The following is a 1,153,433-nucleotide window of genomic DNA, read 5'->3' as shown; positions in this document are numbered from 1 at the left end:
GTAATTTAGATGTATGTAGAGAAAAAATTAGAACATTTTCTATGCTATTAGTGGGACTAAAAGTCTCCCTCAATATTAGTTCAATTTGCAGGGAGCTAACATCTGAACTAGTTGCCATCCAAATAGTAAATGGGACTCCCCATTATTTAAAGTAGGTCATTTCTTGTAGAAATATGTTCTGAGACAGTCCTGCATTTAGACTGCAGTAATGTTGAACTTTTTTTGTCTTAGGAAGCTTTGTGATTGCTGTGTTCACTCCAAACACCACTGAATCTTAAATAATTATGCTTTATGTAAACCGTGACAATAAAAACAAACTTAAGAGTAATAAAAAATATTGGAAAAATAGTAGTTTAGAGTGGGTGATATAATGTGAAATGCATTTCACTTTTACCATGTAGAGAGAAGTAAAATGTTATCAGCATAAGAAACATCCAAACCTGTAGAGAATTTGTATGAGTCTATTTGAGCCAAACTGACGACAATTTCTGGGAAGCAAAATCTCAACGGATTGAGAAAATGCCCCAGAGAATGGCAGTTTTGCAACTTATTTTACACATTAGAATCAAAGAAGGAGATGTGAGGAGGGTTACATGAAAACCATTGGTGATAGATTAGATCCTCTACCTCCTCCCATTGGGAGGAAGAACCCCCCCACCCCGCCCCGGGAGAGAGCCATCCAGCTGCACACTTGCCTGGACTATGGTGACATAAACAGGCGAAGTCTAATGTGGGAAAAGAATCAGATTGGATAAGGGCATGAAACCCCAGAAGTTCCAGGAAAGCCATTGTTTAAGGGTAGGGCCCAGCACAAGCCCTGGAAAACCCAGGAAGTGAGGTGGATAGTTTAAAAGCAAGGCTGCTCATTCCTGAAGACCAAAGAAATATAAGGAGGACTATTAAGGATCTCGGAGCAGTTGCTGCTACAGCCTCCCTGCCCTCTGCATCTGCATTCCAAAGGGTCTGTTGTCTCCCTTCACTAAATAAATCTTGCTACTGTGCTTAACTTCTCTCACCCATGTGCCCTTTGAAATTCCTTCATCCTGACACCACAAGAACCAATTTTCACTGGTATTATTTTTCTTAACATTTTTTTTATTTTATGTACTGCCATGACAATTTAAAAAAAAAAAAACGCTTTTAAGATTATGCATCTGGCCCTAGATGGCTGGTTCAGTTGGTTGGAATGTTTTTACACCAAAAAGTTGCAGGTTCGATCCCCAGTGCAGTACGTATGGGAGGCAAAGATTGGCATTTCTCTCTCACTTTGATGTTTCTCTTTCTCTCTTCCTCTCTTCCTAAAATCAATACACATATCCTCAGTGAAAATTTAAAAAATTAGGAAAAAAAGATCATGCATGTGATAAATGTACAAAACTAAACATTTATGGACCTAACCAAAAATTGATTTAATTTTATAATTCTTGAGTTCTGATTTTCTTTTGACCTTCATTTCAAATCTATTCTACATGTTTGCATTGCTAATCTGTTTCCAATACTATTAAAGTTGGAAGAAAGGTGTTAAACATCTGCTTTCTATGGCAGGTGCTGAGATAAATGTTCTATTGTTACTGGGCGAATGCAAATTTGGTATAATCTAAATTCCATTTTATCACTTATTTTAGTTCTTTAGCTTGAGGAATTTTGCAACAACAAGACCAAATATTGAAAATGTATGTGATTAGATGCTTTGTAAGGAGAAGGTTCACCCTGAAAGGGCTCTTACTACAAAGAAGTAGAGGTAGGGTTTTGCTCTCTAATCACTGTGATCTTCTCTTGGAATTTAAGAAGCAATGGCAAAAAGAGAGCTGGGGAAGGGCAGGAGGAAGAAATGTGACACTGGTTTGCAGAAAGTTGAATCAGAGATGAATCTTGAAATCTCTTTCAGTAGTATTACAGGTGATGCTCTAAGATTCAATAGGAACATAGCAGCAAAATATCAAGTGGTGTTTCCTTTGATATACTAATGTTACACTACCTGTTGACTTAAGCTTTTGAGACTCCATAAATATGTCAGCATTGGTGTTTCTTGAAAAAAACAAACAAACAAACAAAAATATAACCTGCCAAGGAAGTAACTGCTTCTGCCTGCCACCTCAGGAATTTATGCCACCAAAGCTGCCATTATTAATGTGGAGAGTAGTATTTGAAGAACGAAAGCTAGTGCTGGCATTTTGCATATATCTACATATATAACATATATAAAAGACATAAATTAATAATATAATATATAATGTTATAATATGTAATGTATGTTAGTAGTAGGAAATGTTAATACTATAGGTGCTGAAAAATGTATATAAGTTCTGGTTCTTCTTTTTCCTTTTCAACACTTATATGGTCAATGTTTATAATATTAAACATTTACACAGAAAAGAAATTGAATCTCATTGGGATTTAAATTTTCACCTCCCTAAGTATTAATAATGTTGAACATCAACATCAGCTTGAGCATGTCATCAGTTTTGTTCAAATTCTGCACATGTTTGGATGTCTCTCATGTCAACACTTGTTTTAGTATTCTTTCCAAGTCCACCTGAGTTGTAATCATATATTCTAGAAGGAAAACTAGAAATTATATAGTCCATTCATGTGTGTGGTATGTCATTCCCTTTTATTAAATGCAAAACAAACTCTAAGAAGTGAAATAACATGACATGCAAGTCTGTGTTTAATCTGGGTCATCCTACTATTACACTACTTATTAAGAACTGCCAAATTTTAGAAACTTCAAACATTTATTTAAATATAATGAAAAGAATGGAAATCTGGAATTTTTTTCATTTCATCTGTATAAATGAAATTTTTAAGAGTTTGAAGGCAAAGACACAGAAACTTTCATATAGAATTTGGAAAGACTGAGAAAAATAAACAAAGGTGTATTTCTAACAGTTTGTCAACATGCATACCAAAAGGTAGCTATAGAATACCTACAAAATAACTCAAAAAGATTGAATCAAGATGTCTAGTTCCACAGGATTGGATTGGGTGAATTTTTTTACTTCTTGTATGACTCATAACATATTCACCTTTGAACCAAAAGGACTAACTCATAGTGTTATGGGAGAAACTCCCAGAAACTTGGTTCTTTTCACTGAGGCAATAGAAAAAATACAGCTCAGCAGATCTGTAAGTGTGCAAGCAGGGTTTATTGTGATCCATTCCCATGGAAGAGAACACCCTAGCTAAGGTTGTTGTGGGGACAGTGAAAGACATAGACAAAGCAGGGTAAGGGCAGTGGAAGTAAGGGTGGCAAGCGCTTGTGTTACCAGAGACTGGGTGGCCTGCAGCCAAGTGGCCAGAGAGCCAAGAGAGTCCTTTGGTCTGGGTACTTACACAGTTGACCGGATGGGGTGAAGAAGTTACATATTGATTGATAGGTAAAGATGGTGCCAGCTTTCCCAGGGGCATATGAGTACCCAAAAGCAGGCATGTGTTGGGGGGGTCTGTTAGCCCAAATATTTTTCTTGCTCCAGATTCCATTTGTTCATTTTGTTGTGAGACAGATAGGTGACAGGAGGCAGTTAATTATAGTTGAGGCAGTTACCCAAAGTTATTTATGGGCTCTTTCTCTAAGCATTAGGGACTCCCTCATAAAACAGATAGTGACCAGAGGTAGGCAATTAACCAAAGTTGTTTTATGGGCTTCTTTGGGGCTCTGTGGACACTTTCTTCTTCCCCCTTCCAGGCCTTGGGATGAATACACAGTTTCAAAGGCTTTCTTCCCCAGAGAGTGAAAACGATACGTAGAATTTCAAGGGCTTCCTTCCTCTTGTGTTGGCATGGTTTTTCTTGTGATGTTGTAACATCTGGCAATATTATTGGACCAGGCTTAGGACTAAGTTAGTGGGGGAGACATGTCTCCTTCCTCCTCTCTGCCTTGGTATGCTATCTAACTTACCTAACAATAGTACCTACCCCAATTCAGGCTACTAACTATCGCTGATTATTAAATTTAGTTCGGTCATCATAGAACCTATTTTATGTCTAAAGTCAAGTCTGAATCATAAATAATACTACAAGAAAATGTTACAATCATGGACTTGTTTTTTTTTCCCCCTCTGGATTTTAAGTATGATTAGAATAAGGTTGGAAAAATCAATCATATTGATGATATTTATTGCTTACATAATGTCGAATCTATTATAAATCAATTCCTTCTATGACACCAAGAAACATTTGAGTGAAACATTGAATAACTTAAATCCAAAATAATATATCTGTTCATAAGTTTGTAATAAAAGAAAGATGTATAAATAAGAGTTAAAATACAAGACAAACATACAAATAAATATAGACAGAGGAAAGAGGTATACCAACTATATAATATTGTTATGAGTCAAAGGAAAATGGGAAACAAAAAGTTATACAACTCTCATTTTATAATAAAATGTATCTCAGTTTTATAAAAGATATCTTCCTGAAATTATGTGTCTAAGGTATTTGGTTGCTGAATATGTATACAAAGCCTTTAAACAAATTATGAATATTGCTTTCGGCAAAAATTTGGTGCTGCTAAACTATTATGTTCTTCACCATTTTAGGACAAGAAATTTTACTGACTCTGAGGCCTGGTAAGAACTGCATATTAGTAGTGTGATTGTTTATAACTAAAGACCCATTTATTTTTATTCAGATTTTCTTTTTCCAACAATATACTTAGTTAATAATTATTTGTTCCGTTGTTGTTTTAAGACGTACATCATGCTAAATATTATACTTAAAATTACCTTTGTTTTATGGCATAGAGTAAAAAGCTTTCCTGATCTTGGCAAGGGAAGATGAATTATCTAAAACTTTTATCTGATATTGTTTATAACTGTTTTCATCAGTTTTTAAGCTAAATCTATTGAAAGAATATTTCTCTTTTAATTTATCCAAAATAGCGTTCAGAAACAGCTGGAAAACCCCAGTCTCTTGGATGAGTTTTCATTTTTCCTTCTACAATTTTAAATAATTGGCATTAATACAAATGTTTACTGCTGAGTGTAATGTGCTGCTGGGCAAATTAGTGAGCCATGGCTGCATATGACAGCATCTCTAAAAGGAAATCAATAATTATTTCTCTGATAAATCAATAGTGTTTATGATGATTATATTTCTTTTTAGTAGCAATGACACATAAATATACTCTATTGGCTGCACACAGACGCTCAAAACACATAATACTTGTATAGAAGTTGAAGCTTTCACTGTTGAAAGGCAATTGGTAGCAAACAAAACAAGGCTAAGTTGTAGGAGGATGTATACTTATCAGAAATAAATCAACGTCCTGTGTATTAGCGGTGCCTTCCACATGCTGGTTTCAGGGCACTAGAGCAAAATTAAAGCTTTTAAACTCACACAAAAGAGAACAACAACAAGAAAAAGCATGTCTTCCCTATAAAAAGCTTTGTTTATCAAAGGCAAATTTTCTGGTATTGCCTTAAACCAAATAATTTAGAACCTTTAGGGAATGACCTCTGAGAAGCAATAATGGAGTCACAGAGGCAACTCTATTAAAAATACCAATTGGGCTAATAGCTTGTTCTGTGTATGTGAAGTAGTGCTTTGTGAATTCAATTTCCCTGCTGATATTTTTAGCTCCGTGTCCATCACTTGAAAAGGATTTCCATCTCTTAAGCCAATGCAGTTTTAATTTTCTATCTTAGACTAGAAATCAATCGAAAGTCATTGAAGGAACAGGGAATTACATTTGTGCCTATAAAAGACTCTCAGCAGTATTGCAGAACCATAGAGAAGACCTTCGCTTATCTGATCTTGTTCTACCTAGCCAACATTTCCCAAAATGTCCAAACTGCAGTCATCTATTATAGTCAGAGCGATCTTTTTGCTGTCTTCCTAATGTAGCAAATAAATTCTCATCCTGTACTTTTGTTTAGAATGTCCCATTATCCTTGGCTGATATTCAGTCCAGTGAGGCAATAGGATGAATTACTTAAGAGAATTAACCCTAAAGTTGGACATCTGGATTTGCATCCTAATGTCGCCATTACTTTGGCCCTCACATATTTTGAGACTGTTTTGACATACATAAAGTGAAGATAATATTACTTTCTCAGAAAGTTGGTGTAAAATTTAACCATATAAAATGCGTAAAAATTTAAAACTAAGACCTGGCACACAGTAATTGCTATATGAGTATTTACTCAATTACTTGTTCAATTTTTTTCTTCTTGCAAGTGTGAATTTTACCAAATAATGTTGTCTAACTACTATAGTCAATTCACACTTTGACTTCTGAATTTATAAAGCACTGACAACATCACATGTATGTATGTGCTTAGTAATTTGCTAGTTGTGTCATATATTTCATCACCATTTATGCGAATATATTAACACTTTAAGCAGGTAAATTATATTTTATCTCTAGAATTAGCCCACTATTAGGAAAATAATAGACCCAAATTATTATTTTCAAGTATATGTTATTGATTATGCCATTCCAGTTGTCCCATTTTTCTCTCCCCTTTATCCTCCTCCTCCCTGTTCTCCCCTCCTTCCAGATTCCCCCCCTTAGTTCATGTCCGTGGGTCATACATGTAAGTCCTTTGGCTCCTCCATTTCCTATACTATTCTTAACCTCCTCCTGTATATTTTGTACCTACCGATTATGTTTCTTATTCCTTGTACCTTTTCCCCCATTCTTCCCCTCCCCCCCACAGTGGTAACCCTCCATGTGATCTCCATTTCTGTGATTCTGTTCCTGTTCTAGTTGTTTGCTTAGTTTGTTTTTGTTTTTTTAGGTTTAGTTGTTGATAGTTGGAGTTTATTGTCGTTTTACTGTTGATAATTTTGATCTTTTTCTTGGATAAGTCCCTTTAACATTTCATATAATAAGAGCTTGGTGATGATGAACTCCTTTAACTTCGCCTTATCTGGGAAGTACTTTATCTGCCCTTCCATTCTAAATGAGAGTTTTGCTGGATAGAGTCATCTTGGATGAAGGTCCCTGCCAAATTATTTTTTATTGGTTGATTAATTTATAAAACTCATTTATAAAATTGAAGACTGTATTTCAATGCTGGTGACTAGAAAATATCAGACTCACTAACTTTATTTTGAAGATCTAATTTACTGTCATTCAGGAAAGTTTTATTGCAAAAACTGTTTTGAAATCAAGAATTTCATTTCTTTAAAGTATATTTCTGGGCTTCTATTCTTTGTTTTTTTTTTAATGTGTTCATTATGTACATTATTTTCTTTAATTAAAGTTAATTATAGATCTTTCAATATTCTTTTATGCTAATATCCATATTTTGTCATTTCTGAACTTATTTTTATTGATTGCTAATATAACTACTTATGGGTTATGTCATTATTCTTCCTGAAATGTTAGTAAGAAATTGTGGATATTATCTTAATTATTACACTCATGTTTATTCTCTTCATTTAAAGAGTGCTGTGACTTCTGCTTTCTTAGCATACAGGAAGCTGGTAAAAACATTGCTTGCATTCTTAAATAAACCAACCAACCAACAAACTGGGACAATGTGCACTTTCACAAATATTCTACAACTGATCATAGATTGGAGATCACAGGGAAAATCTAAGAAATCTAAGAAAGACGAGTACCTGCAATGAAAGAGAAGGCGTAAGTATTTATATACCTGAGGTAGATGTAACTAGACAGTAGTAAGAAGACATCAGGTAAAAATGTTAATTAGTTGCTAAATGCAGTGTGTGGACCAACAGGAGAATATAGTCTTACACCTGGAAGTCACAGGTGTAAGAATACACATCCACCCATAAGTTCTACTCCAAAAACCTCAAAAGAGCTCACAAAAAAAATATTGTCACAGTAGTGACATAGAGTCATTTGTGGTTTGTGCTTTTGGAGAGGAATTGCAGCTGTTATGGAAAAGACAATAACTCTTCCCACACTGTTTCTCCCTTTTCTTCTCTAGAAACAAGATTAGTAAGAGATGTACATTGCAAGTTATAGGATGATAACTTAAAGTAATTTTTAAAAAGAAGTATGAGTTACTATTCAGTGATGGGGTTAAAATGAAATTATTTGAAAAATCTTAATGAGGGCAGATTTTTTTTTAAAAGAAAAATATTTTAAAATAGGAAATAACAATATGGAAAACTTTAATTAAACTACACAAATAACCACATTAGGAGTAAAAGGTCTAAATATACAAATTATAAGATAAGATTGTCATATTGGGAATAAAAACAGTGTAACTCAAATAAAGAATAAATAAAAAGAAACATTTTAAATATAAAAGTGGGTATGGCAAAACATGTATTGTACATATACACTAATCACATGAAAGCAGGAGTAGTTATATTAATATTAAAAAGTAGACCTTAGCAATACTACCAGGAATAAAGAAGGGCTTTACATAATGATAAATAGACCAGAAATCCAAGAAGACAAAATAAATCAGAATGTATACATATTTTATAAAAGAGCATAAATATCTATGAAATAAAAACTGCTTGGACTGATAGAAGAATAAAAAAAATTCATTTTTTTTTTTTTTTTTGTTTCTAAAACATTTATTTTTTTTTTTTTATTAATTTATTTACTTTTTAAATACATTTGTCTCTGCCTTCCCCCCCCTTTCCCTTGCCCCCTCCCACCTTCCCTCCCTCAGCTCTTCCCCTTTGGTTTTGTCCATGAGTCCTTGCTATATGTTCCTTGACTTTCCCCTTCCCTTCCCTTTCCCTGCCCCCCCCTTCCCTCTTGTCTCTGGAAAAGAAATCAACAGAATAAAAAAAATTCAAAAATATATATGGAGATTCCAATACTCTTCTCTCTGTAAAGAACAGAGTAAGTATATAAAGAATTAGTAAGATTATAATATACTAGAACAACTTTATCAACTGTTATGACCTAAATAAAATTTATTGAACACAGCATCAAATTTTGTTTTTCTGGTAAAGCCGATGAACATTCACCAAGAAAGAACACATCCTGGACCATAAAATAAACCTTAACACATCTAAAAGAAAGGAAATCATTCAGTGATATGTTCTCTAATCAAAATAATATGAAACTAGGAATCAATAACAAAAACATAACAGAAAATCTGTTTGTTATTGAATAGTATCACATTTATTGATTTGAATATATAGTATCATCCTTGCATCCTAGAGATAAATTCCTTTGATTGTGGCTTGTGACCCTTTTAAAGTGCTGTTGAATTTTTAAATTAGGTTTACCAACACTCTATTGAGAAATTTGGAATCTGTATTCATCAGAGATATTGATCTGTAATTTTCTTATTTGTAGTGTCTTTAACTTGCTAGATAAAAAATGTCAATTTACAAAAAATGATTGATATTATTCCCTCTTTAAATGTTTGGTAGAATTCACCAGTGAAACTGTCTGGTCCGGAGCACCTTGCTTTAAGACTTATGACTTCAGGTCTTACTAGGTTTCAGTAACTGTACCACCTTTCTTTATTCCAATTATCTCAGGGAGGTAACAACCTTCCCACTTTTGCTTGCTTCTGAGTGTGTCCATATTCTACTCCCCTGTAAATAGTCTCTTTATTGATGTCTCTATTGAAGTCATCTTAGTAAAATTTTCTTTACTTCCAGAATCTTAATTGATAGACTCTTCACATTCTTCTGTGCCTCAAGAATTTTGTCCTTGTTACTCCCTTTGTCCAAATTATTTATCCCCAGATCTTCAATTAACTGAATCTTTTCTATTTGTCACACCCCAAAATCACCTTCTCAAAAAACCTTTTACTATTACAAATTACCTTCCATTATTATTTCTTAGAAATATAATTGTTACTTTTTCATAACTTATTTTTATCATAAATTATTTCATTTGCTTGTTTACTTGTCTGTCATTTGTCTTCCTCCCTCACTCTTTACTAGTATATCATTTTCCTGAAAATGGAAATTTTATTTCTCTTATTTCTGGCTCTGGATTTTCATAACTTAGAACAGTAACTGACACCAAGTTAACACTCAGTAATAGTGAATAAATGAATAAATATTTTGCGAAATATACTCTTTACAGTGATCTGTATCTTACTGTTTCAGCATCTTATTGTTTATTATTTTTATTTTATTTGAATTTCTCAGAAAATTTTTAATTGTGGCAACTATTTCTTTCTTCTTATTTTCACTTGTTAATTAACAAGTCAACAATTTTCACTTGTTGAATATTTAGAACTTTAGAAGTTTTTCTTTCTCTCAAAATCAATATATATGGAATGTGTATATACTCCATATATAGAAATTTAAGAAAAGCACTCTTTGAGATATCTATAATAACATGGATCTCTTCATGGGGTTGTATCAATTTTCTTTCACAAAGAATTTCTTGGGATTTTAAATAGTTCTAATTCTATAAAAATATTTCCTCATTAAATAAAAATTGCATTTATTGTGAACAACGCAGTCTTTGTTGTTGACTAGACCGAGGATATAAGTAATACTTTTTTTTAATCTATTTAAAGGAAGGGAAGGGGAAAGCCAAGGAACATATAGCAAGATCTCATGGACAAAACCAAAGGGGAAGGGTTGCGGGGGAAGGGGCAAGGGAAAGTGGAGGGGGGAAGGCAGAGACAAATGTATTTGAAAAAATAAAAAAATAAAAAAAGGAAGTACAAATAAGTAGTTACAGAATAGCCATGGGGATGTATAGTACAGTACAAGAAATGGAGTATCCAATGAACTTATATGCATGAAACAGGGGCATGAACAAAGGTGTGGAGATTGCCTGAGGGAGTGGGGGTTGCTGGGTGGAGGGGGCAAAGGGGAAAAAATCAGGACAACTGTAATAGCATAATCAATAAAAAAATAAAGCCTTTTTTATTTTTAAAGACTTTATATTTAAATAATTTTAAAGTTACAGAACAGTTGTAAAGACAGTACAGAAGAGTTACTATAGTATTTCATTTTCAACAGCTTCTTTTAATGTTAACATCTTACATACCATGGTACATTTATTCAAACTAAAATAAAAAAGAACATTGGTTTATTACAACTACTAAATAATCAGATTTGCAGATAACAGTTTTTTAAAGACAATTATTTAGAGCAGTTTCAGTTTATAGCAAAATGGAGAAGAAGGTACAGAGATTTTCCAATACCTTCTGTTTCATACATCCATAGTTTCCCTCATTATTAACATCCCCCACAAAAGTAGTACATTTGTTATAATCAATGAACCTCTATTGACCCATTACAATAACACAGAGTCCATAATTTAAGTTGGGGCTCACTCTTGATGTACATTCTATGGGTCTAAACAAATGTATAATGACATATGGGTAGGATAAAGTAGGTTTAAAATTGTGAGTATACAAAACAGAATTTATTCCTGTATTATTATTTATTATTACATTATTTTCCATACAAATAACTGTAAACCTGTTTTTGCTCACTCCTGTATTGACCATAAAGTATTATACAGAGTTTTGTCACTGCTCTAAAAATCCTCCGTACTCTCTATTCATCCTTCATTCTGCCATAAATACCAATGATATTTGTAGCATCTCCTTCCATAGCTTTGCCTTTTCTGGAATATCATACAGTTGGAATCATACAGTCCATAGTTTTTTCAGATTGGCATCTTTCATTTAGTAATATACACTCTAGTTTCCTTCAAGTCTTTCCTTGGCTTGATAGTTCATTTATTTTTAATGCTGAACAATAATCTATTGTCTGGATGTACTGCAGTTTATTCATTCACATACTGAAAGACATTTTGGTTGCTTCCAAATTTTAGTAATTCCAAATAAAATTGCTATATAAACATCTGTGTGCAGGTTTCATGTGGACATAAATTTTTAACCCCTTTAGATAAACACCAAAGAGAATGATTCCTAAACTGTTTCATAAGAGTATGTCTAGTTTTCTAAAAAAAACTACCAAACTCTTTTTTTTAAGATTATATTTATTTATTTTTTAGAAAGAGGGGAAGAGAAGGAGAAACAGAGGGAGAAAAACATTGATCAGTTGCCTCTCCAGGGATTATGCCCAGCAAACTGAGGCACACCAGTCAGGGAGACCAAATTATCTTTATTTATTTATTTACTTAGTTTGGTAGTTAAATTCTTTAAATCTTTGATGTTTTTATTATTCTTTCACTTGATCTGTCCTATTTGAGACCTGTATTCATTACTATGGCTGCCATAACAAATTACCACTAACTTAAAAAACAGGCATTTATTGTCTCACAGTTCTGGAGGTCAAAAGTCCAAAATCAAAGTGTCAGCAGGTCTACGCTCCTTTCTGAGACCCTGGGGGAGATGTCTCTTCTACCTCCCACTGGCTGCGCCACTCCTTGGCTTGAGACCACATCACTCCAATCTCTCTCTTTTTTTTAAGTTTTTTTTATTGTTCAGTTAAAGTTGTCCCCATTTTCCCTTGAACTATCTTTAGAAGTGGCTGTATCATTTGCAATTCTAGCAGAAATAAATGTGAGTCACATTACCAGTGTGTGTACTATTTTTTTTCCTGTTTCAAAAACCAATGCAAAATACTACATTGTTTCCTGTCATCCTGTCGGTGTGACATTTTCTCAGTTATTCTTTGTCTTTCATAGCCTGCACATTTTTGAAGAATACTGGTCAGGTATTTAATGGAAATAAATACCTCAGTTCAGTTTGTCTGATTGTTTTTAGTGATTGGACTGGGGTTATAGATTAAGGAAGAGAATATGATAGAGATGAAGTGCCCATTTTAACACATCACATCAGGGGATAAATGCTACAAACATGACTTATTGTTAGTGATTTTAACCTTAATCTCTGCTTAAGTTATAACTCCAGATTTGTTTATTATAATTAGTATAAATACCACTTTTAACCATAGTGGGTGCTCACATCTTGATCTACAATATGACATGTATAACAAATACAATGAATTTTTATTTTTGAGCCAATCATGTTGTTTTTTTTTTAATTTTTCATAACCATGAGTTACTTATAAACTATATTGTAATCTCTCATATATTCCTCTGGAGTAATTTACAGGCTGATCCATTAAAATGCAGGAAAATAGATTAGAGGAACCCAAAGTTTTACTGCTTTTATTTAATTTTACACTGGGGAGATGGAGGAAAGGGGAGGAGTGAGCACAACTCACCATTCTATTTAGTTTTCAATAAAGTAGAAGTCAATTAAATCCACAAGCTAATTTAGCATGATGTTTAGTTAATATTATTAACATTAATGCATTTTGTTGCCTTTGTATTACTTGAACAATTTGAGCCAAGAAAATGTTTTCTTTCATGTGTTTAACCCTCATTCAGTTTCTCTTTCAAAGTATTTCATGCCACTGAGATGTTATTAGCTTGGCCAAGAACACTCATTCTTTGTGGTGTATACTTCCTAATACCTTTCTTTACCCAATAACCTCCTTCAATAGTTACAGAAACATTTTTCTACATAACCAGGTTAAACCCACAGGTGCACATGAAAATTAAATAATGGTGATGAATATTTCCTAAGAATTTACAATCTAACTGGGAAGACAATGATTATTCAGGAAACAGTCAATTGTACCATGATAAAAACATGGAAATTAAAATATTGCTTTTACCAAAGTAAAAAAATAATATTTAGGAAACTTGATTAACGTGATAGGATATGAGGCGGGATAGGGAATGAACATTGGAAAGCCAAAAGAAGTAATTGGGACTTGTTACATTATGTAACAGGACATAAATAAGAGCATTTTCTGAATCATTAATTAATCAGCATTATTTGAAGTAAAAATTAGGGGCTCAGTGATTTTGTTTCCAAAGGATTCTCATTTTTTTGGCAGTAGCTAGTTAATATGACAATAAGTCTTGTTAATGGGTGCTGATGGCTAATCCATGCTGTGTTTGTGTTTATAGACAGTGATCTATAAGTGGATGTGATGAATGAAATTGGCTATTAGAAAAAATACTTGGGACTTCGTCATATTCATAAAGGATATCTATTTTAGTCAGTAAATTGAAAAGTCTCATCCATTAAATATAATCAATGTCTAATAATTATTAGGCACCCTCAAATACCTAAAAATATGATACTGCTCATATAGATCTAATATTTTTAACTTGCTTCATATTAAAACTTTCAGTCCAATACAGAATCTAGAACCTACCATGCTGGAAACTTATAAATATATGTTAAAAATGAAAACTGACATTTCAGTGTGAGATACATGATTATAGTATTTTATTAAATTTGGAGGTTCTTATTTTTTCTCCAAACTAGAAACTAATTACATTATTTTATCAACTCTCTTTTTGAAGCCAAGAGTTCAATCACTATATTGCCAATAATAAATGTACTAGGCATAAAAGTTTTATGTTCAAAGTCCAAAGTGAACAAGTAAGAAAGTTACTGATTAATATAAAATCTTCTGATTTACAAGATTTATTTCTCTGATGTCTACGAATCTGCCCACATTAGCCTCTAAAACTCTTAAATATTTCAAATGATACACTTAAATTACTCTACAAAACTAACTTAGGCTGTGACATACAAAGATCCAGCAATTTTTAGTGTAAAAATCTTTCAAGATTCATAACAAAATTCATTTAAAAATCCCCTTCATAGTATTATCAAAATGCTTTCAATAAAAATTATTTAGCTATTGAATAATTGCAGATAGCCTTTCACATCAGACATTTTGAATGTGATTTTCAATGCCTTTCTAATTATTCTAAATTCTGGGGCTTAGTAATTTTTCACCTATTTTTTTTTTAAACATTCATTCACTCATCCATTTTGTGTCTATGACAGAACTGATCTTGGAGCTAAGTGACTAATAGGGAAATCAGTCCACAACCACACAATTGCACAAATAAAATGCTACCAAAGAAAGATATGGGCTCTTATAAGAACAAAGCCAGGCCACAAGTTTGGTTGGAGGTTGAGCTAACAAAAGAAGTGATCCCTGAATAAGGAAATTAAATGGCTAAGCATTATTTTGAGAACAACCTTTTATTCTCAGGATGCAAAGCAAGATGGTCGTAATATACACTTTCTAAAATTTAACTATTATTTCTAAATGTTCAAATCTTAACAATTTGTTTTTAACTAATTTCATATTCTATAGAGGTAGAAATATTCTGTATGAGATATCTTCATATAAAATATAATGATTCTTAAAAACTAACAGATACAGAGAAAAGACTAATGGTTGACAGAAGAGAGGGTGGGAGACAGAATGAAAATGATGAAGAAATTAAGAAGTACAAGTTGGTAGTTAAAAAATAGTCAAGAGATGTAAAGTACAGTATAGGAAATACAGTCAATATTATGGTAATAACTATGTGTAGTGCTAGGAAGCTACTTATCAGGGGAATCACTTTGTATAACATATGCTTATCTAATCACTATGCTGTTCTCCTAAAACTAAAACAAAATAGTATTGAAAACTAAAAAATATACAATTTTTACATGACATCTAATGGTATACTCTTTTTGATAGTTTATATAGATTAAAACTTTACAAATTATTTTGTCTTCAAATAAAATTAAGCCTTGACATTCTCTAAGATGGAAAATATTTTATAAAAAGAGAAACTAAGGCTTATAGAGTATAAATGATTTTTCAAAATTCACAAACCTCAAAAAAGCAGATAGAGAAATGAAAATCAGGTCAGTTGAGTGGAGGAAATATGATGGTGTTGTAGCTTCCTATTTCAACTAACACAAGTAAAGTATGTAAGGGTTACATTTAAGACTTCAAAGAAACCAGATGTTTCTTTGAAGATGATCACATCTAGCTTTTTACTTAAGCCCAAATTTAAAAATAGAAAGGAATGGGGGAAATATTTCTTTTGGAGCAAACTTTTACTGGATATACAGCAATAAATGTTTGATTCCAATGTAGGGATCCATTGTGACAATTTACTGGCAAATATTAATAAATAAATACATAAAATGTAAATAAACACATAAATAAAATGGTAATTGGCAGAACCTGAAATTGACCTCTGGTGGTGTGCTATGCAGAGTGATGGAGGCAAGACCAAAAGTGTTGCCAGAATTAACCAGCATGCCCAACGTGAGTCAGAGAAGTATTCTTGGGATCAGAGGATTATTTATGAAGGAAGTCAGGTGTATTGCTGAATAAATAAAGAATCCATTGACATGGGGATGTTTTATCATGTCTTTTGTTGATATCCTAAAAAGGGCTCTGGAGAATGGGGCAAACTGCTTTTGGGTGGCACTTAGAGACTTAGACAATTTTATGCCCAACACACAACAAAGTGGAAATGTCTGAGTTGCTTGGCAGATGGCAGAGGAAGGGAGGCTGAGGGAAACGGGCTTTCTGGATTGGCTGTAGTATGTAAAGCCAGAGAAACCACCAGAGGATTATGTTTTATGGGAAGGCACAAGTGACACTTCATCCACTAATACACTAGAAATGTGTTGGAGAGAAACTGATGTCACTTAAAACTTAGTGCTTTCTCTCTTCTGTCAGCCTGGGTGAAGACTGAAAGGGAGTCACAAGTCTCTGTGTGTGTTTTAATACATATGGGATGATGGAGCCCAAAGAGATAGCAGGTGTCACCACTGAGTGAGGAGCCATGAACTCCAATTGCCTTTATGACCAGAAAATGCAAAAGGGCACCAAGAGGGTTTGATCTGCAAATAGTTATGCAAGATGGTAAATAGATATGGTGTCCCTTGAAACAAAGTAGATGGGCAGCTAAATAAATGAGTGCAGGTTGCCATATACAATCTAATGAAAGAAAAAATATAAAAACTGGAGACTCTGTGTGGCCACTCCATTAACAATGTCATGATTACTTGGTTAGTTCCTGGATATGAGTTAATCTTCAGAACCAGTTATTTACCATGATCATTTTCATTTTGCTTCCCCAGAGGAACCTATAGCCATTTACTTTGTTGACTGTACACTTAGGAGAATATGTATATTCCTAGGAATAATCCTTCAGCTCATATATCAGATAACATAGAAAATCCGAGTTTTTGGTGTACCTAGAATTCTAGAATGAAACACTTTAAAGATGCCCTCCATTGTTTTCTCACTTGCTTTTTTCAAAAAGAAATCTGCTGTCACCATTATCTTTACTTGCATGTAACATATTTTTCCTCTTGCTGCTATTAAAATTTTCTCTTTATGAGTGATTTTAAGCAATTTACTTATTATGTACTTTCAGCAAGTTTTTTCATGTTTATTATGCTTGAGTTTCATTGAGTTCATCAAATTCTGAAATTTTTGGCCATCATTCCTTTTAGGATATATTTTTGCTTCCCTTCTCTTTTGGAGACTCAGTTTTACACATATATGAGGCTGCTTAAAACTGGCCAACAGATCTAGAGTACTCCGTTTTAGGATTAGGATTTTACTGTGTCATTTTACTTTAGGTACTTCATTTTGAATATTTTGAGTATATCTTGAAGGTCATTCTTCTGCAACATTTAATGTGCTTTTAATCCCATCTATTGTATTTTTTATCTTAGCCATTGTAGTATTACCTCTAAAGTTTGAGCTGGGCCATATTTATACATTCTGGAGTTCTACTTAAATTTTTAACTTATAGAATATATTTATAAAGTTTCTCTTATTCTTGTCTGTTAACTCTAACTAATCTGTTAATCTTGATAAATCCTCTTGATTATTTATCCTCCTTGTGGTCAAATAATATTTTCCTACTTCTTTACATGCCTGGTCAGTTTTGGTTGAAAAATTGTGACTTCTATATGGTTCTGGATAATTTTGTATTTTTATAAATGTTATTTAACTTCCTTTTTAGATGTAGTTAGCTTATTAGTTAGCTTTTTAGATGTAGTTAGATTATAAATGTTCTTGACCTTTCTTTTTAGATGTAGTTAGCTTATTTTGGAAGCTACCATTATGCTTGATTGATTTTTCATTGTCTATAGAATGCTGGGGTGACTTTATTTTTTCCCTCTTATTTATTTATTTACTTATTTAATTTATTTTCTTTATTTTTTCAAATGCATTTGTCTCTGCCTTCCTCCCACCACCTTCTGCTGCCCCCTCCCTCCAGTCCTCTCTCAATCCTTCCCCTTTGATTTTGTCCATGAGACGTTGCTACACGTTCCCTGACCCTCCCATTCCCTTCCTTTTCCCCTGTCCCCCCCTCCCTCCATCCCACTTGTCTCTGTTCGCTTCTTTTCCTTTCAGTGTTGTTGGGCTTATTTACCTTGCATCTTTGTATTGTTGGTTAGGTTCCGCTTATAGGTGAGATCATATGGTATTTGTCTTTTTTCCCATGGCTTATTTTGCTTAGCATAATGCTCTCTAGTTCCATCCATCCTGTTGCGAAGTTTAGTAGTTCTCTTTTTCTTTCGGCTGCATAGTATTCCATTGTGTAAATGTACCATAATTTTTGATCCAATCATCTACTGATGGGCATTTAGGTTGCTTCCAATACTTGGCTATTGTAAATTGTGATGCTATGAATGTTGGGGTGCATAGGTTCTTTTGAATTGGCGTTTTGGGATTCTTAGGGTATAGTCCCAGCAGGGGAATCGCTGGATCAAAAGGCAGTTCCATTTTCAGCTTTTTGAGGACATTCCACGCTGCTTTCCACAATGGCTGCACCAGTCTGCATTCCCACCAACAGTGGACTAGGGTTCCCTTTTCTCCACAGCCTCGCTAGCACCTGCTGTTTGTTGATCTGTTTAGAATGGCCATTCTGACCGGTGTGAGGTGGTACCTCATGGTAGTTTTGATCTGTATTTCTCTGATGGTTAGTGATGCCGAGCATCCTTTCAAATGTCTCTGGGCCCTCTGTATCTCTTCCTTGGAAAAGTGTAAGCCCAGGTCCTTTGCCCATTTTTTGATTGGATCATTTGTTTTCTTGGAGTGGAGTCAAGTGAGTACTTTTTACAGCTTGGAGATCAAACCTCTATCTGATGTATCATTAGTGAATATATTTTCCCATAGAGTTGGCTCTCTTTTCATTTTGCTGATGTATTCTTTAGCTTTGCAGAAGCTTCTTATTTTGATGAGGTCCCACATGTTTATTCTTTCCCTTATATCCCTTCCTTTAGGAGACATATCGGTGAAAAAATTGCTGCGTGGGATATCTGAGAGTTTCCTGCCAATATTCTCCTCTAGGACTTTTTTGGTATTGAAACTTATATTTAAGTCTTTTATCCATCTTGAGTTTATTTTTGTGTATGGTATCAGCTGATGATCCAGTTTCAATTTTTTGCATGTAGCCGTCCAGCTCTCCCAACACCATTTGTTGAAGAGGCTATTATTGCTCCATTTTAAGCTTCTGCCCCTTTTGTCAAATATTAGTTACACATATAGACCTGGGTTTATTTCTGGGCTTTCTATTCTGTTCCACCCTTCTATGGGTCTGTTCTTGTGCCGGTACCAGATTGTTTTGAGTATGGTGGCTTTGCAGTAGAGTTTGATGTCCAGTATTGTGATCCCTCCTACTTTGTTTTTCTTTCTCAAAATTGCTGTGGCTATTCGGGGTCTTTTATGGTTCCATATAAATTTTTGAAATGTCTATTCTACTTCTGTGAAATACATCATTGGTCTCTTAATAGGGATTGTGTTGAATCTATAAATTGCTTTGAGGAGTATGGACATTTTGATGATATTAATTCTTCCAATTCATGAGCATGGTATATGCTTCCATTTATTTGAGTCTTCCTTAATTTCTTTCTTCAACAGTGTATAGTTTTCTGCGTACAGGTCTTTTACCTCCTTGGTTAAATTTATTCCTAGGTACTTTATTTTTCTTGTTGCTATATTGAATGGTATTTTTTTTTCTGATTTATTCTTCTTCTATTTCATTGCTGGTGTACAAAAACGCCTTTGATTTCTGAATATTGACTTTGCATCCTGCTGTTTTGCCAAATTCCCTTATTAGGTAGAGGAGTTTTTTGGTAGAGTCTACAGGGTTCTCTATGTACACTATCATGTCATCTGCAAACAATGATAGCTTTACTTCCTCCTTTCCTATTTGGATGCCTTTTATTTCTTTTTCTTGTCTGACTGCTGTGGCTAGGACTTCTTACACGATGTTGAAAAGAAGTGGTGAAAGCGGACATCCTTGTCATGTTCCCGATCTTAGTGGGAAAGCTTTTAGTTTTTGCCCGTTGAGTATGATGTTGGCTGTAGGTTTTTCATATATGGCCTTTATTACATTGAGGAATGCCCCGTTTATTCCCATTTTGCTGAGTGTTTTGATCATAAATGGGTGCTGTACCTTAGCAAATGCTTTTTCTGTATCTATCGAGATGATCGTGTGGTTTTTGTCTTTCCTTTCATTTATGTGATATATTACATTTATTGACTTGCGTATATGGAACCCTCCCTGCATCCCTGGGATGAATCTCACTTGATCATGGTGGATAATCTTTCGAATGTATTGCTGGATGCAGTTTGCCAATATTTTGTTGAGGATTTTAGCATTTATGTTCATCAGTGAAATTGGCCTGTAGTTTTCTTTCTTTGTAGGGTCTTTATCTGGTTTTGGGATCAGGGTGATGCTGGCCTCATGAAAAGAGTCTGGGAGTCTTCCCTCCTCTTGGATTTTTTGGAATAGTCTGAGAAGGACAGGGGTTAGCTCTTCCTTAAATGTTTTGTAAAATTCTCCTGTGAAACTGTCTGGTCCTGGGCTTTTGTGTGCCGGGAGTTTCTTGATGACTGCTTCAATTTCCCCAACTGTTATCGGTCTGTTCAAGCTTTCTGTTTCTTCCTCCTTCAGTGTTGGAAGATTATACTGTTCTAAAAATTTGTCCATTTCATCAAGGTTTTCAAATTTCTTGGCATACAATTGTTCATAGTAGTTTCTGACAATCCTTTGTATTTCTGTGGTATCAGTTGTTATTTCTCCTCTTTCATTTCTGATATTATTAATTTGGGTCCTCTCCCTTTTTTTCTTGATGAGTCTGCTTAAAGGCTTGTCAATTTTATTTGTCTTTTCAAGGACCAGCTTCTGGATTGGTTGATCCTCTGAATTGTTCTTTTCATCTCTATGTCATTCAGTTCTGCTCTAATCTTGACTGTCATTTCCTTGCTCTGGGATTTATTTGTTTTTGTTTCTCCAGTTCTTGAAGTTGTACTGTGAGGTCTTTTGTTTGAAATGTTTCTGTCTTTTTAAGGTAGGCCTGTATTGCTATGAACTTCCCTCTCAGGACTGCCTTTGCTGTGTCCCATAGGTTTTGGACTGTTGTCTGTTCATTTTCATTTGTTTCCAGAAATATTTTGATTTCTTCTCTTAGCTCATTATTGACCCATTCATTGTTCAATAGTCTACTGTTGAGTCTCCATGAGTTTGCAAGTCTTTGAAGTTTCTCTTTGAGGTTGATTTCCAGTCTCAAGCTCTTGTGGTCCAAGAAAAAGTTTGGTATTATTTCAATTTTCCTGAATTTGCTGAGGTTTGCTTTGTGTCCTGTCATGTGGTCTATCTTTGAGAAACTGCCATGAGCATTTGAAAAGAATGTGTATTTTTCTTCTTTGAGATGTAAGGTTCTATATATGTCAGTTAAGACTATTTGATTCAGTGCATCATTCAGCTCCACAATATCCTATTGATGTTTTGTTTGGAAGTTCTGTCCATTTTTGACAGGGGGGTGTTGAAATCCTCTATGATCAGTGTGTTGCTGTCTATATCTTTTTTGAAGTCATCCAAGATTTTCCTTATAAACTTGGGAGCCCCTCTGTTGGGTGCATATAAGTTTATAATGTTTATGTCTTCTTGATAGATTCTTTGTTTAAGTATTATGAAGTGCCCCTCTGGGTCTCTCTTTATGGCCTTTGTTTTGAAATCTACTTTGTCTGATACAAGTATGGCAACCCTGGCCTTTTTCTCTTGCCCTTTTGCTTGGATTATTTTTTTCCATCCCTTTCCTTTCAATCTGTGTAGGTCTTTGGCTCTGAGGTGGGTCTCTTGTAGGCAGCATATGTGTGGGTCATGTTTTCTTATCCATTCAGCTATGCTGTGTCTTTTGATTGAGGCATTTAGTCCATTTACATTGAGAATTATTACTGATAGAAACCTATTCATTTTTTCTCTTTGTACCTGTGTTTTTCTCTTGCTCACTCTTTTCCTTCATCTTCTTAAACCAGTCCCTTGAGCATATCTTGGAGTGCTGGTTTGGTAGAGATGTATTCTTTTAGCCTTCTTTTGTCTAGGAAACTCCATATTTCCCCTTCTATTTTAATTGAGAGCCTAGCTGTGTAGAGCAGCCTTGGCTGTAGGCCCTTGCTTTTCATGACTTGGAATATTTGTTGCTATTCCCTTCTGGCTTGTAGTTTTTCTGTTGAGAAGTCAGCTCCTAGGCGTATCGGGGCCCCCTTGTATGTTACTTTCTCCTTCTCTCTTGCCGCCTTGAGGATTCTCTCTTTGTCTTTGATCGTTGCCATTTTAATGATAATGTGTCTTGGAGTGGACCTCCTCGGGTCCCTCTTGAGAGGGGCCCTCGGTGCCTCCTGGATCCATGAGACCTTTTCTTTTCTCAACTTGGGGAAATTTTCCATCATTACTTTTTCAAAGAGGTTCTCTATCCCTTGCTCCTCTTCTTCTCCTTCTGGTATCCCTATTATGCGGATATTATTACATTTCAGGTTGTCCTGCATTTCCCTAAAAGCCTCTTAATTCTTATTGAATCTTTTTTCCATTTCTTGTTCTTTCTGGGAGCTTTTTTTACCTTATCCTCCTTCTCACTAATTCGCTCCTCGGTTTCATCCAGCCTTCTTTGGATTCCTTCTACTGTGTTCTTCAATTCAGAAATGGCATTCTTCATATCCTCTTCTGTCTTCTTGATACTTTCTATGTCCTTTTCCAGGTTGATAGTTTGTTATAAGATCCTGATAATTTTCTCTGCAGTTTCTCATAGTTATCTTTGAGCTGGCTGAGCTCATTGAGCTTCCTTAGAGCCATTGTTTTGAATTCAATATCTGATAGTTCCCTTGCCTCCATTTCATTTAGCTCTCTCTGTGGGGAGTCCACTTTTCCACTCATTTGGCGGGAACTTCTTTTTCTTCCCATTTTTGTGAGAGTCTGTTAAGTAATTTATTTTTTTATTTATTTATTTTTGCTTCTGCTTCAATTGGGCTGTCCAGATTTCCTGACCTTGTGGATTAAACTTCTATGGTAGTAGGTGGGTCTTTTATTTATTTATTTATTTATTTATTTATTTATTTATTTATCTATTAGTTTTTTCCTTTACTTTTCTTTCTGGGTCTGTCTCTGATGATATCAGTTGTTGACCCTATATGATCTTGGGTTGTTTGTTTGAACCTTCCAGGAGTCTACTGTCTGTGTCTGAGTCCTGCTTTGGGCAGCTCTGTGACCCCTGCAGCCAGGGATCCACTATTTCTGAGGATCGCTCTGCATTCTCCTGCTGGCTCCTTGATCGTGCTCCCTGGCCTGGCAGGATCCCCCACCAGCCTGAGCTCGAGCATGCTTTCCCCAGCCCAGGGGGCTTATTCAGGTACTTGCATACTCTTCTGGCTCCCCAGGCCGGTGGACATCCAGCTCTGTTCAGTTTAGGGTCTTCTATTGTGTGTTTTCCCCACTTTTGGCTCTTTGGGTGTGTTGCTTGCCCTCGTCAAATGGAGATTATGGAAGTGGGAGAAAGTCATCTCCAGGACTCTCTGGATAATCCTGTCTCCAGTCTCTCCTCCAGGGACTCTGGGCAGCTCTGTGACCCCTTCGGTCTGGGATCCACTATTTCTGCGGACCACTCTACACTCGGGGGTCCCGCGCGGGTCGGTTTACACCTGCCCCCACGGATATGTGCACTCCCTCGCAGGCCCCGTCAGCGCCAAACTGTGGGAGTCCTCGCCAGCCCACGCGGGTCACACACACACTGGCCAACCCTCACCAGCCACTCGGCGCTAATGTGTGCGCCTGCACTGGGTGGTTTTGGGCTGTCTATTGTGTGCTTTTCAGCTTTTGGCTCTTTGGGGATGTGGTTGGTTCCCACACAGTGGAGACTAAGGAAAGGAGAACAAGTCCGGACTCCCTGGTTCTTCCTCCTGTTCTTTCCCCAACGCCTCCATCTCCAGTCTCTTCTCAAGGTTCTCAATGCAGCTGTGTGACCCCTTTGGCCAGGGATCCTCTATTTCTTCCAGCTTATCTGCACTTAGCCACCCAGCTCACACACGCACAAGCTGTGTGTGGAGCACACAAAAGGCAGGTTAACTGATTCCCTTATGCCTGAGCCAGATGGTAGCTGCAGAGTGGGAGGTGCGTTATCACTGGTGCTCCGCCAGCCACCGTCTCGGTTCTCTTCACAAAGTTTTCCTCACCAATCTTTTCCCAGGCACCAGCCCACTCTGCTGCTGCCTCTACCCCGAGATCAAGGAGGGCGGCTGCCACTGCAAATTTTTGCTTTGACCCTTTAAATGTCTCTTTGCATCCCCAGCCGCCTGTCTCTGGCAGAGAGCGCTCCTAAGCTTTTTGGGGTTGCGTTTTATCTATGTGTTTTCCTGGTTTCAGCTGCTATAGTCTAGGGGGTCCCTGTTTATGGTTCAGACCCTGTTCTTCTCAGGGGGATCCAACTGGCCATTTTAATGTCACTCCGGTGCTAGTGCCCATGGGCACCCAGCCCACCCTCTCAAGCCTCCACCGCACTTCTCACCCATTGGGATGTGTGGGAGTTGAATCCACTGTCTGCCCCCAGCTCCAAGGCACTTCTCCCTCTATTGTTCCATTGCTTTCCAGGTGACTTCTCCATTATTTAGTCACAATTCCAGTTTGGTCTTGGGAGGAGGTCAGTGTGACTTCCATTCACTCCTCCGCCATCTTAGCTCCCTCTCCTGGGGTGACTTCTTTTTATCCTTTTCACTGCTTAAACACATTCTTCCATTCTATTCTTATCTACATGGTTTCTGGTGGGAAGTCAGCCTTAGCTGAATTACTGCATGCTTATAAATAATTTCATTTTTTTCATGGTGCTTTAAGATTTACTTTTCATATTAGGTTTTAGAAAGTTTAATTATGATGTACTTTGGTGTGGTCTTCACTACGTTTTGAATGCTTGTGTTCCTCCCAAATTCATGTTGCCCCTTAATGACCAAAAATGATGGTATTATATGGTGGGGACTTTAGGAGGTGCTTACATCATGAGAGTGGAGATATCATAAATGGGATTAGTACTCATAAAATAGACCTTGCAAGACTCCTTAGTCGTCTTTTACACATTTATAATTTTACAATAACCTTCTGGGATATAATCACAATCCTTCTAATTCTCATTAATTAACATAATGTGGTAAAGATTGCTTTAGAAGGGTGGTGGGCCAGATAGTTTTCCAAATTTTATTTTTCTATCCCATCCTCTATTGCTTTCAACATTGACCAAACATGATTGCCTACTTTTTGAGAGCAACTACTTTTGCTTCAAAATCCTGAATATTAGATGCATAATTTTTTGTTCTTTGCTTCCAATGATTTTCCTTTTTGATTTGGACTTTATTCTCCAAAGTTGATATTTTCTGTGACTTTTGGGAGAAAGTTAACTTTAATATGTTGGTTTGAGAGTTTATAGAACCATAAGACACTTAATGGCATTTCAGTTCCTTTTGTTCACCCTGGAATTGTGTTTCTCCCAGAACAACTGTCAAGCTACTCCTCAGTCATTGGGGCATCTCCTTTTCCCCATGCTCTCACAAGTCCAGTGCCTCCTCCCTCTTTTCTCTCCTTTCCCTCTACCATGCAGATGATGATATGATAAGGGCCTCACAGCTGTAAGAATTTGATGTCCACATTATGGAGTTCCTAGATCTACTCTGTCACCTAGTTTTAGGATTAGGGTTGTTTGTGAGTTTTGCTTTGCTAGTTTATTTACTATATTTTTTTATTGTAGAATTACTTGATTAAAAAAAAGAAAACTATTCTGTCCCCGCTGTTTTTCCAAAAATCCCACTAAATATTTTAAAATCATAAATCAGATTATGCCACTCTCATGTTTATAATGCTTCAATATATTTTACAATCAAAATAATTAATATTTATCATGTCCTAAATGAACTTTATGATGTCATTTTTTTCTAGGTAATCCAACTTCATTTTGCACCAGTTCATTCTTCTGCCATTCATTCTCCATTGTCCATATTTTAGTTCTTCATACACAACATTGCCTGGCTTAACGTCTTCACACATGCTATTGTATTCTTTCTTATCTCCTGTTCTGAACCTTGTCTACATACACATGTGCACAATCATATATTCTTTGTATAGATGTGACTCCTTTTTTGTCATTCCTACCTAAGAAGCCTATATAATCTTACACCCTATTATTTCTATCACTGTGCCCTGTTTTTCTGCACATTTTAATCACATTTGTTACATTTGCCTTTAAATTTGTGTTCTGACAGCCATAGCTGGATACTTTTTCTACTATGCTTGTGTGCATTCTTAGAAATTAGAATAGATTTTATCTATATTTTTACAATTGTCTTAAGTTTGTTTTGTTCTGTTTTGGTTCTTCTTTTCAATCTTAATACTAGTATACTCTAGGCCATGTGAAATTGCCAAAATCCCTCATTTCCCCCAGAAGAACGTAAGATCTCAAATAAGTCTTTATTTGTATCATTAATGTTGGACTTTCCTCATGTGCCTTAACTTTCAGTGGAAGATTTATATTTTGGTCACATATAACAAAACAGAGTCTCAGCACATCCTTGTTGTATGAACATTGTTTTCTGTTGGATTTTAATCTGTATATGGTTTATCTTTGTAGTTGTATACATATGCTTTCAGATGAAAGGTTATACTGCAATATGTTTCTTTTTTCCTTTGTTTCCAGAAAACTAAGAATAAATTTCAGTGCCATGTGGTAGCTATTAATATATCTGAAGTGTTTAGCAACATTTACTCCTTCTGTTTTCTATAATTGTATTCTACAATGGTCAACCAACTTTTTTTTCCTCTCAATGTGTTTTCATGCATGGGGTTCTCAAAGTCTTCTCTCAGATGGATCAGTCATAAACTACAGACACACAGACATACATGCAAACACCCCCTTCCCACGCAAAGATACATAAGAAATTAAGTCACTGGCTATATGATAACGGCAGCATTAAATGGAATAAACACATACTTTCTTGAATAGGAAAAGAGACTTTATATCTTTATCACACATAAAAATAGCATTAGCTAATAATTAAATTTCATATAGAAATTATAAATACAGAGAAAATGACCAAGTTAATTGTTGGATAATATAACAATTAATCTCAGTACACTAGTCAGGACACCAGCATTAGAAAAACAAAAGAAAAAGTAAGAAAAATATAGATTGGTTTACAAAAGAAAAAGAATGATAATAAGGAAGGGTTATTTTTGCAATTTTTTTCTTTTTTTGTTTTATTGTTGTTCAAGTACAGTTGTCTCCATTTTCCTGCCACTGCCTTAACTAGACAAATCTTATTAGAAGAAAACAACTTAAAAGAATTTTAAAACCACAATTATTTTTTCTGCAATTTTTAATTCATATTTGTTTTCTCTATGAAGAATAGTACCAATGTAGCTGCATGATAAAACTGAAAAAAAACAAACAAATCTTTAAAGCAAGAAATAGGACAGAAAAATTTTGTGAACCCAGACATGAAAGCTATCAAAGGAAACTCTAGTGGAGAAACACAAGATACCAGTTTCTTAATTCTCTTTGAGACTCAATTTTTATAGGCTTCATGACCTACAGGGATCAAAGAAGGTTTAGGTGTTTTAATATTCACCCTAATATTCCTATTTAAATCAATGAAAATAAATATAACTGTGCACACCAAAGTGTGAATAAATTAAATTTTCAGGTGCATATATTTGTATATGTGTGTAAGTGTTTTAGTAAGGAAGTAGGGGGATAACAAAAAAATCCATAATTACATGATATATGAATCGAGATGAGCAGAATATGGTTATTCAGGGACAAAAATGCATAGCTGTTTTCTTCTTTATTAATCCCCTGAAAGAATTTAGAGTTTAATCCTCTCCCTGGGCTCACAATTAACTGAAAATTTCTATTCCCCCACTCCTTTACTTTCCCTTCCCACCAGAATGGCACATTGATGAGTTCTGTTCTTAGTCCCCAGAAACTCATATGATAAACATCCTTTGCTCACATCATGGATCAAAATGTCAGGAGCCAGAGACAGATCAATCAGCTTACTAATTTTTGTTAGTTTCTCTGAAGCAAAATCATGCCAGCTTTATTCAAATTGTTCCTACGTGAAACATCACTAGAGATATGTGTCTCTTAGACAATAGTATGGTGATAGCCAGAGGGAAAGGGGAGTAGGGGAGGTGAAGAGAAGAAAAGAGGAAAAAAGTGATGGTGAAAGGCGACTTGACTTTGGGTGGTGAGCACATGATGCAGTATGCAGATAGAGTCATACAATCGAAATCTGTATTTTTTTAAAAAATATTTTATGTATTTATTGTTAGAGAGGGGAAGGGAGGGAGAGAAGCATCCACATGCAAGAGAAATGTGGATCAATTGGCTCTCACAAGACTGCAGCTGGGAATGTGGCTCACAACACAGACGTGTGCCCTGACTGGGGATTGAACCAGTGACCTTTCGGTCTGCAGGCTGGCACTCAATCCACTGAGCCACACCAGCCAGGGCGAAACCTGTATGGTTTTATTAACCAATGTCACCCTTATAAATTCAATTAAAGATATGAGTCTGTTTTTTCTCTCAGTGTTGCTGGTTATATTTTCCTTGCTTGTTTGTTTTGTTGGTTAGGGAAAAAGAAACCAACAGAATCAAGAGGGAAGGGGGTTTGGGGAAAGGGAAGGGAAGGGTCAAGTCAAGGAAGATGTATAAAGGACCCAGGGACAAAGCCAAAGTGGGGAAGGATTGAGGGAGAGAAGTGGGGGTGGGGGGCAGGGGAAAGTGGTGGGGGGAAGGTGGAGACAAATGTATTTGAATAATAAATAAATAAATAAATAAATAAATTTTTTTAAAAAGAAAAAAGTCTGTTATCATTACTAGAGGTACCTTAAACATTACTTACATTTGGGACACACATGCAGATTAGAAGGGTACAGAATTTAAAATATTCATAGTTGCAAATTGGAATTAAAAATGGAAATGTGCCTAATTATATTGTCCTTCTGGCATAGTAGTGGTATAATTCCACAAAGATTAAATCTTGTTTGTGGGTGAAATATGATAAGCCAGTGTTATTATTTTGAACCAAACAGTAACATATGGGCTGTAGGCCAATAACATCACTCTAAATCAACCTTAGGATTTCATAATCCTTTGCATGTCACCGATGGAAGTTGTTGTTCGTTCACCTTGTTGACGTGAAGAGATACAATGATAAAAGTTCGGAAGTAAAATTAAAATGAAGACAGGTAAGCCTGTCTCTACCATACTGGCTATAATTATAAACGTGGTGGTTGCAGAGGCCAGAGGTTGACATTGACCATCTGGCTATGACAAGATGACAGAACATTAGTTCTAGTGAAAACGTCACATGATCTGCTTTACTTGAGTAAACAAAATGCTCATATAATTCTCTTTATAAGGAAGATCACTTAAAAAGGGGACACATGTAAAATTATATATATTATAGATATATAAAATATATATAATATGTATATAGTATCTATGTATAAGTTAAGATGAAACCAAGTGGAAGAAAGGACTAACAATTTCTTGCTACTTACGTGTTGTTTTTTATTTTAATTGTTATACTATGAATCCATGTTAATTATAAAATATTCTAATAATACAAAAATTTACAAAGAGGAAAATTAAAAGTCCATCTCTTTCTCTTTCATATACACACCTAAGTGTCACCCCTATCATTCAGTGACCTATATATACATATAAATATATACTATATATTTACTTTGCTTATGTACGCATGTATTATTCCTATGCACAGAAAGGGAATTACACATTATATGTAAATTAGTAAACAAATATAATTATATGTATAAAAGTAATGTATTATTCTTTTTGACTTGATCTTTTTATTCAAAAATACAAACACAATGATTTATGATTTTTAAGAAAAGTTCTGTGTAGTATTTCTTATAAAAAAGAACATTTATTTAACTATTACTTTATTGAATAACTTCTTAATTTTTTTAATATTACAAACAAGCCTGTAAAAATTATATAGATATATAGACATAGATGTAGATACAGATGGAAATACATAATGAAGACATCCATGTGTGTATATGCACAACACGTACAAGTCAGAATGTTTCCCCGCTTACTTGAACAACACAGAAAACTCCCATTGATATGTCTTGTTTTTCCCCATTTCCCTTCTAGTCCAATGTTCTTTATGCATATTTATGTACTAGTATATTTATGTTTAATATATGAGAAAACCTATTATTTTTTATAATTGTGGGTATTCTTGTATTTTTATTCCTCCAGATGAACTTTGAAGTTTTGCTGGAGATGACTTCTTTAGATTACATTAATAACCACTAATGTTTGTCATCCAGCTCTCTTATGTCTTTCAATAATATTTTAATCATTTTCACAAAATATTTGTTACATGCTTTCACATTTATTCTTATATGTTTACAGATTTTTGTGAATTCATAAAAATAATTCTTTTTCTTCTTATAATTTTTTACCTAAGCTTTGTTGTTCAATAAGATTACTTTTTATTTTTATTAACCTAAAAACTAACCAAAACCCCAAATTCTCTTGTTTTTAAGTGAATATGAATCAAGTGACTCAGTGTGTTAACGCTCTTCTCAAAAAGATTCAATTCTTTTCAAAATGGTCTATGAATTTATCACAATTATAATCATCTTACTCCCAACAGGATTTTAGATATAGTCAAGTTTACTTAAAAATTTTTATGTTAAGACAATAAACTAAAATAAGAAACAGATTGGCCCAAACACTTTTAATAAAGGAAGGTTGATTATTTAAAGGTATCATGCGACCTGAGTTTAGAAGTAGTGTAAATATATAGTGAATGTGAACATATAAAATTGGTAAAGGTATAGACACACAGATGAAGAGAGAAGAACAAAATCTAGAAACAGACCTAGACAAAGATAACCAATAATTTGTTTTTTAAGTACAAAGACAAATAAATGGAAAAAAATTATCTTTTCAACATATGATGTTGCAGCAGTTGGATATATCCAAAAGAAAAAAAAAGAGAGAGAAATCTCATACTTTATTTAAAAAATAATTCAAAATCAATTATAAACAATAGTTTAAAATGTAAAACTAAAGAAAGAAAATATGTAGAGGAAACCTTTATACCTTGGGGTTAGACAAGAACTTCTTAGATTAGATCAAGGTAACAAAATAAAAATTGCTCTGCTAAAGGTACTATTAGTAGAATAAAAAAGAATATCTCATAATGAATTTGCATCTAGCATATATTTTTAAAAAGCATTCAAAATGCCAGTGAGAAAATAAACAGATTAATTAAAGCCTTAAACAGACACTTGGCCAAAGAGTATAAATTTATGTAAAGTAGGACTTAAAATAATACTTATCATCAATAGATAGTCAAGAATTACAAGTTCAGCCCTGACCCCTGACCAATGTGGTTTAGTTGGTTGGGTATTGTCCTGCAAAAGCAAGAGTTACCAGGTTCGATTCCTGGGTCAGGGCAAATGCCTGGGCTGTGTGTTCAGTCCCTGGTCAGGGTGCATATGAGAGGCAACTGATAGAGGTTTCTCTCCCTTCTTTCTCTCTCCCTTACCTCTCTGTAAAAATAAATAAATAAAATCTTTAAAAAAAGAAATACAAATTCAAATTATGATGAGATAATCCTATTTACCTAATAGAATCATTATAACTAAATATATATATTTAATTACTGACAATAGGAAGTGCTGAGTAGGATTGAGAATAATGAGAACTCCCCTACATTCCAGTGAGAATGCAAAATGATACAGCCACCCTGGAAAGAAGATTGGATGTTTTAGGGATTTAAATGTAAGCTTACCCAATGACACAGCAGTCTCACTCTAGGAATTTACTCAAAAGGAATGAAAAATTATGTTCACACAAAAACTGGTGCATTATAGTCCATAACAGCTCTATTCACGATTCTCAAAAACTGTACTAATATCTTTTCAGGTGAGTGATAAACTGAGGTACACTCATACACCAGACTAGTATTCTGCCATAAAAACTAATGAACGCACAACTTGCATAGATTTAAGGAAATTATGGTGAGTGAAAGAAAGCCAATCTCAAAATGTTTTGTATTATATATTTCCATTTATTTGACATTCTGAAAAAGGCAAAACTCTTGTTATAGAAAAGTAATTAAGTGTTGCCAAGTTTAAATGAGAAATGGTGTAATTACAAAAGGCTAGCAGGAGAGAGTTTTGGGGGAGGCCATAGAATTATTCTGAAGTCTGATTCTGGTAGTCAGGACCACATGAACCTATGCAGAAGTTAAAATTCATAAAACTCTACACCAAAAAAAAAGTGTTAATTTAAAATAAAATTAAGTTAAAATAACCTCTAAGGAAAAAGAAGAACATTTTCTTCCATTCCAAAAGATTTTCTCCTGCATAAGTTTTCACGAGGTACTTGTTTCAAAGAGCAGTTTCTCCTTACCTGCAGTTTCATTTTTGACAGTTTCAGTTACCCAAAGTCAATCATGGTCTGAAAATATGAAATGGAAAATTCTAGAAACAATTTATAAGTTTAAATTCTGAGTTGTGTGATGAAACCTCACGCCATCCTGCTTCGACCCACATGGCATGTGAATCATTTGGTTGTCCAGCATATCCGTGCTCTATGCGCTCACCATTACTTCGTCACTTCATAGACTCTCAATGATATCAGCCTGACTGTTATGGCATCACAGTGCTTGTGGTCAAGTGACCTTTCTTTTAGTAATGTCCCCAAAGTGCAAGAGTAGCGATGTTGGTAATTTGGATATGTTAAAGAGAAGTCATAAAGTTCTTTATTTACATGAAAAGATACACATTGTTGACTCAGAAGGGAAAGAAAAACATATGCAGAGGTTGCCAAGTTCTATGGTAAGAACAAATAATCTACTTGGGAAATTGTGAAGAAGGAAAAAAAATTGTGCTAGTTTTTTTGTTGCACCTCAAACTGAAAAAGTTAAGGCCACAGTGCTTAAGACAGGAAAGGTATTAAACTTAATCATGGGTGTGCATATATAAGGCGAACACATCATGTGAATGGTTTTCTAGTCTCTGCGGTTTCAGGCATCCTCTGAGGACTTGGAACCTATCTCCTTCAGATAAGAGGGGGCAGCAACTTTGTTGCAAACAATTTTATTTCCATTCTTTGATATACCTCTAAATTTGGTAATTAAGGGGATGAACAAATTGTTTTCACAATAACAATTGTGAAAAAAGTGAAGAGTGTGTGTGGTGGAAGAACAGGTAGCTGCCATCTTCTGGATGTTTACATACCAGGAACTTAAAATGAAAATGCTTCTCAGTTTCAAATAACACTCCAAGAATGTAGGCAGCAAGTACTTTATAGCAGATAGTGTTTTCAAAAAATGGCTATAAAAATACCTCCCCTGTCATGTGCAATTTACCAACATCACCTTGCCATCCTCACATCAAAAGAAGGCATCCATTTCTCCACCCCCTTAATCAAGTGTGAACGGGCCCTGTTACTGTTATAGCCAATAGAATAATCACCTGCTCTTCTTGCCAGTCCCGAACATGAACTCTAATAGCCCTGGCAGCTCCTGCCTCTTGTCTTGAGGAACCTTCTGATATTCTAACCCAACCTGCTACTTGATGAAAACCCATGAAAAACCCCCAAACAAGATCCTTCAGCTGAACCAAATAAACCATAGAACCCTGAGAGACAATAATAAATTGTTGCTGTCCCTAGGTTTTGTTAGACTGTAATAGGAAATTAGAATATACTCCCTTTCTCCAAAGTCAAACAGGTGATTTATTCAAGTATGTAAAGTAATTGTGTGACCTACAGCCAACTACCCAGTTCTAGCCTTTGAAAGAATCTGGGAAGATCAAGAGAGAGATATTATAAACAAGGGAATTTCAATGGAGCTTTGCCAATGTGCTTCCTCCTAAGCTCAGGCCTAATAATGGGAGCACCAAAGGGGCCATGTAGAGGACTTTATAAGTATTCTCAGAAATTTGGGGGTGGGGGCCAAGAACAAGTGAATTATAGCAGATATGTGTCTACATCAATCCTAAGCATTAACTCTAAAGGGCAAGAAGCTTGATGAAGTGGCTTGTAGCAGAAGAAGAAGGAAGGGAAATTACTGCTGTCCCACCAACAGGAAGAGAAATATTTGTTTTGTGTGGACGAGGTGTCTGAATATCTGGAGAGAGAAAGGGAGAGAGAGAAACAGACAGTTCCAAAGCATAAAACATGTCCCATAAATGCCTGCCAAATCTACAGTGTATCTCAGCTAACTGTAGCAAACAAGACCTTTTATGATTCTTTACCCTTGCCCTTCACTTTGGTCACAAAGGAGTAATAATAATTAATGGAAAGTGAGGGATGAGCTGGCAGATTAGAGAGAGAAGAAGCCTATCGTACTCTTCCTCTAACCTCCACCCCATTTCAATGTTTCCATTTTAATCTGAACTAGGAGAGGAAGGAGATTCTAATTTTAAATAAACTGCAAATTTGACTGTAATGTGGAACACATATTTTAATTATGCAAACAAGAGTAGTTTTGCACCTTGAAACTCTGAGGGGGATTTTTCTTTTCACTGTCTGAGAATGACCAGAAAAGATACAGGCCTTTCCTGGATTTCACCCAAGGGTCAGAATCGACTATGATGACATGCAAAGAGAATGAAGTTGTTTTCTGCTCATCTTATGAGTCCCATTTGCTTATGAGTTTGATGACAGTATGTTCTAGTGAGAGTGATAAGTTGTTTACTTGCTTCTCAGAAGCACCCAATAACATGGCCATTAAAATCTTCACGAGGAAAACTGAAAATTGAGAAGCTCAATGGCCAAAGTTTTACAGTTAGCATAAAGCAACAGCGAGTCCAAGGCTGGACTTTTGAGTCATGTTGTAGGGCTGTTCCTCAGCTGTGGCTGCTGGCACATCCTCTGTGAGCATGACAAAGGGAAAGGACAGTTGGTGAGAATGGCCTCTTGTTTAAATTAAGCCTGTTTGTTTTTAAGATCCTTTGTAAAATAAATACTATTGCTCTCAACTTGAAAATCTTTTTCTTCTAGCCTTGCATTTATTTATAAGAATGGTGACTCTTTCTTGAAATTTAGTCATTGTGTATTTTTTAAAAATAACACATTAAAAATAAAGTTAATGAAAAATAAAAATAAATCCAGTACTTTTCTTAACCATGATTATTAGGTTTGCAATATTATACTTTCTCCTCATCTATATTGACCTAGTTAATGTTGCCTTTTTGAACTATACTCATTCTATTTTTAGAAATCTCTTTCTGCCTTGTGTAATATACATATAATAATTTCATATTTTAAAATGACCTCCCTCATTTATAACTTGACTTTAAATATGTTTTATTAAAGATCATATATAAGAGATATGATTCCCATAAAAAAATGTCAACATACTTTCTAGCCAGAGTAACTTTAATGGTGCAACTTCTTGTCAGCAGGTAAAGCCTTTAAACTTTAAATCTCCTTTTCAAATTGGAAAGATTATTTTAGTAAAAGACATTTATTCAAAAATTAGCTACAAAAGACAAAATGCAGGTTTTCCTGAGCATTTGCATTTGCCCTTATTCACTCAAGGTATACTTGACTTCTAAAAAATTCTTTTTGAGAGCAGAGATTTGGAAATGGACACCTAAGTAAAATGTGAAGCTCTGAGTACTAATCAATAAGATGCTTTCTAGAAATCAACAAAACCCCAAAATGGTGGGGGGAGCTAGCTTTTGAAAACTTAATTCAATCCAAAATTTTGCTGGAAGTTTAAAAATTTTTGATGACTATCATAACATTTCTTTAAAGAATCTTCTCCCTCTTCTTTATCTTCCTTCATTTTCCTATCGTTCTCTCATGTTTTCCATCTTCTTAACATATATCTGTTTCTTATCTATTCTTTAAGCAAGTCACTAATATTAAGTAGTTCCCAGTCACTGAATTTCAGTAACTGCATTAAACACATTACTAAAGATGCCTTACATGTTTTAATTTAATTTCTTTTTATTTTCATAGAAACTGGGCACTTGAAATTGATTTTGAAATATTTTTAAAGTAGCATTACAGAATAACCATCTTAGTTTCTCAGTTATAAAAATTATCCTTCTGCTTAATTCACCCAGTAACTGTATGTAGATGGTTTATCTGTGATAACAGAAGAAAAATAAATTATGTTTGTGTCATCTTTTGTTCTGTCAACTAATCCTGATGTTTACTTTAAAAAGCTTCATGTTCTCTCTGAGGGATAAATTTTACAAAATCATCTTCATTGACTTAATTTGATTTTCTCTTAAATGTCACATAGATTTTTTTTCCTAACACAGAATAAATACATTTTGCCTCTTAAGCAAATGTTAAAAAAAAATTCTAATCTCATTTTACATAAACTAATATATGTGACTAATTTAATTTTGTTAAACACAAAACACAAAAATAAAGAGTACTTTTACAATTAAAAGTTTTTAAGAACAAATGTCAAAAAGCTCTTAATCACCACCATCTAAAAAGAGAATAAGTTCTCTTTAAATATCTTACACATTCCTAAATTAAACTGGTAGAATACTTAGTGTTAGGGTGGTTGGTGATGTGGGATGTGGAAGAATTTACAAAGAGATGAAAGTGCGGAGAGTAACGGTTTTATTTCTGCTCTCCCAAGGGAGGGAAAGCGCTAGGTATGGAGATGTGCACCAGCACCAGCACTCAAGGGTGAGGGCTTTGAGTTTTTATCAGGTAATGGGGTAGTGGCAGAGCAGGATGTTTCAGTTAGGCTGAAACTTGTTTCAACGTTATCTTTGGGTGCAGGGTCCTGTCCTCTGGTCATTGAGATCTGGTATGTCCTGTTTCGTGGGTTCCCAGAGCCACTGCGCCTTCAGAGCACTTCTAGTAATTTTCGAGTCCTGAAGATAAAGTCTCATAAAACAACTAGGGTCAGTCATGCTTGGGGGTCTGGCCAGCTCTGGGAACACAGGCCTTAGAAAGTGGCTCTTGTTCTATGATTTAGCATTAACATGAAACAAAAAAGATGTGAAAAGGTACTATATGTCATTCTTCAAGCAACTGGGTAAAAATATTATCATATATGCTCTATTTAAGTATAAGTAAATACTGGGGAAAAAAACAGGGAAAAAGTTTTTTGTTTTATGTTGTTTTTTTTTTTTTAAACATGAGAAAGCTACACTAAAGTTGCAGAACTGAAAAAAAAATAAATAAAAGTCATGACTGCAGTGGAGCTATTAGTTCCTGGGCAACAAGGTAACAAACAAATTTAGCCAAGAGGAAAGCTTAAAAATCTTTACACTATAGCAAAACAGTTGGAAAAACAACAGCTTAGATCAATTGAAGGCTTACAAAATCTCTACTGAGACTGTAGTTCTAGAAGCGTTAGGCTTCTTGCTACTCTTCACAAGATATTCAGAAAGCAATGAGGTAAGTGATTAAACTACCTGCTTTGCACACAATTGAGGACAATATGGAGAATCCAGAGTTTCAACACTTCCCACTTTGGGAAAAGCCAATTCCCACTTTGGGTATCTGTTCCTGAAGTCCAAATACCAGAAAATGAGATGGAAATAACTTAAAAATTAAAGGCTCTTATGGGACAGTGCAATGAAGCCCTCCCCATCCCCCATAAAAGATTTTGAGCAACAACAACAAATAAGAAACGCCCATGAGGAAACAGTCAAAGACAGACCTACAGCTTTGTGGCAAAATAGAATACAATAGAGTAGAGCAAAACAAAACAAAAAGCATGGCCTTACCAGTCAATCCTATGATTTCAGATTTCTTCAGGGTAGCTGAAGAGATCTGCTGGCAAGAAGAGATAAGATGGCAGAGAGAGTGAGACATTGGCGTAAAATAAGCAAAGAAATAAAACAGCCTTAATAAATATCTCCAGAAAATAATTTGAGGCATGGTTATAATTATACAGAAATGGGTAGAAGCAGAGAAGTAAAACATCAAAATTTTTAAATTAAACTATTTATCAAAGTATACATACATATTGAAAAGGGCACAAATTTGTAATTGTAAGCTAGATGGATTTTAACAAAATTTTTAAAATTCTTGTGTAAACAGCATCGAGAGGAAGAAAAAAGATGTTACCTCTATCACTGTAGTCTCTGTGCCCATATTTATACAAATAAAACAAATACATATTATCTAATATATTTTGGGATATATTTTTAATGGATAGTTTACTATGGAGTTAAAAGACTTATAACTGCCCTTTAAAAATGATTTTCTAATAGGTATGTTTTAAAGGGAAAACTTCAAAGGTTTTTTCTGGTTTGCCTTTTTCTATATAAAGACAATGATATTTTGTTTAAAATACATTTATTTCTTTGATAGAATGATTAGATCATTTAGACAGAATTTGTATGTATGTATCCTTTCCAATAGAGCATACAGAGCATGAGTTCATTTTATTTAATATGAAGCGGTTGTCTTTGCTGGTTCTTCCTTGTTTCTTAAAAAAAATTAAGCAAAAGTAAAAAGCAAGCCCATTAATTTTAGGGAACTGCAGTGAATGACCACAGCAGAATCATCGCCCTTCTGATCTTATCATGAGATCTTGGGCATTAGCTTATCATATCCCTAAAATGTAGAAGTTTGTTCCCAAAGAATGCCATAGATTGGCCTAGGATGAATTCTAAACTTGAATTGAGAATTGAATAAAACACCCTCTAAGATCTCACAAGTATACTTAGATTCCTTATCTATTTGAAGTATTCTGTATTTTTAAATTTTGTTTAAAAGTTTTGCATATATTTCATATTACTTATTAAAGTAACAACAAAAATCAAAGGAAAATAATGTTTCAAAGTATTTATTTAGTTAATCCCTTGTTTTTCGATCTTTGAGCTGTGTTAGTTTTTATGACAAAATATTCAAATATATGTTTCCATATATCTAAACTTAAAAGTTAGATCCAATCAAGAAATTTTATTTTAACATAATATTAAAATAAAAATTATATCCATCTTATTTCTAAAATTTTGCTTCTTCATTGACCCAGTGAATATTATAATAAATTAGAGAATCAAATATTGCCTCAGTGAAAGCAATTAACACTGGAACAGGCTACCATAAAAGTTCCTAAAGATTTTAGAGAGCAAAATAGCCACCTGTCCTTCATAGTTTAAATTCTTCATTGAAATCAGGGAATTTGATTAGATGATAACTAGTTACAAGTCATTTGATGTTTACTGCAGGAGAAAATAATTTTGATGTGATATATAATATTGGAGGGTAAAGCTTTAATTCTATATTCAGTTGATATTTATATTCTGCTCATTCTCAATTTTTCTAAATGTAAAATTCTCAATATGAAAGAAGAGTGGCAAACCTTTTATAAACACAAGTCTGAATATTTAAAACAGCTACCACATACTAAAATGATAACAATTAGCAGCTGTCACATTCAGTGTTGGAGAAAATTAAGAAGTAAGTGTATTCTTTTGGGGCACTTTGATGAAACTCATATCAAATACTATCAATAGGATTTTTCACCCCTTCAAACTACAAAGAATATTTGTCGCCAGACATTTTTCACAGCTCTAATTACAGTACTGCATTTGCAGCTCTATAATTAAGAGTGAACTACAATTTTGCTTCCTACTCTTAGCTGTAAAAATATAAAACACAAATAAAAGAGATTAAAAAAACTTGTTCTGAATTTAACATGGTATTTTATTTCCTTAGTTTTCAGTATATTTGCCTCCAAAATTTTGTCGAAATCAAATTTAATTCATTCCTATATACCTCTAGATGTCAGTCTTTAAAAATGTACATCTATCTCAAAATGTCTTTTGATAATGAGTATTATTTTTTTTAATTTCTATGTAATCATTTTCAGTAGTTCATCTACATGACTCAACAGGCCTGAAAATATACTGCCTTTTTAGAAAATATCCTACCTAAACATTAAGAAAAATTTTGGGCTATACGAAGCTATAAAAATTGGTACCTCCTGATATCAAATGATTAGGATTAACAAATATTTGCCTTAACAAGAACACTGAACATATTTGGCACTTCTCAGTAAGTGAATTTATTATCGTTCCTTCTAGCAACTCTTATTATTCTGTTTATTGTGATTTATTATGTTTATCTCTTTATTGCTAGATGTAAACTGCTTTGCTAGTCACCTTACTTGTCTATCACTTGTAAAATTTACTTTAAGTGACTTTCAGTTTTACTCTTCATTATGATTAGGATGGAGCCACAGTGATACAGCTGGAACCAATAACCAGGAGCAGACAGTGAGCTGGCCTGCGCTCCTCACTACCCAGGCATGTGTCTCTCTCCTTTCTCTCGGTGTCAGTTTTCTGCTGCCAAGGGCGCTGTAGATAATATCTCACTTTATTTTCTCATCTAATAGTCTGATTTTTTCTCTATTGGGGACTTAAAAAGTAAGTAAATCTGTGTACTTCTCTGAGAATAGTCTGCTTTTCCTGTTGCATTCATTAGTGTTTGCCTCTCCTTGTTACAAGAGATGAATGGTACTTAAATAAAGGTATCCATCTTGGCCCAGCGAGGGGTTCATTCTTGCTCAATGCTGGTTATTCTAAGTTTATTCTATGTTATTTGAAATATTATCAAACATGTTCACATTTTTTAACTTGAATAAATTATTTTATTTTTATATATATAGAGGCAGAGTATCTGGAAAAAATAGAGTAAATTTTCTACTCAACACCATTACTTTACCTAAAATGAAGACCCTAGCTAAAATCCTCTTTATTTCACTGATTCCTTCTGTGCTATCAATGCTGATTGCATCACTGTTCCCAAAGACGAAAGGATTGGAATAATTGCTGGCATAGCCTTATCCTTATAGAGGAAAAACTGTTTATATAAAAAGGGATCAACTGTAATAGTAAAAAATTATCAATATTTCTGTTTACAACAAATATTGTTGTAATACTTTCGCTAATTTGACCATTCAACAAATATTTATTGAGCACACATTTTCTCTTGAACTGGTATTATAGTACAAAACAAAATAGACAAAGACTCTGCTTTTAGCCAAAGGCCCTGCTTTCAAATAATTCTTAAGTTTTAACTTGCATACCACTTCGAATAACATGATAAAACTTCCCACTGTCCCTCTCTGTCCCTCCTGGAACATCTATCATCCCTTTGACGAATCACTCACCCTTTAGTCACTTAGTAGCCTGCTGGGTTATCCTATCAGTTATCTGAGATAGAAAGAGAGATCACATCCACATAACTTTTATTACAGCACATTATTATAATTGTTATATTTTATTATTGCTTATTGTTGTTAATATCTTACTGTGACTAATTTATAAACTTTATCAGGTATGAATGTATAAGAAAAACATTATATGTGTATGTGTGCATGCGTGTGTTTGTATATATATAATGGATTTCTGTATTATCTGTGCTATTATCTGTGGTTTCAGGCATCCACTGGATGTCTTGGCATGTTATCCCTGTGGATGGGCAGGAACTGCTATATTAATAAGGCTGCTACAAACATCTCTGTACAAGTTTTTGGGTGGACAAAAGTTTTCAACTCATTTGTGTAAATACTGAAGAGCCATATTGTCAAATCATATGGTAAGAGTATGTTTACTTTTGTAAGAAACTGCCAAAATGTCTTCTGAAGTGCTTGTACCATTTTGCTCTCCCATCAAAAGTCAGTGAGAGTTCTTGGTGCTCTTACATCCTAGCCAGCATTTGTGCTTGTCAGGATTCCTTATTTAAACCAGTCTGGTAGATTTTCTGTGGTACCTCTTTGTTGTTTTCATTTGCACTTTCCTGATGACATGTGATGAGGATTATCTTTTCATATACTTATTTGTTATTTGGATATCTTTGATGAGATGTCTCTTTAAGGGCTTTGGCCCATTTTTCAACTATGTTGTTTTTTTTAACTGTTGAGTTTTAATTTTTTTTTATTTTTTTATTTTACAAGGGGGAACCCCCCCAAAACCCAGAATTTATTTATAAAAACTGTGAATTTATTCTTACATGTTTACAGTTACCTCCCAAGAACTTTTAGTACATTTTGGATAGCAGTCCTTTATCAGCTATGTTGTTTGTAAATATTGCTTTCCAGTGTGTAGCTTGTCTTCTCATTTTCTTGACGTATTCTTGTGCAGAGTAGAAATTTTCCATTTTAATGAAGTCCGGTTTATCAATTATTTCTTTCATAGATAGTATCTTTGAACATTGCATCTAAAATGGCATCACCATACCCAAGTTCATCCAGATTTTCTCCTATGTTATCTTTTAAGAGTTTTATAGTTTTGTATTTTAAATTTAGGTCTATGATCCATTTTGAGTTAATTTTTGTGAGGGGTGTAAAGTCTACATGTAGATTTATTTTCTTTTTCATAAGTATGTCCAGTTGTTCCAACATAATGTATGTATGTATTTATGTATGTATGTATTTATTTACTTATTTTAGAGAGAGGGGAAGGGAGGGATAAAGTAAGGGAAACATCAATGTGCGGCTGCTTCTCCAGTGCCCCCTATTTAAGCCCACAACCCAGGCCTGTGCCCTGAATGGGAATTGAACCAGTGACCCTTTGGTTTGCAGGCCAGCAGTCAATCCACTGAGCCACACCAGCCCTAGCTAATAATGTATTTTTCATGGTGTTTTGTTTAGTCATGGTTTCTACTCAGATCTACTCATATAGTTGGCAATATTTTAGGTATACCAATATGAATTGTCATTTTCAATAGAGAATAATTTGCTATGGACTATATGAACTAAAACATATTTATGGCCAGCTGATGATATATATGTTTTAAAATAACTATAAGTAATACTATATATTTTTTATATATTTGCACACATACAGCATATAATGCATTGGTATACAGACTTGCACATCACTTAGAAATATTTAAATATGTGTTATACTAAGTCTCTGTTGAAAGATTTGTAGAATGATTTAAAACCTATTTCTTCATGAAATCGTTTTTTTTCTTTAAAAACCTTACATAAAGCTCTAAATACAGTGTAGCCTCAATGAAGGTTAATGATTAGCATCTAATCACATGCTTCTGAATATTTGGATGATGTTTCTTTCTTAACATTGTTCAAATGAGAAATATTTTACTGAATAATTTACCTACAAATGATTCATATGCCACTCAGAATGTTTTTAACCTCATCTCAGATTTTTTTCTTTCACAATTAATAATAGAATCTAAGTTAAAAAGAGGATAGCAAATTTTCTACCTATCAATCATTTCCCAAGTTTTCTACTTCATAGTGTGATTATTAAAGTACACACATGAACGCACTTTCAAAAGAACTACACAAATGCTATTATTTTCAGACATTTCTGCTAAATTTCAGCTCTGCTATCGAACTAGATGCATGGCTTTGAAACATCCCTAAAGTGATTGTCAACATCTGGAAACTATTTTCCAAACTTTTCATTTCCTTGGGTTCTCCTTGTCCTTTATGTTTCATTTTATTATCACCTCCTCAGGGAGGGTTTCCATGAATTAATCCCCTCCTATTATTCTCTCTCCTGGAACACTCTTTCTTTCCTTACATGACTTTCCAGTTTATAGGTATGTAATTTCTTAGTTTTCTTATGTGACTATGGTATCCATAAGGCTGGTGATTGTGTCATTTGTTTACCACACAACACTAATCACCAGGCCTGGCTCAGACATTTGCCAAGTAGGGATAATTTACTTATTTGCATGAAAAATTATATCAAAAAAGAGATTACTTTTGTTACAGTGATTCACAAGCTAAAATAAATACACAAATCAAAAGTGAAAAAATTATTTTCAGAAATTAAAATTTAAGGTGTTAATTCCCTCCTTCCTGCACTCCACCAACCACCTTCAAAAAATGTGAAGTATAAAGCACACATACAATGCAGACCAATAAATGAATGTTTTATCATTCTGGCTTTTGGCTTAAAGTTCCAGTGTGCAATCATGAGAAAATACCAGGATTATATATAGAAAACCTTTGCAGAGATGAGAGGTAGACATATGAGAGATGAGACCTAGAATCAGGGCAAGACCAGTGGCCACCACTTTGAGCTGTCATGACTCAGGGAGGAAAACAAAATGCCCAGAGAACAAATACCAGTTAATTGGAGCTATTTCATCTACAAATGAAACACATTCTGGTTTCCTATAATCTCTTCTAGTTTGTAAATAGCTTACTATGCTCTCACTCAGATGCACATAATATATATGTATCCATCCTGATTCTGGTCTGGATCACCCTCTTGGGTGGGCTGCTTCTGATACTTTTGTGTGTTTTATGCTTGTGAAGAGATATAAAAATTGAAAAGTTTTGATATCTATAATTTCTATAGCCTTTGAATTTATTATTGAGTCTTTCTCAAATATATATACACCTAGTGGTGTTTTTCCCGTTAATTATCATAGAGTTCTATATCAACGTTGGAAGTTCAGAAATCTCAAGTCCTGATACGGATTTCCTCTATTTTACATTCTGTAGCAGAAAGAGTGAAAATAAGGGTAATTACATCAACTATTCTCGTTTGGGGAGGCCAGAGAACAATTTATGAGATCAAAACTACACGATTAGTGAAGACTGAGCCCTTTTAGGATAAATTCCTCTCTCACAATCACATGCACTATTCACTATCTCTAGCTGAACATACAAAAAGTTGTGTTTAAATTTTTTATTCCTATTTATATGTTAGCAGATGTAGATATTTTAGTCAAAATGAAATGCATAATCTCAGGCAAGGAAATATAATTATGTCCAAGAAAAGAAGATATCACTTGAAGTTTGTATAAAGACATACTTGTTAGAGGTGGTGGATGGTGATATTTAATCTAGAATGTCAAGACTTGTGAGACCTCAAGAAATATATATTAAAGTAAAAGATATTCTAAACAAATAAAATAAATGTCTTTTAAGGTGCTTTCCTTTGGGGGAAATACAAGCATCCAATTTAATACATAAAAAAGAATAGGAAGAAAGAAGGCCATAAATGTAATTTGACTTTGAACAAAAAAGTCCTTTAATATCAAGTGGAAATTTGATATTTAAAATAAGAAACACAATGGATCCCTGAAATGTTCTGAGCAATAGATTGGAACAATTAAGGCTTTAGCAAAATCCTTCCAATACCTATGGACTAAAGTGAGAAACAACCAGAAACAGAAAAATGGGATTTTTTTGAACAGTCAAGAGTACAATAAGGTCAGGTTAGAATGACCAAAAAAGAAATGTGGCTGTCCGAACAGTTTAGACAGAAAAATTCCAAAAAGACTTTTTATTAAGAATGTGAAACTCAAGGTCAATAACTATAGAAATAAAATTTTACAAATTTCTTGAAATTTTGATGTTATCCCCAAATTAAGCATTTAAATTTTCTGCCTGCTCACAAATGATAGTGATTCAACAATTTTTATTAACTGAGACAAAATCAATGCCAATACATGCTGTTATGTTCCGAGGAAAACATAATGCAAATGCACAAGAGAATGGTACACACATTAATTGAGATAATAAAACTGGAAACAACTCTAGACTGAGACTTAAAAGACATTTTTCTCACAAATCAGTAGCTCTCATGGATTTCAGTTCCTTATTTATATAAGTATGGATATGTTGTCCTACATACCCCTACCAGCTTTCTTAAATTCTGTAATCTGTAAATGAGGAATTGGGGGTTTTAAACCAGGTACTCTCTAAAATTTTTACCAGCCATGATTTTATATTATTCTGTATAATTATTGGTACTTGGGGGAGTTAGCTGGCACAATTATGAGGCTCAACTCATTTATTCCCATCACTTAGAGAACACTATCCTTCATTGTCTAATGTTTAGTCCCTGGAAACCATCATATAGTGTGTGTGTGTGTGTGTGTGTGTGTGTGTGTGTGTGTGTGTTCCAGAATGCAGGGTGAGGGTAAATTATGTCCATGTTTTACTCCATGATGGTCAAAGGTTCAATTTACTTTTTCAGTTTGAGTCTCAAGATTTCAAAAAAGTTGCAAGGGTATTTTAAAACTTTCTTGTTTGTGTAATTGAACATATTGATATGAACCTTTCATTTGCTTGAGAGTTAACAACTTCTTGTGGAAGTATTTATATAAGACTTTCAATTATGTTTCTTCTGTGAGGTCTGTGCAGAAGGTATCCAGCCATGTAATATGAAAATAGAGATATTAAAAAAGATACAAGATACATGAAACATTGTATAAGACAATGGCATCTCAGTCCCCTTCAAAGTAGGCACCTTGGGACCTCACACAGTTCGCCCAGTTGCCATCAGCTGCCCTATTGTATTTTCCTGAACGTCATTGATGGTCTGAAATCTCTTCCCTTTCAAAAGTGATTTTAGTTTTGGGAAAATCCACAAGTTGCAGGGCACCAAATCTGGGCTGTAGGGTGTCTGGGTCACCTGGGTGATTTGATGTTTTGCCAAAAAACTCTGCGGGAGACATAGTTGATGCCTGGGCAGGCACGTTGTCATGATGAAGCTGCCAATCACCAGCTGCCCATAGCTGCAGCCTTCTGAATCATCCAAATGGTTTCCATGGAGGAATGTTCAAGCTTAATGCAAAGTTTGATGTAAATTCGTTGCTCTGTTAGCTCAGTCATTTTGAATGGGATGGCCACACAGTATACATGCTCACTGAGTGGCTTCTACCGCCCCCACTGACTAGAACAGTAAAGCCATAATTGTTCATACATGTGCATTCCAGTCTGATCTCCTTGGCTGCCAGGTTACATTGATGTCCTGCAAAACATTCTGGTTACATTAACAATGACTGGACTTTTTTCCAAGAAGACCTTATATCTCTGTGTCAAGGTGTCCTTGTCACCATGAAAAAAATGGGTGGTATCACCTGTGAATAAATAACTGACAACCAGGAAATACCTCCGTGAGATGACATTTAACTTGAACTCTGCACTGCTTAAGGTCAGTCCCTTTACTTTGGCAACAAAGAAAATGAGTTGTGTCAGTATGCCAGGATATGAGATACTTGAGATTCTCAGTTTAAGCTAAAGAATTACATTTTACACAAAAAGAAGCAAATAAATTTTTAAAAATGAATAAAATAAACAAATATATATTGAACACCTATTATACAGCAGGCACTGTTTTAGATATTGACTAATATGTAAAAAAAAAATCCCCATTTATAAATTTACAATGACTTATATAATTGTTATGGAGACCAGACCTTTTTTCTGACATATTTGTTCTCTTTCTATGTGCAAGCAATATGAAAAGTCAGCATGCTGAGTGACTGAAAATTTATATGCACAATATCATAAAATCAGTTCAATATAAATGCATCTATCAGAGTATGTTCATTGTGAAGAACATATTTCCAAATAGAATTAGTGAAGAATATAAATTATAGTTTATAAAACTTGATAGAAAAGCTATCTGGAGTGGTTAAACCTTTCAGTGTTTCTTAAACGTGTTGTGATTTGAAAACCTCTCTATATTAGATTCTGAGAGGAATTTGCTTTTTTAAGATGAAGGTCATTGTATCTACTGTGGGCTTTGAAATAATATTACATTCCAGCTACTAAACAGATTTCTTCAGCACGTTTCTAAATGTTTTACAAACCATTTTAAGGAATCTCAAACACTCTAGTTTGAGTCTCTGCACTTAGGATTTTCATGGCAAAAAGAGAACACTGAATTTGGATGACAAATATTATTATCATGTTCTGTTCAGTGTAAAGTTCATTTATGCTTTTCTGTATTTAATCCTACAACATGAAGAAACTCTGTAATTGTCTTAGAGGGGCTGCATACACCTGCAGTCCACAGTCTTTTCGTGGTACCAGATTGTCTTTGTGTTTAGAAATAATGTTACTGGATACTAAAACACAAGAATTTAAGTGTTCAGAAGCTCCCTTCATACCATCTAGAACTCTCTAATGTTTTGGTAATAAAAGCACAACATTAACAAACTAGATGTTTTTGTCTGGGGTATCTGCCTTTATGCTTTATAGAGAAAATTGTTCCTATCTATTTATTTTTTAAACCAATCTCCAAATTGTTATGTTATATAAAGATTGTCTCTGAAATTTGAAATTGGTTTTAAAAGTTTAAATATTTACTTAATAAAGGAGAAATATAAAATGCTCAATGTTTGGGGGAATTGAGTTAGCAAATCTTACAGATAATTTGTTAAGTGTTGGAATTCTTATAAATAATTAGTTCCCCCTGTTATTGGCAGTGGTGATGCTATTGCGTGATTGTTATTAGATATTATTTCTATATTATTTCTATATTTATTTTTGAAGAAATAAAGTTTCCACACTTACATAAACAAATAGCACAGTAATTTCTATTAATGTATATTAACATTTGGTTTTTAATTACATATTTTACAAGGATGTCTATAAATGTAAAAGTCTGTATAAAATATACTTATTCCATTTGACTTGATCATATTGTCATCTATAACTTGTTTTCTTGTACTTTCATTTTAAATGATTGAGTTTTAGAATTTATATCACTCAAATCTAATTATCTAGGGTTACATAATAGAAGCCATAATGTTCTTTACAAAAGGTAAACAAATGAATCCCTAGAAACTGTTTTTTTTCAAGCTGAACAGATATGAATAGAATTAGATGATTTATTTTTAATATATATTGGATCATTTCTTTAAATGTTGTGTTTCAGTTGGGAACTGATCGCTGCCTTTCCCTGAGACATAAAAAATTGCCTAATTCCATTGTGAAAACTGCTATGGTTGTCCAGGGCAGCAGGGTTTTGGTTTTTTTTTCCCTTTAATCATATTTTAAAATAATTGATGACATTGAGATAATTGAAGAAATAATACAAACATAGAGACAAGCTTTTGGTTTTACCCTGTGAGCTGGACCTGAGGAGGCATTAAAAGTATATAGGGTTATTACGGAAGTAGCAGAGGAAGAACAATATTAATCAAATGCTCACCTTTTAAGAGTCTCATTAGAAAAACACCAATATTGGAGTAAATAGGGAAGTACTGACTGGAAAGCATCCATGATGAAATATCTCACAACTATCCCTGAAAAACCTCTAAGTAAATTGAAAAACAATACTCATTGAAATTCAGAACTGATAATAAAAGCAAGATTTCTCAATTAACTACAAAGATATCAGACTCAGTTAAGAAAAATCAAGCTATCTATCAGATATGAAGAGCGCTATTCTTTTATGTTATGGATTATCACTCCCAGGTGATGGGAACATTGGTTTCCAGATTCCAAACCCAAGTCAGTACTTGTGTTAGTAGAATGACTAAGTTATTGTAACGCGTAGGGTGGAGACAAGGCCTGTGTGTATTTCTGTGTACACGAGTGGATGCTGGAGGTAGAATTCTGATACAGCAAAGATTTTCATCTTCAAGCACTCCAGTATTTCAGAGTGGTGGAGTATACCAAACAGTAGGTACTGGAGAAAACTTCAGAGCAACAGAGGGGAATCGGATAAACATCTACCGAGGCTTAAACATTCTGCTAGGGGATCTGCACATCAACCCCCTCTCTATTACCCCCAGCTATAATTCTAAGGGAATTTAACTAGCACACATGTAAATAGTAATAAGACCATAAATAGTCAGTCAATAAGAAATGCTGGAAGATACAGAGATACTGGTTGAAGTATTTGTTTGACGTACATAAAATTTGATATTCTTCCAAGTGGTTGTTCTTGTGTGAAAGCAATACTTGGATATTTCCAGAACTATAAGGACGTAGAGAATACATATTCTCTAAGAGAATAAAATAAATCTCTCAGGGTGGGGGAAAGAGGAAACTCAAGATTTGTATTTCATCAAAGCAAAAGAACTCTGAAACTTAAAATTAAAAAATACCAATAGCTGTTAAATATTTCTCTTGAAAATAAATAGCAAAAGCTCTGAAATATTTTTAAATAAACTTTTAAATATGGTTAAAAATGGAAAGCAAAACGAAATAATTATTTTCAAAGAGAAGAAATATAATGGAAAAAGTTATGATTTGATCACAACAATTTGAATATCCATCCCATAGTATGTTAACATGTATGGGCCTAAAATATAAATAATATCAAAATTAATACATCTTATATACCTTTAAACTTACAGGGGAAGGTAAATAGCAGGCAGAATAAGTGAGGGTAAAGAAAGAGGGGGAAAAAATATATCAGAAAGTAAGAAAGAGATAAGTTCTGGTAACTTATCCTCCCTCCTCAAATCCATGGGAAATCACACAGTAAATATTTTAAAGCAGTTCTCAAGAGAAGTACGCAATATCATCAGCAAAGTAAGAATGAAGATATTCTAGAGGGTTTGCAGCAGATGACTATAGTCTGAGAGTAAAATCTACATACAAAAGGAGAGAACATATTACCCTAAACAGAAACTAGAAGCCAGGGGCATTAAAAAAAGAAAAGAAAAGAAAATATGAACAATGACAAAACAACAATACACATTTTTTTCCCAAAGAGAACACTCAAGAAAATCAGCAACAGGGAAAATGAATGATGGCAAACATGATGTGTGGTTAAATAAAATTACTTAAATTCTCCCTGCTCGCTGAGCAGCACACTCAAGAACATGGACCCAGCTAAAGATGTTAGCACAACTTTTTGAAACGGAAATGCTGGGAGGACACTCCCAAGAGTGAGCATGGATGCCAGGGCCTGAGAATCAGAGAAGTGGCCATGGTAAGTCGCCCAATGTACTCTGCCTCAGATGCAGGCCCTCCCTCAAAAACCATCTAAGAACATTACTATAATCAAACGCTATGGCAGAAAAAGAACATGACTCCTTACAACTTGTGAAGTAGACGTCATTTTCCAAAATCTATGATTTGCCTCCTTCTCCACAGCATATATGGAGACAAAAGCAATCACTGGTCTTTTGAGAGAATGTTGCAACTGAATCAAAAAGACTAAATATCAACAAACTGAAACACTAAATTCACAAGAGAAGACTATGTTAAAATTGATAACATGGATATCCCTGGACTGATTCAAGAAAAAATCACATTCTGAAATGAAAGCCAAATCCCAAAACCAAAAAGAGCAAAACAAAACAACAAATCCTCAACACATACAATTGAAACATTTCATTTAAAGATGTTAGGTCTCCATCTCCTACTTTACACCGCTACCACAACAGATTAGAATGTTGATCAAAATGTTTTTAAAAATGTGAACTGTCTAAGCAATAGAGAACTTTCAGTTAAAGATGTGCCCATTTTTTTAATTGCCATTGCCAGAATCTAGAAAAGTGCCTGAGAAAAAGTAGTCGATCAATGCTTATTTGTTAAATGAATGAGTTATTGAATCGATTATGAGCCTTCATTTCAGTTGGTTAAACAACCCCCTACCTCCCGCCAGCCTCCTTTTCCTCACCATAAAACGGGAAAACTTACAATAGAGAGTCTCTATACTTGGGACATTCAAAATGATTAAAGTTAGCACTAGACAGAAAACAAATAAAAAACTGAAAGATAACACAATGATTGTTACCAGAGGAGAAAGTGGGTAAGAAGAAGGCAAAGTGGGAAAGCAGGATCAGAAATACGGCGATGGAAGGAAACTAGACTTTGGGTGGTGAGCACGCATTAGAGTACACAGATGTCAAATTATAATTTTGTATACCTGAAAATAATATACAGTTATTAACCAATGTCACTCCAAAAATACAAAAAAAAAAAAATAATATGAAAGGCTATGAGACCATGGCATCTTTCCCTCATTTTCTTTCTGGAATGCCGGTATCCAAATCTTTCCCTCACCACTACCATCAAGTAGGATATTGAACTATTATTCTTTCCAAATAATGAATGTCCCATGAATAAAAACTTTTATGCATTGAAATTTGGAAATCTTTCAAGGGAAAAACTGGCTTTTCTCCTCCATAAACTGCCAGTACAAAGCCCCACTGTTTACCCCAGAGCTGCAATGTCTCTTTCTTAAAATGAAAAGTTTTGGTTCACCTGACTTTGGGAGAAATCTGTGTGAGAGATTCCCACGACTACGCACACACACAATCAATGAATGCAAAGACAATGCAGACAGCAAAAGAAAACTTCCAAATCCACTCTGACACCACACCCATCCATGAAATAAAGCAAGGGTGCTATAAAAAAGTAGAAGAGAGGACAAAAAGAAATGTAGAATAGAGATAAAACTGAAGGCTAATAAACTGGCACTGGGGAAATCTTTATAAAAATTTTAAGATGAGACACAGTAGTTGAAACAAAAGCAGGAATGAATTAGAGGGTCAGTCCAGAAGAACAATGTCAGGGTAGCTGAGGCATCATCAAACCAGCCATCCTGCCTGGCATTGAAACCTAGATCCTCAAGTTACCAGGAAACTTACTTTATTATTTTCATTACACTGGGTGTCAGTTACTTTATCTGCTATATATCAGGGATAATAATAGGATCTTCCTCATATGATTGTAAGAGATTAAATATTACTATTAGTAAAACTCCTGGGAAAGAAACTGATATGTTTTAAAATAGTATATGGTGCTAATTACCGGCTGGTGTCCCTTCACACCTTCACTAACCTTCTTAATTTTCCTTAAACAGCTTAAGGTTTATTGTATCTACTATTCCTTCTGTGTGGGAGCTCATTCCCCCACATTTTTACCTAGGTACCTTTCTGGCATTATTCATTTCTGTTCAGATAACGTCTTTATAGAGAGGCAGCTTTAATCACTCTGTCTAAAATATTCTTCAACATCTTCTCTAACTCTTTATCCAAATTTATTTTTATTTATAGCATTTATTTCAACCTAGAATTGATTATAAGTAGATTAACTTACTGGATTATTGTTTTTTTTTCCACAACTGGAAATATGTTCCACGAGGCAGAAACTTTGCCAATTGTATTTATATCTGTATCTTCAATGTCTAAAAAGTCCTTGGCACATAGTAGCTGCTCAATAAATATGTGTATCACAACAAAGCATGTGGAATAAGAACTAAAGCTTTGAAATAAATCTGTTTGTATTCAAATTCTACTTTTATCATTTAGCAGCCATTAGCAATTCACTTAAATTTCATGCCCCTCCTTCAGCAAAATTTGGATAATAGTAGCACCTATTTTTTACATTGTGATGATAAAATACATTTTAAAAAAAGCCTTTGAAGTCTGTCACATATTACTTATAGAAGTCATTGTTGTTGCTAAAATGTGTTGAGAGGATGAAAACATAAATGAATTTATGAATGAATAAATGAATGAAGAACTTAGATGAAAGGAACTTTCATTTATCCATTACCTTGCTTAATTCTTTTATGGCAATCATGTTATTCTTTGTTACCTTCATTACACTCAGAAATTAGTTTCATCATTACTGGAAATAAGGCATATCTGCATTTTTTTTCCCAGCAGAGAAGAAAACATATATCTTATTAAAGTGCCTTTCCCATTTTCAGTTTTCCCTGCCACTAAATATCCTGCCCTTGACCTTGAACTTTATTTCAGGTTACTCAAAATGAGAAGAACAGTGTAAAAATGCCAGTAATAGCTCTATTTTCTCACAAACCCACTAGCCAAGGTTCTCCCTTCGGTGCCCTGCTGTACAATTTCAGAGGCTGGCCTCTGCTGACTGTGTTGCTTTACTATTTTGCTTTCAGTCTTTCAGCTGGATTCAATCAATATGAGACACTGATGAGAAACCAGAGAAGGGAGAGCATGACAGAGGGGAACTCTAGTCCCCTCATCTCTGGTTCACAGCATCAGCAGTGTTGGTGGTTACATCCCTCTGACAACAGTCTTGGTGGGGCTGCCCCTCTTTGGTAAACACTAATTTCACCAGACTCTACTCTGCTTGTCCCTTCGAGCATAGAGATGGCTAACGGCCCCGTGTTATTGTTCAGCTCTGGGTGTCTCCTCATCCTATATTGGTGTCTGTAACTCTGCCCACACTTCTGTAAACAGTACCTTCATTAAATTATTTTCAGTCAAAGTCTTTTAAACACACCATGTATTTCTTGTTCAATAGTCAAAAAATTATATTCCACAAGATGTCTGGCACATGTGACAAATCTGAACATTATGCTGTATCTACTGTCAGCCCTTATAACATCAAGATAGTGACCCCCCAGTGAAGAAAGCCATTCAGGTTCGGCTGCATCTATAGCCTCTTTATTTGCTTGGGGTTTCTCGCTCCTCCATTGCTGGAGGTTTCTAATAATCAGTTATTATAAGGGGAGTGAGAGTGGGAGGAAGAGAATCTTTCCCACTGAGCCATTTTACAAATAAGGCCTCTCCTTGGTTTAGTCTACAGAATGTTCTGCTAACGATCACTGGGAAGAAATTAAGTTTTGCTAAACTCTCAGGAGTCATTTCTTTGGAATTTTGGGTAACAATTTAGGATTGAAAATCATAGGGGAAAATAACTTGGCATAGAAACGTTCAAAACTCCTCTATCTAGACAAATTAAGTTAGGTCTCCTGGGCATGCATTTTTAAGATGAAAATAACTACTCAAACTATTCTAACTTCAGCTTCGAAGAGGGCAAATGAGGATACTTTGTGTTTGGATTGACCTGGCCCAGCTCTTCCTCTTCGCCATGTGCCCGTCCTCTGTGTGTATCACATTTTAAGGGAAAAAAATGGCTTTAGGGAGGAATGACTAGTGAAGAATCAAAACTTTGTCACTAATAGTTAATTTATTTTATATAAATGCCTATCATTTCTGTATTTTTAAGATGTCCACATGAATTGATTTTGTAGTGTAAAAAATCTTTGCTTTAGGAACTAAAAAGTGAGTACAATTATTAATCTGTTTAATCACTGCTTATATTATTTTTGATTGGTATTATCTATTTATCCATATTCATGTTTCATCTGATGGTGTCTTTGTAAAATATTTAGACTCTTGAGTAGAGATACTTAATTTAATCAACCAGTAAAACTAAACTGATTTATTAAATGAAGGTATAAAAGAAAATATATTAATTTTGTTAATTTATGGAGATTTTAATTACTTCCTCTTTTAAAAAATGGATCATTTAAAACATGTTTATTTTACTTTTTTCTGTTTTCCAATTTTGCTTAAAAAAATAATAATTTTGCTTTTTCCACATACAACTTTCAGTACATTTGAGACCTTTATTACTGAATCAGGGAAAAGAGCACTATATGGTTTTGTACGTAGGTGTATGGAACATTGGGGAAGCCCTTTACGAGGCTACATCAGGGTTATTCTTTGGAACTTACCCTTGTTGGTTATTATTGCTATCAGTTCTATGATGACCCACATTAAAGTACATTAAAAACATTTTTTTTTTAGATGAAGGGACCCTGGAGTACACGGGTAGGGGAAGAGAAAACAGAATTAGAAGGAAAAAGAATCCCAACTGATAGAATATGGTAGAATACATACAGAAGAAAAAAGAACATATTCACTTGTTAGGCCTGCTGCAGAAAGAAATACAAAACAAAACAGGGAGGGCAACTGAATTAACAGTAGAAAAATCTCCTGGAATATCCCCCTAGGTCACTGGTAAATAGCACAAAGTAAGGAAGCCAGTTTGGACATCCGAACCACTTTTAGCATTTATTCCTTTTTTTCGAGGTGCAAAATCAGAAAGATGAAGAGAGCATCCGTCTTGCAAAATGGGCAGTTAATACGGGCACCGTGATGGTAGGCAGACCCAAGAGAGTTGATTAGAGGGGGTCTCCCCGGCACCCACTTCGTTTGCTGGCTCCTGGCAGTTCTACTCTTGTGAATATTTCATGTCTACATCTGGAAAGAAAACAGATGAAAATAATAATAATAACAACAACAGCAGCAGCACATTAAGATTCATAAAAAAATGTAAACTCTACTGTGGAGTTTATCCACTGCCTTCTTGAAAATAATTTTTGACAGACTGAGGATAAAGATAAAAGAAGAGTAGAATCCTGAGTGTCTAGAGGGGTTGGCGTGGGAAGGCAGCCAGTATGGATGGTGAGGAAGGCAGAAGAAGGTATGAATTTGGATGCAAAAGATAAACTTGGTTTATTTTTAATCTTGCCTAAAGTGACATGATAAAATTTTGTCCCCTGGCACAGGCAACATCTGACCATCTTGAGAGGAGAAATTGCCTGAAAAAGACAGATGGATTTATGAACTAAACAGAGTGTTAGAATAGCTTTATCATTCTACAATTGTTCAGTCTTTCTATCTAGGGAACCATGGGATCCTTAATTCAACTGCCTCTAGCCCCTCATAAAAAATACATACCACATAATTTGCTTACAGTATCAAAATTGCATCATAAAAATTCTCTGACCCTGACTCTCTATAGAGATTTGAAGATTACCATATGAATGTAAATTAATAAAATTTACTCACCTGCTCAGATGAACATAAGGCAACGGCATTAATTCATTTTCCATTCTTGAAAGAAGGAAGAACTATAGAGAAAATCTTCGAAATCAACTGGACCCAATTACTACGTTACTTTTTTTTCAATGGTTTTATCAGTATCTGATAGAGTTGTTGTGTCCGTAGTTTTAAAATCTAGTTAGTACTTTGTAATAGATTCTGGCAGTCCATGTAGGGTCTCCAGAATGAAGTACTACCACACTCATTGTTCCACCAACCTTAGATAATTCTGTCAAATCACCTTCCAGACTCCAATTTTCTGTTTCTTCAGTCAGTGAGAGATCTGACATCAGTTCAACTGTTCTAATGTTTTGAAATTCCAACAAAAAGAATTCGAACCTGCAATATATCACTGGAGGTTAGCAGAGGAAGAAAAAAATCTGCAGCCTTGAACCAAGATAGCTGTGGTATATGCTCAGCAATGCTGTGGAACAATGCAGGAGAATTTACTATAAAAGGAACAGACTGGAACATAAACCAGAAGTCTTTAGTCCTAGAACTTCTTTTGAACTCCTAAAAGTGCATAAATCAGTTACTTCCTGAAATAACACTCATACACAAAGTATAACTTAAACCATGGCAACCACCCCAAGTCTTAAATTTGCTTCTATTCCTATGCACTGTTTTTGGTTTGGGAAACAAACATCCATCCAGTTACCCAATCTTCAAGTACAGTAAGCACTTTTAATTATTTGTTTCATTTTAATTTCCATGTCTGTTTACACCAGATTCAGCAGTTCTGATTCCCACGTATCACCGGAATCCATCCCCTTTTCCATTTTCATTTCTACTTCTTCAGCTTGTGCCTACCTCATCTCTTACCTATAATGTACTAATATAGTTATTGCTAACTGGACCCCTCCATATCTCATTCTAGGTCTATACAATGTTCACACTGCTTACCAGAGTGTATTTTCAAAGAAAAAAGTCAATTATAATAATCTATTTTAAATAAAACTCAAAGATAAAATTGTAAAATATAGCAAGCAAATCTAGGTCCTTTCAGGATCGATCTTGTATCTATTTCTTATAAATATCCTTATATACTTCCATATATTGCTGAATATACCACATTTTGCTAAATGAGTCATGTGTTCTTTTTTGGTTCTTTTGCCTAGAATACTTTTCTTTTTCTTATCCATTTAGCAGACATCTACTCATTCTTTAAGATTCACCTCAGCTATCATTTCTTCAGTCAAATCTTCTCCTGAAAACTCCTTCCCCAAAGAAAAATGGCCCTACTTCTTAGCTTTACAAAAATTATGATCACAGTTCTATTAAATTTTATATATATATATATGAGAGAGACTAAAATTTTCCACATGTAAATTTCTCCCCACCAGCCTTGAGCTGTATGAAATTTAGGGATTACATCTTACTCTTCTTAGATTTTAACACTGTGCTTTATGCATAGTAAAGATGTCGTACAATTTGTTGAGAGTAATAGCTGAACTCTATACCAACATACATTTTTGCTGATGCTATGGCTTTTTAGGCTCAGTTTTCTTACTCATGTACGTTGTTTCAATTTTTTTGAATATTCCTTATGAATTTCTACATTTTATTTTATTATTGTTGTAAGTTTCATAGAGGTGGTAGTTTTAACGTGAAATGTTTTATTTACACAAACTGCCTCATAGCACCAAACCCTTATTGACTCTCAGAAGATGCTTGCTGAAGTAGCTGGATGGGATGGTGTTAACAATTAACACTTCCAACCTCTTAAATTAGAACTAGCTCACAAGAGAGAAGTGAACTTTAAAAAGATGTGTGCCAGAGAATCATCTGGTAAGAAGTTATTTCTGGAAAATAATGTGTGTTAATAAGAAAAAGAAGTGAAGTGGGACGTGGTCTTTGCTATTTTCAGCTCTTTGTTTTGCTTTCAACAAGGTGTCTGTAATCTTTGCTGGGGATACTGTATAAGCTGTCTGGGTCTCATATTCTGAGAAGTGCAAATGAAATCATGCCACACCATGGCACATGCCATGTGTGAGAAGAATAACCTAAATCATTAACTTAAACGTTATTACCTATGGAGGTCTGCTGAAAACAAAAGACACAATTAGTTTAACTACTTTGGGCACACAAAGCTTAAAAGCAACACTACTGATTGAGTAAACAAGTGAAAATATGGCAAGCCATGGACACATCATTTTAATTGTTAGCCGTTATCTGTGTTCAGATCCTAGAAAGACAGGGTTAGAGAGCTCAAGTTCTTGACTGTCTCTGAAAAAAATTAAAAACTTTCAGACTACTTTAATTAATAAAATAATAGGGGAATTTTTCAGCCAAAAATGCCATGAATTTTAGTAGACCGAGTATTAAAAAATGTCATTTGTAACTTTAGCCTCAAAATTTTCCCTGATCAAAGTAAGAAAACCCAAGCCATTCAATATCTTTACATTCATCTGTTTCTTTACAGTTCACAAATAACTAAATAGTTATTACATCTGGTTTAATATTTCATTTTGTACAATTTTGTTTCATTGCACATATTCCATACAAATAAATAAAACACATTAGAATCTGTCCTCTCTTTACATGAAAAACTAAATGAAAGGTACTGTGCTTTTGCCATTTCATTTTGTGACAAAAATTTTGCTATAAGTGAATATAACCCCAGAATTCATTGAAGTATAACTAATACTTTTGTATTCAGAAACATCTTCATCTTTTAAAGCAAAGAAATGGAATTTTCTCAGATACATCTTTTAGCATGCCAACTCTTTCAATGCCTTGCAGAATTCTAAAATAATTTAATGAACTTCTTCAGTGTAATGTAGCAAAATATTAGACACTTTAGGTAATACTTTTTTTCAGGTGAGGTGATCATTTAAAATATAAATCTTACTAGAGATCAGGGGTATTTATCAATAACTGATCTGCTCAATAAGTCAATAAAAATCAGTTTATTCTTGACTACTCTTATCTTCCCTTGAGTACAAAAGCACAGGTGGAGGAGGGTGTGTTGGTGTGCAACAAATACTGTTGTTCTATCCTTATATCTCATGGTCCTGTTTTTGGATTCATAACTGTTATCTCTGTACTTGGCAAAGAGCATTTCTGTTCCATTAACTCTTGGACATCATTAACTTAGAGTCATCTTTTTATTAAACTTGGAGGTAACAGAAATTTCCTTTTTTAGTCATTTCTAATAAATAGCATACCAGCATATTAAGAGTGGGGCAAAATTACATTTGTATGGAAAATAATAAAATAATAAATAGCAATACAAGAATAAACTGTATTTCATATACTCACAGTTGTAAACTTACTTTTGACTCATGCTGTATATGTATACATATAATTGGCACCTTGCAGATTATAGGGTAACTGACATAGCAGTCTTGTAAGGTATAGATTGTATGTTATTGCTGATTTGCATTTGCTCAGATGAGAAAACACTACAGCTCAAAATTTATGTAAATTGGCAGATATCACCAGGCACAAGAGCAGTAAGCCCAAGAATTGAACAAAACTTGTCTGTTTCTACTAGATCAGCACAGTCCAATATGATAGCCACTGGCCACATGTAACTACTAAACACTTGATATATGTCTGGTTAAGATTGATATATTTCAGGTTTTGAAAACTTGAATTGAAATAAAAGATGTAAACTGTCTAATTAATAATTTGTACATTGCTTGCATGTTGAAATGTTAATATTTTATATTAGGCTAAATAAGTCTATTAAAATTTACATCATCTGTTTACTTATTTTTAATAATGTGGGCTACTAGAAAATTTGAAATTTTATATGTGCTTCATATTTTGGCTCATGTTATATTTGTATTAGACAGCATTGTCTTAGACTATACTGTCTACATCTGTACAGGAAAATTGTGTTGATCACCTAGTGTCTTTTTAAAAGAAATAGAATACTCTCCTTAAATGTGGATTGTGATTTCAGACTCAAACTTAAATATGTGGTTCTTTTTACACCTATCAGTGAGACTGATAACACTTGAAAGAAATTCACTCTTACTAAGATTGTGCTTCCCAGGTTCATTCTGGAGAAACATCACATTCTATGCGCTGTGTGGATTTCTTTATTCTCTGAAATGATGGTATTGTGCTATCTTATCAACTATCATCTGTTCTTGTGTGGATTATTTGTTCTGCATAATTCTCAACACCTGGATACTCTGCATGACTGGACAGTTTCTCCAGATAATCAAAAGTGGCTGGGATTGCATTCTCATATTGAAAGAGTGGCACAGAAGTTTAGCAGCTGTTCTCACACTGTCATGTACAGAACAATGTTGAAGGAAGCTTGTTAAAATTATGAATTCCCAGGTTTCTGTTTCCAATGAGCTTTATTTGAGCAGTTTGGACAGTAGAAAAATGTTCATTTTGTCAGACTTCCCAGGTGGTTCTAATGTGCATAGTCTGTAGATTACTCTCTGGGAAGCACTTTGGTAGAGATAATGCTGTGTGTGCACTTGGAAGCAGAGAACATAAATATCTCAACAAATGGTAAAGATGTCCATCATCAGAATCCAGGTCTTATTTTTATGTATTAACTGCAAAACAACATTTTTGTATAGCTCCAATGTGAACCAGAGTCACATTAGGAAACAGAAACTAATCAAAAATAAAATGTTTATGGGTAGATTCATGGATTTCCAATCCCTGGTTTTGTAAAATGAAACTATTTTTTAATTCTTTAAAATGAAATGTTTTTATCTGTAAAATAAAGTGCAATTACTTAAATCACTAGAAAATGCTGAAAAATCTGTTTAATTATTTAAACTTTATACACCAAAAATAGTTTAATTACATGAATATCTGGTAAGATCCAGTATGTAGCCTTCAATACAGCTAGAAAAAAAATGTACAACCTAAGTTAGAAATCCATCAATATTCTTTTTTTTTTTAATGTATTTCTTTTTTTTTTTTTAATTAATTTATTTACTTTTTAAATACATTCGTCTCTGCCTTCCCCCCCTCTTTCCCTTGCCCCCTCCCACCTTCCCTCCCTCAGCTCTTCCCCTTTGGTTTTGTCCATGAGTCCTTGCTATATGTTCCTTGACTTTCCCCTTCCCTTCCCTTTCCCTGCCCCCCCTTCCCTCTTGTCTCTGTTGATTTCTTTTCCTTTCAGTGTTGCTGGTCATATTTGCCTTGCTTCTTTGCATTGTTGGTTAGGTTCCGCTTATAGGTGAGATCATATGGTATTTGTCTTTCGCCCCCTGGCTTATTTCGCTTAGCATGATGTTCTCCAGTTCCATCCATGCTGTTGCGAAGTTTAGTACTTCTTTTTTTCTTTCTGCTGCGTAGTATTCCATTGTGTATATGTACCATAATTTTTTGATCCAATCATCTACTGATGGGCATTTAGGTTGCTTCCAACACTTGGCTATTGTAAATTGTGCTGCTATGAACATTGGGGTGCATAGGTTCTTTTGTATTGGCGTTTTGGTGTTCTCAGGGTATAGTCCCAGCAGGGGAATCGCTGGATCAAAAGGCAGTTCCATTTTCAGCTTTCTGAGGAAATTCCACACTGCTTTCCATAGTGGCTGCACCAGTCTGCATTCCCACCAACAGTGGACTAGAGTTCCCTTTTCTCCACAGCCTCGCCAGCACCTGTTGTTTGTGGATCTGTTTATGATGGCCATTCTGACCGGTGTGAGGTGGTACCTCATGGTGGTTTTGATCTGCATTTCTCTAATGGCTAGTGATGCAGAGCATCCTTTCAAATGCCTCTGGGCCCTCTGTATCTCCTCCTTAGAAAAGCGTCTGCCCAGGTCCTTTGCCCATTTTTTGATTGGATCGTTTGTCTTCTTGGAGTCAAGTCGAGTGAGTTCTTTGTATATCTTGGAGATCAAACCTCTATCTGATGTATCATTAGCAAATATATTTTCCCAAATGGTTGGCTCCCTTTTCATTTTGCTGATGTTTTCTTTAGCCGTGCAGAAGCTTCTTATTTTGATGAGGTCCCACTTGTTTATTCTTTCCTTTATGTCCCTTGCTTTAGGAGACATATCAGTGAAAAAATTGCTGCGTGGGATATCTGAGAGTTTCCTGCCAATGTTCTCCTCTAGGACTTTGATGGTGTTGCGACTTATATTTAAGTCTTTTATCCATCTTGAGTTTATTTTTGTGTATGGTGTCAGCTGATGATCCAATTTCAATTTTTTGCATGTAGCCATCCAGCTCTCCCAACACCATTTGTTGAAGAGGCTGTTATTGCTCCATTTTCTGCTTCTGCCCCCTTTGTCAAATATTAGATGTCCATAGAGACCTGGGCTTAAGAAATCCATCAATATTCTAATATTTATTCTCTAATTCATACCATACATAGGATAACTTTCAAAAAATTAAAATGAAATTGATATTTTTAAAAAAATATTGCTGGACAGTGAAATACCTCCTTTCTTTCTCAATAAATAGATGAGAGAGAGAGAGAGTTGAGAATCATTATATATATTATATTGTATTTTATGTTATTTTATAATGGTCAATTATTAATCTTCTTGACCTTTGTCTTTTACTGATATTATTTCCAAAATTCATATGAGGGCACTTCTGAAGTCCAAAGTCATCTGATTTTGCATTCTACAGTCAATTATTAAAATTGGCTGTTATTAAAAGGTTTCATTGAAATATGGAATTAGCAAAGATGTGGCATGAGTATGATGTAATACATGTGATTGATTTTTAATAGTAAAAGATCAGTACACTTAACATAAAAAATAAAGTTATTATCTTTATGTTAATAAAATTCACCAAAATATCTCCTTTTCCCTACTTATCAATCACATCATAAGGAACAAGCAAATGCTAAAGTAAATGTATTACAGTAATTCTTTCCCAAGAGTTATTATTAATAGAATTGACTGACCATAATGCACAAGGCATCTTACTAAGTACATTATTATGGGAAAGCAAAAGTCATGGTCAATTCCTTGCAATGTAATGGCTGAAAAACACAATATATTCTATTTGGAATATAATCAGCATTCATTAAACAATTGGTGATAAGTAATAAATGAGTTAATGAATAAACAAATGAACAAATACAAGTGGACCTAAGCAACTCTGTCAAAATTCAGGAAACTACGTATCCCTAACTGCCCATGTTCTCTTATCAGTGGAAATGAAGCAGTTTTTCTTAGATTTCAACAGCCTCTGACAATGTTGCAGGAAGAAAAGTTTTGATGGTTAGGTTTAATTTTCATACACAGATACGTGTATATGTATGGCATAGGCTGAAGATTTATGTAAATTAAAAAAAAGAAAAGAAGAAAACAATGGCCAGCTATGGGAGTGGAACCTGAGAAATTAGGAGAATACATTCAGTGTATCAAAGCCACAATAAAAAGACCTCTAGATCATATAGAAAGACAGGATGCAAATCTTTCAGCAGGTAGTTTTTCACTGGTGTAGAGGTGCAACAATGCTCAATGCTTAAAGTCACAAGTTAACATTAATTAATAGCTATACCCAAACAAAAAAAAAGTGCTATGAAGAATTACGACTGAAAGCATCAGGACAAAGCAACTAGGGAGACTAAAGAATGGAGATTCATCATTTGTTGAGGGCTTGTTATGTGCTAGACCTTTTAAATTTGCTTATTTAAACTAATTCTGACACCAAAACTGAGAGATAGGTATTATTATAATTTTTCAGGAATGGAAATTGGGCTCCAATATCCTCAACCACCTAACCAAGCCATATGGTAAGTAAATGATGTCCATTTTGATTATTTAATTTCCTCTTCTGTTTTTTCTCACTCTGCTATCCATCAAGGAAGAATATTGCAGCCACCTGAAACATTTCTGGTGTCCTGGTCTTGGTTTTAACTTTCATAGTACGCAGAGAGCCTCTAGTGCTTTCTAATATTATATGCCATACAGTAAGAAAAAAAAATCATAAATAGGATAATGTCCTAATGTTCAATTCAAGTGAACTTTGCATTCCTAAATAATGTGAAAGGTGTAACTACAAGCAGGGTGAATCTGTGAAACAAATAGAGACTTTTACTTACATAGCATTTGGAACCGTCTATTGAGGAGCCACTTACCTACAATGAATCATCATACGAAAGACATTCATTTCACCAAAACAAATTAGGTGAGAGAGAGAAATAAGTAATTAGCACTTTGGTCAGTTTCTGTAGGTTTTCCAGTCTAATTATATGTATTATTTAACTCCACAGCAAGTTTGAATTTTTGAAAACAATCGCAGAACCAAAATAAACACTTTGGTGCCTCTAAATAATTCACATTCTATGACACTTTTGTGCAGTTACTATAGGTCTTTAAAGAGAGAGTCTACTCTATTGAAACAAAAGAGAACTTTATAAAAGAATACAGAATTTTATGTTAGAGAGGGAGAAAGGCAAATATTCTAAGAAGGCAAGTCCTAAACCATTCCCATTTGGATGGGTTGGAAAATGTACATAATTGATAGTAGCTGATAGAAATCTAGGAACCTTGGGAAGCCGTGACTTCGGAAAGCAGATGCTTCTGTTAAGCCGATAGTGAATCTCTGTGGGAACATTCCTGGGACTCTTGCACCTGCATGCCGAATTAAACTATTCTGGAACTTATCCATGAGAGATAACAAGACATGTAATTGGCACTCCAAAAATATTGCTGGCTAAGTAAATATTTTAAATGTAGGAGACCTTGCCAGGACCAAAGGTGATATCATAAAAGAAACACAAATTAAGATTGATCCATTTTGTGCACCTGGCATCCATAAAGAAATAAAAAGCTTAACTTAGAATTTTAAAGTTACTTAAAAATAATTAGAAAATATATGGGTCTTCTTTAATACAGTAATTTCAGAGAGGAATCCAAAACACACACGAGACAAGACAACAAAATGTTCTCATTTTTGAAGATTCTTCTGCTTAAACACAAGGAATTATGATATGAGTTAAAATACAAATTAGTTGTAATTTGCATGGGTTTACAAATCCTCATATGCAATTGCCAGACCAGAATACAGGAGTATTCCCAATATGGGTACATCAAACTGACTTGGTTTCTAGGGTGTCCCAGTGCTTGTTCTGGATTTATTCACTCACAGATTCAGATGCATTTTAACTTCCAGCTCAGCCCATATGGTCACCCCATGAGCATTCAGAATAATTCTCAGGTAGCTAGTCACTCAGCTCTAAAACAAAAGTGTGAGCATATCAGTAGTGTAACTTATTCATGGTATTCAATATACTAATTCATGAACCTCAAGGAAAATGGTAAAAACTCTTCTGAAGCCTATTACTTTCCAATTCTCTTTAACAGCAGGATCAAAAGCAGCCTCTGCTCCCGATTGAGGAGCATGCATGGTGAGAGAATGGATACTCAGACAGAAAGGCTTTCACCACCAAGCCAGGGTACAAAGCTTCCATGTGAGTAGGAGTTCAGGATCTGTTCTGTGATTTCTGTTGCTAGGCAACCGCTTCCTTTGTCTGCTTTGTTCAGAACAGTTGCTTTATTTATACTTGCTTTAAATGATGCAGATCATAATGTGAAATCATAAAAGAAAACAGGAAAAATATATTAAAATTGTTTCAGGGAATTTTAATTCTGTATGAAAACTAATGAATGTTGATGCAAATAGAGTTCCAAAAAAAACCCCGAAAAACCCAAAGAACTAAAAATCCCACCAATCCTACCTACCTAATACTTTTTGGATAAACTATATAATAACCTAGAGTTAACTTCTGATATCATCTATGACAGAGCAAAACAAATCCAAGTATCTAGACAACAACTTTGATAAAAGATATATCTTGAGGGCAGTTTGCAGAAAAAATACAATTTTGTTCAGTGTGAGATATTGAGATAATTTGTGGGAGGTTAAAATGTGTTAAAAATAAATAAACTGAAAAACAAAGAAGACAAAGTAAGAAGGTTAAGAAATACAGGAGAAGAAACGTATATTCATAAAACTTCCAAAATTTGAGAAACCTTGAAATGTGTTATGTAATAAATTTTCCTGCAACTGTAATCTTCACATAGTATAAGAATTAAACTAAATTTAATCTTCTTGGGTGACAAAAATCTCACCTTTAATCTATCATCTAACTTTTTAAAATGCTTCTGAATTTATTATTTTAAAGGCTATTATTAAATGAAGCAAAAACAATGGCTTTCCTCTGATCCTGCTGTCACTTAAATTTTGCCATATTCACTGATTTTCTTATTTGCTAGTTCTTCTTTTTTCTTTGCCCATTAAAAACTATAAACCATCAAGTCCCAAGAGGCCTAGATATTTTTGCACTTTACAGATCTTAATGCAATTGATCTTCAAATGGCCCTATGAAGAACGTACTTGTTATTATTACTATCCCCATTGAATAGATGAGAAAAATGAAGCGCAGAGGTGTGAAATAATTTTCCCAAGGGCATCCAACTACTAAGTAGCAGAATAGGGATTAAAACCCTCGTACTCTGGTGTGGATCCCACCTCCTGAGCCACTGATTTATGAACTGTGAATTTTTTCCCTGTGATACGATTTTGCTATTGACTATTCTCTCTTTAAATATACTCCTTGATTTGGGTTTTCATAAAATAACTAATAAAAATTAAATCAATATCTTCTATTTCCAACTATCTTTATTCTTAAGTCTATACTGTGGGCTATACAACATTTAAACTGCCGCATTCAAGTTACAACTAGTCCCATTTAGCATGCCGCATTTGTGTCATTAATTTTTATGCTTTCGCACTGTTGACTACAATATTAAATTCTCATATTGTTGTTGTAGACTAGCTTTTTTGTATACTTATGAATGTCTTCAATCCCTTGGTTTCTCCATTATGTAGAAAATTGTTAAGTAAACATTAATAATTAAGAACCAAATACAAGAACAGACTATATGTTAAGCCTGGCTATTGATATTGTGGAAATGAAATTTTGACTTTTATGAACCTAAAAAGAGTTCTTAGAATGATTTTTCAAATGTCCTCATAATTACAAAACCTTTATTTTTTCTGACTCATTATTATTTATAAAGAAATAATATGACAATTTTTTGAGGCAATAGGGAAGTCTGGAGTCATAGAAGTATTTGTTAAGCTTATGTCTAAATTAAATTTGAGCCCTGGCTTGTGTGACTCAGTTGGTAGAGGCATCCTCCCATAACCAATGGTATGAGTGTTCAGTTCCCAGTCAGGGCACATACCCAGGTTGTGGTTTAATCCCAGGTCCCAGCAGTATGATCCCAAGTCTGGGAGCATACAGGAGGCAACCAGTCAATGTTTCTTTCACACATCAATGTTTCCCTCTCTCTCCCTTCCTCTCTCCTTCGTTTCTCTTTGAAAGCAATAAAAAAAAGATGTCCTCAGGTGAGGATAAAATAATACAATTAATTAATCTTGAATTTGAGGAGATAATCTTATGCAGAGGCAGTACTGAAAGCAAAAATAAAAATGGGAAGTACAGAGAGATTTTGATGCATTAGGGTTTGTTGTTTTAAAGATTACCTTCAATAGAGGTCCAATTAGCTTTCTTCCACAAGCAATTGGCTCCTGATGAAATATTTATCTCCAAGTCAATACTTCTCAAACTTTGGGATCCAGACAAATAGAGAAGAGAGTCTCATGAGCACATTGTGACCACGTACTACTTCATTGAATAGAAAAAGGAGAGCAGGACAAATCAAACCAAGAATTACTGACCATGATGAGGGGGCATTAAATTTCCTTAAGACTCGTAGTTTTTATGTGATTCCACCCAATGGTGTTTTGATCAAATAAACATCATTTCAATTCATTTACAAAATTATAATTTTTAGAGTATAAACTATTTTCTCTATTAATGCTATACCCCAAATAAAAGTATTTATACTGAAATTATTATCATTAATAACTTAATTAATGATAATGATAATAATTATTAATTATCATTAATAAAGTTATAAGAAATTGTTATTGTTCTTTAAGACAGATCTTTAAATAATGCGTTAAGACAATAGACTGTGCTGTATACAAGGTAATCTTAGTGGTTTTCATAGTTTCTAAAATAATAATATTTAGAAATATTACTAAATTCTCATACATTTGAATATCTTTTTGAATAATAATTTATGTTACAATATACACAAATAAAATAGATAAAAAGTAAATAAAATAAAATGTCAGGTCTATAACAAGAACCCTATCTGAATGTGTATAGAAATAAAAATTAATTAACAACTTCAACAATAAAGATTTTTTTTTTAGGTCACTGTGATACAGAGAATACGAAGGGTTCAGCCAAAGAATAGAGAGGTATTGCACAAAAGCCTACCACCAGATGTCACAAAGACTCAATATTCACTTTAAAAGGAGGGAGATAGGTAAATTAGGGGGCTTGCAAGAAAGGAGGAATGAGATTTTAAACTTCTCATTTTTTATGAATATTTTAAAGTTCTGATTCTTGTTACTTTAGAAATTTTTAGTTCAAGTTTATCTCCATATCACCACATCATAAAATTGAATGACCGCAAGTATTTCCCAGGTGTCAAAAGCATTTTGATCAGAATAGGTATTATAATAGGGAGTGCTAATTCTTTGAAAAAAGATTTTTACATTTGTTATCTGTAGTTAGATCATAGTCAGCCAACTGAACATGAACTGGTTGGGGAGGTCATTTTTAAAAGCAATATGGGAAAATTTTTTATTTAAATAAATAATAGTAACAAAAACAAGTTATACATATATTAACTTATACCAAAACCTACTTTAAGAATTTTTGTATACTGGACCCGGGAGAAGTAAGGCCTACTTGAATGTAGTTGGTAGGGTAGTAATATGGGTGTAATAATTTATAGTTTTAATTTGAATGTTTCACCTAAAATGTCATATGGTGTACTTGAATGTGATATTGTTAAATTACAGAATTATGTGTTTATGATTTTGTAATAAAAATTTTTGTAATAAAAATAAGCATTATTTGTGTCAGATTCTGTGTATTAATTAAATTAATATAATAACTCACAAAATAAACAGTATTCTACACCCATTTTAGAAATGAGGCACAGAGCAGAAAAACAATTAGTTCAAGTTCACATAGCTATTAACAAAGTATAGCTAGGATTAGAACTCATACAATCTGGATCAAGAATCTCAGTGTTTACACTGACCTCTACTTATTAATTTTAACTTTGTATTGCTTTCTCTTCAAAGAGTTAATGAGAATGTCTTTTTTTGGAATATTTAATTTAAATATAATTTTCTCTATGTCAGGGACTTGTCAAATTTATCTTAGTCACTCAAAATAGAACCAAATATGATAGGTGAGACCCATATTTTCTAAGTATAACTTGATATTACAAACTCCACTAAGATTGTAGACTGCCACCTCTGTTCAAGAGATAGATCCACTGAAATTTGACAAAATATGTCTCTATTATTATATATCTTCTTGTTAAATATCAAATTATCTTTAATTTCGTAAAACCAATTGTGGGTAAATAATTGCTGAAGTTCAGATAACAATGTTAGCAAAAAAAGCACACGATTATGATACAGATATTTCAAAACATATAGCAAAACAAACTATATAATACTTCTCAACCATGTGCCTTTTATGCTGTGTGTGATGGCACGTTTGAGCCCTGGACAATGACAGTGAAATGCAATGCTTCTTCATATCTGACAGACTATAATCATGGAAGATTTATAGGCAATATCTGAGTTTGTATCATTGTTTTATATTAAGTTTTTGCTATTTTCACTTGACTTATACATATTTTCCTTCTTACCCTTAGTACAAAACTCTAATGAGAACTCAGAGCACCCTGAGCAACTGTGATGAAATAGCTCAAGTTTTCTGATCTCTGATTAATATAGGATCCCAGGATTGGGAATTAAAATAAATTAGCTTTAGACTATAATAAATCGTATCTTAGGTAATTAAAAACACACACTATACCATAATATTACAACCTATCTATACCTCAGGAAAAAAAATAGAAAAACATCCCAAATGGCCAATAGAATATGAATCCACTATTTGTTAGTTAAAATTACCAATAGATAGAGAGCAGGCTGGGAGGGTGGGGGTTGGGGTGGAGAGATTGACCTAAAAAGTAAAAGGACTCTTGGGCACAGGACAGTGGTGTGGTGATTACGGGGGGTAGGGAGGGGAGTGTGTGGAAATGGAAGAGGGTACAGGGGGATACATGGTAACAGAAAAATACAATTAAAGAATAAAAAGGTAGATGCCCACAGAAAAATAATTACCAAAGAATTATACTTTTATACTCAAGATCCTTACATGCTAAATAACTAAATACTGAGTGAAGTAAAGATGCATTGCTTAGTTGTGTTTGGAGCCATCAAAGGGCACAGGACTATGTAACATTCATCATCATTAAAAATCATTTTAAGTGCTAGATATTTAATAGCATTATACCCGTGTTAAAATGAAACATCTGTCTAATTCTAGTAAAGGGCACTCAAATACGTGTATGTATTTAAATTGATAGTGTTTATTGGTCCATAATGAGGCTGTACAAACAGGAAAAATGTCACTTGTGACAGATATTAAATTCATATTAGTTGAGGTATAAGAAAAAAATCTTATGCTGGTGAGAATGATTACATTAGAGTTATTGGGATGACTAATGAAATGTGAGATTCCTATCCACTTTGGTCAACTTACATTATTCTTTAATTATGACGTTTCCCCCTAACTATAAAAATTAGAGTATCTGTGGGTTCATTTAAAAATATTTGGCAGTTTGCTGTGGGCCAAGTCTGAGAATTTTATGTTAATTTAAGTATGTACCAAAAATGTTTATAAAAATGAAAAGTTAAAACTCAATTTGTAAACATCTCTTTTTAAATACTCTTTGATAGAAGCAAAGCTTTTGTTTTTGTCCACAGGCCAGCGAATTAGACATAATTATATGGAGACCTTAGAGATAACTGGATTCACATTTGGAGCACAGCAATTCTTCTGTTGTATTCCTTGGTTATAAGCTCTGTGCCTCCAGGATTTTAAAAACTCAGTGATTAAATGATTGTGGATTAAAACCAAAGACATTTGGCACACAGAGAAGGTTTACTGCATTGCAGGAGGTACCATCGGCAAGAACAGCAGGGGTGAGCTTTATTAAAGTAGTTTTGGCACAATTTGCCTATAAAACTCAAGCTGTTCTTAAACATTAGTCCTGATGTAGGTTGCCTCCAAAAAATAGAATTCTTTGCAAAATTTCACAATGCAAGTTCTTGCCGTGGGCATATCAATAGTTTTCTTTTTTCTCCCCTTTCTTTTTTTCTTTTAAGGAACAACAACAAGAACAACAACAAAAAATCCTCGTATTTGTTCTAAATATTCTTTCTTTTTATATTTTCTCATAAACATATGCTCCTATACTTAAATGGAAACAATCACATTATATATTTAAAATATGTTATTGTATTACATGTTTTTGTCCTGTAGGATATGTTGTATGCAAATTCCATGCAAATTTTTCAGTTTTAGTTTCCATTTGATAACCCCATTTTGCCACAGTTAAGACTGCTTTTAGGAGATGCTTAAAAAGTTGAATGATAGCACCAGATAAAACGTCTAGTCAAACAGTGTCTGGGACCCAAGTGATTCTTGGTAAATGTTTAGATTGATATGGTTCTTGTCTCAGTGTCTTATGTGTTCATCAGCCTGAAATTACCTTGAATTTCTAACTTTAGCATTCTGTAACTTACAGATTCTGGAAATAATTTTGAATTTCACTTAATGTAATATGTGAAAAAGTAAGAAAATACATGATCAGATAAAGGATTGTTTGTGACTAATTAACCTTTATATCTATGTTATGTTCATGGAGTATGAAGCAAAGATGTTTCTGATTTGGCCTGTGGATTTCTGCTGAAAAGCATTGCACAGTTAAACACAGATTTCTGAATTTGCAATAGAGAGGTTAAAACAAAAGAATTTGAATAAAATTATAACATAAGGTACTTAGATAAAATGTTACAATCACATGTTTTTAACTTTAAAAAAGATGAAAGGCAAATTATCAATTCACATCTTTCCCAGCCTACCCCCATAAATCAAAAGAAGATAGGACAGCAGAGTATTCAGAAATCCATTGCTAAGAACAAATGGGATTTGGAAGCAGTCCATCATCTTAGGAACTTTAAAAAAAAAGCACCAACAGTTTAACAAAAATGAGATACCTTGGAAAACACTGGCTTTGGGTTACCAGATTCTTCCCAGAGTTTTCCTAGTTCCATGGATCAAAATATTTTAATCTGTATGCTGATCAAATAAAAAAAAAGTTCTTCTACCATTTTTTCTTTATGCCTTTACATTTCCTAGTGCTGAACCATAGTCTGATTTTCTTCATCTTTATTAAAACATCCCTGTGATCCACACTGACTTAAATGTGGTTCTACATAATGCACATCATTTTTCCTTTGCTCACCCCTGAACTCTTGCCTATCAAAATGGACTTTCTAAATGCCTGAAACCATTCTGTTTAGAGTTTTGTTTTGTTTTTAGTTTATCTTACTTTCGTTGATCTTAGTTTTCCTCCAGAACAGAAAAGATAATTTCTTTTTTTTTTCTTCTTTTTACTTATTTTTTCATCAAGCCACCATTACCCCATAGTAATTACCCCATGGGTTTTAGTACCCTCTGTGGCTGGCATCATGCTTACCTACTGTGGGAAAACTAATTATGGAATCAGTCTGTGATTCTTCCCCTTCCCCCACCGGGGGGTTAAAAAAGGATAATGATCTTTAATGTTCATGCCATGTCATTAATAAAAACGTAACAAACCTCTTCTTATCAATTATATCTGAAAAATTAATTAGTGTAAGTCTTTTATTATTTGCCTCCTTAAGCAATATAAAATAGTAAACTAACAATAATTGGAAACACAAACTTACTTTTAGGTGTAATTATGATAGTGAGAATTAAGCCCCCTACCTTGGAGATATAAATCCATGGTGATCAGGTTAGAAGAAGTAAATGGAAGATATAATGCATGATTATTAATTCACCATATGATTTTTTTCTACACCATCACAGGACTTACTATGGTACATATCCAACCCTTTCACATGATACCGCAATATTTGACCAAACTTCCTTAACTTTTCCTAGAAGTATGGCCTTAAAAAAATCTAGTGCCATTAAGACATGATTTTAAAAATGCAGATGTTGAATCCATCATTGCCATATTCATTTAAAGAGAAGAAGGCTACACTACAGAGACAGCTGAGGAGGTATACAATTTTCATGAATTCCCTTTGAAGATGACAGACTGCACAAATGCATTATCATCCTTTCAGCCACAAAACCCTCATCAAATAAAAGTCTAATTACACAAAAGAAATAAATCTATAATGGCAGAGAGAATATAAAAATAGTGGTTACAATAGAATGAGATTTTTATAAATTCTAGAAGATTTAAACAGGACATTCGTCGAGAAAGAGGTCGGGTCATGTGACTGTGAGAAGACAGGAGAGGATCAAGGCTTTAAATGAACAGATATATGAAATTTGAAGTGAGAGATGAGGGATGCTGTAAATCGAAGGTCTGCCTATGGATTGACTCCAGTAGTCAGGCACAGTGTCATGGACCAGAATGAAACTGAGGTTCAGCATGCTAGGGTAAACAATAATTGCCTCAAAATGAAAATAAAACTACTCTCGAATTTCAGAGCCATGATATAGGCAAAGATTTAGCTGTGATTGAGGATGTAATGTCATACTTATCACCCTGACAGTGTAAAATTTAAATAAATAGAGATAGGATATGGGAAAAGGGAAGAAAAGAAAATTTTACAAGTTCTATTATTGGCATAGTCAAAAACAGGGAGTCAATAAATACTGCAAAAAGTGGCTGAAACAAGAAATAAAAATATAATTATAATATTTAAAGTTATGTAAATCATCAGCATCAATAAAATAACAATATTACTATCAACCATTGAGAAGGTGAGAGGACAAGAAGGGAGAAGATCAAGTGAGCTAAAACCTTAGTTTTTAAAGATACAGTCAATGTATTTCCAGCCAGGCAGAGTCCCCTTCCCCAGCAGAGGTCAAACCTCCAGGGAGGGAAGAACATGCCCAGCCCCTACCTTCTGCAAAATTGCAATCACCGCATCCAGCAGAGAAGCTCTGGAAAACAGGCAGAACAGGCTCAAGACACCCCTGCAGGGTGCATGTTCCCAGGAGAAAGAGAGGAAGAGAAATACCAAAAGTGTCCATTTTGTACCTCTCTCAGGGAGACAAAATACATTGGTTTCTAGGGCCCTATTCCAATGAAGCCATCAAGGCAGGGAATAGGAGATTGGTGCAACAAGGGGGAATCAGGGTCTGGCTTGGCCTTAACTAGCACACAGAGCTGCCATCAGCACCAAGCAGGAAAGAGCTGACCCCCTTACACAGATTGACCCTTCCCTGAAATGGACAGCTACTTATCAGAAACTATACATTTATTGGAAATAAGGTAGGACAGACCAAGATGGGTGGTGCAGGGGCGGGGGAACATGCCCATAATTTTCCCAGAAGACAGAACAGTGCTCCTCAGGGGAAATATAGGGGTGCCACCTCACGACCACAATAGAATCTCCCACTAGAGGCAGGTGAAGGTGATATAGATGGTGCTGTCAGAAGTTGGATAACCCAGCACCGGACTTTGAGCTGATAAAAAGCCAGAGGCAGATCTGGACAGAGAAGACAGAAGGCAAATGCTGAAATCTGCAGAGACAAATTCCACCTTGCTCTTCAGTATTTGCACTATTTTTTCTCTCACATAGCCTTTTAATATTTCTTCTTTTTCTTCATATGTTTTCTGACTAATTAACTATGTTTTATGTTTTGTTTTTATTCTTTAGATTTTTATATTTTTTAATTTTATTTTTATTTCTAATCTTATGTTGTACCCTTCTTTTGTTATACTACATTTTGCCTTCTTCCTGCCCTTTCTTATTTTCATATTTAATTTTAATTTCCCTCTTTCTATGCTTTTTTTCTATTTATTACTTACTAGTTCTCTTCCATCTATCCTCTGGAAATCATTTTTCTTTTCTTTAAACAGCTCACATTCTTTTTCCTTTTTTAATGATATTCTTACTTTCTTTCCACTTTATTAATCATTGCTTGTTTTATGTGGATATTGCAGTTATTGTTGTTTTTCTTCAATTTTACTCCTATTTGTTTACTATTTTTTTATTTCAAATCTCATAGGTTACTCTCCTCCTGTCTTACTACATTTTGCCTTCCTCACACCCTTGTTTATTTGAGTTTGGAATTTTATTTTTTGCCTCTTTAGCTCAATTCCATTCCTTATTATTTCTCCTTTCAAAATCATTTTTCTCTCCTTTAGTCATCTCACATTCTTTTTTACTATCTTATAATATTCTCAATCTCTTTCCACCTTTATTAATCTTTGCTCAGTTGCTTTTGATATTGCTGACATAGTAGGGGACATTTTTGCTGGCATAGATTTGGTTTTCTGGGTAATTTTACTTTGTTCTGGCAGTACCTGTACAATAACATATAAGACATAGTGGGGGTTTTAACACTGAGTCGGCCAGATGTCAGGGAGAACCCACCAATGAAAGAGCCATCAATGATCAAAGCCCAAGACAACAAGAGAGCCCAAATAAACTGAATATAGAGCATCCCTAGGGCATCCAGATTAGGAGAGGAAAGAGACTGCACTATTGAGTCCCACAGAACACCTACCACAGAAGGCCACTCCATGAAGACAGGCAGTCAAAGCAGAATAATCTGAGAAACAGAAACAAAAAGAGTCACCTAAAATGGGGAGACAAGGAAACAACCCCCAATTGGAAGGAAAGGAGGAATCACCAGAGAAAGAGCTAAATGAATTTGAGGCAAGCAATCAATCAGACATCAAATTCAAAAATAATGGTTATAAGGATGCTCAAGGAACTCAGTAAGAACTAAAAGGAACTTTATGGGAGCTACAAGAAACTTAGTGGGAACTACATCAGCTGAAAAAGGACATAGAAACTATGAATAAGAATCAGGAGAAAATGAAGACTACAATGTTGGAAATGAAGAATACACTAGAAGGAATTAAAATCAGGCTAGATGAAGCAGAGGACCAAATCAGTGAGCTGGAAGACAGGGTAGAAAAAAAATACACCCAATCAAAGAAAAAAAAAAAAAAGAATAAAAGACTCTAAAAGAAGGACGATAGTTTAAGGGAGCTCCAGGACAACATGAAACATAACAACATTCGCATAATAGGACTATCAGAAGGCGATAAAAAGGAGGAGGGGCTAGAAAGCCTGTTTGAAAAATTAATGGCAGAAATATTCCCTAATATGGTGAGAGAAAAAGTGAAGGAGGCCCATGCCAAGGCACATCATAATTAAAATGGCAAAATAATGACAAAGAGAGAATCTTAAAGGCAGTGAGGGATAAACAGCAAGTAACATAGAAGGGAGCTCCAATAAATCTATCAGCTGATTTCTCAACAGAAACACTACTAGCCAGAAGGGAGTGGCATGAAATATTCCAAGTAATGAAAAACAAGGACCTACAGCCAACATCATTCAGCCCTACAAGACTCTCATTTAAAATGAATGGAGAAATAAGGATCATTCCAGACAAAAAATAGCTGAAAGAGTAAAGTTCCACCAAATCAGCAATGCAAGAGATGCTAAAGGGACTGCTTTAAGAAGAATAAATAGAGAGGGGGAAACACAGGTACAAAAGGAAAAAATAACAATGAACAAGTACCTATCAATAATAATCTTAAATGTAAATGGGTTAGAAGCTTGAATCAAAAGGCATAAGGTAGCTGAGTGGATAGGAAAACATGATCTGCAATATGTTGTCTGTAAAAGACCTATCTCAGAATAAAAGATGGAAAAAATTTTCCAAGCAAATGGACATTAAAAAAAGGTGGCATAGCAATACATATATCAGGCAAAACAGACCTCAAAACAAAGGCCATAACAAGAGACAAAGAAGGTCAGTACATAATATTTAAGGGAGTGGCCCAACAAGAGGATATACCCTTATAAATATATATCCACCTAACATAGAAGCATGTAAATACATAACAAAAATTTTGGAGGACTTTCAGAAGGAGATCAACAGCAATACAGTCATTGTAGGGGATTTTAACACCTTACTATCTACAGTGTATACATCTTCTAAATACAGAATCAACAAGAATATTGTGGCATCGAAGGACAACATAGATTAAATGAATTTAATTGATATTTACAGAACATTTCACTCCCAAAATCAAAATACACAGTAATTTTAAGTGCACATAGAATATTTTCAAAGATAGACCACATGATAGGACACAAAACAAGCCTCAACACATTCAATAAAATTGAAATCATATCCAGCACTATCTTGGATCACAATGGCTTGAAACTAGAAACCAACCTCAAGGAAAAAACTCAAAAACATTCAAATTCATGGAGTCTGAATAATGTGTTATTAAATAATGAATGGGTTAACAATGAGATCATGGAAGAAATCAAAAATTACCTGTAAACAAATGAAAATGAACACACAACAACCCAAAACCAACAAGACACAGCAAACGCAGTCCTGAGAGAGAAGTTCATAGCAATACAGATTTACTTTAAGAAGATAGAGAAATCTCAAATGAAACATCTAACTTTACATTTGAAAGAACTAGGGGAAAAACAACAAAGAAAGCCCAGAGCGAATAGAAGAAAGGAAATAATCAAGATCAGAGCAGAACTAAAAGACATAGAGACTAAAATAAAAACCCAAAGAATCAATGTATCCAGGAGCTGGGTCTTTGAAAAAATAAACAAACTGACAAACTTTTAACCAGACTCAATGAGAAAAAAAAGGGAGGGGACCCAAATAAATTAAATCAGAAATGGAAGAGAAGCTATTATTGATACCACAGAAATACAAAGGTTTATAAGAAATTACTATGAACAATTATATGCTAGGAAACTGAATAACCTAGATGAAATGGTCCAATTTCTGGAAACATACAGCTCCCAAAACTGAATGAAGAAGAAGCAGAAAGCCTGAACAGACTGATAACAACCAGTGAAACTGAAACAGTAATAAAAAAATTCCTGGCACACGAAAACCCTAAACTGGATGGCTTCACAGTGAATTTTACCAAACATTCAAAGGAGAAATAACACCTATCCTTCTCAAACTATTCCAAAAATATCCAAGAAGCGAGAATACTCCCAAACTCTTTTTATGAGGCCAGTATTATCCTAATCCCAAAACCAGGTAAAGATACAACACAGAAAGAAAATTACAGGCCAATATCTCTGATGAATATAGATGCTAAAATCCTCAACAAAATATTGGCAATCAGGATGCAGCAATACATTAAACAGATAATATACCATGATCAAGTGGGATTTATCCCAGAGCTGCAAGGATGGTAAAACATTCACAAATCAATAAATGTATAGGTCATATAAACAAAATGAAAGACAAAAATCATATGATCTTGTTGGTAGATGCTGAAGAAGAATTTGACAGAATCCAGCACCAATTTATGATAAAAACAATCCATAAAATTGAAATAGAGGGAGCATACCTCATCATAATAAAGGTCATGTACTAGAAACCTACTGCCAACATCATACTCAATGGGCAAAAATTAAAATCTTTACCTTAAGGTCAGGAACTAGATGAAGGTTCCCACTTTCACTACTGTTTGTTATTCAACATAATACTGGAAGTTCTAGCCACAGTGATTATACAGGAAAAAGAAATAAAAAGCATCCAAATTGGAAAGGATGAAGTAAAACTGTCATTATTCACAGACAACATGATAACATACATAGAAAACCCTATAGCCTCCACCAAAAAACCATTCAACCTAATAAGTGAATTTGACAAAATAGTGGGATACAAAGTCATTATTTATAAATCTATGCAATTTTTGTACACTCACAATGAAGTATCAGAAAGAGAAACTGAGAAAAAAATCCCATTTACTATAGCAACAAGAAAAATAAAATACCTAGGAATAAATTTAACCAAGGATGTAAAAGACCTGTACCCAGAAAACAACAAAACACTGAAAAAAGAAATTGTGGAAGATACAAATAAATGGAAGCATATATCATGGTCATGGACTGGAAGAATTAACATCATTAAAATGTCTATACTACCCAAAGCAATCTATACATTCAACACAATTTCTATTAACATACCAATTGGCATTATTTCGCAGAGCTAGGACAAATATTTCAAAAAATTATATGGCACCAAAAAATCCTGAATAACCTCAGCAGTCTTAAGAGAACAAAGTTGGCATGATCACAATACCTGATATTAAACTATATTACAAGGCCACTGTAATCAAGACAGTCTGGTACTGTAATAAGAATAGACAGAGATCAATGGAACAGAATAGAGAGCTCAGAAATAAACCTATGTCTCTGCGGTCAATTAATATTTAAAAAAAAGGCAGCAAGAACATGAAATGAAGTAAGAAGAGTCTTCAATACATGGTGTTGGGCGAACTGGACTGGTACATGCCAAAAAAAAAGAATGAAACTAGACTACCACCTTACATCATACACCAGAATAAATACAAAATGGATAAAAGTCTGAAATATAAGCTGTGATACCATAAAAGCCCTAGTGGAAAACATAGGCAGTAAAATTTCAGACATCCCATGTAGTAATATTTTTGCTGATATATCTCCTAAGTCAAGGGAAATAAAGGAAAAACTATACAAATGGGGCTACATCAAATTAAAAAGCTTCAGCATGGCTAAAAAGAGCACCATCAAAATGAAAATGGAATTGACTATATGGGAGAACATCTATGCCAATGATACATCAGACAAAAGTTTAATCTCAAGAATATATAAATAACTCATATGACAACATAAGGAAGACAAAAAAATCCAATTAAAAAATGGTCAAAGGACCTGAATAGACACTTCTCCAAGAAGGACACACAGATGGCCCATAAGCATATGAAAAAATGCTCAACATTACCAACAACAAGAGAGATGCAAATTAAAATCACAATGAGATATCATCCCTACACCTATCAGAATGGCCATCATCAACGAATCAACAAATAATAAGTGCTGGCAAGGTTGTGGAGAAAAGGGTACCCTGGTGCACTGTTGATGGCAATGAAGACTGATGCAGCCACTGTGGAAAACAGTATGGAATTTCCTCAGAAAAACTAAAAATAGAGCTCCCTTATGACCTGGTGATTCCTTTTCTGGGAATATACTCTAAGAATCCTGAATTCAAAAGAACTTATGCACCCCTGTGTTCACAGCAGCATTATTTACAATAACCATGTTTTGGAAACAGCCCAAGTGTCCATCAGTAGATGAGTATATTAAAAAACTGGGATGTATTTACACAATGGAATACTATGGAGCAGAAAGAAAGAAAGAAGACCTATCTTTTGTGACAGCATGGATGGAACTGGAGACTATTATGCTAAGTGAAATAAACTAGTTGGTGAAAGACAAATACCATATAGCCTCATTCATAACTGGATCTAGTGAACAAAATAAACTAGTGTCAAAAATAAAACCAGAGACATGGAAACATGGAACAGGCTGATAGCTGTATGAAGAAAGACGGAAGGGGGAAATGGTGAAAGGAAGGAGAAGGGACTAGTCAAATAACATGTATGAATGACTCGTGGACATGGACAATGGAGAGGGGGTTGTGGGCGAGAGCACCTGGCTGGATGGAGGGGAACAAAAGGGAAAAAAGGCATTGGGACAACTGTAATAGAATAAACAATAAAATGTAAAAAAGAGATACAGTCAATACATATTGTCTGAAGTTAATGAATTAAGAAATTGAGGTGATAATGGCATCTATAGTTACGGAAGAACTTAGTGGGAGAAACTAAAACAAACAACTGTTAGAATGTTGCCTCAAGATAGGGACACTAGTGTTGGAAAGGGCAATCTTGAAGACATGATTTTAACAATAAACTTTTTCTTTAGTACTATTTTGTTGCTAGCATTTAGTACATTTTTTATGAGAGGCTAACATAGTCAGGTTTATTTAACTCCTACATTTAGATATGGCTTTAACATTTATTTTTCCTAAGCTACAGTTTCCTCAGGTCAAAATGAGATAATGAGATGACAAGTGTAAACTCTTGAGTATAATACGTCTTATACAATGAGAGCTCAGTAAACTATTTGTCATTAATATTTTTGTTCCCTTTGCTAGCATTATTTTTATTTCCTTGTATTATGGAATGGCTGGTATAGAAGATGATAAATAATACATCTTGTGGTTTTGTATCCATGTTGTTCTAATGAATAAACTGGAACTCACTGCAAGAAAGTAAATTCCAGAAATCAACAACCTTAGAACAGAAAAGTCATATTCCCACTATCCTGTGTAAAACATAAAAATGAATCTAAAAACCTGTATTTGGACTTCTCTCCCTACCATTAACATCATCACAGAGTTTTGGGTTGCTCTGAGCGGAGATGTGAGCTGGAAGCTAGCAGTAACACAGTGGTTGTAAAGAGTTATTGCTTCTCTATTAATGTCTAATCCCTTAAGCATGGTGAGAATTCAATTCATTCTGATTCATTTCATACAATTTTTATGCAACCTACTAGGAGGAAATGAAGTTTTGCATACTGCTCCAAAGTGTAACTTGAAATGTTTACCACTTATTAAAAAAATAAATTGTTTTTTAATATTTTTTTCTATTTAAGTGTAGGAGGTTTTGATTAGAGATGACATTAATTATAAGTACAGCTAATTGAACAGATGGATGATAGTGAGATTCATTGACTCACCAGTTGAGAGAAAAATACACACTTAGAGGAGAATGACTACTCATTGGTCGTTTGTAGGCTATGTATTAAATATTTTGAGCAATCACATTTAGAATAATATTACTTTTTTAGGTAGGATATATGTATCAGAAATGTCAGTTATGCTTTTACCAGGTTACATAATTTCAATGATGCTAAAATAATATGTCTATCTAAGGACATTGCTTCCGTGTTTTTGATGTAACAAAAGTTGAGGCAACAATTATTTCTCCAGCATATTCTTTTAAGCTCTGTATTAATTTTGGAATTTAACACAGTAAATTAATGTTTTTTTAAAGTATAGTAAAGTGGCTGCATAAATTTATTTAAACATTCTATAAACATATGATATATAATTAAAATGCTAAGCTACTTAATATTTTTTAAAAAATTATACTTAATGGCATTAAATAATTTTTAAGGAAGTTAAAGACTTAAGGAAGATAAAACATTCATTTAGGAGACTTGTATGATTGTGTATATATGCTAATAGATTAGGAGATTGGTGAATGTACTAAGATACCAATACTTCCTCCTAGTGTATTTGAAAGATAAAGAATATATCTGCTGCATTACTCACATTCTCTGAGCACAGAAGGGTTTCCTCTATGGAAGGGACCATAATGAATATATTTCAAAGCCTTTTGTTTAACTCCATCAGTTTTCATATATGCCAACTAACTGTTTTATGGAATTCCTTTACATTTAATTAGTCAACTAGAATAAATATTTAAACATGAACATTAAAAAACATACTCCTGAGAGCTATTTCTCCATTAACATTTTTAAAAACTTTGTCTCTACATTTTGATGATTTAAACACACACATAAAACACACATTTTGTATTTCCTTGATAATCACCAGAATTCTAATCAGGCACCACAATCAAATGTAATACCTGCATCTCAGTTTACGATAGGTTTAAGAACAGACTGTACAGTTTTATTTGTCCATGACTGTTGAGAAAAGGATTCAGAGAGAGTTAACTCCTTAATTTTATATTCATGCCAAGTGAAATTCAACTGTTTTCCACAGTTTTCCTAAGAATATATAGTTTTCAATTCAATTAGAATGTCTTATATATGACACCAAAAGCACAGACAAGAAAATAAAAAGCTAGCAAAGTTGGGTTTCATCAAAATGAAAATTTTTTCATTAAAGGACACAATCAACAGGGTAAAAAGGCAATCCACAAAATGTGAAGAAATATTTTCAAATCATATATGTAATAAGATTAATATCAAGAATATATTAAAAACTCCTTCAGGTTGACAACAAGCAACCAGATTTAAAAAATGTGAAAAGGGCTTGAATATACATCATTGCAAATAAAAATGCATATATGCAAAAATGCAAAAATTGTTGCATATAAAAATGGTTAATTGGTACATGAAAAGGTGCTCAATATCACTAATCATTACCAAAATGCAAATCAAAACCACAATTAGATAACACACAATGACTGATGCCCACAAGAATGGCTAGTATAAAAAATTAAAAAATAAACAGAATTTTTTGTCTGTATGTTTATTTGTCTCCATGGCTGGAGAGGCAAAGAGCCATTTAAAGGGCCACACATAAATTTTTATTTGCAGCCGCTTACCTTGGTCTCCGACAAAGGTGGAGGCAGAGTGGCCTAGAGATGCCTGAGGAGAGAATGCGGAAGGAGGCTTTGGGGAAAGAACTGAGAGACTAGCAGATGGGATCCCAGTGCTGACTCATCCCCCATATGGAGGCAGCCATGTTGCACAGGCAGATCACTCCCCTGAGCAGCAACAACTGAGAGGACCCAATAGCCCTACCCCCAGGAGGGACTCTGCCCTGCCTTGTGGTGTGCAAGCAGCCTGCTGAGTGCAGAGTAATTAGATTAACAGCTGAAGGAGATAGCCACAGATAGTAAATTCCTAGGAGTCTCAAATAGACTGCCTAAGGTTAGACAGGGTAAACATCCAGCATCATCAGAGGCAGATCCAGAAAGAAAAAACAGTGGTCCCCTACCATAAAATTTCACACCACAAACAGGAAATCAAGATGGATCAATTTAAGAAGTAGGAGAAAAAGGAAGAGTCTCACAAATAATGGGAAGACAAAGAAACACCCCCCTCCCAGTAGAAGGGAAAGGAGGAATCCCCAGAAAGAGAACTAAATGAAATAGAGATAAGTAAACTGTCAGATATTGAGTTCAAAACAATGCTCTAGGGAAGCTCAATAAGCTCCATGAGCTTAGAGAGAATTACAAAAAACTAAGGGAAACTACAAGTAACTTACTGAAAACTTTATCAGCTTGAAAAAGGACATAGAAACTATCAAGAAGACACAAGAGGAAATGAAGAATACAGTTTCTGAATTGAAGAACACAGTAGAAGGATTCAAAAACAGGCTAGATGAATCCAAAGACTGAATCAGAGAGCTGGAGGACAAGGTAGAAAAAAACTCCCAGAAAGAGCAAGACAATGAAAAAAGACTCAGCATGAAGAGGCATTGAGGGAAATGCAGGACAACCTGAAACATAATAATATCCATATAATAGGGATACCAGAAGGAGAAGAAGAGGAGGAAGTGATAGAGAATGACAGAGGAAGTGTTTTAAAAAATAATGATGGAAAACTTCCCTAATTGGAGGAGAGAAAAAGTCACACAAGACCAGGAAGCACAGAGGGTCCCATTCAATGAGACCCACTCCAAGACACATCATCATTAAAATGGCAAATATCAAAGACAAACAGAGAACCCTAAAGGCAGCAAGGGAGAAACAGGTAGTATCATACAAGGGAGCCCCGATATGGCTAGCAGCTGACTTCTGAACAGAAACACTACAAGCCAGAAGGGAATGGCAACAAATATTCCAAGTCATGAAAAGCAAAGGCCTGCAACCAAGATGGATCTACCGAGGAAGGCTCTCAGTTAAAATGGAAGGTGCGATAAGGAGTTTCCGAGACAAAAGACAGCCAAAAGAATATACCTCCACCAAAGCAGCATTGCAAGATATGCTAAAGGGACTGCTTTAAGAAGATGAAGAAAAAGAGTCTATGAATACCCAGTTCCTTTCACAGCCACCAATACTTGATATTACCAATATTTTTAATACTTATTAATCTGATTGTGACAATGATGCATTATTTTAATGGTTACTTTATTGTTTGGTGAAACTAAACCTGTTTTTGTATATTTCTCATCTATTTCTATTATTTTTAAAAAGCTTTAAATGACTTTTTGGTGTTTATCCATTTTTTGATTAAATGTTTGTAGAATTTTTCCCTAAAAAACAAACAAAAAACCTTTTAACCCTTTTTTTAGATGTTTGCAAATACTTTCCTATTCTATTACTTGTCCTTTAAATTTTTTATATAAATAAATTTTAAAAATCCGCACTTAAGAAAGAAAGAAGGAAGGAACTCCTACCTTTTGCAACAACATGGATGGAACTGGAGAATATTATGGTAAGTGAAATAAACCAGTCGGTGAAAGACAAATACCATATGGTCTCCCCTATAAGTGGAATCTATTCAACAAAATAAACACAGGCATGGAAACAGTGAGCAGACTGAAAGTGACCAGAGGGGTTGGGGAAGGAGGACAATGGTGGAAAGGAGAAGGGACTAGACAAAGAATATGTATGAATGACCCATGGACATGGACAACAGAGTGGGAACTGACTGTGGGAGAGGGGGGTGGGATGGATGGAGTAGGGCAAAAGGGGAAAAATTGAAAAACTGTAATAGAATAAACATAACTTAAAAAAATTAATGCACAATTAAATTTCCATGAAAAGGGGAAATAAACTTTGACCATTATTTTAAATAATTCATAAAAATTAATTTGAGATGGAACTTAGGTCTAAATGTTAAAGATACAAACAAATGGCTGCTAGAGTAAAATCTAGAGCAATACATTCTTCACCTTGGGATAGTAGCATAGATATATTTTAGACAAGACATAGGAGGTACTACCATGAAAAAATACCGTGCATTAAATGACAATAATAAAAAAGTGAAATAAAAAGTCAGAGACTTGCAATAAATATATCTAACAAGCTATGTAGCATTCATATAAAAATACGTGCATCATTAGTCATCAGGGAAATTAAAAGTAAAATCAGAAGACAATTATATACCACAAGAATGTCTATAATTAAAGGGACAAATAATACTAAGAGTATACCAAGGAGGTAGGCATCTAGAACTTTCAAACATTTCTGGCAAGAGTTTAAATCGATTCAACTACTTGGGAAATTGGGAGTATTTATATGTAAAAATTAATTAAATCATACATACATGATTGGTATATATGTCATATTTTCACTAAATTGTAAAAAGAGTAAAGTAGAAATAAAAAAGATATGACTAGGCATTCTTCCTATAAGTAGTGCTAGGACAACTGGCTCTCCATATGGAGAATGAAAAATTAGGTGCCTATTTCACACCACACTCAAAAATAAATTCCAGATGGGCTAAATACCTATATGTAAAACACCAAAACATTGCAATATTTATAAGAAAATATATAAAAGTATTTTATGGTATCAGTGCAGAAATATTTTTTAAAAAGAAACAAAATTATGCATATAGGGTTAAGAGGAAATCCATAGTCTGAGAAAAATATTTATAATACATGTAAAAAATATAATTTTTGTAGTCATTCTCCTTCTGGAAACACATGTACACAAGAAGAGCTGTGAAGGATGTTAGGTGAAGCTTTGTTTGAAATAGTGAAAAAAAGTGAAATTTGATGATACAAACACATATATAGACATACATATGTGTGTCTACACTATATGATGCCAATTATACTGTTTTAAGACATTGTATTTTCTACTTACAACACAGTGCTTCTAAAGTGCAATGATATTCCTTTTCCCTGTGCACCTGTTCCATATTTGAATATCAAGAATGTCCAGTTATTTAGCAGTCATGATGTTTGCTACAAATTTGGGTCCTTCAATGTTTTATCATGTGCAACAGTGCTAAATCTATGCTAAGGCTGGGTTAATCATTTTCCTCATTGGTGGACCCAGAGGAGACAATGACAGATGTAAGGGTTCCACCAGTGGGAAGCTTCCAAGCCTTTTTCCTGACATGCCTCCTGTATTCTGGAGCTTGGTAATGTCAAGGTTGGAGGCTTCCAAGCTCTTGCTGCTCTTTGATGTTCAGAACTTTCCTTCTCTGCAGGCCGATTCATATCAAGTGGTTGATTTCATTACAATTGTCAAAAATCTTTTGTTTGCCCTCATTGTTGATCTAGCCTGAAAGTTTTACATCTTCAAAAGTTGCTTTCATGTCGAATGTATAGGATTCAAGTGAATTCTTGGATAACACCTGTGCCACTGATCACATCTTCAGGTTTATATTTCTCAGCTTCCATATACTTGATGTCTTCCTTGCTCTTTTTTGTATACATATATATATGAATTGTATATATTCTCTTTGTTGAAGTAAATATAAGATTAACATACATGTATACAAATGTATATATTCATTTACATATGTATCTGTGATAAAGTCTTAAGTAGAATGCTATGGGAGTTAACTAATCTGATTTTTATAATACTCATGATTTAAAAGGATACTTACTAAATACATAAAAGAAAAGCAACAGAATGATACAGAGAGAAAATAGATTTCTTTTTCTTTGTTTCATTATTTTTATTTTTATATTTTTTATATTTTTTCCATTACCATTTAACCCCCTTATACCTCCCTCCCTCCTGCAGTCACCACACTGTTGTCCATGTCCATGAGTCCTTTTCCCTTGATCCTTCCACCCCTAACTCACCCTTCCAGAGTTGTCATCCTGCTCTCTATCTATGAGACTGTCTCTATGCCTTTTAGTTCTGTTTGTTCATTAGATCCCACATATAAGTGAAACCATATGGTATTTGTCTTTCTCTCACTGGCTTATTTCACATACCGTAATGTTTTCCAGGTCCATCCATGGTGTTGCAAAGGGTAAAATTTTCCTCTTTTTTTCTACCAAGTAGTATTTCATTATACAAATGTCCCATAGTTTTTTAATCCACTCATCTACTGATGGACACTTTGTTTCCATATTGCGGTGGTTGTGAATATTGCTGCATTGAACATGGGGTGCTTATGTTCTTTTGAATTAGTGTTTTGTGTTTCTTCAGATACATTCCTAGAAGTGAGATCACTGGGTCAAAAGAAAGATCCATTTTTAATTTTTTGAGGTAACTCCATACTGCTTTCCACAGTGATTGCACCATTCTGCATTCCCACCAACTGTGCAAATGGGTTCCCTTTTCTCCATATCCTCACCAGCACCTGTTGTTTATTGATTTATTGATGATAGCCATTTTGGCAGGTATGAGATGGTATCTAGTTGTGGTTTTAATTTGCACTTCTCTGATGATTAGTGATATTGAGCATCTATTCATATATATATTGACCATCTATATGTCCTCTTTGGAGAAGTATCTATTAAGGTCCTTTGCCCATTTTTTATTTGTGTTGTTCATTGTTTTTGGTTTTGAGTTTGTAAGTTCTTTAAAATTTTGGATATTAACCCCTTATAGAGGAATCATACTACCTAACATCAAACTATACTATAAAGCCATAGTAATCAAAGCAGCATGCTATTGATGTAAAAAAAAGACACATAGGTCAATGGACCAGAATACAGAGCCCAGGAATAATCCACACCTTTATAGTCAATTAATATTAGACAGAGGAAGCAAGCACATACAGTGGGCTAAAAATAGTTTATTCAATAAATGGTGTTGGGAAAATCGGACAGATAAATGAAGAAAAATGACATTAGACCACCTTCTTACACTACACACTTATTCCATTAAGAATAAATTCAAAATAGATTAAAGACTTACATATTAGACCTAAAATCATAAATATCCTGGAAGAAAACATAGACAGTAAAATTTTGCTCATAGCAATATTTTATCTAATATATCTCTGCAGGCAAGGAAAACAAAAGAAAAATAAACAAATAGGACTACATCAAACTAAACAGTTTTTGCACAGCAAAGGAGACCATCAACAAAATAAAAATAATAGATTTCAAATGCATGGTAAATATTCTACTTTCATAAAAACTTTAGTAAAATTATACGTTAGCATTTGACAAATCTTCTATCCTGTATTTTTTATGGTCGTTAGTACTAATTCCCAAAATGTTCAAATGAAATATTTTGAGAGACATGCTGCATCACAATATTGTCTCTGTATGTTTTAAAATTTATAGTTTCTGTTTTAATTACAACTATAAGTACAAGGTCCATTTGTGCAACTTTATTTAAAAAGAGTAAAAAATACATATAAAACACTATCTCCATTCTCAAGTGAAACCACATCATTATAAGTGATGAATGTAAATGGACAAAAAAAATAGACATAAGAAAAGATAACATAAATGTAAAAGAATTTATAAATTCAAATGGGCCTCAAAAATCATAGAATTGGAAAGAAGAAGTAAGTACAAGAAAAGGAAACAGATCAGGAAAGTGACTATTACTAGGATCTATTGAAGGGTGAATGATCTAAATGGACCAGATTTTATATTCTTGAGCAAAGTGAGAAATAACTAGGGATTTAGAAAATGGTATTAAATTACAATGGGCCTTGAAACTAGTCAGAGACATTAGTAGTGTGTATATTTCCTACATGCAAATGTAACCTTTATGATTAAAGTTTATTTGGTTGATCCTACAATGGATATGTCTGGTTATTTCCCAGGGAGTATGATCTTGTTATCAACTTACTGCTCCATAGCAGGTTCAGACTGTTGAAGAATGACGTCGGGTTGGTCCAGAATGACAGTGATGCTTCCACCCTTTAATGATAAAGTTAGTCTGCCTAACTTTCCACTCCCCAAACCTCTTTTTGTAAGAAATAAACTCTGTGTCTCAATGGAAGTTTAATAATATCTTTATTAAAGGAGCTGGAGATTATTCCAAAACAGATGCATGTGGTTGAGTTGGTAAAATTGGGGTCATCTACTGTGCTTGATTTTCTGATCTTTTTTTCCCCTAGACTTTCTGAGTTTATATTTGATTCGGACACCCCTTGGGTTTTCAGTAGCTCTCCCACATAGTTTCCTCACTTCCCACCATCTTTATAGTTTACATTAGAAATGAATATTTTCTTCTTTTTATATAACTTTGACTTCATACTTTCCAAAGCAAGTTATAGAAACTTTTTCTCTGAAACCATATTCTCTGTTCTGGAATATGAGTTCTGTTCCTCTGGAAAGTTATTACATTATTCGATTGTCCATTTCTTCAACATGGTAAAAGGTCTGTATCATAGGGTTTTTTCTGAATATCAAGTAAATTAATACCTATTTAGCAGTTATAATAGGGCCTGGAAAATGGTAAGTGTTCAGAGTATTTAACTGTTTGCTGTTTTGCTATCTGATATTTACTTCACATTTCTTCTGGTTACCTCCCACTGATACTCTCCAGGAGCACCATCAGTCTTTGTGCTTCCAGAGTGTTAGATTGCTGCTATTCATTGCTATTCTTGCTAATGATAACAACAAGCAGGGCTTTTTACTAAAGAGCAGGCTAGCTATCTCAAAGAATATATCCAATCCAGAAGAAGAAGTAGGCATTTTCTCACCATTCAGAGGTAGCTGATACATTAGGCATTGATCTTGTTTTAAACTATAAGAAATCTTTTATGTCTCATTGTAGTTAATAAGATAAAATTCAGGACTTTCGTAAAAGGTATTCTGTTACCATAGGCATGAATAATAAAGCAGTGAGACCATACTTAGTTATTAAATTTCATATTAGAAAACAAGAGAGAAGAAATCTTTGTAGTATAAAGAGCTAGAAGAGGGAAAATGTCTATGGAAAATCTATCCAAACTATGGAGAATCAGTAGATTCAGCAAACTCATATGTACAGAAAAGATTCAACAGAAAGTTGATCTTAAATATGTGTCTGATTACTCTCTCAATAATCAGATTGCCTTCCTTAACACTTACAGTTTGGAAACATCTTTAACTCTTAATAGCCCTTAAGTGTTTAATATTAATAAAATGCATTTCAGATTTTCAAAGAAAATAATTGAAGAGTCTTTTGATTACACAACGTGACGATTTTTTGGCTTTAACATCACCTCAGCATTTTCCAAATGTGCTTGCAGAGAGAAATATTCTGACTTTGTTTTGAATGTTGGTATATATAGTGGAGTTAATGTTGAGAGTTCAAAAAGAACCACATTTCACCTTTTGCTTATAATGCAAAATGGAAAAAATAATTCCAAATTAAATTTGGTCTTATAATACCCAATTCTTAGATAAGCTTTTTTATAATTTAAATTTTTTGAAAAGGAAAACTAAAATTATAAAACATTACATAATTAATTTTAAGAATCTTAATAAAATGCAAATAATTATTTAAAATTTAAATAACAAAAATATGTATAGCATTACCACTGAAAAGCATTTATTACATCACTGATTGTTTATGATATTGCATTAAGCCTCAATAATAATCAAGTATCTTTAGTTATAATGGCATGTGCTATATTGTGAGTTCCCAAAGGAAAAAAATATATGCTACCTATTTTTAGAATTCTAAGTAGTCTGAAATATCATTGGTGATTGACTCTCATCATAAATAAGTGACAAGAAATGTTATACATAATCCAGTGATCAGGAACACTTTTCTCAATATTATAGGAACTATGGTTATTTTAATTTAATACATTTAAATCATATTGTTGGAATTTAACTTACACACAATAACAAATACATTTTCTAAGCCTGTGGTTCAATAAGTTTTGCCAAATGAATACAGTAAGTGAAATCACATCATAATCAAGATATATTTTTAATGCCTCAAGAGTCCCATCATGCATTTTGTAGTCAATTCCTACCACCCACCTGAGGCCCAGAAATTACTAATCTAATTTCTGTCTTTATAGTTTTTTTCTTTTCCATAGTGTCATATAAATTCCAGCATAATATATGTAGCTTAATAAATCTGTTTTTTTTCCATATAGCATAATGCTTTATTTATCTTGTATACATCAATAGGTCATTTCTTTCAGTTACCTAGAAGTATTCCACTGTATAGAAATGCCATTGTTTTTTTCCATTTTCATGTTGATAATCATATGAATTGTTGCCAGTTTGGAGCAATTATGAATGAAACTTCCATAACTACTTGTGTACACTTATTTTTGTAGACATATGTTTTCATTTCTCTTGGGTAAATATCCAGAAGTGGAGTTGTTGGTTCATATGTTCAGTGTATAGTTAACTTTATAAGATATTGCCAAACTGTTTTCCAAAATGCTGTCTCATACTGCATTCTCAAAACAATGTAGGAGAGTTCCAGTTGCTCAGCATCTTCAGTAGAGTTTGGAATAATTAGTATTTCTAAATTTAAGCATTATAGCAGGTGTGTAGAGGTACCTCTTTAAGAGTTTGATTTACATCTCCTTCATGAGTAATGTGCATTTTTATGAGTTTTTTTCATAAGTTTATTTGCTCTCAACATATGATTTTTGGTTCATTTAGCCTTATAATTTATTTCTGTATTCAGAGCTCTTCATATAATTTGGATATAAGTCCTTATTCAGATATGTGTTGCATAATATTTTCTTCCAGTCCATAGTTTTATTTTTTATTTTTTACAGTATGCTCTGAGGACATCTTCAATTCAGATGAAGTTTAATTAATTTTTTTCTTAATTGCACTTGTTTTTGTTGTTGTTGTCCTAAGAAATCTTTGCCTAATCCAAGGTTCAAATATTTCCTCTTACATTTTAACTGAAATTCTTATAGTTTATGTTTACCTTTAGATCTATCTCTTCAAGTTAATTTTGTATATAATAAGACACAATATTAAAGGTATATTTGTTTTTACATGTGAAAGTCCAATTATTGCAGCACCTATTGTTCAAAAGATTGTTCTTTGACATTTTAAATTAATTTGACCCCATTCTCAAAAATAATAAATTTATATAGGTCAGTGTATTTCTGGCATCTGTATTATGTTTCATTGATAATTATGTTTTTCCTTTTCCAAAAACACACTGCCTTGAATTCTCTCAGCTTTATTTTGCTGAAAATGTCTTTATTTACAGCAAATCTTGAAATCTGATAGTCTGCATTCTCCAATTTATTATTATTTTAAGTTGCTTTTTCTATTCTGGGGCTTTCCCATATTAATTTTATAATGAGTGACCAATTTCTGCAAAAAAATCAGGAAATTCATTGAGATTGCATTGATTTTATTGCATTGATTCATTTTGGAGAGAATCCAATATCTAAATATATTTTTCTCTTTCAATCACCAAACATCATATGTGTTTTCATTTACTTAGATGTGATATACATATGAAAAACAAACAAACACACAAACTCAATCTACAGATTGCACCATATGAAAAACTGACTTAAAATAGATCATGGATGTAAATATAAAATGAACTTTACAACCTCTAGATAAACATATAGGACAAAATCTTCAGGATCTAATGTAAGGCAGTGTTTTTAGACTTAACATTAAAAAAATCCATAAAAAAATACTCATAAATTAGACTTACTCAAAGTTTAGTTTTTTGTTATGCAAAGGTCCATGGAAAAAGGATTAAAAACTACAAAGAAAATGGGAGAAAATATTTTCAAGCCTCTTCTTGAAAAAGGATTACTAACTAGTATATAAAAAATACCCCAAGCTCAGCTGTCAAAAAACCAAATAATTCTATTTGAAAATGAAAAATGTGAAAAAACATTTAATAAAGAGGATTAACAAATGGCAAATAAGTACATGAAAATATATTTAACATCATTAGCCATTAGGAAAATACAAATTGAAGACCCAATGAGACATCACCGCACACCTATCAGTATGACTAAAAATTTTTTAAAGTTAAAAGTACAAATGCTGATGAGAAACTCTAGATAACTTATACATTGCTGATGGGAATATAAAACACTACAGCCACTCTGTAATTGTTTAGCAGTTTCTTAGAAAACTAAACATGCAACTCTCACATGACTCAAAATTTGTAATCTTTAAATAAAAAATAAAAAAACTATGTTCACACAGAAATGTGTACACAGATGTTCATAGCGATTGTATTTATAATAGCTCAAAACTTGGAATAACTCAGAAGTGCTTCAAGGAACAAATAATTAAAGTATGTTACGTTCATTCATGGAATACCAATTAGAAATAAAAGGAACAGACTTTTGATACATGCAACAATGAATAAATTTCCAGAGAATTCTGGATTTAAAAAAAAGAAAAACAATCCCTCAAGGTACATACTCTATATTTTCACTTATATAGCATTTGAGGATGAGGAAGTTATGCGAGTGAACAGATTAGTAGTTACCAGTGGTGAAGCACAGGGTGAGCAGAGGCAAATGACTGTGGCTCCAAAAGGACAACATGAAGGACCTCATGCTCATAAAAATGTTCTGCATCTTGAATATATTAACAAAATTTATCTTAAGCATTTAAAAATATACTATTAACATCTGTTTATTGAAGAAATATATATTAATACACATTTATTTTTAATATATATTTCAAGTATAGCCTGAACAAGCATAAGTTTTATTGAACTGCAGAGATATTTGCTTCATGTTTTTGTAAGGCTGGATGTTTAAATTGCTAGTCTTTTGAGTGGCATTGTTAATATTATCAATAGTATCATTTATAGTAAAGATAACTATTCAGTTTTAATAAGCATTTCCTTCTCCAAATTACTGTTATTAATATTAACTTTTATTTGATGAATACCCTTCTCCATATTTTTCTCATGTTTTCTCCTCCTTTTTCATTAGATGTATTCCTTCAGAAGATATTGCTTAGGCAACATGTTTTAACTTTTGAAATTTATTGCAAAATTTCTCTTTAGAAACCTTCCTATCCAAACTGTGTGAGTGTTCACATTTGTATAATATTAACTAAATCTCGAGAAATGGCTACTGGCCAGAAAACCCTCACTTTGAGAAGCCCAGTGTAAAATTGCTAGCTATTATTGTGATAGAGGCTAGGGGGTATTCAAGTAGTAAAATCTTGTTCAAGTTTGAATAGCAGGGAGTGAAACATAAAGATGAGAAGGGGAAATTTACACTCTTTAAACACCTAAGAAGGAGTTCAAGCCAAAATGGATTAAAATCAATTTAGTTTATGATAAGTTGCTTTTGCAAACAACCAATGATTAGATTGTTTCACTTATATGAAAATGATAAAAAATAATCTGTGTTATTGTCTCAAATTAGCAATGTATTACACATTTTCAGCCACAGTTTTGGGAACATAATTCTGATTAATTTAATTTTAGTGCTAAATGATTTAGCTACCAATTTTCATTGGCCATGCTCATCTTCATTCCTCCTAAGCTGTCTACACATAGCTGTAGGACTTATGTCCTGCCTTGTTTCACGTTACATAAGAGACATTTTCTGAAAACGAAGAGATTTTGAATGGGACAGACTTATTGTAGCTCATCAAGTCCCAGGGAAGACAGAAGACTACAGAAGAATTTCCTTAGCTTTCAAAAAATGTCATCAAGAGAAAGTCTTTGATTCCTCAAATATAACAGATAATTTTTGATAAACAATCTAAAGTTTATGTTATCCTTTATTTTGGATACTATGGCTATTTTAATGAATTATATAGAAATAATTTAGATAATTCTAGACAATACATTTAAAACATCTAAGTTACCTTTATATCATTACACTTCAAAAAACTGACTCATGAAAGAGATAGTGACATTTAGCTCATGAAGCTGCAAGCACAGTCAGCTAGCTCTGGAATGCAGTCCTCACTCCACCTATCCTCTTGCAGCATATGACATTAACAAGCTATTACCTCTTTAATCTTCCCTTTCCTTATCTATCACAGGCAAAAGGAAACCTGCCTTACAGGGTTTTGTAATAATTGGAGATAATGTAATATACAGTGCCTGACACCAAAGGGCTGATTAATAACTAATATTTATGGTAACTTTCATAAATTTAGGTTATTTCACCTAATACGCTGAATTATAATTATGTACTGCATTATCTGTATCTGCCAAGTAGACTGAGTTCACTGTACACAGAGACCATGTCTTATCTCAGTACCCAACTATTTAACACAGGGTTGTTGCTCCATACTTATTTGCTGGGATCAACTGAAAAAAAGTCCCTGAAATTACCTTATAACAGATGTAGGAATTACCATATCAATTTTAAAGATATGAATAAAATGTTTATACAAGTAATTAAAGTAGCCCACAGGAATGTTATATAATTTGACTCACTACTGAGGGTAATATTTTTATAAATCTAATCAATGCATCTGAAGGGTTCATTTTTTATCATCTCTTCTTATTATATAGTTATTATATAGTTATTAATATCCGGGAGCCTTATAAGCCATGGTTTGATAAATGTTTATAAATTTAATTAATTGTATATTTGTGGCCAAATTTATTCAAAATTTCCTGAAATACCTTTTGTATATCAAGAAGAAGCTAAACTGCATATTAAAAGTGATAAAAAGAAAAATATTTAAAACTCTATATGTTACAGGACAGTGGAAAAATGATTTGAGTATTGATACTCACAGAAAAGAAATCAGCCTTGACTTTGTGTTTCCCATTGGTGATAACCTAGTACACATACAATAATCTTGGCTAACAATCAGTTGTAGCCAGTTCTTTTTTAAAAGATTTATTTATTTATTTATTTTTAGAGAAGAGAAGGAAGGGATAAATAAAGGGAGAGAAACATCAATATGTGGCTGCATCCTGTGTGCTCCTTACTAGAGACCTGGCCTGCAACCCAGGCATGTGCCCTACACTGGGAATCGAATCACCAACCTTTTGCTTCACAAGCCAGCGCTCAATCCACTGAGCCACACCAGTTAGGGCAATTATAGCTAGTTTTTATGAATATATCTACATTCTGAGTCTCTTAGCTTACCATGATTTATCATATATTTATTATATAGTATATATTATAATATAACATATATGTTTTATTAATATTATATAATGTTAATCTAATTTATGTTTATTGAGTATATATTATTTCTTATTGTTATTATACATTGCCTATTATTCACTTGGCTAAATAACCAACACACACCCATAATCAAAGTATGAAAATTTTAAGATATTTCTGACCCTCATTTGCTTTCTTATGAGTTTTAATTTACTAATTATTTTTATCATTTTATCCCTAAATTTTCAGTGTGAGTGTATCTCTTATATAGTCTCTTATCTATCTGACCCCTTCTCAACCATCCATTAGAGCCTTTGCTTTTCATAAAACAAGACTCACACTTCTGTCTTCCAGACCTAAATAGGCCGATACAGTTTGTATTACCAAGGTCATGCTATCAAGATTATTTCAGTGTGTTCTGACATAGAAATGGCAGGTAATAATCTTCCTTATATAGTTAATTTCTGTGCATTTTTGAAGTGATCTTTAAGAGTGAAGATAATTCACAATGCTGAATATTTTAGGCTAGAAGGGAAGTTAGTGCTTTAAGTCAGTGCCACCATCGATAGAGCACCAGCCAGCCAGAAAAAACACAATAGTGGTTTTCTCTTCATGTGTCCTCATTCATAGCATCCAGGTAACCATGAGGTTGAGACAATTCTTCCATGTGCATATTTCTTAAATTCTTTCCTTCTATCCCACTAGCTTCCTTTTAACCGAGGAACTCAACATCCCTTTCCTGAAAACGTGATAGCTGCTTCAGTGAATCCTACTACCTGAGTCCTTCTAGTCGTCACTTCTGTCAGAGACCTCATCATGCACATCACATTGTGTCATGTCCTTGTTCAGTATTCTTCAGTGGTTCTCATCCCCTAAAATAAATTTTAATGACCTGCAGAGCCTTTGACATTTGGTCCCCTTTCTCACCAGTGCCATCTCCATTTTATAGAAATTTATAGTTATTTGCAGTCTCCATGGCACATTTCAGATTTGCAATACCATCTTTTCTCCAAAATAGATAACCTGACTTATTTATCAAGAAAATTTTACTCTTCTTTCAAGTCTTAGATTAATGTTGCTTATTCTGTGACACTCTATGTCACTCATGCAAATCAACCTAGTATTTTCAAACATCTTGCATCATTTTGTTCACCATACTTATTATCATTAGTGTCTTTTCCATTTGCATGCCTATCTTCCTGCTAAACTATGCACTTTTTTGAGGATGGGGATTAATTATTGTCTTTATTGTGTTACTAGATGTTGGCATAGTCATAGCACATATTAGGAGCTTGATGAAAATTTGTTGAGTATATGAATGCACAAAGGCCCTAGGCTACCATACATCATGATTGGGTATACTAATTGCTAGCTCATTGCTTAAAAAACAGATGTTACTGTTTTCACTATCCAGAGATCTGGGGAAAAAAACACAATATATATTACCTGGTGCCACCAGCTCCTATTTCATTAGTATGAAGGACCATAGAGAGTTTAAGTGAAAAGTAGAAACAGTACAGGGTACAAATGACGTGTTGTAGAATTGTGCACCTGAAACCTATATAATTTTGTTAACCAGTGTCACCCCAATAAAATCAATAAAAAGGGGAAAAAAGGAAACATGGTCACTGTTAGTGACTAAATTATATTGTTGTGTGAGAGAAATATCAATATTATCTATTATATATCATTTAATATTATCTAATACATAGTATTTCTAATACTTAACATTATCTAGTGCCCTGTGGTTTTGAAAATTTTGTAAAAACTTTGGGTCAGTTAAATCTAATTAACCTATAGGTGCTATAATTATCTTCCTTTTTTAAATGAGGAAATTGATACACAGATGTTTTGTAGATTGCCAAAGATGTTATAGGAAGTAAGTGAATGAGCAGGGATTCAAACCCAGGGAGTGAAACTTTAAAGGTCTGGTTTCAACCACGGCACTATAGCACTGTAAAATTGACTGTAGTATCAAGAGATTTTGGCTTATCTTTTTTCTAGTCTTGCCTGATGAACAGTTGGTGAGTCCACTAGGAGTTATTTGCAAGAGGAGTTTTATTAACCTGAAAAAAATTAGGAAAAACATTTCTGTGTACGTGCCTGAGAGAATTAGAAGGGACTGTAGAACATAGCATGGTGCCTGTCTTGGGTTAATTCCCCAGCAGGAGCAATGAATCTGTGCTTGAGGCACAAGGAGAGAGGAATCCTAGGCTGAATACAAAAAGCTGTTTTTATAAGAGACACTGGCATAAACAGCTCTCAGATCCCCAGAAGACAAACAGTGGGGAGATAAGCATTTATCTCACTTCTACACAGCAACATGGACTTGGCCTCTCACTACTATAAGGCTTTTCTTCCAAAACAAACATAATATAGGATATACCTGTAGCGTTGTCAACCTGCAGATTCTGATTAAGTAGGTCTGAGGTGGGTCTTGGATTTTGTGACTTTATCCCCAAGTAATCAGCAAAAGCAATCAATAAACTTTAAATTATTTCATAAACACAAACATCTAAATCACTAAGGTAATGAAAGAATTGTGTCTTAAAGATCTCATTATACTTTGAGGTGTAACAACCGAGAATTAAAGTTATTGGTTATTGTTGAATTCAGTAATAGAATGCAATCATTATTTCTCTTGGGCAGAGGCATTGATATAGAGATCATATTATTTACAACTGTATTACAAAACCTACATTTGGAAGACTCATCATGCTGCTCTCTTTTTTATTGACATAATGAGATGAGGCAATATTTTTTCTTTTGCTAAACAAAGATTATAAATACCTTTCCTACGGTAACAACTTCATTACCAGTCATAATGAGCCATAGGCATCATGTATTGAATGAAGTATGGCTTAATAAAGGAAGAAAAAAATCTGGATATTAGCTACTATTCAGAGTTCAGTAGGCACAATGACAATTGACTCCCATGACCTAAATGGAAAAGAAGTACAGGTTTCATTAAACTGCTAGAAAAATACAAAAATACAAAAAAGACTATGCCAGGATTTCAGGCCATAAGATGGTTGCAGGAGGGAAAAAAGAAGATAATAAAAAGAAAAGAAAACACATCATAATCACCAGATTCAAATGACAACATAAAATGTGTGTGTACAATTCTGTTTAAATAATAGTCTTCTCATAAGCAGTAAATATATGTTTGTGCTCCTTCCTTCCAATCAGTAATTCATTATTATGAGAGCATTACAGATATTTACCTTGGTCAGTAAAAGATTGCCTGACATATCTCAATACCTAACTTCTGAAAATTCCTGACATCAGACTGCTGGATTTTTGCAATGAAGCAGGTCAGAATATGCCATGTTGGGATGCATAAAATCCATGGCTACAGAAGTCTTTATCTAAAAATCTCCTGTTCCATGTCTCTCTCACCTTGGCCCTTGGTCTTTCTTTTCACAGTAGGAGAAAATATGAACATTGTTATCTTTGCCTTAGAGAACAGATAAGACACACCATTCATTTCTTACTTATTCCTTGGGTTTCTTGAAAATAGATGCTCTTTAGTGTTGAGACTCTAATGTATGGTTACATCATACACTTCAAAAACAAAAGCTTCCGGGAAGAGCAAGAAATTGAAAAAAGACTCAAAAAGAATGAAGAGGCATTGAGGGAAATACAGGACAACCTGAAACGTAATAATATCTGTAAAATAGGGATATCAGAAGAAGAAAAGGAGGAAGGGATAGAGAATCTGTTCGAAAAAGTAATGATGGAAAACTTCCCTAATTGGAGGAGAGAAAAAGTCACACAAGTCCAGGAAGCACAGAGGGTCCCATTAAGAGGAATCCACTTCAAGACACATCATCTTAAAACGGGAAATATCAAAGACAAACAGAGAATCCTAAAAGCAGCAAGGGAGAAACAAGTAGTAACATACAAGGGAGCCCCGAGATGGCTAGCAGCTGACTTCTCAACAGAAACACTGCAAGCCAGAAGGGCAGGGCAAGAAATATTCCAAGAAATGAAATGCAAAGGCCTGCAACCAAGACTGCTCTACCCAGCAAGGCTCTCAATTAAAATGTAAGGCACAATAAGGAGTTTCCCAGACAAAAGAAGGCTAAAAGAATATGCCTCCAACAAATCTGCACTACAAGATATGCTAAAGGGACTGGTTTAAGAAGATGAAGAAGAAGAGTGAGAAAGAGAACACAGGTACAAAAAGAAAAAATAAGTACCTATCAATAATAACTTTAAATGTTAATGGACAAAATATCCCAATCAAAAGACACAGGATAGGTGAATGGATAAGAAAACATGACCCACAACTTATGCTGCCTATAAGAGACCCACCTCAGAACAAAGGACCTACACAAACTGAAAGTAAAGGGATGGAAAAAAAATATTTCAAGCAAAGGGACAGGAAAAAAATTCAAGGGTAGCTATCCTTATATCAGACAGAATAGATTTCAAAACAAAGGCCATAGAAGAGACCAAGAAGGACACTTTATAATACTCAAAGGAAGACTCCATCAAGAAGATATAAACATTGTAAACATATATGCACCCAACATAGGACCACCCAAATGTATAAGGAAAATCTTGCAGGGCTTCAAGAAAGATATAGACAGCAACATTCTTATAGTAGGAGATTTTAACACCCCACTGTCAAAAATGGATAGGTCTTCTGAACAAAAGACCAACAAGGATATTGCAGAACTGATATTAGATCCACAATAATCCACACATTAGATCAAATGAACTTAACTGACATATATAGAACCTTTCATTCCAAAGATGACAAATACACATTCTTTTCCAATGCACAAGGAATATTTTCAACTTTAGACATGATAGGACACAAAACAAACCTCAACTAATTCAGGAAAATTGAAATCATAACAAGTTTTTTCTCAGACCATAGGGCTTGAAACTGGAAACCAACCTCAAGGAAAAAATTCAGAAACATTCAAACTCATGGAGACTGAATAGCACACTATTAAACAATGAATGGGTCAATAATGAGATAAAAAAAGAAATCAAAAAGTTTCTAGAAACAAATGAAAATTAACACACAACAGTCCAAAACCTCTGGGACAGGGCAAAGGCAGCCCTGAGAGGGAAGTTCATAGCAATACAGGCTTACTTAAAAAAGATAGAAACATTTCAAATAAATGACCTAACCAAATAGCTTCCGGAACCTGGAGAAACAACAATAAACAAATCCCAGAGCAAGTAGAAGGAAAGAAATAATCAAGATCAGAGAAGAACTGAATGACATAGAGACTAAAACAACAATTCAAAGGATCAACAAAGCCAGGGCTGGTTTTTTTAAAAGATAAACAAAATCAACAAGCCTTTAAGCAGACTTATCAAGAAAAAAAGGGATAGGGCCCAAATAAATAATATCAGATATGAAAGAGGAGAAATACCAACTGATACCACAGAAATACAAAGGATTGTAAGAAATTTCTATGAGCAATTATATGCCAAGAAATTTGAAAACCTTGATGAAATGAACAAATTTCTAGAAAAGTACTTTCCAACACTGAATGAAGAAGAAGCAGAAAGCCTGAACAGACCAATAGCACCTTGGGAAATTGAAGTTAGGGTTACAAGATATGTATTGACACTTGGATTTGTCATGTGTTGTATTAAAATTATAAGGGCGATTGCATTCTATTATGCTGGGAAATCCTGTCAGTTATCCTTGAGCATATTCAGGAGACAACCTCTTCTTGCTAAATCCACAGCTGTCTCCCTGGTTCTTTTGTCAGCATGTCTTGTTTGGATTACTGCAAACATGTCCTGAATGGGGGCCTGAGTTGTTCATGATCCATAACAATCTATTTTCAACACAGTAACCAGAATGATCATGTGAAAATGAATAGGAGATTAATGTCATTTCTTTGCTCAAAATTTTCTAACTCCTTACTCCATGGCAGTGAAGTCCAAAATCATTAAAATGTATGGATGTATTCCACACATCTTTACATACCTTCTCTCACCACCACCTCCTGTTTCTTCGCTGACTTCAGTTCACCCTTCTCAACTATTCCTAGCTACATTGTCCTTATTTTTTGAAATCAAATTTTTAAACATGTTCATATCTTTTTTGGGGGGCAATATTTTTATTCTTTTTTTTTTATTTTAATTTCAAATTAAAATAAAATTTTATTTTATTCAAATACATTTGTCTCTGCCTCCCCCGCACCACTTTCCCTTGCCCCCTCCCTCCTTCCCTTCCTCAGCTCTTCCCCTTTGGTTTTGTCCATGAGTCCTTGCTATATGTTCCTTGAATTTCCCCTTCCCTTCCTTTTCCCCTGCCCCCGCCTCCCTCCTTCCCTCTTGTCTCTGTTGGTTTCTTTTCCTTTCAGTGTTGCTGGTCTTATTTTCCTTGCATCTTTGTATTGTTGGTTAGGTTCCACTTATAGGTGAGATCATATGGTATTTGTCTTTCGCCCCCTGGCTTATTTCGCTTAGCATGATGCTCTCCAGTTCCATCCACGCTGTCGCGAAGTTTAGTAGTTCTTTTTTTTCTTTCTGCTGCGTAGTATTCCATTGTGTATATGTACCATCACTTTTTGATCCAGTCATCTACTGATGGGCATTTAGGTTGCTTCCAACACTTGGCTATTGTCAATTGTGCTGCTATGAACATTGGGGTGCATAGGTTCTTTTGTATTGGTGTTTTGGTGTTCTTAGGGCATAGTCCCAGCAGGGGAATCACTGGATCAAAAGGCAGTTCCATTTTCAGCTTTTTGAGGACATTCCACGCTGCTTTCCACAGTGGCTGCACCAGTCTGCAGTCCCACCAACAGTGTACTAGGGTTCCCTTTTCTCCACAGCCTCGCCAGCTCCTGTTGTTTGTTGATCTGTTTATGATGGCTATTCTGACCGGTGTGAGGTGGTACCGCATGGTGGTTTTGATCTGCATTTCTCTGATGGCTAATGATGTTGAGCATGCTTTCAAATGCCTCTGGGCCCTTTGCATCTCTTCCTTGGAAAAGCATCTGCCCAGGTCCTTTGCCCATTTTTTGATTGGATCGTTTGTTTTCTTGGAGTGGAGTCGAGTGAGTTCATTATGTATCTTGGAGATCAAACCTCTATCTGATGTATCATTAGCGAATATATTTTCCCATAGGGTTGGCTCCCTTTTCATTTTGCTGATGTTTTCTTTTGCCTGCAGAAGCTTCTTATTTTGATGAGGTCCCACTTGTTTATTCTTTCCTTTATGTCCCTTGCTTTAGGAGACATATCAGTGAAAAAATTGCTGCGTGTGATATCTGAGAGTTTCCTGCCAATGTTCTCCTCTAGGACTTTTATGGTCTTATGACTTATATTTAAGTCTTTTATCCATCTTGAGTTTATTTTTGTGTATGGTATCAGCGGATGATCCAATTTCAATTTTTTGCATGTAGCCGTCCAGCTCTCCCAACACCATTTGTTGAAGAGGCTATTATTGCTCCATTTTCTGCTTCTGCCCCCTTTGTCAAATATTAGATGCCCATAGAGACCTGGGCTTATTTCTGGGCTTTCTATTCTGTTCCACTGGTCTATGGGTCTGTTCTTGTGCCAGTACCAGATTGTTTTGAGTATAATGGCTTTGTAGTAGAGTTTGATGTCCAGTATTGTGATCCCTCCTACTTTGTGTTTCTTTTTCAAAATTGCTGAGGCTATTCGGGGTCGTTAAACATGTTCATATCTTGAGAATATACCCACTCTCTGGAATTCGCTCCTGTCAGAGAGCTTCTGGGAGCTCCTTCAGGTCATTATTCAAGTGTCACTATCTGAGTGAAGCCTTTCCATGTCTTTATCCAAGCTCTTATATCATGTTTCCTGCATGTAGTAGTGTCACTCTCTACACATCATAAATTTTACTTACTTGTTTTGTTTATTTCTTATATTTCCAACACTATAATATCAACTCCTTGAGATCATACTTTTTGTTTGTTTTGGGTGTTTTGTCTTCTCATGTAGTTATATTTGTTTAGGAAACATACTCATTTCACTCATTGAGCATGTACTTTCTATATTAAAAGAATATTGGTCAAACTACTTACTGCTTCAATACATCAGTATCTTCATTTTTAATATGAGGGTGATTGTCATGTTTGTTCCACTAAATGTTTACAAAGGTTAAAAAAGAAAATGCACACTAAATAATTATGTCGATGCTGGGCACTTAGTAAGGGCTGCATAAAAAACAACTACAATTATGATATGGTGAATGATGATTTGTGAGGGAGCCGTGAGAGCAGGGTCAAGGCTGAGGATAAGGGAGGAACAAATACCAAGAAAAACATATCAGGGTCCGGCCCCATGCAGCTGGGCCAGAGTCGACAAGAATGAGGAGGAGGCATGGGGCAACGGTTGAGCCTTGCCTCAGATAAACATCCTGACCAGAGAAAGACAGAGTAGGGGGGCCCAGTAACAGCCTTGAACCCAATCAGCAGAAAAGAAGCTGCCTAAAGTAGCCTATCGCTAACTGCCACTTCTCGCCCTTGTATCCTGCTTGCTTGCTCCGCTTATGTATAAAAACCCTAGTGCCTTAGCAGCGGGCGGCCCTTCGTAGGTGGAGGGTCTGCCCCTGCGCAGGTTCATTTGGCCAACTAATAAAGCGCTTGCGAGAAGTCCTGTGTCCTGGAGTAATTCGAACAGCGGGGAACGTAACAATTTGCTATGTGATTCACACAATATTTGGTTTGATTTGGTTTCTTAAAATACGCAAATCAAAACAAAATCTTACTGCTTAGTTTTTAAAGAGCTTGGACAACTAAAAATCGATTAACAGGAGAAGACTCATATTTTCAGAAGTATTTTCCTGCCATTTTATGTTCACCAGGTCAGTCTATTTCAAATCTATAATTTAATCTCCTTCTCTATCTTACTTATTTGTTATAACTCTCCTTCCTTTATACACTGCCAAAGCAAAGAAACAATTCTTGAAACAAAGGATTCTCCTCTTACCTGTTCCATTTGTCAAGCTCTGCAGTTCAAAACAGACAGGCAAATATTTGATCTTCCCAAGGCTTTAGTTCTCAGTGGCAATTGTAAGTTTCTGCTTCAGTTACTGAATTATTTCACTTCGTAATACAATTTCTACTTACATGTTTTCCATCTCAACAATAACAAACTTCTGTCCCTTCTACACTATTGGACAGTTACTTAATATATACCTACTCATTTGTGTTGTTATCTTCAATTGTATGCTTTTACTCTTTTGTCTAAAACATCATTCCCTAGAGAACTGGATACAATAGCACCAGCAATTTAGAGATATTATTATTTCTATATCAACTAAGAATGCCAATGTCAAAGTGATTAAGTATTATTACTATACTGCAAGCAGCTTAATCTAAAGATCATACTGATTTTGAGGTACACCGTAAAAGACATCGTCTTACATATAGTTCATTATAAATTTTTCTGTTGAATTTTGTAAATTACATTTTCTATGTCAGATTTAAAAACTGATCTCAGAAGTTGAAATCTATAGATATAATTTACTTTTTTCAAAAATTTTACTCAACACAATTTGAATATATACCCCCAAATAAGTTACCTTGTTTTCACCCAGAGAAATAAAGTTTTATAGGCCACAAAATTGTTTTGCTTTACAAAAAATTAGTGAATTAAACATTGACCCTTTTGTACTTTGAATGTTTAATTGTGCTTTGACCTTACCATGAGAAGATATATTTGTAGGTAACTTTGTTTTAAAAGTGTTTGCTGTCTGAAAATAATTATTGAATTTAATGACTGAGTGGATTCAACATTCATAGGATTATAATCATACTAGAATGACTTCTGTAGGAAAGTTTTTAAGGGGAAATGAAAAATCTAAAATATTGAAGAAATAATTCTTTGATACATTATTCCTTTCTCACAGAGGCATTATTATAATCTAAATATTTACATAGAAAATACCTCAAAAATTAAAAACATAAGGGATAAGTAACATTTTGCTTTTGGAAAGAGGATAATATTTAGTTTACAAATGCATGCAAAAATTGCCATCTTATAGACTATTTTCATGAGAAATACAGTGTCACATTTTTTTGCTGAGTTTTCGTAAGTTGTTATCCAAATAAGTGTGGAAATTTTCAAATTTTAGCTTGTGCAGTGTTGCTACAGTGGTGGTGGTTATGTTTTCTTACTTCCAGAGAGAGACTACAGTATGAAGCTCCACAAGCCTGGTTGTTCCAGTAACCAGCTGCAGACAGAATTTGTGAAACCATCTACGGTTCTGTCATGCTGTCCTTTGTGAAAATGTATGTGAGAAGTTAATTTTTTAAATTTTCCTTTTCTATAGAACATTATACTTAAAATATTAATCCACATTGTCATTTGTACGCTAGTTACTTTATTTTCATTACTTTATGAAATTCAACTACATAGATTTGCTACAATTTATTTTTCCTTTCTACTGTTGAAGGACGCTTGGGTCTTTTTGTTTTTTCAACATTGTGAGAATGCTATTGTGAATATTCTTTTACACGTATGATGGTGTAAATGTATCTGAATTTCTCTCATACATACAGAAGACAGAAAATGCTGTCTATAGATATAGAGGTCTTTATCTTTAACACATAAGCCCATAATCTCCTATGACTTTTTCCATATAAAAACAAATAATTGCTCTTCATATCACTTTGCTTACACCATGAACCTATATTCTCAGCCCAATTAAAACACAACTTAAAACCATTTAAGTCACGTAATTCTGTTTAATTTTTCTTTCTTTTTAGGTTTGGCTATGTTTATATGTTTGATTTTTAAAAAATAATTTATTTAAATTTGATAATTTTATTGTATTTAAGAAGATACTTCAGATTTTTGTGGATGAGGTTCTAAAAAAGCAAAAAAGAAAAAATGGGTAAAATAAAAAGTGAATAAATGCATAAAGAAGCAGAAGAGGTACATTTTTTATAATTGATATTAGGAAGAAAAATAAGCAAAAGCAGAAAACCACCTCTTCTAATTACTGCTACATAGATTTTTTTTTTTCCCCTCCATAAAACTCTCACTTAGCATCACAGGTAAAATCTATCTTAAAGGTATACTCTTTTCTTCAAATCATTTTAGAAATCTTAAAACTTTTGTAGACCTAAAACAAAATAATTGGTGAGTTACTTGGGGGTTGGTGTGGAATCCTACACATTCAGTGATAGTATCACAGGACACATTTTGACAATGTCTTGTTGAACTAGAATTTTGGAAATATTTCTGTCTGTTCCAATTGTTAAATTCCATTTAGAATTATCATAGGCTCCAAGACAGACAGGAAAAACGAAATCTCTCATATGATCTCCTTCTCCTGGTCTTACTGCTTGCATGTAATCCTACCCTTGAGCATCCACAGGGCATGTGGCCTACTTAAATGGAATGAATGCAGCAAAGATGGTGGGATGTAGGTAATTTCATATATGTGATATATAAAAATGTGTCACTTGTCTCTTTCTCTCTACTTCTGGCTTTGGGAAAAAAAAAAAAAAGCTGCCATGAATCCTACAGCCACAAGGAAAGGAATTTTTCTTACTTATTTCAATCATATTACTTCTGAGCAGTAACTTATTATAATGCATAACTTAATTATTATTCAAACATAAGCAGGCCCATATATTTCTCACCCAGGTGTCAAAAGAGTCAGTTTAATTAGACTTCATAAGGAAATAGCACTTAGCTATTAATTGCATATTTAATGTTAGAAGCTACCATTGTGCTGGATTTGAAAAGAATGCAGATTAAGTAAAGATTTAAGGGACTTGTATCTAAAACCTTCTGCAGGATGATTGGAATGGCAACTGCACAACATCATTTCCTAAGGAATGTGTTTTCTTGTACCATAGTTCTAGAAGAGAATCTAGTATAATTCAATACCAAATATATCCTCACTGGCATGGGATTATTTGGTGGATGACTATGGAAAAGATTTGGTAAATAAGGTGTTAGTTGTTTACTGAAAAGAATTACTGACAAACAAGCCACAGTGTGAAGCAAAATGTTTGACCCATTCAGATTAATTTACATGCTTGTCATAGAGTCCCTGAATTTTCTCCATCGTAGTACGTTTTCTTCTATAGACTCAACTGAAGTTATTCTATGAACCAAGTGCCTAGATTATAGAAAAATATAAAAGTAGTCCTCCTAATGCATTAAAAATAATCAGAGTACTTCATCTATTTTGCATATCTTCTTACCACTTACATATTATTTTGAAATTACATATATATGTGAGTGTAAGCATCTAAAATAGTAAGCGTCTTCTCTTTCTTCCCTCTTAAAACAAGAGCATAATTTCACATTTCAAACTTTCTGGGAATATATATAAACCTAAGTATATAAAAATAAGGTCACTGATTATTTTGAAACTATGATGTACTTTTTTTTATGCATTGAATAAGCATGAATTCTAACACTAATTAAAGGAAATACTTGGCTTAGTGGTCTGACAATTTAGATTTCTTAAAAAACTACCTTGAGACTGAATTGGGCTGACTTTTTATTTTTCTTCTTAGTGTCAGGCTTCTTAGTATTGTTTATCCTTTTTGTTTTTTTGCCAAGTCAGCTGCCAATATGAATACAAAGAACACAGGAGTGAATTTCTTCCAAGAGAGCCCTAAAATTAAGAATTTTTTTTCTGAGAAAAAATTGAAAATAAACTTGATAATGAGACTAAAATATCTGCCATGTTTATTTATTTTTTTCATTAGATATTAATTAGAGTGATATGGTGAGATTGAATGGAGTTTAGTAGTATATATTTTAAGCTAACCAACCTGCTCAGAGAATATACTGTATTTGTACCTACCCGTTTTTCCAGATATTGATTAGGGTAGTCAATTCAATTCATTTCAATATCTGATATTCTAAATGATCTGGATAACTTTGGAGACAACAAGATATAGACCACTGATTGACTATGCCTTCATTTCTCTTTCCATAGATGTGGGAAATTAACTGTAAATTAAAATTGTAAGAAGCAGCTCAGATTTTTTTTTATCTCATCAAAGCTCACACAGTCCCAGCGAGAAAAATGTATGGGGATTATCTATTGAGAATATCAGTTTACATGTGTTCCACATTGATGGGTCACTGTGTTGTACTCCTAGGTTGAAGGCAAGGGTCAAAGTATAAACATTTATTTCTTAGAATAATGTTTAACAACAATTTTGTACTTGTACACAAGTTATTATTGGTAAAATACATTTTGCTGCATACATTTAAAAGTCTAATGATTTAAATAGTAAATCTTTAATAATTAAATGTCAAATAATAGAAAGTCTATAATATTATTTCAGATGACTCTAACTTATGTGCCAGCACTGGGTATTGTTTTTAAAAAATTCAATCTTAGATTAAAGATGAATAGGAATTATTACTTTAAAACATGTACCTGACTGCTGTGTCTAGGACTTCCAGTACTATGTTGAATAAGGGAAATGAAAGTGAACACCCTTGTCTTGTTCTCCATCTTAATGGGAATAATTATAGTTCTTGCTTGTTGAATGTGATGCTAGCAGTGGGTTTGTCATATATGACCTTTATTATGTCTAGGTATGTTCCCTCTATTCCCACTTTTTATCAAAATGGTGCTGGATTTTATCAAGTGCTTTTTCTGCATCTGTTGATATGATCATGTGGTTTTTATCCTTCATTTTGTTTATGTGGTGAATCACGTCTTTTGTTTTATGAATTTTGTACCAACTTTGCATTCTTGGAATAAATCCCACTTAATCATGGTGTATTATCTTTTTGATGCATTGTTGTGTTTGGTTTGCTAATATTTTGTTGAGGATTTTATTGGAAAAAAGAAGTAAAACTGTCTCTATTTGCAAATGATATGATATCATACATAGAGAACCTCACAGGTTTCACTAGGAAACTACTAGAACTGATAAACAAATTCAGTAAAACAGCAGGATACAAAATTAATATCCAGAAATCAGTTGCATTTTGTATGCTATCAATGAACTAACAGAAAGGGAAATTAAGAAAACAACCCCATTCACAATTGCTTCAAAATGAATAAAATACCTAGGAATAAATCTAACCAAGGATATAAAAGCCCTGTACTCTGAAAATTATAAGCTACAGAATAAAGAAATGGAACAAGATACAAATAAGTGGAAGCATATACGGTGTTCATGAATAGGAAACATTAACATCATTAAAATGCCCATACTACCCAAAGAAATTTATATTTTCAAGGCAATTCTTAAAATGATACCAAAGGCATATTTCACAGAAGTAGAACAAATATTTCAAAAATGTATATGGAGCCACAAAAAACAAAAACAAAACAAAATTAAAAAAAAAAACAAATAGCAAAAGCATTATTGAGAAAGAAGAAGAAAGTTGGAGGGATCATACTACCTGATATCAAACTACACTCCAAGGCCACAGCAATCAAGAGCATGGTACTAGCATAAGAATAGACAATAAATCAATGGAATGGAATAGAGAGCACAGAAATAAGCCTGCATCTTTATAGTCAATTAATATTTGACAAAGGAGGCAAAAATGTACAATGGGATAAAGATAGTTTATTCAATAAATGGTGGCTGGGAAGATTAGACTGATGTGTACAAAAATTACTTAGACCCCCTTCTTACATCATACACAAGAATAAATTCCAAATGGATTAAAGACTTAAATGTTAGACTTGAAACCATAAAAATCCTAGAAGAAAACAGAGTCAGTAAAACCTTGGACATTTCATGTAGCAATATTTCTTCTAAAACAGAACCTCAGGCAAGGGAAATAAGAGAAAAAATAAATTAATGGGACAACATCATACTAAAAAGTTTTTGCACAGTAAAGGAAAACATCAACAAAATGAAAAGACAACCCACTGAATGGGAGAACATATTCACCAATGATATATCTGATAAGGGGTTAATATCAAAAATTTATAAAGAACTTACAGAACTCAACACCAAAAAACCCCAAACAATTCAATTTTAAAAATGATCAAATAGCATTTGATCAGAAATGCCACTGAATAGGCACTTGTCCAAAGAGGACATACAGATGGCCCATAGACATAAGAAAATTTGCTCAAAGTCACTAATCATCAAAGAAATGCAAATTAGAACTACAATGAAATATCATCTCACAGCTGTTAGAATTCCTATCATAAATAAATCAACAAACAAGTTGGCAAAGATGGGAAGTTGTTGTTGGGAACTGGTGTTGGGAATGCAGGTTGGTGTAGCCACTGTAAAAGGCAGAATGGATTTACCTCAAAAAATTAAAAATGGAACTGCCTTAATGATCCAGTGATTCCAGTTATGGCAATATATCTGAAGATATCCAAAACACTAATATAAAAGAATATACGTGTCCCTATGTTCATTGCAGCATTATTTACAATAACACTTGGAAGCATTCCAAGTGTGGATTGAAAAAACAAGCCATAAATCTCATTAAACTTCCTAAGTCCATTTTATAACAATAGGATCCTAAGTAGAAGACATGCTATCAACTTTCATTTACAAAAGTAAACCTGCATCTGAGTGACATTTTTCAATTTACCCTTCCCATTCAGCCAGCCACCGAAACAAAGCCAGATCACATTACCAGCCCCCATGGTCCCATCCATGGTGTCTTCATACAGTTCATTGATTAGTTGGTCAAAATACAACAGAATTTATTTCTAAAGGTAATTTTCAGATAACAAGCATTCATATATTTTAAGTATCTATGTGGCTCAGTGATATTTTTCTGCCAACAAATACGGGCACAAAATTAAGGCTTATTTACTGAAACCTAAACCCACCATTGGTATAGTTTTAAGCCCCAAGGTAGTGTGGCTAATGAATAAAAGTGGACTTGATGTACAACATTAGGTTTGGGACATGAAATTAAAGATGTTATTTTCAATCTATTTCTTAAAACATTGTTTTGTTTTATTTTGTTTTGTTTGTTTTTTTTTCTCTTCTATTAAGAATTGTAAAATAAAACCTGGTCAGACATTTGTTCACAGACTATGACAAAAATAGATTCGTAAGAGAATAGTTAAATAAAGTCTTGTTAAATATGTTTCTTCACAAGCTAGGATGTAATTAATTTTTTTAAAATGCCTGATTTTATATTTAAATTCACATAAAAATATACTTAGATTTTGGAAAGAAATGCCTGGTTCAAATTAAAAAATATTTATATAAAAGAGGATAAGTAAGAAAGCCTGGGGAGGTAGTCAGAATAACGACCCCCAAAGAACTTCATATCTTCATCCCTGGAACCAATTAATAGGTTACTTTACTTGGTAAAAGGGACTGGTATATGTTAGATTAAGGAGTTTGGGATGGGGGAATTATTTGGATTATCTCAATGGGTCCAATGTATTCACAATGCTCTTTAACAGTGGAGAAATCTAGGGAAGTCGGAACCAGATGTGACTATGGAAGGAAGACACAGAGAGATTAAGTTTAGTGGCTTTGATGATGAAAGAAGGGGTAATGAGCCACAGACCGTGGCTGGCCTCTGGACACTGGAAAGATCAATGATAGGAATTCCCTTCCAAAGCCTCCAGGAAGAAACAAATACAACGCAGTCCAGGTGACATACTGATTTTAGCCCAGTGAGACCTGTTGGATTTCTAGCTACAGGTTGTAAAATAATAAATTTGTATTATTTATGCTGCTAATTTGTGGTAATTTGTGATAACAGTTATAGAAAGCTAAAGCAGTTAAGCTAGCCTTTCTTCTCAAAGTGACACATTAAATATGAATATTTATTTCTGCTGCTTCCTAAAACACTGAAATAATAAATTTTAAAGGCTTTGCAGAACAAAGAGGTCAGAAAATGAGACAGCAGCAAAAAAAAAAACAAACAAAAAACTAAAAAGAAAGCCTCCTTGAGAGTCTATTTTAAAGGTACCCTTTTGCTCTGATTGGTGTGGTTCAGTGGGTTGAGCATCACCCTGTGAACCAAAGGATCACCAGTTCAATTTCCAGTGAGGGCACATGCCTGGGTTGCTGGCTGGGCCCCAGTAGGGAGCGCATGAGAGGCATTAGCCACACTTTAATGTTTCTCTCTCTCTTTTTCTCCCTTCTTTCACCTTTTTCAAAAAATAAATAAATAAAACCTTTAAAAAAATAAAGGCACACTTTTTTTTTTTTAAAATTTAACTCATATTGTTAATTGTTTCACATGCTGGCAGAAAATGATGACAGTTTAGTTTTGGATGTAGATAAAACATTTTTTACAATAAAGGATCCTAGGCACACTTGCGGATGGGGATCCTGTTCTACCATGGTGAAGGTGATTATGAGGGCTTTAGCTAGGTAATGTTATTGACCTTAAATAAGAAGCCTAAAGATACTAATTTCAGGTAAATAGTCCAACCATGTCACTTAACATTGAAGACCAAGTTTGGACTTTCTCTATATGTTTGCACAGAGTAGCAGTGATTGACCCATTAGAAAATAGACTCAAAATTGTATATATTAAAAGATACTAAAATATATATATAATGCAGGGAGAAGACACATTTAAAAGAATAGATTTCTGTATACTCTGCTTGCCACCAAAAGTCTAGTTTCTTTCCATTACCATATATTTGACCCCCTTTACCCAATTTACCCTTCCCCCACTGCATTCCCTTCCAGGGACTACGATTTTGTTGTCGGCATCTATGTTTGTTTTTGTTTTGTTAGTTTATTACTCTTTTGTTTTATATTCCACATGTGAGGGGAATAATAAAGTTTTTGTCCTTTTAAAAAAAAGACACTATGGTTAATGATTTTAAAGAGTTAAGATTCTTCATCCATGGTATAAGAAAAAGACCCTTTTAAAAATGTTTGGATTTTAAAAAGTTATTGAAAATTAAAACTATTATAGAAGAAATTAAAATCTTGGCAGATAAATGAAATCGAATAAATGGACATAAACTGAAAGTCATAAAACTTAAAATTAAGAATGTCTTCCTTTTTTTTTTTTTTGAAACATAATGGGTTTATATTTGATATAGTATTTCTCACCACGGGGGAGTTACTCAGTTAATACAAAGTTTTTAACATTAAATTTCTTCTCTATTTCAACATCAATATTTTTTTTACATTATTTTTTTCTACATTTCAATGTTAGATACATTGAATACATATTCAAAACCTTTTACTTCCTAAGAAATAAAAGTTTTATGTTTTGACTGGCTATATTTTATATTCAAAATCTAGGTACAGTATTAATTTGGAAGATAACAAAACAAAAATCTAATTCAAAAGAACCTATGCACCCCAATGTTCATAGCAGCACAATTGACAATAGCCAAGTGTTGGAAGCAACCTAAATACCCATCAGTAGATGATTGGATCAAAAAGTTATGGTACATATACACAATGGACTACTACGCAGTAGAAAGAAAAAAAGAACTACTAAACTTCGCAACAGCATGGATGGAACTCGAGAGTATTATGCTAAGCGAAATAAGCCAGGGGGCGAAAGACAAATACCATATGATCTCACCTATAAGTGGAACCTAACCAACAATGCAAAGATGCAAGGCAAATATGACCAGCAACACTGAAAGGAAAAGAAATCAACAGAGACAAGAGGGAAGGGGGGGCGGGGGAAAAGGAAGCGAAGGGGAAAGTCAAGGAACATATAGCAAGGACTCATGGACAAAACCAAAGGGGAAGAGCTGAGGGAGGGAAGGTGGGAGGGGGCAAAAAGAAAAAATGAGAAAAAAAAAAAAAAAAAGAAAAAGAAAAAAACATGACATAACAACATTGGAAATTTAGGGTGAGGTGTATGCAGTAGAGGTGTAGTGGGTTGCAAGAGTTGGAGAAAGAAGACCTGGATCTTCATCTACCTCACGTAAAAGCAAATAATGTCCCCAAATGAAAACTCAAGAAGCAGTTTCAGAATGGTTAGGGATTTGCATGTACATAAGAAGAGAACCACCCAAGAGGGCAGGGACTTCTCATGTTCTTAGATTTAATTTAATTAAAAAGACTAAACGGCCTATTTGAGAATTAGCTTTTTCCAAGGTAAAACCTGGGATAGTCTCTACCATGTAGAGTTATGAAGATTCAAATAATGTGTGCAAATCACATGAAGGTGATTGACACTTGAAGCTAGGAACGGATACGCAGGATTTAGAGATGAGTCCTTAGTAAGCGAGGGGAAGATAATGGGCCCTACCATCTGCGTCTATAGCGCCCGTAGATCCAATATAGCCAAGATTTCTGAGACACTCATGATTTCTAGACAACTTTTCAGGTAAGAAAATCAGAATTGGAGAAACATGCATTCTACTAAATGATGAATACTTTCTTCTTTGAGCTCCTCTAGGCCAGAAGCTGCAGTCATTTAGCTTTTTAAATTAATTCTGAGAATTGCCAGGGACGTTACATTTCACAGATCTGCTGGTCTGATCCGAAATTAGGAATACAGTTTTTCTTTTTTTAAATTATTTCTGTTAGATTTATTTTTATTTATTAATTTTTAGAGAGAGGGGAAGGGAAGGAGAAAGAGAGGGAGAAAAACATCAGTGTGTGGTTGCCTCTTGCACATCCCAGCTGGGGACCTGGCTCACAACCCGAGCATGTGCCCTGACTGGGAATTGACCCAGCAACTCTTTGGTTTGCAGGCTGACACTCAATCTATTGAGCAACATGAGCCAGGGCAGGAATGCACTTTTTCTATGAAACTCTTTCAAAAAAAGTAACTGAACACATTTTGAAAATGTGACTTAATATTTAAGCAAAAATAGGAAAACTATGTATTTGCTGTACTTACTGTCACTTTTAAAACACTGGCTCAGCAAAGGAAAAGATGTTCATGAAACTTCCTCCAAGAAATGCAGATTGCAAATATTATGCATTAAGTTCAGATTCCATGTTGCTTAAGTGTCTCACAAATATGGAGCTAAAATAAAAATTAACTTCAAGGACTGAATTGTGATGAATTAAATCATTACCTTTTAAGAGTTAAAAGTTTTATGACAAACACACTGAATCAAGAAATATGAATAATTAACTGTTGGAGAGTAGAAAAATAATGAGCACACTTTAAAAATCAAACCCAATCATGTTTTGAAAGTTTAATATAGTTTTTATAAAACTGAAGGTTCTGTATTGAATACATGAGTTTATATTTTTGTAACCTAAATGACCTGTACATTTAAATAATTGTAAATTGCATGCCAGACAATGCAATTAGTTTGATGCTAATTTGAATATATATGTAATTCAGGCACAACTACTAAAGTAGAGATCACAGATGTGCTGTGCAGTCAAGGTAAACTCTCTTCATAGTATGGATTGGTAGAAAATTTCATAATACAAATACAATGTAAAATACCTTCTCCGTAATCTAACTCTTCCTCCCATAGAAATACTCCATATGGTTCCATTTTTTTTGGACAAAGTGGCTCTTGAGAAATAAGACAACTAAATAATTTTACAATATTTTAAGCCATATATAAGTGAATTTAAAATGGCCTCAGAATTTCTTCTGAAATGGTTAATGATAAAATATCATTATTTTTCATATTGTAAATATTCACATACATGTATTCACATATTGCTAAAAAGGATGAATATTTAAAATTGAAGATAGGTATTATCAAAATAATTATATATCTTTTATTTACACCATTTTGATAAAGAGAATGAAATATTTTATTGTAACAGGAGCTATACTATGAAAGTCCAATTAAAAGGAATTATTTTGTATTTGTTTAAATAGATAATGAGTTCAAGAGTCACCATATTGGCAGGCTGTAATTTTTGTTGGCTCATGCTGACTTTTACTCTCTTTGATTTGAGCTCTTTCAGCCTCCTGAAATGGAAATACCAGAGGTTTATTTTTTATTCAGTCACTAAAATGCAGAACTGTTCACTGAAAACATGTCATGTGCAGATTGAATAAATGTTACACAAAATCACTTTGATAAGAGTCCTCTAGGCCGAAATATATGAAACTGGGATGATTTTGTTTGGAATGATCAGCGTCAAAAAAATATCAGCAAAAGGAGAATAAAAGCAATTCTTTATTTTTATCCAAATATATTAGACTTTATAATTTAGTTAGTTTCAACAAAAACATAGAGTCACCATATAATGTACAAACCAAGACACTCTAAGAGTGAAAGGGAGTGCTGTTAATAATTACACAGTTACAACAGGAAAAACTGGAACTCTCTTGGGTAAACTGGAACCTATGATCAACTTTGCAATAGGGGTTACACTGCAATTACATGCAGAAATCATACCTTTCTGATACATATGTGCTGAAAATAAAGGAATAGCATTCACTAAGAAACGTTAATTTTGCAACAGTGGTGTTTCTCATTATCCAGGTCTCTGTTTAAGTATCACCCACTCCTTAAACCAGACACCTCTTCTAAAATAGTCAATTTTTAATTCACCCAGTCATTTTTTTCATGTTACTCTGTTTTCCTTCCTTTAACTATTATCTTGACTGTCTGAAGTCAACGCACTTGGTTTTTGTCTATCTCACAGCATCCCCTCCCATTCTCCTACTGATACGCATTGTTCAAATAGGCAGTGACCTCCTCTGACTTAGTCATACATAAATCCCCCAGGAGCTAGAAATGCCTGGGCCATAAAAGACATGCAAAAAAAAAAAATCATTAAATGAATTAATTAATACATTTGGAGAGTTTACTTTTGGGTCCATATTCTCCTTGGTACCAAAGACAAAATAACTCTCCAAGTTAAATTATGGCTCTATTTAGTTTTAAGTGTTTGGACTAAATAATCTATGTGGTTTCTTCCACTGATAATAAATATAATATGACCCCTGGACTCCCTTCTCTTTCTGCTACTATTTCATTTCTTATATCTAGCAAAAAGGAAAGTTTGGAGATTAAGGGGTATGGCAACCAGCTCTATTCACAGTGGATGGATGCTCATTTTGCCAGTAACAATTCCCTGGTATATGTTTGCACCTACAGAATTTGGTTGATACAGAGGTAGCCAGAAGGTATTATTGTAGTCAATAAGAGAATTGTTGATGTAATAATTTTCCAATAAGGAAATTATCACAAGATTGCTAAAAATGGGAAATGATGAGTGCCCATACCAACCATTAAAGATTTACTCATTAATGAGGAGAGAGAGATTAATTATGGGCAGACTTAGATCGCAATGATCAAAACAGTTTTATATGAAAATCCATGATATTTTGATAAGGAGCACTTGTAAATTTTCATAAAAATCTCTGCATTCCAAATATTTATTTTGTAGGTGTTTTACCGAGCAATAGTTTTGATTTCTTAATGAATCATAAATATAAAACCTTAGCATTAAAAAAATAGTACTGCTAAAATTATTTTGGTAGGCCAGGGATCCAACACACTAATAAAGTCAGTGTTTAACCAACCAAATAACGGCAGAAACAACACAAAAACAGAAAAAACTCCACAGATGACTAAACTATCTTCAATTCATCTACTTTTAAATTCTCTCCAGTATATACCGAACATTCCTTCTGAACTGAGTGACAGGTGCGGGATGGGGCAGATTCCCCAGGTGAGAAAATAAAGTCTGTCCTATTACAACAAATAAAAGAAAGGCATAAGAAGAAGGACTTGGAGAAAACACTTTGTAACCTGTATGAATGTCTATCTGCTGTCCTGTACACCTGAAACTAATATCCAAAAAAAGGTGTTGAATGAAAATTGTAGATGAAAAATAAAATTTTTAAAAAAGCTCTGGGAAAAAAGCTTGATTAGACATACATATTTAAAGCATAAACATTTATCATCTGTTTCATTGTATTGTCATGTCTCCTCAAGATAAGTGATTGGTTTTTAAAATGACAGAAGTTTTAGAAACAAAGTAAAAATTGACTGAGTTTGAAACAGGGCTCGTTAATTATGTAATTTCACACAGATTCTTGTATATGCAACATAACTTGGTTACTGACTCACAATGACTCAGCATTTGTTCAGAGCTCATATTTGTGTTAGATCATATACAAAACAGATATCCAGATTTTAATTAGTCCAGGAGAGGACCAATTCCCAAATTAATCTATGTTTATTTCTTCCCAGTACTAGCAGGTTTCAAAAATTATAAAAATTTTCAACATATTGGTATGCTCTAAAATTTATGAGTTAAGTATATTTTTGCAGGGCCATAAATAGCACACACTTGTGGGGCTCCCTCATATAAAGTACAATTGAAAATCTTCCAGGACCTTAAACAGCAGAAAACATTAAATCAGATTTTAAAATAACAAATAATTTAAGGCTAAAATATTTGGTATTAATAATTAATGCCAGTAGCCTTCCTAGCATAATAAATTAAACATGCACAAGAACTACAACTTTGAACAAAACATCACAATTTTATCAGATATATATGTATGTATGTGTGTGTGTGTTCATACGTGTGTATAAGTATACTTATACACATATATGTATGTATATACTTATACACACATATATACAGTTTTATCGCCCTGAAAGGTATCCACTCATGTTTGGCTTAATACATATATATGTTAGAAATGTCATGGAGAGTACCACTCCTTTAAATATATATATATATATATTTTCCAGAATATACAATATAAATATACCATATATAAATCATGCCATAAAACTAAATGCAAAATTTGCACATTATTGCATGCATGATGTGATAATACATGCCCATTAATAAGAATTTCCTTATGATGTCCTCCCTTCACAACTTTTGCTTTCTGCACAGTAGCAATACTTGAGAAGAAAGGGCTGTCAGATAAGCATATTTGACTTGGGGGGTGGAATTTAATTTTCAGATTCCTTAGACAGGATTACCTCATCAGCCAAATATTAGATTATTACTAAATCAAACAGTAAATAATGCCTAAGGCAGTGTTTGTTATGTGAATCGATCAGAGTTCATTTTTCTTAATTTGGCTGGAAGATTCCCTTCCATCCGGGCTGTTCCCCCAGCCATCTTTTGAAGCTTTGGTGGCAAATCAGCCACTGACTGGCTCATGGGATCAGACAACATCTTGGTGGTTTTAGATACCAGTTTTTCTTCTGAGTTGCCAGGAACTGAACTTATTCGTTGAAGTTTCATGGGCAAGTCTCCCAAGCTGTAGGCTTTTTCTGAAGTTGTAGAACTCATCCTCAAGAGTTTTTTGGGAAAGTCTTCTCTTCCAGTAATTTTCTGCAGCTTAGATGGAAGTTTTGTACTAATGTCTTCCAGTCCATCTAAGCAATCCACAGAATTGTGTCTCTCTTTGCTGTTAGTTATGGCAGGCGCTATTAACGGGGACGACATGAGAAGCATTTCCTCCTGTTCTTTCACACTGTAAGGTGGGGTGGGGACTTCAAATGTTGCGTGAAACTGGGAGTAATCAACTTTAAAGAATCCTTCTTCTAAGGAAATTACAGGAAAAAACCGATGACCCCAAAGAACTTCATCTTCAGTGTATGATGTTCGAGCTTGACAAGTCATCCCTACAAGCAGAAAGAAAATTCTTGAAAAATGATGCATAGTGGAAGCACAAGTAAAGCTAACTAGAACTAAAGAATTTATCTTGTTTCCTTATTTAAGTTTTGCATTGTTGATCTGAGTAGAATGAGTAATAGTATATGTTAAAAGTTTTCATATAAATTGATAGCTTAGAGGCACATATTTTCTTCCAATGAAAAACACAGGGCACTGGTACTTTCATATTTAGAGGGTAATACATCAAAAGCATAATTAATTGTTTATTTATCTATAAACTAAAATAAAAGGGCACTGAATATCAACATATATGTCTCTAAGAGGAGATAAGAGAAATCACAATCATTTCCCATCTTTCAAAAAGCAATGTGACATATGAAACAAACCTGCCTTTGAATCCAAACATTACCATTATATAAAATTAAGGAAGATACTCCACTGAGCATCACTTCCTTATTCTGTGGAGTAAAGCAAGGAAAATAACACCTGTGCCGCAGACTGTGGTGAGCATAAAATATAACAGCATGTACAGTTTGCTCTTAATAAATGACAGCAAAGATAACTAACACAAGTACTTGTTAAATAAATAGAAGGTGGAAATATTTCTATGTTGGATAATGGGAAGTCATTGTGGTGGTTCCATTCTTCTGGATCTTTAAGGCCAGAATGAATTTTTGATCACGTTTTTGTAATCTATATGCTAAAATCAGTAACCTGGGCCACATGATATTTCTTTTTATAAACATATTTTTTAGTTAACTTCATTTTCATTGTTTACCACAGTTTTCGCCACTTCTCCCCCTTGCCCTCCCAACCCAACCCCTACCCCCATCCCTCAGGCCACCGCCACACTGCCGTCCATGTCCATGGGCCGTAACTGTTCTTTGGCTGATCTCCCCACCTTCTTTCATCCAGTCCCTGCACCCCTCCCCTTTGACGGCTCTCAGTCCGCTCCCTGCACGGTTAGTTCTGTTTCTATTTTGTTGATGAGTTTATTCTGTTGTTAGATTCCACAAGTTCTATTCCTGCTATAAGAATCTCTGAAACTGATTCTGGATATCAAATGTCGAATTTTGCTATTTATTTATTTATTTATTTATTTATTTATTTATTTATTATATTGCTGAGATATTTACCTCATGCTATTCTGACTTAATTGTATCTGCTTCATAAATCATATCTATAGACTGCATCACTATTAAGTCAAAGTTTGAATATTCATTGTGTGAAGACTGGAAGTCCATGAATAAATTAAAACCATATATCAAATTTCAGTCTTATGTTAGTCAAAAGACAATTTCTCTAAGTTGCAAAATTCACTACTTTTCTCTACATTTACTCTCAGACTTCTCTTAGATGCTATTACAATGTAAGATGATAGATGAGTTTTAAAAATTCACCTCTTCCATAATTAAGTGTAATTTAAACAATGATAGTATTTTTTCTTTCATTTCTATTCTCTATCACTTTACAAAACAATTTTTATTGGGTTTAAACCTGGAATTATTTGGATAAAGGGACATTCTGTCTTTTTTCCTACTGCCTACTAATTACACATATAATACTTAGAATAAAATGCATAATTAAAAAGCCATATTAAACATAAATCTTTTACTGATTCTTTCCAAAATCTTGCCTTATATTATTATCAGTTATCTACACCAGGGAATATGCTATTACCCACTTATAATAGTCTTTTTTAAAAGGAAAGTTTTTAAAGAAACATATAGAAAACAAATGCCATATCTCAAGCACTATTAGGAGTTTGCTCTACATTATTTCTAATCCTCAATGTCATCATGATATGAAAAGATTTTTATGTTCATTTTTAAAATAAGGAATATACTGCTAAAAGACAGTAAATCTTTTGACTTTCCTTGGCAACATATCTAGGGAACTATAGGGAAAAAAGAAGGTACATTATTTTAATTTCTGGGTGATTGTTTCTGTTTTTATTTTGCCATGCTGTCTTTATTTATTTTTGTTAGAAACCCAATTCTAAATAATCTATCAATTTAACTATCATAGTGGAGATCTGATAGTGGCCAAATATTAGTGTCGATAATATTATATCAGGAATAGGCACCAGAAATACTTATATGTGATGATAATATTACTTTAAAAAGTGCTTTGTTGTTTTTTAGACATACACACTCTAACATTATATATTTTTAGATACTTTCTAGTTTGAGATTAAATATTTCATGAGAAAAAAGTAAATATTGTCACTTATTCATAAAATATTAAAAAATATATTCTTGATCTATTTACTTGGTTTTATTTTGAGAATTTTAAAGATTCAGCAAAACATCTGGAATAAAAAACAAATAGTCCTGTCTATTAAGATAAGTTAATAAACATAAAAATAATAAACATAATTAAGAATTGTTTTAAATTTAATCTTTATTGTAATTTTTCCCCATTACCATTTAGTCCCCTTACACCTCCCTTCCTCCAGCAATCACACCATTGTTCATGTCCATGAGTCCTTTTCCCTCCTTTAATTTATCTTCAAAAGCAATCACTAAGTATATACTGGGTCTGGCAGAAGTAAGACCTGCTTGAATGTGATTGGTAAGGTAATAATATGGGTGTAACAATTTAGTTTTAATTTGAACATTTCACTTAAAATATCATATAGTGTACTTGAGTCTGATATTGTTGTGTTATAGAATTACATGCTTATGATTTTGTACCAAAAGATTTTGTAATAAAAAGGGGCATTATTTGCCAGAACCTGTATAAATATATTAATACAGAACCTGTATAAATATTTATTAAAATTTATTTATATGCGTATAATATATGTATACCTATATATAAACAGTGAAGTTCAGATCATGAGTTTGTTGAATTATTTCTTACAATAAACACTGAAACAAAATTAAATCCCATTGCCACCTTAGTCCATTTCATTTTAGAGATCTTTATTCACATTAAGAAAAAATATGAAATTAAAAAACATAATTCTGTTCCTATTATTTAACATTATAATATAACACGTATGGAGCAGAAAATGGAGAACATAAAAGCTTATAAAATTATGATGGTATTAAGGCGCAGTGACATCTACAGTGGAAACAAATTATTCCAAATGTTTACTTACATAAAAATATCTGTAGGCACTGTTACTAAAATGCTAGTGAATGTTTTTGACTAAAAGTAAGGTGGCGATTTTATTCTACTATATGAAATTACCTTCACTCCCTTCCATACCAAACTAATACTTGTAAAGCAATATTTTATATAATTAAAAAGTATATGAATTTGGCTATCAATTTCACTACTAAATAGCTTATCAAAATTACCTAAAACTCTCTGAACTTCAGTTGTCTCTTTTACAATACCCTTACAACACTGTTGAGAATTTAAGGTAAGTATAGTGCATAGAACAGTGCTTGGTATTTAGGCAGTGCTCGGTAAGTAATGACGGCTGTTTTTATCATTCTGTAGAGATCACTTGCAATTCCTACTCTTCCTGGAAATTAGCAATATTAAATTAATATAAGGAAAAAATTCTGACATACTAGTCATTTGTCGTCTCATATGAGAAATATAGAAAATTGGATTTAAAAATCACTAGATATCAGATAGCAATTCTCTTTTGGCAAATGGTGAATTAAACATTCAAAGCATTTTTACAATATAGAAAAAATACTTATATTCCCAATATTTAGGGCTACTCAATGTATTCCACTAAAGTTAGCATTAATAGCAGGAAAGACTAAGTGTGGAACCTTGGGTGCAGGAGAAAGGCCTGCAGCAAGATGAGTGATTACATCTATTATAATACTTTGGTAACTTCACCAAAAATATTTGAGATACTTTAACCTTTGTTTTTCTGCTGTTCTTTTCACTATCTTAGTAGATGTAGGTACAGAAATATCAGACATTTCCACTTTAACAACATTATATACTTTTTATACATGGTTTCACTGCAGAATACTAATGTGCAATGAACCTATATATACCGATGTGAAAGTATTAGAAGTTGGGTAACAGGAAAATGTCTCTGATGGTCTATGTGCAGTTTAGACAATGTGCTACTATAACATGTAATTGACAGGCTACTTCTTTTTACAAAGGTGATCCCAAAATGGTATTGAAAAAAAAAATAAAATACAGATTTCAATTGAGAAGATTTAAAGTAAATGTAACTGTTTTCTAAGAACATGCATGCATCATAGTGTTCTTCTACGGTGTGCTATTTTATATTTCTTATTCTCATCCAAATTATTTTAAAGCAATCTATGCTTTGATTCATAATTGCAAATGTCATTGGAATCAAAATAAATGGAGGGGAATAGCACTATTCAAAGGTTACTATATGATTGCATCTCTTAACTGGCATTGCAACTATTTGCATGTTTTAACCAGATTCCAGACTTGAACAAATGTGATGAAAATCAACAGGAGCTCATCTCTGTGGAAACTGGCAAAGCAACAGATGTTGCTACTGAAAATAGCTGGGACTTTTGAATCCTTAGATGAAAAACATTTTGTGAAAAAAAAATTATTCTGTACACTGATTCATGGATAAAACAGCTATATATTATTGTTTAATCTAATTTATTCCAATGTCAATTTGTGAATCTAAAATGACAGAAGCCATGTAGTCTAACCTGTTTATTTTTGACTTGTCCCTTTCCTGCTTCTGCCTTTACAACATGCTATTCTGTCCATCTCTTTCACTGAATTGAATATCAATTCAAATAAGAAGCCTGAAATCTTTTTAAATGAACAGGACAAAATGAGTTTCATAAGACAAGTCTTTAATTAACCTTTCAGAATACTTCTAACTCATTATATCATGGTCAGGGATGGTACATAGCTCACCTACATGAGGTGAGTAGGAGATGGTTAAAGGAGATGGCTAGACACAATATAACCAGGGGAAGGGGAATGTCTGAATGCTGTGACACAAAAACTATCAAACAATCAGTAACTTCTGCACAGAGGAGGCTTTATCTTAACTTTACTATAGAAGTTGCGAAGTGATACAGAGAGATTGGGAGTGGGCAGCAAGGTGGAGGTGGTTGCGGGGGAGAGAGAGAGTATTCTCTTATAATGGTGATTGTGTTTTATGATGTGTGCATTAAATAAACAAAAAGTGGGAAAAAAGCCAATCTCCTACAATTAAGTCATGTAATAATAATAATAATAGATAATATTGCTATAGGGCTTATCATGTGCTTTCTAAGCACTTTTTTATATGTTATCTTGAATCCTCACAACTGAGTAAACTAAAGCCTGGTTTCACTAGTATCACATGGATATTGTGAGGATTAAAGTAATTAACATATAGAAATTGCATGCACAATAATTATCGGTCACTTTCCTCCAGAAGAGTCCTGAAATACAGGCTACATGACTAGTCTATAAATTTTATTTATACACACAGTTACAGCCACATATACAACTGCAAAATTCAGCCAAATCATACATTGTTTTTATTCTTTAAATCTATTCTCTTTGTCTATTTTTTCTCCAAATGAGTGGTGGTTTCTATTACTAAATTGACTAATAGCCTATCATGCATAGCACGTGCTATATTATAAAATAATTTTCCAGGCCCCTCTATGAATTGCTCTGAGGATTACTGAATAAGGTATGTAGCTATTTTTTCCCTAGTGTACTTCCAAAATTTCACCCACTCCCCAAGATATAATAACTGTAAGGCTTACTTGACATTCTCTGCATAGTCGGCACTGCATTGCACTGAGCTGAACCCAAATTTTAAGTATAAACTTTTTGAGAAAGTATATGATGTTTATATATTTTTAAAATCCTGTTTATAAAACAGAAAGACACTATGTACACCACTGTTTAATAACACTAAGGTATGGCAACAGGCTCCTCTGGGGTATAGGTTGCAAAACTATTAAGAATATATAAACTGCTTCCAGGAACTTCAGTTTTAAAATAGATGGAATCCCTTTAAAGTGCAACATATTCTGCTCAGGTAGACTTTTAGAGAGGAATAGAAATTACTGTCAGGTAGTCAAGCCAGGGTTATCCTCTATTGTTTCAAGCACTTGCTCTTACAATGTGCTCTCATATACCAGTTTGCCATTATTATTTAAGCTAGGTCAAATAGTTCCAAAAATAAATAAACAAACAAACAAATAAATAAAAACAAGGAGGAAAACCTGATTTTATTTGTGAGAAAATAAAGTGTCAAGAAATTTAGCAATAAATATTTCAAGTGGACTACTTTAGGTTTCTAAGTTCTCAGAAGAGCAAAAGAAAGTTTATTTTTAACTATGACCCTTAGAACAATTAGACTCCCAAAAAAGAATATAAATGTAGGTGCTATAAGGGTCAGTAGCTGGTAGAAAATCTGACAGGGAATTCATGATCATACTGCTAAAAGTACAGATCTGTCCAGAAAAAGTCTAGCCATTGTTAACATAATGAGAACGGTTTGTGTGACACTGATGTAACCTGGCAGCCAAGGAGAGTGAGCCAAAATGGGTATGTGTTAACAATGACAATTTCACTGTTCTAGTCAATGGGCACCGTTGAGTGAGCATGTGTACTGCGTGGCCATCACATTCAAAACGACTGAGCAAATAGAGCAACAAATCTGCATCAGATTTTGCATTAAGCTTGAACATTCCTCCATGGAAACTATTCGGATGATTCAAAAGGCTGCAACTATGGGCTACTGGTGATTGGTAGCTTTAACACAACAACGTGCTTGCTCAGACATCATGTCTCATGCAGAGTTTTTTGGTGAAACATCAAATAACCCAGCTGACTCCACCCCCTACGGCCCCGATTTGGTGCCCTGCAACTTCTGGCTTTTCCCAAAACTAAAGTCACCTCTGAAAGGGAAGAGATTTCAGACCTTCAGTGAGATTCAGGAAAATAGGGTGGGGCAGCTGATGGCATTTGGGAGAACTGTGTAAGGTCCCAAGTGCCTACTACATTGAAGGAAGATGAGGCACCATTGTCCTATGTACAATGTTTCTTGTATCCTTCTGTCTTCTTTAATAAATGTGTCTATTTTTCATATTACATGGCTGGATACCTTCTGGACAGACGTAATATACTTGAAAGACTCAGGGTAATATTAAGCAAAAGAACATGGACTTTGAATGTAAATGAGATTGTTACTGTTTTAATCATATTTTTAGTAAGACCTTGGTCATATTATTTAAGTTCTCTTAATTCTGACTGAGATAAACTATGGATAGTAACAAGGGATAATATGTAATGTATAGGTTAATATAGTTATAAATGATATATTCTACTTATTGAGTCTACCATATTTTACTTGGTCAAAAAAAAAAGGTTCAGCAATTGGTAACTATTTTCAATCATTATTATTACTGGGGTTCCAATAAATAAAAAGGTCGTCTTAGCTATATGTCAGTTCTTTAGTGACCACCTCATTTCTTAGAATCAACTCAAAGCAAATGAAATAATGTTCATCTTGCTAAGTTCTATTAATTTGATATAGACCATGTTATTTATATTTATCTGGATGAAGAAAGCTCTCTTAACACATAAATTATTAACTGAGTCAAGTCTAGCATTGTCAATCTGATGTGCCCTGCACAAATGTGACTAACTGCACAGTTGCAACTACTTTTCTCAAAATACAACTAACTTATGATACCCTACCTTCCACTCTCCACTCTCATTTCATATAAGCACGGCAGAATTTTCTTAGTGCACTTTCAACTGATTATCATTCATTTAACCTAACAATGAAAAGGTTCCATTCTTAGCACATCTTTTTTTCTTTTCCTTCATAGTATCTATTAAAACATGTTTCCTTGCATTGTCAATTATAGAACCAAAACAATAGCAATCTAAATTCATTCATGCTATTGTTTTCTCCTGTAAAGATATGACTTTTAGCTTCCAAAACATCTTAATGGTTTAGGTATAATGTAACTCAGTTACTGCTGAAGAATACCCCATATTATAAGACTGACATCAGAAAAGATAGTTTTCAGAGGGAAAATGTAATAAATTTCTAGCCTCAAAGAAAACAGAACATCTTTCAGATAACACTGAAGAACATGGTTCCTAATCATAGAGTAGAAAGCCTTTTTAAATATTGTCTGAAGCAATAACACTGTAACTGTCAACTTTGTTAAAATATTACATATAATTTACAATAATTAAATGCTTAGATTAATCCCTGTTTTTAAAAGATACTCCTAAAATTTTGCTTTATAATATAAATTTATAACCACTTTATGTGGTGTTATGGTTAAAATAGGTTGATATTCACAGGTTGAAATTCTAACCCCTGATATGATGGTATTAGATGAGGCCAAGTAACTTTTGAACTATAGATAAGAAACAAAATAAATAAATTTAAACAAGAAATAATGAACCCCTGAATTACTAGCACAGTTTCTTAGTTCCTTCAAAATCTAGTTATAAGTTACCATTACAATTTTATCCCTTCAAAAACCCTTTACAATAATAAACACAACATATAGTAAAAAAACACATGCTAGATCCTGAGTGTTTTCTACTATGGGTATTACTGTATAATTCTCTCCAGCACTCTATAAAGTAGGTACTATTCTTTTCCTCATACAAGAGATAACAATACTGACATATCACGAAAGGAAATATCTTGTCTAATGTATAACAAGAGATGGTTGTAGATAAGATATAAACTCAAGCCCCCCAATTCCAGAATCAGCTGTGTTTTTTTTTAACCTCTATGCTCTTCTGTTCCTATATTCTTGAGTGGCCAACTTTCTCATTATTAACTATTGTTTTCCACACACATTGCTTGGTCCATGCTATTTCAACTGCTTGGAATGTACCCTTCCATTTCTCCACCTGTTGACAAAGATCCTCTTATTCAAAGCTCAGATCACATGCCATTAATACTATGAAGTCTTTCCTGACTTTTGTATTTTAATTTATTGACTTCTAAATACATCACGGGCACACACACCCACATCCCTCACCTTCTGGATACTGTACATATCTCAATGACATACATAATTAGTTAAATTCAATCAGTAATAATACTTAACATGTATCAATTTAACAAACACCTTCATTCTGCCAAGCACTCTTTTAGGTGCTGAATTATTAGGTGCTTTAGCAGGGGAAAAAAGGATGAACCCTCTCAAACTCCAGGTTTGAACCTCATCTTGAAAATGTGTAATACTTAACCACATAGTCCATAGCCACAATGTGAGAAAAACACATTCTGAGGTGGGGAAATATATTTACACATATTCTGTTGTATAAAGGTACAACCAGTTGTACCTTTTTTTACTGAATTTAGGACAGTTCCTATTTGTTCATTCATTGCAGTGAAGGAAGCATATTGCATTAGAATAAGCCTCTTGAAAGAGCTCTTATTCTCCTTGACATCTCTAGTATACAACATTGTGCCAGGCATTAGACACTTAAAGAATTCTTAGGGACAGAGAGTTGGAGGAATGGAGGAAGAGGAAGAATGGGAAGGTGAAAAATGTCTGTTCAGGGGAAGTCAATGTCTGTACACATTAGTAGTCTACTCACCACCAGGAGTGATTGTCACTGAAAAGGGATATAATTATTAATGAAATAGATATCTGTCACATTTATTCTTTCCTATGCTTTCAAGGTGATGCTCTGTTCATCAGTTCAACTCATGAACTCCAAAATTGTCTTTGAAACATCTATATTAAAAGCTTATTTTGATTAGTGAAATAGGGTAGAAATTATAAAAATAAATTATATATAATCACTATAAAATATGAATGACTTACACAAAGAACCAAAACACATTTGCTGATAAATTGCATTAAAAGATAACCAATTAGTTTATAATGTAACTTTGCAAAATTATATACCAATAGATGTATTGTCTACAAACATTTACTGGAGCAGTTCGATTTATCTACACTTAACTATTAAATCACACAAAAATTAATTGGATATTATGATACACTTGCATATTTGACTTCTAGTTAAATCTAAACTTCTGGAAAAATTTCTATGCCTCATGCAATTATAACTGATCACCTTATAAAATGTAGTAGATCCATTTTCACCTGACAATTTAAAACTTGTTTTCACTTAACTAATGAGGCTTACTTTTTATATAGGTTACTACAGCTTTTTCAATCACAAGCTATAGTTATTTTTTAACATCTTCCTTGGCAGATTTTCAAATACATTTTGTTTGCTTTCAGGCTTAGAACAGAGCTTGAATAAATATTTGCAATTCAGCAGTTGTTCTGGTTCTATGACTTGCAGTAAAAGGCCAGAGAATATTTCTTCTAATTTTGTTATTAATGTTATTTATAGAGCTTAAATGAAAACTAAAGTCCCTATAAATTTTATGGGAACTATTACTGAGTGTCATTTTTTTTAGGTGTGAAAATGCCACATAATAGCAATAATCACAGATATATGATATTTTAGCACATCTAATTTAACAGAAAAAAGTATTGGTTTGAACATGTATGTACAAGTGTTATGAAAGAATTTAATTTTCTGCCATCATAAACAGATATTTAAAGGTCAAAGCATTAAGAGTTTCCCAAATTACATAGTTTATCCTCTCCATAGATAGTATTTTAATTTACTTCAATAAAAATAAGTCACTTAAAGAAAAAAAGTCAAAGATATAAAAATGCTGAGGAAAACAGTGTAAGAAATGCAAACAGTAATTTCCTTAAATTTGACATTTGCAGAGAGTAAATGATAATGAAACTCTAAGTTTATGCTAAAATATAGTTCAAAACCTAAGACATTCTAGATTTTCTCCCAGGTTTTAAATGATAAATGGTCAAGAAGCATTCTGCTAATGAAGAGAGCCAAGGTCTAAGGGTAAAATTCTCAACTGGCCTGGCAAACTTCTGGAGAAATTTTAACATACAAATAGTTGCAGAATGTTTCATAATCTGCAAGGATAATTATTTATACCATGTAGATGATACCAAGATATGCAATATATAAAATTTCTTAATATTCAAAGATTTCATAATATTACAAAAACAATACAACCAAGATCTAAACATGGAAGGGAAAAAGAAAGGAGAAAAGGCAATTAAGTTAATCCATTTGGAAAATTAGAAATCAAACTTTCTGGCCAGAGGTCCATTTGGGAATTATAAAATAGAATTAATAACTGGTAACATACAGACTCATTTCCCAACCATATATATCTAGAGGTATCAATTTTTGGTTTTTTTCATTACCATATACTACATTGTATCTATTCTACCATTTTTAATAGATGTTTTGAAAAACAAATGCAAATAAGGACTAAAAATAGCTTTATATCATTCAGTTATTTTACTCAAGTAATATTTTACTCTGCCTAATAAATATTCCAGAAGTTAACAAAGAAATATTTCATTTGATTGACCTAAATGTATCCAAAATTATTCTGAGGATAATTCACATCTTTATTTAATGAAATTCTACAGGAAAAAACAATGACTTAATTTGCATTTAAGGGATAAGTAAAAACTAATGGAAATATTTCAAGTGAAATAAAAAGAAATATTTGAGGTAATATTTTCTTAAATGGGAATGAAAGCTGATTGGCAGAATAATTGAGTAATAATCTTTGTTTCAACATGTTATTATAATGTAGATAATCCATAACAGTAATATAATTTATATCTAGACATACATTCTAGAGTTTATGCAAAAATATTTAAATAAATTATTTTGTTTTCAAAATCCCTATGGAATAGGGATTTTCAGATGATAAGTTTTTCAGATGATAAACTTCTCCCTAAAAAAATGGGAAAAAGACCCAAATGGACACTTTATCAAAGAGGATGTACAAATTGCCATTAATCATATGGAAAGATGCTTAACATCATATGTCATCAGAATATCAAAAATGAAAACAGTATGATACCACTAATTTGGAACACTGCCAACAATAAATGCTGGTAAAGATGTGGAACAACAGAAATTCTCATTTATTATTGGTACAAATGCCAATAGTACAACCATTTGGTGGTTTCTTACAAAACTAAACATTCTATAGCCATACAATCCAGTAATTAGGTTCTTTGGAATGTACCCAGATTAGTTGAAAATTTATGCCTACACAAAAATCTAAACACAAATGTTTATAGCAACTTTATGCATAATTTCCAAAACTAGAAGCAACCAAAATGCCCTTCAATAGGTCAACGGATAAACACATTAGTGTATACCAATTCCATTGGTGAAACAATGGAATGGTATTCAATGATAAAAAGAAATGAGCTATGAAGCCATGAAAATACATGACATATACCTTTTATGCATATTACTAACTTGAAGGAAGCAAATTTGAAAAGGCTACAGACTGCGCAATTTCAACTATGTGACATTCTGAAAAAAAGGCAATGATGGAGACTAATAAGATCAGTGATAACCAAAGTTTTGGGATGAATAAGAGGCACATGGATTTTTTAGGGCAGTGAAAGTACTCCTTATGATATTGTAAAGTGGATACATGTCATTGCACATTTGTCAAAACTCAGAATGTAAACTCAAAAAGTGAACCTAATGTAGTCCATGGACTTTTGTTGATAACAACGTGCACTTGGTATTTCTTTGATTGTAACGAATGACACCGGGGCTTGACATGATGGCGAGGGAGGCTGTGTGTATGTGTGTTCGGTGGTTACAGGAACTCGATACTTCCTGCTTGGTTTTACTGTAAGCTTAAAACAGCACTAAAAAATAAAGATTATTGCTAAACACTATAAATTAAAAAGTCTAAAAAAATAAAAACAAAAAAAGCAAGTCCCCAAGAAAAGTTAAATAATGTGCTCCAGGCTTCATAGCTTGTAAGTGATAGAGCAGGTTGCTTCTGTTTTTGGAGTTAACGATTCAGCGTCTCAAGAACCCTTATATATACTTATAAATTACATTTCAACCATTTCATTATGCTATAAGAGTAGACCTAGGAACATTGACTTATATCATATGGTGAAAGAAAACTCTTGATAAATAGGTTTACCACCAAACTATTTTCTTCTCTAATAATTCCTAAATTTTGATTATGATTCATACCCATAAAAAAGATTTTAACTTTTTAAAAAGTTATTTTTAAGAAAATTACTTTTAAGAGTAGAATGAGAAGTCACTGTATTTTGTTTTTCTTAAATACCCTCTTTTGTTGTTCTTAAATTTTTATCCTAAACACCCTGCTCATCACATTAAGCGATGTATAGCCTTTAACATAAGTGCCAATAGGCACACCTGTTGGCTGTGACTTTATAGCCACTAAATAAATGAAGGCAAGAAATAGGTATATTTTCTATGTAGTCTAAGCTAATTTCCAAAACCTAAGTCTGATTTCAAAGTTTATATTTACACAAATACAAAAGTATACAATCATTTTTTAAAAATATAAATAAAATTTCTCCTCTGTAATTTGAAACCATCATTACTGCTTATACCACCTGGCAAGGCTCCATTCCTTCTCATGTTGACATCTCCTGGTTATACATAGGCCATCAAGCTCTTTTTAATTTGTCTGCTTCTTCTGTCAAGTAATACATTTTTTTCTAAGTTTTTCTTTGAACATCAATTTTTTAAGTGCATATAATATCTAATAAGTGATGGAAAAGTAGATCTTACATTAAATACTATTATGTAAGATTTAAGCCCAGGTCATTATGAGCATATGCTAGGATCTTAATAGAGAAATGTTCCTATCATCATAAAAGAAAGGGAAAAGTACATTTATTACTGCTCAGGAGAAACAGAAAGTAAACATTCAAAACTTCAATCTTCCAGAGGTCGGTTTAACATGATATTTATGAAGTTTAAGCTTCAAGGACCCTCACTAGCAGAGGGCTTTTCCATTTTCATACATTAGATTTCATAATGTTGTATTCTTTATTTTTTCCTTAAAGAGAACTATAAATTATGAAAGCATTCATCCCTACCTAGATGTGCTCCTGCAGAGTGCCATAGCCTGTGATCAAGGCAAGGTTCAAAACTGCAGGCACAATTTAAAAGATTTGCCGTTATCTTGGCAAGATTGTTTTGTAATTCATCTGTTCTTGATGTTGATTAACTTTGGAAGGTGATTATAATCTGTGTACCTTTTACAGACATTCACTATTTCACCTCAAGTCCACGTCTCATCCGTAGAAACTGACCACTGAGCACTGATTCTTACCCTGATGTCATGCTCCACCATCCCAAAGCTAGGACAGAACACAGCCTCTCACAGCTCCTGGAAATTATCTGGACTAAGGAAACTTTCTCACCATTACCATTCTTCTCTTTCATAGAAGACTCAGTGAATGTTGGCTATTATTACTGCTACTATTAAAATTTTAATATTTACATTCAGGGACCCAAGATCTCATTATATAAAATTATTTCTATTAGTGAAAGTTTGCCTTTTTCCACTTCCTTTTGAGTGCTAAAATACTCTAGCAGACAAGGAGTATTTGGTGCTGTACATTGAGAAAAAAATTGTACTTATCACATGAAAAAGAAATGTGTTACTCCACTCAGTCGGGGGTAACTGCTCTGTTCTACTCACAGGCTGTGAGACTGCCTGATGGTGTTCTGCAGAAATTGCCTTGGCTGCCCTGTGGAGAAAAGTATCTGATCAGGGCAAGGCTGAAGTGAGTACCGCAGTCGGGAAGCTGGAAGCTGCGGTAAAAGACAATGACCACACAAGTGGCTGTGAAGATGCATCAAAAAGATATTTATTTAAGAGGCAAATGTAACAGGAATTGACCACTGATTGAATTTAGAAAAGGAGAAAGACTGACAACCAACAATTTCTTATTGTGAGAATGAGGAAGATGGTCATGCCATGAAATTGTGCTTGTACTTCTTGTAAGAAAGGGAAGATAAAAATAGTAAATTAAATGATCCCCTTTTGTTTTCTGAACTTTTAAATAAATGTGTCAGACAGTTTTGTACCCTCATGCCTGTCAGTTTATAGTCCTAGCAGCCAGTAGCATGAGAAAAATCGCCATCTTCATGTAACCATGAAACTAAGAACAATTACTTCATCCTACGCTGTCTCTCCATTCTGCTGAGCTCAAAGGAATTGTTATGACCAAAATGTCACCTCAAGTCTCGTTTCTATATCTGGCATTCATTTCATTAATTATAGCTTCTTTGTTTTATTCCTGATCTGCTGACAGTGCACTCACTGGCTGGGTCTCAGCCAACTAATCAGATTAAAGAAATACATGATGTGCATCTTAATGCAATTGTTTCTCCAAGGCTCCTTTCTGAACACATAGGTATCAGTAATCTTACAGTGGTTTTATGATGTTAAAATATAGTTTTAATGGAACCCATTAACTTTCCATAATTAATAGGAATCTGTTGGAATGCAGCCATAATTCACTATTCTTTTCCAGGAATATGAGTGCAAAATAGGCAAAGAAAGTGTGTTTTATTAAGGATTCTAATGAAATAAAGAATCATGTTTATAGTAGGCTGAATAACCTTATGATCTGAATACTTGCAATTAAAGAAACTAAGAATAGTTTGAGCTGGAGGGGCCTTAGGAAATATAATCTAAGACACTAACTTGTATCAAAGAAGGAAACTGAGGTGCAGAGGAGTAATATCCTGTACACGTGCCAGTGTTACCTATTTTTACTTATAACACAATTTTGTTTATAGATGATGTCTACACCAGAAAAGTAATTTGGAAACATGGGCTCAATGACCAAGTAATTTGAGTACAATCTAAATCTCTGCTTTGAAATGAAGAGTTGTGATCTTGTCAAGTTATCTCGATTAATTAGATTAATTTAATTATCAGTGTAAATTTAGTTACATTCTGGATAACCCTGTATTTTAATTAATAGCTCAGGCTGTTGTTAGAATATGTGAAGGGAAGAGCCATCTGTCTCTTTCTCTACTGCCATTTAAAAATAGTATTTGTATTTCAGTCCTTTAGTTTTAGTTTACAACCTATTCTGAGATCCTATCACCTACTATCAACCTCTACTTAACTAGGGCAAGAAGGCAAGTAACAGAGCTCATATGGTGAATGAAGGGATACTATTATAGACAGGGTTTACAGTTTATTAATGTTGACCAAATATTATATAAAATCTATTATACATGCAAGCATACCTGGCCTAACACATTTTTAATATAGTGAATTGGTTAAGGAAATTTTATTTTTCCACTGTCTTTTGTTTAAAAAAAAAACCTAAATATTTTACCCCTAAATCTATCTAGCAATATAGAGCAAGAGTTCTTGGCTTTGAAAGGATATAAGATTTTACATGTCCAAAAGCATGGACAAGAACAGGGAGTATTAAGAGATTTCCCACTTCTGTCCAAGGGAGCAGCTTGGATGTCAAGCATATGCCTACATTTGTGCCTCACATTAGTACAGGACAGCCCTCTTTTACCTGAGCTAAGAGCCAATACTAACTGCTACTCTCATCGCCCATCCACGTTTACATCTCTCATCCCTGATGGTACTAAAATCCATGGATTTCTTCACATCCCCTGACCAGTCTTGACTAATCTTCACCCAGAAATGCCAATACTCTTCCCCAATCCGATAAAATGATGACCTTATACATATTGGAAGTTTCCTAATCAGCTTTCCCCGCTCCAAGCATTTGGGAACTACCCTTTCCTGCCCGACTGTCCTTGCCTGTGGGAGGCTGGCAAGGCTGGGACCACTACAGGTCCCAATAGTCTATCTAAAGCATTTAGTATGTATGTAAAACATTTGGGCAGGTTTTCCAAGGTGCAGGTGCAGAAGGTTGTGATATGATGGTTCTTGTACATGAAACCTATGTATCCTGTGATCTTGTGGAAACCATGCTTTATAATTTTAAATGTAGATGATAACAGGTTAGTAGTTAGTAGTGATTTTTAAGATTTAAGTAACCGTAGCCTGGCTACTTGTTTAAGGTTCTAAGACTAACTTTCAGCGATCCACAATACAAATGTCAAAATTATGTTACCTACTTAATACAGAGATAATAAAGTATAGAAATGCATTAAAAATCATGTTTATGAATCTCACATACTATTATGCTATACTAATATACAATATTTCAGAATATGTTATATATAAAATGTATCATACTATTAGACTTCTGACAGAATCTGCTTATATTTGATAAAATCTGAATTAGTCATAGAAAATATATTGCTCTCTTCAGAATCTGATCATTAGCTCATTCGATTCATTAAGAGAACATTGGAGAACAAAATTACTTATGTTTACAATGAACTATATGTCTATAAGATCATATTTATAAATGTCTATTAATATGTACCAGATTAGAATATATTACTCTAAATATAGCTAATATACTGTAGAGTTATACAGTTGGTCATCCCTCAGTACCTGTGAAGGCCTTGGTTCTAGGATCCCTGTGGAAACCCAAATCCTTGGATGCTTAGTCCCTTACATAAAATGGTGAGGTATTTGCATATGGCCTACCACATCCCCTGTATACTGTAAATCATCTCTAGACTACTTATAATACCTAATACAATTTAAATGTTATGTAAATGGTTGTTATAATGTATTATTTAATGAATAATGACAAGAAAAGGTCAAGAGATCTGCATACCAGAGCGGAAAGCAAGAAAGCACCTCAAGTATATATTGAAGAAGACCAGTTACAGACAAAGAAAGCATAAGCTACAAAAAAGAAGGAAGGCTTGAGACACCAAAAAAGTAGACAGTGACCAGGTCACAGGAAACCATGAAACTTTTAGAAAAATATATAGGCATAGAAGGATTTTAATATATCACATATTTAGCAATGGATCATTTCCATTTTGGATTTATTTTATTGGGCTGGCCAAAAAGTTCATATGGTTTTCTTCCGTAAACCAAAAGATACATTTTTCATTTTCACCAATAACTTTATTGATTTGGATATTTTGAGTATGTCAGCTGTCACTCATGTGGTATAACATTAATTGTTCTCATTTAATGCCTTGCTTTGATTGCTATCAACATCACCTGGTCTACCTGACCATGGAGCATTGTTCAGCAAGAAATTTCCAGCAAGAAACTTCACAAACCACTTATGACACATTCGATCAGTCACAGCACCTTCTCCATTCACTGCAAAAAAATTTTTTTTCATTTTGGTACATTTCTTGAAATAACGAAGCATAATATGCCAAAAATGTTGCATATTCTCGTTCATCTTCAATATTAAAACAGCTACACAAAAGTTCACCAATTTATATATTTTTTAAATTCATGCTGATATGACAGCTGTCACAATACAATCTAACAAAATTATTTCAAATAAAGTTAAAGACAACTAAGTGCTAGAAGAGCCATCTTTCTGGAAACAAACAAACTTTTAGCTAGCTGATTTCTTTTCAAAGTTCTTCCTTTATATAGCCTCTGAGCAGGGCCGTTTTCCCATAAAGGGATTTCTTATGTGCTTCACAGGATCCCTTTTCTGAAGACTGTTGTTACAGTAGTTGTTTTGGCCTGCATCCCCTGATGTTAGCTAGAAATGTGTTTCTTATATAAGCTATCTTCTAGTTACACAATCTTTCATATGGTTCTTTCAACATCCTTTTCTTGTGGCCATATTTGACTTTTTGGTTTACATGCATGAAAATTTATATTTATGGTTGATTTCATATGGTTTAAAAATACACACTGTTTTCCCGTTTTGTAAATGTATTTACATTTTTCTCAATAGAAAAAGTATCATTGCAAGCAAGAGGTATATCTTAAGCTTCTTATAGATTACTCACTGGTTTTATTTCAGTAGTAGACCCTGATGAACACTTGACTTTTAAATTACTTTGCAAGGAATAAAATTTTGTGCATTGTGACTTTGAAATGTTAAGCACTCAAATCTTTGTTCAATGAAAAGCTCATGATTAATATTTAAGGAGACTAGCATAAGTATATTGATAAATAAACATTAATAAAAATAATATTAGCATAATATAACCTCAAGTATATAATAATTTAAAGCCAAGTAGATTTTTCTCAAATTCAGAACTCTTTAAAACCAAAGCAAATAAGCCAGGTACTGCTCACCAATAGCTTTTACTTTCAGAAGGTGGCAGCTCTTCAAATAATCCACTCATTCATTCAATAATTATATGATGAGTACTTCCTTAATGCCAACATTAACAAGTAATGAGAGCAGAGAAAAATAAATGACATAAAACCCATGACTCCATAGAGATAATAGCCTTATACAGAAGACAAAATTATAAATACATCACAAAAAAGTAATATGAAAAAAACAAAAATATATCTATAAATATTGAGAAAACAGAAAATAATCTAATCCATATTGGGCATTGTGGGTGAGATGAGGAACACCATTCAAGGGGACTAAATGATAATAGGAAAAAATACAATAAAGGTTAAATTAAAAAAGAGGAAACAATATATTCAGTAAGCTTGAAATACACATGTAATTTATATGATTGAGAAGGGCAATATGAGACAAGGAATGGATATATTCAGGGGCTAAAGAAGGCAGTGAGATTTCAGACAAGAGATTACATGGGAGGATGTATGCATTAGGATCGATGAGATTACCACATTAAATGTTTGAAAACTATTTGCTGATTAAGAGAAAAAGACTGAATAAATAAAACCATGTGTTATCACTGGACTTTGGTCATTGACAAGATACAGGAAGAGAAAATATTGAAAGTTTCTGTGGCATATCACTCCTCTTTATTTTACCTTGAGCTTTACCCACTTCTGTGTACTAATTCTGCATCAGTGGTAACTGTTCCTGGTTGTATCATTGTCTTTTTATCTTTCAATTATTAATCATATACTTACATTAACATGTTGTATATAAAAGTCAACTCAATGTTGGACATGTATGATTCATATACTATACTTTTTGTTACTAATCAATAGTATTTTGCAATATAAATTATTAGAAATGTTTGTTAAAGTCCAAGATGTTTAAAACAATAAATATCATGGTCTTATGTACTCATTAAAATAACATCTTTCATATTAGAAAAAAATTCAAACTTTAATATCTCCAAAAAATACCCAATTCCAAATTTAACTTAAAGACTCAACTACCACTTAGTCAAGCTAAAAGCAACTATAATTATAGTATAACAAACTGTTTTTCTATTATACCAGATTTTTAATTTTACTCTCCATTGGTATCCTGTATACTAAAATGTGGAAATTTTTAGAAAATAGATTTCATTTTAATAATTTGATCCACTATATATATATTTAAAAGTATCTTATTAACATAATAATTAAAATAATGATTCATTTACTTGGAGAAATTAGGACTTTACTCTTGTAATCTGATAGGTATGTACTGTTTCTATTCAAGCATAGTGTCCAATATTACAGTGAAATCCTCAGAATTTGTGCTACATAAGGTATCAGTTACACTGGCTAAATTGGTTACAGTTCAGCTTGTCAATGAAACAAAGGCAAAGGGAAAGATAGCTATTTGGCATGGTATGGACACATTATCATAGATTCAATTCTTTAGTATATTCTAAAGTCACTTATTTATGACAGAAACTGAATAAAACATACGTAATTGTCCTAGGTCAATTAGAGCTGCCGATGCTCCAAAGGTTCAAGATAATTATGAGGCATATGGAATGGAAATGAAAGCACTATGAATGCCTCCTTTAGTATGGTAGTTTATATTTCACACACTAAAAATATGTGATCATTTATAAATGACAATGTTATCTCTCATATTTGAAAACGTGTTCAGTTTCATTTGTAATGATCTGCAGATACCATACTCCAAACCTGAATACTGGAGTCAGAAAAATATTACTGCGCGCGCGCATGTGTGTGTGTGTGTGTGTGTGTAGAACACCATTATTAAGTTTTACAAGGATACTGTAGGTAGTGAACAGTAACAGTGGCATCTGAGGTCTTCTAAGTCCAAAAATAAGAAAGCAGCACAACTGCAGTCTTTGGTGTAGTTCTGTTGTCAGACGTGCATTTCTCTCTTTCTTTTTTGAAACAGTTTTGATACTAGCATTTTCATTCAGTCATTATAGGCCTCTGACTCAGGTTTTGCTTTCTTTAAGTGGTAAAGTTATCCTTAGGAAGCTGTAATATACAACTAATAAAGTCTTATTTATATTACCCTGCAGAAAATGATTCATAGATAATTTGATTTTGAAGAGGTACTGGAAAAACATTTTTAAACAAAATTTCCAACTTCTAAAGCTTTGCAGTACATGATTTTAATAGAAATTGCCTACTAATCTATCCATAAAAATGATGTAATTCAAGGAAATAGACAGTGTCTGTGTTTTTCACTCTCGTGTCCAGGCTATGATTTCTCAATACCATTCTCTCTCTCTCTCTCTCTCTCTCTCTCACACACACACACACACACACACACACACACACACACACATGCACACACATAATTTTAGGCTTTTTTGAAGAATGGGCACATTCCAGATCTTGGATAAGAAAGCACAAGATGAGATTCTAAAATAGTGTGTTGAAAAACTGTCAGAGTCTAATGGGATTATATAAAAGGATGGAGGAACCAGGATAATCTGGTTAGTATTGATGAAACATGAAGAATTTCATCATGAAAAATAATAATGAGTACAATTAATAGAAACACTGAATGTATAAAAAAACCATGAGCTCATAATAACACTTAAAACATATCTCCTAATAGAGATATAGATACAGAAATATATATAGAGAGAGATAATGTGGTGAAGCAAAATAAAAGAAAAATAAAATCTCTGATTTTCATTGGAGGTAGATGGAGAATCAAATATTTACTATATATATTAATAGTTAAAGGGAGAAAGTTAAATTTCAGTGTGTTACAGACTAAAATTTGACCCTCCAAATGTATATATAGAAACCCTAAACTGCTGTGCCTTAGAATGTGACTGTATTTGATGATAGGGCTTTTAAAGAAGGAATTAACATTAAATAATGTCATAAGCATGGGACTCTAAGCCAATATGACTGCTATCCTTATAAGAGAAAAAGAAACCAGGAATTTATGAGCACAGACAAAAGGCCATATGAGGACACAGTGAGGAAATTGCCATCTGCAAGCCAAGGAAAGATATCTCAGGAGAAAACAAACCTGCAGACATCTCAATCTTGGACTTCCAGCTTCCAGAACTGTTTAAGAGTGCTTTTAAGCCATCTGGAGGGCGGTAATTATTTGTAGTACTCCACCATTTTGCAATCCAAAATGAGATAAATAATTCAGGCAATAATTAATGAATACTAAAATCATAAGAAAAAATTGATGGGAAAATATAAGAATCTAGCCATAGCCCATGATTCAAGAGGTTTTTAAATTAAACTTATTGAAGTGGCTTTGGTTAATAAGATTATATAGGTTTCAAGTGTACATTTCTATGATACAATCTGTATATTTCATTGTGTGCCCACCACCCAAAGTCAAATCATCTTCTGTCACTACATACTTGGTTCCCTTTACCTTTACCACCCCCACCCCTCTTCCCTCTGGTATCCACCATATTGTAGCCTGTGTCAAAGAGTTTCAGATCTATATCCCACATAGGAGTGAAATCATTCAGTACTGAGCTTTTACTGACTGACTCATTTTGCTTAGCATAATTTCTCAAAGTCCATCCATATTGTCGCAGATGGCAATATTCCATCTTTCCTTATGGCTGAGTAGTATTCTGTTGTATATACGTACCATCTTTTCTTTATCCAGCCCCCTACTGAAAGACACTTTGGTGGTTTCTGTTTTGGCCACCTTCAATAGCACTGCATATATCTTTGTAAATGAATGTTTTCAAATTTTTCAGGTACATACCCAGAAGAAGTATTGTTGGGTCATAGAGTAATTCTGTTCTTAATTTTTTGAGGAACCACCGTACTATTTTTCCATGGAGGCTGTACCAGTTTACATTCCCACCAGGGATTTCTAAGATTGAGGAAGAACAAGTTGTTCCCTCATAAATTAGAACCCAAAGTCATGTATGGTATGGTAAAAGCACACTCTATTTTTGTATCTTAGTCTGCTCAAGCTGCCACAACAAAATATCACAGACTGAGTGGCTTAAACAACAGAAATTTATTTTCTCAATTCTGGAGGCTGGAAGTCCTAGATCAGCCAGTTCAGTTCCTGAGGAGCATTTTCCTCCTGGCTTGCTGACAGTCAACCTTCTTGAAAAGGCCTCCCCTGGCCTTTCCTCTAAGAGCCACCAATCCTATTGGACTAGGGCCCTACCCTTATGACCTCATTAAACCTTAATTACCTTCTAAAAGCCCTCTCTCCAAATAGTCACATTAAGGGTCTAGACTTCAACACATGAATTTAGGGGAAGGGACAAAATTCAGTCAATAGCATATGACAATGGAATATTTGTTCTAAGCCTCTCTCCGCCACAAATGGGCTACAATCATCTCTGAATGATCAAGAGTGGCTCAGTATTTTAATAGAAATTCTGCACAGGGATTTCCATTAGAACATGAGGAATGGACAAGTACACAAAAATGACAACCTCAGTTTCTGACATAAAGTACAGGAATTTCTTAGATGATTAATAAATATGACTTTGTTTGACCAAGTTTTTTACCTTTCCTAAGTTATCTCGTTTCTCACATGTTGACTCTCAATTGGATCAAGGTAAAACTTGTAAGAGATGTGGGCTGTTTATTATGTGTAGAAATAAATGGAGAGTAAAACAAAGGTTAAAATAAGATAAAAGTATAAAATTAAAGGGGAAAAGGTTTAGCAATTAAAAAGCAATTTCCAGTGATGAAATATATTACAGGAGGGTAAGTTCTCCTGGGGGAAGTATAGAAGTCTTATGGACCAAATCATTTCAAATAAACTAGATAAAATAATCAAAAATGGCATTAAGAAAAGATTCCCTCATGAGAAAGATAGGGGTAGGAAGTTGATTAGATAACCTAATAGAGCTCTCCTTTAAATTTCCATGGTTCTAAAATTCTATGAGATTTTTAGACAGTTTGATCACCCAGTAGAGATCATTTAATTTCACTTTTATGACATATCTAATAGGTGAACAGCCGTGATCATGAAAGCTTGGCCTAGCTTGCTCTCTAGGGCTCGAATTTATGGCACAGCACTAACTACAGCTCTCACACAAATCTCAATGAAACCAATAATTACTAAGTAATCCCTGCGCAGAATTTCCATCATACATCTAAAGCTCACATCAGCACTGTTAATGTAGAATTATTGAAATTGAAATCAGAAGTGTTTATTCAACACTGTGATGAGATAAAGTGACTTGAGACTGCTTATCATGATTAAGGTTGCAGATTGCAGGTTATTATTAGAATGAAAAAGGAATATAAAATTGATGGGAAGAAAATCAAACATTAGTTCTTATTATGAAAGGAAAAGATTGTATTTTGAATTCGTGAATGCACTAAAATGGTTGTTACTCTCTTGTTTCCTCAGATTAATCACTTTTATTAACTGAGAATTGGTATGTGTATGACAAAAGACATACTGCCTCAGGGACACTTCACTCAGGAGAATAAAAGCAAAGTCCTGAGCTATTTAAAATTTCTCACAACACTTTATCTTTTAAATGTGAAACTATTATTATTGACTAAAGGCCAAGAAATTGCAATTAAGAGAGAGAACTTTGAAATATACTTTAAATGTATATTTTATAACATCTCTATGAAATAATAATGCACACTTATTTGAAAATATCATCCCAGGGAAATTTTTTCCCCAAGACTTACATAAATTGAAAGTTTAATGGTAAAGTTATTTACTATGACATTTGCTGATATAATCACAACTTCTTTTTTTTTTTACTTTATCACCCAATGTTATAAAGCATATTGCTGATATTAAATATAATGTGTATAATTCATTACAGTCAACTGTTAGTGTTTTCATTCTTTCAACAGTTCACATATCTTTAATAATATTTGTGGATGTGCTTTAATTTCCAACTAGAAACATATCTCTTTTTACTTAAGGATCTCATTCCTTCTAATACCATAGTGGATGATAACACAGGCTTGATGTATCAAGCACTCCAAAATATGTATTATAAAGGAAATAATTAAAAGGAAAAAATTAAAAACAAGTCAAACCAAAATAATGATTTTTTAAACATTAGTGATAACCATACTGTAGTGTGAAACTATTTTTTAAATGTAATAATTTTCAAAACTTTAAGACTGAACAGTCAACATTCTCTGTCACATAGTATCATGTCTCACAATTTTTACTCACTGTAGCTACTTTTATAAGAAAATTTTTGTTTGATTATGTTAACTAACTCTTTACATTAAAACATTCTGAATTTCTCATAAAGGATTCCTCCATTATTTTAAATATAAATAATATTAAGAATCTATTTCATGCCCACCTTCAAGAAACTCATGTTTCTCATATTGGGCATCAAGAAACACCTCCCACATGGGCCGATGTGTAAATTAAGTGAACAAAGGAAATTCTGAAAATATCTGGCAGAACAGGGTTTCAGCAAAAGGGCAATACATACAAATCAAAGGCTCTGAGGTGGATGCAAACTTGGTAAGTACGAGCAACAGTAGGGACTAAGAAGCAGGGAATGAGGCAATGAACACTGAGCATTGAGTCAGGAATTCTACTCACATAGGCCTTGTAGACTGAAGGAAAGAGTACAGGGTATAAGGAAGACAGGAAGGGGATCTCTCCCTAGTCAAAATGTATGAGCTTCATGCATAAGCCTCTGCAGAAGTACACATAAGGTCAATACTGGGATGACTCATACGTTTCCATCTGTCCAGCATTGATTCTTTCTGGTGAATGTGGGCATGTGTAATAAACCTATAAATAAATTACAAAGGACACTGTTGAAAGTTGACTTTACAATCAATATAAATGTCTACTGTAGTTTAAAAAAAGGAGATAAAATAAAGAACTGAATGAATATAGTAAAATGTATTTGCTATTACCAATTATTAACATAGATATCTGGGACAAAGTCAGCTGGCGAGGCTTTTTAAATCCCTGTGTATTCTCTACAGAAGAATTAGTGACTATGTATATTCACCTTTTTAGGACTGAGTTAAATTCAAAACATACATTGAAGGAGCTGAGAAGCAAAAAAAATAAAAATTTATTTACATAGAAATATGGCTTAAAGGGTATGTTTATATTGAATAGACGTAAAACAAATCAGGCAATTCATACTTTCATATCTGTCTAACTCTTTGGGGTAGGAGCAACTATTCCTGCACATTCCACAAACCATAAATAGAAAGCCTTGCTTCTGCGAAAGTCACGGTGTCTGCTTTAACTGTCTTACCTATTTATGGCTATGATCTTTTCCAGAACTGCTCTCTGGCTCTAAAAGTATTTTGTTAAATTACCCATCTTACAATAAATCCTTTTTGTTCCATTATTCTTAGGATTTAAGAATGATCCTAAAATGTTCCTGAAGGCCCTGGATAGCATTTCTACTGAGATAATTACAAAAGAAAAGGATTGAAAAGTGAGCAGAAGTAATTTTATCAACTTAATAGATTGAGAGATTTCCACTTAACATATTTTATTTTCATACTCTATGAAAACACTGTGAGTTACACTATTATTATACCTATACTTTTTATTAGGCACTAGGTATTTGAAAGCTTTGCTGGTAATTCATAGCATTACATTGATCCCTTGGGAATGGAATGGTATCATCTTCTGTTGAAAGTCACACAAGTGAAAAACAGGAGAAATCACTACATATAGTTGAAAAAGAAATCTACATCTTTTTAAAAATGTGTTTAGGAAATAATCTTGACAGCAATTTTAAGGAAGTGAAGAGAGGATAGGAGAGAATGTGATAAAACTAGAATTGATAACATTGTTTAATTAAAAGGACAGGCAGTAATTGTCCGGTTGCCCAGTGAGTGGAAAAAATGAAGGCAACATACCCAGTTGATTAACATACCCATTTGAAAAAGCTACAAGTTGTGAATATTTATCTAGGGCATATGAACCCAACTTTGGAACACAGTTTTACAGAGACAGTGCATTTATCTCTGACACAGTAGGAGTGTAATTCATTGTTCTTTTTATGTCAGGGAATACCAGTTGACACTATCAGAGTTTGTAAATCAAGCTCTCCCTCACCCTTTTCATTTTATGCCTAGGGCAAAATGGCTGAATTTACAAGATCAATAACAGAGTTACACGTTTTAATTTCTATGTTAAATTTGACTCAGCTTATTGCATGTTAACATCAAGAACATTATTTCATATTTTGATGAGCATATTAAAAAACTGATCTTGAATAATAACAAACTAGTATATCTATCTAAGCCTATGCTCTATCAAAATTCACTAATGTGGGCAAAAATATAAGAAAAAGAAAAAAATATGAATTAAACTTTGGATCTTAATAAAACTAGTTTCTGCCAAATAGAATGTGGAAAGAACCAGACAATGGAAAGAACCAGACAATGGAAAGGTGACTCGGATCCATGATTCCTTGTATGATGAAAAAGCTTGCTCAGGAAAAAAGTGGAGCACATCTCAGAGAATCATGAATACATGCTCTATCTTGAGGAGTCCGTGGGCACTGAGCTCCTATCAGCTCCTCTTCAGGTAGAGGCTTCAGAGGGCTTCTTGTTGTTTGCATTTGGAAAAGATCTCTATGCCAGTCAGAAAGAGGAGCACAGCTGCACGCTGGTTAACAATGAGGGAAACAGGTTGGAGGCGGGGGGGGGGGGGGGGGGCGGGGGTATGACTGCCCCTACTGACTACTAAATAAATAAAAGAAACTCTTTAGCCATTCAGTATGGTGCTTAAGAGTATGAGTTCCAGCTTCTTACTAGCGATGTGATCTGGGTTAATAAGTTAACATCAATTCCTGCATCTGCAAAACTGGAATCATAATAATAATACTTTGTGGGTGCTAACTGGATTAGTGGAGACACTAAATGTAAAACACTAACACATAAAACACTCAGGAAGTGCTCAATAAAAGTTACTTCATTGGCAGAGGCTCCAAAAGCATATGGAGTCAGTTTAAAGCCACCACCCTCTCATTTCTATTACATTTAACACAACCTGTCATTTAACACCTACCACATCTCCAATCTCTCTTTTGACCATGCATTCCAGAAGATTTGGAAGGAGTGGGGGAGCAGATGTCCACAAACCACACTTCTTCTGCACACAACTCTGAGTGACTACACCACGGCCTTTTCCCACTCAGGCCCCTCCCTGAAACCAGCCGTCAATCAGACTAAGACTACGTTTAGAGGAGCTATTATTTAAGGTAGTGCTTGGTATATATTAAGTATACAATAAATGTAATAAACATATAAAGATGGAGAAAGTTATCCAGGCTTATGCCACACAGGAATAAATCTAGGCATCTTATTTCCACTCTGAATAAGAGAACTCAGGAGATACATTTACAATATGCTCTAAGCTACCTTCTTACTTAGAATAGTGAAAGGAACATCCATGAGCAATGGCAAATCAATTGTCTTTATGCTGACAAAATTTCATAAGCATTTGAGACCAAGCACTTGCTAGGAAAAAAAGGTTAAGCATTTAGATATCAGTCTTTATCTATTGTAGTTTCTTTGACTAATTTTATAAATAACTTAGTCATGTGGAACTCAAACATTTAAATTATATTTTCTTCTAATTAATTTGGGTTTAATTTTTATGTTTCAATTCATATGGGCTTTAGCATATTTTAAAATATTTTTCAAGTGGTAAACAAGTGTCCTAATACCATTTTATGATTACTTTAAAAATAGCAATTGATTTGCAAAGCCAGTTTTAAGAAAGGCTGAATCTACTTCTAGGTCTTTTGCTTTGATTAATTATTCTGTCTACTTTTATGATAGTATTAAGCACATGATCTCTTAATTTCATAAACTATTTAATTGTCCCTTATAGTATCTTATCTAGTAGAATGTTTTTCAATGTTCTACTACCTTGCCTGTTTTTCTTACTCCCTTACCTTAATGTACAGAACAAGTATCAATCATCATTAAAACCATTATTTAGTGCTCTGCATATATAAATCCTCCATTTATGCAATACTGAAGCAAACATTTGAAAAATATAAGTAAATTTAGTGTGTGTATGCATGTATGTGCATATATCCAGATACATACATTTTTCAATGGTGTGGAATTTTATATGCATTATGTGAAATAGGTAATATTATTTCTTTATAAAGATTCATAAAAATCCCTGACTGGTGTGGCTCAGTGGGTTGGACATTGTCCTGCAAATGGAAAGTCTACAGGTTCAATCCCCAGTCAGGGCACATGCCTGGGTTTCAGGCCAAGTACTTGGCTGGGATTGTACGAGAAGCAATCAATAAATGTTTCTCTCACACATTGATGTTTCTCTCCCTCTCTTTCTTCCTCCCTTCCATTTTCTCTAAAAATAAATAAATAAAATCTTATTAAAAATTCAGACAAAGGTATAAAAACTTGTATAAACTAGGTGTGCAAGTCTGGCTCTTTGAGTGCTGAACAAAAAATAAAATATAGTTATGAATAAGACACTACTCTACAAAATGTTATAGCTCTAAGTGAGTACATAGCCAAAATGTCTTTGGGTTTCAGTTTAAAGTTCATAAATGAACATACACAATTGACCCCTCTGTTTCTGATGAAAACTGGTAAAAAAAATCTCAATGTTTTCTGTGGTGGAAATTGCTGATACACCTCCTCCTCCCTCCCCTCCAAAAAACCTGACTACTTTTTGTCAATCCAACATCACTTATTCTCAGCCTTGTATGAGTGTTTCTGATAAATGCTTTTGTAGACAATTCATTTTGCCTCTCAATATGGTAATTGACCTGATTATCTCAATTAATTAGCTAACTCTCTAGCCTAGTCATTTTCACAGCAGTGTTGTAGGGGAGATCATTCCCTCCTCCTCCTGGTATTCTGTCTATTGAAATGAAGTTTTCATCTCTCAGAGGTATTGGGGAATCCCTCTCACTTGGTCTTACTTATCTGACTTGTGAGATCAGGAAAAAGAACTGAGTGATTTATCAAGAGTTGCAGGTTTTCTTCCTGCTATCCCTTCTCTGACATGTGGCAAGGTGTCCACCGTGGGACAGGGCTACCTCCTGTCCAACAGGGCTGCTTATATCTAGGGAAATAAGCTGGCCAGGTAGCATGAAGCTATTGCTATTCCAATCTGCTCAGCCAACTGCACTGGCTGATAATTTACCCATTTACCCTCTGACAATGATGCACAAAGTCCACCCAAGATTCAGCCAACTGTCAAGATATTCAATAGGCTTTTCATGCCCCTTTTCATCCTTAAATGATCATGTATTAAGAAGTGAACTGACCTTAGGAACAACAAAGATGAAAATAATTTTCTGACTCTACCTTTCTTACCTTGCCCTGATCCACTTCAATAAAGGCAGTTTGGTCACTAAATATAGCTGTTTCCCAAAACAGTTCATCTTTTCTTGGCCATGTCCTGAGTAATGATCAGGATCACAGGGTTGAGGAGTTAAATAGACCTATTTTGAAACTTGGTGTCCCATTGCTCCATTCTGGCCATGATGCTTCCTTTTTTCCCCCCAACCACAGCCCCTGCCAGCCTGGCAGGTGCTCTTTGTTTGGCAGCACAGCCAAAAGGTAGCCTTTGGAATCCAAACTTCATTCAGCAATCTGAATCTCATGTTGGGTTGATATGGTCCTGATATCATAAAGATAATAATCACTTGGTTGAGTACACTGACTCCTGAGTCCATGACAGAGATCACTGTGAGGCAAGGCAATGGGTATAATGTATCACAATAAATTTTATTCAAATGTCCTTATCCTTCTTGTATCTTTCATTCTCAAAATGAAAGTTCTGGATGCATGAAGATGCTGGTTGGAGAGCACTGATTTTGTAGGAGTATAGGGAGATTAACAACTCCAACATCTGGCAAAGGAGGCACAGAGCAGAGAGGGAAATTAGTGATCTTTTGTCTTTCAAGACATGATGGAAAAAAACATTCTATCGGATATGTTCAAAAGGTAGTAAGCTATTTAAATTTAAATGACTTCTAAATCTGTCATTCTATACTAAATGGTGGAGACCTGATCATCAGTCTCAATAATTTTATCCAGAAGTCGATCAGAAACTTTAGGGGGTGGCTTCAGCTTCTGTGGCTCCCACACAAAATGCCTGTCAGCACTTCTATGTATCTTCCTACTTCCATTCCTATCTCTATTGCTAGGTCATTCCATGGGATGGATGAGTGCCACCTGGCAGGTGTGTAGACAAACACTGTAGGTCAGACAAGCTGCTCTCAGGCAATTGCTCTCAATACACAGGCTGAGCTAGAATTGGGGAATGTAAGGTTTACCAGCTGGCCTGGAGGTCATATGGGACATACTGTTAACCTGTGTCCCCTGACTGATGTAGGTCATACCTGGAGTGAACAACAATTTGTGGGACTGTTATGGAAGATAGTATTGTACTACATATCTCTGTTTCAGACCAAGGTGGAACTTGTGCAGTCCTTAAAGTATCGCTGTTTCTGAATTAATTCCTCTTAAAAAGTGGGGACTGATCAGGTGGCTGAGTCGAGGACCCTGGGGATCACGGTTGAAGTCAATTCTGAAGGTTGGCTCCATCTGCTGCTCCATCCAGTGGAATCTTGTTTATGGTAGTCTTCATTAAATGTTATATCAGGCAAATTGAACTTCTGTAGGTCTAGTCTCTATTGATAGGATTAATAAGAGTAGCCCACAGAGTAGCACACTCATGTGAAAATTTGAATTCTTTTAACGTGTAGAGAGCTAAGGGGTGGTTGTTTTGTGATACAATCTGCCAGGGCTCTGAGCATCCCTGCATATTCTTACTGAGTGTGCTAGACTACAAAGTTCATTCATCTCCTGATACTGAGCAGTTTTTCTAGCTAGTCACATAAGCAAGGAAGTAGGCCAAGTCCACCAGAGTGTAACAACCATGTACTGCTTGCTCTCCAGTGTAAGAGGGATCTGCTTTTCTGCCACTTGCTATGTTTGCTGCTTGCTCAAAAAGCAATTAGCCCCAGGTTCCTCAGCTGTGAACCAAACCCACTGCCTGTGCAGCCTCTACCTAGACCCACTGCATGGCCTGAGTGGGACTTGGGACGCAAGGATGGCCAAGAAAGATGCTGATGCTTATGCTTCTGGCTGTGCTATGAGGAATAAAATCCTTTGTCTCCGACCAAAGTCTTGTGTCTTCTACCAGCACGCATGTAATGATGGCCAGCTGACTTGTTGGCCTGCAAGTAGGGTAAAATCAAATCTCAGAACCTTCACAATTCTTTAGAAAACCTACATGCAAATTGAATGAGATGTAATTTTATTCTATTTATGCATCTCTTAACCATCTTCCAAAAATTTTTTTGAATGTATCCTTGTAATTCATAGAAGGCACACTAGCTGGAAAGTAGCTGGACTAAGATTTGAAGTAGGCAGTATGAACGCAGAGAGTGTTTTTAACTACTCTCCTATACTTTTCTATATGTTGATATAGTTTTAGAAAATTGGAACATATTGCATTTTCACATATTTCTGAAGTCTATTTCATGTAAGTCTGTTTATAACTCATGAGACATCAAATTTTTCAAAGTTCTATTTTCTAAATTGGTAATTACTTAACCTTAATTTGACAAATCTGATCGTCTTTCTTTTTAATTTGCATTTGAATATAAATGTTTTTTTAAAAAAACTATTTAATTCTAACATGCCAATGTTTCACATCATAATCTGTTTTTTGAATGTTAACATTAGTACATTAGTTCCACAAATCTAGAGGCAAGAGTTTACAAAGTAAAAATATAATCTTTAATTTACTTTGTTCCAAATTGTAATTCATAGGATATGCTGGCTTTAAAATCATCCCTATACAACCATTTACAAATTAACCTGCAAGAGAAAAAGACAAATTTATAAATCATTTCAAAGTGTTATTGAAATGTCTTCTGAAATATAAGAGGAAAAAAAAATACGACTTACAGATTCTATGTATGAGTACAAAGTAAGTCAAATTCACAAGACTTCTACATCATCTCAACCAAAGCTTGTTCTACTCCTTCTCAAGTTTTTGCTCCTACCCAGTCATTTACACCATTTTAAATAAGATTTTATTTATTTTTAGAAAGAGAGGAAGGGAGGGAGAAAGAGAGAGAGAGAAACACTGATGTGAGAGAGAAACATCGGCTGGTTGCCTCTCCAATCCACCCTGACTGGATTTGAGGGCACCCTGACTGGGAATGAAACCTGCGCCCTTTTGATTCACCCAACGATGCCCAAACAACTGAGGCACACTGGTCAGGGCCGTTTACACCATCATCTTAGCGACTGAGCCACTCCAGACTGTGGGCACCAGTTCATGAACACAGGAAGGATATCTGTCCCAAATTCCCATTATTTCCTTCCTTTTAGCCCTCTCGTTAGTTGTTAGGTAAGGGTTTGTATAAAATACAATCCATCTATTCCCACTTTTAAAATTTTTCTCCAGTTATTAAATCCACCCCCTTTGCACAAACACCTATAGATTGTGACCTTTCCCTTACACACAAATTCCCATTACTAAATGGACTTTTTAAGAAAATTGTACTTCTCAGGATACCATTTGTTAGCTTTTCAAAATACTTAGTAGGCCCCCCTCTAGAGTTGACTACATCTTGATCCACCTCTTTATTTCTTCTAATTATACTTGCTTTTTGTCAACTTTAAAGATAATTTTAAATTGTGTTTCTTATCCTCATGTTCTGAAATATGATTTGGAAATAAACTTCCAGAATATAATTCATCTGTACCTTGGGGGATTTCTAGAATTTTACATTAAAATATAGAAAAACTCAAATGATATAATAATGAAAAGTTGATAATATATATATTTCATATTACAGATTAAGTCTAATTTTTAAAGTGATTAGGAACATGTCAAATATTGCCAAGCATTTTTCCAGTTGGGGACATGGCTTTGAGTCAAACTGACCCATATTTCAACATCAATGCCAATAATTTTTAGTATATGACAATGGATAAACTTCTTAACTCCCTCTGTCTTGAGTTATTCATCAATAAAATGTGGAAAACATCTACTTCATAGGGCTGGATACTCTATAAATGGCACTTTGCCTGGTACCTGGCTATTACATGTCACAGTGGGTTGAGTAAATCTGAACTATTATCATGATGAAAAATTAGCAGAAAACTTATCATGAGGATATGATGGAATATGGTTTCTTCATTCTTATTCACTTAACCACTTCTCCACATTACAAGAATGGGAAAAATTGCTAGACATTAGGAGATACAGAATTTTTATAGATGTAGACAATAGAGAAAGATAAAGTTTGTGTGACTAACAAACAAGTGACAGTGTCAGAAACTGCTCTACAATAAATTTACTCCATTAGATTTTTAGCAAAAACTGACATTTTTCAGTTATGTTGAAACCCTTATGATTATTTCCTCAGGGATATCTCACATTCATGTGTCCTAGATTAAACATTTACTCACTTTCACTGGGGACGTCTTCTGTGCCACACACTGTACTGTGCTGTTTTTCACGTAGTTCCTTTTACTGTGTCTGAATCTAGTAGGTATTATTTTCATTATTTTAAAGAATTAAACCAATACTAAAAATAAAACATCTTAAAAAGAGGCATAGCTAAAAATATTCTAGGCCTCCTAATTTTGAAATAGACTTCAGAACATTGAAATCTTTCCTAGAAATATAAAGAGTTTTTAAAAATAAACCTGAATCCTTAGAATTATATAGAATGCATTGAAATAGAAAGATACTATCACAACATTTATATTTTATAACCTTTATTATGCTCCTTTTGATTTTTTTCCTTCAGTTCAAAAAACACAACATATTTCTGTACCAAGGACATCATTATTATTCATCTGCCATCTAGTTGGCACTATTTATTCATTTTATATTACACTTCAGCTCAAATTCAGTTTTAATCTTAGCTACATTTCATAAGATATCTTTATTTCTATATGCATCTTGTCAACAAAAAGTTCTACTTAACTTTTTTTATTGTGATTTCAAATCCATGAGAGAGGAAAAAAAGGGTTAACATACCTCCATGTAAAATTATGTTAGTAGTCAGAATTTAAGTCCTAGGTTTTTAAAGTTATGATTAGAGACTAATTTAATTCAGGGATGAAGGATAAAATCATGATTAAGAACATGCAATCAAGATTTCCTCAGTACTTCTCTGAAGCTCTCCATTTGCTCAAAAACACTATGGAAATATACAACTGCAAAATGGGCAATTTTAACCCAAACTGTAAAGTGAGATGACAGAATATCATAGAGGAAACCAGTACACTAGGCAGCCATAACTCTGCTTAAGATCCCTCACCCCAACCACACTGAATCCTGCCTTCTCATGTAACCACCTCTCTTCTGTCTCCACCAGCACTTTGTACTTCACTGTGGACAACTGAAAGACAAGAAGGCTAGAGGCACAGTGCAACAAGCGAGCTACCGTCCAAAACACCCTTTAAACCATGGACGCCTCACATAATGGGTACCAGGTTCTTTCATCAAAGACCCATATCAATAGCTGTATATTACTCCTGACTCTAAACTACAGTCAGAATCGAATAGTCAGACCAGGAGAATATCTCAAAGAAGCAGTTCTACAGATCCAAACTACACTAATACATACTAAGAAAACAGAGCAAGGTATTTTTTTGTTGCTGTTGTTTTAATTCTAAACATAATGTGAAAGGGGGAATATTCCAGCAGCCTGGCACAAATGTCACTTTCTCATTGACTCTGTACTAACCAGTCTATTTAAAATTACAGCCTACTCCAAACTTGATCCCAGTGTGCTCTTTTATAAATTCTTAGCACTTAGCACCTGCTAAAGTACTATATAATTTTTTAAATATATATTGTGACTAGAATGCTATTCAGTGATAATTCCCAAGAGCAGAGGACAGTGCCTGACACATATTAGGTATCTATTAAGTGTTAGTTTTGTTAAGTAGTGAAGTACCCAGGACAGGAACAGAATATAGGTCAAAAACACAGGAGGAAATATCAGGCCCCAAGAAGATACACTTGGAGAAGCAGCAGGTATGTGGTTGGATTGACGGACTGGGGACAAATAATGACTGTTTTCAGTACAACAGACAGAGGTATGAACAGCTCAAAATCTAAATCCTATTGTCTCTAGACTGAGAATAAAAGCTCCTTCTTATTATTTGACTCCAGTTTACCATTCTGACCACACTTCTGGTTCTTTTCCAAGGGACAGGAAAGAAGAATTCAATAGTCTAGCTTTTCAGCTGCCCAAGGTAAGAGAGGGTATTTGACTCCATTCAACCGTCAGCTTTTCCTTTCCTTCTTCCTTCCCCACCACCCTCACACAAATTCATAGAATTATATATAGAATCCTCAAACACCCACCATCGTATGTATTCAACCCTGTTTTCTCCCAACCCAACACACATACATGTACAAACATGCAGACACCACACAGTCGGTTCTTTGGCCTCAACAATCCTGCTCACCATTATAACGTCAAGTGGAGGATACATGGTTAAACTCCATAGGTTAAATATTTTAACCATATCAACTCTTCCCAAATTCATCTACAAATCAGTGCAATCACAATCAAAATCTTAAGACTTTTTTTAAAGAACTTGTTGAGTTTATTTTAAAATCTACCTGGAGGAAAAACACTCAAGAACAGCCAAGATATTTCAAAGAAAATAGAATAATAAGGAAGAACTAGCCTTTATTGCTATCAAGAATACAAAAGTTTTCAGTAATTAAGGTAGTGTAGTTTCAGTATAGAAATAAATCAATTAAAAGGATTAAGTCTGTAAATACTGAAACCTGATCATTTGTTACAACTCCATTTAATTTTTTTTTAAAGTAGAGACAACTTAAATGTTCAGTCTAAAGGGGATGGTTAAATAAATCATTGTATATGCTATAAAATATTATAGATAGGAAAGAAATTCTATATTCAGAAAAAAAGCAAGTTATAGTAAAATATGTCTATATATAATATGTATGTATATGTGTATAAGCATACATATATAAAATATGCATGTATGTATTTAATATATATGTAATATGCTGCCATTTTATGAAATAACACTACAAACAACAACAATAAAAAAACCAAATGTGTTTGCTAAAAACATCAGAGAGTACACTAAATTGTGAGCGGTGAGATTTGGGAAGAAGGGATTTCACTTTTTATTATATATAGTTCTGTGTTACTGAACATTTTATTCAAGGGACATATTTCATGGTTTACTTTTGTAATTAAATGTATATTTATACATGTATCGTGGTATCAAATTTAAGGCTAGTAGAAAATATCCACTATCTAAGTCTCCCATCAACTTTGTCAAATATATGAATATTCAATTTATAAATGAGAAAAGAAGTCAAAAGGCGATCCATAAAATGTGATTGGAATGCTTAAACATCAGAAAAGTGACAGCTGCCTTTATATGACAAGCAACTAGAACACTAGGTGATACATTTTGTACATCTCAGTAAATGCTCAATGACTTCAGTAACAAAAAGATTGTTTCTAGAGGCCAGAAACCCAAACCTCTAGTTTGAAGCTCTTTCTCCCCACCACCTATACATGTGAGTCCTTTGCTAGACACTAGTCAACTGCTCTGTGCCACTGCTTTTTGGTCAGCAAATCTACAACAGAATGGGTTTGAGAAAGGATGTAAAACAGAGTAGACTTAGAGAGCTATAATCACAAATTTTGAAGCAAGCTTTTTGAAAACAAATCTACTTTTAAAAGAATGGTTTACACAACTGAATGTATAGCTCCTCCTAATAAATATGTTCTGTGACTCAGGTTCCCATGAAAATTGAAAAAAATAAAAAGCATTAAAACTAACAAGGTAATCACTCAGTAAACCTACTTTACAACCTACTTGATGGTGTCTGTATCAAGCCATTCAACTCTGTTGTATAGCATCTTTTAAATAATTATTATCACAATGAAACTTTAAAACATAATTTGAATTCAGTGGCTCAAAAATTAATGAGCAACAGACTTCTGTATTAGCTTTTCAAATGATGAATGCTTTGCCTTCATTGATGGAAAAACATACCCCATAATCCTCAACTCAGTAATGACTAAAAGGTTTCACTTTACTGAATATGGTGATTAGCATTTAAAGGATGCAAAACAAATAATTATGTCAATATATCAGCAAGATCACTAGAAGAAAATGATAAAAATAGATAACTGGGATACTTATACATTGTCTAGACAACATAATTGCAAAAAACTGCATTTTCACTTTTGTATGAAGATACTTTTTAAAATTTTTCAGAAACTTTAAATGCTAAAACTCTTTCCTTTTTTTTTACTATTTTCATACATAACTATTTTTCATTGAGTGTCTACCTGACTTGGCATCTCTTCTTTTCTGACTGTATCTGCTGCGTGCCATTTCTAGAATGAGTTCCTCTACTATCGATTTTGTACTTTATCTAGACTTCAATTCCATAAGATAGTTTCAAACAATTATATAACTTAGCACTGCATCAGAATCTTTATTGACTCTTGCTGTAGTTTGGTATTTAATTTATCGTCCATGTTATACAAGCAATAGTAGGAGAATGGCCAATGGTGGGGGGAAGATGTAATTTGATAACAAGTTATGATAGTCTAGGGCAGAAATTTTTGACCAGTGTGCTGCGACACACTGGTACACTCAAGAATTTTTAAAACATTCAATACTTGACTGTTTAGCCAGGGGCACCAACCTTCTTTCCCTTCGATTGTCACGTACAAAAAATGATAACAGACAATAAAACAATAGTTGTCTGGTATGAGTGAATCAAAATTATACCTATTTTTGTGTGTCTGAGATCGGCAAAAAATACATTTTTTGGTATGCTGCAGAACTTTAGTAATTAGTTTATGTGTGCCATGAGATGAAAAAGGTTGAAAATAGTTGGTCTAGGGTTTTGTAAATTAGTCTGCAAGGACATTTTAAAGGATGTCTTTCTCTTAGAGTTTGAGTTACTGTCATTTACACTCCACTGGGGAAATCAAATTCTTCAAAATCCAATTTCCCAGGTAGAGATCCAATTCTCTAAGTCTTTCCTTACTCTGTAATGATGCTTTGGGCTCCACACTGATTTAAGAAGGAAGATAAAAAGAAAAGCACCTCTCAAAGAAATACAAAAATAAAACACCGTATCTTCTTTTATGACTCCAAAAAGGCCCGCTTTTCAAGTGTATATAAGACAAAAATACCACTTACAATTTACTTCATCTAGAGAGTTAGATAGCAAATCAATATGAAACATTAAAAAGAAAGACTTTTAACCTAGTAGATTGGCTATGGAATACTAAGTTAAAATATACTTAATAAGCTAAAATACTTGAAAATTTTAAATATGAAAAAGTTATGCATAAAGATAGTCAAATATGAGTTTTAGCATTTGACGTTTTTGAAACATTTATAAAAATTATAATGAATATTTTATATTAGGATAGTGAGATAGCCATAAGAAATTAAATTTTAAGTACTGATTGTCCACTAAATGTGAAGCACTAGATACACAACATATATGTACAAATATATACATATATATGTAAATACATATTTGCATGTCTATGCACAAACACATATGTAATATAGATACATTTTTACTACAGGCAATAAAGCATAATTTCAGCTTCAAAGTAATGACTTTACTTGGTTTCTAATTTTCTAGGTGAAGGATTAAGGATTTATGATCTCTAATTTTATAAAACACTCTCTTTCCTTTGAAACTCTGATTATAGATTATAGTTGTACACCAAATCCATTTAAAGGTGGAATGAGAAAGCCAACATAACAAGTTTCCCTGGCATAGAACAAAAAGGAAAAAATAAACAAAATTGAAACAGGTTCTGTACAGAGGAAATCAACACTTTTAAGATATTGTAAGTCTGAATATAATCTAGCAAAGGTTCATGAAGTCAAAGCTATTTACTGAAGGGCATTCGTTTGTGACAAGGGAGATGCACGATGATGTTCAGCAATGCATTCTCATTTCCTAAAACTAAAATATAGGCTTCATGGAGAAGATGAAAGGAAATTATGGTTGTTTCAAAAGGTGAATTCTTCAACATGGCAGTTTCAATCAGATTATTCTAAGATACTTGTACATATTACTAAATATAGCTATCCTTCAGGAAGGATAGCTTTCCTTCATGAAGCTTTTTTAGTGTCCTTAGTATTTCTCCCTTAGTATTACAGAAGCGTGTCCCTCACCTACTATACATTTCCTGATGGCTGCAACACTGTTTATATCCATTTAATACTCATTACACAGTTGCTGCTATATACAAGGATCTGGTAGACTTGCTTTAGTGTGGTCAGTAGGGTAGTAATATGGTTGTAATAATTTACAGTTTTAATTTGAACGTTTCACCAAAATGTCATATGGTGTGTTTGAGTGTGATATTGTTATGTTACAGAATTACATGCTTATGATTTTGTAATAAGAAAGGGGTGTATTTGTGCCAGACTATAGTTTGGGTGTAATCATACCTTACTAAGAAAGCACCAGGTGACTTTTTATTACTTACATTTTTACTGAATACCTAGCATGTGTTGAGCATTGTACACATATCAATAAAGTGAGGTACTAAATTACCTTTGACTGAAAAGAATGAAGTTTAGGATTTGACTTATTATTCAACAATATTTAGTGATTCACATAAATGGAAATATTCAACAAAAGTAATGATTCCACTTGTTCATAAATGAAATTCAGTATGAATTTGAGGGCAAGATGCCATTTGGTGGATTAATCCCTTTTGCTGGGGGAATGGAAAGAAAGAATTTAGCTGTGAGTGCTCCTCTCCATATATTTATTCCTGGATTTTTATTTCTCCCCTCAGTCATACTGCAACATATTTCACACTGCTTTAACTTGGAACAAACACCAACTTCAAAATTCAATTTGCAGAACATTAAAAATAGACTGAACATATCATGACAAATCAAATGTTTTGAAATAACACTTCTGGCAAGGTGGCTTTTACTTAAAATTAAAAATGTTAACATTTTGCAAGAAGGTGAACTGGTTTCTTTGGCAGATATGTTTTAAAGAACATTAAAAGGAAATACTATATAAGAACAAAAAGAAAACAAAGATATGAAAGAGAAATGACAACAAAATATATATTGTTTCCTCTCTGACATAAACAGCTCAATCTGAACAATAGCTTCCTAGCATTAAGGGTAATAGAAATTCTTACTCAATAGCCCAAAATGTGAAATTAGAGCATGTATTAATCTGATTTTTCCAGTTAGATTTCAAATGGCAGCTACCAATTCAGCCAAACCAAACTTCCCTCATAGGCTGGCTTTGAGAAGATGCCGGACACCCCCACATTGCATTGCTGAAAGTGAACACGTAACAGTCCTTGAGAATAGCATGGCATTTGTTTCATGGGGAAAAAAACTACCATAACAATTGTGCTCAGAATCGACAATATGAGTGCCTAGAGACATTAAATCTAATTATCTATGTTTAATCCATAGCCATTTCTTGTAGTACTATTCACTCATTTATTCAGTCAACCAACCAGTATGTGTTAAATGCCAGGTCCCTTGTATGAGTTGCTGCGCCATGAGTATTAGAGGTTAGTCACCAGTCTCTGGAAACTTAAATCCCAGCCCAGCGCCCGCGCGCGCGCGTGTGTGTGTGTGTGTGTGTGTGTGTTTAAAATAACTATCAAGTGGCCAATACCTCACAAAGCTAAACTTTGATAAATATGAAAGTTATAGATGATAAATATTATATAATACAATGCTCTCATTCAGAAGCTGTGTGTTTATAGGTTTTGAAACCACAGGTACTACTATATGAAATCACTTTAGAATACATCACATGCGTAAAAAATATTTAAAAAAAATTGAAGACCTCAGAGTCATGGTAAGTCATGTCATGAGATCACATTTTCTTGGATTTTTGTGGTATATTCCTAGAAACTATGTGTTTAAAAAGACATTAAAAAGCAGAGTACTCAAATATTGCTGGGTTCCTGGTTTTCCTCTGTTGAGATATGTGCCTGCATTTTCCAGCTTTCATCATAAATTAATAATAAGCATGTGTTTAGAAGGTACTATCCTGATAAAAGTCTACGCAGTTGTCTTTGATTATTCAAAATTATTCCAAGTTGTCAGGGGATATTTCCCAGGAATCAAAAAGAGGTGGTAAAAATTAGACTACAAGTATTAGACTTCCTCAGAAAGAGAAAAAAATACAGCCCAACCTCAGCAATATAATTCATATGACTTGAACTTGAATTTTTCATTAACTCTTTTATTTACTCCAAAACTTGAAGTCTATTACTTTCCAGTACCATATGAATCCTTAGAAACTATACTCTATTCTGAAGAAAAAAAAATCTTGAATCAGCCTGATGCCTAAGTCTATTCTGTTCCCATGAAACATTATTTAAAGAAGTAACTTCTAATGCTCTATTTACTACAACTCTAGGTTTTCATTTCAAATAAAAGTATTTATTTTTAATTTCCTTCTGAAGATTTATGCTAGGGGTTTGTGGTAAAGATTTCCTTTTCCCTTTTCCTAAATCCATAATCTTTACTTACAATCACAAAGACTATTTTATTCAGGAGACATTTTCCCATTCAGTTGGGTTGAAGTGTGGTTAACATCGTAATAAACTAAGCTAATATTTTTTGGTAAGATAGTCATGTCTCTAGAAACAAAAATAACTAAAAGTTAAAGAACTCAACAAGGACAACCATTCTGTGAAGTCACAAGATCTCTGTCTTTGGCCTTGGCTATGATCAAAATACAGAATGATTCTCCGGGACAACACAACCCTTATTAGTGATCGGCTGATTCAAACAAAATCTGCATTCCTCCTAACAGGACTTTGTTGGAGTCTTACATACACTACCTAAACCCATGAGATATGGGAAAGAGATCTAGCAGCAGGAGGATTCACATTGAAATAACCACATCAGCTAACACATTAGACTGTCACAGCTTCCTGCAGCCTCACAGAAGACACAGAACTCCTATATCAGGGGTAATAAACTTTATTAAAGCAAAATCAAAAGCAGAAGTATCAGTATTGTTGTTGAACCAGCATGGCTGCTTCCTAAGCCCCCAGTCCCGGAGGGTGACCCAAAGGTCTACGTGGGACTTACAAGTGCAGTAAGATGTGTCACCAGAAAGCCTGAGTTCAGAGAATCCCTCCTTTTACAGCAAGTAGTAAGCAAGCCTCTGTTCTACCCAGGGCAAGACCAAAACTAGCTCATGATTAAATGATGCATTGCTGAGATGCATTTCCTCACTTTACTGAATCACTTGCCGCAAAAATAATCCTGCAAAAGAACATAGGTGACAGAATGGTTTGACACAGTCTGCCAGACATGTAGGAGCACAAGTGAACCATGGGGGGCTGTCTTGCAACATATCTGAAAATTGTTTGGTATGTACCCAAAGTTGGGAAGTTCCTAATGATAAATAAAAAAAAGGACTTAAAGAGAAAACTATGCATTTTACACTTACTTTGCCTTTGAAGGAGCTGCAGAAGGACTGGGATTTTATTTGCTTTTTGAGCGAATGTAATATCAGGGCTTAATACAGAACCTGGACCACAATAGGGGCTTAATATATATTTTTCTTGAATGCATAAATGAACTGTTTGCCAGTGCACTTGTCCCACTGTATTAGACATCTTGCTGATTAACCACTTGGATCTGGTGTATTTTGTGCTTGAATTGCCATTCTTGGCTCTGAGTGTATGTATACATATATTTACATACATACACACATCTATATACACACATACACACACAGATATATCATGTTTCTGTAAACTTATTAAAGGTTTTCTAGTCTCTATTTTGGCAGCCTGGTTCCCAGACCCTTTCACTACCTGCCCTTTATCTACCTCAAAACAATTATATCAAGAGGCTAATCCTGCTTTCCGCAGTTTGGCCTCCTTATCTCCTTTCCTAGTAGTTCTGATACTTGTCCATATGGGTTAAAAGGCCAGATTTCTTGGTCACAGTCTAGTTTAAAAATCTAGTTGGGCCATCTACTAGATCCGTGAGCTCAGACAGGTTTCATAATCTTTTTTGAATTCACATTCTTTAAAATGGTTATAATAATAGAATACACCTCATAAGAATTATCTCTGGGCAGTGTGGCTCAGTTGGTTGGAGCACTGTCCTGTGACTAAAAGGTTGCCGGTTTGATCCCCAGTCTGGGTGCATACAATCCCCAGTCTGGGATTGTATGAGAGGCAGACAACCGATGTTTCTCTCTCATATCAATCTCTCTCTCCATTCTTCTCTTCCTTCCTTTTTCTCTAAAAACTATGAAAAAAAATGTGTTTGGGTGAGGATTAAAAGAAGAAAAGAATCCTCCTCACAAGAGTGAAATGAGATAATGAATATGTAACCAGTTTGCAGAACTGGCTGGACTCTGAATCATTTGACAAGGAATTAAAAACTGTATTACTATTAGATTTTAACATTATAGCCTCCAAGTCAACTTTCAAGTAACCCTTCTATCCTTAGAAATTAGTTAACAAGTGGTTCTTATAGTATGTATTAAGTTACTAAAACTTTAATTTTAAGCAATTAAAATTTCAATACTTTTCTAGCTCCAGCACAACCAATAAATTCCAAAGGTGGACAACAGTGGTGAGACATTCCTTTTTATTCCGGTATTCGTCCCCTGCTCCTTAGTCTAAGCCAGACCTTCTCCCCTAAGCAGCCCCTTCTCCCCCTAGTCTCTGTCACTAAATATGTTCTGCCTCCCAGATTGTAGGGGAGGAGATGGAATGTGAGGATAAGATAAAGTCTTATTTAACTACGGCCATTGAGATCCAAATACTAGTTATCTCTACTGGGATGACTTCTTGAGTTAATCAAAGATCACTCTCCACTCACTGAGGTCTCACAGTCCCCATTCCTCTGCAGAAAGGTCAAAGCCTCTCTGGCCGACCCCCCAGGATGCACACTGACCTCCTGCAGAACACTACATACAGCTTCTTTCTTCTATGATCACCGCAACTATTAGAGGTACATGAATGTGAAAACATGTCTTTTTATTGGAAACTCATTTAAAAACCTCCAAAATCTTAGTCATCAAAATAAGGAAACGTTCTTACATCTTATGATAAATTTTAAAAATCGGTTTGATTTTATTAAGGACACGGGCAGCTTCCTTCAAAGCATTTAACCTCAAACCAAAACCACAGTATAAATAAGACACAAGCCGAACAGTTAAGTATTAGTATCTGTATCATCATACCTTACTAATCATTCATTTGGGGAACCTCAGAGCAATTTAAGAGTGTCAGATTCAGGACAATATGTAAAAGGAATAATGAAAGCAAGTGGAGGAGATAATTGAAGTTCATGTAACAATATAATTAGGAAATCATCAAAAATGTCAGAGGAGGGTAGATGTTCTGTTTGCTGTCTGCTGCTCTATTTCCATAGTAATGTAGTTGTCAGAGCAAGATTTACTCAAGTTAAAGTCTGCTGTACACATGATTGAATTACCTGTGACGGCAAAATAGATATCCTAGAACATCTTTTTATTTTCCTGTATTATTTTGAATAATTTGGTCAACGTGTGTTGATAGTTGATTTTTTTTTTTTTGGCTTCTGTGCAAGTAATATTTAATACATGTCTGTCACAAAGTTGGGAGCAAGATCATGCACCTATCCCTCCCCCCAACCCAGTGACACTGATACTTTATGAAACGTATCGGATCAGCTGTCATTCCCCTTTCCTAATGTAATGAAATAGCAGCTTGTTATCAATCACACTTGATAGTACTTGATTTCTGTGAATTTCTCAATTATTATAAAGTATTACTAACAATATTCCTATTAGAGATCCCTGATCACATTAGTGTTTTGTATATCTTTATTTTTCTCCAAATGACTTCTGTTGCAACTCCTTATTCTCTCCATCACACCTTCTTTAAACTTTCCTCTTCTAACTATATACTTACTTTTGAATATCCAAAGCTTTTCTTATTTGGGTGTTTTAGTATCTAAATTACACATTTCTCCACAGAATCTCAATAAAAATCTTAGATGTTAGATGACAATTTGAAATACATGGGTGAAAACACATATCTATAAATGTGGAAGACAAAGGAAATTTATATATATATATATATTAATTTCCTTTGTCTTATTTATATATATATATATATATATATATATATATATATATATATATATATAAAAAATCTTTCATGGCTACATTTTTGCCTGTCTAGGAAGAGTTTATGTTTTAATAAATTAATAATATGTAACATTTGAAATAGACAACCATATGCTTTGTATATCTTAAAGTACTTTTGAATGCATTATTTCTGTAGAGTGGACTTCCATACCTATTCCTTTATGTACATTAAGGGTATAAAATGTAGTCACTATTTTTCAAAGAAACTAACTGGGTTCCAGCTTCCTTAGATCCTCTAGCTAGCTCCTATTAAAGCCTTAGAGGAAGTAAATTTACACAATTCAGATTCCTAAAGTAAATATCCTTAGTATTTTCCTCCTATAAAAGCCCCATGATATTCCAACAAACAAAGTAAATTCAAAGAGATAGTGAGTTTAATTTCCCCTGAGGGCACTGTCTTCACTTGATGTTTAGCCTGATTACTATTAGGCCCTAGGTACATGGTAACTTCCTGGGCTTTTTGTTGGGAAAAAAAAAAAATCTAATTCTCAAATATCCTTGTGCTTTTTCTTATTGCAACATTATACAGCTAAGAAAAATTTCAGTCATCAAATATCTGAACTTTAAGCAAATTAAGGAGTATGAAATCAATCTAACACAGGGTAACCAATACTACCCAAAGTTACCATTAATAGCAACAAATTCTTGACCACCTATTAAAGGTTTCTCAAACCTTAAAACTGAACTTCAGGGTAAAATTACAATAATTCTGCATCAATCATAGACAATACAGTTTCCTTTAAAACTCTCATATCCACACCAAGCAAATTTTTGGTAATGTCTTTTTCTTCCATATCTTTCTTTTTTTGTGAAGTGTGCTACCTTACTTATTAAATATTATCCTTTCAAACATCACTAGTAGGTCTCACTTGAGTTGAAACACACCTCAAACTCACATAGTGACATTCTTTTACTTATTTAAAAAATTATAGTAATATTAATAGCAGAAACATAAATACATTTGAAGTCAATATTTTCAACATAGAACATGTGACCATGAAAAACACATGCAAGATAAATGTTACTAGTCGTTGCAAATTTTTCTATCAATATTTATTTAAGTACTACTTTTATAGCAGACAAGCAGCAGTAGCAAAGGAATAAGAAAAAATGACAAAACATCCATTTAGACGCAAGAAGACTCTATCCAATAAATCACTTCTTTGGAAAAATAAAAATATTGCCATTTTTCTCAATTATAGTAGTACAGAACATCAATTCAAGTTCTAGAACACCTGGTCTGTGGTATACACCAGGGCCACTTTTTAGCTTATGAGTTTGTATTTAAGCAACCCCTTTTTACCAAAAAGCAACTGGATACAATAATTTGCAATGATTTTTGCTAGGATCTTTATTGTATCTTCCCCATATTTCCACTTTTCAGGTGTGTAAAATAGATGAGATTCATGGAGATTATACTTACCTCATATACCAGTAAAGATATATGTGTGTGCCGTTCTTTTCTTACTCTCTCTGATTGGCCTCCTTTTCTCTACCTTAGATATTGGTTATCATTAAGGCCCTGTTCAAGCACCAGTTCGCCCCTCACTTTTCATCAATTCTATGGCAATATCAGCCACTCTATATTTCTCGAGTTTCTAAACTGATGGAATGTGTGTGGATGAATGCTTAGTCTCTTCCTGAACAATTCTCTCTCTCCTCAAGGAGTTTTTGGACAAATAACGCAAGTGAAAGTTAGATTATATTACAAGAAAGAGTAATGTTATTGTCAAAAAAGCAAAGAGTCTCATTTAATTGGAAAACACCAGGGAATGATAGTTAGAATGCTTGAGATGACTACCAAAGGCTGTATAGCTTTTCAATAGCCAGAGATGAAAAAATTTGTGTTCCACCTAGAGATATGGATAAAAATTTTATCCATATCTTTATTATGAATAAAATGCATAAATATAGAAGGATACAGGGTAGGTTCCAGGAACCTCAGCAGAACAGCTTGAATAGTGGGTGAAGTATGCCACACTTAACTACATCTAAATACACCTATACATGGCTGTTCCATCAATTAACTGCTACTTGTTATGAGCATTGGACTTGGGGAAGTTTGAGAAAACAGACAGAATAAGAAGGGGTAAATAAGGACCTTTGTAATGACAGCAGCAGCGCCATTCACACAAGCTCTGGGTTCCCTAGGGCTGCAAAGGCTTAATAGTTGCTGAGGGGGAGGGAGGAGGGCTGAGGAGGGAAGAGTGCACCGCGTCGACTCAATCCCTGGTGCAGAGCAGCTCCACAAAAGTGTGTAAAATTCTACCAAAGTTTTTGTTCATAAAAGAGGGTAAACAATAGCAAAAGATTTTAAAATATATATATAGGAAATCAACTTTTTAGAAAGAACTTTAAGAGAAAGAACCATTAGAGCAATGAGTGGAAGATAATGTAGTTTCAGAAATACCTAATGTTACAGAAAACACAAGGGGAAGGAAATGGGAACATTAATACCATAACCAAATACAAAAAATTGTTTTCCTTCATTTCCTAATTATAAAAAAATCTTTTCCATTTCAATACACTTTAAAACTGTTTCTAAATTGACATACACTCTTTCTAATGACAGAAGAAAAAATATTTATTGGATGATTCAAAAACAAATGCCAACCAATGTTATCCATTAATATCTCCTTAATCAAAGATTCTTCTAAGTTGCATAGTAAACTAAATTTGAAAATAAGTCAGTATTCTCTGGTTTCTATCTGGAAACACAATTGTTAAATGTTCTGAGTTCCTTGTAGAACTCAGACATTATCCTTGTAATGGACATTATCCTTGTAATAATGTAATAATGTAATGTAATAATGTAATAGACATTATCCTTGTAATGGGGGAGTCTGCTAAGAGGGACCCCCAGACCCCTTCATAGACCTGGATGGGGAAGGGAGAGCTATTTGCATGTCAATATTAGCAGGAAAGTTTCCTATCTGATATGCGAAAACGGTTATTTTGAATATCAACAGGCTAGCCAGAAATGCTTGCATACCTTTTAACCCAGGATGCAACTGGGAGGCAGCTTTCCCGTGACCGTGCGGGCTCTAGAGCTTGGGGACGGTTCCCTCCAGGCCACAAGGCCACTGCCAAACTATGGCAGCCAAGAAAGGCAGAGACTAGGGTAGTGATAGCAGGTGTAGCCAATTGTGGGAAAGGTCAGAGGTGAGGTCACAGAGGAGGCTCCAGGCTGGGATTTAAACTAAAGGCACACCACCACAAGGAACACAGGGAACTATGTGAGACCATGCGAGAAGAAAAGTGGTGAAAGGAATCTTGCTAGTGGGCCATGAGAAGGTGCCACGTGGTTTTGGATTAAGAGCTGGAGATCTCGGGACACAGCTGAGGGTGCTGCGAACCGCAGGAGGCCTGCCCAACCAGGCACGGATTACTGGGAGGAACTGGGATTCTAGCCCAGGTACAAACTTCTATTTCTTTCCTGAGATATGGTACCCCTGACTGGCCTGACTGGGCAAAGCAGGGAAGGCAGGACTGGGTGTTTTAAAGGAAATTTAAAATTTAATGGTGACATTCCGCCATTCTGAGCCTGTGTAACTTTTGAATAAGTAGTTCCTTTCCTTTTCACCAAACTCTGGCATTGAGAGCCATAATTCCCTAAGGGCAGTTGGCAAAGAACCATCGAACAGAAGGACTGCAGAACGGGGTGGGGGGCGTTGTGCTGATAATAGTATCTGGACCCCCACCGTGGCCCACAAACAGCACAAAGAGGTACATATTCTGAAACATCCTCTTAATTCATTCTTGCTTAGCTCTTCAACTAAAAAGAATGAATGCCATCATTCAGCTTTGGCAAATACTCTCCTAAAGAAAAGAATATACACATACACACACACACTTTCTCGTTTTTGTCAGGTGGCTAAAATAAATTTTTTTGTATGATAATACCTTTCATTAATGATGTACAGCAATCCTGATGTCACCAGAAAATTATTTGATTTGTTTTGTTTGGCCAAGGATAATAGGTAATAGAGGAGTACCGAAAAAGAAATATATTTTTCATTTTATCATAATGAAAAATAGAATAGCATTTAGAACTAAGAATTTAACTGACTGAAAGTAACACGGAATGGCATTTCATTCCTCACATTAAAGGTGTCCAATAACCAATTGTTAACTATAGACCTTTGCTGGATAAAAATATTGATCCTGAAAAACATTTCTCATGTTCATTGCCTAATAATCCAGGAATGAGTGAAATATTTATAAATTTGAGTAATTTTTTCAAGAAATTCTTGGCCTTTGAGGTCTCCTTTGTTCCCAGGGTCTATGAAGGGAAATTTTTACAATCTTTTCTCCTTCGTTCTCAAAGAGGGGATTAAAAGTTCATCAGAAATTAATTGAGGTAAAAATTGATGAAACACTGAATTTTCTAACTGGTGGTAATTTCAGTTCTAAAGATATGGAGTAAAAACTATTTCAAAAGTTTCCATCATATTTGAAATCCTTAAAATAGCTTCACTCTGAGTGAACACAGTGATTTTTATAATTAATTCATTTCCTTAAGTGATGACATTCATATCACAAAATAGATAATCATAAATGATAGATACCCATCAACAGATAGTCTTAAAAGATACTAATCAATTTTTAAAAGACATGATTACATTTCATGGTTGGTCTAGAGATTTAGTCACTGGTCTTAAATTCATTTGCCATAAATGTGGCTGTTTCAGGCTGAATTGTGTTCTCCCATAATTCGTATGTTTAAGTCCTAATCCCAGAACCTGAGAATATAACTATATATTAAAATAAGGACTTTAAACAATTAATTACATTAAGATGAGGTATTTAGAGTTGGCTCTAACCCAATCTAACTCATTTTGGACACAGACACCAGGGATGAGCACAGACAGAGGAAATACTATGTGAGGACACTGAGAGAACAGCCACCTGCAAGCCAAGGAGAAAGACCTCAGGAGACACTAAACCTCATCAGACATTGATCTTAGACTTCTAATCTCCAGAAGAAAACAAATCACTGTGGATTAATGCTGTCCAGACAGTGTCATTTTGTTATGGCAGCCCTAGCAAATTAATATAGGTATTTCATCATACTCATGTTATCATTTATGTAAAATTTTATATATATATTATATATAATATGTATATAGTCACCCGATAGTCTCTATGAGAGAACAGCTGATAGCAGCAACATTTAATGTCTCATTTATATAACTGTTGCCCTGTCTTACACACATTCTCTATTTAGCACATTCAGGTCACAAGGTAGTAAATCACCCCTCCTCCTTATCCTTGTCCCCCTCATTGGATGTTGTAGGCACTAGTATAAAGGACTTACATATTAAATAATTTAATTCATGATTCTACAAGGTAGATACTATTCCTGTGCTCATTTTATCAATTGGGAAACAGACACAGACAGGTAGGTAACTTGGCCAAAGATACAGCACACAAACCCTGGTAACCTCAACCTGGGACCATTCATTAACCATAATGTTACAGTGTTTAACATACCTCCTTGACTTTTATGGCTTGACACTGTCTTCCATTTTGGCTCAGTTGCTTTCTTTAGTTAACCCGAATCTTCATTACAAAAGTCCTGTCCACTTTCTGCTCACCTGGTTTCTTCTTTTATATAATGTCAATGAGCTTTTTGACTCAGAAAAACTTAACCTACATTTTTTCCAGTTTTGAAATAGTCATAAGGAATATTTCTGTGATAAACAAGAACTTTTAAATATTAAACAGTGTTTCAACATCCTTGGTAACATTACCAATTGGAAAACAAAATTTATCCTTAGTGTAATTATTGCTATATCATCTAAGTAATACCTCCAAATCTAAATGAGGGATATGGATATAATAAACATCAACTTTTATTTCTCAGTAAGAAAAAATTAAAAATTAGATTTTTATTAAAACTTTATTAAATGTAAGATTACCATACTCTTCCATAATTCTCTCATCAATCAATGTTGAATTACACTTTCATATGTGTTTGAGAAATTGTTTTTTGTATCTAACCCGAAGAGCAAGTAATCCAAATAACAATCTAAAATCCAGCATACACAAAATTTAAATGAGCCCCCTTTTTTAAGAAAATAGAATAATAGACATAGACACTATTTAGTTTCTTGCATAGAGAAGAAACACTTGTCTCTCATAATTCAGTAAGGTGGAGCATAAGGTTACTTGGGTTCAAATCTGACTCTACCACTTTATAGTTGTGAGCTCTTGGGCAAGTTATATGACTTCTGGCTGCCTCAGTCTTCTCAGTATGGGATAGTTGTAATGTCTACCTTACAGAGTTTTTATGAAGATTTAACAAGTTAATATTTATAAGTCACTTAAAAACTGTGATTTGGTCATAGTATCCTCTATATACATATTTTAAAAACATGAAAAAATGCGCAGTGTGTGGTTAATCCAGGATGTTAGTATGTTAGTGGTGGCAGAAATACCTATACTTAAGGAGACTTCTCCTACCATGTCATGTGAAACTCTATCACCATGTGTCCTTGTCTCTGTCTCATTCCAAGCGAAACAAGGAATAGAACTGTGAGCATTAGCTTAAAGCTCAGAGAAAAAATCTGAATCATGCAAAATGCTGTGGGTGATGCAGATAAGAATCTTTAAACATCCTTGATTATTCCAACACTATAAAATCTAAGCCACATTTTGTTGCTCTGATGTCTCCTCTGGGTGTTTCCTCACCAAAACATACTAAATATGTTCTGTCATGATTTAAATGCAGAACTCTTCATTCCAAGGAAATATTAAATTTTGTCTCAAGTAATGTAATTTAACCCTCATTCTTCCTTTGTGTCCTTACACATCTTGTTCATCTAAGAACGGAATGAAATCGGGACAGGATTCTCTGTGCTCTGATCTGCCTAGAGCACTCCCAAGAAATCCTGTCTCCCTCGCAAATCTTTTCACCCATGCAGACTGCAAGGGAACTCTTCGTTCGTTTTCAGCGTGACACTGAACAAGCAGTTGAGGACCTACTTTTATAAGCTGTTATTTTATCATCATTTTGTCTCTATTTTCTGATCTATAAAATGCATGTTGGAGGTGAGTGTGTGTGTGTGTGTGAATGTGGGCATGTTTGTGTGCATTTGTGCTTTGTAGAAATACCAATATCTATGCTATTATGTATGCCGTGTTGTATAACAGTTTAAAGTGTATGTTTCACCTGTTCCCAATTATGTTAAGTATTTATAGCTAACATTTATTTAGCACCTACTATGAACCTGTCACTGTTCTAAGTACCTTAAATATATTAACTTATTTATTATCTCAGCATTCCTATAAGGTAGGCACTGTTATTATTACCCCCATTTTACACACAGGGAAGCAGAGACATATAAAGATAAGGAATTTTGCTCAGAATTACATGGTGAGCAGGTAGCAGAATTAAATTTAACCAGGTACTTTGGTTCCACAGTTCTTCTAAAGCACTATAATGTGTCTCTAAGTGACTTCATCAAAGAACGTTTCTCAATAATCACAATGCATGAGAGCAAGATAGAGCTCTTAAAATAGTACAAAACCGCAAATATTTTATATACTTCAATAACATTGACAGGTCAAATGAACACAAGAAGAGCTTAGAAGGCACAAGGAATTATGCACCCATTTCAGAACATTTGTCAGCATGTAAAGGGACTACACATTTTGTCCAGCAGTATATACCAGTTCATCATTTGTTGACTGACTTAATAAAAGCATTGAATAAAAACAATCGACATCAGTAAGTTTTCACTGAGTTCCTACCAAGCATAGGGGAGGCATAGCAGGAGAAATGAAGTCACAGGCATACTCCACATTTACGTCATTAATGTAGCATGCATTAGGTGTAGCTATAGTTAATAAATTAAACAGCTCAAGCAGGTAAGAAATATCCAAATGCTGATTTTTCTCCATAAGATCTTTTTTTATCTTACTATGTCATCAGTAGCCAAGAAGCAAGGCACTCATAAGCCAACTTCTTGGATGATAATGAATTCTACTATCATTTCAGTAATTAAAATGCACTTTACTTGAGTACAGATTACTACTCTTCATGGGTAATTCTTGCATCTGTACTTTTCTTTCAATATGTGTTGCTCCTTTTTTGCTTTTTAGGCTTTTTTTCTTCTTTCTTTTTTTTTTTTGGTTTTACTCTTTTTAAGATTTTATTTATTTATTTTTAGAGAGAGGGGAAAGGAGGGAGAAAGAGAGAGAAACACCAACGTGTGGATGCCTCTCACGCAACCCCCACTAGGGCCTGGCCCGCAACCCAGAACCCAGGCATATGCCCTACACTGGGAATCGAACCAGTGACTCCTTGATTCACAGGCCAGTACTCAATCCATTGAGCCACACCAGCCAGGGCTGTTTTATACTTTTTTAGTGTTGTTCAATTACAGTTGTCCCCATTTTCCCCCATTATTTTTCTACCAGCAAAAGACTAAAATTCTAAGCTCAGACTTCTTTGGAAAGATTGTGGATGGTTTGGTGCTAACGTATCACTTGTAATCTTCATATAAATAATTACGTACAAGATGGTAGAGAAAAAGTTATAGCTAAGGCTCATTCATATTCTAGGGGTGAATTAATGTCTTAGTGCTGCTGTAACAAAATACCATACATTTAGTTGTTTAAAATAAACGTATTACCTTACAGTTCTGTAGATTAAAAACCCAAAATGGGCTTCTCTGGGCTAAAATCAAGGTGCTGGCTAGACTCCATTCCTTTCTGGCAGCTCTAAAGGAGATTCCATTTCCTGGTTTTTTCTTCCTTCTAAAGACTGCCTTCATTCTGTGGCTCACAGCCCCCTGCCATCCTCAAAACCAACACTGGCCTGTTAAGTCTTTCTTACAGCTCATCCCTCTGACACTGATTCTTCTGCTTCCTCCTGCACATTTAAGGACCTCTGTGATCACACTGGGCCCACCTAGATACGAGAATACTCTAATTTTAATGTCAGCTCACTAGAAACCTTGATTCTATCTATTTTCGTAACCTCCCTTTTGCCATAATTAGAGCTTCTGGGAGTCATATATGTCCACCTTTTTTTTGGCGGGGGAGATTATTCTGTCTACCACAAGAGGCCATTCTTTTTTTAATATTTAGAAATAATTCAAATTAATCTTTCTGCTCAATTAAAAAAAAAACCCCAAGGGATAGTTTTTAAATAAATGTATATTTTATGGCACATATATTAAAAAACAAGAATATCATAACCACAGACTTGCTGTACCCCATGCCTGAGAGAATGGAACCCAGATACCCTTCACTGCGCCCTTCCCCTCACCGCAGCTAACACACTTCACCAACAATCAGGTTCCTTTGCTTCAGACCCACCACTGCTGCCTTGATATGAACTTCACCCACTTTTCACCCTCCCTATTCCTATTGACTATTAACAATATTTCCCTCTTCTAACATCCTTCATACTGAGGATGGTCAATTATTAATTCTATGATTGTTATCTTTGATTAAAACTGCTGCACGGTTCTTTATCACCTACACGATAAAATTAAGTCATTTAAGAAAGGCACCAATCTCAGTATCTAGCAGTCATATCATCTGAAACACATAATCCTCTCTCACAACATGCACACGCACAACACATTCACACACACACTCCCCTCCCCACCCCCCGCTTCCCCTCTCATCTCCTCTCCTCTCTGCCTGGGATTTGATCCTTTCAGGGCAAGGAGGCTATAATTATCTTATCTGAATCTATTCAATATGTAACTAAAGCTTATTGGTGGCACTTAAGTGTTTGTGAAATAAAAGTTATTATTTTATTACATATTATATATAGTTTACTATTATTGTTATCAGTTTGCCTATCACAAGAAAATTGACTTTTTCTCATAAGACAACAGTGCTGGAGCATGTTTTGAAATCATAGAAAATAAAATTCCAACACCTCATCCTAAAAGAGTCATACTCTTTGGAAGTTTGATTTGGGGAGCTAATTTGGTATATCCTAACAAGTACATTATTCAGCTGTGACACATTATATCAGCCCTAAGAACTGACCTGAAGTCACAAGTAGTTAAAAGTCCATTGAGTTGCTAGTGGGAGCTCCCATGTTAGAGAAGCAAGTATCTTGAGCAACTTTAGGTTCCCAAGCATCACATAGTCTTGTGTCTTACCAATAATTACTTTGCAAAAGTCTGCAGAAACCACTTACAGGCTAGAGTTAAGTAATTTCAAACCAACATAGTTAAATGTCTAAAATCATTCTGCTTTCACTCAATCCCCAAGCTATACAATACAACGAATGGTCAGTATATGAGGGGGACCCCCCCAGAAAACAAATTACCTTCTGGAGGGTGGGCCCCTTATAGTACAGGCTTCCCGCAGTGAGTGTTCTAGGGACGCATTGGTATCTGTGTACCAGTTGGCATTTTAGTGAGAGGCTGTGTTCATCTTCTGTGAATTTTTTGAACACTTTTTCAAAGCATTTGCCATTTCATAATGGGTGATTTATGAATGCACCTGCCCATACTGCACTGAGTGTTCAGCAGTTTTTGACCCAAATCAGCAAGACCCCCATGCTCTATATTTCCTATTCATCCAATCTCACTCCAAGCAACTTTTTCTTTCCCCCTGGATGAAAAAAGTCCTCAAAGGAAAACGTTTTGCCATGTGGAAGAGGTGAATAAAAAACAGCGGAAGCACTAGAAGACATCAAAATCAATGAGTTCAAACACTGTTTGAGCAGTGCACAAAACGTCTCTATAGGTGGACTGCATCAAATGGAGAATACATTGAAGGTGACTGAAGTTTAAACATGTAAGAATAAATACACAATTTTTTTATAAATAAATTCCGCTTTTTGCCCCCCATACTGTGGTTTTTCCTTGTACTGCATAAGAATAAAATAAGCCATTAATGAATTAGTAATATTTTTCTTTCATTCAGAAGTAATGCTATGTTTCATTGGGCACCTGTTGTTTGTCATGCATGCTTTTATGGGATTTATACATATTTAACCCTTATGACACCTCATTGAGAGGAATATTATTATCTCTTTCACCCAAAAAGAAACTAAAGTTTAAGGTGTTATATTAGCCCCTTATTGCTAGGATTACAAAGCTTTAAACCCCTCCAGTGGCTACATCCAACCTCTTAAACTGTTAACTTTTCGACTTACTCATGATCCTAAGGAAAAAAAAATAAATAAACCTCTCCCGGACCACAGAAAAGGAAGTGAAAGGAAAATATTCCCCAATCTCAAATACATAGGCAGATTATTGCTCTCTGAAATAGGCCTATGTATACATATTATGATGATTAAGTGAATCAATGTAATAATTAAATGAAATTATCTCAGTTCCTGAAGCTATTATATTGTTTACATGTTTTCACTGTACTTAATTGTCTTAAGGAAAAACTAAGTCTAACTCTATGGTAAATGTCATTATAATGTAATAGGCTAGCAGTTTGGAAGAAACAATGTTTTTAATCAACAACACGAAAGTAATACTGCAGAAAATGCTTCCTATTTTAGAGATTTCAGTGTAGTAGGAAAAAGTTACCAAAAACAATCTGTCATTTATTCCTGAAAGAGTTTCAAAGGATAATTTAATTTGTTGCTTTATTTTGGCCTTTATGTGTCTCAGTTCTATATAGTAATCTTGGAAACAAAATCCTAACCAGATCCTAAGACTGATCATTAACTATTTTAATAAAAAACAAAGTGAGTTATTACTTAATATATTTATCAGAAATTTATTTCTTTCAAAATATGGTTCCTTCAGGGAAAATACAAAATAAATTTTTAGTTTTGATAATTTTGAAGAAACCTTTAAAGTTTAAGTAATCAAATTGAGTAAGCAGACATGAAGTTTCTTCAATAAAGATTTAGGAGACAGCACAATTTTACTGGTATTGAACCTCACATCTTTCTTTTATAATATCTGTTTATACCTCTTCTTTGTGAAGAATAATTGAGAGAGAATAAATCAATGAACAAATGGGGAATATCCACTACTTGGCATGCAAAAAACAGAGTTCATAGATGAAATGGTCCATTGAGTTAGTTCTGTTTTTTCATCACTGAAAGCCCATCATTAAAGCTCCATATTTATGTTCATATTTTATCTCCTAATGGCTACCGTAAAGCCCCTCTCTTTTCTCTCTTCAGTTTTTGCTTGTCAGCTTGGTCTGTAAATGAACTTCAGTCAATTGACTAAGAGTAACTAAAGTTGAAAAACTTACCAGGTTATTAAAATATCTTTTAAGTCTTTGAAAAAAAATCACTGAAAAATGAACTTCAAAGGAGATAAATATTTAAAAAGTTAGGACACTCCCAAAGTCCCACATATTTAAACAGAATATATCAAACAGTGAGCATGGCGGTGTGTTATTACTGATTCAACCTTCCAAAATCCTACACCATGAAAAGTTATAAAAAGTATCAGTTTACAGGGAAGGTATGGGAGAGGGAGGAAACTTTAAATAAAAATGAAAAATTAGAATTTGACAAAGTGATAGAAAACAAGATCAGTTATGATTTCACATGATTGTTTCTGGTTATTCAGTTTGCACTGGGGTCAGTGAATTTTGACAGCAAAGTCAATCTGGCTAAACCAAGATAGGCACATGATGGCCACTAAAAAAGAAATAAAGAAAAATAATTTTCTTAAGTTTGACACACACACACACATTCAAAAACCAAGCCCAGGAATATGATGTTGTCATAAGGCCTATTGCAAGTCAATCCACACATTCTCAATGAAAACTGTTTGAAAATACTTATATAAAATATTTTTATCCAATGTGTACTATGTATAAAGAGGTATTTTCAGGCTGAGTGTACTATTTTTATCCATCAGACAAATTTAGTTCATTCTCCAAATGCATCTTTCCAATTCATGACTTTTTTTGAGTGTGTGTATGTGAAAACTAGTTGAAGAGACTTCTGGAGAAAAAATTTTGGAACATTTATTAACTGAGTGATGATATGTGTGATGTCATTTTAAAATAGAACACTATAACATAATTCCACTTTTCAGAAATTCTTAGTTTCAAATATGTAGGGTTTTTTTCCTATTTATTGACAATATATTTTAAGAAAATGAAAATGCAAGACAACAGGTTGTACATTTTCAATAATCTTGTGGAACATTGCTAACTATTTAGTACAGTCATCTTGCACTTGGTTTAACATCATTTAACTATTTTATTTTTTACTGACATTGTAGATATATAGATATATATATTATATATATATTATATATATATATAATATATATACACCTTATCTTCAGTGGAACTAAGATATATAAATCTATATACTTTATCCTCATGGAACTAAGATATTAATTCAACATAATCAAGAATAAATTCTTTAAAGTACTTATCTACCCTTACAAAATCATACTATATGCGTATGATCATGTTTTGAGATAATATTTCTTTTATTAGGTATGAGACAATTTAAAGAATGGAACAGACCTGTTACATCAAATATTGTGTTTTGAAAATTACCTTTGTCTGAAACCTTCAGCTTTAAATACACTAAATGTACTTAAATAGTTTATAAATTACTTCATTGTATGTATATCAATAAATTATTGTACTTTTAGGTCTTTAACATGACCAGTAGGGAACAACTACTTTAGTTTAAGCTCATTTGCCATCTGTTCTCCAAGTTTCCAGGCAGAGAGGGAAGATGAGAACGGAAACCATGAGAGGGGAAGAGCAGAAGCATCAAAAACCCCTTCTCCTGAGCTCCTATTAAAAATGCTCATGGTGTGAAAAATACAGGTGATACTGTGAACTGCAAAATAAAATAAGAAAAAAGCAAGCTCTGTATGTTGGAAGGAATTTTTGTCTGCCCCATAGACAAATCAAGTTTACCTTAATTTTGCTGTCTCCTTCCCTCCTGTTACTTTTTCCATCTCTCAAGGTTGCCCTGTTCTAAGGTCTTGTACTTTCAATCGTCTATGCAATTACTTATGCCCAAATCATTTAGAAGAGTTCTGTAAGATTCCAAATGGCGATATATTGAATTTCCTTGATTTTAAAATGAATGCTGTGTTACATAATGACATTTATAAAAATGTTTTCTGAAATCAATTAGTATATTTAAGGGAATAACATTATCTGACTGTTGTTGATTTTTACTTAGCTCATCAAATGTGCTGTAAATTCAATCTTTTATATTTTAGCAGTCTGTGACATTTAGGAAAGGAAAAAATAAAGACATTGATACCTCAAGGAAACAGCAAATACAGAAAAAGATAGATACTAAATTCTGTGAAGTAAAAACACTAATACAGAAATATGATACAGATAACATAGATAAGTAGTTTAGCAAACACTCTTCTGCAAAAGATGGGGTTCCTGTGTAGTCAAGTAAAGGGTCAACCTTCTTGGAAATAATTTTTAAAAATTTTTAACCATTGAAAAGATATATAAACCTCTGTGACACTCAAAAAATATTATAAGGAAGACAATTGTTTTATTATACAAGAAATAAAAGTTAGCAATAATAAAGTTCAATAAGAGAAGTGAATAAAAAGAATGGCTGCATAGGGTTTATCTGAATATTTTGTTTGACTTTATTTTTCATATACCATTGACATACAATATTATAGGTTTCGGGTGTACAATATAGGATCAGACATCTGTGTTACTTACAGAGCAATCACCACCAGCACCCTCCGCCATGCCTAGTAGGCATCTGATACCATTGCAATATTATTGACTATATTCCTTATGTTGTACTTTATGTTCCCATGACTGTTTTTATAACTGGCAGTTTGTACATCTTAATACCTTCGCTATTTTTACACATCTTCCTGATATCTTCTTCCTGCTGACAACCATCAATTTATTCTCTGTATTATGAGTTTGATTCTGTTTTGTTTGTTAATTTATTTTGTTTTTTTATTCCATATATAAGTGAAATCATGTGGTATTTATATTTCTGTGTCTAAATTTAAAATTAAAGTGTGCTATTATATTGTCATTATAAAAGCTAAAAACAGGTGACATCCTAAAAGGTTGATCATTTAAAAAATAACTTTGAATTACCTTTTCCCCTTTCCTTACATTTTCAGAATCAAAGTTTTTCCACATATTACAGAATTACTTCTGCATAGTACTTATAATACTGCTAATTTTAGGTGGAGTGCTTCATTTCCATCAACTTCATAATACCGTTCCTTCCTGATTTAGCCATTTAATCAAAATACTTACCCTCTTATTACTGCAGTTAATTTCTAAACCAATAAAAACAAATAACTTCTCCAAAGAAATAAATATTTTCCCCATAATGTTTAATTTAAATAATTAAATCCTAAAAGTAGTCAAAGATGTAAGAAATTATAACATCAGTTCTGAATATAAAATACTAAGCCAATCAACTATCTTACTTTGTATGTTTATTTTATTAGGATATAATAAAGACACAGACAGACACACACACACACACACACACATACACATACACACATATTTGATACAAATTGTTAAACTTACCCTCATGACTGTAAATTACTACATTAAAACACTGAAGTAATGCAAGTGAACAAGAGGTATCTGTAAGTGCAGCCTTCTTTATCCAAATGCTGTTAAACCAGTCTTGTAGATGAAATGAATCAGAGTTTACAGGCATGGAAATTAGTTTCTATTTAAGAAACTAGTTCTACTCTATAAAATCCTTTAAAGCATTTGTCCTGGATTAGTGAGGTGTATTTTTTTTTCATTTTGAAAATATGTGTCAATTCAAAAATTAATGTGCTGGCAGCAAATTATGATTGACAAATGATAACTGGTCTACTTGGAAATTAGAATTTTAAGGTATTGCTGACTAAATTTTCTAAATTTAATAAAATAAGAGACCAATATCCATCCTTGGCCAATTTAACTTGTCAAAACTACATTTGATGACTCTTTTTGCAGCTCACAGGGATCCCATAAATGGAAATGTGAACTCTTAGGGAAAGAGATAATTAAAGGAAAATACTCTAGCAATTGCACATTGGTAGTATTAATAGTTGTATAGTAAGTCTAAGAATAACTGAAAATTAATGAATTTGTATATAAAAAATCATTCTCTGAAAGTGTTAAAGTAACATTTCATAATGATTACACAAATATTTTTATCAGATATAATTTATATATTAAGACATGCTCTCAAGTATGAAGATTAGATAGTCAATCATTTTAATAACCTTTCAAAACTTCTAAAATTGCAGAAAGGAAAAATGTGCAACCAAAAACAGTTGGCCTGAATTATTAATATAACATTGACATGCAGAATACTGGTGATATCCAAGTCAGAAATAAAGGCATTACTCAAAATGTGACTTCATATGACTATAGCACGGTGGTTCTTGATGCGTGGAAGAGAAAGTGAACTTGGCAGCACAATGACTCTGTTCAAAGCTGAAAAGTATGCCAATGGTGAAGTTCATCTCTGGACCATAAAATCTCTCCAAGCCCTGGTTACCTAATATCCTAAGGCTGCCTTTAAACTACCTCCAAATTCCTGTTTTCACAATTGCACTTAAGCCAACCAATTAGTAAAATAGCTCATGATTAAAGATATGCCAGGTTCATCAACTACCCCTCAAGTACACACTCTTAAAATTCATATTTAGGTGCTAATTTTGACAGTTATCAAAAGAAAGCAATCCTATGGTGTCATGGTTAGGGGAAATAGAGTAAGGCATTCAAGAAGGTGTTTATGTTAGAAGCAAAGACTAACTACATTAAAATAAATAAAGCAATTAATGTCAGTTATAAATTAATTTCTATACTTAAAATATGTTATTACCCTCATATTAAACGTGATACCTTTTAATTGAAGGACTCCTCTAAGGCTCCATATTTAATTCAATTAACTGCTTTGTCTCAATGTCTTCACTGGAATTTGCCTACTTAAGGATTTTCACAGATTAATAATAAGGTATATTTAAACTTGAAATTTAAAATTAAAATGTTATTGTAATGTAATATTGAGTTAGTACAAGTATTTTTAAGGAAAAAAATGATTATTCTTGGTTAACTGTTCAGCTTGAGTGATTAAAAGTGTTCTAAGTTTTTTAACACTGACATTGGCAAAGACAAGAAGGGTTGAAAAGACTCACTGACAACAGAATCAGGCTTACAAGATATAACCTCTGAAAACAGGAAGTTAAGGGTAATAGTTCAGAATAATTCTCAGCTTTCAGATTTTTCTGATTGGATGTTTAAAATCAAAAGTTTAAGACATGATTTTACTTGCTGCAGTACATTTTTTTTCCCGTACCAATCAGGGAAAGTAACAAGGAAAGTAAAAAACTAAGGTGGCCATCATTCTGTCAAAAATCATATATCAAGAACAAAACCAACCATTAATGCAAATTTTTACATTATTTGCATTTCAATCCTTTCAAATTCCATGATACACATTTATTATCCACCAATTGCACGCTAGAATTTTTATTCCAGAAGTATGCAACAAATTTAAAAAATGAACTGAGATGAAGAAATTATTATCTATAATTATTCTCAGCCTTTATCTCTTGTTCTCTCTCTTTTTTTTCAATGTACTATTCCCAAGGAAAACTTAAATATAAGAATATGAGGATATTTTGTACCTAAAATTTTTTTAAAAAACCAGCATCTTTGCAAACAATTAGAAAAACATTTATATATGTCTAGATTTCTCCATAAATTCAAATGTTCATTACAGATGACTGGTAATGTCAATGTTGGCTTCAGGTCTCGCTCAAAACCAGTCCTCTTTCTCAGTATCAATTTACATATTTTCAGCATCTTGAAACACCAGATCTTTCATGTCCATCTCTGCATCTCTTTCTAGCATATGTGGGCTTAGTATTCAAAATCCCATGTGATTTCTCTGGTCAATCCAAAACCTAAACCAGAATAATTCAACCTAGTGTATTACTTCAGTATTTAGTAACAAGTCACCATTTGTGTGAAGATACCTCTGATGTTGTCCTTCAAGTTCCTTATCTAGTTAATTGTATAGCCCATTTTGCTAGGAGCCAACCCCTAACATCAACGTAAGGCTATGGTCCTGTCATCTATTAACAAGTCTAGAACCTAGATTCTACTTGCTTTTTGGACAGTGTCTGCTCCTTTTCCAGAACATTATAACCAAGCTGGAAATATCTAATATCAGCTGTAATAAAAACCAGCTGTTTGATTATTGCCTAAAGATATAATGAGTTCCACCTTTTGGAACATATTACCTCCCAACTCCCATGGCTGGGTCTCTCTTATTCTGTCTCCCCACCTTTGTCTTTTCGGCTGTCTCTCCCTAGTAGCTCCAAACTTCCCTATAGATTCCTTTTCAATGACACTAGGTTTACTCAGTAACACTTCACATTTACAAAGTAATGTCCCAATATTTTTGTCTAATATTTTCATTTTAATATCTACATATTAGATATATATGTTTGCACTTCATCTTATGCATGTGAGACATAGATCCAAATTTATTTTCTTTTTCATGTATAACTGTTTATTCTAACATCATTTATAGAAAAGCTCTATTTTGTGAGGAATAAAATCACTTACTATTATTTTTTTCTTTTTTTCACTTTCTCAACAATTTACTTTTAACAACAAACTTTAAAATTATCTTTCTGAGACTTACAGTTTATAAAAGAGAATTTAATATTTTACCTGTCACAATTTTATAACATAAACCAAACTTTATTGGCATGTTGGCATCTTCAAAATGATAGTTTCAGCCTTTTGCTCTAAGACAGCTGTCATGCAGAAACTAGAGCAGGGATGATAAAGCTGCTTCTGATAAACAAGCTAATGAAAATCATAGCATCTTTATGGATCCTTATGATTCCTAGCCTATGTCTCATTAACCACCCTTCCCAATAAGCCTTACTAACAACAAGGAAAACAATAGTTTAAAAATAATCAATAATAGCATACATAAAATAGACAAAAGACAACTTCCTTAAATCAGAAAATCATCTAATTAGCAATGGCACAAAATGATCAAAATACTGTGCAATGATATGTTTTTAAAATACTGTAATCAAGAAAGAAAGATAAAAAGGAAAAAAAATAGAGCCAAGAAATCCTATATCCCAGTTCCTTAAATCCTACAAATAGGTTGCTTTCAGTTTCCAAGAGCTGTACTAGATCAGAATTTAGGACTAGGAAGACTTCCACCAACATGAATTCATTCATCTTTCCAAGAAGTCTCTGGTACAAATTCGTAATAAATTAGAATGTGCAGTATGTGCACAATTCTGGAATTTCAAAGAGTTTGTTGAGAGGGCAGTGAAACACATCGATACGAACTGAGGGAAGAACATGAGAAAGCAAAAGAAGCTTTTTCTTTTTTGGGTTTTTTTTTTTTTTTTGGTAAATATGTTTAATACTGAGAATTGCAGATTGTTCAATTTCCTCTCGATGACATACTTACCTTCTAACATGTGAAATTCATTTAGAAATTTAACCTATCTCTGTAGTACTTTTCCAGAACTAGTAATAATACAAGTCTGATGACATAATCACCTTATTGGAAAATTCTTTTAAAAATCTTGAATTTATTACTGAAAATTTCTGCATTGATACTATCAATGGTAAATTATACTAATGAGCAAAGTTTATTAATAATTGCAGGAGCCATAGTTTCCCTTTTACACATCTCTGCAGTGAATACCTATAACCACAGAATTCTGGGATTCGTATGTAGAGCTCATTACAAATGTAAAAAATATCCCAACAATTAAATAGGATTTGGATTGTAAGCTAAAATAAATTTCATTTAATTATAATGGCATTTATGCAATCTATGGCACAATTCAGTGAAAATTATTGAAAAAGCAAACACAAAGAGATTTGAAGTTTAATGAATGAAAGTGATATTTATTTAAAGCATATTCCAAATAAATTATTTTAAGAGTTTTTTTCTAGTATAGCCAAGGTATTAATAATCTATGAGGAGTTTAGTAACCCTCTGGTAGATACAATGATAAGGTCTAACATATACTGAAGATAATAGCTTAGTTTCAGCTTGAACAGGGAAACAGTTCCTATGAAAATAAAAAATATAAATGATAATGGATATCTTTAAATAAAATTTCTTCTTTTTATTTTGAAACCTAAAGAGTCGTCTAACATCAGTCCCAATTTCTTTGAGAGCTGAGCTTCAAAGGAGCAGGAGAAAACTGCAACCTGTATCAGTCTAAATTCTTATCATATATCCTTTTATACATCATAATAATGTATCATGTTATAAATATATGGCACACCTCTTAAAATGTTACTGCTTCTATAAGGAACTAGAAATTAGTGTCTACTAAAAGCAAGGGTCTAGAATGGAAATGGTTAAATTGGCTAAATGCAGAGATCCCAGGCTCGCTCTCTTCATTGCTTCCTTACTGCCTCAGTAAAGCTTGTCATTAGTCTCTTAGCCAAAAAAAAAAACAAAAACTTGTTCTGTTCATTAAGTAGTTAGGTTCAAACTACTTACTAATCATTTATTTCCTTAACAATTTGTTAGTAGTTTTAAAACTATTAGCATAAATCAAAACAAAAGTAGTACTTTATTTCATTTTAAAATAAGCAGTTACTCTCTAATAACATGTGCGCTCCTGTTTGGCCCATACCATTTCTCAAATCCTGGAATCAGTTTGAACATCACCACTCCCGTTTTCTGTTCCACATTAATTTTCCTAATAGTAGTTGCATTGTATTACAGCAACTGTCAAAAACCTAGCTATACGAGATAGGACATCAACAAAATATCAGAATGCAATCTAGTTTTGAAATTGAAATAACTAGAGCTAGTCCTTTACAGGGTTGTTACTTTGTTTTTCATTTTTCTTTTTTTACTGTTGCTCAATTACAGTTGTCCACATTTTCCCAATTTCAAAATTTATTTCAATTACCATACAAAACAATTTTGGGACTCTAATGATCACAAAGTATCACTAATTTCAAAAATATTAATTTTATATAGCATGATATAAACGGGACCATGTAACAGGTCGTTAATTTTACAAATGCATATTGAGTACCAGCAATATGTAAAATTATATGCATTTGTAAAATTAATGACCTGTTACATGGTCCCGTTTATATCATGCTATATAAAATTTGAGAAGCCTAGCAAGGTGCTAGGATTACAATGCAAAATCAGGCACTGGACTGGCCAAAAATATTGAGTCCAATAATACTGAGTACCATTTAGGACATGTTTTTATAGAGTTCATGAATATAGTTGCTAAGGTATAAATTGAAGTACTGCTTTGGAGAAGAATGTGGTAATGCGTTACAGTACTTAGAAAATCTGTTGATGTGCATTCACTACCACCCAGCACTGCTTTTAACATTTTTGTACCCTTGCAAAACTATGCCTTATCTAAAAAACTTAGAAAATAATATCATGTTTAGCAAGGGCATGTAGTAATTAACACTGGAAACAAGCAACGCATCAGTAATATACTGATGACTGAATACTCTATTTCCTACCATCAAAGACTTTGGAGCTATTAAATGATTAAACAAAATCTAAGGTTTCAAACCATACAATAAAGTTAAAAACAAGTTGAAAATTATTTCATCTACATTTTAAAAACAGAAAATTCAACATTTATTTTTATGAATGCATACAAATATGAAAATAACTGTGCAAGGTATTAATACATTTCTTTTCAGAATAAAATTTTCCTTGGGGAAGGGAGGAAATGAAAAGAAAATTAGATTTTAGTGATTTGTGATTTTTAAAACAAAAAATCTGAAACACGTAGTCCCAAATGTAAACAACTGTTAAATCTTAGATAATGGAAACACAAATGTTTCTTCTTACCCATATAAGCGAGATATTTTACAATAAAATTAATTTGAATTGAAACCAAAACAAAGTCCTTTAGGTATATTGCAAAAAGAACTAGCTCAAATGGTGAGTAAGTAGAGATCCAGAACTACATTGATATCAAAAGTTCAACATCCTTCTAGTGTAGCTGAGATAATCCTCAGTCCAAACACTAGACTGATGTGCCCATTCAACTGTACAAAGGACTAAGAGTTGGCATTAGTCTAAGTCCCAGTATTGTGGGTTTGTCCCAAGATTCAATTCAATTCCACATAAACCTGTACTTTGCAGCTGTGAAACTCACTCTGGGTTGGCTACAGACATGAACATTATAAAAGGGCATTTAATGAAAGGATTAGAAGCACCATCTGTTCATGAGTCAGCAAAACCAGAAAATTTCCACTTTCAATTTTAATTCTTTGCTTATGAAACTTGTTTTTACTGTTGTCAGAATTTTCTAGGGCAAACCCAGGAGTCCAATCAACAGTGGAAGCTGCAAATTTGAAGTCACTAAGCATAATGCCCTAAAGGGAAAGCTAAAAAATGAGCTGTCAAGACAAATACTTGAAAAGCACCCTTTTCTTTAAATTGGACTCCTGAGTAGTGAAACTGTCTGCCTGTATATTCTGTTTATTATTTAATGCAATAAAAGGATCAGCATTTGTTTCACGTTGGGAAAGAAGCTTTCTCCCTTAACACATTTTATCTGTTGTCCAAGATAGCAATTCACCCAGAGACATCCAACATTAGTACACAAATGTACTTGGGTTAGGCACAGCTCTAACATGAAAGCGTTGTGTGCTTATGTCTTTGATTTGCATAGAGTTGCATTTAATCTGTCATTTCTCTAGAAGTCAACCTTTGGTATAAATTCTGAATAAATTCTGATCAAGTGTCATTCTCATCACACTAAAAATAATTTTTGTTCTGGAATTCTGAGGAAATTGCACCAAAAGTCCAACAAATGTACTGAGCCTAAACGTAGAAAATAATTGTTAAGAAGTTCTCTATTGCCAAGAGATGAAGAAATTTTACTTAGTCAATGTTCAACAAGATTGAAGCATGACCCTTACTTAGATTATGTTCAATAAGATTGAAATGCTGAGCATTTTTCTAATTTTAAGGGCAGAATGTTTAAAGATGATATCAAGATCAGAGATGAAAATTAAGCTTACAAATAGAGTGAAGTACCTGAATCTGTCTTCTACTTCACATTACATAATAAGATCTCATGTGGAGGAGAAAAAAGCCAAATTTGCACATTAGTAAAATTGGAAGGTATAGAGAAGAACATAAGAGAGAAAAACCACAGTTTACTTGGTTGAGTGAAAATTGTATTTTAAGCTCTATTCCCACTTTTGATAGTCTAGAAGCACTATTTCTGATAAGGCAACAACCTGAACCAGATGTTGCAATACTAAGCCATCTTTCCCAAAATATTCACTTCACTTATCATGCTGCTCTACTGCTCACGAATACAAAATCAGCAGCTTTTCTTAGTTGTTCATCTAAAAAGAGCCAAAAAAGAGAGATGGAAAGAACATTCTGTAGCTTTCAAATATGTCTTGATTTATAATTTTGATTTATAATTTTATTCATTAAAGTCATATTTCACTATGAAATCCCATACTTACTGTGAAAATATTTATATAATGCTTTGACATTTAAAGTGTTTTTTAAATTTATTATTAATGTATTTCTAATGGCCTGTGAAGTTATTGTCATCATTTTTCTTTTTACATATTTAACTTGAAAAAATACAGAAGCATAGAGATATTAAGCTCTGTCATTTTTCTAAGATCATATAGTTTCTCAGAGTGTATCTGAGTCAAAATTCTCTCCCATGTATCTCATGCTCTTTTTACTCTAAATTTCTTGGATGTTAAAATTCACAAATTTACTTTTGTCCTAAATATTAAAATAGACTGAAAAAAATCTTTACAACACATTTAAGGAAAATGTAACTATGAAAATATAACTACCTATATAACGATTTTATAGAACCTTTAATATATAGATTTCTATGTATAAAAATATGAATTTTTGATATTCACTGAATTATCAAATATGAGTTATTACATAATTAGGTTAGAGGGTATCAGGGCTTATAAACATAAAACTGATGTTTTGAAAGTAAAATAACATGCAAAAGTGGTTAAGATAGAACTCTGCATATAACAGTTAATTGATCTATGATAATTCCTACTATCACTATATGTACATATACATATAAATACATATACATGTATATGATATATATGATAGCTCTCTTTGGTAATGGAATCCAGTTCTACTGTATGTATACAGAATGAAAAATGTATGAAACTTGTAGCATCTATATCCAATCACAAAATTCTTATTGCTATGGCATGAGGAAGACAACATTTAGATCTTAGCATTGGGAAAATATTAATAAAAAAGCATGTAACAAGCATGCTGTTTACATAAAAATATAAACCTGCCTGGAAACCTAGAAACCATAATGTAAAAATGCTGAAGACCATCAAAATGAAAACAAAATAGAATGTCCTCTTTTGGGGCAAATGGTATGGAAAGACAATAGTATACGTAAAACACAGAAGAATTTGTGGTAGAAACCTCCATCCAGATCTCTATAGCTCTATTATTTATCCCTAATTTATGGATAAAGAAACACCAGGTAAGTTTAATTAACTTAATATTAGAGAGCTAGTAAAACCCAGAGCCAAACTTCAAATCCAAACTGTCCATGTTATAGCATCAACCTTTAGATGGATTTGTTAGAAGTTTTACATTCTTGTTGTGTAACTTTATTTCTATGTAAACTTAAGAAATAATAAAAACCATGTTAGTCTATATTCAATATAAATAATCAGAAAAGGCAGGCCTGTGAGAAAAATGCAAATCAGAACCTTGGAACAAATGTCTATCTTTGTTTTCAAAGATTTTAGGAACCTAAAACGCTAATCATGATGAAAAACAATGTAGTACACGTTGGTAAAAATTATTCAAATTTATGTATCTTCTGCAGCCACATATATTCATAGAGATTCTTAACCTTATTTGGAATGGATATTTTAGGCACAATAAAATTTGTAAATTCATAAAATGTCATATCAAATACTCAAATAATTACAAAATTTAGCAGCAAAACTCAAACTTATGCAACAAAACTTCTCAAAATTAAAACTAGGTAATATTTTGAATTTAATGAAATAAGAATTAGTATTTTAAGCTTTCATCTCAAGAAACTAAAAAAATATGATAAATCAACCATAAGAAATAGTAGAAGAAAAAAATATTTAAAAATCAATGACAAAAGTGATAGGCACAAAATAGAAAATTTCAATGAAATTAAAAGCTTATAGTTTGAAAAATTTTTAAATGTAGAAAAATCCCTAGCAAGATTGATGAACAGAAATGGTAGAAATATACATTACCATTTATAGAAACGAATAAAGAGACATCACGATAAGACTTAAACAATAAATTCCTTGAAAACACAGCTGACCAAAATTGATAGAAGTAAAAATAGAAAATCTGAATAGGGCTATGCCTGATAACAAAAAATTAGACTTGCAGCTAAAATCTGATACAACCTATATCCTTCAAAAGATAAGTGGATAAAGAAAATTGGTGTACTACACACACACACACAAACACACAGGTGGGATAGGTTTACAGTTGTTCACCTGGAACATAATACAATAATTAATAAGTAATTCAAAAATAAACTTTCATGTACTCAGAATATAAATCTACTTTTGCACCACCGTGTGTGTGTGTGTGTGTGTGTGTGTGTGTGTGTGTGTGTGTGTGTGATGGAATATTATTTAGCCATAAAAAATAAGGAAATCCTGCCACTTACAACAACACAGATGAACATAGAGGGAATTACACTAAGTGCTGAAATAAGCCTACTACCCAGAAACAGACAATAAAATGGTGGTTGCCAGGGACGGGGGGCGCAGGGAAGAAAATAAGCGGATGTAAATCAAAAGGGACAAACTTTCAGTTCTGAGGATCTAATCTATAGCATGATGAGTACAGTTCATAATGTGGTATTGTATACTTTAGAGTTGCTGAGAGTAGATGGTAAGCATTTTCAACATGGAAAAAATATCAAAGTGTAGAATATAATTTATAAAATTAAATTAAAAGTCTGAAGTAAATTCCAAACCAAATGAACCATTATATAAAAGGATATATACCACATATTAAAGTACTTATTGAAAGTAAATTTATCCAGGTTTATTGAAGGAATTGTAGGTTGATTAAGCCCTAAAAATCAATGGGACTTAGTACATTAATGGAAAAAAGAAAAAATGACTCTCCAATGAATGCAGAAATAATATTTGATAAAAGTCAACACATTCATAATACAAACTAGGAATAGAAGGAAATTTTGCTAATGGTTGCAATTTCTCTAGAAGTCCAACACTTTTAAAATAAAAGTTTATGTTTAAAAAAATACTTTTGGATCAGTTCTCATTAATAGCAGCATAGGTAAATGTGATAACGTCCATTCTCCCAAAGCCACATCAAAAGTAAAACTAAACTGAAGAACCACCACCATTCAGAATAGCCTGAAATATAGCTGAACAGGAGTCCTGCAACTAGAATACAAAGAAGCCAGAAGGGGCAGAGATGAAGAAGGGCTGATCCAACATCCATGCATGGTGGAAAAAAAATCAAGAGGAATATCTCAGCTGTGGAGGTCCCCCCTGAGGAGCAATGGGTCCCCGCCCCACGCCAGTGTTCCAGTGCTGGGAAGAGAAGTTCCCTTAACTTTTGGATATAAAACCCAGAAGGGATTATGGCTAAGTGTGATGGAGGGCTTCTGGAGTCCCAGACATTCCTCTTACAAGGCCCCTTAAAGGTCCCACACAGGGTCTTACTCAGACTCATTCATAGTGCTGTGGTGGCAGCTCAAAAGGCAGCAGGGATGTGCGGGGAGGAACTGAATTACTTGATATTGAGATGAGAGTTGGGGAGGGTAGCTGTGTCCAGAGAGAAATGCTAGCAGAGGCCATTGTTCCTTTTCTGAATAATAAAATATCAATAAATACATATTTATCAACAATTACTTTAAATGAAATGCTCCAATTGAAAGACATGGAGGATGACTAGATAACAAGACTCTTACATATGCTATCTGTAAGAGACTCACTTCAGATCAAAAGACACACAGACTAAAAGTAAAGTGAAGAAAAAGATTTTTCTAGAAAATGGAAACAAGTATACAAAAATAAGCTGGGGCAGCAATACAAATAACAGACGAAATAGACTTTTAAAACAATGACTATACAACAAGAGACAAAGAGGGATCTAGCAATGCCACTTCTGGGTATTTATCTGAAGAAACCCAAAACATGAAATCAAAAAGACATATATATCCATTTGTTCATAGAAGTATTATTAACAATAGCAAAGACATGGAAGCAACCTAAGTGTCTATCAATAAATGAATGGATAAAGACATGGTGCATATATACAATGGAATATGACTCAGCCATAAAAAAAGTATGGACTCTTGCCATTGGCAACAGCATGGATGGAGCTAGAGGGTATTGTGCTGAATGAAATAAGTCAGACTGAGAAAAACAAGTGCAAGATGATTTCACTTATATGTGGGATCCAAAAAATAAAATAAAATAAAATAAAATAAATGAACAAGCAGAATAGAAACATTCATAGATACAGAGAATATTTTGATGGTTGCCAGATGGGAGGAGGGGTAAAAAAGGTAATGGGATTAAGAAGTACACATTGGTAGTTAAAGAATAGCCATGGTGACGTAAAGCACAGAATAGACAATATACTCAATAATATTTTAATAGCTATGTATGTTGTCAGATGGTACTAGATTTACTGGGGTGATCACTTAGTAAGTTATACAATGTCTAATCCCTGGGTTATACCCTTGAAATTAATATAATAAATATAATATAATTATAAAAATTATTTAAAGTCAAAAAGAATTACTGAGTTAATGCTAATTTCCCAGTTCTGACAATTACACTATAGTTATGAAAGTTATTAATATCAAGAGAGTCTAGGTGATGTGTAAATGGGAATTTTCTATATTATGTATGTAATTTTTCTATAAATGTAAGTTTATTGAAAATAAGTTTTTTAATTGAAAGGATAAGGTAAATTTTATGGCTAAATGAGCATCTATGTATCACATGATTAAATATATAATTTTTTTGAAATGTTATCTGAATGATGTTTAAAATACCATATTATTATTGCCAAAAGCCTTTCCTCTCCCAGACCCCTGCAGTGGCTTTTGGAAATCTTTTTCTCCCCTGCTCTTCCAGAGCTGTCTGTTACACTGCATTTTCAAAATGCAATTTTAAAACTTTGAGTAAAAGTCATCCACATGGTGTAAACAATCCAAAAAATAGCTACACTCTGGAATGTTGTTTGCTAAATCAGAATAAGAATTTAAAAAATTCCAGCTGGAACCTAAAACTTGGGTGAAGGACAGGCATGTATGCTTTAGTGCTAAGAGCTGGAACAAATTCCAAAACTAAGATGAGTTCTTACTGTCTTAAATCTAGGTAAAGAATACAATAAATAAACAACAAATAAAATACAGGATACATTTTTCCTAATGATAGTGTCAGCAATTTTAATAAGCAATGTGCCATGCTATTTCTAAATGGCTTTGAATCAGAAATGCTGCCATAAATAAACATTATTACAATTCATTTATGGAGGAGCATAGTTGGTCGACCTGCATTGAAGCTAATAGGAGATGTCATATTGGTGTCCTTTGACCTCATAATTATGGTTTTAGCAATCTGTTACAAAGAAATATTTCAATAGCTCAAAAAAGCTTACTACAAAAACAATGGTCATTACATTATAACTCATTAGACAAAATTTGTGCCCAATAAGAGAGCCTTAAGGGTCGTCATCGGAGGTCAATAATAATACCAACCAAATAGGATTGCTCTCTTAAGAAAATAACCAGTACTTAAAAAATGCTTAAACTTACTTCTACTAAAATGATTGGTTATGTCTATTAAATGTTTTAGACATTACAATTTGTTATAAATCATGTATGTTTTCTTTCTGACTTCCTTTCATCTTTTAACTCTAGCCATGATGTTTTTCTGTTACATGTGTTTTAATTTGCAGCTAGTCATATTATCAATAACCTCCTTTACTTACTTTCAGTTCTATATCTTAACATTCAATACATTCAATAGTTTAATAGAATCCCAAACTTCCTAACACTTCATGTCTTACTGGAATAGTTATTATCACAATTATACAGTGGAGGATCCCAAGGTTTAGAGAAGTTTGAAGGTTACATAGGATCTTAGAAAAAGTAAATATTTGAGAAATGTTTGGACCTAACAAATAATACATACAGAGTCCAGCACAAATAACACCCTTTTTTATTACAAAATATTTTATTACAAAATCATAAACATGTAATTCTGTAACTACAATATCACACTCAAGCACACTATATGACATTTTAGATGAAATGTTCATATTAAAACTATAAATTACATCCATATTATTACCCTGCCAGCATTACTTCTGCCAGACCCTGTATTTATTTGATAAACTCTAGGAACTTACAAATAGTAAGTATTCAAGAAAGGCTAGTGATTGACTATTACTGTGTTCATTGTTCATCATTATCAAATAAGTTTAATAACATTTCCTATTACTATAGTTAAGGATGTACCAAATAGATTATTTTTAGTAAACTACTATTTTAGATCATAGAATTCAGCTTTTTTTCAATTTCAGTTGGCACACTATTATGTTTGTTTCAGGTATACAACATAGTAGACATTTATGAAACTTGCAAAATGATTATCCATACGCCATCACACACAGTTATGATATTATTGATTATGCTCTCTATACTGTATTTTACATCCCTGTGACTGTTTTTATTGCTGCCAATTTGTACTTAATTCCCTTCACCTTTTCCACCAGTTCCTCTTCCCACAGAGTTTAGTTTTAACTAGAAATATTTCTACATTTCTTCACATTTACATCCTTTTATTCAGCTTCATACTTTTTGTGTATCTTCTACGTTCCTTTATATATTTATTCATATGTATTTTGTAGTTTATTTGTTAACTTATGTTGTTATGAATGAATCTGATTTTTTTCCACCACAGTTCCTAATCAGCTATTGCTGTTGCAAAGGAAAAATACTGATTTTTGTTGTAATACTTTTATAATGACATAGCACATTTTAAAAGAAAAGTAACCTCAATTTAAGAACACCAAAATGTTTTTTCGGTATTCAAAAATATTTTTTCCTGCATTCAAGATAACATCAAGATACTTCATTTGCATGGGTAGTTATAAGAAGAAATTAGTTGAAATAAAAGTTAAAGAAGTTACATTTCTTTAAATAAGTAAAAATTAATTTTAATAGATGTTATGTACTGACTTGTGTACCCCCCAAAATCATATATTGAAGCCCCAACTGATCCCCACCACCTCAGAATGTGGCTGTGTTTAGAGACAGGCTCTTTAAAGGAGTAAGTTAAAATGAGATGGTGGGTAGGTCGTGCTCCTCCCATGACTGACGCCACACAAAGAGAAAATAGGGCAGGCACACACAGAAGGAAGACCATGTGAAGCGATGGAGAGAAAATTCCCATCTACAAGCTGAGATAAGACAAGTCAGAAGAAACCAACCTGGCAGACACCTTGATCTTGACCTTCTAGCCACCAGAACTGTGTGAAAATAAATTTCTGTTGCTTCAGCCACTACGGCTGTGGTATTTTGTTAAGGCAGCCTTAGCAAAAAGATACAATACAAGCACACAAGTGTCTTTTTTTGGAAGCAATAACTCTATAATTTTATTACTTATTATAAGAAATAACTTTAGTTTTTCAACCCTTTACAGTGAAATGTAATAAATAAACAGAAAGGAGCACATAATAAAGATGTATATTATAGCTCAATGGATGCAAATCATATAGGACTTGTTCTTTGCCTAAAAATCATTTAAGGTAAATATTCATAATAAGGCTCAAATTGAAATATCACATATTTGGGAAAATTATAAAGTTCTAAATAACTTAGCTTAAAGTAGTAATTAGGAAATAGTCTTATATTTAATGAAAAATATGTATTTTCCAAATTTGTGAGACAGTTATAGGTTTCCTTAGGAAGCAGTCTGTACCTTATGGAAATGTATAGCATATATCTGAAAAGAAAAAAATACTGAGTGTCAACAGACTATACCAGCGATTTTCAACTGCTTTGTCACAAGAATTTTTAAAATATGAAATATCTGACTTCTTTTCCCTTAGAATGGGAAATAAAAACAACAACAAAATAATACAACAGCCAACACAACAATAATCTGTGTGAATGAGTCAAAACTACCTACTTTTTGTCAGATCAGCAAAAAGTATATTTTTTTGGTGTGCTGCAGAATTTTAGTCATTAGTTTATGTGTGGCATAAGATGAAAAATGTTGAAAATCACTAAGCTAAACTTTTATTGCAAAAAACTAGAAAAGTCCATTCAAATGTTATAGTTTAAAAACAATATGAATAAAAAAAGTGTTTTCTAGTATTATGATCATATACAAAGCTGAATTTGCCATGTCACTAATACAGACTTTCAAAGTTATTTGAAGGAAAATAATTCCTTCTCATTAAAGGTAAAAGTGAAAAATAGTTCACCTGGCTGGTGTGGCTCAGTGGGTTGGGCATTGTCCCATACACCAAAAGGTCAATGGTTCAATTCCTGGTCAGGTACATGCATGGGTTTCGAGCCAGGTCCCCAGGTGAGGGTGTTCGAGAGGCATCTGATCAATGTTTTGCACATCAATCTTTCTCACCCTGTTTTCCCCTCCCTTCACTTCTCTCTAAAAATAAGCAAATAAAACCTTTTAAAAAAGTTAAATTAGTGAATTTTATGACTAGAAAATATATATAATTATGAAGGTTTCTGTTATCACTCTACATACCCAACTTACACATTTTTTCATTCTATTCATGATCTTTCAAGAAAAGTGTTGCAATGAAGGGGAGGCTAGCTAAAGCTTCTGGCCTTTAATAACAAGTTCACAAGGGTAACTCAAAGCCAAGTCTTAAGTTTTGTCTTATGATAATGTTGTATAAGAGGCACACGTAGCTATGAGATTGAAGATAAATCGGTGATAGTGCTTTTGTTGTTGCTTATGTGCTTGTCTACTTGTTTATGCTAGGCTGATATGAAACAAGGAATTATGCCACAATTCAGAACTTATTTCAATAAATGGTATAATTTCATGATAGAAATTTATAAAGTCATATATAAAGAATTCTAATCTGTTTTGGAATGACTTACCACTGTATTAAGTAAGAACAAACATTAAACTTGTAAAAGTTCCATAATTTACATAAATTTGTTTTACCCAAAAGTTTAGTATAGATATTATAATTATATTAGCAATAGTTAGTACTACAATATTATTATGAATAGCGGAGCTTATGACCAAACCCTATAGATATTGAAACTAAAATGAAGGTTTTACTAATTAATCACCTGATTAATCATAGCAGCAAAATATGTGTGTGCAAATAAATATAAAGAATTTTTTACATGGGCCTACTTAGTTTATATGTTCCTTATGATATTTATATAGTTATACAGTTTAATATTTTTTAAAGAAAACATGAGTAAAATTTCCACAATTTGGAGTCTATACAAAAGTAGGTAAGTGAATGTTTATTTAATGGTTAATATATCTGCATCCCCACTTCCTCAGAAATAACCTGTTCTCATTTTACAGAAGAGAAATAAGTATCAGAGAGGTCATGTTACTTTTCCAAGATCATAAACCTAAGTGATAAAACCAGTAATTCAAGCACAGTTTAAAATACAGAAGAGCAAAGACAAAATATCTTGGATTACCACACTGTGAGATGAATGCATTTGTACTAAATTCAGTGATTAGAAGTTCTGTCTATGCAACATAATGACAATCAGATGCACCCCAAAATTTTTCTGCTTATTTGTCACAGCAAACCTATGGAATTTGAGATTAACAGAGAACTGGCTTACCATCCTAGGCACTGGCAAGTTAACTACCTTTGTGAATCATGATAAACAGATCTCCTGAGACTTTTGAGCAAATCCAACTTTTCCACAAAGATACCTGAGAAAACTCATTTTGCGGGGGTCACTTGGTATCAGCTACATAGATTTGTAAGGTCTCTTACATGTCAGTGAATTTATCATTTAGTGTTCAGTGGTTAAATTTCTAAATGATAATTTATACAAAGGTAATATCTTCTACAAGAACTGCTTGACTTCCGTATTGACATAATTCACACCACCATACCCCATCCCAATGAAAAATAAAGGCACTGATTCTAATTATTCAGTGTATCTAGTGACTTTTAAAAATGAAATGAGAATGATCCCTGCTAACATTAAATAATGAAAATATTGAAAACTCTTTATTGCAATGAGTTTGGTCAGCTGAATTTTGAGACGTGCACAAGCCTGTTGGGAACCGTCCTGCCAGGTTTCAGGGACTGTAGCCTTGCCGACAGGCAAGAGGGCCCCAAGGTTGGAGCTGAGCAAGGAGACCTTGGGAAAATAGGCCACTGAGAAGACAAAACCTTTCCCCCTGCCTCCCTCACATCACCCTGCTTGGCCCGGGAGGATGGCTGGTTAGTCAATGATGGGTAAGGCCCCTCAATGGCAGGGGCAACCAAAGGCAGGTACAGTCACATGGGACCATCCTGAGAAGGACTTGAGGGACGTGGAGGAAGGGAAAAAGACCCCACCCTTTGGCTTTGATATGGCCAGAGTCCTCATTCGGAAAGAAGTCTCCTTATCTCTTGGTGGCTCTTCCCCGCCCACCTGGCTCAGGCTTGAAACAATACTAAACACAGGTACAGCTCTAAACTGGCTCAAGCAGTTCTGGGGGTGGGGAGAGGGGAAATCAGGACCAGAAGTTCCTTGAGGCATTCTTTGTTCTTCCCTCAAAAGCTATGATAATTGGCTCAAGCTGGGAAGGAAATTTACATTATTCACAGACTCTGACCTGAGGCAAATCTCTTGTGTTCCTTCAAATGTAATCTATGATCTCTATTTGTTTTCTCTAAACATAGGCTTTTGACATTGACTGATGAGCTTTGCATCCATACCCCTGCGCATAAGATTCTCAAAAAAAGCCACTTCAAGAGAAGGGTTCAATGCATTCTCCACTAGAGGGAATAGCCACCGCTTCCCCTGGCGGTTGGAGAGAAAAGTGTCTGAGTTGACTTATTTTATTTCCTGATCCGTGACAACCAGGAGCGTACTCTGCAGGACCAGAGTCCACCCTCCACCTCAGCGGGCTCTTGAACAGGGACCCTCAGATCCAGAGGCCCCTGCCACCTCACAAGCCTCTTCATTTCTCACCATCACGCTAAGGAAAAGTCAAGTAGCTAACAGATAATAGTTAATATATGCAGATCTGTAGTACATTTACCGAATGTCTAATTTCCTATCCCATGAAACAATGTATGATTCCTAGTATGTCTATCTTCCCCCTGACAGTTAAAATAAAAAAGAAATCTGGATTTTATCAGTTTCTTGAGCATGTAAGCTATTACCTAATTTCCTAATACACCTGAACGAAGAGCACTTTAGGTTTCTGAACAATTTGTCAATCACTGTATGACTGATGATTTTCAATTCATTCACATTTATTCTAAACTAGATCTTTCAGTTGGATGAGTTTGGTTCCAAGGCATAGGACAAAGGGCACCACACCAGTCATTCTAGAAATGCCACATAGAATTGCTTCCTCACTCACTGTCACTAGACAGTATCACATTCCATAACAATTTTAAAGAAAAAAACCCAGCCTGTAACAGAGAACCACAGGTAACTTTCTTCTTTTCTTTTTTGTACTTTCATTTGTAATGGGGATACTCAAGGTGATCTGTCTTACTCTAAGATACCAATCAATATATTTTGGTTTTTTACAGAAATTTTATTTGAAAGGTCACTATACCTCTAACACATGAAAGAGCAAGAGCAAAAATTAGGGAGCCAAACTATTTTAAGTCGATTTTAAAATAGGAATCACATTAATTTTAAAGAAACATTGCTTCATAGATACATAGGTAATAAGTATGAGTTTGGTTCATGAGTGGTATTCAAATAGAAGACAAGTCATATTTCATAACTTTTTCAAAAATCAAAACAATCTCACATGGTTTATTTCTTGTCACATTGGAATGACAGAAAATTCTTAGTCATGCATTGTATTTTTGAGTTGAATGTGGTAGAGAAGAGGACCCTCAATGATCTCTAAGGTTTCACTAGAGTCTCAGAAAGGCATATTTGACTAAAAAGCTTGAGGAAGAACTTTGGGTTTAATGAGAACTGGTTACTATGGAGATGGTTCCTGACCAATTCCTATAGTTTATTCAAAGACAACCTGTTCTGCCTTGGGCACTGGGATCTTTCCCAAAACCATGGTCCTTGGTGTTTGGTTCCCAGTAGTCACACTTCACTCCATCAAATGTCCAGCCTTCCTCTGAAGCTTTGTAGGGTTCTGGCCTCAAAGTGTTACCATTTCTGAAACAGACAGCTTTATGCCCATTTGTCTTGAGAAATTACTTTATGTTGGGCTATTTGTCCTTTTGAAGTTAAAGCAGTAACCTCTTTTCTCTTTTCTGGAACAGACATGAAATTGTGAAGCTGTGTACTTGTACTGCAAGTATATGGGGAGGGACAGTGTAAGGACACCTCAGACTTTTTTAAACATTAACGTTGTGTCCCACCATCCCTCTCCATCCCACTTCCCAGGATAGGGGTAGAAAACAGATTAGATTCATTCCTCTCTAATGGGTCCACAGCAACAACAACAAAATACTGGATACCAGTTTTTTCCTTAAAAATATGTTATTACATAGAAGTCTTATAAATAAATAAATATGTGTGTGTGTGTGTGTGTGTGTATAGCATATGTATATGCAAAAAGGTAAAAAGTGAAGTAGAATACTAATTGAATTTTCTCAATTTCCCCTTCAATAGTTCTTTTTATCTCTTACAACTTTTTTATTTTGCAAATACTACTACAAGAAAGAGAGACTGTTACCCTCATCACAGTGATAAATGATAAAAGGGATAATTGCTAACAGCTCAGAAGGTATACATTTTATGACAAGTAAAATACTGACTTCTCAAAAAAGGCAATAATTACAATTCATTCCTTACCTAACAGACTACATAAAGCACAACTCCGAAAGTGGTTTAGACAATCAAAAAGTACTGCAGGTTCAGTATGCACCACCTATTGTACAAAAGTAAAGACCTAGGGCTTCCCTGTTCTTTCAATAGCAACAGCAGGAAGCAGTTCCCTTGTTAGAAGTTAGCATTTTCATTTTATAACAGGCAGCCTAGACTAGATTATACTGCTAAGATCTAAGCAACATGCTGTTCTGCTCATTTAGATAAAAGCATTGTCCATTTCATTGTGGTACAATAACTTAGGGAATATATTTCACAAATGATTTTCCAGGAAGTTATAGCAAAAAAAAAAAAAAATCAAGAAAAGAGTTTAAGACCTGTCTGTTCATGCTTATGTACCTTTAGGGGTCTTTATGAACTTTCTTGTGCTTACTGTGATTCTTTTTTCAAAATAAATAAATTTCAAATACATATATATGTATATTGTATGTGCATATATATGTGTCTATATATGTATATAGCTCTATAGGTATGGATATATATCTTCACCACCAGCAATGATAATGGGAATAATACTATTATGTCATTATTATTTTAGCATATATATGTCTAAGAATCAAAATGTCATAAGTTTCTCTGGGAGGTAACCAGCTAATAGATTATATTTATTTTTTATATAAAATAAAGTCAAGAGGGACTTCTACTTCTGGGGAGTTGGAGTAGACATACCTGTTTCTTCAGTTAAATAAAACTAAAATCTCTAGACATTATATATAAAGCAAACATAAGATTGAAAGCTGAAGAGACAAAGGCAAAATGGCAGGGAATCTCAGTCCACCAGGAAAGATGGTAATTAATTTACTGGGTTTTTCTCTTGGCCTTACCTTTCCCAGACTTGAAGCAAAGAACTGAAAACCAAGAAATGCCAGTGGGCACAGGTCAAAAAATAAGCCTCACAAAAAGCCTGTTCTCTCTAGACAAAGAAAAGGAAAAAATGGCAGTCCAGCAAGATTGAAAACTTTTAAGCTATGATTGCTCTGATCTACTCAAATACGACAGAAAGTCTTTGGTCCTACCCATCCACACCGGCAAACATCAAGTAATTCACCTTCATCTGGGGTATTCCAACTGTCCCACTGCAGTGGTCTCAGAGAAGACTGAGTAGCCGTCACCGACCCCCGCCCCTCCTGTGTCAATGAAGACCAGGTGGGAAGCCTGGATTTCCATTCCCAACTGGTAGTAACAAAGTGCCTTCCTCACTCCTGCTCGATATTGTCAGAGGGAACTTAAATATCATTAAAATTTTAAAAATTTGTTTTACAAAAGACCCTGTGAAAAAGATAAAAATTGAGCTAGAGGCTGAGTGAGAATATCTGAAAACTACATATCTAACAAGACCGCGTAGAATATATTAAAAAAACTTTCAAAACTCAATAGTTATTTATTTTTTATTTATTAAAGACAAATGTATTTAAAAAGTAAATAAAATAAATAAAACAAAAACAAAAACAAAAAAAACAAAAAAACTCAATAGTTAAAAAATACAATTACAATATGGATAGATATTTCATGGAAAATATACAGATGACAAATAAGACCCCCCAAAATAAGTTAATTATCATTAGCTATTAGGGAAATGCAAATTAAAACCACCATGAGACACCTATAGAAATGATTAAATTTAAAATTGTGTAAACATCAATACTGTAACAAGGAGGCAGAGGCTGGATCACTCATACATTGTTGGTGGGAATGTAAATGTACATTCTGGAAAATATGTTGGTTCTCTTTAAAAACTAAACACACAAGTACATCCCAACAACTGCACTCTTGTCCTTCCAAAGAAATGAAAACTTAAATTCACACATAAACTTATACATGATATTTATAGAAGCTTAATTTTAACAGATAAAAAGTAGAAATAATTCAGATATTATTGAAAGTGTAATTACTCATACATACTGTGCTAAATTAAAACCACAGAATTTTACTCAGCAATACAAAGGAACACACTATTGAACAATGCAACAATCTGAGTGAATATCCGGAGAACTATGCTAAGTGAAAAGAAATCCCCAAATGTCACATACTGTGTGATTTTTTTTTTTGGTCAAACCAAAAATTTCAGATTTTCTGCCTGGACTACAGTAAAGCTAGAAAGCATGAGAAAATTTTACTCTGTCTTGAAGCGTTTTAAAATTTCTTCAGAACACAATTACAAAAGAAAGTTTACTATAAACAATACCATTATGAAAAAGTATGTTCAAAAGTCAAGAAGTCTGCAATATGTGACTTGTTCCACCACTTACTAGCTATGTGTCTTTGGACAAGTTTCTTAATTTCTTTGAGGTTCTCAGCATCTCCACTGATAAAAATAGAATATTTTAAACAGATATTGATTTCTTAAAAAATGAATTAAAATCAAATATAAATTGAAATTGAGTAAATGTAGAAGGGAAATATTATTAGGCTATAAACTATTTGAGTAAAGCTTATCTTTTTTAAAAAAGATTTATTTATTTATTTATTTATTTATTTTTCAGAGGGGAAAGGAGGGACAAAGTGAGAGAGAGAAACATTGATGTGTGAGAGAAACACCGAGAAGGTGCCTCTCACACGTGCCCCAATGGGGGACAGAACTCTCAACGTATGCATGTGCCCTGACCAGAATCGAACCCGCAACCCTTAGCTTTGCAGGATGTGCTCAACTAACTGAGCCACGCAGGTCAGGCTGAAGGCTAATCTGTTTTATTCTACAAATTCAATTGCCTTATAAATTAAAATATTAACAACTACACTCATCAATTTCCATTCTATAATTTTATAAATAGCATATGTATTTTTTTCCCTTCTTGCTCTAAATAATGCATTTGAAATTCATGAGTTTGCCCAGACTCAGTTCTTTCAGACTCAGCATAAACTTGAAATGTATATTGAACTTCCTAATGAAAATATCAAATATAGTCCCGTTTTACATATTTGAATAAGGAGTTTATAAGAAATTTAACTGTCCTTTGGAGCCATCATCATAGTTGTAGGGCAGTTAACTAAATTTGTGATTTTCTTAACTCTAAGCTCAATACTAAAAACAACAAAAGAGGTATTCATGTTAAATTTCAAGCTGTTTTATAAATATACATATACTATTTATAAATAAATACATAACAGGCATACTTACATTATATATATATTTATGATATTTAGGTTCATTGTTATTAAAAAGGACACTTTTATCATCATATGCATACACCTATGTTTGCATATAATACATTTATAGATCACTTTAGCAAAAATAAAACTGTTCTAAAAATATATAGTAACAAATAACCATAAAGTATAGTCATAAATAATTAAATGCATTCAGAAACTTTGTTTCATGGCAAAATCAGTGAATGCATTCAAGTGTTTTTCATGAAAGCAATGTTATTTTAGAAAAACATAAGTCATCTAAAGAGACTATTATGCAACATATTTATGTATTTTTCTTAGGGACCTATATAATCTGAATCAATAATTCAAATTTAGCCCATTGTGATTTTAATTTTACAAGTTTAAAGTAAGTTAAATAGAACCAACAGGTGACCTATATGCATTGTGTCTTGTGAGTAGCAAACTTCAATTTTGCAAACATAGTATTATTGTTGATACCAGAATTGATGTTCATTTTTATCTTCCAAGACACATTTGCAGTGTTCTCTCCCTTCTCTATCTTTCTATCAATCCATTCATATCTGTATTTCTCTTTATCTAATTAAACTCCCCAATAATTTGTCAATTTTCTTGTCCATTTGAACCAATAAGATATCAAATTTGGGATTCAGGGTGCAATTCTACTTTGGGGATAAGGGACTGTATAAATTTCTGTTTTACTCTTAAACAGTTTCCTTTTTCTTCTGTAGCTTCATTTAATTGTCCTTTTTTATTTTAAGTTTAGTTCATTTTGTCTTTTTTACTTGCTAATAGATAATCATTAAGGGTCTAAATTTAATTGTCATTTTGAATCAGTGCTTAAATTAAGTTTGAATTATTTTTAACTCAAAATTTCTTTAAATTGTTACTTGTTTAAATTTTTAGATTTCCTAATTAAAAAAAAAAAATCCTGAGATCCAGATTGCCGCTAGGCCTATGAAGAACATATCCTTACAAAGGAAAAAATATATATACACACACATATATACATATATATCCTTTTTCGGTAAATTTCTATTTTTATTTCATGGTGGCAAGAAATATGACCAATATGAGCATGTATTTGGGAAATATTTTGGGATATTTTCCATGACCTCGTATGGATAAAAGGTATGTTTAACCACGTGTATTTAACACTCACAAATATCCTATAAATTTATAAAAAGTTATTCTCAGTACTGCAGTCACTGTACAGTATATTTAATAAACCAAATTTACCAATCTTTGTGAATTATATCCCACTTCCATTTTGTTGTTGTTGATGTATTCCTTTCAACAGAAATATGGTAGCATTGCAGATTTGCCAAATTGCCATTGTATTTATACACATTTTTAAAATTGTTTGCTTTTGAGTCTAGTGAGTAAAAGATTTCAGCACTAACTACCAGCAGACTGCACATTTTAACAATTGTTTTGTTTTTATTTAATGCATTAGTCTCTAAATTTCATATTACCTGACTTTAAAAAAAAAATTGTCCCTTTCCTTTAGTCTGGTATATCTCTGCCTACCCATTTACTTTATTCCCATGTTACCTTTCTTTGTCATTTTGAGCATTATAGAGCTGGGTTTGAAAGAGCCTCTTTCAAGCAGAACATTTACCTCAGATTTATGAATGTGAAGTCCTAAAGTTTCAGTGGGCTTTTTTTACTCATATCTAATTTTTACTAATATCGTCTTTCCCCCAATGCCATACCAGCAAATTCTCACCTGTGCTAAACTACTGTTCTCCCAGGTTTCTCCGGGTTACAACCACTGAAGCCAGCAGAGGGGCAGAGGGCTCCAAGAGGACCAGCGCCATACCCAGTTGTCTTCAAGTTATCTCTGTATGTCTCTTTCTCTAAGGGGAATACATTTATGTGACTTCATAATGAGCAATGTCTCCTTGCGCTAAAGCAAATTTCAGTTTCAATTTTTGTATTTCAGATTTCTCTGCTCTGATGTCTCCCTTACTGCATTTTATTGGTTTAACATATTCTGGAAATTCAGCAAAATGCCTTATCTACTGATGATATCCAGGGTTCTTATGGACTCATTTCTTTGCACATACATTTCTCCTGTCATTTCAATGAAATTTGGGGAAGGAAAAGAGATAACTCTTATGTTTCACTTGTCATCTTAAACCTCAGGTCAATATGCTAAATTCTATTTTCAGCTATGATTGTCCACATAGATATTGGAATATTTTTTTACTCAAATTTTCATTCAAATCTATCTACAACCACAAGCAGAAGATTTGAATGAAGAAATGACCATGACCCAGTATCAATAAAATAGTCCAATTCTGATAACTTTTAATACAAATGTTTCCTTGTTTCCCATTTCAGGAAATTCTTCTCCTGTGCCACATTCACCCCCCGTACCCCACCCCCCCAAAAAAGACTAAGGGCTAAAGAAAAGAAAAACTTTCATTGAAATATAGCACTGGGAAATCATACAGCGGAGCTAAACAAAATATTTTTTTCTATGTAACAGAATTTAAATTAAATGTATCAGGGACATGTGGCAGAAAAGGGCTTTATAATATGAGTATATCCTGGAGATAATCAAAGAGTACATCAAGGTGGCCTGAAATCACAGTGAAAGAGTTCCTCTCTCAGATGCAACATGAGCTAGCTGTGTGGCTTTGCAATGGTTACTTAACCTCTCTGAAAATCAGGTGTATTACCTGTAACATGTGATGACAGTGGCTTCCTCATAAGGTAATGAGTGGTTTAAATAATATGAAAGCACTTAACAAAAAAACTAATACACAATAATTACTCAAAAAGATATACTGAGATTATTAAAAGCTGTTTCTCAGAAAGTATGGATGTAGTACTGCCCGCAGGCACAGACTAAATAGGCTCTTATCATTAATATCAGCTACAAGAATCCCTAGAAAGCTACAATACAGTGAGTAAAATAGAAAGCTATTTGCTACTTAACACAAATGCTCAAGGAAAATGACTAAAGTGCTTTGTCTTGAACTATTTGCAATTTGTATTATTTTCTGTCTGGCACAATGCGGAACCAGAACTTATCAATTCTGCCAATACAAAACTTGTGGTTTAGATTTCATATCATGTGCCACAGTAAAATGATTTTATATAGATTTTATTTGAGAGAAATGTGATGTTTTTATTTATATAAAAACTTTCACTAAAAAAATATAGGAAAAAGATTTTAAAAAGTCAATGTTAAACCTGACTCTTTAAAAGCAAAAACTCACCATCTGTAGCAGGTGGACTTTATAAAAGCCAGGGGTGTCTTCTTACCCAACTGTCAACACCAGGAAATGTGCCAAGACACCAGATGCTGAAATTGGAAAGTCTCATCTAGGGTCTGACATAAGAGTTTTATAATTTCTCTCAAAAAAAGCACCAGTCACCACAATGGCAACAAAATATTAAGGAAAAAACAAAAGTATCCTCCTTAATGAAAAATGGCTTTCATTAGATAATTATGCAACTAAAATTCTATTAACAAAAATGAACATATTGGTTTGTGGGATGGGAAGTAAAATCTGTCCTGCACTGGTTTCCAAGAGACCAGGCAGTATTTTTTTCAATCACTGGCAACAATAGGGAACATATGATCAATCAGTAAAGTAATAACAGAAGCCAGTACTGAAAATAATTTCCAATAACAGTGCAGAACTGAAGGAAAACAATAAGAAAATCTCTCCCCGGTTTTAACAATACCCTGACAAAGATCTGATTGTGGAAACTAATAACTCAAAAATAACATTCAGCATTAAAAATGAAAAAACGATCTATAATTAATACCATTCCATGGGGAGTCTGTTGCCCAGAAACAGATATCCTTCAGTAGAGTGCATTTCATGCTCATTCAGAATTGTTGAATTTGGATGTTTACTCCCATTAGATCTTCACATGTATGAGAAAAGAAATTTGGCTTTCAAGATTTCAGAGTCTTCAGCTGTTTCACAACCAGGCTGAATCGGAAATATGTACTTGCTGACTACAGCTTTAGGTCTTAAAGGAGGGTTTGCAAACTCAAGTGAGCTGAACAGGTAACAAGAATGAGTGAAAGTGGCTGTGTGAGGGGGACCTGGGAACCTGGAGGGAGAACACCCCGGGGACAGGGCACGCATCCTGTTCGGCTACAAGGTGAGTCGAGTATTGTCAAATCTCATTTTTCAAAAGAAATTAAAAAAAATCCATACTTCTATCTGAAATACTCAAGTTATATTGTGTTGGTTTAAAAATCAAGCATTATTTATAAACTGTGGGTACCATATATATCACTAAACTAAATCCTACACACAGGCTACGAAAATGGCATTCTCTGAAGGGTCTCCATTACAATTAAACTTCATAATAGTAAGAATGGTTGTTTTGACATGCCCCCAAAATCATAAAACATTTTATTTAAAAAAAGTCGATGATTTGCTAATTCTGCTCGGTTTTTATATACAAGAAATCTAAAGCAGCTACGAAAAACTGGACTATAAAGCTTTATCCAGCAATCCCCCAATATCAAAAGTAATAGACCACTCAAGAAATGAAAACTAAAATGGGAATAAAACTAGCAGTGGTTTCCTTTATTTCTAAAAGGTAAAAGAATAATATAAACTTTAATTTGTGTTTCAGGTGACTTATTCAGTGTTTCAAAGGAAAATATAATCAGTAATAAGGACTGTGTTTTAATGAGATATGGGCTACTGAAGACAACAACTCGAATGAAAGAGACTCAAATAAATATATCCTCCTTTCTCTTACTCTACAAGTAGAAACAAATGATAACATATCCAAATAGAAAAATTTATAAAATGACTACAATAGGTGAATATTTTATCATATTTAACTTCTATATCACTCCAGTAAACCTTTATTATCCACTTTTATTTCATTTTATTCTAAGGCAAATTGATTAGATTTTTCTTCCCATCAGCCTGTCTTTTCCATTTCTACACCTCACTGCTTCTCATTTCTATTTACAGAGAAGAAATCTGTTTATAACACAATACCATATATTAGGCTGTTGCCGAACATGAACAAAAATACTGAATCATTTTCCAAATAGCAAAATAAAGGTAGAAATATCATATTTGTCAAAACATACATGGCAGATTACATCTTCAAGTTTTAGCCTGATCACTCTTCTGTGTACTTTTTTGTATATTCTTTCCAATACTAAATCTTTATTTATTTTTAGAGAAAGGGAAAAGATGGAGAAAGTGAGCGAGAGAAAAATTGACATCAGAGAGAAACATCAGTTGGTTGCCTCTCACCCGTGCCTCGACCAGGACTGAACCAGCAACCTAGGCACGTGCCCAGTCCTGAAATCCAACCAGTGACCTTTCACTTTGCGTGCTGATGCCCAACAATCCAAGCCAACCAATCAGGATACCAATACTTAATCTTATAAACCAGCGATTTTCAACCAGTGTGCCACGAAAATTTTGTAACTATGCAGTACCTGACAATTTAGTCAGGGGCACTGACCTCTTTTCTCTTAGACTGTCAAGTAAAAATATGACAATAGCCAACACAATAGCCATCCAGTACGAATGCATCAAAATCATATCATTTTGGGGGTTTTGGGGTTTTTTTTTGTCAGATGGGCCAAAATTACATCTTTTGCTGTCCTACAGAATTTTAATAAAGTTTATGTGTGCCATGAGATGAATAATGTTGAAAATCACTGTTCTAATCAATGACCCATGAATCATGAGGTTTTATATTTTGGCAGGTGAGAATAAGAATTTTTGCTGGCCCTGGGTGATTTCCAGCTACTGTTCCCTCTAGTCCTTTGGACGGGATCTTTTTCCCGCCTTGCACGTGAACCGAGGACTGTAGACCTCTGCAGATTTCCAAAGTTCTTCCTCAGTGCAGCTCTGTCTTCTCGTGTATTCTGCCCTGTGAACTCCAGCCACTTAGACCTCTCTGGGCTTCCAGGCCTGCTCCTCAATTCCAGAAAAACTCCCGATTCCACCACAAGTCCCCCACTCTGCACCACAGTCTGGAAACTGTTCAGGCTAAGAACAGGTAGTTACAGGGTTCACCTTATTTATTTCAAGTCCCTCAGGGATCATTCTCCTTCCTTGTCCGATAGCCAATGTCCTGAAAATTATTGTTTCATATAGTGTGTCGTGTTTCTGAAACATTTTTTATTTTTTCAGGCGTATACCTTGTTCTGGTTACTCCAGCTTCACAGGCCTGGAAGTTTTTTTTTGTTTTTGTTTTTTTCTCTCACATATATAATTTCAAGAGTAGGAATCTGTTCTTTTCACCCACGCACATTACTCTTTACAATTTCTATTGCTTTATTAAACCTACACATTGTTAACTCTCAAGGTTGTAAATGGCATTAGAGTAAGTTAGCCCAGGATAGCCACAGAATTCAATGTTAGATCTTTTTGTTTTGATTTGTTGATTTTCACTTGGGACTAGTGACTCTTGTCACTTCCTTCCACTCTGAAAGAGCAAGATGACAGGAATCTTTGAGTGTCCATTTGTTTGAAATAGGCTCAGGCTCTAGCCATTAAAATTACCTGCATCAAGAGCTGCAATAATTATATTTTTAATATATTATAGCAGCCAATATGTGATCAACTCAGGAGCACTATATATATAGTATACAGCAGCAAGACAGAAAGGGGAAGGAGCATAGGAAACAAAAACTCTAAAAATGATTCAAAAGACACAGTAGGTTTCCAAAAATAAGGAATGGCACAAAGAATTACAACTATGTCCTAGGACATTAATAGAAACATGGTGGCCTTTTACTAACAGTCAAGAATTATAACTTAAACTTTGTAATTGAATTTACTACATATTTTATTGCATCAAATTAGAGAAATAAAACTTAAATTGCTTAGCCAAGCCATAATAGCTTTCTATAAAACAGTCCAAAATTAAAATTTCTCAGTTCTCTTTTGTTCTTCTAAAAGGTATTATGGGGGAGTGGGGAATAAAAAAATATGCAAACCATGACTTCAGAATCTTTTACTATTCTGGAGGAAATAAATATTAAAATGGTAATTAAAGCCATCTATGTTAACAGTAGGGAAAAATTAAGTTTTCAGAATGATCGTCAATGTCTCTATGTACTCCTGGTTTCATTTTTTAACTTGGACTTCTTAATATTCAAGAACACTTTGTATTAACATTTATAATTCAAGCAAATTTAATTAACTACATCCCAGACGAAAACAGATATGGAATTTTACTAAGCGCATATCCAGTTTTCCTTCATGTTTGGAAAAAGGCTGCCACAATTAAACCTATTGCTACCGTATAAAGCTGACTGGCTTGCAGTCAGGTGGTTTGTGTCAACAGACACACGGATTAAGATATTCATTCCAGTGACCTGGAGACAGACCAACAACAGGGGCTCAAAGTCCAGCAAGCTAAAGCCCTCGCTATTACTTGACTGAACATAAATGAAATTTGTTTATTGAGCAGCCTGAACTTGATGTGCACAGAAAAACTGGCTTCACTTTTCTTTGTTTTTGCCTTTTAATTCACTTCATTGGATCTTTATTCTTCAATGAATGACAACATCTCAACTCACAGATAAACTTTCTGGTATAGAACAATTCCTTAACTGGTCATTGCAATTTACTTTTACAACTAAATGGTTCAATCTTGTGTAAAATCAAACTGCAATCTGAAGTTTTTTTTTGTTTTTTCAATACATATCAATGGCCAGATCTCCAAGTCTCCTCATGTCTTCCCTCACCCTTCTTCTCATTAACTGTTCTGCAAAATTAGAAAAGGCAGTGGAAGTATAGAGTAAAGGTAGAGGGGTGAAACACTGGTACCTCTCTAGTTCTGCCTTGTTTAACACAAGCAGGTTGCATTGTTCTCCATTCTAACAATCATTAATTGTCAGTTCTTTATACGACAGGTGTGTGTGTGTATGTGTTTTGAGGCAGTTCACAATTTCTTATCCTTAGTAGTTCACTAATTCATTTCCTGGGTTGTGGGGCCTGTAATGAATTCTTTCTCAGATCCTTACCATAAGATATCATCCCAGATTTTCTTAATGTAATGAGCAAGCAGCGTTCTTGGGCAGGATTCCCCTCGGGACAGACAAAGCCCAGCTACTTGCTCTGGCATGCCATTAGCTTATGGCAACGCAAGCATCCTTGCCATGCCAAACCTTAGATTCGTTAGCTGCTTTCAGTCCCATAGAATTCTGCCATCTCAAGTATCTCTAGTAAATTTCCATGAATTCAGCAAGTAGGGAGCAAATTTGAGTTTATATTAGAGATGGATTAATTGTAAAGATAAGGAGTCTAAGCTCAGGATGAACTCCTTCCAAATAGGTCCTTTAGCAATGTATTCATACAGTCAAATAGTTTGTAAAATTTACAAAAGTAACAAAGTTTAATGTAATCAAACACCATATTATATAAGCGTTACACCCCATAAAACTTGTATCTTCTTTATATGCACTAATATTCACCAGACTTCAAGAGGAACAAACGCGTCAGCTTCTCACAGGATTCTCACTAGGACTTCTTCTCTTCAGCCTTCTGTTAAGATAGGACAGAGAAGTGCCCCAGGACAATAAACTCTCCAATATGCTGACACACTGTACACTAATGAATCTCAACAATACCCTTCCAAATGGAAGTTGGCAATGCTGGTTAATAGTCACTGAACCAGTTTGGTGGTCCTATCTTTTTTACAGTCCTTCATAAACATACATAGCATTTCTTTATAACGTGAGGCCCTTATTACTTGGTAATTTTGGCTCTAATGCTTCAACCTTAAAATTCAAGATAAAAAGGAATTTACATGTAACTTCCTACAATAAAATAAAAGCATCCACCCGAGACAACACAGGTGGATATCACCGACTCAGGCTTCTTCCTTCATCAAAAAGCCTCAACTTAAAATAAAAGTGATTAAGATATTCAGGAGGATAAATTTATTTTATATTTTATTTTCCTAGGAAAAAACATTGTTTCCCTTCAAGGACACATGAAAATAAAGTTGACCATTCACTAAAATACTTATTGTATCTCAAAGAAAAACAAAATTTCTGGAGATCAAATGTGCAGAGGGTAAAAATTTGTGTCTTTTAAATTTAAATTTATAATTTATATAGAGTAAGAAAAATAATTTCTTATGAATTAAGTTTAAGGGTAGGTAGCCAATTCAAACATAGCAATTAAAAAAGTAACAATTTATTTTTGTAATTTAAAAAAAGGTAAAATAGAACCTGCTAGGGATAGAATCTCTTTCAATGTTCTAAATTGGGTTTTTTTTTGCCATTAGTAAACTGGCTGGTTCAATCTCTAAATCTGCATAAAGCAAGGTGGATTTTGAAAAACAAAACGTATACATAACAATAGGTTAAATCATAAATCAATACTAAAGTTTTTATTTGTTTGCATTTTCTTATGCTGTGCTGGGCTGACTTTCTTTTTCCTAGAAGCCAATAAATATCTAATTTATATATTTTCCACTTTTAAAATAAATCAGTGATAAAAGCTAAATAAGGTTTTGTACTTCGTTACCTTGATTAATCCCTAGTGTTTTCAAGTGATCTGCAAATAACGCATGCTTTTGAATGATGTCTTGCCAGATTGTTTTTAGCAGGCCCAGGGCTACATGTTGAATTTTGACAGGAAGCAAGATATGCAAAGAAAGCAGAAATGAAGAACTAAAGAGCTTCTTGGGATGCCGGCCTGGCAGTTTGTCCAGGAAAAACTTTAAACCAAGTAGCTATACAAAGGAAAAAATAAATAATTAAAGTCATGTCTTTTGAATCTTGTTCCAAAATATGACTCTGTAAAATGTTGATATGTTTCTAAAGAGTCCATTGAAGTCTGCAATTGTGTTTTATTTATCTAAACACCAGTGGACAAGAAAAATATGGACTGCCATTAAAGAAAAGGAAGCGAGAGTTGTAAAATACAAAAACCCATAAATGCTATGCTAATTAGTTAATAATCACAAATTCCATAGCACCAAATAGTCCTAGGACATTGAAGACACTTAGAAATTTAAAATACAAAGATATGCACAATCGGAAATGACACAAAATTCACATTTTACAGTTCAATAATGGCAAGAAAAATGAATAAATTGTGCTACTATCACTATTCTACCTATTGAATAGGTATCTTGGCTTATCTCACAAGATTTAAGTGAAAACTCTGACATATAAAAGGCAAGTTATTCTCAGACTGTTTCCTAATCTACAAATACGAGAAAATAATTTCTACTTTATGGGAAGGTTGTGACTAACAAAAGGCGTATTTTAACATGTTTAGCCTCTTTCCCACACATTATAATCAATGTATAGTAACTACTAACATTATATGTCAGTAGAGCATTATAATAATTTTTTGCTACACAATGACCCACTAAAATGAATCAGCATTTTCATCTTGACAAATTCTCTTAGGGGGAAAAAAAATGCCTGGGCAACCCAGGAATTCCCTCTATTAAAAAAAAATGAATTGAATTATTTTATTTGAAAAAGTACTGACAGACAAAACCTTACTTTTTTCTTTTTTTCCAAAGCAAAATTTGTTCTCCTATCACCTATTTCAAAAGGTAATTTCAGTGAAAACAATTATATAAAGTACTAAAATATAAATATGATAATTAATCTTATAAACAAAAAAATTACCATTTACCTATATAGAAAAGAAACCCAAAGAATTATATGGCTTATTCAGAACTCAGTATGTATATAACATATATATTTTAGAGAATGATTTCTTTTTAATTCACTAGGTAAATACCAGTAAACTAGCATAGTTACTTTGACAAAAAGAAAAAAAAGAAGGCAACTTTAACATAAATATATTTACTTTATAATTTTAAATTTTTAAAACTGTTTAGAATTCTACTAACCCCAAATGAGCTATCTAAACATCTTCATGATCCAGTAACCCCACTTCTTACTTTGTATCCCATACAGAAGGGCACATACATAGCTTTCCCCAAATCACACCTCTTCTTCATTGCATACATACACTGCATCATTTCTTCAAGCCTTTGCTCCTCGTGCCGGCTAAAATTCTCTTCAACTTTTAAAATCTTTGTAGAGTAACATTTCATATGAATATGCTGCCTTGACCTCGAACTCAGGAAGAGTATTTAATCATTCCTTCCTCTAAAGAGTACTTTTTTATTCTACATCCTTCTGCTATATAAACACAACGAGTTGAAATAAATTACACGCTTTTTTCTTTTTAGAAAAAGAATTTGCTATATTACTTCTAAATTCAATTTCAAGTTTTGGTAAGCTCATTGTACCATAGCTTAAGTGGGGAATAATTGTAGCTTATTGGAGGGTGTGGTTTATAATATATTATAGATAAAAAACCATCTACTAGGAGAACATTTTTAATCTGTGATGAGATTCAAACAGAGTATGTTTAAGAGAAAAGAGCTCTTTGTATGAATGCACAATTAAGGAAAGAATAAAATTGAGTATTTGTATATTTTATGTGGATTTTAACATATATAGGTGCAGAATTAATGAGGCAGTGAAAAAAGCTTATGCTGTTTTTCTTTATTTATACCTCAACCTTATTTCATATCAAAAAGTAAAGGAGGTTTGGTTATTTGGGTAAAAACCCAAATGCTAGATTGAACAACTTTAATACCTCTCTGCCACTAAGTTTTCCTACTTTATATTAGCCTTTATAGGAAAAATATGAAACTCTTCCATTTGATTATTTACATTTTAAAGTTGACTAGGTGAAATTTCATTTAAAAATAATACTTTTCATTATATTGCTTTATTAAAATAATTTTTAGAACTTGGCTAAACAAAGGCTTCCCTTTTTTTTCTGACATTTTCTATTCCCCATCCCATTATTCTTACAAAAAAGAAATCTTTATTTAATCCCAGCTATTATGCACAGCTAAAAATACTCAATTCCTAAAACTCTTCCAGAAGGGCATAGGGAGGAAGTTCTGACCAGTACAATAGAGAATTTCCTAGGAAATGTCCTTTCCTGAATGCAACACAAAAGCCTCCCTAGGAGAAAGCTCCATTGGGCTTCTTTCCCCTACTTTCTGCTTGAAACTCTGAAATGATGCCTAAAGGTACAGCAGCATCAATGACAACCAGCCGGAAAGACAAATGTTAAAGAGAGCAAAGCAGGAAGTCAGAGTAGTCTAGCCTTTGATGACATCCTTGAGCAGCTGGACCCACCTGACTGCCTGTTTAGGAACATCTTATTACAGATGAAAAATAAACCTCTAGGTGTAAAAGCCGCTAGTTAGATTTTCTACTATAGGCAACCAGATGCATGCCTAATTCATATGATATTATTTGGGAGAAAACATACTGCAAATTTAAATCAAGTTTTCTGACTTAAAAATATTTCATTACAATTTGTTTAATAATAAAATATTAATAATTCTTATTCATTTAGCTTTTTAAAACTTATTTATACAGTGTGTTTTGCTGTAGAGATGCAGTGTATGTCTCCAGTCCTTGCTTCTCATTGACGGTGAGAAGTCACAATAATTAACTTTGTCAGTCATTGTAGGCCAGCGTAACGCGTTACTGGTGATGGTTTGTGACATTATTAAGGTACTGAAAGAAAAGCTTTAAAAACATAGCACAACAAAATGAAAAAAGAAAGCCTTCACTCAGTTAGGAGCTAAACATATAGCTAGGGGTAAAATAAGATCTAAGAGGAATATCCTGAACAGTGAATATTACATTTGGGCAGTGGACCAGTTCAAAAGGGACTTAGTTAAATTACCATGGCTTACTCAGTTAAATTACTCTTGTTAGTACTTTATAACATTTTATAGCATTAAAAATGAAAGAATAAGTGAATTATCTGTGCCTGGCAAAGCTAACTGTAAAAACTATAAATTTTGAATGTCCAATTTTTATGTCAGTTATGTTCAAACTGACAAATAAATATAATTTTTAAGTTAATCATGCTTATTAAGGAAAAACATGCTGACACAGAGGAAGACTTCTTTTCTGGTACTCATTAATAAAACTACATTATGATTTCACATCAGGGTCCATCCTTCATCAATGGTTTTAAAGAACTAGTCTAAGGAACTCTGGTTGTGGCTCAGTGGATTGAGTGCCAGCCTGCAAACCCAAGGGTTGCCAGTTTGATTCCCAGTTGGAGCACATGCCTGGGTTGTGGCCTAGGCTCCCAATAGGGGGCACACAGGATGCAACAGCACCTTGATGTTTCTCTCTCTCTCTCTCTCCCTTCCCTTCTCTAAAAATAAATAAATAATAAAAAAGAATTAGTCTAAGGAATATGGTGTATATTACATATGATAATACATTAGTCTTCAAAAATGAGTTAAACTAAGAGTTCTGGAATATTGATGTTTTTGATTATAGCAATAACAGTAATATTTATTGACTGGAACTTCAATACTAGATAATATACTCATTCTACTATCTTATTTTGATGTTGTTCATTTAATTCCCCCTCCTCAAAAAAAGAAAGGTAAAACTTCTACCTCCCTCCATTTTCCATATGAGGATACCAAGACAAACAGAAGTTAATCAGCTTGTCCAGAATTCTGCAAATAATACATGGTCTACAGAATCTAAAACCAGGCAATCTGATCTTGAAGTCTGTAAACACTGTGTGTGCTAATTCCTTTAAATTCTACAGCCCAATCTTCTGTAACACCCAACATGTTTTTAAATTGGTGAGTTGAAATGTCATGTAACACATTCTTCTACAGGTAGGTCAAGTCTGCAAAAACTGGCTGTTTTTACTAAAGGTGGCAGATTTGCTCTAGTGGTTTTAGGAACCAACCACATAAATTTCCAGAAAGTGAAGCCAAATCTGCAATAAATTACTAAGGAATGATTTATTATAACATCATTAAAGTTTTGAAAACACATGATATTTTAGATATGACCCTTACAAAATGACATCGATAAAAAGTAGTCCAGACATTTATATAACTACCCCAGCACTAGAACAGAGTATTTTAAAATACAAGATTAGCACATAACATGGTAGATAAAAGTAAGCTATTTCTATAAAAATAAAAAAGTCAAGTGGTTTTACTGCCTAAAATACACTATCATAAAAAAATGAGGACACAATGAATAACCAAGGATGTATCTTTACTGAAAGTATTTTCAAAACGACACAAAATACGATTAGACTTTTGACATAACCTTAAGAGTTAAAGAAACATATTGAGCAATAATGACCTAAATAAATAACAAATAAGATGGGAAAATAATGCTTAAACCATTCTTATTCATCAAAATTATTGTATTTTACATATTATGACACTTAATAATTTAATAAAGTACAAGCTTTCTTTGCCTTAAGAAAAACTAGGACAAGAAATACTACTCATGTATCATAAATAAGAAGATTTTACTTCAGCATACTATTTGACTTGGCAAAGATAACATGGGCAGTTCGGGGCAGAACTGGATTCTAACTTGGCATTCTTTCTACCACAGTAGCGAGCCATGCAGGTATAGACTACTTTAAATGTTAGTTAAAAAGTTAATATCATGTATAACCTCTGAGCTCTAGACATTTTCAGTATAATCAAACTGTTAATGTGAGAAAGCATATAAACCCTGTGAGCACTGAAAGATACTGCTTTTAAATAAATTTAATTTCTTTGCATAAATTATTTTTCAGGTTATTGGTAGATCTGTGGTTACACCAAGTAGTTAATAAAAATGTTAAGAGTACTGTCAAGAACTAGTGACATAAAATTTGACAAAGAAAAATCAATCAAATATTTTTTAAGAATACTGGAAGTAAACCTTGAAAATTCATATTTTAAAATAGGTGATGTGGGAGTGGGGGGTGGGGGTTAGGTGGGTGAAAAATGAAAGACAATGCACTTGAAAACATTTTCTTATACAGTTACTTCTATTCTGCAACACATATTTGAATTCTCAGGATAACTTTGAGAGCTAAGTGGAGAAAATATATTACCATTTTCCAAAAAAGGAAACTTTCAAAGAAAACTATATTGCCAAAACACCCAGATAGTTGGTGGAGGATGCAAGGTGTAAAAAGTAGAAAGTAACAGAAGACGAATCTCCAAAACAGAATTTTTAGGAGAGGAAAAAATACCAGAAAATAAACATTTATTACTTGACTAGTAAATAACAGTGGGGGAATGTGATCAAACCAGTAACAATTTGAAGGATTTGATTTTCAAAAAACCAAAAGCCTGTAGTTGATAGTATTACCAATGAAGTTAATATTTCTTGGAAGACTTTTGAATGTCTAAGAAAAAAATTTTTTTAAATGGACCATTAACCAACAGAATAATACCCCAAAGGAAACATTAAATTTTCACGTGGGTCATTAAAAAGTCTTCAAATAACACTGCATGTCTCAGCTCTGCATTAAAAGTATATGTGCAGCTTAAAAATAAAATGTATCATTAAAAACAAAATGCAACTTATATTTATAATAATGTAAAGTAAAACACTGCATGTAAAATGTAACAATAATACAGAATTTACTTTTCTCCACCACATATTTTATTCTCCCAGCTTCCTAAGATCCTCATTTTCCAATGTAAGACCTTATTATATTGGGGCATGGTAAAGTTAATGAGAAAGGCCATAAACCCATTCCTATGGTACGTAACTGTTGTGGCGATTCCTAAAATGAAGTTCATACAGGGAGATCTGGAGTGGATTGCTCGGGAGAGAGAAAGGGCTCTGAGACAGCACAGAGAGGCTGTGTCCCAGAGGGAGGGAGGGGCCAAAGGAAATGCAGGAGGCAAGGGACTGATGCCCCAGGCAGCTAGTGTGGCCGTGTTAGACTGCTCTATTTTCAGGTAAAGGGCAAACAAGCCTAAAGTGGCCGTGACACGTTGCCTCGGCAATGGAGCTAGTCTGGTGCCTGGTGGCTGGAGACTGCAAGGAGTCTGCTCGCGGGTGGCCAGGGCGACTGATGGAGGACATAAAAACCGTCCCACTGCCTTCCGGAACATGGTAGCATGGGGAGGTGCAGACCTGACAGACTAGCTTGACCAAAGGATGGATTGGCTCAAGGAAACCAGACACTTCCAGAACACACAGGATTTTGGGCCCAGGATTTTTAAAGACAGGAAGGGCAGAGACGTCTTCCCTTCTCCTTCTCCTTCTCCTCCCCCGGGCTCGCCCCATCAGGCCCTTCAGAGCCCAGTCCCGCATGCTGGTCCACACCCTGGGAGTGTGCCCTGGCAGCGGCCTGCAGGATGCAGGGGCATCTTCCACGCTGCACAGACAGGCCAGGACTCCAAGCCTCTCTTCCTCTGAGATCCATGCACTGATGGACACGGAGGCGGGGGCACTCACCAGCTCCAGGGTCTGGGGCAACCTCAGGGGAAGGCACGCAAAGGGAGCCCCCGCATGACCAGCCGCAGCGTGTGGCAGCGGCCCTAGGCCCCTGGCATGGGAAGCAGCCACAGCTTGGCGAGGGTGACACTGGCTTCACATACAGGCTCACTGCAGGGAGGGGGCCTGAAGCTGGAGAGCAGTCTGCTTAGCAGCGTCATGCCCCAGGAGGATGGATAAGGATGGAGCAGAGTTTCTGGTTCTGGGAGGGGAGCAGGGTTTTGTCTGTGTGGGATCCACATGGAGCTGTGGCGCCCCCCATTCCCGCAAATTGTGCAACATTTTAATAAAGCTCTTTTTCCCCTTCTCACCAACCTTTGTTTTATGCTTTTGTTCGGCCTTGGGCAGCCGAACGCCGCTTTTGTTAGGTAACAAAATGTGTTAGAGAAGGCATCTTCAACAGCTTATGCTCTACTCTAATGCTTGCAGAGTAAATCCCATTGCATAAGCAGGAAATGTGTAACAACTTGGACTGACCTTGGTGACACATAGAAAGAAAATCCTTGAGCTATAAAAAAGAAAATAATTTATATACACTTTTTTTAACCGAATCAGTTTGAAAGTACCCTAACAAAAATGGGGCAGAATTTATCAGCATTTACTGAGGTAAGTTATTCTTATAACAGCACAAATCACAATAATAATGGTAGTAGCTTTTCATTAACCTTAAGTATGCTCAGCGGAAGACACACACACACACACACACACACACACACGTGCATGCACGTGCACACACATATTGACATTTTGTAATTTCAGGTACTCCTAGCATCTTATTAAATGGATAGTGTCACTAACAACATGATCTCCATAACCATAAAATGTGTCATTTAATTTAACATATCAAATGTCTGAGATTTTATTTTTATTTTTTTAGTCATAATTGTATTCCTTAAAGAACGCTAAAAGACAAGTGGGGCATGATTCAAAAGTGTTCTCTAGAACTTAATTTTAAATTATGAAGTACACGTATACAATTGAATGATTTTAAATACCCTCACAGATTTCTTCTAAAATAGGTTTAAAATTATATTTTAATTGGACACTTTATGTTCATATCGCTGTTTCTTTAAAAGGTTGTGTTCTGAAGACAAACACTCTAAATATGTAATACACTTTAAAAATTAATTATAGCAACAAATTCTGATTTAAAATAATAATTTAGGACCACTTACTTTTACTGAAGCACTGATCATGTCTTATCTGATTTACAAATGTACTTACCACACTGAGGTAAAGCATGTTTCAAAAGCTAAATAAATTTAAAATATATCCATTTAACTTATGTTTCCTCTTGCAGGAGAGACAAATGAACACAGAACACAATAAAATGAGAAAACAATGTAATATACACTATTGTTATTTCACACAATACTGTCCAGAGACCTTAAGTAGAAATCAGATCACAATGCTCTCCTCTCCAAAGACCTGTGATAGCTTCTTTCTGGAGTAATAACTGAAGTTCTGGCACTCTAGCCTGTCCAGTACCTTTCAAGTCTTACCTCTCTGCCTTCTCCACATTATACATCACACTCGTCAGCCCAGGTCCGAATTTAGAATCTCTTCTACTATCTATTCCTTTCATTTCTTTGCACCCCTAAGCCTGCACCTTTGCCATCTTAAATGTCTCTTCTTCATCTTCAGGCATCAAACTTCATTAAGAGCAAAATCAAATTTTATTTAATTCAAGTTTTCAATACGTTTTCCCAACAGCCGAGCCAAAAGTGGTGGCTGCTTCCTCAAACTTCTACTAGCAACCTCTCATCTAAATTCCTGCCATAACACCTTATTGATTGACCCACTTCCAGTTTTGCGTCATTTAATACTTTCTCCAAGGTCAGCCAGAGTAATTTTTTATCGTAAAATGTAATTGTAATCATATCATTCTCATGTTAAAAATCTGTGACTCTCTTTATGTGTAACAAGTGCAAACACTTACTAAAACATGCTACATTCTCTCATCTTTACTCTTCTTCCACTATTATCTGTTGCAATTCCTTCTTTTCCCTATTAACTCATGCCTACTCTATCTCTAACCCTATGACTGTCATTCAATACCTTAAAGGTAGCAAGTTTCCTCTTTCCCCTACACTTCAAGTCTTCTCTGTTCACTGTTCCAATAATACTCTTTCTACCTCCCTTTGCCTGGCTAACTCCCACTTACATTCCTAAGCCTAGGCTGGGCCTTCACACATCCTTCCATCTCACGGTATACATCCTAACATACACTGTTCATCTCTGCTTATGGAAGTGTTTTTATCTGTCACTGGATTATGAATTTTGTTAACTAGGAACCATTGAGTTTCTTATTCACCTTTGTGTATCCAGTGCCTGGCATAGTGCTTTATATAGAGAGGTTGCTTAATTCATAGTTATTGAAAATATGGATATCTCAGTAACCACCACTCTTATTATATTTGCTTGGAAAAGGACTTTTTGACGTAGTTCAAGACCGGCCTATTTATAAGGCATTGATCTATTGACTGGCCTTCCCCTTTGCTCAGTTAGACAACTGGCTGATGTGACATTCAACTTAGACCCAAGTAGCAGAGAAAAAAGTCATCACCATTTCTTAACAAAATAGAGTCTCCATGACCATAAATTGTGTTAATGTAAGTAAACAAGGAATGTATTTAAATAAGTGAAAAATTGTTGGTGACAAGCAGAGTGCCAGATTAACACTCAAAGCACCAAAACATATTCCGGACTATTTTGCCAACTAGTTTTGAAACAATGAGCAAGTTGTTTTATCTCACAGATTATAGTTTCCATTTCTAGCAAATAGAAGCTTTGATTCAATTATCATTAAGGAGCATTTTATCTTTATGTTTCTATCATTCCAATTCTATTACTGAATCAGGTGACAACTAAGATTCAAACTCATAAATGTGATGTTTTTCTCCCTCTCAACTCTTTCTGCTTCTGATAATATTATGGCTTCTACTGCAAAGAAAATAAAGAAACATGCTCCTTCAAAGGTAAAGTAGAATATGAGATTTTACCAAGGATATCCAAGACAGGAGAGACATCATAAGTAAATGATCAATTCAAATAAGATGTAATATTTTAACTGGCATCCGTACCACCAGTCTAATAGTACCTGAAACATAAGAGGGCGCTCTGGAAAGGTTAGGTCCCTTCCTTCACTAACTATTAAGACAAGCTACATTTTACATTTTAAAGATAAGCTACATGCAGCTTGTTAGACTGAATTAAAACAATATTCAATAACTCAATTAAAAACATTGGATAGACATAAAGAGTTCAAAATCAAAATATGTCCTCAATTTTAGCAAATAAGCCTTAAAAACTTAAGACGTGAACTTTTTCATAAAGAATGATTGAAAGGCATGGTTATTCTACAATTTACAGGTTATAAAATATTAAAACCTTAACTAAATGAAGAGACTAAGCCATATAACTTTAATAAACCTTTTCATTTTGCATTTAATACATAAAAATGAAAATAGATGGTAATTGAAGCAAATTTGAAATAAAAAAGGCCACTGGGAGAAATTGTAGAGCAAAGCAAAACCAGAATGAAATAGATAACACATGTTAAAACATTTTTGGAACTGATAATGCTAATCTGAATAAATACACATATAAAGAGGCTGCATCATTTTCTCTCTACATTCTCTAAGTAGTGCTGCCAAGTACGGAAGGATTGGAGCCATTTCTGGGAAACTGCTGAATCAGGAACATGAGTCAGAAAGTAAACCCTTAGCACAGAAAAAGTACTAAAAAAATTGCTGATAGCTCATACACGAACACACATACATTCAGTTCATAAGGTCCACACCTTCTCTAGTCAACAAGGTGCCATGTACTCTTCCCTTCCCAAACACACCTCCTCATATTATGTATATTTGGAAGAAAGTTTCCTTCCAAGGGATTAAATTTTACCTGCATCTCAATGTTGAAATAAAGTTCTCACTTGGTACTCCCTGGGAATAAAAATGTCTCTAAAACTAATGACACAACATTTACTAAATTCAATGACTAAAAAAAAAATCTAAAATAAAAATAAAACAAAACAAAATAAAATAAAGGGCTTCAATTATATTAAAAATTAACAGAGACATGAGAAAAAACTGCTTGACCGTCATTTAAGGGAGACTAAGAAATCCTTTCTCAAAAGGCTTTAATGTCTAATCATCCCTTTGACATGGACTACACACAGCTCTTCTCTGAAGTTAGCAGCAGAAACGGATCATACCTAGATCTACCCTCAGGCTTATGAGAATATTTTGGGCACAAGAGGTGCAGCAAATGCACCCCATATACAATTAAAACAAGGCGATGCTCAAGGTTAAGTCACCCCTGAACAACAAGGAATTGATTATTCTCCTTCCTCCCATACCCCAAGAAAAGATCTTCCCAAAGTTGTGGCACTCCTTTGGCATCATTACAATGCCAGGTTATAAAATAACTTCATATTTATCTCATTCGACATTTATTTTCAAAAGCAACAATAACAACAGCAACAATAATTTCCCACTTCAATTTCCCACTTCAAGAGTTCTAAGCACTCTTGTACGAGCTGAATGGGTTAATGACCTTAGTTCTTCTTCAGACAGTGTCTAAGACACGGAAATAACAAAATAATAGTTAATCAAAGCAAAGCGCTGTTAAATGGGGCCTACTATCTTGATTTGTCAAGATCAACTCACTCTATCTGGATCTCAAATCATACTCATCATCATCTCCTATTAAAAGCACATTTCTATGTAATCTCATAAACCACCACAAACTTTATCAAAGAAAAAAAGCCCTAAATGAGTTTAGTTGTATTGACTAATAGACTTAGTTAGTCTTAGTGTAAAATGATGAAAATTTTCTTTTTGAACTTTTCAGTAAGCATAAAGGTGTCCCTTCCTATGAAACAGTAAATAACCACACAAAGTGTTCTGGTCTAATGCATGTGCAGCAATTTCAATGAACAGAATTTTCTGCATCAATGAATGGTACTAACATCCTTGTTTGGCATTTATATTACATCTTCACACAATGTTCCACAATAGCTGTCACATCTTGTTCTTGGTAATGATGATGAATAGCAGTGCATTTTAATTCATACTCCTGATTTTCACTCTTTTTTACCCGCGTTAATTTGCATTTGGCTACATTGATCAGCACAGTCTGAATTGAAATAAAACTTCATCTCTGAAGACTTCAGAAATTTAAAGAACTATGTTGTCTTTCATTTTTATCGCAAATCAGCATGGTAGATTAGGCCAAAATATTGCATTTCCGTAATTAATTCAATAAATATTGGTGGCTTTTCCAGTTGCTGAATTGAGATGTTCTCAAACTTTAATGGTCTTAATAAGAATCACCTGGGTGTTTTTTTAAACTGCAAATTTCTTGGGCCATAAACACCAGACACTTTAACACTGTAATTCTAAGCAAGGACGCAGAAGTCAGATTTTTAATAAGCATTCCATGGGATCTTAGTGCAGGTAGTCCGGGGTCTCACCTTGAAAATTTCTGAAAATGAGTTAGTTAATGTCTAAACTGTGAAGTTCCTTGTCATTGAACTATGCCATATTTTAATCAAAACTGCTTCTCCAATTACAATTCCCTTATGCCTACATTTAACAATTATCCAGATTATTCACACGATTTGTTGACATCTTTTAGTCATATCAGCCATAGGCAAGATTTTGACAAATACAGTGTCAGTGTTCTCCACCCTACCTCACTCCGGTTATTTACCCATACCAACCAACCTCCTACACAAAGAAATGAGAAACTTCCATCCTAAAATGCTAAGGATTGTATTAATTAAATATTCTACAAGACAGCAATGAAAATAATGTCAGTGAAAATATTCTTGTACCAATTTTTGAGACAGTGTTTGCAAAGTAGGACATTGGTAGAGCAACACCCATCGTGAGTTTGAAAGACTTATTCCACTATTAATAATGCAAACTTATCAATGATCCTGAAACAGGCATGTAGGAAGGTTTCGCTGACAATCTTGGACTGCTAAGTAGGGAGACCAGCCATCCCAGTTTTCCCAGGGCTCTTGATTTTAACACCGAAAACCCTGAGCCTCAGAAAAGCATTCAGTCACAGGGCAACCAAGATGATCGGCCACCCTATTTCATGCTTCAATATTTAGGCATTAATTTTTTGAATCCATTGAAATCTTCAACGATCTATTGAAAGAAAATGATAGCATAGGATTTTATTTAGGAATTGCTCATAAAAAGTTGTCTTAGATTTAAAAGATCAACAACTTTCCAAAAAAACTGTTTTGTTTTGACTTAAAAAATAATTGAAAAGATATCTCTAAAAGAGAAAAAAAATCACAATTAGGAAGCAATAAATATTTAACAAATATATAATAATAAAAATTACTGGGAGGAGGGTACTTTGAGGTTTTCAATATATGTATGTCCGTATGTCATGGACTTCTATCTGATAAGGCATAAAGTCTTCTGAATCAGCAATTACTTTAAAAGGTAACATCAATGTGGGAAAAAACAGGGAAATCGGAGAGATAAGATGCCCCTGATTTAGGCCCTGGCTACAAGTATGAGGAGCTCACCGCTAATGACTCAGAACTGCAATGAGGAAGGATGAACAATATTTCTAATGGGAGGGAGAGTGCAATCTCATTTATGGTAACAGTAGGGGATTTGCTGATCACTACCTTCTGATGGGTCACTAACTGATCAATTACAGTTAATAAAGCTAAATATGATGGAATCATTCATGGAGGAAAACAATAAACACATCTCAATTATTCACAAGTTGAGCTTCTGCTCTGCTTTACTCATTAGAAAATTCCAGTGTTTTTTCACTAGTAAGAAGAGTCAATGGCTTGTTCGTGCTTTCTTATTTGTCTCAATTTATCTTTTGATTCTTTGGGTGTCCTGGCTTCTTTAAGACAGCCTGTGGAACTTCACAGGAAAGAATCCCCAGGCCCCTTTTCCTATTCTTATTTAACCATAAATTAACAGCTTCAAACCAGAGGCCTTTTTCATTATTTTCAACAATCACATAGTTGCCTGAGCCAGACAGTTTCATGCAGGACCCAGTTACCTGTGATCTGGCCTATTGAAACAGCCTAATAACTGGTCTGTCTCCGGTCTCAGCCCCACTCAAACCATCCTCCACCTGCAGCCAGAGGGATCTTTCTATCAAGCAAATATGATGATGCCCTTCTGCTTTAAATCATTGAAGGCCTTTATTGCTTGAAGAATTGGGTGCAAATTATAACTCAGGGATAGACTGGCTCCTCTACAGCCAGTTCTTCTCCACCTCTTCTGTGCTCGGACCGTACCAAATTATGTGACTCCTCTAACAAAATAAATTCTCACTTTGCTGTCTCTCTGGCCAGAATATCCAGCTCCTCTGACCCTACTGCTCCTTCACCTTCTTCTCTCAGCTCCTGCCATGCCCTTCAGGGGGCCCTTCTCAGCCCCTTTAAGAACAAATGCATTGGGCACCACTATTTTAGGCCCTTACGCTAGCCTGACATGCCTTTCTGAGTACATATTGCTAATGCTTGTTTTAGTTCAACTTTTTGCTCCCTCTGGACTGTGGACTTCCTCCTTAATCATCTCTGTACCATCTCACATCTAGTATAACATAGATAGTCAACGCACATTTATTGTTTTACTTCCTATAAGATACAACTGGTGACTCTGAAAGCAAACTAATAAAATGGAGAACTCCATTAAAAATCAATTTAAAATAACAACAAACAGATCAAAAGCATTTACTAGGATCTACCACTTTCTGAGATCTATGACATACAAAATAAGCAACCATAAAACAAAGTCCTGAATCAATCTTGAAAATTTCAAGTTTACCGGAACCTGTCATAAAGCACATACAAAAAAAATGTGATAAAATTATACATGTATATCTACATAAAATATTTTGATAGCGCATACCAACTATTAGCAAAATGGTTTATCTTAACTGTGTTTATTGTACAAGCAATTTATGGGTAAAAAGGAATTGCAAGCAAAATAAGCAATATTAACTGAGAATTCATGAAATAAAACCCATGGACAATAGAAACAATAATTTCAATCTCACTAATTGAAAAGAAAAAGAAAATAATGTCAAATTGACCAAAACAAAAATAACTATAATATCCATTGTTGGCAAGGGGTAAGGAAATGGGCACCTTCATATATAACTGTAAATTGGTACAATTTTCTAGATAGCAACTCTGAAATATATATCAAAAGTGAACAGATTCATGTGCATATTTATCCAGGAATTCCATCTCTAAGAATTTATATAAAATACTAAAGTTGTACAGGTGATACATAAATTAAAACTATAAACTATAAGACTATTTACCTTACTTAAAAAGGAAATGACTAAAAATCTCAGACTTGGAGATAGGTAATAAAAATTAAGATAGAGTCATAAATTAGCAAACAATAAAGCCATTAAAACTAATGATGCAGAATTATAATTTGACATGAAAGATGTTAACAATATATTCTACAATAAAGCAAGTTATAAAACAGCACATGTGGCACAATAACAATATATCAATACAGTTGCCAAAAGATTAATGATCAATATTTTAAAAGTAGAGTCGTTGAAATTAAGAGTAAAATTTTTATTTTGCATATTTCTCTTTTTCCAATTATGAGCATGTATTTAATAGTCTTTTCATTGTAAAAACAGCTTTGTAAAGTGGGTTTTTAAGAAAAGCACATGGAATAAAGTGTCCAGGGAAGACCAAATAAAATGTGGCAGCTAATGTGCCCTGTGAGAGAAGACAAATGCTATCGTAGGCAGTGAAAATGTATTTATTGCAGACGTAGGAGTCAAGAGTGAGCATCATTGAATGGACGTTACATGAGAAAGAGCAGCCTAATCTTAGGAAGAAATACAAGCCCTTTGATATGGCAGTTATTAGGGGTTTCTGAGCATAAGTATATCATGAAAATAGTGTTGTAAGCAATTTACCAAGCAGTAGTGTGCAACCTGCACGTAAGCAGGCATCTAGAGACAGGATCCACTCCTGAGACAACTGTTGTGATTTAAAAGTACATTATGTGCGCTGAAAGAGGAAGAGTTAATTGAGAGACCTTGCAAACTAAGAGAGAGGAATAGCCAGGTACACTGCTCCTTGGGAGTATTTACTGATACCTTATTTGGAATGCCCTTTTCCTAGGCGTTTTCTTTTCTGTGTTTGGATCAAGTGTTACTTTCCCACTGTAGCTCTCCCTGATTTCCCCACATTTCTAGTCCCTCTTGATTTGCTTTCTTTATTTCCGCAGCATTCATCACTTTCTCACGTTCTGGATGATGCAGTCTTCATTTTGTTGTTCGTTTCGTACATAAGGAATATGTGCACCCAGAGGGCAAAGAAGGTAGACGGAGAGGGAGTGGATAAAAGGGAGTCAAATATATGGTAACTGAAGGAAACTAGAGTTTGGGTGGGGAACATGAAATAGAGGACACAGATGTCGAATCTTATACACCTAAAAATTATACTGTGTTATTAACCAATGTTACCCCAATAAATGTAACTTTAAAAAATTTTTAAAAATATACGTACCCCTATGGGCAGCAATTTTATTTTGTTAATTAATGTATCCCTTATGGTCTAGAATAGTGTGTATCCTGTAATAGATGCTTAATAGGTATTTGTGAAGAGGACACATTGATAGGATATAGAAGAAGTGGTGGTGGAAGGGAAGTCTGGGATAAAATCGCAATCTCATAGAGTCAAACTTTCAAAATGAGGATATAATTTAAAAGTTAGATGACCACTTGGTGTTTGGACAAATTGACTCTGAATTAAAATGTTCTGAAAATGAACAGCAACTATTAATAGAAGACCACAACTGGTGGGAGGGTCCATAGGTAGAGATAAGAAGAAGAGCGGACTTGTGAGTACTTTGTGAATTCATTTTGTTTTTAAAAAGGCAAGTATCTAGATTCTAAGGAAAAGAAGGCAAGGGCACAGATGCAGGAAACACCAGAAAGAGGGGTAGGAAGGAGCAGCAATGCCGTATATAAATTAAAGAGGGAGGGACAACGTGGTGTCTCGGAATCCCAGAACAACCTTGAAAGTAAAGTGACCAATGATGAGATTGCGTATTTTTTTTTCATGCAGAAAGGCCTAGAAATGTGTGAAAGCAAATAGAATCAAGAGGATTTTAAGTATTAGGTATGGTAGGCTTTGGAGCTTGAGTCACAACATAACTAGCTTTAAAAGAGATGGTTGTGGAGAAGAATAAAGATACTCTCCCCCTCAGACACCAAGAAAGAAAAAGAAAACTATGAGAAAAGGATTAATGAGAGTAAAAAAATGTATAAAAATTAAAGTGCTACATTCTTTTGAGAGAATAGGTGGAGAGATGATATGCCAAGTAAGGGGTAGGACAGCTGGGACTAGGGGCACAGAAAGAGAAAAGGTCTAAAATAGCTCCCTTGGTGAAAGAGCCTGGGAGTACAGAAAAGACAATTAAAAAGACTGCCAAATGGCAGCAGAGAGCAGATTGAAGTTTGAAAGCATCCAGTTCTAATGAGCCAAATCTGCAATGCTGTTTGCCTCTAGCAGTGCTCTCTCTTGAGAGAAGAAGCAAAGAGAGCAAGAGTTAGAGGTAACCTGTATTTAGTAATTGGCTGGATGAGCAAATAAGTAAAGGTTATTAATAAAGAGGCAAATCTTGTGTTCCTTGTTGGCAGTGAAAATCCACTCATTTTAAGCAAGGAGGGTAATAATGGATGAGTGTGATCACTGAGGAGTATTTCCAAGGGAGGCGGGAAAGTAATTATTGTGACTCCCGAGCTGAAGACTGAAACTTTCAAGAAAACTAGAAAGCTTCCAATTCCTCAACTCCCCTTGCCCCAGCCCCAACCATTCCTGCTGAGACCACAGGAATGAAAAGAACCAAAAACTAAATGAAATCAGAAGATTCTTGTCAGAGGTGAAGTGAGGAATTATGTGTGTGCATCGTGTACGTTTGTGCACGGGTTTATGAGTGTGTCGGGGATAAGCAGGGATGATGTAGGTATTAGATCAATGCAATAAAAAAGTGGCACTGTCTAAAGTTTTATTCACTTCCAGAACACTGGGGTCATTCATTTTTAAATAAACAGCTTACAAAAACAAAAACAAAACAAACCCAAAACTAATTCTGTGTTGTTGTTTTTTTTTGTTATACAGAGTTTAAGTTTACTAAATTATTACTTTCATATAAATGCAGGCTTTGCTTTCTAATCAAATCTTAACACTTCTTGTTGGTGTGATGCAAACATCATAGTGCAGAGGGGGCACCCCCACCTCTCTGACTTCTCACCCAACTCTGCAAACTTTTCATCTGCCCTCACCACCTCTGCCTTGTTTTAGTTCTTGGAATCAGTCAAGCTAATTCTCGACTCAGGGCCCTTGCACCTGCTTTCACCAGACCTGCCACGTTCTCCCTGAAGATGGGCCCAGGATTTCCTTCTAGACACTCCAGTCTCTGCTTAGGTGTCACCTCCTCAGAGGTAATGTCCCTAATTCTATCAACTTGAAGTAGCCTAGGATGTATTCTTTTTTCCCATCATGTTGTTTTGTTTTGTTTTTTATTCTTAACACATTTTATCTGATAATATCTTGATTTTTTTATGTTGTTATGTAGTCTGCCTCCTCCAATGACAATATAACCTCCAGGAGGAAAGGGATTCTGCCTGTCTTGGTTGCCACTATATCACCAGCATTTCAAATGCGTCTGAGCACACAGTACACATCCAAGTACTTGTCTAAATGAATAAGTAAATCATTAAAAAAGTTTAGTAATTTAATGCTAAATATGATGGACAGTTACACCGAGTAAATATTTATTCACAAGACTGTGTTACAAAAACAAAAGGGGTAAAAATGGTATTATTGCTGTATCAAAATATTCCAAAATATCTTATCTGTCTTTTTCTAAGCAATAAATATTAGGAGAAAGTAAAATTTATTGAAAGGGAACAAACAGAGGAGGAAACATCCTTAAAAATGAGTCTACATAAATTTCAGTAAGATGATAAATGATCAAATGGACATAAAAATGTTTATGTTACTTTTACCAAGCTCAGGGGGGTCTGAAGATATAGACATTTTATAACATTTGAACAGTGTGGGATTTGATTAGCTAGAACAAATATAAAAACAAAATGTCAGATAAATTTTTCATGAAATAATTTATATAAATTGTTTATAAAGTTTTTGCTGTTTGTCTTGCTATACTAGACCTAGAAAACAATTTAGAGGTTATGAGGAAGCAGATTTTAATTTCTTCATAGAAAGGCAATCTCTAAATAAGAAATTCGGTCTCCATTCAAGTTTTCATATTTTCTATGAAAAATATTCTCTGCAAGTTCATTACATTGTTGTTGTTCTGTTTTAAAAGGGAGGCAGAAGGAAATATTAAAATAAAACCTACAGTCTTAACAAATAATTTAATATTACAAAACTTATAATACCTCATGTAAGACATTATACACTAACCGTGATCCTTTGAAATATGAAGACATGTAAGTTACATCAGGAATACATAGGTAACTGTGAAATACAGCCTGCTTCAATATTCCCTTAAGATGTCTATGTACAGGTCAAAAACCAAAATAATTAATAAGGTAACCTCAGACAAATCCAATTTGAGAGGCATTCTACAAAATAACTGGCCTGTACTCTTCGCATATATCAAGGTCAAGAACACAGAGTAAGACTGCAAAACTATTCCATCTTGAGACTAAAAAGACAAGCAAACAAATGATCAGTGTACTCCTTAAATTGATGTTAAACCAGTTATTATTCAAATTACTAGAACAACTAATGACATCTGAATATGGACTGAGAGCTAAGTGGTTAGTAATTGCACCATTGTTAAACTGCATTGTCATTTTTTAGGAGGATGTTCTCATTCTTAAGGAAAAAACAGAAACTAGAGATAAATAGGAAAAATGAATGAATAGATTGGTGGATGGAAATAATAAAGATTTTTGAGGCTGTCAAGTGAAACAAAAACTTTACTCATGTCAGTGACTAGAATAATAAAGAAGCAATTGGTAAGTTATAAGCAGTTGAATCAAGATAGAAGCATATGCTATAAAAAATAAACCAATTAAAATTGTAGCATCTGTTGTTTAAATTCTAACAATATATTATTACATCAATAAATAAGATGACTAAAAATTGTAATTGAAATAAAATATTTTTTTAACTAAAATCCTTTGTAAATTGATTGTATTTTTATCACTATATGGCATTTTAGAAATTCACTATGGTATCATTTAAATTTTAAGTTTAAAAAACTAAATCAAATTTCAGATATAGATTGATGAGTTAAAAATGTACTCACTATTCTTAAAATCTTAATTTTTATTTTTTTAAGATTTTATTTACTTATTTTTAGAGAGAGAAAAAGGGAGAAAGAAAGAGACGGGGAGAAATAGCAATGTGTGAGAGAAACATTGATTGGTTGCCTCTTGCATGCGCCACCCCAACCTGGGACCACACTTGCAACTCAGGCATGTGCCCTAACTGGGAATCAAACCAGCAACCTTTCACTTTACAGGAGGACACTCAACCAACTGAGCCATGCTGGTCAGGGAAAAAATCTTAATTTTTATAATTATCATTATAATTATTATAATAAAATGCTAGAATATGACAAACAGTTTCACAGTGGTTACCATATGATTCTTATTTAAAAAAAGAAAAAAGAAAAGAAGCTTATAGAGATTAAGTATCTGCCCCAAATTTCAAACAGGTGTTATGTTACAGGTGTGGAAAAATTACAATGCCTTCTACCCCTTGCTCCTCAGACAAAGCCATCTACCAAGGTGAGAGATGCTTGATTATGTAAAGTTTCCCACCTAGGTGTGAAGCTTGAATGTTTCCATGTTACTGCCAATGTTACTCTTAATAATACTATAGTTTATATATAATAACTAGCATTTTAAGATTGTTAAAATAATATTGGTTAAAAAGTAGAGAGATAAAATATGACTTGCTTTCTCATTACTTGTAAAAAGGGTAAAACTCCATTGAGATACACATATATACATACATATATGTATATTATTACATTGATATTGTATTATTTGTCTCAGACACCTGTCAGGTTCCAAACTAACTGGACAATGCCTAGACTCCAAACCATATACTCTGATTTATTGCTGCTTCCCTTTTGACAAGAGTAGCAAATTACATTTGAGGCATACCAATGTTATTTTTCATCTTAGCAAATTAACATACGACATGCAGCTATCCCAAAACAGAAAAAGAAGAAAAATAGCCTTTAAATTTTTTTTGGTCAAGGTTCAGCTGGGGAAATCTACTGACCCACTTTGAAATTAAAATGCTGCTTTAGCACATATGCCCACACAGGCATGTGCACGCGCACACACACACACAGGAAATTTTCCACTGAGGTTGCACATAGTAGCATATCAAAGCTCTATCAGCGACAGCCTGAATCACCATCCCCTAGGCAAAAACGTGCATGCTGAGTTCAGGCTGCTCACTAATTATGCTGAATTTACTTTAACCTTAAATCTTTAAAGAAAAATTGTCATTATTGAAAATCCAAGATTGTAATAAAAACATCATAATCATTTTTAAGGAGACATCTCAGTTGCTTTTTTGCAGTTAGTAACCCTTGTTAATATTACATCTGTAATCATCACCACAGCAAATCTTCATATTAAAAATAGTATCAATTTAATATTACAAAGAAATAAGAGGCAAGTCATTGCTTTCATCATTGTGAACTGAGAAATTTAACCCAATTCATGACAAGTATGGTATATATAATATCATGTCATTATGAAATAAACTTGATGGCATATCTATGTTTTTACTCACCAGTTGTTTCCACAATGCCTTCTAGGATGACGACAATCTCGAACTGTTCACTTTGCATGCTTCGCTGGGATAGGTCATAAAAGGGGCTTTTGGCATCGATCACGTGGCAAATCGTGAGGGGGGAAACAAGAAAAAGTTGATCTGCCCCTGTACTAAAACCTACATCCAGTTCAAGTTGATCAAGGGGAAGGAACTCACCCTCAGGTGTCTGCCGAGACTAGACAAGCACACAGAAAAAGAGAAGAAATCACCACTTGTACTGAAAGTTTCAAGGCACTCCAACAGTAATTTACATCATTGCCAACATTCTGCACTATCAATCATCTGAAACAAACTCCAAACAAATCATTATGCAGCTATGTTCTGGCAAATGGGCCGAAATCCCACATAGCTCATGTGAAACATCCATGCATTATTTATAAATATACAACTTACTATAATTACCATTTCCTAACTCATAAGCTTTGGAGAAATGCCTGGTCCAACAATGGCTGTTAGTACAAACTGTGCAACTGAATGTACATGTGCTACTGCTTGACATAAATCTCTGCATGATAACTCATTTCAGGCCAGATTTTTTTCTCACAAAGCAAATAAGCAGGTAATTCTTATGGAGTTTGTTAAAGCTGAAAAAGGTTGGTCATAATTTAAAAAAAAAAACAAGATTTACTTCATTATCACAAAGCAAAACTTAACAAATTATTTTCCAGGACTTTTGAAAAGTAAAAAATATACATAAACTAGAATAGAAAAGTATAGATGCTATCACATTAAATTATGTTATGTATACAACAGTTCACATTAAAAATAAAAAGCACATGCTGTTAGCTTTCAAACTCCTAATAATAAACTGCATTAAAGTTGTTCACTTCTCTATTTTATTAATTTTAAAATAGAGTGCAAAATTAGGCTAAACTGAGGTTTTTAAAATCAAAATGCAATTTCATAATCTACATTGGATAGACTTATGGTTTACTAAAACTTTCATAATGCAGTAGCATTAAGTATCAGTATAAATTACTGTAAACTTAATTGAATATATTGCTTGCATGTTAAACTCTGAAAGAAAATAAATTTAGCTATTTAAAATTAGGAAACCATGAAAGTAAACCTATATTTCTTTTCTATTCATTTTCACTCTCTTTTCTATATCGTTACTTATATGGATCATGTATAAATAAATATTAAAGTTTAATTTATATAATGACGCTGATAAAATAAAGGCTGTGTTAAAAAAGTTGCACACTGAAAAATTTATTTGGTGGGGTAGGGGGGTTGAATAGGGCTTGCAAACATCCAATATGTTTTAACAGGCTCTCTGTAAAGCTAATTCAATATACTAAACAGAATCTGTAACAGGTTTGTCCAATGAAGTGGTAGTTTGAAGACAAAATCCTTACTCTCAGAATTCCAAAAACATACATTGGCTTTTAATGTGGAGTAAATGAGTGTGAAAACACCAAGAAATGTGGTTTTAGCAAGATGTCCTCCATGGCAAAACAGAACCAAGATTTTCAAATGGGTGGGGGACTGATAAGACAGCAATCGCTACAAAGAGTCTCAACAGCAGAATTATTCAATTACAGAGACTACTTTGTAATTAATGATACTCAGAAATTTTAATTGTGTAGAAAGAGATCCAATAAAAACATTGAGACTATTTTTTTCTCTATCCTGTGAATAGTTCATTTTTTTAAAAAAAAGACAAAAAAAATTACTGATAAGAAAGAAAAATCCATAGAAAACCCTAAAAGTTAAAAAGTAAAAACAGCACCTCTACCAATCAATGTTAGATAAAACTAGGTATTTCTAAGCCAATAGAAGTCACCTATGTTTCTAAACCTATCCTCAAATCATTACAATATGGATGAGATCAGTATCTTTCAAACTACACAGTTGCATAATAAGTACTGATTACTGTAACACAGTAATAAGCCAAAATTCAAACAAATATAAATAAAAACAAAAACCTGTGTCATTGTTCTCTCACCGACTAAGAAACAGGTGCTATATGAACACAAGGTGGTATTCTGATGTTTATAGTTAATGAACAATGGACCATTTACTATTTTAAGCTCATCTTTTTCAGTACTTAAATGAAGGTATTCACAAAAATAATCCTTTAAAAATTCAATTTCCCATTTATTTAAAAATCATTTTCCCTAAAGGAGAAATATTTTTCTAATGATTATATATGTACCTCAAAATTAAAGTTCATCTTCCTTTTATATGTACTTGTTATTTACATCTGTGCCTCATTCTAAAAGCTTTCAAGTAAGCAATTAACCTTTCCACTCCTTGATCGTTCAACAACCTATGTAAAGAAGTGCCCTAGAAACAGGCAGCCTATAAGAAGAATGCCAACCTAGAGTATAAAATACTTTGTTTTTAGCAAAGCAGTTCATTCATAGATAGGTAATTTAGACTTAAATATGCATGAACATACTCTGTTCAAACTCCATGTACTTTCTGATATTAAAAAATCTGTGCTATATTCTCAAAATTATACTTAACCCCATCCCCTTCAAAGCTGTATGTGCTTATCCAAGTATTGGTAACTTGACAGCTATACATATTATACACCACTTTGGATAAAGTATAACACTATATCTCTTTGAAATATATTTTTCATGTGTATATATTTTTTAGGTAAGTGAAATTCCCTGCATACTCATTGTAATTATTTCCCAATGGACACTATATAGTTTACCCTTCCTTTAAGTGACTCTGAAATACTACATATATCCACAATTTTATCTCTCAGGTCTTCTTTATTTAGGCCCTCAAATATTTCAACTGCAAATATGCTTACCTCCCTGATTTTTGTTTGCTTCTTTTTCTCTGTAATAGGCTGAGAGCTTATAAATCACTGTAAATTAAATGGGACACTTTTCTATTTATAAGAGCAAAGAATGTGGTTTTAGTGTGGAAGATACTTGAAGTCATGTTATTGTTTCAAGTCTGAGCTCCCGGTTAGAGCAAGATTATGTCATCAATGCTCAACCAAATTCTTATGATGTTCCGGAAACCTACATGTGCCTACACAGTCACAATACATTTTCAGGAGTATACACTTCTACTCTAGGCTTACAAAAAATTTTAATCGAAGTTTCTTTTTTAATTCTGATATAATTTCAGAGTTTTCTGGGGCAAAGGGGTAAAAATGCTCAGTTAGTTTTAAGTCTCTTGATTTTTATAAGGAGAGAGAACGTTTGTTCAAGAAACTGTGATATACATATGTGTAAGGAAAGAGAAAAAGAGGAGTCATGTATGTGCCTTTATAAAATTAAACCATGATCTTTACCTTGAGTTTATAATAAATCAGTAACATTGATATTGTATCAGTTTCTGATACTCTTTAACTATCAATTACCATATTTGCCCAGAAATTTTTATAATAGGCAGAAGAAATTTTAGAAAAAAAATCTAATTTGACCTTTATTATGTTATCTAAAGAATTTTGGTGTAAGATGAAATATTCCATTTATAGAACAATTTGTAGATGGTCCAAATTATCTCTGTTAGCTCTATAAATCTCCTAATTTCAAAGAGAACACAAAACCATACTCATTTTCTAGATAAAAATCTGTAGACAGTCAACAATCATTCAAAACAATTGCTAAAGAAGGAGACTGATGCAGTAAATTATTGAATTTCTAAAGAGTGAATAACTCAAGTTGAGTTCCATTGATGAAATAATCACTTAGAATCATAAAATCACTGAGTGAACAAGAAAGTGTAAAGAGGTGGAAGGAAATTCATGGGAAATTGGTAATTCTTAAAAATTTAGAGCATAATTTGAAAACACTAGAACTGGCAGTGGATTTCATACAACTTTTATTTTCAATTGTATGGAATTTGGGGAAGGCAATAAATATCTTCCCACTACTTGAAAGGCTTTCTGGTTGACTGAATTATAACAAATGCTGGGTGCTAAGAGAAAAATCATAGAAATCTAAAACTTGTTTATCCTCACTGTACAAAATATTCTAATTAGGACATCATGGATTTTTGAAATGATTTTGTACAATTTAGGTTGTGAAAATCATTTCTAAGTTATATTTTCTAAGGAAAATATTGCTATTTAAAAGTAGCTCTTCTATTTATACCCATTTTAAATTGTATGCAAATAAATGTATGTGTAGAATTTAAGACTTGTTCCTCACGTTATAGTCATAGGTAGATGCTAATTTCAAAGAAGCAGTTAATGTCAAATGACTTTGAACTGAGAGTCCAAAAAAGGTCTACAAGATAATTATTTACAATTCTGACTGCAGGTGGAAAGAATTCAAGTCACAGATGCCTAGAAGGGACTATCATGACAGTCCCCTATCATGTACTTTACTTTCATATTTCAAATGGAAAACTATCGAGTACTTGTTCAAAAACACATGCGCACACACACACAGAACTAGGCTGCACATTTAGCACTGCCCTGACATAAGCAGATCTACATTTCTCCAATCTCCTTCTGGGAGGTTTATGAGCAGTTGTCCACACTCATTTAGCAAGAACACACTTCTAGACAATCAATAGCTTTGCTACCTTTCTCTCATCCCTCTAACTTACACTCTGTTCTAATTATAACCACTGTGCTTTTTCCCAGCTCCAAAGGAGGCTCAGGGAATTATGAATAAAGCATTTAATCACTAACATCTGAATCAGGAGATCTACCTCTGTCATATTCTAAGGCTTGATCCACACCCCATCACCTCCCACAAGTCTCCACTGCAAAAAGGCACTGAGGGCCAGTGGTTAGGAAAGGGGAAGAAAGAAAAGGAAATGAGGCACCGTTGGAAAGGGCAACCATTCTTGCCTACCACTTCCCCATGGTTTTCTCAGTGATAATTTCACTCCTCTTCTTTAAGTGTGTGTGTGTGTGTGTGTGTGTGTGTGTGTGTGTTGAATATGTGGTGAAATCATGAGGAAAACACATGGAATGAGGTCAGAGTACTCTCTGGAAGCTCAACTTAGGAAATGAGCCAAAAGGCCGGCACCAGAAAAAGGACGCAAAAATGCCTTGCAATTCAAAGTGGCTCTGATAATGGTTTGGGGTATCAGATCAAAATTAAAGTCTGGTAGAAAAGTGTGTCTATGATAATTTTATTTGGACCATCTACAGTTAAGTTGTACATTTCTTTTGACTCCTTCAGCTTACCGTTCCATCAATATTCAGGTAGAAACAAACTATGACCAACATTAAGTCTAAAATAAAGAATTTTAATGTTAAGCTTCCTATCCCATCAAAATATGTCCACTTTATAGAAAGTACCTCATGAAATGGAATGTAGTTTATGTTGTAATAAATTAAGTGAAACTTTTACAACATTCAAATGAAAGAATAACTTTATAATTCCTTGGAAGTCTTTTACAGAATTTATAATAACTGTGGACAGAATTTGTATCTTACATGCACATTTCCCTCCCACTCACAAACACTTTCAAGTCCATCAAATGCTTTTTCCTGCTTCTCTTTATCATTTCTCTTTACCTACTGCTGTTTATTTCTGGGTCTTTATGTCCCTTATTTCTATTTACACTGCATTCTCCTCAGTACGAACCACCCTGTGCTTTTCAATATTATATTAAAAATAAAGAACAAAAACAAACAAAATGACATATCACTACTATTTTTTAAAGTAATAACAATTATAGATTTTAAAAAGAACACAAGTTCTATATCTATTGGAATTATTGTACTTGGGTCAGAAAGAGCAAAGCTAGACTAAATAGGATTATGCTTTTTTTAATAAAGTTATAACCTATGTAAAAAATTCACCTACAGTATAGGAAATAGCCCCAAGAATTTGGAGCGGCTTAGCTCTAGACTCCTTGAGATTTTTATTAACAGCTCATATGATGTTCAGAAAAATTGTTTTTGTGACAGATATTTATTCGTGGGTTTAATTTTTTTAAGAAGTTAACTAATTATCTCAAGATTAAAACTAAAGTGCAAATTGCCCTAGCTCAGTGAAAAGAGCCAATCATACAAAATAAGGTCGTATAAAGTCAAAAGCATAATTGCATTTAAGTGCAAGTATGGAATGAAGACAAACTAATAAATATATTTTTAAAAATGTAGGAATCATGTGTCCAAATATCAATGTGGTTAAAAGTTTAGCAAAATATTAGGACATATGAAGAGGATGAAGAGTTTATTGGCTTATCAGACAATAATTTTGTTTTATATTGCACCTTTACTTGAGCACATTTATATGAGAAAACCAGATAGCACCCAATTTTGAGTATTCATATAGATTAAGAATTTAAAAAATGAGTACAGAAATAATGCATGTGATACACTAGAAGATGACTGTATACCACTGCTTTTCAATAAGTCAAAGTTAGGGGTTGCACAGCTATTCTCCTAGGAATGAAAGACAAAGACTATCTGCACTAAATAAAAAATATAAAGAAATAAAATTACACTGTCATGAGACAAAATTTATCTTTATCTCTTTGTTTCAAAATAAAGATCCAACAATAGTTGATTTTATGTTTATGTAAAGAAGTATTAACTGAGTGCCTATATGTCATATATATGATGGCTACTGAATGATGTTTGTAAACTCTTGAATACTATATCCAAGAATATTATTTAAATTTTCCCTTAACAAGATGTAAACCTAGGGCAATCAACCTTTAGCATTAGATTTGTAAAAAGTAGTAAGTGAAATTTCCAAATCCTTTATACCCAACAGTAAATTATAAAGTCCAATGTTTCAGCCATTAACTTCAACTTCCTGATCCATGCATTTTTATTAAAACTTTTGACTAGATGATATATTAACTTAACATGACTACCTTGTTAATTAGTCCCTATATTTTAGGTTAAAAAGAAAAAGAAGACAAATAAAGTGAATTTAAAATTCTAGTAAAAAATCAATACGGAGATAAAAGAGGAAAAGTAGACTATTCATCTCAAAAGAGCTGATAAACTTATACATCTTAACGTAAAAAATATCTTCATATTATATTAATTTTTCCTTTTTTTATTTTCTGAAGAGAAATAAGACCAACTACTCCAAACATAATATTGGAAAATCTATATTTGAATATAGAAATAAATTTCAGTATTTGCAAGCTTAGAAGACAGGAGTAGAGTTGAAGTAAAATTTGCTTTCATATGAATGAATAACAATTAAAAACTGTGCAGAAAAGTTATTTTAAAAAACTTCCACCAAAACTTCAAGAATTCAAAAGAAATATGCATGGAAAATTTTATAGTAGCAAGGATTAGAACGTCACATCCATGATCTTAAATCTTCCAAAGAATAGAAAGTGCCTTATACTCATTAAAAAGATATTTTATATTAATATTGAAAAATAAAATTTTATTCAAATGAGGAAACAGCAACATAAAAATGCAGAGTAGGCCAAAAGTAGGTTTACAGTTGTTTGTATTGAAAATGATACAATAATTAATTAATAATACAAGAATAAATTCTGTTTCACATACTGACAGCAGTAAACCTACTTTTGCCCAACCCTGTATAAATTAAATTAAATTAACAGAAATAACATACATAAACTACAATTAGTCCTATTAAATATAATGGCTTTAGGCTCCTTAAAATTCTGAATATTTCTCTGTATTAAGGATACCTGAATCTTATATTTAAAATGTCAAAGAGGGATTTTAGAAGGAAGCCGAATATGTGTAGTGATATTTAATAAGACTGTATAAGACTGATATCAATATAGTATTACTATATGATTTTGGTATAGCTTCTCTTAAAAAATAAAGTTGGCTGTTTTAGGTCACTTCATGTCATTTCCTAACAAAAATAAATGAGAGAAATTTATTAAAAGGAAATCTCCCGCCTAATTTTGCTGAATGTTATCAGTTCCCTAATAAAACATGACTCCTTTCTAATGAAGTCTAAGGAAATGACGTAGGAACTATGAGAATTCATTTTAATTACCAAGGGTACAAGAAAAATGAACTTCAAACAAACTATACTAACCAGCTGGATGCAGAGCTGCAACTAATCAACTCCTTGCTTCACAAAATGTAACATAAGAGAGAATTTCACCATAATTTTATTTAAGCATAAATTAATGCAACATGTCCATCATTTTAACTTCTAGCAATGATAGTTTCCTAAAAATCAAAAGCAAAGTATTTAATAGGAATATTTTACATATTATTTTAATTAGATGTTGTTTTTATCACCTTGTGTTGATATAGCACCTTGATCAAAATTTGCCAACACTATAAATCTTCTATTTTTATTTTTTAATCAGCATATTCCCTCAGGTGTATGTGGTACATGGTCTTATGCATAGAAATCATTATCAATGTTCTAAACCACTGTAGAGACTAAATAATTCAGATTCATTGTACCTGAGGTGGGGACACAGAACAAAAAACAAACAAAAAAACCTGATGCGTAGATTAATTCTGATTATTTCTGGCTTTGTTAAAATAAAACTTAATAAATTCTAAAAACATCTAAACCTATGTTGGCTCAAAAGAATATCTGCTTTCACAAATGAGTTATGTTTGAAAAACCTGAGAATAGTATGTAAAATGATCTTTAAGGTCTAATTTTAAATTTCTAATAGACCAATCAATACGGTAATCTACTCCTTCAATAAGAATCTAAAAGTGACACAGAAACAAGGATTCCTTGACAGAGACTTTTCACTGTATTAATAAAGTGCTTCTATCTTCACAGTAGGCCTAATATAAAGAGAGAGATTACACATCTTGTTCTATTCATAGAAACAAGCACATAAAACAAATACCACTGCAATGAGCATGTCTACAATACAACTGCTTAGCCTGATCCAAACAACTCCTTTAGTTCAAACACTGGGCAAGGACACAATATATGCTAAGTTAAATTCAAAAACTGTATGCAGCTCATTGAAGTTAATTATACAAAATATGATCTATTCAAATTACTTATTTATAGCTACCTTAATGAACATATTCATCAGAATCAGATTGAAAATTTTTCCACTCTGCCATACAAACTTTAGTTTATACAGTGTCTACAGCATAATAAATATGCATATGATGTGGAATGGTAGGACAGCTGAACTGCTTTAATTCTAACAATTTACTAAGCAACATGGTCAAGGGTAATTAGAGTAAGAGCTTATATGTGAATAATGAAAATGACACAAGGGCCAAACTTTTTAAAAGCACATTGGATCACTTTTAACTACAACATAAGTTGAGGCTGTGTAAAACAATATATACTTACAGAGTGGAAACTGACATTTCAAAGGCAAAAACCTCAGCTTATATATTTATCACATTTTCATTTTATTAATGCTCAATTCTGAAACTGGTTCTTTATGAAACATGAGATAAATTTTCAATATTTTCTTTGAAGTTACCTTTTTAAAAATGTATGAACACTTGAAAAATACCTAAGGTAAATCCCTCAAAATCATGAATTGTAAACAACACATAGACAACTGGTCTTATATCTTGTTTCCAGACTCTAGTGGAATGAGGAATTAGGGCGGGCTTCTCTTCTTGTTTGTAGTAGTGCCCTCTAACGACTAGATGAACCTTGCTTTAATAACCACTCTATGTGCAATTTGTTTTAGCATGCACACTGCTGATGGTAGGGAAGCAATCTTCTTTAATGGATGCTGAAAAGCTTCAAGTGAAATCTGTAATTGACAAAGGCTTCATAGAAATAGGCAATTGAGAATAAAATTAAAGAGAGGCTCTACAGGAAAAGCACTCATGCTTTCACAAAATACTTCTCTAGGAAAATATTTAGTAAAAATAAAAAATTTAAAGAACCAGGTGTTGTTTCTCCACTTTATTAACTGTTTCTCAGGTCTGTGTGCTAATTAAAAATATGACAATAGACAGACTTAATGTTATTGGGTGTAAAGGAATAATCCATCTGCTGATATTATTTGGGGGAGAGGGCAATAAACAAAGAAAGAAAAGCCTTACATAAAAGTTGGGGTAGGTTCAGCACCTATTTCTTCAAAATCAAAGGTGCTCAGTTTTAGTATCCCAAATTTATTGAAGTAAAGTACTGACAACAAATCAAAAGAGTTCTAAAGAGCAAAGCAGCAAGGGTAGGGCAGAAAACAGGGCGGACTCATACCCCTCTGGCCTCCAGGAAACACCACCACGCCTTAAGTGTCACTAGTCCAGAAAGTGATACAAGCACAACGGAATGATGCATATAAATCAGAGCTCCAGAGAGAGTGGGAAAATAACAGTACAGTCCACTGTACTTTCTTTGCCCAAGCGCCCAGCTTCGCCCTCCCCAAAGGAAGTTTACCTGTGGCGAAAGGTAAGACTAGGGGGCTGGGGTGGTTCTCAGGCTGGGGGTTTGGCGGTTGCCAGGTGGGGAAGGGGGCGGGTCGCACTTACTTTGAGCAGCTTGCAGCGGATCTGCGCGGAGACCATGTGGCTGTTGCGCAGGTTGCCCACCCGGAACATAAGCGTGAGTTTTCCGTCCCTCATGGAAATCACCGCGTGCTCACTAAACATAAGGGTCTCCGCGCGCTTCTTGGGCTGGGACATCTTGATGAACATGCAGCCAATGAGGAAGGCGTCCACGATGGAGCCGAGGATGGACTGGAAGAGGAAGAGGATAATGCCCTCGGGGCACTTGTCGGTGATGTAGCGGTAGCCATAGCCGATGGTGGCCTCGGTCTCGATGAAGAAGAGGAAGGCAGAGGGGAAGTTATAGACATTGGCCACGCAGGGTGTGTAGTTGCCGACATGGGCTTTGTTTAGGTCGCCCCGAGTGTAGGCGATCACCCACCACATTGACGCCATGAAGAGCCAGGCCACGGTGTAGGTGAGGATGAAGATGAAGAGGTTCCAGCGCCACTTGAGGTCCACCAGGGTGGTGAAGAGGTCCGAGAGGTAGCGACTCGTCTCGCTGCCCAGGTTGCCGTGCTGTACATTGCACCGACCGTTCTTGTCCACGAACCGCTGCCGCTTCTTCTTGGGCACAAGCTGCTGCGGGCCCTGGCCCGGCCCCTGGGGCTGTAAGCCCGAGCCGCTGGACGAGGTGGTTACTACCTGGTAATCGTCCCCAAATTTCCTTCGGAGTGCAGACATAATACGGAGGGGCGAGCCAGATTCAAACGCGAAGTGAAGGCGCAGGAGCCGAGCGCTGCAAACCAGCACCAATAAGAAGGTGGGGGCGGGGGAGAAAGGGGGGACAAAAGCGAGCGCGCCTGGGTTGGGGGGCGCACCCGGCAGGTAGCGGCGGTCTCTGCAGACGCCTCTCCTCCCCTGGGACGGAGGCTTTCCTCCAAGCTGAGTCTTAAAAAGTGTTCTCCCGCGCTCAAGGCTGAAGGGATGCAAAGACCACAAGCGCAATTTTGCCTCCAAGCTTTTCGAGGCTTCTCTTTTCTCCCCCCACCACAGGCATCCCGGGCCACCTCTTGCCTTCCCCCAGACCTACTGACTATCCTGCAGCACTCCCAAACTGACTCTTTTAAAATTAATAGTTGACAAGCGAGTTCCACGCCACCTGCCAACTCGCCGGGCTGCCGAAGCTTCGCTACCTGCTCGGACCAGACCCTCCCCCCTCCCCGCTGCTCCCGGATCGCCCGCCCCCCTCCCCACCCCGGGACGGCTCCTGGCTGCCCCCGGCACTCCCGCCTCCTATCTTTTGGCCAAAATCCCGCCCAAAGGCATGTCTGCCGAGGATTAGTGCAACACCCCCTACCCACGCCCGCTTCAGACTCCAGAGACCTGTCCGCCTGGCGTCCGCCGGCCGCCGAATTTCCGTGGGCGCCACCAGGTCCCTCCAGCGGACCCTCAAGGGCCCCAGGCCGCCCCCGCGCTCAGCGGAGACGCGGCGGTGCAAGAAACCAGAGCACTCACCCCGCGGGAGACGGCGCAGAGGGCTGCAGCGGCAGCTTGGCCTCGCACCCAACGCTCAGGGCTGTTTTCCTCGCCCCCACTTTTCCTGCTGTACCACGATGGGGGCGCCAACGCAGGTCCCTCGAGGTCCGAAATTTCCAGGGGGCACGACGCTGCCCCCACCCGAAGGATCCTGGAGCCCCGGGCACAAATTGATTTGGGCGCGGGAGTTGGGGGGTTCCTTGGCGCCGTGCTTTCCTAGCAAGTGACAGTGGCACTACTGTAAGGGGTTCGAGCCTCTGCCCCTGGTCACTTTCAGGTTTAATAGTAGTGCCACTCCAGTTTTTCCTCTGCTTCACGGTGCTTTCCCTTGCCTCTTTCTTCCTCTGGTTTCTTACTCCCAGTCCGCGCCTCGGTGGCCCAGGTGGAAGACGCCAGGCGGCCGCGGGAGCAACAGAGAGCGGTGTTTGTGCTGGTGCGTGTGATCAGCTGCAGAGCCGCGCTAGCCCCGCCTGTCCCTGCCTTCGCCCGCTGTTCCACCAGCCTGAATTGCACCTCCGCGCCTCAGTTGAGCCTGCAGTGTCTGGCAGCTCAGGAAAAAGAGAGCCCCTCCAGTCACAAGCGACTTTCAGTGGTCTCCCAAAAGCCAACCAACACTTCTTCGCCCTTTTCTGCATTAGGTAGAAAACCCCCAGCAAACAGCAAATGCTGCTCTCTGAAAGCAAAGGAGTACAATGAGTCTCTTTAACTAGGGCTCTCATTTAAATGGATGCCTGGATTTGGGGTACGTCACAGAGACCCCAACTAGCTCCAAGATAAGCATGTTCAGAACTCAAAGCTGCAAGTAGCAAAGGGGGCCTTAGGATGGGAACAGAAAGGAGGGGAGCTTATAGGAAAGCTCATAATCTTTCCTGAAAATGGCTCTATTTAAAAAGGATCAGGATGTCCAGAGTTAACGTATGACTGTAATTGAGGGAAGAAGTCTGGATTTTAATGGCCCAGGCTTGGCGGTTAACTTAATGGAGGGGCAAAGTGCAGAAATAGCTAATATGGTGCCCATGTGTAAATACCAGCTTATTTACCACGCATCATGTTTGTTTTAAAAATGCCATGGTGTCTTGTGGCATATTCATTACATTCATTCCATTCAGTACACTTGTATAAAATTGATTTTGTTGGAAAAATCATCAGATTCTGAGATTATTAAACCAAAAGGCTGCTCTAAGACTCCTAAGCAAAGAAAAATAAGTACATAATCAGTCCACTAATTCTGTTTGCAGGCACTCCCCTCTGCCTCTCTACCCCTAAACTTAGTGCAGGCAAGCCTGTGTCACCTTCTCAGACATAAACCCCAGACTCTTCACTGTCGTTTTAGTTAAAGCAGCTACTCTGAGTTACAGACTCTCCTCCTGCAGGCTGCCTGATAAGAGGTCAGTAACTCTCTGTTATTCCTTAGGATTACATAACAAGGGAAAGTAACACTGGAAAGTGGAAACTGTTCTGGGCCTGGAGTCTAAGACCTGATTTGTGTTCTGGCCCTGCCACTTACAAACTGTGTCACCTTGGGCAAGTAGCTAAGAACTGTGGGCCCCAGTTCTCTTCTCTGAAAAATTGGGAGTTTCAACATATTCCCAAAGTTGGTATGGAAAAAGAGAATGAAGGTGGTTTTGTTAACTACTTTTGCTGCAAGGGATGTTAACTACTGGATTGTAAAAATGAAATAAAGCCAAGAAGGTATTCGAAATGAGTTTTTGGAGCTGGCCCCATCTGGTGAATGCATTGTACGGGTATTGTCCTCTCATCTCTGACTGCTCTCTCCCTAACTCACTATTTCTTTGCCAGGCTGACTTCTTTCAATTTCTGAAACACACGGAAGCATAACCCCCATCTTTTTACCTTTGTGTTATGTTTCCTCTTTCTGGAATGTGCTTTCCCTGCTAATCCATGTTGCTGGCTCCGTCTATCATTCAACCTAAATGCATCCTCTTAGGGAGAGCTTCACGAGCCCAGATACCTCCTATTACATCAGCTTGGTTCACATTCTTCACAGCACTTTTCCCTCCCTAGATAATATTGTATTCATTTTTTTTTTAAATATTCTTCTCTCCCTATATCACAATCCTGGAATTCAGTCTCTACAAGAGCAAGAACCTTGTCTCTCCTGTTCACTGCTCTGTCCCCAACATCTAGAACATTGTCATACACTAGGTCCACAATAAATATTTGATGGATCAATAACATGTACCAATCCACACCACTTGAAACTCTTTTGAAACTTTCTCTAAGTAATACAGAATTAAAAGTTGTCACTAAATCAGGTCACTTAAATGATTTAATATAAAAGAATACATAAATAAAAAGATAATACTTCTGTGCTTCTTAGGTGTAAAATTGATATTCAGTCAGGTGCCAAATTCTTTGATTTTACCATTGCAGTATCTTTCATATGACTTCTCTCCCTTAAAAAAAAATGCTACTAACTTTCTTCAAATCCCCACTTCATTTTAGGCCAAATATGAAATGATTTTCTTGCCTACAGTCTTTTACTCCTGCAAGCTGTCTTAGATGGTATTACTAGATCTATTTCCTTAGAATCCTAAAGGTTTAACAGAGATGGAAGCCTAGAAGTTCTCTGATTATTTCATTTGATTAATTCAGTTACAAGCTTTTAAACATTCCAACTTTAAAAAACACTTTTCTATGAAAAACCTTTGCCATTTTTCAACAACCAAGAGACACAGTCTAATGTAACCCTTTCATTTAACAAATAATCAAATTGAGGTTAGAGAACATTATTTGCTCAGTGTTAGAGTTGATAAGTGGAAACTTTGACGTTTGTACCCAGAGCAGTGTACCTCCAGAATCTGGATGCTCTGCCATCCCTTGCCAGGTGCCTGGAAAAGAATCTAGCATTTCTCATGCACAACCAGAGTTTTCCTCTGCTGCATGCTTCTCGTGTAGGTTGAGATCTCAGGTTGTCCAAAATATGCCTAACCTATATTTCCCAAATCATCTGCTACCCTCTCTTTAATGTGGGCAATACTACAGCCAACTTTGTTACCAATTTCCCAAACATGCCCTACATTAACTTCATTTGTTCAACTTCTTTCCTGTCACTTAAGTTCCGTTTTTCTATTCTATCTTTGCAAAATCCAAATCAGTATCACTAGTGAAGGAAATAATTTCTTCAGCTTCTTTTTAAGTGCCACCTCTCTCATGAAACTTTACCTTACTCTTTCACTAATAAAAATGTCATTTTCCTAGATTCGTAATGTGGCTTTTTTTTTTTTTAACTTTCTAGCCTCTAATTGAGCTCAGAATTCAACAAGATTCCCTCTAAAAACATCCTGAGCATCGCCATCATAATATTTTGATATCATTTAGTACTTCAGTTATCCAAGCTTGCTTCGCACATGGTAAATATTTAATATTTTTTTACAGATAACTAAAATTTATGGAACCTACTTTAAGGTACCAGGCAGAGTGCTTGGTGCTTGGAACTTTAGAATTAGTATTTCCAGTGCATAGTTGGAAAGACAATTGAACAGGCCTTCTAAAACATATCTCCCCATTTTCAAGGTCCTTATTCTTTTAAAGAAACAGCACTGTCTGATATGTTAAATATTTTTTCAAGATGCCATCATGTCACACTTTAAATGTGACTGAGCGTTGACCTATCTGTGACATTAAGTCTAACTCCTTGAAAATATTTAAAGATGAACCAAACTCATCTTCCCTTGTCAGGACAGCTGCTTTCATGATGAGGTCTGGAGGGCAGCCAGCCCCTCGGTGCCAAAGCCAGACGGGATGTGTGGGGAATGGATGACAGAAGGCCACCTAATCAGGTGCTGTCTGATAAACTGAAGTGAAATACTGTGAACAGCATGGGTCAAAGGAAGGAGAGGCACACAACTTCAGCCAAAAACACAAGGCCAGAAAAATCTGGGAAACATAACTACAGAATACGCAATCATTTGGAGTCTAACATATAAAGATAGGGTGGTAGGTTATAAACAAGCTACCGTACAGATCTTAGAGAGAAGAGGGGAGGAAATCACAGCTCTATTTAGCAACAAACTCCGTTAAGAACAAGCTGCATTTGTATTGTGTCATAAATTAATAATATGAAAAACTATGGCTTTGAAAATAAAGGATATAATCCTGTGTTTTAACAGTAAAAAGGCATGATTTTGCACATGCACTCATCCTCTTATATAACTGAACAGTGTGAAGAAGAGTACATTTAATGTAAAAGAAGAAAAACTTCTGCCCTTGAGAAGTCCAAATTTTAAAAATCACTTAATCGGCCAACTGTGAAAAAAGCAAGGCTTTGAACGTCTCAGTATACCTGGAGTCCATCTTCTCATCATTCGCTATTGTCACTGAGATTCCTGTCATGTGACAGTCTACATGACCAGAAATATTAATTACTTTCAGGGGAAAACTGTATTATATTTAATACTCCTTTACTCCTAATCCTCCCATTCTCCAAAGTACAATAAAGAGATGGGAAGGCCTGGGGATCTGAAGCTCTTTGCTTCAAAAGCTAATACATTCCCATTTTCACCATAAGTTCTGCTAAAACCCGGAAGAGGTCACTCTTTGAAATTCTATATGCAATTTTAGGCAATAGAATGGTGTTTCTTTTTTTTAACCCTCCTAAAAAAAGAATACTGAATTTATTTTCTCTCTTGCTAAAAAAAAAAAAAAAGAAGAAAAAGAAAAAAGAAAGAAAAGAAAAAGAAAAGAAGGAGAAGAGAAATGAAAAGGAGAAATCAGCTTGAGACTTGATTGCGCAGGCCAGAGAACAGAGCCAGTGCCACACTGTGGCTGATGACTCATCCAGACCTTAATCCTCCCTCCAAATCTGGGCCTCTGCCTGGGAATTCAAAGAAAAGCAAAATGCCATTGTCACTTGGAGGCCATTTATTTAGCAAGGTTTTCCTGACTTCAACCTTCTCTTTACTCCAATGCTATGTATGGAAGTACCCTGATTAATGAAAGAACAGGGCTTTTAAAAAGTCTTCCAGAGCTCAACATATAAATAATTTTTTTTATCAGACCCAAGGGTTTATTGGCAAAGCATCAAGGAAAATTTGCAATTTCCTGTCCTTTTTCATAGCAATTAAAGTTATACTTGTGAGGATTTCTCCCCTGGGAACACCAATGAAATACCAGATGTCAAAATATGGACAAAAATATTCAGTTCAATTAAACAGACACCTAATGTACACAAACCATGTGCTTTACATTAGATCAAGGATTGTGCAGATCAGAAATGATGATAACATCATATTGCCAAAATATATTAAAAACAACAGTAATAACTACAATGTGGTAAGCACCTAAAGGACGAGATTGCTTTATTAACATTTAGAAGAACAAGTCTCTTTAAGAAATACTCCTCCAGCTAATGTAAGTTTTTCATACTAGTTATCAAACTGGAATCACATATTGTTAAATATTGTTGCCTCTGTCCAAATGAATTCATTTTGGAAATCTGAAGATAGAGTTTTAATGACAAGATTTCTAAGAGGTAAGATTTCTACACAATTAAAAATAAAAGATAAGATATAATTTGTGCTCATAGAACATCACAAACATGTATTAAAATTCTAGAAGAAAAATATAAACAGCATTTTTGGAAGTGGTAGAGTAAATTTGCCACTCTAATTTTCTGTTGCAGTGTATAGAAAAAGACTGGAATCATTTTCCACTGTTGAAATACAATAATGCAAACTTTGTAATTTAAAAGATGTTTAAAAAGATTGACAGGTTATGTGAGTACAGTTTATCTGGGAAGAAGATACTAAGACAAAGCTAGGGAGACAAAGGGCTTGTTGGGGGTAATAAGCATTAAAGATAATAAGGGAAGGAACAGTATGAAGCAGAAAGAAATTTAGTCAGTGATGCTGACCTGACACCAACTAAAAGAAAGTTAGGAGGAGGCAGAATTCAGTATCTAGACACCTGGATTAGGATGCAAATTTGATAGTCTTGGCCAACTCGACTGGGAGCTCCAGAGCCAAAGTTGCCCTTTAGAATATTGCCACACTGGGCTGGGAAGGCTCTGTCCTAAGGTGCCTGCTGAGTTGTCATTGGCAGTGGGTAGTTCTTAGAGAAGAAAATAACTTTAGCTGAATGCTGCATCAGATTGGGAAAGATGTTCTTGCTGGACACTGTGAGTGAAATGCACTCTTTCAAGGAAAAAGGCAAGTTCTTCTAGAAGGGAGATCAAGTGGTACACCTCCCTTGCTGCCAGACAGAGCAGGATTCTGAGTGGAAGTAGAATTTATCAGAGTCTCAACAGAAGTTTTGTTACAAATATATGGAAATACCAGTTATTCTAACCTACTGATTATAGAAATGTACTTAGTAACTTCAGTTTTGTTCTGGTATTATTAAACATTTCTCTCTCTCTCTCTTTCTCCCCGCCCCCTCGATGGGACGGGTAACAGCTCATGGCCATCTTGATCTTGCCTTTGATTACAGTCTGCTAGAGAAAAGGAATATATTTATACATTCAATTTATTTTAGCACCTTCCAATACTGAGGCTGAATTAAGACTGCATGGAGGGGAGGGAGACATGGGAACCATGGAGCAGTTGGGCTGTAGAACTGGGGAGGGGGCTAACGGAGAAGCCATAAAGCACAAAAGGCCCTGGATGACAAAAGGATGGAGAGCAGAACTGAAATGACATTTTGTGGTAGGTAATCCAGACGACAAAGGAAAGGAGAACAATGAATAGGATTTTCTGAAATCTTACTGCTCTGTTCATAGTTCCTAGCTATGCAATAGAATCAGCCTAGGACTCTACCCCAGATATCGAAATAATTATGGATTCTGAGGGCACAACTAGGATTGAGAAACATGGATCCATGGGAACTTCAGGCCTATCAGCAGAGGAGCTTCCCCTGGAATAGTCACATAAAAGTGCCATTTATCTCCCTCCCCCGTTCCAGAGAGCCCTCACCCATTGGCATCAAAGAGAGATGGTTGGTATTAGTACAACTTGGTGCCCTCTACTCTTACAAATCACCAGAGTCCAACATGTGTGCTCACAAACTTAAGGTGACAGGAGGATCTTCCTCATAGGAAAAGAACCTGGGCAAAACAGGAGCCACTGTAGGTTGACTGCAGTTTAATCCAGCCCTGCTGCCCACAGTCATAAAAAATGAATGTGAATGGAGGAATCTGGGGCCACTGAATTGTAAAACCCATAAATGTTCTAAGTGCTTTTTTTATTAATAATTTTTTTCTGCTTTCTGTGCATGTGAAACTGAGTGTAAAAATTTCCTCTATAATCTCTCTTTACTATTACCTATCATACTTTCCTGACTTAGAAAAGAACAACAGGAAGAGAAGGAGGAAGGAAGGAAGAAAGGAAAGAAGAAAAAAACACTAAAAATAAGATTCTCACAAAGAGTACCAATGCAGCAGTGGAAGAGCACGTCACTGGTGAAACTGCGTGGCCGCATTGGCAAAGAGCCAGACTGGGATTGGCCGTTTGCTTTATAATACGCGGTTGTTTGGAGACGGAGAGGTAAAGAATTACAGAACTAAACACAAGAGCCATTAGAAACTAAGATGTCATTTTTATACAGTTACTTATAGAATTCTTCCCAGTTTTTATATTGTACACAGAACATTCTCAGTAATTTTTTCTTAGATTTTTTCCACTCCTAAGAAGGTAATTGCTTTGAGTTCACCCACTTTACTGATTACCCAGTAGTCCACAGCTCATCTTCATATCCCCAGTGACATAATGGTTAGTTCAGAGGTGGAGTGGGGATGCACTACAACTCCCCGCTTTTTAGTTGTGTGGTTCCAATTTACAAAGTGAGTGCTTAGGCAATTCAATTGAATCAGTAGCAATTATTCAAAACTGATCTGAGAATAAAAATTCTTTCACGGAGAGCTTCTACCTATTTATTGTGACCCCACAGATAATATTGTGGCTCTAGAAACATGTTGGTATTAACTTAATAATTAAATGTAATGATTCTCTAAAGCACTCTTTTTCGCTCTCTCATCTCTGTCTACTAATTGGAAAGTCTGTTCTCCACACAGAGCTTAGATGATTGACAGGTTTTTAAGAAACAAGAGAATTTCTCTTTACAGAAAGTAGATGGATGTTAGTACTCTAGTAGGCATATAATATAAGGAAATTGTCTGCTGTTTAACATTTAAATTTATGTATTGTTTTTGTTTTGAATCAAGCTGACAGATTAAAAAAATGTACCATGATATGACCAAATAATGAATTACTTTCCTATATATGTAAAAAGTTCTTTCAATGAGGTTTTTTATTTTTGTTTTTGTTTTTTTAGCAAATCAAGAATAAGGGTGTAATCATTAGTGAAGGGGGAGGAGAAAGTTGAAAGAGGGAGGTCAAGGCCCAGTTTTAGCTCTCGGTTCACTGCAAATTCTTTTTCGCATTCTGCGAAGCTGCAGTTGCTGCTGATGAAATGTCCTCACATTGTCTGTCAATGTCAGAATGTAAACATCACCGAATAAACCCTTGTGTCAAAATGTCTCCTAGTAATTATTTATGCTTCTTGACAACACCAATGAATGACAAGTCTGCCTCTATGCCCGGAAAAGGTTGCATAACAATTGTTAGAGATAACATAGATGAAGGACAATGTAGTCATCAGAATTCATTGAAATGATTCCATTAAATTAGATATATTACCAGTAGTCAACACTGGCAAATACCACTGTAATTCTCCTGAAAAAGAAAATATTGAGTAAAAAATTTAAGGCAGAGCATTTAATAATTAACATTCATTCCTGAATATCGGCTATCAAAAAGATAGTTGGACTGAAAGGGAAATGCATTTAATTTTCACCTTTGTTTGTCCATTGTTTCACAATATCTCTCCTGGAATTGAATTTAGAGTCCATATTTTTAGAGGAGACTACAATTACTAATGAAAGTTGGACACCACAAACAACTCCAATGGAATAGTAATAAAGTCTTGGTAATATTATACTGAGTGACTAAGTTAGTCATCACCTTAGGTGTTCTTGAATTCCATACTGTCTCCTGTTCCAAATCTGCAGAGAGGAATAAAAAGTATAGATAGCATTGATCAATGGAACAAGAATATGAATTGCAAAATTACTTATCAAATCAATCAGTAAAATCTGTAAGGTAATTATCAATCTATTATTGCAAATTTTAAATATTAAACAATAACCAAGATGTATTGTTTTATTAGGAATAACATTCTACTCTGTTAATCATACTAACACATACTAACATGTGTGATGCTCAAAACACAATTCAAAGTTACCTAAATCATTATGACTTTTAGGATCTTGGTTAAGATCTCTGATGCTACCCAGGATTGTTAAAGTGAGATTTCTTGCTTTGAACACTCTGGCTATATGATGTTAGGCAACTTACTAACTAATGTCTCTGTGCTTGAATTTTCTTATTAAAATGAGACAGAAATAACATCTTATTCTGTGAGGTAGTTTAATGTAAGTATTAAATGAGAGTATCTACATAAAGCATAGAGCCTAATATTTGGCACAAAAGATGTTCAAGGTCAGTGAAAAACAAAATCAAAATCTATTATTTATTTATTTATTTATTTTAATCTTCACATGGGATGTTTATTGATTTTAGAGAGAAGAAGGGAGAAAAGGAGAGAGAGGGGGAGAAAGAGAAACATCTGTGTGGGAGAGAAATATGGATTGGCTGCCTCCTATATGCACTCCCACCGAGGATAGAACCCACAGGTTAAGTAGATGCCCTGACCAGGGATCAAACCCATGACCTTTGAGTGTATGGGCAAACACCCCAACCTACTGAGCCACCTGCCAGGTTAAAAATTATTTTTAAATTAAGATAAAATCATAGAGAACTGCTAATTTGCTGTTAACATACAGATGATTTTATATCCACAGAAGTATACTGAAATTAATGCAATAACTAAATTTAAAAGATATCTAATATTTTCATCCTTCTTTATAACACTGTGGGTTATAATCTACAAACTCTGTTTTCTAAATTCAGCAGAAATAAGAATGCGCTTGCTTTTATTCACTTGACTCTTCCATTTTCCTGCTTCTTTCTTAGTGTTGACTGTATCTGAAGTCATCCTACACAAGTTCTGCTGTTTGTGGTCTAATAGAGGCTTTCATTCACTCTTATTTATGACACTTTGCCCATGAATGGGAGGAAAAATCCACTTACCGTCCCATTTCACCCTCCACCTACCACCCAGTCCACATACATGACCTAGAAGAGCTTGCCTTTTGTAATAAAAAGAATGGCATCTTAGTTGTCTAACAAAAATATACACCTATCCGCTCAACAACAAAACTACTACTAGAAGAAAAATAAAAAATTTTCCTTATTTTTTTCTGTAATAAAATGGTGAATGCTATATTTGCCAAAATACTTCTTGTTGAAGTGCCGGTGTTTGGACAAAGTCTAGGACACCTAGAAATGGATGAACCATTTAAAATGAGACCTCAAGAATTGTTTGCTACTCATGCGAGGGAGGAAGGATGACAAGAGGAAGAGAAAAAAAACTTGAGAGTGGCATCAGCTCTGGGATGAGAAATCAGTCACCCTGGCAGAGGACTTCTCTGCTGTCTTCAAAATTCACAAAATTCCTCAGTCTGATGATTGCTTTTGGAGGCAATGAAGTACCTGAGATTCACACTCACCATAATATAAGGTAACACAGTACTTGCAAGTGCTGAAATGTAGAGATGCAGAGAGAAATAATTCCTTGAAACAGAAAAGTCAGACCTGGATTGGGTAAAGTCATATGTTTCAGATCAAATTTTAATAGTTCTGTGAGGGACAGTGAAGCTCCAGAATAACACTTAGTTCATGAATCCTATTTTTTCTTTTTAGGTTCATTTGAAAACATTTTCCTCATTGTTGACAAAAGAATGTCCAGCCTAAGGTAGTCTTAAAGAGCTTATTTAAGCCAAAATAATGACAATTATCAGAAGCTAAATCTCAATGTGTTGAGAAAATGCTCCAGAGAAAGGCAATTTTGCAGCTTATGCAGCTTATTTTATATATTAGATCCAAAGGAAGAGAATCAAGGAGGCGTACATGGAATCCACTGGTGGAAATTAAGGGGCTGGGGGGAAGCAAAGCAGGGAAATCTTTGGGAATAAAGAGCAAAACTGAGAGACACATTCTTCTTTTACATTAGTGCACGCAAAATAGTTTAGTATGTGACCCCTTTTTTTGTCCACAGTTTCCTCTGTTTGGTCATAAATTAGTCTTAAGGGTGCATTCCAGACCAGCCTTTTGATTAGGTAATGTGTCCCCACAACGCTAGGGAGGATCATTCCTAGGAACTCTTAGTGTCATCACTATCTTGCTGAATTGTGGACCACCGGGGATGGGGCAAGACCGGACCTTGAATGGAAGTCAAAGGCTGAATTTTTCTCAAAAGGGAAAAGGCAGGTAAATGGGAGACAATCAGGTTTTATGTACCTTCATGAAGGAAGGAGGGAAGGAAGGAAGGAAGGAAGGAAGGAAGGAAGGAAGGAAGGAAGGAAGGAAGGAAGGAGGGAGGGAGGGAGGAAGTGGGGAGGCAGGAAGAAAGAGAGAGAGAGAGAAAAAAATCTTCTGGGTGGTTTCTATCCTGTGAGCTATCATGACTCAAGTTTTGCTGTCTCTATTTTGCATCTAGCATAATATTTACTTATAGTGTGGGTGTACAACATACAGCTGTTTGATTTTCACAATCTGATCATGAGATGGGTTCCCATTTATCGGTAGTATCTTTGAGATGGCAGCCTTTGGATAAAATCCAATTACCACACTTCAAATGGATCTAAAGGAAGTGGAAAAGCCCTTGGAACCTGTGGAGTGAATTTCCAGGGTAATGTTTAGGACAGATAGGTCACCAGCGATATACTTTATAAGCTACAGTAGGAGCTTTCCAGTAATATTGTTTATACTATAAAATCATCTCTTTAGGACTCCAGTGCATTAGCTCATGTACATGTTGAAGTACAGGTAATAGGTAATTAGCTTCTGATTAGGTATAAACCATATCTATTTGTCTAGGATAAAGATTCCCCATTTTGGTTATAGTCTCTTTCCTTCTTCAGTAGCTGTCTGTCGGAACTGCAAAAGAGACTCTTTATTTACTTAGTAGGAAACAAGGAGCTGTCTGGGGCCTGGATAATTCGGCTGTTTAATGCTGCCTGTCTAGCTGCAGAGTCAGCTAAATGATTTCCTTTTGCTTCCATGGTGGCAGCATTAGAATGTTACGGAATTTTGATAATTACCTCCCTTTTCTTTTTCGGTCACTGTATAGCACCTAATAATTCTGCAGCTTGTTTTCCATCTTTTTCTGGGATGCCTGAGAAAGAAGACTTGCTGTGTCTACAACATTCCAAAGTCTTTCAGGATTAATTAGTAGTCCATCTTTAGATATTAGATCACCACGGTATTTACTTGGGATAAACTGAAATAGAGGTTGTCCTTTGAACCCTGTGTCCCTTTATGGTTACTTGTTGTAATAGGTACATTTGTGTCCTCTTGAGAGTCTAATATATCCTAGAGCATAAAATTAAACCATCCACATATTGTGTTAGAGTAGAATTTCTGGAAAATTTAGCATCATGTATTCCTGGGGCATTACTGTCCAAGTAGACTCCCAATCTTTCCACGTGAAAGCAAAGAAGTATTTACTGTTTTGTTTTGTTTTTTTCTGGAAATGCTGAAAAAGACACTATGTAAATCTCTCACTGAAAAATATTAGCAGTCCACAGAAATAGCTGATAATAGGGTATGTGGATTTGGAACCACAGGATGTCTGAGAATAACTTTTACTTATAGCTATGAGATCCTGTACAAATTTCCATCCTTTCCCATTGGAATTCTGGTTTCTTTACTGGAAGAACAGGAGGATTACAGGGGTTTATGACTGGGATTATAAACTTCTTTTTACACTAATTTTCTATAATGGGCTTAATTCCATATAGTGCATCAGGTTTTAAAGGGTAGTGATGAATATTGGGTAGAGGAGTAGTGTCAGTAGTTATTTTAATAGGAGTGGCCGACATAGTCTTGCAAATTCAGTACTGGAAAAGACCCAAAGTTTCACTGGAACATCATATAACAAATATAACATTTAATCAGCCTCAAGATTAATTTCCTTCTGTGGAGTTTTTTAATTATTATTTTCCCAATTGGTTCAATATGATTCATTTAGTTGTAAATACATTTCACTCTTCTGGGAAAAGGATGTGGACATCATTGATTTTAAGAAAATCTCGCTCTATCATATCAATTGGAGCAAATTTGACTAGTAAGAAAAATTGCCACATAACATTCCCTGGTTAGAAAGAAACAAGGTCTGATTTAAAAACAGACTGGTTGATTAGGTTTACTTGTCCTACCATTTATACAGAAGATTTATTTTGAGGAAGAGGACAACTTAGTTGGGTAGGGTTAAGAACAAGTAGCTCCAGTATTTACAAGGGCCTTAATAATTTCCTTCTTGATGGCAATTTTGACTTTTCATAAAGTGTTAATAAGGGGAAGGGGAGATGCCTCTCACAATCCTCATAGCAGTTATGTGCATGCTTGTTTCTTTTCCTTTTCTACATCTTATTTTAGTTTTATACAATCTTGCTTAAGGTGACCTGGCTTTTTATATTAAGAACAGACTCCTCTCTTCCCTAGGAGACCTTGAGAGAGGTCTGACCTGATTGCTTAATTGCTGAAGCTGTAAGTGCATGATTGTGACAGCTTTGTCTCTTATTTGAATAGTTTTAGGTAGTTGATCAGCCAGAATTACTAGTTCATTAGTTACATGTGTTTGGCCAGTTTAATGTATGTTGTTTAATTAGGGTTATATGCTCTTTAGTCTTTCTAAAAATGTCAAATTTAGTAAGAGATAATTTTGATGATCCTTAAAACTATGTGGAGACAGACCTGAGTACTGTTTGAAAGTTTTTTAAACATTCAGAGAAATCAAGCACTGGTTTATCAGCTCTCTTTTAGATTGCTGGAGTTTGGCCCAGTTCATTGTCCAGGGACAATCTCAAGTATTGCTTGCTGAAGCCTGTGGGCTAATTCCCTGCATTTCCTCAGTCAGTCTGTCTCTTTCTGTTTTCTTTTCCTTTTTCTGGGAACGGGGAGGGGTTGCGTTTTTTTTTTTTTAATTTTTGGATTACAGTTAACTTTCAATATTATTTTTTATTGGTTTCAGGTGTACAGCGTAGTAGTTAGACAATCATATACTTCACATAGTGATCCCCCAATACTTGCCATACCCACCTGAACCATATATAGTTATCACAATATTATTGATATATTCCCTATACCGTACTTTACATCCCCATGACTGTTTCGTAACTATCAATCTGTAACTTCTAAAACCCTTTACCTCTTTCACCCAGTTCCTCAACCCATGCTCTGTCTCTATAAGCTATTTCAGTTTTTTGTTTGTTTATTTTGTTCTTTAGATTCCACATGTGAGTGAAATCATATGGTATTTGTCTTTCTCTGACTGACAATTCACTGAGCATAACATACCCCCTAGGTCCATCCATGCTGCTGCAAATGATAAGATATAAATTTTCATGGCTGAGTAATATTCCATTGCATATATGTATCACAACTTTTTTATGTCTCTTTTTTATAATATCCTCTATAAAAGTTTTGCAGTGAACCTTAACTTATTGTTTCTGTTGCTTTCCTCTTCGAAACCAGTAGCTGTTAATTGGAATAGATCAGAATAGTCAGGGTTATTCATATGTCCTAACAGTTAAATCACATTCCTTTGGGAACCTCTCAGGGTCCTGGAAAGGGCTGGGGAAAACTTTTGGTAGATTCCTTAATTCTGTTCTAGTTCAAAGAACACATATATCTGCTGGTTCCCCTCTGCCTGAGATCAGCTTTTCTCCAAAAGGAGCTGCCAGAATTTATGGGGTTTTTTTTTTCCTAGTCTATTCTGGTCCAGTTTTCTATTCTGAGAGTCCCTAGGTCATCAGGGAACTGTGGTGGAGGAGGTAGAAAGAGAGAGAAGGGGAGGAAAAGCAGAGAGTAAGTCCAGACAACAAAGCAAAGGGTACAGCAGGGAGAGCAGAGGAGAGGAGAAAATGGGGTGTTGGCACTGCGCAGCTTTGGAAACCTTCTTTAGTCCAGACACAATCTCTAAAATTTTCTTATTAACTTCACGGAGAGAAGAAAGTCTTTCTGTTCCCCATTTCAGAGGCTTCTATTGGCCAATTGAGGTAAGCCTCTCATTCAGTTTGACTTCAAGCTGGCTTTTCTTTTTTTCCTATAGTGCACGCAAAAAAATAAAATAAATTTAGCTGTCAAAAGATCTCATTTTGGCCATCTTAAGTGGATATTATTTATAGTTAAACCGCCATTTCTATAAGTAGTTACAAATAAAGGCTTCCCATGCATCGTACATCTGAGGAGTATTAACAGGGGCTGGAGCCTGGGAGTCTGTCAACCTTGGAGGCATGGTTTAATTTTAGTTTTCTTTTGTGATCTCCGGGGTCTCAACAAATTTCTATGGGTATCGTATAGGGTTGAAGTGTGCTCTAAGGGGCTCTCACCTCCTGAGTCACTTCAGCCTTCTTACATGTCTCAGATTGTCACCCCAACTATCTAACACAACCATGAGGACTCAAGAGTACTAGGTAACACATTTTTATGTGCACGTCCCCAGATAAGTCACTTATTTAATTGCAGTTGCATTGGAATTCCCTTTAGGGCCCTGCTCATTTTGAAGAGTACCCTCAAACACCTCCAGATACATCTTAGTCACCTAAAAACACTCAAAATTCAAGCTGGCAGGAGTAAATGCCCTTATCTTCAGAGCTGATTGAGTTCAGAATCTCATTTGTCTAATGCAAAAGGTTTTGTTCAGGCTTGCAGTACGTAATTCCAATTGAAAAGCCAAAATTAAAAACCAGTCTTTTTTTTTCTTCTGTCCCTTAGTAGTTATCTCAACCCTTACCTTTAGGCTGGGTTATCTCAACATTTAACCTTAAGTGACATCTCTAAGTTTTTTTGTTTTGTTTTGTCTTTTTTGCTTTTGTTTTTGTTTTTAGTACAATTCCAATAAAGTCAGGGCCTCCTACCTTCAAACAGAGAGATCTGGAATTCCAAGGAAAATTCATCAAGTTCATGCAATGCAAAGCCAGGAGCTGGTGGGGCACAATGGGCCTCCATTGGTACCTAGCGCACAATCTGGGTCTGCAGGGTGGTCCTGAGTAAGCTTCCCTGGAATCCTGCCCACCGCACCAAGTATATGCCAGTGAAGGAGTGTCCAGCCTAGAGAAAATTCTTACAAGAGTTTAGTTGAGCCAAAATGATGACAATTGTGGAGGGAAAAAAATTGACAAATTGAGAGAATGCTCAAAAGAATGGCAGTTTTGCAGCTTATTTTATACATTATAATCAAAGGTAGACACATAAGGATGGTTACATGAAATCTGTTGGTGGCAGGTTAAGGAGAAAGTAAAGTGGACGAATCTGTGGGACTAGATAATAAGCAAAACTGAGAGACATACTTCTTTTACAGTGGCAGGTACAGAATAGTTAACAATTAACATTTACAGCACATAGAGATGGTATTCTGGGAACAAGATAATAATGAGGGATTCTGTGGTCTGCTCTGGTGAGAGGTTGTGCCCAGAGGGGCCTGGTAAAGTAGATTACTCTGGCATTTCAAAGGTACGTCATCCAAGATGCAAAATGATATTAGACAGTCTCACTTAAGGCAAAGAAAGATTGAAGGTACAGGCCTAGGATGGGACTGCCCACGATGACACACTTTTAGTTAGAAATGTTTATGTCCAGACTGTCCTTTGTGGTTACTTTTGGCCCCTGCATGCAGGCAGGCCGCCCCTCAGCCTGTCATGTTCAGCATGAGTCAGAGAGCCCAGGGGCGGCACCGAGTCAGCGTTTTCAGCGTTCACCCTTCATTGTGCTGTGTGGGTTACAAAATGACACACCAAGAAAAGAGCATCTGAGACTCAGAGATAGGGGTGGGCCAGGCTAGTAAAATAATGTGCAAGGAATCCAGAAACACCAGCAGAGTGTTTCAAATAATGACTTTAATAGCTAAATTTATCTAACATATTAATGCACATTTCAATTAGTGCTATTTAAAGGCAAACAGCTGTACTATAAAAACTGTCACTGATACTTCAATTCTACATGTCTTTCAAACAGTATGAAAGAAAGGCTGTAACTTCAAGGTATGATTCAAATAAAGGCAAAACACTGTGTATATATACATATCCTGAGATGCATCTTTTTACCCACATTCTAGAGCAAGAGAATTTCATTTTTCTAAAGAAATAATGTATTAATGTAAAGTAATACATTAGTGTCATGCAACTATTTAGATGACAGGGTGGGGAGAAGGAAAAAAAGTTGTATTGAAGGTATGTTTTCCAGAATTGCATATTTTTTCACCATCTATTTGCAAAAAGTTAGGATTGACTGCATCTATACCAGGTTTACTATTCATAGTTACTAATGCTAATACTCATAACCTTAAGCACTTTTTAGAACTGTAATTGGAGGTAGGGGAGAATAAAATTCTTAAACTCATTTTTAAAAAGAAAACTTGTGAGAGAAGAAAAAAAATAATATAGATAAAGCAGAGCTGTCGCTGCGAAAGCTGGGTTGGGCAGAGAATCCTGCCAGCTCAGACCTTACCTTCTCTCTCATGGTGTACCCAGAAAAGCTGAGGAAAGTAAATGGCTCTGAGAGGCAGAGTCCATCCTTCATGACTTTCTGTAATTTAAAAGGTAGAGCAGAAGATGTGGGGTGAGGGAGAGATGCCCACTTTATCTCAAATTGTATACACTCCTGTGATTCTCTCACATTTGGATAAATGATGAACATGATAAAAAGAGTTCCTTGAAAGACATGAAATCTTCATGAAAGACAATGCATTCCTTAGCAGGGCAGAGAGAATGGGGCCAAGATATTAGTAACAAAGTCTTAGTCAAGAAGGATGAGCAATTCTGCAATAGGTTACCTATCATACAAATGTTTCTCATCCGGGTACTAATCATCTAATATAATGCATGAATCTTACCAATGTACAGGTGCGACAAAGGGTTTATAGGATTCTAAATTTAAAAAGAATAGACTGCTTAATTAAAAATTCTGTGGAAAAAAATGTTGGTATAAGTAGTCTTGTAGAAAAGTATTAACACTGCAGGGGAGAATTATCTTGAAAAAGCTTGGTTTCTGAACACTGGAGTATGCAAAGAACATGTAGCCTAGTTGCTACAGGATGAAGTGGACTTGATCCCAGCCTCAGAATAGAGGGAGAAGGGAATGTCACAGCTGGAGAGTGAAATGCCCAGAGCTGACCACACATAGAAGATTCTTCTCTTTGTGGCACCTTCTATGCCCTGAGAGGCCAAGCAGGAAAAATTAAAAAAAAAAAAAGTCCATGTTACTTGACCAAAACTAGACTGATATATCAAAATAATGAGTGACCACTAGAAAGCCCCCCCAAAATGAGTAAGATAGTAGAAGTTGCATTAATTGAAAGAGCAAATGTTGGGAACAAGTGGTAATGAAAAAGAGGTTAAACACACAGAACAAGATTGTATAATCTTTACTTTTTTGAGTTTTAAGGAAATAGTTGATAAAATTCTTCCTCTACTCATTTCCGCACTCAGTACTTGCCCTTTCCTGAAATAGTCAAGTCATTCTACATTGTTCTAAATAAAGATCCATGGCACTTTGGGGCTCACATGCACACTTCCAGTCTGGATGCCTTACAAGAGACTGGATGTGTGGGTTGCCCACTTTTCTACTTTTGTGTTAAAAGCTGGTGTTATAGTATAAGACAAATAATGATGGGAAGTTACTGTGGAATCACTGGGAATTGCATTGCTTAGAAGGGTAATCCATCTTGGAATCACTGGAAGTTACTTTCCTTAGGAACAGCAAATGGCCATAGCCTTAGTACGGTAAAGGGTGTAGCTCTCTGTGGCTGAGAAGTAAGGAAATGGAAGCCATGTGTTCTGGGTTCATGAGGAGGCAGAGAGCTGGCTTCTGCCATGAACCCAGTGTTCATGGTACTGGAGTTATGTTCCTGGGGTGTTAACCAAATGAGAAGAAAATCTTAGTCACCAGAACTGGAATTTAGGGGTAGGAAAAGCGGTCTCTCTCAGGTATGCTCCTGAGGCAAACAACAGGTCGCTGATTCCCCCTCAGCAACTCCAATGTGCCCTGCTGCTGGTATTCGCCTTAGCCTGACTCTCATTGTCTCATATTTGTGAAGTGACAAAGAACTGAAAAACTTGAACCTCAAGGGCAGGGCAGTAGCCTTTTAATTGAAGATTTTCCCTTTGAAAGATGTTTTGAGTGTCCTTTTGGATAAATCTCCGAGTTCCCTTACTGGTGTGCTCCAAATGCTCACAGGACCATGCTGGCTGCCTATAACTAAATCCTCCAGCCTTTGGGTGTATATCTTCTGCCTCCTTTGCTTCCTTAGCAGGAGCACCCCATGGTCTTTTCCAAAGTGATCTGCAGGCAGCTCCACTCTGCACAGGTACTTTGTCCTACCAAGTGCAGCTCGCTCCCAATGAAAGACCCCTTATCCAGCTGCCTTGACTGTCCTATCTACATGCAGCTCCTCTTTACACCTTCCAGGTATGATCCAGATTTTGTCGCAGTGTCCCTTAAGCTCCAGGAATTCATGTCAAGCTTTCCAAACTAATTCCTTGAAATTCCTACCATTTGACTTTCTCTTTCTTATTTCCTAAAGGGCAGATGTGAGAAAAACACAGTATTCTGTTATCTTTTTACAAAAAAATTCTTACTACAGCCTTTTTAAACCTCAAATAAACCTTTGTTTTCTTATTATCGAGCTGAACATGGCTAATGGAACAATGTTGGCTGAACCAATTTCACAGTCTCTAAGCATGTCTCCAAAGAGGTCTGGCACTATATGTTAGAAATGTAAGAACTTGGTAACTGCTGCCTTGTCCATGACTTTTAAGATCTGTGACAAATGAAACACAACTATGAATTTGATAACATTAGAGGTGAATCACATTACACAGTAACCACATTATACGTTGATAACATTATGCATTAACAGAAGGAAGTAATAGTTTAAAATACTGTGGAAAGAACTCATATTAAAATGTGTTGTATAATTGTAATAAGTGTTATATAACTCTAAAGAGAAATCAAAAGAACATATTATACACCCAGAAACCCATTTGACAACCTATTATATCATAAGAGAACTCCAAACCAGTGAGATGAGAATAGGTTCTTAATAGATGTTATTGTCATTGATATGGAATAACATCTTAACTTTGGATTTATGGAAAGCAGGTCGTGAGGCAATGGCTTATGGAATACTCCTTAATTAGGGAGTATAACCCCAGACAGCAAGAGTGAAGGGAAGTAAAATGAGACAAGGAAGGAGGACGTCAATGAAGGATGCAGGGATTGAGCTGTCTGCTCTCCCTCAGGAGACCATTTCTAAGAGGCAGTATTTGTTTCTCATGGCCACCATCTTAAGCCAAAAGGCATAAAAATGGATCTTTAACCAGCCTCCTCCCACCCATCTATTATTGGTTGGTCAAAAACATTCCCCAAGCAAATTAATTGCTCCAGTTTTCCCAACACACACACACACACACACACACACACACACACACACACACACACTCTCTCTCTCTCTCTCTCTCACACACACTGCCATTGAACCAGAACTCTGGCCTTTCACTCCTCTGCATCAATATGGAAACCTTCAGACAGAGGACACAAGGCTAGTGTAGTGAAGTTGGTCACAGTATACCCTCAGTTAGTCTTGGAAAGAGAAATGTGGGTTGGAGCAAGTGAAGCAGATCAGAGGGAAGAGTTGGTGCAAAACCTTTTTGAAGTGTTATATCTGAGACAGAAAAAAAAAAAAACTTTTAGAAGAAGGGCATCAACTTGAACTTATATGTTACATCTTACCCCCTCATTTTGGGGTAAAGGTAATAAATAACTAAATATAGAAAATAAAACTATCAAATAGAAGGTGATGATGATGCATATTTAACATGTCTAAAGAACTTCTAAGCGCACGAGCAATGAAAGAGACTGCAAAGGAAAAGAATGATAATGGAAGTCCAAATTCTGCAGTATTGAATGAAACATTCATGCATTTATTGAAACGCCTTCCTTTCTTATCACCTAGAACAAGACCTTCCCCTTGTTCCTGAATGTTTTTGAAGTGATTCTCTTGGTCTTCTCCAAGAAGTCTCTCGTGTTACTTTGTCTCAGCCAAACCCCTTTCTTGATTCTGGTTCCTTCTGACTCTATGTGCTCTTTGAATGTTTTTTTCCACACTATCTATAGGTGATGACTTCCAAATTTATTTGCCAGCTGTGATTTCTATACTATGTTTTGGACTACAATTGGATATGTCCGTGTTGTTCCTGTACAGACATATCAAACTTTCAAATGGGTTCAAATCTGAAATCAATACCCACTTTCCCAAGTGTTATTGGAATTACTGTCCATGCCATGTCTTAAGGTAGAAATGTTAGAGTAATCTTTGACTCTCCCTTCTTTCTTCCTTCCCCATATTCAACATCTTAGCTTTTCTTGGCAGTTCTTTCTTAGAATGTTTCTCAAATCTGCTGTCTTCTCCAATTCCACTATATCTACCTTAGTTCAGAAACTCAGATTACTCATCAAAAATATTGCAATAGCTTCCCATCTGTTCTTTTTCTCACCAGGCTCTCCTCACCGTAGTCCCTACACCATGTTCCTGCCAAGTGATATTCCTGAAAGCATTTTAATTGATCATGCCCCTGTCCTGCTTTAAAACCTCTTCTTGTGCCCACTTATCACAGCAGGATTGTAGTGTTTTTTAAGAATAATTGTTTTAACCTTGAGTTTACTAGAAGACAAATATATAAATCTCAGTTCTTTGCACCATAATCTTTGGGTTGCTTTTTAACATGTAGATCATAGTTTTGCAATTTATTTATTTATATGTTTGGAAATTCCAAATTGTGCCATCTCTCAGAATTATTTATATTTGTATGTTCCAGAACATATTTCCTAGAACAGAGAAGGAACTCAGAAATGGTTGTTATTGAATGAATAATTAAAGACAGCAACTGCTAAATTAACATCTTCTAAAATATGTTCCAGAAGTATGTTAAATAATGTTATATAAAAAATCTTGTGTAGAAAAACTAGTTTGAAACATTTTAGAAATACAAACAATTTTCTTAACTGGAGTACTTCTCAGCATCTTTAATGTTTTTTATGGCATATTATGAATCTTAAGAAAAGCAATCTAGTATAAAAGATTCATTGAACTTTTTTGTTGGGGACCACTTTGTGTGGTATTGGAAATTTTAGTCCTATGCGAGCTAGACCTTGAAAAAGGGCCTCTAAGTCTCCACCAGACAGACATAGCATTGACAGTTCCCATAGGAAATCTGGCCTAAAAAGTGCATTATATTTACTGAAGCTTGCTCTGTTTTGCACTGCCCTGATAAGGAAAAATCAAATGTTTAGTCCCAAAATAGAAGAAAAGATTCCTGAGCCCCTGAATCTTGGCTTAATGACCATCTAACATTAGTATGTCTAACAGTCCCTAAACCAAGGCTGATCTACGTGTTCCTTTTATTGTTATCTATAGCTCTCTGATGTACACTCATAAGCTTTGTACATATGCTGTATACCTCCACATATATCATTCTCAATAAAAGTCATTTTGGAAAAGGGCTCAGGGCATTCCCCACTAGAGGGAATCACCACCCCCTTTTCTTGACAGGCAGTTGGTGTCTGGAACAACTCATTATTTCATCTGCGGCAAACTGGGGGGCTTTGTGGGATGGGGTTCCCCACACTTTTTAAACTACTCAACCAAATCTGAAATGAGTAGCATCCTAAGGAAATGATTTTGAAAATGCTTTTATATACGTATTCACTAATACATATATACATACATACACTATACATACACTATATACATATTCACTAATTCACTGTAATAAAATAATAAAGACAACTTTCTCATGAAAATTTTTATTCTTTAGGCAGACATATAATATGACCCAAAACTATATTTTTTTATCATTAAATTTAGAATATTTTGTAAGGCAGGTAAAAGAAACTTAGAATGAGTTTACTTTTTTTCAGCGCTAATCCAAGCAAACATCATGGAGGATGTCCAATTCCATACAACAACAACAATAATAAATAATAGGTCACTTCTTTTTTTTCTGGATTGTATTCATACCTTTCATGAAACTGCTGGCTGAAGCCTTTGAAACTCAGGGCAATGCTGATAATGAAAAGTGGGCAAATTGATCATTAGTGTGTATCAGAAAAACAAGCAATCCAAGGACATAATAATAACTACTATATTAGATTATTTCAGAAGAAACAAAATTTAATTAGCCTCAAATATTATTAAGTAGAAAAATGATTTGTTGTATTTATTAAGAGACAAGTTCTAATTCCATTAATCTGTATTGGGACCCAGGAGACTTTATGAAGTTTTCCTTGTATTTATTATGCAAATGATCCAGAAGTTAACAGATAACATTTTACATACCTGCCTTCAATTATAACAGTCTATTAAAAGGCTACATGAAGGAAAATGAACAAAGAAGGTGTGATGGCTAATCGTATGTGTTGACTGGACCATGTGTCCAGATATTTGGTCCAAAATTATTTTGGACGTTCTTGTTTTTGGACGACATTTTCATTTAATTGGTGAACTTTGAGTAAAGCAGATAGTCCACTATCTTCTGAGTGGACCTTGTTAAATCAGTTGAAATCTTGACAATAAGAAAAGACTGAATTCTGACCTTCCACCTGAGCAAGCAGGAATTCTCCAGCAGATGGCTTTCTACCTTCATATGCAAAAGTGGTTCTTTGCTTCTTGCCGGAAGACTGCTTTTAGGATTAAACTACAACTCTCATTGGTCTCCAATCTGCCAGCCTCCTCCATCAGATTTTGGCCTTGCCAAGCCTCCATAAGAGTGTAAGCCTAGTCCTTAGAATAAATGAATGAGTAAATGACTTACTAATTGAATAAATGAATGCATATCCTGTTGGCTCTTTTCTCAGGAGATCCTTGATTCATATACAGGGAGAAACCATGACAGTAATTACACAATCACTGTAGTCCCAATTTTTCTTAAGTCAGGTTATAGAATTCCAACTGATAGATTCACCAGCACTGTATAATATTTTGGGAATCCACATTCCATTTACTCCTCTACCTATCATTCCACCCTCTATATCTAGTTAAAGCAACCAGATTGTGTTCCTCAAACAACAGAAATAAAATTTAGAAAGTAAAATCAACTCCCCTTAAGGTATTTGAATTAAAAAACCTCAAGTACTTATTATAATTTGAAGTCAAGGTTGAGAACAACCACTCTAGGACCTTATGTGCCATATCAAGACTAATGGTCTGTTCGTTGGTGTCCTTTTGTTTTTAATTCTAGGAGTCACAGGAAGCCACTAAAAATGCTTAAATAAAAGAGTGCCTTATCAGATCTGAGTTTTTTTATATGCTTATTCTGGCAGCTAGGACAGAATGAACTGGGTGAAGAGGGATAAGTACAGTTATATACAATTAAGTGACTTGGGCGAGGAAAGTAGCAGTGAAGATTGAAATGCTGATTGATTCAAAGTACATAAGGAGATGAAACTGACAGGAAATTATCAATTAGTTGTCTGGGTGTAGACATTAGAAAGAGTAAGGGGGTCAGAGTTGACTCTTTGATTTCTACAGGCAACAGATGATGGCGACAAGATGTTTGCATTTTACTAAACAGGAAACAATGCAAGGGGATCAAGTTTTGAATTTCGTCTTGTGTATTTGAGTTTGAAATGCAAGCTGAGTGTGTATATATATATGTATATATATGTATGTGTGTATATATGTGTATATATATGTGTATATATGTGTATGTGTGTGTGTGTGTATAAAACAGATATAAATTTGGGGGTAAGCATCACTCTGGCAACCTCTGTATGTTCTCCTCTCTGCTGGTAACACTCTGGTTTCAGGCACTATGAATTATTACAGAAATGAGAAAAGGGCTGAATTAGAAGAAACATGAAATATTGCAGTAGAAATATTTTTTAGACTTATTTTATGTCTGGTCAAGGCATGCTTCTAACTATGACTAAGATATTGTGTTGTTGGGTCTAAGAAGAGAAATAACAGAGAAATAAAGTTCCTAAGTGATACTTCAAAGAATTTCTAAAATTTTCTGTTTTGCTCAGAACTTAAGAGATTTCACAATTAATAAACAGCCCCTGGTTGCATGTAAAGTCAACATTAATTCAGCCCTAGTCATTCACTAAAAGTTTCTTTGATTTCTAAGATATTAATAAATTTACATATACCAATATGATTTATTCTTATGTTAGAAAAATGTCTGAATGCTGTCTGACGTCTCAAGGGGACTGTTTGTGGGTTTTTTGTTTTTGTTTTTTTTTCCCTCCAGGTTTTACTTTCATGGTGAATCTGAAATCAGTGCCTATGACATCAGAAAACTATGGGTGACAAGTACACAGTAGTCACCAAAATTGACCCAGCAGTTACCAGTAGTGCCTCTGTGAGAAAACCTGAGTTTCCCAACAAAATATTCATTCTCTCAGGGCTTGGCATATCTTAGGTGTGGGCCCTGTAACCACTCACCTCTAAAGCTGACAGTGCTGTGAATTCAGGCAAACAATTGGTGAATCGAAGTTGAAGACATGGTGGCTTTCTTTCAGCAAACACATTCTCACCAAAAGATTAAATAAAATGTATTTGGCAGCTTATTGACATATCAGCAACAGATGAAAAACAAGGCAAAACAAAAAAAATTACCTAATTATAACTATAAAGGAAATAATTTATAATTAGGAGGTTTACTTATTTGTTCTTCTAGGTCAAAGAGCTTAAGTATGTTTAATTAGTATCTATGTAAAAGACAGAAACTGACACTTATTATAATAGGAAAGTTCAGACCAATAGTGAAAGATCCGCAATAGTGAAAGAGACTGAAGGCCTCATTCTCACAAAGATCAAGTCATTTGACCTCTATTTTTACCACTGGAATTGCCTTATAAACAACCACTCAAGGGTTCCCTGTGGAAGGAACTAATCAGGCTGTCATATAACGAAGACTTATAGGTTAGGAATATTAGCTGGCAACTCATCTCCTTGGCTTAGGGCACTGTGATTGGCAGAAGCCCATAACATTGCAGTTGTTAAATATTTGAGTATCTCTCCTGGGCCTCCCTAAGCCATATTGGCTCAAACCTACAGGAATAGTTATACCTTATCAAAGAGATGTAGTTAATCCAAAATGATACATGGTATGAAAAGCATTCATATTTGGCTTTGAAATGTATTTTCACACTAACATTTGAATGTGTGTCTGATGTTCTCAGAAATTACTTCAGAGAGATTAATGAAGCCATACTGTGAAGACCTGACTTAGGAGAGCTGGGAAATGGTCCAGCTTTCTCTTCATTCTGCTTCCCTGCTGAACTCCTTTTGGCACCCACTCTCTCAGAGCACAAAGAATAGCTAAAATGTCTTTTAGAATAATGTCAGTCCTCAAAGTGAGAGATAAGAGTTTGAGTACCACAAAATTTTTTTGCAACAAGAAATGCAGGGTTTTTTAAAAAAATTATAGTGTATTCATTGATTATATCTTCAGCATGCATTTTTTTCCCCAACTATCCTTTTCCAATTGTCCCTGGTTTTTATTTAGAGATTCTAGTGCTTCCAAGAAAATTGGTTCCTCTCCCAGCTTCAGGTACAGATAATGTGCCCTGGGCATTCTCCAAGCTTCAGGTGTGGGAATGTGACCTTGACTCAGTACAATCCCATTCTTTTCATTGCAGTCATGGGGTTCAGACCTGAATATTTATTCTAAGCTGGCCCAGTAACAATCAAACTTAGGATCTTTGAAGTGCTGCAACTGGGCTCCCTTCCCTTAGATCAGCGATTTCCAACCAGTGTGCTGCAAGAATTTTTAAAACATTCAAGAACTGAATATTTAGTAAGGGGCACTGACCTCTTTTCCCTTCAATTGTCAAATAAAAAAAAAATGACAACAGTCTTCCTGGCCAGTGTGGCTCAGTTCATTGGGTGTCATCCTTCAGGCTGAGGGTTCAATTCCCATTCAGTGAATATGCTTGGTATATGGGTTTGGTCCCAGTTGAAGAGTGTGCAGGAGGCAACCAATCAGTGTTTCTCACATCAATGTTTCTCCCCTTCTCTTTCTCCCTCCCTTCCCCTATCTCCTAGAATCAATTAAAGAAAAAAAAATTTAAATGACAACAGTCAACACAACAATAGCCATCTGGTGCGAATGCACTGTTTTGTACCATAAGTATATTGGTCATGTTGTATAATAGAGTCGCATCTTATTGGTCAAATTGCATAATAAGGTTGCATCTGTTTGGTTAATTCTTGGTACCAGAAATCCTTATATTCAAGCATATGCACCTGATTTTTTTTAAAAAGTCACTTTGGAGCAAAAAGGGCTGGTAATTACTATTATTATATCTGTTTGTAAATCAATCAAAATTATACCTATTTTTTTTGTCAGGTCAACAAAAAATATAATTTTTTTTGGTGCACTACAGAATTTTATTTTACTTTATTTTTTAAATCCTCACATGGGGATATGTCTATTGATTTGTAGAGAGGAAGGGAGAGAGAAATATCTATGTCAATCAGTTGCCTCCCATATACTTCTCAAGCAGGGGTTGAACCCACAACCCTTTGGTATGCAGGAGGACACTCTAACCAACTGAACTGCTCTGCCAGGGCTGTGACGCAGAATCTTAGTAATTAGTTTATGTGTTCCATGAGATTAAAATGGTTAAAAATCATTGTCTTTCATGGTTTCTTACATAGTAATATGAGCCTTACATCTGCTGCAATCATTTTAATAAAGACATTGAGAGGAAAAGCCAATATATGCATGAATATGGAGAGACCCAGAGCTAGATTCCATATGATATTATAAACCCCTGAAAAAATCATGTCTGAGCCCTGAACTTCCTCTTTCACTAATATAAACACTCAACCCAAAATTTCCTTTATTTTTTAAGCCAATTAAATTGAGGCTTTATGTTATTTGCAATTTAAGGCCTCCTAATTAAAATAATAAATCAACAAACAGGTAATTAAATTGATTAGGAAGCATCAATTATGTTAAAATATAAATGCTGCCAATTCATATAGAATGATGTCATCACAGATAATCACAAATTGATACACACAGTCACTTTTCTCTCTCTCTACACACACACGCAACATACTCACACAACATCAATCTACATTGCCTGCTATATTTCAATTCAGTTGAGTTGTATATTTTCAAAGAATATGACAAGAAGATATAAAAGTAAGCTCTATGCTATAAGTTAAGGTTTACTTGACCCTGGGAGAGCAGACTGTGAGAAAGCCAAGGTACATAGCAAATATCGGGATGTCCAGACTCAAAATTTCTAGTAGAATAAGCTTCTGTGCTTTAATCAGAAGTAAATTGAATCATTTTGTATAAAGAAGTATATAAATTTGGATTAGAAGAAGAATAATCAGAAATGGCATTAGTAATAAATGAAAATAAATTAAATGCTACGAATTCGACTTACCTTTACGTAATCATCATCTTCGCATGGACATGCCGTCATTGTCAACATTCTAAAATAGTCAAAAGAGACATATGTCCTTTATAAGTATTTATTTTATTTTGTTTACACAAGTAATATCAATTTTTTATATATGTTAGAACCAAAGGCAAAAATAAAAACGTCAATATTCAACAAGGTTAATGGAATAAAAATAATGATTTGCCATTTTTTTGGAATATGATGGTAAGTATAAATATATAATGAGTTTTTCCTCTCATAATTTGCTACAACAGTTTCTTTGACCTACAATGCAGGGGTTGCACAAAAGCAAATTTATCAGATACAATCCTGTCAATATTACCAAGTATTTGCATTGCAGTGATCAGAAAATTCATAAAGAGAGTGTTATGATCAAAGATCAGATTGCTGTTGTTCAAGCCCCATAACTAGGTAATTGCTTTCTCTAAGAAAATTTATTGGAGACGCTTCATTACCCTTGTCCTGTAGTCAAAGATACTGCAGTAAGGCCGTTTCTAAGAGTGCTCACTGACACATGCTTCCAGGGTAATGGCTTACATTGCACTGTGCTTTCTGCCGCAGAGATGTGTGGGAACAGTTGATGGGATCATAATCAACAACAGCTGGGAAACAGGCATTATGACACAGTGGAAAGGTAAATCCATTGCAGCCACAGCAGCCAGAGAAGGACAGAAAGGGTAAGTTCAGTCAGTGATGGACGAGCCAGTAACAGTGGCTACCTTGCAGACATTTAAGACTGAGTTAGCAACTAAATGTGAAATTCAGCAGAGTCTGAGAGATTTCAAATGTTCAGAATGAGTCATCCCAAGATATGTTTGTGGTATGTGCATTGTTTTGAGCTAAAGGCAACCCAAATCCTACAAATGCAAGAGAATATTCTGCCCTACCCCACTTAACTACCTAGAAGAATTTGAATTAGGGGGTCTTACCCATAATAGGAGATTATCAGAGATATCATTTTTGACTTATTTATATGGCAGGGCAAACTACTAATTACCGAATATGTGATTTCCCTGCAATGACCTTCTCAAGCCCAAAGGTGCCTTACATCCTCCCCAGCTCAGAATACCATATATACCAACTCTTCCCTTTCTATCTTTGAACCTCTCATGCAGGTGAATTTCCCATACATATGCATGTATTAAATTTGGTCTTTTTCTCTTTCTAATTTTTCTCATGTCTATTTGATTATTAGACCAACTGAAGGAAACTTGAGGGTAGAGGAAAGCTGCTTTCTACCCTACACAAGGAAAGTCACTAACAAATCAAAATTTGGTGTTTTATATGAAGGAGTTCTAAAGAGAGAAGCTGTGCTTACTTCATAACTAAGCAAAGGAATAAATGGGCATACCTGTAGAGTCCTGACTTCCTGCCATTCAAAAAAATTTATTAGAGTATGTAATATAATATCAATTGCATATTGATAATCAAAGATATTATATAATATTCATGAACTCTTTTCTTAAGTACATGAGAACATGTGAGGTGCCTCCTTCTTCATCCTAGGGATGAACTTTGTACATAAAAAAACAAGATTGTGATTATTGTCTTAAATTATAAATACCATTTATAGAGAATTAAAGCAAAAAAAAGTCCTCAAGGCAATTTTACATCATAATCATTTTAACCGCAACATCATCATATTATGATCATCATCATTTTCATCATAAGAGAAAATGACTGTCAGGCAGATGAACTATATTCTCTAACTTATAAATATTAACATAGCTAATGTGAGACAGTGTTATCGAGAGGTTGATTTTTGTGCTGTCAACATAGAGGAAAAATAAGCCCAACTGGGCAATTGTTGAAATGTCAACAATGCTCCATAAATAAGATAACAGTGTTTATGTAACAGATTGTAGGGAAGGCTGCATTCTATTCATGGCTCAGTAACCCTGGTCACAGAAATAATGTCCTGTAGCAGTGAATATAATTATCATTTTCATTGATTATTAGTCATTTGGCTTTCAGATTTTTGTGCATCAGTTCCTTGATAGTGTATTTAACAGGAGGCTGTCCCCCACAATCCTATGATCCTAAATTTAATTTACTTTAATTTCTAATCCTGATAAAAGGAGAGAGAGACCTTGGAAAAAAAAAACAAACAAAAACCATCTATACAACAACACATTTTTCCCAGGAAACATCCCATTCTCTTTCTCTGTGCCTTTGGCTTTTCTTTACTTTTCTTTCTCATTTACAAAAAAAGAAAAAGATTATTAATCATAGCTCTAATAATCATCATTTTTTATAATTAACAATAACTATCCTAAGACTTGACATATAAGAAAATTATTCTTTATTAGAAAGATGTGAGTAAACATCAAAGGAAACTAGGAAGTGAAAGTGCAGATACTGATTCAAAGGAAAGTATGTATTTGATAAGTAAAAACATCCTTAGTTATAATTGTAATTTGAAATACTAGAAAAATTTACAAAACAATAAGAAGAGGGGCTAAAGTAGGAAAAAAAAGAAAGCAATGATTTTTCTCACATTTGTCAAATTTAAAGATTTGTGATTAACACGTTCAGTTCTCAGCAGACATCTTTTGAAAGAGTGCTTTCCTGGTACTTATTTACGAATATTTCATTAGAGACAAGGTTTGTGACCTACAGAAAATATTAGAGCTGCTTTTACATAAATAAAAGGCACACAAACCAAAAGAATAATGAAAATAATAATCATTTTTGATTTGGAAATGAGTGCCAAGTACCTATTTTCCAAAATTCTAATACTGTGCCTGCCCTAGTTTTTTTTGTTTATTTGTTTATTTGTTTTTGATAAAAAAGAAAAGATAAAAGAGTAGAAGGATACAAAGCCCTTCCTTTTATTCAGTTTAGGCATTTAGCTAAGCACTTAATATCTATTATTTTATTTAAGCCCTTTATAATTTCTTAGTTAAAAATTGGCACTACTTTTATTCCAATTTAAGAGAAACTTGGCCTGGATCACTAGGTATTTCACCTGTGATCAACATCAGTTTTGGTTCCAAAGACTTCTTTTTCTTTTCTTATTTTCACAAGAAAATGATACTTTAAATGATACTTTAAAAGAAAATGGCATTATGTGAGTTAACTAACCTACTCTCTTCTATTCATATTTTTTGTGGGAATGTGAACAGCAACAAAAATAAATTCTGTATATGTGAATAAACTCAAAACTGAAATATCTATTACTTTAGATATAAAAAAATCATTATTTTTTTCAACTAACCTGGTGATCAATTGTTACACTTTTTCCAATGGTCACTGCATCATATATTTTGGTTTAATGGATGATGCCAAAAGTCTTTTCCTGCAAAAATTGTAAAACCAATCCTGTCCCATACTTTAGGTTTTCGGGTTATTACAAATTTAAATTCTATTAAATTGCTATTAACCTATTTTCCAATCTTCCAATTAGTTGCTAAGAAATAAGAATCTTTGGCTCTACTTTTTTTAGAAATAGTGTTTTTTTGTGGGGGAAAGTTCGTATTTTTTTCTTTTTCTTTTTTTCTTTTTTTTCTTTTTGGCCTTCATGAAATGTTATCATTATTTGGTACTGTATGACAGATTTCTCCCTCATCTTAAATCTGATAAATTTATTTTGATTATTATTTTAAAATAAAGTTTCTACATGTAGGTGGCCATCCACAAGCTAAGGATAGAGGCCTTAGAAGAAACCAACCTGCTAACGTCTGAATCTTGGAATTCCTGACTCTAAAATTGTGAGAGAAAAAAAGATTCTATTTTTTAATATTCCCAGTCTGGCAATTTGTTATGGAAGGCCTGGTAAACTAATACAGCTAGAGAGGGTTTAAAAATTCTTGTTTGTATAGATAAGTCTGGATATAGGAGAAGAACAAACTGCATTTGGACAGAGCAAACTGATAGCTTATCTCTCTATTTTTTATTGGTCAGTGACTTACCAGACATATTTTAATCAATGTGGAAACAGTGACCTGAATCTATCAAATTAATATCTTATTTTATTATTTTTCTGTCCAGTTTTAGATATGGTAATCATAATTATTACATTCAATTACTGATTGTCTATATGGCATTGTATTAGAATCCAAGTTCTAATCATGTAAAATCATCAAACATTACGAAAAAAATACCTGATAATAATACAAGTAATTTGGGTCATAAAATCTTCCATTTCAACTTCTCTCTGCATCTACATTTCTTCCAATCCATTCTTCTCACTTGAAAGAGTGAATTAAAAAAAAAAATTGATCATGCCACTCTTTGGAAAATGCTTATCAGTCATTCCCCCATCAATTCAAGATAAATTTCAATCTCTTGAGCATGGCGCAAAGGTCTATGGTCACTTAATGTCCGACATTTTTGCAGCTTCCCTCTCAGCACCACCTACTTTGTCCCCCCCGACCCCACCACTCCCCAGGCCTCTGTAGTCTAGCTCTCCAAACTGCTCTGTTCGTGGTGGTCTCACCTGTTTTCATTTCACCTGCTAATCTCTTTGTTTGGAGTTAGTTAATCTTTATCCACCACAGCATACTTGACAAAGGAATGCAGTGGCTCAGGTTAGGGACTCAGGCTAGATTTTGTGGGCTGAAATCCCAGTTCTATCACTTATTACCTGTATGACCTCTTTCAGCTTCATTTTTCTCATCTGTATATATCAATGCAATAAAATTCATGTCAAACTTCTCCTAGGATTGCTATACTTCATAAATAAGTACATACATGTAAAGAGAACATCATTTGACCCATTATAAGCACTCAATTAAGTGTTCGTTATCAAGATCCAGCACAGGGGTCTTCTCCTTTGGGGAATTATCCCCAATTCCCTCCCCAGCCTGGGTTAGCTGCCTTCCATGTGCTTCCATGTTCCCAATTTTAATTGCATAGGACAATAGCATTTGTGATACAACTAGAAAAATCTTAAGAATGAGGTCTTCATTGTCATTCAATTCCCAGAGCATATCATTGCACTGGATGTACACTGAGTGCTCTATAAGTATTTGTTGGATAAGTGAATAAATCTTTGGAAGACTGGTGCTTCATTCAAAGATTGAAAGTGCTTTAAAATATATCTGAAAGAGATATTATGTTTGCATACAACAATTTATCTAGACTGATGGTTTTCATTTCTGCTACCAACTGGTGTTTTTAAATATTGACTATACAGGAAGCAATTTTCCATTTTAAAATCAATGTAGGTCTATGAATAATAACTTTGAAGATACAAAAAAGGAAAAAAAATGGTAAAAATACCCATAATCATATCATCTAAAGATCACTATTAATATTTAATATAATTATTTTATTTTTTCTTATATATGAGTTTATGTGATGTGTATAACTTCAATTGTACATATCAACCTTTTGTTCTTTTACTCATTAAAAAAAACTAATGTAAATATTTTTTGATATTCCAATATCTTAGTAAACATTATTTTTATAGTCCAGCCAGTAGATTACCACTAAATATTTTCTTTTTGTAGGTTATTAAGTTTGACAAATTATGGTAGGTTACAATACATTTAGTATGGGCCTGTTGTATAATTTTCCTGAAATTTCACATTGAATGATTTACATGCTGATGTCAAGTATCAATCTGTCTTCTCTACAACAGAAATATCCTTAAATGTTTAGGTCTCAAACCTTTCTGTTTGGCAGCACAATGCCTTATCAAAACAAGCACTAATGGCATTTGAAAAAAACAAAATTAGCAAAAACAGAGCTACTCTGATTGATTCAGACTCAGAAAGCTAGGAGCCCAGAACATTAGGATAAAATAACAAATTTGGAATAGCATTATCTTAAGAATGTCATGTTTCCCAGTGAATAAGTTTAGCGATTCATTTTCTGCAAATGCCGCAAAAGTGGTGAATGTAACTAAATTAGAAAGACGACAGAATATGAGGTGTCCTTGGAACTGAGGCTTGTACTAATTGGCACTTTCTAAATCATTTTTCCCTCCTGGGGACACTTACTTTCTCCCTGTGGCTACATAGCTATAGTAAGTATATGAACAGAATTTACTAATTTTCCCACTAGTCTGGTTTCCCTAGAATCATTTGATTAGTATTCCCAATTACTGACCAAACCACATAGCTGCCTATCTCCAAGAAGTACATTTCCATACAGAAACTTATTTAGAATTATATAATATTATACCTAGCACAAATAAAGTTTTCAACTGGGGCTAGTGCTTTTTAAATGCCTAGGTGGTACTAGGGTACTTAACACTAACAAATTAACAGCCACCACTTCACTGATTTGGAAATTATCTACTCAATTATAAGTCATGCTACCATTTCCAGATGTTCATTAGTTATTGCTTATTCAGAGGATTGGCTATATTGGTCTCTATATATTTTTAGGTTTATTAGAGTGTGAACATATACTGTAATTATGAGACGCAGATGAGCAACCATCTGCAGATATTTCTCCCCCTCTCAAGGACTTTCAGATCAAACTGAGTCATATTTCACTGATGAGTTTCCCCTGGATTAAAGCTTTACAGCACTGTAAATGACAATAATTATGGTGCTGAAAATATAATGTTTCTCTGGACTGGAAACTTCCTTTTTTGTCCTTTCATGCTTTAAAATAACTTCTAAAATAAATATCTTGTGTGATACATTAATAAGAGATTTAGGTCAACATTATTAGTTATGTTTTAAGTAAACAATTATTGATAAATGAGCTATTTATTTTTAGATCACAACTTTGGGACTAAGAAAGCAACCCAATGTTTGATGATAATTCTTAAAGATATATCTTCATCCAATCAGTCACCTCATGCGCCTCCCTTCTTAGTGCAAATATTTATCTTACCTCAGTATATCTCTACTTACTGGAAATATCTACAATAGAAAGGCCTTGTGGAAGTTCCCCAGGTATTCCTGCCATAGCCTGACATCATAAATGGAATATTCAAATTCTACCAGCAAATTTTGCACATAAAAAATTAATTCACAGAGATTATTTGAAATGGGTGTTTTTTAAAGTTGTGTTTTCTCTTGTCTTCTGGATTACACACTCAGAAATATATCATTTTAATAATATGAAGCAAAAGAGCATGACTTGGTGTGGTCTCTTGGAGAACACTAGCTTTGTTTTTTTGAATTATAACTAATTAATAGGCTTTGGGAAGTTAATTCAGAGACCTAAAAAAACAGTATATCCAGTTTGAAAGATTTTTTTTCCCCAAATCTCAATGTCACATTATTCAATACATATTTATGGCAATCTAAAATGGGCAGAGATCTATTGTATAGTTGGTGAATCTGGGGAAAAATAATACAACATAGTTATTGATGCTCTGCTTACTAACTAGTGGGAACAGATACACTTAAAACTGTCTAATTGTAGTAAGAAGAATTAAGTTGGTATTAGAGGAAGATAAATAGAAATAATTAATTCTGGTTGGAATTTCTAGACCTCTTGTCTCCCAAACATTCTCCTTCCTGTCTTCTAAGTGAGCAGGGTTGAAGGTTACGGCTTAGACTCAGCCCAGAAATCAGAAGGCCAACAAACAAATGACAAACTATGCATCTTGCCCATAGAAATGTAAATTAAAGCAACAATTATATTTTTAAAAAGTGTCATGAGTATATGTTTGTGATATAGTCTTTCCTATAAGTCAGCAGGGCAACTGCTCAGCTAGCTGCCTGCTGAGCAGCACGGCACCAAGGAATGAACAAGAATCACACACAGTAAATATGCTATTTACTCAACTTTTATTGAATGTGCTTTACTCAAAGTAGAACATCAACATACATTAATATCCTACTCACACTCTAACAACCTAAGAGAAATATAACATACACACATAGCAATCAATGGGGAATAACGAATGTGAGTCCCAGAGTCTCAGTCTGCAAGTCCAGGAGACAGCACAGTGGGCAGGGAGTTAGTGTCTTACAAAAAAGGATCTGAGGAACCAGGTGGATAGCAGGGCAGACAAAGTTCTCAGTCCAGCAGGGCAGAGCCTCTGGTAGCTGATGCCAAGGGAGATCAGCATGGCATGGAACAGCACCCTGCTGTGTGAGGCCCAGCTGTTGAAGCAGTGGCCTGAAGCCTGCCTCAGTTATACCTTGAGAGTGGTATACTCCACCCTTCTGAGTCTCTTGATAAGTGTCTTGACTCCCCGATGGCCAGTGAGGGATTCCCCCATGAACCTATCTGTATGAGGTCCCGCTCTGCAGACATAGTTGTTCTGATCATATGTGCAGATATCTTAGGTGTGCCTCCTTGTCAGATGTGTCTAGCATGACCTAGGTAGTTTCCCTCTTGAACACAAGTGTCATGGCTGGCTGACAGCCATCTTGGTTGACATGGGTGAGGCCATCTTGTTTTATATACTTTATGCTATTTTGACTGGACCAATGCCATTTTATTGGTCTTGCTCTCCATAAAAATGAATAGAAAAATCTTGATCAGTTTTGAGGAAAGTGTGGAAAAACTGGTACTCTCAAATACTGCTGATCTGAGTGTAAGTGGGGGTGATCAACCTGACAATATCTCATTAAAGATCAAATAATCTCATATAGCAGTTCAGTTTCTATGTTTAACTTGGAAAAACAGTTATGCCTGACTACAAAAAAGAATGTAAAAGGGTGTCCAGTACAGGTTTTTTGAAAGAGCAAATATTAAAATCAAATTTACTTACTAGATACCTATCAGAATCTGAAAGACTAAATTATCCAAGAATTAGATAGATCTCTGTATATTAAAACAGATTTCTAAAATATAAAATTAACTATGTTTGGTATCATTTAATATGTCTTGTAATGTTTTCTAGGGATACATTCATGTGTATGTAAATACAAAGAAATTGTTCTGCTAAAATAGTTATCCCAGAGAAAGGAAGAGAAGATATTATTACTAGCGGTAGTGATAAAAGGGGATTTTAGTTTTGTTCCTGATATCTAACATATTAGTGAAATATAATACACACAGGTAAAATGGCAGGCCATAAGTGCACATCTTGATAAATTTTCATTAACTCAACACAACTATGTAATTAAAGTCACAGAAATTCTTCTTATGTCCCATTCCAGTCACAAAATGTCCCTCAACAGCAACTGTTATATGGTCTTCTAAAGGCATAGATGACATATCAATTTACTTACATGAGGAATCTAAAAAGAAACCAAAACAAATGAATAAACAAAACAAAAGAGAAACAGACCCATAGATAAAGGGAACAAGCTGATGATTGGCAAAGGGGAGAAGGAAGCTGGGAATGGCGGGGGGTTCAAATAAAAATTAATAAGTTAACATTTAAGTAGTTTAAAAAATAAAATAAAAGTCTTTTGGACTATGTGATTTAAAAAACAATTTTTATGCATTTACCTTTGTAACAAAAAGAAAGAAATTAAATAAGTTAAGTCCTGCCTTCATAAAAAGTATAAACAATAAATAAGTAAAAAATAAATATGTGGTTTTAGGAAATGAGAAGTGTCATGAAAACACATTTTTATTTAAATTTATTGGAGTAAGTTTATTCCAATAACTATAAATATAAATAAAGATATATTTTATTTTGCTTACTATATAGTCTAGTTTCCTTTGTGACAATATTTGACCCCCTTTACCCTCTTCATCTTCCACTTACCCTCTTTTCCCTCTAGTAACCACCATACTGTCATTTGTTTCTGTGGGTTTGTTTGTTTTATTTGTTTGTTTCTTTCAGTTTCATATCCACCATAAGAGTGAAATCATATGGTTTTTGTTCTTTTCCATCTGACTTATTTCACTTAACATGATACTCTCAAGATCCATCGATGTTTTTGCAAATGGCACTATCTCATCTTATTTTTATGGCTGACGAGTATACAAGAGGTAAAAGAGGTAAAGGGGGTCAAGTATATGGTGGCAGAAAGATACTAGACCTGGGTGGTGAACACACAATGCAATATATACATGATGATTATAAAGTGTACACCTGAAACGTATAATGTAATTAATTGATGTTACCACAAAAAAATTTAATTTTTAAAAAAAGTATTCAAACATTCTAAAAAACTAAACAAAAAAATGTATTGTAGGATGAGGAGAGCATCAGGTCTTCTCATTCACCCTGACTCTTTGCTTCCATGTTCCTATGAGGAATTATCTTTTTGTTTGAATGTCTCTAGTTACAGGGAACTCACTGTCCACTAGGACGTTTCAAACATCTCACTTGCTAATTCCTCTGATGGCTAGAAGCTCTTCCTGATCCAAAAGCTTAAGTTTAGGACTATATAATTTATACCATTAGTCCTAGTTAGGTCCTTTGAAATTGCATGCAACAACAAAAACAAAACAATCCTTTTTCCCCCAAGACAGCCCTCTCATGAGTTTCCTTTCTATGCTGACATTTCCATGCCCTCACCAGTCTGCCTACTGCTTTCTAGACAAAACCCAATTTGTCAATAACATCTTTTAAATAAGGTTCCCATACTGAAAGACAAAAAAATCTCTATCAAAGCTGTTACCAATGTAAAAACACGCAGGCATGTGCACACACAAACACACACAAGCGCTTGTACATAGAAATAATGTTCCTCTAACTATATTTTCTTCCATTCCACATTTCAGATCATATCATCAAATGCCTTGCTGAAATCCAATTGTATAATGTCCATAGTATGTTTTTGATCTATCACTCTATTGATTATACAAAGGAAAAAGAAACTAAAAAAGAGAGATAGGTACTCTGAAATGGACCGACAACAGAGAGATGGGTACGATTCCTAAGGATCCTTGTTTGGATCCTTAGCCTCCTATTTATTCCACCACGAATCACATTAACGTTTATGGAAGTGAAGCTTACTACTGACTCAAACTGAGCTTCCAGCCAGGTCATGGGCTCAGATTTTTGTTTGTTTGTTTGAGTACGTAAGTAACAGAAGAGTTAGTAATATAACATGTAATGTACTTTGCCACTGTATGTTAGGGTAGGCCAGTATGGAGCTTCTAAAGGCCCCCTGTGTGGAATTTTGAGCAAAGATTGTCCAAGGAGTGAGGAAGGAGGGGGATGCTTTGAATAGGGGGTATTGACAAGGTAGATCATAGAGAGAATGGGAGCTTCTTGATGACTCGGCAGAAATGGGCATGAGGTGGCAAGGACAAGTGCCCTGCAGGCCCATGGTGCTCCTCAGCAAAGAGGGTTGCTGTCAAGGGTACCTTCGACCCTTCTAGAGGAGAATGTCTAAGAAACAAGGGTGGACTCTAGGGCTGAACTTCAGCATGAAGTAGCGGAAAAATTACCTTAGAGGCAGCAGCAAATGCTTCCTCTCTGGGGAGGGGTCCTGGGTGGTCCTAGAAGGATGGGAGTGGGACCAAGAGGTGACCAAATTTCATTTATTCTGACTCATAAAAATAAAGACCTGTGATAAAAAAATGAAATAAAATAAAATAATAATGAAAATGAACTACAATTGCAATAAAAAATTCCTATGCATCAAATGTGAAATTAGGTTGAATATGAAAATCTGCCAAGTATGTACTTTGCAAAAGCAGTTTGGGGATTATACATAAATAATTCTCTTCTGTCAAAAAAAGAGAAACAAAATAGATAGGTGGAATAAAATATAAAAACTGTTGCAGTGTTCAAATTGTTTAGATTAGTCTCTTGGATTCTTCAGTCTCATTATTAGTCTGATTCCTAATCACTTCAAACATCATCTAATGTGATGCCCTGGTCTCCCATGTAAATGTAGTCCCTGCCAAATGTCCCTGAAATATATGCACACATATATATCTGGAAATATTTACGCTACTCTGCAGAACTTTCCCTGCTACCTCAGAGAACCTTAGAGAGGATGGGCCAAATGCAGAGGGGTATCTGGTTAACAAGTCCATATTCCTACCCTACTCCCACAACTTATATTCTTTTTCTGTTTAAAAAGACATCTGCCATTGGTTTTCTCCCAATTATCCTGCTAGACCTTCGACTCTAAATGCTCCAGTGAAACTTCTGATGTATCATTGCACTATAAAAAAATGTTTAGACCATCACCACTGTCTCTTCTTCCATAGGTTGATGAAATTGAAACCTTAAAGTTTTACTCACAGATCAAAATGTGATATAATCCTTGATATGATTCATTCTATTAGTAGATCTAAGATTTATTTAGGCCAGTAACTTCTTTTATCCTACTATTGCTCATCAGGGCAATTTTTTAGCAATATTCACATTAATATTCATGAAAAGAGCATAAAATTTGAAATTCAGACCTACTATATGTGTTGCATGATAGCAGAGCTAGTAGAAGTTTAGGTGAAATGGAAGATCTGTACATGACTAAAATAAAGATATTGGGTTTTCAGGATTTATTTTTTCATTTATTATAATTTTTTGATTTTGCCAAAGATGTTCAAGATTACTCATTTGTAAAACTGATGACATTAATATTTGCTAAGTTTTTCTCTTAAATCTTTAGTAATATTTGCTTTCTCATTTTAATGAATGCAATGTATTAGAAACCTCTCTGATATTTGTTAATCCAATGAGGGACAAATAAATGTTCATTCAGAATTAATCTGCTCAAAACAAGAACATAAATCTCCCAACATTCTAAAATACTAACTGGTTAATTCACTTAGGATGACTACTTGCAATAAAAATAATTGCATCTGAGTTAATGCGTTTTATCCTTTCTGACAAACTTTACAGTTACATTTTTATCCAAGACCAGTCTTAGTCCACTTTGGCTTCTATACAAAGATACCATAAACTGTGTAGTTTATGAATAACAAGAATTTATTTCTTACAGTTCTAGAGGCTGGGAAGTTCAATGTCAAGGCACCTGCTGATGGGTGGCTGATGGAGCCTGTTTCTTAGTAGTCTTGTCACTGTGTCCTCACATGACAAAGGCATGTGGGAGCACTCTTGGGCTTCTGGTAAAACAATACTCCCAATCATGAGCACTCTACACTCATGAGCTAATCGCATCCCAAAGACATCACCTCCTAATATCATCACCTTGAAGGGTAGGATTTCAACATAAGAATTGGGAGGTAGGGGCTGCAAATATTCAATCTATGTGTGTAACAACCACCCTGTTACGCTCATCTTAAATTTAATATGTAACATGTGATGGGAAATACTATACATTCCTATACATAAAGAGTTTTTGTGTGGAAAACCAGTGGTCTGACAGAATCTTAATTCTGTGGCAATCAGAACGCAAAACCTTTGTGGGATTCTCAAAATCTCTAAATGAAATACAAAAATATTAAACACCCAGTGTTCTTCTAGAAATGTCTCAGAAATAAGGTACTCAGAAATAATTGAACAAATGTTGTCATTAATTTCTTCCACTCTTTTCTTTATCCTGGGAACTGGAGCAAACCATGTTAACCAGAGTAATGGGAATATAAAACATTGTTTACCCAAGTTTATATTTGAATGATTAATTTTATAGGCTCTGGAGTGTGGCAGAGAGAAATTTGGAGTCCTAAATCTGCTACTTCCTAGAATATAACTTGTCTTAGCTCAGACTGCCATAACAAAATACCACAGACTGGTTGAATTAAACAAGAGAAATATCTATTTCTCACAGTTCTGGAAACTGAAAAATCTAAGATCAAGGTACCAACAGATGTGAGAGCTCTTTATCCAGATTGCTGACGGCTGCCTTCTCTCTGTGTCATCACATGGTCTGTTCCTGGAAAAAGCTTTCTTGCCTCTTCCTTTTCTTATAATAGCATTTAATATAATATCATCCTGAGCGCTCCACCCACATGACTCATCTAAACCTAATTAACTCCCAAAGGCCCCACCTCCAAATGCCATCACATTAAGGACTAGGGTACTAATTTATGAATTTTGAGAGGACACAATCATTTAGTTTATAACAAAATAACTTTCAGTTGTCTTATCTAAAAATCAGGACAATAGTAGGACCTATTATATGATTTTTACATTAAATAAGGTAGCACAGGTAAGTTGTATTATCTCCATATATTTTGATACAATATATAGGTTAACTATTCAATTTATTTTTTATGAATTATTTGCTAGATTTTCTTCTATGAGACCACTGTCCAGCTAGAAGCCTTTAAATGTTAACTTCGTCTGCAGTGAATGGTTTTATTTTACTTATCTGGGAAAATAGAAAAATATCTCTACATACTTAGGCTTATTCATTTTGATGGATAGAATTTCTCTATTGAAAAAACTATATTTAATATGGGATTTAAAATCCACATGTAGAATGTGATTCTTTTATTTTTACTCTAATAGACAAAAAGCACCAAGTACCAAAACAAATTTAAATGCAATATTGTGGTTTGAACATTGTCTCCAGCCAGTCTTTTTCTCTGCATTTCTTGACACACTAAAAAATAGCTCCTACCTTACCTTTCAATCTCAAAATAATGTTCTGCTCCCAAAATATTAAGAGTGTATGAAGGAACAATGATGAGCTATAAAGTGCTTTCTTGAGTATAATTTTTAAAGTCAATAAAGCAATCTGTATCTTTCTAATGTCTTTTGTAAGTACATTGTGGTCTCAATGTATCAGAATATACTAAAATCCTGGATGAAAACCTGAGGTTTGTCAACCCAGAGATAAGCCACACTGAAACTTACATTTGGAATATAGAGTATTTTAAAGAATTACTGAGAAAGTAGGAGGCTGGATTGCTCACACATGCCTACAAGGGCACGGTATTTGCTGGGAATGCATATTCAGAAAAATAGTTCTTAGAGGAAGAAAGATAAATTTCAAAAACTATGCCTAAGGCACAGTTGTCATCTTTTTTATTCCACAGTTTTCTTGTGAAGGTGAAGGAGGGAAAATGTTTTAGGTGTAATACAGTTTTATTTCAGGATCCTTGGATCTGTTGACCTAAATGTCCTTCACCGTCAAACATTATGGCATCACGTTGAGGCCAAATTCAGAACTATACTGAAAAAGAGATTGATTAAGTAATGGTGTATTTACTCAAGCTACAATATCTCCTGGCACTTATTTTTTTTATTTTGTATTCAAAATTAATCATTGGTGAATTACTTCTTCTTTCACTTTATATTACTTTAGGAAAATCATGATGAATTTTTCAAGGTGTGTGTGGTCACAAAAAGTGATGGTTAAAATATCAAACAAAAGAACATATTAAATTTGTTTATAATTTGTCTTAGTTTAAATAACTTCTGAGGAAGAAATTCTACAGATCCACTGATCTTTACCACAAAGTTTACAGAGCCTGGCATCATGTCCAAATTCAAGTTATAAGGTCAAAAAAACTTGTGTGTGTGTTTGAGAGAGAGAGAGAGAGAGAGAGAGAGAGAGAGAAGAAAATGTGTAGAAAGTTATGTTCTTTATTTGTGAAGGTGAACAGTGGTTATGCAAAATTGTCCAGAGTCTTTAAAAAGGTTTAAACCAGAAAGGATGATGGGGGAAGCTCTGAGGGTTTAACACTCTTATACTTTTCTTTCTTTGCTCATAATTTTAAGCCTCCTTTGTATCTATTCTTTTGTCCATTAATTAGGTGGTCAGTATATAATCATTCTACATAATTCAAAGAATTATTTTAGGAACCAATTTTAATTTTATGAGCAAAGGTATTTTGTGCCAGTATAATGTAGTAAATATTATGTCATATTGTTTAGAAGAACATCAAACAGGTTCAGTATGTGCAATTTCCAAAGTTGTTTTATGAGGACCGTCTCATATGTACTCTGCTTTTGTACATACCTAATTTGATTATCTGGTACCTTGTTATTGGAGCAGCAGTGTGGTAAAGTGGGAAATGCAACAACTACAGAATTAAGGCTCTCTTATATTACCGTTACAGCTCCCATGCATCATGACTTCAGGAAAATTACACAATTCTTTAGCCTTAGTTTATTTATTTGAATTATGCACACAATCACATGCTCAATAAATACTGGTTATAGCTAATGATCTATTAAATAAATCATTAGTTGTTTTGTGAAAATACATAAAATTATCTTTATTGGTTAATTTGATCACTCTTCTTCCAAATTCTAATTAGGGGAGCAAATTTGAAAAGAAAAAAGTACTTAGAGAAAAACAAACATTTTACACCTGATAATTTTCTAGCAGAAGGCTGACAATAATGGCCTTTCCATTGTGTCACTTCACTTGTGAAATAAAGTATTTTACTTTGTAGAGATCTATCTTTTCTCCATTGTTTCATCTTTGTATGTTTGAGGAAGGAAAAATAATCTTAAATCTCTAATTATAAATTAAAGTTCATAGAATCTTTGAAAGAAGTAAAATTACCATGCTGGAATACCATTTTATACATACTTCAGCTATTTAAATTTTAAAAATTATTAAAATAGATACCTAAATAAAATGGCTTCTTTTAAAATAGTTTTATATATTTAGGATAGTTCAAAATGTAAATCAAGTTAAACTACCAAAAATTGAGTGTAGATATTTTAAATTCACATACATAACTGTTTTTTACAGTTTAGTAATCTTTGGAATTGTGTAGAAGAGTGTTTGCAAAAGAAAACCCTATCTGTAAGATAACTATGATTAGTAAGTATGCTGTCTATTATTCAGAGCACTCTAAAATTCTCCTGCTGGGATGACATTTGCAAGTTACTGTAACAAAAAGTATTTCTTCTTTCAAAAAAATTAAATATATTTTTTACAGATCCAAAAATGAAAGTAATCCAAAACCTCACTTTTATAAATTGGAAGCTTGTAACACATTATAATACGAGCATCATACATAATAATAGGAAATGCTTTTCAAATATTTCAACTTTATTATCTGCATCTAGTTTAGATTTTAAATCCAATTTAAAAACAGAACAATGTATTTACCCATAGCACTCACTGAAATAATTTATGTAATTAATATTGTAAATAACATAAAAATTAGAATTCTAAAATGAAGAAAAAGTAGCCATAGCATTTTATATAAATGCTTTACTATTTACACAAAATTAAAGTTCAGAATAAAACAGACATATACATCCCTAGACATGTTTATTGATTAGGCTTGTTTTAAATCCTTTATTACAAGAGTGAAGGGATATTCTCCTGAAAACATGTTGAATTACAGGTACAGCTTCAGAAGGCAGAACTGGATCTAATCGATACCCATAACTAGGAGGCAGATTTAAGCTCAGTATGAAGAGACAGTTTCTAACCGTCAGAACACTCTGTCCTAAACATAGTGACTTGGGAGCATTCACCAGAAGATCAAACCATCTTTCAAGGATGATCAATAGAGGATCAGTGCAGTAATAGTGATCTAGATATCCTGTAAGAGGAATTTCACTGCACACTTTCACTGACCAAACTGACAATAAAGTTGGCTTAGACTATTTTCAGGGGAGGAAAATTACTTTAAAAGCAAGGAGAAACTTTATTTTTTTTTTAATTAAAACAGTAATGTATCAAAAAGAACAATATTATATTAGAAAAAATTCACGGTAATACAACTATCTTTGCTATTGCAAATAACTATGTAATTCTTTCCCAACTGCTAACACATCTTATGAAGTTACACTAAATATACCATATTTTGATTTCTCTCCCAGTTGATAAATTATGAAATTTTTTGTAAGATGTTTATCTACTCATTACAACAGTTGATGATAACACAATGGAAATAAAAAATGATCATGAAGAGGGAGATTATGGTTGATTACATCAATTAAATGCTTCTTACATGCCAGACAGAAGCATTTTGGGATAACCACCTTATTTAATCCTCCCAACCTATTTACAGATGGAGTTATTTAGGCAAAGAAAGTTTACATATTTGCTCGATCATAGAGCTGTTATGATGGGGTTAACAGAAGTGGTTTTAAATATAATTGTATTTAATATGCCTGAGGAAACAGAAGACAGGATTTAGAGTTCTGGCACAAGCTGGACCATAATACGTAACTCCATAACTAAACTCCATAGTTTCAAACTCCATAACTAAAAAAGACAGTAACATATTAAGAACTCGAAGTATTGTTTTCACAGGGAATTAGATAACAGATGAAAGAGATTTAGTGAACTAGAATATAGGTCAGAAAAAAGACATTCATATTAATACTTAATGTGACAAAAGGATGAAGAACACAGAAAAAAATATATAATGTGAAAAAGTCCTAGATAACTGTAACTAGAGACCCAGAAATAGAGGAGACAGAGTGCAAGACAAGAAAAATACAAAAATAATTAACTAGCATTAATTATGGTGATTTGCTAGAAATTGGTACTTAGTTTGAAGAGCACACCATTGGGATGAGTGCCATTTTAAGACTGATATAATCAAGGCTTAAGAAAGCACTTAATAAATATAAATGATTCTGCCAAGCACAAGGAAAAGAAATTGTTTCTGGGTCCCAAATGAATCAAAAAGGCAGTTAATGTTATCTTCCCTCTATTATAACCACTTTTTCATGTTCTTTTACCTTTGTCTTTTATTCTTTGCTCTCCATTGCAAACACAACATTCTCCTTTAATATAAACACTTAAAATAAAAGTGACTAAAATTCAGGGAAAAAAATGTAATGAGATATCATCATTTAGTGATGAAATATTAAAGTCAGAGAGAATTTCCATGGCTTAACAAACTTTTTGAGAGTTCAAAAATACACTGAATTCTTATACCTTTTGAATAGCAATGCCATGTCTAGGAATTTACAGAAATGTATACATATATATATGTGAAATGACATAAGTGCAATGACTCTGATGCATTCTTTATAATAGTAAAATATTGTAAATAATCTAAATTGGTAAAGTAAGTTACGTGCCATTGCTAACAGCATACTATGTAATACTGTGCGGCAACAAGACAAAGTAGTATTAGGAAACCATATAGTAACTTTAGGAAACTTCTACAGAGCAGCTCTAAATGTTACTATTATTCTTGTTACAAAGGGGAGGAAACCAGCATATAAAGAATAAGTAACATGTCCAAAGAGGTTATAGCACTGCTAAAAGTGGAGTGGAATGTTAGCCTAGGCATTTATTAAAAATATCTTTGCACCTTGAGTGAGTATATGTCCCAACAACCCATAGTAATTATTGCTAATACTCCTATTCAAGCTCCAATGTATCTTGGTTTGCATGATAATTTTATGCTTACTACATATACAACATATCTTTGGTTGAAATCTATCCTTAGGGGAGAAGAAATGACAGGCAATGAGCATTCTGCAAGTTTGTAGTACTGGTTTTCATGTCAATAACTCCAACTTTTTACAGTGTCATCTTTCCACCATACTGAAATTATATTTTTATTTTCCAACTTTGCAATTCAATAACCCTCTATTTATTCTGATCTCCCAGACAGCATGATTTCACCTATAAGTGGAACCTAACCAACAAAACAAACAAGCAAGGAAAATATAACCAGCTACACTGAAATGGAAAAGAAACCAGCAGAAATGAGAGGGAAAGAGGGAGAGGCTGGTGGGGAAGGGACGGGGGAGTGGGGTCAAAAAATGTGTGTGAAAGACCCATGGACAAAGCCAAAGTGGGGAAGGATTGAGGGAGGGAGGTGGGGTAGGTGGGGCAAGGGAAAGTTGTGGAAGTTAAATGGAGACAAATGTATTTGAACAATAAAAAAAAAAAATTAGATTTTCCAAGCTTTACAAGGTTAGTAGCTTTGGCTCACAATAATTACCTCATGTGTGTTTAAAATACATTTCTAAGTATGAATGTGTTCCTTTGCTTTGCTCTCTAACAGACACGCTGAATTTCATATCCCAGAAAAGAACCTTTAGAAATGTGCATCTTCCATGGAACATTATGAAAAAGCTAAGTTCATTCATTTAGTTTTTAGAGACTACTCTGACATCTAGAGTTTATCTCTTCTAATTTATATGTTATGATTTTGAAACAAAGGAATTAGAAATACTGAAATTAAACAGAAACTAACCATAATTTATAACCACATGTATGTTATTACATGAATGTAAACCTTAGGAAAAAATAATTTAAAGATATGGGGGAAGGCAGAGACAAGTGTATTTAAAAAGTAAATAAATTAATTAAAAAAAAAAGATATTCAATGGTTAGGCATTAGGGTCATTCAAAGACTAAATCTGGATACCAGATTTTTTTAAAAGGAAATCATTAAAGAAAGAATAAAGCATATATGATACCTAGAGTTGTATTGTGAAGTTGAAGTTGATTCAAAGACATCTTCTCTCTTGGTTCTGATACACTAATCCTTGTGTTTTATCCATATACCTAAACACCTAAACACTAACTTATAAAATACAGCATATCACTTAGATATATGAAATTAGTTTCTATAAAAATTAGTATGTTTGAAGCATTTCAATTTATCAGTATTTCCTTAAAAATTATGGTACCTTAGATATACTTCTACATTCTAATAACCAATATAATTTCCTCCCAGATATCCGCATTGCTAACTTCCAAGTTTATTTTTCATCTACATTGTGTGTGGGTAATAAATTAATGACCTATATGCTATAAAATAATGCAACACTTGAAGAGAGGATGCCCAGATCCCCAGATAGCAAACCACAAGGCTCTGAGAGGAACAAATTATTAACAAAGAATTATTAACACTTCTTTTTCATAGCTTTAAGTAAAGGAAAGAAAACAGGGTAGAACCCATTTAAATCATGGGAGGCAATGTGCAAAAAATGAGGTCTGGTTAGAATTAGACTACAAACTGAGGTGTGCTCTGTGAAATGTAAGGCACATGTTGAACATGTGTAAGGATATTCATGTTTGTTCTTTCCAAATTGATTTTGACATATAGTCGTATATATATCCAACTTACTAAGTAATATATAATGATAAGCTAGGAAAGAAAAATCATTAAAAGGATTCAGCTTCAGACATTTACTTGGATAAAAGACAGGAACATAAATCAACTACAATGTTCCCATTTTATGTAAGTATTATTTCTTTAAAATATTTCACAAAAATTGGCCTCCTGACAGTATCAGAATCTCAGAAGAGCTGGTTATTGCAACTTGAGTTCCTGTCAAGCCAGAAGTAATGCAAATGAATCTTTAACCAAATTAGTGACATCAGTTCAGACTGACAGATTGTAAATGTCAAGGGAGTTTGGGGAAAATGTATTTTTTCTTTATATCCTATAGATGAGGTCTAGAGTTTATAAATTGCCTTGGTTTTAAAATTACATAACTGGCAGATATCAATAATCACAAATCTTTGATAATACCAGCTGGAAATTTGTATTGGCTCTGCAAATTGCTTAAATATTCCACTTTCAACCACTTAAATTATAGGCTGAGTTCAAGTAAGATCTGAATATATTCTGTCTTCCATTAAAAAGTTGATTTAATTCTATGCAAAGAAGTAGAAAAATATTATCATTAATAGTTGTTAAATAATATGTTTTCTTTAAAATCAGTGATATATAATCTTTCTGGGTTACAGAAATATTTGAAAATCTGTTTCAAGCTACAGAAGCAGTGGAGTTGACAGTGATACATGTTCTCTTCAGTGTTCATCTATGAAGCAGGACAGTTTATTGTCAGATATCTCAGGTATAGGAAAGAGCCCAGGCTTAGCCTTTTAAACTGCCCACTGGGGTAGCATGGATACCTAGAATATCCAACACAGCAGGTGAGTTGCTTGGTAACTCCATTCACTCTTCAGACCCACAGCAAGTTGAAATAGTAAGAGTTAGGATTCAACTTCCTAGGGCAACTAATTAATGAGAGCAAGGAAAATTCTAGTGCTGAAAGTCAAACTGAGGAATGCTACAAGTTTTTGGAACAGAATCTTAAAACAGGATCTAAGCCATGAACTAGAGGACATGGGACAATGCAGGCCTGGGAACATGAGCAGCGTCCAAAATATCAGAAGAAGCTCTTTCTGACAGCAACTGAGTTGCAGTTCACAGAACAAAGTGAGACTCAGTGGATAGCATTAGGATACAAAGTTCTTGTTCTTTGAAAGCCAACCTGGTGCTATGATGTTATGGTCCACAGACAGACACTTATTTTCTTTTTACCCTAAATAAACAATGAAATCACTCCTTAAGAAAAAATACTTGATCATATAAATAAAGTACACATCAACATTCTTGAATTTTAGTAAATGTCAGTAAGCATAAATTATCACATTTTATCTCCTTAAATACCAATGTGGTAGAGAAGGTTGTTTGCTTATCTAGGTATCTGTTTTTGTTCAGATATCTACCCCTCCCTGTTCAGCTCATGTAACTCAAGTAAAGCTGACATCATTTTCAGCCCCAAAGTTTGTCATTTTCAGTAGGTCCTAAATATTCCAGTCGATGATTGCAATTCCATACCATATGTCAATGATGGGAAACCTATGCCACACAGCCTTTTCCTAATGATTGATATTTGACGAGGAATGAGCACATGCTTTAGTCCTATCATTCTGAAGGGAACAGCTTTTATTTTCATGTTTAAGAGAGTAAGAAACATGAGAAAGAAACATCTCTCTCTCTTTCCAAGCATATAACCTCAATTACTTCCAGAAGTCATTTGGTGTTGAGGAGGAAAGCCAGACCAAGGAAGAGTTTAAAGCTGAAACATCAGTGAGTTTGGAAAGTTCAGCTATGGACTTCCTCCCACTTGAGGTAATTCCTCTCCTTATTAAACTAGTTTGGATCGGGTTTTTTGTTCATTGAATCCAAAAGCTTCTCAATTGACAAAATCATTCTATGAATTTCTTTGTCTATTTTTCTATTCATCTCTTTAGATCAGATCATTCTGATTACAGTCATTTTTCTTTTCTTGATCTTCATATTTCTTGGTTGATTTTCTCCATTCTTATAGTTCTAATAACTCCTCTGTGTGTTGACATATTCCTGTCAGACCTGAATATTGAGCCTCAAAATCATATTTATAAATACCATTAGTCATCTCCTCCTGTGTCACCAACAAGTTTCTGAAAATTAGTATTCTAATATTGAAATTCTCATTTGTGGTTTATGTTGGAGCCACCTCTTGCTCCACTTATATTTTCATTATTTGTTGTATTGTCATCCACTTAACTTCAGAGTTCAAGATTTCATTCTCATTTTCTCTTTCTAGCTTTTATCCAATCAGCAATGCACATTTATTGTTCCTATTTCCTAAAGTATTCCTATATTAATTTCTTCTTTGCCCTTATTATGTAACTCTGTAAGCCAAGTTCTTCATCATCTCTCCCATGGTTGCAATCTCCTCCTGTTTGAACATTCGGCCATGAATTTCTCTCCCTTCCATCTATCTTCGAGACACAAATTCCAGTCATCTTTGTAAATCAAAAAGTAATTCACCCATTTTTGTATAGGAAAATCAAACTGCTCAATACATCTTCCGCAGCATTTCATGGCCAGACCCCATCTATCTCCTGGGTCTTATTTTCTTCTACTATGATTCTTTCACACATTTCTGTGCCCCAACAGCCTATGTTTGGTTTGGATGTCTGTTGGTTCAAAGACTCAGGAGATTCCCTGTGAAGTGAGAAACTGGTAATGTACACAGGGGGCAAGGAGAGACTGAAGAAAGTGGCAGAACACTTCAGATTGGTAGGTACAGGTTTAATAAGAGAATTGACAAGCAAGAGACTTGACAAGCAAGAGAACTGACTTCAGTGGCCTCAAGATTACTATATCTCTGCCCTGCACTTGCCCACCAAAATCTCAAAAGTTTATACAGAGGCCTTAACTGGATTCAATCATGTATATTATCCAGATGGTCTCAAGAACACCTTATTCTCTCATGGCCGCGTCCTTGAATATGGCTCCAACTGTGGGAACAATGGGAAGAATATACATTTCAAGGGACAGGGAAAGGGGTAAAGAGCTTCCAATCGTTTGAATCCACTCTTGGTTTAATGATTAGTCACACCCTCAATGACCTTCTCCAACAATGTCTCACTTTTCCGAAGCATGCCTTATTTCCTCTTGAATTCATGTAGGTATAGATGTTTATTCTTCTACTTCAAAGTCCTGACCCTATGTCTCTGCCTAAAAGGCTACTATTTATTCTCCAACATTCAGCTCAGTAAATTCACTGAAAACCTATTCTTAGCAGCAACTTCAGCTCTTAGACAGAAGTAATCTCTTTTTGCCCTATACTCAAATCACATTATACATAACTTCTTATATAGCAATTCCCACATCATGCTGTCATTTATATTTTGTGAGTCTAGACCTGCTTTTAAACCACCAGCACTTTAAAAAAGAAAGACATGATTCATCTGGGAATCTCTCAGACCAGTTAACACAGTGTCTGGTCTATAATAATGTTTCAATAAATGTCTGCGAAAGGAAAAATCTAAAGGATTTCTCAGGGTTCCACACAATGGCAAAATATATGCTTTGTCAGGAAAGGTTAAAATTTTAAGCTTGTGCTAACTACACTCACACCCTGTCATCACTCTATCATCTGGTGATCCCATTTCACCTTCTAGGTTGTCCTCAAGGACAAATAACTTGGAAATTTCTCTCCCAGCCAAAAGCTGAAAAAGAATGTAACAATGTCCTAGATTTAAATAGAAGAATAAAGATGTTCATGAATTTATTTCTGCTAAATAACCCACCACATCCTAAAGCTGTTAGAGGTAAAAATATATATATATCATGATATGCATATATACACAGTTTAATGAGGTTTGAATGAAATCAATAGAGAAACATAAATTGGCATAACACTTTTTATGTCCCTATGTTACAGCTGTATTGAATGTGGTTTTTTTCCCCAAACCAAAATCCTTCAAGGTAAAGGGAGATGTTATGCCAGAACAGGGCAGGAGATGAAGGGCCAAACTTATCTCGACCAAAACCAGACCTCCTCTCTGGAGCCTTCATAAAGAGCCGCTCACCAAGTGTGCTCTATCACCTGGTGTGACACAGTAATATTCTGTTTTCAAGCTTTCTCAGAGAGATGATAATCCGCAGCCCAATATTATGTGCTATATTTCTCAGCAGCTTAGCAGTGGTGCTAAATTCTTTTAAAGTGTTGTTTTGCCCTTTCTTGCGTGAAGGTCCTGGCACATAGATCAGGAAGTTTTGTATTGTTTATGAGGATGTAATTTTTGTGTTTCATGTAGGCCTGGCATATTCATGAAAATGATAAAATAAACTAGATTGAAATGGAACCCAAATCATGAGATTTTTCTGAATGAAAGATATGTTCCCTGATGACTCAATGCGAGAATAAAGCTGCAAAACTCCATAGTTCATGTGTGGCATATTTATATACTGTAACCACATTCTAAACTTTTTTAGTAAAAAAAAATTGGGAAAGTATAGAATAAATAGTTCTGGCATCACAATAATAATAGGAATAGTAAGTATAATGATCATAATTCTTGAGTGTTTTCTATGTGTCAAGCACTTTTTAAGCACTTTGAATCTATTAATGTGTTTAAATGTTACAAGAATCATATTAAGACACTGCTATTATACCCATTTTAAAGAAATTGAATTATGGGGTATAAAAGTAACTTGTCCAAGGGCACATGCTAGGATGTGGCAGAACTAGTAAGAGAATTCAGTCTAGATTTACAGCCTACATATTTTATAACCATGTAAACTCCCTCTGTATTTTAGTTATCCAAGAAGAACTATTGACTTTCTGGAAAAGGTGCAAAAGCTTATTGCACATTGTTGATTTATGGTGCCAATGATGAATTTCATTCTATTTTAGCCTTTTATACTTGTACATAACCAAGTCTTAAATATTCAGGAGTCATTTACATGTAAATTATTCTTCCTAACTTCTGTAAATTTAACAGGATTTAATTGTTGAATTGTATAATTGAAAGTTATTCAGAAAATATTCAATAGCAAACAAATGCCTGGATGTTTTAAACAGCCAATTTGAGTATTTCAAAAAAGTAGGAAGCACATTACTCAAGGTTATTTTGGATTCCAGTGAAACCCAACTTAATCAGTGAGCCATAGTCAAGTAGTGGATAACATCACATGGTGCACGTGAGACTGTGAGGAGCAGTTTCCAAAGAAGAGAGAAGTGGCTTATAAGTCAAACCAGAAGGAAGTCTATCATCAGTTCTATGCAATTAAATAATCTAATTAAAATTATAATTAATGGATTTCAATGACCAGCTTGTTCTTATTATTATGTGCAATGAAAAAGAACTCTAAAAAAATAAGGCTTCAGTTTAGGAGATATAAAATAAAAAATGCCAGGATAGTTCCATATCAAGTTGAGACTCTTGTCAACTCACTATGAGAGGAAATGCTATCCAGTTTTTAACTTCCTGCAAGAGCTGAGAAGTAAAATATGTTCAGAAAGCAGAAAGAAATTGATCTCCTAGCAGCCAAATTAATCTTTCATTAGCAAATAAAAACCATATAATCACATCCAATCTCAAAAGCTAAATAGTAAAAATCCCAGGAGCTTAAGATAGAAAATACACCATGAAAGCTTGAAAATTCTATTTATCAGTAAAAACAGGTTCAGAAATCCAACCTTTGATGCTGTTCTTTCATAATTTATTGAATTCAACCTCCCCCTTCAGTTAAGGTATTGGATAGGGAAAGCTCTTTCTATGAGCCATGCTGAGGAAGAGAATGAAATAGTTACACAATGGAGAGCATGAAGCAACAAAGGAAGGGGGGCTAGAAAGGCAAATTCCACATCAATGCTGTGAGAAGGGGGAAGGCACTCTGACAGAGAAATGGAACTAGTTCCAAAGCACATTAAAGGAAACAGACACAAATTTCAGACCTGTTGAATCCATTGTAATCCTCTCGCTTTGAGTTGACTAACCCACCGAAAGAGACAATCTAGACTTTTTCAGAAGGAGAAGAAAGGGAAAGAATAGACACACACACAGACAAACATACATACACACACACACATACACTGTTTTTATTGTTTAAAACAATTTTAAAAATCAGGGAGAAATATGGAGGAGGAGTGAATGGGAGTCATGCTGACCAAACTGGAATTGCGACTATATAGTGGAGAAATCACCTGGAAAATAATGGAAAGATAGTGGGAAAGGAGCCTTGGAGCCACGGACAGAGAGTGGATTCAACTTTCACACATCCCAATGGATGAGAAGTGTGATGGAGGCTCGAGAGGGTGGGCTGGGTGCCCACGGGCACTAGCTCCAGAGGGACATTGGAATGGCCAGTTAGCTCCCCTCAAGAAGAATGGGTTCTGAATTATAAACAGGGACCTCTAAACTACAGCTAAGACCAGGAAAATACAGACAAAACACAACCCTGAAAAGCTTACGGGTGCTCTCTGCCAGAGACAGGTGCCTGGGGATGCAAAGAGACATTTAAAGGGCCAAAGCAAAAATTGCAGTGGCAGCCACCCTCCTTGATCTCTGGGTAGAGGCAGCAGCAGGGTGGGCTGGTGCCTGGGAAAAGATTGGTGAGGAAAACTTTGTGAAGAGAACTGAGACGGCGGCCGGTGGAGCCCTGGTGATAACGCACTTCTCACTCTGCAGCTACTATCTGGCTCAGGCATAAGGGAATCAATTAACCTGCCTTTTGTGCGCTCCACACACAGCTTGTGCACGTGTGAGCTGGGGGGCTAAGTGCAGACTGGCTGGGAGAGCCCTGAGGAAAGACTGGAGACGGAGGCATTGGGGAAAGAATGGGAGGAGAAACCGGGGAGTCCTGACTTCCTCCTTATTCACAATATACACAAGTCAATAAACGTAATCCATCACATAAATAAAAGAAAAGACAAAAACCACATGATCATCTCTATAGATGCAGAAAAAGCATTCGATAAGGTACAGCATTTATGATCAAAACACTCAGCAAAATGGGAATAAATGGGGCATTCCTCAATGTAATAAAGGCCATATGTGAAAAACCTACAGCCAACATCTTATTCAATGGGCAAAAACTAAAAGCTTTCCCACTGAGATCGGGAACACAACAAGGATGTCTGCTTTCACCGCTTCTTATCAACATCGTATTGGAAATCCTAGCCACAGCGATCAGACAAGAAAAAGAAATAAAAGGCATCCAAATAGGAAAGGAGGAAGTAAAGCATTGTTTGCAGATGACATGATAATGTATATAGAAAACCGTATAGACTCTACCAAAAAACTCCTCAACCTAATAAGTGAATTTGGCAAAACATCAGGATACAACATCAATATTCAGAAATCAGGGGGGGGGGGGGGAAAAAAAAAAAAAAAAAAAAAAAAAAAAAAAAAAAAAAAAAAAAGAAATCAGAAGCATTTTTGTACACCAGCAATGCAACAGAAGAAGAAGAAATCAGAAAAAAAATACCATTCTATATAGCAACAAGAAAAATAAAGTACCTAGGAATAAACTTAACCAAGGAGGTAAAAGACCTGTATGCAGAAAACTATACAACATTGAAGAAAGAAATGAAGGAAGACACAAATAAATGGAAGCATATACAGTGCTCATGGATTGGAAGAATTAATATCATCAAAATGTTCATACTACCCAAAACAATTTATAGATTCAATGCAATCCCTATTGAGATACCAATGACATATTTCACAGAAATAGAACAGACATTTCAAAAATTTATATGGAACCATAAATGACCCCAAATAACCGCAGCAATTTTGAGAAAGAAAAACAAAGTAGGAGGGATCACAACACTGGACATCAAACTGTATTACAAAGCCAGTATACTCAAAACAATCTGGTACCGGCACAAGAACAGACCTATGGACAAGTGGAACAGAATAGAAAGCCCAGAAATAAGCCCAGGTCTCTATGGGCATCTAATATTTGACAAAGGGGGCAGAAGCAGAAAATGGAGCAATAATAGCCTCCTCAACAAATGGTGTTGGGAGTGCTGGATGGCTACATGCAAAAAATTGAAACTGGATCATCAGCTGACACCATACACAAAAATAAACTCAAGATGGATAAAAGACTTAAATATAAGGTGCAACACCATCAAAGTCCTAGAGGAGAACATTGGCAGGAAACTCTCAGATATCCCATGCAGCAATTTTTTCACTGATATGTTTCCTAAAGCAAGGGACATAAAGGAAAGAATAACAAGTAGGACCTCATCCAAGTAAGAAGCTTCTGCACAGCTAAAGAAAACATCAGCAAAATGAAAAGAGAGCCAACTCTATGGGAAAATATATTTGCTAATGATACATCAGATAGAGGTTTGATCTCCGAGATATATAAAGAACTCACTCGACTCCACTCCAAGAAGACAAACGATCCAATCAAAAAATGGGCAAAGGACCTGGGCAGACGCTTTCCAAGGAGGAGATACCGAGGGCCCGGAGACATTTGAAAGGATGCTCAGCATCAGTAGCCATCAGAGAAATGCAGATCAAAACCACCATGAGGTACCACCTCACACCGGTCAGAATGGCCATCATAAACAGATCAACAAGCAATAGGTGCTGGCGAGGCTGTGGAGAAAAGGGAACCCTCGTACACTGTTGGTGGGACTGCAGACTGGTGCAGCCATTGTGGAAAGCAGTGTGGAATGTCCTCAAAAAGCTGAAAATGGAACTGCCTTTTGATCCAGTGATTCCCCTGCTGGGACTAGACCCTAAGAATCCCAAAATGCCAATACAAAAGAACCTATGCACCCCAATGTTCATAGCAGCACCATTTACAATAGCCAAGTGTTGGAAGCAACCGAAACGCCCATCAGTAAAGGATTGGATCAAAAAACTATGGTACATTTACACAATGGAATACTACGCAGCAGAAAGAAAAAAAGGACTACTCAACTTTGCGACAGTGTGGATGGAACTGAAGAGCATTATGCTAAGCGAAATAAGCCAGGGGGCGAAAGACAAATACCATATGATCTCACCTATAAGTGGAACCTAACCAACAATACAAAGATGCAAGGAAAATAAGAAAAAAATTACATATAATTCACGTAAATAGCTACACTAAAAGGAAAAGAAACCAACAGAGACAAGAGGGAAAGGGGGTGGGGCAGGGGAAAAGGAACGGAAGGAGAAAGTCAAGGAACATATAGCAAGGACTCATGGACAAAACCAAAGGGGAAGAGCTGAGGGAGGGAGGGGGGGCAAGGGAAAATGTTGGGGGGTAGGCAGAGACAAATATATTTTTAAAAAATTAATTAATTAATTAAAAAATCATGAGGAATTCCTAGTGTTACACTGTAAGATGAAAATAGTAGGATTTTAATTTATACATACCATACAACATATAAAGGGCAAAGAGGGAAAGAAAGAACAAGTAAGGAAAATAACACACACAAATACATATATATAGACACACACACACACACACATATTTTTACACACATATGCGCATATATACACATATAATTTTATATGTATTAATATATATGCATGTAAAATAAAAGTATGTATGCATATTAAATATGTGTACACACACACACACACATATATATATAGCATACACACACATATACATAGCTTAATTGGCATTTTCAATGTCATGTAAAGAATGCCAAAATGTTCAGAAATAATTTTCAATTTTATAGTGCCCATCACCATAAAGCCAAGTTCAATGTTAAATTGGTTTATACAATAAGAGAAGAGAGTAAGAGACTCTCTGTTGTGACAGCTTATAGGGGATAGGAGTCAAAGTGATGCAGTAAATAAAAGTTCTGCACCCACTATTTTACAGGTTACTGTATTTTGTTAATTAACTTTTCAGTTATATTATTCACCCAGTCTTTCTAACACAGTACCTGTTCTGTGGTTGAAAGAGCCCCAGAATTGCAATCAGATAACAAGGGCATAAACTTGGCTTTGTCATGTGCTATAATTGAGCAAAAGTAATTTCACTTCTAAAGTGCAGCAATAAAATCAATATGACATATTTGTGATGAGAATTAAGTAAGATTGCATGTGTAAGAACAACTTGTGACCATAGTTATTACTATACTGTAAACTGTAAAGTACTAGGCAAATAATAACAGTAAATATTACTTTGGATATCATTTGTCAAGTTATAATACATATTACTTTAATCTAGGCACAGATTTTGTAACATTAAACTTATAATCAAAAAAGACAAATTAACTTTCTACCCAAGGTAAAATTTCATGCAGAAATGGAGGATTCCCTGGTTAATACTGTAATAAGATTTTCAGTTTTAATAACTGTCCTTTATACTTCCTATTAAAATATCTATAAATATATCCAAAAGTCAAAAGCAAATAGTTGCACTGGAACTAAAGATAAAATTAAAATCATATATCAACAGGCAAAGGGGAAGTTCATGAACTTTATTATTGGTGATAATTTACTGAGAAGCAGAGGCTTGAATTATGTACCATGTGCTTTATTTGGGGAAACCACACAATGAAACAAAGATAAAAGCATACTGCAGAGGTTCTCAGAGGATGGTCCTGGAACCATGGGGACCAGACATTAAAATCACATGGAAATTTGTTAGAAATGAAAATACAGCAAATTCCCAGTCTTCAACCTCAAACCTGCTAAGTCAAAAATTCTGCAGGTAAGGCCCAGCAATCTGTGGTCTACCAAGCTCTCCATGATCCTTATACCCACTGAGGTTTGAGAACCACGGGTACAAACACAAAGAAGATGTAGAAAAATATACAGATTCATTCACAACCTATGAACTAACTCCAGTAGGAGAATTTGTGATGGGCTAAAACAAGTATTATTATTCTTACTTTCAGGCGAGAAGATTAAGAACCAGGAAATAAGAGACTGATCCATTTCAGCCCAATTAGGTAGAGTCATTGTTTTAATTACTTGACCCTAAAGACTCTCTCTTTCCTAACATTTAAATATAGTGTTTCCCTAGAGTTGAGACTAGTAGTCTGGGAATTACTTATGTAAGTAAACAAAAAAATTTTGAACAATTTCTGTTTCATGTCTTCAAAAACATTGTAAAGGACATGGTCTAGATATTTGTAAACTGTAAACAAAATTAAATGGGAGTAGAGAAACAAAAAGAATGGGTGAAGAAATGAAAGAGTCTGAGATAGTACAAAAGAGAGTGGTAGAATAAAATTTATGTTGAGTAGGTTAAAAGCAACCTGGGAAGAAAACAGAATAGAATATGAAAGTAAAAGGCATATTGTTGAAACCATGACAGAGAAGATAAAATATATGGAAATCTGAGAACTGAGACCTAAACAAGAATGGCATTTGCTTCCAAGTGAGGAATATAAAAACAGAAAAAGAAGCAACACTATATGATATAATATGGAAAAAATGGTGACAATGAGGAAAGGACTGAGTATATGTATTGATAATAATCACAGAATTCCACACAAAAATAAGGATAAAAGACCAATTACCACTGGGCATATCATGATAATTTCATATTATTCTAAGTTTAAAGGTAGAAAAAAATTCACAAATTATCCGGGTTTAAAACACATCTCACATTGGAAATAAATAAAGAACATTAAAATGAGAATAAACAGAGGCTATTTATTCAGAGCTTGCTATATGTAGCAAAGGGTCAGCTACTACTACCTTACATTTGCCAGAGACCTAAAGGCAGGCAAGGATATGAGAAAGCTTTATAGTAAAAGGAGGAAAAAAAAACCGAAAAGTATGTTCTGACTGGAAGTTGTTGGCATGAGGAAGTGGTGTAACTACAAGCAGGGCATCTTGTATACTTTGATTAGGGGGACATATTTGGCTACCTCCAGTCAGTCCTGTATCAAAAACAGGAGGCAAAAATTAGAGAAACTTACTCATTGACCAAGTTTGACTATTCTAAGCTGAAGTTTACAGAGGTTGTGGTTTGGCTTCCCAGGCAGGCTGCTGCAGAGGTTGTACAGAGGTCAGAGCTCTATTGCCATATGTAGTCTTACCATTCATCCCAGATAAATTAAATAGTTAATTTCTCCTACTTCTGTGTGTAGTAGCTTGCATGCAATAAAAACCCACTTGGTCATAATTACTTCTGTACTTATTAGACTTATACAGATTAAACGCATTAAAAGACATCTGTAGTATTTTGAACATAAAAATCCACTTTATTAATAACTCAAAAATTAAAACCAATAAAGTGTAGAAAAATATGAGACTGTTAACTGACACTCAGATAAATAAAGTTTTACTGAGCTTACTAGCAGTAGAGGTTATCACCAATATCACCAAGGAAAAGATGAATAAATTTTACTGCACAAAAACTAAATATTTATGTAAATTGAACTGTAAAATGTGATACAAAAAATATGCAAATATGAAAATAAAAGTGTTTTATGTTTGCATATCTTTTCAGTTAGTCATTTTCTCTTTTTTAACTTTAAATTTCACATATCAAATATAACCAGCAACATTGAAAGAAAAAAGAAACCGACAGTAACGAGAGGGAAGGAGGGAAGGGGTAATGGCGCAAAGAAGGGTAAGGGTCAAATCAAAGAACATGTGTAAAGGACCCATGGACAAAGCCAAAGTGGAGAAGGATTAAGGGTAGGAGGAGGTAGTGGGTGGGGAAGGGGAAAGTGGTGGCGGGAAAATGGAGACAAATGTATTTGAACAATAAAAATAAAAATAAATAAATTTCACATATGCAGTCTATGAACTTTCAAGTGTTGAAATATTATGCTGTCACTTTTTATTGTTTAAAACAATTTAAAGATCATGAGAAATTCCTAGTGTTACACTGTAAGGTGAAAATAGTAGGATTTTAAGTTATACATACCATACAATGTATAAAGGGAGAAGAGGAAAAGAAAAAACAAGCAAGGAAAATACACACACAAAGAATTATGACTGCTTTGTTGTATGATATTTTAAATTTTAAAATTGTATTTAATAAAACTGCTTTCAAAATAAAAAAATTCTAAAGATAGTTTTTGGAAATATATATATAGATATGTACTATCATATATATAGAACAAATAATATGGGAATAAAAAATAATTTCATGTTCTGTGACAATTTTAGGACTATGTTATTTCTGTAACTTAAAAAATATTTAATTTTAATCTGAATATTTTTCCAGTTCAATGGCAAACATCCTGCTTTAAGAAATAAGACCTAGAACCTGATTCCAAAATTAATATGGTTAATATTCTCAACCACTGTTCAGTCATAACACCAATTAGTGACTTTGATTTTAATTTCAATATTTCATAATGCTTAACTAGTTCTTTTTTATTTGATGCTATATTCACATTTGACTCTTTCATTATTATTATTAATTTTAGCATGAGATATTCATTCTATACAGTGTTATATTGAATCTATGTAAACTTAAATGCTGATGAAAGGGGAGAAAATTAATAAGACTTAAGGATTGAATCTTTAAACATTCCAGAAACAATTTTAAACAATAGTTGCCAGGAAAATAAATGCCAAATATGTTTCTACTTATGAAAGTTTCCATTTGCCAGGAATTTTACTTCTGAAATGTCATTTTCTTTTATGCAATATAACACTATGAAGATCTTTAGAAGCTGTTATCTATCCAGCCACTTAATAGAAGATGAAGTTGTAGAGTAAGTCTAATTAAAACCTGAAATACAGAGAAATGAGATTTAAATGAATAAAGACATCTTGTTTTCTTTTAACATAAAATATAACCTTAGGAATACTTACAAGGTGAAAATAAATGACACTAGATCTATCCTAATTCAGAAAATCTATCAACCTAATATTCAAGATATTTAAGGTCTTATTATCCTTTTACTTAGGTAAAATATCTGACATTAAGAATTTTTAAAAATATGGGCACTTAAATATATATTTTTGCTTTTCTGGTTTTGTTACTGTTAATTTTAACTATCTCTTTAGACATTTTCCCCAAACTGTAATTCCTTGACCTGGAGGGGGAAAAAAACCCCATTTTTTGTTTCTCTTTGACTGGAGTGAAATTTTGTAAATTAACTTTGTTATGTTCAGGACCATACAGACAATTCTATTTAGAAAAAAATCTATTAAAATTCATTGTCTGTGTATTCTAAATTTTGAGAGTCATTGGCAAATGAAATAAACAGGCAAAATATGCTTCTGTTTTCAAAATTTACCATTTTTTTCATGATATGGACAAGATACTAGTTTTAAACTCAATATAACATGCTCCAGTCCATCTATCATTCAATCTATACACTAACCCCTTTATTTTTTAATGCATCTATCCCAATTTTAATTACACACTTTACGGCATGTAGTATGACAGGCTGTAGAGGTACAGGGGAGCAGAAAAAAACATGTACTATGACCTCAACCCTTGTGGAGTTCCCTGGGCATGTGAATATGTGGAGTTTACTGTTTTTGTATAGAAGAAATAACTCCTTCATTCCAGAATAAATTAATATAATGACAGCAAGACTTTGTATACTGATTTTTGACAATTTTTGATGGTTTAATCATGGAGACAATTGTTGAAAAGGACTAGGACCTTCACTCTTACCATGGTTCTCACATTAAAGTTACATTTATCTAATTGCAATCCTTTTATGTTTTTATCTATAAGCCTGTCCTTCGTAATTTAAGATTGCTTTTCCCATAAAAATCTCTCCCCAATCAAAAAATAAAAAAATAGAAGGTTTTGAACAGTAGGAGCATCCACTGATACTGGCAAAGGAAAGAAAACAGGTACTCATATTACCAGTGGACATGGAATATTATAATGTGTCTACCAGGCAATTTGACAAAATAATTCAAATATTTAGTGGAAAGCACTCTTTAACCCAATGATTAGAGCCACTTCTAAAAATTTATCTTAAAAGTTTTTATTTTTCTATAAATTGGATTTTTCTATGTTTATGCAGGATATCAAATGGTATCCCCAGAGTTATTGGAAGCTATGGGCCAAATGTGGTCCATTTTTCGGGCTCATATTTTGAGAAGTGAACAAAAGAAAGTTCTTTTTTCTTGAACAATGTCATCACATACATATATTCAAATTATCAGTATCCTGATGACTTTGGAGAATTTTTTTCCAAACATCAAAAAAATAGCACATCTATGAAGATACATAGAAGAATGTGGAACTTATAAGTCACTGAATTCTGTATAATGCAGTTAATGTGAGTTGGCCTAATGGCTCACTTGAGCTACTCTGGCTCATCTGAACAATTAGGCTGGATTGTGTGATTTCTTGGAGAGTCCTAAGAGTTCACTAAGATTCATATTTTAAAATGCACTTGTCATTTATACTTTTTCTCTGTGTTTATTTCTTTTTCACAAAAGAAATACATATTCTCATAAATCAGTTCAACTCCATGTGAATGTTGTAATTAATTATACTAACATTTCTCTTTGAATTATTTATCAACCACAAATATTAAAAATGGGAAGCTAGTAATTTTAATATCCATTTATATGTCCTTTTAAAAAGTATAATTTCAATTGAGAACATGGAAATGTTAATAAAAACAGAAATTTGATGCATAATTTAAAACTCTGATAAAAGATATTGGGTAAAATTCAATACATAAAATCATTTAAATCTTGAGTGTGAACCATGAAACTTATAGTTCTTATCAAAAGATTTATGCATCAAAATCCAGTTCATCATTATTCATCAAATATATGTTGCATCTAAGATTTTGTTTTCATTGATTTTTTAAAATTGTACTTAATGAAGGAGGTAAAGGACCTGTATACAGAAAACTATACATTGAAGAAAGAAATTAAGGAAGACACAAATAAATGGAAGCATATACAGTGCTCATGGACTGGAAGAATTAATATCATCAAAATGTCCATACTACCCAAAACAATTTATAGATTCAATGCAATCCCTATTGAGATACCAATGACATATTTCACAGAAATAGAACAGACATTTCAAAAATTTATATGGAACCATAAATGACCCCAAATAACCGCAGCAATTTTGAGAAAGAAAAACAAAGTAGGAGGGATCACAACACTGGACATCAAACTGTATTACAAAGCCAGTATACTCAAAACAATCTGGTACTGGCACAAGAACAGACCCATGGACAAGTGGAACAGAATAGAAAGCCCAGAAATAAGCCCAGGTCTCTATGGGCATCTAATATTTGACAAAGGGGGCAGAAGCAGAAAATGGAGCAATAATAGCCTCTTCAACAAATGGTGTTGGGAGTGCTGGACGGCTACATGCAAAAAATTGAAACTGGATCATCAGCTGACACCATACACAAAAATAAACTCAAGAAGGATAAAAGACTTAAATATAAGGTGCAACACCATCAAAGTCCTAGAGGAGAACATTGGCAGGAAACTCAGATATCCCACGCAGCAATTTTTTCACTGATAATTCTCCTAAAGCAAGGGACATAAAGGAAAGAATAAACAAGTGGGACCTCATCAAAGTAAGAAGCTTCTGCACAGCTAAAGAAAACATCAGCAAAATGAAAGAGAGCCAACTCTATGGGAAAATATATTTGCTAATGATACATCAGATAGAGGTTTGATCTCCGAGATATATAAAGAACTCACTCGACTCCACTCCAAGAAGACAAACGATCCAATCAAAAAATGGGCAAAGGACCTGGGCAGACGCTTTCCAAGGAGGAGATACCGAGGGCCCAGAGACATTTGAAAGGATGCTCAGCATCAGTAGCCATCAGAGAAATGCAGATCAAAACCACCATGAGGTACCACCTCACACCGGTCAGAATGGCCATCATAAACAGATCAACAAGCAATAGGTGCTGGCGAGGCTGTGGAGAAAAGGGAACCCTAGTACACTGTTGGTGGGACTGCAGACTGGTGCAGCCATTGTGGAAAGCAGCGTGGAATGTCCTCAGAAAGCTGAAAATGGAACTGCCTTTTGATCCAGTGATTCCCCTGCTGGGACTAGACCCTAAGAATCCCAAAACACCAATTCAAAAGAACCTATGCACCCCAATGTTCATAGCAGCACCATTTACAATAGCCAAGTGTTGGGAGCAACCTAAATGCCCATCAGTAGAGGATTGGATCAAAAAACTATGGTACATTTACACAATGGAATACTACGCAGCAGAAAGAAAAAAAGGACTACTAAACTTTGCGACAGTGTGGATGGAACTGAAGAGCATTATGCTAAGCGAAATAAGCCAGGGGGCGAAAGACAAATACCATATGATCTTACCTATAAGCGGAACCTAACCAAAAATACAAAGATGCAAGGAAGGTAAGACCAGCAACACTGAAAGGAAAAGAAACCAACAGAGACAAGAGGGAAGGAGGGAGGGGTAGTTGGGGGAAAAGGCGGGGAAAGGGAAAGTTAAGGAACATATAGCGAGGACTCATGGACAAAACCAAAGGGGAGAAGGACTGAGGGAGGGAGAGTGGGGAAGGGGCAAGGGAAAGTGTTGGGGGGAAGGCAGAGACAAATGTATTTGGAAAAATAAATTAATTAAAAAAAAAAGGCAGATCCATTAAAAAAAAAGTGCTTAATGAAATTAAAACTGAAAAAAAAGTAAATGGTTTAAATATTTTTTAGAAATATTTAGAATGGAGACAACTGTATTTGAACAAGAATTAAAAAATAAATTAAAGTAATTTTAAAAAATAAATATTTAATGAAACGGAGAAAACTTTTAAGAACTATTTCTCTTAGGGAAATACATGTTGACTTAGAAAAAAATGCTCTGATAGAGTTTTTAAACTCTGTTGTATTTACATATTGTTGTTGTTGTTATGGAAGAATAAAAGCATAAAACAAGAATATACCAGCTGAGGTCAATGAAATTTTTATTAACATTAACAATAAATTATAATAATTAACTTGTTTTATTTCACTGATTAATTTGAAAATATTTTGTTAAAATTCTGAATGTTAAAAGTGAGAAATGGGTGGCTTTTATTACACATGACAACATATATGAGAGTGGACTTGAGTATTAGATGAAGGCGCTGTTGATCAGTCTCATGAATTAGTGACTCTTGAGTCATTTGCACATGATGAAAATTATAGTTCCTGTAGTAAAATAAACCATAATATTATCACTCATCGTTTTTCCCAAAGAAAAGAAAGAGAGGAGAGGGGAGCTTTGAAACAGTGAAATGACAGATGAGTAAATGTGACTCAACCAACCACAAGACCGAGGTGCCTTCATATCAAACCAATATGAGGCTCATCAACATTTCCACGAAGTGGTCTGAAAGGATTGCAAGTTTTTGTTTTTGAGCAGCAATCTGCCATTTGTCTTCATGAACTATCATAAATAATAGAACATTATTGTCATTTTCACCTACATGTATATGTAAGTTTACATTTCTTAAAATATCATGATGCAAACAAGGGGACAAAAATAGCAGGATATATATAAAATATTCCATTATTACAAGAGCCACTTCAAGCTTGGTTCCTGCTCTATTCTCTGCCTTAGGGATACTCCAAATAAGGAACCTGAAGCACACTGCCCAGAAAATGATCATATAAATTTTTCAGAATGATTATAAAATTATTATTTTACAAAAAACAAAAAGTAAAGAAAACAAAACCAGTAATATAGTGGTAAATGAGTATTATAATGTATTTCTATGATGTTTATAAAAAAATTGTTGCAGTAGATTTTTGTAATAACATGAAACGAATGACAATATGTTGAATTTGTGACTATATCAGGGTATAAACAGTATATACTGCACTATCCAATTTTTATAAAATGTGTTTCATGGGGCTGATTAGTGAAAATCAAATACAGAATCTCATTCTGACACTGGCTGAATTACATACAAGTTAAACTCTCAGTCTTGCATGGTGTTTACTGTTAAAGTGAAGCCACTGGTTGGCGAAGAATGGGATCCTGTAAACTGAAATGGGGATGCGTGGAGAGACTGTGATAAAGCTGGGGACACTGAGCCCCTGAGTTCTGGTAAGTCTTTCGAGGGTGGAAGTGGCTCCCCAGTCCAGCTGAAGCCGCTTCTCCCCTCTTCCCTGTAGTTGCACCACCCCCACCCCAAGTAGTAGCAGCCTCCACACCCACAATGGTAATTGCCTTTCTCCTCTCAGATGTAGGAGGATTAAACCTGCCTCACGTGAGGAAACTTAATGGCTCCCTGAGGCAACTGCCATTCAAGACTAAAATAATGATTCTCCTCAGGTTCCAAACTCACAATCCCTAAAATAAAATGTATTCATGGCATTTAAGAATTGTTCATTTTATATCATAGTATTTAAGTTAAAGAGAAAAGTAAATGTCACTCAAGAACTTTACCTCCTCTTCTTGTGAAGCAGTATGTTTATAGCTCTGTGTAGGATAACAGTATCACATTAGACAGAGTTATTACCTTATGAAAGTCTTCATTTGCAGATCAAGCGTGGTTTTAGGAAATGAATATGGGTGCCAAGTTGACAAGGGGTAGACTTGTGATGGTCAAACTGACTGGGCCACAGGATGCCCAGATATCTAATTAAACATACCTGGGTGATTCTGCAAGTAAAGCAGATGGCCCTCCCCAGTGTGGGTGGGCATCATCCAATCATCTAATCCTTTGAAGACCTGAATAGGACAACAACAACAACAAGTAGATAAAATTGGAAATTTCTCTCTACTGGACTCCTGGGCTACATGGAACTTCTCCTGTCCTCAGCACTCCTGATTCTCAGGCCTTCAGACACAGATGGCACCATTGTCTCTCTTCTTCAGCTTTCAAAACAAGTCACTGGCTTTCCTGGGTTTCTAGCTTGCAGATGGCAGATCATGTGACTCCTCAGGCTCCGTAATCATGAACCAATATTTTACAGTAAATCTCTTGGTTCTACTTCTCTTGGGGAACCCTGACTGGTATATCATATCTTCCCAAAATAATAATTGTATGATCCTGATATTGATAAATTTTATAGGAAAATAGTTAAATCTAGACTTTAAAAATGACTACTTAAAATTAAAACATCAATATGAAAGTGTTATTTTTAATATTTGGGATATTTTAAAGTCATATTTACATTAAGCTCAGAGTTGGGAAAATGAAGTTGCTAAAATAACTATGTACTATGATAAACTTTAACAATCAGCCAATTTTTTGAAGACTAAAAAAATTTATATGAAATATTTCAGATAAGGTAATAGCATTTCTCCTCAGAATTTATAAAATATTTCTTGAAGATCCAGACTGCTGTACCATATTTCAGTAGTTGGGAGGCATTTTTATACGAATGCTAGTGAATAATAAATTGATACAAAAACAAATGACAAGATATCCAATTAATCACTTCCAAAATGTGGAACAAGTATTAAGGCGAATTGAATTAATTTTTATGTATTTGATGCCACTTGCATGTAGAGCACACATTATACATCGTTATACATCATATACAATGTATAATGATGCATTATACATCATTAATTCCTATAGATATAATGCAGTGATTATGATTCTTAAAGATGTATATTTGTATTGTAGGGTATACATAATGTCTGTATGTCATTTTTGTAGTACTCAACACATCATTTAATAAGTCTCATTTAAATGTGCCAGACCTTTGCTGGAGAACAGAAAAATGAGCAAGCTATAACTACTCTCAGGAATTCTCTGTCTAATGAGCCTAAAAATAACAAGAATTAAAAGACATGGACTTAAGAAATGTGTAGTGGGAAGGGTGAAAGAGAATTATGGAAAAAGAAACTACAAGAAAGAGATGTGTTAAATTTTTCCCTCTGAATGCAGTACCTAAATGCCTTAGTGGGCCTTCCAGTCCCCGGATGAAGGGTGTGTGTGTATGTGCACATGCATGCACATACCTATGATCACAAGCACAGCTGGTGCAACAAAAATAACGCCTGTTCCTGAGTAGAAGCTGGAGAAGCAAAACAAAAGGAGAGCACAACAGAAGATTAGACTTTACTTCCAATATTTCTTATTTCTTGATAGCCATTTGAAAATCACATTTAGAAATCAAAGCCTTTCCATAATGCACTGAGTTCCTGATGCTCTCAAACATGAAGAGATTCATCTTACAAAGGAGCCCATTCATCTTCTGTAGATGGGAGTTTATTTCACAAAGAGTAACTCAAAAGGGGAAGAGAAAAATTATGAGCTAATGTTTATTGAAAACTAAAGAGAATAAAGGGAGAGGCATTTTTCTATAGGACATATTGAGAAATATACCTCAAGAACAATTATACCAGATATCGATTTGCCATGTGTTCTTGGGTGAAAAGGGAAAAAAATGGAAATGGTTTTCCAAACCCAAGGTAAAAATTAATACAAAGAGTAACAACAGTAATAATACTTGTGAATGATGAACCCTATTACAGAATACTTTTACATTCTGAGCCCTGGTGTTTTTTTAATTTTTAGATATAAATTTGATTAATTTTTTCTATTTAGAAAATGATTCCCTCTGCTATAATCTTCTTTAATATATAGTAATAGAACAGCTCGAAAGCTTTTTCACAGAAGGTTGCCACAGCAACATCCTTTCCACAGAACTGGGGGGAGAACAGGTGGGAGAGGGAGAAATACAGGTGAAATGCAGTGGACTATGGAATGTAATATTGTTGATTTTCAAAGGAGATATAAGAAATTCAAGAGAAACTGAGGAAAGGAAAAGGACCAGACTGCGAAACGTGCAAATTACTTTAGAATTCTTTATGTCTGGTCTCGTATAGCTCACAATAACCTCCAGGAAACCTAAAACAGAGAAATGTTGCTCCTGAAAGTCAGGCAAGGAAAATGAACACAAAGAAGATTTTTAAGGTAGGAGCAAGGGAACAAATTATGCCCCAAGGCAGCCCATAGCCAAACAGAGCTAAGACGAGATTGCCACTCAAAAATGGAAGCTTAGCCTACCATTACCCTCAGCTGCCTTTGATGCCAGGTATTCATATGCCTTTGCCAATATTTTTTGTGCTCTGTACACTCTAAAGAAAAATTGACTTGAACAAAGTTCGACATTGAGTTTAGCTATTTCACTCTCTTCATGAACACTTTGGACCTAGAGAAAAAAAAAATTCCTGGCTGAAGCAAGCTAGTTAACTATATGAAGCAAAGAATGTTTGACTTAAATACCACTTTCTTGCCTCTTTTGGTAACCTCTCATACTTTAATACCTCAGTTTTCAGGTGCCTAATATCTACCAGTGGACATAATGAACAACCTCCAAAATACCAAATACTCATCATTTCATTTCCTCCCTAGAATCCCTTCCTATGTAATTTAATCTTGTTCTTTCTTTATGCTGAAATTTACATTAACCTGTCCCTTTTCCTCAGGGCCATGGCAAATCATTTCACTAATAAGAACTAACAGGTACTGAATTACTGTTTATGTTAAGCCTTTTGTAGGCACCATCTTATTTAATACTTATAATTGTACTGTGAAGTAGATATTACTTTGTTTTAAGGTGAGGAATCTGATTGTTAAAAGTGCAACATCACTTGAATAAAGTCACGCAACTACTATGTGAACGTGCCAGAAATGGAGCCTGGCTCAGGGGGAGTGTGATCTCAAGGTCAGACTCTCAGCCATCCCACTCACTGCTCCCTACAACCAACCCTTATGAAGATGTCTACGAGGCGTTATAATGCCTCAGAATCTCTCTTTCTTTTCTTGTGGAAACCATTGCCTTTTTTTCCCAGGGAAATCTTTGGTGCATATGTAGAAAGGAATGATTATGAAAGAGAAGTCAGATTGAGATACGTTTGGCTCGATCTCTCAAATTCTACTACGTAAGTGACTGTCCTTTCCATTTTCACTAGCAGTTTTGTTTGACTCTCTGCCTGCTTCTGTAATGGGAAACCTCACATTGAAATTCGAGCATCTGTCTACTTCACAGTTTCAATACTTAGGTGTGTAGGTCGCTGAGGTTTTTCTGGGCGACACACTACTCCCTCTGCTGGACCCTGGAGGACAGAGAGAAAAGCATCTTGAAATCTTAGTTTACATGGTACCTTACTCTTTACTATTATCGAGAAAATATGAGAGACAAACAATGACTGCAAAGAATTCAAGGACATGGAGATCCAATGTGGCTTACAAATAATAAGGAATTCCAATGACAAATGTCTGCCACAAATGTGCTTTCTATGACCAGGCTTTATTTCTTTTTTAGAAGGCACAGAAAGTACATGTTTTTCTCACCAACAGGAGAGGCTTACAATTGTCATACATTGTAAGCTTACATTGTGATCTGTTTGAAAGATAGACCTGGCACCGTTATCTTAAATTTTTTCTGTCAGCCATATCTGACTGTAAATTGCACATACTTTATATTTCTGGGAACCTTTTACAATCTAGAAAAACATCAATGTAAAAGAATGTGTGCTGTCAAGGTGAAGCAATTTATAGTAAAGATAATCTAAGTTTACTACAATGTAGACATAATTCTGAAATGTGTGTAGTGCAAAAATATGGCAAGTGTAGTGGTTGAGTCATTTTAAACCTTAAAAGACAAGCTAAGCTTATATAAATTCGAGTAACTTGACAAGATTTATGGTTTGTTAACTTCTTTATTCATCCCTTCTTTCAACAGACATTGAAAGTTCTAACTATGTGGAATACTCAGAGTTGGGAGCAGGAATTTTTTTTTATGTTCCCCAAAATACAAACTCTGAGACAAGGATTTTGCTGTAAGTTGTTTCTCAGGAAAGTGATGTTAGGAAGTTCCTGGGTAGGGAAGGAAGGAAGTGAGACAGGGAGGGAATGACGCCCAATGGAGTGTGGGTGCATTATTAACCCAGTTATTACTATAGGTCACTAGAATTTATTCATGCTGGTGAACTGTGGGTAGTAGTATAGAGCAAATGCTCATAGGTATCCCACCAGAGGTGTTGGGCTATTTATAGACCAGCTTTTTAAAGTCATCAGTTGAGAATTGGATTCAGGTTAGAGTAAAGGAGTGCTTAATTCTCTAGGACTTCCCAATGAGGTCATGTGAGCAAAGCAGCACTGTCACTAGGGAAAATGTAGGCAAAGAGGAGTAAGGGTCTGTGCATTAAAATAGTAGAGCTGGGGGGTATAAGTAAACCACGCACACATCTCCTGTAGAACACCAAAGTGGAAGAACATAGCAACTGACCTAGAATTGCTCACAGCTTAGTGAGAAAGGGAGGTCAAGGATTGTAGGATTCGTTTGGCTTGATCTGGATTGATCTAAAAAAAGATAAATATCTTGCATCGTTTCTGATTAGAGGCAAGGAGATAGAGATGGTTGAGAAATATAAGTCTGGTATTAGATATATGGAGTTGATGATTTTAAAAATGGATGCCTTATCTTCTAATGAAGTAGAACCTAGATAACTCCTGAACGTTGGAGGAGAGAGTTCAATGAAATATGTTCAGGGTATTGGAAAGAAAGAAATTTTCAACATTTTCTTTTAAATCACACATAATGTTAAAAGATAGAAGAGTATAGAAAAGCAATTTATAAAAAACTTAATTACCAAACATAATTTGGGGAGTCTCTTGGACCACATGTGTAGGCAGACATAGGGAGATAATAATATTTAATAAAGAGAAAACAATGAATGTACTTCTTGACTTTTCTAATATATCAGTCTTGTCACATGATCAGCTGATCTCTGAAGAATCTGATTTTACTATCAGTACTGAGGACACTAACTTTACTAACCCACATCAAATCATCCACTCTTAAAATCTCAGCTTATGGAAATAATATTCATGGAAAGTTGTTTAAGCAAAACGCTTTCTACCTTTCACCCACTTCTCTAAGTGTTTTCTTATTTGGATCCAACTCTTATTTGGAATACCAGAAAGCTGTATGCCTGAATCATATTTTCTTAGTGCCTATAAAGATTACTTTCCCTGAATTACGAATACTTATTATATCTTGATATTATTAAAGATCGATGTAATCATATTAAATTTGCTTCTACATTTGTCATGAATTTATCAATTATATTATCCATTATGACACCTAATGTCTGTTTTGAAGGCCCATGTACACATTTTCTTACTGCAACTGAATGATAACATTTTGTTTTAATTTGTTTTGTCAATATTACACTAGCTAAAATGAGCTTAAAAAAACGATTTTTCTTATTTATTATACTGAGAAATTGCTAAATTATTCAGTTACAATCCTCTAACTTTATTTTTATTGTCACTATTATTTTGAATTTTGTTGTATGTGAATCAAAGTCTCATTATAGAAAAATAAGTTATGACTCAACAATTTTCAACCAGTGTGCTGCAAGAATTTTTAAAACATGCAATACCTCACTATTTAGTCAGGACACTGACTTCTTTTCCCTTAGATTGTCAAATAAAAAAAAAATGATGACACCCAACACAATAATAGCTGTCCAATGTGAATGAATCAAAATTATACCTAGTTTTGTCAGCTCAACTTTTTGGTGTGCCTCAAAATTTTAGTAATTAATTTATATGTGCCATGAGATGAAACAGTTGAAAATCACCAGTATAAATAAATCTAAAGTGAAAATAATTTGTAGAGCAATGTAGTTTTTTAAGAATCACAAAATACACCCAAAGGCATGTGGGTATATATAGAACAGAGCCACTTAGCTTATTTATGCTAACCCTAGGGCATCAAAACCCTTGTTCTGTCTTTGCCACCATGTGTCTTTTTATGGCCATGTGATTTACAGTCTACAAGAGTCTATGTAGCATAAATATATCTTCATTAGAGCATCAGAAAGCAGCTCTTTTTTTTCACTTCTACACACCTAAGAAGGGGATTGAGATTCGGTGAGATTCAACTTGTCACTTTAAGCTTATCAATGTATCACATCCTCAGAATAATCCCATAACACAGAAACCCATTTCATACAGGATAAGTAACGTGCTAGTGACAGGGGTCAGAATTCACACAGGTGTTCCAAATTTGGAATGTTCTTTTTCCTGGGACATTTTACTATGGTTTTTACCTTCTTTCTTTACAGATAATAGTATATGAAGAAGAAAAGATGTGATCTATTAATACATACTCAGCTCTGGCTGGTGTGGTTCAGTGGATTGAGCTCCAGCCTGAAAATCAAAGGGTAGCTGGTTCAATTCCCAGACAGGGCACATGCCTGGGTTGCAGGCCAGGTCCCCAATAGGGGGCATGTGAGATGCAACCACACATTGATGTTTTTCTCCCTCGCTTTCTCCCTCCCTTCCCTTCTCTAAAAATAAATAAAATAAAAATATTAAAAAAATTATTAAAAAATACATATTCAATGCCTAGTGACATAAAAATATGAAAAACTTCACTATGGCAGTTTCAACACAGACCATTAATATATCACATCAACTCTTTTTGCTTGTAATGTAACATTTTATTCTTCTGTGTTTTTAAAGAATAGTGTTTACATGTCTACAAGACTTTTTTTAAAAAAAGTCATAACATCAGGAATCTGTAAAAGTTTATTATCTGTAAAAGTTTATGCATGTCTATTTTCTATGGAAATAGAGATTAAATCAGGTGGGTGGGTGGCTCCAATAGCAAGGCCAAAGCTCATGAGGTAGGGAGTAACTGAACTGACTCCATGCTGACATAATTTTAAAAAGAAAGGTGGATGACAGTTTAAAACAACAAACCAACCAGCATTAGTATTATTAAATGGTCTCAGTAAAGTAGCCATATCAGAAATAGAGTCAATGAATCTCTCCTCCTCCGCAGCTTGTGGTGTGAAAGAATACGAGCTCGTGGTCTTCTCTAATTTGTACATCTGGTATAAGTGATTGCCATTTACTCTGCGATAACAAGTACAGCTACTGACATTTATCTCATCATAAGAAAATGCTGATGGCTAAAGGTAAAGGGTTTCTCACTCCCAGAGTCACTTCATTTCCTCCCTCCTTTCACTGACAGTAACGGCATTTTCATAGGTCATGGCTAGTGCCAAGAGGCATCACAAAGCATTTGTTGTCACTGTTTGGGCAAAGATGCCTGAGGAGAATGCTACCTGTTATTATAGTCAAAACCCTGTTAACAAGATGGGTTTTTGCAAAGAGTGAGTCTGAAGTTAAAGCTATATCTCAGGTAATGAGTCACCCACCCAGTTACAATTACCAATGGCGTGGGGGAAAAAACCAAGGAAAATGTCAGAGGTGGGCTCCCTCTTCACTGTGACACTGTTCTCCAGTGTGGTCATTGAGATTCCCATCCAGCATCCCCTCCCAGTGGTTTTTAAAATCTCCAAATCAGAAACTCTGGAAGTGCTAACCCAAAATCTGCATTTTTAGCAAGGCAATCAAACATACTGACATTGTAGTTGACAACTACGCTCTCTCATTATGTCATCATATACCCCAGTTTGAGGGGGAAAAAAAGATGACTTTTCTCTTATTCTTTATCATCAAGTGAAATTATCATAAGAATAAGGATTGCATACCATTAATGCTTTTTTATTGTAAACAATCAAACAAAAATTATGAAGCCCAGATCTCATACAATAAGCTAATTCTCTTATTTTCATACTTAAATATAAGAATTCAAATAGTTCACACCAATGTGATAATTGTTGAATGATTTCCAAAATTATTTATCACATATTAGAAAATGTAATGTTTAAACCTCTCTCCATCCCTCGAGCTGAGCTATCATTTTAACATATTATTGTTTCCCTTTATACCAAAAAGGATTTTGACAATTTCTGTGACTGGTTTATCAGAGGACTAGCCAGAGAAGTCTGCCAATCTGATTAACATGGTTATGAATCAACCATATCCTGTAGTTGTAGGTTCTTGGACAGTTATTTCTGCCACGTGTTATTTGTAAAGCTCACATGAAAGGAAATGACCACTTACTGTACAACCTCATTTTCCTATGAGATTTTGAGTAAATGTGTGTGGCCAAAACTAAGATGGTTATAGGTAGAACAGGTGATAATTAGAGACTGGCAATTAACTAAAGGGAAAAAGCAAAACAGAAACAAATAAACAAAAAGTTGGGGAAGTCTTTGCAACCATGTTAAGGGTGAGATAATTTTATCATCAAATTGTTTTAACATCTACATCTTTTGAATAGAGTTGATTTAATAGGGTTATATGAAGATTTCAATGTAATTCTCTCACTTGAGAGCTATAATTATGGATTAATTTTTTGAAAGAACAAGGCTAAATTAAATGAACAGATCCTCTTAGAATTTCTAGTCTTTCACTAGCTAAGGACCAATTTAAGTTCTTTGCATTCTCATCAAAAAAAGCATTTCATAGAGTACATATTAGTAGTTGGTGTCAAATAACATTAATATAAGAACATCAGCCTCAAAATTGTATTATATTTACAACATATTCTATCCTAAGCAATTGCAATGGAAATATAATACAAAAAATCAAATTTAGAAATCCAATTTTTAATTTATGTACGTATCTATTGACTTTAAAAAAATTTTTTTTTTACTTATTTACTTAAGAAGAAGGCGGGAAGAAAGAAAGGGAGAGAAATATCAGTGTGAGAGAGAAATATCAATTGGTTTCTTTTTGTACATGCCCTGACCAGGGACTGAACCTGCAACCCAGGCATGTGCCCTGACCAGCCTTTTGCTTTGCAGGATGATGTCCAACCAACTGAACCATACTGGTCAGGGCCCCTGTTAACTTTTTATGTTTATTAATTAAGGACCTAACAAATGTATAGTTTTGTATAGATATGGAGAAATTAAAGAAACAATTATTTGATAAATGTCACTTATGCGAATTCATGAGAGTCTGCATTTTGAAGAATAATATTTAAGTCTATTTCAGTTTTCATTTGTATTGTGCTTATAAATACTAATTCATGTAATCCTAATAACAGCCCTATGAGGTATGCATGCCTATTGTCATCTCCATTAAGGAACCTGCTCAGGGTCACACAGATAGTAGGCCATGATGTAAGATGATTTAAACCTAGCCTAAACTCCGTGTGCCTAAAATCGATCCTATGTTGACTTTGACATGCAACACCATTAAAAGGTAAGAATAGACTCATATATATATATATATATATATATATAAATAATTTTCTTGTTATCCTTTTTTTGGTCTGTATTTATTTTTTAATCTGGGAAAATTACAGACCTTTTGGGAAACCTCCCGAACTACTACAATGACCTTATGACACTGTATAAACCATTAAAAAGCTCTTCATTCTTTTAAGGTTAGTTTTTATTCCATAGTTTATATTCTATACTTTTTCTATGAAATACGCTCATTGGTGAGTATAGATAGTAATGACTATAATTTATAGAAACCAAAGTAGTACCTATATAACTCTAGAACTGAAAAAATAAAATGTGGTGATTATTCTGAATAACAAATTTTGACTTCTTTAAGTAGTTGCAGGATTCTTCTCCCTCGTTGAGGAGTGATCCCTGCCCATTTTGGTCATTTTGGCGGAAGTAAACTAGGGGCTACATTTTTCCTTTTCTTGGCAAACTACACCTGGGCCCCACATATGTCATAATCCTGGTCAATTCTCCCTTCAAGGGAATTGAATCTTGGGCACCCGAGGCCAGGGTGGGAGTATATTTATAGGTGATTTATCCCAGTAGTATATGGTGGCAGTAGCTGTTTCTATCATGTGTCTTATACCTTTAGCGGCCCCAACTTTGAAACAGTTTTTTGTTTGTTTTTGCTTTGTGTTTTCTAGCCCTTCAAAACAGTCATTGGTTTTTCTATTCAACATAGTCTCCCAGCCTTACATAAATCCTTCCAATAACTTATTTCACTTAATTAGCTAAAGTTGGTTTCTCTTACAGCTATAAATTCTGGCATATGTATGTATCTTGTCAGCTCCTTTCTTCCTGGTCACCTAAACAGTAAATGGCAGGAAAAGGATATGAATAAATCTAGTTCTCCTTACTTTATTCGCATACCATTTTCACTAAGTAATTCTAATTCCCCAATATACATAGTAACCTCTCCCTTCTTCACATTCAAACTCTTGCTGTCTGAACTTTTGATATCCCAAATCACAAAACTCAATAGAGCTAGTGATACTCCTTTCTATGCAAATTATGTATCCAAATGGTAGTTATTCAAAATGAAGGGAAAATCAATTTGGATGGAAAGGGATGCATTATAAAAAATGAAACTGTTATACAATATTATCCAGGTTGGGTAGCAAACAGACAGTTACTCAATGCACTTTATGTATGAGGAGCATATATTAAGTCTGAGTCAGCAATTATAAAACTAAAGACTTCTGAAAAATGGAGTGGGAGGGCAGGACAATATTTTTTCAAATGGATTTCATTTCTTTAAAATGTATACAATATTTTCTTTAAAATATTCTATGTAACTATTCCCATCCTAAGCTCTCCTGGGAAATTTCTCACTCATTACAGAAAACTGCCTAAAAATCTGTACACCATGATAAGACTCTTCTGAACTGTAATTACAAATTGGTACTTTAGATGTTGTTTGCATATAAGAGCATTACATTTTCATTTTCTACAGATTATGACAAAATAAAATAATCTAAAAGGGAAATCTATTATGTTAACAATCATAAATTATTTGACCTAGAAGGGATTGTAGTGACATTTAGCTCAAAATTAATATATGTATAAATGTGGAAACAGATGGCCAGGCTGATAGCATGGCTTGTATAAGATCATATAGTTTTTAGTGGTCTTTCCTGTCCGTAGGGCTAGTGTTGGTCCTATTACCCTATGTATATGGTTGACAAAGAAATGAAAGTTCTATTTTGTTTTTGGTCCTTGTAAGGTTGATTTCTCAACTACATTATTAAATTTTGTAAGACTTCATAACTTACAATCATATTTTATTAAGCTTTCTATACCATCCTCTATAAATTATCTTGTTTTCAGACACTTAGATCTTTGGAATGTTTAATTCCACTGAACATCAAGGCCAGGTCACAAAGCAGTAATATGGGCATACTGAGTTATGGAGCAAAGAAGCCTGATATAAGAAGTAGTACAGAAGCAAAGTAAAATAGAAAAATACTCCAAGCAAAAACAAAATACATCAGGCTTAATTCTAAAAGAAATAATGTTGGTTTCTATTTGACAGGGATAAAAAATGCTCAATGAAAAACATTGAGAAGGAAATGATTCATAGCACTTTACTTTATTTAGTCTTTATACATAAAAGATGTCACTTGTGTTCAGACAAGTGGAGAAGGCCTCACTGTGGGGAGGAGGGCAGGAAGTCATTCTGAAATAATGAGGAATAAAACGGCATGGGTGAACTCTTCATACTTACAGGAGCTACATTTTAATAATTTAAATTATTTTTTCAATACCCCATCAAGTTAACATAAATTATTTTTGACACTCAGAGAAGAAGGTCAGATGCAAAATCTGGAAAAACTGAAAGAGAAAGAAAGATTTTAAAAGTGGGAACTTTAACTCTCCTCTTCTATTATCAAAACCTTTCAAATAAAGTTGTCTTGTTATTAAACTCAGAACACTGCAGACCCATTTGAAATTCTGCTGAATTTCAGAAACTAGATAGATTGCTAAATTATACATTTATTAACTAGTATGAGATTTCATAAGAATTTCCTTCTGCCTCTACATATATACAAAGCCAACAATCTCTAATTGTTCTAATGCTATGTTTCTGTATGAAGAGATGACATTTGGCATAATCATTACAGTATTCATTTTGTGACTAGTGTCACTATATCACAGCAGCTCATCAGTTACAGACATAAGAACATTCTTAGGTAGTTGGGCATCAAATATTAATAGTTTACAAAATAGTTTACAAAATTAATGGTTTACAAAATAGTCGAACCATAACTTCCCAGAGATGAGAGGAAAGTAATCACTCCATAATTTAGAGATTTTTGACAACCATGATTTACCAGAGTTTCTGCATTCTGTTTTTATTAAAAACTAAAACTTGCTAGTGCCTAAACAATCATCACTGTGGTCCTATGTTCCTAAACTTTACTCTGTGCCCCAAGTCTCAAGAAGTTCTTATTGGCAGACCATGTAGGACCTCATAATGACAGTGTCCTCTTAAACACATTTCACCTGGTACTGACACAGAAAGAGGTAGGTAGTGTTTAATTTTGAGATATAATATAACCATAGCATGGTCAAATGTAAATGATTATGAAAAATAGAAAATTCTTTAGAAACTTTACACCTTTGTCAAAAATATGCAAGCTATGTCCAGAAAGTATCCAGCCATGTACTATGAAAAATAGAAACATATCTTGAAGAAGATACAGATACAAAAACATTGTACATAGGAAAATGACACCTCATTCCCCTAGAAAGTTATAACCTTCCTGAGGAAATCTGGTTCATTGGTAGCAGTTTGAATAAGGTCATTAACAACTGCAGCACAATGATCCTTCTTGTTTGGTAGCAGAAACCATGGAACAAATTTTGCAACAATACATTTCATATTTCATGTCAAGATTTTGAGTCAAAATCTGACACAGTATTTTTTGGAATCCCCAGATCAGCTTCTAGTTCTCATATTGTCCATCTTTGTAGATGGCAGCCCGTGCACATTTAACATTGTCAGGTGTTTTACTTGTTGCAGGCCTTCACTTTCAACAGGTTCTGGACTATTTTGGAAGCATTTGTGCCACACTTTTATTTGTGCTGTATTCATTGCTTCATCCCCAAAAGTCCTCTGAATCATCTGAATATTTTCTGTTAAGGGATATTCAAACTTAATGCAAAATTTGATGCAGATTCATAGCACTACTCAGTCATTGTGAATGCAATGGCCAAATAGTACACATGTCCACTCAGCGGCATCTACTGCCTCCACTGACTAGTATAGTGAAGTCATCATTGTTCACACATGTGCATTCCAGTCCACAGCCCTTGGCTGCCAGGTTACATTGATGTCATGCAAACCATTCTCGTTATATTGACAATGGCTGGACTTTTTCCAGACAGACCTTGTACATCTATTGCGTGAGAGATGCTGTTTGTTTTAATTCACTAGTCTCGGTGACTACAAAGAAAGAGTTTACTTTATTAGGGTATTCAGAAATAGTTCAGAAGGTAGAAGACAGGTATACTTTGATAAAAGAGAGAAATTTGAAAAACAAAGCTACTAATTAGAGCAGATGTGTAAATGGGAGTCTCTGTGCAGTCACAGAACAGCATGAATGCATTGGATTCTAACAGTAAAATGATCAGTGCTGAAACAGTCAGTGTTGAGCAAGGATTAATGCTGAAATTTAAAATGTTTACTTCAAATTCCGGAGACTATGTCCCAATAGGTAGCACCATTAATATCTGGTCCTTTCTACTTCCTCCATATGAGCTACCTATAGATACTGGAAGCTAAGTTTAAAACCGGCTTGAAGGTAGGGTTATCTACCCAGAGACCATGCTATATAACTAACAAATGTCGAAGTTTTCCAGAAGAAACACTATTTCAGGGATACTGTTGTGGTGAATACTTTTAGTTGTCTACCTGTAAGACAATCTCCTCTATCCTTGCAGACAGAACTCTGATTTTGTGCAAGTATTAAATGGTCAGGTGTTTCAGAGGAAGACAAGTCTAAAACAATGATGGTAGGTTCATTACTCTTGCCGTTATATTTGATTGGCTTAGACAGAGCAAGTGTTTTAATTCTGGTCAATGAGATATGTGGAGAAGTCTAGTTGACCTCACATAATTTTGTAAAGAGACACAGTATGTTTTACTGTGGTGCCTGGAACTAAGAATTATCTTGGGACTATGAAGGTAGCCATTCTAAAAAGGCAAGTCAGTATAATAAAAATGGCTATGTAAAAAAATTGAAATAAATAGTATTCTTGATATTTAGCCTCTTGATTAATCAGCCTAGTAGTTGCTTTTTTTAATTTTTGAGATAAAAATATCTTATTTTAAAAAATACTGGTGTTTTTATTCCTATACATAGCTGAGCACATTTTAACTCTACATAGTAACCAATTTATATCACTGATGTGAAATTGCAACTCCATATCTTCTTTAAATTGGAGTAATTGAGGTGGATGGAATATAACTAAATTTGTGAGTAGGAAATATGAATCAGTGGTAAGTAAAAAATATGGCTGTTTTATGAAGCAAAACCTAAAGCAATACATAAATCTATTGCCTGTTAGGAGCAATGACTCAATCAAAATTAATTCATTTATGAAAGAGACAACAAACATTAAATACACTGACAAAACTAAAAGGAGGGAAACACCTTGCCAACTTAAAATACAAAGCACAATTTTTGCACCTTGTTTGAAAAGAGTTTATATTTATTATGCAAATGAAAAACACTGTGTAAGAAAATAAGAGTGTTAAAGACAGGATGATAATGGGGAGATTTGGAGGAAGTTCTAGGCTATTAAGAGACTAATTTCAGCAAGACCTCTCCTGGGTGGGTCAGGTACTAAGTTACTTCATCACGAGTACCCCCATCCAGCAAGCAGTCTAACCTGAAACTTTATAAACCTCCTTAGTTTCCCTTCTCTTCACAGATAAACCTGAGTCAGTCATTACCTTGCTGTTTTTAAATCAATGTTTCTTGAAGCCATTCCTATTTCCTATGTCTATGCCCACTCCCATAGTCCAGGTCCTTAGTAGACCTGACCTGTATTATTTTAAAGACCTCTACTTGGTCTTCCTACTGCTAATCTCCATACTCTTTCTCAGCTTTTTTTTTAACCACAAATATGGTAAAATAAAAAATTATTCACTAACTCTCCATTAAGGGTCTAAGAATTAATGCCCAAACTCTTTCTCATGGTTTCAAATACCAAGCTTCAGTTTCATTTCCTACCATTGCCAGTAACATTAAAATGGTCACTTTTCCTGACAAAGTCATATGCTTTTGTTTTATTCTTTTAAATCAGATATGTTTACACATGTATGCTTTACTTCATTCTGCTGCTTGTAGTAACTTAGAGATAATTTTATATTCAAATTGTCTCTACCTAGAACATCTTTCAGTCATCTTTAAATCTTGTTCAAATACCACATCCTCTATGAAATCTCCCCTAACATCTCCAAGTCAGGAATATTTTATCTTTCTGCCCTCATAGTAAATTGTTTACACTATGGTGTAACTTTTTTTAGAGTATTTCCTGTAATATTTTTTGTTATGAATGTGATGGTGAGCTCTCAGGCGCCTATATATTCCTACCTTGTTGGACGGGATTGGTGATGGGGAAAGAGAAGATTTTACCAGAGACATGAACCAGCTCATTTCTGTCATTGAGTGGAAGTTCCCCCCTGCACAGGCTTGAAAAGCCAGAGAGAGATGAAAGGGTACCTTACTAACATGTAGGTATAAGGAACAAACCTACAGGCTTCTGACTGAAACATTTTGCTTACCTCTAATATGAAAAACTCTACAAATAATCATGCTACTGCTGCACGTTGTCTTTTAAATAGAAACAATGTTAGGATAAATTCACCTGTGTGTGAGCCTGTCGCTCTTTATATAGTTTAATTAGAGGTCATTCTCCATTTGTTATCTTTTAAAATTCTATGCTAGATCTTATCCTACCTATAATAAAAGTTCTTACTGTAATATGATTAAGGGGAAAAAAAAAACCTCCTTCTGAAACCAGAAAAGCCAGCGTTTGGTCTGCCTGTTACCTACCAGACCCAATAAGCAGAGACAGGGATTGGATCTTTATGTGTGCTTTATTCCAATGGCCAACGATCTAAAAGGGCTGCAGGTTTGTACCCCAACAGGCCGTCCTGCATTTCCTTGCAAGCTAGCCTTTTTATAACAGAGAACAAAGTATGGTGAGGCGTTTGGAATTCAGGGAAAATTAGATTTAAAAAAAAGTGCAGCATTCTCATCCTGGGTAGTTGCCTATCCCTGGCACACAAACTTGCGGATATCTCCAGCTGTGGCCCAGGCTGGTGGTCATCTTTATTTGCCTTAGCTTTACCCCAGGTGGCCATCTGTCTCTCCCTGGAGCACAATGTCCGAACATCACCTTGATTGCTTATGGTCTCTTGAGAAGCGCAAAGATCAATCGCTGTGATTTCCTGGCTCAGGGTGGGCTGTATGTGCAGCTCCTGAAATAACAGCTTTTTCATATACATTTACTACTTAAGCTTATCAATTTCCTAAAACTAAAATTTTCTAACTTTTGAGTCTCACGTCACTTCCATGACTTATGTAATCACTTTCATCTGGCCACTGTTGCCTACTTCTGTCTCTTAACTCTTCATTTACCACACTTCAAAGTCCAGCCTTTTTCAGGCCTCTCATCAAGCTCATGCCAGCCTCAGAGACTGACTTCTTGCAGTGTCCTTTGTCTGGAATCTTTTTACACCAGAAAGGTGCACGCATGGCAGGCTTCATTTGTTCACACACGTCTCAGCTCAAAAGTGTCCTTGGCTAGCGTGGCCTTGCCAAATCACTATGGCTAATTAGCACCTAGAATCTCTTTTGTTTACTGTCTAAAATTATTTTGATTTTAACATTTTTATGATTGCTCTGTGTTGCCCTGAGGAAAATATAAACTTCTTGAGGGCAAGATAAAGTTTGTCTCTGTTTTACTCTTCTATCCTCAACACACAATATAGAAAATAACTGGAGATCAATAGATATTGGTTGAATGAATAAAGGATGAATAAATAAATGAATGATATCCTCAGAAAGATTTTTGGGAAGTAATTGTAAAGAATGAACCTCAGCATTCTAGTGCAAGTGGGAAGAGTAGGACACAGAAATTGTGTTGTACTTGTCTTTCCAAACAAAATCCTGCATTAGCAAAATATTAATTTAAAGCAGCTTAGAAATGAAGGGGAAATATGTTAAATAGATTTTTTCTTACAGTTTTCAACACAATAAAGTGAACTCTTTTAGGCTGTTGAAAAATAAGTTTTATTTAGTTGTTGTATCATAATCCAAGATATCTCAGGACAAGATTATTAAAATTCTCCAAAAAATACCAATTTTTGTTTCTTACCTGCAATAATTAGCCTTGAGATACATTATATGTATGCTTTGCTTTAAATGTCTTTCTTTAGATTTTTAACTTGGAAATAAGTAGAATAAAAACACATAAGAAATAAAAATGTTTTATTAAAAACTTTTCCATGTTTTTACAGCAATTAGGAGCTAGATACACATAGAATGATAATCCTTTATTCTTAAAACTAAGGCTGATATAGTCATTGGTTTTGCTTATATTCTACACCACTGCTTTCTATATGTTCGATGTTTTATGTGTTTCACAAATTTATTACATCTAATGAGTTCCCAGACAAACCTGATTTTAGTAGTAACCAGCTGTTCAAATTATGTTTTTACTGCAAGGAACAATTTCTGTAAGGAAGTTAGGCAAGTGAGGAGTCAAAGGTTTGGCTTTCTGAGCCCTCCAATTCTTTTAAACAGTTTCATGTGGCTCATTAAGACAGATCCTGGATTTTACTAAAAAACATATTGGACTCACAGCAGAGGTAAAGGTTAAAAATAATAACATTGTTTCCATACAGACAGTCAAACTAATATACTTCCCCTCTTTAAACATGTTGATATACATGACATAAACACATAATTGGGTTGTTGAATTTTTTGAATAGTCAAGGCTATCATTGCTATGTTTTGTGCCACGCCAGGTGCATCTAAGAATTTAAAAGCTGATTTGTCTTTCTTAGAACGAGGAGAGTAGCTATTCTTTTAGGTAATTCAAATGCCAACACAATGTAGAGCCGTGTCTTGTGGCAATAGTCAAGAAACTGCTTAAACTCACAGTGTCAGGACCTGGGCAAATATAAATTCAAGGGGACAAAAGTGTGGTGCTGAAGATTAAATATTCAATAACCTTGCCACTGAAACAAAGTAATTTGTTGATTTATTTTTTAAGAATCATTTGGATTACCAAATGCTTATTTTGACATCAGGTTAGTTAATGACGCAAGAATGAATTTTTATAGTCATACAAGCATTTCTGGGTAAGTGGTAGAGTTGTTAAAATGTCCACATGAAACAAGAATTGATTGCCCCACTAATAATATTTGACAATCATAATTCATAAAGATAGCAGAAGATACAATTCACTTGAGAAAGATGAGGAAATAAATTACCTATGTTAAATTAAACAAGGAAGCTATTTGATTGTTGGTTCGCAGGCCAGCAGTCAATCCACTAAGACACACCAGCCAGTGCTACGAGGGAGCTATTTAAAAGAGGCTTTAATGCTTTGGTGGCCTATGTAAGCCAACAAAGACTTAAGCCTGTAAATGCTTCAAGTTAAAAAAAAAAAGAAAATCAAAACCTAAGGACAATCAATTACAAACAGCCAACTAGAGTTTGCCAAATAATACAACTGCTTAAGCTATAGACAATCAAATAACGTTCTTGCTTTGCTTCTGCCTTTTCTCCATAACAGTTCCCCCCAGTTCCTGTCAGTGGAATGTTCCTGACCACTTTGAGCTTTGCTTGCTTAATTTGCATCAATTTTTTTGCTCCAATGAATTCTTTAAAATTTTAATATGCCTCAGTTTATCTTTTAATGCCTGTATTTTAAAAAGAAACTGGAGAGGATTCTAATATTCCTGAGGAGTGGATGAAGAGGAAAAAGAAAATCAAAGGAAAGAGGTAGGGCTGCCAAAATTTAGTTTCATTAAATTTAAAAAATAATGTGAAGAAGGAATTTGATTCAACTTATTTTATTTCCAACCAGAATGTTTTGAAAAGAATAAATGAACTGTTGATGAAAATAACTACTGAAGTTTTTAACTGAAGTTAAAATCAAATATCAAGTAATTATTTGACATAGAATAATAGCCTAGAAAATAAACAAAGAAATATATATGTTATAAAATCCCTATCTTTCCTGAAGTCATATTGGCTGTTGGTGTTGTTTTTTAATTTCTCTAGAGCCATCAGTGAAACCATTTTTGGGAACAGTGTTGTTCCTTTTCTAAATGATTCATATTAATAAGTGAGGTAGCAGTTAAGTCTTTAATTAGAACTACTTATTTATGTATGTTAGACTCATAGAATTTGGGCAGCAGGGATCTCTACTTACTCGTCTGAATGCAAAGTGAATTAATTATACTGGGGAAATCTGACAAGACTTGGAGGAGATATAAAGAAGAAATACATTGACTTAAAAAATGCCAAAATGCTCTAAAATATTATTATAATAAAGATAAAATAAGAGATGAAAAGATTTTGAAGAGACACACCTATATGGTCTTCTGAAAAAGCACCATTCAGCTTCAAAGAGTCTTATGGATGTCCATGACATCAGGGAAAGGAAATGAAAGTCCAATGTACTGTACTACATGTAGCGTTTTATGTATAGGCCCCCATGCCTCTGGGGACCTCAGCATGGATGATGTCATTTGGTGCTTAATGTGTTCTAAGCATAAAATACATGCAATCTCTTTTTAAATAGAATTTAGAAGATGGTAAAATTTTAAGACGGTAAAACTAATCAAGGTCTGAGGAAAAGCAATTTACAGACAGTTGGCAGATTTCAAGTTATCTTCTTTTATGTAAATATTATATGATTCCTACCAATCTAGATGCTAGCAGCCTGATGCAATTTTTTACCAGTAATCCACTTTTAAATCTAGGTCCAGGAATTGGTATCTATATCCTTATTAATGAATAGAGTAAAAAAAATGAATAATTACATAATACTGTGAGTAAATACTGAGTAAATACTAAATCCTTCATCTTTTTAGCCATACAAACAATATTATTTTAGTTTATAGTACTCTCTAGGAGTTGTCTAATAAAGCCTAATAATTTGTTTATCTAGATCCCAATACACTTTCAAAAGTGATGGCTTTAGTTTTCTGGTGGCTGCTGTTATTATTTTTGGAACAAACATTCCATGTCTGTAGTTTGTAAGCCCTAAGTTTCTTCTTTGCTTTCTCTCTCTTTCTTACATGATAATTGGTTAAAAGATAAGTCTCTTAGCTTTGTATGGTAATATCTGATGTACCACAGCCTACTGAATTTTAAAATTGCAATCTGCTCAAGCTCACAAAGGAAATTGTGCAATCGAAATTCATTTCAGTTTAAGCAAGCTTAGTTAAATATCAGATTGCCAGTCATTAGGGAAACAGCAGAGGCATCTATGGATAATGATCATTTGCTTCTTTAGAAAAGATCCCAAATCACCATTTCATACATACTAATAAGTGTCATATTGACACTGAGAGGGAGAAGAGTTTGCCACCCTAAAATATGCCTTTATTGGGATATTAATTAAGTTGGTTATTTTTAAGACCAACTTAAACTTTTACCTCCCTCTCACTTGTCTAAAGGAATTTAGATAGAAAAATCTGCTTCAAGGGAGGGAGCTATTACTTTAGCATCATAATATAAACTGGCAGAGAAGGAGGAACCTAGCAGTCTGTTCATTAGATTCTTCTCAGTGTCCCATTGTTTCTGGGTGGCCCAGCAAGAATGTGTTTGCTCTTTCTCATTTACCTGTGAATTTTCCAACATTTTCTTTTAAGTCCAAACTACTACCCCCTTCCCTCTTTAGTTCACAATGATATATAAGCTTTACCTGCCAGATTTATCCTAAGGTCCCATATTTTTAGGGAGACCTTGTAGATACATACGTAATAAATGTGGTTACTTCTCTCTTATTTTCTCCCATTAATCTGGCTCATGTCAATTTAATTATTAACATGATTTCTCTTCTACAGCATCTACATAATGAATAAATATATAGATTTCTGTTATGGTTCAGCTTTGCAAGATTTACTTAATTGTATATACTATGTCCTAGTAAAGCATTTCCATTTTGATATATTCTGGTACCATGTCTTTCCATTAAGAACTACGTAACTTGTTTAATCTTCTGGGGCTTAATTTATAATCTCTGCAAGTGGATGTGAGATTGAAAGACAACTAGTCTGCTGAAGGAATGGAAATGCACTTTCATATAGATCCACACCACTTTTGCTATAAATACCACAGTTAGTTACGAAAAGACAGGATGTAAGTCTTAGTGCAAGTTATAACCCTGCCCTTGACAGAGAAACAAGTAGTGAGACAGAACATGAATGAGGACATTGCCTGGGCTTATTTGTTTGAAAATCTACCCCTATGCTGACAGCTGTGATATTAACAGATTTAGAGTGCATCAAAAATAATTTATAGGGCTACATGAACAATTTTCTACTGTAATCAATAGTTTTGATACTTCCACAGCAAAAGTTTCTGTTCTTTTTTTTAAATTAAAAACTATGAATTTTGCCCCTGCTTAAGTGTAACTTCCTCTTCTCTTTTTATGCGGATGTCACTTGGAAGATAGACTGCAGAAATATCAATCCCACCTTTCTGTGGATAGCTTTTCTTATTACATAGAATGCAATCACTAGTTTTTTTAGATACTTTATTTGTTTTGGATTTTCCACTTAAAATGTGAAGTGCTCAGCTAAGAAATGGTAAAAATAAATAGCATAAGAGAAAGTTTTTACTCTCTCTGATAAAGATGGTAATCAATATTTAAAACATTTTTTTAAAGATTTTATTTATTTATTTTTAGAGAGAGGGGAAGGGAGAGATACAGAGAGGAAAGAACTGATATGCAAGAGAGACATCAATCAGTTGCCTCTCTCATGCTCTCAACCGGTGACTTGGCCCACAACCCAGGCATATGCCCTAACTAGGAATCAAACCGGCAGGACCCTTCAGTTCTCAGGCCAGCACTCAGTCCACTGAGTCACAACACCAGCCAGTGCATATGATGGTAATCAATACTAAATCTTACCTCTTGAATTCTGTGAATACCATTGCTGTCCCCAAACCGTGACTATGATTCTATAAGCAACCAGGATGAGGAAAATAATTTTTTAGGGGAGGAAAAATATATTTTTTTCCTCAGGTGGTTAACAGTTCCACAAAGAAATAAGCAGGTCTTAATTGATTTCAGAATTTTTACAACTATTTGTCCCAAATGATTTACTCCCTCTCACTTTAGCGCCTTATACAGGGCAAGGAAAGGTCAGGAAGGAAGGTCTGGAAGTGCTCAGAGAGGTATGTGCTTTGTCTCAAGGAGAAGGCTCAAAGTATGGCTCTTGGAAGACACTAACTAAGGAAGTAGGTACGATCTTCCTCCTTAGTAATATAGCCCTTTGGAATTCTTGTATCCGTACTTCTCTCACTGGTGACACTAGAAGACTTCTGTGCACAATAGGGAAAATAATGTCTAATTCACAGGGCTGTTATGACAATTCAGTAAAATGTTGCACATGAAGTATACCTGGTGTAAATTTTGGCAAATATTATTGGCTAAATATATGCACATTTTTTTCTTCACCTCTAAATATTCTAAGCTCCCTCCATATCTTGACTTACATCCCTAAATCCAAATTATATTTAAATAAACACATGGATTTAGGAGACTAAATAAATCTCTATGGCCTTCCTCCCAATTATCCAGTTACTCAGGATGAAATCTTTAAATTAGTATAAACCACACCAAATCTTATACCCACTTATGAAAGAATACAAGATCTTCATATCTGATTGGAAAAAGTGTTATTTTATTTAAGTAAACATAAAATTTGAACAATCTATTATTTTTAATTTCAATTTCATTATTTGCTAAGAATTTTGATAACCTTGAGAATTTTTAGAAACTGAAATGAACAGAAATAGACTCTGTGACTCTCATGATATGAATAATTATTATAGATAAACTTTTGTTTTATTTTTTACACTGTCAAATAATGATGCTACAAAGAGACATGAAAAACTGGTGTCAGATGGATTTTCTAGGTGTCTGGAAATCATGTACAGATTACTCCCACATAGTTCATTTGCAAGAGCAATAAAGCCAATTACTACTTTCCCAAGCAAAAACATTTAAATTCTCCACAAGTTAGTTAGATCTTTAGAAATCTTTCATCGAAGGAAGGAATGTGCCCTATTTTATGATTCAAGAACTCAGACTGATTAAAGCTCTGCCATCTTGAATATATGTCCCCTAAAGTCACGTTGGGCGCTGAAATTCAGCCAGTACACAGAGAAAGAGCCTGAAGGATTAGAAGAGGAGTTCTTATAGGCCAATCTTAGTAATTACATACATCGCTTCCAGGCACAGTTTGTTAGTGATAACTCAGTCATATAATCCTTCCAACAGAGGTACACTGGGAAAAAGTTTTAGAAGTAAAGAAAAAAACAGAAATACAGTTTTGATAAACAGCTAGCCAATATCTCTTGTAGTCTCATTTCTTAAGTACATTAATATCCTTTTAATTCACATTATTATTTCAATACATGTTCCTTCAAAACTTTCTGATCCCCAGATATAATTTTTAAGCCCATGTAAGAAGCCAAATTACATTCCTGTAAAATAATGTATACCTTCAGATTATAAATCATTCTATTACAATAAAAGAACCTTATGTACTGTAAGAAATCATGATTTATAATGAGGTAGGTATTTGTTATAAGCATCAATTCATTTAAAGAGAGCACTGATGTGAATTCAATGATGGCACCTAACCACATACACTTGAATACTGTTCAAGTGTGCCTGTCCCTCAACAGCCACAATTGTTGTTCACACCACACACCTGTAACTTCTTCAGAGTCTTGCCCTTGGGCAATCAGAGCCACTTCTCCCAGAATTGCCTTGGGATTACAAAGTCAGGTGTATATTCAGTAGAAGACTGGTGGGGGTTACAAAAGTCTAGCTTCCTTGCCTAATATTGAGATAGAATCTGCACTGCATTCATTGTAAGCTCCAGAGTTCTTGAGGAATGAGTAGGTGAAGACTGGATTTCACTTGACACTAGTGACTTCTGTTGGTACTTCCACTGTCCTACCTAGCTGCCCTTACTTTCTAACAGGTGTTGCCTAATATCACTTCCTTAGAAAATCACTTTCATGCACACAAATTTTCATTTCAATACCTGTTTCTAATGAACTTCACTCAATACAAAAGATAAGTCATTTAAAATATGTTTTTAAGTCCCAGGCGTCTGTAACCATACTTAGTTCAGGTAATGAAGCTGCAAAAACTCTGCATTTACATTCTGAAAAATATGTCTGCATCATCTCTTTACAAATCAGGCTTTTCTTGTTTTGTAACTATGCTGAGAGTCTTTGGTTTTCTTTATACTCATTGGGAACACATATAAAGAAAGAATAAATTTAGAAAACCAAGATCCAAGAAAGAATGTTGACCTCAGCCAATTGGTGAATAGAAAAGATGACAATGCAAGTAAACTGGTTACCAGCAGGAACTATTTCATGTTAGCCTTGAATCAGTGAGTGCATGAATAACTGGAGTCAGGTGTATTTAATGTTTTAAAACAAGTTGGGAATACACTGAGTGATTCTGATCTACACAAGGCTCGTCTACTCTAACAAATTTTTTTTAAAAATTAGGTATAGTTATGTAGAAAACTTAAACATACCTTCTAAATTCTACAGAATTTCTTCAGAATGATTGAGAATATTGGCAAAATGTGGGAGAATACCTCCCCTGGTCACTTGTTTATGTTTTCATAAATTGGCATAGGCCTTTTTGGAGGGAAATAAACTATGTGGGAGTAATCTGTACATGATTTCCAGACATCTAGTAAAACAATTATTGAAGAAAAACAGCTATTGAAGATAAAGATAAAAAGGTATTACATTTTGTCAAATTAATGTATAGGTGTGTTGCAATCAATAGAAAAATCTCAGTAGGTGTGCATATGTGTGAAAATTAACGAGGTGGTAAACATAATATATGTAAATATAGAGGGCAAAATATAACAATATTAAAAGAAAAATTCTTACTCTTTACCGAATATCAAGATCTCTTATAAAGACAGTATGATAGAGAAATACATGAATGAAACCAAATGGAGCTCATATACTAAATAATGCCTTCTCCAATACTGTCACATCCTAATCCCTGTGACGGTTACCTTAATGACAAAAGGGCCTTTGCAGATGTGATTAAAAAATAAACCATCAAAGTGATAAATAACAAAATATATGTTTACCTCAAGAATAGGGAGAGTTAAAGTTTCTTTGAGCTCAATGGAATTAAACTAGAAAACAGTAAAGAAAATATGACTTGAAAATCCCATGTTAAGTTTTAAATACAAATTAAAAATGGAACAATTAATAAATCATAAGACTTTAGAATATTTTTAACTGAATCATATGAAAATGCAAAGGATGCAGCTAATTTTGAAGGAAATTTAGCAACCTGATGTATTAAAAGAATAAAATATTTTTAATTAATAAATTATTCAAAGAGCAAGAAAAAAATTTGGAAATAAAACCAAAAAAAGTAGAAAGAAGGAAATAACAGAGATTGAAGTAGAAAATAATGAAATGGAAACCAACATAAAAAGAAGGATCCATAAAGTTAAAAGTTAAGTATTTGACAATATAAATTTACATACCTGTGTTGAAACTGATTAAGAATGTAAGACAGTCAGAGAAACAAGTACCATACGATTTAACTTATATGTGGTATCTAATGACCAAAATAAACTATCCAACAAAATAGAAAAAGACTCAGAGAACAGACTGACAGCTATTGGAGGGAAGGAGGTTGAGGGGCTGGGAGAAAAAGGTGATTAAACAAAAAAAAAAAAAAAGAGAGAGAGAGAAAAAGAAAGAAACAAACAAACAAAAAACTGATAGACACAGACAAAAGTATAGTGATTACCAGAGGCGAAAAGAGGACGGGGGAAGTTAGAAGAAGATATAGGGGGATAAATGGTGATGGAAGGGGACTTTACTATGGGTGGTGAACACACAATACAATATATAGATGATATATTATAGAATTGTACACCTGAAACCTATATAATTTTATTAACCAATGTTACCCCAATAAATTTAACAAAAAAATTAAAAAAGGAAAGAAAAGAAGACACCATAAAACAATTTCAGGAATGGGAAATTTTGCGTTATGACATACCTTTCAACACACAAATAAATCAAAATACTATTATAGACAACATTATACTAAGGAAATTGAAAATTTATATAGATGAAATGGAAAAATTCCTAGAAATATCTAACTTCTAAAAACTGACTCAAGAAGAAATAGATACACTGATGGAAGCCAGAATTCACAGAACCATGTATAATCAGTATTCTAGTTATTGAACACAATATAGACTCTGTGGTATCAGAAAAAGATTGGTTGGATTTTGTTTTGTTTTGTTTTGTGTGGGGGTTTTGGTTAAAAGTGATTCTTATGAGCCTGCTTTGACAGTTCAATCTTTTATGTAAACACAGTTTTATTTCTTCTAAAATGAAGTACTAGTTTAAATATCACCTAAAATTAACAATAGTATTGTTTATGGGTTTTTATTTAGTATTTAAGACTACAAAATAATTCTTTTAAATAATGTAACACACTGAATACACTCCCATTTTTAGAACAAACATATTTTATTTAAATTTTATTTAATAGAAGTAGTACTAAATAAAATTATTTAGCAACTCATGCAATGTTTAGCAATGTGCAATTGTGACAACTTTTTATGCAACGAGTTGTTATGTATAAACAATTTAAAAAATCTGAATGTGAGAGTATACTATAGAAACATTTATTCATCATTAGTACTTCTAAAATATAGTGTTTTTTAAGGGAAATCAGGGATGTATTTAGAAAGACACTATCACATGTATTGACTATGCAGTGTCAACTGGCCTTCAGTGCTGTAACTTTAATGAAGAACCATAGTTAGAGAATCATCTCTTACACAAATGATTAAATTTTCTAAAGTCAGAAGTTATTCTGGACTTTAAAAATCATTTTAGTGTTCTAAAAAACCTGCTATTACTACCTCTTTTTATATAACTGTTGTTTCATCATCTACATCCATGAAATTAGAAAGTCTTTATGTAATAGTGCATGCACATATAAAAATATAAGTATAGAAATCAGATTAATTTTTATTTTTTATTTTAAAAAATTCATTGGGGTGACATTGGCTAATAAGATCACATAGCTTTCAAGTGCACAGTTTTATGAAAAATTGATCTCTGTGTTTCATTGTGTGCTCACAATTTTTAAATTGTCATTTTAATGAATAGCGATAATTTTAAAACTAACACATTTTATTTATTATACAAAGTTTGTTTCTCATAATTGATTTTTTCCTGAAAAACACAAACTTGGCATTTTGCACAAAACCAGTGCTGTGCTCATCCCCTGAAAGAAACTGCCTATCCATAATGACATTCCAATTCTACATTGGATAATGGAATTACCCAATGTTAACTGTAAAAATGTCAAGTAAAAGAAGGGGCTCCACAAATGAAAAAGAAATATAACCACAGTTTTTAAAAATTCTTAAGAATGATTGAGAATATTGGCCAAATGTGGGGAGAAAGCCTCCCTTGGTCACTTGTTTATGTTTTCATAAATTGGCATTAGCCTTTTTGGAGGGAAAGTTAGAAATATCTGTGCAATTTAATATGACATCACCTTTCTCCCAGAAACTTTGTTATTTAGGAATATATACACATATTCATGTGTGCACAGTAATAGTAGCGTTGTCACATTGCGTCTAGTAGCAAATTTATAAAGGTAACTTAAATGTTTATTAATAGGAAAATGACATGTTACTGTGAAATATGTGGCCATTTAAGGGTAAAAAAAAGTAACTATCTTTGTACAGGATGAAAATATATCTTAACTACATTGTTATGCTTAAAACCCCTCTTAAGATTTTATAATCATATATATTAGGGAAATAATTTATTCATACATTGGAATGATAAAGAGAATACAGAATTTTAAGAAAATGCAAACAAAACAACAGAGTGTCAAATTTTCAGTTTCTATTTTCCTATCTTTGAAGAAATTGATTTGAAGAAAAACATTTCTCTTTCTTAAGTGTTTCTGAGTCACAAGAAAAGAACAGTGCCCTCATAAACTGCTTGATTTACCATTCCCCATAAATCATATTACGGATTAACCTCATAGCATTCCACAGAATGCTACCACTTGTATTCACCATTGCTTCATCATAGTTAAGTGTCTTATCAATCTTCTATGGATCCACTGAAGCTAAACACTTTTATAATTGATCTGTTAATACAAACTGAAGATTTGAAATGAAATCTACATTTTGCAGGTGGGTTTATCAAAACAAGGTTTGTCATCATTTTAAAATGAAAAAAATATAGAAAGGAATTAGAAACCACACATTGTCAGTTATAAAAATAATCATGACAATGTCAAGTATAGCATAGGGAATATAATTAATAATATTTTAATAATGTGTGGTGTCAGATGGGTACTAGACTTATCAGGGGAATCACTTCATTAGGTATGTAAATGTCTAATCGCCATGCTGTATGCCTGAAACTAATATAATATTGTGTATCCACTGTAATTTAAAAATAAATTTTCTAAAAGGAGAAAAAACATAACACATAGTAGAGAGCTTAATCTGGAACATCTGAATAAAAAGTATAATATTCATCTCAATTTGAAAGTCATTTGCATTTATGGTCTTAAGAACATTTCTGTTCAAATAATATCTGAAGTTATTTCTCTCTATTAGCTATCTGTGACACATGAAAAAATGTACCTCCCCAAACTCCTTTGTGGTACAAGGATCTGTACATACAGATACTTATTTAATGGAGAGTTGAAAGGACTAGAATGAAAGTCTAGGCAGATAAGATATATATTCAAAAGAGTATGCAAGGCTGGTTAAGCATTTGAAAATCATTCAACTACTGTAATTCATTATACCAAAAGCGTAAGGAGGAAAATTATATCATCATGTCAATTGAGACAAAAAATTGGACAAAATTCAACACCTATTTATAATTAAAAACTGCCAGCAAACCAGAAATAGAGGGGAATTGGCTCAATTTGATAAAAAACACCTAGAAAAATTCCTATAGTCATGTTGATAATATGTATCTTTGATACGATGTAATGTTAATTAAACTTTATTTCTGTGTTTTTCCTCTCAAAATTTATAACTTTAGACGAGTCATGAGTAAAACACCAGACAAATGCCAAGTGAGGGACATTCTATAAAACACCTTGTCAATATTCCTCAAAACTGTCAAGTCACCAAAAACATAGAAAGTCTGAAAAACTCTCACAGCCTAGAGGAGCATAAGGAGGCAGAATGAGTACAGGGCATGTGCTGTCCTGGAAGGGATCTTGGAGCTGAAATAAAATTAGGTAAAAACTAAGAAAATCTAATAAGCTATGTATTGACTTTATTTGATAATAGGTATTAATATTGTTTCTTTAATTATAGCAAATCTATATTCTAAGATAATAATAGGGAAGTTAGTATAGATGTATGTAAACTCGATTAGTGTTGTAATTTCTCTGTAAATCTAAAACTACTCTAAAAATAGCATTTATTTTAGAAAAGATATGAACAGTATCTGATGTCAACCTCAACATTTTCCACCCAGCTGTGTGTGTACGTTTCTGTTGTAGGCTATGCCTTAGCTTGTTTTTAAATTGATAAGCTTTACTCCATACTCAGAGGTTTTCTCTATCTTTATTGCGCTGTGTATTTTTGTTTGCCACTTGGGTAGAGAGAACTGAACAACATGGTAAACCTTGTTAGTACTTGTTTCCCATCAAAAGCATGTCTTCTTTTGTAAGATAACTTTTGGATTGTATAATTCCCATCCTTTTTTCAAAAGCAAAGAGATTCATTAAATAATGAAAAAGCATATTTTTAAAATTATTGAAATGAAATATTTCTGTCATTTTCCTTCATATTATGCCTTGCCTTACCTAACCATTTGCAGCAACAGGCACCGAGACTACGTGCCAGATTCAGTTCTGCCTTGTTTCTGAGCCAACTTTTACTTACTAGGCTTTTGATTTTGACAAGTGAAGGGTAGGCTATCTACCTTGGGCCTAGCTACACAGAGAGTCAGGTCCTCTAGATTTGATTCCTGTGTACACTGACTTCTTCCTCTGTTCCAACTGGCCTATGTAACCAAAGTGCCATAGTGCCTTCAGGCTAAGCCTGAAGTGGAAGTAATACTACTAATACAGTGCAGAATATTCTGTCACAAATAATAACTCAATCCCAGTCTTCCAGGAGGGTGATTCAATATTTGAAAACTTACCAAGTTACTAAGAAATGTCTTTCTCCAGATCAAGTATACACAATTCTGGATCCTCTGACATCTTCATTGTCTTTCCAAAAAGGATCTTCCATTTGGATATCATCCCCAAAGGCAGAGCATTATCTCAGTGCTGAACCTAGTAATTACTATTTTACCCCCAAGTGCTTATGAAAATACTGAAATGACTAAAATATGGAATGGTTTGCCAATTACACAGAAATACCAGGGGATGTCTTGCCTTTTAGGCACTAAAAACTTTATATGACAGTTAGAAAATAATGAAGCATATGATCAATCCCCACTTTGTGTCTCTCCATGAAGTCCTGTGGAAATGAAAGATAACTAGGGGTGATTCCTCAACTTGATATAAATAGGAAAAGCTTTATAGAGAAATCAGTTTAAAGATGGACTTTAAAGACATGAGAAATATATTTTTTCAGAAGAAAAAATTATTTTCGGTAGGGGAGAAGGGATGCTCAAGTAATTATCAGGGACTCATCTTCTGTGCAGACTTTAATATGTGATATGAGTCAGTATATTCAAATATGGAAAGCTTGAGTAAAAGTAAGATAATACTGAACTCAGAAATTTCCTATCAGTCCAGTGACTTTTATATCAGGCCATGTAGAACCTTCAGGAGATTCAGGAAAAATCACCCCTTCTTGTCATTCTTAGACAAGAAGGCTTGTCTATCCCTTAGCCTTCAAAATCTTCCTTCTCAGTATAGCAGATATGTGCATTGAATAACAAGCGTGGTCACCAAAGAGTTCTAAAGGTTATTGATGGCCTAAAATAATAAATCTTGAATCCTTTAAACTCTAGAGTTACCTCTCCAGAATGTGGGGCTAACTTGGCATAAAAGGATATGGAAAATGAGACCCTTAATCATAACAACATCAATGTCTTTTAAAGTTCTGATCTGACCTATGACATTCACTCTGACCATTGACTTTGTGATTAGACAGTTTTAAATCTTGGTCCTTCTTGGCTATGTTTCTGATAATAATAATTACTAATTGTATTAGTCAAGGTTCTCCAGAGACACAGAACCAATAGAGGGTGGGTGTGTGGGTGTGTGTGTGTGTGTGTGTGTGTGTGTGTGTGTGTGTGTGTGATAAGGAATTGACCTACATGATTATAGAGGGTGAAAGAACCCAGATCTGCAGTTGGGAAGGTGGAGACCCAGGAGAACTGATGGTATATTTCCAACCAAGTCTGAAGGCCTGAGAACCAGGGGAACCAGTGATGTAAGTCACAGTGTTAAGTACAAGCCTGAGGACAGGAGAAAATGGATGTCTCAGCAAAGAGAAAAATTCTCCCTTATTCAACCTTTTATTTTATTCAGGCCTTCAAGGGACTGAATGAAACCTACACACACTGGGAAGAGCAATCTGCCTCACTGATTCAAATGTTAATCTCATTCAGAAATATACTTGTAGATACACAGAGAATAATGTTTAACCAAATATCTGGGTTCTTCATGGCCCAGCCAACTTGATATATAAAATTAACCATTATACTATATTCATTGAGAACCGAGTACATTCCTGTCATTTGAACTTAATCTTATTTTAATTTAAGATTAAGATTAAAATTTTAATATTATATTTAACTTAATCTACTTCTCAGACACTCTAAGTCAGGTCTAATTATCATCACTACTTACCAAAGAGGAGTTGAAGATAAAGAACTGTACATTCTATTCCCATATATCGTACCTCATAGTGTTGGGACATTTGTCTGGCCCCCCAGCTGTCTAAACTACTATGTCACACTCGCTTACTCTCCTGTCACTGTGTTTTGAGTCTTGCTTAGCCAGTCAAAAGGACCACAATTCCAGGTTTGGTAGCTGGAAAGTGAATTTAATGAAAGTGAACTTAAGTCATAACCTTACTTATATATTGTGCTCATTAAACTTAACTAAGGACCTGATATTCCTAATTTTATAAGATGACTATGGAGAAAGAAAAAAGGCTTTTTAGGAGGTAGTCAAGAAAATTTAACCCCTCGAATGTGGAGCACATGAAGGGAAACGATACTAAATAATGGCTAAAATTCAATGACATCTATGAGAGTTGAGATGTAGTGTTTGCCTGATTCAACCCCTTGATTTCTCCAAGAGTAAACTGAGACTTAAAGAATTTGGTTTTGTGACTCTTCCAAGGCTCTGTAGATTGGAGATCTAAAGTCAGGTTGTGGGGATTTTTTTAAAAAATTTAATTGTATTTTCTCCATTATTATTTTGAGTAGCAGTAGCCAATATATACTCCATATTCTGGTAACAACATACTGCTTATAGTTCCCTGCTCACACTTCCACATTGCTGCAGAGCTCTGTTAAGTGATGTATTGCAGTTGGCTCTTGTAAAAGAGCAAATTATGCACATCTTTTCCCCACAACCCATTGTTAAACATTTAGTAGCCCACCACTGACTTTTTACTTTTGTTCTGGCCACTTTTGTTCCAACCACTTTTGTTCCATGCCTTCCCTACCATTTTCACCTGGATTTATTTTCAGATCTACTCATTCATCCCTTATAAATCAGCTAATGTGTAATCTATACAAATAGTTTTTATTCCCCTTCTTGACACTTTTATAACAACTCATACATAGGCCCACTTTTATCATTTTAAGAATTTTTATTGATGTTTGAGCTTTACAAAGATAGAGTCTGTGATTTTTATACTTGTATCCCTAGTATATAACAGAGTCCCTATCCTTGGATGATACACAGTAAATGTACCTTAGTTAGAGGATCTACTGAAAGTTTTTGATTACAAGCGGAATATGTTCAAAACACTGTTTGGAAAAGATGACTTTGGCAGTGGTAACACATATGAGTTGCAGTGAGAAAGACTAAAAGTCAAAAGCACAGTTAAGGGCCTGAATGAGGAAGGTTACATAATAAATGTTCAAGAGTCCATGAAGAAAGAATCAACATAATTTATTAAAATAGGTGTGATAGAAATCATTGCTATGTATTGGCATCTCTTGGAAGTTTCTTCGAAACATGGAGTCTCAGGCCCCACTGGAGAGCCAGCAAATCAAAATCTGCTTTTGAACAAGGTCCCCAGGTGATTTGTATGAACATTTAGGTTTGAGAAGCACTGATCAAAAAGGAGGAAAGAGTAAAAGATAACAGGCTTCGTTCTTTTTTCCTAGTCCCTGGATTTCTCAATATTTTCTCCTTGTGAAGATTCCTTTACAGATTCCTATTAAATGACAGTAATCCAGGGACAGGTGAAACACTGATTCTCTCAAAGAACCATGGAAACAACTGAAAAAAAAATTTGGAGAAAATAAAGCCCTGGTTTCCATAGAAGGTCTGCATATTTTTATAAAGCTCATAATAAAATGTGAAGCAATAAAGCTTATTTTCTATTGCGTTTTTGTGGCAAGTGCCTCTTTACTATACGTACAGAGCCCTAGGTCCATAGGAAGCCATGATTATCAGGCACCTCAGTGAGGCCCTCAACACAGGCTGTCTTCTCCACAGGAATTTTAAAAAATATTTTTATTCATTATTTCTAATAGCCTTATTCTTCAAAGCCATTCTTGAAGGTAAATTTCAATCAGTTAATCCAGTAAACAAGTTGCAGTGTGATAATATGTTAATAATAAGAGTATTCAATGTGCATAATGCTTGTAACAGGTCAGGCACTGTTCTAAGTGCTTTGCAAGTATCAACTCATTACATCTTCATAATACACTATGAAATAAGTGCCATTAATGTTGCTTTCTTCATTTCACACAAGAAGAAACTAAAGATTAAAGTAACTCACCTGAGGTCACACCTCAGCAATGGGCTGGGATTCAAACCCAGTGACTGACTTCAGAGACAGTGTTCTTAAGAATGCTGCCAATGGTTCTCCAACTTCAATGTGTGTCAGCATGTCACCAAGCCTTGAATGCCAGGTTCTTGAGTCTCAATGTCAAAGAAATAAGCACTAAACTCAATACAATAGCAATCAGATAGAATTAAAAAAAAAAAAAAAAAGCCTGTGCACAAGGGAGTTGACCAGAAAAAAAAGAAGTCAAGCTTCCTCGGGGCTTCTTGTGGATGGCTTCTCTAGGGGTTTTGGGGTCGTGTAGGGCTTAGCAATAAGGATGAGGTCAGTTGTACCATGATCATCATCTGATGGTGATTGATCCCAAGCTAGTCACAAGATGGTTTCCATGGTCAGTGGACCACCCAAAAGAATGTAAAATAACGCTTGCGCAAACATTCTGGTTACTGTTTAATTGACAAAATAACTATTTTGCAGAACATGATGTTAAGAAATATGTTATCATCCTATATTCTTTCCTTTAAAGATGTGTCTGGGCTAATTTTAACTATGGAATTCTACTGAAAGTAAAGGGTCATAGTCAGTCCTCTAGGATGGAAATCTTTCAAAATGAAGTCCAGATGTTACCCCTATACTTTTTCAAAATCACCTGGAGAGCTTGTTAAAACACAGATTTCTGACTTTCCAAGAATTTTTGATTTGGTAGATCTGGCACGTGGCCTGAGACTTTGTGTTTCTTGAGGCTGCTGGTCCAGGCTCCACATCTGGAGAATCATTTCATCATGCAATACATACCTGTCTGTGTTTCTAAGTTTTAGCTTATTTAATTTCGTTTTTATATATATGTCCTTTTTGTAAAAAATAATCTAGACACAAATGAATGATTGAAATGAGAATCCTCAGGTGATTGGAAAACAACATTATGAAATAATTAAGTGAAAAGTCTTTTGGAATGTCTTGAACCAGGCACACATGGCCTTTACAACTAACCCTTTTCTAATAACTCAGTTCAGGTAATTCTATTAATACATTTTCCTATCTCTTCAAAAAGAACAATTTTCTAAATATTCTACTTCTGCAAAATGTTAATGCCAGTCCTAAAATAATAGAGGATATAAGAATTTCAGTGTGATGAGTTAGAAGCAACACAAGACCTGTATACATACATTGTCATTAATTACCTGCCTGCCTTCTGACAGGTCCCACGACTCTATTTCTTTATCTGTGGCGTGAATCTTGGACTAAGCCGAATTGCTTCTTTTGTCCTAATCCTGTGGATAGATAATTCAAGATGGGGGCAAAAATCTCCCATCAGAGACCAGAACAGAGGCCCTGCGGAGCCACTTTCTGATGTTGTAATGATACCCCTGGCTTTCTTGTTACTGAAAAGGAGGAAGTAACAAAGAACTCTGCCAGCAGTCTACTAATCATGAATCTATGTCACAGTGACAGTTAATCTTCTCTTCCTATTAATAGATGCAGATGCTTAGGGGCTTAACATTTTCCTACTAGCTTAATAAGGGGAAAAAGACTGAACGGAAGGCAGACAGACTTGCCTAATTGCATAGCCTGCAGCTATTGTGGTGTTGCTCAAAGGGACAAAACCAAAAAGAAGAGCAGAGCAAGATGGCAATTCAGCATAGCATAACCCATGCCAGCACACTGTCCTCAAAAGAAATGAAAAGCAAGTCATTTTGATCAGTTCTGTTATATCTTCAGGAGCACATTCAATTAGAAACCCAAATGAACTTTCAGTCACCATCCTGCCTACAAAGCTATAAAAAACAAAGGTGAAGCTCTATTGATCTCTCTGAATATGCCATGGAATATTTACTACAAGAATACAAAAGGAAAATAAAGCAGAGTCTACCTGGTTTTACAAAATCAATACGATTTCTAATTCGGGAAGTTATCAGGTCTTACTATATTCAGATGTTCCATGGACATTTGAACACAGGAATCTCATGAGAGACAAATGGCCATATATGTTTTTAAAGTAAAAAAGCATTTCATATATGCTATGTGAGTTTTACATTTTTTCTAGTTTCATTTCTAAATTAAGTGGATTTCTAACACCTCTGAATTACAACATTCTAATAATTACTTCAAGTTTTTCAAATAACTTTTCCAAGTAAAGAAAACTAGTACTTTAAAAATAGCATATAAATTGTGAAGCAAGAGAAGGTTATATAAAATAGGCTAAATCTTCATATTGAATATATTTATCTTTGAACAATTTTCTTACTAAAGAATATTCATTAAACAGAATATTAGAATGATGTCTATGAAGCTTCTATTCTGATATTTTAAGTAATGTCTTAATGAATCACATAGCATAGAATCTAATTTGTACCCAGGAACAACTCAATAATTTTAAATTAAAGTCATGTTTACACTACTGGCCAGTTAGCTCAGTTGGTTAGAGCTTGGTGCTAAACTAAGTCATGTTTGAGTGCTTACAAAGAGCTAGATATTTTGCTAGATAGGCTATCTTAACATTCCTTTGTTTGGAGTTTCCTAGACTACACAGTATAAATCTGCACAACAAATCACACTGAATGTCAATTCAGTGATTGAGTTCTCAAAGACTGTTCTCCTACTTTGATCTCTGGCCAGGAGAGATGTAGTCCCAATCGATTCCCTTTGTAGGCCAGTAAATGCTTCCTTAGTCCATGCTTTAGTGACCTGGTATTTTGTGGGGCATGCTGACTCCCCACTTTGCTTGAATCCAAAGTCTTGCCTCCTGTTTACTATGTGCCTGTTAAGTAACACACCTCTCAGCCTTTGAGACTGGCATACCCCTCATATCTGATTAAAACTCATTTTCACTGCCTTGACATTTTTGAGCCCTGGGCATACCGTTTAATCTGGGGGAATGCTTATTGTATTTGCTACAGTGCTTTATAGATAGCTGGTAGTAGAAAACATATTTAGGCAAACTTGACTTCTAGGTTATCAGAATAGATAACAGTTGTACATGTTGTTTATAAAAGAATCACTTTAAGAACTGCGTCTAAATATGAAGATACTCAGAGGCAACAGAATGTAGAGTTCTGTACCAAACTGTCCAGACTGTCACTTTGATCCCATCGTTTAGCTTTATGATCTTAGATAAGTTGCCCAAACTTTCTCTACCTTGATATCTTCATCCATAAAATGACGATAAGACCTTATGGAATGCTTTGAGAAATAAATGATTCAGGAAACAAAACAGGGTTTATGTGTGTGCATTAAACTTTTAATAAATATTATTAGTCTATCATATGCGAGTAGGGGTATACAAATTATCATCCACTGTACTATTTGTCAATAGCAGGTACGATGAAGCTTCTGTATTGACAAATATAGTTAATCCTCACAAGTCTGTTACATGTACATGTATTTCTTATCCCCATTCTATCTATGAAGAAAATTACTCACCCAAAACTCACACAGCTTTTGCATGATGGAGTAAGAAAGGAATGAAGGCCTGTCTTGCTCTAAAGTCAAAACTTGGCATCAAAAGATTTAAGCTTGATATAGACTCCATCAGTGACCAGTTTTATAATAATAATATACAACGCTTGACTCATACTCTCTGTGTGTTAAGAACTGTTTAGGAGCATTTAAACTCATTGATTTATCACAATAAACCTTTGAGAAATGTACTATCATTTCCATTACCTTGTTCCATAGATAAGGAAAGTAAGGCAGAGAGAGTTTCAGTAACTTGTCCAAAGTTACCCCAAAAATAAGAAGTATAAAGGATTTGAACCTAATCTGTCTAGTGCTTAAGTTTATACTTTATCCATCTATGCTATAGAACTATAAGTTCCCTGCTCTTTCTAAACTTTAGATTCCTCATTTCTAGAATAAAGATTACATAATAAGGGTTAACATCATATAGATAAAAGTCTTTTTAAAACTGTAAATCACCCTAAAATGATGGTTTTTATATGGAAACATTTTATACTATGGGCAATGACTTAAGCTCATAAAGTGAATAAATTACAATCTTGACAGTTTCATATTTACTTTTAATTGTGTTATATGCAAAACAGATTGTCAACATTGGTTTGATCATTTCATCACCTTTTGTGGAAAAAAGAATTTCATCTTCTTTCTAAAAAGAGTGATCACATCTTGACTAACATTTATAAATATTTACTTATATCCCTCTATTTCATTATAGGAATGATTAATCATATATCATCTAATCTTGATTATATGAGTGATTTAAGGAACATTGAATTATTTTACATGATTGAATATTTGGATATTCAAGAGAATTGAAAATTGTCAAAAGAGGCACATGTGAATAGGAGAGATTAGAAATTGTATTTTCATGTTTGAAATCTTGGGACTTTGAAGAGTTTTTGCATCTATGTTCATGAGATTATTGTTTTGTAGTTCTCTGCTAATAATGTGTTTCTCTAGTTTTGGAATTAGGGTAATACTAGTCTTCTGAAATGACTTAGAATACTGTTCCCTCTACTTCTATTTTCTGGAACAGGTGTTAGAAATTTGGTATCATTTATTCCTTAAATATACTGGTGGAATTCATCAGTGAAACAATCCGAGGCTCTTGCAGTCTAATTTGACTCAATTTCCTTAAGAGATATAAGAACCAAATAAAGGAAGTGATTGGAGTATGGGCTCTGGATTGGTTGGTTTGCGTTTGAAAAGCACAATTGCTGGCTTGTGGCTTACTACCTCCTGGACTTGGCTAATCTTGGAAGGGACAGAGCATCTGGAGTAGAAAGACCCCAAGGGTCAAAACATCAGAATACAGAAAGTAAAAGACATTTCTGCTTCAGGAAAGCAAATGTCAGTTGTAACAGTACAAATTCACCTGTGTCTCCTGATTTCAGGGTGGCCGTTTTCCCTGCAAACACAGTTCTCTGATAGGCCCAGCAAACCTTACTGATTTTCAATTTGTTCTGCTTTTGCTCATTGTTAATACAAGGAGGGATGACTTCTAACCTCATTACGTGAAAGAACTGAAACCAGAAGTCTCCAAACCATTTTTAATTTTTCTGTTCACTTTAGTTTTATACCACGATCAAAATATTTGCAGTAGTTTCCAGGTTCAATGGAATTACTCAGAGAGGTTTTTTTTTATGGAAATTTTTGCTCAGCCTGGGAGTGGGGTGGTAGACAGTTTGTATATGAGCTTTCATTTTGCTTTAAAGTATTATATCCCAGTTATCTTTTATAGGAAATTTCCAGGAAACTATTTTTATAAATTAGTTATTCAAACATTACTTATAGCAGCTAAAAATAAATGACACAAAAGTACAGTAATTTCTGCCATCAAGTGCTAACAAAAACACTAGAATGGAAATTCTCGGACTCAGTTTTGAGTACTGGTTATTAATTACCAGCAAGATAGCTTCACAAATAGCTCATTCCCAAATTTCTCAGTATATGGATTTGGGTAATAGTACTTGCCGTCCTATCTTGCAGTGTAGTTAGGGCCATGTGAGGACATGTGGAAGGTTCAGATTTATATTGCAAAGCACTACAGAAATGTAGGTAAGTAATATCCTTATTAAAAACTTCCATGCACCATCTCCCCAGTGTATTTGCCTCCTTCCAAACAGAACGCTGACGATAGGGGACATAGAAGTTTCTGTATTCTTGAATTCTTCCCTCACCTCAGTTAGGCAGCCTAAAAGACTGAAATGAGAAGAATAAGTGAAGCATGAGCAAATGACGGATAACAAATGAGTCTTCAAAATAAACCACCATATGCATGGTTTCTCGGAAAAGTTAACTAGTTAGGAAGTTAAAATTGCCTCTGTGACAGAGATTACTCCTGCTGGTGGCTGATGAAGTTAAGTGGGTATCCCAACACATGTTACCATGTTTGCTGGCTAGAGCAACAGAGGAATTACATTCCTGGTTTGACAATATGTCTTTTTCTTAGCAGTAAAGTCAACCCAAATAACAAAATACAGAGAGAAAATGATCATAGACTGTGCCTGGGGTAATAACACTGGGCAGAGAACTTGATTGCCCAATAAACATTTGTCCCAGTTGTATCATAAAGCATATACGGGAGAGCAAAAATTCCCCCTAAATTGCCTGTTTTTCAGTCCACAATTGTGTTTCTATTTCTTAACTTTGAAAGTGGTGGAGTTTTATATCACTTACTGTTTATGTCTTAGTTCCATAACAAATACAAACATGTCTTATGTCTTGCTGATGTCCAAACGAATTCACTCCCCTAGGACATTTAATGTTAGGAAAGAGTGAGGAAGCAACCCAGCATTTCTTGAGCACTGACTGTATACCTAGCTCTGTGGGAGCTGATGCATGGTAGAAGTAGATGGTAAATCAAGCTAATTTGGATTTAGAACCTTGGTTACATAAGGTATGTGACTTTGGGCCATGTGTTTGCTCTCACAGTACCTCAGTCATTTTATTTTTTTTCCGTCATACGATCTGCCTTTAAAGCTTTTGGAGAGTTGGTACATGTAAAGCCCTTATTGCCCTTCTATCATGGAGCATCTAAAGAATTCTATAAATTAGGTATCTTTATCCTCCATTTTATAGAAAACAAATGTGAAATTGAGAAAAGTTAAGAAAACATGCCCAAGTGAGGAATATGGCAGGATTTGAACCAGGATTTGTCTGGTTTCCATGTCTTAGCTCTTTCCATTCTGTTATAGAATTATGAAATAACAAATTATATTTAAATATGTAATATTAACATACTATATGTGCTATATGCCATAAATATTATACAATACATATGTTAAATATTCATTCCAACCCTTTCCATATTCTCTTTATCCTAAAATATTAACTTGCTTATGCCTTCCTTAAGTCTAAGGTTTTAAATTTGAAGTTAAATGGTAATTTATCTCTCAATAACATTTTTTTCTTTGTGAGAAAAACTTAGATGACTATTACACTGTGAAAAAGGGTGAAAAGTTCAACTCCCAGTTTGGTTTATGTGTTCAGACCTTATATGGATTATTGTATTATATGAATTGAAAAGTGAATATTTGAAAGAAAATTGTGAACTAAGAGCAAATGAATAGGAGAGTCATATGAATATTATGCTTTTAAATTTATGAGAAATTAATATGAGTTATATAAAATTTAATTATTAGTATTAAATTTATTATTTTTTTCATTATTTCCTGCATGGAAAAATGTAACTAGTTCTGAAGAGCAATCAATTTTCAAAGAAGAAAAATGTGGACTAGGTAAATTAAATTCAATATAGAAATACCCTTCATACAAAATTTTATAAAATAAAAATAGGAAGTGTTAGAAAATATACTATTATACCTGGGTCTTTGTGCTTCACTAACTGATAAAATAAAATGTGATTTATTTAAAGACAATTTCAAAAATTGACAAATTTTTTTCATTTTTAAAATTATATTGCAAATAAAGTGGAGTATAATCATATCAATTTTATTTAATTCCCATAAGGTGCTTGAGAGAGAAAAATGAAAATGAATAGTCCATGAAATGCTGCCATATTTTGATTATGCAAATTAAAACTCTAATGTAGAGTTTTAAAGCAATTTTCTCAGATGTTAATATTTAACAGAATAAGGTTAATTTTCCTTTTCTTGTTTTGACTAATCAATGCTACATTTATAGAATTTTAAAAAGACTCTTACTTAAATTTTAATGAAGCTAGTTAGTTCCCAGAAGAGAGTAATAAGACATCAGTTGTTGAGAGGTAAATATAATGATTTTCTACAGCAGTGCATTTCTCATATTCATGCTCTAAATAAAGGAAAACCACCTTTTGAGGGTGGTGTGGGAAGACACGTTCAAGTGTGAAAAGCATTTTTAAGGTAGTGATTAAGATAAAAAGTCAAAATCATAGACATAAACTTTCTAACTCTGTGTTAATGCAATAAAAACAATAGCAATAATAAATACGTTTATTTTTTTATTTTGTTTTCTAGAAAATAACTTCTAGCAAACTCCAAGCTTTCAGAAATAACTTACTCAAATTATGAAGTTGGTTGAAAAAGGAAATTAGGGGAGGATTTATAGAATCTACTCTGGATCCTGAAATTGCCTATTAAAAGAAGCTCCTAAAATAAGCACCATGCCTAAAAGAATTGGTAGATGCTATCATTGAATTATGGCCTATATTCTACTTTATTTGATAATTGCAAATGGAAAAACTTCTATGAAATTTCTTAATAGAGTCATACTTTTAGTTCATTGCAATCTAATACCCAACTGATTGGCAAAACACATTTGGTATAAAAGACATAAGATTTTCACTATGTAAGTTAAACACTTGGGACATTTAATACATTTTCATAGATTATGAAGTACTCTTTTAAAAGTTATATCTATATTTTTAAAAAGTAATTATATCCTTCTTTCACTTTACTTTTCTGTAAACCATGAAACTTCTCATGAGTTATCTGCCCACACTGTTTCTGTTAGTGGATTTACAAATTACATTATTTTATATAAATTAAAGTTACAGGTAATTTAAAAATTAATTACTATTATTTTTAATCCTTACCTGAGGATATGTTTTCATAGATATTAGAGAGAGAGGAGAGAGGGGGGGTGAGAGAGAGAGAAAGAGAGAGTAAAATATCCATTGGTTGCCTCCCGTATGCAACTATCCCCCGGCCCCCCACCCCAATTAGGGATTGAACTCACAACCTTTTGGTGTACAGGATGAGGCTCCAATCAATCCACCCAGCCAGGGTTAAAAATTAATATTTAAAAAATTAATATGCCCTGAGTCTAACAAAATTATAGATGAATTTTCCCTTTGATGTCTACTTAAGCATAAAACAACGGATGTGTATGATCATTCATTGTTATAGCAAAAAAAATTTGAATGAAATATCTGTCAACAGGGTACTAATTGAAAACAATTATTTTATCACCTACATAATGGAATAATATGCAGCCAAAGAAAAACAGAGTATTTCTATAGGAAAAAAGAAATTACATAAAATAAGTACATGAGACATGAATATTTGCTTATTTTTTCATAAAGAAACACTGGGAATATAAGCCAGAAGCTACAATAAACAGCTAAAGGAGACAGCAGGAAAATAGGATAGAGATAAGAATAGCAAAGAGACTCCTCTGAATAAAAGATTTTATAATTTTTACTTTGAGCTATATGTATGTTTTATTTATCCAAAAATAAGCACTAACTATAAAAAGAAAACACTACAACATAAAATAAATAGACATGATTCCAGCTATTTATCAGTTTGGAAATATTAACCACAGAGAAGGTAATATTATATCAAGAGACATTAAAGTAGAGTGTTCTGTATATCATTGGTGGTATATATATATTAAGGAAAAAAGAAACCAACAAAGAAATCTTAAATCTAACTCAATAGATATTATAGGATTATTACCACTGATATTTTGACCCATTCAAAGCATAATATACAATAAAGCAAATAAGAAATCATGTTAGTATGTTAGTATTATTAAGAACTAATATTCTCAATGAAAGAGAAAATAAATATAAATGTTGAATATAGCAAAGTAAAAAAATATCAGTATAAACTCATGGTGTCTATTTTTAAAAATCTCTCTGTTCACTCAAAGTTAGGAGAAACAATGTCACCTCAATAGCAATTAGTTCAGTAACACCCTTAGTTCCTAAATCTTGATTTCAAAAAATATCTCCCACTGAAAAAATCAGGAATTTGTGGAGAAAATGCTACTCCAAATTAGAGGCAGGACAAATACAGGTTAATTGTCATCTTATATAGGAAAGCAAGGAAGAGTGCCAAGACTACTGATGCTATATCAAGTGGACCCTGGAGCCAATTTGAAGGAGTTATTATGAACCAAATTTGATACAATATAAACATCAAAATATATAATGTCTGCAATAGATGATTACATACCAAATACATAAAAACCCAATAAAAATTTTTAAAGGAAAAAAACCTTCATATATCACTAATAAAGCTGAATATTGTGTAGGAACTCCTTAACCCAATATTGGAAATTAAAGATAAAAAAAATTAACCTTTTACTCTGCATTCTTGTCATTCTATAAGAAATGACAAAATTTGAGAATCACAATTTTGCAATGCCAATGAAATAATTCATTCATATAAGTATCATTAATAGGTGATAAAACTATAAGGTGAAATCATATTTGCACAATATGACCTTATAGATTACTTTTTAAATGCAAAGCAAATGCCTTTCCCCTCCCCCCTCAAAAAATCTGATTGTTACCATCATAACAAAGTGATCAAACCTAACACCACTAATAGTGGTACTATCTAACATCATATGTTTTCTGATATGATGCAATCCAGAATTATGCATAAAATATTCTTGCCAAAATTGTATTAAAAAAAACTAATAAAGCCTTTAATACTAATTCAAAATGTTCACAAGTAATTTTATTATGACATGTACATCAGTAATCTATAAATATTTCCATTTCTCCACATTCTCTCTAATAATCAAGGGTCTTATTTTTTCCTACTACGATTATCTGAATATAGAACAATATTCAACAATATTTTCATTTTTATTTCTCTGATTACTTGTTTTGTTTTGGTGGAGCCACTGATTTTTTGTACTATTATAATATGGATGATTATTCATAAATGGTAGGTTAACATGAGATAAATATATCCTCTTTTTGTGTGTATTTATGTTATACCACTATGCAAAACTAGCCTTTTGGTAGGTTTGTTAGCATCCAAGATTTCTCAATTGTCACTATAGTTATTTTCATTAACAGCAGTCTGTTTCCATCATTGAGGATCTAACCGCAAGAAATAAGATTGATTAAATATGTAATACTGGATAATTCTTCCATGGTTTGTATGGGATTTTACTGATTGTATCACCCATATCTCCTTCTGAATTAAAGTTCTTATTACCCCAGCTGCTGGGAATGTTGCCAGCAAACATCCCTCACCTATTGCTCCCCTTTGGGGATTGTCTTAGCCAATGAAAACTGCCTCACTCAAGGCCATTCTTCCTTCTGAATATAGACCTTAACAGTGCAGAATTGACATGAGCTAACAGCCTGGCCCTCTAGACCCTACTCAAGACAGCCCCAAAGATTTATCCCATCTTGAAACTCCTAGTAAAGTCAGTTAATACTTTAAGATTGCATTATCTAATTGAAAAAAAAAAATCTTGCTCCCTTTCCTTACCTTGCGTAGGTGTTTCCCCCAAAAGTACTCCATAAAGAGCCTCCTATATAGGGTCATTCAGTATCTTTATTCTCCTCCTTTTATATTTTTAACCTTCAGGGACAAGAAAGCTAAATATTATCCTGCCAGAATTGTTATGGCTAGAGTTCTGTATTTGCTTAAGTTTTATCAGGGATTGGAAAGCCAAGCAAGAGACCTTTCTCCCACTGAGAAAGAGGCCATTCTCCAAAGGCTATTTCTGCTGTTGAATAGGCCAGAGACATTTCAAGCCAGAAGGAAATAGAGCTCTGAAGATTTTATTTGCTCATGACCAGAGTAGAGGTGAACTATTAGCACATGTTTCTTGTTGCCTATGCCTCATGTCATCCCAAATAAAAGCCCTGAACGGCTTAAGAAAGCACCCCTATTTTTGAACTGTTTGGCGGGTTGTACACTTAGATTTCTCATATTTTAATCTTAAGAGTTTTATTTTGTAGTGTTACTTGCATGTATTTTTATCAATTTAAAAACAGACATAAAATATTAATGAAAGTATTTGTTTTATTTTTCAAATTCACTTACAGAATATAGAAGGCTGATTGCCCCTCTCATTGCCTAAATAAACACAGGGAGTAACATAATTGGTTTGGTCCACATGAAGCACTGTAAGACATCTTTAGACTATAAATTCCCAGTTCCTGTGCCAAGTCCTCACCATTAAACTTGGCAAAAATTTCCAGCAGACTTGTTATATGAAATTGTAAGAACTAAACTAAACTTGTTTCTATTTTCTGTATTAGACATTCTATTTAGAGGAACAGCATACATGTTTTTTATATATAATATTAGGTTTTAAAGTATATATTTCTTGAAGAGCTTTGTGATACATCCAACCATTTTAAAAATAGCTGATATAACATTATTTCATCTGCCAGGAATTATTTTCTCAGTAGAAAATTTCTAACACTTCAGGTTGAAGTATGTGGTTCTTTGGATAATATGTATTGTATTATGTTTCTGTACTTAACTTACAAACACTATGGATCTGAAACAGGCCTGTATATAGAGAGCACACATTTTAGAAAAATAATATATAATTTCAAATAATAAATAAGTTTTCCACTTGCAAAAACCTAAGAATTTCATCACCTTTATGGCATCTACTCACCTAAAACTCCATGTTGTAATTCTTCTATTTAACCTCTTGTATAAAAATCTTTCCCACCTCATTTCATGCTCTCAACCTCCTTCCTCAGTAATCATGGCATCTTTTGGTTTCTGATGTAACCTACAAATGATCAAGACAGAGTTGGGAAAAATTAATTTGGGGAGAAGTTAAAACTCAGAATTAATAAGGTGATGTCTGAAGTTTTCCAAGACATATGTTTTGATCCAAGTTGATTATCAATTACAAAATACTTTACAAAATACTATCACTGAGATGAATGTTTATCTTGACTAATGTATTTTTGGTAAATAGGTTTCCAAAAACATTTTCCTTTTAAGGGCTAATTTTAGGATTGTGCTTTTAAAAATCTAATTTGCAAAAAATTTACATGCCAAAGGCAAACTTAGTTTCCTGTTAGATCCTGAGGCTGTAGACAAGAAGAATGTGGTAGATTACCAGAGCTGTCTTAAACCAATTAGTTAGATAATGACAAAAACAGAAAAGCCCCTATACAGGAAGACATTTCAATTATTATTCCTCCTCAGACTAACAAACCCTGTAGTTAATCCTGGTTGAGGTAATTCTAAAATGTTACTATTGTCCAGCAAATAAGGAAAATAAATAATGCTGCTACTATCCTTTCAGCACTAATATGACCAAGCTCTGACTACAACACTCTAATTCACAGTTTATTCAGATTTGATGTCTGTCTTCTGTAGTGCTCTCAGGCCTTCAAAATTTTTTTTATCTTATATTTTATCTGTCCAGGCCAAAAAACAAAACACAAAACCCAAAGCAGAAGCCAGCTTAAGTATTTTTAACAGAGGGTAGTTAATAGTAGAACTGGTTACAAAAGTGTTAGGTTAGGGAGTGAGAAAGGAATGTTACCCAAAGCCTATCTCTGTCTGAGGCTGTTTGTTGCTATGCCAGCAGAGAGTGCTGTGGAAATGCCACCAAATTAGATAAGTGGGCAGCCAGGAAGCCACATTCAGATACTGCAGGAGTCTGAAGTCTTCTCTCTGATGGAGCTGCTTGCCTTCCCCTCGTACCACTAGACCCAGCAGTCACCTCCAATAGCCTATTCTGCAGAAGACAGAGAAGAAATAATATGGCTCCCTCTTTCTTTTACTTCTATATTCAATCATAGATAAGCACTTCATTTTGTCAGAACCTAATTAGTAAATAACTGACAAAGGAATCCAAGATATATAATTTTAAGTTTTCAGCCCATAACACCTGACGGAGTGAGTGTGAGACTGAATTCAGATAAATACTTGGCACATTGATTTACACAATATACCTGGAGAGATGTTGAGCAATTATATTTTAGGGACTATTTTAAAGGAACTATTAGTACATATAAGCCTATTACATAATACAGGAAAAGTATGCTATACTGGTGTGGTAGTCATAAGCAGAGTAACTATAGGGTTGGTTTGTTATTGATAGACCTTATCACCAGCTTTTATTTCACACAGGAATAATTTTACTTCTTAAAAACTGTATATGAAGCCATGAGCAAAGTGCGTACAATAATAAACATTGAACTGATCTTTTAATATCTTACCGCTATTTTACTTCTAAAGCTACTAGTGGCACAAATAGAATGTCTGATACAAACTCTCAGTGGTCAATTCCATTCAGGTGTTCTGTTAAAACAAGGTCTTAATTGAAAATAGCTTTTTTAAATATCCCAGCCTACGCTTTATTTGGTAATATATACTCATTTCCAAAACACATAAATACTTGCTTATGGTGCACTATGCTCTAGAGTCATGAATTTCCAGATAAATTATTTAACATGTAAATTAAAGAGACAATGTAAGTGTGTGTATATGTTTAGAAAGAAGGAGAAATATGTTGGAAGAATGTTTATGTGTATGTTTATATACATATAAATATATATACTATACACACACACATATATATCTGAATACTTAAAGGTAAGGCTACAAAGTGAAAACAATCATACCTTCTAAAAAGAACTACTAAACTTCGCGACAGCATGGATGGAACTGGAAAGCATTATGCTAAGCGAAATAAGCCAGGGGGCGAAAGACAAATACCATACGATCTCACCTATAAGCGGAACCTAACCAACAATACAAAGATGCAAGGAAAATAAGACCAGCAACACTGAAAGGAAAAGAAATCAACAGAGACAAGAGGGAAGGAGGGAGGGGCGGGCAGGGAAAGGGAAGGGAAGGAGAAAGTCAAGGAACATATAGCAAGAACTCATGGACAAAACCCAGAAAATCTAGGGAAGAGATTGGATAGAGGGAGGGCCCAGCACAATTCCCTCAAGCATTAAGAAAGAGACTGGTTAATTTAAAAGAAAGTCACCTCTTTCCCAGGCCTGAGGTAATATAATCAAAGCTTAACAAAGGTCCCTCTGTATTTATTTGTTTGCCTGTTCCTCAGCGCATTCTCTGCTGCAGCCTTTCAGCCCCAGCAGGCACATGTGCCCAAGCTCAGGTGAGCTCCAAGCGTGGGCCTGAGTGAAGCAGCTCATCTGGGAATAGAAACTAAGCTAGATGGATGGGGACCGAGATTTAGCTGGACTAAGACTTGGCATGAACTGAACTAAACTACAGAAGCTTTGGATGCCCTACCTATGTCAGGCCAACACCACAACATTTCTGGACCCTGGCCCTTCTTCTGAGCCTGGTGAAGACAAGGCTGGACTTCTTTCACAGAGGGACCAAGCTGAGCCATCTGGTCTCTCCCCACAGTGGGATGGAGCTGAGCCATCTGGTTGTGAATGAGACACGGCCCTCGGGTGCAGTCCTTTGCGTTTACTCCAGCTCTAATAAATCTTACCACTACAATGGTAATAAATCTCATCCTCCTTTATGTGGATCCCCAAAATGCTTTTCTTGAAACTCCACAGGAGAACCCTATTTCCATCTGCAACACTGAGAATGATGGTCAAAGAAAAATCTGCTCTGTGTATTTTCCCTGGCAATACTGAAATAAATAGTTATACTGAATATGCTTGTATATTTTCAGAATCGTTAATTGACTTTAACGGAAACACTTCTAATGTTGGAACTTTAAACATAATATGTCTCACATATTTTCAGTCTATCAAGTTTGGACATGTACCCTGGCTGATGTGGCTCAGTGGATTGAGCAGCAGCCTGTGAACCAAAGAGTCGCTGGTTCTATTCCCAATCTGGGCACATACCTGGGTTGTGTGCCAGGTCCCCAGTAGGAGGCATGTGAGAGGCAATCACACATTGATGTTTGTCTTCCTTTCTCCCTCTCTCTCTAAAAATAAATAAATAATCTTATATTTAAAAAAAATTGGACATGTTCTGTTTTATCTATTTATCTGTTCTTACATGAGAAACATCTAATAAATTGTATCAAATGCATTTTATCTTTGTTGATTTTTCTGTATTAAAATTATGCTAAGTGAAATAAGCCAGGGGATGAAAAACCAATATAATCTCACCTATAAGTGAAACTTAATCAACTAAACAAACAAGCAAGAAAAATATAACCAGCAACACTGAAAGAAAAAAACAAATGGGCAGTAATGAGAGGGAAGAAGGGAGAGGGTAATGGGGAAAAGAAGGGGAAGGGTCAAATCAAGGAGCATGTATAAAGGACCCATCAAAGTGGGGAAGGATTGAGGATGGGAGGAGGGGGTGGGTGGAGCATGGGAAAACGGTGGCAGAAAAATGGAGACAAATGTATTTTAACAATAAAATATATTAAAAACATAATTTACAAAATAGTTAAGTTCATATATTGCTCAATGCTAAATCATGTTTGCATTTCTACAACAACTACAGGAGCAGGTTGTAGTTATACAGAATTGAATAAATGCATTTGCAGTTATTTTGTATTAAGTTGGGATATAGTTATTTTTAACATATATATTTTTTTGCTGTAGAACGAAGGATATTACTGTGACAAAGTGAGATGGGAAACTACATTTTTCTATGTTCTAGGAAAAATTTATATACACAGAAAGTATGTTACCTGAAGTTGGGTAGGTCTTGTGACTTTAGGAATAAAAATAAAATGACTACAATTTACAATTTTTTTAATTAAGAAGAGGATTCAAGTTTTATAATAGAAATTTTCAATTTCTGAGTTACATTGAATCTATTCATAAAATTTCACATTTTATTGGAAAATGTTTTAATGTAATTTTATAAAAATGTTTAAATAATTTTCACGCATATGGTTCTAATCCTTCCCTCATGACTAATTTAGTTTTTTAAATATTTGTTGCCTTGTGTTAGGAACCAAACTGTGGTCCCCCCCAATTCATATGTTGAATCCTTACACCCCAGTAACTTAGCATGTGGCTGTATCTGAGGTAGAACTTTTGAAGAAGTAATTAGGTGATAGTAAGGTCCTTTAGGCTGAGGCTTAATCTAATCTGAATGGTGTTCTTAAGAGAATAGGACATACAGGGAGAAACTTGAGGAATGTGGGCATAGAGAGGAAAGGTTATGTGACGACAGTGAGGAGGCAAGTCATCTAAAATGCAAAGAGAAAGACCTCAGGAGAAGCCAAACCTAACTTGACCATGGGCTTATAAAACTGTGAGAAAATACGTTTCTGTTGTTTCATCCACTTATTTTGTGCTCGTTAGTTATGGCAGCCTGAGAAAACTAATTGATCCTGTATTGATCAGACTTACAAAGACTTGTTATTTTATTATTCCTGTTCCTAGAACTTTTAGGTTTATTGATGAAATCTGTAGTTTTTAAAGTATTTTATCCCTAAGTTGTTTCTATTTTTGCTTTTATTAAGTATACTATATTTTGAAATGTAACTTCTTTCAGCTTATTTTTATTTTCCCAAACTTTCATATTTTAAAAAATATATACTAAAGGCTCATTTCATCAGTTTATTGATTTAGTCCTTCCTTTCCATCTATTTCTAAAATCTATAATTTCAGTCATATTTTTAAAAAATTTTACTTCAAGAGTTACTTATAAAAGGTTTGGTTAGATAAAGATGAATTTTTGTTCTTTTTATTTCTCTTTTGTGACTAATTTCTAAAGTATTCCATTGTTTTCAAGCAACCCCTCCTATGTTATTTCTAAGTAAATATATTTTCCTTGTAACTAAAAACATGGCTTATTTGTAAATGTACCCTGGGCACTTTACTAATTCACCAAATTTTTACTGAGCAATATTTTCAGTGTGTGCCAAACTCTGAACAGGTGGAGAGTTCATGAAGGTAGCACCATGAACAAGAAACAGAGGCACAGGGATAGAGCATACATTTGAATTGAGGGAATGAGACAAATAAAAGCAAGCAGTCCAATAAAATAATTTCAAGTTGTAATAAGTGCTCTAATGAAAAAAATTGAGGGCTGAGATAGAGACTAACAAAGGAGGGGGTCTACTCTTGGTAGGGTGGCTGTGGAAGTCTTCCCTAAAAAGGGGATGCTATATGAAACATCAAATCAGAGAGGGCACCATGAGAAGCGTTGGTTGTATGTGGACAAAGATGGAGCCTCACAGAAAGCCCAAAGGCAGGGGCTATGCAGGGGAAAGGCAGGTTTGCCACTGGGAGCCTTTCCTCTAGTGTTGGGGGCAATCATCATTTTTCTCTAGGTAGGATGACTCACCTTCTGGTGGCCAAAGTTACCTGTAGCACCGTTCTGCCTCTCTGGCCCCAGTGCCAACTCTCCAAGTCTTCTTGGTGATAACAGATTCCTGATCTGAAGAATTATATGCACAGCTTTATTCTGAAAATTTCTTCCATAATGACCTTCTCTTTTAGACAGCTTGCCCCACCCTGATAATGAAATGATTATGGTTCTTCCTGGGAAATTCAGATTTGGGGGGAGATTTTCACCTTGAGGTTGTAGAATCCTCAATGCTCTTGTGCTTCTCTCTCAAATAAACCGTATTTGCTGTACAGCTTCTGAGTTCCCATCTATTCTTCCTTGTTGATAGCACCTTTCCAACTTGCTGGTACTGGTATGGATTTATTTCCATAATCATATTTTTGATTCTGTAATTTCAATGAGGTTCAGGATTAGTAAATATATAGGATTAGACAATTTTTTATAACTGGAGTCCCAGTATTTGTTTCAAAAGTATCATCGTATTTTTTTTTAATATTTATGGAGTTCACAACCAATTGCAAATATGTCAGTTTATGAAAAACTTTATGAATGCATGTTAACCTGCTTTGAGACTTTGTTTTCTATTTCTTCCCATTTACCCTCATTTTTCTTATTTTAGCTGATTTAGGACTTTAATGTCCTTCACATATTCAACATAAAATACTGACAACAGGTAAACCAGAGGGTTTACCTTTTTTTACTGAAAGACTCTTCAGCAAGGATCTTCAGTACTTATAGCATCACTCTGGTCAAATACTAAAACAAGGACAGTCAAGTAAACAAATGATAAGGGAGTTTAACAGATTTTTTTTTTTAGTTTAATGACATAACTCAGCCAGCTAAACTTTTCGTCTACCCACTGAGAGTAAAATGAATAAGGAAACTTCTAAATTTTATGTATCAGCTTCAAAAGGGAGGGGGAAAGGGAAAGACATAGCTGGTACTAATGTAATGCAATAATGTACAAGGTCAAGGATTCTAGCAAATTCCCAAAATTTCCACATGTATCACTGAAAGCCACATTATTATAAATATAAATGCATAGAGATAAAAGCTATTTGGTATTAAATACAGATCTTGCTATACAAACATGTGGTCACTTTTATCTCATTATGAGAATAAAAGCCCAAAGAAAAGATCTTTAGTTTGCCTGTTAGCCTAGAATTCCTAAATGCCGTATGGTCAACGTTACCCTGAATTAACATCTATGGAACCCAGGAGTCTCCACTGCTGTTATTTGGGGAAGGATCAATATTCAGCACCCAGAGGACCCTATCCATCCTCTATGCTGCATGTTTGTGTGTCTCCAGAAACATTAATGGCACTTTGCATGATTAAGTCCACAGGTAGGTTTAAATACAGAGATCTAGTTATAAAAAGTAGTAACAAAGACAACATAAGCTGAAATCATAAAAAAGCTAAAGAAAATACCTAAAATTTCTTTCAGTTCAAGTCAAAGTTAAGGTGTTTGTTAAGATCCACCAGTTTTGCAGACCTGTGGATGTTTTGTTGTTTTTGGAAAAGAAGGAGGAGAATGTATAATAGGTATGTTCTTTTGAGAAAAAATACTATGTTATAGTTTTTGAAGTCATTGTTAAGTTACTTTAAATTTTGGACATTGTTCAAAGGGAGAGTATAGACTGATTAGGAAGTATTCACAGTTGATGCATCTCCAAAAAATTCTTCATGAAGTCTGCCCATTCCTGAGCATCTTCAATGTGATGGCATTATACAAAGAGGTCTGGATGACTCCCACAGACCTATGTCCTTTCAAGGAGACCATACTGGAGCTCAAAATCTTTATCAAGCAATCTTTGTCTAAGACATTGTCTCCTTTGGTGTTGCCAGTGAAGAATGGAATATTCATCTTGCTTCTCTTCTGGGGCTCCCCTGGACATACATAGAGTCCTGGAGAATTATCCATGATATCATAAATCATTTGAAATTTGATGAATCTTCTCCATGGCTGCTGCACATCTGGTTGTTCTTAATCCACTCCAGAACCACGACCATGCTTATGCCATAGATGCTGAAACAGGAAGGTTATGTTGCACAAGGAGTTGTACCTGGTCACACTCTGTACTCCAGGGTGGAGGGGCACTCTCTCCTGACCAGGTCATAGTGTGTGATCACCACCATGACTCCCAGAGAGCCAGTGTTCTTCTGCACATCAGTAAAAAATCACACCAAATTTGGAAACACCTTCTTTCTTGGATAGGGACTTAGAAGACTTGTCGCATACCAGTGGTGCTCTTGATGTCAGGAATAAAGTCACAGTCCACACCATTCACAGTTTCGCTGGTGCAGTAATACACAAGAGAAGTGTCCAAACCGAGGGTCTAGAATTTTTGTATAACTCCCAAGTTTAGAGTAGACGATATTCACAGTCCCAAACGTCTTGGCTTCTTCAACTGCTTTAGCTGGCCAAGCTCCTATCATCTGATAGCCAGCTCACCTTTCTGCTTTCAGTCCAGTCAGGTTTAAGGGAAACAGGACTGACTTGGCCAGACCCACCTCCTTGTACAAAACGCACCTGGTAGTTTTCTGGAAGGGTTAATTCCTGCACAAGATTGTCTGTGTTGTTAAAAATCTTAGCGAAATCTAATGATCTTTGGCTTATTTCAAGACTCCTAACTCCAATGCTTTTGTAGTCTAATAATTCTTTTTGTATCGCTAACAATATTGATCACAGAAGCTTAGTGGGGAGGGCCCAAAGTTGACCACCTGCCTTGGGTGTCCAAGGTGCTGTGACGTGGGCAGCAGACAAGTCAGGAAAAGAGAACTGAACTTTTCCCTCATTTTTCTATACTATTCTATATCACTATTACACTTTTTGCAGCACTGAACAGGTGTGATAATTCACATTTTAGTGAATTATTTAAGTCAATAAATGAATAATGCAGAATGATTTGGTACTTCATACATATGTATATAAACAAAGTAAAAGTTAATCAACAATTATTGTGCTCCCACTGAAACTAAGTCAATCTACATACACAGTATATAATTGCACATTAAAACAACAAGGTCTTATAATGTTAGGATACCCATTCATTTACTTAAAATCCCAGATTTAACAGCTGGGTTAGCTAAGATTGGAACACACGTTTATTAACTCCAAGTCCGTGCTCCTCCTAATCCCCTACAAAGTCCAAAATCCATAGCAAATGAGACTGAACATTAATGACTAGAATTATCAGTGTTAATAAATGGGTCTTAAAACTCCTAAATACACTGACATGGAAAGAATACATTATATTCAGACAAGGATGAAAGAGGGAGAGAATGGTTAACTACAGAAGGGTATTTCTAACTATACAAGGGTAGTACCACTTACTGCCACTAATATTACTCCAGAGCCCCAATCCCACCCTGTGACAATTTATGGGAGAACACAATGGCCCCAGCATTTGTTTCCATGAGAACAAGGATTACATTTGTTTGCTATCTATTTCAAGCAGCAGATTTCTCACTTCAGTACTTTTAATAGTCACAAAAGAATAATCAGTCCTGCTCATCCCTCATCTTTTCCTTAATATACTGTAAAAAACTTGGTTTGGATAATATTTTATAAGCTTGGTAAGTCATTTAATTTTCAGCAATAAATTTTGTCCCAAATATTAAGTAATATAGCAAGTAAAACAACAGTAAATTTAACATGTATTTTTGACGGAGATAAAATTTATATAGAATAAAGAGCACAAATCCTAAGTAAGCATTTCAATGACTTTTGATTGATGGAATCATTCCTAACTACCAGCTCACCATACTATAGAACATTTCCATCACCCCACAAGTTTCTCCATCCCCCAATCCAACACTACCACATATAGGCAACCACTATTCTGACTTCTATTTGCTTGTTTTTTATCTTCATAGAAATAGAATCATGAATAAGCTCTTTCTTGTGTTGGTCTTTTACTCAAGGCAATGTTATACTTTTGGGGTTTATCCATGTTGATTTTCTGTCAGTTGTGCATTCTTTTTTAATCACTGGTTAGTATTTTGTTATATAACAATAGGATGCTTTGTTATCACAATCCCCTGTTGATGGCATATGGGCTGCTCTGAGCTTGGAATCATTATGAACAAAGCTGCTATAATTGGTTTTGTTCAAGTCTCTTTGTAGGCATAGAGTTTCATCTTTCTTAGGTAAATATCCAAGAAGAATTACTAGATTTAAGATAGATGCAAGTTTAACTTTATTAGAAAGTGTCTAAGAGTTTCAAAGTAGCTGCCCTATTTTCTAATCCCACTGACAATGTAAAGAGCTCAGTTATATCACATGCTCAACAAATGTTGATGTTTTCAGTACTTCTAGATTTAGCTATTCTAATGAGTATATAATGGTATCCCATTGTGAGCTTAATTTGCGTTCTCTGATCATTAATGAAATGGAGAAATTTTTCTGGTTATAATTGGTCATACTTATATCTTCTTTTGTAAAGTATCCATTCAAGTCTTTTGCTCATTTTTTAATACAGTTGACTTTATTTTAAAAATTGATTTGAATGAGTTGATTATATATTTTGGATAAAAGTTATTTGTCAAGTATATATTAATGAAACTAATTTTCCCCTTATGTAGCATGTTCGTGTACTTTTTTGACAGTGCATTTTGATAAAAAGAATATTTAATTGAGGCATTTACACACAGTGACATATTCAGATCAAAATATAAAAGATTTCCATCACCCCAGAAAGTTTTCTCATGCCCCAATATCCACTTTTTTAGTTAATCTCACACACCTTCCAACAGGACCAACAACCAATCTGATTTCTAACATTACAAATTAATTTTGCAGAGTGAAGAATTTCTCAATGACTAGATTATACATTTTATTTCATTTAGCATACTTCTAAAATTTACCTATATTTTTTAATATATTAGGATTTTATTTTTATTGCATATATCATTCACTTATCATATTGCTGTATAACATTCTACTATATAATATTCTTTTGTTTATCCATTGATAGAAATCTGTTTTTTTCATATTTTTCTATTATATTGATATGATAATAATACTACTACAAATGTTTTAACATGAGGCTTTCTGTAGGTACATTACTATGATAATACCTAGAAATGGAATTGATAGATTATAAGATGGATGTATTTTATATATTTCATGTTTTCCAGTGTATTGATTTTGCACATGTTGCATTACAGTTATCTAGAAGCTTTAGGTGCTATTTTAAGTAGTTTTTAGTTCATTTTCTAATTGTTGTTTATTGCTGAAAAAAATATAATTTTTTTCTGTATATCAAATTTGACAATGTTAAATTTCCTTTCTTTTTTTTTTTTAATGCTTTGATTGGTCTTGGTACTGGCCTATACTGGCCTCTTACCATAAACGAGAAAGCATTTCTTTGTCCTCCATTTCTGAGTTTGTATAGGCCAGTATTATTTCTTCCTTAAATAGTTTTAAAAATTCACCAGTGATGCCATATTGTGTTTGTAACTTTTTTTGTAAGTAGTTTAATTAGGAATTTAATTTTTTAAATATATATAGAACTATTTAGTTAAAAATTTTTAGTAACTTCTTATAATTTCTGTCATTTAAGGAAATTTGTTATTGAATGGATTGACCTAAAATATCTCATTAGTTACTTATGTTGCTAAATTGTATATTTCCTCCTTTCTCTTGATAAATCTCCTTAAATATTTAGCAGTTTTGGTTATCTTTTCAAAGAATTAAATTATTTGTTTGTTGACAGCCTATTGTTTGTTATTGCATTTATTTATGCTCTTATTTTTGTTATTTTGTTTCTTTATAAATTTTGGTTTAATTTAAATTTTCATATGCTTAAAGCACAGGACATTCATTTTAAGTCTTGTTTCTTTTATGCATTCAAAATTCATACTTCATTTAGGTACTGCTTTGATTAAATCCCACATACTTTTATATGTTATGTTCTCATTGCATTCATTGTAAAATAATTTCTTCTCATTTACCTTATGACTTTTTTTGGCCTATCAATTGTTTAGTAGTGCATTTTAAATTAACCATATGTTTTGAAAATTCTAAATATCTTCTTGTTATTGATTTCTAAACTATTCCACTCTGGCCCAGGATTTGATCTATCTTTTTGAATGACCTAATTGTATGAGGTACATATTGGGTGTAGGAATCTACAAATATCAATTAAATCAAGTTGGTTGATAGCAAGTTAGTTAAATGTTCATATATATATATATCTGGATATATACATATATCCTTTTATTTTCTAACTGTTCTGAGAATAGAATGAATTCTCTGATATTAATGTGGATTTGTAAATACTTTATTTTTGTTCTATTTTTGTTTCATAAATTGGAATCTTTTGTTATTAGTTCCATATACATTTAATATTTATATTTTACAGATTAATTTACTCTTACTTATGAAAGAATCTTTTTTAGGCATTCATTTTGAAATCTTTTTCTGATATTACTATAGTTACACCAGTTTTCTTAATCCTTTCCATCCTTTTATTTTCAAACTGTTTGTCTTTGTGTTTTAAAATGTGGGGGTTTTTTAGGTAGAAAAAAATTAAGTCTGGCTTTTGTTTTTTATTTTTTTATTCTTTTTCCTTTTTGCTTTTTAAAAATCTAGTTTGAACAACTTTTCTTTGAGTTGACATGTTTAGTCTATTTATATTCATTGATAAGTTTATAATTCTAGCATCTAGTCATTTGACATCTGTTTATACCAAATGATTTTTGTTCCTTTATTCTCCTTTTCCTTTATATGCATATGTCATATTATACATGAAAATTTACTCATGTTGCATTAAAGATGTAAAGTTTAAAATAGCGCAGTAAAACATTGAGAATAAAACATAAAAACAGAGAAGCTGCCAAGATCAGACAGATTTAACAGCACAAAAATGTAAAACTTTTGTGTAATGAAGGATACTGTATAAAAGTTATTTAAAAAGTCACATTAGGGAAAAAATCTGATTCCACATATTTATGGAATTGTATATAATAAAATATATGAAATATACTTGCACTATATATTAGTATATTAATTAAATATATAAATATATAGTATATTGAATTTTATCTAATAAAATAGTAAAATAAGATACGTGACAAACCTGTTCAAGTGTTAGCATAACTATTTATAAAGAAGTCTTAACTCCCCAATTTTCCCACAAATAAAGACATCCATATAATACCATTTTTTGCCTGTCAGATTGGCAACATATTTTTCAAAGAGAAATAATATCTGTTATTAATGATGATGTAAAGAATTTGGGATGTTTGGGATTCTATTATCATTAATAGAATTGTAAATTGTAACATCATTCTGTATGGCAGTTTAGCAATACTTATAAAATGTCAGATGTCCCTATCCCCTAGTGCAGCAATTTCTCTTCTTTCAATACTTGCTCCGTGGATGAGAGCCCTCCTCACATTGCTGCTCAATCCAGGAAATAAGTTGGAAAGCACCTAACTGTTCTATGATAAGCACTACTTACATAAATCATGGCGAAACAAACTGTGCGCTCTTTTACTTCAATAAGGCATATCTTCATGTATTAACATGGAAAGAATTCCATTAGCATGTTTAATAAATAAAAGTAACTCTAATACCCTATGATAAAATGTAAATATTTTTAAATCTCATATATGTGTGTGGGCATTGAATTTAGCAGGACATAAGTATGTATACTGATATTCTTGTAATTGTACAAAAATAGATTTGTTAATGGCACTACTTCTAGGAAAAAAATGAGAATGAATAAAGAATAATGAATTATCTGTGTTAACCCAACAGTTGATACTTTTGCAATAAAGGATAAATAAAACAAATAAACTAAATAAAAGAAGCAAAAGAAGGAAGTGCTCATTGAGAATCTAGTTCTTCGCAAATTGCGTGCTGTGACTGGCCTTGTCATACAACTCTGACTTTGTAGCTTTATGTAATTTGCTCATTTTTCTGGGTAACTCAGATACTATTGTCTGACATATCTGGATGTGCATTAGATGTCTAACTATATAAACAAATTAAAGTGCCCAGTGGAGACTATTTATCCAGGTTAACTCAAAGAAACTGGTAAATAGCACCTGCATCTATTTTGTCCTTTACTTAAAAATAGAGACTTTAACAGATAGCAAATGTTCTGGAATCATCTATTAATGAAATATGAAATTTAGGAACATTCTCTTCTATTAAATCTTGAGCATTGTCAAATGTCCATACTCCTTCCGCTGCTGGAGAATTGGTTACTATAACAACCACTGCAGCAGTATTACCAACACACACATAAAACCAAAACCCACAACTTCAAAATGACGAATGTTTTTGTGTTCACAGTATCATCAGGTGATTTAGGAATGGGCAGAAATGTGATAAGAAAGGGAAAAAAATGAAAGGTATTTGAAATTACATATATTTCCAGTATGCAAGTTTAAACAAATTAGAGGACAGAGGAAACTGACTAAAGAGGATAGCTCCTACTTCAGGCTTCGAGATGAAAGTGCCCCAGTTATTCAGAGAAGATTACAGCCTCATTCTCCAACTAATTTGGGGACTGTGGGTGAAACAGGGAGAGCTAACTACTGATGCTAGATAAAGCAATGAATATACATTTCAGAAAATGCAACCTGATTTCACAATAAAAGCTACCAGGGAAGGTGTGAATAATTGAATCAAAGAAAGCACAAATTTTTAAGATTTTATTGTTACTTGCTATAAAATAGAGATAACATTTCTCTTCTCTTCCTTTTCACTGTGATTATAAAGTTACATACTCTTCTTAAAAAGTGATTTAAAAGCTATTAAGCTTTGTAAAATATAAGTAATGTTTCTTATTGATAAAATTAGAATGACCAAATATCAGCAAATTTATTGACCAGCTCCTTTTGTTATGATATTTTAAATAGTGTCACTTCTCCTTTAACAACAAAAATGTTTACTCTATATCTGAAACTCAAACAATATTAAAAGGTGTATCCAAGTATGGATAGCTATGGTGAATTTTGAAAAAGGGTCTGAGTCTGAGATTGTCAAAATAATATTCTCTACATCTAAAAAGACATAACCTTTCTTTAAACACCCTCTATTATATGTGTATTTGGTAGTCAATCACCAGCCTATTACTTTTCAGAATTTAACTACATTTAAAATGTCAGACTCTTGTTATGCTGCTAAATATATTTCCCTCCACATAAGAGTGTAATGGCCTGAAACAGTTTTACTCACATAATGGAGCCATTTTTATAGCTGTGAGAGAGTAAGTATAAAACTGACAGTCTCATTTTTAACCCAGCTTTTCTAAAACTAAAAAGTAGTCACAACAGCTTGTTTTAAAGAGACATAAAAAGATGTGTGACCATGACCAAATTCTAAACTCTAACAGTATTTTTACATAACTGATACCCTCTAAAAATAGAGATTTATAAATAGAAATGTTGGTAAGCTTTAACTACTAAGCTAGATTATGTTTCTATAAACATTTACCAGACTGTTTTAAAATCCTAGATGACTGTCCTATTTGTTAAAATTGAGAACACTAGACAAGAATGATAGAACATGGTAAACAGGGTATGAGTGTGTAGGTTTAGAAGTAGTATTTGATTTTGTTTGATTATGTGATGCCTATGATTAGTTTTATGAATCACCTACCATGTCAATAAAGACAAACTTTATAGAAAACTAAGAGAAAAGCCCACAATGCCCTCCCACAGACTACAGAATTCAACATCAGTAAGACAGCACCCTCTGTAGCTATGAAAACAGTAGCATATTTTTAGGCTTTAGATTTGATGTAGCCTTATCTTCATAATGATATTAAAAATAACAGACATAATAATTTTAATTATTCTATAAATAAGGTTTTTCTACTGAAATTTTTTGTCAAAAATCTTTTTGTTCATACACTTCGTTGTTTTAATGATGACAAGAGCTACAGTCTGCATTTTTTAATTTAAATTTTTTAATTTATTTTTTATTGTTCAGATACACTTGTCTCCATTTTCCTGCCACCACTTTCCCCTTCTCTACCCAACCCCACCACCCACCCTCAATCCTTCCCCACTTTGGCTTTGTCCATGGGTCCTTTATACATGTAAATCTGCATTTTGATCTTTGCTCTCATTGTAAAAAAAAGATGAAGAGATAGATTCTACTAAACTGAAAAACACTGAGATGCTATACTTAATGAAATTTTGGGCAATCTCATCTAATTAATGAGATTTTAGACAATGTTTCTTGAAAACATGGTATAATTTTAGGTGCTACTTTTAAGCAAATTTTAACAGAAGATAAAATCTGTAAGCAAAGGTCCTAAGCCCTTGATCAATTTACCAATTGTCTATGGGAGGTCCAACTTCTAGCTTGGCATTCAAGGTACTCTACTATTCATCCCTGCTTCTCTTTCTCAATGCATTTCTTACTCTGCAAACCTGATTATCCCCCATCCATGTCAACTTCTCTGTTTTTCTTCATTTAATTCCTGTTTGGAATATTCTTCCTTTTTTGTTCTTTCTATTCATATGACTATTCCTCAAATTCTAGCTCATGTACATTCTTCATGACGTTTGCCTGTTCTCATCAGCCTTAAGTAATCTCTCTTTCAAAACAATTTTTAAAATTTTTATTGAATTTATTGGGGTGACATTGGTTAATAAAATTATATCGGTTTCAAGTGCACAGTTCTATACTACATCATCTGTATATTACACTGTGTTTCACCATCCGATGTCAAGTCTTCTTCCATTACCAATTACCCTCCCTTTAACCTCTTTTACCTCCCCTCACTACCCCTTCCCTCTGGTGATCACCATACTGTTGTCTTTGTCTAGGAGATTTTTTTTTTCTTAATTCCTTCACCTTTTACACTCAGCTCCTAATGCTTACTGCTCATTTGGCACATACTATGGGCTGGTGAATAGTATTTGTCACTTATGAATGCCTCTCTCTAAGGCAGTAGAGAACAGAGAAAAAGGGTCTAATAACTTTTGTACTTCAATAGTAACTAGCAGATTTTCCTGCACACAGTAATAATAGTGATGACAACTACATATTTTTATGTACATGCCATTATGCTTACTATGAAGGAAATATAGAACCCAGTTTAAGTCAACTCCACCATTTATTACCTTTGAAGCTTTGATCAAGTCACTTAGTAACCTAAGACAGTATGTTAAGGACTTCATAGGTGTTGTCTAATGTAATATTCAATTACATGACATGTAATACCACATAACAAGTTCTATTATTAGCTCAACTTTAAAACCAAACAAAATGAAGCCTAAAAGGCTTATTTAAGAACAGAAGCCAGTAAATATAATGCCTGGGATTTTTCTGTTTGAGAACAAGAGTTATGGTGTTAACCACAGAAAACAGCAAACTTTTGGGGTGTATATCTACCTGTTATTATACCAACCTGTTGTTATACCTACCTGTTGGGTGTATACCCACTTTCTAGTAAAATGGATTGTAGGGTAAGAAGGTGAACCTTTCTAATTACAATAAGTATCAAATGCATGAGCTCAAAGGCATTTCTAACACTAACAGAGGGACCGTTAAAAGGACTACTTCCTACTTGCCCTACTGAGAGCAAAGCTAAAGGCCCTGCTGTTCTCCTTTACACTGGTAGACTAGGCACTATTGTTTAAATCAGTTCTGAAGTCTCCCCAAATGAGTAGTGACATGACCTAATAGAGGAGGTCTGACAGTCAGCTAGCCACAATTACAAGTATAATTGTCTTTAACTACAACTAGGCATTCAAAGTTGAAGCTGGTTTTCAATTTACCATCAAAATTAAGGCAGAGTGTTTAAAGAAAGAACAGGGAAATATCTCAAGCATTTTGGCTTTTTAATAGGTTTGACCTTTTTAAAGTTGAATTTTGTGACAGGCTATGCTGCAAGAAAAGCTGGAAGAAAGAAAACTGCAAAGCTCTAAAAATATGAAGTACAAATGGTAATTATTTTTAAAAAAGCTTAAGCCTCAATTCAGCTGAGATGTCCTAAGTACAAAAGTCTCTCAATTTCCACCCCAATGCTCTCTAAGCAAATAGATGGTCTTTATCTCCTGCCTCTCTCTCTCCTCAGCAATTCCACACTTCATGTATGCACTATCAGATATGTTTTGTCACAATTTAATTGTACGTGTTAGGTTGATAGTCATGAGTTACTTTCCTCCAGGGCAAAGCTGTCACTCTTTTCTAAATGCTTATACACGTTGCTGTCCCATTTGTATGAAAGGCCAACGACCAGCCCACATATTATAGAGGCCAACCACGAATTAGGAAGACCTGTTCTGCAGGAAACTGGTTGTAAGATGTTACCTAAGTTACAACTTTCTTGATTTCTGTTCTCTCATTTGTGAAGTTAAATGATCGTGCCAGATTATAGCTATGCATTAAAGTCTTTAATTTTATACTGTAAATCTACTTATTATGCATACTTTCTGTAAGAGTAATTTCCTCCCCATCTTCTTTCTCTTTCTGGCATTAGTATATGTTTCTTTATTGCTTATTAGCTACTATCATCCCCTGAGCTGATTTCCAAAAAGTCTCTACTCTTTCACTATTTTCACTCTTACTCATTTTCTTTCTATGTTTACTAATTCATGGAATTTCAACTGTCAATTATTGGGCACTAAATATTAAATTTTCAATTTTCTATTCTATAACCTGAGGGAGTCCCCCATTCCACGGTATCTACCCAGCCATCACAGATGAATAAATAAGTCATTCCAGACACTCTTGGTCTGCCAGGAGAAAGGGGTGGTGATTCCCTCTAATAGGGAATACCCCAGGCCCCTCTCTAAAGCACCTTTTATCAAGGAGATTTGTGCAGGTGTATTCAGCATACATGCATATCTTATCAATTAGAGTCCGAGAGATACAGTTGATGAAAAACAGACATTGATCACAGATAACAATAGAAGAAACAGAAAGGTTAGCCTTAGGTTAAGGTCTGCTAGGCACATTGATGCCAGATGGTCATTAAGGCATGGTCCAAGGACTCAGGAATTCTCTCCTGCCTTGAAGTTATGCACCTGGTTTTTCCTTATCAGGGCAGTGCAAAATAGAGCAACCCCTAGTGAATACAATGTATTTCTTAGGCCAGATTTCCCATGGGAACTCTCTGTGCCAGCATCAGGTCATGCCTGCCTTGCAGCATTCCCAGCTTTCCAGTTGAGGCTTACAGACCCCTCTCAGGGCCTGGCCCCTGTGGGGCTACAATTCCTGATACCACACAAAGTGGTTCCCAACAATAACCACCATTCCATATCATTTTCCCAGGTCACCTATATGAGCAATAGGAATCATAGACCCTTACAATAAGGCTTTTTTTTCCTCCCAAGTTCCAGATTTTCTCAGTTTTGAAGTCAATTTAGATTCCTTCTACAATACCTCTGTAGTTAATTTACAACTAAGTCTTATATTTCTCTTCACAAACTTTCCTCATGAGATCTGAAACAATCTGCAATCACATAGCTCCACTATTGGAGCTGAAAACTAAGATTACCTCTATCAACATGATTTGGTTGTGTGAGGAAGTATTTGCCTAGGGAATATAGACTATAAACCCAATAGACAATTTCATAGTTTGTTTCAAGAAGAAACAATATTTTGGGTGCCAGATATGAAATTTTAAAATCCAGTAAGGACATATCGATATCTATGACTTCAACTTTTTTCTAATCTACTCATCACATGGCTGCTAGACTAAACTTATTTTTTTGTTTTTTCTGTGTTTTTCTGTGGTTTTACTCAAAGATAAAGGGAGAAACACATCTTATACTAAAACATACAGTTGCATTATGGAATAGCTGCAACTGTAAAGAGTTTTGTTTTTATGATGGGTAACTTGGTATTATATTTCTTTTTTTAAGTTTGTTTTTATTGATTATGCTGTTACAATTGTCCCAGTTTTTCCCTCTTTGCTCTCCTCCGTCCAGCAGCTCCAACTCCTTCCAGTGATCTCCACTTCTTTGTTCATGTCCATGGGTCATTTTAGTTCTTTGGCAACTCCATATCCTGTACCTGCTCTTAACATCCCCCAGCCTATTCTGTAACTACCAATTTTTGCCTCTTAATCTCTTCACCTTTCCCCCATTTCTCCTTTACCTTCCCAACTGATAATCCTCCAAATGATCTTGATATCTATGATTCTGTTTCTTTTCTGCTTGTTTGTTTAGTTTTTTATATTCAATTTTTTATAAGTTTATACTTTATTTTCATAGTAAAGTTTATTTTCATAGATAAGTTTGTTTATTATTCATAGTTTTGATCTTCTTTTTTTAAAATAAGTCCCTTTAACATTTCATATAAAATAGTTTCATGGTGATGAACTCCTTTAGCTTTACCCTGTCTGGGGAGCACTTTATCTGCACTTCAATTCTAAATGATAGCTTTGCTGGATAAAATAATCTAGGTTGTTGGTCCTTGCTTTTCATCACTTTGAATACTTCTTGCCAATCTCTTCTAGACTGCAAAGTTCCTATTAAGAAATCAGCTGACACTCTTATGGGAACTCCTTTGTAGGTAATTATCTGTTTTTCTCTTGCTGCTTTTAAGATTTTCTCTTTATCTTTAACCTTTGACATTTTAATTATGCTGTGTTTTGATATGGTCCTCTTTGGGTCCATCTTGTTTAGGCCTCTCTGTGCTCTCTGGACTTGTGTGACTATTTCCTTTATGAAATTAGGAAAATTTTATTTTATTATTTTTTCAAATAGATTTCCAATTTCTTGTTCTTTCTCCTTTCCTTCTGACACCTCTGTGATGTGAATGTTGAAATGCTTGAAGTTGTCCCAGATGCTGCTTACACTATCCTCAATTTTTTGGAGGCTTTTTCTTCTTGCTGCACTGTACTCTACTGTCTTTTTCTTCCTTATGTTCTAAATCATTGCTTTGATTCTCAGCTTTATCCACTCCACTCGTGATTTTCTGTAAATTGTTCTTTATTTCAATTAGTGTCGCTTTCATTTTTGATTGGATCATTTTTATGCTATTGAAGTACCCACCGAGTTTCTTGAACATCCTTGTAACCAGTGTTTTCAATTCTGCATCTAATAGATTGCTTATCTCCATTTTGTTTAGTTTTTTATGTTTCTGGAGTTTTGTTCTGTTCTTTCACTTGGGCCATATTTCTTTGTCTCCTCACTTTGGCAGCCTCTCTGTGTTCGTTTCTAAATATTAGGTAGAGCTGCTTTGATTCCATGTCTTGGTAGTGTGGCTTAATGTAGTAGGTGTCCTATAGGGTCTAGTGGCACAGCCTCTTCTATCCCCCAAGCTGGGTACCTGAGGCATTCCCTCCATGTAGGCTTACTCCCTCCTCTTGTAGTTGAGCCTTGATTGCTATAACAGGTCAATGGGACAGATTTACCCAGTCCAGTCAGTTGGTAGGAATGACTATGACCACTGCTCAGCAACCACTTTCGTTTGTGGTTTGTGAAGGTGGTTGGGTAGTGGTGCTCTGACATGGTCTGTAGCTGTCTGTGGGTGCATGGGCTCTGGAGTTTTTCAGGTGGTGTAGGCCAAGGTCAGCCTCTACCTGTGTTCTCTCTGGGGCCTGTTGGTGTAAGTTATAAAGTGATCTGCTGATAGCTGCTCCTATTGGTAGGCTTGGGGCCACTCAAGGAGAAGTATAGGGGAGTGGGCTCAGTTGTTTCTTGTTTGAGTATATTTAGGAAGGTCTGAAACATGCACCTTGCCCAGTCACTGTTACCAGCTTGGGTTGGATGGGGCAGAGCCTTAAGTAACTGTCAGGGGTGGGCTTACAGTGTGAGCCATGTTGATGGTGGCTCTGTGTGACAAAGGACTCAGAAAAGGAACAGTGCCACTGTCTGTAGTTATGTCTGGGAGGAAGCTGTCTCCTAGCTCTTGCCCTGATGCAAGACACTTCAGTTCCTTCACATACACTACTAGCACTCTTCAAAGTACTGCCCAGGTGCTGGAGCTCAAAGGTAGTAAGTCTGAGTAAATCTAAGGAGATGCCTGAGAATACCACAGTTTCTTATGCTGACCCAAACCCCACTGGTTTTTACAGCCAGAAGTTATGGGGACTTATGTTCCTGGCACTTGAACTCTGTGCTGGGTGGTCTTGTATGGGGCTGGGCTTCCTCATTCCCGACTTATCCCTTCATTTTATATCGACTGCATGTAGGTTTGGGATCAGCTTGTTCCACATCTCTGCCCCTCTGACCCTCCTATCCATCTGTATGGATGTGGTTTCTTTAATTCCTTAGTTGTCAGTCTTTCATACAGCTCAATTTTCTGATAGTTCTGAGTGATATTTGTGCTATAATTTTGCTGTGGTTGTGTGAGTAGGTGAGCTGCATTTACCTACCCCTCCATCTTTACCAGTGGTCTCTACACTCTTTTTTAAAAATATTTTTTCAAAAGTACACACACTCTAAAATCTACAGGGAAAATTAAACTTGCAGAGCCAACTTCCTAATATATACTTTTGATGCTCTTCTCATCAAACATTCTTTCTTAATTCTCTATTAAATAATTAAATTTAGGGAACTTTTCTCATTTTTTTTTTAACCTGCATGAGATTCTTTCCCTATGGGCTCTTAACTGACAACACCATCATCAGAACTGAAACATCAATCTCTAACTTTCTTCTTTCACCAGGAAGTCTAACCTATCTATTACCACTCATCTATGCTCAACATATCCCTTGAGACTAGCATCAATATTCCTTATTTTGGAGAGGCTTCAAAGCATATTGACCAACTAATTCAAGTCACTCCTCTCATCTGAATCTTCCCAAAATTTACTTTATTCTTTATTTACGGCACTTGCTTTAATATGTTTTGTTAATGTCTCCCAGGTTTTAATGTACGTTCCTTCTCAGCAGCAGAATGAATGGTCCTCATCAAATAGTCCATTTTACCTCACTTTTACCAGCCTCACTGCAGTTAGTAGAGCCATGTAACTGGCTCTGACTACTGGGCTATGTAATAAATGATACGTGTCACTTCTGAAAAAAACATAGGACAGTTGGACCTAAACCTCTCACATGTGTCTTCCACTAGAAGGCTGCATGTCCCAGATAGCACAGCTACAAGATCAAAGAGTCTCTGTGGGCCTGATCCCTGAGTCATGTTACAGGGCAAATCTCTCAAGTAACCTAAGCTGGACATATAGGGAGAGCAAAAATGTACCATTGTGTGTTAAGCCACTCAGACTTTATAGTTTGTACCTAAACAGTTTTCAAAGTTAGCCAGATGACTTTTGCTTAATAAGAGGCTATTTCTTCAATTGATTTTATGGTTCTCTTCACAGTATACTGCATAGATTTTTACAGAAATATTATAGGATAGGCAATAAATACTTTTGACTATGTGTCTTTTTTTCATAGTATTTACTTTTCCCTAAAAATAATTGATTCCAGAAATCATGTTTCAATAGAAATGAAATCCATGATAATGATCTGGAATCCTTTTTCATGTCATTCTAAGTATTGCATGTTATATTTGAAAAAGAAATATAAAAGTTTTGTGAAAAAGAAAGTTATCTGAGTGTATCTGTCAGAGATTAATCAGGAAAGCCAACTCCTAGGAGTTATGCAATAAGGAATTTATTATATAACTTAGAGCTTACATCATTGGAGGAGGAACTGGATAAGGGCCAGTTTAAAAGGGGAGTGAGAGGATGGGAAGAGACACCTACCAGTCAACCTGAGAAGGCAAACAAGTGCAGTCAGTGAGGTGGAACTGCGAAGGGTGAGCTGGTGAAAAAGTCTATGGAAAACTGTTGCCTCTTCAAACTACTGGGTCCTCAGTCAGTTGTCTGGCAATGGGCTACACACAGCTGTTGGTCAACAAGATCTGTAGCTGGGTGGAAGCTGAACCTGGAGTGGAAGAAAATGAGGAGTAGCTGGAATCTCTTACCATTGGTGCATCTTTTTTGTAATTGCGCCTAACAATAGAGATCTTCAGAGAGTAAGGGTTACTATTGCACTTCCACTTCCCAAATCTCAAGTAAATTGCACTTTCAGGTAATGTAATCCAGAACCATAAAAGGGAGAGGATTTGAGGAGCAGACAGCTTGGCTTTTCAAATCAAGAGAAGTTTAAGTAAAAGTATCCAGTCTCTGGGCCAAGAGTAATGGGGTAAAGATGGCCATAATTCTGTATTGCTTATCTGCCTATGTATGGAGAATAGCTACATCCCCCTCAAAGTCGGGATGGGCTTTGAGACAAGTTTTGATTTGCAGCTGAAGTGATGCTCTGCCTGTTCCTGGCCTAACCCATAAGAAACCTTGCAGGAAGCCTAATTACTGGAGCCTCAGCTGTTTTCTTTCTGGATATACCCTTGGTCAGTGCTGAAGCCACAGTTTCCTCCAGCTGCTCCTAGATTCCAGACCCATTCCTATGAGGCATGAGAATGCTTTAATTTTCACTTTGAGGACTCCTTCTTGGCCTGGCAGAAACATTCTCAGAACCATACTACAATCTAAAATTTCTTTTACCTAACCCTTCTTCCCGCCCTCTCCTTAGCTTCCTTTCTGTTCATAGATGTTTCTCCCAAGAGATGTCTTTCTCATCTCACTCCATCTTCGTATCTTCTTCTTGGAATATCTGAATTAACACAGGTAGTTTGTGTACCGGCTGGTATGTCTCAGTGTGTTGAGTACTGGCCTAAGAACCACAGGGACACTGGTTCGATTCCCAGCCTAGGGCACATGCCTGAGTTGCAGACCACATCACCAACAGGGGGCATACAAGAGGCAACCACACATTGATGTTTCTCTCCCTTTGTCCCTCTCTTTTCCTCTCTAAAAATAAATAAAATCTTTTTTAAAAAGGTGGTTTGTTGTGCAGCAACAAATAACTGAAACAAAGTTGATTATTCTTCTACTTTGCCTAAGACAGACCTCATATCATGTAATTAGATTCTATTCAATAAAGATATTTTCATAAAATGTTTAATGATTATTCCTGTGTGAATCTTTTATATAAATCACAAATTAAGAGAAAATATCTTTTGTTTAGGCCAGACATTCTTTTGTTAATGAAATAATATCATATATATTTTGAAAAGAAATATCAAATTCCCATAAAAATATAGTCTCCAGATTCACCTGCTTACAATGAGCAATCAACAAATCCTTTCTGGATGCTTGCCATCTGAGAGGAAAAATGCTCAGCCATGAAGAAAAGAAATTGATAAGACGATGATTGTATCTTCAAGAAGTGTTGATTGTACTTGGAGAAAATGAATGTACAAATATAATCAACAGTATCATGAGGTTAACTCCTGGTTGGTCTACTCTTTTCATCTGTTTATTTATGGAATAGAACAGCCAGGAGTTAACCTTGGGAATATCTGAATTTGGCTAAGGTTTGTAGAAAGAGTGGCATGTAAAGAATGATAAAGAACTAGCAAAAGAAGACCAAGATAAAAACAGAAAAGAACTAATTACAGATTTAGTGAAAATCAGAATGATTCATGGAAAGGACATGCAACATTTAATGTAAGACAGGCTTTTTGACACTGGGAGCCTAATCTGATCCTCAGATACTAGCAGAGTACATAACTCTATCTACAGGAAATTTGATGATCAGAGAGCTTGGGAATCTAAAGCATCAAACATGTTCATGTAGCAAAGCAAGGATTCCATTACCATTTATGTCTGATTTGTTTAAACATGGTAACTTGCTGGAATTCAAGGAATGAGAATAAAAATTTGAAGCCATAGAGGCTTGAAAGAAAGAAAACATAGAAAGTAATTACATTTAGCAAGTACGAGGTCATTTCATACTTTCAAGATTGCAAATTCATAGAGTGAGAAACCTCATTTCAGGTAGTATGTAACTGAGAAACTATAAGAAAACTCTTTAAAAGAAATAGACTTTGCAATTTAACACAAGTATTTATTTCTTTATTTTCCATTCTTCTTCTAATTCTTAGCTGGTGGGAAGTGGGAAATTCTTTTAATTCCCCAGTCAGAACTCTGGGTCACTTTTGAGAAGGAAATGATTATTTGAATAAGACAAATGAGTCCAATAAGGTGTTATAGCTCAGTAATAACAATAATGACATCATTTATTGACTGATATACATCTGAAACTGTTTTCCATGTATGACTTCATTTAATCTTTCCCTAATGATGGAGAGTAGGCATTATTTAACCCCAGTTTGTAGGCAATGATTCTGATCCACAAAGTTAAGTAAAATTATTCAGATTTGCACAGCCTGCAAGTAATGGAACCAAGCTTCAAACCCAGGTAAAAACTGGTGTCCATATCCTATTATTTATATATTAACTTGTGTTTTGAAACAGTATTTGCTTATTTTTTGAAAAAAAAAAGTATAATCACATGGTTCAATTCCAAACAGTAGCATGCAATGTTAGCAATTTCTGATATGCCCTCAAAGAAGAATTATAAGGTCAAATAAGAGGAAATTTGCATATATAATCTCTCTTTTTAAAAATATAACCATACTCTTTTATAACTTGGTTTTTTGAAAAAGTTACTAATTTTCAATGTCAGTTTAGAAGAGTTCCTTTTTCAATGGCTAACTAGTCTTCCTTTGTATGGCTATATCATAATTTGTCAACAAGTCCACCACTGATGGACATTTAGATTATTTCCAATCATTTGCTATTACAACCCATGTTACAATTAATAAACTTGTACTTTACTTCATTTGACATTTCTCTTGAATCTCTCAGTCCTATTCCCAAACCATACTGCCTCTCTGAGGGACCCGTATCATCATTCTTGGAAAGTCTAACTCAGAGATAAATGTTTTTTAATTAAGAACATTTTGAGCTAGGCCAGTCTCTCACTGTAGCATTTCCCATTAGGTAAGGAGGTCTAAGCATGAATGTTCAGCTCAGAGCATTTATTAAACCAATAGAATGAGAGGGGAACAATGTTAGAAAAAAGAGTGAACAGGTTTGAGGATAATTAGGGGTGACAATCAAAAACAACCATCAAGGGTCTTTTAAAAAACAATGAATCTCCTGATGTTTTAGGGGGAAAAAAAAAAAAACCTCAAGTTTTCCTACTGACAAACTAAAATACCTCAAATCTATAAACCAGCTAATATCCCACATCTGTATTGCCAACGAATTGTTTCACCAAACATTTGCTTGATGCTTAGACATACTTTAAAAAGCTCTAGAAGCTTGAATAATTAAACCTACTGGTTATTTATTTTTCTCACTCATATTGATTACTTATTTGGAGAGCCAACTCATAAAACTGAATAACTGTCTATAGGAAATCTATTTTATTTTGAGCTTTTTAGAAGTACTTGTTTTATAAACCCTCAGTAATATATGAATGGTACAGTTCTTGTTAATAGCAAGGACTTTGGAAAATCTAATGCTTTTTTGAAGATATTTATTAATCATATCTGCTCTGCTCAGAACACTTGTTCTTCTTGGCTCCTTCTTTCTAATTATGCCAATTCTGTTCCAATGCAATCTTATCTCATCCCATTAAGAAGAATAAGTTCTATTAAAGCACTTTAAGGGCAGGTCAGTAGAGTGAAACCCTTATATATTAAAGTCAGAAGCTTAGAGGATATTCAATAAATGCTATTGCTGTGATGATGATAAAATGGTGTTTGCCCAAGATAAGTAGGAATTAAGACAGAGGAGATTTTAGCCTTAGATTTCTACCTCTGATAATTCCTGAAGGTCAGAGGTTAAGCTGTCTTCAATTCTTTACACAAAGCATATGTAAGAAAATAATTCATTGTTACATGTCTTGGTTTAGAGATCTTCATAACATACAAATAACACAATGAAAATATTTCTCTGAGAGATTAATTTACCTCTAGTTTTTACCCTCACTTGAATGATTATGAGGCATTTATTGAGTAAAGCTACAGTCTAAGGGATAAAGGAACAGAAGCTATTTTGAAAGTATAAGTGAACACAGAAAAATATGTAATATCTTTCTTGAGAAAGTAGTGTAATTCAGTTATGCATTCATTGATCAAACATTTAGTATGGGCTTAATAGTGCCAGGTACTATGACAGGAGCTGATGAATAAAGCATGATCCCTGGTTTCTGTGTAGTAGGAGACACACATGTGTTAAAAAATAACTGTCATAGGACATTATAGCATGACTTTAGAATCAGACTTTTCAGGAAACTTCATGCTGAGCAGTCAACTCATGTTCTTCACAAATATTTCTCCCTAGAATGAGGCAGGCTGGTGCTCAGCACCCACAGCCAAAGCCTCTAGCTTCCCCATCATAGGCCAAGCAGCAGCGTATTTCCAGCTCATTAACTTTGGTGAGTAAGAAGCTTTAATGTGGTGGGCAAATTATAACCATAAAGTTTAATTATAACTGGGAATATAGTTTAATTTGAGCATCTTTCAGTAAATTGGAGCAAAAGGAGATATGTCATCCTAGTCAGAGATATATTTTCATCGGTAGAAATAAAATGCATTAGCAAGAGGATAATTTGCTGCCAACAGGATGATCCAGGTTAGAGCTAGGGTTGCAAGTCATCAGACTTTTTCTGGCTCATTATAGAAAACAAAGAAAAGAAGCAATGAAATGAACATTCCCTAGTAATTAAATAGCCCACAATTGAGATTAGTTTTATAGTTGCATGTAAATATAGTACACTCTCCAGCAGGTCTTCTCTATTTTTCTCTCTTTGAATGCAGGTTTATAAAATGCAACCTGAGGCTTTGGATAGAGAAAATAAAATTCTGAGGGTTAGGATTTGATTATTCTATAAAGATTATTATTGTTATTGTAGATAATAGTTACTTACTTCATAAAATTTATCAACACTAGATCATTCATTCACTTTTTTATTCAAAGAATATTTATTGTCAGATTACTGGATATTTGTGACAATATGGTGGGCAATTAACAAACAGGTTTTCTGCTTTCATTAAACTCGGGGTCCAGTGAAGGCAAGAGCTATTAATCAAATAATCAACCAAATATGAGTTTAGTTTCACCTATAATAAATGCCATGAAGAACAATCACATAATGCCACAGGGGTGTAAAACAGAGGAAATAGAACACATTTTTAGGGTTAGGGAAAAATTCTCTAGAGAGTGACACTTGATTTTGCATTGTGAACTAAGGAGAATTAATTATAAATTTGGGGCATGGGAGTAGATCCTAGGTAAAGGGCGCTTTATATTAGCAGGCTAGAAGGATGACAAGTTTAAGAAACAATTATTTTGTAGGCGGAAGGGGGAAGGCTTGTATAAGTTAAGGATGAAGAGTTATGGAAAGACTAGGCAATGCAAAGCCTTAGAGTCATGCAAAGTATTTAGGTCTTTTATTCAAGCCCTTTATAAGATCAGTTAGTACTTCTTCTAGTCTACACTCTATGCGAGGTTCTGTGAGTTTGTTTTCCAGGAACGGCTGTAAAATACGTGGTGGCATTGCCCAGAACACCACCCCCTTCAGGACTAAGATGTTTTTTCCTCTGCCACTTCATCTTCCCTCCTTGCTGCTGGGAGTGTAACCTGCTGACACACAGCCCAGTCCCTCCCCCTGAATTTTTGTTAGCCAGAGCGGCTGCCTTCTCCAGGGTTACACCCATTCCCTATGACAACCCTCATCCAATGACTGCCTTATATTGGTATACGAAGCCTTCCCTCTGTTCATATTGCCAAGTGAAAACATATCCATGAAAAATAACGGTGTGTTATTATATAAAATCTCTCACTGAATGAATTCTTAACATTCATTTTTAGCTATTGAACTATCAGAGTAAACAATCTGAGAAATCAATATGTATACTGCTTCGACTCTTTACATAAAATGAAAATATGATAGCCATAAGATTAACAAATTATTTTTTAATGTAAATGGTCAAGTCTGTTGAAAGAGAGAGGCAAATTTGTGGAGGTTGTCTTATTGATCAGTAAACAATTCATAAAACGTCAAATTAAAAAAGCATGGTTTTTTTTTCTATTCTTATTCTACATCTTTACATCATTTGACATTGTTGAACCTTCCCTTCTTAAACTCTTTTCCTTGCTTTCATGACATTTTATCATCTGGTTTCTCCCCAGACTATTCTGATCATTTTTTTTTTCTGTCTCTTTTAAGGAATCCTTCTAATGTGTCCGCTCTTGAAACTTAAGAAGATACACAGTTCAAGGCTCAGATCTTAACCTATTACTGTTTTCACTCTTAGTGTAACAGGGCACAGCCAGGGCCTCCCCAAAGTGTATTTGTAATGGGGTAGAGATTGGGGTGTCCAAGAAAAATATATTCTCTCCACCCCAGGGCGGGCTGCCATGGGGGATGGGAGCCTTGAGCAGGGCCATTGAGAGTTATTTTGCATGTCAATAACAGGACAGCTTCATTCCTGATTTGCAAAAAGGGTTATTTTGCATATCACAAAAGCTAATCAGGAAGGCTAGAAAAGACTTAATACAGAAAGTAACTTGGAGAGAGAAAGAGGAGAGACAGGGGCCTGCAGGAGAGAAAAAGGGTCACAGACTCATGGAAACAGTGTGAAGGACATAGGAGAAGAAAGAGGAGAGAAAGGACTCTTGCTAGTGGGCCAGGAGAAGGTGCCACATGGTTATGGATTAAGAGCTGGAGATGGCGGCGACGCAGTGGAGGGTGCTGAGAACCGCGAGAGGCCTGCCTAGCTGAGGCCCGGACTTCTGTTCTTTTTCTTCTGAAGGACGGTACCCCTGACTGGCCTGAATGGCCTGGCTGGGTAAAGGGGAGAAGGCAAGACGGTGTGTGTGCTGGTGATTGTTTTGAAGGGATCTTGAGGTTTAAGGGTGACATTTAGCCATTAATCAAACCTGTATAACTTTTGAATAAATAGTTCCTTTGCTTTTCACCAAACTCATTCAGAGCCATAATTCCAAGGGTGGCGGGCAAAGGACCCACAACTGAGGTACCCCAGGGAAGCGGGGTGTTGTTTTGGTAATAGCATCTGGGCACCCGCCCCCCCACCACAGGTCCATTTGTTTGGTAACATGAGTAGTCTCATAATTTCATTAATTTTTATGATTTAGCTTCTACATAAGTAATGATTTTTCAACTTTCAGTTTTAATCCCAAACTGCTTCACCAGGCTTAGAATTTGCATTTTCATAAGTCTGCTCTACAATTTCAAACCTGGCTGTAAAACCAAAAACAAAACAAAAACCAAAACCCTAAACAGTAATCTTAGTTGTTTTTTTTCCAACATTGTTTCATCTTGTTTTATTTATGTCAATTTATGACTAAATGGATTTATGTACTGTGAATTTTACTTCGTATTTTTAAAATTAGTCCATTATTTTAGAGTCCAGTCTCCACTAAGGCAAAAGCAGGTTTTCTCTATTTCTTACATATTCTTTTACCTCTGACCTTTTCTTCCTTAAATTCATCTTTCATCCTACTGCCAGAATGATCCATGAAAAGTTGGAGTTCAATGTGTCATTTCTCAGCTAAAAACCCTCCAATACTTTCTTACTTTCTACAAATAAATTCCAAAAACCTCAGGCTGGCACATATATTTTCAGAGTTATGGGCCCTGATTACCTTTCTAGTAGTAGATCTTATCTTCATTTAAATTCATGGAACGCTTTGTATGGTATTAACAGTGCTCAAAAATGTTCAGAACTGAATGAATGAATGAATGCTAGAAATGTAATAGATTATCCTGCATGACTGGACAAAATTGACAGACAACAAAGGGAGACTGTGAAGTAAAGCAGCAACATTTTTATTAGCTAAGCAGTACTGGTGGTTAATAAAAAAAAGTCAGCTGCTATAGCAATCTGAACACAAATGACATTATTAATGTATCCACTGATTCATATCTGTATACTCTAAGATCATATGCCAAAAAAAAAAAAAACCCCTCTTTAGAACAATTACGCAATATTTTTAAAAATAATGTATTTCAGTAGTCCTTACCTGATTTGAATTTACAGACCCCTTTCATGGCAATTAAATGAATGTTAAAATCATTCTTAAAAGAAAAGCAAGTATGAACTTGCATTCGTAAATTTTTACATAAAATTTCAGTGACTTTACTAAGCTTGGCTTAAATTTGCTGCTACAACCAATCTTTAATTTCTCTATGCTTGATTAGGTGAGTTTTGAAAGTTGCATCAAAAATTTTAATAGTATTATATATTTTATTACAGTAGAAGCTAGAAGATGATTGGTTAAAGAATAGTAGGTGACCGTAAAACTCACCCACCCTCACCTTCATCTGAACCCTATTTTTTACCACTATCCATCCACACACTTGACTTTATTAAGACCCTCACATAATAAACCCTGCACTTGACTCTGACTCTTACATTTAGCTTGACCTTTTACCTGTATTAATCCATGTCCGTGACCTTCACCCTGATCTTTTGCCATGTTTCTAACCCTGAAGCTAAACCTGAACATCACCCTCACTATGACACTAACTCCCTTTTAATGATGAGTCTGCTGACTGATTTTGACTTTGAATTTCACTGTCACTCTCACACTTTTTCTGACCTATTACCCCATGCCTCATTTTTTTTATAATCCTTGTCTTACTCTTTAAACATTTTTTAAATTTATTTTTAGAGAGAGGGGGTGGGAGGTAGAAAAAGAGGGAGAGAAGCATTGGTCTATTGCCTCTCACACATGCCAAACCGGGGACTGGGGCCACAACCCAAGCATGTGCCCTGATGGGAAATCAAACCAGTGACCTTTTGGTTCACGCGCTGGTTCTCAGGCTACTAAGCGACACCAGACAGGACTCCTCATCTTCCTCTTTGATAACCCTCATGCTGACTCTCATCGTGACCATGACACCCAACAGATATTATTCACTCTAACTGTAAATCTGACTCTGATCCTCAACTGACCCTGTCACTAAGTCTGAGTTAGACCCTAATCCTCACACTCACATAGTAGAGAACCTGAATGTTAACCCTATCCCTACTGCAACCCTGACTCCGACTCCAGTTCTGACACACTGACTCTGTCCCTAATGCTCACACTTATCTTGACTCTGATTTTTACTCTCACACTGACCCTGTTCATGAAATAAACCTTAAAGCCAAATGAAAAGTCAGGATGAATGTTATAGCAAACTTAAAGGTTAGGGTCAAGGACAAGGTGATGGTGAGGGTTACTGTGAAGGTTGAGTGCACAGTGTCAAAATCAGTTTTAGGACCAGGATCATGATAGAGGTCAGGCTCAGTGTTAGGCTCCGGTCAAGGTCAGGGTATTGATCATGATCAGAACCAAGTTTTGTGTCAGGGAGAGGGTAATGGACAGGCTGAGAGTGAGTATGAGAGTCAATATCATGGTAAGAATGAACTTCAGGGTCACAGCCAGGGTCAAAGTGTGTGTCAGGGTCAAAGTGCATGTCAGGGTCAAAAAGCAGTCAGAGTCAGTGAGGAGTTTATTTTCAGAGTAAGGTCAAGGGATGGTCAATTACAGTGTCAGGGTGAGTATCAGAGAGAAGTTAGAGGTCAGAGTCATTATGAGGGCGAATGTACTATTACGGTCAGTGTGAGGGTGATAGGCAAGACCAGGTTGAGAATTGAGGTTACTCTTAGGGTCATTGTGAGAGTCAGGGTCAGAGTAAGCATGAAGTAGGGGTAAAATTATATAGTAGGCTTAATGTCAGTTCTAGAAACAGGGTGAAGGTTAACATCAAGGGAAGGTGAGAATGTGGGATCATTTGCCTAGGGGACAGCCAGATGAGGGTCAGAGTCTGGGTGAGGTTCAGGTTCAGTAGCAGTGTGAGAATAGTCAAGGTAAGATAAGGAAAAATTTATCGTGGGTGAAGTAAAAATTAGTTTTATTAATGCAATATACTAAAGATGTTCTTTATTAAATTATGTAAAATATATGTCCATATGTTCAATGTCTCAATGAGGTATATTGCTGAAGTAGATGTACACATAATATTTGAACATAGGTCTACTAGGTCTATCTAGAAGTTACTCAGCCATGTAATATGAAAAATAGAAACATTTATTGAAGAAGATACAAGATAGAGGAAACATTGTACTTAGGATAATGCCCCATTATCCTAATGCCCCATTCTGCTTCAAAGTAAACACCTTGGAACCTCACACAGTTCTCACAATCACCATCGGCTGCCTCATTGTATTTTCCTGAATCTTATAGACAGTCTGAAATCTCTTCCCTTTCAAAGGCGATTTTATTTTGGGGAAATGCCAGAAGTCACAGGTTGCCCACTATAGGCTGTAGTGGGGCTGATCAAATCATCTGTGTGATTTGATATTCTGCCAAAAAACTTTGCACAAATGTGATGCATGAGAGGGTGCATTGTTGTTGATGAAGCTGGCAGTCACCTGTTGCTCATAGTTGTGATCTTCTGTATCATCAAATTGCACAGAGGAAAGTTCAAGATTAACTCAAAATTTGATGCAGATTCATTGCTCTGCTGACTCACCATTTTGAAAGACATGGCCACACATATTCATTCAACAGCATCTATTGCCACCCCCCACTGCCTATTATGATGACAGTGAAGTCATCATTGTTCACGCATGTACATTGCAGTCCACTCTTCTTGGCTGCCAGGTTACATTGATGTCATGCAAACCAGTCTCATTATATTAAGAACAGCTGGATTTTTTCCAGACAGACCTTGTATATCAACAGAAACAAATGTGACAGTCAATACAAAACAAAACAGAACAAACAAACAAAAAAAACCTTAGCTATTCACATTTAATCTAAAATATCCAGGTTGTTGTGGCATTCATGTTTTAATTTTTCAGACTTATAGATCTGGCCATTTAGTTTTATTTTTCTGTCTGCATTTCAAACTTTAGAACACATACAGATATATACATGCAGAGGCAAAAACACCAAAATGTGTTGGCATTACTCAAAGTATTAAATTACTTAAAGCATTAGCATAGTCATTCACTTTTCTCAGTCCCATAGGCAAAGATTGCATTATTTAAGGGAAAGAGAATGAAGAGCTGAGCAATAAGTGGGTGATTCAGAGCTGTATAAATACCCCTCCTGCAGTATTCAGTCAAACTCTTATCCTTTATCAAATTTAGGGTTGAGAGTAAGAATTATATGGATGATTTCTCCATCTTGCCACTTTGCCATCTGTCCTAAGTAATCATTATTTTTCTACGACAATTGGTTTGTGGAATCTTCATTAAGGAACAAGCCATTACTTGGAACAATTAAGCTGGCATTGAAACTGTTGGCCCAGCAAAGCACATTATTCACAAATCCCACATGTTCCACATATGTTGGTCCCATTGCAGACAAAACCAGAATTCTATAGTTTTACTCTAATATGAGAGCTTAGATTCAAAGACTGTAAATCAAGCCAGATATCAACATAAGTTAAAGAGCAAAAGTCAAGACCATTTTAAGTTTTCTTAATTGTGGGCAGCAATTGGAGAATTGGATACTTTCACTTTACTGCTGTGTTCATTGATCACAGTTCTGTTTGAAAATTCCCATTTGACTTTTATTCCTTTCCTTTGTAATCTGCTGTCAGCAGCTACCAATGTCTGTTAAAATGGTTCACAACCACCGAAATGAGGGATTTTGTGTGTTTGACAATCTAATAATGTCACACCCTACAAACTCTGCCTAAGAATTAAAACAATTTTAAATGATATGTGTACTAGGTAAAAATATCAGATCAGTGCTCTCTTTATTCCTTTGTTCAGTAGCATGCAATCAATATCTGCAACTAATGTGTATGACCATTATGAAGAGCTTTGAAAAGGATTATTTAAGCAATTGGAAGATAACTGTGCTTATGTGTTATTATTCAATAATAGAATAAAAATAGTAGATTTTGTCAAGCTATTGTTAAATTTCCTGGTATGCCATTTACTCATATTGTTTATATTCTGTTTGCTCCTGTTTGGCCATGAATAAAAATTAAAGGTACAAGACAAGCAAAGGTTATTTCCTATATCTAAAATCTCCTGTGATCCTATGAATATCTTTTTCCTAAAAAACATTGAACATTTAATCATTAATTTTAAAGCTCTTAATGGCCACCAGAAATATTTTGGATAGTTTTGGCAGACTTAATGCTGGAGAACACCTGATCAGTATGGAAGCAATGGTGAGTCGGCATATGTCACATTTGCAATACTTTTTCATCTAGCAATTCATTTTTGTCTATGGAGAAAGATAATGCTCTAAGTCAAATATTATATTTTAATAGGCAGTATAAAGTACTATAAAGAAAGCTTCCTATAATGTATTTCTAGGAAAAATGGAAGTCTACTTCTGTCTTTGAAAGACAATAGTTAGAAACTTCATTTAAAAATAATCCACCAAATTATTATTTTATTAATGATAATTGTCCTTCCCAGAAATGGAAGCAAAAGCTAACATCTTTCCTAATAACCTAAGCCTAAGTTAAAAATATTGACAGATGTAGGTGAAACAAACTTTACACCCAATAGGAAGACTATTATAAAAACATAAAAAATGAGTTTTGGCAAAGCTGTAGAGAAATTAGAACCCTTGTGTTCTGACCGTATGAATGTACAATGGTGCATCCACCTCAGAAAACAGCATTACAGATCCTCAAAAATTAAAGATAGAGTCACCACATGATCCAGCAATTCCACTTCTGGGCATATATTCAGAAGAATTGGAAAAAGATACTATACAGCATTATTCACAGTAGCCAAAAGGCCGAAGCCCAAGTATGCAGTGATGGATGAGCAGATAAACAAACTATGATATATACATACATGGAATATTATTCAGCCTTATAAAGGGAGGAATTTATGACAAATGCTACAACATGGATGGAACTTGAAGACATCCATGTCTTCAAATAAAACAGTTAGAAAAGGACAATAATATATGTTAGTAGTAGCTATATTCATTTTTGTTCTTTTAAATTATGTCTACTTTAAATTTTGTTTCTAATGAGATTGTCTAATAAATAATTAAAAGAAGGAAGAAAGCAACAGGAGAAAGAAAAACATATTTTTAATTACAAAATGCTGATATCCTTATAAATATGGACTGTTTTGAAATCACATCTTTCTTAGGCATTTTATGACCTTATTTCCCGACTCACAATCTCTTTTCCGAAAATAAGATCCTCTATTAAAATTAACAATGAGCTTTATGTATGCTTTATCTGAAGATTTACTGAATATATCTTTACTTTTTTTCCCCAGTGATTAATGTGAGAGATGTTAAATGTGAGGTCTCACACCATTTCTTTAGCATTCTTCCTTAATGTTCCCCTTTATTCTTTCTGTAGGAGTGTTTATTATCCTCCTTTTCTTCATCCCTTATCTTGATTTTAATCTAAGCTCAGTTTCGAAGACATATTGACAGACATTCCCTAAGAGATAATGATTCTGTTTCACATCTTTGTAATCAGCATGTAATGACCTCTTAAAAATGCACTGTGTACATCACACAATACCACAGGCACATTGACTCTTACTATGTCATGTTTTAATGTAGGACTTATGCCCAGCTGGACCTAATTACAACTACAGTTCTCTCCTGATGGGAAGGTGAAAGAATTTCAAAGCTGTTCTGAGGGAATGAATATTGCTCTACTCTAACTTTCCTGGGGAAGACACTACCAGACCCTGAGCAGACTGCCCTTGAGAGGGGCTGATGCTGAACATCTCAGAGACTCACAGCATCTGTTAAACTGGCTTCGTTGAGGGCAATCATAAACAATGGTTTTAAACTTGGTTTTGAGAATCTGGATTAGGCTGTATATGAGAAATAAAGCAGTTAAACAACTAGAACAGTGCTTTTAATTACTTGCAGTTTTTAGTTTTCATTAATAAAGGCAATTAGATAGGTTTTTCTAGCTTGAAAATAAATCAATCAACAATTCTATTACATTTGGTATTTTTAAACCAACAATGAATTCATATTCCAAACCTTATCTTTTTAAAGCAAAACAGGAGTTGTTATTGTCTTTATGGCCAAATACCACAAGAATGTTTTATATTATTTTCTTAACACAATTTATATCGTAGTTATATTTTTCAGGACTCTGTGCTGAATTGTTAGGGATGAAAATTCATCTCCAACACGCTTCCATTTTCTAAAAGTGCTAGGCCCTGGCTGGCCCCTCCATGCAGAAATCTAGTTTTCTGTGTTCTAAATTTTGCTTCTTTTTTCAAACTCCAGTGTCAACATAATTTTTCTGTGTCTCATTCTGTTATCTCATGTTTTAGTGAAAACCAGCTAATCTGATGTACTCAAATGCTACTTAGTTGATGAAACTCCATGGTAAAATGTCATTTGCCTATGCTAAAACCTAATCTAGACCTCTCTGAGATAATAAATTAACCTAAAGAAATGTCTATTATATTTGGGATTTAAGACAGTTTTCAGACTTAAGGAAGGATTATTTTTCTTTAGTTGGCTGGTTGTTAGTGTCCTTTCATGCTTTACTACTCAGTGTGTGGGCCTCAGACCATCAATATCAACATCATCCAGAAGTTTGTTTAAAAAATATAGGCTCTTGGCCTGGCCAGGTACCTCAGTTGTTTAGAGTACTGTCCCCATATATTAAGGGTGTGGGTTTATTCTCTGGCCAGAGCACAAACAAGAAGCCACCAACGAATGCATCCGTAAGTGAAACAACAAATTGATATTTTTCTCACTCCTTTCCTCTCTCTCTAAAATCAATCAATGAATAAAAATAAAAAATATGGGCTCTCAATTTTGTCTAACCACTAAGTTGTACACTGGAAAACCAGTCAAAATAAAAATGAAAAGAACATTAATTTAAAAAACAACAACAACAAAAAAAAACCCAAAACAGGCTCTCTGGCCTCTCACTAAACCTCGTGAGTAATAACCTGAATTTTAGCAAGATTTCTAGGGATTTATGTCTGCATTAAAATTTGATAAGCACACCTTAAACCTTACCATACTAATATTTATATATGACTATTGTACATGCTATAAATAATAATAAGACCCAATATTTTTAGTGTTTCTCTCTGTAGTTACTGTGGTAAGTACCTCACCATAACTCTGTCAGATAGGTACTATTATCCCAATTTTGCACATGGGGTGCTGAGCCTGAGAGGGTCCATAGCTTGTTTCAATTCCCAGAGCTAATTTGTGAAAGAGTCAAGAATTAAATTTAGGCTTGTTAGATGTCAGACCATGAGAACTCAACCATCTTCTATATAAGTAGAAGGGTTTATGTTGTTTGCTTGCTTGGTAAAACATGGAAGCTATATGCATATTACCCTGGTGGGGTCATTGTATCTCATACTAGTGGGGTTGTATCCCCAGGTGGAAATTGCCAGGAACAGCATTTTATCCACCTAAATTTAGTGAAAAGGCTCACAGTCTCATAAAGGTAAGAAAGAATGATAAGCATCCATCACCTTCTCTGATAAACTATTGCCTTTTTGTCCAGGGTCAGTTCAGAACTGTTGTTCATGCAAAATAGATTTTTGAAGAGTTGCTCTTCCCTGTTTCTACCTTCTACATTACTATCCTAGGATATTCACAATCAAAGATTCAGATATTAAAGATTTCCACATTTATCCTGGCTGGTGTGGCTCAGTGGATTAAGTGCTGGCCTGCAAACCCAAAGGTCACTCGTTTCAGTTCCAGTCTGGGCACATGCCTGGGCTGCAGGCCAAATGGCAACCAATCACTGTATCTTTCACACATTGATGTTTCTCTCCCTCTCTTTCTCCTTTCTCTCCCTTATCTCTAAAAATTAGTAAAATTTAAAAAAAAAGATTTCCACATATAATGATAAGTAATTCTACCTGCCTTTTCAAATCAGGACTGGAAAAATATTTGAATGACTGGGATAGGTAGGAATGACAGAGTTTCAAAAAATAACTGAAGAAGCATATAGAGACAACAGTATAAAATGGAAAATACCCAGAGAGCAATTCCAGAATTAGATTACTCAATATAAAAATTTCTCTTTCAATATAAATTAGTATGGCTCACTTAAAAGAAATTGAAAGTACTCTTATCCCTGTCCTTATAATCTCATTTTCCAGAAATAAGAAACCATTGTTAAGCCAGGTGCTTATTCTTCAGAAGCGTCCCTAGCTCCATATCTGTCCATCTCTTGACTTACACACAATATTAGTTTTCACAAATTGAGATTACACTAAGCATTTTGTTTTCTATCATTTGTTCTTCTATTAATAACAAACTATAAACATACAATATCATAGTGTCAGGATATGTAGACCCTGTGTCATTATTTTAATGACTGCAGACAGTACATTGTGTGGATAAGTCATGTTTTAAAATATATTTTTATGGATATTTATTTTGTATTATTTTATTTTGTCATTACTGTACTGCAAAAGAGTATCCTGAATCTATATCAATGCATACTTATGTGCTAATGTGAATATTTTTAAGGATAAATTATATAAATAAAACTGTTAGATGATATACAATGCTAAACTGTTCCTTTTTAAAAAGTGGCATCAGTTGACACTCCCACCAGCAACACAGGAGCCTTCACATTGACTACAGTCAGACTTTAAAATTTTATCAATATGACAGTAGAAAAGTATCTTATTCGTCTTTTAATTTTTACTTATTTGCCTGTAGCAAAATTAAGTATTTTCATGTAATAATTGACCATTATATTTCAATTCCTATAGCTTCCCAATATATTTATGAGGCTTGTTTTATATACAAGTGACCTTATTATTATCCATAAGATACATTATAGAGATTCTTTTCCCTAAAATAAGTTATACAGGCTTTCATAACTTGTAATTTAATTGTATAAAAAATGTGTCTTTTGCACACTTTTTAATTGGGTTGTTTGTTTGTTTTTTTGGTGTCGAGTTTTGTAGTTCTTTATACATTTTGGATATTAAGCCCTTATCAGATGTATCAGCAAATACGTCCTCCCATTCTGTGGGTTGTCTTTTATTTTGCTGATGTTTTCTTTGCTATGCAAAAAACTTTTCACTTTGATATAGTCTGATTTGTGTATTTTTTCCTTTGTTTCGTTTGCCTGGTGAGATATATCTGAAAAAATGCTGCTACAAGCAATGTCCAAGATTTTACTGCCTATATCTTCTTTTATGATTTTTTATGGTTTGGGGTCTAAATTTAAGTCTTTAACCATTTTGAATTTATTCTTGTTGTGGTGTAAGAAGGTGGTCTATTTTCATTTTTCTGCATGTATCTGTCCAATTTTCCCAGCATCATTTTTTGAGTAAACTATCATTAGCCCATTGTACATGCTTGCTTCCTCTGTTGAATGTTAATTGACTATAAAGGTGTGGGTTTATTTCTGGGCTCTCTATTCTGTTCCATTGATCTATGTGTCTGTTTTTATACAAGTACAATGCTCTTTTGATTATTATGGCCTTATAGTGTAGTTTGATATTAGGTAGTATGATTCTTCCAACTTTTTTCTTCTTACTCAGGATCGCTGTTGTTAGGTGGGGACTTTTGTGGTTCCATTTATATTTTTGAAATATTTTTTCTAGTTCTGGAAATATGTTGTTGGAATCTTGATAGAAAATGTGTTGAATCTATTGATTGCTTTGGGTAACATGAACATTTTAATGATGTGAATTCTTCCTATCCATGAACACAGCATGTGCTTCCACTTATTTGTATCTTCTTTAATTTTTTTCTTTTTTTTATTTTTTAAAATTTATTTTATTGTTCAAATACATTTGTCTCAATTTTCTGGCCACCACCTTCCCCTGCCCCCTGCCCCCTGCCCTGCCTCCCTCCCTCAATCCTGCCCCACTTTGGCTTTGTCCATGGGTCCTTTATACAAGTATCTTGACTTGACCCTTCCCCTTCCTTTCCCCGCCACCACCCTCCCTCCTTCCCTCTTGTTTCTGTTGGTGTCTTTTTTCTTTCAATGTTGCTGGTTATAATTTTCCAAATACAAGTCTTTTACATCCTCAGTTAGGTTTATTCCTAGGTATTTTATTCTTTTTGAAGCAATTGTCTTCAAAGAGAGCATACAGATAGCCCATAGACATATGAAAAGAAGCTCAATATCACTAATCATTAGGGAAATCAAATTAAAACCACACAGAGATATTATCTCACACCCGTCAGAATGGTTATCACCAATAAATAAACAAACAACATGCTGGAAAGGATGTGGAGGAAGAGGGACCCTTTGGCACTGTTGGTGGGAATGCAGACCGGTGCAGCCACTGTGGAAAGCAGTGTGGAGACACCTCAAAAAATTAACAATAGATCTGCCTTCTGACCCAGCAATCCCACTTTTGAAAATATATCTGAAGGAACCCAAAACATTAATTTGAAAGAACATAATCCCCCTATAATCAATGCAGTATTATTTACAATCATTGAGATATGGAAGCAGCCCAAATGTTCACCAATAGATGAGTGCATAAAACAACTGTGGGACATTTACACAATGGGATACTACCCAGCCGTAGAAAGGAAGAAAAATTTACCCTTTGTGACAGTATGGATGAACCAGAAGGACATTGTTCTCAGTGAAATAAGCCAGTTAGAGAAAGACAAATACTGTATGATTTCACTCATATGTGGAATCTAATGAACGAACTGAACTAACAAGCAAAATAGAGACATATTCATCAGAGTGCTAGATGACAGCTAAGGTTGGAGGGGAGGGTGGGAGGATCGAGGATGGACAACAGCGTGGTAATTGTGTGAGGGGGTATAAGAGGACTAAATGGTAATGGGAAAATACAATTAATTTTTTTTTTAAAAAAGAGTGTGCCTTATACACATACTTTATGTTTTACGAAATAAAAGCTGTTAATATTTTTCTATATTGTCTTAAAACTCAAGTACCCATATGCTGCAATCCATATTTGTTACAGGATTTCATTTAATTTTCATCATCCTGCATAAGGCTAGAAAACTTTTGTTTATGTCTATTCATTCCTTGCTGATTTTAGGTTATGTTCATAATGATAAGTTTCTAAATTATTTTTCTTGGAAGTGTTTTTTAACTGTAAATTTCCCAGTCATAGTCTTCCTTAGACCACAAAGAGTGTGAAGTAAATAAATAAATGCATTGTATTTACAGATCTCTAATATGGACTTCATGCTCCCACTGTACTGCTCTTTAAACTCTGATAAATGTTAGATCACTCCTAAAGAACGTCATTCTTTCAAACTAATTCTGAGATTCAGGAAGATTCCTTGTTATCTTTGTAAGAAAAAAAAAGGAGGAATTATACCAGGCAAGGCAGCTAAATCAACTCTGATGATCACTGGAGTGGCAGATATCATAGTCCTATTATCTATTCATAAAGAGAGCACAATCCTAGAACAAGCTACAGTCAGAGAACTTTGAAATATTTGCATTTAAAGAGACTTCAGTTGAAATCTATTCTCTAAATCTTTTGCGAGAAATGAGTATTTAAATTACCTAATTTAGACAACTCAATCAGAAATTAGAGATAAGAAAATTGTTCTATGACAGTGGAAATTATAATTTATGGTTAGGGTATGTTTTAGAAACAGAGTATTTCCCTAGTGATGCTGGCAAAGAAGAGAACCATAGCATGCTGCTGAAGACAGGGAGGATAGCAGGGGTGAGAGTGGAGAGTGCGTAATCTGTTGGGTTATCTGGGCTATTACAAGTTAGCTTCTGAAAAAAAAAACAACAGGAACACAACAACGATCCCTATCAGAAAGAGGACTCAAGCTTTGTCAACTGCCTTCTCTCCCTAAAAGACCATCAGAAAAACCTGTTGTTAAAGCAAAGTTTATGAAAATTATTTCAGAAAGGAGGAATAACATCTTGACAGTCTTAATAGTACCTCAGAAAGGAAGATCAGATAAAGGTATTTATAGGTTTTTGGGTTTTGTCCCAGTGGTTTAATTAAAATTTGTTTATATTAGATGTTTGCTCAGAAGAGTAAATTATTTGATTTGAAATATTGGTTTTCAGGAATTCCCTAAAGTTATTTATTATTTAGAGCAGTGTTTTTCTGGCTAAGAAATTCCTGAAAGAAGAGAGTATGTCAATTGAAACAGGTGTTCTAAATCCTGATAAACTATGGGGATGCAATCAGCCTCAATTCTAAGACTTCTGAAGAGATTATCTGGAAAACAAGGCTTTCTGCCTTCTAGCTCCTTGACAATTCTCAAGTACAGTTATCTAAATCCGTTAATTGCTATAGTATAATTTCAGGGGCCTACCACTGCCCTCAAAATACCTTGCATTTTGCTTGGAGATGTCCACATTTCTAATTAGAAAGGCTTAAAAGACAAACGGTTGTTTGAGTTAAGACACTGACTAAAATTCCTTGAAATGAATGCCTGATTAGGATATCAATCAGCGGGTTTTAAAAGATGAGGTGAGTGCCACCTCGGGTGTGAATCCCAATTCTGCTCCATAGGGAATGTGAAATTTAAATTGGCACATGAATAATCTAATTATTTTAAAATACAGGTTTAATTACTGTTAACTATCTCCCCCCAAATAAAACAAATGCTCAAGCTTGTAATTTTTTTACTTTTTTAGAAAGCATTTTAAGAGACCAAATGTTACATAACCGCTTATTGGTCAAGTCAATCAAAATACTGTATAACATACTGATACACTTTTATGGTGTGGGGACTAAGTGAGCCCCATATTTGATCCAATACTGGATCCAGATATAAAATATTTACTGTTATATGTAACATGTTTTGCAATTTCCTGCTTGCCTTTGTATATGAAAAGACATTAAAACACTTCCTATATGGAGTAAGAACTACTAGATGTTAATACCTTGTAACTTAATTGTGAAATGTATAAAACAAATATGCTATTTGGGTATCATTTTTTAAGCATATGTTTTATCTTCCTAGCATTACTTGTCTGACAACAGGTGGCTTCCTAATAATATGGAATGACAGTCTCTCAGTACTCAAGCTGTAAATATTTTTTCCTAGATTAGTCACAGCTTTCACATTAATGGGCTTGAAGAATAGCAATCAAACTCTAATTATATATAAAGAGATCTTAAGGTATGATTTTTATCATGCATAATTAAGGCACAGAGAACTCTTATGGTTTGAAGTTTTAAAAAATAAATATTTAAACATGATCATTCTCTATTTTGTTAATTAAATTTATTAAATGTTATGAATATGCATTAATGATTTTGAGACATTGAATATATATTATATTATTCAATCATAGGTGTATATAACCCTCTGATATATTAAATTCATATAGAAACTTTCTGGTCATAACACAGAAAAAGAATAAGAAAGATGAATATTCTTATTTACAATACTGATTATTGATGTTGACATCACCCCCCATTATTTCATGTTTTTGCAAAAGAGTAAGAAAAATTACTTTTTCTTACTAGAGTAAGAAAAATTATTATTATAATTTTAGCTTTCAAGATATGACCTCAACTTCTCAGGATTATTCTGAAAATTAAAACAATGAATTCATTCTCCTTTTTGTTAAAAGGAAATATGTCAGTGATATTAGCAACCATTGGAGTACTCTCCATGGTCATTGCTTTTCTTCCATCTTATATTAAATAGAAAACAATTACTTACTTAGTAGTCCTTATGTGGTATGCAGTTACGTAGGCTTGGGCAGACCAGGAACGAAGGGGCCAGATGCAGAGGGTAGCCAGGATGGAGTGCCCTGGGTGCCTATAAGCCCTTGTATGACCACTCCCTTAAACATGAACCCTTACAGATGACATCTAGACCTCAGTTGTGTTTCAGCTCCAGGCCCAGAAAAGCAGTAAAGCCAGGCAGAGAGAGTGACCGTGACTGATATCAGAACTAGCTGCAATGACTAATGACCCTCCCCTGGCACCAACCAATCACTGGAGACCATGACCCTGAGGAGGCACACCTGGAAAAGCTGATGAATATTCTATTGAGATTTTCCCCTGAGACCTCAGACAAAAGCCCTCAGGACGGCAGACCGAGCTTGGCTCTCTCTATGGAGCACCTCTTTCTTTCCCCAGGACTCTCTTTCTGCCCCCCCCCCCCCGGACCCCCAGCATGTTCAAACTTCTCCTCTGTCTTTCATCTCTTAAGGCACCTCTCTCTCTCTCTCTCTCACTCTCTCTCTTCCCTCCCTGTTTCTCTCCCCACTAAGCTCCAAGAGCCCTTCTTTTGCTATAATTTGTTTCCTGAAGCCACTTCTTCTGAAGCTCACTTCTTGTACCTCTGTGACTTGCTAAATAAACTTTATCTTATAATTTGAATCTTGGTTCCAAATTCTTCCCTTAGCCAGAACTGAAGAACTGAGGTTGCTCACCTGAAGTTACCTCTGGTGCCATTTTTCCACCACTAACACTTATATAAACTTTGGCTCATAAATTATTAGAGTATGCACGGAGATTTTTTAACTGACCTAATAAAAGGAGATATAGCTTTCTTGTTTCATTACCAGGACCTAAAATCTACATCAACACATTTCCAACAAATCATTTCTCACATCTTTCTTTGCTGCAATCTTTGATTAGATTTTAATTTAGCCTTTTCACCAGGAGGTAAAAAATAATCTTCTTCATTTTTGTGGGATCTGGCTAAGGTAAATTAGGAACAGCATGTACCAAAGAATGCTCACTTTCTACTGCAATGTGAAAAACCAGCCTTTCTCCACCTCCAGGCTATAGAAAGGAAAGCTGAGAAACAAGAGTAAAAATGCCTGTGGAAACTTCTTTATGAAGTTTGTCAAAGGGCTGTCTTCTTTTTCCTGCCTTCTGTTCAAGGACGAGAAGGATTTCTGTCTCCCTCAATCTAGTTGGGTGGGACTCATGAACTTGACATGTGTCCCTAGAAGTTGGGTGGGCACAACATCTAGTTTCTGCCTCAAATGTAAACAGTTTCAAAGCCTGGCTGAGACAGCCCCTGTAAAACAAGAGACAGGAAGTCTGCAATAAGGCCAAGCCACTCTTCCTCTGACTTCTTGGGCAGAAGTGCTTATTATTCAAGAGCCAGCTATGACACCTGCAGAACTGAGCTAGAACTGAGTTATCCTGAAAGAAATTTCACATGTAAGCCCTGACTGAATGTCCAAAATCAACAGAGAGAACCTTCTCATAATGGAAGCCAGGAGCTGCGGAAGAAGTTATAAGTAATCAGGTAGCTGGAGGAAGATGTTACCTATGATGACAACGGTGTTGTGGGAGGTCATGAGTGGGTAGGTCTTTTGAGAATTTACAAAATTATCCCACCAGATGGTAACATTTGATCATCTTACAGGCAGAGAACTTTCAAGACAAATTTAGAGAGCCTCATTCAAGTTAGAATGGCCAACCCCTAGTTGCAATAGAGATAAAACCCATGGAACTAGCTAGTAGAAAAGATGATACGGATCAATAGTGAGACCACCTTACTCAGCCCCATCCCTGCAAGTTTCCAAGCTCATCAGGTTCCTGGTGTGGGAGAGGAGCAAATTTTCAATCACATGAGAGTAAGGATTTTATTCAGATTGGATTAACATTTCTATACCTGGAAAATTAAGATAATTAATTAATTCCTGAGAATGTCAAGAAAACTTCAGGTGTCTGAGAAATTACATGCAGAAAAGATCCTCTGAGATGCAGGCTCTGGGAATGTTTCTTGTGTGGGTTATGTAGGAGGCCTTCCTGTTGTAATTGAGTCTCGATCACTATTAGCCCATTCATGCTTGGGGTTGACCCTCAGGCTGGCTGATGCTGAGGTTCAACCTTGACCACAGTACATGAGCTGCTCTGCAGGCGCTGACCACATGAAATGGAATTCACCTCAGCAGGGTCTGATGCCTGCTGATATCTCCCTTTGGGCATGCCACTTGTGACATTAATTTGGTCCTATTCTGATGCTGTCTGAACATGGCCTCTAGGCATGTTGATTCTGGGTCCTCTTGGGAAGGACTCTGGTACAGACCAGTGACAGATGCTGCCTGTGACTGTCCCTGGTCAACCTGTTTGGAGATACAATGTGGTTCACAGTTTGTCGCTGCCATTGCTGGGACCCGGGTATGTGTGGGAGGGTCCAAGCTGCATGGCAAGGCTGGCTTTTAATAGCCTATGCCAGCGGCAGGTCAGCAAAATTTCCAAGGCACCCTGGGGAATCATCACCACAATGAAGATAATGAACATATCAATCAACTACAAAAGTTGTCTCATGACATATCCATCCTTCCTACCCTTTTGACCTCTTCTGTCCTCAGGCTAATCTACTTTCAGTCACATAAATTAACTTGCAAGTTATACAAATGGAATCATATAGTACATTATTTATTTTGTCTGATTCCTTACACACAGCATAACTTGGGAGAAATTCACTCATAAGTTTCTGTGTATTAATAATGTGTTCCCGTTTATTACTGAGTTATACTTCCTTATATGCATATACCACACATTGGTTATCTATTTGTCTGTTGATGAGAATTTAAGTTATTTCTAGTTTGGGGTTATTGCAAATAAAACTTCTCTGAATATTTTTGTACATCTTTGAATGAATATATATTTTAATTTCTCTTTGATAAGTACCTAGGAGTGGACAAAATTCCCAAGGTACACTGTAATATGCATCTGCCTACTGGCTGCCAAAGGTTACAGACAAAGAGAAAATCTTAAAAGCAACAAGAAGAAAGCTAGTTACCTACAAGATAAGTCCCATTAAGGGACACTCAAAGGGAGCTTCCATTAAGACTGCCAGCTGATTTCTCAACAGAAACATTTCATGCCAGAAGATATTGACATGAAATATTCAAAGTGATGAAAAGTAAGGACCTACATTCAAGACTACTTTACCCAGTAAGGCTAACGTTTAAAATTGAAGGAAACTATTGGGCACGTAATTGTTAAACTTTAGTGGTAAAATTTAAAATGTTACTTTTAGGCTCTTGTAAGTGGCAATTCATGCTTCTTTGACAAGGTCAGAAAGAGACATCATTTATTGTAGTATCACAGAGTTTAACTGCTGAGATAAAATAACTGTTTTACACTAATGCCGACTAACACGAGATCAGGTTCTGTTCAATGTCAGTGAAATCCTCATGTCTGAAAACTCTTAAAAATTAAATAGCTAATAATCTGCGATGAATAGTAAAGGCACTGACTTCCCTGGACTTAAAGACTCCATGGCTATATAGCTTCCTGTGACACCTTAGAGCTCTGTGTGCAATTGAATAATATCATTAAATGAGAATTCATGTAATTAAAAAATACCATTTGAGTTCATGTTGTAACCAGATTTCTTTCCCTCTTGTGCACTCTTGAATCGTTTTGGACTGTGGGAAAAATATTGGTATCGAAATGCCTTGCAGTTATGTTAAGTCCCTTGAGTGGCAGTTGACAGTTCTGAAAGGCTGTGGCCTTAGAGGCTGATGAGTCTCCTACCTAACCTGAGTTCCAAACACAGAGAGCTATTTTTTAACTCCACTATCAGTGCACATGACTGTCCTTGCAGGACAATTGAACCAAACTGATGTTATGTTTTCATTGCCTAGGTGAGAAAGATTGAGGTGCAGCCAGCAGTTTCACATAATCTCTTGTGGACAGCATTGGGAAGAAAAAGACAATCAAAATAGAATGAATAAAATAGAACAATTTTATTGAACTATTCAGGAGTACCCAATGTTTGTCACTGAAGCAAATGAAAAGGTACAGGGACTTTCTAGATTGATTATTCTACCTAAACCTAATCATTCAAGTGTTAATGGGATAATGGTGATGGTGCAAAAGCCAATTCAAAGAAGCCTCTTGACATTCATTTCAGAGAGTGTTTTTTTAAAGACGTGTTTAATTCTACCTCTATTTTTATCTCCATGGAGAACTTCATTCAACTCACACTTTAATCCATTCTTCATATATCACTCAGACACTGACTTCAAACTTCAATTCACTCAGTTCAACACTTGCTGAGCAACAGACATGTGCAAAGTATTCAGTTAGGCTGGATGGGATTCTAAGATAAATAGAACATAGCCTTCACCCTCCAAGGGGTCACATTTCAATAGGGAAGAGAGGCATACACATCAATAATTGTAGGACAAGGGAATCTCTGATAAGTGTTTGTACTATTATGTTGTAGAAAGAGATTCTGGGTAAGTGCAAGGATGTAGAAAAAGCACTTTCTTTCATTTTATGATGACTTCTGTCACTTCTACATAAGTCTCAGTGTTGGCTCAACATGTTATAACAGAGTATGAAGTAGGATGCCTAAATTGAAAGTACAACAATTATTAACTAACATTGACTTGGTGAGAAAAAGAAATCTTGCACATATGAAAAGTAATCTGAAAGCCAATGATGTGAAGCTTTATATAGTAACAAAATATCAGTAAGGACTAGGCTCTTCTAACCGTCCACTTTGATATCTTTAGTAGCTGATTTTGCAGCATTTAGCTTACCTCCTGGTTACAAGAGGGCTACCTCAGCTCTAAGCATCAGTTTGCTACACAATCCATCCAAAGTAAGATGAAAGGGACAAGTATTCTCACTGTGTCTTAATATCAGGGAGAAAAATCCTGCCCAGGACTGTCTCAGGACATTTCTATTATATCTTATTTGCCAGGACTGAGTCATGTTTATGTCTACTTAGCAAAGGGGGAAACATTCATCGCAGTTTCCTTTGACCAGTCATAATTCCTTTCCTGAATCTGTAGAGGAGCCTTCTTAGCCTGAGTGTCACTGCCCAAGCAAAACTGAGATTATGTAAGCGAAAGAGGAAGGGGAAGAGGATGGACAACCGGCCGTGTCTGACAGAACCTATCCACATAACTAAGTGCTCAGAAATTACACCATTGCTAAAGCTGAAATGACTACATGATCTGAAATGACGATATCTTCATAGCACAGTCAAAGGGGGTTGGAGTGTGGCTTTCTGGCACAAGCACTCACATATATGATTCTCAAGCCACAGCCCAAAGGCCTGAGCAGCTTTGAGAAATACCGATGCCCACCTCAGATATCTCGTTTAAGTAGAATTATGCAGATTTAATCCTTTTGTGACTGGCTTAATTTTATGTAGAATAATGTTCTCAAGATTCATCCATATTGGAGGATATGAAAAGATGCCCTTCTATTTTACGGCTAAATAATAATTCATTGTAAATATATGGCACATTGCTAATGGGGTAGAGTTTCAATCATGTACAGGGGAAAAGCTCTAGAGACCTATTGTACAGCATTGTGCATATAGTTAACAATACAATATTGTGAACTGAGAAATTTGTGAAGAAGGTAGATTTAATATTATATGTTTTCACCAGAGATGCTGATTTTCAGATTTAATTGGTCTGGGCTAGGGCCTGTGGTTGTCTTGGTTTTGATTTACATTGGTTTACATTTCCTATGACAATTGTAAATTTTAACTGACCAAGACAGTCTTAAAGTTCCCCCAGCTTGGCTCAGCTTTAAACAGGCTCCCTCCTGACCAAGGGCCCTGCCGTGCCTTTTCTTGGAAGTTCACTTTAGAAAACTTGAAATTTTTTTATCTGCTCTTTTGAAGCGAATGTGAACTTTTCCTCAGCCCCTTGCCAGTTTAACAACCCAGACAATGTTCTTCTAAAGAAGCTGCAAACCACTTCTTTGAAATTTAAACTTGCCAGGGGATGGCACTCCTGTCTCCTGTGTGTGGAAGAATAGGACCTAACTTGAATGGATGGGTCCGAGTTGGCACACACAGACGGCCTAATTTACAGAGCCAAACATTTGTAAACACAGGAAGAACGCAGGAAAAACGCAGTGTGCTCCTTCCATCCCACTGATCAATATTTCTCCTAATGTCCTCCAGGACTCCCCACTGGCTCCCCTCAACACATAAAATGCTTCTGCCTTTTGTCTCAGCAGAGCTGGGTACCCAGACTGAGTCTGTGCTCTCTCTCACTGTTGTTGGCAATAGTACAGGAATAAAACCAACTTCTGTCTACTTATCTTGACCAGTGCTATCTTAAAAATCATAACCACAGGTATGAATTTCTAAGTGACTTTAGAAGGCATACTGCCAGTTTCCTGAACCTCAGTAGACCATTTCCCCATATGTGACCAGCACCTTCCTTATAAGGCCCCTGTGGAGATTTGAAATAGGCACACTCCCTGACCTGAGGTGGTCACTCAGCAGCTTCTCTTTTCTTTCTAACCCTTGGAAACAACATATACATGGGTAAGGGTTAGACACACTGTCTCTACCAGCTTCTGTTTATTACTATAGGTCTATAGTGTTATATCGCTCCATTTCTCAATACAGTCCTTCAGAAAATAATTTCACTTCATATAGACTGCCATTAGTAACCAATTCAGTCATTAATAAGATTTTAAGAACACAGAGTAGCTAAGGACCTGGGATGAAGAGATAATTAATTTGCATTTTAAAGGCAATGAAAAGTGATTATAATCTGGGATTAAACTCTAACAGCAACAGAAGAATGTATATGTAGGCTGTCAGTTTTTTCACTGTATCTATCTATGCCATGCTAATTTGCTTCTCTTTAGATCTGAAAACAAATGCATTCTTTTTCTTGAACATCTCCCTCTACTTCACTTTGCTTGCTTTCCATCATATTACTAATATTGGACTCTCTCTTATTTTCTTCTTTACATTTCTTCTCAAAAATGAACTTTAAATGTGTTTTTTTGCATCCTCTCATTTATCTTCACACATTTATGAGGAAGGTAAGCCATGTAAATCTCTTTTATAAATAAGTAAACAAAAAGAAGAAATAGGTTTTCAAAATTCATGTAGGTAGCAATTGGAGGAAACTAGATGGAATTCCCATCATCTAACTCTAAATTCAGAGTATTTTCTATTTTGCCATGCTAACATATTCTAAAATAGGTAGTGACTGTGTCTTCTTACTTCTAGTTTTCATTAAAATATCATGTAAAACATCAATATCTTGGCGATGTCTTTGCCTCTATGAGTTATTCACTTATCTTCCTTCAACCACTGCCTAACTGAATTCATAGTACTGCTTATTGTCTATCCACTGAATAGCATATTTACATTTTCTTCGGGATATGCTCGAAGAAAACTGCTGAATTAGATTAAATGCTATGGCTTAACTCTTTGCTGACTGTTTTAGACCTGCCTGACTGAAAGGTCTGCAGTGACCAGCATTATGGCCGCGTGCCTCTCACATCACTCATCCCGAGAGTGTTCGTCCCCTCAGCCTGCTCATTGTGTTAGGATTCTTGACTCCACGTCTAGGTATGTTATGAACTGTGATAGACATGGATCAGAGTTGGGTAAATTCAGTTGTCAGATAGATGCTTCCCTGACTGCATAATTCTTTAAGAAGAAGAATGTAATAATGGTGGGCTCGTCATGGTCCTTTGTAAACTGTCTTTTCATAGCCAAGCTCAGTAATGAGAGGGAAAGTTTGAATTCTGATGGAAATCAAGGGCTTGACTGCAGATTCTTGGGAATTTAAGAACACAAATGATTTATTCCACCACTGTATAAAGTTTAATATTTAATAAACTTTTTTCTATTGGCATATATATGAATAATTTAACACCCAAAGAGAAAATTAGGCCTAAATTTAAATGTTATTAAAAATAATTAAGGATTGAGAACGTTAACCAGGTATTTTTTCCTTTGTATTTTGCTTAAAATTGTACCTTTGTTTACATATATTGAAATGCTTTTACCGTTTTTTAGAAGCATTTCTAGATTTTAAAATCTAACATTATACTCAATCCTTATAATAATTAATATGTGTCTTCCCTCCTTCACTATGTCCAGAGTGCTGCAAAATCAGGTGAAATGACAAGAACCTAGCTTGAAAGGGAATTGTGTGAATAAAGTTTCCATTTTTATATATGTTACTTCTTGAAGGCAGTGGGTAAGATGACTTTTCCTAATATTCTGCAATTGAAATTTATTTGGGTTGTCAAATGTTTTACATGGAAATATCTCAAGACAATATTAACCCTTCATTATTAATTGTCCATTATCCTTCACTATGAATTATTGACAGTAAAATAACACTAGCTTGTCAAGGACTGAAGTGATGAGATCTTTTACTTTGGAAGACTAAGAAATAATATGAATCTCTTTGGACAGCCAGAAAGATACAATGAAACAATGTTTAGATGCTGAACACTAAAAAACATCCCAACCTCCATGGGTGGTGGTGGTGGAGGAATGATAAGAGATGGAGGGAAAAAAGTGACCAAGATAAAATTTGTCTAATTTCAAGGTGACCCTGAAAATTCTTGCTATTGTCACTACTGCTTAAGGCAAGACAATATGATGAGTTTAAAAAAGATCAATTGAAAGTCACTCCAAGCTGAGTGCCCATTTTCTATATTCATATCCTGCCTCCCACCCCCTTGTTTTTTAGCAGGAAGGGACAGGGGAAAAAGAAAACACCTGTTAAGAGAGGAATATGCACCGTCCTTCCTTCTTTAGCGTCAGTGTAAGGTGTGTGTCTGGCATGTTTTCCATGGAATCCTTACCTGTGGATGAGGATTGCGGACCAGATGTTTCAGAGCGATTCCCTGGAGACTTTGTTAAAAATTCAGGTCTCTAATAAAAACGTATGCCTAAAAGTCGGAAAGACCCTTCTTCTTCTTACATGGACATCAACACTATTTCAACTAGTAGTACATGGACACAGAGACTGCATCCTTTGGCACAAGTTTTGGCATTCCCGTGTAGGTTGTGACAATGACGAAATTGCTCCAATAGGAGCAGACAAGATCCATAGTAGCACTGAAGCTGGCAGAAAGATTGGTATTGATGCTGCCAGTTGAGGTATTTGGTAATTCTTAAAATCAACTGGGGAGTCCCTAACCATGTTCCTGAAGTCCTCAGTGAAAGGTTATCAAGTCAGCAGACTTCTAAGTTAAAACCATAATTAAATTACCAAAATAAATGAGTAAAAACAAGCATGTGAGAGTTCATTTTTCTTAAGAAGGGCGTAGACCATTTGATCATAAGCTACCCACTACTCTCCCTCACACATCCATGACCAGACTGGTTATCGAGCTGTTTGCTGTGGAATTGAGAGTAGAAAATCTTAAGAAGGAACAGGTTTTCTATGGTTTGTCTTTCAAAGGAAATTCATGAGGTAACTTCAGGTATCCACATATGTTTTCAACCATCATTAAAATTAAAAGCCAATCACCAGCCTAATACTTGTATTTATTGGTTTATCCATTTGCTGAGTATCATTCTAAACACAAACTCAGTGACTTCTTTCACCCAAAATAAAAGATATATTTTCTGAGAAAAGCCTGACAAATTTTATTGATCAGAAGTTTCATGAAGAGTAAAATATAGAACAAGTTAAAAAATATACAGAACAAAGAATAACATTACCAGATGAACCTCCTATCCTAAAATGAACATGAGTGAACATTTTATGCTAAGCTCAGGAGCCATTTCTTCATGTAAGTCAAAGCAAGTGTTCATCCACCAGATATTTGGATGTCTGTTTGGTGCCTAGCATGATGACAGACTGGTGAAATATTGGTGAGCAAAGGAAACAGTCTCTGCTCTGCCTGAAACTACTGCTTAGAGGGAGTAGTGGACCATTAATGAAATAAATCCAGTAATAAACTCAAATTACTACTAGGGAAAAGTGCCCCAAAGGAAAAAAGAGCCCAGCTTGCACTTATAACTAGATAAGTGAGCTTGACTGAAGACCAGGCAAGAACACACTGAGGACGTGAAAGGAAGAGAAAGATCAAAGAAGATAATCAACTCAACTTTAATTCAAACCAAAGTGACTACACAGTACACCAGAACCTCTGCAGTTTAAAAACAAAAATCCCTGACAAATTGTGTAGTTCAGTGTTCAGCCACATTCTGATCTTTATAATCACATACAATTCAAAATATCATAATTACAATAGGAAGAACTACAATGTTGTTGAAGTGGCAGACACAATCCTAGAAATGTTACTTACAATCAAAATATTTTATCAAATATGCTTGTTGCCCTTTGATTAGGTCTATTGGGTGTATGGACTAAGCTTGGTACTCAACCCACACGGCACGAGCCCAGCTCACATTCGCCATGTTTCTCGAAAGAGCAATAATTACCAATAACAATTCTATGATTATTTGTGTTGTCATTACCATGTGATGACAGGTATGACATCATAAGTATGGAGTAAAACTTAAAATATTCTTAGCCTTACATTTTTATTCATGTTTTTAATGTGTCATTGTTAAGCAGTAAAAAAAAACAATGTAAAAAATGAAAAGCCTGGGAAAGATGAAGACTTGACCTTAGGGATTTAACATTCACGAGGCTTTTATTTCACATCTGTGACTAGGTCACTCTGCGGTCCTGAGGAAGTCACTTATTCTTAGTCAAATAAATATTAACAGGAGTGGTTTTGCTAGTTTGCTCTTTTTCTAGCTTTTAAAGGTAGAATTACTCAACCATGAATGCACCAAGAAAAGAAAACCTTCCTTTCTCTACTCTATCCTTCCTAATTTTCACAGGTTTTTTAAAAAAAATTTAGAAGTGTTTCCTTTTTTGATTTCATGAAATCTTGCTCTCCAAGACTATCAGAAAAGGAGGCTACTAATTATTATGCAGCAATTTGAAGAAAAATAAGGTGATAGGTGTGAGTACAACTTAGGATCTATAGAATATAATCATTATCATAATGATCATCACCATAATAATAATTTTTGAGCATTCATTTGTGCTAGACCTTCTATTATTAAATAGTAAACATGTATTATCTCATTTACTTTTCAAGACAACTGTATAAAATAGGTATTATTATTATCCCTGCTTTATAGAGGAAATAAACTGAGGACTGAAGAGAACTAATTTCACAAGGTGGTACATTTAATCAATGTTAGAACTGGGTTTTTACCTGGAGTCTGTGTTCTGAATTGTCTCCCTATCTAGCACAAATTATGTAACTTTATATCTATAGCTGCATTATAAAAAAGATTTATTTTGGAAGATAAATTCTCAGCATGCTCATTTTTCTATGTATACACTCAAATATTACGTCAAGAAACTAGCCAGGTAGCCTCTTTCAGTGGCCTCATCTTCCCAGGTACCAGGAAGGGATTCAAATAACAAGTCATTGCACCTGCTCCGTAGGTGTTTCCTCCAGGCCCACCATCTTGGAGAGAATCTCCAGGTGGGTGTTTGCACTATTCTTAGAGCCTGATATGCCTCACTTTCTCCCAAGAAATTCAAAACAACAGCCTCTGAGTACGAAAAAATAAATAAACCAGGAAAATTTAATTAGTAGTGCCATCCTTTCCAGCACTTCTTTGTGGGGAAACCATACAGAATTTCCAGGGCGGAATAAAAACAGCTACTTCCAGGCCTTTGTAATACATTTCCTCAAGGGCCTTTGAAACCATAGTTAAAGCTATGCTGGAGGAAACAGCAATAACCCCCTGACAATGTTCTATAGATTAAGATGAATTCTCTCCTCATTTTTGTCTTTTGAAGACTGTATTTCATACTCTCATGTGACTTTGGAAATTGCAAAACTTGGTCTCTGTCTCTGAAGATTAAAACCCAACATTGTTTGTAAGATGGAACATGAGAAACACTTCTGCTTTGACTTTACACAGTTCACTCCTCAGTTGCTAGAGCTTGCAGATTCTCTAAAGAAGGAATAAGACCCTAAACACCAAATCTTTCCAGTTGATATTAAACTTAAGAAATGGAAGCAATCATTCAGCTAATTTAGGCAAATGGGGCAGGATAGGAGGAAGATGTTCTGGTGGTACTTACTAGCTCAAATACAAACTAATAAAAATATTTAAAGGTTCATTGTGTTAAATGTGTTACTCATTCACTAACATACTTCTTCAGCAGGGCTATTCAGAGCCAGGCATTTTACTAACACAATTTCTCCGCACTCTGATTTCTACAAGGGTGCTGGTATTTACTCTACACTATCTTCTACTCTAGGTTTTCAGAGTAGAATAACAAAAAGGAAATGGGTTTCTGGTTTAATTTCCAGCGTAGTTTCTCACTATTTATGTGACATTAAACAAAGTAGTTAACCTGAGTTTCCTGTGACCATCTGTACCACTGGGGAACATAATACCCATTTACTGTTATAAGCATTAAACAAAGTAACGCGTGTCCGACAGGGTGAGAGTCCTCTCCGTATAATTCTTTGTGTCCTCTGCAATGCCTAAAATGCAGAGGTTTACTAACATTTTTTTTCTGAAGATTATTAAGTGTTATTTCTGATAATTCATCAGTGGTGTTATCCCCAGAGCAATAATTCATAATTGGCAGAGTTCCCATTTATATAACAAGACCAGTGTCATCAGTCAATAACTTCATTTTATAAGGTCCACATACGTAATTTTATGATTGTAGGGCCTCCTATGCAAAGTGCTGTGGAAAGGAGTTAATTGGAGAGTCTGTTTTGGCATCTTGTCCTCCGGATTTCTTGGCCTGTGAAGCACCTCCAGCTCCTCTGAACACCGTTCTCTGCCACTCCAAAGGCCTCGCCTGCTCCACTCACCGAGGACTTTGATTCTAATGAGCTCTAATTTCATTTGAATCAGGTACTTCTGAGCTATTGGACTGAAAGGGATTCATCCATTTCTTTAACAAATATTTGCACTGCCTGCCACAGACAGGAATTTTTGCTAATTGTGAAAACACTATGCACAATACAGACTGCGTTAAAAAAAAAATTTTTTTTTTGGTATTATGATCCAGTATCAATCAAATCACAGCAAGTGAATTCACTTTGATACCCGTAAGAGCAGATTATTTTACAAAAATTAAATTAGTGAGAGATCAATCCCAATGGACTGTAAGAAACTTCTTTAAGTTCCTCAGTGATTTAGGGGATAAGATTTAATGTAGTATGCAGAGACTGGAGGTGAGCACCACTTTTCTTACTGTTGCAACACTGGAAAAGAGATGTATTTGTCACCCTTCTCAGCAAGCCTTCGCTAAAGGGCTAATTACATGCGTTATTCTAGAATAGAGCAGAATTAACCCAGCAAATGTTTTCATCTAAGATTAATGTGCTAGCTAATATGAACATGCACGCACATTTTGTAAGAAAACAGCCCAGAAGTCCTTAATCAAATTTATATGGAAAATGGCCTGGTTATAAAAATATTTGCTTCCACAGGTTACCAAAATAAGATACATAAAAATCAGCGCCAAGTTCACTGCTGTTTCCCTTCTTGGGGTTAATAAAAATAAAAATGTTTGATTTTTCCCTTATAATGCACTCTATTATCTTGAGAGAAAAACAGACTTTAAATTGCATAGCATCTTGTATGCTCTGAAAAGTCTCCTTATTAATTTCTTGGCCATTTCTTTAATAAATATGGCAGTAAAAAAGAAGGAGTTCTTACCTTTTGCAACATCATGGATAGAACTGGAGACTATTATGTAAATTAAGCCAGCTGGTAAAAGACAAATACCATATGATCTCACTTATAAGTGGAACCTAATGAATAAAATAAACTAACAGCCAAAATAGAACCAGAGACAGAGAAACATGGAACAGACTGGGAGTAAGAAGGGAGGAGGGAGAGGAGGAATGGTGGAAGGAAAGGGAAGGGATTAGTCAAAGAGCATGTATGAATGACCCATGGGCATGGACAGTGGGGTGGGGATGGACTGTGGGAGTGGAACGCAGATGGCAGGGACAAAGGAGGAAAATGGGACAACTGTGATAGCAGAAACAATAAAATAAAATGTTTGAATTAAAAAATATGGTAGAAACTTCTCTTGGAAGATGTATTACAGAGGTTCAAAAATATTTTTTCTTGACATTTTCATTGTTATTTCAGGGAAGAATGAGGAAAAAAATGGATAAGTTTTTCTCTGAGAGCTAAAGAAAGAAAGATGTTCTTTCTCCCTCACTGCCCAAGGGAAATCTCTCTCAAGAAAGTTAATACCTTCAAAGGAAAATTTGGTCCTCCCACTACTTTTATCAATATTAGAGAATGGAAATCTCAAGATTCACTGTTTTCAGCATTCTGTATTTTTGACAAATCAATCTTCATGTCCATTTCTAGAGAAAAAAAATCTTGTTTTCTTTTAATTATCAAGTTAGCATCAAGTCTACTTATTTAAGAGAATTCATGAACATTGTCTAAATGTAATAGAGATAGGTAATATAATCCTGGCATTACATTTTTTATTATTTATTTGTTATATTACTTGTCTTATCAATCTCTTGCTTCATATTGTATCTTTATGTCCAATGCATGATATATAAAATAGTCACTATTTGTTGAATAAACTGGTGAATTCCATTTCCATAGGAATTGACTCCCAGCCTCCAGACAAAGGAATTAAAATTCCCATCAGTAACATTTGCTTCTCATGAGTTATAAAATATGTACTGCATAAAGTTGAAATTATTAACCAAAATTAAACTAAAAAAATTGACTGTGAATATAATCTTTAATGATAAAATTGGTATAAACTTTGTAATACTCTATTCTCTAGAATCAGAAGGTTTGGACTGAAATTCTGGCTTCAACACATAGTACTTATTACAATTTATGTGCTTTACATTTATCAAATGTGATAACTACCTCATAGAGTTTAGAGAGCCTAAAAAATATCATCCACATAAAGGGCTTTGGGACAAAATCTGGCCCATACTTAGCTGTTAACTCTATCATATCTATTCGATCTTATCCTGATGTGGAGTGACCTCCAGTTTCCAGAAACTTTCCCGTTGTATGTAGAGGAATCACAGTCTATTTTTAATACAGAGAGAGCATGTCTACCCTCAACTGTTTGATCACCCTGGATGTGCTTCTGTGCTAACTTTTTTCCAGCCCTTCATTTCCCAGAAGAATAAATATAGAGAGAAGAAGGAATGCAAATCACAGAGGAAAGGAATGGACACTGCTCAACCCAAGTTGGAGGATCAGGATTTACACACTCCACAAGAACGTGGCAATGCCTGCTGATCTTACTACTTTCTTCCATCCCCAATTTGGAGATCTGTGCAATTTGGGTTCTAGTCCTAACACTGACACTGATTGTTTTAGGCCCAAAACATCAGCTCTCTGAGCCTCTTGTTTCTTCCTCTGAAAAAAGAAAGAAGTTCAATGAAATTATCTCAGTGGTTCATTTTAACTCTAAAGTTGTATGATTTTATGTCTTCCCTCTCACACCCTCCTCAAAATGGACTACTTTGAAAAACATTGCATCAGTGTCAAAATTATTAAGCAAAATTTTCATTGTTGTTAATAACTGTAGACTTTTACAGTAAATAATTTTGTCTTAATATGTAAGTAGTAAATATCACCAACTTGCTCATCAGTAAATAACTATACTTCCCAAATGGAAGCATATTAACTCTGACTACTATGACTACAGATGCTTCTTGGCTTTCAACAGTGTTATATCCCCCATAAACCCATAAGTGGAAAATAGTAGTAAGTCAAGAATATATTGAATGCACAAAAATGTATCAAATATCGAACTTTGCCTAGCCTACCTTACATGTGTTCTGAATACTTACTTTTGTCTGTGGTTGGGCAAAATCACTTAACACGAAGATTATTTATAATAAAATGTTGACTATCTTATGTAATTCGTTATGTGTTTTGCATTCACACCATCATGAAGTCTAAAAGTCATCATTTGAACCATAGTGTTGGGGACTGTCTGTATTTTAATCATCAAGATCACTATTATTGATTTCATAAGAATTGAAAAGCATTGCTTGGAAAGCATTATATTAAATGGTATTACTGTTTTTTTAGGGAGTGGGGTGGGGAGTAAGACTTATATTTAAGAATCTTAACATTGGGTGAGGATTTTGCTCTTCTGCACATCAGTAACTCTTTTCTAATTATTGGAAATCACCTGTGGCAGGAACGAGGTTATATTCTTAGAAATACGCAAAATGTGTTAGGGTTAGTTTAGCAACATGTAGCCTAAGAACATCAGCACCAATTATTGTGAGCGCCATCTATTTCAGGTACGACGCTTCCTTTGAGGGAGAGCATCTCTGCAGAACATGAGGGTTGCCTTGATAATGACATATAAATAAGGGCTTATTGTGTTTTCAACTATCTGTTTGAAAGGAAGTGTCTCAGCATTTCTAGGCATCTCATTATTTTCTTAGTTTCAAGATTTCAAATGACCTTTAGAAACATTTTGAAAAATATTCCCTGATGCAAACTCTAGAGGAAAAAAAATAATGCCCTGGGCAATCAGACACAGCATGCTACTGTTTGCCAGCCATTAATATACCCTACGGATCTACAGCAGGAAGGGAGCCTAGAGGATATATTTTCCAAACATTTGCACAGAGAAAGCTGCCCTACTCTAGTGGGTATGTTTGTGCAGCTGTCTTGGAAAACATTCTGATGAGGCTCTGGTGAGCAGCTCTTCACTTATTTTTCAGCAGCTCTTTCTTTTAACTGTTAGTTGCTTAACCTTTTAGAGTCGGGCTAGGCATTCTGACCTCTAATTTCTCTCAGACTATTTATTTCATCATTAATTGCCTACCTGTTAAGCTCAGTGTTTTCAGGTGGGCTAGAGAGCAAACAAATACGTCAAGCTACAAAGGCACACATACTGCTCTTCAAAGAAAATCATCAGTATACAGTTTCTTTTGAGAAAAATAGGTTTGGAGATGACCAGTGTGACCATTACTATGTTAGGAAGCTTGACCCAGGCCATCTATTACCTAAAATAAAGAAACTGAGAACTTGAAATTCTAGGAAAGCTTTCCAAACTCATTTAACCTTGAAATTGTGCTAGTGTTATAGTTGATCCCTGTGATTCTGAGCTCATGAGACAAGGCTCACTCATTGATTTAAACAGTACACATTCTCACAAATTAATTGCTAGCAGAAATTATCAAAATGAAGAAATAATCAAAATTTGAATTTTAGGCCTGAACAAAACTAATAATAGTCAAACACCAGAAAAATTAAGTAGTTTTTAGCAATAAGAATCTTACATGGTTTTAAAAAGCAAAATTCTTTCATTTTTGTAATTTTGTTATAAAACATGAGTTCTAAAACAACATTTTAAAAGAAGGAGAGTGCTTTACTTTCTGTTTAGTAAGTCATACATTGCACAAAATATTATAAATATTATGAAGTTTGATTCTCATCGCAAGTGTAGCATCCTACCTATTGTAATACTTTGTTCACTATATGGTTCTGTGTGTGTGTGTGTGTGTGTGTGTGTGTGTAATTCTTCAAGATATGATAGAGAAGAAAGAATAATATGAAATTACAATTTGCAAGATTTCAAAGAGTCTTAACTTAAAACTGCTCCTACAAAAGTTGTTAAAGTTGTGTATTCACCAATAATTCAACTAGAGATAAAAAATATACAAAATTTGAAAATGTATAACCCTTTTATTATGAAAATGTGCACATACACATAGAAATAAAGAAGATAATAAAATGAACTCCCACATTCCTATAACCAAACTTCAGCAATGATCAACATTCTGCTCGTAGTCTTTCAACAACAATTTTCTTTATTTTCTGTAAGTAGGTGGCAGACTGACTTATTGAGCATCTCATCACCTTCCACCAACAGACACATGGTATTTGGCTGTCTGGATGTGGTATTATAAAGGTTCGCCAATACTTTCCCACAATGTTAGCCACCTTTATATCCCTTTCAAATTTTCACCGAAGGGTTTTAAGATTTATTATGTTATTGCCTAGATATATTATTTCATTAGATATTTAAAAACATGACTTTCTAGTTTTGCCATTTCTCCTTCATTTATTAGCCTTGATTCTTGCATAAAGATCTTTATCAACAGTTTGATGACTGAGAAAGTCCGTTGAAGACAAGTAAGATAAATGCCTGATTCTTCCGAATTGTCAGTTCTCAAATTATGAGTTTGTGCCTTTGTAAACTCCTAAGGTCAGCAATAATTTATGCTCTGTTCTGTTTGTTCTATTTTTGTTTTGTTTTAGGAACCCATGAGCTTTATTGTATTTTATGATTTCAGTCCTTTGCAGCCATTATTCTTTTTGATACTCAAGGTATCCTATTAATGCCTGTTGCTCCTGGCTCCTTTCCCCCCACCCCCAAAGGATTTCTTGCTTTTAGGTACAACAAGATATTTCAGGTTCATTTTGAGATTTTCCTGCCCTAGATTTGAATCAACCATTTGTCCAGGGAGTCCTGGTTCCTTTCCCTGGAAAGTTGCATTTAGAGGTGACAGTATAGGCATTAGGGATGCTCCTTGCTTCTAAGATTTTTCAGGGCACAGAGTTAGAAAATATATAGATTTAAGAAAAACAATAAATCATGAATTTATGTCAATGTTTAGAATTGTCATTACAGACTTTTACCTAATATGTAAAATTTTACTTGATTTTAAATATATATATTTTTCTCATCCTAAAAATTTTAGATTGTAAATGATGTTAGCCTAATTCTATTTGCTTTCTCTTTTAAGAATATATGTGTAAAATAGTTTGTACGTGTATATTATGTTGTTTAAAAATATAATTACCCATATAATCATTAAAAATAAGTATGCCCACTGAACGTAGATTAAAATTAGTGTGATTCTTTTTCAGACCTTAGAATATGTATTTCTACATTTTTGAGTAAAAATATTGTGTTTTATAAAGTCATGTAAAGTCATTCTTCTAGAACTGGTTATTCTACCAACTTTATATATGTTAGATTTATTTTTAGTTTCTTTTACTATTAAGGAATTGTCTTGTGTTTTCTTTGTTTTGTTTTAATTTAATTTAACTTTGTTTTTCCTTTTTTTATTTTATTTTTAAATCGTTTATTTTATTACAGTTGTCTCAATTGTTCCCCCTTTGCTCTCCTCCACCCATTCCGCCCCTCACCCCAATATTTTCATGACTCCAAAGTCAAAACTATGAAAAAAAATACTTTGTTTCCAGCTTCCTCCTCTTCTCTCCCTATTCCTTCCTTTCCACAGGATAACATTTTTTATTACTTTCCAGATTATCCTTCCATTTTTTCTTCAAAGACAAAAAAAGGCACACGATACCAACGCTTCCAAAATCTATTAGGATTTTATCAGTGTAGCAGAACCACTATAAGTGATATGAAGGATTTATTGTAGGGATTAGACATTCCACAATCCTGGAGAGCTGATTAAACGGGCTCCGTGAGCCCGGTGCCCCTGGATCAGGTTCTAGGCTTCAAGTGAGCAGCACGAGCAGTTGGGAAGGAATGACTTGTATTAAGCGAGGGGAGCACCGGTAAACCTGCCGCGAACATACACAAGAACCCACATCTGAGTTTTATCAGGACTGGCAATGATGCCTCATTAACTTTAAGCCTCTGGTTTTGATGGTGTGAGTAACCTGCAAAAGAGATGGCACAGTTTTCCACAGTGTGACAAGTCATCAGAGAAGTTGAAGGAGGAGATGCAGGGGAAATCGGAGAAGCTGACTGCTCAAGTATTGTCCCATGCAGACCCACCCTGATGTCTTAAACTGTTATGAGCTGCCATGCTGTCTGACTATATACTGAGCAACTATAAACCTAGCAACTGATTCTGATTAGTATTCAAATTCCATGCAAATTTTGCTTGTGGTCAACCCTAACCTGGAACCCTGCTGGAAAAGAATGCTGAGAAGCTTAGCTCCTGCTAAACTAAGTGGAAATACAAAATCACCATAGTTCATCCTTTGACAACATGTCATCAAATATATATCCTTTTTAAAATCAAACTTAGCTCCTAAATAATGGACTATCACAATTATTATTTAACTTACATAATGCAACTATACCTCATATAACCAAAAATACACTGCCCTGTCCTTAAAAGGAGATACAAAGTTCTTTGATCTATTTTTTGGTGATATTTATGCCTTTTCTTACTGAAGCATGCTTCTCCTTTGGTATTTTGTAACTTAAATACTGGCATATGATGCCCACTACTGTGAACATGTTAGATGGTAGCAAATAGTAGAAAGAGGACACGGATGATTTACAAATGTGTATGTATAGACACACATATACATATATTTATATCAAAATCAAGAAGAAATATTCATGACTATCACTTTATTTCTTCAAACTGAGAAATGACTACAGCTGATATTTTAAACTAGCATCTTCCACTACACCTACCTTATCCTCTTTGACCTCGGCAAGCACCTTGATGGATATGTTTCTTGCTCCTGAGGTGACTTACATCTTCATTCTTGGAAAATGGGCCTTTAGAATTGTTATATTAATAATGCTGTAATTAATAGTCTTGTTCATAAGTCACTCCTTTTTTATTTTTTGTATATCTTAGGGTGAAAAGTATGCATATCTATACTTTCCATTTTTGCTTTTTTGATTCAGAAACAGTTTGTGGAACAAAAGATTCTGTCCTTCCTTGAAACGAGCCCCTTTTATTCAAAGATTCTTAGAGAAATGCACGTGTGGACTACAAATTAACATTATAGAATACAAATCAAATCATATCCCAGACATATTTTGAAATTATAGTACACATTATATAATTAAGAAGCAATATGTATTAGAATATTTATTATTCTGAATTGTGTGGTCTGAACCTTGATGAGAAAGCAAATAATTCTTTTTAGCTGCTTAGATGAATCTACAAAGAGAAATACCGTTGATTTGCTAGGGGCAGCATGAAATTTTTATGACTACATGGGAGGATGCAGAAAACAGTTATTCATTCTGTTTTAGATCTATTTAAAAACAGAATTAAATTTTTATCCTACTAAGTCTCTGGGGATCACCTATAACACCACATTATGTCTTCCTCTGTGAACATGACATTTTTCCTATGATTGAAGGGAAAAAAACAATTCAGCCTCTTAAATCTAAGTCCTCATGTGCCAATTTTTATTTAACTTTTCATCGAAAAATGCCATAAGATGATTCAGCTATTAAAAACCAAAACTAATGATTTCTCTTGCGTTTTGGACACTTTTAGTCACTGTGAGATGTTAAGTAAGAGGTTTTCAATACCTGATGGGTGCTAATGTGAAAGGAAGCGGAATAGAAATTTATGAAGCTGGTGAAAATCCAAAAATTACTCCCCAAAATATGGGGCCCTGAGAAAAGATGGGGTTCAGAAGATATGAGACCATATGAGTCAAAATCATAAAGGACCAATGTGTATGAAGTAAGGACATATTTTTCTAGGAGCAGAATGATTGAGACATACAATAGACATGAAATCAAATGTTGGCCTACCCAAATTTAACATTATATTGGTCTGTATTTGTATCAGAAATATTCACTGAAAGAGAATTTAACAAAAAAAGAGAATGTTCTGTGCAGATTTTGCATCTTCCTACCTCTCTGGTCAATTTTATCTCTTCAGTCACCTCTTGTTCATATTTCTCTTTCCATAGTAGAAAGAGGACACAGAAAGAGGCCTCTCCTAACAAAGATGCTCAGCTTTTCTTGCCAATTTCCTAAGTTTATCATTTTACAGCAGTGTTTTAAAAACTCTCTTGCCTCCTCTTTAGAGTAAAAAATATATTTTATATTATGAGCCAGAGAACGTATGTACATAAATAGAAAAACATATTTTTAAAGAAATAACACTTTCTCCCATTAGTTCAATATATATTGATATTTTGTATTCTATCTAACCCTAGCTAGTCTACGCTATGTCTCAGAAAAAAAGAATGGCAGTTTCTGCACACTAGGTTGATATTATATGTAATATTGCAAAATGGCTTAAAACACTTATTGCATGCTAATGATTTCCAGATCTGAAACTCCAGCCTAGATCTAATTCTTGAAGTCTAGACATGTGTAGGCATGTGCTTATTATATATCATTTTCTGGATGTTTTCTGTGTCTCACAAGTCCAAGTACCTAAGATTAAAACTTGCCCCTTCTCTACTGTCCAGCTTGATAAGTAGAACCAACGTCCACGTATCCATTGAAATTAGAAACTTGGGAGTTGAACTACAGAGAGGAAAATATATCATTAATTATTCTTTTTTTTCTGCAAGCAACAAAAAGCATAGCTCAAACTGTTTTAAACAATAAGGATATTTATTGGTTCATTGAAGATGGCTTAATCTTGGCTTACTCTTAAGTTTCTTGCATCTCATTGGCCTGAATTATATCACATGCTTGTTTCAATTCTAACCACTGTGTTTAGGGAAGTGTCAAGTGTTGATTGCCTTAGACTTACATTCATAAAACAACCCTTTTGCAAAAGGCAGATAGGATATCATAAATATCTATTGAAGTTGTCCTACATGATCAATTTTCCTAAAGAACATGAATTACATCTCAGAGGAGTGGCTGACTGAAAGAAAATTATGTTCTGGAAGAAAGAACAGAGAACGGCTTACAGTTAGGCAACTAATAAAGCTATTTTCACATGGCAAATGTGTCCTTTCTCTCCTCTCATTTCATGGCAACTCTGGTTAATCTATCACTTTCCTAGTGCAAGCTCATACAGCCCTTCAATTCCTCTGAACTGAGCACCCCCGGTAAGCACTCCAAATTCATCAGAGTTATCACCTTGTGTTGACATCTATTTGTTATTTTTTCCCTGGATCTTCTTTCTAATTCATCCCCATCACCTATTAGGTCATACAATTTCATCTCTGACATAACTCACAAATTATTTCTAAAGTCATAGGCTCTACTTCAAGGTTTAACCTGTTCAAGCCTAAACTACCGCAAAAGTCTCAAGCTCTCACATCTATCCTTCCTTCTCATTTTAAAGAGGTCTTTTAAAAATGCAACTATAACCAAATCACTAGTATTCTTCTAATCCTTCAATGAGTCCTCATCACCTATAAGAAAAAACACTCCAAATACTTATTAGACATGCAAAGCTCTTTATGCCTTGGTCCTTATTTTCTTATTTCTGTTTACTCTAACACGAGTCTTATGCTCCTGCCATAACAAACCTCATACAGCTCCTCAATTGCACCATCATGATTCATATCTTTATGCATTGTGTATCTTTCTTTTTGCATTGAGAAAATTCTCCCTCCTTACTTACTGTCTCTCACCGAGATACCCCAGGGTCACGACGGTATATGTTCTGTTTTGCTGCAACATCTTAATAAACCTAATTGTGTTTTTACAATGGATGCATTTCTAGCAGTCTTTGGACACTGCGCTTTATCAGTGTGGAGCAATGCTTCATGGTGCAGACACATAGGAGATTAGAATACTGTTTGTAAATCATGGTGAGCAAAGTGGGAGGCTGCTTGGACACTTTGGCAGCAAAAGGCATCACCTGTCTTTTGAAGATGGAGAATAACACCATCCCAGCATACCTTTAACGTAAAATCTAGTTTAAAGAGTTCTGATAGAAGATTTAGAGTGCATGATGACAAGGTGGCAAAAGAAGATTACTCTTGCAAAAACCCAGAATATAAACTCCTCTCAAGCAACTCAAAGACTTAATGGGAACCCCCTTTTTTATGAATAACAAATATTACTCATTGCTATGGAGCGTGTGACCTTAAAGGGAAAAAGTTATATCCTCTTCTACTTATCAGTCCCTCACTACTTTATTAGTGTCTGTGAATCACAAAATGGAGAGGAGTGAAAGATACAGCTCTCTCTCTTTTTTTTTTCTTTATTTATTTTTAGACAAAGAGGAGAGGAGGGAGAAAGAGAAAGAAATATCAATGTGTGGTTGCCTCTTATGTGCCCCCTACTGGGGACATGGCCCACAATCCAGGCATGTACTCTGACTGGGAATTGAACCAGCAACTTTTTGGTTTGCAGGCTGGCACTCAATCCGCTGAGCCACTCCAGCCAGGATGGTACAGCTCTCTTTATCTTACCATGTTCCCAGAGCTATTTCTCCCTGCAGTTGTATTGAATTGTTTCTTCTTTTTTTTTTTTTTTAAATCATCACTAGAGGAAATGTTTATTGATTTGACAGAAGGAGAGAGGCAGAGAGAGAGAAACATTGACCCATTGCTTCCCACATGCTCTCCTACTGGGGATCAGACCTATCACCTTTCGGCATATGGGACGATGCTCCAACCAACTGAGCCACCTGGCTGGGGCACAGTGTTTCTCATTTCAACCTGACTGGCTTACCTATTAGTGGAGTCCTGTCCATGTGAAAACTGGAAACAGTTTAGGTGAGAGTCAGACGGAGTGGAAAGAAAAGTGTCGGGAAACAATGCCACCTACGCCTTAGGGATTTTTATGGAAACTTATGATTGTTGATGATCTCATTGTATAAGGAAGGTGGGGAGTAGAGAACAGTAGTGCAGAGAAAAAGTATGTCTTTAGAAGAGAAGGCAATCTGAGGAGAGATAGACAAGGAATGCATAAGATCTAGACTCTAGAGTGTGAATAAAAAAATTCAGAAAGTGAAAGTGACTAAAGTTCCTCCATAACTTTCTTCATACTCTTGTTTTTGTGAGACAGCTTTAAAGAAGCAAATCCCAAGTGTCATAAATTGAATTGTGTTTTCTAAAAATAATATGCTGAAATTCTAACTTCTAGTACCTCTAAGTGTGGACTTACCTGTCATAAGACTTTTCCAGGTCTAACCAAACTGAATGAGACCATTAGTGTACAGTATTATACATATTTATTCTGGGAAGTTTTGTGTTGATCATGTCTTGTTTTATTAATTTTAACTTTAATGGTATGAAATAAAGTTGTTTCAATTTAAAAAATCTATGTATAAGCAGCCCCACACAGTTCAAACCTGTGTTATTCAAGAGTCACCATTATTTCGACTATGCAGCTTTAACCGAGAAGAGAGATTTCTTGTTTTGGAGTAATTTTAAAAAATGTAGTTATAATAAGCAGGAAATCATAAAATAAGTCAACGTCATAGTAACTGTGTAAGCCTTTCTCTATGTCTACTCATCTTATCTCTACTTCAATATTCAAGCAGCAATCTTGTCACAGCATTCGTCAAAAACTAAGTTTATCTAATTGCATGTTGGCTGAGGAGCTTTAATTTGAAAATCATTTTTAACCATATATTATCTCACCTTGAAATATTAGCATATTAACCTAATGATTGATGGTAATATAACATACTTGTTTTTGATGCACTCAGGTTAGCTGACAATGATCTTCAGTGAGCTTTGCATGTTAATTTAATCGGGGCAATATTTATTCACAGAGGTTTATAAGACATTTAATTTTTAAAAAACTCTCACTTTTCTCTTCAATTTCTTTTCCCCCAGGCTTACTTTTCATTGCTTCAGATCTTGACAAATTTTCAGTGTCAAAGGACGTCATCTTTTTAATTGCGTATTTGTTTGGCATGTAAGTGGAGGGAGCACTTTGGGACAGAGAGGGGAAAATAGAATTGAAACATTCCACCTGAGTGGAGAATGAGGAATAAAAATAGCTTTGTACTTTACTGGTAACTTACCCTCTTTGACACTTACTTTAATAATCAACTTACTTGTAGAAAGTACAAATGATTGTTTCTACTTCTTTAAATTTTTAGATAATGCCATTAGATACCTAATCAGGTAATGACATGTTTGATGTTTAATCACAAGGTCTACTTCAGGAAATCTTCATACACTATAATACTTCACCTATTTGCACAGAAAATGTTTTTATACTGAGCCTCCTAGAAAAACTCAATATTACAAATCAATAATTTTTATTCGTACAAAAGAATTCAATATTTGACCAAAACTCAACAGGAAATTCAGAGACACAGAAACTACCTAAGATGTATTATTCGCCTGTTGGTAAATGTTTCTGAGTTAGTGATTTTTCTCCATAAATGGGTTAAAAAATTAAAAGATAGTTAGATAATATGCTAATAAATCATTATGAGGAAAATAAATGGTCTCATTAACAATCCTTGACAATAATTAATTTTTTAAGTTCAAAGCCATATACAGCTTCAGTTCTTTAAGGCAGAAGTGACCTACATAATGACTCAAACATAAGCACATGTACATTAATTTGAACTTTGATGCTGATCGCATCCTTTGAAAAACAAAACAATACCTCCAATAGCATTGGAAACCCCTTTGAAATATTTACCTGTAAAACTCAGAATTGAGGGTCAGCAGAGCTTAACATAAACTTTTTGCATTTCAGTATGGAGCTAGGCGGGATGGACAAAAATGTTTGCATTCTGGGCTTACTTTTGCAAATCTAAGATACTACTTTTCAGATAAGCTGATCTGAAGAGTTTCTTACATAAAGTTCTTAAGTTCCAGAATGTAACTGCCCCGGGGTGTTCAAGTTTAAATCCTACCCCAGTGACTGTGGACGCACAAGGACAAACCCAGGGCTTTCAGTCTGCTTAGGGCACAAAGAGAAGCCAATTTCAGTACATGAGGAAAAAAGGGGAAAGATAAACACAAAATGCCTGGATATTGTTTATCCATCATAAGCATCCTTTGTGTCAGATTCTATGTTGGAATCAACAGTGAACACACCAGACACAGTTAAAAGTGCCCTTAGGTACTTCCTATCTTGTTCAAGAGGCAACATATTTATCTGAATTATTGCCAACCCTCCCAAGTGCCCTTGGAAGTATGCCCTAGGTAGGCCCATTGGCTGATAAGGACTAGGAGGAGGCTTGCCAGCTCAGCTGATACATGGCCCTTGTGAAATGGCAACATAAGTGACCTGGCTTCGAAATCTATACTCTTACCACTGCACTCTAATTATAGAATTAAAAGGTCAGAATCTAGTTCCAGGTAAATAAAACTGACCTTAGTGGTTATCTAAGCAAGAATAGCTCTTCTGTTGCTTGACTGGTATTGAAAGAGATCTCTGTCAGGTGCAAGCAACCATCATTAGGCCTTCAGCCTCTGCCTCCTGTAGTGCAACTAACAAGAATCTGCACCTCCACCTCTTGTGAAAGTGATACGGTGGTTAGAGTCTCCCGTGTCCGCCCATGTCAGACGAAGAGAAGAGAATGTCCGAGAGTACAGCCGACTGCACTTCAGATTTGAGAAACACAGGAGGGAGAACCATGTACACACCAAGCCCCAGAGACTTCTACACATAAATGGCAACCCTAATAAAGAACACAGCAGGAGGATTTTAATGTGGAGCATTTTTTAAATTTGGAATTTTTAAATTTATACTATGTATTTCCTTTTAATGTTACATCCTTAGAGAGAAATTACAATAAATTTCTACAAATGAAGTTACTGATAGCAAATGTTGTTTTATGATTCAGGGGTTGATCACATCTCCAGCTGTCTCGTCATCCTAACATTCCATTATCCAATCACAAAATACCATGCTTCTATTAGAAGGAGAGTGCCCGTCTAGGTCATTTCTAATTTAATTACCTTGATACTCATATAATTATGGAGTTGTCTCAAGTTCCAAATACACTCATTTCCTTAAAAACTTATACTTTTGCAATAAAGAAAGACAGTGTAATTCTTTTAGCAGGAAGACATTTAAAAAGTAAAGAGGAGATAAAATGTATCAACACAAAATGAACAAGGAAAATCATAAAATCCTTTTTTCTCTTCCTCTTCCTCTCCTTCACCCCAAGCATTGAATATAGCACATCAGTAGAGAAGAGAAAGATGGAAATTCATTTTACCCTCAAAATATATTTATTCAGTGCCTAATGTGTACCAGGCATTGCTTTAGGTACATGCATTATCACAATGAAATCAAGACCTCTGCTTTTTGGTATTTTATATTCACATGTTGGGTACTTGGTAAGGGTGGAGAGAAAGAGGCAATAAATATGCATGCATTAAAAAAACAATAAACAGAACCAACTGTATGGGAAAATATATTTGCTAATGGTATCTTGGACAAGGGTTTGATCTCCAGATTATATGGAGAACTCACACAACTCCACTCCAGGAAGGCAAACAATCCAATTAAAAAATGACCTGAACAGACACTTCTTCAAGGAAGAGATACAGAGGGCCCAGGCACATATGAAAGGATGCTCAGTATCGTTAGCCATCAGAGCGATGTAAATTAAAACCACAATGAAATACTGCTTCACACCAGTCAGAATGGCCATCATAACCAAATCAACATACAACAGGTGCTAGTGAGGTTGAGGAGAAAAGGGAGCCATAGGGCACTGTTGGTGGGAATGCAGACTGGTGCAGCCACTGGAAAACAGTACAGAACTTCCTCAAAAAACTAAAAATGGAACTGCCTTTTGACCCAGCAATTCTACTGCTGGGGTTATACCCGAAGGATCCTGAAACACCAATTCCAAAGAACCTATGCATCCCTATGTTCATAGCAACACGATTTACAATAGCCAAGTGCTGGAAGCAACCTAAGTGCCCACCGGTAAATGAGTGGATCAAAAAGTTGTGGTACATTTACACAATGGAATACTACGCAGCAGAAATAAAGAAAGAGCTATTACCCTTTGTGACAGCATGGATGGAACTGGAGCGCATTATGCTAAGTGAAATAAAGCAGATGGTGAAAGAGAAATACCATATGATCTCACCTGTAAGTGGAACCTAATCAATAGAACAAACAAGCAGGCAGCAAACTGACAGTAACCAGTGGGGAAGGGAGAGCGGGATAATGGGGGAAAAGAAGGGAAAAGGTCATCAAGGAACATGTATAAAGGACCCATGGACAAAGCCGAAGAGGGGTAGGATTGAGGGTGGAAGGTGAGGGTGGGTGGAGAAAGGAAGAGTCACGAGGGGGTGGGGGATGGGGATGGAGGCAATTATATTTGAAAAACAATAAAAATATTTTGAAAGACAGAAAAAACAATCAATGAGTAAATCTGATAATATGTTAGCAGGTGATAAGTGCTATGGAACTAAAAAATGGAGCAGGGTTATGAACTGGAATCTCAGGGAAGATAGGCTACACTTAAAAAGTGTGGATTAGGGATCTCATTGGGAATGTAAGTTTTAATCAAGGTGAAGGAGTTAGCCTGTGAATATCTAGGAACAAGCATTCCCAGCAGATGCCCTAATCCAAGAGCATGCCTGGCTTGTTCAAAGAAACTGCAAGTAGAATGATCGGTAAATGAACAAGGGGAAGCATTTTAGGGAAGGAGGTAAGAAAGTTAATGGGGGTCAGATCATGCAGGGCTCTTGTAAGGGCACAGCTTTTTACTCTGTATGAAACAGGAAGCCATTGAATGGTTTTAAGAAGAGACAGATGTATCTGGGTTATATTTAATAGCATGATTCTGTTTCTGTTGACAATAGACTGTGGAGGAGGGAAGGGTGCAACCAATTCAGATGGTGACTCAGACCACGGTGGTGGCAATGGAGGTGTTAAGAAATGGTAAAATTCAGGAATTGGGAAGATGAACTCAATATGATTTTCTAAAGGAGAAAGAGGCATCAAGGACTGCAAGATTTTTGGACTGAGCAAGTGGTAGGATGGAGTTGTCATCGACTGAGATGAAAAACCTCTTTGGATGGAACAGATTTGTAAAATAAATTAAGGAGTTCAGTCTTGGACATACTAAGTTTGAGATGTCTATTAGTCATCCAAGTGGATATGTCAAGTAGGCAGGGGCACTTAAAAGAGTTCTGAGCTGGGGGAGACATTTGGTAGTGAGCAGGACACAGGCACTATGAAAATCCAAGGTTCTGGATGAGATCACCAAAGCAATGAGTGTAAATAGAGAAGATTGCAGCGGACTGCACCCCGGATGGGAAAATGGAGGAAAGTCTAGAAAGAAAAACAAAATCAATTGTCCAGTGAGGTAGGAGGAAACCAAGAAATGAAGAAAGCCTATCTAGAGGAGGAGACAGTATAATCTGCTGGGTCAAATATTTCTAAATCTCGTTGATGAAAACGAGAGTATGAGAAAAAATATATTCATCATACATTCTGATCCATATAATTAGAGGAAGAACTATGAAGTGCTGTTTTACATGCAACTTAACTCCATATCATCCTTTAAAGGCCAGAAGTTTCAAATACGCACATTGAAATCAAACTGTGAGCTCAGGAGCAGACAGCAGGTGCTATAAATCTTTGTGAAGGCTATTCTCAATTTTGACCTCAATTGTTCAGGCAGTGTTGATCTCTTAGGCTCTGCCTTATATAAGCTGTCACATGGTAGGTGAAGGGTGCTTATTGCATGAAATTCATGTCTCTCGTTCATAGAAAAAAACTCTGAAACAGATGTTTGCATGTTTATCTAGGTTTCCACTCCACAAAATTGGTGAAGAGATTTGTCAGCAGACATTCAGTGAATGCCCTATCTGCCAACTCTTCCTGCTGGTAGAAGCTGGGATTGGTAATTAGTAGCCTCTGCCATGCAGAAAAATAATCATTATGTCAGAAAAGGGTGAGTTAGCAGAGAGGCCATCAATTGGCTCAGTAGCTGAGGTGGAGTCACAAGTATTATGTTGTTGAGCAAGAGATCCTATCAGGTGCTGAAGAAGAGTAAAACCAGATTAAGTTATGAGTCTACCAAGATCTGAGGTAGGCAGAGCTGGTTTATTAGGTTAACCTGGTTAATTCTTGAAATGCAAGGCTGTGCTCCTGAACAAGAGGAACCTAGAAGAACAGAGCAGAGAGAAAGTAGGTGCATCATGGAATGTAACCCACCTGGTTACAGAAATCCAAGAGCGACACTTTGGGTATAAGACATAAAACCTAGACAATGTCATTTACTCTTACTGGTCATTATAGTAAAAGTTTGGAAAAACCAATGAGGTAATCATGAAGTTTGCAAATCACTGAGCTTCTGAACCATGCATACAAAGTACAATATTTTAGATGAGTTTTCTTTAGAATAAAATTACGAAACTAGATGTTAGAACATCCCTCTCTCTTCCCCTTCTTTCCACCTTCTTTTCTTCTTTCTTTCTTTTCACTTAGCAAGCACAATGAATTTTTATTATTTTCTTCCTCGATTCTGTACGTGAACAGGACTGCAGGGTTGATCTGGGGAGCCACTGCTCCGTGGCGTGCGCAGCCTCCTCCGTCCCCCGCTCCTAACCCCGGCAGACTGTCCTCCAGGACCGCAGCGCCAGAATCAAGGAGCTGATTCATAGTACTCTAAAGACAATGTTCATATAATATTAAACATTTAACTTTTCAATTTTATGTAACTTTTATAAAACAGAAAGATAAAAATAAATAAAATTATTCCAGAATAAAAAATAAATTAAATAAATTCTTTAGAATTGTGCAGATTTTAATGTTTCTACTTTATATATATTTTTTTGCTATCAAAATTGCACAAGGATCACAATATTTTCTTACTGCTAAGAGATATCCATAGGCACTTAATTATTTATTTAAATAATCTACAAAATGGAACATAAGCATAAAGTATTGAAATTATTTATCTTTTGAAATGCTAACAATTTTAAAAGACAACATATAGCAAAAGAAAACTAAATTGATATATCTTATTTCTACAAAAATGTATAAATTTGTAGCAAAAGAACAATTATACCATTTAGTAATGCTTACAATATTTAAAATGTGTAATTCCTTATGCACACTCTACTTTTATAAATGTTAAAGAATTGTGTGTCAAGCATATATCTAAAACATTTTTGAAATTATTTTCTTTTATTTGTGGCTGCATTGACCAAACAAACCCACACGCTCCAAAAAAATGTTATCAAGTCCGCTTTTTCTGCTTGTGCTATTTTTAGCTGAAAGTACAACTGAAACCAAGCAACAGCTTACATTCATTTTTACACCAAATTAAATGCATGATAAAAATCTCATTTTTAACTATTATATAACCTTAATCATCTAATTCCCTATCATCATTCTAACTCATTAAAAACAGAATATTAAGTGATTTGTCCTCCTTAGCTAAAAACAAAAACAAAAGGATAACTTCGTGTAATGATGAAATGAGTATCATAGAAGTGATCTTCATCTTAAAAAATAGTTAACAAAAAAGCTGCCCTGCATTACTAGCATTTCAGAAGGTTTTTCTTTAAACAAATACAATGAAAACTGCCTTTAGAATTTATTGAACAATATGAATCAAGAGTTGGACACAAATTTACACAAACTATTTAAACACATTTGCTGGTGTTCATTCAACACCTTAGATTCACACAATAGCTTATATTTAATAGCAGTCTGAACATGATGTAGTCACACCAGATATGTTCATGTGCTGTACAGAAGAATGATTGCTTTTCTCTATTCCATATTTTGACATATTGGAGAAGAATGGAGAAAAATTGTGGGTAGCAGTTAAATCTTGAAACACAAGCTGCCCTAAGATTTAATTGAATTTTTGCTCCCCAACTGAATTGGAAATTTATTCAAGATTTGTAGATATCAGCTATGCAGAAAGACAGCTTGTAGGTTATGACACGTCCTTTAAGGTCTCCAATTTCTTAAATTCCTTATATTTGTTACATTAGCATATTTTCTACCTTAAGAATGTATACAAGTTTTGCTTCCTCTGAGACTAGATGTAGCATCTATAAATGAGATGTAAGTGACATGGTTGTGATCAGATAAGATTATTAATTCTCAAGTGATAAAAACAGTATGGGGGAACCAATATTTTGAGGTTTATTGAACCAATATGTACTATGCTCGCATCCTCTCACCAAAATAAATAAAAAAAGGAAAATCATTCCTGTTGTTTTATTGTTAGAATTATTCCTCTTTCTCTCCCTCTCTTTACTTTACCTCCTCCCCCTTTACTAGGTTGTTTCTAAGCACCATGGAAAAAGTTGAATTCATGGGTTGTGTTTATTAGGGTCTACAGAGTTCCACTGGGAAGCCTAGAAATCCCTGCGGATTACCCTGCAGTCTTTTAAGCCAAAGAATCTACCCAATGTTCACAGTAACAGATGATCTATTTGTCAATGTGACCTGTAGGCCGATCTTCCTTTTAACTTGAATGTAATCATAAGGAAGTGGAAGTAAGTGGAGAGTATGCTCCCTTGTTTACTGCTGAAAAGGCTTTGCTTCTCTGAAAAAGTTTTCCAATAATGCTGCAATATTCCATAATCAGTCTGTTTCCTGCTAATTTCTTTGCTTTTGCTGCAGGTCTTTATTTATTGCCTGTGGTAGTATTTTATAGAACTAATTTACTTTCATGTATGAAAGTTAGTGAGAAGTTAAATTTCCAAAGTTAATTATTTGTAAAGAAGATAAGTTAATATTTCTAAAGAATCAATGTACTTATTACAAAATGCTTAATAAAGACATTTATCTCATGACTGTGCCCTTTCTGTTATATTTTTGAGTACTTTGTAATTGGAGATGGTATTAGGTTAGAGTGCTAACAATGACGATTCCCCACATCAGAGCTACCGCTGTGTGACTTTGAGCACACCTAATTACATATCCGGGTCTCTGTCTAATTACCTATAAACTGAGAAATTAAGAATAAATCACCTGTAAGTTTTTTTTTTTACAATTGTTTCTACAATTGTTTATAGACTTGCACTTAGAAAATAAGTTTAGTGATAGCTCCTGTGAAACCATAAAAATACATATGATTTTTTTATATAGTCTCCCCTCTAATAGTAAAAATCTTATTTATGTCATCAGATAGTCATTAAATACAACTTATAATAAAATAAAAATTATTTTTAGCTTAATGAAGCAACGTATGTAATGTAGCAGCATGTTTATAAAATATCATTATGTTTCACTCCCATAAGGAAGGATATTCTAGCATAGAGAACAAACTATAGGCAATACTTTAATTTGAAAAATATTAGGAAGAAAATTATCATTGGAGAAAGTTTATGTACATCCTGTCTATATATATCACTAGACTGTATTTTAAAATTTAAAATATTGTTTAAAAAAGACATGATACAGTAGCACTTAGCAACTTTAACACACAGTTTTTCAGTTAATTCAAAAAATATTTGAAGAATACTTATTATGTGCCAATGATTCTACTAGATACTGAAGATAACACAGTGAACAAGAAAAACAAAAAAACAACTGACGAAGTCCTGGCTTTTAAAGGTCCTGCATTCTAGAGTGTGTGATGGTGATGTTGGAGATGAGGAAGCGGGAGGGTAGACAGAAAATAAAGAAACCGATTTATAGCTTGACAGAGAACATACAGGGGATAGTGAGGGCAGGAGGGAGAAAGGTTTGCCTTACTGATGAGATAAAATTTGAGTGAAGACTAAAGAAAGAGAGTGAGAGAGCTCTGTGGGGCAAAGGGAACAAAAATCTAAGACAAAAACTTGATGTCAGCCAGAGTGGAGTAAATACTCAGAAATGTGTGTGTGTTCATGCCCATAGGGCAGTCATCCCTGAAGAAATGTGAAGACCACTCTAAGAAGTTTGGAGAGACAGGAGAAGTTATTGGTGGGCTGTGAGCAGAGAAGTAACACAATCAGATTTATGCTCAACAGAATTACTATGGCTGTAGTACTGAGGAAAGGCTATATAGAAGCAAGTGCTGAGAAATTAGAGAACCAAATTATAAGCATGTTGCAGTTAAAAAGGTTAGAGATATCAACACATGTGGTGGTAAGTAGTTGGTTTAGAATCAAAGGAATTTCTGATGGATTAGATCAGCAATTTTCAACCTTTTTTATCTTGTGACATACATAAACTAATTGCTAAAATTCTACAGCACACCAAATAGACTATATTTTTTGCCAGTCTGACATAAAAATAAGGATAATTTTGATTAATTCACACCAGACAGCTATTGTGTTGGCTGTTGCCATTATTTTTTCAGTTGATGATCTAAGGAAAAAGAAGTCAGTACCCCTTATTAGTCAGGTATTGCATTTTATAAAAATTTTTGCAGCACACTGGTTGAAAATCACTGGATTAGACGGAAGCTGATAGAAGGATGGTAGTCAAAACTGACTAGGTTTTTGATCTGGGAATCTAGAAGATTGGAGTTGGCATTACGTGCAGTGGGGGTGACGTCAGAAGAGGAAGGTTGAAGTCATTTGAAATGCTATTAGTCTAGCTCCAAAGAAAATAAAGTATAAGATGAATGCATTGGGAATCCAATAATGATTTTAATTTTGTGTACTGAATAAAATAAATATTTTTGAAAATAAAATTGAATGTTATTGTCTTTTAGTTTTTAGTTGTTTTGTAGTATTTTATGTCATTTTTTTTTGTTTGTTAGACACTCTAATAGCATATGCTCATAGCATCTGAGGATCCTTTTAAAATTTTTCTCTAGCATGAAATTCATGCAGTTTTCATTTTTCCTGTAGTTTTGATATGACTGTAATGAACTTTCACAAATACAAAATGCTGCTTAAATGTGTCAAATTCAGCTTTGATAGAGAAGCCATTTAAAAAAAATTTTGAATATTTTTTATATAACACATGCATTCTGATTGACAAATCCATAATAAGTGAAACAGATTGTGTTAAAGAGTTCTTGAGTGTTTTAGCTTTTTAAGTTTAAGGACAAATGTGCAGGGACATTTTACCATAATTTAGTCAGGACAAGAGGAAAAGGGGAGAAAAGGAAAGTCCTCAGCTGACTTGTGAGTCCACTTTTAATCTAAGGCAGTGGTTTGCTAGCTCTTGGGTATCACAGCTTCCTTATAAACTTGCTGTAAACAATGGATTCTCCACTTAAAACAAATGCCTTTCGCAAACTTCTGCTTATAATTTTAAGAGATTCAGGGATACCCAGAGACCTCAAGGTTAGGCAATGTGTACACTTTAAGAAGTAAACATGAAATGCTCCAGGTTGTAGAATTCTTTCTTAGAGTTCTACCACTATAAAACCAAAAAGGAAGTAATGCTAGCAGGGAAAACCATACAAGATTTTACTGTCCCTCCTTTTCATTATAAAGCAGAGAGTGTGTGTGTGTGTGTGTGTGTGTGTGTGTGTGTGTGTGTGTGTGTGAGAGAGGGAGGGGGGAGAGAGAGAGAGAGAGAAGAGAGAGACACAGAGGAGTTGGTTTGCCTATAATCCAACAGAACTTTTTTTTTAAAAAAAATGAGAGCCAAAGACATGGCATCTACTCTAGAGCACGCTTCTTCCATTTCATTCCCTAGGTTTCTCTTAGCTGCTGAATGTATTTATTAATGAGTAAAATACATATGTAGAGCAAATTTAAGGGCATTTTAAATGGTATGAAATGCTAAAAGTTATTAGCTCAATTCCCACTAATAGAATTTTCTTCTTTTTCGTGTCTTCTGCTTAAGTATTTTGAACACAAAGCATTTTAGGACAGAAAAAGAACATGCAAAGCTATCCTAATTATGACTGTTCCTTGAGCCATAATTGATGGCAAATGATATCCAGCAGTTTAATTAAAATAAAAGTTTCACGGGTATGTATTGAGTTCATTCTCTGGTGATGAAAACTTTAGATATTCCAGAATAGCATTAAAATTCTGATAGTAATGCATTATTTTTTAAGATATAAAATTAAAATAGTAATAGAGACCAAAATAAAACTTACAAATGCAGGAGAATTAAAAACCAGGGCTAATACCTTCCACTCTTTACCTACAATTCTGTACAGCATACGTGACAAGTCACAGCCTAGAGTGAAGAGAAAAGGGACTGTACGGTTTACGTGAGACAAAGACAGTGCTCAAGGACTGTTTCTAACATCAACTCTAGAACCAATATGATCATTAAACACTCAACCTGTATTAGGACTAATTGTAACCTAAACAAAATCTTTTAAAATGATTCAGTTGTTGCAGTTTAATTTCATTTATCTTGCTCCCCTCAACACCTAGCTTGTTTCTTCTGATTTCATGTCCTTTAAATTGACTTTTCAAATTCTGCTTTTTTGTTTGTTTGTTTAAATGTGATGCTTTTAAAGAACGCTGCAAGTCAATATCCAGTTTAATTTCTTCTGGTGCAAAACTTGGAACTTACTTTGTATGATGAATTCATTGCTCAGAGATAATTCAGTGTGTGGACTATTGTTGACATAGATATTCAACAAGTTTCAATGAAGGTCCAGTAGAAACAGAGTGAGTTTATAAAATGATACTTTTTTCATAATGAAGATATTTTATAAGGCATTTACATTGTCTCTCTTTCAATCACTATGAAAATAAATAAAAGTATCCCCCCAACAATCCTGTGACATGGGGGCAATAAAGACTTTTTTTTAAAGCAAACACTTTTTTTTGAAAGTTTTTCAGATGTTTAATAACAGTTTGCTGTTATTTATATTTTTATGTGCTTTTGATCAGATACAAATTTTTATAGGGAAATAAGCAAACTTTCCTAAAAATGAATTATAAACAACTGTATTTTAGAATACTAAAAGGATTTTAAAACTTTCAATTCAGCAAAGTTAACACTTTTCCTTAATTGAAATAATGGAAAAACAAAAGTGTAGACACTTTAATGGCTTGGGGGAAACAGTCTTCAGGCCCCCAAAGTCATGTTTCTTAGCAGCCACTGTTGGGATCTGCTTCCACTACAGTCCTGCATGGTAGGCACCATTTTGTCATCTTCAGAAGGTTCATCAAGACACTGGTTACTGTTAACATGTCTCAAGGTGAGTCTCTGTAAAAGATAACCAGTAATCAGTGCAACATATTTTATCTTTAACTTCACAAGTACATCAGAATAACCCTGTTCTTTAAAAGAACTTTTACATTTTGTTTTGTTTTTTTAGTATAAACACTGTGATATGTTTATAAAAGGAACTGTGCACAGGTGGCTCTAAATTAATTACTATAGAACTTTCACTGTTATAGTGTCATCATTGCCTAATACACCTTTATTTGCAGATGGTTAAAGATATTGGCCAACATGTACTATGCATTGCCAAGAATTCAGGCTCTTTTGCAAAAAGCCCATTTGTTAGCTCTGAATTCAGTCAAGGGCTGTAAATATTAACATGCTTTCATAAAAGCTTAGTTTTCTTAGGCATGTGTTATTCAGTAACCATTTGGTGAACAAGCAAAAAGATGTCAGAGCTGTGACCCAAATGAAAAAACTGCTAGAGACGCTTCCATTTCCAAATACTAAATAAGCCATATATCTGACACTAAGAAATTTATTGTAGAAGAGTGATTATCATAGCACAAATCTGTCTTACTTGATATTATGCCCAATATAATTTAGTTTGCATTTCTAAGAATCTTCAAAAAATTAATATCAAATAAAAACAGGATGTGATGATTATATATTTTTAAATTTGTATCTCTTTATAATAACAATATTCATTAAAAGTATTATCTCAGTACTCAAATTCTGAAGTATAATTCCAAAAATTTCATGTTAACTAGTCATTACACATCTTGTCTTTTGAGTTCACGCTTACATTTTGAAGTTATATATTTTGGACTTTATAGATATACATTTTAAGTCCACATGCTTTATGCTCACTTCTGCACATGATTTATGTACATTTTTGCTCTTTCATGGCCAGTGCCTAGAATCATATTACATAAAAAGGAAACAAACTTCCTGACCAGAAGAGAAGTGTTTCAATGCATGGGAAATGATTTGCAGGTATATCTTGAAAAAAAATCATGAGATATAGTTTTATTTTGAATTACCAAAATTAAAGGTAGACAATTTTGGGGGATCTCATGATATTACAATTGAAAGTTGGCTAAAAAAATGCAGGGAGAGAGTGCAATAAAACTGGCAGAGAACTGCTGCCTAGACAATTGTAATTTTTTTGAGTAGGCCTGCAAACACCCTGGACTGCATTGAGAAAAGATGGAATGAGAAATAGGCTTGTGGTGGAGGGTGCTTAATGGACAACAAGCAGGAAATTAAAAGAGCAAGGTTATCAGATGTGAGATACAAGAATGAGGCCTTTGTTGTTGCTCTTTCAATACACAGCATCAAACTATTTATACTAAAAAGTGGGGGGGGGGATGGTCACATATAGGCAAAAAAGTAGTTGGTTTATACTTATGATGCCAGAAATTATGTCGTTGGCTGATGAATCAATAGCCAACTTGAAAAAAATTAAAACAAAAACAAAAACGATTTTCTTCGACAAAGTTCTAGTTAAAATGAACAAAATATTCTTCATTTTTGTTACATACCTGAGGTCCTTTGGGTATATATGCCTTTTTTTCAAAAAAGCTACTTACCCTGGCTTGCTTCTGTTATATCCTTTTTTAAAAAATGTATATGGTTTTGAAGATCAAATTGAATATGTTGTCAACTACATAAATAGGAATACTTTTTAAATAGGAATACTTTTTAAATATTTAGAAAGAAGTGTTATTCTTTCTAAAAATGTATAAATATTTTCTTTTAAGGAACTCATTAATAGTCAAAAGCCACAACTGTAAAGATAACAACCAATCAACCAAAAATCTCTCATTTTTAACGTTGTGCAGTAAAAAGAGCAGACATTTTAGGTCAGGCAGCATAAGTGTAAATTCCTATGTTTCCCACTCTCCATTTGGTTATGAAAACTTGGGCAAATTACAAAATTATTCTGAGAAATTGGATTCTTTGTCAGAAAATGCTCAGTTAAAATTATGAGTATTTAAAAATGACCCTTCCTTTTCTGCTTAAAAAATCTGACCTCAATCTACCATCTAACTAGGATTCCTTGGCAGTCTAAGGAGAAAATGTTAACTATATTTCTAGGCAACATTACTTACGGTAAAAATGACCTCTGATTGATAAGCTGTATCTGCATTGAATCAATATCATTATAAATACCTGATAGGAAGCCAAACTGTGGGCTTCACTAAGTGCGAAGACTTGGGAGTTTTGCATGTTGCATTGGTTTACTTGAAGATCTGACTATGGAGTTGTTACAGAGATATTGTCTCCTGTGAGGCAAAAGGGCATTAACCCAGCTGTTTTCCATGCCCACCTAATGTGGCTCTCGTCCCCTTGCATGGGCTGTCACCTGTGGAGAACCTTGCTCCCATAGGGCAGTATGAACTGCTTTAGGAAGCAATGCAAATTCTGCTAGGAGGAAGAAGTTACAGTTTCTGTCCTAGAATTCTGCAAGCAAACCTGGGAGACTAAATGTTTAAGCGTGAGAAGGCCCCTTGCTGGCAATTGCATCTACCAGGTAAGGTTGCTTTGAAAACACACTAAGGTAATATATGAGGTATGTAAGTTGCCAGATATACAAGTCCTCATTGTGTAAAAGGTCCAGACTTTTCCAGCTTCCCAATGCATATTTAGAAAAATTCTAAATATGCATTGGGAAGCTGGAAAAGTCTGAAATGTAGTTCTAATCTAAACAACACCCCTTCTCTCCTCTCCATACCTCCCCTACCCCCACTCCCAGCCTTGTCATAAGCATTCCAAGCTCAACTGTGTCATCTACTAACAACCTTTAATTAGGGAGTTAAAACTCCCCATTATAACAAGTGCTATTATAACCAGGTATTGGGAAGTGTAACGTACTTTATTTACAGGACATAAACACCTTAAGATCAATAACTAGGACATGTTGTTAACTATACTTTTTTACAAGAATACCAGATTTCGTTTTTTTTCTTAAACCAAGTAATGATTCCTTTTGTTGCTTACTGAGAAGGTATTCACAAAATCATATAAGATAGGAAGATAAAAGGTACAATTTTTTAAAAGTTTTATTATTGTATCACTTAGCCAATACTCCTAGTCATCAGTGAATTCATTTGCTTTAAGTTTCAGCTTAAAGAAATAAATTCCAGAAAGGATATGCTATGTCTGCACACAACCAAAGTATATGAATTAAAATTAACAACATTAAATAATTTCAATGTGCCAAAAGAAATCCATTTTTGGCTATTTTAATTTTCTTACTGATTTTTTTGAGTTTTAATGCAAAATCTATTATCATATAAACAGGGCTCTATTTAGCATTAGAATAAAAAAAGCTAATATGTAGTAATACATTCCATCAATTATATTTATATATATTTGAAAAAATGGAAAATACCTGTTAATTAAATACAGAATAATCACTACTTAATATATGCACATTCCAAATTAATAAGAAGCTGAGAAGTAGAAGACAGAAAAAATAACTCCATGGAGAAACAGCACATAAAGATTTTTCTTAACCACATTTAAAGAAGTAACTTTCTAGATTTCAATAGCAAAACATAAAAATAGTAAACTAATATTAACAAAGTCTGCAACACAAACCTCCAAAAATTATTAGAGAATGTAATCAGTAGGATTCTCAAAAATATTTCTAAAAACTTCTACTCTTGTATAGTTTCTCAATAGCCATTTTTGCAAAGTGCTATTGTTACATATTTCCACAGTGGGCTGTTGGGCGCCATCAGCTACTTTGCTTATTGAGAGACAGGACTGGGTGTTTATGTGAAGAAGAGTATGGGTCTGTTTGACAAAGAAAATAGTGAATAATGACAAAATCAAGTATAAAGGCAGTAATAAATCAATCATTCTTGACAACATACAATTTCCACTGAATGAGAATGGAAGGCACACGTCACAATAATTGCATCCATGGAGCTGTGAGCCACATCTTTTCAGATGGCTTTGATGTGAAGCATATTTGGCAGGAGTAAAGAATATAGAACTGAGAATAAGGAGAAGAGCCTGAGATCAAATATGAAAAATTTGCATAGAAAAGGTAATATTCTCAGTGTCTATTCTAGTAATAAAATGTTCTTAGTGCTACAGGCGTATTTTGTGAGTATGGATTTTTAAAACCATTGACTAGTCCACAGAGTTTTCAGTCATGGTCTTTGGCCTGCTCCTTGCTTGCCCCTAAACTTGAGTGGCTGCCAAGGAAAAGGGTTCATCTTAGCTTTAAGGCTTTACTTTATTTTTTTACTCAAATTATTTCCACCATGTTTTCACAGGGCTAACCTGGTGGTGCTAAGTGTTCCACATATATATTGGCACATTCATCTAAGTGTCAATTAGGAAGTTAATGAATGAAGGAAAAAGAAAAAGATCAACATCATTTGGGCTCTTAATTGTCTTCATTCTCCAAACACAACTTGCAATTAATTTGTCTGTTTCTTGTTTTCCATCTATTTCCTCAGAAGGAGCACAGCTCCAAGAAGACTAAGGACCATGACTACCTATATCACCACGCCCAGAGCCTGCAGGTAGGAGGCATTCTGTAAGTTTGTTGAGTAAACCAATCAGTGAAAAGCTAAGGCAGAAAATAAATTTTGATAATATTAACTACGTATCTTGGGCAGCTTAATGGACACAATCATTGGATTCTCAATTTCAAGGACTGACTTTCTACAGTAAAATGGTACAGAATTTATAAAGATAGAAATGTAACTCTAGAACATGAATACAGTATAAAAATACATTTGTAATATTTTGCCCCAAAATATTTATCCATGAATGACCATTAAAAAATTTCAAAGAACTTTCACTCCAGGTACTTCTAAAATTTTTATATATAGTCCAAATACTTCTAAGAGAAATTAAAAATCTCAAACAATTACATTGAGATAAAAACTATTTTTTATTTTAAAAAAACTGAATAAAACTGTTAGTATTTTCATTTGTTTGAGCAATAGCATAGTTTCTTTTTTCTGAGTAGTTTGTCTAAAAGATACCAGTTATTATTTTATGTTTTCTAGTAATTTTTATCACTTATGCAAATTTATGTAATAGAATTCATCTAATTAAATACCTTTCAGTTTACATTATAGGCATCTCTCTTATCAGTAAAATAATCTAAAATAATAGGTAATAAAACATTTCTACAAAGTAGATTTGCTAAATCATTTACTTTTTTCATTTGGGGGCAATATCTGTCCAACTTAGAACAATTGTAAAGAATGTTGTGATAAACATCTTTGAACATCTCTCTCCATATTTATAGTAATTTCTTTAGAAATAATCCTTCAAAATGAAATCGCAAGGTTGAAAGTATGACATTTTAATGCTTACTAACAAAGTTTTAAAAAATATCTATAATAATGATTTTGTAATAGTAGCAGCAGCAGCTAATATTTCTTGTGCTTATTGAATACCAGGATAGTGTATGGGTGTCAGTTTTACTGCATCTACACCGACATTGTGTGTTGTCATTAGAAAATTTCCGGACACAGTGACAGGATACATAAATAAACTGATAAAAACACATGAAATAAATTTTATGTATGTTTTTTATATTTACTTAAATTAATTTTTTTCATTTTCATTGGCTATGTATATTTATTTGTTATTTATTGAAGAACTTGAATATTTTTATATTAGGTATACTTTTTTTCTTTAAATTGCTCTTTGGCATATCTGTTGCAAATCCTCTCACAACTTTAGAAGACTCAGCTTTGAAAGACTTGGTTATGTCAACTCAGTTTTGAAGGCAATGTGATATACCAGTTGACATGCAGCATACTGCCAAATATCTTTCCTACAACTTTCCTCAGAATATTGACTAGAAGACAGGAAAGTATGAACCCTAATCTAGTATTAGTTTTTGTTTACATTATAGCACTACTTAATTGTTCACCTGTGAAGTAGAAAGAATTAGTATTTTCTGGGATTTACAAAATTTTAATCATACTATTTTAAAATGCATAAGAAAAAATCGAATTCTTCCTGCCTTTAAACATATTTGTATGTTTGCTACTAAAATAAGATGTGTCATGGAGTATCCCTAAATGTACCCTTTTGAAGACAGAGTTACTACTGAAAATCAACTGAAATCAGGCTAAGAAAACAATTCCAGTGACAAAATAGAAACCATAAATTATGAAATTATACATACCCTTGTACCTTTGTACTAAAGAACACTAAGTAAAAAATTTGCTATTTTAATGAACAAGTAGAAGTGACTGCATGGTTGATGGAAGAACCAGTCGTAAGGCCTCAGTTTAAAGGATGCCATACTAAAAGTTTAAAATAAGACCCAAATGATAGTTTTTATACATATGAATAAAGTAAGATAAATTTAGACTGTTACAGGTATTTAATTTAATATTATCATAGCAAATACAATAGAATTTCCCCTATTGATCAAGTACAGAATAACAAATATTAAATTAACATAATAAAGTTGCTATTCAAAATGTTAAATAAAACCTTCTGACAAAGTGATCTGTGCATTTGTTAGAACAGAACGAGTAGTTTACTGAACAAGGGTAAATGTTTAATAAACAAGAACTAAAACTACAATACTAAACTATTAAAACTCCTATACACTAATTAATTCTACTTAAGAATCACAGCTATGAGTCAATGAGAATGTGGAAAGGTGATTCTTATCTGATATAGCAGCCTTCAAAAAGCAAATCAAACAACTGTTTTTATTAGGAACACTACACAGGAAAATGGCTGAGTTGCCAGTTAATAGATCACTTACCTTGAAATTATATTCCCATTTACCTGCTTTCTGATAAGGTAAATAAAAGAGGCATTAAGTAAAGTCTATGTATTAGCTTCTGTGATTTCAGTAAATACCAGTCCAACATATTTTACCTACTGAAAAAAATTCCTTGCATGGTGACTTTGAAACATTTGATACAGATGGATATTGACTTCATAACAATATTTTCTCAGTCAACTCTTTCAGTCACATGAAAAACAAGACTTATTTTCAGCATCATATTTTGCTCCCTTTTTTATTGTGTTGCATAGTGTTTGTTGAGCATAAGTGTTCTATTCTAAAAATAGATTGTCACACTGTATGTAGCTGCCTAGATATTCAAAAAGGACTGTGATTATGTGAACTTATTGCAGGAAAATGTAAATTTCAAATGGATTGGAATGCAATTGCAATGTTCAAATATAATATAACAAAAACGTGAATAAAATACAATTGATGAATGACAGTCCTTTATAAAATTAATTTTTTAAATGTTTCAGTGAGATGAAATGTAGGGTTATTTTTTTCCTTTTTGTCTTAACTCTGAGTCAATTGGCTTTCATAGCACAAATGTATTCAGGTAGTTTATTCAAGAGAGTCTAGATCAGCTGAGGATTTTGCAGATTTGCTAATGATGCTCAGTTGCCCCACAAACATGTTCAGCCAGGAATAGGTGATACTGAATTAAATTCATGATTCTGTTATTTAAGAAACATTTCATTAAGAAAGTAGGACACTATAATTTAAATCAAGGTTGACCAAAGACATGTATTTTTTTCCAACATGTGCTTAATTTTATTCAAATAAAAATAGTAGTAATTATATATTAATTTTATTATGAATATGGATAGCTGAAGTCTGTAAGCAATTTGACCCTGCTGACAATGTAGTTTTATGACTACCTATTTGTCTAAATAGACAATAGTGATTTTAGAACATATTTCCAATGATTATGGAGTAATTATATGTGAGTAAAATTTGGTACCACAAATAATTGACAGCATTTAATTATTTCTTTCATTTATAAAACTGTACATTTAGCTTATCAGAATATCATCATTGAAAGTATCTAATTGTTTTGAGTTTTTCAATGACCTCAACAGGAATGTAATATAGTGGAAAGATTGCTTGACTAAATGTCAGAAACCTGGAATATACAAACCCAGAGAAGGCATTTAAATACTCTAAGCTTATTTACTAATGCAAAGACTACAAATAAGATATTATTATCCTTTAGGACTATTGCTAGAATAACATGAAAAAAGAGATGAAATTATAGTCACTCAGTACACTTCATTCCTTTTTATTTCCTGTGCTCTTCCATCAGTTAATAGTTAAAAACACAACACAACAAAACAAAACAAAACAAAACGGAAATGCTAAATAGACTCCATACTTTGAGGCTTTATGACACTGTTTCAATTTTTCCCTGGATAGTCCCACAATTCTGTTCCTGTTTATGACTTGCCTTTCTAAGACTGAAAAGACTCCAGGAGATAAACTGATGGACTATTTCAGCTGCCTACACTGTAAGGTTACAATTGCACCGATAACTAGCTTTCTTTGAATACATCATTAACACCGAAATCCTGCCTCCTCCGCAGGCAGTCTCATCTCTGTGCTTCCGAGTCCTCCTGATAAAGGCTCAGAGAAGAGCAGCTTAAGGTAAGCTTTAGTTCTCTAAGTTCGCCAAGGTGAACTCCAAGTTTTATTCTGCTTTGAAAATGCACCACCTCAGAAGTTTTTCAAAGAAGATAATTTTGCCTTTGATATCAAGAGATACAGAATAAATTACAAAATAGCAAGCAGCACTTGTCTACTTTTTTCTGGTTGGAATAGAAGGCTAGAGCTACTTGGCAGTTACTCCTCTTTCCTTTCTGCTCCCGTTTCCTCCCCCATCTCCCTTGGACACCTTGTCATTTTCTAAAGTGTAGATATGCCCTTTCATAACTTTGTAGTATTTTTCAACAGGGTATAAAAAGACTGAGGAAGATAAGTAAAGGTTTGGCCAATGTCTAGACCTGCCCTTCTCAAACTTTAATATGTATGTTAATGTCTTGGAGCTTTTTGCTGAAATACAGACTCTGATTTAGTGTGTCAAGGCTGATATCTCAGATTCCTATTTTCTAACAAGTTCCCAGGTGATATTCCTAATCCTAGAATCACACTTTGAGTAGCAAATGTTGGGATTATTCTGTAGCCTACAGTGACCCTAAACCTAACATTTAAAAGAAGAGGTGATCAGAAAAAAAATAAATATTATAATTCAGTTTTATTTAAAAAAATCATTTCTTTTTTTCTGACTTCTTCACAAATAATATCAGTCTTTTATTTCAAAGCTGAAATTTCCAGAAAGGCAATGTATCATTCCTACAATTATTTTCTTATGCCTTCTCTACACTATGATTTATACATTTACAAATTTAGCAAAAAATACATTATGATTTAAAATTTCAAATTTAGACAAGTTAAATATCATAATTTAATTCTGGAAACCTAAACATGTAAATAAAACTGTTAAGTAATTGTTAAGGTGATTGACTAATTTATTTCAAAATAAACATTTCTCAATATTTATGAGCTTTATTTGTATGTGTTGTAGAAACAAAATTTACCTGATACAAAATATAGCAATTATCTAATAATACTGCAATAGATAACTCTCACTCATCCAAAATAGTAAATTAAAAAAACAAAACATTTCTTTATCTTAGTTGAGGCTACCAATCTTTTCTTCACTTTTCTTTGAAAATTCATGGTATTCAATAATCTTCCTACTGGCTGATAAAAATATAAATAAAAACATATGTCTAATTACCAACAATGTTTTTTTCAGAAATAAAGGAATTTGAGGCAAGATTATAAAAACCAATATCCACTCAAAAATTAAAAAGTTTGAAGATTAAGAGTGGTATTCTGAAAATCAACAATGCTCCATCTTAAAAAAAATGGACACCCTTTTCCCTTTTCTTATAAATATATGCTAGAGCACATGCCCAATAAAATCCCAGGATTCTGGTGAAAACTAAAGAACTAAAACAACAATAAAAAGTTTTATTTTTAAAAAATACCTCTTTCAGGATTTCTCCTTTTTCTGTACATTTATCTGTACCTTTCCTCATAGAGGAGGTAGGGAACAAAAGAAAGATTCACAATTACTCACATGTATTACTAGAGGAATTGTTCTGCAGTCTTAATACAAAGGGTGGTGGTGATAATGAAGAGAAAAATAGTGGTTGCCAGATAGAGAAGGTGAATAAGGTACTGAGAGGACAAAAGCGTGAAGAGAGCACCCTGGTGCAACATAGGATTCATGATGTTTGCTTTAAAATTACGACCCAGAAGATGATGTTGTATGCAAAGAGTTTGGTAATATTATATAAAGTTTAGGGCCACATTTTAATCCTATGTAACTAGTTTCAAATCATATAAGCATTCAGTAAGTTCTCCTGATATTCCACTTCAGAAATTATAACATCATGCAAATTAAAATGACATTCAGAAAGTTTCTTTCAAAGAAGGCCTTGTTACACATTAGTAATACCAACAACTCTGTAGATCAGTTTTTAAAATGTTACTCTTACAGAATATTTTAAGCTTACATAGAATACTGTATTTGTGAAATCCATTTACCTCTATTATATTATTTATCATATAAGAATAAAGTTTGCTTCTTTATTCTTATATGATAAATCTTACCTTAAATAAGTCACCAACCACTTAATAATGTGGAAAACATAACACAGATGACCAACTCACTTTGTTGAGCAAAGATAAATGAAAAAAATAAAGCTGTTTCAAGGCAGCTTCCTTAGGCAGAGAAAAATATTTCTTTTTTATTAGCTCCATCTGATGGTTGATCTGGTTTTTACACACTGCGTGGTCATAAATTCCCAACAGTAATTTGACTGTTTTTTCCTCCCTGTCTTCTCTCAGAAAGATGTGCTAAATTGAGAAGATGCTGCTTAGCTGATTATATACCTAATTAATTTATTGAATTTTTCAGAGTATTAACTATTATAAAGAATGTAAATGCTAATTCTACCAGGTTTTTCTTTTTCCTTTTAAAGTAAGAAGTAGAAATATCACAGATTTCAACACTATAAAATTTAAAATATGAAAATATTGATAATGTCTTGTATGTACATTTGCAAACTCACCTCTAAGGTAGCATAGCCTGCCCTTTACCTAATTTATGTTAAGCATGTACATATGATAAATAATATTATGTACTTAAAATGACTTTATGTTTCTCATTTATATTTTATACTTAAGGACCAGTTTGGCAAAAACCTATTTATATAATATACCATCCTAATATTATCCATATGAGCATACATGCTTGAAAATGCAGGTCTTCCAATGCTGAAAAAAATAACTTAGGGTTTAAATATATTTTGAAATACAGGGTGGGGCAAAAGTATGTTTACAGTTGTTTATGTGGAAAATAATAAAATAACTAATAAATAAGAATATAAGGAAAAACTCTGTTTCACCCACTTTTGCTCCACCCTGTATATTAGTGAGTTGAAACATATAAAATAAGTAAATTAAGGAAAATACTATACCTCAGCATCATATTCCCATAACTGATTTCCTCTCATATGGTGGCATTTTAACATGATTACAGGTCCATTGAGTCTAGAAACATCCAAGCACAAGTCATCGGTTCGGATTTCTTTGTCAGCAGTGTAAGAAAACACCTGCAAGTATAAAATTCAGCTAATAAAATAATTTAAAAACAAACATTACAGTATAGCAGGCTTATCTATAAAGGCTTTCATATCAGATAAATTTTTCAGATGATCTTTGCTGTGTGATCTTGAGAAAGCTAGTTTATCTCTCTGAGGCCTTTTCTTCAACTGCAAAATAGGGACTGTGTCATCTGTTTTAGAAGGCTTGTGAAGCTTCAATTTAACAAATTTAAGTATGAAATGCTTATTATTTCCCAGCACCATATTTCCTGCCCCTATACTTGCCTTTTAAAGCTCACAATAGGTTCATTAAAATAAAGTTTATAAATTGCATGGAACTCAATAAAGGGCAGTCCTTGTTCCCACTACTATATGCCCAATTCCTCAATCCTAGAGATAATGATGTTTTTCATAAAGAAATTTAAATCTTTCCATAAGTGCATCATGTAAATTTTATGACATTTTATTAAATTGTCGGTGGGTCTATGAAGGTTTTAGAATTATCTTCTTTAGAGATCTCATTAAAGGTAGGCTCAATGCTTATCTTTCTCGTATTGTTTTGGCTGGAATTAACTACAACTCTCAAAATATCCAAGAAATGCCAGGATGGATTGTAGACTGATTGTTAGCTAATTCAAACTGATCCTATACAATCTCTATTGTTTTGTTCCTGGTGTGAATAATTTATTTATAACTTTGGTTATTAAAGTTTCATGAAAGATATTAAGTACATAATTATAAAAATTGTTTTATTCCTGTCAAATGTTAATCAACTATAAAGGCATGGGTTTATTACTGGGCTCCATATTCTGTTCCATTGATCTATGTGTCTGTTTTTATGCCAGTACCATGCTGTTTTGACCACTGTGGCCTTTTAGTATAGTTTGATATTAGGTAGTGTGATTCTTCCAAAATTGTTCTTCTTTCTCAAGATCACTGTTGCTATTAAGGGTCTGTTGTGGTTCCATATGAATTATTGAAATATTTGTTCTAGTTCTGTGAAATACACCATTGGTATCTTGATAGGAATTGTGTTGAATCTATGTATTGTTAGGGGAGTATGGACTTTTTAATGATGTTAATTCATCCTATCTGTGAATACAGTATGTACTTCTATTTATTTGTATCTTCTTTAATTTCTTTCTTCAGTGTCTTGGAATTTTCCAAGTATAGGTCTTTTACATCCTTGGTTAAATTTACTCCTACGTATTTTATCCTTTTGAAGCAATTGTGAATGGGATTGCTTTTTTAATTTTCCTTTCTGATAGTTCATTGTTGACATATAAAAATGCAAAGGCGGGTAGGATTGAGGGTGGGAGGTGAGGGTCGGTGGGGTGGGGGAGAGTGGTGGAGGGAAAAGGGAGACAACTGTACTTGAACAACAATAAAAAAAGGAAAAGAAAACATGAAAATGTTAATAGAAAAAAACGCAACTGATTTCTGGATATTAATTTCATATCCTGCTACTTTACTGAATCCATTTTTCAGTTCTAGTAGTTTCTTGGTGGAATCTTTGGCGTTTTCTATGCACAGTGTCATGTCATCTGCAAATATTACAGTTTTACTTCTTTCCAATCTGGATGACTTTTCTTTCTTCTTGTCTGGTTCTGTGGCTAGGACTTCCAGTACTATGCTGAATAAGAGAGGTAAAAGCCGACATCTCTGTTTCCTGATCTTTAGGGGACTGTTTGTAATTTTTGCCTGTTGAGTGTAATGCTAGCAGTGGGTTTGTCATATATGGCCTTTATTATGTTTAGGTATGTTCCTTCTATTCCCACTTTGCTGAGAGGTTTTATCATACAAATGGGTGCTGGATTGTATCAAATGCTTTTTCTGCATCTATTTATATAGTCATGTGGTTTTTATACTTCATTTTGTTTTGGTGGTGAATTGCATTTATTGATTTGTGAATGTTGTACCAACCTTGCATTCCCAGGACAAATCCCACTTGACCATGGTATATGATCTTTTCGCTTTATTGCTGTATTTGGTTTTCTAGTTTATGCAATAAATGGTGTTGGGAAAATTAGACAGAGACATGCAGAAAAATGAAACTAGACCACTTTCTCAGGCCACATACAGAATAAATTCAAAATGAATTAAAGACTTAAATGTTAGATTCATGACCATAAAAATCCTAGAAGAAAATATAGGTAGTAAAATCTCAGACATTACTCATAGCAATACTTTATCTGGTTTATCTTCTCAGCAAGGGAAACAAATGAAAAAATTAAAAATGGGACTACATCAAATTAAAAAGTTTTTGTACAGCAAAGGAAACCATCACAAAATAAGACAACTCACTGAATCAGAGAACATATTCAATGATACATCAGGTAAGGGGTTAATATCCAACATTTGTAAAGAACTTAAAAAACTGAACACCAAATCCCCCCGCCGAAAATGCAATCAAAAAATGGGCAAAGGATGTGAATAGATATTTCTCCAAAGAGGCCATCCAGATGACAGTTAGACATATGTAAAGATGCTCAACATCACTAATCATCAGGGAAATGCAAGTTAAAACCACAATGAGATATCAGCTCACACCAGTCATATGGGCTACCATCAATAAATCAACAAACAACAAGTGTGGCGAGAATGCGGTGAAAGGGGAGCCCTTTTGCACTGTTGGTGGAGATGCAGGCTGGTGCAGCCACTGTGGAAAGCTGTATGGAGATACCTCAAAAAATTAAAAATGTAACTACCTTATGACCCAGCGATTCCACTTCTGGGAATTTATCCAAAGAAACCCAAAGTGCTAATTCAAAGAATATAAGCACCCCTATGTTCATTTCAGTGTTATTTACAATAGCCAATATCTTGAAGCAGCCCAAGTGTCCATCAGTAGATGAGTGGATAACACAACTATGGTAAAATTACACAAAGGAATATTATTTGGCTTTAAAAAACAAGAAATTTTTATCCTTTGTAACATCATGGATGGGCCTGAAGAACATTAAGTAAAATAAGCCAGTCATAGAAAGACAAATACCATATGATTCCACTCATATGTGGAATGTAATGAACAAACTAAACTAACAGGTAAAATAGAGAGACACTTGTAGATAGAGAGGAGACTGACAGCTCTGGGAGGGGACTGGGGGGTGGAGGATCAAGTGAAAAAAGAAAAGGACTCATGGACATGGACGACAGTGTTGGACAACAGCGTGGTAATTGCTGGGAATGGGGCGTGGGTGGAGGTGGAAGAGGGCACAAGGGGGTAAATGGTAATGAAAAAACACAGTAAACAATTAAAATAAATAAATAAATAAACAGACAGACAAATAAATAAATAAATAAATAAATAAATAAATAAATAAAAGTTGTTTTCTTCAACTAACTCTGATAACCAGTGTTCAGTATTCTGTGGGTATCTATTTTTTTCCTTGCAATGTCAAGAGGAAATATAATGAGGAAGGTGATCTCAGTGTCTTTTTGTTTGCCAAAGCAGTCTGATAATATTGGAGGAAATCAGCTCTACAGGTCACTTATAAACTCTGGAGCCCTAGCCTTTAAGCTGAACAAGTTGGTCTTGAAAGGACTGTTGTTATAGTGCCACTACTCATGGTCTCTCTGAAAGTCACAAGAAGTAAGAGGGACATGCAAAGTTAGTGATGGGGCCTAAGAATTCTCTTTAGCCAGCGATCTTAAAAGGAACTTCTACACAAAGGCAATATATCCTACTCAACAATATAAAAGCTTGAAAAGCATGTGAAGTTCCTTTCATTGAACTATACATGGTCTTCATGGTATGAAATTCAGGAAAAAATTCCTATCTTTAATATATTTTAATGTTCACACTTTTCATGGAGATTATCAGTTACCAAAATAAAAGAAACACCCATCAAAGATAAGTATTTATATCCTTCCCAAACATGATTAATATTTAAAAAAAAAAGAATTACAGTAGTATCCTTTGTTCGCAGTTTTGCTCTATGTGGTTTCAGTGCCCTGAGATCAACTGTCATCAGAAAGTATTAACTGGAAAAGTCCAGAAATAAACAATTCATAAATTTTGAATTCTGTGTTATTCTGAGTTGCATGATGAAACCTCATGCTGTCTTGGTCCTTCTTGCCAGGGATGGGAATCCTCCCTTTGTCCCACTGTACGTGCCCATGGTCCATGCTGTACATGCCCAGACCCTTAGGCACTCAGCAGCCCTCTCAGGTATCGTATCCACTGCCACTGTATCATGTTGTTGGCATTCAAATAATTGTTCCATTTTATTTGTTATTATAATTATTATACTTGTCCTATTTTATTATTAGTTATTGATGTTAACAATTGATATTAATCTCTTATTGTGCTTAAATTATAAATTAAACTTTATCATATGCATGTAGGAACAGAAAAAAACATAGTATAAATAAATTTCCATATTATACATGGTTTCAGGCATCCATTGGGGGCCTGGCAACATATTCTCTTTGGATAAGGGAGGGATACTGAGAAATATACTTAACTAAGTAACTGAATCTGGTAGTAAGCCTTAATCTGAGGGAAGGAAATTTCTAGAGAATTTTCTGTTACATATTACAGGATTATTCTAATGTGAAGAATCATTTTTCACAATGAAATTGCTTTCTTTTAGTTGCATACAGATACAACTAAATGGAGACAACCAAAGCATCCACAGTTGCCGTTAATTTTGTATGATGAATATAGTCATTGTCTGAGCAATAATTCCCCTCAGGTTTCTTATGATAGGAAATTTTACCTGTTCAAAGTTCTAGAGAGCAGTCTACCACATTCCTTGTTCCTCAGTTTTTAACTTTGATTCATTTTTTTGTCAATTAATAGATATCTTAAGTAATTTACATCCAGAGAATTTATACTTGTGGAATTTTTTTGAGTCTCTTTGTGTGTGTATGTGTGTGTGTATATATGTATATGAAATTATTTTTCTTTGGACTTAGCACTTGAAAACAAATTTTAACTGCTGATAAAATGCCTGACTCATGGGCACAATTTTTTTTGAAAAATATCTGTAGATAATATGCATTAATTATTTTCTGGAATTAATGTAAAATCAAGATTACTTTGTTTTTTTGTACCTGACAATCTTATTTTTATGCTTCAGTGTTTTTAGGATGTTTTTAAGTATAACTAATAACAAAAAGTACATGTCAATACATATATATATTTTTTATTTTATTTGGAAGTTATTAAGTTTCATTTCAGTTATTTATCTTTTATATTTTTTTACCTGTAACTATCATCTTTGTGCTTTTTCATATCTCCTACTCTAGGAGATTCTTGGACTTCACTTTGGGATAGACTGAAATGAAGTATTATATGCAAAATGCTTTGTAGAGATCCAGATATACAGCAACGTTCAGTGATTGATCATTTGTGTTATTTTTCCAGTCTTGGAGCTAACCTTAAATTGTGGCCTTGTCTATAGATTCCTGTCTTGATAATATGTTCAATATCCAAAAAATTTTAGGACAGGAGCCCAGCAGCTTTGATCTGGCCAGTCCGTGCCCACCTCTTGGCCATTGCATGGCCAGAGGTAGGACTTGAATGCCTGATGACAGGTGTTCTGAATTTTTGGCACAATACCACCTCCATATATTGTCACTCCCCAGATTCACCAGTTGTGAGTTCCTGCAATTCCAGGGGCAACCTCGCATCTCTTCTTAGTTTTCCTAGGAAGCAGCTACTCCTTATGGCAATTGCCTGTTGCCTGTGTCAATATTCTAAGTAGGATCTCTCACTTCTTAGTAGCAACCTGCCCAGTCTCTTTTCCTGCTGTAGCTAACAACTTTATTCCTGATCATAAGGTAACAGAAAATATTTCAAACCTGAACATAGATGAAGCGCATTAACTTAACTATCACACATGTGGATGACTTTATGCAATTGATTCCTTCGTTAGTGAAGTACAATTATATGTTCTTTTACAAAAATTGGAAACTGTTTCTCCCTTTCTAGTTACCACTCATATTACTTTATCATTGGTTAACAATACTTATTCTTACTTAACCAGAACTGAGATACACAAATACTTGAATTAGCATTTATTTTCAGTGGTTCCAGTGCCAGACTGAATCTAATGACAGCTGATTAAATCAAAGTCTGATCACATTAAGCTGAGGTGACTAGAAACAGAGTGAAAAAATCAATTTCTGTGTCATTCCATTGATTAAAAGAGGAATAGGGAGAAAGTTACATTAATTAAACATCTGTTTGTGTGAGAAACCATGTGTGATGTGATTCATATATATTAAATAACTTTTCACTTTCGTTATATTGTGCAATTATATTTATATTCCCATGAATGCATAGATACTCATGGTATTGCAAAGCATAGTAAGTAGAGCTCTTTTGGTGTGCTATAAGGTGATCTGAAAATTCTTTGTTTTACACCTAATCTTTATATTTGCTTAAACACATAACATTATGAGTCTATCTAGATTTATATATCTTCCTTTCTACTCCGCTGGTCAAGCTAGCTCTAAAACCACTAAAAAGGCAATTTTTATTCAACTAAAGTTCAGCTATCACATAAGAAGTGATGGATATTTTTGCTCCACTTTGTGGACCCTGTTATTTATCATGTCTTCCAAGATTATTTTATTGTCTCCTATTGCAGTGTTTGCTAGGGCTAACAAAGCCCTACAGTATAACAAAGTACCACAGACTGGGTAATGTAAACAAAAGACATTTATTTTCTCAGAGTACTGCAAGCTAAAAGTCCAAGATCAAGATATCAGTAGGATTGGTTTCTTCTGTGGATTCTCTCCTTGGCTTATACATGATAATCTTGTACTTGCATCGTCACGTGGTCTTCCTTCTGTGCCTGTCTTTGTTTTAATCACTTCTTCTTACCAGGACAACAGTCCTATTGGATTAGAGCTCATCTAATGATTTCATTTTACCTTTATTACATTTTTAAAAAACCTTGTTTCTAAATATTGTCACATTCTGAAGTACTGAAATTATATCTTTGACACAATTTTTTTTTTTTTAGGTGGGCACAATTCAACCCATAATACCTATCAACACTTTAAAATGCATGGAAAAGAGTTCATGCATCTTTCCCTACCCCTTGCTTAAAACTATTGAATGTATGATTTTTCTGCTCACTTGTCTCAGTCCACTGGGGATTCAGTTCAGAAATTATTATGGTCTGTTTAATGTGATCAGTTTGAAACTCTGAATGAAATATAATAGCAGGTCTTCTCCTTTCTCTAAATTGCAGTGCTTTAGGTTGGAACCCTGCAGTGGGATAGGACAGCATTGACTTCCCTATATCATCATCTTAGGTGCTTTTTCATTGTCACCTCCTTTGCCTACTCCCAGATTCCCCAAGGCTGCTAATCAGTTACTGATTCTTCCAGGGTGGTAAAACTGTAGAAGTCTTACCTGAATGGTCTCTTTATAGCTCCTTCCTATTCTCTGGCCTGGCAGAAATTTAAATCTCCCTCTCTTGAGTGTTTGTGGTTCATCACAGAGTCCCATCACTAAGTACCTCTCACTGCAGTGCTAAGAGGACATTATCCCCTTAATACGTGGACCACTTTTTATGACTTGAGAACACAGAGAGCAAGCCGACCCAGGCAGGGCAGTCGCTGTGATTCAGCTTCGCGGGTCAGCTTTCCCATGTGTGAGTCAGGTCACAGCCTAACAAACTCCACAAGTGTGAGAAGCACCTCGTGAGCTCTCAGAGCGGTGCCCTATATAACCTGCAGGGCCCAATGCAAAATGAAAATGCAAGACATATTTTCAAAAATTATTAAAACTTTCAAGATTATAGGGACCCGTTTGATTACATGGGTTGCACACCTATGAAGCGGTCCCTGCCTTGAGTCCTCTTCATAGCTTTGTCACTAGAAACTAGACTCCCAACCCCTAGACGGAGGGCAACTACTGCCTCCATAGAAAGCATTACAATGTTCTCTACCTTTGGTGACTTCCTGTTATGGGTTGAACTGTGAATGTATTTGGAAATAGAGTCATTGTTGATGTAACTAGTTACCATGAGATTATGCTGGAGTAGGGCAGACCCTTAATCCAAAATGACTGATGTCCTTACACGAAGACAGAGACACACAGAGAGAAAACAGCCCTGAGACCATGGAGGGAGAAATTGGAGCAATGCACCTACAAGGTAAGGTGACTGCTGGCAAATACCAGAAGGTGGAAAAAGCAAGGAACGATTCTCCCTTACAGGTTTCAGGACTATGTCCCTCTGACAGTTTGATTTTTGACTTGTAGCCTCAATAATTGTGAGACAATAATCCTGGCCAGTGTAGCTCAGTTGGTTGGAACAGCATACAGTGGACCCTGGTCAGGAAGATCTCAGGTTCAATTCCCAGTCAGGGCACATACCCGGGTTTTGGGTTCCATTCCTGGTGGGGCCGTATGGGAGGCAAACTACTAATCAGTGTTCCCTCTCACATTGATGTTTCTCTTTCTCTCTCTCTTTCTCTCTCTTGCACAGCCTCCTCCCTTTCTCCTCCTCTAAGAACAATGAAAAAATGTCCTTAGGTGATGATAAAAAAAATTGTGAGACAACAAATTTCTGTTGTTTAAATGATTTAGTTTGTAGTAGTTGGTTATGACAACCCTAGGAAATAGATACAGGTTGAAATTTCTAAAAGTCATGGAATCAGTTTTCCAAATTGCCTTTGCAAATTCTGCATATAGGAAAGTCTGATTTTTGATTTCATATCTATTGTATCTTGGTGACTGGGCTCAAAATTGTAACAGTGAATTATACTTTACAAAATTAATTTTATAATAATTTTTCTAAATAAATATATCTTCATACAGTGGTACTTTACTGTGACTAGGTGATTTATCTGCTTTTATATATATTTATAGAGATCAAATTTATTTCTGTCTCTTAATTAATGTACTCAAATGAATTTAGCAATAATTTCCAACATATGAAGGATGATAGCCAATTCCAATCTAAATTCCTTTCAATCTTAATTTTTTTTTTAAGTAAGCATTTTCTTTATTCTACATATACATCTGGGTTGTTCTGGGTTTTTCATTTTGGTATGTCTAATTGAGTTTTATACTTCTTCAAATATATACAGTGAAGACAGCATTTAAACAATTTTCAAGGGCTTCTGTGAGAATGATCTCAAATATGCTGCATGAAATGAATACTGTATTTTACACACTGAAAGTTTGTGTCTATATGTTCTTTTAAAAGTTCCATTATGCTTAAAATTCTAATCTTGTGTAGTTATTTCTTTAAAATTACTTTTTTATATTTACTCCTTTGAAAAATTTCAAGTCAATATTTGCTGAGATTAGTAGCATAAGGATATTGTTCAAGCAGTAGTTTTCAAATTAAGTTCACTGTTCTGTTTTTGAGACCTGGACCAAGCCTCCTTCAGCAAGGGCCTCAGGCACTAAACGCCCTCTGCTGGCTCTGTCTTGCCCACACGATTTCTTTTCTTTTATCCTTACATGAAGAAATATTGATATTTTGCAATATATATATATACACACACATATATTTAATTCTTATATATTTATATATTCTATATTTAAAAGGCTCACACATGTACTTTACTCAGCTTTATTATATAAGTGTGATTTCCCTAGATTTAGTTTTTAATTTATAAAATTATTTTCCTGCTGACTGCCTCAGGACAATATTTTCTATAAAATTTCAGTTTTAAGTAACTTCATGCCGACTGCTTCACTATCTAGATTAATAACCAAAGCCAACAAATTTTCAGGATTCACACAATTTGCCAGACCGGCTTAGTGACAGAGTTTTCTCTGGACCCCAAGCTCATTGTCACTATTCTTTTCCCTGACCATAGTGCCCCTTACACGCCCATCACTTAGTTATTTTGCAGCTTTGGGCCCTCTAGGGGGTCACTTTAAGTATTTGAAGTGTGGTCATTTTGAGATTTTTGTCAACAACTATCGAGAAAAATAAATTATAATAAAATAAACACATAGTAGTTTTTTCCTTATCCTGTAAAAATAGCTCAGGAAAATTTGTATTGAAATAACAAGGAAAACCATTTAGCAACAAAATTTAGACCTTGAGCAATGTGATTTGTTTTTCAAAACGGTCTCTTTTACGGTAACATCCTGAAATTAGCCATCTTGAAATGAGCACAGAAAATGCATAAATGGAGGTGAATTAATCAATGGAGCTTCTAAGCATAGAGGCTTCTGTGCCCAGACAGGTGGTCCTTTTTCTGTTAACTTGATTTCAGGCTTCATCTATAGTCGGTTTGCTCAGTGATTCATGCAGGAGAGGGTAAGGAGAAGCAGGTAGCTTCTAGCTGTGTACTCTTATCTTACAAGCCTAGATGATATCGGTGGCGCTTTACAATTGTAATGATCTAAAACTCTGTTAATAAAAACAGGATGTAGGTATGAATCTCATGTTCAGTATTCCCACCCTGACCTGAAATCATCTATGGCACATCAACTCCTTCCTCTTTTACTTCAATGTAACTACATGTAACAATTTGCTATTTCTTCATTTGCGGTCAGCAGTCATCTCATTCTCCAGCCCCTGACCTGGTATGTGCTGATCACATCACTAGGACTATTCTTCCTTTTCCGCTTTGCTCAGGAAAAGATTACCCTCCTTAAAGTCTTTGTATCTTCACTTCCTTCGTGTAGCACTTGGTAAGGACTCTCGCCTGGACAGCTCACTTGCACTGTGTTATATGCACGACATCATTTGTGCGTAGCTTGGCACAGCACAACACTAAACAATGGGATTTGGATAATGGCACAGATCCAGGTCTGAGACTTTCCTCCACTACTCACCAGAGCAGAGTTACTATGAAGCCTTGCCGAAGCCTTGGCTTCCTTACCTGGGAAAATGGACAAAGATGCTTCTTGTTTCCTGAGCTACTGCAGAGATTGGATGAGATAATTCATGTAAACTTTAAACAGAGTAGTTGCCCCAAGTAACATCTAAGTATTAGTTATTATCTGCACAAAATCTAGATACATAATCTACATTTATTACATCCTGCATCATCCTTTGTTTTATTTTTAAGCCTTGCTGCCCCGTTAACGAAAGGGTATGCTTTCAACACCTACGGAAACAATTCTAGTAAAAATGTAATGTTTCCAATAATTACTTACTGAATTGAAATGAAAACAATTTGTCTTTGGAATTCTCTAGTGCACTTTGTGGAAAGCAGAGCAAGAGATTAAGGTAATATAATAATAAGTGGGATGCATTAATACAACAACAGAATGTGATTGATGTTTCTATTTTCTTTCTACTCCGTTTTTAAATCTTCCCATTTTAAACACTACTGATGTTAAAGGTTAAGTAGGTTTAATATTTTATGCAGCCTTGAAGTGTTTTTAAAGGAAGTCTACAATTTAAAAAATCTAATATATAAACATATATAAATCTAGTACATACTCCAGAGACTCATATTTTACTATTGTAGTCTTGAATACAAATTTAAGTCCAGTCAGAATCCCTCCCAAAAGATACTCAGCTAGCTGTTTGAATGTGCAGATGTGGACAATGGAAGACTTCTCAGATTACTCCAACTTTTCGGTCCCCTGGTGTGTGCACGTGCCCTGTTTAAACACGCTTCCTTGAAGTGGGGGTGAGATTGACTATGACAGAAAAGTCACTCCATGATTATATTATTCTATATAAGACTTCCTGCTAGCCAAGCAAAGACAGAGATTTTCCTACTGGCCTTCAAGAGACAAACTGCCATGTTTTGAAGAGGGCCACATGGCAGGGAATGGAGGGCCGCCCCTCGTTGCTGAGAGCAGCCATTGGCAGAGAACCAGAGGCGGGGGAGGAAACACCAAAACTCAAAAAGATGAGTCCTCAGTCCTCCTATTGCAAGGAACTGAAATTGGCCAATAACCAGAAAGCATGAAAGAGGACCCTGAGCCTTCAGTGAAATCACAGCTCCAACTAACACCTTGATTTCAGGTGTTTGAGACCCTGATCAAGAGATTCCAGCCATGTTGTGCCTGAATTTCCACCCCACAGGACTGTGAGGTAATAATTTTGTGTTGTATTAAGCCACTAAATTTGTACTTATTTGTTATAAAACAATAGAAAACTAACACATTGAACATCAGGAAAAAGGAGATTCATGCAAAAACTAGAATTACTCTCACACCTTCTCCCATGCCATATCTCATTTGATGCATCCAATCATTCATCTATCTATTTATTCAACTGATACCTTTGAGCATGTTGAATGTTTCAGGCTTTCTCCAAACTACATAGGCCCTTCATGAAACTTTGACTGTTATACACAAACATTTAACAGAGTGCCGACATTTTTGTAAGAATTTCCTACAGTATTCCAGCCAGCTTTGCACATAGTCTCCATGTGCTCATACTAATGATTTTCTATAACAAATTATCATCCTGTTGCTGGTACTGTCGGCTGTGTTTTTCCCCCTGATCATATCATTCCTTAAATATCAGCCCTCATTCATACAAATTGCAGGGGAAGTTAGACAAGTGCAATTTAATGCATTCTTTCCCTTCATCATTAACTAATTGGTTTGTACTATGTAGTAGCAGCAAGATGTATGGTCTTTGGGGTTCTTACTGTTTTATGCCTCTAAATGTAAAACAGATATTGTAGCAATAATATATATCATTCACATGGCATCTATATAAACTATTATATTTCTTTTAGTGTTTGCTTTATTATCTGCAAATTAACTTTGTGCCATCATTTTGTAATCTATTTGACTGGAATTTTTGTAATATTTCATATCTTAAAAGGTTTTCACTCATATCATCAGACACTTCCTGAAACTCTTGTATGTGGCATATATTAGACAAAAATAATCAGATATATATGTCTCAGAAAGCAAATTATAATGTCTTGGATGGCACAAAGATACTCTTATTGTGTGCCAGTTACAACTGCCTCTTATCTTTAAAAGTAAACTACTTTTTAAATGAGAAATAATTATAATAATTCACCTCCAGATTACCACCACTGCATTTTCACCAAATGTAAACAATACTAAATTTTTAGGTGGGATTAAACAAAGTAAGATCAAGCTCTATTTCATTTGGCTTTCTCTAAAATTGACATTGAGACAAGGATTCAAGTTGCAAGTACTTCATCAGATAGATAATCCCAGGACACAACAGTAGAGAAATAAGGAAAGGAGAGTAGTTAAAAAAGGGTACATTACTAATGAGTTACACTCTGGGTAGCTGGAGCTGAATACTGTTGGGGACCTGTGGCAGCCAGTATAGAACAAGCAGCTTAGCTTCAGTCCCTTCTGAGGATGAAGGAGCTGGTATAATTATATACCACCTGCCCTAAGCTTTTAGGTTTTGCTTGAGGTGTGCTTCTGCCAAGTAAAACTGATTCATTCCCCAGGTGTGACCAGGTGGACAAAGCAGCCTCTGGCAGTAAAATTCCTCAGGGAAAGTGACAGAGGTTCCGGTCTTTAGATGTTGGACTTGAAGCAAGTAGAAGGAGAGAAATTAAAAAACATTTTTGGAGCACCTGCTGTGTGTTCAGCAAGATATCAGTCATTTGAAATACATTGTATATTAAGTATGGCATACCACACGTCATATACAATCCATTTATTTAATAACATTCAAGGTAAGCACTATGATTCCTCTTTTGAAAATGAGAAATATGAGGCTTGAAAAGGTTAAATAACTTCCTCAAAGTCATTCATTTTGAAAGTGGGAGAACCTCTCTTTGAACTACCCTTAATCAGGCCCCACATACCATGCCCTTATCACACAATTTTCACACACTCTTGCTCACATTAGCATTTTGCTTCTCAGTGATTTTTTAAAAAATTGAACACCAAGCTTTATTCAAATTTTACTATTTTTTCCCTAAGTTCATGATACCATGTTCATTTTTTCCCCCTAGGATCCCATCCAAATTACCACATTACTTTTAGTAATCATATCTCCTTAGTCTACAGAAAGATGTCTAGACTTTTCTCTTTTTAATTATTTTGACAGTTTTGAAAAGTAGTGGTTGGGTAAAGTCCCTCATTTTGGGCCTAATACTCATCTAATGGTTAGATTGGGGTCATAGGTTTCTAAGAGGAAGACCTCAAAGGTGAATTGCAATTCTCATCACATCATAACCAAGGTGCAAGGTATCAATGTAACTCACAATGTAGAACTTTGAAAATTTACCCCGATGTAGCCCTTGACATGTTTCTTTACTGTAAAGTTATGACAACCCCCTTCCATAGTCTACTCTTTGGAAGCAAGTCAATAAGCACAAACCCACATGCAAAGTGGGAAAAAGAGAAAAATTCCATCTTCTGGAAGAGGGATCATAAATTATGTGGAATTCTTCTGTGTAAGAGCTTTCAGAGATCAATTGTAATGTGTTTTATCTTCAGCCTAAAATTGGGCATCATATCTTTCCATTAGATTTACTGTTTATTAAGATTCTCATATTAAAAAATAAACCCCGCTCATGGGCCATTTGTTTCATTGACTGAATGAAGAAATGGTCTCCTTAGTAGGTGGGCTGTAATGTGACCATTTCTGCCAACTAGAAGTGGCACTTTCTGCCAGCAATACGTAGGGCATGGATTGAGCACTGGGAACTTTGTCCTTTAAAGACCACTTTGATCATTCTTTGATGTTACAGTGGCCAAAAAACGCACCTCTGTATTTGTTACTAATTGTTTTTATTCTGGGAAAAACAAAAATACCTCTTAAGACAAAAGGAAAAACACATTAAATTCTGCATATTCCAGCCAGATGCACATATTTTACTTCTTTTAAGTTGAACAATATCACAAAATTGTTTAAAAAATAGCAGCTAAAGAATTGGAGTAGAATTGTGTCTATCTGGTGGGTTTTCATTAGAAGACTAAGATTTTTGGATCCAAGATGACAACAGAATAGCACCAGCTCTGTTCATCTGCTCTCAGACATGGACTGGATTTGAAGTCAGTACACAGAGTGGAGGGTGAGTGAGAGCATCTGTGAGTGAGAGCACCTGCGGAGGCGTGTGTGGGGAGTGCGCAGGGGTACATGGGAGCCGCCAGACTGCAGGGTGCCCGGGGCGATGGCCTGGGCTTTCTAGGCGGACCACCACCGCTCTCCAGCCCAGCACTGCTGGCTGCACAGAGTTGGGGTGGCTGTAGATCAGTTCAGGACCCATGAGCTACTGGAGAAAGTCTAGGAGGTGTGGGCTCCAGAAACAGCAGGATGGAAACAGGCAGGCCTGAGGGGGAAGACCACTGGAGGTGGCAGAGACGGCCCGCTGTCATCGCCTTGTGTTACAATAGTGCTGAGGGGTTCTTCCCAACTCCATCTGGGAAAGATTCTGAGAAAAACTTTATCTAAAATTGTTGAAGGCTCTGAAAGGAGGTGGTCAGCCCTGACCGTGAGAGACCGTGTGATCTTTGGGGAGAGGGAGCAGGAGGAGAACAGGACCACAGGGACCCATGCTACAGTGTGGGGGCCATAGAGAAACTCTTTTAAAAGGGAGCTGAGGCATACCCAAGGCTGGGCAGGGCCCTGGGCACACAGGCCTGTGCGCATGGGTAGGATGCAGCAGCTTCACTAACCAAAAAATTCAGAAGCAGAGAATACACAGATGGAAAGGGAAGACCTGACCCAACACAGCTCTCAAGGAGAAGACAGAGCAGAGTGGAGAATTCGGGCTGAACATCCTGTGAGAGAGCGGCAGGCTTGGGTCTGGAAGGCAGGAGCTGAATGCCTGAGACTTGCTGCAGTCAGCCAGCGCCTCTCACAGACAGAGGAACCCAACCTTCGCCTGCAGGATCACAGGTTCCGTGGTGAGGTCAGGCCCAGGAGTTTCCTGCTGACGTGTACATTTCCTCAGGGGAAAAGGGAAAAAGACCCTTTGCCAGACATTGTGTGTTACACAGCTCCTCAGGCCCCGATTTACTAAACCCAGCAGAGCAGAGAAGAGACAAGCACAGGACACTATCTTTTCACCTGTAAAGCTGTTTAACGTTCATTTCATATCCTTCAAGTTGGGGCATAATCTGGCACCAGGTTTTATAATATAGTTTATTTTAAATCTCATATATTGCCCTTCCCTTCTCTTACTCCATACTACCTCTTTCCCCTTCCTTTGTATTTTTGTTTTAAATTCTGTTTTCTCCCTTGCTATTACTTGTTTCTATTCCACAGTATTACTATTGCTCTCCCCTCTAGCTTTTCAAAACCATTTGTGATTGTCAATCATCTCGCATTCTTTCTCCCATTCTTAAAATACTCTTATTCTCTCTCCACCTTTACCAGTCTTTGCCCATAGGTAGTGGATAAAGTGGATAATACCCTCTATCCTCTCATAATAGTTTCTCTTTCCTCTAGACATCTCTTAAGCTCTTCTTTATTTCCTTATGCCTTCTTATTCCCAGTCCACCTATATAAACCTTAGCTCATTGGCTGTTGGTTTCTCTGTGGCAGAGATTTTTTTCCCTGTAATTAAGGCCATATTATTTTATATACACATTTGTTTTTGTGGTTGTCTGTTTTTTCTCTCACCATGTATATACAAATATATATATATTTTTTCTTTAAATTTTGTTTTTAACCTAATACTACACCTCACACTTCTCCTCTCTTACTCCATTCAACTCTTGTTTTAGTTACAAAGTTAATTTTATTTGCTTTCTCACTTTGTCTTGTCTCTATTCCCTACTCCAATTACTGCCCCTCCCTCTATTCTCACAAAATCCCTTTTCTTTCATTTAGTCATTTCATTTTTCCTTTCTCATAATAGCCTTAATCTCTCTACATCTTTATTAATATTGGCACATTGCCTCTTGATAATGTAAGTGTGCATGGAGGATATTTTTGAGGGTGTGGGTCTGTTTCCTCGGCTGTTCGGTTTTTGTCTTGGCAGAACCTATGCAACAAGAATATAAGATGCAGAGGGCAGAGCGACTCTCAAGTCAGTTAGTCAGAGGGAAGAACCCACCAAAGAAACACCCAACAACAACCCAAACCAAATAACAACCACATACAAGTCATAAAGGGCAGCCCAAGAGCATTAAGTGCAGGTGATCAAGATGACTGCACCACTGAGTCCCACAGGTCTCCTACTACAGAAGATCACACCACAAGACAGTGAGTCAAGGCATAAGTAATCTAAATATCCTTGCCTTGATAAATAGTAATCAAGGTAAGGATAAATCTAACAAGAAGGAAAAAAAACACACACACAAGAAGAGACACCTAAAAAGGGGAGATGAAAGACAACCCCCAATCAAAAAGAGAGGAAGAATCCTCAGAAAGACCACAGAATGAAATTAAGGCAACCAAACTATCAGAAATCAAGTTCAAAATAATGGTTTTAAGGATACTCAAGGAGCTCAGTGAAAACTTCAAAGAACTCCAGGGAATCTTTAAGGAACTTACTGCAAACTACACCAGCATGTAAAAGGACATAGACACTATCAACAGGATACAGGAGAAAATAAAAAATACAATATCTGAAATGAAGAACACAGTAGAAGGAATTAAAAGCAGGTTACTTGAAGCAGATGTTCAAATCAGTGAGCTGGAGGACAAGGTAGAAAAAAATTCCCAGACAGAGCAAAGAAATCAAAAAAGACTCAAAAAGAATGGAGAGGGGTTAAGGAAGCTGCAGATCAACCTGAAATGTAATAATATTCATATAATAAGGATACTAGAAGGAGAAGAAGAGGAGCAAGGGATAGAAAACCTGTTTGAAAAAGTAATGATGAAAAACTTCCCTAACTTGATGAGAGAAGAAGTCGTGCAAGTCCAGGAAGCACAGAGGGTTCCAATCAGGATGAACCCAAAGAGACCCACTCCAAGACACATCATAATTAAAAATGGCAAAATTCAAAGACGAAGAGAGACTCTTAAAGGCAGCAAAGGAGAAACAGGAAGTAACATACAAGGGAGCCCAGATAAGGCTACCAGTGGATTTCTCAACAGAAATACTACAAGCTAGAAGGGAATGACAAGAAACATTCCAAATGATGCAAAGCAAAGTGATGGAAACCAATACTACTCCACCCCGTCAGGCTCTCATTTAAAATGGAAGGCAAAAACATGGAGTTTCACAGACAAAAGGAGGCTAAAAGAATACCTCTCCACAAAACCAGCATTGTAAAACATACCTGAGGGACTTCTTTAAGAAGATGAAGAGAGAGAGAGAGAGAGAGGAATACAGGTACAAAGGGAAAAAAATGACAATGAATAAGTACCGATCAATAATCACTTTAAATGTAAGAATTAAATGTTCCAATCAAAAGACATAGGGTAGATGAACTGATAAGAAAACGTGACTCACACATATGCTGCCTACAAGATACCAACCTCAGAACAAAGGACGTACACAGACTGAAAGTGAAGGGATGGAAAAAAAAATATTACATGCAAATGGACCTGAAAAAAAAGCCTGTGCATCAATACCTATATCAGACAAAACAGATTTCAAAACAAAGTCCATAAAAATAGAGACGGTCACTTCATAACACTGAAGGGAAGAATTCATCTAAAAGAGATAAATATTGTAAACATATATGCACCCAACATAGGAGCACCAAAATATATAAGAAAAATCTTGGAGGACTTCAAGAAAGATACAGATAGCAACACAGCATTGTAGGGGATTTTAACACCCCACTGTCAACAATGGATAGATCTTCCAAGCAAGGAATCAATGAGGATATTGTGGCACAGAACAACACTCTAGATCAAATGGACTTAATTGATATATACAGAATCTCTCGCACCAAAGGAGCAAAATATACATTCTTTTCAAATGCACCTGGAATATTCTCTAATATAGGCCACATGATAGGATACAAAACAAGCCTCAACAAATTCAAGAAAATTGAAATCATATCAAGCATTTTCTTGGACAATAAAGACTTGAAACTAGAAACCAACCTAAAGGAAAAAACTCAGAACAGTCAAATTCATGGAGATTGAATAACATGTAATTAAACAATGAATAGGTTAACAGTGAGATCGAGGAAGAAATCAAAAAGTTTCTGGAAACAAATGAAAATGAATACATAACAACCAAAAACCTATGGGACCAGCAAAGGCAGGCCTGGGAGGGAAGTTTCTAGCAATACAGGCCTACCTAAAAAAGATAGAAACATTTCAAATAAATGACCTAACCCTCCAGCTTCAAGAACTTGAGAAACAACAAACAAAGCCTGGAGTGGGTAGAAGAAAGGAAATAATGAAGATCCAAGCAGAATTAAATAACATAGAGACTAAAAGAACAATTCAAAAGGATCAATAAACCCAGAATCTGGTTCTTCGAAAAGACAAACAAAACTGACAAGCCTTTAACCAGATTCATCAAGAAAAGAAGAAAGAGGACCCAAATAAATAATATCAGAAATGAAAGAGGAGAAATTACAAATGATACCACAGAAATACAAAGGATTGGAGAAATTACTATGAACAACACTATGCCAAGAACTTTGAAAGCCTGGGTGAAATGGACAAATTTTTGGAAATGTAATCTTCCAAAACTGAATCCAAAAGAAACAGGAAATCTGAATAGACCAATAACAACTAGTGAAATTGAAGCAGTAATCAAAAAACTCCCAGCACACAAGCTCTGGACCTTAGGGCTTAACAGGCAAATTTTATCAAATATGTAGGGAAGAGCTAACTCCTATCCTCCTCAAACCATTCTAAAAAAAACCGAGAAGAGGGAAAACTCCCAAATTCTTTTTATGATGCCAGCATCATCTTAATCCCCAAACCAGATAAAACGCAACCAAGAAAGTAAACTACAGGCCAATATTGCTGATGAACATAGATGCTAAAATCCTCAACAAAATATTGGCAAACCAGATCCAGCAATACATTGAAAATATCGTATACCATGATTAAGTAGGACTTATCCCAGGGAGGCGAAGGTTGTACACCTTTCGCAAATGAATGTGATATATCACATAAATGAAACAAAAAACAGAAATCACATGAATATATCAATAGATGGGTAAAAAGCATTTGATAAGGTACAGCACCCATTTATGATAAAAAAACACTCAGCAAAGTGGGAGTAGACAGAGCATACCTCAACATAATAAAGGCAACATACAAGAAACCTGCAGCAAACTTCATACTCAATGGGCAAAAACTAAAAGTTTTTCCCTTAAGATCAGGCACAAGACAATGGTGTCTGCTTTCACCACTCTTATTCAACATAGTATTGGAAGTTCTAGTACAGTGATCAGACAAGAAAAATAAATAAAAGGCACTCAAATTGAAAAGGACGAAGTAAAACTGTCATTGTTTGCAGATGATATGATAGTCTACATATAAAACCCTGTAGACTCCACCAAAAAGCTATTCAACTTAATAAGTGAATTTGGCAAAATGGCAGGATACAAAGTCAATATTCAGAAATTGAAGGCATTTTTGTACAATAACAATGAAATATCAGAAATAGACATCAGGCAAAAAAAATCCCATTTTCTATAGCATCAAGAAAAATGAAGTACCTAGGAATAAACTTAACCAAGGAGGTGAAAGATCTGTACTCAGAAAACTACACAACACTGAAGAAAGAAATTAAGGAACACACAAACAAATGGAAGCATATACCATGTTCATGGATTGGAAGAATTAACACCATTGAAGTGTCCGTACTACCCAAGGCAATTTATAGATTCAATGCAATCTCTAATAAAATACCAATGATGTATTTCACAGATATAGAAAAAATATTTAAAAAATCAATATGGAACCATAAATGACCCCAAATAGCCACAGCAATTTTGAAAAAGAAGGACAAAGTAGGTGGGATCACAATATCTGACCTCAAACTATATTACAAGGTCACTGTAATCAAAACAGTCTGGTACTGGCATAGGAACAGACACATAGATCAATGGAACATAATAGAGAGCCCAGAAATAAACCCATGTCTCTATGGTTAATTAATATTTGACAAAGTGGGCAGGAACATAAAATGGAGTAGAAATAGCCTCTTCAATAAATGGCATTGGGAGATCTGGGCAGGTACATGTCAAAAAATGAAACTCGACGACCAACTTACACCATACACTAAAGTAAACTCAAGATGGATAAAAGACTTAAATATAAATTGTGACACCATAAAAGCCCTAGAGGAGAACATTGGCAGGAAAATTTCAGATATCACACACAGCAATATTTTCACCAATATATCCCCTAGGGCAAGGGATATAAAACAGAGTAAACAAATGGGACTACATCTAATTTAAAATCTTCTGCATAGCTAAAGAAAATATCAGCAAAATAAAAAGGGAACTGACTGTATGTGAAAACATATTTGCCAATGATACCTTGAACAGGGGTTGGATCTCCAAAATATATAAATGACTCACAGGATTCCACACCAGGAAGACAAACAATCCAATTAAAAATGGGCAAAGGACCTGAACAGACACTCCTCCAAGGAGGGCATACAGATGGACCATAGGATTATGAAAGGATGCTCAATATCACTAGCCGTCAGAGAGATGCAAATTACAACCACCATGAGATACCATTTCACACCGGTTAGAATGGCGATTATTAACAAATCAAGAAACAACAAGTGCTGATGAGGTTGTGAAGAAAAGGGAATCCTAGTCCACTGTTGGTGAGAATGCAGACTGGTGCAGCCACTGTGGAAAATAGTGTGGAATTTCCTCAAAAAGCTAAAAATGGAACTGCCTTTTGATCCAGTGATTCCACTGCTGGGATTATACCCTAAGCATCCTGAAACATGAATTCAAAAGAATCTATGCAACTCAATATTCATAACAGCATTATTTATAATAGCCAAGTGCTGGAAATAATCTAAGTGCCCAGCAATAAGTGAGTGGATCAAAAAACTGTGGTACATTTACACGATAGAATACTGTGCACCAGAAAGAAAAACAGAGCTCCTACCCTTCACAACAGCAGAGATGGAACTGGAGAGCATTATGCTAAGGGAAATATGCCAGGCAGTATAAAAGACAAACACCATATGATCTTACCTGTAAGTGGAACCTAATCAACAAAACAAACAAATGAGCAAAATAGAACCAGAGACATGGAAATAAAGAACAGACTGACAGTTACCAGAGGGGTGGGGTGGGGGGATAAAGGAGATAGAAGGGGAAGGGTCAAGGAACATGTACAAATGACCCATGGTCAAGGACAATGGGGTCGGGATTATCTTTGGGAGCAAGGGTTGGATGGACAGGGGAGAGCAATGGGGGAAAAATGGGAACGATTGTAACTGAACAACAATAAAAAAGAATTAAGACTAAGATCTTCATTAGAAATTAGACTAGATGCTAAGATGTTTCCATGGTAACTTACTGAAACAGGCCTTTTTTCATTTAATGGAAATGTATCATTTATGTACATACCACATGTAGTTCCTTGCTCTCTATTGGATCAAGTCCTTTGATAAAAGAATGAAAGATATGAACTGAAAAAAAATTCCATAGCTCTATCCCTGCTTGTGGTAAAATTAAACTTGGGCACTAAATAAGAAGAATAAAAAGCATTTTTCATTTTGGTTATATTCATTTGCCAAGCTATATTTAACAACAAAAGTGCATGTCCAAGTATTTTCATGAGGTTGTATTAGAAATAGGTTCCAAGCTATCCTTTGACACCTTTGCAGACTGAAAGCTCTTTGCTCCTTTTGTCACCCTCAAATCAAATTTCCCTTGTTTGACATTTACATTCTATTATTATCTTAGCTCCTCTACTTATAAAACTTAATTTTCTGCTTTCTCTAGTGTAGGCCTGCCACTCCCTTTGGGCCTGTAGCCTCGCTACCCTCACCCGCACTTCGTTCTCTGTGCTCGCTGTCACTTTTGTGAGGCCTCTCCTGTCCTTATCAAAGCTCTTTCTGTGAATACCTCCTATAGAGCAGTACATTCTTTGTTTCAAGAATCATTATTTTATTATCCTGTCCAGATTGAGTGCAGGGATTGTGTTCCTATTTACTTATTTATATTTCATATGTTGAAAAGTGGAAGTGGATTTACACAGAATTTTACATATAAATACACACAGATACAGACACACACACACATGTATCTATCAGGTAAGAAATGAAAGAGAAGAAATTCATCCACATAAACAATGAAGTAATAAAAATAATTTAATAATGAGGTTAAGTATAAATAATAGAATATTTTTTTTTCTGTATGGACTATGATTTCATAGGGAAAAAATACTCTTACTCAGGAGACAAACAACTTTTCATAATATCCAGAACAGTATGAAACTCTCTTATGGGAACCCATGGGAAGGATTCTATGTCATGTAACAAACAGCATCTTCACCAACTTTCTTATACACACAAAAAAAGAGTTTGCGTTTTAAGTATATCTTTGTATTCCTCTTAGTGTCTATACATTACTGGGTACATATATGGTATTCAATAAATTGTTGACTGATGAGCTTTTTTTCCTTTAAATCATTAGTTTTTGATTGCCTAGCAGGTTGCTCAAAATTGCCACATTATTCTAAGATATTTTCTAAAAACATTTGTTTTCTAAATATTTTTTTCCTAAATTCAAACTTTCTAAATTCATTTTCCTGTCACTGGCCCAAAGATTTCACAAATCATTCGGATTTCCTGCTCTTGTCTCTATAAAAAAAGAGATTAAAAATACTAGAACTGATGGACATCTAGTTTAACCATATCATTTATAGTATCGAACACTGAGGTCAAGAAAGGACAAAGGATTTTTATAAAGCTGCTACTAAGGCAGAATATTTGTGCCCTGTCACCCATCTTATGTCAAGCCCAAATTGCCAGGTGGTGGTATTTGGAGGTGGGGTCTTTGAGAAGTAAGTTAGATGAGGTCATGACTGTGGGGCTCTCATGAATGAGATCAGTGTCCTCATAAGAAGAGGGAGAGACCAGAGCTTGCTCTCTTTCTCTGCCATATGAAGAATGACGCATAAGCCAAGAAAAGGAGAAAAGCACTTGAAGAGAAAGTGAAGAAAAGAATGAGATTCAGAAATATGAGAAACAACAGAAGAGAAAAGTAATGCTATGACTAAATAGTTGATAGAGATAAACCTATATCTTAATAAAATTTGCAGAAAGCTTGGAACCCATCTCTAAGTAACAGGAGCTTTAGAGAAGATAAACTGGTTGGCTGAAGGGGCAGAGTAATGCTGCTAGTAGCAAAACACTTTTCTTTTAGTAGTTTTTGGTTAACAGCTTACCTTTCTCAATAGGAAAAGTTCTATTGGTAGTATGAGATAAGAGAAGTGTATATACTTCTGTGTACATGGATTGCGTGTGTGTTGGGGTTTTATTAAACTGGGATAATATGAAACTTTATGCTTTATGAGAATGTGACATTTTACTTTTAAGGGAATTGTTTTTCAAAATATTCTAGGATTCCCATTAATTAAGTGAAATTAAATTTATATGAATTTTTCAAAGTGTTTAAAGTATTTTAAAATTTGAGCCTTAAGGAAATTTAACTTTAAACTCTTTAGAGCATAGGCTGATATAATGATACACTATAATTAACCAGTTAATCAACAGAATAAATATTTTTATCCTACTGTGTGCACAAGTGTACACTGATATCACTGTTTCCCAAGATGCCGTCTTAGAGACTAACATACCAGTTCAGTCTGGTGTCCCTCCTTGTTGCTCTTGTAGCCCCTTTTCCATTGACTGCTTTCTTTAACAGGAGTTAGAGTAGACATCTTTATCATTTCAACACTAGGAATAATTAAGCCTTTTCTGAAACTGGTTTGTTTTTATATTTTGACATAATGAATTATATAACCAATTTTGTACTTATAGCTAGAAAATGCAGAGCCAAAGTTGTGGCTCATTAAAATGACTGCAGGATTTCAGGGAATTAATTTTAAGTACTTTACAGTAAAATAGTAAAAGTGCTTTCTAGGTTGAACTTGCATTGCCAATTTTTCCATAGCTCTTAAGAAAACTGTCACATGTGATAGATCTTAACCATTATTATGAAGAAATACATAAAATTAGACTGAGCAACACTTAGAAAAAATAAATCTAAGAAACAGGCACTTTTAGTGCTCAATTTTTAGGAAACATTAAGAAAAAAATCTCACAATTTCTGAGTATTTCCTAACAGGGAAAGAAAGGGGTTGAACACAATGGATTTATCATTTGTTGCTATGCCAGGAAGCATTCTGACCAGGCAAAATGAGGCAAAATCAGATGATAAACTTAAGTTTCTGCATATATTAATCAGTCCCAAGCTTAGAGGGTATTCATTTAATATAAATAATAATAAAGTGAGTTGAGTTTTTTTGTCATTGCTCAGTTCTTAAGATTTGAAAAAAAAATTACAACAATATATAGAACTCTTGTGCAGAATTTATTAACTATTAACTAAAGAGGCAATTCTCATTTCAAGGATTGACTTTTAGATATTTTATATTTTTCAATTTTTATTAATATAAGATTTAGAGCTTATTGACAATTTTATGTGCTACAGTAATTACACTAAAATTGAAAAGAGAACACAATAAGTCAAAATGGAATCTCCTTATACAAATTTTCCATAAGTAAATATTCTGTAGGACCAGTGTAATTTAATTTAAAGGCTTTCAATTTAGCTACCACTTCATTTCTTGAACTAATAAAATGAAATATATTTCTTATTTTGAGGAAGGTCTAGTGTCAGACCTCTTTTCCAAAGAGATAGATTGCTTACAAATACTCAGCTAGACTATTTCTGGAGTTTTCATTTGTGAGCTCCTATATTAATTTCCTGTGGCTGCTGAAACAAATTATCACAAACCTGTTGGCTAAAGGCAATGGAAATTTATTCTCACATAGTTCTAAAATCTGACATTAGTTTCTTTAGGTACAAATCAAGGTGCCAGTAGGTCAGCATTCCCTCTGGAGCCTCCTGGGGAGAATCTGTTTCTTGCCTCTTCTAGCTTCATGGCTACTGCCTGCATTCCTTCACTTATGGCCCCATCATTCCTTCTCTGCCTCTATGGACACACTACCTTTTCTTATTCTGTGTGTATCAAATCTCTCTCTGCATATAAGGATACATGTGGTTGCATTTAGGGCCAACCAGGTAATCCAGAACAATCACCCCATCTCAAAATCCTCAATGTATTTACATTACTGTGTGTGTGTGTGTGTGTGTGTGTGTGTGAGAGAGAGAGAGAGAGAGAGAGAGAAACATTCACAAGTTTCAGGGATTAGGATGTAGAGACATCTTTGGGGGTTATTTTTCAGCCTATTATAGCTCCAAATCTAGGCACATCCATAGCAACAATTTCATCCTCCAGGATATTTTTTTCCTTTATATGGTTGAAATGTTGAAGCGATTTCTGTAATAACAGCAGGTTTTTGAGTAACTGAAATTTTTGTAAGAAAATTTTTTGTTCACTCAGTTTTACAATAAGTAGTTATTACCATGGGGAGTTAAAAAGGAAAATATTTTTTTGCTTTCAAGAAATGTTTACATTTTTTTGAAATATGGTGAATAAACCCACATCCTTGAAATGACAGCATGAGGGCTAATTGAGAGATAATATGAAAGTGAAAAAAAATTTAATTGAATTCAGAAGAAGGAATTATCAATGAAGATGGAAAAGCAGAAAAAATATAATACTATATGAAGAAAATTGAGTTTTGAACAGGAATTAGATAAACTGTCAACTATGGAATTATGTAAACTGGAGAAATGTATATCAGGTTGGTATAAAAGAGAGGTGATAAAAAACCAAACAGATCACATTAATTTTTTAAACATCTGGTCAGGCTATACTCAATAGAATTGATGGAGTTGATAGTTTCCATAGGTGAGTAACAGGAGATATAATTACAAAGGTACAAAGGAGTCAGATTACATAGACCTTGGACTAATAAAGAATGTTCATTTTAGCTTGTATAATCCAGGAACTTTTAAAGGTTTTTTTGTTTGTTTGTTTTTTTCTTGTTGGAAGTGATACATTTGGAGGAGTCCCCACTTCATTATGTGAGTAGAGTGAAGATGGAAACAGGTTCAAGCAATGGGGAAACTGTATTGAAACTCTGGTAGTAATCAAACTATTGTGGCAATCAAAGCCCAGACTGAGAAAGAAGAATTATTAATGAAATAAAAGAAGAAATAGGTAAAAATCACACATAGAAAGAATCCACAAGGCTTAGTGTCTAGTTTGGGGAGGGCGGGGGTAATGAAAGACAAAAGAGGACAATGTAAAAGAAGGGTGAATAAAGAGATTAGAGGTACAAAAGGTTTTGAATAAAAGATGTAATTACAGATACACTGAGTTTGAAGCTCTATTTTCTCATTCAAATAAAAATATGTGTTAGATTGAGACAATGGGTGGTCTGACTTTGAAGCTTCCTTAGAGGTAAAGTGGAGGGGACCAGTTACCTAGAAAAATAAATAGTAGCCTCACTGGCTTGTACATGTATCCTAAAGGTTTTGTTGATACAGGACTGCTCTGATAATAGCAGGCACTGTTGAGACTTACTGGGAATGAAACTAAATCTTGGATTGATGGATCTGAGGATGAGCAGAGACATCATGATCCCCAGAAAAAGTGGGCCAATGTGAATTATATGTCTTTGGATATTTTGCTCTACTAATATCATATACTAACATCATCTACAGTGTCTATTTATAAACTAGGATAATGAGGTTTTGCTGAATGAATGATTGAGCCAAATTACCATTTCATCCTTAGTATATTCTATTCATCTGGTAGGAACATCAGCCAATCCAAGACCAGAGATGTTCTCCCAACCAAGCATTAATGAGGTTGAAAGACTCTTAGCATAATTTCTATTCCTATAGAAATTATAATAACTCTGCTCTCTTCTAGCTTGCATGTATCCAACTCATTTAAACATTTAATGAATGTTACATGTTCATTCTTTCTTCATAGACCATTTCATTTCATTTGCAAATTTACATTGTGAAATCCCTGGTGAGTTTTTATTCCATTATGCAGACTACTAAAATGGGACAAAATTAGTGTAGAAATGGTTTCTAAGTAATTACAGTACTTATAAAAATGCAAACTTTAAAAGGAATACATACGTGTGTTGAATGAATGCATTCATCACAATCTGGGAGTATATTAGAATGCATTACTAAAATCATTAAGCTTTCTCTAGGAGAAGGGGTATAAAAAGGAAAGTATCTATCTACTTTCAAAAATGTATGATACACCTATCATAAAGTTAGATTCTTCTTAGGTAAAAATAATCACATTTTAGAGGAGGAGGAGACATTTGTATGAAAATATAGATAAGACCTGCTGATCTCTTCTCTGTCTTGGCAGACACAGGGCTATAAGAAATGGTTAGCATAAACTACCTTGTAAAATGGCTCTGAATCATTTACTGCAATGAATTACATGGAATGTTTCCATATGCTTTCTAGCTCTCTTCAAATGAGTGGCTCCAGGGAGAAAGAGAAACATAAATACATTTTCTAAAAATGTGAGTATTTTTCATCATGGTTTATAAATATATCTTTTTTTATCTTTGCAAGGAATGAATACAATATGCATGGGGGTTTCTTTTCCCCCTTTTTGGGTTAAAGATGTATTGCAATTCAAAAGGAACACTCAAACATTAAATTTTTAAAAATTGCATACTAGTACTTAACATCAAATACATGGTTATTTTATAAATATTACATTAATCTAATTTGTACATAAGTATATTTTATATAAATTTGAAATAGAACTTAGTGTCAATATTTAAGTTGATATATGAGTTCTGTCCAGAAAGTATCTATCCATATAATATGAAAAATAGAGACATTTATTGAGGAAGATACAAGAAACATTGTACATAGGACAATGATACCTTAGTCCCCTTCAAAAGAGGCATCTTGGCACCTCACACAGTTGTCCCAATCACCATCACATGCCCTGTTGTATTTTCCTGAATCTCATCAATGGGCTGAAATCTCTTCCCTTTTAAAGGTGATTTTAGTTTCGGGAAAAGCCAGAAGTCTCAGGGCGCCAAATCTGGGCTGTAGAGGGGCTGAGTCATCTGGGTGATCTGATGTTTCCCTAAAATACTCTGCACAAGACATGATGCATGAGTGGGCACGTTGTTGTGATGAAACTGCCAATCATCAGTTGTCCATAGCTGTGGCCTTCTGAATCATTCCAGTTGTTTCCTCGGAGAAATGTTTAAGCTTAACGCAAAATTTGATGCAGATTCCTTGCTCTAATCACTCAGTCATTTTGAATGCGATGGCCACAGAGTACTCATGCTCACTCAAGGGCACCTACTGTTCCCACTGACTAATACAACAAAGTTGTCATTGTTCATGCATGCACATTTCCAGATCACTCTCCTTGGCTGCCAGGTTGCATTGATGTCATGCAAGCCATTCTCATTATATTAACAATGGCTGGACTTTTTTCTAGACAGACTTGTGTGTCCAATGAGACTAAGATCTATTTGCCAGTTTTGGTATTGGCTCCTTTAAGATTCTATAAATGTCATTTAAAGGCATCTCATTAAAAAAAAATTTTATTTATTTTTGTGTGTGATATGAGAAGGTATCTAGTTTCATTTTTCTATATGCATCTGTCCAATTTTCCCAACACTATTTATTGAATAAACTGTCTTTAGCCCATTGCTTCCTCTGTCAAATATTAATTGACTATAAAGGTGTGAGTTCATTTCTGGGCTCTCTATCCTGTTCCATTGACATATGTGTCTGTTTTTATGCCAGTACTATGCTGTTTTGATTACATTGGCCTTAGAGTATAATTTGATATTAGGTAGCATGATTCCTTCAACTTTGTTCTTTCTCAGGATCACTGTTGTTATGTGTGGTCTTTTGTGGTTTCATATAAATTTTTGAAATATTTGTTCTAGTTCTGTGAAATATGTCATTGGAATCTTGATAGGAATTGTGTTGAATCTATAAATTCCTTTGTATAGTATGGACATTTTCAAGATATTAAGTCCTCTTATCCATGAACATGGTATGTGTTTCCACTTGTATCTTCTTTAATTTTATAATTTATAATGTATCTTCTTCAGTGTCTTATGACTTTTTTGAATATAGGTCTTTTACATCTATGGTATGGAATGTAATGAACAAACTGGACTAACACGCAAAATAGAAACAGACACAAAGATAGCAGGAAGACAGCTAAGGGGTAGGAGGTTACGTGGTAGAGGGATTGAACGAAAAAGGAAAAAGGAGTCATGGGTGTGGATAACAGTGTGGCGATTGGGGATTATATAATGGGACTAAATAGTAATGGAAAAAGTACAATAATTTTTTTTTTACATACAAAAGAAGTATATTTCTACACCAAAAATAGGGAAAGCATAAAGGCAAGCAATGATTGAAATACATAAAGTGCTTAAAAGTCTGTTTATGAAAACACACTATAAACAAAATGTCAAGCCTGAAACATATCTGCAATATGACAGTAGGTAATAATCTTACTTAATAAAGTGTTTTTATAAGTAGATTAAAAAAATCCTCTTAACCCCCAATGAAAACATAAGCAAAAACATAACTAGGAAATTCACAAAGTATTGATATCAATTATAAAAATATTTAAGTATACTGGTAATGTTAGAAATAGGATTTAAAATAAAATAAAATGTTCCTCCCATACTAAATTAGCAAAGACAAAAAAGCAAATAAAATACAATACGCAGTTAAGGTTGGCCACTGTGATCACAATCCTGGGGGAACCAATATAAATGCAGTGAATATAAATTTGGCATAGAGTCAGCAGGATTTAAGTTCAAACTGACTTTACCACCTCAGTCATTTTACTAATCTGTCAGGGTTTCTACTAGACTCATGAGTAAATTCAGGATGGTAACACTATACTCTTCATAGATTTTTGTGAGAAGGAGATAATGCCTTTTAAATGTTTTTCATAGTGCCACTTGCTATTTTAGCTATTAGTCCTAGTGAAGCAATAAAACATTAAAAATGATGATTTGTTGCTGTATACTAAAAGGTATGCTGTTGCATAACCTTTGATCAAATTTACTTCTAGACATTATTTCTGAGGAGGCTCACTAGATTTTAGCTACAAGGTTATTGATGAGCCTTGTCTATAACAATGAATGTTGAACAATAAAGGATTAATTAAATAAATTATAATTTGCCCATTAAAAATTTGTCCTGTTTACATTAAGAAGTTACCAACCAATAGATAGAAAAGAAGAAGAAAAAGGTGTTGAATACGAAAGAAGAAGAAGAAGAAGAAGAAGAAGAAGAAGAAGAAGAAGAAGAAGAAGAAGAAGAAGAAGAAGAAGAAGAAGAAGCAGCAGCAGCAGCAGCAGCAGCAGCAGCAGCTGGTTTATTTGGATTTTAAATAGGGAGTAGGTCTTAAGTTTGTTAGTGGAGCATTTTGTGGCCAATAGTGGAGTTAGAGAGAACAGTATCAGTGAACTGTAGAGATATAAAAATGTGCAGAGCATGCAGGGAATAGAAAATTATCAGACATATGTCTAGAACACAAGGAATTATTAGAACATCAAAGAAGACTGCTAGAAAGACAGATGGTAATAAAATTATGAGGCTTTGTATTTCTAAGACATTTTTACTTTATTCTTTGGGCAGTGAAGAATTGTTGGAGATGTTACTCAAATTTTAATTTTAATGTAACATATATGAAATGTATGAATGGAATTCTATAACATGTATAGAAATAATGAAGCATTTTTGATCACACAGGTGAAAGAAGATGCAGGCTAACATAAAAATAGGGGTCCTCATTGTAAAGGAACTTAAAGGTGGGAGTCAAGGGACATTACTTTCCTAGAAATATCAGGATTTGGTGATCAATCAGACTTCAAAAGTGAAGTGTCTGTGTTGGGTTTCAAGTTTGGATGATTGTGTGAAAGGGAAAAAAAATGAGTACCTTTCAAAAAAGTTGAAGTTGAGATGCCTGTAGAGATTGCTAATAATTATTTGGCCATTGATTCTAGAGCTCAGGAGAGAAGTTAGGGATGAAGTTATAAATAGGAGTCATTAGTGTTGTAGAGAACATAGAAACACTTCCAGGAATCTCTTAATTTTTCAAAAGTATAGAATACAATCCCATAACTTCTAGTAACATGCTTTCTACCAGTAAATTTTAAGTTCTTTCTTTAATATGTTCAAGTTTTACTCACATTCCTTTTTACTTTTCATCCTTTTGATAATGTTTGATGATCACCATGATAGTACTTGCTAGTAAAAGAGCATTTCAAGAATAGACAAGAATGAACTAATTTTGATGTTGCTATGTGAGGTAGAAGACTTTTATTATTAAGATTTTTAAAAGAGTACCTGAAGATGATCATGTCAAATTTAATAATTCTCCACTTGTTATCTTGTTTTTCTGGTATTCCTGCTTCAAAAACTTCCATGCATTCTCTCATCTGTTTACTTGACTAGTTTTTATTTGGTACCTACCATTTTCAAAGCCCTATGGCAGGTGCTGGAGATGAAAAGAGGAGAAGATGCTGGATACATGAGTGTTTAAGAAAAATATGTCCAGCAAGTACTGAAAAGTTGGTTTTGTCTTGATATCTCAAGAACTTAAAAAAGAAAGAAAGAAAAAACTACCAAAACTCCTGTGCAATGAGAAAGGGTTGAGGTATGATTGTCAGCAAAGATAAAGAACCATTCTTTTAGAATTGTAGCTGAGTGGAAATACTAAAAAACAATGGTAACATTTGTTACGACTTTTGTGTAAAAGCAGGAGAGAAAAATTTGAATATTTTTATGGACTGAGGCTACTTTTAAGAATTCAAAACTAAATAACCATAAAAATAGATGCTGCTTCCATGGTAACATGAAAGAATAGCAATAAAAGACAGGGAAGGTGGCTCTGAGAATAGAATCCTAAAATCTGTTATTTTTTCAAGTAAGCCTAAAATTTAAACATGTCCCTACTATTAATCATCCTGGAAATATTGAGTTATACCAAAGTATGAATCATAATAGGGTTTTATGTAATGGGTTAATTTTTTCATAATATGTATTTGTTAGAACAACAGGAAAGGCAGTGTATTTTATTAAGCTTAACAATATCATAGAAAGTGTGGTGCATTTATGTTGCCTCTGGCATTAGTCACTAAAAGAACATTTTTTTCTTATAGAAGTACAAGGAGAAATAATTAAGAACATAAATGAAAAAATAAGTACAGAAAATAATTAATGACAATAAACCAATAAGTACTGAGTGTCTAGTATGTGCCAAGCTAGTGTTAATTATTTTACAAATTTAGTAATCTTTAGAGGAAAAAAAGGGGAAATCTTTTATCTATGTTAAAATATTTAAGATCAAAAACATGTGACCTACTGTAAGTTACCCAGGCCAGACTAATGCTATAAAATAATCTTTTATGCACAACAGTTCATTTTTCTCCAGTTTTGTTTAATTATGAAATTAATGCATGTGTGCAAAAAAAGTGAGATAAAAAAGTAAAATTTCTTCTTCCAATTCAATCTTCTCACCAGAGGTAATCTATATTCCAAATAGACTGCCATTCATAGCTAATAGATTATATAATAATCTATATATCGATATTACAGATATTATATAGAAAAAAATGTTAACACATTTTTCATAAATGAGATCATTCAAAATAATTTGTACTTTGAATTTTTTACCCTCTTTTCAGTTTTTAATAACAATACACATAGACATATCAGTCATTTTGGTGGCTATCTAGTATTCTATGAATACACCATGATTTATTTAAATATCCCCCTTTTGGTAAATATTTAGCTATTTCCACTGTCTATGTTATAACAAAAAGGATGCCGGTAAATACTCTTGTGCATATATTTGTAGAAACAAATAAGTATTCATGGAGATGAAAAATAGTGGTTTTAATTCCTATCTCGCCATTAAATTGATAATGCAGACATTAGAATACCTGTCGGTACAGGGTTTTTACTTATTGTTCCTTTGCTCACTTCATTTATGAATCCCTGAGACTGGTGACTTTGTATACTTTTGTCTTCATTTGCATATACATGTTAAAATGAGATAGGTCTAAAATATTTGACACTCTTCATTAACTGTAGGCTTGTGTCCTTTTAATTAAATTCTGTAGCACTTTCTTTAAAAATCTGGGATAATAAAATACCCTAATTAGTTCTTAATTTGAATGCCCATTAATCTGCTAAACTAAGTCTTTATCGTTATTGACTTGTAAGCCATGTTCTAACTTGATAGTTTTCACAACAAAAATTGCCCTCAAATATGAAGCTGATAAAAAAAGGAGAGTTTACCTGATTTCCTCCCATACCATGACAGTTGAATATGCCCACTTTTTCATTTTCTTTGCGGCCCATGTTGTCTAAACATTGATTAGTCTCAACATTTCTTATCTAAAGAAAACATACACAAAAAGAGAAGTCAGAGACATAAGTCAAAATCTTTCTAGTATCATCAAACTGTATATTGACAACAAAATGATATGTGTTTGTAAGGAAATTTCTCTAAGAACATATTGCTTTACATATGTATTTTTCCTTTTCTGTGTCCATTTCCAGATCCGTGCAAGGTTCTGAACTCCTACTGAAATAAGCTTGAACAGCCCTGGCATTGTCATTAGCACCTAATCAAGAGGTACTACTTGCTTACAGCACAGTATCAAAGAAGAAGGAAACATCTACATGCTACACATCAGGAATTTTTCCCAAAACCCTTTTAAAATTAGGACAGTTTCCAAATTCCACTCAAATAACCACAGTCTGTTCTTGAACTTTCTATAGTACCATTTGCAAAGGAATAAGAACAAATTGGTTAAATGTTTAAATTTATGTTTTTGTAGATTGTTTCATTACTAGGTGCTTTATTTTATATATTAATAAAGATTAATTACATTGTTTATTTCTGTAACTAAAACATATTCACCCATCTTTTTTCATTTCTAATGCCAAACTTGATGCAAAGCAGTTGACCCTATGAAAACTTATTACGAGGATAAATGGTAATTTCATATTAAAAAATTTCTCAGAAGCAAGATTAAATTGCTAACTGCAAACATAAAATTCTTGGTATACAATCACGCACTGCTTTAGTCCCACAATTAACATAAACCTAATACATATTTGAGCCAAAAGTAATTACAAAGGCCATTCATTGAGTTTAAAAATGCTCTAATTACTAAGTCATGTACAAATGAATGCAAAAATGAGGAAAAAAGTTGTCCTAATATATAAAATGTTTTCATTTTTTTCCTTAGTCTCAACTGCAAGTATGTATTTACTGTACTTGTCCACTCTGTGTCCAAAAAGTTTTTATCTCTGATTCTTATTAGGATGTGCATATATTACTGTTCACTCATACATTACTTGGATATGTTTATTTATCTATCTATGCTTTAGATACATGTTTATTCATATTGGCAAATGAAAAAGATTAAAAACTTATAAAGAAGATGGATTAGGTTAATGTGTATCACTTTTTCGTATGGTACAGAACTTCATGGTCATGTAATAGTTCCTGGAATTGGGAAAAATGATATGATTTTCACCTAAGGCCCCAACTGGCAACTGAGAACAGTGGGGATAGGCATTCACACTTGACTAGGGTTGGAAAAAGCAGAGCAGAGGAGGCAAACCCTGGTCCAATGGGTTAGGATTGAGAGATCATAAATGCTTTCATCAAGAAATCTGAGCAGCCACCCATTAGAAAGGACAGAACACACTGTGAATTTTAGAGGGAAAGGATATAAGTTTCAAGTAGCAAAATTATGTACAAGCCCCATAATGGTGGGTTTAGGACTAAAATGTTCTCTCAATCTGATTTAGGTTGGTTGGGGTGCTGGAGGAGACTGAGCCAACAGACTAAGGCTGAAGGTTTTTTCAGAACCTGTAGGCTGCACAGGGTTAGGAAAGGTAGTAATTGACAGGTGTAGTAAATTGGTCTGCCTATGTTTTAAATGGTCTGAAAAATACATAACATATAAATTGAATTATTTTTAAATCCCTTACATCAGACTTTTCTCATTAACTTTTCATAAAAGGCACACTTCTTTAGAAACAATAATATTCTTTATTATTATCTATCTTCATAAAAAGCATAGAATAATGTAATATGATAACACTTAGGGGAATAAATATCTCACTGAGTAAACAAAGTAAACATAGTCCCTTCCATTACGGAGCGTACATTTTAGAAGGGACGAGTGCAAAGTCCTACAAAGGAATATAAAGTAGAAAAAGTAATGACAAGGGTACTATTTTAGAGAGGGGTGCAGAAAAGGCCACTCCGAGGGAACGTTACTTGAAAAGACACCTTATCGAAGCCATAGAGCAATCATATTTCCACCTGTGGAAGGGCGTTCCAGACTGGAGGACAGCACATGCATGCTCCCTGCAGCTGAGAAAGCTGAGTGACATAACAGACTCAGGTATTCCTAATGATGTAGCCGGGGTACAGTGAGGGAAGGGAAGATTAGAGAGGTATCCAAGACTAAATGATGTAAGAATCAAAGGTTTCTGAGCATAAGGGTGACATATCAGTTGCTTATTCTGGCCGCTGTGTGAATAGTTTAGACGGAGGCAAGAGTAAGAGTAGGGACACAAGTAAGGCGGCTACTGCCGTCATGTGAACAAGAGGCGGCGGTAACTGGGAATAGAAGGGTTATAATGGAGCCGGATAGATCAGAGGTCAAATTTGGCATGGTTCTTAAGGTAGAATCAAGTCGGATTTGCAATTAAATTGAATATGAGCTATGAGAGGAAAAAAAGACATCAAGGATTCCAAGCTTTTGACTTGAGCAAATGGGTGAATGATTCCATTTACTGGGAACAATACTCTGAGCTTTTGTATACATTGTTCAAATATATCTGAGGGCTTGGTATTTAAAAATCAATTTGGTAGATTTGAAATCCTTGGCTCGCAATGTTTCCTTGAGTATCTTTACAATGTCCTTCTATCTACTACCAGCATAAATAGCTGTTTTTGAAAATTCTGACGATAATCTTGTTTTCTTACTGTTATCCTTACAAATGTTTATCTGCCTGAATTCCAATCTGACTTTATTTTTCTTTTCTTTAAAGTCCAATAGAGTTAGCACAGTATGTCTTAATATTGTTCATTCTGGATCACTCTTCAGGTCTGTGGTGTTCCTTTTCAACATGTAGTTTCAATTTTATTTTCAAGAAAGTTTCCTTTTATGATAGTTATTATGTTAATTTTGTTTTATTGTTTTGATTTTTCTCATTAGAAAATTCCATTATCTTGGATCTTCTTGTTTATATTTCATATACATTACTTTCTATTAAATAGTTTTGTTTTTTATTTCTTTTTTATTTAAAAAAATCCTTTTCCCCTCTAAAACTTTTATGGCATTTTATCCTGGAATTATTGACTCATATGGTCTTTAAGTTTAGCCTCCATTTCTAAACTGTCTTGTTCTTTAATTTTTAATTCTTTCCTGTCCTCATTTCAGAGGTTTTTCTAAATTTGATTTGTATTGTTCTTTTCTATATCTTATGATTATAACATTTTTTTACCTTGTTTTGAAATTTTAGGTAACACTTTTTTCCTGCTTTATAAGCACAATATTTTGCTGTCCTTGCCCTGTTTATAGAGATATTCCACTTAGTTTATCTTTATTCTTTATTATATTCATCTTTTTCAAAATTTTTTTTGCATGTAGCCAATTCTCCCAGTCTTTTAAAAGGGAAGATTTTATCATGGGATCTTTTCTCTCTCTCTCTCTCTCTCTCTCTATCTTTCTTTTCTTTTGGTGGGGGGTTGGGGGAGCAGGAACCATCTGGTAACTTAAAACTGCTCCCATGCCTGGTTCCCATGCCCAGACATTCCTATTTATTGGTATAAGGTACGGCATGTCCATTAGGGTTTGTTTTTTTTTTTAATTTCCTTAGGTAATTTTAATATGCAGCAAGGTTTGGCAACTACCATGCTGGAGGAAGGTATATAGTGTCTTAATGTTAGATTGTGACATTATAATGACTTTTCCCTTTGGAGTAATTTCTTTTTCAGTAGTTCCCATCTGGGCTGCCTAATAGACTCATCTGGGAAGCTTTTGAAATATTCTGATGGGCCTCGCCCTCATAGATTCTTCTCCAAAGGATCTGAAGTAGGATAAGGATAGCGATTAAAGCTCCCAGGAAGACTCAAGTGTATAAGTAGCGCTGAAATCCTTCCTATCAGAAGAATACACTGGGGTACTTGCTAGCTGGAAGCCTATCTATTTTGTGAATCATTTTAAACACTGAGTGCTGGTGAAAAGTTAACGAGGTTTTTACACCAAAGCTGATTCATTTACTAGCCAGTGGGAATGTTCAAGGTGAATGTTTCGAGCTGCCCTTCACAGGAAATGTTTACATAGGAGACCATGTCTAACTTCACAAGTCTGGATCTCCTATTTTTTTACATTTGGAAGAGCTGAAGAAAATTGCCATTTTTTTTTTTTTGAGATCTCCTAGTTCTGTTCATCTTTTCTCTATTTTTATCTGGACCTTCCATTTCCTCTGTCCCTATTGCCACTACCTTCTCAATTTGGGCTTTAGTCCTTCAGATTCCTCCTAAGAAGAAGCTCTAGCTAATGAGTTTTAAGAATTCACAGGCCACAGTGTTTAGACCCCTCAAACATTAGAAAGGAGACTTTTCACTGACTTATAAATTAGATTGTATAAAAGTGTGTCTCCCAGTTTTAACTATGATAAAATTGCTCTGAATCAATTTCTCATGAATATTTATTAGTAATTTGGGTGATATCCTAGTCTCCTTTCCATGAGGCTTCCCTTTGCTTCCTACTGCAAAGATCATAGTAATATATGGTCATAAAACTGACAGCTCCTATTTTGGAATTTGTGAGAACACCTTGCCACCTAATTTTGTTGTCAGCGTTGTCCATCAATTTTTGGTTTTGCTTTCCCAGATGTTCTTTCAGTTTCATGGGGGAATTCACAGACATTCAAACACTATGTCACTGCTGCCATTATTTTTTCAGAATTCCAGGATAGACTCATTTTGGGGACCATGAAGAAAGAAGCCTGCTACATTTTTGACGTGTTCTTACTTTTCTACAGTGGTTTGGTAGTCTCTGGACAAGTAGCATTACTTGTCTCTTAGGATATAGTGGATATTCAGAGGATACAATATAGGAACTTAAATCCCCTCTGGTGAGATTGGATGGACATGGGATCTGAGAGACAAGAAATAGAAGTCAGTGGTTGGGACAGTTGACAAAGGAGATAGGGGAGACAACCACCATCACTGCAATATTAATTGGCAATTATGAATTGTATGTGCCACTTGCAATTCCAAGTTCTTCTGTATAACAGCTAATTTAATGCTTATAGCCAACCTATTACTCTCACTTTACAAATGAAAACATTACGATACAGTGAAGTTAAGTAATTCACCCAAATAAGGAACTGAAAGTTATTATAATGAGCAATGCTGACATCCAGAGAGGCAGGCCTTTTATCAGAAAGGAGGCCTGGAAGGAGCGAGGGAAAATCAAGTTCTAGTTGACCAGAAATAAAGGTAACAATAGGTAATCCAGACAATGGTGAAGACACATAGAACAAGACCTACGGAAGCAGGCTAAGATCAGATCTGGGGACCACAGTAAGAATAGAAGTAAGGTTTTCTTCATGTTGAGTGCCACATTGCTCAGCTGAGGTCCCGCAACAATGTCTCGCAATGGACAGGATGGCATTAGGTACAAACAGGATGGGGCACAGAGTGTCAGGGAACAAGAATATCAGTCAATACCCATCTTTAAAAAAATAGGAGGAACACATCATAGGAATACAGACAAAAACTATCTGAAAAGTTTTTGTCACTAGGCCTATGATATCCAGATTTAAAAAGAAAAATCCACACACACCTAGAAGGCCGGTTGTTTTATATCAGATTGTTCTCAAGTTAATGAGCCAAACACTGTGGGGATTTGCAACACTTTCTTCAAAATACAAAAATGGTCACTAGTGTGTCCTGACAATCCTCAGAAAGAAAATCTTAACGCAAATTATATGATAGTGGCATATGAGAAAGTTCAAACTATGCATCTCATCTTTCAATATGCAAAGATGATCAGATTTAGGATCATGTGTGACTTTTAAATCAAAACCTCTTTAAGAATACTCTGGAACCTTTGTTTAAGCAAAGAAGTGAAATTTCAGGAAAGACCCTGATCTTGTCACTGGTACCTGACAATATACCACTTGCTTGGTCATGCCATTAAAAAAATCTAGGCAACCAATTACTGAAGAAGTTTGTTAGAAACTCCTTACTGAGTCTGTTCAAAGACTTGTATCAATGTAATTAGAGCACATTGGTAGTTTTGGGATCTGGAAAATTCTTTTGACTCATGCTTCATGTTAGCCAGCCTTTTTCTAAATGTTTCTACTGATCAGCTTTTGCTCCCTCTGCTGGATTTTAATAGCAAGCAACCATGAGAACCCTAGTTCTAAAAAGAGGCACGCACTCCCTCCTACCATGACAACCTTTACATTTCAAAACTAATATGTGAAATCCATTCTAAAGATAAGAGTCTAAACTTAAACTAGTTTTTTTTTTTTGCTTAATTACTCCAATACTTTTTTATCCTTTAATTTTACATTATGTTTCTCAGAGTCATTATTTTACATGTCAACCTCATTTGTTTTTTCTTTACTTTGTAAAGAAGGAGATAGGCACATTTGTAGTAAATTCCAGAGTTAAATATTAATGTTTCAATATTATAATTGCTCTACTGAGTATGCATTTAAGTATTTACTCTTTTCCAAATTGTGAATAAATCAGAGGGATGTGTAAAAAAATCTATATGCTTAATAAATCCAAGCTGACTTTGGTGTAGAATGCCCTGATTAATGACTGTGAGATTTAAAAATTCTGAATATGTGATATCTTAACCCCACTTTGCTAAAAAAGTAAATAACAAGAAATTAAACAATTTCACTTATTTTGGTGAATAACAAGAACAAATATGAATCCTAGGAGAATTCAGTATATGCCTAACTTGCATTTAGTTTACTGCAATTATTTGTGCCAATATATGTTTGAGTAATAAAATTAGAGTTAGTTCTAGCTTAATTATCAGCAATGTGAATTAAAAATATTTTTTCAGGTAATAAACTCACTCGCTTTGTTCATGGGTAAGCCATCCAACCCAACTTCTTTAAAGTTAACATCTAATGATGAATAGCATATTCTGTCTGTACATATGCACATTCAGTTACCCTGGCATGAAAATTAGCTACCTGGATACCAAAGGGTCTTGGGAATATAATCATGAGCAGAGAGAATGCCCCCATTTGTGTAAGTCATCTAAAATGAGGTTTTCTTACTGGTTATCCTATTAAAGGGTCAAGAACACTGTGAACCTATAAATAGATTGATCTCCTGATTACCCACAGAGAGGGTAAAACTTTAAGCATTTTAGCTTCTGATCTTGGCATTAGCTGACTATACCCTGAATCCCTTCCGTCTGCAGCTTCATAGATGTTCATTTTCAGTAATGTATATTTGCTCTTTAACAATATCTAAGGACACGGTGCCAATGTGTGCCAACACCTTAACCAGTTGCTTTGGTTAAAGGATACGAGAGGAAAAAGAAGTGCTAAGGCCAAGTAGGTAATATACAATGCACAGATAATGTTTAGACATCGTCAAACCAACAATGCAACCACAAATTTTAAGTCCCAAGAGTTAAAAAAATCCTCTTGGTTCCAAAAATCCTCTTCTTCTCTTGCCCTCTCAAGTACCCATGTTCTATATAGCTCACATAAATTTTTTTTTTTCCCAAAAATGCTGGCCTGTCATAGGCCACAAATCTGGGGAGAGAGATTACTGCATTAAAATGCCATTTTTCTTTTTTTCTTAAAGATTATTTGTTTATTTATTATTTTCAAGAGGGGAGGGTGAGGAGAAAGATAGGGAGACAAACACCAATATGTGGTTGCCTTTCATGTGCCCCCTACTGGGGACCTGGCCTGCAACCCAGGCATGTGCCCTGACTGGGAATCGAACCGCTGGTGCTTTGGTTCCCAGGCCAGCACTCAAGTCACTGAGCCACACCAGCCAGGGCTTAAAATGCCATTTTTCAATATTAAACTTGAATTAGCCTTTATATTTACAAGATCAGAACCTGGCATGTTAAATCTACATGAGCTAAAGGTCTACTTAAGAAGAGAATTTAGTGCTGCAAAGAGCTTCACTTCCTTATTCCATTATGATCTACTTATCGAGTCTAAAAGGCACATGCTTCATTAAGCTACTTAAAGGTTTTAGTTCAAAGCAATTGCACAGCTTTTAACTTCCCATTGGAAATTGCATGAAATTCATGAGCTGGGTAAAGTAATATTTCAATTACCTGAGTAAAATGAAAATGTGAGAAATTAAAATATAACCATCTGACATCAATAATTCTTCTAATGATTATTTTGGTGACAACATATAATGAGAAACTGAATACCGCATTTGCAACTGAATATCACATTTGCCTCTATCTTCTAGTATAGCTAGGAAAATTTTAAAAATTAACAAGGAAATAACATATTCACCAGTACACTGCAATATTAAATATATAGGCTTTCAGAAATAGTGAAACTTAAGGAAATTGTAAATTGTTAAATCTTAATAATTTCATGTGATATTAAATGAGGAGTACATATGAAATAATTTTGTTATCTGGATAAGTAGCTTGGACATGAGATATCACTTTGATAAAAAGCTTTTAAGTAAATAACTGTTGTCCATTAATAGTTCATCCCAAGCTCATTATCAAAATGTCCATCTTAAATTATGCATATGTGACTATGCAAAATTGAATTAGGAAGTAGTGCTTGTTGCTCAGTGAATTTGTCCTTCTGTTTCCATGGAAACAGTTGCTAGATTGCTTCTCTTGAACACTGGGTTTTAAAGTGGAAAACTACAGTACATTAATATCTCAGAAAGTTAAAAAATATTATATCTCACAGATTCTTCAATTTGTTGGATTTTTGAAACAGCAGTTCATAGCATGCCTATACACTTCATGTAGAACAATTTAATTTCTACTGAATTTTGTGATTTTCTCTTGCCCAGTACAATGGCTTAAGAATAAAGGTCTTATTTGACTTTGCATCTTTGGCATATAATACAGACTCCAGCTCAAGCCATTTTTAATATGCATTTTGAATAAATAACATATAATAACATATTCTATGTTCTTTTTATAGTTATAAGAAAATATGAGATTTAATGCCATACTAAAGTCATACTGAGTCCTGACTTGAATAGCTAGCTAGTTCAATGACTCATAGGTCATTCACATAAATTTTCTATGTGACAGTTTCCATATCAAATGGGGAATAATAACAAAACTCAAGTCATGTAGTTGTGATTTTTAAATAATCTAGATGAAATAAAGCATCTAGGATAATGTGTGACATAGTAAGAAATCAGTCAATAGTAGCGATAATAATTACAGTAACTATACTGGTGTTGCTCTTACGTCTTGTCCAGCACGGTGCTAGATGCTCTGTATCTTCAATCATCACTGTAACCCTGTATAGTTATGCTTATGCTGCTGACAGGTACCAGAGAGATAACTAGTGGCACTCAAATTGTAAATTGGGAGGTCAGATTTTAAACCCTCCTTTGCTTGCTTCCAAGCCCTGGGACATTTTTTTTTTCTTCCCCGTACAACATACTGCCTCTTCTGGATATATTTCAAAAATCAAGAAAGGCGCAGTATCTCTCTTTAAAAGCTTTTCAAATTATTTCTATAAATTACAATATGGCCACCGGATCCATTACAGAAGATAGCTAATTCAAATAAGAGGTTGTACAAAGAAATTTTCCCACACTATACTCTATTTTTACTTTTTCAGAAAGTCAGTTAATTAGGTTTCCTTGATATAGTGCAGGAAAGCGTAAAATTGGATTTTTAACATGGAATAAATGCCTAGGTTCCAGTTTAGAGCCCTGAGTGTATCTCAGGGGTCCCCTGGGTGGCCCTGAGAATTTTCCAAATGTCCTCTTTACTCACATCTGTCCTGTTATGTGCCCTGGTTATATCTTCTTTTAGAAAAAGTAATCAATGTTTACTCATCAGGTGGGTGGGTCCATTCGCTATAATGAGAGAAATCCTCTGCTACAAGAATTAAAAAACTCACTTTTTCTAAGGGTACAGGTAGGTTCAATGATTGTTCAAACAAACTTTTCAGTAAAAAAAATGACAGCATTAGATATTTTATTGGTGATTTCTAGTAAAACTAGATTATGATACCTAGTGTGCAAACACTTTAAGTTTAAAAAGCACTCTCATATATGTTATGTATTGAATATAAATCCCTGACATTGGTCCCTGACTAACATGGGATATTACATATTTGAAAACAATGGCAACAACAATCCCCCCATGAGAAACAAGCAAAAAAGATGAATAAAGCCCTAATGCACAAGACTAATAAGTGACTAAATCACACCCAGAAAATAGTACGTTCAGCGTTATTGCATAAAATCTTTGCACTACATTATTTAAATTAAGGATAAATATCTACAAATGGAAAGATTTTCAAGAGAGATACTTATATGGCTAATGAGGGAGTGGTTATTTGTCAAATAGTACATGAATATGGCACAGGAAAACACCCTTTCATAACAATTCACTAGGGATTCATTCAGTTTGAGTCTTTTTTTTCTTTAATTATTTTCTAGTTAATCATAGTAAATTATGTTTTTATATTAAGGTTACAGAGTGGATAAAGTTACAGATTTTTTTTTGACAAATGAACCAAAAAAGTGTTAGCTCAGACTCTATAAATTTTCAGATATCCTAATATTATTCTCTACAAAAATGGTAATTTCAACCAAAGAACAAAATTAACAATTATTTTCCAAAAGCATTATATGATTACTATTAAAATGCTTTAGTTACAACCAATATTAAATTAGTTTTCATTCCCAAACCTAATCCCTATTAAGGTATAAATTACTGATAAGGAACATGCAATTTGTAAATGAATAATTCTGATTTGGAACAACTGAATGTATATTATGAATATGTTTGTATAGTTATGATGAAGCTGACTGTGTATTTCTAAAAATAATACATATTTTGAAAAAGAGTGGATCCACAAAATCAAAGTGGGTAATACTAAGATATTTAATAATAATAATTCTAAGATATTACCTTCAGTTTTCTCTCTCACTTCTCATGAATGTACCAGGAGTCTTCCAGAGACTACATGGTGTGTGACATTACAGGAGACTGAATACCAAAGTGGGGACTAAGGACACAGGTACCTTCTATTAGGCCAGATATTATTGTAATTTATAAAACTATAACTGATGCTAACCTTCTTAGTACTTGATTTTGCTTTGGAAAATATGTTATTTTTCAAAAATGTCATATTAACATGTAAAAAATTATTGCATTAATTTAGTAAGTTAATAAATGGGTCTTAAGGTTAGCAGTTTAAGATTCAATGAAATAAATATTAATAGTTATAACCCATGTAAACAAAAGGTCTTTGGGACTTATAATACATTTTAAGACTGTAAGTAAGGTGCACTTGAAACCTATATAATCTAACTATGTCACCCCAATCAATTTAATTAAAAAATAAAATTAAACTTAAAAAGAGTATAAGTTCCATAGAACCTAAAAGTTACAGAGCTATTGGTAAAGAAACAAGAAAATACTATTTATTCAGTCTTAAACTATCCTTATACATTTACAAATCTACAAACCCCAGTGATAAAGATCTTTATGGTCCTTGTAATATGTAAGAAGTTATTTAAAATAGATCTATTTAAATACCCTTAAAGCATTTCATTCATAACATAAAAAAATACTGAGCTTCTTAGAAATTGCTCCATTTTCAAAATATATTTATAACTTAACCAAAATAAATAATTCATACCTCACCAAGTGAGTAATAACGTCTTGGGATCTGGGAGTCTGGATAGATGTTTTCAAGGTACCAAGAAAAGGGCTTACACTTCAGATTTTCTCTTAGTGCTTTTCTGACTGACACATCTCCGTAATCCACTTTGACAACACCTGGAATTTTTCAAAGAAACACAAATTAGTTCATGCTATTTTTGTTTTAGCACTGTTTCACTTTGTTTACTTTGTGATCACTTTTTCTTCTATAATTATAATTCCATCAAATTCAATTGCATTTACAGCTGCTATTACACTGATCTTTTTTTTTAACTAACATCCAATTAGTACATTAAATTGATATAAAAATAGTTTTCCCATTGGTTATGACTTTTCAAATGCAAATATTTATCACCAAGTACTTGTACTTCTTAGATTGAATAATTAATCAACTAAGCGTAAATTGGAATTAATTTAGCAATTCATAATCAAAGCTTAACTGAACCGTGTGATAATGTGGTTGTTTCTCTTTAATAAAAATTTCAATAGCTTTGATGCCTTTGTTAATGCTTGTATTTTCACTCTAGTGTTATTTATTCACCACCTGCAGATTTCATTAGAAATTTACTATATAAATATGATCCTCAACAATGCATAGCAGTTATTATTGTATGCTATAACTTTCCCTTCTTCTTCTTGAACTTTTATTCTACGTAGGCTTATCATAGAACTAATTTTTTCTTTATTGATTTTCTTGTTTTATTTTTAAGTTTATATAAGCCACCTGAAATCCTTGGATAAGTTAGTAAGTAAATAAGCATAAAGAAACTAACATAAACAAATGGAATATATTCAAAAGTATATATTAAAATTGGTTAGCACCTGGAGAACATTATGCTAAGTAAAATAAACCAATCAGAGGATGACAAATGCTATATAACTTCACTTGTATGTGGAATCTAATGAACAAACTAAACTAATAAGCAAAGTAGAGACAGAATTGTTCGCAAGAAGGGTTATATAAGCAGTTTCTGATTGGAAGGAAGTTTGAAATTTCATTTGCATATTACTTTACATTAGATAACAGAAAAAGGGTGGTCTGGTAGAGCGATTACTGCAGAAAGATAATTTAAATTATCTTTAGAAATGCAGAAAAATACCTTGGGATCATCTTACTATTTGGCTAGGGTGGCTTTTTTCTTCTGTATATTTTCCCTGCTTAGAAGTAAAATATTGTGTATTAAAGAGCACTGCTCTCCAAACATTCCATATCATCCTCTACATTTTCAGGCCACTGATGTTAGCTAAAGAACCGTGGGGGAAAGGGACATCTGTCACTTCTGGTCTTCTGGTCTTCAAGATAGAGGATGAGGAACGAGACCCTCTCCAACTCTCTTTTCCTCCAGTAGAGGGACTGAGGAGGCCTTGTACCCCAATGGGTGTAGCTACACGATGGTGAGGCCTTTGTTGGCCTGCATCTTTGACTGTGAAGTAGCCTGAATTAGACTTTTCAGACCCATGGTATAAAATGCCATCGGACTTGTTTTTCAAACTCTTACTTCCAACCCTCCCTACAGTAGTTTACCCAATATTGTATACTGAAGAATTTTATGAGGATTTCTAAGAGGCATCTCAAATTTGACAAGTCTGAAACAGTCCTCTTGATTTTCCAACTTGCTCCATCTCCAAAATTCTCCATTTCAGTAACTAGAACAAATGCCCATCCATTTGCTTAGGGCAAAACATAGGAGTAACTCTCTTTATCTTACATACACATATTCAAATTATTAGCACTTTCTGTTGGCTCTGCATTCAGTGCATTCCCAGCTCTCCCACAATCCCTTCTAACATCCTGGTCTCACTCTGTCTCATCTTTTGCCTAAACGAGCATTGTAATAGTCTCCTGACTAGTCCCCTTGACATCTTATATTTTTCTGTTTATCCCTTATTCATCATTTCCTGTTCCCTAGACAATATATTTTAAATATAAGTAAAATCATGTCTAACTCCTGCTCTAAAGCTTCAAGTGGTTCTCTACTGTGTTAAGAATAATTAACAATATCTTAACTATTGCTTAGTATCCTTTGTGAACCTGTTCTCGGCTGTCTCTCTGAATTAGTTACTCATATTCACTTTGTAGCCACATTGGCTTTTGCTGTTTGTTGTTGTTATTCTTGTTATCTATTTATTTTTGCTTTTCTTCTGACATGCTAAGATCATTCCTAATTCATAGTTTTGTAGTCATTCTTTTCCTGTGTGGAATGGTAATACTCTACCCTGGAACTTATATGAGCTGTCCATCACTTCATACAAGTTTCTGCTCAAACTTCACTTCCTCAGATTCACCCCGACCTCCTTATTATAATGATTGGCTCAGGAATGGGAATGTGAACACATTAGCCTAATAAATGTATACTGAGAATGTGCAGGTTGAAGTTGACACTCTATTACCTTTGGAATTGCTAGCTATATAGATGCTTTAAGACTAGAGCTTCTGGGGCTACCATATAGTAAATTCCTATAACAGTGATGCCAATACATGAGCAAAATAAACAGGAAAAGGATAACAGAGATCAAAACAAGACAAAGTCAGAAGATGTTTATTTATTTTATTTCAACTATATATGAGGTACATTTTCTAGGTATTTGGGATACATTAGTGAACAACATAAGTGAAGTATTTTCTTCTATGGAGTTTACATTCTAGTGGAGGAAGACACAAAATAATAGATTAAAAGGTGATATATGCTATGACAAAAACAGACTAGGGTGAGATAGGAAGGTTGTAATAGAAGAACTCAGTGGATTTTTACATATATTTTTTTTTAAAGGCAACAAAGAATTGAAAGTTTCTAAGGTAAATCTTTCAGTCGGATTTGCATAAACCTGGAAATGCTTTGATAATAAGATAAAGGTGCATTATGAATTAGCTAAAAAAAGAGCATTTAAATTAACTACAGGATTGCAATTTTGATTAAGAAGTTTATGATAACGCAAGTTGTCATATTTTATTAAATAGCTTGTCCCTTATTCATCATAATAAAATCTACTTCATGGTAGTACTAAATTTAGATATGTAGGACATTCAAGTTTTAAATGTTTAAATAGAGAGTAGATTGAGGATCATAATGATCTCAGTTAAATTCTTCCCTAGTAGATGCCTAATAAGCCTAAAATTCTGGTTCCCCTAGAATTAGGTCACCTGGTAACAGAATAGTTGCAACACTAGGCTAAAGCTTAGAGTTTTATGCATAAGACTATGTATTGCATTAGCTTCAAGAAAAAGGGAAATTATATTTCTTTGATAGGGAATGCTTAAGTAAGTCAACGCTATATATATCTAATTGACAAAATGTAATTCATATATTGAAACAATTCTTTCTGTATAAGAACATGAAAAATATTAATACAAATATAAAACAATTTTCACTATACTGTTATTATAACAAAATAAAATGAAAATATGAAACAATTAAAAAATAGCACATTTCCTTTGCTAACTGAAAAAAAAAGAGTGAGAACTTAATACATCTATTTTTTCCTTAAGCACAACAATTAAAACTATGCAGCTAACCATAAAATTTTTTTATATCCAATGATACCATATTAACATATACTTGTATATTTTAGTAGACCAGTGCACATAATTTAAGAGTTTTGTTGGTATTTTCAAAATTCCCTATAACTGAAAATATATCTCCTTATTTTGTTATTCACTTTGAATATTTGTCTTCAGGAGCTTTATCCTTATCTTCATTCTTTTCTCTTCAAAATATATAATAATACAAAGAAATCATTTATAAGCCAACTAAAGATTATTATGTTACAGAGTATATAAATACTATACTGTGTCAGAGGTTTAGTAAATTATTTGGAATGCTTTTTCTTTTTATTATTCAAAACCACTCTTTAAGTCCATCATTTACATGTTTAACCATTCTTGATATGCACGAAAATTACCCAGGCTCATAGCCACTCGTTAAAAAATTGCTGGATAGAAGTATACTAACAGACTGATAGTCCATGCCAGCTAATAACACATAGTGGTTATCTGTTGAATTTAGCATTTACTATTATGATTGCAATTTTATTTTAATGTAATAAAAATGAGATAATGAATTGTACAAAGATCATGGCTCTGTCACATAGAACAAGCAAATATCACACAACTTCTTGATTTATTTAAGTCTGTCTGACCTCCAGAGTCAAAAGTTTGAGAAGGTCTTGAAGCTAAATTTTCTATGTAATTGCCTCAAACTTCAGTTCAATTGGACAATAAAAATCTCATATTGAACTACGTGGTTCCAGAGGGACAAGAATATGAGTAATAAGAATAGCGAACCTTTGCAACTGCCTTTTAAAATAAAGGTCAACTTGATATCGCTTGAAACAAATCACCTATAAAATCCACAATCTTGAGGTAAAAAAATCTAAGTAAAGACCTTCATGGCCATGTTTACTAATCTTCAGAAGCTAGAGCAGCCAGAGTATATAGTCACCTGCTCCCTAACTCACATATTTTATAGAAAATGCAAAGAGGTATTGAGCCAATGAAACCAGTAACTGACATATCTTGTGTATTTTGTTTTGTTATTGTTTGTTTTTCATCTCCCCATAGTAAGGAGAATTTTACAGATAATTTATATGTTTATCTTTTAAAAACTTCTTACAGTTATTGATAATTATGTATTCACTGAAGATCATTCTAAAACAGATAGAAACAGTAAAAGTCATCTGTAATAATGCTACATTTACATGATGCTAATGATTTTCTTAGACTTTTATTCATATAAAATTATATAGGTACAACTTCTCTTGCAAAAAATTATTTATATTGCAATATGTACTAGTAACTTGCTTTATTCCTAAAACAGTATGTCATGCAGACTTTTTGATCAATTCAACTTTTCTGTAACTTTGTTTTTAATGTCTCTATGGCATTCTATTTTACAAGTGGGTAATAACTTAATCAGTTCCCTATAGTTGGATATTCAAGTTGTTTCTCATTTTAGATCATTTTAGACTTTATTTCTTTTTTATTTTAGACTTTAAAAGTCAATGAATCTTTATACCATTTTTATTATGCTCTTGGTTATTTCATTAGAATAATCTCTAGAAGCAATACATTTTGAGAAATTACATGCTAATTTCAAAACTTTTAAAAACATACATCTATTACTAACCTGCTCCCCAGAAAGGTATATCAAATTAACACACGCTTTAACAGTGTTAAGAAGCAAATTTCCACTATGGCCATTTGGCTCAGTTGATTAGAACATCCTCCAATATGTCGAAAGGTTGCAGATTTGATTCTTTGTCAGGGCACATACCTATGCTGTGGGTTTTATCCCTGGTCTGAGTGCATATAGGAGGCAACCAATTGATGTTTCTCTCTCACATCAATGTTTCTCCCTCTCTTGCTATCTCCCTCTTTCTCTCCTACCTTCTCTCTCTAAAATCAATAAATATGTCCTTGGGTAAGGATTTAAGAAAAAGCAAATTTATTTCCCTTTAGGACCACTGACTATTTTAATTCATTCTCTCTCTCTCTCTTTTTTTATCCTCACCCAAGGACATGCTTATTGATTTTAGAGAAAGAGTGGAAGGGAGGGAGAAAAAGAGGGAGAGAAACATCGATATGAGAGAAGCATCAGCTGGTTACATTTTGGACGTGCCCAGACCAGTCCAAACCTGCAACTCAGGCGAGTGCCCTGACTGGGAATAAACCTGCAACCTTTCAGTTTGTGGCATGACACCCAACCAACTGAGCCACACCGGCCAGGGCTTAATTTATTCTTTAATTTACCACTTTTTGTTGTGTGGAGATAAATAGTATCTCATTATTACTTAAAATTGATTATTAGTGATGACAAATCCTCTCCTATTGGTTTTTCTATTTCTTCTTTTATAAACTACCCATTCTTTCCCTTTTCCCAGTTTTCCATTACGGTGTTCACTTTTTTATATCTAAGCACCTTTGATACAAAGATTTTTGGGGATAGGTGTTGCAAGCATTTGAGTTTTTTGTTCTTATTTTGACAATACAAAATACTAAAAATTATTTCCTTTGTGCTTTCTACCCTTCATAAGATACTTAGAAAGGCTTTCACTATCTTGACATACTAAAAACAAGTCCAGCTATACCTTCTTCCATTCTTAAAATTTTTCACTTCATATATTTTCTTCATTTAACTTATTAATCACACAAAATTTATTTTAGTGTATTTTCAACCATGTCCCTTTTTAGCTTTTATTGGTTTTGTTTCTTTGTATCACACATATACTATATACATTTTTTAAATGATTCACTTGACTTATTTTCATTTTGCTTTAATTAAGCACACTAACCAGCTTAATTAATTTATCTTATTGCTTGAGAAATCTGTAGGCCATCACTTTTATAAAAAAAATTTTATCTATGATCAACTTAATTTAATAAAATGTAATAATATATCATTGTGTATTTAGATTACATATATATATTATTTTGACCCTGTGAAATGTAAATGAGAATCTGTATTATGATATTGGTTTTCACTGAGGGGGAAAAAAGTCATTACTCAAAACTTATTGCTTATAAAAGATATGCTGAGATCTTTGAATATTTCATCACATAATTTTGCTTTGTTTTGTTTTGTTTTTAATAGGAACTCTCAGGAGTGATTCTTTTATGAACTCAGAAACAAGAAAAGCTGAGTTTCCCCTTGCAATTGATTTATTTTTATCCTACAAACACTGCTAACTTTATAGCTGATAAGGTATCCCTCTGTTTTCTATCCAGTGTATCATGTGAATTTAGAATTTCTAAAGCCATCTCAAACCACTTTTGGAGTAGAACCAGCATTCATCCATCCATCCATGGCATGGTATTGCCTTGGCAACTCAGGGTCAAGTAATGAAACAATAGAGCATTATTTAAGGGGCTTCATGTTCTTAATTGCACAATACACATTTTTATATATACGTTGTCATTAAAGCTCTATAACATTCCTATATATTATTGTTCTTTTTAACTTGTTTTAAGGATGAAAGGGCTGAAACATTAAATGGTTAACTTGTTCTAGCTTACTTAGAAAATAACAGGAGGAGGATTAGCAGTCACTCACACCCATCTAACATCAAGGTTCATGATCTTGCCCACTCTACTACAATTAGAGGAAAAAACTGGAGGAACTTTGAAAAACCTATACAGACATAGATTTCCCTGGTGGTGATACAAAACATGGTCATTATTACCCCATGGAGAATAGAATCCGCTTGGCAAATTCTCCTTTCCTGAAAGATCCAAGGTCCTGTACAAACTTGAATTCGTAGAAATAAATGATCAGTAATGACACATTTGGGAGTTATTCTATTGATTTGATGATTAAATACAACCAGACATTCTAGTGTGCAAAGACCGGTCAAAATATGTCCATATAGTGCTTCACAAATTGTGTCTAATCAATCACTAGTCCTGCAGGATACTAAATATAACTGTTTCTTCAGTGCTATAACAATCTTGTTCTTATACCATCAATGATATTGTACAGTTGCCCCTGGGGAGAAGACAACTGTATTGTAGTTGTCACTGCTTGAACATATGCAAATGTGTTTTTCTCTTTGTGAAATAAGTAGCCAATTGCAGTTTCAGTAATTAATTAATTGGCATTTAAACCAATAGACACTTAAATATATCCAGATTATTGTCTGAAAGCTTTCCTTTAATACTTCTGGTATAATCAAGAAAGTACAAAGATTAAACTTTGCTGAATGGTTTCAGGCACTTGGAAGAAATCCCAGGGATAATAATGTTCTAAGAAAGCCTACATCATCAATTATCTTGAGGGCACTCAGAGTGACAGTGGATGGAAAACACATACACACCAGTAAATCTGCAATGAAAAGTGATTTAAAAAATCAGCCTCAAGATGTGAAGCTACTTGATCATTTTGCTTATTTTGAAATAAAAATACATGCATGCATAAGAATGAGATATGATAAAGAAGATGTGTCTTTAGATATAACAAAAAGTTGTATCTAAAACAGTTCCTTAATATGTTGACCTGAAGAATGAAAGTACCTTTTGAGAAGGGCTAATTGGGCTCATTTTTATAAACAGAGCCAAGCACCCATCGCTAAACAGGGGCATCTGCCGCAAGCTGCACTTCAGGGAGAAGAAACCTGCACCACACTCTCTGCTTTCCACACTGAACTGCCTACATGCACTGTGTTCTTGCCTTCTGAGCCTGGAATTGTATCTAAACCAATAGGACTGAGACCTTCCCCACTGAACTGGAGTAGCACACCTATATCGCCATTGTTTTTTTTTTCACTAACCAATCAGAGTTGCTCCAATTCAACCAATTACAATGGCCCCTTTTGGACCAAACTGAGGATTTGGAGTCCTTATTTGCATGAGGACTGGCCAATCAGGGGACCAGGATGGGAACTTCTCTCTACATAAGCCAACTGTCCTCGGGTTTAGAAAGTGCACTTTTAATTTCTGTTAAAGACTTTGTTTCCCTGGATGGAGCTGCAACAGTAGAGTAGAGCTGTCTCGCCAGACCTGAATGTAGTACGGAAGCTGTAACATCAAAGCCGAAAGAGCAGGGCTACCTCCCTCGCTCCATCTCATAGCTGTGCTGCTCCACAGCCAAGCTTTTTCACGATTGAGCTGTTTGCACTGAATAAAGTCTCTCTCGCCTTTCACCGTGTGCCAAGTTGGGGACTCCTGTTGGTGTTGAATTGGTGGCAATGGCCTTTGGTTGATAGGAACAAAATAATTCTAATTGAAACGAAGTCTTATAGTTTAATTTTTTTTTCTTTTCGCTATATAATAAGATGGCAATATTTAAGTTCATGGTAGCTTAGTTGAAAAGTGTTTAAAATTTATTGTCTGATCATATTTTAACAGAAGCAATGAGTTAAATTCAACAGGTGTCTTTACTATAGGACTCCTCAGAACTTTTAATATGCTAAAGTGTATTTTGAATATGTAAACTAGGTAATATTTCCAAAAATATTTGTATTTTTTCAAAAAATCTGAGACAACCCTTCACTGAAATCATTGATGAACAAGCTTTATTGTATTTTCTATATCTAAGCAAAATATTAATTAAGTACAGGACATAAATTAGTTTCATTAGAGAAAAATTTTTGTCGGGGGAAAATCTATATGCTTTCAATTTTTTTTCATTAGCAACTCTCCATTGCAAGACTTTAATTAAACCAAGACAGTGGTAGTAAATTCAAATGCATGTATTTGTTGACATGTATATTTCTGTTCAGCTCCTAGAACAGTATCTGGATCTAACAGACATTATTTAAGTATTAGTTACACTACTCTCTGATACATGCTCTGTTTTGTCTCCATTCTTTCCCTTTCATTCTCTCTCTCTCCTTCTTTAATACATATGTGTGTGTACAAGAAAAAAATGTCTACAAATTTTCTTTCATGGTTTAAAATTCCTACTTTATAAGTACTGAAAGTATTTTAGACTTATTTAGATATATATTTTATATTACTCTTGATATAAGAGAATATAAGAGAGAGAGAAAGTTTGTGCAAAGTTTAGCTCTAAAGTGTTACTTGGCATCATTAAGAAAGAACATAATTAACAAAAAAGTTCCATATATATTAAAGTTGCACTTTCCTACTCTGTATTTAGTCAGCTTTCTTGCTGTAAGGCCAATAAGAAACTCTTATTATGTTTTTGAATTATGAGTTATTAGCATAAAAAACTAATATGACACAGGAAGACTAGTGTGAATTGGTTGTCACATCTTATTAATTCAAGTAATACCTGAGATTACATTATAGGACACATTAACTCAGACAGGAGAAATATTAGGTAAACATAGTGAAGCCTTGATTATCTAGGATAACAAAATATGAATCTAGGGTATATAGGTTTTTTCAACAGGAATTACTTCTATATAATTTAAAGATTTCTATTTATCTAGTAAAGGGAAAGAATTCTGTAGCCATGTGGCTATGATTAAAGGAGATTAAGAACCCACTAGCTACCTTAAGAACTACTCGCTCAAACTCCCTGGGTTTGAATTCTACTGTCCCATGTACTGAAGATGTGCTATTGGGCAATTTATGTAACCTCATAAGGCCTCAGTTCTTTCTTCTATTAAGTGGGCATAATAAGAGCATTTGTCTCAGCGTGTTATGATGATTATTACATGAGTTAAATCATAAAACACTACCTAAACAGTGCACGGTGCATACTAAGTGCTCACTAAAAGTTACCTGTAATGTTGTTTTAATATGGATATGGACCTCCAGGGGCACATTATCTCTTTATAGAAGGGTGGGCTTATTATTTTCTGCGCCTGCGCACTTCTGTTGTGTATCAGATGAATGGAGTGGGAAACCAAAAACTTAACTCTGGCCCACATGCCCTTTCAATGAGATGCGTACCATACATCACTTTCAAGACTTCAGAATTGCACCCCTACAGGTATCATTCAAAGTCTGAACACAGCACTTTTTTAAACCCAAGATGCTAATAAAAACAAGCAGAAACTACACACATCTTTGCGCCTATCATTTCCCCTGATCACATTTGTGCACTGTGGTGATTTTGACACATATGACACACAAGAAAAACACAAGTTCCATAATCATGGACTTTCAATTAAAAGAATACACTACTGCTATGAACAGTAGATATTCAGGTATTTTTTAAACAAACTGTTACAAGAGAACATGTTCATTTCAATTTCGAAAAAAAATTGCAAAAATATTTTCATCCTCCATTGTTAACCAATTTGCCCCTCTGTCCTGAACAACTATAAACGAGGGAGCTGGCAAAGGCTATAGGAGAGCCATTAGTCACCCTCAGGACACTGTGCACTGTTGCTATGGAACAACCAATGACAAGAATTTCAATAAGCATGAGTTTGACTTATGATTTTTGGGAATGGTAGAATAACATATTGCTCCTGGGTTTTCTATGCAGCATTTATCTTCTTCTAGCACTAGACATGTCAAAGACTTGATACTAAAAACAAAGCAAAGTTTATTTATTGCGTACATAAGATACAGTTCACAAACCAGACTTAACATTGCATGGTATGAGAACTTCTCAGCAGTTATTAAATAAGGTCAACATTCAGTCATAATGAAAGGGGGCCAAGTGTGTCAGCTACACTACTGAGATGCTAAAATAGTCTTCTACATAACAGCCTAGTGCTCTATCACATAGAGGATTCTAACATGCCTCTCTTATTTTTCACAGCTTTATCTTTTTCTCAGGATGTCATTGATCTAAGGATATGCTCCAATATAATTCAACAAACTCTCTGGGTCCACAGAGGGGATTGGGACGCTGTAGGAGAAGGCAGAATGTTGTCTACCTCTTGAAAGGAATAGCATGTATGTAATGTAGTGTTTTGTTTTCTAGTGAGGGTTTGATTTGTCTAGGGAAAAGAAAAGGGTATTTTGAATCATACCCTAGCTATGGAATTCAAAGGTACAGGCTCTGAAGAATATCAGGAGTGTTTCTAAAAATATAAGCAATCTTGCAAACATTGATTTAAGCTCCTCACTTTATTCTGTCCTCTGACTTTGCTTGTTGAAAATGGTTATAACCTCAAAATTGTTGGTTAAAATATATAGGAGGTAGTTACTTTCAGTGCAATAAAAATGTACTGATTAACAACTGTTTAAAATCACAACATTGCATCAAAATTGTGTTTGAGTTAAACTGACCTTTCACAGACGAAAGACTCAGTTGACTGGACCTGTGTGAAATAGCACAGCTGATAAGTGAAAGAACTTGCCTTAGCCTCTAGTTTTTTGACTTTCAGGTCAGTGCCCTTAACGTCTGTTCCTTCATTCAACAGATTTTCATTGTTTCTCTCCCTGTTTTATATACTTTACTGGGGTATAGAAATAAAATGTTAAACAAAAATTCTTGTAGAGTTTCTTCCTGCAAGCTTAGTCAGTAGTCAATCAAATAAGCAACACAAATGAAAATTACCAAATGTTAAATTGCAAAGGTATTTGATAGATGGTCAAGGTATAAAAACACAGAATAGGCAACTGATCCACTGGTGGTTATGTAGAGGCATGTCAGGGAAAGCTCTCTGAGGAAGTGAACGTTGAACTGAAATGGTAATCAAAGAGGGTGAGAGGAGACGGAGAGCAAACTGGGTGGTCTTTATAGGAAATGCCATCTGGTTTTATTGTTCGTGAACATATTAATACAAAATTGTTTTTATTTGGCTATTACCAATTACTCACTTCTTTATCTCTGTGTATAAAGACATATTCTGTGGCAGACATATTCTAAGATGGCTCTAATTATCCCTATTTCTTGGTATTCATGCTCCTGTGTGGTGCTTTTCTTTAAGTGTTGGTGGAATCTGTTACTTGTTTCTTACCAAGATAATATGAGAAAGGTGAAGGGATAGCACTGCCATGATAACGTTACATTACAGTTGTAACTAACATCTTGCCAGCAGATTCTCTGTTGACTCACTCCCTTATTGGCTTTGCTTAATTAAGCTGCCACCTTGTAAGCTGCTCCACGGAGAGGCCCACATGGCACGATATTGCTGGCCAAAAGCCAGCAAGAAACTGAAGCTCTCGGTTTGAAAATCTGAAAGAAACTAAATTTTGACAATCACATGAACGTGGAAGCAGATGCTTCCCAGTCATGCCTTGAGAGGCGACTGCAGCCCTGGCCGACCTGCTGATCGCAGCTACATCACAGCCTCTGAAGCAGAGGCCCCGTTAGGCCCTGCCTGGACTCCTGACCCAGAGGAATTGTGAGAAAATAAATGAGTGGTGTAAGCCATTAAGTTTGTGGTATTATTTTTTTAACATATCAGTCAATAATTAATATACAGGGTGGGGCAAAAATAAGTTTACAATTGTGACTATGTGAAACAGTTTATTCTTCTATTATTATTTATCAATTATATTATTTTCCATTCAAACAACTGTAAACCTATTTTTGACCCACCCTGCTTTGTTCCTTTGTGTCCTTTCAGATTGTATCTGAAATGTGTTCTTTTTCATTCAAATAGCAGTTAAGTCTTTTATCATCTTATAAAAGTCTCCAAGAAAACAAAGAAAAAAAATTTGCGGAGAATATTATGAAATTATTTAGATAATCATTTATTTTTTAGTATATAGATTTTAAAAGTCCTTTCAAAGTTAATCATCTGGAAATATTAACACATAACCACTTAAGAATACATCAAGATATTCTACCACCTTTTTCCCTAAAAGATAATATAGTTAGAGCCTAAAAAGCATGAGGTTGAAAGCTGTGGAGAAATGGGGATAGATGACTAATTTCAGGATTCCACACATGAATGGCCCATCTGATCGTGAATTCTAGATCCATCATATATATACTAGCCATGCGACCTTGGATCAAGTACTTCACTCTTTAAAGGCACAATAGAAATAATAATTGTAACTATTTCCTAGATCTTTGTGAGGAAATAAATGAGATAAAGCATACTAAGTACCCTGGCATACAGTGAGAGCTTGAAAATTTTCTCCATTATATAAACCCTGCAGTAAAGTATTTTACAATCTAATATCAGATTATAGTCTTATTTATTCCATTTTTTGAATTTTTAAATAAAAAATGTAAAATCTTTAAGTTTAATTACATTTATTCTGTTGGATTAGAAAAACTTTAAAGCAATTTAAGTAACTTTAGTTATGGATTAGATTGGCCACTTGAAATAATTATCATTAAGTCAATATTTTACTTTTATTTTAATGAGGCTCAACAATTTTAATCCCTTTAATCTTTTTTAGTCCTCAGTGTTGTATTTTTTCTCCCTGCCCAATATTCAGTGTTTGCTGAGTTAAAAGGTACTCTCTAAGGTACTATTACAGAACTCAACACAAATTTTTAAGAACATTAGTGTTGTATGGTTACTACATAATACAATGATAGATTTCTGCTTGATGTTAAACTAATGTTGTTTCAATATTTACAGAACACAGACAGACACTATGGGACCTAATTCAGAGCCAGTAATTATTAATACATTCACATTCTTTAATATTTGTAGTCATTTCTATATAATTAACTTTTGAAACTGTCCTGTAGATACACAGCATGAGATTCAAACAGCCTCCTAAGGGACTGAATATGTGGGAGGATATTGGACAATGTTAATAAAAATAGATGAATTATTTTAGTTATTTACAATAAAGTGAAATTTTAACTTTCACTCATAGCTTCATAAACAAGGTCTCTACACATAAAGATGGTCAATAGTAACACTAACTAAAGGCTAAGAACATTTAATCAAACCTTGTTAATAAAAATCTGATTTAGGACTTTCTTAAATAAGGAAGCAAAGATACATGACATTTTACATGGTAGATTTATTTTACTAGAACATATTGCTATTCCTTAGCCAACATGACATGTTTTATTATCATATGCAAATATAAATTTACTGAGATAGACTAATGACATAAAATTAGGTGACCTTTTTAAAAAAACATTGTTCCTGATGTAATTTTGTTTTCTGCTTTAAAAGAGCCAGATATCATTTATTAAGCATACACTATGTATTTCCACCCACATATTATATGTGCTTTGAAATTGCCGCTGTGATTATGATTTTACTTTAGATAGTACAACAAGAAATTTTCCTGAGAGTGGGCCTTAAACATTTTTTAAAGTCACAATTTATCAAATACTAACTGCACAGAGGAGATTCCTAATTATGCAAGCCAATGAAATGGCATCATGACAAAATGGTGCAAATCAGTGGTTAACCCAAGGAAAAACATCTTTGACTTTGTAACACACAACTTTTAATATGTAGCTTTGTAATGCAAGAAATTGTTGCCACCAATCTGCCCTCTACAAACTTTAGACAAAGTAAAATGCAATCTTTCTGCATGTGTAAACAGTTAGATTAGGCACCTGCAGTAGAGAGCTTGCGTAATGGCTTTGAAGTGTTTCCTAGAGTTCAGCATTTTCTTAGGAGAAGGAAGCTCAGGAAGAAGGCATTCTTTCTAACATGAAATATTGCACACTCTCATTATCTCAAGAGAAGAGGCACAATGCTGTACATCTCAGATCATTCATAAAATAGTCAACCAGCAGAGTATAGTAATGTTTCTGATAAGTGATCAATTCTTAATCTACATATTGAGTAAATGTAGCAGAATGACCTCCTTCTATGATCCCTGTGAGTTTCTTGGGGTTCAGGTTAACAGTGGTGTGTAGGGATGGGATTCTTTTACAGATAATTATTATCTTCCCTGGAGAGGAAAATGGAGGTGGTTTGTGAGTCCAAAATTTAAGTGGTCTACTGTTAAGTTTTAATACTCCCAGAGGAGGGAGTAACATAAATATAGTCAGAAGAAGGTGGGTCAGGATAATCTAGTCAAAAGGAGATGCATCCCAAAAAGTAGCATGTCCTCAGAAACCCCTGAGTTTTGTTCCACCCATTGGCCACAGTGCCGGTATGCTCATGTAACAGTGGGTTTTTGTAACAGTGGGGAATTCGAACCCTTCCCCCACCATTCTTTTGACATTGTTTCTGTAGATGCTGACTCTAACATGTAGGACCTACATTGTAGGTTGTAGATACACAGCATGTTTGTATAAGGATCCTAGGAACTACCTTCAAAAGATACAGGCTCTGACATTCAGGCATCCTAGCTCTGGGAGATTTTCTGACTTTCAACCTTGGAGCCAGAATGACATAAAACCAGGGTGGTGTGAAGCCAGGATGACTGAACCAGGATGATGCTCACTGGACCATCCCTTGCCTTATCAGAATAGACTGCGCTAGTCTGTATGTAGAGAACTTTTCACCCCCTTCCTTGATCTCTGTTCTGTTCCCCTCTCTCTCTCCTTATAAAAACCTCTGCCTCCACTGAGAGGTGGAGAAGGGCTTTGAGATGTGAGTCCCCCATCTTTCAGGTGGTCAGCATCTGAATAGATCTCTTTTATATATCAGCACTTGCCTCTTGAGTATTGGCAAAGAAGCAGGCAGCCAGACCTGCATTTGGCTAGTCAAATCGCTGAAGTCTCTCCGAGGGCTCTCCTGACTACTCTGCCTAAAATGTGACTCTTGTGCCCAGGCCCTTTTCACTATCCTACTAACTTCCTTAGCTGCTTTCATAATCAAATATACTACTTAATTATTTATTGTCTGTTTTCATGCTACAAATAAACTCCATGAACATAAAGATATTTGTCTGTTTCCCATACTTAGAGATCACCAGGACCTGAAAAAACGTCTGCCACATATTAAGCAATCAATAAATGTTTGTTAACAGTACTAGTTTATTCATTCACTGAAGTCAGATGATGTCTATGTAACTTTTCATTTTTATTTCCTTTGTAAAGTCTCCTTCAAATAATGTAAGGTTAACAGATAAACTAAACCCACAGAGTAATTCTTTTGTTGCTAAATTTAGAAGGTCTGGGCTTGATTTTTTCACAGAGCAAGTGCAAAGGAAAGGCTTCTCTCTCCCTCTCTATCTCCCTTCTTCTCCTCTTCTCTCTCTTTATCCCTGTGAGTGTGTACATGCCAAGAAACCTTCTGCTGCAGAAAATGAAATGAAAAACTCCCAGTGTTGATCGGCACGGGTCATAGATATGTAAAAATTTTGATCACAAATAAAGACAGTGAACAGACGTGAGACAACTCAAAAAGCAGAAACCACGAGACTAAAATAAGTCCTTACTAAAGATGATTACTGTCATATCATTTGTAATTTATTATTTGGTGCATATACTCACCGAGCTAATATATATATATATAATATAAGCTATTTACATTATCTATTATTTTCAGCAGATCATATGACTGTCTTCAAATGTTCTAATTTAGGAAATGTTTCAGGTACAATTTACAAGCTCATATTTCAACTGGATAGATACTAACATTCCATTATTTTCCAGGTTTTGAATGCTAAAAGCATTTAAGATGAGGTCTATAACAACACTAACAGCATTTTGCTTAGCAAGTCTTATCTTTTTCTCAGTGTGAAATTATAGATTCACAAATTTATAAAGGAAGGAGTTAGTTAAAGCTATAGAGAACTCATCTGGGAATCCTTAGATATTTCTTATAGCTTAGGAGACAGATCTTAAGATTTTTCTCCCTCTTTCTTTCATATAGCCTTATGGGACCATGGAAAACCCACAGATAATATTGTCTTAGATATAAAGGAGTATGAAGTAAAAAGAAAAATGGTCATAATTTAAAAATTTTGTTTTATTTGCCAGATAATGCCTATAGTTATAAATGGACCTTAACCTGCCCTTTCTGGTTCACTCTCATTTGGTGTAAAAAGACAGTACAATTTTGACATAAATTGGGGTTACATATTCAAGATAGCTCAGTATGACACAGACACCTGAAATTTAGGCTGCATGTACAGAAGCATTCTATCAGTGGAATTTGTTTTGTTTGTTTCCCTCTTTTACCATGTATCTATTAGATTCTTCTCACCTCACCGACTTTTCTGATGGTCAAAGTTGGCTTGTCCAGTGTGACCAAGATCTCAGTCGCTGAGGGGTCCAAGCTCCTGGGTCCCTTGCTCCTCTGTCAGGCTCTGGTTGACCCAGCAGACATGGAAACCCCAAAAAGTACCTCAGCACATCTCCTGAGTTCCAGACACAGTCACTCCTCTTCCTTTATGTATCAGCATTCTCTAGCTTTTCATGATAACCAGGGTCAGTTATTCACACTTGGAGAGTAAGGGTTTCTCTTTGCTGCTGGTCTATCCACATAAATGTCCAGACTAACTAGGCTATAACTATAGATTTGGGTTATGTGGGACCCTTATCATTTTATCTGGTGGAAGCATTCCATCTCTGGGGGCTATAAATTCAAATATGATAGATCATAAAGTTGTAGGAACAGATGCACAAAATCCTCTATTGAGTTCCTGGGAATGATGATGAGTGTCAAACTTATCTCTGCTCTTTGATTTCTGAACTATGTGTTCTTGTTATTGAGACACAGCACCGTATCATTGCTGTTGGCTCAAAGTATACCCTATCTTGTAGGAGAGTACCCAACCGCATGGGGTGTTCCAGCTAGTGCCTTAGCTGAGCCTCTCAGAGGCCATTCCAATATTCTATCAGGCGAACTTCTTGGGTAATATAGTTTTTGACAGAATCAATGGACCCCTTGATGATGTACTCATTGTCAAACCTTCTCCATGTGAAGTGGTTCCTTTGGGCCATGGCGATGGAGAGCCCATGTTGGGAAGTGAGTTTGTAGCCCCTCTGTTAATGGTACTAGAAGAAACAGTGCAGACAGGGAAGGCAAACCCATATGACAGTAAAGACAAAATACTTGTCACTTTAGGGTAAAAGGCATCTCATGGTAACAGTTTGGCACTATTGTTTATTTTTATTTTTTATGTGAAATATATTTTTATATTTTTAATTTAAAAAATATTGACTTTCTGGGGGTGCCATTGGTTAATACAATTATATAGATTCAGTTATAAAATTCTATAATATATAATATGTATATTGTATTGTGTGTTCATCACCCCAAATCAAGTCTTCCATTACCATTTATTCCCCCTATCCCCTCTTCTACTTCCCCTCATCCCCCTTTCCCTCTGGTAATCACCATACTGTTGTCTGTCTATGCGTTTTATTTTGCTTTTGTTTTTCCTTAATTTTTTCACCCTTCTCCCTTCTAACAGCTGTCAGTCTGTTCTCTGTTTCTATGAGCATTTCATCCTGGAGCAGCAGAATGCACACTCTTTCCAAGTGCACATGGAACATTTTCTAGGATAGACCATGTTAGGACATAAAACAAGTCTCAATAAATTTAAGACTGAAATCATACCAAACATCTTCTCTGACCACAATGGTATGAAACTAGAAATCCATCACAAGAAAAAAACTGAAAACACACAAACATATGGAGGTGAAATACCACATTACTACATCATGAATGAGTTAATAATGAGATCAAGAAAGACACCAGAAACTGACACTACTGTTTAATCTCCTTGAGGGACAGTGCCAAACTGTAGGTTAAGTGTCTGATACTCAACTTTTTTGGTTGTAATGTATGCGCTTGTAAGTGCCTGAGATTAAACTTTTGATTGCTTAGGCACCCATTTCAAAGACATCCATTGCAAACTACACAACTAGACAAAGAGCTAGGCTGCCCACCAATTAAGTTATCTTTTCAGAAAGCCTTACCTACATAATTCACTGCTTGATCGACTCTGCTTTTCTCTTCCAGTGCTGTAAGTCTCACTCTTGTTTTTTTTAAACTTGTTTTCTTTTTTTATTGAGATATAATTGACATATAACATTATGTTAGTTTCAGGTGTACACCAAAATGATTCAACATTGTATTATTGCAAATGAGCACCATAGTAAGTCTAGTAAACATCTATCACCACACATAGTTACAATTTTTTTCCTTGTGATGAGAATTTTTAAGATTTACTCTCTCAGGAACTTTCAAATGTACAATACAGTATAATTGACTATAGTCACCATGCTGAGTTTATTCTAAATAAAAACCTTAAATTCTTACATTCTTTTTAAAAATCTAACCCTGCTGGTGTAAAATGGTTTTGTACCTCTTTGTACTGAGTCAGTGAAAGATTATAGAAAAGAATTCTATTCCATGAAAACTCAAACTGTATATATAACCTCTAGTGTATTTCAAAGTAGTCCCCTCAAAAGATCCCTGCTATCATCTAACTGTATAATGTAACATAAAAGCAAAAGATGTGTCATTAGGTAGCATTAGCTGAACTCAATTGCATTCTAAAAAAGAAGGGATTTGCTCATGAAAAGTAAAGCAATTTTTAGAAAATAAAAGTGATGTGTGTGTGTGTGTGTGTGTGTGTATTATGAAACAAAATACCCCATTTCTTTCAACTATCTTCACATTCCAGGTAGTGTTATTTTTATTATGGATTTTCTTTACAGGGAATTTTTTTTGTTGGGTGTTTCACTGCTCCATATCACTTTTCCAAGTGAAAAGGCAAATTATGTATTTCTCTTGACTTCCTTGTGTGAAAGTGGGGTTTATATTTTATAAAATCTGAATGTGTTCATTAATGACTAGATACTTGAAATTAAATGCAATTTAAAAGAATTATGAAACCTTTAACTGCACTGACCAGGGTATGCATTGCCAACACCAAAAGAAAATCTAATGTGGACTCATACACTTTATTACTCAAAGGATCCAGTAGATGGAAGTCTTTCCCTTTTAACACTCAAGCTGTTTCAAAAGCATGTTGTTGGATTTGCTATTCCTTATGAAAAAGTAGATGGAAATAGCTGGGGGGAAAAAAACACAAACAAAAAACCCCACTTGCTCCCAGGAGCATATCAGAAAGACCACAATTTACCTGCTTTGTAAGCAGTTTGAAAATTACATTATCAAAGTCAGGTGGCTTTGATCCCCATGAGGTGAATGAGAAAGGGAAGACTAAATAAAGGGACTGATTTCTGAAACCAGGCTCCTAGTGGCTGCAGTTTTGTCTTCCTGCATTAGTGCCCATGTTCTTGCTGCCCTCTCTCAGGGAAAAATTCCTTAGGTCAGTAGTTACATCTGTTTCCTTATATTACAGTCCTTTTGGAGCAGTCCTCAGATGAGCAGAGAGGACATACAGAATTAGGATCTACTGGAATCAGTAGAGCAAAGTGGCCCACGAACTCTCCTGAGGAGCGAGGCTCCAGTGCAGGGCCTGTCTATTTTTCTCTTTGTCCCTGTATACGGCCTCTATCTTCCTCTCTTGGGCTGGTCTCCTCCGCTTCCTCACCAGAGTCGTGAATATATCTCAGAATATCCATAGGTTTTCCTTCCACTTGACTGTCTAGGAAATGAATGTATTGATTATATTCTAAATAATCAGATTTAATAACTAAGATGAATTAAATCACCATCAGTCTATTAGATTATTTAGCTCTGTGTCTCTTTGCAAAATATTTAAAATAGGGGTAATTTAAATAAAAACTGTGGGTTTGGAGCATTTTGATGTACAATGTGCACTGACTATTTTTGTCAGTTCATTCCTCAATATGGAATTAAGACTTTGGCTGGAAAACCATACACGTCTCTCATTCTAAAGAGGGTAGTTGGATGGTGTCTTTCTGTGTGTCTACAAGTCAAACTAATGACACAATTACATTCAATGGAACACCTGTTTTTTGTTAATTAATTTTGAAGTTTCATAGTTAAGTTTTAATTTATAGCCTTATCTTTGGTAATATCTCCTAACTGTTCTAACTGTTCATCAGTTTGCCTTGTACTAAGAAAGAATCATTGGCTCATGTTTCATTGAAAACTCATTTAACCCTTTCCCATAGGCTTTTAAGGACCGGAAGGAAATATACAGGGTCCAGCTGAAGTATGGTCTGCTTGAATGTGGTTGGTAAAGTAATAATTTATAGTGTTAATTTGAACATTTCACCTAAAATGTCATATGGTGTGCTCGAGTGTGATATTGTTATGTTACAGAATTACGTGCTTAAGATTTTGTAATGAAAACGGGGTATTATTTGTACCGAATCCTGTACTTAGAGTTAAAAAATGACAGCTTCCATAACTTCTCTTGGTTATAGTATGTAAGTATTTTTTGTTCAATAGGCAGAGATGCAGCCAAAGTACTTTAGTTTTGTTCACTGAATACCAGAAATTCACCACATATGTATACATGGCTTACAGGGATGCGATTCAGTATCACTCCAGTTTGCAAAGTGGAGGGTGTCATCTCACAGCCACAGTCCCTATTTCTGTATCAAAAAAGAATTAAGAAAATAGGAAGCAGGAAAAGAAAGGAGGCTGGAACATAATACACGCTTATAACTGGGGAACTGTCTCAGTTGATAAGTCTTAAGGAGGAATTCATAAAAGTCTTAGAGAAGTCATAGGATATTTGAACATGACTTTAGCCTCACAATGTAAGACATCAACAATGGCACTCAGATAACATAAAATCTGCCTTAAACAAACAGAACAAAGCAAAACATAAGCACACCTCATTTGATTGTATCTTGCTTCATTGTGCTTCACAGATTTCTTTTTTTAAGTCAGTTGAAGACAAGACCCTACGCCACAAAAAATTACGACTCGCTTTATTGCAGTGTCCTGGAAACAAACGCACAAGATCTCCAAGGTATGCCCATACACATAAAACCCTGATTATCTTTGCTGTTACTCATACCCCATTTAAAACTCTTGAAAGTCTTTAAAGCAATATTCCTGCCACGCTTGTAAACTACTGTTACAAGATTATGGTAAAAGGCGCACCTAAGATGGAAAAGCACTTGTTGTTATTATCCTTTGATCAAAGCCAGTTCCAAATTGACTTAGCTATTTTGTAAGACAAAACAGTCTTAAAATTATTTTTTAAAAATTTAAACATGGGGTGCTCATTTATTTTAAAAGCAGGTATGGTTTATACACCAGATTTGGGAGGAATAAAAAGTGCACTGATGGTACTGTTCTCTGTTCAACTGTTTATTCTATTTGTGTTCTTCAACAAGGAATATTCCTTTTCGAGATCTCTTATTTGTAAACCGGCGAGCTGAGCTAGATATATTTAAATTACCAACAAGGTTTTGAATTATAGAAACAGAGACAAGCAGAATCAAAAAAAGATAGGAACAGAAAAATCCTGGGGTCATTCAGATTCAAGTCTCAATTTACTTTGCAAGGACAGACATAATAATACAAGTTCAATTTTGTCATATCATTCCTGTGTTTAGTTTGATTACCAAACAGCTAAGTTTACTTTTTTCCTTTTTAATTAGTGTTTCCTCCTATATTATGCCAGATGTCTTCATCTCAGTGTCAGCAACTGGTAATAAATTACAAGTGCTGAAGCTTTATTGTAAACTTAGGAATTCCTTTTGCACATTATTCATTTTTCATAATGTTTTCATGACTCTAATTGACTTTGGCATTAAAATATTTAGTAAAATGTTTTGACTTTTTAAAACCAAGATTGAAGTTTTGCTTGTCTTAGTTCCTAGAAATTGTTTCCTCTAAAATATGTTTTAAAAAAAGTATTTTATACATATATTGAGTAACTGAAAGACCAAGTTTATTTTTAATTTATTTTAACATGTCATATTGGAAAAGAAAAAAAGTAACTGGAGTTTATAATATTTTCATGATTTGAGTTCACAAAAAAGGCATTATTTTTTAAACAGAGAAATGATATGTTCACTGGGGAAAGTTTCGAATATACAGGAAAGAAGAATAAAGTAATAATTACATACAATCCCACTATTCAGAAATAAACAAAAGTAACATTTTATCATATTTTTTCAATATTTATAGTCTATGTATTTTTCATCCAGCTAAAAATATACTATATTTTCCATTTTTATTTTCTACATTTTACCTCGTTTTCTAAGCAATTTGCTAATAAAAAACACTTTGTAAATATTTGAATAACTTCATAATAATCTAATAGATGTACCATTATATGTTACCCAGTCCCCTATTGGTGACTGTCAGATGTTATTCCTGCAAAATATTACAAATGACACGTGATAAATGCACTTGTGCATAAATATTTGCATGAATTTTGTAATAACCTGTAAACATCTCTCTTAATAGGACTCCAGAGATTTAATAGGGCTCTAGGGACCAAAAACCTCTTTTCTGTTACCTCTGGTTGTTAGGGAACATTGACAACCATACAAATAAAGCAGCAAAGGAGGGAATGGTGAATTCTTTCACACACTAAGATCTTGAAACCTTTTAGTCTGAGCAAGTTCTATCCTCCTCTCTAACTAGACAAAGTTCAAGTAAATGTGATAAATCTCATTCAATCGGATGACTGTTAGAAGTTTTGGATTAAACCATTCAATGTATGTAAATCCAAAAAAATTATAATCTAAAAAAATAAACATTGCTTTTTAGAAAGCAATTAAGGTTTAGAATCTTCACAACGATACCTGCAGTACGCACCAAAAAGTAACCTTCTCTATTCTTTAATCTAGATTAAAGTATCTCTTCCTTTCTTACGTGTTCTATAACTTCTGAACATGCTTTTAGGCAATAGATTTCCATTTTGTTTACGTATTTGTCTAGGTCCCGTATAAGTGCTTAATTAAACGTGTGCTCGTGAACTTTGGCAAGCACTGTATTGAATGAATTGTTCCTTCCTATTTAACTAAATATGGGACAGGGGAGTATTTCTATCACATCTTTGTCCATGCTCTTCATAATAATAACCCTTAAAACTAATGTTTCCATAAAAAAGTAAGATTTAACTGAAGCACTAACATGTATGAAAATTGTCTTTTTTAATTATTAAAAATAATAAAAGGTATAAAAAATGAAGGAAAGTTTTTAAAATTATTTTTGGAAGTACTTTTTCTTTTAAACCTAAGGGCTTGTTTCATACATTTTACCCACTCAAAATCAGACTATAGCTACAAATCAGGCAAAATGAGTTCCTTCAGTGGTCGAAAATAAAAATGTCTACTTCTGCTAACAGAATATAAGGGACTTGAAATTACACAGCCTCTGTCCCCTCTGGCCACCTCAAGGACTCTCCTTTCGCTATTGTATATCTTTACCCTCAACTTCTCCCTCTCTGCTAGCTCCTTCTTATGAGCACATAAATATTCTTTAGTATTTCCAATAAAACAAAATATAGTCAAAACTATAATAATAAATAAAAGGGACAAATACTTTTCTTGCCGCATGGTCACCTCTCTGCTCTTTCACACACACAGAGTAACTTCTGGAAACATTTGTGGATAAAAGTAATTCTCAGGGCTGGCAGCATATTAAAATTACCTGGGGAACTCTAAAATTACACGAAGCTCCAAGAATACTTCCAAGGTTCTCCCTCAACTCTCCATCTCAGAGGCTCTAATTTAATTGATTTGAGGTTAGATTTGCCTGGGATTAGGAATTGGGATTTCCAAATTCCACAGATGATTCTAAAATGAATCCAGGGTGAAAAACACTGATCTATATTCTGTTTCTAATTCCACACCTCCCATTTTGTCTTCAAGCTCTTCTAACATTGGTTTAGGAGAGTAAACTTTTTTTCATAATCTGCTTGTCATACCAGTTAGCATGACCAAAATATTTTTGGACTGCTCAATTGGGAACATAAGTAACCAACTCTGTGTAACTAGTGGCTAACAAAACTATTTTTGGACCGTTGGCCTACATTATCCTTTCCTTCTCTTCATTTTTCTTTCTCATCTGGGGATTATTTCTGTATTTCAGGGAAAAAATCCAGAGAGGAGTGGGGGTTCGTAGGGTTATCTTCCCTTTCTCTGCATATATGAAGGTCCTTAACATCTTGAAATCTCCTCTTCCCTGCCTGTTGGAATGATCTTGCTTAGGTTTGCATCCCTTGTGTTTTCTCTCTTCATTCATGGTTTACAACTTGATTATCTTAGAGCCAGGAACTTTCCACACTGCATACAGAGAATTCTATTTCTACCCCATTACAGAAATTTCAATTTATGCCTTCATACTTTATAAGCATGTGTTTCTCTTTAATTTACAACACACACTTTCTCATCTTTTGGGATTCAATTTTCATTTTTTTAAAATTTTTTTGTATTGTTCAATTACAGTTGTCCCCATTTACTCCCCATTCCTCTCCCCTTCCTCATCCATCTCCCATCTTCCACTTTCAATCCTTCTCCCTGTTGTCTCTGTCCATGGGTCCTTTATACATGTTCCTTGACTTAACCCTTCCCCTTCTCTCCCCCATTACCCTCCTACCCCCACCCTTCATATCACTGTCAGTTTGCTCTTTATTTCCATGTCTCTGGTTCTATTTTGCTCGCTTGTTTGTTTCGTTGATTTTTTTCCCACTTATAGGTGAGATCATATGGTATTTGTCTTTTACCACCTGGCTTATTTCACTTAGCATAATGCTCTTCAGTTCCATCCATGCTGTTCTCAAGGCTAAGAGTTCCTTCTTTCTTTCTGATGCATAGTATTCCATTGTGTAAATGTACCATTGTTTTTGATCCACTCATATACTGATGGGCACTTAGGCCGTCTCAGGCACTTGGCTATTGTAAATTGTGCTGCTATGAACATTGGGGTGCATAGGTTCTTTTGAATTGGTGTTTCAGGATTCTTAGGGTATAATCCTGCAATGGAATTGCCGTGTCAAAAGGCTGTTCCATTTTTAGTTTTCTGAGGAAAGTCCATACTGTTTTCCACAGTGGCTGCACCGGTCTGCAGTCACTAGAAACGTAGTAGTGAACTAGGGTTTCCTTTTCTCCACAATCTCACCAACACTTGTTTGTTGATCTGTTTATGATGGCCATTCTGACTGGTGTGAAGTGGTATCTCACTTTGGTTTTAATCTGCATCTCTCTGATGGCTAGTGATGCTGAGATCCTTTTATGTGTCTATGGGCCCTGTGTATGTCCTATTTGGAGAAGTGTCTGTTCAGGTCCTTTGCTCATTTTTTAATTGGATTGTTTGCCTTCCTGGAGTGGAGTCATGTGAGTTCTTCATGTATTTTGGAGATCAAACCCTTGTTTGATTATCATTGGCAAATATATTTTCCCATAGGGTTGGTCCCCTTTTCATTTTGCTGATGTGTTCTTTAGCTGTGCAGAAGCTTTTTAATTTGACTTAGTTCCATTTATTTATTCTTTCCTTTATATCCCTTGCCCTAGGGGATATATTGGTGAAAAAATTGCTGCGTGGGATATCTGAGAATTTCCTGCCAATGTTCTCCTCTAGGACTTTTATGGTTTCATGACTTGCATTTAAGTCTTTTATCCACCTTGAGTTTATTTTTGTGTATGGTGTAAGCTGGTGGTCAAGTTTCACTTTTTGCATGTGACTGTTCAGATCTCTCCGCACCATTTACTGAAGAGGCCATTTTTACTCCATTTTATGTTCCTGTCCCCTTTGTCAAATATTAATTGACCATAGTGATGTGGGTTTATTTCTGGGCTCTCTATTCTGTTCCATTGATCTATGTGTCTGTTCTTATGCCAGTACCAGGCTTTTTGAATACAGTGGCCTTGTAATATAGTTTGATATCAAGTATTGTGATCCCATCTACTTTGTTCTTTTTTTCAAAATTGCTGAGGCTATTTGGGGTCATTTATGGTTCCATATAAATTTTTGAAATGTTTTTTATATATCTGTGAATTATGTCATTGGTATTTTAATAGAGATTGCACTGAATCTATAAGTTGCTTTGGGTAGTACGGACATTTTGATGATGTTAATTCTTCCAATCCATCTTGATATGATAATGTACATAGAAAACCCTATAGACTACACTAAAAAACTCTTTGACCTAATAAGTGAATTTAGCAAAACAGCAGGATACAAAATTAATATTCATAAATCAAGGCATTTTTGTATACCAACAGCAAAATATCAGAAATAGAAATTAGAAAAAAAATCCCATTTGCTATAGCAATGAGAAAAATAAAATACCTATAATAAACCTAACAAAGGAGGTAAAAGACACACATACTCAGAAAACTACAGAACACTGAAGAAAGAAATTAAGGAAGACACGAATAAATAGAAGGATTCAATATTCTTTCTTTAACCTTAACTTGTGTTTTAATGGTTATCTTTAAAACCTTGGCATAACTCAGAAGTTTACACCACAATGAACAGCGACAATAACAGCCATTTATTGAGATTTTGTTATGTTCCAAGCTCTGTGGTAAAATTTCTTTATATATATTAAATTTAATTTTCATTAAGAACTTTGAGATAAAAGTTATTATCTTCATTTTATGTTTAAATAAACTGAAGATTAAAGATGCAGTGTCACCTTTTCAGAAGGCGGATTGATGGAGTCTGGATCTTCAAGCAGATGTTGCTGACCTGTGCTCTGAACCACACTACAGTATTTTAATTCTTTCGAGGATATAATCAATAAATTTCATTTTGTCATAGATCAAATAAACATTGGGTTCTATTAAAATATGTAATTTTGTTATGGATCATCTAGATTTAAGAAAAATATCACAATGCTTACAATATGTAAACAAATGAAGATAAAAGGCAGTGGCAATGATTCCTTCTTTTCATAGTGTCTAACTAAGCATAGGGAAAGAGTATTCCATGATATGTCTTGATATGCATCACTCATAGTCCAGTCGAACCTCTTCCCATTTGTTTGCTTTCAATCTGTGACCCAAGTTGTTGGGGGTCCTATAGCTGTAGTGATATCTTGCCATTGACTCATTTATGACCATCTGACCTCAGACTTTGACTTGCTTTTTCTGTGTAGCTATTCTCTCCTTCTTTTCTCCTCCTGGTTACCTCTTTTCACACATTAGTCATTATTCGATCCCACCCCAGTCGCTATCACAGAGAGGATCTCTCCCATTGTGTGCCAATTCCTGCCCAGTTCCTTGACAGATCAATTTCATTGTCACCTTAAAATTTTCACTTGATTACCACTGCTCAGAAGCCCTAACTTTAAATTATGCATTTTGGAAATTAATGCTGATTTGGAGCAGATTTGAATTTGCTTTCATACTTTAATTCATTGCATTTGATATATCATTATTCCAAGAGAAGGGAAATGGCAGTTGGTTTACTCAGCCTTCCTACTAGGTCCTGGTTATAACAATCACATCCTTCTCTTTAGTAGGTAAGCTTAGTATGATTTATGTCTGAAGTTATGCATGTACAATAGACACAGTGCTCATGATTAAATTATTTCTTTTTTCTTCATATATATAGCATACATATCAGTTGGTATACCTTAATACAGTTATAGAAAAACATGCACATACTCACATATCTGCATTATTGTATATATACTTACTACTGTAAGTATACATTAAAGTGTGTATACTTTATAAACTATATATTTTAGACAGAAAATTTTGAAAACTTTTTTCACAGAGGGCAGGACATTACTTTTGTTTTAAATAATATTATAAGATAAAATTAGTTTACCTTTAGTAACTGGGATATTTGTGAGAAGAAAAAAAATAATAACACTATGATATGTCACTAAATTCTTTGTAATGGCTTTGGCATAAATCAATGTTAAATGATGTATGTACAATAAGGAAAGTATTTAATGTATTATTCATTAAGCTTAATTACAGGAACATCTCAATGGGCTTTAGTTTTCATCAACAATATTTATTTCTCAAGTACTCTGGTGGAAAAGATAAAAGCATTTGATGATTGTCAGTCGCATTGACTTTACACTAATGGATGTGGATCCAGGTCTCAGCACTATGCTGTATTAGTACAGTTTCCTCTGGAGGGAAATACTTATTACCCTTTACATGGAGGACATTGCTCAGAAAAGTTGCCTACATAGGGGGGTTTCCTTTTATAGAGGTAATTCCTTCTATGCAGTAAATAAGACTAGTCAGTCAATCAATCTAATTACATTATTGAATATCTAACAGAAAAAAAAAAAAACTCAGGCCATGGACTACTCAGCCTATGGCTGTTTTTATCAATACTTGCTCCAAATAAAACTAGTGGAGAAGCGTTTCCTTGCTTCAGTGGAGACTCTCAGTCCTTCCAGGGTAGCCTTGTTACAGTAGCTCATGTTAGTTTATGAATAGATATGCGTTTTGCAAACTGAATCTTAACTTTATTGGGAAAACTCAGCCTTTCAAGAAATTTTGGAATAAATCATTGTAGTGCACCAATGAGACTGAAGAAACTTTGTGTAATATAAATGCAAAGTTGTTCTAAAATAATTTCAAAAAATTTTGCTCAGTCTTTTTTAAATGCTGAGTGTTTATAAACAGAACTGTATTTTTGTTTCTATTCTTTGATGATAGTATACTTGTGTTTTTCTGGTTTGTTTAAATTGAAAGTTACAGCTGGGAATAATTTGTATAAAGACTATTTATATTCAACAATTGATTGGATTTAGGGAATAATGTGTCTATCTTGGTATCCCCAGAGCCTAATGCAGTAATAGACTTGGTAAAGGTGTTTAGTGAATGGAATAAATGAATAAATGGAATCTCAATAAAGTTAATGATATTACCCACTCAAAAATAAAGAAGCATTAGAGCAGAATGGAAAAATCACCCCAACTAAATGGGATTCTATTTCTCAAATGTAAAGTAAAGGTGTGCATTAGATTATCTAGGAGGTACTAAACTGCAGTTATTCTTTTGCAGAAAATATAAGAACACAAATGCATACAAAAGTGTAGAATAACAATAGTTAACAGTCATAAAAATGAATTAAAATGTATTTAATTCCTAAACACAGGATTAGAAAATGCAACAGTTTAGGTAAGACTTGATTTATCTGGGCCCAAAGTAGTGTTTCCAAGGTCATTAAATTTCTATACTTTCTAATTGTTATCACACTATTCTCACAGTCTTGATGGAAGTGTCTGAAAAGCATGCTCTCCCTTAAACTTCTAAAGGCCACTCCTCCATAATCATCAGATTTTGCTGACATCCCAAGGAGATCCCAAGTAATATTGAACAGTATGTTAATGCTTTTAATCTTAGGTTAAATGTCTTCTTGTCAACAAAGAGGTTGTATTATTGTGCTCCCAGAATGACGTTAATTGAGAATTATATTTCTATTTTAATTGAGATAAAATTATAAATTCTCCTTCATATTATTTCCATAAGAGTTGTAAATTATTTGTCTCAATGCAATATTGCTTGACTATAAATAGGTATTCTAGTATAATTTGAATTCTATAAGAGTAAACAACAGTACTTCATCCCTGTTTGCTCAGTATAAGATACTTTTCATTGTGTTCTATTCAATACATAGCTCAAGAATAGTGGATTTTAAATGCTTATTATATAAAAAAAATTATTGAAAGGTAAATGATTGGGACTATTTTGCTTTTTAGATTTCCCCAGTTAGTTTCATCTGATAGCTATAAAGGGATTAAAACTTTTATGCCAACCCACTGAGCAGTGCTAGAATGTGATTCCTTTGTAGATGTGATGAAACACTTGGGTGATATTTTCAGATGAATGAAGACACTGACTTAAAAACACAATTGCATAAACATGATGTGCAAGGCACAGGTCTGGGGAGTCAATTCAACAGTTCTATTTAACTCCGGTCTTTATCTTTTATATTTATTCTAGAAGAGCTTCACATGAAAATTCCCTACAGACAAAGTATTTGCCCACATTTACATTTCAAGCTATAGACATAGCCATTTTATCATGCTGCTCTTTGCTTTGTCTCCTATTTTGGAGCATGGTTTAATTTTCTTTCATTACTATGATGGGTCAGAGTGAACAGAAGAGTGATTGCAATAAAATTGCATTTTTAAGAAAAGGTCATGCTGATAGATAGATAGATAGAGGTAACTATGGTGGCAGAATCCTCACTAGTTCCATCACAAGAATCCAAAGAATAAATGATCGAGACATTTACCCCCAAAAGATAAAACACATGTCATAGACATAATTCAGAGTGCTGCTCTGAAAAGGCTGGAGGCGAGCCAAAGTTTGAGAACATATAAGCCATAATAGAAGACAGGGATAATGAAAGAGTGATTCAGACCGGGGCGAGCTGGTTGGACAGGCACGCATCTGGCCTAAGAAGCATATTGGGTCTGCCTCCTGACTAAGATATGACAATGCTAGAGCAAGTTAGGAAAATAAAAACTAGGCTCCAAAAACTTCAGCAAATCCCAGAGATCAGTAATACTGGGGTGGGGGGAGAGAAAAAAAAGAAACATTGAATTCATGTAAGCCTAGAAAATATTACCGGGCTAAAGTAAATCAGAAATCAAAATGCATACTTCAGAGTGACGCTTTAAAGGCTGTGTAATGGAATTTGGTACCTCAAAAATAGACTGCAAGTTTATTTGTGATTTAAATCTGTTATAGTGAAAGCTCAATTAATGTAGTTAATATTTTAAAGGATTTTAAAGGGTGACCTAAGCTAATTATCAAACCTATATGGTCTTCTCAGTCATGAAAATGAATATGGGAATAAAGAGGGATGAAGTCACTTATTTAATACAAAAGCTAGTTGGCCACTTGTGGAGGATATTTCAGGCAGGTGTAGTAGTTAGCTTTTGCTTCAGAACAAACCTAGTGTCTAATAACCAGTTCTTTAGCTCACAGTTCTACAGGTCAGCAATTTGCTTGTATTCAGCTGAGCTTTTCTTTCCCTTTTTCGGTTAATGTTTCTGCTTGCATTTGCAAAGAGCTGCTATGTTCGTTGAGGCTGGCTAGTTCATGGTAACTTCGGCTGACAAGTCTGGGATGAAATAGAACCTCTCTACATGGTTTCTTACCCTCCAATGGGCTAGAACTGGCGGGCCCACAGGGCATGCCTTCTGCTTTCCAAGAGGGAGAGATGAAGCATAGGAGTGAGCCTCTTCGGTCTTAGGCTCAGAACTTACTCTATGTTATTTATGCCACAGAAACAACTTATTAGGCCAGTCCAGATTTGAGGTAAAAAACAAGGCTTCATGGGAGAGGCAGAATTTATGGGTGTTTTTTTGTACCCTTCCATGATATTTGTTGGAGTTGAAATTTCTAAGGATCATTCCAGTTCTTACTGCCTATGTTTCTGTGAAAATAATAAGCTGCTACCTTTCTTTTTGGTCACCCAGTTCTGTATATACCTTCACTCCTATTTTTACTCCTCGTTTCCTATTTCTGAAATGACAGCCCAGTTAGTGTCAGTTCTATGCGACTGGGCTTAACAGTGGTGGCACATCCTACCCAGGACTGTGAACAAACTAAATCAAGATTGCAGTCAGGGGAGAGTTACCTTAAAAATAGATTTAATTAGTTTTCTAAAATAAATCAGACCTTAGCAGCATACCAGGAGCTAAACTATGAAGACCCAGGAAAGCAAGAACTGAAATTCAAACATGGGGTCATTGACCAAGGCTAAGGTGAGTAATATTGATGAAAAGTCTTGTTTTCCAGAAAAAGTACTTTGCATCTAATCAGAAGGCAATCCTGTGATATAGGCACTATTTTAATCTTATTTTATACAAGAGGAAACTGAGGATTAGAGTATTCTGTACTATAGCAAAATGAAAATGTTTACATAGCTGATGAACATTAGAGCTAGGATTTGAACTCAAGACAACTTAACTCTAAATATTCTGTTTAAAGCCACAAAATTATATGGTCATTGAATAGAAGGTTATAGCTGAAAAAAATATTAGAGACCATCTAGTTACATTCCAAGAAGGTTAATAAATTAAGTCAAAGTAAATATTTGTCCAGTGTCAGAATTGGAACTGTATTTAGTTTACATACACACCAACCTTGAAAAGAATGTTTACACTATATATGTACATACACTGTATATAAACACATTGTTATATTTATTGATCTACGGAGATTCCCATTATCTGTTATACTCAACAGTGTTGATCACATTATGCTCAATAAACTTTCTCAAATTAAATAATCAGACAAAAATAAATAAAATGTTTCTTTAGGCTTTAGTCTTTAGTCACGCTATGATTTTCCCAATCAGATCTTTACCCTGTTATCCCAAACTTCCAAGGTGTAATTTATCTTCATGGCCCATCTAAAAGCCACAATCCTCCTTGGCCAGATTAATCTTACCCCCTTCCTCTGCGTTCTTGGAGCACTGCGCTCACCAAGCTTGCCTAGGGTTTTGTAGCCTAGTAATCATGGTCCCACACCACATTGTGCGATCCCTGAAAGCAGGAGCTCTGCTTTATGTGTATTCGTATCCCTAGTGCACAGTATGCTACTTTGCACAAAATACATGCTCCAAGGCTGACTGAGTAGACTCATTATGAGAACAGAGTTTTCTGGGACATTTATGCATACAGCAGTACACTGTGGTAAAACTATCACTCTAAAAGTAAATGTTAGATTGTACATACAACTCATGTAATAAGCACTTCCAGTAGGAAAAAAAAACTGTTTTAGGATATATTTTGCTTTTCTGCCATAAAAACACCCTATACTGGGAGAAAACCCAGTATGTTGTACCTTTTCTGGCACCTTACTCTCTTTCTTTGCCTTTCTAAACTTCAAAAAACTAGCTAGGAAAGGAGTTCAACAAAGAATTTCCTATTCCCTTAATATTCTGAGACATGAACTGTTAGACCATTTCTGTGTGAAAGAAAAGAATAACCCTGAGTAGAGAGCCAATGAACTGCATATAGGCTATCATTTTCTCTACATTGTAAGCAACAGTAGTAAACAAGGACAGAAATGTTAATGATTTTCCTTTAACTGAAGCCATCCAGTCACCACTCTTGCATTCAGAACAGTGCAGTCATTAAATTACTGAAACATATGTATACGTTGTTATTTGCAAACACCAATGCATGAAGAAAAGCAGCCAATGTAATGCTGGATAACTCAAGAAAACATGATCATCTTTCTTTTCCACAAGATTTGTTGCCAAGCATTTTTTCAAAGATTTGCAAAAATTCATTAACGACATACTCAGATTTTCAATCTGGTACCTTTGTATGATAGCTATATCTATGCAGTTTCTTTTTCAGTGCTAAATTTTGAGATTAAGGGCTACATTTTTTAGTCAGTCTATGCTAACAGGCTGCCATAGTCAGCACTGTATCACATTATGTTTAAGAAAATAGCCATTCTAACTGATAATCCATTTTACTAGGGAGCAGCAATCTAGTTCACATTGATTTTGAGTACACTTTTACATATCCATCTGCTCCAACTGGACAAATCAATGCATCTCTAGCATCAACATGAGCTAAGTAATCAATGGGTAAGGAACATAATTATTTACTGTTCAGTAATTGTGTTTACATTTAAATAAAATACAATAAAATGTGAAAGGCCATATTGGAGGAAGAACAAGCAACCCATGAGAGAGCAGATTGTCTTCTTCTGTGAATTCTTTCAAACAAAGCAGAAGATTTGAGCAATTTTACCAGGAAAGTAAGGAGAAGGCCCTAAGTCTCACGGTTGCCTAGTTTAGTTCTCAATACTGAGGTCGTTGTCAACATTTTGATGACCTTTCAATCCCAGGAGCCCTCCGATGGGTGAACAGCAGCATCATGGCTCCAGGTGGCGGCCCTCGCTGTTGGATTATTATCAGCTCCTGTGCTCATCTGGTGTCTGCCCACCTGCTCGGTGCTGGCTCGGAATCCTCACTTTAATTATCCTTCTGCCATTCGAACTTGGATTTTGTAGCTGGCCTCTGTAGTATTTGCATCTCAGTTCTCCCTAGTGGGTTATAGCTTAGACTAGTTCCACTAATGCGCTGCAGTCAGGGCTGCCATAAACAGGATCTTGGAGTAGTTCCAATTCCGTTTGAACTCTCACCTCTGGTATCACTAGCTACCTCATGGCTGCTTTAGCTCCACTGTGAAGGGTGGGGGTGGGGAGACAAACAACAGACATAAAAATAGCAATACATGGAATACCTTGTTATTCTGATTCTTCTCACTTTAGTAAGGCAGAGACCTACAAGCAGCAGGACAGATAAGCCTAGGTTCTTGCTGTACAGCATAACTGAACAGATGGGCTGTGATGAAATTGCCCATCAAAATTTTTTCTGTCCTATTTTATTATACTTATTTAGGCAAGGAATGCAGATTGAAACAAGAAATGGCCAAAAATAGGGTTGGTTTTTAGTGAATTTCAGTGAGTTAAAAAATTTATAGTACCATAGATGCAGGCCACACATTCCTTTCACTGTATCCCCTTGTAGACTACAAGAGCTAGAGACCGTACTTGGTAAGAATCTAAGTAGTAAAGTGAGGTGTAAAAAAATTGAAATGATGTAAAGAAAATGAGCAAGCACCCTGTTCAAAGGCCATACAAACTTGTAAATCAAATCAACAATTAAAGGTATATATATGACCAACTTAACATGGGTTTATTTCAAGAAGATGGCTATTTTCTTTTTTTAATTTAAAATTTATTTTGTTCCATTACAGTTTATATTCAATATTATTTTGTATTACTTTCAGGTATGCAGCATAGTGATTATACTTTGCAAAGTGTTCCCCCAATATTTCTAGTACCCACCTGGCATCATACATTGTTATTTTAACATTACTGACTACACCTCCTATGCTGTACTTTACATCCCCATAACTTTTGTAACTACCAATTTGTATTTGTCAATTCCTTCACCTTTTTCACCCAGTTCTCTAACTGTTCCCTTCCCTCTTTTTTAAAGAAGACCCTTTAACATTTTTTGTAATACTGGTTTGGTGGTAACAAACACCTGTAGTCGTCTTTTCTTTTTTCTTTTTGTCTTGGAAGCTCTTTATTTTTCCTTCAATTTCAAATGATAGCCTTACTGGATAAAGTAGTCTTAGATGTAGATCCTTGCTTTTCATCACTTCGAATATTTCATGACAATCCTTTGGTCCTGAAAAGTTTCTGTTGAGAAATCAGTGGACAGTGTTATAAGAGCTCCCTTGTAGGTAACTATTTTTCTCTTGTGGCCTTTAAGATTCTCTATTTGTCTTTAAACTTTGCCATTTTAACAATCAAGTGCCACAGTATGGGCTTCTTTGGGTTTATCTTGTTTAGGAATCTCTATGCTTCTTGGAGTTGTGTATCTTTTTCTTCACCAGGTTAGGTCATTTTTTTTCTTTAAAGAAGTTCTTGATCTCTTTCTCTCTTTCCCTTCTGGTGCCCCTATGATGTGGATGTTGTTTTGCTTCATGTTGTCCCAAATGTCCCCTAAACTGTCCTCCTTCTTTTTAATTATTTTTTTCCTGCCCTAACTGGGTGTTTTTTTCTACTTTGTCTTCCAGATCACTGATTTCATCCTCTGCTTCATCCAACCTACTGTTTATTTATTCTAGCGTATTCCTGATGTCAGATATTGTAGTCTTTATTTCTGAGTGGTCCTTTTTTATGGTTTCTATGTCCTTTTTCATGATGTTGTAGTTCTCATTAACTTCCTTGAGCATCCTTATAATAACCATTACTTTGAACTCTATATCCATTAAATTGCTTGCCTCCATTTCATTTAGCTCCTTTTCTAGAGACTTCTTCTGTTCTTTCATTTGAGAACTGTTTCTTTGTCTTTCCCTTTTGGCTGTCTCTTTGTGTTTGTTTTTATGTATTATACAGATCTGCTTTGACTCCCAGTGTTTGTGGAGTGGTCTTCTATATTAGGTGTCCTGTGGGACACTAGTGCATTCTCCTTGATCACCCAAGCTGTGTGCTCTAGGAATACCTCTTGTGTGAGTTATGTGGGCCCTCCTATTGTAATTGATTCTTGGTGCTATTGGCCCATTCATGTGTAGGATCAACCCTCAGGTTGGCTGACTGTGAGTCTCAACTTCAACCATGGCATGTGAGCTGCTGTACAGGTGCTAACCCCATGAAGTGTAATTCCCCTCAGCAGGGTTTGGTGTCTGCTAAGATCTCCCTTTAAATATGCTGCTGGTGAGCTTATTGGATTCTGCTGTGATGGTGTCTGAGTTGGCAACTGGATGTGTTGTTGGTTATGGGCATCTTGGGAGGCACTCAGGTGCAGTCCAATGTCAGATGCTGTCAGTGCCTGTCCCTCAGCAAACTGTTTGGAGCTACAAGTGATCCATAGTTTGTGGCTGCCTCTGCTGGGCTTGGGTGTGCATGGGAAGGACCAGGTTGCACACCAAAGCTGGCATTTACCAGCACCAGGCCCAGGGCAGATCACCAAAAATCAAAGCACACAGAGATCTACTTCTGCCCACTCCATCTGCCAGCTGACTATTAGGCTCAGTCACTAAAAGATCCTCTGGGTGTAGAGTCAGGAGGGTGGGGCTAGTGGATCTCCTATGTGTGGGAGGTGCTGGTCTTCAAAGGTACCTTCAAAGAAGGTGGTATATGTGGCCCCCACCCCAGAGCCAAAGGACTCTGTCCCAATTTTGCTTCTACCTTGACAGAGCAGAGCCACTAGGAATCAAAGATATTATTTTTAAAAATGGTGTGATTTATTTATTTAATGCTGAAAAGAAAAAGAAAGAAAACATGTAAAAAACAAACAAACAAAATAACACCTATAATGATATTTACTTGCAGTATTTGCAACCTTCTCATTATTTGGAATAAGTTACTATATTTCATGGAAATGTCTAATTATGTGATTTTAAATCTTGATATTACTTTAATACATAAGGCACTATTATGCAGAAAAGTGAACATAATTCTTTGGATGCATATAGAATTAGAAAGATAAGTGATCTCTCAGTTTGCTAAACTTTAACCAAAGCATTTAGTGAAGCGTAACCAACTCTAAGTTCACATAATGAGGACTACAGAAAACTATTTTTGGAAATACAAAAAACACCTAAAAAATAACCTCATGGACAAAATGATAGATTTTTTTCTTAAGCTGAGTAATTCACTAAAGTAAATAAGAAGGGAGAAAAATCATATCAAAGATAAATGGATCACTGTTCCATGGTAACAACACTTGCTATTTAGAAGAGCAGCCCTCTTGCTGTTGGTGTATATATTTAGAGCACTAAGTAATTTATGTCAGGACAAAGCAAATCAAAAAATGATTTCAAGGAGTCAAGTACTGCATAAGCAATACTCACAGCTTGTAAGGGCATAGTCCACTTAAAGCTCAGATATACCCAACATTTGCTGAGATGAGTTAGAACCTCAGTATAGAGGACTAAAGAACAAGTACTAAATTTAAATAAAGGAGAAAAGTTAAAATATTTTTTAGTTTTATTTTATTTAGTTATTTTATCAGTAGTATATTTTATAATGCCCATTTAAAATAAAAGAGCTGCATACTGTCAATTTTTATTCTCCCTAAGGTACTATAAAAGATCAGTTACTTCTATCAGTCTCTGCCATTGCTTCAGTTGAATGTCAAACATGACTAATATTGGGGTGTTAGAATGTCCTGACTGCCTCACTGAATAATCAGCTATCCATTGATCAATACTCTCATGGCAGGTCTCACATGTGTAGCTTTGTTACAAGTGAGAACATGGAAGACCAGAGTATTTGCTTAGCTTGTCCAATGTTACAGGGAATAGTAATGCCAAGTCTTTCTTAAAGGGTTCCCCACCAAGCACAAAGTCTCATAAGTGCCTCCTATTAGTGAGCAACTTCAGCTAACAAAAGAATTCGCATTCCTTAAATATCAGAAGCACCTGACTTCCTACAATGAACATGTAACAAATGAGAAACCATACATACACATGGACTTCTAAGCCAGACATTCAACTTCATTAAGGCTTCAATAACTCACGTGGTGTATTTAAACAAAAGATAGCACTCTTATCAGTAGTACAAGAAAACAAAATATAATAATATTAATACATTTAGAAGAAGCATTGCGAAAAATAATCATCATCCAAAAATGCTATAAAGCATTTCTGACTCTCCTAGAAAGTTAAGAGCTAGAAGGGATCTCAGTGAGTCTATAATTTTAATGTGGAGATGAAGCAAAAGATTTGGCTTGAGAAAATAATGTACCCCAAAGTATATTGCATGGAAAAAATATAAAGGCAATTACATCTTTTCTTAGAAAGAAAATATATCTTAGAAAATATATATATATATTTATATCTTAGAAAGACAGATATATCTACTTTATCTAATTCCCAATACAATTTTTTTCAACTTACTATCTGAGTTTCCACACCTGTATTTCTTTTCAATCAATATCCAGGTTAATAAAAAATAGGTATTGTCAAAATATCCAAATTATTATAGATCATGTAAGACAACCAAAGTTTTTCTTAAACTAAGATACTTGTACCACTAGTGGAAAATATGATAATTTATAGGTGGTATATACATAAATTTATATCTTAAATGTATAGCTGAGTATATATTTAATATGCATCAAACAATAATTTCATAGTTTAAGACTCCATTAAATTGTGAGATTTAAAATCAATCTAAAGAAAAAGTAAATATACATTTAAATTGAGAACAGAGATTATTTGTGAAAAGTTGCAAAGTGATAAGGTATCCAAAATAGAATAATTTAGTGTGATACAATATCTCACTTAAATATGAAATGAGCTGGAATACTCCACGATACTCACTCTACAAAGTATTTTTCAAAATAATTTATTTCTCATGTATTGCTTTGTTGCAATATTGGTTTCAAGAACTGATTGTAAAGCATTTTTTTGCATGGGTCTGGATTTATCATAACTAAAATCCAATCTGAGCAAATTGAAAATTGGCAATTCTCAAAATGTTAAGTAAAAGCGCAGAATTTTAGAGTCTAATTTAGAAAATTAGAATAATACATCAGAGACACTCTTCTTTTGTTTTTCCCCTAAAGAGTACAAGGAAAATCTATTTAATAGTAGTTATATTTAAATTTACTTGAATAATGGCAGAAAGCTAATAGAAAAATCAGTAGATAACTTTGCTGAAAATAAAGCAAACAGGTCTTAATCCAATTCTGAGAGTCTTTGCTCAAAATAGTAATGGAATGGTGATCAAAGAGAAGTCATTAGAAATTGTGTTTAGCAAAGATTTAGGGAACAATATCAGACTTAAATGAAGTCAAACTGAGATGTTTGAAACCATTTTAATTTCACAGAGAACTTGATGACAAACAAGAAATTCTGTTCTCAATAAGAACAAATGACAATTAAAGATGTTGGCAGGAAGAAAGACAGAATTCTGAGTTTGAGACTCTTACCACAAACTAAGAAAATGTTAAATATCCTCTTTGGCATATTAATAGCAAGAGGAAAATGTGACATCACAATATTATCAAAAACAATTTAACCTCAGAACATAGTGTCCAAAGTTCTAGAACATTATTAAGTAGATGATATTGCTTAAGGAAAGCCCTCATATTAAGATGTCTCAAATGAAAAGTTGTTCTGTAGATGCTATGAGATTTATTATTACATTTATATATAAACTCTGGGGTTATCAGCTAAGCATATAAGCAATAATAAAAATGAAAAACTTTTCATAGTTCTATACTAAACTTTTATTATATATTATATGTGTTTATATTGTATATGTATATAATTTTACATATATATGATTTTAAAAGGTATATTGCACTGTAATATATAATATACATCCTGGCATATTATCCACCAAAATCTGAAATATATTTTCTAAGGATGTATTTTAAACTATGCCAATTGAAAAACACTGGATGAATTTTGCAATTCATCTCACATAGCTAAAGATAAACTGCATTTGCCTAAAGACATGTAACAATCACATTATCTAAAATAACAGTGGGGTTTCCACCTCCCAATATCCATAGTAGTGATGAGGGTTCAAGGGATTTGGGATCCTCATCAATAGTACCTATGAACCTGACCCAAATATTGGTGCAAATTAAGTGCCTGCAGTTCGACAGATCTCATTCAGAACCCTGAGTTTTCTCATTGGTTTCATTGAGACTATATGGCATCTTCTTTAGGCTCAATAGTGAAAATAACCAACAAAGACAATAGATTAAGTCCATAGACAACTGCTAGGTACCTTAGGGATTACTAGAGTAAAGAGAGACATAAAAAATAGTCCAGAAACACATGAACATTTCAAAAACTGGTACCACATTTACGTAAACAGAAGTCTCATATCCATTTCTAATTAGAAATCATGTTCTTTCAACTTTTGAGAAGTTTTACATATTTTATTACTTTGATTTATGTTTAAATAATTAAAATGTATTTTACCTTTAAATTATGTTTAAATAATTTAAATGTATCTTATTAGGAATTTTAAAGGAATCCCTATCTTCAGGGAAATATTTGAAATACTACATTTTTCTAAGATGACAAATTCTATTTAAATCTTTAGGTAGATTTATAGACACTTAAGAAAAACAGCCCTGGATGCTGTGCCTCAGTGGATTGAATGCTGGTCTGCAAACCAAAGAGTTGCCGGTTCGATTCCCAGTCAAGACACATGACTGGTTTGCAGGCCAGGTTCCCAGTACATGTGCACAAGAGGCAGCCACACACTGATGTTACTCTCCCTCTCTGTCTCCCTCCCTTCTACTCTCTCTAAAAATAAATAAATAAAATCTTTAAAAAAGATATATAATATAAAATTAAATACAGGTAAAGAATAATCATTAAGCTTAAAAAAAAGAGAAACAAAACTGAAATTATTTTAGAAAACTATTCATATAAAGTGAATATTCTATTTTCTGCCCTGGTGTACCTTCCAATAATGTAAAATAGCCCATTATTATTTTTAAACTGTCCATTAAAATGATAGGACGTACACTACACAACAAAATCTTTAAAAAGAACCAATTTAGAAGATTTATACTCCCTGATTTCAAGACATAAAGCTACATTAACCAAGGTAGTGTGGTATAGGCAAAAGAATAGACACATGTCAGTGGAACAAAATGAAGAATCCAGAAATAGACATACATTTAAAAAGATATTTGATTTTCAACAAAGGTGTCAAAACAATATAATGATAAAATAAAAAGAATTTCAAATATGGTGCTGAAATAACTCACTGCATAAGCGAAGCCAAACAAAACAAAACATTCAACACTGACTTCATGCTACACAGACAAAATAATTTAAGATTGATCACAAAATTAAATATAAAAGCTAAGCCAATAAAGCTTTTAGAGGTAAACACAGGGAAAAACTTTGTGACATGGGGGTAAAGAAAGAAATCTGAGGACATCATAAAATAACCATCGATAAATTAGGCTTCTTCAAAATTTAAAAAACTTGGCTTATCAAAAGACATTAGTAAAAAATGAATAGAGGGAAATCACAGACAGAAAATGTTTGCAAGCCATATCTGAAAAAGGACTGATAGAAAAGATACATAAGGTCCTCCTATAAAGCAATAATATAAATAGACCACTTCATACCAGTCAGAATGGCCATCATAAACAGATTAACAAACAACAGGTGCTGAGGAGACTGGAGAAAAGGGAGTCCTAGTCCACTATTGGTGGGAATGCAGACTGGTGCAGACACTGTGGTAAACAGTGTGGAATTTCCTCAAAAAGCTAAAAATGGAATTGCTGTTTGACCCAGTGATTCCACTGCTGGGATTATACCCTAAGAATCCTAAAATACCAATTCAAAAGAACCTGCACCCCAATGTCCATAGAAGTGCAATTTATAATAGCCAAGTGCTGGAAGCAACCTAAGTGCCCATCAGTAAGTGAGTGGATCAAAAACTATGGTACATCTACGCAATGGAATACCATGCAGCAGAAAGAAAGAAAGAGCTACTACCCTTTGTGACAGCATAGATGGAACTGGAGAATATTAAGCTAAGTGAAATAAGCCAGGGGGCGAAAGACAAATACCATATGATCTCACCTATAAGAGGAACCTAATCAACAAAACAAACAAGCAAGGAAGATATAACCAGTAACATTGAAATAAAAAAGAAACCAACAGAATCAAGAAGGAAGGAGGGAGCGGGGTGGGATGGGGAAAGGGAAGCAAATGGTCAAGTCAAGGAAAATGCATAAAGGATCCATGGAAAAAGCCAAAGTGGGAAAGGATTGAGGGAGAGTGAGGGGGAAGGGGCAGGGGAAAGTGGTGGCGGGAAAATGGAGACAAATGTATTTGAACAATAAAAAAAGAAAGACAACTCAGTTATAAAACAAACTGGAATATATTTGAACAGAGATATTTCAAACAAAGATATTTAAATGACCGATATGCATACAAAGAAGTATACTCAACATCATTAGTTACCAGGGAAATGAAAATTAAAAACACCATGAGATACTGTCCTATATCCCCCAGAATGAGGAAACTTCAGAAGACTGACAACACATAATCCCTGTGAAGATATGGGCAACCATACTTTCATACACTGTTGGTGGAATTGTGAATGGTTTATCTCTCACAAAACTAAATATGCACCTATCTTGTGACTCAAAATTCTACTTCTAAATATTTTTTTACAAATTATATGAAAGCAGATGTTCACAAAAAATATTTGTTCATGAATGCTCATAGCATTCTTTTTAATAAAAGCTAACAAAACCATATGGAACTAGATAGAAACTACCATGGCATGCATTAACAGAAGAATGAATAAGCAAAGTGTAGCATATTTTTACAATGGCATTCTACTGTCCTTAGCAATAGAGACAGACCACTGATATGTGTAATACTGCAGATAAATCTAGAGAAAAAATTGCAGAACAAAAGGGGATTCCTTTAAGTGAAAAGATGAAAGTCCTTGACTATTTAATAAGGAAAGAATATATTGTATGCCAAGGCTGCTAAGATCTATGGTAAGAACAAATCTTCTAGCTGTCAAAGCAAAGAAGGAAAAAGAAATTCATGCAAGGATGCTGAGAGAAGGAGGCCACATTCACATACCTTTTATAATAGAAATATTGTTATTGTTCTATTTTATTATCAACTATTGTTAATCTCTTAATGGGACTAATTTATATACTAAACTTTATCATAGTTACATATGTACATACAGGATAAAACGTAGGATTTGGTATGATCTGCAGTTTTGCGCATCTACATGGGAGTCTTGGGGTGCACCCCCTGAGAAGAAGGGGGAACTACTGTATTTTGAATAGAGTCTTGGTTTACACAGTTGTATACATTTGTTAAAATTCATAAATATGTACTTTAGATATTTATATTTCATTGTATGGAAATCTCACTAAAAACTTCTAAACAAATATTGGCTTTAACTGTTATTATTTAAGTATTCAAGTATTAAATACTTACTATTAAATATTCAAACATTTAGTAATTACATAAAATATTAAGTATTTGTGGGACGTGATCTAATGTCTGCAATTTGCTTTGAAGTACATTAAAAAGTAAGCTGGATTAATAAAGTCTAGTTAGAAGGATAGGTATCTGATAAAGAAAGTATACAGTAAAATGTTAATAGCAGAATATGTGGTTGGGTATACAATTGTTCTCTGTAAAGTTCTGTCAACTTTGCTTTTCTATTTGAAAATTTTCATGAAACTTTCAGGAAAAACATCCTATTTTATTAACAGATAGAATAATAGAAAAGTAACATCACTGCTAGGTCATTTTAAAAATTATGATTTGACCTGGCCAGTTAGCCCAGTTGGTTAGAGCGTCCTCCTTACATACCAAGTTTGTGGGTTCAATCTGGGGTCAACCAATGAATGCACAAATTGCACAAATAAAGGGAACAAAAATCAATGTCTGTCTCTCTCTCCTCTCCCCCAATGAATAAATAAAGAAAAAAAATCAAATAAAAATTATTTATAGCCCCAGAAAACAAAGTTATTTAGGGTCTTCTTGGTCAAATATGGAGAACATATTGACAGTATTTTAATTCATTAAAGTTGGTTTAATAATGACACAATAAAAATGTTTGTTGTTCTCGTCAAACACCATGCTCCCCAACAAGATTTCTGAATATCAGCTGAACTCTATAATGGTGCCCTTAGGAGGAGGTTAGAGGCATCCAGTGTTTTCTGTAAACTAAAGAATGACAGCATCTTGGTAGTACTTTTCCACTCATCTTTAATCACAGCTTCAGTGAAAGAGCATCCACAAACTACCTTTCACTTCCATGTTAAAAGTAATCTTTGATCTTAATTAAAATATAATCATAATTATTCTGTGTATCTAGAGAAAAACCCTTTTGAGACTCAAAAATATTTTTCAATGGTACTAAGAAGTGCTTATAAAATAAATCAGAAAAAACAAGTAAGCACTTTTAAGTAAAGTGCCCAAGGCACAATGCTTCACTCACTGATGTATGTTATTTTATCTGTTTTGGGAAAATTAATGTTTTAGGTAATGTGATTTAGCTGATTTCATATAAGAGGATATCACATAATGAATAGAGTTCAGAAATCATTTACTTTTGGGTTCTCTTTTTAAACAATAGATAAAAAACAATTTTACATAATAAGAGTTTAATGCACATACACTACCCATTAAGTGGGGTCTGAATAATAAATTATTTTAGTTAATAAATTTATCAATTCAGTTGATGTAGCTTTATTAAGTAGTTATGATGTGTCAGTCATTGAGCTAAGAAGAACATATTAGTTAATGCTACATTATAGGTTTGCACAAAAGTTACCAATCCTTGTCAAATTGAACACATACCTGATGAAGCATTAATGGATAAGACTAGGTAAGAACATCTAGGCAACTTCCAAGCATGAGCAATAATTTAGCTTTTTTGATTTACAAAACAGAAGCAATAAGCTGAGAAGTTTTCATGCTGTGACAGTTGATGAGGTCAAGACAGCATCTGTCCTTTGGAATCCCGTATTTATGCCAAAGAGGAAAGTTGAAGGATGGCTTCTCTCATTTCAGTGAGGCAAATACCACAATGTCAGAATGAAGTGTAACATTTACACATACCTGTTCTGATGCACTCCAAGAACCAGGACTATTTAATACAAGAAAAAGAACTCATAATATCCTGCATCTTTAAGAAAGCATTAGGCGGAATCGTAAAAAAAGGTTGGCTGTGTAGGTCATAAATGTTCAAGTATCAGCAATTTCACATTTTAAAAAGGCAAGTCTCCATTTCTTAATCTGATTTATTACAATCCTTCAACTGATGCATCACAAGAAGCAAATGAGATGGTAAATCTGAAAGTACTTAGTATACTATCAGTGCACCTACATGCAATAATACAACCCAGTCTCGGAAAGACGCACGGCATGGGGCTAGTATGGGTTCAAGCCTGGGGTACATTATTCTGCTGGCAGGTGAATGAGGGCTAAAGCTTAAACATGAGTCATAAATTCAAAATCAGTCCATACAAGATAAAAATTATATGATTATTAATTCCATTCGAGTCTAATTTCTGTCTGAAAAGGATTATTACACAGATCCAGAGAGGTAGAAAATTAGTATCATGTAAACAAACGGGAAGTCCCAGGCATGGAAACACCAGCGTTCAAGCAGAGGAACCCAGATGTGAAGGAGCTGGAGGACGGAAGAGGGAACTGGTATGGAGAGCTAGGGTTAAGAATTGTAATGACGGGCAGGTTTACTGAATGCTAACTATATAGGGATCACTATGCTATTGTCCTCTATCTCCCTTATTTCAATGGACAATAAGCCTAGTGGAAATATCATGAGTTTTATACTACAATGTCCCAATTTTGACCATCAATTCAGCCCTTTAGTAGTTGTGCAGTTTTTGTCAAGAGACAAACTCTGTGAGTGTCATTTTACCATCTGTATAATGGATAAGTGGTAAAATGATCTTTCCATGACTTTTTACAAGAAAATGACCCAGTCACCAGAGAAAAAGGCCAGTGCCCACTCCTGAGTAACTATCATTCAAAGTTAGACAGCATCTGCCAGGGACCAGAACAACAAGATTAGTGAGATACTACCAGTAAGACTAACTGGATGCTGCTCAGAGGAGATACTCCCAGACAGTCTCTCTACTAGACTTTTCAGTTTCTCAGAGAGCAGGGGGGAGGTAAGCAAGCTTTTGCAGGCTAGTGGAGACATTGGGTAGAGGGTACAGCGAAGGAACTAAGATAGGTAGTATGTGGGATTATTTCTTGTAACAGTGGCCATGGAAGAGAGAGGCGGCTGCAGGGTTGGCAAAGATATTAGCCATGGAATCAGGTAGGTTTAGATTCAATCCAAGCTTTGCACCACCTCTTCCTACGTGGCAGACTTTAGGAAGTTTGTTCACCTCTTTGAACCTCAAAACTGAGAACTGAAAAAACTACCACACAGGTTATGAGGCTTAAATGAGATAACTGTATGAACAGCACTTTGAACTGTGTATAAGAATGTTAGCAAACACCTTAACAAATAGTAGCATTTGTTGATGAGAAGCCTACATACACATTTTACTCTTCAGAAGATTTATAAACATGAGCACCTGGTATATCTACCCGAGTATCAAAGACAGAGTTTTAGAGACACCATACCTGGCACAAAGTTAGACACAAACTGGCCCAAGACAGTGGCAGGTTGTGAGAGCTGTGTGTACGCAACTGAAATGGTACAGCCATGATTCCCTTCATTAGTTATTAGAGCACAAGCCAGGCAGGCTGACAAAGAAACGGAGGTGAGGCAGGCGCAGCGATACTGTTCCTTAATGAGCTTCAATGTACTCATTTATCAAAAGGGATAAGGATATTTATGTGATAGGCTGTTATGAAGCCAAACAAAATTGTGATTAAGTACACTCCTTAAATTGAAATAATATGTAAGCTGGTTTTGTATTGTTATTATCAAACAGCACTGAAAAAGTTTGGAAGAAAATTTTTCCTTATGAAACTGTAATGTAGAATAACCTTACATAGAATACAAGGGAGGATTTCCCCCTAAAAAAACAGAATTATCTTCTGGAGGGTGGGTACCGAATAGTACAGGCTTCCCCACAAGGTGAGTGCTCTAGGAATCCATCTCTATCAGTGTACCAGCTGGTGGTGTTGTCAGAGGCTGCATTTGGCATCAGTGAATTCTTTTTGGAGATTCTTTCAACACGTTTGCCAATTTCATGACTGGTGATTTATGAGCGCGCTTGCTCACACTGCTCAGTGTTCAGTAGTTTTGGAACAAAAACGGCATGACCCCCGTGCCTCACCTTCCCTATTCACATAATTTCACCCCAAGCAACTTTTTTTTTTGTTCCCCTGGATGAAAAAAATTCCTAAAAGGGAAATTCTTTACCAATGTGAAAGAGGTGAAATAAAAAACGGCAAACACTAAAAGTCATCAAAATCAACAAGTTCAAAAAATGTTTTGAGCAGTGGAAAAAGCATGTCTTGAGAGATGTATTGTATCAAATAGAGAGTACTTTGAAGGTGGACTGAAGCTTAAACATTTAAAAATAAATACACAATTTTTTATAAATAAATTCCACTTTTAGTGTATCCTCCCTTGTAATTAAACTTCCTAAGTACTTCATAAGTATTTTGTTTCAAAGAAAAATGAACACTATGGTGAAATTTTTTATAATCTGTGGTTAATATGTATATTATTTTTATACACTTACATAAAACTACTTGTTTTATTTATCAAAGTATGTAGAACCTATATTTTCTTGTGATAGAGATATATGGATCCATATGATCTTGTAAGAGATTTATTTGTGTCCTAGTGACTGAGTGACCTCATAGAACAGAGCTCTGGTCTTTATTGAATTTTTTTCCAGTTCAGTCCTGGGAGTTCACAACTGCAATCTTCCACAAGATGCAAGAAAATTATAATGCTAACTCATGTTTCTAAATGGATTTTTATCAGCTTTATTGAATATGAGATCTTTCAAAATAGTAAAATCATGTTTCCAACACCATTTCCAAAAGGTAATTTCATGGTCTTGCCATTAATGCTTAGACTGAATCAGAACTAAATTGTTGCTAAGACTTTCCTGGGGTTAAAAGTCCTTCAGTGTCTTCTTATGTTCTTCATGATAAAGACTAGAGCCTTTTTACCGACATACATGAATCTTCATGAAAATTTGTTTCCCTTCAACATCAAATCCTGCCTCCCCACTTTCCCACCTCCAGCTCCAGTTCCATTCCCATATACACGTATCAATCTTTGGTAACAAATTATTTACTGTTCTCTGGGAAACATGGCTTTAAATAAATATACATATGTTTATACACACACAAACTCACACACACACACATACACACACATATTATACACACGCACAGACTTCTTCTGCCTTAAATATTCTTCTTGAATATTCTACTTGTCTCTTAGACATAGTTGAAGTATGAAGTTTGCTGCTAAGTCTTTGCCTGGTCCCTGCTGCTTTGGCCTCCGAAACACGCAATGCTACTTCCTGTCTATTTACCCACATCTCCTAACTTGAATATGAGCATATGAAGGCTATTGTGCCTTTTGCTTCTACTTTTCTAAAACTTGTATGTTCTTTCGCACATAGTAGGGGATCCATGAATATTTTCTGAATGAACAAGAAAACACATAAAAGTCACCCTTACTGCTACTTTGACTCTGGATTAATTTTTTTATTGTATTTTTTCCCATTACCATTTAGTCCCATTATACTCCCCTCCCAACCCCGCAATCACCCCGCTGTTGTCCATGTCCATGAGTCTTCTTGCTCAATCCCTCCACCCGCTAAGCTGTCATCTGCTCTCCAACTACGAGTCTGTCTCTGTTTTGCTTGTTATTTCAATTTGTTCATTAGAGTCCACATATGAGTGAAATCATATGATATTTGTCTTTCTCTGACTGGCTTATTTGACTTATCCTAGTGTTCTCCAGATCCATCCATAATGTCGCAAAGGGTAAAATTAATGTTGCTTTATTCTATGTCCATGCTTCCCCTAGGCTCTAGGGAGTCTCTTCATGGCTCTTAGAAACACCCGAGAGAACTGACACCTACACTTCCAGCAGACGCAACTGGCATGGCCCTCCTTCTGCTTTGCCCCCAGCATTGCCATGTTCTGCAGTCACATACAAGATGATATTACTTAACACGGGATCCATTGTACTTTGCCTGTGGGCCTGGATGGCCACTTACTATCAGGATCCATAGATTTAGGATATTACATCTGTTTGCTATATTGGACATCTTCCTCACTTCAGGTTGTGGATGTGCCCACCTCCTTCCCTTCTGGCATCTTTCTGTGCACCTGTGGTTTGGTTTCACCCTCGGGTTTGGATTTACATCAGTTCCCAGGTCTTTCTCGGTTTAAATGATTTCACAGTAAATTAAGCCATGGTCAACTACATCCCGAGAAGTGACTTGTAATAGCTTTAATGTTGGACCTAACAACGGTGTTGTGTATGAGTAATTTGATTTTATGCAAAGACCATCTTGATTTCTTCCACCTTGAAAAGAAAATGTTTATAAATAAAAATGTTTATCATGTTCATCTATGCTTTGACTAGGGAGGAAAACAATCTGATGGCAGTCCCTCATTAAGAGCACTTTAAATGACTTTATATGGCACTAATATTATCCTTGAAATGTCTCAGTAAGCAAGATAAGATGGTTGTATTTTATCTACCTTTCATGGACAGGAAATTGTAACTGGATAATTCCACTGACACATTTCCTCATTTTTTGTCTAATTATTGATGGTGATAATTAAATGGAGTCCTTTGATTCTCACTTTATGGTTCCCCTCTTGGATTACACAAAACTGTTCACTGATGATTGCCCACGTGAACAGTCTTTGGGACATTCTTGGTATTCTCTAGAATTGCATTTGATTAATAGAACATATATGAATTGTTAAGGTGTTTTCAAATATTATGGCAATTTCAAATAACTTGATATGTAAAGAATTGTAATGAATCAGTAACAGAGAGTCTTGAAATCACAGTATTCATTTCTATAAATATAGTGAAAAATAAAGAGAGGCAGAATTATTAGAAGGGATTTGATTGTCTTTTTATTTCTATGACCCTCTGGAAAGGCTCCGTTTGATTCTAACTATGCTCTTTTATCATTAACACTCACCTCTGAATAACATTCAGACTCCAGAGAGCTAAATATTCAAGTGGATTTCCAAGACCTTGCAGAATAAAAGTGTCAGGAACTGCTTTGCGAAGGCTTTCCTACTGTCTAGTATAAAATGATATTGGGACTTCCTCAAATAGAGTCCCCTGGTGGGACACACGGTTAGGAAGCAACACTTGGCACATCAGAGACAGGCCAGGCCCAAACATGAAAAAGGCGCCTTGGCTTTGTTACAAATATGACAGATTTACATCAAAGCTGCTGTCAAAAGGGAATTATGTTGTTTTTCAAAGGAGTTCTAGGTCATGCTAGGGAACCTAACAATTTTGTGGGTGATTTTTCCCTCTTGAATGTAAATTCTGCCTAAAAAAGTACCCTTAAAATAAATAAGGCAGGCACTTTTTAATATTGTAAAACCTTTAAGCACTACTAACACTATTAATTTTTCAGTGAATATTGAGTGCCTAATCAAACAAATGTGCTGGAAAAAAAAAACTATTTAGACAGCAATTCGTAAGAGTAGCTTTTTTTTTTTTTTTTTTTTTTTTTTTACTCTCAAATGCCTGGGAAGTCATACGGAGTAGTTTAAAGCAGGGTTTATAGACTGTTTGGGGGCTAAGAGTTAGGAACAAGACCAAGGTTATAAGCCTCTCTTTCCTCATTTTTAAAATAGGAATATAATATAATTCTGTAGTAATTTTGTCAATAACAAAAAAGATAAAGCTTGACAAGCCTTGAGCAGAGTGCCTGCCTACCTCCTAGAAAGAATGGATAATTATTAGCTATTTCTGAATCATTATTATTAACATGAATGTTTCTGATAAGAAGAAAAGTTCTGGTAAGTGGCCTCAGGAATACCAATCTGGTGAAGAGAACGTTAACTTTGAGATAACTGGGTCTGGATTAGGAAGCCAACGTCTTCTAGACATATGATTTTAGCACTTAGCCTCTCATAGGCTCACTTTCTTCCTCTGTAAATAGGAATAACACCTAATTTTGAGAGTTGTAGTGAACATGAAACAAAGTCACATATGCCAAGCGCCTGCTGTAGTACTTGGCTAGTCCCCTTTGTCGTCAATGAAAGTCTGTGGCTACAGTCTTTGTCACTTTAGCTGGGAAGAATTGAAAAGACCAAATGTTTCTCTTCCATGACTCTTGTCTGATAATATGATCTTTTAGGTATATTAGCTTTAATATCATGAGCAACGAGAAAGTTAGGAACAAGCACAACGTATATGTGACTGATTGATATGGAGAGACCAAACTTGACAATAATTAACTGGTCAAAACCTTGGAGGATGTGTGATTTAAAAAGTTTAGAAGAGATAAAAAATGTTACGAAGAACAATTATAGATATGAGTATGTAAAAATTTAAGAAGTGATATGCTCAAAATATATTACCAAAATAAGGAAAAGGGCATTTTGAATGAAATGTTATATTTATAACAAACATGAGAGATCAAAGGTTATTATCTTTACACAATATGTGCTCACATGAATTATTAATATACTAAGACCTTCATAAATTAGTGGGGGAAAGCAAGGGAAACTTTACAAAAGAAGATATACAACTACTTAAAAAAAGCAAAACATTCATAATGTTTCTTTTTTAATTTTAGAGAGAGGGGAAAGGAGGGAGAGAAACATCCATGTGAGAGAGAAACATCAGTTGCCTTCTGTATGCACCCTGACCAGAAATCAAACCTGCAACCCAGGCATGTGCCCCGACTGGGAATTGAAACCTGGAAAACTTTTGGTTTAAAGGATGACACCCAACCAACTGAGCCATACTGGCCGGAGGCATTCAAAATGTTTCTTAATCGAAGTATGCAAACTAAAATATTGAGATAGCTTGATTGCCTATTATTTAAAATTTTAAATTAGTAATTATTGCTGGTGATGATATCTAATGAAGTTCTAACTTGTCTGCAATGAATTTCCATTAACTTTCAAATTTCCTAAATGAGGTAATAAAATTCTTAACTATAATTTTTACATAAAATAATTAAATATTACATTAACAGGTTTGAAGTAGTTGGTGAAAATTTTCTTACTACAGTGAGGAACATGTGTGCCTCCACAATTCATTGTTGGATACAATGATTATATATATTGAATCTCTTTTGAGAATATTTCTCGCAACTAAGTTGCATGGATATTTGAGCAGAGTCTAAGAGAAAGAATCTAAGCATCAGGCAGTAAATGTATGCAGTGTTATATTTAAAAGTAGGTTGAAAATATAATGTCTGCTGTGACTATATTAGGGATGCAACGTTAGAAATGGGAAGAAGGGAGAAGTCTGTGAGGAAAAAAATAGATCATTAACAAACTAATTAAAGTTTTTGACATTTTTCCTTGTATGCTTATTTTTTGGAAACCACTGTTGTGTGTATTTCTCTCATCTAATCCATTCAATGATTCTGTAAAATATATTTTATTACACTTTTACACATAAAATATTGTGGTGGAAAGTAGTTAAATGACTTCCTTCCCCAAGGTCCCCAAGAAGGCCAGCAAAGACTTGAGCTTGGGCTTGAACTTGAGACTCCTGACTAAAGGCTCTCTACTTTCTCTTATGCCAGCCTGGATGGAAAGAGTATTAGTATATGAGTGTTGATGATAAGTAATAAAATGTTCCTGTAGACCATAACACAGATTTTGGACAAAGGATGGAGTAGACAGAGAAAAAGTGAACACATACAAATGAATTTATTTTAGCTTTTGCTGTTTTGGGAACATTGGGATAAAAATGTCCTACTGATTGCTAAAGGAGTGAGACTGCAGTGAAAGTTCATTGTCAGGAAGTGCTGACTGGAACCTCTTTACAATAGAGTCGAGGCTCAGTTTGTTATGTTATTTCTGAGGTTCTCTGTTTTTGTTAATGGAGATCCCAGAAGAGACTGAACTTCTGTAATTATTGGGAGTTTTCATCACTCTTACATCCTTTAGTAGGTCTCAAAAAGTGACTTGATTTTAGGGTATGCTTTTGGGTCAAGCTGTGTTGTCCACATAATTAAATTTAAATTAAATAAAATTAGAAAAGCAAGGCCTTAATCATTGTGGGTACATTTCAAGTGCTCTATATGCACTTACAAATAGTAGCTGCGATACTGAACAGTGCAAAATTATAGAACATTTTTATCATTGCAGAATATTCTATTGAGCAACAAATTTCCTAGAGCCTGGCTACTGTTTTATAGGGGAAAACCCCTCAACTCAGGGGACACAGAAAGGTCGGCATCCTTTGGGGAGCTTGGATTCTTTCTGTGGGCTTGTTTTTAATCTCAGGGACCATATGTCTCATGCTCCCGGTGTCTGGAGATTAATTATGCACTTCCCATCTACTAAGGTGTCAGGAAAGAATAGCAAAAGCTAGAAGAAAGTCACTCATTAATCAATAGTACCTATTAGGAGTGAAGTGCATGCTCATTTAAGGTCTCTTTGAAGATCTCTATTTCAGGAGATAGACAAAGGCTGCTTATGGGAAATCCTACACTACTAGACTTAATTTCCCAAAAAGTGAATCCAAAGGCTTTTCCAATTTGGAACAAAAACGTACGGTGTGTATATATTGTTCTGAGTCTCTCTCCATATTTTCCCTTATTTTTAACTACAGTATGCGTGGGGCCTTTAAGAGATCCTCCCATTCCTAGAGCCCACCACACAATCCTAGTTAACTCTTGCGAAGGTCAAAACTTATCCCTCCCCTTCATTCCTCTATCTGTCATCAAAATATGTGTTTCTAAAACTTTCTTCAGCTAACTGCACTAACTAATTCTTCTCTGTGTATGTAATGATTAATGAATGGCGATGGCATGAGAATGCCCTAGAAACAAGAGTGCTTGTATTTTCTGATGTGATTGATTGTTCTGCAAGACTGTATCATTGAAAGAGAGTGAAACATGGAATAAAAAGACCTGTGTTTGGTTCTGCCTCCACCATTTCTTAATTATGTAGCTGTAGGCATGTATTCAACTATCTTGAGCTGGATTCTTCATGTGAAAAATGAGGACAATAATGCCTACCACACATGGCTTTTGTGAAGATTGAATGGCATAATAGGTTTGTATATAAATATATTTTAACAGTTTTACACCATGATGTCAAGCTAACATCTCCGTCAGTTTTATTTTATTCCTTTGTGAAAGCGCTGATCTCAGCTTAGGGCTATGTTCTGCAGAAAAATTTCAGATGTCTTTTAACACTGTCAGAATGCTATTTGCTAGTTTGAATGTAAAAAGATGACAGGAACAGCAACCTAATAGTGTGTTAAAAGTCTTTGTTGGGCCAGTCAACAAGTAAGAATTCTATTTGTGAGCTGTATAGTATGCATTAATTTGCTTTAAATTTTGTAAAGTTATACCATTGATTATACAGTTTGCAAACACAGTCTTTTGTGCTTTAAAAGCAAAAAAAAATTTTTAGATCTCAGATTAATGTCACTGCCTGATAAAGAATTTGTAAAGATCATAGAGACAGGATGCATAAAACCCTTCTTAGAAATATTCTGTCAAGTAATGGGTCATATTACTCACAAACGGGAGAGATAATAGTGTATATTTGGAGCTATTTTCATATTTTCAAGCCACTAAGGTGCCACTCAAAACACTGAAATATTCTGTCTATAAATAGACAAGTGACAGAATCTCATGTCTTCTCAAAATTCAAAATTCTTCCCAGCGGTGCAATTAGGAATAGTAACAAGAGTGAGAGCAGCTACCTTCCCAAATCTGAATAGCTCATAATTTTTTTCAAAATATTTTCATAATCTATAATTTCATGCAACCAAAATCCCTAGGAGAACTCTCATCCCTTTCTAATTACTCTAATAACTATGAGTCAACTTGTTTCACTGTTCACAGTGTTATAGCCATGATTTTTTTGGGGGGGGATAGTGTATTCAAGATGACATAGTACTTCCAGAATCTTATTATATGTGAGGTTCATTCAAGTTGGAAAGCAGTTTGACAGGTACATCAAAGGGAATTGCGGGGAAGGTCATGGCTAGTTTTTGACATCTTAATGTAAATTTCAAAGTTTACGAATAAATACCTAAGTGCACTTTTTTAAAAGTGAAATCTGTAGTATTTTAATGCATCAGGTCTATTAGATCACATCCTATTTGCACCTTCATCATAGAGTTGTCTGTTTATCTACCCACTGACTTGAAAATTTCTTAAGAAATGTGTCATTTATTATTTTATCTCTCCAGATCACAAGAAAGTACCTATTAAAACAATTTCTTCAAGTGAATTTATGAATGAATAAATGTATGTATTGACTGATATTAATTTCCCACTCCTCCAAAATGAACAGATAGTTCTAACTTTTTATGCAGATAACAGTTCTTTAATGTTGTATTTCTGAAAGTCATTTTACTTGACTTTTCCTAAATCTCTAAATATTCTCCAAATCTCTGGTATTTTCTTGGAGAGGATCTACACACCTGTTGCAGGTGCCGATGCCACATATATTTAGCTCCATGTGGCAGGCTTGTGGGAAAGGAGATGTCAGACTTAAAATTCAGATCAGCCTCAGTTTGTATTTATTCAGTCTCCCTGATTGCCAACTTTCTTGTCTGTAAAATGGGGACAGTAACTTTATATCAAATGCGATAATCTGCACAATTGGCAAAAAGCAGATGCGCAAGACATGCTAATAATACAGTGAGCTTAACTCAAGCAAATTAAGTATGTGCTCCATAAATTTTTTTTATATCTTTAAAGTTAAAGTGCCTGAAGAACTGTCTTGCATATATGTATTTAGATATACAGTACATACAAACAACTGTATAGAATTGTATAGGATATACAATTCTGTATAGAATAAACCAGGAGTTGGCAAATTTTTCTGTAAAGGGCCAGACAGTAATATTTTAGGTTTTGTGAGACATAGCCCTTATTGTAACTATTTAGTTCTGCTATTTTAGCACCAAACCAGCCCTAAATTATGCATAACAAATGAGCATGTCTGTGTTGTGGTAAAACTATGGACAGTAAAATATGAATTCCATGGAATTTTCATGTGTCATAAAATGTTATTCCTCTTTTCATTATTTTCCCAGTCATTTAGAAAGGTAAAAATCATTCTTAGCTTACAGGCCATAAAACAGCAACAACAATAACAAAAAGAGACAGAGGCTAGATTTGTCCCATGACTTTAGTTTGCCAATCTCTGGTATAAACCAAGCCATGTGTACTCTGCAAAGTGAAATTTATGGGTTATTTAGGGAATTTTCAAGATTAATGTTTACTACGCAATTTTTTCTTTTTTATGTGATGACGTAATAACTCATCCACCTTTTGAGAGGTGAATTAACTCTTTTATCATTAGTGTTTTTGAATTGCCTTAGTACTCAATCCTTAGATCTCATTTTCTGTATACCTGCCCCATTGGTGACTCATCGAGTCTTCTGATATGAACATCATATCCCAGTTGATGGCTACCAAATTTATATCTCTGCCTGAACTGTTTTCCTGAACCTTAGACACATTTTTTAAATACCCTGCTCAACATCTCCATCTGGATGTCCAAAGTTCACCTCAAACTTACCATGTCCAAGACTAAACTCATGATCTTCCTACTAGACAATTTTAATTTTTTTAATTATTATTAATTTTTTTTGAGAGAAAGAGAGAGAGAGAGGGATGGATTTTTTGTCCCACCCACTCATGAACCCATTAGTGATTCCTGTATGTGCCCTGACCAGAAATGGAACTCGCAACCTTGGCATATCTGGACAACCCTCTAACTGACTGAGCAACCCAGCCAAATCTATCCTAATTTTTGTCTTTTTATCCTAATTTTTGGCAACTCCTCTTTCTATTTGTCCAGCCCGAAATTGAGTCATCTTTGGTTCTTTTTTTTTTTTCTCTTAGAACAAATATCCATTCCACCTGCAAATACTCTTGGCTCTATCTTCAAAATACATCTGGAATACAGTCATTTCATGCCATCTCTATTGTTACCATTCTTATCGTTGTTCACTTACTTGAATTATTGTACTAGGCTCGCAACTGGCCCCACCGTTTTTCCCAGCCTCAGATATCTAGTTTATTCTTAACATAGATTTAGAGTTATCTGTTACACTCTAAGTTAGATCACATGACTCCTGTGTTTAAAACCTTCTGATAGCTCTATTTCACTCAGAGGAAATGCCAGAGCCTTTGTTGTATCCTACATAAATCACTCATATCTCCTATTTCCTCTCCCGAACTGTCTGACCTAATCTTCCTCAACTTTTGCTATTACTCACTTCGCTGCTGCAATGCCGTTCTCCTTGCTGTTCTTGAAGCATGATGGTTACACCTCTGTCTGGAACACTGTACCCAATGCATGTAATGTAGGATTTGCTCAAATGTTCCTTTCTCAATGAGACATTTCCTCATTACTGATTGATTGCACCCTATATTCCACACCTCCAATCACAGCACTTCCCTGCCTTAAATTTTCTCCATTACGTCATCACCATTTCTGAAACACTGCATATTTTAACTATTTCAATGGCCCTGCTAGAATGTAATTTCCATGACAGCACATATTTTTATCTGCTTATTTCACTGGGGTTCCCGTTAGTAAAATAGAATGATAGTGGCATGGTAATTCAAAAAATATTTTTTGAAAAATTTAACATATTTTGGTACTGGGATTGTAAGCAATCTTTATCTTTTTTTTTCCTTTGTACATGCCTAATTTCTTATGCAAAAGAGAAAAAAGTAGAACATTTATTAGATCAAGAGACATATTTTGAGCTCTGGCCCTGGATACATCACTTTACATCTGTATGAAGTTGGCTAAGTTTTAATATATTAAATGCTCTTCAACATGAGATCATTACAGAGGTTAATATATATTTTTCTTTTTTTAATTTAATTTTAATTTAATTTTTCAAATACATTTGTCTCTGCCTCCCCACCACCACTTTCCCTTGTCCCCTCCCTCCTTCCCTCCCTCAGCTCTTCCCCTTTGGTTTTGTCCATGAGTCCTTGCTATATGTTCCTTGACTTTCCCCTTCCCTTCCTTTTCCCCGCCCCCCTCCCTCCTTCCCTCTTGTCTCTGTTGATTTCTTTTCCTTTCAGTGTTGCTGGTCTTATTTTCCTTGCGTCTTTGTATTGTTGGTTAGGTTCCGCTTAATAATTTTAGAATAAACAATACGATCAATTATATTCACATGTATTCTTTTGTCCCTTGGACTCTAACTTAAATTAAATGAAAGACTAGTTTTGAATCTAAATTAAGGGCGATGGTATAGTGATTTTTCTCCAATTATGGAAGAAGAAGAAAAAAAGAGGAATCTTGAATTAAAAAAAAACTCAATTTTATCATCAACATCAATGTAGTATATTAGGTGACACAATGAAAAATTAACGGAAAACATATTTTATTAAAGTCATTAAGGAAACAGTGTCAAGTGGTATTAAGAGTCAAATAATTTTGTGTACCGCATTTGAAGAATATATTTGTATTATAAATGAGAAAGGATGAGAAGGGATGAGGGGTTTAAGGAGGATTAGTGGACTTGCAAGCAGAAGATGGGGTATGAGGGGACCTTGGTTTCCAAACCAAGTTAGGAAGTTGGAGCAATAGAGATCTGCTAAGATCATGCCATGGGAAAAACATAGTTCTAAGCTGGCTGGTTTAGGAATTGTAAAGAGGTTCTTACTTCAAAGCCACATACACCATTCTAATGTTTTCACTATCATTGAAGACAGAAATAACGTAGCTGCTTTTTAAAATCAGTTTGTATATCAAATGTGCCTGCAAAATATTTCTGTAATAAACCAACATAAAATATATGCTCACAAGGCATGTATTGCAACTGAAAGTATATTTTATCTACCAATAAACCTTTAGTACATTGAATGTAAAACTACCTTCCAGCAATTGGGAAATAAGCCATCAATACAAGGAACTCTGGTGTATACAGACAGAGAAAAGGGTCAACCACCAAAACTGAGGATCAAAGTAGAGTTTTTATTATTAAAAAGCATTCAAATCATTCCTTGGAAGTCAGAATTTAAATCAATGATTGTTAACATCTAATAATTTAGTATCTATTGTCACTAAAGTGAATAACTCCTTCTGTGTGTGAACTGAACACAATTAAAAGTTAAAAAACTCTCCCTAAAACCTCAAAGTAAAGGTTAATTAATTCTTACTTTGATTATTTCTATTCAAACATATTTCTAAGAACATCTATATTAGGGGGAATAACCTCACAATAAAATTACAAATAATATGTCAGACATCTAAGTTTTATAATGTCAAATCATGGTGTACACCTGAATCTAATTTAATATTGTATGTCAATTGTAATTGAGAAATAAAAAAAAAATAAAAAGCTTTTAACACTACCCTAAAATATGTCTTATTTTATTGAGTCACTGCTTCAAAGCTTGTCAATTATCCAAAGTTCTTTCAAATTAAGATCAACAAATTACACAACAGTATTATCTCTGTTAAAGAGCAAAGCAAGCCTGAAAGTCTAGAGAAGCCATCATATATAGAAGCTGTAGAGTATGATAGATGCGCCAGCTCCTTGTAAGTTACTCTTGGTTTCAAGACATCTGTATTAATACAAACTATAAGAAAACTACATTAGTATTTTGTGTTTGAAAGTGAGGTTCAGAGTGTCAGTTAAATGAAAGTAGAGTCTGTGCCTGGTTTTGCCAGTGACCGAATGCCTAACATGTAGTAAGTACTCAGAAAATACTTACCTAGTAAATGAACAAATAATTTTTCAGCCATTTTATCTTTGGTCCAATTCCGATACCCTCATGTGCATTATGCACTCTGGCTCATTCTTTAAAAGCATCATATTTAATACCAGTTTGTAAAAAAAGGTTAAAAATAACCTTTTTATTTTCTGAATTCTGATATTTTGACATCTGGACCTTGCTGACTCTGGAGAGCCTGACCCTTCCAGGTTAGTTGATTGTTGGAGAGCGTAAACAATCTAATTCCAAGGACCATTCCTGTCAAATGCAAACCAAAAAAATAGAGAGCCCGCACCCCAAGTTGCTCCTCTACAGGGCTCTCACACCCTTGGGCCACTATGCACTTGCTCTGATCACCCTAGGGCCAGGTACCATAAAACTAGGGACAGCCACTATATTGTAGAACCTGATGAAAATACTCAAATTGGCCAATCACTGCCCTGCTTGTTTCTTTCTGTGGAAACCACAATAGGGGCTCTGGTGGCCTTGCTCCTCACCCCCTAGGCGTCCGGACTGACCCCGCTGTGTCCATGTGTGGACTCCCGGCACAACATGCTATGACCCCTGTTTCTAGGCATCTGTGAAAATAACAAACTTCTTCCTTTATGACACACATTTTTATGTCCGCCTGTAACCATACCTGATTAAAACAAATCCTGTGTGAAAATGTTTACATTCAAACTGTAGCCAAAAGAAATGTAACTCCAGTGGGAGGGGGTGGGGAATGATCTCATACGAAGCAATGAGATATATTTCTTCACCTATGAAATTGGCAAAAATGCTTAAATTGTTTACTCAGAATAATTTGGTGCAAAATAAACCAACATTGCAACAAAAAAACCCAACTATCTAAAATGCCTAATGGAGTCAAGTAGTGAATAACATGTATTAATCTATAGTATGCACTATTTCTTACATGGAAATGTATAATACATTGCTCAAGGAAACATATTAAAAATTATAATTGCACAATTATAACAGAACATGTATTTGGTTACTCACATAACAAAGACTGGAAGCCCAATCACTAAAATTCTGAACGCGTTTCACTATATGGTGCGTTTATAGGTGTTTTTAAATGCTTTATTTTAGACTTTTAAATATTAAAAAATAGAAAAATTAAACTATGTACTATATAATCTAGGTGTAACAAAGGCAAATAGTTTACTATATTAGCTTCAGACCTTTTTTTTAAATAAAATATTACAAACAGATAAAATCTTCACTTATCTTTTCCTTTCCTTCTCCCCCAAATTTATTTATAAAGCAATTATCTTTCATATATACTTTTTAAAAATTATACAGTAATTATATTACTTTGTAATTAGGAAAATCATACTAAATTTATCTGGTGCGATAGTGTAATGTCTCTTTATATTGATGTTAATCTGCATCACTATTTTACATTTTACAGTGATAGCATTTCCACTTAAACCTTGGCCCTAGCCTGGACTGCTTATTTTACGAGGCCTGATGGTCCGTCAGAGGCTGCCAGGCATATCAGGGATCCTTTTATGGGGATACATATATATTGTTTGATAGTTCTATATGCAGGTAGCACTCAATTCCTTCTCTGACCCACTATTCGTGCTATTCAGCCCTTTGGTAATATTATGTGTTTGTCACTTGTCCTAACAGACATAGGTTCTTTTATAACCATTATCTATACATTATTCATCTTAGAATCCCTAAGGCTTCCTAACAAATTAAAGTACCAAGTAGATTCTTAAGGAATAGACACTAATTTAAATGTAGATTTAAAGGAGATATGAAAGATAAAGGAAGTTGTCAGGTCATAGAAAAGCTTGATTCTTTTATTTTACTATTTATTCCAACATTTTAACTTCTAATGTTATAGGTAAAGATTTAATTCCAAAAAAAAAAATTATTGCTATCTTGTTTAACATTTTAAGTGACCTAGAATCTCAGTAATTAAGACTTGAATAAATAATTTGATTAATCCTTATAATGTTACATAATGTAGTAATAATGAAGTATAAATATAATTTGTGAATGGGAAAATATTCAAGGTATATAAGTTAATTCCTTTTTCTTTCTTTCTATCTAGAGATTTGAGGGATATCAAATGCACTCAATGCCACAATGTTCATCAATGGTATTAGAGTTACAGTTGTTTCTTATTGCCTTTTAAGAAAACCTTTATATTTTTCCGAAGAGAAATGTACTTTATGGTTAAAAAATATGAATTATTAAAAATGATTTAAAAAGTGATTTAATGATTACAGTGATTATTTGGCCAGTTGCTCTACTGCTGCATAGAAGAAAAGGCAAATGCTTTATCTAAAAAGATTCATTCTTTGAAAGTAAGAAATACAATATATTATAAGGTTCAAAAGAATGATGTTTAGTACTTGGAATTTGTTGAACAAAGTGCCTGAGGGAAGTAATTTGCAAATTTTCGATTGTGCGGTCATATATTTTCTATAACACTATCCTACTTTCCCCTGTTATTTCATATTATAATATCAATTTTGAATTCATTTCAAATAGCAATTAATTCTTTCTATACCTGCTTAACTAAAAAAAGAAATTCCAAAAACATTTCAAAATATCAGTACTTAGAAATGACTAAAATCATAAATGAAAAGTTCCTGCTACTGTAAAGGCAATTAATTAGCATCTTATGCCCCCTGTTAGACAAATTGAAATGATGAATATTTCTTCCTGTTAAAGGAGAAAGTGAGTTGTCTTCCTACCAAATCTGCAAGTGGCAGCTGATGCTTCCTTTGAAACTAGCCTATTGTTTTAACATATGAAACTAATCTAGTGTCTTTGCTTGGATACTAATTGAGGAAGATAATATCAGAGGCCTTTATCTGCAATTGTAGTAACCTGCAAAGCTTCACAGGCAGCCGAGTTCATTATGTTGGAGCTGCCAATCACACTGCCGCTCTTTTACACCGCTTTTGAACTCTCATTGTTATGTTTCTCATGGACTTTTCTCTTTTCTTTCATAGGATGCTTAAAAATTCCAATCTACCTCCTCACAAATGTCATTCTAGAAGATTCCCCATAAGACTTTCTTTGTCATAGTAGAGAAATAAGGTGTTTTTTCATCCCATTAATGTTCAAGATATGACTCTTTGAGCTAATCACAAGTATGTTAAAATCATTTTCACAATTATCTTGAGATTCTTTTTTCTGCCTCCGCTTATTAAAAAAACATGGGCTACCATAGCATTCTGTACACCATTATGGATTCTTGTTAAGGATTCTCATAACACCCACTGAGAAAACTCATGGATATCCACGAAATCAATATATAACCTTTAAACTTGAATTGGAGCTAAAAGTATTCTCAGCACTGAATAAACTTAAGTGACAAATATGAGACAGCAAACAATGTCAAGTATATGGTAAGGATTTTTAGTCTCTATCATCTAACTCCTAGGGCCTCTGCCTCAGAACCTCCTCGTGGGGTCTGCATTTCAGACAAAGGCAGTGCCCCTCCACCTAGGTGCTTGTGTCAGAAAACTTGCTGTAATCTTTCCATTTTTCCCGTCTCTTAACTGAAAACTTTCAAGCAATCACTATGTTTTCTTATTCCTACCTCCAAAATACTCCTGGACTTGTGCACATCTCTCCATTCTCACCACTACATGAGTTCAGTCTGTCAGCATTTTACATTTGGTGTAGAACATGGCGTCTTGGCAGGCTCCGATCTCGTCCGCACTCCAATCTTTCTACCATGTAACAGTCAGGGTGATCTCTCAAAATAAATAAAATCAACTGACTTTCCACACTGTCCTTCACTGGCACCCAGTTTCCCTTTCAGATAAGTTCCCAGCTCCTGTTTAACTTTTTCAACAGTATTTCTCACTTTCAGTTCCTGACAAGCATCATGCTCTCTCTTAATTCTCTGCAGTGACACACCTTGACCCCTGTCAGAAAAATTCCATTCTCACACTAGTCTCCTGACTAACTTCTGCTCATCATGGATGCTTCAGCTTAGAAATCACTGCCCCTCGAAACCCTGCTCTAGGCTCCTAAAACTATTTTCAGAAGTTTTCCTGTAAGTCCTGATGTACATTTTCCTATCCTACTTCCTAGTTTTCAACTGCATTCTAATTGCTTAATTATTTGCCTTTCTTCACTGCTAGTTGGTAACATTAATAAGGATGGGGAGTATGATATTTAGTCCAACATTTATTGAAGAAAAACAAATAAATGAATTCAAGATTTCCCAGAAGAAAATATCATTCACATACATTTTATTACAACTCAAATTTATTGCATGGAACTACCTGATTTTCCTCCCTCTTAAGACTTTAAACTCCTAAGCCCTATCCTGAGTATAAAATAATGTTATCATTCTGGAAGCATCACACTTCTTTATACTGTTGCATTTTTTTCTCTCTCCTTTCAGGGACTGGGATTTTTCTGCTTTCTGTACAGATAAAATCTATCCCTCTGACACACACTGTTCCAATTTGTTTTGTGGCTGTGTCCTTAGAGTGCCAAAACAGCAAGGGCATCAAGCTTAATAATAGACTCCTAGCACCCTTCTTCATCGTGGCCTTTTGTTGAGGTAGCTCTCTTTCCTATGGTCCTTCCACAAATGTATCCATGCGAATAGAAAGCAATGCTTCAACAAGGGAAAAACCCTCATTCGTTCAGTGTGGAGTCAGAACAGCTAAACAGCCTTCCATTGTTTACCAAGATTTCTGAAAAATATGGTCATGTGATTTTTCTTTTCCAAAACCTCTCTATTCTCTGCCTCTTTAAGAGCATACTTAATTCTAAGGAATCTGGAGGAAAAGTTAAAAGCTCCATCATTTTTCAAGAGTCAGTGCTTCCTGAGGCCCTCCTGAGTCCCTGGTGTGGAGCTAGGCAGGTCTTAGAGAAGGAAAAAAGTCTGCCTTCCTAAAAATGGCCTTGTTTGGTGGTGGGGGCGGAGGCGGGGAGAACAGATTCAATTAGATCAGTCCAAAGCAATGTCATATTTTGAAACAGAGGCTTGGGCAGTTCTACAGAAGCATTGTTAATGGAGTGATTAGTTCTGACGGGAAGAATTAGGAAAGAGAGCTACGAGATGTCAGAAAGCTTCCAAGAGGAGGTGGGACACACCTATGTGCACCTATATGAGTTTTATTTTCCCACAACAAAAAATCTGAATGATAGAAAACATGTACCAAGAAAATAAGTTCCTTCTTTTCATACCTTTCATTCTGAGGTCAGAGAAGAGACCTGGTAAATTTTCAACATTTGCCTGTAGATTTGGATTAATATAATTTCATAAATTTGCCTATTTTTATTTTATTTTACTTTATTTTATTTATTTACTTTTATATTTTTATGATGAAAATTGTTCAGATGTTATAAGGCATTTAGTTTTAAATATTTACATCATTTGTGCTATACTGAGGTATAATTTATGTAGCAGAGTATAATAAATATTACACTTTTTAGAACATATCAGTTTCTGAATATGTAGTCAAATCTTTTTTTAAATTGATTAATTTACTTTCTCCTTGGATTTACCTGGGTGACATTGGTTAATAAAATTATATAGGTTTCAGGAGTACAATTCTATAATACAGCATCTGATACTGTATTGAGTGTTCATTACCCCAAGTCTTTTCACATCACATTTCACATCACAATTTTATCCCCTTTTTACCCTCTTCCACCTCCTGCCCAAGCCCCTTACCCTCTGGTAATCAACATACAGTTGTCTGTGTCTATAAGGTTTTTTTGTTTGTTTAATCCCTTCACCTTCATTACCTAACCCCCTAACCCCATCCCCTCTGACCGCTGTGAGTTGTTCTCTGCATCTATGAGTCTGTTTCTATTTTGTTTGCTAGTTTACTTGTTCATTATATTTAACAGATACCTCACCACTAATTTGGGTCTTGACCAGTTTGAGCATAGGGAAACCAGCCTATACCTCCTTAAGACACGTTCTTATTCTGGCGATTTCTCTGTTGCTGGGTGAGTAACTAGAAGAGGCAGGTATGTTATTGTAAAGAGACCTCTCAGCTTGTTTGCTTGAATTCTCCGCATCTAGAAAAGTGAGTCTAGTGAAGAATATTACTTTATAGAGATATCTTATTCAAACTCTATACCTTGCAAACTATGTGGTTTTATAGAACACATATCATTCCTTTGGTCTCTAACTCAGTTTTTCTGTGGAGTGGCTTTATCGTACCCATTTTACATATGAGCTGCCAAGACTAAATAAGATTCAAAGATTTATCAATAGTAGAGAACTTTTGTAACTACCTGACTATAAAGTCAGGGTCGATGTCCTTCATTTATTGACTCAGTGAAGGTAAAAAATAGCATCACTATCTCTTACACGGCCTTCATATTCACATAAATTTAATGACAACTTTAATTCCTTTCCTCTTCAGCTTTTTCTTCTTTAATATCATTAATTCCTTTAGTTTTTCTCATAGGTCATAATATCTGAGGCAAGTTACATGCTGGGCAGTATCAAATTATTAGACATATATTATAAATTCGTAGTGTTCAAATGTACTTGAATAAACACTATTTGTTCATTCTTTCAATCATTTGTTTACTATTTACCACTTGCCCATTGTCCTATGCACACACAGGAGGGCATTTGTGCCAGGCACTGTGCAAAGATCTAGAATAAATCAGTCTCTGCCCTCGAGGAGCTCCTGATTGAGGTAAAGATGTAAATAAAAGCACATAGTTATAAATGCAGTTTTAGAGTTACAGATAAAGTGGCATGTGACTAGATTCAGCAAAAAGACAATAGTTGAACAGGATCGTGAAGGCATTTTTCAGGTGAATAAAGGATAAGAGTGTTCTGAGATAAAATAAGAGAGTATATAAAGACACAGAGGTTAAATGGTCTGAACTGCTATCCAAGCATAAGAAGCATGGTATTCTGAATGCTGAGCCAGGAGGTAAGAACTTCAAATATTTTCCATGAGGTAAATTAAATTATCCAACCCATTACAACTGCATTCAAGCCCAACAAAGGTGAGAGACAATGCACAGATGCTGTTTGACTTGTTCAAACCAGTCAAATGAATGATGGTCTTCCTTTGGGAGTGTGCCTTGGGCATGTGCCCCAGAGTTCTCTTGTCTTTCAGAAACAGCACATGGACTCGTCTATATTTCCGTAACAAGATGCAGCTATCAGCTTATTCCAAGAGCTAAATATTTGTGATTTTGGCGGAAAAATTGAAGATTTTCCAAATTACTTCTCACTCGCAAATTACTTCTCACTCGGTGAGAAGTAATGAGTCACTCAGTGACTAATGCACACATATTAAGATGTGTTTGTCTATAGACAGGTATCATTCAGAATGCATAAAATAGTACATCAACATTACTTTGTTAAAAGTTGATTATATCCTGTAATGGCTGGTGTGGCTCAGTGGATTGAATGCCAGCCTGCAAACCAAAAGGTTGCCGGTTCGATTTCCAGTCAGGCCACTTGCCTGGGTTGTGGGCCAGATCCCCAGTTAGGGGCACATGAGAAGCAACCATACAATGATGTTTCTCCCCCTCTCTTTCTCTCTCCCTTCCCCTCTCTCTAAAAATAAAATCTTTTTTAAAAAAATAGATTATATCTTTATTTTTATCTAAACTGACTTCCTAAAAATCTATTTTCATTAAAATTCTGGGGAATTTATAATGAAAAGAATATTTGTGAATAATAGAAGTATAGAAAAATTTCCAAGTACTAAACATTGTAATTAATAACTTTTCCTGCCATTATTTCAAGAGATGATCATTTCAAATTGTGCCATCAGACTCTTCACATTTTCAAAGCTTGCATTATATCTGTTTCCTGAATAGCCAATGTCTTGATTAGTTTTATTCTGCATTGCATTTTATAAGGAAAACAAACAGTGCTATAAAAGGAATATATTTGATGAACTCTAAGTGTTTCTTTAAGTTCTTATAAGGCTTATAATGAAGAGAAACAAACTGCTAAGGGACATTAATTACCCCCGGGCTTGTTAGATTAACTTTTGTCCTTGTCATCCCTCTACCTGAGACAAGGGGAATAAATTGTGAAAGAAAAATATTTGTGCTGTAAGTCTTTTGAATTTACATTATTACAAAGAGAGGGTATAAAAAATACTCATTAGGCACTTAATTGGAGGGATATATTTAAATTTAGATCATATTTCATTTTTTTTATAACCCACAACTTCATGTGGGTTATATTGGAAAATACAGCTGAACCTAAGGTAAAGAGGGGCCTAGGATAATGCGTGAATTTTTTATCTATGGTATGGTGTACATACAAAATAATTCCAGTTACACACAAGATCAAAAACAAGCAAATGAACATACATGTGATAAAAACCAGTAAAGGAAGAAAGCAATAGAATATTTATCACAAAACTTAGGATTACACACAATCCTAGCAGCAGGATGGTTAAGATGACGCAACTAAGAAGAGGCAAGCAGGTGTTTTTAAAGTACAATTGGTATCTAATTTTTAAATAGCATGTGGGTACAAGTTATGTTTATTTTATATTAATTTTTAAACTCTTTATTACACAAATGCTAGTTTTCATGATAAACTAAAGCTGTAACACTGTGTCCCTAATATAATGTAAATGTAGTATAAAATGGAAATGAAATGAATAAAAAGGGGAGACAAAATGCATGGGACTACATAATTTATGAAAATTGATAAAATTTGAAGGCAAAATCTAAAAAGGGAATTCTGGAAAGGCAATTCTGCCGAAGTAATATGTTTAAATTTACAGCTGTGTGGTATTCTAATTTGTTCCAAAAATAGATTGAATATACAACAGTGTGCATTGTTAGCAGCATATTTCTTAAATTATCTTCTGTGAGACTTTGGGTAGAAACTACAAATCATACAATAGCATTCCTGTAGTAGAATTTAAATTGCAGGTATGATACCACTGATTAAGGTGACTTGCGTAAGTTTTGGAAACCTGGTGAGAAGGGAGAGTTTGTAATATAGTACTGAAATTAAAGAGTACTCTCATCCAAATAAAAGTGCACTTCATCTCCTCGTGGAAGTGGGCCCACGGATGACCAATAAGCGCTTTCTTTAGGGAAGTGTCCTAGCTCCCTCTCCTTGGTGCTGAGCCTATATTCCAGTGCAAATCCCCATTGTGAATTAGAGCAGAGACCATTTTAACCACAGAACCCAACTAAAGCAGGTGTTACCCGTTATCCTCCAAGACTAGAAGAAACTTTAGCAGTGATCCAGCAGAGAATCAAATTTAAAGTAAATCTGACTCCTGATAAACAAGCCAGAATGACTTAGCTGAAAAATGTGTCCTCAGTACCTCAAATATTTAACCTACTACAGACAATTATTTGCTATCGATTTTTGTAACTTGGAGAATATTTCCCCAGTCTAATTTTTTTTTTAACAGTTAATTTTAAGTCCTTCCTTCTGATAAATCTTAGATAGGGTGTTCTATATCTTAAGGCTGATTCAGATAATAAGAATCTAGTCAATTATATCTTTTGTAGGTGTACAAAGGCAGACAGATGCCAGCTTAGTAAATAGTAGAGACCAGAATTTCAGCTTCTGTTTTTAAAAAATTAACCTAGAAAATTGTGATGTAAAAAGATACAGCTGTTTTAGTAAATATTCATATTGATGCTGGCTACAAGGAGGAAAAATAAAAATACAGAATGTCCAGCTAAATTTGAATTTCATATGCTCAAACAATTAATAATTTCTTAGTATAAATATATCCCAAGTACCAAATATTTCATGGGGCATATATTAAAATATTATTTTTTACCTGACATTCAAATTTAACAGGTAAGCCCATATATATATATATATATATATATATATATATATATATATATATGTATTTTTTTTTGTGGGGAAGGGGAGGGAGCTAGAATCCCTTTAAGTATGGAGTAATTATATTATAAATTTTAATCATTTGATTTTAGAATTAAGGGGCTCAGTCTTGGAAAAAAGAAAAACCTTTGCATCTCTTGCAGGAGCCAGAAGGGAACAGGACAGCCAACCGGAAGAAATAAAAAATAACACTGAATGGTATTTACTAGACTTTAGTGTTTTTCAAACTTTAGCATGTCCAAGAATCACCGGAGCTCTTGTTAAAATGTACATTCTATCTTACTGTGGTGTTTCAGTTTGAGCTGCTATAACAAAGAGCCACAGACTGGAGGGGACAGAGGGAGGCTGTCTTGTAAACAACAGAAATCTATTTTTCACTGTTGTGGAGGCTGGAAGGCTGAGATCAGGGTGGCAACATGATCTGGTTCTGGTGAGAACCCTCTTCCAGGCTGTAGACTGGGTGCTTCTCGACGTAACTTCACATGGCAAAAAGAGTGAGAAAGCTCTCCCGGTTCCCGGTTCCCTTTTCTAAGGGCACTAATCTCACTCATGAGAGCTCCACCCTCATAACCTCATCATCTCCCAAAGGCCCCCTCCTCTTAATACCATCACATAAGAGGTTAGGATTTCAACATATGAATTTTAAGGGAGATGTACATTCAGCCCATTCTAGCAAACTAATCTAAGCAGATAATGACAATGCCATTGGTACCTGGAGCGTGCTGACCAGAAAGGGATTGCAATAGTGGTTGACAGCTTTACTGTCCATTAGAATCACCCGGAATCTCATTAAGCACAAATTCCTGGCCCTTCCCTCAGGGTACATTTACTTGTCTGGTGATGCTCATTTGGCTTGGTGAGAGGACACTGGGAGAACCACAGGATTAGAGAATGAGTTCCTCACAGATGATCTGTGTATGACTAAGATATTTATATACCACTTGAAAAGGTAAAACAAAAAGGGCAATATATGCAGAATTACACATAATCAGAAGAAAATACCTAGTTTTACAAATAAATAACACAAGGAAGTCTAAAAAAAAAGGGGAGTTAAAAAAAATCTCATAACTAAGTGTGCTTATGGATTAAGATGATGGAACTTAATTTTAAAGGGAGTAACCTAATGCCCTTTGTTTTGGGAAAAAATGGTTTTTAAAAATGAAAATAGATAATGGTTTTTTAAACAATAAAAATAAATATTTAAATATGTGTAATATGAGGACACCCTATTTGAGTACAAAAATGTAACTCACATAGTTCCTAAATGGTGAAGTTTAAATCCTGATGCCATTGGTAGTAAGATCTATCCTTTTCCAGGCTTCACCCTATTTACCTTTATATATTCAAGTGAATTTGAGTACCTGATATAAAGGAGCCCAATCTAGTTCCATTAATGTGGAGGTAGTGGGGAATTCTGGTTACTTATTTGACATTCAAATTTAACAGGGAGTCTTTTATTATTATTATTGTTATTATTATTATTGGCTAGATTACATTTTTGTATGGAATAATCATATTATAAAGCTTAGTGACTTTAGAACTAAGAGACTTAATGTTGAAAAAAACCTATGCATCTATTAGCACAGGGTTCAGGTGGACGTAAGAGGGCCAACCAGAGGAGAAAAATAAAAAAGAGACAATGATAGTCTCAGACTTTAACATGAACAAAAGTACCAGAGACTGGTACTTCCAGCTGGTCTTGAGTAAATGTCTTACATTGAAGGCAGGAGCAAAACGTTCTCTTCTGGGATGGCCATGAGCCCCCAGGTAGCACCTTGGTGTCCTGTGAGGCTGGCCTGGCTCGCTCATTTTTAAGATTTAGATTCAGGGATGAGGCTGTGCCCATTCACATTGGCCCAGGCTGTCTAGTAGAAAGCACTTTTTGTTTCTTCACCTGGCCACTTCCACAGGAAGCTAGGATGCCCAGTGTTTGGCCTCATAGAGATGAGGTATTAGAGGTTTCCAAATACAGTGGAACAGTGCCACCAGGTTCAGGACTCGGGGAGAAGTGGTGGTTGGGTCTACCACAAAGAGGCAGAGTTGAAAACGAGGCAAACACTTTTAACAGGGTGAAGCAGCTCACAGATAAGGTTGAGTTTCTTCATTGGAAAGTGCTTACTGCTTCTGGTGGTCATGCCCAGAGCACTATGGCAGGGCTAAAGGACTCCTACCTACCAATCCCACTTGTTAGCCCCGTGTGACCATACTACTGCCAGGAGCAGCCAGCCCCAGTGGCTCTCTGTTACAATTGGTGGTCTCATCTTTCCTCTGTGTTCCAGGACAACTGTGTCCACACCCACCTTTCCTGATGCAGAATCAGGATTGCCCTACTAGTCTGCCCTACCTTCTCTTTCTCTTCTACTTTCTTTCTTGTGGCCTCCCTAGTTTAACTCCTTAAATGTGGAACTTGGAAGAGGACTGGTTCCCTCCCTTCAGGAATATTATAGGCTCCTAATGCAAATCAATCTACTTTATCTCCACACACCAGAGCTGCATAAAAGATGCAGGTAGTATTTGCCAAGTCATAGTGAAAGCTTCTCAAATTGTGTCATTTAAATATAGCACAATATAAAAACAAAAATCTTCATACACTGCACCGCTCAATAACCTCCAGAGCACAAAGACCAGATTCTATTAAAAAATTAGCAAAGCTGTATCCTATGCATATGATTTTAAAGTTAGTAAGTACAAGGCATAATTTAAAATATTCAAGGCAATAAAATACCTCATAAGGAGAAGATAAAGAACCAAAGTGTTTAAAAAAAGGATAACTAGAAAAGTACTAGAAAATATTTTCTAAAAAAAAGCTTCAAGAGCATAAACCAAAAGGTAGAAAAATCAATTAATTTAATAACAGCAAGATCAAAGATTCTCATTGGAAAAATGCAAAAGAAATTAATACAAAGTATAAAAGAGGAACGGGATAGGTGAAAATGGGGTTGTATCAATAATTCTCCATAGTGATCTTGTTATATTGCTTTTATTTTTGAACTATGTGAATGTATTATGTATTGAAAAATTTAAAAAGCATTTAAAATTAAAAAAAATGAATCTTGTTTAATGAAAAATAGTGGACAAAGTTAATAGACACCTAGGAGAAAATACTTGTTGTAATTCTGCAAAACCATCTCACAAAAGTCTATGACTCAGAAATGTTGATCCTGGGTGTAAATCACTTCCCTCTATCCTTATATAAGTCCATAGGAATATGTGTGTTGCTAATATCTGGAGTGTCTAGCACAGAGTAAGTAGTTGCTATTATTTGTTAATCAAATAATTAGAAACTAATAAGTTAATGGTGTCAGGGACTAGGAGCTACTTTGAGTAAACTTCACAGAGGATGAATAGTTCAAATGCAATGGTCTGTCAACACTGAGCTCAATGCAGCACATAGAAGTGTAATTAGAAACCAGGGATGGGTGTTAGAACTGTAAAGTTTGTGTTCTAAAGAGAAGAAAATAATGATATATATATATATATATATATATATATATATATATCTCAAAACCATTTATGCTAATTAAAATAACCCTAAACAATCCACGTTTTTCAATAAAACATTAAAATAAAATACACATATTAAACAAAATGGAATGGTTGCCTATCATGAGGAAATAAATTAATAAGTAGGCCATAGCCATGAACCGAAAAGTCTGATTAACTAAACCTCCTTTACCCAAAGTTTAGGGGGAAAAGTTGAGACAGATTAAAAATAGTCACAAATAGTTTGCTATTCTTTCCTTTGAGACATAATGTCTAAAATCCCTTGCCTTGATTCTGAGTTTGTCTTAATGACTTGCTTAATTAATAGAATGTGGCTGAAGGGACATTCTGGGATTCTCATAGGAATCCTTGCAGCTTGTACTTATGCCACGTGAAACATTTACTTTAAGGGAAGACGAACTTCCTTGAAATTGTCTGTCTACGCAGAGAACATAATGCTGGAGAGGTCAAAGACAAGCACTTCAGTCTACCATCCCTGCTCAACCTAGCCTTTTGGCCATGATAGCAAGGGGCCAGATATGCAAGAGAAGCCATCGTGAACTGGCCCACGATGACATCCAGACTGGCCCATCTGCTAGCGGAATACCACTGAGTGACTTCAGTCAATGCCACACAGAGCAGAGGAATAACGCTGCTGAACCCTGACTGCACTCTTGACCCAAAGGAGCATGAGACAAAATAAAATGTTCTTGTTTTAAGCCATTAAGTTTTGAGGTAATTTGCTATTCAGTAATAGAAAGCTAGAACTGACACAAACTAATAATAAAACCCGACTACTACAAATATTAAAGACCAGGGATCAATGATAAAATTATGAAGGATTAAAAGATAAAGATAAATGAAATGGTATTAAAAATTCTGAAACTGCTTTTCTAACCTGAGTTAGAGTCCCTCAAACTAGGGTTGCCATTAATATCCAGTTACATTCCTACTTAATTGTTCTCCTAGTTTCTGAGAGCAAGGCGACTCTTGTCCTCTGTTTTGCCCTATGCCTTGTCCTCCATTTGGGAGGCCTAAGTCAGAGGAAGATATACTTTAGTGAGTGCTGCTAAATCATCCCATTTATACGTACATAACCACCTGGCAGAGAAGGGTCTCAAATTCCGAAAGATTTAGAGAAGGTCGTTCTTCATAAGAATATGGACTGTTAGAGTTGAAAATACAGATTATAATTTCCAATTTATATTAAACATAGGCACTCCTTGTTTTATTGTTCTTTGTTATATTGTGCTTCACAGACAAAGTGGTGGTTTTTTGTTTGTTTGTTTGTTTTTTTAACAAATTGAAGGTTTGTGGCAACCCTGCATGGAGCAAGTCAAGCAGTACCATTTTTCCAATAGCACTTGGTCACACAGTGTCTCTGTGTCACATTTTGGCAATTCTCACAGTATTTCAACCTTTTCATTATTATTATATTTGTTATGGTGATCTGGGATCAGTGATTTTCAATGTTATTATTGTTTTATATATTTTTAGACAGAATGCTATTGTACATTCAATACACTATAGTATAGTGTAAACAATTTCTATATGCTCTGGGAACCCAAAACATTTGTATAACTCACTTTATTAGATTGTTTGCTTTATTATGATGGTCTGGAACTTACACTGCAATATCTCTGAGGTATGCCTTTATTCAATACCTAAAAAATTAAGTAGCTTTCTCAGAATAAAAAATCTACATGTTTAGATCTTACTCTCAAATCCAAGATTTCTAATCTACTTTCTGGCCTTTAAGCTAGAGTCCTAAAGACATGATGTGCTCATGGAAGAATTAGTGGTGTTAAATTGTTCATAGTACCAAAAGCCATGTATAGATTTAATGAAATCCCTATCAAGATTCCAAAGGCATTTTTTATAGAAGTAGGAAAAAAATCTCTCAAATTTATGTGGAACCACAAAAGACACTGAATAGCCTAAGAAATCCTGATAAAGAATAAAGTAGGATATTCACATGTAAAAAAAGTATAAAAACAAAACAACTAGATCCTATCTTATACTACTCATAAAAAAGAACTCAAAATAGATTAAAGACTTAATGTAAGACCTGAAACCCTGATATATTTAGGAAAAACATAGGAAAAAAACTCCTTGACATGGGTCTTCACAATGAATTTTTGGATATGATGCCTAAGAAACAGAATCAAAATTACACAAGTAGAACTGCATCAAACTAAAAGTCTCTGCATGGCAAAAGAAAAAAATCAACAAAGTGAAAAGAAAATTTACAGAATGGAAAGCAAAATTTCAAGTCTTATATCCAATAAGGGGTTAATTTTGAAGTACAAAATTTTTTTTTTTGAAATTATCAGACAGAATTTTATTTTTTTTCTTTTTTTTTAAATTTTTTTTTATTTACTTTTTAAATACATTTGTCTCTGCCTCCCCCCCACCTCTTTCCCTTGCCCCCTCCCACCTTCCCTCTCTCAGCTCTTCCCCTTTGGTTTTGTCCATGAGTCCTTGCTATATGTTCCTTGACTTTCCCCTTCCCTTCCCCTTCCCTGCCCCCCCTTCCCTCTTGTGTCTGTTGATTTCTTTTCCTTTCAGTGTTGCTGGTCATATTTTCCTTGCATCTTTGCATTGTTGGTTAGGTTCTGCTTATAGGTGAGATCATATGGTATTTGTCTTTCGCCCCCTGGCTTATTTCGCTTAGCATGATGCTCTCCAGTTCCATCCATGCTTTCGCAAAGTTTAGTACTTCTTTTTTTCTTTCTGCTGCGTAGTACTTCATTGTGTATATGTACCATAATTTTTTTGATCCAATCATCTACTAATGGGCATTTAGGTTGCTTCCAAGACTTGGCTATTGTAAATTGTGCTGCTATGAACATTGGGGTGCATAGGTTCTTTTGTATTGGCGTTTTGGTGTTCTCAGGGTATAGTCCCAGCAGGGGAATCGCTGGATCAAAAGGCAGTTCCATTTTCAGCTTTCTGAGGAAATTCCACACTGCTTTCTATAGTGGCTGCACCAGTCTGCATTCCCACCAACAGTGGACTAGGGTTCCCTTTTCTCCACAGCCTCGCCAGCACCTGTTGTTTGTGGATCTGTTTATGATGGCCACTCTGACCGGTGTGAGGTGGTACCTCATGGGGGTTTTGATCTGCATTTCTCTGATGGCTAGTGATGCTGAGCATCCTTTCAAATGCCTCTGGGCCCTCTGTATCTGCTCCTTAGAAAAGCATCTGCCCAGGTCCTTTGCCCAGTTTTTGATTGGATCGTTTGTTGAAGTACAAAATTTTGAAGAATTCATACAACTCAATAGCAAAAAATACACAAATAATTCAATTAAAAATAGGCAGTAGACCTAAATAAACATTTCTTCAAAGAAGATATACAAAAGGCCAACACATATATGAAAAAATGTTCAACATCACTAGTCATCATGTAAATGCAAATCAAAACCACAATGAGATATCACCTAACCCCTGTTAAAATGGCCATCATCAAAAAGACAGGAGGTAGCTGACAACTATGTGAAGAAAGGGAACTCCTGTGCACTGTTGGTGGGATTGTAAACTTTTATATCCACTATGGAAAACAGTATGGAAGATTTTCAAAAAGTTAAAAATAGAACTACCATATAACCCAGGAATTTCACTTCTAGGAATATATCCAAAGAAAATGAAAACACTAAATCAAAAAGATATCTGTACTCCCATAATCTTAGCAACATTATTCACAATAGCTAAGACATGGAAACAATCTACATGCCCACTGATGAATGAATAATTAAACAAGTTGTGGAATATATGTTAATAATAACAAAAATTATTCAGCTATTAAAATGAGGACATCCTGCCATTTGCTACAATATGGATGGACTTTAAGAGCATTATGCTAAGTGAATTAAGTCAGACAGAGAAAAAACAAATACTGTTTAATTATAGGTGGACTCTTAAAAAAAAAACAAAAACTCATAGCAAAGGGATCAAGTTCATTGTCACCAGAGGAGAGTGGTTGGGGAGGGGAGATAGGAGAAAGGTGGTCAAAGGATACAAACTTCTAGTTACAAATTGAATAAGTACTAGGGATGTAATGTGCAGAATGATGACTACTTTTAACACTGCTGTACAATATATTAATATGAAAGTTAAGAGAGTAAATCCTAAATTTTGATCACGAAAACAAGTAAAAAGCTAAACCTAGGGTCCTGGCCTCCTGTGAATTCCAAATATGGGAACCAAAGCTTCTATGAATTTTAAATCTGTTTGAAGAAAGTTGTATATATATATTTCTGACTGAGAATAGTTCTATAAACTTCATCAGATTTTTGAAGCACTTTATAATCTCTGCCCTCAGTTAAAAAAGATTGTTTTGATGGAAGCCAGAAGTATTTTTTTATATAAAAAGTGTCATTTTATTATACAACTAATTTTTTCATAGATCTGCCATTTAGCAATGAATTTTAAATAATGACTTTTCTGAAAATAATAGCTACATATTTGACATTGACCAGTGGTTCTTTATATTATTTTATTCAGATGTTTATTATTATTATTTATAACTAAGTCCTTAGTATGTCTCAAATAAAGTTCTAATATCTTCATATACTTTATTTCATTAAAGCTCACAAATATGGGATATATGAGGTAATTGATAATCTTAAAATATCAAAAATGAGATTCTCCAAGTTTTATTCAAATTCTTACTCTATAAATGCAGATATTGAGGCAAAAAGATATTATATAACTTGTCTCAGATTACATAGTATTGGATTTAGACTTTACTTCTGTATTAATGCATGTGTGTATGTTTGATAAAAATTTTAAAATATTTTCTGTTAATTTTTTTTATTGTTGAAATACATTTGTCTTCATTTTCCCCCCACCACTTTCCCCCACCCCAGCCACCCCCACCTCCCTCCCTCAATCCTTCCTCACTTTGGCTTTGTGTGTGGGTCCTTCATACATACTCCTTGACTTGACCCCTCCTGTTCCTTTCCCCATGACTCCCCTCCCTCCTTCCCCCACGTTACTGTGGGTTTCTTTTTTCTTTCAATGTTGCTGGTTATATTTTCCTTGCATGTTTGTTTTGTTGATTAGGTTCCACTTATAGGTGAGATTATATGTGCATAGGTGCTTTTGAATTGGTGTTTTGGGATTCTAAGGGTATAATCCCAGCAGTGGAATCACTGGGTCAAAAGGCCATTCTATTTTTAGCTTTTTGAGGAAATTCCAAGAAAAAAAATAGGATGAGAATGAATCACTGTTGTTGGTTATAGTCAAGTAGCATAAAATTTGTAAGAGATGGTAGAATGAAAGAGTTGGAAGCAGGTATGGGATAATAGGGGCCACTTGGCAAGAAACCTGGTATAGGAACAAGGAAGACAGGCTGACAATGAATATCACACCCTAAGTGCCATCTGTGGGCATTCACTACTATTGTTCCAAGTCTCTTAATTCAGATTTAGTGCCTTTCATCACAATGTAGCCAGGCTGACTCCTGGGTTACAATCCCAGGGTCTCTTCTTCCTCTTCCTCCTCACCCCCCATCCCTGTCCTCTTTCCCAATAATTGCCTAACTGAGATACTGGCATTTCCCCTCATTTTTCATTTACTTGGACAACTAGCAAGCAGAGCATGTTAACGATGCTAGATGCTAATATATTTTTTCTGAGGTGGTTTGTTACTTATTTTCTTTCCCATCTTTTTTTGAGGCTTTTCCAGGGTGAGGCCAATAAATACCAGAAGAAAATGGGAAATTAAAATATCAAGCAACTCTTATCAGAAAAGAAAATATCTTTTCAATGTTACTGTCCCCAGGAGTCTGATCTGAAATGCAGTTCACAATCAAATTTAGAATCTTGGATGATGTAGGTTTGTACAGAGAAAGATCTGGCTTTCAGTACCAGAAGGGTTGGCACCTAAAATTAGAAGGAAAGAGCTTTTTTCAGCCTCCCTGGTTCATATGTAGGGCAGCTAAAGCAGCATCAGAGAGATGATTAAAAAAGCAGTAGATGATTGGATCAAAAAATTATGGTACATTTACACAATGGAATACTACGCAGCAGAAAGAAAAAAAGAACTACTACACTTCACAACAGCATGGATGGAACTAGAGAGCATTATGCTAAGCGAAATAAGCCAGGGGGCAAAAGACAAATACCATATGATCTCACCTATAAGCGGAACCTAACCAACAAAACAAAGATGCAAGGAAAATAAGACCAGCAACACTGAAAGGAAAAGAAACCAACAGAGACAAGAGGGAAGAAGGGAGGGGTGGGTGGGGGAAGAGGAAGGGAAGGGGCAAGTCAAAGAACATATAGCAAGGACTCATGGACAAAGCCAAAGTGGGGAAGGATTGAGGGAGGAAGGAGGGGAAGGGGCAGGGGAAGGCAGAGACAAATGTATTTGGATAAATAAATAAATTAATTATAAAAAATAAATAAAGAGACCAAAAGTTTAAAATAAAAAAAAAAATTAAAAAAAGCTGTGGAGTGAGACTGGAGAAGGTCGCTCAACACTCTACCCTCCTCATACCTTGCTTTCCAATCAAGTCCTCCATTCCTTCCATAGGTCAAAAGCTAGTTGTATACAGTTATATTTAATTTGTTGTTGATTTTGATCAATTCAATAACTTATTCAGACACTTGGATCTACACTCATCAATTCCAAAAAAGATTTTTATTGAAAGCATAAGTATGTTGAAATAATAAAATTCCCTAACTGATCACAGTTTTCAAATTTTGTTCAGAGACTTTGCACCAAGAATGTACAAAGTTTATAACACATAACAGTTTAAAAAATTAAAATGAGTGTTATAATGGAGCTCATTTAGTGATGACAGTTCTGACAGAATACCTTTCAGTAATAAGAACACCATCACTATCTTCATTTATCTTATTTTCAACTGTATAAATTAGAAAGCCTTAACTGTTAGGTACAGTTTATCAGTGCTCCCATATGTTTAGAATACACCTTAACAAAAATTGCTATTAATATAATTCAAAATTTGCTTGCTGAACCACATTAACCAAAGATATAGGCAAATAATTAGATAAGACCTAATTATTGTTTTACTTTAAATCTATTTGTAAAATATTGGGTTGGACAAAATGTTTATTTAGTTTGTTCTGTACGATGGCTTTTACAGAAAAAACTAAAGTCAGCTAAAGTGCTGAATAGTGCTTACTTTTTTTTAACGTCATTCAAAACAATTTTGTTAGATTGTATTGTGACAGCCATCATATCAGCATGCATTTAAAAAAATTAGCAAAATCGGTGGATTTTTGTGTAGCCATTTTAATATTGAAGGTGGAAGAAAACATGCAACATTTTAAGTGTATTATGCTTTATTATTTCAAGAGAGGTAAAAGCACAACTGAAACACAAAAAAAGATTTGTGCAGTGTTTCGAGAGGGTGCTGTGACTGATCAAATGTGTCAAAAGTGCTTTGCGAAGTTTCTTGGTACTATTGATATTTTGGCCAAATCATTCTTTGCTGTGGGGCCGTCTTATGATGTTTAGCAGCATCCCTAACCTCCATCCACTAGAAGCTAATAGCAGGCAATGGCCAACATACTCAAAACATCCAAAACAGTACGTTTTTGGTGAAAATGAAAAAAATTGTCTTTTATTTTATGGAAAACACTAAATGTACTTTTTGGCCAACCCAATACAACAATCTATTAATTTTAGCTCATGTCTCCTACAATTTAAACATGAAAATTTCTAGACAATCAGTACAGAATTAGTAGATACCTCACTATGCATTAGTGACTCTATGTGTATTTGTGCACATGAATATAACACAGCACTCTCATACCAGGTGGTTCATAGGCAGTTATCATTTATGGTGGCCATCCACTTCTAAGCATCGACAATTCCACACTAATAGTAGTTACTGCATACTATGCTGCTTTTGATAAAATTATGCAGAAAGTCTATTTGTTAAATCTCTCTTCCACATCTAACACCATTGGATATATAAGTAATAAAAACAGAATTTGTATTTCCTAGGTTAATTAGTGCATTATTAAGCCAAAGGATGGGTACTCTCAAGGGAATGTGAATTATTAGAATGCCGAGGTAATCTGTCATTAAGTTTAATTACTGGTAGGAATGAGACGTTAGTTTTTTTTGTTTGTTTCATTTGTAAGGGGCCATTTTAAAGAGTCTCAATTTAGCACATCTGAGAAGTTTAATCCCCCTCGTGTCATTACCAGATCTAGAAAAGATGGGGTTTGCTAGTTCTGTAAGAGTTGTCCTGGACTCTGCTTGCCTTGCTGAAATCATATGTAACTGAATAATTCCAGAGCATAACTCATATTTTACTTAAAATTGCTAAAAGATGAGCATAACATAGAAATCCAAGCAAAGATGATCCACCAGGGCTCCTAATGCTGGAGACTTAGCCTGAGAGTATCAGCAATAAGAAATCTGCAATCATTGTAACCGCCTGACCGGCAATCATTTTATGTAACGATGTGGCCAAGGGTCTGAGTGATCCTTTCAATTCAGTTCAAATTAGAATTGAAATTTCATGTAATTAATTATATTAATTTTAAGCCATTCAGTGTTAGTTATGCTAAAATTAAGTAATGAAATGGGGGCACTCTGAAGATTAACTGACAAGATGAAAGTAGGTATGATAAAGCCCCTGAATATACCTAAGTCATGTTTAATTCATATTTAATACTCATATCAAACAAAAATGCAGCTAACTCCTGACAGTAAAAATCCACGCATCTTACATAAGTCTTCTTAATCACTTACACCAATTTGAAAAATGGTGAAATTTCCTACTTTAGTGTAACAGCCTTAAAAAAGTAAAAATTAATCATGACCAATCCAATCCAATTGGAGTAGAATATACTAATTGGAATTTTCAGAACATTGCATCAGTTGTATACACACACACACACACACACACACACAAAGTAATCAATTAGACTGGAACTATACAGGTTTTGTTTGAAGGAGAAGTAAAAACTAGATGTATGAATAACTTTGGTATCTAAACCCTAGAAGGCAGTGATTATTTGTGAATAAATCTATATAAGAACTTAACTTTTTCACTCTAGAAATACTTTGAAACTATTCAGATTTGATAAGAATAAAATTATTTGAGTTTTTTTTTCTTTTTTCCTGAAATAGCTGCTGGCTGGCTAATCAAAGACTCTGACGATACAATGACCACCCTTCCAGTTCAAATTCAGTATTTTTGTAACAGTCAATAAATATTATTGATACCATCTGCTTATCAACTTTATGAAGCATACTTTCAAAATTCTTAGAGATAATTACTGTAATGGGAAGTGATAGAATTACATTAATAGATTTTTTGAAAATTTAACTGCTATAGCTGATACTTTTTTGTGTGTGTTTCAAAGTATCTTGCTTTATTTTTTTAAATTTATTTTTTCAAATACATTTGTCTCTGCCTCCCCCTCACCACTTTCCTTTGCCCCCTCCCTCTTTCCCTCCCTCAGCTCTTCCCCTTTGGTTTTCTCCATGAGTCCTTGCTATATGTTCCTTGACTTGCCCCTTCCCTTCCTTTTCTCCGCCCCCCCTCCCTCCTTCCCTCTTGTCTCTGTTGATTTCTTTTCCTTTCAGTGTGGCTGGTCTTATTTTCCTTGCATCTTTGTATTGTTGGTTAGGTTCCACTTATAGGTGAGATAATATGGTATTTGTCTTTCGCCCCCTGGCTTATTTCGCTTAGCATAATGCTCTCGAGTTCCATCCATGCTGTCGCCAAGTTTCATAGTTCCTTTTTTCTTTCTGCTGCATAGTATTCTATTGTGTATATGTACCATCATTTTTTGATCCAATCATCTACTGATGAGTATTTAGGTTGCTTCCAACACTTGGCTATTGTAAATTGTGCTGCTATGAACATTGGGGTGCATAGGTTCTTTTGTATTGGCGTTTTGGGATTCTTAGGGTATAGTCCCAGCAGGGGAATCACTAGATCAAAAGGCAGTTCCATTTTCAGCTTTTTGAGGACATTCCACACTGCTTTCCACAGTGGCTGCACCAGTCTGCATTCCCACCAACAGTGTACTAGGGTTCCCTTTTCTCCACAGCCTGGCCAGCACCTATTGCTTGTTGATCTGTTTATGATGGCCATTCTGACCAGTGTGAGGTGGTACCTCATGGTGGTTTTGATCTGCATTTCTCTGATGGCTAGTGATGCTGAGCATCCTTTCAGATGTCTCTGGGTCCTCTGTATCTCCTCCTTGGAAAAGCATCTGCCCAGGTCCTTTGCCCATTTTTTGATCAGATTGTTCATCTTCTTGGAGTGGAGTTGAGTGAGTTCTTTATATATCTTGGAGATCAAACCTCTATCTGATGTATCATTAGTGAATATATTTTCCCATTAGGTTGGCTCCCTTTTCATTTTGCTGATGTTTTCTTTAGCTGTGCAGAAGCTTCTTATTTTGATGAGGTCCCATTTGTTTATTTTTTCCTTTACGTCCCTTGCTTTAGGAGACATATCAGTGAAAAAATTGCTGTGTGGGATATCTGAGAGTTTCCTGCCAATGTTCTCCTCTAGGACTTTTATGGTGTTGCGACTTATATTTAAGTCTTTTATCCATCTTGAGTTTATTTTTGTGTATGGTGTCAGCTGATGATCCAGTTTCAATTTTTTGCATGTAGCCGTCCAGCTCTCCCAACGCCATTTGTTGAAGAGGCTATTATTGCTCCATTTTCTGCTTCTGCCCCCTTTGTCAAATATTAGATGCCCATAGAGACCTGGGCTTATTTCTGGGCTTTCTATTCTGTTTCACTGGTCTATGGGTCTGTTCTTGTGCCAGTACCAGATTGTTTTGAGTATAGTGGCTTTGTAGTAGAGTTTGATGTCTGGTATTGTGATCCCTCCTACTTTGTTTTTCTTTCTCAAAATTGCTGAGGCTATTCGGGATCGTTTATGGTTCCATATAAATTTTTGAAATGTCTGTTCTATTTCTGTGAAATATGTCATTGGTATCTTAATAGGGATTGCGTTGAATCTATAAATTGCTTTGGGGAGTATGGACATTTTGATGATATTAATTCTTCCAACCCATGAGCACGGTATATGCTTTCATTTATTTGTGTCTTCCTTAATTTCTTTCTTCAATGTTGTATAGTTTTCTGCATATAGGTCTTTTACCTCCTTGGTTAAATTTATTCCTAGGTACTTTATTTTTCTCCTTGCTATATCGAATTTATTTATGCTTCATAAATAAAAATAAGAAGGTTTTTATAGGGAGAGTTTTCTGATTCTGACATTCAGCTCATGCTCATTGTCCAAAAAGAACACTGACTACTGAAGAGAAGGAAATCTCATGCATTCTATTCAACTGAAACTTAAATCATTCACCTATGATTTCTGGGGCACCTGACATATGCCAGGTGTGGGAGAAACTGTTTTAACAAAAATAATCCAAAAAGCCATAAAGGCTAAGGCTGACAGATTTTACTTCAACAATTACCTTTTAAAAAATATTTTTGTATATCAGTTGAATTAAAATATGTGTAATATTCTGGGAAGAAGCCTTTGCAGTGTATATAATAAAGACTAATTGCCAGAATACAGTAAGATCTATGAATATGTCAAAGGGGGAAAATACCCACCAGCAAAATTAACAAAGATAAGAGTGAAAAGAAGAAATACAAATAAAAATGGCAAAATAAAAGATGTTCAGGCCTAGTAGTAATATAATAAAAGAAACAGGATATATATGCAAATATGTATATAAACACATTCATATATGTGTCACATATATATGCAAAAATAAAAAGAACAGATAATTTAGAGTGTCAACAGTATACTCTAAGTGCTCAAGCACTGTTCCTGAGAGTAATAATGGTTATTCTTTTTAGATGGAAGTATTGAAAATATTTACCATGATATATGTGTGACTATCCATTGATCCAATAAATCTACTTCTATTAATATGTATAGCTAATACTATCAGAAATATCTAACAGTGAATGCTTAATTAACAGTGAATATAAGAAAGCCATTCTTATAAATGCTTTATATATATATTTTTTCATTTCAGTCTCAAAAAAACATTATGTTAAAGGCCCTATTATTATAATTCCCATTTTACAGTGAGGAAACTCCATACAGGGAGGCTAAATAAGTACAGAGAGCTTACACAGAGCCAGCATTTGAACTAATCCAGGCAGTCTGCCACCAGCGCTCTCTTCCTTAATGCTACTATTCTTTAGAAATATTCTCTCAGGTTCACAAGATATTACAAGAAATGCTTCTGTAATTTTTTATAATGTCAGACAACTGAAACTTAATAATTGATACATCTATGAAATATAATACTATTTGGCTGCAAAGTGAAATTATATAATCCTGTGTGAATTATATATACAACAAACAATACTTATATGATCTTATTTACTCATATGTGTATATCTCTGTCTATGAATGCAAATACATAAAAGAGAAGTTTGGAAGATCTACATCAACTGATCAAAGGAGGGTTATTTTAGTGAAGGGAAACATTGATGGTGATGGAAACATATATTTTATTTGCCTCTATCATATGTAAATAAAATTTAAAAAAACAGATTTAAGTACAATGAACTCTAAAAACAAACCCAACAAATAAATTAAAAAAATATATAGTCACATTATTCACATATATTAGTGAAGAAAGGAATACTTTTAAAAATATGTAAATGCTACAATGGGAGAACTCCAGGGAGCTATTGGAATTCCTGGGAAAATTATATCAAACTTGATGCCCGAGTGATTAATGCAGGTGGATGATGATGTTATTTTATGCAGAGGTGGCACATTCATTAATTAATCATGCTGTTTTAGACTTGCAAAAACCTAAAAGCAAAGGAGAGCTGGATTCAGCTATGGTATGCGAAATGCTATGGTTGAAAGTGCTGGACAAAAGGTTGAAAAAGTGGGCAAGGGCCAGATCACACAGGATTGTGACTTTATATGAAATCGTTAAAATGTTGTTAGGTAAGTGAGACATCAAATGAGATTTTCTTTTAGGAAAGTTCTCCAGCAGCACCATACGGGTGGGAGAAATGTGGGCAAGGTTTTAGGTAGGGAAACCCATCAGGACAGTGGGGAGGTTATCTGGAGGCAGGAAGAAAGAGTCTGAGGACAAGGATGATTGAACTTAACAGGCTGATTTTGAAGTTTATGAGTGAGAAGTAGGAGTCAAGGAAAATGTAGGCAGTTCATATTAAGTACCTCTTTTAATTTTTACAATGTGTTCCCTATGTACTAAGCACTTAATCTTATTTTTCACTTAAGCTAATTGTGAAGATGTAGCCAGTTCATTCTTTAAAAGCAAAGGCAATATCTTATATGTTCGTATCCCCCCTACTTGGCATAATGCAGATACATATCACAGATATAAAAAATACAAATAAATACCCATAAAATACCAATAAAGTATTAAGAATAAGAATTGACATAAAGCCTTAAAGAATTAAAGAATTCAAAGTGATTGGTTTTAGCAAGGAAATACAGTTGTCTGTCTCCACTATACCAATAATATTAAGTATAACTGGCATCCCTTATTTCAACATTTAACATTTCAAGGTTTCACACAGATAATTGAATTATGTGTTTTTATACTACAGCATATTAAAATGACAGAATTTTCTCCTCATAATATTATATTCATTCAGTGATACCATTGTTTGTGCTGCTGAAAAAGCTTTTATTAAATAATAAAAGTTCAAAATTCACAGGTACAAATGTACTTTACTTTCAGAAGTCCTGAAGTCTTTTAAGATGAATCCATGTTAGCCCAAGAAAAAACCGATATCCTTGAATTATTTTATTAAAAAGTGTGCATGCTGTACATTTTGCTGGAAACATCAAAACCTTGGCTTATTAAATCATCCTGAAACCACAGTTCTATGACTTATAAATTCGGCTCTAGGGCTGGTTATTAAGTATTGTTGTTTAAAATTCAGCATACTAGGAAACATTTGTGTTTTACAGATACAAATTCCAAGAGATAGAAATGAATATAGGCCTTTAATGTTAATAAAGATCCAAAGATGTTGCTAAGGAAGACTACATTTAATGAGCTGATTTTCTAAAGCATTTTTAGAAGGTTAACAAACAGATAACCTTCAAAACAAGTTCACGAATCTATAAATGCATGCTGTATACCTGGAATACAGATCAAAATACTACAATATTGCCAAAGGAAAATACTGTTTCCCCAGCTATACATAAATATCTTTAAAAGTATGTTTTGGGAGTCTTTAAAATTTATTATCAATTTGTTTTTGCTCAAAACAAGAACACAAGCTGTTCATTAAGAAAAGGAAGAATAACTGGAGGTTATATAAGAACAGCTGCTTCTAATCACCATGTCAACTGATACACATTTAGAAATCAACCTCCCCCCGAAACGAAGATCGATATGTATTTATAGAACAGCCAGCATTTCAAATACATGGTTAGTGTAACTACACTCAACGTTCTTAAGCTTTTTACCTGTGACCAACAAGAAAAGAATGCTGCCATTTATAGTGGGCTGTTCTGTGAAGAGTGGTGTCTTCTTACAACATATCATTTCAAAGGATTTGCTAGGACAATTAGATTAGGTCAAGCTGAAACAGCACAATGACTCGCAAAATCTGCCCCATGATTTAGAACCTACAGGGCTTTAAACATCTATGAGGCTATAGCACTTGCATTCTTAAAAAGGCATCCAAAAATCGAACTAAACAAGTGTTGAAAATGTACTCTTTAGTACTATTTCAAAGTATTTCTACTCTTCATTCTAATAGCCACTTAGGAGATACATTAGGTGCTACCAATGGCTAATGAGCATGGGCCAAAACAATCAGAACATATAGCATTTTTTTAATCAGATAAAATTAATTCACATGTACTTTTTTACATATCCCATTTTAACTTTAAATTAATGGGTATCTTGAGAAAGATAAAAATATATGGAAAAGTAATATTTTGAGTTTATGGGCCCTTATATTATGCTATTCTATTAGAGAACATTACTATCTGTCTAAATTGTGCCTGTTAGACTTTATCTTAGTCCTGGAAGATAAGATTATATTAGTGTGTATGCCTATGATTATGGTGGAATCATAAACCCCTAAGCACATGGATAAGCCAATGGAATGTCCTTTTGATGGCAAACTCAGAGGAATAATAAATATTCCAGATATGTGGAGAGTCCTTCTCCCCATTCTTTTGCCAGTGAGTCCTTAACCAGGAGTTGGATCAGAGAGGTGGGACAAAAGCTTCTAATTTGCTGCAATTCTTGTGAGGAGTCTCTCTGATATAGACTGACATCAATAGAGAATTCAGTAGAAAGAAATAGAAGTGGTTCCCTTTTAAATTCATTTATTCATTCTTCTAACTATTCTGCCTATTTTTTTTCAAGGACTGCATAGACAGGAAAGTTACTAAGCTCTGGAAATACATGTTTCTGAACTACTTATTTTGAATATACAGATAATAATAAAAATGAAATAATATGATACAGAGAGTAATCATATTTATTAGTTGGCTTCAGAGATACTTCAGCTCTATCTGCCTCAGACTGTGTATTCGTCTCTCTGGAAAGCATATTATTCCCTGCAGCTTTGAAACCATGCCAATCCAAAGTGGGTATTTTGACCTGGCCAGGTGACTCAGTGGGTTGGGGCATTGTCCTGTTCTCTGGCTGAAGTGGATATAGGAGGTAATAGATCAATGGTTCTCTCTCTCTCTGCTCCCTTTCTTTCTTCCTCTTCCTCTCTCTTTCAAATCAATGAACATATTCTCAGGTGAAGATTTTTTAAAAAGTGGATATTTTATAGAGCATATTGGAAGGAAGCAATGCTGTTGTCAGAATTCAATTCATAAAGGATCAGTACTTAAAAATCACACCTTTAATAACTGCATAAGTGAAGAATAAGATTTAGTATAAAAATCCGTGTGTAAAAAAATAGGATTCTTTTCATAAAACATCTTAGATAAATAAACAGATACATGGAGGTGCTTCTAGAGTGTTAACACAATTTCCTTAGCCAGAATATCACAGTGGTTCAGAAGAATTAAACAGGGTTCAATATAAACTTTTTTAGAGTTCTTCATAAACATGTATGTTTTTGACAATTATAATAAAGCATATAATTCTCAGTATGAATGTATATGCATGTCTGCCCCCGATCTCCTTTCAAAACACCTTCCCTCTTTACAAACTTACCTGTTACCTAATGAGATGAAAAATAGAAACCCAACAATTCTAGACAATAGCAAAGAAACCTAAGATTTTGATTTTGAAAGCAACAGGAACTATCAATAATGACAAAAATAGTTATCCACTCCAAATGGCTAGACACCATTCATATGATAGATTCCTGGCTGCTTCCACGAAATACACTTTATCTGTTTCTGGATGATCTGAAATCTGTCCAGGGCTAGAATTGTTTTAAGGCATCCAACTCTAGTTTCCAGCTTACTTCTCTTCCTATTCCACTGAGAAACAGTTAAATGTTTCAGGATTTTGATTTTCTCTCTGCTCACACTACAGCGGACAGGTTCCATGTTCAGCCATGCTCTATCTGAGACATAAATGCCTCTTAGGAAATTCCTAGATATTTTCACCCTATTCCCCAAATATTCTTTCCCTGCTTTCCAAGGTACCCTTCTGGATTTAAGTGAGCCCAATTTATATGAACAGTAACTTTCCTAATGATATTTATTGTAACATAAAAACTGTGCTTTCCAGAATATACAGCCCCTGCTGAGTAGCAAGGTGTGATTAGTTCCAGATAACAAGCATTATTTTTCATTCTTTAAACTCTAAAGCTTGTCATTTCATTAGTTTCAGAAATGGTTCCACTGTTTATCTGCTGTTTTCACTCAATGGGAAGTTATACAGAAGAGTTACACATCACTTTTCACAAAAAATATTCATCACGAGGGAATATAATACATATGTTACAATTATTTCAATTACATTTCTAAATGTAAGTAATATAAAATCACTCATACCACATCTTTTTACTGCGTTGCTCTTTATCTTTGAACTTATATATTTCTACAAGTAATGGTTTGAATTCAAAAAGTATCGTCAAAAAAATGAAAAGATTTTGTAAGTGCCACTGCCTTGTTGTGAATTTTGCATACTCTTGCTTAACTGAACTCTGAACATCTGGCCTGGCTTTCCACTGTGAAGGGAAATACATCTAAGCATGAAATAATGGGCCTGGCAATAGCTGCTCAACACACAAGAGGTTGCAACGTGTGACAAAATTCTCTTAATCACACATTTATACAGGCATTGCTCTGATTTTTCTTTTCTATAGAATAATGCTGGATCTTTATTTTATTTTATTTTTTATTTTTCAGATACATTTGTCTCCATTTACCTGCCACCACTCTCCCCTGCCCCATCCAGCCCCACCTCCCACCCTCAGTCCTTCCCCTCTGTGGCTTTGTCCATGTCCTTTACACATGTTCCTTGACCCTCCCCCTTGCCCCCACCCCCGCCACTCCCTATAAGGACGTTCACTATGCTCACTCCCTTCTTTATCTATAAGAGTTTTCACAGCCTCATACACATTTTCAGAAATCAAACTTTGCCAATTAGAAACTAAACAGCCTTTTCTAAGCCATGTAATAGAATTATGATATAGGAAAGAGGATGTGGACATGGATTTTTGCTGTTTTTATGGGTTACATAATAAAGACATTGATGACTGTACAGATCTGCACAGAAACTATCAAAATAGAACATTAAAGCTTATTTTATCAATGTAGTTGAATTCCTGTTATATTAATTTATGCTTTGGTCTCTGTCTAGACTCTGAGATCTTGAAGGCAACCCTGTATCTTCCTCTTGTTTGTATCTTCTCATTGAGCTTCATTTTTTTCTTAAAAGCAATGTCTTAGAGTCATTTTTTAATAAGTAATATGATGGTTTTAAAAATTCTAGAAAATTATAAAGAGTGAAATAATTTTAATCACACAACCCTGTAATGAGATTTTCTCAGGCTTTCTTCTTTTTCTTTTAAATAAATTTTGAAATTCTTTTTAAATTTTAATACATTACTAAAATTAATTTTAAAATTCATTTAAAATAAATTTTAAAATATAAATAATATTTCATGAAGAAAATTTAGAATATATAGATAAATAAAAGGAGAAGAATAAAATTACCCATTATCCCACCACCCAGTGATAGCACATATTTACTTCAATTTCCATCTCCAGTTTTCTCTGTAGCTAAAGTAGTATAACATTTTATTGTGCTTATTCACATATCTATTGATGAGTAATTTAATTATTAAATATTCTTTAAAAATAATATAATTTAAATTAAAATATTTGCCTAATTTTCTTTTTTTCTGTAAATCATTTATTCTTTCCCTAGTCAGTTATTGAAGAAAATAAGTTAGTAGAGAACATCTCTACTGAAGCATTATCAACATTTTTTACCAACTCAGCCAGTTTAATTTGTGAAACAAAGAAATAAAGGCTTCCTTTTCTTGAAAAAAGCATTTTTTTCTTAAAATGACCTGATACATGTTAATTAAATTTGGATCTCTCTGTGCACTGCTTGCTCTATTTTTTTCTAGCATAATGCTGTGCCAAGAAACAAATAAACAAACAAAAAAGAATAGTGAGGCATTTAAAATCAGTATAGTATTTCTCATTTTAAGTGAAAATTAACTTCATAGTACAACTTTTTCAAACTTGATTTTCTGTAACATTATGGTGATAACATTTTATTAAAAATACAGTAGAATAACAACAATAATAAAACACATATTCAACATATTTAAAATTATGTTTTCTCCTGCAGAGAAAAGAAAGTGTCAGAATTGTTTACCTGGGGATATGATATAGAAGAAATCTTTAAATTCATCCATCCAAACTTCTGCCAGTCTCCTGTTGTTCTTGTTGATGACATGACCAGTGCCACCGGGAAAAGTGTATGGAGTTGCCTTCCGAAAAACGTGACCCACATGGGAGCAAGTCACAATCTCCAACGAGCCTCCACATTGCCAAATCTGGGGGAAAGGGCAATTGTTATAAAACAATTATTGTAGATAATGTACTCATACTATCTGAAAAGCAACTGAGGTTAACCAAAGCCAAATCTTCAGTTCTTATACAGTTCAAGCAATCATTGGATGAACGTAATTTAGAACTACTAGGCTTAGATTTGGCAAAAGATTCTAGTTTGGAAGAACTTTCAATATTTAAATACTGTAACATTAGAATCGTAGAAATAAGATGTAATTTTTTTCATGAGTCTTTATTAGACTATCTAATTTTCTGTTTCCAGTAGTTAACCTAATTGTTATTTAATAGACAGACACTTGGTATCCAAAATTTGCTATGAATGAATGAATTTGTCCATGTTAGATGCATCTTCAATAACTAAATTTGATCTGGGAAAAAAAATCAATCTAGCACAGGGCATCCATTTGGAATTTTAAATGACCACTAGTTCCCATTTGTCTGTATCACTTATATCATAAGGCCTTTGGATATGTTATTATTCTTATTAAAATATGGTAGGACTCCTTTATATCTCCTCAACATCTATGCATCCTTCAAAGCTCATCTCCAAGATCATTCCTTTTTAGTATTGAGATTTTAAATTGTGTGAGTTTTGTACTTTAAACATGTCTTTATGAAGAACTGATTACACCATATTACAAGCAATTGTCTACTTCACTGTCATTTGGAAGACTTATGTAATATATTTCTTGTTCTCTTAGATTTACAGAGAAGTTGAGGTTATCTATTAAATAGAGTACCCATAAAACATTTATTTCTATAAAATTAAATGTATAGCCATAGGTTATACTAATAGTATGTGTGTGTGTTTTATGTTGACAAATATATCTACATATTACTTAAATACATATATATGACATATGTATACTACACGCACTCATTTTATAACATGATTTATAAGTACTACAGTTTTTATCCCAATAAACAAAGTCCTCATGATTGTTATATGTAATTGGAAGGACTTGTTTTAATACTATAGCTAACATTGTTCCTATTGCAAGAAGAGTTACATATCTTTAGAGAAAACATTTTCTTGAATTGGTTTCTCAGATGGTTTCTAGAGAAACCAATTCAAGAAAATGTTTTCTCAGGTAATATTCATCTTAAAAGAGGGCTACTATTGGGATTGTGTAGCGCTATGAGACATTCATTTTTACCAGAAGACGAAAGATGCTAAATAACAAGTTGTATTCATCAACAATGTTCTGTGTATTACATATATCTTTGCTCATTTTCTAACTCTCTAAATAGCGTGATGCTAACAGAAAAGATGTTCCAATCAAACACTGGAATGTGATATGAAAGAAGACTGGAATTTGCCATTCCCGTCAAAAGACAGGACAATTCATTCTTAAATAATTAATGTGTTTAATTAATTGGTAACTTTCTCATCTTTCTAGCATGAAAACTATAAATCTTCTTGTAATTACATACAGCTTTACATTCTCTGTTACTATTAGAAAGGAGGAAGTTGGTCTTCCTATCAAAGACAAATTCACACTTGTCAGTTTAGATCATATCCCTTAAATCTGCCTGAAAGACTTCACTGGTTTGGTTCTCCCCTTAATCTTCTCCTGAAACATCAGTCTTTTCTTTCATTACTAGATTACATCTTCACATAATATCACTTAAAATCTCCTATCTTTCAAATAGGTTAAAAAAGAGACAAACATTTAAAAAGTTACAAAATACAACAAAAACACCATTCCTCAGTCCATATTTCCATTCAACATCTCTTTTTTTCTGTTCCCTCTCACTGTTAATTAACATAAAATTTTTATCAATGTAGGTTGTTTCCTTTGCTCCATTTTCATCCATTTTTCTATTCATCATGAAATGCTTTATATTTCTCTAGCTTCCCCAAAATTGCCATGGTGGAAATCACAAGTTTCCCTTGATGAATATATAGCAGACACCTTTTTTGGATGCTCTGGTTTGTTGTCCAACTACTTTCCAGTTTATATATTTTAACTCTAAACATTTACTTAAATGCTGGCCTTCATTGTTCTTTATTCATTTCCCTGGTAGTCTTATTTGTTCTTACTATTTTACATATGATTTCACTAATTACAACCTCAACAGTGACTTCTCAGCCCAGACCTTTTCTATGGGATTCAGACTTGTGAAATCAAACATCTACTTGATATCTCCTCTTGCAGAGACATCCACATAAACATTCCTGAAGTGGAATTGCCAATGCATCCCCATCTATCAGTCAGGTCTTATTTTCTTTCAGTCTGTTAAAAAATCATCAATAAATAGTGCCACCATTCACCCAGGCGGTCAACACAAACAAACCAACAAACAAAACCAGGATCCTCCCAAAGCCCCAGAAGTCATCACTGATTTATTCTTTTCTTTAATTACTTATATTCAACCCATCGACAAATCCTGGTGGTGCTCTCTATAAAATAAGTATCAGTATATCGTCTCTCTCTCTGTCTCCAGTTCCACCATTTTTGTCCTAATCACCAACATCTCTTGTCTGTCGATTGCAACAGACTCCTAATTGTCTTGCTGCTTTCACTGTTGCTCTCCTATGATTTGTTTTGTACTGAGACATCAGAGTAGTCTTTAAAAATTTAATCACTTCATTTTATTTCCCTGCTTAAATCCTTTAATGATTTCTCATTGCACTGTGGATGTAAACAAGAATCCTTTAACAGGGCTTCTAAGACCCTACATAATTCTCTCCCTTTGTCAATGAAAACTGGGGATATTGGCCCTCTGCCATTTCCTAGAACAACAGATCATACACCAAAGCCCCAACACTGTTCTCCCTATACCAGGAATACAATTCTGTCTGCCTGTCATCCGACTGCCTCTTCCCCAAACTTCTCATCTCAGGTAAAACATCACCTCATCCCAGAGATTGTCCCTATTTGCCATATTTAAAGTACCTCATCCCAGTTTTGTTCTGTAATAGCAACCTCCATTTATATCCTTCATTTCTCATCATAATATGCAATTTATTTATTTATTTGTTTGGCTATGCACTTTCCCCCCAACTAGAATATAGACTCTAGAAACAGCAGTGGAGATGTCTAGTCCTTGTTGCCGTCCCAGAGCCAAGTCTAGTGCTTGTTACATGGTAGGTATCACTGTGTGTTGTTTGAATGGTACAATGAAGTATCAAGATTAATATAAAAAAAGGCAACCTTCTCAGAATGATAATATTTAACAGACATATTTTGGAGGGATTTTAAATTGAAATTTTTATAGAAATACTTTGAGTATCAAACCACGCAGAGTAGTTTAATAAAATGATATGTAAGTGCCATTTGACATACCTTGGGAATTGAGGAAGTACTTTGTAGGTCACAACAGAAGCAAACATTAGAAATGATTGATGATTTATGACAAACAATGTTGCTAAATAATACAATTTTATTACTATTTTTAAATCCTCACCCTAGGATATATTTATTGATTTTAAAAAGAGAGGAAAGAAGAAGGGGGTTGGAGGGGAGAGAGAACCATCGATGTGAGGGAGAGACATTGCTAGGCTGCCTGCTGTATGTGCCCCAACCAGGAAGCAAACCTGCAACCTATGTATTACCCTGACCAGGAATTAGACCAGTAAACTTTTGGTGGTGGGACAATGTTCCAACGAACTGAACAACTTGGACAGGGCCAAGTTTAATTTTTAATATCTTATACAAGTAGGTATACATTATCTCTCTGTTAAAACATGTGATTTAGTGAAGCACTCTAGTATTTGTACAGTGACCAGGCCATTCATCAAGGTGACTCAAATTCAGAAGAAATAGCATATGATGTGTTATACTTGAGAAGAGATTTAAGATTTTCTTTTTATTGTCATGAATGCAGTGTTAGTAGTGAAACTCTCTCTCCTCTTCTATGGATTAGGTATATATGAAGAGTTTCTTTCTTCCTTCACCCTAGTTATATAGGGACACTGAGGTGAATAAAAGGAAGACTGGCATTTCCCTCCCTGCTGGATATTTATGAGCAGTAAAATCTGCATTTCTACCATGGCACTGTGATTGAAACACAGCACAAGTGGTGAGCGAGTGTGTGGGAAAGCCTTAGGTGCGGGGAAGAACATATCCCTAGAAAAATGAAGGCACCTCCTGACACAGAGAATACCGAAGGGGGTCTGGGGTTTACCACACAGCTCATTCCAGCACAGTTGGCAGGTCCACTGATGCTCTGACTCTGGGAGTGGTCTTTGGAGACAAGTGGACCAGACTTTACTGGTTTCCAAACTTTATAGAGCATAGAAGAGAGAAGAAAAAAAAAGAGCTTTGGGACTATCAACATGGTAGATCACAAGCAGATGTTCCATTGAGATAGGGGACCTTACAGGGTCAGAGAGAGACAAAAATTTCCCTCTCCAAAAAGCCCTTGAATAACAGAGGGTGGAGGGGGTGAATCTGAGGACACTTTTAAGTAAACAATAAAACCTTGTATAGAAGGCTATCATACAAATGGAGGTCACAAATAGCAAGTGAACCATACTGAGATAACAATAGGCAGCCATCATAAAACATATGTTAAGACCTGCCATTCTCTACCCCCTGTGATTGATCTTATATACTAGGGGCCTGGCAACCTGGAAAACCCTTCCAATACTTCTGTCAGCATGGGCCTAGGGAAAGAAGAGAATGTGAGCAATATATTTCTTATGAAATCAAATATTTAAACTGAACATTACTAGTTTTTTAATAGCTGAAGGTGACCAGAAAGCTATAGAATCTGTTCCAAATGACATCAGGGTTATAAAGAATACTCTTCAAAGCATGAAACTGATTGGAGAAAAAAATAAAGTCATTTTTAGTTTGTGTACCACTAAATTCAGACTATTCAGTAAGCCCTGTTGCATATAAATTAGTGATTGACAACTGTCCTCAGGGTTCCCAATCTGCCTTTTTGCAAACACGGATTGGCACTGTGGTTGTGGAAGTGAGGGCCTCTTATTTTCATTCTGCCCCCCTTGGCCCTTACCCTGGTTGGTAGGTGTATGGATTCTATGTTCTCTAAACATACACACAAAAAGAGAAAATGATACCCAGTTTAAAATCTTTTAAAAGTAGTGTCCCAATGGTTTCACTCCCTTCCTTCCTAATAGGTAAGGGTGCGAACATATGAAAGTGATAATTTTGGGTTATCCTTCTAATTTGCAATGAGATTTTGTGTGTACACGTATAGGCATAATGCAATAGCGATTGCTGATTTACAAGACAGAAGAAAAACCTGTCATGGATTTTAACTCTCCCAGATGGAGGCAGTTCTTAAACACATTTAGAAGAGATAATAGAGGTGGAGGTAACTCTTTCCTAACTCAGGGAATACTGGCCTGGGTTTTGCTTGTGAGCCATAGTCTACTGACTCCCGGACAAAAGTGAGTGCTTCTCCCATTGCCATCTGTGCTCACAAATGTGGATAAACATTCATATGGCATTTCCCAGGTAAAGTCTCTACTGCAAATTAGCACGGAAATGAAAAGATCAAGGTAGGAATACATAACATTACACATTAACTAGAGTGATATTGTCATGAAATGCCCAGTTAATATAAAAATTAAACATTTCATTGGTCAAACATTGATCAGGTAGTTACTGTGCACTTAGTAGATATGGTTCCCAGAAAACAATATAGTTAAATATTAAAGTGAAAAGAATTCAAAATGAGTAGAGTCCCTATGGCTACCATGATAATTTCCTTTAGCACATTTTCAAAAAATGTTTTCGAAGGAATGAAGGAATGAAGAAAAGAAGGAAGGGAGAGTATGGCATAGTCATCAAGAACTTGGGCTTGGAGATAAGCAAATAGAAATTGTCTAGTGACTCTGTCTCTAGATACTCTGTATACTTGTGAAAATTATTTAAGTCTTCAAGGTTTTCCTGTTAAAAATAAGGATAACAATAACCAGATCCTAAAACTTCAATGAGCCTGTATATCATGCACTGCACCTGACACTTCATATGGGAAGAACTAAATTATCTGTACAGTACTTAACTTTTTGTTGTTGTTCAGGGAAAAAGATATCTGTTGATTATCAGATTATTCTTGCTTTTTAGAAGTATTTAAGTTTACTTAAGTTGAACTTTACTTTTTTGGGAATTACCATAGCAATGTCTAGGAAGTTAGGTAAAGTACTAAGTTTAAAAAAATAGCCAATTAGTCTCCAGTTAGAATACTACATTTTGTTCTCTGAAATTATTTTACAGTGTCTGAACAAACAGTATACACTGAATAAAACATGATGTCTCATCCACATGGACACTTGATGTCCAAACTAGAACATGAACAAATGATGTCCAAATTACTTTGAATCATTGAGCACGACTGATTGCTATTTTTTAGCTTTCTAACTGATTAATATTTGTGTATCGTACACTCTCAAGCAAATTTCACCATGTATAAAATGTAAACTGTCCTTTTATCCACAGAGGATTGAAGCTAGTTAGTTACTTTTCTTTGCTCCCAGATATTTTTTATGAAAGGTTTTTGATGATGGAGAAAGTTATTAATCAAAACCAAAGGGGAAGAGCTGAGGGAGGGAAGGTGGGAGGGGGCAAGGGAAAGAGGTGGGGGGAAGGCAGAGACAAATGTATTTAAAAAGTAAATAAATTAATTAAAAAAAAAAACAAAAAAAAAAACAAAATGTAAAATGCCCATTGCTTATTTGATTATCTTCTTGATTTTCTTCTTCCAGCTAGAAGACAATTAACTAACACACATTATTCTTTTCATGTTTCTTGGCACCTGCATCAGAATGACATTTTAATAAAAGTTTGTAAACGTCATAAACTTCAACTTTGCAATCTCAGCTCTAGTGCTATTACTGTTTCTTATTTTATACCTGTTGTGCCAAATTCACGCAGCTGCTTGTTTTTATACTAATATGTATCCCCCATCCCCTCCCACACACATACGATCTCTGGCACAAAGTCTTTGTTTATTTTGGCCTAAACAAACAACAATATACCAGGGAGGCATATAGCACAAAGATTGCAAGTATATGGGCTCTAGTTCCTGAGATTTGCCACCTACCTTTGCCACCTATTAGCAGCATGAACTTGGTTATTTCATATTTCTGTGCTTCATGTTGCAGGAACAATGTAAAACTAGGAGCATCTACCTCACAGGGTTGCTGTGACTATTAAGACAACCTGACACACATAAAGCTACTTAACCTTTATGTGAAAAATGGATTGGAAGGGAGCAAATAGGAGCGATTTATTAAGAGGTTATTGTAATAATCTAGGAAAAGATGATAATGACTTCGACCAGAGTGATGACAATGGAAATAGAGAGTAGAGAGGAATGTAATAACTTGACATAATATGGGGAATTAAAACTAAGAGTTAATGTACATGCTTTCCCTTTCTGTTATGTTCTACCTATTAGGCCAAACTCACATACATTTCTTCCAGTAACCAGTTCTTAACTATGCTATTAACTTTCACTGGTCACAGTTTCCACTGACTTATAGCCTTTAGATTTATCTTTATACCACCTCACCCCATTTAGCTGACTTCTATATAGTTTGCCATATTGTGAAATGTTCACGTGTGTGTATTTATGTGTGTGTGTGTGTGTATATATATATATAGATAGATAGATAGATATAAAACATATCTATATTTTAGTCTTATCTCCATAACCATATTATTATCCTTTTGAGAAGCATCACGTTTCACTTTATGAAACTGACTTTCATCATTACATGAAATTTAAATTTACTTTTTTGAAATTGGTATAATTCACACATAGTGAAAAACATCAGAACTTAATATACCATTATATCAGTGTTTTCAAAGTTTAAAAAATATTTAGTTCACATTGGTGCTTAATACATGATAATTGATTGATTGAGCTATTCATATTGATATAGCAAAATCTGAAAAATCACATAGCTTATGCAAAATGTGTCTCATAAAATGAAATTAGTCACTGTCTGGGTGGCTCAGTTGGTTGGAGTGTCAACTATAAACCAAAAGATTGCAAGTTTTATCCCTGGTGAGAGCACATTCTTAGGCTGAGGGTTTTATCCTTGGTTGGGGCACATATGAGAGGCAATTGATCAATGTTTCTCTTTCACTTTCTTTCTCTCTCTGTCTCTCTTTTCCTTCTTCTCTTTAAAATATTAATAAACATTTCTTCAGGTGAGGATTAAAAATGGAATTAGGAACAAAATTTAATATTTTCTTAGTTCTGACAATGGAAAACTAAAATAAGGTACTGGTGAGTTAATTTTCAAAATATTTCTTTCTGTATTCATTGTTTGTTTCAAATAATCCCTGTCAGCACTTTAATTATCTACTTTGTTAATACACACTCAAATAGACTGATGGCAAATCCTTTAATTCTTACAATTGAAACAAAGTCCAAAAGAATCTTTATTGAGATCCTGATGGCATTATGTTCCTTACCAGGTTGACACAAACACAAAAGGCATGAAAGGTCTTACTTCAAAAGGGGCAGCCATAAGGGCTTCAGTAGGCATTTTCTATTCATTCTTGACATGAAACTCACTAGTTATTCCTTTTCATTGTTTTGATCAGGGAGTGTCTTCTTTAATTTGTTTGACTCTTGGCCTGATTTTCACTTCAGAGAATCACTGGGAAGATTTATGTGATCTTGAAGAGGTCTCTAGAGCTAGAGTCATATGTTGATATCAGAATATCTCAAGATGAAGACTCATCCATCAAACTGCAGTGACCTTCATGTGCTCACCTGAGTTGCTAGCATGGATTCAACATGCCTGAAAATCCATCCAGGTCTTAGTAATCTGGTGCTTTTTAAACAACGGAATTATTATTGGTATAAAAAGGAGAAGAAAGCCTCAGATTTGGAATGGGAAAACTGGATTCTGGGTGTGAAATAAACACAAATTGAGTGTAGAAATTGGAACAAGTCAATCTAGAGAGTCTTAAGAAAATCCGTATGTAAAAGGAAAGCCAATGAGGTTGATTAAGTTTTCTCCCAGATTTCTAACATTCAGATTAATTTCTTTATATAAACAACCAATTTTAGAGATCATATTTTTAGATAGAAATCATACAACTCTACAAAAAATGTTTTTTAAAAATTGTTAAATTACAGTTGACAGTCAATATTATTTTATATTAGGTTAATGTGTATAGCATAGTGGTTAGACATTGACATATTTTATGAAATGATCCCCCAATAATTCTAGTACACATCTGACTCCATATGTAGTTGTTACAATATTATTCACTATATTCCCTATGCTGTACTTTATATCTCCATGACTATTTTATAAGTAACAATTTGTGCTTAATCCCTTCACCTTTTGCACCCAGTCCCCTAGCCCACTTCCATCTGTCAACCATTAGTTCGTTCTCTATATCTACAAGTTCATTTTTGTTGTGTTTATTTGTTTTGTTGTTTAGCTTCCACCATGAGTAAAATCATATGGTAATTGTCTTTATCTGACTTATTTCACTGAGTATAAGTCCTCCTACATCCATCTGTGCATCACAAATGGTAAGATTCCATTCTTTTTTATTACTGAGTAGTATTCCATTGTATATACGAATCATATCCTGTAAACAAACAATTCAATTAAAAAATTGGCAAAGGCTCCAAAATATATGAAGAACTCATACAACTCAATACCAGGAAGACAAACAATCCAATTAAAAGATGGGTAAAGGCCTGAATAAATACTTCCCCAAGGAGGACATACAGATGGACCATAGACACAAAAAAATGCTTAGCATCACTAGCGATCAGAGACATGTAAAGTAAAAGAACAATGACATATCACCGCACACCTTCAGAATGACTAACATTAATGAACAAACAAGTGCTGGTGAAGATGTGGAGAAAGAGAACCCTAGAGCACTGCTGGTGTTGGTGGAGATGAACATTGGTGCAGCCACTGTGAAAAGCAGTACGAAATTGCCTCAAAAATTTAAAAATGGAACAGCCTTTTGACCCAGTGATTCCACTGCTGGGAACACATCCTAAGAATCCCCATACACCAATTCAAAAGAACTTATAAACCCCTATGTTCATAGCAGTGCTATATACAACAGCCAAGTGTTAGAAACAGACTAAGTTCCCATCAGTAGATGAGTGGATTAGGAAACTGTGGTACATTTACACAATGGAATACTAGGCAGCAGAAAGAAAGAAAAAGGAATCCCTACCCTTTGCGACAGCATGCATAGAACTGGGGACTGTTATGCTAAGCAAAATAAGCCAGTTGATGAAAGGCAAATACCATATGATCTCACTTATGAGAGGAATCTAATGAACAAAATAAACTAATGAGCAAAACAGAACCAGAGACAAAGAAACAGGGAATAAACTAACAGCTGCCATAGGAAAGGAGGGAGTAGGGGAGTGGTGGAAGGAAGGGCAAGGGATTAGTCAAAGAACATGTACGAAGGACCCATGGACATGGACAATGAGTGGGGACAGACTGTGGGAGCAGGGGTGGGCTGGATGGTGGAGGGCAAAGGGGGAAAATTGGGACAACTGGAATAGGATAAACAATAATTTTTTAAACTGCCAAAAAATAAATAGAAAATAGGCAAAGGAACCAAATGGATACTTCTCCAAAGAGAACCTACAGATGGCCAACAGACATATGGAAGATACTCAGTGCCACTTTAATCATCAGAGAAATCAAATTAAAACCATAATGAGATATCACCTCACATTTGTCAGAATGGCTGTCAACAATAAATCAACAAACAAGTGCTGGCGAGGATGGGGAGAAGAGAGAATCCTCATGTGTTCTTGGTGGGACTGTAAATTAAGGCAGCCACTGTGGAAAGTGGTATGGAGGTTTCTCAAAAAATTAAATATAACTACTTTATTAATAAGGAACCCTCTTCAAAAAGATATATGCATCCAAAATTTCAATCAACATTTTCCTACTTGGGGAAACTGATTATATGTTAATTTTATTAGAAGGACATGGTACAAATACCATTCTCTGAACAAAAGAAACTATGACAGATAACATTGTAAAACTTATTATAAGGTAACCAATGTGTCCCCCGCTGCATCAGATCTAGTAGTTACCCTATTTTAGAAAGGCCAAAAATCTTACCAAAAAAAACACAAAGAACTTTTGCCTACAAAATAGTTTTTCAAGAAATAGAGTAATTTGAATATTTTATTTTCACATTGGTATTAGACGTAGACAATTGTGATTTGAATCTTTTTCAACTTATGTATTCCATTAATTTGCTTCTAAAATGTCTAGTTATCAAGTACTTTCTCTTACAAAGTACTTTCCACCTTAACTTAGAAATAAATATCCTGAAAGCTCCAAATCCAAAATGAATGCTTTTATACCTACTCATTTTCTAAAAGACTTAAAACATTAATCCTAAAATAATTTTCTTTAAGGGAAGTCTCCTAACTTAGTCTATTTAGTGAGGGGAGTGTGAGGAAGAGAGAGAAGGACAAAAACAGAGCAGAAACAAGGAGAGATGTGCTTATACTGGGTGTGGCTTGAACCGGAGAAACTGTTTGGAAGTGGAACTGAGACAGCATGTGTATGAACCAGGAAGCACCACAGGTACAGCGAGGTGCTGCGGTCAGAGGTGCTGCAGTTTTTTTAACCTTGTCTCCCACTCCCGTCAAACACAAACACCAATTCCCTGATATTAAAATGCATAGTGGAGATACCTCCAATATACACATGTAACATGTACGGTCTACTCTCACATTTTGCCCCTCAACAACTTTCTTTGCCTTGGAGCTTTCGGACCTTCAGAACTACCATGTGTAATGTGCACTTTATTTCCTAGCATCTGAATAAATGTTACCTCTCATCATTTCCCTTTTTATTAGGACTGCTGATATTGTAGGAATTCCCAATTCCACTTTAGATAAGAGAGCAACATACAGTCCTACTTTCATTACTGCAGGTCTTCCACCTTATGCTTAAACAACATGTATGACTATAACAGACAAGAAATGAGGGAGCTGTCTACCGGATATTGAAAATCCTAAGTAATGTAAGGTGGTTCTGCTTAAGAAAATTAGTGTCTAGGTTTTCATATTTACAAAAATGTACTGCTTTTATTAGCATTTGTTGTCTCAAGCAGATAATTTATTAAAAAAACAAGAAATAATGTGAGAGTCATATTTTTTATCTTTTGATAATCAATGATCTTACAGTGTGGTGGTTTTGGAAGTATTTTCAGTACATTTAAGAGGGATATCAACCAAGATAAAGGTAGAAATTTGAAATTTGTGCTTTCCTCATTGTACAGTTAATCCTACAAATAAACTTCAAATGAGAAAGAATTGTATATAGATGAAAATATTGAAAAATGGAATGAAAGGATCTGTGACTTAAATAACAATATCTGGGTCATATCTTTTGCATTTTACATTTGTTTCCTCTCATGTCTGACGATTGGACTGCCTGTCAGATATCAGTAATATCTGCTGCTTCTGGCCACAGAGCATATGACAGCTGCGTGATGCTGCCCTAGAATTCATGCCAGAATGGTCGCATTTGAATAGCAGTAGACCACCTGGGCACCCAGCTGCAGTGTGCAACAACATCTCCTGTTCTTTTATGGATGCCAGAGACACTTAAAAAGGACTTGGATCAGGTAGGGGAAGAAAATGTGGTACCTCAGAAAGAGTTATCCTTCAGTTACTCAATTTGTCCCTTTGTAAACTGCCTACCTCAACTGACTACAGCCGAATTTCTCCTTTAAATTATTTCAAGGAAAATGAATTTTATATTCAAATATAAACAAAATGATATAAAATTTATTTTCCTTGAAATAAAATGTCCTATGTAACTTTTGAAGTGGTCAAATGCCTTTTAAAGGTAAAGCTCTGTGATAAATTTGAGGAGAGAGAATGACCTCTCCCTTCTCCAGCATTTTCCCTCAGGCCTTGGCCAGTATATATTCAGCAAATACATACTGGCCATTGACTTTGTGTCAGATACCATGCTGGGCTCTGGGGCATAGAAAAAATGATAAAACATAGCCCTCTGTGTTTAAGTAGCGCACAGACCAGTCCAGTTGTGAGTATCAGACCTGAACATATGAAAGTTCAGTCATGAGTTTGCATTTGACAGTTAAAGAGTAGCCTAATGCCTACAAACAAAGGACTGTTTTAAGAGATACTCCTCTCCAACCGTAATCCTTTCATAGACAGTTTCCTTTTCCATTTTTCAAACAGCTAGAGACATTTTGTTTCTTGTCAAGGACTTCAGATATTTTTATAGGAAACTATTAGTTTTGCTTCAGGTAAATACCTTCCCTAGGGAGCACATATAAAACTCTAATGTCATCAATAGAAAAGTATGATTCTCTTCCAAAAATCATCTTATAGGCATCTTTGTGTGTGTGTGTGTGTGTGGTTGTGTGTTGTGAAATACTTAGTGAGATAAATGTGAAATATATAAAATATTCATATTAGTGTCACATCAAGTGCTCATTATAAATAATCACAAAACCCATTTTAGAGAAGGTAAACCGCTTTTTTGACAGTTTTTTTATTTTTTAAAAAATAAATTGGTAATAATCAGTACAGGTTATATTACATTTTAGAAGAAAAGTAAAGAAATAACCATGGAAAAGCAACATTTAGTGTGTTACTTTGTTCCTTATCAGTCTCAAATGAGGAGTGCAGTGCAAAGTTGATTTCTCCAGATATTATGCTCAAAGTATAGCGAAGATAATTCCCTCATGTGTTTCATTAGAATTGCAAGGTGTCATTCTTGTAACAGTTACTCAATTTGTCCCTTTGTAGACTGTTTACCTCAACTGACTACAGCCCAATTTTTCCAAATAGAGAACATCAACACTCCTTCAAATGCTGGCTGAAGAAGCTATGTCGAATTTCAATCTTTCTGCTTTTTTCAAGCCCCGATATCAATCCCATCCTCTCTGTAGATGATCTTTTGCTTTCTACTTTTCTTGTGTTCAAGAACACCTGATCTGACTTGTTATTCATCCCCTCCTTGAAACATCTCATAATGCCCTAGTTTCTTCTTTTCATTTTAGGAAAGAGAGTCAACCCTCCTTTCCAAAGTTAAACCCTGCCCTTGGGATCTTAAACTCAGGACAGAAGCTTAGTGGACTGGGAACAGGGGATGTGGGTTTGATGCTTAGTCCTGCCAATTTCTAGCAATGTCACTTAGTTTCTTTGAGATCGAAAACCACTAGATATAGAATAAGACAATTACAACCTGTTCACAGTGTGCTGGTAAAGAAATAATGACATAATAAGTGTAAAACTGCATTGTAAACTAAAAAATATTAAACAGTTGCCCTTTATTATCTCCATAATATTCTTCCAACACCAGCAGGTATTTACCTCATCAGTTGTCCCTTTTCTTTTTCAATATCACCTAGGTTTTTGAATCTTTCCTATCAGCTTACATTTTATTGTATCTTCTATGACAAAATTTTAAAAAAACAAATATAATTACTCTAGTCATATTTACCCTTTAAGTTACTACTATGTGTTTTTTTCTTATTTGCTAGGGAACTTCTTTAAAACTTTTCGTTTTCTCTAAAAATATTCACAATCCAATTTTCTAAACATCTTATATTCTATTATCTTCATTCTATCATCTGAAACTGCTCACAAAGCTTTTTAGGAGCTTTCATTATTCTTATTTCCTCACTTCTCTGCAGCACTTGAAGACAATCGCCATAACTTTCTAAGTTTTCCTGATATATATTTGTTCTTCCCTGACAGCTTTGACTTAGCTTTCACTTTCTCTTTTTTCTCTCACCCCTAAATATAGGTGCTACCTAAGGGCATGTGTTGCTATTCTGCTCTTCCTATTTTCTTTCTTGGCAAACTCATCTATTCACATATGATCATTTAATTATACATTCCAAAAAGCTAACTATCAAATTTGTCACCTTCCTTATACTTTGCCTCGACTCTGCAACACATTTCTAACTTCTTCAGGTACATCTTTAACTTTCCATGACCTTAAAGATTCAAGAGTTTCCATTCTGTTCCCCAAATATGAAAAGAAAATGCACAGTTCCTGAGGTCTTTTTTTACAGGGCCAGAGAAATAATCAAGTCATCCCAGTTTTTCATCAGGTCCAATTAATATTCAAATACATCATCACAGGATTAATGGGGAACATTTTGCCCTTGAACTCTTTATTTATAGATCCTTAATTTAGGAATTCTACAAGTTATTATTGCTCAAACCCAACTACCTTTGTTTGACTTGTTAAAATTACAGAATATAAAGTTGGTTAATCAATAAAAATACTAAATTTAAAAATATAAATAAAAATTTTGGTTGACCAATTAAAATAGAAAAATTACATGACTGAGATTGCACACTCACAACTATGAAGTAATGAAATGGGTAGAAAAATGTAGTCAAATCCTTGACAATGGAGCAGTCCTGCACGGACTTGTTTTAGTAGTCAGGCACTTTATGGTGGCAATAGATGAGGGGTAATAATTCTACACTGGAATTTTGATTTGAATTTTAGCACATTTAGAGTGTAAACTAGTGGTTATTTTTAATAACTGAAATTTTAATGATTTGTAATTCATCAAGTTTGAATATTTGCATGTGTAGTGAAAACAGTTAAGCTGGATTTATTTTTTAAGAATAATTTAACAAATCTATTGAAAAATCTACAACTACTTTTTCAGTGATATTTAAAGCTCAGTATTATTGGTGCTGAATGCTCAATTCTGAAGAAATGGATCAAAATCTTTCCTTAACATTATCTCACACCCTCAAAAGGATCACTGTTTGTATCTCGAATCTGTTATTGCCGAAATCATTCAGCCTTATTTAAATAAATCTCATAATTGGTTTCCTTTTTTAGCTACATTTCTGGTTGACTACAACAACAATGAAATGATTGGTAGTCATGTAGTTAAGATAGACATCACTAAGTGTGACAGTATAATCATAGCTTAAGATGTTGTACATTTATTTCTGTAGTTACCATAGAGATTTAAATTTTGCTCTTTAACAAAAAGTATATGAATTTGATTTTGAATGCATTAATTTTGGCTAGCAAAGTACATGAGGTTTCCTAACTTAATGCACATACATAGAAACAATTTTGTAACTTTGTTCTAGAAATCTTTAAGGCATCAAATATATTAAAATAATAGGTTCAATTTCTTGAGTTTTTAATGGATACTTCATTAACTCTGTCATTTGAATCCTACTTCAGCAAAACACATATTTAATGGTTTAATAATACTTCATTCATGTAATTTTCAAGAGAGAAAATAAAATGGGGAGGAGGGAAATTAGATATTCTAGCCTGAACTTAGGTACAGCGCAAAGTACAAAGGAAAACCACGGGTGTATAGATTATAAACTGAAAGCTCACCTATTTCTAGCTCCTGCTCTTCTCCTGCTGTTTATAAAAGCTTTGAATTTTTAATTTATAAATTCCTCCCTGACTACCCTAGACCACAGAAGTCTTTTCCTCTTTTGAATATAATGCACTTTATATTTGCACCTTCAAGTGATACCTAGACCATATTTTACTCTCCAGACTGATATATACCATTCACAGTGTCTAGTGTAGGTCTAGATATATAAATATTTATATTGATTAATGGCTATGAGACTGATACCTGGCTGCTAAACAGAGGTAATATAAAGTATAATGCAAACATTCCAGAATGCATTAAAGATAAAAAACAAATTTATGGGGGGAAATGTCAAGGTCTATTATGATAATATGTGTAAAAGGATTCCATGAAGTGCTATTCAAATGGAAAGACTCATAAGCTCCCACACAGCATGGACTGGTCTGTTTTGTTCATTTCTACATCTAAAGTTCCTAGTGCAGTGCTTGTCTATAATAGGAGCATATTAACTCTTCAGAGAATAAATCAATCAACCAATATTATCCTACAGAATGATTTATATTTTAGCCCCTGAATAAGAATGCTTTTTGTCTCCAATAGCTTTAGGATATTTGTGATCCTATAGATTTGGAATGAGAGAATTCAGATCATCATTTCTCAGTTGCCCAAGGCTTTTTGCATTTATCTTGCATGGTGTTCTATCTTGAATGTTTCCCCTACAAGACCTAGCACAGCTGGATTCTTCCTCAGTTTGAATTCAGCTAAAACACTTTGAGATATTCCCTGACCACTTTGAGGCAGTGTAGTGTTCCACCTCTCATTTAATTTTCCTCAAAGCACTTGTCTTTATCTGAAATTAATGGACTAATTCTCCTGGTTACTCATTTATTGTCTATTATCTCCAAATTACATAAGATTATGAGATCAGGGACTGTCGTCTATCTTCGACTATTGTCTACCTCCTTATACCCAATTACTAACAAGTATTTTAAGTAATTAGTAAATTATTTGAATTAATTTTTTTGCAAACTTTATTTGAATTTAACAGCAACTTAATTTCATTTAATCAAACAGAGTATATATAAGTGATTTTAAGAATCATTTATAACTAGAAATATATTTTGAAGTTATTTAACTTTCTATTTTCATAAAGCAAAAAATGGAACCTTCTAGGATTTCTATGGTTTGGGGTATAATATTTGAGTCTTTGATCCATTTTGAAGGTATTCTTGTCTATAGCATAAGAAGGTGGTCTAGTTTCATTTTTTTTGCACATACCTGTCCAATTCTCCCAACATCATTTATTGAATAATATCTTTAGCCCATTTTATGTGCTTGCTTCCCCTTTCAAATATTAATTGACTATAAAGGTGTGGGTCTTTTCTGGGCTGTTTTGTTCCATTGATCTATGTGTCTGTTTTTATGTCAGTACCAGGCTTTTTTGATTACTATGGCCTCATAGTATAGTTTGATATTAGGTAGCATGATTCCTGCAGCTTTGTTTTCTTTCTTGTTGGGAATTGTCCCTCCTGGTTTCAGGAACTGTAGCTTCGCCAGCAGGCTAGAGGGCCCCAAGGCTGGAGCTAAGCAAGGAGGCCTTGGAAAAATAGGCCACTGAGGAGACAAAACTTGTCCCCCTGGCAGGGGAAGAGCCCCTCCCTCCCTCACATCACCCTGCTTGGCCCCGGAGGATGACTGGTTGGTCAATGATGGGTAAGACCCCTCGATGGCAGGGACAACTGAAGACAGGCACAGTTGCATAGGGGCCGTCAGGAAGGACTTGGGGGACACAGAGAAAGGGCAAAAGATCCTTACCCCTCAGCTTTGATATGGCCAGAGTACTCTTTCTATCTGAAAGAAGTCTCTTTTTCTCTTGGCTGCTCTGCTCTGCTCACCTGAGTCAGGCTTGGATCAATACTACAGATAGCCCTAAACCGGATTGGGTGGTTCCTGGGGGAAATCAGGTCTAGAAATAAATTACATTCCTTGAAAGATGCTTTGTTTTTCCTAAGCTATGATAACCAGATCATGCTGGGAAGGAAATTTATATTATTCATAAACCCTGACCCTAAACCATTTGGTGCTCTTATGTTTACTTGTCTCAGACCCATGCAAATCAGTGTGTTCCTGTCCTTTGTTTTCTTCAAAATATCACCTATTTCTGTAAATATTAACATACTGATGTAATGCGATTACCCGTACATTCTTACTACCTAGCCCCTATTGATAACATTTTCAATAAAAGCCATTGAACACAGAGGCTCAGGGCATTCTCCACTAGAGGGAATCGCCACCTCCTTTCCCTGGCAGACCAAGAAGTGTTGGGAACAACTTATTTTATTTCCCCATCTGTGGCGACCTGGAGTGGCTTTGCGGGACAGAATCTCCTCCACCTCAGTTTCTCAGGATCACTGTTGCTATGTGGAGTCTTTTGTGGTTCCATGTAAATTTTTGAAATATTTGTTCTAGTTATGTGAAATACCACATTGGAATCTTGATAAGAATTGCATTGAATCTATAGATTGCTTTGGGTAGCATGGACATTTTAATGATGTTCATTCTTCCTGTCCATGGAACATGGGGAGCAAAATCTCAGATATTACTCATAGAAATTCTTAATCAGATATATCTCCCCAGGCAAGGGAAACAAAAGAAAAAATAAACAAATGGGACTACATCAAACTAAAAGTTTTTACACAGCAAAGGAAATCATCAACAAAACAAAAAAGACAACCTACAGAATGGGAGAATATATTAACTGATATATCTGATAAGGGGTTAGTATCCAAAATTTATAAAGTACTTACAAAACTCAACACCAGAAAAAAAAACAATTAAAAAAAGTGGGCAAAGAACCTGAACAGACACTTCTCTAAAGACGGCATACGCATGGCCAATAAACATATGAAAAGATGCTCAATGTCACTAATCATCAGAGCAAATTAAAACCAAAATAAGATACCATTGCACACCTGTCAAAATAGTTATCATTAATAAATCAACAAATGAGTGCTGGGGAGGATGTGGAGAAAGGGGAATGCTTTTGAACTGTTGGTGGGGATGCAGACTGTTGCGGCCACTGTGGAAAACTGTGTGGAGATACCTCAAAAAATTAACAGTGGATCTGCCCTCTCACCCAGCAACCCCACTTCTGACAATATATCCGAAGGAACCCAAAACATTAATTTGAAAGAACATAAGCACCTCACTGTTCATTGCAGCATTACTTACAATTGCCAAGATATGGAAGCAGCCCAACTGTCCTTCAATGGATAAATAGATAAAACAACACTGAAAATGAGACATTTACACAATAAAATTGTACACAGCCATAAAAAAGAAAATTTTACCCTTTGCAACAGTATGGATGAAGCTAGGGAACATTATGCTAAGTGAAATAAGCTGGTAAGAGAAAGATAAATAGCATATGATTTCACTCATATGTGCAATCTAATGAACAAATTGAACTAACAAGCAAAACAGTGACAGACTCATAGATGGAGAGCAGATGACAGCTGGTGGCAGTGGGGTTAAGGGGACGGAGGGCTTGAGCAAAAAGGAAAAAACACTCATGGACGTGAACAACAGTGTGGTGATTGCTGGGGGTGGGGGGTTTCAGGGAACTAAATGGTAATGAAAAAAATACAATAATGATTAAATTTTTTAAAAGAAAAAATGGAATGTTAATTTGTAAAATAAATACTTTAAAGTCAATTCAAAGCACCACATCTTTAGCTACAAAATAAAATTAAACATTTTATCAGAATATTTTAGGCACATTTCAAATGGAAATAAGCAGGATAATTGCCTTAATTCTCAGTGCTGTTTTGTATGATTAAGTACCCTTAGTGGAAGGCTACAGTAAAATTCGGCCATGACAGAAGTTGTCATACATTTCTGTATAATAATTCTGAGCACACTTAATTTCTTCTTGTAGCTCTTTATATTGCCATAAATTCAGACAGTTAAATTGAGATCCTATATATTTAAATCAGAAGGATCATAAAGATTTTTAAGTTTAATGCAGGTGTGTATTGAGTATCAGTGCACATTAGCAGAGAAAAATCAGAAAACAGTCACAGGATTGGAGTGTGTTTCCCAATGCTGACATTTCAGATATTTATCTCTATTAATGATTCTTGGTTTCTAAATGTACTAAAACTCACTTAAAAAATAAAAAACAGGTATACTTTGCTTATTGCTATGAACAAAGATATTCTTAGTATGTTTGAATATGCCTGTATTTGTTAAAAATGTTTTTATCATAGCTCAGAAATCAAATTCCTCTTTCATGTACCTTTATTTCCATTCAATGGTTTAATTCAGGAAATAGAACAAAAACTTAAAATGACCTCCCAATAAAATTTATTTCCAATGTGTATATCTGAATAGTTATTTTTTTAAATATTTTATTTATTTATTTCCAGAAAGAGGGGAAGGAAGGGAGGGAGAGATAGAAATATCAATGTGTGATTGCCTCTCACTTGCCCTCTCCTGGGGATCTGGCCCGCAACCAAGGCCTGTGTCCTGAGTGGGAATCGAACCAGCAACCTTTTGGTTCACAGGTCAGCACTCAATCCACTGAGCCACACCAGCCAGGACAATCTGAATAATTCTTGTAAAAACATCATTTACCTCTGCTTTATATGCTAGGGGAAATCAAAATTTATACTTTACCCATTATTTTATATCATTTTTATTCCATTTCTTCCCTTTTATGGATTTAACTTCTGTTCCCTAATTCTCATAATTATCTGAGTCCCAATTCCTTTAGGTTATTGGATGAGTATCACTCTTTGCTTATTTGCAATAGAGACAATTTATGCAGTAACCTTTTAAAACCCATGTATTTATTGTCATATTATATCCTTTGCACTACTACTAGAGGCTTAAATTCTAAACCTTCATAAATATTATTCATACTAAAATAGACTCACACACATAAATTTATATAGATAGATGATAGACAGATAGATAGGTAGATAGACAGATGAAGAGTAGACTGTATAGTTAGACATTAGATGAATTCTTAGATAAGTGTATTTGCAGGCTGATAAATATTCCACATTTACATTCTGCAGAGAAACACTCATATGATAAGACTGAGGTCATGAAAAAGACCAGTGAATATTATTGATTCAAAAAAGCAGTAAATTATGAGTGGTGTTTACAACCTAAGAAATGTTTTTCCTTTTTAAGAAGTCAATTTAGGAGATAACTAAGTAACTCTAAAAGAAAACCAGAGATTAATAACAAGCTCTAATGTCTCCATGTAGTATGTTTGCAAGGTGAAGCATTACATCAATGACTATTTGATACCTATTCTCATATTCTGGTTTTGTGAACCAGAAAGTTTTAATGAATGGGTAGGGTAGTAAAAATTACCAAGCCTTAGGCTATCATAATTTTAAATGCAAATCTAGTTTTTCTAAGTTTTGCTAACATTTTCATAAAGTTTGATTAATGCTTAATTTTCCTGTTTTTACCTTTTTTTTCTAAAGGAACATATGAAATCAGGTATTTATTTATAGTTAATATTCAAAATAAAATTCTAACACATTTATTTTGATAAAAAGAGTCTTCTATAGACACTTTAATTGAAGGTGACTATATGGCTCCTATTGACCCAGTGATTTAAAATATATACAATACATGTAATACTGTCTTTAGACACAATGTCTCAGCTATCACTTATATAGAGATATTTTTTCCTGTGATTTCAATAAAACAAAGAGTAAAGACATTGAATAAGATATGCTTAAATAATAGGTTTAGGTAGAGTGGTGGCCCTGATGCCAAAAAATCTAACTGTAAGTACAGAAAAGAAAAATTCAAGCCATTCACAATGTGCTTTGGTTTATCCTGTACCAAACAGGTAACCAGAGAGAAATGTGCTGCAGTTTCATTAATACTGGTTTATATTCTTTATGGAGGCTATGGTGTCAAACACGCTGCATGTGGCCCAGGATGGCAATGAATGCGGCCCAACACAATATTGTAAATTTAATTAAAATGTTCGTTTGTTTTTGTTTTTGTTTTTTCTCACCAGTTTTTGTTAGCATTTATGTATTTAATGTGTGGCCCAAGAAAACTCTTCTTCCAGTGTGGCCCAGAGATGCCAAAATGTTGAACATCCCTGCAACATGATGTCAGTTTATAAACTCTTAGACTTTTTCCTTCTTTTAAATTTTATTTTATTTATTTATTTTTAGAGGGGAAGGGAAGGAGAAAGAGAGGGAGAGAAACATCAGTGTGTGGTTGCCTCTTGAGTGTCCCCTACTGGGGACCTGGCCCACAACACAGGCATGTGCCCTGACTGGATATTGAACAAGTGACCCTTTGGTTCAGAGGCCAGCACTCAATCCACTGAGCCACACCAGCCAGGGTGACTTTTTTCTTCTTTAAAGAATCCAATAATGGTACGCACTTTCAGTTATAAGATGAATAAGTTCTAAGATCTGATATACAGTATGGTGACTATGGTCGATCCTGTATGAAGTACAGGCATATCTCAAAGAATATTGTGAGTTCACTTCCAGATCACCACAATAAAGCAACTGTCACAATAAAGTGAGTCATATTAATTTTTTGGTTTCCCAGTGAATATGAAAGTTATTTACATTATATTGTAGTCTATTAAGTGTGCAATAAACATTAGATTCAAAAAACAATGAACATACCTAAAGTTAAAAATACTTTATTGCTAAAAAATGCTAATCATTATTTGGGCCCATTGGAAAAACTGGAGCCAATAGCCTTGCTCTATTCAGGGTTCCCACAACCCTTCAATTTGTAAAAAATGCAGTATCTGTGAAGTGCAAAAGTATGAAGCATGATAAAGCAAAGCACAATAACACAAGATATGCCTGTACCTGAAATTTGCTGAGTGTAGGTCTTAAATGAATTTACCACACACACGCACACACACAGCAACTAGGTAAAGTGATGGGTTAGCTTGATTGTGGTAATCATCTCACAATACAGGGTAAGACAAAAGTAGTTTTACAGTTGTGAGTATGTGAAACAGTTTATTTTTGTATTATTATTATCTATTAATTGTATTATTTTTCATATGCACAACTATAAACCTACATTTGCCCGCCGCTGTATATCAAATCATTACATTGCAAACCTCAAATATACACAATTTTTATTTCTCAATTATACCTCAGTAAAGCTGGGGAGAAAAGAGATGAACAAATCTCTACATTGACGCTAATAGGACTTCATCATATTTAAAGAAAAGTGTTCCACAAAACTATTTCCACCAAAATTGTGGATACCGTGAACTCAGATTAAATTCACTTAACTGCAATTTTTCTATTAACGTCTGGTTTTTATGACCAATCAAATAAAAGAAAGGTCAAGTTTTCAACATAGATAATCTGTTACGCTCAGATTTTCATGAATTAAGGTTTGTTTAAAAGGCACAATTCTAAAAGGAATAACTAGAATTTTGTCTAAATTTATTTGTCTAACAAATTATTAGGACTGACATTTTCACTTGTCAAATTTCAAATTGTGCAGCCATTTCTATAAAATTCTTTACTTTCTTTTAATGCTTTCAAAAACCTGAATACTGCAATCCCCAAAAGTCTACAAACTTCTTTGCCTCATTTACCATATTATTCTTTTCAATAAAAATGCCTGCCTTTCATTTTTCCATTATTTATGAGGTCAGTTTCCATTTATTTTTCACTTCATTGCTTGTGTAATTTGGAAATAAATGGGTTTCACATCATAGGACATTTCACTTAGTTATATCGTTCAAATAAATATATTGCTGTTTTTATTGTAATTTGAAAGACAAAGAAAATTGGATCATTTAAATAAGTTCCATGCTGTCAATTAAAATATTGGCTATTGACAAAACAGCCTCTAATTTTGAAGGGTAATGATCATAATGAACCTAATTATTTCCACTGTATAGTGTAGTTTATTAAAAACTTCAGTATTATCTTATTTCCACACAGTTCTCTTGAGAGGTAGATGTTAAAATTAGATCAGTAGGACATTAAAAACTAAACAGGCTAAGGTCCTGACTGGTGTGGCTCAGTGAGGTGGGTATCGTTTCGCAAAGTGAAAGTTCATAGGTTTGATTCTTGGTCAGGGCACATGCTGAGTTGTGGGCCAGGTCCGCATATTGGGGGCATGCAAGAAGCAACTGATTGATGTTTCTCTCGCACATTGATGTTTCTCTACCTCTCTCTCTCATTCCCTTCTCTCTAAAAATAAGCAAATAAAATCTTAAAAAATTAAAAGTAAATAGGCTAAGACATACTGAGGATCTGCAGTTGATGATACCATCAATTACATTTTCCCTTCATTTGCTTCTCTTTGTAGGATGCCTGCAGTGTGTGTGTCTCTGTGTGGAGTGCATGCTTTAATATTTTAACAACTTTATTGAAGTATAATTAACATACATAAATCTGCATATATTTAAATTGTACCATTTGATAAGTTTTGACTTATGTGAAACCTGGGAGGCTATCACCACAATCAATGTAATAAATATGTACATTATCGCCAAAAGTCTTCCCATGTCCCCTTGAAATCCCTCCTACCAGATCTACTCTCCCACCACAATCTGCTGTCCACAAACAACTTACCTCCTCTGTGTCACTTAGTGTGCATTTGACTAAAATTGTATATAAATTGATTCAAATAGTATGTAAGCCTTTTGTTTGTCTCTTTTTATTTTATGTAATTATTTTTAAATTCACAGTGTTACAGGGTGTACCAATAATTCCTTTATTGTTTTCAGTAGTAAGTAGTATTCCATGAATAGACAAATCATAATTTATAGGTTCATCATTTGATAGACATTTAGATTGTTTCTGGCTTCTGGCTATTGCAAATAAAACTGTTTTGGCCCTGACCAGTGTGGCTCAGTTGGTTGGGCATCCTTCCACAAAGGTAGCTGGTCCATTCCCAGTCAGGGCGCATGCCTAGGTTGTGGGTTCAGTCCCTGGAAGGGGTGTGTGCAAGAGGCAACCAATCAATGTTTCTCTCTCACATCAATATTTCTCTCCCTTCTTTATCTCTCTCTTCCTCCCTGTCTAAAAACAAATAAAATATTTTTTTAAATGCTATGAATATTAGTGTACATCTCCTTGTACGGACATATGCTTTTCTTTCCCTTGGATAAAATACTTAGGAGTTGCCTAAGAAACAGTGAAACTGTTGTGCAGCGTTATAGTACCATTTTACATTTGCACCTGTATTGTATATTCTGTTCTTTTGCATCATCACTAACATGGTCCTTTTTAATTTTAGTCATTCTAATAGATGTGTAGAGTTATCTCATTATGGTTTTAATTTTATTTCTCTAATATTAAGAATTTTCTCAAGTACTTATTTTTCATCTGTATGCCCTCCTTAGTGAAGTGTATATTCAGATCTTTGTGCCTTTTTTATTCAATTGATTTTTTTCTTATCACCAAGTTCTGAGTTTTTTTTTTTAATACAAATCCATAATCAGATACACTGTTAACGGTTTCTTCTTGCCAGTGACTTACTTGTCTTTTCAATTTCTTAACAGTGGCTTTGAAGAACAATACTTTTCCATTTTGATCAAGTCCATTTTATTAATTTTTACTTTTATGGGTTATAAAAGCTTTTCCTCTAATATTTCCTTTTAGAATATTATAATTTTACATTTTACATTTTGAATTAGCTTTTTACATTCTGTGAGAAATATATTTAAATACTTTTGTACACATGGATATCTAGCTGTTCCAGTGCTATTTATTAAAAATACTCTCCTTTCTCCATTGAATATTTTTCCATATTTCATTAAAATCAACTGTCCATGTATATGTGGGTATATTTTCAGATTTTCAATTATTTCATTGTCTGTCTTTATGCCAATACCAAAGAGTCTTAATTAATATAACTTTATAGTACATTTTGGAATCACCTACTGTTAGTTTTCTTTTTTCTTTACCAAAAATTTTGTGGTTATTCTATATCTTTTGCATTTGCAGATAAATTTTAGAATCAGCTTCATAATTTCTTAAAAAACAAAAAGGTCCACTGGGGTTTTGATTAATTAGTATTGCATTAAATCCATATTGACGTGGGGAGAATTGACAGCTTAAAAATATCATATTGAGTCTTCCAAATATTAAATAGCTATAGCTCTCCATTTATTTAGACATTCTTTAATTTCTCTCGGCAATATATTGTAGTATTCAGAGTAGAGATCTCAGTGTGCCTTTGTCAAATTTATCAGTTTCACATTTTTTATTCTCTTTTAAATGGGTTTTTATTTTGATTTTTTACGGTTGCTGCTGATATATAGAAATATAATTGATTTTGTATATTATTCTTGTATGTTGCAAGCTGGATATAGCACCTGTTTGTTTTAATAGCTTTTCTAATAAATTCCATTGAATTTTCTAGATAATCTTGTCACCTGGAATGACAGTGTTACTTTTTCTTTTACAATATGGATAGTTTGTTTATTTTTTACTTTAGTGCTTTGCCTAAAACATCCACAATAATGTTAAGCAGAAGTGGTAAAAGCCACTGATCTTAAGACGAAAACATTTAGTCTCTTAACACATGTAGGGTTTTCTTACAAACTCTTTATTAGGTTGAGGAAGTTCGTACTATAATTAGGTGGCTCTGGGTTTTGTTTTTGTTGCTTTTGTCCTTTTTGGTTTTTTAATCAGAAATAGAATTGCATTTTCTCAAATGCTTTTTTTTTCCCTACTGAGATGATCCTTTGATTTTTCCTTCATGGTTGTTAATGCAGTTTTACATTGGGTTTTGAATGTTAAATCGGTCTTCAATTCCTGGGGTCATTTTACATATTGAAAAGATCAATTTGCTAAGGTTTTATTTAGAATTTTTACATCTATGTTCATGAGGAATATCGGCTTGTGATTTTCTAATTCTCTTAATGTCTGTCAAGTTTTGCTATTTCATTAATGCTAACATCATAGAATGAACCGAGAGGTATTATCTTCTCTTCAATTTTCCAAACCTGTTCTTTATTTCTACCTAAAACACTTGGTAGACTCTACCAGTGAAGGCATCTAGCAAGCAGTTTCTTTTGTGAAAAGTACTTTTTTATTTTTAATTACAAATTTCATTCCTTTACTAGATATCAAGCTAATTGATTGACCGATTTCTTATTGTGAGCTTTGATCGTTTGTCTTTTATGAAAATTACCTATTTTATCAAAGTTGACCAGTTTATTGGTATAATGCAGTTAATAATATTACCTTATAATTTTTTTATATCTGTAGGAGCACCCAGAGTGGTGTCACCCTTTCCATTCCCCATATTGGTAGTTCGTGTCTTCTCTTTTTCCTATTAAGATTGGCTAGAAATTTGTCAAATTTACTGATCTTCTCAAGGAAACAAACTGTGATTTTATGGCTTTTACCTGAACATTTTTTCTCTCTTATATTTTATAATTTCTTCTTTGACCTTTATTATTTCCTTTCTCATATATATTGTGTTTACTTTCCCCCCTTTTTTCTAGTTTCTTAAGGCAGAAGCTGAAGTCATTGATTTTAGACCTTTCTTCTTTCTAGTACTCATTTATGTATGTTCAGGGCTATAAATTCCCCCTAATTACTACTTTAATGACACCACAAACTTTGAAACGCTGTGTTTTCATTTTCATTCAGTTCAATTTCACTTTGGACTTCCTCTTTGATTCATGGGTTATTTAGAAGTTTATTATATAGTTTCCCAGTATTTATTCCATCCCATGCTCCATGGATTGGTCTGGCTGGAGAGTGCTGGCACTATAGCTGGTCCTATGTGATGGGCAACGGGACCCCTTTCTGATGGTTCTTTCCTCGGCTTGGGTCATTTTCTAACACATATCTGCTAATCAGTACTCAATATTAACTGAGTTGTGTCTATGCTGCTTTCTCTTCTCTAGTGCCCTGTCCACCAATCTCTAGTCTGGACACTCACCCCCAACTTCTTAATTCATGGAGGCCACTGGGATCTGCTTAGGTCCCACTTCTTTTTCTGAAGCCTACACAGTTTCTCCAGACAGTAAGATGGGGAAATTGCAGGGCTCTCATCGTTTGTCCCATCTCTCAGAAACCACTGTTCTTGAAGACCTGCTGTCCAATGAGTTGTTATCTCTTAAATGTCTACTTTTTTTTAATGCAGGTGAGTGTGTGTTTATATCCAGTTACTGTTATGCCAAGTCTAGACAATACTTTAAAAATAATTGTTTCATTAAAATTGATTATCAGTATAGGTAAAAGTTTTATACCCTAGGCTTTTAGGATGTCAGTAATCATCTCGAAGGATGTTGCAACGGTCAAAAACAAAGTGTTTCTTTTTTTTTCTTCTCTAAACTTTAACCTTTTTTTCTGGGCATGGGAGCTTTAGAACCACCATGTTGACTAACAATTAGAGCAGTAGTACTTTACATAAGTATTGCATATTCTGTATTTAAAGAGATTTTCTTGTACATTCCCTTCATGGATCACTTATGGTCAAGGTCTGGTGCTTAAGGGCAAGGCTGTTCTGAAGTGAAGCTCAGGAGGGCCATAACTTGCTCAGAGTCGCGCAGCTTATTACCACTGCAGCAATAACTGCTGCTGTTTATGACACACTTCATGCACCATCAGTGAGGTGGTCCTTTTTGGGCCATTACTTAAAGACAGATGATACTTCTAATGGTAAATTCATATTATGCTGGGTTCATTTTGTCACCAATTATTTTACATAGATATTCATTTCTGAGTTCCTCTTATTGAAAACTTTAATGTCTACCAACCTCTAATACCTACCGTTTTATATTACTCTCACCTTATTTTTTTCCTTTAACACTTATCACTAATATGTTAATATACAGGGGTTGGCAAAAATACGTTTATAGTTGTTTGTATGGAAAATAATACAATTAGTAAATATTAATACAAGAATAAACTGTGTTTTGTGTACTCACAACTGTAAATCTACTTTTGCCCACCCCTGTGTTTCACATTTCTTGTTTACAGTATGTCTCCTTCTTTAAAGTATAAGCTCCATAAGGACACACAGTGCTGTTTGTTTTGTTCGCTAACCGTATCCCATCTATCAACTGAGTAAGAACTCAATAAATATCAGCTAAATAAGTCAACATCTGTGTTTAGACAATGTTCTTAGGATTTATTATTTGGATGATTATGGTGGAATGGAATGGAGAGCAGTATCTGAGACAAAGCCTTCAGGATAGTTAGAATCTGTCTGTGCATATTCTCACTGCTATTGGGTGTATACTGTATACCAAAAGAGGCTAAAGCCTATAAGGGGGAGATATGATCACTAGATGAAGCAGCTTCTCTTCTTCCTCCGAATAGTACCGTCAGCTGTTAGGACTGACATAATATAGGGACAAACTTAATGAGGAGGTAGTAGTGTGGTAATTAGCAGCATAGCCAATTATCTCCTAATATCGGGGTTCAATTCTCATCTATTCTACTTAACACCTCTATAAATATTAGAAGTTACTATTATGTCAAAATTTTTATCCTGATACTTCAAGAAATTCTTCAACCTTATGAAATTGTGTTCAAACTTACTGTTGTTAAGAGACTGGATACTTCTCTCTTCGGAGGTCTTAAGTTTTCATCAAATTTTCAACATCTATCAGTACTTGTAATACTTCTGGGCATCAAAGATGAAGTGATGCCATTATAAATAAACCTGCAAAATGCGTTCCTTTGGAGTGGCCTAAACTCCCTTAAGGCCAGCCAGAATCCCAATATTTTGCAAGCCCTTAATATTTCTATGTTTTCTACTTACCTTCAAACCTACAAAAACCAAAGCTACAAAACAACTTCACTATGGTTACAATCACCTTTACCAAGTTGAGATTAAGTGATTTGGCTACATGAAAAAGACAAAGAAACTTTATACATAAATATATATTTAAAAAAATCACATTATAACAGACTCAGAACCCCATGCCCAGAGGAGATGATTACGATGTGTCTACTGTATCCCTGGATTTGTGTGTCTGTACATTTCCTGGGACTTGAAATTGAAAGTGAAAAGCATGGCAGGTGAGCAAGAAATAATGTGCAAACAGAAAGCATTAAAGAGATTAGGAATAAGATGCTACAGATGGAGAAGATCAAGGCCCATTTAAAGGCTGAGTGTGAGGCCCTTGAATCAGAGGAGAGACACCTGATGGAATACAAGCAGAAGATGGACTTCCTGCTACAAGAGAAGGTGGCCCATCTGGAGGAACTCTGACCGATCAATGCTGACACTGATGTAATGGAAAATATCATCAGACAGTCTGAGAATGACTTAAACAAGCTGCTAGAGTCTATCCGCCATCTGCATGATGAGTATACGTCACTGAAGGAACATGTGGATGCCCTGTGCATGACTCAGCCTGCAGAGGCTCCCTGACCTATATGAAGAGGAGGAGAAGCTCTCCTTGGATTACTTCGAGAAGCAGAAAGCAGAGTGGCAGACGGAGCCTCAGGAGCACCCCCATCCCTGAGTCCCTGGGCGCTGCAGCCACTGCTGCCCAACAACTTCAAGTGGCTAGGAAGCAGGACATACGCAGACAGCGGCCTTCAGGCAGCAGCCCCCACCTATGAAGGCCTGCTTGTCATGTCATCAGCGAATTCACCAGAATGCACCTACATGCTGTCTGTGCAAAGCCAAGAGTCAGTCCTGGAACCCCAAAATGCCAAAACAGAAGCAGGATAAGTGACTTTGCTCTTATTTCTTTCTGCTATTGGGGTTTCTGGTTTAGGAAGAGAAGTGGTTCAGGTGCTAATGACATCCCTGATAATCCCTTCTCTCCCACTGTCATTTCAATTCCTGCTCTTGTTTGGAGCGAAGGAAGGATAGGGCAGAAGGCCCAGATGTGACTCTCTGTCTCATGTGCCCAAGGGCTGGGAACTAAGGTCTGGGGGTTGGGGAACCCGTATCTTGTTTACTGTAAAGGCTCCAGTGTGACCCTCCCTGTACTTTTGCTTTAGGATTTGAAGGAACAACAGTGTTCCTGCTGGACTTTCCAATAAACCTCGTCCATTTATCTTCCCTAGCCTCTTCTCATCCTCAAGGCCCAGAGGTAATTTGGACAAGCTCTCCTTTTTATATTCACTTTTTGAGTACTGGCTGTTATTATATTATAGAGTTCACCATCCCACCCTACCCCAGCCTCCCATATATTATACAAAAGTCTCAGGTACCAGGCTGTGTGCCTGGGGATCCTGAGATCTGTGGGCTTTTCTCCCATAGCCCTAGTTTTCACAAGTCAGCAGTAGGAAGTTCTCCAGAGGGAAATGAGGGAGCTGGAGCTATACCCATTTCATTAAGTTCTGCCTAACTTGCTGCTTTAGTGACTGGGCTAGGTCTTTGCTACAGGGGTTGCCTTAGGCTTAGATGGGCCCCAGGCTGACAATTGTGTTGCTTTTTGTTCAAAACCGTTAATCAGGCACTTACTCAGTTGTATATTAGGAGTCACAGGAGTTGGGATTCAGGTGAGTGGGTAGGACTTCTCCATTTATCCCTCCTTCTCTTGGGTCTTCCTTCTTCTATAAGGCAGCCTCAGCTCAGGTTAGCAGCTGGCCACCCCCTTTCCTACGGATTGTGAAAATGGCCTTCCCTCACAAAAGAAGAGGCACCAGTGTCTCCAAGCCCTACAACTCTCTACTCCAGCAAAGCCAGATCTCTAATAAAGCCACTGTCAGACTTAAGGGACAGGGATAGAGGATGGCTGACTGAAAAAAGTTTTAGCTTAGATCTCAGTCCCTGGCTGGGGAAGGAAAGGTATTTTCCTTCCTTCCTTAACTGTAGTTTTACATTTCCACAGTGTATTTGTGCTCAAAATACAAGAGATTCCTTTGCTTTTGAAAGTAAGAGCATTATGTCTGTACAAATCCTTTCAAATAAGCATTTGTTCGTTGGGAAAAAATCACATTTCATTGTCAGTAATACCTATGTATCTCTCTCATAAGAACGTGGTTTTATGAGAATAAAAGCATCACGCCTTATTCATTTTTGCGGCCTCAGTATCTGGAAAGTGTAAAGCATGTACTACAAGCCCAAAATGCATTTGATCTGTAATGACTGAGGTAGATATTAGTCTCAGGTCCTCAACATAGTCTTATTTCATTAAACCACACATCTTTTCATGAAATTAGTCTAAAGGGAAAGCCTCATTCCTTTGCTAATATACTGGTCCAGCATTTTCTTTTACTATCTTCCTCAGCTAAGGTACTAGTTATTAAGCAGTTATATTCATATAATGGAAAGGAAAGTAAAAATGAATCAAAAGTCTAATAAGCAAACTATATAGGTTGTTTCTATTGAAATCATATGGAAACTAAAGTCAATGATATGTTTTAAAACAATTGAAAAGCAGTCACTTATGAATATTTTATTTCTTAATAATCTCTAGCAACCGATCACAGTACACCTCCTCTATTATTTTCTAAGGATCTGGTCATACTTGGGTCCACTAATTGTATTCGCCCTACCCTCCTTGTATCTGCATCAAGTATTATTAAATTTTCAAATTTCATATTCTCAAATCTTCAATTTGTGATACATTTACACCTCTGTTGCATTTCCTGATCACATTCTTTTGTTTTATCATATTATTCCACTAAATTACTCCCTAACACATCTTTTAGTCAGATGAATAGCATCCATCCAAAATGAGATCTATGTATTGAAAGCAACTGAGATCCAATGGCAAAGAATCAACCTTAAGAGGCAAGGAAAAAAAAGGTGAATAAGAATCTTAGGAAAGAGGAGAGAAAGACTCACAGAACATAGAAATATTGCTATGTTGATTCTTTTCCTTATCAAATCCCATTGCAGCATCCAAAAAATATTAGTTACTGAATGTGTAAATACTCTCATCATTATATCTAAGGTTAAAAGCAAAGTTCTTTTAAGCTTATGAATTCCTTCTTTCATTAAGCAAGAAAACATTCCTGAGTATGGTACTATGTCTTGTGGGGCAAGTTGCATCAGACTATAAGTATATAAGCAAATGTGGGAAGAATAAAATTCCATTAATTAACAATATTTTCAGACATCTGACTATAAGGAAGGTTTATTGGCAAAAAGCTGTATAACTAGGGCATTCTGGTGCCTCTGAAATAATTCAAATTATGCAAGGTCCATTTAATTCCACATTATATAAATTCAAAGTAATTCTTATCTTCAATTTTCTTGCAGAACATCAGACATGTTTACTTTTTTAATGAAAAACAAACTTTACTTTCTAAAGTTTGTACATGTATCTATATATCATAGATAAATATTTCTAAACTCTAATAACTTCATTGCATAAATAATTCTGGCAAAAAACTTGTGTGTTTTTAATATTTCATGTTATTCTAAAAAGGGAGGAAACAACAGTGTTATTATTTCATAAAGATAATAATATATGTGGTTTGAAAAAAACAGTATGTTAGCAATTACATGACAGTATAAAAGCACATTTATATGTCTGTAATTTATGAATATAACAAAATGTTAAATTATTCATATGCTTCCTAACATATATATGAGAGATTAATCTTTACTTTTTATTTACCTGCAAGGTCATTTAATAAGTGAATTTTCATTATTTAAACTGATTCATCAAACAATGTCTATGATTGCAAAAATAGTTATGATACATACAAAATTATCCAGAATTCCTCTTACCATAGGTTATTCTTAAAGTTATTTGAGAATAACCTCAGGCAGCACTTGCAAATTTAGATAGCATAAATACGTCCAACATTCAGTTCAAAAATACAAACTGATTTTATTGAAAAAATAAAGCCCTTCTTTTTCTCAAACACTGAAAGACCCAATGTCTTTGTACTATGAATAAAATATTTTTGAAAAAGTAAAAAACACCTATAATTTTCCACTTAACAGTAAATATTGCATGCAAAAGACTCTAGCAAAGCTTCTAAATCAGTTTTAAAATGACCAACTGATCAGTAATTTACATCACTTCACAAAAGATGACTTGACAGTAAATTACTAGGTCTATATATGCATGCAACAGTAGAGTATGTTCAGAGTCAAAAAATAAAGTAAAATGCAATTACCCTAAAAGACATTTCAAGATTCTCTCCACCCCAGATATCCATTCCTGCATCGTAAGTTCCTATCTCTTCAAAGTAGTTTCTGTCAATAGAAAATAGGCCACCAGCCATAGTTGGGGTCCTAGTTGAAAAAAAAAACAAAAAGAAAAGAATAGCTTTTGAAAACAATGTGTGGAGTTTAATGAGAGTAGCAAATATTTTTGAGACATTTTAAATTAAAAAATAATAGTACTCAAAAATCTCAAACTGGAAACATAAAGCCAAGGCATAAGGTTTTAAAATTAATAAATAGCATTTTATCATATTTTCTGTGAAATTAAATTTAGATTAGCCTCCTTGTTTTACAGGTTATCATACAGACATATGGAAGGAACAATGGGCACTTAAAATGGGGCATCTACATTCCTTCTTAAAGGGAAAGCAAAATTACTGCTCTTAATATTGAATACTACACCTTAAGAGATTACTGGTCATGAAAATCCCAGTTGTGAATTTTTGTCATCTAATTATAAATCATTTTAATGTGAACTTGTAGAAATGGGTTTTCTATGAAAAGATCTATAGCCTATTTAAATATAAAGATATTAAATACTATAAAATGTTTATAGACAATAAGTATCTAATAAGAACTACAAAAGCATTTTTAAACATCAGTTTTACATGTAATCAATTATTGTTTATTTATCTAATTAAAATAATACAATCAATCATATAACACTGGAGAAACATAAGTCCTATATGTTATTCAGAGGTTTAGAGTAAATTTAGCACAGATGCTAAAACTTTTTTCTAGGAATAAAATGCCTTTCAACCTCCCATTCAAAATGTCGCTATAGGAAATAAGAAAAATGTTTAGTTTTAAATGGTTAATTAATTTTTAAAAATCATTAAAGCAATATTGATGTATGAACTATACAAGTCTTTCTATACAAGTAGATAAATTGAAACTAAAAAAGAAAACTCTAGTTCACAGCTGGATCTATCTGTAGTGGCAATGATTATTTTTGAATGTTAATTGTAGCATAGTGGCTTTCAACCTTCTGAGCACAGCACCTGAGGCACATTTTAAAAAATGCACATCCATGCTTGGCTACCATTCTCCGCAGATCAGATTTAATTAACGGGAGGTGGGGCCGGACTTTGGGTCTTGTGTAATGTTCCCAGGAGGTTGCAATGAACTGTTAAAGATGAGAAACACTGATAAGTAACTTAGATTTGGAATGCTCCTCCAAGTCTGAGGTGGTAAAAAAAAAAAAAAGAAAAGAAAAACTGTTTTGCTTCTCTTGAAATTATATCCTCTTCTGCCACAGAATACCCTCATGTCTTCTAATTAAACAGTACAGTTCAATGAAAAACCACCAAGTAATATTGTACTTGGGAAGCTACCATATTGCAAAGGTCCCAATTTCTCCCAGAGCTCGCACTATTGTGTACTTAGGTAATTAACTGCCTATGAGCTGGAGAAGCACAGACCCACGTAGTCTCCAAGCTGTTTTAACACTTCTAGTCTTGCTGGGTTCCTATCAGGAACAGTATCATTGACCCTCTGAATTATAATGAGAAACACTAACAAAGTGAAACAGATGATAATTATGGTAGCCACAACCCTCACCTGAATGGGGTTTTGGAACTCTATGGCAATAACTCTATAAGTACTACAGTGCTAGATAGCCTATTTAATGAAATGAGGAACAAAAACTGCTGCAATTATCCTGCCATAATGCAACCAAGTGCTTAAGAATGTTAAATGATACATTTTTAATGATCAGTTCAGAGTGCCTACCCACTTATCTATTTACTAATAAAGTACTAATGTATTAAACACATGTACTGATTTTCATCTTACATTTTGGTCATAATTCCTATAAATATGTGAGAAATGTATAATAAATAGCTACAATAAATTATATATTTAATCATAAGAATTACTGAAATTTCACTTATTATTGAAAAGTAATGAAAATAAAATTAAAACAAAAAAAAATCCTGCATTTCTCAGGAAATATGCTCCTAGAGAGAATTTATCTTTTCAATGTCTGCTCTCTCAACTGGTTGACACCCACTAAATGATATCTACAGCCAAAGCCGGCGTTATGTGACTGTTCTGTACTAAGCCAACTGTTCTGTATTATCCCTAATGACAACTTACATATGCCCATGTCAACCTTAAGTGTTCAGGATGCCCAGAAAGTTAAAAACCTGGGTGTAGTTTAATTAGCTGAGATTATATGCTTTTAAAAATTGTCTTTATACAATGTCAAACCAACAAATTAATTCAGTCAATTTGGGGGATGAGGATAATCAGCTCAATGGCTGTGAACATTACCTTCCACCCAGTTGGTAGTGAAGAAGAATTAACAGGAGAAAAGCATTTAGCACAGCACCCGACATATAATAAACAGTTATTAAGATTAGGTGATGTATCTTTGTTGAGGCTGTTAAGCATTTGATCAAAAGATGTGAGTGTCCTTAATTTTAGCTCCCCATAAACACACCTCCATTTCGGATTTCAAAATCACTTGGGACTATTTCATAACTAAGATGTTAAACTCTGAAGTCTGCTTCTCTGAACACAACTTTCTATTTTATAAGCACTCCTATTGCAATCCAATGGAAGCCATTTTTTATTCTTCATTGGTGATTTTAGTTCTTTAGCTATTCCATATTCTCATATAATAACCCCCTTTAGGAACTGTTTGTTTTCTTTCTTCCACTCCCTTCCCAAGATTCAGCCATGTATGTCAAGGAAAAATTAGCCAAACACCCAGTTCTCTTTGCTTGCTTGATATAACCCATTCTTTTTTGTAAGTATCAATGCCTGGATAAAATTATACTTTACCTCATCTATTTCTGCTCCTAAGGCCCACAGAATCATTGAAAGAGTAATATGATGAGGTCAACCGGTCATACTGGAAATTAATGTTATTGACTTTCCACAAATTGCTAACCATCCTTTTATCTATATTCATTTCCTCACGTGTCTCATTTTAACTGAATCTTTGCCAAAAGTTTGGGACTCTTCTCAAGAAACTGGAGATTAAATTAGTGTATAAAATATGAACTCTCTCATTCTCTAACTCTACATCTCTCTAGATAGATGATAGATGATGACAGATAGATGATAGATAGATAGATAGATAGATAGATAGATAGATAGATAGATAGATAGATAGATAGATAGATATAGATAGATAGATGATAGATAGATAGATAGATAGATCAATAGATCGACCTTATGGACTCTCCCTTCCTCTTGTCTCAGAGGAAAGAAAATCTCCTTTTCCTCTCATTATGGACTAGCATTTACTCTCATACCTTCAGGTGGCTCTCTTTCTGACTACCCTTTCAGCCACTTGCTCATTGACTATTATATTTATGTTCTATGCCTTTGACTTCCAGGGTGCCCCCTTGAGCTTATAAAGCTGTTTAATTCAGTTCTATCCTAAATCAAGATATACCTTCATACCATCCTACTACTCATCCAAACTAGGGACATATATTTCTATTCCCTTCTATGGTAACCTAATTGAAAGGATACTCTCTACGCACTCCCTCAACTCCTCTTGACTTTCCAGCTAGGATCTGGATCTTGCTTCCGCCTCTACAATAACCTCTTTCTGAAAGGGCCCCATTGATTCTGAACTTCAATAGCCTTTTCTGAACTTCTTCCTTTGAAAACATTTAACACAATTCATTAGCTTCCCTGCTTAAAATTCTTTTCACCTTAGACTCCCATTGCATTGTTCTAAAGAGATTTTCCTTCTATCAACTACAGTATTAATTTTATGATTCTTTTTGATGCCCATTCTTCTTCCTTTCTATTGATGGTTGTCAGATCTTAGTCAAGGTCGTGGTTTCATATCAGCAACATGAGTGCAATATACAATTTATAACATTGTTTTCTAGAAAGAATAACTGCTTTTTTTTTCTCCAAAATGCAGTACCCTAGTAACCCCAAAGGGGTCTCAGTAGCACTAGTACTGGCTCATGTGTCCCATGCTTTTAGTTGTCATCCCTATGAGTTTGATTCCTAACCTGTGCTCCTTTTCTCACTTCTTCTCTATGCATTGTGTGTTTTTTAGATTACTCACTAGATGTTTTATTTTTTAAAAAATCCTCTGACTGAGCTCGGTGTGTTTATCATAGAACTGAGAATGCACTGCCCCTTCAATAGCTGCTTCTCTTTCGTCCTCTATTTCCTTCCAGAGACTCAATGTAAAAGGATGAAAACACTTTTCAGCACCTTGTTTTTTGTGCCTCATTCAAAATTTCCCAAATGCTTCCATTTTTCCCCAAAGCACTCTTGATTCTATCTGTGTTCTCTGTTATCATGGTCACTACCCAATTTTAGTCTTCGTACTTCTAAGTGTGTGTTAATGGAATCCTCTTGCTTTAGTCTACTGCTTCCAGAATTTATTGTAAAAACCATGGCCAGATTAATTTCTCCAAAACTCCTCTCAAAATGTTAACCAGATGTTCAAAAACCTATTTTAAGGAATAAATCCCAGCTTTTAATCCTGACTTCAGGGATCTGGAGTACCCAGAGAGTTCCTCCACTCCTTTTAACTATTTCTTTGTATGTAAAATGTTCAGCTGTTACTAGTAAATGTTTTACACTTTCTCACATTGGTCCATATGTTTAAATCCATTTGTCACCTGTATTTTCCTTTGTAAACTCCCCTTACATGTTCAAACCTGCTCTATTCTTAGGCCAATGGAAAGGTCACATATTCCATGCCACCTGCCTTAGTAAAACCCTCCTCCCTCCAATCCGGATGTAATCTTCCCCCCTCCCTTCTAGTACAGCGCCCTGTTTCTGTCTCTCAAGGCACTTGTCACTGCTTATTGAATATTATATATTTATGTCTATATATATTTTACCGCTAATGTAAGCATCGTCAATATATTGGTTTAATAGTATTAGACTATTAAGAGATACTTATTGAGTGAATAAAATATTATTTTATTCTTTAACTTATTTTTATTTAGCAAGAGGGGAAGAGAGGGAGATAAACATCAATGTGAGAGAGAAATATCTATTGGCTGTCTTTGGTACTTGCCCTGCCCAGGGTCTGAACAAGCAACCCAGATGTGTGCCCAACCAACTGAGTCCCACTAGCCAGGGCTGAATTAATAAAGTTTCTAAGTGAGCAATGTACTTCATAACCACAAAACAATCTATTTAAAAGTTTAAATTACTGGCAATTTTATTTCTTAAATTATAACAAAAATCATTGCTCACATTTGTTAAATTGGTGAGTAACAAAAATGTCTTCACTGATTCCAAGAATTTAAAGGCCATATTTTTGAAGGAGTTTTAGGAGAGCAGTGTGATAGTACCTCACAATTAAAGATATAAAGCTTTTTAACAATGGAAAATAGTAAAAGACTCCAAAAAGTAAGCATTTGACATAAAAACATATTTAATATTTTAACCAGAAGTTAGAAAATTAAAAGAAATTATGATAAAATACATCAGATTATTCAGTAATGCTAAAATGCAATCCCTATATTTTTGCCAGGAAGATAATGGTAGCCTATATTTCACACTGGGATAACCAATCTTGTATGAAAAGCAGGCACATAGTAAGGAGACTGTAAGAGGCAGCTGAGTTTAGTTTTTAGGAGTACGGACTTAGTATCTAGATTGATGGGGTTCAAAACTCATCTCCACAGAGTGACTTTCAGCAAGCCACTTAAACTCTGTGTCTCAATTCTATCATCTATAAAATGGAAATATATGTATTAATGCAGGTAAACTCTCAGAACCAACACAAAGCATTTAAATAGTATTTTTACTAAAAAAAAAAATCTGTGCTTGCCAAGATTATAATCAGATTTATTTATTTTTATTTATTTATAGTTTTCAGAGTCCAATTAATATTTAATAGAACTATAATATTCTAGAGCTATAGAACCTACAGATTTGATCAACCAAATGTAGTTAATATATGTTTAAATGACTTGTACAAGGACCCCCAAATAATGGCCCAGTTAAAAAAAAATTCCTTCCTTCTTCCCTTCCCTTCTCTCCCTTCCCCCCTCCCTCTCTATTAATCACCTACCAATCTGTAATCTTTCAAGTTATCCTTTTAACTTACACAACAAAAGATTTTGAGGTAGCTAATTAGAAATACAGTTTTCCTGATTCCCATTTCCAAATTTAGGCACCATTGTTTTCCAGTGAATTTTAGCTCTGCTCTTCAAAGTAATTTCTTTCCAGGTTCTTGAAACATAATTTCTTCTCACTATTTTTTCTCCTTTGCTATATCAGGATTCTATTTAATCTTACCCAGCAAATAACCAAGGTCTCTGTAGAAAAACTCTAAAGATTTGAGAGACTACAGTTCAGCATTAAGCTGTTATTTGCATTGGTCAAATATTACAATAGGAAGACTGTTAGTGTTTAGCTCTGTATTAATAACACTTCTCATATAGTATAACATAATAAAGTGAAATGAGAAACACATTTTTATTATTTATACAAATATGAGGTATAAATAGCTAAAATATTCATGTAATTTTTATTTCTTAAATATCACAAAATATAATGACTTCATTTGCAGGTTTAGAAACCAACGGAAAATTAGATGTTGTGAGTCTCTCTTCATCCTTCCTTAATCTGTCCACTATACCCAAATATAAAAGCAGAAGGGAGAGAAAAGAGCAAAGTCCTAATAATTCTTTTATTGAAGCAATGAATAATCAAATGTTGAATGTGATTAAAGGTTTATAGAGAGAAGAAATGGGAAGTTTAGTGGATTATTGCACACCATGAGACTCACTGCAAGATATATTTGGGTGAGAAGATGCAGTGTTCTATAGAAAAGAAACTGTTTCTGTAAGAGTTTATGCTGGCTTGCACCCTAAGTAAGAAAGCTTACCCAAATCCTAATAGAATCTATGTAACACAAATAGTTTCAAAGCTATTTTTAAAGGATAAGAAAAAAATTAAAGTTTTCCTTAGTATGAGCTTATTTTTCTTTCAAAAAAACAATTTACCAACAAGTATTGGAATCATGTACCTTGTATGTGCTGAAAGACCTACATTCCCAAAAAGGAGTATTTTTTTTCCCTTAACTCTTTTTAGTAATCTTCATTAACTGATAAAACCCTTAGCTTCCAAGAGGATGCAGAGTAGTTGGTACAAGTTTTTATCTTTCCTTTTATTTTCACTGTGTAAGAGGCATCAAAAGAACAATGAGGCCTGCTGAGATCAGATATTTTAGAATATTTTATATAATGTAATAAAATTATTCAGTATATTAATGTGATAATTTAACTCATTACCTTGAAAACTTTGTATACTGCCCCTTTTTTGTTCTTATTTCAACAGACTTCTAGGAAAGTCTTGTTACTTATTCCCTAAGCCATTAGAACTTAATATAATATAAACATGTAATTTTTCTCCAAAGAATATAAATTCACACATTCCATCTGTCACTGGATCTTTTTCTCTCAAAATCAACATAGTAAGATTTTAACATGAGTAGGTGAGAATGTTGAACAGTTGAACCCTGGCCGGGTAGCTTGGTTGAATGGAGCACCATGCTGTATACCAAAAGGTTATGAGTTTGATCCCTCCCTGGTCAGGGCACATAAATAGGTTGCTGGTTTGGTCCCCAGTTTGAGTGCATGTGGGAGGTAACCAATAGATGTTTCATGCTCGCATTGATGTTTCTCTCTCTTTCCCTACCTGTCTGTAAAATCAATGAGTACATCCTCAGGTAAGGATTTAAAAAAAAGAGGAAGAATGTCGAACAGTAGAATATTCCAAAGTTCAACTATTTCTATAAAACTCTTTGTTCTGCTCATACCTTGACCTTTCCCTGTACTGTTGCTTTAGCATCTCCTATTGTAAAGAGGTGTCTCATGGACTTTTGAGAGAACGTTTCTGCTTCTGTCTTCCAATTTAAGAGCATATTTTTATTGGACTGAGAAAACCTTATACTACTAGAGAATATCTGAGTAAAAAAATTAAGAACTTCATTATCAGTTGCTATTAAATAATAAATATTGCTTTATACTGTATAATATTTTACAGAATAAAATAAGTGTTTTTCATTTATTGCACTTACTAGAGGGACTATAAATTGAAAAGAATAGATTGGTAGAGTGCAACAATATTAAAACAAATTTTATATTGTCTGATTGCATAATTCTATAGAGACCACATTATATGCAAAATCTGTACATAAGACATAATTGAAAAAAATAAAGTATAAATGAACTCTTAATTGACTTTAGCTACAAAAAATAGAGATAAAGCTAAGTAAATAATTGAGATACCAGCAGCTATTAAAACTTTTATTTGTGAAAAAAATTAATGGCAGAGGAAAATACTCATGATATACCAATTTTTAAATTGTAGAGAGAGACATATAAAAAGAAATATAACAAAATATTAAAAAAAGTGGCTCATTGGTGTTCTGTCTCATTATGCTTTAGGTACTTGTCACATTTATTTTGCAATGCATGTATGTTGCATTAGAAATAAATTTAAAATACCCCTTTCAAATACATTTCTCAGTTAATATTTTAGAGCATTTCATGAGTTAAGCAGGGTGGTGAGAATAATTTTCCATTTAATAGTTGAGAAGACTGGGTAACTTCCCAATTGGAGGAACTTGAAATAAAACCCAGATTCTCCAAAGCCAGCTTCCATGCTTCAATAATATCATACTATAAGGATGCAAGAAACTGATATGTGAAATTTCTGTGAGTTTTTTACAATAAAGGCACAGTAATTGTAATTTTAGCTGTTATGAATATATTTTTATTTGATCTTTATAAATTTCTAATTCTTCAAAAGGAAAATAAATATATGAGATAAGGCAAATACTGAAAAGGGATATCAAAGTAAATAAAATGTGTCAGAAATAAAAAGTCAAAATTACATATATGTTTGACTTATTATAATAGCAAGAATTAAAGAAATTCTAAAACTATTTTTGCCTTAGGAAGATACAGAACATGATACTACATGTAAAAATGGAAGAAGTCACATTAAGAATATTAATAATAATTATATGTAAAAGGGTCTATAAAATAAGAAAAAAGGATAAAGAAAGTTAAATAGACTTGATAAATAACATGTATGTTTCCAAGACAGTTCTCTATTTAAATAATTAAGAAATTGAAGTAGAAACTAATACCTTTATAACTATGGAGGCATAATTAATTAAAAGAGCATAGTTAATTAAGAGGGCATAATTAAGAGACTGAAGCAAAAAATAAGAATAAGATGGATTCATTCACAGAAGCACACAATGACTTTAGGAGTAGACATAGTTGAACTCCTGTGTATCCACACTCTGACCACATGTGCCAGCCTCCTTCCTTCGTCCAACATACATATGGCCTGTCCCAGATAGTAAGCAATTTTCGAGCAAAGAATGCTTTATTTATCTTTGTATGTGCAGAACTTAGCACAATGTACAATGTGTATCTGCATATGGAATCAAACTCATTTCAGTAGCCTGAATCAAATCAATTCAAAATTTATATGTAGTAGAAAAAAATGCATAAAACACCCCCAAACTAATAAAATGATTCAGGATACTATCTGCACTACCAGATTATTTATGCTACTAGTCACTATCCCATTAGGTTATGTATATGCATACTCAAACTAGGCTAACTTGTTTAATATTTTAAAACTCAACCACTTCCCAGGCAGAATTCTCTAAGTTAAAGGTAACAAATTAAAAAGATTATAATCAAGTATATAAAATCAATATGTGGAGTTGATTAGTTGCAGTCAGTGTATTTCCCTCACCTTTGATTGGGAAACAGATACTGAGAAATATCTTCCCAAGTATAAGAATGATGACAAATAATAACTGATCCTCAGAGTCATGGGCACACAATAAAAAAAAAAAGGAGTTATGGGGATTGTGCTAAACTTCATGCTACTTCTATATGGGCAGCTTCTATTCAACTCCACCTGATGGTGTCAATTAGGAACCATGAACCATAATAGCAAGATTTTCTGACTTCTACATAATAGCTGGAAATCCAGAGTTTTATTTAAAACATCTCATTTTTAGCACTGGGAGGGCTGCTCAGTAGGTTGGAGCATTGAGCCCATATTAAAAGTCTGCAGATTCAATTCCCGGTCAGGGTACATACCTAGGTTGCAGGTTCGATCCCCAGTTGGGACAGGTATGGAAGGTAACTGACCTATGATTTTCTCTCACGTCGATGTTTCCCTCTCTCACTCTCCCCACTTCCCTCAAATCAATAAACGTCCTTCAGTGAAGATTTTTTTTTTAATTTCATTTTTAAAATGATGATAATTTCAAAAATTATATAGTTGAAGAGAAATTCACCTGCAGAACATATTTGATATGACCTCGTCGTTTATGATCTCTGGTTCAACAATTTGATTACTTTATTGTTGCACATATAATTGAGATATTTCTGAAAACTAATATAATTTACTAAAATATTAAGGAGAGCTTACTGCTTAAAGAAAACTAAATACGAGGAATTATGTGAGCTATTACTCCGTACTCATAACTTCTTCACAATTACCAAGTATTTCAAAAACTATTATCAAAATGAAAATATCAAAGTCCAGAGGTTGACAATAGAATAATAATGATGACAATTATAAATTTTACTTTAAACATGGTATAACTAAGGTTAGGTCACAAGTTCAAATTGATTCTCTATATACACAGACGCATGATTGTACTTCTAAGTGATGACTAAACTACTCAATTATTGTCACTAAGAAATTCTGTCTTAACTGACTTTTTAAATAAAGCATTCCACTAAGAAAGCTAAAATTTCAACCTCATTTTAATCACTTTAGCTATTCAGAATTCTGTTAATCAAGTAGAAAAAAAATGTCTTCAGCATCTGGAATGATTAATATGTTTGTACAAATATGAGAAAAACAATCACATCTTCAAGTAATAGATTACAAGTACAAAGAAGGTTCACATGATAGCTATGCTGATGAAAATTACCTGCAGGCTGTTACAACATAGCCTGTGAATTATTTAACCTTTTGCCATAAATATCTAGAAACTTCAGCAAAGATAGGTTTCTCTTTTTCTCTTGCTCCAGCTCCCTCAGTAATTTAGAAAGTGAAGTACTGCAGTTACTGAGGCACACAAATAAAATATATTTAGCTTTTTATCAGCTCTCTATGTTACTACAGTAAAACCACATAAATATAACAAGTTGGCTGTTTTCATCTTATGTTTTTGTTAATGAAAGATGAGAGACACTGTCAGATTCCTATGTGGATCTTTACTTTCATGAATGAGATCAGTAAATTACTATGAATGTTGGCTAGGACTTAGTTATCCACACTTTTACTCTGTAAAAAAATAAATTTAGGTTCTAGTCAGGATGGTAGCATAGGTAAACATGGTATTTAGAACCTCCCACAACCACATAAAAATTACAACTAAAGTACAAAACAATTTTCATTTGTAATCACCTGAAATCTAGCTGAACAAAATCCCTAAAACTAAGAATTACAGAAGCCACATCAAGACTGGTACAAGGTACAGAGAGGCAGAACCAGTTGGTCCATACCCACGTGTAGCAGATAAAAATCAGGAGGGATATCTTAAATACAGAGGTCTCCCATAATGAGTGAGGGATCTCAGCCCCATATCAGAACTCCTAGTGCAAGGTTCTGGTGCTGGAAATACAAATCACTATGACTTCTGGCTGTAAAAATGAGCAGGGATTGTGGGTAACAGCCCCAAGTATTCTTCATAAAAGACCATGCATGGACTTACTTAGACTCACTCCTCTGAGCTCTAGCCCTGGAGCAGGCGCTGGAAAGGCATCAGGGACATAAAAAAAGAAACTGAATTGTCTGGCTTTGGGGCAAAGGATAGAGGGGCAGCCTTTTCCCAGACAACAGTGCTGGCAGAGGCCATTGTTCCTTTACTGAGCCCTCCCCCAAAATATCCAGCAGGCAATCACCATATCTGAGTCTCTATCAAACTGGCTAATAATACTGTTAACCCTGCCCTAGTGATTCCCTAAGGCCCCACCCCGCCCAACTATCAGGCCCTCTGAGTCCCTTCATAGCTTTTCTATATGAATGGACTCTCTTTCCTAATGCTTCAAACTTTTCTAAAATCTCTCAGACAGGCAGCATCTGGCCTCTGTGTGTCCTGTACCCATTGTTCAGTGGTCCTTGGCCCAGCACTAGCAGCAGTTGGTCCTGGTACAGAACTTTGCCTCTCCCGGGCACCTCCAAGCCCAGCACAATTAGCAATCATCTGCAGATCACTCTAAAGCTCATGCCAGGTGACCCCAGCCAGGGCACAGGTGATGGTTGATCCAGGGCCTCCTGGGAGGCCTCAGATCCAGTGCACCTGGTAGACAGCTTCAGAGCATGCCATATTACAACCCTACCCCACCATGACTGATACACTTAAAGGGCAGTCTTGGTGGACACCAAAGCCATACTGAAATAAGTCCTGCTTTGTAGGGTTGCTCCCTGCATAGCAGGTCCTCACAGCTGATTGGCATGGGGGTCATTCCCTCCTAGTGACATGCCAATAACAATCAAAGCTCAGCTACACCAGGACAATGCACACTGCCCACATAAGGGTACATCTGGAGCACCCATCTTGGGTAACTGGGGATGCTATGCCACTCAGCCCTATAGGACCCTTATTATATCAGGCTGCCCTACCAAGACTGGGAGATGGAGCAGCTCCACCTAATACGTAGAAACAAATGCAAGGAAGTAGACAATATGAGAAGATTAAACAACAACAACAACAACAACAAACAAAAACCACAGGTTCCACATGAAAGAACAGGAGAGCTCTCTGCAAAAAGATCTAAATGAAATGGAGGCATGCAAACTACCAGTTACAGAGTGCAAAACAATAGTTATAAGGATGGCCAAGGAACTTAGTGAGAACTTAAAAAAAAAAAAGACATGAAAACCATTAAAAAGGATCAGAAATGAAGAATATGTTAACTGAAATGCAGAATAAATTACATTACAGGGAATCAAAAGAAGAGTAGATGGAGCAGAAAATCAGTGATTTGGAATATAAGGAAGCAAAAAAAAAAAAAAACCCACTCAATTAGAACAGCAAAATGACTCCAAAAATGAGGATAGTATAAGAAGCCTCTAGGACAACTTCAAGCATACCAATATTTATATCACAGGAATGCCAGGAAAAGAAGAGACCACGAGAAACTGAAAACCTATTTGAAAAAATAATGATGAAAACCTTCCCTAACCTGGTAAAGAAAATAAACAGACAAGTCCAGGAAGTGTAGAGAGTCCCAAAAAAGATGAACCTGAAGAGGTCCATACCAACATACATAATTAAAATCCAAAAGTTAAAGACAAAAAAGAGACTCTCAAAAACAGCAAGAGAAAAGCATTTATGGTAGTTACCTTTAAAGGTGTTCCCATAAACTTAAAAGCTGATTTTTCAACAGAAAATTTGCCAGCCAGAAGGGACTGGGAAAAAATATTCAAAATGATATAAAACAAGGACCTACAACCAATATTACTCTACCTATCAAAACTATCATTTAGAATAAAAGAATAGATAAAGAGCCTCCCAGACAAGAAAAAGCTAAAGGAGTGTGACATCAGAGGGATGCTGGCATGAGAGATCCCCTTGGTCTCTCCCCTTCAAGTTTCAACAATGTGAATAGTTATAATTCAACAAAGGATTCTATGCTCAACGCACATTCACATCTGACAGCTCTGTACAATGAAACATCTAAAGGTGAGCAACTGGGAGTAAACTAGGGAAGCACTAAGGGGGAACAGCTCAAAGGACCCACAGATGGGAGCCGGGAAGTCACTGCAGATCTCATCCCAGAGACCTGCCCTTCCTTATGCTGAGAAGAGAAGAGATTTAGTGAGCATTCCTGCTGAAGTGAGCAATGCAAACTTGCAGCTCAGCCCAGTGACCTGGGCAGGGGTAAAGGGCAGAGGTATGGCCATGGATGTCTATCAATTGGCATTCCAGACAAAGAAACAAAGCCACAAAGCCAGGCTGCCTTTTCTTAACCTCCTAGAGCTTGCCTCTTCATACTCTTCATGTCAGGTTGCAGAGCACATTATCTGCAAACCTGAGAGATAGTACTACAGGAATGTTTTTTTCCTGAGTGAAGGGTGCACTCTGCTGCTAATCCCTGGGTTGGGTGGAGGGACAAGGAAGATGTTTCAGATGTCCGCTGGTTGTCATTGCTGGGAGGGCAAAGCAACGAAGCAGGTGGCTGGGTTAACCCAGGTCACCTCCTCCCATATATTGAGGGTGCATTGCCAGAGGCATCCTGCTATCACACTGGGATTTCATGGGTTTGGAGCCTCTATCTCCTACTGCATTCCTTTGAAAGGTAAGTTCCCTGGGACCTGTATGACTGAATCGCAGGGGAAGTGCCCACCTACCTAAGGGACGCTAGCCATTTTCCACCACCTCTCAGAGATCTGAAAAGCCAGAGAAGTGCAAAAGAGCTAAAAAAAAAAAAAGCCTTGCAATTTGTCACCATCTACCGGAAAACAACAGAAAGGCATCTTCTCAGTCTATTAGAGAAGTGCCACTCCACATACATGCCTAGATAGAGAAGGAATCCATCAGATACCATGAATAACCGAGGTAATGAGACAGCTCAAAAAGAAAATGAAAAATCTCCAGAAAACAAACTTAAAGACATGGAAATATGTGATTTAAATGACAGAAAATTCAAGATTGCAGTTCTGAAAAAACTTTATGAGATCCAGGAAAACAAAGAGAGGCAGTTTAATGAACTCAGAAACAAAATCAATGAACAAAATAAGTACCAAAAAGACTGAAACTTTTAAAAAAGAACTAAATAGAAATTCTAGAAATAAAGAACTCAGTAAAACAGATCAAGAATGAATTACTGAGCATGGGAAATAGAGCCAACCAGATGGAGGAAATAATTAGTGATATCAAAGATGAAATCTAGAAATGATGAAGAGGGAGACTTAAGCATAAAACAATTAAAGAACTCAAAGAGAATGATCTGACTCCATCAGAAAGAGCAATATAAGAATAATAGGCATACCAGAAAAAGAAGAGAGGGAGAAGGGAACAAACAGGTGACAAGAACTTTAATACCTATGGAATAAGCTAGGTCCTCGAATCGAAGAAGCAAACAGAACACCTAATTAACCTCAATCCAAAAAGGCCTTCTCCAAGGCACATTGTATTAAAACTGTCAAAAATGAATGATAAATGCCCTGACCAATGTGGCTCAGTTGGTTGGAGCATCATCCTGTAAATGAAAGGTCAGAGGTTTGATTTCAGGTCAAGGCACATGTCTAGGTTGTGGGTTTGGTCCACAGTTGGGGCACATACGAAAGGCAACTAGTTGTACAAGAGTCATCTGATCAATGTTTCTCTCTTTCATTGATGTTTCTCTCATTCCCTCTCTCTATCTCTCCTTCTTATCTCTCTAAAACCCATGAGTACATTTTCAGGAGAGGTTTAAAACATTTCTGACAAAGAAATAATTCTCAAGGCACTCAGGGAAAAGAAGAAAGTAACCTATAAAGAAAAACCCATTTGATTATCATCGGACTTCTCAGCAGAAACTCTACAAGTTAGAAGAGAGTGGAACCAAATATCCAAACTACTAAAAGAGAGAAATTACCAGTTAAGAATAATATAGTCATCAAAGTTATCATTTAGATATGAAGTAGAAATAAAGGCTTTTCCAGACATACAAAAAATGGGGGAATTTATCACCAGCAGATCTCCACTGCAGGTAATGCTCAAGTAGGTCATTCTACCAGAAACAAAGAACAAAAGGTCATAAACTATGAGTAAGATCATCAACAAACTTACAGCATAAATAAGGATAATTTGTGACAACAAAAACATAAAAGGGGAGAGGTTAAAGTCTGGATTTGCAAAGAAAGATGGAGATTAGGTAAATTTGAAAGAAAAGCAATGAGATATATATATATATATATCTCCACACACACCATGGTGATATATATATATATATATATGAAAATTTCTTTTTCATAATCCTAATAGTAATCACAAAACCAAATATATAACCCTCATAGACTAAATTATGACATAACTTAAAAAAGGAAATATAGGGAAAAAGCATTAAATACCACCAAACAAAAACAACAGACAGAATCACAAAGGAAAAGAAAAAAATGGAGGCACAGAGATACCCAAAAACAAAAGATAAAATGGCTATATGAAATCCTCATACATCAATAATTATCTGAAATGTAAATGGACTGGATTCACCAATAAAAGGACACAGAGTAGTTGACTAGATTCAAAAGCAAAACCCAGCCATATGCTGCCTTCAGGAGACACATCTAATTTGCAAAGACAAAAATTCACTCAAAGTGAATGGGTGGAAAATGATTCTCCAAGCAAATAGCATCCATAGAAAAGCAGGTGTAGCCATACTTATATTTGAGAAAATTGATTTCAAGATAACAAAGGTAACAAGAGACAAAGATAGACACTTTATAATGATGAAGGGGCGCTACATCAAGAAAACATAACACTTCTCAATATGTATGAACCCAGTCAAGGAGCACCAAAATATATAAAGCAACTACCAACAGAACTAAAGAGAGAAATGGGCAAAAACATAATCCTAGTAGGGGACCTAAAATACTTAATTAACAACTCTAGATAGATCATTCCCACAGAAAATCAAAACAGAAATATCAGCCTTATATGATGCATTAGACCAAATGGGCATAATTGACATTTGCAGAGCCTTTTATCACAGAACATCAGATTATATGTTTTTCACCAAGGCACATGGGCATTCTCAAGGATAGACAAAAAGTAGCCTCCAAAATTATAAGATCAAAATCTTACCAAACATATTCTCTTACTATGATGTTTTGAAATTAGAACTCAAAGGCAAAAAGAAAGAAAAAAAAACTCACAAGCACATAGAGATTAAGTAACATACTACTAACAAATGACTGGGTCAATGAAAAAAAATAAAAGTTGAGATCAAAAGATATATAGAGGCAAATGAGAATGACAAAATGATTTATTAAAACTTTGGGATGCAGTGAAAACAGTAATAAGAAGGAAGTTTATAACAGTACAGGTCTATATAAAAAAGAAAAAGAAAAATCCCAAAGTCAGCAGAAAAAAGAAAATAATACAAATTAGAGCAGAACTGAATGAAATGGAGAAAAGACTATATACAAAAATGTACTACATCAAAGAGCTGCTCCTTTGAAAAGATTAATAAAATTAAAAAAAAAAAAACAATCCTGGCTAGACTTACGCTAAGGAAAAAAGAAAACAAACAAAATCAGAAACAAAAGAGAAGTTACCATAGACTTCACAGAGATACAAATCGTCATAGTAGAATACTATGGAAGACTATATAGCATCAATTCAGTAACAGAAAAAATGGGTAACTTCCTAGAAATATATAACCCTCATAGACTGAATTATGAAGAAATGGAAAACCTAAATAGACCAATCAACAGCGAGGAAACTGAAACAACCATCAAAAACTTTCCAAAAAATAAAAGTCCAGGACCAAACAGCTTCAATAGTCAATTCTACCTAAAATTCAAAGAAGATTTGACATGTATCCTTTGCAAACTCTTCTAAAAAATTGAAGAGGAGGTAAATACTTTTTAGCACATTTTTTGAAGGAAACATACCTCTGCTACCAAAATCTGGCAAGAATAACACACACATACACACAAACTACAGACCAGTATCTCTGATGAATGTAGATAAAAAAGTCCTTAAAAAAAAAGCTAGCAAATTGAATATAACAATATATTAAAAATACATCATGATCAAGTAGGGTTAATTGCTGGGGCATAAGGATGGTTCAACAAATGCAAATTGATCAATGTAATATACCATACTAACAATACAAAGGATAAAAATCATATAATCTTATCAATAGATGCAGAAAAAAGCATCTGATAAGATACAACATCCATTTATGATTATGACACTCAATAAAATGGGTATAGAAGAAAAGTATCTCAATATAACAAAGCCCATATATGATAAACCCTCAGCCAATATCATACTCAACAGAGAAAAACTGAAAGTCTTTCCTATAAAATCAGGAACAAGACAAGGATATCCACTCTCACCATGCATATTCCACATAGTTCCAGACTTCCTAGCCAGAGCAATTGGTCAAGATAAAGAAATAAAAGGCATCCAAGTTGGGAATGAAGTATAAGTGTGACTTTTTGCAAATGACATGATCACTATATAGAAAACCCTAAGCAGTCCACCAAAAAATTATTAGAAACAATAAACAAGTAGAATCAATCTGCAGAATTTAAAATTAATGTAAAAAATCCACTGCATTCCTATACACTAACAATAAATTTTCAGAAATGAAAAATTATTTCTTTTTACAATGGCAACTAAAAGAATAAAATTCCCAGGAATAAACTTAACAAAGAATACGAAGGACTCATATACAGAAAAATTGAGAGATTGATATAGACAGATTGAAATGGAAAGACATTCCATGTTTATGGATTGGAAGAATCAATATAGTTAAAATATCCACATTACTCAAAGCAATATACAGATTTCTGCAATCCTCATCAAAATCTCAATGCCATTTTTAAAGAAATGGAACAAAAAACCCAAGTGATTTGTATGGAATCACAAAACACCCAGAATAGCCAAAGCAATCCTGAGAAAAAAGAAAATAGCTGAAGATATCACATTACCTTATTTCAAATTATACTACAGAGCTACAATAGTTCAAACAGCACGGTATTGCCAGAAAAAACAAACACAGAGACCCCAGAACAGAATTGAGGGTCCAGAAATAAAACCACATGTATAAGGTCAAATAATTTCTGACAAATAAACCAAAAATATACAAAGGAAGGGAAAAAAATCCTCTTCAATAAATGGTCCTGTGAAAATTGGAAAGTCAAATGATAAATAATGAAACAAGTCGTTTTCCCCATGCATACACACACACAAATTTGAAATGGATCAAAGACCTAAAGATCTGAAACAATAAATTACATAGAAGAAACCATAGGTGCTAAACATATGGACCTTGATTTTAGAAAATATTTTAAGAACATGACCCCAAATGCAAGGGGATAAAAGCAAATAATAAAATAATGGGACTATATCAAACTAAAAACTTCTTCACAGCAAAAGAAACGACAAACAAAACAAAAAGAAAACCACCCAAAAGGGAGATGATATGGGCAAACAGCTCCAACAAGAGGTTAAAAACCAAAGTGCATCAACAACTCATACAATTCAATACCAAACAGTCCAATTTAAAAATTAGATGACACTTGTCTCAAGAAGACATTCAAATGGCCAAAAGATACATGAAAAGATGCTTAACTTCACTAGTTACAAGGAGATGCAAATCAAAACTACAATGAAATACCACCTCACACATGTTAGAATTGAACAAGGCAGGCAGTAACAAGTTTTGGAAAGGCTGTGTAGAAAAAGGAACTCTCATTCACTGCATGTCAGAACATAAACTGGTACAGCCACTATGGAAAGCAGTATGGCAGTTTCTCAAAAAATTAATAGTTACCATTTGACTGAGTAATCCCTCTACCTGAAAAATTTGAAAACATTTATTTGCAAAGATGTATGCACCCCTATATTCATTGCAACATTATTCTTGGTGGCTAAGATACGGAAACAACCAATGTGTACTTTGATAGATAACTGGATAAAGAAGGTATGGTATGTATACACTGTGGAATACTACTTAACCGTAAGAAAAGATGAAATACTAACATTTAGGATAACACGGATGGACCTTGAGAATGCTATGCTAAGTGAAGGCAGTCAGGAAAAGACAAATACCATATGATTTCACTTACATATGAAATCTAAAGAGCAAAATAAATAAACAAAACAGAGAGAGACTCACAGATATAGAAAACAGACTAATGGCTGGCAGAGGGGAGTGGGGTTTGGGGGTCTGGCTGAGAAATGAGAAGGGATTCAGAAGTACAGATTGTTTATTACAAAATTATCATTGGGATGTAAAATACAGCATAGGAAATATAGTCAATAACATTGTAATAATTATGTATGGGGTCAGTTGGGTACAGGAAATATCAGCTGGAACACTGTAAAGTATATGATTGTCTAACCAAGAGGCTGTACATCTGAAACTAATACAAAATAATATTGAATGTAATCTGTAATTGGAAAATTTTTTTAATAAAATTAAAATAAATATTAAAGCTCAGAAAATAAAATTAAAACCTGAAAAATTGTAAAATAAAGCATGACTTTTGCCAATGTTTAAAAATTAAGTATAAAACACATTCTTTAAGACTCATTTTCAAATGAATAAATACATTATCTATATTTGAGTTCAAGTATTTTGATAATTTTCTCTTGGGATCTGAATTTGAAAAACCAGCTAACATTAAACGCTACGATGCTGTGGGAAAATAGCATTTCTAATAAACAATGGTAACATGAGCTGCTATATTTCCTCAAGCTGTTAAAGGCAAGGAACAGTAAGGCTTGGAGGATGTGAAGATTACAGCAAGATTTCAGGATTACTAAATCACACTTTAAGTAATATCATAATCTTACCTCTTTTTTTGCCTGTAATTTTTTATTAAAGTAGAGTTAGCATACAATATTATATTAGTTTCAGGTGTACAGCATAGTGGATCAACATTTATATGCAATATGAAATGATTACTATAAGTCTAGTAACCATCTGTCACCATATCAAGCTAGTATTATAATAATACTGACTATATTCCCTATGCAGGACGAAATAAAGTGAAGGGGATTAAGAGAGATACAAACTTCCAGGTATAAAATAAATAAATCATGGGAATGTAATTTTACTTCTTTATTCAATTGTTTGTAGCCACATTTTATCTTTCTCTTTGATGTCATAATACCTTCTTTAGGGGGTTAACAGCCCCAATATTTAATTCAATAACTAACAATTAGAGCTGTTCTCTTCTACTGGCAAATTTTTAAAGTTAGTTTTATTTAATTCATTATATAACCAATCTTGCCAATGGATAAGTCATTCCTTCATTAGTTTAGAGAGCATTCTTGTTTAGATATTGAGCCATATGTATTGTTTTAGAATGTTACAGTATTTCTCTATTATTACAGCTAAATAATGATTTGTCAAATTAATGTTTAAAGAGCTAAACTAATGACCTTTCTCCTCAAGGTATTATTCAGGAAATCAATTTTTGGTTGCAGGTAAGAGGTACGCAATATGTTAAAATAGGAAGGTGATAATTTTATGTTAATAAAGTAAGTAATGCTTATCTAGACAACTAAAGATGCAGATGATATTTCTCATTTTGTATTATGGGCAAACATTTTATGAATAAAGATTTCAAATTAAATGGGTATTTTCAATAATTTGGAATAAAAATTCCTTCATAATTGTCAATATATTAAAATTTCTAAATGGATCTTTCTTTTGTATCCGTCAAGAAGATAGTTCTTTAAGGCTGGTAATTGCAGAATATTTACCAGAACATTTTTGGTTATTTCAATTTTGAGTACACCTCTACTCTAAAGCATACACATTTAGGTAAGATATACGTGTAAATCCACCTGACTTGGCAAGGCTAGCACACAACACATATCTGTCATGTAGAAAACTTACACAAAATATATTTTGAATATAAGATTACACAAAGTTTCAAAGGAAACTTGGCACTTCTGCCAATAGTTAAATTTGCCTGTGCTAATTTAAACTACATTTAATAGAGTCATTGATTCATAGATTATCATGTAAAGGATAATAATACATACATGTATATGAATAAAAAGTTTATGACTTTTAAAGACTTAAAAATGAGAACACAAATTTACAATACTTCTTAACTATTATAAGAATATACATGCTATCCTCTGGAAGACAGGAGCTACATACCTGACAGGTAATGTTCTGTCTCCTTTCCTCCTATCCATTTCTCTTTGGGGAACAGGATACCAGCGAAAATTGAGTTTCCAGTTAAAACCCCCATAAGTCATGTCTGACCCAGCCATATATTCAAAGGTATCATCACTAATCACATCAATGATAGGGCATACAACTGTTTTCCTGTAGAAATAGTAAAACCAGTTTACAGACAAATAATAATTTTAATTTATTTCTTCAAACTAAATATAGCTGATAGGTTGAAATTTAATTATTTTGTGGCATTAATATGCTTTTATTTTTATTTTATCTTTTTTACCTCTGGAACAATTTCCTTTTACCAAAGTCAACTTTATACTTCCATGTATAATCTAATCAAATATAATAACTGATCTTCAAGCTGATTTTCAAATGCATTCTAAGTATTAACTCAGCAAGATGAACATGGTCTATTTTTTCTAAAACCTCCCCCAAAGCATGATTAGTAGAGATGCTTTGACATTATGCATCATTTTAACAATTTCATTTATTGAAAAGGAATAGGCCACAGGAGAATGAATGATTGCAAATTAGATCTTGTAGTTTGAGTCTCAGAGGTGTTAGGTTAGTTTAAAGAGATAGTTCTAAGAAAATCTTTGTGGAGAAAATATCTATTATGAAAAACAATCAAACAAAAATTAACAAAGAGAAATAACAAAAGTAGTGGTATCAGTATAAGTAAATGTTTCCTATAAAACATATTGGAGTCATGGCAATTTCTGAGTGAACTGTCCTAGACTTAAGATATTTACTGTAACAATGTACATATTTTAAGACAGAGAAAAATAATCAACCTCAGTTTCTGGTGTTTATCCCCTGACACATCTTTTCTTAAAGAAAGAGGAACAGCCAGGAGATTTGGGCTTATTGATGGTGGCTATTTAGGGTAAGAAATTTTTCACCATGGGAAATCATTAGGTACTCCTTTAATCCAAGGTATGCCTTCTCAAGCCTTCTCCTACTCCTGGCTTATACGTTTTATTATAGGATCGACCATGTGTCCTCTCCACAGTAAATGTGTAGGTCTACGCATGTTTGCCCTAGTTGCAGCCAATTCTGAAGAGCAGAGCTTATTTTTCATTTTTGGTACAAGGTAAATATACAAATATGCTGTTGAATCACTCATAGATGTGGAAAGTAAAGAAACACTATCCATCACTTATTTTGGTTTTTAACACCAGTATCACCAACACTTACTTCAACTGGGTTTTATATTCCACACAATTAATTAAAGCTTAGAGTTCTCTGAAATCAATAGAATTCATCTACCCTTGGAAAAGCTTCTTGGTAACTCTGGTTCCTACAAAATCAATATCTTTCTCTCTTTCTTCATTAAATTTAATAATTTAATTTGTAGGGAGTGAAATTAGATCTAATAACATTGAACAGGACTTTATAATATAGTTACGGCAACTTCAGAACTTACAAGTAGGACAAGATATTAGAGTTCATTACGTACAAATACAATTTAGATATGTTGTTAGATTAAAAACTAAATGATCTATGCATGGCATATTAAACTAATATTATATTAAATACTCACTAAGTTGAATATGAAACACATGTTTTAAAAAGCAGCATAATGTATGAAATGTTGCCAGGGAATGCATTTAAGATGTTTCAAGTTCATTTTATCTTGCCAGTCTTACCCTCCTGTGGGTTCTGTACAATACACAGAGTGGAAAAATGTTATTAGCTGTGTAGTACACTGAGTTGACTAAAAGGTTCCTACTGCTTTATTCAACTGCTGTGGTTCAGTTTTGACAACCTCCATCCATCTTTCTGGCAAGTACCAAATCTTGCCATTTACGTGATATAGCTAGACTAGCTCACACTGCGTAGCCCTGTCTTGGGTGTTTAATTAAATTCTACAAAGACCTTTCTACTGTAGGTGAAATGACTTTGCAAGCAAGGTGTTAAGCAATGCTATGTTTTTATATCAGACAATATCCAACATAGTGTCTTCCTTAAGTGCTTGGGAATTACACTCATTTATCACCAATGTTTATGGGTATGTTCAAAAAAAGCTGATACTTCATAGCCTCAATTATCAGAGAGAATTGCGGTTATCCATGAAAGTTCTTAATTTCTATAACGTATTACTTAATCTTTCAGTTCACCATTTTTATGTACAAAGTGGCAATATTGTTTAAATAATTAAACATTTTTAATAGCTGTGCTCTCCATGTTCATGAGTGGAATGTGAGATTGTATGTGTTTATTGTTAAGATCCTGGCATGGCGGTTTTGAACTAGACTTTGGATAAGGACACTGACCTAGTAGAAAGATGACTGGTCTTGGAATGGGAAGAACTGAATTGTTCCCATTACTTTCGATAACTGGGACAAGCTACTTAATTTATATGTTCCTCCTTAATATCAGGTACAGTTAAGAATATCTACATTACCTACCTCACAGAGTGGTTGTGGGGATACAATAAGGTGCTTTGAAAATATATAAAATTTTCTCTTTCAAATTAGACTGATTTCCTGTACCTAATAAAATGAATATTCGATACATGTTTACTGTTTGAATTGTTTGACTATTTCTTAATCAAATATTCACGTGCAGTACAAATAAGCCAAAGTCTTTATTAAGTGAGGAGGGTGGGGATGGCTTATTTTATTTTTATTTCTAATCCTCACCCAAGGATATATTTCTGTTGATTCTAGAGAAAGAGGAAAGGGGAGAGAGAAAGATAAACCTTGACGGGAGGGAGAAGCACCAGTTGGTTGCCTCCTGTATGTACCTCCACCAGGGAATCAAACCCACAACCTTGTGGTGTAAGGGACAATGCTCCAACCAACTTAGCCACCATCTAGGGCTAGGGTATGGCTTTCTTAAAAGCCAGGAAATAAACCTTCTGAAAATAGCAACCTAGAAGAAAATTTTTGATGAAAAGCCTAAACTGTCCTGACAGACTCAGCCATAACCCAGGCAGACATAACATGAGTCCTTACCTGTCTTCTTTTATTCTGGCCAGCAAGGGCTCCAGCCATCCTAGAGTACATTCGCAGTGCGCATCAAGAAAGGTTATGACCTGCCCTTTCGAAGCAGCTGCTCCTCGAAGGCGGGCACGTATTAACCCGGACCGCTCTTCCATTCTAATAATTTTTACTGGCACGTCTAAATTTTTCACATAATTTTCTAACGTCAACTTGAGAAAATCTGTAATGTGCAACAAGAATTTATAAGAAAGTTTTGAAACTGTTTTAAGACACAGCAGAGATACTATTGGCCAGATAAAAATTCAACACACAGAAATCGTGGCAAACTTTTGTAACAGTTTTTGCATCAGGTGACATAAAGGTACAGAGATTTCATCAGTATACTCATGTAGAGTTCATTATTATGTGCCACTTGACTGACAAGGATAAGGATAAAATAGGAAGCTAATATACCAGAATGTGGCTGAGAAAGGACCACACTGGCAAATTCAGGCTCCTTAACTATAGTTATTTTGCATTTACCTGAACTAAAAGAAAAAAAAAAAAAAAGACAAGCATCCACAAAGTCATATAAATCTCAATCATATAAGCAGTTGAGTTGGGGAAAAAAAGGCACAGTTTTGAGAGTCATTTTGGCTGATTTCCTGGGTTAGTAAGAACCAAATGGAATCATGAGAGAAACTGTAATAATTAGTTACTTGTTCCTAGAGTTGGCATTGCCTGGATACATTGATGAAAATGCACTGATGATGATGGGTGGTTTCAGGGTCAGTATAATTATGAGGAAAACACAGATCATTTCCCAGCTGTCCTTTTGACCATAACAAAGTTTTCTAATTTAAGAAAATCTATGAGAAAAATATTTATACCTCTTTCACTGGCATCATCTACCAAGATGACCTCAGAAAGTAAATAGTGTGGGGAACGATTAATAACACTGTAAACAGTTCGAAGGAGAGTGCTCCAAGCTTCATTATGAAACACAATGACTACACTTGTGTTTGGAAGTTCATCAGGGTAGACCTTTGTCTTGCATCTGGGAAAGGGAAAAGATGAAGGATATGTTAATAAATAATTCATTTTTCATTCTGATCACTGTAATAAAAAATACCCATTATAGCACCATTTTAGACATGAAAGGTCCTTATTAAGGAAACATTTTATGCATATCTTCCATAACTTTCTTTTTTATAAATGCTGTGAGTAATCAGTTGGCATTTAAAAATTAAATATGTATAATTACTAATATTTATTTTAACTCCTTCAGAGAAACAAGCAGAATGATTTCCATAAGCCTAAGAAAGCTAAAATAACATTCTGAGGCTGCCAATAGAACACCAGGTACAACAGGAATAGAATAATTCATTTAATGGATATAATTTTAATTTTTTTTAGAAAAGAATTATTATATAACTCAAAAAAAATCAACATAAAAAGACATGCATCCACAGAATTTTGAAACCTGTAAAATAAAGATTTTTATTTTCTATTCTAAAATCTAGCCATGCATGCTTTTCATTCTCTTTGAGAATGCTATAAACCATGTCTACTTTGAAGGAAAAGTTTAAGAGCCAGGATGTGTGTTGCAGAGTCTCAATTAGTTCTATATAATCAAACTGCAGATCAGGAAAGGGAATAGGTAGGCCATCCAGCATTCCTCAAACTTTAATGGACATATGTATTACCTAGGGATTTTTTAAAATGCAGATTCTGATTCCACGGGTCTGGGTTATAGTCTGAGACTGCACTGCTAAAAAGACACCCAGGTAACTCAAATGGCACTGGTCCTTGGATCACACTGATTTTTAAGGGGATAAACCATAATTGTCATTACTATTAGAACTTGATTTCCTGAGAAAAAAATTTAACTTTGCTCATAAATCCAAAGCAGCCCAGATTTTACTTTTCAAGCAATAAATCCAAAAATGTACCTTTGGATAAATAATATGCATACTGTTCTGGTACTCATCTGAAGTTTAACATGCAGGTGGTCCTTAGCCCTGTTGACTTTTCAATATTCAGACATTTTTGTCATGTAATTTTAAATCATCATGATTATAAAATATTAAAAAAAAAGGTCACTGGGTATCCATAGCTAGAATTAAAGTTTATTCATGTTAGGTTGCTTTTTTCATGTAAAATATTCTAACGAACTAGAGAATTAAAATTATTCCATAAAACAAAATGAACCCAATATTCCTTGCCACTTATGAATGACCCAACACATGACACAAAACAAGCATTGTTATAATTAGTCTCATTCATGGGTGAATGAGAAAATCCAATAACATGTGAGAAGATAAAGACATATAATAAAACCAATACTGATTATGTGCCTATTGAGATTTTAATCATCTTTTAAAGTAGTATAAATTTTACCTGCTTAGTGAAGTTTTTTGCAATATAATCAAGTAAGAATGTACATATACCTGAACTACAACTTTTCTTCAGCATATATTTATTTGAAAAACATTTAATAAGAATCTGCGATATATACTGTGTATATAGGAAAAGAAAAATGTAGGAAGGAAAGGTATTTTGATTCATAGTCATCTCTTCCGATTCTGCTGGCAATATTCAAGTGGTTTCTATGTGCTTCATCATCATTTGACCTATAACTCTACACAGCTCAGCACTATATGAACTTAGAAAACCAGCCTGGTAAGTCAGGAAACTTCTCTCCATGATTTTTCTCAACTCTCAATTCTTCAGCCTCATCAAAACTCCTCATCACTTTCAGCATGTTAAGAAAAATATGTGGCAAGGATAATCATCATCATCATCATTACCAATAAAGAAGTAAAAGTGGAAAAACAGGCTGAAAGCAGTCTAACAGTCAACAACTAGTTTTACCCAAGGATTACAGTATATAAAAGCTACCCAGTATTATTTGGAATAAAGTGATGAATTTTAAATCAGATTTCTGTGTTATACTAAATGCCAGCAAAAAAATATATGAATGAGGTATTCATTTAGATAAATCATTTAAAATATCAAAATAAAAGCAGACACTTAGATCTACCTTCTTAAATTATTTCTATCATGCACTACTTTTGTAGTTTAAAAAATCTACTCACAAATGTTAATTTTGTATTTATAATATGTGACAAAGTTATATTGACCCAATTTACTATTAATGCAGCTATTATGTTTGCTTAGAAAATATCTACGCTCTGTCACTATTGAATGTAGCATAAAAGTAAAATGTGGCTAATATTTTTTATTAATTCTTCCTTCTTTTCCTATGTGAAAAGTTATTTAGCAAAGAAAACTTTGCATAATAATAAAATCAGTTATAGAAAAATCTCAAGCTATAAAATCAATCATTTTCTATGTCAGTTTATCTAGTTACCTCAAGTGCAATAATATATGCATCAGCAAGTTAGGATATTTATTGTTTCTGATAGCTTTGTGATACACTGAACTTGTATTATTGCCTGTATTTCATCAAAGCTGTTTGTTTCACCTATGGTAAGATGAAATATGATTGTAGGTACCATTAAAAAAAATCTTACAATCTTATTGTAATCTCTTAGAGGAAATGTTGGTTCACAAATTCTATACATGTAGTATAATCAGCACACGTAACTTAGTTGAAGCATGGCTATATAAATAGCCATGACCACATTCATACACACTTAAAAAATATTGCCTACGTAACAACTGCCAGCTGGTTGACAATGAGTGTAACTAACCATTAACTATAAAACTTACCCTGACTTCAGACATGTAAAATATAAAAAGTGAATTTCTTACAACAGGTAAATACAATAAATGTTTGGTTTAGTCAAGAAAAAGTACTTAAAGTGTTGTTTAGGATTTGTTTTATTTATTTATATTTAAAAGATTCTATTTATTTATTTTTAGAGAGGGGAAGGGAGGGAGAAAGAGAGGGAGGGAAACGTCAATGTGTGGTTGCCTCCTGAGTGTCCCTACTGGGAGCCTGGCCTGCAGCCAAGGCCTGTGCTCTGACTGGTAATTGAACTGGTGACCCTTTGATTCTCAGGTTGGCACTCAATCCACTGAGCCACACCAGCCAGGGCATGTTTAAGTTTTTAAAAAAATACTTTTATTTTCTAAGCTGGAAGAATTTGTAACTCTCTGATTTTCCAGACATAATTATAAATAAACAAACAAAAGAAATCTATCTCACGGAGGTGGAGGTACTTAAATAGATTGGACTTTTCTAACATTCTCTTCTCCCTGACAGATGGCAAACAATGTTTTCTTTGTAATATTACAAGAATAATTTCAATACTGTCCACTTCGACTTCTATATATTTTACATAGTAAGAATAAAGTAGATAATCTTAAATGTGTCGTAGACATTACTTGGTCTAAAAAGTAAAGCTCAGAATCGCCAAATGCTGGAATTGAAAAGGACCTTCAAAGCTGGCTAATTCAAATATTGATTTCACCAAATACAAAGTTCAAATCACATAGCTAGTTCAATGCTCGGCATAATAAAGTAATAAAATGATAATAATAAAGTAATTTATTAAATAATAATCTCAGTTAACAGTAATGTTTTTCCCTATTATATATGCTATATGAAACATTGTAAATATTACTGGTATCTGAAAATTAGAAAAAAATTAAATTACTCAAAAATATGCCTTAATTTTAGGTTCAAATGTATAACTTTAATCAAATAGAGAAATAACTTTCCTCAAGGATTTTGTCATTAAAATTAAGCATAGAAAATCAACTTTCACAAAATTATGTATGTACAGACCAAATATTGTTTTAGCAATCTGTCTTAGGAAGACATTAATTTTCTCTTATGTAAATATCTAAATGAAATTGGTAAAATTGACATTATTGTGGCAGCACAATATATAAGTAATTAACTTTATGAGTAAAAGTGGCAGACTACAATAGCAATTTCCATCAATTTGAAAGCAGTATTTGATTCTTTCTAGTACAATGAAGTTCCTGAAATCTGGTATTCTAATAAAATCGTAAATATTATCATAGCAATATTTCATACTTATATTATGATATTCTAAATCTATAATACTTAAAGTAAAAGTTTATTTCCTTTTAATTCTGTAATAATGTATTTGTGACTCAATCTTGGCTGTACATTGGAATCATCACATGAGCTTGGAAAAAAAAGAATTGATGTGTGGATTTCAGCAACAGAGATTCTGATTTCAATGTACAGCCAAAGTTGAGAACTGTTGCTGAAAGTTATTCAACAGAAACACTGATTTTTAATATGTGTGTATATATATTTATTTATATATAAGTATATAACATAAATATTATATAACATAAATATATTTATAAATATTATATAAATATAAATATTTATTTATATATACTTAAGTATATAAGTATATAAATAAAACCTTTTTGCTTACATTAACATTTTAAAATACAATTCATAAAGTTAATATAACGTTTCTTTTTATGTTTACGGCACTATTTCCTGTAATTGTAAGCCCTGGATTTGAAGAGTCTTCTCCACTTCATTTACAATCTCTTTTGTCATATAGATGTACATTAATGTCAGTCCAGTCTTCTCTTTATCAGCTGTTGGTTTATAAATAAATGAGAAATAAATCCACCCATACTACTTGGGAGAAAATATGGAAGTAGGATCATGTTTCCAATGTCCAAAACATGGAAATACAGTGAGAAAGTGTATCTACTTACCATCCTTCCCCTTGGGTATGCATACATTATGTGAACACAGGCTATTACAATTTGATTTTATCCTTCTCAGAATGATATTGATATATTCAGATAAGCTACTGAATAGAACATGCCATATCAAAGAAAGAAAAATTGCGTATAAGATGAAAATGTGAAATCACAAAGGATCCATAATTGCACCGTGGTTTAGACACAATCCATTGAGGACTACAAACAAGGGCTGTCAACACTGTAGTTTGCATGACTTGTTGGACTGTTGTTCAGTGAGTCAGTGGTTACTTTTTACCGCCTCAGTCAAAGAAGAATAATAACAGTAATTTAAAATAAAGACTAACAATACAAGTCTTCTATAGCCTTCTTATTTTTAAAAGCTATGGGAATTGCATTAAACATTGCAGAATTATGTGTGGTTTCTATGTTTCCAAATCATTAACATTGATATTCACAGAGAAAAATTTCATCATTTTCCAATGCATCTGTGCAAAGAATACTTGGGCAACAGGACAGTAGCTCTTTCATAATCATTAAACAGCGTGGGGCCTCAATAAAATGAAGCACATAATTTTGTATGGGTTTCTATATATTGATTTCTACTCACATTTTATGAAACCTTTCAAAAGTAAATTCCTATAAGTCACAATTACTTCAATAATTCAAAATTTTTTTACATTAGATTTTCATCCATCTTCCTCAAACACCTTTATTTTAAAATCCAAGTAGACTGTACTCAGTTTTGGCACGTTTGCTATTAGAGCCACTCCTTGCTCCTTCTGTTTTCTTTCAAATATTCAGATGGGCAGGGTGGGAGAGTTATTGGTTACTGATGTGCCTTCAAGGCTACCTTGAAGGTTGGCTCATGTTTGAAACATGCCATAAGGACCTCAGAGAGAGACTGACAAGCTGGAGGTAAGAGAAACTGGAAGCCAGGTAATTTCTTTCTCTGCCCTTCCGTAATCCCATAAAGAACTATTCTGCCTCCTTCCTTGGTCCTACACCTCATATATACCTCAGTCTTTTTAACTTTATTATGCTCTTTCATAATTCGTCTAGCTAACCCAATAGACTAAAGGACTCTAAAAGAAGAAGAAAGATTCATCCTATTTACCTTTGCCTGTCCAGAATGTAGCATTCTGTATGTCACAAAATATTTAATAAGGGGTTGAGGAATATAAACTTCACAGTTGGTCATGCTATTGTGTGAATTATCAGGTCAACTTCCCAATTGTAACTCTGGTTTTGTTTTGTTTTGTTTTGTTTGTTTTTAATTATCTGAACTACAGGTGTAGAAAGACCACATTTTCCACATTTTTGTCATGTCTTCAGTTGGTTTTGTTATTTAGTCTTCTAGAACCAGGGCAAATAAATGAGTTAGGGACTGGAAAGGGGAAAAAATATAAGAAAATGGAGCTACAGGCTATCCTATTACAACATATTCCCCTCAAACCTAAGTAACATCATTCCTACTTGGAAATATTGGAGCAAGCTCTCTGCCTGGAAAACCTCTGTCTGCCTCCCACTTTGCCATTTAGGACCTGGTGAGAAAACTCCTTTTAAGGTTCAGTTTTGTCATCACCTAAATTGGAGTAACACTGTTGTCTGATCTGTCTTACATAACTTTTGAGGAAGACAAATGAAGGTATAAATGAATCACATACATGTAATTTATTATGCTATTCTTATAAAACACTTCACACAATATTATAGAAAAGGCCTATATGTTATTTGGGTCAGCCTTGCTTCTGATAGGATTCCGAACATTGCCATGTTCTAATAATTTATCTTTCATCCTTAAGTCCTGTGGCCAAACGTCCACTGTATTCCTCACTTCCAGTGCAGTTTCAATAATAGATCTGGTGTCTGGGCCATCTTGGCTTGAGAGCTTCTTTACTTGTTTATCCAGTATAGCAATGTGGAATAAAACACTCTCCTCTTTCCCCTTTAGTCCTTCTAAATCATTTATTGCTCCAGTCGAAGATTTCTCTCGCTGGCTGTGGCTGCCTGCTATTAAGTCTTCCTCCTGACTTACCTTAATCTCTGCTTATTATTTTCTACGGGACAAACTCAGAGGGTCATGCTCTGCCTGCCTGCTGTGATATCTGATTCTTGCCTGCTCTTGAATATCCATGAGCTTTCTACCAACTTGTGCTCCCTCATCTAGCCAAAACTCGGACGGACCACCACTACTTGCTCACCGTGGGCTATTATCAGACCGTGCCTTCCCCAGCCAGAGTCAGGCCATCTCCTCCGGAAGTCAAGCCCTGGTTTAAGGAGCATCTTAATATGAAAGCTAGTACTAAGTGGCGAATATTTTTGGACTCTTAATTATGTAGCATTGCACTGTACTATATATTTTATGTAGGTCATCTCATTTGACCCTGAGAAGTGAAACCTCCTGAAACTACAAAAGTTAACTATCAGCACTAGGATAAGGCTATACATTTATAAATAGCTTCAATGGATGCTTTAAAAAAAATCCCAGAAAATAAATTCATTCAAACAATAAATAAATTTCTGAAACAAGTCTCTTCTAAGAACAGGTTGCTCACGTAAGGAAATATCTTTCTTAGAACAATATGTATCTTAACTAGACAAACTGTTTGCTTATCAGTGGACCTCAAGATCCTCTGCTCATTATGTCCACCAATCCTAAGTTATCCCATCACATACTTGACCAATCCCAGTTAAGACTCCTGTATTGAAACACCAGTCATAACCATTTAAACCCAGACCCCCAACCTCTATAAATACCCACCTATAAGGAACTTCCTCTTTCTGAGACTATTAGAACTATATCAAGGTAGTGGTTATTCTGCTGGTCTTCTGTGGAGTAAGCACTTGATAATCCTTATACTATGCCTTATGAACTAGTTATATTATTACTCCAATTTGATAAGCAAATACCTTGCTATTCAAATTATTTAAGTAATTTGCTTCTACATGATGGAACTAGGTTTCAAAGGCTGTTGTTGTACCTGGTAGGGTAAGGTTCTTTGCCACTTAAGGAGGAAACTACCTTTGTTATGGGGACTTGGCAGGAGCCAGAAGACTGCATTCCCAGGAAACAAAAAAAAAGCTTAGTAGCTTTGAATGAGATGAGGGGTGTCTTTGGTTTGCTACAGTAGGATGGGGCCAGGAGGTGAGAAACACTAAAGAAAGGAGTAAAATAGGCCTAGGGAGAGGTGATGAGCACATACACTGCTGAGAGGCTGAAGCAGCCAATGGCCTTTCCTCAGTGTTGTGATAGCTGGAGGAAATTGTCAAGATGAGTTATGTCTAAAGTTCATGTCTGACTACAGTGTTGTGATGCAACCCCACCCCCTCTCCTATTGTTCATTAAATCTGCACTACTTGTAGATGTACTGCATTAGTGGTTACAGACTTTGTCTCTAATTTTAGAAAGAAGCCAGGTTTAGTATGTGGATTGTTCTGTGAGAAATGGAGAAAACAGTCACAAAAGCAATTACAAAATCATAAGTCCACTGGGTCAGTTGAATAAATCCTAGGGAAAGCTCTGGACATCCCCAGATAATTCTTTGCGGATTTAAACTGACCTCATCTTGACTTTAACAGACTGGATACACTCAACTAACATCTGGTTTATATTAAAAACTAAAACATCATAGATGTAATTTCTACCAAATAAATGTCCATCATATAGTCCCATTGGAGTTATTTCCATGATGTCAACAGTTAACCAACAGCCTTTTTTAAAGACATAGAACTGAATATTGCAAAAGCATATTTTATATTCTTTCTATTGTGAAGCACTCCCCTGAATTTTAGAAAAGAACTAAATAATTTAACTCTGCAGCTAAAAGAAAAGGAGTACCATTCAAGTAAGTGTTGTAACCTTTGATGTTTTGGAACATGAGTTTATGAGGTTGTTCCTTTTCTGTGACCCCTGAATATAATAACTCTTTCATGCTACTGAAAGCACTTAACAATGAGTTGTCTAAAATAAATGTGTTTACTGAATGCGATAATTGTAGTGAGAGTGACTTTGCAACAAAATTACTCATTACTGCCATTTGTATGTCTAAATTCTTAGATTTGTTAGAGAAAAATAACATAGAACTTTATATCAGTAGTCCTGCAATCTGGACCAGGCTTTGTTTCTGCCTTCATTGATGTGCTGAGCCAAGTCAGTAGACCATTCTAAGCCTCAAGTTTTTACCTTTCTGAGATAATGAAGCCATTTTTCACCCAGGTTCAAAGCCCAAAACCTTGAAGCTAACATTATGATGGTGATTTAAACATCGTGAGTTACCAAATCCTGATGATTCCTCCCTCAATACTTTTCTTAGCATTCCTGTCTACTGTATCCTCTTCACAGACCATCACTTCTGTAAGTTATTGCGTGGGGTCAATATGGTACATTTGCAGAACATTCTTAATCCCTAAAGCATATCCTCCCCATTGGACACCTAAATGAAGATCCAAAGGGCCACTCCTTTATTCAAATGTTTGTGCTGGCTCTTCACTAAAATAAATCCAAAGGCTCCTTCTGACAGGGCTCAGCACCGGTCGTGTTATCTTCTCCCCTCACTATGGCATTTTACTGTTCATCTCATTTTACCGAACATCTCAGAGTTCCTTCAGGAAACAAAGCTCTCTCTCACACATTTATCTCCACCTCTGAATTTCTTGTATTTGGAATGCTTTCTTCCCAGGATAACACACACATTGTTTAAGACAGGGCTCAAATCGACCTCCTCTATGAAACCAAATTTTTCCCAGGGCTATTCAAATGTTCTTATAACTCTGGTATGTTTTATATCTTTATTTCCTTTTCCTTCTCATATAAATTGTTAGATATTTCAACATATTGAAAGAATGGAGTCATTTTGAAGTGTGTAAGAAATTCTCTAGTATACTGTTTTTCAAGAAAAGATCTGAAACAATTCCTTTGCTCTTAGTATTCTAATGAGACTTTTTAGTTATATAATTTTTTGAATATAAAATATTTATTTACCGTTGCCCCCTTATTCATGATTTTGCTTTGTGTATTTTCAGTTACCCATGGTCAACTGCTCTCTGAAAATATTACATGTACAATTTCAGAAATAAACAATTCATAAATTTTAAATTGCACACTTGAGTAGTGTGATGAAATCTCTCGCCACCCAGCTCGTTTCCGCCCTGGACGTGAATCATCCCTCTGTCCAGCTTATCCATGCTGTATACGCTCCCTGCCCATTAGTCACTTAGCAGTGGCCCTCTCAGTTATCAACTTGACTGTGGCAGCACTGCAGTGCGTGCATTTAAGTAACTCTTATTTTGCTTAATAATGGCCCCAAAGCACAAGAATAGTGATGCTAGCAATTTGGTTAGGTCAACTAGAAGCCATAAAGTGCTTCTTTTTTGTAAGTATGTATAGGGGGAAAAAACATAGTATGTATGGTACTATCTGTGATTTCAGGCATCCACTGGGGGTCTTGGAAAATATATATTATGGATAACAGGGACTACCGTACATACTAAAAATATGTTGGTTAGGAAGCATGCATTTTGAGGGAAGATGGAGTTATACATAATAAAAGAAAGCTCAGTTGGTCAAGCAGAACTCTGTTTCCAGAATGAATTGTTTTAGATGATGTTTCAGAGTAAAAGCCAATGTCAAGTACAGCCTAGTGTTGGCAAGGAGCAAAAGCATTGCCATGTGTGGTGCCTAAACAAGAAAAAACAAATATATGTTAAAAATTGATGATTTTTGTGGGACCCAGTATAAGAGAACAGGGGCCAAATACAGGTGATGAATTCGGAAATAGAACACCATAGTACCTGTAAGCTCAGAGAAAGAAAAGGAATCACCCATGAAGAAATCAGGCTTCTGCTTTTACTAGATAAAGGTATTGATACACAAGCACAGAAATCAATCCATCAATCAGGGTATAACATGGGAACTAGATCACAGGATCCAAGTGCTAACAGAGACACACAGGATCAGGCAAGGTATAAAATGGGCATATTGAACTAGAACCAGGACCACCATCAGTCAATCTGACCTTTGTGTGATTAGAAAAATATACCCTTTCTGGACAATAGAGCCCTGTCACCACAAACTTAAAAGCAAATTAGACCTCTGTGTCCAGAAAAGCGCCCTTTTTCTTCCAGTGATAAATAGCCACTTATCAAAGTGCACAGAGAGCATCATCAGCAGAGTGCAATCCTTCAGCTGGATGGACATTTTTGTGCTGCACACACTGGACAACCCTACAGGGATGCCCGAAGCCTAGAAATCTGTTAATTATCCTGGCTATAAAGATGATTAGTTCCATTTCCAGAGGCATAGCTTCCTCTTTACATTAAGAATTGTGACTAGAATTGATAGTGAGATAAAAAATATCAGGCAGGCCAGTGTACTTTAACAGAATGGGGTCAATGTGGAGAGTCTGTATGGAGTAAAGTATGTGGGCTTTATGAAAATTCATTTTCTTCACTTTGGCATAGACAATGTTTTCATTTATTTCTTCTTTTGTTTGCTACAAAACACTGTGTCTATATATCCATCTATAACTGTATTTTTCCACTTATATATATGAATTATACTCAATATTCTGAAATTGAATATTATGGGCAGTAATTATAGTATATTCCTGTCATATAAAACTTAAATATCATATTATATATATGTACAAAAATATTGTAAATTCTTTCATAACAACAAAGTTAAATTTAAAGTGTCATGTGTAAAAGAAGTGAAGAAATTAAAGCATAGAAAACAAGTTACATTACTTACTAAAATAAAAGTTTAAAAATATCAGAATTATTGTAAGGTTAAATTGCTGCTGAATTAAGTAATAGTTAAGGCTGTATGAATCATAAATTCCTCTTCTTTTCTCCATACTCAGTTTATTAATAAAAAATATTTTCTCCACATTAGTTTCTACTGAGTACCGCCCTTGTTGTCAATGGCAAGAACAGGCACATCATTTTGGGTGAAGGGAGATTTGTCCAATATTTTTACATCATTAGATTCAGGAAACCAAATTTTGGCAGGAATACACCTGAAGTGATGTTGTGTCATTCTTAGTGCATTACAGCAAAATACACGATGTTGACTTGGCCATTAGTAATATTAATGCTGATCATTTGAGGAGGGAGGTGTTTCCTAGGTTTCCCCAAAGTAGAGTATATTTCCCATTGTAATATATAAGTAGCTTGTGAGGAGATAACTTGAGATTTTGTAAATTTTTCTAGTTTTTTATCAAAATTTCACCCACTAGTCATATCAACCATTGGTGATTTTTGACTTTAATATGCATATAGTATATATTTTTTCATGTATTTGGAGGTGTATTTTTGGTACATTTCTAGGAGTAATATTGCTAATTCAAAGTAAATGCATATGTGATTGTATTAGATGTTGATAAATTTTGCACTATGAAGGTTGTACCAATTTCCCTTCCAATCATTAATGTTTGAGAGTTTGCTTTCCTAGAGACTTGCAAACAGAATGTGTTATCAGGCTTTGAAATTGTTACCAGTCTCAATAAGCTATCTCAAAGTAATTTTAACTAGAATTTTTATAATGAAGAACAAATTCAAATATTTTTAATGTTTAATACATTTAAATGTCAACATTATAAGTGTGTGAGTGTGTGTGTGTGTGTGTGTGTGTGTGTAATGTCAGGTCCAAGTTTTTGCCAATTTTTATACTGGAGGATTTTGGTTTCTTTGGTTTTTGTATTTATCCCTTAATTTCACAGACATTTTTACATTATGATGATATTAGCCTTTTATTCATGATAAGTTTGTCAATAGTTTCTATCAGTTTGATATTTGTCTTTCACTTTAGTTTGTTTTGTCACATTAATGGTTGTTATCATAACATATATTCAAATGTATCTATATTTTCTTTTATTGCTTGTGCATTATAAGTAGAGACCTTTTCCCTTCATCCAGGTTATAGTCAGCTTTCTTTTTCTAAAATGTAGATTTCTGATTGATATGGTACTTACTCTTTTGTATGAAGCGAGGTGTGGGTCCAATTATATCTTTTTCCAAATGACTAATCAGTTGTCCCAGATTCACTTACTAGAACTAGAACAGTGACTTGAGATGTTACTTTTATCATGTATTAAACTTCCACTTATTCCTATAGTTATCTCTAGACTTTTCGTTTTAACCATGTTCCACTATCACACTGTTTTAATTATAGAGCTATATTTTAATGTTTGGTCAGACTAGTTTCTCTTGTAGCTCTTGTCTTTGCTTTCCTAGAGAGCCTGGAAGGTTTCTGCCTTGTGTGATGTCCTCCAGCCATCTCATTTTAATGCATTTGAAAGTATCAGTGCATTCCTCCTATATTTTGCACCCTGCTTATCAACAAACTAATTTATAGTTTGATTATAAATTAGTTTTTCTCTTTTAATGTAATTAAATTGTAATGCATTTGAAAGTATCAGTGCAGTCCTCCTATATTTTGCACCTTGCTTATCAACAAACTAATTTATAGTTTGATTATAAATTAGTTTTTCTCTTTTAATGTAAAACTTAAATACAATGAAATGCACAAATCTTAAGTGCACATTCCCTACACTTTGATAAGTGCCAACACCTGTATAGCCTAAACTCCTATCAGGATACAAAACATCACAGCTACAGAAATCACCACTTACCTGCTCTTTTTAACCATACAACTACTTTGCTATAGTATCATATAGCATGTGCTCTTTTGTATGACATTTCATTCTCTTTCTCTCTTTACACACACAATTTTAAAAATACAGAGTAAACTTCTCTGATTACCTAAAAGAATATACAGGACAACTTCATTCTGGAGCATTTTCTGAATTTAGAATAACTGAAATCAGTGCTATCTATATATACAACTCCCCCTTTCCTGTCATGAACACCCTGGGTCTCAACAGTTATTACTAAAAGTAACATAATATATCATGCTTTAGTGACTGCCTGCAATATCAAAATGTCAAATGCATCTATTCTTAATTTCTATATAATGGTAGGTAAGAGCAGTCATTACTATTGAGGAATGAGAATCCTGAGTAATAAATACTTTTACCTATAAGAAAATTTCCAAATGATTTATTAAATATGAAGTAATGTATTCCAGCAAGAAGACCTGGTATCCATCTATAATTACACGGCAAAAAGAAATACTGACTATAATTACTGCCAAGTATATTTGGTATCTGCCCAACAGTCTTTGCATTTTGCTGATATCTACTGTGTTGAGCTGTCTAAAACATAGTATGTGTTTACTTAATTTCTTTATTAAAAATTTCAGATCTGTATTTTAAAGAGACAAATAATTTGAATATCAGTATAATGGGTTTCTCTTTTAAATCATATTTAAAATTTAAGACCACTTAAAGGTGGATACTTTCATAAGTCTTATATGCTAAAGAAATTCTAGATATTATCTTCAAATAAATTAACCAAAGACTACAATTTTTGATTTAAAAAATAGAAATCCATACTTAAACCAGGTATTTCTCTGTTAACCTGTAAGCTCCGGACTATACCTGGAAAAATATCTTAATTCAGACTTCTTTATGATGTATTCAAACAACATGCGCTTTGTCTATAAATCCTATTGTAATAAAGTGAAATTTACAAAGACAAGAATTGTTTGTCTCTCTCTCTCTCCAGTTCATGCCCACAGTTTCTACCACTTCATAATGCTCCCTTGCTAATCCAACCTACTCCATACATGTAACACTTGCTGAAGCAGCCTGTGCTTGGGAACAACATATGTGCATCAACTCTTTCTGAACCTCTCTTCCTGAAAGAGAACCACCATGGGTAGATTTAGCATCTATTTTGTCATTTGCAACCCCTGTTTCATTAGTTTCCAAATGGCTTAGACCCCTGGTACCAGCATTGTAATTTACTCTCTGGATAGTTAACCGAATTTCCCTTCTGCAGAATTATATCCAGAGACATTCAGTGCTGTGATGTCAGAAGAAGAGGTGGAAGTTGGTGAAGAGGAGAAGGAAATGATTGATATCGGGTCTGGGACATACTATAAAATCAAGACCCTTAAGAAACCAGGCTTTTTGTCACCATGAGAGAAATAATGTGTGAGTGTTTAATGTGTGAGTGTATAGTTTCCATTCCCTGGTTTTACTTTGTACTTATAATAGCATTCACAGAATCACAGACAAGAAAGGTGCCTCACAGACCATTTAATACCTTTAGTTTTATGGATGGGGAAATTGCATCACAGATAGAGAAAATAACCTGACAGAAGTCTCACGAATATTTCGTAGCTTTGCTGTGACCAGGATCTAGCTCATGAAACTCCCTAAACAGTGACCTTGCCTCTTCAGTATGGCCAGGAACTACTAGGGGATATTTCCCATAAAATACAAGTGCTTTACACATTTTATCTCTTATGAGGCACAAAGCAAGAAATAAAAAATAAAAAGGACAGGCTAGGTTATGCATGGTTTATCAAACAACATTTTAGAGATTAATATAATATACTTTTTTCATTTTCATATAGTCTACCCTTATCTATTTTTCTTATTATTAAAACTTCTTTATCTTTCATCCTGTTGGCTGTTCAATATACAGTTTCACTGAGACAACATAGTACAATAAAGAAAAGCTGTAAAATATTTCAAAAGCCTTTCTCATTGACCAATAATTTATATAGTTCATTGTAGAATTTATGATAGCATTCCTTTAGGGATTTAAATTGTGTCTAGGTTAAATATTTGATTTCACTAAGGTTTTGTAGACAAAATATCCAATGTTTTCTTCTCTAGGGAGAGTGGAATAAGCCTATAAACTTTATAAATGAAGCAGGCTACATTAGAATAAAAGTATGTAGAGAACAAATAGTAAAAAAAAAAAAATTAAAATGGTGGGTTTCCTGAAATGCTAGAAAAGGGCAGCCACACATATTATTTTCAATGTTTCTCAATATAACAAACAAAACTAGAATTGAGACAATTATGGAGGAAATGAAACTATTGTGGAGAAACATTGGGGAGAATATCTTTTGGAGAACTACAGTAATGTGCGCCTCTTAGAAAAGAGGAAAGACCACTGTGTGCTCCCCTTCAAACACTAATAAAAAGTATGACAAATGACTTTCTATATTAAGAAATACAAGAGATGTTTTTAGCCAGGACAAGAACAAACTTCATTTGAATGTCGATCTTTGTGCTCTAAAAAAGAATATTGCATGTCAGAAGAAAGGTTTCAAAAGTAATGAATAGAGTTAGTGTCTGAAATCTAAGTCCTTTTTCTACATGTTGTAGGAAGAAATGAGTTATCATTGGAATCTGTTACTGAAAATCACAAATAGAATTGCTTTTCATTCTCCAAGGAGAAATTACTGCAGTTGCGATTGTCAAATTATTATATTCTAAAGGTCACTCTTTTCTCAGATCTCAAATGGCACATTATGATTCCAATTTTAGGGAACAAAATCAAACTCAAGCCAATAGTCAAAAGAAGTACCTACCTGCAAAACAAAACAGTTCAGTTAGGTGAAGTACTAAGTCAAAGAGTTTTTCTCCTAAGAATCTTAATTTAAAAAGATACTGGTTTTGAACATAGTGATGAGAATGACTCACTCCTAACTACTAATACTAGAACTTGCTTTATTGTGGTCATTGACATCAAAATAGTAGAATTCATAATAAGATATTCAAGTGTAGAATTTTTATGAGATCAACATTTTAAGAACTTCTAACACATGGTCATAATGTTAATGTCATTTAAGTTAAAATAACATTTGATTCTTCAGAAATATATGTGCGTTTGCACATGTACACATAAGCATATGTGCATATGTATTTTTAAGATCGGGGTAAAGAAATGAACAAAAAATTAATTTAAGAGCTAGAGATCTAGAAGAAAATGATTTTAGAATTTCTGGGAGTATATAAGTACTGGAAAGTAGGTAGTTCTTTTCTTTGGTACATAATCTAGTAACTACTTCCTCCATAGTTTTTTGAGCTCTGAGATTTTCACTAATCATAATATTCATTTTAGGTTTCTTATTCTACTTTGTAATCTCTACAAATTACTTCAAGTCTTGTTTTTAACTATACATTCAAACTTTTCATTTATGGCTGATGGATGACATTTATACTTGGAACATAAGGGAACATTCACTCATGGGGGAACCGTTGAGTCAACATGACTGATACTTAATGAAGTGGGTAGAGGCAGATGCACCACAAAGAAGCTCATGCACCGGCCCATTCAGCACACTGTATTTAATTTTATAATCACAACTTTTATTATTTTTCTTAAAGAAGACATGGAATTAGTTTAAGTTTCAAGCCCCACAAACATAGGTTTGCCCTAGAGGTTGAGTATGATGTACATGAGATCCTTCCTCATTTCTCACTTATCAGAAACTAACTTGCTGTTTGCTGAAGATCTCCTTGTCTCAGTGTATGGGCCCCTTGGGTCACGTGTGCACACAGACTGAAGGTTTTAGCATGGGGTTTTCAGCAACCACAGCTCTGCTGGCAGTCCTCATTTCCAGGAGGAAAGTGCCATCCTTCTACCTCAGCAGGGAGCAGGACCTGAACGTGACACATTCGGGCCAGGGACCACAAAGCTGGGTTGGCAGTTGGGTAGCTCCATTTCCCAAAGGGCACCCACAGCCATGGCCATCTGAAGACAGCGCGACTGGGAAGAGGATTGGGCTGATGAGGTGTGACTTCACTGTAACCGGAAACTGAAGTGACTTATTTGTAAGAGAATTTGAAATAAGAAACCTTACTTACGTTAGTTATGTACAATAGATTATTAATGTGGCTCCCCAAATGGCACTGCCTAAAAAATATATTGGTAGAAAGACTTAGATTTAGGTTGTTTATGTGAAGTCATAAGATTGTAAAGAAGAAAGGTAAGGAGATTAAGAAGCCGGTTTTGGTACCATTATGCCAATTATTTACCTTGGATGGAAATCTGGTAGTGACAATAAAATTTTTGCCTAAATTTCTTCCTCTTTAAAGTGAAATTAGTTACAACACCTATTTCATAAGGGTGTTGGAAGGATCAAATGAATTGATACACATAAAGCACTTGGCACAGTGCCTGCATCATAGTGAGCTCACAATAAATGTTAATTATTATTGTTACCATCATATTTATTATAATTATTAAAATAACTTTTAGGCTTTGGCCAGAAAGCTCATTTGGTTAGAGCATCATCCCAATATACCAACATTAATTAAACCCTGATCATGGCACATACAAGGAGCCAATGTTTCTCTCTCTCTCTCTCTCTCTCCACCCCTCCCCACTTCCCCTCCCTCCCTCTCTCCTTCCCTTCCTCCCTCCATCTCTCCCTCCCTCTGTCTCACTAAAATCAATCAATAAAATAAAATAAAACAAGTTTTATAATTTACTAAGCAGATTAAAAATCAAAATCAAAGACACACACTGAAGAGGTATTTGAGCCCTGGTGGTTAATTTTGACGTATCTAGGAAGATATGGAGATGTCTGAGAGGACTCGAGGTTTTCAAGTAGCACTAATAGAGAGGCAAAATGTTGACTTTGATAGAGGCAAAAAAATATGAAAATCAAAAGATAAAATGTTTGACTTTGCAACTCTGAAATTAGTCAAATGTTAAATAGATAATGGGGAATGGACAACACACAATTGTTCACAAAATTAGTAATTATTGGTGAAAAGTATCTGTTAGGAATGAATACTGATGTTTGAGATGTGACAGGTAAAAGATGAACTCATGGAGGAGCCTTGAAAAGACTGCTGAGAGAATTTAGATGAGTTAAATTTAAATGATTTCAAGGAAGGCTTAGTCAGCAGCACTTAGACTGAAAAGACTCTGCTGGATTTCCCAGCAGGGAGGCCCTCCGAGACCCCAGTGAGAGCAATTTCAATGGTTAGTCTTGGGGATAGGCAGCAGCTTACACTGGGTGGGGTCAGCAGGTGGAGAGTCAGTTAGGACTTTTTCTGGAATTTGACAGTTAAGTAAAAGTGAAGAACAGTGCTACATCCGGAGGAGGATTTTAGGTCAAGGGAGGACATATTTCTTGTCTGCAGTTTTATTTACCTGGCTGCTTACATGATAGAAGTAATGTAGCAGTGTTTAAGGCTGAGAAAAGAGTCAGTGGGAAAGGGAAGTCTGAAGACTGAGGAAAGAAATGTGATTACTGCCCCATTTCTGTTTATGGCTGACACTAGGAAGCTCAGGGTGTCACCTGTTCCTAGTGCGCAAGTAAATAGGTAAATACAACCCCCGCTGAATGTCAGCATCCCAGGCTTATTATTCCACTGGTGAAAGTCCGAGCATTCCCTGTTCGGGTTCACCGGCCTCTTTATGCATTAGACCTTTTAGTGTCCAGCTCTTTTGTCAAATTTGTATTCTTTTTATTTTCTGAAATCCGATATCCATATCTGATGTAAAATGCCCTCCTGGCTTTGTGTTGTGTCCTTGTTGAATATTCCCTGTTTTAGTAGATCTTCTTGGTCTTTCCTTTCAAGATATACCTCCTAGGCTCCTACAGCTTTGCTCGGATCTCTTTCTGGCAATTTTGTACTCTGCCATATACCGTTAACTAAGTCCAGAGATGATTAAGTACACACAAATTCTGGTCTTCTGGCCCCACAGACACTTTTGAAAATCTCTTAAAAATATTTTTTCTTGGGTCCTTTTTTTTTTGATTTTTTACATTAGATATTTATAAATAGTTTTAATTTACTATTATTGTCTCTTTTCACTTTTTATTAGCCATGAGCATACATTTCTCTTAGGATCATGAACAATAAAAATTATTTTAATCTTAACATTGTATAGGTCTCATATTACTGGAGTGCTAGTTCCTGAGCAAGAAATTTTTTTGAAAGATATTTTTAAAGCTTTGCATACATAAGGGAATCATCAGAGTTAGTGAGGTCTATAAAATTCATGAGGCAAACAACTGCTAGAACATGTGTATAACACTTTTTAGTATCATTGAAATCAAGAGGTAAATAAATTAGAATACAACATATGATACATAAAATTAAAATGTAAACTCAAAAATGTTGATAACCTTTTTTCCCACTAATTTACACATTTATGTTTTCCCTTCAAACACTCTAGACTGGCTCTGAATGTACAGCCAGATGTAATCCCCTCCAGAAATAGTACTTTGCTCAACTTTATCTTTCAAAAGTAAGAAGTTAAATGTGAGTTATGTACTAAATAGTGGGAATTTCATCACTGGAAACTGAAGTTTGAATTTTATGTTATTTGTCATGTTCTTTAAGCATTTCACAAAAGGTAAGGAAAATGATAAGGGTATTTTTTATTAAATAAAAATAATATAAAATGTAAGTCCTTTGTGAAGACAGAGCAAGTTTTTTTTTTACTTTAAAAAAGTTTATGTGTATACATACATATACACATAAGCATAAGTAGATATATATTTAATGGCCACATTAAATTGAACAGCCCCAGCCACCTCGCATGCTGAGTTCTGTTGATTTCCATAGTATAGATGGGCCATAATTTACTTGATAAACCCCCCCTTTTTTTTTAAGTACATTTGTCTCTGCCTACCCCCACCACTTTCCCTTGCCCCCTCCCTCCCTCCCTAGACAGAGCAAGTTTTAAGTAAGTTAATAAAAATTAAAAATAAATGGAAGGTATTTAAGATAGCTGCCATTATAAGGATTTTAAAGATAAAGGAACAAATTATTTTGTATTTTCTTCTTAATAAGTATAATCAATACATTTTAAAAATCTATGGATATTTGTTATTCTGAAAGTTTTACATATACTAAATTACTGTAAATTTAAAATAAAGAAAAGAGAGGCAGCTTCCAGTTAAGAAGGAGACACATGTAAACATGGCTCACCTCCTCACACAACCACATCAAAATTACAACTAAGCTATAGAACAACCATCACTCAGAACCATCAGAGGTCGAGTTGAATGAAAGTCTCACAACTAACTAATTAAAGAAACCACATCCATCCAGACTGGTAGGAGGGACAGAGAATGGAGATGTGGAATTGTCTGGGCCCATACCCACATGTGGTAGATAAAAATTCAGAAGGGATATCTTGGGAGAAAAGGCCCCCATACCAGCCCCATACCAGGCTCCCAGCCCAGAGTTTCAGAGCCAGTAAGATAAGTTTCCATAGCTTTGGCTGAACAAACCAGCAGGGACTGTGTCAGAGGAAGAAACTGCTGGATTCTCAAGCAGTTCCTCTTAAAGAACCTGTACACTGACTTACTCAGACTTAATATCTCTGAGCTGCAGCACCACGGTAGCAGCTTGAAAGCCACTAGTGGAATATAGGGAGAAACTGAAGTGTCTAGCACCAGGGAAAGAGCTGAGGGACATGTTCCACAGCTTCCTAAATCCTCTCAAACAAGCAACAGCCAGCTGCAGTGAACTCTTCATCCCCCATACCTCTTGCTAGGTAGACTCAGACCCAGCACTAGCAGCAGCCAGCTTAGGTTCACTGCTTGGCTTTGCCTGGGAACCTCCAAGCCCAGAACAAGCAGCAGCCATTTGAAGTCTGCACCGCAGCTTTTGCTGGTGGCCCAGGGCCCAGGTGATGGCTGAACTTGTCCTGCACCACCCAGGAAACCCCAGAGCTTGCATACCCAGTGGACACCTACAGACCATGATAGAGCATCACCACTCTGTCCCTGCACAGCTGATCCTCCCCAGAGGATGGAGGTTGGTGGTCAGTGGTCATAGCCAGTTCTTGCAGCTGACCTGCCTGGGCAAATCCTTCCCATTGACCTGCCAACAGAAATGAAGATACTACAAGAGAAGGGTGTACTCAGCCCACATGGAAGGCAAACCTCAAGTGCCCAGGTTGGGTGATGGGAGGGCTGTGTCACTGGACCCTACAGGACACCCACTACATTAGGCCACACTACCAAGACACGGAGTTATAGCAGCTCTACCTAATACATAGAAACAAACACAGGGAGGCTGCCAAAATGAGGAGACAAATAAACATGGCACCAATGAAAGAACAGATCAAAACTCTGGAAAAAAGAGCTAAATGGTATGGAAATAGATAATCTATCAGATGCAGAGTTCTAAACACTCGTTATAAGGATGCTCTAGAAACTCAGTGACGGCCTCAGCAGCATAAAAAAGATCCAGTCAGAAACAACGGATACACTAATTAAAGAACAACGTACAGGGAAACAACAGTAGAGTAAATGAAGCCAATATTCAAATCAATGATATGGAACATACGGAAGCAGAAAGCAACCAATCAGAACAATAAGAAGAAAGAGGAATCCAAAAAATGGGAACGTATAAGCAGCCTCTGGGACAACTTCCAGAGGTTCAAAATTCACATTGTAGGCATGCCCAAAGCAGAAGAGAAAGAGCAAGAAATTGGAAATCTATTTGAAAAAATAATGAAAGAAAACTTCTCTAATTTGGGGAAGGAAATAGACATACAAGTCCTAGAAGTACAGAGAGTGCCAAACAAGCCTGATGCAGAGGCCCATGCCAAGACACATCATAATTAGAAGCCAAAGGTTAAAGATAAAGAGAGAAACTTAAAAGCAGCAAGAGAAAGGAAGTTAGTTACCTACAGGGAAGTTCCCATAAGACTTCCAGCTGATTTCTCAAAAGGAACTTTGTAGGCTAGAAGATGTTGGCAAGAAATACTCAAAGTCATGAAAGTAGGAACCTATAGCCACTACCTAGCAAAATATACCATTTAGAATTGAAAGGCAGATAAAGAGCTTCCCAGACAAGAATGAACTAAAGGAGTTCATCATCACCAAACCATTATTATACAAAGTGTTAAAGGGCTCATTTAAGGAAAAGAAGATCAAAACTATGAACAATAAAATGGCAATGAACATGTATTTATTAACAACTGAATCTAAAAAACAAACTAAGCAATCAGAACAGAGAGAATCATGAACACAGAAAGCATTTTAATGGTAGCCGGAGGGAGAGGGTTTAAGGGGAATGGGTGAAGAGGCACGGGGATTAATAAATACAAATTACTGGTCACAAAATAGCCATAGTGATGTAAAGTACAGCATAGGAAATGGAGAAGCCAAAGAACTTATACACATGACTCACAGATATGAACAATGGTATGGGGATTACTTGAGGGAGTAGGGTGCTGGGTGGGGGGGGCATATGGGGAAAAAATTGGGACAACACTAATAGCATAATTGATAAAATATAATTAAAAATAAAATAAAATAAAAATAAAGTGAAATCCTATTGTAGTATTTTGGAAAACCCTAGCTTAGTCTCATTTTAATAAATAGAAAGGTAATTAGTCAGAGGAAAGTGGTGGGGGGAAGGCAGAGACAAATGTATTTGGAAAAATAAATAAATTTAAAAAAATAGAAAGGTAATTAAAAATTTATTTTTTAAATAGAATCCATTTACATTGCAAATTCATAATTTATTATCATACCAATAATCAGAAAAACAATAAAAAATTGCTTCCTAAGGAGGAAATAGGATCTATAAAGCAAATATATCTTCACTAACAAATTTTAGTTTTAATATTTTGTTTAACCTAGTATATACAAAATATCATAATTTCAACATATTATATAAACATTATTGAGGTATTTTACATTGTTTTTTCAAACTGTTTCAAAAATCAGAGTTTAATTTACACATACAGCATACCATACCACAATTAGGTCTAGCCATATTTCAAGTGCTTGATAGCCTCATGTGGACAGGGGCTACTCTATTTCACTAACTTCTTAAATTGTATTGGAAAAAAATACTCAAAAGCCAATCAATCTTTATATATAGAAAATGATGGACATGTAAACATTTATGGAAAATGGCTCTGTAATGCTCCATTATGCAATATCAAGAGGTTTTAAGTCTGTAGGAATGAAACCCTTCAATCACACCTTCAGTTGCCACAGTTCATAATGATAACACACCCTGGATCTAGTCTTGAATATCAAATTGTACAGCAAAAAGATTCCTTCAATCTCCTCTACTCTCAGTGTTCTACTTCACTTTGTCACTTCTGATAACTAAATGTACAGTAGTTTTATACATATCAAGCAATTCTGGGACACAGCGAGTGTCTTATAATTTAACTCAGTTTTGACACTATACACCTGGAGTTAGTGTCGGAAACATAAGTTAAGGGCTCAGCCCCACAACACTTCCCACTCTTCACTTCAGATGCCAATTGCAAATCCAGGTTGTTAACCTGTGCTTCTGAGTGATTTGCCATAAATCAGAGATTCCCACAACCCCCTCCACAAGTTTTATTAATTTTCAGAGCAACTCACCAAATTTAAGAAAACAGTTTACTTATTGGATGACTGATTTATTGTGAAAAAATATAACTTAGAGCCCTGGCTGGTGTGGCTCAGTGGATTCAGTGCTGGCCTCCAAACCAAAGGGTTTCAGTTCGAATCCCAGTCAGGGCACATGCTTGGGTCGCAGGCCAGGTCCCAGGAGGGCGTGTGCGAGAAGCAACCACACACTGACGCTTCTCTTCCTCTCTTTCTCCCTCCCTTCCCCTCTCTTTAAAAGTAAATAAATTAAATCTTTAAAAAAAAAGAATTTAACTTAGAAATGGCCAGATAAAAGAGATGCATAGGGCAAGGCATGGGGAAGGAGCGTGGCACTTCCACACGGTATCAAAGAGTGCCACCCTCTCTACATTTCCATGTGTTCACAGCCCAGAAGCTCTCCAACCAAATCCTTTTGGTTTTTATGATGTCTTTATTACATAGGCCCAATTGATTATATAATTGACCATTGGTGATTAAATCCAATCACCGGTCCTTCTCCCCTCCATGGGGGCCAGGGAATCTCCTGAAAATTGTAACTATCTTCTCCATGTAGGTTAGATATTTTTCTAGGTTGACTTCTCTCTCCACACATGGCTGCAGCATTAGCCCCAGAAATTTCTGACTTTTTTAATATACCCAGATCAGCAATACTTCTGAAAGATAAGGTGTTTCCCCAAACAGACCAAATTAAAGTCGAGTAAGTGCTCTCACAGTTCATCTTCAGTCAAGTCATGTGCCATTCCTGAATCCAACACTGTGGCTAGGGGTAGCAGGGGCTCTTAAGGGAACACCCATCACAAACTCAACCTTCAAGGTAGGATGTTGGAAGCAACTCCACTTCAATCTCATAGACTGATAATAGAGAAAGGATGATTCCCCTAATTATGAGCTAAACTAATCTTATTTTAATAAGATGGGATTGAGGATGAGAGGCCAAAAACTATAGCACCATCAGCAGGGTCTACATGTTTTGATGACAAGGTAGAATGTTTTAGTAAACTATGTAATAAATGATGAGAGTTTAATCTAAGGAGATGGAAAATTATTGCTGAATTCAAGACAAGATTAGAAGGAGGGCAAAGACTGGACAGTATTTGATGAAGGATTGGCTATATTTTATACAAAACAGGAAGAAAAGGAAATATTTCAAATATAAAAGGAAATATTCCAAAATATATTGGCTATATTTTATACAAAATAGGAAGAAATATTTCAGTGAAATATTCTCGTATGCAGGTAGACCTCAAGAGAGATCTGAACAAGTCAGAGTAAAAATCATTTAAATGAATGAGATAATATAGAAAAATTTATGCAGTGAAAAGAGGGAAAAAATACTGAGGAACAGCACAGATGTTAAGAAGAGAGGTACATGAGAATGGCTATTACTCTAATTCTTCTCATATTATTAGAAAAATTGGAACATGTGAACAATTTTAGGTAAATATAAAATAAAAACTAATAAATATTTGGGGACTCATCTATCTTGTTTTTTAAAGATGACCTGTCTTATTATAAAAACATGATTTTCTACTCCCTTCTGTCAGAAAAAGGGCTCCCGAAGTTTAAAGTCAGCCACCATCTCCTATTGGTACACCAACATCCAAATTCTCACTTTCTACTTTGGATTTACTCCTTTCTATCCACTGCTAAGCAAACTTCTCCTCTTCCTGTCCTCCTCATTTCCAATAACCACTCACCTATCTCATTTCCCATGTCATGCCCAATATTTTTCTTTATATTTTAGTCTAGTATCTACTAGATATGTCTTATTAATTTAAATCTGACTTTATGAGTAGAGTTTATAAATTTATATCTACAACCTGCTTTCTGCTAATGTGTCTGCAACATTTAATTTCAAGCTCAAAGCCATTTGACTCAACCTCAGCATAAAGAAAACTAATTTTTTACAACTAAATCCATATTTTTTCACCTTTATAGAAAATGTAACTATTTGCTATAACTCTTTGCTATTTGTAACTCTTTAAAACAAAGACATTTTTAATTACTGGCTCAGTCCTTTGATTTAAACATCCAAAATGAATATTTCACTTCCTGTACATTTTTAGACCATAGAATATTTTGAGATTATCCTATTATATTCTACTATTGTGATTAATAAAAAGTATGTATCTGAGTGAAAAAATCTGGAAATGTGCACAATTCTCAAAAATAATTGTATTACATAGAAAGGATTATATTATTTTCATTTGTAACCTGCTTCTATCTACTCTAAAGAATTATTGCTCTAGTCATTAGTCGATTCTACTGACATAAAAAAGAATAAGGGGAGGGGAGTAAGTAGAGAACCAAAGTTTAAAATGTTGGCTTTATTGCCTATCTTCAAAATGCTATCCCTCCCCAAATCCTTTGTTGCTTTCAGAGGCAAAGATCCTTGAAAATTGCCTATACTCACTGTGTCCATTTCTTCACTTATCATTCCTTTAAAAACCCAATTCAGTCTGGCTTTCAGCATCTTAGCAAAATTGCCTTGGAGAGAATCACCAATGATATGCATTTTTCCAAACTCATTAGACATTTTAAAGTCCTTACCTTGGGAGATCTCTCTGATTACCACTCCTTTATTCTGGCTTTCTAAATCAACTTCTCTCTCTTACTCCCCCTCCCTCCCTCCCTCTCTGTTGCTAGGGTTCATCCTGCTATCTTTCCAATCATTTCTTCTCAGTTTACTCTTCTAGATTTCCTTCCTTCAGGCTTTAGCCTCTAAATGTCTTCAATGAATCCGCTTCTCTTTTCAAATTTTGACTTCAGGATATCTCATCTAGGATCTTGGCTTTAAATACCATTTATATACTGATGACTCATACATTTCTATATGAAGCCCTAATCTCTTCTCTGGGGTATCAACTTGATATATCCCTTGGATGTCTCACAGACATCTCAAATGAACATATCCAAAATTGACCTATCAATCCTGCCACTCTTCTAGTTTTGGGCGTCTCTATAATTGGTACCCATGCCCATTAACTTATTCAAACTAGAAACCTAAAAGACATTTCAAATCTGCCCCCACCTTCAGTTTGTCAACTCTACTTCCTAAATATATCTTGAATCTATCTTCTTCTCTCATCATCATAGCTTCTTAGTTCAAATCACCATATTTACTTGAGCAGGACTAGAAAAACAGCCTTCTAAATTGTTTCCCTGCCACCATATTTGCCCAATTCCAATCCATTGTTTCCATAAACCATTCAAAACAATATTTGTAAAATGAAATTAAGATTATATTTCCCAGTGTACAACCATTAAGTGGCCCTCATTACATGTAAATGAAATACAAACTCCTTAGCATGGCCCTCAAGAGCTTGCATAATATGAATCTTGCCTCTCAAACTACATTGTCTGACTTCTTTCAATACCTTATATATGTAGGCATACTGGCTTCTGTTCAGTGCCTCCAATGTGCTAAGATCATTCCAGCCCAAGGGATGTTCTTCTCTTTGATGGAAATTTTATTCTCCATTTCCATCTGGCCAGATGCTAGCCATTCTACTATCTTCGATACATATGCTCATTCTCCAAAATGCCATAAATACATACATCTCAAATATATATTTCTCAAAGTAATGGGCCACTTCACAAATTATTCTATATCATGGTAGTCTGCCTTTTTTCTCCATTCCAGTTATCACAGAACATAATTGCAGGTCCAATTTGTGACAATGATTTATCAGCTATTTTTTAAACTGTAGGCCTCCCTGGGGTAGAGTCTCAACTAGAACAATTCCTTTGTCCTCCAAGAATCTAGCAACTTGCTGGGCACATATGTTCAATAAATCATAAAATGTTATAATTTAAAATGTACTTTATACCTTATTACCAAATGTTGGTGACATTTCCCAATAACTAAAAGTTCACAAATATGGGGAAGATACAAAAAATAGGAAAAAGACTATGAACACTTTTGTAAAGATATATGATCCAACTATTCAAGGAATTTCAATGTTCTAAATTTTTTAAATGAACATGACAGAAATTTAGAATACAGAAAGAATGGATATCATTCTAGTGTAAAAAATACACCAGAACTTGATATAAAATCATCCTTCAAGTTTAAATTTACTGATTTTATAACTAGAGATAAGGAAACACACATGATTGAAATTCAAGAAGCACAAATGATCTCTCTGAGGTAATGCCCAAATAATGTACTGGGCATGTAAAACAACTTTGGAAAGACTGGATGTTTTTTCTACAACTTTTTACTGGACACAAACTTTCTAGCAAAGTTTAGAGATTAGCATAAGTTGGCATTATGTAAATGATGGAAACAGATATCAAGAGCTAAAACAGTAACAAAAGTGTTAGAACTTAGAATAAAAAATATTTAGCAGAAGATAGTGAAAACTGAGTGCAATTCAATATCACAAATCCCAATTTATAGATGTGGTAAGAAGTTATTAACCTTCGATCCATCCTTTGGATCCTATTCCCTAAAATTAAATGAAAAAAGTTTGTATTTATTTGCATTTTGCTTGAGAGAAAAGAATCTTAGCTTTTGTTAAATTCTCCACCAAGGTTTGTGACATAAAAATAAGTCAGCAACAACCATAACAGCAAAACCTATGAATCCTGTTATAGTTTTAGATTATAATTATTTAATAATCTTTCTGATGGATGTACGGAGAATGGTTTTGATGGAGACAATACTGGAGAAAAAAATAACAGGAGAATGTTGAAGTCATCCAGGTAAGAGTCTTAAAATAGGCCATGGTATCAGAGATAAGAAGGATGATCAATTAGATATAAATCCCAGTGCCTGATTCTGCATGCTGAAGTAGCCTCTTTGTTCTTGACCTCAGACTCATTCCTTAACTTCAAAAGCCGCTTCCTCTTTCAACCCTAGACAATGTGATACTAAACATAGGATATTTAGTGGGTTACCCAAACCTGAATAAGCAAACTTATTTAAAACCACAGTTATTCAACTGAGGAAAAATTTATATGAAAGTTTTAAATTACTGAATTTGCCTTACAGTAAATAAAAAATAAACATAAAAATTATAAATGTCTCAAAGAGTGTGAGGCAAAGCTTATAAGTAAAAAAGGTAAGCAATTAAAGCACTTAAGATAAAACTGAATAAAATATAAAGAAAATTAAAGAAATGGATTTTTTTTATACTAAAGTTGGGCATATTCCAAAATTTTGGAAACAGTTTCTAGATTTTTCAGGGAATAGAGGTAAAATGGAAAATGAGTCATGCCTTAGGAGGGTTACTGATGAATTAGAGACACAAATATAAAGCTATATGACACTCATCTGACTTAAATATATTTCATCCTGAGAATAATAATTTAAAAATGACCACAAAGGCGGCTCCTAGGAAGAGTAGCATCGCGGGTATAAATATTGTGTGACGTGACTGCTTTTAACAAATAACAGACATATTGGAAATAAAACAATTACAATTGTAATAAAATAAAAATACAAACCATATATATAATTCTAAATTTTCTAGCTGCCATGTTAAAGAAGTAAAAAGGAATAGGTGAATTAATTTTTATTATACATCCTGTGTTACTGAATATATTCAAATTATTAACATTTCAATATATAATTAATTTATTACCTAGAAAATTTATACTTTTGTTTACTCTATCTATCTATCTATCTATCTATATATACATATTTTATACTTATAGCACATCTCAGTTTGGATTAGTAACATTCCAAGTGTTCAGTAGTCCCAGGTTACTAGTGGCTCCTATATTAGAAAATACAGGCATGAAGCAGAAAGACTACACTTTTTAAAGAGGACAATAATTTCCCTAGACAAAATGAATGAGAATAATATAATTTTAGCCACTCATTTAATAAGTACTTAGTTATTTCATATGACCATTTAACAAATAGTGTTAAGCCCTTAACATGTTAAAAGCCCTGTGTCAAGGCAACACTCAGGTGATTTAGAGAGGATCCTGTGACATGATAATTAAAGATTAATAGCATGATGTCTTCCATCCATCCCTCATTTATTTGCATAGATGAAATATATGTAGATATGTAAATAAATAATTACCATATGGCATGATGAATGCTAAGACTGAAGCCACTAAATACTCATGAAGAGAAGAGAACTGACATGAGGTGAGCCTCCATCGCATAAATATGCTGGGACCGGCAAAAACATAGATCACAAAATAATATATTATGTTTGAGACTATTCATAGTTTTATATTATTGTATAGTAGGGATCACAAGGGGAAAGTGGCAGAAATGAAAATAGAAATAAAAATGGAGACTAAATTATAAAATGCCTGCAGATCTTATCCCGGACTTTTGACTTTATCTTACAGATTTGGGGAACTGTGAAAGTCCATCATTTTATTGGTTTAAAAAATTAACTTTGTGGAAGATTTAACTGTGTGGAAAATGAATTACGACGAGGTCAAAAGAATAAAGAAGGCTTATTATAATATTGTAATTGGGAGTTTAAGAAAAGATAACATACTAAAGACCTCTCAACATTCAGGGAATTTTAGAATGAAAAAAAAGAAAGTCAAGAATTTAACTTATCATGCATTGAAATGTATTATTATATTTATTCAATGAATATTTATGTGTACCTGCAATATTAAAAATACTTTTCCAGGATGAGAAATACAGTAATACTAAGACAGACAAAATCTTATATTTCATGGAGAGCAAATTTTAATTGAATCAATATGTAATTTAAAATATATGTCATTGAAACAATTAAATAGGGTAAAGTATTAAGAGTGAGAGCAGAATGGTGGCACTATGGCTGGGCTGATTAGAGAGGAGCTATCAGAGGTGGTTAATGTTTGAACTTAGACTTGATTAATGAGAAGTCAGTCAGAAATCAAGTGTTTCAGAGGACAACAAAAAACAGTGGCCCGGAAAGAAAGAGCTTAAATGTTCAAAGAAGAGAATTATGGCCTGCGTGTATGGGTTTGTGGGAGTGTGATACAAATAGATGTGTGGTACAAGAGGTGAGCAGAAGCCTTACTAATGATAGCCTAGTAAGTAAGATAAGTCTTTTGCATTTTATTTATTGTAATCATAATCTAATAGAGAGTCACTACTGAGGTAGTGACAGCATCATTCTTAATTTTTACAAAGTCCCCTCTTGCTGCTCTGTGGATAATGAATGGAAGATGGGCAACAATGGAACCACAGGCAATAGCAGTGATGTAGCGATGGCAGCCTAGGAGTCAGGGAGAAGTGGAGTGGAGTCAACTCTCTCTTGATATTACAAATGGCTAAAAGCATATTCCTTAGTACTTCCAAATAGATGTCAGTAATCCCATTTGACCACCTTAGATTGTTCAGAATACATTGTGGAGATGAAAAAAATAAGTGTTTGTGATAGTTGGAGAGTAAATTGAGGTGGGGTGTGAATAAAAGAAAATTATCCAGAAATTTTCTGGGTAATTGCTTGTTTCCATACCTTTAGTTTTATTTTGCTCATTTGTTTGTTTTGTTCATTAGGTTCCTGTTATAGATGAGAACATATATTTGTCTTTCACCTCCTGGCTTACTAAAAAAAAAAAAAATTCTACCTCCATTCATGTCTACACTAATCCAAAAGCAGAATAGTGTCCTCAAGGACATTCAGAAAAGTAAAGTCCTGAAGTTTCTTCCAAAGCACTAGGTGAAAGTTGTTGCCACTCAGTCTGGAGGAGGAACAGATGAAAGGGGTCCGCTATGAATCAGGAGTTAGGGCATGTCTCCAGGCTTCTAGTTTGAATGACTTTAAAAGGAATTACAAGACTAGAAGGAGGTTTAGTACCAAAGGGCAAATTGCCACTATATGTTTATATATATATATATGTAATGTGACATGAGACATGTCATGGAAAAGACAATTCAGTTACAACTGAGAATACATGTCCTGATAGCTTGGCAGGAAGGCTTCCAACCTTGATAAATGGAGAGCTTCCTATTGCAGAATATTAATAACTTATTAATCATCCAGATGCGTAACATGAAAACAGAACTGGAAGTGAACAGGGAGGAATATAAAACGCTCCCATTTATTCTGCCGTCATCCCATGTCAGGGCTGCTCAAGGCAAAAAATGGCTGACTGGTTATGAGTACCCATCATGAATTTCATTATATTTATCCCCACCCCCCAACTGCATTATAATAAGATATAAATTCTGAGAGACATTTTCTGGAGGGGCCAGTTATAGCCTTAGAACAAAATAGACCAGAAAATGTAAGAAATGTACATTTCACTAGCTCGTATACAAAACCTAAATCAATGGCTTCCAGGCTCCATATCATTGACTGGCTGAATGAGAAGGACTTAAATTGCATACTAAAAGTCTTTATTTTTCTTCCCAGACCGATTACAGAAAAACATCTAATGTTAGGTTCAGAATTCTGCATTTTTATTAATTTCCTTTGGTGACACTGATGAACATTTAGGTTGAAACAACTAATGGTGGTCAAATGGGATTACTGACATATATTTTGAATCACTAAGGGATATGGTTTTAGCCATTCTGAATGTCAAGAGAGAGTATACTTTAAACAGAAACATATTATATATAAATATATGTGTATGTATACATCAATACATATACATAATATATAGAGCTTCTTTATGTGTATGTGTGTATATATATATAAAATAGTGGTGAAAATGGATAGAATTATGGGGAGATTAGTAAATATTTCAGTTTATAAAATTTTCATCAGAGATTAAAGTTTGGGTTGCAATTATTACCCATTAGGTAATCAAGAAAATGCCAAAATTTTCTTAGGTTAAAATCTTATTAATTATATGGTTTTAAGTTACCCTTGGCTTCCTGGTCCATGACTGAAGAAAGAGGACACAGAGTTATAATCCTATTCTGTAAATTGTCCACCTGCAGGACCTGTATTAAAAAAATATTTTTTGACTGTTCTATTACAGCTGTCCCAATTTCCCCCATTGCTCTCACCTGCCCTGCCTCCCCCCACTCTCACAATTCCCACCCAGTTGTCCATGTCCATGGGTCATTTATACCTATTCATTGATTAGATCCTTCCTCTTCTTTCCCCCACATCCCCCACCCGCTCCGCTCTGGTCGCGGTCAGTCTGTTGCTTGCTTCCATACCTTTAGTTTTATTTTGCCCATTTGTTTGTTTTGTTCATTAGGTTCCTGTTATAGATGAGAACATATATTTGTCTTTCACCTCTTGGCTTATTAAAAAAAAAAAGTCTACCTCCATTCATGTCTATAGTAATCCAAAAGCAGAATAGTGTCCTCAAGGACATTCAGAAAAGTAATGTTTCCTGAAAAAAAGACTTTTAATCAGGGAACACACAGTAGTTATATATGAAGTTAAAATACGTATAAAGTTTAGCTCAAATATTACTCTACTGGGGTTTCCCTGACTATCTTAAACTAGATTCTTTCTATGAACAGCAAGTTTTTCTTTTCTCCACTATAGATGCACTATTAACATTTCATACATGTCCACATTATTTTTCAGTCAAATAGTTATCTGTCTTCCCTGCCAGACATAGAGCAACCTCTCTTGCAGACAAAAATACAGTAGGTATTTCATAAAAGTATTCTGAATGAGTTAAATCTAACACTCAGCAGCATAAGCACTATAAATGCCAGAGGTTACTTTCTTCAAAACAACTTTGTGAAAATGTGATTGTCAAGAGGCAAATTGTAAACAGCAATAACAAAGTTAGGTGAATCTCTGGGTCTTTGAGATGTCAAGGAACAATTGCAGACGGCACCAGTATCTATCAATATGAGTCACTCTAATTGAACAAGAACTTCAGTTGAATGAAAAGCACTTCCCAGACAAATCAACCTTTCTGAACATATCAGTTCAAATAGCTGCCAATTTTGTAAGAAAAAAAGCAAAGAATTCTCAAATACACATTCTTAGGGCAAAAAATATTTGACTTGATTTTTACCATTATCAGAACACCAATGAAGATAAAGGAAGCCTGTAAAAGGAGCAGATAACAAAGGATTCTTTAAAAAATGTGATCTAAAGAACTTTTTATGGTCTGTAATTTTGATTGTTTCTGTATGTTATGAGAAAAAAATCTAACCCCAAGTGGAATAGTAATTTAAGGGGCCCAATCCCATGTTGCTCTAAGTAAAGTTGGAGAGTGACGATTTACATGTGAGCCATCATCACTAACTAATGTCTTCTTGTGATGATTGCTAATAGGTGTGGGGCAGTTTTCAATGCCTTGCTTCACAAAGCAGGTAACAGACGCATTGGTCTCAGGGCTTCTTTCCTAAATTGAATTTCTGTCAAGAAAGCAACAGTAACAAATCAGATAAAGCTTCTAAGGCATGCCAGGATTTCAAAATGCATCTAGAGAGAATTATTCTCCCATACTGCCATCAACATACATTCATGCAAGACTTTTTCTATCATCTTTATTAACTACGGATATTTTAATTTCATTGCTGTGCAGTCATTCAGATTATATTATTAATACCTATGACAACTCTCTATAGGCTATGATTCCTTCAGTTCGCCAGCCAAACTTGATAATAGTGCTCACAAACTCATACGCAGCATATTATTTACATGTATTGCAACCAATATGACTGCACGCACACACAATACACAAGTGATCTTAGGTGTAAGAACCAGTAATAGTTCAAAAGATCTTTATTAAAACTCACTATGTTGTTGTGTAATTGGGTTGTATTTTTGCAAAAAAACCCCAAAATTATGTAGGATGTTAAACTTGCTTTCTGCTCTAGCTCCTAAAGACTCTTTAGCTCACAATATAACTAAAAAGATGAACGGCATCATCACATACATAAGCCAAGTTTTATAGCACAACCTTCAGGGACAATGCAGTTAAAAGAAATGTGTTGGCATCACCTTCCCCCCATTCCTCCTGCCATACACTCACCAGACCTCATATTCATATCTGTAGTGGGATCTCCTTCTTAATCACCACACTCACCCCATAATTAAAGCAGCAAGAGCTTTTAATTGAAAGTAAAGGAGATAAGAAATAGTATGCTTCATGCATAAGATAAATAATAATATGATAGGACATCTAATTCTATATTCACTGTTTACTATATTATTTTTATTCCTAAAATAAAAGCTTAAAGGGATAACAATTTATAGAAATTTAATGCCTTAGTATTTAAGTTTCTTTGAGTTGACCCCTCTTCCCCACTCCCCACCAAACAAATGTCTTGCTAGTGGAAATAATTCTACATATGTTCAAGACACAATTTCTGAAGCATCTATGTGGAATATGGCAACTGTGCATCTCTGGGATTCTTGCTCTGCAATTATGAGATCAAGGACAAAATGCATATCTGAATAATGTATTATGCTTTCCATCCAAGCCTTGATTATTGCAGTCTTAGAAAATTCAAAACAGAGCTTAGATAAAAGATTCCTTACCCTGGGGTAAAAAAAAAAAATGTCTTTGGAATTCAAAAAGAGACATATTCCAAAATTAGATTTTAAAAAATTACAGAGTCTCTGTATTTTAATTGTATTACAATCCTTAGTTTTCTGTCCTTGATCAAATTTTATGACAAAATCATGACTAATTATTTTTGCACTAATAAAAATACTAACATATATGTAAACAAAAAAATACCCCATTCAGACATAACTTACTTAGCTTCCATTTGTTAAATTACTGTAAAACCTTCACTAACTACCTTGTCTTACAAATAAATTGCATAAAAGTAAAAAATCAAATTTATGAAACCACTGTGATATTGGATGAAGAAGGAAGAGTGACTAAATCTTAAGCTTCCTGAATTTTAATGTACACATTCTGTGGTATGTTTGATTATAAAGGAAGCATAGTACAGTTTAAAATCTTCCTTAAAATGAAGGTTCAATTCTATACTTAGTACATTTCAAGTATACTAAACCTAAAAAGTTATTTGCAATTTATTTTATTTTAATAGTAAAAACATTTACCCATCCCTCTTGCATTCCATTTTTACAGAAATTCCTATAATAAGTATACCATTCTCTTAATAGTAAAGTATTAGAATTCAGATATAACACAAATTTAAGAGAGGCATTAATGGCAGAACAGAATCATTTTTCTGATCTTAACAGAATGATTATTTTTTAAATCAAAGCAATATTAACAAGTATTTAAAAATGCAGGGAAATTGGTAATTAAAAGCTACAATCTTTCTACTTTCAACCTTTCTACTCTGAGTCCAGCCCATCAGATGCATGCACTTGGGTTTCTTTCTGTTGTATCTTCTCCATAGTTTCAAACAATACATTATTATTACTTTTAACATGAACTATATGTTAATTTTTGCTGGGTTATTTAATATTAGCCACTGATATTCTGCTATGTTAATATTTAGTTCATTTGTGTCATGCTTCTCTTCCCAATACAGTTATAATTCCACTGTCAATTACCATATCTAAATATTTCTTGTTATGTCAGCTACAGATGACATTTCTTGATCTTCTAGTTTTTAAGATGAGCATATTAGCTCCTCAACCTTTTAACTTTTCCTACTCCTACTTTCTAATTTGTTGCTGTCATTTAATATTTTTTATTTTGTTAAGATGAATAACGTTTCTATCGTGCTTTATAATCTCATCTGAAAAGGCCATGTGCTCAGAGGTATCTCCTGGAACTGGTATTCTATAAAGCAGAGGAGTTACAAACTCTTTCAGTGCCTTCTCTACCTCAGTTCCCTGTTCTAAGGTGGTAGTTACATTCTTAAGGGGAAACCACCCTGTTGTATTTATAGCATGTTGAAAAAAATAATCAAATAACTTCAGGAGGTTTAGGAAGTTTGTCCTGAAGATACTAGAAATTGGGAAAAAGGAGTTCTAAAGGGTATCTTTAATTTCTAAAAGACTTTCATATATAAACAGAATTTCTATGTGGCACCAAGGGAATAGGATAGCATTACAATGATTCATGTTTTGATGTAGGAAGCAGGAAATAACAGAATCAATCAAAATTAGAATTCGAGAGATTTAAACATTGGCTGAATGACAACTTGGCAAATACATTGCCAAAAGGCATGCCACAGAAAATTCATGAAATAATGACTTTAAGAAAACCTAATTCTTTGAAATCAGAGTACAAAAAGCAATAAAAGAATAAAAACTTTTATTCTGAAAGTCCACATCTATAATTACAACATGACTACTCAAACATGGATTTATAAATATCACAAAGTTGATATAATTAAAATAAACTAACCAACAATGATGACAAGCAGTAGCTTCCGATTAGTATTTCCATTAGTTTTATTTTTTTGTGTGTGTGTGTTTTATTATTTTTTTATTTTTTAATTTACTTTTTAAATACATTTGTCTCCATTAGTTTTAAGTATCCATTGATTATCATGTGATTAAATAAAAACTTTTATTTTTTTACTCATCTTTTTTTAAATTGTTAATTCTATTATTTTTGTCCCAATGTTCCCCCATAGAAGAAGGTAAATAAAAGCTTTTAAATTGTTTACTGTACCTTGCTTTGTAAATTTTTGTCCTTATTTTACCTCTGACTTTGTGACTATCTAAGGAGTCCCCTTCCTCGTATCTCTGGTGTGACTAACACCACTGGATTAATACTGATGATTGTACAATTTCTGCTCTTTTCTTCATGAAAAATGTCAGGGTCAGGAGAGTATTTAAAATCACAGGACAGACTACAACCCTCCTTCCATTTCCTGGTTCTTTGCAAATGTGGACAGAGTGGCCACAGGGAGTCTCACTGAGCAGCCCTAGAGGAGGTCTGCCCTCCAGACCTTCAGGCCAGAGCAGCGGGGCGGCATGAATCTCCTCTGGCTGGAGGACTCGGCTGTCAGGCCGCCAGTCTTCCCCATGTGGTCACCTCCATCTTGCCCTGGGAAGTTTTTACCTCCATTTGTTCACAAATCCAAAGTTACTTCCATGAGATGATTTCCACCAAGGAGAGTCGTCCTTTAAATATATTTAACTCTTTCTCTCCTTTCTGAGATGCGGACTACCTTTCACTTTCCAGGACACAGATGCTGTATAGCTAGAGGATGCGTCGAGGCCGATGGCTCACATCTATGGGCATCTCTGCAAATGTTGGCAGCTGTAGCATCACTTCTTCCACAGTGATGTTGTGCAAATCCCACAGCCTCCATGGGAGTACTTTTATTCCCTAGCTGTAAGGGCTTAAACAATTCCCTTAATTTCTCCTGAGTTGGCACAGGGCTAAGACAGACACTAATGGTAGAGATCTCAAGCCACACAGATCTTCCCCAGGTACCTGTGGTCCTGTCTTGCTGAAGACTGCAGTTCGTATGTATATGTATGTACAATTCAGCTTTTAAAAAAAAGGCAATCTTGCCATTTATGACAATATGGATGAACCAGGAAGACAGTATAAGTGAAATAAGTCAAGCACAGAAAGACAAATGCTGCATGATTCCACTTACATGTGGAATCTAAAACAGAAACAGTAGAATGGTGGTTGCTAGGCGCTGCAGGATGAAGGAAATAAGAGGTGTTGGTTAAGGGATACAAAGTTATCCGCTATTCAGGGTGAAGAACTTCTGGGGATCTCACGTGCTGCCATGGACCATGATTGACAGTTTTGCATAGTGTGCTTCAAATTTGCTAAAAGGATAGATTTTGAGCATAAGAGTAAGTAAATTTTAAAAAATAAGAACACATACTCACAAAAATAGGACTGGAAAATTTTTTGGAATCACATAGTGAAAAGGATTCCAGAATCATCAAGAACATACTGTTTACAGGTTGTTATTATTTACATTATTCAGGACAAGCTGTGCTATTCCTTTGAAGATTTGCGAAGATTAAGATTTCCAAAGATTCTGTAACTTCTTTTGTGACTAAAAGATTCTATTCTAAAATTATCTATGGTCAATAAATTTTTCCTATAAGATCCTTGTTGCCAATTTTATTGCAATAGAAATTCATTTGAAGAAAGTACATTGTATTTATATGCAATATTATATAATTGTATACAATTATACAATATTAAAAATTATGACATCTATTATGTTAATACAATTTCATTAAATAAATCATGTTACAAACCATCTCCTACTCTGATCTCAAACATTTAAAGGAGTGTATACATATAGATATGTGCACATAATGCATATTATAAATATATGAAGTTCCTAGAAAATGTCAATATATTTTTGCTATACTAAAAAAAAAGAAAACACATTACAAAGCATGATATACTATGCTCCTGAATATGTAAAAGTCATATGGCATATATGTAGTGAGAGAGACAGTTCTCTTGGGCTCCTACATATCTTTCCAGGGGCACCTGGAATGCAAGGCCTTGACTGCTCTTTGCCCCCAGGCCATCTCTCAGCAAACAACACTGAAGGAGGAGGCAATGCCCCTGGGACAAAGAGCAAGCTTGTCATAAAAGCAGTGGCTTCCCCAAGTGTATCCTCCTCTGCTGCAAAGCAACTCAACTGCCTGTGTGATGCCCTCACCGTTTTGTGTTACACAGGCTGATACTGTGCTGTGAGTAGCCATGTTCCTTGCCTCTGACCCAAAAGCCTCATGTCTTTTGTCAGAATCTATGAAGTAGCAAATCGCATAGGTCCAAATATGCCCACATGTGCCTCATATTACTATATACATGCAAATAGGCAGAGTCATCTCCAAATGATAGTGTCACGAGTGATAGCTTTCTTTGTGTATGGATTTCCTATATTTCTGTAATTAACATGAATTATTTGCAACCAGAAACAAAGCAATAAATTCACTTTTAAAACAAAAATTAAAAACAAAAGGACTGCTGTTGTAAACGTTTATAATTCAAGCATGAGCTCTTTACTTTTAAAGTATCATTAGAATATTTTACTTCTGTAAAATCTGTAACAAATTTTGGACACCTTCTCTTGTTAATCTATCTCACATTAACTAAATTTAATTAAATATAATTTTAATTATATTTAATTAAAATTTCAGACAACACAGCCTTAAGCATGAAAGGGATTTGAAAAGCTCAGTTTTCTGACTTTACATATGATTAGATCTGAATCCTCACAATGTCATTGGAGTATTTTTTTCTGAGTATCATGTCCTTTCTAAAACTAGCCCTTCTCTTTCTTTCAGAAATAGCTGCAATGGGGTCAGACTTTACAATCTTATACCCTAATGTTCTAATAAAAGGAAACTATATTTTCCTATAGCTCTTAGAGGAAAAACTACTCAGAAGAAATCAGCAAATATTTGCAATGTCCTGGGAAGGGGACCAAGTTTGCCACCCCAAAATATGACTCTTCGGGATACTATTTTAAGCAGGTTATTTTTAAGAAAACACTCAGGATATAACTGACCTTTTTCCTAACTGCCTAAAAGGAATTTAGATAGAGAACCTGCTCCAGGGAGATATCATTACAGACCACTATATATGTATGTGATATAAAGAGAGTAACCCAGTAAGGCCCATTTGATCGAAGTCCTATTGTTAAAGATGGTCCAGCAAACATTTATTTACCAGACATTCAGTTTTCCATCTCCATGTGAATTGCATTCCTGCCCTGAGAAGTCCGAAACCACAGCCCTCTCTTTCTCTTTAGCTCTGTATTTGCCTATAAAGCTCAACTGTCCAATGTGTCCTCATGTCTCATATTCTTATGGCATGCCTACCTGTATATCTGTAACAAATTTTGGACACCTTCTCTTGTTAATCTATCTCACATTAACTTGATTATTAGTCCAGCCAGAAGTACTTAGAAGGTGAAATGAAAATTATTTTTTGACCCCATAATCCCATTGGTTCAAACTGACTCACAGGGCCAGGCCTGATGTAAGGGCATGAGAATGGACTTCACAGATTCATCTTCTAGCCTGATTGAGTCAATATGACCCAATTTGTGGATCTATGAATATGAGTGGCACCATTTTTCAGAGTGAAGCTGGGATTCTGTTACCATGAAGGGGGGTGTGGGGTGGGAGGAAGGATGCTTACCAGCGGCAAAATCTTTTCACTGTAGGAGCTTAGTTGTGTAGGCTTGTTTTGCACATATAACCACCCACTGGTCTAAATGTTAAGACACAGTAATTTATTTAAATCCCATAGCTGTGACTTTTTAAAAAAATTTGAACAAGTTCATGCTTCATTACCACTGAGGAACTACGAGCTATATCCCCTGTATGTGTGGAAGGCCTTGATCACTAAGCAAAGAAAGGATAGGTTAAAAAAAAAAAATCTTTGTGTGCTGAGGTATTGAAAATCTGACAAGTGCTAGGGGTAGAGAAGATCAGGATGATATGATTAAAGTTGAATTTAAGGTGAACTGTTTAATCTGAAGTGAGCAACAGTCTTTAAAACTTATGAGAAATACGGTTTCTTAGGAACTCTCTGTTTCACCTCGTCGAGGATGTTATTGATATGAACTATTTAATCCTGTCTAAAGAAAAGAGAAATGGCTGCATTTCTTCCCCGGTAAGTTTTAGAAGAAAATGGAAAACAGCTTTCAATAGCATTCAAATTTGAAATACTAAGAACAGCAATTAACAACTAAGAAGGGCTGGTAGTGACCAAATCTGGTAGCTGAAGATAAAAGTCAGGAGAGAACAAGGAATTCATAGGTAAGAATATTTCTGTTTCCCAGAAACAACAGTCTATATAAAGGAATATATGTATTCTCAAAAGGATCTGACTGAAGAACTGTGGTTGAGGGAGACAGCGGCACAGGGCAGTGCTTTTAAAAATGGGGTTCTGTCTTTATGGTTAAGATGCTCAAAATCCTGGCTGCATGATTTATAAACTGTGTGGTTTGGGGCAAATTGCTTAGTCTCTTTGACTGCAGGATCCTTATAGGTAATACAGTAATGTTAAAAGTTTCTAGTTCATTGCATGGCTGTGATAAAAGCATGCAAAGCCCACAGAACAGTATTTAACTCCACAAAGGGCTTTTAAAAATCTTAGCTAACAAAATGGGATAAACTGAAAAGCTTATCCTGAGTAGAATGCATGGGTGCTCTAGAAGGAGCAGTGGAAATATTGGGGAAGTGTACCACTTGGTTGAAATAGACCCAACCAACCAGTTTACCACCAATCCCTCAGGAAATGACTGTTTACTCCAAGGAACTTTAAATAATTGTTGATTTCTCTCTTTGTAAACATTTTATTTTCATAGATAAACTTTTTGATCCCTTGTGCTCCTTTTTGCAACTCTGTGTATGGCATAGACAAAATTAGCCTCAGTCTCTCATTTGAGATGCCCACATAAATACTGATACTGAATAACGGTCCAGAGTCAATGAAACACTTCATGGTCACTGTTGGTATGCAATTAGTTTACAACTGTTTAAAACATCACATCAATTATGTGGGTAATATCTTCTTATAGTAGTCTCAAAGTTGGCTGGATATCAGAAACAATTGTAAAACTTTTTAAAAGAAGGACACATGGTGGCAATTACCTCTCAAGATGTTAATTCAGTAAGTGTAGGTTGAGACTCAGATACAGACATTTTTAACAATTTCGTTGGGTAGTTCTAATGCTCAATCTAGGACCACTGCTATGAGGAGATACTCTCTTACACTGGTAATCATAACTGATACCAACTGGTTGCTTACCACGTGCCAGGTGCTATTCTACGTGGTTTACATGAATTAACTCACTTGACCTTCAACTCATCTAATCCTCACAGTTATCCTAAAAGGTAGGCTGCTATTATTATCCCATATCACAAATGGGGAAATTAAAGCACAGGGAGGTTAACTTGCCCAAAGCAGTAAAGCCAGTAAGAGACGGAGCTGAGATTGAAACCCAGGTAGTCTGCCTTCAAAAGCTCTGTATTTGTATATATTAGAAAGCAAAGCAAACTTTTGACATTTGCGTTCAAGAAATTAGTGGAGATAAATTAGATGAGAAAAATTATCGTTAGTTATTATATCTGTGGCAAAGGGGAATTCGGTGCAGAACGACAGCAGGAGCTTCTTGGAAGAGAGCAGTGTGCTTCCACAAGGCACGGCCAGGATCAGGACTGTGACTGATCACAGACCAGGCTTCTGGGGAAATTCAGGCTCCCGGAGGAAAGCTGTAGGAGAAAAACTGATAATATTCAAGTGATATTTAGTCATGGTCACGGTTCTTCAGGAAATAATTACCGATGCAGACCGGTCAGCTCTGAGAAAGGACACCTACTCTTCCCCAAAGATAGCTGTCCTAATTCTGGAGATGCAAATGAAGGACACAAACTTGAATGCCTTCCAGGCTGAGTCTTTGGGTTCTATTCAGTAACAGCGAAAAATGAACCAGCTAGAGATATCAGTATCGTCTAAATTTGTAGGAGAGAAGATGGAGTGAATCATGTGGACATATACATATAATATTTATGCTCAGCGGATTCTGTTTCCAAGAACCGTAAATTCTTTACAGGTATTTTCAAATAAAATTGTTTGTTGTCATTGTTCAAAAAGAGTCAGAGATATCTTTATTCTTATCCTGATGTGACCAAAACATATGTATGTGCTTTTTTTTCTTCAGAAACACATGCATACACACAATAATAATATACTTTTTACCAAAATATTTTAATGCATGTGATATTTACTCTATTTTAATTAATGTTTGTCAATAGCTCTTTCACTCAAGAAATAGAACTTACAGTTAAAAAGAATTCAACAAATTTCAACCTTCACTGTGAATGTGAGTTAATAAAAATTATTAATGTAAACTTTTAAGTCATGTTTCTAAAACAGTGAAACAAGGTCTCAGCAACAAAGATATTTTAACATTTTATTCACCTATAGCTAAGCCTTAAGTAATTAACATTAAAAACTTTTAAATTTGCTTAGAAAATTCCTAATCTTCTAGGTCTCGCCTTTAAAATACCTTAAAAACCATTTCTAACATTTTATGAATTTAACATAAACAAATAGAAATTATTTATTGGAAACCTCTATGAAAATGCAACTAATTTCTGGCTAATAAGGATAATTAGAAAGCAAATTTTATAGAGAGAAATGTAAAGTGTTATGCCATGTTTGCTCACATACACAAAATGATTAAAAAAAGTGATTTTACTGAACATTTCTGTGACACAGAAACAGTTATGTACACTATATGACCAGTGGCAAACACATTAAATGTTTAAAAAATAAGGCTATATCACTGGTCACTTAACCCATTTGAATAGGAATGCAACCCAGACCTAGCCAGTCCACGTCCATCTTAGGTATCATGTCAAAAACCATCAATTCAACATCTCACCAAATTGAGAAGAAACATACATCTTTGCCAAAGTCACAAAAATGGCTAACCCAAGGTGATTACATTCTTATCACATAACAAAATGTTACCATTCTGCATTTCTCTTTCTGTAATTGGAGATCGTCAATCTCTATGTATCACTCTCCCCTAAATCTCATCCCAAAATTTGACACTTTCCTTGCTTCCAACAGCAGCTTGCCCACATCTGTCTTTTCTTCTGAAACAGTCATTTTCTAGCTTTTAAAATGTAAACAAATCTGAATTTGTTAATCCATAATTTAAGACAAGAAAAGTCAGTGAGCCAGGAAAACAAGTATTCTGTGTGTGTGAATACTTGCTATTGTTTCCTTGTATATAAAAGGAAACTTATCTTTTATAGCCTTATCATATTGGAACCTCATTAAAGCAGGTGTCCTTGCCCATTGCTTTCAACTATTTCACATCTCCAGTGTTTGCCACTTATTAAAGGGTTCCACAAACCCTTGAGTCCCTATTAGTTTTGGATGTTAAGGATGGTAGACTTGTACTACCTAGTGACAGAAGCTTGTGGCTACTGAGTATTTGAAATATATGGCTACTACAAATTGCATGTGCTGCATATATAAAACATATCCCAGATTTTGAAGACAATATAAACAAGAAATAAAATATCTCATCAAAAACATTTTTATTGATTAAGCATTAAAATAATCCTATATTTGATATATTGAATAAATTAAAATATATACTACTGAAATTAGATTCACCCATTTCTTTTTACTTTTTAAAAGTGAAACCTGTAAAAAATTAAATTGAATATGTGGATTGTATTTGTGGTTCAAATTAGACTACTACTGGACAGCTCTGTAGACTATTACCAAGTTCAGACCTCAGGGGCTGCCATACAAACAACAGCACTGAGGATGTTGAAGTTAATGAGGAAAAACCAAATCGATTGTTTCCTGCATAGCAGATGGTTAGAAACAAAGCTGAGCTGGACTTTGCCTCCTCTATAATTTTTAAACCTGGTAGAATTCTTAGTAAAAGTAACATACTTATATCTACAAAAGCATTTTTATTGTCAGCTTAAAAAATACAACACTTTTGCCCTGGATGATGTGGCTCAGTGGATTGAGTGCCAGTTCTGCAAATGAAAGGGTCGCTGGTTCAGTTCCAAGTCAGGGCACATGCCTAGGTTGCAGGTCAGGTCCCCAGCTGGGAGCGTGTGAGAGGCAACCACACACTAATGTTTCTCTCTTTCTCTTTCTCCTTCCCTTCCCCTCTCTCTAGAAATAAATAAAGTCTTAAGAAAAAATACACCACTTTCCGTATGTGCTAAAAGTACTGGGTACTTTTAAACTCAGTATGCTGATTCCATAGTGCTGAGATTCTAAGAAGAGCCACCTACCTATTTTCAACTGTCTGAAGAAACACATATTCTTCAGTGGGGTGTAGAGAAAAGCTTAACTCTGACTGCAGCAACAATTGGTTGGGTCAACAGCTGTAATCACAGTAGACATCAAGTTTTTGAGCCTTGACTTGCCAGGCAAAGGGGATTGCTCTACATGAAGAAGGTAATTTCATGCCTGAGTAGCCCTGCACTATTAAATCGGAAAATTGAGTTACAGTCCTCTCACATCATAGGACCTGCTGCAAGCAAACCTGCCTCAAAGGAGCATTTGATGGCATTTCATCAAGAACAGGACAGGGGAAAGAAATACACACAAGAAGGAAACCAAATATGGTGTCTTATATGATTGGACATTTGACTTAAAATCATTTATTTTCACTCATTTTGTGGTTTTCATAACCACTTGCATTTTACATGTTAAAGTTAATGACAGAAAAACTTAAGCAGCATTATTAGAGGTTTAAAAATGTGAATCTATTTTTTTTCCTGTGAAATGAGGTGGTTTTTTCTAATGTTGGTAAAACAGCTTTACTTTATCACTAAAGCATTCACCCCAGACCTCACCTTAGCAGAAATGGGTGTCAGAGTACGATGCGGTTAGTCATCTAATATTTGTTGAGATGCAAGTTGATATCACTCTTATGTTTAGTATCTTAACACCATTTTTTTCTAAATTGACTTCTACTTTTTATCCCACTTTTTAGCTTGTTATGTTCAGTTTATCATCACTGAGAATATGTCCATTCTCTCTCCATATGCCATTTCAGAAAAGTCAGAAAGTACAATTATATAAATAAGAGAAATATTTTAACTCAATTCAAAATGTTTTCATAAAATCTCCTCATTCAAAACTTTTGTTCTCATTGGATAGAATTATTAAATCTGTTTTTGAGATTAGGAAATTTAGGTCCACTAAATAAATTATTGATTCAAGACTATTACTGTTAGTAAGTGGAGAAACCAAAGACAAGAAATATTTTAAAGCAGGTCAATGTGCAGAAAAATAAAAGGCATATTTCGACTATGAGATAATCCTATGTATTTTAAGAATAAAATAAAACATACTGTTTTTCCTCTGATGATTTTTGTTTCCAGCATAATATGTAAGCAAACACAAATAAGAAAAGCCATATCTTACTCCATTTGCTATGTACAAACAAAATATTCTTCAGTCTAATTTAGAAATAGTCTGCTGTTTATCAAATGTTCTTTGCTGTTCAGAGATTAATATGCTTATCTTTTTCAACTTTAACATTAACAATACTAATTACTTACATGCAAGGTTTCAGCTGGCCTCATAATCATAACATCTTTTTATGCTTTATTTTCCCAGCTGGCAGTCTGGCTAGTAATAGATTTTATTTTTGTTAACATGATGCACTTTGTAACTGTAATTCATAATAACTTTTAGTAGACCTAATTTTAAAAGTCTTGTAACAATGAATACCTGCAGTACACAGCTCTATTCTTTCTGCCTGGTAGTCACTTTCATCTTTGGAGAAAATATTACTCTTTATTTAAGGATTATTGCCAGCCAATATCCATTTACATAGTCCAAGTGGGGACTGCCATGACTTAGTTGTTGGTCATTACTCTGGTCCAGAGTGTTCATCCAGCCAAAGGCGGGCCAATGAGACCCTTCCTTGTGATTTTTGGACATGTGCCCAGGGATATCAAGTTACTACTAGATGAAAATTTGGAAGGCTGTTTTTTACATTATTTGAGGAAAGATGTACCACAGAGTCATAAAATGAAGCCAATGTGGAGACAAGAGCAGGCATGAAAAACAGAGAAAGATCCCTGATTCCCAGCTGTATCACTACTTTCTCTCTCCTTGACTTAATTTTTCTGTAAAATAAACAAGGAACTTTAATAGAAGAGGATATACATTATTTACCCCTTTTTCGTGAGCTACTATGACTTGTGGTTCTGTTACTCATAATCAAAAGAACCCTAATAAATAAAAATGCCATAGAAATAGAAAAAAATATTTTATTTTTAATTGTAATACAAACAAAACTCCATCTTTAATGTCTTCAGTATATACTACAAATTAGTTTTACTTCTTTCCCTCATTCTCAGTTTCTTTCTAAGTGTGATCTCACATGGTTGTTCAGGTTGTTCAGTTTTGAACTTGTATTTTTGTCATACCAATATAGCATAGAAAGTTCATTGATGTGGTTTCAGATTCTGCATTGCAGATGATCTTTAAGAAACTACCACTGCTGAGTTTTGCCATAGTATCAAATAAAAATATCCATAATTATCCTAAGGGCTATTAAAATACATCTCCCTTTTCCAACTATACATCTCTGTGAGATCTAATATTCTTCATATACCTAAACCAAAGCAACATTTCCAACAGATTGAATGCACAAGCGGATATGAGACATCAGCAGTTTTCTAAGGCAGACATTACTGAGGCTGATACCACTCATGTCAGTTTCTAAATTTGGAAAATGAAGCTACTTTCCACAAAAACATTTTATTTAACAAATAGTGAGGTTATTGTTATTTTAAGTGAATACATATATATTTAAATATATACTTTTACTTAATTTCTAATATAATATCATTTGTTATACTCTCTCTATATAAATAAATTTTGGTTCTTCACTAATTTTTAAGATCAAAGTTTGAGGACAGTTTGTTTATCCTTCACATTGATAGTTAAGGTAGAAGAATCCTTAATGACCCCGTAATAGAAACATCACAAAAGCAAACAAAAAAAGCCTCAAAATGCTCACACTAATTGTGATAATGTATATAGAACATGCTGACAACTTTCAAACATTCAGAAATACTTCCACCATATTCCCACACACAAAACCCAGTAGTAATCTGTGTTTTTTTGCCATTTGTGCACCTAGAGATGCCTGGAAGACAGAAACCATTGTCATGGAATGAGTTTAGTAGTTAAATGATTGGCATAACTTTGGGGGGCAGACAGCCTGAGTTTGAAACTCCCTTTCTGAATTTACTATCTCTGTCAGCCTGGGCCATTTATTTGACCTCTATAATAAGCCTCAGTTTCTTTATAAGCAAAGAGAGCTATGATAGTACCAACCTCAGTAGGTTCTAAGAAAATGAAATAAACAATGCTTATAAAATAATTGGCATAGTATCTGACATTCAGTAAGAATCCTCCAAATATCACTCAGTGTTTCAATTATGTTATTACTACTATTCTTATTAGATTCACAGATTGAAAGACTGAGAGACAAGAGATAATTAATGCCCAATGATGTCTGAAGAAAAAAGAGAAAGTCTTAAAATGTTCTTAAAAATATAAAAATTACTGGAATTTGTTTGATATTCATATTAGCTTAGATATTAAATAAATGACTAAAATGATGAAATACTCTTAATATTAAGTATTTATCTGCACTTTATTTTTTTAACATAAGAAAAATCACTGTTGATAATCTCCAAGAAACATGCGAATGTAACTTTCAGTAATCCTGGATCAAATAAGAAAACAAATTATTTTAATTTGTACTTATAAAATCCAGTAACTATATATAGTGCACTGCAAAGTGTTTTATAGTTAAACATTAAAAAGCTATATTGCATGTTGTAGAAGTTGTTCAAACTCACTGGCTTTAAAAAGGCAAAATGGCATTGCTTCATCTTTAAGTTTTAATTATCCCTTTGGGAAAAGCACGAATTTATTTTAAATCAATTAATAAAACCTAAAATTGTTATTTTACTGAAGTACTTACCAAAGAGGAAAATGTTAATTTAAGGGGAGAAATGTTATAAATGAGTATTAATTAAATGTTTATTTGTAGTAAAGCTGAAGAATATTTTCTCTCCAAAGATAAAGTATTTGCTTTTTCTGTTGATTTGTTGAGTATCTGTCTTATTTTGTTGATTTGCTTCTAGATTCTAACCTTAGTTGTAAAACCTATTTTCTTATTAAATGCTTTATTGTTAAAATGGTCTACAAAGCATAAAAATGACTCAATATACACCAATTAAAATGAACTAAATACAAAAGAGTAGATCCACTGAATACTTGTTTTATCATTAACATATCTCCATGCTTATGATGATCTGTAGTTACTGATATTGAAAGATAGCCATGATAATAAATAAAGAGAAGATTAAAAAAGTAGCAATAAAATCTGCCTAAGTACCACACTGATGAATTACCTAGTTATATATACAAATATCTATATAAGGATATTAGTTAAGAAATATAATTTTGGAATTATTAACAGAAAATTTTTAATTATATTTATTTTGGGTGGTGATTTTTTAGATTCTTTATTATACAGTAATTAATTTAAAATCTTTTCCAGGTTCATTTAATACAGTTATAATTACAAAAACTCTATTAGCCTCAACAAATACATATAACTATAGAACTGCGCACCTTTCATTAAGAAGTTGTAAATGTAGATATTCAAAAACAATATTCCCACTGATTTTTTAAATATGTGGTTTGTTGAATTGATTTAGAAAAAAAACTATAGAGAAAGAAGGAAAGAAAAAAGATCTTCCAATATATATCTGATATTCTGGTTATGTTAATGTAATAGAAGACTCAAGAACAATAATTATATACACTCAGCTTTTTATTTTTAATGTTCAGGGAAATGAATTTCATGTTGTTACCAGTCTGTATGTATTTGTAATAGCTTAAAATAGTCACTGAACAAAAAGCACAAAAAACCAAAATGATCATGAGAAGGCTACAGATGTCACAAATTATTTTTCATGCACTGATGCTTTCAAAGCCATCTGTATTGCGTGTGTTTGGGTTGGTTTAAACAGCTTGGTGACACCTTCATAAATTGGTATTCATGCTGAGTATGTGAATTGCACTACAAACTAAGCAGCATATTTTTATAAATTTTGCTGTGAAATTTGTTTTCAAATCAAGCACATAATAAAATGCACTCTAAGTCAGCTATAGAAGAATGTCCAAAAACATTTGCCTCCCAAAGTGTCTAATTGGATTTGCAGTCAGGTTAACAAATAGAATTATGTCAGAGTTAGCAGAAAACACCCTTCAACATTTTCATCAAACCCCAGACAGTGACACTTAAATGTTCTTTCTTGAAAAGCTGCTTTGCCTGGATATGAAATTGTAGGAAAAGCCTCTTTAAGTTATAAATGTCACATGAAAGGAACAGCCATTGAAAATCAGCATTTACTATATCTTCATGGCCTATTTCAGAATTACAAAAAAAAGAAAACAAAAAACAAATCCAAGACATTTAATTTTATAGCAAATACTAGTAAAGACCTTTGACACTCAACCCTACAATTCTGAAAAAAAAATCCCTTTTTTAGGGATTGTCTCCCACATTTTATATAATTTCTCCCACCTTCTCTCACTTTGGAAAACTTTATGCATACTTATAATTTTAAAATAACTATGAGAAAATCTACAAAAAGTTAAATCATATGTGCAACTTACCACCAATTATCCTTTTTTGTAATTTATTGTAATGAAATCAGGCTGAAGAATAACATTATGTATTCCACAGGCAGATCCATCCATCCATTTTATTCAGGTATCTATTTGCTCACTAAACATTTACTGAATATTTACTACATAACAGGACAAGAGAGCTGAAGAAAATATAACCTCTGATTTGCACTCTAAAGGAGGAAAACAGATGTGTAAAAAGTAGTCAAAATAAACTGTGTAATAAGTGCTATCAGAAAGTTATAAACGAAGTGTTCTGTGAGGGGTACTTCTTACCATACCTGGGAAAGAATTGGGGGATGGAAGGGATTAGAAGTGTCAGGGGAAGAGGTGATTGTATTGGGATCTGATGGATGAGTGGGAGGTTGTCAGGTGGACTTGGCAAGGAAGGGACTTGGCAAGCAAAGGGAAGCGCATGGTGAAAGGTATGCCAAAGAGAAAACCGAGTGCTCTAAAAATTCCGAAGTGGGTTCTGTATGTCTGGATCATACAGCACCTTTGGGGCAGTGGCTGTGGATGAACTTAGAAAGGCTGTCTAAAGGAATTTTAAATGATGCCAAGGCATTTAGCCTAGAATGTCAGTAAAAGATGTTAGGAAGGGAGCCATATGACCATATTTGCATTCAGAAGATAATTCTAGCCGACTTGTGAAAGAAATTGGAGCTGGCTGAATGTGAAAGGAAGTTGACCGCAAAGCTGGTGACAGGGAGATAAATTAAGAAGCTATTGCAAACCCTCAGGCAGCAAATGATGAGGGCACTGTGATTGTAACAGTGGAGAGAGACTTGAGGAATATGTAATTGATGGAATTAAGGACACTGGGACTATCTGGATAGGCAGAGTGAGTGAGAGAAAAGACATCCAAAATTGTGAGTTATTTCTCATTTAGCAGTTCCCATGTTTTAGACACCATTTCTTCACTCTATATTCTATTTTCCATTTGAAAAAAATTCCTGTCAAATCTGTCAAATGCAAAAGTAGTCAGAGACATTTTGGTATGGGCAGGTGATTTTGAGTTCCAGCTTTGCCTGTAGACAAGTGCTACCTCCTTCCTTCAGTGCTTATATAACTCAGGCAAGTTGCTTCCATCTCTTAGCACCTATCACATAGAGGTGAACCAAAGAGCAAATGAGCTGGAGTATGTAAGGCACTTCGCACTGTTCCTGGATCATTTGAGACATGACCACAGCTAGGCATAGTGCAAAGACATGGTAGCATTAGCCCTTCACTGAATTCTCTCAAGAACAAAAATTTTCAATTATTTAATGAATTTAATGACAGTTCTGCCTTTAAAAACTTAATTTTGTATTATTTGAGCAATTATTTGTGGGGACTTGGAGCATATACATCAAATTCATAAAATGGCCAAGTTGGACATTGAGGCTACTACTACAAAAGAGAGTGGCTACGACACACTGGAGAATTATTACACTGAAAATCTAGGCCAGTAATGGCAGATCCATTTTTCTTCTAGTGCTTGAATACAGATTTAATAGACTTGATTTTCTGTAGCAGTTTTAGGTTTACAAAGAACGTGAGAGGGAACGTGTAGGTTCTCCTACATCCTCTTTCCCTCTAAATCCTGCAGATTCCCTTGTTAATAATCTTACATTAGTGTGGAACATTTGTTACAACTGCAGAGACAGTGTAAATACGTAGTTATTAGCGAAAGTCCATAGTTTACATTAGAGTTCACTCTTCCTGTTGTATTGGGTTGCCCAAAAAGTCTGTTTAGTTTTTCCCATAAAATTAAAGACATATTTTTCATTTTCACCAATAACTTCAATGATTTGGATATTTTAAGTATGTTGGCCATCTCCTGTGTGGTAGAATGTGGATTGTTCTCAATTAATGTCTTGATTTGGTCATTATCAACTTCAACTGGTTTACCCGACCATGGAGCATCATCTAGTGAGAAATCTCCAGCACGAAATTTCACGAACCACTTTGGACACATTCAATCAGTCACAGCACCTGCTCCATACGCTGCACAAATCATTTTTTTGCATTTCAGTGCATTTTTACCTTTCTTGAAATAATAAAGCATAATATGCCAAAAATGTTGTTTATTTTCTTTTGTATTCAGCATTAAAATAGCTACAAAAAAGTTCACCAATTTTGAGTTTTTTAATGTATGCTGATATAACAGTTGGCATAATACAATCTCACAAAATAATTTCAAATGAAGTTAAAAACAACTAAGTGCTACTAATGCCATCTTACAGAAAAAAACCAAAGGAACTTTTTGGCCAACCCAATACATTCCATGGGTCTTAACAAATGTAAAATGACAGGTATTCCTCATTATAGTATCATGTAAAATAGTTTCATTGTCCTAAAACTCCCCTGTTCTCCATCTATTCATCTCTCTTTTCCAAGCTCCTAACTCCTGGCAACCACTAATTTTTCTTACTGTTTTTATAGTTTTGCCTCCTCCAGAATGTCATATAGTTGAAATCATATAGTATGTAGCCATTTTGGATTGACTTTTTTTTTTTTACTTAACAATAGGCATTTAAGTTTCCTCCTTGCCTTTTCATGGCTTGAGAACTCATTCTTGTTATCCCTGAATAATACTCTATTGTCTGGATGTACCACAGAAAATTGACTTTTTCTTTTTTCATGATATTAGAATTCTAGATTTTTTTAACGTGAAATCTTTCAGTGCTTAAATATTGGCAACTAATTCCGATTGTTGTTACTGTTGTTTACCATTGTCTGTGCCTGTTAAAAGACCAGTCCCTTGGCAATACTCCTCAAATTATAAATCAATAGATCAGAAGAAGGCTCATGAATTTACATACCTAACGGTTCCCAGGCAGAGCAGATGTCTCTGAGCCCTGGCCCACAATTTGAGCAACACTGATCTAGATCATCCAAACTATAAATTTTGTCTAAGAGGAGTTTTTGGTTAAAATGAAGTCACTGAACATATTCTCATGAAGAATTTTCACTTTTGCTTTAGTTGACATGTTAAATGAGACATAATAAACATTATTTTTCAACACCTACATTTTTTTTAAAGATTTTATTTATTTATTTTTAGACAGAGGGGAAGAGAGAAAGAAAGAGAGGGAGAGAAATATCAAAGTGTGATTGCCTCTCGCACACCCTGTGCTGGGGATCTGGTCCACAACCCAGGCTTGTGTCCTGACTGGGAATAGAACCAGCGACCCTTTGGTTTGCAAGCCAACGCTCAATCCACTAAGCCACACCCCCCAGGGCTCAATACCCACATTTTTAAGGATATGCAAATAGAAAAATAACCATAACAAGAACACTATGGAATAAAGAAATATGTCCATCAGGATTGTTTCACTTTTCTTGTTTTGTATAATAGCATTCATACTATTATTCATAACAGACTTTTAAACCAAAGTAACTGCCTCTTCATTCCTTTGATAACAAAGTTTCTTAAATTGAGCTGTTATTAATTAAATGCATCCCTGTACTAGAACTTGAACAGAAATCTTCTGGATCGTGCTGATTTACAAGAGGCACACATTCCCGTAACAAAGAGATAAAAGTTCCAATAAAAAATGGGAAACATTGTATTTTTTCCTGTATATGTGTGTGTACATGTGTATGTTTTTATAACCTATGTAGCATAGTCCAAGATTGTGATTATCAGTTCTGTCTCTCAGAGGAATCATTATCACAGGGTATCTTAGCCTTGTTTCCGCTTTCCTCAAATGGGGCTAAGGATAGAAATCAGGGATTTGTGAGCTTGGATGGGAAAAATACACATAGTTCATTCATTTCTAAATGAGAAACAGTAGTTATTTTAAATATGAATGTAGGCAGCACATCATGGAAATGCTGCAGTACCTGTTACTTTGACACTAATAATAATCATAGACATTTTCATCATCTCACCACTTCACAGTTATAAGTATCTGGGATTATGATCTACATTTATTGCTATTTTGAAATTATGGTCGCATCAGAAGTACCTCAAGCTAGAGATGATATAGCAGGAAAAATTACTCAATTATAGATTTCTTTTTTTAAGATTTCATTTATTAACTTATAGAGCGAGAGAGAGGGAGAGAATCATCAATGTGTGGTTGCCTCTTGCATGCCCCCTGCTGGAGACCTGGCCTGTAACCCAGGCATGTGCCTTGACTGGGAATCAAACTGGCGACCCTTTGGATCACAGGCCAGCACTCAATCCATTGAACCATACCAGCCAGGACTATTATAGATTTCTTTTAAAGTATTTTGACTATATTTCATTATAACTGTTTTTTTTCCTTCATATTTTGTACATTCCAAGAAGAGGTCCATAGGTTTAATCAGATTGTCTAAATAACAATGGCACTTGTTACTTGATTGTCCATGGCACTTAAAGTTTAAGGAAACTTGCAGAACTTTCTAAAAACTTCCAGACTAGCACCAAAGAAAACATTGGCTTGAATTATTACATCCACAATAGTTTTCCATTCTGCACTTTGATGAGTGCCCCTCATACTCATTGTCTATTTTGGAAATGAGACTATTGAGACAAAAGAAAACTACAGGTCTTTCTGAATGAAACTTAGTATGTTGAAACTGTCATGTTTTATGATCAGTGGATCTCTGTAAATTGGGTTGACCACAATATTGATCAGAACAGCTGAAGTGAACAGATCAGCTATGTAACACACTGATGTATATTCTGCATAAACTAGGCTCTGCATAAAGTAAGTAGAGTAAGCTAAAATTAAAATTCCTCAAATTATTAGTTAAGTTTCTAAAAGCGGTACATATTTACTTGATAAGGCTCTGCAGATGTTTGGCTCACTGGTTGTTTTCAAACACTAGGAGACCTGAATTTACAACTTCCCTAATCAAATTAACAAAATAATAGGAAATATTACATACGATTTGCTCAGAAAAAAAAGACAATGGTTATTATGACCATATTGAAATGAAATATCAGCTCTAGTATTCATAAGGACTTATGATAATTCTTTTTAATATGCAGAGACTTTTTAATCAAGCATATGAAAAGCAATATAGTTATGCTGACAAGAAAAATGTCCTTATTTCTCCAAGACTAAAAACATGTCCTCATAATAGATATGCACCCAGAAAAACGTGATCCATGTAATCATAATAAAAAATGAGAGATACCAAAAACAAAAGTTCCACTTTCACAATGCTTAGGATTTTCACAAAACTTCAGCTTTGTATCTCGATGTTAAATGCAAAAAGTTAGTAAATCAAATGTCAACTTTTCTATATATCTTTATGTAGAGGAAAAGATATATTGGTTATACCTTCAAGTAAGTCTAGCAAAAGTCAAATACTCCTACTAGTTTTGCTTAAACATTTCCTTTGACTAGAAAGGATTATTTTAGACAATTTAATGTTTGTTTTTTAAACTTTATGTGTGTCTGCTCCATTAAATGCTTTCCAACAGGCTCACAGAACTGTGTGCAAACCTAAAAAATCCTGAGATTAATCTCCTTAATCTCACATTTAATAAAACTCCCTATACCCCATATTTCCCTGTTTCTTAGCCTATTTCAACTCTACAGATCAGTATCTACGTTCTGCTTGGCCCCACAGAGCTTGTGCCCCGGGTTAGGACCGCTTAGCCTATTTCTGACCGTGGCTGCAGCTGTGCTCTTCCATGTCCCCTTAACTCGAACAGCAGTATTTCCAAAAGAATTTGCAAACACTGAGGCACTGTCTCCTGAAACTACTGACTCTTAGACAATCCAACCTATCAGTGTAGATACTCAGAATGAACAATTTCAATGCATGATAAATTCTCTTTTCAAAGGTAAGCTAAGAAAAATCATACATAGTAAATTTATTGCAGTTAAATTATGTCTATATAATTTAAGTCCAAAGGACATTTTTATTGGGAGAGGTGATTTGAAATTGACCCTCCAAAACCTTCCTTTTTTGGTAAAGTTAGTAAAAAATCAGTTTTCAGGAATCCTGATTCATATTTGATGTTCAAACTCAAGAACAAATAAAATTAGAACTTACTTGATTAGCTTGACATTGTGTGTATGTGTATTTCATTATTGTATTGACCCTAAAGAGGATGTTTACCAAATAAAAAAGTAATAGGATGGCAAATAATTAATAAAAATTTCCTATAGAGTTATCATAACCTGCAATTTACCACCCTTTCCACAAGTGGATTATATCATTAGCGACTCACAGCAGTCCATAAATACAAAACTCTCAAGTGGAATAATCTTGAAATAGCTGATAAAATCAAGCTGTGAAGCTGAGAAACAGTTTAGCTCTTATGTGCTCATACTTTACTGGTGCTGCCTTAATAAGACATCCAGGAGCTTCTACTTCAAAGTCAAGGATAGATACAAATTAGACAGATACTTTTGAGTCAAGAAAACTAAATTGGTATACCGCCTGTCTCTTCCAATTATTAACACTATGGACTAAGGCAAGTCAATTTATATTTTCCTCTTCAAAATTTATATTTTCTATCTGTGAAATGGGATTATTATCTGACTAGAACCCTTTTATAGAATGAAAACATACAAATTTACAATCTATCTATTATACATACTAAGTTTCAAGTTATAGAGAAATGGAAGGAGGCAAGTGAAATTGAGGACAAATTACTAGAGTAGGCGGTAGTGTTAATCCCTTCTCACATGGCCTCACAGCTCAGCTCAGTGGAGTGCTGGTGCTGGTCAGCACCAACTTACAAGAGCCAATTTGTACATCTAACTCTTCTCTACCTCATATCCAGTGATGTCAAGTGGGTATCTTAAAATATATGTGTGTGTTTGTATGCATATGTGTGTATTTGTATGTATGTATACTCATATCCAAACAGAAATGTAGGCACATACACACTTACCTTTGAAAGTGTGTTTCTATCTATATATTGAAATTCAGAGGTTAACATCAATAACCCCAATTTCATTTTAGTACCACAGGGATCATTCTAGTTTTTTCTCTTTCCATGTTTTTATCTCCCTTTTGCGATGGTAAGAAGCCTGACTGATTTGATCCCTACCACCCAGCAGCCCTCCTCACTCTACCCAGGCTCCAGCACCCTTCCTTGGTCAGCTACTAAGTGGAAAACCTATGCACCTAGCTCCTCATGCCAAGTGCCTCTCCTCATGCACTGATGCCCTGCACACCTGACTTGGTTTGCAACCACAGATGGGCTGCGCCGCCTGTGCAGTCACTCTTCACCTCACTCAGGCTCTAATATCCTGTCTGGGAACCCCTCCTGTGAGGATGCCTTCCTAAAGCTATTCAGGTTCCACATGCCATGCCAGGTCACTTCCCACAGGACTGCCATCCAAGACTTGCACAAGTTCTGGTACCCCATGCCAATCCACCTTTCTACAAGGGCAGTCTCCTCACCCTGCTTGGGCTCTGATGCTCAAAGCGTTGCCCTGCTTATACGCTACAGGCTCTGACATCTTCACCACCCACGGATGCCGTCCTCACTCTGCATCGGCTCTGACTCTCCGACCGGCTGACCACGGCCTGCCCGCACCCCCATGCTCAGCACCACCTTATAGCTTTTCGTCTAAAATGTTAAGAAGAAAAGGAATGGAAGGAAAGGGAAGATGGAAAAAATCTTTTGCTTTATATTGAATGTGAAAGAAAAGTTTACTGTTGTTATCACTTTCAAAAGCTCAAAGAACAGGCTGATTTTTTTAAAAAAAAAACATTTCAGGCATTATACTAATTCCTAGAAGTTGATTAATCATCAAAAGCATAATTAGTACCAAAATTCCTCTATCAGCCTTTGAATGCCATTTTTTAAAGTGCTATATGTGTGTATTAGAGAAATGGGCCAATTGATCATGCTAAGTTTTCTCACATACAGTGTTTCTGGTACCTTTTCTCTTTTCCTCAACTGGCAGGGAATATGTATAACTCACATTTCCAATCACAGGATCTGGCACTGTCCCTGGTACCTGGTAGGCCCTAAAAAATAGGAAGTTATTTTATTTAGGCTTGTGAGACTTAAAGAGAAATTGACTGCATGCCACTCTTAGGTCATGACATGCAAACTTCTCACAAAGAGCCTTAAATAATAGCTGCCTTGTGCCCAAGATCTCAAGCAAAAAAGTGGCTCTGGCCAATAATCGTCATTGAACTTGTAATCAATTGAAAATCTTCTGCCACCTGTGGAGTTTGACCCAATGACATCCTTTTGATTCAGTTCTTCTAATAGCCTTTCTGTTTGTGTAATTTTCTTCTCAGCTTGGAGCCCCGATCTTGACTTAATTTCACTCTCTCTAGCCAAAAACTACAATCAGTGCCCCTTGGTGATGTTTCTCTTAGACTGCTTCTTTATCTAACAGAAAGATCCAGAATATCCATTAACTTCTGCCACTGTAAGAAACTAGAAACTTATGTTAAGAAACCTATTTTTCTTACCCCAGAAAGCTAAATTCCAACAAAGTTCTAAATACACATGAAAACTAAAGAATAAAAAAACCCTCAAATAATTAAATATAAATATTTATTCACAGCATTCTTAATCATATCTTAAAATGATTAAACACCCAACTCAATATTTGATCCTTTCTAAAGGTGATTTTATTTGTATTTTGCTCACATAACAAAGCCAAGGGTAAGCTTATACATATGTCTCGGTTAATTATCATCAGTTTCTGAAAATCGTGATAATTACCTGATGAATGAAATAAAGAAAAAGAAAAGAAAAGAAACCCTAAAGTGGAGGTACTTTGCCGTAAAGCAAAACAGACAAATAGGAGGATCCCTTCCAAATTTATTGATGCTTTTTTAGTAAAAAGAGAAGAGGCAGTTATCTCCAAATGAGAATATCAACTTTTAATTGACATTTATTAGATTATTTTCTTAGCTACTGAAAAAGTAATATTTTTGTTAATCTTTCTTTTCACACTAACATTTACTTAAATACAAAAAAAAAGCAACTTCCTACTATTTCCATTTGTTTTCCTTTTTTGAATTCTCTTTTTGAAATGTTTTGAGACTGTTGACACAGATTTCATTGGTGTAGTATTTTCACGTGGATTTTAGTTTTTCAAAGAGTGTATTTATTAATATATTCAATAAATGAATAGTAAGTATAGAGACAATGTCAAATACTTTCCTAGACATTAGAATATAATGAAGAAATCAGCCCCAACCCTTGTTTTCCTTAAACTTAAGATTTAATAAAAATAAATAAATCCTTTTAGTTTTAATCCATAAAATGGTTGATTTTTTCTCAAACTTTTTGATTTTCCAGATTCTAAGTTTGGATATATTTGTGTGTGTATATATTCAAATTCAAATATCTGTTCCAAATTCACATTCTAAATTTCAATTACTAGCATTTCAGGCTGGTACATCGTGGGCCTTCTTATGCTCCTTATGAATAACTTCTCAATATTAAGTGACACAAACCTTTTAAGTAGATAGATTAAATTAATAGTTTAACTAAAATAACAGGTCTTTATTTAGTCAGTAGTTTCTATTTTCTGGACCCTGAACCTTATATTTTGTTCTCCAGAATGCCATTTATTTTTTGCATATTTTAGTGAACTTAGTATCTCTTTCCTTTGAATGGTAGGTACTTCAAGCCCCTATTATCTTTCATTAAAAAATATTTTTAGTTGTTGAAATCATATAAATATTTTAAGTACTTAAGCTTTAAATCCAGATCCCAAATGCAGTCAGTGTAACACAGAAAGGTAATGTTATATGTGCTGTCTGCATACTTCAGTTATAGTTAAGACATTTATTATCCATATATAATCTTTTGGACCATTTTAAGGTTATTTACCATTATTACCAGATTTGCTATAAAATGCTGTGAAATCCTCGATTAACAGCCTTTTCCACTGTCAATTTTAAACTTATTTTCTCGCTCATGTGTTGGAACATCACAGTAATTCTATGTCATACCTACACTATGCCTGAATTTCTGTCTATTGGAAAATTTTACAAACACCCCAGCATCCAGAATTCGGTATGATATAATGTTCCCTGTGTTATCTGGTATGCGAGCAGCCTAGTGATCTTCATTAGGGCAGAGGTTACAGCTGAACACTATAGTCTCAAGAAGAAATCTTTGAGCTGAAAGAGACCGTGGATGACATCAAGGTAAATGCTTTTATTTTATAAATAAGAAACCAAGGCCCATGGAATGTAAATTATGTAACCTAAAGGAATTAGAGAGGGGGAAAATGTAAGATTTTCATAATTCTTGTACAATGATTTTTTTTAAAAAATCCCAGTTTAAAATAAATATTTCCTATGTGCCTTTCTATGTGCCCTTATTGAATTGCCACCATTTTTACTAACGTCCCACTGTTATGATATTGTTCCTCAGAAAATTAATTTATAATAACTATTTCTGGGCCTATGACACCTTCAGTGTTGTTACTGTGTGGACACAATGCTAAGCTAATATGTCCACACAAAAACATGCACATGGATGTTCATAGCTGCTTTTATAATAAAGCGAAACCTGCCAAATAAACCTGCTTTTATAATAAACCTACCTGCCAAAACTTGGAAACAAATAAGATGTTCTTCTGTAGGTGAATGGGTAAATAAATTGTGGTACATGCAGACAATGGAATGATCTACTAAACCATAAAAAGACATGGAAGAAATATAAATGCATATTACAAAGTGAGGAAAAAAAGCCAAACTAGAAAGGCTACATACTGTATGATTCCAATAATATGACATTCTGGAAGAGACAAAACTATGGAGAGAGTAAAAAAATCAGTGGTTGCCACGAGTGGGGATTGGGGGAGGTGAGAGGAATAGGGGGAGCACAGAGGATTTTTAGGTAGTGAAACTAATCTGCATGATATTATAATGATAGATACATGTCAATATACATTTGTCCAAATCCACAGAATTTACAAAAGCAAGAGTGAGGCCTAAGTTAATCTATGGACTTTGAGTGATTATGATATGTCAATGTGGGTTCATCTGTAATTAATATTAATGGAAGACACAGGAAATGGGGAAGACTCCATGTTTAGGGCAGGGGATATAGAGAAATCTCTGTACCCGACTCTTAAGTTTGCTGTAAGCCTACCACTACTCTAAAAAATAGAAACTTTAAAAGTAATAACCAGAAGAAAAAATTGAAGGAACACAAATCACTCCAGATATTAAGTATAAAATGGACTACTGAAGCAAAGACTGCACAGCCCCCAGCTGCTGTTTGTCAAATGAAAAACACCCCAGGATCACGGCGCCACCACAGCTTAGGTGTCAAATGGACAAAAGCAATGAGATGAATAGTGAAACACATTTATTAAAAAAATAAGGGTTGAGACATACTTTTGGCCTTTTAAATAAGTGATCTTGGAAAACCCATCTAACCACTATAGATGATGCTGACACTAACTTACCTGACATTTTGTGTATTGAATGTAATAAAACATTTAAGTGAGAAATATGAGTCATAATAATGGTCATAATAATTATATAGAAGGGTCACTATAAACATAATTAAGACAGTGTGAAATCCACTCACATATTTAAAGATGGCACCAAAAGGATATTTTCATCATTATAATTTCATCAAGGTGAAACTAAAAGTCTGCTAATACATATATTTTTGGGTGACATTTTTAAGCATAGTGAGGATGGAAACTTTGCATTACTTCCTATTTTTATCTAACCATGTTCTTTGTAACACACAAATATCCAATGCATATGTAAAAAATAAATTAATATTCTTTATTAGGAGGATCCTATCTTTGTCTATCTCCTATATCATAAAAATAAAGATGAAAATATGGGAGTTGTATAGCCCCAGCTAAGTCCTCCCAGAACATGGCTGCCACAGCCAGGCCATTATTGAAACATGCGCATCTCATGTATACCTCGTGGTTTTCAGCCTCCCGTTTTCTGGGCTTCCATTTTGTGATACAGTCTATTAAGCACACAGTTGAAGCAATTTACTTCTATTAAAATTTCTCACAGCTGAATTGACTTTCAGATGACCAAAACTGTTTATGAAAGACACTAAATGTCTTTTTAAAAATTATGTTATTTTGGAATTGTACACAACACAGGTTTTAACATTTAATTGCTATTTCTCCACGTATACATATTGGTAGTTCTTCTACCAATAAAAATTTCTTTTTTATGTAAATTCCAGATATATGAACATTTTTCTCACTCAGCTCCAGTTTTTTTGTTTGTTTGTTTCTCCTGATATAGAATATTTTAGGATAGCAACCACAACAAAGTTTTTCAAAAAATACATTTCATTCTGTTATGTTGCTCAGTCATCTTTTCTTAGAATATGATCCTCTTGGCTACAGCAAGAGCTTATAACAAAAACACTGGAAAAAACTATCTTCCATGTGTTATTTGCTGTTGCATAATTTTCATTGTCAAAGGCAGTAAACATGTAAAGGTCTTATCTAATCCTATATTGCCTGAATTATTAGGATGAAATTGTCCAATTTTTCCTTACTCCCCAATGCTACTCTCATCATTATTTATCCACTACCCTCTGGGTTTCTTTATTTGAAATCAACATCATCTGCCAGCTGCCCACTTAAACATGCCTTTTGTCCCCACTCCCGCTACAATGCACAGCAATTCTGGATTCCCTAAAATGATATCACCATAGGACTCATATTTCTTTTTCTCTCTTCCAAGGTCCATTTCAGAGTCCAGAGTGCTAACCATTACACGATGGAACCTGCTTCCGAGGTCTATTTCAATCATCTGGTCTCGAGACATATTTGACATGAACTCCTAGATGTCTTAAATGCAGAGATATCCATTCTTGTTGAAAACTCATTAAAAGTATAGTATACAGTCATTGGACCTTGAGTTTACATCCACTGAACAAGGTACACTACCCCATTTCATAGACATTTATGCTTGTCCTTTATGATCTCAGTCTTCCTACTGTTACTGCCTCATTGCTCTATACATATTTCAGTGCCCTCTGACCTCTCATCAAACTCAAATAAGGAACATCAGGAAGAGTACAATTATGGAGTCAGAGAGCCTTATACAAATTCTGGCTTTGTGACTTGTATTGTCTGATAACAAATGCATGTGGATATGTAAAATGGAACAAGAAAAATCCTTTTTCTTGGGATTTCAGCAAGTGTCAAAACTGAGGCCAGCTAGTGTTAGATAACCTAAGTTCCTTTTAAAATAAACTACTGGGAAGATAGCAGAATTGAAACTGTGGCTGTGAATCTCTGTCACCTACCTCTAGCTCCTATGAAAGATGAATAGGAATTTGAAGAAGAGTGCCAGGAAGTAAGGGATTTGAAAGGCATCATGTATGTGGTGGTATATCTCAACTTATTCATTCTCAGAGACTGTGACTGTCTTTAATAGATCAGAATCTCATTCTTTGCATAGACATTTATTGGCTATGAAGCTGTAACAACCTGAAATGATGTTTTGGGCCATCGCAGAATGAAATGATAAAGTACTTGGGGAACTGTGACTTGCTTTCCCTGGTGTTTAGAGACATGCAAGGCAAAAGCCTCCTAGAGAGTATAAGGTCTTGGTGGGGGAAAAAAGTGGAGACGTACATTTGCACCTTTGTATGTGGCATGACACTGTGAGTTTCTAAGGGCAAGTGGATATGGTAGGAGGTAGATGGCCTCAAGGCCTCTCAATGGGGCCGTGCTCTACAGAGCTGTCTGCTGCGCTGGAGAACCAGAAGCAAGTGCTTGGGTGGTTAATTGCCTGAAGCAGGAACTGAGCTGAGAGACTGAAAGAAGTCAGCTGGAAGTCTTTGGTCCCTGTTGGCAATTGTATATTGAAGATGTATCCAAAATGTGCCTTCCTAAAAAATGAAAACAAGGATTCCTGCCACATTGGAGAGTGTGATGACCACACAGTATTAGCCAAAAGCTAGCTGTACCATTTACTATTTGAAAATAAGTCTACTAACTTAAAATGGCCAGAAAATTGCAGAAGAGTCATCCAAAGCCTGTAAAGGGAGATCTGGCAGCAAGTTTAGAAGAAATTACAGGAAAAAGCCATTTCTAATAGTCCACCCCCCAAAAAATGTCTTTTTATCTTAATTGTAAAATGAGAATAATGCTGTTTATTTTTTAAGCTTAATTTGAGTCTTAGAGAGGAGGACTGAAGATTGAGAATTTATAAGCATCTAAAATAGTGAGTCCCACCCAGTTGTTTCTCAATAAATAGAAGTTAAAGAGGGACCCCAACTTTAAATTTACCATCAGTTAGTCCTCTCTTAGGTATCACTAAATTCCAAGTACTACAATTTTGCTCTGATCTTTTACAGAGCACACTATACTAATTCCCAACATTGGGCTATTTCCAATTTCCATTTTCCTTATTCTGCTCCAGGCAAGACTGTCTGGCTGGGAGAAAAAAAAATAACAAAAATACTAACCTAGCTCAGTACAAACCTACACTTCTTTCATCATATCAGTATCCCTCTAAAAACCTAGAACAGCTCTCTTTTGATTATAAAATCAAGTCAATCATTTCTTCTTGTAACATACTCTATATAGTAGCACAATATACATCATCATTCATTAATTTATAAATTCACTCAACAAATATTTATTACCTACCATACAGCAGAAACTCTTCTAACAGCTGGGAATACAGCACAGAATAAAATGTAGAAAGATGTCTGCATTCAGTGAACTTACATTCTAGGGGAGGAAGCAAATAACAGAGAAATCAAAAAGTAAAACATGCTCTTCTTTAGTTAGCCAGAAGTATAAAAGAGAAAAATAAAGCAGAAAAATAGAAAGTGTCACAAGAAAGTGTAGTTTTGTATGATGTGCTTAGGGAAGATCTCAGCAAGGAGGTGACATTTGAGTAAAGGCTTTGAAGGGGAGAGAACAAATCATCTGAATATTCATGGAATAAACACTCCAGGAAGAGGGAATATAAAGTACGATAGCCCCAGTATCACCTATACCTGGAACTGGGTGAGAAAGTGGGTGAGCACAAACACAGGATGTGGGAGAAGTAAGGGAAAGATAGATCACGTAGACTTTTCTAGAGGATTGAAAGGGCTTCGGCTTTTACACTAAAGGGGAAGCACTTTAGAGATTTAAGAAAAATAGTAGTACAGACTGAGTTATGCTGTAATAGGATCACTCTGACTGTTGTGTTGATCAGGGATTGTAGCGTACCAGAGGAAGGGGAAAAAAACAAGCAAACAACCAAAAAAAAACCCCACTTAATACGTTACTACAATAACTCAGGTAAAAAATATCTTAATAGCCTGGACTAAGATGATAGCAGTAGAGATGAGAAGAGCTAAAATTTTGAATTTGTTTTTGTGTCAGATGGGGGTTGCAAGAGAAAAAGAGTGCTCAAATGAGACTACAAGGTTTGGTAAAAGAAACTGAAAGAATAGAGCTTCCATTTCCTAAGTTAATGAACTCCATGAAAAGTAGAGGTTTTATGGGTATTATCAGGTGTTGAGTTTTGGACATGTTAAGTTTTGCATAAGTATTAGGCATTCGAGTGAAGATATCAAAAACTCTGTTGGATAATCAATTCTGAATGGTAGGTAAAAGGTCTAAACTAGAGGGTGAGATGATATTTAAAATGAAGAGACTACATGAAATCCCTAAGAGAGTGAGTGCTAACAGAAAATAGACTGGCTCCAAGGACTTACCCTGTGGACATATCTGCATTTAGAAATTAGGGTGAAGAAAAGACTCCAACAAATAATACAAGAAATGGCCATAGGTATACAAGAAAATTAGGACAACATAGTGACTTGAAAGCCAAATGAAAAATTTGTTTCAAAAAAGAGATAGAAATAAATTCTATCAAATTATGCTGACAGCTCAAGAAATATGAGGACTGGGAATTCACAATTAAATCAAACATAAGGGTTATTAGTGACTTTGGCTAGAGCTGTTTTGTGGAGATTAAAGGTAACTGAAGTGGATTTAGGATAAGCTGTAGGTGGGGTGTTGTACAAGACACAGGGTATAGCCAATTTTTTTTTAAGGTCTTCTAATTTATTTTTAGAGAGAGGGGAAAGCAGGGAGAGAAACATCAATGTGTGGTTGCCTCTCACATGCCCCCTAATGTGGACCTGGCCCAGAACCCCGGCATGTTCCCTGGGAATCGTACCAGTGACCCTTTAGCTTGCAGGCCAGCACTCATTCCACTGAGCCACACCAGCTAGGGCTATGGCCAATTCTTTCAAAAATATTTTGAACAAGAAGAGAAATGGACACATCTGTAAGTAGAAGTGTTGTTTAAAGAGGTATTTATGTTTGTTTTCCAGAAAGAATAAGTAGCATGTGTGCATGCTGTTAGTAATAATCTGAGAGAGAAAAGAATTGATGACTGAAGGGGTAGGCACATTGTTAGAATGATGTGCTTGAGTAATTAAGACGGGAGGGTATGTGGTGTGCAGCGGATGGGCTGGTTGTGATTAGAGGCATGGAAAATGCGTTCATAGTAACAGGAGGGAAGATAAGAGTGTAAAGCTACAAATGCACGGAAGAGGGTAGGTAGATCCAATGGTTAGACTAGTAGGGATTTGATTCTATTTGCTTCTATTTTTCTCAGTAAAATAAAAATGTAAGATTATAGGCTGAGAGTGAGGATTAAAGAGGAGGTATTAAATGGATGGAAGTGTAGAAATTATGAAATAATAATTTACAAAGTGGAAGTGAGAGTAGATGTTGGAAATGTCATATGACTAATGGACAACAGTAGTGTCCTCCTTGAGAGCAGTGATCATGACTATGAGTCAGCAGAGTCAGCATGACTGCAGAAGCAGTCTTCAAAATGAGCTATTACAGATCAGTCTGTTCAACAGACTGCAGAATCATTCTATATGGCACATCTTTTCACCTCTTCCTCCTACTTGGAATCTCTGTGTTCTCCCTTGTATCTACATGCCCCACATACTATTCAAGGGTTAACCCATGGTTCAAGTTTTCTATGAAGCTCTTATTAACATAACTCTCTAGTTCATTTTTTCTTCTATTACATTTATTGGCGTTCCCTTGTGGCTGAAAGAACATATTGGGATTTATACTGCCAAGATTCAAATATCAGCTGCATGACCTGAGTGAAGTTCCTTATCCTTTTCAGTATTTTTCCTAATCCATAAACCAAATACAGCAAAACATAGGATATTCTCTTGCTGAGCATTCCATGACATAATACAGATATATTACTTAATGCAATGGCTGCTCCATGGTAAAAGTCCAACAAATATTCAGTATTAGCAACATTTACTATTATTCTGTAATAATAATTTATTAATACATTTATATCAATTAATTCATGGGATAAAAATCTTTTCTTAATCATTATGTTACATAGGGTATTATGAGTAGGAACTGTATATTTGCTTTTATTTCGTTTTTAAAAACTGCTTTATTGATATCATTTTTATACCATGCAATTCATCCTTTTAAAGTGTCTAATTCAATGCCTTCTAATATATTCAAAGTAAAATACTTGCTTTTAAATTTCTCATGAAATGCTAGTCAGAAAGGAGATCCTAGATGAATGTTTATAAAATTGAATTTTACTTATAAACTTACATTGTAAAATTTAATTTAATTTTGTATAGTATAATGATAAAATAATAATTTTATACTGGATCTTTCCACTTGAATTTCATGTAATACCATCTTAAAATAATAACCTTCTCATAAAATATAACCAAATAGCTTTGCATGACCTTTTAGTGAAAATGTCTCTATCTTATCTATACAGTATCATTACTTAAAAATAAGACATAAAAAGGATCAGAAATAATGTCTTTCCTGAGGGAAATAATGAAGCAAGACATGGGAAGTGTTATAAATAAATGTATAGTGGAAAATACATTTTTACACAATGAGGGGGACCCTAAAAACCTAGAATTTATTTATAAAAATTATGTATTTTTTCTTACATTTAAACTTCAGTTACCTTCAAAGTACTCTCCATTTGATGCAATACATCTATTGAGATTTTTATTCCACTGCTCAAAAGAGTTTTTGAATTCGTCAATTTTGATGCCTTGTAGTGCTCCTACCATTTTTTGTTTCATCTCTTCCACATCGCCAAAACATTTCCCTTTGAGGGACTTTTTCCATCGGGAAAGCACAAAAAGGTGCTCAGAATGAGGTCGGTGAATAGGAAGGATGGGGCAGGGTGGTTATTCCATTTTTGGTCAAAAACTGCTGAATACTCAGGACCCTGAGGATAGGTATGCTCATAAATTTTCCCCATCATGAAATGAGCAAATGGGTTAAAAGAGCCTTCAAAAAAATTTCACTGCAGGTGGTATCCTGATACAGATGGATTCCTAGCACACTCACCTAAGAGGGGAAGCCTGTAATACAAAGGGCCCACCCTCCACAAGATAATTCCATTTTTTGGGGGTCTCCCCTCATGCATGTCTACCCTAAAATTATAACCATATATCCCATATATTTCAAGATGGACTTGGAGTGTATTAATAAAATTACTTTATTTTTTGACATCACTTGCAATATATTTAATGTGACAGAATTGCACAGCAATATTAAGACATTAAATATAAACTTCAATGACCAAAACAAATTTTCTCATTTATACAGGAATTATCATTCAGAAAGTATATTGGTTCTGGAGGATACTTTGCAAGGTTATAAAATATTAATCACAATATACAATGAGAATTTCTAGACATATGTCAACATCTCCCATGTCAATAAAACTATGTCTTACTGTCATGGGCTAAGCTATATTAACTATAAAATCAAATTCTTCCTCAGCAAAATAACATTGTAAGTTGGCATTGGAACAGTTCTACCTTCCCTTAAGGCACTGATATGTGTACAGAAAACATCTGTCCATGGGAAAAAATACTGCAGAAGAATTTCATACAGAAGTCAAATATTCCTTTCACATAAGATTTTTCTAGGAATAGCAGAACTATATCCTTTCTTAAGTTGAATGAATCTACAGATGTTAAGAAACCATCTCTACTTTTTCAATTATATTTCTTTTGTATGGTAAGAAAAGAAAACACATTTTAACCATAAAGTCTACTTTCAAGGACAAAGTTTATAAATATTAGGATTACATTTTTAAACATTATATTTTACCCAATTATGCAAACAATGTACAGATAAATGTAGCATTGATTTTAAAAAGAAGAAATATAAAATCAGAATATTAATTGGATTTCTGATCTCTGTTCCATATCTTCTTAATTTGAGAATTACTGCAACTTTCATATGCTAACAAAAATGTTGCCTGTAAATGTCACTGTAGGGACAGTGTATGGAGAGACAGAATGGTTTTCTCTAGGCAAAGGTGTAAGGTAAGGGTGCATTTTATCTCCGTACTTGTTTAACCTGTATGCAGAAAATATATGAAAAACTGGGTTAGACTCAGAGGAACGAGGAGTGAGAGTTGGTAAAAGGAATATCTATAACTTAAGATATACAGATGATGCCTTCTTACTGGCAGAAAGTAGCAAAGGTTTAAAAACAATTTCTCATGAAAGGAAAAGAAGAAAAGTGCCAGAGTGGACTGCATTTGGACAACTAAGACAAAATCATGACTACAGAAGAAAAATACTTTAACAGAGAGAAGACCGTGAAATTGTTAAAGATTGTGCTTACCTGGGTTCAGGCATCAATTCAAATGGACACTGCAGCCAAGAAATCAAGAGAAGGTTGAGACTTGAAAAAGTAGTAATGGAAAAGTTAGGAAAAAATATCAAGATGAAAGATGTGTCATTAGAGAAGAAGGCTAAGGTCATCCACACCCTCATACTTCCTAAAGATGTACAAAAGCAAAAAGTTGAATCGTGAATGAGACTAGTATGAAAAAAAAATGATGTATGAGAAATACGGTGCTTACTGGAGGAGAGCTCTGTGTAACCGTCAGGATACCCTGAACCATGAGAGAGACAAACAAATAGGTTAAGAGTAAATTAAGCCTGAGTATTGCTAGAGACCAAAATGACAAAACTGAAGCTGTCCTACTTGGGGGCACATCATGAGAAGGCAGGGTTCTCCAAAAAAAGACAACAATGCTGGGAAAAATAGGTGGCAGCATGAAAAGAGGAAGAACAAATATGAGATGAACTGACTTCATAAAAGAAGCCATAGACAAGTGTCTACAGGAGCTGAGTAGGGTTGTTAAGGACAAAACATTGTAGACATAATTCATTTATAGGGTTTCTTGGAGTTGGTGACAACTCAAAGGAATGTAATACATAGTGGGTATGTATGTGTGTATATGTAAAATAGAAATGCCACCAATCACCTCCAAATTCAAATTTGAAACATTAGAGTCATGTTCTGATTCTTCTGCTTTCTATTCCCCTGTATCTTGTCAGTCACCAATTCTAAAATATCATTTCAAAATATTTTTGAGATCATTTGCACTTACAGATTCTTTTCCTCCTTTTTATTTGCTTCAGGGTTAACACACACACGCGCACACAAGCATATACATAAAGACAGATATAATTGAAAATTAAATCACATGCCCATCATTCCTAAAGCTATCCTGAATTTGGTGTTTGTCTTTGTCCTTTCATTTTAATTTATTACAACTCATTACTTTATATATTTTAAGGAAACTATCTCAGACAATTTCTTATCTAATCCTATTTATGTGAAGATAACAGCCAATAGGAAATGTTACTAAATTCAGGTTTCTCTTTTTTATATCTGTTACATAAAATACATGCATATTTCTTCATAAGTATCATTTCCTTCATGGCATGTTTCTGCTTCAGCACCTCCTAGTTCTCTTTCATGACATGTCTAAACAGAGGCAGAAGCATTGTTTTTAAGATTCTTCATCATCCTCCCTAGGCCTATGATCCAGAATGGCTACTTACATAAAACATTCCATTCTAGTTGGACTGTCTCCACTCAAAACTTCATATACTTTGTCTAAACTATATTAAAACTATATAACATTTATCATTCCTCAATTATCCAAAATTTCTGCATTGAAAAATTTCTTTTTCTATTTTTTACAAGAAATGTTCTTTATATTTTATAACTAAATCTATCACATTTTATTGATACAAGCTCTGATTTGTAATGAAGATTTAAAAATTAAACATTTCACCCTGGCAGGTATGGCTCACTTGGTTGGAGTATCATCCTGTAAACCAAAATGTGACAGACTGGTTTCCTGGTCAGGGTACATGCCTAGGCTGTGGGTCCCCTCTCCAGTTGGGATCTTACAAAAAGCCCCTGTTCAGAGTGTGAATGAGGGACAACTGATTAATGTTTTTCTCTCACATCAATGTTTCCCTCCCTCTCTTTCCCACCCTTCCCCTCTCCCTAAAGTATGTCCGTGGGTGAGAATAAAAGAAAATGAATAAAATAAATAAAAAATAAATATTTCTGCCCCAAATTACATAGAATCAAACAGAGGAAACAAAAAACAACAGAAATATAATAAAACATTAATAGCCATAATAGTGAGTAAATATAAAAACCCCTTTAAGTCTAAAATAACTCAAGTAATAAATACATACATAAAAAATATGATTACCCTAGTAGATTTATAAAATAAAGGCTAAGTTTTATGCTTTCTAAATTAGGATTTGCAAAACCAAAAAAAAAGGGGGGGTTTTGGTCAACTTGAATATATGAACTCAAGAGTATAAATGAAATAATAGCAAGGGTACATACAAGTTCACCTATAATTTATATGCTTAACAAGTAATTTCATTGGTTCTGCTCTAACCAGAACAGGCTTGTTCTTCTATATTCTTTTCTTCCTGTCCAGAAAATTATCTCCTTTCTGTCTAAGCTTGGTTCCATGAACAATCACCCTAGGAAAAACTAGCTCCAAACACATCCTTTTATAAAACTTCTCCTTTACCTCACCTCTAACAATGGTACTTCTAAACTCCCACATCCTTGTACTATAATTTTTAGTTACTTTCTGTCTTACATGCACAATGATGTGTAATGGAAAATTGTGTCTTGTGGTCTCCATGGGTATACAATTAAATCTTGGTAAGTGCAAATATATAAAAATAACAAAATAGTTCTGTTTTATAGAAATATGAAGCTATAAATGAGAGCTGAACACTTCATCTGCAGTCCTGGGAAGAAAGTATCTATAATTTTAAAAAGTTCAAAGACCAAATTGGAAGCCTCAGAGTTCCTGATTTCAAAACTTATTACAGAGCTACAATAATCAAAAGAGTCTGGTACTGGCCTAAAAACATATAAGAACAATTGAATAAAATAGAGGTGCCAGAAATAACTCCTAACATATACAGTCAAATTATTTTTGACAAGATTACACAATGAGGACACTTTTTGAGAAATGTGGTTGGGAAAACTGAATGAAGTTAGACCCTTATCTCAAATAATATATAAAAATAAACTCAAAATAGATCAAAGACCTCAATATAGGAACTAAAACTCTAAAACTTTTAGAAAAAAGCGTAAGAGGAAAGCTTCATAACATTAGATTTGGCAACAATTTCTTGTATGTAACACCAAAAACACAGGCAGAAAAGATTAAAATAGATAAACTGGACTATCTTAAAATTAGAAATTGTAGAGAAGTAACAATACAGAAAAAGGTGCCTGGACTTCTATGGGTGGTAAATGTGGGAAGGCAAACATATGGGAAAACTAACAGAACAAAAGGGCTATCTAATAAGGTTTAGTTGAGGCAGAGTCACTTCAGCACCCTATCTGTCTCCACTGATAAAGATTGTTGTTTCCTTCCTGGACCAAGGAAGACGAGCAACTTCACCGGGTTAATTTATGCCTTGCTTTTAGGCATATGGCAGGGAGAAGAAAGCTCTGCTTGTGTCTGCTTTTCCTCAATTATCTTCAGTTCAAAATAATCTTTTATGCCAAAGTGGTATATTTGGGGGAGGCATATTCTGACCCCCTTCATACTTAACACTACAGAACTGTATAGCGAAAGATAGTTAAGATGATAATTTTTGTTTTGCATATTTACCACAATTTTAAAAATTAAAAATAATAGTGAAAATGGGGTTATGCAACATTTTTTCTGCCTACAGTGTTATACAAATGTGTCCCTGACATCATACCTAATAATGTTTCACTCAACTTTCTTATTTGAAAGAAAAGTTATAGTTGAACAGTATAAGCCCAATAATAATAATAATAATCACATCTATCATCTCCATCTTCTTCAAATATATATGCATAAACACACATATATAGACACATATATGGACATTTTTTCATACCACTTTCAATTTCAGTAGTAAAATTAATTCCACACATGAGCATATTACATAAATCAAAGCATTATAGAAATTATCTTCACAGACAAAAATTTTGTCAGCATATAAAAGATGTAGTAATTTTCAAATTAAAAAGAAAAGATGTGGAACAGAGATCTGAAATCCAATTAATATTCTCATTTTCTATTTCTCCTTTGTGTAACCAATGTTACATTTATCACATTTTAATTCATGAGAAAGGCAATCCAAGTAGATGGACAGGTACACTTACAAAATTAGCACAGGAAAATATACACTATGTTTTATTTCTGTTTTGTATAGTAAACTCTTTGTTTTTGAGAGAAATTCTTCAGAATTTTTATTTGCTCCCCTTCCACTAATAATGAAAGGCTACTAGTGTTTTTTTCTATTTATCAGCTTGCAAGTGTGCATATGTAAGAAGCATTTATTTGGTCTATGATATAAATAGCTAAAATAAATTTCCTATTTCCTTATTTTTGCCCTGATAAAGTATATTTAAATGCCAGCTGCATCGTAAACTTCAAATAACTCAGTACCAGAGCTTGAAGTGCTATTTAATGTTTGAATACAAGTAAATGCTAAAGAACCTTAACATTTTGCTTTAATTTTTAATTAACCATAATTTTTTGCAATAAATATTCACCCAATAATTACTTCTAATTTGTTATTCAAAAAGAATTACAGAGTAAAAAGAGAAGCTGATTACTTAAAAAGTTATCATGATTAGTTCATATAAGAAGACTAAGGCATAAGAAAATTCCACAGAATAATAGTAAATATAAAAATTTCACTAGGAACTCAGCACAATCCTATTCTTACTTTGTAATTGTTGCAAATATTGCTATGTTCATACAATACTGTGGTTAGTCATTTAGGTAAATATATTCCTATATCCTCATGGTCAGGGTCCAACATATTCATTTATTTTTATCCCCAAAGCTAAGTCTGTACTAGGTAAATGACAAAGATTGGTTGGTTGGTTGATTGATTTACTGTTTAATCAGTTAAAGGAAACTAATGTTTAGAAAATTAATGACTTACTCAAGATTTTACAAGTATTTGTTTGATTCTATATCTAGAAATTCCCCCTAATTACTTGAAAAATTTTCCAGAGTTGGTTTTTGGTTCCCCTTTTTGTTTCTCTGTTTTTGTTTATGTTTTTGTATTTAATGGAATAGAGTCACGTGCCCAACTCACTGATGATGATCATACTCATACCCTTTTCTCTACTTCCAGGAACACCCAGAGCATGGGATAAACACTGGTTACAGGAACCTGAGTAAATCAAAATGTGCTATTTGTTGACTTTCATGGAAATACAATTTAACACTTTTCAAAATATAACACATATAAACATATAAACATATAATATAAACATAAAATATAAACATGCATGCAAGATCTATGTATTTACTTAATGTTTGTTCTGTTGCTTTTGTGTAATTATAGTTTTATATACCCATAGGTCTCTCTGAGACCTCTAGCACTGTCTGTTCCAGGAATCCAGTAATTATTTAACAGCTCTGTGTATTACTAAAAAGAAATTATAATATTTAGGTGCTTAAGATTCACTCAACTTACTCAAAAGTGAGTTTCCAAAAGAGCTTTTGCTCACTACTCTACTCTCTATCCTTTATTTTTCTTTATTCTTTAATTTGTTCTAAGTTCCATGAAGCAGGGGCTTAACTTTGTTCACTGCTATGTCCTCAACAAAGAGCAGTACTTGGCACATATTACCATTTATGTGCTAAAAACTAGTGTGTTTACATCTTTTAAAAGGTTTCTTTAGTTTGGTAATTCTCATTTCTCTTTCTCTCACTCTCTAAATAGTTACACAAAAATCTTATGTTAAAAACTAAACAAAATGATATATATTTACATGTATTCTGAAATCTGAAGTATTTATGTTCTACTCTTAAATCCAAATTACATAAATTTATAAAACTTAGATTCATAATTGGTGGGAAATAGGCCTAATGACCCCTCATGCTGATGTATCAACACATCGGGACAATAATGCTTTTTAAAATTATTTAAAATATTTTTATTGCATTTGTTGGGATTATATCAGTTAATATAATTATACAGGTTTCAAATGTACAATTCTCAGATACATCATCTGTATATTGTATTGTGTGTTAACCTACCAAAGTCAAGTCTCCTCCTGTCACCAAGGTGAATACTACTTTTTCTCAAAGTTCTGAATCAAAATTTTATGACATTGTAATTTTTAAAAACATTTACAGAGGATGGGCAATGGAGAAAGACAATTGGTTACATTTGTCTGGAATTTTATTTTTACATATGTACAGCCTTCAACAAGAATGTCAGAAACTGAGGGATTTCAAGAAAATAAGAAATTTAGTAAGGTCTTCAGCTTTGACTGCACCTAACATATCCAAGTACCACAATTAATTGTTATGCAATCATTTCATGTCCCTCAAATGATTAAAAATTATACATAATTGTATTACAAATATTAATAAGTTAAATATATTAAGTAAATAAATTAATAAACCTAAGTACTTAAGCACCCCTAGAGATGGACATTCCAGAAACTAACTTCAATTTGTCCTGATGTCTCATTACAACTGCCTCCAAGAAAAACTACTTTTCTCTAGTCTCTTCTCTGTGAAAACATAAAATATTTGCTTAGATTTATTCCTCTGAAAACACCTTAAAATATTTGTAGATATATATTAAAGCCAAATACAACATTAAACTATCTGAACAACTTTCTTCATTTAATTGAGCCAGTTTAAGTGTACATCTATTTAATGTTGAGATATGTGAATTAATTCACTATTTGAGTGGTGCAGGCACTTTCTAGATAAATATCAACTCAAGTTTTCCACTAAATAAGCTTTGAAAAACTATTTGTGAATTCCATCTTTTTTATATTGCATGTAATTTATATCTGTTATCATTAAGGCTATCTTAATGTGACACCATCCTTTTAAGATATAACTTTTCAAAAATTAATACCAAAATTGAAAAATATTGTTTTCTACATCAAATGAGTATTAACAGATTTTGACATCTTTTAAATAACAGTTGGGATATCTGATTCATGGTGTGTTTTTCAACATTTGTTCCCAGGCAGTCACACAATTGAGTCACTCAAGATGACTCGCAAATGTCCCCAGTAAAACTCACACACACTTTATGACTTGTCTAGGAAATGTAGATCATCCTTGTGGCTTTCTCTCTCTCTCTCTCTCTCTTTTGTTGATAGCATACACTATGGTATGATATAAAAATGAAATGGAAAATATTATTACATAGACTATTTGCAAAATCACAAACTTTAAGCCAGTTATCCAGAGTACATATGACATTTTGAGAAATTTCAATACTAAGCAATTTGTATCTTCTATTTTTAAAATATAGAACTTTTTTTACACTTTAAGGCTTAATTATTCAAGTTCTTAATATGTTAAGTGATTCTTAAGAAAGATATAGCACTGGCCACAGATATTTTCAAAGGCTTCTCAATGAAGATTTTCCTTTTTTTTAAAGTGATGGCTTATACTAAAATGATTCTTACCTTAATCACCCCAGATCTGATGTAAAATTTAATTTATGTTCTGAAGGTTGAAAATAAAGATTTTTTAAAAAATTTGAACTAGTACTTACGTTGTTTTCTTGAATGCCTATCACATTTACACATTTTATCAACACATGGTGTATAAAAGTAATAAATGCAACACTATGACATTTTAAACTTAGCATATAAAATACTCAAATTATTCAGAAGAATATGACTTTTATGCTTTTCAAAATGCAACGTTTCTTTATACATAGAAACAAACATATACAAATATGGGCAGAACTACCTATATAATTATTTAGCCCTTTGGAAGTCACAAATGTAATATTTGATGTTTTAACCCCTTTTTGGGGACCAAAAACATCATAATCTATAGTTATTTCTGGTTTTGTTGAGAGAAACATTTCAAAAGTGTACAGGAGTGTACAAAATCAACTATTTAACTCCCAAATGAACCTTCTGACATCTCAGCCCCAGCATCTCAATAAGGTTTTGGTTACTCTGCTTTGAGGTCATTTGAAGTAATTCAGAAAGGAGAAAAAAAAATCAGATTTAGCATTATGATGTTAACATCATTATACTACTAATGTAATATAACCATTTATATATGGTAAACTTTATTTGCATTAACTATGATTTTGTTGTATATAGAAAAAGTCATTTCATATCTAAGAGAACAACTTTTACATAAAAGTATGTTCTGGAACATATCTGTAAACTTTGAAATTTTCTAAGATCTCAGGGCATATCCTTCTAAGTTCCAAGCATTTCTTTTATATGGACTACATACTAGAATGACACTACTGCAAATAAATATCTAATTTTATGACATCCATTTAAAATATGTTCAACTATCTAGGGCATGACTTATTGTTAATCATTTACAAGTTAAATTTTTCACCTTAATTTTTCATGCTGTATTATTATTGCCAGGTGATTATTTCCTTCACGGCTGATAACTGAGCATTCTAATTATAAACAGCAGCATAAATTACTGGAACCCATAATAAATAATCTTTTAAAGGGTCAAAGAATCATATAGGCAATTGACCACTTTTATGCTGGAAGAGCAAAGCATATAGTTTTTTAAATCAAAGTGTAAGAGCTTTGTATGCTGGCAAGAAAATAGTCTACTAAAGATCGTGCGTGCTCTACATTTGGCAAGATAAGACAAGGAAAAAGAAAACAAAAAAAACCATCTGACAGCGAACAACCTGCTAGGCTCTGTGTTCTGCAATTTTTTTTCAAATAATATTATTTTGCTCTGCCAGAGAAGAGGACAGTTCATATATCTTATCACATACAGGCACAGTAAATTCTTGCTATGGGTAGTTATTCAGAACCACAGACTTCTAGACTGAAAGAATCTGAGTTTTCTGAAGTTTCTGAGATATTCTGAAACATATAAGATTATGTAACACATGTAAACTCACCCTTCTAATCTTACATCCGGCAGACTTCTGTTAAGGGCAATCAAATCACTGGCCATAAGGTTAAACTGATTGATTTTAAACAGTTCTTTCATCTTCTCCTGGTCATCTTTAGGAATCAGCACAGCCTTTCCCATTTCTCCTGGCCCTTCTTGATTTCTTGAAATAACAGCTGTAAGACACATAGGTACACAGATACATAAAAACACAGATAGTGAACTGAATAAATAAACTCACGTGTTGGATTTGATCCTCAAGAGTATTATTTATATACTGGCTTAATAATACAATCATCAAATCTTTACTGTTTACTTATAAACCACACACTACACTAAAGAAACAACCTATTTTAATTCATTAACTCAATGCTGCATGTTGTCTTTCAAGTCTAGATATATAACGTGATCTGACTAATCATTAAGACTTAAAAATTACACAATACAAAATACCAAAAATAAAAATTTCATATCTGTACTCAGAAAATTATAAGACACTCAAGAAAGAAATAGAAGACATAAATAAGTGGAAGCACACACTGTGTTCACGGATAGGAAGAATCAACATCATTAAAATGTCCATACTACCAAAGCTATCTATAGATTCAATGCAATTGCTATCAAGATTCCAAAAACACATTTCACAAAACTAGAACAAATATTTCAAAAATGTAAATGGAACCACGAAAGGCTCCACATAGCAACAGCGATCCTGAGAAAGCAGAACAAAGTTGGAGGAATCATGCTACCTAATATGAAACTATACTGTAAGTCCATAGCAATCAAAACAGCATTGTACTGGCATAAAAACAGATACATAGATTAGTTGAGCAGAATAGAGAGCCCATAAATAACCCCACAGCATTATAGTCAATTAATATTCAACTGAGTAAGCAAGCACATACAAAGGGCTAATGATAGTTTATTCAATAAATGGTGTTGGGAAAATTGGACAGATATGTGCAGAAAAATAAAGCTATACCATTTTTTTACAGCACACAAAATAACAAATTCAAAATGGATCAAAGACTTAAATTTTAGATTAGAAACCATAAGAATCCTAGAAGAAAACAAAGGCAGCAAAATCTCAAACACTGCTTGTAGCAACATTTTGTAGTAATCAGATGTATCTCCCTTGGCAAGGGAAACAAAGGAAAAAAATAAACAAATGGGATTACATAAAACTAAAAAGTTCTTGCCCAGCAAAGTAAATCATCAACAAAATAAAAAGACATCCCATAGAATGGTAGAACATATTTACTGATACATCTGATAAGGGGTTAATATCCAAACTTTTATAGAGAACTTACAAAATTCAAAACCAAAAAAAACAACTCAATTTTAAAAAATGAGTGAAGGCTCTGAATAGACACTTCTCTAAAGAGGACATACAGATGACCAATATACATGTGAAAATATTCTCAATGTCACTAATCATCAGAGAAATGCAAATGAAAACCACAATGAGACATCACCTCACACCTCTCAGAATGGCTATCATCAACAAATCAACAAACAAGAAGTGCTGGCGAGGATGTGGAGAAAGGGGGTCCTTTGCACTGTTGGTGAGAATGAAGGTTGGTGCAGCCACTGTGGAGAACAGTATAGAGATACCTTAAAAAATTAAAATGGACCTGCCTTTTGACCCAGCAATCCCACTTCTGAGAATGTATCTGAAGGAACCCAAAATTCTATGTTCACTGTAGCATTATTTACAATCATCAAGATATGGAAGCAGCCCAAGCATCCATCAGTGGATGAGTGGATAAAACAACTATTCGACATTTACACAGTGGAATACTACTCAGCCATAAAAAGAAGAAAATTTAACCCTTTGCAAAGTATGGATGGACCTGGAGAACATTATGTTAAGTGAAATAAGCCAGCCAGAGAAAGACAAATGCCATATGATTTCATTCATATGTGGAATCTAATGAACTGAACTAACAGAGAAAATGGGGACAGACTCATAGATGGAGAGCAGGTGACAGATAGTGGGGGGATGGAGGGCTTGAGCAAAAAGGCAAAAGGACTCATGGACACGGACAACAGTGTGGTGATGGCTGGGGAAATGGGGGCATAAAGGGACTAAATGGTAATGGAAAAAAATTACTGTAAATATTACATTTTTTTAACAAATTTATTTTTAGAGAGAGGGGAAGGGAGGGAGAAAGAGAGGGAGAGAAACATCGAGGTGTGGGTGCCTCTCCTTTGCCCCGTCCTGGGGACCTGGCCTGCAACACAGGCATGTGATCTGACTGGAAATCAAACCCTCGACCCTTTGGTTTGTAGGCCGGCACTCAATCCACTAAGCCACCCTAGCCAGGGTATAAATATTAAATTAAAAAAAAAGAAAAAGAAAAAAGAGAAAGCATATTTTGCTTAATTTAGGAAATAAAATTCTAACAATAATATGTTCCGTTGGGAGACAGTAAGCTTATTGTCCCTAAAATTAGATGGAGTTGTTGGAGTTAGCTTTTGGTGAATTTGTGCTGTTGGTGAGTTGTTGGGCTTAGCCAGGCATTAAGGTACCTTCTACCTCTAGGGTTTAAGTTTTGATTCCACAAAAAAGTTTTAAAAATTTTCTGTTGTTCTCTCAGGAGTCTTCTGATTCTGACATAAGGAACATAATGAGGCTACACAATATTCTCTATTGACCATGGGTATTTCATAAACGCAGTAGATATACCTATATCTATATCTCATATTTATTTGCTCATTCCTTGTTTCCTCTATATAGCTTAAAGAAAAAAAATTACCCACACATCCACAAAATACCATGTTTCTCTAAAATATTTTTTAAAAAAAAAGAACTGTCATTAAAGTATGTGTGCTTCCTTTTTACTCTAATAGGCAAATGTAATAGAGAAGGCAACTAAATCTACTTTATATTATCTTGACTATTGATTTGAATATAGATGAAAATATCTCCAATCAAAACTTGGTCTGGAGTATAAAAATAGATTAATATACTATGCTTTAAATTATCTTCTTCCTAATTATATGGTGAAATCATTAAAAACAGTAAATAATTAATTTGACTCAAAAATCACATTACAGTCATATGCCATATAATGACATTTAAATCAATATGGACTATGTATATGACCCTGGTCCCATAAATTATAATGAAGCTGAAATATTCCTATCACCTAATGATGTCAGCCAGCATAAGGTCATAGAGCAATGCGTTATTCACATGCTTGTGGTGATGTGGTGTAAACAAGCTCACTACACTGCCAGTTGTAGAAAAGTCTAGCACCTACACTTGTGTACAATACATAATACTTCATAATGCTAATAAATGACTATGTTACTGGTTTATAATATTTACCATACTATACATTTTGTCATTATTTTAGTGTATACTTTTTCTACTTACTAAAAAAAGTGTGTTGTAAAACAGTATGCTGTGCTATGCCAGCTGCAGCCTCGTATCTTTAGTGTTTACCATGTCTGTTGACTGCATTTGTTATGGCAGAGTCTAACTACTGCACTATCCCATTTTCTCTTGCTCCTGAATATACATCTATACAACATCACCCAGTCTTCCCTGCACTTAACTGTAGTCTGATAACTGAGAATAGAAATGATATATAACAATTCCAGGCCTAGTCCATAAAAACTTTCCATATGTGATTCTCCATAGTCTTTCTCTTGCTATAGCAACTTTAGAAGCTATTGAAAACAGCAGAGACATCAGAAGAAGGCAATAATATGGGTGACTGAATCATCACTTGGAAGGGCACCGCCAGCGGATCAGGTATGGTAGTGCCCCCTTATCCATAAGTTCACCTTCTGCGGTTTCAATTATCTGCAGTCAACAAAATTCCAAAGATATTAAGTGGGAAACTCAAGAAATAAACAATTCATAAATTTAAATGTTGGGCCATTCTGAGTACTTCGGTTCATTTTAGGTATGGGCAATGTATTCTATCATGTCACCACAGGAAGAACACAAGTGAGTACAGGACGGTAAGATATGTAGAGAGAGAAACCATATTCCCATAACTTTCAGTACAGTATATAGTTATAATTGCCTTATTATTACTGTTACTATCTCATTTTGCCTAATTTAAAAATTAAACTTTACCATAGGTTCGTATGTGCAGGAAAAAACAGTATATATAGGGTTTGCTACTATTGCTGTTTGAGGCACCCACTGGGGGTCTTACTATTTTTTAATCCTCACCCAAGGATATTTTTATTGATTTGAGAGAGAGAGACAGAGATGGGAGAGAGAAACATCAATCAGTTACCTCCCACATCTGCCTCACGTAGGGATTAAACCCACAACCTAGCTATGTAATTGCACCTGCAACATTTTCACATATGGGACACTGCTTCAATCAACTGAGCCACCCGGCCAGGGTGTCCACTAGGGGTCTTAAAACATTGACCCAGGATAAAGGGGGGATATTGTATACGCACTGCATAATTTTCATCAGAGAAACAGCTCTATTTTGTAAACCACTGGGATTTCTGACCTCTCTGTTACACTCGATAGTGTTATTTTTCTCACTACACTTTGTCCTTTTCCCATTAATCTATGAAGACTCATCATGTTCTGCTTCAACTTTGACTTAGCCAAGTACCTAGCACTGCTCATTTAATCAGTGAATAAATTGAAAAAAGTGGAAGGAACCTCGGAGAGAATCTAGTACTTCTATCAAGAGACTGATGAACAGAATAATTCAAACAGAGGTTTTCTCCATCTCAGCGGTGTATAAAATTATTGATTGTAATATTATAAAAGAAGTGAAACTACTTCACATTTTATGTTAAATATTACTCTTAATTGGTATTTAATATTTGGCTTAAAAATACCTGTACACATTATAAATAAATATATAGACATTAGTACGAGATCAAAAATGTTTATTGATACTGGCACATAATTAAAATGTATGGGAACTATGGCCTTAAGCAGTTTTAATTAGATCACAAAACAGATCCTAAGCAGATAATTAAAGTAACCACCATTTAAATAAAGCGAGCATGTGATTAATCTCTTTTCAATTCCCAATGGTGTAACTTCTAAAAAAAATAATAGTTTTTATAACTATTACAAATGATTCTCAGTATGGCTGCCTAAATATTGGCAGCTATTAGCCTCACAATCATGGACCAGTTGCTCTGCTTTTATTGTCCATAAATCCTTCTTCTATAAAATGTGTAAATGACTTCACAGTACCGTTGAAATACAGTTATGTGTTCACATATGTATTATAGTTGATGCCCATATCACACCATCTTATAATATTCTATACAGGAAAATGAAACATAGCTCATACATTGTGGTTCAAGAATTCTTTTTTAAAAATATATTCTAGGGAAATACAAATATACCTAAAGTTTTACCTGCATAGATGATTTAAGTAGTAGTATGTTTGAACAAAATAAACGTATGTTCTCCTCTTTCTTGCTCGCTCTTGCTCTCTCTATATGCTAAATATTATATAAACTGTTATATCTATAAAAAGAAAACTATGCAGCAATTAAAATTATGCTATAAAAATATAGAATATGTTCATATTATACCTAAGTGAAAAAAGGTATCATGAAACAATGTTACAAAACAAACTCATTTCTATAAAAAATAGTTATACAATGAATATGCATATGTCATCAATGAAGATTAGCAGTGATTTGTTAGATTAGAGCTTTTATTTTCTTTAGCATTATCTGTATTTTCTAAATAAGTTCAACATTACCTAATAAGGTGATTTCAGTCTCATATTAATAAAAAATTATGGTACATATACACAATGGAATACTACGCAGCAGAAAGGAAAAAGAACTACTAAACTTCGCGACAGCATGGATGGAACTGGAGAGCATCATGCTAAGCGAAATAAGCCAGGGGGCGAAAGACAAATACCATATGATCTCACCTATAAGCGGAACCTAACCAACAATGCAAAGATGCAAGGAAAATATGACCAGCAACACTGAAAGGAAAAGAAATCCACAGAGACAAGAGGGAAGGCGGGGGCAGGGAAAGGGAAGGGAAGGGGAAAGTCAAGGAACATATAGCAAGGACTCATGGACAAAACCAAAGGGGAAGAGCTGAGGGAGGGAAGGAGGAAGGGGGCAAGGGAAAGAGGTGGGGGGGAGGCAGAGAAAAATATATTTTAAAAGTAAATAAATTAAAAAAATAATTAAAAAATAAAATAAAATAAAAAAATAAAAATAAAACAAAATCTGGTTTAGTGAAGACAGATATAACCTGGCTTTTATAGTGACAATTACAAAATTAAGTTAGTAGATGTTGGGAGCATTAAAATAAAAGAGATGAATGTTGGTTGGAATTTGTAAAGGAAGAAAAGTTTCTTAATGCACATAAGATGACAAGCAAGTTGAAGAAGATCCATAAAGAATCGTGGTTTGTTCCTAGGAAAAATCCTCACAGGACATTTGCTACAATTTACAGATAAGAAAACATTTAGCCCTGGCTGGTGTGGCTCAGTAGATTGAGTGCCAGCCCGAGAACCAAAGGGTTCCAGGTTCAATTCCCAGGGTAGGGCACATGCCTGGGTTGCAGGCCAGGTCCCCAGCAAGGGGTGCACGAGAGGCAACCACACATTGATGTTTCTCTCCATCTCTTTCTCCTTCCCTTCTCCTCTCTAAAAATAAACAAAATATTTTTTATAGAAAAAGAAAAGAAAACATTTAGTAGCTGAGCAAACATACATAGCAAAGTTCTTGGTTTGTTTTAGGAAAAAGCAAGTTCCTGTATTAGTATAAAGAGTTTTCACTTTCCTTCCAGAGTTATCCTTACAAAACATAATACACAGCTATTAAAGCCAATGCAAATTACATACAGGGAAATGCTGTTTGGCACACATAATAGCCATAAATATTTTCTGGAAACAATTGGTCCAACTTACAACGTGTTCACTAAGGTAATAAAATCATACTAAAATATGAAATTATTTCCCTCTGCATTAAGAATGAGCTTCCTCATTAAAAGTATTTAAATAGTTCTCAACTTGTAATAGCTCTAGTAATAGCCTTAGTTTCCACTTTAAATCGAAAATCTTCCTACCACCCCCACCTCTGCGTATACTATCAAAAAACAAAACAAACAAAGCAAAAACCCATGAATTCTTTGTAAAGCAAAACACCAATTTTGACTTTAAGATGCTTTGGGAAGCCCTTTATAAGGGGACACCAAAAGTAAAGCTGACCATTTTAATAAATCCCTTACATACTCCAACATTCATTTTAAGTTGCTTCTAAGATACACAATAATAAACTCTATGCATTTGATATATCAATCCAGATATGATTCATCAAGTCTGCAAAAATATAAACACTTTGACCAAAAATAAAGAGCACTGTACTCATTGAATGTACACCTAATTGTGGAAGTAGAAACATATTTTTAAAATAATATCTGAAGACATTTTATTTATTATAAAACTGCAAAAATATATAAATTGATAAAAATTTATTAACTAACACTAGAGAAAATGTGAGGCTCCATTACTCAGTTTGTTATGAGTCCATGTAGAAGTAAAATAACAAAACTAAAAACACTCCTTCAGAGAAGTCTGTAATTAAAAATTATAAAATAATACTGAATTAAGGTTGAGCAGGAAAAGGAATCATGTCAAATTCCCTAAAGTATTTTAAGCCATTAAATTAAATCTCCTGCTGGATTGTGAGGCCTTGTTGATGGTAGTTGTGCTCAATGTCTTTTTTTCTTAGCTTCCCAGGCCTCACTCTGCACCATGTCCAGCCTGCTGTGTCCAATGTTGCTAACTTCTATGTTCACATCAACCAGGCTCCCTTGGCCTTTGATTTTTGGTTGAGAAGGTACTGACAGATATCGGGAGACAGAAGATTAAGGAGGCTGAGCTTTTTATTTCCCTGGTTCTCTCTCTGTGGGGTTGCTGTGGGTTGGCTCTGTCACTCTCAATGATAATATCATGGGGAATGTCCTATGACCAGTTAATGAAGTAAGAAACAGTGCAAAACTAGATTAAATAAGAATCTACCCTCCATTCTAGCAGCCGTTGGAAGCTGCTTCCTTACAGCCTTACTCAGCAGTGATCCTGAAATTCTGTGGGTGAAAAGAAATCCACCCACAAGGCAGGACCTCAGAGAGGAAATTTGACTGAATATTGTGTGATCTGAGAAATTACTAGAGGTAGGGACCTACACAAATCCATGAGTGGTAACTAACAGGTTGGGCAGCTGGCAAAAGATGTAAGGGAACTAGAAGGAAAAATTAATGACAAAGGAGTCTGATGGGAGTATGTGAATGGTCCCCTTGAAATAGATGCAAAAATGGATATTAACGTCCCATGTAATCTTCCCAAAAGGGGCTTCCTCTGCAGAAGAGCCTCTCAACAATCAGATGAACAAAATTATCCTTCCTATAGCTGTCAGTCTGTTTTTTTTTTCTTTTAATTGTATTTAAGTCCCTTGTTTCAGTGGTTTGGGAGAGAGAGGTACTAATAGGCTAGGATAACTCAGATGGAGACTATGCATAGATCTGATCACATCAACTTCCCACCGCAGTTGATAGGATTAAGGCCACCCAAGCTACCAATTGCAGAAGAGAACACAAAGCCATTCATATGGCACCATTCTAGACCAACTGGTGTGAGGTTGATTCTTTTGGACCCCTTTCATCACTGTGAGGAAAAATGTATTCTTACAGGGAGAAAGAGATATCTGCAATCTGTCTTCTCCAGCCACAATTCTTTCAGCACTACCACTTGTAGACTTACAAAATCTTTATTTTTCTTGAATTTGGACAGAATTTCACTTCAGACCAGGGAAAATAATTTATAGCAAAAGAAATATGACCACAGGCTCACCCAAAAATTCCCCTGGTCTCATGTTCTCAGCAGGTATAAGTAGCTGAACGGATAGAATAATCTGCTAAAAACTGCTGCAGCATCATTTGGGAAACAAAACCTTGTGGATTGGTGATGCCATCCCAGAGGATGTTTTATACCTGAAACCAATATCTGAAGTGTAATATCATATCTCCTGTAGATAGAATGCACAGGTCCAGGAAATAAGAAAGAAATGAGAGTAAAATCTCTCAGCCAATAACTCATTCAAGTAATATTTGCTTTCCATCTCAGTAACCTCAGGCTTTATGGGTACAGGGATACTAGTTTCCATGTGAGAAATGCTTCCACTAGAGAACACAATCATGGCTCTGTCAAATTGGAAATTGAGTCTTCCCTCTGGCCATTATGAGCTCCTTAAGTTGTTGAACTTACTAGCAGAGAAAGGTACCACAATAATGGTTGAGGTGATTGATGTTATTTACCAACAGAAAATTAGATTGCTGCCATACAATGGGACAAGAAGAACTACTTCTGGAACCTGGAGGTTTTTTTCTGGAGGACCTCACTTCTGTAATAGGCTGGGTAATAGAACAATGAAGCAACCTGATAAAGGCAGACCATTCAAAGGCTTATAGCAGAGGACTGTACACAGCCACGTGAAGAACACTATACAGATTAACTACTGACAGAACTTAGGATACGCATTGTATGGATGTGCCTAAAAGAATATATAAATATCATCTAAGACCTCATGAGTAGTCATATAAATGATGAGACTACAGCAGCTATATTTTAGAATATTTATGAATTCCTTTCCCTTCTTTTCTAGACTTCTTTATATAAAGAGCATTGAGGTTTGCTAACATTTTAGATCTTGTTTGGGAATATGATTACACTGACATCAATTCATAGGATATAGTAGTTGATGGGATTTCTGTATCCCTTGTACTAGGGAGACATATTTTCCATCTGGGAAAAAAAGTAGAAAGCTGAGAAGAGGAGTCGCATGCAGGAAATTTTCAATTTGTTCCTCCAGATCCACACTCCACTTTAATTGTTCCCAAGTTATTCCCCAGAAAGCTGCCCTGTATGAATTACATCTGGACTTTTGTCTTTGGCTTGAGATAGGATTTGGCCAATGGGAGAAACCAGTAAGAGTTTGGACAGAACAAAAATAAGTTAAAATGTTTCCTCCTCTGGTTCTTCCTTATGTAGTAGTCACAAACTGGCTCTTGTCTGAAAACCAAAGGTTACATCTCTATCAGGTGATCCTCTCCAAAGAGGCATTTTTTTTAAATAAGTTAATAAAATGGCTTCTTCCTCTTCCATTTAAGTGCAGAGTTTAATGATGATTTAACTCTTGATTACCAGCCCCAGTATACAACTACTCCTTCTTGCCTGTTAAAAATCTATTGATTCCTTTGTAAATAGCCCTTGTGTTATACTCTCCTTGGCTGCTTTGGTTGAAGTATGGCATGTTTCCTGCTGATAAAAGAGTTTAGAAAGATATGGGGAACTATAGTGAATTACCCATTTATATGACAAAGTTTACAGTTAAACCACTTTAACTAGCAGTTAATCCATCATTTCCTATGGATTAACTCTACTTTAACTCTCTAATATACTTTCCTAAAGGTCTTCATTTTCTTTTTTTGGTCATGTTCACCAATCAGTTAAAAATGTATAAACGTGTATCTGCAATTAATTTGGTTGATTCATTGGTGATTAATATAGGTATTAGAGCACAAAAAAAAAATAGAACATGTAAAGTAAGGTAAAAATAACAAAAATTCAAATGTATTCTTTTTCCACGCCAGTGAAGTATCTCATGCACCCCTGAGGTACATACAGTACATTTGGGAAATCACTGTAGATAAAGTAATAGCATGCCATTTCTTTTCTTGTCACAAGACATTTTGCTGTCAGGAAAGGTTGATTTGTTGTCATTGATGGTTGGTTGTTGTGTAGGCACTATTTTCATTTTGGTACTCACTTTTTGGGGCTGGGCATGGGGTTGACCTTCCCAATGCTTTTCCATAATGGTACAGTATCAGGAAAAAGAGAAAAATTACTGGACAGAATTTCTTAGGGCAATAACATGGTTTAGGTTTAAATGTTAGGCATACTTTGCCAAGTTTCCTGAGAACCACATTATCAAATTTTGTGGAATAAGATATGTTAAGGTTTTGCATATATGTGTGTATTCTGATGTGAGGTAATCAGTGAGGTTGTAAGAAAATCAGAAATCAAAAAAAGGAAGCTTAGAATGGTGGGGCACAAAACATAAAATCATATAAGTACAATTTTCTTCTTTTATTTTAATATTTTTAAGTATTAATTAAATTTTTTAGGGAGAAGAGAAGGGAGGGAGAAAGACAGGGAGAGAAACATTGATGTGAACAAGAAACATCGGTCAGATATGCTCATGCATGCCCCGACCAGGTACCCAGCCCCCAACCCAGGCATGCGCCCTGACCAGGAATCAAACTGGTGACCTTTTGCTTTCCAGTACAATGCCCAACCAACTGAGCCACACCAGTCGGGTGTTTCTTTTAAATATTAATCCTTGGAATAGTGTATCACCTGTCTCTATGATGCTGAAAACATGAGACTGGTGAAGGTTTGTAGGGTTCACATTTCAAAATAATCAAACGTAACCCTGAGAGTAAGCTCACATATTTCATAAAAATTCACAAAAGTATATTTATATCAATTCTTAAATTAAGATGTCACATAATTGACTCGGGTTTCCTATTACCTAAAAGGTTATTTGATTTTTAACCAGATCTTTTACAGAAACTCAAGAAATTATTTCAGGCTATCAAAATAAACTGATGTAAATTTGCTGCAACAAGCACCATAATGTTAAATGTAACATTTTGATAATTATTTTTTCATGGAGAAAATCTCTGGTGGAAGAAACAGAAAAGTTCACTGTTCTACCCAAACTAAAAGCTACCCTCAGCGATCTCATACCTAATCACTACCTGCCTCCTACTGCCACCCCTTATGTTTATGTTTGGGGCGGTCCAACATTTTAATAGCCATCTGTACAAACCAGCTGATGATTTTTGTATTTATCACAGTTATGTAAATCTTATTGCTTAGCATTTTTACTGAATTTTGAGTTTTCCATTGCCTCTGGGCTCTTTTTATTAGTTAATAATAATAAAAACAACTAGAATACTAATATATAAAGATGACTTCATTTAATAAGCAGAAGAATTAAATTGAACATGCTGACTAAATAACTCAAACATGCCATTAAAATTTCAAATATCCATTATATACTACCTTTGCCCTTTATAAAGTATTCAAACATTCTAGGAACTCAACCATTCAAAATATGTAAGGCCTAATCAATACTCACTTAATAATCATTAACTGTTTGTGACAAAGAAATATGATAGTTCTAAAATATAAATGCTATCATAAAAATCAACACAAAGCTCAACCACCAGTAAAGTACATTTTTAAGTGGCAAACTCTTTCTTAAAACTCACCAGATCTATATAAAATATCATCAAATATACGCTGGCTTTTATTATACAAACCTTGTTTTTGTTTTTAAGTTAATTTTGCTTATATCATAAGGTCAAAGGAATATACTATGGGTGATTGCTCACCTAGGCAAATTACAGATTAAGTAAGTGAACCAATATAAAATAACAGACAGGGCTCTAAGTCTGAAGATAAGCAATACCCTCCTCCTTTCTTTATAGTTTCCTCTTAAAATCCTTAACATTACACCTGAATATATATAATATATATATGTATGTACACATATATATGTTTATATCTAGGCAAAAATTACACATACATATAAAGTTTTTGGTGGTAATTTTTAAAGCATCCTAATTGATACTATGCATTTCTTCTATAATAGTTGATGATTTCATCTTCAACTTTTCATAACTACATTTGGAAGTGTTTAGTTTTCATTAGGTTGGCAAGAGGAGGTTTACAGTTGTAACACAATAAATTAATAGAAGAATGACTAAATAGTAATACAAGAATAAACTGTGTCTCACTTACTCACAACTGTAAACCTACTTTTGTCCACCCCTGTATATACATCATTAGTTTAAATCCTGTAGTACTTAAAACAAATGTGGCTAAAATTTATTTTCAGAGATTCTTCACTCTGACTTGATTTTCAAGGTAACTGTGTATAAACTTTTCGAGGAATTTTTCTCATTAATTTATTTTAACATGACAACAAAGGCAGCTTACTCTTGCATAGTTGCTTTCCAATGGTTAGAAACAGATTTAGTATTCTATGAGAATAAGTAGTACCAGTTACTTTAGAAAGTAACTTTAAAATCTCTTATATTAGGGGTTAATGTCATCTAATATGTAATTCCATGGCAATATAGGATTAATAGCTTTTATCATGCTACTGGAAAGGAACACCTAACAATATATGTCATTATATCAATATATTTTCACAGTTATTTTGTATTTATTCTTCTGCAGTACTGAACCAATTTGAATTATATTGCCTTTCTTATTTTATAGTACACAAAGGACAAATATTTCAAGGCCACGGCCAGGTAGCTCAGTTGGTTAGAGTGTCATCCTGGTACGCCAACATTGCCGGTCAGGGCATGTACAAGAAGCAACCAATGAATGCACAACTTAAGTGGAACAATAAAATCAATGTTTCTCTCTCTCTCACTCTCTTTCCCCAAAATAAAAAATTTTAAAAAATCAATAACCAAAAAATAAAAATACTTCAGTAACTTCAAAATTAGATTTGTTTGGTTTATTTAAGTGCAGCTGTAAGATGAGTGTTCTTTTAGAAGTGGATTTTAAGGTTGCTTATTGATCAAATTTTAATTAATCTTCCATTCCAGCACATCAGAAACATTTCACTATTCCTGAGATATTGTTTCCTTCCAGCTTTATTTCTTCACCCTGGCCTCTTTCTTCCTATTTTATACACTCTCAGATGGGAAACCAATAAGATGAAATAACTTAATCTGAATAGATATATGCATTGTATGTCTGGGCATATTGACCTACATTAATCAAAACCCAGATACCTGCATATCTTATAAAATCACAGACACAATGTCTCAACATTGGAAATTTACATGTTTTTTCTAAATGCACAAAGTTTTTGTTTTGTTTTGTTTTTAAACTTATTAAAATTTTTGTTCAAGTACAGTTTTATCCATTTTCCCTCCACCACTCCCCCTCCCCCTCCCATTCCCACTCCCCGCCTTTGAACCTACCCCCTTTTGGCTTTGTCTATGCGTCCTTTATATATGTTCTTTGATTACCCATCCCCTTTTCCCCCCTGTTATCCCCTCCCCCCTCTCCTCTGGTTACAAAGTGTTTTAAATAGAAAGTTATTTAGAGCCAGAGTATTTCTCTTTACCTTAGCTATTGGGGTTACAAAATCAAGTACTTTGCTGACTTGACTTTAGCTTGCAAATCAGTGTTGAAAGTTTATCTCCTTAATCTTAACATTAATTTATGATAATTTAAAAAGTTAAAATATGGGTCTGAGAAAAAATAGATTTATGAAAAAATAGAGAATGTAGAGTAATGCAATAAAGTTCCTTTACATATTAAGCATCACACCTAACTAAGCAAAATCTCATGATATTAGCAACTTGCTATTGCCTTGCCTATTCAACAATATAATGTGTTTGACTCATTGAAAAGCAGTCAAGAGACCCACAGCTTGAGCTGATGAAGGTACATTATCTCCCTTATGAGAAAGAATATCGGATCATTATGTGAAAGCTTCTGTTCTCATGGTAAGATGTTCCAATGATTTTAAAAGAAACTATAAGTGGAAGTCCAAGTCTGAGTTATAAAGTTTAGTTTTCACTGTAATTTAGATAATCTGCATTTGTATTGGTCAGCTTTTAACTACCTAGATAAGAAAAAAGTGGGAAAGATGGAAGCAAACTTTGTCAACGTTAACTGTGTAAGGCTCAGTGTTATGTATTTTCCCATGCGTTACAACTCAGGAATTTGTTGATTGATAATAATTTTTCTTCTTAGAGTTTTTCCATTCCTTTCTGTTTTTCTAACATAATATGTTTTTCTCATATTATTGTCACCTTTCTCTTTGTTCTGTAAAATCCCAATGATATATCAAGGAAAAGAAATCAACAGAGACAAGAGGGAAGGAGGGAGGGGGGGCAGGGAAAAGGAAGGGAAGGGGAAAGTCAAGGAACATATAGCAAGGACTCATGGACAAAACCAAAGGGGAAGAGCTGAGGGAGGGAAGGAGGGAGGGGGCACGGGAAAGTGGTGGGGGGTAGGCAGAGACAAATGTATTTGAAAAAATAAATTAAAATAAAAAAAATAATATTGCTTTTCCTCTTAAATTTTTATAATGGCCAATGCTAACTTGTCTGAAACAATAAAATTTTGAAGGATTATTAAAAAAAGACATTTTGTATCCTTTTATGCTATCTGCAAATTATCTAATTAATGTAGATTTCCTTTTTTCAAGTTTGGAGTAATATTTCATGAAATAATTCAAGTTCTGTTTTTATGTATATTATAGGTTTAGTTATAATTATTCACATACAACTGAATATTTAATTCTTATAAGTATTGGGTATCATATTCAATTCAATTGAGTTTAACAATCATTTATTGACTTCTATATGCCAGGCTCTATTTGGGGTACTTTGACATATGTCAGTGAAAAATGCAGAAAAAAATCCCTACCTTAGCATTTCTTATGTCTTACACATTCTGTAGTTCTACTTCACCCACTGGTAATTTTCACTTTCTATGATATTCTTTCTTATAAGTTCCACTAAAGATTTTTCAATGGAAAATTGTGTTAACATTTAATAAAAACAATAACAAAACAGGTTACACTTAAGCTGTGCTCATGTGCTTAACACTGTTTAATCAGGTTACATATATTAACTCATTTAATCTGTATAATAAGTTCATGGAATGGGTGCTATTTATCACCACCTCAATTTTATGAAAGGAGAAACACAGAAATAGAAAAAGTATGAATAACTTCTAGGCTTGCCCGGGTAACAAGTGAAGCCTTGATCAAACCCAGGCAGCTTAACCTCAGAGTTTATGCTATTTACATACTTACTTGCCCAAAATCTCTCCAGGAAGGTTTATGTAGCATTCCTTTTAATGCAGTTAATTTAATTATCTGTTCAAGAGCAATCCAAAACTCAGTTCAGGATCTCTGATCTGGCTGAAGTGATGCTGTGCATTGACAATCAATTTAAAGACATCAAGTACTTTTCAGAACATACCTGTCCTTTTTTTAATTTAACTTAATCTCATGGTCACTGATTTAAATGGTCCCCCTTTAACTCTAAGCTGATAATTCTTCATGTGAATTCAGAGAATTCACATGTGTTAAAAATAATTAATCTCCTTATAAGTGAGAAATATATTGTATTAAGAGAATAGTGTATATACTTTATTGTTACTTAATGCACTGACTTTTTTGAGTTGTGAAGAAGTATAAAAAAGCTACATATTTGGATATTTCATATTAAAATAATTATAACAATTGAATAATTATTTCTGCAGGAAACATTACGTCCTTTTAAATAGCGGCTTTATTTGCATACTATAAGTTGGACACAGACCTATAAAAATATAAAAGAGCAAACTTTATATCAGAGTAAGTACATCAATTTAATACATAATGACCAATGTATCTGCTTCTTATTCTAAACCCATTATTCCAAGCCTGCAATAGCTTCCCTATCTTCCATATAAAAGAGATTATCTTCTTTGGATGATAAAAAAATCTCTTAAGATTATGTAGTATATTCTAGTTGTACTTATCTTCATCTAAATGAGAGAGAGAGAGAGAGAGAACCCAGATATGTCACTAATTTTAAGATTAATTCTTGGCCCTTATAGTTAAGATATATTTTTCAAAACTAACTTGATTGAGGTATTTTTAATTACAATAAATACTCACTTTATGTGTGCAGTTCAATGAAATTTGACAAATGTATACATCCATTTAACTACCACTCCAATCAAAACACAAAGAATATTCACTATTCCCAAAGTCCCCATTTCCTCCTCCTAGTCAGGCCCACACAACTGCTCAGTTTGTTCATGTGTCTTCTGTGGCTGCAGTTTAGATTTGTTTTCATAGCATTTGTACAAATAGAATGATATAGTATGTAGCCTTTTGTCTCTGACTTCCTTTATTTAGCATATTCTTCATATTAATCTATATTGTTAATGTATCAGGAGTCATTTCTCTTGAGTCAACACCTAGAAATAAAATTGCTGGATTGTAAGGTAAGCATATTTTTAACTTTATAAGAAATTGCAAACTTTTCTCCAAATCACATTACAATCAGCAATATATGAGTCCCACTTGTTCTACATTTTTACACAACTAGATATTGTTATCCATTCTGATTTGTAGGTTTTCATAAATAGTAAAATGTATTTTATTTAAAAGTTTGCTATGAGTTTATAAATTATACATTATAAAATATTTAGACATCTTGATCTTCATTTGGCAATGTTTGGAGGTGAGCCTAGACTAAGGCATTATAGGGGCATCAATGGGAAATAAATACCTTCAATCCCCTACACAGGTTTAGAGGGGACTTTATAGAAATTCCCTTTACGCCACATGACAAACATTGCTTTCATAGGCTGACATAATGGAAGCTGACCTCTCCATCTCTATATGTCAATTAATCATGGACTCATTCCCACATATTTTTATCTCAGAAGTTTATATTGATGCCGCCTCTATCTTTCATGGCCCTTATTTATAAAAACAGACCCTCTGCTTATAAAACAGTATCAACATACTGACAATAATTTATTTCTTTTCTTACATACCTCTTATCTTTATGTAGATCCAAGTTTCTGACATTTTTTTTCTTTAAAGTAATTTCTTTCAAAATCTCTTATAGTACAAATCTGCAGGCAATAAATTTTCTCAGTTTTTGTTTGAGCAATTATTTTTCTCTTTCATTACTTTTTCCCACAGTCTTGGATACTCTGGGGATTTTTTTTCCAATCTTTGGTCTTTTTGTTTTCAGTTTAGGTAATTTCTATTGTCCTGTCTTCCATTTTGCTCGCTCTGCCCTTGGTTAAGTCTGCTATAAGCACATTGAATGCATTCCTCATTTCTGCTACTGTGTTTTTAATGTCTAATATTTTCTTTAATTTTTTAAGTTTCCATACCTCTGCTGACATCATCTATCTGGTGCTGCATGCTGTCTACTTTTTCCATTATAGTCTGTAACAATTATCATAATTATTTTAGATTCTATATATGATCTTTCCAATATCTGAGCCATCGCTGATGCTGGTTTTGATTATTACTTTGTTGTTCCAGATTGTGTTTTATCTTGCCTTTTGATACACCTTGTAATTTTTTGTTGAGAGACAAACTGTATAGGGCAATAGATATTGAAGTAAATAGGCCTTTACTGTGAGAATTTATGATAATCTGGCTAAGAATGTGTTTGTTTGATGTTTATTCTATTTATCCCATTAAAGGTTTTTTTAAGTCTGATATATGAATATAACTTACATATAATAAAATTATCCTTATTAACATAAGTTCTGACAACTACATATAGTAAATAATTATCACCAAAATCAAAATATAGACTACTTCCAGACTTCAAATAAGATTCACTGTACTCATCTGCAATCTGCTCCTCACACCTCCACCCCCTAATCACCACATTAATTGATTCTCATTCCCATAATTTTAAATTTTTTAGAATTACATATAAACAGAGGAGCACACTATTCAGTTTTGTGTTTTTTGTGTGTCTGGTTCTTTCACTTAGCATGATGTTTTATTAAATAGAATCATATAAAATCTCAATTATAAAAAGAGAAGGCAAAAAAAGTAGAAAAAGGTTCAATAACAATTGTAATGAATAGGAAACGTGCACAAACATAGCAGACATTAATCCAACTATACCAATAACCACTTTACATGTAAATGCTCTACATACACTAACTAAAGGCAGATTGTCAGAATAGTTAATAAAATCTGTACTGTCTACAAGAAACTCATTTTAAATATAGAGGGAAGGGGGGGACAGGGAAAGGGAAGGGAAGGGGAAAGTCAAGGAACATATAGCAAGGACTCATGGACAAAACCAAAGGGGAAGAGCTGAGGGAGGGAAGGAGGGAGGGGGCAAGGGAAAGAGGTGGGGGGGAGGCAGAGACAAATGTATTTAAAAAGTAAATAAATTTAAAAAAAAATAAAAATAAATAAATATAGAGACTCAGGTTAAAACTAAAGGGATGGAGAAATACAGATCACGAGCCAGCCAGTGAAGAAAAATACCACCTGACCTCACTTATACATGGAATCTAATGAATAGAAATTAATGGACAAAACAGTAAAAGAAACTAGATACATAAAACAGACTGACAGCTTTGGAAAGGTGCTGGTTGAGGGGTAATGGGATGAAAGATGGTAAAGAAACTAACCAAAGACTATTTATGCAAAACCCATGGACATGGACAACAATATGGGGATTGACTTGGGGAGGGTAGAGGATGGGGCTCTGTGGAGGTGGAGGAAGGGAGAAAAGGCAGAAACAACTGTAATGGCATAAATAATTTTAAAAAAACTAAAGAGAAATACAGATCACGTTAACAAATCAAGAAAAAGCTGTATTAGCTAGACTGACTTCAGACAAAGTGAATTTCAGAACAAGGAAAATTATCAGGGATAAAGAGGACTGCTACATAATGATAGAGTGGTTAACTTTCCATAAAGAGATAACAGTCTTCAACATGTATGTATGTAACAAAAGAACATCAAAGGGAATGACCCAAAATCTGATAGAGTGCACAGAGAAATAGACAGATCCACTATTTAATTGGTGACTTCAACACCCTTCTATTAATGATTAAGAAATTTAGCAGGCAGAAAATCAGTAAAGATATAGATGATCTGAATAGCCCTATGAATCAACTTGATCTAATAGATATTTACAGAATAGTCCATCTAATAACAGCAGAATACACATTTTCAAGTTCACATGGCTGATTCAATAGGACAGATTACATTCTGAGACAAAAAAAATTAAAGAATAAAAACCATATAATGTATGTTTTCAGACCACAATGGAATTAAGCTAGAAATCAAGATGTAGAGGACCTATATTTGGAAAACTATAAAACTCTGATGAAACAAATCAAAGAAATAAATGAATGGAAGATATTCCATTTTTATGGCCAGGAAGACTCAATATTGGCAAAATGTCATTTATTCCCAACTTGATATATAAATTGAAAATAACCTCATTCAAAATCTCAGCAAGTTATCATGTATACAATGAGAAACTATTTCAAAATGCAAATCAGAAAGGCCAACGATAAATAACACATTCTGAATAAAAAACAACAAAATATGAAGACTGAAACTAACTGTTTTGGACAAAAGAATAGACACATAGGTGGATGGAACGAAGAGAATAATCAGAAATAAGCCTATATACACATAGTCAATAGATCTTTAAAAAGGATAGTCATTTTAACAAATGGTACTAGAAAAATTGGACATTTGCATGCAAAAGTAAGCAAATAAACCTAGACACACACCTGACACAATTCACTTACATGAAAAATACAAAACTATAAAAATTCTAGAAAGTAATAGAAGGTCTACATGATTATTTAGTTTGATGATAAATTTGTAGATATGCTCTCAAAAACATGATCAATGAAAGGAAAAAAAAACAAGTTCTTTATTAAAATTTTAAATTCTGGCTTTACAATATCTTTTTAAGAGAATGAAAAGTCATTTACAGGAAGAATGTATTTTAAAAATATATATCTGATACAAGATATCTGTCTAAAATATACAAATAATTATCAAAACCTAACCTTGTTGCATGGCTCAGTTGGTTGGAGTACCATTCTGTGTAACAAAAGGTTGCCTGTTTGATTCCTGCTCAGGGCACATGCTTATGTTGTGTATTCAATTCCCAGTCAGGGCACATATGGGAGACAACCAATTGGTATTTTTCTCTCACACTGATGTTTCTTTCTCTCTCCCTCTCTTTCTGTCCCCCTCACCTTCTTCTCTCTCTAAAATCATTAGAAACATGTCCTTGGGTGAGGATAAAAAAATGATCAAAACTCAACAATAAGAAAACCAACAACCCAAGTAAAAATGGGCAAAATATCTGCACAGATATATCGCCAATGAAGGTATAAAGGTGACAAATAAACATAAGAAAAGATAATTAACTTCATTTGTTATTTGGAAAAATGCTAATTAAAGCAAATATTATCCTTACACATCCATTAAAATGGCTGAAATAAAAAAAAATTGACCTCACAATATGCCACTTTGGTATATTGGTTATTTTGAATTAAACTTATTTGAAAAACAGCTGGTGCAAGATGACTCTGACCATGCTTTGTGCCTCTGAAAGTGGGAAATACATCCTTCATGTAAAAGGTACTCTCCCTGTACCAGGAGGAAGGCATCCTTATCACAGAGATAAAGAAATTTAGGGACCAGAAAGCTGTATAAACAAACCTTGTTACTTCCTCACTAATTTACTATACCCCAAGCCCAAATTTCTTTCTCATAAATTCTTTACAAATTTATTTTATCTTTGTCTAAAAGGTATAAAAGCTGCCTTACTTAGCTCTTTGATATTCGTATTTTAAATGGAGCTCCTGTTCATTCAAAATTTTTCTCTTGTTAATCTACGTTATGTCAATTTAATTGTTAGGGTAACCAAAGAACCTAGAAGAGAAGAAGCAAAGTTCTCCATCCCAACACTTTCTATAAATTGATAAAATGATTTGGTGTCAGGTATGATACAAAAGAAAAGGTGTTGAGAGATTTTTATATATGGTTCATAATAATACATATATACTATAATTAAATATACACATATATAGATTTTTATATTTAAAATTTAATTAGGTAATATTATAATATACTATTAGGTCTGATAGTATGTATTGCTGTTAAATCTTCTAAAGAAGCCATTTCAGTAAAAAGAGCTTCTGAATGTTTTGAATATCATCATTAAACTAAGGATAGCGTGTCTTATTAATATATACACGCATATAACTGATATTGATCATTCTTTGTTCTTTGCATAACAATGAATCACAGTTCTCATTTGAATGTTTAATGTTTGCTTTTGTTTCTGATAGTGTTTTATTTTACATAGTGTAAAACAGATGAAACAAAAACCAGTAGTTTAAAAAAATACAAGATATTCAATCTAGTTAGTATTCAGTATAACCAGAATACTTTTTTTTAATGATATAGATAGAAAATGTTATCATTATAGGAAAACACTGGCCTTCAGGTAAATTTTGGCATTATAACGGCACAAAGGTCCACCTTGTACTTCAAACCAACCTCTTTCCTTGATAGTTCATGTAATGCCCAACAAATGTTCTTTATGGTGATTTTGAATTAATCTCTCCCAAAGCTCCCTCATTCAGTTAATTGCCAAATACTATGCATTCTGTACTTGTAATCTCTCCATTTATTTATTCCTTTTCAATTTTACAGTTACTTTACTTTGATGATCTACTCAGCAGGTAATTATTGAGTGTTTCTTATTTGACAGGCATATATTAGCTAAGAAAACATTGAAATTCATTAGATGTAATTCTCCCAAAAGAAGTGGTTTCACTCTGCCACTTCATAGGTACAAAATTTTTCATGTTTCCAACTGTCTGGTTCATTTGTTTCTTTAATATCCAGCGTCAGGCCTACCACATCAGTTGTTCACTGGAGGGGGACAGTGAGAGATAAAGTGGACTTCAGGAACATGGAGAGAGGCACCACGTTCTGTGCCTTGATTTGTTATTTTTGACTTCCCTGCCTTATCAATTAACCAAGAATATACCCCAGTTAATTTTTATAAATACACTCTTGTTTTTTTAAATACATGTGTTTTATAATATGATAGTCACTAACCACATGTGGCTATATAATTTAAATTAATTAAAATGGAAATCTAATCTCTCAGTTGAAGCAGTCATATTTCAAGTACTCAAGATTCACAAAGGGCTAATAGATACTTTACTGAACAGTGAGGATTTTAAAACATTTCCATCATTGCAGAGAAGGCTATGGGATGGCATTCTCTAGATTTTCTAAACCAGTCCAAACAAACTTGTGTTATCCTATCAAAGTTGTTATAAATATTTTAAAAATAAAGTTTTGTTAAACTCCTTATTTTTTCCTAAGCAAAAGTCAAAGAGGTATTATATTAGACATATATAAGGAAGAATATGAGTACTGCATTATTTGATGAAATATTAAAAGGGAATAATTAGGTTTTAAATTTCAGAATATCTGAAAAGATGTTTCAGTAATCAATTTTATGAACAGTGTATATTATATCCTTATTAGGTTTATCAGGATAAATATAGAAACAGGCCTTTTAAAATTCTGATTAATCTATGACATTTTTCTTTAAAGTAGGATCTGTTGCTGAACAGAAAATAAACTTTTCTTCCATCCTATTCACATAGCACATCATTCTCCTATAATAGCATTTCCTCTGTTTAGGGTTATCCCAGAGGTTTTGAGTTATTTCCTACTTTTATTTATGTGTCCATCTTACCTATTAGTTTAACAACTACTTGACAACAGAGATTTTTCTAGCTCTGTTTCCCCATAAAACCTGGTATAATGCTTTGAACAGAGTAAGCACTCAATAAAACTTAGGTGAAATAATAATTTAGTACTAATTTGAAAGAAATAAAACTTTATAAACCACAAATCCCCTGTGAAAACAATGACACAGTTGCAAAAAACTTAGCATGTGATCAACTATGTTTTAATTCATCTTGAAAAGATTTATTTATTAATTTACTTATTTCCTTACTAATTTTATTGATATAGGATAAGTCCTCCCTAAGTACCTTGTGTGAAATTGGGTAGGTCTCCTAGATTCTCAGATTCAGTTAACAGGACCTTTGGTTCCCATACTAGGCTATGTCTTTTAACATAATCTGTCTGATTAATAAAAGTGCTGCAACTGCTAACACTTTGTCATATTTCAATTTTTTAGAACCCAGGGAAGAAGACTGCTGTTTACTGGTATTCCTCACAATCATTGCCACCAAGAACTTGATAACTATGCTACTAATTTTGGATTCATCCTGGAAGCAATAAAGTTATTGACAGTAGTTGCACTACATGGTATAAGCAGAGCATTTTATAATAAATCGGTGGTAGCAAAAGAAATAGTTGTTTATGATAAAAATGAGAACCAAGAATACCAGTTGAGAAAATACTGTAAGAAATGATGGACATCTCTATATATACAAATCTTTGAGTCTCTGTATATACAACATATGAAAAGTATTGAGACACATTTTGTTATTTTTAACTGAAACTGAGATTAGTATAAATCATGTCAATGTCATGGCCAGCAGTCAGTTGAAAAAAAAATGGCATGCCTCTTATGAACTTCTATGGTTTATAACAAGAGTATTTATCTTTTCTCCACTCTATTTATTATGTAAGGTGGGTATATTCCTGAGCCAGATGCCAGAAGGGCAGTGAGTATGTACCTAATACTAGGAATGTGGTTATGAAGGATGAAAAACATCGAGAATTAGTGCTTTTATTTTCTTTGAATATGCTACATTAATTCCACTAAAAGCATAAAGCTCTATTTCAATTTGCTTCTCTAAAAATATGTATTTTAATAAAAGTACATCCTTTTAATAAGGATGCACACAATTCTTTCTTACTATACATACAATACATATAGAATAAAATACCTTGTCGGAGGCCCTAAGAGGTGAATCTCAGTTCATTGCCCTTCATTCCTCAAAGATAGAAGGTCACCAGTTCTATCCCAGTCAGGGCACATGCCTAGGTTGCAGGTTCACTGCCTGGTCAGGATGCATATGAAAGGCAACTAGTTGATGTTTCTCCCTACACTGATATTTCTCTCCCTCTCTTTTTCCTTCTCTCTAAAAATAAATAAATTTGAAACCTTAAAACTGGTATCTTGGGATCAAGATCGAGGCATAGGTAAACATGCCTCACTTCCTTTCATAACTAAAGTAAAAATTACAACTAGACTACAAAACAAGTATCACCCATAACCATCAGAAAATTGAGCTGTATGGAAGTCTGACAACCAAGGATTTAAAGAAGCCACATTCATCTTGGTGGGTGAGCTTTTTTACAATACATGCTACTAAGACAGGTAGTCAAAGCAGTTCTACCTAATATACAGACATAAACACAGGGCTGCTGTCAAAATGAGGAGACAAAAAAATATGGCCCAAATTAAAGAACAGAAAAAACCTCCAGAAAAAGAATGAAACAAAATGGAGATAAGCAACCTATCAGATACAGAGTTCAAAACACTGCTTATCAGGATGCTCAAGGAACTCATTGGGTACTTCAACAGCATAAAAAAAGACCCAGGCAGAAATGAAGGTTATGACAAGTTAAATAAAGAAAAATCTACAGGGAACCAACAGTGGAGGGGATGAAACCAAGAATCAAATCAATGATTTGGAACACGAGGAAGAAAAAAAACATTCAGAACAGCAAGAAAACAGAATTTAAAAAAAAATGAGGCTAGGATAGAAGCCTCTAGGACATCTTCAAATGTACCAACATCCGAGTAACGGGGATGCCAGAAGAAGAAGAAGAGCAAGAAATTGGAACTTGTTTGAAAAAATAATGAATTAAACTTCCCTAATTTGGTAAAGGAAATAGATGTACAAGTCCAGGAAGAACTGAGAATCCCAAACAAGATGGACCCAAGGAGGACCATACCATGACACATCATAATGAAAATGCCAAAGGTTAAAGATAAAGACAGAAAACAGATAGTAACCTACAAAGGAGTTCCCCTAGGGCTTTCAGTTGATTTCTCAAAAGAAACTTTGCAGGCTACAAGGGACAGGCAAGAAGTATTCAAAGTGATGAAAAGCAAGGACCTGCCATACAGATTACTCTATTCGGCAAAGCTATTATTTAGAATTGAAAGGAAGATAAAATGCTTCCTAGACAAGGTAAAACTAAGGAGTTCATCATCATGAACCTATTATTACATGAAATGTTAAAGGGACTTATTTAGAAAAAGAAGATCAAAACTATGAACATTAAAACTGCAATAAATTCACAACTATCAACAACTGAATCTAAAAAACAATCTAAGCAAACAAGCAGAACAGAATCAGAATCATAGATACGGAGATCATTTGGAGGGTTATCAGTTGGGAGGAAAAAAGTGGAGAATGGGGGAAAGGTGGAGAGATTAAGAAGTACAAATGGGTAGGTACAAATAGACAGGAGGATGTTAAGAACAGTATAGGAAATGGAGTAGCCAAAGAACTTATATGCATGACCCATGGACATAATCTGGGGGTGGGGACTGCTAGAGGGAATGAGGGTACCGGATGGAGGGGGATAAAGGGGGAAAAAATTGGGGACAACTGTAATAGCATAATCAATAGAATATATTAAAACATAAAAATGATTCCTTGTCTCAGAGGTGAAAGAAACCTGAAATTATTATCTTGTCTAGAACCTTGCTCATGAGAAGATAAAATATCACGTATGTTTTATTGATATGATGTCTAAGGAAAATAGAGCCAATTATTTTAATCTACATAATTTATGGTTTATAATATTCAACTTATAAAGGTTCATGCTTAACCCTGAATTCTTTCATAAGGTATAAAAACATTATATTCAATATTATTAATATTAAAACCTGTATATTTTAAAATATGTGAGTTATTTCATTTCCTAAAATTAATTCAGATAAAATTGTAAAAAATTCTAAATGACCCTGTAGCTAATCCATGTTATTCACTTCTTTTCTAAGTTTAACAAATACTAGAATATTCTTAGGGTCAGACCACAAATAAGTAAAACTGTATTTTGTTCAGATATTAAGAGAAGGCTATCATTTTCTCTTTTGTCTTCTTGTGGAGAGACCACATGCATTATGCAATATGAAAGAGACTTATTTAAAGACAAGAATGAATTAGGGGTGGAGTGTAAAATTAACTTGTTTTTGGCAATAATTGAAAGTAAATACTAAATTAAACTTGTTAAAAATAGCATTCTTGACCTTTCTTTTTTCCATAGATCCCTGTGGCATTCTAGTGAAGCACTTGTAGTTCTTTTCAGATTCATCTTTAAATATATAAAATAAAATGTATTGGATTACAGTAAAAACCAATTAAAGTAGTTATCAAAATATTTTTTAATTTTGTGAATGAGTTATATAAAGTTTTCTCTGCTAACACATCATATAACATGATATAGTAGCAAATCAAGTATCTCTAATGATTTTGAAGTGGTTATGAGACTAAGTGATACTTAAAGATAGTATAACATCTGTACAATAAACAGCTGCAGAAATCAAAAAGATACATAAACACTAAAAGTGTCAATGCAACATTAAATTTGCTATTTATGTACGTCATAGGTCAAATTTATTAAGTCCTAGATATTTGCAATAAGACTTTCACTTTGAAAATCTTTCTTACATCCGTCAACTCTCGAGGAGGCGGAGCTTATCTTCTACATGTAAAACATTTTTTTCTTCGATTAAAACAAAAAAAAGGTTGACTTCTTACATTGGACCTGGATTCAATTAAATAAGCAAAGGTACTGGGAAATTAGATGATAGGAAGCATCTTACAGTGACAAAAAAAATAACATGCATTCAATTATTTTGAACATGAAATTTTTTCATCTCTTCCCTTTAATCCAACATCTTAATTAATGTGTTATGGATACAGGTAATGTCAGGCTGAGATTTCTGAATATGAAAATACTGAAGATGTGTGTACACCAGATAACCAGCCCGGGGAGGAATAGTTAACATTTAAACCCAGAGAACATGTTAAGTGAATAATATTTTCCTTCAAAAGTAAAGTGAGTCTGCCAATTAAATATTGTACATAACTACTCAGTACCAAGTCAAACAGTGAAATTTATTTGGAGAGAGGAGAGGAGGGAAAAGGATGGGAGGGGAGGAAAGAATGAGGGGTGACAGGAGAGAGACAGACACAGAGAGAGAAAATTGATTAATGACAAAATTAGATATGGATTAAAATTTTAAAGTCTTTTTTTAAGATTTAAAAAAAAATTTTTAAAGATTTTATTTATTTATTTTTAGACAGAAGGGTAAAGGAGGGAGAAAGAGAGGGAGAGAAGCATCAATGTGCGGTTGCCTCTTGTGCGTCCCCTGCTGGGGACCTGGCCCGCCACCCAGGCATGTGCCCTGACTGGGAATTAAACCAGTGACCCTTTGGTTCACAGGCCAGCACTCAATCCACTGAGCCACACCAGCCAAGGAAAATTTTAAAATCTTTATTTTTATTTAAAAATATCTTTTCTCAACCAAGTATGTCTTTAGAGTTTATTGAAGTAGTAATTATAAGGATGGCTTAGGGCTGGCAAATAATTTTTACATATTTTTATCCTATTGTGTCTTTTTAAAAAGTGATGGTGGGGGGAAAGGAGGACAGGGAGGAGATAGGGGAGAGAGAGGGGAAGTGAGAGAGAGGGAGAGAGAGAGATTTGTTATGCTACTCATTTATGCATTCACTGGTTGCTTCTTTTATGTGCTCTGACCTGGAATCAAGCCTGCAATCTTGGTGTATTGGGTGATGCTCTAACCAACTAAGCAACCTAGCTAGTACTATTCTGTCTTAATACCCATGCCTTATTAATCATAACAGTTTAGAGAAGGATCTGGTTAAGATGGCTACATAGGTAAATGAAGTACTCAAATCCTCCAACAACTCATCAAAATTACAACTAAAATACAGAACAACAATCATTGTAACCTTCTGACAGGTAGCTGAACAGAAGTTCTGAATTAAGGATATAAAGAAGAAGCCCTACCAACACTGATAGGAGGTGCAGAGACTCAGAAAAAGCTAGTTCCACATCCATGTCTGGCAGATAAAAATCTAAAGGGATATCTTGGCTGAAGAACTTCCATCTGAGGAGTGAAGGGTCTCAGTTCCACACAGACCCCCAGACCATGGTCCCAGTGCTAGGAAGAAAAGTCCCATGATTTTTGCCTATGAAAACCAGCAGGAATTTTGGCTGAGTGAGATAGGGTACTGCTCCTGGAATCCAAGGTGTTCCTCTTAAAGGGCCTGTGCATGGACTTAGACTCACTTACTCTGTGCTCCAGCCCTGGGGCAGTGGCTTGAAATGCACCAGGGATATATGAGAGGAACTGAATTGTCTAGCATCAGGGCAAGACCTGGAGGGGCAGCTTTCTCCCAGACATAAGTCCTGGCAGAGGCCATTATTTCTTCTCTGACCCCTCCCCGCCAGAGTCAGCAGATGGGAACCATATCTGAGACTCCATCAACCTGGAGTCTCACGCTGGTCATTTTCTAAGACCACGTGGGCCTCACCCAACTGGAAGACTCACACAAGCTCTTCCCCATGGCTTTTCCATACAAAAGACTTGTTTTGGCTCATGCTTTGGACTTTCTTAAAATCTCTCAAGCAAGCAGCATCTGGCCTCAGTGTGTCCCATACCTCTTGCTAAGTGGCCCTAGCCTGGCACTCGCAGCAGCTGGCTTTGGTGTGCAGTTTGGCAATTCCCGGGCACATTCAAGCCTAGTACAAGTAGCAGCCATCACCCTGGCCACTATAGCTCAGTTGGGTAGAGCACTGCCCCATAAACCAAAGGGAGGTGGTTGTGATTCCCAGTCAAGGCACGTACTTGGGTTGCAGGTTCAGTCCAGGATTGGTGCATACAAGAAGTCACTGGTCAATGTTTCTCTCTCACATTGATGTTTCCTCCTTCTCTCTCTCTCTCTCCATCCCTCCCCCTCTCCCTAAAATCAATAAGCATGTCCTCAAGTGTGGATAATACATAATAAAAATAAAAATAAATTAAAAAATAGTAGCAGCCATTTCCAGGTCACTCTTTACCTCATGCCAGGTGACACTGGGTAGGGACAGTTTGAGGCTGACCTTGGCCTGCACCTCCTGGAAGGCCCCAGAATCAGCACATCTAGCTTTAGACCATGTCGAAGCACTACCCAACCACCTGCACAAGTGACACACTCAAGGAGTGGGCTCAACAGGCCCCAGAGCTTTCTGAACTAAGTTCTGTTCTGTGGGGTCAATCCCTGCAGAGTTGATCCTCCACAGTGGTCCCAGCCAGTGCTCGCAGATGACTGGCTTGAGGGTAAATCCCTGCCACTGATGTGTCAACAGCAATCAAGGCTCAATTATAACAGGACAGCGCACACAGCCCCACAGAGGATGCGCCTGGAATGCCAGTCTCAGGTGGTCAAGGATGCTGTGGCACTGTACTCTACAGAAAACCTACTATATAAGTCCACTCTACAAAACACAGGTGACATAACAGCTCTACCTAATACATAGAAACAAACCCAGGGAAGCAGCCAAAAATGAGGAGACAAGGAATCATGTCCCAAATTAAGAAATAAAACTCCAGAAAAAGAAATAAACAAAATGGAGACAAGCAATCTACCAGACACAGAACTCAAAGCACTGGTTATAAAGATGTTCAATGAACTTAGGGAAGAGTAGATGAATTTAGTGAGAACTTCAACCAAGAAATAAAAAATATAAAAATGAAGATAGAAAACATAAAAAAAGACCAGTCAGAAATGAAGAGTACATTAACTGAAATAAAGAATACGTTACCAGGAATCAACAGTGGAGTAGATAAAGCAGAGAATCAAATCAGAGATTTGGAAGACAGAAAAACAGAAAGCACCCAATCAGAGCAGCAATAAGAAATAAGAATTAAAACAAATGAGGACAGTATAAGGAGCCTCTAGTACAACTTCAAGTGTACCAATATTCACTTCATGGAGTTGCCAAAAGAAAGAAGAGAGAGAGTGAGGAATTGAAAAGTCTATGTGAAAAAATGATAGAAAATTTCCCTAACATGAAGTAAATATACATACAAGACCAGGAAGCATAGAGAGTACCAAACAAGATGAACTCAAAGAATCCCATACCTTGACAGACAATAAAATGCCAAAGTTTAAAAACAAAAAGAGACAGCACCTGTGCTGGAGCTTGGAGATGCTTCGATCCACACCACGGAGCCACACCTGCCTGGACTAACTATGGCAGCCAAGAAAGCAAGGAAGGGACAGAGAGAAAAGCATTGATGTGAGAAACATCAATCAGTTGCCTACCGCATGCACCTGAATCCGGGATCATACGTGCCAGGACCAGGGATCAAACCCACCACCCAGAGTACTAAAATATTTAGAATTTGAAAAGATACTGGAAAGACTGAAAATAATTTCCTAGTAAGAATTCTATACCAATCCAAGCTATACATTAAGGCTGATGTTAGAATAGAAGAAAGGAGAATCAAGACGGTGGAGGAGTGAGTGGAAGTCACACTGACCTCCTCCTAGGACCAACCTGAAATTACAACTAAATTGTGGAGAAATCACGTGGAACAAACAACTGAACAATAGTGAGAGGGGAGCCGTGTAACTTTGGAGACAGAAGAATCGGCTTTAGTGCAATCTAACCAGTAAGGAGTGCGGTAGAGACTCGAGAAAGCGGGGGCGGGGGTGCACTCATGGGCAACATCACCAGAAGGATATTGAAACTGACAGTTGGATCCCCCTGAGAAGAACAGGGTCTAAACCAAAGGTGAGGATCTCTGGCCCACAGCACCAGAGCCCAAAAAGTACACAGAAAACAGCCAGCTGCAAAAAGCAGCAGGGTTGCTCTCTGCCAGAGACAGGAGGCTGGAGATGCAAAGAACTGTTTAAAGGGTCAAAGCATAAATTTTTATTTGCAACCACTTACCCTGGTCTCTGGAAAATGCAGGAACAAAGTGGGGTAGAGATGCCTGAGGAGAGACTGGGGAAGGAGGCTTTGGGGAGAGAACTAAGAGAGTAGCCAACAGAATCTCAGTGCTGACTCATCCCCCACGCAGCAGCAGCCACCTTGGTCTGGCAGAGACCACACCCCCTGAGCGGCACCAGTGTCAAAGGACCCAATAGCCCCAGTGGGATTCCACCCCACCCTGTACTATCTAAGCTGCCTGCTGAGTGCAGAGTGGTAGCCACAGATAGTAGATCCCTCGCTAAAGGGGGTACACAGAGGTCTGGAGACACTTGAGAAAAGGCTGGGGACATAGGCTTTGGGGAGAGAATGGAGAGAGTAGCTGGCCGGATCCCAGTGCTGACTCCTCCCCCATATGGCTGCAGCTAGAGAGGACCCAATAACCCCGCCCCCAGAAGGGACTCTGCCCTGCCCAGAGCTGTCTAAGGCAGCCTGCTGAGTGCAGAGTGACTAGATTACCAGCTGAAGGAGACAGCCACAAACAGTAGATTACTGGAAGTATCGAACGGACTGCCTAAGGTCAGCCAGGGATGACATCTGACATTATCAGAGGCAGGTCCAGAAAGTAAAAGCAGTGGTCTCCAACCATAGAAGTTCACACCACAAAATCAGGAAATCAAGACAGATCAACTTAAGAATCAAAAGCAAAAGAGAAGAATCTCACAAATAATAGGAAGACAAAGAAATATGCCCCACTCAAAGGGAAAGGAGGAATCCCCACAAAGAGAACTAAATTAAATAGAGGCAAGTAAGCTATCAGATATTGAGTTCCAAACAACAGTTCTAAGGAACTCAATGAGCTCAGTGAGCTCAGAGAGAATTACCAAAACTACAGGGAAACTACAAGGAACTTACTGCAAACTATATCACCATGAAAAAGGACATTGAAACTATCAATAAGAGACAAGAGGAAATGAAGAATACAATTTCTGAATTGAAGAACACAGTAGAAGGAATCAAAAGCAGGCCAGATGAAGCTGAGGACCGAATCGGTGAGCTGGAGGACAAGGTAGAAAAAATCTCCAAGGAAGAGCAAGAAAATGAAAAAAGACTCAAAAAGAATGAAGAGGCATTGAGGGAAATGCAGGACAACCTGAAACATAATAATATCCGGATAATAGGGACACCAGAAGGAGAAGAGGATGAGGAAGGGATAGAGAACCTGTTTGAAAAAGTAATGATTGTAAACTTCCCTAATTGGAGGAGAGAAAAAGTCACACAATTCCAGGAAGCACAGAGGGTCCCATTCAAGAGGAACCCAATGAAGCCCACTCCAAGATACATCATCATTAAAATGGCAAATATAAAAGACAGACAAAGAATCCTAAAGCAAGCAAGGGAGAAAGAGGTAGTAGCATATAACGGAGCCCCAAAACAGCTAGCATCTGACTTCTGAACAGAAGCACTGCAAGCCAGAAGGGAGTGGCAAGAAATATTCCAAGTCATGAAAAGCAAAATCCTGCAACCAAGGCTGATCTACCCAGCAAGGTCCTCAGTTAAAATGGAAGACAAAATAAGGAGTTTCCCAGACAAAAGAAAGCTAAAAGAATACACCTCCACCAAACCAGCATTGCAAAATATGCTAAAGGGACTGCTTTAAGATGAAGAAAAAGAGTCTATGAATACCCAGTTCCTTTCAGAGTTGCCAATACTTGATATTACCAATATTTTTAATACTCATTAATCTGATTGTGACAATGATGTTATTTTAATTGTTCCTTTACTATTTGTTGAAACTAAACCTGTTTTTAGTATATTTCTTGCCTATTTCTATTATTTTTTTAAAAAACTTTAAATGACTTTTTGGTATTCTTTAGCCATTTATTCATTAAAGGTTTGTAGAACTTTTTTCCCTAAAAAAACAAACAAACAAAAAACCTATTAACCATGTTTTAGATGTGTTGCAAATACTTTTCTATTCTATTCCTTGACTTTTAACTTTATATGTATATTACTATATAGTTAAATGTTTAATATAGTCATATTGTCAATATTTACTTTATAGCTTCTGGGTTTGAATATTTTACTTCAAGTCATGAAAAATATTAGTTCTATTTTCTCCTAAAATTCCTTAGATTCTACATATTGATTTTTAACTCACCTGAGTATTTCTTGTATAATGTGTGAAATAAGGTTCTATATTTCTTTTATTTCAAGTAATAGTGGCCTATGCACCTTATTTGTTGAATAAGCCTTATTTTACCCATTGATTTGAAATATCAACTTAATCATATATTACACTGTCAGACAGATATATATGTTTGTCTCTAGAATGCTCATTATATTTCATTGATCTACTTGATTATTTCTTTGCAGGTGTCATGTTGGTTTAATTGCTGAGACTTTATAATGGTTTTAAATTTTTTAAATATTTTATGATTAACTTTGACATTTGAAAAACTAAATAAAATCAATCTGCATTTAAGAAAGAAAGAAAGAGAGAGAGATGGAACTCCTACCTTTTGTGACAACATGGATGGAACTGGAGAATATTAAGCTAAGTGAAATAAGCCAATTGATGAAAGGCAAATACCATATGATCTCACGTATAAGTGGACTCTATTCAACAAAATAAACTAACGATCAAAATAAACCATAGGCACGGAGACGTGGAGCAGACTGAAAGTGACCAGAGGCGATGGGGAAGGAGGACAATGGTGAAAAGAAGGGGAAGGGACTAGACAAAGCACATATATGAATGACCCATGGACATGGACAACAGAGCGGGAATTGCCTGCAGGAGAGAGGGGTGAGGGTGGGATGGGTGAAGAGGGGTAAAGGGGTAAAAACTGAGACAGCTGTAATAGAATAAACATGATGTGTAAATTTAAGAAATAAAATAAAATAAAATAAAAAATAAAAACAAAATGAGTCTTAAAATCCGCGAAACAAAAGCAGTTACCTACAAGGGAGCTCCCGTAAGACTGTCAGCTTATTTCTCAGCAGAAACTTTGTAGGCCAGAAGGGACTGGCATGAAATATTCAAAGTCATGCAAAACAAGGACCTCAACCAAGACTGCTCTACCCAGCAAAGCTATCATTTATAATCAAAGCAGAGATAGAACTTCCCAGGCAAGAAAAAGCTAAGGGAGTTCATCACCACCAAACCAGTATTACAAGACATGTTAAAGGGTCTTGTTTAAGAAGAGAAAAAATATGAATAATAAAATGTTAATAAAGATATATTATCAACAATTACTTTAAAAGCTAATAGATTAAATGCTCCAATTAAAAGACATATGGAGGCCGAATGGATTAAAAAAAACAAGATTCTTTCATATGCTATATATGAGAGACTGACTTCAGATCAAAAGACATACACAGACGGAAAGTAAAGGGATAAAAAAAATCTCATGAAAATAAAAACAAACAAAAAAGGCTAGCATTGCAATATCTATACTACACAAAATTGACTTTTAAACAAAGATTACATAACAAGAGACAAAGAAATACCCAGCAATTCCACTTCTGGGTATTTATACAAAGAAACCCAAAATACTAAATAGAAAAGACATATACATCCATATGTTCATTGCAGCATTATTTGTAATAGCCAAGATATGAATGTAACTTAAATGTCCATCAATAGATGAATGGATAAGAAGTGGTGCATATATACAATAGAATATGACTCAGCCATAATAAAGAATGAAATCTAGCCACCTGCAACAGCATGGATGGGCCTAAAGGGTATTGTGCTGAGTAAAATCAGGTAACAAAATACAAATGACATGTTATTTCACTTATATGTAGAAACTAAAAAAACAAAATAAATAAACAAGCAGGATGGAAATGGACTCACAGACACAGAGAAAATTTTGATAGTTTCCAGAAAAGAGGCGAGTTGGGGAGATGGGTCAAAAAGGTAAAGGGATTAAGAAGTACAAATTGGTAGTTAAAGAATTGTCATGGGGATATAAAGTGCAACATAGGGAATATAATTAATAGTATTGTAATAATTGTGTAAGGTGTCAGATGGGTCCTAGATTTGTTGGGGTGATCATTTAGTAATTTATATAATGTCTAATCACTTGGTGGTACACTTGAAACTAATATAATATTGCATGTTAACTAACTTAAAAATAAAAACTTGTTTAAAGTAAAAAATGTTGAAAAATGAAAGAGTCTAGGGCAATAAAGGATGATAAAAAGCTGTGCAGCATTACCCCAAGGCTTTGAGCTCAGCAAACCTCCACAGAGGTGAGCAGGACATTGACCAAATATTTCCTTCCCCAGCAGGTCTCTTTGCTCTTCTCATGGGGAAAGCACTACCCTTTGCTACCGTGGAATCCGCCTGGTGGCCTAGTTTTATAGAAACTCGTTCAGCTGGATTCAGTGGGCTGCTCAAAAGAATTGTGTTTCACACAGAAGAAACAAACTTAACAAAAACACTAATAATAACATATCTACACACAATAATTGTCCAATTATAAAGGCATTTTACATATATGAACTCTGAGATAATTCTGTATGCAGCATGTTAAGAAAATTAAATGTTACACTCTGAACAGTGACAGGCACTGCATGTAGGAAATTGCCACAAAACCACCACATCAAAAGATGTTACTTTTATAACAAGTCAACAAGCAGCTCCATTTATTGCCTTATATAGTTATATTTATATACTACTTTTATTCAATTTAACAAGCAGCTTGATGTGGTTGGGGAGCAGCAAGATTATTTAGAACAACATTACCTTGGTTTGAGTTATGCTCTGTGATATACCAATTGTATGCTGAAGTATATGTATATTGGGCAAGGGTATTCACCGCATCATCATAAACTTTCTCATTTGCAAAATGAGGAAAATAACCTGTGAAATGTCTGGAAACTCTACTAGATTCAAATAAAATAATGTATGGAAAAATTCCTTAAAAAATAAAGGTTGTTTCATAAATAGTCTTATATGTTTACTTTTATTTAACCATTTTATATTTAATACAGCATCTCTTAAAAGAAGTCTCACCTAAACTCTCAGTTTGGACTGTTTTCTTTTGTTGTGGTTGCATAGTACCCTGTGCAAATATTTACAGGAAAATTTACATAGCTCATTCATTTTCCTCACCACATACACACAGCAACTAGACATTACTCATTTTTGTAATGGTAGAGCACAGTATATTAGAGATGCTAAACAAACTTTGCTCAACTGTACTAAGCTAAAATTTAAAAATATTTGAGAAAATTAATCTTTATTGTAGATAAGTATTAATTATATTTTTTGGTTTTTCTTAATAATCTTTGCAGTCACTATTATTTTGGTTAGAGAGATCACTAAAAAAAAAAAACCACAAAAGAAAAAGATAAAAGATAATCCTCTACCCTCAGATAGTTCATAAAAATAGTTTAAAAGAAATGTTCACCATTTACTGCCTATTTCACATCTCATTTTCTTTATTCATATTATTTTATTTCTTCTACAGTTGAGAGTCTATTGAGATATAAGTAGGATTATATTATTTTCATTTAATGGGACATGAAATCTTTTGAGCCCTTAAATTTAAGTATTTGGATTTATATTTTAAATTTTTCTACTAGTGCTTTACAAGTATATGTGTTGAGCATTCTATATTTATTTTTTGAACAAGCACTGGGACAGAATCCAGATATTTGCTAGGGCACTGCCCAGAAACTAGAGTCATTTTTCTCTTCATGGAGCTCTTTAACACACACATAAACACACACACACACACACACACACACACATACACAGTACCTTCAGCTGCCTACGCCCCATGTGTTCTCTGCACTCATATTTCATACCTCTTACCAAACACATACGATATATTATTCTTTTTGAAAATTAGGTGCTCGTCCTTCCTTCAGTTACCATTGTTAGTGTTGATTATGGAGAGGACGATGTTTCCGTGTAACCATAAATTTCTCTTAATCTAAATATGGTTACCTGTCCCCTAAGTACATTCTTAAGTCTTCTAAAAGCCACTTCTGAGTCTAGCAAGAACAAGTCTTTGGTTATGCTAGTGCCATTCCAACAGTGACAGTTGTCAGTTAATAAGGTTAATTGGAGAAGATCTTTTCAGCATCCCAGGAAAAATAAGCCTACAAAAAGCATGCATTCCAAATGGGGTAGTTCCTTTTAAACTTCAAAAGATTCTTATTATAACAGACGGTTTGCACATCCTATTTAGTCTAGCAAAACACCTTCACAAAAACCACAGGGCCTTCTAATGCACACAAAAGGTCAAATATCTGCCTCAGATTTTCTTAATAATTTTAATTTGTTTTTATTTTAGAACCAAATTAGTTTTAAAGAGAGCTGTGTAGAGTAATTCCTACCAATGTAGATGAAGTCTATCAGAAATGACTGCAGTTAGCTTGTCTGGGAGTTCACAGTTTTTCACAGGAGGACTCACAGGCTGCAGCAGCTTGAACTTAGATTGCCAGAGCACCGACGTGTATCCATCCAAACAACTGCACACATATAAATTACAGCAATTTTTTTTTTCTCAGACATGAAGCATGAAATGCCTCCACGGGTAGCAAGATTCTCTATACTCAGCTTGTGATAACAGGGTTGCCAGACAGGCCTTCTGCCTATCTAGATTTTTATAATTAGCTATCAGGGTACTACTAAATATCTGATCAGTTTAAAGCAGTTCTGTAATCTAAATGATCCACTTACTTATGGACTATGGAGGCTTACAGTGATCATTTGGTCATCGAGTCATTAATATCTTGATGAATATTTAAAATTACCTCAAAGTAAAAAAATAAAAACTTTCAGTTTAACCATTATATGTCATTTTTCTGACAGAAATGACTGTAATTCTGAAGAAAGTTTTATTAATATTTTATAGATGAGTTAGATCTTTTTAAATGATTTAATACAATAACCTGTTACAAAAGATATCAAAAATGATATGAACATTTTGATACTGGCCTTCGATTCTTCTGTTTGAAATTGTTGAAAGCATAAGTTTAATGATAAAATATAATCAGAAAGTATAATGTATACTATAAAAATTATAAAAGGTAATAGCATTTATTTTATATTGTCTCCATCCCACATTGAAGAACTTCTCAGCAAAAATACTATGAGAGAATTTATCAAATATCTAGACTAGAGCACTAGACTTCAAATATAACCTCAGCAGTAAAACAGGGAAAAGTTTAGTTATTGCATTTCATTGAAATATTATACTTTATTTATGCAGTCTAAGATATTTATAACAATTTCATGTCAGTAACCACTGGGTCTTACTGAATTATCCCTTTGGATTCCTGCTAATAATACTGATAATTCTATATTTAATAATTAGTCTGGCTCATCAAATTAAGAACACTGAACAATTATGCAAAAAATTGTAATGAGAACATCTGTTGTTTTCTTTCCATATGAAAAAAAACTCCCAAAAAACCTTACCCAATAGGGTGAATTACATTTTTTATTGTTGCATTTTAGATTTTTAAAATTTAAAGTAATACTGATGTACACATATTTGTGTTGGATAATTGTGACATATATGTTCATGCAAGGTGGAAAACATTAGAGACATAGAAGTGAGTAGGATAAATATAAAATATCCTAATTGAGAAAGGTTATTTTTATAAAGGTAAAGGATATTTGAGTTGAATATCCGGAGTGATTTCCTGACTATGAACAATAAATGAATTATGGAACAGCTTCCTGAGACTGTGGAAGAAGCTCAATCACAAAGGCTATTTTAAAATAGACTGGGAAAACTGCTGAAGGTACATTTTGTAGAATAGGAAACGTAGGTTTTCAAAAGGATAGAATGAGTAAATCAAATTTGGTATTTTTTATGGGCTTATATTTTGGACTTGCATTGATAAAATAAATTTTAAATTACAGACAGCTAGCATTTCTCATCCCTCACCCCCAGTCTGTATTGCAGAAACTCTATTGCAGACTGTAGCTGAAAGGCCTGGGGCTTATCCCTTTATCTAGCCTCCACTCATAGGTATGTCACAAGTATGGCAGGCCAAACAAACACCTGCAAGTCAAGAGTAATGGGGCCCGATCGTCTTTGCTCCAGCTCCTCAGAGGGCAAAAGTTCTATGCTAGGAGTGGAAACCCAAGAAAACTGGCAGGTACCACTTCTGTCCAGTGTCCTGCTAATAAAGGAGAAATGCCACTTTTTATTTGTTATTAAATTGGGGGGGGGCACTAGTTAATAAAATTATGTAGGTTTCAAGTGCACAATTCTATGATACATCATCTGTAAACTGCATTGTATGCTCTGTACCCAAAGTCAAATCTCCTCCCGTAAACATGCACTTGGCCCCCTCCACCCTTCACTACCCACCTCAGTTTTTCTCTGGTCACCACCATACTGTTGTCTATGTCTATACGTTTTTGTTTGTATTTGTCTTGTTTGTTCATTTGTTGCTTTCAGTTTTATGTCCCACATATGAATGAAATCATGGAGTTCTTGCCTTTTTGTCTTATTTATTTTGCTTAGCATAATATTCGCAGGATCCATCCACATTGTCGTAAATGGCAGTATTTCTTCTTGTGCTATGGCTGAGTAATACTACATCGTATATACCATATCTTCTTTAAACAATCCAATCTAAAAATGGGCAGAGGACCTGAACGGACTCTTCCCCCAAAAAGACATACAAATGGCCAACAGATGTATGAAAATATGTTCACTTCACTAGCTATTAAGGAAGTGCAAATCAAAACTAAAATGAGATACTACCTCACACCTGTTAGAACAGCTATTATCAACAAGATAGCTAATAGCAAGTGTTGGAGAGGTTGTAGAGAAAAAGGAACCCTCATTAACTGCTTGTGGGACTGTGAACTGGTACACCCACTATGGAAAACAATATGGTAGTTCCTCCAAAAATTACGAAGTTACCATGTGACCCAAAAAACTCTCTTCTAGGGATCTACCTAAAAATGTGAAAACATTTGTTTGCAAAGATGTATGTACCCCTATGTTCACTGCAGCGTTATTTTCGGTGGCCAAGATATGCAAAGAACCAAAGTGTCCCTCGATGAGTATCGTTTTTGAGAGAAGTAGCCCACTGTCCTGCCCTCAGCTATGGAGCAGGGAGGTACAAAGATTTTGCTGAGGAAAAGGATAGGTCCTAAGAACAGTGTGCCTCAAAGGCCTCCCCAGAGAAACTGACTTTGTTAGGAACAGAGTGTGGGGATGATCAAGCCTAAAGGCAACATTCTCTGTAACAGTGGGAATTTTGAAAGACAGCATTAAGAGTTGGATAGTAGCTCCATGAGAGTAACAAGCTTAACTATAGATCAGCTATAATTTACCAAAGAGAGCCAGGTAAAGAAACAGTTAGGAAATGCCCTCCTGGATTTAGGGGAAAAAATCTCAATGACTGGTCTCTATCTTCACCCCTGCAAAGGAGCCTGAATTTAACTGAATTCAGACTGTAGAGCAATTTTTGTCTCTGGGTATTTTTTGAAAACACTAGCACAATCAGATTGCAATTAATGCTGAAGAACAAAAACAAATAATCTTATTGTGCAAAAAGGCTTCCCAAAATTGTTCTGATATTTTATTTTAAAACAAGCACTGTTACTTCTACCTTTTTATTGAATTTATTATGGTGACACTGGTCAACAAAACCATACAGGTATCAAGTTAATAACTGTGTTTCTATGTGTATGTTTCTAGAAAACATACAAATATTTTTAAAAATATATAGAATATGGAAGGTCATAGCATGATTAATGAGGAAACAGAATTAGTGTCTGAATCTAGATAAAATTAAATAATAGTTTTTTCTTCATCTCCACTAAAGGAAAAACAAGAAAAAATAATATTAAAACATAACAGAAGAGATGAAGGCTACAGTTATTTTTGCAAAATCAATTAGAAATTCAAGGCTCTTATAAAGAATTACAGTATATAGGACACAGCCTGTGGCCAGCTCTGTTTAATACATTTTCATAATATGGTAAAATTTTTCACTCTGCATTACAGCTATCTATTTACAGTTATTTATATAACCTACTTCACTCACAAAGGATATAAGGCAATTTACAGAAACATATATAAAGTTCTCTGATACAAAAGCATTAATGAAATGAAACATAATAATTAGCATACAACCCCAGATACAGACACACAGTTATGAAATCAGAAAATAGATTTAGTTCTGACTCTTTTTTTGGACAAAGAAAAGAGAAAAACATAGAGTTAAAATTTCAAATTTTTATTCCAAGAAAGTTATACTGTTGCTATGAAGCTTAGCCTATTCTAGTGCTAAGGTCTGACAGAAACATCTCTTACATGTCCTTATTTTGGGATTACTGAGAAATAACAGGAAAATGAACCATATGTATAATCTCATACTCGATCAAATTTATCAAATTTGAAAAATATTGAAATTATACAATTTATTTCAATTATCTTAGGAGTACATGAATAAATACATTAGAAGAGTAATGACCAAGCTAACATAATCATGCTTTAATGGAATAAAGTCTTTCAACTGTTGAGTTAGGAAATGGGGATGGTAGACAAATTAATAGCAAAACTAGACAAATACATTTATAATGGTTTATAATATCAAATCATAGTCTCATTAAAATAAAATAAACTTGAAAAAACTCCAAGATAGACTTGTGAATGCTAAAGATAAAAAGGTCCCTGAAATAAAAAATAAGGTCTCTATATAATCACAATATAGTAAGTGCTATGAATTCTACATATATGTGCCTTCAATTGCTATGCATTATATTTTGAGAGCCAATAATTCAGACTTTTAAAAATATCATGTACCTTAGTGTTTATGTAAGGCTCCACTGATAACAGCCTGAAAAATTAGCTTACAAGCCACTGATATATGTAACTTTTTTAGGAAAGCAGGTTTTGACAAGCAGCCAAGGTTGCTCAGTAGTGTAAAATCTGCACATTCCCAATAATGTTCACTTCCTTTCAGGAGAAAGCAATTTATCTTTTTCTTTTCTTTATCAGGAATCTGAATTCACACCTGCAAAACATTTGAAATAAGGAACTAAATCCTCTCATTAAAAACAAATTATAACGACAGAGTTCACACAGTGAACCAATTATATCTATTTCATCACAAGCTAGAGTTAGTTGTGCTTTTATTGTTTTTTGTTTTGTTTTGTTTTTATCCAGAAAGATATTTCAGTTGTGCACAATAGTATATCTATAGGTGTATTCCATCTTCTTTGACTAATAAAGTTACTTCCTTGAGGGTCTCAATGTGTTGGGCCCTTCTAGGTTGTTTATAAAATTAAAAAGTGTAAATAGGTATACCTAGCTTTAGTAAATGTTTTATTTCCAAGTTGTAATTGAATCATTGTTTTTTTTTTTAAAGTTAACCCATGCTTTAAAGTATCACCAAAAACAAAAACAAACAAACAAAAAATCCTCAAAGGTAAATCCTCTGTCCAGAAACATACATTTGTGGGGTGAAAAAATAATCAGTGTTCTGAGTAAGGATGCATACAATCAAGTTTATGCAGATGAATATGTAGAATATTGATATTTATAAACGCGTATCTATAGCTAAGATAAATCATAACTGCAAATAAAATATATGTACCTCAATAAGGGAAAAAGTATGGTTATTTTCATACCACAGCTGGCTGAAACATTGTCTCATGACAACGGGCAACGACCACAGTATAACGAACCAATAAATGCTGCTAATAGCACTGTAAAACCTTAAACAAGCCAAATTACAAAGTACTTAAGCAAATATAATTTTCATAAGTGAATTATTCATTATATTAAATTCAAAGGTGTGAAATGAATCCCATTTACCTAAAATTTAAATTCATTATCACACGTACTCCTCACAGACCTCTGTTGTGCAAACAATGAGGAAACTGAGGCTCAGGGTTTGGGTGCCTTGTCTGAAGTCTACTTCAATTAAATGATGGAAGCAGGTATCAAATCCAAGATTTGAGAACCCTGAAGCCTTTCAACTATCCTTTGCAAGGAACCTCATCAGTCAGAGCACATATGCTCTTTCACACCCTTCTGTCTCTCAAAAAGTCAGTGGATTTTGAATGGAGCTGCCATCTGTGTTTCTCCCAATTTGTGCATATGGATGTAATTATTTCTACAAGTAACTTTTGTGAGGCTAAGCTGCACCTGAAAACAAGCTTGCATGAACAAAGTTGTTCACACACTACTCTTACAGTTTAATATTAAAATCATAATTGTGCTTTGTTTTAATTAGCAATTAGTACTAATCCACATTTTCAGTTGCCACTATTTAAACCCTAAGCAAGAAAATAAAGAGCATTTTTCTGCTTCAAAGAAATGATCTAAATTGATACTTTTCTTCCATTTAGAGTGTTTTTGTTTTTTGAGTTTAGTACTGCCAAATATTTCTATTTCTATGAGTTGGGGAGGGGAGTGAAGGGGAAAAACACAGCTCAGCAGGAATATAAATAAAGATCAATTGTGTGGAATTGGATTCTCTGGCACTTTCATTATAAAATCTTTTGTAGGAATAGGCACAGGACCAATAACTAAACATGACCTTGAAATTAATTAAAAGCAATTAAATTGTCTTAGTGAACAACAAAACAAATAAAGTGACAGAGAATAAAGGAATTTCATTTTTAAGCAATAAACGTGATGAGAATGTTCAAAATTGATGCTTGTAGTAAATAACTCAAAATATAAAAGATTTCTAGATAATTTCAAATACAATATTACTAATAATTGGTCTGTTTTGAAGAATAAAAAATAACAATGGGAATAAAGAGGAAAATCTTATTTAATACATGAAGGCTTTCTTAGGCAGCACTGAGAGCATGTAATCTTATCTGCACTTTACCAATGAGCTTCCCTCTTATTTTAGCCCAAATACCTGTGTTATAGTTGGCATGAAAGATGGATATGTTTTAATGTATGGTAGAGGCAAGTAAAAGCATTAGTAATATAGTAAGCAGTTTTAGAATATAATATAATCTCTTTAAGTATATTTAAATAATTTAGGAATTATATTATACTTAACTTAAAATTAGTTTCCTGGAATTTAATCAGCTTACCTTCGAGTTGTAATATTGTTTCATGGATCACAGTTTAAATAGACCTCTCATACTCAAGATATATAAACCTAGATTTTATAAAGCACAGGTAGCATTTATACAGTAGAAATTATATAAAACAAGAACCTCGTTAACCAGTTCAGCAACAAATTTCCCATGATAAATTCATAATTAGCTTATTGAAAAAATAATGTCCAAGAAAGTATAATTAGGAAATTAATAAAAATGATTTTCTAATGCAATTTAACCTATTACAATAAATAGTTACATTTATAGTTAATATAGTACTTTTAGATCATTACTGATTAGTACTCTAAGAATAACAACCAGCAGATAGTGTTTAAGCTAAATCTCTCCGACAGTAAAAAACTGAAAAGTATATATAGAGTATTTCAGAGGGAGCCTCTCTGCATACAGTGTAGCTTTCTCAAATTCCTTCAATGTGCCCTCCACTCTCACCAAATGGACCTGTCACCTTCAGTCTCTGGGTTGAGAATATGGCCTTTCTTCCTTCCTACTCTGCATAGAAACATCAAGGCTGTGTTATTCTTCATGACATTTAAATTCGTTTTCAGGATTCCCCACCACGGGTGATCTCCTTTTGATACTAAAGCCTGTCTTTGTCACCCCTACTCACATGCCATCACTCCTCTCTTCTTCACTTCAGCAGGGACTAAACTAGAGCTGCTGCTGCTGCTCCATAAAGGGAAATGGCAGTCAGGGTGTGGTTATCAGATGAGAGGACACAAAGGACTGCTTAATTATCAGAGGCACAAATCATTATAAAAAGGTGAGTCCCAAACAGAGGTATCCATGGATCAGAAAGCAGAGGACAGAGGAAAGAGATCTTTCTCAACTTTCAAGTTCCCCTTCAAAGCAACTTCCTCAATGAAGCCTGTGCTTTCTCCAATGCTGAGAGCTGAACAACAACAGCATTTATTTCTTGAACCAATCATTAGATATTTATTATTTGTTCCTTTGAGGGAAGGGATTTTTTGTTATACCTCATAATATTCACCATAATAAAATTGCATATAACGTATGCTCAAAACAAGAGCATCCCTGCTAATTCAGAAAGTGAGAGTATTAAAGAATTGTAGACACCATTATGGCCAACAACTTTAATTAAGAACTAAGGAAACAGAGGTACAAAGAAATTAATAGAATCAACAAATTAATTTTCAAAGTTTATGATATGCAGATGAAGTTTTTTTAGTGAATCTTTGGAAAAATTTTATTTTCTTTTTTGAAACATTTTCGTATTTTCCCAATTTTATAAAAATAATTACTAAAATGGGCAAGAACTAATTTTTAATATCACATAGAAATCTTGACTGCTCTGAAACATGAAGTGAAGAAAGTTTGTGCTTTGAAGATGCACAGCATCAGCCCTGGCTACTGTGGTTCTGTGGACTGAGTGCTGGCCTGTGACCCAAAAGGCTGCCCGTTCGATCCTCAGTCAGGGCACATGCCTGAGTTGCAGGCCAGGTCCCCAGTTGGGGGCACACAAGAGGCAACCACACATTGATGTTTCTCTCCCTCTCTTTCTCCCTCCCTTTCCCTCTCTCTAAATATAAATTAATTTAAAAAACAAAAGATGCGCAGCATCAGATCAAGTGTCAACACAGTTGTATCTGTGTTTTATGACCTTAGGTAAGTTATTTTACCTAAGCTTCGCTTTGTGCAAAACGAAAGTAAAATTCATTCATTAAGTAAATATACATCATGAAACCATCATCAATCTCCTTTTTACCCAGGGAATCTATTTTGACAGTGAATAATAAACTGGTTTCTATATTTTAACCAGATCTAGGTACTAATGACCTCTATTATTTTTGAAGAAATCTGTCACATTTATAAAATGTTTAAAGAATCTTTTGGTTGTATGGACAGGAAATTGCTTGAATTAGAGCCTAGAGACTAAGAAAACCCAGGGCTTAAGCACACTGCTTTATTGTGGTTCAACCACAGAGTCCATTAAAGGTTGAGGCTACTTCATACTGTTAAACACCAGACATATTATGAAAGCATAAACAAGATAAATCAATAGTCATTTGACAATGGTCTACCTTCAAAGCAAACTATATTTGGATATCTAATAGCATTCATATATATGGGAAATTAGTCATATGGGGGAAAAATCATGCAGTATGGAATAAAGGGATAATATATTATTGTAAAATACCAGTAAAAAATATTTCAGGATATGTTCAGTGTCTGTGACCTGAGTTTTGGGTAAGAATATCTTTGGAGTGATAATACTTGATCTGTCACAGTCCATTTTTCTACTATTACTCACCTATAGCAAGGACCAAAATAAACCTGATGATACTGCCACATAAAGGGAAATTATAGGCAGTGATGTGGATTTTTCTAGTAAGAGGACAGAGGGCACTTCTAAATTAGGAGTGATGCAAGCCACTATAAGAAGGTGAGTCAAGGAACAAAGAGCAGAAGGTAGTAGACTAAAAGAATACCTACTTCTGTCTCAAAAAGTGAGTATTGAGGTGGTTTCAAATATGGAAAGGAGGTAGAAGGAAAACAAGAGTGAAAAAGTCAAGGGAAGGGTGCTAACATACCCAGAGATGAAAAAGATGGAAGATAAGTCAGCAGGCTTTATAATTTCTCTGTGGAATTTATGTTAAAATCAAGTGAATTAGAGGGGTTCCCCAGGTACATGCAAACAGTGGGAACATGAAACTCAATTATAAATATAGAGAAATCTTGCATGCACAGCAATATAAAACATAATGCTAAGTATTTCAATGTGAGCACATAGCCAGGTGACATATATAAGAGGCCTTGGAAAACATCAAAAACTAAATTTTCTTCAAAAATCCAATATTTCCTGCCCTCTATCCAAGACAATAAATATAACACTCTGGCTAGGCATCCTGTACACTAGTCCAGGGTTTTATCCAAGGAACTGAAAAATTTCTGCACTAGACTGTTGAGTGATACTTTAGCTAGTATAAGGTCCCAACTCACAGGAAAAACGTTGATGTCATCATGCTTTGATAACTCCTTGAATAGCCAAAGGATTAGGGAGAAAGTAAATATACAGGTATCTTGAGTATAAAAAGATGCTTTGAGTTCTGTACATCTTAAAATTTGACCAATGTTAATATGTCAGGAGAATCTAAAGGTGGTTTCAGTGAGAAATCAAGTAAACACTCCTTCCCTTGCTATCTCCTTGGAGGAAAATAGGCCTTTAAAAGACCCTTAAAGGAAAACATTCTAAAAGTTACTTCCATGGATTGCTGAGTCTATCATTTAATCATATTTACAGATTCGTATCCTAGCCCATGTGTATTTTAACCTTTCTTTACTGCTACTTAACTCTAAGTTTTCTCGCATTGGTTGGTGTGGCTCAGTGGATTGAGTGCCAGACTGTAAACCAAAGGGTCACTGGTTTGATTACCAGTCAGGGCATATGCCTGGGTTGCAGGCCAGGTCCCCAGTAGCGGGTGCTCGAGAGGCAACCACACACTGATGTTTCTCTCCCTCCCTTCTCCTCTCTAAAAAATAAATAAAATCTTTTAAAAGAACTCTAAGTTTTCTTAATTTTCTTCACTAAATGCCAAAGGAAACACTCCAACACCTTGTCATAAAAGTAATAGTTGAGTAATATTTAATTCTTCTTTCTATTTTTTTCTTTTCTTTTTTTTTCAAGATTAGCTATATTCTAGAACATGACCAGTGAATATCTGCAGAATATGTAAATGATGTAAGTAAAGCAGCCAAGTTGCTTAAGGGTATCCACAGTATCCCTCCTTCCTAGCACATTTGCTGAAGTGATACTTGCACAGGTCATCAACTGTATGAAAGACAAAGGAACGGAGGAAATCCAACGTAATTCACTATGTTATATAAGTTCAAAATATTGCTTACCTAAAAATAAAACTATGTAAAGATATAGAGAAGGGTAAAATGCAATGTTCATTTTGTTCAATATTTTTTCTCAATATTGTCAATGTTGCTAAAGATGACTCAAAGTAATTTAATTTTACTTTGTTTTAAAATTTTTTGTTTGATAATACATATTACTTATAAGAAAAATAGTATTAATCTTAACAATGTATATTTGTAAATTAAACTTATTTCATGTATTTTAAAATATTCTTTTTACCAATTATATAAATTTTTAAAAAGAAAATTTCAATTAGGAAAAATTTCTTGTTTACTGTCTTCTGTCAAGACTGAAAGACCAGCTTTTATTCTGACCAATGAGTATTTATCATCATACTGTTTTGTAAGCCACAAAATAATTTCTTTTAAAAACTCTTTAATTATATTTCATAACATTCATAATTTTTATTTCTTTAATTATAAATTCATCAACAAACATTCTGGTTATCACTCATTTCTCCATATCCAGAAATCTCTTGATGATTAGTTCTACATATGCTCTTTGTTTACTACATCCCTCCATATAGCAGTAGAGCTCCCAACTATATGGTTATGTATTCCTCAAAGCTATGCCTATGCATTATGATCATTATAGTCACTTAGGAAGTGAATTATCTTGAAACAATAATAATAAACATGTCATATGCCAGATTCTAGTCTTAGTATTGTGTTATCATTAATTCATGTAATCTTCATGACTCCAAAAATGTGTAACATTGTTTTTCTGTAGTGTTGTAATTGAGATAACTGTAGCACAAAAAAGCTAAGTTACCTTCCTTAGTATGTACAGAAATACTGGGATTCAAACACGAGCAACATGATTCTGGAGTTTGCTCTTTCAACCACTGTATTCCCCACCTTTATGTGTGAATGCAAGCATGTTTTAGTAACTTTTTCAGCATCATTTATCTCACATTTGCAATGAATTTGGTAGTTTGGAAAAAAAGAAAACAAAAGGAAATTTGTACTTCTAATTTCAGGAAAAACATAAATACATGTATATGAGGAAAAATTATTGTTTTTTCAATAAAGATGTCAGGAGCAGTGATCAGGGATGTCTCCATCTATTTTGGCATTATTCAAGGACAAGGAGGATAAACAAAGCACCTTCTTCTGACCTACATTCATGGTAGTTGAAACTTGTTTTTTACTTACTTATCCTATTTATTATCTATCCACCTACCTACCTATCTACCTACCTGTAATTACAGTCTGTTTAATATACATTTCTTCATCTCAAAAAGGAAATGTGTAAATCTGCAATAAGCAAATCAATTAATTTACCTACCATTAAAATTCAATTTATTAAACATAACTTCTACCACATATACAAATTACAAGATTATACTTGGAATAAATGAAGTAATACATAAATAAATAATATGTATGGATTTGAGATATTTCACAAACCAGATGGTATTCATGATAGTCAGCAAGTTAAAATATCGTCTTCCAAAGAAGCCGCATTCTGATGGTAAATATAAATTTTAAATGGCTTAATTTCATTTCATAACATTTATGATCGTATCACTGATAATAATAAAATTTTATTGCAGAATATTTGAAAAATAACTTCAGTTTAGAAAAAGAAACAAGTCACCCATTTTCCTACTACACAATTTAAAACTGCTGTTTGTGATCTGGAACATATTTATATTTCCTTCAGCTTTTTAAAATAGTGATCATCCTCTCTTCAAAAATTTTATAGACTCCTATTTTCACTCAACATTGAACAATTAATATTTCCTACAATGCATTATTTGAAAGCAAGTTTTATTTTAATTACTATGTAAGATTCATCCGTAGAGCAGGCCATAATTCATAACTTTCACTATGACCTCCAGTTTCTCAATATTAGAAATAATGCCAGTAGATAAATTTTCATTAAAATTTGACTATTTCTAAAGGACATACTTATAAAATTTTGCTGTATTATTTCAGATTATTTTCCACAAATGTTGTGTCACATTTAAACTCTAACTGGTAGTATAAAAGGACTGCTTGTTTGACCACACCCTCACCAACACTGAGTGTTACATACTTTTTTAATCTTTGCCCATTTGGTGGATAAAAATGATGTCTTATTTTAATTTTAATTTAAAGTGGTGTTTACTCACAAATATTGTCACAAAAATATGAAATATATATCTTTATGTTCTATTATATATATTTTGATAGTAACCTCCTTATTTCAGATCCTATCATCAGCTGTCTATATGTAATTTTTATTTCACTTTAAGTTTTCCAATGTCAAATGTTATACAAAAACCTATGGAAACCTTGTAAATAAAAGTTGTGCCAAAACAATCAATGAGATTGGTAAATTTATAAAAGCTTATGAACTAAAATTCCCCTAAAAGTTTTCAATACATGAATATTCAAAATTCAAATTAATGAGGTTTTGTAGTTTGTATATTCAACTGCATTTATATTCTTTCACCAAGCTCACAGAACAACAGATACATTATCTCAGGTCAGAAAATCTTGATCCTTTGTGTTGTTACAATAATCGATTCTTAGAGTAAGTTTTATTATTCATTCTACTCCAGCTATTAAAACTTTAGGACTATCATATATCATTTTTAGGAATATTTATTATTTTAAATGGTAGCCAATATAAACTAAAATAGAAGAGATTTAAGAGACTGTCTTGGAAAACACTACAAATATTAATGTTTCACTTAGAATACAGAAAGAAGCAAATCCAACTTCAATATTTACTATACCATGGAGGGTATTACTTAGTGTATTTTGCAGTGAAGCCTCTATAAGTGTTACATGATTAATATTCCTCACTCGAACTTGCACAGCCCTTAATTATTGCTCAATATTAAGTACAGTATTTTATAAAATTTGCTTCTAAGTTACCATTCATCTTGGTTTTCATTAATCAGTCCTAGGTTAAAACTAGTCCATGCAACCCATTCATTTTACCATTTATCAAAGAAAAGAAGTCCAGGTTTAGGAAATAAATTATAGAGTTATATTTATAAAATACTATGAGGTGCTAGGTGATTTTCACTAGCTGTAATTTATGCCCTATTATTGGAACAGAGCACAGTCTCTGAAACCGGAATGCTTTGGCTTGCCTCTGGCTCCTCAGTTTATTAAAACTCTTAGCATGGGTAAGTTACTTAAACTCGCTGTATCTCAGTTTTCTCATCTATACAATGTGGAAAATAATAGAATCTAATGTGATAGATTATATTTTTGTTTTCAAATACTTGACAGCACTCCTTATGAGAAGATAATACTTTACCTTCCTCACTGAAAACATGAGTGATCATGTGATCATGCTGCTCCTGCCCATGGATTCATTCCATTAAGAAAGGATTAGCCGTTTCAACTCTTTTGCTCAAATCAATGTGAACAGAAGTGATGAGTACCACTTATGCAGAAGTTTTAACAGGTGTTTTTTGGTTAAGCTCTTTCTTTTTCCCTTTTGGAACAAGACTGACCAAGTCTCAATATGGACTAATCTTTCAGCCTAGGTAGAGCATGGCCACTGTTAGTCAACAATATATATGCAATGGGAACAAGAAATAGAATCTGTTGTTGCTGTATGCTTCTGGGATTGTGGGGTTGTTCGTTATGCCAGCATACCATGGCCTAACCTAACCAGTACATTATTTCAAAGGGCTGTTTCCAGGAATAAATGTATAAATATAAATTCAGACATAGACATAGATAAAAATATAAATATAAAAACATTTATCACAGTGCCTAGAGCACAGTGATACTATATGTGATGATGAAGATGATTAATTCTAGTAATATTCAATAACTAATGAAGATATTTTAAATGCAAATGGCCTATAGACATATGAAACCATGTAAAGCTTATTAGTAATATTAATGATAAAAATTTTAAAAATTAACATGAAAACAAAAATTTGTATTCCAGTACTAAACTGACAATAAATATTAGAGTAGACTTATGTTAATAATTATAATATTTCTGTAGTGTAACTTAGAGGTACATGTAAATAATTATAAAAATTTTTCTGAGTAATGAATTATGGAAACATTCTAAATTATAATTAAGAGTGTCTATTCTATATTATTTACAACAGCAAAATAATGAAAGTATAGCTAATCCTAACAATAGGAATTCATTAAATAAATTACAGCATACATACAATTAAATACTACTTAGAAAATTAAAATTGTCTTAAAGGTATCTTTAATGATACTAAAAATGTTGATTATGTCTAGATCTAGATGTAGACATATTAAATGAAGTATATAGAAATTCCACTTTAGTAAAAAAAATACCTGGGTAATTGTCCCACCTTTGATATTTTTCATTTTGCATGCATTAATTTTACAATAAGAAAAATAATTTTTAAATTACACATAGATTTTATTTATCATGTAAATGTGGCTCAAAACCTAAAAAACAGTCCTCATAATGATGTGGTGCAACAGAAACAATACGGACTGTGATGCTGAGAATATCCAGCCTTGTCCCAACTTTCTCACTTTCTGTGTGATTTCAGCAAAATTACTAAAACTCAGTGAGCCACAATTTCTCCATCTACAATATGATAATAGTAACTACCCACCTTGATGGGCTATGTAGAAAAGAAACAAAATCATGGATGTAAAAATCTGATTATTCTCAATAAATGTTAGCATCTTAACACCAATTTATAGCATTATGCTACATCAGTTGACTGGTTCTGCAGATCTCAAGCAAGCAAAACCTTTCTTCTGTTCTTTCGTTCATCAACTGATTGGGAATTTTGCTGTCACCATTTTCCCAAGTACTTTTGCCCTGGGGACTGTCCCAAACAGTACTACTTCATTTGGCGTAGCTAAGTGTGTAACCTTCCTTTTGATTTTCCTGTATATCTGCGCTTTTTACTTTCAAGCATAACTTATTTATGATAATAATGAAACTCTATACAATTGACATATTTGCAATACATAGTATAGCAGCTCTCAAACTTTTTGTACTTAGGGATCCTTTATACTCTTAAAAATGATTTAGGACCCAAGGGACATTTGTTTTTTAGGGCTATATCTATCGATAATACTGTATTATAAATTTAAACTAAAATTTTAACATTTTATTTATTTATTTTAATGTAAAAATAATAAAACCAAATACATGTTAAAATAAAAAATGTTTTAATGCAAAATAATTCTATTTTCTAAAACCTGAGATATTGAAATATTTATACATTAAAAAATCTTTAATATCTGGCTCAATAAAAAACCTGCTGTATTCTTACTTACTCCTTTGAATTCAATCAGTTGCAATGTTGTTTTGATTCAGTTGGAAAAGGAAATAATATTTTTTAGCATTTTCAGACAATTGTAAATATTTTGCTTTGATAGTACATTAAAATTCAACAAGTAAAAGTTTCTTAAAGATTATTTGTAATGTAAAAACTGAAACCACAATACTAATATTTCATACTCAACTAGGTTAAATCTATTGGTTTATGTTACACTTAGAATAGGTTTTAATCTATGCATAATTTTGTAACATCATGCATTATAACATACATGGAAAATGTTTGTTCATTGTGTTATTCAGATCTTGCAAACGTTGATACATTTCATATGCAATATTTAAAAAATTACATTTGCTTATATCATTACTGATCTCAGAAAATTCTTTAAATATTAAGAAGCTATCAAGTTCATAGTAAAAAATATGAGTTTCCCAAAGTATGATTTTTCGCTTCAAAGCTCGAGTTTTATCATTGGCAATAAATATTCTTACTTGTTTTTCTTCCAGTGAATGACTCACTTCACATTTCAAGGAAAATGTTTGCTAAATACCCAACTTTAAATACCCATAGTTTCTCTGTCACCTACTTGTTCAGTTAAAAATAATGTGGTATGAAATAAGTAGCTGGTTCAATTTATTATTAAAACAATTGTACAAAAGCTTTTATTCTAAACAGCCATGGCATAAACAGTATGAAGTGGAAGTACTTGATACTTATTTTCCATTCCATCATATACATGTACTCACTATTTATTGTCTCTATCAATGTAAATGTCAACAAATGAAAAGAGATAAAGAATGTCTTAGTATTATTATGAAAAAATATTTGACCTCATGGGCCCTGTGATGGGGACTCAGGGATCCGCAGAAACCATAAATTGAGAATTACTGACATCAATCATCTTCAAGTCCTGAAGTCATGCAAATGTGTGCATATCTTTAGTTCTTTAAGGTTGCTTGAATATTGTTAATTTTGCTTTATTCTTTTAGAAGTAAAAGAAATTTCTCCTGTCTTCATCTAATGCTTTGTTTTCCCAACAACCAGTGAATAATCCACGCCCTCCACTCTTAAAAAATGATAGCAGACTGTAGTCTCATTCAGCTTTACCTAAATGCTGAAGATGCTTTCCCACCTCCATCTACTGTAAGGTTTCCCAGGGGTAGACAGATGAGTAGCCTCAGTCCCCTATTACTTATAACCAGGAAACAATGTTCTATTGATTCTGTAAAACATTCCATATTCTCTTGGATGAAGCATGGTAAATGAGGGAGTATTACAGAAGGATGTTTAAATGTGGGCTTTGGAAATCTGCTAACAGTCATGAGCTGTAGGTCTAGGTTGTGGTTTTTGAGCCAAGTCTTGAATACATGGTAGTGAAAAAAGAAAAAGTTGTAATTAGCTCCAATCTCTTTGATAGTAAATAATAAGGAATCTGTTATTGTTTTTCATCATAGACATGAACAACAGTTTCATAAAATGTCTTATGTTCAAACATGATGACTATATACATATTGAGATAAAGTATAGCTGACTCTTGTTATTCCCAAAAGTTATATTCTGTAAAGCAGCAATGAACACTGGATTAACAAATAATGAACTATGGCTCTTCTGGGAAATACAGGGTTAGGCTCCTGCAAGCGTCTGGACATAACATTTTTTGTCATCCAAAACACTATTTGCATCATATAGATTGATTTGCTAAAGTCCTTTATAAAATAAACTAGTCTCTTTAACTTTGAAAATTTGCACTTCCACATAACCCTTTTCCTGTACAATATTCACGAGGGATTTTAAAATTTCTCTTACAGTCTCTTAAGGAAGCTGTCTGCCCTGCAAGTTTAACATTTTCTTGCTGTATCACCCTTTGAAATGAGCAAGCCAGCCAGCACTAACCAGGAAGAGTTTTGCATCTTCCTGACTCTAGGTAAAGCAATGATAAATTTCTTTGGCTATCAGCCTCCCAACAATGCTGTTCACTGTGCTTTTTATTGGTCTTTATCTCATGAATCCACAAGTTTAGCCGCCATTTACCCACCTTTTCCATAGCTTCATCCTGCAGTACAGATGATAGTCTATCACTTTGCAGAGCATGCTTATGTACAAATAAACAAATTCGCTCTTCCTTTTTCAGGATGTTCTATACAGTTGATTCATTAACATTGAACTTACTGTCACCAACACTGTCACTCATGCTGGAACAAAGCTCGTCTAACACACATACCTTCACCATAAGACACATCACAGTCTTCTTGCATTTAGGAACACTTCATAGCACTTCAACACTACACTTGGGAGCGAATTTAAATGGTGAAAGCACAACAAAAAAAAATGCAAAAAACTGGTGCTTTAGATTGCTACCAAGACAGTTGATTACAACCTGAGAGCTGGAACAAGAAGACAGAGCCTTGCCTGTTCTCTCTCAGCTGGGAATGTGTGCAGTGGGCAACTCAAATTTTTTGCTGCTCTGTGTATGTGCAAAAAATGGCTGTAAAAGTGCCACAAGTATTGGTTTTGTGGCAACAAATATACTTTATTGAGTAGGTGGACTCACAAATACAGAATCCATGGATAATAAGGATTGACTGTATTTATAGAGAAGTTTAAGTTCAAAGGTATTTGAAATTATAAAAAATAATACAATAAAAAAGATGAACTGCAAATGTACTTTTTTCTGTCAATAACAAAAATGTTCATCCAAAAATTCATAATCTTTAGGGATATATGACATGGTGTTAGAATTAAGACCATGAGTATTAAGACCTATAGTATTTTTTTATACATGGTGTAAAAAGTAAAAATTTAGAAACTCTTGCCAATTTTCATTATCAGCTATTCATCCAAATGATATCAACTCCCAATTCAGGTCCAGTGAAAAGAAATAAATTTATATTTCAGTTTTTAGTATTGGACAAACTATTAATAGAAAAGCCATGATGCTTGAATTAATAAAGAAAAAGTGACAACTTGCCACACAAAATCATTTTTGGAAAATTAGCATTTCCTTGACTATGATTGATTCCACAAGTTTTAGAAAAGGCAAGCCACTATTGAAATACAATTTACAGAAGAACCTCGTTATTATCCATTTTAAATCACCTGTATTTTAAGATCTCCTTATTAAGAGCTAAATGCTACAACTTTTGTCTCAACTTAAATCTTTTCTCACAATAGTTTTGCTGCTAATTGAGATTAACCTTCTTGATTCAAATATTTTGCATTTTGTTATCAATATGTGAAACTATATGACAATATAATATTGTTTCAGAAGTTTTAGAAATCATGAGGATTCCCTTATTTATTCATACAGAAGCAACATGAAAGACCACTCTTCCATTTCTTCTTTACTTTATCTACTTCAACACCAAGTAAAGAACACTGCTTTGAGATTGGCTCAATAAATATGGAACTATAAATCCTTGCATGCCAGCTCAGTTGTGAATCCCCTTAAGTTTAAATCTAGGGTCACATATCAAGCACCTGCAGGAATAGCCCTCATTTATGCTCCTCCAGTGCTCAATACTGGAGGTTCCAGGATCCTAAACTCTGGGTCAGTCATGTTGCTGGCCCTAATTATGCATTCTAATAAAATTTTCGCAGTAATGAGTTTTATACTGTGTCACTGATTCATCAACTATTTATTCAATATTCGATATGTATCTTGAATTGTGTGAGTTACCTGGAATACAAAATGAATGACACTACATATTTCTGTCCATAGTCATTTTTAAGTTAATTTTTATGTGTGGATAAAAGTAATCATTTTCATTAAAATGTCATCCTTTCCCCAGTGCATATGTGTTGGTCTATTTCTAAACTTTGTAGTCTGTCCTGCTTGTTCACTTGTTGATCCTTGCACTAATACTATCCTCTGTTAACTTTTCTAGTTTTAGATTGAGTCCTGAAATCTGTGAGCATGTTGTCTTCTTAAAGATTATTTTAGCTGTGCTATATCCTTTTAATTTCCATCTAAATATTATAATTATCTAATTAATTCCACCAAAATTAAAGTTTTTGATATAGATTAAAAGAGAATAAATCTTCACTCTTCATTGAATTCTGTAAACAATGTTTTAAGGTTTTCAGTACAGAGGTCTCACACATCTATTAAATTCACTCCTGGGTATTTCATGTTTCTATCCTATTATAAAGGTATTTTAAAACTTTCATTTTGTAATTGTTACTAGTCTCCAGCTGACCATCTCTATTTGATCACCTGAAACTCTTATTCTTTTTTTTAGGTATGCGCTTCCTTTTGGAATTACTTTCCTTCAACTGAAGAACTTTCCTGAGTATTTCTTGTAGTGAAAATTTCTATAGAAATTTGATTTTGTTTTAAATATATTTATTTTGTGCAAATATTTGAAGAATACTTTTGTTAAGTATAAAATTCTAAATTGACTCTTGTCTTCTTTCAGCCCTTTACAGACATATTATGTTTTTGTTTGTTTTCACCTCAGTGGGAAAAAGTCACTTGTTAGCCTCATTGTTGATCTAGTAAAGGAAATTTACATTTTTTTACTCTGGCTGTTTTCAAGATTTTCTTTCTATCTTTGGTTTCAAACATTTTGCTCTGCTATATATTGGTGGTGTTTTCTATATATTTATACTGCTTAGGGATTGATACATTCCTTAAATATGTAGGCTGATATATTTCATCAGGTTTGGAAATATCTCAGGTATTATTTTTCTATTATTATATCTGTCCCATTCTGCCTTTCTCTGAGATGATAATCGTTTGTAATTTATTCTCTCTTGACTTAATGATAAATCTCTCATTAATATGTTCCTTGGCATTTTTTTCCTTTTTTTTCCTTTAGTTTTGTTTACCCTATTACAGATATCACCGTTTCTCCCCCTTTGCCATGTCTACCAAGCCCTGTAGCCCCACTTCCCTCATGCCACCACCGCACTGTTGTCTCTGTCCGTGGGTTTTGCATGTATGTTCTTTGGCTGATCCCTTTACCTTTTTTCATCAAGTCCCTGTTTCTCCCTCCACTCTGATGGCTGCCAGTCCGTTCCATCTTGTGCTTCAGTTTATATATTTTCCATTGGCCTGACTTGAGTTTACTAGTTCTGTCTTCTGCTAGGTCTAAACTTCAGTTAATCCTTATCCAATGAATTTTTAATTTCATATGCTATATTTTCCAGTTCTAAAATGTCCCTTTGATGTTTTATATATTTAAATTTTGTGCTGAAATTCTCCATGTTGGCATTAATTTTTTCCCATTCTTTCTTTTATTTACTTTAACGTATTTGTAATAGTCCCTTCTGGGTCTTTGGAGCATTGGTGGTTCTGCTTCTACTGCTTGCCTTTTCTCTTACTGGTAATATTTTCTTGCTTTTAGCCTATATAGTATTTTTTTTAGAATTTTACTAACAGTTTATATAGATACTATATTTAAAGATTAAGTTCCTATAATACTTTTCCAAATGGGTTGCATTTACTCTGGTAGGTAGTAGGTTAAGAGGCTGAGCTGGGGCTGAGTTGGAACTTTACATATACTCAGCCCACTCTTTATTTAAATTGCCTAAAGGATGATATCCATTTTATGGGTATTTCAGGCTCTTCCTTCTAGTGGGACTTTAACCCCAAGCACCATAATAAAAAGGAAAGTTCCATTCTGACTTTCCTAACTAATAACCTAATCTCCTTTATTATCCCAGAATTTAGCACATGTTATATGGGGGAGGAGATAGGAACAGCTGTCCACCTGGTACTCTTCTAATTTCCAATCTGTCACACCACAGAAGTATCAGCAGCTTCTTTAATATTTCATTCCTCCCCTAGGCTCTTTCTGTCTAATCCAAAGACTCCCTGTGTCCAGACTTAATAATTTCTTCTCATAGCAGAGAGAGAGTCAACACACATAGGAAAGAAGGGTTCTTCTCTATTTGGAATTTTAATTAAACTACTGCTCTTCACTTTCACAGCTCTCTAATGTCCTCTAAAAATATGCCATTTGAACTGTATCTGTTATTTTTCCCTCATCTTCTTTCAGTGGGAGCAACAGCATGTGACCATATATTTTATTCTACCCAACAGTGGAAATTTATGTGAAAATTTATCTTTTCAATGTAAAGCAGGAAAATCCTACCGAAATTTCTGTTCAGTTTGTTTAGTCATTAAAGTTAAATGTTACTGACCTTTAACTAAATTACAATAATTTTATTCAAAGAAATGGTTAATTATATAAAAATTTTACCAAGGTGGTGGAATGACTAAATTGTCCTGTCAGTTTAGTAAAACTAGTAAATAATCAACTGTTTATACCATTTTTCAATGTTATTCATGGTTAATTATATCACCACTAAGTAGCAGATTAGCTTTATGTCACAAATATCTGAATGGCAATAGAATATTAAAATTCTAAAAAGTCATGCTTGCTGTCATTTCATTGTCTTATTTCTGTTGAAAAACTTTCTATGTTGCTTTTTTATAGAATATGTGATATATTACTGCAAACAAAAGAAAAACCCTTTGTACTGAACATAGATCTCTCATTTCATAATCATTATTTTTAAGAATAAAACTCTATGTGATTATTTAAGCAAAATAAGTGTATAAGTTTTTGGAAGTGTGCTGTCCTTGTTAGTCTTGTTTAAAACAAAGATAAAGGCAAACCACTGGGTTTGGAGAACAATGGTGGCCAGCTGATTCTAAATCTCCCTCACCCCCTCCTAAATGAATCATAAAATCAAAAATAATGGCAAATAAATCTAAAGATAATCCACGATTGCAAAATCACTAGGAGACAAAGAATACCACAACCTTTAAAAAAGAAAATGCCAGCAGAGTTTCTACCAGTCACCTGATACTGCAAGCTGGAGGGTATGCAAGATGGAAGAGATAAGGCATAAAAGACTCCATAAAAAAGAGTGAATGTAGCAGAGGACACAGATAAAACAAAGATCAAATAGCTCTCCAAGAGATAAACAACAACATTAAATTCCAAAATAAATACAGATCAAAATTTGTTTGTTCACCACACGGACTTAGGGGCTTGATAATATGTAGGCCCAAGGTGGCAGACTTGAAGAAGCAGTGCTTCCTGTAGAGGATGAGATATATAGATAAAGGCTGAAATGAGGTCCTGAAGAAAAATAAGGAAATAAGAGGTGGAAATTATGTTTCCTTGAGAAAAAAGGGTAACAGTACTCACCAAGTCTTCCCTATTGAAACACTATTGGCAACATCATTCTTTAAAAAACTTAACAGAAAAGAAAATGACAGAAAAGGGTTCTCTTGAACTTTTGAACAGGAAATAAATCCTGTTTAGAAAAAAATAGAAAAAAGGAAGATCACATCAATGTAAAATGACTGTTAAAAATGTTTTAAATTGTGACTAACACAATTCTGTTGATGAGAACTATCTCTTAAAAAGTGAGCATGAAGCTAAAATAAATAATGCATTAATCCAATTTGAATTAAATATCATAAAATATGTATCTAGAGTCATGAAAAATTTTCTGGAATTATAATTGTGAAAAGTAATAAAGAAATGGATGAATAGGAAGAAAAATGGGAGAATTAAAAGAACTCAGGAAAGACTAGACAGAAATGAATAACTCATTTCAGAAAAGAAGGCTAAAGTAAAACATTTACAAAGGAAAATAGATTCAAATAAAAATCTAATAAAAGCCATTTTATAAAAGAAATAAAATCACTAGGAAAATGATTTTATGAGATTTTTTAAAGATTTTTTAAAAGATTTTATTTATTTATTTTTAGAGAGAGGGGAAGGGAGGGAAAAAGAGAGGGAGAGAAACATTACTGTGTGGTTGCTTCTCGCAAGCCCCTTACTGGGGACCTGGCCCACAACCTAGGCACGTGCCCTGACTGGGAATCAAATTGGTGACTTTTTGGTTCGCAGGCCAGTATTTAATCCACTGAGCCACACAAGCCAGGTATATGTATATGTATTTTAAAAAGAACCAGGGAGAAAGTACTTGAATTGGAAGACAATCAAAGGGAAGTCCATGTATAAATATAATCCATAAAAAAGAAAATTAGTATTTCAATATTTACAACTATAATCAAAGAAAACATTCCCAAAATACAAGAATACTGGGCTCCAAATTTTCAATTGATACAGAAAAATAAAATCTGGCACCATCTAGCAAAGCTATTGAAGTTTAAAGACAAAGTCCTCAGGACTTTCAGACAGAGATGGAAATCCAAAAGAATTAGAATGGGTCGTCAGACCTCTCTAAAAGAAATACGAAACAAAGCACAAGTAGAGTAACATGTTTGAGAAAGTTAAAGAATAAAAGTGTGAGTTCTTCAAGCATTAACCTTAAAAAAGGTCAAACCCTTTTTAAAGCATCAGAGGTACAGAAAAGCAGACTTAAATGTGCAAAGACTTAGACAAAGAACACTGCCCATATATGCTCTTCCTGAGGAATCAACTAGAGGAGAAGCTTCATCTAACCAAGACCAAACCGGAAAAACTCTACTAAGGCACTGATGTGAACATTCTATATGTTCACTTATAATGAACTATAGAAATGATCCATGAAAGTATAGTCTTTATATATATGTTCACTTTTAGAATTAAGACTCACACAAAGGTAGGATTATGGGTAGAAAAGTAATATTTATGAAATTAAAATTTGTAGCAAAATATTGAAGCGTCTGTCTCCTGGCCCAAACTCTGTATGTGAACTTTCAGGCCCAAACAAAGACTTTTTACCTGGCAGGCCTCAAGGGGGGAAAGCTGCCCTCCTCACCCCAAACTTGGGGCACTTCAGTCTCTGAATGGAGTTAAGTCAAAGACTCAGGTCCTATGAGTTGGCCATGCTCTTAGAATAAAATAATATGAAATTCATTACAGAAAAAGAGATACAGAGAATATGGAATAGCAGACAGAGTAAAATCTTTATAAAGGATAAATCTGATTAAAAGGATATATAGGTATTCTTTGTAATATTCTTATTTTTACAACTGTTTTATAAGTTTGAAAATATTTTCTAATAAAAATGTAAAAAATATGTATATACTAAGAAGAAATTATTTGCAAAAGATCATACCATGGGTGCATAATGAGAGATGTTGGCTCACAGCATTTGATATCTTTATGGATCTCAATATAAATAAAAAATTCCTCTCTTACAAAAAATAACTTCATGTAAGCTATATTTCTCTATTTGTTCCTCCAAATCTGCTTTCTGGATATGTATAGTTTGCTGTGTTCCCCTGAAGGCTCACCTTTATGGACTCATCGATGGGCTACCTTTTTCTAAGGTACTCTCCTGTGTTTAGCCAAGGACACTGCCAGCAGGATCTCAAGCTTGTTTTGTTCCATGGACTGTTTCTCTACCAAAGTTTTCCATTTCTTTTGAATGGCCGCCTCATACAGATACAACTGTAATTCAAACTACAACTCCCTCTATGGGTACTACAAAACTGTTGCTTCCCTTTGCTTAGGGGGTGCAACGTCAACCTTGGTACTGTGAACCTACCTCCCAAGCTTCACTATCCCTTGTTGGTTTCCTTTAACCCTGACAACACCTTCATAAATATCCCCTTGACTACGCCTTCCCCAGTCACACTTTTTTAGTCTGCTTTTTCTTTATTGGAGGGAGCTTGTCTAGTACATAATGTTAATGGGAAAAATAAAATAAAACATGAAAAATGCAATGTACTTAAATCTTGAAAATACTTTGAAACCTATATTACAATAATGCAAATATTAGTAAAGACAGCAAAATATATGAAAAATTAATCACATTGAAGTATCTACATGGGCTATTTCACTGATGAAAATAGAATAAATCAACTTAACAGTGTTAAAGCATCTTTTTCTTTTTTTTAAAGATGTCTCTAAAGTAGCTTAACCTAATGGTGCATATACAAGTTGGTTGGAATTGTATATTTACATATGGACACCAAAAGCAATGCCTTGAAAACAAAATTAAGCCTATCATTTCTGAGCAAGTCTTTATATTGTAAGTTAGTATCACTTAACTTTTGTCTCTCTCCTTGCAGCCATGATCAAGATCCCAAACACCACTGAAGGGTAAGAAATGTTCAAATGAAGCCACTTAAATATAAAACCATGGCTATTTTCCCTAATATTTCTGTATCTCCCCTCCATTTTCTCAAAATATTCTGTTCATATCCTATAACTCAATCCACTTTAATTTTATCATTGAATATTAATATCAGCAGGTTAGGTAAAAGGGGACATTTTCTTTTATTCGAGTTATGACAACTCCATCTTTCAGTTGCTCAGTCTCAAAACCCTGGAGTCATCGTTGATTCCTACTTTTGGCTCACACCTTGAAAACTGTTGGTTCTTGATGATTAGTCAGATTTTATAGAAATTCTTCCACAGCTCTGTCCTAGTCTGAACCACCTTCCTCTCTCACCTCCATTACTATCTCTCTCTAATTGTTAGTAAAGCTTCTGTCTGACCTCTACTAAGTCTCTTCTTAGCACAGTTGGCAGGATGACCCCTTGAAAAGTAATCCAGACTATGTCTCACTTTTCAGAACTCTACAATGGTTCTTTTCACTCCAAATAAAACCCATGCTCTATTATAATTGCTTAGAAGGTCCTATATGATCTTGTTCCCATTACCTTTCTAAACTCATTGCCTACTAATTTCCAACATGTTGCCTCTTCTCTGGCCAAACTGGCCTCCTTGCTGCTACTCACACTCGGCAGGCATGATGCCACCTTTATAACGGCATTCTCACCGTCTGCAATGCTCGACACCCAAATATTCCCAAGACAGACATCCATTTATTCAGATGTCACCTTTTCAATGAGGCCTACACCGACGTCCTACTTAACATCTATAACTTGTCCCTTACCTCACCATTTCTTATCCCCTTCTCTTTTCTAATTTTTCTTTGTTCCAGGGGAGTCATTATCTTTTAACTTTCTATATTATTGATGTAGCACATTTATTATCTATGGCTTTCTGTGACTCAAGTACAATGACTGGCACTATGCATGTGTTCAATAAATGTTTGTTGAATGAATTAATAGAATAATACATTCAACAAACATGTTTTGAGTTCTTCCAAAATTGTCAAGTACTCCAAAAGGGTTTTTCCAATAACCATTTATTCTATAGATTAACTACAATGTCTAAATGATACTGAAGTCATAGTATGATACAATTAAATAAAACATTTCTCATTTCTGAGTAAATCTCACCCTAATACTTCTGCACATGTATTTCAAACATAAACATCTCGTATCGCTTCCTCTTGTCTCTGCCCTCCACTCTCATTTCAGCTCCAAAGCAAGATTATGTGGTCCTACTTCTCTTTGTTCCACCATTGCCCTTCATATATTTGATTGGGTTTATGTGTTAATGTGTCTCTATTTTACAGTCGATTATGAAATTTTCTATGGTAATGTCTATTGTGTGCACCTTAGTCTCCCAGCACTTAAAGTCAGTACTTTATAAATAATTAATGAATAAAAATAAGAAAAAAGGAAATAAGAAGGTATGCAGAACTTCCCTGTATATTCCCTTAGGTATAACTCACCTAAGCTATTGTTCTGCAACCTATCAATGTACAATTGTTTCAAAATTTAAGAAAAAAATTTAGGTTTCTTTCTTGTCTTTCTCTTAATGTTTTCTTCAGTTTTACACAGATAAAAGAAGGCTATCTGTAAAAATTCTTGATCATGTAAATTCAACCCAAGACTAAAATACATTAATTCATATCATTCCTCAATTTTTCTAATGTAAATATTTTACTACAAGTAATGATTTTAAAATGTCATATAAATATGCCAACACTTTTATTATTTTGACACTCTTCATCACCCTTAGAGAATCATAAAAAATTTATTTGAGTTTTTAACAAATTCAGGAGAACCTCTGTCTTGGTGCCTTAAGCAAAGACATTTAAGAGTTTAACAAAAATTTGAGAAATTCTTATTGTTTAGTATCAGCTATAGGTTTAATTTGATAACTTTTAGTAAGAAGAAACACTGAGAATTAATTCATGTTTCAAAACCAAAAACTCAAGGTTTTGGGGGGGGATCTTTTGTTGTTGTGTTTTTGTTTTTGTTTTTGTTTTTGTTTTTGTTTTTCCAGTACTATAAAAAGCACTGGATGTATGAACCTGAAATTATCAGGACAGTTAAATTGATCAGCTAATATATTAATTATATCTAAAAGTAGACTGATCAATATTTTGTCTTAGATTTAAAATGTAAGGATACTAAGTAATTTCTATGATGAATAATATAAACCTAGCTATCCAGTAATACTTAAATTATTATAGGCAAATAAAATATATAATCCCCTTCTCTTTGTACAAACAGGAGGGCATATTTGGGGAATGCCAAATTCAACAGAGTTACAATGAGTTTTGGCCATGTTTTCCAATTACTTTTTATCCAGAAAAATACTCAGTGTTTGTTTGTTTTTAAGATGGCAGTATTTAAAAAAAAAAAGCACAGCTCTATGAAATAAGATAAAATCAGCTAAAGACAAAATCAGCTTAACACAGATTTCTTACCTAGGCTTTTATCTTTATGGGGGATCAGTAATTCCAGCATAAAGACAAGCCTATCACAGAATTATAACTACAAAGATAAAACTTCTTCTTGGTTTATTTAACAATGAAATTTAGATTTCGGTTAATCTCCTTATCCTGGGAGAATAACCAATTCTTGACCCAGTAGACAAATACATTATGCTTTAAAGTTGGAGAATGACCATTAGATCATACCCTACTGCCTTTGCTCTGGTTAGGTCATAGCTCTGAAAGCCCTGCTTGAAAAATGCAATTCCTAATGAGAATGTATCTGAAACTGGAAATTTAACAGGAGTACACTTCTGAACATGGACACTGGCTTGCGTTTGTGCTGTCTCTAAACTTGAGCTTCTTATTTTTAAAAGTGAACCTCCTCTTTCTATTCAAGCTACTCTAATTACATCAAACAGCATCATTCCTCCTGCCCATTTGTTTTTTCACTAAAGTTGAACCTCTGGGATGCTTCCTCCAATTAGTTACTCCCATTCTTATAGCTGAAACTCAATGCAATCTTGTAATTGTGTGCTTATCTCTAACAGTTTTAATAGTGATTATGTATTTGTTTTGTCTCTGAAAATGCACACATGTTGCAGAGAATGGGATATGTTTAAATTGCTGTGAACACTCTGGTCAAATAATAAATACTAGATGATTAAGTACTGATCAAACTCCCATAAAAAGAAAGCACTACACTTACTTCAATCTGTATACAGTTGTAATTCCATAGGAAAAAAAAAAAAAAAAAAGCTTGTTTTTTTTTTTTTAAACTACAGGTTGCAAAAGTGGCTCAAGAGAAAGGACCCCTGCTGTGGATAAACCAATCAAAGATATTATCCTGCCTTCCCATAGATAGAACCTTCACTTCAAAGTGATAGCTATACCTACATATGCAAAGTAGCAAAATAAAACATTATTTGATGAAATGTCTACTTACAAGGGAAAGCATGTGAGTAGAAGAACAATTATATGGTATTTAGTGAACAAGAGAGTCTAGATCCTTAATCAAACTTCTCCTTATCTTTGCTTAAAAAGAATAATTTGTCATACATATGCAAAGGGATTCTATTTTTTAACAAAATTATGTCACACATCATATTTTGTCAACTTAATTAGACACTGAACATGTCATGCAGCTCACTGAAATCACACGTAACATTTAACGACCATTTTAAGGTGGACTCATAATTTATAATTTCTTACATATTTTATTATGGATATAGCTTCCATTTCATAAAGCTTCCTGCAGAAATACTTCTCCTAATGATTTTGTTGTCAAAATTTATTGGCTTTTTTTTCCCTTCCTACATAGAAGTTGCTCTGATAGCTACTAGCATGCATTGTTTAAGGATGTTGTAAATGAAAGAAAAAGACACCCACACTCCTGCCTGGCAAGAAGGGAATTGGAAAGAAAGAGGGAAATCAATTTTGTACTTAAAAAGATCAGTTCTGAAACATTTTGTTTATGACTGCACATATTTTACACCTTAATTTGTAAAAATAAAAAGAAGCATTGTTTTTCCTATTTAACATAGATTGTAAAATGGAAAAGTAGGTTTACAGTTTACTTTTGCATTATTACTTATTAATTATATATTTTCCTTATAAACAACCATAAAATGTCTTTTGTCCATTCCTGTATGTCAAGAGCAAATCCTTTAAATACCAGAATAAGTCATCAATTAGCATTAACTTGTATGGTGCAATTTACGTTCCTTTTATCACTCTTCCACCTTTGTTCCTCACACATATAATAGCAGAGTCAGAGGATGTCACTTAGAACATGAAAATAGAAATGGACTATTTGAAATTCACAACACACTTGTTCAGAAAGCATCCTGAAAAAAAATTAAGGAAAAAGTAGCACAGAAAACATTCTTGGAGAAAGAAATACTAACAAGAAAACCAAACAAAACAAAAGAACTGAACCTTTACCATAAAGATGAAACAATCATACACAGAAAATTCCCCAATGGTATACAATAAATTCAAAAGATAAAACATTAAAAATGAATGTATTTGTAAAAATGGTTCCGTACAAAAACTGCATTTCATGCATATGCAGAAAGTAAAAGCAAAAGGGAAAAATATCATGAGTATAAAATAAAGGAAAAATAAATAAATCAGAGTTCCTCAGGCAAGAAAGTGATAGAAAGAGAAGTGTCAATAACTTGGCGGGTACTGTAATAGGAAAAAATCTATCTGTTCTGTTAAATGTATTAATCATCACTCAAAACACAGAACAGGTATACTCTCAGTTTTCTTAGAAAAGAAAAGTCATAATAAGTTAAGAAGAAAAAAAAAGGAAGGAGAGAATGGTATTTAGCTATTAAGATCTATTTACCCATATTTTGCTGTGTACGATGCACACGTTTTTGCCCAAATATTTGAGGGGAAAATAAGGATGCCCATTCTACATGAGTAGTACTAATTCTATATCATTATAAATGTTTTTAATTATTTTATTTATGCTTCTGTGTTAAGAGAGTAACTCTAGAAAGCAATAATGATACCTGTATGCAAAATAATAATCTTTATAATACAAAAACCAAGTACCTAAATATAAATAAATAAAGAATTGAATTAAGAAATTAAAGCAAAATACTTTTTTCCTGAAAGCTTGGGCCAAAAACATGGGTGCGCACTAAACATGGCAAAATATGGTACCTCAAAAATGACTCTCAACACTGGCCTTTTATCCATTGTCAGCCCAGATTCAAACCATAGGTTATTTTAAATCCTACTGCTTTAAAACCTAAGCCACTAATACACATATTATCTAAATTCTTTTACAAATATTCTATTATTTACAAATACCTATTACAATGTTTGACACAGGAACTCAATGTCCTAATGCAAAAATGACTCGGTGTAAAAATGGTGCTTATCTCTGCTAGGAGGGCAAGATAGTCTTAGAGAAAGAAAACTTCTTTTAAATAAAAAGAAAACAAATTTTATTTATTGAGTACTTATTATATAACAAACTGTTATTTACATGTATTATGTCATGAAAATTTTATGGGATAAAAACTACCATTACAACTATTTTGAGGAATGTAGTAGAAACAAATTAAGCATTTTGCTCAAGGATATAAATCCTGTAGGTTAGGGGAGGTGAGAAGAATGAGAGCACAGGCAAACTCAAAAGATTGAGCTCTTAACCCTTAAGCACTGTCTAAATCTATTAGTGTATGAAAAATGTCATGCAAGATGACTCTGTCTCTCCCCTAAGGAAGCCACAAAGACTATAAGAAAATGTCATTTTGATCAGTGAAGGTCAACATAGCTCCTGCAGGCTTCTCCAGCCAGAGTTCCTATGCATTAAACCCAAAACACCCACTCTGCAATAATCTTTCATCTCTCATATATCTTAGCAGCAGTTATCCATAAAAAGACCCAGATAGGGCACCAGGTAGGCCAACACTGACTGACTTAACATTGATTCATATAATTGTGATCCCAAGGCAATTGAAAGTGATATCCTTTTCCCAATGAATAAAGAAATAATTAATACTTTTTAAAATTAAAGCATAATTTACATTCAATAACATTCACTCTTTCTGATGTGCATTTCTGTGATTTAAAGCCATGTAACCACCACTGAAATCAAGATATAAAATAAATCCATCACCACAAACTTACCTTTTTTGATATATAATTCTACCAGTTCTGGAAAAGACATACAGCTGTGTAATTACCACCAAAATCAAGACACATATAGGGGGAGAGACTGAAGTGTATGGTTTCAAGGTGAGCAGAAGCCATTGTCCCTTTGCTGATCTCTTCCCCCACAGAGCTGGTAGTCTGGTGCCATATCTGAGACTCCATCAACCTGGCTAACACTGGGTGGCCCACCTTGGAGATCCATAGAGGCTCCAACCCACCCAATTTTATGGGCCCACCCAAGCTGCTTTTCCATAAGAATTGCTGGTCTTAGTTCCTAAATCCCATAAACAAACAACAGCTGCCTTCAGTGAGCCTGAGCAGCAGCCATTTTAGAGTCACAGGTTGATTTTACCTGGGAATCTCCAAGCCCAGCACAAGTAGCAGCTATCTCAGATTGCTTTACAGCTCAGACGGGGGGCCCAGGCAAAACACAGGTTGAGGCTGAGCTTGGCCTGCACCATGTGGGAAACCCCAGGGCCAGTATACCTGGTGGACAGCTACAGATCAGGTCAGAGCACCACCACCCAGCCCCTGCACCCTGTACAGCTAGCTGATCCTCCACAGAGGGTGGAGGTTGGTGGTCAGTGGTCACAGTCAGTCCTTGCAGCTGACTGGCCTGAGTAAATCCCTCCCATTGATCTGCCAAGAGCAACCAAAGCTCAACTACAAGAGGAGGGTGTCCTCAAGCCGACACAAAGGGTGCATCTTGAGTACCCAGTTTGGGTGATAGGGGAGGCTCTGCCACTGGACCTTACAGGACACCTACTACATTAGACCACACTACCAAGACAGGGAGTCAAAGCAGCGTTACCCATACATAGAAACAAACAGGGATGGAGGCTGCCAAAATGAGGAGACAAAGAACAGTGGCCCAAATGAAAGAATAGACAAAAACTCCAGAAACAGATCTAAATGAAATGGAGATAAGCAATCTATCAGATGCAGAGTTCAAAACACTGTTTACAAGGATGCTCAAGAAACTTAGTGGGATTTCAGCAAAATAAAAAAGACTCAGTTGGAAACAAAGAATACACTAATTAAAATAAAGAACAATTTACATGAAACCAACACTAAAATAGATAAAACCAAGAATCAAATAAATGATTTGGAACATAAGGAATGAAAAAGCAATCACACAGATCAGAACAAGAAAAAAGAATCCAAAAAATGAGGATAATATAAACAACCTCTGGGACAACTTTAAGAGGTCCAACGTTCACCTCATAGGACTGCCAGAAGGAGAAGAGAAAGAGCAAGAAATTGGAGAGCTATCTGAAAAATTAGTGAAAGAAAACTTCCCTAATTTGGTGAAGAAAATAGACATGCAAGTTCAGGAAGCACAGAGAGCCCCAATTATGACGGATGCAAAGAGGCCCACTCCAAGACACATCATTAGTAAAAGGCCAATGGTGAAAGATAAAAAGAGACTCTGTAAAGCAAGAGAAAAGAATTTAGTTACCAGAAGATTGCCAAATGAGAGGGAGGAAGGGGAGGATGGGAGAAGAGGAGAGGGTATTAAGAAGTACATATAAGTAGTTACAGAATAGCCATGGGAATATAAAGTACAGGAAATGGAGTAGTCAAAGAACTTACACACATGACCCATAGACATGAACACTGGTGGGAAGATTGCCTGAAGGAGTGGGAGGTGCTGGGTGGAGGGGGGCAAAGGGAAAAAAGCAGGACAACTGTAATTGCATAATCAATAAAATATAATTTTAAAAAAAGATCCATACAGTTTATAGCCCTTTGAGTTTTGTTTTTCTCACTTAGCATAATGGATTTGAAATTTATTCATTTTGTTGCATTTATTAGTAGATAGCTCATTTCAGTTGTTGAAAAGTATTGTGTTGTATGGACATGCCAGTCACTAGATGAGTAACAACTTGGGTTGTTTGCAGTGATCCTGAACAGAGTTGCTATAAGCATTTGCATACAGGTGTTTGGATAAATCTAAGTTTTTACTTCCTATGGTTAAATATATAGCAATTGTATGTGTTCCTTACAAGAAACGTCCAGTTTTTCTAATTAGCTATACCATTTTGCATTCCCACTAGCAATGTATGGATTCAAGAGAGATTAAATTGTTCTACATGGTATTATCAGTTTTGTTGTTGTTGTTAACTATTTTAATAAGTATATGGTGGTATCACACTGGTATTAATTTGCACTCCCCTAAAGAGTAAAGATGCTAAGCATATTTTCATGCTTTTAGTTGTTATACACCATCTTTGCTGAATATCTATTTAAATATTTTGTCCTTTTCATAACTTGGCTGCTTGATATTTTTATCACTGAGTTTTAATAATTCTTTATATAATCTGGATAAAAACATTTTATCATGTATATAATTTGGGATTATTTTCTCTACAAATTACATTTTCATTCTCTTAACAGTGTCTTTTGAAAAGCTGTAATTTTTATTTTGATGAAGGTCAATTTATCAATATTTTATGGGCTGTGCTTTGGAGTTGTAGCTAGAAAATGTTTGCCTCAGAAAGGTCACAAAAATCCTCTACTACATTTTCTTCTAGAAGTTTTATACTATTAGGTTTTACATAACAGATCTGTGACCATTTTTTAGTTAATTTTTGCATATGGTGCAAAATATTGGTCAATGTCCATTTATTCTCCATATGGATGTTCAATTGTTCTAACATGAATTTTTTAAAAGGCTATCATTTCTTGACTGCATTTCCATAACCTCTTTTTCTTAAAAGCCAATTGACCATATATGTGTGGGTCTTTTTCTGGCCTCTATATTTAAGCAATTCATGCTGAAGGGTTTTAGGCAGTAAATAGTAGCTGCAAAACTTGACATTGACAACCAATAATATTTTTTAAGACAGTTTTTATTTATATACTTGATCCTGGTAGCTGAAGACACTATTGTTTCATTAGCCTTCATATTTTCACTAATAGAATTTTTCCCCAGTTTTTCCATATGGGAAATAAAAGGCACAAAAAAGAAAAAGGCTGAATAGCTATAACATAAACTCCATATCGTAAAAGTTTTCATAAATTTAAAAGAACCTAAAACATACTTAAGAAACTTACTATTTTTAAAGTGGAGGACAGGAAGAAAAAGAGAAAAGTGAAGGCAAAGAATAATAGAAAATGGAAGAGAAAGGAACATTTATTGAGCATCCATTATTGCCATGTACCATATAAGGTATTTTGCATATGATGTTATTTTAAATAATTGATTCTGAAAGAAATTTACTCAAACAGTTTGTAGAGTAGTCAGTCACTGAAGTCAAGATTTTTTCCTCCCAATTCAAGGGAGAAACAATTCCCTCTTGTTATATATCTCAAATCAAAAGTTATTCTTTAGATACTTTTAAGAGCCAAGTTCTTTTGTACTTCTAATAAATCATATCAACTGTGGGAAGTTTTTAAGATATCTGGGGAGAAAAATAACAACTAAAAGATCAATTCTGTAGTTAAATATGGATAAATGAACCCTGGGCCCATTCATTCAACAATCATTTATTGAGCACCAGCATGCTGACGGTTTCTTAGTGGGTTATGTTGCAGACAAGTTAAAACACTTTCCAAACCTCTTATACTCGCTCACCTCAAGGAAGTAAAAAAGAAACATATTTAGTAACTGTGATCCAAAAGAAAAAAATATAAATGTTTCCTAAAAGAAATATAAATAAAATTTTGAGGGAGTTTTTAGAAGACAAAAATAAACTATAGGGGATTAGATAAATCATTAAAAGGAAAGAGTACATTTGAACTGATGGTTCACAGAATGATAGGCAATATAAAGAATACAGATATGGGGGTAAGCCATTCTAAGCAGAAGAGGTGCATAAAATTTATGGAGAAAGTGAGGGTACGTTCAGGGAACAGGAAAAATAAACCCATTGTGTTAAACATAGAACATGTGAAGATGAGTGATGGGAGATAACCTTGGGAAAGCAGACTGAGGCCAGGTGATATGGTGCCTTGCTGCAACACTTGTTCTTTCACAGGTATTTCCTGAGTGCCCACTGTAAGGCACAACAACAGGCACTGACGATATCCACCACATACAAGACACACAAGCATCTTCCCTCATGGTTGATAAAGTCTAAAGACTTAGAAATCAGGACTTTATTCAAGGAGCAATGACTATTATTGACGATTTCCAAACAGTCAGGCTGGGTTTGGGGAGGTGAGACGGTACAGGAGTATTAGTATCAATGAGTACAAGTAAAACAATTATAAGTATTCCAACTTTTTTTTTTTTTGGATCATAACTTTGACTTTGCTAAGAAATGTGGACACTGAGAAATATATAGTTTTACAAATGAAAATCATTTCTAAATAGATTTTTGAAAGTTTAGAGTTAGGATAAAACAGTACACTAAATAAAATGTTTTGCTAAATGGGAGAATCACAGGGTTTACATATAGTTCATATGCTGGAGTAGAGTTTATGATTATCTAGAAAAAAATAATCTTCTACCTACACACCTTATTGTCATCCATTCATCTATTAATACTTGTACCAATGAGTATCTATACTCTGTTTAAAAGCAAAAAGCTTAAGAAATAGATTTTTTTAACTTGTTTCAAATCCTAATTAATAATTAATTGTTACAGGCTTCAACTTCAAGAGGGAATGAGATAATTGTTTCACCACTTGCTTTTTTTCAGTAATTGAGATATAAACAGGAGTGAAATTTAACAAGTTTAACTCGACAGAACAGAACATTCTGCACATTTGATGTCTCCTTGGCATTATCTCCTGATTTCCACTCAGACAATGTCTGATTCATGACATGATAAGACAGATATTATTACTGAGAGTTAGAAGCACTGCTGGCTCTTATCTGAGCACCACCCCTCAGAAGGACACAATGCTCCCAAAGTTTCCGAGAAAACATTCTATTCCGGAGTTTATGACATCCTACGTCCTCAAAGCAGGGCGGGGGTCAAATATTGTGTCTGTGCTGTAAGACAGACATAAAATACTCAGCTTTGGTTGCTGAAACAAACAACATGTGATTTCTTTTAAACTTTTCATTAATGTACGCAGGTACTTTCTAGTATAGTACAATATAAGGATGCTGTATTTCTAAAGTGAAGATTAATTAATTTTGAGGATGATGAGTGTAGGAAAGTACAATAACAAAAATATTGAGAATTAAAATATTTCACTGTTTTCATGAAGTAAACAACTTAATTTTCTCTCTACTATATATAATATATAAACTATAAATATCTTCATATATCATATATAGTATATATCATATGTTTTAGATATCATGAGATATATATCATTAATATTAATATTATTTTATTGTATTATATTTTTTCATTACCATTTATCCCCCTATTACCTGTTCCACGTTCACCTACCTCCTTCCCCCTGCAATCACCACACTGTTGTCTGTGTCCATGAGTCCTTTTCCTTTTTTTGCTCAATCCCTCAAACCCCTAAACACATTCCCCACCACTCTCAGAGCTGTCAGCCTGGTCTCTATCTACAAGCTTGTTTCCATTGTGCTCTTTAGTTCAGTTTGTTCATTAGATTCCACATAAGAGTGAAATCATATGGTATTTGTCTTTCTCTGATGGGCTTATTTCACTTAGCATAATATGCTCCAGGTCTATCCATGCTGCTGCAAAGGGTAAAGTACTATTGAGTAGTATTCCATTGTGTAAATGTTCCATAATTGTTTTATCCATGCATTTACCGATGGACACTTGGGCTGCTTCCAAATCTTGGTGATTATAAATAACGCTGCAGTGAACATACAAATGCTTATATTCTTTCGAATTGTATATCCCTAAGATTATTAAACCTCAAAAAGAAAGCGGCAATCTATTCATATATTCCCTCTTTGAGCATTCCATCGCATCTGATACCTAACTGTTAAAATGTGGACTTAGTGCTGGCTGGTGTGGCTCAGTGGATTGAGCACTGGCCTGCAAACCAAAGGGTTGGCCAGTTTGATTCCCAGTCAGGACACATGCCTGGGTTGCAGGCCAGGTTCCTAGTAGGGGGCACATGAGAGACAACCACACACTGATGTGTCTCTCCCTCTCTTTCCCTCCCTCCCTTCCCCTCTAAAAATAAATAAATAAAAGCTTTTAAAAAATGTGGATTTATATTTCAATATTACTTCTCTCCTAAACTGACTGCTGTGTTTTTTAGCATCAGGAGAGGTCCTCAAGGCTTTGTAAGAAAAAAAAGAGAGAGAGAGACAGAGAGAGAGAGACAGAGGGAGGTACTTCACTATTCTCCCCCAAACTATTGGCTTTCTTTATCAGTCTTTCAAAGACTATATCAAGAGGAATTGTATATCAAAATAAGAAACAAAATTTCATTTTCTTACCAACAATTGTAAGAAAAGTTTATCCTGCAGACAATGTGATAGAGCATAAGAGCTGGCTATAAAGCCAGGGCATCTAGGATCAAATACCACCTGTGTCACTTCTCCACCTACAAAGAAAGCCTTTCCACCCACAGACTCATTTTTTCCCATCTCTAGTAATTATATTTGTATCACCCTACTATTACAAAATTTTTAAAAGTCATTATGAGAAAATTACGCAAATGTTAATTACTACTACATTTTAAATCCCTTACTTCTATATCTGTATTCTTGATTTCAGTGTTGACTCTAAGATAAAAAAAAAAAAGGAGAAAGGAAGTGGACTTTACAAAAATTTTGCATCAATTTTAGAGGGTATAGTTAAAATTTCATATAGATAAAAATTACCCAAATCAATAACAAACATTTAATATAACTGAGGAAGGAATATATGTTTTGATTAAGCTACATTCTCATTTTTGGAAAGACTTGCTGGTATTGTTCAAAGAGAAAGGAATCAAACAAAATGAGAATGAAATAATTGTATAAATTCTCAAAATGACAAAAATTGTAGGACACTATCTTTAAAGTCACAACAATGGAAAACTTTTCTTGCAGGGTGAATAAGCAACAAAGAGACTACTCATTCTTTTCCAGCATTTTACCTTGATAATAAAGGGTTATGTCAAGCCTACTACTAGCATGGAAACTTTGTATAGTAACAGATAAATCTCTTTAAACCTCCATTAGGTTCTTAAAATGAAGATGGGTATCTCCCATTATATCTAGTAAATCCTGAATTCTGGATCTGTTTGATACTTGTGTCTCTTGAGTTTTAGACAGTAATATAATATATGTCAATAAAGCCAAGAATGAGAAAATCTGCCTTAAATTAATATCACTATAAGATTCCAACAGGAAAAATATTAATCCAAAATTATTTTTTCAGACCAGCTAGCAATAGGAGACAGGAAAATAATAGCTCAAATGTAGGGAGTACTTACCATTAACCAAGTACTGTTTTATTAATTAGTTTATTCAGTGTCAATCACAGTCTGCTGAGGTGGAAACAGATATTATTATCCCTATTCTATGGATGAGAAAAATGAGACTTTACTTATCTTGCTCAATGTTACTCAGCTTCCAAGAGGCTAAGCCAGGATTTTAACCACAGTTTGCCAACTCCAGATCATATACTCTTGACTACATCACAATATTATCTTCATGTTTATCAAAGAGCCTGTTTTCTAATATAGGTTTTTAAAAAATATCATTTTTAATAATACCTACAGAAACCCCTGATGTATTATTCTCTACTGGAAAATTTCATTCTTGAAGATCAATAAAAGTTCAAGCACACAGCAAATGTCACTAAATCATTACTTATTCATTTATTGAGATTCTCATTTCAGCTTTAGAAAATGTACTCAAAATGTCTAGAAAAATGAAAAATGTTCAGCTAAGTGAAGCACATCACACTAACAAGAAAATGAGAACAGAAAGCACTTAGCTTTGGTATCATATCACAAATGTAAAAGCAAGTTAGAGAAAGGTTCATCAAATCATCAGAAGACATGATCTTTTCAGTAGAGCATAGATGAGCTATATGCCACCAAAAACATACCCAAGGAAATTACAAACTTACTGACTGGTATGTATAGTGCATTAGTTTGCTATGACTACTGTAACAAAATACTACAGACCGGGTGACGTAAATAACAGAAATGTATTTCTCACAATTCTGGAAGCTAGAAGTTTAACATCAAGGTATTGGCAAGCTGGTTTCTCCTGAGGCCTCTCTCCTTGGTGAGCACACGGCTGCCTTCTCACTGTGTCCTCTCATGGCCACTTATCCCTGTGCATGTCTCTGGTGTCTCTCCCTCTTCTTATAAAAACACCAGTCATTTTGGATTACAACCCCACCCTAACAATTTCATGTAACTTTAAAGATCTTATTTCCAAATATGGTACCTTCCAAAGTATTAGGGACTGGGATTTTAACACTAGAATTTGGGGGCACCTAATTCTGCCAATCATATAGCAAGGACAATTCCTAAGAAGATACATGTGGCTAAACCTTCCCAGACCCTTCTCATGGAAGACTAAAAGAGCTGTTTGCCAGATATGAGGGGAAAAAAATCTATAAATCAATTATGAGAATAAATACTGCTGTGCCACATCGCAAGATGACAGCACAGGCGCTAAACCTAAACAAAGATTGTCTGCCAGGCCAACTTGAAATTTGTTGTGTCTAGAAATGGTCATCACGGTCTCTCCAATAGCCCTGCAGTGTTTTCTTCATATTTACTAGACAGAAAAATAAACAAACAAGCAAACAAATTTTAACAGCAAAAATGCAAATAGAGTCAAAAAGTATATTGAATCTTTGCCTTTCAGTGCAATCTGGTATTCTTCTGCTTTAAGTTGGGTTTCATTTTTTTTTGTTATTGCTTTTATTTCTTCTTTCTAAAATTACAGGGCTATCAGAACTGCTGCCTTGAATCTAAGGCAGTGGTTTTCACCCAAATTTAAAGCCTGCTTCTCTGTGCCTGCCAAGAAAGCAAGATCTTAACTACAGGATATGGTGTTCTTCCCTCTACTGTTGAAGCAATACAACTTGCCTCCTCAGGTGTCTGCCAGCTCAGCAGGTCAGCAGAAACAGAAGAAGGTAGGAGTGAGGCAGAACAGAAGGAAAAGACCAATTGCAAAGATAAGTGAGGCATGGGTCACAGAGGAGTATTTTCTTAGAAAACATGGCTAACTGAAAACAGTGGTAACAATAAAAAACATTTATTAAGTGTAAGCAAATCACTGATACAATTGTCAAACTTTTGCCATGAGAACACAAATTTCCATTCCATTCTCTTTCTTAATCACCTATATCATGGCTGTTACGTTCCTCTCCTATGTTTTCTACCACAGCAGCCAAAACTCACATCGGTTTGTGGGCAAAAAGGGGGTATGTACAAGTTCAGAGACCAAAAGTAACCTCACAAGGGTGATCTGATCATAAATTCCTAACAGCTCAGGCCTGTGACTTCTTTCAGCAAAAGGATTTTAAGCAAGCCCTGTGCACTGTTCTTGGGCATCTAGGATAACAGACCTTTGAAATGAAGCAATCCTCTTTTGCAGACCCCTAGAAGGTGCACCCTTTCTCAAGGAAGCACATACTCCTAACTAACCTGACCTTGCTTTCTCCCACTTTCATGTCATCTCCTTTGCGTTCCCTCCTTAATTCCACATGTGTAAAAGAAACTTCAAAACTGTCATTCTCTGGAGCATTTAAGATCTTGCTTCTCAGAAATCTCATCAATTTGGCTCAAATACATTCTTATGAAAATTCTCTCCATAGGTTTGACAGTAATGAAGTCTCCCCATTCAACTGCTACCTGATTAGTTTTCTTTAAACTGCTCTCTCATCATGTGATTTCATTCCCCTTTCCTAAAAGTCTCTTTAATTAAAAAGCACGTCAGCCCTTAATAATTACATTACTTACCTCCATAATTTGAGAATTTGGCCTCACCCTGTAGGTCCATCACCCATCCTCATTACACATTACTAAGCATACGCTGAGTTTAGTAAATACTTTGCTCCGCATTACTCTAAAAATGTCACCAGTCGGTACAAAATGTCCTTGCTTTTCCCCTGTCCTGCTGACCATAGACATCCCATCTCCTGAAGCCCAGATAATATCCGATCCATTCCCAAATGATGGCTTCCAAAAAGATAAGTCCCAGAGCTGGACCTGACAGTCCATTTACCTTTTGGATAGCTTACCCTGTGTCTCTCACAGTTACTGCAGATTAAACATGACTAACATTAACATATGTCCTCCAAAAGAGCTGTGCCTGCCCCAGGGTTCCTTTTATACCGTCAGCCAAGACAGATGTTCACCATCCCCCACATCCAATCATTCACTAAATTCTTCTTAACTGACTTCTTAAAACCCTCTAACATCTGGTCCCACTTTCTCTCTGTCCTTTACCTTGCCATTAAATCATTCACCAACCTAGCCCACTGCATTAGTGTCTGCATCCTCTTCCTTGCCATTCCATCCTTTTTCAATGCATCAAACTACAGCTCTGTAACAGGACAACCAAAGCTCATCTTTATCTACTAGCACCAGGAGTTGTGGTCAAGCTCACCACACCGTCAAATCACCAAGCCAGCAATATTATCCTGCCACATAATGGACAGTAAATGCCCCCAGTTTTTTGCCCAGGGAGGGCCTCAGATAAATTCTATACATGCTTTAAAGAAGTTCAAATGAACTTATTGGATGAAGTCTTCCCTGACTTTACTAGGCAGACTTGCTCACATCTTCCCCGCAATTTCAGGGTATTTTGTACAAACTGTTTCAGGACTGATAATGTTACAGTACAATCCTTGTACAATCCTGTGAGTAGTCTGTAAGCAATCTGAAGGTTTGGGTCATGGATTTTTTTCATTTATATATTCCCTGAAAATATCAAGGTAACTATTACACAGAAGAGTTTAAATAGATGCATGATAGGAGATTCAGCAAACAAGGACTGTCTAATACATGTATAGTACTATATTAGTTAGAAACATTAAAAAACAGATAAACTACAAACTGTTCATAGATGTAAGAGTAGTTCTGAAGTTTTACTTAAAAACCTAAAACATAACTTAATTCTGAGTCTTCATTAGATGGTAATTCTTGGAATTTTATAATTTATATTAAAAATGAATAGGAATATGTTGATAGTACTGTTAGAGTATTTTAAATTAAAAAAAGGTACTACACATGGCATGAGGTCTTGCAAAATATCTCATACAAACCCTAAAACACAAGAAATTATACTACAATTACATGAAATGAAAAACTGATATTCAGCAAAACAGCACTTATTACACCAGTGAATAAAAGGAAAAACAATATTTTTCTATTTGCTTTTGCTGTGCAAAACCTTTTTAGTTTGATGCACTCCTACTTATTCTTTATTTTGTTGCTTGTGTTTAGGTGTCTTTAAAAAAATTAATTATCAAGACCCATGTCAAATGCTTTATTCCTATATTTTCTTCTAGGAGTTTTATGGTTTTAGGTTTTATATTTATTTAACTCTTTAATCTATTTCAAATTTATTTTTGTCAGTGGTATAGGTAGGGGTCCAGTTTCATTCTTTTACATGTGACTATCAAACTATACCAGCACTACTTATTAAAAAGACTCTTTTCCAATTCTAGGTACCCTAATCAAATATTAATTGACTGTGCATGCTTGGGTTTATTTCTGGGTTCTCAATTCTATTCCATTGGTCTGTATCTCTGTGTTTTTATGCCAGAACCACACTGTTTTAAAAATTGTAGCTTTATAGTATTGCTTCAAATCAGAAAATGTGATCCTTTCTGCTTTTTTCTTCTTTCTCTGGATTTCTTTGGATATTTGGCATCTTTTGTGCCTCAAAAAATTTTAAGTTTTTTCTTTACTTCTATAAAAGAGGTCATTGGAATCATGATACTTCATTGAATCTATAGATGGCTTCTGTTTATATTGAAATCTTAATGACATCGACTCTTTTAACCCATAAACATGTTAGCTTTTCATTTGTGTGTCTTTTTCATCAACATCTTACTTTCAGCATAGAGATCTTTTCCCTTCTAAAAATTCTTTCTATGTTGTTGTTTCTGATGTGATTTTAAATGAGTCAATTTGTTTATTTTCAGAAATTCTGTTGTTAGTATACACAAATGGTAGTGATTCTTTGTGTTAATTTTGTATCTTGCAACTTTACTGACTTCATTGGTTAGATCTAACAGTCTTTTGGTTGAGTCCTTAGAAACTTCTACATACAAAATAATGTCATCTTCAAATAAAGACTATGTTACTTCTTCCTTTTTAATTCTAATAACTTTTATTAATTTTTTTTGCCTGATTGCTCTAGCTAGAATTTTTAGTAATCCGTTGAATGCAAGAGAAGAGAGCAGGCCCATTTGTCTTGTTCCTGATCAACATCACTAGCATTCAGGAAATGCAAAATTAAAACCACAATGAAATATAAGCTCATACTTGTTAGAATGGCCAGCATCAAAAAGACAAGAGATGACAAATGCTGGAGTGAATGTGGAGAAAAGGGCACCCTTGTACCCTGATGGTAAATTGTAAACTGATACAGACACAATAAAAAAACAGTATGGAGGATCATCATACAATTACAAATAGAAGTACCATATGACCCAGCAATTCTACTTCTGGGAATACATACAAAGAAAACAAAAATACTAACTACAAAAGCTATCTGCATCCCCAAGCTCATAGCGACATTTACAATAGACAAGACATGGAAACAACCTAAGTGTCCACCAAGGGATAAATATATATATCTATTTGGAATACAATGGAATATTATTCAGTGAAAAGTGAGGAAATTCTATCATCTGTGAAAACATGGATGAGCCCTGAAGGGTTTATGCTGAAGGTGTACATATTTTTTTAATAAAAATTATTACTTGTGTTCAATAAAATCTAAGGATAAAATGTAGGATGTTAAGAAGCAATTCAGTGAAATAAGAAATGTTTACTTCAAAACAGAAAAAAAACTTTGGAGGAAATATATTTGATATTAATTCATATTATACTTGAAGATCATTCAAAGTTTCAACTTATACATAAATGATGTTATACTTCAGCAATTTCCTAGCCTATTTTGCTAGAATATTAATTAGATGCTATTTTTCCTTTTGCAATTCATAGCCCAAGATCTACTTCATTAAAATATTTTGTTAAGGTACCTTTCAATTAAGGTCTTAATTTTTATACTCTTGAACTCAGTTTTTTCATAAAATCTGCACAAGATCATGCAGCTGACTTGATGTAAAGCAAACAGTTGAACCAAGACAATGTGATTCCAGAACCTACACCTTTATCCAGTTGATTATACTGCCTCCCCATTAAAAAAAGTCCTAATCACACTATATCCAACTTAATGTACTAAAATGTCCAATGCCCAAAAGGCATCAGAAATATGTCTTAAATTTGAATATATGTGACTTAGGCTTTTAAGGACTTTAAAATGACCTTCATGATTTGGCATTTGCATATTTTTGTTTTGAATATCCTGGACTTTCAGCTACACCATGATCTAAAATACAAATGCAAGCAAGCATGTGTATCTTCTGTGTTAGACAGTGATTGGACTGAGACAAGAATGAGTTATGGCTCTCTATCTACAACACCTTGAAAGTGTCTGAAAAACACAATCTAGGCATTTGAATAGATGACTGTTTAATGAACAATTATCTATATAAATTAGTTAATCATAAACATGGCATTAATTAAAGTGATCTCAAAAAACATACTTTATACACCTAAAAAGGCCAGATGCAGGCCACAAAGAATAGGAAATAATTATAATGGAAATCTGTACAGTACTTAACAGTTTAGGAATTTCCTTCATACACACCAGTTTCAAAATACCATAAAAATGACATTACTATCTGCACTTGACACATAAAAAAGTTAGTTTCATAAGAAGTTTAACCAATGCAAAATATACAGGATGTAGCAGAATCACCAATCTACCCCATGTTTTCTGCTTTAAGGGGGTGTTTTTCATCCCATACACTCGAAAAAAAGAACAAGTTACACCTCAACTCATACTCCTTCTTGAAGACTCATACAGTACATCAAATCACTTTAAAACCTTTATAAAAATAACTTTTATACATTTTTAACTCATAAAGCGTTAATAAAATGGTTGCTTCTTGTTTCAAAATACACAATCTTTGTATACTTACACAAACTATTTTCTAAAGCAGTGGTTTTTAACCTTTACTGTATATTAGCAGCATCTAGTTACTTTTTAATATTCCAATATACAGTTTACACACAATAAATTTTAAATCAGAAACCCTGGGGCTGGATCCAAGGCATAAATATCCCTTTAAAACTCTGTGTTTCCAGTGTGCAGCCAAGTTTGTGGACCACCCTTCTGAATTTTCCTAGACATCTTAAAGTGTTTTGTTTACTCACTTACCGGATTAGAAGGCTGACTTTGTTAGGTAATAGAGGTCAAAGTAACGATGCTTGACAGTATAAAGGAAAATGAAAACAGACATTTAGTTAACAGAGGAAAATGTGTGAAAAAATGTGTGTATGTATACATGTGTGCAGTGTGCACACACACACATACTCACACTCATGTAGACCCATAGGCCACTAAGAATATATCTTAAATCTCTATATGTTCTTGCCATTATTTTTGTCCATCAGGCAAATCAATGATAAGTCAAAAGTGATATAGACTTTAGCACTGGAATTTGAGATATAAACTACCTTGTGGTGAAACAATTATTCTCTCAGAAGCTCTTGTTTTGTCATCATTCCATAAATTTTGCATAAGTTAAACAGCATTTACCATGATGGTATCTACAATGCAGAGTCTGTGGTTCACATTCTGGGCAATTAGATTATATCAGGTATATCAAGAGATCAATTTTGCTATTTTTAGCATAGGTAAATTTAAACAATGGAGCTTTATTATGAAATATTCTTACTTTATGATTAAAAAGGACCTCTAACGATATCACTGTTTCTATAAAAGTATTTCTTTAGTTGGACACTAATAGTTGGCAAAATACACCAATAAATAAGACAAAAATGTCATATTTCTTAATAAATTATGCTTCAGAATTGACACATTTACATATATTTTGAAGAGAAATAAACAATCAGTACTTATATGGACGAGTTAAAATGCTACAACAAGGAAGAACACAAAAAGAACTTCCAGGTGGTGGTTACAGATCCACTGCCCATCTGGCAGCAGGGGCCTTTGGGTCAGTGGCTGGACAGCTGCCCCAATGACTCAGTTTCTAGCTGGCAATTCAATGGGGCTGTTTACTACTGAGCCATCCATCGTAGCCTGGGTAGTATCATCTGGTGACAACAGATGCTAGTCTAGCAACACCTTCTAAGCAACCAGAGCCAAGGGAACCAAAGAGATCAGAAAGAGAAGACAGGAGGAGAAAAGGGCTCCAAGGAGCCCAGCTTCTTCGGGTTCCATCCAGTGCTGTTGGAGACCCTTCCCATGGTAGCAAGTTCAAAATTGCAAATGGCTTCACCGAGAAACTAAGAGCTTGTCCCCTTCACCAGAGTCTCTTGAACTTATGGAACAGCATATTATTTAAACACGCGTGCGTGCGCATACACACACACACACACACACACACACACTCACTCACACACAAAACAAACATCAAGAAAAAGATTTAAAGCCAAACATTGACTTGGAATTTGGAAAAGAGCTTCCATTTGTTTATGAAAATCTTCCTTAAGGAATGGTGTCAGAGCTCTTGGAAGACATGGGCCCATACTACCAGAATCAAAATACTTTCATGTATCAAACAAAAAGAGAGCAATTTTCATATTTAATGCCACCTGGTATATACTGTGTCCTTTCAATTCAATTAGAAGACCAACTATTAAGATTTTGGTACAAATCTTTTTCTGACTGTTAATTTTAATTAGCATCTTGATTGACGGTATATTTATCTCCATGTCTGATTTGCAGAAATGAGGCCAGGATTACAGCATACTTTCCTTGGAATTTACACACTTGAAATATTTGCGCAACTCACTGCAAGAGGCTCCTATCTGGACAGGACCAATTTTTTCCTTTGGTGATCCATGGACCTGGCTTGATTTCAATGTAACTTTGAGAATACAAGAAAACACTCACCTTTAAACTTCATTCCAATATTTAGTATTGCAAGAAATTTGAAAACTAGGGATCCTGCTTCATTACTTAAATAAACTTGCTAGCATCATTATCCTGACTTTTTGTTTTTTCTGAGCATATTTTCTTTTCTGGGATGGAGCTCTAAGTAAGCAACTTAAAGCATACACATTTGTGATGACCCCAAGAAAATGCAACTGAAAACCTTACAACAAGAATCAGAAACCTACATTAAATTTGAGGTGAGAACCACTTGCCATTTATGTAAAAAAATTTTTTTTTCTTAATGGAAAAGGAGTCTTCACAAAAATGTTGATTAAAAACGAAAGTCAACTTCAGAACAAATTACACTTCAGAACAAATTTTATGTAAATGCTGTAACATGCTCAAGTACTAATTTGGATTATCATCATTTATCAAGATAATGAGGTCCCAGTCTTCAGACAGTTAAATCATGGAACCCAAAGTTTGGAATATCTAAAATTTATTTCTTACTAAATGAATATGACCAAAGCTTATTTGCAATTTCATCAGGGTAAATACTCATAATACTACCTTTCTTCAATAATATTCTTTATTAAAATATAAATATGTTTGCTCATTGAAAAATACTATAATAAAATGTCATCGAGAGATCACTACATAATAGAAAGCCAGGTTAACAGCAAAGACTTATTGGGTGTCTACAATATTAAGCTTGGAAGACCATCTCAAAAAGCATTATTTATTCTTTATTCTTCCCTCCCCAACTGTGACTAAGGGATTCAATTCATACTTTCAACATAATAATACTAAATTTCTGAAAAATATTTAAGGCATATATATTATAGATTCTGCTAAAGTTGCACCTTAGAAAAATAGTTTTGTTATATTTAGTTATGTTGTGTTCTTATTACAGATTCATTTATTCAAGAAATTACTTAACAAATATGTATCACACATATCCTATGTTCCAAACATTCATCTAGGAATTAATAAATAACACAGTAATTATAACATCTGTGCCTTCACAGATCTAACAACTTGTCTTAATTTTTTAAAAAAATCCATAGTTTAGGCCACTGTACTTTGAAATAGTTTTATACTTTAAAAATGCATTGTTTAATCATACATCTGCTAATTTCCATACTACTCTTCTTGTAGTTCAGTAATGGAGAAACAATTTTCAGTGATGTTAACCCCTGTGGACAAAATATAACCTCGTTCTGGAACTAACTGAAAGTTCTAGAGTATACTAAATCCTAATGTCCATTTGATTTCTAATAGACAATTATATCACATAAAAAGAAATAGGCTACAGGGGTTCACACACCTTTCTATGTCAAATAATATTTTAATATAAAATATTTTCTACTAAAAATATCTCTTTCACACACACACCATACTATCACAATAACCATGCAATAATTGGAATAGACATATGATGAGCAATGGGAAAACAGAGAAATTTCACCTATTGACTCTAATTTTATTTTGAAAATGTATTTGTTTGACCTCTCCCCAAATATCACATAAATGGAATCATAAAGTACGTAGCCTTTTGTGTTTGCCTCTTTCACTTAGCAAAATCCACTTAAGATTAATTTGTGATTTTGTGCAAATCAATAGTTCATTTCTTTTAGGGGCTGAAACCTGTCCACTGTATGGTTGAAGGATATCCTGATTAAATTTTTTTGGTGATTATGAATAAAGCTCCTAAAAATATTTATATACAACATTTCATGTGAACATCAGTTTTCACTTCTCTAAGGTAAATAACTTGTAGTGCAATTTCTGAGTTATATTAGAAGTATATTTTGAACTCTGTGAGAAACTGGCAAACTGTTTTCCAAAGTGACTGGACCACTTTGCTTTGTGACCAACAACGTATGAGAGCTTCAATTGTTCCACATTTTCCTCAACGTTCATTACTGTCTTTTCCCCCTTTTTCTTGAACTATAATAGATGTCTAATGGTGTCTCATTGTATTTTTAATTTGCATTTTCCTTATGACTAATGAAGTTGAACATTTTTTTCATGGCTTTATTTGTCATTCATATATCTTCTCTGGTGAAGTGCCTGTTCATCTTTCATTCATTTTAACTGGATAATATTTCTTATTATTTAGTTGTAAAAATTCTTGACATAGCTCTGGCTAGTATGGGTCAGTGGATTGAGTGCCGGCCTGCGAAATAGAGGGTCATTGGTTTGATTCTCAGTCAGGGCACATGCCTGGGTTGCTGGCCAGGCCCCGAGTAAGGGGCACATGAGAGGCAACCACACATTGATGTATCTCTCCCTCCCTCTCTTCTCCTCTCTCTAAAAATAAATAAGTAAAATCTGTTTTTTGTTTGTTTGTTTTTTAAAGAATTCTTGACATGGTGTCAGTATAAATCCTTTGTCAACTAAGTGATTTGTAAATATATTCTCCCCATGGAGTGTGTGGCTTGTCTTTTCATTACCTTCACAGTGTCTTCCATGGAGCAAAAAATTTAATATGATAAAGTTTAATATTGGTTTCATTTATGGATTATGACTTTGATATCATGACTAAGAATTATTTGTCTTTAAAGTTACAAAAGTTTTTTTCTGTTTTCTTCCAGAAGTTGTGTAGTTTTATGTTTTACACTTAGGCTTATGATCATATTTTTTTTTAAATCCTGGCCTGAGGATACATTTATTAATTTTTTTTTTGAGAGAGAGAGAGAGAGAAAGAGAAACCAATTGGTTGCCTCACAGATGCACCCTGACCAGGGATCAAACACACAGCCTATGTCTGTGCGTTAACGAGAAATCAAACCCACAAACTTTTGGTACATGGAATGACACTCCAACCTACTGAACCATACCAGCCAGGGCAGGCCTATGACCATTCTGAGTAAAGTTTTCGTTAGGTGTCAGATATGGGTCAATTTTCTTTTCTTTTTTTTTTTTTTTACATTTAGTTGTCCAATTTTTTCCAGCACAATTTATTGAAAAGACTACCTTTCTCTAATAAATTTCCTCCACAGTTTTAAAAAAATATTTTATTTATTTATTTTATAGAGGGGAAGAGAGGGAGAAAGAGAGGGAGAGAAACATCAATGTGTGGTTGCCTCTCACATGTCCCCTGCTGGGGACCTGGCCAGCAACCCAGGCATGTGCCCTAGACTGGGAATCGAACCTGTGACCTTTTGGTTCACAGGCCGGCACTCAATCCACTGAGCCACACCAGCCAGGGCTCCTTTATAGTTTTAGAATGTTAACTGACAATGTTGGGTAGGTCTAGTTCTGGAGACTCTCTTTCCCAGTAAGACCTATTCACAAATATTAGTTTCTGTGTAGAAAAATCTACGCAATTAATTAAAACAACTCCTATGACTACAAAGTCGATTTACTAGCATTGCAGGCTATAAGATTGATCTAAAAAAAAAAATAACAGGGTTGTATTTTCATGTACCTTGTTTCTAATCTCAGGGAAAAACCCTTTAGTGCTTTATCAATAAATATGATGCTAGTTATTTTCTTATTGTATTAGGTGTCTTTTGAGGTTAAATAATTATCCTTCTATTTCTAGTGTTTTGAGAGGTCTATCATAAATGAATGTTAAAGACTGTCAAATGCATGTTAGAGAATAATCTCTTAATATTTTTTTAACATCTGTTGAGTTTGTAGTGATATGCCCTCTTGCATTTCCAATTTTGACAATATCTGCCATCTTTTTTTTTTTTTTTTTGGTCAGTCTAACTAAATATTTTCCAATTCCAATGCTTTTTAAAATTTTTCAAACACCAGCTTTTACCTTTATTAACTTCTTGCTGTTCTGTTTTAAATTTAATTATTGCTGCTCTTACCTTTATTATTTCCTTCCCTCTACTTGTTCTAGGTTTAATTTGCTCTTCTTTTTATAGTATCCCAAGGTAGAATATTTGGTTACTGGTTTGTGTCCTTTCATCTTTTCTAATGTAGGTATATAATGCTATGAATTTTCCCATGAGAATGCTTTAGTTGTATCCCACAAGCGCTGTCACCTCACATTTTCAATGTCAAAAATGTTTTCAATTCCTCTTGAGACTTCCTCTGTGGGTTAATTATACATGTGTTTAATTTCCAAATATTTGAGGATTCTCCAGATGGTTTCTGTGTTTTATTTTTAGTTTAGTTATTTATGTTCAGAGAACATGCTCTCTAACATTTCTATTCTCTTGGCTCTATTAGAGTTTATTTTACATCCTGTCTATCATGTTGAATGTTCCAAGTGCTCTTCAAAAGAATGTGTATTCTGTTATTGTTTCGATTCTTATATAAATGATAATTGTGTTAAATTAGTTAAGTATGTTGCTCAGGTATTCTTTATTTTTATTTATATTCATTCTAGGTTGATTTATTCATTATTGAAAAAAGTGTTGCAGTCTTCAATTATAATTATGGATTTTTCTACTTATCTTTCAATTCTATGCATTTTTGCTTCATATATTCTGATTCAATGTTGAGTATATGCATATTAGGATCATTATGTCTTTTTTAGAAAATTGACCCTTTTACCATTATTTATATCCCTCTTTAACCCTATTTATATACCTAATTTGAAGACTATTGATATCATATATAGCTACTTCATTTTCCTTTTGGTTAGTGTTTCCATGATCAGTATTTCTACATTGTTTTACTTTGTCTATCAATGCACCCATATTTAATGTGGACCTCTTGTAGATTTTGCTTTTATTGCCCAGTCCTTCTGACTTTAAATTAATGTATTTAGACCTATTTCAATTAATTTCATTTTATTAACACTGTTATATTTTAAAAATCTACCAATTTTTCTTTTTGTTTTCCCCCTTTTTCTGCTGGTTTTTTTTTTATTATTTTTATGATCCCATATTAGCTCTGCTATTGACTAGTAATTTATACCCATTTTTAAAAAATGTCTAATGCCCACCATAAGGTTTAAATTATACATCTTTATTTAATCAGTCAACCTTCAAATAATATTTTATTGCTTCATGTATAGAACTGTGAGAATGTTATATTTCCCAGTTCTTCTCCCTTCTATCATTTGTTATTTTTGTAACATATTTTGTTTTTACATATGCCATATACATTTCATTGTTACTATTTTTTTTATTTAGATGATCAGCAGCCTTTTAGAGTAATTAAAATATGAGAAAATAAATTTTATTTTGTCTTCATTCATTTCATTTCAGTGCCCTTCATTTATTTTTGTATATTCAAGTTTTTATCTGGTATCATATCCTATATCTCTAAAGAACTTTAACATTTCTCAGAAAGCAGTTCTACTGCCAATGAATTCTCATCAATTTTGATTGTCAAAAAATGCTTTTATTTCTCCCTCTTTGTGCTTGAATTTTGGTAGCTACAGAATCTGGGGTTGACAATTGTTTTCCTCCAGCATTTTAAGAGATCACTCCTCGTTGCCTGGCTTAACTTAGTTTCTGATGAGAAGTCTGATATATATTGTTGTCTTTTCCTTCATATGCCTTCGAGATTTTTTTTTTAATTTAATCCTCATCCAAGGACATGATTATTGGTTTTAGAGAGAGCAGAAGGGGAAGAGAGAGCATGAACCAGGGACTGAGCCTGCAACCTAGGTACATGCCCTCACTGGGAATTGAACCCATAACCCTACAGTTTACGGGACAATGCTCAAACCTGAACAGTCACACCCACCACAATGTCTTCAAGATTTTTATTTTGCCTTTGCTGCCTAGCAGTTTAAATATGGGTTCCCTGTTATGTATGTTTATATGTGTATTAATTTGTTCTTCGAGCTTCTTAAATCTGTGCTTTGGTGTCTGTCATTGATTTTTTTTTCTTACCAAGTTCTCAATATTTTTCTTATTAATTTTTGAAAATTCTTTGCCATTACTTCTTCAAACATTTCTTTGGTCCTGTTCTCTCTTTCTTCTCCCTGGGATTTCAATTACACATATGTAAAATAATTTCTTCTGGGATTACAATACAATACTTGATATTGTCCCATAACTTTTGTTTGGCTCTGATTTTTGTGTTTTTAAACTTTTTCCCCTCCTTGTTTTTCAGTCTGAATAATTTCTGTGGACCTACATTCCATTAATAATTCTTACACAGCTGTACCAAGCATACTGATGAGCCTATCAAAGGCATTCTTCATTTTCCTTTCTGTGTTTTCATTTTTAACATTTCTGTTGGACTCGCAATTTCCAGCTCTGCTAAAACTATCTATTTGATGTGCATATTATCCACATTTTACGTTTGTCTTTAAAATAATAATAGTTATTTTAAATTTTCTATCTTTCATTTTATTATCTAGGTCGTATCTTTGGTTCCATTGAATTCTTTTGCTTTGGCAGTGTGTCCATTTTATTGTGCCATTTAGTGTGTCTCACAAATTTTGTTTAAAGGTGACATCTGGTGTAGGACATTAGACTCTGAGGAAATAGTTTTGGTCTTTAAATGAGAGTGACTGTCCTGCTAGTGCTGAGGTCTGAATCAGCCTACTCAGGAGTTGGGCTAGGTTAGAATTTGTTGTTACCAAGGTTATTCTCTGCACCACAGACATCAAATTCCTCTACTATTATCTTGTGTTTAGGGTAGAAACTAGTTGGATAGAGGATTTTTCTCAATAGCTCCTCTACCCTCATCTTTGGGTCTTTCCTTTGCTCTGTGGCTCAGAGAAAGTCTCTCTGCATGCTCTTTTACTCACCCAGTAGTATTCCACTGTTACTTGCTATGGGAAGCTTGTTAGCCTGGTTGGTGGGGAACAAGAGCATGGTGGATGTTCTCTGTTGTTTTGATTAACCCTCAATCCTAAATAGACTTTGTGTTCCTGTGTCTAGAGATTGTGGCCTTCTCAGTACTTCATTATTTTCCTCCAGCTGTAGTTCTGGGACTAGGAGATATTCTTGTTTTTTCTGCTTTATTCCCCTAGCTTCAGTGTGTTTTCAGTTGGAATCCTAAGAGTCATAATTTGTCCTTCCCTTAGCAGTTTAAGGCTTTTATTAAAAAAATGCGGGGAAGGATACAGGTGGTGTATCTTGACTTTGCCTAAGTGGCTGCTATACCCAACCCTAAGACTAAACTAGAAGTGATGCTTTCTGAGGAATCTAGCATATCTTGTTTTATTTTTATTGGAGGGGGGGTTGTTTGTTTTTGAGCATCCATTGAGATTAAGGTCCATGGAGAAAAGCCTGCAGGTGAGTGCAAACTCCCCTGACATTTGCAGCCTCTGGGGATACCATATCTCCTTCTGGCGCACATTGCCTTTTTAATTTGATGACAAGTTTAGCTAAATTATTTTTAAATTAATTTTATTGAAATATATTTGACATGTACCATTATATACATTTAAGGTGTACAACTTATTGACTTGATTCATTTATACAGTGTAATATGATTGCCATTGTATCACACAATTACCCTTTCTTTTTAGTGGTTGAAATAATTAAGATCTAGTCTCTTAGCAAATTTGATGATTATTATACAATAGTGTTATCTATGTTCTCTATACCATGTATTATTAGATCTCTAGGACTTTTTAATACCCATTTCAAATTTACACCCTTAAACAACATCTCTCCTATCTTCCCAACTCCTAGGCCCTGGTAACCACAATTTTATTCTCTGTTTTTACCAGTTGGGCTTTTTTCAGATTCCACATGTAAGTGACATCATACATAACCACTGACATGTGGCTTCTGCTCCAAACAAACAAGTGCTTATGTCCTCTTTTAAGTCAGGTTGGTTGGGTGCCCTATGATTTCACCTCTCTGTTATGTTCAAGAAAAAATGTGAATATGCAGATTATCCAGGTGTTGTTGTTGCTTTAAAGAAGAGAATAAGGTTCCTTCCAGATTTATATATCCCAAAGAGAATGTAGAAGTCTCTTGTTTAGTTATTAATCCATATGTTGCCTATTTATATGTCTGTTAAAAGGCAGAAGAATTAAAAGCAATTACTAAAATATAAGCAAATGCTAAAAAATATATGTCAGGGTAAATGATAAATTTTACATACTATTCCAAGGCCTCAACTGCCCTAAGGAATTGGCTAAAATAATCACAGAAATGTTATTTATCATTTATTAAAATTCGTGAAGATTTTTAAGATGGGAGAAGACTGGAAAAGAGCAATTATATTGCATTTTCTAAAAGCATGTAGAAAGAAATAAATGAAGTAATAATCCCCCAAATTATAAGGATATTTTCCTAAAATTTCATGCTTGAAAATATACTGATGCAAATCATTAAATAAAAAAATCAATTTGCAAGCTGTAATAAAATTATGGGCTATTAAGTTTTAAAAAATCATCATGCCCTTGTGAAGAATAATTTATCAGACTAATCAAGTTTATTTCCCCAGTGAAATAGCACAAGCAAAATAATAAGCAGTAATATACTATGACCTGATAGAACTTCTGATTTTGCCCTCAGGGAAACAGTTTTTAAAATAGAGAAAATGTTTATGACAATGCCAACATTCCTTCAGTTCATAACAGGGTCAGCATCCCAATGCGCTTACATGCTAGGAGGTTTGGCGTTAGCTAAAAGTTTGCCATCTTCCTTTGGCCACTGTGCTGTAGAGGTGAAGCCATCTGAAAACCATCGTTTGGTTTTGGTGGAAAAACCAAAAAAAATTTATGTTTTTCTTAAGCAAAACTTACCAAAATAGAAGACACATAATGTTCATTTCATTCTCAGATATGCAATAACGTATGAGATGCATTTTTATAGCAGTATATTTAAGCTTTTCAAAATGCCTTTGTCATTAAACAGTTTTGTGGAAATATCTAGAGATATATTCCCAGTTCCTAATTATCTATTCTCATGTGCCATTTCTAGATATTATATAGAATATATTTTGTAAAACTTTTTCTAACATTCTTCTTTTAACAATAGGAATTTAAGTTTTCTTAACACTAGGTCTCAATATCTTTCCTTGGTAAAATAAAAATTCTTAAAAATTTTTTTTTCTCCCAGGGAAGGTCAAGCTTGAACAGTTCTAAGCTTAGGTGTTCCGGGCTATATATCTCATGTATAACTCAAAAGACTCCAAATAGAGAACTCTCATGGTGTGGCATCTGGAGGGGAACTCACCTGTAACATATTTTCTCCAATTACATATACTCTATTCAACAATCTGTCCTGGCCAAGGATGTTTTTTCTTTAAGTTCAAACATTAAAAATTGCAGCCTTCTCACTATGGAAGGGTAGACATCAATTAATATTTCCACATAGGTGTCAAGGGCAATGCTGTGCCATTAACATCATTCATTACAACCCATGTAGTAAAACAAGATGAACAACTGGAGAGAGACTAGCAGCAAGAAGGAAGTGAGGAGTGGGTGAGTGTTACCAATACTATATGCTGCCAATAGATAAAGATTTGTTTAGATAGGTAAAATAGTTTCTGACTCATTTTATTTGCCTTATAATGACACTATTGAATCTTCCACTCTATATACAACATTCTACTTCTTTACAGTCAAAGGGGTCCTACCTTCTGCTTTTCCTCCAGCTGAACTTTACTTTTCAGTCCCTTTTGCTATCACCTCTTCTTCTGACACCCGAAGAAGAATTTTGTGACCTTTTTCCTTTTATTCTGGATGCCAACCTGGGCATATTCATCTATTTTCATGATGAGGCATACCCAACTGTATCTCCAGTTAAAGATGTCACTCAAGGTCCAGAATGATGTTTACCTTCTATGTACTGAATTGCATCCCCCTAAAAATCATATGCTGAAGCCCTAATCTCCAAGGTGACTGTCTTTAAGGAGGAATTAAAGTTAAATGAGGTCATAAGGGTTAGGCCCTAATTTGATAGGACTATAGCCTTATACAAGAGGAAATAAGAGAGATTATTCACACTCTCTCTACTATTGAGGGCACAGAGGGAAGGCAACCATCTGCAAGCCAGGAAAAGAGCTCTCACCAGAACCTGACTGAGTTGGCACCCTTATCTCAGATTTTGAGCCCCCAGAATTGTGAGAAAATAAATTTATGTAGTTTAAACCATCAGTCTATGCTATTTCTCTCCTTCTTTCCTTCCTTCCTTCCTTCCTTCCTTCCTTCCTTCCTTCCTCCCTCCCTCCCTCCCTCCCTCCCTCCCTCCCTCCCTTTTTTCTTTCTTTTTCACAGCAACCTAAGATAATTAGTACACTAGATAACTACTGGTCAACTCTACCTGGTTGTCCAACAGATAATTCAAGCCAAATTGTCTAAATTAACTTCCATTACTTTTCCACTAAATCTACCCTTCCTTTTGCACTCTGTATCTCCTGAAAAATAGTAGCAACCTAGAAGATTGAGAACAATCTGAGATTCTCTTTATTCTTAACCTTCTAACAACCAACCAGTCATTAAATATCATGAATTGTGTTTTAAATAAAGCCTTAACTTAATCTCTCTCCAATACAAATATGGTAATACTGAATCTCATTTCCTATGTGGACTATTTCAGTAGATTTTTCACGTCAAGCAGCTTCCTCACTTCAATTTTTACACCTGTGTAATCAATCCACCTTCTGCTGTCATATAATCAATTGAAAATGCAAATCTATCAAGTTCCCTCCTCCACCGCAAAACTTTCTGTTTTGTCCACTGCTTATACAATACCAGCAAACAAGCTTCCTTCCACCATGATTTGGGCCTCACTTATCTTTGTAATTTATCTCTTGTTGCTCTAAATGCCTGTCCCTCTTCAGTCATTTAGTCATATATTAAGACTAACTTAAGATGCAGTTTCCTCATAAGAGGAACTTTTTCACTCCTTTTTTCCTCAAAGAATTGACTGACCCACATTTGATGAACATATTGCTTTATTAGTCTCTTTCATATTAAGGCACTAATCTCCTCAAGGTTAGCTACCATTTCTTATCGGTTAGTTGTATCAAAGTGTTTAATATACAGTGGGTATCTAATAAAGATTTGTTGAATAAAAGAAGAGAGGAAAAAACAAAGCCCCAATGAGGCTACAATTAATATTCTGTAAGTTAAAAAGATAGAATAATCATAAATGGAGAAATGGTTAAGTAAATTACATTATAATAAATAAAAATAATCTCCAAAAATCATTTTGTTATATACAAATAGTAAAATATAAAACTATACATACTGTTGATTGCAATTCAGTAAGAATTAATGTGTATGTGTGAGTGTGTATGTTGTCATACACAAGAGATTACAAGAAAGTATATCAAAACATTAACAGAAGCTACTTCCAGATGGTAAAATTAGAGGCAAATCATATTTAATTTTTAAACATATGCATTTTCAAATATGATAATAAAATTAGTATCCCTATAGCAAAACAAAATATTAAATGGAGTTAAGATGTTTAAAATATAAATAATCCATTTGATGTCTAAAATATGAATTTGGTAAAACTTTTAATTTGTCTAATTCAAGGTTCTTGGGATTATTAAGAATGAAGCAAAATAAATAAACAAAAACTACAGGTATAACTCAAGGAGTCCAAGAGCAAGGAGTGCAGTCAAGGTTCTAAGAACTGGAATCAGGGAATAAAAAGTTGTCTGTGACCTGGATCTCTACTTGTCTGAGGATACCTAACCTCTTGATCCTGCTCTTCTCTATACGTCTGTTATCTACAATCTCCCCATCTCCAACTCTCCCACTCTGATTCAGATTTCTCTGCTTTGAAGTCACATAAACCAAGAAACACTTACTCTTCCATCCTGAGTTTATATGACCTTAGTTCAAGTGGTCATACAGACTATCATTTATGAATCCCAGTTTCAAACTTCTGAGAGAATCTGATTGGCCCAGCTTGGATAAAGTGTGGCCAATCAGCTGTGTTCACATCGCTGGGGAGGGGTGAACATGATTATATTTTGTAAGTATGGTTCCTTCTGTTGGGCTGTGACTGGTAGTTCACAGAAGAAAATAAACCCCAAATAATAAACGAACAATGTAATAATAATAAAAAATAAAAATGAAATTTTTGTCGTTATATATTTGCTGGGATTATGAATTTACAGCTAGGAGTATACCATCTGAAATTCTCCCAAGGACAATTCTCAAGTTGTTATTACATTTAGATATCTAAATATAAAAACAGAGAGGCACAACAGACCAAACATTGCTAACAAAAATAAATATATGTCTGTATGCAACATTGCTTGCTCTTCTGATTGACTACAAAGTTATCTGATTCTCTAAAAATCATTCAAATTTCATTTTAACAAATTAGAAAGATAAAGACCACCAGAGAGGACATCAGAACCAGAGTCTGATTCCAGATTTTCCATTTAATATATATGAGCCAATCTTAAAATCCATTAATTTCTCTGATTATCAGTTTCCTCAGTTGCAAACTAAGAAAATGAAATCTGACACGATTACTTCTTTATACGGATATAAAAATTTAAGTACATTAAAGGTAGACTGATTTAAAAAACAACTTTGGGAGGCATAAAATTAAGCAATATACAGTAACAAGTGTCAAAAACAACAACAACAAAAATCTTATTTAAATGTACTAAAAAATATAAGAATTTGAATACATTTTATAACTAAAGCTTATTTCAGTACTTCAGGAGGCAGCTATAATGTAATGCCAAATATCCTCATTATGAAGAACCAAATAAAGTCTATGATGTGCATGTCCAGTTGCAATTGTGAGATACAAATAAATTAAGTTTCAAAAATAATAAAAATAGTTATTTACTTAGAGAAAAGTTAACCCTATATTTCAGAAAAGGTATGGTTTTGCTCATGTTTGGCAGAGAAATTTAAATACTTTTGTCAGTCAACTATAGCAAATTAATGTTCATATGTTAAGACAATAAAAAGTCATTAAATTTTATACATATAAAAAACCAAAGAATAACCTGACTTGCTACTATCTGTGCCAGGGACTGCCTAAAACAAGTAAATACTGATTCGTTTCATTTTGGCTGGCATCTCTGAGGCTGTACCTAAAACCTACACGTTTTCACATCAGCATTCAAGTGGTAAGTTACTTGTTCTTTGTTTTGTATAATATTAGGGGGATTAAAAAGATTTAAAATATAAAGAAAGGACATAGGGTTTCTTTTCCAGAGTACAAAACCATGACACTAACACACTAAATATTGGAAGAAAACACTGATTGCAATTAAAAACATTCAAAATATCTGAAAGTAAAATCCTCCTTGTAGAAATTCTCTTTCTAAAATTTAAGCTTTTGTTCATATCCTCCAAGCCTTAGGGTAACTAGTGTAGGCAAAGGCAACGTGGTAACATAATTCCAAGTGAAAATAAGGAAATAGAGTTTTTAAAATCCACAGTAAAATAAAAGCTGTTTGCGGAGAGCTATGTGTTCTCCTAAAGGAATGTTGAGAAATCACAGAGAGGTTGCTTAGGAGAAGAAGGCATGGTGACATCACCAGCCAGTGTCTACCAGATAACTCTTACTGATATAAATAGCAGCCTCTCACCTATTGATTGGAAAGCCCTACTTCAAAGAAGAGATTTTCTTAAAAATTCATCAATGATGCTGTGCCATATATCTTATCTAGAAACAGGAATAAGTAATTTTATTTTTTTCTCACACTCCTCACTCACAACTTAAAACTGCTTAAGTCTGCTAAATTAGATTTCTTCTGGTGGCAATAATTTATATACCGTTACAATAGCACATTGTTTTATTTACTTATTGACTTGGGATAGAGAAGGACAGAGTGAGAGAGAAACTGTGACTTGTTGTTCCACTTCTTTATTCATTCATTCATTGATTCTCGTACATGCCCTGACCAGGTATCAAACCTACAACCTTGGCATATGGAGATGATCCTCTAACCAACTAAGCTACCCAGCCAGGGCTTACAATGGCAAATTTTAAATAGCATAAGAATCAAAGCATTTTAAAATCTGATATTGGAAAAACAGTATCTATTATTTCCCTTTTTATATTTCTTGTGTTGACATACATAAAGTTTTGTTCCCTCTGTTAAATATGTATTTATCTATACACATTTTTTCCTGTAGACAGCATGTGGTTGTTCTGTTTTGTTTTTCTATTTTGTGTATATGTCCATAGAGGGAAATGATATATTTTTTCTTTTGGTATATTTGAGCCAGGTAGATATAGGGAACTGTCAGAAAGATTAAAAATAAGTTGCAGAAAAACGACTAGAAAAGTTACCCCAAATAGGGAGAAACCATTCAAACAAGTAATAATACACTAAGGTCAACTATGAAAAGAATATGACATTATGTTGCAAAATAATGAATACCCCAAGTGTCCCTAAAGGAGTGAGAGCAGTCTTGAGAGAGCAAGATTTTGGATGATCCTAATAACTATAAAGAGGTTCTAATAAAGCATAATGAAGTAAATTATAAACTGAGCACAAACATCTAGAGACAAAAATTTGATGAACCTGGATGTAGTTGGTGAGCACTGAGGAAGGAGTGAATGTGAGGAAGAAGTGGGAACATCTTTTCATTTACTATAGAATGGATTCTCCACTGGCACTAAGTCCGGATGAGTCTGTAGTTGTTAATATACTTCCAAAAATGGGAATTATTTTTGGTGCTGGTGTGTTGTAGTGCTGGATCAAAGTTGATATCAGGGGGTACAAGAGAGTCAAGAGTAAGTGCTCTTTCTGAAGAAAGAAAAACAATCAAAAGTATAGACATGTATAAAGAAAGTGTTAAGAGTTCCTTTCTCTTTCTCCCATCTACAACCCCATACTCCTACACCTAAAGAAGCCATTATTACATCAAATGTTAAGAGTTTGGTGAATATTCTTACAGGGTTTTTTCCTAGGTATATAAAATCCTTTTCAATGAGGAAAAAAAAAAAAGGCTCATCATACAGAGTCAGTTCTAAAACACTAAATTCAGAATATAATATTATTAACTAACACAAATTGGGAATATGATACGTAGAAATAAATGGATATATACAAATCACCTACGGCAAATGTTTCTTATCACTGAGGATTCTCAGTTTCCAGAGACCAGAAATAGAGCACAGTTTAGCTATGCCAACAGCTCAAGTTTTCACAAGGCTGAAATCAAGGCGTTGGCCAAGCCATGTTCCTTTTCTTCCAAACACATTATTGTTGACAAAATTTAGTTTCTTGAACTTATATAAGTAAGATCCCTGCTTTTTTTCTGGCTGCCAGCCAGGGCTGCTCTCAAATTCTAGAAGCCACAGGACCCTCTTACAACATGGCAGCTTACTACTAAAGGCCAGTAAGAGAATCACTCACCAGAAAGGATCAGTCTCTTTTTTCAGAAATTGCCTGATTAGATCAGACTCACCAAGAATGACCTCCTTTGTAATTAACTCAAAATCACCTGTAAAATCCCTCCAACTTTGTCATATAATTAAGCTTAATCACAGTAAGATATCCCACCATCTTCAGAGGCCCTCAAACACTCAGGAGGAGGGGATGATAAAGGATACGGGACATTGGGAAGTTATCTTAGAACGCTGCTTATCACAGCCCCAATATCCAAGGAGTAGCCCTTCAGGGCTACCAGCTGAAAGTTTGAGTGTTCACCACGGCTCCTCCTTGGTACGCATCGTGGTGTACTCCATACCCCTGAAGACCACCAGAAATTCTGCTGGGCTTCTTATCCTATAACTATCACTTGCAAATAGGCAATTACCAGAAAAATAAATTGGTGCCAAGTGTTGGGCTCCCATCCCTGCATCACTTCTTTCAGGATCCTTGACCCCTCACAGACGTACAACCTCAGTAACTAGTATTTGACTTTCAAACATATGTTGGCTGTGGTGTGTTTTTAAATTTATTTTAATTTTACTTTTTAAACTAGTATCTAGGTTTTCTGGTTATTCTTATTGGAATGCTAACCTTCAACAAGATGGTGCACCATTACTGGAATCTGAAATCAATTTTCCAGCACTTTATGAGACTTTACTCACAAGTGGTAAATTTATAAGATGTAACACATCAATGCAATAATAATCTAGCAACCGGTACAGTATAAAAGTTAGCTTCTTTTCTTTGCATAATCAGTAAAATCTGTGATGAATTCATTAGACAATGGATTTTAAATGTCAACTTTTAATGTTAATCATTCTACTTAAATGTAAATTTTATGGGTAATACATACTACCAGGTACATTAAACAAAGCTTTTAGTGCAAGCATCAGACATTATCTTTTAAAAATACTATCTTTAAATTAATCAATAATTTGCATTTTTGGAGGGGGTAGGTGACCATTAATAGCAGCAGCTTCCATTTTAAGGTGTAAACTGGTCCAACGAACTCTGAGAGTTAAGAAGCTCACCGGATTATCCTAATGTGACATTTTTTATGGGACAAAAAAGGTATTCAGTATAATTATCACCAAATTTACATCCTTAAAGTCTATTAATTATTAACATTTAAACATATGGAAGATGCTTTGTGTGCCTAATTAGTAAAGATACTCATTATCCTCAAAGTTTTCAACGTTTGGCTGATGTCTCCAATTGCTTACCATTATCCACCAATGTGCTACACAGAACGTGGTCCTTAGGCAGCATGAGCAACCACTGGGAGTTTTTCCAAAGTGAAAACCTAAAGCACCCTACTCCTGGACCTACCGAATCAGAATCTCTGGCAGTTATAGCGAAGAATGTGTATTTTAACACAGAATTCTTCCAGGTGGCAATTATGCACACTAAACTTTGGAAAGCATTTACCTCGCTAATCTTGAGAGCAGTGGATTTTTTTTTTTTTACTTTAAAGACAACAAAACAAACAGATCAAAGTAAATATGTGAAAATTTCCTGTTCTATCTGTGTCCTTCTTTGAATTAGTCAATAAGCTGTCCCATCAAGAAGTACAGGGATTGTCCTCATTTCTAGGGGGAAACAGACACCGAAACCACAAATTTCACTGTGTGGCATAGCTGGGAGAAGACACCAAAGACCTTGTTTCCTGGTTGCTGGTCAAAGGGAAGAGGTGCAGAATGAGGACCACCCACTGCCTGAAACACAAGTGGCTGGAAATTTGCCTGCCAAGCTTCCAAACCCAAAGTTCATCTCAAATCCCAGCTACTGCTACAGAAATACATAACTCACAGGAAGTGGAAGAAATTCAATGTGGTGACTGCTGCCAACAGGTTAAAGAAATTTGCAATTCGTCCCTAATCCTCAAATCCTCTGCTCACCTGGGTCTAGAAGTTATTGAGACTGGTAGTGAAATACTGACTCAGGATTTTAAATCATCTGGCCTTTGGCTAATATTGGTTTCACCTATTTTGTAAAAAAAAGTTTATAGCAGTTTCCTTCCTTGTGGCTGAAAAAGTGGCTGTAAAGAAAGTGACTTAAGAACTTTTCATTCTGCCTTAAAAGATCACTAAATTTGAAATGCTGTGTTTACTCTTCAAGAGTACTTAATTTGGGTGGTAAGTGTAGAAGTGCTGTATGTAGGTAGGAAGGCTTCTACTTGCATATATCAGATTAGAATTCTAAACGTACTTTGATTAAGGAACTCGATAGATTGTTACACAGGCACATGTTAGTCAGTGTTACTTCCCTCCACGTAGAGAATTCCTACAACTTTGACTTGCTCAAGTGTGGGCTGGTGTTTTATACTATGACCCACTCTTGTGTTCTGCAATGTGGATTTAACTTGTGCTCCCTTTTGAAAATCAGAACATGCATCTTTTAATAGTCTTTGAAATTGCAAAATATAGCAACCTTCATGGCTAAATCAGGATCATTGTAAATGCATTTAAAGTATCTACCCACCTCCACCTTCTCCTAATTCTGCCCTGTCCTGACATCTGCAGTCTCCCTTTTGATGCCTCTCCCTCAGTTATGATTCAAGGGTTTAGGAAGTCTGGAAAGGGAGATGCAATGTGAGAGAGGTAAGAATGCAACCCCGTTCCACTTTCAGAGAGAAGCACAGAATGGCACATCTGTGCTTTAGTAGCCACATACCACTTGCAATGTTGCCATTCAACTGCCTTACAAAATGATAAAGAAGTCGTTCTTTATTATTCAAAAGCAAACAATCCTTTCCATTTCCTCCCTTCTAACCTGATGGTTTGTGCTGTTCCAATGACCTCTCCCCCTCCCTGGCAGCAGTTTTATTCTAAGCAGTTACTTTGAGTTGTTAATTAGTCAAGCAGCTGTTTCATTGTCTTCAGGATTTTTGTCCAAATAAAGACTTGTTTTTGGTGTCAGGAGGGAGATTTATGCTGTGGCCATAGTTCTCAAGTCAACTTCCCTAGTCCCGAACTGGAACTAAGACACTCACTCAGTACCAGCAGGTCTAGGCCTGCTTCAGGCTGGCCCACTGACTGAGGATAGGAAGAGGGAGCTGCTGTAGACACTCCTCTCATGAGAGGAACAGGGGCTTTTTATGAAATGCTTGATTGTGAAGCATCAGTCACCTCTCTGAGAAAGGTTTTTTGTGGGCAGCCTGCAGAAGGCACTGAGAGGATATTTTATAGTTATATTAATCGGTGATTCTCAGCCTCTTTGGGACTTCAGGTTCTTGGGAAATGCTCTGAATCTTGTCTCCAGAAAAATGTAGTGAGTTCCCCTGATCTACAGCAGCACATTTGACAGAAATATAATATGAACCATATACATAATTTAAAAGTTTCTAATTGCTCCTTCAAAAACAAAAACCTGGTAAAATAAATTTTAGTAATTTACTTGACCCAATAAAACAAAAGCATTATTTCAATATGTAATCAACATAAAAATTATTAATAAGATACTTTATATTCTTTTTTCCATACTAAGGCTCCAAAATCTGGTGTACAGTTTGTACTTAAAATACATTTCAATTCACATGCTAGATTTTCACCAGACATAATTTGTATGTAGATTTCATAAAATTTACTGTGGAAAAAATACTCAAGCTGTTTGAAATATCTTAAACATTTTCTAATAATTGAATTAAGTACCCAGTTTACATTTAATTAAAATAAAATTAGGAATTCAAAAAAAGAAGGAAGAAGAAGGAGGAGGAAGAGGAGGAAGAAGAGGAGAAGGAGGGGAGGAGGAAGGAGGAAGAAGAAGAAGAAAGGGGGACGGAGGAGGGAGGAGAAGCAGGAGAAGGAGGAGGAGGAGGAGAAGGAGGAGAAGAAAGAGAATAATAAACCCACACATGCTTGGTTTTGCCTCTGGGACACAGGACAAAGGGACCTAGCCCCAGTGTAGATTCCAGTGTTATTTTTCATTGCCACATGAGGCTTGGGGCCATAAATTTTGCCACAGTGCAAACAACTCGATAATAAATCAAAGATACTAGCACTCTGATCTTGCAGATTATGTACTAGGGGATTTAAAAGGGGATTTTAAAAAATACAAGTAGGCAAAGTTTCCAACATACCAAGAATCACACAGAATAAAAGCATAATCCTGAAAATAAAATTCACAACATATAAAAATCATGATATAAGTATTCAAATTTCAACAATGATAATATAGGAATATCTTGCTTGAAATTCCCCTAAAAGGTAAGATAATGAATGCTTATAGATGAATATCAATATGATTTAGTCATTTTACCAACCAACATTCTAAAATCATTTTCAATAAAATCATAATAAAAATGTGAACTTTAATTATTTAATATAACTGAGAAAAAGAATAAAAAATATGTAGTATTCACAGAAATTAACAGCAGAAAAACCTAAGGTCAAAAATAAAATATGCACAGAATATTACCAACTTTTCTCATGTGATGGAATTCTAAATTCACAATCTATATAAATATGTATTAAAAATTACTAAATTGGCATTCTAATCTTCTAATTTTAATACACTCTTGATTATTAAATATTTTCCTGAGAATACAAGCAATAAAATAAAAATGTAAAATGCTAATATTACTGAGCCACCATTCATCTGCTATTTTGCTTATTAGCATTGTGTAGATTTATTCTCTTAGCAATGAAGGACACATATTTTAAAGATAACTAAGCTATTCTCCTCAGTGATGGAAAAGTTTTAATGCTTGTTCTCCACCTCCACCTCCACCCCCACCCTCACTATCAATGATCAGAGCTAATTGAGAGACAGCAGATCAATTTTTGTGGCACTGATACCATCAGGGGTTACGTACTGATCTATGGACCTACTGAGATAGCTGCAAATAAAACACACTGAGAGATAAATCACTGAGCATGTACACACTGAGAGTGGGCAGTAAGAAAGCCTGGCCCATATTTATTTTATGTTATGTCAGAAATGAATCCCTTTTTCAATACGCTGTATTTATTCCATCTTATAAAGTCAGGTCCATAATGAAAGGTTTAGTATTTCACAGGAATTGAATACTTTATTTGCATACTCTCTATTACACTAGTAAGAGAAATAATCATATGAGGAAAAAAGATAGATAAAAATTCTTCGTATTTGACACTATTAAAATAAAACTAAAATGTCAGTTATGAAATAACTGATTTCTAATTTGCCTCTAAACTCCTTGAGAGCTACCGCAATGTCTTTTTAATAATTTATGTATAACCCTTCATTGGTTCCAAACTGCATGTGCAATTGGTGTGTATTTATATATTTAGCACAACGCTGAGCTTAGTGTTGTGTTTAGTGTTTACATAAAATAAAATTTGTTTTAATTACATGTTGAGTTGTTTAAAAAATTTTAACCACATAAGCAAATCAAGAGCTGACTCACACATTTTATACAAGTTATCAATATGAGTTTTTATATTATTAATATTTAATAAATTAATTTAAAAATGGAAAAAATAATATAGATGTGCAAATGTTTATAACTAAACTACTTAAAAGTTAATAAACAGTTTCTGTATATGAAAATAATTCCAAAACTTTTATACTAACCTAAGGGGTATCTATGATAATATTCTTTATCATATTTAGAAATAGATGGAGGGTGGAGGAACTGAGCCAAAAGGAAACAGGACTCATGGACATGGACAACAGTATGGTCGTTGAGGGCGGGAGGGAGTGTAAGGGGGTTAAATGGTAATGGGGGAAATACAATAAAAAGTCTTTAGAAAAGAAACAGATGGGCTCATTTCACTAAAGATTTCAACTTTCTTAGATGATTTGGTATTTTATAATAACACTAAAAATGTTTTATTCAAAATACATGAATGAATGAAATAATAAAAAAAGTTCCTCTACTTTAGGTAATAAAAATGTAATCTTGGATACACAGTGGGCTTACACACATTTTTTGAAAAGCAGGAGAATAAATATCATTACCAGAAAATGTTCACATTTTTGTAGCATACCTCCTAATGTTACTAGAATTCAACTATATTAATATGGGCTAATATAGTGAATGTTTAAATAAATCATTTGCTAATTTTACTAATATAACTGTTTTTGATCAATTTATTATATTATATACTAATATTTTAACCTTTACTTAGTAAATTTATAACCATTTTCAAATTTTTATATATGTATTAAGCATGAACTGGATATTTAATTTATAACAAACATCTGGAATTGCTATACATAGCAAGTTTAAACTATCTAAATTTTGGGGGGTGTGTTTATAAATTTTCATACTTGGTAAGAATATAAAATATAAATGTTGTACATGTAACACCTTCCAAATTTCTCAAAATCAGTTTGTAAAGAAAAGCTTGGGTGAATCATTTCAAAATCATGTCAACCTAGATCCACAGACACAATGGACCAAGCTTGCCTTAAGGCAAATTAAAACTTTCAACAAAAAGCTATATGCCAGGGGGCATGATATTCATGATGACCTGCTCGGTTAGAAATTGATCATCAAATAACCATGTGAGGTTACTTTCCACAAAACGCTATTTTTTGTCCCCAATACTAGGAATATAACAGTAAGCAAAACACACAAAAAAATCAGAAATTAAAGTGTAGATGGTAAGACCAATCTTAACAATAACTGTCCTCTTTATGGATCAAAAGCTGTTTCTCAAAGATATCCTAATAAATAAAGTAACTCTAGATTAATTTCAAAAAAGAAATTAAGAAAAACTAAGACAAATTTTTCCTAATCATGTAAATGCTTCTCAGACAGTATCATGTCTGATTTTATAGTATACTTTCTTATAAAGTAGAAATTTGTAAGGTTAAGTTTTAAAAATGGAAGAAACTAAAGTATTAGGGAAAAATATAAGATAGACAAGAACAAAAATCACAAATATTAGTTTACTTCTCTGGACCTCGAAGAAAATAATTAATTTGCCTAATAGGTACAGGTGATAAGACAGCACTTAGAGCACATTGACTTCATTCTTAGTGCTGCTATGAGTTTTCTGCTCTTTTCATTCCACTTACTTTTCTAAAATGATGTGTATATACGAGGTCTGTCCAGATGGTATCAGCCACGTAATATGAAAAATAGAGATATTTATTGAAGAAGATACAGGAAACATTGTACATAGGACAATGACTTCTCAGTCCCCTTTAAAGTAGGCACCTTCGGACCTCAAACAGTTTTTCCAATTGCCATTAGCAATCCCATCATATTTTCCTAAATCTCATCAATGATCTGAAATCTCTTCCCTTTTAAAGATGATTTTAGTTTTGGGAAAAGCCAGAAGTCACAAGGCACCAAATCTGGGCATAGGGGGCTGGGTCACCTGGGAGATTTGATGTTTCACCAAAAACGTTACATGAGACATGATGCATGAGAGGGCATATCGTGGTGATGAAGCTGCCAGTCACCAGTTGCCCATACCTGTGGCCTTCTAAATCATCTGAATAGTTTCCCCAGAGGAATGATGAAGCTTAACACAAAATTTTATGGAGATGCATTGCTCTACACACTCAGTCATTTTGAATGCAACAGTCATACAGTACACATGCTCACTCAATGGCATATATCACCCCCACTGACTAGTACAGTGAAGTCATCATTGTTCATGCGTGCACATTCCAGTCCACTCTCCTTGGCTGCCAGGTTACATCGATGCCACTCAAACCATTCTTGTTGCATTAACAATGGCTGGATTTTTTCTGGACAGACTATATATGAGATATATATTATATATAATATTTATGAAATATATATAAAATATTTGTATGAAATATATGTATTTCAGACTAAAATGATAATCCAGGACAATATGTTAAAAATGCAGTGCTTTTTAGAAGAGTTGCAAGGAAAGGATACACTTATTCCAGAACCGCCTACGATTATTACTTAAAAAACAGTTCTGTTAACCTAGAAGCCAAGAAACAAGTAATACAATTAGGTAATTTAGTGTTCAGGAATCCGACTTTGTCCACGCATGTATTTTTCAATGAATTACATATAAAATGAATAATGTAATATTAAATTACATGGTCCTATCCTATTTTAGTTCCAAGTGAACTTTCATAGATGAGTGTAGGTTGTAACATGCATTCTAGTATCAAACATTCCTGATATTTACTATTATTTTCATCAAAGCGCAGTTTGTGCCTAAGCTTCTTCCTCAGAAATTAGTCAAATAAACAAATGTATGTTATCTTAGGACACTAATTACACAGACACATATTAAAATGTACAGAACTATTAATTACTACTTTATTTTGACTTTTACTTCATGATATTCAAATATTTAAATAAACACCATGTTTGACATTTCTTTAGTTATTTAACTCATGGATTAAAAGCATAACATAGAAATACAGCATGATAATCCACTCACTTATCAAATTCCAGAATGAAATACTGAGATTTTATTTCTCTGAAAAATTTAAAAATTAGTATTTCATTTATGTGATTTCACTCTCTCATTATTTTAAACATGTTACTGAAGCCACCAATTTCCCACGTTTACTTCTATCTTTGGCATTAAGTCAAAACTTGTCCCTAGTAAACCAGAAATGTTTGATGATCTTCAACACATAAATCCATGACAACAGCTCTGTACCATCAGTATTATTATAACTTTCTTCTAAAGAAGTGGAAACAGAACTTTAAAAACTAAATAATCTCTCAAGGTTAATATGGCTAGGCGTGACAGAAGTAAGAATCAAATGTAGGTCAATTTCATCCCTTTAACCACTGCATAACAGTGTCTCTGTTTAATGCATTATGTGATAATTATTTGTTTATAGGCCTATATCCACTACTTCTTTATAAACTCATCAGGAGGCTGAACTACACCAAATTCATTCTTTTCTTGTAAGGTGACCCAATAGTGCTCTAACAATTGTTCATTCTTTGAGGAGTGAAGGCCCTGTCTCTGAGACGACATTTTCTTTCCATACACTCCCCCCTGACAAAGGTGACCTTTTTCCTCTGTATCTTACCCATGTCCTCCAGAGCAGCCTCACATCTTAGAATCTATGTGACCTAAATAGATCCTCTACATTCTTGGTCCCTCACTCTCCCTTACCCTCAGGCCCTTCCACCCTCAGCCTTTTGACTGTGCCAAGAGTCAGCCTCTTCTCACATTCTTTGTCCCACCACAACCTAACCTTAGCCAAGGTTCATTGGAATGAGCTGTACATTATTCCCAACATTACAAAAGAATTATTCTGTCCTTATCCCAGTTAGGCTTCAATGTCTATGATATTTATGTGCTGATTTGTTCTGGCTGAGTACCTTAGAAAAGGTTTTGTTCAGTGAAACTCTGCAGATGGTTTTGCTTAAAGCTTTCCTGCTTCTCTTTACTCTATTTTCCAAAGGTCAGCTGAATGAACATACATCCCAGAAATTTGAAAGCTACCACAGCAAGTTTAATCAGAATCATGGGTATCCACCCCAAATGGAAGCCAATTTACTAGCTTCAGTTGTTTTCCTTTTCCTACATAATACTTAAGCTTAAGGCTAATAGCCAATTTTGTGTTTTAGTCTGCTCATCAAATGTAAGACAATAGCTATCACCATTTTCTAAAAGATTAGTCTGAACTAGCGCGAAGTTATAAAAAGAAAGCTTTTAGTTCTACTTAGTAAGCTGTGTGGCTAGGAATGAGCACATTAGATTATTCATTTGGACTTGTTTCTAACAGAAGTCTGGGATATTTATCATTCCATATTCTCAGATTTATTCTTGTTTTATTTTCCAAAGTAACAGAACACCAGTATATGTAATGAATGTCTTACCAGAATCTGAAACATATTTCTTAAATATGATTAAGTAAATCTAATTTCCTCATAATAAGGATTTCTAAAATTTATCATCCTCTATTGACTCATTTTTATTTCTACATTAAGTGTGAAAAGACTTTATTCTAAGAAACCACAAGTACACATTAGTTAATCATTTATTTATTACAAGCATGCCTTATGCCACAGAGGTTTAACATTCTAACAACAGCAATCTATATAATTAGATGTGGAAAAGTCTTCTAAATACAAATTACAACATAAAGGACACATTACTGATAAATATATCTTCTCTGTAGCTCTTCTGTGACAACTTCACATCTTCCTTACATCTTCTCTTCCACTTTCCTTAAACAATAGATATTTCACTTAGAATGCCAGCCTAACCACTGACTAATTGTATGATCTTCAGCAAGTTATTAACCTCTTTGTACTTTAATTTTTTTTATAACTGAAAAACAGGACAAAGAGAGAAGCACTAACTGATAACATAGGTTATAAAAAATAATACTTGTGCTACATAAAACTGTTGATTGGAAGCCTTCAATAAATGCTACTTATTATGCAATCAACAGTACATTGCCTCTAGATCAAAAAAGATTAAACTCTGATGTGTTGCTCCATTTCAATGAGCATAATTCAAGATATTGTTGTTCCTTTTTGTTTTGTGTTATTTTTGCAGGTAAATATCATCCTTCTCACACTGAAACTAATGCCATTGTTTTCTGACAAGTTTAGATAATTTTTTGTCAAAAGCTTCACATAGTCTAAGATCCTATTAACATGCCTTAAAAATTGTATCAGTCCATATCTTTCCATAGCTAACACTTATAACTAAATGGCTGAGATATGAGAGCAGAAAAAGGTATGCTTATCTTTTTATTGATGCAGTATTTTGTAGTATGAATAGATATGGAATATGCTCAACAAACAGTTCTCTGTGCTATTCACTCTCTCCCTGAAATTATCCTGGGCTTTGCCACACTCATATACCTTTACCCACACAATATACCTTGCCAACAAAACCCTTCCATGTCTTTACAAATACCTACGTTCTATCAATCAGTTAGATTCAGAGAGAAGGCAGCTCTATTCACTTTATCTCAGTACTCCCTTACATACTGCCCCAAAGGTGGAAAATTAAACAGGTTGGCAGCTTTTATCATCAAAATTGGGCTACAAATGTTTAATAATCGATAGCTCAGGGGAAGGCATATAAATAATCAGGCAGACTAAGCACTCTACTCTCTACTTTTTTCCTCTGTCCCTAAAGGATGTGACCTTTTGAATAGAGGGGTATGATCTGAAACTTGGGTTTATACTTAGAGCTTGAAATAGATGATGCAGACCTACACTGTACTTTGATTTTAGAGTATTGAGGACAAAAAAAAAATCAAATAATGCAGTTTTCAACAAGACCAAATTCAGCTTTATAAAGTATTAACTTGCCTTATTTTGAATCATTATGCATTAATGCACTGAAAAATTCCTGTAAAGTGTGATTAGGAGAGGATCCATATATTCTGTATAAACTGGGCAAGATATTATTTTAACAATAATATATAAGTGTTACTTCATAATTGCACCTTTACCTATTATTGCAAGCATGTGGTATGGCCAGGATTAATCAAATTTGACATAAATTTCCCCATCTTTTAAGGTTTAGTATAAATCCAACATGATGACTCTCACAGTGAAAGTGGACCATCCATTTTTACTAACATCTCTGGCAGTAGCATATTGAGTCAAAAACTTTACTCTTTTTTTGACTCAATATATTTCCTGATTTAGGCATAATCATACTTGTCATTTCAGCCAGTCACCTGAGTTCATTAACAAGGTTAATAAATAAATAAATCAGATTTTTTTTAAATGTAGCCTTTACTAAATATTAGGACTTTGGGGCCTCATCATACTATCAAATTTTTACATTTTTCTGAAGGGTGAGAGTGTATGCATATTACTCAGAAGGGCCATTGACATCTTTGTTTCCCACAACTACATCATGTCAGCTTAGACATCACTGACAATGTTTTCTTGTCCATATTTTAAATTCCTAGTTCATGGCGGTCTTTCCCACCATGTTCTTAAGGAGCTTCATACCAACTTTATCAATTGCCACAGAGCTCTTAATACTCCAGTGCTTTTTATTGGACCACTCCTTTACATTTAATTCTGTTGCAAAAGATGTAATAGAGTTGATCAGAAAAACAAATGATGATTCTATAACATCATTCTCTGCAAGGCATATATTTTCTTTTTAAAAAAATACTTTATTTTCTTTTTTAGAGAGAGGGGAAGGGAGGGGGAGAGAGAGAGGCAGAGAAACATTGATGTGAGAGAAACATGGGTAGGTTGCTTCTCGCACATCCCTAACAGGGGACCTGGCCTGCAACCCAAGCATATGCCCTGATGGGGAATCAAACCAGTGACCCTGAGGTTTTGCAAGGCATGTATTTCCACTGGCTTAAATTCAGTTGTCTCCAAACTCAGGGTGAGTTCCATTCCATTTAGTATCATGGCCAAGAAATTAAGGGTCAAATCCTTTTGCTATGATCGACTATGAGGCCATGTGTTTGAGGTCATCCGTCAGCACCTATTTTTGTAGCATAATGCCACCAAAGGTACCTTACACAATATAACCCCTATGTCTTGCTCTGACATAATCTAACATGCCCAAATTCCTTGCAGCAAACACAAGAACAGGATTTTGTAGCATAATGCCACCAAAGGTACCTTACACAATATAACCCCTATGTCTTGCTCTGACATAATCTAACATGCCCAAATTCCTTGCAGCAAACACAAGAACAGGATTTTAAACATATGCATATACATTTAATCTCTCCATTAAAGCATGAGATCTTTCAACACATAAGTTATATCTAATAATATTATCATCTTTAGTATCTAGATAGGTATCTTTTCTGGCTAAGTATTTGTTTTGTGTCTAAGGTAGAGGCAGAAAAGTTGTTCTTCTCTAAACCCAGGCTAATTTTTCAACCACCTACCTAATCATGGCACTCAGATGAATTATGAGCTTCTCAAATCTAATAGCCAACACCAGTCTCTGGTTTCACAAGACTCCTTTTCCCCTTACTCCCAAGCAATTCCTCTCACCACTGGCTCATCCAATTTTATTTAAATTACCAAAGCATTTAAACATTGCTGAATCTCATCCTGATTCTTCCCACTCCTTTATCCTTCAGGTACAATCTATTAATATTATTAAGATATGTTCACTTTCTGTATTAATGTATATCAACTCCAAGCATTTTCTGCCATCTCCATCTCAACCTCCAAAGTTCAAACCTCCTTCCTGTCTCCCCTTGCATTACTGCAATAGATAAACTAGTTATTGGTTCTCATTCTTCTCTTCTTATATCTCTCTAAGCTAGTTGCCAAACAATATCCACAGTATTTCCCAATGTAAATCTAATTGTAATTTCCCTCTCATGCCTCTCCTCTACTGTTAATATTCTTCAGTGCCTTCCCACAGTACTTCAGATAGAATCCAAAGTTTTATCAGAATCTAGAAAACTATGTGTTAGCTGCTTCTTTCCTCATTTTCCATAGTTATCTCTTATAATTCTCACCTTCATCTATTTAGATAAACCCAATGGGGCCTTAATTCCTTGGACATGCTGAGCTGTTTTTAGATACTTCCAGAATCGCGGGTGTTTTACTTTTTAAAATACTAGTAAAGAACACTGAGTCTTCCACTCTGACATAGAAATCTAGTCCCAAGTGATTAGGATAAACATGAGACAAAAGTCTTTAGGGGTGAAGGGGTTAAAAACAAATGTCAAAGCAACTTTAAAATTGTAAATGTCCACAATTGAAACTGGAATACCAAGAGTATGTGATTCATTATTAGTGACTGTCAAATGTCTGATTATCAAATCCTCATATTTCTATGAGGTTGATATTCGTTATACGTTCAAAGATATTTTTGTAATCTTAGTACTTATTGAATAATATTTGTTATATCTAAGTAAAACTGAAACATCTCATTTGGAATAGTAACAATCTTTCCCTTTTGTTTTAATAAGCAATATATATTTTTGAATATGGCATAATTTTCCTCTGATTTAGAAATCAAAAAAAAAAAATATTGCAATATCAAATTGACACAATTCCAGAATAAACCAACCTTCATATTAATGGATGTAGCATTTGATATTTGGAAGCCAACTATTTACTATTAAAAGTAAATATAAGGTAACAATTTATAAAGAAGCAAAGTTAAAAAGATACAGGTCTCTTTTTATTGCCAGAATCACATAGTAGGAGAGAGCTAGCTCTCAGAGGCTCCCGTTCAGTATTTCAGTACCTCATCATTGAAAATGCTATCTAGCCATTTCATGCTACTTGTAGATAATGCTTAAAAATCTGGCCAAGGGCCAGTTTTACAACAACCACAAAAGTACAGAAGTGTTCAGTCCTGGACAACCGTGCTAAGATCCCGTAACAACTTATACCAAGGAAACTAAATACAGCCAAAGAGTTCCAATAAAAATACAGCACTGAAAGCCATCACCAAATCCTGCTTCCTGAAAAGCATGCTAATAAATAATGAAACAGGGAAATGCATCACGCAAACAGGTCTGGAAGTCTTCTGCAGACATTCGGTCAGGATATATTTTTATGTGATGTCAAGCAGTTATTGGGGTAAACTCTTCATATTTAATAGTTTGCTGGGACAGGTAAGAAGGGCCATTAACACATGAAGCTAATGTGTCCACTAAAAGGGCTAAAATAAAAAGTAATCATTATGCCAAATACTGTCCTTGGTGCTAAAAATATGACAAATAAGGTGAAAACCCACTTCTTTCAAAGTTCCCTGTCTGAAAAAAAGGAATTCATAAATAAACTAAAGCTAATATAAAAATTGATATAAAAGCGGAATACCAAGTAAACAGGAAAGGAATTCTACACACAATTCAACTACCAGCAGAGAAGATAGGTTGCATGCATGATGTGAGGAGGGGAGTCTGGGCAGGATGCTGTCAAAAGGACTTCAAGAGAAATTAACACTTGAACATGTTTTGGAGGGAAAGGGAATTAACCAGGAGGCCAGGGGCCTTTTCTTAGGAAAGTGATGCTTTCAGCTGAGAAAAAGATAAAATAATCATAAGTCATAAAAACTAATAATAAAAATAACAACTATTACTCATTGAGAATTTACTGCATACTATACCTAGATAATTATATTTAATCCTATAAGGTTTATATAATTATTTTTCCATACTATAGATGAAAGACCCAAAGTTCAAAAATCAGAGGCAGGATTTGATCCTAAGTAGTCATTTCAAAACTATGAATTTATTACAGAAGTCCTTTGAAAATTTAAAACTAAAATAATAGAAATGAATAATGAGCAGTATAGAATTGCCAACAGATTTGATACTGCAGAATATAAAATCAGTGAACTTGATAATGATGAAACTATTGAAAATGAAACAAAGAGAATGAAAAAGTAAACAAAAGCATTAGTGATGTTTCACAATAACCTATTATTATAAAAACCAGATTAGTGATTTCCAGGGGCTGGAGTGAGTGAAGAAGATTGTGTTAATGATTACACAACTGTATACAAAGTCATGATAATGCACACTTAAAATTGGTAAATATAATTATTTACAAAATACACTTCAATAAAGATGATTAAAGAAAAAAACTGATTATGGCTAACTCACTATTTGGCTTTAAAAAAATACCATGAATATCTCATGAAAATAAAAAAATTGAAAATTTATGTAATCTAAATAATAAGACTGAAGTAACATTAAAGGCAATAGAAACTTGTTTCTCTAAATTTCACTTTTCAGGTGTATGTGGCTGCCTTTAGTATATGAAAGTCTTCTGGAGTTAATATAGCACCCTTTAATACACTGGCCTCCAAATCTTCCAGGTTTCTAGGACACTGTACACCTAGGGGCTGTGTTCTATATGTAAAATATTGCTGACAATCTAAGCAGTCTATTACAAAAATAATTTAAGACTTCCATAAATGTGGGCTTTGTTTTTTTCATTACAAATTCCACATAAATATTCAGCACAGGAACCCAAAGAAAAAGCACTGTATTATTAGAAATTATCCTTGATCATAACACAGTATAAGAATTAGGTATTTCATTAAACTTTTAAAGCTATAGCTTCTATACATAAAAATAAATTAAAATTCAATAGTCTTTAAGAATTTTATTGTAAAAATAAAACTTTGAAATTAAAGATGATAGCTATAATCAAATATAGTAAATCTTTCCTTAAGCTAACCAGTAAAATTTATTGCAGTTCTGTGGTACCATTAAATATTGACCTGTTTTATTCTCACATTGTCTTCCTATTCTTTTAGGAAGAAGCACAATATTTTCTCTAAAAGGAAGGAGGTAAGTGACAAAACCTTTATTGAAATCGTATGTCATACTGCAAAGGGCACAGAGTAAAATATGTTCATCTCATTTAGAACACACTGCCACATGTTATTGCTGTTAAAAATTAAAATAGAATGCCAAGAATACAAAGGGTTACTGTGAAGTAAGTTAAATTCAAATTCTTTCTTATTTTATTATACAAATAAAATCTAATTTAATTTGTTTTATCTGGAAATCAGTTTGAGAGAATGTTTAAAGCCTGAATCATTAATTACTATGAACATAAACCATCTATTGAACATTTCATTGTATGGTCAAAAACCAATAATCAAAAACAAATAATGTTAAACCATTCAAATATTAATGAAGAAAAGAGGGCAGGGGGAATAAATTCCATAATTTTAAATGCATAACCTGAGAATCATGATGGCGGAGGAGTGAGTGGAAGTCACACTAACCTGCTCCCAGGACCGACCTGGAATTACAACTAAATTGTGGAGAAATCACCTGGAACAAACAACTGAACAATAGCTAGAGAGGAGCCTTGTAATCTCAGAGACAGAAGAATCGGCTTTAGCACAACTTAACTGCCACTTACCCTGGTCTCTGGCAAAGACAGAGGAAGAGTGGGCTAAAGGCACATGAGGAGAGACTGGGGAAGAAGGCTTTGGGGAGAGAACTGAGAGAGTAGCCGGCCGGATCTCGATACTGACTCATCCTCCATGCGGCAGCAGCCATCTTGGTCTGGCAGAGACCATTCCCCCCGAGCGGCAGCAGCATCAGAGGACCATATAGCTCTGCCCCCAGGTGGGATTCCACCCCTCCCTGTGCTGTCTAAGCCTCCTACTGAGTGCAGAGTTGCAGCCACAGATAGTAGATCCCTGGTAAAAGGGGGCAAAGAGAAGTCTGGAGACACTTGAAGAGAGACGGGGGATGGAGGCTTTGGGGAAAGAATGGAGAGAGTAGCCAGCCGGATCACAGTTCTGACTCCTCCCCATATGGCAGCAGCGTGAGAGGACTGAATAACCCCTCCCCCAGGAGGGACTCCACCCCACCCTGAGCTGTCTAAGGCAGCCTGCTGAGTGCAGAGTGACTAGATTAACAGCTGAAGGAGATAGCCACAGAAAGTAGTTTCATGGATGTCTCAAACATACTGCCTAAGGTCAGACAGGAATGACATCTGACATTATCAGAGGGAGATCCGGAAAGTAAAAACAGCAGTCTCCTACCATAGAATTTCACACCACAAAGTCAGGAAATCAAGACAGATCAACTTATGAAGCAGAAGCAAAAAAGATGAGTCTCACAAATATTGGGAAGACAAAGAAATACCTCCCACTCGAAGGGAAAGGAAGAATCCCCACAAAGAGAACTAAATGAAGTATAGGCAAGTAAACTTGCCTCAGATATTGAGTTCCAAACAATGGTTCTAAGGAAGCTCAATGAGCTCAGTGAGCGCAGAGAGAATTACAAAAAACTACAGGGAAACTATGAGAAACTTACTACAAACTATATTAGCATGAAAAAGGACATAGAAACTATCAATAAGAGAGAAGAGGAAATGAAGAATACAATTTCTGAGTTGAAGAACACTGTACAAAGAATCAAAAACAGGCTAGATGAAGCCAAGGACTGAGTTAGCGAGCTGGAGGACAAGATATAAAAAACCCCCCAGGAAGGGCAAGAAAATGAAAAAAAGACTCAAAAAGAATGAAGAGGCATTCAGGGAAATGCAGGACAACCTGAAATATAATAATATCAGTAAAATAGAGATGCCAGAAAGAGAAGAGGATGAGGAAGGGACAGAGAACCTGTTGGAAAAAGTAATGATGGAAAAACTTCCCTAATTGGAGGGGAGAAAAAGTCACACAAGTTCAGGAAGCACAGAGGGTCCCATTCAAGAGGAACCCAATGAGGCCCACTCCAAGACACATCATCATTAAAACAGCAAATATCAAAGACAAACAGAGAATCCTAAAGGCAGCAAGGAAGAAAGAGGTAGTAACATATAAGGAAGCCCCAATATGGCTAGCAACTGACTTCTCAACAGAAACACTACAAGCCAGAAGAGAATGGCAAGAAACCTTCCAAGTCATGAAAAGCAAAGTCCTGCAACCAAGACTGCTCTACCCAGCAAGCCTCTCAATTAAAATGGAAGGTGAAATAAGGAATTTCCCAGACAAAAGATGCCTAAAAGAATATACCTCCACTAAACCAGTACTGCAAAATATGCTAAAGAGACTGCTTTAAAATGAAGAAAAAGAGTTTATGAATACCCAGTTCCTTTCAGATTTGCCAAATCTTGATATTAACAACATTTTTAATACATAGTAAACTGATTGTGACAATGATGTTATTTTCATTGTTCCAATAATATTTGTTGAAACTAAACCTGTTTTTATATATTTCTTGCCTATTTCTATTATTTTTAAGAAGCTTTAAATGACTGTTTGGTATTCTTTATCCATTTTTTGATTAAATGTTTGTAGAATTTTTTTCCCTAAAAAAAACCCATTAACCCTTTTTTAAATGTGTTGCAAATACTTTCCTATTCTATTACTTGTCCTTTAAGTTTTTATATGTATATTACTGTACAGTCTTAAATGTTTAATATAGTCATATTGTCAATATTTTACTTTATAGCTTCTGAGTTAGAATATTTTACTTCAGGGTAAGAAGATTATTAGTTTGTATTTTCTCCTAAAACTCCTTAGATTCTACATATTGATTTTTAACTCACCTGAATATTTCTTGTATAATGTGTGAAATAAGGCACACATTATTTGTTTTATTTCAAGTAATAGTGGTCTGTGCACCTTATTTGTTGAATAAGCCTTATTTTACCCATTGATTTGAAATATCAATTTAATCATATATTACATTGTTGGACAGATATATACTTTTTTTCAGGACTGCTCATTATATTTCATTGATCTACTTGGGTATTTCTGTGCTGATGTCAAGTTGGTTTAATTGCTGAGATTTTATAATGGTTTTAAATTTTTTAATATTTTATAATTAACTTTTTATTTAAAAAAATAAATAAAATCAATCTGCATTAAGAAAGAAAGAAAGAAAGAAAGAAAGAAAGAAAGAAAGAGAGAAAGAAAGGAAGAAAGAAAGAAGAAACTCCTACATTTTGCAACAACATGAATGGAACTGAAGAATATTAAGCTAAGTGAAATAAGCCAATTGATTAAAGACAAATACCATATGATCTCACCTACAAATGGATTCTATTCAACAAAATAAACTAACGAACAAAATAAACCACAGGCATGCAAACATGGAGCAGACTGAAAGTGACCAGAGGGGATGGGGAAAGAGGACAATGGTGGAAAGAGGAAGGGACTAGACAAAGAACATGTATGAATGACTCATGGACATGGACAATAGTGTGGGAATTGACTGTGGGAGCGGGGGGCAGGGGTAGGATGGGTGGAGGGGGGTAAAGTGGTAAAAACTGAGATAACTGTAATAGAATAAACATGATTTAAAATTTAAAAAATTTAAATAAATAAACATAATAAATAAATAAATAAATAACCTAAGTCATAGTCTCCAATACTTAGAGTTTATAAATAAATACCAGTATTAGCATGATTAACACCTAATTTTTAGATAGAAATTACTGATATACTTTTTTAAAAGAAAAAATAGAAAACCATTTTTTATTTAAAATTATATAATTCAGAGATAACATTTCAATGCTATAAATAATTATATTTTTCTAAGTTTATAAAAACCTATATCAGATTTCTTTGGAAGTTCTACCAGAGCTCATAATTGGTTAAGATTAAAGGGACATTTGTATTTATTTTTTAAAACTAGTAAAAGTGAAGAACTATAGCAAATTTCAATATACATTGTTCATACCAAATTTTGCTCTCTACATAAAACATTAGTTTATAAATAAAATAGACTTATATCAAGATTGTTTTTTATATTACTGACAAATTAACTTTATATCTTATTTTTACCTAAATTATTTCCAGTTAGAAATAGTTCTCCATTCAATAATTTAAGTAAATTTAATTTTCTTATTTTTTGTCTTCAAACCCTACGAGAAATCCTCAGCATCTCAAATATACCCAGTACATTAAATATGCCCAGCAGCTTGGTATAGAAAAAATAAGTTTTTATTGAATATATACTCTTTATTTCTTGAGACTAATTAAAAACTAATGTTATCTTTTTTTATACAAATAGTTACATTTATGTGATTATCTATAACTCACTTTAAAAAATGAAATGAAACATGATGCTTTGTTAAGATAATTCAACATGAAAGTCAATTAAGAAGTTACAGCTTCTTCATGCCACTTGTTTAAGGAAATAGAGAGTGGATCTTAGCATAGGCTCTATATTACCTGCTAAAGATAGTTAAACTTCTCACCTACAAAATGAAGTAGCTATCCACACTGACAGATGTTATGCAGAAACCAGTCTGTCCCAGTCACCATTTTCCTTAGGAATACTCACTTCAGCATACACACTTGGTGATAGATGCTGATTACAATTTACAACAGAATTTGCAGTTATCAGCAACCTATTTACAGACTTGTAAAGTGAAATGGCCCAGGATTTGTAGCACAGTGGAAAATGCTTTGCATACATTTATAACCTCCACATTTTGAAATTCATTTAATACTTCCACTGAAAACAGATCAATATTTCAATAAATTTAGCAGTATTTACTTACTAAAATGAGCGAAATACGTTTTCATCCTTGCAAATGAATCATAAAGTTTAATTCCACAGTATAACTTCTCTCTGAGCCTGTCACATTGATTTCTAACGTTTCACTGTCCTAAAATGATCAATGTTAAAACTGTGTTTGTTCTTGTGGATTGTAATGAAATGTAAGAGGAAAAAAATGTCAATTCTCCCAGAACACATTAGTTAGAATTGAGTATCTGCTTGAGAGAACATTAGAAAACTCAAAATTATACCTGTTCACTTGCTATAGTAGAGGGGTATTCCATGTGTGGTAATTATTTGTCTGGCATAGAAAGAAAAAGGCCAAGACTACTCACTAATCCTGCAAATGATGTTACAATAACAGGCATGATAAAATATAAATTAATAATAAAACTGCATAAAAAGTAACAAGACAAAATATATCTCAGGCTATTCATCATAAGGCAAGGAATATTGAATGTAGACCACTGGTCTGTATTCCATGCAACTGGAAAAAATCTCCAAGCTGAAAGGAGATAATCTGGTTGAGTGAATAGCTGATCTCTAGGGACAAGGCAAAACTGACAATATAAAACTACAAACTGATGCAACTTTTTCCCTAGTGTTTCTAAAATATATCTTTCAACAATATCACAAGGGTAAAAAATAATTTTTCATTACACCAAACAGTCCTTCTAATTCAATATTTATTCTCTAAAGAAATAATTTGGGAGATAAGTATGAGTTGTTGCTTTTCATGACTTCATCCTCACATGTTTAGAATGTGAAATGAGATCCCTCACTACTCTTTAATAATGTTTCAGAGCGCGTTCATCCATGGATGTAAACTTTTTTAATTAAAAAAGTGAATTCTTTTAAAAGTAATGCATATTTGAAATTGTAGTGTATATAGTAGATAAAAGCAGAGCCCCTTTCTTAGAAATGGAGCTTTGGGGCCTGGCTTCCTTTGCCCAGACACCTTCTTAGTACACAATATACTCGGAGTACCATCATAATCCCTTAGAGCCCTGAGAAATAGAGCTTCCAAATCACTGCATGCACCTACATGCTTCGGAAGCCTACTCTTATTTACTACTCTCATTCAAGAAAGATTGGTACGACCCAAAGTTTCCTAAGCATCTCTGTCACCTTTTATTTGTCTTAAAATGGTAGTTTTCAAATTTTAAAGCTGCCACTTAGTTCTCTAAACTTCAGAAACATCTATCCTACCTACATCTGCCTACTCAACACTCTTACATGAATCTCTCAAGGGCACCTCCAATGCAACATCATCTAAGACGAAGCTCCTTTTCTTAGCAAAGATCACTATCATCCATGTAATAGCTCAAGCAGAAAACTTGGAATCACCTTAAGTAATTACCTCTCACTCATCCCGGACAATTCCCAACCATCTCATAAGCTTTGCCTATTACTCCTTCTGAATCTTACTTTCTCAAAGCTATCTATTCTACTGCCATTAACCAGGTTCCAGCTACCTGTTTGTCTTCTTCCAAGCTACTGCAACAACTTCCCAGTAAGTTTTCCCTCCCAGCCACTTTTCTGGTTTTCTAATCTATTTTTTCACACCACAGCTATTTATGACCTTACAGTTTCCCTGTTTAAAATCTTTTGGTGGTGTCCCACTGCTTTTAGAATTAGAAGCAAAATTCAATATAACTGAGAATGATTTGACCATACCACTAGCTTCTCTGGGTTCTGTCCTCCAGCAATATTAGCATTCTCTCCTCTCAAATCTGTTGGCTCCTCCTTGCCCCAGGGCCTTGACACAAATAAACTCAAGTCATCCATTTACATGCTGTCCTATCATTTGAGATTAGAAGCATTTATCACAATTGTAAATCAACATGCAATTCTCTTTCAATTGGCTGTATGTTCTGGCTCACCCTCATATGCCAGCACTTGGCATAATGTCTTGCACAGAACGGAGCTTCAGGAGTCTCTATTAGTTGAATTAGTAAATGATAATCTGGGATCTGGAGAAGAATATGACCTACCTTTCATTTGATTTTCACAGACTTTTAACCAGATTTAAAACTTTAATTTCTTTATTTTAGTCTCATCTCAAAAAGGAGATCAGCCTCATTCGAGATTCTGAAATTGCTCTTCTGCTTTTTTTTCAGCTCCATTATATCTTTAAAGAAGCAGAAGAATGTCTATGATCTTATGGACAAATGTTTTATTTGTCCATACGATGTAATATACAAAGATTCTACTAAAGAATGATTATAATTTGCATTAGTATTTTCAAAACTATTACCAATCAAAAAGCATGACTCTTCAATATCTTTTTAAGCATCCAGGAATATCAATATTTTTTATAATTGACAAACATTACAAAAAGCTTAGTAGAAGAGGAATATGTGTTCAGGTCACTAAGCTTTGTCAGGGACCATCAATCTCAGATCCCCTAACTCCATCAAACAATGGTGAATCTATTTTTAATTCATTCCTGGATATTTAGTTATAAGTGCTTCTGATTCACTTACAGATATTGATCTGTTCAAAAGCAAAGAAGCCTTCTGCCACATTAATTTTTGATCCTCTGCCCCACAGCAACCTGGCATATTATTTAAGTAAGTGTGGCTAGCTAAATTACTGACCAGATTCATGAAAATATTGATATTTAAAGTTCAAAATCATTGATTTGGGGTTATTCATTAAGATAAATATAAATTAAATAATTCAGTTTTTAAAAACTTTGCATGAGCTTTTCTTGGATAGTTATACCCTAATCTACATTTAAAATAACAAAATAATAATAATTTCAATAATGGTCATTTCAGAGTGTGTATTGTATTCTAATTTCAATGCATTTTTCTTCAAATGTAATTTAATTCTAATAATAACCCTATGAAGTAGATTAGTATAGTACTGTATCATGATTATTCCTCTTCAATAGAAGGGGAAACTAAGATTTAGAAAGCTAAGATACTAGCCAAAGGTCACACAAAGCAAGAAGGCAAAGCAAGATTTATACTGAGGCTGTTTCATTAGAAGGAGAGATGATGATGCAAGCATACTCCATTGGGTCTCGGCCCAAGAGTTAACTGTAGGAAACCTCCTCTGCATATTTTTAAAATATATATTTTATTGATTATGCTATTACAGTTGTCCCACTTTTTTCCCTTTATTGTCCTCCACCCTGCACCACCCCTCCCGCCAGCATTCCCACCCTTTCTTAGTTCATGTCCCTGGGTCATATATAAGTTCTTTGGCGTCTCCATTTCCTATGCTATTTTTAACCTCCCCCTGCCTATTTTGCACCTACTATTTATGCTGCTTTTTCCCTGTACCTTTTCCCCGTTCTTCCCCCTCACCCTCCCCTCTGATCTCCATTTCTATGATTCTGTTCCTATTCTAGTTGTTTGCTTAGTTGGCTTTTGTTTTTATTTGTTTTTTTTAGGTTCAGTTGTTGATAGTTGTGAGTTTGTTGTCACTTTACTGTTCATAGTTTTGAACCGTCTTTTTCTTAGATAAGTCCCTTGAACATTTCATATACTAAGGACTTGGTGATGATGAACTCTTTTAACTTTATCTCATCTGGGAAGCACTTTGTCTGCCCTTCCATTCTAAATGATAGCTTTGCTGGATAGAGTAATTTTGGATATAGGTCTTTGCCTTTCATGACTTTGAATACCTCTTGCGTATAAGGTTTCTTTTGAGAAACCAGCTGATAGTCTTAAGGGAACTCCTTTGTAGGGAACTGTCTCCTTTTCTTTTGCTGCTTTTAAGATTCTCTCATTTCTCTAATCTTGGGTAATGTAATTATGATGAGCCTTGGTGTGTGCTTCCTTGGGTCCAACTTCTTTGGGACTCTCTGAGCTTCCTGGATCTCCTGGAAGTCTATTTCCTTCACCAGATTGGGGAAGTTCTCCTTCATCATTTTTTCAAATAAGTTTTCAATTTCTTGCTCTTTCTCTTCTCCATCTGGAACCCCTATGATTTGTATGTTGGGATGTTTAAAGTTGCCCCAGTGGTTCCTAAGCCTCTCTTCACTTTTTTGAGTTCTTATTTCTTCATTTTGTTCTGGTTGAAAGTTTATCTCTTCCTTCTGCTCCCAATCGTTGATTTGAGTCCCAGTTTCCTTCCCTTTACTGTTGGTTCCCTGTACATTTTTCTTTGTTTCACCTTGCATAGCCTTCACTTTTTCCTCCATTCTGCGGCCATACTCAATTAATTCAGTGAGCATCCAGATTACTAGTGTTTTGAATTGTACATGATAGGTTGGCTATCTGTTCACCCCTTAGTTCTGTTTTTGGAGTTTTGATCTGTTCCTTCATTTGGGCCATAATTTTTTGTCTCAGCTTGCCTGTTACATTGGGAGGGGCAGAGCCTTAGGCATTCACCAGAGCAGAGCAACCTAGATCACTGCACTGTGATGCTATATGTGGGGGAGGGGTCAGAGAGGGAACAATGCCTCTTGCTCAGCACTCAGCCAGCTTTCAGTCACTTCCCTTCTTACCCACAAGCAAATTGGGCCCTTCTGGTGTTGATTCCCAGGTAGGTGGGTTTGTATATGTTCTAGGACCCTGTGGGTCTCTCCAGTGGACTCTCCTGTGAGGCTGGGAGTTTCTCCTGTGGCCACAACCCTCACAGGTTTTTACCTCCAGATGTTTTGAGGCTTTCTTTTCCCACACTGGAACCCTGGATTGTGAGGTCTGTCTCACTCCCCAGCTGTCCCTTCTGGTTTATCCCCAAGCAAGTGTGGGACCCCCTGGTCCGCCAGCCGGCACTTGCCATGCATCTTCTTGTACCATGGCTGCCCACCTCCGCCCCAACTACCAGTCTGGATGAATGTTTCTTCTTTAGCTCCTTGGTTGTTGGACTTCCATACAGTTCGATTTTTTGGAAGTTCTGGTTATATTTTGTTTTTAAATTCGTTGTGCATGGGGGCAAAGTGTCTCTATCTTTGCCTCCATCTTGGCCAGACGTCCCCCCCTCCACATTTGGTTTCATCACTACTGACTTTGACATGGAGAGAAGACAGAAGTTTTTGACTATGAGGAGCAGCAATGCCAGTGATTAAGCAATAACTTAGAAAGTTTAGAGACAATAACCTGCCTTCTTATCTCAGAGAAGTCTAGTGTGCATTAAATTCAATACTGCATTTGTAATGTTCTAAGAAGCATGGATATAATTATTGACAGCATTTTTGGAAAATCTATGAAATACATTCAGCTAGGGGATGATTTAGGCATGATTATTATAGTCATGGAGGAAGCCTGTACACAACTAACAGTAATTAAAGATACTATTATTAAATAAAAAAACAACATTTCACAGGTTTGAGACATCTTATTTCTCTAGGAGATTCAGGAAAGATTTCAGTAGGTAGGGTATGAATTCAACCATCAAACAATGTTACAAGTTCAAAAACTGGACCTCACTTCTATAATTTTAATTTGCATATGAATAACCTGGTAATTTTGTTAATGTATAGATTCTGATTCAGTTGATTTTGGTGGAACCTAAAATTATTTTTTTAAATGCTCCCAGTTGAAGCAAGGTTACTGGTTTAAGGACCACACTTTGGGTACCAAAATGAGGCTCAACATATAAATAAATAGTATGAGCAATTCACAAGGCAGGAAAGAATCATACTTATTTTGAAGAATAGTCAGCAGTCTCTTTCTCTGAAGAAACAACAGATGGAAAGAAATATTTAACTCAAATCATGGACGGTGTTGAAAAACTGCTTATTAATCTAAGATTTTATTTCAAATACAGCACTTGTTCTCAGAGAAAAAGTATACCTTCAACTTGACAAAAGCAATGTTAAAAAGAACTTAAATCATTTATCAATTTAGAAGGCTGCCATTCCCTCTATTTTATTAAAACTAAAGCTCTAATTTATTTTAAATATACATTCACATCAATAAATTTTTAAAGTCTAATTTTACTTCAAATCAAGCATTGAAGATGGTCAAATCACACTTTTCCATGTTATTTGTATTTTTACCAAAAGAGTGTTCTAAAAAATGTGCAAGCATTAATTTCTCTGCAGAAATTAATTATTTAATAGTATGGAATTAAATATATTTACTATGTAGTTTATTTTAAATAGCTCAACACAGCAGATTAACAATAAAACTCATTTATACAATAAAAGCTAAAATAAACTCCTCTTGTTTTTCCAAATGAGCTATTACCTCAAACATTTATTTTTGGTTTCCAATGTTTTATTCACTCAATTCATATGATTCCACCTTAGCCTGTTCTTTAGAGAAGAATTATTTTACTAAAGTATTTTAATTAAAGTAATGCAAATACTTCTAATAAATTAATGCATAATTAGCTTATAAAAAATTTAGTTTAGGTATAGGGGACATCCAGGTTTTATGAGGCTTGAAACATTAATTTTAGAGGATGTTTTTAGAATGAATACAAGAATTGAAAATGGTTCATGATGGTTCAGGACCCTAAAGCTTATGCTTCAGTAGCATCATGGTAAATAAGGTTCAGTTTAGGAACTAAAGAGCCCATGTTTAGTTACATTATATAGTTGATTGATTCATTAATTCATTATTTACTGTGTACCTGTTATATTCTAATACTACAGAATATAGCAAATACTATCCTAGACAGTGAGAATGAAATGTTAAATGAAACGTAAGTTTTCATCTTCATAGAACATATGTTCTAGAGGTAGGAAACAAATAACACATAAATATATCAAACAATTCCAGGACATATATGGTAAGATAAAGACTGTGAAATTAAAATAAGTTAAAGAGACAGAAAACAGATTAGAAGTGGCTATTTTACTGAAAGGGCCAGGGAAGGTATATTAGAATCTCATACTTAATTGAATTCTTTCATAGAGAGAGGCAGTGAGGCTAAAAGGGCTCTTTTTTTTTTTTTTTTTTTTTTTTTTTGTAGTTTTATCCAAAGTTGGGAGAGGAGGTAAACAATAAATATTTGCTGAAAATTAAATGAATATATTTGGGGCAAAGCATTTTGAGTAAAGTAGAAAGTGCAAAGGCCTTGTGATGAACATAACTTTCAATCTGGGGAAACAGAAAGAAGACCCATGTGTAGAGAAAAATAAATTATGGAAAGAATGACAGGAGATGAGGTTGGAACAAGAGGTGGGGGCAAAAATCACCTAAATCAAGCGTTCTCAGGCCAGGTTGGACATGTATCTACTGAGAAATTTTACAAAGCACCAATGCCCAGGACCTACCAGAGATCAGCTATATCAGAAGAAGGAAGAGAACCTGGTGTTCAAACAGCAGCATTTGTTTTCAGGCCCTCCAGGTGAATCTGCTGTGCATCCAGTGTTAAAAACCAATGGTCCACAGACTTGAAGGCATAGTAAGAATTTGGGTTTTAGCATATCATCAAAGCATTCCACAAGAAGGTTATAATCAGAAAAAAACCAATGATGTCATCAAGATGCATACTGCCTAAATTAAGATTCAGAATACTTTGCTCAAATTCTTTTTTTACCTACTTAATTTGCATATTTATACACAAACACAAAGAAAACAACAAAGAGAGTCATAATGCAAAGCAGAGTATGGCTTAAAATATTTTCTATTCTATTTAATTATGATACCTATGCAGAGTGGGGCAAAAATAGGTTTACAGCTATTTATATGAAAAATAATATAATAATACATGATAATACAAGATTAAACTGTTTTGTTTACTCAAAACTGCAAACCTGCTCTTGCTCCATGCTGTATAATATACTAATAAAGAATTCTGAAAGTTTCTCACTCATCACGTAATAAAAATAATATTCACTTTCCTTCATCTACACCATTTTAAATTATATAGACTTAAGAAGATTAAACTGTCAAAGACAAATTTTTTTCTTCTATGTAATTCTAATTCCCCAGGACCTTCTGAGAGTACAGAAGTAACAGAACTTTGAATCAGCTGTATCTCTTAAAATCTGAATTCTTCTAGTAGCTCTATGATTTCTGGAGAGCAAGTCAGAAAGAACACTTCAGTTGTTTCAAGACTGATTTACAACCTCCCTCTTCACTGCTACTTCTTCCCAATTCTTCATACTCATTACCTACTCATTTTTTATGGCTCTTACACCTTCTATCATAGTCAATAGGGTATTTATCCATTTATTCTATATATTGTTCATCTTCCCCACTAGTACGCAAGCTCCACAATAATTTTGCCATTGTGTTTACTGATGTGCCCCAGTAGCTAGACAAGTACCTAGTATAGAGTAGGCACTCAGTAGATACTTATTAAAAGAAGGAAAGAAAGTGGGTGTGGTCATTATTCCTATTTTGAAGATGGAGACACTGAGACTTAGAGTAGAACACAAATTGTCCAAGGTTACATCTTTAGAAAATGACAAATTAAAATGCAGATTTGTCTCACACTACAGTAAAGGTAATAACCACCATACACTAAATATTAAGTAAAGTATTTAAAGCTAAAACTGTAAATTTTGTGTTGTGTTCAAACTATAGATAGACTCTAGTTCCAGAGTAGGCAGTTAAAACTTTGAGTTGCCATTAGTTGGGAATTATTGAAGGACAGTGAGCAGAGAAGCAACATTACCAAAGTAGTGTTTCAGGAAGATTTATCTGCCATCAGTGTGGAGAAGAGATTTGAAGTAGAACATCAAGGCAGCAAGACAGTTCAAAGAAAAAAGCACAATGTCAAGACAACTTCATGAACTAGTCAAAGTAAAAGTCTATAAATCATTGGTATGAACAAATTGTTCTTCAGATTTGAGATGCAGACCTATTACAAATGTTCATTCAACAAATATTTACTGAGGGCATGCAATGTTCAAAATAGCGATCAACAGACTCTACCAGGCATTTTGTGTCAAGTCATAAGACAAGATTTTCTATAACGGTCATGGCCATTTCATTCCACATGGTGGACATATGACTAGCATAGACAACTTAAAGGTCTTCAAAAAACCACTATAAAGTAAAAGTAAGAAAGAATATCCAAATCAGAGTGAAGTTTATTCAGTCACCAAATGTTGGTTGTGTACCTGATTTATGAAAGACACTTTGGTAGATGATTTCCTGAGTCACAGATGGATCTTAAGTCCTGAATACATAGTGCTCTTAGTAAGAACAATACAACAAAAAATACACATGGTAGCCTAAAAATAAAGAAATTACAATAGAAAAAGTTTAGAGAAGGAATTATGTTAACTGAGAGAAGAAAAGGTTTACTTTAAGCTTGGAATTGCAAAAATCTTCAGTGACTTACTAGTAATTGAGCTATAAAATATATTATCATATTACACCAAAGTACATCAAAAATAGTGTGTTAATGGATTTGGGTAATTCTTGGTAAAATTAGTAACTTTTAATGGCATTAGGTGTCACAGACATGACAGTGATACATTTCAGAACGATACATTACAGGACTCATAGGACCAAAAGCAGCGCTGCAAATTGTACAGGCTCTTTCCTGGTCACTGAGATTTCTAAATAGGATACTAGGTAAGAATCCTCAAGTCCCTCGATAGGTTCAGTTTGGTCTCCACATTTGTCTAACCTTGACAATTGATACATTCTCCTTAGAGGTCCAGGGCTCCTCAGAAAAAAAATAGATAAGCTGTGAGCTACTAATTCCTCCATTACACATAAGAGTTCTATATTTTATAGACTGATAAATTCTATTTATATAAGATTTTATTTGAAAAATGTATTTTATGTCACTAAGAATTCTGAAAGCTTGAAAATAGACTATATTATTTCTAAGATTGTTACCAACTCTAAAACTCTATGACTATCTGTGCAGCATTCCTTTTATTTGCTCTTTGTCACAGAAGTACCAATTCTAAAAAGTTATATAATGTGAATTTTATCCATTAGGTCACCTTATAGATAATCCTGAGCGATAATCTATATTCTGACATAGCTTCCAATTCATTGTAGCTCCTTTTGTCATAAGAAGCAAAAAGTTTGAATTATAAAATATAACAATCATTACAGCAGCCTCATTATTTAAGAAGGTAAAAGTTCATATATTCTCAATATTTCTTAATTTTTTAGTATAGGTTACTTTCTAAAATATGTGTTCATATCTTCATAGAATTATTGTTTAAAATGATTTTTCCTGATATTAAAATAAAATAGATGGAGAAGTATCTTTGTGGTAGTATTTTAAACCAGGGATGAAGACTTCTTAATGTCACCATCAGTATCCTGACAAATTACTTTGAGATTTGGGACAAGCTATGGCTTCACTTATCCTATACTTTGATAACCATGGATTATTAAAAAATATTTAATGACAGTGTTTATATTTGTTTCCTAAGGTTACCATAACAAACCACCATAAATTTAGTGGCTTAAAACAACATAAATTTATTTTCTGCAAGTTCAGAAGTCTAGAAGCCCAAAGTCAAGTTCAGCAGGGTCATGACCCCTTCAAAATCACTGGGTAAGAATCTAGAACCTGGTCTCTTCCAGCTCTGGAAGCCATTCTTTGATTTGCAGCAGCAAAACTCTAATCCATGCCTCCATTTTCACCAGTTCTTCTTCTTCCTGTGAGTCTCTCTGTCTACTTCTTCTCTTATAAAAACATCAGTCATTGCATTTTAGGCCCACATGAATTCAGTATGATCTCAACCTAACTGATTACATCTGCAAAGATTCTATTTCCAGATAAGGTTATGTTCTGAGGTTCCAGATGGACATGAAATTTTTTCAAACACTTTCAACCCATTATAATGGCTATGAAATGTTCTACCAATCTGTATCAAATATGAAAATATTAACATATGAAATAATGCACACATTCTTAATAATATTTTGTTATATGAAAAAATTATTGATGTTTTCAGCTGCTGGAAAACCTACATTTGAAAACTTCATGCTTTCTTTACATATTGATCAGGTTGATACACCGTTCATGTTTTGTATGGATTTCCAGTTAGAGTCTTGAGATAATTCTCTTCAGTGCTAAATTACTTTAGAAACAAAAGTTGAGTTCTTGCTCTATAAATCCATCCATCAAGATAGCATTAAGCTAGTAATCACTCACTATTCCTTCTTTCATACATCTGATACGTGAGGTACTTATAGGCACAAGAGATATCACACTAAACTAAATAGACTGACATTATTGTTTGTAGGCAGACAAGGAGAAAACAAAAGAAAATAATTTAAACAAGTGAAATATTTAATAAGTCAGGTGGTAAAAAGTGAAGTTGGGAAAAACAAAGCAAAGAGAAAGGATAAGGAGTGCAGAAATAAGGAACAATTCATATTTTCCAATACTGTAGCCATGGAGGCCACCCTCTGTCACTTGCAATTGAAGAAATGCCTGAAAGAGAGGATCAATAAATAAGATAGAAAGAAAAGTAGAGAAAGAACATTACAGGCAAAATAAAACCAAGTGCAAAGGCCATGAAATGGAAGGATGCCTGGAATATGCAAAGAATAACCAAAGAAAAGCAAATATGAATGTAGTGGCATGAACAAAAGAGGAAATTAACAAGAGTTGAACTTGGTTGTAACGTCAGCACAGGTAGCAAAGAATTTGGTTAGGTCATTTAAAGATTTTAACTTCAACTCCAAGCGACATGGAGTTAACAAAATGGTTTGACTGGAAGAATGACATTATCTAACATGAGTTTTGTTTTGTTTTTAAATCAGTTTCACTGATATGTTAGGAATAGATTATAGGTGGGCAAAGGTAGAAGTGGAGAGACCAATGTATTGGTGAGAGGTTTGAATTTACAATAGCCAAGTGTTGGAAGCAACCTAAATGCCCAACAGTAGATGACTGGATCAAAAAATTATGGTACATATACACAATGGAATACTACGCAGCAGAAAGAAAAAAAGAACTACTACACTTCACGACAGCATGGATGGAACTGGAGAGCATCATGCTAAGCGAAATAAGCCAGGGGGCGAAAGACAAATACCATATGACCTCACCTATAAGTGGAACCTAACCAACAATACAAAGATGCAAGGAAAATAAGACCAGCAACACTGAAAGGAAAAGAAACCAACAGAGACAAGAGGGAAAGAGGGAGTGGGGACAGGGGAAAAGGAAGGGAAGGGGAAAGTCAAGGAACATATAGCAAGGCCTCATGGACAAAACCAAAGGGGAAGAGTTGAGGGAGGGAGGGAGGGAGGGGGCAAGGGAAAGTGAGGGGGGGGTAGGCAGAGACAAATGTATTTGAAAAAATAAATAAATAAACTTAAAAAAAAGAAAGAAAGAAAAAGAAATAATAAATAGGATCTGCTCATGTGGAATATGAAAAAGAGAAAAGGTAAGAAAGACTAAGATTTTTGGCTTAAAAATTGGAGTACAGGTGTTGCTAAAAACTGAGATAGAGAGGACTACAGGTAGGGAAGCTCTGAGTGAAATGTTAAAAGTTCAGTTCTGAACATAATGAGTTTGAGATGTCTCTTAGCCTTCAGAAGAATATGTCAAGTGAGCCTTAGTCATAAATGTCTAAGCATCAGGAAAAAGGTGTGAGGTGAATATATAAATTTGGAAGTTGTAAAATTATAAGGTGGCATATAAAGCAATGAGATCAGACTGGATGAGATCACTAAAAAAGTGAGCATAGATAAAGAACACATAAATCTAATCCCATTTCCTGGGCTACCTGAACATTAAGAGTTGAAAAGAGAGCCCTGCAAAGGAGACTGAGAAGGAGCAGTCAGTCAATGAGGTAAAAAATTAGGACAGCCTGTAAGGCAAGTAACAAAAGTATTACAAAGAGGTCTGAATGATTAAGTATTTCAGATGTTACTTATAACCAAGTAAACTAAAAGTTGAGAACTTGCCACTGGAATTAGCAAGATGGAAGCTGTAAATGCTCTTCATAAATGCGTTTTTGGTGTAGTCATGGTGGGAAGAAACTAAATGGAGTAGTGTGTATTTAAGAGAATATTAAGCTAAGTGAAATAAGCCAGTTGATGAAAGACAAATACCAAATGATCTCACCTACAAATGGACTCTATTCAACAAAATAAACTAATGAACAAAATAAACTACAGGCATGGAAACATGGAGCAGACTGAAAGTGACCAGAGGGGATGGGGAAAGAGGACCATAGTGGAAAGAAGAGGAAGGGACTAGACAAAGAACATGTCTGAATGACCCATGGACATGGACAACAGAGTGGGAATTGACTGTGGGAACAGGGGGTGGGGGTGGGATGGGTGGAGGGGGATAAAGTGGTAAAAATTGAGACAACTGTAATAGAATAAACATGATTTAAAAATTAAATAAAATAAAATAAGGAAAAGAAAGAGACATTATTCAAAACAATGAGTACATGAAATCCCATCAAGATAATTCTCTCTGAACTTCTCCATAGAGACATCTAAAGATTAAATGGTGCTTTTAGTGTAGATCTCGGCATGTAGTAGACCATAAGCAAGAGCTGTAAGGATTGTGAAGATGTTGATAATTATGCGCACAAACCTCCTCATTCTACCAGCGTGCCAATTTCCTCAAGAACAATTTCTCACCTCCAGGAATCTGTCTTTTGAAATCCAGTTCATAGCTCATTTGATGAATAATAAGTAGAATTAGATATGCCCCAAATAGGTACATTAATAATTAAATGAATTACAACTAATAAATTAAAAAGAAAAGAAAACGCTACATGGAAGTAAACAATGAGGACAGTTATGAGTGGAGAATTAATAAAGATTTTCAATGTTTTGTCCTCCCTTTTAAGAGCCAGAGATCTTTAAACAAATTATGATGTATTAGAATAGTGTACAGCCAGTAAAATTGTTTTAAGAAATATTTGATAATGCAGGAAAATGTGACATAAGTTTGTAGAAATAAAGGAGAATATAAAATGAAATAATGTAGGATCACTATTAGAAATATAAAAAGTAAACCAAAATTTAATTATAATAAACTATATGTGATTGGTTTGAAGTCTTTTTTTATATCTTTTCTCATATTTTCATATTGACAAAATATTTTTTAAATAAAGATCGAGCCATGATAAATTGAAAGAAGAATTAATATTACAAAGAAGAAATCACTAATTATATTTAAGTAACTTTTCATAAAAACCATATTTTAAGTGTTTTTTCCTAAAGGAATAAGATATTGTTTTTAGAACTTGTTCAAGACTTAAAAAGTTTTCTCCATATTGCAGCCCTAAGTTTTATATTTATTTTACTTTCCTATGGAGTTTAATTGTAATACTAAATGTATTATAGTATAGGAAGAGAATTTTGCACCACCTAGATTCTGTATTTGCCTCATATTTTCTACATTGTCTAATATATCACATCCTTTAAACCAACCTTCCATCTATCTTTACATTTCAAAAATCTGGACCAGCATAGCCTTATGCTCCATATTTAATGGTAAATTTTAATATAAATACAATAAAATGTAAAAACTGTATAAAAAAGAGAGAGAATTTGTGATTAGAAAGTACTCTAGTTAGCAAACTTATTTTAAATTAAATTACAAAATATTATGGTGAATAAATATTCTCATTTACTAAAGACGAGATGTGAAGATTAACATGCTTTTCAGGAAGTCATTAGAAATATTAATCAAGAGACTTTTAAAACTATGAATACCTTTTAAAAATAAATCAAGTAACCAAGAATCTAGCCAAAGAATATAATCAGCAACACTTTCAAAAATAATGACATAAAGTGTTTATAACATTATTTAGTGATGTAAAAATTAGAAGCAATCTACATAAATATTAATGAAAAGTAGTTAATTATGGAAATTGTAGTACATATATATGACAATATTATGCAGCCTTTAAAACCATGTTTTGAAAGAATACCTCACGCAGGACAAAAAGCTCATGCTATATTGACTGAAAAATTAAATATTATTTTAGTATGATGCCAATTCCTGGGTGAAATTCTAGGCTATTTTACTTATTTTTATTATTATTTTAAGCTTTGCTATAATATATATTATTAATTTTATTATAAAACATAAAAATTAATTTTTTTCTCTTTATTGAAATTATTAGGGTGACACTGGTTAACAAAATTATACAGGTTTCAGGCGCACAATTCTACAGCGCATCATCTGTACACTGCATTGTGTGTTAGCCACGCAAGTGTTTTTTTCCAAATATAAAAAAATCATATTTTCATTTGCCTTCAGGTCCAAATGACTAAAGAAGATTTGGTTAGTAATATTTGGATACTTTTCATCAATTTTACATCTATTATATATAATATGCTAAAAGTTCTAGAAAATACACTCAAATTTTTATAACTAAATCATTCACATAAGCAATAGAAAAATGATAGGTACATACTAAGAAATATTACATGAAAATATTATTTCTAAAGTCCATGCCTGTTTTATTCATAAGGAACAAATGTTTCTGGAACAGCTGGGGTTTTATTTGGGAAAAATATAAATAAATGTGACTCTCCTTATACCATACACAAAAACCTTAAAATTTTAATAGCTAAAACCGAACACCTAAAAGAAAAAAAAATTATTCATGGCTTTGGCAGAGGCAAAGATGGACACCAAAATAGCAATAAAGGGGAAATATGATGCTTCATCAAAATTAAAAACTTCTCTTTGAAACAATATTTTTAAAAATGTAAAAAGCAAGTCACAAATAAACCAATTACAAACTAGACATAAAACATTATATGCAGTGTATTTATAAAAGAAGACTGGCCAACAAAAATGGGATGCTCAATATCAGTAATTACCAAGACATGGAAATTAAAACCACAATGAGATCATTACGAACTCACTAAAATGGCTAAAATTGAAAATACTGCCTATGAAGTGTTGGCCAGGATGTGAAGTAACTAGATCTCTCTTGCTTTGCTGATGGGACTACCAAATAGTTTAACAAGTTGGGAAAAGAGGCTGGCAGTATCTTACAAAATTAAAATACACTCAGCATATGACTCAGCACTACGACTCCTTGATATTTACCCAAGTTATGAAAACATATATCCACACAAAACTTATGTACAAATGTAAGCAGCTTTACTCATATCAGCCATGGAAAGAACCCAAATGTCCATCAAAAGGTGAAAGGATAAACAACTTGTAATATACACATAAAATAGAATATTTCTCAGCAATAAAACCACTGGTATACCCAACACCATGGATTAGTCTCAAAATCCTTATGGTGAGCAAAAGTAGCCAGAGATACAAGAGTTCATAGTGTGTATTGCCATTCATCAGATTTTCTACCACAGGCGAAACTAACCAATAGTCACAAAAACCAGATCAGTGGTTGTCTGGAGCTAGACTGGAGAAACTAACTGGACAGCAGTACAAGGGAACGTTTTAGGGGGATCATCATTGTGAGGTTGAACCCTGCAGTTTAATTTGTCAAAGCTCATCAAGCTTTATACTTATATTGGAGCATTCTATTATATCTTGATAAGCTGTATTTAAAAATAATAATTCTAAACAAGCTACTATATTCAGTCATTCCCGAAGCTATATTTACATAGAGCCTTACTTATTAACTAACTATGGGCCCTGTTCTACAATGATATCACCTATTCTTAGTAATTTTCCTTTATAATTTTTCATCTTTAAAACTCTCCAATATTACTTTCTTATATTCATTTTCCATCATCTCCATTTTCCCTATCTGTGTTCTACAGGTTAAATACACCACATACCTGCATCATTTTCAAAATTCCTCAGTCTTTCATAGATATTCCTCTGTGTCCCCTATATATTGATTGATTACACGTATCCCACATGACATGCCTGCTCCATAAGGACCTCTATTCAATGATAGGACTACCACATGTCGATATACAATGATCTCATATGCCTCTGCATCATATAGACAGTATATAAAAGGCAACACCAGGCAGATTCTGTAGGAGAAAAGATAGTCCCTTGGCCATAAATTTGCCAGTTTAGGCAAATTTATTATGGACTAAATATTATATGGACTAATAAAGGATAAAAGAAAATATTATATGGACTAATAAAGGATAAAAGAAAAAGTTAGGACTATGCACATAAACACCACCACCAACAACAAAAACTGTGCCATGATAATTGAGTTATTTAAAATTTCCTAATCATCAATCTAAACTGGAGACTATATAATCATGAAAACATTTGAAAAGTGCAGAGTTGATCATGTATTCGTCCTTCATTCATTCAACAATTATTAACTGAGCACCAAATATGAGGCAGACACTGTTTTAGGTGTTAAGGACAAAAGTGGGCAAAACAGATAAAAATTCAATCTTAGCTAGTTGTCTCTGCTGCAATGTAGCCCTTTCATAACAATGATTTCCAGTGGTTAGAGATCAAATCTGTCAATCTCCATTAAATAAGTAAACTATTTGGTAAATAGTCTTATGCCCAACTCTTTATTCAATCACCTTCAGTCTTTATGGAACCAAAAATTAGATTTTACCTTCAAAAGACAGATACGATCTTACTGAATTTTCTTTCCTTATCTCATATATTATCTCTCTGACATTTCATTCATATAATTCTGAATTCCTTTCTCCCTTTCTAAACATGAAAACAGGAACATGTCTTCTTATCTTTCTATCCTTGGTTCTGACACAAATCAAACACTCAAATGTTGGTTCATGAATTGTCTCAGCTTATTTAACAATAATTACTTTTTAAAACAATCTTACTTCTTCCTACCAATTAATTTGCCAAGTGAATCTTTTTATATGATTTAATATTCCATTTAATTACCATCTAATTCAAGTGGTTTTAATTAATGGATAAAACTTTACTGTCTGAGTCTTTATTTAAACCAAGATTAAAAAGTCTTTGTGGTATTGCCTTGAATATATTTTAAACAGCATCGCGTTATCCTTCTACACTTCAGCTGATGATCAACAGATCTTTCCTTTTCCAGAAACTCTCAATGGTTCCCCATTTCCTAGAGAACAAAGTTAAAAAATCCTTTCCCCAGCACTCAAAATCCTTTAAAATCTGTCTCCGTCCTAATTTTCAACCTAAATTCTGGAAATCCCCTTGTTTCATCCTGCTCCAATCAACCAATCCACTGAATTCTTATTAACTCATTTTGGGAAAGGCTTTCTCTTTCCTTCTGATATATAGTCCCTCCCAATTTTTACATGACTACATAATTCATATACATAAAGGTCTCTCACATTAGTTTATTTAGTATCTCTCTTATAGTAGTACCACTAGGCTATATGTTTCTTAAAGATGTATATTCCACTTGATTAAATTCTATATATTTCATAGTACCTACCCCAGCACACTTGTTGAATTTTTTTTTAATTGTTTGGAACCATCCTGCCTTGTTTCAGGGACTGTAGCCTCACTGACAGGTGAGAGGGCCCCAAGGCTGGAGCTAATCAAGGAGGCCTTGGGAAAACAGGCCACTGAGGAGACAAAACCTGTTCCCCTGGCAGGGACACAGCCCCTCACATCACCCTTCTTGGCCCTGTGATGGTCAGTTAGTCAAAGATGCATAAGCCGGTATGGACAGCAGACAAGGACTTGGGGGACACAGAGAAGGGGCAAAAAGGCCCGACTCCCCAGACCCAGCTTTGATATGGCCAGAGTCCTCACTCTATATGAAAGTAGTCACCTTATCTCTTGGCAGCTCTGCCCCACCCACCTGACTCAGGCTGGAAGCAATACTAAAGGCAGGTACACCCCTAAACCAGATCGGGTGGTTCCCATGGGGAAATCAGGCCTAGAAGTAAGTTCCTTGAAGCATGCTTTGTTCTTCCCTCAAAAGCTATGTTAACCAGCTCATACTGGGAAGGAGGTTTACATTATTCATAGACCCTGACTTGAGGCAGATCTCTGTTCTTTCAATTGTTGTCTATGATCTCTATTTGTTTCCTGTAAACATAGCCTTTTGACATTGACTGATGAGCTTTGTTGTATACCCCTGCACATGTGGTTCTCAATAAAAGCCTTTGGACACAGGAGTTCGGGGCCTTCTCCACCAGAGGGAAGAGCCATGCCCCCTCTCCTGCCAAACAAAGAAGTGTTTGCAAAGACTCATGTTTATTACCCCCGCTCCGTGACAACTCCTGGATGGGCTCTGCAGGATTCAGAGCCCCACTCCCTCCTCAGCTGGCTCCAGACAGGAACCCTCAGATCCAGGAGCGCCCGCACAGGGCTCCCCACGACATTTAATTATGTCAATTGTTTTGAAAAAAATAGTGCTTCTACTGTTCATAAACTTAGCTATCCTTTCTAAGGCTTCAGAGGCTTGGCCCCAAAGGAAACTGCTGAGAAAAACTACAACCTAAATTAATTAGAGTACTGTAGAGACTCAATAAATGCAAAATTACTAAAGTCTGAAATAAGGGATGGTGAGTCTACAGAGTACTTTTCTCCCAAATTATGATATGTTTTTATACAAGGTCAGAGGACACTTCCTTCTTTGTCCTCCAAAAATATCCCTATTTGTGTAAATATTTGATAAACAGTATATAAATATGATTACTCTGCCTAAAGAGTCTAGGCATATCTGAGTCAGGGACACAACATAACATAATGCTTCAAAATCTGGACTCAAAAGTGTGACCAAAAAGGCTGTGACTCCTTTGTTCCCCCTTACCAGTTTTGTGACCTTGAGGAATTAACATTTCTAGGTCTCAGTTTCTCATATGTAAATGAGGATAATAATAGTACCTACTCTTCATACTACTTTGAAAATCAATGGAAATTATGTATATAGCGCACATAGCACAGTAAACCTAATAATTTTTCATTATTACAATATATTTTTATTTCTGACATTGATATATCTACATGGAACAGCAGAGAAAGCAGGGTAAATTATTAATAAAATTATGAAAGAACAAAGCAAATATCAAGGGTTAAAGTTTTATAAGGCCTATTAATATTTGAACACTATTTATAAAGTTTATTAAAAATTATCTGAGAAATATCGTCCATTAATCCAAGTTGACTGTGTCTGTATGCCCCACTTTTTATATGTCTGTAAATATTACCATTTGAAAATTCCAGCGGTCATTATAATTTATTCAGGGCAATTCCAATACTGACAATGCATTTTAATCAATCACACTCTTCTACCTCCATCCAAAAGGTGAAGCCATATATTTAAAAAGAAAAAAAAAAAATGGTGTTAGTTTTAACACCCTAAATAATCAGTTTCCAGTTTCCTGTCATGTCTCTACACTGGAATTTTTGCCAGAATCACCAAAAATTAATCAGACAAAATCAACAAACATTCACTGTTTAATAAATGAGTATAATGTTAGGTGTTACTGATATGAAGAAATTACTTAGAAAGAAACAAAAGAAAAGGCTGATATAATAGCCCATTGTCAAAAATCCAAGAGAGCAAGGCTATCTATGTCCCTAGATTTATTAGAACGGACCGGTTTCCTAGGCAGGACCAAGGGAAACATGTAGGTATCAAATTGAGGTTACCAGTCAAAAATTCCTCTCATTTTCTTTATTTCCTCCTCTTCTGAGCAGACATGGGAGAATCTTGGGGAATACAAGTGGATAGGAGTAGCTTTATAGAACCTTTAAATGCTAAATAGGTTAATACGGTTTTATAGAAGATATGAACCCTAGGGATTACTTTCCTGGCTGAAGTTGCTATATCCTATTAAAGAGGGAGATCTGACTCTGAGAGTGAAGACAATATACTCAATACAAGTTTCCAGAATATGTACTCCATATAGGTATCTGAATTAAAGCATGGTACTTAAATTCCAATGCAAAAGCTGCACTTAACTAATGACCAAGTCCTTTGCTGAACTTTTATGCTGATACAGTATAAAAATCAAATCCTATTCTATTGGCTGTTAAAATTCTGGCACTTCCCTTTAACCTCACTGTGAAGTAACAGAAGATATGTTGGTCTCTAATCAGGTTCCTAGCACAGAGCTGCTATAACCCTTGTAATTTCCCAAGTGATAAGAGCAGTCAGAGCATCTTTTGTTCTAATATTTGTCTTTGATCTTGGCTCCTGACACAGAGTTCCTAAATCCCTTGGAATTTCCCAGGTGACAGGAGTGTTTTTGTTTCTTATTTCTTATTTCTCCCTTTTTCTAATGAACATTTAATTTTATTTCTTAAGTACATATAATATATTTAAGATTCAGAATCAGGTAAAGAAAGGTAGTTTCCCTCCCTTCTTAAATATGATAACTTTATATCCTTTCTGTACCCTGTGACAATGAGAAGGCTCTGCCACAGTTTCTAAAGCAGACCCCTTCCCATGTTACCACCTCCGTATCACCAATGCTCATATTGGATTACACATGGACGGACCAAGGGTTGACATTTAAATAGCTCACTCTCCATAGCTTCATTTTTAAAAAATAGCTAGAAACACATTTAGAGACTAGCATAAGTTTTTTTTTAAACCATGACTCATATTCATTACATTTTGCAGATGGTAGCTAAGGCCCAGAGAGGTTAATTAACTTACTTGAGGACACAGGCCCTTAGAGAGGACAGGCCCAGGAGTAGGACTTGATATTGCACAGTGATCATGCAAAATTGCCAAACAATGTCAAATTTCCCCAGTGTTTGTAGGTACACTGCAAAAGCACTGGTCTTTTTAAATCCCGATTCACCTAAATATATATTTCAACTCTTCCAATTTGGGAGTAACACCACTTAGTATTCTACACCAATTAGGAGTTAGAAATATCCTCCAGTGCATTTTAGTTCTAGGTGGTCCCAGAGTGACATAAAAGAGTTAACACACTCTTCTAACTAGTGTTTATGTTACCAAAAAAGCACTTGTGTCTCTAAGATTGAAACATGTCTATGTGCTCCCATAAAGTTTTTAAAATAAGCATGTTTTACAGCATCATTCATTGTTCAAAAATTAATGTATAAAATGATAATGCTGACTCAGTAACAAAGATTCAATTATATTCTATATATTCCATTTAATAAAAAATAATATCCATTTTAGAAAGAAAAGTCCATAAAAGTTGGTGGTTTTTAAGTTTGATATTTAGAGTTTAATAACATAGACAACTTCCTATGAAACAATTTTGTTCAGTTGCTTAACAGGTGTCACAAACTCAACATGACTAAAATAGACTCAATGTCTACTCAAATCATCTCCTATATTCTCTTCTCTTTCAAGAAATTGAATCAAATAATGCCCTGTAAGAAACTCAAGACTTGTCCTTGACACTTTCATCTCCACAACCTCCAGAGCCAGTCAAGCATCTAGCTCTCTGGTTCCCGCATCCCAAATGCCTCTTCAGTTTACCCACTTCTTTCATACCTCACAGCCACTCTGCTCTAGGCAGGCATCACTTCCTGAAAAGAACTCATGGAATGCTGCCACAGCTTCCTACTCAGCCTCCTGAAGAGACTGGCTCTTCTCCAATCCATTCTCCTCATTAAATACATAGTGATCTTTCCATAACACAAATGTGATCATATCTACTCTGTCTTTTAAACACATTCAGTGGCTTCCCAATTTTTAAAGCCATTCCGTGTCTCTCATTCATTCATTTATTCACCTATATGATGTAATAAACACATCCAAAACAAATCTGGAACCCTAGTAATTACCTACATTCAACTAAAATATTCACCCCCATTCCATGCTCCTGTCTCTCTCCATACAAAGAGCCACCTAAATCCTATATTCATAATTAGCCTCTCTTGCTTCATATAAATTTTGTTGCATCTAGATAGATCCCTAAAATGTATATTTGCAAATTTTAGTTGCTTTTAGTTTTTCAAACTGTATCATGCTATAAACTATCTTTCAGGAAATTAACTTTTATATTTATTATTGTATCATGAAGATTCCTTCATACTGGTAGAAGTAACTGCAGTTAATTCATTTTGACTACTATATACTAATTCCTTATATTGATATACCACTGTTCATTCATCAGCTTTTCCATTGATAAGTGTATGGGTTATTTTCAGCTTTTATTTTTATGAACAGTAGTACTATGAAATATTTGTATATATGGAATTTCTTGAGTATATGACTGAGTAATGGGTCATACACGAATTTTCAGATTTGAAAGATAATGTCAAACTGCTATCTGAAGTTATTATAAAATATGGAGATGTATCATTTCTAATAATTAGTATGACCAGACTTTTTCATTTTTGCCAACTGAATAGATATAAATATGTAATTGTAGCCTTGGTCTGTATTTCCCTGATCCAAACTGATGTTCAATATTTCTTCACAAGTTTTTTTGTGTTATGTGTTCCTTTTCTTAAGAAGTGTATATTCATGTCTGTTGCCCATTTTTTTCCTATTGGCCTACTTTGGCTTATCTTATTATTAGTAGGTGTTCTTTATACATATTTGACAATAATCTCTCAGATGCATGTTCTTTGAATATCAACAATTTGTAACCTCTCTTTTCACTTTAGGTTATATTTGAATAAACCAACTTTCTCATTTTTTTAATTTTGAGATTAATACATCCAAAATTTATCTTGGTTTATGACATGAAGTAGACATCCAATTTCATCTGTTTTCCACGTGGATTGCCATGTTATTTTCAGATCCATTTACTGAAGAATCCTCCTTTCCTCCATTGATGTGCAGTCATTCCTCTGTCATTTACCAAATATCCCAAACATACGTGGGTCTACTTCTAGCGTCTCTATTTTGCTCCACTGGGCACTTTTTATACCCTTTGTGTCCTTCTGTAAAAATACTGCTGTCTTAATCACTTTATTTTTACAAGACCTCTCTATTTTTCTCCTCAAGAAGTATCCTGAGAATATGGTGATCTTTATCATTTCATAAACTAATTATTTCCTACTTTAATGTTTTAGACCTCTGCTTAAATGTGCCAGCCTCTGTAAAATTTTATCTAATACCCTAGATCTATTTTCCTCTCTTCAGAGCATCCCTCCTGTTACACCCTTTATGCTTGTCATCATTTCTAAATTACATTTTTAGAGAGAGAGAGAGATAAATGTTTACTTTGTTATTAATTACAAGCTCCAAGACAGTAGTGACCACACTTTTCTCATAGTTCCAGGTTTTACCACATAGTGGGCACTTCACAAATGATTTTTAAGAATTACTTTCTCCTTTGAGGCCTTATCCAGAGTAATTGCTACTTCTTGTCCCCCGCTGTGGACCCTATTCACCCAGGATGGCAAAGCCTGGTGAAGCCTCCTTACTCAGACCTTCCTGCCACCATCTCAATATTTAGCAGATATTGTTTAAAAAAAATAATAAGTTACCATGAGCCAATACTCTACTGAGGGGCTTATGTACATCATCTCATTTAATTCTCAAGGCAATCCTATGAAGCAGGATTTATTATGCTAAGGTTCTGATTTCAGTGAGAACACTAAGATTTTATTAAGGAATTTGTCAAAAGTCACACTTTTCCAAGGAGGACATACACAGGGCCCAGAGACATATGAAAGGATGCTCAGCATCACTAGCCATCAGAGAGATGCAAATTAAAACCACAAAGAGATACCACTTCATCATAAACAAATCAACAAACAACAGGTGCTGGCAAGGTTGTGGAGAAAAGGGAACACTAGTACACTGTTGGTGGGAATGCAGACTGGTGCAGCCACTGTGGAAAACAGTTTGCAATTTCCTCAAAAAGCTAAAAATGGAACTTCCTTTTAACCCAGCCATTCCACTGCTGGGATTATACCCTAAGAATTCCAAAACACCAGTTCAAAAAAACCTATGCACCCCAATGTTCATAGCAGCACAATTTACAATAGCCAAGTGCTGGAAGCAACCTAAGTGCCCATTAGTAAATGAGCGGATCAAAAAACTATGGTACATTTACACAATGGAATACCACGCAGCAGAAAGAAAGAGCTAGTGCCCTTCGTGACAGCATGGATGGAACTAGAGAGCATCATGCTAAGTGAAATAAGCCAGATGGTGAAAGACAAATACCATATGGTCTCACCTATAAGTGGAACCTAATCAGCAAAGCAAGCAGTCAAGGAAAATATGACCAGCAACATAGAAAGAAAAAATCGACAAGGATGGGAGAGAAGGTGGGAGGTAGGTAACAGGGAGGGGAAGGGGAAAGATCAGATCAAAGGACAGGTGTGAAGGACACATGGACAAAGCCAAGGTGGGGAAGGTTTGAGGGGGGGAGGTACGGGTGGGTGGGGCAGGGGAAAGTGGTGGCAGGTAAATGGAGACAAATGTATTCGAACAATTAAAAATAAATAAATTAATTATTTTTTTCAAAAAAAGAAGATCAGTTAGCAACAACAATGAAAAAAAAAAAGTTGCATAACCAGTTCAGTGGGGAAAAGGTAAGAATCAGGTTACTCAACAAAGCCTGCGCGTTTAACCTGGTGGTAATTTTGTTACATCATCTGTGAACTCAGATGACATTATTATGCTTTTGCTTAGGATTTGTTTTTCCTTTTCCCATTACTGAGCTATGTTCTTTTTCTTTTCCTGTTAAGATATAATTGATAAATAACAGCATGTAACTTTAAGGTATACAACACATTGACTTCATAGGCACTTAAATAATTGACGATGTGATGAATAAATAAACATTTCTAAAAAACTGATTCAGAGTGGATGCTAATATTAGGTACTTAAAAATTGTTTAAAATTTAACATTTGGAACTGTAAGTGACCTTAGAAACCACCTTGCTCAAACTCTTTGTTTTAATATTAGAGATACTTAGGTCCCAAAAGATTAACTTTTTAAAAGTCAAAATGCCTGTTTTAGCATATTTAGGACATAAAAATTTCAGTTAAGTAAACTTTGCACAGAATCATCTGCCTGCAAATAAAATATATTAGAAACACATGGCACAAATTCCCAAATGAAGTAATAGTAAGTAAAAATAGAAAGTGTAACTAAACCCCTAATGTCTATTTTACATTTATTCAAGACAAACATAATGTACAACACTACAAGTCTTAAAAATAAAGAGAATATGGCTTAATTTTACAATTTAAGTACAAGGACAAATTACTGTTTTTTTCTTACATCATCATATTTCACCTTTTGAGACTTACTCTGAGCATTAAGAACTTAAATCAGCAAAACTGTACTTTTTTGATACCTGTAGAAAAGAATGTCATAATTTTGCTGAATCAGATTATAACAATTGTGTGACTAATCTAGATGTCTCCGTTCAACAAATGATAAAGTGATCATTCCAAACTGATGTAATCCATCAAAAACAATTTCCACTTTCAGCCAAGCAGCAACTTAACTGATTCTAACACAGAAAAAAAGAAGGCTGATTTATTCTGGGATTTTAACCAAAGACCAGCAAATCAATCCACATGTTCATTCATCAAAAACTGATAGACTCATAATTTTCTCCTCTTTGAATAGTTCTAGTATAAAGGTACAAAAGATGCACATAAACTACTTAAATGGGCCTAGGCTCAGTCACTACCAAAGTATTTTTTTCTCAACCTTTGAAGTAGTCAAAAATTACCATGAGAAAGTTAGATTTATTTTGAAAAGAGGAAGATGACCAGAATTTCTCCAGTTGAGCAAGAGCATTATGGCAATCTAAAGCAAATTCACGATGTCCTCAATACTTGTTTAACAAAAATTAATTTTTGGAAATGCTCTTCTCTCTTTCCTAAACCTCATACAACTAAATAGTATCAATGAGATTCTGTTTATTAGCATATGTTGATTAATAAATAATATCAAAATATCTATAATACTAAATGGATTATGTTTATTAAATAAGTGCAAATCTCATGTCAGGAATATATATTCACTCTTCTTAAAGGTACAAACATTTCAAATAGGATTCAGAGTTTATCTTTTGTCATATTTATGAAGAAAGCTTTTCGTAAGCAGAGAATTAATATAAGCTAGATTTCAAGGGAAAAAAATGCTTAATTCAATGAGAATGAAACAATTTCAAGGCACCTTTAAATATTTTAAAAGCACTCATTTACTAGGAGTATTTCAAAAAAAATCTTTCTAGATCTAAAAGTCAGCAGAAAGCATAGAGAAAACTATCTGAAATAATTGCAGGAAATGAATATCTATGACTTCACTTAATAAACCACATACATATATAACTATGTTTCTTTGGAATTCACTCTTCCTTAGTCATTGAAACTGGCCCCAAAAGAGGTAAATATTGAGTTAAAGTGGCCTTATGATGTATTTGAAACTGTCTTTTGCCCTGAATACCGGGCAGCAGTCTGATGACCCACCAGTTGGATTGGCCCCCAGCATATTTTGTTTAAAAAAGTGTTTATTTGTTTGTTTGATTACATTTGGACGTATTTAGGGGTGTCATGTGCATTCCATTTTGCTACAGTTCCCACCATCTCACTTTAGTAGGTTTTCTTCTTTATGTTATTTGCTTGGTCTCTAAGGGATTTTGCTTCTGGAAGCCTATACTTAAAATTCTGTACAATTTGAATGTTCACTGAATTATTCTTTCCATACAGTCACAGAATGTAGGAATTATTAGAATTGGAATGTACCTTAGAAGTGAGTTCACTCTTCTTATTTCTTCCAACAAGATACTGAGGCCAAGAAAAGCAGTGTAGCTTTACCACAGTTAAATGCACATTAATAGTTCTGCCAAAATATTCTTTTAACTCAATAAGCTTAAACAACCCGAATTCTGAAGTTCTGTGCACTGTCATGAGTCACCACCATTCTCTCCTCTCTATAAAAGTAACATTTGCTTCATAAGCACTTACCCCTGAGAGCAGGTAGCAGGGATCTCTCCTTCTTGTCATCACATTTGTTACATTCGCTGAAGTACAGGAGTAAGAAGACATCAACGAGAACCCACATCAGCGAAGTGGCTAGAACCACCTTGCAGTAAACAAACCTCCTCATGTCTTTCCTTGATTTCTAGTTAAAAACTAGACTGAAGACAGATGCTACTGTGATATATCCAAGCCACAGGGGTGAACTCCACGATAAAAGCAAAATGCATCCCACTGTATTAAAAAAAAGAAAAGAAAAGTGTATTACCATACAGTTTGTTTTGCATAAAGGAGATATAACATGAAATATATGACTGACTTAATGTTTCCATATATATCAGCACTTGGTCTTCAAATTCAGAATTAAAAGTCCAAACAAATAAAAGTTGTAAGCAAGTCAGGTGGCTAAAATTTGAGGTTAATCCTAGATATGCTACTAATCTGCTTGGCCCTTAGAAACTATTTGATTTCTTCAAGTTGTATTGTCCCCTCCTTAAATTCCTATCATAACATTCTGTAGAGCACCAGGTGGTCCAGTGATGCAGTTCTGAATTTATCCTGCTTCAGCTCTTTCAAGGGGTCAATGAGGCTGAAATAGAAATCATCCTGGGACACAATATATGATAGAGGCTAATAGTTGGCCTTCATACACAGATAGTCTTGGATCTATTTACTTCATATTTGTGGGAGCCTTTGTAAGTTTATTTTCCTTTATAAAATGAGAAAAACAATGCCAAACCTAAAGATTTGCTATGAAGAGTAAGTACGATAATGCTTGTAAACCATCTTGCAGAAGACAACATTATTAACATATAAAACAAAAACATTCTCAAATTCTCAAAAAGGGCAGTCACATGAAATAAGTCATCCGTTATTAAGCCTTAAAACCCCATCTGGTGTGCACAGAAAGTTTATCTACAGCAGATGTTTATTTTAGAATAAACAGCATACATTCAAAAAATACTATTACAGGAGAAACAACATATTAGTGTAGAGAGAACAATCAGCGTAAGAATTCTAAACAGAACAAGAAAAAATGTGCACAATTATTGAACAACATTCAAAAACATTATAGGATTAATACCATATGCATATTTGTTCTATTTATACTACCTAGGACAATAAGGACCTGGTTAATTCCATTTATACAGTGTGTTTGTGTGTATATAAGTATACATGCATATTTACATATATATGTAAATATATATGTAAACATATATACATAGGTGTATACATATATACATATACAGTGTATATATACACATGCATATATACAGTATATACATGTATACATGTATGTATATATACATACTACCCATTGTGTATACTATATGTATACAGTATATATGTATATATAAATCAAATACATTTTCATATCATTTGCTACATTTAAAAATATGAACTAAAGTATAAATTTATTGATGTGAATAAGTAAGATAGTTTTCACAGATATTGAGGAGGAAGAGCTATTAAATACAAAGACACTAAGAATATTTTATATACATCTCAAAATTAAAACATCAAAGTGCAATTTACTAAGGCACAGACTCTAAATTAATGGCAGCTGACTTTGTATAATAAAGCAACACAAATCTGTTGCCTGTCACAACCTATCCAAACTGGTAACGAATTCAAAATTTACATAAAGTGACAGTTTAAAAAAATTATTATACAAAAGGGGTTCTACCTACTTTCAATATTTCCATACAATTTACATTTATTCAGAATGTTGTTTTAAAAGAAGTCAACTGTGCAAATTTAAGAAATACATGATACTTAGGGTTTGTCTGCTTCTTATTTTTCTTAAAAAAATGCCATTCATTTTTACTTACTTCATTTTGACCTCACTGTTCTGTAAAAATTATAGCTAACCATTGGAACCCAGACTCTAAACCTGATTACAAGAGAAAGATGTCCCTATATATATTTCCTCATACTTTTTGTATACTTTACTGAATATAATGTGAAACAATTCAAGCTATCAAATTTTCTGTCTGTTTTTGGTAGAAGAGGTCCCTTCAATTTATTGTAGGAAAAAATAAGTCCCATGGAAAAGTGTATATAAGACTGATGGTTACCAAAAGCCCATTCTCAGGTTTATAAGGAATACCTTAAAATAAAAGATCCTAATTAAAGTTTCTATATGTTACATAAAATTCTTTATTAAAAAGATTGATATTAATAATAAAGACATAAACAACATTCCTGCCTCCATCATAAAGTGAAAAGATGACTTTAGAGAGAAGGATATGTGATGATGGAAGCAAAGCCTGAAGTGTTGCGGTCACGAACCAAGGAATGGGAATGGAGTTGGCTGACAAACAGGAAATGGATTCTCCTATAGGAACCCATGAAGGAACCAGCCTTGCCAACACTTGATTTTAGCCCAGTGAGATTCATTTTGAACTTTCAACATGCAGAACTGAGTCCTATCCAAAGAAGACGAATTACACTATGGAAATTGTAACACCTGCTTTTCTGGATAGGCTTCCTTCAGAAAATGATCTTTCTATGTGATCTCACAAACACAGCAGTTACAAAGACACCTTGCTCCTTAGAAGTTGCAAGAGCTCCTTCTTGGAGAATGGATAATGCCTCTGAAGTAGCAACTACTGCTTTAGGAACTAGTAACCATAGAAACAGGTCCACAGGTCCAACACCTAACTGCTCACCTCCATCCCCCAACACTGCCCTCAAAAATTTGTCCAACCACAGCCTAAATAACAAACATCTAGTGTCTCCTCTGGATTTTCATTGAATTAATCACAGCCAAGAATATTTCTAAATCAACACATCTACAAGGTATACAAGCTTTCCTCTCAGCACTCTTGTTAGTCAACCTCCCTCTTCTGTGGGAACCACAGAGGTCAAGAATGAGGGAATTGGCCATACAGATGACCTCTCTCAACAGGAAGACAGTGATGCCTCAAAAGAATACGATCCTAGGCAATTTTCAGGCCTTCCCCATGGATCCCCTCCAGCCTGGGGGTCCCCTGAAAATCCATTTCATCCCTATGGAAAAAGAGATGAACATGAAGAAGGACAAGATGAAGTCAGTTTGGCAAATAGTCCTTTGCCATTTGAGCAGTCTTCAATAGAAAATAATTCAGAAGCTTTGATAAAGAAAATTAAACCCAAAGTGGCAGTCGAAAAATTTTTCACACACACACACACACACACACACACACACACACACACACACAGAATCCAAGTTGTAAACCATACCATTGTTGGTACAAGAACAACTAGGAATGGATCACAAAATGGGGACCAATGGATTTTGAACATAGGGGGATTCGTAGAGATAGCCTGTATCCTGGAGAGAAGAAGGTCATTGCCAAAAGCCCTAATTGACATGCATTTATCAAAAAATGTGTCTAAATCACATTCTGACTTCATTACCTACCCTTGAATTGAGAAAACATCAAGAGCTAAGTGGAGTGAATCTGAGACTGCTGAACACAGTTCTACAGGGAATTTTGAAAGAAAATCTCCTTCACTTCTGAATGGGAAGAAATTGACAAAATAATGACTTCGATAGATCTTGGGATTAACAGTCAACTTGAAGAAATGAATAGCATCTTGTTTCCTAATGAGCTTTTTTGACCCAGCTCCTACAAGCTGCTGCTATTTCTCTGTGAGCTCCTCAGGAATTTGCCCTACATTCCACTTTATGTGGCATTTCCTTTTGTGCTTCATCTCCTTGTGAGCTCTTTCTTAGGTAATTTATAATCCTTGCCAATTTTTCCTCATTGCAGATATAACAGATTGTGTTGCTGCTGCTGCACTTTGGGAAATGTTTTGCTTGAACCAGTCAAAAGCAGTATTTTTTACAAAATCAACATTTGACACTATGGCATTCAGTTATTAGAAGTTCATGTTCAAAATAACCAATACGATAGTACTCAGAAGAAATTTATATATACAAGAAAACTAACATTTTTATTATGTTATTCGAGTTCTATAACTTACCAAACTAAATACTATATCAATGAAGAACATATAATCAATAAAATCAGTAGTTTTAAAATCTTGGCAAGATCACAATTCTACCATTTAATATGTTGACTTAGGCACCTGGGAATTCAGTAATATATATGGTAAAACTATTTAAGTAAAACTCATCAATTAAAGCATTTAAGAAACAAAGTATGACAGCATTTTATTGTGTGCCACTTTTTCTTAAAAGGTCAAAAACAGTATTTTCAGCATTTCTCCTATAGTTTTACCAACATGACTTAAAAAACTAACCTTATCATTAAGGAAAAGTTTAAACATATACAAAATAAAAAAATAGTATTAAAAACACTTATATACCATTCACCTAGCTTCATAACTTATCAATACATGACCAATCTTGTTTTACTCCATACTAACTATTCATTCCCTATACACACCAGGATCATTTTAAAGAAAACTGTGGATATTACATATCATATAATCTGTTAATATTTTGTGTAAGATGCTAAATGATACAGGCTTAACAATAAACCAAAATACAATACCTTACCTAAAGAAAAATCAAACAGTAATTTCTTTTTTAAAATTTCATTCTATTTTATTACTTTTATCTTTTTTCTTAAAAATTTTGGGATGATATCAGTTAATAAAATCATGCAGGTTTCTAATGTACATTTCTGTAATACATGATCTGGATATTGCATTGTCCACCCATCACCCAAAGTCGAATCAAACAGTAATTTCTTAATGTCACTCAAGATCCACTTGGTTTTTAAATATCTCCAGTTGTCTCATAATTTATTTTTTAACCTTTGGTTTGGGTGAATCAGGCTGCTATTAAATATATTATAGTTGGTTGATAGGTCTCTTAAGACTCTTTTAATATGTAAGTTCACATTCTATTTCTTTTTATCTTGTTCCTTGAAATTTATTTGTTGATGAAATCATGCCAAAATGTTTTAAAGTCTTCTTTTATGAGTTCAATAATCTCTTATTTAAAATTTGGCTTCACTCAAAATATGAAAATGTATTTTAATAATTAAGTCTCTGTTTATATTAAAGGCAGTACCATAACAGTAAAAGGAAAAAAAGTGAAAAGATGACGTTAGATAGGCATTTTGCCCCTCTGTTCTTCATTTTCTTCAATTATAACATATTTTCTATCCTAGCCATTTCACAAAATATTGTGACTTAAGCAGAATAAAGAATGAGGACATTATAAAAAAGAAAGTATGAAGGATATTATCATAATAGAAAAATATGAAATCACTTAATATTAAATATTAAAATGTCTAAGATAAGTCATTTCCTAAGAGCCTAATGGTTGAAGTTATTTGAGAATTTAATTTTAACTTTAGCTATAATGAAATGTGAAAATCCCATCTTATTATCACTTCAATAATTATTCAAATTATTCTAATTCCATAACCTGCTAGATCTATACATCAAAACAGTAACACCAAGAGAAGTCTAACTTTAGTATTTTTACAATAGAAGTTGCTATTTAAATTTTTTTTATTTATGAAAGTCTTTTCTTGTATATTTTAAACTTTTAATTTTATCTGTACATTGAAAATATACTAAATGTTATCATTCATAAGGGTCTTATCTACTGGCACTTGTAAAACAGTAATCTTATATATTGTGTTGTAACACCCTTCGCATGAGAACAAAACTGGTTGAGCAGAAGGATGGCACAATATATACAGCAACACTCACCAACATAAGCACAGTTGGGGGCCCAGGTTTATTTAAGAGAATCAGCATCTGTATTATGTTTTTATCCCAGTTAGCCCCTATTTGTTTGCAAACACTGCTCTCTCTCTCAAACCAAGTCCAAGTTTTGCAGTATCTCTGGTTTGCCAAGCCCATGTGGAGCATGAGCAACTTTGCATAAACTACTGGCTCTTCTAGCCAAAAACAAAACCCCTTTTTTTAACTGTTTCAAAATCTCCTTAGCACAGTTATTTCCCTTTTTAAAACTATTTTTCTAGGCAGAAAAACTTCAAGAGTTAGAAGACTATCAAGTACCATTTTGCTAGTCAGGCGGCCTTTCCTTTTCTTCCTGCCCACTAAATAATAGTATTAGCCAGAGAGGCTATGAGATATTAGAAGATTTTTGTCTGAAAATAGACACCAATTTTCCTGCATTTATCAAAATGGATTTCAGATATAAAAAAAACAAAAACTAGATGAAGTTTAGAAGTTTGGTAACTATGTTATTAAAATAAAAACTTGTTTTTGTTTTTATTTAGGAAGTTATCCCTTACCCGGGGAGTCTAGTTAAGCTGCTGTAAAACTTATTTTTTACTGTAGTCATATGTTTTCCTTTGTGGAAAATTGCATAATAGGTGCAAATTTATTCAGTCTATTTTGTGAAGCTGTATTGAGGCTGCCAAATGATCCTGGAAGCTGGTGCAAGACTGCTGGTAGTGACCCAGAAGTTTCAGGCACTCAACACACTTTAAATGTTTTAAATAGCTATGTAGGAGCTTCTGTGAACTGGTAACTGGACAATTTTGCAGTTTACTTTATAGATGAATACATCTAGTGAATAAGTACTGAATGAATACCCTGAATTAGCTATAGGCTATATTGACAGAAAGGCCAATCCTTGTTTGAAGGAAAATCTAAAATGAAGGTGAACTAGAAAAATATACCCTTGGCCTAAACCAGAGGGACCAGTGTTAAAACCACACCATATAGAAAGATACAATAAGAGACATAGAAGCAGAAAAAGATAATGTGAAATACATGTCTTACATGAAAATATGGTGGAATGGAAGAAAAGAATATATATATCTCCATCCTCACTTGCATTTAAACTAAGATAAATTTAAATATTCATTACATAAAAGTTGACTATTAGAAAGCAACATAACTTAGGACCCAGGAATAAATATTTCAAAGTTACAATGCCATGATTTGAATTTGGGTTCCAATACTCACTAATTATATGGTTTAATTCCAGTTACTTAAATGATCCATGCCTCTCTCTTCCTGTTCACAAAGTATGAAAATTAGTAGCTACCTCATAGGACTATGATGAGTACTGAGCTAATTAATACATGTAAATGTCTTATAACAATGTCCGACACACAGAATGGGCTCCCTATATAGTACCTACATAGTACTTAGTAATAGCAATATTGTTATCATGATGCACATCAAATGAACAAGAAAGAGAATGAAAATCATCCTGACCAATCCTTCTAGAATCTAGAAGCAGTGTATATTCAGTACGTATGTATTCAGGGGGTCAGAAAAACAATAAACATCACAAGCATATTTGATATTTCTAAGTGCGAGGTCTGTCCAGAAGGTATCCAGCCATGTAATATGAAAAAAATAGAGGCATTTATTGAAGAAGACACAAAATACAAGAAACACTGTACACAGAACAATGATGCCTCAGTCCCCTTCAAAGTAGGTACCTTGGGATCTCACACAGTTCTCTCAATCACCATCAGCTACCCCATTGTGTTTTCCAGAGTCCCGCTGATGGTATGAAATATCTTCCCTTTCAAAGGTGACTTTCATTTTGGGAAAAGCCACAAGTCACAAGGCACCAAATCTGGGCTGTAGGGGGGCTGAGACACCTGGATGATTTGATATTTTGCAAAAAAACTCTCTATGAGATGTGATGCATGAGCAGGCACATTGTCATGAGGAAGATACCAATCACCAGTTGCCCATAGATGCTGCCTCCTGAATCACCTGAATAGTTTCCCCAGAGAAATGTTCAAGATTAATGCAAAATTTGATATAGATTTCTTGCTCTACTCATTCAGTCATTTTGAATGTGATAGCCATACAGTACACATGCTCACTCAACAGTGTCTACCACCCCCACTGACTAGTACAGTGAAGACTAGTATTATTCATGAATGCTCATTCCAGTCAACTCTCCTTGGCTACCAGGTTACATCAATGTTGTGCAAACCATTCTCATTATATTAACAGTGGCTGAACTTTTCCTTGACAGACCTCATATGTTTCATATTAAATCACAAATATACCTAATATGAATATTTGAGCATTAAAAATACATTTTATATTTAATAATAAAAATATATTTAATAGATGTAGTTTCTGATGTAGTTACACAGGACACAAATGTCAAAATTCACTGAACTGTACACTTAAGATCTGTGCAATTTAATTCTTTGTAAATTATACCCCATTTTCCAAGGTAAAAACAAAATATGCATGTATCTGTCATATGATTCCCTGATTTCATTGACTTTTGATTAACTAAAGAAATTACAGGCACAACTGCATCAAATAAGAGGGCTTCTTCTACTCACTACCTTTCTGATCTCATCTACCATTGTTACCCATGGCAGTGACTTGGGTGTCCTGACTGTTCCTTAAGGAGACCAATCATTATCTTGCCTCAGGGCATGTACAGAAGCATTTTTCTCTGTTCACTGATGTGGTCATGGCTCCCTGCTCTTCTTTCCTTCAGCTCTCACTTCTATCTTGCTTGAATGTCAAATCATGGATAGCTTGATTTATATGATGACACATTCGATAGTTCCTTAACTCACTTTTTTTTTCTTTGTACCTATTACGTATCCAGTATACTAAAAAGTTAATTGATCTTTATATTTGCTTATATGCCCCTCTTAAATAGCAAGCTACTTGAAAAGAGAATTTCACATCTCTTATATATGCCCTCTCTCACTCCAATATATTAAGTTTTAAAACTCCAGTACTAGTAGTTATGGGCTGAATTGTGCCCTCCTCAAAAAAACAAACAAAAAAACCCTGTATGTTAAGTCCTAACCCCCTGTATTTTAGAATGTAATTGTATTTAGAGAAAAGCCTTTAAAAAAGCAATTAAGGTAAAATGAGGTCATATGGATGGGCCTCAATCCAATATAACTGGTATCCTTCCACATGAGAAGAGATAGTTAGGTCACAGCCACACAGAAAGGCAAGACTATACAAAGACAGAGAAGCAGCCACCTAAACCACAGAGAAAAAGGCCTCATAATGAAACCAATTCTGCTGACACTTTGATTTTATGCTCCTAAAATCTCTGAAAAAATAAATTTCTGTTGTTCAAGCCACCCAGTCTGTAATACTTTGTTAGGGTAGCCCTAGCAAATGAATATACTGGTTAAGTCCAACTTTCCCCTATTCCATTCCTACATGCAAACAGATGAACATGGCTGGAAAGAAACCCACATTCTGACTATTCTCATTTGAAATCTATGAACTTATACTACAAGTGGACTTCCAGGGCTTCACAGCAATCTGCAATACCGCTGAGTCAAATCAACCTCCGAAACAAAACTGCTGCATCTTGTTTGCCATCCTCATACTGCCATCTTCATGCTTTTTCCTCTCAGCTTACCGCTTCACCTCTGCATTTGCAGGTAATGTGCCATTGAGTCAGCTCCCACTCCCAGTGGCCCTTTGAGTGATGCCCTGATCTTAACAGCCCCGCTCAGCTACTGTAGACCCATGCCTATGGCTTCTTCTATTTTTAAATTTTTTTTAATTATATTTTTTCCATTACCATTTAAACGCCTTATGGAGTCAATCCATCTCATTTGCTCTTCCTCTTTTACTGGTGCCTTCTATTTTTCCCAGCACTGTCTTTCCCAAAGAACCTGACTTCTCATGATTCATGATGTGCCTGAAGTATTGCAGCTTCAGTTTTGCCATTTTAAGATTTTATTTATTTATTTATTTTTTAAAAAAGGGGATTAGAAGGAGAAAGAGAGAAACATGGATGTGTGAGAGAAACATCTCACACACCTCCAACTCGGGACCTGGCCTGAAACCCAGGCATGTACCCTCACTGGGAATCGAACCAGTAACCTTTCAGTTTGCAGGACCTTTCAGCCCACTGAGGTACACCGGCCAGGGCCAGTTTCGCCATTTTTGCCTCCACCAATGTTTCAGGCTTAATTTGCTCTAGGACCCATTTGTTCACCTATTCCATTTAGTAGAGAAAATATAAACAATCAGAAGAGAATTTTGCATACGGCTATGTTGAATGTGTCAACTCGTATGCTTCTATTACTGTCATCCCTAAATATACAAATAAATAAATGAAGTCCAAGTGTTACAACAGAGGAATTGTCCTTTTAGTAATGCAACACCCTGTGCTCTCACATGTACATGGATTTCACTGATATGCTTCTCTCTTCTGCATCAGTTTTGCTTTTCTAAAAAGTCATTCTTATCAACATATGGATGCTATATGAATACTCATCTTAAAATAAACTAATTTGACCCAATAGCCCTCTCTAGTTATCCCTCCAGCTCTCTGCTCACCTTTAATGCAAAGCTTTTGTAAAGAATTATGCATAACTACTGTGTACACATCCCATATCCTTATCCTCTAATTCTCTCTTAAATATAACTTTAGCCCCTACCACTATCTGGAAACTTTACTTAATATAGTCACAGCCAAATCCAATGGTCAGTTTTCATGCATTACCTTGCATAATACTCCTAAGCAGTATTTGACATAGCTTGGCCATAGAGCCCTGCACTCTTTCTAGCAGCTCTTTTTTTTTTTTTCATGTCCCTTGTTTGATCTTGCAGCAAACTCTGTTGGCTCTTATATTCAGATCTCACCCACTTCCTACCAATTCCACTGCTACCACTCCAGATCAAGCCACCATCAGCAACTTGACCTACTGCCTTAATTTCTTTTAAAAAACTGCGGTATTGAGATGTAATTCATGTACTATACAACTCATACACTTAAACTGTAGAATGCAATGGCTTGTAGTATGGTCACAGAGTTGTGCATTCATCACCACAATCAATTTTAGATCACTTTCATTATCTTAAAAAAACAGCTCCCCTTTGCTATGATCTTCCAGTGCTCCCATTGCCTCTAGTAGCCCGTAACTACTAGTACTGGAGTTTTAAAACTTAATATATTGGAGTGAGAGAGGGCATATATAAGAGATGTGAAATTCTCTTTTCAAGTAGCTTGCTATTTAAGAGGGGCATATAAGCAAATATAAAGATCAATTAACTTTTTAGTATACTGGATACATAATAGGTACAACCACTGATTTTATTTCTATTTCTATAGATTTTCCCATTCTGAAATTTCATATAAATGGAATCATATAATATATGGTCTTTTATGACTGTTGTCTTCATTTACCATAATGTTTTCAAGATTTATCCATGTTTTAGCATATACTGATATTTAATTTCCTTTTCTTGTCAAATAATATTCCATTGTACATTTATGCCACATTTTATTTTTCCATTTATCAGTTGATACACATGTAGGTTGTTTCCACTTTTTGGATGCCATAAATAATGTGGCTATAATGTAGAAGGGGAAGGGTCAAGTCAAGGAACATGTACAAAGGACCCATCAAAGTGGGGAAGGACTCAGGGTGGGAGGTGGGGGTGAGTGGGGCAGGGGAAAGTGGTGGAGGGAAAATGGAGACAAATGTATTTTAATAAAAAATTAAAAATTAAAAAAGAAAAGAAGACATTCAGGTTTTGCTTTAGCATTTGAATAGCATTCTCTGTTAGATATGTTACTCTGTATTGCTAGTACTTTTGTACTTCCACCTGTATTACTAAAGTACTATTATATTTTAACTGACAACAAACTGATAAATCCTAAATGCTTTCTACCATCAGCCATCACCAGCATTTAATATAATAGTTTTAAAACTTATGATATTCAATTTTCAATACCCTTTACCAATTACTGTTGATACCACTTTTTCAATCAGTCTGCCACACAAGAAACAGCATCTCAAGTCCTTTTCTTTGGCCACTGGGCCTTTCTGATAGAGTCAGCCTGAGAGTTCAGGTGGATGGCTTTAATTAGGTAAAATGTTGGCAAAAGAGCAAATACGCAATGTAGTAGTTTCCGAGTTTTCTGCACTGAGGAAGAACACCTAATTCTTGTTAATTCTTGCCTTCAAGACAAATACTTTTTGAAAAGAAGGAAAACTGTAATTATGTCAGATCTTTGGTGGAAAAAAACACTCACTGAAAAGAGATTTTTAAGTTTAGTCAAATACTTCTACTTAAAAATATGTTACTGTTTCAATGCTTATGCTTAGAATTAACAAAGCTATGTTGCAAAGTCAGTTGGTAAAAAATAAATAATAATAATAATGTGGCTATGGACATCCATGAGGAATTTTTTGTATGAATATATGTGATCACTTCTCTTAAGTATATACCTAGTTGTGGGATCACTCAGTCATGTACCATTTGTTATATTCTCAAATGCATTCCCCTAATAAACTATTCTCCAGAAGGCAAGTGGATTCTGTTAAAATTTAAATTTAATCAGATCTCTTCTGTTCTGCTCGTTAATCACCAATGGCTTTCTATCACATCTAAAATAAATTCCAAATCCTTATCTTGGCCTGTAACACCCACCCAAATATGGACCTTGATTACTCTGTAACTTCATCTTCTAATTCTATTTCCTTCTCTTAACGTGCTCCAGACTCTTCATTCTTGACATTCCCTCTGGGAAGCTGTTCCCCTACGTAACACAGTGGCACGGCCCTTCACCCTTTATTCACCCCAGGGAGTTCCTTTCCTGAACAATTTATCTAAAAGAATGCCCTTCCATCACCTATGCCATATACTTATATAATTTATTCAGAGTACCTATTACTGGTATATGTTAATTAATTTATTGTCTACTCCCTCTAGGAAATTATAGGAGAATTCTATTATTCTCCAAGTTATTTTTTAGATACCAAAAACATTTTATGGCACAACAGAGCTGTTTGTTAAACATTTAATGAATAAATGCAAAACAGACTGAGAAAGAAAAGGTCTGATAGAAATGTAGGAAAATTAAACAAGCACTGGCATTAATAATAATGAAAACTGAAAATACTGAAGAGTCATTTGGTTGAGCTATGAGTGAATAGGAACTCTAGGCTGAATAAATGTGAAGAGCTGGCACAGAGCTGTTTTTCTTCCTCTATGACCTCTGATGCCTCTCGTCCTCTGCTCTAAACCTGACCACAACTGCTTTAAGACAAAAGGATAACTAAGGATAAGGCTGAGGTATCCTTTCAGCAGAGCAGACTTAAGGTCATATGTACCGGTGTGAATATGGTTCAGAAGTTAAGGGTGGGTGATGGGAGTAGGGCTTCCATCTACAGGTCTGTGTGAGGATGGCTCTGTTTGATACAGGCACCGAAGTCACCATCTGACATGGTCTCAGGTTGCAGTGCTGCTGTTCTAGTCCAGCAATTCTCAGCTGATGTGCCATAAGAAATTTTAAAACATGCAATACCTGACCAGTTAGTCAGGGGCATTAACTTCTTTTCTTTGTCAAATTTAAAAAATGACACCATCCAACACAACAATAACCATCAGGTATGACTTAATCAAAACTGTGCCTATTTTTTTGGTGTGCCACAGAATTTTAGTAATTAGTTTATGTGTGCCATGAAATGAAAAATGCAGAAAATCACTGTTCTAGTCAAATCAGCCACTCCTGGCCACACCATCGTGGCCCATGAAAATAAACTGGATCATGTTTTCTGATTTCGAGACCATCTGGAGTCTGACAATGCCGTGGTGTTTTTTGACGCAGATGCCACCCAACAATGAAATGACAGCCAAGGTTTTAGACAGATTTTCCATACTACATATCATTCAAGGTTTTTATTGAATATTGGAATGAACTTCATGAAAACTTACTCAAAAGATATCTGACCAAACTTCTAATCACCACCTGGCCTACCACCTGAGCAAGGTACTTGGCTCACTGAATTTGGCCTTCCCCCAAAATAGTTCACCTTCTCCTGGACACCTATTGAATAATTATCAGTATGAAATGGGTAGGGAATTATATAAAACTATTTTTAAAAAATGGGATTCTACCCTGTCCATCCCTAAACCTAGCACTTTTTTTTCTGCCAACAGTAAGTACAAGCCAGCCTGGTTGATGTACCTCTAGTGGCAGTCCAGCCAAAGGGGGTCTAGAGTATTCAAATTTAATTCTGATTCAAGTACCTGAATTCTCTTGCTGAAATTACATGGTCTTAGACCATGATGATAATAAACTCTTGGTTGTAGGCACGACTAACTGAATCCCCTACAGTTGCTCATGTGGGTCAACATAGGACGACAGATCTTTAAATTCGGTAAAAATGCCCTTGTTCCATTCACATCTCATCCTTCCATAGGAAAGATGTAGGTCACAGAAAGCTGATAGCAAAAAAAGGTTAAGTTGTATTTATTGAGCTGAGACACACCAAATTCCATGTCTATGGAGAGAAACAATCCTGCCATCTGGGAAGTTTGTACCCTACCAGGTGAAAGAAAAGAGTGGGCTCAATTCTTGTTCTCTTTGTCACCTAGATCCAGCACCAGAGCCTGGCAAAATAATCACACTGCAATCTTCAGTGAATCAGCTTCTGCAGCTGACAATCTGACTGTTCCTTTATTTGTCGCCTAAACTTGATAATCTCTGAGGAGTAGAACTGATTTATAGTCTTCTGTAGGTTTGAAATTTTAAGAAAAGCATGTATTACTTTTGAGATAAAACTATTACCTTAATTAGAAAAAGTCAAGCATTCCTTTCGTTTATCCCGCAGATACAATTGAGTGTCTATATAGACGGCAACACTGTGCTAGGCACTAACAACAAAACATAGAAACAAGCACAATCCCTGCCTTATGGCATAGGATCCATAGAGGAGGTAGATTAAGCACTAGAGTAGGAATAAGAAAGGAGGTAAATAAACATTAGGAGTGATTTCAAGATGTAGAACTCTTGTTAACATATAGTTATTTTATGTAATTATTAATGTTGAGAAAATACAGCAACAAAGAATTATTGGGTATAGAAAGATTAAAAGAATATAAAGTCTCATAGAGGATGTTTATAAGGCAGATGCCAATTGTAAAGGCAGTTTGTTACACATTGGCCTTTTTAGTCATGCTTGGAATCTATTCTAGGAAGATGCTATGAATGTCAAAGCCTGAAATATATGTTAATGAGACTTTACAAGCAAAAATTATCATTAAAACATAAATGAAATTAAGGTTTCATAATGCAAGCTTGTAAAAAAAAACAGTATATGACCCTCAAAAGATAATAAAATTTTTCTACATACAACCTAAAAATTCTTCATCATTCATTTGTTCTAGCTATTTAATGACTGCTCAGTATTCATCTAATAACATGGCATACCAGTGGCTTAAGCTTCTCCATTATTAGTTACCAAGAGGGGAAAATAGAAATCCAAAATGTTTGTCTGCATATAAAACCTAGAGATTAAAGACAACAGTAGACATCTAGGGAGCAGACAGCAGAAATTCAAACATTTCCCAATAGACATCTACCAGCAAGCTGGCCATCTTCTGCCATAAATCACATGGTTAAAAAGAAAACAAATGTTTCCACTGAGACATCTAAGCATTAGAAAATCTTAACCTCAGCTTCCTAACTGGCCTTAAGGCTTCTGAATTCTTTATGACAAAAGATGTAAGGAATGAATTACAAGTGTTCCTTCTTCGAAATGTGTAGAATTATGTGGCTATTTCTTGTCTAGGTCTTCTTTAGAAAATAGGAGCATATACTTGTAGAAAGTAATGAAGAATAATACTAAATTATCTTGTAAAATTATATCAGAGTCACTGTGCTCCAGCCAGCAAATAGGGGGAGACAAAAAGAAAGCTAAGGAGAGTAAAAAAAAAAAAAAAAAGCCCCAGAACTCTAGTGCACAATAGGATCCCAGCAGCTTAAAGGAAAGGATGCACAAGGACTTGACCGCAGAAAATGCTAGAAGTAAAATGAGTTAGAGCTCCTTTCTGAAATTTTATCACAAAATTGCACAAATGTAAATCAAATTTTACTTGCCAGCTTGAATATTTTAATTTAGTGGAATTTTTTTACCATATTTCATACATGGGAGAAACATAAACCTTCCTTAAAACTAGTTTAAAAATATTACCAAATTAAATACCCAAATTTATCTATCCAAAAATTTTTTTAAATAAAATAAACACCTTATTAAAGCTACTACTTAGTTTGATTTGCCGTTTCACGGTTTTTTTTTTTTCTCTGCAACCTTTCTGGTGAATTTACTAATTATAAACTAAATGCCTTAAAAGACAGGCAATTAGAGGGAAGATGTAAATAAAGAACTAAAAATCAGAATATTGAATAATTAGTCCCCACTTAACTAATACCTAAATAAAATGATTATATCCCCAAAGAATTATAATTCACATCCTATTAACAAAGCACCTTGTCATATAAAAATGCTGAAGGCTATAACTTGTTAATCAATATAAAGCAATCTAATATAATGGACTATATAATCTAATAATAGAAAACAGAAATATTATAAAGAAATAAAATTTTCCAAAAAATGTATGAGAAAAGAATAGAGCATGTCTCTTTACAGGATTTAAAAGTTGAGCAAAGATTACCATTATTTGTACAAGTACGTGAAAAAGGAACTGAAATGAAGGCAACATTTTCCCTTTCATCAAAGAAAAACACCACTAATTAATTTAATTAGGGACTGTACTAATGAAAGACCTGTAAATTAAAATTAAACACTGTTTTTGACAAAATTATACTTTAGCACAACTGGAATTAAATGGGCCCTTTTTATTTTGTGGGTAGAAATGTAAATTAGTAAAAAGCTTTTTTGGAAAGAAATGTGGTGTATTAAAACTAAATATGATTTTTGGACCTACCTTCTTAAAAATAATCACGTACTTTCAAACAGTAATTTCTCTCCTGCAAAACTCTTTTGAAACCCCCATATTAGAGAAAAGTCTTTGTGCATGGAGGTATTATGACAACATTATTAAAAAGTTCAAAATAGATATATAGCTAACTGACAGTATATTATGCAGCTATTAGAAAGTTATGAAATTTTATAATAACGTAAGAAAAGCTTATATAATAATAAGAAATTAAACAAATCAAGATACTGATTTTCAATATGGTCACAATATTTTTTTACATTACTCATATAAAAGTACTGAAAAAATAGGCGGAAATGTATAATTTTTTTTTGCATTTCTCTTACTATTTTTGTTATTTTCCAAATTATCCAGAAATAGTATATATTATCTGAATGACAAACTGTATGTTTCATTTTAAAGTAAATAAGAAAAACATCAATAATAGTGATGAAGAAAATACTGAGTTATGTGATATTTGTGCATGTGCATATGTGAATACAATGTCACACAAACAGTTATAATGATATACAACAAATAAAGGGCAACAGACTCAAAGGTCTGTTAAAAGTTATTCACAAAACAAAGTAAATAAGAAAGAAAAGATGGGCAGCAACTCTTGTTAAAACAAAGCCTAAGTTAAGTGTTTTGTTTCCAAATTTCTTTTTTTTTGTAGATTTATTTTAGCCCTTTTTTAGAGGGGCAAACTAGTTTTTATTTTGCCTTTGTTGTTGTTTGTTTGTTTTTATCCTCACCCAAGGACATGTTTATTGATTTTAGAGGGAGAGGAAATGAGGGGGGAAAAGAGAAAGAGGGAGAAACATTGATCGGTGGCCTCTTATATTTGCCCCAACTGAGGTCTGAACCAGCAACCTAGGTATGTGCCCTGAGTGGGAATCAAACCAACGACCTTTCTTCAGTTTATGCATTGACCCTCCAACCACCTGAGCCACACCAGCCAGGGCCAAGTTTCTCTTTTTTATTAGTCTCCAATATTACAAAAGCAATGTGGATTTGGAAAGAAAAATGTTCGCCCCATGTGTCAAATTCTATTAAAACTTTCAAAAACAAGTGGCTAACTTCCAAACCTGGGGTTTTACCCAAGATTCAGGAACTGTCTTTTTCTGGTAGCATTTATGGTCTTTCTTCCAAATAAATACCCTCTTAAAGCCATTAGGTGTAGTACTTAAAAGTGATCATTGAAAATGGGGAAGACTACTGACTTCTAATCACCTTTCACTGTTGCAGTCTGTATTTCATCAAACCCAACTAAGTTTACAGAAAAGAAATGACACAAATTTTAAATTCCATTTATGTAAGGACATTTTAATATTTTGAAGATATACCTACTCAAATCCCAAATTATTCTTCTCTTATATATAATTTAGATTAAAATGCCATGCTAAACCCTTTGCGACAGTATGGATGGCCATGGAGAACATTATGCAAAGTGAAATAAGCCAGTCAGAGGAAGACAAACACCATATGATTTCACTCATATGTGGAATCTAATGAACAAACTGAACTAACAAGAAAAATGGGGACAGACTCATAGATGGAGAGCAGGCTGACAGCTAGTCGGGGGGCGGGGTAGAGGGATGAAGAGATTGAGCAAAAAGGAAAAAGGACTCATGGAAATGGACAACAGTGCGGTGAGTGCTGGGGGAGGGGGATATAAGGGGACAAAACGGTAATGGAAAAAATACAATAAAGGTTAAATAAAATACAAAAAATAGAAAGTAAACTGACAACTACAGTGATTATTGCTATAGAAAAACATGGTCTCCTATCAATAGTATACTGTAATTTGAAAAAAAATCATTATTGACATGACAAACGTGTTTAGATTCAAAAATTGAGTTACCATGAGCAAAAGAAACCTCCCTGTTAAAAGCAAGCACCTTAGTATTTGTTTCTATTCAGAGACCAAAAAAAAAAAAGATATTATATACAACTAATATAACCTATCTTGTCTGTGTTTAAATGTCTAATCTATAATTACCTTTCTAAATGATGTTAATTATCATTTTAATGTAATAATTAAATGATATTATGTCTCTGAGTCACCAAAAGATGTATGCCCATTTATCACTTTGCTTCAGTCTTTGCCATTTAAATCAACTTCTGGAAACAATTCTTTTGGTTTCTTCACCAGAAATTAGCTATGGGGGACAGAGCAGGGTCCTGGAGGACTATGAGGGGCATGGGAAGAAGCTCAAATTCATCGCCCTACTCAAATTTACCTCAATCGTTAAATTTCATTTCTCGAAGTAAGTTCTTTATAGTTTACATATTTCTCAGTGAGAAACTATGAGTTATTAATAGCCAGTTTTTCTTATCAGACTTTACTTTTGAGTCAAAGAACAAAATCAAAAAGCAAACAGCTCATATTTTTTCAAAGATTTTATAGTTTTCTGGTTAAAGCAGCAAAAGTATAAAGCTTCACGATCAATAACATCTGTTTAATCCAAAGAAAAGCTCCACTATTTATGTGGCTGAATGGTTGTAATATTTTCTTTTGATTTTGATAAGCATAGTAAATACATCCTAACCACTGATTGCCATCAGAACAAATCAGTAGGTGTGCTCCATTCCAAAATCTCTTATCTATTAATTTCTGTGGAATGAAGCAGTGTTCAAACTGAGAAATAAAATGCTTGTATGATTACTCTCCTGCAAAGAAGACATAATCAGTATAAAAATTCTCATGTTTCTCACATCCATTCAGCTCCACCCCAGCAGAACAGCAATCAACATTTTATATTTCTTTTTGCTTCACATTTTTGGCAAAGACATGTATAAAGAAGCAATCTCAATCAATGAAACCTATTTACTGATGCATAGGATTTTGTTCTTTATGCCATTTTTAACTCCTAGTTATTCCTACTCTTCTGATTTTATTAAATTATACTTCTCTTTGATGATATTTAAATCATGTTTCCCTTTATCATATTTCTTATATTCCTTTTTTATTCATCTCACTTCCTCTCCATATTCTCCTCCTTTTCAGTGATAAAAATCACCTAACCTAAATCTTTCATTTCAATTTGCAGTTGGCTCTGCAGTATATGTGTTAGTTGTTTTCCCCATGTGACCATTATTTTTCCCTTATTTCCCCAACTTTCCTGTATTCTCATCTCCTTCTATAGAAAAAAAAAATATTGCTTACCCATCACAATATTTCTCCATAATTTCCATCTAATATTTTACAGAAGCACCTTTTCTCTTACCCAAAGCCTGACTACATATTCTAATCTTTTCATTTCCAACCAAACCAAACGATAACTGGTAATACCTAAGAAAGTTTGTGCTTGTAGTCATTTGCCAGTACTAAGACACTGAAGAGTCTAAATAACTGCAAGAAACATTAAAACAATGAACATTTGTAACAAAGAACCAGAATGATGGAAAGCATTATTTTTTATAAAAATTCAGAAATATATACCATGGTTAGGAGTATTAGACAGAGTGTGACTCAAGTCTCACCTCCACCACCCTTTCATTTAGAGATAATGGAGAGGTCAATTTGCCCAGCTAACACTAGTTGTTCCCATGTTTAGAAAATGGCAGTAAGAGTTACACCTACAGGGTCATCGTAAAAATTAAGTACATATAACAAGAATCAGAGGAAGTGGTACACAGAGGTAACTAATCGGTACATGTTAGCTATTGCTATTACTGTGATCAATATTTGAGGAGACAAATAATCTGTTAATACAAGTTGAAAAGCGTAAAGCATTCAAGATTCATTCCATATAAGCTATTTATTTCATTTATTCAGCAAATAATTGTAAAGGATCTAAATGTTCCCAGTCCTATGCTAGATGTCTGGGACACCTACCTTCATGAAGCTTATAATCTATAAGTTCTGGGTAACATCAAAGACCTGTTGAAGATTGAGATTTCTAGGGCCAGCACCATTGCTAAGAATACTGATATTATTATCTTTATTTTGTTATTTATTGATTCCATCACTTTATATTTTTAATTAAGTTTATAATAGAAAAAAAATAGAGGTATTCATAACTTCGCTAATAGACTTTGAAAATGGTAAGGCTTCCGTGGAATACACAGGCGGAGATGCCCCGAAGGCAGGTGAGTGTGGGACCTGAATTTCAGGAGAGGTAAAGAAAGGAAGTCCACAGACCAATGTTAATACAAGCAACCAACAGGAACCAGTAAAATTTCTTTAGTGATACTATCAGTGTGGAAAAAAAGAGGGTACTCCAAAGAATTTTATAGAGTACCAATCTGAAAGAAAGATAAGCCCATAAATGAGACTGGGTAAGAAATATGGGGGAAGAAGAGAAAAACAGGAGAGTACACTGTTGTAGACCCCAGGAGAAAGGATATTTTTAAATAGAGGACGTGGTCCATGGTACAAAATTGTGCTAAGAGATCAAAGCAGTTTATTTTATTGTAGTCCCAGGACTAACTTTAGTGACCTTCGAAAGAACATTTTTCAGACAAGCAGAGAAAAAGCAAGCCTCGGTGTGCTGAGGTGTGAATAGAGGATGCGAATTTGAGGCATGGATAGAGACAATTCTCAGAAACATTGCTGGGAGTAGTGGCAAGGGTTACTGTATAGCTGAAAATGGACTTAAAATAAAGGGAGGATTTGTGCACAGATGTGTTTTTGTTTTTCAGGAGAAAGATATTTGGGCATGTTTTTTTTTTCAATGGGAAGAAATCAAAAGACAAAGTCTGATGATATAGAAGAGAAAGAAAATATTCATTGTGAGTTGGGACTCACAGAACATGTGTGCGTGAAAGCATTGGTTTCCAGAGGAAGAAGCACCTGAAAGGAAGACTGATTAGTGGTAAGTTAGCAGTAACCTCCGTGTTCCTATCTTACAGATGCTAATTTCTCTGTGTGTCATCTGTTAAAAAGGAAGGAAAGTAAAAGGGAGGAAAAGTTAGAGCATAGGATAATACAGAAGGTCTCCTACAATATTGTGGAGAATAGAAGATACCTCTCTAAAAAAGCACATAAAAGTTGCGTCCTCAGAGTAGAGGGCTCAGTTGAGGTTGTCATCCCAAATTCTCACCCTGTTCGCTTGGTGTGCATCATCTCTGATGCCCTCCCAGAAGGACCTAGGGACCTGTCCTTCTCTATTCCTTTTTACCTTCCAAGAAAAGCATTAACTACAGATAGTATTTTATTCTGCGCTTTCCATTTTTAACAAAGTTTATTAACTTAAAAATCAAGTTATTTTAAGCATAACTGAATCAAACGTATTATAAAATTAAAATCTCAATGAACTCTTGGTTAAATGGTTTGTATGTGCTAAAAATGATTTGTAACATCCTCCTCTCCTAAAAATTAATGATGATGCATCTTGCCAAACCTTTGCACTTATACCTGTAGACACAGCAAAGAAGAAAAATACAGTGAAAGAAATAGAAACCCAAAAAGCTTTGCTCTAAGCTAGATGTTATTAGGAAAAAAATTGTTTGTGCTCATGACTAACATAGATAAATGCTCAAGTGACTTTTTTTTTCCCCTCTCATCTTCCTCACTCTTTCTCTATCTGTTGGACCCTTGTTTCCAAGATACCTTCCAGTTGACTCTCTGCTACTCAGTCGGGAATCTCTGATACTGACTGAGGTTGCCTGGCAACATGACCTATACAAAACTCCCCAGCCTGCGTGGAGGCTCTATTTTTTTAGTTCACAGGTAGGAGACTTGGGCAGAATTTCATGAGGTTTCCACACTGCAATTCTGTTTAATTTCAGTGAGTATGAAATGAAGTTTATAACTTACAATATTATTATAGGTCATTGTATTGTCTATGTGTTTTTTATGTTTTCATAACTATGAACACAACCAGAAATTTTTAAAAGATTGAAATTGCCCTTCAAAATACTTCTTATCTTTTTAGAAGCTCACTGTTATAATTCCAAAGTATATAAATAATACATATTTACTTTGGAATTATATATATAATCCCAAATAACATATATAATTATACATAAAATTCTAATAATATATATGGAGATGGGGTATTGATGGGGAAGATATGCAAAGGAACCGTCTTGGGGTTTGGAAGTGTTCTATATCTTGTTTTGGGTAATGGTAACACAAGTGTGTAATTATGTAAATATCCATCAATCTGTACAGATAATAATAGTATACTTTACGTAATTAATATACATATTTCATACATCAAGAATTTAAAAAGGTGGCCCTTGCTGGTGTGGTTCAGTGGATTGAGCGCCAGCCCGTGAACCAAAGGGTCGCTGGTTTGATTCTCAGTTAGGGCACATGTCTAGTTTGTAGGGCACATGTCTAGTTTGTAGGCCAGGACCCCAGTGTGGGATGTGTGAGCAACAACCACACATTGATGTTTCTCTCCCTCTCTTTCTCCATCCCTTCCCCTCTCTCTCAAAATAAACAAATCTTTTTAAAAAAGAGTTTAAAAAGGTGGTAATAAGATGAGTAAATATATACCCATAAAGAAACAGAGGCTATAAAAGCTTGATACATATGAGTTTCGGGACAAAAATAATCTAGGCTTTTATCCCAAAGCAGAGTATCTTCTTACAGACTGGGTACTGCTATAGTATTTAGTTAGTTTAACCATAGAAACTATGTTGCCACATGTCAACCATGCTTTTGCTAATAACGTGCTATTTACAGAGTAGCAGCCTTAACTGTCAACTTAAACGGGCAGATTGAAGAGAGCAGACAGCACTATTGGTCACACACAGCAAATGATTTGCTATTTGTTTCAGCCTCACTGGATCACAAGCAGAATGCTCAGCTGCAGAGAAAGATCACATCTGGAAATTTACCTCAAGGAGACATTGCGTACATAAAGTCACAGACATATCTTGCTGGCCTGGCCTCTGCGAAGTATACCAAATAACCTCCCACTTGACACAGTTTATTGTGGCAAATAAATAGATTGACAAAGTCTAATGTAAACTTTAAAAGAGGTCCTTAACAGCTTTATTTCATTGTATTTTATTTGTAAAAGATCATCATGACAATCTTTATAACAGAAAGGGAGGGAATTTTCTGCACTTTACATATGTACAGAACTTTCTAAAGAACTTAGAATTGAATTTGTCCAGTTTTTAAAAGTACTTTTACATTGTTCTGATTTCATTTGATCCTCATGATGGCCTTGATATACAGAAATCAGCCAAAGTAAGGCCTGCTTGAGGCCTGGTTGGTAGGGGAATAATATGGGTGTAACAATGTATACTTTAAATTTGAATATTTCACCTAAAATGTCATAGAGTGTGCTCGAGTGTGATATTGTTACGTTACAGAATTACATGTTTATGATTTTGTAATAAAAGGCTTTGTAATAAAAAAGGGCATTATTTGTGCCAGACACTGTATATTGCCCATTTTTTAAATTCTCAAGCTCAGAGAATTTATGTGACTTGCCCAAAGCGACACAGTTTGTCTAAGCCACCCATTTTCACAACCAGATTTTTAAACCAATTCCCTAACACACGACACCACTTTTGTTCAATTAATTTCTACTGTTTTATTTCAGAACTAGCAAAACTTCTCAACAAAGCCAGTTGTTATAAAAATTTAACTCTGGTTTGAATAAATAAGTCCTTATCACTTCATTTTCTGGTCTAGAGAATATTTTTTGCATCAAAGGAGATAATATGTACAAGAGAATCTGTCTAAAGCAAATAAAAATGTACAGAATTGTGCTTTAAAGCTGTCAAATAGGTGGTAGAGGTCAACTTCTCCAACTAATTGATTTGTCAGCGGACAAAACCCAGGTCCAGAGGAGTATAATGACTTTCACAAATTTCATAACTTTTAATGGCAGAATTCAAACTGGAGCTCATTCCCTCTGCTTCTTGCTTTGACATTATATAAAGTGCTACTATTATAAGCTTAAATTTTGAACAGTATTTCAGTATAGTTTAAAATACAAAAATAATATACTTAAAGAGCAGAAATTGAGATTCAATCCCATCTAAAAGATAGAGCTTTACCCAAGAGAAACCAGGTAAATTGCCTTCCTACCCTATCAATAAGCATTAGCCATGAATAGACTCTGCCCCCCCCCTTAGATAACTGAATTTATGTTTATATAAGGTGGGTGCAGTGAAAGAAACCATTTATCGATCCTTTCCTATAGACCCTTTGCATATACTATCACATTCAATCCTCACCAAAATGCTTCAAGATAGTTATTATCATGCCCTTTCACAGCTGAGAAAGTAGAAGCACTTAGGATAAGACCTTTCTCAAGGTCACAACACTAGTAATTTGCAAAGCTGAGATCAGAAACCAGCTCTGTTTGATAACAGAATTTGTGTATTTTAATTCACACTATCCTGCCTCAGAAATAAGATAACCTAAATGTAGTTCTCATCCTCTAATAGTGCCTGAGACTGCTAAGAGCCTGCCCAATATCTACAATATCTTCCCCTTTCTCACAAGGGACATATTCAGAGCAGCTCTGTGTACAGCTGAAACATAATTAATAGCTTCTTTTGCATCAAAAAGGAATGAGGGTTGATAGTTAGGTACTAAATAGTGGGTGAAATTTACAGAGAATCCCTTTGAGGTGGCTAAATTAGCTGGTAGCAAGCCACTTTGTCATTGCTTTTTTTTTTTTTTTCATTCTTGCTGCATAGAACCAAATATGATGGTATGATAGCTGGGGTCCAGTAGTCTCTTGAGCCATTGGAAAACTCTTGAGGATGAAGTCTTATGGCTAAGCTGGAGGAACAAAACTATATGAGATGACTAGATTCTCTAATAACCAAGATATTAAAATTACACTGAGCCTCAATTCCTCACAAAACTATGATAGCAACAACTCCTATTTGTGTAAAAAGATTACTAAAAGTAGCAGTAATTCAAGCCTTCTGGCTCTGGTAAATACTAGGTAATTTAAGGAGAAAAACACTCATCTTGCTTTGAAAAACTTTAAAAGTTGGGTTAAAATATATTTTAAAAATTGCAGTTTTTCCTCCATTTAGAAGGTGAAACTCACAATAGAATATTGCTCTTATCCTAACCATGAGAAAAGGCCAGATAATCTGCAAAATAACTTTTCTTGAGTCCATCAGACAGCTGGAGATTAGCCAAGAGATTAACTAAAATGCAAAGGGTAACAGCCACACTGAGGAAAGACAGGATGTAAACTATTTCACCTTTGCCAGATCATGAAAAGATAGGTACAATTATAGAAGTCGGTAAGAAGAAAACAGCTAAAATTGTAAGTAAGTAAGTAAATAAATAAATAAATAAAGGCCAGGAAAGGCCATCAGAACAGTATAGATACCCTGGGATACCCCAGACACAAAAGAAGATGCACTCATTCACAAGCTCTTTTTTTGCCACTCAGAAGAAAGATTGAGATCAGGGCAGTTGTTATAGCTGTTACCATAGAGAGCACTTTGGTATACAAGGGCACAAAATCCTTACTGATTCCCCAGACTTCCTCTAACATAAACAAAAATTTAGCCTTTTAGGACAAAAAAAAACCCCTCATACTCTCAGGGCCCTGGAAACGATCCACAGTTTGTATGAAAGAGGTAGAAGCAAAAGTTATCTGGCCTTGCTGGAGGGACAGGTAACTTTCATGGGCCCTGAATCTGACACGAATACAAAGCAGATCTCTGTTACTACTAGGGGAAGAGCAGGACACCTACACCAAAGAACTCCACAGAGTCAAGGAGGCATTTGGGCTGGGCACCACGGGAGTGGGCAGGAACGCTCGAAGAGCCACACTACTGAGGCTTAGGTGCACAGCACAAGTCCAAGAGGAAGACTGGAGCAAAGGAACCGAGAGTCCTCCTCACCAGGGGCACAGCACGAAATAATAACCAACAGCACTCTCACTGGGGGAGAAACAACAGTGTCACAAGGGGCTTCTTCCATTATTCAAGCATGTGGGAAATGCTAAAAGGTAAAGGTAGAGAATAAACTCAGACAATCCTCTGACATTCTGGGTCCCACTCTAAGCACAAGGAAGTAGTATCTCTGCTGCTGGAATTTAAATCTGACAAAATATATATATTTCAATCATCAAATTAACAAAGTAAAAAAGAAAAATTAGTTGACACTCTCAACAGGTACAGAAGAAGCATCTAATAATATTCAACACCAGGTTATAATTTAAAATCCCAAAAAAAAGACAGAATAAAAATAAATTTCTAAATCTAGTATATGTTATTACCAAAAAATCACAGTAAACATCGTTCTTAATAGTAAAATGGTAAAAGTATTCCCTTTGATTTGGATAAAGAATGTCCACTCTCCTCACCTTTATTCAGCGCTATGCTGGAATTCTAGCCAATTCAGTAACACATGACAGAGAAAGAAAAGTATTAAGTTTAATAATTACTAAATAAAATCATCTTTGATCATGTCAAAGTATGTCCAAAAAGTATCCATCCATGTACTATGAAACATAGAGACATTTATTGAAGAAGATGCAAGATGCCAGAAACACTGTACACAGGACAATGATGCCTCAGTCCCCTTCAGAGCAGGTACCTTGGGAACTCACACAGTTCTACCAATCACAATCAGCTGCACTGCTGTATTTTCCTGAATCTCTTTGACATTCTGAAATCTCTTCCACTTCAAAGGTGATTTTAGTTTTGGGAAAAGTCAGAAGTCACAAGGCACCAAATCTGGGCTGTAGTGGGGCTGAGACATCTAGATGATTTGATGTTTCCCCAAAAAACTCTGCATGAGACATGATGCATGAGTGGGCACATTGTTGTGATGAAGGTGCCAATCACCAGTTGCCCATGGCTGTGGCCTTCTGAACCATCCAAATGGTTTCCACAATGGAATGTTTGAGCTGAACGCAAAAACTTGATGCGTATTCCTTGCTCTACTTACTCAGTCATTTTGACTGCAACAGCCACACAGCACACATACTTTTTCAACACTGTCTACTGTCACCACTGACTAGTACAGTGAAGTCATTGTTCACGCACACGCACTCCAGTCCAGTCTCCTTGGCTGTCAGGTTACATCAATATTGCACAAATCATTCCTGTTATATTAAAAATGGTTGGACATTTCCCAGATAGACCTCATACAACATAGTTCGTTATGTAAAACATTCAAAAGAATCTACTAAGAAAATATTGGAACCAATAAGTGACTTTATACTCTGCTGTATGCAAAGTCAATGTAAAAAAATCACATTTCTTTATATAAGAAACACAAAGAAAATAGTTTTAAAAATATATAATAAGCTTAAACTTCATAAAACTTGTAGAAACAAATTAACCACAGTGTACAAGAGCCTTTACTCAGAAAGCCATAAAATGTAATTGAGAGAAATTAAAAAGACCTAATTATGTGAGTATATACGATGTTTATAAATTAATACAGTAATTATGTAATTCTTTAAAATTTTACTTAACAATAAATTGACTTTAATCCCAACGAAAATCACAACTTTTTAAATCAAACTTGAAAAAGTAATTCTAAAATTCATACGAAATGAGGCAAAGTCAAAATGCCTTAAATAAAAACATGGTGGGAGAACTTGTTTTAATAGATATCAAGAATAATTAGAAAGTGACCATAATTAAAATGTGTTACAAGCAGTAAGAAGAGACTAACAGACCAATTTAAAAGAATAGCTGGTCTCTAAAATACAGACATATATGGACATTTAATTTATAATAAAGATGGCACTGAAGATCAATAAGCAAAAGGAAAATCTCAATATGGTTCTGTAACAACTAGATATGCATTTGCAAAGAAAATAGAACTTGACTTCTAACCCAAACCATTCACAAAAATCAATTGTAAGTGAAATGACCTAAATGTAAAAAGGCAGAAAAATAATTGAAATTAAATTTAGAAATTCCTCCTCATCAAAACCTCCATTAAGAAATTGAAGAAGCAAGTCACAGAGGGTAAAAAAGTACTTGCAACATTTAATTGAAAGGGGCTTTTAATCTAGTTATAACTAACATCTGCATATTAACAATTTAAAAAATCAACACAATAGAAAAATAGACAAGAGAAACAGGCAATTTACAAACAATAATATCGATATGTCAATTAAACCACCTATCATAACCACCTTAATTCAAGAGGTGAAGGTAAACTATATTTTCATGAGAATTGCTAAAACTAAAAAGACCTATTTTTCCAAGTATTGGCAAGGATGAAACCATGGGAACTCTTATAAACTACTGATTGGAGTGTAAATTGGTATAACTACTTTGGAAAACTCTTTGACAGTATCTACTAAAATTAAAGATTTCATAAAATTTAACCAAGCAAGTTCATTGCTAAAGTCCAAATGTCCTTCAACAAAACAATGAATAAATCCCTAGTATTTTAAATAAAGGAATACCATACTACACAACAATGAAAATTAATAAGCTGTACAAAAACATTAATGAAACTTAGAAATATATGTTCAAGAAAGAAGACCAGACACAAAACCATGCAGGAAATATAATTATTATATATATAAATTCCAAAAATAAAGCTAAAATAAATTTTGTATTAGGGATGCATGAAGAAGTGTTAAAACTATACTAAAAGCAGGGACATGATTACTACAATAGTCACAAAAATATTATCTGTCAGGGAAGTGATGGAAAAGGAATATTATTTGGGAGGCAGAAAAAGAGGGATTTCTGAAAAGCAGAAAATGTTCTATTTCTTGATTTATGTGATAATTGCTTGTTAATATTAGTGTTTTGTGCCCTTAATGCATAAAAATTCAAAATAAAAAGGCTTAAAATAGCAATAATTCTGTAATTAAATTTTATAGATTAAACATTATAATAGACGAGATGAAGTTCAATTAACGTAACTAATATCTATTAGGAATTTACTGTGTGTTAGGAGTCACTTCAAGTGCTTTCTCTCATTTAACCTTTACAAGATTCAGAAGACATGGTACTACTACTATCACATTTCAAAGGTAAGAGACCTAGGCACAAAGAGCCCACATAACTGACACAGTCTCACAGCTAAGAAGGCCTCACTTGGGGATCTGAACCCATGCATTACTGGAGTTTATGCTCTTTAGCAGTATATTATGCTTCTACAGTGCAAAAAAAGAGACTCTCTATGCTGGGTACACTGGTTTTTTCCCTTGTCAAAACAATGTTTTAGTATGATAGGTAAACTAGATCTAAAATAATTGGCCTTTCATGGGCCCAAAATATTAAATCTTTAATTTAGCACTCTAAACTTCTTTCATTTTCAGCTCTGCTAAGGTAAGAGGAAAAATCATATTAAGATGGCATATTTACTATTCTAATTTACAACTGAGAAATATCATAAATTATTTTTCTCCTGTTGCCAAGCATTGAAGATATACAAGAGATCTGTCACTAACCATAAGAGATATTTCTCCCTAAAAAGTCAAATTTTTCTCCCCTCCCAAAGACTTGACTTAAAGAAAGGGTAAAGGCTTTTTTCTTTTTTATTACATAGTTGTTTTTAATTTCATTTATTTTAAAAATATACATGAAATAGAGGGTATTAAAATCTATGTATTCTGGAGACAGATATTTTTATAATAATTGTTTGAGATAAATAATATAGGTACTTCCTCCTCATTCATTAAACCTTTGAATTATTACACTGTGGAAGAGAGAAAAATGAATGGAATAATTTCTGCTTTTATAATGTTTATAATCTATTATGAAGACAGTTGAATTTATCAATATGATGTCAAAAATAATGAAGGTGAATAGTGTAATGGTTTATAATAATAAAGTCTGTGGAAGCACAATTCTGGCAACAATAATAAGCAAATGCCACTGAAAGGGATGTATAAAGACTATATTTTGAAGTATGTGTGGAACTTGAGTCACAGATGCATGAATATGGGCACAGTGTTAAGAGTGCCAAGTGCATAGAGACAGAAAAATAATTATGTCTGGTATATTTAAAAATTGGTAGGAATTCTACTGTGGTTTGAACAAAGTATGAATTTAAAGGAGAGGTAAACTCTGGGGAGGTGGGGAATGATTCCTCTGACCATTGGCAATATCATTTTCCAGTTTAGTCAGGCTGAAAATATCAGATTTTTTTTAAATAATGTACAGTGGTTACCTGCAGAGATTCTGGAGCTTGACCAGCTGGACTCAAATATCAGCCCTACCATTTTCTTGTTATTTGACCGGGGACAATCTACTTCGCTAAGAGCTGCCTAATTTACTCTTGTGTAAATGAGAATAATTCTACAGTGTCTATGTCTCAAAATTGTTTGAAAGTTAAATTAAATAACAAATATAAATAATTTAAAACAAAGCCTAGTACATACAAATGTCACTCAAGAGTTAATTATTATTCCCTGGCCCTATTTTTTTTTCAAAATCTCACCTGCATCTCTTCCTTCCTCTCCATTCCCACTGCTTGGCCGCATGTACTACCCTCGTCCATTCATTTTCGTATTGCTATTTTTTCCTAATATTGTTCTTCTTGTCTACAAGTCTTCCAACTGGAATCCATCATGAAGACAACTCTCGACTAGTATTTAAGTAAAAAACTTTTTGTTCACAGAATTGACCTTCACAAAATACTCTTGTTTATATAAATTGCGTACCAATTACATTTAAATTCAAATTTCTTACTCTGATTATCAGTATTTTCTGTAACCGGACTCCACCTTTATTTTCCAGTGTTATCTGGTTTTAGTCCAACACAAGAAACTTATCTTCTTGCCAAACTAATTGATTTACCATTCCCTGAACATGAAGTACGCCTCTTCACCTCTAAACCTGGGGATGCCATTCCCTTGACTTCTTTGTTAACATTTTCCCCTCATCAAGACCTAGTGCAAATGCAACCTCCATGATAAAATCTTGAACGAATGCAATTTAGAATTATATCTCCTTTCTTAAATCTCTTCTAATGCTTTATTTTTTTTGCATATATAACCTTTTCAAATTATTTGAAATGGCTTTATTAATTTGATTACTTTCAACTACTCTCATGATACCATAACCTAATAACATACACTTTGCTTTTTGCCTGGGCATATTTTATTTCCTAAAATTGAAGATAGAATTTTCTTAATAGTCATTTTCATCTTTCCGTCCCACTTGCTCTAATACTGAAGAGCATCATGCCTCTCATATTTTAGGAGCATGCAGTAAATATTTATTGAATTAAATGAAATAGAATTACTAAATGTAGTAATTAGCTTTGTCTTTCAGAGACCATATCTTGAAATGGAAAGTAAAAGCATCCTATAAATCTTTCAGTCTTAAAACAAAGTAATGTGAGAATGCAAAAGACTTGAGCCCTTCCTTTTTAGAGCAACAATATTTCATCGTAAATTGGACAATATCTCTCAAGTAAAGTTGGACAATATCTTTCAGGTAAAGTGTTACTGATGGCTTCTTTCAAGCAGTAATGTGTAAAGGGACTGAAATCAGTGGATGGCTGTAATGAAAGCAGATGAAGATCACCAAGGAGTTGAAAAGGTGAAGTATCGGTGTGGCCAAAGTGCGTTAAAGGATGTCCCTGAAAGCTGATATACCAGAAGATGGTGCATAGGGAGGAGAATGAATAAGTCAAACTCTACATTCCAAGCTTCTCTGCATTGCAAAATGTGGCTGAAGGACTGCAAGAAAAATGTGTGGTCAGTCACTTCAAATTCTTAAAAGTAAGACTAATAAAAGCATAAGGTACACTCTCTGACATTAGGGAGGGAGCTTTTTTGATTTTTTAAATTTTCTTTATTCAAACAGCATTTTTCAAGGCAATTGGGCAATTAGCTTTAGATTCCTGAGCTGTCCTATTAACACTTAATATAAGGCAATTGTCATTTGTTTTAGTTGAAAATAAACCACCAACTATTTGTTTACTAAAGAATTCACATGTATGATCTGAGGTTTGGGATCAGTGTTTTTATGCAAATAAAAGAAAGTTAGATCAGCCACAGCATTTCAGTGCTTAACACCCAGGTTAAGAGGATAAGAAAAGAAGCTTTATAATTATATCAATATCAAGCAACATTTTCATGAATGATAGATTTAAACTTTCTGTGCTACACTTTTCTCCTATGAAAATCAGAAATAATAACATACCTACTTCATGACATTTGCTTAGCTTAACTGAGAGGTTGAATGAAAAGAGCATGATACAGAGTAAATGCTTAATAAACATTGTTTTCTTCTCCACATTTCTCAATTTCTACAAATTGTTTAATAAAACATTGGATGAGATTATTCTCCCAAACTATTTGACAATCATTTCATTATTCTTTACTTTGTATTTATTTGCCCTGTCTCCTTCAGAATAAACATTCCAGACTCCATAAATACCTCATAATTGCCCCTCTTTTCTCCAAAAAACACAAAAACACTTTCAGCCTAGGTATATAGGATATATATACACACAATAGGATATATATATATGTATGCTAATTTTATATACTGTGTACAGAGTGAGACAAAAGTATGTATATGGTTGTGAGTACTAGAAACACAGAATTTATTCTTGTATTAATATTTATCAATTATTGCATTATTTTCCACATGACTAACTGTAAACCTACTTTTTCCTCCACCCTGTATACAGATATTTGGCAAAATGGTTTGATTCTTCATTAATAGTTCAAAGAAATAACGATGTCTACTAAAAAGCACCTTGCTCTGTTTATAAAGAAGGCTGAAGTTTAGTTTCTTTTTGAGCATGTCAATCAACAGTATTGACTGAATAACTTTGTTGTGTTTATATGTTGTGTTTATATGTGTTTATATGTTGTGTTTATATAACTTTATATGACATGATTATGAAGCTATGATGCTTATTGACAAACATACTTGAATTAAAACATATAAATAACTCAATTCCAATTTAATAACAACTAACATTTATTGAACATTTACTCTGTACCTAGAACTGTGCTATACTTTATATGTGTTATCTCATTTGCCATAAATGAGGTAGTTCCTAATCTTACACCCATTTTTAAAAAAATTAAGTAATTTATTCAAAGTCACATAGCTAGTAAATAATAAATCCAGGATTTAAAGCTAGGTGGTATGTATCCAGAGTCTAAATTCTTAACCCACTACACTATGCTGCCTTTTTTCTCCTTGAAGTAGTTGTATTTGGAGAAAACGTACAGACATCAATGCTGCCATCATTGATTCTACCTTTTTTGGAAATTCTATTTATACTTGTATTCCAGAGGAATTTGGGCATAGGGAGGCCAGGAATTGATGCTTTAATGGTGCCTTCTATCTCTAAAATAATAATATGGTAGCATTTAATTGTGCACTTGTATTTAATGAATGAAAGAAGACCCCTGGAGAACTTCAAAATTCTAATTCTAAACATTTTTATATAAGAATAATTTAGGTGATTTATAATCTTTATTTAAAGAAATTACATTTTCACTTATTTCTTACTAGTTCAAAACAGTTTAAGTATTAGAAAGCATCATTTGAAATGAAAGCAAAACATGATAGACAAACAGCAAAAACCTTGAACATTTTTAGGATAATGTTTAAGTAAAACAAAAACCCAAAGAAATAATCAGAACATGTTAGAACATTTAAAAATATTCAGGCTCTTAAATATAAGTTGTTTAACTTTTTCTGTTATTGGCAGAGGCAATTTTTTTTTAAGTCTTGTGTTCAAAGCCCAGATTCATCACTTTGAATAGATATTGAGCAATGTATTAAAACTTCTTGAGTCTTGGGTTTCTTCTTTATAAAATATAAATAAAAATAATAAACTTAAAATATTTGGGATAGAATTAAAGGAACTATGTATAAATTACCTGATATGTAGCAAATCTTAATTCAATACTACTTTTTAAAATTTCCGTATCAACACTGGCTAAAATAACACTAATTTTTTCCTTCACTCTTCTCCACATATGATTAAGAAAAAATAAATATTAAGTAATATATAAGAAATACTGAGGAAGTTATGTACATAGAACAATAGTAAAATCAGTTATTAGAAATCTTGAAATTATACAACTTAACCACAACTAGCAAATAGCTCATCAAATTTTTTGTATTTTACACACATTTTTCTTCAATATTCACAAATATCAAGAACTATAAATAGAAATGTGTTCTTTTATGACCGCCTGCCAAATTCATTTGGCATGACTGCAATTGAGTGGGAAAGTAAAAATACATATTACTTACTGTATGTGGTACTTGGCAATTTCAAAATGATTTGCAAACATTCATCCTCAAAATACTCCTACAAAATGCATCTGTGAAAAGAAAAAAAATCCAAAAGAGTAAGCAATTTTCCAAGGTCACAGAAACACTAATCCAGACCAATGCACACTTGGACACTACATACTTAACATACTGAAATAAGATTTTGCAAAATACAGATTATATATTTTGCGAAGTATAATGGGCTGATAAATAGAAATATTCCTAACTGTTCTAAACATCATTAAAGGAGGACATTCTTAAGTAAGATGGGCAAGTCTGAACATTGTCTTCAGAATTATATACGAGAAACACAATGCCCCCAGAACATGGCAGAACAACATAAAGCAATTCAAAAACATGAGGTGTTTGCAGGTTAAATTTAATTGGAGTTTTGAGTTGGTTATTAAAATATTTCAAGTTTTTAAAGTGCACTTTTGTCTGACATATGAAGATCTCTGATATAGAAGAGAATTTTGCTTGATTTATCCAGAGAATTGCATCAATTCACTTTGTAATTACATGTCAATTCTAATTGAAGATCAGGCACTGAGAAAAATGCAGGAATGCCATTCACATGCCTCATAAAAATACACAAACATCCATTTTCTTTTTTCAGAAAGTCAATAATTATAGGCAGAAAGTTATTTATCAGAATTTATTAATTAAATTGCTTGTTTTAGAGGAAAGGTGTTGGGAAGAGCACATTAATTTTAAAGTTCAAAACATTTCAACCTAAATGACATACTGTGTTTTAGGGTATACTGTTTTATAAAAGAACTGTACAAATAAACAAAATAAAACACAACCTAATGATAATTTTTTAAAAAACCTTTAAAGCACAATATGTTGTTTCAAATAGATTAAACACTATATGGATAATACAAATAAAATTCCCCTTTGCAGCAAGCATCTTTTGAGTACTATTAGTTCTCAACAACCAATAGAATTTCTGCCCAAAGAGATTTGGTTCTTTACAATACTAAAAAGAAATACCAGTTTATTAATACAGAAGGTTTGCTTTTGTGTTCACCAAAACAAGTTGTAACCAAATCAACAGCTCAACAAACAGAACAAACATTGAGCTGAAAGTCTAATTTACCTTCCTGGAGTGTGTATAAAACACACAGGATGGCAAAATCCTTTACCCGGCACAGTAGAACTTCACTAATGGTCAACACAAGGCCTCTCAAACAAGAGGAAACTATAGATGTTGTTGGCACATTTAGAGTTAAATGTCAAAAATAAAAATAAAAAATTTGGAAGAAACTATAAATATTTTTAATTTAATTTTTTGAAGTTTAAAACTTAAAGCTTAGTCAAAGATGAAAATTCATATAATTTCAATAGAATTATAAAGTCGTAACATCAGCAGATCTGTATGTTTCTTTATGCTTTAGCATGTTCATCTTCGTAGGCAAGAGAACTAAAGTTAACACTGATCAGGTGACTTCCCCAATTTGACACAACTGATAAAAGGTGATCGTGGGCTCAGAACCAACTTTTCTTATCCAATTACTTCTCACTATAAGCTCTGTTTGTCGCTCCATTACATTCAGAGTAGAGGTGGAAATTGGGGTGGAATAACCAAATATAGCTTACTGACATGGTTTGTTTAATTGAAACAATGGATTTAAAAGTATTTTTTAAATATTCAAAATTAGAAGATTTCTCATAAGAATCCTTATTTCTAGTTTTTTGGAAAGAGCAAAGATTTTGTTAGGCTGAGTTCACAGTCTCCAGAGAACACAGAAATGGTTGTCCCAGTTGGACGACACATATTTTCTGCACTCAGCTATCTCCTACTTTTGCAAGCTGTTGTCTACTCTGTCATTTTCAAACACTGGGGTGTTTTGTTCCTGACCTCTACCTTCCAACTACAATCATACCTCTTTGCTGTGAAACTGGAGGACTATCCTTAATTATGCTCAAAAGCTTATTTCATTAGTTGAAGCAACTGCTTATGAATACATTTTTCTGGATTCTAATAGGTGTTATTGCTTAGTGCTGATTATTTTAATATATATATAGGGTCTGGCACAAATAATTCCCCTTTTTTATTACAACATCTTTTATTACAACATTATAAGCATGTAATTCTGTAACATAACAATATCACACTCAAGTACACCATATGACATTTTAGGTGAAATGTTCACATTAAAACTATAAATTATTACACCCATATTCCCCTACCAACCACATTCAAGCAGGCATTACTTCTGTTGGACCCTGTACATGTTTTAAAATTTCATGTGCTTGAATTTCCATTAGTCTAAATAATTTTTAAAGCTAAGGAAGAAATTTAAAACACAATTGATTTGATGCAAATCAAAGAAGTTATCTACAATATGACTTTACCATGAACCCACCTCTCAGAGTCTTTTGGATTGATACGTGTGCCATTTGATAAAAGAGTAGGGAAAAGCCCTTAAATTTAACTAAATAAACTAGTTTAAGAGAATGCAAACCACTTAAAGGTAAGGCTATCCAATCCACCCACACATTCTGGTTACCTCATGGCATATTGTAAATAACTTGAAATAACACTATGTTTTGTGGAATGCTTTAAAAATATGGACTTGGAATTTCTGGATAATAATAGGGGTAATAGCAGCCACCTAAATCTGAAACATTTCACAAATTGAGCAAAATATATACAGCCAACAAAAAATAAATAAATAAATAATCCGCACAAATCCTAGGTCTTCAGTGTAACTGAAAGTTGGAGAATAATAAAAATGTTAAATTACCTATACACAGAAAATTAAATGCCAACTTTTAACAGAGCTACCTTTTAGGCCCCATTATATGTATTTCAGGGATCTAAGTGGTCCAGAAAAAGTGTGAGGAAGAAAAAAAAGAGAGAAACAAAGGTTCTAATAGTGACACAAAACTTACTCTCAGAAAGTCCACAAAAACTATTAAAATACTGAAAAACTACCCTGGCATATTAGAACATGGACACAGGAAGGAGACCTAGAAGTATGGAATTCAAGGTAACAATACTTTTCCTGGGGGAGGGGTAAGGCATTTAAAAACGATGAGCATATGTCCAAAGGACATAGGATCTAACTTCAAAAGCTCTCACCAATCAAATCTAGGACACTTGGAAAACGAAAATAAATAATAAACATAAAGAATTAAAATTCATTACAGAAATTAAAATATAAATAAAGAAATAAAGTGCAAAAGGAGAAGAAAACCCTTCCCTTATATAGAATGCCACTTAAAATATATCAGTAGATGTGTTGGTGGGGTTAGATCACCATTGGGCAAACGTTATAGTTAAATGATTCAGTTAAGAAAATATTTGTGAATCAGCACTTGTGGGAAAGTATGATGATGAACAAGATGCTTCCTTAGTTTTAAAGTATCTTCCCACAAATCACCTACTAGTTACAAAGAGAAAAATAGAAACTTTCAATAGAGAAACTTGGTAAGAGACCACCTACATGAAATTATCAAAGACAACATCATCAATAATATGAAAGTACATATGATGTGCCTCCAAGTATAATGGACTTGAGAGGGACACAACATCACTTGTGGCATATCTGTCAAAAATGCACAACCTGAACCAATCATTAAGAAATTTCTGGCAAACACAAATTGAGAAAAAGTTCAAATATTATCTGGCCTGACCCCAATGAGGAAATTCTGAAAATATGTGGCTTGACCTCTTCAAATTCAAAATCATTAAAAACTGAAGAACTGTTCCAGTTTAAAGGAAGTTTAAAGACAAGACAACCAAATGCATGTGTGTTCCTAGATGTGCTGAGCTACGTATTATCTTGTTAAAATGAATTTCTTATTTTCCATAATTGTACTGTGCTTATATATATCACAGTATCCTTATTCTCTGGAAATACACACAAGAATACCTAAATTCAAGAAGTGTGATGTCTGCACCTTATTCTAAAATAATTCAGGGAAAAATGATATATATGTATGTATATGTATGTATATGTATGTGTATATATGTACAGAAGTGGGCAAAAGGAGGTTTACAGTTGTGAATACATGAAACAGACTTTATTCTTGGATTATTATTTATTTGTATTTAAACGGTAAACCTCTTTTTGCTCACCCCTGAAAGTATGTTATTATGTAAATGGACAAACAGGTTGAAAGAATCTTAAAAAAAAAATTCACTGAAGCTGACTGCAGCCTCTCATAACAATGCCAGCTGGTACACCAATACAGGTGGGTTCCTGGAAAACCCTCCTAGCAGTAGAAGCCCGTACTACAAAGAGGCACTCCCTTCACAAATTAATTCCGGTTTTTGGGGGGTCCCCCATCGTATAACTATTCTGTGTTTATTTTCAGACTCTTAATTAAAGAATTAAACCATATGAATTGTTTTATAATTAGGTCTTCCTTTTTTTCTCTGGCCAGTGTGGCTCTTGGTGGGTTGGGCATTATCTGGGTCAGGGCATATGCCTGGGTTGTGGGTTCGGCCTCAGTTGGGTATGTTCAAGAGGCAACTGATCAATGTTTCTCTCTCTCTCTTTTTCCCTTCCTTTCCCTCTTTCTAAAAATACATACATAAAATCTTTAAATCCTCTTTTTACTTAATTGTATCTTTTTGTGGCAATATCATGCTTATCAATATAATGCATAATCATTTTGTTGATTGTATCCCATACATGCAATCATTTAGATTTTTTCATATAAGTTATCAAATATCTGTACCAAAAATTAAAAACACCACAAAGGTCCTTTTCTATATATCTTCTGCCATAGAGTGATTGTTCCATTAAGGCAGTGATTTTCAACCTTTATTATCTCATGGCACACATTAATTACTAAAATTGTGTGGCACACGGAAAACTACATTTTTTGGCGATCTGACAGAAAAAAAGGTATAATTTTGATTCATTCACCACAGATGGCTTTGCCGTGTTGGCTGTTGTCATTTTCTATTTGACAATACAAATGAGAGGTCAGTACCCCTGACTAAATAGGTACTGCATGTTTTAAAAATTCTTGCAGTACACCAATGTGCCTCTTGCTGCTTGCACAATAGTTGGAAATCATTGCCTTAGGATAAAATACCCAGCAGGAGAATTGCTGGAAAAATAGTATGCAGCTATTAAGACTTGTAAACTATGTTTAATTAATATAAATGCATGAAATTAGTATTTTAACAATACCACCAACAGATTATATTTTGCAATGCCTACAGCTAGTAGCAGTTGTGACATACATAGTATTTGGTGACTATCTATGCCTGTTTGGTCCTGGCTCTTCATACTGTCATGTCTTAAATTGAGTTGTATGCATTCTTGATATTACACATGTTGAGTTTAATTGCCTTTTTAAATGTCTTTAAAGAGATTACCCAACAATTGGACATTAAATTAAAGAACTGTTTATATGGACAGGGAAGGAAACAGAGCAGCTTTATTAAGTAATTATTTTTGGAGGAACTAACATAATTCCTTTTTTTTTGTACAGTACTTTGTAGAATCTAAATAACGAAAACATCCACAAATAGATGAAAATGTACTACAGTCTTAAAACTGAGAACAAACAAAAGGATTGATTATTACATGACAAGTGATATAAGTGAAGGCAGGAAACACTGCAGATTCCCCTGAATTATCCAAGCAGCAATATCAGGTCTCATTTGAAATATATAGCAACAAAGTGTCAGACTGCCTAGGAATTACAATATTTTTGCACTAGATATATGATTTACTTTTCATTACACTAGATATTACCTTTTTCTTTTTAAGGGTCATTTCAATCAATGGTTCTCATCAATCTTCAACTTAATTCAGCCACTTTTCTTGCTTCCTATTCCACTTCGAATTCTCACAGATTCCTAGAGAGTTAGCAACTTTCCTACTCTATAGATTCCATATTGGTATTCTCAAAGTCTGGAGATCAGTACAAATATCATTCAGTATGAGTATTCAATAAACCCTTCTGGAGTTTACTTGGTCTGTCCAGGCAGGTTACCGATTCAATGACAAATAATAAGCTATAGCCCTCCCTTTATACTAGACTACATTTTCTTCACTGGGTGATGAGAATGTGTATGAGACAAAAACTAAACCTTATTGAAGAGAAGATATATGAACTATTTTTAATTTTGTTTTTAATTTACAGTTTACATTCAGTATTATTTTGTATTATTTTCAGGTGTACAGCATAGTGAAGATATATGAACTTTTGCTTCCCCTCATATATGCCCTGTCATTGTGTAAGAGAATAAAATTAGATTAACTCACAGTAATTTACTTCTCTCAAGGTCATGTTGCTTCTTATCCCCATTTGTTCTGTTCTATGAGGTGTATGAAAATCAATGGCCTTTTTGATTTATTCCATTTTTTATATCAAAGCAAAATGATTAATATATAACTGCTAAAGTTATCACCAGTATGTCCACCCACACCTATTTTCATTAGAACTTCAAGAACCCTAAGCTAAGTCCCTTGCACACTTTCTATTGTAAATGTGACTTGATAATAATCATGTAACAATTTCAATTGTGAAATGTATGACAAATCAGAATCTCCTGAACGTTGTACGTCAGTTAAATGTAATCCTCCTGAAGCCCATTAGACAACTTGTAGCAGCACATAATTCCATATCTGGTCTATTCCATGATTAAATGCCTAGGTAATGCCTTGACCAAGATCCAGGACATCTTTGTCCTTTGATTTCTGACAGTGTGTGTGTATACCACACACAGTGTCTATGTTATGGTGTTCCCTAACTGAAAACTGTTTCATCACCTCTTTTCTATACTCATCCATTTGGGTGGAAGTGGAGACCTGTTTCCTAACCCAAGTGCATTCTCAGTCAACTCTTTGTTTCCTTTATTTTTTTAATTGAATGTTTGTTTATAGCTGGCAAAGTGCCTGTTTCAAACTTTGACCAACCTCTCTATATAAAGAGTTGTGAATGCGTTCTCCTTTATCATCTGCTCCTATCCACCTGAAGAGAAATGAAAAAATGTTGCTTCCTTCATCCTTTGAGGTGAAGTTTTGCCTAACACACTCCACCCCACCCTCAGCAAATACATACTAAAGCATAGAATATTTTACATTCTTCATGTCATTATTTTCTAGTCTCTGTAGAAAATTTAACTTTTCCTTTTTATGTCCCTATCTTTTGACCTCTTCCACTTCTGTGAAGCTATTCTAAGAACTAATTAGAGATACAGGCAAAAATTTGTGTTCAGAGAATTTCATCAGTGTCATTCATAACATTTGCAACTGTAAATCCTTAAAAGTAACTGGAGTGTCCAACAATTAGGGATTTACTAAATAAGTTGTGATTTGCGCAGCTGACAGATGCCATGCAGTCACAAAAGTCATTATTCACATAGTATTTATTTACCTGTAGAAATCTGCAATCTACATTTTTATTTTTTTTAAGATTTTATTTATTTATTTTTAGAGAGGAGAAGGAAAGGAGAAAACAAGGAAGAAAAACATCAATGTGTGGTTGCCCCTTGGATGCCCCCTACTGGAGACCTGGCCTGCAACCCAGGCATGTGCCCTTAGACTGAGAATTGAACCGGAGACTCTTTGGTTCACAGGCCAGCGCTCAATCCACTGAACCATAGCAGCCAGGGCTATATTTTTAAAACAACATAAATACTTCTTAAGATGATATGATGAATAGTAGCAATTATGCAAATAATTATAAATATATACACATGTATTTACATATATACATATATGTATAAAATTCAGGAAGATTGCAGGACTATATAACAAAGTGTTAATTATCTCTGAATTGTGTAAATATATAAGCAATATTATTTTTTATTTTATACTTTTCTTAATTTTTCAAATCATCTGCAAAAATATATATCATGTTATAAAGTCCAAAAAGAGAAAGCACTAGTTTAAAAATTCAGAAAAAACAAAAGCAACACAACACATAAGTAAGAATCAAACAGCTGTACATCAGGCAGAACTTCAGCATTAAAAGTACTGGTAACTAGTATAGACAAAATTGGGGGATAATTAGGCAATAAAAATCGTCAAAAATTAATAAAATATGATTTTTGATATAATGTGGCTAAACCTGCCAGTTGCCACACTAATATCTATTCTTTCCTCCATTAATTGCTAGGTGCACCTTGATGCTCTTTCGCCTATGTGTGCCAGAAATGTAGGTATAACAGTTAGAACTCTAGCAGTTTTGAGTTCATAAATCTTAGGCTACAAGGATTCAAGATCCCTGGTGGCATTATAGAGCCATCTGATCAAGCTTGGACTACCAAAATCAAGATTTCAAAATTCTTGAGAGAAACATAATGCAGCAATTTATTTAGGCCACTTTGAACATACACTGAAAACTTCTAAATGATACATATTATCTAAGAATATGAAAGTAAGAATAAAGAAAATGTTTCACTGTCATGGATTTAATGATTACTTGAGCAACATATAGATTACCAAATATTAGGGTTCATAAATCAAGTCATACTTAAACAGACGAAAAACTTAAAGAAGTTTAGAGGAGGGAAATACGAATAATTAACATTTAAAGAATTGGAATACATTAAAAACAACTCTAACAGAGAAATTGATAGTCCATAAAAGAAAATCTTTAGTATTTTAATTATATTTAGTTTTATGAAGGATCATTTTTAAAATAGATTCCAAGTAATAAAATAGCTTTAACAGTAGGAGGACAGATTATATTATACATAAAAATGAATTTTCAGAAACTGAAGATTGTTTATATATTAGTTATTTTAAAACAAAACCTAAGTTTAACTGGGGCCTTTCAAATACAAGGCCCAATTAGACTTGTGTGTAAATATGTGATGAACTTTAAGTAGAGAATGTGTTAGCATTATATTATGCCTTTTGGTGAATATTTGTGCACTCTTCATAAGGTATGCCATTGTTTAAACTTATATTTGCATTTACTTCTTTTAAGAATAAGTTAAATTTGATTGAAAATGCATCCCTTACTCCATTACAGCACCAAAATATATGGTGTGCCAGCCTGTACCTTCCAAAGATGGCTTTAATATCTCCCGCCCCACATGCTCTTCTGCATTGTGACCTAGACATTCCCTCATCACGAAATAAAGCTATTTCTTTACTTCCTGAACTCTGAGCAGGCCCTGGGAATCATCTGACCAAGAGAATATTGTGGAAGCAATAGTGTACCAGTTCTAAAGTAGATTTTAACTGGCCAAGCATCTCCTATTTCCTGACTCACGGAGCCCCCCGCTGCCATGTAAAACGTGCAGGCTACCCTACTGAAGAGAGAGGCCATGTTGAGGAATGGGGCATCAGACATAAGAGTAAGGAAACCGTACTGGACATCCAGTTCATCCAGCCTTTCGATTTCTCCTGCCCTAGCCACCATGGCAACTGCATGAGACACACCAAGTGAGGATATTCAAGCTTATCCCCGTAAACCCACAGAACTATGAGAGATTAAAATAAATTGCTATTTTAAGTCATTCATTTTCAGGATAATTTCTTGCATAGCAATAAGATAATCAGAAAAATATAACCATCCCAGAATCTAAAATGTAAAGTACAATGCAATAATCTGGCCTCTTTTATTTACTTATGTATCTGAAATTATATATATGAACACATACTGCCAGAATGTGGATTGTTTGCAGGGTAATTAACCTCCCTATTTTTGTTTCTGTCTCTACATCTCCCAATACAAGGTATTTCCAATAAAAATGGTCTCCAGTGTTTTTTTGGCTGTTGTTTGTACACTAACATGGATATTACACATGTGTGTGTGTGTGAGAATGCCACGGTCTGTCCAGAAAGTATTCAGCCATGTAATATGAAAAACACACACATTTATTGAAGAAGACACAGGATACAAGAAACATTATACACAGTACAATGAGACACCCTAGTCCCTTTCCAAAGCAAGCACCTTGGGACCTCACAGTTCTCCAAATCGCCATCAGCTGGCCTGTCATATTTTCTTGAATCTCATCAATGGTCTGAGATTTTAGTTTTGGGAAAAGCAGAAGTTGCAGGGCACCAAATCTGGGCTGTAGAGGGACTGAGTCCCCTGGGCGATTTGATGTTTTACCCAAAAACTGCAAAGCATGTGATACATGAATGGGAGCATTGTCATGATGAAGCTGTGAATCACCAGTTGCCCATAGCTGCGGCCTTCTGCATCATCCAAATAGTTTCCACGGAGGAATGTTCAAGCTTAATGCAAAATTTGATGCAGATTCCTTCCTCTGTTTGCTCAGTCATTTTGAATGCAACAGCCAACGGAGTCTACTGCCCCCACTGACTAGTACAATGAAGCTGTCATTGTTCACCCATGTGCACTGGCTGTGCACAGGTTACATCCATGTCACACAAACCATTCTCATTATGTTATCAATAGCTGGACTTTTTCCAGATAGACCTTGCATATAAAAATATGCATATGTTTTACACACACACAGACACTCAGAGCATTTGGGGGCCATTCAGCCTATAATATAGAATATGTAGCAGAAAACATGAATGCTGTTCCTATGTGAAAAAACTGTCAATGTAAAAAGCAGTTTACCGATCAAAAAGAATATATGCACCACTATGTTCACAGCAGTGTTATTTACAATATCCAAGATCTGGAAACAGCCCAGGTGCCCTTCAGTAGATTAGTCAATGAAAAGCTAATGAGAATCTCACTCATTTGTGGAACCTAATAAACAAATAAACTGATGAACAAAATATGACCAGTACCATGGATCCATGGAAGAGAATGACTAATCTTAAAGGGGAGAGAGTTGGGGAGACTGCAAGAGATTAACAAAGAACATATATGCATATATGCATAATCCATGGACACAGACAAGAATGTGGTAAAGGCAGGGGAGGGGAGAGGCAGGCAAAATGTGGGAGGGAATGGGGACATTTGTAATAGTGTCAACAATTTAAAAAATCAGTTTAAATTTCTTTTCTGCATTCCTTCAAACCAGAACTAAGACAAATAACACCAATGAGAAAAGTTACAGGTATCAAATTTAAGCTCAGCACAAGGTAACACTCTCTTATTGTGAAGAATACTAAAATATACTGGGCTGCCCTAAAAAAAAGGGCCAAAGGAAAAGTTCAAGAAGTTGAATGTCCATTCTCCAGGAATGTTGAAAGAGACTTCAAATAACGGATAGAGGTTAGAATTAAATACTTCTTAGGCACTCTCTTGAACCCACAATTTTGATAAATTTGTGGTGATTATCTTCAGAATAGGTAACACAAATATTCCTTTATACCACCATGTTCCAGAAAAAAATACCAGGATTGTCACAAAGATTAACTCAATAAAACATCATTAATTTCATAAGTCTCCATCTTACTGAATCAATATTTAACACTTTTTCAACACATTGATTGAATGACTCGCTATATTATTGACTTTGGTAGATCTCAGGGGAACAATAAAAAAATGTGATGCCTCCATTGTGAAAAAGCTTACAATTTAAAATAGACAAATGAGGACACAACTAATCATGGTGATAACGTGGCTTAAGTTAGCAACTGCAACAGGAACAAAGGGCTATGGAATCAGAAAAAAATAGAATAAAATTCTGCCTTCAAGCTTTAGGAAAGTACTTTTAAAAGGGTTGTCACTTGAGCTGACTCTTGAAATGAAGAGATAGGCAATTAAAGCCTGAAAAGCAGTGTGAGCAAAGAAGCAGAGTCATGGACATTTATGGCACATCCACATAATGGAGAAGTAACTCAGTGAATCCTGCAAATGTTACATTAGATGGGAGTAAAAGAAGAGATATGAGGCTGCAAAGGTCATTTGGGATAGATTTCTATGAAGGTTCTTCAATGATATGCTAAAAAATTTAAAATTTAAACAACAGAGCTTTCAAAGGTTTTTACAATGAGGAGTTACATGCTCAGAACAGTAATTGAAGAGACCCCTCCATTGGCAACATGTAGTATATAATGGACTACACAACATGGGCCACCTTTATTTTAAAGAAATATGTCAGTGTTCGGTTTAAACTAGACACAACATGACTGAAGACAGGTGGGGTGACAGGATCACCCTCAAGATCCCTTTCAGTCTTACACCCTGTGACTCATGTCCCTTGTGAAGCAAAGGAGTTCCAGACATTCTTATAAATGACAGAGGTGGTAGGACTCTTGGGCCACTCTGGTGAAAATCATAAAGACATTTCTATTTCAAACACCCAATGAGTTAAACAAGAAGTATATAAAGTGCACAATCTTTGACTAGCTGACAATGGAATCTGAAAGGAAAAAAATCACAAGGAAGACATTAAAGTAACACAGTGGAAAGACACATTCAACTATCCTACTGGGAAAACCAGATAAAAATTTGATTGACCTAAATCCTTTTTGGCCTGCATCATTTTCCAAAGTAGCATCTACTGCCTTGAAAGGCCCAGGGGACCTATCTGTACATGTACAATTTAATTAAGTGCATGCAGTAAGAACTTAATTGTGTAGGGCATTTTGCTAGGTACAGCACAAAAAGAATTGTGTTAAACTGCCTTCTTGAATTTCATAATCTACAAAAGACAGATACATGTGGATATGCACCTACAATTTAGGAAGACGGGTGAAAGGGTTGCTTAAACTACAGGAACAGGCAAAAATATGCATACTTACACTGACTGCTTCATGAGCTTCAATAAATGGGACAACACCCTGATAGGTCCATTTGAGGGGAAATGTGGCTAAAGGTCAGAAAATAAATGCCAGTGACCATCTCACTCCTGAGACTTGCTATAAGGAAAAAGGAAAACTCTGCCCAATTCAGCTTTAACAGCACTGGAAGGCAAGGTCAGTGAAGCAGTCCAAGGCACGACATGCCAAGGAACTGCAGGTACTTGAAGGGAGAAGGGAGAGGCCCACCAGGGCATAGTGTCAATCTGGGGATAAAAGCTCCTTTTCTCTCCTTCCTTCCTTCCTTCCTTCCTTCTTTCCTTCCTTCATTTTTGGTGTTGGTGTTAGGCTACTCCAATAAGCACAGTTGTCCTTGCAGAGGGAGATCTATATTATGAGTGCCATCAAAAAGGTAAAAAAAAAAAGTTTATTTCAAATAAACAGAAGATATAAACCTGGATTAAGAAAATAACATGTTAAAAAGTTAGAAATTGGGGTGCAGTGTACATTTTATCCCTGAGACTAATACAGGATGTGTGACATCACAACTCTTAAGTCCTCAGAATGACTTGCTTGATGGCAATTAGCCAAGCATGTCATCAGATCAAAATACCAGATACTAAAGAACCTCACTGTCCTTGAAGACCCTGCTCAGTGGTGAATGAACAAAGGAAACACATATTTTCCTATAAAATAGTCATGAATAACACAGCAGGAACACATTCATTAAAAAGTATGGAGCAGAAAGAGTAAAAATTCTACAGAATAACAATATGTAATGTAGTGATGTGCTCATGATTCATAAACCTATAATACTGTTCATATAGAAAGTTGACATTTATATTTGTTTATGGTATACGCAGCCCTTTTTTGACAGAAAAGTGTGGCCTTATAAAACCATGTAGTTCTGTTTTGCAGATGTTTTTCTTCCCTGTATGAGGGAATAACCCTCAGAAGCAAGAATAAGAAAATCATCTTTTTAATAGTATGAGAATCCAGGAAGGCAGAGGCTTGACAGAAAACAAGCAGAAGTGCAAGACACATGAAAAAGAGGATTTTGCCTAGTGGATCCCCAGAGTGTCAGAATTGCAAAATCACTCAGTAATTGCAGGAGGTGAACATGAACCCATTCCTAAAAAACCATTTGTTAGTATGTGCCCTTTAATGAAAGTTTGGAGGTACTTGATCTTGCATTTACATAGTGCATTAAACTAAGTAGATCACCAAACCACTGGCCAGATTTATTAATTGATTATGTATGCTGGCTGCTTAAGCAGTAATCATTCCATGCACCAATAAAGTATTAAAATGTGGCAACATTTTATTGGCCCACAATTTTATATATGAAGTTATTATGAGATGTAGCTATATGGCCAATTAAAAGTACATGGGTATTTAGAGAATTATAATAAAATACAGATGTACATAATACAACTTAATTAAAATCACAAAAAATTTCCATGGAAAGTACTACACACACATATCATTAAAAAAACAGATGAACAGAAAATAACATCATTTAAAAATTGACTAACTGTTGGCGTTTTAGGGTATGTTAGTGTGGGGAGGCGTGACAAGGGTGAAAGGTTTTATGGTTGGCTAAATACTCAAACTACTGAATTAAACCTGACAAAAAAAGTTACACTGAAAATAAGGTTTTAGACACAGAAGTTAAAAAATGTTAAACCAAGACTTAATTATGTCCAACAAAAGGTCAAAACAAATATTATAGTTAATAAAGCAATTAAAAGTTAGGAATAAGTCTGAATTACCATAAAATAAGATAAATAACTTATGTTTAGATTAAGGGTGCCCAAGCACAAACTTGTAGAGGTCTACACTTAAAAATACCCAGGGGACCCATAAAACGAAAACTCAACTTTCAGCTGAAGCCTTTTGGGAAACACACACACACACACACACACACACACACACACACACACACTGGGCATCAGCACTGCCTTAAGACAGGAAACCGTATATATCTTTGATTTTTAGTGTTAGTCAAAAAATTCATTGCAAAATCAATCATATTGCTAAATCTTTCCATATCTTGGTTTTGTTGAATATATTCATAATCATTGTACATATACTTTGTGAGTATACTTTGTGAGTTACTAACTTCTAAAGCACGTGTTAAATAAAATAAAAACTGCTCACAAAGCAAGCTTATGAGGTTAATTATCAGTGGGCTATCACACTATAATATAATTAACACTATAATATAATTAAAAGCTGTGTATTACTTTCGCAGATAGATGCAACAATACAAGAAAATCAATCATCTGTGACTTAATGTAACCTTGGGTGAAAATGGTTACCCTTATGTATGGTTTACAAACATATCAAGGAGTTATTACTTAATTTTAAATATTTCTCAGGTAGAAATTCTTTACAAGGTTGTTAAAACTTTTCATTTTAATCACTTTTAAACTATATTAATTGGCACACAACTTCAGGATGATAACAAACAGAAATACTTATCAAATGAAAGCCTGGGACCCAACATTATTTCAGGCAGCACTAGAAAATCATTTGAATCACTGCAGATAAAGTAGTAAGAAGTTATTTAAATAATTTTATTACTTGTAATATGAAAAGAATTTGTAATTAGATATAAAACATATATACTATTTAGTAACCTATAAAACCACTTCTTATGTAATAATCTCTCATAAAACATAAGTTAGAACTTCATCATTTTTTAAAATAACTCTTTTATATTACTGAACATGTTTTTGGAGTTAAGGAAGCTGTACGTTACATTAAACAATTAATTGTATAGTTCAGCAGTCTGGAAATGATTCAGAAATAAATCAAAAACGGCTAGACGTCACCATTAGATTCCCACCAGCAGTTTATTAATTTATGTATAATTATCATTTGTATGAATTATTGTGAAGGAACTGACAAACTATCCATGTTCAAAACAACATATTTTCTTTGTATGGTATAAGAGAAATGGTATTCAAATATTTCTAAAAGACAAATCAATTACAATTTGTTATTGCAAATTATGTATTTGTCTAAATTAAAAATAAAACAAAATCTCCAAATAAAACATTTATAAAAATCAGTAAAAACAACTAGATATTACATACTAAAAATGAAGTCTGTGTCTCTAAACAAAAAATGTTTCATCTTTTTCACGCAGGGAGTAAGGCTGAAATGGAAATATGTTTTAAACTTTTTACTATTTTTCATATTTACACACACAAAAAAAGCATTCATCTTTCAATCTCTCTAAGGATTAGCCAAGAAAAAATAGCACAGTCTAAGCTGATCAAAAAAATCAAGGGGAAAATGGAGGATGATTTCATTTAACCAAGAACACCTAACAAAAATCAAGTGATGTTGGAATTTTCCAAATAACATTAAAGGGAATAGAAGAAGCTTACCACTTTCTGCAAAGTGTCATTTCAGGGTTAAGCATTATGTAAAATTTGTACATTATGGTATAATACTTATGATGTGATATATGTCCTTCCCTTTGCACTTCTCTTGTACGTACATTTTCTAAATATTTCACTAATACTGTTATATGGTGTGTCTATTTTGCTTGGCTTCCATTCTTCTTTGACTCCTATTTACTTACTGTCTCCCGGGATCAGATTTTGCCATTATTCCTTACAATACCTCTTCCAGGTCTAAGAATTTTATTTCAAAAATTCATGAAGCAGGCCAGATTTACTAGGCACTGTCAAACTAAGTACCAGTAGAGGACCCTGGAAGAGGAGATGCATGCACTAGTAACAGCTAGCATTTGTTAAGCACTTGCTAAGTGCCAAGCACAATAATCAGTACATTACATGCATTGTCACCTCAACTTTCAAGACAGCCATTAAAGTAGTTACAATTATTAGGGGGATGAAAATAAGCATCTAGCTTTTAGTATTGTGAGAATTCAATGAGCTAATATTATGTAAAGCACTTAAAAGAGCCCCTCATGCCCAATTAGAGACCTGGGTTATATTAGTGTTAGCTGTTATTATTATTACTACTCCCATTTTAAAGATGAGGTAACTAAATTCCATAGAGGCTATGTAACTGTGCTTTGTTATTCTGCTAGCAACTGGAGGCGTCAGAATTTTTGAACTGCATTTGTGCCAGGACCACAGTCTTAAATTGTGTCTTTAACACAACCATGTTCCATTCCCTCCTCCAAACTTAAGTCCCTGCGTTTTTCTTATCTTAGAATCAAGGGGTTCTAGTTAATTGCCAAAAATTTCACCTTAAAGGGAAAATCAATGGACCCCTGATTCATCAAACAAGTGAGATAACAGGACAAAGCAGCTCTCACTGCCCTGGAGTCACCACCCAAAAACCGGATCACTTAGAAAATGGTAAAAGGAGGTGACCCAAGAGATTGTAATCACAACCTGTCAACAGAAACCAGATAGCACACCTTTAAAGAATGCCTTATTGTTAATTTTTTTCTAATTTCAGAACTACCCATTATTCCATATCATAAAAGTACTAGATTTTTAACATATCAATTGAAAGGGATTTTCCTTCTCAATTTTCCACAATCGCTTTGCGTTGCACACATCCCAAGCTATGGGGGAAAAATGGGAAACTTATTCATTCCTCTCTTTCTCTCTCCCTCTCTCCTACCATTTTCTTTTGGTTTGCTGAATTGTTGAAAGGTGCTAATGCACACACACACACATACACACACCCCACACAAAATTCTTCCATCAACCAGCAGGTTAGTAATTTCCTTTGGGACCCATCTGGGTTCTCACATATACTAGGAATAGCTAGCATTTTTAAAGCAACTATTTCTGATTAGCTACACAATTAAAGTGTTAGTCCAAACAATAAGAGGCATTGAGAACTTCAAAAGCAGCTGCCAGTCTAAAATGACAATATCCTCACATCTGTCTAATGTTGAAATGGCCATCCTTCATCTAGCAATTCTTCTGTGAATCTGCAGGCACATCAGGTAATCACAGTTACTGATAAAATTTAACAACACAGAGCACTATAAAATTTACCATCTTTATCTGGAAAAAACTAAAAAATATTGTTTAAAACTATTATTTAAAATTTAAAATTTATTGTTTAGTATGTTCAGGAAAACAGAGGTAGATTGGAGATAGGATGTTTTAAAAAATCATTTGGTAATGCTTTGTAAAAATGTTTTTTTTTAAAAAAAGGCCTTGAGCAATTTAAAAATTCTACCAAAATAACCCTATTTGGGAAGGGGAAGTAATTATAGATTAATAAAACTAAAGATCTACAATTCTCATATGAATGTTCAATTCAGTTAAAAGCTAGATCAAGAGATAGACTTAAAGGAGAACATAGACCATTATTAAAAAGGTAATTAACACCTTGACTTGAATAAAGAGATTGGGCAAGTAAGATATGGTAAGATTTCACTTATCTGTGGAATCTAAAAACAAACAAAAATGAAAATCAAACAAAACAGAAACAAACTTATACAGAGAACAAACTGATGGTTCCCTGAGAGGTTCTCATTTTATTACTGGTTTTCATTTATCTCAGTCTCTTTCTTTTTGCAGACTTTTGTTCATTTTTTTCTCAAATTATTTTTTTGAATGACTGGTAATCCTTGGTTGCTGTTTTATATTTAAGAATAAAGTACTAGAAAATGCTGTGCCCTCTGTACTTGAGTGTGTCTCCTTGATCTGAAGACATTGCTTTAGGGTAAGCAGGAGCCAATATTAGCCTTAAAGGTTCTAAGTGCCAAAATTAAACAGATTTTACTCTGTGGTTCTAAGATGCATCCCTAATTGCCCTTATTGTCCCTCAGCAGTCCAGGTAGTTTCATTAGTGTGTGTTAAGAAGGACAAGGTGAAGGGATAATGAGAAATACCTTGCTATAGAAATGTTCACATAGAAGTAGAATTGGTAAATAGAAGGCTGGCAATTCCAGCAATATATGTTGATTAAATATTTTGTTTCAGCTCCAGAATCTTGCTCCTGATTTCTATTTTCCTTGGCATTACTGAGCCCCCAGCCTTCGGGAGCTTGTTAATGGCAAAGTGGATTCCCCCTCAACGTCAGGCTATTCTCCCATATCTTAAACAGTTCCCTCTGCCTGGCTTTACTCCATACAATTTTTGTAGCAGCTTGATATCTTACTGACCCCTTGAATTAATGCTTAAGTTAATAAGTGTTCGGGGGGAGGGGAGGGAATTTAGATAAAGATATGTCTCAATACTTCCTCTTAAAAGGGATACTCATCTGTTTAAAAGCAATTCCAGTTACCTAGAAAAGCTACCCTTAAAACACATAGAGTAAATAAAATCCAAGAACAAACAAAATTATTACAGTGTTGCATATGACTATAGTTATTAGGGCAATAATGCTATTCAGAGTGATGTAAAAGAGGCTCTCTCTTTAAATAAATACAAACTATACATCGGCATATATCTTAAGGTACACAGGGTAAAAGTAGTACTATTGATTTCTTGTTTCTGAATGCTTAACGGTCCGTCCTTTCATGGGGAATGAGACAACTGATTAACATTTTCAAAGAAAAAGATTTATTGAAGTTCAAAATTATTTAATGAGATAGCTGCAAATATGTTTGTGGAGGTTATTTTCCTTACAAAAGGAATGGAAATGATCCATACATGTTATCCCACTTGAATTAGAATTTTATATAGATAATAAGAATTTGTTCACTGTAGAAGCAAAATGGGCCCATTGTTGTCTGTTACAGCAAATGAAGTGTCTCATAACTGGCAATTCAATGTGTTAATTCAGCTGCACCATCCAATTACCTACAATTCATCTCAACTTAGTGCACAACGATAAAACTCTTTGAAAATCTGTGACAAAATGTCTGCTCTAGGTTTACCAAATAGGGAAAATACTATCCTGAAGTCAGGGAATGGGAGCCACAGAAAATAAATTATAAAAATTGTTCATCACCATCTATCAATAATATCACGGTGAATTTTTGACATGAAGTCAAGAGTTGAGGGTTAATAATGAAACACATATTGGATGTTTTATAAGAAAATCATGACCAAAGAATGTGACAACTGCCTGGCAACTGAAACTGGCATCCCCTCAAATGCATAGCATTCCCTTGGAGCCATGGGCCTGCCAACTGCCAACTGACCACAGGGCCCAAGCACACAATTCTAAAAGTAGACAAAGGTAATGAGATGCGAAGTTAGCATCCCCAGCCTCCTGTTAAATGGCCCAAATGCAAGAGCTAGAGCATCTGCCTTTTACCTATTCAGAGACTAATGATGAAATAAACAGAAGCTCTTTTCTACTTTTTTTTTTTTTACAGAATCAAGACAGCTAATAGAGCATCCAGTCCTGCTACATAATGATTTATTAAGCCACAGAAGATAGACAGTTTAAAATAGGTATCACCATGAAGACGAAAGAAAGAAAGGGAGGATCAAGGGAAGATACAGGAGAAGAAAAAGAGTGTGAGGAAATTATAAACACCGTATTTACTTATTAAAAAAATACAGAAGTACACTGAAAACCCACAGAATATGGGTAAAATCTGAATCATAAACAAGGAGGGTAAGACTGGTTTTAATATTTTTCAAGACAAATGACATATAGTCCCATTTGAGCCTGAACTATCAAGATAATCAAAGAAATATGAGCTTAAGGACTCAGAAAAAGAGATAGAATTTGCTGTGAGAAAAACAGAAAAAGCTATACTGTTTTGAAGCCAGGTTACTCAAGAATTCCATGAACCCTCACTTGATTATAGAATCTGAAAACACAATTGCTTTTAGTGCAGATTTTTATTAAAGGGAAAAAAAAGACAGGTGGAATGGCTCTTTACCAGCAGTACCTAATTCAAATAATCTACATAATCTAATCAAATATCAGTCAATCTAAAATAATATTTTTTAAAAAGCTAAATAAAAGTCAAATTAAAACACTGTCTTAGTGCATTGAAAATATTAAGTAACAGAAAATTGTTTAAAATCAAGCAAAGGCCAGGTGTAAGGAGAAAATGCACTTAATCAAAGATGGTTACATCAGTTCTTTACAGATTACCAGTGATTACAAAATAGTATAGATATTCCACTATATAATAACCTTACAAAAACATACTTAAGGAAAAAAAATTTTCTGTAGGATTTTACCAATGCTTTCTTAAATATGGGTATTTATTATTGTAATATAAGGAACTTATCAGCAATATTACAAAAAAATAAGGTATTTCTTATTAGGTAAATTACAGATGTAGATTTTAGTTATAAAGTCTATATGTAGTAATCTAGTCATGGATTTTATTTTTTCTTCCTGTCTACATCACTATATATTAATTCCTTATAGGTATGTTTTTGTTTGTTTGTTTGTTTTCTTTGGGGCAGGTCAGGGTCTGAATTTAAGCAGAGATAACAATCTACTTGAAGAACATTATGGATTTTTCCATGTTTTTTGTCCTGAATTTCATAATTAATTTTCTTTCTTAATCTCGTGCCATAACTTCTAAAAAGGAAACATTTTTTTCAACTCTAAAAGTCTGAATTGGTCAGGTTTTCTTTCTTTACTTTTAAAAGCATAACTTATTTAAATAGAAAACAAGACACAGCAATTGAAATTCCCTTTTCAATTCTGCTACTTCGAGCTTTTTGACCTAAAGCAGGTAGTTTCACTAATTATTTCATCAAATAGCATGGACTTTGCCCTGCCACTTACCAGCTTACTCTGGACAACTTAACCTTTCTGTCTCAATTTCCTCATCTATCAAGTGGAGGTACTAATAAAACCTACTTTTGGGAGTTATTATAATTAAATGAATCAATATCTGTAAAGCACTTTAAATGGTGTCCAGAACACAGTAACATTTTCATTTGTTAAATAAATAAAATTAATAAATGAATCTGAAAAATTAAATACCAGAAGTAGATCAGTTGCATGTGAAATGTTTATAAAGATATATTCTATGGACCCTTGCCAAGGAAATGAGACTCTATTAATGGGAACTGACAATCTATATTAAAACAAACAAAAGCCTCGTTAGGTAAATTCAGTATACAAACTGGTTTGTCAGTCATGACACTCAACAATGTCTTAGGTCATTTAGCTACATCTCACCCACCCCACCATCACTCTTTTCCTCTTCAGTGGCCACAAGAATCACTATCCAAAGCAACTTGGGATTTAGTAGCATGAGTCAGTTTTACAAAAGCAGTTAGAAGTTTAACTTCAGAATTTTCTTTCTTACCTAAAGCAAAACTGCTTTGTCCTCACCAAGGCAAAGAAAGAAGTAAAAAAGGAACTACTGATCCCGAAAGATTGAGACCACTGGTTAGGGGGAAGGACAGAAGAGTAAGTTGAGACATGCACCTTGTGTTTTTGCTCAGCACTTATTTCTTGCCCCAGGACACAGACTGGCACTATCTTAGTGACAGTGATTTGTGGTTAACTACCAGGAAGGAATAAGTCACCTCCAATCCTCTAATCCTTTCAACAACACTGAAGCAGTCAAGTGAGGCTAGAGCCATTGCTAGCATCTTTCCCAGGTCCAAACTTCTTGCCCTGAATTGCAAATGGAAAGAGAATGGAATAGCTATAGGGGCTAGGTCTCATTAAGTCATGACTATGATGACCACATTGGCCTGTGCTGTGTGAGTGCATGGGGTTCGTGGGTAGGCAGTACATTATAGTTGTTTAGGATAACAAGGATTTCCAATCACGGTTTATAGAATGTGATGAAATAAAGTATCAATACTGAGATGATATCTTCATCCATATTTGTTAAATCAGAGAAACAAGTGCAGTGTAAAAAAATGCACAGGAAGCTAAATTTATTTTAAGAGCTGTATTTTGAGATTCAGTTCTGCCATCTTAGTTGGTGTTAAAAAGTCCACTCTTTTATAAAAAGATGGTGATATAAGTAGACTTTGTAAATCACTCTTACTGTGCAAAAGAAAATGTTCACCTGGAGGTTGGCACTCACTTTTTTTAAGAAATTTATTAGTCAGTAAAAATGTCAGACGGAGAACTGTTAAAGCACTGGCTTCACAGACAGAAAAGACTGACGTGATCCCTGGCTCTACTACATATTATCTGTGTGATTCTGAGCAAGTGAGTCCTCATTTATACTATGGGGAGAGTAACAGTACTGACTACTCATACGGTTATGAGGATAAAATGGTAAAATGTGGTAAGACATGTCAGATGTTAGTTGCCCACAGTACAAATACAAAGTAAGTATCCAATAAATTTTAATCACTTTATCAACTTACAACTAAATTAACCATATTAACACTCTCAAAAATAAATTTAAACAGCCATACTTACACATATATTTGTTTCCACATATTTTGGTCTATATTTCTTTCATTAGATTAATAGTATTGTATCGAGGTCTTGATAGTCATACAAATCTCATCCTCTCCATCTAAAACTAATTACACAATTTTAAAAACTCCAGAGGAAGTTAAGTCAGCTATTATGTTTCTGGTCCAAAGGAAGATGATCCTCCCCATATGTCAAAATCCATTTTTTAACAACAAAAAAGGTGCTGTGCCTAGAATATGAAGGCAATTAATATTAGACAAGAAACTAATTTGACATTTACTACTATCTCTGAGGTGTAATTTGGATAATTTTGAATATGTAGGCTGTGCTTTAAATTATTCTTTCTGTTTACAGTGTCTACTCAGCTCATGCGTTATGTTCACCAAAGTGCCAACCAACATTTTAATCACACTCTTTCCTGTAACATCCTACAAGAGCTTAAATAAGACTTCAGTGACAATTCAATGTAGTTTAATGTATCAAACAGATTCCCAATTAATTCCACATCATGTTAAAACACTGCTATAATATATCTTGGACAGTTTCCATCTATCTTTACAGTAAGTACTTCTAAAAAATTACAAATGAATTCTCAATATTTAATGCAGATAGTCTTTTTAATTTTCCCACATAACAGAAAATAGATCACAAGTATGTTCATATCTATGATGGAATAGTCACTACTTTACTTACATCCTTCTGAAGTTATGTTGGGGAGATTAACCATTAATATGAGATAACTTTTAAAAACTGATATTTTGCATCTTGCTATAGTTCTATTGAACAGGTTGGACAATAATAGTAGGGTAAACATTAAGAGAGAAACTGATAGTTGATGAGGACTATAGTAACGTGGACATTTGAGTGAAGTTGAGCCCTTACAGAAAACACATGTCTCCTAATTTAGCTTACATTTTAAATGTTAGGCCTCAGCCAGCTTTTACTAATCTATAGTAATAATTTTTAAGTAAGAATTCAGCTTAAATAGATTTTGAGACATACTAAGAAAATAAAATTATAAAACTCACAGTTAAAAATGAATCTTATCTACTGTCTTTACAAGGGACATTAGGACATAAAAGAATTACACAAATGTCTAGCCACCTTTAATTATTTCTTGGTAATCAAGATAAAACCTATTAAATATTTTACTATTAAATATACTACATTGAACCATACACATAGGTTTAAATCTGAATCAAGGATAAATAAGTATGACATGAATAAGGTCGGTTTGATTTATATTTCGCTCCCAAAGATAATTTCTTATAATGGTCCAAGTGCATGACCACTACAACTGAATTAATGTGTGTATTCATTTACACAAATTTCTTTGCATTCTCTAAGTATTAAATTTAACAGTGAAAAGCTAGACCCTTCAAAAACATGTATGTCCATAATTAAATGGCAGAAGCCTGATTTGTTAAAATGATAAATGGTTTATCAAAGCAGACAGTGTCAGATCTGTAAATGTGATTTATGTGCTCAAACAGTTCAAACATATACTTAGTGTATATGTGTGGTGGGGGGTGATATTACAAAATGTCTTTCAATAGACTGTCAGAGTCACTATTAGCATACATATTTAATTCTTGATTTGCTATTTGACATGTACTTATTCTGATGACAAGAGTAGAATGAAGGATTTAGAACAAAAGTCCAGTTAAATTTTTTCGTTAGGCCATTAGTTAATATGGTCATTCATACTTCAAAGTAGTGATACTGGTAGATCTTATTAATTTAAGGTATCTTTATCTTCTGGCTACTGACAGTGACACGAACCCAAGAAGGTAGGTAATGTGTTAAAAGTCAGTCAAATCGGTTGTTTATTGCTAGAGCTGCCAATTGAGAATACGATGTCTAATAAGGCAAATTAGTTAAGGAAGAGGACTGTAAAAAACTGTTTTCTTTCCTTAAAGCACAAAGAACATATATTACACACATGTAATGTTGTTATTTATTTCACATATTGGGACTGTATTAATACTTTACACTCAGTCATGTCCCTTGTCTTATTATTCAGAAACACTAGTATTCTCTTCATTTGCCAAACCAGAGAGAATAAAAATACTCACTTGCTTGTTCTCTCACCCTCTCCTTACAATGACAAAGTTTTAAAAAGCTGCACGATGCTATTAGGTGGTAATGTTCCTATTACAATTACCACTTCTAAACAACAAGTTGGCAAAACTGAAACATCGTATTTTACTCTGACATAACTGTTTAACTTGAAACTAATGCACATTAAGTTAAAAAGTTAAATGCATCTCAATATTCTTAGTGGTAAGATATCAAAACACATCTCAACCAAAATCAGAATTTCATCTTTATGCCTATTCTTAAATACAAAAAAAAAATTAGGTAGTGTATTGGGTGATTTATGAGTAATATTTTTAAAAGCAAAATTACCTTGAACATGATCTTGAACAATATACATAGCAAATCCCCAACTGCATTTTTTAAATATTTTATTCATTTATTTTTAGAGAGATGGGAAGGGAGGGAGAGAAACATTGATGTGCAAGAGAATCATCATGTGTGAAAGAAACATCAGTTGGTAGCCTCTTGTATGTGCCCAGTTGGGGACCTGGCCTGAAACCCAGGCATGTTTCCTGATTGGGAATTGAACCGGCAATCTTTCAGTTTCCTGGATGATGCCCAGCCCACTGGGCCATCCGAGTCAGGGAAAAATCCCCAACTGTTTTAAGAGGGGAGTATCAAATCATCAGAAAAGCAATATTACAGCCCATGGATTCCCACTAGATCATTGTATTAGGAGGCATTACATTTCCAAGTACTTTGGCAAATTCTTATACACATGTAGTATCACACCTTTCAAATATATTCAAAGCAATAAGGAAGCCTATAAATTATTTAAGGTAAGTGATTCAGTTTGCAGATCAATTTATACCCCCCCAAATATTTTAAGCTGATACATCTCTTCTTTAAGAGAGAACTTTCACTTGTTAAAAACCACACAAAAGTATGCACCCACAAATGATGTCATGTCCTCTTTTAGGTAGGAAGGTTGGGAAATGCCACCATCAGAGCCTCTAAACTCATTTCCTCCATTCTGCAATGATTGTTAAAAGAATATCAGCCAAGTTAAAAACTTGCAGAGATGTCGGATTCAAGCAATGACTGAGCTGAAAAGACAGAATACTCATGTTTCAACATCCTTTCTACTAGTCCTCTATTCCCATTCATAAAAGAAATGAAATAGGAAAAAATGAAAATAGGAAACAAAAAGAAGGCAGAATTCAACTTCTTATATGTAGGCTCACAAGCATACCTGGGTGACTTCAAAGCCTGTAATTAGCTGCATGCTAATCAATAAACAAGTTTCTATTATGCATTTACTAGTTTTCCCACAGTGAGCTAAGGTCTCCATATATGAGACACACCCTGTCCCACTCTGGACTTGAGGATCTAGAATTAATGTGCACCGGCAGTGCTGTACTTCCTTTGGAAAAGCTTTTCTTCCTCCCCAAACCTGATCTGAGACACAGTGCCTTGTAAGCTCTGGATGAGTAGCCCCATATGGGATGAATATCACAGAAATGGTAAATTAAAAGCAGTTATTTAAACAAGCAGAAGCAGACAGGTAACAGTGGAGCTGAAGGTGGGCAAGGGCATAAGATGTGAAATCCAGGTTTGTGGCAAACACTGTGGAGAAATGCACTTATGTCCAAAGCCAGCCCTCATCTATGAACATTCTCCAAATTCATACGTCTCTGAAGTCACTCAAACAGGATTTCAATATTAAGGTCCTAATTCTGCTGGAGAGGAGGAGTTTGTGGAGATCAGGGATAAGGGAAGATTTGTAATTAGATGCAAAAGTCAAGAGGAGCAAAAGAAAGGATGGGCAAAAAGACAAGGAGAATGATTTGGGAAGGGGAGAGGTCCAAAGTCAGTCATCAATAGATTGACCTTACTTTCCAATGTTCTCAAACCAGCAGGTTTCTTTAACACTAGAGGGCATAAATGCAAACACACACACACACACACACACACACACACACACACGGTGGGTAGCAACCTTGAGCAAAGGCAGCCTTCGCATAAAGCCAAAGATTCGAGGGCCCGAAGGAAACACAAAATTTCAAGGGGCAACCTAGTGTCTTTACCTTGCCAGTAAAATCTCTGTCCTGTTTCTGGGAGGAGTGACCGCGAGCTCTCCCAAGCAAACCGCTCAAGGACTGAGTGCAATGGCAGTTTAAAGCAGGCAGTTCCCCAATGCTCTGCTCCTCTGCTAGTAACACCTTTGCCTCACGAAAGCTCCCACCCTTTCGAGATTAGTTTCCCCTGGATCTCTACGCTTCGGGGTTTGTCTGCCCACTGTCTCTTCCCCTGCGGCTGCCTGTAAAGGCTGGAGGTGTAGGCTCGAGGTAAGGGGAGGGGCGCCCGCAGCTTTCGCTGTCCAAACCAGCAGCCTCTGTGCGCTGGGGCTGGCAGCACCGCTGAGCCCTCGAACCCCGAGAGGAAAGGCTGGCCCTTGCGCCCTGTATTCATTCAGTCCCTCGACTTCACAGCCCAGACAGGGGCAGGCTGCTTCAATCCCCGCATCCCCTCTGGACCCCAGCAGGGAGGTCTCTGTACCTGAAGGTGCCCAGAAGGGGGACCAGGTTGTGGTCCCCTGGCCAGCGCGCCTCCTCGGGATTTGGGAGCTGGCGTTCGGGGAAGACGAGGCAGGGCAGATGAGAAAGGGAGATGAGATAGGAAGCGAAAGGCAGAAACGGAGAAAAATACGGCAAGACAGGGAGACAAGCTGAAGAGGTAGAATAATAGGGACACAGAGACGACCCAAGAAAGCCAGGGAGAAAGACGGAAACCCGGAGGATTGGGGGAGCCGGATCCAGAAAGAAACCGAGTCAGAGACAGAATGAAAGGCAGAGGGGCACTCAAAGAGACAAGCAAAGGGAGGAGAAAGAGGAAGGCGACCGTCGAGGAAGACACCCGCGATCCAGAACGTCCCCGGGGTCGGGCAGTGTAAAAGCATTTGTGCACCGCAGCCCCCGGTCGCCCGCAGCTCGCGGGGAAAAGTTGCCGGGGTGGAAATGCCGAACTGCCCCTCCGCCAAGCGTCACCAAGACGCCGAGGGGTCCAGCGCTCCCACCCCCTGATCAGCGGGGTAACTGAGAAAGCGGGGTAGAGGGTGGCCGGCGGCACAAAGTTCCGCGCCCGGTGCCTCGCGGTCCCCCCTCCGCACCTGCAGCGGCGGGAGCCTGCGCTCCGAGAGTCGGAGAGCTCGGAAAGCCCTCGCCCGTGCGCCCGCGCCCCTGCCCCAGGACCGGTCCGGGGTGTCGGACTCCGCTCCCCGCCACTCGCTGCAGGACTTTGCGGCGCCCACCCGGGCACTCTGGCCGCCCAGAGGTGACTCGCCCCGGACAATTACAAGGAAGAGAAGGGGAGCAAGAGAGACGGAGACCTGCTATCGTAGCCAAGGATCCCGCGAAGAGGGAACGGCGGTCCACGCACGTAATTCTGCCTCCAACCCAGCCAGGCAGGCGCTGGCCAGCCACGCGGAGTGCCGGGCGCGCCGAGCCCGGAGCTCACCTGAACCCGGGCCGGCCCGCGAGTACCGCGCGTACAGCCCGGCTCCCGCCTGCGCCTCTCTCTTCACACTTCCCCGCGAGCACAGCGAGCCGGCTCCGGCCTCGGCCAGCCCCAGAGAGGCGCCCTCATAGCGCAGCGGCGGGCTCGAGGACTCCGTGAGCGCAGCGAGAGCAGGCGCCGAGGCCGAGAAGGCGCAGGAAACCGAACGGGGGCTCCTAGCACATTGTCACCTCAGCAGAGCCGCCGCTGCCGCCGCCTGGTCACTTCGCCCCCGGCCCCCGCCCCCCTCCCACCCCAGCCCGCTCACTCCCTCCCAGCCCCTCCTCCTCGCGCGGTCCCTCCCCCTCCCGCAGACCCAGCCAGGAGGCCTTTCACAGGGCTAGTATCGTTTACGTAACCAGCACCCCCAGCCCTCCTCCCTCCCTCCCTCCCTCCCTCCCAGCTCCTACTCCTCCCCGGGCTGGGGTGGTGTGCGCTGCGCTCGCTTCTGCCGCTCCCGGAGCCGCGGCTCGGGCGCTGTGCACAAGTCCCGCGATACTTGGCAGGCACGGCCTCGAAGGGCAAACCGTGGGGTAGGCTCCTCTTCTGCCGGAGCGCCCCGCGACCCTGGCCGCGACGGCGCCCCACCGCGCCAAGCCGGGCACCCGGGAACCTCGCGGAAGGATGTTGGGAGGTCGAGAATGCCCTCGGGGAACGCGTGGACTACCGCACCGCAGCCGTCGGCTCTGCAGTGGAGGGATGCTGCGGGGCCCTGGAGGTGTGGGCGCTGTGGAACGGAACAGGGAAAGAGTTTGGCCTCTTGTCCATTACACTTCGTACACCCTGCCAGGGTCCTAGTGTCCTGGTTGGTGACAAAACTGGGAAAGCAAAGCGCTTCCTTGTGCTCCTAGATGTTTTAGGAAGTGGTAAAGTAAAAAGTGAATCTTTGAATTTCTTTTCGATCGGGAAGCTATGATCTCTCTGTCTCTCTCTCTCTCTCTCTCCCCCCCCCCGCCCCCCCCCCACCAAGTACCTGAATGCTTGCATTTCAAAAATAAAGTTAATGGGCAATCTAAGTGAGGTTAACATGTAACGTAGCAGAAAGGCCTCGTAGTAAATGAGTTAAAATAGCGTATGTAAGGATTTTAGAACAGTGCCTTGCACAAACCACAGACTGAAGACTCAGTATTAGCATCTGAGGACGTGGACCTACCCCCCACTGCCATGTGGGAGGGACTCTTCTAGGAAATTTGGATTGCTAAATTCAAGTCCCTGTTTTGTCATTTATTCACTATTGACTCGTGGTTAGTTTTGGCCCTTGGCTTTCTTCATTCTCAGTTTTCCTGTTTGTAAGAGAGAGTAAAATAAGATTGTTTTCTTCATTCACAGTGTCACTTTACCTCTTTTAACTCCCTCTTCTTAGTTTATTTAGCAAAACTGGGGGAGGATATATTAGCTACTTCAAAAATGTTAAGAGCTACATTGTACAAACATTATTCATTATAATCAGTGAGGTTATTGATATTCATAAAACGCAATTTCTAGTGATGTTATCCATATACCTTTTAGTGAAGCAATTATCATCTAAACAGGTATGATAACTATATTTAATATCTCCACCTACATTGTCCATCCTGCCACCCCCTCCCACTATCAATTATGAAGCATCTACCAGAGATGTTTCTATGCATGTGTGAGGACACCTGGTGCCACTCATAACGCCAGGGACACTCTGCAATTTCTCTCTATTGTTCCCTCTTGTGAGTTATAGTTCTGCCATCAGGCTACTCACCTCTGCATGGAAAATTGAAAAAAGCTAAGGACCACAGGTAAAAGACTTGGGTTTGAATGTTGGCACACCATTTGGTAGATATATATGCTTTAAAGAATGTAATACCTAATCTTTACATTCTTCACCTCTAAAAAATGTAGCAGTGCCATTTTTTCAATCTTTGTAGTAATATCTAACTAAGACAAGAATCATAAATCTAGTGGGTAAAATTTATGTGTAACAACAAGATATTGACCTCATCTCAAAGTCGCCCTCTGGGAATCATTAGCTTTTGCTTTATAACACACTAGCCCAAAACTCAGTGGCTTAAAACAATAAACTAAATCTATAATTTCTCAAGGTTCTGTGGATTGTCTGGGTGATTTTCTGCTCTGGCTGGCTCAGTTTGGGCTGGATGACCTAGCATGGCCTCACTCACTTGTCTACAGGTTGGCAAACTAATTGAGGGTAGGGCTTCAGACTGGTCTGTCTTCCTTCAGTAGGCTAATCTTGTCTTCTTGAGTAGTGGTAATTGCAAGATTCCAAAAAGCAACAGTGGAGTGCAAGCTCCAATTTAGAGTGCTTTTCAAGGTTCTGTCAACACACATTTCCAATGTCCCATTAGCCCAAGGAAGTTATATAGCCAAGCCCAGAATCACAGTTGGGGTAATATAGTCCATGTCTTGAAGGGAAAAACTGAAAAATTGTATTGCAAAGAAGAAGGCACACACAACTGGGAACAACTTGAGACCATTTTCATAATCTACCAGATGTTCTTCTTAATCACCAGAAAATGAAAAATTCCTTACAGTGAATAAAGCTGATAAGCATTACCTTAACCAAATGATCAAGGTTACAATCACCAATAATGGGACCAGGTGACATCATGAGGTTCATAATGTAATGCACTAAGATTTACTCAATAATACTTATTTAGTATTCCAGACCAAAAAAAAATGCATAATTGACTGCAATAATGAGGAAGCCAAAGATAAATTTAAATTGAGAGAAATACCACAAAATATCTTCTCTGTACTTTTCAAAAATATCACTGATGAAAGTCAAAGAAAGGCTAAGGAACCATTCCAGACTAGAGGAGCTTAAAGAGACATGACTACCAAATGCAATGTGTAATCCAGAATTGGATATTGGGCTAAGAAAATGAATGCATCTGTAAAGGACATTATTAGTACAATTGGTAAAATATAAACAAAGTCTGTATCTCATCTATATGTCTTTTATTTATGTTAAATTAAAATTCATTTTATATCAATGTTAAATATCCCTAATTTTGATAATTTTACTGTGATTAATGAGTAAAAGGCATATTAGCTTCAATTTATTCACAATGTTTCAGGAATACCTCTAGAGAGAATGATGAAAGAAGTGTGAAATATTTTTAACAGTTGGTAAATTTTGATTAAGGGTACAGGGGAATTTCTTGTAGTAATTTTGGAACTTACTTATATTTGAATTTATTTTTCAAATAAGGAGAAACAATCTTGCTTATATCACAAGAAGATTAAATGCAATAATTTATGTGGATGAGTGTTGAAATTAGTAAAAATTTATGTTGTACTTTTTCCAAATAGAAAGCTAGGAATTGATCTTTAACTAGTGAAGAATTATTCAAATATTTGTTTAGATAAATATGAAGACCAATGTTGTTCAATTAATTGGCTATAAGATGTAGAACACCTTAGATGGGAATATACTAAAGATAAAAATATAAGTTTAGCAGGTACAATTGACTTGATTAACCAAGGCCCACATTAAAATGGAAAAAAGGGGGTGATATATCTAGATGACAGATAATAGATAGATAGACAGATAGATATGGTTGAAACTAAAATGTTTGTGGCAAATTATTAGCAACAATGGAGAAGGAAAGGGTGTTATATAATGTTTAGAGTTTAATATTGGATATAAGAGAATGGATATACTATTATTAAGAGAAACAGAAAGCAATAATTTTACTTTCTAAAATGAAAATCTAATAATACTTATTTCTAATTATAATACCTCAGTGAATTCTCATTGCTTTTAGAAAATAGCCTAAAATCCTTAATAAACCTTAAAAGTACCTTTATGATCTAGACCTTGCTTACCTCTTTAATACTTACAATGAGCTAAGCACTGGGACAGGATAAAAAGAAAAACAAAAACAGCCCTCATGGGATATAGAGACTTAAGAGTCTAGTCCTTTATCTGTAGAATATGTATTGAGTGCTTACAGCATGCCCTGGGAATGTGAGCAAAAAGACTCTGCTTTCATGAATGCTACATTTCAATGTGGTATGTACTAAGCAAATAAGCAAATATGTACTTATATCTGGTGGTAATAAATTCTCAGAAGAAAGTCGAAACAGGCTAAGAACTGATCTTTCCAACTAGTGTGTTATAAAATATTTACAGATATCCCTTGATACAGTAATCATCTCAAACATCAGGAGTGGCCAAGCAGAGTAACCTCAAGTTGTCAGAGTTTAAAACGAGGTAGTCTCTAGTCATACAAAGCTTGTTCAGGGCTCTTTGGAGGATGGCCTAAGCAAGTGGGGACTGAGAGTATGTTCCATTCTTTCTGAAAGTAGCATAAAGAGGTACCTACTTCTGCACATCTACTTCAGCATTCAGCTACAGGCCACTGGCAAGAGCTCATGAAATGGCTTGAGGATTTTTTTTTCAGGGTGCAAGGAGCATTGTATGTAGTTTAAAGCTCAGCACATTACACATAGGGGAGCAAAGAGTTTGGGCAGAAACTTCTAGTGAGCACAGCTCTAATAGATGACCCAAATATCTAGCAATATAAATATAAGGTAATTCTGTTCTGTATGCTGCTTATTTTCTATTTCTGTGTTAACCATGTCAGCTGTAGATTGTTTTAACAATGCTTAAACATTCTTCAAATGCAAGTTTTATAATTATTTTAAATTTTCTGGTAAAAATTTTTAACAGATTTGAAATCCATTTATATCCATAAAAACTCAAAATTATAATTATTAATTAAAAAGAGAGCTGACATATTTTAAATGTCATGTCAATTGATATTTTGGCCCTAAAAATAAAGGTTTGAAATCTTTTACACCTACTTGTACAAACAAATTTTCTCAGTCTTGATGATGATAGACTATATCATCATGTAAAGTGTAATGATCTGCAAACATTATAACAATTTCAAGTATATACTCAGTTATTAAATGTTGAAATCCTAGAGGCAAGATTTCACTAATATATATTTTTAAATATTTTATTTGGAGGTCTTATGCAATCTGGTAAACCTTCTCTTCTTTAATATATTGTTTTTACAATAATAATTTAATAATTTGAAGAACATATAATTAACTTTTAACCAAACTTCATATTAATATACTCATATTTGCTCTATTTTATCTCAAGATTCATGAAGTCCTGTATCCTTCTTAGTGCCTAATACAATTGAAAATTTATATTTTTCCATATTTGTGTGATTGATGTCTGTCTTCTCCAAAGTACAGTAGAAAACACCGGAGTAAAGTTTTACATGGTGGCAGTAGAAATGGTGGGAGTTGTAGTTTCACTCCAAGAACAGTGGCTGTTGTACATTAAGCTCTTATTGGAGAAATAAATTAGTTCAACCATCTATTAATCAATAGCTAAGCTTCTCCTATAAAACTTTCTATTTTTTAAGATTTTATTTATTTATTTTTAAAGAGAGAGGAATGGAGGGAGAAAGAGAGAGAGAGAAACATCGATGTGAAAGAGATAGATTGGTCAGTTGCCTCTGACACACCTCTACCTGGGAACCTGGCCTGCAACCCAGGGATGTGCCCTGACTGGGAATTGAACCAGTGACTCTTTGGTTCAGAGGCCTGGACTCAATTCACTGAACCACACCAGCCAGGGCAAACCTTCCTATTTTTATCTTTCCTTTTCCCACTAGATTTTTTTTCTGTCCCTGTTTTGAAGTCTTGGTCAGGTAGAAATCTTTAGTGTCAAAGAATGGGAAGAAACAACTCTTTTCAGCCCTCCATGATCTTTCAGCACCACGGAGAGCGACAAGTGAGTCTCTAAACCAACTACATGGTCATGCCAGCCTGACTAAGCTACTATATAGCATACATTTACAGAGATAAATAAAGAGAAAGTCGTGTGTAAAAGACTATGCTGCTATTCAGCATTCATAAAGAGAGAAAAGTAAATAAATGGAAAGCAGGACAATGTGGAAAAGCATTGGTATTCACTTAAGGGAATGTGGTATTGCTGTCACTTAACCTTTCTGTAAATGGAAAGTAAAATGTCAAGTGCCATAAGAATCCAAAGCATGAAACAATTACATATCCACAATCTCAATATTTTTTCACTCGTATATGCCATATAGACATATCCCATCTTAGAAGATAAACCCCTGGAAATCGGGAACTATATCACTGGTTCCTAGGCCTGAGTACAAACAATGCCATGATTCCTAGACCTGAGTACAATGTCTAGCAACATAATCCAGAGCCATTTATTCATTAAACATATGTACTAAATTACATATATTTTAATCCTGTCAATAACATTCCATTTGTTTATTAAAGCTCATGAATGATCCATTATATTGGCAAAGATATTTTTATAACTAAGAATAATAATTCTACTTATATTGTGAATAGGAATGCTTATCAAAAATAACTAGCAGGTAAATTTTACTGTTTTTCATATATTAAGCCATATTTAAAAATATCATCCTCTTTTAATGAAGGATTTTCCAGTGTGTTTAAATTAGTTGTTTAAAAATTTGCTCATAACTCCAGCATACTAAATGTAACAACCACAAATTCTTTTACTCAATAAGTAGGTACCATAATGCTCTAGTCCATCAATACAAAAATGTAAAAGTTATCTTATAGAATTACAGTAAATTAGATGCAAAAAGCATCAAATCCACTATTTTTAAATTTTGATTTTTATAAAGATTTCCAGAATCATTTTTGGATTATTTTCTTTAGCTTTGTTTTTCTTCAGTTACCCCATTCAAGTAAAATTTATGTTACTTGCAATGTACAAAATAAAATTATTTATATTGAACAAGAAAAATTTAAGTAGGAAACACAAATTATTCATGTTTTAATGGGAAACAAGAAGTAGAAAGTGTTAAGAGAAGTGTCACAAATTTTGGTTCTAGACCCTATCTAAACATCTGGTTAGAGTCCCAGATGAAAAGAGAATTTTTTCACTTTAAATCCATCTGTGTTTCCCAATTGATATGAATAGGCAATTGTTTCAACATTAAATGACAGAAGAATCACCCTCATTTGGTAGGACAAAGTGACTGCCACTACCTGTGAGGAACTTATAAAAGATGTAAATAAAAGGAGAATGAGGAGAAAAGAGAACCCTAGTGCACTGTTGGCAGGAATGCATACTAGTGCAGCCACTGTGGAAAACATTATGGAATTTCATCAAAAAACTAAAAATGGAACTGCCTTTTGACCCAGAATTTCTGCTGCTTGGAATACACCCTAAGAAACCTGAATCACCGACTCAATCAGTAAATGAGTAGATCAAAAAATATGGTACATTTACACAATGGAATACTACACAACAGAAATAAATAATGAGCTCCTACCTTTTGTGACAGCATGGATGGAATTGGAGAATATTATGCTAAGTGAAATAAGCCAGTTTGTAAAAGACAAATACCATATGATCTCACCTATAAGAGGAATCTAAAGAACAAAGCAAAGTAACATGAAAAATAGAACCACAGGCATGGAAACATGGAACAGACTGAAAGTGACCAGAAGGGAGGGGGCATGGAGATAACTGTGGAAGGAAGGGAAAGGGGCTAAAGAGCATGTATTAATGACCCATGAACATGGACAACAGTGTGGGAATTGACTGTGGGAGCAGGGATGGGCAGAGGAGGGCAAAGAGGGAAAAAATTGGGACAATTGTAATAAACTAAAAATAAAAAATGATTAAAAAGTGAAAAAAATATATTTCACTTAATTTGGAAACATCAGAAGCTTGTTATGCTATCAATTAAAAATTTAAAAGAACATGTTATTAAATTTTTTCATTTTTTAGCCTAGAAGGTATAACAATACATTTTCAGAAGTAATTATATTATGATATATACAAAGGAAATATATATTATATATACATATAACATATGTAGGTTTAATAACTACAAAGAGTATAAAGCATTTATAAACGTGTAGTAATAACATGTATAGAAGTAAAACTTGGCAGATTATTAAAAACAAGGAAAATGATGAAACATTTAAAAATAGGTCTCATGATTCTAAATGTAATAGAATTAAAGAAGACATGTAAGAGTAGAGTAGGTAGTGATGTTTTCAAGTACTATTTCCTCAGAATGGTCCTTAGTATCATATAAAAGCAATCAAGTTTGCTAGCCATAAAGAGCATAATAGTAGACTCACCAAGAATTCCATAAACATGGGAATTCACTTGTTTCATAATTTATAATCTAAGATATTCATAATTACTTACAATTGTAAATAAAAGAGAATTTAAAGTATAGTATTTAAGTTTATCTGTGTTCAGGAGTGTACAGAACAATTGTAAACATTCTTTCCAGATTGTCAGTTTTATCAATTTGGCCAACTTCTTTGTTTCGCTTCTCATTATATACGTATGTATGTGTGTATGTATGTGTATATATATGTGTGTATGTTAATCTGTGAGTTATAGCATGATTCATTTTCATAAGCTGAATGTCCAGAGTTGTTATTCTTGTGTGAAATTGCTATAAGATACTTGATTGTGAAAAAATTATCTTTTATAACTACTTCTCATTAAACATAAAGTGGGACTATGCCATGTGACATATAGTTGTGATACTGAATCCAAGAATGTTCAATGATCAGTAGAGAGAATCAAGATGGTGGAGGAGTGAGTTGAGGTCACTCTGACTTCCTCTCAGGACCAACCTGGAGTTGCAGCTAAATTGTGGAGAGATCATCTGGAACAGCTAATCAGTAGTGAGAGAGGAGCCTTGTAACCTCAGAGACAGAAGAATTGGCTCTAGCACAGTCTGGCTGGTGGGGAGAGTTGTGGAGTCTTGGGAGGGCAGGCGGGTCACCCAGGGGTGGCAGTGCCAGAGGGATATTGAAGGGGCCAGCTGGATCCCCCTGAGAAAAGTCGGGTCTGGGCAGAGGCAGGGGTTTCCAGCCTACAGAACCAGAGCCTAAAAGGTACACAGAAAATAGCCAGCTGCTTAAAGTGGCAGGGTTTCTCTCTGCCAGAGATGGGCAGCTAGAGACACCCAGAGCCATTTAAATGGCTAATGCATAAATTTTTATTTGCAGCCACTTGCCTTGGTCTCCAGCAGAGGTGGGCAGAGTGGGCTAGAGACCCCTGAGGAGAGACTGGGGAAGGAGGCTCTGTAGAGAGAACTGAGAGAGCAGCCTGCGGGATCCTAGGGCTGACACTTCCCCGATTCAGCAGCAGCCATCTTGATCAGGCAGAGACCACTCTCCTGAGAGGCAGCAGCATCAGAGGACCCAATAATCCCACTGCAAGAGGGACTCTGACCCACCCTGAGCTGTCTAAGGTGGCCTGCTGAGTGCAGAGTGACTAGATTAACAACTGAAGGAGACAGCCACAGAAAGTACATTCCTGGAAGTCTCGAACAGACTGCCTAAGGTTAGACAGGGAAAACATCTGACATCATCAGAGGCAGATCCAGAAAGTAAAAACAGTGATCTCCTACCATAGAAGTTCACACCACAAAGTCAGGAAATCAAGACAGATCAACTTAAGAAACAAAACCAAAAGAGAAGAATCTCACAAATAATGAGAAGACAGAGAAATACTCCCCACTCAAAGGGAAAGGAAGAATCCCCAGAAGGAGAACTCAATGAAATAGAGACAAGTAAACTATCAGATACTGAGTTCCAAACAACGGTTCTAAGGAAGCTCAATGAGCTCAGTGAGCACAGAGAGAATTACAAAACCTACAGGGAAACTAAGAAGAACTTAGTACAAACTATATCAGCATGAAAAAGAACATAGAAACTATCAATAAGAGACAAGAGGAAAAGAAGAATACCATTTCTGAATTGAAGAACACAGTAGAATGAATCAACTCCAACCAAAGCAAGCTACGTGAAGCTGAGGATCGAATCAGCGAGCTGGAAGACAAGGTTAAAAAAAAAAAAAAGCTCCCAGAAAGAGCAAGAAAATGAAAAAAGACTCAAACAGGTTGAAGAGGCATTTAGGGAAATGCAGGACAACCTGAAACATAATAATATCTGTATAATAGGGGCACCAGAATGAGAAGAAGAGGAGCAAAGGATAGAGAACCTGTTTGAAAAAGTAATGATGGAAAACTTCCCTAACTGGAAGAGAGAAAAAGTCACACAAGTCCAGGAAGGACAGAGGGTCCCATTCAAGAGGAACCCAATGAGGCCCACTCCAAGACACATCATCATTAAAATGGCAAATATCAAAGATAAACAGAGAATCCTAAAGCAAGCAAGGGAGAAACAGATAGTAACAATATAAGGGAACTCTGGTATGGCTAGCAGCTGACTTCTCAACAGAAGCACTACAAGCCAGAAGGGATAGTCAAGAAACCTTCCAAGTAGTGAAAAGCAAAGGCCTGCGACCAAGACCACTCTACCCAGCAAAACTCTCAATTAAAATGGAAGGTGAAATAAGGAATTTCCCAGACAAAAGAATGCTAAAAGAATACACCTCCACCAAACCAGCACTGCAAAATATGCTAAAGGGACTGCTCTAAGATGAAGGAAAAGAGTCTATGAATACCCAGTTCCTTTCACATTTGCCAATATTACCAATATTTTTAATACATATTAATCTGATTGTGACAATGATGTGGTATTTTAGTTGTTCCTTTATTATTTGTTGAAACTAAACCTGTTTTTGTATATTTCTTGCTTATTTATATTATTTTTAAAAAGCTTTAAATGACTTTTTGGTATTCTTTATCCATTTTTTTGATTAAAGGTTTGTAGAATAGTTCCCCCTAAAAAAAAAACAAACTATTAACCCTTTTTTGAGATGTGTTGCAAATACTTTCCCATTCTATTACTTGTCCTTTAACTTTTTTTATATGTATATTACTATATAGTCTTAAATGTTTAATATAGTCATATTGTCAATATTTTAACTTATAGATTCTGGGTTTGAATAGTTTACTTCAGAGCAAGAAAAATATTAGTTTTTATTTTCTCCTAAAACTCCTTAGATTCTACATATTGATGTTTAACTCACCTGAATATTTCTTGTATAATGTGTGAAATAGGGCTCTTTGTTTTATTTCAAGTAATAGTGGTCCATGCACCTTATTTGTTGAATCAGCCTTATTTTACCCATTGATTTGAAATATCAATTTAATCATATATTACATTGTTGGACAGATATATACTTTTTTCAGGATTTCTCATTATATTTCGTTGATCTACTTGATTAGTTCTGTGCTGGTGTCATGTTTTAATTGCTGAGACTTTATAATGGTTTTACATTTTTTAATATTTTATAATTGACTTTGACATTTAAAAAATAAATAAAATCAATCTGCATGAAAGGACGAAAGGAAGGAACTCCTACTTTTTGTGACAACATGGATGAAAGTGGAGAATATTAAGCTAAGTGAAATAAGCCAGTTGATGAAAGACAAATACCATATGATCTCACCTATAAGTAGAATCTATTCAACAAAATAAACTAACAAACAAAATAAACCACCGACATGGAAACATGGAACAGACTGAAAGTGACCAGAGGGGATGGGGAAAGAGGACAATGGTGGAAAGAAGGGAAAGGGACTAGACAAAGAACATGTATGAATGACCCATGGACATGGACAACAGAGTGGGAATTGACTGTGGGAGCATGGAGTCGGGGTGGGATGTGGTAAGGGGTGTAAATGGGTAAAAATTGAGACAACTGTAATAGAATAAACATAATTTAAAAATTTAAAAAAGTAAAGGATATTCAATGATCAACAATAAAATTTTTAAAGTGGTTAAAAATTAAAAACTGAAAATAATACATTTCTCTTTACAAATCTGAAAACTATGTAAGATGCAAGTAGTTAGATTTTTGATATTGATATAAAACCTAGAATCATGGCCTCAGGACACCCATGAGAGAAAGGAAAGCACAGCAGAAGTTAACTATACTAGAATCAGCTTTTCAAAAATGGTGCTTCTGCTTCCATTTTCATAACAAACAAACCATAGAAATCAGTACATAAAAAAAAAATCACACTCATATTCTCTCTTTTACCAATACAAAATTATGTGTGTATCTGTTTTCATCCATGTACCATCTTTCTTCTCAGGCTCAGGGGGCCACAACCAGTTTGTAGACTTTGAAGCAGAACAGACATGGATTAAATGTCCAGTTATGTCACTTAGCATGTACTTCTCTGAGAAGTAGTCACTTATTTGGTAAAATAAGGATACACCATGTTCCATAATAGATGTTTTAAGAACTAAATGACATGATATATATACCTGACTCACATTAAATACTCAGTAAGTGATACTATTCTTATGTTTCTTGTATTTTTAAATGCTGTTGCTGTCAATTTTCAAGTATAATTGAGATTTAAGTTCAATCCAGAAAGATTTCCTGCTCCTTGCTATGGGGACAATTTAGAAGTAGGAATCGGGGTGATCAATACTGATTAGGTACATATCAGAAATTCTCTCACTGCTTTCCCCCCTCCTCAAATCTCTAAAAATAATGGCTCAAACTTCAAATTAGAATAAACACTTGAGCCATGAATAGGCATCCAGACCTAAATACAACCTCTATCATTTGTACATGTGCACATGTACGAGTACCATGCACACAACTGAACATTAGCAAGCATGTGTACACAAGATTCCCCTGTAAAATGTAAGCACTATGAGCTTTGTCTGCATCGATCATTTAATTATCCTGTTAGATAAAACTCAGTGTCTAACATTTAATTAGGGCCCAATAAATAGCATGAATCATAATGTAGTCCTATATTCTTCTCAATAACCACTGCTTACTAGAAGAAAACTGGCTTTTTTATAGAATAGTCTCTTCATGATCAGACATTTTAATGGTCTCCAAACTAGACAGTGAATGCTCCTCTCTGTGAAGTTTGTCTTGTCAACAACCACCCACAGAACCTTCCATAGGCTTTGCATATAGAACATGATAATATTCAACCAGTTTAGTATCAAATAAATAAGCAAGTAACTCTATCCCATATTTCTAGTTTGGCCTGAAGTTTCCTCAGCTAACTCTGGCAAGAACAGAGATATCCTAAATTGCCAAAGATGTGAAAAATGCAGGAAGCTCTTAAGAAGGAACAGAAATAGAAGTATGATCTGTTCGTCAGGACTCAAAGTACTGATAGGAGTTACGATAATAACTCCAACATTTTCAAACTCAGAACTTTCCTTTACAAAGCATTATGGAAGATAACTTCCATTTTAGCATAATATTTTGCATTTTGGAACCCAATTTCCAGAGTTTCAGAAGAAAGTATAAAATCTCTGATTGAATTTATGTATTCACATGCAATTTACTTACCCATTACTGAGAGGTGAATTATCTAGGACTCCTTTTTCCCCACTCTTTTTATCTGTCTTTTGACTATTGAGTTTTTGTTATCAGTGCCAATGAAAAGAAGAACCAATTTCTTATATATGAATTATCAACTTGTGATATACAATCCTACAGAACTATTTAAGTAGAATTCTAAACCAATTATTCAGACTATTAATTTTGAATAATATTGCAGCATTTACTGCAAGGCTTTGAAAATTCTCTCATCGGAAAGTACAGAAGTGATAATTTCTAGATTTTAAAATAAGTATGCACTCTTTAAATAGAAATGTAGATGGATATTTCAATAACATTGAGAAAGTATTCCTCAATTTGCATTTTATAGACACTGCATGTGGTTCAGAGCCAATCTATATCTTTGCTTTTTTCTCCAAATATTAAGTAAAAGTTGAATAGTGTTTTATTCATCTATTTCTTTTGTCAATTATTAACCACTCATATTTTGAGATAAAGATCAAAGAAGAACATCGCCAAATGTAGCTCCTGGGGAATAAAAAAGCGCACCAATCAGTTCTCTATTTGTTTCTCCTATAAGGGAAATATTTCTCAAATAATTTGTCATAGTTCAAAACATAGTACTGAAAAGTGAAAGCCAAAATCAACGGGTCTGGGATAAGTAAGGAGAGACATCAAGCCAGAACTTGGTTGGAAACTCATCTGTTTATGAAGAAGAGACCTAGCTACAAAGAGCGGTCATGAGGGTTAGGAGCAGTATTCCAGTGACATATGATTCTAGTGAAAACTCTGTGGATAAGGATTTTGTACATGTGAGTGTTCACATGTTAAAAATAAGAACCAGAGAAATTGATCCAATATTAGGAAATCGAGAATTTCATCATTGAAAAACCTTGGTATCTGGCTTGTCTTAAATATTAGAAGATCTAGAAAAATTAAACTTATTTTGCTAAATGCAAAATGGAGCTACTTCACTGGACTAAGCAGTGATTATGTATAACATGGAGTTTTATGAAAATCTCCAATTTCCATCTCCTCTTTCCTTGAATCTATTATCAACAAGGGAGCTGAACTGATCCCATTAAACCCAAGTTAGATCACATTACTATTCTGCTCAAAATGCTGCACACCTCCACATCTCACTCAGAGTAGAAATCAGAGTCCATGTGGTGGTCTATCTGATCCTTTTTCACTGGCCTTCTTGCTTTTTCTCAAATAGTTCAAGCATTACTGTCCCTCAGGGCCTTGGCATTTTCAGTCCCCTTTGCCTATAATGACTTTCCCACAGAGAATTGCATCTTGCTCTCTCACTTCATTCAATTTTAACTAAATGTCATGTTCACAGTGAAAACTAACCACCTAATTTAATACTATGCCACTGAAACTCTTATCTCCCTTCCCTAGTTGCCTTTCCTCCATGGTTATCACCAATATAGATTTTACTTATATATCAGTGATTCTGTGTACCCTTTTACAATAGAAGCAACTTCAGATCATGGATCTTTGTATATTTTACTTTTTGCTATATTCTCTGCTTTGAAAACCATGCCTGGCACATGGCCCTTACTCCACAATTGCTTTGAATTAATAAGTGCTGGAGTGTGATTATTTTCCCCATGTTGTTAATGAGGAAACTAGAAGTTAGAGTTACATAATGTGTTCAAGATCACATAGCTAAAACTAAAAGCCCTATATTCTAACCTTGGCAGTCTGTCCAGGACTCAATATCTTAATAATCACACTACAGATATATCAATAAGAAGTGTGGGATTTTCAAGGAAAATAGAGAAAACATTTCTGTGTGAAGGTACAGAACATTATACTGTGAATAAATTCACAAACTTTATTCCTTTATATTACCTGTCTGACCTCTGTAAAAACATAAGGATCATGACCCTTAATCTGAATGGTGAAAATGAAGAAGAAATCAATGTTTTTATCAGTGCTTTCACTCTCTTGCCTCTCTCAGAGCTGCCTACTTAGCTCTCCTCCACTTTTCCTGGATTTGGGCTAATCAATACTATAAGGATATTTGTTTAAAATTAAAACAACTTCTATTTTTTTCTCCTTCAAATATTAATTATCTCTTAAAGTATAACATAAATAAAGAAAAGCTCACAAAACACAGCTATAAGCATAGCTCTGTGAAGTTAATAAAGTGAACACATCCTGTACCAGTATGATACTGGTAAATATGTGAGAACCAGCTGAACCACCTCAAAACAAAAGCACCTTGAAAAACCACAACATCCATGACATGAATACTCCCAGCATGGCCAATTCTGAGTCACCAATTTGATGTCAACCACCTTGCAAAGTTAAAACATTTAACAATCAATTCTTGCAACTTGATGCAAGCTATTTGTAACATATTATTAAAACCCCCAAAATTCTTATTTTCCCCCAATTGCTACTTCCCTCTTTGCAAAGGTAAACATTATCTTCACTTTTAAAAAATTTATTGTCAAGAGAGATAGGTAGAGCTAGAGCTGGAGCTAGAGCTAGAGCTAGGGATAGAGAACACTGATTTGTTTTTCCACAGAACTGATTTATGCATTCATTTGTTGTTTCTTATATATGTCCTGACCAGTGACTGAACCCACAACCTTGACATATCAGTGGGACCCTCTAACCAGCTGAGCTACCCAACCAGGGCAATCCTCACTTCTAACACCTATTTTTGAACACTTAACATAAAGGAATTATATACACTATTTTGCATGTGGTTTCTTTCTCTCCATTTTGTTTTTATGAAATTTATCCATGTGTTACAAGCAGTGGTAGATCATGAACTTTCAGTGCAGTGTAGTACTCTATATGATGTTATAATTTATACATTTTTAGAGTTGGTAAACACTTGGTTTGTTTCTAGTCATCAGTTATTACAAATGATATTTCCGTGAAAATTCTTATGCTGTGTTTTGGCAAACACATGTACTCATTACTGCAGTGTAGTACTCACCACACCTTCTTCCTAGAACTGCTGGATCAGAGGGTCTGTCAGGTTTATTACATACTGACCAAAATGGTTCCAAAGTGACTGTATGAATTTAAAGTAGTGTTTAGAGAGGTGGGAATTCTAGTCTCTCTATCTCTTCATCTAGGCAAGGAATTTTCAGTCTTTTTAAATTTTTTGCATTCTCATTCTGATATATTTCATTTGGATTTCAGTTTATTTCCCTGATGATTGTTGAGATTGAACACATTTTCATATGTTTAGTGAACTGTTTCAGGTACCTTCTTTTGTAAAGTGGTCAATTTAAGTCTTAAGTTCATTTTTCTTTAGGTTGTATGGTACATTAGTAGTTTTTTATACATATATTCTAAATATCACATCTTTTTTTGATTACAGGTATTAAAAATATCTTTGCCACTCTAGGACTTGCATTTTAATAGTCTTAATAGAATTCTTTAATAAACAGAAATTTCTTATTTTAAAATAATCTATCTAAGTCTTATATATTTGTTACCCCTTTTTCAACCTACCTATCCATTTATCACAGTTTTGAGATTTAATTCACATGCCTTACAATACACCCACTGAAGTGTGGTATAACTCAATAAATAGCTTTTAGTTTATTAACAGTTGTGTAACCATCACCACGACAAATTCTAAAACATTTTAATGCCCTCAAAATAAACCCCAAATTGATTTGAAATGACTTCTCATTTCCTGCCAGCCTTAGACAACGAAAAATTCATTTCTGTCTATATATTTACCTATTATGCACTTTTCATATAAATGGAATTATATAATATGTGTTCTTTTGTGGCAGATTTCCTGCATTTAGCATATTTTTGAAGATTCACCCATGTGGTATCCTGAATCAGTACCTTATTTTTTAAAGCTGAATAATATTCAATTATATAAATATGTTTCATTTTATTTACTCATTTATTCAACATTTGAGTTCATTTTCACTTTTTTGGCTATTATAAGTAATGCTTGTAAGCATATTCATTTACAAGTTGTTGCATGATCACATGCTCTCATTCCAATTGTGTATATGCCTAGGAGTAGAAATGCTGGGTCATATAGTAACTCCATGTCTAACATTTTGAGAAGCTGCCAAACTGTTTTCCTAAGTAGCTGCACCATTTGACCTTTCTACCAGCAGTGTATGAGGATTATAATTTCTCTACTTCCTTGACAACTGGCCACCCTAATGGGCGTTAAGTAGTATTTCATTGTGGCTTTGATTTTCATTTCCCTGAAGGCTAATGTTGTTGAGCACTGGGGGGCTGGTGGGGTGAGGGTTGGTTGTGGGGGTGGAGGGATGGTTGGAGAGTGAAAGAATGGAGAAAAAAGAAAACAGAGAAAGAATTAATGGACAACGACAACAGTGTGGCAATTGCAGAGGGGAGAGGGATGGGTGGAGGCATAAGAGGGTAAAAATAATGAAAACAAAGACAGAGACCTGTCTTCTCTTTGCTTTATTATTTGGCACACAAAAAGGAGTTAAAAAAAGAATTTTTTATATGTTTATCAGTATTTGTAATTTTTGGAGAAAAATATATTCAGATATTTTGCCCATTTTTTTGTTTGTTTTTCCTTTGCACATTTTTTAATCAGACTATTTTTCTTTTAATTATTGAGTTCTAAGAGCTCTCAATTATTTTTACATTTAGTGTGTTAGATGCCCTGTTTAAGAATCCTTTCCTTACTGCTGGGCCATAAAGATATTCTCTGATGTTAATTCCTAGAAGTATTACTGATTTACTTTTAAAGTTTGAATTAATTTTTATGTATGGTGTATGTCAAAATTAATTCTACATGGATATTCAGTCAGTTCAACATCATTTATTGGGAAAACAATCTACTTCTAATTTTAATGTCATATATGATTACTCCAATATGTGGATTATCTGGTGAATTGTTTTTATAATTGTTCCTTTGATTTTTTTTTTTTGTTATTTGTCCTTTTGGCATTCTTAATTTTTATTTTGTATTATGCTCTAGTCCTTGTGTATTAAAAAAATAAAAGATTAGAGGAAACCCGTTTCAAGAACATGGCTCCGAAAGCTAAGAAGGAAGCCCCCACCCCTCCCAAAGCCGAAGCCACGGCAAAGGCTCTGAAAGCAAAGAAAGTAGTGCTAAAAGGCGTCCACAGTCACAAAAAAAAAAGATCCGCACGTCTCCCACCTTCCGGAAGCCTAAGACACTGCGGCTCCGAAGGCAGCCTAAATATCCTCGAAAGAGCGCTCCCAGGAGAAACAAGCTTGACCACTATGCCATCATCAAGTTCCCCCTGACTACGGAGTCAGCCATGAAGAAGACAGAAGACAATAATACACTTGTGTTCATTGTGGATGTCAAGGCCAACAAGCACCAGATCAAACAGGCTGTGAAGAAGCTGTATGACATTGATGTGGCCAAGGTCAACACCTTGATCAGGCCTGATGGGGAGAAGAAGGCGTATGTTCGACTGGCTCCAGACTATGATGCTTTGGATGTCGCCAACAAAATTGGGATCATCTAAACTGAGTCCAGTTGGCTAATTCTAAATATAAAAATTTTATACTAAAAAAAAAAAGAAAAAAAGAAAGATTAACCAAGTCAGATGTAATTTTTCTTCAGAAACAAAACAAAACAAACAAAGCATGCTTTTGTTTATGGCAAGCAGTTTTGATATCTGTGGAAGTGAGATTCTTGCAATGTCTAAAGAAAAATAAATTCCTGAGACCTGCATGGGAGGATGTGGCTCTGTGGTATGGTTTACTGATGATGTACAATTGAGGGGATTCTCCACCTGACTTTCAATATTTCATCTCTGTTATCTCGCCATAGAAAAAGTCCAATCTTGTCTTCAGCAGGGGCAGGATGAAGGCCACTGTCCAGAGTTTATGCTCCATATTAAAATCCAGTCCAGTCCCGCATTCTGCTGGCTCGTTGTGTGTTTCCAGCTGTTGTCCATTTCAGGCTCCCTCCTGGAGATTCCATGTGGAGCTGCATGGCCATGGAGAGACAGGTGAGTGCACTATGCGAGTGCAGGTCACAAGCAAAAGAGCTTCTTTGTTCCCTTAGGGCTTTATTTAGCATGGGCTTGGGACAAACCAGGTGTTTTTTCAAAAGGAAAATCAACTTCCCTAACTCTCCTGCACTCTGGATGGGTCCACCCCCTTGTTAGACTTCTTTGGTCCAGCACCTTCTCCTGTGCCCATCAGCAATCCGGTACCAGAGGGGAGAGGGAGGAATGTTAATCCCCCTGGCGGAGCAATGCGGTAATTTCCCGGGGTGTGAAACTGTAGCTTCCTAGCTAGCAAGCAGGCTTCTTGTTTCCCAGTTTATTAAGCTCAATGTCTAGTTCCCTTTGCTCCCCTTTTCTAGCTAAATAACAATGGTAAGAGTTTAAGTAGGAAAAAAATGACAAATCGAGTTGGGGATTGAGCTTGTTTAAAGTTGTTTTTCAGTCCTTCATGAGAGCTGGTGTATTTCTGGTTCACCCTTCCTCTTAGGCCGTGACACTTCCAGGGTTCTAAATGCACATTTTGAGTATTATCCAGGACCTCTGCTCTTTGATACTCCCTGATCTCTCATATTTGTCTCATCAGCCCGAGACTGTCAAAAATCTGTTCAGTTTCTTATTCATTAAGTGCCTCTTTTTGTTCAACTTTTTGGCCTCTCAGCTCTACATGACATGAATGGGCAAAATTATTTCTTTGCACATAATTTTAAGAGGAAAAGAGATAAAGACCGTCAGGCTTATTTCAATTTACTTCTCTTGTTTTACACCCTGACTACCTTGCTACTTCTCTGATCTTGTGTGTCAAATTTTGTGTTTTTCCCCATGTTTTCTAGTTGCTCTCAGTGGTACAATTGTTCCACAAGAAGCTATTTTACCATTATTGGAAGTAAAATCTTCCCCACATTCACTGTCCTTTCTTTTGTACAGGGAAACACATCCCATAAGGTGGGGTACTGACTGGATTCATTTGTCTTCTTTTGGATCAACAAGTGTAAGTCCTTAGCTGAAAATATGTCAACAGTGAAAGTCAGAAATGTAAACAACATCTTTTGTGTATTCTGTTTTGACTTGAACTTTCTAGATCTCAGAAATACATTGTTATAGACACAGAACAACTTTAAACAAGGACCTCATTATAATTCTGTACTTACAGATGTTCTGCTTTAAACTTGAAATCTAACCATAACACAGATGCTCATGTGATTTTTCTCTGAACAAAGAAATATGTTGTATAGTAAAAATTATTAGAAAAAGTGGCAAAAGAATATAAGAAGTGCCTCAGCTTTGAGATGAGATGAATATATATTCATATCCTGGTTTTACCACCTACTACCTACTTGACCCAGGATTTAATATCTCTACTCCTCAGTTTGCTTTTCTATTAAATCACTTTCTAATATCAGTTTCTAATATCTGTGTAATATGAAGTTTGTGTAAGTTTAAATGAAATAACATACAGAGTTTCTGACTCAAAATCTGTTTAACTGAAAGTGCTGCATCAATATTAGATATTCATTCATAATTTTAAAAATTTATCATGCTAAGTAAAAGTATCTAAAAATAGTTTAGAATAATGCTGGATTTCCTAGGTTTTAAAATTATAAAAGAATAGATTATTTTAAGTTGCATATTTTTAAGGTGATGGAAAATTTTATATATAAAACAAAACGTATTAGAGGGGAAATGATTGAGGTTCAAAAGAATTTCTTTATAGGGAGAACAATATTAAGTAGCCAACATTCTTACTGTAGATTCTTTGTATTTAAAGGCTAGATAATTGCCAAGAATAATAGGTTCATAAAACCATATTAAAATTAGGAGAATTGAAAGTGAACCTTTAAATAGTTATGAGACTTTAAATCATATTCCATTAAGTAATAGAAAACCCTGCATATTTAGGGACAACTGATTCAGAACTTGTTTTCAGAGAATCATGACAGCTTAAAATTGTAAGGGATCTTATTTAAAAGATGAAAATGCTCCAATCTAGAAAAGGTGAAGAGCTTTCCAAGATTACGCCCAGAAAAAAGGACTGAAAAAATACCAGATTAAAATCTGTGCTGCATACCTTTGATTTGCCTCTTCAGTTTTACTCTCCATTCTTCTGTGCTGTGGTCTGAAAGGCTTCTGATGACTTATCCGCTGGGCGACATTAACAGGAGATTAGTGGAAAGCAGGAGAGTGAGTGCAGCGTGTATAATCCCTCTACTATCTCCCGCTAGGGTCACTGTGGGGCTGACTTTGTTTCTTGCTTAAAGTTGTATTTTCTTCCAGTCAGTCCTCACCACGCAGCTGTTAAAAGCTACTGTGAGAAGCCTCAGGGTCTTGCGCTACCCCTTGTGGTTTACCTGTGCTCTGCCCTTTGTTAAGTATCCCCTAAATTACCTAATTGTATCCCCTTTGTTTTTCTGCTTTGACTCTGTTGCTCACAGAAACCCTAGCTTTAACTGAAAGCTGTGAATTTTGTGTTTCATTATCCCACATTTTCTCCCTCCAAATATGGTGATCAGATTGTTGCCGCCTGGAAAATTACTGATTACACAGATTATATAAAATGACCCGATTCCCAAGGATGTTCAGAAGGCAAGTCATTCTTGCATAAAGTCATACGAGCCTATTTTTTTAACATGTAGTTTTAATTTTAAAAGTAAATTAATGTAAATAAATACTTTACAATAATAACAGAGTACCTAACATTTTTATAACTGAGAAAAACAATGTATCCAAAAAGTTCAATGAAATGCTATTGTCAATGGATTTATATTGTATTATTTGTTAGTTTGTGTATTTATTTTTCTATTTGTAATCAAAGTTCTCCAGTACGTTTGGGGAAAATTTCATAGGAAAATACATTAATAAACAAGTGGTAGTTACCATGTGCCAACTCATTACTTGATAATAGAGTAAATAAGTATAGTCACCTGTCAGAAGTACCTTTCCCACGTCTCTTATCCACCACTTTTGAAAAAAAAAGTTATGTCAGGTTCTTCCCACTACTTAGTCCTCTTCTGGTGGTAAATTTAGCTGTTTAAAGAATCAGTTTTTTTAAGATTGAGGCAATATATTTGTCAGCTTAAAAACTGTGTTCTATTTATTACCTTTTTTGATGTTATGAGCCTTTTAGCTTATGAACGCACAATGACTCCTTTGTGGTGCAGAGGAAGAAGTCCATCTAACAGATCCTGCATCTAATATTAATCATTGATAAAAAATAATGAAAATATATACTCCAAAACAGTTCAGGAAAAGTTCAGCATCCAATGAGACTGCAAATTATGAGTAGTTAGGTATGTGGATTCCTAGTTCAGAAATATTGTGAAATGGTTTAGGTAAGCCATAATTAATACTTTTTTGTGTTACCACATCAACAATATCTCCCTGTGTTATTTCATCTTCATTGGATTCAGGTGTTGAAGTCACAGAGAAAGTTGCTTATCTTCTCCAGATATCTTCAGATATTTGCCAACTGAAAATTAAAGTCTAGCATGAAAGTTTTTAAAATTATTTTATCTTAACCTGGAATCTGTGAAAAAGATCAATCAATATTGCTTTATTTTATTCAACACATTAAGGCAAATTCAATGCTCTTGCTAAGTTTACTTTTCCAAAAAGCGGCATGGCTAACATAGACATGTGTTACTTTGTGCAGATTATTCTTATATTCAAGCTTAGAGTGGCCAAATTGCTTTAAGACATGGAAGAGTGGACTCATTATCCATCAAAAGCAAAGAGTTAATTTGTTGGTATCCATAAATTCAAATATGTTCTTAAAATGTATATTTAAAACATTTAATAGGACCTGATATGATAACACTAAAATAATAATGTAATATATGTGATAGATAGATACATTTCTCTGTCTTTTACATTATGAAGCATAGACTTATTATATTTTAGCAAAGAATTTATGTATTTTTAAAGCAAGGTTCAAACTTATGAATTTCAGCTTAAAAAATTAGGACTTTTTAAATGGAAAAAAACTCCCTCAAGATTCCAGTTTACCAGAAACTATAACATTTAAAATATTTTGTTTAGCATATAACCAAAACCCTTTATACTAATTTATAATTTTTTAGAACTACATTCTTTCTTCAGATTATTTTCTAATTACTCAAAATATCACTTGACCCAAAGAGTGCATCAGAGCTTTTGAATGACAGGTAACAACCTTTAGACTCTTAAATTAACTGAGTAAAGGTACATGATTCTGTGATGAACAATTTTTATGTTTTCAAATTGCATAATTTTGCATATGAGTTTTCTTAGAACCCTATAAGATTAATCACCATAGCCCTGTATTCACTGATTTTTACAACAGACAGATGTATTCAATAATGTTATATGATTGGTTCAGATTCTTTTAATTACAAAGAAAAGAAATCCACCCAGGTTAGCACAGGGTAATAAGACTTTATTGTAAACTTACATGTGGCAAAGGTCTAGAACTAGAATGAAAAAACATTATAAGAAGAGACAATGCCAGAGACCAGATTCTCACCCCTGCTCTCTCATGGACTATATGATTTTTTTTTTTGAGTTTCTGGGTTTGTTTGTTTTCTTTTGCATATCTTTTCTAATCTTCTCTCAATTGACTTACTGCCAATTGACTTACTCTGCTTACTCATGCTATATGGTAGTTCAAATATTTAATTTGAAGATGTGTCTATTCAATTTGAAAAGCAAATATTTACTGGGATGGACTATGTTCCAGGTATAGATGACTTCATTTTGCCGTGGCTCCAGCTCTGCCTCATTTACTATCAGTTTATTTCTTTCTATTGTGGTTCTTATACAAGCCTATATGTGCCTCTTATGCTTCCCAATTTAAGTTCTCAGAAAAAAAAAAAAATCACTCTCTAGTACAGAAGCTGTAAAATGTGGCACAAGACATACACCCTCAAAAGGTTTTTAAAAATTTAATTAACTCCAAAAATTTAAAATTGGGAAAGTCTTACCCCCCCAAAATCTTAATTTCTGTGACTGTTTTGAAAAACACAGGGGTTTTGGCAACACTGGACTTTTTTTTTTTCCAGAAAAATTACTTGGAGCTGATTAACTATAGAGCCCCCTAGACAGGGCTCATGCTGTCCAAATTGTCACCATTTCCAATTGCGTTGTCGCTAAGCTGGGACTCTTTTGCCTTTTATTTTCTTTTTCATGCATGGGCTTATTTTAGAGGAGATCCTCTAAGCAGCGGACAGTGGATTACTTGTTACTGTGGCATCCTTCAGTCTTTAACGTTGTCTGATGGACCTTTTAGGAGCTTTCCAGTTGACATCCCCTCCTCCATCCCGTCACCCTCAGTACATCATAGCAAAGTGCCCAGCCTCTCATTGAGCTTCCCTGGAATTAGACCTAAGATTTTTCACCTTTACAATGGGACTGAAGTGATAAGCATTCAGTAGGAACTATATACTGAATTTTGAATTTTGGTCTTTAATAAGGCTAGCGATATACAATATGATAATTTCTCACTCTCTCATGATCCTGGACAGCAGCAAAATGATTTTGCCCAACTGTAGGCTAATATAAGTGTTCTGACCATGTTGAAGGTAGGTTAGGTTAAGCTATAATGTTCAGTAGGTTAGGTGTATTAAATGCATTTTTAACTTATGATATTTTCAGCTTATGGTGGATTTATCAAGGCATAACCTCGTTGTAAGTGGAGAAACATTTGTATAGCTACCTAATTACAGAAACTACAGGCGATGTGATTTTTTTACAAGAGGGTATGGACAGGCAGGCCAGTATATTAACCTATTTAATTTAATTATGGTGAAAATAAACTTGAATATGTTTAAATAAAAAAAAGAAAGAAAAACCAGAATTCCACCAGAATAAGATTGAACAACTTTTATAAGTAATGTGGCTCAGAAGTCACACAACCCCTTTTAGGGTAACACCTCCAAAGCCTGAAGGGTGCATCTATCCTTCGGTACATGTAGAACATCACATGAAATAGAACGCTTGGTGGCACTGAACCCCTGAGCTCCCACCATAGTTTGAGAGCTGCCAAAACATAACTTGCCAAAAATATTTCTTCACGGAAAGTTGATTTTACAGTTTCTGCTTCTAATCTAAAGCAGAGTCAGCAAAATACATCTCATGGCCCAAAATCTGCCTGCCGCCCATTTTTGTTAAGAAAGTTTTGTTGGAACACAGCTATGCCCATTTGTTTACCATTGTTTCTGGCTGCTTTCACATTTTAAGGTCAGTGATGAGTAATTGTGAAGAGACTGGCCCACAGGGCCTAAAATATTTACTACCTGACATTTCACAGAGAAAGTTTGCCTATCTCTGTCCTAAAGACACCTATATACCCAAAATATAGTACAAAGTGGCCTTTCTAATGCAGGTTCTTCTACCAGTCTAAATTCTGCTTCAGCTTAATTTAATTCCCTTATTTGACCTTGGCTGAAATGAAGAACTATACATGCTATCAATAACATTTATTCACACTGAAATTTGTTAGCAAACAATCAACAATGTCTTTCTGTAACTAAACCCCCCAAGTTTTATTTCATGCTAATCATATTGCCTGGATAAGTATTTGAATCAAAATAAATCTTTTACAAAAGCATGCCTAATTTTCTTAACAACTTAAATCCGATAAAAACTCCATTTATTTTTAAACTTGTTTTGATCATCGCAAAATTGACTTACTAAGACTCATACTGAAAAAGTGAAATTTTCTTTTATACCTTCACAGATCACATCACTGGTAACATTTGTAATCACTATAGATAGTATTTCTTTTAGAAATAATTGCCATTTTAAGTAATGTTTGTTGTGATATTTCCCATCTTTACTAGCCCCCATGCCTCCCATATTCCCAGCGCATGTGTGTTAGGATACAGACATTCATCTAAATAGCAAGCTGTTTTAAAATGAATGGAACAGAAGGTTCGACTTATGCTAGAATAGGCTTTTAACATATACTCTGTTAGAAACATCCTCACTGATTATTCCTCCCAAATATATAGGTCTCTTCTTTCATTAACTTCAGGAAAAAAAAAAGAATTACTTAAAATGAAAATGGAAATGTTTTCCTTTATTTCAGCAATAACTAGTATATTGGACAGTTGACCCTTTCATACAAATAGCAAAGTATAAGATATCTCATAGTTATCTAAAATATATATAATGTGAATATAGAAATATCACTATAAAATTACTTGAGAAGACTTCCAACAATAAATGCAGATATGATGGTTAATTTTATGTTAACAGAGCCATGGGGTGCCCAGACAGTTGGTAAAACATTATTATGGGTGTTTAGGGAAAGGCTCATTAGAATAAGATTAACATTTAAATAGACTGAATAAAGCAGATTGCATTCCCTAATGTGAGTGGGCCTTATCTAATCAGTTGAAGGGGTAAATAGAACACAAAGGCTGGGGCTTCCCTGAGTAAGAGAGAATTCTTTTGCAGGAGTTGACTTGAACTGAAACATTGGCTCTTCCTGGGTCTTGAGCCTGCCAGCCTCTAGATGGCAATTACATCACCAGCTCTCGTGGGTGTTTGGCTTGCCAGCTCAGCCTGCAGATATTGCTTCATAATCGTACATAATCATATAGAAATACATATTTAGTGGTTCTGCTTCTCTGGACAACCCTGACTGATACAGGAGAGAAATAATTGTGTTCCAGTCATTAGTCTGAGCCCAGTCAGGAAAAAGAGCAACTTTGGAAAGAGTTACCACCCTTAGGGCTGAGGAAACAAAGGGAAGAAGATGGTCTTATTAATACTTCGAAGCTTGAGGAGAAGGTCTCGCAGAGCTGAAACTCAGACCTTAGAAGAGGTGCACCTGTGGTTGGTGCCAGGGTCTTTGAGGAGGCATGGTGAGGCTGGTTCTGTGAGGGGTGGAAAATCTGCAAACTGGTTACAATTGCTGCTGCCAGCAGGAGAAATGTCGCTCAGGAGATGCTCACAGGACAGAAGCCAACCTGAAGCCACAGAAAAAAGGACCAAGTCCCTCGTCCTCTTCTCGCTTTGCAGCCTCCCTCTAGCACTCTCTAGTGGCAGAGCCTGACAGAGCAGCTGGCCGAGAGGAAGTATGGCTTGCAGAGCCCTATTTCTAGCATCACAAAGCAAGGTGTACAAGAACAGGGATGGGAGGTGAGGGGGTACTGAGGGACAATAGCGTAGTACATAGACAGCAGACGTCCATTTTCCTCAAGTACATTGATAGATATAAAAAAATAGGAGGTGGAAGAACGGCGATTGAAAATACTATAAAGTTCAACTGTAATTAACAAAAAAGGGCAAAGGTAGTCAACAAACATAAGTGGTTTTACATCATGAACATGAAAAACAGCAATACCCTAAACCATAAAAGGAATGTAGGGTAAGTTAATTGAATAAAATAAATTGTTGAAAAATAGATTCTGTTATATCTTCAAATTTGTGATGATTAATCAATACATGGTACTACAAAGGAATTTGAGATATCCTTATCTTATATATCACACTGAAAGAAAATTCATTTTCAGTAGAACTAAAATTTCAAATATATACAATAAAGACACTAAAAATAGAATAAAATAATGGTTACTATTTACTTGATTTCAGGACATAGAAAGAATGTATAAGCATACCAAAAAAAATAAATTCAAGGAAAAGTTAAATTGATTACATATAATGTATGACTTCTAAAAACAAAGTCATTATGTGCAAAAATGAAAGGTATAATGATACCTAGAAATAATTTTGTACAGAACAAGAGATAGAGCTCTTGTCATCCGCCCCAAAATGTACAAATAAATAATAATAAAAACATTTATCCCTAGAAAAATGGGCAAGGTATCTGAACTAATAACAGAAAGAATAAATAAAAGTATCAAAAATATATGAAAACTTAATCCTCTTTGGTAATTAGAAAAATGCAGATAACATAAAAAATTTATATTTTTGTATGAAATTGGCCAAGGCAATGTCTAATACTAGCAATAATACAGGTGTTCTCACACTTTTCTTGTAGTAGTAAAATTGGCACAGCCCACTTAGGATACAAGATAGCAATATGTGCAATACAATCTCAAATAAATTTCTCATTCCTAGGAATCTAGCATAAGGAAATGAACAGAACTATTACTAAAAGCTTGGCAATGGAACGTGAAATGCAATTTTCTATTATAATAATAGAAAACTGTAAATAAACTAAATATCTTACTATAAGAAAGTTATAGTATAGCCATGTGATGAAGTACTATGTAGTGATTGAAAAACATGTTCTGTAAATAAACTCTTCATATACTCCTAAAACTTTCAAAATAGGCAATGTTAAAAATAATAAAATAATAATAAAATAATAAAAAACAAAATAATAAAATTATAATAAAATAATAAAAACAAAATAATGATTTTATTTTGTATTTTATGTAATATACAAAAAATTAATAACTATAGTCTCAGTATAATGAAATGATAGGTGATTGATTTATACGTCTTAAAATATTTTGAAACCATTCATAAAATCAGACTACTAAAGCATAGAGTTCTTATATAAGCAAGTTTAAAGGAAATATTACTCAGAACCTTAACACCATTTTCAGAGAAAGTAGATCCCCTCATTACTCCCCCAAAACAAAATTTAGAGAGACTTGAGACAACTTCTGCAACAACAAAATAAAAGATTCAGTCTTCTCTAAATATTAACTGCTTGTCCTTTGAAATGAAATAGAATATAAGCAAGTTTTCTAGCAAAGAGCATTTTCCAAATATCCACTAGGAAATTCTATTATCTAGGTTAAGCAATAAGTTAAATGCCATTAATATTGTTCCAAATTTAATTTTCTGACATTTAACTCTCTATCCAGAATCAAACCTTAGAGATTACATATATAATAATATATATTATAATGCATATACATATATAATACATACAATAATAATACATATATAATAATACAATAATATATATCCAGAGTTTACCCGTGAATATGTGCAAAAAAATAATTTTTTATTCCCTCTGTCCTGTCCTAGCTCCTTATACCTCTATATCAGCAGCTTCCTCTCCTCCTCATTTTCTTGGGAACACATAAAATTATTCATGCCAAAATTTGACATTTTTCTCTTTCTCCAGCTCTGTCCTGAATCTACCCAGTTTTAATTCAATTAAATGCTATACCCGGGTCTAAGTCGCCCTCATCTTTCTTGTCCTACTGAAAGAGCTGTCTGTCGTGTTTCCTAGCTTATGCTCTTGCTCATCTTCTCTATTGTACATTTATTGCAGTATAGCTCTAGTGGCTATTAAATATATTAATTAGATGATGTCATTCTCTGTCTTAAGAATCTTATAAAGTTACTCTCTTAATTTGGGTTTTCCCAGAAGCAAACCTTGATAAAACTGAAGTACAAAAATTTATGTTACAATTGATTCGAATGAACACCAACAGAAGATTGGGACCTAAGATAGAAAAAGGATAAAAGCCATAAAAGGCACATTACCAAGAACATTGTAACTATGAACAATTCAGGTTATTGGCAGAATTCAGTTCCTTGTGGTTTTAGGACCAAAATTCCTTGTAAAATCTTAGCTGGATATCATCTGGGTGCCACATTCAGTTCCTCGAGTGTGCTTGCATTCCTTGCCAAATGGTCCTTTCCATCTTCAAGCCAGCAACAGTACATCAAATTATTCTGGGCTTGCCCTCCTGTCATCAGCCAGAGAAAGCTGTCTGCTTTTAAGGGCTCATGTGATTAAATCCATCTAGATAATCATCCTATCTTAAGATCAAATGATTTGGAATATTAATCACAGATACAAAAATTCCTTTTCAGGGAAACCTAGATTAGAGCTTGACTGAATATCCGGGAAAATTATACGCACACACACACTGTGGGCTGGGAGTATTGGGGACCCAGCTTAGAATTCTGCCTACCATCCCATCCCAATGTTCTATGAATCTATCAGTTCTCCATAATATTGTGTAAGGCAGGGGCAGTGGCTTCCACGGTCTTAGGCCCATTGTCAAACTTTCTTAAAAAAAAAAAAGGAAACTCTTTGGTCTAAGGCTATATTATGTTGAACCTCATCTTGATAAGTCAAGGTCAATTGACTTCAAGTGATCCTTATTTGAATAGTGTTGAATAGTGGTACTAGCTTTGATAACATTGGCATGAATTGCAAACCCATACCCATAATATATACCCATCTAAATAATGATTAATTGATGCCCCTCCATAGGTGGAAGAGGTCTGGTGTAATCAATTTGTTTCAAGTTGCTTGTTATTCTCTAGGAAGAATACAATCTCAGAGCTTTTCAGGCTCCTTAGATGTTCAGCAACAATGGTAGCTATATGCCTTGGATCCATGTGTATTCTTCATTCTTGCCCCCAGGGCCTCTCCATTTTGAGTTTACGGTGCAATCAATGGAGTGGTTGAGGGCAGAAGCTGGCTGATCTCCATATGATCACCCTATCCTATCCACAGATTATTCAGCATGGTAGATGTTCCTGATAGTCATTAATGTGAGACAAAAAGATCCATACAGTTTGTGCTCAGTCCCATAGATCCATCCACATGCTCCTTTCCAACATCTCATTGCTCTGGATCTTCCAGGTCCCTGACCAATCAACCAAACTATTTGTCACTGATTAGGCATCTCTGTATATCCTTAATTTCAACTATTTTTTCTCTCCCTTCTGAGTCAGTGACTAGGTAAGTTCTGCTCAAATTTCTGCTGGTTGGAAGGGTTTCTCCCTTACCACTGTCATTGAGGACCATCACTATCTAGAGTTTCAATGTATCAATTATCCATTTGAAATTTTTAACGATATGACAAGTCAATCCATCTTCTGTTAAAACAGCTTTATTGAAATATAAAACATGCACCATACAATTCACCATTTAAAGTATACAATGCAATGGCTTTTAGTATTTTCACAAAATTGTGCTTTCTTCATCACAATCCATTTTAGAACATTTTCATTACCTGAGAAAGAAAGAGCTTACCAATTATTCCCCAACCTTCCATCTCTTCCAGTTCTGAGGAACTGCTAATCTGCTTTCTATCTCTACAGATTTGCCTACTCTGAAAATTTTATATAAGTGGAATCACACAATGTGTGCTCCTTTGTAACTGGCTTCTTTCACTTAGCATGTTTTTAAGATTTATCCATGTTTTAGCATGTACCGGTACTCAATTTCTTTTCATTGTAAAATAATATTCCATTCATGTTTTAAAATTCTCAATTTAAGAATAAAAACATAACATATTTTAAACAAAAAAAATAACATGTTTTTCTCTATTCATCAGTTGATGATATTTGGGTTTTCAGTGATATCGTGGGATTCTGAGACATCAATTTAGGATTGCACCCAAATGTTGCACTCTTACATGGTGGATCGTTGCTGTTTCTGACCATCCTTATAACCTGGTAGGTGACAATAACTGGTTTATGAGGGGAACTCTGGCTGCATAGGCATAGATGTTTGATGTCCTGTCATCAGGCACTCACTCTAACAGAGCCCAATATCATGGCAGGAGGGAAATCTGCATAACCTATGACTCTGAGAAACCAAAGACTCTGCCTTAAAAATCTCCTTTTGGATGTTGCCTGAGACTCAACATGTTGCCATTATTTACCACAAATTCTTCTAGAACTCTGAAATTTGCTAAGTCTTGTAGAACATTCAGCAAGACTGCAGGCAGTGCAATCTGAACTTGCCACAAATTGTCCCTCACTGTAAATCCTACTCAAAACTGGCAGCCTCCTAAGTAGCTTAATAAATAGATCAGAAATATTTCTAAGTGTGACAACAGCAGTGTCTGCTTGTTTCCATTGTATTTAAAAGTAGGACAGTAAGTGCCCTGGCATGCAGATGACTTCATGAGCCACCCTTCCTCACTGACTTCTCCTACCTCAGCTGCCACCATTTACTATGACTTTCATACTGCTTCAGAGCGTGCAACATTTGATCTGTCTTCCAGACATTGCATACTCTGTACCTCTGACCCGAATGTTCATCCCACATATCTCCTCAGACCGGCCGCTTCCCAGAAGTCCAGTCTCTGTCCAAATAGCAGCACTGCAGATTCAGACGGAGAGCCCTTCCTGACTGCCTAACAAGCCCTTGCCTCCTTTTACTTCCTCTTGCTTTGAACGCCTTTTAATATTCCATGTTTCATTCCTTTATAAAACTTACCTCTAAAATTATGATACATATTTATGCACTTTATTATTTATTTTCCCCCAGAAGAATGTAAACTTCCCAGAAACATTGAACTTGCCCACCTGGCTCCCTGGTGCATGCCCACCTGGCTCACCTGGCACACTCACTGGATGTGTGAATGAGGTAAATAGAGGGATTGTCATGGGTAGTCATTTTACAGGAAGAATAAACTGACATTTTAACTGAATAAATAAATTCAGCCTAGGGTATAAGATTAAAAACTTGAGTGTCTATTAGAACAAAGAATCCCAGGTATGAAGAGTTTTCTTAATACAATAGAAGAAACCTTCAACATGTTTTAACAGAATGCAATAATAAAAGTTGAGACCTGTAATGAAATCTTGTATCAGGATTTTATGACAAGTAACTACTTAAGGACATTTTTAAAAATGCTCATTATGTTTTGCAAAAATTTTTTAAGAATGAAAACACTCTTATTTTAAGACATGTAGCGTTAATTACCTCACTTAACAGCCATATCTGTGCTGCTACCATTCTGAAGTAACTTACAGCTATTATGTAAAAGTATCTAAGATTTTTATAGTTGGAGAGTAATGAGTATGAAGAAGTAAATCTTAGAGGTATTAAAAGTTATTATTTCCTTATTTAACAGTTTTATTTAAAGATATATATATATATCTCTCCTAATTTGGTTGGTGGACTTTATCTAAGTGGAGTGAGGCACATTCTCAATGGTTTTCCTAAATGTCCCCAGACACTTCCCCTGAGTTTATACACACTAGGTTTATATATACCCAGGTGGGTGCATTAACTTTAGCATGAGGGAGAGATGACAGGAGAAAGTGTGAGCAAAACCTAAGAATTTTATTTGTTCAAAAGCTCAACATAGAGAACAGTATCACTAGATTAATAGTGTCCCAGACTAGGGCATAGATAACACTATCTATTTTGTACTGTGCGGAGTCTCCAAATGAACTGTGTTTCTATTAAGTGCTATATCAGCCAAATGGAGCCCATATGTAAGAGAATTGTCAGGCTAGTGAAGGGTTTAGAAACAGTGATAGAAGAAAGGAGTCTTTAGCAAAGAGCAGGCAGAAGCTTGGGTAGCAGCACGTTAGGTTAGCTCTCTTTAGAGCATATATATTGGGTTGACCAAAAAAACCTTTTTTTTTATTTTTTCAGTAAAATAAAAGACTCATTTTTAATTTTTACCAATAACTATTGATTTAGATATTTTGAGTATGTTAGCTATCTCCTGTGTGGTATAATGTTGATTGTTCTCAATGAATGTCTTAATTTGATTGCTATCAACTTTAGCTGTTCTACCTGACCATGGAGCATCATCCAGCAAGAATTTCCAGCACAAAACTTTGCAAACCACTTTTGACACATTCGATCAGTCACAGCACCTTTTTCATGCACTGCAGAAATCTCTTTTTTATTTTGCGTTTCAGTTGCATTTTTGCCTTTCTTGAAATAATAAAGCATAATATGCCAAAAATGTGGCATATTTCCTTCCATCTTCAATATTAAAATGGCTACACAAAAATTCACCAATTTTGATGAGTTTTTTTAAATGCATGCTGACATGACAGCTATCACAATACAATAAAACAAAATTGTTTCAAATGAAGTTAAAGATAACTAAGTGTCACTAGAGCCATCTTAAGAAAAAAAAAAAACTTTTTGGCCAGCCCAGTGTACATAGAACTAAAAATAATTAATAATATTTATAGGGAGTTGAATTATAGTTTACCCGGTAGAAAATCTTTCTGACAAGTAGAGGTATCTCAACATGATATAAAGAGTACTGTTCAAATTCTCCCCACCACCCCCTAAAATGTGGGATTTTTTTTTTTACCTCAGACAGTTAAAAGAATGAGCAAAATAGATTTCAGAAGAATACAAATTTAGTTGGGCCATTTGATAGTATAATGGTATATACATATCATATGTATTTGCTCAAACTCATAGAATATACAACAATAAGACTGAATTCTAATGTAAACTATGGATTTGTGTCCAAATATAATGATGTGTCAATGCGGGTTCACTAACTGTGACAAATGTACCGCTCTGGTGGGACATGTTCATAATGGAAGAGGTCATCCATGTGTGGGGGTGGGGCAAGGACAATATCAAAATATCTCTACTTTCTATGCAATTCTACTCCAAATCTAAAGCTTCTCTAAAGAATAAAGTCTATTAAAATACTTTAAAAAGCCAGTGGGCAAGAATTAGGGATCAAGATTAGACTTCATATGCCTGAGAAAGTTTTTTGAAACTAGGTGGAGAGACCATTGGAATAAAAACAACCAGGAACATTGATTGACAGAAGATAGGGAGAAGAGGTGGTGCTGGCTGATTCTGTTACATTCCAAATGTACTAGAGAGTTTCCAAAGGTGGCTGCAATGGCATCTCCCATTTTATAACCTGTAACAATGAGACTGTGACTCCTCTAATCAAGAAGTGAAGTCTATTTCTGTTCTCTTCCACTTCATCCCTTAAAACTAGATTGCCTGTGACCTGTTTTAATAAATCAAATGTGGAAGAGGTGATAACTTGCCTCTTCTGGCCCTAGGCCTTAAGCCATGTAGATCCTAAAGGAAGAAAGAGAGACATGAAGTGGGCATGCACCACGGTGTCAGGTAAGAAGCCTTCTTGAATTATCAGGCCCAGCCCCACTGCCAGTAAATGCAACTGAGTGAATAACCCCATTGACAATAGGCAGATTAGAGGAACAGTGCTCCTAATCCTTGCCTAAACTCCTCACTTACAGAATTATGAGATATGACAAATCATTGTTGTTAAATTGTGGGATTATTTGTTCTACATTAATAAATACCTGAACCACTAGGTGTTTATGATCCACATGTGCATTGTATCAGATTGAGATTTCTAGCCATGGGTGATATTCAAACTATCCATACACAGGACAGATAAGGTTGGGCCAGAAGGCCTCTGAGTTTCTTTCTGATACCCAGATACTATAGAAACTTCCTTCCACTTCCTCTGTTTTTAGAAAAAAATGAGATTAAGTGTGATTTCCTCCATAACCTGTAAGAGCAATATTATGGACTGAATGCACTTCCTCCAAATTCATGTTGAAGCCCTAACTACCAATGTGGTGGTATTTAGAGATGTGGCCTTTGGGAGGTAATTCAGGTTAGATTAGGCCATAAAAGTGAGATGTGGCCTTCACTTCACCATGGAATGAGAGACCTTATAAGAAGAGGGAGTGATCTCTGTGAATGTCTCTCTGTCTCTCTATCTCTATCTCCTTCTCTGTGTGTGTGTATGTGTATATGTGTGTGTATTCTCCAAGGAAAGGCCTGGCAGATTCCCTGGCCTTCAGAACTGTGAGACATAAATTTCTATCATCTGAGCCACCTAGCCTGTGGTTTTTTGTTATGACAGCCTAAGCTAACTCACACAGGGAAATTGGTCACTTGATCTTCTTCTTTCTGATTCCAGAATTTACTCAGTTGCTTGGGGTACAAGATTTAGAAAAATCGAGGACACTTATCAAGATGTAGCTTTCTTGATATTGTTATAAACATTTAAAATATATTCAAAATAACAGTATAAATATGTTATATCATAATAAGTTTGTTTTATCAATATTGAAATTCTTCAGTCCCAGGGAATCCTGAAAAACAGTGTTTTACCCTTGTTCACTCTTACCTCCCTCCACTTTAGTATTATTATTCTACTTTTTTGTAACAGGGAAGTGTATAGTGCTTAGATTCTGAATCTAAGAAAATAAGAAAAGAAAATAGATAAGAATACAAGATTCATAAACAGACTCTAATTTAAGTAAAGAATGATAATGCAATGATGAGCTCAACAAGAAATATGATATCTGTAAAAAGTTGATAAGAAATGAAACATATAGATAAACAGAAAAGGTGAGATGAAGGGGGAAAACCATTCTGAATTTTTCATATATTTTAAACTATCAGTAATCTCTATGAATAAGACAAAAACTGAATGTAAAATGGCTCAGATAATTTGGTTAGAATGAAGAAAACCTAAAGGATCTTTTAAAGTCAACAATCCTATAAGATATCACTGTTTACATAAAATGAGAAAGGCAAGGGGAAAGCAGTATATACATGCAGAGAGAAATTGCCAGTGTGCTCCAGATAATAGCAGAGTAAGAAAAGCACTGGGTATCTTTTGTCTCCACTTCAGATAAGCCAAAGAATAGGGGCAATAATAAAGGGGAAGGAATACAAATTAGCGCTGGGGAGAAGAATAATCTGTAGGGATGGTCACAGCCAAATATACCTTTCTTATTATGTTGTGAGAGCAAAGTAAATATGGTAAGAATTGAGTGTAAAGAAAACTAAAGTTTTTATTATTCTCTTGATTGTGAATAAATGGTGGACAAAAGTATTGTTAACTGTAGTAAGTGAAATTCTCTTATTTTCTTCTAACTAGTATTTTAAGTCTTTTAGTTTACGCTCTCCTGCCCTTGCAAAACTTCTATCTTTATCATATTTTTTACAAAGAATTGAGGAGGCTAACAACAAAAACCAAGCATGAAGGAAACTAAAGTAATTTATGTTTCCATAATTTTGCCTCTTCTGCATTACATAAAAACTGAGATGGATTTACATTCAAAGTGGCCTTACTTAACAGTCCTAAACTAGATACAACCCAAATGCCCATCAAAAGGAGAATGGTATATTCATACAATGAGGTATATTCATACCATGGAATACAATATACAAATAAAAAAGAGTAGTCTATTCTATTAACAAAATATAGCCATTTACAGAAGCAAACAATACCATCCAAATATAGGCATAATAAAAAATACAGATGACTCTCATAGATATGTTGAATAAAAAAAGCAAGAAAAACAGGTAAATTTATGTTGTATGTATGATCAGTTCATAGAAAGTTCAAGAACAGGTAAAACAAATCCACGGTGACAGAAGTCAGAATAGTGGTTCCGCCTTGGGCATGATGGTGTGGAAAACAGGACACAAGAGAACCCTAAGGGATGTGGGAAATGTTCTCTATCTGGGTGGTGGTTAAAAAAGATGTAAACATAAGCAAATAATTTTTAAACTGCATTATTAACACTAATGTACTTTAAATACTCTGCTATATGTATATTATATCTCTATTTAAAAAAAGAAAAACATTGATAAAATTAGAGGCTCTGTGGTAAACATGTGAATTTTGGAGAACCCTGGTTGTGAGCCCTTCAAAAGAAAGACTGTGGTCCCCCAGAGCAGCTGAGCCTGCGAAACAAAAAGAGGCTTGTGTAACTGACAATCGGAAGAACCATTCTGCATATATTAAGACATCACAGACAGAGAAACAAATAGTGGTTTCAATTATAAGTCCTAAATAAAGAGCCACAAGGGTGGAGGCTCTAAATTGTAGGCTTTGGCTTGCAATTTATCCACTTCTCACATAGGCAACTCTATGTTGCGATGTCCAACAATGGTCGTAGCAGAGATGTATTTGTTCAATAATGATAATTCTTCTAAGAAATTCAGAAGGAGAGCTAATAAGAAAATATATGTAAAAAGTAATTACAAGGGAAAAACAGAATACAAACAAGACATAGATAAAGGCAATGAAGATAAAGGCAATAACGACAGATAATTGCTATGATTACACTTTAAATTTGATTTAGCTTCTCAGCAGCCAGTGAACAGTGGTAAAGGTAATCAGGTTTTTAATTCTCATTGTCAGGAAGAAGACAAATATCAGTCTCCCAAAGGAAATAAAAAATTTTTCTGGAATTGAGTTGATGTTTAAAAATCCATAGTAAGTGATAACCACTGAATCTAACAATTTTGTAAAGTAGAAAGATCACTTAATTAAAATATAAAAGAATAAACACCTAGATTTTTTTTATCAAGAACTTATTACTCTCCAAGGGTAATTTTAAACTTTATTAACCTCAGTTTCCCTACTTTTTAAATAATTAATTAATAACAATGCAGGGATGCTTGCTATATGCTAGATGCTGAACTAATTTAACCCTCACTAAAGCCTTATTACTAAGGGACTGTATACCTATTTTACTGATGATTAAGTTAGGACACTAAGAAGTTAAATGACTGGCCCCAAATTAAGATGTAGAAAAACAAAGATAACCATTCATTTTTAACCTATCTTAATAAGAGATTGTGTAAATCGCATGCAATGTTTGGTTACTCTTTCTGAAAATACAATTTGAAAACTAAAATTGACAAATAACTATTTAGTATCTATGTTAGGGCAAAGCATTTTACTAGACAAATTGGAGTCCAGAAAGCTGCGATGCAAGTGGTATTTGCTTTGATTTAATAAAATGTCACCCCTCTCGCAGGGTGCGCAACCTGTGGCCTGCGGGCTGCATGCAGCTCAGGATGGCTAGGAATATGGCCCAACACAAAATCGTAAATTTACTTAAAACATTATGAGACATTACATGTCGCAATGTATTTAATGTGTGGCCCAAGACAACTCTTCTTCCAGTGTGGCCCAGAGATACCAAGAGATTGGACACTCCTGCAAAAGCCAACGGCCATGACAATCATTTATGTGAGAATGTCTTCCCTTGATCCCATTTTTTTCTACACCTTCCCAAGCATTTTGCTGATCTTCCCCATGTCTTCATCATTTCCTCCTTATTCTTTAATTATCTCTACCCTGCCCTTATTCTACTTGGTATTAACTGAAAAAATGGATGCAATTGTAAAGTAAATATATAACCAATAAAAGAAAGTTGACAGAATGTAAGGAATTGCATTCAGAGCACTTGTGATGAGGGTAAACAACAATAATTATATTAACTACAATTAGATAAAAGTTTTAAAAATGTAATGTAGACCACCAATAATTTAATCTGAGTAAAGGCAATAAAAAGAAAGTAAAGACAATTATTATATACAACACTTAAAACATTGTTTCTCTGGTATAACTGGAGTGAATCTTTGGTCCAAAGGAAAAACTTTTCAGTTAAGAAATATTATAATATATTTATATATTAATAGAAATAATTGATTAGAAAGGAAGAAATTGTTGATACAAAGGAAATAGGGGTTATCTGGGAGACAAAATTACTGAGTAAGCAAGAGGAAATGGGATAAAGTGCCTAAGTGGAGAGGTTAATCATTAATAGATATAGAGACAAGCCATTAACTGTAACAGTGGAGAAAGCATATTATAAAGGAGCCATGATGTTAATTGTCTCTAAAACTGCTATTTTCTTCTTTGTTCTTTCTAACTTAATCCAAATTGTGTTAAGATATACCTAAGATCGATAAACCCACTAAAATGGAGTAGGCCTAACCAATCATATTTCCTTTCCAAAAACAGTTGCCTTAGGGATGGGTGTGTGATCCAAATATAGTCAAAGAGATAGAGAAGAAAGTTTATTGAAAAGTCTGGGGAACTGTTTTTTCCTTGATTAAAAAGAACAGACATTCAAAGAGAAACTCCTGCATCTATGTCTGTGTTAGGATGTGATGTTGGAACTGTGGCCACCATCTTATAATCATAGAGAAAATACCCAGAGCTCTAATATTTTGACCATGGGATTAACTATTCCTGAAACCACATATGGTTTTATTTAATGGGATATTAGAAAGCCTATTTTATAAACAATTTTAGTAGTGTATTTTGTGCCTGCTGGCAAAAGCATCCTAAATGGTTTAATGAGCAATTGGGAGCATATTAATGGAGGTTGAACAGTTTCCTGATAAAAAGATAATAATATTCTCTACTGGTGGCTACTATGTTATCAGCATGGTACTGTTTTTTTCCAGTAATGTTCAGGTATTTAGGTGCATACACAGAGCAAGCAGAATGATGAGTTTAATCAGTTTTAGCATTTTGCCGGGCCAGTTTGAAAGCACTAGAGAAAGGCAAGGAATTGAGGGCCTCTGCAAAGGAGTGATTACAGTGATTAATCATGGAGGATAGCATGGTAAAGGGAGAACTGAGAATAAGATAAGGCAGATGACAATGAAAAATAGGTGAGGTCAAAGGACTGGATGTTTCAATGGAAGCAAAAGAACTGGGGGAGAGAAGAAGTTAAGATGAATTAGAAAGGACATGTAAGTGGTCAGAGGGTGCTTATATATGAGATTTTTGAGAGGCTCAGTATTGGATGCATCGATAAAATGGAAGGTATAGTCACAGAGAATAATGACAGGCATAAAGGTAGAAAGCGTATGAGCTAGGTACCAACATATTTAATAACTAAGGAAAGAACCTTGGAAATTTTACATGACAGCAAAAAGGAGGACTAACAGGAGATCTAGTCTGAAGTCAGCATTTCAAAGGAATGCCTTTAAAAAGGGAAGCAGAAAGGAGAAATGCCCTGAAAGTGGTAACTAGCACTAAGGAGGGCAGTCACAATACCTCCTGCCCCTGTGGTGGTAGGACGTGGCAGAAGAAACAGGAAAAAGTTAGCTAAATGTTATAAACTTCAGCTTTCTTAACTATAGAATGTTGCCAACATTGGCCTTCTAGAGTAGTTTGAGAACAAATGAGATAAAATACAAAATATAAGAAATCTGTTAGTATTGTAGAACAAAAAGGACAGCCACATCGCTGTAAATCACATTTTAAAGTTCCTACCATAGTATTAAATGTAGCTGTTCTGGATGCTTATATTGACTTTTTACTTTGCTCCATGTACTCCTCAGTCGACACTGAAGAGCCAGGGATGAGAAAATTGAAATCTGTGGGGTAACCTTGCAAAAGACAAGTTGAAAGTTCATTTCAAAATGGTTCCAAGTTAGTAGTTTAGCCAAGCATCTATCAAAAAAATTATATGCAAATTTTCACGAAGAAAAAACACTTACATTTAATAGAAGATTCACACTGAACTTTCATAAACATCCAAAAATTATGAACTTCCAGTTTTAAAAAATCACAAACTGTACAAGAAGACAAGATACCATAGACAAATGGATATATTAAACAACAGAATCTCAAATCTCAAGACTGGATATTGGAATTATCAGACACAGACTTTAACATAACTGTTCATATTACAAGTATATTTAAAGAAATGTAATAAAATTTTAAAGATATAGGCATAGACCAAGAAACTTTAAGAATAACCAAATGATCTGTAAAATCATCCATGAAAGTGACATATAGAGAAATTCAAAGTTACTGATCTATACTTTAAACTGGTTGATGAGAGTACAAGTCTTCATTGTATCACTATTCTTTATATCTTTCACATATATCTACATGTTTTATAAATATACAATGTTTAATAAAATGATTAAAATAAATCAATAACTTTAAGACTATTCTAAGAAATATTGTATAGTCATTCAAAAGGAGAAGTCTAATAGAAAATGTATCTTAGACATATTTTTAGTGAGAAAAGAAAGTCAATGAGTAATATGTATAGGCTGATTGAATTTATACGAAGTGAATACATAAAAACTTTAATAAGTTTATGCTTATGGCTATTACTGACTCTGTCTGCCTGTCTATCTACCTATCTATTTACCTATCATCTATCTATCTAATTTATATGTAAAATGTTAGAAAAATATCTGGCAAGGTATACACTAGTGAGCTACAAGTGATGACTTACAGAAAAAAGAAAGGGGGTTGCTAAAGAGAAAATTTACTTTTACTTAGTGATATTATTACATGGCGTAAGCATATTTAGTAATGATAGTGAACACTGTTGTAACCACTACCCCTATGAAGAACTTTGTGAGCCACTTAAGAAGCCTCCATAGATTCCCAGTCCCAATCACTATCCTCTCCCTCCCCACAAAGTAACTACTGTTAACTTTTATGATAGTCACTATATGTGTTCATGTATAGTTTTATCACCAAAGTGTACATCCCTAGGCATTGTGGCTTTATCCATTGTTTTTTAACGTGGTATAATTTTCAGTCCCTTTAATCTACAGGTTACACATCCATGTCTTTGCACTTAACAATTTATCAGTTTAAGAATCTGAACCATTGGACCTATAGCATTTCACACAGTCTGGAATTTGGTGATGTTGTACTTGTTTGATAAATCTATATGTTTTTCTGCCTATTTTCTACAAAAGGACAGGGAAATCTAGAGGTTTAATCAGACTCAGGTTCATTAGCTTTGACAAGACTATAAATACATTGATTTCTTTTGTAGAGAGACACATGATGCATGGTTGCCATTTTTTGTGTGTGTGATGTTGACAGTTGATACTCAATGTCTATATCCATTCACTAGGGATTTCAAATTAGTGGCATTCCATTTATATCATTTATTGCTTATTTTTAGTTGAAATGTTATTATGAAGAGACACTCTTTTCATCTATTATTTACTCAATGGACCAGGATAAATATTTGTTTTTCCCCTTATTTATCTGTTTTTAAGATAGAATATTATCAAGATGTATTTAAATCAATTTCAATTATTATCTTTATTGAAGCACAATTATTCCATTTTTGGCCAAGGAGAGCCTCTTTAAATTTGCTTCTTTTGACATAATCCTAGTAATTTTTAACATTACCCTAGTAATCTTTGCCAGCTTCATCATCAATAGGTATAAAAAGTGTTCTAGGCTTAGCTTGGACATTTTCTGTCCCAGATGTGCCATCAGATATGTTTCCAAGAAGCCCTGCTATTTTGAAGGTAAATGGTCTTTCAATACTACAATCTGAATGTGGGAGCTAGTGATTCTAATTGTCCCTGAGGTCATTGTTTCTGGGCTCTGGTGGTAAGCTAAGAAAAAAATTAATTAATTAAAAACTATATATACACACAATAGTCATATATACACACATATGTACACCATACACATATACATATCATATATACACATGTATGTATGTACAGGGGATTATAGAACTAGAAAATTCCATAATTATTCTTTGTTTTATCACAAATTAAACATACTGATGTTTTAGAATAACAACTTTGATAGCAACATATCCACTGAGAATTCTCAAAAAATATTCTGGCATATATTATTTCCATACACCCATCCCATTATTTTTGGTATAATTGTACTATTCCTTCATGGGAAGAACATTATATAGCCTCTCCTTTTTAATGCTCATTTAGAATTAATTCAGTAAGTTTAATGTACATCTCTACTTCTTATGTCAACATCTCTCTAGTCATTTTGGTTGTCTGAATGGTTGTCCTTTAGCAGATTCCTCAGAAAAAGAAACAATATTCCCTGAGTTTATATATGTCTACAGCAGTTTATGACTTTTATGTAAGAAAATCAGTTTTCTAAGATGGGAAATTTATAATTCATATTTTCATTTCTTGAGTATTTTAATATATTTATTCAATATTCCTTTGATATAAATCATTGGTGTTGAAAAGTTTGATGGCAAAATGTTTTTTTTCCACTATAAGTTTCTTGCTGAAATTTAGTATTTATTTTAGAGTCTTGTTTTTATTTATTTTCAGAGATTTCTACAATCTGTATCTTGGCATTTCTTTGCCTATTAATAGTTCTCATTACCTAAGTTAATCTTTTTTACCATTTCCTGTTTATTTTTTAAAATTTTTATCCTTTTAATCTTCTATTTTTAATATATGTGTTCATATATATCATATATTGCATGTCATATTTCATATTCTAATTTATACATATTGTACATAATTACCTATATTTATATGATAGTTTACTATGTTGATTTGTTCTTCTGTTTTAGTCTAGTTTTAATATTTAGAATATTAGATTTAATTTTCCTAAGTTCTGTAACTTACATTTTAAATTTTTCTAATTTAAAAAAATTGTATTGTTTATGCTATTACAGTTGTCCAAAATTTTCCCCTTTTGCTCCCCTCCACCCAGCTCACCCCGACTTTCATAGTGAATCGCCACACCATTGTCCATGTCCATGGGTCCTTCATATGTGTTCTTTGAATGATCCCTTTGCTTCTTATTAAAGTTATTCCTTTTGTTTTTAACATCTTTTGTTTTTCAGCTGATTTAAAAATAAAATATAAATTAAAAAATATTTTATAGAAACCTTTATGGTTTGCTTTCATTTTCTATAGATGTTATTCTGTTCCTTTCTCGTATATTGTAATAAAATATATGGGATTTGACATTGTACTTTTCTGTCACTCATTTTTACATGAAATTGGTTGCATTTTATTCTAGAACTTTTTCATAACAATGAAAAAATAAGCATTTCATTTGAATACACAAAAAAAATAAATTCATTTCTTCTTTCCCCTTTTAACTAGTCACTAGTTTTCTGTTTGCTTGATTTTTGTGTGTATGTGCGGTTTTGAAAACCAGTGGAGTGCATTAGGATCACCAGATATAGGGTTTTTCTTATAATTCTTTTTAAAAAATATTTTATTTATTTATTTTTAGAGAGAAGGGAAGGGAGGGAGAAAGAGAAGCAGAGAAATATCGATGTGTGAGAGATACATCAATTGGTTGCCTCTCGCACACCCCCAACTGAGGACCTGGCCCACAACCCAGGTATGTGCCCTGAGTGGAAATCAAACCAGCAAACTTTCGGTTCGCAGGCTGGCACTCAATCCATTGAGCCACACCAACCAGGGCTTCCTTTTATATATGTCTCCTCCCACCCATTCCCTTTAGTTGGCAGAATCTTATTTATGTCCGATTCTTAGTTATCTTCATAGTAACCCTAATTCATATCCCATTGCCATATTGCAAGCCAATCATTCCATTTCTACTATTTATGTCATTTCATAGGTTTAAGGATCCTAAAGAGGTTTTTGACAAATGTAAATATGTTCACTCCAGCAGATTGTGGATTTGTGGAATAGGGGTGGTGGATTGTAGGGCAGTAGGTAATTATATTAGTCAATACAGGCTGCCATAACAAAATACTATGGACTGGATAGCTTAAACCACAGAAACTAATTTCTCACAATTCCAGAGGCTGGGAAGTCCCAAGTTCAAGGGGCCTGAAATGTAGGGTTTTGTTTGGTTTGTTTGTTTGTTTTTATTAAATTTATTGGAGTGACACTGATTAATACAATTATATAGGTTTCAAATATATATATTTCTATGATACATGATCAGTATATTGCAATGTATACCCACTACCCAAAGTCAAATAATCTCCCATCACTAAATATTTGACCCCCTTATACCTTCCCACACCCCTTCCCTCTGGTAACCACCATACTGTTCTCTGAGTCTGTGAGTTCTTGTTTGTTTTTCTTGTTTTTTTTTCATTTGTTGTTTTGAGTTTTATACACAAATATGAGTGAAATTATATGGTTCTTAACTTCTTCTGATTTTTTTTTTTAGAATGATATTCTCAAGGTCCATCCATGTTGTCACAAATGGCAGTATTTCATCTTTTCTTATGGTAGAGTAGTATTTCATTGTATGTACCACATCTTCTTTATCTAGTCACCTATTGAAGAACACTTTGGTTGTTTCCTTACCTTGGCCACTGAGAATAATATTGCAATGAACATACAGGTGCATATTTTTTTGCAAATAAAATATTTTTTAATTTTTTGTGTAGATACCCAGAAGAAGCATTGCTGGGTCATATGGTAACTCTATTCTTAATTTTAATTTTTTGAGGAATCTCCATACTGTTTTCTACAGTATCTGTACTAGTTTACATTCCCACCAACAGTGAATGAGAGTTCTTTTCTCTCCACATTCTCTCTAACACTTGTTATTCCTTGTCTTGCTGATACTATCCATTCTAATAGGTGTGAGGTGGTATCTCACTGTAGTTTTGATTTGCGTTTCCCAAATAACTAGAGCTAGTGAAGTTTTTATTCTGAGGTTTCTTCTCTTGGCTTGTCAGTGGCCACCACCTCACTGTTTGCTCACATGGACACTTCTTAGTGTGCCCAGGAAAAGAGAGAGAGCGGGGGGTGGGGGGGGGAGAGAGAGAGAGAGAGAATCTCCTTTTTAATTCAGTATAAAGCAACCAATTCTTTTGGACTAAGACTGCATCCTTATGATTTCACTTAATGTTGCTTACCTCTTAAAAATCCTATCTCCAAATACTGTCATGTAGGAAGTCAGAGCTTTGACACATTAATTTATGGGAGCACAATTCAGTCCGTAGTGTTAATGTAATGAAATTAATTACCTAAAAGAAGACAATGAAAATATCCATCTGGATTTGAAACATAGGGAAAGATGAATTTGAGAAAGATGAAAAGTATAAGATATTGCTTAGCCTAGTAATACATCACTAGTCCTGAGGAAGAGTCTAAGTTTACAGAGGTCATCTGAAATTACAGACATTAACTTAGGGAAATACAGGATGTCATCAAAACAAGAGTCTCCAGTTGTTTATAATGAATATCAAATCTAATTTGCATTATGGATGGCAGCACTGAAACTCAGACAAGTAAAGATCATACAGAAAGCAGCAAAATCAGAATTTCCTTTATAAATACGTTAGGCCAAGAACAGTACTATTTCTAATGCATTCTGTCCCCATTGTTGCCACTAAAAACTTCACATGGTATTTCTGAGGGTGGATGCTCAGCTCTGAGTCTGAGCTTCTATTTTGACTTTATTCCATTCAGCAGTTTTAGAGGTATTTTGAGCTTTTGGTTTCTGCAGTGCAGTGACTAAATGAAATAGACCTGCATGGAAACACGAATTTGTGAAAACTGATTGAACAGAAATGAAAGAACATTCAAGCTATTTCTTTTCTGTAGGATGAATACTCTAAGTTATAAAAATAACTCAAGATGCATTATTTGGAGGGATATTTCATGAAATTGGCATGCATATCCACTGATGTTTTAAGAATTGTCAACCTGAGAAGTGGTTGTAAGGATTAGATGGGCTCATAAACAGAGCAGACTGAGCAGTGCCTGGAGATCATATAGAACTCTCTCTATTATAAGGCTTGTAACAAAGTGATTGCATAGAATAATATCATGCATCTCCTGTGACTAATACTAAGATGACTAATAATAAAACAAACCAAATATCCTAAAATAAGAGATCAGTGTGATTTTCATTAAAATACATATTCAGGTTAATAAAGAGAAACCACAGTTGAAATATTCAGTTTTATTTTCAATGTTATTTTAGCTTCCGAATACATCTGGATTTCCTGAATAAACTAACTCTAGGGTGATAGTACAATTACTTCATAAATAGATGTTAATTGTTTGAGAACACCTTGAAGACACAGACTCTAATAACCATTATTTTTAAGAAAACTTAAGGCAATGTAACATTTTTCCAATCATGAAAATTGTTACCAAAAATATTCTCCACATAGTAAATAACATGCAACAGTTGAATCCTCATATATAAGGGGGAACCCAAAAAATTCTGGAATTTAGTTATTAAAAATTGTGTATTATTCTTACATGTTTAAATTTCAGTCACCTTCAAAGTACTCTCCATTTGAGGCAACACACCTATTGAGACATTTTATACTGCTCAAACTGTTTTCGAAATTGTCAGTTTTGATGCCTTTTAGTGCTTCTGCTGTTTTTCTGTCTGTTTCGCCTCTTCCATATCGGCAAAATGTTTCCCTTTGAGGATTTTTTTTTTCCAACACGAAACAAAAAATGTTGTTCAGGGTAAGACTGGGTGAATAAAGCGGGTGGGACATGGGGGTCATGCCTTTTTCAGTCACAAACTGCTGAACACTGAGCACAGTGTAAGCAGACATGCTCCTCAATCACCCATCATGAAATGGGCAAATGGAAAGAGTCTTCAAAAAAAATTCACTGAAGCCACACTCAGCCTCTCACAACAACGGCAGCTAGTACACTGATATGGATGGGTTCCTCGAACACTCACCTAGTGGGAGCAGCCTGTACTACATGGGGCCCACTCTCCAAAAGGAAATTCCAGGTTTTTGAGGGGATTCCTCCCTCATACACCAATATAAAACTGACCAGTTGTTAATTAACTGGCTTGTCATAAACGTTCCACCCCACAAGATGACAAAACGACTTATCCTCTTGGGGGTTAGTAGTAGGTAGGTATTAGAAGCAGAGAGGGAAAGACATAAGAGAACAAAAATGTAATTGAAGTCACAATAGTAGAAGATGTGAAGCGATTGATATTATACTTAACAATAAATTGGAAAAAAACACACCCACATATATATGGAGAGAGAGAGAAAGTGGAAGGGAAATTTGTTGATAATGACAGAGAATACCTGGTCACTTCATCAGTCAGTGTAGGCAAGATTATGCTACAGTAACAAACAATCGAAATTGTTCATGCCTAACAAAAACAAATGTTCCTTCTCACTCACATTTATGTACAACATAAGTCAAAGGTTAATATAGTTTTGTTCCATTCCTTTATTCTAGGATTCAGGCTGAAGGAACCATCTCTCTATGGCTCATGCCATTCCCTTGGCATCTGTTTTAGGAGATGAATTCATATGAAACACACAGGATTAAGCAGTAGCACAACGAACTCAAAAATAAACTCAGAATGTATAAAATTCACCTATACTGTTCTGTTTTACCTCTAATTGTTTTATGCCAAGTATATTATACATATTACTATGACAGTAAATTTGTTCAAAATAAATTTAATTGGAAGTTGACTAGTTTAAGTGAATGTTAAATTGCTCCCACATTAAATATTTTCTATTCATCCAGTGAAAAGTACAGAGGCAATAGGAGAAAAACCAGAGAAAGTTCTATCCTGAATTGTAAGATCAAAAGAAGCTAGCTCTGGACAGCACAGTGCAAGTTATGTGTTGATTTAAATCAAGCAAGTGTAACACAGAACAGGGCTTCTAAAATTTTAATGTGCACACAAATATACTGGGCATCTTTTTAAAGTGCAGATACTGATTCAGTAGTTCTGGGAAAGGCCTGGAATTCTCTGTCTCTACCAAGCTTCCTTTCAGGTAATTTCAAGGCTGGAGCACACAAACAGCCAGGTGGCAGGTGATAGTAGGAACTGTGCCAGAATTATTATAGAAAGACACAGCAGAATATAGAAAGCACTCTATTCTACCTTCTCCAACCAGCTTTGGACTAAATATCATTGTATTTCTAATCTGCTCATGGAAATACTTCAATAGAGAAAAGCTAATAATAGCATGAGATGGGGTCTTAGCAAGGTCAAATAGCAGGCCTTTGGACTGCTTGTCCTTATTGTAATTTTATCTTTACCTAATTTCAAAGATTCTTATGTGAAGTTGTAACTGAATCCTACAGGAGTACTAACTTCTGTTTGCAAGGGGAGGTTTCTAATTCTTTCATGCACTTTCATTGTCCAAAAAGGAATGTAGCTAATGGGCTCTTCAGGGAAAAACGTTAAGACTCTGATATCTACCCATGATGATGGGAGGTTAAATAGGAAGCCGTGTCATAGACAATGCTCTAGAGGGATTCTGTGAGATTAAACATGTTAAACCAATGTGATTAATTCTTAGACAGTTGAGCTTCCGTTACCTGTATAAAGTGAGTGCTATTTTGCCAGTGGGGAGCATGGTTCAAAAGGGGCCTTTGGTCAGATGACAACCTAACACTTTTCAAAACACCCAGAGCATCACCCAGTCATATTTTCTAACCACTCGTAGAAACACAGCTTACCTCTTTCCAATAGTGATTTATATCCTAATGGCAATGCCTCTAGACATTTTTTTTCTCTCAGATTGAAGCCAGTTACAAGATACTTTTACTGTCTTTTTTTTTAAGCCTTCTGTCTATGGCACATTTAACAGACTCAGTCTCTGTTATTCACTTCTCTTTTGTGTCTGGTGATAAGGTAAACATTAAATGTGACCAGAGTGCTGTCTTTCAAGTTAATGCTCATTGAATGTATTATCTCTTTCTTTGATAATATAGATCATGCAAATTAAAGCTTAAAACATTTATTTCCATTTGTCAAAAATACGGGACTCAAATTGATGGTAGAAATAAATATTTCAATTCATTGCATCAAACTTGTAGGAGAAGATAAACTTTCTTCCTTTAATTCCTTTAATGATTGATATTTATTTGCTGAAGTTATAAAATGTAGCTTTTGTTCATAATGGAAGTACTGAGTATGTAGGCAGGAGAGAAAAGTCAGAGCATAATTTTTTTCTTAATTTAAGGCACCAAAAAAAAAAATGCTGAGAGATAACCAGGCCACTTTCATATTCATGAGATACTACACAAACTTCTGTGAATATGTACCTCATTACAAAGAAACAGATTATGACCAAAAAATGCATTTTATAGCAATATCTTATGTGCTTGTTTGGGAACATGCACTGAATTCCAAACACTTTTATACTGCCAAAAATGTTTTCTTTAAATTTCAATGCACTGCATTCATAATATAACTTTTGTTATACTTAACTGTAATCTTTATTTTTGTAAAAGATCATTTGCCATGACAATTGGTAAGCCAGAGCTTTCAGTTAGTTACTCCAATATGAGTAATTTCAGTGTTGCCAAACTGCTTGTGGAATATATATATTGGAGTTTGTTGAGTTATGACAGATATGGTTTATTAAGTAATGTATATTGCAGAATCATAGCACAGGGAAAGTTTTTTTTTTTAAGATTTTATTTATTTATTTTTAGAGAGGGGAAAGGAGGGAGAATGAGAGCGAGAGAAACATCAATGTGTGGTTGCCTCTTGAGCACCTCCTACTGGGGATCTGGCCTGAAACCCAGGTATGTGCCCTGACTGGGAATTGAACCAGTGACCCTTTCATTTGCAGGCTGGTGCTCAATTCACTGAGCCACACCAGCCAGGGCAGCACCTGGAAACTTTTGATTTTGTATGTGTGTGTGTGTGTGTGTGTGTATGTGTGTGTGAAATACACACATCTTAGAAAGAAAATGCTCTCCATTCTACCCTCTTTTTTCTCCCCTGTTCCACAATATTTGGCCCCACATTCTCCCAATCTATGGCATCTCAGGAGGCTCATTATGGGAAAGAAGTCAAGTGGACAATATTGATGCTGTGCACTGTAATGGGTCCCTCCCTGAATTAAACACTTCATCTACATAATTTCATCTGCACAGAAATGCTCTCACTGCCAAAGTCACAAGTGTGTGGGAAAGGAGTTGAAGTGAACGTATGCACTGTGAGATCTGGAATAAGAACACTCTGTGGAGTGCAAGGGAGGGCTCTTGTTATCAACTCACAAAACTGAACAGACATAATGGTAAAAAATATAAAATAATCATTTCCAATAGTAAATATTCATGACTGGTTCTCTTTAAGCAATCAATTATAACCTCAAATTGGGTAGAATCCAAGAGGAAATTATGCATACTTTATGTAGAAGTCTAAAGCAAACTTCAAAACGCTGGTTTTTACAAGATGCTTTTTGCACACTAAAAGCTAGAAGAAATGGGACAAAAAGATGCCCAGCTGGATTTGTTTTTCTGAATATATCTCTTGTTTTGGTCCAGGAGGTCATCAGGTCATTCCTGTGATTATTGGCTGGTGTGTGTCGGGTCCTAAATCAGGTAATTCATTTCATTGTTTCCTCCACTGAGAATAATTGCTTCAGCTTTGATGTCAGTAAACAGCTCATTTCCTACCGGAGATAAGAAATGTATTTACAAAATTAGCTAATGTGCTATAATTTCCCCCCAAACTGATTTAATTTTCAGACAATTTTCCAACCAAACTAAAGAGTTTAATAATGCAGGAGGATTATTTTGTGTACAAATTATGATAGCATAAATGGATTGTGAATCAATAGCAAGATATTACTAGAGCAACTTTTAAATAGAAATGAATACAAACTAACACTGTGAGGAAAGGTACCAATTTAGGCCGCATACCATCACCCTAAGATAAAAGCCAAACTTTCTAGGCCTGATTAGAGCCTTTTCTTTATTTTTAATTTGTGCCTCCTATATTTTGGAACTGCGACAACCACCAAAATGAAACTAACCGTGTTGGAGCATTATTTTATCTACAAGTGAAAGATTCCTTTACCAGATATAGAAATGACAAGTCCTTTTACTGTGTTTATTATTGCTTAAATCTGTTTTATTTCTGCTTCAAAAAATTCTGAAATATTGATTTAATATAAAATTACTTTAATATATTTAACAGAGTGTTTTCCAGAAAGTAATCTAATACTCACTGGTTATAAAAAATTTTGAGCACAGTTGTTTTTAACTGCATATTGTATTAAATTACTTTTTATGGTGCCAGAGATCTTTTTGAATAACTAATGGTAAGCTAATTCTAAAGGGGAAAACATTTAGAAGGGAGAGATATTTTAAGGAAACTGTCAGTGAAATTCTCCCAATTAAAAAAAAATGGTAGCTCCCCTTATCACAACAAAGAAAAAAACTGAATAACTGAAAATCGACAATTCTTTCTAGATCCATCAGAGTATTAAGGTCACACCACAACCTGCTGCCCCCAAATTAGAGGAACAGGCAAATACAGGGAATCACAGCTTACCAGGAGCAGAATTCTGCCAATGAACCTCAAGCTACAAATGATGATTTGCCAGGGGCTCAGTGTGGCTAAGCCTAAGAGTTAAAAACTCCAGGAATAAGGATAAGATTATAGAAAATTTTAGAAACTTTACATACAAGAAGAGGATAGAGTGACATATTTAAAGTGTTGAAAGAATAACTACCAATTCCTCTGGATAAAAAAAGAAGGAAAAAAATGGTAGGACATTAAATTATTATCTTATGTTAAAGATTAAAAAAAAGATTTTATTTATTTTTTAGAGGGAGGGGAAGCGGGGGAAAGAGATGGAGAGAAACATTGATGTGTGTACTAAACATTGATGGGTTGCTGCTTTACCACTCTGAATTGGGGACCTGGCATGCAACCCAAGCATGTGCCATGACCAGGAATCAAACCAATGACCTTTTGGTTTGAGGGACAATGCCCAACCCACTAAACCACACTAGTCAGAGCAAATGTTAAGATTTTTTAAATAGTTTTTGTATTTTTTTGAAATTTTGGTGAGATTTAATTTAAAAGCGTATTAGTTTAGATCTTAAGAACAATAAAAGTCATTTTCGATGGATAATTTTTAATTTCAAGAACTGAGCCCTAGCTTATGTGGCTCAGTGGATTGAGTGCCGGCTAGCGAACCAAAGAGTTGCTGGTTTCATTCCCAGGGTAGGGCACATGCCTGGGTTGCAGGCCAGGTCCCCATCAGGGGGCATGCAAAATGCAATCACACATTGATGTTTCTCTCCCTCTCTTTTAGCCTCTCTTCCCCTCTCTAAAAACAAATAAATAAAATGTTTAAAAAAAAAAAGAAAAACGACAACATATATGTGAGGAAAAAGGGTAAACAAACAAAAAAGATCTGAGTACTCCATCTTTGTTTCTTGGTTTCCAAATTAAAATGGAACTCAACTCTTTTGATAATAACTGCTAAAAAGATACTTTATAGTAAAAATGATAACACTTCCACATTCTGAAAAGTCCAAGTAAGAGGTATTACAATATATCTAGCATAAATAAGATCCACTTCCTTAAAAGAGATAACCTACATACACTGTGGGAAATTTTATCCTGTGACTGCCAAATTTCTAGTGTGTTCACCTATCACTTTAACATAAAATTTCTAGTTTGCCTAAATTGTATATTATGAAGTTACATGAAATACTGTTGGGGTAAAATACAAAGAAATGTTCTCTCTTTTTTCATTTTACCTGCTAGGTTATATTATTAGTTTTTAAATCCAAAGATTTGAATTTTCCTTTAATAGACAACATGTAAGACAGGAAGGCTGTTTACTTGTATGGAAAAAAACAAAAAGGAAACTATCAACACTTTTGTCCCACTGCTTCGGAAGAGTGTTTCCCAAATCAAAATGGGTGTCTGTTTTGTCATTTTGGTTCCAGAAGTGAGAAAACAGAAAGAGTAGGAAGTGGCGTAATTTCACCATAGCATTTGAGGAACTGTAATTTGTATAATGAAAGGATTAAGAAGGTGATAAGTTTGAGATTGTTAAATATTGTGCTCAGGTTCTGAAAGATGTCCTGGGTTTGGACAGTGGAGAAAAAGTGCAAGAAAATTTTATATCAGAGAACAGTATTAAAACCACATTGATTAAAAAATGTACAGAGCCTATATGGAAATTGTTTTAAATATTACCTCAGAACACCAAAATCCTAATAAATGGAGATACCTACTGTGTTTCTGCTAGGAAGCATGGATATTATAAATATTCCAATTCTTCCCAAACAAGTCTTCTGGAGAACTGCTTGACAATACAATCAAGTGTCTTAAGAACATGCTTATCCTGATCTAGAAATTTATCTTAAAGACAGAGTGTTATACAAATAAGCATTTCTATAAACAGTAAAATCATTTTAATGACCAATTGTAGCAGGCTGATTATATAAACTAGGATATAGAAAGTTTATTACATGTAAAAATCATGTCTTCAAAAATTATGCCTGGAAAAATACTTAAAGATGTTGTAAAATGTTTCAGCATGAATTTTGTGATAAAAGTAGGTTATAGTATAATATAAACTATAATCCCAATATAAGTAATTAAAATACTGAATAAAATGATAACATATAGACATATAAATAGAAAAATATTGAAAAGATATGGATCAAAATTTTATATTGATTACCAACAGGTACTAAGATTGTGAACAATTTTTATTTCATAAAACCCAATTTCCCATGGCTTCCAAATATTCTTTCACTTATTAATAAATATGAAATATTTCAAACACAGAAATGTACAAAAAATACAAATCACACACTTACCAAATTTAACTTATATTAAACTTTAGAGGTATGCAGTTAGAACTAGTAAACTGTATATAAGAGGAGGCAATGAGAAACTATCAGGAGTAAGAAGAAAAGGGTTATCCAGAGAGGATAACAAAACTTGATAGAGACTCTAACAGTTAGCCTTGGCCAACTGTTAGGAGGAGAGGAAATCCAGGTTGGAATTAAAATGGATCCTCAAAGCAATAGGAGCCACTGAAGGTAACTGATGAAAGAAGGGAAAAGAAGGGTTGAGAAAAAAATGTTCTGGTATGTATCTTTATCTAGGAAAAAATATGGAAATCTGTCCTCAGGAGTTTCTTCTTTATTTTGTTAACTTCAAGATTGGGTTATCTCCTTACCTTAAGGTTTTTTCTTTCTTCCTTGTATTTCCTACCAGGTCCTCTCTCCCACTTTAATATTTGCCATGTTGATTTTCTCATCATGTGTTTTCTACCTGAGAAATGCATTCTATTTTCAAAATGTAGATTTTTGTATCAACGTGAAATGGCCTTACTTTTGATCTTTAGAGTCCAATATTCATAATCCCCTTGGAAAAATTTACTTTCAGTTTTTCACTAAACCCAATGTATTCATCAGTTTTCATTTCATACTAGGTTTCCTTTTCTGATTTACTTTTCTCCAGTGCTTCTGTAGCCATTTCTGAAGGCTCAGTTTTGGGGGTGGAGCTGCCAAGCTCAGTCATCCAGCTGTTGACAGGTCTCAAAAGATCCGCTAATAAGCTCATGCACGTGGTTGCTGGCAGGTGCATTAGTTTGTTTGGGCTGCCTAACAAGGTACCACAGCTTGCATGGTTTAAACAACATATTTCATTTTCTCACAGTCCTGGAGGCTCGATGTTCAAGGTCAAGGTGTTCGCAAGGCTATTTCCTTCTTGGGGCTGTGAGGGAAGATATGTTCCAGGCTTCCCTCCTTGGTTTGCAAATGATACTGTTCTCCCTGTGTCTTCACAACACCTTTTCTCTGTTCATATCTGTGTCCAAGTTTCCTGTGCTTATAAGGACTCTTTTTATTACATCAAAGCTCACCCTCATGACTGCATTTTTAATTTAATTACCTCTGGAAAGACCTTGACTCTAAATAGTTGATCACAGTCTGGGGTGCTAGGGGAGGGTAAGACTCCAAAATGTAAATTTGGAGGTCATATGATCAGCCTATGCAGCAGGCCTCAGTCTCCCCTGGCCATCGACCATAGATTTCCATTCCTTGCTGTGTGGGCCTGTCCACAGGGCAGCTCACAGCAGGACAGGCAGCTTCCCTCAGAGTGAGAAAGATAAAGGTTGAGAGAGAATAAGCAAAGAGCAGCCAGAGTCTTTTTGTAGCCCAATGCTAGAAGTGACACTCTATCACTTTTGCCATATTCTATTCATACAAAACGGTGTCCAACCCCCATTGTTTGTAATTCTCTGTAGAATTTGGAATAATTGTGTCCTCTTTGTCTCAACATTGATTTCTACTAATTCTGGAACAACAGAATATGTCACATCTGATATCCTCTTACATTTAAATTTTAGGGTTTTTTTTTTTTATTTTGAAGGCAGTTTCTCTAGGGAAACAAAGAGCTTCATCTTGAGTATTCCTTGTGAGATTGGTGAAAATAAAAAATACTTATCTTATTTTATGCCAGTTGATCTAAAGCCTCCTTTCAAATGGTAGAGAGCTTTCCTAGCCACAGAGAGGGAACCCATGATCCAGAGAATAACTGCCTACTTACTATTGCCTGTCATGCTCACCAAAGCTTCATCATCCAGTGCATGTTGTACATCTCAACTAGAAAGAAAACAAATCCTTTCTCTACAGATATGTTCATTCTAATTCTGTGACACCAAGAAGTCTGTGAATGCATTTTCTTGTAACAATATGAGACGGCAAGGTGAGGATGAGGAAAATGAGGCAATAGAAAGTCATGCCACACTCCTGAACCTGCTCAGTGACAAAGCTAAAGTGACAACTTCATAGATTCTGGCACTAGGATTGTTCTCTATCCAATATGTCTGTACACACTAAAGTGAAAAAATGTAATATTATGGCTATGGGATGATTCTAATATTTTATGCAACAAGCCTTCAATTTGCTGGAAACAAATGAACAAAATTTCTCAGTCCCTTTGCACATGATGGTTGCTCCACCAAGAATGCACACAACAGTGCCACTTTACTTAGCAAACATCAAATTTTCTCTCAAGGCCCAGGTTATAAGACTGTCCTTTTGAAACAGTCATCTGTCCATTACATATATTTACTCACAGATTTTCATAATTTTTATCATATTTTATTGTATTCTCATGCTTAGTTATCCATCTTCTCTATTAAACTATAAGCTCTGGGGAGGCAGGAATCATAACTCGCTCAGCTGTCACTGTAACACTGGAACCTAATTCAGTGTCTTATGCATGATAGAGTCTCAAACTACTGCCACAAATAAGTTGGCAATATTTTTGCTGCTCTCAAATTTGGAGATAAAGTAGGCTATTGTTTGAGCATATCATTAAAAAAGATCCCCCAAAGAACATTAATGGCATGTTCTGTAATTATCTCACATGGAAGTATTTCTGTTGTCAGCACCTATAAGGTATCATGTAATGGTTGGTGTTAGGACTCGACTCTCTAAGCATCAAGAAGATCTTGTATGTAGACAGAGTAAGAGGTTCTTTTATACAAGAGTCTGTTGATAAAAGCAAAGATTTATACTAAATCCTGAGGACCAGAAATATGATTAAAATTGGAAACATAGAACCAAGGGTTTGAAGTTAGGTAAGATTTGTAGTGATAAGAAGTTAAGCATCAGCAAGGACTGCCCAGTGTGACTGCAGTGAACATCAATGGGGGCTCAATAGTCCATCCAAATAGTTTAAATGATTTTGTTGGTTCAAGAAGTAGATGAAAGTATGATTTAAGAAGAATTACATTAAGGTCAAATGTGCAGAAAAATAGCTTCAAATGTGTAAATCTTAAAAGTCTGTCCAAAAGAAGATTATGTTACTAAGGACTGCATGATTTAAGATACTAGTTGTATGGAATCATTATGTAATGGATCATTGGTATGGAAGAGGAAAAATGCTGGCTACTTTATAAGATTGTGTTCTGGAGAGCAGTTCACCAAAATGATCATTGATTTTGATGGTGTCTTGCTGAATCATACCTGGTGTCAGAAGAATAGAAGAGTTTCTTGAAAAATGAATACATTACATTCACCGCACATGTTAAACAAGATGGAAATGAAGCTGAACAGTGAACAAAATGTAAATAGTTCTTGATTTATTCAAAGACTACAGGGGATGACAAAAAGAAAAAAAGGTGAAAGTCCTGTTGTGCTGTGTAGGGATATTATATTTACATCTAAGAAAAATTGGGACCAGCTTAGCTATTGTAATCCAGATGTTTTATGAAAACTGCGATTTCTAGTAAAACCATCACTCATGAGAAATTACACCTTTTCCTTTTACTGTGAGTCTAGAAGTACACAGATCACTATGCCTTCCAGAAATTTTTATAATATAAAAAAGGAACATGGTAATGCATTTGGGACCAACACTGAAATCCCTTCTCATAAGGCTATACTAAAATAATAAATGTACTCTTTTAAAAACCTTTCTCATATATCATGGTAGTTGAAGTTAAAAGATACTTTACTTGAATGGCATTATACATTCAATTTTACTGAAGCTTTAAAATCTAAGTATTCATAATACTGTATGTTCATTGTAAGAATTAAATTCCAACAGTGCATTTTAAAAAGAAGCACCTGAGAATCAGAATTGCCTTTGTAGTATATGAGTCAAAGCCATAATTTAAAAACTGTAGACTTTCAGTCAAGATGGCAGTATAAGCAAACACAGCTTGCCTCCTCATACAACCACATCAAAATCACAACTAAAATATAGAACAACCATCACCGTGAACTGTCAGAAATTGAATTGAATGGAAGTCTGACAACTATGGAATTAAAGAAACCACATCCACCCACTGGTAGGAAGGGTGGAGATGTGGAATGGGCTGGTCCCATATCCACATGGGGTGGATAAAATTTTGGGAGGGTTATCTTTGAAGTGAGGAGCCCCAGCCCCAAATAACACACCGTAGCCCAGGATTCCAGTGCCAGGAAGATAAGTCCCCATAACTTTTGGCTGCAAAAACCAGTGGGAATTGAGTTGGTGGAAGAAACTTCTGGAGTCCTGGGCAGTTCCTCTCAAAGAATCCAGAAACGGTTTTACACTCCCTCTGAGCTCCAGCATGGGTTAGCAGCTTGAACGGCACCAGTGCATACAGGAAGGAAGCGAGGGGTATGCCCTCAAGGTGAGAGCTGGAGTACAACTTTCTTCCAGACAGAAAGTTGGGCAGAGGCCATTATCCCCTTTCTGAACTGTCCCTGCACAGAGCTGGCAGATGGGTGCCATAACTGTGACTCCACAAGCTTGCTAACACTGTTTTCACTGCCCTGAAGATTCCCCGAGACTCCATCCCATCCAAGTTACCTGCACACACAAACTGTTAAGAGTGACTTTTCCATGTGAATGGCTGGTCTTGGCTCAAGCTTCCCAACTTCCTAAATCCTCTCAAACAAGCAACAGCTGGCTTCACTGAGCCCAAAGTCTCTGTACCTCTTGCTAAGTGGCCCCAGACCCAGCAGTAGCAGCCACCAGCCTAGATCCTCAGCTTAGCTCCATCAGGGAATCTCTAAGCCTAGCACAAGTAGCAGCCATCTCACACTGCTCATGCAGGGTGTGGCCAGGCAGAACACAGGTAGAGGCTGATCTTGGCCTGTATTACCTAGAAACCCCAGAGCCTGTGCACTAGTGTACAGCTACAGACCATTTCAGGGCACCATCGTCCTGCCCCTGCACAGCTGATCCTCCACAAAGGGTGGAGGTTGTTGGCCTGTGGTCACAGCCAGTCTTTGCAGCTGACTGGCCTGGTTAAATCCCTACCATTGACCTACCAACAGCAATCAAGGCTCAACTATAAGAGGAGGGTGTACTAAGCCCACATGAAGGGTTCACTTCAAGTACCCAGCCTGGGTGACATGGGAGGCAGTGCCACTGGGCTCTACAGGATACCTACTACATTAGGCCACACTACCAAGACACAGAGTCATAGCAGCTTAAAATAATATATAGAAGCAAACACAGGGAGGCTGCCAAAATGAGGAAACAAAGAAACATGGCCTGAGTGAAAGAACAGATTAAAACTCCAGAAAAAGAGCTAAGCTAAATGGAGATAAGCAATCTATCAGATGCAGAGTTCAAAACACTGTTTATAAGGATGCTCAAGGAACTTTGTGAGGGCCTCAACAGCATAAAAAAGATCCAGTCAGAAATGAAGAATACACTAATTGAAACAAAGAAAAATTTACAGGGGAAAAAACAGTAGAGTGAATGAAGCTGAGAATCAAATCAATGATTTAGAACATAAGGAAGCAAAAACGACCAATCAGAACAACAAGAAGAAAAAAAATCCAAAAAAACAAGATAGTGTAAGCAGTCTCTGGGATAACTTCAAGCATTCCAACATTTGCATCACAGGGCTGCCAGAAGGGAAAGAGAAAGAGCAAGAAATTGGAAATCTATTTGAAAAAATAATGAAAGAAAAATTCCCTAATCTAGTGAAGGAAATAGATATGCAAGTCCAGGAAGCACAGAGAGTTCCAAATAAGTTGGCTCACTCCAAGACACATCATAATTAAAATGCCAAAGGTTAAAAATAAATCAAAAATCTTAAAAGCAGAAGGAAAAAAGGAGTTAGTTACCTACAGGGGAGTTCCCATAAGACTGTCAACTGATTTCTCAAAAGAAACTTTTCAGACTAAAAGGGATTGGAAACAAATATTCAAAGTCGTGAAAAGCAAAGATCTACAGACACGATTGCTCTATGTATCAAAGATATCATTTAAAATCAAAGAGCAGATAAAGAGATTCCCAGACAAGAATAACTAAAGGAGTTCATCATCACCTAACCATTATTATATGAAATGTTACTGGCACTGACATTTACAAATAAGAAGAAGGTAAAAACTATGAACCATAAATTGACAGGACATATCTACCAATAATTAAATATGGAAAAAAAAACTAAGCAAACAAGAACAGAGACAGAATCATAGATACAGAGAGCATTTTGATGTTTGCCAGATGGGAGGGAGGTGTGCAGGGAAATGGGTGAAGAGGTGAGGGGATTAAGAATTACAAATAGGTCATTACAGAATAGCCATGGGGATGTAAAGTACAGTATAGGAAATGGAGTAATCAAAGAACTTTCATGCATGACCCATGGGCATGAACAAAGGTGTGGGGATTGCCTGAGGGAGTGGGTAGTGCTGGGTGGAGGGAGGCAAAGGGATAAAAATTGGGGCAACTGTAACAATATAATCAATAAAATATAATTTTAAAAACTGTGTTAGTGGCATTGCCTCAGTTTTTAATAGAAAGACAATACACTTCTAATACTTTAACCACTAACAAGCATCTCTTCACATGCTGAGAAGAGTAGTCAAGTTTTCAATGAAGAGCATAAATAAGCTTGCATTTCTTACCTATATCCATAGAATTCTTTACAGAGAAAATATTTGTAGCCCTGTAAGTCAGTGTCCATATCTGAAGCCAGCTCATTTATTTAGTGCTTAATTAGGTATGAGGCACTGGATTAAGGAATCACAAACTTTATTTGGTCTTTGTAAAACCTTAATAATAGGTCATCCCACATTTCAGTTGAGGAAGCAGGGTTCGAAGAGATTAAGTAGTAGGCCCAAGAGCACATAGCTAGTCAATTTTGCAGCTGGTATTTGGATCTAGATCTGCCTCAAATACTCACTTTCATATTACTATTCTTTTCTATATTCTCACTTTGATATATAGATTATCTTCTAGCTTTCAAAGAAGAGTTCAGGAAAAAAGTTTAAAAATTTAAATAAAGGTTTAGAAATGGAGTTCATAATAGAGACTGAAAAGAGGTGGAATTATTTAGCAAAGAGAACAAGACTAAAATCATTTAATGATTATTTTTGTACTGTTTATTACTATTCATTGAATACTTGGAAATACAGTTCAGTAAGATAGATAAAAATTCATTTTAGTAGACACTTCTACTGTCTCCAATATCCTGTTTTCCTCTCCATATGGATGGAAAATCGCACTCCCATGCCCCTTACAGTAGGCCTGCCATGTGACTGTGTTAGATAATGAAATGTGAGTGGGAGAGAAATGTGTCAGTTCTGTCTGTGGACAAAATTGTCTTTCCTCAATTCACCAGGCCAAGCTTCTGTGCCATAACTACTGAGGGAGCTCATTTGACATGCTTTGTTGTATTAAGCCACTGACACTTTCTTTTACATTTTATCACCAGAGTAGAACCTACTCTATCCTTACTGATAGGCATACTGTTATCCCTAAACAGACTATGCCATTCTTATGTGACCCCATTTCAGGAACAATAGGGATCCCTTCTAATACACTCATATTTTTAAACATATAAATCATAGCTGAAATTCTACCACAATAGGTAAGTTATTTATGAGTCTTTGTTTTTAAAATATGAACACCTTTCAGAGGATGATATGTAAAAGTTTATCAATTACCAGCATTTTCAGGTACATCAGATAGTTTCAGCTACGAGTTATTCCATGTAAATGTTAGGCACGTACTTGGTATACATGCCTGGGCAGCCCAGGTCAGACCAAGAACATGGAGAATCTACAAAATGGCCTATATTAAAGTTTGAAAGACTGATAAAAAGAAGAGTGTCAAAAACCATAAAAAGTTAATTTCAGTGCTATCTTAAGTGAAAGCAGGGCTCCAAATTGTAGTAAATATTCTACTGTTTAAAAACTTTAAAATGCCTGAGAGAAATGAGGTAGAAATTTATTTTAATTATATTTTTAAGTAACATTTTATTAGGTTTTGTTTAATACGAAAAAAGTATAAAATAAATGTTTGGTAATGTCTGAACCCAGCCAATCCTATTTTGGTACAAAAAAACAAGTATTAACTCATGGAAAGAATATTTGAATAGTTTATAAAAACACAAAATTAAAGGCTGACCCTCTTTACTCCAGCTCTCTATCTTTTTTAGCAAAGTTAACTATTGTTACCAATTTTTATATATCTTTCCAAAAAATTATATAACAATATATAACTTCATCAGCATTTCCTTCCTCATCTATATCTTCATTTAGATTTCTACTTATTCGTAGATATATAAATAGATATATTTGTGGTTATATAAAAGGTGTCATATTACACAAACATAATACTTTATTTTTTTATTTTAATAATAACTATGGAAGGCTTTCCACATCAGCACATAAAACAATTTATTCATTTTTAAATCATTCAAGTACTGTAATTAATATGAGTGGAAAAGGTTCTTTAGCTTAAAAATTTGTACCTAAATCACTTTTGTTCTCTGCTATATTTTTACATATATCCTATTGATTCATGAGAAGAGAAGAGGGAGAAAAGGGAAATGGAGAAAATGAATGAGCAGGAGGTAAGATAAAAACGACACGTAAGAATGAAAGAGAAACAAAAACAGCTAAAGAAGTAAGCAGTGATAAACAAGGAAAAAGGAAACCAGGACAAAAATACTTTATTGCTTCATTTTCCCACAGCCCCAGAGCTGGGGAAAAAAAAAGTAGGAGATTTAGTATAAAGAATAGCATTTCTGATTTCTTTAACTATTGTGAATTCAAAATGTCTGCCAAATTTAAAAAATAGCTATTATTTTCTCTTTACTTAGACTAGGATTAACAGTGAATCTAACATATTGCCTAGATGCTTCTGAAAATTATTACATAGCTTTTTGGTTTTTTTTTCTTCTGATATTAAGAATGTTCTTAGGCAGTCTCTCTGTTTTGGTTTTGGATATAATTCAAAATAATGGTTCTATATTAGACACATAACAAGGATTTAGCTTGCTACTGCATAACCAAGTGATATAGGTATTATTGTCTTCGTTCACTAATGCAGAGAAGAAAACACAACTTCATTTTTCTGTTATAATGATTAATTTTTAGTGTGATATCCCACTGTAGCTGGACTGAGGATTCATAATCAAGCCATTTTAGAGTTATTACACTTGAACATCTACTCACCTCTAAATTCCTAAGATTTCAGATGGAGAGGTGGGCTGGACAGTACAAGACTGGGGTGATCATCACTCGTCTATCTCAGTATCTGTGCTCACTGGCCTCCAATAAAACTCAGCGCACAAAGTATATGCTGAGTCGTCCCAGTTTGGACCTTTAGCCATGTTGGGATCCATTTCTTTTCTGTCCTATTCTTCCATCCCTCTCAAGTGTAAGGAAATAGGTCAGGACTACCTAAGTCCCTGTACAACTCCTTGTTACCCTGAAACAGACAATAGTAGACATACTGATGCTGGGCATAGCCAGGCAGGGGAGATCCTGAGGCTGCCTCAAGCCAGTTCAGTCTTCAAGTATCAGGCCATAATTTCAGGACTCACCTTAGTATATAAGCTTGGTAAATAAATTGTGCCACTAAGCTTACTATTTTAGCTCTTTTCTCTACCCCCGCTACTCCTCATTCTGCTTTCCCTTACAGTTGAGGAAACTCTATACATAGTCTGTTATAGGGTAGGAATATATGTAGAGCTTGGGGCAAGGGAATTTTGCCGAGATTTGTCATAATGCAGTATCTTAAATCTATTGCTCATGGCCTAAGTGCTTCTTTAAGTTTTTTTAATTTTATTTTTATTTCTCATTGATTTTAGACAGAGAGAGACATTAATTTGTTGTTCCACTTATTTATGCATTCACTGGTTGATTCTTGTATGTGTACTAACTGGGGATCAAACCTGCAACCTTGGTGTATCAGGACAGTGCTCCAACCAAATGAGCTACCTGTCCAGGGCCTAAATGCTTCTTGTTTGCCTGTGAAACTCAAAACCCAAGAATGGACTTCTCATTTCCTATTTACTGTATGGTGCTGCTATCTCTTCCCTAAGGTATGGTGTACAAAGCTTAGGTGATTGCATGTGAAAGTGGTCATGAATCCAAAGAAAGTATGGGGAGAGGCACAGGGACTACTAATAGCAATATTGTCCTGCCAACACTCTTGGCAACAAGTTTCCAACAAAGAGATAGTATGAATAAAATGTTCAAGTGATTTTCAAAGTTTTTAAATTTCTAAACCAATTTCTATTGCCATTAGAGGTTTGGCAACCACGCCCTTTATCATTGTTTATCTAGGTATCTCGATCATATTTTTTATTACCATCAAACTTGTTAGGTGATTATATTAAATCTCTCTAGAATATGTGCCAGTTGTTAATTTCTGCAATGACCTCTTTGAAATGCACGCATCCTCGTCCTCTCTACTCTTTCCTCCTGCCACCACCTCTCTTACAAACAGGTAACATTCAGAAACACTCAGCAAAGTGTCTGGTGCACTGAGAAAAGATAATAGGGGTGACTTCTTATTCATTTCTTTAATGTTGGCTTATTTCCTCCCCAAGCATCTATAATTCCTTGCAGGACTTTATTTCAATTTGAAACAATGTTGAGTGTCAACAAACCCTATACACAGGCCACTAATATTCAGATGTACTTATTATAAACACCTCTTTCCAGTGGCTCTGTAGTCATTATAAAATGCCAATCAGTTTAATTCTTTAAAAGAAAGAAAATAAGACTTCCATAAATAAATTCGGTTCACCCAGAAGGAGCTTTAATAGAAGGCAGGAAATGATGAAAATACTTTTCACGGTGGGTACTCCATTTTCACTGAAGAAAACTTGATTTGAACGTGTTGACAGGCTAAAAGCAGCCTTGGCTGGGGCAGAGAAAAAACTTAGTGCCTTAGTAATCAAAGTGGAGGACTTACAAAATAAGAAGTCTAGGAAATGTTTCATCTAGGGAAGGCACAAAGCCTGGCCGCACTAAGGTTGAAGCAATTACTGAAATGTCACTGCTGAGCAGCAAAGAGAATCTACAAAGATTTTTATAGAGAGTGACAGGCTTTTTTTTTTTTTTTAACATTCACTTTACAAATGTTTTCAGTAAATGTGTACTTTAGAAGTACTTAGTTCAGAAATCTTTGGGATAGGCAGCATCAGGAATGCAAGACATAAGCAGTTGAGAAATTGAAAGAAGCCTCTACTGGATGTTAATGCTTTGCTGAAATTGACATTTTGGAACTACAAAATAAAAATCATTTAATAGCTGCAGTGAAGCACCAAGGATGTTTTCTCCTTGAAGTAAGCTAACAGGGTGCTATGGAAAGGGTAAATGAAGGAAACCCAAAGCCTTGGTGCTCTCTGGTCCTATTGAAAACATCCAAAATACATTTTTAGAATTTCTCAAAACTGAATTAGAGAAGAATGGCCAGTCATATACAGGTGTTTTCAAAGCATGTATACAACCAGCTGAGATAAAGTCTCCCCACTTTGGACCCTGATTTTTTAAATTTCTAGATAAAAACTTCAAAAGTTGCTTCCAGCACTTGGCTATCGTAAATTGTGCTGCTCATCAGTAAATGAGTGGATCAAAAAACTATGGTACATTTACACAACGGAATATTACACAGCAGAAAGAAAGAAAGAGCTACTATCCTTTGCTCCAGCATGGATGGAACTGGAGAGCATTATGCTAAGTGAATAAGCCAGGTGGTGAAAGACAATACCATATGACCTCACCTATAAGGGGAACCTAATCAGCAAAGCAAGCAGCCAAGGAAAATATGATAGGCAACATTGAAAGAATGAAGAAACCAACAGAGACAGGAGGGAGGTAGGGAGGAAGGGAGGGGGGGAGCGGGGAGGGGAAGGGGAAGGGTCAGATTAAGGAAAGGTATAAAGGACACATGGATGAAGCCAAGGTGGGGAAGGATTGAGGGAGGGAGGTGGGGGTGGGCGGAAATAAAAAATAATAAAATAATAAAATCATTTTTTCATTTGAAAGAAACTTCAAAAGTATTTTATTCTCAACCATTTCCTTAGATGAAAGTGCACTAAGAATAGATTTTCCTTATTTTAATAATAGTATCTATACTAATTTTTTCTTTTATTTCCTTTTCATTGATTTGTATTTTCAATTTGGAGGTCACCTGCTCACTTGAAGGATGATTTCATAATTTATAATGAACAAATTTCTAATGAATAATCCTAGGGTTTTACTAAAGGTACAAGCAGACAATGGATTAAAAAAGTGAAAAAACTGCAAATCTTAGAGGAGTATATTTAGTATGAATGATTTCTGGTAATTGTACAGAACTTATTCATTCACTATTATTCAGTGCATCGTGTTGTGTTTGAGGAGGGCAGCAGAAAGATAATACAATTCTTGGTCTTAGAAAGACAAGTGAACAACGTTAGGGTATTTTTAAGGCAATATAAAATTAAATATAAGTAATAAAATAGAAGCTGTATACATGAAGAAAGAAAAGTTAGACTTATGTCCTTAATCTTGCACAAAAATTATATATTTTGGTCCAGGATAGGTTCATGTGTGGGAAAAGAAAGAAGAAAGCTTACAGAAAAAAGGTAAGTTCTCAGCTCTTTCTTCAGCAGTTAAATTAAAACAATCTCTTGTATTACATTGTTAGTAAGTGAATAGTTTCTGTGATATTATGAGTGCTTTCCATTTAATAACTTGGAATTTTGCCCTGAATAGAAATCTGAAAAGTGAATAGAAGATATTAACTTATGAAAGAGACAGTGTGGGATATATGCAACTTCTTTTATAATTCTGATGATAAATTAAAGAATAAATAAATGTCAAAATTGTCACAATAAAGAAATCAATACGTATTTTAAAATATTATGTCTGTGTCAATATTCAACTTGATTCTTTTTCTGTCAACATATTGTAACCAAATTAATGTTCTAAATAAGCTTCAAAAAGTAAAAGCATTATGATCTGTTTGTATAACTCTGCATGACATTATTTTAATGACACATTAGGTGTTCTAAAGAGCACAGAAACTCCTTCCTCATGGTCTCTACTTCTGCCCATCCTCCTCTATTTACTTATAAGAAAGGAAAAAAAATGCAGTGCTTCTTATTTGACCCACTAAGTAAACACTCCTCTCTGTAAAAATATTTTGGATTAATTAATTCTACTTCTGTAAAAATGAAATATGAGTCAGATATTTTCTGGTTTCAGGGAGTATGCTTGACTATTTGCAGAATTTGATCAGAAGTACAGGACAGGAAGTTAATTTTGTTCTCCATTAAACTTTAACATGGATAAGTTTACCAAAAGAATAAGACGGAGAAAGAAAAGGAAACGGAAAGGAAGAGGAAGAGGAAGAGAAGGAGGCAGAGGGAGAATTTTCCTGTCAAAGGGATCATGGAAAAATGTAGGTGTGGAAATTATAACTTGATCATTGACTTGCCAAATCAAGTAAAGTCTGCATTGACCTGAAAAGCACTTAAAGCTCCCTTTACCTAAGACACCATTAAATTTGTATCTTATGTTCTACTTTTTAAAATGATGTCAATGGCATCTTCTCTATTAAATAATATTTTCTCAATTATAAAATTGATTTATGTATATCAGAGAAAATTTGGAAAAGGAGAAGAGGAAAAAACATCATCTATATGCCCACCATCCAGTGATATTGAGTAGCAAGTTTTATATTTCAGAATTTTTCTTAATTATTTAAAAAGATATCATTATAATTTATCATATTTATAGTTTACTAGATTTATCATGATTACCTTCTCAATCATTAAGTTATTTATATACACAATCTAAAAATTGTAAATATACATTAGTCTATAAAATGTAATAGGTGTCAGAATGCATTTCAACAACCTTTCTGCAAAACTTATTAAAAATATACCCACCAGCAATGTATAATTAATTATAAATTAATTAATCATCAATTACATCAGTTATAAATAAATAAAGGTACATTTGGTGTTTCTGTCTCTGGGTGTTCTAAATTACTTTAAAAAAAGTTTTTAAAAGATTTTATTTACATTTTTAGAGAGGGGGGAAGGGAGAGAAAAAAAGAGGAAGAGAAATATCGATATGTGAAGAAACATCAATTGGTTGCCTCTCAAACACACCCAGACTGGGGATGGAACCTACAACCCAGGCATATGCCCTGACCAAGAATGGAACCACTGACCCTTCATTTTGCAGGATGATGTCCAACCAATTGAGCCACACTAGTCAGTGTTGTCTTAAATTACTTATAGATTTACAGATACATTACTATTAATATTCATGTCTAGAGTGAGAGTTGAGTTTATAAGAGACTTAAGATAAGGGTCATATTTATTATTAAGATTATATATGGGTTGTTACTAGAATTTGCTTTTAGATTATTATTTAATTTAAGTTTTATTTCCCAATATGATTTCTAAAAAGTGTATAGATGTGAAGTCATGTTAAGTTTTGGGGCAGGATAAGGACTAATATTAGTGGGAAGAGACAGATTATAAACAAATAGTTGTTAAACTGTGATTACCATGTCTCTTGGGGTCTTCGAAAATCTCTCCAAACAAAAATCTCGGCTCTTTCTTTAGCAGTTTATTATGGCACTATCCCTTTTGCAAACTTGATTAGGTACTCTCACTAACATGTGAAAGTAGCAATATTTGCTCCAGAGAAGTTAAATTAAAACAATCTCTTGTATTACATTTACCTGGTTTGCCTTTTGAGACAGATAAAATTTTAAAATATCAAGGTGGCCACCTACAATAGCATAACCTCAATGATGCTGAGGGCCTCTCTTCTCTTGAAAAGCAAATGAAAGAAAAGAGTAAAACAAAAAAAGAAGAAAAATCCTTTTTTCCTGACACCTCAAATTATTTCAGTAAAGAAACCTATTTCTATACCACATAAAGCTTAAATGAAAATGCACTTTTTAAAATAATAAAAAAGAAGCTCCTCCAGTTATATTATTCAAATCAAGTGGCAAATGACTGATTTGCTCTCCAATGATGTGAGATGAAGGGGTTTGACTGTGACAGCAGTGTTAATGGGTGGGAGGCATAAGGGCTAGGTGAAAAAAAAGTACCTGAAAAAAGAAAGGACAATAGAAATGAAGTGGAGGGCACTGGAGCACAAATTTTTGCTCTGGAAGGTCCATCTGTGGGTCTTGAAGAAATGAGATATGGGCCTTTTAAATTTCACCAAGTATTTTGAGGACACTGGTCTAGAATGGAAAGCCTGGTCAATGGTGACTTCGAAAATGGGAGGGCTGGAGAGTAGGAAAGGGTGTTGGAATGCAAAGACAATGATCTTCATTCTTAGGCAATAGAGGCTTACATACTCAACATGTGTAAAAATAAAAGACGGTATTTGAAGTAAGTTCTGTTTGTAGAGTTTTGTTTTAAAGGCAAATATATTGAACTGATAAAATGTGAGTTATTGGCCTTATTAAGTTCTACTACAAGGAGACAGAAGTAAACTGAAAACTGTATGACTTTATAAAACAAGTACTGCACCCAAATGTGTCACCTTTACATTGTTCATTCAACAAAGCAGAGGACAGCATATAAGCACTTAAACTAACATATTTATTTACATGACTTATAATTTTGTTTTGTTTGTTTTGTTTTTTTCTCACCAAGGCATTTTCCTTTTTTGGTCTAAACAAGGCAAAGTGTTTATTTTGATAATTGGCTTTTTCACAAAAGACATTAAATTGTAGTAAATTATTTATGCGTGTGACCTTCTTTATATGCATGTCCCCCAAAGACAATGTTTCATACTTATACACTATTTATTTTTCAGTCAAACTCTAAGAACTTAAGAAAAATGAAATTTATATTTACCAGATCTTCCAAGTTTTCTATGTAAACTTATAACTTACTCTATGTTTCTTAGATAGACTTTTGTAGGAACATACTTTTCAAACAACCTGCTGAAGGAGCATTCTCTGTTGGAAATGTGGTATAGTATAACAGAAGTAGCTTCTTACCAAAGCAATACAGAATCAAAGTTAATCAGGAATAATCACTTAAGGCTACAGGATGTGTCCGTTCCTTTGGGCTTTGGTAAAGAGGGTAAATGAGAAATAAAAATTTGGGCATTTGTTGTAATTATATCTTGGAAGATACTAATGAATATCATGCTTGGAGCTATTTTTAAAAATAATTAACCACTATAAATACAGTCTTGTTAAATAAAGAAATATAATAAAGCTTGAATATTTGTCAAACCTAAACCGCTAACCATCCAGATTAAGATGCTCTAAGAAAAATGGAAAAATACCACTTGGGGGGAAAATTATGATATTTGTGCAGGTTCCTGATTTCCTTTTACAAAAGAGCTTGAAATGAAAAGAATGAAAGGAAAAGAATATACAGGAGCACCACTGAAACCAGGCAATGATTTTAGCCTCATACTACAAAATGCAAAAAACACAAGGTGACTATATTAAAATTTGGACTCTTTATATAACAACAAAAATGTATTAAGCACCTGCCATGTTAACTGGGGGTTAGAAGATGAGAAAGACTAAGGAATAAAGGAAATAAACATAGATCTTATGCAAAACTGTTGTACAAAATATGGTTTTAAAAATTCTAGGAATAAGAGCAAATTTATATATACAGGGTGGGGCAAAAGTAGGCTTACAGTTGTTTATAGGGAAAATAATACAAGAATTAATAAATAATATAAGAATAAATTCTCACATACAACTGTAGGCCTAGTTTTTGCCACATCCTGTATATAATTATATATGTATATATAATTATTTTTATATATTTATTTTATATATAGCCATATATATATAAAACAAATATATAACAGCTGTTAAAGAAAACTCTCCCAAAGAACAGAGCAATATACAAGGACATGAATGATATTGGACAGGAACTGTTAGATATAAAAATGCAAATAGTGAAACAAAAAATACATATTTAGACATATTGTACAAGATAACTTTCCCAAATAAGATTGAAATGGATCATCATAATCCAGAAAAATAATAAAATATGATACTTGGATATATACTGATGAATTTAACAAATTTAAATTCAAAGAAAGAATTTTAAGAAACCTAGACAGAGCTACATGCATAGAAAAAAAAATATAGGATATTTGCAGACTTCTGTTAACATTAAATGACAAGATACAATGAAGTTGGGCTTTTGCATCTAGTGCGAATAGGGTTCCCACTTTTAAAACTTTTAATTTAAGCACAGGCACTACATTGAAAGGCTAAAACTCTGGTAGAAAATTCAGTCTTCATGATCTTACAAATAAGAGGAGAGCTACTGGAAAGTGAAAGGGAAATCTTGGAATAGAGAAAGTTCAAAAAGAGCTGTCCCAGACTTTGTGCATAAACTCTGCTCAGGTCTCTGGCTGAACATGAACCATGTGTATGTAGGGCCATACAAAGCAGTCAACTGAAGTTTGGGCTGCCACTCAAGAGACAGTGGTTGCAATTTTGAATTGAATGAAGTTAACAGCCTTCTGAAACAAAAACAAAATCTCTCGGAAAAATTGATCTCAAAAATTCTTTTTGCAAAAATATTGCACAACTCAGAATCTTCACAGTAAAACATTCACAATGTCCAGGATATAGTCTGAAACTACTCAATATATAATATTCAGGAAAGTTTTAATAAGTTTTGAAAGAAAAGACGAAGGCCCAAGTGATCTAGATGTTGGAATTAGCAGACAGGATTTAAAAGAAGCCATTGCATAAAGAAAAATTTGTTCATAGTAAGTAGAGATAAGATTTTAAGTTGGAAGTAGAAATATACATAATGAAAATTCTAGAGAGAAAACGTAACATCTTAAATTAAAAATTCACAAGATGGGATTAATACACAAGGGAAACTGAAGAGAAAAGAATAAACTTGAACAAAGATTAATAAAAGTGATTCAATATGAATAAAAAATTAAATTAAAAATACCTGTGGAGACAATATCAAAATGCATAGCACAGATGAAATCAGACATCCATTTGGAGAAAAGAGAAATAAACAGACAGGAAATGTATTTGAAAATAGTTCCACAAATGTAGTAAAAAGGCAAACTGAAAGATTCAAAAAGCTTAGAGAATCCCAAAGCAACAAATTTTAAAACTTAGGTAAAATAGACAATTCTTTACAAACTACAGCTAACCAGAATTGATACAAGATCAAACAGAAAATTTGAATACTCCTATATCTATTGAAGATATTGAATTCTGAATTTGTTATAAAAATTTTTTTCACAAGTAAAACTCCAAGCATGGATGGCTTTACTGGTTAATTCTATTAAAGATTTAATAAATGAATACTAACAATATACAACCTTGATCAGAAAATAGAAACTAGCATAAATCAACTATCAAAACCTGACAAAGGTATTACTCTCCCCAAAAAATGACCAAAAATATCCCTTATGACTATGAATGCAAAAATATTTAGTGAAATCTTAACAAGTTGAAGCCAGCAATATAATTTTAAGCCATTTGTAGTGTTTTAAAAGTAATAATGGGATTAACAGAAGCTAACTATATGTGCTATATATGTAATAATGAGATTAACAGCAGTGAAATATACATGCTATATGTGTGGATATTACTGTGCTAAATAATATAACAATATAATGTAAATAATATTGTCCCAATATATAATATGTAAACAAACTGCTTGAGTATAAAGGAGAAATTTAAATTGGAACAGAATTCACATGTAAGACTTTGATATATTTTTCTAAGTTTTTACAAATAGAGAGTAGATAAGAAAATCTGAACATTATAAAGATAATGTGAAATCTGACCTTGCTGGTATGGCTAGTGGGTTGACACTGGCCTGAGAACCAAAGGGCTGCAGATTCATCTCCCAGTCTGGACATATGCCTGGCCTGGGTTCTGGGCCAGGTACCTGGTTGGGAGCATGTGAGAGGCAACTGGTTGATGTATCTCTCAAATATCGATGTTTCTCTCCCTCTCCTTCTCCCTCCTTTCCCATTTCTTTAAAAATAAATAAAATCTTTAAAATATATGAAATCTTCTAGTTATTAATTTTACACAATGAAAACAAAAAATGTGCTTTATTTTCAAACTCACAGGGAATGTCTAAAAATCTCATACTGAGACATAGCAGTCCACCCAAAATAAAAAGACTCAGTATAATCCAACAAATACATAGAAAGGAGAATTTAAAAAAATTTAAACAAAGATATTGAATAGAAAAAATTAGAAGTGAAACTCCAAAAAAAATGAACCATTAAAAAACATGAAAACACTTTCCTAAAGACTTTGGTTCCTGACTTTCTTGATTCTTTAAAATTCTTCTCTTCCTCTCACCCTGTGTCCCTTCCCTTCTGCCTGCCTGCCTGCCTTCCTCCCCGCATAAGTAAACCCACAAGCGATTAAGAGTATATGCCTGGGAGGGAGGCCTGGCCTGGTGTGGGGTGCTGGAGCCTGAACAGAATGAAGATGACATCTGTGGCAATAATGACGATAGCCCAGCATGGAATGCTGCATCCCAAGTGTCTGTGGAGGGATTCCCAATTGGGAAGGTCATGGCAATGGTGAGAGCCAAAACAAGAGCCTGGGAAAGGATGTCAGAGGTTGTGGGAGTGAAGAAGGATCCACTTAAGGTGTCATGCAGCAATGAGATCAGCTCTGGGACTGAATGTGGCAAGGAGCACATCCTCATGGCAGCACGCAGCAGCAGCTGTAGCAGTGACAGACGCTAAACTACATTCGGAGAAATTTAAGACAATGGAAACAGATTTCCCATTGTCATAGGAGGAATAAAGATGAGTACCTGAAAAGGTGAAATATAAAATGAATCCTCTGATGTTTAATTGCAATTGGTTGTATCAGTGTTAAACTAAAGTTTTAAAGATGATGGCTACATAGATAGATGAAAATATGAGTATTTTGGTGTGAATATATATGTAAAAAACACATAGTCCCAAATTTTGTCCTGATAGGGCATTAGAGCAACAATATCCTGAGAGCAATAAACATATCTAGTTCCTAGATATAGGTTTCTAAATGTAATTCAATATTGAAAGGAACTAAGGTTCCTAGAAGAAAGAAATATAAAGAACAATGTGAACCTGTGACATCTTAAAAATTGATAAGGCATGTCAAGAAGACACAGGAGCTACATTAAAGGGATACCCATTGGCCAAATATGAGATAATTTGGACATGAAAATAAATAATAATGACAGTAGATTACAACTCATTGAGTAGAGAGAATCTATGAGTCCATGCTGATTTAAATGAATGGAGGAATAAATAAATGGTAATGACAAAAGCTTCTGTTTGTAGTGGAGTGCCAACTAACAAATGTAGGAAAATGATAGGGGAAAGGAAAACTCATCAACTGGTAACCAAAAACACCAATGGATGCTTGACTTAGCGGGTAGAAGTTTGACAGAATGGAATATTTACATGACTCAAACATCTCCTCACACATGCTTATTGATTTCAAATGTAAGAAGAATAAGTTTACTGTGGAGAAACTTGGCAATTACCAACTTATATCAAATAATCAAAGTAACATCATCAGTAATAAGACAAATCAAAATCATTTCTACCTGCTAGGAAGCAATAAAATGGTCACAGCCTCACCTCTTTAATATTTGTGCTCCAAATGAGTGGCCTGAATATTACAGAAAAACATCAGACAAAGTAGATTGAGGGATATTTTGCAAAATTTTTGCTCTGTGAACCTCAAAATGTTTCCAGTGAGGAACTGGGAGCTTCTTCAAGATCAAAGCAGCCTAAACAGATATAACAGAATGTGGCACATGACCCTGGATTAGATCCTTTAGCTGCAAAGAGCATTGTTAAGACAGTTGGTGAGGCTTAACTGGGGTCTGTTGAATGCATGGTAGTAATATCAATTTCATCATAGTTATTGCAAAAGCATATTCAGTGCCTGTCCTCATCAAGACAGCCTACTGGAATTATCATATTTTTAAAAACTATATTTAGAATTTTTTCTAGTAACATCCATTTTACCTATTTTTAAATTGCAAATTTTTAAAAAGGCAGCTTATTTTGGGTGTCACTCAGAACATTTTATGTATGTGGAAATTTAATGCTTTTGATGCATGAAATCTTAGGGGGAAAAAAGGCCTATTTTCTCTGTAGAACAACAATCTAAAACCATTTCTTTAAGAAATGTTAAACTCTAGAGACCAGATCCAAAGTTCTTTTATTTTAAAAAGTCCATTAAGTAAGAATTGCTCTCAGAAATAAAAGCAGATAGGCAGAGCATGCCTATGGATATTAATTAAATTCTCTGAAAATAAAGTCAGAAACACAGTTTCAAACATGACACAGAACTCACTGAAAGGAACCCCTACAGCTGTGGTGCTCACATTTGTTTTTTAGGTAATAGGAAGGAGTGGTTCTGTCACTCTGCCAAACAGCCAGGGATCTACCAGGTACTCAAGAAGATGCAAATGAACAGACAGACCAGGTCTTGATTGGGGCCCTCTAGTAATTTACCATCCCAAATTCAAAAGCTGGTATTTTCAATTAAAAACAATGTCAAGTATAATTTTTTAAGCCTAACAAAACAAACAAACAATAAAACTCTAATGCTCCAAAATTTGTAACTCTGGCCATGTGTAACTTAAGACCAAAATATAGAAGCTTGGTCAAAATATAATCTCTGACATCAAAAGTAGTACAGAGCATAATTTATCCAGAGTTGCAAACTAGAGAGGGATGAATGCTATGTGGATGAAAGCTCCAGGGATGCTTTCAAAAATAAAAGCAGCCCAAGTTATTGGGCAGGACTCATCCCTTTTGCAGCCAATCAAAACTCACCAGTCATTAGGATATTAGTACATTTGCATGCACCAACTGTGGGTAGGATCCTCACTTTAAGCATGCTGCTTATGCATGCAAATCTATCCCTGAGTGCTTGTTTATGTCTCTTTATATTCCACTGCAACCTCTTTTGCTTTCTGTAAATTCAGGAGACCAAACTTAGCAGAGCTGTGTTTTGATAGGTCAGTAAGTCAAAACAGTTACAATTCCGGTGATCGTCTTTTGTTTTCTCCCTAGCAGTTATGTTTTTCCTAGTGGAGACTATCTCAGGGGCCCACACATGAGAGAAAAGAAAAACAATTGCTGGTGTGAAGGCATGTTACTTATAACACATTATGAAACTGAAAAAGCATAACCTCTTCCTAGTAAATGGATTACAGTGTAGAGGAGAAGAACTCCAAGTACAAAACAAAACCCAAGCACCATTTTTAGTGCATGTGGGGTTCACCAGAGGCCAGTAAATTTAACAGAGGTACCAGGGACATGGTTTCTGACATACACAGCTTAAAGCAGTCACAAGATTTAGTGACTCAAACATCTACCTAAGCAGTGAAATAGACACTCTGGTCCTGAGCTGTGCTGGAGTGTCAAGGACAATAAAGAAACCTGACTGTTTTCCTGAGAATGAGGAAAGTGTAGATATTGAAGAAATGGAAAGAAATGGATCTAAGATGAATTCAGAAATCTGAAAGAGAAAGCTGTTAAAGAGGGGAGGGGATTAGAATAGCCTGCTTGAAAATCTACAGAAAGCCCCAAGCTCATACTTTGTGTTACTCAAGATGATTTCACCTACATTAAGTCTTACTCTACAAGTCCGCCTGCTATGAAATGGACACTTTGCTACTACATGCCTGCCGTGGCTTCCACTTTAGACCACCACGTTATTGCCAATAACCATTTGCTCAATAGCAGCTGTAAATGCTTTCCACAGAGAGGAAGCTACTTTCGAGACTTAATAACACTCATTCTAAAAGTCTTCACTGAAGAGGGCTGAATTGCAAGGTTGCTGGAATTAGCCCTGTTATAGGGAAGAAAAAGTTTCTTTATAATGTTATTAAGTCCATTATGAAACACAGCAGCATAAATGTGCAAATATGGATGCATGTGGGTATTGGGTAGGAAAAGGGGTAAATAGGAAAAAAGGAGCTGCACCCAGTTGATCTTAGCACTGTGGTTTAAGGAAAATTATTTTACAAATATTTATTGAGGTGTTTTTACCATTAGGGAGATGCATTAGGAGCTGTATATGAATAAACAGAGATATTGCAATCTTGAATCTTACAGAACAACTGCAAAGGTAGGCTGTTTCCTGCATAGTCTAACTTATGTCAATTTAATACATGACCGATGAAGAGGATGAATAATCTACAACCCTATAATATGTATATTTGGTTTTGTTGGAAAGCTTTCACCCATAATTACCCAAGGCTTAATCAAACAAGAGTTTATTTTTCCTTGAATTACAAGAAATACGGAGGTAAGTAGAGTTTAACATTGGTTCATCTCCTCAAGGATTCAAGATCCCAATATCTTTTCACTCTTCCACTTTTGCCACTTCTGCTGTTGAATTTTCATCCTTAGGCTCATTGCCTCATGGTTGCAACATGGCTAGTACAACTCCAAGCAACACAATGCCTTTTAAGGTGTGAAGAAAGGATAGGTGTGGCTAGCCATTGTCTCTATACTTTTATTAGGAAACAAAACATTCCAGAATGTCCCACTGATAAATATCTCCTTATATTCCATTGGCTAGTATCGAATCGCATGCCCATTTCTAGTATGGGTTTTCGTTTTTTGTTTTTTGTTTTGTTTTGTTTTTTAAAGGATTGCGTTTAATGCGTAAGCTGCTGTGAGGTTACAGATGCACCTTGGACTGTGATCCCGGGACCCTGAGATGCTGAGCAGTGAGTGGGTCTCCACTCTCACATGTGCACATGTCAACAGGAAATGGTTGCACAGGGTCCTGCTAGGACCTGCCAGCCTGGTCGTACTGTGGCCGGAGCGTACGTGCATCCCCCCAGTTCCAGACTGGGCTGTTCCTCCCCCTGCCACACCAGGAGCCAGTTCTGATGGGGTTTCTGGTGGAAGAGCTCCTCACGGACTTCATGCCATTCAGATGCACTACTTGCAGGCCATTGGCTTATAATTCTGGTACAGGGGCCATACGCTGCCGTCAAAGAGGTGGGCGGTGGGAGGATGAGGGACCCTGTAGCTTTGAGTACTCCTCCTCTTCTTGCACTCTTTATAGGGGACCATCAGGAAGTACTGTTGGCTGCGGAGTCCACCCGGGCGTGTAGGCATGCAGCAGTACAGCAGGATACCTTTCAGAATGAGGGCGTGGGTGTCCGAGGTGCCCAGCTGGACGCTGACCCTGGGGGCACAGACAAACTTATGCGGGTTGTTCAGCCAGGCCTGTGCGGTGCTCGACCTGGCCTCCGTGTGTGGGGACTCAGCAGCGGTCACTGCTTGAAGACTTCCTCCCCATCCGCGGGTTGGTCTGGCGCTTGAAAAAGTCATCCTGGTGGATCACATGGCAGTTAGGGGGCATGGTTTTGCCACATGGGTCATGCCTCTGATAACCACAATGCACTTCATCTCCACACGGAGCAGTGGTAGGGACTTCACAAAAATACAAAGATTCAGTTCATAAAGGGCTATTTGATGGGTTCCTATGTGCATCAAAAACAGGCTTAAAAATTAACCAAATCTGTATACTGAAAATTACAAAACGAGATAAATTAAAGAAAACAAATAATGAAAGTATAATCATGTTCATTCATAAAAAGTCTTAATGTTAAATTAATTAACTAATATTTTTATTTGATGCATACAAATTAATGTCCTTGCAAGGTTTTAAAATTGAAATACAAAATATGATGCTAAAATTTGCCTAGAAAAGTAGAGATCAAATACAACCAAGGAAAATTTGAAAAAGAACAAAGCGAGAGAGCAAAGCTTTTATAAAATATAGTAGTTAAGACAATGTTACTGGCATAAATAGACAACTAAGCAATAGAAGAGAATAGAGTTCATTATTTTAAATATGTGTATACATACTCATTTATATGTATATATGTATAATATCTATATATGTATACATATATGTATATATTTATATATAATATATGGTATTAATCTATCTGATTTATGATAAAGGCTCAACACAGTATCCTGGAGGAAGGGTAGTCTTCCCAATATATGGTACTGAGTCAACTGAGTCAACTGAGTCACTGGGAAAAAGTAAATCTTGACTCCTACTTATATAAAAATTAACTTCAGAGGGATATAGCTCTAAATATGAAAGGTGACTATAAATATTTTAGTGGCAAACAGAGCACAATAACTTTATGTTCAAATAGGCAAATATTTCTGAAACAGGATACAATGAACAATAACCATAAAATTAAAAATGATAAATTGGATTATATGAAATTAATAATGTATATCCATTCATATCACTGAGAGTTAAAGGTCAATCCACAAAAGAAAAAATTATATTCTAATTCATACATTTGACAAAATATTTATATCCAAAATATCTTAAATAACTCTTATAAAGCAATAAGAAAGGGCCATAAAATCCAATAGAAAAAAGAGAGAAAGGTTTTTACAGACATTCCATATAAGGAAATATCCAAATAGCCTTATTCTATGCTTACTGCATGCAAGAAGTGCTCATCTAAATTAGTACTTAGGAAATACAAAGTAAAACCACAATATGGTACTATTATAAACCTATCAGATGGACTTAAATAAAAAATACAGAAAGTAGTGATAGGCTTTGGAGAAACTAGAACTCTTATAGACTACTGGTACAAGTGGAAAATGGTAAAACATTTTATAAGACTCTTTGACAGTATCTGTTAAATCTGAAAATGTGCATACACTATTATCCGGCAACTCCATTCCATTCCAATTCTAATAAAAATACTACATGTTAAATGTTCATAGCAGCACTATTTGTAATCACTTCCCTAATGTCAAAAGAAACTACCAAATGCCCATCAACAATAGAATAAATAAATTTTTGGCCTATTCACACAATAGAATAATATACAATGAAAATGAATGAAGTACAACTATGAGCAAAATGATGGGTAAATATCGAAAACCTACTGCTGCACAAAAGAATGCAGAAACAACACATTATAATTCTATTTATGCAAAACTTCTAAACAGACAAAATCCAATCTATTCTGTTAGAAATCTCAGCATGTTTACTCATGGTCAAAGAAATAATGGCAAAAGAACAGGATTTAAGAAAGTTAAAGAAATAAATGAGTTCCCAGTTACCCTAATTGTGCTCTTTTTGACTATAGTGTTCCTAAAAAAGCAAGCTTTAGAATTTACATCAGATAACTAAAATTCATATGAAAATTAGCTAATGTCACATAGGTCTCAATATTACTATTTTGAAGCTCTTATTGCATGATTCCAGGTCAGTAGCTGGGACCCCAGGAGTTTCTGATATTCATTTTTGAACAGGTAAAGAGCTACTTAAATGTGTTCCTTTAACAGCAAAAAGGAGTGTATGGGGCTGGGGGAGAGTATGTGAGTTAAATGCTGTACTTTATTTGTATATATCTTAAAATTTAAAAAAATTCTTATGTGGAGACAGAATTTGTAGAAGTTTAGCCTTCACTGTCTATCAACATTTACGTTGGAGCATATTTACTTTGCGGGAATTTCATTAAAGTGTGCTTTGCTAAAGCCATATATCATCACACTCAAATTATGGCTGCATCAGAGAATGGCTAAAAAAAATTAACCTAAAGTATTGATTCCCCATAAAAAGATAAATTTGCAATTTAAAAAAACCATGTGAGCTATGTCTATGGGAGCTACTAGACACAGCATTGACTTGTCATTCTAATCAATCACTTTGATTGCACCTTCTCAAATAGCTGAAGCTATAACTTAAAATAACCTAATATAAAGTCCATGTACATGGGTATCTGTACTTCATTTTGGGTGATTTTTCCATGTATATGTGTGAGCACATGTGTTTGTGTATTACTAGTAAACGACTACAAAAATCAATCCTAATATACATGAAATATATTAAAATCTTCCTCATAAGTCTTCATTTTAAGGTTTATTATTGTGAAATTAAAATCCTCAACAAAATAACTCCACATAAATGCAAAAAAATAATTAAAAAATACAGGCTCTTTGTATTTTCTATTAACATGTTATACTAAAAATCATTATTAAATTATACCTACACACATAAAGATAGTACAAAAAATGTTTTATAGTTTACCCCAAACTAAGAAGGTAAAAGACTTTAAACATTCAGTATAATGTGAATATTCCATAAAATATAAATTCAAGAAGTGCCCCTTTTTTCATGTGACTAAACTGTGTGGCGCATTAGGAATGCCAATTAAAGTTTCAAATCACATTGCTGGAACCCACCGCCAGCAGCATCCGTCTTTCTCTAAAGTAACATCTGTGAAGCTGGCAGCATGGGACCAGATTTTTGGACACTCTGGGATAGCCTATCATAAGCTTTATGTTTTTCCCCCAAAAAGTCTCCTTGAACTTCTCTTGAACCTACTCCTACCTACCCATTTATTTTTTGAAAACTTCTCATGATTTTATATTGCCGTGTAATTTATAGGTACAGCTACTCCCTTTTAGTTGTATTCACTTTTTCAGAAAGACTTTGGACATATACAGAAGCAGATACCTCCTCCCCATCAATTACATATTTGAGAGGTATCTTTCAGTCAATGTCAGTTAGGCACCCAGAAAAAAAGGCATTTTGTCACTGGAACACAGAATCTAGTGAGTTGGAGAGGACTACAGACAAATCCAGTCTATTTTCATATGACAGAAATTCAAACATTTGATAACATCTGTGATGGTTAATTTTATCTGTCAACTTTACTGGACTAAGCAACGTCCAGATGGCTGGAAAAATATTATTTCTGGGTGTGTCTACGAGGACATTTTTCCAGAAAAGATTAGAGATTAGCATTTGAATCAGTAGACATAATAAAGAAGGTCCCTCTTTACCAATGTGGGCAGGCATTCAATCTGCTGAGGGCCCAAATAGAACATATAGGCAGAGGAAACAGTAATTCCTCTCTCTGTCCTTGTGCTGGGAAGTCCATTTTCTCCAGCCCTCAGATATCAGAGCTCCTGGTTCTGGAGCTTTTGGACTCTGGAACTGACACCAGCACCTCTCCTCTCCCTCCTGGGTCCCCACCCAGCTTTTCATCCCAGCATCTAGTTCTCAGGCCTTATTCAACTAAATTACACCATAGGCTTTCTGGGTCCTGCAGCTTCCAGAGAGCAGATTTGGGATTTCTCAGTCTTCATAACTTTTTGAGGCAATTTCTATAATATAATACCTAAGTGATAATTTCTTTCTCAACTTATCTTCCCTGTTTTCCTTTTCCCAAGCTAAACATTCTCAGCTTCTTTAAGCCATTACTGACTGATTTGGCAGTTGTTGTAATCATCCTAATAGTACCAGCACCAAAAGTAAAGACAAGTGTAAGGCCTAGGCTCCCTGCCATGATCATCAGAGATGCAATGGAATAGAAACAGTGAAAGATTCCTGGCACGGTCGACCTGACCTAGTTAATTAGAACCAACAGACAATCCTTCCCAGGAATTTGAGGGATATCACCATGGCATTCCTTCCTGCATAAAATGGGATCCCAGAGTTTACACACAGACTTCAACTGTTCTGTTCAATAGCAGCACAGCATGTTTTTTAGAGTGCTTTCTAGTTTTCAAAGTACATTCTAACCTTGCCCCTCACAAGAGGAGGAGGTTGGCAGAATAGGAGTTATTATTATAATTAACAGTATATAGATGAGAAAGATTGGGTTCATGGAGATAAAGGAACAACACATTCTTATAGCTGGTGAGGAGTAGAAACAAACACTCCACCCAGGATTTCTTCTCATGCTCAGTTCAGTCCTGACTATACTTTGCTGCCTCTTTGTCATGGAGGTATAAAAATATGCAGGTTGCTGTGGATCATGCTTGGAAGAGCACCTTGAAGGCCCATAGCTACAAGTACCACTTTCATGCACCTGAAACTCCAAAACAGGGATTTATACTTGTGGGTGTTTAGGAGCATCTAACTTTTTAAAAATAAGTTATAAAATTTACACAACAATAAGAAGAAACTTTAACCTCACACCAGAATATCTTTTAGCAGGGAGACAATTAATAGGAGATATTATAGGACACCAAAAACAAATATCCACTATTTTACTTTGTATCCTGGTACCAGTTTTTGATGAGTCTTAGTTCTGGTTTTTTGTTTGTTTGTTTGATTTTGCATTTGATTGTTAACAACCACTTTCATTTCTTCAACTCTCACATGATGTCCTAGATATTTTTTAAAGATCTATTTTAGTTTTGCCTTGTGATACTAATAACAATGAAACTGCAGTTATCTTCAAAATCATTTCCCCCAAATTATGGCCTTCTTCAGTAGTTTTTTTTAAAAAAGTGAATCTTGTTGACATGGTTAAGGGAACAAAGAGAGATTAGCAGTATTCTCAGAATTTCAAATGATTCTAGAGAACTATCAAAGGAGGGAGTATATAGATATCCTGTGGCTTTGTATAAAAAGTGTACTAATTTTCAGGTATTTTTCATTTTGTCTCTACTAGGTTTGAGTACTTTGTAAGTAAACCTAGATGTAAATATTGATGACTAAGCTCTAAATGTTGAGAAGGGTTTTTTTTTTAAATTATATTTCATTGATTATGCTACTACAATTGTCTTGATTTTCCCCTTTTGCCCCACCCCAGCACCTCCAATCCCTCAGCCAATCCCCTCAACATTTTTAATGTCCATGGGTCATGTGTATAAGTTCTTTGGTTATTCCTATACTGTACTTTATATCATCATGGCTATCCTGTAACTATCTATTTGTACATCTTAATTTCCTCACCTCTTAACCCACTGCGCCACACCTCCTCCCATCTGGCAACCAATACAACTCTCTCTGTGGCCATGATTCTGTCTCTGTTCTTCCTGTTTGTTTAGTTTGTCCTTTAGATTCAGTTGTTGATAGATTTGTATTTTTTGCCAGTTTATTGTTCATAGTTTGGTTCTTCTTCTTTTTCTCAAATAAGAAGACAGTCCCAATAATGTTTCATATAATAATGGTTTTGTGGTGATGAACTCCTTAGGTTTTTTTTTTTTTTTCCTTATCTAGGGAGCTCTTTAACTCTGTTGGGAAAGGGTTTAGAAAAGGGACAATAGCCTCTGCTTGCTTTGATACCAGACACTTCAGTTTGTCTCTGTGTACCACTGGTGCCTTTCAAGCTGCTATCCTGGTGCTGGGACTTAGAGAGAGTGAGTCTGAGTAAGCGAGTCTGTGTATGGGTTCTTTAAGAGTAACTGCTTGAGGCTCCAGAAGTTTCTTCCACTGACTTAATCCCTGCTGGTTTTTGTAGCCAGAAATTGCGAGGACTTATCTTCCTGTCACTAGAACCCTAGGCTGCAGGACCTGGTGTGGGGCTGGGACTCCTTCTTCCCCAGATATCTGTCCTGAATTTTTATTCACCACACATAGGTGAGAGACCAGCCCATTCCATGACTGTACCCCTCCTACCAGTCTAGATGGATGTGGTTTCTTTAATTCCATAGTTTAGACTTCCATGCAACTTGATTTCTGATGTTTCTGAGTGATGGTTGTTATATATTTTAGTTGTAATTTTGATGTGGTTGGCAAGGAGATGAGCTATGTCTGCCTATGATGCCGTCTTGACCAGAAGCCCTGGGACGGTTTTGACTTGGTACTTAAATAGGTCTTTTGGCTCTTTGGTTTCTATACAATCTATTCAATTCTGACTCAAAGTAAGCCAGTTACCAGAGTTACCAGAAAGCCTGTAGATTAGCTTAACAGTAAGTCATCACAAAAACCATGGTCTTAAAAATTCAGCGTGTTATTGAAATACTAAACATTTGTGCTTCCTTTTTGTTTTCTTTTTCTGCTATGCAATGCTCTACCAGAGCAGTAAGTTTTAAAACTTTATAATTTTTATGTAGAAATTTTAAATTTAGCTGAAAGTATTAAATATAAGCACTCAATTTGTATGATGTGATAATATTGAAATAATTCTTTGGGTGTGTTCTTTGCAAAACATGTTCAATATTGTGTTTTTAGAAAAAAACCAAATAATTTAGGAGTAATATCTAAGAAAGTATAGTACTTAAAAATGCATGAATCAGTACCCTGGGATATTTTAGAGATTATTTATTCTATAGATGCTTAAATTTCTACTAAAAATGTCATAGCAGTAGCAGAAAGTCTGCTTCACTTATTGTCTAAAAGAATACGAAAGTAGAATGGAATCCCTGCAGAATGGAAGTGGAACTTGCTAATATGCACTTTTATTTCCCATAAGTGACAACATTGCTAGCAATTAGGAACAACAAACAGCCAACAGAAGAAAAAAAAGACAAAGCAGAATGTTTGTTGTTTTGAGTGGTTCATCAGGGAATGCTTTTATGTCATGAGAATAAACACTGTCACCCAGGCAGGGAAGCTTCATTGCTTCCAAAGTCTGCCAGTGACATTTGAATAAAGTTATTAAAACTCTTCTTGTCCCTTAGTCTCCGCTGCAACAGATGAGGTGACAAAGTTGCATTTCAGAGCACGCCAGGTGAGATATAGGCAAACCAATGTTATTCAGAGTCAATGGTTTTATTAGGATTCAGGATTCATCTCAAAATGGACAGTGTCTCTGAAGAACATGAAAATAGTTCCCTTCTATTATATGACTTTAGTAGGAGTATTTCCTGTTCAGTTGGTTTAGTAACAGAGAAGCTTGAAGCTTTTTATTTCTTAGGTCCCTTTCTATGGAATTAAGAATCATTTTACTATTCATAGTCCTATTTATTTGACATAGCAGTACTTTTTTAGGGTTTGGTGGGATAACTTTCAAACTTTAATAAATCATTAGTTAGCTATTAAAAGGTTTCTAATGATCATTGTAATGATTCCTAAGTGTAGACATTATACAACCTAGGTCTTCAGTGGAGAGCAATGCCCAATAATACAAAACCTCACTTAAAACTTAATCTGAGCTTTGTGTAATACAGATTATTTCCTACTCATACAGGTTTAGCAAAAGGCATTATTTCTGAACTCCAAAATAAAATGTCATGACTGGCTGCCTTGGCTGGTTGGGAATTGTCATTTCCCATTGAGTGAGATTTAGAGATCTGAGATATTCAGTGAGACCAAAGCTCCTCAACACAATTAAGTTCCACCTCGTCTTCTGGCTTCTACTCACTGCTTTCCATACAGTGGTAGGTCCTGCCACGGGTGAGAAAGTAATGAGCCCAAATGAAACTCAACAGACTAAGGATTTCCTTTGCCTCTGCCCCCATCCATTCTTAATTCTCAAAACTTTATTACCGGTAAGACACTTATCACTGCCCTTTCAATGATATGAGAATAAAAAGAATACTCAGTGTTGTAAAGTTTTTTTTCTATTCAGAAAACCATCCACTGGCCCTTTTCCCTATATGTATGTAAAATGAAAAACCTCAGCTTGAAATTGTGACCACTTTCAGCTCTGACAGCCACACCATGAATCACACCAAACAAAAAGGGTTAAAAGAGGGAGTGAAAACGTAAACCACAAATGACTGTACATTTAGGATTTAAGGTGTTAATGTATGGTAATAAAAGAGCAACGGGTGGATTCAAGACAGAAGGATGAGGACAGGGATGGAAGTACAAGAAGCGAATATCCCAGCCTGCTGAAATGCTTCACATCAATCATTTGCTTTTTGGAAAGCTGACAGGTAACGCAACCAAAGAACAGAGATTGAATTGTAGCTTTAATTTATGTATGTTTTCAAAGTACATTGTGTTTAAAGTACTACAAGGAACCGAAACCTGCTGGGAGAATTGCAAGGCTGCAAAGCCATTAGCATCTACCATTGAAAGCTGTTAAAAGGCTGTGCGCCAGTCACAGCTGAAAGAGCTGCTGATACATGGTGGAGGGGCCAAAGCCAGCCAACACCCCTGGGAGCCAAGGAGACTGGAGGGCTGCACAACATACAAGCCACTGCCTCTAAGGCTCTGTATTTCCAAAGACAGTTTGTTCTAGACTTCATTCCCAGCTCCAATTACTGCCAAAACCATTGGTAGCAATTAACACTTAGTAGGCTGACAAAAATACCCTTGATTACAGATAGACCAATTAAAATAATAAATTGCACACACCCCAGTCAAGTTAACAACTGAGCAGCAAGAGCCAGCAATTGGATTTTGAGAGGAAGCTGATGTGAAATCCTGAGCGCTCCTGTGCCTTGCAGGCTGCTAGCTCACTAAAAGCCATGGTGGAATAGAGCGACAGAAGTTGGACAATGATAGCGAAAATGAATTACTTCAGACATATATTTTATACCGATAGATAAACTAAAGAAAGGGCATTTGAAATTTTAATAAGCTCTCAATTAACAGCTTGTGGCAATATTCCTTACCACTGTCATTTGAGAAAAGGTATAATGAGGGACGCTTGAAGTGAATGAAAAGAATGAGCTAAGGATTGGGTATAAAATAGTATTACCCTGTTTGTTTCTTGATATCTAGATTCAGACTAAATAGTATGATGGAATAGACAAGTCTTAGAATCCAAAGTGTGGGCACCATTTTAGCTTTTGCCACTTTTACTTTGCCTTGCTTCATTTAGGCTACTGGGGGCTCTTGGGAAGATTGGAAGGATACATCAAGAACTTAAATTTACAGAGCTTCTGGCCAAGGTGGAGGCATAGCTAGAGACACTTTGCCTCCTCTCACAACCAAAAGGACAACAATGAATTTAAAAACAAAAAACCACCAGAATTGCCAGAAAATTGAACTGTATTGAAGTCCAACAACCAAGGAGTTAAAGAAGAAATATTCATTCAGACCTGTAGAAGGGATGGAGACAGGCAGCCTGGGGCAGAGTGAATGTGCAGCAAGGTAGTGGCTGGAGGACTGAGCGAGGCGGCTGGCAGACTGGGTGGTCCTACATTTGTGTGCAGATAAAATGGGAGGAACAGCTGTGGAGCAGGCTGACCACGCAACCCAGGGTTCCAGCTTGAAAGAAAGCCTCAAAGCCTCTGGCTGTAAAAATCTGTGGGGTATGCAGCAGCAGGAGAAACTCCAAGCCTCACAAGAGATATCCACAGGGTCATAGAATGTACACAAACTCACTCACCTGGGAATCAGCACTAGGAGGGCCCAATTTGCTTGTGGATCGTGGGGGAAGTGACTGAAATTCTGGCTGAGAGGCCAGAAATGGCTGAGAGGACCACAAAAAGGAGATCAAAAACTATGAACAGTTAAGTGACAACAATCTTGCAATTATCAACAAATGAACCTTAAAAAAGTCGAAAACAAACTAAGCATACAACTAGAACAGGAACAGAATCGCAGAAAGGGAGATCACATGGAGGGTTGTCAGTGGGGAGGGGAAGTGGGGTAAAATGTAGTGAGAATTAGAAGCATAAATGGTAGGTACAAAATAGAAAAGGGGCTATTAAGAATAGTATAGAATATGGAGAAGCCGAAGAACTCATATGTATGACCCATTGACATGAACTAAGGTAGGGAATGCTGGGGTGGGAGGCGAAGGATGGGGGGGAATAAAGGGGAGAAAAAAATGGGACAACCGTAATAGCATAATAAATAAAATACACTTAAAAATATTTTTAAAATAACTTCTAATTTAGCACTACATCAATGCCTAGTTTCCCTTTCCTTAATTATAATATTGCAAATTGTTTAAGATAACCAGTTCAGGGCTTCGTCAATTTAAAAAAAAAAGTCTATGGCCATGATATATTTCATTATCATTAGAATAGAGGGAAATATGGCTTTCAGAGCCTAAAGGTGAACATCAGAATGTGGTCTTCTAGAATATGGCAAAATAATGGGAACATTTTGAAAAGTGTATGATGACAAAGTGAAATAGTTTCATGAGTGAGGACAGGACTTCATTCAGCATTCAAAAACATGGTACCCATATACATGCCTATAAAGTGTTTTGTTTAATTACACAATTCAAAACCTACTTTGAAAATTCTGTTGTATAAAATAGGGCTCCATACTTTTCACCTACATGTGGAGGCCCTCCTAGATGAAAAGTAATGGGGATGTTGTTCATGATAACTGTGTTCTACCTCAGTGAAAATATCAATTCTAAGTGGAAAAGACAAATGTGTCAAAAACTCTGAATTCCTGGAGGAGCGCCTCAGATTTGCAAGAACTCACCATTATGTAGGATAGATTTAAGAAATTTTTCAGGATACAGAAACAACAAGAAGTGGTGTTCCAATACAACAATGCTTGTCATTCAGTGCCTATGTCGAGTCTCTAGGAACTTTCCCCAAGATGCAGGATTGGGACCCTAAAAATTGGAAGAGGCCACTTAGACGAAAGAGAGCAAGTTACTTAGAACAGTATTCATTGTTAGATAAGAGCAGACACTTAAAGAACTTCAGAGACATTGGTAACCAGAGAGTGGAAGTGGCAGCAAATAATATCATTTTAAAAAGAAGAAAAATTGAATATTGAATGTAAACTGTAATTGAAAGAATTAAAAATTAACAAATTAAAAGGAAGGGGAAAGAAGGAAAGTTGGAAATCGGAGTGGTAGCAGAAGAGTTGTCAGGGTGCTGGCAGTTTTTAATATTTGATTTTTCCCGCGTTGGTCATGGTCATTGAAGGATACAGCCACTCTATGGAAGACCGTAGAGCCATAAGAGACAGAGAGTGCCTAGCAGAAAGAACTAACTTCAGCCAACTTGGATATTAGAGACATTGGGATATAAACAAGGTGGGAAGAAACCCAAGAATCAGGATGTTACCTCCCTACAGTGTTCCTAAGTGGATGATGGATAATCAATAGCATAATGGCTGCTCAAGTTTTATTGGCTCTCAGATCAATTTGTCCATGGGAGATAAATAAGGGCAGTATCAATTGCATATAAAATGGAATGTTAAAATATATTCTTTTGTCTAAAAGATAAAATTAGGTGCTTAGTTGTAGTTATTTCATTTTCAAGAATGTTATCAATTTTACCAACTAATTTTTAATGTGCGTATCTCTACAATTTAAATTCCTTATCCCCCTTAAATCTTGGTTTGTGCCATTAACAGAGTGCCTGAAGTGACTCATCTATTAGCCTTGGTGGTAGCCTTGAGAGAGTTGGTCAAATTTAAACAGAACTCACTGCTTCTTTTGTTAGCCTCACTCATTCTTTTATAAGAGGGCTGAGGTCGATTTATTTATTTAGCATTTCATTGAGGGGCAGAATGTGACTACCTTTTCAAAATGGTGGACCAATACATGTTTTGACCTCTGCAAGGTAGGGGGCTGGCTCTGTGTGGGCTGACTCTTAAGTGTAAACTTCAGTAATTAGACACCAATTACCTGTCACTGCTGATGGTTTCCATAAGTGATGGTAGCAGAGATGGCCATTATAATCGCAGTTTTCATGCCACTTTAAAAAGACCGTTGCCACATAGTGTTGTCTGTGAATCTCAAAGTCACGGGTGAATACATTTAGAAATAATCATGTACGAGGTGGCAAGCCTGTGTCCCTTTTCATGTCTGTGTAAACAAGAGGAACAGGTTTCAACACAAATCATCAGGCTGAAAGCCCAAGACTTTTCTAAGCTAGGAAATGTCTTACCTATTCTGTTCAACACAATAACTTATTCTCTAATTACAATAAGTAAATAAACATAGCCACAACTCCAAAACTATAATGAGATTTTTCTTTTTATTTTGTAGCTGAAAAGCTTGTCTGTTATAGTGATTCTCGAGCTTTGATAAGAACCAAGGAAGAGACTGGAGATAGACTGTACTGATTTTTGTTAAGTGTTGAGGAAGAAGACATGAGAAAAGATAAATTTATTAAATCGTAGAGTTCTTCTTTGAAGAACTAATAAATTGGTAGTTTCTTTCAAAAGGCAGGCCATAATTCCTAGGAATGTCATATGCAATACAATAATTATCATATTGAAATAATATAAAAAGTACACTTCTAATTAAAGTACAGTTTTATACTGGTTAATAAGAATTGGAGATCTAAGAATTGCCAATTACTTTTCTGGAGATTTTATGACTTTTTTGATATTTTATTGTACCTTGAGGTTTCTAAAAAATAAAAAAATTACAATTTGTCTATCACCTCAAAAATAATTACAAAGAGCCAATTTTATTCTTTATTTTCAGTGGCATCAAAGGAACTCCTTTCAAAAAGACCGCTTTAATTAGAGTTTTCTTTATTCCCAGCATACACAAGGACTGCATATTCCCATTCTCTTGAAATTAGGTGTGGACATTTGCCTTGGCATGTAAAGAATAAATAACAATGAAGTATTTAACAGCCAGTGTACAATTCTCCATATCTGCCTTCCTCATTACTGCAGCCAATAATGATCAAAGACCCCTGTTAACCTGCATTCCTGTGTAAAGAAAAATGTGGAGGAGAGCCCATAGTGACCCATGATGGGCATGAAACACTCGTGAGCCACAAACCTTGGTTGCATTACAGCATTACAAGTTTAGGTTTATTTGCTACTAATAACCGAATTCCTTTTGATTGGTATAATTATTCAACTTCTTTGTATTAGGGCATTTATTACAAAACACAGTTTTAATGTCAAACAAATCAGGGCTGAAATCTTGGTTCTGTCACCCTTTAGCTGGATGACATTGCTAAGAATCTCAAGTTCTCTGTACTTCCATATACTCATCTATGAAAATGTATTATGATAGCTACTTCACAAGGTGGCATGAATTACAATGGAGAGATATAAAGGACTGGACATAGTTCCTAACATATCATACTGAGCTGCACAATATATGGTAGCTTTTACTATAATTATCTTCTCTAGAAGACTACAGCATAAGCTCTTTCAGGTTACGCACAATGACATCAGGTTCTAACTGAGGCCAGATTTTTTAGTTAATGTTTCCACTAATGTAACCCCCTGCCCACTATGAATGTTCTAAAGCTACAGATTTAGGCCAAATTATAATAGCAATTTTTTATGAATCCATTTCAGAATCCTGAGCTTAGTAATTTTGATAAATGAGTCCTTCAAAAACTTGGCTTTAGTAGTGACTGATAATGGTTTAGAGAGCTGAGTTTAGAGCTGAGTAATTGTACAACAAAGTTTCTATAGCAAAGCCCAGGAAAAAAGGGGGCCTTAAAATGCTGTTTTAAAAGCAGGTCTTTTTACTCAGAGTACAAGTGTTTCTAGTTTATTTTTTCAATAACATCAAATCCAATTTCCAAGAATTTCATTATTGAAGGAAACAGATTAAGAGTAAAAACAGACTAAAAATAATGACCATTTGTAGCATAGGATGACATTGTTTTTGGAAATTTGAACTCTCAGAGACCGCTTAATTTTTAAAAATAATCAAATTCACAAAGACAATAAAAAATAAAATATATGAACTTGTTGATGTAGCTGATATATTCAAGTACCATAAAAATATCACTTAAACAGTTCCCGTGTCTATAACAATTGTTTTACTGATAAATTTATAATAGTATTAGGGAACTGCACATGGAGTAAATGAACTAAGATTGTTGGGTGGTTGGATGCCTACTATTGTCCACTATAGAAAAAGCATAAAACAAAGATTGGCTTTCTTGGAGCTATAACCTAATTGAGAAATCAAAATATACGGCTCTTCCTTCTTTAAGCTTAATGTGTACAGTTCAGATAATAAGTATACTAGAATTCAGAAGAGTTAAAATGGTTTATACCAGTTGTTTTCAAAATGTGGTTCATGAACTCTTAGGAGTCACTGAGACCTTTTAAGGGCTCCAAGTGTCAAAGAATTTTCATAAGATTATCAAGATATTATTTTCCTTTTTCAGTTTCATTCTAAGTGCACATGGAATTTCTAGAGCCTACATGAAGTGTGATGATAAATTTAAAGACTGTATGACATAAGTTTTGAAATGTTTGTACATAAAATAAAGCTAATCAGATACATATCTAATCAAATGCATAATTGTTACTATACCATATAGCAGTTAGGAATAGATGGTGGTTTTATTTTATACACAGTCTCTCTCTCTCATACACACATGCACGCGCGCGCGCGCGTGCACGCGCGCGCACACGCACACACACACACACAGGGGATTGTCTGGAAAGCTACTTTGAGGTCCCTGTGAAAACTATGAAATTCACACTCTGATATTGTCCAGGCTGTTTCTTTCTTCTGCAAGGGACAAACATACACAAATCGTTGTGGGAAGCCTTCTGTCCTCAAGTTTATACTTATTTTCTAATGACAATTACTTTTTATTCATTTCAAAATAAAAGGTGTCTGAAGAGGGTCTTAAACATAACATAAAAATTAGAAATGTAGAAATAATGAAAGAAGGCAGGGATGGGATGGGGGCATACATGGTGGAGGGAACTGTTTCAACATATTGAATCCATTCGGATGCTCTCTTTCTATATCTGTGGACTCCTTCCTCTCCACAATACCAAAAGAATTCTGGCATCTTAATGTCACTTAATGTAGGTAATAGTAATTCAGTTTCCAGTCTACTCAACCAAAAGGAAATTGTAACAACCCCCATTTGCTTGAGCTCAAACATTCAGTTCAGAACTCCTCTGTCATGATACTTAAATCAACAATCTTGGGCTGGTCTAAACTTATGTTCCTCCTCTTCTAACACTCACAGGTTCCCTATTCACACATATAATCCAGGTTTTTGTTCATATATCTGTTCTCCTCTCTTACAAGTTTAAATTTGTAACTAGTCACAGAGAACATGATGGGGTATGACTCTAGTAATAGCCTTGGCTGGTGGTAATGTAACATGGTGGAGGAGGAGCATAAAGATTTCACTTCCCTCTGAAAGTAACTATCTCAAGCAAGGCAGCAACATAGTGGAAAGGCAAGGGAAGTTCAGGTGCACTGGTGAATACATTGAAGTCTTGTGCTATTTCATTTGTTAGGTAGAACTTAGGTCACTTGCCTAATCCATGTACAAAGGAAGCTGGAAAATAGAATTCTGGAGCTTTGAATTAAAAATGTATTTCTACAAATATGAATGTTGGGTGGCAACTACAAATATGATGAGGATTCTTAAAGATTTGTTTAATTTCTTCAGTACTATGAGGAATGATGCATATGATGATAAAAGATAAAGCATATGGCTTTTTACCTCTGATCAATGGGAATGTTATAGAAATCAAGACATTTGTTCTTAAACTACACAATTTAGACCTTATTTTGTAAATTTAAGGATAAGAACACTAAGATTCAGAGGGTCTAGGCATTTTTTTTTTGAGTATCACATCAAAAGCACAAGCAACAGAAGCAAAAATCAATGTGGGATCATATCAAACTAAAATTTTCTGCAGCACAAAGAAACAATCCACAATAACAAAAAAGCAACCTAAGGATTGGGGGGAAATATTTGCAAACCATATATCAAATAAGGATTTTATATCCAAAATATAAAGGGAGTTCATACAACTCAATAACAACAACAACAAAACCCTAACAATTCAATTTTAAAAATGGGCAGAAAAACTGAACAGACATTTTTTTCAAAAAAGACATAAATTGGCAAATGGGTACATGAAAAGGTACTCAACATTCCTAATCATCAGGAAAATGCAGATCAAAACCACAATGAGATATCATCTCATACTCATAATTTTTTGAGGAACCTCCATATAATTCTCCATAGTGGCTAAACCAATTTACATTTCCACCAGAAGTGTTCCTTTTTCTCTGCATCCTCACCAACACTTATCTCTTGTCTTCTTGATGTTCATTGCAGTGTTATACAATAGCCAAGATATGGAAACAGTCTAAGTGATCATCAACAGATGAATTATTAAAGAAGATAATATACATACACACACCTGCAATGGACTATTAGTTAGCTATGAGAAAGAAGAAAAATTCTTCCATTTTTCACAACATGGTTCAACCTTGAAAGCATTATGCTAAATGAGGTAAGAGAGAGAAACACAAATGTATGATATCAATTACGGTGGTATCTAAAAAAGCCAGATTCATAGAAACAGAGAATAGGATGATTGTTAATAAAAGCTGGGGCCTGGGGGAATGGAGCAAAGTGGATCAAAGGGTAAAAACTTGTGGTTAGAAGATAAATAAGTTCTTGATATCTAAGGCACACCATAGTGATTATAGTCAACAATACTGTATTACATACTTCAAAATTGCTAAGAGACTATATCTTAAATGTTCTCACCAAAAAAGGAAATGATAACTATGGTGTGTGATAGAGATGTTAGCTATGCTACAGTGGGGATCATACTGCAATATATAAATGCATCAAATCAACAGGATGTATACCTTAAAGTTACACAGGATCATGTCAATTTTATCTCAACAACAACAAAAATAGTTAAGCATTCACACAGTCTAGGTAGTTTATTCAATGTCAAGTAAAGAGTAAATGTCAGAGAACTTGATTCTACAATCCATCCTATTTTCCTCTATGCTAAAATAGGACAGGACAAAAATTAAAGTGTAAATTATACTCTTAAAGGGAAGTAAAAAAAATAAGGACATTATAAATGATGAGAAAGAGAGCAAAACGGGGTTCCACTAGAAAGTATAAAATATATGTTCTGGAATGTGAAGGTTATTTCATGATGAAATCAGCTGAATCTGTTCCTGAATGTGCAATGTTATGTGCACATATATATGATTTAATGGAAATGATTGAGGAGTGGGCACACTTTAATGCACCTCACTTGGTCATTAAATGTTAAAATGAAGCCATTTTGTAATATTTAATTATCTAATTTATTTATCTCTAGTTGAAAACTATTTCCACAGTTTAAATTTAAAGACAGTTTTGTAATGGGTTTTAATTTTTAAGATTATTCTTTATAGCGGTCCTAGAGTTGGGACAGCAGTCTTTTGAGATATATTTAAATAAATGATTGCAGTAAGTGACATAGTTGTCAAGAAGCAGCATTTATGTTTTGCAAAAGCCAACTGAAAAGGAAAATACTGAGTTGCTATTTTAAATAGATCTTTTAAGGTAAAAAGTTGAAGAAAAATAGTGCTGAGCACAAACATCTGACTGTTCTTGTAGCTCTCAATTCATTCCTCTTCTCTGTATCCAGACCCTTTGCCATGTTACAGTGCAGTTCCTCCCATAAGAAGCAGTGGCTATTTTCCTGCCCTGCTGATGCTGGGATGGCCGTGTGACTTGCTTAGACAATGTAATGGTAAAAGTTATGCTAGGATCAAAGATTTGAAATGTGTTTGTGCAACTAGGCTTTGCTTCTGGCGCTTCTGCCTATCCCATGTAAATTACTAGGTTTCAGATTGCTGTGTGTTTAAGGAGAATGAGAAAAATGTGGAACAAACCTGAACCTAACCTATAGTTTGAAGTGAACCCCAACAAACCCAGCCTACATCTGTTGAACTCCACCAACTGTAGATGCATGAATGAGGAATAAATGAATATTTTTGCATGCTGCTGAGTTTTGTGGTGGTTCAATATCAGTGGTAATTGCTTCATCACCTTTTTAAACAGTGGTAGCTGCATTAAAGAATAGAAATTTCTTCATAAATTCTGGAAATGCTGCCATCAATGTTACCAACAAAATTAATGACGTAGTTAGGGTGGATAGAAGTATAATCTTTATTTTACAAAGAGAAGACAGAGACTGAGAAAAGTCAAGTGACCATTCCAAGACCAGTCAGTAGAAGTGTCATAATTCAAAACCAACTTTTGACTTCCAATTCAGTATTCTCTTTCAGATCCTAATAATTGTCAATATCTGTGTTAGATAACATGGGGAAAGAACAAATTTCTGCACCAAATCAACATTTTCTGCTAAATCTACACATACAGCAAAAATTTTAGTACAGACTAACATACTTGGCTGCTTTAAAGAATGCTGAGGTATGCAATGTTCAGTGGTTAACATGACCATTTCAAAATTAACTCGATCGGTATAAATAAGGTTATTGAATTTTCTCTATGATTCTAGCTTTACTGTTAATGTTTATTATAGGACTTGTGGGTGCATCCAAGAACTTATTTATTAGCAGTCCTCTGGGATGTGTTTACTACATTAAAGTATATATACTGGAAAGATGATGTTCTGTTCTCATGCTGCAATAAATCTCTCATGTTGTTAACCTGTGTGAAAATATTCAGGTTTCTGGTAACCTACCTGCAAGACTTTCACCTACATTTGCTATCTGACTGGGGTTAAGTCACTGGTTCAAATGGTATTTATATCTCTGAAAGGAGGTAGCTCCTGTTAAGAAACAGAAAATGAAAATATTATTCCTTTTAAAAACAGCTGTGAAAAGTCACATGCACACTCAAACAAAAGCTGCTTTGCCTATTTTATTATATAATAAGCTCCAAATCTTTAAGAAGAGAGACTTTTCACTTCTGCATTGAGAACTGAGGTACATTTATACTTTGAGAGGAAGTACATTTTATTTTTAATGAGAAAATTACACTCATGCAACTCACTGTGCACTGAAAATTAGAATAAAATTAGAGGTAGCTTTAAAGGCACTTAAAGAAAAGATATGATGCTCAATCAAGTAAATGGCTTATTTTTCTTAACTATAATTTTTTAAAAATAAAAAATCTCATTTAATCTGTCTACAAATAGTTGAGCATTTAAACATAAATTTTTGTAACTGAACTAAAAAATCGCCCTCTATGAATCAAATTGTTGAGTGACATTTGTGTGTTAATGTTTTGGTAATGAGAACAAAACAAAGTTTTCAGGAATATAATGCCTTATATGTAAAAGTGAGTCACTTCCTCTGATTCTTATTATTTTAACATCTCTGTAAGGTAAATTTTTTTACCAGAATAAAATGCATTCGTGTTTTTCAGATCTAATATTTGAAAAAATGTAATGAAACAGATTTGGAATTGTAAAAATTGAATATTCTATGTTAATATTTCAAGAAATATGTTAAAATAGTTAAGAACTTAGAAATTTCCATCTAGAATGGTCTCTAGAGTTAACCAAATCTAATACCACATTTTTTTATTTATTTTATTTTCTGAGAGTTAAACATTTTTTATTGTTTATGCTATTACAGTTGTCCCAATTAATACTTTATTTTAATCTGAAGAAGCTGGGGCAAAGTGATTCACGCGACTTGAATGCTCCTCCATAGTAGTATAATCCATTGTTTGACATAGCCTCTAACTAAACAGAGTGTATACTTATGTCTATTAACTATTTTTCTGGTAGTCAGTACTAAAGGAATTGCAGGACATAATTATTTTAATTCTACTTTAATCTTGGATTGATGAGAATAAACATAAAAAAGGACTAGACAAGGGGTTCAAAGAGGAAACCGACTCCAAGCACCGTCTAATAAACCTACACTTAGGCAAAGAGAAATTCTAACTAGAAATATTTATGAACAAGCTAAATAAAATGAAAATCCACTCTTCGAAAGTGCTAAGAAAGAAAGTCAGGCAGAATGACAGCAAAGAAGGAAAGGAAAAAAGAAGGAAGGAAAGGTAAAAAGAAGGAAGGAAAGGAAAGGAAAGAACTGTACTTGAAAAAATGTATACCCTTAGGAAACAGAAGCAAAATGTAGGCAAATTAAGTTCATATCTTCTAGGAAGGAAGAAGAAAATGAAATGAGAATAAAATAATAAAGCAAATTAAAGATGAAATTTGTACCATTGAGAAATAATAATGAGATAAAGAAAGGACTATAGTACCTTGAAAAAAGAATTAAGATAATTTTTTCAATGAAGATTGAAAGACAAAGAGGGCAAAGCATTTGGAAAGCATAAAATGTGTATAGAAAATAGATGTCATGTTTTAACTCACACCATTTTAGAGAAACTGCTGTATCAAGACGATTCATACTTTTGGAGCTAACAGTCAGTTTGCAAGCCTCTTCTTATTTTACTCACTTATTCACCCTGCTCATTGAAACATCTCCCTTCCTTGGCTTCCAGGACACCATACTGACCTTGCTCTTTCACTGGCCTCTGCTTCTCAGTCTCTTACTGGTTCTTTTTCATCTCCCCAACCTCTTAAGTTTGAGGTGACTTAGGGCTTAGTCCCTGCTCTTTCACTTTTCCTTATCTGGACTTACCCTCTAGGTGATCCTACCTACTTTTATGCCTTTAGTTACTATCTAATTTTGTTAACTCTAAAATGTACCTCTTTAAAATAGATCTTAGTCCTGCATATCAGAGTCATATTAATCTTCCTACTTGGACTTTCCATCTTAACATATCTAAAACCAAGTTCTTGATATCCTTCCAAATTGTTTCTGATAATGACCATGCCATCCAAGACAAAAGCAGCTCTTCTCGCTGTTGTTCAGGCCAAAACCTTGAGGTCATCCTTGATTCATTTCTTTCTCTCATATACTGTATCCTATCCATCAGTTAATCCTGTTGACTACATACTCAAAATACATACACAAGCTCACCACTTGTCACTACTCCCAGAGTTACTGCCTTGGTCTAAGCCATTAGTACCTTCAAGTGGATTATGGAAATAAACTCCAAATTGCTTGTCTCCTTGACAGTTTGACAAATGCAAGTCACTTTTAAAGCACAAGTCAGATTATGTTATTCTAGGTGTAAATCTCTCCAGTACCTTTACATGTTATTTAGATTAAAAGCCTAAATCCTTATTAGGACCTTTGAATCGCTTCATGCTCTGACCCATCTTTACCTCTGACTTTATCTCTTGCCACCCTTACTCTCAGTCACTCAGCTCCAGCCACACTGACATCCTTACTGGCTCTTGAATATGTCAGATATTTTCCTGCCTTGAGATCCTAGTAATTAATTTTGTCCTTGTCTGGAATATACCGTGCTTCCATATTCACATCTCATAGTCACTTGTCATACTCACAAACATCTAGTTCTTCATTCCCTCCTGAGCATATGGAAAGTTACGCCTCCCAGAGTCCCAGCAGTTTGTTGGGGCTGAGTCACTAGGTATAAGCAATGAAATGTGAATGAAAGTGATGTTATATCCAGACTAAACCCTGCAAGATGTACTTGTCTTTCTCTTCTCTTGCTCTGGCAATTATGAAAATATTGTGTTGATGTAGGGAAGCCACAAGACTGCAAAACTTAGAATTGAAGAAAACAGAAAATCAAGTAAAGCAGAAAACATACTAGGCTTTGTAATCTGAAAGAATTTAATGGCATTAGATACTTACAAAACCAATGTAAGTGCTAGAGGAGCAGGAGAAGTAGAGACCACTCCTACCTTCTATGTTTTTCACTACTACTATGGTGTTGAGAGGAAAAAAAGAAAGGAAAAAAGAAAATGCTGCTACTACACTAGTTAGAATTCTGGAAAACTACTTCTGAATTCACAGACTCCCTGCAGTCATAGAGCGCAGATTACCTTCGGAGAAACGAATCCTCACAGTTGCAAGAGCTCACCAATCTTTGTTGTTATTTTTTGAAAATAGTTTCTGATTCCTGTCTTCCTGTCAGTTATGAGAGTTCATCTCCTTGGCAAAGCATGGCAGAATTCAAATACTTAGAGACAAGGAAATCTGAGAAATGTAGGTCTCAAATTTTCAGCCCATCAAAAGAGGGTAAGATCTCCAAAGGGGTGAGGGTGCCAAGAGAAAAGTAGCACAGTTTCCTACTTTGGCTGCTTAGTATTCATGTTCTAACTACATTACCCTTGCCATCAAAAACTAGCTAAAACAATATGCGACTGTCTAACGTTATGCAATTAACTCTTAATAAAAATGTGTTTGCTTTCTTTCAAAAAGGAGACCTCAATTTCTATCCCCTGTGTGATGATTTCTTCTAATTAAGCTACAATCCAAATTTATAAAAATAAAATTTAGAGTTAATTTATAGATTAAATAAACAATAACTTTATTATAATGGCAGAAAGAGACAACTCCTTTGTAAAATTGAAACTAGTCAGAAGGCCATACTTGACATTTTATTTTCCATCTGCTACCATGTGTTTTGGTGTCCTTACCCATCCATCATTCCAGCTGGTCAGGATTTTACTTAGTAGACTAGATTAAATCTTTATTCCTGAAGTGCAGGAGGCTGGAATGGACCTGCCTATACTGAGCTGCTAGGCAGAGAATAGTTCATTCTTCAGGCCTGAGGCTGCTCTCCTTCGAAAGCCCTGCTTGCAAAGATGGTTAGCTAGTGTCTGGCAACTTGGATTTTTAGAAGGATTCCTACCATTCCATAATAAGAATGGCTTGCTGTAACCAAATTGTTTAAACAATGTGGTTTTATGTGGAATATCTGCTTTTCTTTTGAGAGTCTAGAATTTTGCTACAGGTCTAGAATGTGCATAACAACAAGCCCTCAATAAAAACTCTGGGCACAAAGGCTCTTCTGAGCTTTCCTGGTAGACACTGTTTCATACTGTTACAACTCATTGCTGGAGGAAGTAAGTGCATCCTGTAAGACTCCACTGGGGCAAGGCTGTTAGAAGCCTATGTCTGGCTTCCTCTGGACTTTATTCCATGTGTCTTTTATCTTTGTTGATTTTTCTTTGTGTCTTTTTTTCTGTAATAAATCATATTGTGAATACAACTGTAAGCTGTGTCATGTGTCTTGGAGCCACCTACACCATTGCTATAACCTTTCATTATTTAAACAAAGCATATTTTAATGCTTATTGTCCAATCATAGCATATTAGTCCCCTTACATAGAAATGAGGAACATATTTGTGAAAATTCTCTCTCATCTCCCATTATTATATGTTTGTTTTACTTGAACAAATCAAATGTTAAGTGTCTAACTCAATGAATTTTACAATATATGTGCAACTCGCCTACATCAATAACTATTTCTAATGCCCCAGAAGGTTCCTATATGTGCCATATCCTGTCAATACTTTCCCAAAGGTAAATGTTACTCTGACTTTTAATACCATATATTAGTTGTGTCTGTTAAAATTTATGTCAATGGAATCATGTAGTATGTATCTTTTTTGTGTCTTGGTTTCTTTCATTCATTGTATCTGTGAGATTCATTGATATTATTGTATATAACATGAATTTTTAAGTTTCTCTCAACAGATATTAGGAAATTCTTCTAAGGTCATAGATGTAGTTTAAGAATATGCAAAGCAACAGACATAGATGCATGAAATCCTAGAGCCACCAATACAAGCAACATATTTATACTTTTAGAAGCTGCTTTGCTGGATTTCAGACGCATGAGACCTTGGGCTGCTCTATATGTCTAATTTCATGGCATAATGAAAAGGATAATATCCAGTGATGACGGGTTTCTTGGACCTCCCAGGACCCAATAGTAAACCTGATTCTGTTTTTTAAAAAATTACTTGAAGAAGGTGTAACTTTAAAAAAAATCCAAAGGATCTGTGCTGTGATTCTACTATTAAAGCTTACAAGAGATTATTTCAAATACCATGGGAATTACTAGGTCAGAAAATTCCAGCACAGAGCAACTTACACTGTATTTAGGACTCGCTTCAGAGTCTTTCCTCACTCTGAAATAGTCTCAAAGCTGAATTAAATATTGGGTTGGCCAAAAAGTCCATTTGCTTTTCTCTGTAAGATGGCTCTAATAGTGCTTAGTTGTCTTCAACTTCATTCAGAACAATTTTGTTAGATTGTTTTGTGACAGCTATCATATCAGCGTGCATTTTTTTAAAATTATCAAATTTGGTGTATTTTTGTATAGCCATTTTAATGTTGAACATGGAAGAAAATACTCAATATTTTAGGCATGTTATGTTTTATTATTTCAAGGAAGGTAAAAACACGACTGAAGTGCAAAAAAAAAAATTGTGTAGTATGGAGATGCTGTGACTGAGTGAATGTGTCAAAAGTGGTTTACGAAGTTTCATGCTAGAGACTTCTCACTGGACAATGTTCCACAGTCAGGTAAACCAGTTGAAGTTGATAGCGATCAAATTGAGACATTAATTGAGAACAACCAACATTATACCACATAGAAGATAGCTCTCATACTCCAAATACCCAAATCCATAAAGTTATTGATGAAAACGAAAAATATGCCTTTTATGGAAAATACTAAACAGATTTTTGGCCAACCCAATATTAAGTGGATTGTAGAGCAAATTCAAATATTCTACATATTACCTATAATATAAAAGCTTTTTGTGTTGAAGTATAAAGTGCAGCAATGTCTTCCACTTGAAGGTAATGACAACATGAGGCTCACTGTTGGATCTCTAGAAACTTCCAGAGGTAGCAACAAAGAATTTTCATGAGGCTTAATCTTCTCCACCTTCTGGCACATATTTGTCTTCTACAAACACTCAGAAAAACATTTTATCATTTTCTAACAGTAAAGTAACATCGGTATCTTAGACCACGTACGTGTCTCCAATACATGGTGATAGGCAAGTTGATCGAGGTTGCTGGATACTAGATTAAGACAAAGAGCCAGGGGTAAGACTGAATGTGGTCTGCTTTCCTGCCAGATGAGAGCAAACTGCTCCTGGTGATCACTGCTAATCAATATAGAGAAAATAGCTTTTTCCAGATCAATAGCTGCATACCAGGGACCAGAGCCTGAGTTGATTTAGTCCAACTAAAGAAGCAATAACTGAAATAGTAGCAACAACTTAAATCAAGACCCCATTATATATTGTCATTTTTCAAAAACTCATTTTCCTTCTGTACTGGCCAAAAAGAATCATCATCATTCATATATATATATATATATGAATGGACTTATGATATCTCCAGGGATGCGTTATTTTTTAAAATTATAATGTATATAACTATAACATTCATATCATAAGTATATACCTTAATGAATCTTTCAGAACAAAAATATCATATAACCAGCTGCTAGATAAACACAACAGTATTAGGACCTCAGCAGCTCCCTCTGCACTCCCTTCCTCTCACTACCAATTCCACAGGTAACTAGTTATCCGTGCCCCTAACAAAATGGATTAGTTTACCCTGTTTATATAATTTATATAAAAGGAATAATATAGAGTGTACTCTCTTGTATCTTTCTTCTTTTGTTAAACACTTATTCATACCATTGTGTGGAGTTAGATCTGCAACAATAAATTTCCATTGTTGTGTAGTATTCCTCATTATTTAGTCAATCTACTACTACTGAGTATTTTTGGCTAATTCAAATAATATTGCTATGAAAATTTAATATGTGCCTTTTGAAGAATATCAGTATACATTTGTGCTGATTATATACCTAGGAATGGAATTTCTGGCTCATACAGCATATATACCTTCAGATTTACTAGGTATTGCTGAAAACTTTTTCCCAGTGTGGCTGTGCTAATTTTCACTATCGGCATTAGCGTATGAGATCTCTAGCTATTCCTTATCTTTGCCGACACTAATTTTCTATCATTGTCACTTGTAGCTTTTCTGGTGTATGTACTATATTTCAAAAAAAGTTTACTAAAAAATCTCATTTTAAAAAATTAAGGAGAATGAAATATTTAACGATACTGGGAATCTACCAACTTGTTAAGGTCAGAGAGCACAGTGGCCTCTCAAGCTATGCATGTTCTAGGAAAATTTTGTCCCATCAGAAGGTTCTAAAATTGGCAAAATTTTCTCTTTAAAGGGCCAGATACCAAATGTTTTAACCTTCGCAGGCCATAACAGTCTCGTGCAACTACCCAACTCTGCCACCATAGTGTAATAACAGCTATTGACAATATGTAAATAATTGGATGTATCTATGTTCCAATAAAAAATTTCTTTATAAAAACAGAAGGTAGGCCACAATTCGATGACTTCTACTGTAAGTTAAAGTGACAACCTGAAAAGAATTTGAAGATTTTATTGAAATTAAAAGCAACAGAAACAACTGTGTATTTACTTGGGCATATTTTCAACATTTGGGGGTGACATCAATATTTATTTACATGTCTCCTGTGTTTTTTTGTAACTATGAAATCTTGAAAAGTAACTTAATTTTCATAAACTGAAATGTGAAAAGATATGCCTAAAAGATATACCAAAACTGTCTTTTCTTCCTACTTCCCTTTTTTTTTGGTAACTTTTAAGGCAATCTGTGCTTTCAGGCAATATCTGAAAGTACTTATATTTGGAAGCTGACATAGGGATTCTTCTATATATGCTAAAGCATCATATATATGCTAATATGTTTTTGATGGAGTTGATATTTTCCACTTAGATCCAAGTTATTGAGCTAGAAAATTACTGAAGTTTCATCAGGATCAAAGATTTAGTAAGTTACTATTAATTGTTATGCTGGTGAAAACAATATTCCACTATGAGTAAATGCCAAGCTACATAAAAATAAATTAAGGTGGAAAAGAAATTAAATAAATTTTGAAAAAGGGGTAAATATTTCTTTTTCTGACATTAGCAATAGTGAAATCAATCATGAGTAAAGTAATTTGAGAGAATCATTGAGGCCAAAATGAATGTGTGTTCTAATGATGTTTCGCACCACTTGTCATCCTTCTGCATGGTTGAATGCTTAATGGAGCTGCCTGATACCCAAGTTAAATGTTTTAATATGTAATGTGATGTGATTATCAAGCAGAAAAAAATTAGGTTAATTACCACTGTTGTAGCATTTAGTTGAAATAAAATACTCCATGTTCTCCTATGAAGAAATGAAGAGTTCATGCATAATGAGAGTCAGAAGAGACATAATACAGACACAACAATCTAGACAACTGTTAAGGAAAGAATCTAGGAAAAAATGAGCAATGTGAATATAACATGAAGAAAACATATACAAATTCACACTAATAATTATCATGATAAATTTTAATCCATTACTTCCATTAATCTCACGTGTTCATATGTGTTATCTGTGTCAAATTTTAATTTCTCCCAGGCTATCTGTAAAATGACATAAAGCTTTTTAAATGAATGCTTTTTTACTATAGTACTGACCTGAGATATATATGCATTCTCATCATGAAGAGAAAATATTAGTATAAGACTTCAACAAGAGCTAATGATTTTACCAAAAACTCCTACAGGTTGATTTTTTTAATGCTGGTATCTAGTTTCTGAAGGACAGTGGTAGTTGAATGTGAAGGGTAATTATTTTTTGTTATGTAGTTTTATCCATTTATTTGCTACTTCCTACCATTGCTGGTTTAAAACAAAAATACAGAAGCTCCCAGGATATATCAAAACATTTATCATTGAGGATATACAGACCCTAGAAAAAGTAGTTCCTCTTGAAAGATTAGAAATGATGGAAACTGGCAAAATACATTTTTATTGTTTAGTTCAAAACCTGCATAGCAGATTGTACCCAGTGGCAAGGAAAGCCTCCGTGGAGCAATGGGTACAATTTGAGAGGCTTCAAAAGGTCAAGGGCATATTCCTCTCACTGGTCTTACTTTCATACTTGTTTACTCATTCCTTCCAATAAAATGTTTCTAAGACAACCAACATTGGAGAAGCAGAATAGATCAGAATTATAACAGATATTAAATATTGTCTAGTATAATTTATTTATTAATCCCTTCAAAAACACTGAAAATTGGTGAGATAAAAATAATTGTGAATTTTATCAAGATTAATTTCTTGAAGTTAAAATAGGTTTTAATGAAAACTTTTAAAGCTAAAATTTCCTCCTCTAATTTCTATTCACTGATAATTACAACTTGTAATTATTGACTATTTACTATGTGTCAGAAACTGTGCCTAACATTTCATCTGTATTTTTTATTTTAATTCTTCTAATTACTTAATGAAATTGTAGAAACTAAAGGTTGGAGAGTTAAATGATTTTCTCCAATTTCATACAACAATGGAATGTCCAAGATTTGATCCCAAGTTTACTTGATATCAGAACTTTGAGCATTACTAAATATGCTGCACATTTTCCTGAGCTATATAAAAACATTTTAGGTATCTGAAATCAATTAATGGAGCTTTTCTGATTTTCACTCAAGTTAAGTATCCCCAAGTTTTGTTTTTCCTAATTATTTACCTGGTTTTCATAACATCTTTTTTTCTGTTTGCAGAAGATCTCTAAATGTAAAAACCATAACCGAATACACAATCCAGATGTGTTCAAATTGATTCAGCACAGAGAACATCATGCCTTCCCTTCTGATCACTTCATTTATAACTTAGATAGTAGTCTCATTACTTTAGAACAGGGGTGTCCAACCCCTGGCCACTGGCTACATACAGCCCAGGATGGCTATGAATGCAGCCCAACACAAAATCATAGATTACTCAAACCATTATGAGATTTTTTTTGATTACATGTTACAATGTCAAGTAAAGTAAACATATGTACACTCTTGCTACTTGTACACATGTGTGGCTTCACTTTTACAATGGTGTATAGCTTCCAGTGTGTTATCTTCCAAGCGCAGACAGTAGAATTGACACCATCAGATGTTACATGTGCTCATGGTGACTTAGCAAGGCAGTGATTATCAATAATATCTCAACCTACCATTGTACTGTTAGGCATTTAATGTCACTTAGAAGTCAGGTAAGCATTCTTATTTGATTATTAAAGGTACTTCCACACCTCAGCGGTGCCACACTCATGCCTGCCACACTTTACAATAGGCCCTCCAATTCTCCCCACATCAGTGGCCAAGAGGGCTGTGGAAGGGCCCAAATGTTGCTTTCTATTTTCCTGTCAATTAATTTTCATAGTAAAAGTAACTAAAGTCCTTTATCTATTATTATTTTTTTAATCCTAGCATGGCTGCTACAACATCTGAAAAGAAAAAAGTACCAAACAAAAGAAAAATTACAGATGAAGGAAGATTGTTCAATTAAAAGTGGACAGATGACTACTTTTTTGTCAAGGCAAATAGTACAGCACTCAGCACAATTTGTAGGGAATTTGTGCAAGTTTTCAAAGACTATAATTTGGAAAGGCATTAAATGCAAAAACATGCTGCTAAGTTCAATGTTTATGAAAGATTGTGTTGTAAGGACAAAAAGCAGAACTGAAAATAAGTCTGTCTTCTCAATAAAATTTTTTTTCAAAAACTTACAATTCAGGCAGATTCCATTGTAAAAGCTAGTTATGTGGCATCATATTTAATAGCAAAAAAATCAAAACCATTTACTAATAGTAAGTTTATTAAGCAATGTAGAGAAAGTTTGGCAGCTATAATTTGCCCTGAAAAAAATGGGGATATTTCTAAAATCAATTTGTCTCACCAGGCTATAGCCACATGAATTGAAGAAATTGGAAAATCTATTGAAAGAAGTTTGGAGAATAGGGCTGCTAATTTTAAATTTTATGCTTTGGTGATGGATGATAGCACTGATGCTACAGATATGACTTGACTTGCCATTTTTATTGGAGGTACTGATGATGAATATAATGTCACTAAAGAAATGACTTCTTTAGTGCCATTAAAAGATGTAACTAAAGAGATTTATATAAAGCAGTAAAAAATATGTTAAAGCAATTTTTTTGTCTATTGTCAACATATCAGACATAGTTACTGATGGTGTCCCAGGGATGGGAGGTAAAAGAGAAGGAGTTGTAAAATTAACAGAAGATGATGCAGTTGTCACACAAAACTCATATTTGATGAAGTATTGTTGCACAGTACATCAAGAAAATTCATGCACAAAAGCTTTAAAAATGGGTAACGTCATGCAAATCATCATCAAGGCTGTGAGGTTTATAAGAGCCAAGGGACTGAATCATCACCCACTAACACCAGGAATTCCTTAAAAGTATTGATGCTGACTATGGCGACATCATTTACATTTTGGAAGATGGCTAAGTCAAGGCCAAATGTTGAAAAGATTTTATGCTCTGCAATAAGTCATCAAGTCATTTATAGTATCAAAGAACAAATTTGTGCTGGAACTTGACGATGAAAACTGGTTTACAGATTTGCCAATTTTAGTGGATTTAATGACTCATTAAATGAGTTAACCATGCATCTTCAAGGTGAAAACCAACTTACCAATACCATGTTTCAAATCATCACAGCATTCCAAATGAAACTGAAATTATGGCAAGCTCAAATTAAAGCAAACAATTTAATACATTTTGACATGCTGACTAAACACAGTCCTGTGAACAGCAAAAAAACATGCAGCCTTGCTTTTCAATTTGATACAAGAATTTGAAAACAGATTTCGAGACCTGGGAAAATAATCAATATTTCACTATACTTGAGACTTCATTTTCAGTCAACATAAATATGTTACCTGCCAATTTTCAGATGGAATACATAGAGCTGCAATCTTCAACTTAAAGAAAAATTTGATCATGTCTCTTTACTGGACTTTCATAGGTCCTATTTTTCCCAGAGACAAATATCCCTTGCTTCACAATCACACCTTATTCGTGCCACAACTATTTGGCAGCATCTACATTTGTGGCAACTATTTTCAAGAATCCAACACATTAAGATTAAATTAGAATCAAAATATCTGATGAGCAACTTGAAAACTCACTGAGAATTGCAACTACTTTGATAGAACCAGATACTGATGCATTAGTTTCTCAAATACAATGTCAAATACCCCGCTAATTTTATGTTGTCTTCTTTTCTTTTTACTTTTATAATAAAAAAATTTAAAAATCAATGATGTTTCATTACTTAGATATGTACATTTTCTATATTAGTGATCACAAACTTGGGACATGCTCAGCAATTTTGAAAGATTATTGAAAGGGCCACTGCATAGTTAGGGTTACTACATGAGGGTTTTTTTGCTTATCTGTGGTGGTGGATATCATGAAAATTATGCACGGACCTTTTCTTTGCTCATCAGTTTTCATTAGTGTTTGTGTATTTAATGTGTGGCTCAAGACAACTCTTCTTCTTCTAGTGTGGCCCAGAGACACCAAAAGTTTGGACACTTCTGCTTTAGAACATTTAATTCATGCAGTTTGGCCATGCCAGCATTTTCTGTAGTGTGTGTGGTATGTGTGTGTGTTTAAGAACCAAGAGTAGGACTTCAGTATTTCCCAGTTATGTTTTATATTATTATACACATCAAGTAATTTTGACCTGCTAAATATTTCAAGATAAAAACTTGGCCACATGTAACACGTGTTATACTAGTCATCTACAAATTTCATGAGAAAGTCACCTGGTGTTTCATGCAATCATTGATGAAATTGTTGAATATAAATTTCTAAGGAAGTACATTATCAATTTGTTTTATATTTATTTGCATTACAAAAGCTGTTTTGACTGTTTTTTGAGGGTAGATAAATGTACATAGTTTGCACTGACGGTAGCATATGAATGTGGATAAGTCAAGTAAACAGTTGGAATCTGAGCTGGAGTTCAAGAGGAAAGACCCTTGTAAGATATTAATTTACAAATTCATATAAAGGTAATGGCTGTTGCAAAATGGTCAAGGGGTGAATATAAAATAAGAGGTAAATGTTACTAGGATATTATAGAAATCTGGGTAATCAGAAGTAACAAGATATCTAAAGAAAAAATATTGAAGGTTCAAAGAAAGGAATATTAATGCTTCCCACTGTTAAAAATTCACAAATAGTGCAGAAAAGCAAAATGGGTAGAAATAAAGAGTTTATGGGACAGCTAAAGGCCAGACACCAAACATATACTCTGATGATCTCAACATAATTTCCAAGGAGAAATGGCATATAGTGCATACTAGTGTAGATGTCATGACATTAAGCCTTCAGTATGATGCTTAGTTGCTAAAACAAGAATGTATAACCTTGATCAAAATAGAAAGCAGTCCATACCAAACAAGCCTGATGCATAAGAGTAACACCTTGAAGAATATGTCAAGTATTACCTCCTGAAACTGAGGACTGAGTGATAATAACTTGTGAATGTATGTGTAAGAACTGCATGCTTTGTGGCATTTTAAGTCCAGACCTTTTTTCTCGTGAAGGAAAACCTGACCCCATAACTTTGGTCTGTGTATCTTCAACAGGTGAAATTTTGGAATGAGGCTCAGCTCCCAGCACACAGCCACTAGATTTCACAGTGGGGAAGATTATGCTAACTGATATAAAGAGCATTTTTAGTTGAAGTTAAGATCAGAAAACGTATTGCAGAGTATCAAAGAGTGGGTGGTGGAGGAACAGAATGAGGAAACAAAGAGAGTGCATGAAGATTACTCTGAGGAGGGCCACTGAAGGGAGATTGAGAATGGTGTGATAGCATGAAGAGGAAAATCTGGTTGTCATTTTTTTTTTATTTTGTTGTAGTCTTTGTTAGTGATGAGGAGTAAAGAGATGAGCATACTTGTAGCCTCAAAGGATGTAGTCAGTACTGAAGAGAGAGGTAATATTAGGTAGATTAAAATTCCAGAGAAGGTAAGAGGAATGGCAACAAGAAAACTGCAGAGAAGTAGAAGAAATTGTATAGTCTCCCAGGTAGCACCAAGGCTAATATTACTAGGACACAACCCAAGATCACAATCAGGTCTTTTCAGCACAGAATCCAGTATCTACTTGATTTATTCAAACCCCTGAAAGGTATCATTTGTCAAGGAAATTTTTATCAGTTTATGCCAGATCGAATTCCTGTAGGACTGAGGCTTTGTCCATATTTCCCATTTACAAAGTCTCTCTACTCATATCAGACAGGTTAGACCATGTATTTTGATTTAAGCAAGGACTTACTGCAGTGTTGGATAACTTGTCTATATAACCTTGTCTTCTCAAATTCAGAGGCAGGGTTCCAACAAAAGACCTTGAAGACAGAAAAGAAAAAAGATATGTAGCTTCACTGAAGGCTGTTGCTGGCAATCTAATACAAAATATATCTGGGTTTTATGTGCAATGCACAAGTAATCCTTGTTTTAGTGATGTGGACTCATGTAAGAGTAGCAAAATGGTCACAACAGCCCTCATATAGAATGGGCAAATATTATAGAGTCTTGAGTTAGAGAAAAAGCTTGATCTAGGAACATGCTGAATGTGGGCCACATGGGTAGAGAAATAGGAAAAAAAGTCCCATAAAAATAATTATAATTTTCATGCTCACTTTTACTGATGCTGAAAACAGCAGTCCAAAAATCCATTTATTCATGTTTAAATCAAAGGTGACCAAATCAAAGACAGCCTATGGGCATTCTATAGTTATTTGAAGGTGAAAATATGTTTGTGCAAAGTCTATATATGGGGAATTCATAATTTATGTATTCTTTTTTTTAAATTAATTTATTTACTTTTTAAATACATTTGTCTCTGCCTTCCCCTCACCTCTTTCCCTTGCCCCCTCCCACCTTCCCTCCCTCAGCTCTTCCCCTTTGGTTTTGTCCATGAGTCCTTGCTATATGTTCCTTGACTTTCCCCTTCCCTTCCTTTTCCCCAGCCCCCCTCCCTCCTTCCCTCTTGTCTCTGTTGATTTCTTTTCCTTTCAGTGTTGCTGGTCATATTTTCCTTGCTTCTTTGCATTGTTGGTTAGGTTCTGCTTATAGGTGAGATCATATGGTATTTGTCTTTCGCCCCCTGGCTTATTTCGCTTAGCATGATGCTCTCCAGTTCCATCCATGCTGTCGCAAAGTTTAGTACTTCTTTTTTTCTTTCTGCTGCGTAGTATTCCATTGTGTATATGTACCATAATTTTTTGATCCAATCATCTACTGATGGGCATGTAGGTTGCTTCCAACACTTGGCTATTGTAAATTGTGCTGCTATGAACATTGGGGTGCATAGGTTCTTTTGTATTGGCGTTTTGGTGTTCTCAGGGTATAGTCCCAGCAGGGGAATCGCTGGATCAAAAGGCAGTTCCATTTTCAGCTTTCTGAGGAAATTCCACACTGCTTTCCATAGTGGCTGCACCAGTCTGCATTCCCACCAACAGTGGACTAGAGTTCCCTTTTCTCCACAGCCTCGCCAGCACCTGTTGTTTGTGGATCTGTTTATGATGGTCATTCTGACCGGTGTGAGGTGGTACCTCATGGTGGTTTTGATCTGCATTTCTCTGATGGCTAGTGATGCAGAGCATCCTTTCAAATGCCTCTGGGCTCTCTGCATCTCCTCCTTAGAAAAGCATCTGCCCAGGTCCTTTGCCCATTTTTTGATTGGATCGTTTGTCTTCTTGGAGTGAAGTCGAGTGAGTTCTTTGTATATCTTGGAGATCAAACCTCTATCTGATGTATCATTAGCAAATATATTTTCCCAAATGGTTGGCACCCTTTTCATTTTGCTGATGTTTTCTTTAGCCGTGCAGAAGCTTCTTATTTTGATGAGGTCCCACTTGTTTATTCTTTCCTTTATGTCCCTTGCTTTAGGAGACATATCAGTGAAAAAATTGCTGCGTGGGATATCTGAGAGTTTCCTGCCAATGTTCTCCTCTAGGACTTTGATGGTGTTGCGACTTATATTTAAGTCTTTTATCCATCTTGAGTTTATTTTTGTGTATGGTGTCAGCGGATGATCCAATTTCAATTTTTTGCATGTAGCCATCCAGCTCTCCCAACACCATTTGTTGAAGAGGCTGTTATTGCCCCATTTTATGCTTCTGCCCCCTTTGTCGAATATTAGATGTCCATAGAGACCTGGGCTTATTTCTGGGCTTTCTATTCTGTTCCACTGGTCTATGGGTCTGTTCTTGTGCCAGTACCAGATTGTTTTGAGTATAGTGGCTTTGTAGTAGAGTTTGATGTCCGGTATTGTGATCCCTCCTACTTTGTGTTTCTTTCTCAAAATTGCTGCGGCTATTCGAGGTCGTTTATGGTTCCATATAAATTTTTGAAATGTCTGTTCTATTTCTGTGAAATACGTCATTGGTATCTTAATAGGGATTGCGTTGAATCTATAAATTGCTTTTGGTAGTATGGACATTTTAAGGATATTAATTCTTCCAATCCATGTGCACGGTATATGCTTCCATTTATTTGTGTCTTCCTTAATTTCTTTTTTCAATGTTGCATAGTTTTCTGCATACAGGTCTTTTGTGTCTTTGGTTAAATTTATCCCTAGGTACTTTATCTTTTTTCGTGCTATATCGAATGGTATATTTTTCCTGATTTCTTCTTCTTCTATTGCATTGCTGGTGTACAAAAACGCCTTTGATTTCTGAATGTTGACTTTGTATCCTGCTGTTTTGCCAAATTCACTTATTAGGTTGAGGAGTTTTTTGGTAGAGTCTACAGGGTTCTCTATGTACACTATCATGTCATCTGCAAACAATGATAGTTTTACTTCCTCCTTTCCTATTTGGATGCCTTTTATCTCTTTCTCTTGTCTGACCGCTGTGGCTAGGACTTCCAATACGATGTTGAAAAGAAGCGGTGAGAGCGGACATCCTTGTCGTGTTCCCGAACTTAGTGGGAAAGCTTTCAGTTTTTGCCCGTTGAGTATGATATTTGCTGTAGGTTTTTCATATATGGCCTTTATTACGTTGAGGAATGCCCCAATTGATTCCCATTTTGCTGAGTGTTTTGATCATAAATGGGTGCTGTACCTTGTCAAATGCTTTTTCTGCATCTATCGAGATGATCATGTGGTTTTTGTCTTTTCTTAACACTTACACATTAAGCATATTCTCTCTCCCTCTTTTTCTTTATTTTTTCCTTTACTTTTATTGTTGACACTATTACAAATATCCCGTTTTTCTCCCCTTCGCCTGCCTTTACCCCGACCCTACACCTCTCCCCTCTGTCCATCCCACACTGCTGTCTGTGACTATGAGTTATGGATATATGTTCTTTTATACAAATTCTAATCTGATCCCTAGAAACACACACACACATACACACACATACACACACATACACACAGTGGGTAAAAATAGGTTTACTCTTGTTTGTGGAAAATAATATAATAATTAAAAAATAATACAAGAATAAGTTCTATTTCATGTACCTATAACTGTAAACCTACTTTTGCCACACCCTGTATATATATTTGTACATTGGCATCTGCTATTCTTTGTCTTCTATTTAAAAAATTCTCATTGGTTTTTTTTCCAGGTAGATGATGAAAACTTTTGTTTTTAATTTCCTTTGGGGCAGTGGAAATAAGGCACATTTTTTTTTCTTTCTCGCTATAGAACAAGACATAAAAGAGCTGTTATCTTTCCACATTTCTACTCTTCATTGGTCACATGACATGACACACTATTTACTCACTAGACTCCACTATGTACTCCGCTCATTCTAATTTTAAACTTTTCTTTTCCCTTATCTTTTTCTATATTTATTTGTTATTCATCCATCCATTCATTCAACAAATAACCATTTAGTGTCTTCTTAATGAAAGATGAACATGGTCTCTGCCTTAGTGTTGTGGGATGAAAGTAGAAAGACAGGTGATAAATATAGAAAACAATAAAATCCAGAGCCAAAAACAAATTCTACATAAGAGAAAAGCTATATTATGGAATTCAGAATAATGAAGGATTGTATTGGAGTAGAATTGTTCCTGTAGGTTTGCAAGTGTATCAAGGAAAGTTTAATCAAGATTCATTAAAAAACTGAGTTTGAACTGATATTGAAGAATGGAATATGGAGTGGGGATGTGAGGGTACTGGGGAAAAATGTACATGACAGACTTTGCCATATCATATCCCAAATTAAAAGGATGCACATAATAATCTGCAGAATTAAATTGATCTGTTGAGGCCTGGAATACTGGTAAAAAAAAAAGTGATACTCTTAGCAGTTTTCTAAAAGACAGAAAAGAAGGTTTGTAAAAAGGAAGATCTCCAATTTTGTTTTGAAGATGCTGTATTAAGTTGTAAGAAGGAGAAACCGATAAAGATAATCTCAGAAAAGGACTGGAATTGGGTAAATATGCCAAAACTGAAGATACAAAATTAATGACATGTACATTACATAACATACACATTTAGGACAGGTTGAGTTTATCTTCTCATTTTCCAAATAAAGAAACCAAAGCAAAAAGATTTGTCACGATATATTGAGTGGGCTTGTGATACAAATAGAAAAACAAACAAATAAACAAACAAAAAAACTCCACAGGACCAGAACTCTCTTCATCAAACTACTACTATAAATTAAGTTTCTGAAGTTGTAATAGTCAGGGTGTGATCAGAGGAGCAGAATCACTATGAGCATTATAGGATAATAGATTTATTATTAGAATGAGACAGTGCAGCCTGTGGAGCTGCTTAGGAATCTACTATAAAGCTGTCGTTTCTCTACCTGGTGTTTTTCTAAAGTCCTGGCTAGAAGTTGGAAGGAAGTGTACATGCATGTAGGGGGAAGTAAGGAAAAGCTGGAATCCATGAAGACAAACATGAACGCCCAACAACAAACTGGTACCCTTGCCTGTCCCCCATAGCCTTTAATCATGAGGATGTGGGTGGTATGCACGATAAACTTACTTTCATTCCCCCACCACTGGGCATGTACTTGGCTCAGAATGCAGAGAAGCTGAAGGAGCTGATCCAAAGGGAACTGGGAAACTGCTGAAACAACAACTGCCCCACACAAGTAAAATGAACCAGCAGATCATTGACAATGTGCCTGAGCTTCTTAAGTGCCTGCCTGGCTCTGCCCTGACCTACAGTGCACAAAGAGATGGTTGCTGCTTCACTTTTACTTTCCAAGCCCTGAGTAAATTTCTTTTGTGGCCTAACAGAAAGTGTGTAGGATGAGAATTCTGGGAAATGTACTACCAACTTAGCTAAGTCGACACAATACGAAACCACCACAGTCTATCCCTTGATGACTTAGCACCATACTTGAACAATTTTAAACCACATTCTTTTAAGCATTCCTAAGTCTTCCAAATAAATACAATAGAGAAATTGTACTTCAACTTAATATGAATTAAATATGCTGTATTCAAACAAAAGCATGCTGCCTCTCTCCCTCAAAAATGATATCAAGTCCTGTTATCCATCTTTGAAGTATGCTTATTCTTCTTCTAGCTGAGTCCCTCTTCTCTTTTGATACATGTAGTTTAAATAATGAGATATAACATTAGTTACTATTAATACATTTCATATTAGAAGGGAAGATATGGGAGAAGAGAATTAATTCACATTACATATATATAGTCATGTAAAATAAGGAAGAAATACTCATAACTACTACAGATCCTGGTTTTCACAATTGATCATGTGGTTGAGCTGATATTTATAATTTTATTTTTTTTATTACTTATGCTATGATCTCTTTGCCTTCAGTAAGCACTTCCTTGTCAGGTTCCTTGCCAGGTGGGGTGACCCAAGTCTTTATTTCATAAAGGTCTGGGACATTAGTAGTACTGCCCTTGTTAGGTTGTTTTAGTATTTTTGTTAACTTACAACAGGACAAAAGAGAAGACACTTCAGGGGATCTTCTCCATTCCAGACATTCTCCTTTTTACTTCCATTATGTAAAGCATCCCAGTTTCCCCTTGAAAGTCAGAGCCAATTAACCTGGACAGTAGAGTAAACATTTTACTTGACTGTTGATTGGCATGAGAAGCCAAAGCTAGCCAGCTATTCGATTTGTGTGTGAGTTTGAATCCCATTTTTTGGTACTGAATTTCTCTTGTAGTTTCTATTGCTGCCTATAAAATCGCACCACAACTTAGTGGTATAAAATAACAACTATTTTATTTTGTTTACCATATGTGTGTAAGTTGGGAAGGGCCCATTTAGAAAATTCTTGGTTTTTTTGCAGTCAGATGTTGACAAGGGCGGCAGTAAGCCACCTGGGCTGGTTTAAAAAAGAAAACCAACAAAACAAGGCATAATTACAGGGCTGGCAGTTGATGCTGGAGTTCAGGTAGGCTATCAACTCCAGTGCCTATCCATCACCTTCCCAGCACAGCAGTCTCCGTGTGGTCTTATTTTTTACATGGTGACTGGCGTCCATCAGAGTGAACATCCTAATAGAATGAGGAAAAAGCTGCATGGCCTTTTATGATCTGGCTTCAGAAGTCCCATATCAAAAATCTCACAGAACTCTACTGGTCAAAGCATTCACAGGCCTGCCCTGTTTCAGGGAAAGGGTATATTGACCCTAATTTTTGATGGAAGAAGGTTGAAGAACCCATAATCATATTTTTATAAACTATCATAATGGTCTCTGATTCCCTTCATACTCTCTACACTTCTGTGCATTTAGACCATACACCTTTTTCCAATTACTCTGTGTTTATTTAAGTATGAGCAGTAGCATTTACATTGTTTTCTCCTCCAAGTACACCTTAAGCCTGTTATCTCTTTCTATCAAGATGCTACTATTTTTAGATTCAGGTTTAATTTTAATTTATTAATTTCTTCAGTCATCCACTCACTCAACAAATCTTTATTAAGGTGATTTAGGTTCCAAAAAGCCTATCCAAATACTTTCCTAGAGGTAAAGTTGTCCCTTTCTTAGGCCATTAAGTTATTTATTAACTTCAAATCGCCCCTTTTATCTACTTACTGTCTTCAGTAATAACAGTTATAATACATGATATTTTTCTTCTACCTCAGCTGTGTGGTTATTTAAAATACAGCAAACATATCCTGTATTTCTGCCTCTAAATTTATGCTACTTTATTGAACAGATTGTTCAATTGTTGCTGTTGGATGGAAAAGATAGCTGGAAGGCTGAACAGCTGGACAGATGGAGGGCCAAATGGACAAGTGGACAAATAAATAGGCAGACTGATAGGTGAATGAACTAATACAGGAATATAAATGATTTTATTTTCAAAAACCTTGGAAATTAATATTTTCCTTTTATAATTTAACTGTGGAGAAAGAGATAATGTTAAAATCTGGTTTGTTTGCTGCTGTAGCATAAAGCCACATGTAGATGAAATATTCCTACCACCCTCCAAACAACATAGAGGTTATATGCTACAATGAACCCCAACCCAACACTCGCATCTCTTTTAGGATATGCACCTGACTACAAGACAAAATGAGAATTCTGGGAAAGTTGAAAGTCTATTATGGAAAATAAGTTGAGAAAAGTTCTGTAAGTTAAGTTGAGTGAGTTGACTGCAATAAGGTTATTTTTCCCCCCAAAAAATATTATTGACTAAATTAACATATACTAATCACATGTATTTTTGTGCCCGGTATTGTGATATTGCTCTCAAAGTTAGTGCATACATATACCTGGACAGGTATACATACATATTTTTTTTGTGAATGCTGTTTATCTCAGAATTTGTTAACTACATCTGTAAATTCAGAAAACAATAATATATAGTACATCTCTTGGAATTAACAGTGAATAACAGAATGAATCAGCTGAGCTTAAAATAAAAAACAAAAGTGTGTCCTATAGAACAAAACTTTAAACCCAAAAATAAACAAACCAAAAAGGAAAAGCTTTGAAAATACATGTTCTACTAGTTCAAGCTGATTTTACTAACAACAAATATCTATCTGTAAGTTCTAACTAAATGACCAGATTCTTTAAGACTGTTATGTGTCACCTTATTTTATTGTATATCATTTCATACTCTAGAACATCCCTATATAGTTGTGGAAGGAGTTCAATGAACACTTAGACCTAAGGATGAATGAATTCACAGAGAAATGAGTGCAGAAATAAATACATGCACTTTTAGAAAGCATTTTTCTTCATGTAGGCAAACTTGCTTTGTGAAATCTTCTTTGTGTTGTTACCTTCCTTAGCAATTTTTTTCAAGGTGAGATAAAGTCTGTGGCATGAATGATAATTGGTTCCAAATGAGTCAAATTTAAATTAATAAAGATTTCATATTTATTACTGCACTTGTGAGTGTGATCAATCATATTGCCTGATTCAAAATTTTACTAAACAGCCATGCCAGATCTCTGCTGTTCTGGCTTTTTCCTAGGAGCGCTCCATACACATGATGGGGTTTAATTCACCTTGGCAATGGTTATGACATGTGGTCAGAAAATGAAGTTAGGTGACCTTGGACACACATGCCATTTAATTCCCTACAGTGACACTTCTTAGATACGACTTAAAACCCCAACCTGGAGTTCAAGAAAGAAGTGAGAATTTGAGTAACTTAGTAGCTTTAAGACAATTGTGTGCTGTTTTAAACCATCACACCTAACTTAATGCAATTAAGCATGACTGACACTTTCTTTTCGAGGAGGAATTAGAAGCAAACTGGAATAAGAAAGAATAACTTCCTCTACTCTGAATAGATAGCTGTCCCCAGGGTGAAGTTGAGCTCATTAGCAGGGGAGGATGTGGACAATTAAGGAGGAGCACTCTACTGTCAGCTGCTGCCATTTACTTTATTATCATAAGTGAAATTCTGTCCCTCAATACAGAGCTGAAGAAAATTGTTCTGGGGGGCGGGGGGAATCTTTAATTGGATGAGATTTTTTCCAGCCATATTTCAAACTGACACTCAAAATGTCAGTTACTTTCAGATAATGAAATCGATCTATTGTATTTCTGCACAGCACGCAGAGTAGCTTAAAGCTCAGTAAACATTTTCTTTTCACTTTTATTCTGACATGGCCAAAATTAAATAGTGATTTATTGTCAACACATTACAAGGAAGCTTATCAACTTAAAGTGTATTCTTTCCATATTGGCCTCCTCTTACACACTTCAAGGAAATCTTGAAAAGTCTTTACAACACTATAGTTACTGTAGTTATCATACACCTTTGTTAATTTTACTGAGCAAATATTATGTGCTTTTGGATATACTTAGTTTGTAGTATCTCTATACTTTTAAAGGTAAAATTTAATGGTCATAGAAATATCTCAGATCATGTGTATCTACTGAAACATCAAATATTTTGACAAAATTATTGCTAGATATTCAATTTTTCAGAAAAAGCAATCCTGGGCTTTATTTCTATTGTTACTTTTAAGAGTCCCTTTTTCCTTCCCTACCACTTTCCTTCCATTTTCCTTTCACAGCCTCCCTGTGTGGGTCTTCCTGTTGCTTTGATAGGAGAGCCAGGGAGCACCAGTACGGGGTTGCTTCGGGAATGGATTGCTTTTTAAGTTCCTTAAGTTTAATAGTCTGACTCTGGGAGATAGTATTAAGCTTTCAGACAAAAGGTTAGAAATCTAGCTCTTCACGGAAAATGAGGATAATCATAAACGCTTAGTCTTTTAGTTCTGTGTACCTAATCACCATAAATTCTGCCTTTGTAAATACTTTGTAAATAATTTGCTTCATTTATTGTAAGTTGTAAACCCTTAGCTCTCTGAAGAAAACTCAGATAAATATTTTATAGCAAGTCACTTTGATTATAGGAAGTGATTATTATTGGGACAAGGTGAACAAATCATTCCTTGCACTTGATCTTCATTAGAGAAGACTCACAACCAGATAACCGAATTGTTGAGGAAATCTGGGTGATAAAATTCTTCATTCTGTAGAAACTTTAAGAAGTCTACACAATAATGCTGTCAGGCTTGACTTCCCAGTGGTCAGAGAAATCTAAACAACATTGCAGAAATCAGTCTGTCACTGGCACTGCTCCCTGGGGAGCAGAGATGGCGATTAGTGGGATTAACGAGCGGCAGCCTATTGGAAAAGACTCTCAGTGTGAGCACCTGGGGGGGAGTAAAGGAAACCAAATTTTGGCAGAAGGGGAAATTAACTTCATCGCAGTTTCAATAAACGCCCTGCCAAATATACCGAGAGATCTGGAGCCAAAGATGGCCCTTTAGACTTGCCCCAGTTTGGAACAAGAAGACCAGACATTTATACCACTGCATCAACCAGTCATTACAAAAGGAATGTCCCCAAGAAAGCATCATGACCTCTCATACCCCAATAACCTTTGCATAATAACCCAATAACCTTTGGGTTAAACTGTCTTTAGCCAGAGAGGAACTGAGCTGAGAGAAGTTGGCCATCAGCATTCCCAGTTGGGACATGAGTGCTATCATGCTGAAGGAGATACCTGCGCAATGAATCGAAACATCCCCTCCTCCAACGAAACTGAGAGTACACATGTCCTTGGCACAGCAGTACCACTTGTGAGAATCTATCATTTAAAAAAAAAAGGCAGTAAATGTAAATAATTATGTGTAAAGACATTTATATCAACATTTTTATAATGGAAATTTTATGAAGAAAATCTGAATCAGCATAAATAGGTGAACTGTCAAATGCATTGCAATATATCCACACTGCGAAATATTATAAAGTTATTGAAGACAAATTAGATGTATATATACTATGCTAGAAGGATCCTTACAATACATTATGTGAGAGAAAAAATAAATGTAGGAAATACGTTTGGTCCAAAGTTACTTGCATTATCTTTTTTGGTGAAAAGTAAGCAAAATTGAAATTATGCATTATACAAGTGTTAAATATGCTTGCATGTCCATGGAAAACAGCTCAGAAGGATTCATTCTCGAGAGTTAATATCAGTTATATACAGTGTTGTTTGGAGACTACTAATTGTCCCTTTGTGGGGTTTTTTTCCCTCTTACAATAAGTATGCTTTCATTGAAAAAAGATGATTCATTAAACTTGGGAATATTATGTATCTCAGCAAGAATGTAACAAAAAGTTTAAAACTGAATGTGATCCCATTTGTTTATTTTTTCTTTTGTTTCCCTTGCCTAGGGCGATATATCAAAGAAAATATTGCTAAAACAAATTCCAAGATTTTACTGCATATGTTTTCTTCTAGGATTTTTATGGTTTGGGGTCTAGTATTTGAGTCTTTAATCTATTTTGAATTTATTTTTCTCTGTAGTGTAAAAAGGTGGTATAGTTTCATTTTTATGCATGTATCTGTCCAATTTTCCCAGTACCATTTTTTAAATAAACTTTTAGCTCATGGTATGTGCTTGCCTTCTCTGTTGAATATTAATTGACTATGTAAGTCAATTAATAGTGACTTATATAAAGGTGTGGTTTATTTTTTTAATTATTTATTTTTTCAAATACATTTGTCTCTGCCTACCCGCCACCACTTTCCCTTGCCCCCTCTCTCCCTCCCTCCCTCCCTCGACTCTTCCCCTTTGGTTTTGTCCATGAGTCCTTGCTATATGTTCCTTGACTTTCCCCTTCCCTTCCTTTTCCCCAGCCCCCCTCCCTCCTTCCCTCTTGTCTCTGTTGATTTCTTTTCCTTTCAGTGTTGCTGGTCTTATTTTCCTTGCATCTTTGTATTGTTGGTTAGGTTCCGCTTATAGGTGAGATCATATGGTATTTGTCTTTCGCCCCCTGGCTTATTTCGCTTAGCATGATGCTCTCGAGTTCCATCCATGCTGTCGCAAAGTTTAGTACTTCTTTCTTTCTTTCTGCTGCGTAGTATTCCATTGTGTAAATGTACCATAGTTTTTTGATCCAATCATCTACTGATGGGCATGTAGGTTGCTTCCAACACTTGGCTATTGTAAATTGTGCTGCTATGAACATTGGGGTGCATAGGTTCTTTTGTATTGGCGTTTTGGGATTCTTAGGGTATAGTACCAGCAGGGGAATCGCTGGATCAAAAGGCAGTTCCATTTTCAGCTTTTTGAGGAAATTCCACACTGCTTTCCACAATGGCTGCACCAGTCTGTATTCGCACCAACAGTGGACTAGGGTTCCCTTTTCTCCACAGCCTCGCCAGCACCTGTTGTTTGTGGATCTGTTTATGATGGCCATTCTGACCGGTGTGAGGTGGTACCTCATGGTGGTTTTGATCTGCATTTCTCTGATGGCTAGTAATGCTGAGCATCCTTTCAAATGTCTCTGGGCCCTCTGTATCTCCTCCTTGGAAAAGCATCTGCCGAGGTCCTTTACCCATTTTTTTGATAGGATCGTTTGTCTTCTTGGAGTGGAGTCCGGTGAGTTCTTTATATATCTTGGAGATCAAACCTCTATCTGATGTATCATTAGCGAATATATTTTCCCAAATGGTTGGCTCCCTTTTCATTTTGCTGATGTTTTCTTTAGCCGTGCAGAAGCTTCTTATTTTGATGAGGTCCCACTTGTTTATTCTTTCCTTTATGTCCCTTGCTTTAGGAGACATATCAGTGAAAAACTTGCTGCGTGGGATATCTGAGAGTTTCCTGCCAATGTTCTCCTCGAGGACTTTGATGGTGTTGCGACTTATATTTAAGTCTTTTATCCATCTTGAGTTTATTTTTGTGTATGGTGTCAGTGGATGATCCAATTTCTATTTTTTGCATGTAGCCATCCAGCTCTCCCAACACCATTTGTTGAAGAGGCTATTATTGCTCCATTTTATGCTTCTGCCCCCTTTGTCAAATATTAGATGTCAATAGAGACCTGGGCTTATTTCTGGGCTTTCTATTCTGTTCCACTGGTCTATGGGTCTGTTCTTGTGCCAGTACCAGATTGTTTTGAGTATAGTGGCTTTGTAGTAGAGTTTGATGTCCAGTATCGTGATCCCTCCTACTTTGTGTTTCTTTCTCAAAATTGCTGAGGCTATTCGGGGTCATACATGGTTCCATATAAATTTTTGAAATGTCTGTTCTATTTCTGTGAAATATGTCATTGGTATTAAATAGGGATTGCATAGGTGTGGTTTAGTTCTGACGTCTCTTTTCTGTTTCATTGATCTATGTGTCTGTTTTTTATGCCAGAACCATGCTGTTTTAATTATTATGGCCCTATAATATAGTTTGATATAAGGTAGTGTGTTTCCTCCAACTTTGTTCTTCTACATGAAACTAAAAAGTTTTTGCACAGCAAAGGAGACCATCACCAAAATGAAAAGACAACCTATGGAATGGGAAAACATATTTGCCAACACATCTGATAAGGGGTTAATATCCAAAATCTATAAAAAACTTACAAAACCCAACAACAACAAGAAAATCAAACAATCCAATTAAAAAATGGACAAAAGACCTGAATAGACACTTGTATGTCCTCCTTGGATGGACCATAGACATATGAAAAGATGATCAACATCACTAGCCGTCAGAGAGATGTAAATTAAAACCACAATGTGATACCACTACACACCTGTCAGAATGGCTATCATCAATAAATCAACAAACAAGAAGTGCTCGTGAGGTTGTGGAGAAAAAAGAACCCTTTTGCATGTTGGTGGGAATGCAGACTGCTGTCGCCACTGTGGGAAGCAGTATGAAGATATTTCAAAAAATTAAAAGTCGATGTTCCTTTTTGATCCAGCAATTCCACTTCTGGGAGTACATATGAATAAACCCAAAACACTAATTCAAAAGAACATAAACACCCCTATGTTCATTACAGTGTTATTTACATTTCCCAAGATATGGAAGCAGCCCACGTGTTCATCAGTAAATGAGTGGATAAAACAACTATGGGACATTTATACAATGGAATACTAGTCAACCATAAAAAAGAAAATTTTAGCCTTTACAACAGCATGGATGAACCTGGAGAACATTATGCTAAGTGAAATAAGCCAGTCACAGAAAGACAAAAACTATATAATTTCACTTGTATGTGGAATCTAATGAACAAACTGAACTAACAAGCAAAACTGAGACAGACTCAAAGAGAAAGAGCAGGATGACAGCTATTGAGCGGGGGGGTTAGGAAATGGAGGGAATGAGCGAAAAGGAAAAAGGACCTATGTGCATGGACAACAGTGGGTGATTGAAGTGGGGAGGAGGATATAAGGGTAATGGTAATGAAAAAATACAATAAAAAACAAAAAAACTAAATCTGAATCTTAGAAATCATTTTTTCTCTAGATTTTATCCTTCTAGGTCTCAGTGACTTTGAGAAGCTGAACATCTTTCTCCAGAAAATGTACATATTCAGATAACATCACATAAAGTTAACTTTCTATATATAGTAATTATAACATTAAGATACATGGGCCTCTCAAAAAACAATTTATTCTTCCCTGATTTTAGTACTGTATTATATTACAGATGAAGAAAAATAAAGTCCAGATAGATTAAGTGACTTGCTCAGGGTCACAATTTTTTAGTTTCAAAGCAAGGTTAGATTCCAGGTAATTCTTCTTCCTGTGGCAAGAATCCAGTTCCGGAGATCTGTACTCTTCTGAAGATATACCCATGATCACCTTTTTCAATTTTCCCATTTAAATCTATCCCCTGTACCTCTTCAGTAGATTATATGAGTGCTTCCAGCTATACACTCCTCTGTAAAAGGGTTACATATGCTCATATGTTGTTCTTTGACTTGCATCATCTGCCTCCGTATAAAAGAATGTAGGCCCAACCCCTTGCCATGGTTGGCCATGTGACTTGCTTTAGTCCATGGGAATGAATGTGACTAAAAAAAAAACATATCTTGGCAAAAACTTTTATAACAATTATGAAGTCAGTCTCTACCTCTTTCTCCTTTCTCGATTTTTGAGAATAATATGTTCCAATAAGGTCTGCTCCTTCAACCTGGCTATTTGTTAAAAAGATACACAGAGCAACTCTCCAAAAGTTGAACAGCAGAAACAGAGAGGTTACACATGTGAGGAATTGTCTTGTAAAACATAAACATTTTGGGGTTTGTTATTGCAGAAAAGTTAATGTACTCCACCATTGTTGCTACTCCCAACCTTTTCTATCTTAAATAAATGCCACCTACTCAGTTCACTCAAGTCAAAGTGACCTTTTAAAATATGTAAATAATATAGTAGTAGTACCTCATTTAAAACTCCTCAATGACTGCCCATTACACTTCAAATGACTTCCAAAGACTTTATATTGGTCAAGAGGACCCTGTGTACTTACTTTCATTCCCTACTACTCTCCTTGATCACTCTGGTTCTGGTCCTACTTGTCTTCTTTCTACTCATAGGCTTGCCAAGGTTGTGTGCCTTTTGCCTGACTCCTAACAGTCACTTCTCTGGTTAATCCCTTACTAGATCTCTGCTCAAATATGTCCTCAAACAGAGTTTGTGTAGCCAACATCATTAATGTTACTTTCAGTTCTTACTAGTCATTTCCTATTATACTTTGCTGTTTTATTTTCATATATTACCATGTTTATGCACCCAGATAATTTTTTCTTATCTCCTTTAAAGAACTTATCATAATATTATTTGGATTCTATTTATTTGACTATTTGTCTTGGTCCTCAACTAGACTCATGAGAAGCTGGGAAGATTTGGGCTTTCAGGGAATATAGAATTTAGATAGGCAAAAATGAAGTGAACAGACTGGAGGGTGAGGCATTTGACTCATTTTTGTGTCCTCACTGCACCTACCAATATCAAACCAGATATTTAATATAACTTGGTTGTTTTAACCTGAAACCTAAGACAGAAAAGAAAAAGAGAAATGTTTGATTCTTGCACATACAGAATCTGGCAACTGCTATTAAAGCCTGACAAATGTCTATGTTAATATTTCTATAAATGATATAGTAACTCATGATGGAATTGATGGCTGCAATTCCCATCACTACTGACTTTCTGTGCAATAGAAAATTGTTTGTAAAACCTTGTTGAAATATATGTATGAAATGCAATTTTGTAATAGTACTGGGTCCTTTTTTATTTTATGTTACATTCTGGTCTATAGGAACAAATGGTGTATATTCATACATTAAATTATGATGGTTACATTTGTGAGAACAGTGTTATAAATATATTGAAATGACAGATACATGTACATTACAAGGCATAAACATGTGGGCTGATAGATGGGCCAACAGATGTGTTTATTTTGCCTTGCACGGTATTTAAAATTTGCTTCAGCAAATATTCAACATTAAAGAAGTTTTACAAGAAAACGAGGACTTCTGGATTGTCTTAGATAAGAAAACACAAGACCTGGGAACAATGAACATGCATTTCTACATGTAATAATTTGCCACTGTGTAGTGGTTTTCATTTTAGATAAGGCATATAATCCACAAATGACTTGCTAAACTCTTATCTATCTTTTCACTGAGTTTGTGATGCAGACAATACATATATAATATACATTGTTATATTTGATAATAAAGTATAACTATTTGGTAAATTTTAAAGATGCCAATCAAATAAAAATAATACTATAATGTATGATATTCATAAACATAAGTAGACTTTCAGCCAAGATGGAGGCATAGATAGAAATGCTTCACCTCCTCGCACAACCACAAGAAGGATAACAACCAATCTCAAAACAAAAATCAACCAGAACCACCAGAAAATCTAACTGTATGGAAGTCCAACAACCAAGGAGTTAAAGAAGAAACATTCATCCAGATAGGTAGGAGGGGTAGAGATGGGCAGCCAAGGCAGAGAGGATGCATGACGAGGTGGAGCAGTCAGCAGAACGGATGGTCCCATATTCATGCACAAATAAGGACTGGGAGGGGCCGGTGGGACATGAGCCATCTCAGTCCCAGAATGGACTATTCAACCCAGGGTTCCAGTGCCAGGGTGATAAAGCCTTATAACCTCTGGCTGTAAAAACCTGTGGGGATTGTGGTGGTGGAAGAAACTGCCAGTCTCTCAGGAGAGTCCACAAGGTCCTAGAACATGCACAAGCCCACCCACTTGGAGGATCAGCACCAGGGAAGCAGCTGAAAGGGCACCAGTTGCTTACAGGAAGTGGGAGAAGTGACTGAAAGTGGGAAAAGAGCTGAGCAAGGAGCATTGTAACCTCTCTGAGCCTTGTTTCCTCTCTGAGCATCCTCCACATATAGCACCACAACTCCACAAAGGGGATTGCCCTGCCTTGGAGAATACCTGAGGCTCCACCTCTTAAAATGTAACAGGTGCGCTGACAATTTGAGGAGACAAAGAAATATGGCCCAAGTGAGAGAACAGATCACAACTCCAGAAAGAGAACTAAGAAACAATGAGATAGCCAAACTATCAGATGCAGAGTTTAAAACACTGGTAAACAGGACACTCAGAAAAATGAGTATGGCTGCAAAATAAAGATGTGAAGGCTGTACAAAGTGAAATAAAGAAAAATATAAGGGAAATCAACAGTGAAGGAAAGGAAGCTGGGACTCAAATTAACATTGGAAACCAGATGAAAAAATAAACATTCACCAGGAACAAAAAGAAGAAACAAGAATTTTAAAAAATGAAGAAAGGTTCTGGAACAAGTTAAACATACCAACATCTGAATCATAGTGGTGCCAGAAGGAGAAGAAGAAGATCAAGAAATTGAAAACTTATTTGAAAAAATAATGGAAGAAAATTTACTAAATTTGGAGAAGGAAATAAAATTCCAGGAAGCTCAGAGAATCCCAGTTTTGGGGTGTTGGATGCAAAGAGAGCCACCCCAAGACACATCATAATTAAATTACCAAAGATTAAAGATTAAGAGAGAATCTTAAAAGCAGCAAGAGAAACGGACACTGTTACCTACAAAGGAGTTCCCATAACACTTTCAGCTGATTTCTCAAAAGAAACCTTACGGGCAAAAAGGAGCTAGAAAGAAGTATTTGAAATAATAAAAGGCAAGGACCTACATCCAAGATCACTCTATCCAACAAAGCCATCATTTAGAATGGAAGGGCAGACAAAGTGCTTCCCAGATAATGTAAAGTTAAAGGAGTTCACCATCACCAAGCCTTTATTGTATGAAATGTTAAAGGGGCTTATCTAAGAAAAAGAAGATCAAAACTATGAACAGTAAAATGACAAACTCACAACTATGAACAACTGAACCTAAAAAATACAAATAAAAACAAACTAAGCAAACAACTAGAAAAGGAACAGAATCACAGAAATGGAGATCACATGGAGGGTTATCAGCAGGGTAGGGGGAGGGAGAGAAAGGGGGAAAAGACACAGGGAATAAGAATTGTAATTAGTAGGTACAAAATAGACAGGAAGAGGTTAAGAACATTGGAAATGGAGAAGCCAAAGAACTTATATATATGACCCATGGGCATGAACTAAGGGAAGGGGGAGCAATCACTGAAAGGAATGAGGTTACCAGGCAGAGGGAGACAAAGATGAAAAAATGGGACAACTGTAATAGCATAATCAATAAAATATACTTAAAAAATTCAGGGTCCATCAATAAAGTTTTATTGGAACACACACACACACGGAGAAATATAAGTAAATATTAAGGCCAAGACCTTGCTCTACCTTCTTTGCTTGGGTGTTTTCTGCTATCTTTTCTTCCAAACAGCTAATTTAATCCTCTACTTCATTCAACCATTTATTCCTTCTAGTATATTCTTCATTTCAAATATTGTATTCTTCATTTCTGGCTGGTTCTTTTTCTGGCAATTTTTCCTATCCTTTCATTTGGAGCATATTTCTTTGTCTCCTGATTTTAGCTGTCTCTCTGTGTTTATTTCTACATGTTAGGCAGATCTGCCACGTCTCCCTGTCTTGGTAGGGTGGCCTTATGCAGTACGTGTCCTGTGGGACCCAGTGGCACAGCCTCCTTGTTCAGCTGACCAGGGGGTGCTGGTAATGTCCCTTGTGTGGGTTATGTGGGCCCTCCTGTTGTAATTGAATCTTGATGGCTTTTGGCTCATTCATGCATGGGACTGACTTTCAGGCTGACTGGCCGTGAAAACTGGTTCTGACCACAGTGTTTGAGCTCCTGTGCAGGTGCTAATCACACAAAGCAGAATTCGTTTCAGCAGGGTCCGGTGCATGCTAAAATCTCCCTTTGGATCTGTTGCTTGTGAAGGTAATTTGATCCTGCTCTAATGTCTGAAAATGGTCACTGGTTATAACTGTTATCTAGGCATTCTGGGGAGGGCTCGGATGCAGGTCATTGTCACACTCTGCCCATGATTGGCCCTGGTCACCTGGTTTAGAGCTACAAAGTGATCCACAGTTTGCAGCTACTTTTTCTGGGCCTTGGTGTATGTGGGAAGGATCAATCTTCACAACAAGGTTGTTTTTCACCAGCACCCAGATCAGGGGTAGGTCAGCAAAAGGCCCAAGACACCCCAAGATCTGCCTCTGACTGCCGGGGTCTGTTAGGCTCAGTCACTGAAAGAGACTCTTATGGTACTCAAGTTCCATAAAGTAGGTTGTCAGTGAGTCACCAGTTGGTATGAGTGGTGTCACCAGATTAATACAGGTTTAAAGTCAGTACCAGTGCTGGGTCTGAGACCACTAAGTACAAGTCCCAAGGTATATAACAAATCTAACTGCCCCCTGCTAGGTTTCTTCAGATCTTTGTGGTGGGCCAGGGTCTCAAGTGATTTGTCAAGGTGGGGTCAGCAGGGTTCACAGACCAAGATTTGTCTGTGTGAAGGGCTCTGCACCGGTTGGGCGTGCAAGGGAAAAATGGTCCCCATCCTGGAGTCACACAACTCTGTCCCAGATTGTGCCAGGAGGCTGAGCTCAACAGGGCAGGGCCACCAGGAGTTGGAAGTATGGGGCTAGTGGTCTCCTGTGAGGGGGAGGCACCAGTCAGGCTTGAGGAAATCTGGAGGGAGAAGCCCCCAGCCCCAGAGATACACACCTGTCTGTCTTAGATTCTTCCTTGGCCTCCTTGGGCAGTAGGGACCCCTGGGAGCCTGGAGGTAGGGGCTAAAGGATCTCCAGTGAGGGCTAGGCACAAGTCAGGTTCAAGGGAAAGTGTAGGGGATGGGGGAATGACTCCCACATCAAAGCCATATAACTCAGTCACTGACACCTCCGACACTGCCCAGATCTCTGCACCCTGGCCTGGTGACTGACTCCTCAGCAGTGTGTGTGCTCTGCAGAGTGCTGCATTAGGTAGTCCAGAGGGTGGGGCTACTGCAATCCCCAGGCTGAGGCCCTAAGGAGGGCAGTGCTCTGCCCAAGAGAGGTGGCATCTGCTGTGTGGGAGAGGGACTCAGGACAGGGAGCCCGGTGGCTGTCCCTTCAGGTGTCCCTCCAGAGTGACAAATCCCATCTCTCCTCACAAAACTCTAGTCCACTTTAACTTTACTCTGCAGAAGCCCAGGGTGAGTGGCTGCAAATGCGGCTTTATGCATTGGCCCTTTAAGAGAGTGCCTGTGTCTCTAGCAGTCTCTGGTCTCTCCCTGGTGGAAAGAATTTCCACTATTTTTCATAGTCCAGCATTATTTGGGCGCCTCTTCCTGGCTCTGGTGCACTGGGCTGGGAAACCCAGTGTTGGGGGAGATCCTTGCACTCCTCAGGGGGAACCTTTGCAGCTGAGATATTCCCCTGGAATCTCAGCCACATTCCACAAGAGCAGGATTAGCACTTTCTATGCATCTTGATGTGGATTTTTCTGTAAATCCTTGGTTCTAAGACTTCTGCTGAGCTATTCTTCAGCTGGTTATTCAGGTTGATTGTTTTATATTTTAGTTGTAACTCCAGTTCGGTCCTCTGAGGTGGTGAGTGTATATTTCACCTACTCCCCCTCCATCTTGGATCCTCTCTGTAACAGCTGCCACTTCTCATCAGAGCTACTGAAGTTCAGGAAAGGAATTCCAGGGCTTATGTAGCTGGCCACTAGCAGAGGTGGGATGTGATCTTGACTTTGAAGGAATGAGTAAGACTCAGATAAGCAATGAATATATTTAAAGAGAAGCTCAGAGTTCAAGCATTTTAAAGAATAAAGGGTAGTTAGGCAAGACAGAAAAATGAAGGGTTTACATAAAATAACAAGGAAGAGGTGACTAGAGAAATTTCATAAGACAAAATTGTGGACAGATCTTGTTTGAAACTAGTGTCTATTTTTTTGAGCCTTATTGTTGATGATCCTATGTGAGAAGTCTAGAAATACAGTTGCCTGCAAGCATATTCTTTTAAAATTCACTTCAAGTTCATGTTGCAGAAGGTAAGCTTGGGTATATTAATAGATCAGCCTAGATTTTCTATATCAATTGAAGGATGTTGGCAGCAAAGTGGAATCATACCCAAAATCAGCCAGATGCTGTATCTAAGGCTCTAAAGGACACACATGGAATGGATAATAAGATCCCAGGCTCGTTAAATTATAGTGAAATCTGCCAAGTTGGTCTCAAACATATGCCTAATTGGTTTATAAGACACTAATTGAAGATTTAAAAAGAAGATAATTTAAACTTGAAAAACTTGGTTCACAGGCTATTTTGTTCTAAAATGTATAACAAATGTAACTCCAGGTGTAGAATGCTATCTATGGAGGTGATGTGGCTTGGCAATTGAGAGCTCAGTCTTTAAACTCAAACAGACATTGTTTCCTGACTGTACCCTACCATCTCCTCACACTCTGACCTTTGCACATCATGTAGTCTCTCTGTGTTCTAGATTCTTCAACTGTACAATGGAGAATAAAATTATTATCTACTTCATCAAATTGTGGAATTGAATGGGGATAATGCATGTGAAATTCTTAGTACCATGTCTGCCACGTACCAAGGGTTATTACTTCTGCTGTTTCATGCGCTTCTTCCCTATTGCACCAATCTTAATTCTCTTCTCTTTTCTGCTTATTCTGGACCCTGATATAATGCACACTTCTCATCTTTTAGCTCTCCCATTAGAAAACTTATTAACTCCCCCAGTGCCTAAAAAAATCCTTCATTCTTTACCCCAGACTTTTCATCGGAAACTATCTTTACTGTGCATTTTTCTAGGAATCCTCATTGTCTGAACAAAATTGAACAAATTTTAAATTTTCTCAAAATGCTCTCTGTCTTCTTTAGCAGAGCTGATAAATTCATGGAGCTCCATCTGAAGGTTCACTACTATCTTCAGCCCTACTGCAAAATTCATTCACCCGTTTTTCCATTTTCCACCCATTTTCTTCATCATCATTTGGTCACTTAGCTAGGTGAGGATCTGGACTCTTGCCATTGCCTTCTTCACTTTTCTTTCCCATTGCTGTAGCTACCAAGTCCCCACCTTCTTAAACCTGGAGCTGCACTTCCTACTTTATTTGTACCCTAGGGTTTTAATCTCACTTTTTAAACTTCATCCCAAAACTACCTCAAGAAATGTTAACCCACAATTTGACAGACTTACTCCCCACTAGTCCTGACACAATCACCTAGCAAATTGTAATAATGCATGCAAAAAACATTCTCCATCATCAGAGAATTTTTTCCTTGACATTTCTTTTCCCTAAATAGTAGCCTTAAAATTACCTTAGATGGCATTTGTAATAAAAACAATCTAACCTTATTGCTTATGGAAATATTTGTCTTGAAGTTTAATGATTAGAGGAACTTTATCACTATTCTAACATTTCCTTTATCCTCCTGCCTAAAACTTGACAAACACTGAGTGTCTACAACATTCTAGAGGCAGGGTGGGTTGTGGAAGAAACAAGTGAAAGAATCTCTGTATCCCACAATTCTCTCTTCTCAGGCAATTCACAGTTAAGTGCAGTATTTTCTTGTTAGAATACTTTTTTACATTGTGATAACACATATACATACACATACACACAATGGAAGTAAAGGTGGTCAGACAAACATGCAAAAAGGCAATCACAATGTATTATGATAATTGCTGTAATTGAAATGTGAATATACATTGTCCGTCTTACTGATGTTCTTTAGGATTTGGCAGAGTATTTTCTATAGAATAGGTGCTAAAGAAATACATGTAAAATTAATAAACCTGTTAACAGTATTTTTAAGTTAGCTCCTTATTACTAAAATGTTTAAAATTTTATCCATAAGCCAATTAAAATGTTTAATTGCTGAGACTTAACCGTTTAGTTTGTTCAATATAGTGGGCAAGGCATTCTAATGGTAAAGATTAAATGAAATACTGATAGAAAAAACTTAGTTTTTTTACTGATTAATTTTTAGAAAGAGTGAAAAAGAGACAGAGAGAGGGAGAGAGAGATTGAGAGAGAGAAGCACTGATTTACTGTTTTGCTTGTTTACACATTCATTGGTTGATTCTTGTATATGCCTTGACCAGCGATTGAACCCACAACTGGCATATTGGGATGGCATTCTAACCAAATGAGCTACACGGCCAGGACAAAGATAGAAAATTTTTATATGTGGAAATACTATACCTATTAAAGGTCTGACTTTTAGATATCTCAAGATTTATAGCATATATTCTTTGGCTGTAAATTTGCTCACTTTGTAGCATCTACTTTAGTCTTACCACCTGGTATTCAGTCAGTTACTCTTCTCCCACTCAATCACAGGTATAATACTACAAGTAATTGAGAGTTTATAAAATATTCTATCAATGACATTTTTATATGAACTAACTGAAGTTAAGAAGCTGTCAAATTCTATATGCTCCAGCTTCTATAAAGTGTCAGATTTTAATTTCTTCCCAGACATAAATACACAAATACTCTATTCTCAGATCCTGAAGCCACCAATAATTCTAAATGCCTTTGTATGTCCCATTCTTCCTTCTTCACTTGGGCCATTTTTCCTGATATTTAGCGTATCAATGTTCAATTTGATAGCTATCCACAATTCTTATGTTTATAGTTTGGACCTACCTATGGGTCATCATAAAAATCTCTCTCGTTTTAGAGTATTTCCATATCATTTTCACAACAAGAAACTTATGAATCTCTTAAAGGATCAAAAATTGATGTTAGGGAATACTAACATTTAGAAACAATTTATACAGGAAAAGTGCACCAGTAAAATGATATTTTACTTAAAAGTCAATTGAATAATTTCAGTATGAGGAAATTACCTGTTTTCAGTCACTGTTACATTCTATAAAGTAACAAGCATTAAAATGCTCAATATTTCAAGTATTTTGAGGTGAGTAAAATAAATGTGATAAATAAATCAACTCTACAATCTAAATCTGTGTTATTTCTCAAGAGAAAACAGAGCAATACTAGTAGTCAATTTAACATTCAGAGAATTTGGTATAGAAGGCAGTTGTTTCAATAATATCCCTCCTTAAATCATAAATTTATCAAAGATAATAAAAATGGGTATTTTCAAGTTATGATGTCTCTAATTAGATGTGTTTATTCATTCACTGAGTATTGAATGTTAGCTAGGCACTGTGCCACAGTAGGTATAAGCAAAATGATTTTAAGTAGCATGCCATTGAAAATTTGTTCCTTTGCTCATTGGAAATATTTCAAAGCTCTTTGGTAAATGCAAAAAAAGACACAAGTATGCTGCAAATAGAAATTTCTTTATTTAAACATATTTATTTAAAATAAGTTACTCAATTTAATAAAATGTGTTATAAAAATAATTGTTTTTATGTAGCAAAATGTGAAGAATTTTACATTAATGAATCAAGTTTGGGAAACCTTGACTAGCAAGCCTCAAATGTTGCTCCCAGCCCTCAGGTTTTGTAAGGTAGGGACTGAACTTTAAGACATTTAAAACCAATTTTTAAAAATGGGTATTAAAGTGCAAATGGCTATTATATTCAGTAATAGTGCCTTTGTTCTTTGTATTCTAATGATGTGATTTTCTCAATCTCAGCTAGCTGAGTAAAATTATAGAGGGGTGAGAAACCAGGAAAAATAAGAGCTCTCCCAAAGAATAACTAATCTAATTACCCTCATGAAACAGATCTACCCTCAGACTGTACTATGTCTTGAAAAAGTAGAGCAGAATAGCTCTGTCTTTTGAGCATTTTGGGAGGTAACAAGCTCTGAGCCTATGGAGCTGAAATACTAAGAAGTGAGGACTTAGCAATGAGCTAAGGAAGGATAGCAGAACCAGCAAATGTAAAGCTCTCTTCTACCCAAATCAGTATCCACAGAGATTGTCAAATATATCATAGCAAGTACATTTGATGAGCAATGGTGATGTAAGGCATAAAGACAATACACAAATTTTACCAATATATTCTGTTTAAGATGATAGGAAAGCAAAAACCAAACTTCCAAGCTTGTCAATTATATAACTAAAATTGCAGTACTAAGCAACCTCAGCTAACATATAATGAAATGAGAACAAAAATTACTTTTTTGCATCAACAGTTTTAAAAAATCTTCAATCATAGACACTGTGTAATTCATTCCAGATAAACAATGTGAGCTCTTCCTCACAAATGCATTTAAGTAAGCTTAATGTTCATTCTGACAACTTGCAACAGCATTTATTTGTGTTAAATTTTATTGTATGGGATTTATCCTATGATGATGATTGACAAGATTCCTTTCGATCCAAATTTTTCATTCAACATATTTTGTCATTTATGACATTTTTTTAGTAGGCTAGTTTGACAAAAATGCCTTCTATGTGATCATGTAAATAGTTTAATGTTTTAAGTTATAGAAATTTTCAACAATCTATAAAAGAAAATGTTGTGATAAATCCTTATGCACTTATCACCTACTTAATTTCAATGATTTTTAACTTTTGCCAATTTCATTTCATCCTAATCACCACCACTATATACCATTTCATCCATTGATAAATCAGTGCATAATAGCCTAATAGAGTTGAAAAATAGCTCAGTATATACTTCTAACAAGCAAGATCTTTTCAACATAACTACAATGTCATTAATATACCTATGAAGTTAATAATATTTTGTTACTATTATCTAATAATTATTCAATGATAAAATTTCTATATATAGTTGATTTGTTCAAGTCAGGATCCATGCTATTGTATCTGCTTAATGTCTTTTAATTTTTTTAAGTTTTAAGTTTTTTAATTTTTATAATGGTTCTTTTTCCCTTTCTTTTTTCATATCAATAATTTGTTGAAAAGCCATGTCAGAATATTCTCCATATTCTTGCTCTAGGATTCGGATTTTTCTATTGTTTATATTGTTTATCTTCCATTTTTCCTATAAATTCAGAGCTAAAGACTTAAAAAGACATAGGTTTAATTATTGGAGGGGTTACTTCATAGAAGGCACATGTACATCTTAATGTATCTTACCAGGAGGCATGTAATATATAACTGCCCAAGTACGCAAGATTGAACAGTTGGTTGAGTTATTTAAACCTGCTTCATCAATTAGATTCTCAATCAATCTTCTGCCTAATGTTTGAGCATTCATTAATAATCATTGACTAAAGCCATTATTTTATTGTGTTGTTAAATGATAATTATTTATTCTATCATTTTGTCTCCATTTATTACCTTAAATTCTTTTATAAAGAACTTTTTCTCCATTATGTGGTTACTCTAAAATATATTTGTATAAAAAAGGCAGAAAACATGCTGGGTGTTTTCCTAATTTGTCTTCAAAATAATTAGTAGGTGCCCAAGCACTCTACTAATATAATGCTATTTAAAAATGGTATAATGAACTCATGGATATATATTTTAGGTGCTTTGATATTCTGTTGTCTTTTTGGGGGGTGGCCCAAATTGACCCATCTTTAGTCAACAGAAATCAAAGTTGTCACTCTTCTTGTTTTTTTCCCCATTTTATCTTAATCTCACACAACATGTAATTATATCCATAAATATTTCAATAAGCAGTTCTAAAAAATAAAGATTCTTTTTCAAGCATAAGCACAATTTTTAGGACAGCCAAGTAATTGCACAGCAGTTCCTCACCCAAGGTCATGTCTTCCTCAAAGGAACCTATGTCTGATGACCAAATGAGAAAGGTTTTTAAAGGGTTAGCCATTTTGTCCCAGTGTGAGACTCTTTAAAGGACAGTTCGGTCTCCAAACTTCCCCAGTGTGTTGACAAAGTCTGTTTAGCCTGAATTTGTCAATTTTTCTCTATCCAGTCCTATTTCCCCTTCCTATCCTTCACATGTTTTGATTCCTAATAAACATATTTCATCCCAATTGTTATTTCAACATCTGCTTCCAGAGAAGGCAACCTATAGCACAGATATTCCATCAACTTGCACCTCAATTTTTTTTGACTACCTGACCCAATTGCAAGCATAGTCTCTCAAAATTATATTCTCCCTATTATATGTATTTTTGTTATATAAATTAATATATGTAAAACTCAGATCTTATTTTTATTATTAATACCTATGCCCAATTTTTTAAAAAGTAAAAAAATGAATATATTATCATTTTACAAAATTTCTATTGCTTCCTCATGAATTCTTTTATAACAGTATTAATATGAATATAGCTGTTTATGATTTTAGAATGACATCAGAATTTCTGCTTCAGATGGTAAAAAAACTAGAAGAGATTTCTACATGCATATGGGACTAACTATATTTGGAAGAACTGATGACATTCTTACATTCTATTTTCAAACTGATGGCAAGACAGCAAGAAATACATCAATCTTAGTTATTGATCTTTCTGCCTGTAAATTTATGGGTCTATTTGTTTAATAAAATTATCAAGTTTCAAGTTAATTGTAAAATACTCTTACAACCTTTTTTTGCAATGGTTTTAGGTATTTGAATGTAGCAATTTATAATAAAATATATTTGTTTAAACCCTTAGCGATATCATTAAAATAAAAAATTTAATGTCAAACTTTATATATATCCTATGTGACACATACAACAAAAATTTTATTTTCATGTAGATCAGAGTATACTAGACTAAAAAGAAGTAGAAAAAGGTGTTGAAATGATGACTTTTGCTTCTTCTGTCTTTGGTTCTGACAATCACTTTTTTCCCATTTGGAATCCTATCAGTTGGGTAATACCTGGGAAGCTTACAAGCAATTCACTCAGGAAGGCACCCACTAATACTGAAAAAGTTAGGCAAAAGTTCTGTTGATGTTGGTAAACAGCAGCAAAAGCACAAATAGTAGATATCCAGATACCATATCTTCTCCCTTGATAAAAACTGTAAGAACACTACATAATATTTTTTTAGGTAATAAATGCTATCAACTCAATGCCATTTATCTATTTTGCTCACTTTATCAGGATCCTACCTTTCTCACACACCCCCTCTCCAAATCCTTGCCCCAAAATGTTATTATTAAAAAAAAGATACATTATTAGAAAGAATATATTTTACTAGCACCACGGCCAGACTTAATGGTTACTACTGTGATCAAGGTGATCTTTCCCATGTATAAAACACTTTCCATTACAAGAGTATTGTCAACCTAAGAATTATAAAAATCATCTAATAGCTGTGTGTTGGTGGCCTTAGGATATCTTCCACCACAAAAAGAAAATGACAGCTAAAATATTGGGAGAATTCCAGAAAGGTATCGTCTCTTCTGCTCTGAGCCATTAAAAGATCTTTTTATTCTCTCACCATTGCCCTGTTACAAGTGCCAATTTTACCACAAAATCAGTTATGCTCACTGGCTTCTTTCACCAATTTGTTCTTATATTCATTAAGTTGTCTTTTTTGCAATGAAAACAGACTGTCTTATTAATTTCATTCCCATGTCTGGTCCTCATCAATTCTCTAGACTTCTCTTTTATCTTCCTATATCTCAGCATTTCTGGTCTCTTAATTTGCTTTGATTGAACTCTTTGTTTTCTCACCTCAGTTAGATAAATAGTCTCCCTCTCGACACTGGTCAAGCCAGTATCAACAGTACAAGTTAGATTATAGGAGATGGGATTGTCCACCACACCCAAGTTTTATTCTTATAATTCTTAAACCTGAGTGGAATATGCACTTTGTTTCAAATAGTTTAAACACAGCTCCTCAGCTAAGAAACTTTGAAAGCTTAATACTTGTCCAGAGTTCCAAATTATTTCATTTTGTAGATTTTTTTTTTTACTATTAGTTGCTGAACATTTTACTTTATTATTGGAGTAAATAATAATTTCATTAGAAATGCAGATGCCTCCAAAATCTAAAAATTAAAACCTTAGTAATATTTTAAAGGCCATTATTATATTATTTTTATTCAAAAACAATTTTGACTAGCCAGCCAGTCAGTAATTATTTGAAAGTACACCATGTGCAATAAAGTAGAAGAAGAGACATGGAATCAGAATCTCTGAGTCAAATTTTATCTCCATGATATACTAAGATATCCAAAATACCCTCAATCTACTCCATATTTAGCATTATTCAGATAATAGAAATTATATTTTTCTTGCACACCTCACAAGACAAGGGTCAAGGGAGATCATGTAAATGTGAACGCATTTTGTAAAGTGTGAAATGCTCTCCACAAATTTAAGATTTTAGTAGCATTGCGTATAAAATACTGGAATGAATGCTGTTGTCTCAGTACCTAGTGTAACAACAGGTCTCCCAGCCACATTATAACCTTTCTTTAATATCTCACTTGTTGGGTGGGAAAAAAAAAAGTGCAAGGATATAGGAATGTAAAATTAAGATCCCACAAAAGCCTTGCCAAGAACATTTGGAGATAAGTGTGTTGTGAAACAAACACTTCTTCTGCCTACAAAAATGATTTCCCTCTCTTTTTCGTGGCACATCGGAGGCGGGGGCTACCTTAGGATGGAGCTGAACATCTCTTACCCAGCCACTGGCCATGAGAAACTAATGGAAATGGAGGATAGATGCAAACTTCTTACCTTTTATGAGAAGCATATGGTGACAGAAGTTGCAGCAGATGTTCTGGGTGAAGAATGGAAGGATTATGTGGTTCAAATCAGTGGAAGGAAGGAGGACAGACAAGGTTTCCCCATAAAGCAGGGTGTTTTGACCCATGGCCGCTCTGTCTGCCTGCTGTTCAGTAAAGAGCATTCCTGCTATAGACCAAGAAGGTCTATATTCCAAGAAGGAATAGAGAGAGAAAGTGCAAATCTGTTTGGGGTTGCATTGTGGATGCCAATTTGAGTGTTCTCAACTTGGTCATTGTAAAAAAAAGTGAGAAAGATATTCCTGGTCTCACGGCTATTGCTGTGCCTTGTCTCCTGGGGCCCAAAAAAGCTACAGGAATCTGCAAACTTTTCAATCTCTCTAAAGAAAATTATGCCCAAAAATATGCTGTGAGAAAGTCCCTGAACGAGGTAGATAAGAAACCTAGGACCAAAGCATCCAAGAGTCAGCATCTTGTTCCTCCGCATGTCCTGCAACACAAATGGCAGTGTATTGCTCTGAAGAAACAATGTACTAAAAATATGCTAAACTTTTGGCCAAGAGAGTTAAGGACGCCAAGAGCAATGCCAAGAACAAATTGCCAAGAGACATAGGCTGTTGTCTCTGAGAGCTTCTAAGTCTGAGTCCAGTCAAAAATGAGATTTTCTAAGAGTAACAAATAAGAACAAACATTTAAAAAAAAAAAAAAACTTTCCCAATTGGAGTAGTCTCTGGAAATTTCTGGAGACTTTTTTTTTTTTCAGAATATGCTTCCTTTAATTCATGATCATTTTAATTTATAAAACCCATAAATCTTGATGAGTGAAAACAGCTCTGGATGTACATATGATGATAGATTTAACTCATCAATGAAAAGTATGTACTTGAATAGTCTTAAATTTTCTCTAAGCCAAAGAAGCATAATATTCTATTTTAAGCAATTTTATCTTAGAATTTTGTTAGAACTGGAAAGAAGTTGCAGTGCTATTTAAAAAAAAAAAAAAAAAACCTTTTCAAAGATCAATTAAAAATAAATAGTTAAATGTATACTGGGTGTTGGGGGCAGGGGAGGGGACCCTATCAACAATGCTCCAAACTATTATTCTTACAATACTATGAAATTAGACTATTGGAAAAGAAAAAAAAATGTTTGGTAATAGCATATTACATTTAAAATGCCATTAAATTTTAATCTTTAAAATTAAGTATATAATTCAAACTCTGAGCAAAGCCACATCCAGCCTCTTGCTCAGTAGAGAGCATTGTACCATGAAGTGCACATTTTTCTCCATATTCTTATAGAATATAATCTGTAATAACCTTTCTTCTAACTCTTTACAGCTAATTTTTATACATGGTTTTAATTAGGGAAAATGTTTCAAAATAGTGAGGACCTGGGAACATACCATATTCAGATAGTTTTCTCTTACATGTATATTAAAAGAAGCAGTGCCCTAACAAAATGTTTCATAGTAAAGTTGCAATAGTAAAAACAGGAATGTAAGCCCAGCAAAGGAGTGTGTAGGGTATCATGTCAATGGATTTTGCCCCATGACTGCATTTGTTCATGAAGTCAAGTGGGCAGAAACAAAAATATAAAAATCCCAAGAAGTGAATCTTAATAGTAACAAATTTTTACTATCATTGACTTGGTCCTAATCTGAATGCAGAATTTTTATATACTTTGCCTGATCTGGAAAATGCACATATATATATATATATATATATACACACACACACACACACACACACACACACACACACACACACATATATATGTGTATATATTTACACACACAACATTAGATTCTAATGTAGAAGAAATTTACAGGACCAATAAATGTGAGTGTGTGGCCAGTGAGTAAAGATTTGGACCCAGGTTTAGTGGTGGGAGAAGCAGGTGTCAGAGAATTTTACTCCTTATAGCTGGTGTGGAAGCCAGGACAAATAGCCCATTGCATATAATGTCTCTGAATCCGGGTATCAATAATTACATAAAAAGTAATATAAAATGAAACCTGGAGATCCTCCTACTGTACTGCTCTCAGCTCCAGTTTCCTGCCCACTTACCTCAGTCTGAGAGATAACTGATCTTACGTTGATAATTATCCAGCCCTTACACATCAGAGAGGAGGATAGAATTTTATTAAAATCAAATTCAACAGTAAAAGGGTCAAAGAATACATACTCATTGTTCAAAAAGGAAAAAAGTTAAGGAATTCTGATTTAGAATGTTAATTACCTGTACTTTGTACATATCAAATAGGAAACTTTCAGCACTAACAAATATTTGTATTAACTGTGTATAAAAATAAAATCAATTGATTTTTTTTCTTATATCAGCATCTTACTAGAGTTTCCCATTGATTGCAATAATTTATAGATGCTTTGATTTGCTAAAGACTCATATCATCTACAAATAATGACTGTATTTCTAGTCTCCTTCCTTTCTAGTTTTTTTTAAAAATTTATTTTTGGGGAAAGACTGAGCCACACTGATCAGGGCTCCTTTCTAGTTCTTACGGGTTTTCTTTCTTTTATTGTCTAACCACACTAGCTAAAATCACCTGAAAAATGTTAAAAAGAAATAATGACAATATACTCTCTTGCCTTCTTTCTGATGTTACAGAGAATGTAAAAGAAAATGGTTAAGAATAATTGTTCTAGGCTTTTGAAAGGCATTCTTATGAAAAAAGTATTCTTTTATTGACAGTTTGCCAAACCTTCTATAGTAAATGACTATTTAATTTTCTTTTTTAAAACTATTTAAGTTTTTCTTTTCTTTCTTTTTCTTTTCTTTTTCTTTTTTATTTTTGGTATCTACTGAGATGATACACTAATGTAATAAATCACATTAAATGATTTTGCTACATCAAACCAGAATTTTATTGTTAGGATAAACCCAAATTGATTGTGTTGTATTTATCTTTTGATATATTCTGGATACAGTTTGCTAATATTTTTTAATGTGTTTATCTGTATTGCTGAGTGAGCTTAGATTAAAATTTCCACTCTATTTTTTTTATCCATTGTTAGATGATGTTAGTAGATTAGAAGAGTTTTTAGAATTTTTATGGAAATTTGTATAAGATTGGAATTATTTGTTATTTGATAATTTGATAGAATATAGATCTGGTTGTTTCTTTGGGCTATGGTTTTGAATATAAATTCAATTTATTTAATTTTTACAGAATTATTAGACTCATTTTCATTTGGGGTAAGTTTTGTTAAATTACATTTTTTCAAAATATTTCCAATTATTCTGTTTTAATATTTAATAGCTGTTTATCTATTTTTAAAAATTTTTTTAAATGACAGTTTACATTCAATATTATTTTGCATTAGTTTCAAGTGTACAGCATAGTGGTTTATACAAAATTTCCAGTACCCACCTGTCACCATACAAATTTATTACAATATTATAAGTGAAATAAGTCAGTCAGAGAAAGACAAATACCATATGATTTCACTTATATGCGAAATCTAAGGAATAATATGAACAATATATACTCAAACTCATAGATACAGAGAACAGACTGAGAGTTGCCAGAGAGAAGGATGGTTGAGGGACTAGATGAAAAAAATGAAGAGATTAAGAAGTACAGATTGATTGTTACATAATAATCATGGGGATGTCAAGTACTGCTATTTAGCTATTTATCATATTCTTTCACTGAATTTAGTTACTGCTATATTTGCAGTTATGGTCTCTTTAAGAATTCTAATACATTGATTATTTTCGCCTTCTCCATCTTTTTCAGATCAGTATTACTAGAGCTTTGTTTATTTCACTAATCTTTATGGAAAAATACTTTTATTCTTTGCGGATCCACTCCATCATATTTTTATTATTGTTTAATTCATTGTCGCTCTTAAATTTTGCATTTCTTTACTTCTAATTTCTTTGCACTTATTTACATATTTCTAACCTTATTTTAACATAAAATTTGATGTTTTGCAATTTAGGACTGCTTCACCCCACAACTTACAACAGGCAGTATTTCAATTACTAACAAATTCTAATAATTTTTTAAAATTTATATTATTAAATTTTTTGGTCTATCAATTATTTAGATGTTTCTTAACAAATATATAAATTTTACCTGTGTTTTTATCAAGTTCTAACATAAATGCATTTGGTTAGGGAACTGATGTGATTACATGCACATTTGGATTTTGTTGAAAGTCACTTTATTGCCTAGTACATGGGCAATTTTTGGAAAGTTTTTTGTTATACAGTAAAATAGTATGTTTTAACTGTGGTTTCAATGAAGGCAAAATTGTTATTGCAGTGCTCAGTAATTGCTGAGTGCCTGGTCAATAAATAACAAAATGCTCTGGAAATTTCCTAAATGTTGAATCTGTCTTTTCTTCTCTGTAGTCTTGGAAAGTTCTGTGTTATATGTTTTTGAAAATGTCCTTATGGAAATACAATTTAAAAATTGCTGTATCTTTCTGGAAAATCAAACCTTTCATAATTTTGTAGTACGTGATTTTTGTTGCTCTCACTCATTTTTTTTTCTTGTTAAAATAGCTACCTGGTTTTACAACCAGGTCAGGTAATGTCACTCTGCTCAAATCCCTCCAAAAATGTCCCACCTCAGAGATCAAGCTAATGTCTTCACAATGATCTACAAAGGCCCCCGATGATCTGTCCATCACGACTTCTCTGATATTTTCTCCTACTACTCTGACCCAAATTCACTCCATTTCAGTCACCCCAAACATCTCTGAGCCTTTGCCTTTGCCATCCTTCTTCCTTGAATGACACTGCAAAGTTATCTAAAGACTTGCTCATTCAGCCTCTTCAAGGAATCAGTGAGGCCTCCCTCCCTGGCTACCTACATATAATGGCACCTTTCCCATTGTCCGTCAGTGCTCCCTGGCTCCCTTAGTTTGCTTTTGTTTCTTTCATAACACTCACCAGCAATTGATTATTTATTTACACGTTTATTTATTACATTTTTTCTCACTCCAACCTTCATTAAAACTATACGTCTGTGATGGCAGGAATTCATGGCCCTGTCCTCTGTGCATTGCATTTATACTCTATGAAAATTTATTGAATGCATGAATAAACATAGTACATGTTCAATATTATTGAATGATGCAATCAGTCCTGTTTTCTTGTAAGCTTCTGTAACACTTAAAGTCTGTATCATGTCGGTTAATTTTTAGTTGTAAAAAGTTATTTTTATCAATAGTTAACTACTGTGAACACTTCATGCGTAGAGACCCTATTTTACTTGTCTTTCTCTGACTGGCTTATTTCACTCAGCATAAGACTCTGCAAGTCCATCCATTCTGTCACAAAAGGTAAGATTTCCTTCTTTTTTTTTTTTTTTTTTTTTTTTTTACAGCTCAGTAGTCAGCAATTGTGTAATTGTACCCATTTTTTTTATCCTCTCATCTACCAATGGGTAGTTGGGCTGTTTCCAAATCTTGACTACTGTAAGTAAAGCTGCAATAAACATACAGGTCCATATATTCTTCTGAATTAGGTTTTTCATATATTCTTCTGAATTAGGGTTCCTTTGGATGTATTCCCAGTAGTGGAGTCACTGGATCATAAGGCAGTTTCATTATTAATTTTTTGAGGTAACTTCACAGTACTTTCCCCATTGGCTGCACCAGCCTGAATTCCCACCATGATTTCACCTATAGGTGAAATCTAATGAACAAAATAAATTAACGAATGTTTGTTAACAAATAATGAACAAAAAAATTAACAAGTGGAGACAGACTCATGGATACAGAGAACAGACTGACAAGCTATGAGATGGGAGGTGTTTGGGGGCTGGGTGAGAAGAGAGAAGAAATTAAGCAAATTTTAAAAAAAGACAGAGAGAGAGAGGGAAAGATTCACAGACATAAACATTAGTATGGTGACTGCCAGAGGAAAATGGGGTCCAGGAGGTAGAAGAAGGGACTAGGGGAATAAATGGTGATGGAAGAAGACTTGACTTGGGGTGGTAAACACACAATATACAGATGATGTATTGTAGAATTATATACCTGAAACCTGTATAAATTTACTAGCCAATGTCCCCCCAATAAATTCAATTTAAAAAGGCCATTTCATTGTGTGAATATAAAAAAAAATAAGTAAAAAGAAAGGAAAAACACAATAAAGTTTTTTAAAAAATTAAAAAAAGAAAAATTGAACATTTTGCTACATATTTGCCAATCTTTTTTTGTGAATAGCCTTTGTTAATTTACTTAGTCAAAGTTCTTACTGTCCTCATTAATTTGTATACACAGCTTATATAGCAGAGATATGACTCCTTTGCCTGCTATACTTTTAATAAGCATCCTTTTCAGTTTATTGTTAAAAAATAAATTTTGCTTGCATTCTCCACAATACTTTAATTACTGCTTAATTACTGGCAGATGCTCATTAAATCTTGTGTGTAGATTTAAATATTCATTAATAACATAGCTCTAAATTCTTCAAGAAAATGCAACAAATTTGCTGTGATATACACTTCCCTCTCTTTCCTCTACTATTTTTTAAACAAAGTCAGCTAAGAAGTAACCACATTAGGAAACATTGAATTCTCAATTCTACTGAGCTCAATCCTTCCATCCAGAGAGGAGTTTATTGGTGATGACTTGGGAAAGGAAAGTGAAACAAAATAAGAAAAAAGGCAGACAAGGATGAGCCAGAATTGGAATTCCTACTGCATGAGCTTTTGGATTTACCCTGAGGTATTTCTGGTTAATTAAACATCATGTGATAGATTACAATCCTTTGAGCTTCCTTCCAGTTAGAATATTTGATTCAAATAATATGAGGCAATGTAGACTTCAAAGGTAATTAACACATATAGATATCTTTATACATAAGATTTGAGCATTTTAGAAATTCAGCAATTTGGTATATGACCATACAAATAATATTATAAGCTTGAAAAAAAACTAAAAATAAGGTTATAATATAATCAGGTAAAAAGTATCATAAGAGTTTAATCTCTTTATTTCAATATAAAAGAAAGTTTTACTACTTTTGTTGTCCACTCTTCTTTTTTTATAATCCTCACTTGTAGATATGTTTATTGATTTAAGAGAGAGAAACATCAATTGATTGCCACCTGTGTGTACCCTGACAGGGACTGAACCTTCAGCCTATGTGTCCTGGCTAGAAATTGAACCCACAATGTTTTGGTGTACAGGACAACCAACTGAGCCACCTGAGCAGGGCTTGTTGCTTGTTCTTGATTTAATGCACCCTTTCTCCATAAATTTTACCTTATATCTGATGCAGTAGTTCATCACCATAATTTATACTGTCTCCTTAACAGGGATACAGAATACCTACTCACAGAAACATTTTATTTAAAGACACATATCAAGTCACCTCAAGTCACCCTTTCAACCTTCTCTTCTCCAAACTAAACTATCTCAGTTGCTCTATCTTTCCTTCACAGATTCAGCTTTCTTACTGTAACAATTTCCTTAAGTCCTCATCATTTTTTTCTTTCTTATTGTAGAAATTTAAGAACCAATAACAGGACATATTATCACAGAGCATTTAAATACTACACAACAAGAGCTCTGGACTAAGGAATGAAAGGCCTAGATTGTAAGAGCTATTTCAGTTCTTCATTACAGTTGCGCTGGTCAAAGCACTGACCACCCAGATCTATAATTTCTCCAAATTTTGAAACAATAGAAATGTCTTATTTTATCTAATGGGGTCTTTGGGATAAGAAAAAGCTTCATGATATATAAAGCATTTTGTAGTTATTTATTGTAGCATTTCCTGCTAACCATACTCTTAAAGGAAATTTGGCATAGTAAGAGAAATCTACAGGATAATTTTATACACACATATCATTGGAGAATACCAAATTTCTGTTTTTAAGATAGTTGAATTTTATTTTTTAGAGAGAGGGGAAGGGAGAGAAAGAAACACCAGTGTGAGAGAAAAACATCAATCAGATGTTTCTTGTATGTGCTCTGATGGAGGACTGAACCTGCAACCTAGGCAGGTGCCCTGGCTGGGAATCAAATGGGCGACCTTTTGCTTTGTGGGACAATGCCCAAACCAACTGAGTCACACCAGTCAGGGCAAGAGTTGAAAATTATTAAATAAAATATGACTCTTTAAACCTATTTACTGAGACATACTTAATTTTATTTTGGTGAGGATTTGAGCATCTATGTTCATCAGGGATATTGGCCTATAATTTTCTACATTTGGAGTATCTTTATCTGGTTTTGTAGTTAGAACAATGCTAGCCTCAAAAAAAGGAGCATGGGAATCTTCCTTCCTCCTGATTTTTTTGTAATAATTTGAAAAGGGCAGGTGTCAGTTTTTCTTTGAATCTATGGTAAAATTCACCAGTGACGCCATCTGGTCCGGGAATTTTATTTGTTGGGAGATATTTATTACTGCTTCAGTTGCATTCATTGTAATTGATCTGTTCACATTTTCTGATTCTTCTTAGTTCGGTTTGGAAGATTTTTTTCTAGGAATTTATCCATTCCATCCAAATTGTCCAATTTGTTAACATATACTTGTTTACACTACTTTCTTACAATCCTTTGTATTTCTTTGGTGTCAGTTGTTACTTGACCTCTTTCATTTCTGATTATACTTATTTGGGTCCTCTCTTTTTTTTCTTGATGAATCTGGTTAAAGGTTTATCAGTCTTGTTTATCTTTTCAAAGAACCAGCTCTTGGTTTCAATGGTCTTTTGTATTCTTTTTTAGATGCTGTTTCATTTATCTCTGCTCTGATTTTTATTATTTCCTTTCTTCTACTCACTTGGGGCTTTGTTTTTCTTTTTCTTGTTCCCTTAAGGGGAAAGTTAGATTTATTTATTTGAGAGTTTTCTTGGTGTTTTTTGTTTTGTTTTGTTAGGCCTATAATATTGAAATACTATGCATTTCTATCTTAGGACTGCTTTCACTATGTCCCATAGATTTTGGGTTGTGTTTCTATTTTCATTTGTTTTAAGGTATCTTTTGATTTCCCTCTTGATATCAATGTTAACCCATTCATTCTTTACTATCATGTTATTTAGCCTCCATGTCTTTGTGTGCTTGTTCAATTTTTTCTTGTGTTTGATTTCTAGTTTCTTGCCATTACGGTCAGAGAGGATGCTTGATATGATTTTAAACTGCCTAAATTTACTGAGACTTGTTTTGTATCCTAACATGTGGTATATCCTTGAAAGTGTACCACTTGCACTTGAAAACAATGTATATTTTGCTGCTTTGGGGTAAAATGCTCTGAAGATAATTAAATCTATCTGATCTAGTATGTCATTTAAGGCCACTGTTTTCTTGTTGAATTTCTGTCTGGAAGATCTATACATTGATGTCAATGTGACATTAAAATCCCCTGCTATGATCATATTTCTGCTAATCTGTCCCTTTATGTCCATCAAGATTTGCTTTACATATTCAGGTGCTCCTATGTTGGGTGCATAAATATTTACAAGACTTATATTCTTTTAATGGATTGTTCTCTTTATCATTATGAAGAACCCTTCTTTGTCGTTTTACTATAGTCTTTGTTTAAAGTATTTTGTCAGATATAAATATTGCTACCCTAGTTTTTTGTTCTTTTCATTTGCGTGATATAACCTTTTCCATTCCTTTACTTTTACTCTGAGTTGGTTCTCTTATAGACAACCTGTATATGGATCTTGGTCTTTTGGGTTTTTTTTTTAATTCATTTAGCTACCCTTTGTCTTTTGATTGGAACATTTAATCCATTTACATATAAAGTAATAATTGATAGGTATGTATTTATTGCCATTTTATTCTTCATTGCTATGTTCCTCCTCCTCCTCCTCCTCCTCCTTTTATTCTTTTCTCCTCTTCCTTCTCCTCCTCCTCCTCCTTTTTCTTCTTCTTATCCTTCTTCTCCTTCTCCTTCTCACCTTCTCCATCTACCTTTCTCCTCCTCCTTCTCCTCCTTTTCCTTTTCCTTCTTTTTCTCCTTCCCCTCCTTCTCTTCCTTCTCCTCCTTCTCTTCCTTCTTCTCCTCCTCCTCCTCTTCCCCTTCTTCTCCCCCTCCCTCTTCTTCTCTTTCTTCTTAAAGAATACTCTTTAACATTTCTTATAATACTGTTTGGTGGTGATGAACTCCTTTAGCTTTTTCTTCTCTGGGAAGCTTTTTATTTCTCCTCCAATTTTAAATGATAGCTTTACTGAGTAAAGTAGCCTTGGTTGTCGGCCCTTGCATTTCATCACTTTGAATATTTCATGCCTACCCCTTCTGGCCTGAAATGTTTCCATTGACAAATCAATTGACAGTCTTATGGGAGCTTCTGTGTTGGTGTCTTCCTCTTGTGGCTTTTAAGATTCTCTCTGTTTTTAACTTCTGCCATTTTAATTATGATGTGACTTAGTGTACACCTCTTTAAGTTTATATTGTTTGGGACTCCCTGCCCTTCCTGGACTTGTGGTTTTTTTTGTTGTTTTCCTTCACTGGGCTAGAAATACTTTCAATCATTATTTCTTCAAATAGGTTCTTGATTCCTTGCTCTCTCTCTTTTCCTTCTAGTACTTTATGATGTGAATATTGTTACTGTTTATATTGCCCTGAAGTTGGCTTAAACTATTCCTATCTATTTATATTCATTTTTGTCTCTGCTGATCTGATGGGGTGTTTTCTGCTACCTTGTATTCCAAATGGCTGATTTAATCCTCTGCTTCATCCATCCTAATGTATATTTCTTCTACTGTATTCTTCATTTCAGAAATTGTATTCTTCATTTCTGACTGCTTAATTTTTTATGGTTTATATGTCTTTTTTAATGTTTGCTATCTCTTTGCTGAAGTTCTCACTAGCTTTCTTGAGCATCCATATAACCATTTTTTAAAAAAATTCTATATCAGGTAAAATACTCATCTCAATTTCACTTAGCTCTTTTTCTGGATATTTCTCCTGCTCTTTCTTTTGGAGCATGTTTCTTGTCTCCTGATTTTTAACTGTCTCTCTGTGTTTGTTTCTATGTATTAAGTAGATGTGCTATGTCTCCCAGTTTTGGTAGGGTGGTCTTATTCAGTAGGTGTCCTATGGGACCCAGTGGCACAGTTTCCTTGTTCACCTGAGCTGGGCATTCTGGGGTTGTCCCTTATGTGTGTTATGTGAACCCTACTATTCTAATTGAGTCTTGACTGCTATTGGTTATTCAGATTGGTTATTCTATACTTTATTTTCAATGCCAGTTTTGTCCTGGGAAGAGGTGAGTATAACTTCCACTGCTTCTACTGACATTTTGGCTCTCTTGAGGCATATTTAATTTTATAATTAAATATATTGTTCATGTTTTCATTAGAGATAGTAGTGGAGAACCAAGGAGGATATTTAAAAAATGAGGTAAGTGCTTGTCTTGGTTTAAACTCTTTTACCATTCAAAATGTGACTGCATTTGGATTGTGTAGAATTAAACATAAATGGGTATATAGTCAGCAGGTGTGGAGAGAATTAGACAGGAAAAAAAAATCTTCTTACATTTTGGGTATTTTGTGCCTGATTTCCTTCTCAGCATGCTAAATATGTAATCACTGTATGTGATAGAGAGATGCATGAGTCTGAAAATTGCTCTTCCTCACTGTTCTCCCCATCACATATCAACACACACACACAACATACACATACACCTCATATTTGTACATTTAGATTCTGTTTAATATGTTATTCAAATGAAATATTTTCTCTTATGTTTCTTTTTCTCCATTTTAAGGCACCTAAAATGTAAAAACTTATTTTCTAAAATGTGCAGATTCTAGAGTAAAAGTTCCAAAATAATCTGTGAGGATATTGAAATTTATTGATTTAACTGTTTAGAAAACACAAATGCTTAGTATTCACAGATCTGTGGCTCATAGTATAAAGTTAGTAGGCTGATCCATCAGAACTTCTCATGTAAGCATGACTCCTAAAAGAAATATAAATGACTCTTAAGGAAGTTAGAGGTACCCCTTCAAATCTGCAAAATTCATCCTTAGATTAACTCTCTTGGTATAAATTTTTAAATGTCTACATTTCCAACTCCTTTCCCTACTTATTTCCAGTGTCATGAAATTTCTTACAGTCACAAGTTCTTTTGATATTGAAGGTAAAATGTTTTCTATTATGTTTTGGATGAAAAGTTATAGAAAAATTTCTATTTATAAGATTATTTGGTTGCAAATACTAGAAATTCACTTCAAACTACCTGAAGCGAAAGAGATACATTGTGGAAGAATATTATGCTCTGTCATGACTACCATTTGAGGAGTGGTAAATTCTCAGAAAAAAAAAATTTCAGTTGAGCAGACATCCAGAACTGGGTCACTAAAAGGAAACAATAAAGCACATGTTTTGTTTCAAGAGTCTCACTTCCATTCCATTTCTTAGAAAGTTCTTTTTTCTTTCAACATCCACTTTCCAAAATAACTCAGTTTCATGTTTCCTAGAATATGTTTTTAAAAAATAATTTCCCTTTAGCACCTATTATCTCGACTTCATTTTTCACATTTCCAAATTAGAGCTAAAAATGCTTGCTTCCCAGAGGTATGACAGAAAACCAAGATGAGATAATGCATGGGAAAAACTTATAATGGTGCTTAGTATGTAATTCATGTTCAATAAAGATCTTTATTTTTGTTTTCTAATCATTAAATCATACTCATATGTTAGTGACATAATGTGTCACTTTCCCAAGGGTATGCGGATGCATAAAAGAGCAGCAGTTTCATGTATTTACTTCTTGGAGTAGATATCATAAAAAAAAAATTGTAAAAATGCCCCAACAATGTATTATAAGAGAACAGGAGGAGTTGTATGAACAGCTATTACATTCTATAACTTTCAACATTTATACTACTTCCAACAAAAATGCTCTTCTGGATATATAACTGTAGGTAACATACAGGTAAGCAATTCTAGTTTGATTAATTATTTATACTTATTTACTTATTTATATGCAATGTGTTTTCTGGGTAAAATCATAAAACCAAAAATTATGTATGGCTGTTTTATTGAATAATTTTCCCCATGGTTCTGGATTATGGAGTCCTTATATAACTTCTTTTTATTTTCCTGACAATTTATCAATATACCACACAAAGTTATGGAAATCTTTTCTACATCGCATCTGACGTATTTCAGCAAGATGATGGAAAATCATGATCTTTAAGTCAACAGCACTCAAAAGGCAGTTAATTAGATTTTTAAATCTTTAGAGTCTGTAGGATTTAAAAGTCAGACACTGGGATTTATTAAAAGAAGAGAGATTGACAGTTCTGTCCACAGACATTATTGATTACAATATGATATTTATACAACCACAACACTAGAGAAAAAGTACTGTAAATATTTTGCTATGAAAAGTTCAGGGGGGTATATAGGATGCCAAGGAAATATTAGAGATTATCATAGATTTCAGCACCAGTATTCTAAAGATTGGAGTATTCTGGAAAAAAGCAATGAATGCCATAATTACAAATAGATTACCCACTGAACCCATTTGTTAGACAGTCTTTAGAAACATAGAACAGAGGATCAACTTCTTAAGAAAATGCAGCAGGTAACCACCAAATCATTAATATTTCCTAAGTAAGGTGGTGAGAGGTGGGAGCTATTATGGTAGGTAATCAAAGAGAAGACATTTCTTGGAAGAGGTTATGGTTTTAGAGTGTCTAAAAATAACAGAAAGTCTCCAAATATATTTCTAGTCTCTCTATAATTGGAACATTCTTAAAACCTTGAAGGGAGAAAAGACCTGGTATTTACTCAAATTTATTATCATCTGCAATTGTGAAAGAAAGTAAACTGAATGATAATAATAATAAAAGACCACTTAGTGAGATAATGTCTCATTTTCCTCTAGCTTGAGCACATGTATTTCTCCTAAGAAGACTGTATATTCTCAGCTGTGCTATTTAAAAATATGAATTAAACTGTACAATTTCAACTTTATGGGGGAAGCCATAGTCCATATTTCCTATTTTATCTATGTTGGAAATTAAAAGTATATTTAGAAACTTCCTTAAAATTTGTTAAATGGTATGATGAGAAGCAAAAGGCATGACCACTCTCAAATCTATTATATACACCTTATTCTATTCCCTGCTGATTTTCTTGCAATTCTGTAACAGATGAAGAGAGTATATTAGCGATATAATCAAAAGTGCTTGTAGGAGGTTTCATTAAGCATGAAGCTAACACCTGGGAAGAACTTTAGCAGGTCCTCATATGAAATGTGGAGATAATAAAGTGAGATATTTTTAGATGTATTACTGTGATGATTTAATGTTGGAAAACATCCTTCTTCCTTCACCATCATTCCTAACCCTCTCTCACAATTTCTTAGTTTTGGTTACATCTGAAACATCAGCCGTGTTCAAAAAGTATGTCTCCTTTTTATTGTTAAGGCCCAACAACAAGAGACCACGAGGTACAAAGCACATATCTGATACAGGACTTGCATCTAAAACATACAAAGAACTCTTAAAACTCAACAGTAAGAAAACAAACAACCCAATGAGAAAAGTGGGCACAGGATCTGAACACACACTTCACCAAAATGATATACAGATGGGGTGCTATGTATGATATTCCATGAGGGAATCGTGAACTAAAACATGATCATATACCATTCCACACATACTAAGATGACAAAATTCCAGGACACTAATACCACCGAATACTGGCAATGATGTGGAGCCACATGAACCCTCATTCATTGGTAATGGGATCGCTAATGGAATGCAAAATGGTACAGCCAGAGAGCTTGACAGTTTTTCACAAAGCTTAACAGTCTTATCATACTACTCATCAATCCTACTCCTTGGTATTTACCCAAATAAGTTGAAATCTTATGTTCAGAAATAAACCTACAAAAGAATATTTACAGCCTGTTTATTTATAACTGGCTGAACTTGAAGCAACGAAGGTATCTTTATGGAGGTGAATGGATGAATAAACTGTGCTATATCCAGACAATAGAATATTGTTCAGTAATAAAATGAAATGTTATCAGGTCATGAAAACACGTGATTTCTAAATGCATATTACTAAGTGAAAAAAGCCAGCCAGAAAGGCTGCATGCTCTGATGCCAACAGCATGACCTTTTGGAAAAGGCAAAACCATAGAGACGGTAAAAAAGATCAGGGGTTTCCAGGGGGTGGAGCAGGGGCGGGGGATAAATAGGGAGAGGACAGGGCATTTCTAGGGCAATGAAACTATTCTGTATGATACTGTAATGGTGGATACATGACATTATGCATTTGGCAAAATCCATAGAATTGTGCAACATAAAGAGTAAGCCCAGTATAATTGTAGACTTTAGTTAATAATAATGTCCATCAATGTCAGTTTATCAATTGTAACAAATGTACCACACCAATGCAAGATGCTAGTAATGAAGAAACTGAGTAGGTAAAGAATATGTGGGAAATCTACTTTTGACTTAATTTTTCTGCATACCTCAAACTGCTCTAAAAAATTGTTTATTAATTTTAAATAAACAAACAAACCACCAGGAAAATATCTGTAACTCAAAATGTTAGAACTACTATACTTTTTACAGGAAAAAAAAAGAGAGAAACTCTGAGAGATTATCAATTATAGGGACTTGGGCAAGCTCCTTATAGAATCTGGATTTGACTTTGATAATTTCAGTGACTAGGGAAGCTTGGGCCCTTTCTGGCATGAAAGCTGTGAGAGGTGGGAACAATGGGTGTCTTAATTTCTGTTCCAAGATGTGGGTTATTAAAGCCAGTCTACAGATATAATTGGTAGAGAAGCACTAGCCACTTACATGAATCAGAAGAAGAGTATTGTTTAAGTAATTTTGTGATTGTGGAAAGGCCTGTGTCTGTCTTCCCAAACACGGCTACTAAATGGACTTGTCTGAGTACTGCTTACGTTTTATGATAATTTATGTTAGTTGAGAACATATGGCTTATGTGTTACTAGGATTATTTTTTATTTAACATAATAATATGACAACAAATAAATCATGTCATCTTTTTTGATATAGAACTAAAATACTTGAGATGCCCATTTGTCTAGCTGTCCTCTCTTAAGTAAACAGTTCACAACACCCAGGCAAGTACTACTTCGAAGAATATCTGACTGTTTTATTCCACTTTACAACCAGGTTCCAATTACAATATCATTTAGAATGTTTTCAGATGCAAGGAATATAAAATTTGAATCACTTTAGTTAAACAGGAAGAAACTATTTCATCACTCATAGCAAAATACATAATCACAAGATTTCAAGGTTTGCTAAATTCTGAGGTTTAATGACATCATTAAAAATCAACCCAGGTTCTCCCTATCTTTTCACTCTACAATGCTCAGTATGTTGGCTTTTATCATTAGGCACGTCCCTCATGGTCCTAAGGTGGCTTCAAGCACCTTCAACCTTTACATCGTTACACAACAAAGCTCAAAGACTGTAAAGGAGCACAGGATTTCACTTCTACTTTTGCCCCTTTTTAAGATGGAGGATAACTGTCCAGCAACTTCCTCCCATACGCATCTTCCCCTATTTGTAATGTTCCTCAGTCTGAAGTATCATTACATGTGTTACTGACTAAATTCCCTATGTCTGGACTATGTCCAGGAAATATTCTTTGAATTTAGACCAGGGGCCACAAATATTTCTGTAGAGAGTCAAATAGCAGATATTTTAGGCTATATAGGCCACAGAGGTTCTCTACTACATATTCTTGTGTTTTGTAGAGTTTTTGTTTACAACTCTTTCAAAATATAAAAGCCATTCTTAGCTTGAGGCTGTGCAAAAACTGGATTTCAATAATAATGATGGAAAACTATACAATGTTATTACTATGACTACGGTTCAATTCTGCAAGTATTTATTGAGCACATCCTATGTCCCAGGCATGAAGAATGCAACCATGCATAAGTGAGGCAGATTCTTATTGGAATAAAAAGTGTTGAATGAGAAAAAATTATATAATCAGAGAAAAATCACTGCATATATCAAAGCCTTAGATTCCAGAGGTTCTCTTATGAAAAAAACATAGCATCCAGAAATCTTGCTGTTTTAAAAACCCATATTCAGAAGAAATTTTTTTTACTTACCCTTCTTTTCATTTACAATGTGTTCCTTGATTCTCTTCATGTACAAGGCTGTATGGAGACTTATATGTTTCTATTACAATAACATTTATCTTTATGTTGAATTCTTCCTCTTTGCACTTTTCACCATCTATGCACCCGATGACAAAGTTTATATTTCTTCTCTGAATGAGCTGGAGAAACATCTATATCTGCAGCTGGGAACCAATTTGTCATATGAGAATTAGAAAGCTGGTGGTTATAATGGGACATTTGGGATGGTATCTCTATGGTATATGTTATAGTGGCCAATGACATGGGCTGTGAAAAATTCACTAAGAGAAGAAAATGCAGAGAGTAAAGTTCTATTTTTACTTTTCCCAGGGAAAGGCCTAGGTGCAAAGAAATGCACCAGCAGCGAAGAGTTGGGGCTGTTTTTATTGGGTGATAAAAGGGGAGAGGGATGCAGCTGAGTAGTCATGGCAATTAGGTATAAATCAGGAGGGTTCAGGCCAGGTGTGCAGGCTTCCGTTTGTTCTGCCGTTGTCTTTGGGTTCAGGGTCTGGGAGCTCTCACCTGACATGTCCTGTTTGTGTAAGTTTTAAAGCACCTACATTGGGGGTGCTTCTAGTAATCTCTCCAGTCCTGAGAACAGAGGCTCAGGGAAACAACAGTTAATTATGCCTGGCAGACTCAAGAAAAGAGAAGTAGCTAACACTGGTAAAGAGGGCCCAAAAGGGGCCTTTTTTGTCCTTTCAGTATATATCCTTTATGAGGGTATAGATCTCATACCCTTGAAAGCTGTTTTTCCTTTAGAATATGTTTCTAATTTTTCAAAATGGAAGTACATTAGACACTAGTAACAAGTTTGTGAATTAAAAGGAAAAATAAATGCTGCCTTAATCAGTTCTGGATAACAGATGACCCCAATATTTTAGTGGGTGGTTTACATCAATAGTCATTTACTTCCACTCATGTTACGTGTAGATTGTAGTTAGGCTATGGCTGCATTGAAACTCTAACATTTCATTCTGGAACTCAGATGGAAGAAGAAAACCCTACCTGGGACATTTGTTCTTATAGCAGAGTTATAAGCACAGACCAGGATGAACCCACCAATCATAGTTAAATATCCTTTATTGCTCTCTTCAAATGGAGCCAAGAACGTCAACAGGAAAGGGAGAACTTCCCAGAACATAAAGCTAAAGTCCATGGAGAACCGTGAACAGGGGAGCAGAATAGGGGCCCCAGTTCAAGATTATTGCCTACCCCAGCATAAAGCGTTTTCACCATGTTTGCTTATATTTCAGAACTACTGTGTGACTCCTCTTGGCAGAGCAGCGTTCTCAGCCTACTTCCTGGAGATAGAAGGTGGAGGATCAGGGTTCACTGTTATCTTTTTTTCCCTAATCCTTACCCAAGGATATGTTTTTATTGATTTTAGGGAGAGGAAGGGGAAAAGAGAGAGAGAGAGAGAAAGAGAGAGAGAGAGAGAGAGACCTCCTGTATGTACCCTGACTGAGGGTTGAACCGGCAACCTAGATATATGCCCTGACCAGGAATCGAACCCACAACCTTCTGGTGCATGGGACAATGCTCCCATAAGTTGAGCCACCTGGCCAGGGCAAGGGTTTACTAATATCTTTAACAGTCCATTGTCTTTGTTCCAAACTCTTGTTACCTTTTAGTAACAAGTTTCTCAAACAAAGTATATTTTTAAAATTCTACTTAATATAGTCAGCTCCATAACCAATCACTCCCTCACAACTTCTTTTGAATGTAGATTTCACCTCACTTAGTTTCAGGTACTTTCAGCCTATCAGATCATTGTGGAATTATTCCCTTCCCTTTACTGCAGCCCTTGTGTCCAACTTTCCATTTTTATCTACTCAGGTATCTAACATGGAATATGACATGGCCGTGTATGGTATTTACCCTGAGATAGTAGATTTCCTCATTTGGTATTCCCATGTTCAATTCTTCGAGTTCCACAGTTGCTGAGATCTCTATACTGTCATCCCTATTTTCAAACACACCAGTTCATTTCTGAGCCCAGCTTTCTTAGGGCGCCTTCTCAAATGCACCTCCTAACAGCTCAGGCCAGTAATGTGTTGTTCTTAAACCTTTGTCCTCAGAGCTATGGCCTTTGATTGTACATCGACTGCCTCTCAACCTATCTCAAACAAAAATGTTACCAAATATTTTGCCAGTGTATAACACTTTTTAAGTTTCTAAAAACAGTTTCTCTTCCTCCAGGTATCCAGCAAAATCTTCGCCACATATATTGGCGTTTTTGTTAGAGCAGCCCGCAAGGTTTAGCAGCGATTTTCTCAATTGGACATGTTTGATACTAATCAATAATCCCCAAAGCTCAGCGGGTCACCTCAGAAAGCATTTTCTTTCTTTCAGATCACATGCAAACTGTGCTTCGGCTCTGGCTGTTGTGTTCGTGTTCAACTCCACCTGGCTCCACTGCGCATCTCAGTCCTGAACTCAGCGTGGAGGGACAGCCTCTGCCTGGCACATGCTGTGTTCATGGCGCAGGGCTAAAGCAAGAGGCTGGGTGAAGTCTCTTTCAAAGCTTATGTCACATTTGCTTCTATCCATTGACCAAAGTATGAGGACAGGGAAGTATCTTCCACCAGAGGGAGGCACCAGGTCACAGGGCAATGGATGGGAAGGTAAAGGAACTGTCAGTAATGTGGTTTCAGACAAATGCTGTGTAGAAGGAGGCTCCTTCTGAGACTATATTTCATAAATGAATTACTCCTTGAATCATAAGAAAAGCCCTCAAACAAAATATTAAAAAATCACAATAAGCCTTTCCATTTTTCATTTAACTTTGAAATCCTTAGGGATAATATGTTCAAATAATGAACATGGACTCTGAATGAGACAGGTATCTCATTTTCTTCTTCCGCTCTCCTAACCAACTCCACTCTTCTGCTCACCCAACCTCTCTATACAATCTTCATTAGAAAAGGTAAAAGCATTTTGTAATTAAAAGAAGATTGGGAACTCTCATGGGAAGAAGCATTGTTAAGTGAATTCCACAAAGGATTAGCAGAAGGTGGTACATTTATGTCAATCTGTTTATTGATTCCATGGCTGTACCATCCCTAAAGAACTCTCTATAATTCCTCACTTATAAAACAAATATCCAGTTTACTAGATCCTAAATAAAAATTATATTGGTGAAAATATTAAATAGTACAAAATTTATTTTTTGTGATATATAAAATTTTATCTCTGATCTTTAAATAGTCCCTTATATATACCTTAGAAATTCAGATATTTCTAATTAATATGAATTCTCCAAGTTAAAGAACATTTTCAATAAGCTGAAGCATATTATTCTTTATCAGATTGGTTATATATTCTCATAATAATTATATTTAGCCCTATTTTGTATGTATAATCATACATTTTTATTTTATTTTAAATGCCTAAAAAATATTTGCCATTACTTAAAAAGAACCTGCTCAGGTTGAGCTGTTTGTTAGAGTAAGGCAATTTCTTCTTTTGTAGCAGAACAAACTATGTACATTTCATTTGTCCTTGGAAAGCACATTCACAGAGAAAAGCATTTATAAAGATTTCAAAAGAAGATTTGATGCCAATGCCACAGTACAGCAAACTCCACCAAAACTACAATTTTATACTTCAAGAAGCTAATAGGCCTTTAATAAAACACATTTCCTGTTGAGATAAGTAGAGCTAAACATTCTCATTCAACCAATGAGGGAAAGCAAGGTTAAAGAAGAGTATAAAGTAATTTGTTCAATGTCAAAGGAGTCAGAAGTAGATCTTAGAATAAGGCCCTAATAGGCTATAGTGAGAAAGAGAATTATAGAAATTACAAGCCACTCACTCATATTATAGCATTTCTGCTGCAGGAATAAATACCCTCTGTCACAAGAACCCATTTGAATAGCAAACACAAATTTAAGTAGCTAAGCATCAAAATGAAGAAAGAGCAATCACAATACCCACATAACTTCAATGTTCATATTGAACACAAGACCCAGAAAATTTATATTATCACAGCACTTGGCAGGACTTCCCTAAGCTCCTCTATTTTCAACAGGGCTGGCCGCATCATTCATTCATTCACCGGAAAGTCATTCTGCATCCAGAGTACATATGTGTTACTTTAACATAGAAGATTAAAAATTCCTATTTTTATTTTTCTGCCGTTTAATGTTACTTTAGTATTGGAGCTAAAGATGAAAGCACAATATAGTTTATCCATGAGCTCAGTGTGGAGGAAGCTTGTGAAGGAAGAGACACTACCAAAGATGGAAATTTTATTAGTAAAAACTCTGTTTTTAATTTTGCATGCAATTCTGAACATACACAATAAATAGTGAATATAACCGCCTGAAGGGTTATAAAGGACATTGTGTTTGCTTTTCCTGAGACATTTGGACTCTTTCTCTAAACCAATTTATGGAACGCCCACTTCCACACCCATCCTGTGTGTCTGTGAGACCCAAACATCACAGCACCTGGGCCTTCTGGCAAGACCACAAATTAAGTACACAAGTCACCTTTTCCTTACCTCAACCATGAAAAGACATTTTCAGTCAATTTCTAAAGAAATTTCATAAAATGTGCTTTTGTAGCTATTTTATTGCTTCATGATTCAAGCAACTACTTTGGCAGATCTCAGCAATATCTTAAAATATAAGCTCATTCTTACATTGTAGTTATAAATTAGTATGACTCACTTCCCTGTCAAAATTACAAAATCTTAGTAAATAAGATCTTCTGATCTCTATAAAATTCAAATCATATATTTTATATCTGACATCAGTATGAAATCCACAGTATGTTTGTGGGGGGAAGAGAATTATAAACTAGTAATATTTATTTATAATTAACACACCTAGAACTTATATATTCATGAAATGCTTTTCTTTAAAAGTTGTTACCTTGAAAACTTTAAGTGAATTCCAGTGATATATCTTTTTCAAGATACCACAGATATCAAGGAAAATAGACATCAGTATTGGGCTTCATTTATAGCTCTATCTTACTTTTAACAAAAAATGCTATGATCCAATCTACCACCCACCTTTCCCAAACTTTTAATTGATATTAAGCTGCTTCCAAAAATTGGTCACCCTGAAAGTTTCACTATTTTTAAGTTCTTTTTTTTTAAAATTTCTGTTTAAAAAATTTTTCAAATGCATTTGTCTCCACTTACTGCTACCATTTTCCCCTGCCCCACCCACCCCCCCTCCCCCCCTCAACCCTTCCCTACCTTGGCTTCGTCCATGTGTCCTTCACACCTGTTCCTTGACCTGACCATTCCCCTTCCCCTCCTTGCTTCCCTCCCATCCCTATCGGTTTCTTCTTTCTTTCAATACTGGTCATATTTTCCTTGCCTGCTTGCTTTGCTTATTAGGTTCCACTTATAGGTGAGACCATATGGTATTTGTCTTTCGCCTCCTGGCTTATTTCATTTAGCATAATGCTCTCCAGTTCCATCCATGCTGTCGCGAAGGGTAGTAGCTCTTTCTGCTGCATAGTATTCCATTGTGTAAATATACCAGTTTTTTGATCCACTCATTTACTGATGGGCTCTCTATTATTTATATTATCTCTCTATTATTTAAATCAATGTGCTCAAGGATTGATAGCAATTCCAAAACAGAAGTTCAAAAAGAATTTTTAGAAAATGGTAACATAATTAGTATAAAAGTAGAGTGGAAATAAAGTTCCAAATAGCCCTTAGCACCCAGGCACCATTCAAGTGCTTGTGCTTCTGCTTCAGCTCAAGGCAGGAAGCCGAACCCCTTCCTCTGGCTCATTAGTTCCATTCTGCTGGAGGATGCTCAACCACTGTCCCCAGTGCTCTAGGCGGGGGCGTCCAACCTTTCGGCAACACTGGGCCACAATGAAAGAAGAGTTGTCTTGGGCCACACATTAAATATATTGTGACATGTAATTGTAAAAAAATCTCATGATGTTTTAAGTAAATTTATGATTTTGTGTTGGGCCGCACACAGCCATCCTGAGCCTCATGCGGCCCATGGGCTGCAGGTTGGACAGCCCTGCTAGAGAAACCCATATTCTTCTACTGTTCTTTTCAGAGAATGATGATAACTATACTAATAGCAATAATGGCATTATTAATAATTATAATGTATATTTATAATGGGTCAAAGACTTTCTAAATGGAATATTTCCTTTAATCTTCAAAATAATCCAATTTAATTCTTCCAATAATCCTATGCAGTAAGTACTGTATTGTATGAATTCCAATGTACATGTAATGTCTTTAAAGATGAAATGGGACTTTTCTCTCTTGTTATTATTGATTTGGCACTGGTCATCTAGCGAGTGGTCCTAGACAATGAATATTTACAATTCACTCTCAATGAATAATCATCCCTTTATCTATTTCTCACCCCTACCTAGAAGTTACTTAGATAATAGTTCTTGGAATTCCTTCAATGGTAATCACTTCTCAGTTTGGAAAGCACCTGGTTAAACACTTTTTTTTACATCAGCATTTGTTATTTTTTCTAAAATATGGGTAACTTAACGTTCTAAGAAGTCAACAGGATATGTAATTTCCTGAACTGATTGAAAGCATGAACTCTTTCCCTGTAGAAAATATTTTAGTGTATTATTTAAAGGAAAACACTTTCCATTCTTATCACATATAAAACCCTAATAAAGCTGAGTTATTTGCCCTGGCTGGTGTGGTTCAGTGGATTGAGTGCCAGCCTGCGAACCAAAAGGTCACCTGTTTGATTCCCAGTGTAGGGCACATGCCTGGGTTGCAGGCCAGGTCCCCAGAAGGTGGCATGTAAGATGCAACCACACATTGATGTTTCTCTCCCTCTCTTTCTCCTTCTCTTCCCTTCTCTAAAAATAAATATTTTTTTTAAATGATTAAGATGGTAAATTAAAAAAAAAAAAGCTGAGTTATCCAACTGTCACTCTTTGCATAGTGACACATCCAAAAGAAAGACAATCCAAACTTAATATTTAGAAAGTAATAAACATCTTTATGGAATTCTCTAAACTAGACAGCCGAGGAGTAATTATATTGAATTTGTGCAGAGCTAAAGCTTCAGTAAACACTTCATATTCTCAAATACCTATGCCATCTGCTAAAAAATCTATTGCTGTATTGTCTTCAAAATGCTCTAGAAAAATATTAAACCTGCACTGAATCAATGTCCTTCTTATATATCTCTTTCCTGTCAATTTACAAGTTAATTTTTTCATAAGTATCTCCCTTTCTGTATCAGGTGGGATGTTTTTAGCTGCAAGTAAATAAGTACATATTCAAACAAAAGTCACATGGATAATGAAGAATTTATCTTCTTACATAAGATTAGAGGCCAGGTGAGTTTGAGATAGTTATTTAGCAGCCCCAAAATGTGAGGCCTTCAATTTAGCTGTCTCGCAATTTTTTTTTCCTTATATGGTAATGAAATGGTTGCAACAACTCCAAATAACACATTCTTACCCCAAAATATCCAAAGACAGGATGAGGAAGCCCCTCTTTCATGTCCCTTTTTTAAAATGAGGAGCATTTTGTCCTGGGCAGTGTGGTTCAGTTGGTTGGAGCACTGTCTCAGAGCCTGAAAGGTCATAGTTTTGATTCCGGTCAGGGCACATACTCAGGTTGCGGATTCAATCCCTGGTCGGGGGGTGTACAAGAAGGCAACCAGTTGATGTTTTCCTCTCACATCAATGTTTCTCTCTCTCAGTCTCTCTCTCTCCCCCTCCCCTTCCTCTCTCTAAAAGTGATGAAAAAAAAATGTTCTTGGGTGAAGATAAAAAAAAATTAAAAAATAAAAGAATGAAGAACATTTTCTAAGAAATACCCGCTGATATTCTAATGTCCCATTGTTTAGAATTTTGTCATGCGCCCATGCATATCGACTAGAGGGAGTAGGAATGAAATAACTGTTACTAGCTGATGTGGTCTAATAAAACTTGTGTCATTAGGTTGGAGAGAAATCCACACAGTATCTGACAAAATGTTGTTTGCTTAAAAAAGGAGACATTTTTGAGCAAGAAACCAGTATTACCTGCCCTTTCTATTTACCTTCTCTCTCACTCATTCAATATCCCACAACTCATTATTCCCATTCAGCACTACAAAAAGATCCTGTAAGCAAACAAAATCTACAAAAAGACAAGGAAAGAAAAAGTTAAAATTATACATTAATTTTCTGTGTCATATATGTATACATGTCATGGAAAATATTAATGCATAAATTTCACCTTGTCTCTGTTACCTGACATTTTTCTTTTATACTAGTAGATTGCTCTTTTTTCCATGGAAATGAATGCTTGCACAAGATCATTTTTATTGATTGACAATTTTTTAATTACCAAAATTATTAACCACTTATATATTTTCATGTGTGATCTTTCCGTGTTTTTCAAGTTTCTTTTCTTGTTGATGCAAGACCTCTAATGTATTAAGGATATTAATTTTTATGTCGAATATATTCTAACTATTTTCTCAGTTGACTTTTGATTTTGTCATTTGGTATTTTTCACAGAGAAAGGATTGTAATTTTCATGTAGTCAAATCTATCAAGTTTTCTACCTAAGGCCAACCTTCAACGTTACTCTTAAAATGCACTTCCTATCCTAAAACTGTGTGTGTGTGTGTGTGTGTGTGTGTGTGTGTTTTGTCTATGTTTTTTACCCATAGCATATTCTAAGTCCTTTGACCCTGGAACCAGTTTGTCTACATTAAAATTCTAGTCAGCCAAATATTACATGTGTTAGTTTGGGCAATTCAATTAAACTATTTTGACTTACTGTGAGTCACTTAGAACTCACAATATTTGACTATTTTAGCACTTTTATATTCTAAAGGTGAAATTTCAACCCATTTAGATTTAATTTGATACACAGTACAACTTAGGGACTTAAGCTTATATTTTTAAATGTTTACCCTGTTCTCCCAAAACAATTTAAGTCAAATAACAATTACTTTTCTGCTTATTTGAAGTGTGACCTTTATCATAACTTCATTATTTATCTGATTTATGCATTTCTTGGCTTTCTATTTTGTCATACTTCCTTGTGTTTCCTGTAGTTTTAACTTTATTTTAATATTATACTTCTTGGTTCAAAAAAATTCTTGAGCCTAAGTGTGGATTGTAATCTATTACAAAGTTTCTTTTTCCCTTTCTCTCTTTGGAAAAATTTGTCTTGGTACCAACATTTTCTTTTATTAATGATACAGTCCATATTTTCTTATTGGCATTTTCCTTGTTTGTCTTTGTCTCAATCTAAATTTTTTACTTGCCACATGTCTGAAACATTTTATTTAGCTACATTTATTATGTACAGCCTACAGTTGGGTTTTGGTTTGTGATCCAATTTATTTAAAAATATTGAAATGTTTTCTATTATGTTATCTTTTCTGTTCCTAAACCTTCATTTTCTTTCTTTTAATAAATTAAGCTTTTTTGTCCAGTGTGTTTCTATATGTGTATGTTTAATGCAATACTTTGGATAGTTTCCTATCTGGTCTCAGTTCTACTAGCTATATTGCTCATTTTATATAATATGCTTAAAGTCCTATTTACTTATTCATCAGCTTTGGTCATATTTATTAACAAATCTTCACTAGGAATGATGAAACATGAGCATATTCTCTGGGATCTTATTCTCATCAGTCAACAATAGACAGCAGAGCAGAAGGTTGGCCACATTCCTAAACTGCAGCACAGAGCAGCTGTACAGGTAGAGGTAGTACCTCTGATTATTTGTCTGATCAATCTTTCTTTGTAAAATCATTCTCCCTCACTTTTTCCTTAGTGAGGGATAGTGACTCAAGATCCAGAAATCTGTATGGCTTGAAGAACACTTTATTGCGATTATAATCACCTCTGGGATTTTATATATAAATACACACACCTATGTGTATATATGCATGTATAAATGTACACATCATGTATATGTATATACATACATGAGTGTATATGTATATACACACATACATATATGTAAATGTGCATTTATATGTGGATACTAGCAGAAAGCAGAGCCTTGTCTGTTTCAAAGCATATACTGACATCTGTCCAGAAGGTATTCAGCCATGTACTATGAAAAATAGAGACATTTATTGAAGAAGATACAAATTACAAGAAACATTGTACCTAGAATAGTGATGCTTCAGTGCCCTTCAAAGCAGGCACCTTGGGACCTCACACAGTTCTCCCAATCACCATCAGCCGGACAGTTGCATTTTTCTGATTCTCATTTTCTTTCAAAGGTGGTTTTAGTTTTGGAAGCAGCCGGAAGTCTCAGGGTGCCAAATCTGGGCTGTAGAGGGGCTGAGTCACCTAAGTGATTTGATGTTCCCACCAAAAAACTTTGCACGAGATGTGATGCTTGAGGGGGCACACTGTCATGATGAAGCTGCCAATCACCAGTTGCCCATGGCTGCAGCCTTCTGAACCATCTGAACAGTTTCTGCAGAGGAAATTTCAAGCTTATCGCAAATTTGATGCATATTTGTTGCTCCACTTGCTCAGTCATTTTGAATATGACAGCCACACAGTACACATATCACTAAATGGGTGTCTACTGCCTCCACTGACTAGTACAGTGAAGTCATCACTGTTCATGAATGTGCATCCCAGTCCACTCTCCTTGGCTGCCAGGTTGCATGGATGCCACACAACCCATTCTCTTTGTGTTAACAACAGCTAGACTTTTTCTGGACAGACCTTGTATATAGACATGTATATATGTCACTAGAATAATCATTTTCAAATCCCTTGAAACTTATTAGACAAAAGCTACTATGAAAACGTAAAGCACTATAATTGTGATGAGTACTCAGATCCCATTTTAAAATTTCAGAAGTAACCAAACCAAATATGTATGTGAATATGTCTTTAAAAGAAAAATATCAACAAAATATCCCCTTTTTATTTGTCTAGATATATTTTAAATATCTATCTGTTTTTAAATTACCACCTAATCTTACTTTGTTCTCAGTTTATATTCAATACATTCTGTCACCATGGGTGGGATAAGGGAGAGAAAAACTGTGGGATTTTAAAAAGTAACCTGTCCTTATGACTTTTATTAAGCCCTCAGGGAAATGAAACACTTTAAATATGTTAGAGAACTCAATACATGCTTAATACACTTTGTTAGAAGGTATTTAAAATGTGATTCATCTGCTATTAATCTCTAAACCTCCTCTGCAGCACATTGTCACCAAACAGGGAATAATCCAGAAGGCTTTCAGAATCTGACACCTCTGCTGTAAACATTTCAGATTAAAGTCCCTGGCGCTTGTTCAGAAAAGTCATTAATCCTCCCAGTGGCTGTTTCTCCACTTCAAAAACAGAAGAGGAGTTGATGGTGAGCAACTGAATGAAACATTTTTACAGGAGAAAAGTATATATTAGATACAAATAAAAAAGTTTTAGGGAATCTAGCTAAATATTTGTGGCTACTCATTTAAATAACAGCTATACTTTAAAGTTTATTTAGCTATTTGTTTTAGGGAAGTACTCAGCAACTTTAAAGAAGAGCTCGTGTGAATTGAAAAAATCTGTTTAACCTGTTCAAAATTAGATAAGGACATTAAATTTTACCCATCTCCCCTTTCTGGTAAGTGTTCATGACGGTCTTTTTCTAGAAGATGCTTCTAGGGGCATTTGTTTCATATGTAGGTCCTCACCCTACAATATAATATTCTAAATTGTGATGGAAATTTCTATGAATATTTCCAAAGAAATTTTTGAGTACGTTTAAGAGCTATGGAACAACTACACAGCAACAAAACTTACAATTATTTGATATTTTTATTAATAGCAAACACTATCGCCTTTTTTGATATTAAAAGTACCATACAACTCAGTTTGTTAAATTAAAGGAAGTAAAAACAGAGCCTTGTCTATTTCAAAGCATATATATTTTATATATATATTTATACGCATATATATATATATATATATTCAACTTAGGCTCTGAGTCCAATTTTGTACTTTCTAGGAAAATTTATTCCTTTAAAAATTTAATAACATTAGATATTATTTCAGTTGAAATAAAAGATTATGATTTCATTAGTTTTCTTTTGGTGGTACTAAGGGTTATGATTACAAAAGATACTTAATTGAATACTTTCTGCCTTTAGTCATATTCAAAACTTTGCTGTATATTTTTTCTTATTATTGTCTTAAACCATTGAATATATTCATTCAATATGAATTTTCTCTGGTGATGTGTTTAGAAAACAAGATTATACATAGCATGAAGGCAGTCTGCTTTATTATCTGTATTATATTTTGTCCTATTCATCATTGTTTACCCAGTGCCCAAAATGGTTCTTTATGTGTAGATGGTACCAATGATGAAGGGATAAAGAAATGGAGCCATGCTTAAGTTTATTCCAGGGAGCTTGCCTAATCCCCAGGATCACTTGTTAAGTAAATACTGAACACCTACATTGTGTTAATTCTGAGACTTTTATGGTAAAAAATCATGGCCCTTTCATGTAACATATGGTTTTAGTGGACAAAACTTTGACAAGCAACTTCAATAATTGTTCATGCAGAGTTAGCGCTGAATGCTATGGGAGACAGCATGCTGAAGGGCACCTCACACTGGGTTGACCAGAGAAAATAGATATACTATATATAATGAAGTTTGAAGCATAACCAGATATTATTCAGGTGAGGAGAGGTGGAGAATAGAAGCTGTCAATGGAGTGCGTGGGGAGAGAATGCATTAGGCAAAGAAAACCACATATGAAAAAAACCTGGAGAAAGATACCACACAGAATTGTTAGAGAATTTTAAGCAGCTCGTAAGTCTGGAAAACAGAATATGAACAGGATACAAGTGAGAGAGGAAACTATAGAGTTAACAGAGGCCAGATTGCCAACTTTCAGAACAGACAGAACACTTGATGCTGGGCCATGTGGCTACTCACACCATTTTGAAGGTCACCAGGCAGATTTCACAATGGGAAAGATATTAGGGGAAAACATTTTGGCCTGAGAGTTCAAGATTGTCTTACTGGCCTCCAAAATATCATCTTAGATTAGAGTGCATGGTCTGATGCAGCAGAGTTCTCTTCAAGTCTGTGTTTCTAATAGCCAGAAATAACCTATGGAACCAATGTCATTAATAGAGGCCCAAGGCTTTGACCGCATGTAGAGAAGTATATGATGATATATATTTTTAAACCTTGTCTTGCTTTGGATGTAATGGCCGCACACTGCTCTTGCATGAAACTGCCTCACTATTGTTGCCCCCTACAGACAGATGTAAGAGTTTATATATGGAAAGCTCAATATTGCCTCATTTAGAACCTAGCCTACTGGCTTCCCCCACCCCGTTCTGCTCTTCCCCCTCTTCCTCCTCCTCAGTATTGTTCTAATCACAAGGACCCTCACAGTATCTCAAGGACCCTCCAGGCCAGAATTCATAAAGCTAATGATTTGTAAGGGCAAGACATGAAATCTCAGCATGAGTTTTTGGCTCCTTCCTCTCCTCTGGCATTCTTCTTTCAAAATGGTTTAACTCAGAACAGCTTAAATTTTCTAAATTCTTCCAACACAGAAATAATATTTGATTACCTTACCCTCAAAACTCTGACAAATCTCTCTTGGAGATAGTTTTGCTTAAACATGTTGAAAGAAGCCAGTTTATTTTTATACAGCAGTAGAAGCAAGGCCAAGAACTGATAATCAATTTCTTTTTTACTCTGGGTAAAAGTAAAGTCTGACATGTGTTCACCCACATTGCTAAAATGAAGACAAGAAATGACAAGTGGCTCCAGAGGAATTGATTTTATACTGTTCAAATCTGGACCAAAGAAAAAAATTCTACTAAAAAACTTTCACTGAATATGCCATGGTCTCTCAAAGAATATCTTTATATAGTAGAAGCTAAAAGTTTCTAAAAATTTTTTCTGACTGCTACTAACTAACTGCAATGCACTGCAGCAGTTTGTAATAATAATAGAAAACAAGAACATTTTAGGAGTAGGTGTGATGGTCTTAGATAATTGAAAAGCCTCTGCCCATGAAGACAGATGAGCTTGCTTAGCAACAAAGAGTTTAATTTTGGTCTGGAGTCAATCAAGATGTAATTACCAGCTCTGTGTAAAGATCCTATCTATTACTTGCTACCTGAGAGTGAGGGGGGAGAAAAGAATTTAGAGCAGAAAAGAAGACTACCAAAGAGCTATTTGGAATTTCAAGAATAGAGGAAAATGTACTGGGCACATAGAGTTATTCCATTCCTGTGCTTTAAAGCACCCATGTTGAAGTCAGGGTGAGTCAGAATTCTGTAGAAGTAGAAATCACACTATGCAGACAGACTGCAGAAGGCCTGACTTTAGGTCTTGGCTCAAACTCTAATTGCATGATCCTAAGAAAGTCATTTAACTTACCTGGGCCTTATATTCTTTGCCCATGGAAATGAATACTTGAACTAGATAGCTTCCGCGCTCTAGATTATAAGCTTCAGGAAAATAAGAACTATGTGTTTCTCCTTAGCCTCAGTTAGCAGAGGACCTGGCACGCAGTAGGCATCCAATAAATATTCCTTATGTGAATTGAAAATCTATTAATTGAAAATCAGATTATTCATGTATTTGTGTAGAGACCAAAATAATAAAAGATAATGACAATGTCCTGGGTGGGTGACTCAGTTGGTTTGAGCATGGCCCCATATACCAAAAGGTTGCAGGTTCAACTCACAGTCAGGGCACATACCTAGGTTGTGGGTTCAATCTCTGGTCATGTCCATTTAGGAGGCAACCAATTGATGTTTCTCTCTCTTCCACCCCCCACTGTTTCTCCCTCTTTCCCTCTCTCTAAAATCAATAAACAAACCCTAAGTCAGGATTTTTTTTTAAAGTTACTGATAATTAACATTTAATGATTAGAATATCAAGTTACAGAGAGCCACACATAATTTAAAATATTAAGTTTAATTGAGATAGCCCTTTGACATAGTATCCAGATAATGAGTATGATCAACATTTACCAACAGATTTTCCTGGATTTTCCAGGAGGTGAGATTCGTTTCTGCGGAGCCTTTAATGATAGCAATGGTCAAAAGTCAAATAACTGAAAGATAAGACCAACTTGTTGGTTACAGGGAAGTCTAATTGCAAATTTTTTTCTGAAGATCCTATCCAGATATGAGAAAGAGAGTAAAAGCAATTGGAAAAGTTGTATTTGCATAAAATTTCTACATACCTACCTAACCATGTAATTTATTTTCCATGAAATTTCAGGTTATACCAACACCCCTATCAAAAAGATGGAGTTTGGTGCTGAGTCATTTATGACACTCAATAAAACCAAGAAGGTACGGACATAGGGAGATGGCCCCAGAAGCAGTCAGAACACAGCCTGTCACAGAGAAACAATGACAAAAGGAATAGAAAAAATTATTTGGAAATGCTGCAGCTTCTCTGTGTGCTTTCCTTGTTAATATCTTGACTTCTGGAAATCCTTACATTGTAAATAACTCATTTGATGTTGATGGCGACACAGCCATTCTATCAATGAAAGAGGTTATTAAAAACAATCATAAAACTTTGAATATTTCTTGCCAGTCTCTTCTAGCCTGCAAAGTTTCTTTTGAGATATCAGCTGACAGTCTTATGGGAACTCCTTTGTAGGTAACTATCTCTCTTTCTCTTGCTGCTTTTAAGATTCTTTATCTTTAACCTTTGGCACTTTAATTATGATGTGTCTTCGAGTAGACCTCTTTGCATCCATCTTGTTTGGGACTCTCTGTACTTCCTGGACTCAGATGTCTATTTCCTTCACCAATTTAAGTTTTCTTTCATTATTTTTTTCAAAAAAAATTTCTAATTTCTTGTTCATTCTCTCCTCCTTCTGGAACCCCATGATGTAAATGTTGGACCTCTTGGAGTTGTCCCAGAGACTTCTTATACTATCCTCATTTTTTTTTTTTAGTCTTTTTTTCTTCTTGTAGTTCTAATTGGTTGTTTTTGCTTCCTTATATTCCAAATCATTGATTTGATTCTTGCCTTTATCCACTCTACTGTTTTTTTCCCTGTAAATTGTTCTTTATTTCAATTAGTGTGTACTTCATTTCTGATTGGACCTTTTTTATGCTGTTGAGGTCCTCACTAAATTCCTTGAGTATCCTTATAGCCAGTGTTTTGAACTCTGCATCTGATTGCTCTACCCAGCAAAGCTACATTTAGAATCGAAGAGCAGATAAAGAGCTTGCCAGACAAGAAAAAACTAAAGGAGTTCATCATGACCAAACTATTATTATATGAAATGTTAAAGGAGCTTATTTAAGAAAAAGTAGATAAAAACTATGAACAATAAAATGGCAAAAAATACATATCTTTTAACAATTGACTCTAAAAAACAAGCTAAGAAAACAAAAAGAACAGAGACAGAATCATGAATACTGAGAGTGTTTTGATGGTTGCCAGATGAGAAGGTGGTTTTGGGGAATGGGCAAAGAGGTAAGGAAATTAAGAAGTACAAACAGGTAGCTATAGCATAGCCATGGTGATGTAAAGTACAGCATAGGAAATGGAGTGGCCAAAGAACTTACATACATGAGCCATGGACAAGAACAATGGTGGGGGGATTGCCTGAGGGAGTGGGGGTGCTGGGTGGAGGGGGACAATGGGGGAAAAAATCTGGACAGCTGTAATAACATAATCAATAAGATATAATTAAAGAGTTTTTTGTACACTTCTGGGAAAGATGGAGACATAAGTAAACATGCTTTGCCTCCTTGAACAACCATAAGAGAGATTAGAATTAATTTCAAAACAGAAATCACCCAGAACAACCAGAAAATTGAACTATATGGACGTCTGACAACCAAGGAATTCAAGAAGCTATATTCATCCAAACAGGAAGGAGGGGTACAAACAGGGAGCTGGGGCAAAGAGGATGTGGTGTGGCAGTGATAAGCCAGTGGCAGTGCGGTGGTGGTGGCCAGTGGAATAGGTAGTCCCAGATTCACATGTGGTGGATAAAAACCACGGGAACACCTAGTGAGCAAGTGATCTGAGCCCCAGGCTTGATCATGTAGCCCAGGGTTCCAGCGCAAGGAAATGAAGCCTAATAACTTCTGGCTGTAAATACCAGTGGGGCTTAGGGCAGCAAAGAAATTACTGGTTTCTCAGGAGAGCCCAGAATATATGCAAACCCATCCACCCTGGGAACCACAGCCAGAGCAGCTGGAGGGTACCAGTCAAATACAGGACATGGGTGAAGTGACTGGAAATGGGGAGAGTGCCAGGCCAACCCCCAGAAGTCAGCCAGCAGCAGCATCGTCTCCTCTTGATATACATGGAGCCACAAAGCAATGAAGCAGACTGCCCACCCTGACAAATTCCCAAGACTCTCCTCCATACAACTTAACAGGTGCATTAAGACAGGGAATCAAAGTGACTCTACCTAGTACACAAACACAGGGACACTGTCAAATTCAGGAGACAAAGAAATATGGCCCAAATGAAAGAAGAGAACTCCAGAAAAAGAACTAAGCAATGCAGAGATAGCCAACCTATCAGACACAGAGTTCAAAACACTGGTGATCAGAATGTTCAGACATCTTATTGAATATGACAAAATCATACAGGAACAAATGAGGGCTACACTAAGTGAAATAAATAAAAATGCACGAGAAACCAATAGTGAAGGGAAGGAAGCTGGGATTCAAATTAACAATTTGGAACACAAGGAAGAAACAACATTCAACCAAAACAAAATGAAGAAACAAGAATTCAAAAAAAATGAGGAGAAAATAAGAAGACTCTGAGACTTCTCCAAATGTGCCAACATCTGAATCCTAGGGGTGCCAGAAGGAGAAGAGAAAGAGCAAGAAATTGAAAACTTATTTGAAAAAATAATGAAAGAAAAATTCCCTAATTTGGTGAAGGAAATAGACATGCAAGTCCAGGAAGCACAGGCAATCCCAAAAATTTGGGACCCAAAAAGGAACACACTAAACACATCATAATTAAAATGCCAAAGGTTAAAGATAAAGAGAGAATCTTAAAAGCAGCAAGAGAAAAGCAGATAGTTACCTACAAAGGAGTTCCAATAAGACTGTTAGTAGATTTCCCAAAAGAAACTTTGCAGGCAAGAAGGGACTGTCAAGAAGTATTCAAAGTGATGAAAAGCAAGGACCTACAACAAAGATTACTCTATCCAGCAAAGCTATCATTTAGAATTGAATGGTAGACAAAGTACTTCCCAGACAGGGGAAAGCTAAAGGAGTTCATCATCACCAAGCTCTTATTATATGAAATGTTAAAGGGTCTTATTTAAGAAAAACAAAAATATCAAAATTATGAACACTAAAATGACAATAAACTCACAACTATCAACAACCGAATCTAAAACAAAAACAAAAACAAACTAAGCAAATAACTAAAACAGGAACAGAATCATAGATATGAAGATCACATGGAGGGTTATCAGCTGGGAGGGTTGGGGGGAGAATAGGGAAAAATGTATAGGGTTTTAGAAGCGTAATTGGGTAAGTACAAAATAGATGGGGGGGGGGGTGTTAAGAACAGTATAGGAAGTAGAGAGGCCAAAGAACTTATATGAATGACCCATGAACATGAACTAAGAAGGGAGTCGCTGGAGAGAAGCAGGGGGTACCAGGTAGAAGGGGGTAAAGGGAGGAAAATTGGGACAACTGTAAAAGCATAATCAATAAAGTATACTTAAAAATATACTTAAAAATAAAAATCTTAAAAAATTAAAAAAAAAACTTAAAACATATCTGTGGGGAAGGGGAACCTTTCTTAGCAAAGCTACAACAGATGATGTACACACAGAAAACTATGAACTTCCTTGGAATTTTCCTATATCCAGAGTTTTAAACACAGAAAACTTGTTCAAATGTAGTTGAAACAAGATACTTTAACCCACATAGTAACCTTCTTGAGAACTAAGCTGGAGGCTCTGTCACCGAACAAAATGACCCATGGTGGGGGGGCAGGGCCCAGATGCTATTACATAAATGACGCCTTCCTTCCCCTGGACCCCTCGGTGGTGGGTCCTTTCCCCGCGGCCCTTGGAATTATGACTCTGAATGACAGAGTTTGGTGAAAAGGAAAAGGAACTATTTATTCACAAGTTTTACAGGTTTGATTAATGGCTGAATGTCACCCTTAAACCTCAAAATCCCTTCGAAACAACCACCAGCACACACACTGTCCTGCCTTCCGCCCTTTGCCCATATAGGCCAGTCAGGGGTACCGTCCTTCAGAAGAAAAAGAACAGAAGTCCGGTGCTCGGCTAGGCAGGCCTCCCACAGGTCTCAGCACCCTCCACTGCATCGCGGAAATCTCCAGCTCTTACTCCATAACCGTGTGGCACCTTCTCCTGGCCCGCTAGCAAGAGTCCTTTTTCCCTTCTTTCTTCCCGCGTGGTCTTCACACCGTCCCCCAGAGTCTGTGTCCCTTTGTCTCTCCTGCAGGCCCCTGTCTCTCCTCTCTCTCTCTCCCAGTTACATTCTGTATTAAGTCTTTTAAACCTTCCTGATTAGCTTTGGTGATATGCAAAATAACCCTCTTTGCAAATGAGGAACGAATCTATCCTATTATTCACATGCAAAATGATTCTCAATGGCCCTGCCCAAGGCTCCCATCCCCCATGGCGGTCCGCCCTGGGGTGGGGAGAATATATTTTTCTTGGACACCCCAATCTCTGGACCCTGTTACAAAATACCCTTGTGGGGGGGCCCTGGCTGTGCCCCGTTACAGCTCTTCTACATGGAGTTTTACTGTTTCCACATCAGGCATAATTTCACCCCAAGCTTTTTGTTTTAAAGATATTAAAATAGGCTGAAGATACAAATTGGTTTGTAAAGATTCAAGAAAAGGCAAGAGGGGGCATATTGGCCAAAAAGTCTGTATGGTTTTCTTTAATTAAAAATAAAAGACACATTTTTTCATTTTCCCTAATAACTTTATTGGTTTGGATATTTTGAGTATGTCGACTATCTCCTGTGAGGTATAACATTGATTGTTCTCAAATAATGTCTTGATTTGGTAGCTATCAACTTCAACTAGTCTACCTGACTGTGGAGCGTCATTCAATGAGAAATCTCCAGCACAAAACTGCAAACTACTTTAGACACATTCAGTCAGTCACAGCACCTTCTCCATACATTGCACAAATGTTTTGTGTGTGTGTGTGTGTGTGTGTGTGTGTGTGTGTGTGTGTGTGTGTGTGTTTCAGTTGAGTTTTTACCTTTCTTGAAATAATAAAGCATAATATGCCAAAAATGTTGCATATCTTTGTTGGGAAACGCTGGGCCTGGTTTCAGAATTTGTAACCCTGCCGACAGGCTGGAGGGCCCCAAGGCTGGAAATAATCAGGAAACCTTGGAGAAACAGGCTCCTGAGGAGACTAGGCCTGTCCCCCCCAGCAGGGGTGTAGCCCCTGACTCTCTGTTTTGCCATGGATGGTCAAATAGCCAATGACGGGTAAGTTACCTCACGCTGAGGTATACGACCTAAGACAGGTATTGGCCAATATTGGCAGCAGATAAGAAATTGAGGGACACAAAGAAGGGGCAAAAAGGCCCCCATACCTCTCGGCTTGGCTTGGACATGACCAGAGTCCTCATTGCAGCAGAAAAGCAGTCTCCTTATCTCTTGGTGGTCCCCTCCCCACACCTGGCTCAGGCTTGAAACAATGCAGGAGTCAGCTCTAAATCAGGTCTGGCGGTTGCCAAGGAAATCAGGCCTAAAAGTACATTCTTTAGAGTGTGCTCTGTTCCTCCCACAGATCTCTGGGCAGCTCATGCTGTGAAGGACCTTTATTTACACCCCTTACCTTGTTAAGAGATTTGCTTTATTTACACCCCTTACCTGGTATCATTAAGACATTTACTTTATTTACACATTTTACCTTATATCTTTAAGGTACCTTTAAGTCTACTTCCTCCTTATCTATAGTCTCTATTGTTGATTCTAGTCTCCTCTCAGACCCATGTAAATCAGTGAATTCCTGTCACTTGTTTTCTTAAAGGTATCTATTCTCTGTGAACCTTAATATGCTAATGTAGCAAGTATATATATGCATTCCTGTTACCTAGCCCACTGATAAGTTTTTCAATAAAAGCCTTGGAACAAAGGGCGACAGGGCCCTCCCCACTGGAGGGATGTGCCATGGTCTTCTCCAGTAGGAGGGAAGTGTCCCGTCTGCTCTCCCAGCAAACAAAGAAGTGTTTGCAACGTTTTGTGTTTATTCCCCCTCATCTGTGACAACCCCAGGATGAGCTCTGTGGGTTTCAGAGCCCTACTCCCACCTCAGCTGGCCCCAGGCAGTTTCCCTCAGGTTTCAGGGAGCACTGAGCTCTCTGCAGTGCTCCCCAGTGGTGGCACGCCCCTATAGTTGCCACGCAGTGCAAAATATCTTCTTCCATCTTCAACATTAAAATGGCTGCACAAAAATTCATCAGTTTGGTTAAGTTTTTTTTTAATGCACGCTGATATGACAGCTGTCACAATGCAATCTAATAAAATTGTTTTGAATGAAGTTAAAGACAACTATGTGCTACTAGGGCTATCTTACAGAAAAAAACTTAACAAACTTTCTGGCCAACACAATACTTTTCTCTTTGCCAATAGAAAAAGCTGAGGAGTAAATACTTAATTTTCATAGTAAAGCTTATGGCAGCTTTTACTAGAAAAGGCTGAAAATAAATGAAATTTTGAAACTATTTAATCTGTAGATAATACTGTAGCCTCATCTATACCAACATGAAAAGAATAGTGTGATTATCACCCTGAGTCAAATCACCATTTAGTTTCTAAACACATTATATACACTAACATATGGTAACGTCTGGGTATCCATTCTAATTCAATTACAATTAGTCCTGATGTAGGGTGTCAACATATGGCAGCTCTGAATCATTAATTCCTCAAGATCCCAGCTTTTTTCCTATTTCTGTATCATGAGTGGCTTCTATTCCTAAGGTTACATGATATTCCAAATAACATTTTGTTCCAGTTATTAGGTCTGTATGAACTGGAAAGAAAAGGATATACCTCTTCCTTAGAAGATACTTCCCAGAAGATATGTACTGCACTTACTGTGTTTCATCGGACAGAACTTAATTGTAAGATTACACCTGACAGCAACCATAGGCAAACATGCAGCTTTATTATAAGCCACTGTATGTCCTTGTAAATAAATATGCAGATTTGGGAAGAAAACTAGACTACTACAAAAAAAGTTTTTAGTTTTTAAATGGTCAATATATGTGTTATTAAAGCTACACAAGACGTAATAACCTTGTAGCTATTGTAATCAAGTTGTGTTGAATTCAGACCTATTAATCATCAACAGTTGAACCCATTCTTAAACTCCTTGATCAATAACACTAATGTTACAGGCATTATGTCTCTTTAAGAGTCAGTGATTTTGGGTTTAGTTTCAAAAGCAGACATTCTCCAAACTATCTCATAAATGTATTCCATTAATCATAAAAAAAACCAGGTCAGAATTTCAAATTTACCATGACCACAAAACAAACCATTTCAAAATTAATATTCCTCTAACAAAGAATCAGTAAGTCTATTATATTCAGTGGATCAATATGTATCATATTCTATCATAGCGAAATACATCAGTAATATTTAACACAGTTGATTATTTTTTTTCCTTCTAAAAAACATTCTTCACTTTTTTGCCAAGACTCCTCCTATTCATTCATTTTGCTCATCAGTTTCTCATTCTTCCTTTCCTTTGCTGGTTGTATTTTGCCTCTCTGACCACACTACACTGGAGTGGCCCAGAGCTCAGTACATGAATCTTGGCTTATCTTAATATATATACTCATTCCCTTCATTATATCATCCACTTTCATGACTTCAAAAATAATCTGCTAGTGACTGCAAAATTAAGATCTGCAGGCTACCTTTGTCCTGAATTCCAGACTCATGTATCCATATGTCCTCTCAGCATCTCTGTTGGATGTCAAAGGGGCATCTCAGATTTATAATGTCTAACTGAAGACTTCAGGTTCTCCTTATCTCAAACTATTTCTCCATAGTTTTTTCAGTTTATATGAATAACAACTCTATCTTTCAGTGTCTTGGGTCAAACAACATTGGCATTATACTTGACTCCTTTTTTTTCAATCACATATCCAATAAAATAAGACAAAATTATTTGGCTTTTTCACCCAAAACATCAGAGACTGATTGCTTCTCATTGGCCTGCTTACTACCACAATCTTTCAAGTCACTATCATGTCTAGTGTGGTTTATTGCAAAGTTAAGGGAGACTTGTTGATCTTTAAATCTCGTGGCTTGCTCTTTGCCTTTCCGTATTTCTCCATCATTGGCCTTACAGTCTATCTCCACAAGGCAGCAAGATCTATCTTATTAAAGCATAATTAAATCATGTCAATTCTGTTATGAAAACTTTCCAATACCTCCTTCTATTGCTTAGAGACTTAGTCTATGCTATGATCTTGTGGACAAAAAGAAAAAAGAAAAAAAGGCCACATACTAACCTGACAAGCTCAGGAGAGGCCTGTGTGACAGCCTTACAAACTCAGAGACTTAAAGTAACCACACAGGATGGTCTGAAATTAAAACTTTCTAATGAAAAGCCATTCATGGTGGGTAGTTATGTGCTGGCCAGTATTTTTCCCTAACAAAGGTCAACCTTTACCTTAACTGAGCCTGTCTGTCATCTCTCTCTCTCTTTTTTTTTTTTTTCCTGCTTCTGTGATAACATACTTGATAATATAACTTTGGATTATCCAGCCAATTTCCTTTGTTCCTGACTGAGCAAAGTACAACTAGGGTACCAGAGCAGAGACTACAAATCCCCTTATTGTTATTATAATGTTAATTGTTAACTTTTAACTATTTGAGTAAAAGAAATATGTATCAATTGTTCCACTTTTTATCTAATCCTAGAGATTTTCCCACCTTGCTTTCTCCCACCTCTCAAATCTATCATCAATGAATTTCATATAACCCCCTTATGCGTCCACCTTTGATTGTAATCTATAAAATAAGGTGCAAAACTGCCATTGTCTGGAGCATTTTCTCAGTCTGTTGACATTTTTGCTTCCTGGCAATTGTCATCAATTTGGCTCAAATAAACACATAAAAATTCTTACAGGTTTGGACATTTCATATCTTGACAATCTCTAAAGCCTTATATAATACGATTGCCTATTATCACCTCTCACCTCCTACTACTCTTCCCTTGCTCACTCACGCCAGCCGCAATTGTTTTCTGCACATCAAGAACACTCACACCTCAAAGATTTTGCACTTGCTATTCTCTCTTCCTCAAAACTTCTTGCCTCATATGTCCACGTTGTTAACCCCCTTACCTCTTTCACATCTTTTTTCAGTGTGGCCTTCTAGGTACTGCCTCACCCACCTAACGATCTAAATCCTCTTTCCTGCTTTATTTTTCTTCAAAGCCCTTTTCACCAACTAACTGCTATTGACCTGATGTATTTAGTTTATTTTCTGTTGCTCCAAACTAGAATTAATCACCATGAAATTAAGGATTTCAGGGTCTTTTGGTAACTATATCTTTAGTGTCCAGAACAGTACTTAGAATATAGAAAATATGCCATACGTGCTTGTCAAAGAACTTAAAACATTATACTTTAGCTTAAAAAGCATAAAACATAAATTGTGTGAACTCCTCATAATCTACTCTTGTTTGCTAAGCCACATCTGTAATTGATGGAGACTTGCTGATCTATAAAGCCCTACAGTTTGCTCTTTGACTTTCCCTATTTTTGTTTCATTTATGGAGTAATAATGGAGCACTTGGATAAGAATCCACATTGCACTAAATATTTGCTCTTTTGAGAATTTCCCAGTGTTTGCATTTTAATTGACCTACTGCACATAGCTAAATGAATCAAGTGATTCATCATGGTTAAGTCTCTTTGGATTATATAGGAATAATGCAGCATTCTTGCACTCTTTTTTTTTTTTTTTTTTTTTTTTTTTTGCCTAGGTGTTAAGATTATTTGGTATATATTCTCTTTCAGTTTACATTCTTTTACTTTTTTGTGTGGTCTTTTTTTGTATTTTTCCTTAGAATGAGAAACATCTTGTGTGTGCCCATGTGAAACTGAAAAGTCATAGAAGGCCTAAATATATAGAACATTTATTCCTGTGTATCGAAATCATTTTCTGGCATTGCAGCACATGTGAAGGTCTATTGGACGACATGCTCTCATTTCATTTATAACCAAACTGAACAGGAGTGACAATGTGGAAATGAACAGAGTTTACTCCTGCTCAGCTTGAGAAATTGCATCTGACAGGAAGTGAAAGGAAATATGTGAGAGTGCTGAAACCAAAAGAAAAACAGTAAAATTTGTCAGAGAAGAAAATGTCATTATTTGCCCATCTCCTCAAGGAAAAAATATGTCATTTTTTTTTAATTTTACAAATTAGAAGTGCCAGCATTAATTGCAAATTGTATCTTATTGTAGTTTACTTTTTGTATAATTTATTTATATAGTCTGAAATCACTAAAGAATATTTTGCAATCATTACTAATATAAACTGTTTTAAGAATATGTAATATTAAAATTGTGACAGGAAAACTCATAAGTAGGCAAGGCATCTAATACAACTCTTGATATAGAAATAAATTTCTAACCAATACTGCACTAAAAATTGGCAGAATATAAAAGCTTACAAAAGAAGTGAATTTGAAGACAGTGAGTATGTATAAATATGTTGTAGCAGAGAACTATTGTTCTATTTAGCTGCCAACATCTCATTTCCTTTGCTGGTTAACAACACCCTGTATTTCTTTCCCAGAACCATTATTTCTCTATTCACAGTCTCTGTGTGAAGGCTAATTTTACTCCTTTCCTTTCCTGACTGTTATGGACTGAGTGCATGCTCCCTAAACCCACATGTTGAAGCCGTAAATCCCTGATGTGGTGGTACTTAGAAGTGAAACCTTTGGGAGGTAATTAGGTTTAGATGAGGTCATGACAGAGAGATCGTATATATTATATGATTAGAGTCCTTAGAAATAAGAAAAGGAGAGAGAGCTCTCTCCCTCTACCATGTGGAAACTCAGAGAGGACGTGTGCCTGCAAGCCAGAAATGGAGCTCTCACCAGAAGCCAACCACACCAGCACTGGGATCTCAGACTTTGGCCTTCCACAACTGTGAAGAAATAAATTTCTGTAGTTTAAGCTATTGAGTCTATGACTTTCATGCACATTATGAGTTGGGTGTAACTAATCTGTTTATTTCATCCTTCTGGCCATAATGACTAAATCATGGAGGATTATTTGTCATAACTCAAACCTTTAAGAGTTAGATATGGATATTTTTAGAATTCCCGCAGCCTTTCTCAGCTAGAGTTCCTCATCTGAATCCTAAGTGATTTCAATGACTATTTTCTCAATTCTCTCAAAGACAGTACCCTAATATTAACATTTAAGACACCAAGGAAGAAAGTCAGCTGGGGATTTAAATTTCTCAAATTTCAATTCCAGTTGGCACTCTGACTGGTGTGGCTCAATTGACTGGGCATCATCCTGCAAGATGAAAGGCCACCAGTTTGATTCTTGGTCAGGGCACATGCCTGGGTTTTTGGTTCAGTCCCTGGCCAGACACTTGCAAGAGGCAACCAATAAACATTTTCCTCCCTCTCTGTCTCCCTCTGTACCCCTCTTTTTAAAAATAAATAAATAAAATATTAAATTCTAGTTGAGAAAGGCTACCTTATTGGGGAGTATGAGATTGGAAAATCATAAAGCTGGAGATATTAGAATCTCATGGAGCAGAAGGAGAAAGCATAAAGACAATAGAGCAGAGCCAAGAACTTAAAAAAGAACAGTTGTGTGTGCATACAAATCATGCCATTTCTGAACCTGGAACCACACCTGTATATTCAGGTATACAAACAAACACTTTCTTTTAGTTTATGTGCATCTGAGTTGGATTTCTGATACTTACAACGGAGAACCAGATTAAAGCATTTTCATATTTCAATTGGACTTTGGGAAAAAATAAAATCCCATTTGATATTGCAATTATAAAGTGTTATTTTTAGATGGTGAGAAATAAGAAAATGTTTTACTCAACAGTTTATTATATAAATAGACAAGAAGAAATTGGGAAAGAGATACAGAGAGAGGCTGCATGTTTATGGCATAAATTAAACCAATATATCAAACATCTCTACTCTGCCCCCTTGCCTTTTTATTTTTGGCTTCTCTGGTGTTAGCTGAAGGGCAAACATATTTTTAAATAACTGGAGCTGAATTTCTCTAGTTCACTGGGATGACGGTGGTATGTTGGAGGTGAGGGGAGGCGAATATTTACACAAAGCGGGTTTACCACCTCATTAAGACTTATGATGTGTCCAGTAGCCACCTTTACAGTACTTAAGTTCTTGACAAAGCTTTGGTGCTTTAGCTGCTGCTCTGAGAAGAGGAAAAAATGTCCTGTTCAAGAACCTGTTTACATGTGGAGATGTATAAATTATGCTTTCTTAGCTGTCCAGCCTAGAAACTAAAAGGAATAGAGGACAGTAATGTGAACCCACATCATATTGTAAGGTGTCCAGCAGTCCTGAAAGCCTCCCCTAGTTATATCTGGGTATCTCCTGAGGGGTTCACAACCTGATCTTACTTTCTCTTCTCAAAATGTAGTGATGAATATGGTAAACAGTCATGAAGCATGAGAGAGCAGTAGTTAAGAGATCTGACTATGGGTTCAAATCCTAGCTCCACCATTAACTAAATACATAGGTACCCTTGGGTCAATTAGTACAACGGAGATGGAAGGACTTTCCTTATATAGTCAAAATGATTTCCAATGTTAGAGGCTTAACACAGTGCCTGGCACATTGCACACTGTCAATTACTGCTTGTTAAAATTACTATTATAGTTGTATTGACTTGTACCTCAGTGTTTTTGTTAAGGGCTAAGACCACAGAAGATTGAGCTTTCTACAAGGCACTGAAAGTGCTACTTATGAAGCAGTTATTTAGATGAGAATAAGAGTCACCCAGCTGAGCTGAGGCAAACATAAAATCACAAAAAATAGCAAGAAATACGTTGTGTTAAGCCACTAATTTGTGTACTCTCTTATGTTTCAATGGGTAAATGGAACACTCAATATTTGTCTTTTTGTTAATAATGTAAATAAAATATTTCCCTTTTTTCTATTCATTTTATTTGCTTAGTTGTTTGTACATGAGAAGGCTATTACTGTATATTATTTACACAAGTAGGAGCAAAAGTAGACTTACAGTAGTAAGTACACAAAACAGTTTATTCTTGTATTATTTATTAATTATTGTATTATTTTTATAAGAACTGTAAACCTACTTTTGTCCCACTTGTATATTAACATTTATTTTCTCCATTAAAATTTTAAGAAACCACTCAGCTGAATTCTCAGATTTTAAATCAACTTAATTTTTAGGTGTCTCATATATAAAATCATATCAGCATCAAAATAGATATATATTTCTTATCCTCGCCCAAGGACATTTTTTCATTGCTTTTAGAGAGAGGGAAGGAGGGATGGAGAGAGGAGGAGGAAAAAACAGCTATGTGAGACAGAAACATCTATCAGATGCCTCCCACACGCATCCCGATGAGGCATTGAACCTGCAACTTTTTGGTGTACCGGATGATGCTCCAACCAACTGAGCCACACATGCCAATGCTATTTTTTTTTAAATATTTATGCTCCTTATTTGTATGTCTAATTGTATTAGTCAGTACATCTAGAACAATGTTAAAATACAGTAGCAATATTGGGCTCATGTTTTATTGCCAACTTAAATGAAAATGCTTCTAGGTATCACTGCCTGGCTTTAAACAAAATTACTGTAGGGCTATTTCCTTCTATTCTTATTTTACTTAGAGTTCTTAAGTGTCATTTTAAAATATCAGGAATAGATATTAAGCATTATCAAATTTTTAAAGCATCTTACTCAACCATCCTAGAATATCATTTCTGATGGATCCGTTCAATTTAACATAATTTGGTTTGTTTCAGTATTCAATCTGAGAGCCTTTTTTATAATAGGTGATTTCACTTATTTATATTTATTGTCATAAACAAATGTGTTTGGTTGAATTTGATCATTTTGTATAAATTTTAAAATCTTTTTTCCCTTAATATTTGATATATGGTCTATGTTATTTGAGTATAATTTTTTCCTGTCAAATGATGCAGAAGATTATTAGTATGTTCTTAATTTTATAATGCATACTATTAACACTTCAAATAATATAAATAAGCTTTTATTTGTTAATTCATCAACTCCAAGAAACTTTTAATATAAAACTATACAGATATGGAAATACATTTTTGTATTTTCTTCCACTTTATCATTCTCTCACTATTACCCAATGTTATTTAAGTATTTGCTATTTTATCTAGACTGATATTATTTATATTTCTTATGAATCCAAAATTTATAATTTTTATTATTTAGTTTTAGATAGCTTAGTATTCTTTCTTATAGTTTCATCATACCTGAGACCCTGGTTTTCATCAGCTTCTTGGTTGGCTGAGTTTGTAGTCAAATAGTTTTATTTTTCAAAGACTCATTGGTACTTTTAAACCAGAATTTTTGCACACTTGAGAAGATATCTGTTCTTAGCTGGGTGAGAGTAAGAACAATTAACGAAGGGGTTAATGAAGATTCCCTATTGCTTCTAGCTTATAAAACAATTGTGTTTACAATTTGTACTTAGATAAAAGTATGTGAATAAAAAGATAAATTTTGAACAAACATTTTTCCCTACAGCATGTAGGTGATATTTACAATAGAAAATATAGATCTGTAGCTCAGTAGAAAATTAAGATTTGGAAAGTAAAAGGATTGGAGTTGTTAGCATATAGGGAGTAACTGATTTAGAAAAGATAAGCTCACCAAAAGGAACTTATAGAAAATTGTTAGATTTACTATAATATGATTATTTAGAATGGAAGTGGGAGAGAGAATTTAAGTGATAAAGATTAGAAAATAGTCAAAGATAGAAAGAAATGCATGAGAGACCAGTCTCATAAAAGTCAAATAGGGAAAATTCAAAAACCAGGGTATAGTGACCCAGTGCAAATACTGTACATATAGGATAAGAAAGTCTAATAGTAAGGTCTAGAGTTTTTAGTACAAAGTTAAACCTTACTTGATTACCTTTAGTCATTGGTAACCCTCATTAGAACAGTTTTGGAGAGTGCAAACGGCAAAAATCAGATCTTAATAGTAATTGTAATGGGAATTAATATATAGTAAACTGAGTGTGAGAATGTGAAAGAAATAAAATATGTAAACATCAGGAAAAAAATTTTCCACATTCATTTGACTTTTAGATTACAGAGAATCTAACCTTAAGCTTCGTTTGGTTGTATAAAATTAGCATTACTTATCTTCATTAATGTAAATTGCCTATCATTAATGGATTATTACCAACTACAGAGGATTTATGATACTTATTGTCAATATTGGTCAAATTATTTTGTGGAAAGTTATTAGTTAAAACTCAACCTTTTCCATGAAACCTCAGTCTTCGTAGACTCATGGAACATTACTCTGTACAAGATTTTAAGGAAATAGAAAGACTAAGATTTTAAAGGAATAGAAAGGCTACAAGCTCTTGGGAGAGTTCTTATTGCCTTAGAGAATTGGTCAGTGGTGTCTCAAGTCCAGTAACTGTATTTTATGTTATATTGTAGTGTAAACAATTGGTGTAGAGCACTGCATATTAAATCATGGAAGTATAATTTTTCTAGGAATCAGCGCTGTGAGAGAAAAGAAAAAGAAAAATTCTCGTCTCTCCCCCAGCACACTGCCACCATCTATCTCTCCTACCTTACACTCACCCTGCCACTTCATTTCACCAAGTACAGATTGTTCACAAGGATGGCCAATAAGTAACATTCTGTAGAGACAGAAGGCCCTTGGCAAAGAATCTACACAAAAGCAACAGAACCATTACAGTATTTGAAAAGGGAAATGATGCTATTGTGACAATAGGCATAAAGGATTATCTAATTATATGATTATATAATCCATCTCTCAGCCCCCTGAGTGACTTCATTTAATCTAATTGAGACATTTATCTTTCTACTTTCAGTTCAAAACTTCTATGAATGTTGTAATTACAAATTTGCAAGGTCCTTAAAAGCATTTCTGCTTATATCTGGACTATGCCTACTGTGAGTAGTCTAAAGGTTGGTTGGCTGATTCTGCCATTAATTAAAAAAGAAAAGTCAAAAACTGATTAAAAAAATTATTCTTGTTACAATATCACCCATGGGTTCAACATGATTACTTAATCACCTTGCTTTTTTTCTATCTTGTACGGAAAGTAATTGAGAGGCCTAAGAATAACAACAGAGCAGCTGTTTTCCCAAATACTTTTTTTTGGATGTTAATTCTTCCATATTTATTACATTAATATTAGGTTGAAATAGCCATTTTATGTCAAAAATGGTCAAATATCAGTAATTTCATGTGTTTCTTAATAAACAATTGTAATTTCTTTGCCATGATCTCTCATTACACATTTTACAGCATCTATATCTAAGCCTGAAGTTCTCTTTCTCCATTTTTTATGGGTTAAGGTTTATTAATTCTTAGGATTTCAATGTAAGTGATACTTTCTCCAAAAAGCCTTTCTTGACTTCTGTCTTAGACCATTCAGTCTGCTATAAGAAAAATGCTATAAACTGGTAGCTTATAAACAATAAACATTTATTACTCACAGTCTGAAAGCTGGAAAGTCCAAGTTCATGGCACTGGCAGATCCAGTGTCTGGTGAGAGACTGTTTTCTCTTTAACACTCACCTTCTCACTGTGTTCTCACAGAGCAAAGGGCAAAAAATCTTTGGGGCCTCTTTTATAAGGTCACTAATTGGATTCATGGGAGCTCTGACCTCATAACCCAATCACCTCCTAAAGGCCCTGCCTCAAAATATCAGCAAAATTGGGGACTTCCAACCAAGATGGAGGCATAGTTATATTTTACTCATACAACCAAAAGAAGAACAAGAAAAAATTTAAAAACAAAATATAACCAGAACTTCTGAAAATAAAACTGATTGTCACAGCGGGGTGACAAGTTGCAGGGATTGCAGGGCATGGGCGCTCCTGGATCTGAGGGTCACTGTCCCGGGCCACCTGAGATGGGAGCGCGGACTCTGAATCCCGCAGAGCCCGTCCCCGGGGTGTCACAGACGGGGGGAACACGGACTCATGTTTATGAGTCGTTGCAAACACTTCTCTGTCTGCCAGGAGAGGGGGCATGGTGGCTCTTCCCTCTTAGTGGGGAAGGCCCCAAAGCCCCATGTCCAAAGGTTTTTATTGAGAATCATATGCACAGGGGTATGGATGCAAAGCTCATCAATCAATGTCAAAAGACTATGCTTACAGAAAACAAATAGAGATCATGGATAACAATTGGAGGAACACAAGAGATCTGACTCAGGTCAGGGTCTATGAATAATGTAAATTTCCTTCCCAGTATGAGCCAGGTATCATGGCTTTTGAGGGAAGAACAAGGATGCTTAGGGGAACTTACTTCTAGGCCTGATTGTCCCCAGGAACGTCCAATCCAGTTTAGAGCTGTACCTGCCTTTAGTATTGTTTCAAGCCTGAGCCAGGTGGGCGGAGCAGAGCCACAAAGAGATGAGGAAACTTCTTTCAGGTAGAATGAGGACTCTGGCCATGTCCAAGCCAAGCCAAGGCAAGGCGTGCGGGCCTTTTTGCCCTTTCTCCATGTTCCCTGAGTCCTTGTCTGCTGCCCATACTGGCAGATGTCTGTCTTAGGTCATCTCTCCTCATGAGAGAACTTACCCATCATCAACAACAGACCATCACAGGGTTAAGCAGGGTGATGTGAGAGAGACAGAGGCTGTGCCCCTGCCAGGTGGACAGGTTTCATCTCCTCAGTGGCCTTTTTCCCCAACCCCTCCTTGGTTATTTCCAGCCTTGGGGCCCTCTCACCTGTTGGTGGGGCTACTGTCCCTGAAACCAGACAAGGGCATTTCCCAACATCTGACAACCTAGGAGCTAAAGAAACATCCATCCACACCAATAGGAGCAGCAGAGGTGGGCAGCCTGGGAGGAGAGGATGCATGGCAAGACAGCGGCTGGAGGACCGGGTAGTCCCACATTCGTGGGTGGATACACTGGGAAAAACAGCTGAAGAGCGAGACAAACTGCAGAATCCAAGATTCCAGCATGGGAAAAGAAAGCCTCAAAACCTCTGGCTGTCAAAACCTGTGGGGATTATGGGAGTTGTGGGGGTTGTGGTGGTGGGAGAAACTCCCAGCCTCATAGGAGGGTCTATTGGAGAGACCCACAGGGTCCTAGAATGTACACAAACCTGCCCACCTGGGAATCAGCATGAGAAGGGCCCAATTTACTTGTGGGTAGCAGGGGAAGTGACCAAAAGCAGGCTGAGAGCTGGGCAAGTGGCATTGTTCCCTCTCTGACCCCTTCCCCACAGACAGCATCACAATGCAGTGACCTGGGTTGCCCTGCCCTGGCAAATACCTAAGGCTCTGCCCCTTCCAACATAACAGGTGTGGTGAGACAAAGATATACGGCCCAAATAAAAGAACAGATCAAAGCTCCAAAAATAGAACTAAGCAATGAACAGATAGCCAACTTATCAGATGCACAGTTCAAAACACTGGTAATCTGGATGCTCACTGAATTGGTTGAGTTTGGTCACAGAATTAAATGGTTTTGGGTACTTGAAATTATTAAATTGCTGTATAATCAGAATTTTACTCATTACTATGCTATACTCAATTCTAATAGGCTAATTTAAAAACACTCTGCTCAGGTATTCAAATGGCTCAGAATTAATTAATACATGTAACCTTATAATTATTTACATAAGTAAAATATATATTTACATGGATAAATAAAGTCTGTATTCATTGTTGAGATGGTCATCAATGTAGAACATTAATCAAACCAAGTGAAAATTGAATGCAATTAATGACTTGTGAACTATAAATATTCTTGCATTTAAACTGAGAAATGGCTGAATATTGGGTGGCAAGCACTTAATAACATTGGAAATATTTTGGCAAATACCCAGGAAACTCTGAGCACTTGCCCAGATATATGAGGGGTTCCCACCAAATAAACATAGAGACACAGAAGGTGCATAGTATAAACTTTCCCTCTCCTTCCAGTAACTGGAGGCCGGCTCTGCTTTGCCTTGTAAGTGACAATAGAAGAGTCAAAGTTCCTTCCAGGACTCAGTTTTGGAAACAACATATACTAAATATTTTCCATTTATAAAGAGATGAATAAAGGCCAAAGAAATGAGAAAGAAATAAATGTAACCAAAATTATTTTATATTCCATATGGCAAAAAGAGGGAGAGGTGAAAATCAAAATGGTCTCTGAGCGTATAACCCAGGTCTTTTGCAGGCTTATAGTCTCTTACAAATTACAAATAGTAAGGCATCAATAGGTCTTTGTTAAATTAATTAATTAATTAATTAAGAGCTATGCACCTTTTATCCTTACACATCAAGCTTTACTCTTATCTAAAGAAGATACAGAATCTTATTTCTCATTATTGCACATCCATTCCTTATGTATATTACAACATAACATCGGCAGATACAAACAAACACACACAAGATAATAATAGGGAAATTTAAGGTACCAATACTTATTTTTGAAAAGAAGTATTAACTTTTATTTTTCTTTTGGAGATACTTTATGCAAATTTATAAGAGAATATTTAAAAAAGTAAAATGAACACAACAGTATTTGCTAATAAAAGAACCATGGAAGAGATGAGAAAAAAGTCTAAGATACTTATGGTCAAGACAAGAGTAGCAAAGCACTTGAAAATTTTAGGTACTTAATCAATATTCATTTACTAATCAAACAACTCTGAGCCAACAAAAGAATTATTTTAAAAATTAAGTGTCAATCTAAAGGAGAGTCTTTTCTCAATATATTTAGTAATCCAAAAAACATTTACTGGGCAAATCAATGTCCCACACACTACCCAAATATTGAAAATACAAATAAGATATGAATACGTGTCATTATGTCATAAATAATGACAGAAGATGTGAAAAAGACAAAGACATACAAAGAGTTATTTATAACACAAAAAGTTGAGCACTATATTAGAGGATACACAAGGAACTCTAAGTGGGAAGAACTTTGATGAGGTCAATGAAGGCAAGAGTGGAGGTGTCATTTGGATTTAGGCCTTGAAAGATGAATAGGAGTTTTATATATGGATATCAATATCTACTACTTCAGAAGAAAAGATAACCAACATAATTCCTTCATATTCAACTAACTCTGTACCTAGCAAGGATGACTGGAGTATACATACTGCTGCCGTAACTATTACCACGAAATGTACATCTTACTGTTAGTTCTTCTGTTAATAATTCCATGCCAATAGTTGTTTTTTTAAAGTATTTATCACAAGAAGCCTATATAATGGATTTAATTTAAAAATTGTTTTTACTAAAAGGTTACATATCCATTTTATTTCCCTTAGAAGATCTTGCAAAACTTCTATGTTCATAAATTTTTAGAGTTCTGGTCCAAGATAGTGACACAGGAGAGGGCTGCTGACCTTACGTCTCCCCACGAACACACCAAATCTACAGCTGTACATGGAGCAATTTCTTCTGGAAGAAACTAGCGTAGATGTACATATTCATTTGTGAACAAGAAAATACCCACATAAAATGGACAGGAGAGGTTGAAACACATTTGTGTCATTATCCACACCCCTCCCAACTCCCAGATTCTCCCTGAGGAGTAAAGGATTTGGACCCATAGTTTAGTACTTCAACCTTTAAAACGTTCAGAAGGATGGGCCCAAGAACACCTTGTTCTGAAAGCCAATGAGTTTTGCATCCATGAAGTCCATAAGATCATAGCAAGCACAGAAGCAATTCTTGGTGAGCTCAAAATGACTCACTGAGGTTACCCGCCCCAACTCCCACTGTCAGGCTCAGCACAGAGTGGACAGATGGAAAAACTATCTCCAAGTCTTTCTCAGAAAGATATTCATTTTTGTACTTTAAAAGCTGCTGCCTGAGGGCCTGATATCCAATCAGCCAGTATTAAGTGCTGATTGAGATCCTCTCCACTGGGACACTGACAGGTCTTGGCTTACGGTCAACTACTGAAAACAAAGCCACTAAAAACAAAGGCAGCTTGGACAATGACAAAGGTTTGAGAGATAACCAAGAGCCTAGATCAGGCTAAGTGCTGACATTCATCTCCTACAGGAAACCACTTTTCCAAGGCTGGGAGCAGTAACTGTTTTATCTAATGTACAGAAACCAACACAGAGGGTCAAGAAAAATAAACAAAAATAGGTGTTCTAAACCAAAGAACAAGATAAAACTCTAGAAACAGACCTTAATGAAAAGAGATAAGTATTGTATCTCATAAAAAAGAGGTAAAAATAATGGTGATTAAAAATGCTCATTGAGCTCAGGAAAACACTTCATGAACAAAGTGAGAATTTCAACAAAGAGGTAGAAAAGATAAGAATATAAATCAAACAGAAATCCCAAAGATGAAGAACACAACAAAAAAGTTAACTAAAAATTCAATAGAGAGGTTGAACAGTAAACTAGATTAGCAGAAGAATTAGTGAATGTAAAGAGGGGGCAGTTGAATTCATTCAGTTAGCGAAGTAAAAAGAAAAAAGAATGATGAAAGAATGAAGGCAGCTTAAAGGACAACATCAAGTGGGCCAATATGATAGTTACAACATAGGGGTAATAGAAGGAGAAGAGAGAAAGGAAGGGATGGAAAGATTATTCAAAAAAATAATGGCTAAAAACTTCCCTAACTTAGAGAAAAGGAAAAAAAAAAAAGACATCAAGATGCAAGAAGCCCAGAGTTCCAAACAAGAAGCCAAAAAATCCACAGTGAGACACATTATAATTAAACTGTCAAAAGGTTAAAGATAAGGAGAGAATCTTAAAAGCAGCAAGAGAAATAGCAGCATCTTGCTATATATATAAAGGAACCTCCAAAAGACTAGCAGCACATTTTCCAGCACAAGTTTTGCAGGCCGTAAGGAAGTAATGCAACATACTTAAAGTGCTGAAAGAAAACACAAGCTGTCAACCAAGAAAACTCTGCAGAAAAGTTACCCTTCAAAATTGAAATAAATGAATGAGTTGTCCAGACAAGCAAAGCTGAAGGAGCTCATCAACACCAGACAGGTCTTACAAGAAATGTTAAAGGAATTTCTTCAAGCTGAAATGAAAGGATGCTAATTAGTAACAGAAAAATATATGAAAATATAAATCTTACAGGTAAATGTAAATACATAGTTGAATTCAAAATACTCTAATGTAGTAATAATGGTGGTGGGGAAATCAATTATAAATATAGTATGAAAGTTAAAAGGAAAAAGTATTAAAAAATAATGACTACAATAATTTGTTAGTGAATTCAATAAGTTGTAATTGTATTACATTAGTTTGTAAGTGGTGACATCAAAACATAAAATGTGCAATGGGAAATAAAAATGGAAACTTTGTATATATGTTCAAAGTTCAGTTGTTAGGTTAAATATATTGCTATACTATTATAAATATATTTTATATAAGCCTCATGATTACCACAAAGCAAAAATTTATCGTAGGTAGGGAAAAAATAAAAAGGAAAGAATCTAATCATATCACTATAGAACATCATCAAATCACAAAGAAAGAGAGCAAGAGGTTTAAGAAAGAAATGAAGAAAATGCAAAACAACTGGAGAACAGTTAACAAAATGGCACGAAATAGATAACTACACATAATTACTTTAAATGTAAATGGGTTATGTTTTACAATCAAAAGAAATATTTAGAATTGTTGAATAATTAAAAAAATAAAAGACACGAATATATGCTGCCTACAGGAGACTTACTTTACTTTAGGGACATGCACAGACTGAAACTGTAGTGATGGGAAACAATATTCTTCCAAATGGAAACCAAAAGGAAGCCGGGGCAGTTATACTTACAAAAAAAAATAGGCGCTAACCCAAAAACTAATAAGAGACAAAAAAAGGTAGTTGTATAATGATAAAAAGATCGATCCACCAAAAGGATATAATATTTATAAATATTTATGCACCTACAAACACAAAGCAAATACTAACAAACTTAAACAGAGAAAAACATAGCAATACAATAAGAGTAGGGAACTTCAATACCTCACATTCAGTGATGGGTAGATGATCCAGAAAAAAAGAATCCATAACAAAACACTAGATTTAAACTACATGTTAGACAAGATGGATTTAACAGATATTTATAAAACATTTCATCCAACAGTAGCAGTCCGCACATTTTCTCAAATATGTATAAAAAATTCTCCATGACAGATCATACATTACGCCAAAAACAAATCTTGATAAATTTAAGAATATTGAAATCATATCAAGCACCCAATGCAACGCTATTAAACTAGAAATCAATTACAAGAAGAAAACAGAAAGATTCACAAATATGTGGAGATTAAACATGTTACTAAACAACCAATGGGTCAAAGAATTAAGCAAAAAAAAGAAATAAAAAAAATCGTGAGACAAGTGAAAATTAAAATATAATATATAAGATACCAAAAATAATGAGATTCACCAAAAACAACTCTAAGAAGAAAGTTCATAGCAATAAAAGCCTACCCTAAGAAAAATACACATTTAAACTTAATACATTGCTTGCTCTATGTTTTGTATTTTTAGTTGCCCTATTTTCCATCTGTACTTGTCTCAATTGTTTTTTATTAAAACATCTGAGGGGGTAAACTTTTTTTCTTGGCAATTTTCTCTAAATTACACTTGTTAAATATAACACTAATGACAATAGCTCTTACTGTTGAACAGCGGCAGACAATATTTTTGAAATATAAAGTTTACAAAAGCTGGGAATCTGTGTTATGTTCATAATACAGTCCAAAAACCTCTTAAAAAGTGTTTAGCATATAGTACATGTCAGAAAAATTTATTGACTAAATAGATTTTCTATAGCATCCATAAATTGCAGGGTTTTATTATCTTTACCTTACCGACACAATAGTTAAGGCTCAAAGTGATTAAGTAACGTTCTAAAAGTAAAACAAGTGAGTGGAAGAGGGAAAATTTGAACCTAACTCTTTCAATACAACTTAGCCCACCAAAAAAAAAAAGTGGGGGGGCTCAAATAATCAACTTAACTTTATATTTCAAGGAACTAGAAAAAAAGAATAAATAAAGCCCAAAAGTAGTAGGATGAACGAAATAAATATCAGAACAAGAATAAATGAAATAGAAACAAAAAAAAAATCTATGAAACTAAGAGCTTTTTAAAAAAACTTTTATTTATTTATTTTTAGAGAGAGGGGAAAGGAAGGAGAGAGACATCAATGTTTGAGAGGAACATCAGCTGGTTGTCTCTCTCCCACCTCCAACCAGGGACCTGGCCCAAAGCCCAGGCATGTGCCCTGAACTAGAATCAAACTGGTGACCTGTTGGTCTGCAGGCCAGCACTCAGTCCACTGAGCCATACCAGCCAGCTTTGTATTTGAACAGATAAACATTTCTGTTCTCTTCTCTCTCTCACACACCCACACAATAGAAAGGAATAAAATAAAATTAGAAATGAAAGTGTAGAAATTACAATGGATTAAAATATATTTTTACCCTTACAAAATGGACAACCTAGAAGAAATGGATAAATTCCTGGAAATAAGTACAATCTACAAAGACTGAATGAATCATGAAGTAATCAAAAATCTGAACAGATCAATTACTAGTAAGGAGATTGAATTAGCAATCAAAATCCACTCACATAAAAAAAATTGCAGGACCAGAGGCTTCACTAGTGAATCCTACCAAACATTTAAACAAGAATTAATACTAATTCTTCTCAAATTCTTACAAAAAATTTAGAAAAGGGAAGAACACTTCCAACTTATTTTACAAGGTGAACATTACCTTGATACCAAACCATACAAAGATGGTTTCACTTCCAACTTATTTTACAAGGTGAGCATTACCTTGATACCAAACCATACAAAGATGGTTTCATTTCTTTCATAAGAAATGAAAGGCACAGGCTAACAAACTGATAAACAGAGATACAAAAATCCTCAATAAAATATTAGATAATAAAATTCAATTGTATATTAAAAGGACCATACACCATGGTCAAGCAGGATTTATTTCAGGGATGAAAGAATATCGCAACATCCCAAATCCATCGCAAATCTATCACAACATCGCAAATCCATCAATGTGATATACCACATTAACATAATAAAAGATAAAGGCTAATAAATAGGATAAAAAAGGATAATAATAAAGGATAAAAATTATATGATTATCTTAATACATGCAGAAAAGCATTTGACAAAATGCTGACATAATACCCAATAGTGAAAAGACAAAAGTTTTTCTGCTAAGAATAGGAAGCATTCAAGGATGCAACTCTTACCACATTTAGTCAGCCTAATACTGGAAATCCTAGCCAGAGCAATTAGGCAAAAATAGATATATAAGGCATCCAAATCAGAAAAGCAAAAATTATGTATAAAAAACCCTAAAGATGCCACTAAAAATTGTTTGAAATAATAAATAAATTTAGTAAAGTTGCAGGATATAAAACCAATACACAAAAATCAGTTGTACTTCTATACACTAACACCAAACTATCAGAAGAAGAAATTAATAATCCCATTTACAAACATATCAAAAAGAATAAAATATCTAGGAATAAATTTAACCAAGAAGGTGAAAGATCTGTTCACTGAAAACTAAGACAATGATGAAAGAAATTGAAGATGACACAAATAAATGGAAAGATATCCTATGTTCATGGATTGAAAGAACTAAAATTGTTAAGCTATCCATACTACCCACAGCAATCTACAGATTCAATGCAATCCCTATCAAAATTCCAATGGCATTTTTCACAAAACTAAAAAAGTAATATTAAAATTTTTACAGAACAAAGCATGGCAAATAAAAAAAAAGAACAAAGGGAGACATCACAATTTCTGATTTCAAACTATATTACAAAGCTTTAGTAATCAAAAGAATGTAGGATTAACACAAAAACAGACACATAGATCAATGGAACAGAATAGAAAATGCAAAAATAAGCTCACACGTATATGGTCAATTGATTTTCAGAAAAAAAGAGTAAAAAATATGCAATGGGGAAAGAATAGTCTTTTTAATAAATCATGTTTCAAAAACTGAACCACTATATGGAAAAGAATAATACTGGATTCCTATCTTATACCATGCACAAAGATCAACTCAAAATGAATTAAAGTCTTAAACAGAAAACCTGAAACTCCTTGAAGAAAAGATAGGATGGAAGCTCCTTGATATCAATCTTGGCAATAATTTTTTGTTTTTTTGGATTTGACTCAAAAAGTAAAGACAATGAAAGCAATAATCAACATGTGGGATAACTTCAAACTGAAAAGGTTCTGCATAGTGAAGAAAATTTATAAAAAATGAAAATGCAACCTACAGAATGAAAGAAATGTTTGCAAATTGTATATCTGAAAAGCAGTTAATTTCCAAAATATACAAAAAACATATAATTCAATACCAAAAATACTAACAATATGATTTTTAAAACAGGCAGATGAACTCAATAGACATTTTTCCAAAGAAGACAAACAAATGACAGAGATACATGAAAAGGTATTGAACATTGCTAATCATCAGAGAATTTAAATCAAAATCAAAATAAGATATCACCACCCATCTGTAAGAGTAGGTATTAACAAAAAGACAAAAGATAACAAGTGTTGGCAAAAATGTGGAGATAGAGAAACCCTTGTGTACTATTGCTGGGGATGTAAATCAGTGCAGCCACTATGCAAAACATTATGGAAAAATCAATGCAGGAGGATCAAGATGTATATATCCAAAAAAAACAAAGCCACTATCGCAAAGAGATTTCTGCTCCTCCATGTTTATTGCAGCATTATTTACAATAACCAAAACATAGAAACAACCTAAATGTTCATAGGTGGATGAAAGGGAAAAGACAATGCAGCAAATAAATGTAATAGAATATTACTCAGCCATAAAAAGAAGGAATCCTGCCCACTGTGACAACATGAATAAACTTTGAGTGCATTTTGCTAAGTGAAACAAATTAAACAGAGAAAAAATGACTGTCTGACCTCATTCATATGTAGAATCTAAAGAACTCAACTCAGAAATATAAAACCGATTGGTGGTCACCAGAAGCAGGGGATGTAGGTGAAGAAAATGAATGAAGATTACAGAAAAGTACAAAATTCATTTTCAAGATAATTTCTGGAGATGTATACAGATTGGTGACTGTAGTTAATAATACTGTTCTGCATATTTGGAAGTTTCTAAGACTAGATCTTAAAAGTTGTCATTACAAGAAAAAAATATAACTATGTGAGGTGAAGATATTACGTAAACTTATTTTGGTAATCATTTAGAAACAGATACACATATCAAATTATTTTGTACATCTTAAACTAATGCAATACTATATGCCAATTCAATTAAAACAAAAAAATTATTTCCTTCTTATCTGTTTTGTCTTCTTAAAATTATGATCTCTTCTGTTTCCTCTAAATTATTCTGCATCAATTTCTCCACTCAAATGTAGGTTTTTCCAGCAAAAATCTTATCCCCCATATTGTATTGTCTGGGTTTTTCTCACCTGGTTCTAACTGGATATCTGGGTTCCCTAAGTTAAAATTGACTGTCAGATGGGCCTATTGATTAGTCACTCAGTTCTGGAAAAAGAGCTGGAAACAAGATGGTATGGCTTATCTGTAGCAGCATTTATTTTTGGTCAAATAGATTTTTGTACTGTTAGAAGGTATTTGTTTACATTAGTTATTCAGGAAAGTGCTCTATAACCATGAAATTTTCTACAGAATAAAGTAACTTACAGAAGACTAAAGGGCATGAAAGATGCCTTACCTTGCAGAAAACTATTGGGATCCACATATATGGACCATTTACCTCTCATTCTGTGTTTCATGTAACTATGACACTGTTTCCTTGAGGAGGTGTGAAAATACCAAAAGTTAGATTTGAGTGTCTGTGCTAAACTAAAACTCATGGGAGCTTTTCCTGGGTGCTCTAGATGGTATGCTTTCTCTGTCTTATAAAATCACAATGAAGTAAGTACTTTACAATTCCCTTGAAAAGCCAATGAATTATGAAAAATCTTATAAAGAATAAAAAGGAAAACATTTGTGCCATTTCACCTCTTGTCTCAAATTATACTCAATCATCATTTTATTATGCCTTACAGGTTATTTTTAATATATGGTTATTTTATAAATGAAAAATAAAAATAATATAAAATAACCTTATAATCAGAATGGTAGCATTTTCCTTCCCCAAAAATGTTCCTGTGAAGGACAGACGGCTTTCCCTAGCTGATTGACTTTAGTTCTACTGATGACTTAACAACAGATTTCATAATCTTCTTAATTGTAAATAGAAGACCATAAGACTTGAGGGAGGAGAGCGTAGGGAGTACGCAGGAGTAAATAGGAACCAGCCGCCTATGAGGCGCCCGTGGGACTGACCGCCTGGGCTTTCCAGGTGGATTCCATCGCTGCCCAGCCCAGGGTGCTCGCGGCTCAGGGTCAGGGCAGCTGTAGATTGGCTCAGGACCTGCAAGCTACCAGGGTGGCGAGAGAAGGCCTGGGAGGTGAGGGCTCCAGAAACAGCAGGGCAGGAACAGGCAGGCCTGAGACAGAAGACCTCTGGAGTGAGCAGGGACAGCACACTGTCACCACCTCGTGTTGTAGTGGAGCTGAGAGGAGCTTCCCAATGCCATCTGGGAAGGAGTCAGAGAGAAATTTTATCTGTAATTGGAGACCCTGGAAGGTGGTAGTCAGCCCTGACCGTGAGAGACTGTGGTTTTGGGGGAGAGGGAGCACGTGGAGAACGGGACCCCCAGGGACCTGCACTACAGCATGGGGGCCATAGAGAAAGTCTTTTAAAAGAAGAGCTGAGACATACCTGAGGCTTGGCAGGGACGTGTGAACACAGGCTTGTGCACCCGGGCGGGGCGCATCCCCTTTGTTAACCAAAAATCTGATAGAGTCAGAGAATACACAGAAGGAAAGGGAGGACCCAACCTAATACAGCTCTCAAGCAGAGGGCAGAGCAAAGTGGAGAATTCGGGCTGAACCTCCTGAAACAGAGCAGCAGGCTTGGGGCTGGAAGGCAGGAGCTGAACGCCTGAGATTTGCTCCAGTCAGCCAACGCCTCTCACAGACAGAGGAACCCAATCCTCGCCTGCAGGATTACAGCGTCTTCAGAGCAGCAAGGTCAGACTGAGGAGTTTCCTACTGTTGTGTACATTTCCTCAGGGGAAAGAAGAAAAAGGCCCTGCACCAGACACTTCATGCTATACTGCTCCTCAGTCACCAATTTACTAAACACAGCAGAGCAGAGAAAACAGAGACAAGCACAAGACACTATCTTCTCACCTGCAAAGCTGTTAAACATTTATTTCACATCCTTCACGTTTGTGCATAATATAGCACCAACTTTTATAATAGGGTTTATTT

At 34.7% G+C, this 1,153,433-nt stretch overlaps 2 protein-coding genes and 5 pseudogenes across 4 annotated transcripts; 3 read left to right on the top strand and 4 right to left on the bottom strand.

Moving 5' to 3' along the window:
* Positions 1-118,014: 118,014 nt before the first annotated feature.
* On the bottom strand, positions 118,015-249,221 carry KCNJ3 (potassium inwardly rectifying channel subfamily J member 3). The gene is made up of 3 exons (XM_054562351.1): positions 248,166-249,221; positions 237,809-238,025; positions 118,015-121,401 (listed from the first exon to the last, which is right to left on the bottom strand). The coding sequence occupies exons 1-3, from the start codon at positions 248,862-248,864 to the stop codon at positions 120,815-120,817; spliced, it is 1,503 nt and encodes a 500-aa protein (XP_054418326.1). The 5' UTR covers positions 248,865-249,221; the 3' UTR covers positions 118,015-120,814.
* A 123,008-nt stretch (positions 249,222-372,229) lies between these two features.
* On the bottom strand, positions 372,230-373,373 carry LOC129061802 (phosphoserine aminotransferase-like; annotated as a pseudogene).
* Positions 373,374-447,353: 73,980 nt separating this feature from the next.
* GALNT13 (polypeptide N-acetylgalactosaminyltransferase 13) lies at positions 447,354-1,041,344 on the bottom strand. Of its 3 annotated transcripts, none has more exons than XM_054562685.1 (13): positions 1,041,249-1,041,344; positions 921,652-921,722; positions 886,888-887,133; positions 737,331-737,499; positions 658,167-658,333; positions 657,310-657,517; positions 654,323-654,493; positions 632,435-632,552; positions 597,887-598,067; positions 504,870-505,009; positions 493,257-493,355; positions 458,957-459,091; positions 447,354-447,661 (listed from the first exon to the last, which is right to left on the bottom strand). In XM_054562685.1, exons 3-13 carry the CDS (start codon positions 887,027-887,029, stop codon positions 447,521-447,523), a joined length of 1,671 nt encoding a protein of 556 aa, XP_054418660.1. In that variant the 5' UTR covers positions 887,030-887,133; positions 921,652-921,722; positions 1,041,249-1,041,344; the 3' UTR covers positions 447,354-447,520. The 3 variants fall into 3 exon arrangements, with proteins under 3 accessions (XP_054418660.1, XP_054418658.1, XP_054418659.1); XM_054562683.1 differs by lacking the exon at positions 1,041,249-1,041,344 and adding an exon at positions 950,097-950,363; XM_054562684.1 differs by lacking the exon at positions 1,041,249-1,041,344 and adding an exon at positions 949,969-950,022.
* Positions 628,319-629,082, top strand: LOC129061869 (zinc finger C4H2 domain-containing protein-like; annotated as a pseudogene).
* Positions 968,380-968,864, top strand: LOC129061870 (60S ribosomal protein L23a-like; annotated as a pseudogene).
* On the bottom strand, positions 1,028,772-1,029,382 carry LOC129061799 (nicotinamide riboside kinase 2-like; annotated as a pseudogene).
* Positions 1,041,345-1,091,726: 50,382 nt separating the features above from the next.
* Positions 1,091,727-1,092,470, top strand: LOC129061654 (40S ribosomal protein S6-like; annotated as a pseudogene).
* The last annotated feature ends 60,963 nt before the right edge of the window (positions 1,092,471-1,153,433 follow it).

Source organism: Pteronotus mesoamericanus, unplaced genomic scaffold (genome assembly GCF_021234165.1).
Source record: "Pteronotus mesoamericanus isolate MK-2021 breed Mesoamerican mustached bat unplaced genomic scaffold, CSHL_Meso_final scaffold_651, whole genome shotgun sequence".
Classification (NCBI taxonomy): domain Eukaryota; kingdom Metazoa; phylum Chordata; class Mammalia; order Chiroptera; family Mormoopidae; genus Pteronotus; species Pteronotus mesoamericanus.
This window is presented reverse-complemented; position numbering and strand designations above follow the sequence as displayed.

Bases quoted from the DNA above. Each gene is read 5' to 3' on its own strand.
- KCNJ3 (XM_054562351.1), bottom strand. From the start codon at position 248,864: ATGTCTGCACTCCGAAGGAAATTTGGGGACGATTACCAGGTAGTAACC. The intron at 238,026-248,165 runs GTAAGTGCGACC...GTGCTTGTCTAG, and splicing joins TCCGCTGCAAGCTGCTCAAA to TCTCGGCAGACACCTGAGGG. The intron at 121,402-237,808 runs GTGAGTAAAAAC...TTCTGCTTGTAG, and splicing joins AGGCATTGTGGAAACAACTG to GGATGACTTGTCAAGCTCGA.
- GALNT13 (XM_054562685.1), bottom strand. From the start codon at position 887,029: ATGAGGAGGTTTGTTTACTGCAAGGTGGTTCTAGCCACTTCGCTGATG. The intron at 658,334-737,330 runs GTGAGTTTACAT...TCCCTTTCCCAG, and splicing joins CCGGATGTAAGATTAGAAGG to ATGCAAGACAAAGGTCTACC. The intron at 447,662-458,956 runs GTATAGTATTTT...TATCTTTTACAG, and splicing joins TATGGGAATATGATGCTGAG to AGACTCACCTTGAGACATGT.